We start from the raw sequence: 1153433 nt of genomic DNA on the forward strand, positions 1-1153433 counted from the left end.
GAGGGAGACACAGAATCCGAAGCAGGCTCTAGGCTCCAAGCCATCAGCACAGAGACCGACATGGGGCTCAAACTCATGAACCATGAGATCATGACCTGAGCTGAAGCACATGCTTACCCAACTGAGCCACAGGAGCCCCTCTCTTCCACTTTTAAAGAACCTTTGATTACATTAGACCCACTGGAATAATTGAAGATAATCATGTCAAAATCCTTAACATAATCATATCTGAAAAATATTTTGCCTATTAAGGCAACATATGCACAGGGTTCTGGCGATTAGTACATGGAACTACTACACACAAAGTACTCAAGTACTTTTTGCCACTGGACTCATAACTATGGTCATTTATTAGCATGCTTCAGAGTGGTAGGTACAAATCTGTTGAGGGAGGAAATAGCTTATTTACCAACAAACAAACAAACAAACAAGATTTTTCTAATATATATGGTAGGTACCTGGGGAGTAGAATTGGGAATGCATTTTAGTATTAGACCAAGGAGGATAAAAATGTAACACTAGATTGGACTGATAGGGAAAAATCTCTTATAAGATGGCTGACAGAACTGATGGGGAATTCAAGTTCCTGCTTGAAGACTCCCCTTCTGGATTTTTCTTCCCACACGCTTGCTGCACTTCAACTGACTATAAATTGTCCCTGCTGCTTATGCTCTGGACTCAGACCTCTGGAGAATGATCTCCTTTGAGCCCACCAGTGTAAAATAAACCTCCTGCCTTCCAAGATCTCCGAGTGCCACTTGGTTTTTCTGCCGGGTGATCCAGACCAGTTTCCATAACAGGACCAATTTTTTGAAATAGATTACCTACTAGATAGTCTAGGTTTTATATGTTAACTTGAGCAGTAGACAATAGCGTGAAGAATTTGTTTTGTTGGTGATGAAAACTTTGATTGAAAGAAGCTGATGTCCAGAACTTCCCTTGCATAAAATAAAGGAAGGAATCCATACAGCTAAGCAAATAGGAGTATTGCAATACTTACCATTCATGACAAAGCATTCCCTATCTATTGTACATTCTAAAGAGCTGGAAGGATTCTCCCTTAACTAAGGCATTCAGCACCAGTGTCCTTGAAAGTCTCTGTGGTGACTGTTCTGTAGGCTAGTGATGACCATAGGAGATGCTGCCAGTGAGTTAGGTCCCCAGATTTTGTTGGGGATGGTGGATCCGGAGTGACAGAAGCTACGTGTCAGAGCTTTGATAGGATCAGAGACAAGGTATGTACCTTTACAGAAATGGACAGTAGGAAAGAGGTGGTAATCTGAGTATTTTGACACACAGGAATTTTTGGAGAAAGCTATTTTGAAAAAATTATATGTATCAAAGATGTATTTAACTCATTATTGATGCAACCAACAGTATGCTAAAGCTGATTTAAAAAATCATAGGGTAGATAGAATTATTTATAGCTATGGAAAGTAAAAAATGTTAGATTAAGATTTCCAAATTACATACAAAAAATTGTAATGCCCTACACGGTATGTAAAGTTTTCTATGGCATAAAAATCATTTGCATCTCTATAGGACAAAATTAATCTGCATTGCTATAGAAACAGAATCATCTGCAACACTATGAGTTTTCTTCTCACCAACTGGTACCCTTACAGAGTTGCAAAATACTATAATCAAATGTACATGCCCCTAGGGATTAGATAATCCTACTTAGATAAACCTGCTACATAAGGCTTTAGTGTGACATTGAAAGGACATGCAGTCACCCAATTGCTTATTTCCAAGTTTTGGACTTTTGTTTTTACTAACAGTTATTTCTTTTTGTCCACAAACCCCTGGCCACAGTCAACCACTGATGCTTTCTGTCACTATAACTATAAATAAGATTTATCCTACGTGGAATCATACACAGTGTACTGTTTGTGTCTGGATCTTGTGCTTAGTATAAAATTGTTGGGTTACATACTTTTTACTATCTATCGGAAGCTTATTATTTTTGTTGTTGTTGAGTTGTATTCCATTATGTGGATAACCAAAATTTGTTTTTCCATTTATCTACTGATAGACTTTGTGTACTTCCAGTTTATAGTTATTTTGTGTGAAGCTGCTAATACTCTTTATATGCAGTTCTTTTTGTTTTGTTTTGTTTTATGAATTAAAAAATTTTTTTTCATTTATTTATTTTTGAGAGACAGAAACAGAGCACAAATGGGGGAGGGTCAAAGAGAGAAGGAGACACAGAATCAGAAGCAGGTTCCAGGCTCTGAGCTGTCGCACAGAGCCCAACGTGGGGCTCAAACTCACAAGCCGTGAGATCATGACCTGAGCTGGAGTCGGACGCTTAACCAACTGAGCCACCCAGGTGCCCCGTATATGTAATTCTTTATGTGAATATATGTTTGATGAAATTTGAAGTAATGGAGGGCTCATGGGGTCTGGAGCTGATGGCCAAGAAAGAGTTCTTGAAGATGTCTTTAGTGCAAAAAAGGCGATTTTATTAAAGCATGGGGACATGACCGGTGGGCAGGAAGAGCTGCACTGGGGTTGTAGGTGGTGATGCTTTTATGGAGTCAAGGAGATAAAGTCAAGAGGGAGTTTCCAAAGAGACTTTCACATGCTAAAGCCTTACTGGAGGCCTAGCAATTGTCAAGCTCAGGTTGTTTTTCCCTCTAGCAAAGCATTAACATTAAGACGGTAGGGAGTTCCTGGACTTTAGACTATGATACGATTGCCTTTACTGGTAAACTCGTGGAAATTCAGTGTAACCATTTGTTTTTTGTCCTTTCCTGTTTTGGGGTAGCCGGGAGTGTCTAAGGAATAGCATACATATTCCACCTGGGGTGAGGGGTGCTGTTGGCCTGCACTTTGCCCTCAGTTTGCCCCACAGTCTCTCATCATATTTTCATTTTAACTGGGTAAATAACTATGAATGGAATCAATAAGTTGTATGGTATGTGCACAACTTTATAAAAAACTTCAAAAGAAATTCTCAAAGTGGTGAAATCATTTTACAATCTCACCAGTGGTGTATCAGTGCTTCAGGGGTTCCCCATCCTTACAACACTTAGTATTGCTAATCTCATGGTAGCCATAATAACGGGTACATAGTATGTCTTAATTCAGGCTGCTAGAAGAAAAATACCATAGGCTATTTGAGTTAAACAACAAACATGTATTTCTTATAATTCTAGAGGTTATCAAGTCCAAGATCAAAGTGCTACTAGATTTAGCATCTGGTTAGGACCTCCTTCCTAGTTTATAGATGGCTGTGTTCTTATTGTACCCTCATGTGACAGAATGAGAGTAAGAGAAGAGGAGGAGTTAAGATGGCAGAGGAGTAGGGGGACCCTAAACTTGCCTTGCCCCTTGAACACAGCTGGATAAATATCAAATCATTCTGAACACCCAAGAAATTGATCTGAGGAATGAAGGAACAAATTGCATATCTACAGGTGGAAAAATGGCCACCTCATGAAAGGTGGGAGGTTTGGAGAGTTGATTTGGGTGGGGGAAGAAGGGCAGGTGCTGTGGAGGAGAGGGATCACAGAGAGAGGAGCAAGAAGGAGAGTGAAAGCACATGCAGGGGATTGCACAAGAAAAACTCTTCCCTTCCTGGGAAAAGGAGAGGGGCTGATTACCGCAAGTTTTTATAAGTAGTGGAGTGCAAAGTCTGAAGTTTTAGAAGTCCACATCATCACTAGAATCATGCCTAGCAGGCTTAGAGGTGCTCCAGTGGGAAAGTAGGGCAGAGACTTAGGAACATACAGCGTGGCCAGAGGATCTCCTGGGTCACAAGGGGAGAAACAGTTCCCTTTCTTGGAGTGCATTTCAGAGAGCTGGCATGGCCTCTCCAGGGACAAAAAACCTGGTGGGAGATATTGAGTTACCCAGTTCACTAACATAAGAACAGACACCAGCTGAGGGCAGCAAACCTAGGTGCTGACATTTTGCTAGGCTGTACTGTAAACTGGAACTGCTGCATGGTCATGTGACCACTTTCTTGGACAAGGCCATAGTGCAGCGAGACCCTCCCCCACACTGGTCCCTAAAATTTGGAGTTTTGAAAACCAGCTGGTGTGCCTGAGATAAAACACAGGAGTGCAGTGTCGCCAGGCAGGCACATAGCTCAGACAAAGACAAGGTGAAGGCAGGGATCTGACGGAAGTTAGGGACACAAGAGGGGTGATTGCTCTTTTGTAGGGCTTCCTGAAGAGTGGTGGGCATGAACTCCCCACCCTGGGACCAAAAGAGCAGGTTTGAAGCCATCTCCCCATCAGCACTGACCAACTTCAGTGAGCAACACAGTGCCACCTAGTGGAGGCCAGAGTCACTTACACCAAACCCCACACCCCTGTACCCTGCAGGTACATTTTCACTAGGGCAAGTCCTCCTGAGAATCAGTGCAGCAGGTGACTCCCCCAGAAGACCAGCACAAAACCCTCACACACACCAAGTCTACTGATCATAGAGTGCTGCAAAACTTCAACTCTAAGGGAAATAGGATCTAGCTTCTTATTTTTATTTATTTTTTTGATGTAGCTTCTTTTAACAAGCAGACCAAAACACACCTAGTTAAAACTTGACACTGAGTGAACAAGGTCCAAACACCCCCCACTGTAGGCAAGAAGAAACTATGTAGAGGACTAACCTGAGGGGTAAGCAGCAAAAGCACAACAGGAGAGTGCACATTCTGAAACATCAACTGAAGCACCAGGCCCAAGACAGTATAGGACCTCTTCTTAATATAGCCATTATTCTCAGGAGCAGGAATATAACAGACTTCCCTAACAATAACACTAAAAACAGTGATGTAGAAAAATTTACAAGACAGAGAATTCACCCCAAAGGAAGAACAGGAAGGAATGATGGCCAGGGGTTTAATCGACACAGATATAAGGTAAGATGCCTGAACCAGAATTTAAAGCAATTATAAGGATACTAGCTGAGCTTGAGAAAAGCATAGAAGACACTAGAGAATCTCCTACTGCCAAGATAAAACAATTAAAAACTTGTCAGACCAAAATAAAAAATGCTATAACTGAGATGCAAAACTGGATGCAATGACAAACACATGGACGAAGTAGAGGAACAAATCAGTGATATAGTCGACAAAATTATGGGAAATAATGAAGTTGAATAGAAGAGGCAAAGAAAGGTATTGGATCATGATAGTAGACTTAGGGAACTCAGTGACTCCTTAAAGCATAACACTTGCTTTACAGGAGTTGCAGCAGAAGCAAGAGCAAACAATCCTAAAATTTGTATGGAACCATAAAAGACCCCCAAATAGCCAAAGCAATCTTGAAAAAGCAAAGCAAAGCTGGAGGTATCATGATTACAGAGTTCAAGCTATATTACAAGACTGTAGTCATCGAGACAGTATGGTATTGGCACAAAGATAGACACGTAGATCAATGGAACAGAACAGAAAACCCGGATATGGACCCATAAATATTTGGTCATCTAATCTTCAACAAACCAGGAAAGAGTATGCAATGGAAAAAAGACAGTCTCTTCAACAAATGGTTTTGTGAAAACTGGAGAGCCCTGTGCAGAAAAATGAAAACTGGACCATTGTCTCACATATACACAAAAATAAATTCAAAATGGATGAAAGATCTAAATGTGAGACAGGAAACCATCACAATCTTGGAGAACACAGGCAGAAACTTCTTTGACCTTGGTTGTAGCAAATTCTTACTAGACATGTTGCTGAAGGCAAGGGAAACTAAGGCAAAAATGAACTATTGGGACTTCATCAAGGTAAAAAACTTCTGCACAATGAAGGAAACAACCAACAAAAAACTAAAATGTGATCTGTGGAATGGGAGAAGATATTTGCAAATGATATATCTGATAAAAGACTAGTATCTAAAATCTATAAAGAACTTATCAAACTCAACACTCCAAAACCAAGCAATCCAGTTAAGAAATGAGCAGAACACGTGAATAGACATTTTCCCAAAGACATCCAGATGGCTGACAGGTACATGAAAAATGCCCAACATCACTCCTCATCAGGGAAAAACAAGTCAAAACCATGATGAGATAACACCTAATACATGTCAAAATGGATTAAAGTACCAACACAGGAAACACAGATGTTGGCAAGGGTGTGGAGCAAGGGGAGCACTGTTGGTGGCAAAACAAACTGGGGCAGCCACTGTGGAAAACAGTATGGAGCCTCCTGAGAAAGTTAAAAATAGAAATATCCTAGGGCCTAGCAATTACACTACTAGGTATTTACCCAGAGGATACAAAAATACAGATTCAGAGGGACACATGCACTCCTATGTATACAGCAGCATTATCAAAAATAGCCAAAGTATGGAAAGAGCCCATATGTCCACTGACTGATGAATGGATAAAGATGTGGTGCACACGCGCACACACACACACACACACGCACACACACACTCACACAATGGAATGTTACTCAGAAGAATGAAATCTTGCCGTTTGCAATGACACGAATGGAGCTAGAATGTATTATGCTAAGCAAAATTAGTCAGAGAAAGAAAATACCGTGATTTCACTCATATGTGGAATTTAAGAAACAAAACAGATGGACATATGGGAAGGAAAAAAAAAAGAGTGAAGCAAACTATATGAGACTCTTAAGTATAGAAAACAAGCTGAGGGGTGATGGACGGCAGTAGGTGGGGTGGATGGGCTAAATGAGTGGTGGGTATTAAGGAGGGCACTTGTTATGGTGAGCACTAGGTATTGCATGTAAGTGATGAATTACTAAATTCTACTCCTGAAACCAGTATTACACTATATGTTAACTAACTAGAATTTAACTAAAAATTGGAAAAAGAGAAAAAATACATGATAAACTCTAAAAAAAGAGAGAGTAAGAGAGTTCTCTGGGTCTTCTATAATGACACTAATCCTATTCATGAGGGCTTCATCATTACGACCCAGTCATCTCTCAAAGTCCCCACTTCCAAATACCATCTCATTAGAGATTAAGTGTCAGCATACAGATTTTGAGAGATACAAACATCCAGACTATGGTATAGTTGCAACTTATTATGGTTTTATTTTTCATTTAACTGAGTATTAATCACATTGTGCTTTTCCCCATGTAGTTATGGGTTATTCATATGCATTATTTTGTGGGGCACTTGATTAGGGTTTTTTGCTTGTTTTGGTGAAGAGGTTTTTTGTCTTCTAAATGTTGTAAAAGTTCTTTATATGTTGAATACATAAGTTAGTTTCCAAATATATATATTGAGAACATTTTCTCTCAGCCTGTGGATTCCATTTCCATTTTCTTAACAGTACCTTTTGAAGAGCAGAAGTTTTGAATTTTAATGAAGTGCAGTTCACCAATATATTTATTTAAATGGATGATGTTTTTTTCCCCAACCTATCTTTGCCTACTTCAGAGTCACAAAAATTTTATCCTGTTTTTTTTAAGTGTTATTTTTTTAGGTTTATGGTTATGCCTATAATCCACACTGAACTAATTTTTTGTATGCTACAGTGTAAGAATCGTTTATGTTTTTCCATATTTATATCCAGTTCGTCTAGCACTGCTTATTGAAAAGACTGAATTATCTCCCATTACATCATCTTGGCAATGCTGTCAAAAACCAATGACTTACACATGTGTAGGTCAAGTCAGCATTCTGTTTGTTCCTTTGCTCCATAGCTTGATCCTTACAATAATGACAAATTCTCTCTCTCTTTTTTAAAATTTTTATTTATTTTTGAGAACACACAAGTAGGGGAGGGTCAGAGAGAGGGAGACAGGGAATCTGAAGTAGGCTTTGTGCTGATAGCAGTGAGCCTGATGTGAGGCTCAAGCTCAAACCACGAGGTCATGACCTGAGTCAAAGTGAGACTCTCAACCAACTGAGCCACTCAGGTGCCCAACAAATTCTCTTAATTTCTGTAGCTTTATAATAAGCCTTGAAATCAAGCAATGCATGTTCCTCAGCTTTGCCCTTTTTAAAATCTATTTTGGCTATTCTTGGTCTTTTGCAATTTCATATAATTTTAGAATTAACTTAGTAATTATCACAAAAAGCCTGCTTGTTTTATTGGAATGTACTTATGCTATAGATCATTTTCGGACCATTATCCTAACAGTTTTGAGTCTATGGATTCATGAACATGGTATATCTTTCCTTTTTTTTGATATTTAAAAATTTTGCCTACCCATGTTTTCAAGTTTTTAATATACAAATTTCCCACATATTTAGTCAAAGAATAAAGAGTATCATTGTGCATATTTCTGAAGCTTTTTTTTGTGTGGATCCCTCATCTGTAGAATACTGACCTGCAATTTCCAGTCATATAAACCTCCCTGAATCCAATGTTTTACTCTTTCATTCAATAAAATCATTGTGTTCCCTTTGAGATTTTCTCCATGAACTGAGGTTTGGACTGTCTCCCAGACAGAAATCCAGAGCAAAATAAGGCTCACTTGTTTGTTTGCTTGCAGTTGTTTCATATGTTTTTGTCCAGTTTTCTAATTGTTAATGATGAAAGAGCTAGTTGAGTATTTGTTGCTTCACCTTGATCAGAAGCAGAATTCCTAAAAATTATATTAGATTATAATACAAAACAATAATTTAATTTCTTTAATTTCTAAGTTGTAAATGAATTCTCAAGGTATTGTTTATAATCTCTATTCATTGATTTGAAATAAAAACTTTGTCATATATTTAATTCTTAATTTTTTAATGTTTATTTATTTTTGAGAGAGAGAGAGAGAGTATGAATGGGGAAGGGACAGAGAGAGAGGAGGGAGACACAGAGGCTGAAACAGATGCCAGGATCTGAGCTGTCAGCACAGAGACAGATGTGGGGCTCAAACTCACAAACCACAAGATCATGACCTGAGTCAAGGTTGGAAGCTTAACTGACTGAGCCACCCAGGCGCCCCACATAAAGTTAATTGTTTTTTTTTAATTTTTTAAATGTTTTTATTTATTTTTGAGAGAGAGAGAGAGAGAGAGAAAGAGAGAGAGAGAACAAGCAGGGGAGGGGCAGTGAGAGAGGGAAACAAAGAATCCGAAGGAGGCTCCAGGCTCTGAGCTGTCAGCACAGAGCTCCATGTGGGGCTTGAGCTCACAAATAGTGAGACCATGACCTGAACCGAAGTTAGATGCTGAACTGACTGAACCACCCAGGCGCCCCACATAAAGTTAATTTTAAGCATGCTTATATCTCTTTCTTGACTTGCTATTCTCTTTCATTCATATGTTTGCTTATACTGAAAAAAGTATCTAATAGTTTAAAAATAGCAAGTTGATAATATGTTTAAGAAATTGTGGTGTAGAGGTGCCTGGGTGGCCTCTGTCTTCAGCTCATGTCATAATTTCCTGGTTCATGAGTTTGAGCCCCGCATCAGGCTCTCTGCTGTCAGCACAGAGCCTGCTTCAGATCCTCTGTCCCTCTCTTTCTCTGCCCCTCCCTTGCTCATTCTCTCTCTCTCAAAATAAATTAAAAAAAACCTTGAAAACAATAAAAAAAGAACCTTAGAGTGTAATAGCCTCTAATTATCTTTCTTTTCTTGTAATTGATTATGTATGTTATGATGAAAATATAGGAATATGAGAATGTATATATTTTTAATGTGTATTAATACACAAAGGTTTTTCTTCTTTCATTTAAAACATAATTTAACTCTACTTGGTAAATTATATATTATTATGCATTTAGTTGTTTAGTAGTATTTAATTTGATGTAGAACAAAAAAAGATTAGTCTGAATAAATCATTCTTTATTAAAACATTTCTATTTCTCTATGCTATGTTGTAGATGAATGGATGAACTGTATATTTCAGCTATTAGTAAGAAAAATTGTACAGACTCAAGTAATATTAATAACGTTAAACTTATAAATTTTAGATATAATCTAAGGGTTTAAGATAATTTATACAAAGAATTGAGAACATGATTTGATTTACTCTTACAGCAATAAAAGTATATTTTTGGAGATTGAGTAACTTATGCATAATATTGAACTGAAGTTTCAAAAGTATAAACTTCTGAATTTTTTTAATGTTTATTCATTTTTGAGAGAGAGAGAAACAGAGTGTGAGTGGGGAGGGGCAGAGAGAGAGAGAGAGAGAGGGAAACACAGAATCTGAAGCAGGCTCCAGGCTCTGAGCTGTCAGCATAGAGCTTGATGTGGGGCTAGAACCCACAAACTACAAGATCATGACCTGAGCCAAAGTCGGATGCTTAACCGACTGATCCACCCAGGGTCTTCTAAAATTATAAACTTTTGAATCTGAATGTAATATTATATAGAGATATAAAAAATTCATATATGAAAGCTATAGCTTGTAGAAAGAAATATAAATATTAAAAATCTCATATAAATTTAAGAGACATATTTGGAAAAAAGAGAAATTGTTCATTTGACTAGAAGGATTTCACTTTGATCATGCATTAATTTATTCAATATACATTTACTGAGCTTAGCAACTATAGTATAACACACTGTATGTGTTGAGGATATAAAGTTATATAAGACCTCTAATTTTAATGAAGTCACATGTTTATTAAAATCATATTAATTTTGATACAATGTTAAAAGTGATAATATACATATATAACAGATATGCTCTTAATAATGGGACTCAGGAATTCCATACCAGAACATTTGAGAACACAGTAACCCTATGACCCTTAGTTCTCCAGTACACATTTTAAAGGTAGCTGCATAAAAGTCTGACAAATTCTATATGAAAAATTATAATGAGGATTACATGCACCAAAGATCAAATTTAAAGATTCATGTATCTATTCAAAATCAACATCATCAGTAGGTTTGTACTGTTTTCGTGAACTCATAAGCACTGACAGAAAAAAAAAAAGTAAGTATCCTACTGTTTTAGATTAGGGTCACTGCTGGTCTGCGACTTGGCTTATTTATTTCTTGAGAATGTTTAACTTACCATCATATTTAATTAATTGAATAAGTAATTATATTTTTGAGGGAGAGAGAGTTAGAGCATGAGTGGGAGAGGGGCAGACAGAGGGAGAGAGGGAGCGTCTTACGCAGGCTTCATGCCCAGTACAGAGCCTGATCTCACAACCGTGAGATTATGCCTCAGCTGAAATCAAGAGTTAGATGCTTAACCAACTGAACGAAACAGGTGCCCCAACTTACTCTGATATTTAAATGTGTCACTCTCAAGGAACTTTACTCTCTCCTTCTCACTCCCAAACCCCAGCATTATCATCCTGCTTTGTGGGACGTGCTATCATGACCGTTCCCATTGTTCTTTTTGATGATATTAGAACTCATTCCAGTTCCAGTGGTATTGGATACTCTCTTCATATCAAACCACAGAATCTTTTCTGATGCCTCTGAAACAAATGTGTGAACAAACAAACAAGCTTCTAATCCTTAGAATTTTTCCTTTTACTGGTTTCTCTGTCAACTCTCACATATATTCTTCATGTGAAAGACATTGTAAAGGCACAGTGCTTGTCCATGTTCAAAATTTTCCCACCTTCAAACTTTAGAGATTTAATAAATGGGAACTGACTATAATGGAACAATGAAACTCATTTTTATGGAATAAATTTTCATAGTTTGAGCAACATTTTCCAAAGCAGGTCCCTAGAATAACCTGTGGGACGATTCACAAAAACATAAGGGGTTTTGTGGCCTGAGAAATGCGTTATAATAAATATAAACTATATCTTATGTTGTAGACTTAATGCACTTAAACATTCGTCTCTCTCATATCTCCTATTGAAGAAATATGTTTGAAATAATTATTCCAAAGTTTATTTGAAAGGTGGTTTAGTGCATTGGTTAGGAACTCAAGGCCTGCAGTTGGGTAAATCAAGATCATATCCTGACTGCATTTGCCAGCTTGAGACCTTGGACCAGTTATTTAATCTTTCTGTTTCTCAGTTCCATTATCTACAAAGTGGGGATAATAATAACTGCCTAATCGATTTCTTGTGAGGGTTGAATAAACTAATACATGTCAAGGGCTTGGAGTAATACTTGATGCAACTGCTCTGAAAAGATCTGTGTTTATGATTTGACTTTGGTATCCTTTCTGTGGCTGTTCACATTTCCCTTTTTTCCCTTGTATCCTTCTGGAAGAGGAAAATGTTGACTAGCCAAGAAGGTGTAAAACATGCTGCTAGCACTTTCTCACTTCTACCTATCACAAATATCAGTATTTACATGTGCCAAGTACCGTTGTTTCCTAACTAGAGAAGGAGGGGAGAATTTTAGATATGGGTAGGAACTTTCTGAGAGAAAGGGGATAGAGAAAAATGACTTTGTTAGTTTTTGAGCCCATTACCCTTTAACAGGGAATTAAACTCAGCAAAAGGGGTTGTAAAGACATGATGGCCTCCATCCTGATAAAAGAAGCGTGTGGTATTCCGGGCAAGAGATTATGACCAAATATGATTGCACGGTTTGTGTAGATGCCACGAGTCCACACACCCTGCAGAGCAGGGTCTGCGTCCTCAGACATGGTATAGCCCAGAGTCAGGGAAGTGGCGATTCTTCCCACGTTTGTGTGGAACACAGGATCCTTCTTGTCCTTTCGAGGCCTACAGTTTGGGGCATTGGAGTTTTCATGACTAGAAGCAGGGATATTTTTTCCAAGGACTTCGGCAGTCAGGGAAGAAGAACTTTTGTGAGCCTGAAGGAGAACTGAAGAGGAGTATAAATGTGACATGATGACTGCAGCTGACAGACTGGTTTCTAAGTATAATCGAAACATCCTTTGAGCACTTGCAGAAAAAAAAAAATTAAAACTTGGAGAACAAGTTGAGGGGAGCTTATTTCATGCTTAGGCAGAGAGGAGAGAGGATGATGACTCATAATTAAATATCTCTCCATTTTTAAAAATCGCAGTCTGTTAAGGCTTGGGAATACTGGTTATAATTAAAATAAATCCCTATCAACTGAGATAATATGGGCCTATCCTACAAGATCTCTTCCAATCTGAGAGAGCTTAACACACACAATTATATCGTATACTACCTACAAGAAGTGAGTCAGATAGCATAGTGAGGATTATTTTCTATTTAATTAATTTGAGGATGGAAAAGACAGAGTTATTTTGATATTTTTATTTTTTTGCCATTTCAAACCAGAAAGGGTCGAAATCAAAGAAGTGAACCACAAACTCAAAATCATGACGTGGAAATTCTCTCCTAAAAACAGTTGAATTAATTTGTACAATTTAACAAATTATTAACAGTTTCTATTTAAAATGTATGTATTTCTTTTTTTTTAATTTTTAAAAATATTTATTTATTTTTGGGAGACAGAGTGCAAGCAGGGGAGGGACAAGAGAGAGAGAGAGACACAGAATCTGAAGCAGGCTTCAAGCTGTCAGCACATAGCCTGACGCAGGGTTCGAACCCACGAAGTGTGGGATCATGACCTGGGCTGAAGTCGTGCGCTTAACTGACTGAGCCACCCAGGCACCCCAACAAATGCATGTATTTCTTTTTATTCAACCTTTTATTTTGAATAAAATTATAGACATGGATGAAGTTGTAAAAATAGTACAGAGAAGGTCCATGTATCTATCATCCAGTTTATGCCAATGGTGGCATCTTACACAGTATATTATCCAAACCAGGATATTGATATTGGCAAATTATAATTAACTAGGCCAATTCCTTCAACTACCACAAACCATAAAAACTTACCCAAGATGAAACAGATAATCTGAACACTCCTTTAAATATTTGAGAAATTGATCTGCATTTTGAAATATTCTGTAAAATAAATTTCCAGGTGGTTTCACTGGGGAATTCTACCATATACTTAAAGAAATTCTACAGGGACGCCTGGGTGGCTCAGTCGGTTGAGCGTCTGACTTCAGCTCGGGTCATGATCTCACAGTCTGTGAGTTCGAGCCCCGCGTCGGGCCCTGTGCTGACAGCTCAGAGCCCGGAGCCTGTTTCAGATTCTGTGTCTCCCTCTCTCTCTGACCCTCCCCCGTTCATGCTCTGTCCCTCTCTGTCTCAAAAATAAATAAACTTTAAAAAAAAAAGAAATTCTACAGTTCTACACAATCTCTTCTAGAAAATAGAAAAGGAAGGAGCACTTTCTAACACTTTTTTGGGGGCTAACATTACCCTAGTACTAAACCAGATGAAGATTTTACAAAAAAGCAAACTAATTCCTCATGAAAATAGACACAAAAATCCTCAACAAAATATTCCTGAATTGAATCCAGAAGCATATTGAAAAAAAGTATTCACAGTGATCAAGTAGATTTTATTCCAAATGCAAGGTTACTTCAACTTTTCAAAATTCATTAATGTATCTATATGCTAAGAATCATAAAACCATTATGAAAGACATAAAGAAGATCTAAATAAATGGAGAGGGTAACTACGTTCATGGATTGGAAAGCTCAACGTAATCAAGATGTCAATTCTGCACAAAATGTGTTTATAGTTTAAACACAATTCCTGTCAAATTTTAAGCAGTTTTTTTTTCTTGTAAATACAGACAAATGCATCTTAAAATAAGTATGAAAAGACAAAGGAACTGGAATAGCCCAAGCAGTTTGAAAAAGAAGACTAAACATAGAGGAATCATACTACCCAATTTTAATTTAATGTGTTATATATATATATATATATATATACACACACACACACACACACACATATACATATATATATTTAATATGCTCAATCTTTCTATCTTTTGAAAATATAAAAAACAATTATAATGATGAGTGTGTTTTCATGTTCTGTCTGCTAATTCTAACATATGTTTCAGTTCTGGGTCAGTTGCAATTGATTGCTTTTTCTCCAAACATAATTTCCTGCTTCTTTGGATACTTGTTGATTTTTTAAAAAATTGAATGACAAGAAATATAAATCTCACTTGGTTGGGTGCTATATACTTCTGCATTTCTAGAAATATTCTTGGCCTTTATTCTCAGTGCAGTTACTTGAAAAGAGTTTGATTCATTCTGGTCTCATTTTTACAATTTGTTTTCCAGGACAAGAGCAGCATTTAATCTAGGACTAACTTTACTCCATTACAGTTCTGAGTACTCTATACAATGTGCCTTGAGCTATGAGGTTTCCCTCTCTGGCTAGTGGGAACAGTCAGTATTTCTGGTCCTGGGTGAGCACCAGGGACTACTGTCTCTAACTATTTCAAGTGTTTTTTCCTCAGCGATGGTGGTCTCCTCTCATTCATGTACCAATGAGTGCTTGTCTGCATCCTGGAGGCAAACCCTTGGACAGTTCTAAGGGGCTCAATCTCTGAAAGGCTATCTTCTCACTGGTGCTCTTTCCTTTGACTCTTGTCACCTTGGTCTTTCTGGATTTTCACTGCTGTTTTCTGTACCCAGTGAATCTGCCAGTCTCTTCCTGTGCAAACCCTCCTTGCAGAGAAGCCTGGGCATCCTTTCCAGGCAGTAAGCTGGGGCAGTAGCTTAACCTCATTTGTGTCCTATCTCTCGGAGATGACTATCCTTCATCTGATGTATTTAAAATATTGTTTTGTATATTTTATTTGCTTTTTTTAGTTGTTTCAAGTAGGAGGGTAAATTCAGTGCTGTCGCTCCTTCTTGGCCAGATGTGAGAATCCTCCCATTCAAATTTAGTTCTCTTTAATTTTCTGGACATTTTAAATTTCCTGACTTCTCTCCCTTCTTCCATTCTTTAAAATTTTTAAAAATGTTTATTTAGTTTTGAGAAGGAGAAAGAGAGCATGAGCTGGGGGAGGAGCAGAGTGAGAGGGAGACACAGAAGCAGGCTCCAGGCTCTGAGCTGTCAGCACAAAGCCCGATGAGGGGCTCAAACTCATGAACCATGAGATCATGACCCGAGCTGAAGTGGATGCTTAACTGACTGATCTACCCAGGTGCCACTCCCTTCTTCCATTCTAGTAACTTCCTTTTGCTACAACCAGAGTAATTCTTTTAAAATGCATAGTTGGGGGTGCCTGGGTGGTGCAGGTTAAGTCGGTTAAGCATCTGTCAGCTCAGGTCATGATCTCACGCTCCTGAGTTCAAGCCCTGCATCAGGCTCTGCACTGACAGCTCAGAGCTTGGAGCCTGATTCAGATTCTGTACCTCCCTCTCTTTCTGCCACCACCCCCCCCCCCGCCCCCACTCACACTCTGTCTCTCTCTCTCTCTCTCTCTCTCTCTCAAAAATAAACATTAAAAAATTTTTTTTTAAATAAAATACATAGTTGATCAAATGTTGAAAAACTTCATGGCTTCTCAAAGCATTTAACATGAAGAATAAAATCTAATAAAAACTTAATAAAGTAGAGGCCTTCGGCCCAAATCTGGCCTTAAGCCCTTCAGTCTAACATCTTTCAGTTCTTCCTTTCAGACCCTATATTCCATGCTCAATTTGGAGTTCTTCAAAAGTGTGGAGAGTCTTGTATCTTTACATAGTCACACATCCTTGCACTTTTCTCTTAGCTGTTCTGTATTCATCCTTCACTTTTTCATTTATAGATTTAGCTCAGTGCCTAGCATATAACAAGCACATAATAAATACTTCCTTTAGTATATTGTGATCTGGGGTTGGTGTGGGGAAGATGGAGTTCAAAACAGAAACAGATCTAGGATATTTGTGACTTTTACAAAATTAAATGGATTCTAATGAAATTAAGTTACTAATGCTTGTATCTCAACATCTTTCTGTTTGTACTGAATAGTTGCAAGTATGGCTGTTTTCAACAGCTCAAGTTTTGCAATGGACTTTATCCACCTGCTCCCTTTCCTCATCACTCCTACTGAGTCCTTTGGCCTTTCTCCAGGTCTCTCTTTAGTGCCAGATTTTACCCAATTCAAGGTTGGCATAATCATTCTATTTTATTCCAGGAAAGGCCCTTTTACTCCTTCCCCAGGCCAGCTGGCATCTTCTTAAAATCCTTTCCAATATTCGTGGCCTATCTCATGTTCCAGGTTCCTCTTGCCTTGGCTTTTTCTCATAACACACCAGATTCTCTAACGAGGCAAAGGCTATTTGTCTTGACTGGTGGTGGGCAGAGTTCCTAGTCTTATTACAAGTCACCAAGCAGAAATTATTTAACTAGAAAGAAAAGATGGCATTTAAAATTTTTAAAAAATGATCAAAGGATAAAAATAAAGAACAAAATTTTTTTCTATTCTTTAAGATACAGATCCTCAAAAGAATATTCTCACAAAAAACTACAATTTTAATTATTGATATCTAAAACTGTTCTTTGGAATGTATTTCAAAGGTATTTTTTAATTTGAATTACTTTAAAGTATATGTACAATGACAGTTTTGGAAAAATAATTATTTTTCTCTGCTTTTAATTTTTGAGAACTTCTTGAATATAGACTAGGTTAATATTTGAGTTATATATTCACTGTTCATAAAATACTAAGTACAGGTAGTACAAAGCACAATGCTTGATTTGGGAACACATATGGATCAACAATGCACATGTGGTTTCTCCCTTCAAGTACCTATGTGTGAATAAATCACTAGATGGCAAGTTATTTGTTCATAGCTGAACAAAAGTTTTAGAACATGTATAACATGTACATGTAGAACATGTATAACACCTAGTAATATTATATAACTATTATATATTTTTGTACTTTGCAGAATGGATATATAAATTAGAATGTGGCTTTCTTTTTATCCTGTTTGCATCCTGTTTTATCCTGTTTCCTTGTTTGCATCCCAGGGGCACAGAATTGGGCTAATATTTATCTTTATCACATACTCTCATTAGTGACTCTTGCATACCTTATTTACTAGTTTGTTTTTGTTTGCAAGCAATAATATGACAGATACCAGTTATCCTAATACCCTAGCAAAAAGCCTAATGGTCTGATCCTTGCCATGTCTGCGCCCTACCTGTCACCACCTTCTAGTTACTATTATCTTGGATTATATGTGGATATTATCTTACTTTTAAAAATACATGTTAGTCATAGCTAAGTATCTTTACCAAGCAGATTGTTTTGTTTTACATTTTCAGCTTTATAAAAATGTATGATTTTAACTTTTTGGAATTACTTCTCCCACTTAAATTTAGATTGCCTACCTTCATTAGTATTAGTGTCTGTAATGTTTATTCATTATTTGACATTATTATATTTTTATAATTTAGTCATCCATTTGCCTGTCAATATATTTTGACTATAAATTTTTGCCCTTCCAAACATTACTGATGTAAACATTCTGCATATAAATCTGGTTTACCTTTGCAAGAGGGTCTCTTTGATATAAAATTATCTGAGTTAACTGTAAATTTCCTAAAAGTTATGAGAAAAAATTCGACATTTTTATTTATTTATTTATTTAATTTTTTTTCAATATATGAGATTTATTGAAAATACGACATTTTTAGACTGAATTTTGTTATTATGTGAACTTATGTATCCCAGACAAATTATATTTATTGTGATGCACATGTGCATAGAAATGTAATAAAAGTAATATATATATTTAAAGTATTAACTTTTTTGAAAGTTAATTTTGTTAGAAATTTCAAATTTGCTGACTAAGGATTAAATTCAATCCGCAAATGTTTTTCTTTGTTGTATTATTTAAAAGACACATATACTCTTTTTCCTAATTAATAAAAAAAAGCTAAATAATATGTTGTGTCTCACTTGTATATCAGTTAATGTGAACACAGCATCCATTTCTGCATGGGGTAATGATTTCTTGTGTTCAGCTAAAAAAAAGTAGGGTAAAAGTTTGGGCTACATTCGAAAAATTGAGAAAAATTAGGAAGCATTGTCCAAATATCATTTTCTCATATGCTAGAACACAGAAGTTTAAACAAGCGATTTGGAATAAATGCATCCACTATATCTGTTCAGTGTTGATATCATTCAACATCACTTTGAATGGCCCGAAAAATGAGATTATCTTTCTGTCCTAAACATTCTTATTTCAATCATTTCTCTTGTATCTCCTTTTTACAAAACAAAATTTCACCAAACTTTTTTCCATGACTACGTTAGACAATGGCTGATGCTTCCTGGAAGTACCAGGTGACTCAGTCGTTTCCTTTAGGGGTGGCTTTATGTTCTGAATGTTTTAAGGTTGCATTTGTAACTTATTACTTTGCCACAAGGGTGCACTAAGAAGCCCTCATAAACACAAGAAGCAGCTATTTAATTTGCTATAATGCATTTATCCAGGAAAGTAAAATGTTTCTACGGTGGATTCACATGAAGCTGTTCATACTCAGAGACTGTCCTACGTTGTTAGAGATACTGTGCAGAGGAACAAAAATGAATTCTCTTCACAAATAAAATACCAATAGATAAGAATTTCTTTATAATAATTTATTATCAGATCTTTAAAACTGTTTCATAAATTGTTTCAGGCATGAAAATGAATTTAGTTAGGGATTTTTTTTTATTTCTTTGACACTTAAAAATAGATTTATTTAAAAGTTCTAATTAGTAGAAATAGTGATAGGATTTTAGCATATATTCTAATTAACTGTTTTATATATTATATTAGAATTATACCAATTTTTCTTCATTACTTATATTAAATCAAATTGTTTATTATGTTTTTATGAGCCTTACATAAACCAAGAAACACTTTATATACTGCATATACGAACCTGGACTGCCAGAAGTTTTGTTTCATAAAACAAAACAATAAACAAAGAAAAAAAACAATAATAATGCTCCAAACCTAATTATGTCTATGTATTAAAAATGCATCCTATCACCTCTGTCATCTCATTGACAAAAAGTGGCAATCATTTCGCTTTTAGACACAGCTTTGCAACTGTTGACATATAGATCTACCCCACCCTTTACTCTCCAGTGACATTATTAACTGTCTATTGTTTCTCAGGCACTGAGATAGATCTTGGAGAATTGAGGTTAATAATGATAGCAGATACAAAGGCGTCTTTAAGTCATGCTCTGTTTATCAGGATAGTGGTGGAAATGGAGTTATTAGAAAGGAATGTGAAGGGTCAAATCTTTCTTCATATTCATTGGAGAGTTGGTATTAGCAGTAATCATAATGAATTTATTTGAAAAGGACACTATCTTATATCATATTGTTAGGTTGGGTAGGAGAACAAGCACTAAGCTGGGAGGCAATTCTGGGTTTTAGCCTCAGCTCCCTCAGTAGTACTTAGAGAACTTCAAAAGATCTTGTTTCCTCATTTGTAAAATACAAGAGTTAGAGTAAATGATCTTTCAGTTTTCTTTGAGCTTTAACATATTGTGATTCTACTTATGTGACTGCATAATTAAGAGATTTGTTCTACTAAAATGCAAAAGAAACTAGATTGCAAACTGAACATTTTATAGTAACAGGACAATAAATATATTGTGAACTTTTGATTTTGAACATAAAGACATTATTCATTTTTTATTGTTTAGTTCAGCAGTAGGCATCTTGCCAATGTAATAGGCTCAAACGGCCCCTACATACAAAATAATCCTTTGAATACAACATTCCAGTTCACTGCTTTTCATCACTGTAAATTTCTTAGTAGACTAATTGGCTGGATAATTGAAAATATGGAATATCATTCCAAGAAATTATATTTTATAATGAAGATTTAATACATGGGATTTTACTGAAGAATTCCTTATTTTCTGTCATATATATCATCACCTTTAATTTATATTAGAAGTGTTTGTTTCTTGTGGAAAATATCAAAGACATAAAAAATGAGAGAATGATACAGTAATTCCCATGTATTCATCATATAGGGTTTTCTTTTTTTTGAGTATAGTTGACATACAATGTTACTTTAGTTTCACGTCTACAACATAGTGTTTCAAGAACTCTATACCTTACGCTATGCTTATCACAAGTTTAGCTACCATCTATTACCATAAGAATGCTATTAAAATATCATTGATTATATTCCCTATGCTGTACATTTTTTAAAATTTTTTTTAACGTTTATTTATTTTTGAGACAGAGAGAGACAGAGCATGAACAGGGGAGGGGCAGAGAGAGAGGGAGACACAGAATCGGAAGCAGGCTCCAGGCTCTGAGCCATCAGCCTAGAGCCCCACGCGGGGCTCGAACTCACGAACCGCGAGATCGTGACCTGAGCTGAAGTCCAACGCTTAACCGACTGAGCCACCCAAGCGCCCCTATGCTGTACATTTTTCACATGACTTATTCATTCTATAATTGGAATCCTGTATCTCCCACTCTAACTCATAGGTCTGATTCTTTTTGTTTGTTTATTCATTTGTTTTGCTTTTCAGATTTCACATATAAGTGAAATCATACGGTATTTTTCTGACTTAATTACACTTAGCATAATATACTCTGGATCCATCCATGTTGTTGCAAATGGCAAGACCTGATCCTTTTTGTGGCTGAGTAATATTCTATTATGTGTGTGCGTGTGTGTGTGTGTGTGTGTGTGTGTGCATGTGTGTGTCACATCTTTTTTAAAAAGTTTTTATTTAAATTCTAGTTAATGTATAGTATAATATTGGTTTTAGGAGTAAAATTTAGTGCACATATATACAGCACCCAATGCTCATCACAACAAGTGCCCTCCTTAATACTCATCATCCATTTAGCCCATCCTCCTTGCACCTCCCCTCTAGCAATCCTCAGTTCTTTGTAGTTAGGAGTATCTTATGGTTTGCCTTACTCTCTTTTTTCCCCCTTCCCCTATGTTCATCTGTATTGTTTCTTAAACACCACATGTGAGTGAAACCATATGGTATCTGCCTTTTTCTAACTTGTTTCACTTAGCATAATACACTATAGCTCCATCCATGTCATTGAAAATGGCAAGATTTCATTCTTTTTCATGGCCAAGTAGTATTCCATTGTATAAATACACCACAATCTCTTTATCAATTCATCAGTCATTGGACATTTGGACTTTTCCCATAATTTGGCTATTGTTGATCATGCTGCTGTACACATCAGGGTGCATGTGTCCCATTGAATTGTGTTTTTGTATCCTTTGGGTAAATACCTCATAGTGAAATTGTTAGGTCACAGTTCTATTAGTTAGGTAGTTCTATTTCTAACTTTTCAAGAAATCTCCTCCATACTGTCCTTCAGAGTGGTAGTAACCAGTTTGCATTCCCAAAACAATGTAAGAGAGTTCCCCTTTCTCCACAGCCTTGCCAACATCCGTTTCCTGTGTTGTTACTTTTAGCCATTCTGATAGGTGTGAGGTGGTATCTCATTGTGGTTTTGACTTGTATTTCCCTGATGATGAGTGATGTTGAACATCTTTTCATGTGTCTGTTAGCCATCTGTAAGTCTTCTTTGGAAAAAATGTCTATTCATGTGTTCTGCCCATTTCTCACTGGATTATTTGTGTTTTTGGTGTTGAGTTTGATAAGTTCTTTATAGATTTTAGATACTAATCATTTATCAGGCATGTCATTTGCAAATATCTTCTCCCATTCCATTGGTTGCCTTTTAGTTTTGTAGATGGTTTTCTTCGCTCTGCAGATTTTTTTTTTCAACGTTTATTTATTTTTGGGACAGAGAGAGACAGAGCATGAACGGGGGAGGGGCAGAGAGGGAGGGAGACACAGAATCGGAAACAGGCTCCAGGCTCTGAGCCATCAGCCCAGAGCCCGACACGGGGCTCGAACCCACGGACCACGAGATCGTGACCTGGCTGAAGTCGGACGCTTAACCGACTGTGCCACCCAGGCGCCCCTTCGCTCTGCAGATTTTTATCTTGATGAAGTCCTAATAGTTCATTTTTGCTTTTGTTTCCCTTGCATCCAGTGACGTGTCTAATAAGCAGTTGCTATGGCTGAGGTCAAAGATATTGATGCCTGTGTTTTCCTCTAGAATTTTGATGGTTTACTGTCTCACATTTAGGTCTTTTATCCATTTTGGATATATTTTTGTGTATGGTGTAAGAAGCAGTCCAGTTTCATTCCTGTGAATGCTGCTATCTAGTGTTCACAACACCATTTGCTGAAGAGACTGCATATTCTTCCCTGTTTTGTCGAAGATTAGATGACCATATAGTTGTGGGTCCCTATCTGGCTTTTCTATTCTGTCCCATTGATCTGTGTGTCTATCTTGGTTCCAGCACCATACTGTCTTGATGACTACAGCTTTGTAATGTAGCTTGAAGGAATTGTGATACCTCCAGCTTTGCTTTTCTCTTTCAAGATTGCTATGGCTATTCGGGGCCTTTTGTGGTTCTATACAAATTTTAGGATTGTTTGTTTTAGCTCTGTGAAAAATGCTGTTGGTATTTTCATAGAGATTGCATTAAATATGTAGATTGTTTTGGGTAGTATAGACATTTTAACAATATTTGCTCTTCTAATCCATGAGCATGAAATGTTTTTTTATTTCTTGTCATACTCTTCTATTTCTTTCTTAAGTATCCTATAGTTTTAGACTACAGATCTTTTACCTCTTTGGTTAGGTTTATTCCTAGGTAATTTATGGATTTTGGTGCAATTGTAAATGATTGATTCCTTGATTTCTCTTTATGCCTTTTCATTATTGGCGTATAGAAATGTAACAGATTTGTGTACATTGGTTTTATATCCTGTGACTGCTGAATTCATGCATCAGTTCCAGCAATCTTTTGGTGGAGTTTTTTGGGTATTCTGCATAGAGTATCATGTTGCCTATGAATAGTGGAAGTTTCACTTCTTCCTTGATGATTTGGATGCCTTTTATTTCTTATTGTCTGATTGATGACACTAGGACTTCCAGTACTATCTTAAGTAGTAATGGTGAGAGTGGATATCCCTGTCTTCTTCCAGACTTTAGAGGAAAAGTTCTGTTTTTCCCCATTGAGGTTGATATTAGCAGTGTGTCTTTCATATATGGCTTTTATAATGTTGAGGTATGTTCTCTTTGTCCCTACTTTGTTGAAGGTTTTTATCAAGAATGGATGCTGTTCTATCAAATACTTTTTCTGCATCTTTTGAGAGGATCATATGGCTTTTATCCTTTCTTTTATTAATGTGGAGTATCATGTTGAATGATTTGCAAATATTGAACCACTATTGCACTCTAGTAATAAATCCCACTTGATCATGGGGAATAATTCTTTTAATGTACTGTTGGATTTGATTTGCTATTATCTTGTTGAGACGTTTATATCTGTGTTTATCAGGGGTATTGGCTGGTAATTTTCCTTTTTAGTGGGGTATTTGTCTGGTTTTGGAATCAAAGTAATGCTGGCCTTGTAGAATGAGTTTGGAAGTTTCCCTTCCATTTCTGTTTTTTTGGAACAGTTTGAGAAGACTAGGTATTAACTTTTCTTTAAATGTGGTAGAATTCCCTTGGGAAAACATCTAGCCTTGGACTTTTAGTTTTTGGGAGATTTTTGTTTACTAATTCAATTTCTTTGCTGGTTATGGGTCTATTCAAATTTTTTATTTCTTCTCATTTGAATTTTGGTAGTGTGTGAGTTTCTAGGAATTATCCATTTTCTCTAGATTGTCCAGTTTGTTGTCATATAATTTTTCATAATATTCTTTTAAGATATTTGTATTTCTGTAGGGTTGATTGTGATCTCTCCCCTTTCATTAGTGATTTTATTTATTTGGTTCCTTTCTCTTTTCTTTTTGCCATGTATGGCTTGGGTTTATCAGTTGTATTAATTCTTTTAGGGAACCAGCTCCTAGTTTTACTTATATGTTCTACTGATCTTTATTTGTTTGTTTCTTTATCATTTATTTCTGTTCTAATCTTTTTTTATTTCCCTTCTTTGCTTGCTTTTGGCTTTATTTGCTGTTGCTTGTCTAGCTCCTTTAGGTGTAAGGTTAGCTTGTGTATTTGAGACTTTTTTTGCTTATTTTGATCTGTATTGCTATGTACTTCCCTCCTGTGACCACTTTTCCTGCATCCCAAAGGTTTGGGACTGTCATCTTTTCATTTTCATTTGCTTCCATTTGCTTTTTTTATTTCTTCTTTAATTTTCTAGTTACCTTATTCACTCTTTAGTAGGCTGATGTTCTTTTACCTCCATGTATTTGTAGTCTTTCCATATTTTTCTTTTGGTTGACTTGAAGTTTCATGGCATTGTTGTCTGAAATTATGCACGGCATGATCTTGATCTTTTTGTACTTGTTGAGGGCTGATTTGTGACCAGCTATGTGATCTATTCTGAAGAATTTGCCATGTGTACTTGAAAAGAATGTGTATTCTGCTTTAGGATGGAATGTTATGAATATATCTGATAAGTCCATCTGGTCTAGTGTGTCATTCAAAGCCATTGTTTCCTTGTTGATTTTCTGCTTAGATGATATGTCCATTGTTGTAGGTGGGGTGCTAAAGTCCCCTACTATGATTGTATTGTCAATGAGTTTCTTTATTTTTGTTATTAATTGACATATTTGGGTGCTCTAAACTTTGGTGGCATAAATATTTACAAATGTTATATCTTCTTGTTGGATAGTCCCCCTTTATTATGATATAGTGTCCTTCTTCATCTCTTCTTTCAGTCTTTGGTTTAATAATCGAGTTAGTCTGATATAAGTATGGCTACTCCAGCTTTCTTTTGCTGTCCATTAGCATGATAGATGTTTCTCCATCCCCTCACTTTCAATCTGAAGATGTCTATAGGTCTAAAATGAGTCTCTTGTAGGCAGCATATAGATGGGTCTTGTTTTTGTTTTGTTTTTAAATCTATCTGATACCCTATGTCTTTTGATTGGAGCATTTAGTCCATTTAATCCATTTACATCCAGAGTGATTATTGATAGATATTAAATAGATAATGCTATTATTTTACCTGTTAATTCAGTGTTTCTGGAGATTTTCTCTGTTCCTTTCTAGACTTTGTTGCTTTTACTCTTTCTTTTCCACACAAAGGGTCTTCTTTAATATTTCTTGCAGGGCTGGTTTACTGGCAATGAACTTTAGTTTTTGTTTGTCTGGAAAACTATTTATCTGTCCTTCCATACTGAATGACAGCCTTGCTGGAACAACTATTCTTGAATGCATATTTTCCCCATTTAGCATGTTGAACGCCAAATTTCTGTGGAGAGATCTGCTGCTAACCTTATTTGTCTTCCCTTGTGGGTTAGAGATTTCTTTTCCTTTGCTGCTTTCAAGATTTTTTTTTTTACTTATCTCTGTATTTTGGAAATTTTAGTATGACATGTCTTAGTGTTGGACTGCTTTTGTTGATTTTGATGGGAGTTCTATGTGCTTCCTGGATTTGGATGTCTACTTCCTTCCCCAAATTAGGGAGGTTTTTGGCTATAATTTGCTCAAATAAACCTTTGCCTCCTTTTCCTCCCTTCTTCTCCTGGGACTCCTATGATACAAGTGTTATTACACTTTATGGAGTTGCTGATTTCCTTATGTATACAATAGTGATCTCATATTTTTCTTTCCTTCTTTTTTTCAGCTTCATTATTTTCCATACTTTTATCTTCTGTGTCACTTATTCATTCCTCTGCTTCTTCCATCCTTTGATCATTACAACTTGTTGGTTTTGCATCTTGATTATAGAATTTTTTTTTTGGCCTGATTAGCTTTTAGATCTTTTATCTCTATGGTAGGGGGCTCCCTGATGTCTTCTCTGGCTTTTCTGAAGCCCTGCTAATATCCTTATGATTGCTGTTTTAAATTCTGGTTCAGGCATATTCCTTATATCTGTTTTGATTAGATCCCTGGCTGTGACCTCTTCTTGTTCTTTCTTTCAGGATGAACTCCTCTATCTTGGCATTTTCTTTAGGTCTCTGTCTTCTCTGTATTAAGAAAGTCTGTTACATTTCCTGCTTCTGAGAGTAATGGCTTAATTAAGAACAGGTCATATACTGTCCAGGGCTGGAGCTTCAGGAAATGTGTCTCATGCATGCTGTGTGAATTCTGCTCTTGTATTTTGGCTGCTCTTTCCCTCAGGTCAGTCCTCTGCAGAGTTTCTCCTTGTCTGCAGTGGGGAGTGTTTGGATCTTGTGTGGCAAGGTTTAACTAGGTGTGTCTTAGTCTGGTTGTTAAAGGAGGCTAGATCCTGGGTTGCCTGGGTGGCTCAGTCACTTGAGCATCTGACTTTGGCTCAGGTTATGATCTTGTGGTTCACGGGTTCAAGCCCAGCATTAGGCTCTGTGCTGACAGCTCAGAGCCTGGAGCCTGCCTCAGATTGTGCTTTCTTTCCCTCTTTCTCTGCTCCTCCCTAGCTTACACTGTCTCTCTCTCAAAAATAAACATTAAAAAATGTTTTTAAGAGACTAGATCCTATTTTCTGTAGAACGAAGCTTACAGCACTCTATGATCAGTATACTCTGTGTGTGTTGTGGGGGTTGGGGGAGATTTGTGTTGGTCTTCTGGTTTCTGCTGCTGCTCTGACTCTTAGGCACCCTTGCTTTAGTTCACAGCACCTGCAGAGTGAAGGGGATGGGGCTTGGTGTAAACAACTTAAGTCTCCATGGCGGGCACTGTGCTGCTCACTGATATCTGTCTGTGCTGATGGGTGGGAGTAAAAATGGCATCAGCCAGCTCTCTCATCCTTGGAGAGGGGAGTTCATGCCTGCTGCTGTTCAGGAAGCCCTCACAGAAGAGCAAAAATCTCCATTTGTCCCAGGCATCTCTCAGATCCCTGCATTTACCTGTCTTTGTCTCAGCTGTCTTCCAGCATCATAGTGTTCCTGTGTTTTATCTCAGGTGTGCCAGCTGAGTTTCAAAATTTCAAACTTTTGGAGCACTGGACCAGGTGCTGCATGGACCCGCACTGATCATCTGGGGGAGGGTCTCACCACACTGTGGCTGGTGCCAGTTTGTCTCAGAATGGCAGTTGCATGAACACGTAGGGCCTGGAGTTTATGGTAAAGTGCAGCAAAAAGCTGTTGGTAGGTAGGTTAGCTGCCTTTTGCAGCTGCTTTTCCTATGCTAATGACGGGCAGTGGTGCCTGCTGGCTCTTTTGTCCCTGGAGAGATAGTGCCACCTCTCCCATATGTATTCCAAGAAGAACTGTCTCTCCCAGGGTAACCCAGAGAATCCTCAGACCACATTGCCTGCTCCCAGGCCCCTGCCTGCTTTCTCCAGAGGAGCACCACTATGCTCACCAGGCTCTGTCTGGCCATGGCATGGAATTTTAAAACTTCAGGCTTCACCTCTGCTGCTTGGAAAAACTTGTGATAATCAGCCCTTCTCATCGTCTTCATCAGTCATTTTGGGGAAAGTGTTTTTCTTGTGCAATGCCCTGCACTCTGTTCTTTTTCTCTTTCTTTCTTTCTTTCCTCTCTCCCTGATCAGGATTCCCTCTCCTCTGTAGCACCATTGATTCTTTTCTCCCCTAAATTACACCTCTGCACCCCCTAAGTTCCTCACTGTGGCCTTTTTTCTTCCTCTAGTTGTGCAGTTTGTTCTCTTAGTTCACCATTTTCTACTCCACCCCACACCCAGGATGCAATATTTTCTCTAACTTTCTATTTTATCTGGGAGGTGAGAAGGATGGGGAATGGAGTTTCTAAGTCTTCCTCTTGGTATTCTCTGTTATAATAGCTCTTATCCCAAAGACCAAGGAACCAATGCAAGGGTTACTCCATCTGCTAAAAATACCTATCCTAATTATATATTCAAGGATCATATGGGTCTGTGTGTCTAGTGAACCCATATAAACTAGATTTTAGCCAGAATGCCATTTATTACCTACTGTTTCCCCACCTCATTTGCCCCCACCTCTAAACGAGGCCATAACGATTCTTTGTGTCTCTAGAGATCAATGTCAACTTAGATTCTGTATCTCATAGTCCTCACAATGTCTGGTTATTCTTAGTGTACAGAGGGTTTAGACTTGAGAAAATAGTCATAAATCCCTCTAAAGAATGACTGAGGAAGTCATTACCATATATATTTCCCATGGTATTACAGGGTCCTAACTCCTGGTGAATTCACTTGTGTCTTTTCATATATATTTGGTATTGCTTCCTAGCAACCAAATTGGTGGGTCAAATGGTAAGTATATACTATTTGCTAGATTGTTTTAAATTTCCTTCCATAAGAGTTGTATTATTTTCCTTTCCCACAGCAATATTTGAAAGCACCTATTTGCCTATAGCTTTCCCAGAAGTGTGTGCTATATTTGGAATTTTTGCTAATATGATAGGTGAAAAATACCTCAGTATGATTTTAATTTGCATTTTCTTATCATCAGTGAGATTGAGTATTTTTTCATATGGTTAAATGTTATTTGCAGTTCTTTTACTCTGTTAGTGATTCTAGGAAATTATTATCGAGTTATGGATTTTTCCTTCATAATTTTAGAAACACTTTATATATTTGTGATATTAACTGTTTCTGTGATAAATGTTTGAGATATTTTCCCCACTTTGTCATTTGATTTTTTCTTGTGGCATTTTTGGTCATGCATGTTTGATGTAATAAATATATCATTTTTTTTTGTCCTTTAGGCTTTCAGTAGGTTACATTGCAATTTACCCATATTTTATTTACTTGTTTAATATTAATTAATTAATTACTATCTTTGATCTTTTTTCAATTTGCCATGGTATATGGTATGAAGAAATGGGCATAATGTTATTTTCCATTATCCAGTTCTCCCAATACCAATTATTAAGAAGTCTTAATTTTTTCTTAATTATTTCAGATACTATTGCCTTTGTTGTGCAATAGTTTTCCATATGTAATTAAGCATACACTCAGACAAATGTGTATGTATGTATGTTAAAATTCTGTGCCAGTGTTCTAGCTGCTTAATTTGCACATTGACACCTTAATTATAGAGACTATATATTAATATATGGGAGGGCTAATCTGCTTTTCTAGATATTAATCTTTTTTCAGGGTTTCATGACTATTCTTATATATTTATTCTTCTAAATCAACTTTATAATAATGTTATCTAGCTCAAGAAAAAACCCTTGATGATAGAGTTTACATTAAATGTATAAATTAACTTAAAGAGTACTGATGTCTTTATGGCACTTAAGTCTTTTTGTCTACATATACTTTTGTGTCTTTGGTGATTTCAGTGTGTAGCTTTGTTATATTTCTTGGTAAGTTTACCTCATGATATCTATATGTATATGCATGTGCACATATAAATTAATACATGTATGAATATAATTTGTCAATCTAAATATGCACATTTACTATTATAGATGGGGTTTTAACCAGGTTTTTGTATGTATGAAAGCTGTTGCTTTTATATTGATTCCATAACCTATGTTATCAAATTGTCTAAACATTTATAGTAGCTTCTCCATTATTTTTTTGTAATATTCAGAGATATAATTATTTGATTTGCAAATAAAAGAATTTACCTCCTCCAGTCTGAGTATTATGCCTTTAATTGCTTCCTTGTGTTTATTTGGCTACAATCTCCAACAAAAATGTTAAATAGTAATGGATATAATGGGTATTTTTGTCCCACTTTTAAATTTACAGGAACAGTTCTAATATTTTCCTATTAGATAAGATACTAGCTTTTGGACTGAGGTGGACATATTTTTTTTGAGTTAAAGAAGTATCATTTCTGTTTATTTTTTTAACAAGAGAATGTGTCAAATTTGTAATATATTATTTCTTTATATATGAAAATGACCTTTGTTTTTCTCCTGAGTTCAGAAAATATGGGGGTTATATAAAATGAAATAAACCTAATTTGCTTATGCTATATTATTTTTTAATGTGTTACATATTTAAAAATTTTTTTACTAATATTTGGATGGTTTTGCTTCAGTATTTGTGGGTAAGTTTGAATCATAGTGTGTGTTGTTTGTAATCATTGCCAGGTTTGGGAATCAAAGTTATACTTATCTCATAATATAATTTAGAAGTTTTCTTTCTTTTTGTATCCTCTGGAGTAGCTGTATTGGAATAATCTGATTTTAAAGGGTTAGTAAATTCCTTGGACTTTTTTTTTTTGGTTGTTGTTTGTTTTTTAATGGTCCCAGGTGAACTCTAACAATTTTCTCTTTTTTTTTTTGATGAATGGTATGTTTAATCTTTCTATTTCCACTGGAGTCAACTTTGTTAAGTTGCACTTTTTGGAGAAAATTATTCCTTTCATCTATATCAAATAACCTTTGCATAGAATTGTACAAAGTACTCTTCTTTTTAACATTCCTAGTTTTCATGGTATTTCTCATCTTATGTATCCATCATTTCTTCCACTTTTTTCCTTTGACTATTTCAGCTCATGTATCTACCTTGTTAACAATTTCAAAGGTCTGGGCTTCTATTTTTGTGATTTCTCATTTATTTTTTCTTTATTAATTTATTTTTATTATTTCATTTCTTCTGCTAACTTTTGGTTTATTTTGTGGTTCTTTCTCTAACTTTTTAAGTTGGAAGTTGAAAATTCAGTTATTTTTATTGATTTAGGTACATAATACTATTAATTGTCCTATGATCAGTTTTAATTGTATTTCATATACTTTTATTCTGATTTATCCCAGGTTTGCTATTATTATTTTCAAAAAAAAATTGTTTTATATTTCTTTTTGCTCAATGGAGTGTAGTTTTTTTTTGAATTATGACAAAGTAATGATGATTGTATTTCTACATTTTGGAATTCATCGAGGTTTTTTGTGGCTTATATCATTCCATATTCTTTCTTATTTTTTCCACTTTGTCTTGAATTGATAGAGGCACATTAAAATTTCTTCTTGGTAGTTTATTTCTATTTCTCCTTAAATCTGTGGTTGCTACTTCATGAAAGTTTTTGTTGTGCTATTGGTTTCATAAATATTAATAATTTGTACTTCTTTATTGTGAATGACAAACATCATAAACTACTTTGTCTCCTTTAGTGGTTTCTTGGTTTTTTTTGTTTGTTTTTGGTTTGAATTCTAACTTGTTAAAAATAAAGATTGAGATCCCATGAGTTCTTATTTTCATTTTCCCAATGTAACTTTGTCTTACTCCCCTCCCCTTTTTTTAAACCTCTCTGAATCTCTTTGTTTTAGATATGACTCCAGACTGTAGCATAATGTTGGATTTTGTTTTGTTAGCAAATTTGAATACTATTCTTTAAATAGGGAAAGTATTTAAGCCCACTTACTTTTATCACTGCAATTAATATGACTGTCCTCAATTCTATAACGTGGGTTTTTGTTATTTTATTTATTTATGTTTTAGTCATTGTCTGTTGGTGTCTTATTATGAGTATTAATAAATTTAGTGTATTTGTTTCCTAGGGCTACTGTTACAAGTTATCATAAACATGGTAGCTTAAAACAACAGAAATTTATTCTCTCACATTTTTGAGACCTGAAGTCCAGATTTAGCAGGGTTATCCTCCCTCCTGGGGCTCCAAAAAAGATCTCTCTTTTTGCTTTTTCTAGATTTTGGTTGCAGTTTTCATTCCTTGGCATTCCTTTGCTGCATAACACTAATCTTGGCCTCCATGACTAATTACCTACAGATATTCTGTCTGTTCTCCTTTGTATGTCTCTTATAAAGTTCTTGTCATTGGATTTAGGGCATTTCAGATAATCCAAGGCTATCTCATCTCAAGGTCCATAACTTAATTACATCTGCAGAAAACTTTATTCTAAGTAAGATACAACATTTACAGATTCCAGGCATGTGATGTGGATATATGTTGAGTGCCGTTTTTTTTCTTTTACAATTTTTATACGAAAAACTGTCTAATCACCAAACCTGAACAACCATCAACTTTTTGACTTACTTGACTACTGATTATTTTTACTAAAGCATTTCAAAGTGAATCCCAAAGGCATGTCATTTCAACTCCTATATGTCAATATGCATCTCACAAAACGGGGAGACATTTTCTTAAATAACTGTAGTCCCATTATCACATCTTGTGTAATTATAAATAATTTTTATTATGACCTAATATCTATTTCATATTCAAATTTCATCAATTATCTAAAAGTATATTTTTTTGTAGTTAGCTTTAATTAGAATCCAAAGAAAGGTACTTTCCCTGTACTTGGTCATTATGTTTTTTAGATTATTTGTGATGTCGAGGGGTTTTCTACTTTACTTTTTTTTGTCATTGACTTCCTGAAGATACCAGTTCAGGTGTCCTGAGGAATTCTAGAATTCACACACTTCTTTTTTCTTTTTTAAAAAATGTTCATCTACTTATTTTTAACAGAGAGAGAGAGAGAGAGAGAGAGAGAGAGAGAGAGAGAGAGAATCCCAAGCAGAATCCATGCTGTCAGCACAGAGCCTGACGAGGGGCTCAAACCCATGAACCATGAGATCCTGACTTGAGCAGAAATCAACAGTCGGATACCAAACCAACTGAATCACCCAGGTATCCTAGAATTTGCACATTTCTTTCTGTGGTATCATTTAACTTGTTTCTCTATCTGCAGTATTTCCTACGGACTGGAATTTAAATGTAGAAGTTTGTAATTAGTTTCAAATTGCTTTGGGGTGCAATTTTTGGACCACCTAATTGGGTATCTCTTCTTCCTTTCCACATCCACTATAAAATAACTGTAGTGTATCTATCCTTTTATAGATTGTGACTTTACTCTTTTATTAATAACCATCATTTGGTTTTAGTTCTACAGGTAAATGTATAGTTAAGGGATCTTGCAGACATTATGCTGATGGCTTCCAATTTTTTTAGGTTGCCTGAAATTTGTTCTCTAATAGATACTTTCAGAAGTGCTTCTGTAAGCAATATTCTCTGGGTTCTTGATGTCTCTAATAGTTGGATGCTTTTTTGCTTATATATGCAGTATGTTTGTATGTATGAATGGTAGTTTGCCTGAATATAAAACTCTTTGGCTTTCATTTTCTTTTATGGTGTTTCTCAGATGTTTCTTCATTGTCTTCTGGCATAGAGTGCTGGCTGTCAATAAGTCTAACAGTAATCTGATTTCCTTTCCCTTTAGGTGTTTTGATGTTTTTGTCTAAATGCTTAACTCATCTCTCCCTCACTACTTCCCCCCCCCATCCCTTTTTCTTAAAATTTAATAGTTTGCCTATATGTATCTGGGTGTTTCCTGTTCTGGATCATTTAGCCATATATACAGTGTACCTTACAGTATACACTTTCAACTTTTATCTCTTTTTTTTTTTTTTCAGGAAAATGTTTTGAATTGTGTTTTTAGTATTTGTTCTGTTTCAAGGTCTTGGTTTTCAAATGTTGGATCTTGCCTATCTGCCAGTGACACCTACCATTGCATTTTGAATCCCCATTTTTCTCCTTTATTTTAAGCATCAGTCCCTCTCCATCACATCTTTCAGATTATTATTCATGGTATGTGTGTACCTTCTAGTTTAGTCCTTATTTCCAAAGTGATTTACTTTCTTTTATTTATAATTCTTTCTGAGTTTTGTCAGCAAGCTTTCAAATAATATTTTTGCCCAGTAATCGCAGTTATAACTTTGTATAATTATTATTTAAGCTGTTAATTCATGACTTGTAACAACTTCTTAATTTCTTTGGACTAATTTTTAGTGATTAGGTAAGTGTTTGTGGAAATATATTTCTCATGCAACTTCATTGTCCTCAGGGGCATAAACTTTCCCTTTTATCTCAGTTTCATTACAATATTTTTACCTGTTATTTGACTGCAGTCATTTTCATTGTTCACGATTGAGATTACTTTTCTTATATTATTAGGAAAGAAGAGTGGATAATATTATATTTCCTAGCTTTATGGTTCTAGACCTCCCTCTTCTGTTAGTTTAGTGAAGTGTTGAAAAATATGTCTTGATACTTTTTGAGATATTATGTCCTTTCCCCCTCTCCAACATTAGATGGACACTTCTTTTCCTTGCCTCTCCTTCTTCTTTCCCATGTCCTGCTCAATTTGGATTCTACTTCCCAGCAGGGTTTGGAGGCAGTTGTGATTGTTTTATTTGTTTCTTTTTTAAATAGAGTTCAAAGGACTCAGGCTACACCAACACCATATGACCTTACCATATTTTCTTACATGGTACCCACAAACTGGACTCTGTCAAATCTTTTGCTAAATCAGCTTCTGCTCCCACATTTGTTTTACAAGCCTTCCAGAGCTTGGTGATTTGGGGGTTATCTAGCTCTCAAAAGTCCCTCCAGTTTTCCCCTGCTTCCTCCTGCACAGTCATGCAGCAAGACTATTTGGGTTTTGTTCTTGAGGTATGCATTTTCACCTGTTAACATTTTTAGGTCTGAGGGGATAACTTTTCACCCAGTACTGATGTAGAGGTTTTCCATAGTTATTGGTTTTGCTGCTCAGAGTGCCCATCTACTTTAATGAGAACATGAGCAAAAATTCAAAACCTACATGTATTAGTTTCCTAAGCTGGCATAAGAAAGTGTCACAGACTGTGTGGTAGAGTTCTGCAGGCAGGAAGTTCTGAAAGTAAAATCAAAGGGTTAGAAGTGAGAGAATGTGCATGCCTGTCCAAATTGCCCAGATAAGACTGAGAGATTGTAGTAGATCTTGGGAAGTAACTGGGAAATGACTGAAAACTGAGGGTAAACAACGTTTTATAACCTTGAAAGTCAGGCAGAAGAGCTAGACCACCTGAAAAAAGGAATTGAAAGCCGATCAATGCTTTTAAGACATATTTTGTGTTTCAGGAATTTAAGGAGATTAGTCTATCTGCAATATGCTTGATGGATTCAAAATGAAGTTAAAATTGTGGACTAATTTACAGTTTGTAAAATATGTTTACATACATGTTCTTAATGCTGGTGGAAGATAAGAGATGATGATTATTTAGCTTGGATGAGGTTTGCAAAGCTCGAAGGAGGTTTGCAAAAACATTACCTCATCTAATCCCTGCAAAAAACAGTTTGATGTATTTGCTGATGCTCATATTTTACAGATAAAGAAATTAAGCCCAGAGAGTTGAAGTGACTTCCTCAAGAACATATATTTCATAAATGTTATAGTTAAGATTTGACTTGTGGTCTCCTTGATTTTGAAGTTCATGTCTCACAAGAGGTCACTATATTTTAGAATGTATAAGATATATATTAGAGACTTGGCAATGAGACTGCAGAGGAAGGGACAGGCATGAGAAATCTGGGGAAGGAGGATGAATTAGTGAATAATCATATATTTTTTTGAGGTGGGGGATTACATCTAGTCATTTTCCATCTCCTGTATTCAGCCCAATGTGGCAACATATTGGCCTGTTTTAAAATTTTTATCAGAATGCAGTGCTGAAGCTTAGTATTATATAAGTGAAAATAGCATTCTGTAATTTTGTGTTTCCTTCACTAGAGTAAAAGTACAAGGTGAAAAAAATGTAATAGTATGTAATTAATTGTCTATAGATTTGATTGTCTTATATTCTAAAGCGAAACTTATCTCTTTGTCATTTTTCTTTAGCGGTCAGGTATCTTTCACTTTGAGTCTGAGAGAAGTTTAATTAATAGATGAAAGAAAGAAAATTAAAACAAGAAAAAGAGGCGGATTAGTTGCAAACTAAATCTTTCTTTTGAGGGAGATGGAATTTAGCTCCACAGACGTTCAACAATGTCATTTTACCTCCACCTTCTCCCAGGTCTGATTTTGGTCTTTTATGTTTAGAGTGATTTTGAGACCTCTTTTAGTTAATCAAGTTATGGATAATGTAAGGGTATTCCTATATTATCTGCACAAAATAGCGAAGATAAATAAGGGATGCTAATGGCAATGAAAACATGGGCAGGGTAAGGAGTTTCTTGTGTATAATATTCCTAATTATGGTTTAAATGATGTTAACAATTAAGGATTTGTGTTAAAGAATTATGTTAAAGTTTGTTAAATTATGTTATGTTAAAATTATGGGATCATGTTAAAAAATAAGACATATGTGTTTTAGCCTCATTAATAGTATTGAATGTTAATTTAAAATGCTTTTGATTTATTGTATTATAAAATTAAAAAATTCATAAAGCAAGCTTTAAAATTAGACACTAAATAATAAATGCATTACATTTATAATAATAAATAATAAATTCATAGGAATTATGGGGGGCTGCATTATAAAACTTTTTTTTTTTTACTGAAATAACACTGATTAGAGTTCTCATTCCAGTAATAGTAAGTTTTATCAAACTGACCCTGCTATTGATAACAATTCTAACTCTGGATTTTAAAAAAAATTAAAGATATTAAAAGCAACTAAAAGCATCATAAACTGCATGAGACACAGTTTTTAAAAGAAAAGAAGCCCACAAGATGATACTCTTACTTATTGGCTTCCCGCCCCCACCCCCTAAATATGCTTCCCAGTTCCTGAGATATGATATGCAGAGCAATAGAATTCAAATACAAATGTACAGTCTTATGAATTGAAAAGACAGAGGTTGAAAAAGACAGGAATAGATAGATATTCAAGGGAAAAATCATTAAAAAGGAAGAAGCCTCAGAGAAGGGATGTCCACTCCCAAATTCTGCATGTATAGTTGTGCATGCATATTACCTTCAACTCTTCAGATGCTTCCTTAAATATGCATATGATAAGCAAGCTCCTAAGAACCAAGAGGAAAGCAGAAACTGAGAGGTCTAAGAAATGAGAAGAGATTTCAACAGCTGTCTGGTCAGGAATATGAATTTGCCATTTAAATGTTGCTAAATTCTAGCTTCCAGAACTCTGAGACAATAAATTTCTTTCTTTCTTTAAAATTTTTTTTAAAGTTTTATTTATTTATTTATTTATTTATTTATTTATTTATAGAACACAAGCACAAGCAGGGGAGGGGCAGAGAGAAAGGGAGAGAGAGGATCCCAAGCAGACTCCACGCTGCCAGTGCAGTGCTCTATGTGGGGCTCAGACTCACGAACCATGAGGTCATGACCTGAGCTGAAATCAAGAGTCAGATGCTTAACCAGTTGAGCCACCCAGGCGCCCCATAAATTTTTATCTTTTAAACTACTCGGTTTGTGTATTTTGTTATGGCAGTCCAGCAGTGAGGAAATCATATATAGCAATATAACAAAGACAATAAATCTTGACCAGGTGCATTTTATTCCATAATGTAAGGGTTTAAAGGTTGTAAAGCAAACTTTGAAGTCACTCAATGTAATTTCAACACATTAACAGAAAAAAAAAGTAGAAAAAAAATAAAATCACCAAAATTAAACACTGATTCATGATTTAAACAAACAAACAAACAAAAACTCCCAGAAAATGAGGATTATAGAAAGACATCCCCAACCTGATTGAGGACATCTATGGAAACCCTACAATTAACATCATATTTAATGATGAAAGACTGAAGAACTGTCTAAAATGGAGAAGGAGAGACTCTTATCACTTTTTTTTTCAGCTTTGAAATTTAAATCCTAAGTAGGAAAATAAAGTCAGAAGAAAAAAAACCTGTACGATTAGAAAGAAGGAAAGAAAACTTACATTTGAGGACGACATGTTTTATACTTCACAAAAATTGTATGCATTTTACAAAGGAAAACAAAAACAAAGAACAAAACCTAGTAAAACCAGTAAGTAAATTTAGCATGGTTACACAAACTCTTCCAGAATATCGAAGAGCAAGGAATAGTTTCCAATGTACTTTTTGAGGCCAGCATTTTGTCTGATACCAAAACCAGAAAAATGCATTACAAGGAGAGGACATTGTATACTAATACCCTTTCTGAGCACAGATAAAATATTATTGACAAAATTTTAGTCAATCAAATATAATACAAATGATAAATATTATGCCCAACTGGAGTTTGTTCTAGTAATATAAATTTGATTTAACATTTGAAAATCAAAAAATATGATTCAGAGTTGCGGCAAGATGGCGGCTTAGGAGGACGCTGGGCTCACCGCACGTCCTGCTGATCACTTAGATTCCATCTACACCTGCCTAAATAACCCAGAAAACCGCCAGAGGATTAGCAGAACGGAGTCGCCGGAGCCAAACGCAGACGAGAGGCCCACGGAAGAGGGTAGGAAGGGCGGCGAGGCGGTGCGCGCTCCACGGACTGGCGGGAGGGAGCCGGGGCGGAGGGGCGGCTCGCCGGCCAAGCAGAGCCCCCGAGTCGGGCTTGCAAAAGCGGAGGGGCCTGATGGACTGTGTTCCCACAACAAGCGCGACTTAGCGTCTGGGAGGTCATAAGTTAACAGCTCTGCTCGGAAAGCGGGAAGGCTGGAGGACAAAGGGAGGGAGAGCTGCTGAGCCCCCTGACAACAGAGCTCAGTTTGGTGGGGAACAAAGGTGCTCGCCAACGCCATCTCCCCCGCCCATCCCCCAGCCGAAATCCCAAAAGGAACCGGTTCCTGCCAGGGAACTTGCTCGCTCCGCGCAAACACCCAACTCTGCGCTTCGGCGGAGCCAAACCTCCGGCAGCGGATCTGACTCCCTCCCGCTGCCACAGGGCCCCTCCTGAAGTGGATCACCTAAGGAGAAGCGATCTAAGCCTGCCCCTCCTGCCCCCGAGCACCTTGCCTACCCACCCCAGCTAATACGCCAGATCCCCAGCATCACAAGCCTGGCAGGGTGCAAGTAGCCCAGACGGGCCACGCCACCCCACAGTGAATCCCGCCCCTAGGAGAGGGGAAGAGAAGGCACACACCAGTCTGACTGTGGCCCCAGCGGTGGGCTGGGGGCAGACATCAGGTCTGACTGCGGCCCCGCCCACCAACTCCAGCTATACACCACAGCACAGGGGAAGTGCCCTGCAGGTCCTCACCACGCCAGGGACTATCCAAAATGACCAAGCGGAAGAACTCCCCTCAGAAGAATCTCCAGGAAATAACAACAGCTAATGAGCTGATCAAAAAGGATTTAAATAATATAACAGAAAGTGAATTTAGGATAATAGTCATAAAATTAATCGCTGGGCTTGAAAACAGTATACAGGACAGCAGAGAATCTCTTGCTACAGAGATCAAGGGACTAAGGAACAGTCACGAGGAGCTGAAAAACGCTTTAAACGAAATGCATAACAAAATGGAAACCACCACAGCTCGGCTTGAAGAGGCAGAAGAGAGAATAGGTGAACTAGAAGATAAAGTTATGGAAAAAGAGGAAGCTGAGAAAAAGAGAGATAAAAAAATCCAGGAGTATGAGGGGAAAATTAGAGAATTAAGTGATACACTAAAAAGAAATAATCTACGCATAATTGGTATCCCAGAGGAGGAAGAGAGAGGGAAAGGTGCTGAAGGTGTACTTGAAGAAATAATAGCTGAGAACTTCCCTGAACTGGGGAAGGAAAAAGGCATTGAAATCCAAGAGGCACAGAGAACTCCCTTCAGACGTAACTTGAATCGATTTTCTGCACGACATATCATAGTGAAACTGGCAAAATACAAGGATAAAGAGAAAATTCTGAAAGCAGCAAGGGGTAAACGTGCCCTCACATATAAAGGGAGACCTATAAGACTCGTGACTGATCTCTCTTTTGAAACTTGGCAGGCCAGAAAGAATTGGCACGAGATTTTCAGGGTGCTAGACAGAAAAAATATGCAGCCAAGAATCCTTTATCCAGCAAGTCTGTCATTTAGAATAGAAGGAGAGATAAAGGTCTTCCCAACCAAACAAAAACTGAAGGAATTTGTCACCACTAAACCAGCCCTACAAGAGATCCTAAGGGGGACCCTGTGAGACAAAGTCCCAGAGACATCACTACAAGCATAAAACATACAGACATCACAATGACTCTAAACCCGTATCTTTCTATAATAACACTGAATGTAAATGGATTAAACGCGCCAACCAAAAGACATAGGGTATCAGAATGGATAAAAAAACAAGACCCATCTATTTGCTGTCTACAAGAGACTCATTTTAGACCTGAGGACACCTTTAGATTGAGAGTGAGGGGATGGAGAACTATTTATCATGCGACTGGAAGCCAAAAGAAAGCTGGAGTAGCCATACTTATATCAGACAAACTAGACTTTAAATTAAAGGCTGTAACAAGAGATGAAGAACGACATTATATAATAGTTACAGGGTCTATCCATCAGGAAGAGCTAACAATTATAAATGTCTATGCACCGAATACCGGAGCCCCCAAATATATAAAACAATTACTCATAAACATAAGCAACCTTATTGATAAGAATGTGGTAATTGCAGGGGACTTTAATACACCACTTACAGAAATGGATAGATCATCTAGACACCGGTCAATAAAGAAACAAGGGCCCTGAATGAGACATTGGATCAGATGGACTTGACAGATATATTTAGGACTCTGCATCCCAAAGCAACAGAATATACTTTCTTCTCGAGTGCACATGGAACATTCTCCAAGATAGATCATATACTGGGTCACAAAACAGCCCTTCATAAGTTTACAAGAATTGAAATTATACCATGCTTACTTTCAGACCACAATGCTATGAAGCTTGAAATCAACCACAGAAAAAAGTCTGGAAAACCTCCAAAAGCATGGAGGTTAAAGAACACCCTACTAACGAATGAGTGGGTCAACCAGGCAATTAGAGAAGAAATTAAAAAATATATGGAAACAAACGAAAATGAAAATACAACAATCCAAACGCTTTGGGACGCAGCAAAGGCAGTCCTGAGAGGAAAATACATTGCAATCCAGGCCTATCTCAAGAAACAAGAAAAATCCCAAATACAAAATCTAACAGCACACCTAAAGGAACTAGAAGCAGAACAGCAAAGGCAGCCTAAGCCCAGCAGAAGAAGAGAAATAATAAAGATCAGAGCAGAAATAAACAATATAGAAACTAAAAAAAACTGTAGAGCAGATCAACGAAACCAAGAGTTGGTTTTTTGAAAAAATAAACAAAATTGACAAACCTCTAGCCAGGCTTCTCAAAAAGAAAAGGGAGATGACCCAAACAGATAAAATCATAAATGAAAATGGAATTATTACAACCAATCCCTCAGAGATACAAACAATTATCAGGGAATACTATGAAAACTTATATGCCAACAAATTGGACAACCTGGAAGAAATGGACAAATTCCTGAACACCCACACGCTTCCAAAACTCAATCAGGAGGAAATAGAAAGCTTGAACAGACCCATAACCAGCGAAGAAATTGAATCGGTTATCAAAAATCTCCCAACAAATAAGAGTCCAGGACCAGATGGCTTCCCAGGGGAGTTCTACCAGACGTTTAAAGCAGAGATAATACCTATCCTTCTCAAGCTATTCCAAGAAATAGAAAGGGAAGGAAAACTTCCAGACTCATTCTATGAAGCCAGTATTACTTTGATTCCTAAACCAGACAGAGACCCAGTAAAAAAAGAGAACTACAGGCCAATATCCCTGATGAATATGGATGCAAAAATTCTCAATAAGATACTAGCAAATCGAATTCAACGGCATATAAAAAGAATTATTCACCATGATCAAGTGGGATTCATTCCTGGGATGCAGGGCTGGTTCAACATTCGCAAATCAATCAACGTGATACATCACATTAACAAAAAAAGAGAGAAGAACCATATGATCCTGTCAATCGATGCAGAAAAGGCCTTCGACAAAATCCAGCACCCTTTCTTAATAAAAACCCTTGAGAAAGTCGGGATAGAAGGAACATATTTAAAGATCATAAAAGCCATTTATGAAAAGCCCACAGCTAACATCATCCTCAACGGGGAAAAACTGAAAGCTTTTTCCCTGAGATCAGGAACACGACAGGGATGCCCACTCTCACCGCTGCTGTTTAACATAGTGCTGGAAGTTCTAGCATCAGCAATCAGACAATAAAAGGAAATCAAAGGCATCAAAATTGGCAAAGATGAAGTCAAGCTTTCGCTTTTTGCAGATGACATGATATTATACATGGAAAATCCGATAGACTCCACCAAAAGTCTGCTAGAACTGATACAGGAATTCAGCAAAGTTGCAGGATATAAAATCAATGTACAGAAATCAGTTGCATTCTTATACACTAACAATGAAGCAACAGAAAGACAAATAAAGAAACTGATCCCATTCACAATTGCACCAAGAAGCATAAAATACCTAGGAATAAATCTAACCAAAGATGTAAAGGATCTGTATGCTGAAAACTATAGAAAGCTTATGAAGGAAATTGAAGAAGATTTAAAGAAATGGAAACACATTCCCTGCTCATGGATTGGAAAAATAAATATTGTCAAAATGTCAATACTACCCAAAGCTATCTACACATTCAATGCAATCCCAATCAAAATTGCACCAGCATTCTTCTCGAAACTAGAACAAGCAATCCTAAAATTCATATGGAACCACAAAAGGCCCTGAATAGCCAAAGGAATTTTGAAGAAGAAGACCAAAGCAGGAGGCATCACAATCCCAGACTTTAGCCTCTACTACAAAGCTGTCATCATCAAGACAGCATGGTATTGGCACCAAAACAGACACATAGACCAATGGAATAGAATAGAAACCTCAGAACTAGACCCACAAACGTATGGCCAACTCATCTTTGACAAAGCAGGAAAGAACATCCAATGGAAAAAAGACAGCCTCTTTAACAAATGGTGCTGGGAGAACTGGACAGCAACATGCAGAAGGTTGAAACTAGACCACTTTCTCACACCATTCACAAAAATAAACTCAAAATGGATAAAGGACCTAAATGTGAGACAGGAAACCATCAAAACCTTAGAGGAGAAAGCAGGAAAAGACCTCTCTGACCTCAGCCGTAGCAATCTCTTACTCGACACATCCCCAAAGGCAAGGGAATTAAAAGCAAAAGTGAATTACTGGGACCTTATGAAGATAAAAAGCTTCTGCACAGCAAAGGAAACAACCAACAAAACTAAAAGGCAACCAACGGAATGGGAAAAGATATTCGCAAATGACATATTGGACACAGGGCTAGTATCCAAAATCTATAAAGAGCTCACCAAACTCCACACCCGAAAAACAAATAACCCAGTGAAGAAATGGGCAGAAAACATGAATAGACACTTCTCTAAAGAAGACATCCGGATGGCCAACAGGCACATGAAAAGATGTTCAGCGTCGCTCCTTATCAGGGAAATACAAATCAAAACCACACTCAGGTATCACCTCACGCCAGTCAGAGTGGCCAAAATGAACAAATCAGGAGACTATAGATGCTGGAGAGGATGTGGAGAAACGGGAACCCTCTTGCACTGTTGGTGGGAATGCAAATTGGTGCAGCCGCTCTGGAAAGCAGTGTGGAGGTTCCTCAGAAAATTAAAAATAGACCTACCCTATGACCCAGCAATAGCACTGCTAGGAATTTATCCAAGGGATACAGGAGTACTGATGCATAGGGCCACTTGTACCCCAATGTTCATAGCAGCACTCTCAACAATAGCCAAATTATGGAAAGAGCCTAAATGTCCATCAACTGATGAATGGATAAAGAAATTGTGGTTTATATACACAATGGAATATTACGTGGCAATGAGAAAAAATGAAATATGGCCTTTTGTAGCAACGTGGATGGAACTGGAGAGTGTGATGCTAAGTGAAATAAGCCATACAGAGAAAGACAGATACCATATGGTTTCACTCTTATGTGGATCCTGAGAAACTTAACAGAAACCCATGGGGGAGGGGAAGGAAAAAAAAAAAAGAGGTTAGAATGGGAGAGAGCCAAAGCATAAGAGACTGTTAAAAACTGAGAACAAACTGAGGGTTGATGGGGGGTGGGAGGGAGTAGAGGGTGGGTGATGGGTATTGAGGAGGGCACCTTTTGGGATGAGCACTGGGTGTTGTATGGAAACCAATTTGTCAATAAATTTCAGAAAAAAAAAAATAAATAAAAAATAAAAAAAAAATTAAAAAAAATATGATTCACTACATGAACAAACTAAAGTAGAAAAACTGTGTAGTCATCTTAATACATGCAGAAAAAATATTTGATAAAATCCAAATTTCTGTTAGAAACACTCAGCCAATTAGGAATGGAATTGTATTAGTTTTCTCTAGAAAAGCAGAACCAATAAGGTATCTAACATCTATCTATCTATCTATCTATCTATCTATCATCTATCTATTATCCCTATTTGAGTATGGGGAGGAAAATGAAAATGAGGGGAAGAGGGAGGGGGAAGGGAGGAAAAAGACATTTGTTTTAAAATTGGCTCATGTGATTGTAAGGACTGGCAAGTCTGAAATCTGCAGGGCAGTCGGCAGGCTGCAAACCTAAGGAAGAATTGATATTGCAGTCCTGAGTCTGAAGGCAGTTGGGAGGCAGAATTCCTTCTCTGAAGGACTTGTGTCTTTTCTCTTAAGGCCTTCAACTGATTAGATGAGACCCACCCATATTAAAGAAGGCAAAGTCTCTACTCCGATAGCTACTGATGTCTACTGATTTAAATATGAGTCACACCTAAAAAACGTCTTCATAATAACTTCTAGGCTGGTGTTTGACCAAAAAATTGGCACCATAGCCACACATCAAATTAACGCATAGAAGGGAATATCCTCAACTTGATAAAAGTTTTCTACAAAAACCTTACAGTGAGCCTCATACTTGATGGTGAAAGACTACATGCTATCCTCAACAGTGAAAAAAAAGGTAAGGATATTCTATTTAATCAGCATTGTATTTCAGGTTTTAGCCAGGACAATAAGGCAAGCAGAAGAAATAAATTCTGACCAAAAAGAAAGTATTTTAGAATCACTAAATTCCACTCCTGAAACAAATACTACACTATATGTTAACTAGCTAGAATTTAAATAAAATATTGGAAAGAAAGAAAATGGAAGTAATTTTATTTGCATAAAATATAATCATCTTGGTAGAATATTGCATAGAACCCATAATAAAGCTATTATAACTAATAAGTGAGTATAGCAATGTTGCAGAATACAAGACCCATATCTAAAAACTGATTATGTTTCTACATACAAGCAACACAAAAATATTAAATAAAATAATACTATCTATAATGGCATTTAAAATATGAACTAGGGATAAATCTGACAAAAAAGGACAAGATCAAAAAAGAGAAAAAACTAGAAAAAATTGCTGATTGAAATGAGAGAACTCAATGCATGAAGAGAAACACTTGTGTTCATGGGTCAGGAGATTAAATATATTTAAGATGTCCATTTACTACAAATTAATCTGTATATCCAATGAATCACATTGTCTCAGGTTGCTTTAGCTCTGCAATAGGTGAGATAAGAGACTGCATGCCCCCAAAGCCTAGAATATTTATTACCTGGCTCTTTACAGAAAGTTTGTTGACCTCTGTTCTATTCTGTTTTCACACTGGCCCTGGATATTGTTTTGGCCCCATTTCTGTCACTTTCCATTCTGGTACTCCACCCATGATGAACTTCTTACAGATCATGTAGTATACCATGCCATCTTTCATCTGTGGCTCTGTATATGTCATACTTGAAATATTTTTTAACCACCATACCTCCTATTTGACTGGGTTACCTTTTTTTTTTTAACCCTCCAAGCCCACATTTAAGACATTGCTTGCTTTAGGAAATACTCACTGAGTTCTGAAATCTTATGGAATTTCCCTCACCAAATCTTCCTATTGAGCTCTGTACATTTTCTAACGTAAGAGTTAACATGCTGTAAGTAATTTCTTCTGTCCTCTTTAAAATGTTGTAAGCTGTGCAAAAGGAATTATGTCTAAATTTTTTATTGGGGATGAGTACATAATATCTGCTGAGTAAATAATTATTGAATGAACTAATAAATAAATGACAACTTATGACCAAGATAGCTTTGGACCTGGATAGCATAATCAAAGAACGCTTTTATGAATATCACGACACTGATTATTGTTCTCTACCAGAAGAACTCCATGCCATTTTTACTGGCTAGTCTAAAATCTAATTTGAGACACAGGGTTATAGTTTGCTGACTCTAACATTTCAAAAAAAAAAAAAAGAGCACGGAATCATATTACAAAGAGTTCTATAAACATTTGTGAAATTAACTTTAACTTTGGCATAGTGTTGACAGAATTCTGTCTGGGACATAACTGAAACTAGGCTCTTCCAGTATTATGATTTTATCTTAAGTGAAAATAAAAATTAGTCTATTGACTGATATGCTAACATAGAAGGCAAATTTCCTGGGCTCCTTTCTCAGACCAACCACTAGCTTATTTGTATAAAAAGTGAATACTTTTATTTGTAACCCAGCTCTTTCCTACTTCAAGTATGACAATTGTTTTCCCGTAATTCCTTAATATGGTTGTTGAAGATTGCCTCCCTTTAACACTTTAAAATAAAATGTTAAGACAGTTTCTGAGAGTTGTTACATGGGGGAAGTAGCACAGCTGTACTTAGCCAGTGGAAATGGTAGGTCACAGCTACGTGAAGGAGAAGACCGAAAATTATATTTCTATCATGTAGAAAAATACCATATTAATACTCAAGGTAAATAAATGAAGTGAAGTTGCTTGTAAGTAGAAATGAACTTTGAAACTAGTATGTGATGGAGACAACCACATGGCATTGACAAACGAGATTCACTGGCCAATGTTTTACCAGTGAAAGTTACAAATGGAATCTCAAATGTAAATTAATAGCTTAAATAGCCAGTTACCAGTCTTAACAATTAGAGAATTTGATCCAGGACAGCTGCATTTTGACTGCATTTTCACTGGGACAAGATGGCCCGAAGAGTAAATGTTTGGTAGTAAATACAGCGGGAACAATTCCAGGAAGCTAGAGGGTATAGAAAAATGTCTAAACAAGGAAGCGGTGATATTTGATATTTGAGAAGGAGATACAGGCTCTCGATTGAGATTTTAAAAAGTTAAAAAGGAGTGGTAGGCAGAAGTGCTTATTTTTAGTTAAGGATTTATGTCATACCCATATATAGAATATAAAGAAATAGTAAACATATATGACAATATAGAGATTGTAAGTTGACTACAAAGAATACAAAGTGACATCAGTTATGTTGTCCCAGAAAAGTAATGTCTTCAAATCTTTCTCTATGTTTTGCACAGTGCTTTTGGCCTCACCTGTGTGAGAGAAAATGGGATGAGCAGAAGAAGCTGCCATCATCCCCACAGAACATTTTTAGCTCAGTAGCTGAAAGTGACAGCTTATAGAGAATTGGTGGAGATACAACTGGATAAATAAAAGTCGTTTTTTTCTTTCAGAAGCTAGGGTATGTAAACTAAGAAATAGAAGTTTGCAAAGCCTACAGATCCAAACCTTGGAGGAGAGGTGGGCATCAACTGTTGACTTAGAGTGAAAAATTAAAAAAAAAAAAGAAAGAAACAAGATAAAGAATGAACACATCATAGGATTACTGATGTTCTTTCTTCTCTTTGGGTCATTACCCAGTTTTCAGAGATGAACAGCGGTTGTATTAGAAAGTAAGCAAAACAGCAACCACGAGTGAAAAACCACCACTAACACCCTCCTTCCAAATCTCCATATGAATATTTACGAAGAAAAACACTTGAGAGGGCGGGCAGAATTGAAGCTATAAAATATAAATTGACAACTCATTTAGCAAAAGGTTTATGATATTTACATAGTTTATACAATATTTTTAGAGGGAATGTCCTTAGAAGAAAAACAATAAGCTCTTTAGTGTTGGGTTTAGGGATTCAATTGTTTATCAATCAGACTTGTTTATCAGTTAAGTTTATACAATATCAAGAGCTGCTTTTCTAAAAAATGCTATCATAAATAGCAACAACAATAATGTTAAAAAGCCTTTTGATATGTGAAAAGGTCAATTTGTTAGGCATGCTTTCACCATCATTGACTGTTGGTAGCACTGCCCTTGGGTGTTGAATAGCAGAACTGTGTTCCAGCACTTGGGTAGGCACTAGAGATTCTCAGGTGACAGTCACTGTTTTTAAGTTGCTTATAATGTAGTGAGAAAGAGATATAGAAACAAAAAATAAGCCACCATGTACTTTTGGAGATGTGTGCATGGTACATACATGAAATATTGATGAAAGAGCTCTTATGTCTCAAATTCTCAGAATGGATACCCAATTTGGAGGATAGAGAGAGACCTTATGTTTTGTTCAACACTATATTTCCAGTTCCTAAAATAGCGATTGGCAGAGAATAATACTAAAACTTTTTTTAAAGAATGAAAAAAAGTGCTTTGCAGTGTTCAGCTAAATTTCACAGTGGAGGTAACGCGTAAACTGATTCTTTAGAAAAGACAGGGAAACAGCATACCAATGTGCCCAACGGCACAGAAGGATAAAGCAGCTTGATTGTTTGGTCAGTAGCCAGTAGTGGCTGCCAGCCTTGTTGGAAGAGATGAATTCTCTGAAGGCTGAAGAGCCTGGAGAGATGGGCAGGAGTCATCGCTTTAGATGGATCAGAAATGAGAAGATTTGATATGGAAGTTTGCTGAGATAATAGAAGAGATTCACTTGCCTGAAATTTGCTTCCTGAAGGAAATGAGTTTCAACCCTTTTTAAAATCTGGCTTAGACAGGGTTTGAATGGGTGCCTCAATCAGGGCAGAGAAATATCTGAGCCTTGGAGATGCCAAGAGAGTTTCTAAGGGTGGGATCTAGGTTGCCTCTGGACATGGGGACGCAGGCCAGGGCAAATAGCTCCTCGGGTTTGGGCTACTTGATATCATAGTATAAGTCACTTACTGTTCAAGAATTCTGTCCCATTATCACTCAGTCTTTAGTGAGAATCATGTCCAAAGTTATAGCCTGGTCTTGACTGACTGGAATATTAAGATAATGCTTTGGGATACTGTCATGGATATCTGGAGGACACTACAATAAAGCCATTGATGCCCAATGCAGTTGTATTTTGAATAAAGACATTTAGCACATTGCTCAGGCACACAAGTCATGCATAAAATTAGTTGCTTTATTCTTCTCTGCCCTTTATTACTGAGTATTCATTTTTCTCTCACTGCTTTGTATCAGTGAGCCTTTCATTTCATGTTTAGATTTTTCTCTTCCTCTGTAGAAAACATTTATTCCTCTCTTTCCTGTATCCTAAAATGTTTATCCCCATTCTCTCCAATAAGCCATATTTATCAATTCTATTAAAAATCGGAGGATTATCTTTAGCAAGATACCTAATGTCATCCTAACCCTATGTACTTATTTCTTATGCTTGAAGTTGTTTTTGCTTTTGTCTCACAAAATCAAGGCCAACCCTTATGGCCCACCACAGACTCTACTTACTCCATAAGGATAACATCAGCCTAGTGAGTTTGTTTGAATTATAACTTCTATTATTACCATTAGATTAGTGCCATTCACTAGGTCTTAATGTGTGGTACCAGCATGTTAGCTATGGTGTCATGGGTAGATTGTAAACTCCTTGATCCTCAGGCTTTTGTGTGTATTTGTATCTGATACAGTGCTAAACTCAAAGCCAAGCATATGATAGATATTTATTAAGACCTTGTGTTTGTTGACTTAAAGGCCACGTGTGTGTGGAGGATTCTTCAATATCTGGACAGTACTAATACTTGGGCCTTTCTGAACAGTGAGTGGTGAGCTGATTATTGAGTGTGCCCCTTCTACTTCCCTTTCATCAGATATCTTTATGACCTTCCATTTGTCATTCTATTTTTCTTCTGCCATCAAAGGTTTGTTGGCTCTGCATCTATGGGGTCTTTATGATTAGAAAATGACATGAGGTAAGCATGGAAACAATTTGTTGCTTATCACTGAATAAGAGATGTTGCTCACCACTAGGTAATGTGATATGGCAAGCTCTTAATCACTGGAATGTTCTGGGTATATTACCGAACACAACAAAAATGGAACAGTTACACCATGCACATATGACTTTACAAATTTATTCTCAGAATCGGTGAAGCAGTAACCATAAATAGCTGCTTATATTTTGCTCTGTTATATATAAATGTAATAACTAAGTATAGACTTATCTCCAGTGTCTTGGTTAGTCAACTGGTTATCGGATATCTAAGGATTTTTGCTGTTACATAAATACAGAATGGAATAGTACTTGGTTGAACTTTCCCTTTTATGCTCCAAAAAGGTAGAAAAATAAGCAAAAACACTGGAACATTTATTAGTTCTATCAATATTGCACAAAAAGTCTGTATAATTAATTGGACTGTTATACAATTGTTATCCCTCTCAACATCCATTTTACACAGCTTTCTGAATATGTAATTTTTCTAAGTTATTCTAAGCAGCAAAGGCGATTCATGTACACAACTGACTGTAATGAACTGAAGTATGGTAGTATTTTTCCATTGAGTAACTTAGAATATTAGAAAGGCAAGATGATGTATTTTCTGTATTCGTTTTTCAGCTAGAACTCTGTTTTTGCTTCTAATAACTGTAACAAAAGTTTTCTTTCTGGGTTGTGACAGGGAAGGGGAGACACTCATTTTTCTTTAAGAATATCTGTGATTGTTACCTCCCAGAGAAATTGCCTAAAGGCCCTCTTCTCTATTAAATGCTTTCTCAAAGGCAAAACAAAACAAAACAAAAAACAACAGCGGCAACAACAAGACAATCTCTCAAAAACCACAGAGAGCTGTGAGCAAACAATGCCTTTCCCTTGGGCTCTGCCCAGTGCTTCAGGTCTACTGCTTCTGCTTGGGCTATACCCCCTCAATACCTTGCAACTGATTCTTACCTTGAAATTGAATAGAGTTAGAAATTGAAAATACTAGAAAGACTTTGGAACTACTTAGATCAATTTAAGAGTGACCAGTATGCATTCATATGCTTTCCAAATGCTGTTTAAGTTGCTTAAATCTGATAAAGGCAGGCAGAACTCTAAAAGGAAAAAGATTCCACATGACATATTCAGACATATATGCTACTGGTTTTGACTGTTGGTTTTTTTACAACAGCACATGTGATGAAGTGAAACTTACGTGGATGCTTTTTGTATGATGCACTTATACATGCTTTGTAACTGTTAATGGTTAATTCTTTAATTAGCTATGGACTGATCCTCTTTTGGAAGAATTACAATCACATCATCTTTCACGGATGAATTCCCATTTGTGGATGTATTAAAAAAAACAGAAAAGTTCTTTTTGAAATGATGACACAGTCTGTGAGAAATATGTTGGTGCTAATAATTTATTATTGCTTCCTCTGCTTTAGTCTGTCCTCAGGAATTGTGTACTACACCAACCTTGAGGACAAGCCAAGTCTCCAGCAAGAGTAACAGAGGCATCAGAGTATCTAAGCCCCGATGCAGCATTATTTCAGGAGGTCATTCAGCTGACTTATGTACTTACCTTTTGATTTACCCATTCTCTGAGAGTCCATGTAATCTTCTGCTGGGTGACTGTTTTTGCTACCACTGAGAAGTTCCCATAGGACTGTGAGTACATGTCCCCCATATTTGCCTTTAGGATATTAATTGAAACTTGTTTTTATCGACAGTGTTCACTTTTTTCCATGTCTCCAAATACTACCACAGACAGCTGTAAGAGTTCACAGAGTTGGCAGAGATTTTCTTTTTTGATTTCAGCATGAGTAACCAACAATGTGTTATTTTATTTATCAGTAATTATTGCATTTAATTTTCATCTTTATAGACCTTTCACTGAGGTTACAAAGAAGAGGGGTAATCAAATCTATGAATTAAAAAAAAACCTTCTTTTCCAAAATGTACCTTTGGAGGTCGTGGAGGTGGGCTGTTTGAATCTCTCTCTCTCTCTCTCTCTCTCTCTCTCTCTCTCTCTCTCTCTCTCATGTTTATTTATTTTTGAGAGAGAGAGAGCAGGGGAGGGACAGAGAGGGGCGGGGAGAAGCACAGAATCTGAAGCAGGCTCCAGGCTCTGAACTGTCAGCACAGAGCCTGATGCAGGGGTTAAACTCACAAACCATGAGATCATGACCTAAGCCAAAGTCAGACGCTTAACCAACTGAGCCACCCTAGTGCCCCTGTCTGAATCTTTCTTTAAGAGGAATTTATTCAACAGCAGTTAGCACAGTTAGCTGATAATCTATAGCTGGGAGGACCTTCAGTCTCTTTCAGCCTTTGAGCCAACTTCCTGATATTCTCAGCCAGCTGAGAGTCAGAGCTGAGCACAATATTGGTACTGGTCCTGGCATATCTGCCCAATATTCCACTAAGGGACATCTTTGCACCAGAGCTCCCTATTGACTAGCTGATATTTTGTCAAATTTGTATGACTGCTAGAAGATCTCCCTGTCTGATACTTCTTATAGTTCCCTTTTCCTTCCATTGTGATCTCCAGTTTTTCTCTGTGACATTCTGCTTCCTTCAGCTTTTATCTTTTATAGGCATTGTTCCATAGAACTTTTCATCTCAGAGTCTGCTTGCCATGGCACCCAACTGACATAGTATTTTAAGTGGTTTGTTTAATGCTGAAAAAGAATATGCCATATTTTATAGTCTTATTTTCCTTTTACTCTGTTGATTTATTCCCAAAGAAGCATAGCTTGAGACAAGCTTATTTTGTTAAGTCATCCCAAGAAACAACAGTAGAAGAGCAGACAGAGTGAAACAGATGATCCAAGGATAGCTGCTATGATCACTATGAGTACCCCTGGGGCTAAGTTCCATTAAAGGCCTGTTGAGGAGTCTGTTCAAACCCTGAAGAATTGTCTCTTGGAGAAGGGAAGAAAAGGAGTAATTTTCATCAGCTCTCTCCCTTGGGTTGGTTGGCCTTGGGTGTTAACTCCTTTGCATTGCTAGGTTCCCTTGTGTCACAGACTTGCTGAATGTGTTCCCGCAGGCAACCCTGCAGTGGGATAGCAGAGAACCATCCCCTAGATGGGAAGTAAGAGAGATGAGAAGCAGCTGGGTCAGGATGTTGCCACCTACACCTGTGCACAGCTGGTAGCTGCAATAATGGCCACGATAAAAAGGTCAGTTAAATGGATGTGAGGTGTGGCAAAGAGGAGCCAAACACAACCCCTCCAGGAGTTCATTAAAAAGTAAGGTAGGTTAAATTTCTCCCATCTTAAAGGCCTCTGGCAGTTTTTCAACCTTGAGCATCTATTTATTAGGGGAAATTCTGAAATTAATAGAGTTATAAGGATGGCATAATGGAACCCCATGTACCCAGCTTTGGCAACGGCCAATATTCTGCTGCTCTTCTTTTATCAATCCCTTTCCTCACTTTTTATCCTGGTGTATTTTAAAGTAAATCCAAGGTAACATGTTAATTTCCATACACAACAACTTCAGTATACATCTCTGCTAGATAAGAATTTGTAAACCTAATCATTATATCATTATTATATTTAGAAAATTAATACCCACTGTCCACTTTTACCTGACAGTTTCCAAATGTGTTCTACATTTGGCTTATTTGAATTGGAATCTTACCATTGCATTTGGTTGAATGACTCCTAAGTTTATCAAAATTTTTTTATGGATTGGGATTTTTTGAAGTAACTAGATCATCTGGCCTGTGGAATTCTCCAAACTCTGCCTTTGACTGATAATATTTTCATGGTATTGTATCATATTCTTCCACACCAGAGTTCTGAACCTGTGTGTCCCAGATCCATAGAATTCAGGATGTCTATGAACATGGGCTAAAAAAAAAGGTTGTCTTTATATTCCTAATGAGTATAACAGAAACTTAGCTTTTCCTTCATGTTGAATATAAGAAACATACCACAGATGTATTAGCACTAGTATATAGATATTTATTGCTATTTACCCTAAATAGAAATTTTTACGTCCGTTTAATATGTTTGTTACAGAGACCTTGAAATATTATTTTCCTTCATCATAACTTTTTTTTTTCACTGTGTCAGAGCTCCTGGGTGGTTGAGTTGGTTGAGTGTTGGACTCTTGATTTTGGCTCAGGTTGTGATCCCAGGGTTATGGGATTGAGCCCTACATTGGGCTGGGCACTGAGCATGGAGCCTGCTTAAGATTCTCTCTCTCCCTCTGCACTTCTCCCCTACCTGGACTCTCTCTCTCTTTCCAAAGTAAAAATAATGACAGAAGGGAAGAGGGAGGGAAGGAGAGGGGGAGGAAGGGAGGAAAGAAGGGAGGAAGAAAAGGAAATTATACTGTGGCTATGAGATATTCCTTTAGATTTCAAGTAATCACCGTCTTCTTGTCCACAAATCAGGCTGAACTACTAAGGGGCAAACCTGGGCCTAATAATTATTCAATGTCCACACAGTGACTTCATGTTGCCTGGACAGGCTATATGAACATTCCAAATGCTCAGTTTGTGTTCTAAGAAATGGGTAGCCTTTTTATAACACAAATGGAAGCATAGGCTATGATTATAAACCAAGCAAGTTGAAAACATCTTACCTTTGAGGAAAATACAGTATTTGCTATTTAATATAGTTTATTATGAGCACAAGCAGACTGTGTAGCAGATTGTTCATTGGTTCTAAGTTCTGTGAGTAACAAGATTCTTTTTTTCTTTTTTCTACTACCTTTTGAACACTGCCTATATTATGAAATACAATCACATACTGAAAAATTGTAGTAAAACTTGATTTCAGGGAAGCTGTTTACATATGTGAAAGAATTCTTACAAGTGTTTGTGTTGAAGTGAATACTGATGTATTTCTTTTGACAAATCTAAATCAGTTAAATATCGTTGCTCTCAGTCTCTGCCACTTGGAGATGAAGAAAATAAAGAACAATGAAAAAGTATTGCCTGTTAGAGATAATTCCTTTTTACTACTTTATTTGAAGTTTAGGGAGGTTCTTAAATCTTTAAGAATGATTCATCAAATTATAGGTGACAAGTAAACATTAGAGGTTCACATAGAGTTTCTTTCTTTCCATGTAATTATTAGGTGAATAATATTGGATGAAGTAGGGCTGGAGCTAATTTTTGACGAATGCAACTAATGGTACACTGTATAAATGCATTGCTACCTTATATATTTCTTGAAAAGTCACCCTAAATATTTTTAATGTTACCTAAAAAGTAGGTTTTTGAAAAGTTATAATATATTAGTATATTATCAGTATTTAAATACTATAATGTTAATGAATTCCTGTTTACAAGATTGCAAGATTTAGAATCCAAGTAATTAATGAAGCACTTTCCATTTTAACAAATATAGATTGTTATTACAATAGTATTTGGAGGAAATAATTCAATTTTTTCTGAATGAGTAACTCTCCCTACGCACTTTTTCAAGTCATTCATTTCATGTTGAGACACTAGGATTTGTAGTCATGTAAACTAGTGTTTCTTGAACTTTACCCTATATCACAATCACCTGAAGACCTTTAAAGTTCAGACTGCCAGGGCCCCAGGGTTCCTTATTCAATAAGTCTGGAGTTGGATTCAGAAATGTGCCTTTCTCAGAAATTCTTAGTTGATGTTGATGCTGATGGCCTAAGAACCAGACTTTAAGAACCATTACTATAAGACCTATGAATTTACTTAATCATCATTTCAACCATTCAATACAAATCTGAATACCAATGCCAAAATCTGGAGATGAAAAAGTAGAGAAGCTACATTTTCTTTTGTTTTACATTTTTAATTAATGTATTGTTGGCATTCAGTATTATAGTAGTTTCAAGTGTGCAACATAATGATTTGACAATCACATTATGAAATGTTCACTGTGATCAATGAAGTTACCATCTGTCACTATACAAAGTAATTATGGTATTATTGACTATATTCTTAATACTATACTTTCTATCCTCTGACTTATTTTATAACTGGAAGTTTGTATTTCTTAATCCCCTTTGCCCATTTTGTCTATGTCCCCCACCCCCACCCCTCTGGCAACCACCAGTTTGTTCTCTGTATTTATGAGACTTTTTCTTTGTTATTATTTGCTGTTCATTTGTTTTGTTTTCTAGATTCCACATATAAGTGAAATCATGTGGTATTTGTCTTTCTCTGTCTGGTTTATTTATTTTTTTTAGCATAATATCGCCTAGATATTCTCTTTTAGCAGCTGAGTAAGTTTCTGTTGTGTGTATATACCACATCTTCTTTATCCATTCATCTATTGAAGTACACTTAGATTGCTTCCATATTTGGGCTGCTGTAAGCAAAGCTGTTTTAAATACATGGCTGCATATATATATATTTGAATTAGTGCTTTCATTTTGTTCAAGTAATTATCCAGAAGTGGAATTACTGGATTGTATGCTACTTCTATTTTTAGTTTTTTGAGGAACCTCATTTTCGAAGGTTTTGAGGAAATCCTTTATTTTCCAGAATAGCTGCACTAATTTACATTTCCACCAACAATTCGTGAGGGTTCCCTTTTTTCCACATCCTTGCCAACACTTGTTATTTCTTGTCTTTTTGATATTAGCCATTCTGACTGGTGTAAGGTGGTATCTCATTGTGGTTTTGATTTGCATTTTCCTGATGATTAGTGACGTAGAGCACCTTTTCATGTGTCTCTTGGTCAGCTGTATATCTCTTTGGTAAGAAGTCTATTCATGTCCTTTGCCCATTTTTTTTAATCAGATAATTTTTTTTTTCTGGTGTTGAGTTGTATGGGTTCTTAATATACTTTGGATATCATGATATTCATGATATCCATGACTGATAAGATACATCATTTGCAAATATCTTCCCATTCATCCGGTTGCCTTTTTATTTTGTTAATGGTTTCTTTTGCTGTGCGAAAACTTTTCAGTTTGGTGTAGTCTCAATTGTTTATTTTTGTTTTGTTTCCCTTTCTTGGGAGACATATCAAGAAAAATATTGACAAGTTTGATGTTCAAGAGATTATTGCCTATGTTCTCTTTTAGGAATTTCATGGTTTCAGGTTTTATACATTTAGGTCTTTAATCCATTTTGAATTTATTTTTGTGTATACTGTAAGAAAGTGGGCTAGTCTCATTCTTTTGCATGTAGCTGTCCAGTTTCCCAGAACAATTACTGAAGAAATTGTCTTTTCCCCATTGTATATTCTTGCCTCCTTTGTCATAGATTAATTGACCATATGAACATGGTTTATTTCTCGGCTTAGAGAAGCTACATTTTCTTCACTGGAGAGAATTATTCTAAGTCAGTGTCTAAGTTAATTTTACATCACAAAGTAATTGACAGTTTTAGCTTCTACTTGCAATTTCACGTTTCTACCTCAATTTTACATCACACATCCCCCCCCCGCCCCCACAGGAAATGAATCAGTATTTTGTTTATCAAATTAAGATGATTAGACTTAAAATACAATGTAGTGGATTCAATACAAAGCTACTTCACTAAGTCTGCAAAAGTGTAGGTCTGAAGACCCTATATTTATAAAGAGATTGAAATATTATATTCATTTTCTCAGGCTGTCATAATAAAATACTACAGATTGGACAGCTTCAACGAAAACATTTGTCACAGTTTTGGAGGTTGGACATCCAAGGCCAAGGTGCTGGCAGGGTTGTTTGTGGTAAGACCATTCTTTTTGGCTTACAGATGGCTGTCTTCTCACTGTGTCCTGACATGGCCTTTTCTCAGTGCTTGTGCATTCCTGGTGTCTTTCTCTTCTTATAAGGATGCCAGTCATATTGGATTAAAGTCTCACCCTATCAGCCTTATTTTAACTAAATCACCTCTGTGAAGGCCTTATTTCCAAATACACTCATGTGAATTAGGGTCCATCCATCTGACCACATTTAACTTTAATTATCTTTTTAAAGGCTCTATCTTCAAATATGGTTACTTTCTGGGGTACTTGGATTTGGGATTTCAACATAGGAATTTTGGGTGAGCGCATTTCATCCCACAACAGATATTCACAGATATGAGAAAACATGCCTTTAAGGATCAACTTTAAAATTATCCCCTGACTTGTACTTGAAACAGAATCTTTTCTTTTTCCTATAATCAGTCCTTCTATAACCATATATTAAGAGACTACAACATTTTCAAGACTACTATAGGAACAGAGGGAGGAAGTTTATTATGCCTTCAATTTTGAACATTGTTTCCAAATGTTTATGAGTAAATATATCTATTTGGAAATTGTGATGTGTCCTTTGGAAAAAAGTATTTGGTTGAGAGTCAGTTTCCTAGAAGAACTAAAAAAGTCCATTTAATTTATAATGAGGTTAAACTACTATATAACTCAAACACAAACGAATCCAGTTCTAACTGGACTAAGTATAATTCAGATTTTCTTGATGCAAGTGGTAAAATGGGGACAATATTAATCACAGCAGTGAACATTTATTGGACACTTGCTTTGTGTTCAGGATACTGTCTGAGAGCTTAAAATACAGTATTGAGTAAGAAGGAAAAATCTTTGCTAGAATGGAGCTGATGGTCTAGGAGGTGATTGGGAAGTGAAGGTCTAACAACAGAAGGAAATCAAGGTGCCCACAGCAATAATGTGGAGAACAGTTTTGGTGACTAAATGATCCTGTCAGGAAACAGTTCACCCCAGATTACTCAAAGGAAGGTTCTTCCTTTGATGACTCATGGAAGATTCTTCTATGAAAGAACTAGTTAGGATGGTGTGGGGGCAATGTTGAGGAAATAAACAAGGTTATCTTGATTTCTCAGAGCCTAGCCATTATCTATGCATAGATCTGAAGGGCCAAAAGGAAGAATTCCTGGCAAGGGAGCCATTGAGAAATAGAATCATGGATGAAAAGACACACAATGTGAACTATGGGTGGTGGGTGGGTTGGCGGTGGGGGATACTACTTACAGAAACATAACCCAAAGTAAGGAAGCAGTGAAAATAAAACATCTCAATTTCTCTTTCCTTCTCACTATTCTCTTGATGGTGTCTTCCTTTGTCCAAATCCTAAAGCAAGCCAGAAGAAGAAGGAATTTGCAAAGGGTAATACACTGGGATTAGGAGAGAAGAAGAGATGATGGGGGATGTCAAAGGGATAACAGCAAATCACTTGCACAGAGGCTGCTGTAGAACTGAGATTATTGTTAGAACAGTCATTCAAATGTGTTATTTACATATAAGAACACTTGTATGTTAAGCACTGTTGATGTGAAATGAAGTTTATATTTTTCTGATATCAAATCACAGAGAAGACTAAGTAACATATGCAAAAAAGTACAGAACCATAAAGAATAGTAAACAGTCATGAGCTAAGTACTTTACCAAAAGTGGAGACTCAGGCAGAGAGAGAGAGATTAAGACATGTGGGCTGTCACAAATATGTATTATAAAAAAACAACTTTGATCAACTGACCAATTTATTTAATGGTGGCCTTTTTAAATTTTAATACTGTGCTCAGCCTCATGGTAATTCCATGGCTGATGTGAGATATTTTTTTCCAATCTGTAAAATGGATATGCCCTACTGGAATCTGTTTCTTTGAGAAAGCTTTGTCAGTAAGGTCTTGGCAGTATGGCCAGGGTGACAAAGTCTTTCTATCTTTGGAAAGAGTTGTACAGTTTCTGAAACTGTTAAGGTAGCTGGGTGGTACTTGAATTCAATATAATTGGATAGTATTTTTAGGACATTGTGTGAGCATAAGTATATGAAGTGATAAGGTAAATAAATCCTGTAAGAATTGTAGAAAATCACTATGTATCTATATGCATAAAACAGCAAAACTACAACGTTTTATAAAATCTTTTTATGTCACTTATCAAGATCATTGGAATAATTACAAATAAAAAGATCTACCATCTGATCAATTTGTTCCCATCTCTGCTTAGGTTTTTGGCTTTCTAAAATGTAACATTATGATTGACAAGAAAATTCATCTTTTAGTTTCTAAAACTTTATCTTTTCAAATATTTCTAAATTCAATCTATCTGAACATATAAACTCTGTAACTCATTATTTCCTATTATCAGTGGCACAGAATACACATCACTACTGAAAATAATTAGCTTGCTTAATTGCTGGATTTAATTCTATTCATTAATTGATTGTTTATCATCTGTCTCATACATTTGTAGTGATGAAAACATTTTTATTTTGGTAAATTTTAAATTGGAAAAGGTCTGATACTCTGGGAAAAATCATGCAATGATTAATCCCAAAGGCTTGAAGTTAGATTTCATAGATTTTAGCATTGGTTCTCTGCTAGCTGTTTCCTTGAGTAAGTTATTGAATGTCAATAAACCTGAGGTTCTTTATCTGGAAAATGAGGAATAATAGTGGTATCTACTTCCAAGAATTATTATGAAGAATATATTAAAAAGGGACTCCTGATTGGTCAATAATTTCAAAATTTCAATTATTACTGTTATTAATATATATATATATATATATAGCTCATATTGTAATTATTTAAAATATCTAAATAATGCTAATATTTAGTTTATAAGTATCTAACTTCTTTTTTTTTAATTTAAAGCTTTTTAAAAAAGGTTTATTTGGGGCGCCTGGGTGGCGCAGTCGGTTAAGCGTCCCACTTCAGCCAGGTCACGATCTCGCGGTCCGTGAGTTCGAGCCCCGCGTCAGGCTCTGGGCTGATGGCTCAGAGCCTGGAGCCTGTTTCCGATTCTGTGTCTCCCTCTCTCTCTGCCCCTCCCCCGTTCATGCTCTGTCTCTCTCTGTCCCAAAAATAAATAAACGTTAAAAAAGGTTTATTTATTTATTTGGGGGGGCGGGCAGAGAGAGAGAGGGAGAGAGAGAATCCTTAGCAGGCTCCACACCGTCAGAGCATAGCCAGATGTGGGGCTCAAACTTACAAACCAGGAGATCATGGCCTGAGCCGAAATCAACAGTTGGACACTTAACTGACTGAGTTGCTCAGGTGCCCCTATAACACTTCTTGATGTTTATAGAACTTAATATTATCATCACAATACAATATACAACATTCTCATACTTTAGAATATGGCATGGTTACACAATTAAGTACATAATATCCCTAAGAATAATAGTAAATTAAATACTAAAATTTTTTCAATGTTTGTTTATTTTTGAGAGAGACAAAGCATGAGCTGGGAAGGGGCAGGGAGAGAGGGAGACACAGAATCCAAAGCAGGCTGCAGACTCTGAACTGTCAGCACAGAACCCGATACAGGGCTTGAACTCGTGAACTCCAAGATCATGACCTGAGCTGAAGTCAGACACTTCTTCAACTGTGCCATCCAGGCACCCCAATAAATTAAATATTTTAAAGACTTATAATTTCTTTTTTTTAAAGAGAGAGACAGAGTGAGCAGGGGTAGTGGCACAGGGGGAGAGAGAGAGAACCCCAAACAAGCTCCACGTTCAGCACGGAACCTGATAAGGGGCTTGATCTCACAACCTGATCATGACTTGAGGCAAATCAAGAGTTGGACACTTCACCAACTGAGCCACCCAGCACCCCACAATTATTGATCTTCTAAAGTAATTTATTATTGATGACTCTGGATAAATAAGGTTTTTATATAAGTAGTCCATCTCTGTATCAAAACATATGATAATTTAATAATTTGAGTGAATTTTTTGAGAAAAAAATCCCTAAGTGTGGAAGGAGTTGCTTCTAATAAAAAATTCTACTATAATTTAACATATTAACATCTCCATTTGTGCTTTCCATCATTCATGAAGCAGGTGGTATATGTCATCTCCAAGATAAAGCAAAAATCATGTGGCCTTTCAATAACTCTAATATGAATTGAAAAGAAACTATTACTATTTTTATTTATGGAACTATTTCAAAAATGGAAGATAAATTATTACAGTAATTGATATTTTATTTTTTATCACATAAAATTTCAGAGAAGTAATACATTTGTACTTAATGTTATATTTTTAAAGTAGAACCTCCAGAACAAGAAATTTCTAGAGATCAGAAATCCATATTTGTAGTTAATGTGCCTTGGCTTATGTGCCACATTATACTGCATTTTTTATTCTTTATGTTATGTGTAAGAAAATTTTTTTTTGGTGTAAGTTGCTTAAGGGCCCAGTTTATTTTTGTTCTCCCTTCCATTGTCAAGTTTATTTTAGAGCTTTCCTCATAGTCACAAAATAGCTGCAGCAGTCCCAGTCTTTGAAACCACACATCATCCAGAAATAGTAGTATTTTTTTTCCTGAGGGTTTTAAGCAAAAGTCCTAAAATTTATTTTTTAAAATTTAACTTATGGCTGGATTGGCTAAGGTCACACCTTTTGAACCAGTCACTGTGCAAGAGAATGGAAATATACTCACTGGCTTAGGTCAATTGAATGGTACTTCCTCAAATTTAACTTTCTCCAGAACACATGCACTACATGGTGGAATGATAGATACCCAAATTGAAAGTAATGTCTTTATGGGGTGCCTGGGTGGCTCAGTCAGTTAAGCATCTGACATTGGCTCATGTCATGATCTCACGGTCTGTGGGTTCAAGCCCTACGTCAGGCTCTGTGCTGACAGCTCAGAGCCTGGAGCCTGCTTCGGAGTTTGTGTCTCTTTCTCTCTCTGCCCCTCCTCCACTTTCACTCTATCTCTCTCTCCCTCAAAAGTAAATAAACATAAAAAAAATTTTAAAAGAAAGAAAGAAAGTAATGTCTTTAGGAAAGATAAAGGAACAATGGACACTGACCAGATGACTAACAAATCCACAACAGTCACTTTTATCAAAATCAGCAAAAAGAATCACAAACATCATAGAAACTAATCTTGGGGATTTTGTAAATATAATTGTACATCTTAAATTATGTTTAAAAATAAATAAAAACACATCCAAGGAACAAACCTACAGATACTATAGTAATTGCTTGACTTCTTTTCCTCCATGGAACCTCTAATCCCCAAAGGTTTTATCTACTCTTCTATGTAGATTTTCTTGAAGTTTATGGATCTGGAGATCTAAGAGTCTTTTTTTTTTAAGCTTATTTATTTTGAGAGACAGAGGGAGAGAGTACATGAGTAGGGGAAGGGCAGAGAGAGAGGAGAAAGAGAATCCCAAGCAGGCTCCATCCTACCAGAGTAGAGCCCCACATGGGGCTCAAACCCCACAAACCATGAGATCGTGACCTGAGCCGAAATCAAGAGTCAGACGCTTAACTGACTGAGCCACCCAGGTGCCCCAGGAGATCTAAGGTCTTAAATGACTCTGGTTGTGTGTATTGGGTAATGTGTCCCAAAGGAGAGCATAATCAGTTATAAGAATTAAACACTGGTTTCAAAAATATACCTCCTGATAACTTAGCTCTTAATGACATCTGGAAGACACTTGTCATGTGGTTCCACTATGCTCAGTTCAGACAAGTTTTCATCTGGAAGCACTAATTGCATTTCTAGATCTGACTGAATACTGAATAATTTAAGTATGCCAGAGTATATAGTACATATCAAAGTTGTAGATGGTTTTTATCTCTCCCATTTGTCTGATGCCAGCAAATAACCACTCTTTCTTTCTTTCTTTCTTTCTTTCCTTTTTCTTTCTTTCTTTCTTTCTTTCTTTCTTTCTTTCTTTCTTCTTTCTTTTAATGTTTATTTATTTTTGAGAAAGAGAGAGCACAAGTGGGGGACAGACAGGGAGAAAGGAAGACACAGAAGCCAAAGTAGGCTCCAGGCTCTGAGCTGTCAGCCCAGAGCCTAATGAGGGGCTCACCAGACAGTGAGATCATGACCTGAGCTGAAGTCAGATGCTTAACTGACTGAGCCGCCCAGGCTCAGGCACTATCACACCTCCTTCTTTCAAATTGACTTCTAGAACTGACAACTGTGTCTAAAGAGACAAAGAAGAGTTAACAATCCTCTTCTGTCTTTTGGTTTTAGCAAATCACCCTGGATGAGCTGAGGCAAAACTCCAGTTAGCATGAGCTTACGTGGCACCTGGGTGGCTCAGTCAGTTGAGCATCTAGCTTTTGATTTTGGTTCAGGTCACTATCTCAGGTCATGGGATTGAGCCCCGTGTCAGACTCCATGCTAAGTGTGGATTCTCTCTCTCTCTCTCTCTCTCTCTCTCTCTCTCTCTTCCTCTGCCCTTCTCCCCGGCTTGCACTCGCTCTCTCTCTCAAATTAAAAAAAAAAAATAAATTAAAAAAGAATAAATTTGAGAATAGTAAGCCAGTATTACAATACAAGTTCAGGATGGTTTGTGGTAAAATTCAACGGTTACTTTAAATCCTTCTTTAGGGACAGAAAAACAGCAATTCTGTTTATTGTTCAAATAAATGAAATATAAGAGCTTTCTCCAAAACTTTTAAGGTTTTAGAGCCAAAAGTCTTCGTTTTTTTTAATACACTTTTATCCACATGTAACAACTACACGGAGCAAATAAACATGGGTTTGTATATGAGTATCTTGGAGGAATAAGAAGAATTAGGAATGAGGAAACACTGTTTAGGTTAGAAAAGATTTCCAGGAAGGACACATCGATAGTGTGCATATATCTTCAGGCCAAACCATGCTTAAATTCTCCAGAAACATTATAGTTCTAATATTTCTTAAAATCCTCCAGAAGAGCAGGCTAAACCAACAATTTGATGGGTGAGATAGTGTATTTGTGTTAAAGGAGTTACTGCTTAGCCAGGCCATTCATGAATTTATTTGTACAAAGGAGAAGAGACTTAGGTGTGGTTTGTACTTGGTTGGAGTGGGAACTTGAAAAGGTGCAGAGACAGACCCATGGACTCTCTGTAAAGTACTCCATGATCCAAAGGAGACTCCAGCAATGTTGATTCAATACTCTGGTTTAAAATGTGACAGAGAGAGAGAGAGAGAGAGAGAGAGAGAGAGAGAGAGAGAGACATTCCACCTGGTTATTTTATCTGAGTAACACAGCATGACCCAGAAACAGTGAAAACTGAAGGATATTCAGTGTCATTTTGTTCTCTAATGGGTTGGTAGCTTTGTAAGCAACAAGAGAAGCTATCCTCATCCTGCAATAGCATTTTCATGGAGGGCACAGACAGCAGTGGCAGTGTGAGGGGCCATTTACAAAGTGCTTTGGTAGATAGCAAACTTCAGGGAAATGTTGAACTAAGGCCAGAAAATTATTTGTGAGCATATATGAAACAACAGGAGTAGGGTATTGGGTGGGGGTGGTGACTATTTTTCATAATGAGAGGGAATTATAATCTAGTAATATTTGAATAATTGCTGTTATTAATAAGATTATTACATATTGGTAAGAGATGCAGACAATAGCCCAGTTCTGAGCTCTATGATACTAAAAACTAAGCAAACAAAAAATGAAGAAAACAAAGATGGTTAATGAATCTCAGGGCAAAGAATGGTATATTCTAGTTATGCTCAGTATTTCAAGAGCTAATTCCCTACATGGTTTTCATGTTAGTTTCTTCTAACTTCACTTGTGTAAATGATAGTAGGTTTCTTACTTTAAATTTAGAGATTAGTTTGATCACCTGGGATATGGAGACTTAAATGAGTAAAGAAAGACTCAGAGGTCTTTTTTCTATTGTGGGAGTCTAGCACTACATCTGGAAATCTTTAGAGAGTGATTTCTCAGATTGTTTAAAGTCAATAGATTTCAGAAATGTGTAGTTATGAGGAAAAAATGGGATGTCTTTGATGGCTGGCATGAGTGACTTCTCTGCCATTGCCCGAACTCTGATATTTTTTGATGATTTTAAGTAGCAAAATTTTTGTAAAGTAAATTCGAAGTGTGTAAGCTATACTAGAGCTTTTCACATGTTTCTTGTTCTGTTTATAATAAAAATGTTCGTTTCAGGTATTCAACCAAGAACTTCATATGGAACAACAGATATAGAAGTAAAATAGATAATATTTTCTATGAAATTGGTAAAAAAAAAACACATGCAGCTTTACCAGTATCATTTTAGGACTGAACTAGGTGTCAGGGTCGGGCTGATTCATCAGGCTCCGCAATTTTTTTTTCCTCTCACAATCATTGCCTCCATCAACTCTGTTCTAGAACTGCTTTAAACACAAGGGAAGGAAGAGTAAGGATCACTTAGGCAGTACATTGAAGCTCAGAATCATCACCATGAGCACTAATCCAGCTCCCACTTATTTTTTATTTCTAAAAACTGGGATTCTGGCTTGCTCCTGTTGGTAGGATGCATGGATTAATTAAATGAATTCATTATTTTTATGGATACTAACATGTTCTTTTAAATTCCCTATTTTAATAATAGTACTCATATGGATTCAGAAAGTTTGTTATTGCCCTTAACTCTATCCTCTACTTTATGTTCTACATGTAGTTGTTTATCAAATTCTGTCCTTTCACTTCAAAAGCTGGTGTCATCTGTTTATCCCAACTCTTATTTTCCTACTTTGGGAATTCCATTGTCTTTTGTCTGCTCATTTGGTATCGTCTCTTATGGGTTTCCGTTGCTTTTGGGTTTCCAATTATAATGTGTCTTTCAAAACACTCTAGACGTGTTGAAGTTAATATGTGCAATGGCAGTCATGACCCAGCTGTCAGCCTACCTGCATTAAAATTCTCTACCTTGTCAGACTAACCTTGGGTGAGTTGCTTAGCTACTCTGTGCTTCAGTTTTCTATTCTATAAAATGGGGACAGCAGTATCTAGTTGTGGGTAATAGGGACAGCACTATCTAGTTGTGAGTAATAGGAGAGAAAATATATGTGAGGCATTTAGAAAATAGCATTCTATAGTGCTGATGAACATAAAACATGATTCTGATCCGCACCCTGTGATGACTCTTCCTTAACCTGCTGAGTATATCTACACCATGACATACAGGAATTTTCACAATGATTCCAGGCTACCTTTCCAGGCTTGTTTCTATGGCCAATAAACATACTCTATCTGCTCTGAAATATATGCTACGTTATAGATGCACACTGTATGTTCCAACTACATATTTTCTCATTTTCTCTTGCTAGAATGATCTTGCATTACTTATTGCCCCCAAAACTTCCATTTGTATTTCAAGACCATAGTCAAATTTGCCTCTGTTTGTAGCTTTTTCTGGCCCTTGCTTTTTTGTAGTGAACATCATTTATGTTTTGTATATATTCCCTTGGTTTGGGCATTTCCTTCCATGAACAATGACCTGATTTCCAATGATCATTTTTGTCTACTAGCAGCCTTTGGGCTATTGAACTCATTTGTCATCGTGTTAGTGAATCTGCTTCACAAAATAAGAATTGGGAAAAAGAAATGAGGTATAGAGATGCCTGGGAATTAACATTCATTGGGAGCAGTGCCTAATTACTAAGTATCATACAATGCTATGTAGAGTGGGGATGTGTTTTGCTGGAATAATCTTGAGGTAGGTTTTAATGTTTTTCCTGGAGTTTCTTTCACAGTGATTGCTTAATAATGTACCCTTTGATGTGTTTCCTTCCTGCGAAAAACTGTTTGCATTCTATTTCTTGGCTCAGGGTCTATTCTTAGAGGAGCTCACAATAATATACTCCTTCATATATTTTCCATTGCACTCTATACATATTCTGTTTCTTAGAGGATTTTATTATAAAACATTTATTAGTTTTTATCTGTTCTGCCACTTCCTCTGGATCATGGGATATTCTAGTAGAGGGTCACATCACATTTATCTTTGTATTTCTACGATCTTAGGCTGGACTTGGCCCCTGATGGATCGTCAATAAATTATTCACTCTCAACATGAATTGGAATTATCCTTTGCGTTGTCAAAGTATTTTAATCACTCTTTTTATTCTCTGCCTGCTTTAGGCTTGTGGAGTGTTCGACCCTGCCTTGACCTTATGTGTCTCCTTCAGGGACTGAAATTTTGTCCCCAAAACCCAGACTAAGGGCTTTGCCTTCTAATCAATCACTGTTTTTTGTTTGTTTGCTTGTTTGTTTGTTTGTTTGTTTTCTGATTCTGCTTTCCTGGCTTGTCTTTCCTGAAGAAAAATAAAGGGAGAAAGAAATTAAGAAGGAAGAGGGAGGGAAGTGAGGGAGAGAAAGTAAAAAAAAAAGGGGGGGGGAAGCACAGAGCAAAAGTGAGAAGTGGGACAGGAGAGAGAGAGAGAGAGAGAGAAAAGAAAGAGGAGGGGAGGAAGAAGTAAAGAGAAGGGAAAAATTAAAATGGAGAGGAGTGTTTAAAGTTCGTGTTAGGTCCTCTTTCTGTTTTCAGTAAAGTAGAAGAGGAAATCAACAGCTGATATCAAGAGACATGAAAACGTAGGTTTGAGTAGAATGGGAAGGGCTTCCTAGCCTGATGAGAAGCATCATGTAGATGGATAAACAGTGATGAGCCAAAGCACTGGATTTCTTCACTCAACAGACAATTACAGAGCACCGATCATGTACCATATCCCACACTAAGAGGATTGAGACCATTGTAACTGACGAATAGGGCAACTCTATTACCTTCTGTTGGTCCTTTTGTTCTGAATTCTTGGCCAAGCTACCTCAAAATGCATATAAATAATACCATTGACCTAAAATACGAAAATACTCCTAAAAATTCTATTAAATAAATTATTTAAGCCTTGAGAATAGCATTGCTTTATAAAATGTAGTTGTTATCAATGTCAGAATCTATCATTTTACTATTTTATGTCCAGTTAAGAGAAAAGTACCTCTGGCAATATCACTTTCTTTATTATCTTTGCTATCCAGAAAGTGGGATATTGAGTCATTGTCCCAAAGCAGAAACAAAAAATGTCTGCTTATTTCTACTCTGAGGTTTACGATATATTCTAAAGTAAAGTGTAATTTTATAACTATAGTCTTCTGACCCAATTTCACAATCCTAAGAAATTTTAGGCCTATGGCAAAAGTCTTAATCTAATGAGTCTGGTTTAAAATTCAATCATGATGTTACATTCTTCTTTCATTTGACATTTCCTCAGCACTTTATCAGTTTTCTCAAAAAGATAAGCAATATTCAATGTCAAAATTACTATACACTCTGGACTTGTGAGAAGTTAATTATGCAACTATAAACAATGCCCATAATAGTAAGAGGATGGATTTGGTATCTGACAGACCTGAAATGTAATTTTTTCTGCCACTTATTATCTGTGACCTCAGAGAATCTATTTAACCTCATTGTGTTTTAGTTACTTCTCCAAAAATGGGGAAAACATAATATAAGAATTTAATGAATTAAAAGATAGAAAGCTCATAAAACAATGCCTGGCATTGACAGGAATTTGACGTTTATATTGAATTTATATTGAGTATTTGCCTTTCTGTTTGTTTGTTTAAGCTATCCATTATACAGACCATTGTCCTCTAAACAGGAAATTCCCTACCTAAAAGCCCTTGGGGGAACAGAGTTGACTTTCCTCTAAAGAAGTTTAAATGGCAGGTATCTGCGATGCCTGCATGTCTCGCCTCTTTTCCGTGCACTTAGGCTTGGAAACCAAATGCATGTAGCCTATACTTTGAGTTTTGGGATAATGATGCAAAGAAATATACAGAGAAGTCAATCTGTTTGGTGGAAGGCAGAGACAACTACGGGAGCAATAACCAGGAGAGGCAGCAGTAGCAGGAGCTTTGACAGTGACCTCCAGAATTGTTAGTGGTGCTTTCTGTGGCTTTGAACATCCAGCAGTGGCAATAGCAGTACAAGTGGCTAACTCGTAGGGTATGATTTGGCTGCTGTTCTGGTTTGTGTGGCCTCTGTCTGGTTCTCCAACCCCCACTGAAATACCTTTTGAAACATTCTTTTATCTTCAGTGTCATTTTGTTCCTTTCAGTGAAGATCCTTGACTAATATAAAATTAGGACCAGAAACTTTTGCAGTCAACAAGCCTAAAGGAAAATGGTCAGGGAGGGGAGGAGCACCTGAGCACAGGCATGTTACAAAGTCTGGGATTTGTTAACTGGCCTAAAGGCAGAAAAAAATCGAGCAAATATTAAAGGATAGAACCTTGGTAGCCAATGGCATGTGGTACTGAACCACTAATTAAATTATCCCCTGGAGTCATCTACCATAAAGTAACAATTCAAAGCAAGGCTGTGAGAGACCAATGGCTGTTCCAGTAGAGTATGAAGGGAATTTCAAGGAGTGTGAGAATTTTTTGTTTTCTAAATGCATGAATCTTAAATCTTAAAAATGGATGGTTTGCTCAAGTTTCAAAATTCTTGGCTTAAGCCTGTAAATAAGAGATTTTCTATGTCCATGTTAAAATGAGAAAAAAGTTATCTTTTGTTTCACAGAGCTTTGGGAGAGTGACAGGGTGTAATAAATACATAATATAAATTAGTCATTATTATTATTATTGCTTATATTGAAATCATCCAGTCTACATGACTTGTTTTACTTGTTTGTCCACGGAAGATTTGGGTAACTAATTTATGAAACCACACACACACAAAAAAAAAAAGAAAGAAGGAAAAATGACTATGTCTAGAATAGTTTGAAGTAGAAATGCAAAAAGGAAAACAGATGGGCAATATCCAGAAAGAAAATTTTTCTCAGTATTGCCCATCTGCTACTCTTTGCTCGCATGCTTTGCAGTAATATAAATTTTCAAACAGCCAAGCAATATAATCCTCAATCTAGTTTAATTTATGTTTACAGCTCATTGGCTGCTGGCAAGGGGATGGTTAGATTCAGATTTGATGATAAAGCCATATAGTCCTCATGTTTATCCCATGAGAGGCAAAGCTGTACAAAAGATTAAAATTAGTAGGAGGCAATTATTCTCCTTATTAATCAATTCTAGACACACTTGGCAGCTTGTCTCCAGCAACAGAAGTGCAATTCAAATAAAGGTGGTAGAGACTCTTTCAACAACGTTAGTTTAATTGAAAGCATCAAGTTCTTTTTAGTAGGCTGTAACCTTCTTTGCCTAAGAAAATGTTAAGGTTAGTATTTTTTGTATGAAAATGACATAGTTTTCTAAAAGCACCATCAGTATTCATTCTCTTATTAATTTAAAGTATGCTTATCCACACTAAAAGTAAACTGAAGATTATATGATTCAGGAATGAAAAAATAATGTGTTTTTCTCCTAGTGGGGGAAAAGTTGGTACAATTTGGTTTTCTTTTAACAAATGGCCAGTCACCTAAATCCAGATCAGATATCAGATGATAGCTTTTGAAGACTAAAGGCAGGACTAAAATAAAATTGTCATAGTTAGTGAATAGTTACCAGTTTTTACAGAAATAAAGATGGTAAGGGATAAAGTCTACGTATTACTAGAGCAGTGGATCATTTTTCTGTTTTAATCAGTCAATTCACACACTTAGGGATGCATTTTTAGAACGAGTGACTTTTACTTTTAATACAGAAGAGGAAAGTAGACCAAAGGCATTTCCTTTCCTCTCTTTTGATGATTCTTGGTATTTGTAGGGATGGGCATGTTCTAACAGAGTCGGTAACAACTTTAAACTCCCGAGGTCTTATAACAGCAAATGTTTATATCTCACTTCTACTACACGTCACTCTGAGCCCTAGGTCTATGAGTACTGGCTTATCTGGAACATTGCTGCTAGTCCTCATGACAGAGTGGGGGGGGGAGCATGGTGAAGCAAGCAGGGTGACAGATACCCTCTTTCTTATCTCACTGACCAAAGCAAGTCACACAGCAAGCCTGAGCTTAACATAGCGAGGAGGTGCAACCCCCCCACCGGCAGGGCCAGCGAATATCCTTTGCAGTGCTTATCACAAATATAACCAAAAGAAGCCTTGTGAAATCCCTGCAGGACCACACTGGAAATGTGCAAGGGGAAAAGAATTTTAGTTGTGTTAAGTTGGTAGTCTCTCTAGTGTGGGAAGCGGGAAAAATGATCAAATAAGAAATAAAAAAGTTAAAATTGATTTTTTAGACCAAGTATCATCTCTAGCTCTTCCCAAACTACGCTGGTTAAGATATTTTGAGGGTGTGTGTCCTGAAAAGAACAGAGGTGCTCGAATTTGGTAAGGGCATTTGTGTACTAACTTAAAATTACAAAAGTCCATCACATCATTTTGTTTCACGTTATCTTTTTTGATATAAGTGTTCTTTCAGTTGAAAATCTCTATAGTACTACACTAGTTATAATGAATCTATAAGTACTCCGTCATTCTTTATGTATCCCTTTGTATAATTTTTGCCTGCATGTAGGTCATGGAAACATTTTGATCTCAAATTATGATAGGATATAAGGTAAAATAGGTTGGTGGGAAGTTTGGATTACAAAGGATATTATTTGACACTTAAGATATAAATTTCAACCCTATTTTTCTTCTTCAGAGGAGTACTGACTCAGGGAACATTCTATATTCTTAAAATGGAAGTCAAGGTTAATGGTGCATTTTACGTTTCATATAAGGGTGTTAAGTTTATCTGCTGTAGCAGTTATATTTTAAAAAAAGAAAAACAAAAAACAAAAAGTGAAAAGAACACATTTTCTCCAACATGGTAGAAATGGGGGGCACCTGGGTGGCTCAGTCAGTTAAGCATCTGACTTCGGCTCAGGTCATGATCCTGTGGTTCATGGGTTCAAGGCCTGCGTCAGGCTCTGTGCTGACAGTACAGAGCCTGGAGCCTGCTTCAGATTCTGTGTCTCCCTCTTTCTCTGCCCCGTCCCCACTCATACTCTGTCTTTCTCAAAAATAAACATTAAAAAATTTTTTTAATGGTAGAAATGGTTTTACAGTATACTTTATAATTTATGTTATGTATAAATTGTGTGTATATGTACATATATATAAATGTGAATTGATTAGTCTTTGAAAATTTTTCATCTCTTCTGTGGTAGATTTCCCTTAATTATACATTTAAATATCCACTTTCTCTTGGACTCTCTGCAAGAGGGGTAGACCCCCCTTCCACTTGCCCGTTTTTAAAAATTTATTTATGTTGAGGGAGACAGAGCACATGCAAGGGAGGGACAAAGAGAGAGAGAAGGAGAGAGAGAGTCTCAAGAAGGCTCCAGGCCATCAGTGCAGAGCCCGATACGGGGCTTGAACCCAAAACTGTAAGATCATGACCTGAGCCTAAATCAAGAGTTGGACACTTAGCTGATTGAGCCACCCAGGTGCCCCTCACTTGCCATCTTGTTCCCAATGAGGGACATGGATTACTAACACTCCTGCCACTTCCAGTCCTCACTCCTGCTCCTCCATGGAAGGAGGAGTGAATTATCTGATCAATGAAATGGGGAGAGGAAATCGGGCAACTGAAGCTAAGGCTTTTCTATTCTTGGTACTTGCCTGTCTGTTCAGGTTGTTCACCTCATAAATAAATTTGACTTGGGTGGGCTCTGTAGGGGTGGGGGGGTGCTTGTAGTTCCCAAGAGTTGACTGTAAGTGGGATAAGTGTCTAGCTCAGGGGTTGGTATTAAGAAGTTCTCACAGTTACATGATTAAGCAATGTTCTCAGCAATGGTGCTGTCATGTATACTGATTGTCCATTTCTCCTCTGACTTCTTCATCTTTTAATTGATTCGGAACTCAGGCAAGAAAAGCATTGCTCTTCTTCACACCCTGACTGTCTACCCCCCCTTCTCACCACCCCCACACTTTGCTCACTGCTGCAGACTAACTGCTCTTCAACACCTTGTTATTCTATCCAGTCTTCATATTCCTCCTCTCCCTGTTGAAGTGGGGTTTCTGGGGGTGGGACTGTCATCTATATTTTCAGAAAACTACATGGAGTTTTTGGTGTGCTCCCAGGTTAATGAAGATACTGACTTATATCAGTTATATTTATTGCATATATCCTTCAAGTTTGCATTTATAGTTTTATTTTATTTATGATTTTTGCAATTTACTAATAAAGGCTATTCATCTTTTTAATCTTTTCCCGTTTTACCCTCGTCTATCCTAAGAGCTGAAAACTATCTTGTTGATTTTAGTGTTTGAATTTTAAAGTATGTCATTTAAAAACCACTACAAAAATGATTGATGAATATTTGCATACTGTTGAAAAAAGTCTTCATTTGTGCAGAAACATACATAGTAAAACACGAACATTCTCCATTGTTAACTTTGCATCCTTTTATGTAATGATTGGGTTCAATATGGTACAGGTAGATATAAATTTATATTTCTCATTTGAATTTAAAAATACATGTTACATAGTAACTCTTTAAACTTAATACATCTTGGTGAAATTTTCATGTCCAAAGATCTCTTTTTGATAATGGCATAGGATTGTACAGAAAGGACTGATGACATTTTTTCTAACCATTTTCTGATGGATAGACTTGAGGTTTCTGATTATGTATCACTGTGTATTAGTCGTGCAATGATCATCCTTGTATCCGTGTCTTGTTGCTAACTCGTGCAAGTATAGGCTTTCTTCTCTAAGACGATCTATGAGCTCCTAAAAAACCAAACGTTCTTTAAGATAGTGCAGTTAAGATACCAGGACATAAAATAGGGTTCTGGCAGGCCACTCAATAGTTATGCACCTTTGAAACCAGGTTGCCAACAAAAACAAATTGCTACCTGGGGAGATTGTGTGGACTTCCCAGCAGAGAGATCTGTGTGCCTGGAGGCTGGTACCATGGATGTGAACATTTAAAAAAAAAAATTTTTTTTTTACATTCCTTTATTTTTGAGAGACAGAGCACAAGCTGGGGATGGGCAGAGGGAGAAGGAGACACAGAATCCGAAGCAGGCTCCAGGCTCTGAGCTGTCAGCACTACGCCCTACAGGGCTCGAACTCACAAACGGGAGATCATGACCTGAGCCGAAGTTGGACGCTCAACTGACTGAGCCACCCCGGTGCCCCATGGATGCGAACATTTTTAAATATCATTAAATGGACACTCTGCAGGAACGAGAAGTGTGCGGATGAGGTGGCGCTGTGAGCTGGGTGAGTGGCACAAGGGTGGGCTTGGGTTTCAGAACAGCCTGCCATAGGGTGAGTGACAGAGGACTGAGGGCGAACCATCAGGGGAGAGATAAACCTGGGTGTAGGCTGGTTTTTAATTTTCTAGAAATAGCGCTGAATGGAGTCCTGATACTACTGCATCTGTGCAGCTTTGGACTGTTTCTTTTTCTTCTTCAAGTTGTATTTCTACTCATGCTTTCCCTGGAAAAAATAATGTATAAACCTGCACAACTTCTGTGCGCTATTTGCATCTATTCCCTTATTTATGAATCGAGTATGAGTAATTCACATTCAAGAAACATGGGCTGAGGTAAAACAGACTGTGTTTATGAAACACATGTTTCTGCAAGTGGAATAATTGGGTCAAAGGCGATGCATGCTTTGTGCAGATTCTGTCAAATCGTTCCCCTAAAGGATGATAATAATTTACTACCACAGAGTATGTCAGTTTTTCTTGTATTATTTTGTATTTTCACAAGCACTAGGGATGGTTGACTTTAAAATGTAATTTCTTATTTTCTTCTTTTTTTTATTAAAAATTTATTTTTATTTTTTTTATTTTTGACAGAGAGAGAGAGAGAGAGAGAGAGAGAGAGAGAGACAGAGCATGAGTGGGGGAGGGGCAGAAAGAGAGGGAGACACAGAATCCGAAGCAAGTTCCAGGCTCCGAGCTGTCAGCACAGAGCCTGATGCCGGGCTCCAATTCACGTTAATGAGATCATGACCTGCTCTGAAGTCAGGCGCTCAACCGACTGAGCCACCCAGGCGCCCCTACTTTAAAATTTTTTGATCACCTTTTTTACCCATCAGAATTGAAGCAGATTTCATTACTGCTTTCATTTAGATTGCTGAGATAACTAGTTGAACAATTTTTACATCATTTTTAAAGTTTCAATTTTTATTTTTGTGAATTATTTGTGCATCTTCTTCGCCTAGTTTTATACGGGGTTGTTTGCTTTCTTGTTAGTGGTTCACAGAAACTTTTTGAAAACAATATATATAAACCATGTACCCATTAAACATTTTGAAAAAAAAATTCTCACAGTCTTTTGCAGATAATTCAACTTTACAAGTGGTTTCTTTCATACGAAAGTCTAACAATTTTCCGTGATCAAGTTTGCTAATTTTTCTCTTGTGGTTCTAAGCCTTCTGACTTGTTCAGGAAGAACTTTCAAACCTCTGTACTCTTAACATATTCTCTCATATTTTTTATTTATACTTTTCAAGTGCTTTCGTTCAAGTGCTTTTTTCAAGTGCTTTACTAAAATTTGAATCCATATGGTACTTATTTTTATGTAAGGTATGCAGTACTTACCTAATTTCATTTTTTTTCTTAATTGATAGTCAATGGTCACGGTACCATTCTTTCTTCACTAATTCATGAATATTTATAAATCTATATATACACTATTCAATTGATTTATTTCCCCATTGCTGAAGTGTTAATATCTTTCCTGCTTGTGGTGGTGGTTGTGGTTGTTCTTCTTTATCTTCTTTTCCTCTCCCTTCACCTTCCCCTTCTCTTTCTTCTTCTTTTCTCCAGTTTCCAAAAGTTTTTTTATTAAGATTTTATTATTTTTTATAAATTTTTTAAAACATTTATTGATTTATTTTTGAGAGAGAGAGACAGAGTGTGAGTGAGGGAGGGGCCGAGACAGTGGGAGACACAGACTCTGAAGCTGGTTCCAGGCTCTGAGCTGTCGACATGGGGCTTGAACCCATGAAACGTGAGATCGTGACCTGAGCCAAAGTCGTACACTTAACTGAGCCACCCAGGCGCCCCTAATATTTCATTTTCTTAAGTAATCTCTATACCCAACATGTGACTTGAACTCACAACCCTGATATCGAGACTTGCATGCCCCACCAACTGAGCCAGCTAGGAGCCCCCAGCTTCTAAAAGTTTTTAAAGTAAATATGGTTCAGAAAAGGATCATCGATCCTGTTGCCTTCAAGTTAGTGTAATGAAGAGCTGTATCCAGTGGCACATCATATTGTGCCCAAGGAGACAGCTGCTTTGTCTACCTCTTATTTATGGATCCTGTCATAAGAATAAGACATGTAGTTGATCAATTGTTAAGGCTTAAACCATAGGCTGATTTCTTCTTCAGGACTTTTTACTGAGTCACTGCCATGAATGATGTCCCTGACAACTTAAATACAGAAGTTCCCTGACTGACAATCTACTACATTAGTCACCCAACTTCATACCCAGGCCCACCACCACCATGGCCACAACCAGGCTTTAGTTCATGTACTTCACCAGCTCCAGGAAGAATGGGATCAATATAGTACTGCTTCAGGTGTTCCTCAGAGACCCAAAGGAACATTATGTTCATGATATGGAATCTCTTTTGCATGAAGACCTTAATGATCTCTCTTATCAGGCCTTAGTGCATCCCGTCTGGCTTGCTTGTGATGAAGGTACGTTGGGTGTTAGCTAGGATATGAGAAGCTGGTGGAGGCTGGCTGAGAGGTGTGCTGCTGTGCCCGAGCGCAGTCCTGGATCTTCTTTTTTTGTTTCAAATCAAATTTTGTTTTGGCTTCTCATAAGCCATTTTTTTTTCTTCCTTCTGGAAGAATGTTAGAGTGTCAAACACACTTTCCTTGACCAAGATTTGGTCAGGCTCTTCTGAGCCCCCTTTTGGACTAGGCCTTGACCTTGGGCATCTTTCACCATCTCTGCAGAGTTGGGTTTTAGCAAGAATCCTGCTAAGTCAGTGTAGAGAGACCTCATATACTTAGTATCTGATCGCCTGGGATATCTGATCAAATTCTCCACTGCCACCCTTGTCTAACCTCAATATCTAATCACCCTGGCCTTCAGAAAGAATCCTGTTAAGTCTTTTTAGCCAGAATCTGCCTTCTGGATAAATGATACCTCCTCTTAGTAATTTTCCATCCATTGACTACCTTGTCCCTATAAATTCACTTGTTCTTATGGTATTCAGAGTTGAGACTGAGCTCTCTTAGCTGCTGCAAACCCACCATTGCAGTAATCTCCCCTTTTAAAGATTTTTTTTTAAATTAACTTATTCTTGAGAGAGAGAATGAGAGAGCGTGTGAGCAGGGGATGGGCAGAAAGAATCCCAAGCAGGTTCTGCACTGTCAGCATGGAGCCCAATGTAGGGCTTGAACTCACGAACTGTGAGATCATGATCTGAGCTGAAATCAAGAGTTGAACGCTTAATCGACTGAGCCACCTAGGTAATTACCTGCAGTAATTACCTGCAGTAATTCATCTTGAATAAAGTCTTAATTTACATCCTTAACATGTGTCAGAATAAATTTTTTCTTTAATAAGACTCAGCTTTTAAGATTTCATAAATAATTATAGGATTGAGGCACCTGGGTGGCTCAGTTGGTGAAACCACTGACTCTTGGTTTCAGCTCAGGTCATGATCTCACTGTTCGTGAGTTCAAGCTCTGTATCAGGACCTATGCTGACAGCATAGAGGCTGCTTACAATTCTCTCTGACCCCCTTTCTTTCTGCCCCTCCCCTGCTTGCTCTCTCTGTCTCTCTTTCTCAAAATAAATAAATAAACTATAAACAAATAAATAATTCTAGGATTTTAACTGGCATTGATTAATTTTGAGAAGAATTGGTATATTTACTATTTGATTCTTTCTTCAAGAAACATGGTCTGTATGTCTATTTCAGTAGGTTCTGAGGACTTGCTTTTTCTTTTTTTAAACACCTGTTAGAAGTCTTATTTTCAGGGTCCTGGCTGACTCAGTTAGTAGAGCATGAGACTCTTGATCTAGGGGTGGTGAATTTGAGCCCCACATTGGGTATAGACATTACTTAAAAAATAAAATCTTTAAAAAAGTCTTTTATTTTATCTACTATAGGTCTAGGATATATGCCTATGCACACATACACAGGTAAGTAGTTTTGTTTTGTTTTGTTTTTTAGTATAATTTATTGTCAAGTTGGCCAACATACAGTGTATACAGTGTGCTCTTGGTTTTGGGGGAATATTCCCATGATTCATCACTTACATACAACACCCAGTGCTCATCCCAAAAGTGCCCTCCTCAATGCCCATTACCCATTTCCACCCATCCCCCATCAACCCTCAGTTTGTTCTCTGTATTTAAGAGTCTCTTGTGGTTTGCCTCCCTCTCTGTTTGAAACTATTTTTGCCTCTTCCCTTCCCCCATGGTTTTCTGTTAAGTTTCTCAAGTTCTACATATGAGTGAAAATAAATGATATCTGTCTTTCTCCAACTGACTTATTTCACTTACCATAATACCCTCCAGTTCCATCCATGTTGTTGCAAATGGCAGGATTTCATTCTTTCTCATTGCCACGTAGTATTACATTGTATATATAAACTACATCCTCTTTATCCATTCATCAGTTGACATTTAGGCTCTTTCCATGCATTTAGGCTCTTTCCATGATTTGGGTATTGTAAGTGCTGCTATAAACATTGGGGTACATGTACCCTTATGAATCAGCACTCTTGTATCCTTTGGATAAATTCCCAGTAGTGCTATTGCTGGGTCATAGGGTAGTTTTCTTTTTAATTTTTTTAAGGAACCTCTACACTGTTTTCCAGAGCAACTGCACCAGTTTGCAGTCCCACCAACCGTGCAAGAAAGTTCCCGTTTCTCCACATCCTCACCAGCATGTGTTGTTTCCTGAGTTGTTAATTTTAGCCACTCTGACTGGTATGAGGTGGTATCTAAATGTGGTTTTGATTTGTATTTCCCTGATGATAAGTGATGTTGAGCATCTTTTCATGTGTCTGTTGGCCATCTGGATGTCTTCTTTGGAAATGTGTCTATTCATGTCTTCTACCCATTTCTTTAGTGGATTATTTGTTTTTCTGATGTTGAGTTTGGTAAGTTCTTTATGGATTTTGGATACTAACCCTTTATCCAATATGTCATTTGCAAATATCTTCTCCCATTCCATCGGTTGCCTTTTAGTTTTGTTGACTGTTTCCTTTGCAGTGCAGAAGCTTTTTATCTTGATGAGGTCTCAATAGTTCATTTTTGCTTTTATTTCCCTTGCCTTTGGAGACATGTCGAGCAAGAAATTGCTGCAGCTGAGGTCAAAGAGGTTGTTGCCTGTTTTCTTCTCTAGGGTTTGATGGTTTCCTGTCTCACATTTAGGTCCTTCGTCCATTGTGAATTTATTTTTGTGTATTGTGTAAGAAAGTGGCCCAGTTTCATTCTTCTTCATGCTGCTGTCTGGTTCTCCCAGAACAATTTGCTAAAGAGACTGTCTTGTTTCCATTGGATACTCTTTCCTGTTTTGTCAAAGATTAGTTGGCCATACATTTGTGGGTCTAATTCTGGGTTCTCTTTTCTATTCCACTGGTCTATATGTCTGTTTTTGTGCCAATACCATACTGTCTTGATGATTACAACTTTGTGGAAGAGGCTAAAGTCTGTGATACTTCCCGCTTTGGTATTCTTTTTCAACATTACTTTGGCTATTTGGGGTCCTTTGTGTTCCCATACAAATATTAGGATTGTTTGTTCTAGCTTTGAGAAGAATGCCGGTGCAATTTTGATTGGGATTGCATTGAATGTGTAGATTGCTTTGGGTAGTATTGACATTTTAACAATATTTGTTCTTCCAATCCATGAGCATGGGATGTTTTTCCATTTCTTTGTGACTTCTTCAATTTCTTTCATAAGTTTTCTATAGTTTCAGCATACAGATCTTTTACATCTTGGGTTAGATTCATTTCTAGGTATTTTATGGGTCTTGGTGCAGCTGTAAATGGGATTAATTTCTTGATTTCTCTTTCTGCTGCTACATTATTGGTGTATAGAAATGCAACTGATTTCTGTACATTGATTTTGTATATAGGAAAGCAGTGTTAAGCTTTAGTAACATCAGAAGTATTACAAGTTTATAAAACACATCATTTAAAAGTTTAATTATTTGAATTTCTTTACATTTATTTTGTTTGAGAATTTTAATAATAAGTATTAAATTCTTTTTTGTCATTGTTTCCCATCTTTAATGAGAAAGACTAGAATAAAATTAAAAACTTATGATTCACAAAATTACATGCATATACTGTAAATGTAAGTAAATAAACTTTCAAATGTTTTTGGGGGGTAGATTTGTAGAATCTATACATCTGAAGTTATCAAATCTTAAAACTGCACCAAGACATTTGAACACTTTGTCTATGGATTTAGAATAATTTTTACTAAATGTCACATCATATAAATTCTTTACAAAACAGACAAGTGTCATTTAGATAGAAGGGAAAGGCATTTCTTGTCATTTTATCTTGAAAATAAGACTAAAATTTAAAAAATGGAAATTTCTCTGATTTTTATCCAAAAAAGAAGTATCAGTTTACCTGCTATTATTTTGGATCTACTAAAGAATGAATTGAGAGTGTTTTCCTGTAAGTTTTTACTGACAAAATTATATAAAAACATGATATGAAATCAGTTATTTCACATTTGATTTTTGTAGCAGAGTCTGAAAGCAGAACACTTTTGCTCATGTATGCAATCTCTGTTTGCTAAACATTTCGATCTTAAAAGCATTTTGTTTAAAGCCTTCATTTTGTTACTATGGTTCTTCATCTTCTCTTATTAAAAATTGCTAATTTTGAAAAGTCTGGTCTGTGACTTGTACAGTTCCCCAGATCACTTTAATGGACTTCATACAGTGTTACAAATTTTGCATGATTTTCATTTATATATTGCAATTGATTTATATTGCATTTTTATTCTCTTATTTGAAGTAGTAGCTAATAATCAGTAAGACACTGACTGACAAATAATTTTGTTTGATATGCAAGGATAGATATTTCACTTAAGTCCAGGAACTAATTTTATTTTATTTGTTTAAATTTTAAATTAAACTAAATTATTAAGTTAAATTAAATAATTTTTAAAAACATAATTTATTGTCAAATTGGCTTACATACAGCACCCAGTGCTCATCCCAACAGGTGCCCTCCTCAATGCCCATCATCCATTTTGCCTCTCCCCCAAACCCCCGTCCACCCTCAGTTTGTATTTAAGAGTCTCTTGTGGTTTGCCTCCTTTCCTCTCTGTTTGTAACTATTTTTTCCCCTTGCCTTCCCCCATGGTCTTCATTAAGTTTCTCAAGATCCACATATGAGTGAAAACATATTATATCTGTCCTTCTCTGACTGATTTATTTCACTCAGAATAATACCTTTCAGTTCCATCCACATTGCTGCGAATGGCATGATTTCATTCTTTCTCATTGCCAAGTAGTATTCCATTGTATATATAAACCACATTTTATCCTTTCATCAGTTGATGGACATTTAGGGCTCTTTCCATAATTTCGCTATTGTTGAAAGTGTTGCTATAAACATTGGGGTACATGTGCTCCTATGCATTAGCACTTCTGTATCCCTTGGGTAAATTCCTAGTAGTGCTATTGCTTGGTCATAGGGTAGTTCTATCTTTAATTTTTTGAGGAACCTCCACACTTTTCCAGAGTGGCTGTACCAGTTTGCATTCCCACCAACAGTGCAAGAGGGTCTGGAACTTATTTTAAAATTGAGCTATTAAAATAGACTATTTTAGGGCACCTGGCTGGCTCAGTCAGTGGCAACTCTTCGTTTGGTTCCGGTCATGATCTCACAGTGTGTGTATTAAAGCCCTGTATCTGGTTCCATGCTGACAGTACAGAGACTGCTTGGGATTCTCTGTCTCCCTCTTTTCTCTCTCTCCCTCCTCCACTCATGCTGTCTCTGTCTCTCTCAAAATAAATAAATCAAATTAATTTAAAAAATAAAATAAAATAGACTATTTTAATGTCAGAGTTATCTAATAATGACTATATTAGGTAACGAGACCCTCATAGCTGTGGGGACATAGAAAACTTCTACTTAGATTATCATCACACCCTTTTATCATACAAATGTCATCTTTTATATTTCTCAGTCAACTTCCTTTTTTGTTAAGTTATATATTAGATATATTTCTGTCAGGACATGTGGATATATTTTATCCTTTTACTGGTATATATACTACATGGGTTTATCTAGTCTTTTGTTGGTCACTTTTGTTAGTGAAATGAGAATATTTCCCTAAAATAAGTATCAAGTGGATTTTCTGGGGTGAGATGATAGCTATTTTATACTTTAATATATATTATCAATTTATGCTTCTCAACATATTGGTCAATGACATGCTTTCACGGACAGTGTATGAGCTCCCTATATCATGCTTTGTTCAATTCTTGAATGTTTCAACTTCTTTTTTGCCAATCTGATGGAGGAAAACTGGCATGTAATTGTTGCTTCCATACAAGCCGACAAAGTTATATCCCTTTTTATAAGTGTATCCTTATTTGCATTTCCTGTTTTGCCAATATTCTCTACATATCCTTTGCCCTTTTTTTCTGTTGCATTGTTCACCTTTCTCTTCTTGAATTCTAAATATTTTATAGATTTTAGGTACTAAACTTTTTTCTCATATACGTGAACATGTGTTTTCTACTTTTCTGTTGCTTATCTGATCATTTTATTTATTTAATGTTGACATTGCTTATGGCTTTTGAATTTGGGGATGTTAAGAATACTTCCCTACCTCTAACTATGGTTCCTTCTAATGTGTTTGTAACTTTATTTTGAAGAGTTTTAACAGCTTCTTAATCCACTGGAAATTTAATTTTGTTAAAGTGTAAAGTGAGGAAACCCTGTGGGCTCCATCTTTTAAAATTTTTTTTTTAATCTTTATTTATTTTTGAGAGAGAGAGAGAGAGAAAGCAGGGGAGCAACAGAGAGAGAAAGAGACACAGGATCCAAAGCAGGCTCCAGGCTCTGAGCTGTCAGCACAGAGCCTGACGTGGGGCTCGAACTCACAATCCCTGAGTTCATGATCTGAGTTGAAGTCGGACGCTCAACCAACTGAGCCACCCAGGCTCCCCCCTGTAGGCTCCATCTTTAAAATATGTACAGAATCTTTTATTTCTTTTCTCCTCTGCTACTCCTCTGGTTCAAGCCACCACCACAAATTCTGGATTTCTGCAGTGGCCTGCTAAGTGATCACCTTGTACCTACATGTTCTCTTGACCATTTGTTTTCTTTCTTTTAAGTCTGTTTATGTATTTTTGAGAGAGAGAGAGAGAAAGAGAGCATGAGCCTGGGAGGGGCAGAGAGAAAGGGAGAGAGAGAATCCCAAGCAGGCTCCATGCCATCAGTGCCGAGCCCAGATCATGGCCTGAGCTGCAATCAAGTCAGCGCTTAACCAGCTGAGCCACCAGGGTGCCCCTTGACAGTCTGTTTTCAGCACAGCAACCAGAGTCATCTTTTAAAAATGTAATATAGCAATAGCTGCCCCTTTAACTCAAAGTAAAACCAATGTCTTTAAAATGATCTGGCCCTATCATTACCAACCTGTCTCCTACCACTTTGCCCATCTCTTCTTCAGTCCCTTACCATCTTCAAGAGTTGGCATTGGCTTCTGTTTATCCACCATGTTCAGATCACACACACGACCTGCTTTCTACCTATAGTAGTGGCTTGCTCTGCCTGTAGGCACGGAGCCAGTTGTTGCTGTGGCAGCTGCTTTGCTTTAGATTGATGTTCCCACTGTGCCTGCTACTTCTCATCCCTCTTTTTTTTTTTAATGTTTATTTATTTTTGAGAGAAAGAGAGAGAGAGAGAGAGAGACAGAGCATGAGTGGGGAGGTGCAGAGAGGGAGACACAGAATCCAAAGCAGGCTCCAGGCTCTGAACTGTCAGCACAGAGCCTGACCTGGTTCGAACTCACGAATGATGAGATCGTGAGCAGAGCTGAAGTTGGACGCTCAATGGACTGAGCCACCCAAACACCCCTCCTCATCTCTCTTTAATGTACAGGTCTAACCTTCCTCTTGCCTCCTGTTTTGAGATTCCCTATTGTAGTTGACCTTCAAGACATTGGCAGTAGTTCTCCATTTTACTCGGCATTCACACATGTGCAACAAAGAAGTGTGAGGGGCTGCTTCCTAAATGATGAAGTTTGACATGACGGGGATGGGAGAGAGTGGACAAATTCTTCTCCCTTCTCCCTCATATTGATGCAGGGTAGTTTCAGGTGATGTCTCTGAACATGCCTCATATAACTGAGCACTCAGTGTGCCATAAAGCTGTGTCCAGCTCAATAATGCTCTGTCTTAGTTTGTCCTATCTCATCTTCTGTTTTACTCCATTTTTCCAGTGTTCCTTCTTCCCTGGGATTGTATTTCCCAATAAAATGCCAGCAAAAACATGTTTCCTTTACAGTCTGTTTTCTAGAGACATAAGACTAAGACAAATATCTCTTCACATGTCACATTTTCACTGAGGCCCACCCCAGGTGCTCATTCACAGCCCTAGCCCATCTCCCTGCTTTGCTGTATTTATTACTACTTAATCGGTGATATACATAATCATCATGGTTAATATTTTTATCTGTTCTCCTTCCCCAGAATAACAGTCTTAATGCTATAGAAAAACAAACACCTTAGTCTGTTTTGTTGACAACAGTATCTCCAGCACTCGATCAGTATCAGTTGAGTGAACTGAAAGAGTGAGTGCTGGCATCAATGCTATTGACCAAATGTGATGCCCCTATTGCCACCACAATGCATTTGAACTTGTCTTAGCTTCTATCATTACCTGCAGGTTGGAAGGCCTGATATGGTGGGAGCACCTGGGTGGCAATGCTTAACAGTCTTGCCCACATCAGTTTTCAGAAAGTTTTTTGTCTTCTGTATTGGGCAACAAGGCTCCTCCTACCAAGCATAAAATAATGGCTGGCATCCCCAAACACAAGTTAAAAAAGAGAGAGGGGAAAAAAGATAAACATTCCTTACAGAATGCCATTACATTTATAAATTAATTTGGAATGATTCTTTATAATGTTGAATATTCTTCTCCAAGGGCATGCTATGTGCCTGGGTGGTTCACTGGTGGAATTCTCATCTGCCAAGAGACCAAGCTAAAACCCTTTTGTCTCCTTTTTAGGTTATTCTGAGTTTTGGAAATATTGTTTCACATATGAGTTGTATGCATTTCTTCTTACATTGATTTCTAGATAGAATTTTTCACAATGAGTTTGAATAGATTCTCATTTTCTGGCTGATTGTTTTTGGTATATAACCCAACCATGTTTATTTCCACAGTACATTCATATATATCTTCCTTACTGTATCATTTGCCACTTTTTAAAATTGTCAATTTTTTTTACATTTAATCCTTAAATTCATTTGGGATTTTATGTATGGCGTTTAGTGAAGATCTAACTAAATGTTATTTTTTTTCCAAATGCTCAGCCCACTGTCTAGGCCTTATAGCTGAATACTCCTTTTGTCTTCTCATTAATTTATGGTGCAAACGAGCATGTAGTACATTATTTTGTATGCTTACATTTGCTTCTAGGCTATTTATGTCTTATTATTCCCTCCATACCCATTCCTCAACTGCATGGAGAAATCTATTCCCTTGACCGTGTGGTCTCTACATGAGATAGCTGACGTGCCTTCAGAAGAACTAAAAATAACCAACTGGATATTTCCAAGGGCAATTACCTCAGCATATCTAACTCACACCTGGCGGTCTTCCTGTATCTCTTTTCTCAGTTATGAATACTGCCAGACAGCCAGTTGCTCCAACCTGAAACTCTAGAATAATCCTTAAATCCCCATATCCGGTTGGTTAGCAAGTTTTGCTAATTCACTCTCTCAAACATCTCCAAAACATTTTCTCTCCTCCCTACTGACACTGCATTCATTGGAGTCCTGTGTTCTGTCACATCTCAGCTTAAGTGTCACCTTCTCAGAGAGGGTTTGCTGACATCTATTTAAAGAAAACCTCACCTTGTAGTTACTGTTCTATCACCTTGTTTATTTTCTTCATAAGTGCTATAACAATTTGTAATGGCTCACTTCAAATTTGTTACTAATTTATTATTTGTTTCCCCACTGGAATGTAAGTGCTATGAGAGCAGGACCTTATCTTCGTGTTTTCTGTAGTAGCCAGAGTGTCTAGTTTCCAGCTTACAGCATACTATCATGATTTATTGTAAGAATGAATAAATGAATGAATGCATGCATGAATGACACTGGTTATAAGGTTCGTTTGCTTCTACTTTCCATATTCATCATACTTACAGCAATCAACCATCCATGCTGATAGAACTGTTTATTAAAAACAGAGATCTGATCATGTTACTTCCCAGCTTAAGAACTTTCAGTGTCGGGGTGCCTGTGGGTGGCTCAGTCTGTTTAGAGACCTACTTCAGCTCAGGTCATGATCTTGAGGTCCCTGAGTTAAAGCCCTACTTTGAGCCCTGTGCTGACAGCTCAGGGCCTGGAGCCTGTTTCAGATTCTGTGCCTCCCTCTCTCTCTGCCCCTCCCCTGCTTGTGCTCTGTCTCTCTCCAAAATAAATATTAAAAAAAATAATAAAAAAAATACCTTTCAGTGTCTTTTTTTTTTTAACATCTCTTCAGGAACTCTTTATTGTCTTTTTTTAAAAACTTTTTTTTAATGTTTATTTTTGAGAGACAGAGAGACAAAGTACAAATGGGGGCAGGGCAGAGAGAGAGGGGAGACACAGAATCTGAAGCAGGCTCCAGGGTCTGAGCTGTCAGCACAGAGCACAATGCGGGGCTCGAACTCACGGACCACGAGATCATGACCTGAGCTGAACTCAGACCCTTAACTGACTGAGCCACCCAGGCGCCCCTCAGTATCTTCTTAAGTACAGATAGATATCAATGTTCTCAGCCTCTAAAGAGTGGTTGAACTACTTTTAATCTATTTTAAATGAGGTTTTGAGTAGAATTGAATGTCTAATATTAGGTCAAAATTTTAAAATTCGTATTTGGTCTAAAATTCTGCATTTGAAAAATCTGATTCCCTGTAGAGTTTTAATTAAAAAAACATAAATTTATATGGATTATAGGAATCCTTTCTTCATAGATGTTTTTGACTTAATTTGTTCCTATATGTTAAAATTTTTTTTTCCATTTCAGTGTTTTTCTATTTTTAAAATTTCAATTGTTATAATTTTTCTACATTTTAAAATCTTAACAACTAAACAATATCCTTTCCTAGGTAGAGCTATAGACATTCCACATAATAGAGTTGTATTTTTTGAGTAACCCATGGGGTTGGTTTCTCTTATTCCATTCTCTTTTCCACAGATCACATGTTTGTGTGTGGCAATTATCCAGGAATTTACATTTTCATATCTTGTCCTTTTTAAATAGAAATCACTTAAAAATCATACATAATTCTTATTAAAATTATGTATTCGCCATGTAATTCTTTTTTAATAGCTTATCTATATTATTTTGCTCCTATAATAGATTGAGAGTTTTTCAAAACTCTGAGGTTTACTTCCATATACTTTAGTGATCTGAATTAATTTTTTCTAAGATGAACTGTAAAGCAGTATTTCTAAGTTTCTTTCTCTTTTTAGAATAAGTATTAATAATGTTATCATGAATTATACTTTGTTCTTAACAGATCTATGCTGTTGTCACTAACACATTTCTTTTTAAGTTAGTTTTTTAAATTGTATACACAAGATATCCTTTCTTTGGTGGGGTAGGAAATTTTCTGCCTTGCTAATCAACTCTTTAATTTTCTGACCTTTAATACTACTTTCTAGTATAAAATGCTCCCACATTTATTGCCAATCCAGTATTTTGTGCTTACTTAGATAATGCATTTTGGTAAATTTGTCCCTAGTTTGTTCATAAATAGTGCTAGACTTACCCATTATTTATAATGTCAATAATAAATAATTCAACATAATCTATAGTTTAATAAAAAGATTAATTGAATTAGCCACAATATGTTTTTTTTTTCTGGTTTTGATTTTGTCATATTTTCTAGAGTACAGCTTGTGAGGAGATTTTAAAGTATAATTTGAAAAAAAAATTAAACACTGCGATGTATTTTAGTATATGTACTGCTGAAGTGAGTACACCGTGAGGTATTTTAAAGGCCATATGATTAATACGAAAAGTAATAGAGTAGTCTCAGGCTATAATTCTCAAAATTGTTCCAGTTCATTACATTTCTTAAGTCACTATGATGAATTATCATTATATATGTGTCTAGTTTTTTTTTATTATTATTTGAAATTACAACTTTGAGACTTGTACTGATAGCCACGATGGACTAATCCATACTAAACTTACTACATATAAACAACTAGAATGCTGGGGAAATACAAAAATGTTGTTTTAAGATATTAGATGATAGGTAGTATAAATCTATATGCTCTGAGAAAAGAGAACACTATAGATGGTTCTAGTGGTTGACCCAGCTTTCTCTCTGGAGACTGTCTCTCAGACTATAGTACAGGGAGAGAAAAACCTAAACAAAGCACAGAAGTTTTATTGAACTGTTGAGATAGAGATCAGAGTTTAGGGAGGCAACTTAAATTTGTGAATCAGAGTGCTGGAGGATGGTAATTTTGAGAGATAAACCTCCAGGAATCTGTGTGGAGGTCCTACATAGACTAAAATGTTGAAGTCCCACATTTTTTACTAAATAGCAAACTTCTTATGCAAAGTTGAAAATCATAGAATTATGAAGGAGTTGAAGTTGAAAAAATATGATTTAATAGTTTTATAATTCAGACTCCTAGAGGAGTCATATTTTACTTGGAGAGCTAAAATAAACCTACAGTGAAGGCTACATTAGTGATTCCCTAACAAAGCTTTAAAAGTAGCACTTAAAAGATCATGCTAATCCAAAAAACACTTGATCTTAGCCACAAGGTTAAGAAGCAATTAATCCATAAAACAAAAATCATTATTCAAAGAAAGATAACAAAGTCCAGATACTCGACAGCATAAAATGCATACTTTATAATTTTAACAATTGGCCAAGACTTAGTGGACACACAAAGAAACAGAAAAATATGATCCATAATCAGAAAAAAATATGATAACAGAAATAGAAGTGACAGTGATGTATGAATAAGCAGGTAAGAACTTCAAAACTCCCATTGTAAATATTTTCAAAGGGTTAAAATTGGACACATGAAGAAAAGGAAACCATAAAAATTTAAACTAATAGAATTTCTATATTGAAAAAATATATAAAACATATACTAAATAGGTTTGAAAACAGATACTGCAAAAGAAAAGATAAATACACCTAGTGTTATGGACTGAATGTTTATGTCCCCCCCCCCCCCAAATTTGTATGGTGAAACCTAATCCCTAACGTGGTAATATTTGGAAGCGGTGCCTTTGGGAGGTGATTAGGTCATAAGGGTAGAGTCCTCATCAATGAGATTAGTGTCCTTGTAAAAGAGAGTCCAAAGAGCTTTCTTGCTGTTATGTAGTCTGTTATGTAGTCTATGAACCAGGAATTAGATTCTTACCAGACACTGAGGCTGCCAGAATTTTGTTCTTAGACTTCTCAGACCCCAGAACTGTGAGAAATAATATGTTGTTTATAAGTCACCCCATCTACAGTAATTTGTTAAATATAAAATAAATGGAAGTAAAGAGAGAAAAAATAATTTTTAAAAAATAAATAGAATGAGAACTGATATGAAAAATAGAGGAGGGGAGACAAAAGATTATTGAAGAAATTAAACTTTCCCCAATTTTAAGAAAACTCTAAGTTGACATGTCCAAGAAACTCAATGATCCTTAAAGCAAGATAAATATCAAAGAAATCTACACAAAAACACATAATAAAATTTATGCAAATGAGGGGTTACACAATAATTTGGGGGGATTTTAAAACATTTGATAAGAAGTCATGATCAAACAGAAATGATTTTATTTAAAAAATAATAAATTTACCTACCACACACAAGCAAGACAGCTGAAACCTTCAAAAATAAAATATGGCCTTGAAACTCCACATGCTTTCATTGCATTTGGGAATCATGAGTCACCTATCTGGGTGTGAGCATCTCATGTTACAGTGGACCATCAGGTATGTTGTGGAGTGATTTAAGCTACCACCACTTAATGATTTTTAGGTCAGTGTCCCTTTTGCATATTCTGTTATGAAAAGCATTACACAATAATCTTAAATCAGCCAGAATAGAACTGGAGAAAGATAAGAAAAACTGCGGACTTCTTGTCAGAAATTATGCAATCCAGAAGACAATGAAATGTCTTTAAAATGCTACAGAACAAAACAACCTGGCAAGCTAGATTTCCATATTAAGAATAAAGGCTAAGTAAAAACTTTTAATCAAATAAAAGCTAGGATAATTTCTCACCAAAAGACAATTTATTATTATAGAAAATAAGAACTATTGTGGGGATTATAACATAAAGAAAAATAATATATAAACAATAACAGTAAGAGGGCAGAAGAAGAAAAATAAAACATATTTTAACATTCTTATGTAATATACGAAGTAATACAATGTGAAAGTATGATAATAAGTTAGTCTCATATTCGTATAAGTACAATACATGTATGTGTATATCATTTATAATGATGTATACTGTGATTTGTTTTAATGTTTATTTTATTTTTGAGGGGGGGGGGAGAGAGAGAGAGACAAAGTGAATGGGAGAGGAGCAGAGAGAGAGAGGGAGACACAGAATCCAAAGCAGGCTCCAGACTCTGAGCTGTCAGCACAGAGCCTAATGCAGGGCTTGAACCCAAAGAATGTGAGATCCTGACCTGAGCTGAAGTCAGACATTTAACTGACTGAGTCACCCAGGCGCCCCTGTATGTTCTGATTATAATATGTTATTTATAACAATGTATATGTATACAATATATATATGTATACGTATTATATATAATGTATGTGTACAATAGTGCAGATAAAAATAGAATACTAAACAGTAATTATTCAAAAATAAAGAAGAAAAAGAAAAAGAATAAAGAACAAATGGAACAAATAGAAAATATGTAAAAGAAGTAGACTTGACCCATTTATATCAATAATTATATTAAATGTAAAGTGGCTAAACCAGAATTGTATGATAGATTTTTTAGTTACAAGAGAAATGTCCCTCTATGTCTACATAGAGTCTATATTGTCCACAAGTGGCTTTTGAACACTTGAACTGTGGCTATCATGACTGAAGACCTGAATTTTTTATTTTATTTTAATTTATTTAAATTTAAAACGCTATATGTGGCTAGTAATTACTGCACTGGACAATGTATTTCTAAACACTCCAAAAAGAAGACAAAAATTATCAGTCTAGATGAAAAAGCAAGATTCAGTTACATGTTGGCTATAAGTGATATCCTGTATACATAACCACTCAGATTGAAAAGTAAAGAGTGGAAAATATGTCAAACAAATCTTAATTATCAGACATATGGAATGGACATATGAACAATAGGAAACTGATTTTAGCAGAAAAAAACTTTAATAGAGATAAATAAACATTTAGTAGTGATAAAATATAAGATTTTGAAGAAGACGTAACAATACTAATGCGTATATACTAATAGCAGAATTTTATATTACATGAAAAAAAATCTTAAAGAATTATGGTATTGTATGTGACTTATTAGAAATATATTTTGTCATCTCAATGACCAAATATATATTTCTTATATATATAGTTGGTCTTGTCCATGGTTCCTTGCTCACACCTCCTAAAACCCTTTGCATTTCTATGATAAGGCCAATAAAGGTGTCTTGTTATTCATGAAGGTGACCTTTGGAGCCCACCTAAAGGTGGGGGCTGTTTGCCAGGAGGACCAACCATGTAATTAAATGGGTTGGAAATTTCAGTCCCATTCTCCCTACCTGCAACCTCTGGCTGGAGGTTGAATTAGTCAATAACCAATGACTTAGCCAATCATGACTATGTAATGAAGCCTCTATAAAAAGCCAAAAGGACTGCTTTTGGGTCCTTTTTCAAAGAACTTCCATGCTTGGGGAACCAGAACACCCACGCACGTCACATGTCACATGCTAGCCTGCCACCAAGCCATGCTCCAAGTTCCATGAGGATAGAAGATCTTTTGTTTGGGAACTTGCCCTATCTCTTTATCTGGCTGTGGATTCATATCCTTTATCATATCCTTTAATGAACTGATAAATGTGCATGTTTCCCTGAGTTCTGTGAGCTGCGTTAGCAAGTTAATTTGAAGAGTAGGTCCTTGGAAATTCATTTGTAGCTAGTCATTTAGAAGCACAAGTAACAGCTTGAGGTTTGCACCTGGAATCTGAAGGGTGGTGGGGATTTGAGAGGAAGTCTTGTAGGACTGAACCCTTAACCTCTGGATTCTCATGCTATCTTCATGTAGACAGTGTCAGAATTGAGTTGAATTTTTGCTTGGTGTTGTGTGTGAGAGATCCCCTGCTCACATTGGAATTGGGTCTATGAACTCTAAAAGAGATGGTTTTTAAAATATACCCCCACATTTTTGATATCTCATTTTCAAAAGGTGGATACTAATTGTCCATCCTGTGAGTAAGATCTGTACTTATTAACCTGCTTCTAATGAACAAAATTTGTCAGAAGAGATGGTGTGTGACTTCTGCAACTAGGTCATAAATGGTAACGTACGTACCTCCTTATCTCTCTCTCTCTCTCTCCCTCAGACAACATACTTTAGGGTAAGCCAACTGCCAAATTATAAACAGCCCTATGGTGAAACACATATGGCAAAGATTTGAAGGCTGTTGGTAACCATTTTGGAAGTGGATCTTCCAGCCTATTACAGCCTGCAGTTAACGATAGCCTTGACTAATGTCCTGCTGGAAACCTCACAAGAGACCCACCCAAATGAAGAGAACCATCCAAATAAATGGTTCTGAATTCCTGATTCAAAGTAATAAAAGGATAATAAATGTTTAGTATTTTAAACTTCTAAATGTGGGGGTAATTTGTTATGAAGCAATAGAAAACTCATGCAAGATCTGAAACGTGAAACAAATATAAAAAACTATAGTTGAAGATTTCAACATTTATCTCTTAGTAATTGATAGAACAAATAAACAGCTAATGAATAAGTATAAAGAACAATGCTGCTGTCAACCAATTCCATTTAATTTTTATAAAGTATTCTATCTAAGAAGAGCAGAATATCATTATTTCAATTGAATATGGAACCTTCACTAAGATAGATCATGTGATAGAATAAAAAGCAAGTCTCAGTACATTTAATAATATTGAAATAATACATTCTCTGACCCTAAGATAATTAAATTAGAAATTAATAACAATAAGAAACCTATTAAGATATAAAAAAATGGATATTAAAAACTATCTTAATCCATTTGGGCTGCGATAACAAAATACCATAGAATGGGTGACTTATAGAAAACATAAATTTATATCTTACAGTTTTAGAGACTGACAAATGCAAGATCAAGGCCCTGGCACATTTAGCAGCTGATGAGAACCCACTTCCTGGTTCACAGGGGTCCTACTTTTGCTGTGTCCTTACATAAAAGAACAGAGACTCTCTGGAGAGTCTCTCTGGAAGTCTCTCTGGAGACTCTTTTTTTTTTTTTTAATTTTTTTTAATCTTTATTTATTTTTGAGAGAGAGAGAGAGAGAGAGAGAGAGAGAGAGAGTGCATAAGCAGGAGAGGAACAGAGAGAGAAGCAGACACAGAATCCAAAGCAGGCTCCAGGCTCCAAGCTGTCAGTACAGAGCCCGACACGGAGCTTGAGCCCACGAACTGTGAGATCATGACCTGAGCCGAAGTCAGACACTCAACCTACTGAGCCACCCAGGTGCCCCACTAGAGTCTCTTTTATAAAAGCACTAATTCCATTCATAAGACCCCATCCTCATAACCTAATCTCCTAAAGGCCCCACCTTCTAATATCATCACTTTGGGCATTAGGATTTCATTCAACAAAGAATCTTGGGGAGACACAACCATTGAGACCATAGCAACAAAACACTTCAAAATAACACATAGGTCAAATAAGAAGTCATGCACAAAAGATTTGAATTAAGTTAATATTTTTAAATTCCAAATTTGTGGGATGCTATAATAGTTACATAAATTATATAAGAAGAGATGTCTACAATCAATGATTTAAGCTTCCACAATTAGAAGCTAAAACAAAGAGTGAAGTAAACCTAAAATGAGTAGAAGGAAGGAAAACTTAAAGATATAAGGATAAATCAATAAAAACAGAAAACAGACAAACAATAGAATAAAATCAATGAAACCGAAAGCTGATTCTTTGAAAGAATGAATATAATTAAAAAGCCTCTGTAAAAAATCCTGATATAAAAAATGGAGGAGACACAAAAACCTAATATTAGGGAAAAGTTGTCATCAGTGTCAATCCTACAGGCATTAAATGGAGAATAAAGAAATATTATGAATAACTATGCCAACAAATCTGACAACTTAGATAAATTCCTTAAAAGTTAAAAATTACCAAATAAAATTTATAACACTGATAAGATACTTATATAATACTGATAAAGGATAGAAAATCTGAATCATTCTATTTTATTCTTAAAAAAAAAAAACTCTCCCAAAAAGAAAACTATAGGCCCAGATGGTTTCACCAGTCTGTCAAATATTTAGGGAAGAAATTATGCAAATTCTACACAAATTCTTTCAGAAGAACTATATTCCAACTGATTATATAAGACTAGCTCTATGAAACCAGATTTAAATATTATTAAAAAAATGACTATAGACTAATATCCCTCATGAGCAGACATAAAAATACTTAACTAAATATTAATAAGCATAAACCAGAAATGTATAAAGGGATACATCGTGACAAATTGGGGTTTATGCCAGGACTGTGAATTTGCTTAACATTTGAATATCAGTCACTATAATTCACCATATTAGCCAAATAAAGAAATAAATTATGTTTATCTAAATAGATACACAAAAAGCATTGCCCAAATTTAATATGCTTTTGTTACAAAAACTCTTAACAAAAGAAGGGAGCTTCCTGAAACTTCATAATAAGCACGTTTGAAACCTGTAGGCATCATGTTAATGGTCAATGAATGACTGCTTTTCCCTCTGATTGGAAACTAGGCCAAAATGTCTACTCTTACCACTGCTATTCAATTTTATATTGAAGTCATAGCCAGTGCAATATGGCAAGAAAAAATGTAAAAGGCACATAGACTAAAAAGGAAGAAGTAACACTGTATTTGAGGATAACATGATCCTATACGTAGAATATACTAAGGAACCTACCTATGGGCTACTTGAAGTGATTTTAACAACTTTGCAGAATCCAGTGTATACAACCAAAATCAATAGTATTACTATTAGCATGAAAAATTAAATTTAAAGATACTGTTTATAGTAGCAAAACACAAAACAATGAGAGAGATATTTTAGGAAGTATGTTGAAGACATATATATAAATCTACAGAGCACTGCTTAGAATATCAAAGATGTAAGTAAGTGAAGACATGCTATATTAATGGATTGGAAGGCTCAATATTGCTAAAATATCAGTTCCTCCAAACTTCATATATTTCAACCAAACCTCCCTATGACATTATTTTTTAGGGGGTAGAAATTCATGAGCTACTTACAAAGTATATGGAAATGCAAAGGACCTAGAATAGTCAAGAGTTTCATTTTGCACAACAAAATTGTCAGATTTACACTACCTAATTTTACCTACCTAACTACCTAACTTTAAGGCTCCTATAAAGCTACAGTAATAAAACTGTGATATTGGCATATATATATATATATATATATACACACACACATACATATATATATACATATATATATATATATATTTAGAGAATCTAAAAATAGACCTACATATGATCAACTTCTGAAAAAAGTGACAAGGTAATCAGATGCAAAAATTATTTCTTTCTGAACAAATGGTGCTAAAATGAATGGATATCTGCTCAGAAAAAAAATGTTCTTACCTTAAGTGTATTACTTCATAGCAAACAACAAAATTTATTGAAATAAATCATATATCCAAATGTAGTAGCTAAGATTACAAAATCTCGAGGAAAAAATAGAGAAGGTCATGTTCACAATTTTGAAGTAAGCTAAGATTTCTGAAAAGGGGCCCAAAAAGTATTAAGCATAAATGGAAAATCTTAATCAATTTGACTTAATCACAATTAAACAATTCTGTTCTTTGAAAGCAGTTGTTGGTTTGCAAACTGGCACCCATACAAAGAGGGCAAGGAGTGACAGAAGAAAGGCAGAGTAATCCACGATCAGAAGGCAGTCAGTTTAATGAGCAAGGGAACTCACATATGAAGCTTGTCTTGGGCAGCCTTAAGTAGATCTCCACATCCACCTGTCAGAATCTTAAATTTGTATAGAGGCTTCACTAGACTCAGGCATGTATACTGTCCAGATGTTCTCAACAACACATTACTCTCTCTAGGCTGTGTCCTTGAGGCAGCTTTAGTGCTGGGAAGGCAGGCAGAATGCACATTGCAAGGACAGGGGAGGAGGTGAGGAGCCTCTGGTTGCGTGGGTCCAGCTCACAGGTCAACTAGCAGTCATGTCCTCTTGATGACCTCCTCCAACATTAGTCAAGAAATTGAAAAGTCAAGCTATGGACTGAGAATAGTAGGCACTGTATTAAGTGTATTAGACAAAGGACTTTTCTCCAGAATATATATTTAAATCTTACAACTTAACAATAATGTGAAAAATAAAATAATTAGGATAAATGAACAAAAGATCTGATCAGACATTTCACAAAAAAGTAATATAAATGCCAAATAAGCCCATCAAAACATTTTCAGCATCATCAGAGAAATGCAAATGATGATGTCATTAAGATACCACTATGCAACCTCTAGAGAAGGTAAAATTAAATGCCATTAGGTGTTGGTACCCATGCAGAGCATCTGGAACTCTCATACATAATTGGGGGAGTTTAAAATGATATAACCGTATTGTAAACCATTTCATACCCACAAGGAAGCCCAATAATATCTCTCTTTGGAATTAAGAAATATAAATATATCCTTCTAAATGTATTTAAATATTCATAGCAGCTTTATTTTTAATAGCTAAAAACTGGAACAATCCAAATGTACTTCCGGTGAATGTATAAACAAATTGTGATATATCCATGTAATAGTATTCAGCAATGAAAAGGAATGTATTACTGACATAAATAACAACATCGCTATATCTCCAAAATATTGTGCTAAGTGAAGAAAAGAATTATTTATGATTCCATTTCTATGAAATTTGTGATTAGCTAAAATAATCTATAGTGGCAGAAATCAGATCAGACTGATCTGATTTCACTGCCACTGATTTCAGTGGCAGAAATCAGACTATCTGTTCTAGGGGTGGAGGTTAGGGAAATTACTGTGAGAGGAAGGAAACTTTGGGGGAGTGATGAACTATATGTTAATTGGGGTAATTGTCAAATGAGAGTTTAAATTTTTTAAACATATAGCACGGGTGCATTTATTTTGTGTAAACTGTACTCAATTAGGTTTTTTTAAATTTTTTTTAATGTTTATTTATTTCTGAAACAGACAGAGCATGAGTGGGGAGGGGCAGAGAGAGAGGGAGACACAGAATCAGAAGCAGACTCCAGGCTCTGAGCTGTCAGCACAGAGCCCAACTTGGGGCTCGAACTCACGTTAGTGAGATCACGACCTGAGTCAAAGTCGGTCACTCAACCGACTGAGCCACCCAGGCGCCCTTCAATTAGGTTTATTTCTAAAAAATTGCTCTGATAACCCTGTTCTCTATCTTAATTTTGATTAAATAATTTTGTATTTTTCCCCTGTGTTGAATCACACAAGTAGTTGACAGCAGAGATCATAGTCTTATTCTCAAGGCTTGGGCCAGACTCTATTTTGCAATTCCACAATAAAGAAAAAAAAAAAAAAACAACTGTAGAGTTTTTTAGTACTAATATTAGCAGAAAGAAGATGGAAAATATTGAGAGTTATTTATTTACTTGGGCACCATTTGGCCAGATGTTCTCAATCAATCCTGGTAGGAACAATACCTCCTTTATTTGATTGAAAGGAAATCCATAAATAATATCACTTAACTTCAACATAGTATTTAAAAAATCAATATAATGGCTTAAGTATAAAATAAAAAAGGAAAAAAGTAATCTATGTAAAAAAATGTACATTTCATTATGTAAATGCTTGGGTAAAACTACATTTAGTAGTTTGCCTAGATTTAGTAGGCAAAATGAAGGCAAAATAGAAGCCTGAACCTATTCCCAGAGTCACCATCAATGTGACAGATACGTATTGGTATTGTCCTGGGGACACTACCATATCAGTGATGGGATTTTCTGAGATGGTAAACACATCTTGGTGGCATTCAGAAACACAAAGTACATGAGTTCCTCACTTCGCGTAGTAGATGCATCCTGGAAGACAAAAACTGTGCAAAACATTTTATGTGCAGCATACTCTTAAATTAGGCATCAAACATAAACCAAGGGTTTTCACCTGCATGAATGCCCAGTGGCCCTTACAGAAGTCCCTGGTTAGCAGGACTGTCCCACCTGGGATGGGACAAGTGGCACTGTGACCTCAGAACACACTGTCAGCAGTACTCCCAGGCACTGAGTAAGCGGGAAGACATCGTGTGAGTCCCATAAAGACCCAATGAGGAGCTCTGAAACACTGTGAGAACCTCAGACCATAAAACACAGACAGACAGGAGACCAGGAAGGAGCTGTCATTTGAATCTGGGGGTGGCAGAAAAACTTGCAGAAATTCTGGGTTAAAGAAAAGCAATAGGGACTGGAAGAGATGAAATTTGGAGCCTGAAAGGAAATGGTTCCTAAGGCCTTTATTCAATTTAAATAAATGTCCAGTGACTGAACTGAAAACCTTACTTTTAGCCTTTATATTGGTCATAAGCGTTGCAGTGGAGCAAGGGAGTTTCTTTTTGTCCCACCCCTGTTGCCCTGACAGTTGTCTATTAACCAATAAGTAAGTCCTCTGGCCTGACCTGCTGAGGCCCAGGACCAACTTCACCCCATGGTAACTTCGCAGCCACCCGGGCCATCGGGAGGGTCCTGTGTCCATCGAGCGTTGGGTCACCTGGATACACGGCGCCCACACACCGCTTTGCCAGGCCTTTCTCTGGAGGTACATTGACTCAGCTTCGGCCAAGTTCCCAGCTGTGCAGATTTCCTCCCAATAATGCCTCCCATGTGTAGAGATTTTACAGATCACAAAGCGCTTTCATATCAATTACCTCCTCTAATTTAAAAGAAGTTCAGCGAACAGCTCAAGCTAAGGAACGGTCCCTCTCCGAGGCAAGGGCGGCTCTGGAAAGGTCTGTTTCACGGAGGACCCTTTAAGGGCCTGTGCCTGGACGGCTGTGGGACGAGGGCCCGGGAAAAGGGGAGGGAGGGGGAGTGTCCTCTTTCTCCCCCCACCCTCTGGCGGCGGCAGAGCCAAAGCCAGGAGGGGGGCTGTCTCCTCCTCTTCCCCAGCAGCTGCTGCTCCTTCAGCTCACAAGCCGGACCCGGGGACTGGGCGGCCGCGACTCCTCGGGCTCCTGAGAAGCGGATCCGCTCCCGGCCACCGCAATGCCCGGAGCCGCCGGGGTCCTCCTGGTCCTGCTGCTCAGCGGGGGCCTCGGGGGCGGCCAGGCCCAGAGGCCACAGCTGCAACAGCGGCCGCGACAGCCACAGGCACATCAGCAAAGAGGTACAGTCGAGGAACGGGCTCTAGATTCCATCCTTTGCCGGGGCCGCGGCCCCTCACCGGTCCCTTCTTCCGACGACAGTCCGGGGCAGGGACCGTTTTCTGGCTTGGCCCCTGGGGAGTGCGCTTTGGGGCGAGAGGGGCTAAGCTTGATGCAAACTCACTTTCAGCGTCCTGAGTACCCTGTCCGGGGGTTGGGGGGATTGCCTACCTCCCCCCAAAGAACGTGAAGCGTTTCTCATTGTTCATTCGTTCTGAGAGAACTTGCTGTCGCTTATACATAACTCCCAGCTGGGTTCCGAAGTCTTCAAAGAGGCAAACTTTTAACCAATTGAACAATAAGTTTTTCCAAATCAGAGTCCATCCCTGCAGAGAAATGTTTCCCAAGCTGAGGTTCATTTTGGAACTTTATGGAGGGCAGCTGATACATCAGCTTTCTTTTTTCTTTTTTCTTTTTCTTTTTCTTTTCTTTTCCTTCTTTTTTTTTCTTTCTTTGTTTCTTTGTTTCTTTTCTTTCTTTCTTTTTTTTAAGGACTTTGTTTCTAACTGTTTGAACAGAGTTTGTAAAGTAGTTAAAAAGTCAAGTGGTTTTTTTCTTTCGTGGCAATGGGACTTCCAGCCTCAAATTTTTTCTGACCCACGTTCTGATCTCAGGTATCCTTTTTATTATAGTGAAATTTCTCCTCTGGCTTAAATACAGATAGGACTTCTATGTCATGTGTATGTGATTTAAGGACCATAGTGACCACATATACACTTCAGGGGGCTTTGGAAAACAGTGGTATTTGATGTAATCCAAATGATTCTCCTCAGAGCGCTGTGATGTTTACATGCATATAATTTCTGATACTCTTGGGAGTCTTTGAAGAGTTATTTTAATGTCATGAATTTTAAAGAAGCACATGTACCGCGTTTTAAAACAGAATTTATAATGAATACATCATTTCAGCAACATTTTTGTGAGTTGGAAAACTTGTATTAAAGTAAAGACTATTTAAGATTTGATTTCAAATATCAAAATATTTACCGCAAGAGTACAAAATCTGGAGGTTAGCAACTTTGGAAAGTTTTGATGAGACGGAATCTGTCAAAGTTTTGAAATATACTTATTCCCTCTTTTAGTTAACTGGAAAAAAGCTACATCTAACCATTCTGATAGTTTTTCTTCTTATAATCTAACATTTCTAGCAGTACTATTTTATCTTAAAAGGAGTAAGAAAATAATCTGCTTGCTACAATAATAGCTCCCCGATTAAAATTCCTAGAATAAAAATGACCTTAAGTTCACTATATAACCTTTTTTCTTCTATTTTTGCTTTTCCTTCTCTGCGAGGTAAAATGGGGTCAACATGGCTTAATTAATAGAATTTATGAGAGTGATTTTGAGAGTATATCTCTGGCAGCTGATTTTTAAAAATGCTACTTTAAAATATTAGCCTTGCTTAGTTATATGATATGTTTTAACAATACATAGTACTTTAATAATGTCAAGCAGCTGGGAGTACAGAGAGACCAGAAACACCAGTGCTGTTCATTTGGAGTGGGGCAGAAGCTCAAAACATGCAAAGTAGTCTCAAAGAAATTTCCTAGTGTGCTGCCCACCCTCCTCATTCTTTCTCCTCCCACCCCTCCCCTCCTTCACCCTCTCCTCCCCTTTTCCTCCTCCTCCTTCTCCTCTTCCTCCTCCTCCCTCCTCCTCCTCCTCTTCTTCTTCTCCTCCTTTCTCCTTTCCTTCCTCTTTCCCTCCTCTCCTTTTCTCTTTCTGTCTGTCTCTGTTTTATCTGAGATAAAACTAACTCCAATTTCTATGGTCCAGGCATAAAGTAAGGTCAATGCAAAAGGGAAAGTTTATACTGCCATTCTGTTGAATGCTACACACAATAAGGAATTCTGTGCAAAATAGCTATAAGATGGTGTCTACCTATAGACCACTATTTTCCTTTTTTTATTTTAATTTTTTTACTGTTTATTTCTTTTTGGGAGAGGGAGAGAGAGACCCAGAGTGTGAGCAGGAAGGTGCAGAGAGAGAGGGAGACACAGAATCCAAAGCAGGCTCCAAGCTCTGAGCTGTCAGCACAGAGCCCGAGGCAGGGCTCAAACTCACAGACCACTAGATCAAGACCCGAGTGGAAGTCAGCAGCCCAACCAACTGAGCCACCCAGGCACCCCTAGGCTACTATTTTCTGCATTCTAGAATATATTGTGTATTATAGATCATTTGCAATACATTGAAAGATTGGCTCAGGGATAAATTGTTGGAACTTATTAATATTAAAAGTATATATAAAATCTGTTTTATAATACCTTAAATTCATATAGCATTTCATAATTAAACATGCCGTGTATATATTAACTTATTTCACCTTCAATTATTCTTATGGACAAATTTAAAACTGAAGGCTTGGAGTAGTCGTGACTTAAATTCATGCAACTGATAGTAACTTAATTTTTAACAACTAAAAACATTTCTAGTATTGTTTATGCTGGAGTTTCCTTTTTGTGATACTAAGATGTCTTTCCATTTATTCTGGGGCCATGTTTTCTTTTTAATGTTCTGTTAAAACATACTCTCAGTGAAGATCATTGGATATGAGTGCGACTGAAGAAGTTTTAGGCTATCATCAACTTCTCCTTTTTGATTATATTAGCATTGACCTTCTTAGCCGAACACTGACTAGAATGAATTCTGTGGTGCCTGGTTGGCTCAGTCAGTTAAGCATCTGACTTTGGCTCAGGTCATGATCTTGCAATTTGTGGGTTCAAACCCCAAGTCATGCTCTATACTGACAACTCAGAACCTGGAGCCTGCTTCAGATTCTGTTTCCCTCTTTCTCTCCCCTACCCCGCTCATGCATACGCGCATGCGCGCTCTTTCTCTCCCTCTCTCAAAAATAAAAAGCAATAAAAAAAATTTAGGAATCGTGTTTAATGGAAGAGAGAATAAAATGTCCTTTCTAAATCCTGAACTCAGATCCATAGAACAATATGGACAAAGGGAAAGGTTTGAATTAAATAAGAAGAAACTTCCTCCTTTTCTCTGCTCCTCCTTGTTTAAGCTGTTCAGAAATTACTGGGTTGTGTTGGAGCAACTAGTTTCTGGAAATGTCCATTCATGATCAGATGTGCCACCTGTCAGGGATGATTTAGGATGAAATGCCTTTACAGAGGCACAGTGAGGATTCATCAAGTCTCCAGTTCTTTTCAAAGTCCAAGATTCTAGTATTATGTTCTATCGTTTTTGGAGTGCATATTTGTATTTGAACTTTTTAATTCTTAAAAATGTCAAGACTATACTAAAGGTATATAAATGTGTTTTTAGATGTCTTCTGGGATTTAAGATAAAAACATGTTTGAGATGATCCTCACTCATTTTTGGCATGAATACTTAGAAATTTCATATGGAATATTCACATCACCATCAATTACACACTTCTAAAACATTCTGTGCTATAAAATATGAGAATTTTTCATAAATTACCTGAGATTTACTGTAGTCATAAAATTGGAATTAATTTTTTTGTGTCACTTTTGCTACATATGTAACTTATGTACATATGTTGGCTTGATCACTACATACTGGCCTCACAGTTCAGTAAAAATGATTCATATCAGATAAAATGTAGGGCTGAGAACATGAATAGACACTTCTCTAAAGAAGACATCCGGATGGCCAACAGGCACATGAAAAGATGCTCAACGTCGCTCCTCATCAGGGAAATACAAATCAAAACCACACTCAGATATCACCTCATGCCAGTCAGAGTGGCCAAAATGAACAAATCAGGAGACTATAGATGCTGGAGAGGATGTGGAGAAACGGGAACCCTCTTGCACTGCTGGTGGGAATGCAAACTGGTGCAGCCACTCTGGAAAACAGTGTGGAGGTTCCTCAGAAAATTAAAAATAGACCTACCCTATGACCCAGCAATAGCACTGCTAGGAATTTACCCAAGGGATACAAGAGTACTGATGCATAGGGGCACTTGTACCCCAATGTTTATAGCAGCACTCTCAACAATAGCCAAGTTATGGAAAGAGCCTAATTGTCCATCAACTGATGAATGGATAAAGAAATTGTGGTTTATATACACAATGGAGTACTACGTGGCAATGAGAAAGAATGAAATATGGCCCTTTGTAGCAACATAGATGGAACTGGAGAGTGTGATGCTAAGTGAAATAAGCCATACAGAGAAAGACAGATACCATATGTTTTCACTCTTATGTGGATCCTGAGAAACTTAACAGAAACCCATGGGGGAGGGGAAGGAAAAAAAAAGAGGTTAGAGTGGGAGAGAGGCAAAGCATAAGAGACTGTTAAAAACTGAGAACAAACTGAGAGTTGATGAGGGGGTGGGAGGGTGGGTGATGGGTATTAAGGAGGGCACCTTTTGGGATGAGCACTGGGTGTTGTATGGAAACCAATTTGATAATAAATTTCATATATTGAAAAAGAAAAAGAAAAAAAATGTAGGCCTGAGAATAAGAACATATTCAACATTGACTATTATATATGTGGTAGGTTTTTCTAAAAAAACCATAAAATTTATAATTTTTATCTTACATGTCAATGTATACAAATTGCTGATCATTCTTGTTCCCAAGAGTTTTCTCTCCTAGGCTATCATGCAGAATAATGATCAGTATCTCCTTCAAGAGTTGCCAGGGATGATGAAAAAAACCTCACGTGCTGTCAGTTCATACTTAATTCACTCTGAAATATGGGGCACCTGTTCCCTCCACTGAAAAAATCATAGTTTTCACCTTCTTCAGGTATAATTATAAAGTCCAGTAGGTATCTTGAGAGTTAAACCAACTATGCTGTAAGAAAAACATGAGTGTATATTTTTTTGGGAGAGGTTTAGTTAAATTAGAAGATTTTCTGAAATAGTAGGACTTAGAATTTTTACACCATTGAATTGTATTGCAGTAGCGATGACTGAAAAAAGTTGACTTTTAGTAGATTTCACATGTCAATATTTTATCAGTCCTCATTTATTTAAAGCAGATAATTGTCACAATTTCTTCTGTTCATACATTTAATAAATACAATGACAAAGACGTTTGTGCTTGACTTTTCAAATTGGACCTCTGAGATGGGATTATTTTTCCTTCTTTTAATCCAAACAGATTTAGCATTAAATGATAAAAAAAATTCCCTGAAACTTTTTGTGATGTTTCACATCTTTCATAATCTGCTTTAGCATTATGGGGCTGCAGTTCTGCACCATGAGAAGAAGAAGAAGAAATAGTAGAATAGGGACCGATAACCTCAACCCAGCCTATGCATAGCAAGATTAGTGGGGTGGCTAGTTGTTTAAATTAAAAGTCCAAAGAATGTGTCAAACACATGCTTGATTCCAGTCAGTATAACTATTCACTAGGATTCTACTGCATGGCAGGAGCATAGCTGGAAGTTTCCAAGCAGGGTGATAATAAATAATAACAATAACAACAACAACAACAATCGATAATAGCTGGAAGTTTTCAAGCAGGGGAAGAAGAAGGAGGAGGAGGAGGAGGAGAAGGAGGAGGAGGAGGAGGAGGAGGAGGAGGAGGAGGAGGAAAGAGAGAAAGAGAGAAAGAAAGAAAGAAAGAACGAACGAACGAAAGAAAGAAAGAAAGAAAAGAAAGGTCGGAGCACCTGACCATTGGGGTTCAGTCCATTGAACCTCCGATTTTGACTTTAGCTCAGTTCATGATCTCATGGTTCATGAGATTGAGCCCCACACTGGGCTCCACACTGACAGTGCAGAGCCTGCTCGGGATTCTCTCCCTTTCTCTCTGCCCCTCTCCCACTCACATGCATGTACATGCATGTGTCTTCTCTCTCTCTCCTCTCTAAAAGTAAGTAAACACTTAAAAAAATAATAAAGAATGGTGATCCCAGGTCATCTCTCCAGTTTGCCATACGTTCTTATTTAGCAAATGGAGACTGTGAAAAAGATCAGGAAGAAAGTATTGTTAGTGGTCAGACAAACTGTTTATGCTTCTAATATAGAAGATTGGGGTTTATAAGATTTTTCATAGCTTTGAACTGAGCTGATAGGCCGGAATTTAGGAAGAAGCCTAGTTGCAGTAACTGAGAAAACTAAGTAGAGGTTAGAGGAAGACAAAACTAGATTGGCACATGGTTTTCAAGACTCATGCCAGGCTCCGTGTATACCAGTCAGGTAAAAAGAAGACGAATTCTGGACTGTATGGATTGCTAAGACTGCATTCAAAGGCCAGAATTTGTGCAGGAAATTGGTGGTCATCGGACTATGTGTATTGGAATGTGGTTAATGAATGAATGTGTTCAGTAGGTAAAGACAGAAAAAAAATCCTGCCTTTATGGAGTTTGTATTCTACTTAGGGTGGAGAAGGCAGACAGGAATATGATGAATATATAGTGAATAAGTAACATACGAATACCTATATTTTATAGGTATTCATAAATTCATCAATGAGATTCGTGGACAAACAAATTGATGACATTCCTGGACAAACAGATATACCAGGGTAAGAGAAGTCATGAGTTCTAGGAGTGGAGAGAGTTTGGTTGCTATTTTAAATAGAGTGATAAAGGTTGGCCTCATTGAGAAGGTCACATCTGAGAAAATCCTTGAAGGTGTTGGGGGAATGATTCACACAGATATCAGGTGAAAGAGTTAATATTCTTAGCACAGGGAAAGGCTTGTGAAGGTCTACAGTTAGATCACAGTGAGAAGGGTCAGGGAAGTAATGGGGAACTAGGATCATTGTAAAGAATTCTTCCTTATAGTCTGAATGAGATGGGTGGTATTGGAGAGTTTTGAGCAGGGTTAAATGGATGAAAGAATAGGTAATATTTCTTTTCCCAGATAGGCTTTAATCCACTGGACTAGACCAATTTGGTACTAATTGAGATCTGTTTCCTTCCCCATACTTCCCATTTTTAGAGCATATATAAGTGACTCCATTCCAGAGTATTCCACTTCAGCAGACTTATCATTGTGAAACTCAAGTGCATTTTTGTAAAATTTCTTTTTTTTTCCTTTTGTCATCTCAATCTATTACACGATTAAAAGAATTGCAATACCTTAACACAACTGAAGTGCAGGGAACTTCTTCATATCCTTTTAATTTGCCCAGTGTCTTAGAAACATGCCATAGATTTCTTAGAGTAATTTTAATGAATGTTCATGTTAAAAATAAGTTGTTCACAATCCCACATAAATATATGTATACCTTGGAGTTCTCTCTCTCTCTTTCTCTTTAACATTCCTTTCAGTACCAGAGCTAAAGTTTAGCTACTGTTGCTAAAAATGACACAATGATGTATTGATCTGATGCCTTCTTTTATAAAATGAACTTTGAAATGTTACCTATTTTTACAATCAGAAGCTTATTCTATGTTCTGTTTCGATTTTTATAACTTCTTTAAGGATCACTGTAAGTCTTGCAGTAACCTTTGGAGTAAAGTAATGCAATTTCAGCCTGACTAAATTATATCATTTAGAAGAAGATTTAGGTGAAGAAAATTACATAACTTTTCTCTTTCCTGCCCTCCCTCCCTCCCTTCTGTCCTCTCTTCTTTCCTCTCCTCTCCTGCTTGTGAATAAAGTGTGGTTTTCAAGGAGATAATTCTAACAAATGTAATTTTTAAGAAAATACGTATGGCAGAACTTCACTTAAATCTTCCTGCTAAAAGCCACTGATAATTATGATCTAAATATAGTTTTGAGGCATAATCTAAGTTTACATGATAAGTTAAAGCGAGACATTTGCTTGTCAAAGATGTAGGGTATGGGTAATAAAGCTGTTTTTTTCCAGTCATCTTGAATGTGGATTTTAAAGTGGAAGCCTTGTGCTATTTTGTTTTTATTTGGACATGTGACATTTAGAAAAAGATCGTAGAGGTAGTCTGTTAGGGGTTATTGTTCATAACACTGGCTTTCTGTTCATGCCTAATCTAGTTCCAATGGAAAGTTAATCTATGCAAATAACGAATGATGAAGGCCTGAGGAACTATTTAGTGCCTGGCACTTAGGAAAGTCACTTTGTGCAAGGTTAACAGAGCTTCTCCACGTAAGGTCCTCTTAGTTGACCACCAAGCTGTGCTCCCCTGAAAGGCTCTTTGTAGAACTGCATCCTGAGTGCCAGATGCTTTAGATTGGTTTAAAAGTATCTAGCATATTGTGAGCATTAATACATGCATATTCACAGCATCACTGTTTAGTAGGTTAATACAATCCTCCTCATTTTATAGAAGGAAGAGTCGATGCCTTGCAGCTTGTCAAGGATAAACAAATTCCAGTGCGAGTTTTAGGATTAGAAATTAGGATATGTTCCTGCTTCTGATTTTATAGATCCTACATTGCTGTCTCTTTTGGACTTCGAGATCCTTAAACAAACAAACAAACCTTGAAAAAATCCCATATCCATTTCTGAGTTATGTTAGTAGAGTAATTTAAAACAGAGAGTTCCTAGGTATTATGAAGGAACAAGAAAATGTGTCATCTTTAAGGATCTTTTTCATTTAAACATGCACAAAACTATGCATAAATACATACACATTACTTAAAACTGTGCATAAAAGTAAAAATACTCATCAAATTTTAACCTTTAAATTCTTAGAATTTGGATTACTGGACACTGGACTATAAGCTTGATTATTGGTTTTTCTTAAGTCACCTTACATAAATTACTTCAGTAGGCTAGAAACATACTGGTATTTATTATGTAATGAATTCTTTAAAAAAATGGTCTATATATATATATATATATATATATATATATATATATATATATGAATGAAAAGAGCTAGAACCAAACAGACATACCTGATTCAGAGAAGAGTTAATCTCAAAATTCCTTTTGAAAAAATGTAGAACACTGGCATTTCTATAAAAAGATTTAAAGAGTTCAGTTTGAAATTGAACTTCTCTGTTAGAACAGGAAATTTTGCAAACCTCCTACATTTTGAGAGGGTGTGTATGTAGGACACCAATCAGTGTGCTTCAGGTAACATTTATAGTTTAGAACTCAGTACCCAATTAGTGTATTTAGTGTATTTATATTAGTGTATTTAATATACTAAGATATTGAGCTTTTGATTTGTTTTCTTATCGGAGTTTCAGTTTTATCAAAAAATCTAGAATAAGGGAGTCTAAGCATTGAATTTGCAGAAAAGCCTAGTTGCCTTGACAAATGATTACAAGCCACAGAATAAATTGCAAGTGAGATCATTATATTTTTTAGTCCAGTAGCTGTACCATTAAAACTCTAAGGTGTAATAACTTTTAAGTTGCTTGCAACATACAAGGTCTATTCTAAAGGGGAAATGAGGTTAGTAGAGTTTGCCATATCAAATATATTTTTTTCTAAAGCCTGTATAGTCACCATAATTTTCTGGCTTATTGCCTGCTATGCCGTTTTCAATTACTGAATAAGGCTGAAAGTATGAAACAGAACAAGAAGTAGAACAATAGTCATTTCAGGGAGCTACTTTATCTCATTGGTTTGTTGTGAGGAGTATATAAAACAATGAATATAAAACATGGAACATCTATTAGGACCTCAAAAAGTGTCAGTTTTCAAAATGCTTCAAGAAAACTGAATTAAGTTTAAAAACTGTCTTGGTGTCAGGAAATTCTGGCTTAAAACAGCACTTTTTCTCTAACACTGTGGTATACCAAACTCAGCTGAGGCCGTTTATGAAGGAATTTGCTTATATACTTGAAAACACGAATGTATGGATTCAGCTTTAATTGGAATTTATTTTATAGTGTTTTGCTATTCTGAACTTTATAGCTTAGCCTGCAAAAAATACCCATTAACATATACCTTTGAACCTTCAATTTCCGCATACATTCCCCTGCTTTGGAGAGAACTTTGACTAGTAGAAAAAGTGTCTTTGGGAGATGGCAAGAATGGAATTCATAGACATGTTACCACTCTTTTATTGGGATCAAAAACCCAAGTCAACGGAATTTAAACTTCCTATTAGTAAAGTAAAATTAAATTAGATAGTACATGTGAAAATACTTGGCAGCTAATTAGTAAATATTTGCTCCTCTTTTTCTTTATTACTCGATCATAGAGTTCAAAAAGGATATTTGCAGTACATATGACATAACTTTTACTTAAGAAGAGCAAAACATTCTAAAAGTTTCTTTGAGTAGACCCTAAGAGATTATAGATGTCAAGCTACGTCATTGAAGAAAGATGGAAGAATTCTACCAAGGTCACACAACAACAAGCCAGTAACAGAGATAGGAAGAAACCCAAGGTCCTATAATTAGCTAATAGTTATGTTGGTAGCTCAACGTGAGAAGTGATTGAGATACGTAACAGGATGGAAATTTTAGCAATACTTTGTGGCTATTTATATTTCAAAGATGATATAATAAACTTTTTTTCCTACAAATTTCTCATTTTTGGACATGTTTTTATTAGGGATTAATAAACTATTTTTTAGAGAAGTCTTAATATATGTATCAGGTTATAAAAATGCATGGAACATAATGAGTGCTCTATAAAGATTAGTTATCATTTTAGCCTATGAAGCACATGTTTTCACTGACATTTGAGTATAGATGACAATTCAGTATATTTGACACACAGTAGAAGTTAATGTCAGGATGGTTGTCAGTGGAAAAGCTCTCAGCATAGACCCTCTTTTAGATTCTTTCTATACACTAAGGTTTAAAAAAATGGTGTAATAATATATTCCAAGATACATTATTTAATACTATATATTATATATATCTATATATTATTTAATATATATGATTGGAATATATCATTTAATACTAACCTAGATTGGGAAAATTTTTAGTGTGTCTTCCTGTATATTAAAGCTAATGGTAGATTTCTACAAAACCAAAACCAAAACCAAAATGTCCCTCAGGAAATCCTATAACCTCAACAGGTCTCTAGGGAGACCTGCTTTTTCTAATCTTGGGAATATCACATTTTGAAATAGTTTCAGACAAAAAACTTTCCATAGGCTCTTTTGCTCTTCAGAAAGTTTCAGTCACGTTTCACAGGTAGTGCAACCATTCAGTTTTTCTTTTTTTTTTTTTTTATAATTTTTTTTTCAACGTTTATTTATTTTTGGGACAGAGAGAGACAGAGCATGAACGGGGGAGGGGCAGAGAGAGAGGGAGACACAGAATCGGAAACAGGCTCCAGGCTCTGAGCCATCAGCCCAGAGACCAACGCGGGGCTCGAACTCACGGACCGTGAGATGGTGACCTGGCTGAAGTCGGACGCTAACCGACTGCGCCACCCAGGCGCCCCAACCATTCAGTTTTTCACTCTGGAACATTAGAAAAATCACTGGATTTGAAGTCAGAACTCCAGGATACAAGTTTTGCCTCCAGCTCTTCCTAAGATGTCACCTTAAACAATACATAAGTCATTTACCTATTCTGAAATTAAATTTCCATTAAAAAAAGAATATAATGTTCAAATTTGTCTTACTGAGGTGTTATAAAGGATTAACAAAATGTGTGATACAAATAATATTATTAATAATAATACTATTCGTTATTGTAATAAATGACAGGTTTGGCCAAAGGCACTGATGGTTCATGAAGTTCTGCTTCATCCCTTTTCTTTGATTTTTTCTCCCAATGGCTCTTAATGTACTTAGTTTGAGTTCTTCTGGATTGAGAATCATGACACATCTTCCTCCTTCCTTCCTCTTTTTTTTTTTTTTTTTTTTTTGCTGTATACCTCCCAGTAACATAGAAAAAGTTAATTCATATGGAAGGGAAGTATTTTAACATGCATATCCTATCTTTACTTATTTTGCACATAGCCATAGGTAAATTTATATGTAGACAATGATACATTTAGAAATTCTTCAAAATATTTTTTAATTCTTTGTAATTATCTTCCTTAAGTTTGTACAAAATATTTTTTGTCAGTTTTTAAAAACTGATTTTATCCATAGGGTTTCTGGCATTGTGCTACCTAAGATGTGCTGAGAAAACAATGCTATCCTACAGTTCATTATTCATCTATGGTCTGACCTCTTTATATATATATATATATATATATATATGTGTGTGTATATGTGTATGTATGTATATATATGTTACATATGTACATATGTTACATATGTATACATGTGTGTTTATATATATGTATACATACATATACATATATACATATGTGTGTGTGTGTATATATATATATATATACGTGTGTGTGTGTGTGTGTGTATATATATATATATATATGTTTTTCTTTTTTTGGACAAAACATTGCCCTCTGAAGCTATTTCCAGGTCTATTAAAAAAATTAACCCCTACTGTGTTTGGGCTACTTTGGATTAAGTAAAATGTGTTTCACATATGTAATGAATCTATCCTCTTTATGATTTTCAATTATGTAATAAGTTGAAAGACCAATCATATTCAGACAAACTTCAAGAGCTATTGCTATTGCACAAACCTAGAAGGGCATTTCACCAGTTATTCTCTTTTAAGATTTTAAGCCATTTAACAGTTAGAAATTAATAACATAAGTTACACACCAATAGGACTATTTGTCTTTTATTTTTACCTACTTCCTCTATAGTCTCTGCTTTGGCATATGGTAGGCATTTAATTAAAAAAATTGTAAAATGAATGAAGAAGCCACTCTTTGGACAGACCCAAAGGGTGCTTTTAAAAAATATTACATGTATTATTTTTCTTAATGCCTTTATAGTCTGAATCAATATTTTTATAAGAGATAAATTTCCACAAATACTGAAACACAGTGGCACAGATACAGCATATTGTTATCAATACCACTTAAGAGATAAATATAATATTTTAGAATACTGTATCTTTTGAGGTATATTTTTTTTCCTAAAGATATTCCAATAAGAGCTGAGCAATTTTTAACGCTTTGGATGAGGAATGAATATTTCTTGGCTTAGAACTTTTCTGTATAAGAGGACTTTTTAGACAAGTATTGTAATGCATAAGGTTAAAATGCCTATTAAGATGAAAGTTCTACTTACTGGTCAGCTATGTGCAAAAGAATGAAACTGGAGTTAGTATACATTGAAATAAACTCATAGTGGATTAATGGCCTAAATGTGAGACCTTCTTAAACCTTAAAAATCCTAGAAGAGATTACAGGCGGTAACTTATTAGACATTGGCTGTAGAGGCCTTTTTCTAGATGTGACTCCTGAGGCAGGGAAAATAAAAGCAAAAGTAAACTATTGGGACTACATCAAAATAACAATCTTCAGCACAGCAAAGAAAACATAAAAGGAAACCTACTGAATGGGAGAAGATATTTGCAAATGACTTGTCCAATAAAGAGTTAGTATCCAAAATATAACAAGAACTGATACAATTCAATGCCCAAAAAATACATGATTAATTTAAAAATGGGCAGAAGACTTGAACTGATATTTCTTCAAAGAAGACATGCAGATGGTCAGCAGACACATGAAAAGATGCTCATTATCACTTAAATCAGGGAAATGCAAATCAAAACTACAATGAGATGTCACCTCACACTTGTCAGAATGGCTAACATCAAAAACACAAGAAACAAAAAGTGTGAAGAGAATGTGGAGAAAATGGAACCCTTTTGTACAGTTGGGGGCAGGGAATGCAAACTGGTACAGCCACTGTGAAAACCAGTATGGAATTTCCTGAGAAAGTTAAAAATAGAACTACACTATGATTCAATAATTGCACTACTGAATATTTACTCAGAAAATACAAAAAAAACCCTACACTAATTCAAAGGGATACACATACCCCTATGTTTATAGCAGCATTATTTATAATAGCCAAGTTATGGAAGCAACCCAATTGTCCATCAATAGATGAATGTGTAAAGAAAGTGTGATGTGTGTGTGTGTACATATACACACACATATGTACACATATACACATACAATGGAATATTATTCAGACATAAAGAATGAAATTTTGCCATTTGCAATGGCATTGACCTAATGAGACACTAAGGCACCCCTTTTATTTTTATTTATTTTTATTCTTATTTTTCTTATTCTTATTTTCCTTGCTTGATTTATGTGTTTATGTCCTGAGAGTATGGGAGGAATGGAATTTGTGTTGAAATTATGTTTTCTTCTTTTTAATAACAATTGAATCACCTAGGGATTGAATTCTATGTGAATTTACTAGGTCACAGGAACATTTTCAATTGGGAATTTACTTAAAGAGCATAGGATTTTGGCATGCCCTTTAATTTTTATTCTCTTGGTATGTATTCTTCATGGATAAAGAGACAGTAGGGACACCTGGGTGGTTCAGTTGGTTGAGTGTCCCAACTCTTGATTTCAACTCAGGTCATGATCCTAAGGTCGTAGGATTGAGCCCTGTGTCAGGCTCCATATATGGAACTGGCTTAGGTTCCCGCCCCCCCCCTCCGACCCCCCCGCCGCCACCGCCGCCCTTTCCTACAGCCTCTCTCCCCAACTCTCACACACACACACACACACACACACACACACACACACACTCTAAAATAAAAAATAAAGAGGCCGTAAGTGATTGAAAAGATAATATGAATCAAATAATGAAGAAATTTTGCACTCAACTATAGAATTATTAGCATACTAGCAAATTTCGTTCAAGTTAAATATTCTGCCTAAACTGGGAATTAATATTAAACACATTTTGTGTTCGGTGATTAGCTGATATAACTTTCAGATAGAAGAGATCCTATAAAGTAAATGTCTAAATGTAAGTAACTGCATAACATAGTTATGGTTTCCACGGGGAGACAAAATCAAATTCTCTCTGATGGTCTTAATTAACAGTCTCCATTTCCACCATGCCACTATCATATGCTTTACATTTGTGTAGTATCTGATATCTAGAGTGTTTTCCTGTCTTACCATCATTTCTATGCCTCTTCTACACAAAGCTTTTGAGTATTGCACTGTATAAATGAGTATACCCCGCAGTTAGAGGAAAGGAGAATCAATACTTGAAATGGATGCTTTAGCCTGAAAATATAAGAAAGGAGAAAAACAGAATCCCAGATTTTCTAAATCCCAAATATGAATATCATGTCTCTAATATGAACATAGTAATTTTTTTATTTTATTTTTTTTTAATTTTTTTTTCAACGTTTATTTATTTTTGGGACAGAGAGAGACAGAGCATGAACGGGGGAGGGGCAGAGAGAGAGGGAGACACAGAATCGGAAACTGGCTCCAGGCTCTGAGCCATCAGCCCAGAGCCTGACGTGGGGCTCGAACTCCCGGACCGCGAGATCGTGACCTGGCTGAAGTCGGACGCTTAACCGACTGCGCCACCCAGGCGCCCCAGTAATTTTTTTAAAAAAGGGATAAAGCTAATATGAAAATTGAAGCATTATAATAATATTTATGGATGGTAAGGATGTGATTTTTAAAAATTGAATATGCTATGACATGTTTTTTTTTCACTTAGCCCAGAAATGATGTTTTCTCATGTTCTCCAGAGGGAAATATGCATTTATTTTATCTACGTATGTAAGATAATACTCCTTCCTCCAGTTAATTGAAGTGTTTAATTCATTTTTGCATTTTATTCATAAATATAACCAGACACAAATTAAAATATGTATATTATATTGTTTTCTTTTAACACACATGTGTTTTCTGTCTTCCGTGGTAGCTTTGTGTATTGTTTCATATATTAGGGAATTATAAATTGAATTTGTTATAATTTGCTTAGTAAAATATTGATGTTAAAATCTAATGTTATTTTGAATATCGCATTGAGGGATATGGGAGACTTACAGTGAAATCATCATTTCACCAAGATTTCTTTCTAATAAGACGTCCACTATTACTGGAATTGTATTTTGTGCATTATATTCCATTGACGTAATTTTAGACTTCCATTCTACTTTGCTATAAATGGAATTTCATTATATCTGACTCCACAGTAAGTGGGTTACAGTATCGTTGACATTTAGTAGAATTACAGATCTAGTGTCTTTTTATATTCTGCATTAAAATGCATTGTGTGTGCTTTCAATTCTGTTTCAAAGAGACTACTATTGATTTACATAGTTGTTGTGTAGAAAAGTTCTGTGAAACTCCATTGCTCGATTTCACGGTAGCTTTTTTTTTTCCCTTGTGAAATCATTTGCAAATATTTTTTAATGTGTTTGCGACTATTGGATAAAAATGAGATAAAACTTAGGGATTATACATGTTTGAGTTTTCTGTATTTGCTCACTTCATGAAGACTTTTTGGATCTTAACCTGTAGCTTTCTCTTGCAACTTTCTTTTATTTCATACTTAATTATGGAAGCTCTTGTAGAAAATTAAGTGTTTTACATAGTGCTTTTAAAGAGTGAAATGAAAATACTTATTTGGTCTCAAACTCAGGGGAAAAAGCATAGTGGGAATAAGCTGTTTTATCTGAAAACTTGTTCGGGGGATTTGATTGGCAGAGCTTGGTGCTGTGGATGTGGGGAAAGGGTTGATGGAAGGGGGCCTGGGTTGAAGAAAGTGACCAAGACAGTGGACTTCCAGTTCTGAGAGGGCACTTGCTGGGATCTCCTCCTCTTTCCCTGGATCTCAGATATAGGCATCAGCTACAGGTAATCTCTTTTTTGGCTCAGAGGGGCCCCTTTGGTTCAGAAGGGCATTTCAAGGGTCTGAGATCCAGGAATGAGCAATGCTTAGGCCACATCAACTCAGTCCACTATGGTAGTAAGAACATTTTAAATTCATCCAGGTCAAGATCACCCCCTAGGTCTGTCCTTGAACCTTACCACTGCTTTCCTTCTTTCCCTTTTCTTTCCTGTTCGGGGAGAAAAGGGTTGCAGAGTTAGTAACTACCTCAAGATACAGCTTTGTATTTCATCATTATGCCACCCACAGTTTTAGTTTTTCAGCTTGGTTTGGAGACATCCTGTTTGTAACATACAGTAACGGATTTGGAATAGAAATGCCCTTGACAACAGTCCTAATGAACATTTTTAATTCCACAATAAAGTAATTCAGAGAATTGTTTTCCTTTGTATCTATCCCCCAAGATAAGAGTATCTGGAGGCCAAATTTCCTGCTGAGTCCTTCAGTGTTATTGCCAGGTCAGAAACTAGGCATATTAACATGAAACATGTTGTTCTGCATCTGGAAGCCAGAATATAATAAGCATTGTTAATTTAGTTAAAGAAAAAGACAGCTGTTTAAGATTACCCTTCTTGTATATGTGTGGGAGTTAACAGAATAATGTCTCTTTCTCAAGATGGGTATGTTTTTCTTTTGCTTATATGCAAATTTTAATGGATGAAGGAATTAAGGAACTTAATGAATAATAAACCATTTTATAGTTTCAGTTGGAAATTGGTTGACCAATACTCATCTGAACGGCGATACAAAGTTCCAGTAACCAGATAACTTTGAAAGTCTTCTACACTACGCCTTATATTCTGGGTGATAGTTTCTTATAGTATAAACTACTAAACCAGATATAACAACTCTATTTCTAAAATATACCTTCATGGTAACTATTATTTAAACCCCTGGCCTACCTGATGCCTTGCAGTTAAACCACTGTTGTGTTCTGAAATATGGATTTTGATAATTAGCTAGGTTATGTACATTTATGTAGGTGTGTGTAATAAGAATTTGGGGGGAAATATAGTCTGTATTTGAGTTTAAACCTCTTATTTCCATATAGCTTTCATAAGCTTTAACCATTTTTCTGTTCTATCAAAGTAGTACTAATTTTATGTCAGGCATTTTATTTACTTTATTTCAACAATTCCTGAGATCCCTGAAGACTGGTATTATGCAGGTATCATTATAATAGCTGAGGAAATCAGACCTGTCTGGATTGTAAGATATTTACATTATGATATAATGTCACCTTTTTCTTTAAAAAAAAAAAAGACCAACTTTTTTGAGGTACAATTTACATACAATAAAATTCACACATAAGTATACAGATTAATAACTTTGACAAATGTATATGCCCATGTAACTACCCCTTTGATCAAGAAATAGAACATTTCCACTTTCTCAGAAATGCTTGCTCTTTGCAATCTCCTTCTATCCCCACAACCTCTTATCTGATTAGTTTCATCTGTTCTAGAAATTCCGTTACGTGAATCATCAACTATGTACTTTTTTGTGTTTGCTTCTTTCAGCCTAAAATCTGCAAAACATCATATAATTTTTTGTTCATATATTTTGTTCTTTTAAATTGCCAAGAGTTTCTAATGTATGAATGTATCTCAAGTTTTAATTTAATACCTACTGATGACATTCAGCTTCCAGTTTTTATTTTTTAAATTTTATTTTATTTAAAAAAAATTTTGTTTAATGTTTATTCACGTTTGAGAGACAGAGAGAGGCAGACCATGAGTGGGGAAGGGGCAGAGAGAGAGGGAGACACAGAATCCAAAGCAGGCTCCAGGCTCTGAGCTGTCAGCACAGAACCTGACACGGGGCTTGTACTCAACAAACTGTGAGATCATGACCTGAGCCGAAGTCAGATGCTCAACTGACTGAGCCACCCAGGTGCCCCTTAGCTTCCAGTTTTTAGATATTCTGAATGAGTCTGCTATATGCAAGTTGTGTACATGTCTTTCTATGAATATGTTTTCATTTCTTATATTTATCTAGGAGTGGAATTCCTGAGTTGCATGGTATATATACATTTAATTAAAATTTTTTCTAATGTTTATTTATTTTTGAGACAGAGAGAGACAGAGCATGAGCAGGGGAGGGGCAGAGAGAGAGGGAGACACAGAATCCAAAGCTGGCTGCAGGCTCTGAGCTGTCAGCACAAAGCCAGACATACGGCCTGAACTCATGAACCACGAGGTCATGACCTGAGCCAAAGTTGGACACTTAACTGACTGAGCCACTCAGGCGCCCTACATTTAATTTTATAAGTAACAGGAAAGTTGTTCTCCAAAGTAGTTATATTATCTTACTGTCTGAAAACAATGTCATGATCTTGATATAGTGATAACAAACCAAGCATAAATGTTGGGCAAGCTAACTTTGGGATGAGGGATGATACTATAATTGATCATTTTTCTTTCTACTCCTTTATTTCTCTTGTAGAGACCTATAAAAAAAAAACAAGGATTAAAAAGCTTGGTCTATATAGGAAAATTTTATTCTTTAAGAGACTTTCTGGCAGATTTAAGATTTCCAAAAAATTTTACATAGATATATGAGACAACAAATGTGCTTTGTTCAACTTTTAAAGCAGGATATTAGTTACTTGTTAGCTAATTGTTATGCAGTATTATGATCATGGGTAAAGCAATAATAATAATTATGTGAAAAGAAAAATCCCAATTTATTCATTAGACAAGAATGTGTTGAACATGTACTATGAATAAGAAAAGGTTTTCTATACTGTACATATAGAGGTGAGCAAAACATAATTTTTTCTTATAAGAATTGTGTAAGTAGAGAAGAAAATAAATGTATATGTACAGGGAGATTAATAAAGGCACTTTGTAGGTGGAAAAGGCTTTAATAAAGTTATTAAAATGTTTTTTAGAGCCTCAGGGAATTAGAAAGATTGCCATTTTATAGGAGTAGAGACAATTTCACAGAAGTGGTGAATTTGGCTGAGCCTAACAGAAGGGAAGAATGTTTTCTAATTATGTTGTGTTATTTAATTTTATTTTTTATTGAAGTATAATTGACAAACAATATGTTACTTTCAGGTGTACAAAATAGTGATTTAACAATTCCATAAATTACAGTGCTCGCCATGGTAAGTGTAGTTACCATCTGTCATCATGCATAGTTATTACAATATTACTGACTATATTCTCTATCCTGTACTTTTTACTCTCCATTACCTATTTATTTTATGCCTGTAAGTTTGTGCTTCTTAACCCCCTTCACCTATGTTGCCTTTCCTGTCATAACCTCCCTCTGGCAACCACCAATGTGTTCTTTGTTTATAGTCTGTTTCTGTGGATTTTTGTTTATTTGTTCATTTATTTGTTTTTTAGATTCCACAAATAGATGAAATGTTATGGTATTTGTCTGGCTTATTTCACTTATTAGAATACCCTCTAGGTCCATCTATGTTGTTGAGAATGGCAAGATTTTGTTCTATTTTATGGCTGGCTGGTATTTCGTTGCATGTGTATTCATTATATATATGCTACATTTTGTTTATCTATTTACCTATTGATAGACATTTAGGTTGCTTTCTCTGGGCAAATGCCTATCAGTGGAATTAGTGGATTATATTTTTTAAATTTTTTTGAGAACTACAATACTGTTAGCCGTAGTTGGTGCACCAGTTTACATTCCCACCAATAGTGTACCAGGGTTCCCATATCCACACCAACACTTGTTATTTCTTACCTTTTTGATATTATACATATTGATAAGCATGAGGTAATATCTCATTGAGGTTTTCATTTGCATCACCCTGGTGATTCAGTGATATTGAGCATCTTTTCACATGTCGGTGGGCCTTGGTATATCTTCTTTGGAAAAATATCTTCAGATTCTTCTCCCACTTTTTAATGGATTTATTGTGTTTTTTGGTGTTGAGTCATGTAAGTTCATTATTTATTTTGGATTTTAATGCCTTATGGGATATATATTTGCACATATCTTTTTACATTTAGTAGGTTGGTTTTTGTATTGATGATTTCATTCACTGTGGCAAAGCTTTTTATGTTGATGTAGTCCTACTAGTTTATTTTTGCTTCTGTTTCCCTTGCCTAAAGAGACATAGCCAAAAAAAAAAAAATGTTGCTAAGGCTAATGTCCAAGAGATTACTTTCCTTTTGGGATTTTTATGGCTTCAAGTCTTACATTCAATTTTTAATCCACTTGAGTTTATTTTTGTGTATGGTGAGAAAGCAGGCCAGTTCCATACTATTGAATATACATGTCCAGTTTTCCCAACACCATTTATTGAAGAGACTGCCTTTTACCCATTGTATATCCTTGCCTCCTTTGTCATAGATTAATTGACCATATAGGCATGAGTTTATTTCTGGGCTCTAGCTTGTATTCTATTGATCTGTGTGTCTCTTTTGAGCCACTACCATACTATTTTGATAACTTAGTTTTGTAGTATACCTTAAAATCTGGGATTGTATTACCTCTAGTTTTGTTCTTCTTTCTCAAGATTGCCTTGACTATATGGGGTCATTTGTGGTTTATATAAATTTTTGGATTTTTTTTTCTATATCTGTGAAAAGAGCTGTTGTTATTTTAATAGGGATTGCATTGAATCTGTAGATTGCTTTGGGTATTACAGAAATTCTAACAATATTAAATCTTCTAATCCTCTAGTATGTTTCCATTTGTTTGTATCATCTTCAGTTTCTTTCATCAATGTCTTGCAGTTTTCAGTGCACAGGTCTTTCATGTTAGTTAAATTTATCCTTGGGTATTTTGTTCTTTTTGATGAAATTGTAAATGGGATTTAAAAAAATTTGTTTTTCTGTTACTTCATTTTTAATGCACAGATATGCAACAGATTTATTAGTATTAATTTTGTATCCTGCTGCTTTACTGAATTGATTTATTGATTAGTTCTAACAATTTTTTGGCAGAGTTTTTAGGGTTTTCTATATATAGTATTATGTCATCTTCAGACAGTGATAATTTTACTTTTTTTTAAAATCAATTTGGATGCATTCTATTTCTTTTTCTTGTCTGATTGCTATGGCTGGGACTTCCAGTACTATGTTGAATAAGAGTGGCAAGAATGGACACTGTTATCTTGTTTCTGATCATAGAGGAAAACATTTCAGTTTTTCACCATTGAGTGACATGTTAGCTGTGGGTTTGTTATATGTGGCCTTTATTATGTTGTGGTGAGTTTCCTTAAACCCTCTTTTTTGAGTGGAGAAACAAATTTTGATGGGCAGACCTGGAAAAGAGCAGTCAGGAGAACATAGCATGGGCTGTAGGTATGACTGATCAGAGAGGCAGGTAAGTTAAAACAGAGTTGATGAACTGGGAAAAGAAAGAATTACATTTACACTTAACTATTAGTAAGGAAAGAGGTTATTTTATGAGGAGAGAAGGGAAGCTCAAAATTAAATTTTGGAAATGTGTCCTCCTGGGGCACCAGAGTGGCTCAGTCTGTTAAGTGTCCAACTTCAGTACAGGTCATGATCCCATGGTTCGTGAGTTCGATCCCCGCACTGGGCTCTGTGCTGACAGCTCAGAGGCTAGAGCCTGCTTTGGATTGTGTGTCTCCCCTCTCTCTGCCCCTCTCCCACTCATGCTCTGTCTTTCTCTCTCTCTCTCAAAAATAAATAAACATTAAAAATTTAAAAAAAATAAAAGGAAATGTGTCCTCCTGAGAGATTATGAAAACTGAAGCGGGGATGCCGCAAGGAAAGTTCTTGGCTCTGATGAACTTTGGAAGTTGTGAGAAAGGTCATCGCTGGGTTAGCATTTCTCAGTAGCTGGAAATTTCTTAACTTTCAAATTTCATATTTTCAGTAACTTTTCTAATTTGATTACTTCAGCCAAAGAATAAGACACTCTGTCATTGATTTAACCAATTATTATAATGATTTATTTCACTCGTATATTTTTACCCCAAATAAGAAAAATTTCTGTGAAAAAAAAGCATTAGCTTTCCTCCCCAGAATTCTTATGACTTTTCATATTGGATAAACACCCATATAAACTTAAGCTATCTCTTTACTTGTTTATTTAGATGACACTGACACTTTGGGTTCACTTATTATTAACTAAAGGTATTCTAATATAAAATCCCTGTTTTAAAAATTGATTACTTGTAGCTTACAGCAATATAGTGACTAAAACTACTACTCCCTTTGGAATCTGATTTGTGAGCATTGTCTACACTATATTTTATAACTGCAGTATTAAAGCAATCAGAGCCAACCCCTCAGAGCAGATTAGAGGTGCTTATTAGCAATAAAATATACTCAAAATATACCAGGCATAACATTTTTGTATGTAATGGAATTACCTCAGCACATTGTCAATCTAAATTAAATGAGTTTATAACTGAGGTTTGTGTTCAAGAAAAGGGAAATTTTATCTGCTATGTAGACTATCTGTTTTTAATATCGCAGACAATGAGACGCCTGGGTGGCTCAGTCAGTTAAGCCTCTGACTTTGGCTCAGGTCATGATCTCCTGGTTCAGGAGTTTGAGTCCCATGTCGGGGTCTATGCTGACAGCTCAGAGCCTGGAGCCTGCTTCAGATTCTGTGTATCCCTCTCTCTCTGCCCCTTCCCAGCTTGTACTCTGTTTCTCTCTCTCTATCAAAAATAAATAAATACTAAAAAAAGTTTTTAATATCACAGGCAAAGTTTTGTATACCTTCTGAGAGTAAGTGTGAATGTCATTAAAGGCAACTGTCCTCCTTCTGTTGTAGGTATGAATATGGCAAACCTAGTCCAAAATTTAGAGAAATAAAAAAAGGGATTGTGGGGAAATGGAAGATAAAAAAATTAGAAGAGAAGAGGAAAACTAACTTTCTCAAGGCTGTTTTTTTCCCAAGGCTGTTAACCAGAATAATTTCCAACTTTAATAAGTTACAGAAAAATAGGAAATGATTTTATTTTATTTTTTTAATTTTTTAATGTTTATTTTTGAGAGAAAGAGAGAGATAGAGACAGAATGGGAACAGGGGAGGGGCAGAGAAAGAGGGAGACACAGAATCTGAAGCAGGCTCCAGGCTCTGTCATCACAGTGCCCGATGCGGGGCTTGAACCCATGGACTGTGAGATCATGACCTGAGCCGAAGTCGGACGCTCAACCAACTGAGCCACCCAGGTGCCCCAAGAAAGGATTTTATTTGTATTAAAAAAAAAAAAGTTCTATATGTGTCAAGGTTTGCATCAGTTGTTTAACTATCATGACTCTTAAAAGCCACATGGTTTGGGGATATTGTACCACACTGACATTTCAAGTCAATGGTTTGTGCTCATTGGCTTCCTGGCATAAAAAGGGAGCTAAATACTGTGTGAATAGTTATTAGGCACATTTGATTTTGTACCTTAGAAAATATATACGTGTTTGTTAGAAAAGTGAAAGTTGAAATTAGCAAAAAACAAACAAACAAACAAACATGAAGGGGACAACAAAGAAATACAACTTAGGATAGGAGATGACCTCTATAATTTAACTGTGCAATACTCCATAAAAATGCACATAATAGCTGCTTCAGTTCAGTACAGCTCCTGGCCCCAGTGCATCCCAACCCAGTCTCCAGGATAGTTTTGAGATAGTTGTGCTCACCTCAGAAGAAGAATTTGCTTTATTTCTAATTTACTTCTTTGTTTTAATTTAATTTGATTTAATTTTTTTAATTAGCAATAATCACGCCTCGGATAAACCTCATTGGCTACGATACTACCACTGCGCAAAGCTTGATTTAATTTTTTTTAAATGTTTAGTTTTGAGAGAGAGAGAGAGACAGACAGAACACGAGTGAGGAAGGAACAGAGAAAGGGGGAGACAAAGAATCCAAAGCAGGCTCCAAGCTGTCCCAACATGGGTCTCAAACTCACAAACTATGAGATCATTACCTGAGTCAAAGTTGGACACTTAACTGATTGAGGCACCCAGGAGTCCCATATTTGTTTTAATTTGAAAGATTTACTACCTAGGTAGACAACAAAGTCAGAATTCCTGGACACCTCCATTTAGATGACTCTTTAAAAAATGTTTTTTTCAATGTTTGTTTATTTTTGAGAGAGAGACAGAGTGTGAGTGGGCGAGGGACAGAGAGAGAAGTTGACAGAATCAGAAGCAGGCTGCAGGCTCTCCACTGTCAGCACAGAGCCCAATGCATGGCTCAAACCCAATAATTGCGAGATCATGACCTGAGCCGAATTGGGCCCTTAACCGACTGGGTCACCCAGGAACCTCAATTTAGATGACCCTTAAGATAATTCATTTACTTAAGTGTTAAGGCAAAGACAGAAAATTCTCTAAAACAAACAGAATTGAACATGGGCTAGTCATTTCTGAGTTCATTACTACTGAATCTAAATATGTTTTCATTTATAGTGTCTAAAATGTGTTCTTAAGTTTGGCAGGATATTCATATTGTATAGTATTTTATAAATTCCTAAATTCAATACAGTATTTGTAATATGTGGTAATTTTCAAATTAATTTTTTTTTTTACAAACAAAAACATTTTCCCCAAATGTTCCTATACCCTGTGTAAATTACTGATTTTGAGTAAGGGAACACTTGAAACAATTAGACCCATTTATGAATAGCTCTACTTGTAGCAGTTTGTTGCAAGGCCCTATTCTGTGATAAAGGTAAGGCTGAGATGGGAGAAGGTTGGTCTCATTTGAAACGTTTCGCTTCACATGGAACTTTGCCTGAATGCCATTGCGATACATTCAATATTTGGCCAAGTGCTGAAAATCAACATCTACTTGCCTTTGTCAAAACATTCTGTAACCATTCCACTCAGGCTCACATGAACAAGACAGAAAGAATAATGGAAAAAAAACCACATTGCTTTTCTTAAAAAAATACATACAAAAACACATACTGTACATATGTATTTCCCTTTTTTAACTGCTCATCTGTTTTTTTAGATCAGTCTGTGGTTGACTTTGAAGAATCTATGGGAGTACAGCGTAAGAGCTAAGGAAGAAATTCTACCCAGAGAATTTCTGATTCTGTTAGTATTTTGTGGAACAGCATGAGTGATCTTTTCCAATTGTGTGGGATGAATATAGCCCACCAAACACTGCTTAACAGCAGTTTACCACAAGCCAGTTATAATGTCAGAAACATCGGAACCTTTTCTTTTCTTCTGCATTTGAATAATGATAAATGCCTTCATGCTGTGTGAGAACTATTGAAGTGTGTTTGTCTATAGGCAAAATTGGCAGTGTCTCATATAACTCCACTCAATGGGAGTATTACTTCAACAGTGGGAAATACATCGTCTGACAAGAATCGTATCACCATTTGGAATGATGTTTATGCAAGTGGATAGTCTTCTAGTTATTTGTAGTTTCAAAAATGGACCTCGGAGGCCACGACAATAAAACCCAAGTCTTTATTTGGATATTTGTAGTGAAAACTATAATTGTTCCTTGTGGGACAATAATGTAAGCTCAGTGGTTGGGCCATAGTCCGTCAAGTATGTGTGATGAGAGATAACTTCCTTGCTCTTTATTTCTAAAATAAAAGGTATTAAGTAATTGGTAAGTCATTGTTGTTTTCAGGTATCTAAATGCAATTTTCATCAACATTGAAATATTTAATTGCATACGTACCTAATGCCTGATTATCTGCCTTTGGCTGCTGTTATATATTACCTAGTTGCTGTGTCGTTCTTTGCTGCCAGTTTCTCACCATCACCATCTCTTTTGGTGATGATCGTCCTGCTTCTCATGGAAAAATCTCTGTAATGGTTTTTTGGTCCTAGCTGGGCAGCATGGTAGCCAGGTAACCAAAAAGCTTGTTTGGCTAGTGGGAATATGGGAATGGAGGCCAAATGTTTCAAAGTCCTGGGTAAAATTGCAGAAGAACTTAATTCTATTGATTCATATTCTCATTCATTCAGTTTCTAGGCACTTGAGAATAAATGTAATAATCAGAGAGAACACTAAATGGAGATACCAATTTTAGCAACTGAAAAAATTTGTGTTTGAATCACTGGGTTTCTGATATGTGTGTACTTCATTAGTTATGCGACTGCTTGTAAAATGGATTATGGAATGCTCTTATAACTGGGCATGGCAATTGAGTAAAATCTGAAAAATCTCACCACTCTGATCATGCTTCAGTAAAATAACTGATATTTCAAGTTTTTCTCACTTTGTGATTTCTTTTTTATCCAAAGTTTCCCTTTAAGTTAGAATCTGGTTGCATACAACCCTAAAATCTTTTCTTTATGGGGTGGAGTGTCTCCAGTTGTTTGGACATTGAGTCTAGGAGGTATCCCACTACTTTTCAAGCTGCTGTGTCCTGTCTGCAGTGGCTATGGGGTCAGACCATGACTAAGGGACAGGGGTAATTCATAGCTTTCCTACCCAATGTTTTTTCCATCTAAACAGTCAGGTAAAAATGGAAACCCATTTGTCCTCAAGCTGAATCTTTTCTCTGTTTTAATAAGAATGATTTCAGTAAGTCACAGTGAAGATGGTAAGATTGGATCTTATGGGGTGGAGTTTTGGAAAGTAGACATTTTTAAGCATTAGGTTTAAGATAGGTGAGGAGTGTTCACCACTCTTCTGCCCTAATTGTCTTTATGTTTGTGTTTACTATTGCCCCTTCTCTGCCTCCCCCCATCTGATTCTTGTTCTTTTTATTTCTTCCTCTTTCTTTCTTTCTTTCTTTCTTTCTTTCTTTCTTTCTTTCTTTCTTTCTTTCTTTCTCTTTCCTTTGGAGTTGATTTCCTCTATTCCATGATGTCTCATTCTTTCTCCTTGCTGTTTTCCTTCCAAAAATAGAACATTAAATAAAGTCTTTTCTTTAAAAATAAGCACTGCTAATAGGATAATATATATTTATAACTTATGCAATTAAAACTATAAATAGAGAGAGAGAGACAGAGAGAGAGAGAGAGAGAGAGAGAGAGAGAGAGAGAGAGAGAGAGATTTCCATCATTCCACCCCAGAAATTTGATCAAGTGATTTGAAGAATTGTAATTATATGGAGAGAAATATATTTTACCTTATATTTCTTAGATAAGAATTTGTTCTATGTTCTCAATTTAAAAAGTCATTTTTGGGGACACCTGGGTGGCTCATCAGTTAAGCGTCCAATTTCAGCTCAGGTCATGATGTTGCAGTTTGTGAGTTCGAGCCCCGCATCAGACTCTGTGCTGACAGCTCAGAGCCTGGAACCTGCTTGGGATTCTGTGTCTCCCTCTCTCTTTGCCCCTCCCCACTCATGCTCTGTCTCTGTCTCTCAAAAATAAATAAACATTAAAAATTTTTTTTCATGAAAGTCATTTTTTTTAATTTTGCCTTCTTCTGTACTCCTTTTCCATGCTGCAAAAGCTAAATTATATTTTATTGCTTTATATATGGCCTACTAGCTTCTGCAGAGAAACTCCCCTTGCTAGCTTCAGGATTTATATATATTTATATTTGTTTCTGGAGGTAAGGAAAATGAGAGGAGCTTGACATCAACCCTGGTTCTTCCCCATGGAATTTTTATTCCACCACAACCCTTTTGCTGAATGTATACCATTTGGAGTATTATTTACATCTACATTTTTCTTTAGTTTACTCTGTATCTCTGTATCTGTCTCCCCCATTTCTTTTTTAATTTCAATATCCCTCCTCTGTCCTTCTTAGTCCCTTTCCTTTAATGTCATTGTCACACGCAGTGTGACAGAAAGATTAGTTTTATTATTTTCCTGAGTGAAAGCTTTGAAAATAAGCAAAAGTAATTTTTTTCCTCCAACTTGGTGATGTTTCCAAAACAAACTGGTATCATCGCTGTTAATTTTCTAAGCTTATAATTCAATTTGGTGAAGTAGGAATTTTCTACTTGATTCTAGAAATATTGGAAACCTATGCTTTAGGATCTAAGTAAAGTTGCTAGAATGAATGTGTATAAATACACACACACACACACGCATTCCTGTAATAGTTCTGTTTGTCTGAAAATTTAATATATTTGTATAATAAAATACACATTGGAGTTAATGAAAGACAGAATGTTGGAAGTCAGAATTTGCATGTTTACCATCTGTTCCTTTTCTAGCTCTCCTCTAATAAGCACAATCTAGAAAAGTACTGTTACCCAACCCTTGTTCAGCCAGAAACCTAGTATTCATCCTAATCTTCATTTCCTTCATACTCTCCATCCCACCCAACATTCTCTTGTAACAGGTGTAATATTCACAGTGTCGTGCAGAAATAGGCAAATTTTGTATTTCTAGTATAGAATTCTACTAGCGACTCTGAGCCTCCAGTTTGCTTATGGTAAACAAATTAATTAAGAGTTTTCAGGTCATTTCAGTTCAAACTAGTAATTTGGGGGTCATTTTTCCATTGAAAGCTGAGAGTCATTTCAAGGTTCAGCCTCCTGATCTTTCAACTGATAGGGAGTCTAAATGCGGTGAGGAACATGATGTGTAACATTGTGAGGTCAGGACAAGGAGGTGTGCATTTTGGATCTTGATTAAATTGGATCTGCATAGACAGTATATTGTGATTGCTTCAACTAGAGGAGATTAGGAATCCCTCCTGCTAGGACAGATTCAGTTCCTCAGTGTTCCTCCAGTGTGTCAACCATATATGCCATCTGGCCCGTGTTTTTCTCCTATGCTGCTCACTTTGCATTGCCTTCTGGGGATCTTTAGCAAATGGGCAGATTTGTACTCTTTTTCCTCATTAATGGGCCCATAAGTATGTTGGGAGTCTTCTTCTGCCTCCCCTTTTGAGAAGCATAGAGCACCCATGGGGGTTATTATTCGTGTTGTTTCCCTGCTTTTGCCTACCTGTACATGAGCCATCTACAATAAACTGTTCCCTTGTCATGTGCAGGTAGCAACTGTGAGTATTCTAGGTTTTAAACTTCAATGTAAAACGATGTCAGTCAATCCTGATAATACTTGTGTTACTACTGTAATCAATTATATAGTGGTTGGTATTTGCCATGTACCAGTAAAAGTACTGGAAATATATTAACTTATTGAATTCTCAGAACAGTACAATGATGTGGATAATATTGTTCCTATTTTATAGACGAGGAACTGGGGCATAACGTTAACTGATTCACCCAAGGTTGTACTTATAAACTGTCAGAACTAGGTGATCTGGCATTAGAGTAGGCCAATCTAATCTCTGAGCTCTGCAGGGGACTCCCATATGCTTGACTTTCCTCTTCTCACCTCTGCTAATTCTTTTGTCCTTTATGGTCCGGGAGCTGGTCTAGGGGAAGGTGCTGGTGGATTGTGGAGGGACTTGGTTCAGTGGAGAACATGTTCCTTCTGCTCTCAAATACCCCAGTGACTGTTACCCGAGTTCTGACCTCGAGTTCAGAAACCATAGATTTGGGATCTATAGTTGTTGTTCTCTTTCCTCCCTTACCCCAGCCTCAGGCTTCCACAATAAAAGGACATCTTCATAGTCTATGATTCAGCCAGTATTAGTCACATGGGAAAAAAATAGGACACATTAATGTTTCAAATTGTTCATTGTCTACCACACACTTGCCAAATAAATCCGATCAATCCCATTTCCTACAAATCTCTTAGTTGAGCCTTATGAAACTGCTATTTGTGTGGGTTAAAAAATGGCAAGTAGCAGCAATTCCATATGGTTCAACCCAGTGTTACTTCATCATTTCCTTACAGGCTCACCGTCATTACAACAGTCCAGGCCACCATCATCTCACAACTAGAAATGATCACAGAGTCTTTTAATGGATCTTCCTGCTACCCGTTTCACCCTGTCCCATTTGTTTATTAGACTTCAGCGAGAGTGAGCTTTATAAAATACAATAGCTTTGAGCCACTCCTCTATATAAAATGTTATAATAGCATCTGATTGACCTGAGAATAAAATCCAAGCTCCATTAATGTGGCTTATAAGTCTTGTAGCCATCCGTCCCAGTTAGTCTCTGACAACCCTGGTTTATGCCTGCTGCCCCAGCCTAATTGGTGCCCCTTTTTATTCTCAGAAGTGGTCTGCCTGGGGTGATGAATTATACGATCACCTTATTTATAAGGTACCTCGTGATCTGGCCTCTGCTTTTGTGTCCAGCCTCATCTCTCACCACTTTTTAAAATCAGAATCTAAGCTGTAGCCATTCTGAACTCCTTTGATTTATGGAGCATGTCACGCTGTCTGTCTCAGTCTGAACATGGGCCCGTGATGATGTTGCTGTCTACAACGCTCTTCTATTAACCCCGCTAATTCATGCCAATTTATTACAATTGCATTTATAGACTTCATACAAGAAGCACTTCCTGATCTCTAGACCAGCTTGCATTTTCCTCTATATTTGGTGCTTTTATTTGCTCTGTACATCCCCAATCAAATCCTCCTTCCACTTAACCATGTTTGTATATAAATTCTGTGCTCCCTTTCAGAGTGTAAATGCGGGCAAGATAGGACTCTCAGTTTATTCACAACTGTACTCCCAGGGCTTGCTAAGTGCTTATTGTTACATAAAATTACTAGGGGCACTGGGTGGCTCAGTCGGTTGAGTGTCAGACTTCGCTCCGGTCATGATCTCATGGTTTGTGAGTTCGAGTCCCGCATCTGGCTGACAGCTCAGAACGTGGAGCCTGCTTCAGGTTCTGTGTCTCCCTCTCTTTCTCTCTGTCCCCCCAGCCTTCCCCGCTTGCTCTGTTTCTCTCTGTCTCTCAAAAATAAATAAAAACATTAAAAAATTAAAGAATTACTAAAAATATATATACATGCATTGAATGAGTTTATGAGAGAAAGATAATTTTAGGGCGACCTTGCACTTTGAAATCTGCTCTTGACTTTCTGTGTTAGGAAACAGATGTTGAGAGAGTGTGAAGCATTCTAATGAGGGAGGAGAGAAAGGGAGACCAAAAAATGACCAAGTCTTGAGTATCAAGAAAAGAACAAATGGAAAAACAACCTGAGAGGCTTTCAACTGACAATTTGGATGGACACCTACATTCCATTTCTAATCATGTGATCCTCTTTGCCGTACTTTCCTCACTTATCTTAGCAGGGGCACTTAAAAAGCCCGAAACCCAGGATCTTTTGCCTGTAGTGTGAAAACTTCTTAGAATATCTTATATAGTAAGATAATTTTCAGTAAGTGCAAAAAGTAATTATGTTTGAACTTGAGGAAGTATTAGACCAAGAAAATTTCTTCTTTTAAAAGCTGGCAATAGTAATGTTAAACAAAAACCAAACAATTTATGAAATGGTGGCTAAAGTAAAGTTATTTAAATCCAGTTTATAACATTCACTTGCAGAAAAAGAATGTGGGAAGCTGTTACAAGCTACTATTTGCAAGCTATTGTTGTGGATGCCTTGTGTCCTCCAGAAAGATGTGAAGTCCTAACCTCTAGAACTTATGAATGTGACCTTATTTGGAAGTAGGGTCTCTGCAGATGTAATTAAGTTAAGAGGAGATCATGCTGGGTTAGGGTCGGCCCTAATCTAATATGACAGATATCTTTGTAAGCACAGGAGAAACAGATGGGTACAGGGAGAAAGCCATGTGAAGTTGGAAGTAGAGATAGGAGTGATGCATCTATAAGCCAAGCAATGCCAAGGATTACTGGCTGCCACCAGTAGCTAGGAGAGAGGTATGGAATAGATTCTCCCTCATAGCCTCTAGAAGAAACCAACTTTTCTGAGACCTTGACTTTGACCTCTAAGCCTCCAGAACTGTAAGAGAATAAATTTCTGTTGTTTTAAAAAAATGTTTATTTATTTTTTGAGGAGGAAAAGGGCAGAGAGAGAGAGAGAGGGAGACAGAGGATGACAGAGGATCTAAGCAGGTTCTGTGCCCACAACAGAGAGCCTGATGGCAGGGCTCAAACTCACATATGAGGAGATCATGACCTGAGCTGAAGTTGGACGCTAAACCGACTGAGCCACCCAGGTGCCCATAAATTTCTGTTATTCTAAGCCACGTGGTTTGTGGTAATTTATAGTACTAGGAAACGAAATAACTCTAGTTATTTTAGAAATATGGAATTATTACAGAAACTGCATAACTCTAGTTCTTTTAAAAGGAAAATGAAAGAATATCTAAAAATAAATGTATCCAATATATTTGCTATGGAAAGAATGGAGACAGAAATGGTAAAATGATTACAGGAATAATTATTTAGAATTTAAATTATGTTCCCTGCTTTCTTACTGCTCTCAATCTCACTGCTGATTCTTTTAATAACACAATTACTGATCTGCTGTAGTAGTCTGATCAATGCCTGGCTATGCTGTAGAAGCACATAACTCCCCAAATCTCTTAATAGAGAGTTAAGTTACGGGAGTTAGTTCTCCATCATGCCGTGTCCAATACGGGTCCATCTGGTGACTTAGGGTCCCCATTCTCTTCTAGTGATGTCTCCAATTCAGCAAAAGGCTTTTCGCAGCAGAGAATGAGGGCTGGTGGAACTGTTCCTCTAGTGCTTTGGTGCTCCAGCGAGGAAGTCAGACACATCCCTCTCATTCACATTTCATTGTCATGAGATAGACATAGGCCCCTCCTAACTACAAGGGGGCTGAGTAGTGTAGAGGACACAAGGAATATTTGGTGAGGACCATCTCTGCTTAATTGTAATGGCAAAAGAAAATTTTCTTCACAATCCACTAAAATCACATGATCTTCTCAATTCTGCCCATTCCTTTACATCAGTTTCTTTTTATCCTAGTAATAGTCTTTTGAAAGCTTTTTTCCCCCACATATATACGGCTATTACACAAGTCCTGTGTCCACAGTGTTGTTTGTCTACACCAGAACTATTGACATTAATAAAATTGATCTCCATCCAAAACCACCCCTTTTTTAAAGTTTATTTTTATTTATTTTGAGAAAGAGAGAGGGAGAGAGCGAGCAAGCAGGGGAGGGGCAGAGAGAGAGACTCCCAAGCAGAGGTCGAACCCATGAACTGTGAGATCATGATCTGAGGTGAAATCAAGAGTCGGACACTCACCTGAATGAGCCATCCAGGTGCCCCCCAAACAATTTCTTATTTAAATATTCATTAATGTTCAATTCTAACATGTGTGAACTACCTAGGGAGAAGGAAGAGGTAGAGGAGGAGATGAGAAGATGAGGAGAAAATGTGAAGGAAAAGTAGAAAAGGAGGAGAATGGAAAGTGGGAGGGGGAGGCATCCATTGAAGTTTTTAGAGTAAAAAGAAACAGCCTGTCATTTTATCTATCAACTGAATTACCAGTTATCAGAAGTCAGGAAAATATACCCCAGGAAAACAATTCCCCTTATATAACAGCCTAAAGGTTTACCCAACATTCTTCTTAGTCTCTTATATTAAAGTGTATACTCCTCTGTTAGGTATTTGTATGAGCTTAATGACAGGTGGGTTATTTTCCTGCATAGCGATGTTTATCTGGCTCCACTACAGGCCAAGCACCCTTTCACATCAATCTGTTTACAATTGCTCTTTACAGGATTACACCTTTTATTAGAGAAGAAAATCATTTAACCACAGATAGCATCAAAAAGTATTCTTACAGAATACACATGCTTAAGTCCCCCACATATTCTTAAGATATTTCTATGTGTTTGTGAAAGCAATATATGAATATATTTTGGTTTTAAAAAGGTCAAATGCAACTTAACATGTATTAGGGTGACTACCTTAAAAAAATAAAGAAAATAAGGGTTGGTGAGGATGTGGAAAAATCAGAACCCTGTACACCGTTGATGGGAATATAAGACAGTGCAGCCGCTATGGCAAACAGTATGGCAGTTTCTCAGAAAATTAAAAAATAGAATTATTATATGATTCAGCAATTCCACTTGTGATATATACCCCAAAGAACTAAAAGCAGGATCTCAAAGAGATGTTTGTGCACTCATATTTATAGCAACATTATTCATAATAAATAAAAGGCAGAAGTAATCCATGTGTCTAAGGACAGATGAGAAGATAAACAAAATGTGGCATATATATAATGGAATATTATTTAATTTTAAAAAGGAAGGACATTCTGGAACATGCTATAACATGCATGGACCTTGAAATTATGCTGAATAAAATAAGCTAATTACAAAAACCAAATACTGCATAATTACACTTACATGAGGTACTTAAAGTAATCAAATATACCGAGCTAGAAAATAGAATGGGTTGCCAGGGGAGGAGAAAGGGAGGAATAGGCAATTATTGTTTAATGGGTATAGAATTTCAGTTTTTGAAGATACAAAGAGTTCTGGAGGCGGATAGTGGGGATAGTTGCACAACAATATGAATGTACTTAGTGCTCCTGAACTGTGCATTTCAAAATGGTTAGGATGGTAAATTTTATATTATGTGTGTTAATTTTACAATGAAAAAAAATTCAAACATAGCATCCTTACTCCTAGTGTTCCACTTAAAGAAAACCATTGTCTTTATTCTTCAGTTATAACGTCTTTTTAAAATGTTTTTACAGGGGTATCTGGGGGGGGGCTCAGTTCATTGAGCTTCTGACTCTTGATTTGGCTCCCGTCATGATGCCAGGGTCATGGGATTGAGCCCCCCGTTCAGCTCCATGCTGAGCTTGGAGCCTGCTTGGGATTCTCCCCCACCCATCTCTCTCTCTCTCCCCCCCTGCCCCTCCCCTCTCCCTTGTTTGTGTGTGCACTATTTCTCTAAAGTAAAAAAATAAATAAATGAAGTGTATTTACAAAAACACATATTGTCATATGGCAGTAAGTGGTTTGTTTCTTGATTACTTTTGTTTTTCACACAGCCCTGTCTTGCTCTGCATCTTGCTCTGGATGTCCAACAGTGTTTAAGTCCTATTATGAGAGCTGGGACAGGGGAACTTGCTTAGGTGCAAACTGAAGAGACATCTTGTTCCCTTCTCTACTCTCTTTGTGGTCTTAATTCCTTTGGACTGAGACTCTGCATCAGTCCTTCATTACAGAGCCATTCTGGTGGACTTTTTCATGGTCCTACAGATCTAGAATTTCTACCTACTATTTCAACTATTTCCATATTGCTTATCCTACAATTCTCTTTTATACTGAAGACTGATTATCTATCTATCTATGTACTGATATGATTGAGTGTTGGACTTCAAAGATAAAATTAGATCTTTTCACAGCTGTTCAGTTGCTTTAGCTTTGAGTCTGTTCTGAGTTTCTTTAAAAAACCTTTTTGGGGGGAATAGGATTGGAGTACAAATATTAGCTCTCTTTTAGGCGTCTAATCTGCAGATGTGAGCAGTTTATGGTTTCAAGGATCAGAACATTTCATACCCAAAATTGATAATCCCCAGAGGTTACTCAAATTATTTTTTTGTTTATTTATTTATTTTGAGAGAGAAAGCGAGAGGGAGAGACAGAGGGAGAGGGAGAGAGAGAGAAGGGGGAGATGGGGAGGGGCAGAGAAAGAGAGGGAGAGAGAGAATCCCAAGCAGGTTCTGTGCTATAAGCACAGGGCGTGATCTCATGAAGCATAGGATTGTGATATGAGCCAAAATCAAAAGCTCTTAATCAAGAGTTAAGCTGAAATCAATGCTTAACTGAATGTGCTGCCCAGGTCCCCCTCAAATATTTCTGTTATACTTTAATAATAATATGATTTGTTCTCAGTATTTAGAGTGAACCCAAGATGGCTTTAATAGGCCCCCAAATTCAATTTGACAAGATTCGACAACTCAAATCTTGTGTCTTTGTTCAAGATAAGGAAACCCAGAATAACATGAAGATGCTCCATATCTAACCATTAATTAATACTAATATTGTGTCTTGATTAATAAAAGATATTATAGGCCACATTTTGAATACGTATACTCCTTTTAAAAATCAGTAATCCTTTTCTGAGATAAATTCAGGAAGTCTGAACTTTCTTCTGAGTCCCTCCCCTTTTTAAAAAAAAAATGTTTGTTTATTTATTTTGAAAGAGAGAGAGTAGGGGAAGGGTAGAGATAGGGAGAGAGGGTCCCAAACAGGCTCCACAAACTGTGAGATCATGACCTGAGTCGAAATCAAGAGTCAGACACTCAACTTACTGAGCCACCCAGGCACCCCCGAGTCCCTCCTTTATTTTTTTTTCAAGTCATTTAAGACCACTTTGCCAATGAGAAATATTTAGTATAGTAGTAAAGTTCAGAGTTGATAAAGTGTTTTAGTATTCAACAGATATAATGTCATAGTCTTAATGGTAAGACTGTGAAACAAATCCCAGTACACTTTAGCTCTGCTAACAAAGATGAAATGGAGAATTAAATATGTATATGCTGAATCTGATTAAGGTTGACATCTAGTTTTAATACATTCATTCTCTGCGGTATAGTTTTGGGTATAAATCATGAACCAAGCCTAATATTGGTGAAGTTGAATGCAGCGGACACAAAGACCTGGTGGATTATTAGGGATTGGAAACGTTCTATGGGTACTGGAAATGTTTATACCTTGGTCAACACACCAATGTCCCCCCTCTCTACTTGACTCTTCGTGAGAAGTTAGGCCTTTAAACTTTTTTTTTTTTTTTTGGTAAGAAATGCAATTAAATTGTGACTAGTTCTTTTTCTATAATGCATGCACACACACACACTGATGAAAATGTTATAAAATGTCTTCAAACCATATTTATTATGTTCAATGCACACCAATGTTTCTACTCCGTATTCTTTAATTTTTAATTCCAGTTTTAAACTGCTAAGTTGATTTCAGTATCCACTCACAGATGATAATAACAATTTGAAATATCCTCCCCAGTGCGTTTCATTTCACATATTTGACTTGGTTATAAGAATAATTGAATGTGTGTTGACTGAGTAATGGATCAGTTCATATTTACCTGCATAGACAAGTAAAATGTTTCTGTGAGCTGGAATCTTTGTTCAGGTTATGTGCCTGAAATCCCACCTAATAGATTCACCTCATAACTTCTTTACTAAAAGTTCATGTCTGTACATGTTAAGGCAAAGGGAAAGAGAGGCTCTCCTTTTAAAAATCACAGGACTGATACAATGTCATACAGAGGATCATTTTTAAGTGTATGCTTATTAATTATCCTAGTGGAGATTCATAGTCCTCACTTTTATTTACATGGTGACCTTCTATGAATAAGATACAAAAGCTATAAGATTGTACTAAGTAAAGGCTCCCGAAGGATTCAAAGTCATAGCTATCACCAATTTAACAATTAAAATAGTATTATTCCTTCCTGAACAACTTTGCAAATTTTTGTCTGTATTATTTTTATCATCAGTAGTTTAGTTTCTTCCAAGAATAGGAAGCCAGTAAAATAAGGTCAACATTCTCTCTGATTCAAGAAGGTGGTAAAGTCAACCTAATGATGCAAAATTTGTAGTCTTATCTAAGCCTGTAGATTTAGACATTACTTCCATATCAGTGACTCTAAAATCCTTATTCCTATGTCTGAACTCTTCTGTGAACTTCAGCTCCTAATTTTCTACTGTCCTTTGGATATCCTTAATCATATATCCCTGCCAGGATTTTTATAACTTAAGGTAGTCATCACTGAACAATTAAGCATTCTCTCTTTGAAGTTCCTCATTGTGAGTAAATTTCCAGTTCTTTTCAGGAAGAAAATGGTCTTCTTTTACTTCCATATTATTGCAAATTCGATTGTGCAAGCCCTCACAAATATATTAAAGTTGGATACATGAATGAAATTAAAATTACATTTGGTTTTAAAACTGCCACTTTGCGCTTTAGAAACCATGTGGGTATTGGCAACAACAATGAGACAAATAACACCAATTAATATTTCTTATGTTAAACATGTAAACCTCATAGTACTCATTTTCTTTTAAATGATCTTCTTAAAATTTTTTTTTTCTAAAATACACTTTGACTTTGACTCTTTTATCTGACTTATTTGACTTTAAAGCATTTTTCTGTGACTCCAGTTTATAAGCAATTTAAACAAATAAAAATTAGAGAACTGTATTTTCAAACTGTTACTGTCCAAGTTGTGCACTTGGACTGTTATCCTTACTCTTTTCATTTTAGATATATTACTGTGTTTAAAAAATAGCAATTGTTTATTATATTTTTTTTCAAACTGCTTTAAATGCACCAGTAATTCTTTTTGATTGTAATAGAAGAACTTGAGTTAATGAATAATCTTCTAAATTGTCCTAACTCTTATTATTAAGAGGAAAAAAAAACCCCTAAGCATTATTTTTAGAAAATTATACTTAAATATGCCTCTATCTTTTACTGTAAAAGTAACCTTCACAGAAGTAGCCAAAAGAACACGATTAGGTCATTCTTCATCACGTATTGTAGGAGTTTTGCCTCTTCTGAATGGGTCCTTGAGCAATATTCTCACAAGGGGAGCTCTGTGTCATTGACTGCATTATTGCTAATGTGAAATATTCAGTGGGAGTGGCCAGCCCTTATGCAAATTTCTCTAGTTGTTGTTTCTTCCAGTAGTGATGCCTTGGAGCCCGAGAATCAATCACTCAAGTATTTACTGAGAGCTTACTGAGACTCAGGACTTGAGCTATTTATTACTGAAGAGAAACCAAGTATGGTATATAATCTTTGCCTCAAGAGCTTGCACTCAAGACTTACACCCATTACAGAAAAATGTAAGAATAAATGATTAAATTCTAAATTTCCCTGTACAACCAATGAGTAGAAACAATCGAGAAAAAGGAGAAAGCAGTATGGGACACGATGGTGGAGGAGAGTGGCCCTTAGGCAGGGTTGGAACCTGAGTACCTGGCAACAGCTTGTGGCATCAGGCAAGGATCTCCCGCATCCTCGTGGGAACATCAGAATCTCCTGGAATTAAGGTTTCTGTCTTCACAACCAGGTTGCCTATGTTCTAATTATGGCTTCAGCATTTGCAAGCTACCTGACTCTAGGCAAGCCACTAAAACTATGCCTCCATTTCCTGACCTATAAATATAGGGATGATGGTCATAATGATAATCATATGAGTACCTGTCCCGTTGAGTTGTTATGAAGATCAAATGAAATTGTAGGAAGAAAGTAGTTAGAACAAGGTATAGTATATGGTGTTTGTTATTATTATTTTTAAAGTTTATTTATTTATTTTGAGAGAGAGAGAGAGAGAAAGAGAGAGAGCGAGCCTGATCAGGGAGGGGCAGAGACAGAGGGAGAGAGAGAGAGAATCCCAAGCAGGCTCCAGGCTGTCAGTGCAGAGCCAGTTGTGGGGCTCAATCTCATGAAATGTGAGATCATGACCTGAGCCGAGATCAAGAGTTGGACACTTAACCGACTGAGTCACCCAGGCGCCCCTGTTATGATTATTTTTAACTGATGTTTTATGAGGTCCTTATAGTGCTAGGAACTGTTTACATGGCATACTTTATTTAATCATCACCCTAATCTTACTAAGAGAGTTTTATTGTCCCATGGTTTAAATAAAGAAACACTTAGGTCGTAGAAGTTATCACCAGTTAGTACATGGAGGAGCTGGCATGCAGACGTAAGTCTTTTCTGTCCAGCAAAGAAAACTGAGCACTTCACCACCACATCTGCCTTCCCAGGTGTGTATGAATTCAGTGCTTGGATTCACTGGAAATAAGAAAAGATCAAGGTGTTAGACATTAAAGTTTACAACTCAGCTTGTCAGAGTATGTCCTTCTTGGTATTCTTCATCCTACCTATTTGTGTTTTGTTTTCATTTTTTGTTTGTGAAAATTACTTTTGGATTTTGTATGTGTCACAGAGAAAGCAAGGGAGGTGCTGAGAGTCTCAACGTTTAAGTGTGAGCAAAAAATAGGAGCCAGAAGCAAAAAGAATAGAATTCCATGCTCTCGACTCTCAAACACATTCCACATCTGGCCATCTTATTCTCGGTTAATGGCCCCTGGTACCTGATCCAGAAACCTCAGAATGATCCCACTCTTCTCTCTCCATCTGTACCGTTTGTTACCTCATCAGGGTCTAGACGTCAGTATTTTCCACATGTACTTTCACTACAGACTCTTAACTTATCTTCTCGCTGCTTAGCCTCTTTTTATTTTGAGGAATCCTCCACTCTATACCATGTCTGGAGTTATTTTTCAAAAAAACTAAAGGTTCTTCGACTTTTCATTTCTCTATCTGCATCAGATTCTTCACATGCTCAATTACACCGTCTAAAAAGGCTTTCTTCCACAATTTTGCTTAGTAAACTTTCTTTTGTCTGTTAAGTCTCCATAAAAATGCTGCTTTTCATGAAAATAGGCACTCTTCTATCCTCCTGTTATTAACAGTTTTCTTTTCTGTTCCTGTCTCTGTAATAGCCCTTATCATAATGGGTTACATTTTATCTTCCTCACTAGAGAAAAGTATCAGAAGATCAACCATTTTCTTTGTTTCGCAGCTATACCCCTATGCTTAGTACATGAGAGCTATTTAATAAATATGCCTTGAGTGAAAGCATGCATTTAGGTATAACATCCTCTTCTTCATAAGACTTTGAGTTCTATGAGGATTGCAACTGTTCCTAATTCATCCACTTTTTTGGTAATTAACAGAATATTTTATACCCAGGATAAAACTTAAACATATGAATAAACAAAAGGTGAAATACGTACATATTTTAAAGGGAGGCAGAAAAAAAAGATTTCAGTTTCCAGGAAGTCCACCCATCGATAAGAAAGCAAATGGATATCAGGGTTACAGGTAAACCAGCAGAGTCCAAAGTGTGGGGATATCATCAAAAGCGGAGAGGAACAGGAAGATCAGTGAAAAAGGGATGACCAAGCAGGTTGAGTAGAGACTGAAATACCCATCTCTCCATGATCTTATTGACCAAATCCTACTTCTGTTAAGATAATTACCTCAAGCATCACCTCCTCTGAGAAGCAAGTGTTTCTCCTACACAGATTGAGTAACCCTTCCTGTTTCTTCCTGTGTGCTCTGAGCAGGCCCCATCATTGCCTTCTAAGACTTCTCTTTCCATTCTTGCCCACCTTAATCTCTTCTTTTCATAGCAGCCAGACATGTTTGTCACTCCCTTATTTTAAAGTTTTTAGTGGTCTCCTATTCTCATAATAAACCCCCAAAGCCTCCACCATTCTGGCCCATGATGTGTTTGGCCACTATTTTTCAAGTGATGTTTTGTCTATACTGGGTTCCTTTGATTTCTTGAATATGTCCCATTCACTCTCTTGCTTTAAAAAGCCCTTAAAAGTGAGGCTTCCTACTGCTTTAGAAGATCACCCCCACCTAGCCTACTCATTTTCAAACTTTAGTTTAAATATCACTTTGAGAATCTTCATTAGACTAACACCTTTCCCCTAACTAGATCACATTATATCCCTTGTTTAGGGTGCTATTGTTTTGTATGCTTTTCCTTTTGAGCATTCATCATGGATTATAACTGTTGACTTTTTGAATGAGTTGATTAGTGTTCCCTTTTTCTCTACTGTAAGCTTCAGAGGGCAAGCATATCTCTGTTTTCCTTTCCATTTCTTTCTCTAATCCTTAGCACATTATTTGGCACTGGTAGACACCCAAGAAGTATTTGTTGGAACGAATGGATATTGAGCAAGGGAATAAATGGATAATGCATTCATAAATGAATAAAACATGTATCACAGTTTTGTGGTAAATGTTGTTTACCTCCATTGCTACAATTAAGAGTGTCCTATCCTGAAATATGACCTTGTAGCCATAGAATGAGAGTATATTAGATATGCGGAATATTATCATATCTACAATATGTAAGTTTAAATATATAAATTATATATAAATATATCTGTACATACTTAAATTTTATACTATTATAAATATTCATGAGATATGTGTAACATTTACAGCAGCACAGAACCTCATATTCTATAAAGGAAGAAGTCAAGAGCAATGGCATGGAATTAGCATGGGGCTTTTAAGATAAGTTGCCTGACCAGAAGGTTTTCTTTGGATGATGCTGGAAAATAAGGCTCGCTGGAGTAGAGACAGGGAATGAAATGACTTTGGAGTCAGAAGGGACGATTTAGATGAAATGAATCTATCTTAAACTTTCAACAAACACTGACTTAATGTCTCCTAGTTACCAATCATATAATATTAGGTGCTAGGGAAATTGAGGTAATAAGGTGGAAGAGATTTATTGTGAGCTCTTGAAAAGGAAAGTACATAATCAAAGTTTATGTTAGGAGGATTAATCTGAAAGCTTTTGAAAGTTGGGTCTAAGGAGGTTTGTTGAATGAGTGAATGAATGAATGAATGAAATGAAATGAAAAAGTAACCATGCTTTTTATGAATATTCTGTGCATTCTTATTTAGTTTGGTTCTCTTGACTGTGAAACTTGACTTTATTTTTCACTAATTCTTTGGTTCTCTTAAATAATTTTTTAAAGTTTATTTATTTATTTTGAGAGGGAGGGGCAGAGAGAGAGAGAGAGGGAGAGAGAGAATCCCAGGCAGGGTTCACACTGGCAGCTCAGGACCAGACGTGGGACTCGAACTCACAACTGTGAGATCATCACCTGAGCTGAAGTCAAGAGTTTGACACTTAACTGACTGAGCCATCCAGGCGCCTCTCGTGTGTCTTTTTAAACAGAATTTTCAAATACAGTTTTCAAGATTCAGAAAGAAACAAAAAATAAATGACATGCTGAACAAATAGATGAGTTTAGAAAAACAAAGAAGGAGATGGTAAATATAAAAGTGAGAAACATAATGAGTTTCATTAACAAGATACACCATTAAATGCAAAGGTATCCTTATGTGGCAGATGGTAGTTTTATTCTGTATGCCTGACATGCTATCATCTCCTAATGGTAATTTTCACATACACTATGCAGCTAGGGGCCAACACTTCATCCACATCTACCTCTGTCACTGAGAAGTGAGTTAGAAGATGAAGGGGGGGCAATGTTGGTCTCTGTTAATCTTAGTTTGGAAAGAGCATCTCTAGAGAAAACTCCAAATGTAGCTATGTTTAAAGTGTTCCGCCACACAAGAGGAGCAAAACACAATCTCATTAAAACAAACCCAGAAAACAATTCTAAGGTATATGATTAAAAGCAAACCAAATAATTGAAGCACAAATGGTGTGACCTTCTCTTGACTCCTGCTTGGCTTTTCCAGCTCTATTTACTCAAGATCTGTTTTGGACATTAAGCTTTGCTCATAGCTATAACTTTTGTGGTTATTCACCCATCCCATCTATTATTTTTCTCTTCTATTTTTATTGAATTATCTTAGGAAAAACTTGAAAAAATCTTTATTAACAAAGGTTTTCACTCAGGTGCTTTTAAAACAATAGTATGTCTACAATAGCATTTAAAAGTATCTATACTGTTTTCAGTTACCGCTTATTGAAACTTCATTGAATTGAAGAAATCTTTTTCTTCAGTTCAGTTTAAAAGGAAAAGTAAAAAAAAATATGGACAGCAGTTAAAAACATTGAATAAATTATTTGCCTTTTAACTTAGTTTTTAAAATTATGAATTGACTTATTTAAGTTGATTCTAAAGTTTTGTGTGTGTGTCTGAACACTGTTGGTATGGAGACTGACATTTTCTTTTTTAGTTGTGTATATTGGGAACGGCAGACTTCTTTAGTTGATGCTTTTGCAGAAGAAAAAAATTAGTTTCTGTACAATTCTGTAGAATAAGTCCTTTAGATGATGCTTTTAAAGAATTAAAAAAAAACTTTAAAGAAGATGTGTCTTAATGGGGTTGTTAAAATTTAGTCCTTTTTTTGGATGACGTTTAAAAAATCACTTATATTTTTTACCTGCATACTACAGAGCATATTGGGCAATTATATTTCACTAATTCTTTAGTTCTCTTATAGTTTTTTAAGATTCCATTATAACTGCCGTCAGTGTAGTTAAGCCCAGGTACTTACCAAAGGGAACTCATTTGGGTGGCAGGGCATTGGGCTGAGGAAATGTCCTGGACACCTGTGGACAGCTGCTGGCTAGACTATACTTGATGAGGAAGAATGACATTTGTAGAAGCTTTCCTCAGATATACTGTATGGGGCTCTCATTGTCATGCATTTCTATGTACTCTAATGCATATTTTCTTTTTTAAAAACATAAACAGTTCATTTTTTAAGGCATCTACGTTTTATTACTGTGTGATCAGAGAATGTGTCTTGGGAAACTTCTGCTTTTTAGAAATAACTATGATTTTCTTTGAGGGCTTTCATATAATTCATTTTTCCAAAAGACCAGGAGACAGTGGAATTTCAAAAGTTTTTCCTGTCACTAGCTGACCAGAAAAAAACTGGGAGAAATAATATTAAAAAAGAATCACCAAATATGACGTACGAATGATGTAGAAGAAAACAGAGTGCTGTTTTATGGCATAGATGAAGACAAGAACGAGAAACATGTCTACCTTGTGAGAGCACCTACCATGCAGATGAGAAGCAGAGCTACTCAGCTAGGAGGCATCTTGGGAAGAAAGAGCCAGTGATATTAACAAGGCTTCAGGGAGACCACTTATAAATATATTTATGGTGGCAAACTCATTAGATACACATATGATTGACGAAATCAAGATCTCAAAAGGTCTTCAAAGGTTAGAGTGGTACATCTATTATGACGTAGTTTAGTAGTGATATGTCAAAGTTCTTGTAATTTGTTCCTCAGTACCTGATCACTTCATACTGCATAGAAACTGGCATATATATAATCTTGGGGGGTTCGGTGCACAGGATGTTCATTAGGTGTCAGTCTTGTGGTAGAATTACAAAAGAGCTAATGGAATCTTAGATGATTTTAATAGACATGGTTTCTCAAATAGTGGTCTCAAATAGTGGTCTATGGTTCATCCAGACCATCAAGTGTGTTCAATGTGCACATTCAAGAGACTCTACCTAGATTAAACGAAGTAATCACAATCCTGGATTTGAGTATAGCAGTTTGAATTTATACCAAAGTCCTTAATGCACCCCAAAATTTGCAAGCCATTGATCTAAAATAAGAAAGATGATAGCCCTGATTTATCTTCGGTTTGCTGAGTTAAATCTGGTAAACATAAACTTCAAGTGCAATACTTCCGAGGGATATGGGAAATCAGGTTACCTTTTAAGGAAAGAGTCGATGTGGTGATAGAGGTGCCTAACATCATGTCATTTGAGGGATGGCTTGGGGGATGGCAAATATTTATTATGTATCAGAGCAGGCTCAAAAAAGAAGTATAAGTGATCTTCAGATATCTGAGAGAATATCAGTATCAGAATACCAGATATCAGAATATCAGTTACATATATTCATAAATGTGTCTCAGTTGCCTAAAAGATTTGATTAAAAATGCATTTTAGTAGATTCAATTGTGCCTTTTCCTCTCATGACCATCTGTTAGAATTCTGAATACCCAGACCGATGAAAAGTTTATGTCAGTAAGGTCCATGTGTTATAGCAAGCCTCTCACTTCTGGACTTTGTAATCAGCATCACTGCTATTAGCCTGACCAACTAGCTTGCCTGCTAATCCATCTGATCCATGTCAAACAAATGCAGCTGCAAGTGGGGGACAGCTGCTGTTCTTACTCCATTCTCTTTCTATCCATCATAACATCCAGGTACCAATAACTGAGGATAGGCATTTAACCAAAAGCAGTTGTTATAAGAGTTTGAGCTTAAATCGCGACTCATTTTCCTCAAAACAAAGTTAAAATTGAGTGTCAATTTCAATGGCGGCACATAGATTAAATGTTTAGGGTTGGTAATTTTTAACTGTGGTTGTTTTTTAAGTGACTCATCCGGATTCCTGAGGGCTTTTTGTATATACGATCATATTTGTGGGACAAGCTGGTGATTTAGCATGGTACGCAGGTTCTGAGATGGCCCCCAAGGATCCCAACCCCATGGGCACATGTCCTGTATGCAGTTAACAGAGCACCAAGGTTAGAGATGCCTCTCCCAACCACAGTCTGAAATCCACATAAAACTTTTGATTCCTCAAAAATGTGACTACTAATATCCTACTGTTGACCAACAGTCTTACCGATAACATAACCAGTCGATTAATATATATTTTGTATGTTACATGTATTATATACTATATAATAATATAGTAAGCTAGAGCAAACAAACTGTTATTAAGAAAATCATAAGGAAGAGAAAATACATTAACAGTACTGTATATGTATTTATTGAAAAAAATAGCATATAAGCCAGCTGGCCAGGGCAGAGGCTGCTTTAGCAGCAGTATTGGTGGTGGGGGCCTGGCCCTGGGATAGCTGTGTTCTGCAACCTGGTGGCCTTCACTCGGTAGTGGTAGCTTCTGTGCAGCCCATGAGTGGGGACAGCCTGCTGGAGGTGCAGTATAGCTTCCCCATCTACCTGGAGGTGAACAACTGGTCTGTGCCATCAGTAGCTTTGGTTACCTGTGAGTACATTGACCTTCAGGAAGCCATGGGGGCAGGATGCCACCACAGAGAGGGGTCCCAACCTGGTCTGGGAGGAGCAGGCTGTGGCTATCCTTCTGCACAGGAGCCCAGTGCACAGAGGAATGGTGGGGGTGGGGTGGGGCAGGGGTAAATACGGGCACCTGGGGGCTCCCTGTACAATGCTATTTTATTGGGCACCTTCTTGCACTTCAGCCTAGCTTGCTGCCCCCACTCCGAGCTTTGACCTGACCACCCTGTTGTCACATGGGGTGACCTGAAGCCCTGTCTCCTTGAAGGGCCTCCAGGGGCTGCTGACCGCCTCGGTGGGCCTTCCTAGTACTTAGAGGGAATCAGGCATGACCTCTGAACTAGTAGCCTTGGATTTGGTCCATGGAGATTGCCGTGGGCAGTTGTAAGTAAATGCATTATGGCCTTTGCTGTCAACTCTTAAAACGGAAAGCTTGTAAATGGACTCGCGCAGTTCAAATCTGTGTTGTTCAAGGGTCAACTGTAATCACTTCGCCTTGAGTATGTGTGGGACCTTTGAATATGATGGGATATCAATCCTTGGATTAGGTTACACGTTATGAGAAAGTAGAAGGGAAATTTCAGATGTAATTCAGATCCCTAATTAGATTACTTTGAATTCAAAGGGAGATTATCCTGAGTGGGCCTGACCTAATCAAGTGATCTCTAAAAAGAGCATCTAGAGGTCAGAGGGATTCTCATGCTAGCTGCGAAGAAGCAAATAGCCATGTTGTGAGAGTGTCACATGCTAAGGCACTTTGGGGGCCTCCAGGAGCTGAGAGCAGCCAGCCCCTGGCTGATAACCAGTGAGAAAGCATGGCTCGGCCAATGCCTGGATTGCAATCTGAGAGACCCTAAGCAGAGGACTGATCTAAACTATGCCAACGCCTGGCCCACAGAAACTGTGTAATAATAAATGTGTTTTGTTTTAAGTCACTGAGTCTGTGGTAGTTTGTTATGCAGTAAAAGAAACCAAATATATCAAGATTAAAAAGTAATATCACCACCAATAGCATGTTATTTAACACTGGATTTTTCCTCTCTAAATATATTCAACTTCTATTTATAAAGTATGTAATTATGCATTAAAAGAGGATTGGATGATAACAGCTGAAAAATTGGCATGATTATAGTTCTTTTCTTTTTTATTCTTTTTTTTTTTTAACTTTCCCTCCAAAACAGCATACAGCATCTAGTTTGGACATTTGCCCACTTTATGTTTATTTATTTATTGTTTTTAATGTTTATTTTTGAGAGAGAGAGCGAGAGAGACAGAGTGCAAGTGGGGGAGGGGCAGAGAGACAGGTAGGGACACACAATCTGAAGCAGGCTCTAGGCACTGAGTTGTCAGCACAGAGCCCTACGTGGATCTTGAACCCACAAACCGCGAGGTCATGACCCAAGCCAAAATCAAACACTTAACTGACTGAACCACCCAGGTGCCCCTGGACATTGCCCACTTTTGAGTCTCACATTGTAACTTGCTGAAAATTGAGACCCTTTTGTTGATAATTCTGCCAGCACTTAATATGTATGTCTCTTTGGGTACCAAAAGTAAACTATTTAGAGGATTGAGAGACATACTTTTTAACAAAGGATAAAAAAGGAAAATAGAATGATACTTATATTTTCTCCCTAATTTGTGGACATTAAATATTAATTTAATGGCCTGCACCTTCTGTGGCTTATTTAATTATTTGTTCTCTAGCTGGAAAAGTAAACTGTTCTATCATAAATAGCTTTTCTAATTGCAAGACCATCAGTTTGGTTTATTAATTCATTTACCAACTTTTATTAGGTATCCTGTGCCAAACAGAATGCTAGATATGGGAATACAAGATGTACAAGATTCCCGACCTATAGAACTTTTTAGTATAGTGTGGGGAAGAGAAACATTAAGCAATAATTTGACAAAGTATTTTAGCCACAGGGTTTGCATATTTTTTTTCCTTAGGCTTCATTTGGATTTTCTGGGCTTTCAGTGGTTCCCATTTTTAAAACTTAGCTTGAATTAACTCTTTCTTAATGAAAGAGTTTTATTTTAATAATAAATTTCTTCTCCTTTATGTCTCCATCTTCAAGAAAAGCATTAAGTAAACTAGAATCTAATGAGATAGTGATTTCAATATAACATTGAGTGAAAAAAAAACTTGTATATTCACTGTGATCCCAATTCTGTACTTCCATATTCCATAGATGTGAAGACGACATATAAAAAAAAGAAAAGTTCAAGGTAAATAAATTAATCCTGAAGTTAATGAGTTTTATCCCTAATTGTGGGTAATTAAAAAAATATATTTTTTCCTATACAATAAGCAGGTATTACCTTTATAATAAGAAGAGTAAAAAAAATTTTCAAAAAAGGCGAGTGAAATTAAAGTGCGAAAATGAGACCACGTTTCTTATGTATTTTTCCGTGTAACTTGATTGTGAAGGAAATAAGAGCGAAATTGTGGGAGGTGGAAGATGATGAAGACCCGACGAGCACCGTTGTGTTATGAAAGGGGAACCTTTAAATATCATTATAATTTGGGCAGAAAGAAGAAATTACAGACAGTGAGAGGCTAAAGTGCAAGGGAGAAAATAAATAGCACAGAAAGATTTTGGGGGAAGCAGGAATGACTCAGATTTGAAGAACAAGTGACAGGATTAGCCTTGAGAAGGAGAGAGAAAACCTTTGAGACTGTAGGAGAGGACGTGAGAGTTGATGCAGTTATAAAAACAGAGATGAGAGGGTAGGAAGTTAAGGGGTCCATGTGTGGAGCCTAAATTCTTGCTTTGGATTAGGAAGCCAGGTCATTAGCTAAAATAGAGAACAGGATGGGAGTGGTCTTGGAGAAATGAAGGCTGGGAAAATCTAGACAAAGTACATAACAGGAAAGGGGGTTGATGACAGCCTGGTGACCAGATTTGTGGGAGGATCAGATAGTCACCATTTGGGCTACCATGAACTCATCTTGGGAACTCTATAGGAGTACCAATTTCTCTTTCCAAAGGTAGAGATCATATTGGTCCTGTAAAGCTCCTTCGTCATTTTTATACCCTTCTGGGTTATCTTTCTAAAATCCAGATTTATTCAGTTTATTCCTTCACCTGACCCACTCTGCCTGTTTTCATTCCAAGACATGCCACAGCCACTTCTAAACCTTTTTTGTACCCACAGTGTGTACGTACTATGCTTCAGTCATTCCAAATTGCATGCCTTTCTCTGAACATTAGTGTGAAATTATGAAATTAGGGAAATTAGATATTTGCTATTTCCTGGGACATTATACCCCAGATCATCCTCCAAATCTGGGATAAATGTAATAGGAATATCTTCATGTTTTTAAGAAGTAATCATTAATTTCATTCAGTATTCACAACAAACCCAGTGAGGTCTGTCTTATTTTAATATCATTAAAAAATGAAGACAGAGCCAAGAGGGGGTTACTTAATTTCTCAAGGTCACATAGTTCCTAGTGTTTTAGCTGGAACTTAAAACTTGGCTTAGGCCAAAGGGTCTTTTTTTTTTTTTTCTTTTTCTTCTCTCACTTGTCCCATGGCCAACCTGTTGCTTTGTCAATTACAGTAAAGTGGAGGGAAGAGTGTTTCAAATTGCCTGATGAATTAACCCTGTGGGAGGTCAGAAAAATGCTAGATAACTCACAGGGGCAAAAAGCCACAAGTATCGAAATCAGAAAACATTTTTTGAAGAAGGGTGGAAGGGGAGGGAGGAATGAAGAGGCAGGGAAGAGGAGAAGGAAGGAAGAGAAATTTTTGATGAGCTTGTGAAGGATTTTTTTTTTTGCCACTGAATGTGTATATATTTAGATTCATTTACATAAAAAAAAATCAACCAGAGGGGTGCCTGGGTGGCTCAGTCGGTTGGGCGGCCGACTTCGGCTCAGGTCATGATCTCGCGGTTCGGGAGTTCGAGCCCTGCGTAGGGCTCTGTGCTGACAGCTCAGAGCCTGGAGCCTGTTTAAAATTCTGTGTCTCCCTCTCTCTGACCCTCCCCCATTCATGCTCTGTCTCTGTCTCAAAAATAAATGTTAAAAAAAAAATTTAAAAAAATCAACCAGATACATTCAATAGCTGGTATAATTTATAATAGGGTAATTATTTTTGCTTTCATTTTAAATGGCTCTTATCACTTAGAGTTTAAAAATTTTTGTAGATATAGGTAAAATGCTCAGTTTTCACTAAAACAATTACATATTTAAATTTGGGGGCATCAATTTTATGTGACAACCTAACATTTACCCTTTAGTGTTAAAGATGAACCAATTTGGAGAAAATTAAAAAAATTCTTTTGATGGATTTAAGGGTTTTTAGGCTGCCAAAAAATGTGAGTCTTTTTTATTTTTTTCTGTAATATTTTGATCCTAACAAATATATGTGAATGCTACATGGGGAATTTAGGGAATTAAAACTTGAACACAAATATTTCTTAAGTACTTACAATATATCAGGTACTGTGTAGGATGCTAAGAGTACCAAGACATAATGATTGCTGGCCTCACAGAACATATTTTTAGACAGATGGAAAAGTGAATAAACAACGTATAACATGCTATGAGCTTACTCCTCCAGTGAATGTAGGGTGCACAGAGAAAGGGGTAGGTTGGACTGCAGGAGGAGGGAAGCTCTGGGATTGGCACTCAGGAAGCAGACAGGCAAGGCAGAAGGGGCAAAGGGCAGTGATGGGTCAACAGAAGTTAATGCTTTGGAAGAGGGACATCAGTTTCAAAGCAACTCATCACAAAGGAACCAGGAAAGGAGAACATGTAATAGCAAGATGGAAGACAGGTGAGGAGTGGGGCAGAGCAGTGCCTCAGTGGAGGCCCTAGGCTCACCTGATCATAATGTTTCTCCATCTATACTGGTACTAGAAATACCATAAGTCTTATGGACATTTTGTTTAACTTTTACTGGAAGGTTCTTAGTTTTCCAATCAGTGACATGTGAAGAACCATTGTTAAAAAAGGATTTAGGTGTGTTCCTGGAGCCATATTACCTGGGGTTGAATCCCCATCTCTCACTTATTGGCTGTGTGACCTCAGGCAAGTGATGTAATCTCTCTGAGCCTTCTCTGTAATTTGGGGATCATAACGGAATGTTCCTCGTAGGAGTATTGTGAGGATTACATGTGCATATACACAAAAATACATATATATTACTGTATTATATATAAATGTATATTATTTGTATATGTGTACTATATATACACTTACAAACACATGTAGATATGTAGATATATGCATGTGAAGTACTGAGCAGAGTCCCTTACACCAAATAAGCACTGAATAAATATCAGATATTATGATTTAATTTACCTGAACACTCAAGTGATATAGCATTAAGCACTAAGTGAAAATAACATAAACCTCATCTATTGACATTTTGTCAGACTTTCGGGTATCTATGATAAAGAAGGAAAAGAGGGATCTAGTAGGATATCATTTGAGACCCAGCAAACTGTCTCCACCATAATGTGACTCTACCTGTATTTTTTTGCCTGTGTGAAGTTGCACTGATGGCCGTTTTCATAGAGCCAGTAAAAAGCATCAACTGTGGAATCAGACAGGTATGAATTTGAATGGTACTTTTCTCCCATCTACTAGCTGTTTGACCTTGTGCAAATGCCTTCAACTCTCTCTATTTTTTAAATCTATAAAATAGGGATTCTTGGGGCGCCTGGGTGGCGCAGTCGGTTAGGCGTCCGACTTCAGCCAGGTCACGATCTCGCGGTCTGTGAGTTCGAGCCCCGCGTCGGGCTCTGGGCTGATGGCTCAGAGCCTGGAGCCTGTTTCCGATGCTGTGTCTCCCTCTCTCTCTGCCCCTCCCCCGTTCATGCTCTGTCTCTCTCTGTCCCAAAAATAAATAAACATTGAAAAAAAAAAAAAAAAAAAAATTTTATAAAAAAAAAAAAATAGGGATTCTTGCCTTGCAAGATTGTCAAGGGGATTCTATGTGATACCAGATACAAGTGGCCTAGTAGAGCGCCTGGCCCAGGGAAGTCTTCAATGAATGGTAGCTTTTATTAAAAGGAAGATATTACAGGAGTTATGGCACAGTTTCCAAATAAAAACCCTCGCTCAGTGTTAAGGGGAAAATCCTTGAAAAGGAATATCCTTCCAGCATGATGTCTAAAATTAAAAGTATTCATTTATAATGCATAATAAAGGAGTCATGAAGTTACCAACGTATCAAGCACATCCACTGAAGCGTAGCGTGAGTCTGAGTCACAAAATGATCTACTGTGCTTTGAGGGAGAGGTGCAAGCATCCAGGCAATGATTGTAGGATGAATTCTGCTTGCATTTTCAGTCTAAGGTCATCAAAGTTAGTTCTCCTTTGCAGACAGAAAAGTTTCATATTGTTCCCAAAGCTGAATTTACCATAGCATGCTACAGAAATGCTGTGTATCCATTTTGACTTCCCTGTTTTAAAAAATCCTTTATCCTTTTATTTTATAAACAATAACCAATCCTCAAACCTATTTTAAAAAACACTTCAATTTCTAACAACTATTATTTTCTGAATTGGAATATATAAGACTCTCTTTAAATATACAGAAAAGTAAATCCCTTTCTTGTAGTGCATCATATTTTAATATCTCTTGAAAATTCACCTAAGCGATCTAGTGTTTGGAATAGAATAGCATAGGAATAAAAGATTAATTCCATACATTATCAACAACAAATAATTTTTGAGCATCTGCCTTAAATAAGGCACTGTATTAGATGCTCGAGATCTACATATGGGAAGGGATAATTTCAGCCCTTGAGGACCTCAGTTTACAGAGATGAAAGGGCATCATTGCAAATAACTGTTGTTGAATTCAACACAATTAAATGCAGAGTATTCAGAGGTCAGTTTATATCTCTTATAAAACCAAGAGGATCACCACTTTGTATTAATAATGATTATTAAGATTGTTGAATACCTTCCATGTACTGTCCTAGATACTTTATTTATGCCTAGAATTAAAACAAAGGTAGTTTTGCTTATGTTAGTCTTCAGTTGCAGGTGATAGAAATCCAAATGTAGCCTCTATTCACCCCACTGTTGATTTGCCCACAGAGTATAGAGAAGGCCAGACTTAGTTGGTGTTGACTAGGGGTTACAATCCCTTCTTCAGGACTCTGTGCTCTCTCTTCTCTTCTCTCCTTTTGTTGTCTTTATGTATTTATTTTTTATTGAAGTACAGTTAACATGTAATGTTATATTAGTTTCAGGTATACAACATAGTGATTTAGAAATTCTACACGTTATGCTGCACTCACCACTGTAAGTGTGGTTACCATCTGTCACTGTACAATGTTATTACAATATTATTGATTATATTCTCTGTGTTATACTCTTAATCCCCATGTCTCGTTTATTTTATAATGAGAAGTTTGTACCTCTTAATTGCCTTCATCTATTTCACTCACCTCAACCCCCGACTCCTCTGGCAACCACCATTTTGTTCTGTATAGTTATGATCCCATTTCTGTTTTTATTCATTTGTTTGTTTTGTTTTTTAGATGCCACATATAAGTGAGATCATATGGCATATGTCTTTCTCTGACTTATTTCACTTAGCATAATACCCTCTGGGTTGATCCATGTTGTCACAAATGGCAAGCTCTCATTCTTTTTCTTTTTGAAGACTGAGTAATATTCCATTGTAGGTGTGTGTGTGTGTGTATACATATATATGTATATGTATATATATACATATATATATACATATATGTATATATATACATATATATACATATACATATATATACATATATATATACACATATATATGTATACATATATATTCCATTGTAGGGGTGTGTGTGTGTGTATACATATATATGTGTATATATATATACATATATAGACATATGTATATATACACATATATATACACATATATACATATACATATACATATATATACATATATATACACATATATATGTATACATATATATACATATATATACATATATACACATATATATATACACATATATGTGTATACATATACACATATATGTGTATATATATGTGTATATATATGTATATATATGTATACACACACACATCCACATACATACCCCATCTTCTTTATCCATCTATCAACGGACACTTGGGTTGCTTCCATATCTTAGCTATTTTAAATATTGCTGCTGCGATAAACATAGGGGTGCCTATGTTTTTTGAATTAGTATTTTTGTTTTCTTTGGGTAAATACCCAGTAGTGGAATTACTGGATCATATAGTATTTCTGCTTTTAATTTTTTGAGGAACCTCCATGCTGTTTTCCACAATGGCTGCACACCTTTGCCTTCCCACCGTGTATGAGGGTTCCTTTTTCTCCACATCCTCCCTAACACTTGTTATTTCTTATCTTTTTGATTCTAGCCATTCTGACAGATGCAAAGTGACACCTCATTGTGGTTTTGACTTGCGTTTCCCTGACGATTAGTGATTTTGAGCACCTTTTCTTGTATCTGTTTGCCGTCTATATGTTTTGTGTGGAAAAAGGTTGATTCAGGTGCTCTGACCATTTTTAATGGAGTTATTTTGTTGTTGTTGAGTTACTGGGTTTTTTGTTGTTGTTTGTTTGTTTGTTTTGGTGTTGAGTTGTGTATTCTTTATATATTTTAGATTTTAACCCCTTATCAGATATGTCATTTGCAAATATCTTCTCACATTCAGTAGATTGCCTTTTTGTTTTGTTGATGGTTTTCTTCCTGTATAAAGTTGAGGTTTTGTTTGTTTGTTTGTTTGTTTTTATTTTGTTTTGTTGGTGTAGGCCCAGTAGTTTGTTTTGCTTTTGTTTCCCTTGCCTTAGGAGACATATTCCAAAAAATGTTGCTAAGGCAGATGTCCAAGAGATTGCTGCCTATGTTTTCTTTAAGCAGTTTTATGATTTCAGGTCTTTAATCCATTTGAATTTATTTTTGTTTGTAATGTAAGAAAGCTGCATTCTTTTGCATTTAGCTGTCCAGTTTTACCAGCACTATTTATTGAAGAGACTGCCTTTATCCCCTTGTATATTCTTACCTCCTTTATCATAAATTGTTGTTTATTTTTGTTAAGGATCTCTCCACAATGTACCTAAGTGGGCCATTAATAGTTACAGGGTTACATGGTCCTCTTTAAATTTCAGGAGAAAGACCCGGTACTTCTAAAAGGTCACCCTTAATCACTGAAGGCCTTGCACGTGTCATGTGTCCAACCATGTCCAACAGGGGCCAACGTACCTTGAACAGCTTAGGCCACGTTTCCCTATCAGATAGATTAAAATTGCCTGATAGGTGTTCCATAGCTAGTAAGTGACAATCGAGATTGGAATCTGCGCTCCTTCCAAATGATCATCCTTCTCCTTGAAGTGCTTTTCAACTGAAACTGCTTCCTGGTTTGTTTCTTAAGTTTTCTGTGAAAACCCATTACCGTTTGTAAGTAAAAGCAATTAAAAAAAAAAAAGGTCCTATAACATTTTCTTCTCACAAAGAAAGTTTGCGTAGAGTGGATTTCATTAGTGGATTTAATCTTTAGGGAGGAAAAACGTACTTTGTATAAAATGCTAGGATGTCCTTTATTATTTCATGTCACCTGGATTCTAACCTGTATGACAGCACTTCCAGCCTCCAGATAGGCCCCTTGTAAAAAACCACAACAAACCCGCGGCTATTGTGCATATGTTGCCACATATGAGTGTGTGTGCACACAGGTGTGTGTGTTTATGTGTGCCATCTGTATGTAAGTGTGGTGTGTGTGTGTGTGTGAAAGGCAAGGAGAAGAAAGAGAGGATATGATGTGAGCATATCGACATAGTATGATATCTTGTTGAATGTTTCTTTTTCCCTCTTCCCAAATGACACGTGCTTTTTTAAAGGAGATGAACTTTTTCTCTTTTCCGAGGGCAATTTTAAAAGGAGCTCCTCTCTTAGCTGTTTTTAGTCAAAATGACGATTCTGTGAAATACATTTGCACTATTCTAGGTATATTTTATTGGCAGTGTCCTTTAAATGTTTTTAATGTGTTATTTTTGAGAGCAAGAGGGACAGATTGAAAGCGGTAGAGGGGCAGGGAGAGAGAGACACACAGAATCTGAAGCAGGCTCCAGGCTCCGAGCTGTCAGCACAGAGCCCGATGCGGGCTCGAATTCACCAACTGCGAGATCATGACCTGAGCTGAAGTCGGATGCTTAACTGACTGAGCCACCCGGGCACCCCTGACAGTATCCTTTAAATGCTGAATGTCAGCTGATTTTTCTTGACCTTCAGAAAGTTCAAGGACCAAATTAAATCCTGCAGATTTTGGTGTTATTGTTGTGATAAATTTCATGTTTCATCTCTTCGGCTTCACTTCTACAGGGATGTTAGAAATTGTTTGAAGGTAGAGTTGAATCTTGATGTTTATCTCCTTGACCAGTGCGTGATTTCTTAATTTAAAGCAATGTGGCATGTGCATTGGAGAAGATGCTTATTTTGAGTGTCAGTGTGTTGTCATTATTAGTAGGGGAACACGTCTTTCAAAGAGAGAAAATATGAGCCTCATAACAATGCCTTATAATATTACTCTCAAAGGTGGTTCTTATTTTAGCTGTTATAAAACAGGAAGGAACATCATGGGGCATTAAAATATAATATCTACAGTCACAGTAGCATACTGTTAAATAAAATGAATACATGAATATTTAAATTAGGATTTGTTTTTATACTATATTATTTCAGGAAGAAATTGCAAGCTCTGGAAATTCTTTGTGTCTTAGTGAAAGAAGATTCTGGTTTTTATAGCTCTTTTAAAGGAATATCCACATCAGCAGAAGATTGCCAACAGTCATCATATTTGGTTTTATTTAATATTTCTTAAGCACATAGCAGTTGTTTTTATGAAGGAGGAGTCTTTTGGCATTTACATTACCAATTCCTTGGTTTTATTTTTACTCCCAGTGCTGACCTGTCATATGGGATAAATCTGTACTACAGCAAAGCTCTGTTGTGAACAAATACACAGTCAGATATAACACATTTGAATGAAAAAGTTAACAAAATCATAGAAGGGGATCTATTTAAGAGCTTTTAACACAATCCTTTAGTTTAAGGAGGAGAAATATTCTACCACCAAATATAGATTGCATGAGATAAGTCTGTGAGCATTCCAACTTCATTTTCTTTATCATTCTAAGAACTCTCCACCTGAATTTAAATTTCAGCCGTATTAACGTGCATTCTTCAGTGTGTCAGAAGAGGAAGATTATGATTTATGAGCTAGATAAACCTATAAGACACAGGTGGGAGCAAGGAAATTACTAAGAGTAAGAATCACTTCACAAGGAAATACTAAAAAATAAAATTATTATTGAAGAGCTCCACACACATTTCTTTCCCCACAGTAATAAGAACTACTGTCTTGAAAAATAAAAAGTTCAATGCAATAATTATTGGAATTGTTCTATTTAGTGTAGTGATAAATCGTGTGTGTATTGTTCTATTTAAGAGCTGAGGGCTAGTAAAAGCAGAGGCTTACATAGTATATATTCTATACCAGGAAATATTCTGAACTCTGTATGTATAATTAATTAATGTTCTCACCGACTACTAGGAGATAGGAACTGTTGTTATCCCCAGTTTACACACAAAAAAACCAGAGACAGAGGTTAAGTAACACACTGAGCCCACACAGCTAGTAAGGGCAGAACCAGGACTTGGGGCATAATAAAGCCTTAGAATATGGGTCCTTAACCACTAGCCTATATGGCTGCAGAAAGTGAGTTATAGTAAATGATACAGAGATGACAAATTCTGGTTTCATTAAAACCCCAAAACATGGGGCGCCGGGGTGGCTCAGTCGGTTAAGCATCCGACTTGGGTTCAGGTCATGATCTCACAGTTCGTAGGTTCGAGCCCCGTGTCAGGCTCTGTTCTGACAGCTCAGAGCCTGGAGCCTGCTTTGGATTCTGTGTCTCCCTCTCTCTCTCCGCCCCTCCCCTGCTGGCACTCTGTCTCTTGCTCTCTTTCAAAATAAATAAATATTTGTAAAAATTAAAAAAAAAAACTTCAAAAACAAAAGGTAAAACATATGGAAGTATTCAAAATTAGGAATACTTTTTTCAATAGAATAAAATTAATATAAAAAACCACATTTAATAGTTTCATCCTTATGCTACTTTTACCACTCCAGTTCTGGGCATTTGGGTTCAGTTTGGGTTTCCAGATATGGTTTTTATTAAAATAAATAAATTTATCATCTATTATATTTCTCTTTGGTAATTTTGTCAAATTTGAGGAACAAAAATAGAGCTGCCGATCAAAGACTAAAGAATTTAAAAGTTTTAGCACTGGGGCCCCTGGGTGGCTCAGTCGGTTGAGTGCCCAACTTCGGCACTCATGATCTCAACATGTGCATGGTCAACAGGTCATGATCTCACTGTGCGTGAGTTTGAACCCCGTGTTGGGCTTGCTGCTGTCAGCATGGAGCCTGCTTTGGATTTTCTGCCCCCCTCTCTCCCTGCCCCTCCCTCTCCCTGCCCCGCCCTTGCTTGTGCTTTCTCTCTCAACAGTAAAAGTAAAACATTTAAAAATAAAAAATAAAAGTTTTAACATTAAAACGAGCCATTAATTAATTGTCACAGAAACATTTAAAAGGCCTCTGTTTCTTGGAGGAGAGCTGCATAATGAGGATGGGATGGAGGTAGGATGCTTGACCACCATATCTAAATATGTCCTAGTGTGTAAGGTTTCAGTAAAAATTTTAGGCAAAAAGTACAAGTAACAGCTGATCAAAACACATGCATTCATATGATTTGATATATTATAAATTTCACTATCACTTTTATAGAAAAAAAGTTCACACAATTTGGAATGCGGGGAGCAACCGCTGTAAAAATACACAGTGATATACCCTGGTGGACAAAAAGCCACAACAGGAACATGGCACGTCAGTTGTACTCAAGGGCAATTCTAAACACTGTATTTCTATTAAATACACATATTATGCAGTAGAGTAAAGCTCGTTTGAATTTTTAAAAGATCCAGGCTGCTTCTTCAAAGAAATTTCAGAGTTGTGGCTGTTAAATTGGGGCTATGCCACTAGACCCCAGGGTATATTCAATTTATTCTTTTTGACCTTTAGGGAAGTTTTGAAAAAAAAAAAGTTTGAGAAGCACTGAGATAATGCAGCCCTCTGTAGTTGTTCTATTTGCAGACTGGTGGTAAGTTTTTGATACTTATTATGAGCCCAAGAGTGATGATGCTGGTTATTTTTATATACCTTATATGTACTAGTCTGTGTTAATCAAATAGGATAGATTGATTAATAATCTGGTTAGTGAAAGAAAATAGAGTAATTAGTATTAATAAAATTAAAGGGACATGATATTTTACACAGCATAAGATTGAAAAAAATGAATGTCTAGTAAATTTTTTGATCTTGGCACTTACTACTTACCTTATAGATTTTTGTTCTCTGTCTAAAGGTAACACATGTTCTAATATTATCATTTGCTTCCATTTTTTTTTGTCATGTTATCCAAATTCATGTTCAGTTCCCAAGTAATGTTTCAGAAGGCCACAAAGACTTTTTTTTTAAGGGAACACTGAAATTGAATGATGACATGAATGGATTTTATGTGTGGCTGAGTGTGGCCTAAATCCTCTGTAAGATACACTGTATAGAAATATTTTAGCAATGCAACTCTTCTACAAGTTAAAAGTTACTCTTTCATTCTGTTTGTGGCCCCAGTATAATATTTTGGTGTAGACACAATTACTTAGGCTGCTCTTCTGTTTTGATTATGGCACCAAAAGACCAACCAGTTAGAGAAATGATTTGCCTTCACGGTGTCAGTCTTATTAAATTTGGAATGTTTTTCCAAACATTCATTCAAATTATTGAGTGTTTATATTATGAATATTTATTATATGCGAGGCCAAGGCTAATTACTGGATGAATGTAAAGGTATTTAGCCCTAGTACAGTTCTTGAACAAAATTCTTTGTATTTACTCTGTGTCAATTGATAAACCATTAAATCCTATAGGTTTATTATACTTGGGATTCCTTTTTGTCTTAAATTTACTACACCAGGCTTTAAGGAGTTATTTCAAGTACTTAGCTGGGATTTGATACATTGTATCTGTTGTATTCATGTCGTTCTATATATTTCAAATATATATTTCCATTGCCTTTTTTCCCCAGGTTGAAATTTTTATCTTTTCAAATCTGTTCTATGGTAGCTTCTCCACTGTAATCATTGCCTTTTTCTGGACCTCCAATTAAAGTCAGTATCTTCTCAAAGATATGGTTATTATAGATGTGTGAGGGGCACTTTTTTTTTCTCAACAAGCATAGAATAATACTTTTTCTCTTGTTTTTAATACTTTCCTCAATGATGCCCAATGTTTTATTGTTCATACTGACTGTCTCAGGTGGCTTAGATCTGTTGTCTTGAAAGAGTTGTTTACACAGTGTCCATAAGGTTCCTGAGAGCTCCTAGCTTAGTTTCCATTAAGTTCTTCATGCCAATTTTCTATGTTATTGAGTTTTTCCTGAAATGTATTTCTCTCTGTGTATTTGACTATTGAGGAGAGCTATGCCGTCTGCAAATTTGAGGTTTCACTTATAATTTCTCTTAGCTCATGCAGGGGATAATTCATTTTATCTTGAGTTTTTCTTGTTTTGTTTTGTTTCGTTTTTATCCCTTCCCTGTTTCCTATTTCCAGTCCATTTATTGCTGTTTTCAAAGTTATCATCCATTCCTTTTTCTGATTGCAAAATGTTAAATACCCACATTATTATTTGGAAAATTCATAAGGGCAGAGATAAGGAATGTCACTAGTCAAGAACAATGTCCGCTAGTATTTAGCATATGCTATCTTTGTATTTGCATATATATATATATATGTTTACCTACTTGTGATTGCCCTTTACCTACCATTTTAACTATGTATTTCTTTCTTTATAGCTTTCAGTCTCCCATCTATATTATTTTATTATCTGAATGTGATATTTATTCCAAGATTATCAAGTGATCTTAAAATTACCAGGTAAATTAAAAAAAAAATCTTTGCAATACTTTATTTATGAACAGATCCCCTTCCAAAACTTCCGGTTTTTCTGATTGTGAAACAGCTGTCAGTAAGTTTCAAAGAGATCATGCTTTTGGATACTTTTGGCTTGGTTAGGTTATTTAATTATATTTGTAAGGAATTCAATTTATTCCAAACTTTAAAAATGCTTACTTGTTAAAAATATCAATGCTTATTGACAAGGCAGTGTTACCTAATAATTACAGATATTCATGTATTTTGGTTTTAGTTTTTCAGCATCTGGTCTTCTTGATCTGTATGTAGCACATATTTTTCTATGCCTTCCAAATGATACTGTCAAACTCTTTAGGCTTCTTAAGGCAAAATTCCTAAAACTATCATTTTTATGTTTAATATATTTTTATACATTTATTTTATAAACAGAAAAAGAATAGATTCCTGGGTACCCATGGTTTTTATTATATTATTGACAAGTAAAATATTATGTGTACAGTTGAAGCCCATTGTGTACCCCCACAATCATATCCCTCCTCCTTCCTGCAGAGGAAACCAGTTTTAATTTATAATTTGTGGTCATGAGTTATTTCAAATAACTTTCATGGTATTTATATTTATTCTGTGTCTCCCCCCCCCCCCCCCCCCCCCCGCCATCATCATCCTTGCAATAGATTTTACTACCTGGAAATATTGATGTGCTTTGAGTTTTATCATTACCTGCCTCTTACCCCAGCAAGTTCTAGGATGTATTTTATTCATTCATTCATTCATTTGAATATTCATCTTTGTTAATTTTTTTCACATCATTATTTTTTTAATTTGAGCATAGCATGGTTGACATATGATGTTGCATTGATTTCAGGTGGACTGGACAACATGGTGATTCAACAACTCGATATGTTTTACTATGATCACTATAAGTGTAAAAGGTTATATGTATTTTCATTCAGTTTAATTGTATCTAAGTATTACCAGTTAGAACACTAAATAATACTAAAAAGCTCATGAGAAAAAGTTGTAATCCTTTATCCCTTCCTTCACTCCAAGAGGCATGTCTTATCTATCTTGGCTGGTTTTTCTACCATTTATCTCCAGATTTTTAAATAATATAACAGCTATATCTCGATGTTTAAATTTTAGATATTATATTTCTTTTCCTATTATGGAATAAAAAGATAGAGCTCTCTCATGTAGCCCACGTACACACTCCTTCCTTTATCTGCCAACATATATTTACATTTCAAAGTGTTTAATGTTAATGTCATTAAAGTTATATGAATATTACTCACAGCTGAGCTCTGTGGTGCACTACGCCTATGTTTTCTTTCTTGTACATTTTCCTCCCTAGCATGAAAAATTGCCGTGTGTTTTTTTATACTCTTAGTTTGCTATATACATATCTCTAATTCTAAACCATGATCTTTGACAGAATTGTAAAACTCCCATAAATATACTGAATCACATTTGGAAGTGTATTAGTTGATTTTTTTCTTTTTTTAAAAAATAACTATCCTGGAACTCTTTACTCCCACATTTTTGTAGATCACACCTCCCAGTAGCTTCCCTGGAAAAAAATGAATGAAAAGTAAATTTATAACTCACGTGTCTGAAGATGTCTTAATTCTCCCCTCTTTTATTTTTTTCATTTTTATTTTTTAAGTTTATTTGAGAGACACAGAGATAGGGCAAGTAGGGGAGGGGCAGAGAGGGGGAGAGAGAGAGGATCCCAAGCAGGCTCCCTGCTGCTAGTGCAGAGCCCGATGTAGGGCTTGAACTCACAAACTACAAGATCATGACCTGAGCCGAAACCAAGAGTCAGACGCTTAACCGACTGAGCTACCCAGGTGCCCCACTTCCCTCCTTTCTGAAATAACATCCAGCTCTGGAATTCTAGATTGAAGAGCATTTCTCCTCAAAATTTTGAAGGTATTGCTTCTAGGCTCCCACGTCACTTCAGCCACCCTAGCATTTTTACTATACTTGAACATACAAATTTCAACTTAATTTTCTTTTCACTGACTGGTTTTCTGCCTGGTGTTCTCCTCAATATATCTGCCCTAATAACATCCTTCCCCTCTTTAAAAACTGTAAAAATGTACCATTTTCAATGAGCTTCTCTTTATCCCTTTAATTAAATTTGCTGCTTCTCCTACTTTCTGGTGTTCTTGATTTCCTAAATAAGCTCTGATATTTCTTCTCCTTTTCTTATGATCTCCCAACACAATATTTGCCTAACTAACGTACTGTGTAAGCTTTTTTGTTGCTGGTCTCTGTATCCCCCTCACCCTCTGACAAAACGTAGACTCTATGAGGGTATAGATTTTTATCCTACATTTAAAAAAAAGAGACATATGTAAGGCAACCAGATATGTCCCTAAACACATGGAAAACATCTGACACATGGTAGGAATGAAAAAAAAAATTTGTTGAATGTTTTTCTGACTTCTTTAAAAAACATTTTTTTTTACATTTATTTATTTCTGAGAGACAGAGAGACAGAGCACGAGCAGGGGAGGGGCAGAGAGAGAGGGAGACACAGAATCTGAAGCAGGCTCCAGGCTCTGATCTGTCAGCACAGAGCACGATGTGGGGCTTGAACCCATGAGAACCATGAGGTTATGACCTGAGCCAAAGTCAGACACTTAACCGACTGAGCCACCCAGGTGCCCCAGTTTTCTGATTTCTTATGTTGAAGCTGAGAAGTCTTGCCAATTTTTTGTATCCTATATTTGTGATTATAGTTTTGCCTCTATAAACTCATATAATCTTCTAATGATCCATAGTTTTCTGCAATTTCATGATGATGTGCCTTGTGCAATGACTTTTTTGACTGGATACTCATACCTTTACCCATGGGTTTTAATTTTTTATTACTAATTATTTAACAATGTATTATCTATCCATGGGTCTCTTCTTATTTGGATATGGGAGTGATCCTCTAAATTTTTATCTTTCCTCCAATATTTTGATTTCTCTTTTCTTTTTATTATATTTTTTCTACCTAGGAGACTTACTCACCTTACTCTTACAACAATATTTTTGTTACTATAATTTTATTTCTAGTACCTTGGCTGTGCTTGGAATACCCTTTTACATTGATATATTGTCCTTCTCTTGTTACATGTACACCCCATATTTTCTTAGTTTTCTCATGGTGTAGAAGAGTTATTAAAGTTTTTATCTTATCTTTGTCTTTGTTCTCTCTGAGTTCCTTTCCACTTTCCTGATTTGTTTTCTGTCTTTCATGATAGATGTAAAATGTCTGGGGAAACTTGGCTGTCCAATTAGATTTACCTGAGACACTAAAATTGTTAGATCTGTGGGTGTCAGAAAATCTTGTTAGCCCACTCAAGTATGATCAAGTTGTCATTAAAATGAGAGACTTCCAAATAGCTTATGTATAAACTGGTTTTATGGATGTGAATTTTCTAATCTCTTGTCTACTAGGATTCCTATTTGGAATAGAGTAAGGGTTAAGAGTTAGAATGACCAGAATCACACTATTCAGTGCGTAGATGTTTGCTTTTCCGTTTTCAATATGGAACCCTACTTTCACCCCTATCTTTCACTGCCTGGAGAATAGAGACTTTCTGGTTCCGTTTCACTGAAGAATAAATATTCTGTCTCCTGCCAGGTCAACAATGGGGTAGCAGCTAAATTTTGGGGGGTTGGTGAGGGCATCCAGTGACCTATTTCATCCTTAAAGACAGATTTTGCAGCTTCAGTTCTTTCTCTTGCCTTATAAATTATTTGATGCCTCAAATTTCAGAGACTTTCTGGGGCTCGGCAGCTCAAACTATCTTTTTTGCTATGGTCTCCTCTTCCCCCTTACAAATATATCCTTGCCTCGGCTTTCTCTACTCTGGGCCAGTACCACCCACTCCATCCACTGTCTTTCCATCCTCTGTGAATTAACATTTCTCTTCTGCTGTCATTCTCTGTCCACTTATCTAGTGGCTACATATTTTTTTTTATCACTTTACTCTTTAAAGGTTTGTTAATAAGTAGGATTTCAGTGTGTGGGTCTGTGGCCATCTCTAACCCAAGTTGCAGGAATTCACACTTTAATGGGAAGCACAAACTAGAATATATTACTTTTATCTCATTATTTTTGAGGGCCTATGAATCTGAGCCTTATGTTTTCAGGCAACTCACATACAAATAGTGTTAAACTGCTTAATTCTGTGTGTATTACGTTAATACAGAGAAGTATATATGGTGACTTAACAGATTTTTCAATCGCATGGCTATTGTGAGGAAGATTCTTACGAGTTATTCTTTATAGAGATAAAGACAACGAAAAGTGGTCTAAGTACATTAGGAGTTTTGTTGGAAGTTGAGTCATATTTTTAAAAATTATTTAACGATCAGGTAAAATTTCTCCTTAGCTTCTATGTATAAAGGCAAAGAGTCTTGAGTGATTTAGTCCAGGCCTTCAGATTTATGTGATGTGGACCTCTGGGTCCTGTAGAGGTCTATAAATCCGAATCATACCCAGAATAACTTATAAAATATGTTGCATTTATTTAACTGATGATAGAGGTAGAATCAATTAAAGATTATTTCAATGTCAGTGGCTCTGTTTCCCTTTAGTTGAAAATGGAATATTCTGAAATGACAAAGAAAAAGCTTGTCCTCTACCTCTCTTATTATTGAAAGGGCAATGAACAAATACCTATATTTCTCCTGCCTCCAATAAAATAAACAAATCATGAGAGATTACATTGATCACTTGTGTATCTTTGTGGTCATTAAATTATTATTACTTTTCTTGAAAAAAAAATGCATGGTTGTGTTGGGGGAAGATTATTGACCTGAGAAATAGATGGTCTTGTTCTGGTACAGTCCTTCCGCTAACTGGTGTTTTTAGTCTCTGAATTATGATCACAAATAAGTGATCATAAGTGACTAGATAGCTTTTAAAGCCCCCTTCTTCCTATTCTCCCTCTTTCTGTGTTTTTGCCTTTCTTCCCTTCTTGATACTAAGATGCAATTGTTACTTTTAACTGGTTCACATTCTAGGAGTGGAAATGTGGGTGCACGTTGTTGACAAATATAAATAATATTGTTTGATCCTATTGCCACTGCTCTAAAAAGGTGTCTAGAAAACACTGAGGTCATGTGGGCTTTTTAATTTTTTATTTATTAAAAAAATTTTTTTAATGTTTATTTTAGAGAGAGAAAGTGTGAGAGAGGGAAGGGCAGAGAGAGAGAAGAGAACAGAAGATCTGAAACAGGCTCTGTGCTGACAGCAGTGAGTCTGATGTGGGGCTCAAACTCATAAACTGTGAGATCTTGACCTGAGCTGAATCAGAAGCTTAACTGACTAAGCTGCTCATGTGCCCCATGTGGGCCATTTTTAAAACAATTTTATTTCTTTTTTTTAAGTTTATTCATTTATTTTGAGAGAGAGAGGGAGAGGGGGAGAGAGAGAGGGACACAGAATCCCAAGCAGGCCCTGTACTGTCAGCACAGAGCCTAACATGGGACTCAAAATCACAAACCATGAGATCGTGACCTGAGCTGAAGTCAGATGCTCAACCGACAGAACCACCCAGATGCCCCGAAAACAATTTTATTTCTTACCTAGTAGACATTTCAAATCACGGAAATGTTCATTGTAATCGTGTCTCATGTGACTGAGATCCTTCACATCTGGTTATCTTTAGACCCTGTGTTGTGTAAAATTCACTGAGTATTTTCCACTGAGTGCTTTGTTTACTGTTATAAAATCTTAAAATGTTACATCAAAGGAAAACTTTCATCAAAAGAACCTCAGCAAAACCTCAAAACAACCAAATCTTTTCCTCATCTGTTTAATTCATTAGCAAAGGCAGCACTGTTATCCCAGCTTATAAACTAACTAGACTCATCATTGTGGCCCTTTTACATATGCTTTTCCCATGGCCAAAATTCTGAAAATTACTGATAAACACTGGCAAAGAGAGGTTAAAAACAGGCAAGCCATTGCATATTAGCTGACAGAACATTTACAGAAATGCTATCTGTGTGAAGCACTGGGAAATTTATCATCTGAACAGTCTGAATTACAATCCATGAAGAACATAACCCATTTGGGGGGCAATACCTTCACCATTCCTCTAGGTTAATTTAAACCAACATGCAGATGTTTTATATGCTCCTTGAATGGTACTCCACAAAGTTGTGTTTTTCCATTTGAGTTTTGAATATGCTGATCACCTTTCATAAGCAGTGCCATTCAATTCACTTGAAGAAAATAAACTTTTTCTTTTGAGTAAGTAGTGGGAAAGAGAAGGTAGTAACTGTTTTCCAACTGACCTGCTTTTCTTAGGAAGGCAGCATTTTTGTGAAATTGTGTTTGTTTGGTTTTTTTTTCCTGATAGGTTCTAATTGAAGTTTGAAGGTTCATTACACAATTTCTGGGAATATGTTGTCAAATATAATTCACGTCTCCCCTAGTGGATGTTGGCATCATTTTATAAGACAGGGGACTCCGGACTGCTCAGCTGTCATCAATATTTGCTTCCAATTTCATTCATCATGGACAGAATTTCTACCATGTTTTGAATCTACTTTCAAATGTCAGTCCAAGCAAATATGAAAGAATAGGTTTGAATCTAAGTGGATGAATGCTGGCATTCAAACAACACATTTAGGCTAAATCTTAGTCTGTTTCAATTATGCAGTCATAAGTGTTTCATAGATGTATCACCTAAAACCCCAAAAACATGTTACTTCGTCAAAGTCATCCTTATTTAAGTTTAATCCAAAAAATTCACATCAGAAATGTTTGCTCTTATTACACACACACTTCTCATGGAGCAAGACGTTTCTGATTTTATTTGGGAAATTGAATATATGTCGGGTAGGTTTGGATTGCTCAGTAAATGACTCTGCTTCAGCATGAGTACTGTTTTTATTAACAGATTTTATAAACTGGCTTGGTAGTCTCTAGTTCTGTAGAAAGAACAATCTATCATAATAAACCTGTAACATAAATGTACAGGATACATTCTTGTTTCAAGAGTCTATAAGAGGAGTCCCCTCATGAACAATTTATATCAGAGGGTCATAAAATGAGCAATTGCAGTAGCACAGGCAGCTGGAGTGAATGGTGTGTTGTTAAGTTCCTTTAAATCATGAAAAAATATACTTTCAAAGATTTATTAATCTTACTCCAAATATATATATATTTTGTAAATAACAATTGGAAGGCAGAGGTTATAGTTTTTAGAAGTACTGAGCTGACCGTATATTAGAAAACCAGATAAAGGAGGGCAGTGATCTCCATTCCAAGTAAAGTATTTTGCTGTTAGACACTTGAGAGCAATGATGGCTGTGCGGGTATCATTTTATTTTTCTCTTGTGCAAGTTTGAGAAAAGTCTTTAAATATTAATTTGCATTTTGGAAAACACAAACTCTTATATTGTATTGTATTTAGAAGAAAATTGCCCTGAAGATATGAATCAGATTTGGTAACATGGTCATCACCCGAACTATGCCTTTATTTAATTATTCAAAAGAAGTAACACTGTGAAAGAAAATTGAGATTTGTCAATTTTTATTATACTCTCATCTTATTTCTTGTTTATTTGAATCCATTCACTTTATTCTTTCAGCTCATCAGGGCTAAGATCTGAAAAGGAAATGAGAGGTAATCTACAGGGTATGGGTTTCAGAGTGTGAGTGTCTGTAAACAAACAAGCATTTATCAATGGCATTAAATCAATTATAGCATTTAGAAATATATGTAAGCAGTTTAAAAATAATTCCTGGCGGGTTCCATTTATTTTAAAATGTTTGAAATGAGTCATTGAAATGTCTCCCACTATTATTCTACCTTTACATAGTAATATTTGAATCCATATAAAGTCATTCTTCATTTTACAGGCGCCTGGTTGGTTCACTGGGTTAAGCGATCGACTTCGCCTCAGGTCATGATCTCACCGCTTGTGGGTTCAAACCCCACATCAGGCTCTGTGGTGACAGCTCAGAGCCTGGAGACTGCTTCAGATTGTGTGTCTTCCTCTCTCTCTGCCTCTCCCCCACTCATTCTCTCTCTCTCTTTGTCAACAACAAACGTTAAAAATATTTTTAAAAATGTCATTCTTTATTCCAGTTTTTCCTTCAAGTGTAGGTAACAAATTAAAATTATGTAAAAATTCTTATACTTCTAGACTCATAGTTCCTCTTTTCTGTTGAAATACAGCTAGCTGTTTTGAAGTTTAGGTACACAAACTCATCTTTTTTTTTTTAAATGTGTAGAACAACCTGACTATTCTAAAACACTTCTTAGTAGTATTAATCATCATTAAAGAACATTGAGATCCACAGCTAAATTTATAATGAATAGAAAGTTCATTTCAATAAATTTTTGATGTTAAATGGTAGAGATCAGATCTAGATTTAAAAAAAAAGGCTTTTCAATTAGTCGACTTCACATCGGGTTCCACCTTGTATCTGAAATTCAACTGTTTTGATTTACTTTTAGGCTAAGCAATGAATGGTCTAAGCAATTGACCACAGATTTAAAAATGTGACTGTCTTTATGTTCTGTGTTAGTAGAAGCTTCAAGGTTATACCCTTGTTTAAGAGCAATTGAATATCTGACTTAATTTTTTTTTAGAAAATGCAAGTTTTGTGTGGACAATTTTTTGAGGTCTCCACTGTTGTCCTTGGTTAACACAGAGACCCTTCAACTTAAAAAAAAAATAAGCTAAAACAATCCATAAGGACAAAGGCTGGAAACAAAAGAAAAATAATTTGAACTCAAGGGGTTTTCCTGAGCAAGGTCTTAAGAGTGAGCCAGCTCTTTTTAAGAAAAGAATTATATATAAAGGCCACATTTGTCTGAATAGATTGAAAATCCTTATTATTTTGATTGATGATTCGATGGTTATATCAATGCTAAATATTCATTAAAAAGGATCTATTCATTCACATTTTAAGATGAGGTAAATTGAGGGAAAAAGTAGGCCAATATGCTGAGAAATGAGCTTTTCTTTAACAAATGGTTAATTCTGTATTCTTTAAAAAGACCAAAGATCAGCTTAGCAAATAAGGTCCTTGGGATAATGAAAGTACCAGACATAGGAAAACTGCCCTTTTGTTTTGAATCTAGAATTGATTAATTAAATTTCCTTGTGGATGTATTGCATACAACACATTTCAAGGGGAAAATTCCTCCTCATTACATACCTAAGTGAAGGTCCAAATTTCAATGACTAACTCAAATAAGCGTAGGCGGGGAAACGTGTTCACGGACTTTACACACGTCATTAGAGAAGCGTAGGTAACAAGATGGTTGTGAGAACAGACTAAAGATGTATCCAGGATATTCATTTCAATCCAGTTTTGCTGCAACAAGCTTTCAGGCCTGGGCTCTGCACCAAGACACAAAGCAGCCTCAGGGAAGCTTGGTTACCATCTCTGCCCAGGGGGGTTTGTCTGACTGATTGCTCATTAACACATAGGTTCAAGCTCTTTACCATTCCCAAAGACATACAAAATCAAACACTGATAAAACGAGAATATTAATGAAATCAATTTTAAAAGCAAAAGAAAACAAAGAAATGTTGTTGTTTTTTTTTTCAGGTACAAAAGACAAGCACAAAGAACAGTCAGTATCAAGTGTTCCATTAAATATTCATTGAGTAAAATATCTGTGTGCACTGTTAGATTGACCTCATGTGCTTTCGCCTTGAGCGCCCGCTTGCTACATGTCAGGCTTAGAGGCACACTCCTGACCACTTTTCATGCTACTTATTCCTGTGTGATACTGTGCTGATGACACCACTGGAATCTGCACTGACCAAGACTTGATGAGTATATTTGCCTGACATTTTTGAACTCTTCCCGCGCAAGAGTGTAGGGGAATCCCTGCCAATCCAGAGCACAAGGTTTGCATGGGCTCCCAGGAGGATGCACGTTTGAGTCTGAACTTTGCATCTCAGGTTATTTCTAAGTTAATCTCTAAAGACATTATATTCCCAGCCCCAAGTTCATCACTGCTCAAGGACAAGATCCCATCCCTTGTGCCTGCACCTTTTTTTTTTTCTGAAACTGTGAGGACCAATTTTGCTACTTAAGGATTTGCATTGACGATATCATTCAGTCTAGTTTCATTCTAAATTTGATATGGGCTTATTGAATCAAACAAAAAGAACTCAGTATAAGACGACTATTTTTTTTAAAGTTTTAGTTTTGACAACAGAGGGAGAGAGAGAGTGTGTGCATGAGTAGGGGAGGGGCAGAGAGAGAATCGGAAGCAGGCTCCAGGCTCTGAGCTGTCAGCACAGAGCCTGACGCGGGGCTCCAACTCACAAACCGCAAAATCGTGACCTGAGCCAAAGTCACGAGCTCAACCGACTGAGCCACCCAGGAGCCCCAATATGGGGCAACTATTAAGGAAAGGCTTTTCCTCCAGTGTGGTAACAAGTGCTGTGTGGCTGATCTGGAAGGTCTTTACAATGACTGAAATAAAGCTGTGGCAGCATTGATGTCTTGGATGTAATTGTCTGCCCTGGGCAAGTATACCTTAGTAGAAATAATAGGGCTTAAAACATATTCACATCGTTCATTCATTCTCTCATTCCTTCAACAAGTATTTCTGAGCTTCTTTTATGTGCCAGTCACTGTTCTAAGCAGTAGAAAAGAGTGGACAAATCTCTCTGTTCTTGTGATGTTTTCATTTTAGAAGGGATGGGGATAGGGGGATAGGAAACCATGAACAGGAAACAAATCAATTTCATATAGTGAAAGGAGTGGGAAGAAAATGAAACAAGTGTTTTTTTAAATTTTTTAAAAATATTTTTATTTTATTATTTGAGAGACAGAGACAGAGCACTACTTGGGGATGGGCAGAGAGAGAGGGAAACACAGTATCTGAAGCAGGGTCCAGGCTCTGAGCTGTCATCACAGAGCCTGACGTGGGGCTTGAACCCATGAATGGTGAGATCATGACCTGAGCCGAAGTCGGATGCTTAACTGACTGAGCCACCCAAGCACCCCCGAAACAGGTGTTTCGATCGTTCACAAGGTGGGAGTTACTTGGGGTGGTGAGGGAAGGCCTTGCTGAAAGGGGGAATGTATTACCTAAAGCCCAGTTGGAGGACTTTCCAACTATAAGAGATCTGAGATGCTGGGGCTTCCAAATGGACAGAGAAATTCAGAAGTCCGAAGATGTGAATGAATGTCTCATGTGGGGTTAATCTTCTGGTTGAGGAAGAGAAACAAAGTCATGAAGGCTAATACTGTGAGCTAGGGTAAGGGTAGTCTGAGGTAAAATCAGAAAACATGCAAGGGCCATACTGTGTAGGATCTTGTACATTGTGGGGCTATGTTAGAACTTTATTCTAAGTGCAGGGAAAACCAACAGATGATTTTGAATCTAATGCTTTTCTTAATACTTTGTTATTCTGCCATTTGGAAAAGAACAGATTGTAGGAAGAGTTGGAAGCAGGCAATAATTCTAGTGAGACTCCACAAGAGGCTTTTCCCAATTTGTTTCTATAATTCCCAAACTCTGAAGGAGGCTACCAAGGCTTCTTCCTCAGTTGTTTCTTCTCTGTTATGGGCCAAGACTCCTGATAAAATTTGGGACCAATTACTATCAATTCTGGCTGACACCTTGGCCAATTTAATAGGATTACTATCACTATAGGACCAGATGACAGAGAGGAAACTATTTTTCTAACTACTTCTTTAGTCTCCACAGGATGACAATACCACTTGGTAATAATCCCATGTATGCAATTTAGCAGACATTTTGAAATCTTACATTACCACTGACATTCCAGTCTCTGAAGGCAATTCACATGAATTCTCAGTTCTTTGAGACTATATTTCAAGTGTTACATTACAGCTTCCTGTGTAGTTTTAGACGTGGGTTAATATTTTCTTTATTTTAAAGCAAATTAATATTCTGTATACAGAAACCATAACAATGTTACTATTTATATAGAACAAGGAAAATTAAGAGTGCTCTATACATGGAAGACATCATATACTTTTGGAATGACTTTGGTGTTCTCATGGAGATGGGTTCCATGGTGGAATGATGATCAACACCAAATACAATGGTAGCTGATAGTTATTTTGAGTACTAGAAAGAGATAAGTATCTATACTAGAAAATGGAATATGGGTAGATATCAGTGAATAATTTTTATTTCAGTAGTAACTAAATTGAGTGAAATAAAGAATATTGCTATTAGTGAGGGAAATACGATGTTTTCTTCTTTACAATGTATAAATTACAAACTACAAATCACTAGCATTATTGTGATTGCAAATTATCAAGTTTCTTATGAAAATTAAAATAACCTTCTGAACCCCATATCATATTTAGCCACAAGACGTTTTGTTTCAAAACCAATTCTTGAAAGAAAATAAACTTATGATGACTTTTAATTATGCTGCAATTAATTTTTAGAATTTCTGCCGGGATAAAATGTCACAGAGTCTGAGTTCAAGACATAAAGGCAGAAATTGAAGTGTGTGAAGATCCTTCAGATACACTGTCACTTCTATTAATTCTCATCTATGTCACTTGACCTACCAATGTTAAGAGTTTTTTCAGCTGCCTTTGAGTTTACCAACCCCTTGTGGGTACAGTTAAAAAGATGACTTATTTGGGGTTTTATAACTGAAATTGGGTAAGGTTCAACGTTTCAACAGATATAAAAACAGTTTAAATATATTTTAAAAATATTTTTAAAAAATTGCTCAATTTTGCTCTAAAACTTATTCCCGAATGTCAGCATATAAACTTGTATTACAGCATAGAAAATTCAGTTGTTGGGAAGTATATTCTATCTAATTCTATTAGTCTTGTTAATCTTGTCAGGATGCTTTTGCTTAAAACATGTTTTAGGATTAATGATAGAATTATTGTCACTAAGTTGATCCTTCCTCCGTTGGTTTGTCTACATGAGCTGTCTTTGGGGAAATGGATTAAGTTCTCATTTGGAATGACTGTAGCCTACAGCATGAACGTTGGTAGCTAAGTGTCTCTAGTGAGAGGTGCTAGGCTTCTTTGGCGTGTCTTTTGAAGCAAGATGCATGTGCACTAGGGCTGGTTTTATTGGTAGCTGTATGGGAAGATAAGAGTAGGAGCCCAAGCCTCTCCTTTCTCCGGATATGTGGTGTCCTCTTTTCCTTTCCTTTCAGAGGATTTGTGTGGCTGCGGCTTTGACAGTCAGGAAGAACTCATCTCTTTTGCCTTCCGATGCCTGGCACCAAAAAGGCACAGTGAAGACTGAAGGCAAAATGTTTATTTTCTTACATAGAGGAAACATTTCAAGCGTTTTGTTACCAATGTTTATAATTTAACACGATAGTTATATACATAACAAAAGTTAACATATTATTTTGCGGGTGTAATGTGCTTCGTGTTGTCATAGGTATAAATGCAGTAGGGTGTTTGCCCTCAGGAAAGTATGTAGTCTTATTATGGATAGTATGGTTTCACAGAAAATAAAATTTAGTACTGATAGAGAGAACTTAGGTAAGTAGGAGATATGACAATATAGAAGAGAATGAAAATCATTGCCGGGTGAGTTAACACAGAGAGCATTCTAGGAGGAGTGGCATTTAGAGGACGTGTTGTGATTAGAGAGAAGGCAGCCAGGTCTTCCAGGTGGAGTGCCTAGAAGTAGAGCCTGTAGCAGAGGTTTTAGTGCCTGTGATTTCCTGAGGGGGGTGCGCTCAGGAGACACCTGTGACAGTGAGGAAGCGGTAAAGGGTAGAGGAAAAAAACCGATAAAGATGTCATATCTTTGACACATGGTGTGGTCTAGAGAGAACAGGGGGGGTTTCCTCCTTAAGGATCTGGGTGCCAGGATCCGTCAGTCACTGGCTGTGGCCAGAGGTGTGGGGGTAGAATAAGAAATATAACTTGCTCGGTGTCCCAGGGCAATGTGGCTCTCACCCACAGAGGCGATTCTCAAGAGGGGATGGTGTGGCAGGAAGCCTGCTACAGCTGAGCGATGGGTGCTCAGACCTGGTAAAGGGGGGCAGGAATGGCACTAGCAGAATTTCCTCCACTGGGCAAATAAACATTAGGTGTGAGAGATGAAACCATCTTGCTGGGAAGTATCCATTAATGCAGAGTTGTCAAGACTTCTAGTTGGTTGTACCTTATTAACCATTAGACATTGCTCCTTTGTGTTTTATCAAGCAATGACATGGCTTTAAAAAAAACCCTCACTTTATAAAATACCCTATCATTCCTTTGCTTACAGAAAGGACAGTTTATTGATTAAGAACACTAGGTTTTGAATCAGACAGATATGGTCTTAGACCCTAGCTCTACCTTGGCTGTGTAATGGTTTTTTGTGAGTTACTGAATGTGCCTGAGTCTCAGATTGCATCTGTAGTCTATGAATAATCACGTATGCCTTATGATTGTTGTATTTTATGTAGTAATCCATGTGAGGCATTCATCATAGTGCCTGGCATATAGTAAATGTTCCATGAATGACATTTACTACTTCACTCCAAATAAGTAAAACTTTTAGTCTCTCAATACAGAGTATTTGGGACCATTGTTGATTCTTTTCTGGGAGTATTGACAAGGATGGGATTGGTGTAAGGCAAGTGATATACACTGAGCACACTTGTGTTTGTATCTGAGAGTAAGTGAGTTCTTAAATTTTGTGTCCCAGCACACCTGCCCCTCAACATCACTGCAAAGTAAATCTTCATGCTGAATTAGGAAAAAAAATGATATTGGAAATGATGGCTTATAGATATATTAGAGCATCCATAAAATCCATTACAAAGGAAAATATATTCATAAGGAAATGGTTTTGGTAATACCTAGAGAATAGCTCTAATCCCCAGTGGTGTCCGTGTCTATGCCTCTTGTAACATATATTCAATATTCTCTGAAAAGTATTGGTGTTTTAGTTATGCTATTGGTTTAGCATAGTTATGCTATGAAAAAAAATAGTTTCTGACACTAGTAATTCAACAATTACTTCCCTAATAGCTGAAGTTATTTTTATGTGGGGCAATCCTAAATCAAAGTCATCATAAGATGCCTCAGACCTCTTCTTGGTTTGGCTCACATGCTAATAAGCTCAGGACATTAGAGCTCATTTGAGAGCAGGATTCACGGTCCCTTTACTGTGAAGACTCCTACCTCTGGCTTTGGCTCAAAGACATGGGCACACAAAAAGGACACTGGTCACAGAGTTTGACATTCTTTATAATTTTTCCTCTGCCAGTATCACTTTGTAGTCCTCAAATCAAAAAGAACAAGGAAGGTATTTTAAAATTAGAAGCTTGATTAGAAATATACTATTTTCTGCCTTTTTCTTTACATTATTTTCTTCAAAATACCTTTGAAAACTCCACTGATAATTAAAATATTGAAAGTATAACAGTATTTATGGTATGATTTGTAAATACTTCTTGTAACTATATACTTCTCTACCTACATGACTTAATATTTGGGTTAATTGCCCTTAGACAATGTTCTTTTTTAAGAGTTTGCAGGACTTCTTCATGGGAATTCAAGTTTGAAGGAAGGAGAAAAGACAGATGGGTAGATAACAAAGAGAAACTGATTTTTTTACTGAAGGAGCTTCACAGAGCCCCTTCTCCATAAATAAGATTACTCACTGCAGATGGTCAGCAGCCATGGGAATGGATGGAGTCCCTGCTTTGTGGTAATTCTGTGGGACCTTATGCTTGATGGTCCCTTCCAGAAGCAGTCCTAGGAACTGCCTTCCAGCACAAGTGCTGGCTCACATTTCAAGTGAATGCATTTTCCTCCTCAATTGCTTTTAAAGCTTTGCACATTAACACTGATCTCATGCACCATTTAAAAGGCCTAAATATATCCCATGGTAGCTAGTCCAGTCAAGGTAAGTGGTCAGACACCAGCATGCTGTGCACAGTATGTCAGCTGGCCTGTCCTGTAATTCAGGGTATTCTATTTATTCCCAGTCAACGAGGTGGCCTTCTAGTTGCTCTATCAAACATAGACTTGACGGTCAAAGAGGTCACAATGGAACAAAAACTATTCCTGCATCCTACTAAAATTGTTGCTTGAAGTCATAGAATATTTGCTGTTAGTTACTAACATCCAATTTCTACCAAAAGACATGTCTCATAACTTGTGAAAAAGTCAATTCTGTATGTACATAGAATCTTAAACTCCAGTATCCATACCTATTGAGGTATATACCAGCATGCCAGGAGATAGCCACAGTTGCAGGATAAACATGGTACCATCTTGTGGAATATAAATTCTACTTAAAGTTTTTGATGGGGCATGTAGTAAGAAAAATGCTGATTTGTATTAAAACATATTAAAAAAATTAATGAGATAGAATTGAAAGTTCACATGCACTTTTAAGATAAATCCACAAAACTTAAAATATTTTCTGGGGGTACTAATTCATATTCTTTTGCCAGTAGTATTAATGCCTATGAAAAGTTTAAGGAGTACTGCTCTAGATGTCATTGATTTTCAGAGAAATATTTATGGAATAAATCTATTAGAGAAGTAAGTAGAAATGAGCCTGTAGATTCACTGATCCATCCATCCATCCATCCATCCATCCATCCATCCATCCGTCCATCTGTCTGTCCATACAGTGTTTATCAAGTCATTCCTGTGAATGAAATATTTTATTATTATTAACTTTGAATATCAAATAAGAATTGTATCTACCTTGTGATGCCTATAATCTACTGCAAACAATTTTAAAAGTAAATAACATATGGTGAACCAAATACAACAATAAATTAAATAGGATATAGGAGCATATGACAGAAAAACAACAGATTCTTAGAAGAATTGGGGAAGACTTTCCAGAGAAAGTCACAACTAATATGAGATTTTTAAGGATGAGCAGAGTAATTAGAATTTGCAGTAGGGCTAGGAATGGGTGGATGGGGTAGAATATTTCAGGCAAGTAATTTATTGCTTTAGCTTGTAGGGTAGTACTAGGTGAGAAAGTGTATAAACTATTCTAGGAACTAAAAGAAATTTGGAATGTTTGGGATTTAAATATAAAGACAATGATGGAGGAGAAGGAGAAAGCAGGGATCAGGACTAAAGAGTGGAGAGGGAGAAGGTTGAGTGATAGGCTAGAATCTGATCATGAGCCACTTTGTAAGCCTTGTTAAAGAATTTCAGAAAATCCCTCTGAAGACAAGGAAAATGAATCAGGGTGGGGGGGGGCACGGTCAGGACAAGAAAATTCACTGAGACGCTGTTGGGGTAATTGAAGGGATTGATGATAATGACCTGAACTAGGATGGTGGGAGTGGAGATGGATGGGCATGAATGGACTAATTGACTTTTTTAGTAGTCCCACTCAAAAGGACTTGAAAATGGATTAGATGCAGAATGTAAGGAAGAAGGGGTGAGGCATGAAACTCCAATTTTTAAGTTGGTTAAAAGAAACACAGAAAGACCGATTTTGAGAACAAACAAGAATTTCCACTTGGGTGTTTTATTTTTTGTTTTTTGTTTTTTGTTTTTTTTTTCATTTCCATTGCCTGATAGAAACCCACTTTCAGGTGTCTAAGCAGCAGTTGAATCTTTAGAGTCAAAGCTTAGGGGAGAACTCTAGCTGGTGATAATGATTTGGGAATTTTTAGCATAGAAGTAGTCATTGAATCCAAGGGAATGAGTGATACTGCCCAGAACAAGTTTGTAAGAGGAAAAAAAAAAAAAAGGTAGTAGGAACACTGTGAAAGCCATCAATAGAAGAGGAAGAGGGTGTACCTGGCATTTTTATTTTTCTCTTTGAGAGGTAAATTTTCCACATGTTTCAGGCTATTTTACAGAGGTATCTTACTAATGAAGAGTACACAGTGTGAATACTGTTAACATGCATGAGGAATGTATATTGAGATCTTCAACCTATAAATACCATTTTAATACATATGAATCCCAAGAAATTCTGATACGTTTAGGTTCATGGTTTTGTGTTGCAAGATATTCTTCAAATGCAGGACTTCTTAAACTGATCCATACAGCACTCTTATGACCCAATGGCAATATATGGACATAAATTATTATTCTTATTCTCCAAACTGGGGTTCCCATATAATAGAGCTACAAAATCAAAGACATAATCCATAACTGACTATTTTCTGCTCTTTGTATATACTCACATATGCATTTATTTTGATGATATCTGTCATGAATATCCTTCTGGCTTATAACCTTTTTCTTTATGATAACCTTTGGTTAGAAAGAACGTCACATGGTCAACTTTTAGCCTCTCAAAAAATTTTTAAAGACAGATATTTAAACTAGGTGAGCTAAATTTTATATACGATAAATGCTGGTTCATTTGCTTCAATACTGTTCTCAGCCTCTGTTGCTTCAGAGGAATGATTATAAATACTTTACCTTTCATTTGAATTAGGTTTCTGTTGAGACAAGTATTTTCTGAATATGTCCTCACTTCACAAAATTAATGTATTTTCAACCTTCTCTAATTTTACCACTGTTTTGATAGTTTTATAGCAGAGGAAAATGTATTGAAACAATTTCAAGACTTTTTAAAATTTTTCTTATTTGTAAGATATATGGTTGATTCATTCCCTCCCTAGATTGGAACTACTGCAAAATCAACATTTTACTTTTAAATGAATCCAAATGTATATATTCTGGTTAAATACCCTCAGCAGTATCAGTTGACTTTTCTTTAAATGGAACTTCTATTTCAAAAATAAACCATCAAAAATATTATATCCTGAGTTACTCTGTAAGAGGGGATAAGTATGAAGTAGCAAGCCAGCAATAAAATAAGTATCCTGGATGCCCACCAGATTCACTGACTAGCTAGCTGACTCACACATTAACCAAACAATTTTGAGATTCAGAGCAGGGCCTGAGGAAAATTACCAATGGATATTTGTAATGAATTATTGGGGTTGCTTGTAAGTATTAGAAACTTCAATTATTACAGCTGTGTATGCCAAGAATCCAATTATTCTTTCAGCCAATTTTTCCTGACCACCTACTCTGTGCCTTAGTCACAGACACTGAACAAAAAATACACTTGTCCTTTCTTTATAGGCACTTTTGGTCTATGGGGGAAACCAATCAAGCAATCAAATGAACATAAGTATAATTTAACATGAGGTAAGGTAAGAAATAAGATTCTCTATAGTGTGTCACCAAAGTACATGGTCTTCAGGACAGACAACAGTCAGGAGTCACTTCTCTGAGAAAGTGACTCTTGGAAGGGTGAGTAGGAAGTAGGCAGGCAAAGTGGGTTGGGCAGAGGGCTGGGGAAGGTATTTATAGAGAGAGATCCACATAAACCATAGTCTTCTCCTCATGTACTCAGAGAAGGTATGGAGCCCTCAGAGATATAAAAATGTCATTGTGACCGTGGCATAAAGGTGAAGAAAAGAGAGTTTAAATTGAGGAAGGTGTCACATCATACAAGGCATTAAAGGTTATGCTGAGAATTTGCCACATTATGCAAATTAAGTAGTATTGATTATTTAGGTCAGGGTTTTACCAGCTTATTTTGTAAAGGGCCAGATAATAAACATATTTGTTGCAGCTATTCAACTCAACTGTTGTACAGAAGAAGCAACCATAGACAACATGCGTGTGAGTGGGTATGGCTGTGTTTCAATAAAGCTTTATTAAAAAAAACAGCATGGGCAGTACCTTGCATACTCCCTGTAGATAAATCCTAATTTCCAAGTTTCTCCATTTGAACTGGTGCAAGGATATTTTGGGACTTGAACAGTGCCTAGTCAGCAAGCATCAGTGTACTTTATACATTGAAAACTGGGTTAAGAAAAAAAAATTGGACTCCTTTGATTTCCCTTTGAAGTCATGTCATAAGAAGAAAGCAGCAGGCTGGTTCATCTGCCAAGAGAAAGAGCATAAAAGACAAAATGAAATGCCAGAAACTGGATTACTAGAGGGAATGAGTGCTAAGAAAATGTTAAAAAGCTTTCTTGAAAAGCAAGGATCACTTGAGAGGTGAACTTGTTCAAAGCATGCATTAACTCACCTCTTGCAAGAACAAACTGTATTACAACACTCTGCTCCAGCTTGTCTGATATACAGCAGCACCTGCGGTCTCTGTAGACAACAGACTCTGTACTTGAAAAGGATTGAGTTTAGTGCTCATGCTGTAGAGAATGATGTACTGTCATAAAAGTGTTCAGATGCAATCTGGAAAGCTAAAAGGACTTTTACAAAGTGGATTTGGTTCCATCTTATAATCGTACTAATTTATTTGAGTAATTTCATAAAACTTTTTATGCTGAAGTGACCAGTTGATAAAATTCTTGCCAAAGTCAAATAAGTATATTTAAAAACCTTGGAGTTAAAATGCTGGACACAATTTGAAGAAGATAGTTATCACTCAGGATGGGCTAGGTTATGCTGCATTAACAAGCAACTCCCAAATCTCAGTGTCTGTAAACAACCAATATCTTTTTCCATTCATAATACATGTTCATTGTTGTCAGCAGGGGCCCTACTAATTTTATTCACTGATGGAGCAGTCATCAGTTCAGTGTTGCGGGGGGCCAATGATAGAAGGAAAGAGAGCAATTAAATGCTTGGTCTAAAGTGACATATATTAGTTTTTCTCACAATGCATTGGTCAGAACTAGTCAAATAGCCTCCACTTACCTATAGTGGCCCAGGATGTTCAACCTTATCATCCACATGCCAGAAAGAAAAAGTTGGGACTATTTGGCAAACAGCGTTAAAGATTATTACAGACACTTTTATTTTGTGTGTGTATTTATTTCATTGATGATTATCTTGTCAACTTGATGGAGGACCACATGAGAGCGGGAACTATGATGGTTCTTGTTAATTTTCCTCTACCCAGTGCCTGAAATAGTGCCTGACAGAATGAGGGGCTCAAAAAATATTCAAGTGGATAAAGTGGTCTATCCAATCCAGTTCTTTGAGGATATACTATACAGGGCAGTGTGTTCCTTGTGATCAAACTTGTCAAGAGAAATTATATCCCCCAAATCTCTTGTTAAAATAGACACAGTTTAAAAGGAGCTAGGGCTAATTTTTAAATGGTCACATAGTTCCTTTTATAACAGAAGACACTCTTCACATGCTGCATACTTGACCTTGGGGGTTTATTCTATTGGTTGATGCTAATCCAGATTGTCCTGTTGTAATAAACAACTACCCACATCTTGGTGGCTAAATACAACAGGGGTTTGTTTCTCACTCCTCTTGTCCGATTGGATTATTAGGGAGGTAGAAAAAAGGGCTCTGTTCCTTCTAGCCACATAAGGACTGAAATTAATGACTGCTCCACTGTATGGAAAGCTCTTGATCACCTTGACTGAGGTAGGGACACCTGGAAGGTCCCATGAATTTCTTCTATGCTTTGGCCAATATGGCCTATGCCCCTTCTACCTAATGTGTGAAGGTCACTGGCCAGAACTTATCACTTGGCCTCACCTAATGCAAGGTATCTAAGTGATGTTGGAGAGTAGATGGATGTTTGAGGGCTCCACTTTTTCTACCACGGAGACAATATGGACAGAGGTAGTTAAAGGTCTAAATATTTATATGTAGATATGTAGAAGAGCAACTTTGCAACTTTGCAACTGTGGGGGTCTTATCCTGAATATGAAACTCACTAGAAAGCAAAAGGGTCAATCGGGCATGGAGTAGCTCATTCATAATATAAGTGATTTGATGATGAAATGATAGGAAGAATATATAGAAAACAGAAACTGATTGGATTTTTAGAGTCTTGTCGGAGCCCAGTAAATGTAGGTTGTCACTGCTGTTATGGTACAGAACAGTGAAGGGACTATCTGCTATTAGGAGAAATATTTAATGAATTGATATCAACAATGACTTCTGATATCAAGTATTAGGACAATGCAGAAGAAAAATGTTTATTTTACTTTTCTGGATTGATACTCAGATACACTAACATTTGGTGTATATTTAAAAATATTTTGCTGGTTGTCCTGTAAACACCTTGACTTTGTGTATTAATGCCACTTGAAATAACAATACTCCATACATATGCATAGGTTGCTGATACTAACTTACCAGGTTCTAGACTTTCATACTAATGGGAAGAGGGTCTCTTCAGGATTTATTTTTCTTTGTGGAAACAAAGCTCTTTTTTTTTATTTGGAGGGACATTTCTCATGGAATAATGGGTCATATTAGGTTACACTGAGGAAACTTTTGTTTATTGAGTTGTCCACATATCTGTTAAAGGAATTTCACATCTATAAATAAATAAGCTTATTTTTCCATGGTGCCAGAAAGATAATGAGAATTTTATATAAAAATATTTCTACCAGCTGAAATATCATGATTGTTATTCTAATATTCCACAAATACTTAGTGAACTATGTATCTGTTTTTGAATATTGGGGTAGGTGTTTTTAATTTTTTCATCTTGAGAACTACTTACAGCAACAATGATAGACTTGATTTTAATATGTGTATTTTCAGATGTCTTTTACCAATACTAACACTTAGCCTAATACTAATAAAATGATCACAAATATGGAAAGCCAATCATTGGACAAATGTAGGGTTTTAACTTAATTTAAACTTAAATCCGTGCAAGATAATATTCAAAAAGTCTCAGTACTTCTCTTTCCTACAGTCACGAATGCCGCTTGCCCCGAACCAATCTACATACTACCCTTCTCCATATTTCCTGATGAGGTAAAGGGTGTCCTCATCATCCAGATGGCTAAATCAGAAGCCTGGAGCCATCGTCTCATTCTTTCTGTCCCTCATAGTCTCATGTAATTAGTCCTACAATTTTCAGTCCATAAAGACTTCCCGATTCCCTTCCCCCAGCTCTGTTGTTTGTTCATTATTTCAGGCTAACATTTTCAACCAGCCTATTGCAAGATCAAACTGTTCCATCTCCCTGCGGTGATCTTTCTATAATCTACAGCTGGTAGTATTCCCCTAATTAGAAGTCTGAAGTAGCCACCCCACCCCTCATCAGTCAGGATACAGTTCAGACTCCTAAGAGTTGGATCTCATTCCTCTCAGGATCTCACCCTTGCCTGCCTTTCTTATATACCATCTGAACCTGAGATGTTAAAAACAACTTCCGGTTCCTCTAAAATACCAAGTTCTGTCTCGCTGGCTTTCCTTTGTAAATACTATTTTACTGCCTTCAACACAGAAATATAACCCCCAGCTCCCAGTTCATCAGCTTCTACTCATCTCTTAATTGCTAGTGACTCTTTTCAGAAGCCATTCGGCAATTCCTGGTCAATGAAGCTGCTGACCTCTGCTCTCAGCACAGTGTAGTCGTCTAACATGGCATTAGTCACATATTACCAAAATTGTTGCTTTACTTGTGTTCTTCACTGCACTGCTCCATGAGGATACCAACTGTGTCTTCTTTGTTTATTCATTTTGTTACACTGAGAAAAATTTTAAATGCAGAAAAAAAATAAACGATAAAATAAATACCCACATTCCTATCTCCTAGAAATAACAACTTTTGGCATGTCATTTTTTTTCTTACTAATAAATCATAAAGAGCTAACCTCTCTCTCTCTGTCCTAAATCCTAATCCTCTTCTGCCCCTCTTACAGGCAAACAGCATCATGGGTTTCTTGTCATTTTCCTTTCTGTTAAAAATACTTGTATATACATATTATCTATCTATAGCCAATATTGTGTCCATTGAATATTTTTCCAAATAAAATTTTGTTTTATACCTTTTTAAGCTACTGCTTGCAATTTTATCTTATTATTTTATTTTATTTTTTAATGTTTTTTTTAATTTATTTTTGAGAGAGAGAGAGAGCTCAAAAGAGTGTGAATATGCTAGGAGAGAGAGGGAGACAGAATCTGAAGCAGGCTTCAGGCTCTGAGCTATCAGCACAGACCCTGATGTAGGGCTTGAACTTGGGAACAGTGAGATCATGACCTGAGCTGAAGTCAGACAGTTAACTGATTGAGCCACCCAGGTGTCCCCTTACAATTTTACTTTAATATTTTCTTGGCATGGATAGATCTCACAAACATAATATTGAGTGAAAATTGTGTGAATATGCCAGGATGTTCTATAAAGTTTATCTCTGTCAATTTTGAGTGAAATTGATATATCATTATTGCCTTCATTTGTCTTTGGATTAATAATGTGATCAAACTTTTTCCCATTGGCCAGTCAGATGTTCCTGACTGAATTTTCTTCAAACTCATCTTTTTCTCCAGAGAATGAAAGGGTGAATCTCCATGGGCAAATTTCCACAGGTGGTGGGAATATTTTAGGATGTGTAGGCGGGAAGCATGGTCAGTGTCCACTTTACTGTGAAAGAGTGGCAGAAGGAAAGGGTAAGGAAGGAAGATGATGCTAAGAAGCTTGGAGTTTTTTCTCCAAGGATAGAGATTTATTGATGGGCTTTACTTAGGGGAACAACCGCTTCAGAGCTGTGTTTGAAACAATGAGCTTGTGAAGGATGCTTTGGAGGTCAGGGCCATAGGGATGAGAAGATCTGCAGCAGGAAAACAACTGTGAAAAATATTACAGTTGACCAGACAAGAAATGGAGATGGTCTGAAATGAGCAGAGGGAGTGGAGAGAAGTGGCTGCACTTGCCATTTATTTGGGAAATTGAATGTCAAGGATTTGGGTTGGATCAAGTATAAAGGTCAGTATTTCATACACATAGTGTAAATATGAATTATGATATGTATTTAAGATGTACTGCTGATATTATTTTTCCTTCATTAAACTGAAAAATAAGGCAATCAGATCCTATTAGACATTGTCCCGTGCTCACCATTGTATACCCAGTGCTAGCACATAAAAAGCAAACTATGCATAATAAATACAATGGCCACCTATACACGGCTGCCTGCATTATGTGGAGTGTGGTTATTCTTGCAAACTCTACCCTTTCCATTTTTATCTGTCAGTCATCCTCATTTCCCCATATCCAGGTGTGATTCAGCCACCATATCTTTTTGTTTTGTTTCCTGCTGTGATGCTGGGGCAATTCAGAGCTACTAACAAATTCTCATGTTTAGTTTGAGGTGATCTCTTCCTATTCATCAGGCACTCATGTTCTTATTTTGGTGTCATCACTAGGTATAACTATTTGATTAATGCCTCCTCTTTCATAGCAGATGTTTGAAAACTTACCTCTCCCCTTAAGGACCTATTCATATGTATTTAAACATGAAGATCATTAAAGGTAAGCATCCAGATGTGAACTCCCTCTGCTACTCTCCCTTTCCCTAAATTTCTCATTTTTTCTGTTCAAAAGATTGTCATCTTTTAACTTTTTGGACACTTCTAAAGAAAAAAAAACTGAGCCTTACAAATTCTGCAGGATCAAATTGTAAGTTTCTCACAGTAAAAGGCAATTTTTCTAAGGAAGATATGAAGTATCTTTGTAGAGATGAGAATTTAAATGGATTTTTTGCAATGGGAAAGGGAGAGGTTTTTCACCAGTCTTATGGGTTTCCATCTGAATTTTTCTGTAATTTAATCTTGATAGTCACTTTTGATGGCGACAGATATAGTTTAGCTAAATTTTATTCCATTTCCTCAGTTTTCCTGGGAGAGTACCTATGGCTGAGTTTGTATTAGAAAATAACATACGTGGCCTGTATACACCTTGGGAATCACTTGACTGCATTGGATTAGGATAGAACATAAAATAAAGATTCATGAATATTTCAAAGTTTACTGGTAACTATCAGTTTCTTACTCATCTTTGTAGATCTACAAATTAATTAGTTGGTAGGTCTGAAATACATAGTTTTTATTATGCGTCCAAAGACTGCATTACTTTTTAGTCTCCTTTGATATAAATCATAATATAGTGTCTTATAAGTACAGCTTTTAAAAAACCCTTGTTCATAGCCTGCCTCATTCTTTTTAGATTTATGTCCATGATGTGCATGGTCCTGAATGTGGAATGGGTCTCTGTGAAGAAAAGTGGGTCAGATGGTTGCTTGTGCAGATTGGGGAGAAACTGATAGCTTCCTAGGCTCTTTTGAAGGGCAAGGTTTTAAAATACGGATTAGTCAAGGTTTACAGTGCTGCGACCAGCCTGCACACTTCAAACCACTATGCAATTTTAAAGTAGTCACTGCTTATGGCAAAATTCTGGTCTTTTGATGTCAGCACAGGAATAGACATTTTGTTGCAAAGTGAGGCAAAAGTAGAGAAAAAGAGGAACATTGGATTTTTTTTTTTGGAGAGGATTGACTTTCCTTTAATAAGATTTTTTTTCTCTGTTAAGATCTAGAAACATCAACAAAATGGCAAACAAAAACAACAGAACTTCAGGTGAGAGCCCGCTTAAGGATCTGATATTAACCCTGTAATGTTTAAAACAAAATTTTGTTTGGAAAATTTTCAAATAGAGAATATAGTATGAGGAACCCTCAAGTACACATTACTTACTTCAATAATTACCACTCATCACCTAGTTTGTTTTCATCTGTAACTTTACCAACTCCTTTTTTTCCACACTGGGTTCTTGGAAACAAATCTCAGATATTATATCACATAATCTGTAATCTGCTCATATGTAAGTATGCATCGCTAAAAGACCAGGATTTTTTATAAAAACATGATTCCAATACCACTGTATTCCAATACACTAAAAAATGAACAGTAACTATTTCATATCATCACATAGTGAAGATATAACATTCCTTTTAATGTATTAACTGAAATACTTTCATGAAGAAGAGCTTTCCGTCATTAACCATTTTTTAGCCTCATGTAGAGTTCATGTAAGTAATTAGATCAATTACTTGATACTTGCTCTTCATTTTACAGGTCTTAGAAACAATGAATTAGTTCCTAGTATTCTTTAGTTGGTGATCAGTTTGCTTTTTGTATCTTTGTAAACTCTTGGATTTTTAGCATACGTGTTTTGATGTATTGCAGTTACTTTTCTTTTCAGTGTTCAAATTGCCCCATCTTTTTTGGTGGGAGAGTCTTCAGTTTGGTTTCTTAGTCTTTTCAAATCAATATTCCTTGATATTCACTGTACTTTCTGGTATATTAAGATATTGCAGGAATGTCTTCCCTATTTCCTGCCCTACTCTTAGAAATGGTCATTTCATTGAGGAACTCTGTTTTTTTTATAGTGGGAAATGATAGAGACTACATTTAGGACTGTAGGGCTGTTTGCTTTTAATGTATCAGTAGTTTCTATGTATTTCAGGGGACCATATGAGAAATATATATTTTTAATAGAGAAAACCCATAATGAGCTCATGCTGATATAATAAGCCTTGTATTTAACTTCTTTAAATTTTATATTTTTATCTCTTATCCACTGAAAGTTTTTATTCCTAATAACTATTTTCTCTGTCATGCTCTGTGTATATATAGTTTCAGAATAATACCAATATTATCCTATATAACATAGTTACTGAAATGATTTTAAAATATTTTTAGTTATTGTGTTTCTGAAACATCCCACTGGGCACGTACAAATTACCTTTTAAAAAAAAACTTACCTTTAAAATTTTTAATTAATTAATTAATTAATTATTTTTAAGTAGGCTCCATGCCCAACATAGGGCTTGAACTCATGACGCTGAGATCAAGAATCTCATGCTTTTCCAACTGAGCCAGCCAGATGCCTCTATTACCTTTAAAAAATTACCTTTAAAAAATTCACTTCACTTCACTTCACTTCACCTTTCTAAAATTTACTTTGACTTTAGTCAAATTACCTTTAAAACATTCACTTGAAAAAATCATTCTGTGGTTAGATCACAAACTTGAATTACAACTTCATTTCCTGTGATTTTTGCTTTTATATTTTTTTTAATGTTTATTTATTTATTTAGAGAGAGTGAGAGGGTGTGAGTAGGGGAGAAGGGCTGTGAGAGAGGAGAAAGAGAATCCCAAACAGGCTCTGTGCTGTCAATGGAGAGCCTAACACGGGGGCTCTGTCTGACCAACCATGAGATCATGACCTGAGCCAAAATCAAGAGTTGGATGTGTAACCAACTGAGCCAGCCAGGCACCCCTTTAAGATATTTTTAGATGTTCTGTTTTGTTATATAATAATATAAAACTTTTATATAGTTCCAAAGTCAAATCTGCAGAATAGGGTATATTCAGAGAAAACTAGATTCCATTTCTGTCTATCCATTCTGTTTTTTCTCCCTGATGTTTAGCCATTTAAAAAAATATTTGGATTATCTTTTCATTTTTTAGGAATATATAAAAATAGTTTATTCAAACAATCCATTTAAAGATTTATTCCCCAAGTCTTCTACTGCTATAAGTATTCTTACAATCAATTGTTTTATGCATGTGTCTTTTATATATTTGTCAGTGTATCTTTAGGATAGATTCCTAAAAGTGTGATTCATCAGAGAAGGGTACACATGGATGTAAATTGGTTAAATATTGTCAAATTCCCTTTGATGCGAAGAGCTATTTTCTAGTTCTAAGATCAGTGTATGAGAGTGTATTTTTCCCCATAAATTCTCCAACAAATCATGTGTCTAAACTTTATATTCTAAAGCTTCTTTGAGGGCATGTCTGGTAGTTATTGGGGAAGAGGAAAAGGGAAACAGTATGATGGGAAGAGTTCTGGATTGAAATGAAAGGCCCAGGTTCAATTCCTGGACTGTAATTAATACCTAGACAAGTTAGCTAACTTTCTTCATTTGCCCCTATAGATCTGTGATGAGGACTGAATGGAGATGACATTTATGAAATTTGTGATAGAAGACCTTACCATACTAGTTACTCAGCATGTAGTGTCAAAAGCATAAACCGATAAAGATTTTAAAGTATTTGGAAATTTCTTTTTCTTTTTTTTAATATAGTCATCTCTCTCTCTCTCTTTTTCTTTTAAGTTTATTTTTTCCAAGTGAGAGAGAGAGAGAGACAGAGAGAAGGAGAGGGAAAATCCTAGGCAGGCTCTGTGCTAACAGCAGGGAGCCTGACGTGAGGCTCCATCTAATGAACCACGAGATCATGACCTGAGCTGAAATCAAGAGTCAGACGCTTAACCGACTGAGCCACGCAGGCACCCCTCTTTTTCTTTTTTTTAAAGTCAAAGGCAATTAGTTTTATTTTTAACTTAAAAAAAATCATAGAATTATTGTAGCAGGTTTCTCAGACAGAGAGTTGTAACACCCAGGCTTTTCTTTCCAGGAAGCAACTTTATTCGTGCTGACACCATTCAGTTGGGTTCGTACTCACATGGCATAGTTTTTATACATTTTCTGTTTATTTGTTTACCATATATGGTTACACACAAACATGCAGTCTGATTAAGTGGTCTCATGTTACATGGTCATAAGGGATGTTGTCACATATGCATATAGCCAGGTTGCCTTGAGGTCTTTTGTTTTTGTTTTGTTTTTTTTCTCTCCTTAGGGAGGGGATCCTACCACATTATCAGTATTATTGATTGAATATTTTTGGAAATTTCTAAAAGTCGTTTGGTGAGAACAGATAAGGGGATATTTCTTACTGGCCAATGATGTTAGGATCGCCACCACCTAGATATCATGATGACCTCTGGTGCCACCTCCAAAGGCCAAAAATCCATGTATGAACATGGTTTATAAAAATGCAATTATAAAAATACTAAGTATGTGTCCAAAATTGCATGCCAAGTGCTTTACCTGCATTAATAATTATATAATTATAATTATCACATTATAATATAGGGGTTATTATCCTCATTTTATTAGATAAGTAAACTGGGGTGCGAAAGACTCAGGAGCATAGTTACTATGGTTGAGTCAGTATTTGAAATTGGCAGTCTGCAAGTGTGTGCACGCGTGTGTGTGTGTGCGTGTGTGTGGGTATTTTGGACGTTAGGGTTTAAGGGAAGAAAATGTTCGGTCCAATAAATGAAGACCAGTTCAGTGCCATATAGGTAATGTGGCTATATGTCCTCATATGCCTGGGACTGTGCTAGTTGACACTTGATACCTTGATATAATCGCTGGTAGCACCAACTTTCGTTCTCAGATGTCATTCTCCTTGTGGGTAAAAGGAAGTTGTAATCCTGTTTTTTAGAGGCACGTAATAAAGAGGTTTAATGTTATAGTAGTGCAAAATGTTTAGTGGGAGAATCTCCTCTCCTAAATCAAAGAAAGACCATTGAAAACGCCACATTCCTGGGGTGTGGTCTGCTAGGAATTGATCCAGCCTGCAACTGTAGTAAACATTCCCCCTTAGAGCTTCAGTCCCTAGTAGAGCTCATTGTGGGCTTGTAAAGAGAAGAAAAAGAAGAGGCTGCTCTCAACGCTGGCTCCAGTTCCCTACATTTTAAACAATCCACATGTTCCCAGGCTTAGATTAGTGCCTGGCACAAGCTGATCACTGATCACTTAATGTTTTTTTTGAAAGAGTGAATGACCTTTAATTGCTCTATTGCCACTGGGAAAGAAGAAAGGAAGTGTAACCAGAGTACTCACCGCAAATGAGTACTCACTTATCATTTACTTGTATATTACTTTACCCTCTTGTTTCAAAGAAAAATGGAACTGGCCAGAACCGGAAACTACCTTTTCAAATAATATAACTACATTTGTTTGTTAAAAGAAAAATCAAGGACCTGGGGCAAATGGTCTATCCACCTAAGTCCTGGGGTAAAGGATCCAGCCACCAAAGTCATTGCTTGGTTTTGTTTTGTTTATTTATATTATTATTATTATTTTTGATTTGTGCAAGTACTATTGAGCATTTGATCTGCTAATCAGCCCACGAGATTTTAGTCTATTTAGAGTGTACCTTGGAAGCACAATTGAAGGGCTTTTAAGAGTGGGCATAACCAGTGAAAATTTAATGGAGAAAATAAAAATGTCTGCTTGGTGTTAATAAAATAGTCTTATGAATGCCAAATAAGCACATAGCCTATGGATATGTGATCTTGGGTAAAACATATTTAATTTCCTCTATAAAATATATTTTCAGTAAAAAATAAAACAAATTAAGTGAAAATATTTGTATGGGTAAATGTTTTATTAAGAGAATTTTACTTTTTAAGCAAACCCTGCTAGGTCAGTATAAGACAAAGGCATCAGAATAACGTGTGGCCCAAATGCTACATGCACATGAGAAGGGCTCAAGAGGTAGTGAACTTAACCCTATGTAAGCATAACCTGGACAATTAAATAGTCAGTTGTTGGGGTTCTTGTGAGTTCTTAGGATTTAGACTGAATCAAGAACTTTTTTCCTTTTAGAAATCATAGGATAGGGAAATTTCATCCTTTACATTTATTTTCTGTATTTTTGGAGATTAAACTTCATCTGAGATGAGCCAAATAAATTAAAACTGAAACATTTCATGTAGAAAACTCAGAAATTTCTTCAGGTTAAAATTGTTCATTTCAACAAGTATATTAGATTCAATTTAAATTAATAGGTTACTGAATAAAAATGAAATTGTCATTTCCTAGGCAATTAAATGAAAAAGGGAACAAAATTATTTTATGAAGTAATATACATTGAGTTTCTAGAACAGTGAAGGATTATTTGTCCTCATGAAAACATTCTATAGAGTATGGTGCTGGTGGTGGTATCTGGATACAGGTTGCTAAGAAATCATGATTATCTAGAAGATGTTTTGATTGTGTCTGAATGTGGCTTCTCTAATTCTGTAATATGTAGTTTAACAGGTTTACAGATATTTCAATTTTAAACATTTAAAAAATGACTGAAAATAGGGCTCCATCCTCCAAAGTTCTAACGAATGAAAGTGAAAAACATATATGCGAAACACTGTTAAATTTTAAAAATTATCAATATAAAGTATGAAGATGTCGTAATACCTGAAAGAATCGTATGAGCTTTAGTTTTTTTTGTTTTTATTTTTGTTTTTTTTTTTGAGTAAGTGAAATCAGGCATGATGCTCATTTATGCTTAGTTTATGAAACATCAATTTACAAAATAACATTCAAATAGCCTGCATGAACTATGTAAGCATAAGCCTTTGGATTTGCACTGAAATTCTTGAAGTACGTTTCCTAGCTGGGCTACTGGAAGGAAAGACATTTTCTTCTCATGCCTCAGGGGCTCTATCTATTTTTTAAAAATTTTTAATGAATGATTATTTATTTTTGAGAGAGAAAAAGACAGAGGGAGCACGAGTGGAGGAGGGGCAGAGAGATGGGGAGACGCAGAATCTGAAGCAGGCTCCAGGCTCTGAGCTGTCAGCACAGAGCCTGTCACGGGGCTCGAACCCATGACCTAACTGTGAGATCATGACCTGAGCCAAAGTCTGACGCTTTACCGACAGAGCCACCCAGGTGCCCCTCAGATGCTCTATCTATTAAATCTGCCTTGAAGAGTTGTCCTAAGGGTTAGAAATAATTTATACTAAGGACATACACATAGTAAGTAGTGCTTATAAACTGTAGCTATTTTTTACTTCACATCAGGCTTTGTTGATATTTATAAAAACCAGTTTTCTAGATAATTTGATGAATGGAACTAAGACTAGTTATAAATATATGTTATTTCAAAATGTTTTCTATTTATTATGGCGACTGTTAAAACCAAATACAGAGTTCTAGCACCAGCCAGGATATCGTATCTAACTTTGTTTCAGAGTTGTATTTATTAAGTTTCTGCAGCACATGATACGCACTTAGCTTTTTCTGTTTTTCAGATCCTTGGCCTGTGCTATTTTAGAAAAAAAATATTATTCTCTTCTGTATTTCATATTGGTTCCCTGAAGGGCGCAATTATTTTAATTATTGATCATTTATGGTTTAATAGGGGACCGTTTTATTCTAACTCCTAGGAATAAAACAACAACAAATGAGATGCATGTGAAATATCTCATAAATGTGTCTAACAAAGAAAACATATATCTTCAAATATGAATATGCATACAGAGCCTGGCTGGCTGCCAGAGCTTCTAACAAGTTGTTCTGTGCTTCAACTTCCTGTTGTAGTGGTTCCTGCAAATGGCAGCCCTTGGTCCATAGCTAGAGGTAATAGCACCCTGTAGAGTTTTGTGTCTAGGAAGAAGTGGACTTTGTGCTACAGTGATTAAATATTTATCAGTTTGCCTTAAGCCTGGCACAAAGTAAGAGACTAGTTTGTATTTTTGTTTTGTTTTCAAGTAGGCCATTTCTACTCTTATTTATCTTGCCTTAATCAGAGAGTTCATTGTTTGTTGAAAAGCTTTAAATGGAAATATACCCATTGTGTGTATGCTTATGACCTAAAACAAATGAGGTAAAAATGTTTCTGAGCTGCAAGTGATAACTCGTCAGTATATTCATAAATCACACAATACAGTTTTGTATATATGAAGAGGATATTTCAATCCACATGCACCCGTACATTTAAAAGTTGAAGAAACTACACAGAGCTAAGAATGTAGGTATTAATGTCTTTAGCATTATAAAGGGGACCATTCCATTGCCTTTTCTTTAGTGTTGGGCATAAGATTGTGATCCAATCAGTTTAAACAAGTATAAACATAGAGGTGATCTTGTAGGTTGGATTTTGATTCAAAGAGTAAATTCTTGGGTTTTGGGATATTGCACAATCTGTCCCATAAAAGAGAAAAAAAATCCCCTTCTTGTGATTTTTATTATTTTTTTCCCTGAGAACAGCACCCTGCTGGGAAGCTTATTTTATTCTCTTAGTTTTCCTTCCTTCTATTTTTTTCTTCCTGACAGTGATGACTGGTTTACAAATAGAAATTTCCATCAACGAACACAGTCCCTTTTCCTTCTACTATTGATCTCAAGATTGTTCTGTGGTTCTGAAATATGAAACACCATTTTTTTTTGTGGTAAAACTTGTGCTCCCCCAAATGTAAATGGATGAAACTCCTACCATTTATTATGGAAGCAAAAACATTTTCTTATTTGCTTTACAGATTTTTCAAAGTAAAATACAGTCCTGTTTGTAGCATCACATAAAAACTCATTTTTAGAATTCCTCACAATAAATTGAAGAAGATAAAACAATCTGCTTCTTATATTAAACAGTGAAGTAAAAAGCATGATTAAAAAAAAACCTCTTCCACTTTTGTTAGGATATAAAAGTCTGTGATTGTTGCTAGCTTCTTTAAAAAATTCTTTAAGTGAAATTTATGGTTGGCTATGAAATTTATTACAGAATAAAATGAAATGATATTGGAATTACATATCTAAATTAAATGAAGAGCTATGTGGGCAAACTGACCAAGTTTTAATTTTTTAAGGATTTCCTATGGGCTCTTGATGTCCATACATGTGTTTAATTTCCAGTGAACTCAAAATCCTGGAATTAGGCTCATTTGAGTATTACCTTGGGAAATACATTCATAGTCTGTCTAGTAATTTCTTTTATGTCCACATTATTTTAAATCGGGGAATAGATTTGCCACTGTGTATTATGGCCAGAGTACATTTATTCAGGCATTTCCTATTCCTAGCTTTTTTTTGTATATCAGAGCATATAGCATCAGATAACTGATAGGGTCAACTATTAAAAAATTCCAATTCAGTGATAGAGCCTTGGCATTAATAGATTTAGCATTTATAGTTATATGTCTCTCAGTTTCAGACATTTGTGAGAAATCTCAAAGGTGTGTAATACAGTTTGAAATTTGTAAGGATGTAAATTTGTGCTCTGATTTCAGTCATTGGCAACCAGTAAGTGAGCCCAGCTGACTACCCATTACCAACATCTCAATGTTGCAAATTAGAAATAGTTTGCAATTGGAAAGGCATTCAAATAATTATCATTTTTTATAAATTTTTTTTTATGTTTTACAATTCTGGATATGTGAGTATGGGGCTCAGGAATTGGCATTTAGAGAGAACTACACACCCATACACAGACACACGTATCATGCTTTCATATTTAAATTTTGATAAAATGTGTTCTGTAGTATCTAATTACCTTACTGTGTAGGGGAGAAAATGAAGAGTTGAATTACTGATTAGCTAGGTCAGAGTAGGAAGACACCAACTATGTGTTTATTTTGTGTGATGACATTTCAGTTTTCCCATATGGCTTTGTCCTTTCTGTTTTCACTTCTTATTGATAGTTTTATTGTAGATACTTCACATATGTCATCTCGTTGAATATGCTATTACGAAGAAAAAAAAAAACTATAACTGAAGTTGTGTCCAATTCTCAGTTATGTACAGGGCTATCCAAAAGAAGAATGGAAATTTCATTTAAGATTGCTGAATTTTTTAAGGAAAAATATTTTGTGTATCATCTGCCGGATATATCACAGGTCCTGTTTAATTTCTCTACTTGTCAATGAGAACCATCCCTGAGATACATCATGAAATCTTTCTGTGGAAGAAATCACTTAACCCCAGCAGTGAGTGCCATGGATTATTTATTTTAAAATCACAACAACCACATTTCTATGCACACATATTGATCATGCTATAAACATTCTGACCAGAAAGCTGTAAAGAAAATTAAAAAAAAAAGCACTTTCTTTTCCATATGGAAACATGACTGACCAATGGAAACTAGAAACCTATCCACTAAGAATTTAGATGTAATGTAGATAGGTTTGGACTTAACAATGAGTGAACAGTTATTTCTCACAAATTTCAGTAACATTGTCTTGACAGTGGTTCCTGGTGCCTCTGTGTTGCTAGGCAACTCAAAAGGGGATGGGGAATTCATACTCAAATTTACTTGTACATGTTAGGTTTTATACATATTATATTGAGAACATATTACACACATCATTACAGGCTGGTTGTACATTTGTATTCTGTCTTTTTTGTGGGCTTCTCAATAAATGCATGAAAGACACTCTACCTGCATCTTTTTTCACCCTTTTTTTTTTGAAAATTAATGTAACCCTAATATATGTATTGGGTTTTTTAAAATTTTTTTAATGTGTATTTATTTCTGAGACAGAGAGAGACAGAATATGAATGGAGGAGGGTCAGAGAGAGAGGGAGACACAGAATCTGAAACAGGCTCCATGCTCTGAGCTGTTAGCACAGAGCCCGATGCAGGGCTCAAACTCACAAACTGTGAGATCATGACCTGAGCCAAAGTTGGTCACTCAACCAACTGAGCCACCGAGGCACCCCCCCCTAATATATGTATTGTTATGCTTAACTGTTGTTGCTATGTGAAAGAAAATTTGTAGTCTTAAAAAAACTTTTTAAACATTTATTCATTTTGGAGAGACAGAGACAGATCATGAGCGGAGAAGGGCAGAGAGAAAGTGAGATACAGAATCTGAAGCAGGCTCCAGTCTCTGAGCTGTCAGCAGAGAACCCGATATGGGGCTCGAACCCATGAACCATGAAATCATGACTTGAGCCAAAGTTGGGTGTTTGACAGACTGAGTCACCCAGGCACCCCCAAAATTTGTGACCTTTTTTGATGGAGGAGGGATAGTTTTTCTTTAATATAAGCTTTACTGTGGGTGTGTATGCAAGAAAGAATGAGAGAGAGAGAGAGAGAGAGAGAGAGAGAGAGAGAGAAGCAGCGTTTCTAAAACAAGAAATCTATGAAAGAAAGGAATAGTCTCTTAGTTCCACCTGATTCTTCTCCTTTAATTACAGTAATTAACAGATGCAGAAGAAAACTTCATAAACCCAGCGAATTAAAGGTCCAAACTGGGGATATTTGAACTAAAGACCAATCAACTTGGACTTTTTGAAAAATATGATGTCTAAGAAAATGGTGACATAATTTCAAGTGGGTCGGGATATTATATTTGAAAAGGGGAGTGGTTTTGTGAAGCACATTTTAAGAGTTAATGTTATACCAATGCCACAATCCACAGAATGACATATCTACAACAAAAGAACTTTAACGAATGATGCATAATGAATTGTGGTGGCTGAAACTGCTGAAAATTGATGGTCTATATCAAAAGGATGGATTAGGGATCTTTGTGTGATTACACATCTGTAATATTGTGGGAAGGACCAGTAAGTAGAGCAAGGAATACCAGGGACTTTTATTTCAAGGCAGACTCTGAGGATTTGGGGTATATATCATTTTATTAGCTTAGTCCATTTCCAACTAGACAAATGGTTCAAATTTTTGAATGAAGATAGTTTCAGTGTATCACACCAAGATTATGGAACCACTCCTGGACAGTAGGCCAGAGTTTATATTCTCCATGTTAAAGGAATGCTAGATAGAATTTGATACATTCAGAGTCCAATATACTTTGATTTCCTTACAGTAATTTGGATCAGTATTTAATTGAGTGCTTTTTGTTTATTTGTTTGTATTATTCCCATTTGATTGAACCTATGTAGTTCATTGTTGAAACTGAAGATTAAACTAAATATGAGTTCTGTATACTTTATGAAGATTATTTGTTTAAATTGCATTTATAATAGGAATCTAATACAGTATCTCATACAATCTTCTCTGTAGAAATTTAGAAATAATTAAAAAGCATCTTCATGGGTATAGTTTTTTGAGCAGAGAGAATGAAGCGCATATAAAAGTTTTTCACACTGAATTGTATATAGTCAAAAGAAATTATTTAGTGGGTAGGAATTTTCACTGATATCATATGTCATATTACATATTGTTTAACGTAATTCTATTATACTTAGCATAATATTATATGTACTTGGGTACTTAAGATTTCTGTAGGAAGAAGTTGAGAGATATTGATATTAAGTATATATATTAAGTATAGATATTAAGTATAGAAATTAAGTATAGAAGTCCCATGATTCCTCAGATTTGTCAATCTTCAGTGACACATTCAATTACTTAATGATCTGTGAAACTTAGAATTCATTATAATTGTATGGTTTTGCATATTTTTGTTATTTAATAATTTAAATTTGATTCTCTTTTAGATGAGGTTCTGGGCTTTATATTTTTCATGCTACTTTGAAGTTTTAAGTATTGAATGCAAATACCATTTTCCTTATTATATGCTTTTATCCTATTTTATTGTTTTTTTCTTTTAATTACTCAATTTCTATGTCAATTATGACCAGTTTTCACATAAAAAAACATTTATATGGTTTAATTTCTCTATATCAAACAAAATAAGAGCACAGTTAGTAGACTTGGTATATGGTAATTTTTTTTGTATGTATGGCTAAATATGAGCTTTTTCTTTACTGGTTTTAGATTTTTGACAGGTATATAGTCAAATCTTGCTTTTCTCTTTTCATTTATTCATTCTATTAATTTGTATATGAATTCACACTTTGCTAATAATATAAAAGTGAACAAAGTAGATAAGGCATTTGTCTTTATGTAGCTTGTAACTCTAACAAAGTAGAGAGCCAGCAAATAATTAATAATTAATTATATATATGGTTAAGTTCTCTGAAGGAAATAAACAGGGCAGTGCAATAGAAGGTGTTGTGTCAGGTCGTTTTAGATGAAATGGACAGAAAAGGCTGTTTGTGGAACTGACCATGCTGCTGAGACAAGAAGGATGAGGAAGAGACTGGCATGTCAAGAGTTGGGGAAATAAACTCATTGGGAAGAATAATAAACAAGTGGATAGGCACAATGGTAAGAAAGGGTTTGATGAATTCGAGAAATGCCCAGTGCAGCTTGAGTGAAGTAAGGGAGAGGAAAAATAGTACGAGTCAAGGTTGAAACTTTAGACATGAGCTGACTCTCCAAGAGTTCATACCTGTGATAGAAAGTTCAGATTTTTCAATGTGTTTTAAGTAAATGAGCGAAGCAACTTTCTTAGAGAAAGAGCTTAAAGGGGTTAGTAAGGCAGTGACTTCAGTAATGGCTGATGGAATCATTAAGCCAGGGAGGATGGAATGACAGCAGGGTGGAGGTGATGGAGGAGACCAAAAACCCTGATGTGTCATGGGGCGCAAGAGTGATTTAGCTGAAAAGATGGGTGATGCAGATTCCAGGTCTAGGAAGGAGCTGTGATAGTTGGTGCCTGAGATAGACAGGCATAGAAGAGTTGATGAAGAAGTCAACGACCTGAATGCTGGTTATGTCATAGGTATAGATTTTGCAGTTACGCAAGGAGAGGCAGGAAAGAAGCTGGTGAACCAGAAACCACGACTTTAATACATGACTGGAAGTGGTTTTATGAAAGTGTTGGGGGATATAGTAGGTGATATAGCCTGATGATAGAAGCTTCAAATTATCTGAGTTTTAGGAGGGGTGGGAACTTATTTGGTAGTAGCAGAAAAAAGAACAAGGTCAACATGTAACCTGTTGCACATTCTTGAAGGATTTTAGAAAATTAAGCTTCCAATTCACACTTATGATGATAGTGGCCATTTTTTTTGCAAATAAAAACATGTCTCAGCACTCAGCTGACTCACACGCATGTGTATTTCTGGGCCATTTAGCAAGAACATATTTCTGTGAGAGCAGGGATCATGTTTGTTTTATGGACTGTGGATTTAGCAGGGACTAACATTGTCTGCTCAGTAAGTATAGGTTTACTTAAGTAAATTGACTAAATTGTAAACTCAGTTTCTTATTTCTTGCTTTGATTTTAATTTGCAAATTAGGACCAACGTAATTTTCCTGTTTTCTGGCCTTATTTCTAATTCTTTTTCTTATATGCCATTATAGTATATGCTCATATTTTGAACACTTTCTAATTATTGCCAAGTTATAAATACTATTAATTAATATCCTGCTGATACTTCATAATATTTTATTAATTGGCATTTAACACATTTCTCACTAAACATATTTCAGGACCTATTTATAGTTAGTGTTTTGTTGACACTATTTCATCCTGGTTTCAATTTGTATGATCTAAATTATCAAGAAAAAATTCATAGAATTATCAGATTTCTCACAAACATTCAAAATCTTTATAAAACATCTGAGTTTTCAGACATTTTTGTTTTGAAAAAAAATATACTGGAAAGAAAATTTTACTTTAATTGTTTTAATAAAAACTTCTATAGGTTATGATTTTACTGTTCTTTTTATGTAAAAACTGCTAAGGTTTCTTTTCTAGAATTTATTCTCAGTTTTTATGTTGGACCCTGAGGTTAGATTTGTGTAAATTCTTTTTCTCTCCATCCCTTCTTCTGTTTTCCATACGTCCCTCGCTCCCTTCCTCATTCCTCCCTCTTTCCCTCCTTCCTTCCTTCCTTTTTCTTTTCTTTTCTATCTTTTCTTCTCTTTTCTTCCTTCCTTCCTTCCTTCCTTCCTTCCTTTCTTAATATATACATCTCACACATTTCATAAGAGAAAAGGTGGGTAATTATTATTACACTATTCTATCTAATCCTTAAAATTAAAAAAATGATTTATTAACATTATCTCTTGTGCTTGGTGTACTAAGATGATATAAATAAAACTCGCTTATTTTGTGGAATTTTAATACTAATATTTTACCAAACTCATGAGTATTGGTGATTTTTTGACCTCTAATTAACTTTCAAATATTTTTAGTAATTTAATAGTAATTATACAATTTTAATCAAATTCCAGCTCCTATGCTAACTATATGGAGACTAACAAATTGTTGTTGAAGGAATAAATTACAATATTTTTTTTTGGAAAAGGTTTTCATTTACACTAAAGGTCTATAGATTGAGCCAAAGATGTCTCAATTCAGGGCAAGAATATATATATATATATATATATATATATATATATATATGTACATATATATGTATATATATATACACACACACACATATATATATACATATATATATTTTTTTTGTATCTCTGCCTTTTTATATATTTACTTATCTACCTATTAACTCTAGTATTATTTTTTGTTTGGGAAGATATTTTCAGATGTTCCCTCTTTTTATACTTCTTGTTCAGAACTCACTGACATTTATTGTATTTTTAAAGAAAATGTGTGTAAGTATGATACAATTATCCTAGTTCTTGGCAATAAAAAACTTAGAACTCTAAGACTAGAAAGTTCCATCAGTGTCTCTGATGGCAAAGCCTACTGTTAGGCATTCATTGTAAGGGTTAGATCAGTATTAAATAAAACTACAATCAAATAAATAACATTGGCAGCAAATATCCCAGGCTAGATAAGAACCAACTTGTAAAATCTTTGAAATGGGATTTCAATTACTGAGAACTAGAAACATGTCATTTGTAGTTATTACCACATACAGGAAATGGTGTTGTTCTCTGCATTACATTCAAGTAGAATTTTAATGTGATATTTTAAACTGCTTTCCAATAGAGTTTGGTATCTTTTTACCACTTATGTCAATAAATATTTTAAGGAAGAAATGAGTGATAATCTTAACTTTATTGACTTAGACATACTTGTCTGGATCTTAGAGGTCAAGCATTAGGCAGTGAGATCTCTCATGTCTCCTCTGTATTCCTGACCTCGGTGACTAGTTTCTTTCACCCAGCTACCCACATCACAAGCCACTCCATGCTGTCCCCTTTCAGTTACCATCCAGATCAGCCACCATGTCCTGTAGGTATTGCCTCTGACATCTTTATTTTTTTTTAATATTTTTATTTATTTTTGAGAGACAGAGAGAGACAGAGCACGAGCAGCAGAGGTGAGGAGAGAGAGGGCAACACAAGGTCCGAAGCAGGCTCCAGGCTCTGAGCTGTCAGCACAGAGCCTGATGCGGGGCTTGAACTCAGGAACCTCGAGATCATGACTTGAGCCGAAGTCAGATGCCCAACCAGCTGAGCCTCCCAGGCGCCCCTCTGAACTCTTTTTTAAATCCATCTGCTTCTTTGTAGTCCTGCAGCCAGTACCTTCCTTCAGAATGCGTGGCTTCTTCTGTTAGTCACCTGCCACCCTCTCCTTGCTCCTCCCTTTTTCCTATCACTCTTGCTTCATACCCGCCTAGGGATTGCAAGAACTCCAATGTAAAGTTTCTATGGAAACTTCTGATAAGGCATCCCTTTATAATCTGGTGCTTGCTCATCAGGTCAATCTAAGCCTTGACACATCTCCTGCTGACACCCTGTCCTGGCATGCTGAACTCTTTGCACTTATTGGGCGGTGAACTGGCCATGTGCTTTCTTTGCTGCCTCTCTTCTCCTAAACTTTCTGGTATTTGCTTGCAGAATGTGTCCTCACCTTTTATGAATTTCCTAAAAATCTTATTGAAATTTGAATCCCTCAGCAGTCACTACTTTGGACTATAGAGGTCTTTGTATTTCTATCATTTACCACATGATATTGCCACTGAAGGCTTTATGTGTGTGTTTCCCATCATGGGCCTGAGTAGCTGTGCAGAGGGGCTTAGGGGAACCAATATGGTGAAAAGGGGCCAAGGAGACTTGTCTATAAGAGCAGACCAATAATTTATTTATTTTATTTATTTATTTCTATTGGCAGACCAATATTTTACTTAGATTATATTTATTTCTTAGGGTTTTTAGGGAGGCTCAGAGAGATTACTGGGGAAAGGTGGAGTATGAGGGATTCTAGGCCCCTCTTTGTACCACTGTTTCTGTTTCTTACACTGTGGAGTGAGCTCCTGGAAATAGGGACATTGTCTATCATCTGTGTCCCCTGTGTACCTCGTTGTTTGGCAAATAGATTGTATGCTGGGTACATAGTAGGCTCTTAATAAATATTAACTGAATTGGGATTCTGGATGATATTCATGTACCCATGTTAAACGGCTTCCAAAAAGTGATTCTTCTGTGGCATTGAAATCTATTTAAAATGCAAAGGAAACATTTTCTTTTCCCAAAGGAAGCTTCTGATCCATGGGGTTTGATCGAGACGTGTGGGCTCAGATGGGATTAAACCAAACCAATGCCACGTGCACGTAAATATCACAATGCTAGCTCGTCTAGGATTCTATTCACTAATGGAGATTTAGTGAAAGGAACCTCTTTGGCCAGCGCTATTCTGATGAAAGAATAAGTTAGAAATATTAAAAACATGCTTTCTCCATCTTAGGCTGCCATTTTTCCCTCGGAGCTGCTACACATCAAGCATACCTCAACTGCCTTTTTGAAATACGAGAATACAAACGTATTGTCAGTAAAATGGTCTGTGTTGATTAGTTTCTCTTTGGGGTGCAGTTGATTCATTAGCTGATGGAGATGCTGCTGGTGTTTCATGCAACCTGCTATGGTATGCAGGCTTTATTGGCTTTCTGGCAGCGACTCTGACACGAACTGTCAGATTTTATGGGCGGTTTTAAACCTACTGAAATACCTCCTCGAGAAACTTCCTTCACCATTTTAGTATCAGTACGGTGTGAATGAAGAGAACAAACATTCACAACACAGGATAGCTCAGGACTGAAATTTGGGAGATGATGACAATATGCTTATTTTGCTCTTGCACATAGTGTCATTAACTGCACCATGGGACACTGATGTTGCCTCAGAGGCTGGTATTAATCTTTGTGCCAAAGCTTGCAGAAACCCTGCATGCATTCACTGATGTAAGTGTTGCTGTCCATCTTTTTGATCTTAAGATTACTCCTTTGGGATATAAGGTAATGTAAGGCTGCTGAACTTAAAAAAACAAAACAAAACAAAACAAAACAAAAACAAAACACTAAGGTTAGTAAAAGTAAGAGATGTTCATTTTCTTCCAGTACTGAAAAGGAAGAGTACAAAGCCACACAGGAGACAAGAGTTCTATCACTGTCGGGTAATTTACATACATTATCCAATTTAATCATAACCCTGGGAGAGTTGAAATATTGTCAGTCCTATTATACCAATGAAAGACTGAAAGGTTTGCTGGTATTTGATCCCACGTCTACAAGAATCCAAAGATACATCCTTAATTAGTACTTTAAAGACTCGGCTGTCAAAGCTCTTGTTTTACTAAATTTTAATTCTTTGTTAAACCTAGATGCAAAGAAAACATTCAACAGAACAAAAAAATAACTAGACCCTATTTCCATAAGGAAAGAAATGTTGGCAAAAATGTATGTTGAAGAGTATAATCCTTTCATTTTTTTTTCTACCTCTTTAAATATTCCTGAAATGGTGATATAGTCAGCATCTGTGTATTGGCCAGGAACTTTGGCAGGATGGGAGATTACTTTTTGGATAGAATCACTTGTAGGAATTTTCCAAATGATTCACACAGAATCAACTTAATCTTCTGGAAAACATTTTAGGGACCACAAACACATATTGTACCCAGGATGTAGTGTGTTTATCATAGTGTGGTCTGTGATTTCTCTTTTAGCATGCAAAATCCAAAGACCTAGACAGAAAAGGCTGATTTTAGCACTTTCACTATAAAACAAATACTTTGCTACAAGAGAGTATCTTCATTCATATTAAACATACTAGTATCTGTACCAACTACAGTGAGAAAAACATCAAGCCATTGGGGTCTCACTTGGTGGTGATGGAACTAATCCTCTACCTTCAGGGTTTGGAGAGGATAGATGGTAACCGTTTAGTCCAATAGAGACTCGCTAAGTATAAAAAAATATTTATAAAATGCTTCAGCCACCTAGAAATGTTAACTATCTTCCCACCCAGACCACAGTCTCTTAAATATTCAGGAATTCTCTCTCTTTTTGTTCTTCCAAACGTTTTGGAATTAGGGCTCAGATTCTTTAAAATCTGACTATTGTGATTATTTTTTTAAAAACCTCAACATTTTGACAAATATTTCACATTTTCTTCTAATTAAACTAGTTATTTTAAAAAAGTAAAAATGTGCTTAAACTAAAAATCTGGGCTGAAAATAGACATTAGAATGAGTCTTCAGAAAAAGGAAGAAATAATTTTTTTGAAGAAGTGTGAAGTCATTAATTAAATATTTGACCTCTTGTGGCTTCTCAAATGTCCGTTTTCAAAAAGATAGAAGCAGTTAGAAGGAAAAGATATGAAAGTAGATTCAGGGCAAGAGGAGAAAAGTAATTTAAGTTGCCTTGATAGATGTTCATAGATTGCAAATGAGCACTTCTTATAATTTAAACCCTTGAATATGATATCTAGGCACAGAGTGACTCCTTATATATACAACACAATTCTTACTGGCTACCAGCTGTGTTCTTATTTCAGAAGATGACCTTCCCTATAAGTTTTATATGGAACTCATAAAATGCACGGCTCTGGAGAACGATTATCATGACAGGGAGTGTGCTTTCTTGATTATACGGTGGGGTACTGTTTCCTACCTCTGTTTTTGAAGGATATTAAAGGTAAGATTAAAAAATGTTCCAGTTGTTCTGGTTGCCTGATTGTAACAGTGGAGGAGACAAAATTGATTCCAGCTTATGGCTCAGTGTTTCAGTCATTCAGCAGCACCTGTTGGCCGGCAGCTGTTGGAGATTATTGCAGGTTGCTTTTGTCAGAAACAGTGTGGCAACAATAATAAATCAGATTTAAACTGGTTACTGAAGGGGTTTGTTTAAAAGATTTAAAAGATTTTTTTTAATAGCCAAAGACGTTAATTCTGAGTGGTGAGCCAGAATGAACCTGCATGTATCTTGGTACCAATTCATATTTTCTAAATCCGGGTACTGATCACATAGGCACTGAAGCCAGGACAGTTTTCTTCCAGAAATACAGCAACACTGAGAGCCTCCCTTACCAAACAGGCTTGAAAAGATGGGAAGGGTACAATATTTCTTTAGTTTTTTTTTTCTTCCCTCTCTCTCTTGTTCAGGTAAAATGGAGGCTATAATTCTGATAATTAGAATTTCATTTGGCAAATGTTCACATACACAGTGGATTTGAGGAAATCAATTTTCACTAATCTAGAAAATTCTCTTCTCCAGAGAGAAGAGATTTAAAAACTTTCGCGATCTATTTAAATTCAACGTGTCTTTCTCTTTTTTTGAATAGGGAAAAGTGACTCTAAGGTCATAATGTGGAATTGATTTCTTTCTGCCTAGTATATTATGATATTTCACATTAAAGCACACTAGATAGAAATTCACGGGTGAGTAGGGAGGAGGGAAATGCAGTTTTTTACTTTATTATTTTTCATGGTAATACATACTTTATACAGTCCATCCTTCCTGATTGTCTAAATATGTGTTTTCCCTGAGGTAAAATCTCAAAAAAATTCAGATGTTTTGGGGTTCTGTTGAGGAGGTGAATGATCTGGAATCAGAGCATTATGTGACTTTTATTTAATATATTTCTTTCCTGTACCTTTTACCTATACATACATATATATCCGTATCCCTATATATTCAAGTATCCATTTTTCATATTCATATTTTACTTCTGAGAAAAGCAGATTTATTCTTAATCTGATTTATCTATGTGGAGAATGGCCCACCTTGCTCATGGTACTTTGTAAACCTCTTTGCTCTTCTTTTTAACTCCCTCTTATTCTTTCTTTTTATCCTTCACTTAATAGAGCCTTCAGCTATTAAGGCATATAGGTCTGTTTTCTGAAGAGTAACTGAAATTAGCCACATACATAATTTTGGTGGCATCTTGGTAGGCACAGGTTATTTACAACATCAAGTTCCTGCTCTTACGGTGATGGGAGTAGGAAATGCTACACAAGCTTCTCACGAGAAGTCTTTCTATTTGGTAGCCTTGAACCAACCTCTATCCCCTTTACACATTTATGAAATTACTGTGACTTGTCTTTTATGTCTTCTCAAGTATTCAAACAATTAGATTAGATTCACCTAATGGAGAAGAGTTGCATTCTGTGCACAGGTGGCTTGTCCATCACTGAGTCTTTCCAAGCATCAAGGGTGTCACTAGTGTGGCTGACATCAAGACTGAGTAAAGAAAAGCCGTTCACAGAGATTATTACTAAAATTTTCTATTCTAAGAGCACCTGTGTCTCCTCGAGCTGCTTACTCTAGGACTTTCAGGGTCAGTAGAAATGCTTTTCAACAAATTCAGTTCCTTTTTAAAATAGGTTTTGGGGAGGCACCTAGGTGGCTCAGTCAGTTGAGTGTCTGACTTAGGCTCAAGTCATGATCTTATGGATCATGAGTTTGAGCCCCGCATCGGGCTCTGTGCTGACAGCTCAGAGCCTGGAGCCTGCTTCGGATTCTGCGTCTCCCTCTCTCTCTGCTCCTCCCCTGCTCGTGCTCTCCTCTCTCTCTCTCTTTCTCTCTTTCTCTCTTTCTCTCTCTCAAAATAAATAAACATTAAATACAATTTTAAATATTTTTTGGTATTTTTGTTACATGTGCCTGGTAATTTATTTTAAGTGGTAAAGAGAGAAAGATGATGAGTAGATGGAATTCTAAGTGTGCTAAGACTCTTTTACCATTCCACTTTTTTTTTCCCATAAATTTTATCTGGTAATCTACAACAATTATAAAAACAATAGGTTTAACATTGTTGAATTCACACAATTTATTAAAAGGGGACAAATGAGACACTAGATTCCTCTACCAATGCTTATATTCTTCACCCTTTGGCCTCTCCTGCCCAGAATCCACTTGTTAACTCTCAAGATTAATTTTAGTCATTTCATGTAATTCCATGCTGTACCTTGTCTTTCTGCAAAGCAAAGATAATGTTGTAGTTCAAAACCAAGCCTTCCACAGCCCTGAGGGAATATGTTTTTATTATTTTTCAGCAAGAACACTTAAAATTTGTTTAGCTATATTTTGCACTTCCTTGCATTCTTAAACACAGAATATAGATAATAATTTTACCATTTTTGTGACTCATTCACTATTATAGCTTTGATTTGAATACAATGATAACATTACACACCGTTAGTTTATTCAGAATGGTGTGCCTCTATCTACAAATAATCCCAACTCCTTTAGTGTCATCATCTTTGTTTCTTCAAAACTGCTTTAATTTGGAATTAAAACAATTAAAATTGCTGTAATTATGAAGGGAAAAAAAAGGATCCTCCTGTGGATAGATTACACATTTATTTTGGACATTAAGAAGACCCTTTGTTCGTTTGTTTTTGGAATACTTCCTGTTTCTTGACTATTTACTGGAAATAACCAGTTATCATTTGTACATGTCTCTGAGTTACTACAGTTTCATTAGAGATAATGGGTTTTTGTCCTAGTAGAAAGATACAATGCAAATAATGTTTGCTGACGGAAGGACAAGAATATATTGTATTGGTTTTGTTGTTATTGGTCATCAAGGTGATAGTTTGCAAAGAATAAGTAAATATTCCATTGACAAAGTTACATATTTTACATATTAAATGAATTAAATGACAATGAAAGAAAATCATTTTCAAGCCTGTTGTCCTTGGGCCTCACTATTTTTTTTTTTTTTTGCCTATGGAATATAGATTTGGAGAATTTATTTAGAATCAGTGCTACCTACACTATTTATATATGATAAATTATAAAATGTTTCCCTTAAATAGGAAAGTGTTGTAATGTTCCTTTCCCCTTCAATGTAAGCATAGCACACTCATTCTTTAAAGACTGGCTGGGTGGCTGAGTGGCTTGGTCGGTTAAGCGTCCAACTTCAGCTCAGGTCATGATCTCAGGATCTGTGAGTTTGAGCCCCGCGTCGGGCTCTGTGCTGTCAGTTCAGAGCCTGGAGCCTTCTTCGGATTCTCTGTCTCCCTCTCTCTCTCTCTCTCTGCCCCTCCCCCACTTACGCTCTCTCAAAATATGAATAAACATTAAAAAAATTTTTTTTGAAAAGACTGGCAAATTCCCATTTCTTCTTGAAGTATTATCTATGGCCATCAAGCTATGGGATGAAATTCACTTTTAAAGATTAAAGCTAATATGGCCAAATGTTACTGGTCTCTCAACTTTTCTCTATGACTGACATTTAATTAAAAAAAACTTTTAATAAATAGAAAAATATGATAGCAAATGACTAGGTAGCTATTAAGGTAGTCAGGAAGGATTCAGTAAAAGAGCCCAAAATTTCATGTTGTAAAAGCCAAAAGAATGCTGGTATGACGGGAGCATAGAAGGTATGGGTTAGAGAAATAGAATGTCCCTATTCTAGAAAACAAATTGTAAGAAATGTGGACAGGTGCTAGAGCATGTAGGGCTTTGTAAACCAGGAGAGACATTTGGATTTTATTCTAGATAAGAGTTTTAAGTAGTGATGTGGCATGCTTCTCACTTATATTTTAGAAAAATTTCTTTGACTGCCACATGGATAAGTTATTATTGGGGTACAAGATCGGAGTTAGGAAGAATAAGCTGTAGGAACCCAGGTGTGATGGTGGCTCACACAGAGTAGAATTCAGGGAAATGAGAAAAAGCAGACATGTATTGAATATTTTAGCAGGTGAAATCATAGCACTTACTGGTGAATTGAAGGGAAGTGATAAGGGAAAGAGGAGAAAGTTAAGGTAGTTAGGGAAAGAGAATTAAGGATAGTTCCTAGATTTTGGTCTTGAGCAGTATGTGGATGGTGATGTCATTGAATATGCTAGAATAGATTGGGAGAAGAATAAGATTTTTAGGGAGAAAAGGCCAGGAAATGAAGAATTCTGCTTTAGCTGTATTGAATTTGAGACAGCTTTTAGGCATCTAAATTAAGCAGAGTCCTTGAGAAGTTGGGAGAAATTGTGATATAGATTTTATAGACCACAAGTGTAGAACTTGGCCTTTGATAAGAAGTACACGGTTTCACCCCTGGAAACCGGAGGGAAAGTAGTGTCTGGGACAGATGCTTATAGGCTGGTCTATTGGTGTTGTGAACATGAGAGAATTTCTGTCTCATTGCTTCTAATTTCCTGAAAGAGTATGCGGCAAGGCCAATGGAAGGAAGGTAGAGGAGAGGTATATCTTGTACATCTGAAGAAGAAGAAAATGTAGATACCTCCTTTACGCGTTGTCCAGTTATCTTACATTTGGATACTGTGTACTTTGTACACTGGCCTGGACAACCCAGCAAAACCTGGGCTGTATTTATCCCCTGCACTTTACCATTTCGGTGGGCAGGCCCAGTTCTAGGTTCGACCTTTTATGGTTCATTATTCGTTAATGCACAAATATTTGTTGAGTGTCAACTTACTGAGTATCAGAAACTCCACTTAATCATTCTGACTTTGAGTTTTTCATCACTCCATCATCCAGATCTCAGCTGCATCAGAAAATCCATATATAATTGCTACCTGCAGATAGCCCATTAGTAATACTGAGATTCTCTAAAGTTATGTTTTCTGAGTGTAAAGCAGAAGAAAAGTGCCCTTAGTCCTGGGCACACTTACTAGGTATTTGGTCACGGAGGAATTATTTAACCTCCCATCTTTAGAAAACAAAGAGCACAGGGGTGCCTGGGTGGCTCGGTTGGTTAAGTGTCTGACTTCAGCTCAGGTCATGATCTCACGGTTTGTAAGTTTGAGCCCCGCATAGGGCTCTGTGCTGACAGCTCAGAGCCTGGACTCTGCTTTGAATTTTGTGTCTCCCTCTCTCTCTGCCCCATCCTTGCTCACAGTCTGTCTCTGTTTCTCTCAAAACTAAATAAACATTAAAAAAAATTTTTTTTAATTAAAATAAAAAAAACAAGGAACACAAAACTCTAGCTAATAATGTAGGTCACAGAATTATGACAAAGTAAGGATGTAAGGCTTATGAAATAATAAGCATTCAATATTGTCATTAGACTCTAACCAACCATGAGTTATTTATTATCAGTATTATATTCTGTTGGGGAGAATAATCAAGCCACAGTTGTTTGAAATATAACTCAGGAATCCATTCAAATAAGAAATTAAATAGAATTTACTCCAAAGTAACCAATTAACACTTTTTACAATAACTGAGATCATTAATACTGAACTCCATATATATCATTTGTAAACATGTAAATATGTAAACATATTAACTAAAGGATACATTCATACATCCCAATTTAGAGTTTAAAAAATGTGTGGGTGATTACAAATCAAAAACACAGATGTTAAGGAGAAGTTACCTTGATCTTATCAAATCTTCAGGGATCCCACTCCCCCCAGCCCCAGCCCCCCACTTGCTTAAAAACACATAGATAAGTTTAGGCTGATTAGAATTATCAGTGTCTTTGCTCTGATATCATCAAAGTCATGTGTCCAATCTACTAAGAATAACTAGTGATAAATGGGAGCATCATAGGAGAGCCAGAAAAGGGACCTTATTTATGTATCCCCAAAAAAGGAAATAAACAGCACCTAAATTGATATTTGCTTCTTCCCACAGTTTATTTGCGTTGTAGATTGTTAATGTATTTTTAAAAATATATTGCTTAATGTAATAGTATCCAGAAGTATTTTACCATGAAAAGCATTAAACATTTTAAATATGTGGAGCACCTGGGTGGTTCATTTGGTAAGTGTCTGACTTCGACTCAGGTCATGATCTCACAGTTTGTGAGTTTGATGGCCGCGTCAGGCTCTGTGCTGACAGCTCAGAGCTTGGATCCTGCTTTGGATTCTAGGTCTCCCTCTCTCTTTGCCCCTCCCCCTGCTCATGCTCTGTCTTTCTCAAAAATAAATATTTATTTGAAAAAATAGATACATAATGTTAAAAAACATTTTAAATATATAATATGAAACACATCGTCTTTGATAATTATTTTTATTCGTCATATTCTAGTCAACTCTAATTTTATTAAGAAATTTAATACTATAACATTCTGGAAGTTGAAACTTGTTCTTTATTTTTACATTTTTGGTATAGTTGTCAAAGGAAAGTATTACTTTTAATAAATCCAGTATTCCTTATTGTTTTTAACCAAAGCATTTCTTTTAATGTAGTCTGCACAAAGAAATGGAAATAATGCCTAACAATACAGCTTTTTAACATGCAGGGTTGTTTATGCATCTTGGGTTTGCTTAGTTTTGCAATTGTGTGCTTTTAAAAATTGTCATCTGTGTTTCGGATTCTAGCTTTTGACTGTAGTGGAAATTTGCATTGGAGACAATAGGAACTGTGATGTGCAATATATTATAACCTTGCATCCAATGGAGCTGAGAAAACCCACCACTCTTGTCTGCTGCAGTCAGCAGGACATCTTCTTTTAGTTTGTTTAGAAGAACCAGGTCCTATCATCTGCATGGCATATAGTATCGGACAGAAAAATTTTCTTTTGCTCATGGTAGCTTAAATGCTGAATGCCATGAAACTTTTGTCTAGCTGAAGAACAGTATAAAGTATCATCTATGACAATGGTAACAGCAAAACCAAATAAAATTTAAAATTATTATGCATAATAGGCAAAGAACCATTTTCTGAATACTAAATAGAGCCAAAAATGTCTCTATGATTAGATTACACATAAAAACACTTAAATAACACGTATATAGTATGAACCACTTTGGAAAACACTTTGGCATTGTCTACTGAAGTTAATATATGCATACTCTTTGATGCTGTAATTCAACTTGTAGGCATATACCCAAGACAGATGTATGCACCTGTGCGCCAAATACACATCCAAGAATACTCCTAGCAGCACAATTGAATCTAAAGCATGGAACTAACCAATGGCATCAATATTAGCATGATAAAATATTTTGAGATATAGGCAGAAAAGGAATACCATAAAGCAGTAAAAATGAAAAACAGCTAGTACACCTGACACCATGAATAAATCCTCAAACATATTGAGCAAAAGAAATTTGACGAAAAAGAGTACATACTGCATTATTCTATTTGTAGAACATTAAAAAATAGATACAAGTTAACTATCATGTTAGAAGTCAGGATAATAGTTATCTTTGGGGAAGGTGGAAATAGGAATTGAGAGAGTGGATTCTTGAGTACGGGAAATATTTTCTCTTGACCTGGATAATGGTAATACACGTTTTTATTTATGATAATACATTAATAACATAATATATTAATATTTTATTTGTGATAATTGAAATTATACAAAGATAAATGTGTTTTTCTCTGTATATTATACACACAAAATACATGGCATGTTTAACATATGTAACATACCTATTATATACATAATACATATAATATGTTAGTATTTAACATATACCAATTTTTAAATATTTTAAAAAGAAAAAAAATTTCTCAGGAAATAAAAAATACTCTATTTCTTCTTCACTAGAGGTAAGTAAATCAATTATGTATGAGTCATGTAGGGAGTATTTATGTATATGTTAAAATAAGCTATGTTCCATTTAGACTTTCTTATGGATTACAAAACAGAACTTAATTACGTTTTATTTAGTCACTTTAGGAATTAAAATGGAAACTTCTCTTCCTGAAATGTCTTCAAGTGTATTAACTGTAGGCAATTTTAACATAATTTAACATTTATTTTAAGGATTCTATTACTCAGGTCTGTTGCATTTTCCATTTTTTTCATTGAGTTCAACAATTCATTTCAATTTTAAGTTAAATCATTTTATTTTGCTCTTTCTCTGTGTGAGGCACTGTGGTTTTTATATAATAAATGATTCTAATATGGCCTCCCAGGTAGAAAATTTTGTACATAAGAGTACGATTGATTGTAGTGAGTGAATACATAGGTAAATCTATAGATTACGTACCTAGCACTCAAAAAGTACATTATGGAAGGTAGAAGACTGGCACCTGGCAACTGAACTTGGTAATATAAAGTCTAGCAAAATTTTAATATTCAAATATGTAATGCATTACTTTTTTTTTTTAATTTTTTTTTTCAATGTTTATTTATTTTTGGGACAGAGAGAGACAGAGCATGAATGGGGGAGGGGCAGAGAGAGAGGGAGACACAGAATCGGAAACAGGCTCCAGGCTCTGAGCCATCAGCCCAGAGCCTGACGCGGGGCTCGAACTCGCAGACCGCGAGATCGTGACCTGGCTGAAGTCGGATGCTTAACCGACTGCGCCACCCAGGCGCCCCAAAAACCAGCCATTTTAGAAGAACACTATCCTTTGATGGCTATTACGTGACATATTTAAAGATGCTCTTAAAAAGTTCACATCAAGGGGAGATGAAAGCAAATAAATACCTTAGATGTTGGAGATCTAAATATATACATGGAAATACCTAATATTCTGAAACTGTAAGTTTTGTTTCTCATGGAATCTCTTTCCATTATGTGATTTGAAAAATTTTAGGGGATTTTCCTGTCCACTTTGTATGGAGAAAAAATAGATTGGGAATATCTATTTGTCAAATCTAGTTGCCTTAGAACACAAATGAAAAGGAGGAGATGTGTTGCACATTGTAAAATCTTGTTGCTACTTCAAGTTAGAATTGGTTGTGTAACAATAGTGTCTGAACAAGAGATTTTCTTTTAGGAAACAAAAATGAAGTATCTCAGAAAAGGAATTATTGAAAGAAAGCACATGATGATCTTTTATATTGCTTTAAGAAGCATAGGTAGTAACTCTAAGGGAGTTGAAACATGTCAGGAAATTAATCTTAAAATTAAATTAAACAAAAGAGTTAAACAGTATTAAAAAGCTTGAAATGAAATGAAATACATTTGTCTACCTATCCTAATTCCCACCCAGTCATGTTCCTTTTAGGTGTGTAATGTTAATATGTTTTACTATTTCTTCTGATATTTTACTGATAGGCTTTTATTCACATTTCTCAATTTGTCAGTTTTAGATACCATCAAATGACACTCTGTTTTTATAAATTACAGTTTAGTTTTCTTACACCTGATCTTCCTTGACTACCCTCCTAATGTAGGTACATCACAATTGTATTTAAAATTGGTATTTACATCTTATGATATAAATATTGTTCAGTGTTAAAATATCTATTCTTGCTGTCTTGAGAGCTATCCATGTCCTATCTTGAGAGATTATTTTTTATTTATATTTCTTGAGTTTCCAATTCTTCTTGTACTTGTTGTACTATTCATCATTGTCATATTGTTCCCCCCCAAACATATTTCAGTATATTGGTTGTTCTAAATAGCCCTAGTTTTTTTAGATCTCTCTGCCCAAAGTCCTTTGTGTTTTGCCTGAACTTGGAGTATTGTTGCCTAGGCTTACTGTACTGTTTACTTACATTTAAATCACACCTTCCTCTTTTTTGGCTTATTTTTTCATTTTGTTGGAGCACATCCTCAAGTATTTTCTTAAGAAGTGTTGCATGGGCAATAAGCTTTCTGAATTTTGTTTTTTTTTTTTAAGTTGAAATAATTATATAAAATGGTACTCACTTTTGGTCTATCTACTTATTCAAGTTTGGGTAATTTTTCTATGTGTGTGTAGTTTTTAATATACATTCTTCTGTCTCCATTCTGTCTTTTTGAAGGTCCTCTTCATACAATTTGGCCTTCATGTATTGATGATCTATGTCTTCTTTCCCCTTCTAATTTTAATCTGTTTTTCTTTTGTTTCTCTTTTATAGGCAATGTCTTCAACTCTGTCTTCCAAAAGTTGTATTAAAACTTTATTTCAGAAATATTTGTAATATTAATTTTTTATGTTACTCGAGTCTTTTTCTCTTTTTGAATTTCCCCAAAAATAGTAATGAGAGGCTTCTTTCTTTTTTAAAAAAATGTTATTATCAGTCCTTTGTATAATCTTTTGTCTTCCAGATTTTTTTCTCGTTTAATCTTGATTCATACTCTTCGCTAAAAAAAAAACAAAACTGCATTCTTTATTCTCTATTAATATTTCACTGTGGGCCTCAAATAACTTGATTAAGGAGCTGGCTGAGATGATTGATGGCCCTGAGTGTGAGGCAGAGAAATAGGTTGACTGAGTAGACAGGCACTTGTTTTGCTAGGGAAGTGTCAAATACAAGAATTGTGGATTTTCCCCCTCTGGGATCGTGTAGTTTCTCTAGAGAGGTAACTTCTATACTTTTCCCTCAGGGAGAGATGGTCACAAGTATTTGGGCCACAGCTGTTATGGGCCACAAATAGAAGAAATATTCACCTATGTAGAATTTTTTTAATTCTTTTTGTCAAATTATGTCTCTGAATAGAATCACATCTTATGAATAACTTAAAATTTGTTTTAATATTTATTTTTGAGAGAGACCAACAGAGTGCGAGCAGGGAAGGGACACAGAGAGAGGGAGACACAGAATGTGAAGCAGGCTCCAGGCTCCGAGCTGTCAGCACAGAGCCCAATGTGGGGCTTGAACCCACAAGCCATGAGATCATGACCTGAGCTGAAGCCAGATGCTTAACTGACTGAGCCACCCTGGGGCCTCACATTTTATGAATAACTTTGATTTCACACAAGTGATCCATTGAAGAAAACTTCACAATTTTAATTTCCCAGTAACTCTCTGAGGTTTTGCCATTTTGGATTTGCATTTCAATGGATAGTAGGCTTAAATCTCAGAGTTTGAGAAAAATCCCAGTTTTTGAATTTTAGACCATGTGATTATGTGGAGTCCTGGTTGCTAAACGGCACTATCTCATAAATCGAACAAAATGTTGAATTGTTGAACTTAGCATGTTATATGATTTATAATTTCATCTATGAATCGACTACTCTTCTATGTTGACTTGCCTTTGTACAAAAGTCAAAACAGTTTTGGAAAGGCAAATTATTCAGATGCTGAAATCACGTTGTCATTGGTTTCAAGTAGATTATAGACTGGTAGAATTAGATATCAGCTTTACTTAACATAGCTTATTTCTTGAACTTATACAGAAAGCACACATAATTCTGGAAATAAATATGTTTGAGTGCTGAGAAACTCTCTTCTGTTATTTTTTTCTCCATTTGGTACAAACACACATACATGTGTATATATATAGTGTAGTTAGTTCTGTACCCACAAGAATTAGCAGCAGCTTTGGAAAGAAAAGGTAAGAGAGAGAATGCCCTGAGCATCCCTTTGAATAGCTCAGGCAAGAACAGGTGTTATTATCTCAGGAGGAAACTGTAGGTGACTTTTGTGTAATTGGAAGTGTGTCCTGTCCCGATAAGAACTTGTGGATAAGGAAACAAGAGACTAGTAAATAGCCAAAGGGAAGAAAGAAAAGCTTCCTGTGTTCCTCCACTTAAATAAATGTCTTTTCTCTAGGGACTGTAGGTTTTACAAAGAGATGAGGACTAATTTGGGATGCTACTTACCTCTGTTTCCAAAAGAAAAAGTTTCCTCTAGACTGTGGCTTTAAGTAGGCCATGGACCGAAAATAGGCCATAAGGCATGCCAGACAGCGTTATGAACTTCAAGGTTCTAGGAAATTTCATCCATTGGAGAGTTCCTTAGTGCTTTAAACAGTATTAGAAAGGAAACAGCAGTAAAAATTAAACATGCTAGTAAAAATCTCTCCTGCAAGTAATTACGGGGGGTTGAGCCTAAGTAGTTCTGCTATTGTTGTTTTGTTGGGTGGATGGTTTGCTCTGGCTATTTTCTTCTCGATGTTTAGGATATAAATAAAATTTTGTAACGCTGGCAAAGGAAAATAAAGTAAGCTTTCAGGAGGCTGTTAGATAACATCACACATTTTTGAGGTTTTTAAGGCTGAGATTCTATTTTGTTTTACTTAAAAGGAATGTTATAATGTTGCACATTTTTTTTGCTTATTCTACATTTTGCTTATTCATGAAACTCAGAAGAAATTCTGTCCATTGACAAACTCTCATTGTGTATTCATCACCACACTAAACCCTCATTTACTCAAAAATTAAGTGTTCAATGATATGCATGTTATAAATTCATTCTCAGTTGCAAAATTTTCTGGGTGCCTAAGAAATTGTACTTTAATCACTTAGCCAGAGTTGAGCAAAAATAGTACTCTGACATACATTGTCAGCATGTTCTTAGATTTTGATAAATGTGGGCAAAATCAATAGCTAGATACATGAGGAGTGCCCAAATAAAATCATCATACTTCAGAAGCTTTTATTAACATAACTCACAGCTGTAGACTTCTCTGTTGAATAATAAGAGGAAATGGCTTTGATAACTGGAAAGCATCAACCCCACTTTCTATGCAACAAAGACTTCTTCGCAGGAGGCAAAATAAGAACTCAACAAAATAAATAGAATCACTAACTTTAAAATGCTATTGTGCCTAAAGGTAATGTGAGTACTAAAATTATTTAGTGTTTCTAGGTTAGACATTTGGGAACAAATGTTTGCATCTACATGCCAATATAGATTGACACTTTGAATTTGAATATTCCCCATAATTGGATCCCTCTCCACCTACTTTCTCCTTCTCTCTTAGTTATGCTTTTAACACAGCACCCTATCAGCTCTTTCCTTTCAAAATTTTTCTTTAATTCTTTCCCTTTTTGAAGATAAAACAAAAAAAATGTATACACTACCCTCCTTTGCATCCATGTCCATACTTGCTGCCTCATATCCATTTAGTCCTCAACTAGTGACATTCTGCCTTCAGTTTCCATCTTTATAAAGCTATTCTTATTAAGTTCACCAGTAGACCCTTAATTTCTGAATCCAGTGAGGATTTTTCTCTATCTTCATTGAATTATTTGTGGCCTTTAACATGTCTGAGCACTCCCTCTTTTTTTGAGGACTCTTTCCCATTGCCTTCTGAGAGGACATTTACTTTGAATTCTCTTCTGCCCTCTTAGGTTGATCACTTCTGGGTTACCTTTGTAGGTCCCCCTGTGTAATTCATACATGCCTAGAGGTTCTTCTGAATTCCATACTTCTCGTTTTCAGTTCCCTGGACTTCCTCTGTGCATCTGCAAACACTTCCTTGGCATCCGTTCTAAGTATACATTGGAGATTCCCAGGTCTAGACCTTCAGCCTGATCTGTGGCTCTTTCTGTATTCCGAACCTGAGTGCTAGCAAAGAAACCTGGGGATCATCCCTGAGTCTTCCTCATGTTTAGTGAATTACAAATCTCATTGATTTTACCCTCTCATATTTCTTAAATTGTTCCTGTTCTCTCTGTACCTATTGTCAGTACTCTCTACCCATGGTTATATCTTGCTTGTATTGCTAGACTAGCACTCTGGTTTTATTCTCTTATCTCCAGATTTGCCAACCTCATTAAGTCACTTCTTTAATCTCCCTCCCTTTTAACATTTATCGTATTGTTGTATTTGTATCAATTTGTATTAAATGTTTGATTATACTTACTTATAAGTCATGTACTTTGCTAGCTCATTGGGTACTAATTCTACATCAGTATTATTTTTGTCCTGTCATTCACTCCATATCATAGTGCTTGATATAAATTCTTAGTAGATATTTATTTTTTTTTTTGGTGAACAGGTACATGAACAAATACAGTCTGACTGTTCCACAGCCAGATGATCATGACCAAATGAATAGTGGGGCATAGATGAGACCTACTTATTGAGATTGGAAGGGTCTATTAGCAGCTAATTTAGCAACAATCTGTGAGAAGTTCTTTATCTCTTCCTTGCATTTGCAAAGCTGATCTGTATTAAAAGCAGGGTAATTCAGAAATTTACTCTAGAACTAAATACAATCTCAGTGTTGGATCTACTCAAGTACTCTGTTATATAACAAGTACATCATATAAATAAGTTAAATGATGTGTGAAAAATATTTAAGAAGCATGGTAAAATTATTTCTGAATTTCTGGAGGAAATATAGTGTGCCTCAGGAATAGATTCAACTAAATTATAGTATAGCTATAGATTTGTCTAACAATTCATACTGTCTTGATCGAAATAATATATCCAAATATCTTTTCATATTTTAATTAGGCAGAAATGTGCTTAAAGTCTGTGAAAATAGTCAAGTGCCATGAGAAATATTTTCTTTTGACTTCTGAACATTTAAAAATTAATTTAGTGCTAAATGGTGTTGGTATTCACGATGTATAGAAATAAATATTGCAATAATGACCACTTCCCATTATACATAGTAAATGTCCATATCTGAGTGAACCTGTTGAGGAGTCTAGTTTGAATCATTCAGAAAAGAGAGAATTGACATATGATAAAATGTGAAAAAATAAATGAAATGTGCAACTCTATAAAATAGACCTTTCCCTTCCACTTTTAAAAGTCATTTTTCCCCCTCACTCCTGGATTGCTTGTTTATCTGTATTAAGTAAATTTCTGAGAAAAGTGTGAATATTCATACACATTGTCTTTACATTTGAAATGATATGTAATAGAAGCTTAAAGCATGAATTTTGTTTTTAAGGATTCCTTTTAAAAAACAGAGATCTGAAAACATTATTGTTCTTTCCTAAAGGTAGAGATACCACATTTTGCTATAATATACCTACAATTATTCCTTTTTATTAATAGCTTTGTTAGTAGGTCAAGGAGAATTCATATCTAACAAGAAGGGTCTGTGGAGAAAAGAGTCTAACCGTATCAGAATTACAATTAAATTGAAAAAATTTAAATCTAGGAAACCGGTTTGCTTCTTTTTGGTATGATGTGCAAATTCATGCATTTTAAATGGGAAATGGGAGATTTCATAGCCACTGAGCAGCAGTGATGTGAGCTCTGTGGTCAGGGTGGGTGCAGGGTACATATGATATACCTGTGGCAGTTTTTGCTCATTTAAGGAAATTACATTTGAAGCATTCTGACTACATTATAGAGCCACAAGAAAATTTACAGTGATTTCTTTCTAGTGGAACAAAGTACTTGCTCTTTTTCAGCTCCGAATCATTTTCCAATCTTGCTACGCTTCACAGGCAGTGCAGATTCAGTCATAGAAATGTATTTGCTGTGCACATGCCTGCACACACACTCACACGTGCAAACTTTCACGAACCACCTATGTATTTCTTTGTGTCAAACTTACCCATCAACTAGAATTGGTGCTTTAATTTGAATATTAATTTACCTTATTAAGACAAGGCCCTGCACTTACTCTGTCTGTATATGTAGTCGGGATTTCATATTTAATGTGATACGGAATCGGAATAGAATGATGGGTTATGTGAGATTGAAATCATGGTATCAATTATCTTTCTATGATGCAGAATGAAATAGGGGCTTTGAACAGGTATAAAAAGTATCCACGGTGATTAAATACATTCGCACCGTATCAACTAAATTTGTTGAATATCTATTTCCCTTTTAAATTATATGTAACATTTTAATTAACACAAATACATTATCAAGTTGCAAATAGTACAATGGTAAAATATTTTGCATTAAGACAGTTGCATAAATGTGCACTGAAATTGAGTCTAACAGCAAGGATGAAAGTAGCAGCTACACATTTAGAAACAAACTCCAAGAATAGAGCTGTTTACAAGCAATTAGTATATGTGGCTTTGTTAGAGAAAGGAGAATTTATTGTGAGTGGGGATGCATTAACTCTTTCAGGCATAAGGATTCTATTTCCCAAAAAACTCCATTCATATAGACAACACTTTAAGTCAGTTTTCAGCTTCCAGCTGTTTTCTGATATTGGAAAGTGAAACACTAGGGTTTGAAATCGTTCTGGGGACATGGCCTTTCCTGTCAGGGATTCTAGCAGATGCTGATATAATTTAATATTCGTGGAAGACAGAGCAAATATAGAATAGCATCAAATTGATTTTTCAGAGTTTTCAAGCCAGATGTCCCTTGGCATTTACATGGAAGAAGTCTACTCTGTACCACATTGCATATTTTTGTGTTCAAGTTCTCAGCCCATAGTATGTAGTCATTGGTGTTTTGACAGCCATCTGCTTAGGCCTTACTTTCTCTATTCAGCCATAGCTAAAATTGAACATTTTTCAAAGTGGAAAATTCCAGGTAATTTTGATTATAAAAGAAGAGAAAACTAGTACTCAGTATTAAAAATAAAAGTATTTATTTATAAATAAAATACGTATCTCTTGCTTAGTAATAATTCCTTTATTGAAAGAGAATGTCTCTGTAAATAGTTGTACAAAATAAATAAACACTTTAAAAACAGATACCCTAATTCTTTTTTAATGTTTATTTATTTATTTTTGAGAGAGATATAAAGAGAGAGAGATGAGGAGGGGGAGAAGGCAGAGAGAGAGAGAATCACAAGCAGGCTCCATGCTGTCAGCACAGTGGGGCTTGAACCCACAAATTGTGAGATCATGACCTGAGCTGAAACCAAGAGTCAGGTGTTTAACCAACTGAGCTACCCAGACACTCCCAGATACGCTAATCCTTATCAATTGAGTTTATTTTAATTTTGTGGAGGGCTTGAGCTAGACACTGACAGAGGAGTTACAGAAATGAGTAACTCCAGAGTGACCAGCTCAAGTCTGGTCTTATGTTGTACATAACAAGAACTCTATAAATATTTGCTGAATGAATGATAAATTAATATGTTAGAATCCATATGTAATAGTTTGTGAAAATTTTTACCCAACAGCTGATTGGCTTTAATATGTGGAGGTGTGTGTGTGTGTGTGTGTGTGTGTGTGTGTGTGTGTGTGTGTGTGTGTTTATACCGTGCAAGTGAAATGAAAGAGTTTGATGAGATGAAAACTTTTGAGTACTCACTATGCACTTCTGAATACCACATGATAGGCATTCTGGGTGTTCAAAACTAGCATGTAATATTTTGTTCTAATGTCAGGAGTATATCTATGTAAGACAAAGACTAGTTTTTGAAATGATAAATTATATGATATAGAAAAATTGATGAGTAAAGCAGGATGGGACATTTTTCTAATCAAGAGGATGGATTTTTAACTGATTTTGAAGGAAATATTAAATGAAGAACTATGGATAATAATTCAGATAGGGATATTAACATAAGCTAGGTGTAGTGGGTGATGAGATGGTTTTCTCCCCCAGTTTTATTGAGATATAATTGACATACGGTACTGTATAAGTTTCTGATGTATGGCATAATGATTTGACTTACGTATATTGTAAAATGATTACCACAAGAGGTTTAGCAGATTTTTCAAAAAAAAAAAAAAGTAAAATATAGTCTTTTGCTCATGATGAGATGGTTAGGATTTACCCTCTTGGATTTACTCTCTTAACAGCTTTTATATACACCATACAACAGTGTTAACTATACTCATCATCCTCAGTACTAATTTGATCTTATAGAGGTAGTGTTTTCTGATTAAAATAATGAAATCATTTGGCTATAGCATGGGATTTTAACTCATAATAATAAGAGATAAATTTAGAATAAAGTTAGGGAAGGGGATTAGAGTGAAATTATGGAATACTTGGAATACCTAGGTGAAGCATTTATATTTAATCTAAGAGTCAAATTAGAGTTATCAGAGGATCTGGAGTGGGGCACAAACATAAAGAAAGTGGACTTATGTAGATCTGAATCTGACTATAATGCACAAGAATCTGACAAATAATAATTTCTGCTTTGAATAAAAATGGGGCTTGAAGCTACATAAGTACTGATTGAAGATAATGTGAAATTAGAATATAGTTTTGAAACACAAAGCTTAGACCTGATAATTAGAAGTTAAAAGAGAAGCGTTTATGTATGATAGCTCTAAAACAATATGTATACACACACACATACAAAATACCATATTTTACTCATATTTTAAATGATAAACTATTCCTATTGCTCTTTGCAGTGTAATTTTTTTCTGATTCATATTGAAAACCAGACTTTTATGTTGTATGCATACATTAGTTGATCTATTTATCTAATATTTCTTGAACACATTCTTGAGGTTAGCATTACATTAAGCCAGTATATTAATTAAATAAGCTTTCAATTTAGAGAAAGACAATTAACAAATCTTATTATAATGTGTCTAGAAATCCTAAGGCCCTAAATCCATCTATTATTTTCATAAGTGTGATTTACAAGTCTGCTTCATTACTGACAGGGTAGACAAAATATATATCTGTAAAGAATAACACTTTACTTGGCATTCTTGTAGTAGCCAAGAAAATACATAGTATTCTGAAAATGTTCAAATTTCTTGTTTCAACATGCTTGGGACCAGTTAATATTTATAGTTTTGTGAGTGAATAAATCCATATACTGAAAACATTTCATTCAGTAAGTTGACCTTCTTGAATAAATTTTGGAGTCTGAGGGAAAGCAATATGGTCCTTAAATTTAATCTATGTGTGTCTAAACTTAAGCTTCTAATGTGATCAACTCTTTATTATTATTGTCATATTTTGAATAAAAGAATTGCTTTTGGAATATTTTACTCTGACCTGTAACTTCTATAAACCAATCTGGCAGTTATTACGAGATTCAATATTAATAACAAAAAATGACCAACCTTTGGCTGTTTTGACATAACTGAATCCACCAAATATATATTTCACTTCTGAAATAATGCAGGATATATTATCTAGATATGATTTTAGATGATATAGTTTATTGTTAAATTTACCAGTAGTAAAAAAAATAGATAAAATATTAGATACAAGGAGAGAACAGTAAGAGAAATGAGCAGACACAAATCAGAAGTTTCATCAGTACAATTGAAGAGCAATTTACTTTGAAAGCAAAAATCTCATGACACTAAAACAAGATGACGAAAAAATTACACTGTGTGCAAGTGTGTAGAAAAAATAGCTTGCGATACTGTAGTGATCTGAGAGCTCATTACACATCAGCAATGAAGAGTTCTAACTACTATGCAATTAACATACTAGAGAGTATAAATAAGAGTGTATCATGTGTGGTGGCATATAAAAACTCATAAGTGGATGGAATTTTAGTAGAGTGATACTCTTGAAAAAGGAAACTGATTAGGCATATTTAATTAGAGAACAGTTACACAGCCACCTTCCATAACATCTTTTTAAGCAAGACTGTCTCATTTTGGATATCATACTTACAGTAAGACTGATACTCCAAAGACTAGTCAACCCCGGATGCTTACAGAGATGTTTTCCTTCATCCCTAATAATATATCCCGGAGCCTATCAACTTCCTTCTGTCAATTTTGACTGCCAATCAGGATTGGGAACTGAATTAGGTTTTAATGTAAACAACCAGTAACCAACTGCAAATTATAGAGTTATATTGATACCTCTCTTCTCTATTTGTGCCCCAAGCTCATGGATTCCAGTGAGGATAAAACACTTTTTAAAGATCTGGAAATACTTGCAATGGTATTTATTCTAGGGGAATGCTAATGAAAATTAGAAAATTTAAAGATGACTGAAGTTATTAAAGAACATAAACTTGATGATGATGAGTTCTTTCCTTACTGCCTATTAATAATTGGGGAAAAGAAACATGCTTCCAAATACACAAGTTGTGAGAAAAACTGGGGCAAAAGACCCCATAAAATCAAGAAAAATTTTTGGAAATCATTTTAGTGACCAGTAGTAAGTGATCTTTGGTCACATGTTGAAAGCAGTTTTTCAGAAATTTTTGAATTTTGAAAACCTAAGTTGATTTTTAGGAATGGCATGGTCACTTTATCCTCAGATGTCTAGGACAACCAACTGTACATATTTCTTGTCAATACCTATTTTTTTTAATGTTTGCTTTATTTTTTTGAGCAGAAGAGAGACAGAGAGCATGAGCAGGGGAGGGGCAGAGAGAGAGACACAGAATCTGAAGCAGGCTACAGGCTCTGAGCTGTCAGCATAGAGCCTGACAGAAGGCTCGAACTCATGAACCACAAGATCGTGACCTGAGCTAAAGTCAGATGCCTAACCCACTGAGCCACCCAGGTGCCCCTTGTCTCTACCTGTTGATGCAGAGCTGCTTGCCCGCTAAAGTCTACCTCTGACTCTTGACTAGAATACAGAGTTTTTCTTTCTGCAGACAGTTGAGAATCACATCATTTCTCCAGACCCTTATCTTTAATTTCTTCATCTCCATATCTAGGTTCCAGGTCTTTGCCTAGGAATGCAAAGTGAAGATTAGTTTAATCTGGTGTCTCTGGACTTCTATCCACCATTATCTTAGCTTACTGTCTGGACTTGATGGCTGGCCACACTTAGTTTGAATATCTTTGAAATTTTCTCATTGCTACCTGCTGTCACCCCTACTTCTGGTCTTGTATTTACTGTATCCAATATGGAAATGTTTCTAATAAAATCCGTGCAGAAATTCTATTATACAGTTCTCTTGCACTGGTTTTAAGCTCTGTGAAGAAAGGGGTCATGCCCGTGTTGTTTATTCTTATATAATGACTGCCTAGCTGAGTGCCTGGGCAGTTGGAGGAAAGGAATTCAATGAATATGTGTTACATATAGTTAACGAAGAGCTGGAATTGAGTTTGAAAAACGCAAGTTCCTTATTTAGCGAATTATCTCTCATTACTGATCTCCCATTGTTTTATCTATGAAATTCAGCTAATAATGCCTATCCTTTATCTTTTTTTTGAGAATGAATTGATACATGAAAATATTTTGAAATGGTCAGTGCTACACATTTATTATGATCAATGAGTTGCATTGCTTCAACAAACATTAACAGTACATGCCCTGTGAGAAAGGCTTGTGGTTTTTGTTTTTGTTTGTGTTTGTTGTGTTAGATTAGAGGAACTAGAACAAATGTACTTACTCCATGCAGAGTTTTTAAAAAGAAGTTAGAATTGGTATGACTAAATCAATTCATTAATGAGATTCCTTAATTTTATGAAAAATGCGTGAGCACCCATTTGATGTCAGTGATTCTAGTTGTCTCAGAATAAAAAGATTAATAAATTACACTCTTTGCCTTCAAGGAACTTAGAGTTTGGTGGTCATAGAATGTTGGTAAAATAGCCAAAAAAAAAAATGGCAAAAACCTCATTATATCTGAGAGTTTATATGTGCTCGGTAAATGAAAAGTATTATTAGCAACACTATGCTAAATGACTGTAAAATGCTGATTTTTCACTTCAAGTATTTACAAGAGCAAACAGAATATTTGTGAGTTTTCCTGCATATTTATGTGTGTGTTCAAACAGCTGCTAGAGAACAAAGTGTTTTGCTATAAACACTGTCAAATCTCACTTCAAAAAAAATTTGTCTATAAAACAAGTATTTCCGTAGATATACTGAAGCTGCATAGAATTTGCTTTTAAAGCATAAAACAGAATTAGATGCTTGAGTCAGCTGTGAAGTATTTTTTCATGCGACTCTTATTCTAATTCTTCACCCTATGGATCAGACTGAGACCTGGTGCAATTTGAAAGTGATAATGCAGTATAAAAGTTCCAGAAGCAAGCCATCGGTGGGCATAACTTTACATTACATTTATTAGAATCGTACCTTTATCTCTTCCAAAATTGTGTGTGTGTGTGTGTGTGTGTGTGTGTGTGTGTGTGTGTGTGTTTGGTTTTGGTTTTGTTTTTCTGTGTGAGGAGGGTGTTGGTGGGGGCGGGGGGGGGGGCAGATAGCCTGGGGCTTTGGGAAATACATCAATCAATCAATCAATATAACTCCTAACCCCAAAATCTTATCAATTGAGCTAACCTAATCCCAGAGAGAATTCAAAGTGACTTACAACAGAACACAAAAGACAGTTTTTTGTTTATTTTCTAAGACAGAAGCTGAGAAACTACTGAGAGATAGGGATTTCAGTTTAGGAAGACAATTAACAAAATAAACTTTAAAGGAATATTCGTTTTAGCCCTTGATGCTAACATTACTTCTGTGTTGTCAAGTCACTAAAACAGTAAAACAACTGTATCTGTGTGGTTTTGTTTTGTTTTGTTGTACGTTGTTTGTTCTGTTTTGCTTTTTTCATGATTTGTTCTTTTTATATTTTGATAAAAGGAAGTTATCCATTTCATCAGAAGAGGCCCTAAATTCTAAGCTACATTTTTCCTTAGAGAGTATTTTTGAGCACCTTATGTGTCCATACCCGTAGAGGCTCTGAGGACGATGGTGAACAAAGTAAAAACAAAACAAAACAAGCAAACAAACAAAAAAAAAACATAGCTTCTTCTATTGGGGAGCTGCTGTTCGGGCAAGATAGATAGACTTTGGATAAATAATCGTTTTATAAAATTACACATTGTAATCAGTGCGACAGAGGAAAAGTAAGGCATAATTAGGGATTGTAAAGGGGCACTGTTTGGGAAGGGTTAGGAAATATCTCAGAAGAAGAAGAAGGATATCAGGAAGGAAGACTCGTGAAAGGTAGGAGGTATGAAGAGTAGAGGAAAATTAAGGAGCAGGGATTTCTAGACACGGTCCTGAGGAAGGAAAAAGCAGAGCCTTGTTCTGGAAATTGATTAAAGGCAGTCGGTTGAATGTAACGAGAGGGTATTGTAAGCAGGGTAATAATTTTTAAACTTAACCTAAGTTATAATCCATTAAAAGATTTGAAGAGGAGTGACTTCATCAGATTTGCACCATAAGAAAATCCAGTTTATTAAAAGTGGATTGATAAAAAGGCAGAAGGTAAACAGGAGTCTATTTAAGAGGCTTTTGCAAAAGCCCAGATGTTAAAAATGCCATAATTTGGCTCCAAGTGTTGGTAGTGGCACTAGAGAAAAGCAAACGGATGTGAAATTAATTTTGGACTTAGAATAGTATTTAGTGGTGGAGTGGGAGCAAAATGACTCCTAGCTTTCTGTAGGATACACTGGGTAGGAAAAGCAGAATGTGTTGAGCTAGAGAGAATTTAGGAGTAGCTAATTCAGGGTGTGGGGCGGGGGGGATGGTGGTAGTGCTGGAGCATAGGAAGTCGTGAGCTCTGCTTCGGGTAAACTTTGAGATGCTAGCGAGACATCTGAGTGGAGGTGTTACCCAGCATTTGGACCAGGAGGCCTGCGCTTCAAAGAGATCTTTGGCCTGGAGATATAACTTGGGAGTTGTACTATGCAGATGGTATGTGAATGGCTTTGAAGTGGATGAGATTATTTGGGGAGGAGAATAAAACAGGAAAAGGAGGGGCGCCTGGGTGGCTCAGTCAGTTGAGCATCCAACTTCGGCTCAGGTCATGATGTCAGGGTTCATGAGTTTGATCCCCATATCGGGCTCTGTGCTGACAGCTCAGAGCCTGGAGCCTGCTTCGGATTCTGTGTCTTCCTCTCTCTGCCCCTTCCCAGCTCATGCTCTGTCTCTCAGAGATTAATAAAGGTTAAAAAAAAATTAAAAAAAAAACAGGAAGAGGATATAGGATCAAGACCCGAGAAACTTGTATATTTATTAATACAAACAAATGAAAAAGAAAAAGCAAATGAATGTAACTTTTCATTGTTTTCTTCTCCTCCTTTCGCTGCTGCTGCTTCTTCCTCTTCTTCTGTCTTTTAAACCAGAGGAAACATAGTGTAGAACAATGTTTTTTAATATATGTTTCATCATTAGAGATAAATTGTCTAGCAGTTCTTAAAGAGCAGAGCCCATGGGGAACAGCATCTTTCCAGCTGCCATTGTGTGACTCAAAGCTTACATGAGCCCCTTCTGATATTTTTGTGTGAGGGATGTAAATGCAAGCTTATGCTCCTCACATAGCAATCAGCTTAGGGATTTATCATATTTTTATTTTTACATTTTGGATTGTTAACAGCAGATAGACACAAAGTTTTCAATTTGTGTTCTATATTACAAACACCTCTGGTGACGGGGTCATTGCCAATTTACGGCTCTCCATTTCATTTTCAGGGACTTAAAAATGTTTTGCCTTTCCTTTCCTTGCCTTTTTTGCTTCCCGTTTTGAGTTTGCGGGCAGACCTGCCAAAGAGACATCTAGTTTCTAGGTTTGGTTTTGTAAGCCAGGCAGAAGAGAGCAGATACCGAACATATGTTCTGCTGATATTGATGAAGTGAGGTTGGAAGAAGTTGGAAGCAGTCTATTTTCCCCCAACTGCCACCCCCTCAAGGAATATTTTGGGTACCCTTATGCTAGAACATTCTAAATAAGTACCCCAGCTATAATAATTACTTTTATCATATGATTTTGAAAACCTTTAGGATGAATCAGAACTGTTCTACAAGTAGAACATTAAAAAAAACAAAACAAAACAAAGTGGTTTGTAGATTCTAATTTTAAACGGATAGAGGATACGATTTCCATGGAAAGTGGAAGGACCAGAAATTTTGTGATCAGAGCAGTCCACTGAATAGTCAACAAGTGGCAGAAGGGAGAGTAGCAGGGACCTGTATTTGGGGGAAGTAAATTTGAAGTTAGATAAAGAATCTATTCAATCTAGCCCTCCTGATGATAGTTTGCTAAATTGGGGGGTTTTGTTCTGCATTTCAAGGAATTTTTATTGATCAGAGGTAGTGTGTTCAACTTCAATTTACCAGGCATAGGATAGTTAGAGTTGGTTTCAAACATACTATTTGGAGGAGTTTGAAGAACTCTGCATACAAATGCCTTGCTTGAAGTCATTGTCATGGAGATGAATTGCCCTGCCCTTCCTGGTATATATCTGTCAGTGAGTATTCTTGCCAGATATCTGGGCTACAATGGCAGTTATTATCTTATGTATGTGTAAGTTTTAGGTCACTGTAAATTCATGATATAATCTTGTTTGAATAAGATAAATGATACCCTTTGTGAGGAATTTAATAAAATTCTATAGTGCTTGTCTGGGCCAAGTGGCTAGATGTCATTTCAGTTCATAATGGCTCTCTTAGTCCTCATTTTAGTAAGAATATCTGCTACATAGAATAGTATTGATATGCCACAAGCACAGCTTGCTTAGGCGCCATTGGAATACAAATGGTTGCATTTGGTTTATTTTGTCTCTGGTGAAAACGAAAATACTTAAATTTTCTTCTTAATCTGTTTGGAAGGAACAGAGTAAAGAATTAAAAAAAATTTTGTTACGTTTATTTGTTTTTGAGAGACCGAGAGACTGCTAGCGGGAGAGGGGCAGAGAGAGAGGGAGACACAGAATCTGAAGCAGGCTCCAGGCTCCGAGCTGTCAGCACAGAACCCGATGTGGGGCTCGAACTCACCAACCGTGAGATCATGCCCCTAGCTGAAGTCTGACATTTAACCGACTGAGCCACCCAGGCGCCCCAAGAATTTTTAAGATTAATTCCACGGGGAGACATGTACTATGTTTCCTTATGTAAAAAGAAGAAAGGAGACCAGACCAACTCAGAAGTCTCCAAAAATAGCCTTTATTTTGGAAGCTGGAAAGGGCAGAACTTAGCAGCAGTACAAGACAAATTTGAAAGGCCTATAAATGCGAGTTTGGACTAGAATACATGCTCTCCTTGTTTCTTTTTTTTTCTCCCTGAACAACTAGATTCAGCATTATTATTTTTTTTTCCAGTTTACAAGCATTGTTGTGTCTGGATGGCTATTAGTTCAAATTGGACTGATTTTCTAGTTCTATAAAACTCTTCATCTGCATCATGTATCAAGAGCATTGAGTTACTTCCTGCAGTGCACAGCTGGAAATCATTCTCTTCGGCAACATTTTGTTTCATCCCATTTTTGTTTTATACCAATGTGTTCCCCCACACCCACATAGCTCAGAATTTCAGCAGACAAGTATCTCCTTTTCTTCCTTGATGCATTTTAGAACATTTTAAGTTGGCAGGTTTTCTTTTGTCTTTCAAATACTGAAGCACTTGCAAACAGCTCTGTTTGCCTGCCTGAATATTTTTTAAAATGCTCCACAGACCTGAAAGACTTAAATGGAAAGTTAGAGACGTTCAAACAGTTTCCTCTTACTCTTTGAGAAGTGATAGGTGCTTGGCATAAACAAGCAGGAGAAATATTAGGTACCAAGAGTAAGAGGAATAATTGGAGGTGGGGAGAGGGGAAAGAGACATCTGTGATATATTGTAAACAATATGGGATGATTTTTTTTAATTATTAAGAAATTGACTATATTGAAGAGAAGTCACTGACTGGGTGACTTTTCCATAGCAAATATCTATGTGCCATCTGTTATTATATTAGTGATGGTCTTTGGTAGGTTGACTGTAGATGTTAACAAGAACCATGATTTGAGAAATTAAAATATATGTATTGTGTGTACTGATATATGAACATATATATCAATATCTAAGTAGTAATAAAAATTGTATATGTTAGGCACAGGCAATGAAAAACAACTACTCCCACGATATTTACTTAGTTTAAACTGATGAAAACAAGAAATATATACTTAGAAATTATTTTTGCCAGATTACATTAGAAAGATTTTCTTTAAAGACATGAGTTAGGTTATCATCATTTTAAAGTGATGGTTTACCAAACTTCACACATTTCAAGGTAATCAAAAAAGAACACAGTGAAGGGGAAAACAACCAAAAAACCTTGAAGGAAATTTTCACTGTGAAACAATTTTTGAAGTGGCCACTTCTTGGGGCATCTGGAGGGCTCAGTCGGCTAAGTGACTCTTGATTTTGGCTCAGGTCATGATCTCACGGTTCTCATGAGTTCAGCCCCATGATCGACTCTGCTGACAGTGCAGAGCCTGCTTGGGATTCTTTCTCTCCCTCTCTCTGCCCCTTCCCTGCTTGCTCTCTCTCTCTCTCTCTTTCTCTCTCTCAAAATGAATAAATAAACGTTAAAAGAAAGTGGCCACTTCTGATTGTGATCATTGTATAAGTATTGGGTCTTTGCAAAAGTAATTGTGATTGTTGTCACTACTACTGTTCCTTCACATTTTATCTTAAAGATGCTTAAATGAAGCAACTACATGTCTATTTATTTATTTTGTTATAATAAAATTACTCTCTTGATCGTGGTGTGTGTGTGTGTGTGTGTGTGTGTGCGCGCGTGCATGTGTGTGTGGGTGGGGAATGTATAAACATAATGTAGGGTCTTTATATCCATCTGGCTTCTTGATCAGAAGAAACAGAAGTCACCAATACTGTTTAACTTAAGCAGAAATGTACTTAAAGTGTATCACATAACTTGTGGAATTGTTAGAAAGTTTTGAGCACAAGGCATGGCACATGGTGCTCATCAAGGCCATTCGCAGGTCTCACTGCTTGAATAGTCTAGTTAGAGTCTTTCTACAGACATTGCCCTTTACCTCTTCTTTTCCCACCACCAGTGATACTTTTATCTTTTTCGCGGTCATCTTTTTTTTCATTATTCCCTAGCCCTGTTCTTTAAGTGCTCAAGATTCACACCCCTAGGCTAAAGTCATGGGCACATGCCCAAACTGTTAAAGGAAGGGGAGAGGAAAGATCTTTCCTACTTCTACTTTCCTAGCAGGGGATGAGGAACTATGTACCCTTTGTACTAAATACAGTACCAATTACCTAAGAGTAGAAATGGAGGCTGGAGCCAAGAAATGATAAAGGTCCGGCATAGTTTCACATAGCTTGGATTCTTTGAATTATTTCACTGAGCTAGAGTGCCCAAACAGGGTTCTACATTTCTACTAAATCAAGGGTCTGATCAGTTTACTGGCTTTGGTTTGCCGGATTTCTCTCTAGAAAGAATACACAAGTGCATCTATTTCTTCTCATTCAATAAATTTAAATTTGAGTGTTATAACAGGCTAGCTAGTGTTAACTCTATATTCAATGATGTTATAGAGTAGAAATCCACTGTAAAGGGTATTGAAGTTTCATTGTGATGAGGATTATAACAAAACATCAACAAGTATTGTGTGGACACCAAGAAGGAAACAACAGGGACATCCGGGTAGATCAGTTGGTTAAGCATCTGGCTCTTGGTCTTGGCTCAGGTCATGATCTCGCCATTCATGGGCTTGAGCCACTCATCAGGCTCTGCACTGACAGTGTAGACAGGGATTCTCTCTCTCTGCCCCTCCCCCACTTGTGTGTGTGCTCTCTCTCTCTCTCTCTCTCAAAAATAAATAAATAAACTTTAAAAAATAAAAACCAAGGAAACAGCATTTTATGTGGCAAAGTCAGAAAATACTTTCACAGAGCTGGGGATATGGGAGCTGGGTCAGGTCATGAAAGGTGAGTAGATGACTACGCACAGAAAAAGAAAAATATTATAGAATGGATAAGATAATTGGCGAGGCAATGCCTGATGTAGAATTTTCAAAACACCTGGTATAGTTTTAAACAGTAAGATGTCAGTACATTTGATGTGTACAGATAAGTTTAGAGAGGTAGATAAGGGCCTGATTATAAATGTCCAGGGGACCAAGGAGTGACTATTCTCCTATAGGCAACAGATAAGTCACAGAGGTTGTTAAAAAGAAGTGAAAAAAAATGATGTGATCAGACTTAATTTTTAGGAAGATCATTTTCATGACACAGTGGCAGATGAACAGAAGTGGAGCCATGCAGAAAGACAAGTTACAGTGCGATTGCAGTAGAGGTAAGACAGGACAGGTTATCCTTATATAAAAGTATAGACAGACAGATAGATGAGGAGAGAGAGAAAGAGAAAGAAGATGTTAAGGTGGAGACAAAAAAAATCGGAAGCAGAAATCTTAGAATGGTGAGAAGTCAGATGTATTTTTTCTCAAAGAACCATTTAACATTTTCTAGTTTCTGTGGAATAACAGGAAGGCTGGTTGATGTTCACCTATTAGGTGCGAATGGCAGAGATCTGGGGGATAAAGATGACTGACTCAGTAATGTTTTTGTGGATGGTCTTCATGAGGTCAGTCAGTAATGGAGATGAGCATGTGTAAAGGGCGGATGATTTCAACTTTTAAAGAAGAATTTATGAGCCAAGAGAGGAACTGTTTTGTAAGTAGCAATTAAAAGCCAGTTAAAAGAAGCTACTTTTCCTTTCCCAGTGGTTCTAGGGATCCACTGGGGAGATCTACAGAGTGTCACTGTCAGAGGAAAGAAAGGATTCAGTTACAATAAGAAGGCTGAAGAAGTGCTCTCTTAAAATGGAGAAATTTGGAAACAGATTTCAAGACTTACAAAATTATGGGGCGCCTGGGTGGCGCAGTCGGTTAAGCGTCCGACTTCAGCCAGGTCACGATCTCCCGGTCCGTGAGTTCGAGCCCCGTGTGGGGCTCTGGGCTGATGGCTCAGAGCCTGGAGCCTGTTTCGGATTCTGTGTCTCCCTCTCTCTCTGCCCCTCCCCCGTTCATGCTCTGTCTCTCTCTGTCCCAAAAATAAATAAACATTGAAGACTTACAAAATTATGACGGAAATTGGCCTGTGAGTGTGTGTATGGAAGGGAAAAGGAGAACTGGATGGTGGAAAACTGAGGAATAGTGCAGCAGGTGGAAAGAATTTTCATTTAGAGCTGGGAGGGGAGTAAGGCCAGTGAGTCTTCAATAATAAAATTAATTCTAACCCATTTGGGATCACAGTAACTGGGTTTGAAAACTAACAGTGCCACTTAGGTTTGGGGAATTATGTTCTTCATTCTTAAATTTCAGATTCTTACTAGGCTTCTTTGAACTGAATTCTTTTTGCTACGAGAAAACAACCGTCTAGTTCGCCACCTAGAGAAACATCACCTAAAGCCTAAGAAACCAGTCTGAACCGTGCCACACAGCAGATCACTTACGAGGACATTGAATGCATTTCTCGATGACTCACTTGTACTTCTTCAAAAGACAGCACTTATGTATTAAATATGATTCTAAGTCAAAGTTCTTTATTTTTATGAAATCAAAGCTGGAAGGATTGGAAAGCTGTGCGAGGAAAATAGAGTTACCTGCTGATTACTGGCCTGCTGGGGTCTTGGGGAGACTTTCATCTGTTTTGCTGATCTAGCACCTGCTTTTGCTTGTTTCCACTGATTCTGACAGAGATTGAAAAGACAGTTTTCCTCTGTAGTATCTAACAAACTGTTCCCCATTTGATTTAAGAAATGTCAATTTAAAGTTCTATTGTTACTTGCATCGACAATTTATAAAAACCAAGAAATTCAAGAAATAATATATATACATATGTATATGCATGTATGCACATGTACATCTACATATATGTGTATGTGGTTATATACACAGACATATACTTACACATATATCGATTCTTTGCCAAATTTTATTAAAATTTCCCCACATACAGAAAAATTGAAAGAATCATCCAGTAAACACTCATATACTCAGCATCTCTTGGAAACTTCATGCTTAAACTCTTCAATATGAATATTACTAACTAGAGTTCAATATTGGTTTACTTTCTTTTTTAAGGTAAAATTGACCTACAGTGAAATGCACACGTCTTCCCTGGGTGTAGCATGTGCTCATTGAGTGTGACAGTTAATAAGTTTTAAGAGATGTGCACACTTGTATAATATAAACTCCCATCAGGAATATTATCATTACCCCAGAAATTGTCTTATGCCTCTTTCCGGTCAGTCTACCCCTCAAAGCAATCTTTTTTCTCTTTCTATTTTCCCAATAGATTAGATTTGTCTGTTCTAAAAAGTCAAATAATAGAACATGCACTCTTTTTTGTAAAGCTTCTTTAATTTGACATATTGCTTTTGGGAGTCATCTTGTTCCATACTGAATACATTTCCATTGTGTGAATAAACCACCGTTTCTGTATCAGTTCTCCCACTGATTAAAAACTTGAGCTATTTCCAGGTTCGGTTATTATAATAAGAGCTTCCACGTGCATTTTTGTATAGGTCTTTTCATAGACACATACTGTCATTTCTCTTGGGATTTTACCTATGGGTGGAATGTAGGGTCATGAAGTAGATCTAGGTTTAAATTTATTTAAAAAAAAATGCTTGACTTTTTTCTAATGTCGTTGTACTAATTTATACTCCCAACAGCAGTGGAGTAGAATTCCAGTCCAGTTGCTCCACAAACCTTCAAACATTTGGTGCTGTCAATATTTTTAATAATCTACCACTTACTGTAAAGCATAAGAACCTTGGAGATATGTAGGTCTATTTACCATGATCTCTCCAGCCACCATTTCTTTGTTATAATTGTCATATGTGTTACATTAACATACACTGTAACCCTCCCTGCCCAACCCCCCCCCCGAAATATTATATTTTTTTTCTTTAAACATTAAAATGTATTTAAAGAACTTAGGAGGGGCACCTGTGTGGCTCAGTTGGTTAAGAATCTGACTGTTGATTTTGGCTCAGATCATGATCTCACTGTTTATGGGTTCAAGCCCCACGTTGGGCTCTGCACTGAGTTCGGAACTTGCTTGGGATTCTCTGGCTCTCCCCTGCTCACTCCCTATCTCTCTTTCAAAATAAATGAATAAATGTGAAAAAGAAAGAACTTAGGAAAAAGTCTATCGTTTTTTTTTTCAAGTTTACTTACACTTTTTTCTCTCATCTCCAATTTTATATTAATCCCATGCTGTTATTTTTTTATATTCTAGATACTGCATTTTTCAGTTCTATAATTTATATTTGATATTTTTTGTAGTTTCTATTCATCTACTGAAACTTCTTATTTGTCTTTTCATTGTAAGCATTTTTTGTGTGTCCTTGATCATGGGTATAAAAGCTGCTTAAAAATATTTGTACACTAACTTCAGTGTCTGGGTGATACCAGTGTTGATCTATGCACTGCTGTAAGCATGGGTAGCATTTTATTGTTTCTTCGTATGTTTAATAATTTTTTTAAAAAAAGTGCATCCTGGATATTGTGAATGATACATGTATAGAAACTCAGGATTCTGTTATGTTTTCCTGAAGAATAGTCCTCCATTTTTTTTTATTTCTGTGTTATATCAGTTGGTTAATATATATGGATTCAAACAGCAAACTGTAGTCTTTCCTGTGAAATGCAGCTACTGTAGATTTCTGTGTTGTTCTTTTAGCCCCAGTTTGTATACTTGGCATCTGCCTTGGTCATATTCAGGTCTGGCATCAGTGAGAGATTTGGGAAGAGTTTATACACATACTTTGAGGCTCCTTTTACAGGTTTTTCCCAATATTTTTCCTTCACTTCGTAGCAGCTGTGGCTGTTCATAATTTCGGCCTCTGTTTTTTCAAGATAGTTTAGAAAAAGACAAACAGACAAGAGACACTGTGGAATTCTACTTGACTTTTAGCCACTGTGCCCTGTGCACTCTGAAACGCATCCCGTATCTTCCCCTTTCCAAGCATACACATCCCTCCCAGCTTACTTGTTTGGGGTTGTTCTCCATTGCTTTTAGGTATTTGGGATTTTTTAAAAATATATTTTGTTTAGAATTCATACCTGTTATCTGTGAGAAGGTTGGTTCACTGGGAGCTACCCCACAATTATTAAGAGTAGAACTTGTATATGCAGGTTTTAAAAATGCTTCTGCTCTTTGAAACCAGAATGTGGAATTTTGAGGTTGCAAATCATCATAATAATGCAAACATCTACAAACATACCATAGTATTTGGATGAGCAAAGATAGTATAAAAACATCCAAATGAAAATTTGGTGAATTTTGTAAATATTAGTCATATTTTGAAAAATTGCTGTTTTTCAATTATAGACTATCCTTTTCTAGACTATTTATTAAATGTATAAATTATGTTATACCATACACAAAAATAAACTCAAAAATGGATGAAAGACCTAAATGTAAGACAGGAAGCCATCAAAATCCTCGAGGAGAAAGCAGGCAATAACCTCTTTGAAATTGGCCACAGAAACTTCTTACTCAACATGTCTCTGGAGGCAAGGGAAACAAAAGCAAAATGAAATATTGGAACGTCTTCAAAATAAAAAGCTCTGCATGGCAAAGGAAACAATCAGCAAAACTAAAAGGCAACCAACGGAATGGGAGAAGATCTTTGCAAATGACATATCAGATAAATAGTTAATTTCCAAAATCTATAAAGAACTTATCAAAGTCAACACCCAAAAAACAAATAATCCAGTGAAGAAATGTGCAAAAGACATGAGTAGATACTTCTCCAAAGAAGACATCCAGATGGCCAACCGACACATGAAAAAGTGCTTAACATCTCTCATCATCAGGGAAATACAAATCAAAACTATAATGAGATACCATCTCATGCCTGTCAGAATGGCTCACATGAACAACTCAGGCAACAAAAAATGTTGGTGAGGATGCGGAGAAAGAGGATCTCTTTTGCATTGCTGGTGGGAATGCAAACTGGTGCAGCCACTCTGGAAAACAGTATGGAGGTTCCTCAAAAAACTAAAAATAGAACTACCCTATGACCCAGCAATTGCACCACTAGGTATTTATCCAAGGGATATATGCTGTTTTGAAGGGTCACATGCACCCCCATGTTTATAGCAGCACAATCAACAATAGCCAAAGTATGGAAAGAGCCCAAATGTCCATTGATGGATGAATGGATAAAGAAGATGTGGTATGTATATACAACGGAATATTACTCGGCAGTCAAAAAGAATGAAATCTTGCCATTGGCAACTACGTGGATGGAACTAGAGGGTGTTATGCTAAGCAAAATTAGTCAGTCAGAGAAAGAAAAAAATCATATGACTTCACTCCTATGAGGACTTTAAGAGACAAAACAGATGAGCATAAGGGAAGGGAAACAAAAATAATATAAAAACAGGGAGTAGGACAAAACAGAAGAGACTCATAAATATGGAGAACAAACTGAGAGTTACTGGAGGGGTTGTGGGGGGGGGATGGGCTAAATGGGTAAGGGGCACTAAGGAATCTATTTCTGAAATCATTGTTGTACTGTATGCTAACTTGGATGTAAATTAAAAAATAAATTTTAAAAAATGTATACATTATGTAACAGAATATATTGTTGTTTTCTTTATAGTAATCATATTCTAATCTCCAAAGAAAATATATAGGTAGAAAAAATTTTATCTGTTTTTTTGTTCAGATTTTGTTATCCCACAAATCCAGCTAAATTTATTTAGTCTGCATACTATTCAGGAAAAAAAAAGTCAATCATAATTGTATGGGTAATGATGACTGGCTTTTATGTCATTAACATTACATGACCTCAAATTGAATTAAAAGGCTGTAAGTCAATACTCTATAAGGGTTCACCAGCTATTTGTAGTTTATTTATTCACAATGTTTACATAATCTTAACCAAGCAACCCGTATTGAAAGTGGAAATAAATATTACCCTGCTGCTTTTGAATGGGAATAAATAGGTACAGTTTAATAGATTTAACATATAATGGAAGTGGGCTGCAATCTCTAATACAACCTGCTGAAGATTCAATAAAAGCTCAGATATTGACTGACTCTTCAAACTGGTTGTTAGCAACTAATTGGAGACCTTCCCTGACCAATATAGTTTACTGATTTTTGTAAAAAATAAACAGTAAAATAGCTGATAAAATTTTAAAAGGCAACTGTTTCCTAACCACAAAGCAAGGCAATTAAATTGAAAAGGTTAATTTTGAGCACCTGATCAGTAAGTGTGACAGAAACAAATCAATGGAAAGAACTGAAAGATAATAAATGTAAATTTTATTAATTTCTTTGTTTATGGGTAGAAAACTCTATGAAACAACAAAAGACTGGAAACTGGATAAGTCATATCCATTACAGTGGATGTAAATGGATAAGCATTGCTGAGGACCAAATTTTGGTTCTTTTTTATGCCCTGATAGGCATCCAGCTTCGGCTCAGTTTATGATCTCATGGTTTGTGAGTTCAAGCCCCACATAGGGCTCTGTGCTGACAGCTCAGAGCCTGGAGCCTGCTTCAGATTCTGTGTCTACCCTCTCTCTCTCTGCCCCTCCCCCCCTCACACTCTGTCTCTCTCTCTCAAAAAATAAATAAACATTAAAAAAATTAGAATACGTTTTCTTGGTTAAAGAGCTGAGTTCAAATCATAGTTATCAATCTTACTAATTCATAATTTTGTACATATTGCTTTTCTTCTCTGAGCTGCACTTTCTTCATTTGTAAAATGAGACTGATAAATTCTATACAATGGGGTGATGGGGGGATTAAGTCTTATTACTTAATGAATATGAAATAGCTTCTGAATCACTGTTACTTTTCTACCTATAATTCTTTTATAGCCATGTCATGTCGTTCACATTTTATCCACTTAATTCTGTAGGGAAATTGGGGTGTAATTCAATTCTATGTTTTGGACCACACAATATATAGTAAAGTAGTTTTTGCCAGCTGTCTTTCTTTTATGGACCCCTCCCATGATTACTCAGGGCTTTGGAGCAGCCCTGTGTGGAACCTGATTTGAGTAGGCTCAACCTCCACTTTCTCAGGTTCCACACAGGGCTGCTCCAAAGCCGGGCATAGGGAGTCTTACCCATACCTACAAAACAGACTCAAGGCCAGGGTCGAAATCAGAACTAGTCAGAGTTGAAGGAGGAGACAAAGATCACAGAGAAAAACCGACAGTGTCCTGGGGCAGTTTTAGACATGTTGGCCACTGCCTCAGATGCCTTTTGTGTAAGTGATCTGGCTTTGTTTGAAAGGATAAGAACAGGCTTAACTACCTAAACTCCTACTACAGGCCAGCAAGATAAGAAGTAGAGTTTTGCCCTCCTGAAAACAGCGTATCTCTTCCTTCTAATTACCAACTTTGTTCTATGCTACACACTAAAATTATAAAGACCTGGGGGAAAAAATCCCACTAAAACAAATCACAGTGACAAGTAAGCAGCAGTTTGTGTTGATGTCTATGTGAACCATTAAGTATCCTCTGTGTGTAATCTATGTATCTAGATCTGTATCCATATCTATATCTATATATCTGTATCTGTATCCACGTCTGTATAATCACAAAATCTAATGGGTTAGAATAATTCTAAAGTCAACTACTCGGTTAGTCACTCAACATTCGCTTAAGTTTTCCAGAAAAAGTCCATACTCATATGCTATTCCCTCTGCCTGGTGAGTTTGTTTTTTCCTTTTCTCTATCAGATAAACTTCTATTTCTCCTTTGAGATTTAGCTCAAGATCACTTCCACAATAAGCCTATCTCAATAGTATTTTATTCTCAAATCTTTTATGGTACCTGGCATAGTATGTGCTCAATGCATTACAATTAAATGCAAAATGGGGATGAATGGCAGAAGAGAAAGATGGGCAGACATATCATATTTATTTAATCATATATCATTTACAAATATAGAGAATAAAGTGTCTAAGGTGGTGAGATAATGTTTGGGGGTGATCAAATTATTTTAAAATTTATAATGTGGTTAACTTCACAAAACTGAGGTAGTTTCCAATAAGCCTGTATAAAAGGAAGACTAAAAAAAAAGTTAATAACCGTTGTACTTACAGTAATTTACCATTTAGAAAACACTCTATATTTCCTCATGAAATAAGTAACAATAGCTTTATGAGTGGCTAATACTTTTCTGATCAACGATCATCTGTGCACGTCTTAACGATAGAATGTCTCATTGAGTGAGGGTCAGAGCAAATAGATGAGGAAAATGAGGGGTTTGAGGAAATAAACTTATCAGGAAGAATGAATGAGATAGTGGCTGCAATTGAGTAAAAAAGTAAGTTTTGACCTTCTGGCAAACAAGGAAAAATTGGAAACCTCAAGTAACTATTCGCTGGAGAAAAGCACAAGGCAGGAGGGCCAGCAGGCTCGGGCCTGGCTAGATTAGAGCATCAGAACTGAGGGATTTTAGAGGCTGGTGAATTATGGAGAGAGGGAAGAGAGAGAGAGAAATAGTCTGAAGGCAACTTTTTGGGAGACCCTGAGAGTGACTGAGATGATAATTGTGGTGCTGGTCTTAGGAATTCGCTTACCTCTTCAAAATTGTTGAGAATGATTACAAAAGAGATTAAAATCATTTAAAAATCTTTCTCATTCACTGTACTGTTACTTCCTTCAGTGCAATTCTAAGGTCAACCAGGACCACAAATTAGCACTAGATTTAGGTAGGGTATCATTTGACATTGTAGAGAACAAGCACTAGAGTGATTAAAAGGATAGATTCTGGAGCCAGATTCCGTGGTCTCAAATCATGGCTCTGCTATTTGCTATCTGTAATCCTAGACAAGTTACTGAACGTCGTAATAAAATAAGGGCAATAGTAGCATGCTGCTCATGTGGGTGCCATTTGAAGCAACTTAGCCCATGAAGCCAGAACAATGCCTGGAACATTATAAACATTCAGTAAGGCTGGTGATGAGGATGAGGGTGAAGATGAAGATGATGCAAAGAACATTTATGAGGCCAATCTTTGGAGTTCCTTCATTTTATAAATATATTGAGTGCTTACTCTGTACCTAGCACGTGCTAAGTTTGCAAGATATGAACTCAAAACTGTGGGGATCTCAGTAAAACGTTGGGACATAAGATTTAGTTAATAAAGGTCTTTCTAGCAGAGGTCGAATTAATGTAGACCTACTTGGCGTGTGTATAGAGCAGAGACCACCTAGATGGTTAGCACGTTCCGTATATAAATCGAGTCAAATCGTCCGGAATCGCAGATGTATTTTCTCCAAGACAAGTTTTTCAGTTAAAGAGTGGCTTCTGACAAATGGCTTTACCATATTGTCAGGAAATGAGGTCCATAAAATGCAAATACTAGACATGTATGAGGCAAAATTGACATGAAGTTTTAGAAAGAAAAACCTGAGTTCATATGGAATGAAAGGCCTTCCCAACTATACACTGTCATGGGTCTCTGTGATTTTACCTGAGTGAGCTTAAACTTCTATTGTATCTAAGAAATAATTGCTGGTATATGATCGTGGACCACTATAACTACTTGTTTCTGATAACTCATTGCTGTATAATATGGCTTTGTAGCACAGAAGGCAGCAAAGAATGGTTTTCCAAAATCTTTCATCATTTGCTATTTTCTCCAGTCTGAATAAAAGGAATTATAACAACCACTTAATGCTACATAATAATTGGAGAATAAAAATGGCCACAGAAATCATAAACGCTTAGGTACACAAAATCTTTATATACGATTATAGTTTACTACTAAATACCAACTAGCTGAAGTGGAAGATGGAAGATTCAATAAGATCTTTTGCCAATGACATGAAGAGAAGATATTTTATAAGTTTATTTTTATTACTTTTGGGGGGGGCGGTGGGAGAGGGGCAGAGAAAGGGAGACAAAATCCCAAGCAAGTTTTGTGCTGTCAGCACAGAGCCAGATGTGGGGCTCGAACCCATGCACTGTGAGTTCACGACCTGAGCCTAAATGAAGAGTTGGTCACTTAAGTGATTGAACCACCCAGGCACCCTTGAAGGTCTTTGTTTTTTAAGTGTGTTAGAGACAGGGCTTTCTTCCTAATTAAATGTTACAGGTTAAACATTAAGAAGATAGCTTTAGATTTTATATTTAAGACTGAAGAAGAAATGTTCATTTGAGAACACATGCTATTTATGTAGAGTAGTTAATTAAACCAGATATTCAATTATCACTGATTATTTAATTTTCAATTAATTTAATGCTCTGAAAAATATCCTATCTTAATTTCATCTTAAAATGCAGCGAAATCATACCATGTTGCTTCTGGCCCACACATCTTCATTTGTCCTTCTTTTTCAGGTTTATTCCCTGCTGTCCTGAATCTTGCTTCCAATGCTCTCATCACCACAAATGCAACATGTGGAGAAAAAGGACCTGAAATGTATTGCAAATTGGTAGAGCATGTCCCTGGACAGCCTGTGAGGAACCCCCAATGTCGAATCTGCAATCAAAACAGCAGCAATCCAAATCGTATGTATTTTATTTTTTTTTAATATTTTTTAGCGTTTATTTTTGAGACAGAGAGAGACAGAGCATGAACAGGGGAGGATCAGAGAGAGAGGGAGACACAGAATCTGAAACAGGCTCCAGGCTCTGAGCGGTCAGCACAGAGCCCGACGCGGGGCTCGAACTCACGGACCGTGAGATCATGACCTGAGCCGAAGTCGGACACTTAACTGACTGAGCCACCCAGGCACCCCCATATCGTATGTATTTTAATACATGTTTGCATGGCACTGGCTAAGATCTGTAGTTGAGAGACTTTTTTTTTAATTTTTAACATTTATTCATTTTTGAGAGAGAGAGAGAGAGAGAGAGAGAGAGAGAGAGAGAGAGAGAGAAACAGAGCGTGAGTAGGAGAGGGGGAGAGAGAGAGGGAGACATAGAATCTGAAGCAGGCTCCGGGCTCTGAGCTGTCAGCACAGAGCCCGACATGCGGCTCGAACTCACAAACTGTGAAATCATGACCTGAGCCGAAGTCGTTCGCTAAACTGACTGAGCCATCCAGGCACCCCATGTAGTTGAGAGACTTTGAGGTGAAGTTGCATTCAAGTCAAAGGGTTTGTGGTCCCCAAATTCCTAGACCTTTTCTTCCATTGGGAGCTTCTTTATACCTCTTCTGTACCATCTGACAAACATTACTGGAGTTCTCTATGTGTACCAGGTATAGTGCTTGAGAAGAGTTTTCTAGCTGAACACCTACGGCAGTCATTAGGTTCACTACCTCCAGAATCACATCTGAGGATGTGGTTATAGTGCAGGCTTTAGTCATTTGTTGGTCACTTACGTGCCAGGTACTCTGGTGAAAATCAACAGGAATAAGGTATGGTCCCTCACTGCAACCAGTGAAGAAATAGGCAAAAGGTACAAAGTAAAGAATGAGCATAGGGGTCTGAGGGAGAGAGAGGAGGGTTACAAATTAGTCTTGGTGCAAGTGAAGGCTTGCCAGAAGTGCCATCTAAGCTGAGATTCCAGGACAAGTATTAAATACGCACGTAAAGAAGAGAGAGTGAGAAGAGACGAAGAAATGCCGGAAAGATCAGAATGAGATAGAAAACCTTACTTGCTCAGGGAACTACAAGTAGTTGGAATGGCTAGAACTAAAAGCATCAAAAAGCAGAATGTAGAGATGGGTCTTGTGCAGAGGCTGGAAGTGGATTATGAAGGTTCTTAAACACCACAAGAGGGGAGTTTTAAGGAGAGGTGTCATACAAAGCCCTCTTGCTGGCTTCTATGAACCACACTGACGTCTCAGATTCATTTATGTGTTTATTCGGCAAGCATATGAACCCCTGCTGCTAGCAATGCATTGTACTGAAGTCTAATGGTAACTCATACATAGTTCCTGACTTAAGCGACTTAGGGGGGGAATAGGGGAAGCAGAAAAGTAAATTGAGTGTTAAGGGAACATGAGAGAGGCTATTTAACTATTTCTGGGAGAAAGTGACTCATGTACTGCAGAAAGAAGAGTAAGATGAAAAGTATTATAAAAGAAAAAGCATACACAAGTCTTGGAGTTATGGAACAGCGTGATACATTCAGATAATGATAAGTAATTTGGTTTAATGGGTAAAGAATTTATATGGAGAAGGGGAGAATGGTGCGAGAGGATTCTAGAGATGGAGGTTGATTTAGAGATACGCGTTGGGAAATTATCAAATCTGTTGGGGAGGTTAATAATGTGAATACTTAATGTCAAAGAGGTGAGTTCTAATGGGGATAAAACTTCACAATTATAGCATTTTAAAATTTGCTTAGTTTCCTTCTCTTTTTAAGCTAAAAACCTATAAAATGAAAGAAGTTTTCTCTCACAATTTGCATTTTTTTTTACCTCAAAATAAAGTTGGAAGGCCTTGTGTGTTCTTTATTGGAACTAGTTAAAGGGTAGAATGCATGGTCCCCTCTCTATTATATAATTTAGAGATGCTGAAAACATTATGTTTGGAGAATTGGAACTTTTGTGATTAAAACCGGTGGGTCTTGTGTATCACAGAATGTTTAAAAAATCTTAAGATGGCAACTACCAGAATCTTCCATGTCTTTAATGATTCTGATTATTTCTGTGATTCAGATTATTATGATATAGGTATGAGTGAGGAGTAATGGAACACATCTCACCTGTTGGCTTATTTTTTAGAACAATAAGGGCAGAGGACCTGGGTCAAAGCCCCGGGGAAGCATCAGAAGCTAAGGGAGGTAGATTTAGTGGAATCCAGGAAGGCAATAAAGAGAAACAGAATCCAAGGAAGGAAGGCAGAAGATTCAGGTACCATGCTTGTGAGGAAGGAAAGAATTTTCAGGAAGAATGAAAAATCAACAATGTTAGCTACTTCAAGATATTGAGTAAGAAAGTATAAAATAGATTTTCCTTGATTTTGACAATATGGACATCCATTGGTAAACTTGTCAAAGCAGTCAGTGGATGGATGAGGCAAAAGCCACATTCAAGAGTTAGCGAGTGGTAAAAAGGAAAGAAAGAAGTATAGGGATATTCTCTCAAATATCCTTGGTGTGAAAGAGAATGGATGTGGTGTTTTGAAGGTTTTCAGAGATGGGGCATTTGAGCAAGTTTCAGTTGAAAGGAGAGGCCAGGAAACTTGAGGATAAAGTGACAATGGGGGTGGTAGTTCTCTAGAGGTAAAAACAGATGAGTCACTGAGCACAGGTAAGAAGGCATCCTTTTAACTCATCAAATCAGAAAGAGGGAAGATGAGTAGAGGTAGATAGAAGGGAGTATTTGGGAGGAAATTCTTATTTAATGCCTTAATTTTCTTATTAATATGTGTGTCTGGGTTTTCTGTTAAGGAAAGAAGTAAAATTTTGATTAGCCCATTTGGGTAATAGGAGGAGAATTGCTGAGCCATAGTGAGAATAAAGTGATAATTCTATATGGGGTGGAATGGAAGAATCAAATGTTTGTGCTGATCCTCATGGAGTTTTACAGAGAAAGTAGAATGGAAGAATAAGGTGGCAAGAAAATTGAAGTCAAGTCTGAAGATGAATGAATTGATGGACTATGAGCTTTAGGTTCGTTAGGGAAGAAAATGAAGCCTGATGGGGAGAAACTGCCATTGGTTTAGACTGGTAGCCTTAATGATTTGATAAAGAATGTGAGAAAGGCTAGAGGCATGGAAATGTTGGGGAGGGGGTGGAGAGGATGCACTGGGCAGAAAGGGGGAGTTAGGTAAAGTATATAAAGTTGTGTGTGTGTGTGTGTGTGTGTGTGTGTGTATACATGCATATATGTGTTTACATATGTATGTATATAAATATAAATACATATATGTGTAGTTCCTGACTACAAGTACAAGGTTAGGATAAATAAGGCTTGAACATAGAAAGCAATTAAGCAAATATTCCAAACAGTAAACTCAGGGCTTATTATCTGGTACATATTATAAATGATGTAGAGTGGCGCCTGGGTGGCTCAGTCCATTAAGCATCTGACTCTTGATTTCAGCTCAGGTCATGATCTCACAGTTGGTGAGACTGAACCCTGCATCCAGCTCTGAGCTGACAGTGCAGAGCCTGCTTGGGATTCTCTCTCTCTCTCTCTCTCTCTCTCTCTCTCTCTCTCTCTCTCTCCCTTTCTCGCTCCCCCCACCCTATGCTCTCTTTTTCTCCCTCAAAAAATAAATAAACTTAAAAAATAAAAAGTGATGCAGGAGTACCTGGGTGGCTCAGTCAGTTGAATGTCCGGCTTCGGCTCAGGTCATGATCTCACAGTGCATGGGTTTGAGCCCCACGTCGGGGTCTGTGCTGACAGCTCAGAGCCTGGGGCCTGCGTCAGATTCTGTGTCTTCCTTCTCTCTGCTCCTCCCCTGCTCATGCTCTGTCTGTCTCTGTCTCTGTCTCTGTCTCTGTCTCTCTCTCTCTCTCAGAAATAAATGAACATTAAAAAAATTTTTTTTTAAATAAAAAATAAATAAATAAAAAGTGACGTAGAATTTCTGAGAAGGAAAACATTAGTGGGAACTGAAGTATCGAGAGGAAGTTCCAAGAGGCGGTCAGATTCAGCTGAGAATTAAAAAGCTGAATTGCCTGAGATGAGAAGGAAAGGTATTCCAGGAAAGGAGAAAAACAAAGAAATGTGTACAGTCACAGAGGAAGGAAGGAAGGAAGATGGAAAGCTTGGGGTGGAAAATAATTGAGGGGAGACTCTTTTTTAAAATTAAATATATGGGGTGCCTGGGTGGCGCAGTCAGTTGAGCATCTGACTTCAGCCAGGTCACGATCTCCCGGTCCGTGAGTTCGAGCCCCGCGTCAGGCTCTGGGCTGATGGCTCGGAGCCTGGAGCCTGTTTCCGATTCTGTGTCTCCCTCTCTCTCTGCCCCTCCCCCGTTCATGCTCTGTCTCTCTCTGTCCCAAAAATAAATAAACGTTGAAAAAAAATTTTTTTAATTAAATATATATATAATTTTATTATGTAAAATAGTATAAATATTTATGTATTATAAATAATAAACTTATTATTAAATAATTTATTATAAATACTAAATACATAATCATATAATTATTATCAATTATATATATGAATATTTAATTCTTGAGCGAGAAAGAGAGTCCATAAGTGGGGAGAAGCAGAGGGAGAGAATCCCAAGCAGCCTCTGCACTGTCAGCATGGAGCCCAATGCAGGACTTGAACCCACGAGCTCACAAGATCATGACCTGAGCTGAAATCAAGAGTGGAACACGTAACTGACTAAGCGACCCAGGTGCTCCAAGTGGAGACTCTTGGTTGGAAAAATGAATGAGGTGCATTTGCTAAACTGAGTCCAGGAGCGATCCTGTCATTTCCCCCTTCAGAGTTATATAGTCAGAGTCTCTTATGTCTCCATGGAAGACGTCCATATTTAAGCAAGCCTGTCCCATAGGTTTATATTGGGACAGAAGTGACAGATTGTTTTAGTAAAGCAAGATACACAGGAAGTATGTCTTATATTTCCTCATTTTTATTTACCTGAAGTGTTTTTTTTAAAAACTTTTTTTAATATTTATTTTTGAGAGAGAGAGAGAGAGAGAGAGAGAGAGACAGACAGACAGAGAGACAGAGTGTGAGCAGGGGAGGGCAGAGAGAGAGGGGGAGACCCAGAATGTGAAGCAGGTTCCAGGCTCTGAGCTGTCAGCACAGAGCCTGATGCGGGGCTCAAACTCACCATGACTTGAGATCATGACCTGAGCTAAAGTTGGTTCAGAAGCTCAACCAACTGGGCCACCCAGCTGCCCCTGCCTGAAGTGTTTTTTAACCTATCATAATCTGGATTTACTTTGTGTGATTAATTTTAAGCTACCACCTTCATTACATTTCAAAGTCTTGTTTTGGAACTAGAGATAGGGAAAGAACATACCCCATAAGAATAAAAATCTAGCAATAAACTACATGAATACATTTTAGGAAGAGTTGGAGCAGCAGATGATAAAATTTTACAAATGCATTGAACTGCTAGAACACATCAGGCAGGTCTGTGCGTAATCACCATACAAAGAAAAGGAAGCTTGAACTTCCGGTTACTAGATTGTGCTTTCCAATTATAAATTAGCAGTTTGAAAGATTTACTTCATCAGCGATTCCCTGGCCAGTATTCTGATGCAGTTAGCCCTTGGATTTACTTGTGTAGCTATCCCTGTTGAGGATGTTATAAGTTTCTATCTCATTCTAAATAAGGGAAGTATGCCAACAATTAATCAGTATTTGCAAATTAATTATGATTAAACTTTCATAATGGGGATTATGGTTAATTGTTGATTCATCTCCCAGTCCTCATTTTCGTGACTAATTCTCATATCAATTTGACCTGAGGTGGCAGATATAAAAATTTCCAATTAGACAGCTTCTCCCAGAATTACCTGAGCCACAAATTTGATTTGGAAATATGGTTGTGGGTGTGTTTTTCTATCACATATTAAACCCACAATCTGTAAAGAAGATTCCAGAGGATGTTTGGGGAATGTTTGTTGTGATATTTATTTTCCTTCTGAAGCAATGCCAGTAATATTTCATTTATGGCTGATTCCTGACGTGTCAATTTCAGCACGCATTGACACCACAAGGGCATTTGTTTGATATTTAGTTATGCTTATGGTATTTGCTGTCATTATAAAGACCTGACACCTTTGCTATAGCTTCAACAGAACAAGTTCACTAGTGCTAATTATTAAATACGTTCAGCAGTTTTACTTTTCATTAATGAGGTAGGATGCCTCATCTCAGTGGACTGCTAATGTGATAAGACTTGAGACAAAACAAAGTCCATCCAGTTGTTTAGTTGAATTAAATCATTTATCAGTAAAAATAGAACATTTTTGTTCTGTCCTATGCTCTCATGTTCCCATAAGTAAGTCAAGGACATAAACCTTTATGTTTTTAATTAAACAAGTTATGGCAGGCTACTTTAACAAAATTAATCTAAAAATATTCACAATCTAAAGATGGCAAACTTAATGAATATTCAGTTTTGAATAAAATTTTTCTTTTGAAGATGACTTGACGTTATTATCAAATTCCTATTGCATCGAGGACTTCATTTTGCTTTGTTTTGTGACTTTCACATTTTTTACGAAATGCAATCTGCCTGTAATTAAGATTCAGAACAGTATACATTTTGAACAGATGTATAATTTATTTTATATATATGCATAATAATGGTTAGACTATTAATAGCTGTAATGTTCCTCTGGTAACCCTGTAAGATTAGAGTTCTCATCCAAGATATGTTTACTGGCCCAAAAAAGAGAAACTGAGAAATTCCTAATTTTTTGTGAAAACAAAATGAGTGCATTTTATTTTTTTTTATTAATTTTTTTTTAACGTTTATTTTTGAGACAGAGAGAGACAGAGCATGAACGGGGGAGGGGCAGAGAAAGAGGGAGACACAGAATCGGAAGCAGGCTCCAGGCTCTGAGCCATCAGCCCAGAGCCTGACGCGGGCTCGAACTCACGGACCGCGAGATTGTGACCTGGCTGAAGTCGGACGCTTAACCGACTGAGCCACCCAGGTGCCCCCCAAATGAGTGCATTTTAAAGAACGGTTCTTCATTTTGAAATTATGGTTCTTTAAAACTTTGCCTGGTTCAAATGTTCATTAGTTTATGAAATAACAGTGATGGTACATTAAATGACAGTAAAAGTTTACTGGAGGTTCCTATGTTTTACATAAATAAAGAGCTAGAACTCCTATATCAGTTCCACAAACCTCTCATACACATTTTTTTTTTACTTTACTTTTTTCTGAAACTTAATCTGGGAACCACTGCTGTGAGTGGAGTTTTGTTAACCCTAGTTCAAGAATTGCGCACACGGTTTAAGTGAGTTGCCATTGTTGAATACCAAATGGTGGAGCCAGGTGGCATACAGGTGGACTATTTATCCCTCATACTCCCCCCTTCATATTCCAGATCTCATCACCATTATCATTAGAGTACATGGCTACATGCTACACCTTGTAGGCAAACGGAGGTCCATGATTGCTCCTTGTAGTGATGAGGTCTGTTCATTATTTGAAGTATTCCTTCTATTTACCAAAAAAGATTGTGTTCTAATCTAAAAGGTTACTCTTAGGCTATTTATTTGAAACATCTCCCCGGAGAAGTAGTGTTCAGAAGTTCTCAAGACTGACGCTCCAAAGCATATGTTATCTGTGATGTATAGAAGAGTAGCAGGGAATCTAGCCTCCAGTTTATTTACATGGGCAAATAGGCTGACTTTCAAGTGAGAATTTAGGAAGTTAAATACCCTTAGTGCAGCCCTTGGAATAGAAATAGGAACCTCTTGGGGCACCTGGGTGGGTTAATTGGTTAAGCGTCCAACTTCGGCTCAAGTCATGATCTCGAGGTTTGTGAGTTCGAGCCCCGCATCGGGCTCTGTGCTGACAGCTCAGAGCCTGGAGCCTGCTTCGGATTCTGTGTCTCCCTCTCTCTCTGCCCCTCCCCCATTTGTGCTCTGTCTCTCTCTCTCAAAAATAAACATTAAAAAAAAAGAAAAGAAGAAATAGGAACCTCTCCATCCACCTCCACTCCTGCCATTCTCACCTGTGAATGAGCTGGGCCTGCTGAGAACAGAACAGAACTTGTGTTACTTGGAAATGAGAACAGATTTCCAATGGCTAAGAACCAAAACAGAATGTGGGCTTTGGCACCTCAGGGGTAATGGCTGCTGTTGTGAGATGCATGGAGCTAAATTGGAGAAGAAATGTGAGGTTTGAGGGGTGTAAGGAGAAAAGGAATGGTAAGAAAGAACAGTAGGTGTGGGGAGGGCTGGAGTGAATGTCCACCCCTCCCATCGTCTATCTCCAGTCTTCCTTTTATTTATTTTTAAATTATTTTAAAATTTTATTTATTCATTTTGATAAAGAGAAAGAGCAGGAGTGGGGGAAGGGCAGAGAGAGAGGGAGAGAAGGAGAGAGAGAGAGAGAAAGAGAGAGAGAGAGAGAGAGAGAGAGAGAGAGAATCCCACACAAGATCTGAGCAGTCAGCACAGAACCCGATGCAGGGCTTGAACTCACCCACTGAGAGATCATGGTCTGAACTGAAATCAAGGGTCGGATGCTTAACCAGCTGAGCTACCCAGGAGCCCCTCCAGTACAGAACAGTAGGTTCTGTTCTCACCTATAGGTAGTAAAGGAGAGGGAAGATCCATGTTTTGTTGGTAGGAGAGAGTTTTGTGTGCTGTTGTCTCCCTGCTTGCCATTATTGTGCAGACTCCTCCACTCAGTTAGTGATGATGGGATGGACAATGCTAAATGAGAGGTTTGGAGTATCTTTAATTATATTTTTATTTTTTATTTTTATTTTTTAACTTTATTTATTTTTGAGAGAGAGCACGAGCAGGGGAGGGGCAGAGAGAAAGGCAGACAGAGGATCCAAAGCAGGCTCTGCACTGACAGCAGCAAGTGCTCAAACTCCACAAACCAAACCATGAGATCAAGACCTGATCCAAAGTCTGACACTCAACTGACTGAGCCACCCAGGCACCCTGCCCCTCATTATATTTGTAAATACTGGTTGAAAGTTGGCAAGTTAAGGACTGACCATGAAAAGCCTCATAGGATGGATCTGACAGCATTTTGTATTAAGCCCAGGTAACTGGCACCAGGGTGGTGCAGTCAATTAAGCATCTGACTCTCAGTTTCAGCTCAGGTGATGATCTCCTGGTTCATGGGTTTAAGCACTGCATTGGGCTCTGTGTTGATGGTGCAAAGCCTACTTGGGATTCTCTCTCTCCCTCTCTTTGCTCCTCCCTCACTCACACTGTCTCTGTCTCTCTCAAAAATAAACTTAAAAAAAAAATCCCAGGTAACATATTGGGCTGCCCAAATCTTGGTAATAATGAACATGTCAAAAGGGCAAATCTTCAAGTACCCTTCAACCACAATTCAGAATTTTATGGGTTTTTTCCCGCAGTGTGGATGGCATACAAGAGCTGCCTCAAACATTAATTTTTGCATCTTGGAAGGACTGACGTGTTCATCAGATTTCAATATTATTTCTTCACACTTAATTTCTGTGGTAATCTTCAAAGTTGCCTATTTTAATTGATGGCCAGAGTGTTGAACAGCTTCTCCTATAGCCTAAGTATTTAAGCATTTCATATGCCGTATAGAGTGGTCTGGAAAAGCTGGCATAAAATAAATTCTCTTGAAGATATGAATTGCTCTCTTTGTATTATTTTGCTGTTTGATATTCACATGATGATGGCTTCAACTTAGTTTTACTTTTTTTCTTTAAAGAAACAGCGATCAATTCATTATATGTTCTTTTTTTGTCCTTTCACCTGCTGCTGATTCAATAGAGAGACACCCGATTACAAATGCTATTGATGGAAAGAACACTTGGTGGCAGAGTCCCAGTATTAAGAATGGAATTGAATACCATTATGTGACGATTACACTGGATTTACAGCAGGTATAGTCCCTCTTTTTTTTTATTTACCAATTTCTACTTTTAAAATTGTATTTTTGATTTACTATTTGTTTAGTTAGTAGTTCTTGGGTGAATTTTGCATTTATTTCTAAAGCACAATGAAAATGAATTCACATGAAGAGTTTAGAACTGAATTAGCAGCTGACTGTTTTGACTAATGAGAGTTAATGATGAAAATATAGATCAAGCACGTTTTACATAAAGAAAATATAATAGTGCCATTTTTTAACTTTTAAAATACTACAGCTCTCCCGTTCTGATCATGGTGTGTTCACTGAAAGGTTCTTGGATAACAGGGCTCTTGAGTAAATTGCCTCTCATTACTGAGAGTTGAACAAGCTGTGACAGTTGATTCTTAAATTAAACTTGGGCCACTAAATGAGGTAACAAGCCTTGTAGTTGTACAAAATTGACGTTCAAGTTGTTGAAGTTTGTGTGGCAGAGGCCTGGGTGCCTTCTACACTTAATTTCTTTCTTCTTTTCATTCACAATATTCAGGTCAGGCTGAAGTTATTACTCAAGGACCACCATCACCCCAAATTATTTAGGCTTGCAGATAGGATGGGATCTGGTAAAGTGTTTCCATATTTTGCTGTTATTCCAAATATAAAAACTAATTTAATTGACTGAAGCCTGAGACTGGGGGCATTTTACATAGGTTGCTTCTGTAACTCAACCTCTTTCTGATTCCCTGTAATCTGTGAGGGAAAGGCTCTCAGCCATTCCTCCTGGGCCCAGTAGGGACAGAGAAGCAAAGCATTTTGGGGTTATTGAAGGCAGAATGACCAAGATAGTTAGTGACAGATACTATATATACACTGTAGAGGTCATATTAACACAGGTAGTCATGGTGGAGGGAAGCACCAGCCAATGGGGATTGGTCACATTCTCAGAGGACCAGATAGATACCAGCCATTTCACATATGGATGCTGTGTATCATCAACAGGAGTACAACCTCCTCTATTCAGAGCTTGGGCCCATTTTTGGCCAGGGTATACACATTGGGGAACTCCAAATTGCTGACTGGTGGGTCTCACAGGAGATCTTCTTTTTACCCATCTGGGACAATTCAGGACCTAAGCACCTGGGTGACAGCAAGGGCTCAGGGCTGCAACTAAATCACCAGGTGGCATGGATTTATATCCACCCATACTAACAGCTGAATGTCAGCCTTGAGTTAATGGTATTTCCCAGTAAGTCTCCAAGCACTATCAAGGAATGGCAGGGCAAACTATCGCACTGATCAATCATGCTTTAGGTCAATGATCTCTGGTGCGTGAATCCCCTGAGGATCCCACCTTCAAAGTGGACTTCATCCCTCTTCTGATAAAGACAGCTTAGTTCTTTATCAGCCACCGTGGTTCTCTCTCTTTATGTGGTGTTTGAAAGTTGGCCTTCCCAGTCAGAAGTGATTTTGCTGTTACCTCGAGTCATTGTCGGGGATAGGGAGTTAATAAATAGTGAAGGCTAATTTCTCTAGTTTACTCTCTGCTTATTCTTCAATTTGCACATGGGGGAACTTCAGAGTCAACTCTTTTTTTTTTTTAATGTTATTTATTTTTGAGAGGCAAAGGGACAGAATGCGAGCAGGAGAGGGGCAGGGAGAGAGGGAGACACACAATTCAAAGCAGGCTCCAGGCTCTAAGCTTTCAGCACAGAGCCTCATTCAGGGCTCAAACTCATGGACCATGAGATCATGACCTGAGCTGAAGTGGGACGCTTAACCATCTGAGCCACCCAGGCAGTCTACTCTTAATATAATTTACATAAATCATTATATTACTCTTTGCTCTCAACCATAATAGTATATATTTAATAAGCATAACAGCATTTTTCCCTTCCAGTTTAAAACTGGATGGTACCATTACAAGTTTTTATTAAATCATTTCTATCCAACATTCCTATCATTATTAATTCAACAGGTCAGAGTCCACCTGAAAGCCCATTTCTCAATGAAGACATTTCTTTTTTCTTAGGTTTGCTTTGTATCGCCACTCATCTATTCCTGCATGATATCTTAAGACTTATGTGGAATTGTTTTCCTGTTTAGTTTAATAGCCTTAAAATTGAGTGAATACTCCAAGACACCTTTTATAATTGAGTCTTCATAACAAGTTATAAAATTCTATTTATAAGACAGGTCTACCTAACTCCAAAGTCTGGAGTACGCCTAGTGGAAGCCGTACATGGGCCCCTATATTACAGGATGGCACCCACCCATGTCCTTACTTATTTTAACCCCCTCCTACTTCCTGCAAATCAACCTACTGTATGTTCAAGAGAAGGGCAGTGCAATTTGTAAAATGAAATAAATCTTTATTTCTATTTGACTCAAGGTTTTAACTTAGCTAGTGTTTTAGTGACATAAAAAGTTAAGTAGGTTTTGTAATCTGTTTTTATGATGGAATTCCTCAGGCAAGAAGGGGCTTTAGCCCTCTCCTTTGGTCTTAACCTTGGAGTAACAAATTCCTGTAACTTGTAACACATTCCTGGAACTTGTTTAGCTAAGGAACAGAGCTGCAGGCAGGCATGTTTCAATGCATTGGCAACAGAGACAATGTGGACATCCTTAGTATTTATTTACTTCTCACAAAAATCTTAAAAGGGCAGCTGGAATTATTATCCTTATGTAAAAAAAAAAAACACTGAGACTTCGAAAAGTCAAGTGACTTGGCCTTCTTTACAAAGCTAATTATGGACAGGGTTAGGATTTCAAGCTAGGTAGTCTGAATCCAGACCAGTATTTCCTAAACTGGGATCTGAAGGCTAGCTTAGGTTGCTCATGAGAAATTTTGGTATTTAATTTTAAGAGCTTCGTTTATTGCTTGGATTCTAGAAGTACCACACTATGATCTCCTGGCTTCTATGGGAGAATACAACCATCTGTCTTATTGTAAAACAAGAGACTAGATCTCTCATTTTCTAGTACATTTTAGTATGCCTCTAACATAGCATAACTTCTGTCTTTTAAAAAATTTTTTTTCAACGTTTTTTATTTATTTTTGGGACAGAGAGAGACAGAACATGAACGGGGGAGGGGCAGAGAGAGAGGGAGACACAGAATCGGAAACAGGCTCCGGGCTCCGAGCCATCAGCCCAGAGCCTGACGCGGGGCTCGAACTCACGGACTGCGAGATCATGACCAGGCTGAAGTCGGACGCTTAACTGACTGCGCCACCCAGGCGCCCTGACTTCTGTCTTTTTTTAAACCTACATCATGAAGGATTAATAGGTTATTCAGCATAATATGAGCTATTATCCTACTGGGAACCAAGGACAGCAGTTTTATAATGAATAGGTAAATATCACTAAGTGTTTGTTTGTCATTGATTCAGCAAGAGCTTTGACCATTCCTTAGCTCTCCTTTTCATTTTGAGATGTATGAATTTCAGCCAGTGCCAGTTTTACTTGCTGTCGTTGATATATACTTGGCTCCTCCGTGAAATACTTTTAATAAAATTACTATTTTAAATATAAACAGCCACCATTGAATTTCCTTGATTAAATCTTTATAGATTACACCAGAAAATTCCTTTTTACACTTTAACATTCTAGGTAAGTATGAAAAACAAACCAATTTACTGAGAAGAGAGTGGCTCCTTATTTTATTAATAGATTGTTTTCAGATTTTTATTACTGAGGAATTATTAACTTTTCCCAATTCTGTTATTTACTCACAGCATATCTTGAGCAAATTACTTCATCATGCTGTGCCCCAATTTCTAGATTAGCATAATAAATATTACAATATCATGGTAAGAAATTTGAAGTGATGATAATAGCAAAATAGCAATTTTGGGTATTATAAGGTCCTGGTATCAGCATAAACTTGAAGAGAAACTTAACTGCACAATGTGTATATAAAAATCCAGTATGATGGCAAAGAAAAATATACAGCAATTTAAAAGACAATAATGGGGACTTAAAAGTTAATAGGATATCCAAAATAGTCCCTTTTAACTCCTTTCCAACCAGATTTTTACTATAATATGGGTTATATCTGATCTCATTTTTTGACTTAAAAAAAAAATCTGGCCATTTTCTCTCTCTTTGATTTATTTAGGAAGAAAGCCAACTGGAGGCAAGTGAGATAAAACATAGGCGGGCAGGCAGCTTTTTGATAGACTTTGTTAATATAAAGTGAGGTCATTTTCATTCCTGCATAATCCAGGTATGCCATGAAATTAGTTATACGCATGTGAAGGAATCTCCTTCATCTTGATAAACAATTCAGTTCTCTTCCTGGTCTATCCCCCAAAACTAAAAATGCATTTGTAAAGAAAGATAGTCTTGAAGCTACCGAGATCTTGACCTAAATATTTTATTCATTGACCTTACAGAGACATATTTAGTGAGTTAGGTTAACAGTGTTAAATGAGGTTTGGAAGGAGGTTGAATTAGCATTACTGTGCAAATACTATGGTTTTAAAATCTATGTGAGTAGCATGGAAACATTTTTCCTATATCCTTAAACTGTTAGTGAAATGGTTGAACATTTTTGTAATAATAAAGTGTGAAATACATTAAAATATTTCAGTATGTTCAATTTTTCCTATATTCAATATTTTCTTGTTTAAACATAATAAGGATGGTCAAATTTTCAATCTCAAAGGACGATTTTTATCCTTTCATTGCATATTCTTTTCTCACACTCCTCTTACTCATTCCTGTTAAACAAATCCATTGCCCTATAGCTTAGAGAACATTAGCTCCACCTATTAAAGAATGAAAGAGAGAGAGAGAGAGAGAGAGAGAGAGAGAGAATTTATAAGCATTCAAGAGGTTGGATGGAGTATAAATGATATACATTTAATTAATATCTCATTATCTAAGCAAAAGAGACATACACATGTAATATATTAAAAAGCCATACAAGATTTATTTATTTATTTATTTATTTATTTATTTATTTATTTTTTAAACGTTTATTTATTTTTGAGACAGAGAGAGACAGAACATGAACGGGGGAGGGGCAGAGTGAGAGGGAGACACAGAATCGGAAGCAGGCTCCAGGCTCTGAGCCATCAGCCCAGAGCCCGACACGGGGCTTGATCTCACGGACCATGAGATCGTGACCTGAGCTGAAGTGGATGCTTAACCGACTGAGCCACCCAGGCGCCCCATGCCATACAAGATTTAAATAGTGTTGCTGAATATGCTTCTGTTCAATACAGTCTATTCGATGTAAGGGTTTTCTCCTGGAGACACATCTCTACAAAGGCATTATTAGCCCATGGTGTGGTGATCAGATGTTTATTTCCCAATAGTCCCACTCTATTTTGAGTCCTTGAAGACAGAGGTTTCCATTTATTCCATTGTGGAGCTCGGCATTTAGCAAGAACTCAGGAGATTTGATGAAAGAATAGCCCATGGCTGCTCTTCAAATCATTGAATTTTTTTCCTGGTAGTATTTGGGCCACTACTAAATTGATGAATACAAAATCATCAATAGAGGAAATTATGATCTACACATTCAAGATGTCCTACATGGATACATCTTGTTTAGTATAGCAGAATATGATTACAATCACTGTTCTTGCATTAGTTTTTGTTGTTGTTGTTATTGTTGTTCTTTTAAGATCATTGATTGAATGTCATAAGTCGAATCTCTGGTTAATTAGAAAATATATTCTTCCTCTAAGTGAATTTATGCTGACCTCTTAATCATTAATGAAGGTGACAACCAGCTTTAGTGTCTACATTGTGTGGAACATTAGTTCTAATTGTCTCCCCTCAGGTCTACATTCAACATTGCAGTCACATGGATCCTATTAATACAAAATCAGATTATATCACTCCTTCCACTAAAGTTCCCTAATGGCCTTCCATCTCACCCAGTGGGAAAAGCACAATGACCCAGGAGGATTTACAGGATCTTTTTTCCACCCCACCCCATTTCATTTCTGGACTCATCTCCCTGTTCATTTGCCCTTCTGGTGTCCTCTTCCGGTCTTAAAAGTCCTGCCTCAGGTCCTTTGCACTTACTCTTCTCTGTCTGGAATCATTTCCCCCAATTTACATTTAAGCTGTTTCCTCACTTCCTCTGGGTTTTTATTCATTTATTTTTTTTTCCAACATTTATTTATTTTTGGGACAGAGAGAGACAGAGCATGAACGGGGGAGGGGCAGAGAGAGAGGGAGACACAGAATCGGAAACAGGCTCCAGGCTCTGAGCCATCAGCCCAGAGCCCGACGCGGGGCTCGAACTCACGGACCGCGAGATCATGACCTGGCTGAAGTCGGACGCTTAACCGACTGTGCCACCCAGGCGTCCCTGTCTGGGTTTTTATTCAAATGCCACTTTCTTAGAGAGAACATCTCTGATAATCCTATTTAAAATTACAAACTCCTCTCCACTTCCTAACCCACTTCCCAATATATTTTCTCCATAAAATATATTGCAACCTCACTTACTATGCATATTTTACTATTTATGTTGTATGTCGCTTCTACCTCATTGTTCGAAATGCAATTTTCATGGGAGTTGAGATATTTTTCTTTTTTTTTAATGTTTATTTTATTTGTGTGTGTGAGAGAGTGAGAGTGAGAGTGAGAGTGAGAGTGAGAGAGAGAGAGAGAGAGAGAGAGAGGAAGTAGGGGAGGGGAAGGGAGACACAGAGAATCCAAAGCAGGCTCCAGGCTCCGAACTATCAGCACAAAGCCCGACACAGGGCTTAAATTCACAGACTGCAAGATCATGACCCAAGTCAAAATCAGATACTTAACATAGTGAGCCACGCAGGTGACTCTGTGTGTGTGTGTTTTTTTTTAATCACCACATTCTAAGCACTTAGACTAGTGACCAGCATATGAAGCACTCAATAAATTTATGCTGAATGAATAAATGATTAAATGAATGAACAGTGCAAAACATTAATCGTAGAGGTAAGCATCTTACTAAAGTTGAGAATTAAACAAAAGATGAAGTAATCTCATTGTGATGTTATAATAAAATATGCTGTATGTTTTAAAATTTGTGACTTTTTCTTTAAGTCTCAGGCTGAATAACACAAAGTAAATTTATTCACTAATCCTCTTTCCAAACATATTCTAAACCTCAGTCATATTTGTCACCCTATATGACTTTACCATGTTTGTAGCTTTTAGGAAAAGCAGGTGTTAATTCATTTAACTCTTCTTTTGTCACAGAGAAGTAAGTAAGACTGTAATTTTTCAAATATATACATATATATTTTTTTAAATGTTTATTTTTAAGAGACAGAGAGAGCGTGAGCAGGGGAGGGGCAGAGAGAGGGAGAGGATCAGAAGCGGGCTCCACACTGACAGCAGAGAGCCCAACGCGGGGCTCAAACTCACGACTGTGAGACCACGACCCAAGCCTAAGTTGGTCACTTAACTGACTGAGCCACCCAGGCACCCCAAGGCTGTAATTTTTTGAGTTTATATTTTATTATTTCTTAGTGAAAAAGGAAAAGGAGATGTAAAAGGGGAGGAAAGCCTACCATGATGCTACGTAAATGAGAGTATAGACACAGGATGTATGTATTTTGATATAAAATGCTGATAAATTATTGCAGCATCATGATAATGGGAGTGTTTGGAGATACAGATCGTATTTCAGGTGGTCTCAAGATGACTGTCCTGGAAAATGATTCTTGAAACCAGAGAATAAATTAGAGAATTGTTTATTTAAAAACAGAATAATACATAAGGAAGAGATCTGTTAAAAATCTGTGGGAAAGGATCTGTTAAAATTTTAAAATCGTACTAATTCTGTTATGGAAAGTCTGAACAGAACTGCCTAAAATAGACCGAACGTGGGCAGTTTTCACAGCTGTCTGACGACTTCCACACATAAAACACAACTGCATTTCATCATGCTGGTGTATATTGTGTCTTCTCCCATTTTATTCTTGGAGTCTAAGTTTTATAACATATCCTATATGTTACATATATTATGTCTATGATTATATCTATAGATTACATGCACATCTATTTCTTTAGAGGCTGACTACGTATTTAAGTTATACGATAACGTGTGTTTTAGTTCGTAGATAATACATGTTCTCATTATGACCCCGAGTCTCTAAAATAATGGCAAAAAGGATGAGAATGAGGCTAAAAAGAAAGGAGTAAATAACCTTGTGCCCGAGCTCCAGTTCCTGACCTGTCACTTATCAGTTCATTTGTCTTTGGTAAATTGTCCCATTTTTACACCCCTCGATTTGGTCACATAGAGAATGGAGATAATAGTACCACTTCTTTCTGAAGACGATCGTTATAAGGATAAAGTGATGTAGGCAAATAGCCTTGCACACTACTGCACATTACTTGATACTCAGTAAAAATTAGTTCTTGGCCTTCTACTGAAAGTAATGCTGAACAGAGAACAATGGCAATGCTGTAAAAAAGCAAAGCCAAAGCTAGGTTAAGTTCAAAAACAGGTTAATTACTGAGATATTTAAGTAATATTTACAAGTTTCACTTGGCATATAACTTAAGAAAACTGTTGTACTTAATAGACGGTAACTTATGAAAATTAATATTTATATAGAGAAAGTCTAAAAAGCGTCACTTTTACATTGAAACTCTTTTATAACACCATCTCTACTATTTTGCTGTGATTATATCCTCTCGGCTACTTAAATTTTTTTTTTTTTTGAAAAAATTTTTTTCAACGTTTATTTATTTTTGGGACAGAGAGAGACAGAGCATGAACGGGGAAGGGGCAGAGAGAGAGGGAGACACAGAATCGGAAACAGGCTCCAGGCTCTGAGCCATCAGCCCAGAGCCCGACGCGGGGCTCGAACTCACAGACCGCGAGATCGTGACCTGGCTGAAGTCGGACGCTTAACCGACTGCACCACCCAGGCGCCCCTAGGCTACTTAAATTTTTAATCATTAGGAAGTAATCCTATTCATTACTAGTATGCTCTTCAAAACTTTTCTTGCCTGGTATCATTTTACTTATATCAGCTTCATTTTGTTATCATTTATGAGATTTTCAAAAATCTTTTCATTAATTTCCATCTAGCTGCCACCTTCCATTTTATACATGGTTTCTTATAAACGGCATAGAGATGAGTTTTGACATTTTATCTAGTCTGACAATGTCTTTTATTTATTTTTTTAATTTTCTTTTTTTTTAATGTTTATTTATTTTTGAGAGAGAGAGAGAGAGAGAGAGAGCGAGCAGGGGAGGGGCAGAGAGAGAGGGAGACACAGAATCCGAAGCAGGCGCCAGGCTCCCATCTGTCAACGCGGGGCTTGAACTCACAAACTGTGAGATCATGACCTGAGCCGAAGTCAGACGCCCAACCGACTGAGCCACTCAAGAGCCCAACAATGTCTTTTAAAAATATTTATTTTCCATGTATCTTTACCTAAGGGGTTTATCAAAGTGAAGCATGTATACAAAAAAAAAAAAGATAAATCATAAGTGAAAAGCTTGGTGAATTTTCACAAAGTGAACCTACCTAAGTACCGCCTAGATCAAGATGACCAGCATCTTAGAAACTACCCTCGTGCTTTCTCTAAATCTTTCTCTCCTCTCTTCCCCTAAAGATAACCAGTGTTCTAATTTCTACTCAGCAGTGAAGCCATTTAACCCTAGAAGTTTTCTCTGTGGATAGGATTTTAGGTACAGATCAATAGCTATAAGAAATGTAAGCCTCTTCAGAGTTTTTCTTATTTTCTCTGTTGAGTTGAGCTTTTTAGTGAATTCATCCATTTTCCCTGTATTTTCAAATGTATTGGCACAAAGTTGTGAATGATATGCTGTTATTACCTTTTCAATGTATAAATGATTTGTAGTGATGCTCTTTTTTTTCATTCCAACATTGTTTTGCAAACTTTTTTGTCCTCAACAGCTTTAATAGGTTTTTATAATTTTGTTAGTCTTTTCAAATAGTTGATTTTTGACTTGGCTGATTTTCTCTATTAGATTAAATATTGCATTGAATATTGCATTGAATTCCACTTTTATGTGTCTTTTTTTTAACTTTTAATCATTTTAGATTTTAGATGACTTTTTTTATCTTCTTGAATAGGTTCCTAAATTATCAATATTTTAGTCTTTCTTTTTTTCACACATATTTTTTAAGGGTACATATTTGCCCCCATACATGATTTTAGTTATATAAGATTGATTATGTTGCATTTTTCATTATTATTTATTGAAAAATATCTCTGGAGCACCTGAGTGGCTCAGGTGGGTAAGCATCTGACTCTTGATTTTGGCTCAGGTCATGATCTCATGGTTCGTGAGTACGAGCCCCACGTTGGGCTCTGCGCTGACAGTGTGGAGCCTGCTTGGGATTCTCTCTCTCCCTGTCTCCTGCTCCCCCTCGCCCCCTACTTGCACTCTCTCTCTCAAAATAAATAAACCAAAAAAAAAAAAACTTAAAAATATTTTCAACGTCCCTTGTAATTTCTTTTGTGACTTATGAGTTACCTAGAAGTTAAGTGCTTCATTTCCCAACTATTGAATGTTTTTCTCATCTTTTTGTTTCTGTTTTTTTCTCACTTAATTTTACCATGGTCATTCATGTTTTCAATTCTTTGAGACTCAGGTTTTTGAGCCTTGTTTTCATTTAGCATATGGTCAGTAGCATTTGCACACTCCGGAAGAATGTGGATTCTGTACTTGTTGGCTGCAGTGTTTTAAATACATCAGTGAGTATGTATGTCTTTGTGAATATATATTGAGACTATTTTGTTAGGGGCATACAAACTTAAGATTGGAGCTGTATTAATCTTCTTTCCATACTTTTGCTAGCAATAATTCCATCCTTAAGGTTTACTTTTGTAGCTTCACTAGCTTCCGTTTTGTTAGTGTTGCATGATACAGTATTTTCCATTCCTCTTGGTGTCCTTATATATAAGGAGTACCTTTTGTGAGCAGTATGTAGTTGAATTGAATTTAACCAGTTAAACAATCTTTGTCTTTAAATTGGATGTTTAATTTATATTTAATATTACAACTGATATTTGAGTTCAAAGTGCCACATTCCCTTTGTTTTCTATTTGTCTTTTGTAATTTTTTTCTGCCTTCTTTTTTTTTTGATATTAAATATTTTCCCCATTTAATCATTTGATTTATCCTTTCATTAACTTGTGTTCTGTGCAGTCTTTATTACTAATTACCATAAATATTATAGGACTCATCTTTGATTTCTCAGAACTTGCTATAAATTTGTATGTTTATCACTTCCAAGCCAGGCAAGACCTTAAAACACTTCACCACCATATTGTCCACTCACCCCATCTCTTACCCAGTCAGATTTTGTCTTGATGTGTTAATTCCATGTATATATTAAGCTCCATAAGAAGTAAATATTACTGTCATAAACAGACAGTATTTAATTTTGAACATGTTTAAGTTTTTCTGTTTCTCTGTTTATTCTTTGTGTACTTCCCTCTGAGGTCATTTCTCTCTTGCTTTTTTTGTAAATTTTTTTAACGTTTATTTATATTTGAGAGAGACAAAGAGAGAGGATGAGAGACAGGGAGAAAAGGAGACACAGAATCTGAAGTAGACTCCAGGTTCCAAGCTGTCAACACAGAGCCTGACATGGGGCTCAAACTCATGAGCAGTGAGATCATGACCTAAAATGAAGTTGGATGCTTAACTGACTGAGCCACCCAGCCACCCCTATTTTTTGTTTAATGGAAGAGTTTCTTGGTGACAAATTCTCTCAATTTTTTTTTTCCTGAAAGCCTCTATTTTTCCTTTATTTTTGATTCATATTCTTCATTAGGAATAACATTTTGTTTAAGTTATTTTCTTCTAGCACTTTAAAGATTTCATTCCATTATTGCCTGGCTTTCATAATTTTTGCTGAGAAGTCAGTTAATTTTTTTTTTTTTTGCTTCTCCTTTGAAGGAAAGGTGACTTTTTCCTTTGTCTCCTTTGAAGATTTTATTTCTTTGACTCTGATGTTCAGGAATTTACCACAGTGTCTAGGAATATGAATACTAGTTGGGATTCAAAACCTTTTGAACTCTGTGGATTGAAGTCTTTCACTCATTTGGAAAAATTCCCAGCCAATATTTCCTCAAATGTTGTTACTGTCCACTTTCCCTCTTCTATTTCTGGGACTCCAATTACAAATATGCCAGGCTTTTTGTCAAGTCCATGATGTATTCTATGCTTTACTTTTTTTTTTTCCTTTTCTTCTGCCCTTCTTTTAACATTTTCTGGTGACCTTTTTTAGTATGCCCATCCTTTCTTCTGTTGGGTCTAATCTATTAAACACTAAACACTAAATTTACTAAATTCTTACTTTCAGCAATTCTGTTTTTCAGTTCTTAAATTTCCATTTGATAGGTTTTAAAAATGGATTTCAAACTCCTTCACTTATTCATCGCAAGACATTAATCACAGTTGTTTTTAATTACATGTCTGATAACTACATGTAAACCATCTGTGAGTTTGTTTTCATTGTCTTTTTCTTCTTGGTTTATTCATGGAAAACTTGCTAGTTTTATTATTATTAAATAATGTGCATTGTGTCTGAAAATCTGTAACAGTTCTCTTCAATGGATTTATTTTTATTCTGGCAAGAGTTAGAATAGGGCCAGCTTGCCCTGATTCAATCAGCTATTAAGACGTTTTGTGCCTTTATCAGGGATTCTGAGAGCTGTTTCTGATTAGACCTTATTTCTAGAGGTAGCCATTCAGGGATCCCAGCAGACAGCATTTTATTCCCTTCTTGGCTGACTCTGTACTCCAAATTTTGTCTTCTCAGATCTATGAGATTTCCAAAGATCTGCTTAACATTTCACTACTTATGAGTTCATTTTTGCATGCTGTTTATCTTCTGGCTCCTTCACCACTTAATTGGTAGATCTGTTGAAGGAAAAAGCTGAACAGAAAGTAGGAATCACTTTCTACAGCTCATGACCCTTCACATGCTAGCTTCACATTTTTTTCAATGGCTTGTGACTTCATAGCTGTGAACTTCAGTGTTCATCTTCTCATCCTTTGGGACTGATGAAAGCCCTAGAATGTAGCTTTGTCTCTGAGCTTCAATTCAGTTCACCTTTTAGTACACCAGTGAATACTCTTAGAGGAAAATGGCCAGCTCATCCTGATCTATATCCTTTTAATCACATCTGACTGCCTTCATTGCTCTCTGATGCCTTCAAACAACTGTTTTTGGTGTTTTATTCAGCATTTATAGTACGTCTTTTTGAGATAAAGTAGAAAATATGTCTGTGCTATTTGTGGCTTTAAAAACAAAAATCCGAGTGTATTCTTCTTTTTAAAAAAATGTTTATTTATTTTGAGAGAGGGAGAGAGAGAGAGAGAGAGAGATCACAACGAGGGGAGGGGCAGAGATAGAAGGAGAGGGAGAGAATCCCAAGCAGACTGTGCTGACAGCACAGATGTGAGGGCTTGAACTTACTCTGTGATCATGACCTGAGCCAAAATCAAGCTTCGGTCACTTACCTGATTGAGCTATCCAGGCACCCCCAGAGTGTATTATCTAATGAGAATTCTTTTTGTGTGTGAATTTAAGGAGAAGTCTCAATTATTGCTTCAGTATTAAAATATACTAATTATTGGGAATTTTTGATGGATTATAAAGAAATAAGAAAGAATATTTAAGATTGGGATCATCCTGGAAAATCTGGGATGCATGAGTTTACCAAATAAAGTAGTCCTGAACAAAGTCGGTACAATCCTAAGTAAGAAGCCCTATGCCCTTCATGGTATCTGTCCTGAATAACATATAAATAAAATAACAAGGCTGCATTTGAAAGATATTAATTGTACAACTGCTACTTGACACTAACTGTTCTTAGCCTGAGCATCTGGCCATGAAGGAGACAGAAGTTCTGTTTTTTCAGGATTTTACATTCTAATTGTGGGGGGCTATGGTGGTTTTCTGGGGGTGAGAGAAGAGACATAGAAAATTAGGTAAATAATTACAGTAGTGAAAGTGTCATAGAAAAAAAAAACAGAATAGGATGATACAATAGAAAGTGATAAAAGTGGCTACTTTATTTATGTACTCTGTCTATGCATTTTTCAGAAAGTGATATTTGAACTAAGAATTGAATAACAGAAAGTACCAGTCATGGAAAAAGCTGAGTAAAGTATGTATCAGGCAGGAATACACTTGGTGTGGTGAGGAATGGAAAGAAGTCCCTTGTGGCTGGAACATAGTGATCAAGAGCGAAAGTCATGAGATGATGTCCCCATGGAATCCAGATCTAGTTAGTTCCTGTAGGAAGTAGTCAGCCCTGATGAGGAGTTAGATTTAATTCTGAGTATAATAGGAAACATACATTGGGATTTAAGTCAGGAGTAATATGATTTCATTTATTTTAATAAAAATATTAGTCTGCCAGCTAAATGGAGAATGATAGCAGTGAAGTAAGCAGGAAACTAAGTAACAATTGCAAAAGCAATGAGGGACTCTAATCAAGAGATGTGGGTGACTTGGACAATGGTAATGGTAGCAGAGATGGACAGAAGTAATAGGTTAAGATTAACTGTAGAGGTTGGTGTGACCAGAGTTGATAGTGGAATGGGGGTAGAGAGTGTGGCAGAGATGTTGACTCCTAGGATTTTGGCCGGAAGGAATATATTTTGTGGAGATTGTATGGGCTGAAGGAGGAGCAGGTTGGGGATGCTAAATAGTAGATAAGGACTCTGTTTAACATTCATTGTTTGAAATGTGCACTATCCCTCCAAGTGGAAACATTAAAGAGACAATTCAATTTACAAGTCTGGAGTTTAGTGGAGAAACCAGAGGTAGTGATGTGAATTTGGATATCACTGGCACAGCAATTGCATTTAACACAAAGGCCTCATTGAACATCACCTAGAAAGAAAGTGTAGAGTTAAAAGGATGTCCTAAAATTGAACTGTAGTCATTTCAGATTTAGAGGTGACTGCAGTAGGGAGGAGAGGAAGGTGAAATCAAAGAAGCCAAGATAAAATCTATCAAAAAAGGAGTGATCAACCATGGTGGTGTAGCTGCTGAGAGGGAGGAATGAAACCACTCAGATGTTGGAAATATCAGAATGTGGGGGAAAAACATTAAAGTTCAATTAATAACAATGTTTTAGGAGATCCTTAATAAAAGGTGATGGCTCCAAGCACTGAGACTTGATATGGAAACTCCCACCACAGCAATGCCTACTAGTGTTCAGTTTATTTGCTTAAATGTACATATGTTCATATAGCCAAATTATGGAATGAGCCTAAATGTCCATCAACTGATGAATGGATAAAGATGTGGTTTATATATACAATGGAATACTACTTGGCAATGAGAAAGAATGAAATCTGACCATTTGTAGCAATGTGGATGGAACTGGAGGGTATTATGCTAAGTGAAATAAGTCAGTCAGAGATAGACAGATACCATAAGTTTTCACTCCAATGTGGATCTGGAGAAACTTAACAGAAGACCATGGAGGAAGGGAAGGGGAAAAAATGCTGCAAACAGGGAGGGATGGAGGCAAACCATAAGCGACTCTTAAATACATAGAACAAACTGAGGGTTGTTGGGGGTGGGGGAGAGGGGAAAGTGGGTGATGGGCATTGAGGAGGGCATTTGTTGGGATGAACACTGGGTGTTGTATGGAAACCAATTTGACAGAAATTATATTAAAAAATAAATGCACATATGTTGATAATTTTTTAACTAAGGTGCCAGCTAATAAAACTGTACAGAAAAAAAATTGTAGCATCCTTTACTTATTAGCTAGGTTGTGTCTAAATATTAAAAGTAATCTATTTCCTGTCAAAATACCTCAGTTTTGTTTGCTTTTACAAATATTTTAATGTGGCTTTTCAGCCAAGTGTGCTGTCAGAAGGTTATGGTAGATTAATCTCAAATTAGCTGAAACAATAAACTCAACTAAAAGAAAAATCAGTCTCATAAAGTACTACAACCAAGGAAATCAGCCCAAAACACTAATGAGCAGTTGCCTCTCTGCATTGGGTCATTATGATTATATTAATTTAATAAGTCAGTTTGGGAAGCAGAGATGAATCATCTCCAAAATATAAAGACTTAATTTAGCTGTCTGCCTTCATAGATTTCACTTTCTCTGTCCTAAAATCTTATAGGAGTGGTATGCAATATGTGATTTTCTCTGTAATATGACTTAAATACAATTTTCAGTTTTGCTTCTTCATCAGCCTTGCTGCCACCTAACCTCAATTATTTCATTTCAAATGATAAGCTTTTCCATCCATCAATGTTGAGAATAATGTATTTAATCAATGATTCAGACATTATGGCACTATTTATAAGATGAGGTAAAAAAATCAAGAAGTAGAGTAAGAAAGTAAAAAGATATTGTCCACTGATTTTAGAAGATATTCAAGATCATTAAATCAGCCACAAAATAGGTTCTAATATAAGGCTACCATTTATTTTAATGTAGTATGAGTGACTGAGGCTTCACAGAAATTTTTTTCATGAAGAGCATAACGTGCTGATGTCATGATTAGCATGACTCCACCTGCCATTTGGGGATTTCAAGTGACCCTGCCACCATTTTATACACGTAACCAGATAAAAATGGGTATATACCAGGAAACAGAGGAGAAGGTATTGAGTAGGTGTGCGTCTTAGTCCATTTGGACTGTGATAACAAAATATCACAGGTTGGGTTGCTTATGAACAACAGAACTTTATTTCTCACAGTGTTGGTGGCTGGAGGTTTGAGATTCTCATTGTAGCCTCACATGGCAGAAGGACTAGGGAGCTCTGGGAAGCCTCTTTTAAATAGGGACACATCCCAGTCATGTGAGCTCGGACTTCATGACCTAAACACATCCAAAAGCTCCACTTCATAAAGCCGTCACCTTGGGAATTAGGATTTCAGTGTATGAATTTGGTGGAGGGATACGGACACAGACTACAGCAGTGCTACTCTATGTGATGATGTGTTATAGAATACCGGATATAATATATAGCACCCTATATACCTTTCTTCTAAGAGAACCTCCTAGGACTTCCTAATTCATCCCTGAAAAAGTCCCGCCCCCTTTTTTTACATTACTTTTTGATATGTCAGAAAGATTCTCTTTCTGAAAACTGTTTTTTTTTTATTTGCATCATTGTTCTCTCTAACAATCAACATAATATTTTTCACTTTCATTGAGAAGAGAGTCAATGCTCCTTAGTTATATTTCATTAAAGATCATCTTTAAAAAAAACTTAAGCAATATTTAACACTTTGGACCATATTTTCACTTATGATAAACCACTCAGAGTATGCTATGATTCATTCTTTAAAAATTATAGTAAAATCCACATAACATAAAATTTACCATCTTGACCATTTTTAAGTTTATAGTTCAGTGGCATTAAGCTCCTTTATTCTGTTGTGCTAGCATCACCATGATTCACCACTTTTTTCGTCTTACATAACTGAAATTATGACCCAGTAAATGACTTCCCATTTGCCCTTCCTCCCAGCCCCTGGCATCCACTATCCTACTTTTCATCTCTATGCATTTAACTACATATGTCACATAAGTGGAATCATACAATATTGGGCTTTTTGTGACTGGCTTATTTCACAGAGCGTAACATTCTCAAATCCATTCATGTTGTAGCAGGTGTCAGAATTTCCTTCCTTTGGGGCTGAATAATATTTCCTTGTTGTATACACCATATATATTTTTTTACCCATTCATCAATCCATGGACACTTTACTTGGGTTGCTTCCACATTTTGACTATTGCAAATGACATTGCTCTGAACATAGGTGTACGAAATTCTATTTGAGCCTCTGATTTTATTTCTTTAGGGGTATGTACCCAGAATTGGAATTGCTAGATCGTACACTAATTAATCTGTAATTTTTGGAGGAACTGCTATAGTTTTCCACAGCAGTTGCTCCGTTTTACGTGCCTGCCACTAGGGCATAAAGATTCTAATTTTTGTGCACCTTTACCAACACTTGTTATTTTCTGCCTTTTTTTCTTTGACAGATGACTTCCTAATGGATATGGAGTAGTCATGGTTCAGATTTTATTTTACAGTAACTTTTAGACCATATGCTGTTGGAAAGAATAGCAGTAATGAGTGTCCACGTAAAGTCTGAGAATCTAGAAACATGAAAGTTACAGAAAGTACGTTAAAGGAAGTTAAATCCTGAGTAATTTTGCTCAGCTTGCTGAAATGTCTCATCAACAAAAGGACAGTGATAATTCCAAGAGTCTGGAAGTGAACTATTTTATTATTGTTTCATAAATTATGGCTTTTATGATATAAATAATATTATAAATAAAATATGTAGAACACTTGGGTCTAGAAGTACAACACAAGGGGTGCCTGGGTGGCTCAGTTGTTTAAGCGTCTGACTTTGGCTCAGGTCATGATCTAATGGTTCATGAGTTCAAGCTCTCTGTTGGCCTCTGTGCTGACAGCTCAGAGCCTGGAGCCTGCTTCAGATTCTGTGTCTCAGTCTCTCTGCCCCTCCCCGCTCACCTCTGTCTCTCTCTCACTCTTTCAAAAGTAAATAAACACTAAAAATTTTTTTAGAAATACAAAACAGGTACTCTTGTCTCTAGGGAGTTAACTACCAGTGCTTTGAGAAAATCTATTTTGTCCTGGGCACTGGGCAAAATGTTGTACAAGAATCATCTTAAAGAGTTTTTTTCAACTCTGTGAGAACGATACTATTACAGATGAGAGGGTTTTACATCAAGGAGATTTAGCAACTTGATCTGGCAAGTAATAGAACCAGAGTCCAAATTCAGTTCTTCCTAATTTCAGAGCCTGCTGTCTATACTCCAAATAGACATTCATGCAACTTAACTCCTTACCCAAACCCTGGAGTAATTCAGAGCATCAGGGCTTCTCTGTATGCAATATATATATTTTCATGTATCATGGCATGTGTACATGCCAATAATTGTGATAATCTTACTAAAAACAGGAATATATTAATATAAAAGAGGGTTAATTTTTAAAATTCTACCTTTAAATTAAATTTAGGATTTACCAAAAATACTACTATCCTCTGATATATATGCATAGATATAACTTGAAATATTTAGTTGACTATTTAAATGTCTGTATTTTTTTTATATTTTCAAAATGTTTTGTACAGAGTTACTGCATTATTAAATGTGATTTTTTGGTCAATAAGTACTTTTAATGATCATGCAGAATTTGTGGGTCTTTGACAAGAAAATTCTTTGGGTTAATTGCAATTGCAATAGACTAAACATTCCTCTAGAAGGTTTGAGAAAGGTCATCATTGATCCAATTTGATCAAAGTGATTTCCAGAAGTTTAAACTCTTATTTCTTGTTTTTAGTATGATTCATAGATTTTCCTAAGAAAGGGCTTTAAAATTTTTCTCTAGTAATCACAATAAAAGCCTGCCTAAATGGTCCCATATCAACATAGCTTTTGAAGTCTTTATTACTTATGGACATTAAATAGAATTCTATAACCTAACTTTTACAAAACAAACATTTCTGAAGACATAAATAATAAATAAAATATTTTAAATACAAGAAATTACAAATTTTTTATATTGTTCTCAAATGTAGAAAATGAAGATTAAGGTTCTAAAACAACTAGCTGGAAAAAATGATTTATTATAAACTTGTTTACTCTATACATCAAATACCTGGGGTTTTAACAAGTCTTATATTTCAATCCAAATATTCCTAATAACATAGAGCTTTGAAAAAATAATACCTTATAATTGAAATGAAATTTGTACTGGATGATTGGATTGAAAGCCATAATTCCATATTATACTATTTAAGTGTATAAGTATGTAAGAGTTCTTGGTAATTCCTTTCTAAATTTTCATTACTTTTTGAGCACCTATGTGGTGACTGGGATACAATAGGTGCCCAATAAATATCTGTTGAATAGATGGACAGCTTTGCTGAATCTTTCTGTTTCTGAGCTTTCTTCTTTATGTTATTAAAACATTACTTTCTTGGGGCGCTTGGGTGGCTCAGTCGGTTGAGCGGCCGAATTCGGCTCAGGTCGTGATCTCGCGGTCTGTGAGTTCGAGCCCTGCGTTGGGCTCTGTGCTGACAGCTCAGAGCCTGGAGCCTGTTTCAGAATCTGTGTCTCCCTCTCTCTGACCCTCCCCCGTTCATGCTCTGTCTCTCTCTGTCTCAAAAATAAATAAACGTTAAAAAAAATTTTTAAAAACATTACTTTCTTAATTATATCATTCCTTCCTCTTTAATAGGATTGTGTAAATTATTCCTGTCTCAGGAATAGCATAAATTGCTAAGCCAACCTCCTAGACTTAACTTTTCAGTAATCTAAATCTTATAAACATCCAAAAAACTTTGGATGTAATGCTTTACTTTTCCAGTAGGAGCCTATTTTTAAGTTTCTGAACAGGTTTAGTTTCAACAAAAAAACACTTGTATCTATTGATTACAAAATGTGGGGATTCTTTTTGAAGAATGCAGTTCCAGCAGATGCTATTGTAAATCATAAAAATAAGACTCTTATGTAAAGTCCTAAATTTGGCTATATTCTCAGTTCCCTGAGAATAGTCTTTATACCTGTTGGAATACTGCCTATATTTTTTTTTTAATTTTTTTTTTCAACGTTTATTTATTTTTGGGACAGAGAGAGACAGAGCATGAACGGGGGAGGGGCAGAGAGAGAGGGAGACACAGAATCGGAAACAGGCTCCAGGCTCTGAGCCATCAGCCCAGAGCCCGACACGGGGCTCGAACTCACGAACCGCGAGATCGTGACCTGGCTGAAGTCGGACGCTTAACCGACTGCGCCACCCAGGCGCCCCTGGAATACTGCCTATATTGACTATCTTTAATTCCTTTAAAATGTTTAGTTCCAAAACAATTTGTGAACAACTTGCTGCTATAAAGTACAATTCATCGAACATCTTTATATCTTTTTCTTTATCTCCTTAAATCATTACATTTTACTCCTTCCAGTATGGTTTAAAATGACTACTTTTTAATTTAATTCTTGAAACATTTGATTTTTCCATTGGTACTTTGTTTTGTTTCCATACACATCATGGGATTTTTACCTAGGTATCATAGCAAGTATAGCTATATTTATCAATTCTTTTCTCATGAACTAACTTTTAGGTAGAGACTTTGCTTTATTGTCTTACAAAAGTTTGCTAACAGCATTAACATTTGGGTTTATTTCTTTCATTTCTCTTCTGTACATACACATGCCAACACCTAAGCACACCTACAAATATACATGCATTTTTAAAAAGTTTTTATTTAAATTCCAGTTAGTTAACATACAGTCTAATATTAGTTTCAGGTGTGCAATACACAGATTCAGCACTTCCATACAACACCTGGTGCTCATCACAAGTTCACTACTTAATCCCCATCACCGATTTCACCCATCCCCCTACCCATCTCCATTCTGAGAACAATCAGTTTGTTCTGTATTGTTGAGTCTGGTTTTTTTGGTTTGCCTCTCTCTGTCTCTGTCTCTGTCTCTCTCTCTGTCTCTTTCTCTCTCTCTGTCTCTCTCTCTCTCTGCTCATTTGTCTTATTAAATTTCACATATGAGTGAAAACATACGGTATTTGTCTTTCTCTTACTGACATATTTCACTTAGCAGAATCCTCTCTAGCTCCATCCATGTCATTCCAAATGGCAAGATTTCATTGTGCGCGCGCGCACACACACACACCTACACATACACATTCCACATCTTCTTTACCCATTCATTGGTTGATGGACACTTGGGTTGTTCCCATAATTTGTCTACTGTAGATAAAGCTGCTATAAACATCAGGGTGCATGTGTCCCTTCGAATTAGTATTTTTGTATTCTTTGGGTAAATATTTAGTAGTGTAATTGCTGCTTTGTAGCACAGTTCTATTTTTAACTTTTTGTGGAACCTCCATACTCTTTCCACAGTGACTGCACCACCTTGCATTCACACCAACAGTGCAGGAGGGCTCCCCTTTCTCCACATCCTCACCAACACTGTTGTTTCTTGTGTTATTGATTTTAGCCATTTTACGGATGTGAGGTGATATCTCATTGTAGTTTTTATTTGTATTTCCTTGATGCTGAGTGATGTTGACTATCTTTTCATATGTCTGTTGGCCATCTATATGACTTCTTTGGAAAAGTGTCTATTCATATACTCTGCTTCTTTTTAAATTGGATTATTCAGGTTTTGGGTGTTGAGTTTTTTTTTTTTTAATCTTTATTTTTGAGAGAGAGACCAAGTGTGAGTGGGGGAGGAACAGAGAGAGGGAGACACAGAATCAAAACAGGCTCTAGGCTCTGAGCTGTCAGCACAGAGTCTGATGAGGGGCTCAAACCCATGGACCATGAGATCCTGACCTGAGCTGAAGTCAGACACCCACTGACTGAGCCACCCAGGTACCCCTGGGTGTTGAATTTTATAAATTCTTTATATATTTTGGATACTACACATGCATTTTAAATTGGTAGCATACTGTAGATAAAGTTGTATGTCCTTTTCAACTGTGTTTTGTTAACTGGATATTATGAACATCTTCATGTAAGTATATAGTCTTTGAAATTTAGTTATTTAAAAATTAAATCTCAAACATCTGGTCTCACAGATCATGTTCCTGCTTCCAGACCTCCTTGAAGTTGTGGACTCTCTGAAATGCAAGGGTAATAAGTGAGACAGAACACCTAGCAGGATCTCAGGAAATACCATTGACTATATGGTACCTGCCAATATCATGGGAGCAAGCAATGTGATCTTTCAAAACGAGGAACAAATCAATAATTAAATAAATTTAAATATGCATTCTACTATTGCATTATTTGCGCTCCCTTTTCTTCATTATCTTTTCATTACAATAATCCAAACCAAACCAAAGAATCCAAAATCAAATAAGCTGTTGGCTGGTGAATTATAATGATAGATGGGAGTTCAGACTCAAGTAGCCTTTACTCTCAATGAGAAGATATTTATCGTCTAATCTAATTGTTTTTGTCTGTCTCTCTCTTTCAGTCAAAACTTTCAAAATAGATTCTCTTGCCAACTTGGTAAGCAATATTCTTTCCCTTGAAAAGTAGCAACTTAGATTTTGTGTATCAGCTGGGAAATGGAGGAAAGTGTTGCTACTGATTATAATAACAAATATTTAATGAGTGCTTAACATGGGCTGGACATTTCTCTAGTTCTTCACAGATACTATGTTTTATATTCCTCACAACTTTGTGATGGAAGTGTATTGTTATTTCCATTGTCCAGATGGGGAAAACATGAGGCATAGAAAGGTTATGAAACTTTCCCAAATGGCAAGAGCCTGTTTATCCATATACTGAATCTCTCAATCAGCAACTCCACTTGAACATCTAATGAAGCATCACATATTTTATAGCTCAAAACAGCAGTCTTAATGATTTCCTACATGCACCTTCTTGGTAAAGCACCACTCTGAATCCAGTTATTGAAGTAAACAAATAAAAATAAACAAAAGCTGTGGGAGTTATCTTTGATTATTCTTTTCCCTTCATATCCCTTATTCAGGTTCCCTAAACTTGACCTACAAAATATATCTTGAACCTGACCACTTATTATCTGCACTTTTCCCACAACATTTATTCTTACCGGGACTGCTAGAATAGTCCCCTGAATACTCTCTTTGCTTCCATATTCCCTCTTCGTAGCCTACTTACTAAACAGAAGCCACAATAATCTTTTCATTAAAATTTTTTTTTTAATATTTATTATTTTTGAGAGACAGAGACAGAGACAGAGCATGGGCGGGGGAGGCGAAGAGAAAGAGGGAGACACAGAATCCAAACAGGCTCCAGGCTCTAAGCTGTCAGCACAGAGCCTGATGTGGGGCGCGAACCCATGAACCATGAGATCATGACCTGAACCGAAGTCGGATGTTTAACCAACTGAGCCACTCAGGCACCCTACACAATAATCTTTTTAAAATATGCATTGGGGGGCGCCTGGGTGGCGCAGTCGGTTAAGCGTCCGACTTCAGCCAGGTCACGATCTCGCGGTCTGTGAGTTCGAGCCCCGCATCGGGCTCTGGGCTGATGGCTCAGAGCCTGGAGCCTGTTTCCGATTCTGTGTCTCCCTCTCACTCTGCCCCTCCCCCATTCATGCTCTGTCTCTCTCTGTCCCAAAAATAAATAAACGTTGAAAAAAAAATTAAAAAAAAATATGCATTGGATCTCTAAGCCTCTTTGCTCAAAATCCTTCAATGGCTTCCTGACATACATAGACTAACATCCATGCTCCTGGCCACTCCTGGCCCTTGTGTGCTTCTCCAACATCCTAGCTCACCACGGTCTCTTGCTCCTATTTTATTCTAGTCACATTGTCCTTCTTGAGATGAATCATGCTTATCCTTGCACCAGGCTCTTTATACTTGCTATTTCCTCTGCCTTAAATGCCCTTTCCCAAGATCTTAACATAGCTTCATCCCTCATGTCATTGAGATCTCGATGCAAATTTCATCTTCTCAGAACACCCTTCCCTGATCACCATCTATTGTAGAAACCGCTACCTAAAATTGTAATATTTATTCACTCACCTTGTTGTTACAATGGGGGACCTGGCAAATATTTAACAACTGCCTCTCGAGAAGATAAAAATAAAAAGCTATGATTTGTAGTCTCAGCCAATTTCCATGCTATAAAAACGTCCATCAGCACTGATTTAAAGCTACCAACATGATGTCATATTGAATCAGGAATTGGGAAGAAATCCATACAATTGGATTTTTTAAATTGAAATGTATTTGAAATGTAACATTGTGAAAATGTAAGGTATACAGCATGTTAATTTGACACATTTATATTTTGTAATATAATTGCCACTGTGGTGACAGTTAATGCCTCTATCACATTGCATAATTATTTCTTTTTAGTGGCTAGAATAATTAAATTCTAGTCTCTTAGCAAGTTTGATAATTATATTATTGTCTGAATTTACTGAACTATTCATTAGATATCTAGGGTTTATTTACTACTCAGTTCAGGTTTGTACCTCAACACATTTGGCCCACCATCATCCTCTGGTAACCATCATTTTACTCTCTGTTTTTAGGAGTTTGGCTTTTTTAGATTTTACATATAAGTGATATCATCACTTGTCTTATCTTTGTCTGTATGACTTATTTCACTTAACATAATTGGTCAAGGTTCATCTGTGTTGTTGCAAATGACTGTATATCCTTATTTCTCATGGCTGAATAATATACAATTGTGTGTGTGTGTGTGTATACACATTCATACATTTATGGGCACTTAGGTTGTTTCCATGTTGGCTGTTGTGAATAATCCTATACTGGTAATCCACTTATTTCCTTGATATCTTGTTTTCAATTCCTTTGGGTATATTCCCAGAAGTGGAGTTGCTGGGTCATATGGTAGATCTATTTTAATTTTCTGAGGAACCTCCATACTATTTTTCACTGTCGCTGAACAAATTTACATTCCCACCACTAGTGTCTAAGTGTTCCCTTTTCTCTATATCTTCACCAACAGTTGGCTTTTGAAAGCTAATGCAAGCTGGATTCAGCACATCACTGGTGTACTGCCTGTTTTTCAGAATATAATCTCCGTGAAAGAGCAATGTTGTTATCTTCACATCTGTATTTGAACACTTAGTTTAAAGGTTGGCCCAATAAATAATGTGTTACTCAATAAGATATGAAGAATATATGAGTCAACAAACTAATTAGTATAACACTTTGTGGGCCTTTAAAATATGTACATAAGCGCAGAATTGTAGAATCTATAATAGGAAACTTGGGGGGAAAGGTGAGAGTGTTGCTAGTCAAAGCAAATTTGACTGTGGGTACAGCTGTCTTTCCCATCCTTCTTAATCAAGAAACCACCCCAATCCCTGTTTGGATATTCTCTTTCAAACCTTTATAAAGAGATTACTGAGAATGTAGACATAAATGTATTCTGTTCATATTTAAATAACTTCATTTATGTTTAGTCTGCAAAAATTGATTTGAAGTTATTCCAGTATGTTGTGTACCTTAAGCATTTGATGCATGTCTAAAGTGTTCTTCATGTCAAGAATATCTACGATTCAAATTATGACCTTCTTTTGGTTTCTTTTATCATTTTAAAGTGACCTAGACACACAAAAAATCAGATTCAAGAATTTTCACTTCTCTGATGACACTTGATAGTATATTGTGCCGAGGAGAGCAAGCAACGGAAGAAGGGTCTCCTTCACACAAAACGTGTGTAAAGTTGTTTCCAAAAAGCATCTGTATTTACTACCTGCTGTTTATGGCTACTAATCGCACTACTGTTCTTATATTCAATGCAGTAAGGAAGAAGCCTCCATTCTTCATACCTCTTGTAATGCTTTCCTAATAGCTGCCGCTACTTGGCAACAATCCACAGCATGTTTAGGTTTAACAGAATCTTGGCTTCATAATGAAGCACATCATTAAACTGTTGTTTATAGTGTCTCTTTTTACAGTCATTCATCCATATATATTTATGGTGTAATTGTATGGATGCTCTGCTGTCATCATTCCCTGCTGTGTAGATCGATTAAACTTATACTGTCAGATTGTACTACTGATGACCTTGCAGCTTTACCAATTAATGTTGAGTAATGATAGTCAATCAAACTGCTCAAGAAGCCCTATGGGTTATGATGTATGTCTCGAGTGTCACACATGAGATAGAGCTTGATTCCATATTGGTGAAATACCATGTCTGTTTCCCACAGATGTCTTGCTCTTTACGATTCATTTCTAGACATTGTGATTAAATGTTCTATTGGATAGCGACTTTAAAATCAGAATACAATGACAACATTTTGTTATACTTTAAATGGAAGTGTGTGTGGGTTTTTTCTAGTGGAGGATTTTTATAAATTAATCATGTTAAGAGCTAGTAAACTGTTCCCAGGAGGACATTGGTTCTATACAGTGTCCAAAATTATTATTTTTCTGGGCAACTATAACCATGACTTTTTGTGATATCCATAACCTGTTTAATTGGAAGTATTTCAGTGTTAAAAATTATCCTATGTCACTTCTTAAGTTTTTTGGTGGTGTTGTTTTTTTCCCTCCTATACTATGGGTCCTAATTTGACTAGCCTTGATTTTCTCTGGTGGTAAGGGCTTTTTTATTTTGTTTTGTTTTTCTAAAGAGATTTTTATTTTGATGCAGCCAATTAACTTGTCCTACATGGAGAGCTTTGGAAAGTCCATAAGCAGTCAAACTTGACTACAGAGCAAAACACTTACTTGTGAAGGCAGCATAAGAGAAGACAGTAAAATTCTCCATGTGTCGTCTGTGTATGCTGTGGATCCTTTTGGAGCTTTAGAAATCCAGCTGTCAGCACTTCTTAAATCATTTTTGACTTGACATCATGAAAGTTATATTATGATTTGGTGTATTTCTAACTCAAAAAGAATCGGGAGAAATCTAGACAGAATAGAAAAAGTGAAGAATTTGCAGGATGGCTCTTGTAAGAACTTTATCATATGTCCTCTTAAAATGGTAGCCTTTCAGACATATTTATCATAACTTTTTGGCACTCAGTCTTTAGAAAATGTCTGTATAGTTATATGAGTGTCATCTCCTACCCTTAGTTTTAAATCTCAGCCAGAATGACATCAGGCTCTGCAGCTTTCTCATTTTTCATTTCTTTAAACTTCTTCACACTTCACTAGCGAGTGAGGTAACCTCTTTACAATTTGAGGTAAAGGCCAGCTTGACAAACTTTGGCAGAATCCTCTCTTTTCCAGATTCTCATTTCAGAGGGAGAATATGTGATTCAGACATATTTAAGATAGTTTTCTTGTCAATATCATCTTGTGACACATCTCTGTAAATGAGGCGGGATGTGTCATCTTCACATACTAACGGCGCATGACAGTTGGGTAGGTTCACCATGTAGAAATCACCTCCAGGTCTCTTGAATCATTTCAGAGGTACAATTCTATTTTTGATCACCTATTCAATTGAATTAAAGGAAATTATTAAGAATCTACATGTAAGGCATTAAGAGACATTTATAAACTATTCTGTAGTTATTACTGTTAGCAACTTGTAACTCAGTTTTAAAATATGGGCAAGGCTTCTTTACAAAGCAAAATTAAATTGTCATAAGAAATATCGAGTTATTTTGAAATATAAAATGGGACTTGAGAGTGTGGGTAGATTAGAAATTGAGATGTGGTAAATATCTTTATAAATGAGTTAGTTGAAATATTCTTAGACTAGAAAGTATTATTTTGCAAAAAGCGAAATCAGGCAACCTGGATTTATAAACTTTATAATTTACTACTCATGTAAAGTGGAACAAGTTACTTAGTGTATTGGTTTTCCATTACTGCCATAACACAAAGTTAGTGTCTTAAAAAAACACAAATTTATTATCTTACAGTTTAATGGGTTAGAAGTCTGAGATGATCCTTACTGAATTAAAATCTAGATGTTGGCAAGGTTGCATTAATTTCTGGAGACTCCAGAGGAGAATCCATTTCCTTGATTTTTTCTAGCTTCCACAGGTCATCTGTATTCCTTAGCTCATGGCCCCTTCCTCCATCTTCAGAGCCAGAATTGGGTTGAGTCCTTCTCATATCCCATCACTCTGCCTTTCTCTTTTGCTTTCCTTTTCTATTTTTAAGGATCCTTGTGATTACATTGGGCCCACATTGCCATCTCAAGGTCTTTAATTACATTCTATCTGCCATATTTTTTTTCCATGTTAAGGATTAAAATGTGGACATCTTTGAGGGGCCATTATTCTTTCTACCACATCTGCCACATCTCTCATTTTAATTTTTAAAATTTTTATTTATTTAGGGAGACAGAGAGAGTGAGTGGGAGAGGGGCAAAGAGAGAGGGAGAGACAGAGAATCCCAGGCAGGCTTTGTGCTCTCAGCACAGTGCCCGATGCAGGGCTCAAACTCATGAACCATGAGATCATGACCTGAGCCAAAATCAAGAAATGAAGGATCGAATGCTTAACCAACTGAGCCACCCAGGCACCCCTCTCATTTTAATTTTCTAATTGGTTCCTACCTAGCTCACAGGGTTCTTGTTTGTGGAAACCAGCTTCTGCATGCCGAAGTGCCTGGCAAATGCTGTGCTTTAAATAAAATGTAACTTTCCCCAAGAAAACGATTTTTCAGAAGTAGAACATTGGAACACCCTTTTGTTAAGGAAACTTGAATTAAAAAGAACCACAGCAGGTGTACCAATACAGGGTTTGGAGAGAAATTCAGGGCATGCTGTCTTCAGAACACACTTTCTGTCTTCATTTCCTCCTGTCCTATTGTTTACTTTCCATTTTAGGTGAAAAGCTGTTTCAGGAAAACATGGTTTTTTATACTTCCTAAATTATAAATAGTGTAAATACCTTTTCTTACCCCAAAGATAAAGAGAGTTTCCAAAAGGGGGGAGAACAGCATAGTCAAAAGCTGTAGAGACTGCAAAGAAGATGAGGATGAGGAAAAAAATATGAATTTTTCATCCAGGTTTCTGGTAACTCCTCTGAAAGTGATAAAAGTAGGTGGGCTGTAAAGGGTTAAACAGAGAATGGGTGGTAAGGTTATAAACAACAGAGGGTACAGATTGCTCTTGAGAAAGTCCTTAGAGAAAAACAAGAAAGTGGGGCAGTATATAAACATGAAAACAGTTCTTTCTATTTTCATTTGTAATAGCTAAAATTGAATAAGTGTTAAGTGACTCTGATCTGTTGAAAGAATTCATGAACCAAGATCAGAAAGTTTTATTCTGTCTTTGATTTGTTATTCTACACTGTTAACGTTGTATTTCTGACTTTTCTCATCACTACAAATCTTTGCTATTATTCCCCAAATGCTTTGAACTAGTGTGATTCATTCATGTCTGCAATGTCATAAATTGGAGAATGCGTAGGTTCTTCTTACCCTGATAGCGATAGAAGCACAAAAACAAAGACAATGCTGGGTATTTCTCAAGGGTGAATAATTTTTAGAAGGCAAGCTTTAAACTGTCACATTTCTGATTGTGTGTGATTCACACCAATATTGTGCTCTGTGATGGCTTCATTGAAAGGACTGTCGTGTTCTATGGGGGACTCAGCCTACCTGCTCTTTTACCAGTAGCTGGTGTGAAAGCCTTGCTGTGCCAATGGCTTGTTCACAGGAGGCAGGTCAATCTTTTGAAACCATAGATTGTTTCAGATAAGAGAATAATATGTGAGGAGAGAAGCGATGTCAAGGGCAGTGCTGAAGAGCAAGAAAATGCTTGTCTGAGTTTTACCTGCAGCTAACATTGTTAACAATGATAGCAACTTAATGAAGCATGAAGTACTAACAGCATTAATAAGCTTGGGGAGGACCTTATTCATTCCAATTTGCATTCCGTTCACTTGTGTTGCTAGTTTTCTTAAGACTGAAGTAAAATTTTGATACCTTCTGGGCCACCAATGCCTTTTAGAATTGATAATTAAGCTGAAAGAATTATTAAGGTCTACTTATTGAGCTCAGGATGCAGTGTATTCACAGGATGAAGCAGAGTTAACCATTTATCATGATAATAAAGTACATTAAACATTTGATCAGTAAGAGCAAGCACTACATTACCAGTAGTGGTAAGATCATTGTGTATAAGAGAATCATTTATTAAAATAAGATGTGTTAGTAACACTTTAAATTGCGATTATAAAAATTTCCCAACAATTGTATAAGGAAGAATATCACAGACCTAGATGTACCCGACACTCACCTGGAAGAATGAACTCATGGCCTTTCTTCTGTCACTTCTATACTTATCCATATCCTATCCTGCCCTCCAGATCAATTAGAAGCAAATTCTAATCATATCATTTTCTCTGTATAAATATTTTAATATGTATCTCTGAAGGACACAATTCTTTTTTAATTTTTTTTTTTTTTTGCATTTGTATTTATTTTTGAGAGACAGAGCACAAGCGGGGGAGGGGCAGGGAGAGAATGAGACAAAGAATCCAAAGCAGGCTCCAGGCTCTGAGCTGTCAGCACAGAGTCTGATGCGGGGCTTGAACTCACAAACTGTGAGATCGTGACCTGGCCAAAGTCGGATGCTTAACCAACTGAGCCACCCAGGCGCCCCTGGATGCAATTCTTTTGTAAATAAAATCATTGTCACAACTAAAAATTAATACTATTACTACTACTTTAATACTAACAAATATCCAGTCAGTTCAAATTTATCACATTTGCCTCCAAGTTTCTTTTATCAACTATTTGGTTGAATCAGGGTGCATCTGAAGTCGCATACTGCATTTGATACGTCTCTTAAGTCTCTGTTAATCTGTAACCTCATTATTTTTTATTTCCTTGCAATTTCTTTCTTCCTTTTAAAATTGAAGTGTAATTAACATACAGCGTTATGTTAGTTCCAGGTGTACAAAATAATGGATTCAGCAATTCTATACATTACTCAGTGCTCATCAAAATAAGTATACTCTTGATCACCGTTCTCTATTTCACTTCTACGCCACTCACCTCCCTTCTAGCAACTACCAGTTTGTTCTCTGTATTTAAGGGTCTGTTTCTTTTGTCTCATTTTCTTTGTTTGTCTATTTGTTTCTTAAATTCCACATGAGTGAAATCATATGGTATTTGTTTCTCTTTGACTTATTTCACTTAGCATTATACTTCTAATTCCATCCATGTTGTTGCAAATGGCAAGATCTCATTCTCTTTTGTAGCTGAATAACATTCCATTGTGTGTGTGTGTGTGGTGTGTGTGTGTGTGTGTGTGTGTGTGTAATCTTCTTTATCATCTTTCATCTATGGATGGATACTTCAGGTGCTTCTATATCTTGGTTATTATAAACAAAGATCTAATAAACATAATGTTTTCATTTTCAAATTATGTTTTTGAATTAGTGTTTTCATTTTTCTTTGGGTAAATACATAGTAATGGTATTCCTGGATCATATAGTAATTTTTTTTTAATTTTTGAGAAACTTCTATACTGTTTCCTACAGTGGCTGCACCAATTTGCGTTTTCACCAGAAATGCACAAGGATTCATTTTTCTCTACAGTCTTGTTGACATTTATGATTTCCTATGTTGTTGATTTTAGTCATTCTGACAGATGTGAGGGGATATTTCATTGTGTTTTTGAGTTGCATTTCTCTTATTATTAGTGATGTTGAGATCTTTTTCAGTGTCAGTCGGCCATCTGTATGTCTGTATTCTTTGGAAAAATGTCTACTCAGGTCTTCAGCCCATTTTAATTGTATTATTACTATTGTCATATTATTATTATTATTATTGGTGTTGAGTTATAGAAGTTCTTTATATTTTGGATATTAACTCCTTATCAGATATGTCATTTAAAAATATCTTCTCCTACTCAGTAGGTTACTTTTTGTTTTGTTCACAGTTTCTTTGCTGACCAAAAGCTTTTAATTTTGGTGAAATCACAACAGTTTAATTTTTCTTTTCCTTTCTTTTCTTTTTTCTTTTCTTTTCTTTTCCTTTTCTTCTCTTTTCTGTTTCCTTTCCTTTCCTTTCTTTTTCTTTTCTTGAGGAGATATATCTAGAAAAATGTTTCAACAGCTGAGGTCACAGAAATTACTACCTATGTTTTCTTCTAGGAGTTTTATCAGGTCTCAGATTTAGGTTTTTAATCCAAATGGAATTTATTTTTGTGTGTGGTATAAGGAGGTTGTCCAGTTTCCCTCTTTTGCATGTAGTTGTTCAGTTTTCTCAAGACCATTTATTAAAGAGACTGTCTTTTCCCCATTGTGTATTGTTACTTCCTTTGTCCTAGACTATTTGACCAAATAGGTGTGGGTATATTTTTACACTCTCTATGCTATTCTCTTGATCCATATGTCTATTTTTGTGCCATTACCCTACTATTTCAACTGCTACAGTTTTGTAGTATACCTTGAAATCTGGGATTATAATACCTTCAGTTTGGTTCTTTTTCAAGGTTGCTCTGCTTCTGGGTCTTTTGCGGTTCTGTGTAAATTTTAGGATTATTTATTCCAGTTCTGTGAAAAGTGCTGTTGATATTTTGATAGGGATTGCACTAAATATGTAGATTGCTTTGGGTCGTATGGGCATTTTAACAATATTTATTCTTCCATGGAATATCTTTGTTTTTGTTATCCCTTCATAGTAAATAGTAGTAAATAGCAGTATCCTGTATAACTGCAGTTTTCTCCATGTTGCTTTTTTTATTTAACAATATATCCCTCCATTTATTGCTTTTCCATGTCAGGTTTCCTTGGCTATTATTGCTTGTTAATTCTTCCAAATCAACTTTATAATCAACTTGTCCATTTCTAGGAGAAAAAAAAACCAAAAAAACAAAAACAAAACAAAAAAACAAAACAAACAAACAAAACAACAACAAAACCCACACACAAATCAAAAAAACCCCTAATTTTTTAATGGCAAAATGGAATTTCTTTACATATATATATTAACTTAGGAAGAGCTGAAAAGTAACTCTTGTTATTTTCCAGAACTAAAAGTTGAGATTTTTCTTTTTGCAGAAAGAGGTAGAGAAGTCCTTCAAATACTTTCCCGTGGACTGTTAAGCATTGATTAAAACCCCTTTAAAAAACAATTTCAGCATATAATTGAACATTTTATCTTCAAGGGATTACCATTAATCATTTGGCTAGATTATTATTTCTTAGAAATTTGGAGTGGTTGCATAATTCATTTTCAAATGTATAAATTTCTCATGAGTTTAAGGTTAGTATAAAAAAGACTGTTTTAGTTGAGGGTACAGTGTTTCTGTTTTTCTTACAACATATGAAGCACTTACCCTGAGTTGAAATCACACATTTTCTTACCTGTAACATATTACATTGATGCTCAGCTATTGTAGTATACACTTGGAGTGGGGCATGTCAAGTAGAATAAATGGGCTGCCTAGGACAACTAAGTGACAATTGCAAATCCTTTTAGAATGTAAATGATTGTAAATGAACTTGTCTGAATGGAAGTATAAGCAGACAAGGGGGCAATCCTTCTGGACTTCCTACCACGTTATTCTAGGTTTAGTGAAGTTTGTGCAAATTTATAGGAAACATAAAACCCAGAAAGTAAAAATTGGAGGTATTTCTACTAACCTGCAAATAATTGGAGGTTAATTTTTTTTTTAAGTTAGAGCATCATTTAAATGCTTTTACTGTTGGAATTTGATTTAAACAAGGTCTAGTAATAAATAGTATTATCAAAATCTGTAGAAAAATCTCTTCAGAGAATTTTCAAGATTATAATGAGCCACTTCTCTGTGATTGCCCAGAAATTTTTGCTGGAGAATAAGAACTTGGTTATATGTGGTTTGATGAGAGCTGGTCTTTGAGTGAATCTTATGTTGTACTCAGACTTTCGATGAATTTCCTGCATTTGGCCCCTCCTCTCACCCCTGCTTCTTATCTGAGCAGCCTCTGTGAGGTCCTCCTGAGCTTCTTCAGGGCTACAGGCACTCTGAGTACTTAAGACCATGACCCTTGCTCTCCCTCATCAGCCAAGTATCATGGACCTTCCAGATAAAAGATGAACTCTTCTTGGAGCACCTGGGTGGCTCAGTCGATTAAGCATCCAACTTCGGCTCAGGTCATGATCTGGTGGTTCATGGGTTCAAGCCCTGTGTCAGGCTCTGTGCTGACAGCTCAGAGCCTGAAGTCTGCTTCGGATTCTGTGTCTCCCTCTCTCTCTGCCCCACCCCTGCTCGTGCTCTATGTCACTCTCTGTCTCTCTCCCTCTCAGAAATAAGTAAACACTAAAAAAAAAAAAAAAAAAAAAAAAAAAAAAAAGGTGAACTCTTCTTATCCATGTATTTTGGCTCTTATTGGGTTCTATTTTATTTCTTTTTCTCTCTTTTGAGGTCTCAGGTGAAAGAGCAGATGATCATGTGAACTGTACCCATCAGCTCAAACATATATATTATGTGCATATCTATACAGTTTCCCAGATTATTCCAGTGGATACTGAGCCTGGAAACACCTGATTCCTAAAGCCCTTTCTGGTTCTCAAAATATGTAATCTCATTGTTTTCTGAATGCTAATATACCTGTATGGATAAGTGAGAGAATTTGACAAACTTACTAGTAGAACTAAGAATACAGATGAGTTTGCTTTTGGTGTTTTTTTTCAACGTTTATTTATTTTTGGGACAGAGAGAGACAGAGCATGAACGGGGGAGGGGCAGAGAGAGAGGGAGACACAGAATCGGAAACAGGCTCCAGGCTCTGAGCCATCAGCCCAGAGCCCGATGTGGGGCTCGAACTCCCGGACCGCGAGATCATGACCTGGCTGAAGTCAGACGCTTAACCAACTGCGCCACCCAGGTGCCCCAAGATGAGTTTTTAAAATGTATTAGAGTTGGCATCACACCATGTAGAAATTTTAACATCCATAACATTGGCAAGAGCGGGTGCTATAATAATGCAAAGCCTCCTCATAATTAAGCAGTTTTGCTATATGAACAACTGTTTGCTATAGGAAGTCCACAGACAGCAATGTTGGGAGGGAGGTAGAACCCAACAGTGAGAAGAATTTAGATGACCACATGTTGTTCTCTTGAGAGACTAGGAAAGAAAAAACAGAAGAGAGTAATTTAAGTCAAATCCTATGAGAAGGATGAAGTTTCATCTTCCATAGAGGGTAACCTTTGTTAATATTTTTATGGCTTTCATGTGGATCAGGTCTATCGGAAACTAAGGTTCTATGGCTTTGCTACATCATTAAGGAGCCATACTTTGACCTAGCTCTCTTAACTATGTGCCAGTGTCACTCAAAAGTCTCAGTGAAATCCACAAAATTCAGTACTCTTTGGTAGCATTTTCCTAGATCTGTGATTCTTCTGAACACAAAGAAACTGGAATACAGTGGATTCCTGAGAGTCATAGAAGAAAATGATTTTTAAAAATCCAGACCTAACAATTCATGTGTTAGAAATTGGTTGTAGATGTCAGACTTATCTACATAGGTTATAGGTGAGCTAAGATATTCAGCCCAGGGCACGAGCTAGAATAGCGAGGGTTACTAGGTTGCTCACTTTAGGCTGTGAGGTCTCCTCTTTTACCCCAGTACTGTTACAGTATTATCTTCTCTCAGCCATGATGGGCAAAACATCACTGCATATGTTCCTTGTTATTTTGGAACCGAAGGATTCTTCAGAAGATTCTGTTCACCAATTCCAATTCTCTAAATGAGATCAAGTTTTTAATACTATACACATTAAAGAAAGAACATCTAATTTAATGCTGCATCCTTATAGTAATTACATGATATTTTCCTAGGTGATATCTGAATGGAATATGAAATAGAAAGTTGTCTTTGTTCCAGTAAAATGTCCAACATTTGATGTTATTTCAAAAGTTATTTGGAGTTTTTGCAAGCCATGAAGTTTGTAAAAAAATGCCCGTGACAGAGGGAAAAAAATTGCGGTATTGTGTCTCACTAAGGTTCATCGAAGCCTGGCTGTCACAGAGTTTTTGTACTTCCTCTAATGAGGTGTTTGCTTTCCTTGTTGCACACCACAGATTAGGGTTTTGTTCATCTTTAAAAAAAATTTTATAATTACTGATTTTGACAAGTCTTTATACTGGAAAACAAGACATAGTTAATAAAAGTGGAATAGGTACATTAGAAAATTATTCTATTAGGGTCATTAAAATGTTGTACTTAGAACATCACTGTTAAAATTTCCACAGTCATTCTCTGATGCCTTCAAAGAATACTACTATTCATTGTGTTTTTCAATAATGCTGTCTACCACATTTTTAAAAGTTTATTCAAAATACTACATGCAAGCTAATTTAATTAATTTTGCATGAAATGTGAAAGAATCCATAGAAAGTAAATGAAAGAGGGATATTGTTTTGAAATGGGACTCCTCCAATGTTCTCTAAGGCAGTGGCTGCTTTTCCATGTCACTAAATGCTGGCTGTTATATTGAATTATAGAAAGAATCTGTGGGGTTTCTAGTATAACTTTGTTTCATGGATTTCATCTACTATTCCAGAACCAACGCAGAAGCTCCTAAGTCATAAATCCACATTGTTGTGCTAGGAGAATTTGGACTCTTTCCACATTTGCTTGATGATCTGCTTTCTAAACAAAATTCTTTATCTATAATTTCCGTGTATATTTTTCTTATCGGGCACCTATGATCTCTAATTATGCTTTGCTATTCCTCTTTTTGTTTTCCATTTAAAAAAATACATGTGTGCAATTTTTTTTCCTGAATACTAATTTAAAATATTTACATAGATTCTTTTTCCAAAGAACATGCTGTGTTTTGTTTTCATCATTTCATTATGTCTTCCATGGTTTTGACTTTGGAAAATAAACATTGGGGAACAGAGGGTAAAAGAGTTGAAGCAATTTCCTTAGTTCATAGAGGCATAACATAATGAATACCCAAGTAACGTATGTCTTAGTTCTTGCAAGTGAAAAAATACTCTAGTGTTGACTGGGAATCAAGATCTAACAGATAAAAAAAAGCGTTAAGCTAGTGGAAGTAACATGGTAGCATGTTACAGTGACTCTGGTTATGCAAATGAAAGTAATTAATATTGAATGCCCACTATTTCAAGAGTTATAAGGATTTTAGCATCTTTCAAGATATAAAAGCTATAGTCTCTGACCTTTCGGAGATCACAATTTAGTTATTTTAATTTTTTTTCATCATTTTACAGACCTTGCTGTGAATAATTTAGCGTTATGAGAAATTAAGATCAGTGCTTTATGCTTATAGTAGAAAGAACTATCTCTGTGTTATATCAGATTAATCAATTGGTATGTTCCTCAGTGAATTTATTTATAAAAAAATTCCATGTGCATGGATTGTTGAATACAGAATGTCTAAGAGAAATACTTCCTCATGAATAACACCAAAAACAATGCAGAAACCACAGATATCTTGGATAACAATTAATAGAATATGTTTCTTCTTACTCCTACTCTTATTTTTTTTGATACTTTTTGATTAATTGTTCTTTATTTTAAAAATATCTATTAAAGGGGTGCCTGGGTGGCTCAGTCGGTTGGGCGTCCAACTTCAGCTCAGGTCATGATTACACCGTCCATGGGCTCAAGCCCCACATCGGGCTCTGTGCTGACAGCTCAGAGCCTGGAGCCTGCTTCGGATTCTGTGTCTCCCTCTCTCTCTGACCCTCCCCCATTCATGCTTTCTCTCTGTCTCAAAAATAAATAAACATTAAAAAAATTGAAAATATCTATTAAAAACTAAGACATTTATGTTAATACAATTAATATAGCAAGATATTGGATGAATAGTAAAATTTCTTCTCCTTCTCGACTCCTTATCCTCAAATCCCAGAGGTGAATAGCTTTAACATGTATATGTATACCTTCCCCAAAATGTCAAAGCACATATGCACATACATGGATATGTGTCTATTTGCACTTATACTTACCTATATACCTTTGTAAATTTATATTTATAAGCTTATATTTATAAATTCATACTATTTATGAATTTATATTTACATATTCATAATATTTCCCACTTGGAGTGATAGTCAGTAAAGCAGAACTGCCAAAGCCCCAACCAATGACAGCAGATGTCTTGGCTGTTCCTTGCTACACTGAGGTTAACTAGATGGTCTCAGGGGAGAGGAGGCATTTGGGAGGCTTGGGCAGCAGCAATTTACCAACAAGTACAGAAGTATTTCAGAATTTTAATAACTAGTTTTTCCACAACTGTGCCTAAAAGGCCAATACCGGTCCTACTTTCAATCATTTGATGGCTTGTGTTTCCCCTCTGAGCACACCTGTGCCCATGTTCTCATAAACATCACAAAAGACCAGCATCAGCACTATTCGTGTTGTCCCCTTCTATTTTTAAAACTTTTCATATTTTTAAGTTCATCCCTTTAGAGTTGCCTATGGACACTGTACATGCATTCATGAAGGGCTCATGTCAAAACTATGAAGCAGACAAAGTTTATTTCTTTCAGAATTTCCTCTGAATTTCCAGAACATTTCTTTCAGAATTTCCTCTGTGTTCCCTCTGTAGTCCAGTGGGCCCTTTAGTCACATTTTTGTGGGCCTGTCGTCCCACTTGTACCATTCCAGTGATTCTAATTCCTCAGAGCTTAGAGTTTTCAGTCTCCCCATATACCATAGTATTTACTAAACAGAAACATATCATGTTGCTCTATTATTAGTATACTTTTTATGCGTCTCATTATTACAATATATTATCAACCCATGAACGGTAGGACTGTAATTTAAACTAGCTTATATCTATCTTTCTACCCAGGGCATTGCATATAAATGTCACTCAATAATGTTTGTGCATTATTCTTTTGGACTTCATTGGTTATGCACCTTCGCAAAACATCTAGAATGCTTACTTTTTATGCCTTCATACTTTATGTAGATTTCAAAATAAAGGTTTGCCACAATCCCCTCAATTGTCACCCTGTTGATATGTAGTAACTTCATGTCTTTCTTTATCTTCCTTTTTTAAAACACATGTTTACTTCTTGTTCAGAAAGTATAGTCACCCTTTATTTAATTTTATTTCAATCAGTTGTCTGCAGGTCCCAGAATTTCTTCTCCATTATTTTCTCTTTGGGTGTTGTAAAGTAATCGACATTTATTGAGTATTTACAAGTCCTTGTCCAGGAACTTTTTATACATTATCTCATTGAATCCACATTGTCTGTCACTACTGTGCTTATTATTAACCCTAATTTGTAGGAAAGGAAGCTAAAAGTTGGGAAAGTAAAATCATCTGCCCAAGGTCACATAAATACTGAGAATACAATTTGAACACGTCTATGCCTCTGAAGCTCTTTGTTATTTTTGCTCATCATACTAATTCCACCTACATGGTACTTTTCTGAGGATTAGGTGATATAAGTAAGTATATTTTCTAAACAATCCAACACTTATCCACACATGGAGTTTCGGACTCATACTTTATATCCTCTAATACGGTAGGGTGAGTAAATTGGTGTTTAATGAATGCTTTAGGTGATCATGATTATAATGGAATTTAAAAAATCAGATGAAATGATGTCAATTATTTGTTAGAGAACTAAAATCTAATCTTAACCCATTTCTTTTAAAGTCACGGCTGTCAAGATGAAACACGGTCTTTTAGAAAAAGGTATTAAACATGAGCATGTAACAGTAAAATCATTTCAGAGAACATAATAGGGTTATAGAATAAAATCTGAAATAAAACTTACTGTAGCATTAAGCTCTATATTTGCAAAACAAATGGTGAGAATACTTTGGAATTCAAAGTTACGTGTTTTTGTGGTCACTCTTCTCCAGGTGTTCCAGATTGCTTATGTGATTGTGAAAGCAGCTAATTCCCCGAGGCCTGGAAACTGGATTTTGGAACGCTCACTTGATGATGTTGAATACAAGCCTTGGCAGTATCATGCTGTGACAGACACGGAGTGTCTAACACTTTACAATATTTATCCCCGCACTGGACCGCCATCATATGCCAAAGACGATGAGGTCATCTGCACTTCATTTTATTCCAAGATACACCCCTTAGAAAATGGAGAGGTAAGATGAGAAAACTCACCATAAGTACATTTCAGAGGACAAAGTAGGCCTGTCAGAAAGATGTGAACATATCAGTAATTAATGTCAGGGAGATTTTAAAATAGGATTTAGCAGAAGTACATTTAAATGAGTTATTAAATAAAAAGAGAAAACCCAAGGTGATTAGAATTTTAACTACCTTCGTCCAGTGTGTGGTCCCAACCTCAATAAAGATCAGAGAAGAAGAAAGGGTTTAAGTTGGAAAGTCAGTGATTAATTTTACATATTAAGAGACTTTCTTTTGACAATGAGATTGCTCATAATTGGAGAAAGATTGAGACCCTCAGGGAAGCCTTAGATCTGTGTATATTATGGTCTCAAGAAGGGGACAAAAGAGGGGCGCCTGGGTGGCTCAGTGGGTTAAGCATCCAACTTCGGCTCAGGTCATGATCTTGCGGTTTGTGAGTTCAAGCCCCTCATCGGGCTCTGTGCTGACAGCTAGGAGCCTGGAGCCTGCTTCGGACTCTGTGTCTCCCTCTCTCCCTACCCCTCCCCCATTCATGCTCTGTCTCTCTCTGTCTCAAAAATAAATAAACATTAAAAAAAAAAGAAGGGGACAAAAGACCTGAAATTTAGGAAGAAATATAGTTGATATGAAGGACCTAAATCAAAGAGAATTGTGTTGGCTTTTGCATGTTTTTCTGCTCTTGCCACATAGGGAGGGGTACGGTTGGGTTATTTGTGTGTTTTTGGTCAGGATTTGCTTATTTCATGCTTAATTCAAAAGTGTTCAGCTTCTTGTAGCATCTTTTATCCTTGGTTAAGATTTTACATTTATTCAAATCATGGCTTCACCTGTTACTGTTACCATCTGTATCATCTTGAGTCAGTGACTTAAGTTCTCTGTGCTTCAGTTTCATCTTCCATGAATCGGTAAAAATACTAATAGCCCTTAATGTCATATAATCATTAAGCAGATTAAAAGAATCATCATATTTAAAGTGTTAGAACAGTGCTGACAGACCTGTATTAAGTGTTCTGTAAGCATAAACTATTTTTACTGTTGCTGCTGTAATAATAATAACTATTATTGTTAGTAGTCGTAGTATTGTAGTAGTTAATAGTAGCAGTCTCCTCTCAAATACCCAAACCTTAACTTAGTGATTCTCTTGCATTCTCTCATGGTATTTTCCTAATCTTTCTCTCTTCAGTATATGTGGCCGGGCTACTTTTGTCCTATCTGCTTACATGTATCTCAACTTATACTCATGTCTGATAGTCACTCCTCTCTAGTCCACACACCTGAAGGCAGTATCATTTTTTATAGTCACATTTTCACTGAACCCATATTCATATTCTATCAGGCCAATCTCAGCCAGTTGAGGGTTATCTTTTGAAACACTTTTGGAGGAAGTTGTATTTTTGATATATTGGTCACACTCCCTTTTGGCACTATTATTCTATGAATGTATACTAAAGCCTCACTATATTTCAAATTCCATGTATGGAAATACCAGTTTCGGGGAAGAAAAATTCCAAATGGTGCTCTCAGCAGAGATCTCAATCTGCCAAATGACAAGGAGTCAAATGCAGTGAGTCAAACAGCTGTTCAACCCGCTTTGTGCCCAGAGGCATCCAATTCCTGGCCAGATTGGCCTGAGGATATAGGAGTAGGGAATGTGTGCAGAGATAATGTATTTGAGTTGAATTTTTATTATTTTTCTCCTGGATCTAGTGCTTACCCAGAACTCATAATTATGTATTTATATTTATACTATTGTAGAGCTATTTTTGTACCTGGAAAAAATGGTCAAATTCAGAAATTGGTTGAACAATATAAAAAGTGTCTTGGTAGATACATAACCTATAAGTTTACATGCATATCTTCAAAGCATGCTGTCCCTGCATTCATGGTCGTTCTCCATTATTTCAACCATGTCAGCCTGCCAACAAGGAACAAACAGATATGTTGTTTCTTTGTTTGTTTAACTGGCTATATTGTTTTCACTCCTAGACACTAAAAACTAGTCTTTGCTGGTGACTATTAGAAACAACTTACTCAACTTTCTCTGTGACATTTAGGTCTATTTCTTTGTTATAAGAAAGTGGATGAGGCTAGGAAAAGAAAGTAATTCAAAATATTTGAAATACAATGGTACTATTTAAGAGGAAAAATTAAACTTGGACCTCTCCTAAGATATCTGCTTCATTTTAAATAGCTTACTCTGTGAAACATGTTACTTTTTGGAATAAACTGGTCCAGGGGTGGTAGGTGATATGTATTCTCCAAAACTTCCAAGTCAGTAGTAACAAAACTGAGTTGAGAATGAGGGTCCCCTGACCTCCCAGATTGATGGTTTTTTTTCCATCCTCTAGTAAAGAATGGAAGTTGATTTTTTCTTTTTTAAAGTTGGTAATTGATAAACTCAAGAGTTTAGAGGAGACAGAGATACTGGATCCCGTATAAGTAGAAAGAGTCCTAATTCTGGGGTATCACACTATAGAACAATATATAATATGAAGAATATAGAAGAATGTATTTCCCAGACCCATGACTGTGAAATAAATCTTAACTATCATTAACTTCTGGTTTTGAAATGATACTTTTTGTGTACCACCTGAAATATAATCAGTGCTTATGTTCAAAACTTCCCAGAGAATTGACATAATACTCAAATAAGAGAAACAAATATACAAACCAGCAAATGCAAAAAAAAAAAAGTATAAAGGCAACAATAGAAAGGTTTACAGAGACAAATTTCCCCAGCTGAGCCAAAGTAGCCATCTCAGAAGATGACTTCTCAGAATACAGGGAAATCAAAAACAACTCTTAGTATCTCAAAAGTTTTAAGGCCTATATGTAAATTCATCTCTAATATGGGCTATGGGTTAAGCTAGGCATATAACACAATTTACCTCCAATGCTGATGGATAATTTTATTAGGTATAGAATTATAGATTTGCACGTTTTTTCTTTTGGCATATTTTGTTGTCTTCTGGTTTACATTGTTTATGTAGAAAAGTTAGCTATTGAATAACTATCTATTGTCTATCTATTTTCTTTGATTTCCTTAAAGATGTTATCTTTGTTTTTGTTTTTCCATAGTTTTACTATGATTATCCAGATCTGTACTATGCAATATAATAATCACTAGTTATATGTGGTTATTTAATTTAGATTTCATTAATGCAAATAAAATTATAATTCAGGTCCTCAGTTGCACAACCACATATCAAGTAGTCAGTAGCCACATGTGACTAGTGGTTACCACTTTGAATTATGAAGAATAGAACATTTCAATCATTGTACAAAGTTCTGAGCAGTGCTGCTATAGATGATTCCTTTTTATTTTCTGTACTAAGATTTATTTGGTTTGTATATTTGCATAATTATGCCTTTGATCAGTTCAGGGAATAATTTAGCCTATTAACTCTCCAAATACTGCTCCTTCCCATTCTGTCTCCTCTATAAATAGAATTAAAAATAATTTGGAACTTCTCACTGTATACACCATGTATCTTACCCTCTTTTGTATATCATCATTTTGGCCTTGTAGTATTTATTTTAGATATTTTCTTCTGGGTTACTTCCAGTTCACTAATTCTTTAGCTATGTAAAATCTGCTATTGAAACTATTCATAGGATTTTTCATTTCATTAGTACATTTTTTAGTTCTAGAATTTATCTTTGGTTTATTTTCAAATAGTTTAGTATCTAGTTTTATCCTGAAATTTTATATATTTATTTACATATTTAACAAAATTATATTTAATTTTTTAACATTCTATCTTTATCTCCTTGAACATAAAGTAGCAATTATTTAAGAGTTTTTATTTGATAATTCAAATATCTGGCCTCTGTGGATACATGTTATCTGTTTCATCTGCTGATTCTTCTTTTTTTTATGATGTCTTATATCCTCAACAATTCTGATTATTTTTGCATAAAAAAAGTTATCTTTAAAAATGTATGTATAGGGGCGCCTGGGTGGCGCAGTCGGCTAAGCGTCCGACTTCAGCCAGGTCACGATCTCGCGGTCCGGGAGTTCGAGCCCCACGTCGGGCTCTGGGCTGATGGCTCGGAGCCTGGAGCCTGTTTCTGATTCTGTGTCTCCCTCTCTCTCTGCCCCTCCCCCGTTCATGCTCTGTCTCTCTCTGTCCCAAAAAATAAATAAACACGTTGAAGAAAAAAAAAAAAATTAAAAAAAAAAAAATGTATGTATAGAAACAGTTTGAGGCCTAAGATATTATCTTTACCTTGTGAGGATTTTCTGATGCTTCTGCCAGGCAATGGCAATATGGATCATCTTAATATAATTGTAGGAATTCAAATTTCTAGGTCTTAGATGACTTAAAGCTGTGTTGTAACACAGTCACAGTTGCATTAATTCTGGTTTACTTTAGGCTCCCTGTTTTTTTTTTTGTTTTTTTTTTTTAGTCTAAACCAAAGTATGCGGGATTTACCATAGTCCTGTCCATACAAGTTTTATGTCTTCCCAGAACATTAAGGCTATCAGAGCACTGCTCAGTCTCTCAACCGTGTCTTCCGGACAGGGAAATACGCATCAGACAAAAGCTGTCACAAAATACTAATTGCCTCTTTAGACATATTTCTTCTTCTTAATATTGAGAAGGTTATTTTTCACCTTCTTGATAACTCTCAGATGGCTTTAAGTAAATGTTTTTACATTTTTCTCCAGTTGCTGTAGTTATCATTGGTAGTATTGACACTAATTATATCAACTACCATAAAAAGAAGCATAGTCTCATACACATGTTTAAAAATTATTTTGGAATCATTTTAAATGCACATACATGTAAGAAGAGTACAGAGAATCCCCATTTCTTCTTTACCTGGCTCTTACTAATGTTAATATCTTACAAAGCCACCATGCATTTAGTAAAATGCAAGAAATTAACATTGTCAGAAACTAGTCAAAACTAAGAAATTAACATTGATACATTATTTTGATACATTGATACAAGATTTCATTCATATTATCATCAGTGTTTGTTTTGTTTTGTTTTCTGGGATCCAGTTTGGGATACTACATTGCATTTAGTCATTGTGTCTTCTTAGTGTCCTCTGATTTATGAAAATTTCCTAGTCTTCCCTTGTTTTTCATGACCCTGATCACTTTTAAGAGCACTAGTCAAGTGTTCTGTGTCATATTACTAATTTTGCCTTCTCTAATGTTTTCTCATTATTAGACTGGGCTTCTGGATTTTGGGGAAGAGTACTAGGAGGTGAAACTGTTTTCTTACATATCATTTATATTTCTTTTTATATGCACATCTCTCATATATTTCCTCTTTTATTGGTTTATAAATCTTATTGTGCTTCTAGATAGATTTTTATTTTGGACAACAGTGTGTAAATATTCACTATGATTTGAAATATATTTTTTTGACTGAGTATTATGATCATTTTCTTCCAGCACTTCACAACAACCTTTAAATATAAAGTCAAGTCAAAGAATAGAAGAAATAATAATAAAGTATTTTTTAGGCCCATCCATGAATTCAGGTATTATAAGATAAACATGTCTCAATTTTAACCCACTAATTAAGCAATAATGTTTGTATTATAGATATAGAATATTCATAGAAAATAGTCTTCTGTGATGAATATGAAATCAATTGAGTCTAAGGTTTATTACATTGTTACTTGTCTGGAGAATTTTGGGGACATGTGTCAAAATGTTTAGAACATTCTAGAATATTATACTTAAGGTGAAAAGTTCATCTGTTTAGACCTGAAAGATACCTTAGGTAAATTCCTCATTGATCTATTAAAATCCTTTAAAATATCCTTTAACATCATGGCCTCCAACTTCAGCTTCTTCTGTATCCAAATTTTAATACTGCCTTTGTCCATATCATTATTAGAAACCATTTGGCTTTTCCTTCTGTTCTTTTGAATTTTAGTAGCATCATCTCTGCTTATATACTTTACTTTGGTTTTTCAGCCACCCCAATCTTTTCCCTACATTCTCTGGCTTGGCCCCTTATCTGACCTCCACCTCACATTTCCTGGAAGAGATCCACAAATATTGATCATGTGGATTCACCAATAGGATACTTTAAGCAGCACATCCAGTCCCCTAGATATCTAGATTCAGCTACTTCCCAGGAAGAGATTAGTCCCATTGTCCAGCATCCTGGGCTTGTACCCAGAGGAAGAAGAGTTTGCTCTGAGCTATGAGATGATCAAGTCTCAGGGTCCAGCAAAAGAGAAATAATGGAGCATAATGGTGGTATAATAATATGACCCAGTATGTTGTTATCCAAGCTGTAAACAGAAGGAAGCTTTGAACAAAGGGCTTCAAGGATTTCCATTCTAGAAAAATTGTGTATCATCAATGCCATGAGAGGGCTTAGCAGGCAGCATGTCTTGCCTTGTTTTGAGAGAATGATACTGAGCTCTGTCCGTAATAGGAGTTGTAGAGTGTGAAGCAACAGACCACAGGAGTCCTCCCTTACTTTTGAGGCCAGTCAAAGAGAAAAGCTTTGATGGGAACAGCTACATAGGCATAAACCTTTCCAGCATTGCTTCAGGGAGCCAACTGTATCAGCTCAAGTACTGCCTCTGTTGGGAGCAGTTGCCCCCAGATGCTATTGAGAACTTCTAGTAAGAACAACCCCTTAGAGACCACTGAAAATCATGCTTGTATCACTGGTTCCTCTCAAACTTGGTTTTATTTGGATATCATTGAGGGCATTTGAAAGAGCTATTTGTGGGTTCAGGGCTTATACTTCAGTAGATTTGGGAAGGGTTTAGGAAGTTCTGTGTATATTTAATTTTTTTTAATGTTTATTATTTTTGAGAGAGAGAGAGAGACAGAGACAGCAAGCAGGGGAGGGGCAGAGAGAGAGGGAGACACAGAATCAGAAGCAGGCTCCAGGCTCTGAGCTGCCAGCACAGAGCCTGATGCAGGGCTCTAACTCACAGACTGTGAGATCATGACCTGAGCTGAATTCGGCTGCTTAACTGACTAAGCCACCCAGGCGCCCCATCTATGTATATTTTAAACAAGTACTCCTGGTAATTTTGATGTCCCTCTTCCTAACTTATAGTTTAGATATTTTCAGCCTTCCCAAACCCTGGAGAAGAACTGATCATCAGTTATTTAAGGAAAGGGGATCAGTCAGTCATTCTAGCCACAATACTTCTAACTAAAGAGACTAATGTTTTTCTGTCAGGAAACATGATTAGCTTTGGTGGACTGAATCTCTGGGTGGGTTGGAGATGAGTAAATAAAATTTGAGCTATAACTAGGTTATCATTGGCTGAAGAGATGGCTGAGAGAAAAGAATCACATTAATACTATTGACAAATATGGGGCTGTATAGATGGCACTATTTTAGGGGTCCTAGAATTAAAATCATCGTGAATGTTTTTCCCTTATATGAGATTCTCCCCTTTCTCTGGCTGGGATTATCCCTATTAATTTCTTTGGATTGTCACTAGACTGCTAACTAAATATGCACGGTTACCATAGCAATTTTTGCTTCAATTTCCTCATACAGAGGAAAAGATATTTACATATGATTTCCTTTCCTTACCACTCTCCTGGACCGCAACTCAAATGGAACTTAGATTCACTTTGATTCTGCTTTTGAAACATGGCAGGCTTGTATAAAAATCCCTGGAGAAACTACCATTAATTCTTGAAGACACTTTTTTTTTCCTGTAAACTGTAAGTAGAGCTTTGATATAATTTTGATTTCCTATGTGACAGAATTTTATATACACAGACAGAATATTTTTTTCTTCCTCTTTTCATCACCTGACATTATGGTGATTTTTAGAACTGCGAATACTGGAGAATGAAGAAACAAACCTAACACTTTATTTAAAAATGTTTCTGAAGTCTTTCTTTGATGTAATATTGTTGAGGGTACAGCATGACTGCACGTGTGAATTTGCGTAGAAATGAGGAACTAGCCTTTTACAATTACCTTGGAGTTGTTCCCTGATGGAAAAGAAGCCAGGTATCACTAATTTGTACCAAGTATGAATAGAGATTTAAGGAAATAATTAGTTAGGGTTTCAGATCCTAAAGGAGGGTTAGAGACCTCCTTTCTCTAAAAATAATTTTTGCAGGAGCGCCTGGGTGGCTCAGTTGGTTGAGTGTCCAACTTCGGCTCAGGTCACGATCTCACGGTCCTTGAGGTTGAGCCCCACGTCGGGCTGTGTGCTGTCAGCTCAGAGCCTGGAGCCTGCTTCTGATTCTCCCCCTCTCTCTCTGCCCCTCCCCCACTCATGCTCTGTCTCTCTCTGTCTCAAAAATAAATAAACATTAAAAAAATTTTTAAATAATTTTTGCATTGACAACATAGTGCCAGTTAATACCTTGAACAACAACACGAAAGTACCTCATCACGATAAGCATTACCTGGCATCCTCCAAAACAGCAAGTTTGAACTCAGTTGGAATACACAGAGCATTTGAACTATTTTGGAATTGCACACATAAAAAACATCCGTAAGTCATCTAAGAAGCAGAGCTTTGTAATAAAGATAACATTAAGAAGATTGTGTTCCTCCTCTCTTTTGATCAGTTTATAGATTCTTCCTAACAATATTGTCCTCAGAAAGTGTCACTAAATCCTTGTCAAATTAATACATTAGTATTGAAAAATCATGAAGATCACAGAAAGCAGATGAGAATGGCCTCTTGAGATGATAGCTTCCAAAGCTTAAGACCTGGTTATCTCAGTGTTGTGGACTAGGATCTATCAGGATCTACTAAAATCAGATAGAAACACAAGCTTCTGGTAAGCTAGGTAAGGAAATGCAGGGTTGTAGTAGAAGGCACAAAAGCACAACCTGCTTTCTTTTAGAATGTACCCTAGATTTGGCTTTTAGATGTAGCTTTGCCATTGATTGACCATGGGGCTTGGATGGACAAGTAAACTATCCAACTATGTCCTGGCCAGTTCACCCGACTATAATGAAGATCACAGTAGGTCATTTATGGTACTCCCTCCTTAACTATATGATATGATCACAAATTCTCTAGGCCAATAGCTATCATTGACTTAAACTCACCCCTAGTTGTGGTGTGACTGAACTGGCTTAGTCTGTGTTGAGACCGGGATGCATGAAAGTGCACCTGCTGTGTACATTCAATACTAGGGGAGGCAGGAGTGACTGAACAGGATTGAAAGAATAAGCAAAGCAAAACACCATGAACTTCCTAAAGTGTAAAGGAACAGAAGGAGTAGATGAAGGTCTCAAGTGCTGATATGGGTGAGTCCAGGGCCTGGAAGACTCTAATAATGATAGCTAACATTTATCACACACTTGTTTTATGGCAGGAATACAAGTAGGTTTTACAAGTAGAGACTCAGATGTACTAATACTTGTCTTTTTATAGTTGAGGGAAATGTGGTATAGAGAGGTCAAATAACTTACCCAGAGTTCCAAGCTAGTAACTTCCGAAGCTATGGTTTGAATCCAGTGTGTCCTCTGTGCACCAGAAAGGCACATGAACAAGTTTTCTTCTGTGTCTTGGGTTTTCTTGGAAAATGTGCTGGGCACTGAAGGTCCAAGAGGCCTCATCTCCTAGCAGACCCTGCTTCTCTCTGCATGAACTTGCATAGACCTGTGATCAGGCTGCTGCCTATTTTTTAGCTTACAGGGATTTTAATGTTCTATATTATGAAAATTTTCTTTACCCTCCTTTTTTAGTTTCTGATAGGTAACTAAACATATAGAGTGTCAAAAAATTATTTTAAAAAGGGGGTGCCTGGGTGTCTCAGTCAATTGAGCATCCATCCAACTCTCGGTTTCAGCTCAGGTCATGATCCCCCGGTCATGGGTTAGAGCCCTGCTTTGGGGTCCACACTGAACATGGAAACTGCTTAAAGATTCTCTCTCTTGGGGCGCCTGGGTGGCGCAGTCGGTTAAGCGTCCGACTTCAGCCAGGTCACGATCTCGCGGTCCGGGAGTTCGAGCCCCGCGTCGGGCTCTGGGCTGATGGCTCAGAGCCTGGAGCCTGTTTCTGATTCTGTGTCTCCCTCTCTCTCTGCCCCTCCCCCGTTCATGCTCTGTCTCTCTCTGTCCCAAAAATAAATAAAAAACGTTGGAAAAAAAAAAAAGATTCTCTCCTTCTGCCCCTCTCCCCCACTTGCACAGTCTCTCTCTTCAATGAAAAAAATAGAGAGTAGCATTTATAAAAGTTTTGCATTCTTATTTTCGTAAACTTTTTATTTATCTTGCTTATTTTTGTTTCCCTTTTTAATGATTTTCTTATTTGTAGTTTTAAGAGTTTTATCTTGGTATATTTACATTTATCATATATTGCTTTTCCTTTTTAAACTTTATTTCAGTAAATGATTTAAATTTCTTTTATATTGTCTCATACACACACACACACACACACACACACACACACACACCTGTAATTTTTGTTCTTAGAATTTGATGGTTTCCAATTGTATTATATACTTGTCAGAATTTTTTGTCTTAAAAAATATTTTTTTTAATCTGGCTTTTACATCTCAAAGAACTTTTTCTTATAATTTCATCAACTTGGTTATAGCCTATATTTTAAAGTATTTTACATTATCTTTGATCATTTTGTTTTAAGCTGATTTTGTACTTGTATTATTTAAATGCTATTCTGTATATCTTGTGTTTAGCTGTTTTGATTCATTATAATCATGGCCAACAGGAAATGCCAGTCATACAAACCACAGTAAGAGTAACCACACGAAGAGGGGTCTTGTATCTTTTATCCTCCAGTTTAGATCATCAATATCCCTTTTAGCTGTTCTGGAAAGAGTTCCTCTAGAACTCATAGTTTGCCTTCAAAGCTGAATCTCAAAAAACTAATAGTAACACAGAGGATCCATTGACCAACAGATCTTCTCAAGATGATAATATCAATTTATACACACAACTGTGAAAATAACTTTTTAAAGTTTTTTTTTTAACTCTCCAGACTCTCAAGACAAGTTACTCTAAAATTTCACTGTACAAAATGGTTAAATAGTGAATGAATATTTTAAACACATAAGGAAGATGGTACAGGTTTTAGTAAGAGAAGAATCCTCGGAATGCATACCTGGTTTGATTTTAAGAAGAATCACATTTCAGGAAATGCAATAGAAATTATATTAAGAGGATTTTAGAAACAATTAATTGTAATTTGCATCCATTATGGCATTAGCTCTTCCATGTATCTTGCATCCAGACATGGTTATAGAATGAGTGTTCTAGTCTGTGGGTGTCCCAGAGACTAAGCCATATTAAAAAGGTCAGTGACAAACAGGATAACATAAGGTTTCTCACTAGAGCCTCTTAGGGACATAATTCATTGATTCTATATGGGTGTCTTAGTCAGTTTGGGCTGCTATAACAAAAATATCATAGATCGGTTGGCTTAAACAGCAAATGTTTCTCGTAGGTCTGGGGATAAGAAGTTCAAGATCAAAGTGCCAGGATGGTTGGGTCTGGCTGAGGATTCATTTCTGATTTCCTCACATGGTAGAGAAGGCAGAGAAAGAAGCTTTTGTGTCTCTTCATATAAGGGCACTATTCCCATTATGAGAGCTACACCCCATGACCTAATTACCCTCCAAGGGCCCCATCTCCAAATGCCATCACACTAGGATTAAAGTTCTAACATCAAATATGGGTCGGACACAAATATAGAGTCCACAACAGTGGGTTACTCTCCTAAACAACAACAAAACTCCTATTGTATGAGTGTACTTAGAAATCCAGAAATTTTCAAGCAACATATAGATGTTTAAGTTTTTTATCACATGCTTTAATACCTCATCAAAAGTCCTCTGAATATAGGAAAATTTTACTTCTTTTTCCTTTTCCATGAGAAAGAACACAATGCTATGTTAGACAGGCTTGAGACCCATCATAAATAATAACATAATTACTTTTTAAAATAAAATTCTCAAATACCCTAATCACAGTAATCCTTTTCTGAAGCCTTTAAAATTGGCTCTTAATATCAATAATAAAATTATATTTTTTGAAAATAGTTACCCATCTCATCCACATTATAAAAGAGGTAATAGAAAACAGGGTTTTAAATGACTTCGAAGAGATTCATTTCTCCAAAGGATAATTACATCAAATATTACATTTGGCAGGGATACAGTAATTCCCCATCTTATAGTTTAATTGTATTAAAAATATTAAGTAAAGGACCAGGTAAATGATTTTTTTTGGCTTATCAAAACTTTTAAAATTTGTGTTTCTCCTTTATTTTGGTTCATGCTAATTCTTTAAAATTGTCACTTGTAGGGGCGCCTGGGTGGCGCAGTCGGTTAAGCGTCCGACTTCAGCCAGGTCACGATCTCGCGGTCCGTGAGTTCGAGCCCCGCGTCAGGCTCTGGGCTGATGGCTCAGAGCCTGGAGCCTGTTTCCGATTCTGTGTCTCCCTCTCTCTCTGCCCCTCCCCCGCTCATGCTCTGTCTCTCTCTGTCCCAAAAATAAATAAACGTTGAAAAAAAAAATTTAAAAAAAAAAAAATAAAAAAAAAAATAAAAAAAAAAAATAAAATTGTCACTTGTATTATCAATTAGGTAAAATCCTATCTGGGCTGAATTGACATTGTCTATCTCATTGTTAGAAAAGAGAGCCTCCTATACCCCTAAATTTACTAATCTCTTAGTCTTTTGGACATTTCTTTAAAACTTTGTCTGTTTTAATCTGAGTAAATTTCAGGCTTTATTTTTTAGACAAGTGTCTTTTTTTGTTTGAAGAACATTATTTTCACATATTCCACTTTTGGTCAGTGCTAAAATCACTATTATGTAAGGAAATTTGCAAAGGATGGAATAAGATTTAATATTACATAGAATTTTTAACTTATATATCCAATAATTCTTTTCTTCCACACAAATATTATAGAGACATAAGTGCATAAGTGTTTACTTATGCTAACACATTATAGAAGAATCTCAGAAAAGCTGGGTAAATGAAGTTCTACTTGTTGTATTAATTGCAACTTGTCATAGAAAATGCCCATGTTAAAGTTCTCTGAACTGAGAATTATAAATTGTCAGTTATTTGGGTCTCAATTCTAAAGCATATTGAGATTATAGAGTTATGAAGTAGGAATAATATTTTTTTGTGTGCAGAAAGAGGAAAAATAATTATAAGAAGCATTTGAGACCATTTAAGCTCATCTTGTGGCTTTTATTTTATATATTTTTCTTTTTTTAATGTTTATTGTTGAGAGAGAGAGAGAGAAAAAACATGAGTGGGGGAGAGGCAGAAAGAGAGGGGGAGACACAATCTGAAGTAGCCTCTAGGCTCTGAGCAGTCAGCACAGAGCCTGATGTGGGGCTCAAACCCACCAACTGGTGAGATCATGACCTGAGCCGAAGTCGGATGCTTTAACAGATTGAGCCACCTGGATGCCCCATTATCTTGTGGCTTTTAAAATCAAGAGTGAAGTCCTGAGCAAATATTCCATAATGGAATAGCAGGTCATTCTAGATTTGATGATGTCTTATTATTTTTTTCACATTACCAAAATGGGGACTAAGCCTTTCAGTTAAAATGTTAACTCCATGGACAGGAAGATGATTAGTGGGTTTACTATTGTTATCGTTATCCACAATGTTGGCAGTAATATTTTTTTAAGTTTATTTGAGAGACAGTGTACAAGTGGGGGAGGGAAGAGGGGGAGAGAGAGAGAGAGAGAGAGAGAGAGAGAGAGAGAGAGAGAAAGAATCCCAAGTAGGTTCCACACTGTCAGTGCAGAGCCTGATGCAGGGCTCAAACTCACAAACTGTGAGATCATGACCTGAGCCAAAGTTGGACACTTAACCAACTGAGCCACCCAGGTGCCCTGGCAGTAATAATTTTGCATATGGTACTTCATTGATTATAGAGCACTTGTCATGCATTGTGCCAAAGTCTTGAGGACACCTGAAACCAAAAGGTTTTTTTCTCCTTTTACAGATGGAAGTTAAATGTTTGTGGTAACATAGTGGTAAATGTTCAACACCAATCTCTAGTCTAGGTCCAGTTCAGATCTTCTGATGGTAAACCTCATAATTGTTTCACTTCATAAACTGAACACTTAGGTCCAATAAGCCATCTTCTAACTATGTATTTGCCATTGGTCACAAGGGCTGTGTGACACTGTGTGGATAATTAAGTGACACCTACCTTCTTTATTGGGAAGAACCTGAGGGTGTGTCAGAAAACCAGTCTCACGTGGGAAAGATAATGTATTATTATCTTTATTGCAGAAGTATACTTGAGAGCACAACAAAAGATCTTGAAGCTAATAGGATAAGCTTCTGATCCTTAGGGAAACTATTTCCACACTAGAGCCATCATCAAAAGTCCTTGAGACAAGTAACCTAGGAGTGGAATGGTTATGATTACACTTTACAAGCAAACTTAAAAAGATATCAGGAGCTGCTTTACCAGGCCCCCTGCTATGAAGTGAAAACTGGAGAAAAATCTACTACAAAGCGTGCTAGCCTGAGGATGTATACTATTTTGCACCGTGGCAGGCTGACTGTGCCCAAATATGTATTTTCATTGGAAATATGTAAATGAATAACTTTGCTGAATTCTGCTACCTGGCAATCACGTAAGACATACAATTTAAATTCTAATCGTGGGTAGCAAAAGTCCTATGATACTCATTTTGCAAAGGAGAATGGCAACCTTGGCAAGATTACACATTAGAAAATTATATTCCCCTTGTGTAAATTTGCTCTTCAGCTTCATTCAGTAAGAATTATTTATTTTCTTATTCAAAAGATAAGTGCCTTTTAAAACCAAGCCTACAATTAGGTTGAGCCATATGGAATTGCCAATATTTGACTATTTCTAGTCAATAAATATGCAGTTTCAGATGTTTAAACTAATATATGCCAAAGCATGCCTAGAAATATTTGCAGAAACTTAAATTGTCCTCCGCATACCCTCACCTGTACACATTATTGTAGCACAAGTATTAAAGGTAAATCAAGTCTTCTCACCAAAACTCTAGTTTATAAGTATAATAATTTATAGTAGTTATTTTGTGAAGGTTTTCCCTTACTTGGATAGTAATATGGAGAATATTAAGCTAAAAATGAGTCATACTGCATTTGTTTATTAATTTTTTTTTGTGGAGGGGAGGGTAACAAATAGCATTTTCATATGAATAATCAGGCATTACTTAGGAGCCATGGGTGTTGGTTGAGGGTATGTTGGTTACAAGTAATAAGTGGGGGAATGTGTTGTTTTGGCTCATAGAATATAAAGCATGTACGCATACAATTGTTTCTACACAAACACATTTCAGTACCTTTATTTGTGCAGCATAACCCCATGGGCAGATAGATCTTAGTTGTATCAGGAGTGGTGGCAGCCACCTTCTTATAGGCGTTTCAAATATGTTGAAACCCGGCCTCCAATTTATAGCAGTTATCCATTCTTTTCTTTAGGACGTACTACCTTATTGCAAGACCCTTGGTGAAAGTTTTTGAAAATTATGTTAAGGGGCAAAAACGTTTTATTATTTTTTGAAGAGAAAAGTCACAGTAATGATTTAATTTTGCTTTCTTTTCTTTGCATTTGTTCTTTTTCAGTGGATAAAAAACATCTATTCTTTCTTCTTATAATTTGTTATGTCGCATCCATTTATCTTATAGCCAGATAAACCTTGGTGTTGAATTAGGTGTGATACAGCAGCTCACACATTAATCACTGCTAAGCAGTTGCCTTACTGAAAAGATAGGACATCAAAACTATGGCTGGGATACAGTTTCAGTTCAACTACCAAATGATTTGCTATTACAAATACATTTTGTGACTTTACATAGCCAATAAGTAGTTCTCAGCTGTTTCTTTTGTTGTTGTTTTTTCCATTAACAAGTACTGAGCACTACCTATGTAGAAACTCTATCTTTGGTGCAGTGGACAACAGGCATTATATTTGGAGGGTTAAGATAGATTAAAGAAGTCAGGGAAACATCTGGAAGTCTTGTACAATGTTGTAAAGGTATGCCTAGTACAGAAAAGCCTTGGCTACTGGGGGTGGAATTGGGGAGGGGAGAGAGATAGGGACAGAGAGAGATAGAGAGAGACTGAGAGAGAGAGAGAGAGAAAGAAAATGGCAGGGACCTGGCTAAGGAACGGCACGGTTGCCACCCAGCAAATCTGGAAGGAAGTTATGGGAAATTCATTGTGTTCATAGCACTCGCTTGACTCACCATGATTATTTCAGCTACTGAATATCTGAATAAGTTAAGTAGAGAGGCTGTCTGTACTGAGCTATCGAACAGTTTCAGGATGAAAAAAAAATTGATTTTAAACTTACACTTAGGAAAAGACCCAAACACCTGCCTTGAAGAAACATGTCACAGCAACAGCTTTTAGGGGAGCAGAACTCCTTTCCTTTACAATAATTATGGCTAAGTGCTTGTTAAAATAAAATAATAACTAAATAAGGCTGTTTACCAGGATAAGGAGCAAAAGCAGTTGGGGTTTTGGGTTTTTGTTGTTGTTGTTGTTGTTGTTGTTGTTGTTGTTGTTTTGTTTTGTTTTGCTTTGCTTTTGTTTGTAAGATGTTTCCTGTTTGAAAATTCTTTTCCAGTAAGGTTCATGTAATGTGAGCTTCACTCTTGAGCATGAGGGACCACTTACTGGAGTTGAAAATGTTTAGTCACTCATTTTTCCCCAGTGTTTTCATCAGTCTTTCCATTGAGAGGTAGATTTGTGATAATTCCTCAAGACAGGCCTGGGGTGATGTTTGCCTCTATGCTGCTGGCCCAGATGGAGCAATCTAGCTGGTAGAATGTTCCATGCAAAAGAAAGCACACACATTTTCCTTGGCGATGGCTAGATGAAAGCGTCAGAGAATTGATAGAAGGGATAGATAGAAGGAAAGATAGAAAGGGTAGAGCTATAGAAAGAACAGCCCAAAGCAACGTAACCCATTTTGTCAGCATTTACATTGTGTTGTCTTGGTGCCATGACAGAGTCTCACCTAGTCAATTCTATTATGTATCTGATGCTTGCTAACAAGGCTAACCTACTGATATGGATGATGTTAAAAATAGTCAGGCAACAAAGAAAAGCACCTCTCAGTGACCACAGAGTGTCTAAACTTGGACAGTGGATGGCAAATGATGTTCTTAGGAACCCAAATCATTAGGACAGTAGCAAAATGAGGGCAAATGGTGTCCTGGGCAACATAATGTGTGTAAACTCATCTTCTCACCCACAGAGCCACTCTGCTGAAATTTGCCAAGGCTCACTAGTGTCTTCCAGGCACCCCGGGGAGGGGACCCCTGGATAGCAATCACCCTCAGCCCTGCCCTGGTTAAGGCCCTATATTAGCACTGAGAGGAGAGATGGTTCAGGGCATTTTATCCCCAACTCTGGGAAAAATAGCACAGTTGGTGCCTGACTTTCATTTCTCAAAATGGCACAGGTAATTTTTCAGCCCAATGAAATTTTTATTAAAAGAGGAAACAAAGGTAGAATGTGGAGAGGAGCTGATGCCAGTGCCTCTGATGATACTAACATTTCTTTTACAATAATAAAAGAAACAGTATCACCCGGCACTTAAGGCTCCAAAATTGGAAGCATATCAAATAATGACAAATAAGATATTCATATATATATATATATATATGTGTGTGTGTGTGTGTGTGTGTGTGTAAGGGGAGAGGCTATAAAGCATAAGGTAAATGCAAATCAAGGTTGAAAAAATATAAAATAATCAGGTCAAGAGCAATCAGCAAAATCTATGCCAAACTAAATAATACTTTGATATTCTGTTCTGGGACAAGGATTTGGGGTTATTTTGAAAAATAACGTCACTACAACTCTGTCCAGAACTCACAGCTGCAGCAACAGAAGTAAACAAGTCATTGCATTGGAAGACTGCAAGGTTCAAGAACAACCAAAGGCGCAAAACTCAATGGCATTCTTGTTGGTTCCCAGTGACATGATTACAGCTCATGCAATTCCCTAAAGGAAAACTACAAAGGGAAGTTTCTAGAGAGAGGAAGACAAATACCATTTGCTTGTTTGTTTTTAACTGGGATAACAAGAACAAAGATTAGGTAAAAGAGGTTTTCTGTATTTGCTTTTAAAAAAGTATTTCTATAGAAATATACAGTCATTTAACATAAAATCTTCCCCACTGCATTTTCATAGATCACTGTGTGGCTGAAAGATGCTACCGTTTACTAGGCATTGAAAAAAGGCTATTGGGTTCATTGAGGGAGGGGGCCATGACTTTCTTTTTATTGCAGTTCCCTACTCCTCAGCTTCCATCACATAAACATATGTGTAAGATCTTCCACACCAACGGTCAGAATGGATCATTCTTGCCTGCGAGTAGAAAGTGGGACTTACATTACCTAGTTTGATTATCCTGATGAATCAACCAGCTAGCTTTGTGACAGGTGTAGGTATTTTCATGTATCATTCGGTTATGCACTGAACCAAACTCCCAGGAAAAATCAAAGACAAAAAAGCAATCAATGACTTTGGATTCAAATTTAAATGTCCACATATTTGTCCATCAACAGACAAAAAACATGTGTACCACAGTAATTTTGATGTTGTCTGTCTCATCGTTTGTAGTACCTAAGAGGTCCATGCTTCTTCAGTTCAAAAATGACACATAAGTAAAATGCTACAGGGCCACAGAATATTATCTTGAAGACTGTGCGTTAATTGTTCACATCAGGAAACAATTTTGCAACCCTATTCCATCATTTAAGGGAGTGCATTCTTAAAATCAGAGAAATAACCAGTGTCCTGTAACAACGCACAAAACCAAATCGGCGTCTCCACTTTGATTTCTCTTTTGAAATTAATTTCCAGTTTGATTTTCTTTTGCCTCTGGTGTCCTAGATGATCATTTTGTAGCATCTGGATAATTTTATGTTAACATCTGGAATTGAGATTTTTTTTTTATTTGTCTGATGCACATAGAATACTTCTGTAAGAAATGTATTTTCCCCAGCTGCTGTTTATTCATTTCAAAGAGACATGGTTAAGTGAGTGTAACAGCCTCTAAAATTCCTGAGGAAACACAAAGCATGTTTAATACAAAGTCCTGCCAGTCTATTTTCTCTCCTACCAGCTTTTCCCATGGCAGAAGTGGTTGAGATCTGCACAGAAAGAAGAGTTTTAAATGGTAACAGGTGGTGTCGTTGAGCGCATGGGCCTTTGAAATCAGGCCTGGTTTGGAATCTCACTCAGTCAATCGCTGTGTAACCTTGGGCAAAATCTAGTTTCCTTTTCTCAAGATGGAGAAGTAAAATTACATGTCTTCCAACATAGGTCATATGTAATGAGACAATTTATATAAATATCTGGCTTAAGGTGGGGACTCAATAAATGGCGACTGTTGTTATCATTTATTTCTATGTGTTACAGAATGAAATGTAGAATTGCTTCTTTTCCTGACTTCCTAGGGCTTTTATTATGTGCGTAACTGGCAGTTTGGCGATTTGTACAAGGTTTTTCAGAGCCGCAACTGATTCCTGTCTTTTAAAAACTTGCTTTGTGAGTGGAAGGAGACGAAGGAGTCAAGCTGGCTAAAGACATTGTAGAGGAAGCCAGAGAATGCTTCCTTTCTGAGCTTCTGTAGCAAAGGTTATGAAGCGTGTGTGCAAAGTAACTTGATGGTGTAAGCAATCCTTCGGAATTCACAAACTAAAATAAAATCTAAGTTCTAGCTATTGTGGTGGCAGGTATAAAAGAGTTCATTACCATCAGTGAAGTGTCCTTCCAAATGTTTTGAAACTCTGCTTGGAGATTGCTATTGTTATCTTGATGACCTATTAACTAGTCTTGACTCTACATGACTTGTTTTTATCCCTTCTTCTCCCCAATTATTCACTTTCAAAGGTAAAATTTGTAATATTTAGTTAGTCAAAGCAATGTACTGAAGGTTCTGAGTACAGCTGTGAACAGTTTCAAAATCTCTTAGGTGTGGTTGGGATATGTTTAGAACCAGTGCAATTAATGTAAAGGATTTTTCATTTACTTAGTTGTACAACTTTTAATATCTTTGTTAAAAAATTAGGCTCATTTTACAGAGTAAAAGGCATTTTTCAAGGGAACGCGAGTTAACAGTTTCAGAGAAATGATCTTAATAACATAGATTTCACATATTGAATCTGAAAACTCAATAATTTTCTTTAAGTATATACTTTCTTAAGTACATACTTTCCTGTGTTCTTATGCTACCTTTAAGAAATTGAGGGTTTGCAGATTGTCTAATTTTTCATTCTTTCCCCAATACTTAGCAGGGTTTGTTCTCAATAGTTCTAGATAATGCTAGATGAGTGAATGAATGAAGAGATGATAAAACAAATGAATTTATTGCCATTATTTATTAAAGAGATGCCCCCTTTTATACCTCCACTTATTCCCAAGGTAAGTATCCAGGTCGCATACAGAACAAAACATTTTAAATTGACAAAAATGAAAATTTAACTGAACAGCAAAAAAAATTAAAGAGAAATGCATATTTACTGCTCATCTGGAAGGAGTTATTGCAGTTGAACTCAATTTGGAATTTTAAGATAATTAGGGCAAAAAAAGGAAAATGTCAAATTATGTAGTTTCCTTGTCTAACAAAAGAAGAGCATCCAAATTTGCAAGACAAACATTTCCTCGGCAATGCATTCTCAGAGAAAATTTTAACGTAGTCCTTATGTAAAGACTTCAGAGAGCAAAAAGTACAAGATTTTCAAGCATAACTAGTACCAAGGATAATATACTTATTTATTTCTACCACATAAGAAAGCTAAGTATATAAACTTAAAATTTTCACTCAATAATGATATATGAGTCTCTGAGGAAGTAAGATAATATGACTTAATTCCATAATTTTTTGATAATATATCTCAGCCCAGGAAGGAGCCTGGAGGATGAATGGGTAGTTTGTGCATCTGGATGTCCCCCTCAGATGCCAAATCTTCAGGGTTGAATTAGTGACAGGGACTTAACTATCAATATTCCTTGTTGCTAGGTAGTCTTCTGGATGATTAACATACAGAGTAAAGGTCTAACCAAATGAAGAGCTAGCTCACCGCCATGTAGAAGTGCATTGTAAGGTGTCCTGTGATTGGAACCAATATATTTCCCCCAACATACATTGTGAGTGATAATAGATAACATTTATTGATCACTTGACACCTGCCAGATACCATTCTAAGTGCTTTGATTCTCTTAACTCATGAAACTTTCATAATAAAAACATGTAGAGACATTATCAGTGTTCTTGTTTTATGAATGAGGAAACTGATGGAAAATATTACTTTGCCCAGGATTATATGGTAATAAATGGCAGAGCCAAAATTTTAACCCAGGCTGATGCTACAGTCTGAGTGCTTAGTCATAGTCAGGAACCTTCTTTCAACTTGCCTGTAAATGTGTATCAGCATGTGGGCTCTACAGAATGGATGCTTTAGACTGTTTGATGTAATACAGAAAGACATGAATATTGATAACAAGAAGAGTAAAATCTGCTTGCCTTAACCATGAAAGATCATCAGTGTGACTTCCGGCCAAGTATCTGATTATGAAGAGAATTGCATTGTGATCAGCAGGCTAAGGTGAAGACACTAATGCAAACTCCGAAGTAGCTGAATGAATGGATTAACCTTTGCATGTAGCACAAGATTAGAAAACAGGGCTCATTTATGGAAGTGATCTTCGGGAAATTGATTTGAAGTAAAATCAGGGTTTAATTCCAAATTCTACCTCTCATATTCTCTGTAACTTCCTCGCTTCTACTTTTCTGAGACCTTCGATGTGCCTTCTTGGAAGCTCAATTTTTTTAACCTGTAAATTGGTTTAAAATTCTTGCTCTCTCTATCCCCCACCCCCAGCTTTGTCATGATGCCAAACGAAATCCTGTAAGTGCATACCCTTGTGGATTCTAAAGCAATCTACAGATGCCCAGTATTCACACATACTTGCTGTGGGTTAAAGGCATGCATCCAATTAATGTACAAGCTGTACCATGTTATTTTAGTTCAATTAAAAAGACAAGTAGCTTATCTATAGGCCAATTTCATGGCATTTTAAGCTAGAATTTTATCTGTTATAAATCTGTTCCTAACTACCCTGATTCAGTCTTTGAGGAAACTTTAATAGACTGGAATATATTCAAGAGTATATAGGGTCAGAATCTCTCTAAGAATCAAAAGCTAATGAGAAACCTTTGAAAGCCATGAGAAGTGCCTTATGTTTTTAACCACTTACCTCAAGAACGGAAGTAAAGCCAAGACCAGTAGTAGTGCTGACGGGTCATTGCTCTTTATGGGTAAATGCATAAGAGTGAGTGACCCAGTCTGAAGTTTCTTAAGGGAACAAAAACTCCTATAGAATACTTGAAGTTTTGTTTTAATATTTTTTTAATTTTTTTTCAACGTTTATTTATTTTGGGGACAGAGAGAGACAGAGTATGAACACGGGAGGGGCAGAGAGAGAGGGAGACACAGAATCGGAAACAGGCTCCAGGCTCTGAGCCATCAGCCCGGAGCCTGACGCGGGGCTCAAACTCACGGACCGCGATATCGTGACCTGGCTGAAGTCGGACGCTTAACCGACTGCGCCACCCAGGCGCCCCTTGTTTTAATATTTTAAAATGCCAAATAAAAACAAATGGAATAAAATTATATAAAGTAGTTACATGAGGAGAACTGCACTGTGATCCATAGGCCAAGCCTCTTTCTCCTTCTGTTCTTTCCACTGCTGACAACCATTAATGGTTTAGTAGGTATCTTTTCTTCTAGATATCATTTTTTAATGCAGGTATGAAAATGTGTATAAAAGTATATTATGTATTCTTATTTTTTCACAAATAGAATTATTCTCTACATAGTGTTTATGATTTGCTTTTTCACTTATGGTGTTGTGGCTTCTTACCCATGTCAGTATTGGTAGACTTAGATTGTTTTTATTTTAATTGTGATGCGGTTCTTCATGAAAGTGTAGATTATCTTACAGTTTATTTCATCATATCTTCACTGATGATCCCTTAAGCTATTTCCAGCCTTTATGATTATAGGCAATGCTATAATGGACATCTTGTATAAATATATTTATGTTCTCGCATGAATGTTACTGTAAATAAGTCTGTTAAGATGAATCAGTAGGTCAAAGGACACACACGTTTAAATTATAACTTCTAGTATCTATATACTAATGTCATATAGAAGTTCTATTTATAACCAGAAACTGTCACATTCACAAGAGAAACAAATATGTTGAGAACATTTTTAAAGTCAGAGCAGATTTCAGGATGTTCCAGCCTCAGTCCCTCAGCTACAAATTTTGGTGCATTCAAGAAAAAAATCACAAGAATTTGTTAAATATCCAAAATTCCATTTGCTCCTCTGTATCCTCAAGAGTCTCTATGTAAGAGTCATGATTGACACAGTAAGGTTACATTGAAAATTGAGTTTTAGAATGTTTTGGGAGTCATGAACATAGTGAAGATCTATAATGCAATTATTTATAAAGTTTTAAAAGTTTACTATTCAAAAAAAGGAAAACAAGGGAAAGTCAAATTCAAATGAAAAAACAAATAAGCTTTGTTCCGTGGAACATTGCCATACATAAACATTGACATGATTGGACTAATGAATTTTTTAACCTGCCAGACTTTAGGAGAATCAAACTGAGTAAAAATGTGTAATTATTTTGTAAGTAAAAATGTATGGGGTTGTAGGTTTAAAAATCTAGAAAAGTGAAATAGCTTTACCGTGTTTCCTAGAAGATAATAATTAGCATATCAGAAAGCATCTGGACTTTGGTATGATTTAATGGGCTTAGAAATCACACCCTTCTTTACAGGTGACTTCACTTTTGTCTTCAGGGATATTTTGTTTAAAGGCTTATTTATCCTCCATCAAAGTGATCTTTCTAAAGCTTTTCAGCATGCCTCTTCCAATTGGGTTGGGAAATCTTCAAGGAAATTATTATCCTCCCAGGTCTACAAGGTCTTTTGCTATTGCATTTGCTATGACTTAGACAAAGGGAAAATATACAGGAAAATGTCGAAGTGAGCGCTTTAGAATACAAAGGTGCCTAATATCTTCTCACACTACTTCTTTATTGCCCTTAATAAAAAATAGCTTTTAAAGTGCAAGGATATTTTTAAGCCGTATGAATCAGTATGCTCCTTCAGCTGGACTTTTCAAGGAGACTCTTTGAATACCGAAATGATTAACAATATCTCAAGCAAAATTGCACCAAGTGTGTGGTGTGGCAACAGTGGCTGGGGAAATGTGTCAGCCTAGAGGTCCCTGCTGAGTGCAAGACAAAGACCCCCTGCCCCATGACGGTGGGCCTGGGCTGTATTTCCAGAAATAATTACTTACAGAGCCCCTATAAAAGCACATGAATCACCCTCTTCCCCATGTTTGTTTCCTTTGGGGGAAGTTTGTCTACTAGGCTATTAAATTGGGAGATTTACCCAGTAAGTAAGAAACATATTTACTACTTCTTTGAAGACCTTGGAATCGTTGGCAAATACACTTTCAGTTTTTATTACAAGTCCCCTTGACACTACTGTTTACCAGCATTTTTACTTAATTTGAAGTTTAATGTAACATAAGTCACTGCTGTGGGTTAACAACTTTCTAGTCTGGTTTGATGTTCCAGAGAGTTTCCCTGAACTTTACACCTGAGAACCAGCAGAGCCTCATGATTCCCAGAGTGAAAGCTGGAAGCTCTGGGAGGAGGCACTAAGCCATAACTTCAAATCTGGAAGCGGTTCCCTTTAGAGAAAGTAAAATCATCTTGTTAGTGAAGCCCCAGATTAGATTAGATTCTCTAATAAATACCATTATACGTGGGGTTTAAGAAAATTATATTGGAGCCTCTGCAAACTTTGGAAAAGGCGGCGGATCAAAGAAATTATAAGGCAGTAGCAAATTGTAAATAATATATTTTGAAATTATAATTAAAATTAACCAGAGTCAATTTTCTGAGGCATTGAGCTATTAAAGATTTATGAGTTGCCTGAAATCTCCAATCTTTCCTGAGGTAATCGCTTCAGTAGACATAAAGGAAAGGTATCTTATTTGCTGCCTCACTGCTTAAACCAGCATGAAAAAATCAAATTTGTGATTATTACTCATTATGAGGGTGTTTATTGCAACATACGTTTAGCCTTTAAAATTATGTGAGAAAAGATCACTAAACGTTCTTTTAGTCTTTCCTCAGAACTATAATCAGCAGAACTTACAAGTTCCCTAAACCAACTAATTTCTACCTGAACATGTAAGTCAATATCCTGCAGGAACTTTAGGCTTAACTCTATGTAAATCTTTCATTGTATCAACTGATAATTTATAAATGATTAGCAGAATATTGAAAGACATCAAAATTTTTAGTGCCATTTCTGCAATAAACATTCAAAATATAGTGTTATAAAAAAAATTCTTGTACCAGAATTTATTCCATTTGTCAAATGTTCTTGCCTGCAGGGGCACCAAGGTAGACGTCTTAAGTTTCCGGGTTTCATTCTGGGAAGCTTCAGTGTGTGAATGTGCTCATTATCACAAACACGGCTTTATTCATTCTTGTGGGCCAAAGTGAAAATTCAGGAAAAGAGAACCCAGAATCCTTCAGACTATTCTTTGCTTCACGCCTTTGGAAATCTGTGGGAGGCTCGATGGCACTAGACTGAATATTGGGAAACAGAATTTTATATAAAGTTTACCATCAGAGTTTTTCCAAATGGTACTTATGTGAACATTCGTAACTTGTATTTTTATCAGGATTGAATGATCTCTGGCTCTGCTGGGCAGGAGTTGTGCAGAGCAGTTGTCTGTGGCCGAGTACGTTCCCCTGGGTAGACATGTGCCAGCATCCACATAGCTCTATCACACGTATTTATTGGTGGATTCGGGCTCTCTCACTTTCTACTCATTTGGTCTTGGGCAAGTTCATTAACTCTCTGAGCCTATTTCCTCATCTGCAAATAAGAAGAATAGTAATAGGCTCCTAATAATTATAACTAAATGGCATAAACCTAAGGAGAAAATCAGCATGTCAGTGCCTATTGAAAAATCATTACAGCTTAAAGCCATCTCATCCATGTGGTGCTTCTTGAAATGGTCCTTATATTTTGGTTAATGGTAGAGACCGAAAAGCTTAGGCCTGAATTGTCAGGTGACAAATCTGACATTGTCAGATGATAAACCTTGGCAAATGGGTTTATAGATTGTGAACCCAGAGGCACCGATCACCTTTGTTCTAGATTATCTTTTCAAGGCTGCTTATAGAGTGAACAAACAGCCTTAGAAAGTAAAATTAGTGTCTCCCTGTGAATCAAAGGTCAGCTGTAAGCAAACAGCCTTAGAAGATATAGATAGTGTCCCCCTCTAGAAGGGGGGGGGGGGCAAGTATACTAACTGCCCAAAGTAAAAATTTGGTTTCTTTACACTGGGGGTTCCTCATCTGTAACACTACACACTGGAGTGTGCATATTAATGGGTCCTCATTTTAGCTCTCTGTGGGAAGTGAGGTTCAGAGGCCGGCACCAAATATGCCAATGCCTCTTGTACTGTGAGTAAGACAGTCATTTGACCCTGTTGTAAGAGTCTCGTATGTTTTGCCAGTATCCATGAAATTACGTCAGGCTAAATTTTTATCTTGCAAATAAGGTAAACTTTCAGACACTTCACAGTCTTGTTTTAAATAGTTTTATTAAAATATATTTCACATGGCACAAAAGTCAAAAATCTGACGTGTACAGTTCAATAGCATTTAATATATTCAGAGAGCTGTGCAGCCATCATTGCGATCTAATTTTAGAACCTTTTCAACACCCTCCAAAGAAACCCCATATGCATTAGCAGTCATTTCCCATTCCTGTCCTCCCCTCCGTCTCCCAGCTGCCTTGGGCTGATGTTACAGAGTAGGAGGGGTGGGTGGAAGCAGGAATGCAGTAAAGACGCCTTTGCAGCACTTAGGTGAGAGGTGTCTGAAGAGAAGATATATTTTAGAAGTAGAGCCAACAGGATTTCCTGACCAATGGGATCTGCCAGAAGGATTTGCTGATGGATTTTCCGTGAGGTGTGAGCGAATGAGTAAAGGATGAGTTGGCCTTTTTTGGCCTCAGCAACTGGAAGGATTAAGTTGCCATTAAGTGAATTTGGGGAAGACTGTGGGTGTAGCAAGTTTTGACAGGGAGGAACAAGAGTTATTGCTTAAATTATATTAAGCTGGAAATGTCTGTTAGACATTGTAGCGAGGGTAAATAGACAACATGTAGTATTCTAGAGTCCAGATGACAAATACTGCTTTAAGATATGAATTTGGGAATGTAGTGCCATGAGAATGCATGAGATCACCCAGGAAGTACATGAAGAACGAGAAGAGAAACAGCCCTAGAACTGAGCCCTGAGGCATTTCAACCTGTAGAGGTCAGAGAGATGAGGTAAAACTACTAACATCAAAGAGCAAACACACAGTTTTGGACAGAGATTTCTTGCACGAACATTGCAAGTGTTACATATTCTCTCTGTTGCCGGCTGTGAAAGCAATCTTTTGGGAAATGTGCACTCAGACCTCGGTGTGATTTATATAATAAGCAACTTAACTATTTGCTAATTCCGTTTCGCTTCCTAATGAAAAGAAAAAAGAAATGGTTTCAGGAGAAACCCATAGAGAAGACCCATAGAGAAGAACTTGACCAGGGTTTTCCAGGCAGGGTGTAGGAAAGCCCAAGCCTTGGTATACATTAAGCAAAAGCAAACAAATTAGTGTCTGCTCTTTTATGTCCTTCAAGATTCATATTCCAAATTGTCTTATCAGAATATATCACAATGGTATACTCTGGAAGTAAGATCTGAAGGATAAAGTCAGAACTTAGACACTCTCTCTGAAGACCATTTACAACATTGATTGTATAATTAGATGTTGATTCTGGCTTTTAGTTGTATTTATAAAACTTTGAAAGGCATTTATTTTTAAATAGTTTCATTTATGATATCCTAAAAGGCTTGCCAGTTGAATTTTACATAGTGAGAAGAAAATGAAGTACCCACCACTTCACTCATATTCACTCAAGAAATACTTTATTTTTATGTAAAACTAAGGTGGTGTCTTACGAGATGCCAAACATCTGGGTGAAACTGAAAAAAAAAATAGTCATCAATGTTTACTACTGTGTGGATATTTGATGTCACGGAAATGATAAATCATAATTAGCATTTCAATTTGTCGAACAGATGTTCATTGAAATACAAACCCAACCTATTCCACAAAACTGGAAGGACATTTTAGATGACCCGTAATTGTTCTTCTGCTTCTCAAAGTTAAAGAGAAACACCATTTATTAGCATAATCCATTCAATGATGTGTAAGGATAGGGTATGCTACTTTATAAATTTGAGTTTTTACACTGAAATGGTAATGTGTTGAAATTGATTTCACCCGTTGCATTTTAATGCTATTAATGGCTAAAAACAGCAGCAGGCAGAATTATAAATTAGACTTAAGTTTCAAGCATATTGAATATTTTCAGCAGGGTTTTTGTGTGTGTATGTGCGTGTGTGTTCCAACTCTAAGTCTTTTTGTATGTGACTGACCTAGTAAAATCCTTTCCATGGTGAATGATTATTTGTCTTCAGTGGGCTGCAAGGATTTGATTTTAAAATGAAGGAAAAGATTTCTCAGGTAAACTATCTCTGGTTACCAGTTCCTTTTTCAAATCGTTAATATTTCCCAGTACTTCCCTGTGGTTGATTCCTAAGATATGCTGCAGCGGACAAGAGCTCTGGAATTATGGGTAGTGGAGAAAACATGCAGGCAGGCTCTGTGATCTGTGTCCTATTCTATCTCCAGCTTGCCTTTCTATTTCTATTCTGGCTTTTAATATTTGTGACCTGTTTTCTTTTTCCTCATTAATCTCTGTTTTTGAAATAGACTTCCTCCTGCCACTTACAGGAAATTATCAGGACTAATGAAAAGCACAAGAAGTATTACAATGATTAGGGAAAAGGCAATATTGTTATAAGTAGTACACTTCAAAATAATTATTTGGAAAGGACAGCACTCATTTAGAGGTATAAATTCTGGGTTGCTTATTTTTGAGTTGCTCACTAGTTTGTTGACCTACGTATGTTTTACTTGAAGAAGAAACAAGATCGTTGGTGGTGGATGTGTGCTTCTCTACTGATTGTATAATTTGATATGAGGTTTAGGTCTTAAAAGAATGTTTTCCTTTCTCTTTATCAGTACCGTCATGTTGTTTGTTAAATATACCACGGGAAGCAAATAGGAATATATAAATGTCACAGAAGAGATCCAACTATATACAATGTGTTGAATTGGAATTGAGAATAAGTTAAATATTTAATTTTTTTAAATAACATACTTTAGAGGCTCAGTAAAGGAATTTTAAAGAAACAGTGGTATAGATATAGCAGTTAAGAGGACGGATTAATGCTAAAACACATTACCAGAGGATAGGAAGGTCAGGAGATGTATCTGTGAAAGAGCTTAATAATGATAGGGAAGAAAGGGTGAGAAACAGAAAAGAAGGTGAATTATCAGAAATGAAGTTAAAGAGGTAGATGGATATTAATCAGATTTTCAGAAAAAAAACCACAAATACTGGCGTCCATACTGACACCAGTCATGGGCCCAAGATTTTTCAAAACCAGGTTTTTAGGGATGTACTCTGGTACACTGTGAATAAAAGGGCTTTGCAGCATGGCCCTTGTGGTCTCTGACCCTACCCTGTGGAGTGAGATGATTAGAATTAGAAAAGTCTGTACATCGTCTTCCCGGGAGGTAATCAGCCCCTTGCAGATGCAAATAAATAGGAATTCAGAGAATCTTACTTGTATTTCCCAGAAGACCGTCATACCTAGACCTCATATAAGGAATGGCATCTCCTATTAATGAGTCTAAGACTTTCGTTCATAGCTTATCGGACTTAGAGATGCTGAAGATGGTGATAGTGGTGGGATATGGGAGGACTAGGGAAAAGATACAGGTCAGGGAAGGCTGACATGAACGAGAGAAGGTCGTTCTAGAAGTGGAGAGGTTGGAAGCATTGCATTCTGGCCCACGAATACTCACTGGTCTTACACTGTACCTTTTTTTCAGGGAACCACTTTCACAGCTATAACCACCACAAAGGCCACACGGATAGGCATGACCTACACTCATCTTTAAGTGTATGTGCATTTTACAGGTGTAATTAGTATAAACTATCTCCAAAAGAGACTGTTAGCTTCTTATTTTGGAAATAAACACAGTGAGAGGGAAGAAGAAATGCAACCATCTTGTTACCATTTTTCATTGGAGCCAGTTTAGAATGAAAACAAACCCAAAACTCTTAAGCCCGGCAGCACTATTTATAACAATTTTGCTAATTTAACTCCTTTTCTTTTTGCTAAGGAGGAACAGTTGTATTTTTGTCATTAATAGAAAAGGGAACAGTGCCTAAACAGCCTATTATAAATTCTTCTGGGAAAGCATATTACAAATAATTGAAAACAAACCTGATTCTGCGAACTTGGCAGCCAATGTATAACAGAAAGCAATTCAGCCCTGGCCCCTGGATGATTGATTAAATGTTTTATTCCCTTTACCTTTCATTCACACTGTGTTTGTCAAGAGGAAAGAGAAAAGGGAATGTTGTGAAGCAAAATCCACTTTAGATAAATAACTTACAGTAATGATCAGTGACCTTGTACCAGCGGTTTCTTCATTTTTCTCGAGTTTTAATGTGTCTAATAGTCACAAGTCTGCATGAATTCCTGCAGAAAATGAGGCCCCGAATTTCAGCATGTCCCCACCCCCTGCCAGCTAACCAACATCACGAGCTGTATCAGAGCTTCTTTGAGGGCATGGCCCCGCGGCTTCCTGTGGTCAGTTATTAGTGTGAATCCAGCAAAGGAACAAGAACACTGTGTACTCAGTCAATCTACAGAAAACTTCATCCTCTGGTTGTGTGGGAGGAGAGGTCCCTTGGTGCACTCTGTGTCTTTGAAGGGACTAGAGATCTGTTGGTGCTGTGCAGATGTCAGGGGTATGCAGAGCCAGCAGCCTACAAACCTAGTAAATAAATGATTATGATCCACCTCTGTTACAGAACAATGGGAGGAACCTGAATGTAGGATACTGTTGACATGGTTCGTGTTTGTTATTGCTCTTGTTCCGTAAAGCAGGCAAAGTTCACACTAAACCTTCTCAATGAAGCCCTTTTTAAAAACTTTGATATTGCTGAATGCTCGGTGCACATCACAGTGCGTGCTGCAAACCTGGTGACGCCAATGAAATTTTCAGCCTGAGGTCAGATGTGTAGAGTCCCTTCTCACATCACATCCGTTTCTTCATCATCTTTGTCTTCTCACCATCTCCTGCCCAGATGTCAGTCGTTGTACAGCCTCCTCTTCCTGCAACCCTAGTGTTGGCACTTGCTCACCTGCTGTGTCGTCAGCCCCGAAGGCCGGCATGTCGGCAGATGGAAATATAGGCCATCCCCAGAGCGACAGCCCAGCACAGAGCTGGAGGAGATTTGAGCCAGGAAGTCCCTCTGATCTTTCTTTGTCTTCGTTACTTGTGCAAAATTGGATATGAATAAGAAGGTAAAATGCAGGCACATGGCCTGCTCTTGATGCGTCGTCTCCCATGGATGTCCAACATTCTTGGCATTTCCAGAATCACCTTTCCATCATGGGAGGGAACTTTGCCACTGCTATTTATGTTGTCTGATGCCGTCCAGGTTGGTAGTAGGTAACTTCTGTAAAGGGTGCAGCATATCCTGCTTAGCAGAGAGACACAAAACCATTTGTATTATTTTTCTGACTTTCTCAAGAGTAACGACAACCACCACCTAATAGTTTTTTGTATGTGCTAGGCATTTTTCTGTTTTCTGTTTGGGTATGAATTACCTCTTTTGATTCAGCAAACAGCACGATATGAGGGTATTTTACCTTTTTTTTTCAATATATGAAATTTATTGTCAAATTGGTTTCCATACAAAGGTATTTTACCTTTTACATGGGAAATTGAGACACGGAGATTAAGGCGCCTAAATTCATGCCAGTAGTCAGTGGCCGAGCCAGAATCTGAACTCAAGCAGTCTGTCTCCAACACACATGGTCTTAAACTGTGATTAACTCTCTGAAAATACACACAAACGCACATGCACACAATGACACAAAGCATCTGGCACAAGCTTAGCCTAGCCAAAATTAGAAAAGCATATATGTACAGGCATCCTTACCATCATACACACAGACTCATTGGTACTCAGGTTTATAAATCCACTGGAATAAAACTCCATCAGTTATGGAATGAAAAAGTTTTGTTCTGTATAAAAAAAACACCTTATTTTTTTCTTGTTTATTATTTTACTCTTTGTGCAGTAAAAAATCTTAAGATTGGAAAGGGGAAACCTATAGTTTCAAAAAACTGGGCTAGAGGCCATAATTAGATAATAGAACACGTGATTTCACTTGAAAGCCTAGAAATTTGACCAACCATGTACGATTTCACTCTACAGATGACATGAAGCAAGATAAGAGTTTTAGAGAGAGAGAGAAAGAGAAGGATAGAAGAGAGAGAGGGAGAAGTAAAGATATGGATATGGAGACAACAATAAATTAATAACACAAGCAAAAATAAGAGAGGAGAGGAAGGTGGCAAAGAAAGGAATGTTCAGAGAGTGAGCCTGCCTGTCCCTACTTTGGTGAGAGCAGGGAGTGAACAGGCAAGGATTTAAGGATGAAGGCACGTGGGCAGTCACCATTTAGGGACACCAGTTAGCATGCAGATATGTTACAGATGTTAGAAATACAGAGGCAGCCTAGGGGGACATGCTCAATCTCGAGAAACGTATGTCTGTGTACAAACTCTTCCCTAACCAGAAGTATCACTTCATAATTTAAAGTCTCTCATACCTTGTTTGAGGTAGAACCTTTCTGAACATGAACCTACGTGAGAGCATCAACAGCCCCCTCCCAATGCTGCTTTTATATAAATGGGATAAAAATCAAATTAATGTATTTTTACAGTGTTTCATTTATATATTTACAACACACACACACACACAAACACACACACGCACACAATTGCTCTCTGGAGCTCTTGAGTCAGAGAATAAGAATGGAAGAGATACTGAATTCTGAATTTCTTTTTCAAGCACTCATCTAGGTTTTGTTCCAATCTAATGACACAGGATCTGGCGCAGTATTTAGACTTCCTGCTCCAAGATTTTATTTTAATTTTAAACAAGTGTTCCCACACGAGGACGGAGAACAAAACAGGAAAATGTTGCTTAAGTTTTCCTTTGTGCTCTTATTATATCTTTCAAGTGTACTGATTGTTCTGTCCTACCAATGTGGGTCACTTGTACTCTTGGTGGCTTTTTTTCTGTCTGGGACTTTGTTCTAACAGCTCTCCACGGTAAGGAAAAGCATGTTAGTTTCACAGATATTTATGTTTGGTATTAGCATATTCTTTTCCCCTCCTTTCTATAATTTAAGATTTTAGTACTTCCTACTTAGATTTTTCTGTAAGCTGTAAATTAATTCTTTTGCACACCAGTGAATGCTTAATCCTTAAGTACTAAATGTGTCATAACCCATTTCATTACTGTGATGTTAGTAAGACCTTGGAGGTTGTTAGTTCTTTTCTGGATAACTGATGCTTTAGACTTCAACTCTTAGACATGTTCTGGTTCTGAGCTATGCATCTGTTTACCAGGAGGACCACTACTGATGAGGATCAATGCCAGGAAGTGTGAATCAGGTCTGAGATTGTTCTTGGCTTAGTGATCCTTTCTCCTTTACTCAACTTCACCCCTGCCCCTTCTGGGGAGGCCGGCCTCCATCTGTTCTAGTGGTGGGTCCTGAGTGGTACCCTGGAGCATAGTAAGCAATCTCCCTCACAAAGTTTAAAGTGGATAAAACCAGTAGGATAAATCTGACTCAAATTAATGAAGAAAAGCCAAGAGCTGGGGACATCAAACAATATAGATAATTCCAGAGGAGCAAGAGCAGGGTAATAAAGAGAAAGTGGAATTAAAATACTAGGGTCAGTCATGGATAGGATTGAAATGCAAGGAGGGCAAATGAAAGAATGGAGGGAAGGTGCATGGGAAAGGTTCTCCTCCCAGAGGCGAGCTTCTTGTTGCTAGAAGTCTGCAAATAGTGCCTTGATGACTGACTTTTATTTGTTCAACAAGCACTTGTACAACTTCTAGCCTGTGAGGTAGTGTGGTGTCGGGCTGAGGAGCTCAACCAACGAAGTCAGAACTGGAACAAATCTTACCTATATGAACCTAGCCATATCGTTAAAATGCCAATATATGTTTTCTCTTGTTAAAAAAGGACATAACAGGGGTGCCTGGGTGGCTCAGTCAGTTAAGTGACCAGCGCTTGATTTTGGCTCAGGTCATGATCTCATAGTTTGTGGGATTGAGACCTACTTCAGGCTCTAGGCTGATAGCCCGGAGCCTGCTTGAGATTTTCTCTCTCCCTCCCTGCCCCTCCCCCACTGTGTTCTATCTCTCTCTCTCTCTCTCTCTCTCTCTCAATCTCAAATTAAATAAACTTAAAAAAGGACATAATAACAACACCAACCTCAAAGGATTGTCGAAAGCTTTAAATAAGTTAATACTCTATGAATTAGTATACACACATCACATGCACGAAGGTCTGGTATCCAGTAAGTACACAATAGTAACTATTGTTTTTATGTTGCAAAGAAATTTCTGAACTAGCTGTGAAGTTGGAATAGATGACTAACAAAACTATTCTCTCAGTCTGTCTCTGGTGGAGGCACACCCAAAACAAAATTTGGCACAAAGCAAATGTTAGAGGAGAGTGAGAGAACTTTCCTTCTGGTGACTTTCCTTCATGGCCTGTGCTGAAGCAACTCCTCTCAGATTCTTTCCTGGCTATGAATTTCAGAAGATGTCTGGATCCCTATATAGTCTTAGCTTGACAGCACAAAGATTTAGTAATGGCATGTGCATTTGATAAAATTTAAATGAGAAGCTCCCAAAAGAGATCAAGAAAACCTATTTTGACAACTCTTCTTTTTTCCATGCAAATATTATGTACTTTAGCTGGAAAAGGAAAAACACAAGTAATAAGGAATTTTTAACTTGGAGTACTCTTTCAAAATCCTTATTTGAGGGGTTTCTGGGTGACTCAATCGGTTAAGTGACCAACTTCGGCTCAGGTCATAATCTTGCTTTCATGGGTTCGAGTCCCACATCAGGCTCTGTGCTAACAGCTCAGAACCTGGAGCCTGCTTCGGATTCTGCTCCTCTCTCTCTGACCCTTCCCTGCTCACTCTCTGTCTCTCTCTCAAAAATAAATAAAAACATTAAAAAAATTAAAAATCATTATTTGAAAATAATCATAAATTTTAAAATAGAGGTACAATGAGCATCCGCCTGTCAAGATTCTTTTAGAGCACACATAAAAGGGTAGGGGGAATTATATTTGCACTTGGTAATAGTTTTCTCTTTTTGAAAATTTGAGGGATTTAGTTGTCATTGTTCCTTGTATACATCATGACCAGTGGGAATGATACTGAGATCTTCCATTCAGTTATGATGGATTATGGTTAACCCATCTGGGCATATTTCAGATGGAACTAACTTAAGCTTCTCTTGAACAAGTGGATTAGAAGTAAATGTTTTGCTGGTTTGGTTTGAGTTGTAGAAAGCAAGAAGACCACCAGAAGCTTTTGGAAAAAAGGACCATACCAGTTTTGAAATTTTGAGAAAATTGAAACTCCTAAACCATCTGAGATTTTGCTTCTATTTTTGATTTTTCTAAAAAATGTTGTCCTTTTGTGTATTGAGTAGTTCCACATGAGAGTGCTACCACACAAAATGTGCTGTTGGTAGAAAAAAGAAGTAACTGATATAAAATGAGAGAGAGATAGACAAGACAGGTGTTCTTTGACCAGTAGAGAAGCTATGCCAACCTTTGGAGTGCAATATTTTAACTAATTTAACTAGGAGAGAAGAAAAGTAAAAACATGACAAATACTCTTTGAAGAGAACTGGTTTTAGTATTATGCTACAATTTATTAATGACTACTATTTTAACAGTGAAGAATCTGTTTAAATAGTTCATGGAAGGTAAAGGTTTCATCCAGAAATGACAAATGCAAGAATTATAATTATGAAAAAAAAGAAAAAAGGAAGAAGGAGAAAGAGAAGGAGAAAAACAAGAGAAAAGCAATTTAAATTTCAGGGGCAGTTGGAACCAAGTAAGTGTCAAAAGCAAAATATTGTCTTACAGGATAATGGAAGATCCATTAAGACTAGGCTTAAGGATAGAATAGTCAATGATACAGTCATATTTAAATGGTTCATTAAGACAATGTTTCCCGGTATTGAAATGTGTTAGTTAAGGAAGTTAAAGTCACACACAGCCCTTGACATTTTATATATTAAAATATTACTTTTCATGTAGCTCAGTAGTCACGAACCATGGAAGAGTAGTTTTGGTTAGGCTTGTAAACTTCTAATGATGGTGGGATATTTATTAAGGACCTTCCAAACTAAGTCAGTGCATTGTACTATGTATGAAAAAAATCTTTCTAGTTCTGTTAAGTAAGAATGTTGAGGCATCTGAAGGGAAGTACACCTTTCTACACATATACTCCATTATTTTTCTCTTCAGCAGTGTCTCAGCTTAAGTATTTTTTATTGTTGTTGATTTATCTAAATATTAGGGCTACAGAGATACTCCTATGTCTTTTTAGGAACTTGTTGCAGTTCTAGTGAGATTTATTCAATTATGGTAAGCGAAATTCATGCTAAAATTCTTGATGTACATCCAATAATTGGATTTAAAAATACAGGTAAAATATGTACAAAATCAATTTAATTTTAATTTAATTTAATATAATTTATTGTCAAAGTGGTTTCTATACAACACCCAGTACTCATCCCAACAAGTGCCCTCCTCAATGCCCATCACCCACTTTCCCCTCTCCTCTAGCCCCATCAACCCTCAGTTTGTTCTCAGTATCTAAGCATCTCTTATGGTTTGCCTCCCTTCCTCTCTGTAACTTTTTTTTTCCCCTTCACCTTCCCCATGGTCTTCTGTTAAGTTTCTCCAGATGCACTTATGAGTGAAAACATATGGTATCTGTCTTTCTCTGACTGATTTATTTCACTTAGCATAATACCCTCCAGTTCCATCCGTGTTGCTGCAAATGGCCACATTTCATTCTCTCTCATTGCCAAGTAGTATTCCATTGTATATATAAACCACATCTTCTTTATCCATTTGTCAGTTGATGGACATTTAGGCTCTTTCCATCATTTGGCTATTGTTGAAAGTGCTGCTATAAACATTGGAGTGCATATGCCCTTACGCATCACCACTGCTATATCCCTTGGGTAAATTCCTACCAGTGCTATTGCTGGGTCATAGGGTGATTCTATTTTTAATTTTACAAAATCAATTTTAAAATGACATACATAATACATGATTTGTAAATGAGGAAAGGGTTAGCTGGTTGGAGGTTCTATCATAGTCTCTAATATTTGAGCACAGATATTGATTTATTCTTTCAGTAAATAATTATTGAGAATCTACTATGTACTACTCACTATGTTAAGCCCTGGGACTATATTGGAAATAAGACAAAGTTCCCATTCTCATTGAACTTATAGTCTATTAACAGAGACAACACAAGCAAGTAAACAGGCTGTGATAATAGGGGAGAGTCACGGGAGCTCAGAGAATTCACAAGAGGAGCTCCTAGACAGGACACAGAGGTGTTCATGGTAGAAAGAATTGGCATCAACGCTGAGAGATGAATGATACATAAAGTATATCTGTACAAACGGGGAGCAGTGGGGAGACAGACAAAGTGTTTGGAAAAGGAGCCCAGAGATGAGATAGACCACAGCACAAAATAAGAAGTGAAAAATGACTCAGTGATTTGGAATATAGTAAGTAGCCAATAAATATTTTTGAGTGAATGATTGGCTAAATGAATGAATGAGAAATATTGAAGTGTGAAGAGGTGGACCAGAGATAAAGCTTTGTAAGCATGTGTTTTAAGCCTTCATAGTACTTCATTTCCTGGATGCACAAATGAGCAATGATTGATTTAACAAAAATAATCATTAAAATGCCAGCTATTAGTTGGAACAAATAACAAAATATGGGGAAAAGGAAACTGGAATGAGGACTTCAATAAACTGTGTTTGATATAACTAGAAAAAATGGAGTGAAAAAAGGTTAAATTCATAGTATCGCATTTCCTCATTAAGGCCCTAAAGATTCTTGATAGGAAAATCTCCAGTATGAAATGTTTAGATATTTTATTAACTGGTGTTATAAATGATATATTATGTCACATTATTCTTTGTTTGGTGTATTTTTATTACCCAGGCCTTAATTTTCATATATTCATAAATGTTCACATTTTTAAGTCTTTAAAAATAATGCATTGATTTGAAAGGGTTTAACAAATTGCAATAAAAATTTTGATAAAAGTTTTGATAAGGTAAGGAAGGTTATTTCTTAATAACTATTCAGTTACATCTAACAAAACTAAACAATCCATAAAGATGATTATATATTTTAGCAAAAAAAACACTTCTTCTAGAAATAAGGCACTATGTCACTGTCAATTAACCTTATTGATCTTGCAAGTCCATAGAGTTTAAGGAATCTGTTCTATAATTTTAATATAATTTATTGTTTTTTATGAACTGTTTTGTAAATAATAGTACTTCAAATTTATGGGTTGGACACTGAGATAGCCAGAATACAATTTGCATAAAAAACTAACCAGGGACGTCTGGATGGTTCAGTTGGTTAAGCGTCCGACTTCAGCTCAGGCCATGTTCTCATGGCGTGTCAGTTCAAGCCCCATGTTGGGCTCTGTGCTGACAGCTCAGAGCCTGGAGCCTGCTTCGGATTTTGTGTCACCCTCTCGCTCTGCCCCTCCCCCTCTTGTGCTCTACCTCTCTCTCTCTCAAGAATAAATACACATTTTTAAAAAAATTAAAAAAGAAAAGAAAAGAAAAATCTAAACAATGGCAAAGGTCCACTTTGCTCTGCTGACAACATACAGTTGAGTAGATCTTAAGTTCACATACATGTCTCATGACTCAGAAAACATATTTATTAGTTCTTCCCAGCTGAGAATAGCCTGTTAAGTGAAACCTTGGTATAAAAGAGAATAAAGTTAACTAATGTTTAACCAATAAAAATAAATGCAGTAGACTTTGATTTAAGAAAATCATGAATCAAAGCTGTAATTTCCTAATTTTCTCAAAATCAACTTAACTCAAAATGCTTGGGTAGACCATGATACAGGGGATTACTGACTTTAATTTCATTTTGTGGAAATATTTGCACACTCAAAGATTTACTCATCTAATATTAAGAAAATTTCATTAATTTATTAAATTGCTTTTGAGGTAGAAAGCTAGTTGAATTTGTTAAATACTTAGGATTTACTTAAGTAGCATTTATTCAGAAATTAATATTTAACACTTAAGTTTTGCTAGATGCTGTCCTACATGCTGGGGATTATTTCAGTTAAGTAAACAGATAAAAATTCCTGAACTCTTGGGATTTATGATCCAGAGAGGGGAGAGAAATAATCATTATGGTAAATAAGCAAATCATATTCATGTTATGGTAGAAGAAAACTACTATGGACAACATTGAAGCAGGTAGCAAGAAGAATAAATGCCAGGATGAAATTTGCACTGTAATTAGAGAGTCACCGAGAAGACCTCATCTAAGCAAGGTTGGAAAGAGATGAGAAAGTGAGCATTGCAGTATCTGGGAAGAGAACGTTCCAGGCAAGGGAACCCCAAGTACGGAGTTCCAAAGGCCAAATCCTATCTGGCATGTTCTAGCAAAGATGGCAGTCTAGCTGGAGTATTGTGAGTAGAGAAAGAGCAGGAAAGGAGTTCTTGAAGTTACTGTTTTCTTTGTCAGTGTTTTGAGGTGCAAATGGCATTGGGATCATTTGAGTTCATTGTAAAGATTTTGGCTTTTATTGATGGTGAAATAGAAAGGCATTGGAAGGTTTTAAGGAAAATAATGACAGGAGTGGAGCTATGTTTTCAAAGGAATTTTTAGAGAGCTCCCTGAAACAGATGCAGAGCTCAAGAGAATATGCAAGATAGTTGTTGAAGCGCCAAGCGTAGAGGAGAGACTAAGAACTTTTGCTCCCATTCAGGAAATGACAACTTGGGTGCAGCCTGCTCACGATGAATATGATTATGGCACGGCGCTTGTGCTGGGAATGGGCCTCTTTTGCTGTGGCTCACCCTCTTTTGGATAGTTGCTGGCCACTTTTCACTTCTTGCATATAATCTGTTGAAGAGGACTCTGCAGAAATTCCTGAAGATCATCTGGCCAACAGAAGTAAAGAAATCATGGACTAACATGCAGCATAGTGAGAGTAGGCTTTGGTGTACAGTATTTAAATTTTTTTAAACGTTTATTTACTTTTGAGAGAGAGAGAGAGAGAGAGAGAGAGAGAGAGAGAGAGAGAGAGCGCATGAGCAGGGAAGGGGCAGAGAGAGAGGGAGACACAGAATCCGAAGCAGGCTCCAGGCTCCTATCTGTCAGCACAGAGCCCAACGGGAGTCGGACGCTCAACCGACCAAGCCACCCAGGCACCCCTGGTGTACAGTATTTTAAATCATTAATATTAAACTTGCGATTTTTGTTTTCAGAAGATACAAAGAATAAGTTAATGGACACATTTACTAAAAACTTGAAACAACCATAACAAACAAATAAACAAATAGCTGCTATGGTTGCAAATACATTCTAGAGTGGTGAGAGTGGTAGGAGCGAGCACTGCTGGGAAGTTCCTGTGGTGCCTGAGGGGGAGTCTACACCAAGAGGGCTTTAGGGGAGGTGGTGAGAAGTGCTTGGGTGCTGGATAGATTTTGAGGGTAAAGCTAAGAAGATTGTAGACAAATTGGATGCCGGAACACAGAAAACAACAGCAGTCAAGCGGGACTCCCAAGTTGTTGGTCCTGGGTAGCTGAAAAGCTGAAATTATTTAGTGAAGTTGGGAAGATTGAGGAATGAAGAGCAGGAGCTCAGTGTGAGATATAAGGTTGAGATACCTATTTGGGAGCCACATCAGTATATCCAGAAGGCAGTTGGATTCTGCATCCTGACCTTCAGAGGAGAGGTTAGGCCTGAAGATACAGGTGTGGGAGACATCAGTATAGATGGTATGTATGTACATATGCACGTATGCATTTTTTGCCACGGGATGTGTTTTACTTTCATTAATCATACATATAATTATACATATATTATATAGAATTATTATATAATCCTATAATTAGAGATGGCATTTAAATTGGTGAACTTTGATGGGATCATCACATGAATAAGTGTGGATAGAAGAGCGGTGGCCAAAGACTGGGCACTGTACTACTCCAATATTAGAAAGTCGGGGAGAAGAGAAGGTAGGAAATGGTGAGGGAGATTGAGAAAGGTAGTGGGAGAAGTAGGAAGAAGACCAGGACAGTGTGGTGTCCAAAACATGGGAATCATCAGTTGTTTTAAAAGTTGCAAATGGATCAAGTATGGTGAGGACTGACGAGTGATCATTTGGGGGTTTCTATTGACCACCTGGAGCCAGAACCAGAGCCTTTGCTCTGTGCCAGAAACACAGTGACAAATTATTGCTATATCCCCTTTTCCTAAGCTTCCCACAGCTTACCCCCTTCCTCCAAATATATGCCTTTTTTTTTTCCTCACAGGACAAAATAAAAGTGATTAGGCTCATTTTTCAAAGTTATTGAAATCTTATTCTCCCTCTCTAAATTATTATATTAAGCATGATTGGATTTAAGAGGTTCCCCTGAGTCTCAGCCACCCATTTATATACAGATTCTTTGACCACAGCTATAGATAGCTAATCTCATCCAGCACCTATGGATTTTATTGTTCTATCTCCTGGGATCACCTCACTCTCAAGTTGTTGTACTTATTTCATTGGCACACTTAAAGACTAGTAATAAAAATGGGATTTTAAGGGCACCTGGGTGGCACAGTTGGTCGAGTTTCCAACTCTTGATTTTGGCTCAGGTCATGATCCCAAGGTCATAGGATCAAGCCCTACATTGGGCTGTGTGTTGAGTGTGGAGCTTGCTTAAGATTCTCTCTCTCACCATTTGCCCCCTCTCTCCTGCTTGCCCTCTCTCTCTCTCTCTCTCTCTCTCTCAAATAAAAAATATGAAATAAAATGGGATTTTAAAATATATGAAGAGATTGCTACTCATTTCAAAGTTTCTGATAATTATTAATCATCTTTAATGATAATTCTCCCACCTATCCATTCAGTCAATAAACTTGTATCATTGGGTAACACATTAGGATTGTAGTTCTTCCAGAAATCTAAAACAACTGTAGTAATATAAATAGAAAAACATAATAATAAGGGACAAGTATCCATACTAGAATTGATTAATTTCTGCAAAAAACTATTTTTAAGTTATATTCTAATCATAAAGGCAAAAACAGTATCAAAGCACAGAGGTCTTATCCATCTGCAAAGGAGATGTGATTTAAAGAGTATGCTTACACTAATAAGAACAGAATTAATTTAGATGGGTAGAGTATAATATTGATTTAGACATTTGGTCATAAACAAAGATATTTCCCATGGTTTTTTAAAAATTTTTATTTATCTGTGCAAACTAATTTCAAAGAAGAGTATAATTTTAAAATCTAGAAAGCCGGCTGTTAATCAGGCTGATATTTTCAGTTGGAATGAATTCCTCTGACAGCATGAACATACACTCTCCAACATGTCTGTAATGGAAATCATTTCAGAAGATACCAGACTGCCACAGGCTTCCCACGGCCTCGCAGCAAGACAGCGGTGGTCTTAAGGACTGACACTTTTCATCTTTTTGAAGATAGACACCCTCCAGTTGTCGCCCCACAGGAGATCAGGAAGTATGCTAAGCTTTCCAGTGGACTTGGAATTACACAGCAAAGTGCCAGTGGAAATATCCTATCTAATATTATGATTTATTTTGAAGGAGAGTGGGAAAAAAATGATAGAAAGAAGCTGCACACAACATGGCCAAACAGCTGGCTGGTTTTATGTCCCAGAAACAGCTTGGGACTAACTATACTCACAAGATCTCTTGGCAGAGTGGCTTGATGAAAATACCGAAGCTGTGAGGAGAAATGTTCTTTTGCCGAATCCTTTATGTTGCTATCATATGGTTTATTAACCTAAATGAGAGCATGTGCACCATTTTTTAAAGTTCCTGTATGTTTAAATGAGGAACTGACTGATTCCATATACAGTACAAATATGGTTCCCATAGCATTAACACCAAATAAAATTTAATAATTTTAATCCTGGACATGTGGTGATTTTCTCTTTTATTTCAAGGAGCACTTTTAGAAGCAATAAAAAGAGTTTGATAAGATACAAATTTAAGCATGAATTCAAGGGCACTGGTGATTTTTTGGATGCCAAAATCTCTAAGGGTAACTAATTTTCATTGCTTCATGTGTCTATTCATTCTTTACACTCAATTGATAACATTCATAAGTCACACAGACAACTTAATTTTAAACGTATTGCTGGCTCACCTGCTAGGTGCCAGAACTGTGGAATATACAAGACCTACTTAAATCTTTTAGAACTTCATACATTAGAAGGAGAGTATTCAGTATTTTGAGATTCAGTGTTTTGGAAGATTTTGCATTCTATCAGCCTCAAATGTGTTGATTAAGTGAATTTATTCTCTACTAAGTATCGAAGGTAGACTCAAATAGCTAGGACATTTCATATTTTTCTCATGAGCCATTTTGAATTTATTCTTTGTGGCATCAGAATTAGTTTCTCATCCAGAGTTTGCTATATTTATTTTTCTAGTGATTCGGTAGTTTATTGGCAGTCAGTTTGTAAAAGCTCTCGGGGATTATCTAAATGCAGGATGTTAGAAATGGAAACATATCATTGCCTCCCCTGTCAAAAAACATAATTAACGCACATGATTTATCATCTTGCAAAAGTGGATGAAAATTCCTGTGGGTGACCCCAAGTCACAGTTTCCCAGTGTATGTACAGACTGTTGTGTTCTGGGACAACCCTCAGACCAGCACAGACTCTTCTCACATCCCAGTCTTCTTAGCCTCCTGTGTGTGTGTGTATGTGTGCGTGCATGTGTGTGTGTGTGTGTGTGTGTGTGTGTATGTTTTCTGTCCAAAACCTATGAGTCAATTTCAAGTTTCTTGAATAATTTCTATTTGATTTATTGTATAGGGAATAATGATGCATTTACAAAGTACAGAAAACGTGAAGTACTGTACTTGAGTATATTGAGAGTTTCTTCATTTCTTTGTATGGTGCACATAATTCATTATATAGATGTAGAACTTATTTAACCAGTCGTACATTATTGATGGTAATTAGATTGTTTGCAGTGTTTTGCTATTACAATAAAATGCCATATACATATATATAATATATGTAGGATATTTTCCCATAAGTGGAATTTCTAGGTCAAAACTCTAGGCTATTGTAGTGTTGATAGTTATTCCTGAATTCACCTTCATAGTGGTTTGTGCCATTTACACTCACACCTGTAAGTGTTTGAGAATGCCTGTATCTCTTTAGTCTTGCCATCAGAGAGTATTAAACGTATTTTTAGGTTTCAACAACATGAAAAAATGGGAAAAGTTTTTGTTGTGTTTTAAATTAGCTGCTGTTATGAGTGAAGTTCATTGACTTATCGAAAGCTTAACAGTCAGTAATATTTCCTTTTCTTGGAATAGTCCCTTACATCTTTTGGGTTTTTGTGTTAGTTGTTGATCTTTCTTTCTTGCTGATTTACAGAAGCTCTTCAGATATTAGGGAAATCATTTTTTTTTATCTGTAATAGGAGTACTTTTGGTTTTGTTAGTTTTCCCTCATTACAATTCTCTATCCCGAGATCCCTGTGAGAGAATGTGGGCTTTGTGCACCTTTAGAAGGTATTCTTTGCTAATTTCTCCAATTTTTATATTATTAGATTTTGTTTTTTCTGGTGTCAATTGTGCTAATTGTTTTCCTAAAAAATTTACTGTTCCATCCAGGTTTTAATGTATTTTCATAGAGTGTATTTTTCATAGACTATGTTAAATCTTTGGTAATTTTTTCTCTGTCTGATCTATCAGTTTCTAAAAAAAATTAAAAAACAATCTATTGAAATCTCTCACTGTGACTGTAGATTTGTCTAGTTTCCTTGTAATGTGTCGATTTTCACTGTATATATTTTAAGGCTGTATAATTAGATAGTTTCAATTTTAGAATTACTTTAAGTTCCTGATGGGTTCCTGTTTTATCCGATATTTTGTAACTTTTTTTTAAATCAAGTTTTCTGGTTTCCTACTATATACCAGATTCTGAAATAATTTTAGCACATAATAAGTTTCAGAAAAAAATGATCGACTTAAGATTTTATGGAAATCCTAGGAAAATCAAGTAGATGCCATGCCTTGGAACAAAAGAAAATGGGGAATCACAGTATATAGAGAACACTTAAAATATAAACAAATGAATTGCTTATACAAGTATTAAAAGGTCCGTAAACTTCCTCAATTACTTTACTAGATTCCAGGGAGTAAATATGAACCTGTGTCTGCCTAATTGAGAGAAGTGAAGCTTAATTTTATTCTTCCGAGAAAAATCAGAAAAATCCAGATATTTTTTTTTTGGTAACTTTCCTTGTTAAATCATTTCCTATATTGTGTAGATACACATCTCTTTGATCAATGGGAGACCAAGTGCCGATGACCCTTCTCCTGAACTGCTGGAATTCACCTCCGCTCGCTATATTCGCCTGAGATTTCAGAGAATCCGCACCCTGAATGCCGACTTGATGATGTTTGCTCACAAAGACCCAAGAGAAATTGACCCGATTGTCACACGAAGAGTAAGTTATGAGGAATCATATTGCAGCCTGTAAATGATATTTTTTTACTTTTAATCAATTAATTTTTAAATAATTTAACAAGATATCTTTAATATTGATTTGTAGGAGTGGTTTGTTGCTAGACTAAAATTCAGCATAACCATCCTTGGTTCAAATCCAAACTCTGTCACTTATTAGATATGTAACATTTATCAAACTCTTAACATTTTTAACCTTTCATTTCCTCATTTGTAAAATGGAGATTATAATACCTAGTTCGTAATCTTATTTTCGAAGACTAAATTAGTTTTGTCACTTTAGGTATCTGATCTACTATTATAATTGGCCCTGGGGAACTATTGTAGGAAGTGCAGTGGCTTTGAAACATTTTTGGCCACAACCCACACTAAGAATTAAGTTTTATATCACAACTCAGTCCATACACATGCACATGCACATACACATTACAATATATCTGACACTTTAATGTGAATAGAATTAGCTGGTGGTATTATGGAAATGCAGATTCTGATTCAGTAGGTCTAGGGCAGAGTTGAGAAAGAATAATTCTAGCAAGTTCTTAGGTGATGTGAGTGTTGCTGTTCTGTGGACCATTTTGCCCATTCAAATAATTTAACTTTATGTTTCATTGAGTCACAAGCTATAGTTTAAAAAAAACACTACTGTAGGGGAAAACAGATTGTTTACACTGTTTTATTTTCTTTTATAAATAGAACATCAGAAAAAAAACAACAACAACAGAAATGACGGCATCCCTTTTAATAGCTCTTTGAAAACAGGAACTCACAGAAAGGCTGTTTTCCAGTGTTAAGCTGGAATGTGTGGATTATGACATACATGATCAGTCCAGATCCTATGAGTAATAATTGTGTTTCCTCCTACCTACTTCTCACCACATTCACTGGTTTATGTCGCACTCCTTATAGGCGGCTACACAACTAGGACATTATTACCAATTCAGCTCTAAGTCCATAAAGAAAATCCATGCTAACAGAATATCTACTATATGACTGGAGGTGAAGGTGGAAATAGGATTGTAGAGGGAAAGTAAGATGGTAAGACACAGCACTTAGTTCTAGAATGATGCACTTAGTTCTAAAAGGCCTGACTATTGCCACAAGTTACAAATTGCTGAACCAGCACACTAAATATTGAACGGCAGCACTTTTCACAGTTCATGAATACCCCTCATATATATTTTCTTCTCATTACTTAACTTACACCTCACCACTCCATCATCACAGAAATAACTTTTAAAGTTTGATTATCCCCATACAACACATGTTGGATGTTTTAGTGCCCTGTACTTTCCAAACCTGAAACAATTTTCCCGTGCATAATATTGCAGCATATTGTAAATTATCTTATGCAGAAGTAATCATTATTTTTCTGCAACGTGTAGATTCTTTGCTTGTTTAAAAAATCATGTTTAATTATAATTTTGGCACGACTTGAAAATATACCGTGAGGAAGACTGAGTAATTCTGAAGTGAAATTTAATCTTTTCCGACAGTATATCTAACAGATAAAAAAAATCAATGTAAATAAATATGTTCCTTTTATCATCTTTTGCAGAAGGCAGAGTGGGGGTTGGGAGGCACATCTATTATTTATAACTTCATTGTGCAAGAGCCTTTAAAATAGTGCAGTAAAATGCAACATATAAATAAGTCCTTTGAAAGTACTCAAGTTCAGTAAACACTACGTATAAATTTAAATATATAAAAATAGGATATTGAATTTCAGCTCCTCTTCATGACTCAAAAGTGAAGCTCTATGCGTTTATATTTAAAAACAGATTTCTTAGTTTTAAAAGCATCTACAAAAGTACTGTATCAGCTTTCTGAGCATATATCCCTGTTCATATCTGTATTATTAAGTGATGAAGTTAGTGAGAAGCAGACTTTTACATTACCTAAACTTCTAACAAGTTTTATTTCAAGGTCAAGGTCTAGGTATATGAAGTAATAGAAGTAACAAAAATATTATAAAGGATACTCTATGTAAACAACAAAAACAAAGAGAAAAAGAAAAAAAAGAAGTAAATGGAAAAATGGAATTTGTAGTTAGGGAACTCAGATTTTTGTTTACCTACTTATTCTTGCTGGGTTCTTTTAATGTGAATGATTGGAATAGTAGGACTATCTACCACTGAGATAGTTACCTAGATTCTATAAGATAATGTGAAATACTCTCACAATTATGAAATGTTATATGCATATTAATTAAAAATTTTAAATAGTCTAGTAGTATAGTTATAAATTATCTTTAAAAACATAGACCTATATTAATTTCAGATAAGAAAGTGATCACATGGACGTTTTAACATAATAATGAAAAAAGCAAATGTTGCACTCATAGAAATTACTCCTTAAAGTTTGTTAAATCAATCCTGTACTTCATTACCTTCTATTTCATCTTAATGTGGTTAAGACATATTTTGTTCTGAGCATGATTTCCTCTAAGTATGTTGAGTTTCTTCAAATCGGTCAAGTAAAACAGTCCACATGTGACTAATGATCACCGAGTTTCCTATTATGGCAATAAAGGAGATTTTCTTTCACAAAACTACATAAACCCATTTTTATGAGGAATTATTGCGCTTACCACCTCCCCCCCCAACCCTGGCATAACAACTTGCTGTCAAATAATAAATACTCCAGCATAGACTTTGTACGTCTGTGGGAAAGAAATTTTAAAAATGGCCGCCAAACATACATGAGAGGCATTCTTTCTCTGGGCTATGATAACAGTTACTTGATACCTTTTGTGAGCCCTCTGTCCTTCTCTCTTGCTTCCAATGAAAGATAAAAGCAGAAAGTCAAGTTTTTAAGTGAATGTTCCCTTTTGTTACTTACACCTTGCAGTCAGCTTAACAGGATTTCTCCCTGGATTGCTTTTTGCAGTATTACTACTCGGTCAAGGATATTTCGGTCGGAGGGATGTGCATCTGCTACGGTCATGCCAGGGCTTGTCCACTTGATCCAGTGACAAATGTATGTATATTTATAGGATGCTTAGCAAAATGAAACTCTCAACTGTAAAATGCTTCATGAGACACTTTGCTGATAGGGATGCTGTGAATGGGAGTCAGGTCCCCACTTAGGCGGTGTAACAGAGAGTCATGCCAGAGTGAAATAGAGCTGGCAGTTAGGATGATAGACTTTGAAGTCAGCCATCACAGTATCAAAAAACAGATTAGTTTTTTTTTCCAAAAAGTCTCCAAAACTGGTCTATTTTGAAACCTCTCTAGCTATGACAGCCTGCTGTATGATTTAGGTTTAAAGAACGCCTGCCATCAATCAACCAGACCATTTCTTTTAAAGGTTTTCATCAAAAAAATTAATGCAAACATGAAAACTGTGCATGGAAGTAAATATGAATGGCCGTGGAACAGGGGGCTAAGGTGGGGCAGGAGCAATACAGAGAGGGATTGAAGAACGTATTCAAGAGTGTGATGGAACTGCCAGGTCAGAAAATGCTAGAATGCTCTTGGCTTGGATTTTTCATTAATGCCAATGTATTAAGTAAGTACAACCTCAAAAGATGAATGAACATCTATTTTTCTCAGTCATAAGCTGGCGAAATGCAAAATCATCTATTATATATTATATGGAAGAAACATATAGAGTAGTAAGATCAGTGAACATAGTTACCTATGTATAGTTTTTTTTTTCCTTCTAAAACTGTAATGCAAATTGTATTTCTCTCAAAGCTGGTTTTCTACTGCATCATAGTGTTACTTGCTAGGGAAGGTTCAAATGCCCTGGCATATTTTTCTGGCAAGGTTGTGGTACGGCTTTTCTGCAGGTGTGGGTGTTGTTGATCATGTGAACTGATGGGCAGTGTTTCCCAAGCTGTGTGAGCCCACAAGGCAGCCTTACAGGACCAGTTCCAATGATGAATTGAGACTGTACTCAGAACACACACAGGAAGGAGATTCAGTCCTGGGACATTAGATTTCTATGATGCCCTTTGATGCCTATGAACCTATTCTCCTCTTCCCACACCCCCCAAATGTTAACAGTACTTTGCATCCCAAACCAGAAAACCTGTAGATCTCAGGAACCATAGAAGGGGTTTTAGTCTTCAAGACCATTCTCAATTGGGCCTCTCTGCTCTCTTCTAAACCTGAGCCCAGTGATTCCAGTACTGGCCTGAACCTCCTTAGGCTGGTGTTGATCAAATACATCCACTCCGAAGTCTGGCACCTCTTTCCAGACTGACAGGAGTTTCACATTTTGGTACATGGTCTCAAAGTTTTCTTTTCTCTTCTTTCTATCTTTTGGGAAAAACCCTTCATTTATGGCTCTCAAAATTATTAAAATTATGCTTTGCCCCCAATTTCTGACCAGAAATCCCGCTGTGAATGTGAGCATAATACATGTGGGGATAGCTGTGATCAGTGCTGTCCAGGATTCCATCAGAAACCTTGGAGAGCTGGCACTTTTCTGACTAAAACTGAATGCGAAGGTATGTTCCTGAGAATTCAGCAATTTATGTGGTTCTTCCTTTTCTGGTATGCAGGTAATATAAACATGTGGTGATTTTAGGTAAGTGCCTGTTTCCAGTTTAGATATTTTATCTAGGGCAATAGCTGGTAGGCTCCTCTACCCTGCTGTTTTAGTTCCTCAGTTTTTGTTTGTTTGTTTGTTTGTTTTAATTTGACGAAACTTACCAAATGCCTATGACTTCACCACTGTGTGGACATAATGAGAAATAGATAAAAGCATAGTAAAAGCATAGTGTACACTTACCATCATCAGGATAGATCTCTAGCTTATCCACACACATATACACACCCCTCCATGATTGACCTTGAACAATGTGGAGGTTAGGAAGGTGACACCCCACACAACCAAAAATTTTTGTATAACTGAATCTCCAGAAACTTAATCATGAATAGCCTACTTGATCAGAAACCTTACCAATAACACAATTAACACATATTTGGTATGGTATATGTATTATATACTCCATTCTTACAATATTATCTAACCTGTTCTTAATTTTTTTTTTTGTATTTCTAGGCTATATGGCTCATTTGTGAATATTTTCAAATTGTCACAAATTTCCAAAAAAAAAAATTCCAATATATTTAACTGAAAAAAATACACATATAAGTAGACCCGTGCAGTTCAAATCCATATTGTTCAAGGGTCAACTATGTACACACACACACACATACATACACACACGCAAACACACACACACACACACACACACACACACACACTCCTCAAAATGCAAATAAGCAGTCAGCAAAACCTACAGTCTATGGGGACTAGTTTTCTAAATGTGTTTATATGTTTACAAAATGATTCTGGAACCAGTATAGCTCCAGCTTTTTCTGCCTTCTTCCTTTGTAGCTCCCCACCCTAGTAAATAGCTTTTGAATACCAATCATCTAGTAAATGGAGAAAAACCAAAGGGGAGAGATTATACCTTACTGGTTAGACCTATATTATTACCTAAAAAACAAAACAAAACAAAACAAAACCACTCTGGTTCATTAGTTACACCTCTTAAAGGGTGATGTTTGGGTGCAGTAGCTGGGAAGAATATGAGAATAAAAGGTAACAGAGAAGACAAGGAAACAAATTCATAGAAATAGAATATTTATTTTAATAGTAATAATAAATATTTTAAATGTATGGTTTCTCATTAGTAACAGTATAAAATACTAGAATTAGAAATGGCACCGGTGATAATCATTAGCATAAACTATGCTGTAGCAATTATGGGACAGTCACAACCAAGAAAAAAGCCAGTAATGAAAAATAGTAAAACTGGCTGTGCAAACATGTGTCAACAAATATTCATTAATACTTTAATATTATCACTTTTGAAGGTAACCCATATGTCTAGGTTTTATTCAGAAGGGAAATACCCAAGAACTGTAACACATGACTTTTAGCCTAATACTGCCAACTGGCCCTTGACAGGGATGCTAGAGAAACCTGTGTTTCTGGAAATCTGCCCAGGCCAAGATGGGACCTAAAAACAAAGACTTGTGCTGAGCTATAAATCTAAACCATCCATGAAGCCCAATTCAATTGAATTCAAATATTAATATCTTAGTGAGCCCTAACCACATGTTTTCAGTTCCATAGGTATACAATGCCCCCCAAACAGGCTTGGTAGACCTTTAAGCTAATACCAACTTTGTATTTTTATAGAAAAAAAAAAAATTTACCATAATGTATCACATATCAGACATAGTAGGTCCTTAAAACTATTGAATCATAGTAAACTTTAATCATAAAATCCCCTAACCATAAAATTTTAAGATTCTGCATATACTATCCATGTCTTGAGTCCCTCCATTTTCTGTACTCGCCTTTTTTTGCATTTTGATTTGTGTCACCCTGCTTGTGAAGATATTTTGGTTTAGAAATCACCCATCTTTACTGAATTATAGCTGCAGAAATGTGCCACCACCACCCACTGTGGTAAAAGGGGCATCCTGTGGCCCAGCCATTGTTTACTTCATGTATCCCCTCCCCCATTCCTTGACAGTCCCTCGGATTCTCCACATCTTCTCCCAATGAGAGCAGACATTCATCCCTAAGAGTGAATTTAAGTGAAATACCACTCATAGTCTCAAACTTCTTTAAATTTAATCATGTTCCTCTTCTGTTGGTGGAATAAAAGCAATCACAAGAAGGGGTAGCACGGGGGAGGGATTCTTCCTGTTGCCCCTGACATTCTCTTGCACAGTTATAACTACATAATGTTAGATGGTTCTGTAAAATCCTTTACCCCTCCCCACTTGTGTATATATGTTTAAACAAGAAAACAAAAAGTGTAGCTGAAATTTGGTAGCAGCAGGGATGGACAAAGCAACACAAAAGCAGATTGCCGCTTGTTACATTTTTTAAATAGTGGCTGTCTGAAACAATAACCTTTTTGTTGTGGGACAGATGGGAGGTGGTATTTCCAAGCTTAAAAAAATGTTTCTCTTTTTTCCCCACAAATTAACAATAGGAGTCCAAATCATAAAACCTCGCATAGATACTGTGTTTTTGGTAATGTGTGCGTTCCTAAAAGCTGATATGAAAAATTTTCTTTTCCAAGTTGAACCATGCTCCAATCACCTTAATATGCAGAAAAATCCTTCGGTAACGTGACAAATCCTTCTAAAAGATGAATAATTACCTACTAATTCATTTGAGTTTGATTTGGATTTTCATCAATCTGGCTCATTTGAAGCAGGATATATCTTTAGAGAGCAAAGAATATTTCTTCCATTGCTAAGCCTGAACTAAAGACTGTTTCCATCACGTGTCTTTGACGTTCTGTGAAATAGCAAACTGCTGATGGCAGAGTGAAAAATTGCTCTTTGTGAGTAGGTACTATCCGCATTCTCTGAGGCTATAAATGGGGAGCTGCACCGGTGGGGGGCCGTTTAAACAGCAACCAGGGCTGTAGGCAGAGGGCCCTTGCTGCATGGCATGTGAAAAGCAGGACTCCCAAACATCAGTGTTTTACCTACACTGGCTCATGTTTATAAATGCTAAATCTAAATGACGTGAGAATGGATTTACATTCCTCCATATTTCCCTCTACTTACACTGGAAGCAGAATCTTGACCGTTTCTTCCAATATATTGTTACAACTGGATTTGTAAGAATTCTTGTGTATTGTCTGAAAGATATAAAACTGCTTATAATGCCTAGTGATTTATATTTATGACTATAGGTTCCCTATAATAAAGTTTGAAAACTTTCCACCAGTATGACAAGAAAACTCTGTTCTAAATCAAGAGTCAACAGACTGGGGAAGGTATTTGCTACAAATATGACAAGGATATAATATTCTTACCATATTAAGACAGCTTCTATAGAATAAGAAAGAAGAAAATTCAATACAGCGGTTAAAAATGGGCAAAGATTAGAACAGGGATTCCTCAGGAAAAGAAAAGACTTATAACCCTACAGAGGTTATCCCACTTACTCATAATTAAAGAAGTACCAATTAAAACAATGAAAATACTCTTTTTAACTCATCAAAGTGTTCATTTATTCGCTCAGCAAATACTCAAATGTTTGCTATGTCCAGGAACTGACCTAAGAGGGTTGATTGTACGTAGTGTTGGTAAGGCTATGGTTAAACAGTTTATCATGTATGTTGAACAGACAGTAATTTGGCAGCATTTTTGGAGGGACATTTTTCAAGTTAATTGAAGTTAAAATTGGCCTAGAAATGATACTTGTAGGCACTTAGTCTATAGATGTAGCCACTTGGCCGTACAGAGAACATCATGATTCTGTCATTAGTACACAATTGCTACTGCTACTAACATTTATTCAGCTGAGTATTTCCTATGGCTCAGGCATTCCAACAGGTGTTTTGCTTTATCACAACAACCCTAAGAGGGAAGCACTAAAATAACACCAAGATTTCAATTTTCTCTTCACAATCACTCAACTGGCAAATGGGAAGCAGTCTGACACGAGAACCCCCCACTTCTCCCTGACTTCTTTGTTCTCCCAGGATGTACTCAGTGTTACTTATCACAGAGAAATCTGGAAACAGTGTAACTGCCCATTAATAGGGATCTGATAAGCATCCCATTCAAGAAGTATCCTGTGCAGCCTTGGGGAAAACATGCTAATAGAGAAAGAGCTATGGTATTTAGTGTTAGTAAAATTTGGAAATAGTTCAGAACAGTATATAAATGTTTCCCGTGTGGAAAAAAAAATAAAGGATTGAGTTATGTGCCCCACACATGAGCCTGCATACACACATATACTGCCCCCCCCATCCCACCAAACACACATATATGTGGAAATCCATGCAGGAACACCAAAGAAATTCAGGATCTGAGGAAGGAGATTCTGCATAAGATATCTTTTTCCCTAGTTCACATCCTAAAATAAATTTTACCCATCTTATAAAGCCTTACCCAGTCTTTCTGAGGGAGCGATTTTTTCACGTTTCTGAACTCCTATGCTGAAGATGAGGAGGATCAAAGGAAGGGGGGGTGGGCAGGAAAATCAATTAAGAACTTATTTACAAGGCATTATGCTAATGATTCGACAGGCATTTTCTCACTTAATGCTTTTAAATATCCCTGTCTGGTATTTACTATTGACCTCTCTGTGTTTATGGAAACTGAGCCACTGTGAAATTAAGAAGTTCCCTACATTACATGAGTACTAAGTACTAGAGATCCAAGACTGGTGCAAGACCGTGTGATCTCAGCCACTAAGCAAACCAGCTCACATTTAGTCCTGATTACTTGGCACTTATCATATATTTTATATCTCTTATCAGATATAAGAAAAGGATTTGTGCCAGTGGTTAGCCCTGTGAACTTGGAGCCTGACTTCAGAGTGGGGTTAACAGGACTTATTGGGTTACCTTTTTTTTTTTTTTAAGATTTTGTTTTTAAGTAATCTCCACACCCAATGCAGGGCTCAAACTCACAACCTCCAGATCAAGAGTCACGTGGTCTACCAACTGAACCAGCCAGGCACCCCTGATTTGGCTACCTTTTATAATTATTTCACTTCTCTTTGTCTCAGTTCCTAATAAATGGAAAGTGGTTAATATAAGTCCCTAACTCATAAAGCTATTTTGAGAATTAAAATCAGTGGTAATAAATATAAGACACTTAGAACAGAACATAGCATATAAAACCCCCAAGTTTTAGTTATTATTAGAAGTACAAAAAAGGAATGATAGGAGTCCTAAGTGCCCTTTTTTACCCATAGGATCTAGCACCTGGAGATTCACATATAATAATTAACCAGTACAGATTACCTGGATATTAACAATTCACTACCACAGTTCAATAATTCATTGTTTAACATAATAGGAAATTATGGGTTTAACCATATGAAATTTCAGTTTTGTAAGATAGTCAGTCAAATATTGGCAGTTTCATATGATTCAGCTTAATTTATATGTTTTAGTTATTTCATGTTCCATTAAAATGTGAATTAATTAATATATTCAGTAAATCCAAAAACTTTCTACATACTTTTGTACTGATTATACATATATATACATACATATATATATACATACATATATACACACGATATAATTTCTCATTGAGAATAAAAATCTATTATGTAACGGCAAATGATTTTTGAATACATCTAAAACCTGAAATTAATGTTTATAAATTTATTTTTCTCTAATGCAGCATGCAATTGTCATGGGAAAGCTGAAGAATGCTATTATGATGAAAATGTTGCCAGAAGAAATCTGAGTTTAAATATACATGGAAAGTACATTGGAGGGGGTGTGTGCATGAATTGTACCCAAAATACTGCTGGTATAAACTGTGAGACATGCATTGATGGCTTCTTCAGACCCAAAGGGGTAAAGCATACTTTTTCTTTCATGAAGTGTTATTTCTGGCTTTTTCATACAGAGGTGTATCATACAGAAAAATAATTTTGAAAACTTCTTTGAACAGTTGGACTGCAAGTTCTAAGAGGTGACTAGGAATGTGTCAAAAGGGAAACCATGATATAAAACATTTCCATCCTTCTGGAAAGTTCCATTGTACCCCATTCCAGTCAATCCTCACTCCTTGGCAAACTCTGTTTTGATTTTTAAAACATAACTGAGTTTTGCCTCGTAGTGAATTTCATAATTTGAAATAAACTACATACTGTTTTGTGTTCCTTCTTTCCCTCAGTATAACATTTAAAGACTTATCTGTAGTGTGTGTGCATCGATAGTTCTTTTTTAGAAAAAAATCACTGACTCTGATGAGTATTTTTTTGCATGAATGTACTGCAATTTTTAATCTATTCCGGTTGTGGCTGTTAGTGTCATTTTCAGTTTTTGGCTAGCCCCTACAAAACACTGCTTAAAGGAAATAAAACCTATTCACAGAAAGACATATTTTATGTAAGTCTTTTTGGGTCCTGTTTGATTTACCTTGCTTGCATAAACATTTAGGACTAGAATACTTGCTTTAGAGGATATTTTTATGTTTGATTTTGTAAGAAACTGCTAACATTTTACCAAATTAGTAACAGTATTTTACATGGTCACCAAAAATGTCTGTGAGCTCTAGTTATTCTATATCATCTCTAATATTTGGTGTTGACTATCTTTATGAAGTAGCTATTCTAGTGGACACAGTGAGTGTGGCAAGTAGGTATTTGGCAATCACTAAATCATTCCCATTGATGCTTTGTGCTACCACAGATCTTCTCTTATGAATTTACAGCAGATCCTATTTTGTATTTAATTTTCAGATTAAGTGCTTATTGGCTATTCCTAGATTTTCTGTTACGAAGTATTCCTTCAAGCCAAGATATGTTTGTTTTTGTTTTTGTTTTGTAATTCTAGAAACTTTACAATTTTAGCTTTTAGATCTATGGCCCATCTCAATTTTGAGTGTGACATAAAATAATGATTGGGATATACATGGTTAAACTGTTGTTTAAGAACCTTTATTTTTTAAAAAAAGATTTTTTTAACGTTTTTTTAATTTTTGAGACAGAGAGGGACAGAGCATGAACGGGGGAGGGGCAGAGAGAGAGAGGGAGACACAGAATCTGAAACAGGCTCCAGACTCTGAGCTGTCAGCCCAGAGCCCGACGCGGGGCTCGAACTCACGGACCGTGAGATCGTGACCTGAGCTGAAGTCAGATGCTTAACCAACTGCGCCACCCAGGCGCCCCTCAGAACCTTTATTTTTAAACTTCTTTTTCTCCTTTAAATTGCTTTGAGACATTTGTTGCAAATCATGTGGTTTGATCATGTGAATAAATTACTGTGGGTCAATTTCTAGAGCTCTAGTTCTGTCTCATGGATTTATATGTCCATCCTGGTGTTAATAGCACACTATCTCAATTACTTTAGCTTTAATGAATCTAGAAATCAGAAATGTACATACACCAACTTTATTCTTCCTTTTGAGGATTGTTTTGGACATAATAGTTTCTATATATTCCCGTAAAATTTTTTCCCCATACAATTTTAGAATGAACCTGTCAATACGGAAATGTTAGCTGGGATTGTTGTATAGAATGTAAATACAAATATGGAAGAACTAACAGTAACAATATTGAGTCTTGTAATCAATGAATATAGTATATCTTTTGACTTGTTAAAATGTTTTAAAATTATTCACAGCGGTGTTTACAGTATAGAGAACTTGGATGTATTTTGTTAAATCTCAGTATATTTATGTATTATTATAAAAATAATTATAAAATTATTGAATGTTATTAGCAAGATTTTCAAATATTGGCTTATATCCTATATCTAAGTTTCCTTTATTAGTCTGGTAGTTTAAACCAGATTATTTAAAAGTATACACATAAACAATCATGTTTATGTATATAAATCTCTTCCTTCTTTTGCAATCTTTATGTCAGTGTGTATATTGTGTCTTTAATTCTCTGAATTCAAGGCATTTTCTTTATATTCGCATTTTAGTAGTTAGTTCATGTATTGGAAAACTGTGGACCCTAGATTAAATTTGGCCCATGGCCAATTTTTCCATGTCCTACAAGCAAAGAATGTTTTTTACATTTAAAATGTTTGTTAGGGAGTGACTGGGTGGCTCAGTAGGTTAAGGATCTGGCTCTTAATTTCAGCTCAGGTCAGGATCTCAAGGAGCGTGAGTTTGAGCCCCATGTTAGTCTCTACACTGACAGTAGAGAACCTGCTTAGGGTTCTCTCTTTCCCTCTCTGTCTGCCCCTCCCCTGTTCGCACACACTCACTCTCTCAAATAAATAAACATTTTTATAAAATAAATGTTTGTTAAAAGAAGGGGAAGGTGGGGTGAAAAAAGGAAGAGAAGGAGAAGGAAAGAAGGGTTTTTGAAAAAGGAGAAGATGAAAAAGAACAAGATTAAGAAAAAGAATAACAAGAATAAGATGTGTAAGAACTAGAAGGAAGAAGGGAGAAGGAGGAGGCAGAGAAGGAGAATGAAAAGAAACAGAGACCTCCTATTTGAGCTCTAGTATCTCTTTTCCTTTTGAAACTCCAACTATAATACACATCAGATTCCCTGACTGTGTCCCATATGTTACTGAGGCTGTGCTAATGAAACAAACAAACAATTCCTTTCTTCATCCTTCAGATTGAATAATTTCTATTTATTTGTACTACTTTACCCCCTGACATCATTAATCTATTGTTAAGTAAACCTGGTTAATTTTTCATTGAGATATTTTACTTCTCTGCTTTCTATCTTATTTTTTTATAGTTTCCATTTCTCTGCTGAAATATTCCATGCTTCACTTATTTATAAACATTATTTCCTTTATGTTCTTGGCCATATATACAGTACCTATATAAGTCCTTCCAAACTAATTTCAATACCTCACAGTCTGCTTTTATTGACTGCTTTTTTTCTTGAAAAAACTTTCTTCTTTCTTCTCTTTCTTATTATGTCTAGGGATTTATGATTTGTACAAGACATTTTGGATGATACAATGTAGAGACATGATTCTATTATCTTCCTCTGAAGATTTCTGAATTTGGTTCTAATTGGTAGTAAACACACTGACTGATTGCTAAGAAATTGTAGAGACTTACTTTTACACCGTGATATGGCAGATGAACCAAAAGCTCAAGGTGGTTATCTAATCTTCCTAACCTGGTTGACAACTCCAATGTCTGTTTCCTTTATGGTATGCAGACCTAAAAACTCATGCACATCATTGAGCTTTCCAGCAGTTACTGTCCACTGGACTTGTTGGAGTCTCTTGAATGGATGTATGATTAAGGGATCACTTAAGCCTTTGAGGAGTGTTGTTGGAGTCTCCTGAATGGATGTATGAGTAAGGGATCACTTAAGCCTTTGAGGAATGTTGGTATGCAGATTTTGCTCCCCATCTCTGAGCATAGATCTCAGCTAATATGTTTTTTTTTCTTTCAAACCTCAAATTCTTCCAAGTTCTGCCTGCTTTTGATTAATTTCCCGGGACCTCAAATATTTTACTTTTACATTTTGTCTGGAATTAATATTTGTTATCTGAGAATACATTGGACCACACAAGACAGTCTGCCGTTATCCACTGTGGAAACTTCAAGGTTTTTGTTTTTGTTTTTTTAATATGAAATATAATTTACTGTCAAATTGGTTTCCATACAACACCCAGTGCTCATCCCAGCAGGTGTCCTCCTTGATGCCCATCACCCATTTTCCCCTCTCCCCCAGCTTCAAGTTTTTATTACAAGTCAGTTAAGTGAATCTGAGCCTAGATTATGGTATTTTAATACTTATAAAAATACTTATGCTACTGCATATGTTAAAAAATTCCATTCTCTAAAAAGCCTAATATTTGGGTAGAAGTCTATTTGTCTTTTATAAAGATATAGGACACAGGTTTTTTTTTTTTTTTGCATGGGTTTTACAGCTAAATAACATCTCTACAATTTTTTAAAAATGATTGTCCTAAAATCTCATTTAAGGTTTATTTACTAAATACACATATTTAATAGTTAAATATAATGTAATGTTTACTTTGATAACTAATTAGTAATCTGAATTATTACTTTAATTAAATTAAAAATCACGTGTAAAGTAGATATATTTGCAGAATCTCATATGTTGGTAGGATTCCTTGTCAGCAATCTGATTCAGGCAGATTTCTCCAATTACCACAAAGAGGGATAATAAATTAGGAGTCTTTTATTTACTCAAGTTCATCATTAAAATCATAAACCACATTTATAACAGCCAAGATCTTATTCAAAAGAAATTTTTTGTCCACAGAGGGTTTTTGTTTTTGTTTTATATTTTGTTTTCATGTCTTAGTGTTTTGTTTTGTTTTGTTTTGTTTTCCTTGGGAAAAAGCCCTTCTCCCAAGTCTACTCTAGAATTTCTACTCATACTTCAAGCTTCAGTCTAAATGTCACTTCTGTGAAACGTTGTTGACTTCTTTGTGTTATCGCTCCCTCCTCTTTTGTGCCACAATGCTCTGTATGTCTATTTTATCACTTGGCACCTTGTATTTAATCAGTGTCTTCCAAGCCTGTTATTCTTGTAAGCTTGTTTAAGACAAAGACCTGGCCTTACCTATCTGTGCTTTGCATAGTGCTTACTTCATAATGGGGAATAAATAAATGTGTCCTAAATGATTGATATTTTATCCGGCATGTAAATAACTCTCTAGTTATGACACTTTGATTTATATTAGTAAACAAGTTTACATTTATAAATGAAGCATAGATATATACATATGTAAATGCTATATTTTATGGGTGAAATATATACACCTATATGAATAGACCTATAATATATATAGTGAGACACATATACACAGAGCGCATGTGCACAGTATTTCAGTATACATACCATAGGCAAATAATTGTTATTTTATTCTTTATCCTATTGCATCTGGAGAATAAATGCTGTAATTAGAGCATATTATCACAGTCTAGGTTTGTTTAATTAAAATATTTTAGCATTAAAACTAGTTGTATTGAATATTTAACATATCTGAGGAATCTTATGAGATCCTTTATATGTTACTCTTTTTAATTTTAGTTTAATAACATCACTATAGTTGCTATTGTTATCCTCCCATCACAAGAAGCAAATAAGTTGCAAGAGGCCACATAGCCGGTAGAGCCACACTGAGATATGAACTCACATTTCTCAGTTGTGGAGGAAAAGAAATTGTTTCCCTTGTGGCTATGCTGCCTCTCCGGGAAACCAAATGTTTAATTTGAGTACTTAATATTGTCCTTTTTGTCAGCACCAAATATACATTTCTATTTAACCATATCATGATCAACATGATAAAAGTTCCTAAAAAATAAATTTGGGATGAAATTACTAATTATGAAGTATGTTGTAAGAAAAAAACCCACAAGAAAAAACCCAGAACAAACAAACAAAAAAAATCTATCAGAAGGATTTTATTGCAGAATGTATATTAGAGACCATCAGGCAAATACTGTTATTTTTGTTTGTTATAATAATGATACTGGGATTGCGACAGAGATGCAGACTGAAATCTATGGGAATTAAAAGACTATCTGCAATTTTCTTTAAAAACTTCAGCAAAGAATGAAAACGAACTCCTATGGCAAAATCTTGATAATTGCTGAATTTAGGATATGGATGTTTATTGTACTTCTTTTTACTTTCGTGTATCCATTTAGAAAAAAGGGATTTTAAAAATTGCAAACATATATTAAAGATAATTTCTTATGTTATTTTCTCAATATAATTTATTATTATGTATTATTACATTTATTTTGTCCTTAAAATTTGCTGAATTGAAAATTATTGGTATTTTTATTACACATGATTAAGAGGCTTTTAATATTCTTCTTAGGTGTCTCCTAATTATCCACGACCATGCCAGCCATGCCATTGTGATCCAATTGGTTCCTTAAATGATGTCTGTGTGAAGGATGAAAAACATGCTCGGCGAGGTGAGATAGATCTCAGGGCCATTTTGATAAAAGGGCAACCATAAGCCAGATATGATAATTTTTAGGGTAACATTTTGCAATAAATTTTATGTGCTTAATAATTTTGTTCTTGGGGCACTTAGGTGGTTCAGTTGGTTAAGTGTCTGACTGTTGATTTCATTTCAGCTCAGGTCATGATCTCATTGTTTGTGAGTTCAAGCCTGTGTTGGGCTCTGTGCTGATAGCATGGAGCCTTCTTGGGATTCTCTGTTTCCCTCTTTCTCTGACGCACCCCCACTCCCAATCTCTCTTTCTCTCTCTCTTTCTCAAAAATAAATAAACATTTAAAAAGTAATAATAATAATTTTATTCTCGTATCTATCAGTGTTCTCTCCAGGAAACATTTTTTTTAATTTATCTCAATCATTCTTTTCCTGTAAACTAATTATAATTAATTATAATGCTTTAAAAGAAAAAAGTTGAGGGGCGCCTGGGTGGCGCAGTCGGTTAAGCGTCTGACTTCAGCCAGGTCACGATCTCGTGGTCTGTGAGTTCGAGCCCCGCGTCGGGCTCTGCGCTGATGGCTCGGAGCCTGGAGCCTGTTTCCGATTCTGTGTCTCCCTCTCTCTCTCTGCCCCTCGCCTGTTCATGCTCTGTCTCTCTCTGTCCCAAAAATAAATAAACGTTGAAAAAAAAAATTAAAAAATAAAAAATAAATAAATAAATAAAAGAAAAAAGTTGAATAATTTATTTTGCATTATATACATATATATGCATTCATATATACATATTTACATGTCTAGGCATATATATCTTCTGGTCAATCAGAAATCTGTGATGTATGTAATTTTTAAATGTTGTTTATTGAATTGGTCTGTAGTTTCCATGGTTTTTAGCGTGAAATGACAGCATTTGCTGAGGGATGTGTGTGCTGCAATGGGAGGAGAGAACAGACAGCACATCCTGAGATGTAGTCAATAGTATAGAAAGCAAAGCTAAAAATAGGCAGTAGTCATGAGTTAAAGAAGGGAAAGAGGCTGACCCGAATTTAAGCCAAATGCTTTCGTTGAGGATTGAAATTCATGATGAACTCCAAACACTGAAGAATCAAATGTCAAAATAAGTCCTTAATGTGAAATGTTTAGGAGCTATTTCCAAGAGAGTTGTTTGCCAAAGTTTAGTAGAACATTAGGAAATATCTGAAACACTTTCTTTATATTCTTAAGAATGGATTCTTCTCTTCTTAGGAAAGACTAAAATAAATTATGGCTACAATATAGGTCCCCCCCACCCTGCCGACATTGGGTTTCAAGTTCAAAGATTGGCAATGTTTCTTTGGCACAGTTTAGATTACCTGCTCTCTTTATAAAACTGTAGGATTATCAGTGTAAGCCCTACAGTCTTAAAAGATTAAAATACTGATTATTTAAAATCTCAAATGGTGAGCTATTGAGGTCATTTTTCATTTTATGGCCCCTTATCTTTTTGTAGTAACAACTAAATTATGTTATTTTCAGTAATATCATTTAGCTTTTTTCTATACTTTTTAAAGAAGTATATTATTTGTGGAGAAGTGATAAAAATAGAAAAGTAGAAAAATAAGCGTATAATGCGGTGGTAATTCATCATAAATACTCTTATGAAAATGTTTGTGTTAACTTCACATAATGAGTTTTTCCCCAAACCACTGAGGATTTCTCTGAAATCTGGGTTAAGCACTCGAATAGTACATCATTATCTTGATAACCATAATTTATTTACCCACTCAACTTTACATAGATATTAAGATTGTTTCTAATTTTGTTTATTGTAACCAATGCTTCAGTGAAGATTTTTGTGTATAAATATTTTTCAGTTAGGGGTGCCTGGGTGGCTTAGTCAGTTAAGTGTCTGACTCTTGATTTCCACTCACGTCATGATTTCACAGTTTGTGAGTTTGAGCCCTTCATCAGGCTCTGTGCTGATGGCTCAGAGCCTGTTTGGGATTCTCTCTTTCCTCCTTTCTCTCTGTCCCTCCCCTACTTGCACTTTCTCCCTGTCTCTCTCGCAAAAATAAACAAACATTAAACAAAATTTTTTTTCAATTATTATGAAAACAATACATAGTAAAAATGATATTTTGATGATAGGGAAGAGAATAAAATAAATAGCAATAGCATCCTCTTCAATTTATTCATCCCCCATCTCGTTTACAAATTTAATCACACTGAGACATTTCTTCTACTAAGTTCTTCTGGAAGAACTTATCTTACAAACAATATCTAAATAATATTCTTAGCATTTTCATCACCATTAAATACTGCCTATTGACTGTCCATCTTAAAAGACAAATGTTTTGGGGCACCTGGTTGACTCAGTTAGTTAAGCGTCCGACTTCAGCTCAGGTCATGATCTCATGGTTTGTGAAATTGAGCCCCTCATCGGGCTCTGTGCTGACAGCTCAGAGACTGGAGCCTGCTTCACATTCTGTGTCTCCCTCTCTCTCAGTCCCTTCCCCACTCTCACTCTGTCTTTCTTCCTCTCAAAAATAAATAAACATTAAAATTTTTTTTATTAAAAGAAAAGACAAATATTTCATTTATGCCACCTCCTTCCTTCTCTCCAGTATTCAGACATTTTTTATTATGTATTTCATCTTTGGTATCTTTATCATATTACATAAAAGCTTAAATCACTATTTCATGATCCATTAAATTTAAACTAATCTATTTGTTAGCTGTTATTATGTTTTTTTATGGTTATCTTTGCTAGATTTTGATACCAAGTTTTTACTAGCTTCATAGACTAAATTACATAGCTTTCCACATTTTTAAACTTTGAAAACACTCTGTAAAAACTAACTGGTACCATAACTTTTTGTGGTAATTCTTTGATCATTTGTCCTCTTTTGATATATTTAATTATCTTTAAGGTTCTCTTTTTGCCTTATTTTCTTTTTCTTTATTTTTCAAATCTTCCTTCTTTCCTATAGTGGTCATATTGTTTTTTTCTTTTTTTATTATTACATGAATTAAAATTTTAATTTGTGTACATTATTTTTCTAAGAATGTAAGTATGTAAGCTTAAAAGTTTACTTTAAGCAACTGTTTTTTCTATATCCCATAAACATTGTTAAATTTCTTTCTCACAGCTGTTATATTCTATTTAGAAAATTATTTAATCTGCAATTGAAGTCTTGATTTTCTCTTTTACCCAAGAGTTATAAGGAGAAATATTTATTTATTAACTTTTAGAGTGATTGAATTTTGATTAAGATTCTATTAACATGTTGATGTTTAGAATTAATGTAATACTAATTTATTATGACATATGTTATGAATGTAGAAGTATTAATTTATGTTAAGAAAACAAGACTGATAATTTCTGCTTTGGGAAATTGAAACTTTCTTTTTTTTTTTTTTAATTTTTTTTTTAACGTTTTATTTATTTTTGAGACAGAGAGAGACAGAGCATGAACGGGGGAGGGGCAGAGAGAGAGGGAGACACAGAATCGGAAGCAGGCTCCAGGCTCCAAGCCATCAGCCCGGAGCCTGAGGCGGGGCTGGAACTCACGGAACGCGAGATCGTGACCTGAGCTGAAGTTGGCCGCTCAACTGACTGCGCCACCCAGGCGCCCCGGGAAATTGAAACTTTCTATAGATTAGTTAATGATAAGCTACCATAGGTATTTATAACCATATAATGTGTAATTCAACAATAGATTATTCACATTTTTCTATGTCTTTTTTTTTTCTAATCCATCTGCAAATATTTGAAGTGGGTAGGTTAATATTCTTAGCCACTGATTTTTGGCCAGTTTCTTTTTGAGCCCCCACATCTTCCATTGTCTATATATTTTTGTACTTAAAATCAGTGCTTCTATGGTGTATACATATAACTTAATGTGTTTTTTATTGCATCTTCATCAGTGTAAAATGAGAGCTTGTCCTAATGAATATTTTAATTGGATTCTACTTTGGCCATTACTAATACTACAACTGTTTTTACATTTCTGTATGCTTTCCTAATGTAGATTAACATTCTTTCACTTCTAATATTTCTTATCATTTTATGTATCTCTTCTGAACATTACACACACATAGTTTTTATTTTAATTTTTTAACGTTTTTATTTTATTATTTTTGGGAGACACAGAGAGACAGAGCATGAGCAGGGGAGGGGCTGAGAGAGAAGGAGATACAGAATGTAAAGCAGGTTCCAGGTTCTGAGACATGAGCACAGAGCCCAATGAGGGATTTAAACTCACAAACCATGAGATCGTGACCTGAGCCGACATCGGCCACTTAACCAACAGAGCCATACAGGCGCCCCTACACACATAGTTTTAATAGCAGCAGTAAGACCGTGAAATTTACACATGGTTGGCGTGTGGGTCTGACAGTCTTTCTGTCCTTCTGTGTGCTTTCACATTGTGACATTTCTTTGCTTGTTTTTCCCTTCCTTTCCTTTTTTGAGTGGGCTATATTTTACTGATTTGCTCTTATATTTTTCCAGATTCTGAAAGTCAGAAACTTGTATTTACTCATCTGTATTTTTCTATTTTCTAATCAAAGACAAGAATAAAAATTGTCTTCTGCATTTCTCTATTTAAAAAGAAAAAGTAAATTTAAACTGCTTTCATGTCCCTCCTTCCTTACCCTCAAAATGTCTATTCACATGAACCCTCAGTCTTTTTGTTGTTGTTATACTCAGTGATGTCATACTTAGATTATTGTTTTTTTTTTAATTTTTGGTTTAAGTATATTTTTGCTCCCCAGGCAGTTTCCATCTCATGGTAGTCTGAGTTATGAACCAACAGGTATCACAAGTCACTGCTTATTCTTCATCGAGTGTCCTCAGTCAGTTATGGAAATTAGTCCTTGATCATTGTGACAGTTTTTCTGTGACATTAGTTTTGGTAGATGCTTTGAGATTTTATCTTTTTTTATCATTATTCTTAACATCTTCAATGATACCCCAAAATGCTGTGTTAGCGAATTGTAGCCAGCTTCTTTTTTTTTTTAATTTTTTTTTTCAACGTTTATGGGACAGAAAGAGACAGAACATGAACGGGGGAAGGGCAGAGAGAGAGGGAGACACAGAATCGGAAACAGGCTCCAGGCTCCGAGCCATAAGCCCAGAGCCCGACGCGGGGCTCGAACTCACGGACCGCAAGATCGTGACCTGGCTGAAGTCGGACGCTTAACCGACTGCGCCACCCAGGCGCCCCATTTGTAGCCAGCTTCTAAGTGAGCCTTATGCCTGGTGATTTTCTCTTTTCTTTACTGATATACATCAGTTTTCTAACGTTTGTGTCAAAATAGAATCTAAACGTTACTATAATTAAAACCTCAGGAACAAGATTATGTATTTGTTTTTGAAGTGTTCATATGTGCCTTATCTTCCCTTAGGTCTGGCACCTGGGTCTTGTCCTTGCAAACCTGGCTTCAGAGGCGTGAGTTGTGATCGATGTGCCAGGGGCTACACTGGCTACCCAGACTGCAAACCCTGTAACTGCAGTGGCGCAGGGAGCGCAAATGAGGACCCTTGTTTTGGACCCTGTAACTGCAAGGTGCGTTATACATTCTGGTAATGTCCACTGTCAAGACAGAAGGTCACTTTCCTTTGTTTCTCTGTTCTTCTGTGTCTGTTGGCATTAAGCAAATTGTAACAACTTCTCCCGTAAACCTCCACTACTTTATATTTGGCACTCGTGTGTCTTTACAACCAGGTTCACTGCTGCAAGGCACCTCCCATTTGTCTAAAAACCTACAAACGCATGAAGGCCAGGTCACCTTAAGAATAGGTGACATTTTATAGCAAAACCACTTTTCTCTCATTACCCATCTAGTCTGTTGACTTAAAAATAGACAGCACAACAAATAGCAAGCCTGAGAAACTACTGTACATTCAAATATACCATAGCTTTGTATTTAATTTTGAAAATAATTCGTCCAAGGTTGTATTCCAGACTTTTGAGTAATCTTCTGAAGTTTAAACCCAGATTGTCAGCAAATACCATATTCAAATTCTTCTGTTTTATTAGCAAAAATGTAAGAAGCCATAGTGGAATTGATTAAAGCCTCAGTATTTCCTCCCAAGAGTACTTTCAGAAATATGACTTTATTTGTTGTACATACCCCCAGCCTAATAGCTCATCATGTTAATGCCAAGGGATACATTACAGCTACAGCTTATACACATAGAGGAAATGGAGACATGCACAAGTCTAAAATGATAGAATTGATTTCCTTTAGCTATAGCAATCAGTTCCAAAACACTGGAATTAAACAATGTTATCTACATTAGTTTAGAGAATGAAAAATCCATTGAAAACATTAGAATGTCATACTGATATAAAAATGAATGTTACTCATTTTTTGTTGTTGTTCTCAATCATGGTTGGAACCTTATGAAGAATTTTTATTCATTCGTTAGTCTTACCTAGGAAGCTATAAATTATATGCTTACGTTTGTTGTACGTGTGCATGTGCATGCAAACATTAAAGTATAACACAAGGGGTGCCTGGTTGGCTCAGCTGGTTAAGCATGTAACTTTGATTCAGGTGATGATCTCACAGTTCATGGGTTCGAGCTCCACATTGGGCTCTGTGCTGACAGCTCGGAGCCTGGAGCCTGCTTCTGATTCTGTGCCTGCCTCTCTCTGTCCCTCTCCCGCTCGCACTCTGTCTCCTTCTCTCTCTCTCTTAAAAATAAAAACATTAAAAAAAATGTAAAGCATAACACAAGAAGTAAATATTAGTATTAATGTGACATGCATATTTATTGGGACAATCATGTTTGAAATAACAAGCTAAATATTATAATAGTTGCATAATTTGTATACATCATCGGTAATTTAGGTGCCTTTCTTGACTACTTAGCCAGTAAAACTCCTGTCTGTGTAAATTGGTAGGAAGTCCATAATCTATGGTAAAAGTTGTCTTTTACTGGAACTAGTAAATTTTCTAGATATAGTACATTTTATTCCAGTATTATTTGAAATGACAAATTAGTATAGACCAATACCATGTAGCAGTCTGTCAGCGATCCCTTGTTTAAGGATACCTCCCTTTTCATCCTGTGTGTCTTTATGGGCAAACCTAAAGGCTTGGTTCATTTTCTCTAACATTTACCAAAATGAAGCATGTGTGAATTTTATTTCTTTCACAAAACTCCACAAAGATCTCTAATTTTTATCACTTGTTCAAATGCAGGACAGGCAAAGCTGAGTTTAAAATGGGAGTGAAACCTCCTGAGTCTCTAGGATATAGGAAATCAAACTGGAAAAAGAGAAAGGGAATGCTTTCATACACCCACCCTGCATACACACACCATAGATGCCTGGTGTTTGCAAGGAGAGAGTAACGAGTGAGTGAGGGATGCAGAACTCCAGAGAGCCCCCGGAGCTGCTGCGGGCCCTCTGCCTGCCCTCTGCCTGCCTGTCTTGTGGAGCAATTACAATCCTGGTTAAGAAAAATGCCTCCTACAGAGACACTGGAAGCTTTACACAGACATTAAAATATAACAATAGGAGCACCTGGGTGGCTCAGTCTGTTAAATGTCCTGACTTTGACTCAAGTCACGAATTCACAGTTTTTGAGTTCAAGCTCCTCATTGGGCTCTCTGCTGTCAGCTCAGAGCCCGCTGCAGATCCTGTCTCCCTAACTCTCTCTCTCCACCCCTCTCTACCCTCCCCTGTCCTATCTCTCTCTCTCAAAAAAAAAAACATTAAAAAAAAACAACTACTGGGGCGCCTGGGTGGCTCAGTCGGTTAAGCGGCTGACTTCGGCTCAGGTCATGATCTTGCGGTATGGGAGTTCGAGCCCCACGTCGGGCTCTGTGCTGACAGCTCAGAGCCTGGAGCCTGTTTCAGATTCTGTGGCTTCCTCTCTCTGACCCTGTTCATGCTCTGTCTCTCCCTGTCTCAAAAATAAATAAAACGTGGGGCGCCTGGGTGGCGCAGTCGGTTAAGCGTCCGACTTCAGCCAGGTCACGATCTCGCGGTCCGGGAGTTCGAGCCCCGCGTCGGGCTCTGGGCTGATGGCTCAGAGCCTGGAGCCTGTTTCCGATTCTGTGTCTCCCTCTCTCTCTGCCCCTCCCCCGTTCATGCTCTGTCTCTCTCTGTCCCAAAAATAAATAAACGTTGAAAAAAAAATTTAAAAAAAAAAAAAAATAAATAAATAAAACGTTAAAAAAGAAATTAAAAAAAAAACCAACCACTATATATAGCAATTACGAAAACATAAGCGAATGAACAATTAAGTGAATAGCATCATTACACGAGTTGCCTTTCAACTGTGTGGTACTTCAAATGGATGATTATAAGCTCTTATAAACTAATTTTTTTAGGGTAAAAACTTGCAAAAAACAGGTTTTAATAGATATCTACATAATTTAAAAAATCACTAATTATATGCATATAGAAAATGAATCATATCATAATATGTATGCATGTAGTGTGCTATAATTAATTACCTATAGCCCCTTGTTTATAAAAATAATAAATACCCAATGTTCCAATAAGATATACATATAATTTAAATAGTGAACAGATATTTATTAATGTAGAAGGAAATGTGGTAGCTCGTTCTGTTTTACATAAAAATGATTTGATATAGGTGTGTCAGTTGATTAAAACAACATGGATTGATCAAAGTGGCATTTAATAAATAGTACTTTATTGAGCAGCTAAGATACTGGAGACTTAAATTCAAATAGAATTAGAATGAGATCTATGCAAGGGCTCATTTCCAAAATGCATATTAACCAGTAAACATATGCACATTTATTCCATTACACTATTACATGTAATAGTTTTTCATAATTTTTATTAGGAAAAAGTATCATACTTAATGAAGTACGTAGATCTTTTAAGAAAGCACTTTGTTATAAGGTCTTAAGTCTAAATGTATTTCTATTATAACTTTTAAAACTTCTATTTTTTAAGTTTATTTATTTATTTTTGAGAGAGACAGAGAGTGAGTGGGGGAGGGGCAGAGAGAAAGGGACAGAGAGAATCCCAAGCAGGCTCTGCACTGTCAGCACAGAGTCAGACACGGGGCTTGATCTCACAACTGTGAGATCATGACCTGAATCTTAATAGAGAGTCAGATGCTTAACTGACTAAGCCACCCAGGCTCCCCTATTTCTAGTATAACTTTGAAATAGTTAGCACTCTGGTAAAATATACTGAGAAAAATGGGCACCACTTCTGGCACTTTAAATATAAGTATGCTGGATGAAACAAAGAAAATAAATTTGTAATCAAGTTGATTCAGGAAAGAGAGGGAAAGCCCTCGATGTTAGGAATTCTAAGTTAAAGGGAGGGAAAGCTCCCCTTTTAAAGGGAAATCTAAGTTAAGCATAAACCCAAGCAAAGCTGAGCAAGGAAGGTCTTAATCCAAAAATGCGGGTTAAAGTTTGGAGTTTGAATGGCCTCTCTGGGAATTGACATTAGGATTTGGAATCACAGAGAGAACTTAAAACAGAATTCACTTAAGCTTGGACTCTGGAATTGTCCCCTGACAGTGAAATAGGTGCTAGAAAATTCCACCTGCAAGCTGGAAGTGGCAATAGTCACTTTCTTTTTCCTTTGGGGCTCTAGGTAAAGAAAAATTAGTGTGCGGTGAGGAATCAAACACCCAAACCTGTGTCTTTCATGGGAACAGGGTCAGTTTTATTCCCCCTTTATTCTAAAAATTTTCAACAAGTCAGGTGAGTGGTATCCCCATAGGAAAGAGAGTATAGCCTCACCTGATATTGAGCTCACCATAAAAACATGTACTGCACGAAAGGAAAATAACTACAAAATGAAATCAGAAGCCACAAAAGTCGGAATGTTTGTACACTAAGAACTAGAAAGAATCAGATAATCTGAAAGAATGTATAAACATAAGAATATATGAGCATATTTTTATGATTTTTATCATGATTTTTATCTGATAAAAATCATAAAAACATGTGGAAAATACATAATCATAAAAATATGGTTCAAACATAAAACAATAAAAAAGAATAGGAAAAAAACAATACAAAATAGGCCACTATATTAACATAAAAGAATAAGCAGCTTTGGAAAAGAAGTCAATATTTACTTCTAGAAATAAAAAAGTTGCATATAGTTGAAATTTAAAATTCAGTGAATGGGCTGAGCAAAAGTTTAGAAACTGCTTAATAAAGAATTAGAAATCCAGACCTGAGGAAATTACCTATAAATTGACATAGAGAGGTAAAGAAATAAAAATATGAGATCCTAAGTGGCATGGCTAATGGAAGGATAAAATTCAACCTAAGTTTAGCAGCAATCACCACAGAAGAGATTATTAGATGAAATAGGGGAGAAAGAATATCCAAGACATTATGGAGAGAAGAATTGTCAAGAGTTAAAGAAAATTATACATTTTCTGTTTGAAGAATATAAAAAAGAAATTCACCACCAAAGCTCCTAATAGAAAGCCTGCCCACTAGTCAGGATTGAGCGAAAAAGTGTTAAATATATTAGATATCCTATATTTTTATCATACATATCATATGTACCAGAGACAAATATGTATCTATCCTATGTGCTAGAGACAAATATCAGATTATTGCTTGTGTTTACCATTCACAGTCCAACTTCATTGAAAAAAACTGCTCAATGATGCATATACTTTAGAAAGAAGAATATTCAACCCAGAAGAGAGTTCTACTGGCTTGCAGAATGCAAGAATCAACCTATAAAACACAATAGCATTTCTATATATCAGTGATAACTAAATATAAAATGTAATGAAAATATTTAGAAAAGCAGCAAAACCTATATGATACCTAGAAATACATATTTAAAATGGAAATACTTTTTAAGGAGATTATCAAAGAACATAAGATTAAATCTTTATTTGATTTTTTTAAGATAAAATTTTAAATGGGGAGGTAGCTAATACTATCCAATCCTGGTGAAAATCTGTATAAATGGAAATGTTTACTACTGCTCTCATTTGGGGAAATTAGTACTACAACCTTAGGAAGGCAATAGGACATCTAGTACTGTTAAGATAATGAAGTCCTGTCAGTCACCAACTCCACTGTAGACATTCATGCTAAAGAAACGTGTACAATTTGTAGAAAGAAGCAAATGAAAGATGTTCAACATATACCTCCTTGTTATAATAAAAATTATGGGGTGCCTGGGTGACTCAGTCAGTTAAGCATCCAACTTTGGCTCAGGTCATGATCTCACAGTTCGTGAGTTCAAGCCCTGCGTTGGGCTCTGTACTGACAGCTCAGAGCCTGGAGCCTGCTTCGGATTCTGTGTCTCCCTCTCTTTCTGCCCCTCCCCTGCTCACACTCTGTCTCACTCTCTCTCAAAAATAAATAAACATTTGATTTTTAAAAAAATTTTAAATCAGTAAAAAATGAATTTAATAAATAATAAATTTAATAAATACAAATAAAATTAGAAAAAATCTAAATATCCACAAATTAGTAAGAAAAATGAAGTGTAATATATTCATAAAATCTGACACAAGAAACAGTTCAAGTGAGTGAAATAGGTTCACATGTCTAAACATTGATTAATTTCGGAAACTTCGGGTAAAGTGAAGAAAACTAATATCATGTTATCATTTGTGTAAAGTTGTAAGACATAAAACAATTGTATGTTGAGTGAAAACACACAAATATAAATTTCAGAAGAGTAGTTAACTCTAGAGAAAATGGAAAGGGAACAGGACAGAAATGAAGTGAGATTCAAATGTGCCTAAGTATTTCTTTAAAAATATATCTGAAGCATACATGAAAAAATGTTAATATTTTTAACCTCTAGTTGTCATAGATACTTTTCTGGTGCTTTAAAATAATTCCTAATTTAAATTTCTTTAAGCAAAAGAAAATAAAATCTAATTAGAAAAGAGGTAAATGAAAATTTTAATATATATCAACTACTATCAATTTTACACATAGATTTTCTGTTATATTCTTGCTTAGGGAATGATATTAATGAATAACATCCTCACTATATTTCAAAATATGAAAACAATGCTAGCTCAAGACATGAAAATAGTTACTAATTTTTATGCATTATTAAAATTTTTGAAATTTCTCTATCTTCTTGTGCATTAAAAGAGGCAAGCATTCTCAGATATATAAGTCACTTGAATGTAAATGCTCTTCGACTTTTGTATTTATTTTAAGTACCACAGGCTAGAAATTGGCTCTTTTGAAGTTTGGTGTCATGTTATCAAAGTCAGTTGGATTTCAGACTCTGATACATAATATAAACTGACCTTGATCTAGGTTGGAACATGTCCTTTTATTTTTATCAAAGTCTTATAATAGAAAGATAAGTAGTGAAGTAAAAGATTAGATATCAAAGTGTATATTTCATTGTGCTTTGCTTTGGGTTTTTATTGCATTTTCAGTTAAGTCCTTACTGGCCCAAAAGCTTTTGTGATCTGACCTTGGGCTCTCTTCCCAGAATTTTCTTGAGCTTCAGTCACTGTCTCCCAGCCTTGCTTACATTCTTTGAGGCACCAAGCTCTTCCTAACTCTGGAATTTCAGAGTCTATTTAGATGGGTGGGAAAACCTCACACCTGTCCCATCCCTTGGCTTAACTAGGCAATTTTCAAGGCTCGCTTCCCTTTCTTAGCAAAGCTGGGACCCTAGATCTCCCATAGATATCATGCTTCTGCCGTAATCACTTCTAACATCTTTGTCTTTCCTTTATGATATCTTCACAACTTGCAATCTATTTAATATCTCACATCTGTTATATATTTTCTTCATCAATCAATAAGAAGCTGACAGTGACTCATACATAAAAAAGAAGGCAGAAAGGAAACTAAACAATTTTGAAGATTTGAAAATCACTTAAATTGGCTGATTCATATTTCTTAATCTAGAAAATGATATTAAATCCTTCTTACCTAGCTCTCAGTCGGTGAAATTATAGCAGTGAAGCCTTGTGCAAGTATAAGGGATCATCATAAATACCTACTCATTACTTTTTCTGTTTATTTGTATTTCTTTTTACAAGTAGAGGTAAGTTTTCATTCTTTTCCTCTAATTGGATTTTCGTGGTGTGTGCTAAGATTTTTAATGGTTTTGTATATTGCTTTTTTCCATTCCGATACAGAAATGATCACCTCATTAGCTTGTTAGGCTCGAACCCTGGGCATTTCTACAAAAAGCTTTCAATTTATATATTTGATCCTGAATCTAAACTACAGATGTAAATTTTTTAGCATAAAAAGTTCATACAGGAATTTGTCTCTTACAACAGCCACAGTTAAAGAAATTATGTTAATCAATTTTGTAATATTAAAAGCTGAACTTGTGAAAAGTGAGAATGATTTTTTCTTTTTTCTGTCTCCCTAACCTACCCACTATTTATTATTATTTAGCCACAGAACAATGTACTTAAAGAGTAAGCACTCAACAAATAGTGCTGATTAGCTAATTATCCTTCTTTTGTTAACTTCTTTAAATACTAGGATGCATTAGAATGAAGGGCAAAACAGAGGAAAATCTGTAATTGACTACAAACACCCCCCAAAACAAGCATGACTGCAACATTCCTGAAGCAATTATCACAAAACATAACTTAAATAGTCACTGGAGATCCTCTTGGTAACTTTGTCAATAGAATTCCCAGTTGACTAACAATCACAGTTAAACATGTACTGCTGAAGTTGTACCTAATTTATAAGAAGGCGGCTTCATGAGAATGGAGGCAGGGAAGCGATTGTGACTCCATTTCTCTAGAGAGAGGCTGTGTTGAGGAAACTCTAGCAAAAAGAAAATTGGTGTCAACCCAACAGTATCTGACTTTAAGAAAAAAGAACCTTATAAGGTTTTACTAATTCAACTATGTTTTCAGAGGAAAAGAGTACCAAAGGAAAAAGGGCAGTTATTATGAATATTTTGTAGGATGGCCACAACATATCTAATTATATACTCGGCTAAATATATTCTGTAGAAATATGTGTCTAAAGCACACTTTTCTCCCTAAAGCGATGAAAATTGGCTCTAAGAGGGGTTGAAGTACCGTTTTCATTTTATGTATACGGCAAACATATTCATACAGTGTATTTGTACATAGAGTATATCTGTGGACTTAAGATTTCATGGTAGGGATGATTATGAAAAAAAAAAATAATGAAAGATGCTCCTTAGGGGCTTGATAATAAAATCTAGGTTGAGAACCACTGGTCTAAGTGAAATTGCGCTTTTTTTTTTATTATCACCATATAAGGAGGATAAAACTATTATATGGATTAATTATTTATCATAGAAAAATAATTGACTATTATTAGTTGTTATTTAGTTATTTTAATATAACCAATTAGAATAATGGTTTAGAAACCAAGAAAGTAGAATATTTGGTTTTAAGACAATATGGTGATATAAGGGAACATTAATCTCTAGGATGGAAGTCTGGAGCATTCTGGAAATTACCTGTGTCATAGGTTTAGATGTAAAAATGATCAATAAATTTGACTCTAAATAAATAATATATTATACATTTACTGGATTGACAAGAGCTGTCTGTTTGAATGAATGCTGAGAAAGGATAGATTAGACTCCCTTTTGTTTGAACAGAACAACCTTTAAAAATTTTATGAAATTATATGTTAACTCTTTTCGAAGTTGATTAGTACAAAGGAGTCATAGAATAATAGCTAAAGGGGAGAGAAATCTCATAATGACTAAAAGAGCATTTAGGCTGGAAGTTGCAAACTCACCATCATTAGATATTGAAGATCAATTTCTTTCACACCTGTCTTATTGTTACTTCAGAGGCATAGAGGACTGTAGTGATGAATCTAGTGTCTGACTCAGGGCAAATACTCAGTAACCCTTTTAGGGAAGGGACTTCCTTCTACCTTGTAGTCAACGTGTTTCCCCTTACTCGTACTTCCACTGCTATAATTCTCCTGAAGGCATTTTTCTTTTCTTTTTTTTTTTCAACGTTTATTTATTTTTGGGACAGAGAGAGACAGAGCATGAACGGGGGAGGGGCAGAGAGAGAGGGAGACACAGAATCGGAAACAGGCTCCAGGCTCCTAGCCATCAGCCCAGAGCCTGACGCCGGGCTCGAACTCACGGACCACGAGATCGTGACCTGGCTGAAGTCGGATGCTTAACCGACTGCGCCACCCAGGCGCCCCATGAAGGCATTTTTCTATTTCCTCTGGCTTCTCATATAATGCTTTATATGTAGTAGCTCACCTATGATTTGATAATGAGTGAGTAATAATAGCAAATAAAGGAATAGTGAGAAATAATGGATAGAGGTTTTAATAATGTAACATTGACACCATAGTGAATTAAATTGCTCAAGGAATTTACCCATAAAGCAAATGACTCACTCTCAATCTGAGAATCAAAAATTTAAGTCCTGGACCATTCATATCAAAAGAATCTTCCAAAAATGAATCAAGACTACAATCAGGGCTGCTTCATGGATGGCATTGTTGATGAATAACAAAGAAGTTTTGAAAAAGCAATTATGTACCTGGGAACCCATAAAAAGAATTGAGACCCAAGCGGTCAAGACTGTATATGTTAGCACGCTACCAGAAGGTGGGGAACTTGTCTCTATGAAGGTTCAATATAAGTCCTGTAACACTATACCTTTGTGTTGGAATTGTGTCCCTTTAACATATATTAAATATCAAATTGTGATTTCTTCTAGTATTCACTGTTTTGAAGCTTATGTTGTTTTAAAGAAAACTTTGGAAACACAATCCTTAAATAAGACATTACTTAGATATACTCTCTCAAGGGAGATTGGAAAAGGAAAAAGGAAGTAGAACCTAATATAACTAATTAATTCTATACAAGTTGAGACATGACCTGAAAGCAGAGTTCTTATGATCTAAAAATATTTTGTCACCAATACTTCGTCTTCCTGCCAGCCTCAAAACACCCTTTTAATTAGACCATGAGGATATATATATAAGTAGGTACTATATTCACCATATTTACTATTTACTTTTGGCTTAATATTTATCTGTTGAAGAACCTGAGAACAATCAGAACCAACCACTTTTCAATCGAATGAATCAAGCTCCATCTGAATAGGACCTATCACTCACTAAAGAAAAAAATATGGTGTAGACTCAAGACTAAACAAGTAGGAGTCTAGAAACTTAAAGTTGTGGCAATAAACTGACATGCTGTGCAATCGTAAATAAGGTCTATTCAAATCTTATAGAAATGGATCATTACTTGTGAAGAGGGTTGAAGTGAACATGAGGGTATAGAATAGGATTAGCTTGAGGACCTGTAAAAAGGTCTAAAATATTTTGGCTTGAAGATTTGTCACAATAAACAAAAGAAACTATTACTTTGGGTAACGTGTTTTTACAGGTATAATCACCCTATTATTTTTACCACAGTGTGTTGGGGCTTCCCAAGACCACACTCATTTTCAATGATTCACTAGAAGGACTCACAGGATTCTGAAAAGTTGTTACACTCATGGTAATGGTTTTTTACAATAAAAGAATATTGATTAAAATCAGCAAGGACAAAGGAGCATAGGGAAGATTCTAGAAGTCACCAAGTGCAAATTTCCAGTTATCCTTCCCAGGTGCATCATACAGAGAGTATTTCTCCCAGCAACAATGTACGACAACACTTAGGAAGTATTCCCAACCAAGGAAACTCACCCAAGTCTTCCTGTTCAGGGTTTTTATTGGGAGGTCAATTACACAGATAATGGAGCACTCATATGACTGACCAGTCTCCAGTACTCCTAGAGATACAGTGTAGCTCATGGCGTCTGGTGGACAAAACTAGGCATTCACCATAAATTGCATTGTGAGCTAATAAATGTGGCGCAGGGTTCCAGGCAAACAACAGAAGACATTCACCATGAATCAATTGTTAGCATAAATTATCTGGTGTGACCCCTGGTCCTGGGTATACAAAACTATTTTTATCACACAGAATATTCCAAGGGCTTATAGGTTATCTTCCAGGAGCTGGTCAAGGGACAGTCTTTTCAGTTCAGTATCTTCAGGGTTTGAGCACTCCAAACATATTGAATTAACCCTTTACTGCACCATGAGAGAGTTCTTTGTACCAGTGTTTCCCATTTCATAGCCATTTTGCCGGTTCTTGCCAACTTAAGTGCCTCAGGTATAGTTCTGGTAATTTACCTCCTGCTGAATAACTTAATTCCTAAGGGAAAAGATCCCTATCTCTTCAGGAGTAGCCTTAAAAGTTCATTATATGCAGACAGGGACACTGGAAGCCAAGTCCCCAACCAGTGCTTTGCATCCAGAAGTATTCAGTATTTTTTTTTTATGTTTATTTTTGAGAGAGAGAGAGACAGAGTGTGAGTGGGGTAGGGGTAGAGAGACAGAGAGACACAGAATCTGAAGTAGTCTCTAGGCTCTGAGCTGTGAGCACAAACAGAACCTGATGTGGGGCTTGATCTCAAGAATTGTGAAATCATGACCTGAGCCACAGTCAGAGGCTTAACCGACTGAACCACCCAGGCACCCCCAGTGTGTTTGTTTTGAAAGCATAAATGATGAATGAACCTTCTACTCTTTGAATTATTTATTGTTTCCAATATCATTGCTAACATGGGTCTCTCATTTTATCTCCTCCAGTAGGTTGAATTTTTAAACCATGCTTCAAAATTCAGGTCAAATTTCACTCCTGCCACAAAGCGTCCTCAAGCCTTCATAGCACAATTAATCCCTCCTTCTGTGTTCCCATAATTTAATTGATTAATGAGTTGCATGATCCTATTCTGCCTTGCTTTCTGGTGGATTGTAAATGTATCATTTTACTCAGCTCTAGATGTTGGCCTTTAAAGACACATACATTGGGGAAAAAAAAAAAAAGAGAAAGAGGGCAGGAGCCAAACCATAAGAGACTCTTAAAAACTGAGAATAAACTGAGGGTCGATGGGGGGTGGGAGGGAGGGGAGGGTGGGTGATGGGCATTGAGGAGGACACCTGTTGGAAGGGACACTGGGTGTTATATGGAAACCAATTTGGCAATAAATTGCATATTAAAATAAATAAAGACAGATACCTTGACCTATCCATCTTTACAGTCTCTAGAATCCCTACTCTAATGTGTTGCTTCTGGTTATTCAAAAATTAATATTGAAACTATTTAATCATATTTTTCAAGGTTATTTTACCAGGTTAAATAGAAATCAGGAATATGTAACTAATGTCTGAAAATTTCAAATTGTTGAACTCAGTCTGAATCTCAGAGAAGTAGTTGTACAAGCTTTCAAATTAGAGTAAATGAAAAGTAGATTAGACCAAGTGCACGAGAACACAGTGCACAGAACAGCTGCACTGTGTCCTCAGTGGGATAAACTAAATTATAATTATAGTGATATTTCATCTTTCCTGCCTGTGTACTCTTCTGAAGAGTCTCCCAGCTTCAGGGCTTTGGGGACTTATTTGTCACTACAGGTCTGAAATTAGTTTGATTAGTTTTGCTGACATTTATTATCTCAAAATATCTGAAATCTACCTTAGTAGTAAAAACTGGAAAGAATGTCAGTAGCAATGATTTCCATTTGTGTATGTATCAAGACGTTGAAATTTGACATGTGAACACAGGCCATGAGACACCCCTTTGTTTAGGTTCCCAGGAATATAGAAGTGATTGTGGTCCCAAGTGAGTCATAAAAATTAACAGTCAAAAAGTGACTTTCAAATGCATTGTTCTCTTGGATACAAGGAGAACTACTTTATTTGTTTATTCTTACAAAGTTCACTTTTTTCACACTCTTTCTTGTCCTCTCTTCTATTTTTTCTCCTATGTTTTTAGATTTTATCAACCCTATCTTCTGCCAAATTTGGGTTTATTCAAAAATAATTTTATTAAACATCTACTATATGTATAGCACCTTGTGTGAATGAAAAACACAACCACCAAGAGATTCATTTAAGTTTAATAAAATTTTATTTAGTTAGTGCTGCGTGTTGTACCATTTTCTGATACTATAAAAATTAGTAGGATAAGGTTTCTACCTCTGAATAGATTATGGTATACAACTGAAGTGAACAATCCTGGAAGATATAGCTATGCTTTTTTGGTGGTTATCATAGAGCAATGTGTAAAGGGCTATGGGAACACAGTTGAGAGAGAAGACCTCTAAGGAGAAGAAGCTTCAGAATTAAGGTAATGAGGGAATTCAAGAAGAGGAAAGATACGGAGCCAATGCAGGTGTAAAGGATACTGAGAATATGTTTCTTAGAAAGCAAGGAGCCTTTATTTAGAAGTTGTTAGTCAAGATTAACTGTTCTTTTCATTGAGAAATTACAGCTTTCCCCATTTTTCATCAGATAATCAGCTTTCTCTGACCCGAGTCCACAGTAGAGAGGCCCATCTATACACAAAAAATTTTTCAGGATATTGGGACTAGAATTAATGATACCAATCTGAGCAGTCACTGAATGAGATTCATTTTTTCTCACAATATTACTATATGATTAACTGGCTACTCCAATGCATTAAGGGAAACACTGTGAATATTAACCAAGCAAAACTTTCCTCTTTTTCTGCTTAGTCCCATCAAGGGAATCTATGGCCATTCACCCCAGTTTCTCTTCTTGCCAGGTTCTTATGCTTGCCTCAAATATATGAATTTTTACTATGTAATGTAGAAAGGGTTTTGCCATCTGTATAATATCAACAGTCTGTCATACATCCATTAGTTTAATTCTCTAATTTTATCCTATATCATGTGTTCTAAGCAGAAGTAGTTCAACAACAGAGAATGGTGAACCAGACTGACTCCATTTTAGTCAGTATGGCTTGCTGTTTGTATTTATCGTGGTATTTACTCCACACTCTTGACATACGTGAAGAACAAAATTGGAGCTTTTACTACAACAGATTAGTATCCAGTATCCCTTCCATCAGTGTGGTTCGAAAAGATATAGCTTAATAAGGAGCTTTTGAGTAGATTTTTTAAAATATCATTATACTTTAAATTCGGTTGAGAGGTAAAATGAAAAATACACAGTGTATCTTCCCTAAACAGAACTAAATAAAGACAGTCCTTAATCTTGAAGGGCACCTGTGTTTCTATTTATAGGAGAATGTTGAAGGTGGGGACTGCAGTCGCTGTAAATCCGGCTTCTTCAACTTGCAAGAGGATAATCATAAAGGTTGTGAAGAGTGTTTCTGTTCAGGGGTTTCAAACAGATGTCAGAGCTCCTACTGGACCTATGGCCATGTAAGCAATAGCCTTTTCATTCTGTACACAGTTCCACAGCCCTCCTTGCTATTGTTCTTTTTGTAAGAAATTAAACAATTTTTTCTGGTAGTAAGTTCCTCTTACAGTTATCACGAAACAGTGATGGAATATTCTTTCAAATGCTATTTGCGTACCTTTGATCAAAGACTTTAAGGTTTTATTTGTAGCAGTGTGTGGCCTGGAATCTCTTAGAAATAACAAACATTAGCCTTTGCAGTGTCCATGATTACTGTGTGAGGCAGTAATGGAATTAACGTTGTTATATAGCCCCAGGGGCAGATGATTCAATAAAGAGAAAGAATCAGATTGTGATATGAAGAATTATGTATTCCATTCACCAATATTTTTGATATACAAATTAAGAAAAATTGTTCCCCATTGCTTTTGCAACTCTTCACAGTGGTTTGTGTCTCTATAGAGGAGGTATGAGAGGAAAATGGGACCCTCAGGGAATTTCGAATAGCCTGTGTGGCAGCTCTTAAGACTGCAGAGTGACAGGAAACAAGCTACAGAGAGAGAAGCCTAGAGGAGATTGAGAAAGTCTACCACCTGGGGTTGAGAATGCAAAGTTGGATTCTTATACTTGGAGAGCCACCGGAGGATTTTTATCAGGGGAGTGATTTGACCAGAGTTGTGTTCTACAAAGATCGTTATTTCAAGGAACTACCTTTCAACCACTCCTTCCGCTGTAATATTTTGAATACTTTCTGAGTGTACTCTCATTTCTGAATTTGAATCCATACACCGTCAAATATATTGCCTCCAGAGCAGATTGCACAGAACCAACAGCAAATAGACATCTCTAGCCCACTTCCTCCTCTGTTTGTAGAGTTTCACTCCACCCTCTAAACTGCTCTGTTAACGTACCAAAGTTTTGTGATTAGCGGAAGAGCAGAAGTAGCACTCAGCCTTGGTGTTCAGCATCTAGGTCCACTGACATTTCCATTTCAGTCAGCTTTCTGGTAAGAACTTCCTCTGAATCTCACTGGTCTGTCCTAGAATGCCTGAAGGATGCTGTTGGAAAGGGGGAGAGAAGGAAGTAAGTAGCTTCTATCTGAAGATCTAACTAGCCAGTACGTTTTTATTTGGTCTTTCTCTTTGGACCATGGCAGTTCCAGCAACTGCATGGCTTTGGGAGAATCAAATGACCTCTACATGAAAAAAAAATTAAAAATACTTCATGCACATATTATCATCATCACTATTCTGCTCCCCATCACCCACAACACCAAGCCACTCATACACATCTAAGTAGGCCCCTGGTAGCCACAAAGCTCAGTATCTTGTGTTTTGTCCCAGCTAGGTAGGACAGTCTAAATTAGAATTGTAGCTGTATACCCACTCCTGGCCAGAGTCTAAAGATGGAAAAGCAAATCACCACGTGTGTTTCCGATTTTTCCTTTAAGGCTCCTTCCTTTTCTGGGACAAGGATCTAGGCTATGAGTTTCTGTAGTACTCTGACCCCATGGGAAGGACTAGGTATAGTATTTTGAGCTGTGGCCATAGCAACAGGCTGGTGGATTCAAATGTTCTCAAGCCTCAAAATCGAAATTTAATTAAGGGGAAGGTTGGAAATACTAAATGAAAAGCTACCTTTCATGCACTTGCATGTTGTATTTCTTTTCTTCCTCTGCTTTACAAATATATGTAATACCTTTTGAAATATTATTTTCCATAAGCAACAGGAAATTATTAGTGAAATGGAAAATATGAAATTGAGAATCCAATTGTCTGATAATTTGTATAACATTATAATCATTGTGTAACTTTGAATGAATTTCTATTTTTTAAGAAAGAAGTATTTGGAATCATAACTTCTTTTTTTAAATTTTTTTTTTTCAATGTTTATTTATTTTTGGGACAGAGAGAGACAGAGCATGAACGGGGGAGGGGCAGAGAGAGAGGGAGACACAGAATCGGAAACAGGCTCCAGGCTCTGAGCCATCAGCCCAGAGCCCGACGCGGGGCTCGAACTCACGGACCGCGAGATCGTGACCTGGCTGAAGTCGGACGCTTAACCGACTGCGCCACCCAGGCGCCCCTGGAATCATAACTTCTTAAAAGCATTGGATCGGGGCACCTTAGTGGCTCAGTTGGTTGAGCATCTGACCTCAAATCAGGTCATGATCTCACTGCTTGTGGGTTTAAGCCCCGCATCAGGCTCTGTGCTGACAGCTCAGACCCTGGAGCCTGCTTCAGATTCTGTCTTTGCCTCTCTGCCCCTCCCCTGCTCGTGCTCTCTCTCTCTCAAATGTCAAGTAAAACATTTAAAAAAATGTTTTAAAGCATTGGATCAATAAAACTAGATTATTCCGTATTACTATTCAAACTCCTAGAACCATCAAGAAAATAATGAGAATCTATAATGAGTACATATGATAAATTTTGTATTTTCCACAACTCTTCTATTTTTCTAAACTTTTATAGTTTTAGGGGTTTTTTTATTTCCAAAAAAATGACACTATACGGAATATGGAAGAGAAAGAAAAGGATATGACTTTTACTTTTGTTTTTCCTAAATAACGATGATTGTGTGTTTTCTTGAAGATACAAGACATGAGCGGCTGGTACCTAACTGACCTCTCTGGCCACATTCGAGTGGCTCCCCGGCAGGATGACTCAGAGCCAGCTCAGCAGATCAGCATCAGCAATGTGGAAGCCCAGCGTTCCCTGCCACAGAGGTACTACTGGAGTGCACCAGCTCTGTATCTGGGAAACAAAGTAAGTCCAGACAGTGCTGGCTTCCCGCCACTTTGCTTTAGCTGATCAATAACGAGTTTCATTAAGTATTTTTTTTTAAGAAAAGTCAAAACAAATTGATGGTGTGTTGTGTTGCCAGAAGCAACTAGATCAGTTTTAGTTGGGTATTTCTCCCAGGATCCATGGGAGAAGAATGTATACCAAGAGTTAACGGGCTATGGCATCTGTAGGTCACAACTTTACATAGTTGGTGTTCTGTACTCACTTGGTTTTTTGGCAGTTTCCAACTCATTTTTATGCGAACTTTTTGAATGAATGACTAAACTAATGAAGACTCTAGGATATTTTTGCAAAGCCTCTCAGATGATTTTGCAAAACCAATTATAAATATTGAAATAAACTGTGTTGCATTTACTTGAAATAGCTGTTTTTCTAGAGTTGCCTATGGTGGGATGCTTACTGGAGTTTTCGTCATCTGTGTCTATTTTATTTCAAAACTGATATTCAAGAGAGCTAATTCTTCTATCTTGCATGAATGTTAATTGGAAATGAAATGTATTACATAACTAACTTAATGCTTGCCATGAAGTCTATGTAAACAACATATTTCCTGGAGCTCAGAGAGAAAACTACCCTAAAAGAAGTGCCAGGTTGAAAGCCCGTTTGTTTTAAAGCCCGCCACAGGTATATAAAAACATACACAGATAAACAAATGTAGCAGTCTTGGAAATGCAGGTGTTTTTTTTGTTGTTGTTGTTGTTGTTGTTCTGTTGTAGATTAACTCTATCTAGATAGGTGCCTTGGTTTTTACCATTTTATTTTATTTTGCCTAATAATTTGTTGGAAACCAATTTGGTACAGTAATTCTGTGAAAGTTAATACCTTATGGGCTGATGGTTACATCACTAATCATATCAGAAACTGCAGCAGTCACAGAAAAATCCCTTAGCAAATCGATGCTGTGTAAGCCTGTATGTTTTCACCTATAGGATTATCGTGTTACTTTGGAAGAAATTTTCTTTGATTAAACAAACAAGATATATTTACTGTTAGTGGTTCTCTTGCATGGCATATGACTTATTGAGGAAGAAAAACTTAGTAGTTCACATGTTAGTGAACGCAAACTGGTTGGTGGTTTTAGCTAATTAAAAAAAAATTAACTAGTGGCCAATTTCTTTCTTTTTTTTTTTTTTAAGGTTTTTAATGTTTATTTTTGAGAGAGGGAGACAGAGACAGAGACAGTGTGAGCGGGGAAGGGGCAAAGGGAGAGGGAGACACAGAATCCAAAGCAGGCTCCAGGCTCTGAGCTGTCAACACAGAGCCCAATGCGGGGCTTGAACTCAATGCCAGATCATGACCTGAGCCAAAGTCAGACACTTAACCGACTAAGCCACCCAGGTGCCACTCTTTTTTTTTTTAAGTGCTTATTTATTTTTGAGAGAGAAAGTCAGAGTGCAAGCAGGGGAGGGGCAGAGAGAGAGGGAGATACAGAATCTGAAGCAGGCTCCAGGCTCTGAGCTGTCAGCACAGAGCCTGATGTAGAGCTGGAACATAAACTGCGAGGTGATGACCTGCGCCGAAGTCAGATGCTTAACCCACTAAGGCATCCAGATGCCCCAACTAGTGGCCAGTTTCTTATTTTGAGCAGACTTCTAAATGCTATTATGAAAAATGTGTTAATGAATAAAACCCATTTTTCAATGAATATGTACTTTAAAATAGTGTATATTGCATAAAATTCTACAGCTATATTAAAAAATCCAGTTAAACTTTTATTTGCAAGGTCTTTTACAACAAAAAGTCATTCCATCTTGTTCTATTTTGAAACCTCCTGTATGCCCAACAATAAAATAGCACATACGTCTTGAATATCCACAGCTTAAAATTGCCAATAAATAAATAAATAAATAAATAAATAAATAAATAAAACATAGATAAACGTCCAAATTTTTTCTGCTCTGAGGAGTTCAGAGAAGAGCCTTGGGTCAAAATTGGATGAGTTTCAAAGGTCTTATTTTTCTTACAATAGTGAAACTTATTTAAGAATAGCTTATCATAGAATATTCTTAACCACATTTTCCATATTTTTTCTTGGGTCATATGCGTTTTCTTTCTGTTGGCTGAAAATCAAACTGACATAAGCATGGAAGCTAATGGGATATTAAATAACATCAGAGCAAAGAATTTGGACATCCTGTTCCTAGATGTTGGTGCCCAAAGATAACTTCCTTTATCCTGGCTGAACTGATCCTTATAACCACCCACAACGAAGTCCTTCATATTCCTCCACAGATCATTTTCACTTCAAAACACTGTGCTTCCCTCCCTCTCTAACTTTTTCCCCCCTTCCCCTCCCCCATGGTCTTCTGTCAAGTTTCTCAGGATCCACATAAGAGTGAAAACATATGGTATCTGTCTTTCTCTGTATGACTTATTTCACTAACCATAAGAGACTCTTAAAGACAGAATAAACTGAGGGTTGATGGGGGGTGGGAGGGAGGGGAAAGTGGGTGATGGGAATGGAGGAGGGCACCTGTTGGGATGAGCACTGGGTGTTGTATGGAAACCAATTTGACAATAAATCTCATATTAAAAAAAATAAAATAAACACTCAGCCGGGGGGGGGGGGGGAACCACTGTGCTTGCCTCTGCTTCAATTTCCACTCAGTGAACAAAATAATGGTAACAGGGTGTGCAAATTGTTTGAATACGGAAGACATTTTTTAATGTAATGTGGAAGCCCTTGGTGGTTTACTGTCAGATATCTCCGTATGAATGAAACAATTTGCCTTAATAACTGAACCATATAAATCTTTGATACTACAATAATACTGCAAGCTGTCACAAATTACCACTGTACATCTTAACTGCCACGTCACGTCACGTAAATTATAGTCATGGTGACATGCTTAGCTTGGTTGATTTAATATCTTGCTAAGGAAATGGAAAATTGTAGGGCCTTGTTTATAAATTCAATAAAGCCACTTCTCTAAATAGTTGAGGCTAAATTCTTTACCAGTAATTGCTGTTCAGATCAGAGCCATTGCCAGAATCTGACAGAAATAGTCTATCAGGAAACCAGTGCATCTGCTTAGATACTGAATTTCATTTACACCCATGACCAGGAGGCTGTGGGTATATCATCCCACCTCCGCTTTTTTAGTGTTAATTCCAAAGTCAAAAAAAATATTTATGAGATGCTATTAGCTTTGCTAAATATTTGTGTAATCAATTTTCAAACATATTCCAAAGCGCTTGGTTAGAGGGCTACTTCTAACAGAAGGGAGATGTGCTATGCTTATTCTGTCATAACGAAGATGCCACATGCCATTCTTCCTTTTTTTTTCTTCAGGAACCTGACTCCAAATAATAAAACTGCTCTCACATGGGATACACTTTGCTGACTGAGAGGCCCACCTGATTGTGATAAAACTCAAGAACGCTAGCCAGTCTAGCAAAGGAGTATTTTTTATCCTAAGACACATTTTTATTGACTGCAGACCCTCTTTGGAGTCATGAGGCACACATAACCGAATACGTGTGTGTGTATGTGTGTGTGTGGGGGGGGGGTAGTCATGAGGCCTGGAAAATCTTAGCACATTCTTATACTGCCCGTTCCATTTAAATATTTTCACCATCTCCCTTATGAGTTAATTCTTCAATAGCAATCTTGAAAATGTTTTTTCTCACATGTGAGTGAATATCTAGCACAATTGGCACAATCAAGCGTCGGTTCCCCCTCACTCCTCATTTTAGAGAGTCAAGGAGGATTAAGTCAGCCACCCAGAGGGTTGTATGAGGCAGCATTTCATTTTCAAAATGCTTGGCAAATGTTAATGCTTGGTTGTAGGGCACTGGTTGACACATGGGACTAGGCAGGAATGGAAAGATCTAGAGGGCAGAATCCTGCTGGTTTGCTACAGGCTACAGCTATTCAGAAACAGTTTGGGTATTTCAGAGTTGGAATAATTTACTGCTTTAGCAAACTAAGTGCTATTGGAACACTGAAATAGTCATTTACTTAAGGTTCCCCTAGTGGTCTGAAATAGTGCGACTTCCAAAAGCAATCCTCTCTGCATCTGTAAAGTTCCCTGAGAATCTGGCTTGGCCTGTCTACTCTTCCTGCATTACCATTCAGGTTTACAATTCTGTCTCTGAGCATTATTAAATTAATCTTATGTGATTTGTTCTTCACAGAACAATGCTTGTTTTCTACAACATGACGTTGTCGTTTTCTGTCTCCAGCTCAGAGAAAGAAGCTTTTAAATTGTTTCCTCTAGTTGCCAACAGTACCTATAGGCAAGCTTAAGATGCACATTATAAGTCTGATGACAAAATAGCATCTGGCTTCTAAAAGAAATCTCTGGTACTTCCTTGTTGTGCTTGCTTGACTTTCAGTTCTATCTCTCAGATCTCAAATTGAACCTCTGGATTTGAAGGAGACTGATGTTTGAGATTTACAGGGTAGGGTCCTTCTTGTCACATAAAAGGAGCTCAACTAATACTTGGTGATTAATGCTACATACTTAATAACAACAACAGCAGGCTGTTGTTGTTTTTTTTTTTCCCAAATAAAAGGATGGAGCTATTATTTATTTGTTTACTTATTTGGGTTTTTTAAAGTATTTAAATTCCAATTAGTTAACATACAGTGTAATATTAGTTTCAGGTGTACAATATAGTGATTCAATAGTTCTATACCACACCCAGGGCTCATCACAAGTGCACTCCTTAATCCCCATCACCTATTTAACCCATCCCCCCATCCACCTCCCCTCTGGGACCCATCAGTTTGTTCTCTATAGTTGACAGTCTGTTTCTTAGTTTGCCTGGCTTTTTTTTCCCCGATGATCATTTGTTTTGTTTCTTAAATTCCACATATGAGTGAAATCATGACTCTTGACTTAGGATTTATGTCAGGGTTGAAAAATGATTTCAAACATGGTTAAAAAAATTAAAAACTAATAAACATGATCCAATCTCCTCTCAATTAAGGTATTGTGGGGCGCCTGGGTGGCTCAGTCGGTTAGGCGTCCGACTTCGGCTCAGGTCATAATCTCACAGCTTGTGAGTTCGAGCCCCGCGTTGGACTCTGTGCTGACAGCTCAGAGCCTGGAGCCTGCTTCTCATTCTGTGTCTCCCTCTCTCTCTGCCCCTCCCCTGCTTGTGCTCTGTCTCTCTCTGTCTCTCAAAAATGAATAAATGTAAAAAACAAATTAAAAAAAAAAAGAAGGTATTGTGTATGTGGGAGAATGGCATGACCATAAAAATAAATAGGACAAATCAACGGTGATTGAATTTTTATTCCATGAATCAGATCTCATTAAGAATGATTTGATGGGGCGCCTGGGTCACTCAGTCGATTAAGCGTCCAACTTCAGCTCAGGTCGTGATCTCACTGTTTGCGAGTTCCAGCCCCACATCAGGCTCTGTGCTGACAGCTCAGAGCCTGGAGCCTGCTTCAGATTCTGTGTCTCCCTCTCTCTCTCTCTCTCTCTCCCTCCCGTGCTCATGCTCTGTCTCTCTCTCTCAATAATAAATAAATGTTAAAAAAAATTACAAAAAAAAAGAGAATGATTTGGTAATAGACTAGTACCAGGAAGATTTACTGCCTAGAACTAATCAAATGAATTGTTAAGGGTACATGAAGAAATATATTTATTAAAAACAAACAAAAAAGCCAAGCACTCACTTGTTGCCCATAGCTATAGTAAAGTCTACTATGCAAAATTATCCAACCTACAAGGTCAAACATGCATATCTCCCAATCTTCCCTAACCTTATCATAAGAGTATCTTGATATTTTTTAAATTAAATGTATAAAGCACTAATTTTAGCATTGCAAATTATTACATAGAGGAGCATTTTAATATTCATATGCATCATTCTGTTTGTAGCACAGAGAACAAAGATCACTGTTTCCAATTGAGCAACTAAACATGCACTAAATAGGAGAGCATTTAGTTTAACAGCAATTTGATGACAAAAATTAAGGAGTTTACTTAGCAGTAATATCAATCTCAGTTAACTTTAGGATAGTTACCAAAAAGTAGCTAGTGAAACAATTCCTGGAACCAACACAGAGCTGGTAATAGTTCATTTTCCCACCACCTAAAATGAAACATCTTTATAAAGGAGAGGACATCAGGTAAAGTACTCACAGAGTATTATTATCTTAGTAGAGGGGTTAAATTAGTCCTACACTACAGGCTACTCTAAATTCACCCTAACAAATATTAAAAGCAAACCTTAAAAGAAACCAACTTGCTCCAACTAAATTAGCTGCATGCCGGAACAAAGTCCAATACTACTTAATTACAACAAAATCCAACACCCAACACTATAAAATCAGCATGCCTGGCATCAAATCAAAAATGACCAGGCATGTAAACAAGCAGGGGCATATGAACCATAACCAGGAAGAAAATCAGTCAATGAAAACAGTCGCAAAAAACGACAAGAAGATCATTCCAAGGCATATCTGAATTGAATTATTTAAAAAAAGAAAATGAGAGAGACAAAGAGAAAATCATAAAAGCAGCCAGAGGGGAAAAAAGGCACATCATGTACAGAAGAACAGAGATAAGAAAGATAGAAGATTCTTGTCAGATATGCAAACCAGAATACAATACACGAATATTTTAAAGTATTGGGGAGGAAAGAAACAACAACATACAAAAAAGCAGTCCAGCATTCTTTAGCAGGCCAAAATATCCGTGAAAAAGGAAAGCAACCAAGAGTTTTTCAGAGAAATAAAGGCTGAGCTACTTTTTCACCAACAAATTACACTAGGAAAAATGTAGAAAGTTTTTCTGGTGAAACGATTATGATGCCGGACGTTTGTCCCTACAAAAAGAAATTAAGAGTATCCAAAACAGTATAAAATAATGTTTTCTCCACGGATTGCACCTAACACAGGACCTCCGGCTAGTCATCTCTTTAGCCCTGGGGCTTACCACAGTGGTTACTGAATGAATAACAAAACACACAGACTTAAAATAGAATTTCAAGTATTCTTTGTACACAATTTTTTTGAAACGATGCAAAGGAAGACTATGCCATACGAAGAACGTAAAAGTTTTTCCTTCTTCAACCCCCATCCCTCATCCCAAAATCAAAGAAAGGCAAAATCATCAATTAGAGAATTTCAATCAAATCTTAATGTAAAGCTACATTTTTTTCTATATCTTCTTAAATAAAACTTTATATCATGTTTTATGTGCAGCTCAGTGGAGAACCATAGGGAAGTGATGGATTGTTGCTTCTGGTACACTAGCCCTAGCTCTTGTGGGACAGACTCTCAGGATTCTTTAGTAGGTCAGTGTTATACCATTTTGGAACCTATCATAGCTAGAGTGTTCTTTATATACTGGGTTTTTTTCATCTATTTTTTTTTTGTTAATAGTGGAAAGGGAAAGTGTGCAGGGAAGGATGGGAGACGGATATGTGTAAGGGGAAGGTGGCCTAAAGACAAAGAGAGAAGGTGGCCATCTATAAGCCAAGAGAGAAGTCTGGAACAGATTCTTCCTTCACAGCCCTTAGAAGAGACCAGTCCTGCTGACATCTTGATTGTGGACTAACAAGCTCACACGTTATTTTCTTTCTTTCTTCGTTTTCGTGAGAATCGATTGAAAGGGATTAATTAAGTAAGGAGAAGTCATGTCAGTTATTCTTAGCATTTTCATCCCTATGCCTTTCACAGATCTGATTAAAATTCTGGATATCTACCTTAGTAGTTTTATGATCTTGGACATATCCCATAATTTAGTTGAGTCTTCCATTATCTGCAAAATGAGAGTTCCAGCCTTAGAATTGTGCAAAGCCCTCTAAAACACCCTTAGCACACAGAAGCTGTTCAATAAATGTCAGTTTCTTCATGAATTTCTATAGTTGTACACTGTAGGAATTTATATGTATCAGAGATAGTCTTTATATCAATTAAAGATGTTTGTTGCAGAACACTTTGACCCCTATTTATTGCCATCTGACAGAGCATCTGGTGGTGGTAAGGGACAAGATAACATTAAAGATAAAAATGGACAATCAGAGAGAGTTCATTTTAGCAAGCAAGTAGATTACATGACTTAAGCAGCAGCTTTGCAGATGTGAAAAAAAGATCAGTTAGCTAGCTTTTTGAGAAACCTGCCGAGCATTTGCACTTTATCTTGATAGTACCAAAATAAAGCCAACAATCAACAATCATCGCTTCGTGTCTTTCCAGGAAAATAACTTGATAAGTGTCTTACCACTCCTGTTTCACTGAAGGCCTAGTATATAAAGGAATTTGTAATTTCTACCCATCAGTAACTAATTAGACAAGTAAATTTTTTAAGCATAATAAACACAGTCAACACCCTGCAGCTATAATGTCATTAAGGTGGTCATGTAGATAGATCCCAATTCAATACAACTGGTGTCCTTATAAAAAAGGAAAATGTAGAGACAGGGAGAATGTCAGTGGGACAATGAGGACAGCCAGCTACAAACCAGAGAAGGAGGACTGCAACACATCCTTCTCCCACAGCCTCAGAAGAAACCAGTCTTGCCAACACCTTTATTTAGGACTAGTAATCTCCAGAACTCTGAATAATGAATTTCTGTTGTTGAAGACACTCAGTTTGTCTTACTTTCTTATGGCAGCCCTAGCAAATAATACAAATAATACAAATAATAAAATATCAAATAATACAAATAGTAAAATATCAATTCTTTTTAAAATCCCACACTTCTTATTGTTTTAATTTGTAGCAAACGGAAGGCTAATCTAATATCTAAAGAGGTTGTAGAAATTGATGAGAAAGGCCAATGGTCCAACAAAAAAATGGGCAATAGATATGAACAGTTTATAGAAAAGGAAATACTTGCTGTATGCCTTAAACTTATACAGTGACGTATGCCAATTATTTCTCAATGAAGGTGGAAAAATATAAAACAATGTTCAACCTGAATCGATATGATAACTACATTGAGAAATCATTTGTCATCTATCTTAGGAAAGAGAACAAAATGGACAGTACCAATTACTGAGACTTTAAAAAGACAAAGATCCTTATATATTAGTAGTGGGAATATACATTTATGCAATCCAAGAAAACCAATTTAGAAATCTTGACCAAAGTTACAAATGCACATTTGTTTCTATATTTATCTTCTGAAAATTTACCCTACTGGCATGTATAAACATGAGAAATGCAAAGTCATTCATTCATAAATGTTTGTGATGACCACAAAAATGTGTATCACTGAGAGCTAATTAAATGAGTTTGGGTACATACATGGACTGAAACACTATCAAACCTTAAATAAAGAAAGAAGTTCCTTGTATGCTACTATGGAATGATCCAAAGTACACGTTTCAGTAACTAAACCTGGAAGCAGAATAGTATGTATGTATGTATGTGTGTGTGTGTATATATGTATATACCACCATTTGTTCAAAAAATAGTGGAGAACAAGAATATATATTTATAACTATAAGGTTACTTATCTATTTAGAGTCGGAACTAGCATTTGAATTGAGGTGAGCTTGCCTCCAGAGACTGTCCATACCCTCTGTGAACAGAGTATTGTCAAAGATGTAAAATGTGATATTTTAACTACAACAGCCTTTCTTTTAATCTATTCTATTACAAACTATTGCTTCAGATTCTAGACTTTATTGTAAAATTTACTGCTTTAATGTGATCACTTAAATAAGTATTAAGTGCCCCAATCCTATAAGTTAAAAATTGGTTGGCATGCTTAATTAACCACGAGGATTTGAATAGCACTCTTCTCTTTCCAGATAGTTTCGGGGAATCCTATTGTTGTCAGCAGTGCCAACTGGAGAAGCATAAAGTTCACACATTTATTCCTGAGGTTTTCTTGTCACTTCCTGCAGTAGTAGTTGAGTTGAAGCAAGTGCTATCTTGCCTAACTTTTCCGGAAGTTCTTCTTCCATTCCCTGGGTCTGAGATTCCAAGTAGTTGAAATCTAGCATTTGTCACATGGAAAAAGGGGCTATGTGATAAGACCCCAATCTGAAATGTGATGAATTATTAAACAAGTAGTTTGTTGGGTGATTGAAAATTACCTGCAAAAGAGTGCTTATCTCCTTGAGGCACGTCAAAAGCTAACGGAATCGAGCCAATTAGACTGACTGTCTCTTCAATGAGTTGTGACCTCTCGATGGTAATAGCTTATTATGATGATAAATGAACCCATCTCTCCAACTGAAGCCTGAGTACACACTTCAGCAGTTTCCTTGAATCATGAGGCCATTACCTTTCAACTTCAGATCGACAGCAGTGACAGCCACGGGAGCAGAGAGCATGCATGACTAGACACAGATGATTGTTTTACGCAGATGAATATATTTACAGCTATTTCCAAAGAAATGGGACCTCCTGTATGTTGTGTGTTCACACCTGAAATATTTACCATATGACGTTTCCTTTATTAGGAAGAAGAACTACTTTCTGGCTATATCATCATTCTGAGATAACCAGGTTTTGCTCCCCCCGCCCCGCCCCAGTTTTTATTTGCTGTTTTCAGTGTTTGAATTCCTTATTCTTGTTGGTCTCCTGTTGGAGTAAAAATTTCAGAATAAAAAGAATATTTTCTTATATGAAAGATACTTGTAATATACACATAAGCATATGTGTTTTTTAACTTATGAGCATGTATCTTTAATTAATTAAATTCTGTTAAATTCCACAGCTTATATTTCATGTGGGCTGGGGGAATTACTCGGACTTTTATTTGTGGAGAACTTTTGCCAAGATTGCTGGTTTAAGAATCATGCAAGTGTAGGGGCGCCTGGGTGGCGCAGTCGGTTAAGTGTCCAACTTCAGCCAGGTCGCGATCTCGCGGTCCGTGAGTTCGAGCCCCGCGTCGGGCTCTGGGCTAATGGCTCGGAGCCTGGAGCCTGTTTCCAATTCTGGGTCTCCCTCTCTCTCTGCCCCTCCCCCGTTCATGCTCTGTCTCTCTCTGTCCCAAAAATAAATAAACGTTGAAAAAAAAAATTTAAAAAAAATAAAAAAATAAAAAAAAAAGAATCATGCAAGTGTAAATACTTTAATTCTTGTGTTTTTTTTTTTTATTTTAAAGAGATATCAAAAATTCTTTAAGTACTTGCTGAAGCTTGATATCAGTGTTCTTATTCTGCTGTAGTGATATTTTGGTTTGAAGAGAATTAAAGGAGAAAGTGTTTTTATTGTATATATAACAAAATACAATCTTCTAATTCCTCATAAATATTAGACAGATGTCAGCTGTCTTAGAAATATAGTCTTAGAAAACCTGTTGACGAAGCAAAATAAGCTTATGAAGTTACTGCAGTAAGAGGAACACCAAACATCTTGACTGTGTTAGTAGTGTCGCAGAAGGTAAAGATCTGGGGAGGATATTCACTGGTTTCAGGGAAAAGGTTGGGTGACTTCAAGGTGGTTTTTACCCTGAAGGCATTTGGGCAGAGTTTATGATGCCATCGCCTTGGTTTTGTCAAAAGTGAGTGAGAGCGAGACCAGAATCTTGAATCAAGTGTTAAAGAGCATGTAATTAGTCTATAAGGAAGCCAGCTTAGATGGATCACAGTCCATGATCCAGGTTTTCTTGGAGCTTGTTTGGAAAAATGGTTTAAAAATAGTGCTTGGAGGGGCACCTGGGTGGCTCAGTTGGCTGAGTGCCCCACTCTTAATTTCAGCTCAGGTCATGATCTCAGGTTGTGGGATTGAACCCCACGTTGAGCCCTATGCTGAGTGTGAAGCCTGATTAATATTCTCTCTTTCCCTCTGCCACTCCCCGCTGCTCACACATACTATCTCTCTGAAATAAAAAAAAAAATGTGGCACAAAGAAGATAGATTATATGTTGTTTAAACTAAACATGTGAAACCCATTATCACGTGAAGCTCAATCATCATCATGTGATTCTTTTTTGGAGTGAAGACAGAGTGCTGTTGACCAATGTAGTCTCATGCTCTCTCTCTCCTCCTAAAACAAAAAAGAAAAGAAAGGAGAATAGAACAGAATTAAATTAAATTAAATTATTAAATTGCATTAAATTAGGTTGGAAATAATGCTTGTTCCCAGCACTAACACAAGAAAGAGAACTGTGTTGAGTTTAGTTCTCACAGAGTAGCTGTGTGATCATAGCATAGTTTTTCTGTGCCATTGTTTCCTCATGTATAAAGTGGAGATAGTAATACCCTCATCACAGAGTTATTCAAGACAATGCCTTACAACAAATAATAAGCACTCAGTATTAGCTATTATTATTAACTCCAGCTGGGCCTAATTTGAGGTCAGACATTATTCCACTGAAAATTTAATTTTTTTTTTCAACGTTTATTTATTTTTGGGACAGAGAGAGACAGAGCATGAACGGGGGAGGGGCAGAGAGAGAGGGAGACACAGAATCGGAAACAGGCTCCAGGCTCTGAGCCATCAGCCCAGAGCCTGATGCGGGGCTCGAACTCACGGACCGCGAGATCGTGACCTGGCTGAAGTCGGATGCTTAACCGGCTGCGCCACCCAGGCGCCCCTCCACTGAAAATTTAGAAGAGCTGTACACACATAGGAAGGAAGAGAAGGAAGGAAGAATGTAAAGAAGAAAGGAAGAAAGGAGAGATGGAAAAAAATAAGGAAAGAAAGAAAGAGAGCAGGAAAGGGAAAAGGGTAGAAAGAATCCGCTCCCATTAATTTTTAGTGTATTTTGATTTAGATAGTCACTATTAGGACCTTTCTCTTTTAGTCCAAATTTGTCAAGAGATGGTCTGGTCATCAAGTAAATGCCTTTTCTCCAGTGTCATCTGGGGCTGGATATGAAGTGATCATCAGCTTTGGTGTTCTAGAAATAAGTCTTTATGATGAAATAGCACTGGAAATAGCCCACAAGCTAAAAGCTTTGTAGGCCATGGAAGGTCCCTGAGGCCATTTACTGCTTTAAGCTTATTTTTACTCATCATCACAGGAAACGAAATAAGTAGGGCATTGTTCTTCTTATATGAAATAGTTTTAAATTAAGATGTGATGGTTTTGTATAAAAGTCAAAATGCTTTCCTTGGCTTTTATTTTCAAAACAAATATAGAGATAAAATTTGATTATGTTAATATCCAGCCATGATTGTGCTCGTGATCAGAAATTCCTTTGAAACTTTACACAGGAAGCAATAGAGGGATTTCACGATCTAGCAGATATTTGGAGGATGCTGGGTAGAATAAGTGTTTGAAACAAGAAACAATTTTCTGTCATGCCAAATCCATGAACTTTGTGCTTGGTGAACGATGTCTAGGCCAAGGAAAGTACAAACAGTTCTGTGAAAGAACCCTGTGCCAGGCTGATCCCATAAGACTTGGGAGGGACTGGGTTTGATTCCGTGTGCCCGATTCACATAATACAGTCTTTTGACTTAACGGAGGTATGTCAGGTTAATAGGTTCAGAAAAAACATTAGGTGAACCTCTTCTTCTAAAATCTAGTTATGGCTACAACAGTATCTCAAGTAAGGTATTCAGGCCCCTGTGCATCAGAGTCACCTGGGGTCTTTATTGAAAGTGGATTACTGACCCCGTTCTGTTTTCACTCAGTCAGAAGATCCGGGGGAAATGTGTGGAACTCTGCACTTCTAATAACTTCCTCAAGTGATTCTTTACCCATAAAATTTTGAACACCACTCTTTATGATTCCTTTGAAAAATTAGTGATGCTCAGTTAAGCATTTGTAGGTGATTCCAGAGACTTAAAACTCCCAACACTTAAAAACAAAAGAATTGTGTAGCATGCCTTAGTCTGAATTCAGAGGTTGACTTTCTTACTCAATAGTTTAGCCTGTGTAAAGAAACCCTAAAATAACCCTATCTTAGCCACCACAAAATACATAAATCCAAATCTATTTATCAATCTCTTTACAAACAGAAACACACACTATACACACAAATATACATATTCACATAGGAAAAGGTGAATCTTAGAAGCTGTTTTCTTCTGTAATAGGACATCTAAGATGTACTGCCATTAATATTTGGAATAAGGACACTTGGCAGGACCAGGATACAACATGAGGGTTAGGGACACTTTCAGATTCTAGAAGAGGTTCCAGCTCTCCCTGAATATGTGTTAACAGCTTTGCCATTTGAACTCCGCTAAGCCATTAGGTAAGTACAAACACAGGCAAGACCCTCATTGGGCCTCAATTCCTCATTGAAGTTGAGGGAGGGAGGGTTATAATATCTTAACAGCATAACTTGTTTTTCAAACGAAATCTATATTAGAACATGCAGAAATAAGAAAAATGGTTCAGGTGGGTGACAGGCCAGTGCTGATTGCAGTGGGATATAAGGATCATGCCAATTTCAAAGGTTTTACTGGGAGGACTGGTTCTGGTTGTAGTGAACGAGAGGGTGAGGAACTCTGTCTCCATTAACTACATCCCTATGACCTCAACTGTGGTTTCCCCTAAAGAAACCTAGAATTTGGAGAAACGTGGTGTGAAAGCAGGCCAGATGAATTAGAAAGTCTCCTGCAGATTTAAAAGTTTATGATTCGAACACCAAATAGAATCATGCAATCAGCCGACTACTAACAATGAAATAGTAACTCTACAAAGTATAATAAAGTGACTGCATGACATTAATTGAAAAGAAACAAATGTTTCTCAGCTGAGCTATCGTCCATATCCAGATGCATTGATGATACATAAGCCCAGCCATAGAAAATGTGAGATGTGTCAGAGCAAAGCAACTAAAATGATTCAAGACAGTGAACAGTCGGTGTTCAGCCTACATCATTTCTTACCTAGATTATAGAAAAAGCCATCGAACTTTCTTTCCACCTCCAGCTTCCCCAATCTAATACTTTACTCACATTCCTGATAGAGAAAGATCTTTATATAACTCAGATTTGATTGCCTCAGCCCCCTGTTTAAAATCCTGCTCTCTTAAGGATACAGTGAAAACTCTGAGGCCATTCTGGACTTGTAGCTCAGGAAGAAACCTGTGGTACAGCTAATAAAATGTCCATATGTATCCCAGACTCTGTCATTCTTTCCTATTATAAAGTTTTTCATTTTTGTCTGAAATTCCCTTCTTCCATTTTTCTGAGTGACTAACTTCTGTCATCCTTCAAAATGCAGTCCAAACATTGACTTCTGTAAGAAACTTCTCTAACTACTGTTTCCCCCAGCATTGGCTGAATTAGGCCTCTCCTGTGCTCTTCCCCTGAGATCTCCTGCCACCCAGCATGAGACATACTCCTCCCTAAACCGTGAGTTCCTAGGTGCAACTAGATTCTGTTCACTTTTGTACCTGTAACACCCACCAGGTTTCTCTGGACAGTGTAGGAGCTTAAAACTTTTCTGTTGGGTGAATGAGTGAATGCTCTGTATGAATGGTAATTATTTCCGTATCTATAGAAGATGAACAAGAGGAAATGTAGGTAGAAATTGCCTAAATAAAAAAGAAATGAAACCTCAGGGAAAGTACTTGGTTGGATTTTTTTTTCAAAATTGCCTGTCTGGATTTTCTAACTATTTAACAAAATAATTCTGGGATCATGTAAGGCCACGTCCATTCAGAACCAGGCGGAGGGCCCAAATAGTCTGCCAAATTCTTTTCCAGCCCTCAAATTTTATGAGCCTGAGCAGCATTGTTTGGGTAAAAGTCTTGTTCTTTGTGGATTAGGAGGAAGATAAGATGTTTGGGATATTTACATAGAAACAAAGAATTTCAGAACTGGAAAGAACTTGAACGATATTCTATTAAGTGATTTTCACACTGTGTTCTGTGTGGTCCTTCTGTGCTAGGGCAGGAGGTATAAAAGAACAGATAAGGAGACCCTTTTCCTCTTGAACCAGACTGCCTTTATCTGTTTTGCATGTTGAAAGTACATGGAATGGAATGTGGAAACTGAGACCTTGAGAGATTAAGTCGCTTAGACAAAGACATATAGCTTCTCCAGAGACGAGGCTGACTGAGTTTATGAACCCCTGACTTCTGTAGATTTTTTTCTTTCTTTTTTTTTTTTTTGTGCAAGGCATACAAAGAGTAGGCTATTTAATTTGTGGTCAAGGTGAGTGGAAATCATGACACTTGATTTCAAATATCAATTTAGAGTTCATGCCATCAAACTAAAGAAGTTTGTTAACTAAGTTTAATTGGCTTTCACTAGGGAAGCAGCTGCCTTTTAAGATAATAAAATAAACACATATGATAATATTTGGTCAGCTGTGGCTTTTAATTTAAATGTTTGACTTAGTGCAGTTTAGTATGCTGGATTCCAAAATATTCTCTGCAAGAGAAGTGTACACATGTTAAAGCTTTTCAAATGTTTATTGTGATGTTGTAGGTCTGGCTGTCTTTCTATTGCTCTGTATCCCCTGAGAAGACATGACTCTGCTTTGGCAGCATGTATTTTCCAGTAGACTTGTTCCTTTCATAATCTAAAAACTTTTTAAAGAAATGAAAAACATGGGGTAGGCCACTTTCTTCTTCACTGTCTCCATAGTTTTGCCTTTACCAGAATGTCATGTAATTGGAAGCACATAGTATGTAGCCTTTTCAGATTGGTTTCTTTCACTTAGTAATATACAATCAGGATTCCTTCATGTCTTTTTCATGGCTCGATAGCTCATTTCTTCGCAGAGCTGAATAACATTCTGTTTTCTGAATGTACTGTGATGTATTCATCTATTTACCTACTGAAGAGCCTCTTGGTTGCTTCCAAGGTTGGGCGATGATACATATTTGTGTGCAGGTTTTCATGTGAACGTATATTTTAGTGGGGACCTGAGTTTTCAATTGCTTCGAGTCATTTGGAAAGAGAATGTTTAATTATGTAAGAAACTGCCAAAGTGTCCTTCCAATATGGCAGTACCATTTTGCATTCTCACCAACGATGAAGAGAGTTCCTAATGCTCCATATCTTGACTGGTATTGGGTGTCAGTGTTTTGGACTTTGGCCATTCTAAGAGGGGTGTAGTAGTATCTCCTTGTTTTAAGTTGTGATTCCCTAATGATGTATGATGTTGAACATATTCTTATATGCTTATTTGCTATCTGCATACAATCTTGGGGGAAGTGTCTATTCATATTTGACCCATTTTAAAAACTAGATTATTATTGTAGGGATTTAAGAGCTCTTTGTATATTTCAATTACAAGTTCTCTGTAAGATACTTTTTTTTGCAAATATCGTCTCCCAAACTGTGGCACATTTTGTCATTCTCTTAACAGTTTCTTTTGCAGAGAAAATTATTGTTAATTTTAACAAGGTATAACTCATCAAATTTACTTTCATGGATCATACCTTTGGTATTATATCTAAAAATCATCACCAAATCTAATGTCATCTCAATTTTCTCCTATGCTATGTTCCAGTATTTTCATAATTTTGAATTTTACATGATCCATTTTGGGGTCTATCATGTATTTTTAGTTAGGGTTTCTGAAGGGTGTAAGGTCTACATCTGGATTCTTTTATTTATTTATTTTTACATGTGAATGTCCAATTGGTCCAACTCCATTTGTTGAAAAGACTTTCCTTTATCCATTGAACTTTCTTTGCTTCTTCACTAAAAATCAAATGGCTTTATTTGTGCAGGTCTATTTCTGAGCTTTCTGTTTTCTTCTATTGATCTATTTGTCTCCTCTTTGGTTGGGACTACACTGCCTGCATTAATGTAGCTTTATAAAAAGTCTTGAAGATGGGTGATGTCAGCCCTTCATCTCTGTTGTCCTTCAATATTATATTGGCCTATTCTGGGTCTTTGACTCTCTATATGAGAGAGTCAAAAGATTCTCCATTTAGTTAATATGTTGATATGCACAATCTCACTTGCTGGGATTCTGATTTGGGGTTACATTGAAAATATAGATCAAATTAAGAACAGCTGTTATCTTGATGATATTAAATATTTCTATGCATGAACATGGAATATCTTTTTTACTTAATTCTTTGATTTCTTTCATCAGAGTTGCATAGCATTTCTTGTAAATCTTGTACATATTTTGTTACCTTTGTCCCTAAGCAGTTTGAATTTTTGTGTGTGTATTGATGTAAATGATAATGTGTTTTAAACTTCAAATTCAAATTTTCATTGCTAGTGCAGAAGAAAACAATTGACTTTTGTAACATTTTCTTCTTTAGACAGATGGGATCAAATGACTTAGAAATTAAATATGTTGCTTGAGATGTGATGAGTATCTTGAAAATTCTCTACATCCTACTGAGAAACATAACCTGCATATCTCAAGGTTATGAGTAAAATGCTGCCTATGAAATCCTTACAAGGGTTGCCATCTAAAAGACTGAATAGGGCCCCAAGAGATTATTCAAGTTAGTTTTTAACTCCCTGTGAATTCATAAAGGGTTATGGACAATGTGTTAGCTATATATCTATTCTACTATCAAAACTTCAGACTTAGACAACTTCTCTACATCTAGAAGTTTTGTTTTCAAACCCAGTAAGAAGAAATTAGAAATAATGTTTATACACTCCACGACACATGAATTTCGATGCTGAAGGATATATCTTCAGCCGAGCCCAAATATATTTCTGAGGGCTGTGTGGTGTAATAGCAAAAATGATGGAGTCATTGTAGATAATGCTGCTATAAAATTAGGGTGCATGTATCCCTTTGAATTAGTGTTTTTGTATTACTTGGGTAAATACCTAGTAGTGCAATTGCTGCATCAAGAGTGATTCTATTTTTAACTTTTTGAGGACCCTCCATACTGTTTTCCACAGTGGCTCCCACTGTGGCTGCACATCCTCACCAACACCTGTTATTTCTTGTGTTGTTGCTTTGAGCCAACCTGACAGTATGAATATGGTAATATCTCACTGTAGTTTTGCCTTATATTTCCCTGATGATCAGTGATGTTGAGCATATTTTCATGTGTCTGTTAGCCATCTGCATGTCTCCTTTGAAAAAATATCTCTTTATGTCTTCTGCCCATTTTATTTGGATTATTCAGTCTTTGAGTGTTGAGTTTGATCAGTTCTTTATATATTTTGAGTACTAATCCTTTCCTGAGTGTGTCATTTGCAAGTAGCTTCTCCCATTCTGAAAGTTGTCTTAGTTTCATTGATTGTTTCCTTTGCTGTCTAAAAGCTTATATTTTGATGAAGTCCCAATAGCCAAATATGGAAACAGCACAAGTGTCCATTAACTGATGAATGGATAAAGAAGATATGCAATGTAGGGGCACCTGGGTGGCTCAGTCAGTTAAGCATCTGACTTCGGCTTAGGTCATGATCTCGTGGTTTGTGAGTTCAAGCCCCGCGTCAGGCTCTGTACTGACATCTTGGAGCCTGGAGCCTGCTTCGGATTCTGTGTCTCCTTCTCTCTCTGCCCTTCCCCCACTTGTGCTCTGTCTATGTCTGATTTATATTTATCAAAAATTAATAAATGTATAAAAAAATTAAAAAGAACAAAGAAGATATGCAATGGAATATTACTCAGCCCTAAAAAAGAGTGGAATCCTGTCATTTGCTGTGCCATGGATGGAGCTAGAGAGTATTATGTTAAGTGAAATTTTTAGAATCTAACATTTTAGAACCTACCATTTGCTAGCTGTAAGATCTTAGAGAAATTCTTTCACCTTATATCCTTTGTCACTTTAACAGTAAAACAGAGATTGTAAATGCTACTTCATAGAATTATCATGATGACTTCATTTGATAATACGTAAAATGTCTGGTATATAATAGGAGCTGGATAACTATTTACCTTTTTGTCTTCCCCTGATATTTCCAGAAAAAACAAATCATTTGATTCAGTACCCAAAATTATATAATAGATTTCAGTTGACTAAATCTAGAAGAAGTTTTGTCACTTTCCACTCTCCCCTTTTGGATTTTAAAAAGTACCCGTAGAAGAAATGGAACCAGCAACTATAAGCAAATTGCTGCCTACTGATTTAGTATGAACAAGGACAATGATAGTTGACTATGCACTGTGCATGGCAAAAATGAACTCAGTGTATAACAGAAGTCATGAATCAGAAAGCAAATTCTATTTTACAAGTAATGAATAATCACAAAATAACTAGGAAACAGAGTTTCTGGTTAGACAACTAGTGTAATCTTCAGCTGCATTCTGTGGAATAAGCACTACTGATTGTAGAGATGGCAACTTTATTGTTTATATTTCATGAAATCTATTCTCCTTTGTTGTCATGTCAGTTTGAGGATAGAAGAATATCCTTGAGGGCAAAAACATGCCTTTCATATATTAGGGTTGCCTAGAGCATATTCTGGCACATTATATAAATATTAAGTAATCCCCACAATTAAAGTGATGTTCCTTGGAAGGAGGATGGAGACACATGGTTATCTGAATAGCCTTAAGCTACTTTTGCAATAAGTACATTTTTACTTTTCTAGAATATGTAATGAAGAATGCTATGTTACAAGTAAGTATTAATTAATGGTTGAAATACAAAAGACATTTTGTGGGGATTATGTGATAATCTACATTACAACTAGAGGTATTTATCATGATAAATGTTTCCTGGGGTTGAATCATGGAGGGATATGTGAGACTCGTTTATATTCTTAATGCATATTATTATGTTATTAATATAGTGAATATTAATTTAACAAAGAGAACACTAATATAAAGTGTAATTCTTAATATTTGATTTATGATGCCTGATTTTTGTTGAACAATTAGAAAATACTTTAAAGTTATTGAAAACTTGGAGGAGGTCATAATTATCAGAAACACATAATACACCTAAACATAAATTAAGGCCTTTGTTTTAAAATTAGATTTTGGAGCAAGAAAATAAGCTAAATAATTATGTTCTTGAAATATAGGTAAGTACAAAAAGTGTGCTCTGAATACAAAATATATATTTTTAGAATCTTAAATCCATGAGTTACTTCTTTTCACATACAAATCCCAACATCTTGTTTCTGTAATCAGTTCATGTCTATTAGGTTTGTAGTTATGTCAATTGTGTGAATGCTCATGAACACCAAATCATTTGGCCAATTTTAGGAGTTTTTTGGCACTTGTATGCTCTCTTTGGGGTTAAACACAGCCTCCTTTAAGTTAGAGAAGTAACTGCCAATTAACTACCTTTGGTAAGACTATCATAGTAATACAGGGAGCTGTACGTTACATTAACCAAGAATCTTTCTCCTGTAAAATGTGCCTACAGTGTTTTCCATGGAGATCACCTGTTACCAAGTTGTGAGTAAATTCAAACCTGTCCTCATTTAAAATACTCCATTCATATTAAAACATGAGATGTTTCCTCCTTTGAAGCCAGACTGTGAAAAGATCTGATTGAGACTCTTTCAAATGTTTTTCATAGAGAAAATTAAGACAAATTTAAACAAATGTCAGTTTCTGAGAAATTGCAGGGTGTAATCTGTTCTAGAGTATCATTCACGAACAAGACAGTTTCCTACTTACGAGTTTGGGCAGTTCAGCCTGTATAACTTACAGAGGTAAGTTCTGAAGTTCAGGCATAAATGGATCCTGTGAATTTTCACAAAATATTTCTGAAAGTCCCTTGAGAAAAATAAACTCCAGCTAGTAGCCAGCAGTTTGTGCTCCAGAAGACTCCATATAAACCTGGTATAGTCAAGAAGTGTCTTTCTTACTTTTCATCTGAGAAGTATAAAAAAGGAGGAGGTAATTGTCCCTCATAGGCCAACCAACACCATCCCAAAGCCAAATGTTCTTGGTTCATATCACCAGAATTCTAGTTTTTTTTTTCAAAAATTAGAAATACCAAAATTTTATTCCAAAGGGTCATGATATTTTTTTTATCAGTTATTTATTTTTGAGAGAAAGAGACAGAGCATGAGTGGGAGAGGGACAGAGAGAGAGGGAGACACAGAATTGGAAGCAAGCTCTGGGCTCTGAGCTGCAGCACAGAGCCTGATGCGGGGCTTGAAGTCACAAGCAATGAGATCATGACCTGAGCTAAAGTCAGACGCTTAACTGACTGAGCCACCCAGGCACCCCTGGGTCATGATATATTTTCATGTAAGCGCAGAAACTATGAGTAATGAATCAAGGCTTAAACCACGGAAACATAACGTGTAAACTAGATTAAGACAGATAATATTCCTAAATTCATTATTGCAGATGACATTAAGAACAGCCTTGCTGTTACCACAGATGGCATAGCAATTAACTCAGTGTATCAAAACACAGCTATACTCTTATAAGTAATGTAATAATGACATTTGAAATGTTTTCTTTTTCTTGAAAAAGATTCATTTGGGCAGTGTTTTCCTCCTCTCAACTTTAAACTTCTTGATGAGAAGAACAGTATTTCATTCATCTTGTGGTAAACCTCCCTTACCATGCTGCCTTAGACATAATAGCTATTCACCCATATTTACTATATTCAGTTGAATTGTATAAATCTGAGTTTAAAATGTTTGATATATATTCAAACATTTCTATATTCAGCATACTAGTACAAATTATAAAGGCTTTCTTGAAAACTGGCTAAAGCATATTTAGCTGTTAAGATTCTAGGGGAAAATGTGATTAGATGTGAGCCTCCTCCACAATATAGAATAGCTATAGGCTCCAAGATAAAATAATGATTTTCTCATTTTACAGTATGTTTATGAAATGCCTATTACAATTATGTACTTTCTGAAAATTGGTTATAATAAAGAGATCCTGGCCATTATAAAATTTTCACCTAGTCATAGGCAAAATAAATGAGAGAATTACAGTGATTCAAATATAGAAAGCATTTAAAAAAGGGGAATTTGTACTTTTAAAACATCATAGTGTTCATTCCTCATATTCTGTGTGGAATAATATGGAAAGATAATATTTTCATTTGCAGATGCTTAAGTTTAGATACATGTTTAGGATTGTAATCATCTTTGTTAAGTACCAGTTAACATTTATTGTTGAATATTTATAGGTAACGCCACTAATTTATATATGCCTTAAGAGTAGTGATAAACTGTGTAGAGTAGTGATTTACCAATTACCCCTTCAAGAATTTCTGGTAATTTGCTAGTTTTCACAAGTTTGGGTTAAGATACTCTAATGATGCCTTAAAATCTGTATGTCAAAATATATGGGTTAAAAATAAAAAAGCACCGTTAAGTCAGCAGTGTTCAGGAATCCAAGAAGTGTGTAATCATGGAAGTGTTTGTAGTAAGAACATTAGGATTGCTATATACGTATTTTATTTAATGTAAAAAAAAAGAAAGAATAAAAGCATTTTAAATATTCAAGTGTAGGGGCGCCTGGGTTGCTCAGTCGCTTGGGCGTCCGACTTCGGCTCAGGTCATGATCTTGCAGTTTGTGAGTTAGAGCCCCGCGTCAGGCCCTGTGTTGACAGCTCGGAGCCTGGCGCCTGCTTCAGACTCTGTGTCTCTGTCTCTCTCTGCCCCTCCCCCACTTGTGCTCTGTGTCTCTCTATCAAAAATAAATAAAATGTAAAAAAGAAAAAAAATTTAAATATTCAAGCATAGATTGTCACTAACCCCTTCACTTGGTGGGGTACCATTCTCCAGCTGCCCTGAGAGAATAAATTAGCATTTACAAGGTGAGAGGATTTATAGTAATAACCTCACTTGTTCATTAACTAACATATTATGAAATATTTTACTATAATTTTGCTCAGCTAAGCTGGTTTATGAGTTATATTTCCTATTTTTTTAACTAATGAAGACTCACCAAATTTAACTAATGAAAACTCACGTGTTTAATATGCATCCCTCCAAGAAAACAACTATAGTGAAGATAGTGTTGACAATGAATGTATAAGCAAAAAACAAGAAAAAACCCAATGCTTACCATAACTGTATGTAAGAGCTGTTTCCACATTCACAGAATGAAGTGCACGTAGTGACAACATCAAACCTGACATAAAGTTGGTCAATGAGTGGGAAATCATCTTGCAAAATCAGCTTTTATTATACAGAAACAATTTTGAAATCAATTGTTCCAAAAGCATCTATCATTTTGTGGCTCAAATTAATGTTAATTTATCAACCACAAATATACTTTTCTGCACTTTTGATCTAGAGAACAGAATTATCTAACCTATTTTTAAAGTCAACGCAAAGTGTCAGTAAGTTTTGAACCTTTTTGTTAAACATATTAAAATGCCACATTATTTCAAATAATTTTCAAGTACAACACAAGAACAATCATAAGAAATGTTATTATTCATATTCCAACCAGAACCTAAGATAATTGGTGGAGAGGATTGAAAATGAGTATCATTATCTAGCTTACTCCACGAATGATGTAAATCTTCCAATGGGAACCGTGTATTTTGTGTATGTGTTACATCTTTTTAAAAAAATTTTTTTATGTTTATTCATTTTTGAAGCACAGAGAGAGACAGAGAACAAGCAGGGGTGGGGCAGAGAGAGAGGGGGACACAGAATCCAAAGCAGGCTCCAGGCTCTGAGCTGTCAGCACAGAGCCTAACGCAGGGCTTGAACTCATGAACCGCGAGATCATGACCTGAGCCGAAGTCGGATGCTCAACAGACTGAGCCACCCAGGTGCCCCATGTTGTATCTTTTTTAAGCTGTGAAAACCATTAATACTAAGTATTAAAATAAATGGGACCTAGAAATAGACCTTAATATTTCAATACTCAGTAATATCTCTAACTAGTAAGCCAACATTTTTGAAAATATAAAGGCATATTAATTATGTTGCTCTTTCTAAAAAAGAGTATTACATTGTTGAGTAAAGAACAGTTTTATATAAATAATTAAATTTAAGTATCTAAAATAGTGTTTCATTTATTTCTCATACTTTTAACTATCTTTGTTTTTAACAAATATCTATTAATGTAATAGCACATTATGTAATATATAAATATATAGATATAAGTATAGATATGAGCATTTACTGTATATATGCACTCTCATATATAAAAATTGACTGATAAAATTATAAAATCGGAAGTCTGGCAACCCCTGCTCCCGGTAACTGAGTGGTGCAGTAAAGCCAGCCCTAAGAAAAATCTATGAAATAGATGACGTTTCTCTTTCATGCATAATTAACATCATTCCAGCTGTGGCTCCTATTCTCCTGGTGGTTATCTAGGATTCTTCTAATTGCTCTTAATTATACCATTATATAGTCTTAAGTGCTCAAAATAGACACTTAAGGGAATTATCATTGTAAATTACCATTTCATGACTGATTTATGTATTCATTGACATCTACTATTTGTCAGGAACATTCTAGTCTGTGAGCAGTGAATACAACAGACAAAAACTCTGCCCTCCTAGAGCTTATATTCAAGTTAGGAAAGAGAAAAATTTATTAGGAAAGTACATGAAATGTAGTATGTTAGATGGTTATAAATGCTAAGGAGAAAAATAGAGCTTGGAGGGGAAAAGAAAGAGTGATGGCAAGTGGATGGTACTATAACTTTAGATAAAATATTCTGAGAACTGAACATAATATAGGAGCAAAGCATATGGGTATCTTGGGCAAAAGGGTTAGGGCAAGAAAAAGCAGCTACAAATGTCCTAAAACATGAGGATGCCTAGTATGTCAAAGAAACATTCAGGATGGGATGTGTGAGGGGGAGAGTAGAAGGAGATGGGGAGGTCAAAGATACTGTAGAACTTTAGGCCACTGTAATTTCTTTGCATTTTTCCACAGTGAAATGGGAGGCCATTGGGGTGTTTTGAGCACAAAAGTATAATTATCTGATTTGTATTTTAGGAAGATGCATGTGATCATTACATTGATCCCAGATTAGAAGGGGACAAGGGCAGAAATAAGGAGACCAAAGGCTTTGCGATCATTGGGTCAGCAGATAGATGGCTTAGACTAGAGTGGCAGAAGTGGAGGTAATGACAGGTGATTTGGTTCTGGATATATGTATACAAAAAGCCAAAAAATATGTGTTAGTAGGGGCGCCTGGGTGGCTCAGTCGGTAAGCGTTTGACTTCAGCTCAGTTCATGATCTCACGGTTTGTGAGGTCAAGCCCCACGTCAGGCTCTGTGCTGACAGCTCAGAGCCTGGAGCCTGCTTCGGATTCTGTGTCTCCCTCTCTCTGTGCCCTTTGCCCACTCACACTCTGTCTCTGTCTCTCAAAAATAGATAAGCATTAATAAATAAATAAAATAAGTAAATAAAAGATAAATATGTGTTGGTAGTTTGGCTGTGGAATATTTAAAAAAAAAAAAAAGGAGACCAAGGATAGCTTCCAAGTTATGGGCCTAAACAACTGAAAGAACCATGTTGCCATTTCCTTAGATGGAGAAGACTGAGAAGAGAAAATTTTGGATGAAGACCAAGAGTTCAGCCTTGCTGATTTATTAAGTTAAAAATGCCTTTTAGACATCCAAGGGATATTAAAATGATAATGCCACATGAGTCTGAGGTTCAGAAACTGGTGGGAGAGCGGCATCTGAACTGAAGTTTAAAAAAAAAATGTTGGGGCGCCTGGGTGGCTCAGTCAGTTGAGCGTCTGACTTCGGCTCAGGTCATGATCTTGCGGTCTGTGAGTTTGAGCCCCACATTGGGCTCTGTGCTGACAGCTCAGAACCTGGAGCCTGCTTCGGATTCTGTGTCTCCCTCTCTCTCTGCTCCTCCCCTGCTCACCTCTGTCTCTGTCTCAAAAATAAATAAAACATTAAAAAAATAAAAAAAAATTTAATTATGAATATAGATGTCATTTAAGCCAAAAGAGTAGATATGATAATGAAGAAAATGCATAAAGAGAGAGAAGATAGAGGTCTGGGAATTAAGTCCTGTGGCCCTCCAACACTTACAGGTTAGGGTAGTGAGGAGGAATCAGAAAGCAGACTAAGAGGAACTATCCAGAAAGATAGAAGGAAAACCAAGAGAGTGGTGTATTGAAAACCAATTAATTAAGAGGGCTCAAGTTTGTCAAATACTGTAGATGGGTCAAATAAGGTAAGGAATGAGAACTGACCATTGCATCTAGCAATGAATGCAGTTGGTGAATTTTAAAAGTGTATTTTCAGTAGAGGAGGGGGACAAAAAGTTGATTGGCGTGCTTTTATGAGAGAACAAGGAGAAAGATTTGGAGACAGCAAGCCCAGAACCCTGTTTCTAGAGAGAAAATAAGGACAAATATGCTTGTAAATGAATTCAAGTGGTGCTAGAAAGCACTAAAGTTTTCTGTTGGCCTTTATATTCTTAAAAAAATATAGAAGAGAGTTGAACTTGAAGCTGTCAGAGGAGTTTTAGAGTTTAGAGAAGAAAAAAGAAAGTATGAAATAGCATCCAGGAACATAGGAGAGAAAATGGACCAGGAGCATTTTTTTCCAATATGTCCAGCTCAGCAGATGCAGGTACAAAGAAGGTGGAGAAATGGATTTAACAGGGGTGTGGATTCGCCAAGAGAGTACAATAAAACCGGAGAGGGGCAAGGGGGTTCAGACTGTACACAAAAGGGAGATTAAAATTATTGACCATGGACTTCAATATGGTGATGGAAAAGCCTAGGAGCATAACAATTTCCCATTTTTCCCTTCTTCCAAAATGCTGTTAACATTTTAGGTATTTGTTTCATGACACTGTACAAGGTATTAGAAAATATTTGGTATCCTTCAGCTCCAGATCCTAAATATCAGTAGCACTTCACCAAAATTAAAGGAACTGGGTGTAACCTTTGACTGTTTTTTTAACTGCATCATGTTTCCTTCTTCTTTGAAAGAGACTTTATTCTATATGCAACCCAAAGAAAAGCTAGCTTATATAATTTTAAAATACTTATGCAAACACAAAAAACAGACCAATAGTATAATTATTTGCTATCTCCAGTACAAAATATGTGAACAAGGGAAATATAGATTAATGTTTTGAAATTATACTTTATTGGACACAGAAGAATTCTTACCAGTCACTTAAATAGTTATCTTGTTTCTTAGGTGTATTAATAATAGTAATAACTGACCAGCAATGAAATTGATTCAATATTCAAAAAACTCCCAATGAACAAAAGTCCAAGACCAGGTGGCTTTACAGGTGATTTCTACCAAATATGTGTTTAATTAAAAAAAATTAATGTTTATTTATATGAGAGAGAGAGAGAGAGAGAGAGAGAGAGCACGCAGGGGAAGGGCAGAGAGACAGAGACAGAATCTGAAGCAGGCTCCAGACTCTGAGCTGCAAGCTGTCAGCACAGAGCCTGACAGGGGCTTGAACTCATGAGCAGTGAGACCATGACCTGAGTTGATGTTGGACACTCAACCGACTGAGCTACCTAGGCACCCCCACGTTTTTTCTTTTAAACTTATTTATTAAAATTCAAGTTAGCATACAGTGTAGTTTTGGCATCAGGAGTAGAACCCAGTGATTCATCACTTAACTTATAACACACAATGCTTATCCCAAAAAGTAGTACCTTCCTTAATGCCCATCACCCATTTAGCCCATCTCCCCACCCACCTACCCTCTAGCAATCCCCAGCATAATCTCTGTATTTAAGAGTCTCTTATGGTTTGCTTCCCTCTCTGTTTTTATCTAATTTCCCTTCCCTTCCCATGTTCATCTGTTGTGTTTCTTAAATTCCACATACGAGTGAAATCATATATTTGACTTTCTCTCCGTGACTTACTTCGCTTAGCATGATACAGTCCAGTTCCATCCACATTATTGCAAATGACAAGATTTCATTATTTTTGATCGCTGAGTAGTAGTCCATTGTATAGATATTTCCTCTTCTTCTTTATCCATTCATCAGTCAATGGACATTTGGGCTTTTTCCATAATTTGGCTATTGTTGATAGAGCTACTATAAACATTGGGGTGCACGTGTGTGCCCCGTCAAATCAGCATTTTTGTATTCTTTAGATAAATACCTAGTAGTTCAATTGCTGGGTTGTTGGGTAGTTCTATTTTTAATTTTTTGAGGAACCTCCATATTATTTTCCAGAGTGGCTATACCAGTTTGCATTCCCACCAACAGTGCAAAGGGTTCCCCTTTCTCTGCATCCTTGCCAACATCTGTTGTTTCCTAAGTTATTAATTTTAGCCATTCTAACAAGTGTGAGGTGGTATCTCATTGTGGTTTTGATTTGTATTTCCGTGATGATGAGTGGATGTTGAGCATCTTTTCATGTGTCTGTTAGTCATGCGGATGTCTTCTTTGGAAAACTCTTTTCATGTCTTCTGTGCATTTATTCACTGGATTATTTGTTTTTTGGTTGTTGAGCTTGATAAGTTCTTTATATATTTTGGATACTAACCTTTCACCCAATATGTCATTTATAAATACCTTCTCCCACTATGTCAGTTGCCTTTTAGTTTTATTGATTGTTTCCTTTGCTGGGAAGAAGTTGTTTTTTTGTTTGTTTTTTTGTTTTTGTTTTGTTTTGTTTTGTTTATCTTGATGAGGTCCCAATAGTTCACTTTTGCTTTTGTTTCGCTTGCCTCCAGAGACATGTCTAATAAGAAGTTGCTGTGGCTGAGGTCAAAGAGGTTGTTGCCTGTTTCTCCTGTAGGATTTTGATTGTTTTCTGTCTCTCACACTTAGGTCTTTCATCCATTTTGAATTTATTTTTGTGTATGGTGTAAGAAAGTGGTTCAGTTTCATTCTTCTGTTCTGCATGTCACTGTCCAGTTTTCCCAGCACCATTTGCTAAAGAGACTGTCTTTTTTCCATTGGATACTCTTTCTTGCTTTGTCTACCAAACATTTAAAGAAGAGTTAATACCTATTCTACTCAAACTATTCCAAAGAATAGAAGAGGAAAAAAAAACCTTCCAATTTCACTCTAGGAGGTCAGCATTACCCTAATACCAAAAGCAGATCAAGACACACACACACACACACACACACACACACACACACACGAAGAAATGCAGGCCAATATCTCTGATAAACATAGACATAAAAATCCTCAACAAAACATTAGCAAACTTAATCCAACAACACATTAAAAAATACATTCACCATGATCAAGTGGGATTTATTCCTGGGACGCAAAGGTGGTTGGATATTTGTAAATTAACCAATATATATCAATCAAAAAGGGAAAGGATAAAAACCATATGGCCATTTGAATAAACTCAAAAAAAGCATTTGACAAAGTACAACATACATTCATAATAAAAATTCTCAACAAAGTAGGTTTCTAGGGAACATACCTCAACCTAATAAGGTCATATATGAAAAACCCACCACTAACATCATAGTCAATGGTAAAAAACGGAGAACATTTCCCCTAAGGTCAGGAACAAGACAAGGGTGTCTACTCTCACCACTTATATTCAACCTACTACTGGAAGTCCTAGCCACCACAGAGAAGAAAAAGAAATAAAAGGCATCCAAATTGGTAAGGAAGAAGCAAAATGTTTACTATTTGCCAATGATATGATACCATATATAGAAAACCCTAAAGACTCCACAAAGAAACTACTAGAACTGATAAATGAATTCAGGAAGGTAACAAGATGTAAAATCAGTAAACAGAAATCCATTGCATTCCTATACACTTATAATAAAATAGCAGAAAGAGAAATTAATAACCCCATTTACAATTGTACTAAAAATAATAAAGTACCTAGGAATATACCTAACCAAGGAGGTGAAAGACCTGTGCTGTGAAAACTGTAAAATGTTAATGAAAGAAATTGAAGATGACATGATCAAATGGAAAGCTATTCATGCCCATGGATTGGAAGAAGTATTTTGTTAACATGTGCATACTATCCAAAGCAATCTACAGATTTAATGCAATTCCTATAAAAATAGCATTTTTCACAGAAATAGAACAAATAATCCTAAAATTTTATGGAACCACAAATCTGAATAGCCAAAGCAATGTTGGAGGTATCCCAATCCCAGATTTCAAGATATACTACCAAACTGTAGTAATCCAAACAGTATGGTACTGGAACAAAAATAGACACATAGATCAATGGAACAGAATAGAAAGCCCAGAAATAAACCCATGCTTATATGGTAAACTGATCTTTGACAAAAGAGGCAAGAATATCCAATGGGAAAAAGTCTCTTTGACAAATATGCTGGGAAAACTGAACAGCTACGCTCAAAAGAATAAAACTGGACCACTTGCTTAAACCACACACAAAAGTAAACTAAAAGTGAATTAAAGACATAAATGTGAGAACTGGAGCAATAAAAATTCTACAAGAGAACACAAGTAGTAATTTCTCTAAATTGGCTAAGCATCATTTTCCTGAGGCAAAGGAAACAAAAGCCAAAACAAAAACAAAAACAAAAACAAAAACAAAAAAAACCTTGAGACTCCATCAAAATAATAATCCGTGCGACAAAGGAAACAATCAACAAAACTTAAAGTCAACCTACTGAATGCAGCAGATACTTGCAAATGACACACCCAATAAAGGGTTAGAATCCAAAATATATAAAGAGCTCATACAACTCAACACCAAAAAATTCCCAAATAATCCAATTGAAAAATGGGCAGAAGACATGAACAAACATTTCTCCAATGAAGATTTACAGACAGACAGCAGGCACATGAAAAGATGTTCAACATCACTAATCATCAGGGAAATGCAAGTGAAAACCACAATGAGATATCACCACATATCTGCCAGATGGCTAAAATTAAAAACACAAGAACCAACAAGTATTGGCAAGAATGTGGAGAAAAAGGAACCCTTGTGCATGGTTGGTGGGAATGCAGACTGGTGCAGCCACTGTGGAAAACAGTATGGAGGTTCCTCAAAATATTAAAAATAGAATTATCATGTGCTCCACTAATTCCACTACTGAGCCTTTATTTACCCAAATAACATAAAATACTAATTTGAAATAATATATGGATCCTTATGTTTATTGCAGCATTCTCTACAATAGCCAAGATATGGCAGCAACTCAGATATCCATTGATAGATGAATGGATAAAGAAGATATGGTGTGTGTACAATGGAATATTACTCAGCCCCAAAAAAGGATGGAATCTCGCCATTTGCAGTGACATAGATAGAACTAGAGAGTATAATGCTAAATGAAATATGTCAGTCAGAGAAAAAAATACTACATGATTTCACTCATATGTGGAATTTAAGAAACAGAAGAAAAAAAGAGACAAACCAAGAAACAGACTTTAACTATGAAGAACAAACTGTCGTCAGAGGGGACGTCAGTAGGAGGATGGGTGAGACGGGGGAAGGGGGTTAAGAGTACGTTTATCACAATGAGCAGAGAATAACGTATAGAATTTTTGAATGACAGTATTGTATACCCAAAACTAACATAACAGTATTAACTCTACTGGAATTAAAATAAAATTTAAAGTAAATAAAATGGTAAAATATTAATAATAGTAATAACTGAAGTGTATTGAGCATTGATATGTACATCTGGAATATATTAAGTATTCACATATATACCTGGAGCAGTGGTAATTGTTTTACTTGAACTATCTGATTTGATCTTCACACAGTGCTCTGAAGTATGTATTATAATTATTCCTATTATATAGCAAAGTGCAAAAATGTGCTTAGTAGTGGGAGAATGAAGGGATATTTTGCAGTATTGTAGTATGGCTGTACATTTTTTATCTGTGTATGTTGACATTGAATACTTTCACGCTGCTAAGGCAACACTGTAGAACGCACCTTTTATTTCCAGGCATAAACACACTTTATTCCTTTGTCCCATAGTTCTTGAAACCGCTCATGCACTTCCTTCCTCTTTCCTTTTACACTGATGATTTAAAATGAGAACTTAGACTTTTCCTTTTTGTTTTTTTAACAAAAAGCAAGCCAATGGAAGATATGCCCTCTAAAATATTGTTTAGTGCATCTTACACATAAAATGATTCAGTTGGTTAAGGAATATTTTCAGATTCTGAAGTGCCACGTTATTAGATATTAGCAACATTTACTTATATATGAATAGATACCATCTGCCTCTATTATAGTTACCATCGCTATATCAATACAATATATGTGGAATTCCAAATACATTGTACAAAAATGATATAGAAGGAACAGTGGTCATCAAGATCCCCTTGATTGAAACTGCATCATACAACGTTATTTCCTTTCAGCTCAATAACCTGAGAAATATAGCTGTCTATTTAAAGAAGACATTTTCTTGTTTGGCAGAATATTATGATCTCAGAGCATATGTACAATATGGTCTTAATTTGTGTCTATCTGTGCTAGGCTTAGAAAAGTCACTCTAAGTTTTACTTAATTTATTTTGGAGTTTAACTCTTACTTTTGACATGATTTATATTCTAAGGAGAGCTCAGCTTCTTCCTGCTTGAAATTCAGCAAAATGACACTGGATACGTAGACCAAGTATATGCTCCTATTATAGCTGTGTCTGCTATAGGGCCACAGTTCTTTTGTTTGAACTGCCAAAGTTTTCAGTGTAAGCCTTCCTTTTCTGGCTGTTATGATTTAATCCGCTAACTTCTATCACTCCATTAAAAACTGTGCAGTCATCCTGTATCTTAGAACAAAATCTGCAAGTTTCTTTTTCTTTTCCCCTATTTCCCCTAGCTGAAATATTTTGCTTTTATTATTTCAAAATTATTATCACAGCAACTGATTACAAATTGCAAATCTGGGTCTGTTTGCAGAGTGGGTAGGTAGTGACCCCTTAGGAATTCCTTTACATTGATATATGTGGGAGGCTTAATACTGATACCTCTAAGTATGTCCACATCCTAATCTCCAGAACCTGTAAATAGTTGCTTTACATAGCAAAAAAGGACTTTGCAAATATGATTAGTTTTAAGGACATGGAGATGGGGAGAGTATCTTGGACTGTCCAGGTGGGCCCAATTAAATCACATAAGGCCTTAAAAGAAGAAGAGGAAGGCAGAAAAGGGGATCAGAGTGATGTGACAGTGGAGGAAGAAGAAACTTGAAGCATGAGAGGGACTCTCTCCATCATCATTGTCTTTGAAGATGGAGAGGCCCATGAGCCAAGAAATGATGAGCTCTAGAATCTAGGAATGGGAATTGGCCAATAGCCAGCAAAGAAATGGGACCATCCGTTCTACAGCTGTTAAGAACTGAATCTGCCCACAATCTGAGAGAGCCAGGAAATGGATTCTCCCCTAGAGCCTCCAGAAACAAGTGTAGCCCTGCTGATACCAGGAATTTAGACATTGTACCCCAGTGAGGCCCATGTTGGAGTCTTACCCACAGAACTGTGAGATAATAATTTTGTGTTGCTTCCAGCTGCTAAGGATGTTATGAAAGCAACAAGAAACTAATACAGTATAGATGGATACTCGTATCTATGGACAGAAGGAAGTGGGAGTTATGTTTGACAAGAACAGGAGGAAATAATGGAATGAAAAAGATCAATAGAGAAGATGTCATGGGGTTTGTCCCCTTTCTCCTATCGCTTTCTTGTAGGACCTTGAGAAACTTGTTTGAAGCCTTACTTCAATAGAGAAAAAGGTGGAGGGCTAGAAGTGAGGGAGATATTTTTATGAAAGACGTTATGAGACAGATTGTGGCACAGAGTGGAGGAAAGCCCACTCTCTCTCATCTGACTGAGGGCCAAAGGCAGCTTTGCATGAAGCTGGGTTCTCACTCTGAGTACTGGCAGTCAAGTAATGAAAAGATCAATAGTGATATCGATATATATGTATATTTTTTTAAAGAGAGAGAGAAAGTAGGGGAGGGGTGCAGGGAGAGGGAAAGAGAGACTCTTAAGCAGGCTCCATGCTCAGTGCAGAGCCAACATGGGGCTCAACTTCATGATTGTGAGAACATGACCTGAGTCGAAATCAAGAGTCAGACACTTAACTGACTGAGCCACCCAGGCACCCCTGAAGAGATGTATTAATGAAGGACTAAAATAGAATTGCTTTGGAGATGTAAAGGGGCCTAAGAACTATCCTTGTTGGACATCGGTGTCAGGGAGATTTCATTTCTGTCCACAGACTTGTGAGGCCTGGGAGTATGTGCATAATGTTAAAAAGACTATCATTAGAATAGCCTCAAGATATTAATGTCCAAATATTCAGCCATTTTGAATGATGTATACATAAGGCTACAAATAAAAACCCAAAAAGTGAATCATTCATCATAATAATTCTACCAGTCCAGCTATTTGTTATATAGAAGGCCCTTAGCAGACTCCTGGTCTTGCTGACTTTTATGAGTTTTTCATTTATATCACAGAGTCAGTATGTTCAAAGTATAACAAAAAGTAAGTTGAAAGAAGAATGTATAGTGGTATTTCTTCTTCATGCACACGTTATACAGATCTTCCTCGACTTAGGATGGGCATATATCCCGGAAACCCATTGTGAATTGAATGTATCTTAGGTCAAATATGCACTGAATACTCCTAACCTATGGAAAGTGGTAGCTTAGCCTAGCCTCCCTAAAACATGTTTACAACACTTCCATTCACCTACCGTTAGGCAAAATAATCTAACACAAAGCCTACTTTATACTGAAGTGTTGAATATGTTATGAAATTTACTGAATAAAAATGAAAGTGAAAACCAGAATGGCTGCATGAATACAACATGGTTGTAAGTGTCTTGGTCGTTCACCCCTGTGATCATGTGGCTTACTGGTGGCTTACTGGGATCTGTGACTCACTGTTGTTGCCCAGCATCATGAGACGGCATCGTACCACATATCACTAGCCCAGAAAAAGATCGAAATTCGAACAGTGAAGTGCAGTTTCTACTGAATGCATAGCCCTTTTGCATCATCATAAAGTCAAAAAACTGTTATGTCGAACCATCACAAATTGGAGAACATCTGTGTTGGAGCTATTTTTTGTAGTAGGCACTCCGTTGACATGGATATAGTTTAAATTGGATAAGAAGACTTTAGTAAGGCAGCAAACTGTTTATTTAAGAGGGTAAATTTAGAAAAGAATTAGGAAATCAAAACTGCATATTTAAAATTAAGCCATATCGGGGCACCTAGGTGGCTCAGTCAGTTAAGTGTCCAACTTCAGCTCAGGTCATGATCTCAATAGTTCATGGGTTCAAGTCCCGAGTCGGGCTCTGTGCTGGCAGCTCAGAACCTGGAGCCTGCTTCAGATTCTGTGCCTCCCTCTTTCTCTGCCCCTCCCCTGCTTGTGCTCTGTCTCTGTCTGTCAAAAATAGACATTAAAAATAAAAATAAAAATAAAATTAACCCATATTGATGTGAATAAGTCAAAATTCTTATGCTTATTGTTAATTGTATGTACTTTCATGGTATTTAAGAAACTCAATTGCATGGAATATATTTTAAACATTCAATCATTAAACCATCTAGGTCGTATACTAGGAAGCATAAAACTAATCAGTAACTCTGAGTCTTTATGAAACTGTACGCACATAGGAAAAAACTTGTCAATGGACTCAACTGAATTAATCTCAGTAGCATACTACAAATTGTGACCTATGTATTTGAGTTAATTAAATGAAGTAAATTGAGTCTTACCTTACTCTAGTTTATTTTAGGTATAAATGTATAATATGAAAGAACTGGAACGTAAAATCTTAAACGTATCTCTGAAATGTTAAAATGATAATTTCCTGATTTTAACCTTTACAAACCTTATTAATGCACCTCAGAATGTTTTATAGTCACTATGGAATGCTCACATTGACATGAATGACAAGCAAGAAAATTCCAGGGACTGGGAAGTTTAGAACCAACTGAACTAGAATAAAACAATAGACGTTTCGGTGTATTGAGTTTGTCGACAAAAAGAATGGGTTCTTCCCAATTATTATGGTAGTAGTGCATCCATAGTTTTGGGCTGTTTCACTTTGCTTTTATCAAGCTCCAATGAGGTAGGGGCCAATGAGCTTTAACCAGATGACTCGAAGATCCTTTGTGTTCTTGCTTTCTCCCCTGACTTGCTGTGTATGTGAGCGCCTCTCCAAAAGAGCAAGCTTTGCTTCTTCTTCTTCTTTTTCATCTATTGACAAAGCTACCAGGCTTTACTATCTTCATCTTCAAAAAAAAAAAAAAAAGGATTTATATTTTTGTAATAGAAATACATGATTTTCTTTGCTATATCCTTAGCTTTGTACCTGCTTTTAACAGGGCCAACCTTGACACCAGGCCATATGTAAAAATATACTTATTAAATTACCTAATAATAATAAAATCATAACAGAATTTTATTTGGTCAAGAAAAATGATCACATTTTCTTGAATGTCAGATGTATAACAGTAAGATATTAGAAAAAGTTAATAAATGATGAATGTGTTTGCCTGATGATTATGATACACATTAACATTTCTTCAATTCTCATTAGCTAAATATAATGTAATTCCAAAAATGTCTATTGTGGCATTAATTTGTTAAAAATTTATTAGGCAAGTTACCTTGCAGAAAGAATGCTTTTCTTGGATATTCTTCCTCATTTTAAACCTTTAATATATTTAAAATATATTGCCAGATTTGATCACTTTTTAGAAAAATAGTGAAACTCCTTGATTGTTTGGGTTAAGTATTTGATTCTTTTGAAAACTTACTTGATTCTTAATTTATTATTTTAAATAAGTACATCACATGATTAAACAGGGAGGGATCTTTTCTGATTAGTGTATTTTCTTAGAATTAGTTGCTAATTAGAAATTCTCCTAAATTTGTCTTATAGCTACAAAACTATTCATATCATTAGTTTTCCCCAGTGCTTCTTTGTTATAATTGAAAATTATGATAGTATATCATGAATTTCCTCTGGCATTTGAATATTTATATTACTTGTTACTTCTTTACTGATATGCAAGCAAGCAACTGTAGTAGTAATAGACTTTAATACATTACTCAATCTCTGAAATGTTAAGGAAAGAGCAGGTAAACATTTAACAAAGAAATTGTACTAAAGATTAAAAAATAAATAATAGTACTCTCTTGATTTTATATTTATAAACAGGACCTATGCCAATGGAATACTTTAAAAATTAGTGTCATGAGAGGCCAGGTATACACATTCAGGCACATACACACTTTTCAAAAATTCTAAAACCAGAAAATATTCAGTTTTCATTACGTGACCATGGTGTGCTCAGTTATAAATTAAAAATAATAAATTAAAAGAGCACTTAAAACCTTAAGAACATGCTATAAAATAACTATTCTGGCCCCAAGAAATTAAAGTCACAATTTTAATTCTGAAAACAAAGTATCATAAAATAAACCTGATGTAAAGCAAAAGCAGTATTCAAGAGTAAATCTAAAGTCCTAAATGCTTTCATTATAAAGTGAAAAGAGGAGAAAAAGGAAAAATAAATTAAGTAGAAATATTCTGTCTCCCCCTACACCCTGCCTGAGGAAAATTATTTTATTCTATTCATCTCTAGATCTTTGAAATTTAACCATTTTTAGAATATGGATTATATATTCAATAAAGGTTTAGTGAATGAATGAATGAATGAATGAATGAAACCAAAAAAAGAAATTTGACTCAGGAAAGCATAATGCAGATCGTTTGAGAAAAGCAAAGCTATAGAACAGCATAGCCTTTGACTGGAAGTGGCTGAACTTATTAAACTAACCAAGGTATTTAAACCAATTGGAGAAAATTAAGATCTAAGACAGTTATTTATTGCTGAGTGACAGACCACCTCAAACTAAATAGTGTGTGTCAACTATTTTAATGCCTACCAATGTTGTCATAAGGAATCGGGACAGGGCACTGCAGGATAGGTACTCTTTACTCCATGATATCTTGGGGCCTAGCAGAGCACACTTGAGTAGTTGTGGGGAGTTGAATGACTAGAGGCTTCTTCATGTATGTGTTCAGTACCTGGAATATAATAACCCAAAGGTTGGACTTCCCTGAGACAGACAACCAGTTTTCCCATGCATGAACAATACATGTAGTTTGGGCTTCCTCTAAGCATGGTGGCCTCTGGGTATTTTGACTTCCATCAAGGCTGTATGGGACCCCACTAGAAAATGTACCTGGAAAACAAGGCAAAAGCTCAATGTTTTTTTATGACCTCACCTCAGAAGTTGCAGGTTAAAGCAGTCACAAACCTACCCAGATTTAAGAGAGGGGACAAAGACCCCAAATAATGTGTCACCTTGTTTTAAAACCATTATAACAAAATAAAATAGAACAGAAAACATGTTGTTCCAAGCAATAGTATCTACAAACCTATGAAGAGACATGGGAGTGAAAGCCAACACTCAGAATCTCTGCCATTATTTGCAATTTGGGCTTGGGCAGATTGTAGGTATTCTCTGGCCCTATGTTTTCTTAATGATAAAATAAGTGCTTTGGGTCTAAAGGAAAGTTTAAGTCTTTTGACAAGTGAGGAAATAAATGAAGTTAGTAAGATTTTCTGTCCATTTCTTTATACATGACTGCTTTCAGAAATACTGCTGTAGATTCTAAAGTGATGGAAGGTTGTTTATATTATCGAACTACTGCTTATTTATTGAATAAATGACTACTCAACATCAGATGGTGATGCATGTAGGTTTTTTATTACACACTTTTAGTGAATTTCTAAGAAATAGCTAATATTTGAAAACGTATCATTTCTAAGCATTACATGAGTAGCCTAAATGATTTGATTAAGGAGATAAAGGTCAATATTTTTATGTCTCAGCAGTTTGAGCATGGATTAACTCACAGAAATGGTTTTCTTCTGCCTCAGTGGAAGGAAAAGTTGCTGGTGTATGGACCCAAAAGCTTTTGAAGTTTTGCTATTGTCATTACAAAGTACACAAGCTACTACCCACTTAATTGGAAATATTTTACATTAGTTTAATAGCCAGAGATAGCCTTCTGTTTTAACTGATAACACAAGTTTTATGCTTTTCCACATACCAAGACATAAATGGCAGCTCAATGAGAAAAATTGATGAAGAGCTTGAAAACTAATGAGACATAAAGCTTTTGACTCTGACCTTGAGATGCAGTTTGGTATTTATGATGTTAAATTACTTGCCTTCTTTTTAAATAGAGAAACAGCTGGTCTGTGTGGGAGGGATGTTCAGTTACGACTGAGAAGAAAAAGAAACAGAAATCTAAAAAACTTCAGAAATAGTATATAAATTATATACGTACTACAAAATTCAATGCAATATGTTAAAATTCACAGAATGCATAGATGTTGCCCCTCCCCTATCCCACCAAGAAGTATGCAATTGTGTTGATGTAAAGTCCATGAAGAAAATAAGTGGCCAAAGCTGCATAAGTATTTCACCCCCATGAGAGTGTGAGAAAGTGTGCGTTTCATGTTGTGATTGATAGGATTGCTTTTATGCCCCTTTTTGAACTCTTAGCAGGAACTTTGGAGTGTCCTGAGGGTCTGTCTGCCTTTATATGGCAGGAACTCTGTTTTCTTAGAAAATAGTAAAGAATACTGTTTGTACTCCCTTTTTTAAATAAAAGGGTACCTACAGTTTATGGGAATAGAGGAACTTAGTAGAAAAATTGCCAACTTTCTTATATAGATTATAAGAAATTCTCAGGTTTATTTTGAAATTTTCACAATTGGTTTTCTTTGACCTATAGTTTTATTTTCATTCTGTCTTTTTTTTTTTTTTTGCTTTTTAGTTTTATTGCTTTTAGTTAGGGAAACCATAATCTGACCTGCTTTTCATAACTGTCTGATGAAAGTTGTAGATGTTGGTGAGGATATTTTATTCTAATGATATATCTACTGAAAACATAAAGGAGAAAAGGGAAGGCAAATCTAAAATACCATGTAATATAATTACTTCAGCCTAATAATTTCTACATATTAGAGAGTTTCCCAACTGAAGCAGGAAGTCTGGAACTTTTAGTTGAAATTGTATGATCTGACAGGCACCAGATTTCTATTGTCATTAAAGTTAAAGAATTTTAGAACTAAAGGTATCAGATAATAAAAGTGTGAGTATATGTAGTCTCCAAAATGTGTTAATAAATGTTACATTGTATAAATCTCAGAATAACACAGTAAAATAAGGAGGAAATTTTCCACAGTAGAGATGATGATTTTTAAAACTTAGATAAATATTTGCTCAAAGTCAGACTTCCATGAGATTTGCATGAACTGAGACATCATGTCAGCTCTCTTTACTTCCACATTCTATACTCTGGTTTTGGCTTCACTCTTAAGAAACAAATACTTTTAGGGGCGCCTGGGTGGCGCAGTCGGTTAAGCGTCCGACTTCAGCCAGGTCACGATCTTGCGGTCTGTGAGTTCGAGCCCCGCGTCAGGCTCTGGGCTGATGGCTCAGAGCCTGGAGCCTGTTTCCGATTCTGTGTCTCCCTCTCTCTCTGCCCCTCCCCCGTTCATGCTCTGTCTCTCTCTGTCCCAAAAAATAAATAAACGTTGAAAAAAAAAATTTAAAAAAAACAAAAAAAAACAAAAAGAAACAAATACTTTTAAAATTACACATGTGGTTTGTGCAAGGCGGGCTAGCACTCAGGTCTGACTCCCTTTTTCACTGTATTTTCCCAATATCACTCATCCAGAGACCCCTAATAAATATATTTTAAAGCATTCTTCATAAAACACACTTTCTAATTGGTTACCAGAAACATTTTGCAGGTGCTTAAATCACAAATATTTTACTTCACTTGTATATTCCAGATAACAATGCAGATGCTATTAGTCATTCCATCTGATAAAATTGATTTAAGAATAAATACTATCAGGGCATCTGGACTGCTCAGTTGATTAAGCTTCTGAGTCTTGATTTCAGCTCAGGTCATGATCCCAGAGTGATGAAATCAACACCTGTATGGGTGGAGCCTGGTTAGAATCCTCTCTCTCTCCCTCTCCCTCTCCCTCTCCCTCTCCCTCCCCCCTTCATGTGCTCATATGCACTATCTCAAATAAAAAAATAATAATAAATAATATCAAAATCATAGCTATCATGTATTTTGGGGCTCGTATTTTCTCTATTTCTACATTTCTGGCTTAGTAGAATATATACACACACATATGTATCTGACTCATTTTACACAAATGGCAGATACACAAATGGTAATGGATAAAGATTTTATTTCAGTGGGTGGGTGGGTGGGTATGGTGTAGGTTTGCTTTGTTTGATTGGTTGGTTAATTGTTTTGTGTTGAATGGATGCACCCAAGTTTGTTCAGCTGTCATAGAAGAGATTAAACATTGACTTTGGTGCTAGACTTTGAGTTTCAAATTCTGGTTTCACTACTTAACAGCTTTACAACCCCACAAAAGTAATGAAATCACTCAATGCTTCAGTTTTTTCAGCTTTAAAATTAATGTCATGATCATAATAATGTGTTACCCTTATTAATATGTCTATTAGTAATCACTATTGATGAACATTAGTCTATTTTTAATATTTCTCTACAACCACTGTTGCAGTGAATAATCATTTACCTACTATATCATATATGAGCAAGTATAGCTGTTAGATAAATTTCCAGAGGTAAAATTGTTATATTGAAATGGATATGCATTTGTAATTTAAATACATATTGCCAGACTGACGCCACAGATTTTGTACATACTACCATAAAGACATGAAAGTTCTTGTTTCCCTAATTCCCTCACTCATAGAGTATGTTATCAAACTTTTAGATATTTATAACTCTGATGAGGGAAAATAGTACTTTAGAAAAGTTTACTTTGTTTTATTATTATTAGTGAATAGAGTATGTTTTCATCTTTCAGGAACGATAGTATTCTCTTTTCTACACAAGTACTTAGACTCAAATTAGCAAACCTATTTTGAACTTGCTTCCAGAATAATTAGGAGGGAATATGAAATAATGTTTCAAGAAATTCTGAATGCCTGGTATAGAACATGGAGAATAGGTTTTACATAGTTCCTCCCCTGAATTTTTTTATAAAAACTCTTCAAGGTAGGTATTTTCATTCTCTTTTGACATAATACAATGTAAACTTCAGAATTAAATTAATTTGTCCAAAGTCACACAGTAAATATATGGACTAAGATTAGAGAATAGGTCAGTCTTATTCTGAAGCACATGATCTTTGCATTCTATAGAATGCACAATGAGAATGTGTGTGTGTGTGTGTGTGTGTGTGTGTGCATGCGTGCATGTGTACATGTTTGAGAAACAAAGAGTCTTGAGGGGGAATATTTTAAAAATTAAACATAAATCAAGAATGAATCTTAATATCACTAAAGTGACAATGTGGTTGTGGGCAACTTAACCTCTTAGAGCCTCAGCTTCTTCATGTCTACAATATAATAACAGTAATCATAAATCTACATGCTGAGATTTTTTGAGATTAAATAAAATGATGCAAGAAGTGCTATTTAAATTCTAAAGTTCCAGATAAATAGTAACTCAATTATGTATGGCTCAGTAACTGGATCCCCTTAATTTTTGAGATGTACCATATTTATATGTTATCTATATCTTGTTAAAAAAAAGTGCAAATGTTTTTATTTTCAAATGTAAAAAATCCAGATCATACTGATGTGTCACCATAGTATGGTGGTAGTGGGAAAATCTTGCTCCGAATAGTTACAAAATTTTGGAGATTGTTTTCCATAATCACGACAATAACAAAACAATGATAGCAGCTAACCTTTATTAAACATTTATAAAGTGTCGAGCACTATTCTAGATTATTCACTTGAGCTCTCACAATGACCCTATGAGGCATTTATTGCTTCATCCTTTACATTTTCCAGATGCAGACTTGATAAAAAGAGAGATTAAGTAATCTGCTCTAGTTCACACAGCTAATAAGTAATAATATTCCCTGCTACCTCAAGAAGTCTAGTTCTAGAACCCATATACTCTTTTCCACTATGCCATTGCAAATCTCTAATGATGTCTATACAAGTAGTTTTCTCTTAATGAAATGTGTTGTTTGTCCTCTAAATGTATTATTTCTAAAATCACACAGCAAGGAGCTGGTGTATATAAAAGTAATTACTATTCTGATATTCTACAATACAAATTGAAAAGGGTTACCGTGATATTTAATTAACCAACTGTTAGTAAATTAGCTGTAAAATTTCGCATGGTGGAATTGCAAATTGCCCATTGATATCAGATCTAGTCCAACCTCTTGGCAGATGTGTCCATTCCTTCTTTATCATCCCAGGCAGATGGACCTCTATTCATATGTCTTTAAGGATACGGACACTCTACAAAACTCATTCCATTTTCAACAGTTCTAGATATCAGAAGTTAATTTTTATGCTGGATCAAGAAATACTCCCTACTTCCTTTAGGTAGACTCCATTTTTATGCAACAAAGAGAGCAAAGTTTCTTTTTATTATACATGATAGACCTTTAGATATTTGAATAAAATAATCATGTTTTTCCTATGGCTTTTATTCTTTAAGGTTAAATATCCCCATTACCTTTCTGAACCTTTTGTTGTGCTTTTAGAGCCGTCAGCATCCTGGTCACACCTCCCCGCTGACCTCTAATTTGTTAACTCTTCTCTTAAATAGTGGTGTCAAGGATGTGCTCTGACTAGCGATGATTGCGGTGGGATCATTGCTCCCTTTAATCTGTATGCTACGTGTCTTTTTAACACAGAGAGTACATTGTTTGCCAATATATCAGAACATATTGAAAATGTATTTGTAACTTATAAAATATGTATTAGTGGCTGCTGGAATTTACACTATTATCTTAGCATATAGAATCTGGTGAAAAGCGATGACATATAGTTGCTTTATGTGTGTAAATGTCTAAATGACTTAAATATTGATTTTTCCTTTCAGCTGCAGATCAAACTTCCCACATGCTAAAGGGCCTTATTTTAAAATAAATGCACTTATAGTTTGCCAGTCAGCAGTACAGTAAGTTGTTGCAGTAAGCTCAAATCACCAAAAAACTCAAATAGACATATTTCCCTTGGTCTGTTTTTAGTACTGACAAAGATAAGAATAGAGAAACCAATAAAGGCCTATTCTAATAACAACTACAAGCTATCTCATGGGGGTAGTACAAATTTTTTTGTACCAGTTTTTTATATCTTCTCCAACTATAATACATTGAAATGATATATGGTGTTGAATTTGATGAAAGTTCAGCACATATTTACACAATATCTACTATCTGTAAGATACTTATGCAAAGTACCATAGGGAAACATTAAAACATGGACAAGATCTGCCAACACTGTGGTCTCTTCCAGAAATGCTATGATTTTAAAGTGCATTTAGGGGCGCCTGGGTGGCGCAGTCGGTTAAGCGTCCGACTTCAGCCAGGTCACGATCTCGTGGTCCGTGAGTTCGAGCCCCGCGTCAGGCTCTGGGCTGATGGCTCGGAGCCTGGAGCCTGTTTCCCATTCTGTGTCTCCCTCTCTCTCTGCCCCTCCCCCGTTCATGCTCTGTCTCTCTCTGTCCCAAAAATAAATAAAAAACGTTGAAAAAAAATTAAAAACAATAAAGTGCATTTAGAATCATGAAATAAATATCATTATGGTTAAGTTTTTAGAGTGAAGTGTGTATGTATTAATTTTGAAAGTTATTTTTATTAAAATAGTACAATTTACAACATTCATTGAATATATACTATGTGCTAGGTATCAACTGAAGACTTTTATAAATATTTGCTCATTTCACCTTCATAACAAACTGCTGAAGTAGGTGTAATTCAGTGCATTTTAGTGAAAATTAATTGAGATTCTGCAAGCATAGATAACTTTCCCAAAGGCCGTGCAACATTTAAAGGCAGAACCAGAATCCAAAACCAGGTCTGGAAAATCTCTGGGAATGAGCTTAATCTTTTGTGTGAATTATATATGGTTCCCATGTTAACAGACATGTCAGAAACTCATGCAAATCTTTATCTGTTCATTCTGGAAGGAGGCACTAGAATGTATTGTATTAGCCTGTTGGTCCTCCTCTGGGGTGTGACTTAGTTCCCACTGCATCTTTGGGAATCTTTTCTTCTAAAATTCATAACCAGCTTCTACTGCTATAATAAAGAATCACCTGCAGAGTTCATGAATAAGGGAAAAGAGAAAAAGGAAGGGAGGTAGATCAATTTTGAATCAAATCAAGATAGTATCCCAAGACTGGTGTTCTGGCATCTACCTTTGTGAGAAATAAGTTGTCTGATAGTTCAAGATAACCTCTATTTAAATAATGTAGCGTGGAATTGATTGAGCTCATTTAAGCATACAGCCCTTCCAGCCATAGTTAGTGTTGAGGCAAGAACATTGAAAATTACCTATAGGAAAGATGAGAATTCTGTTTATTATACTTTTATTCCTGCTTTTGTAATAAGAGGGGAAAGCTATAAAATAGCTATATACGATCCAGAGTAAAGAATATCCTTATAAGGCAAAACACTTAAGCAGTAAAAGATTAGCTAAAATTCTTATTCAGATAGAAAAGAGCATTATTGATATCTCCTTTTTACAATGTTCTCCTAACTTTTTTTCAAGGATTTATGTATGCATAAATATATAAAAAATATATATTCATTTGTCAATTATATAAAAATAGTAAGCCTATTTCTCTTTAACTTGACGGAACTTGGATTAAATTGTATGTTGTTATTTTAATCAACATCCATGTTGTATATCATGAGAATGCAGTTTTCTGTTTTCTTGGCAGAGAACTTGAAAAACATTTAAGCCCTGGTCAATAAGAAAGTTATATATACATAAAACCATAATTTACAGTTCATTTGATGAGATCAGTGTTTAATTCTGTATTGCATGTACTTTTTTGTACTGAATATTTACACATAAATTAATCCAAACTACAACAAGAGTACCAATGGAGCATTCCATCCAAACCTAAGTAAGTAAACAGAAGACAAACAGCTGTTGCAAAGATCCTGTTTTTGAGTCAGGGCTTGATAACAAAAGGCAGTTTGGAGAATTTGGCTGCTACCATTTACTCACATCTGTGGAGACTGCATTATTTCAACCCAATACTTGATCCGTGCAAGTCACAAAGTGATAAGTGGTTCTCTCAGTCACAACACTTAGAGGAAACACTAAATCTTAATTTATGTATGGGATATTGTACTTGTAAACACTTCATCATCTTATTATGATGTTTAGCAAATCTGTTTATGGGGTGTTTATATTTTTAAGTGTCCCCAAATGGATCTAAGTAAGTGTTTGTAGAAAATACATGAAATGGGGGGGGGGGGGGTAAGTGGGAAATAACCTGTTGGTTGTATTTTAAAATTTGATGTGTGGCACAAAAACAGACACACAGACCAATGAAATAGAATAGAAACCCCAGAACTAGACCCACAAACGTATGGCCAACTCATCTTTGACAAAGCAGGAAAGAACATCCAATGGAAAAAAGACAGCCTCTTTAACAAATGGTGCTGGGAGAACTGGACAGCAACATGCAGAAGGTTGAAACTAGACCACTTTCTCACACCATTCACAAAAATAAACTCAAAATGGATAAAGGACCTGAATGTGAGACAGGAAACCATCAAAACCTTAGAGGAGAAAGCAGGAAAAGACCTCTCTGACCTCAGCCGTAGCAATCTCTTACTCGACACATCCCCAAAGGCAAGGGAATTAAAAGCAAAAGTGAATTACTGGGACCTTATGAAGATAAAAAGCTTCTGCACAGCAAAGGAAACAACCAACAAAACTAAAAGGCAACCAACGGAATGGGAAAAGATATTCGCAAATGACATATCGGACAAAGGGCTAGTATCCAAAATCTATAAAGAGCTCACCAAACTCCACACCCGAAAAACAAATAACCCAGTGAAGAAATGGGCAGAAAACATGAATAGACACTTCTCTAAAGAAGACATCCGGATGGCCAACAGGCACATGAAAAGATGCTCAACGTCGCTCCTTATCAGGGAAATACAAATCAAAACCACACTCAGGTATCACCTCACGCCAGTCAGAGTGGCCAAAATGAACAAATCAGGAGACTATAGATGCTGGAGAGGATGTGGAGAAACGGGAACCCTCTTGCACTGTTGGTGGGAATGCAAATTGGTGCAGCCGCTCTGGAAAGCAGTATGGAGGTTCCTCAGAAAATTAAAAATAGACCTACCCTATGACCCAGCAATAGCACTGCTAGGAATTTATCCAAGGGATACAGGAGTACTGATGCATAGGGCCACTTGTACCCCAATGTTCATAGCAGCACTCTCAACAAAAGCCAAATTATGGAAAGAGCCTAAATGTCCATCAACTGATGAATGGATAAAGAAATTGTGGTTTATATACACAATGGAATATTACGTGGCAATGAGAAAAAAATGAAATATGGCCTTTTGTAGCAACGTGGATGGAACTGGAGAGTGTGATGCTAAGTGAAATAAGCCATACAGAGAAAGACAGATACCATATGGTTTCACTCTTATGTGGATCCTGAGAAACTTAACAGGAACCCATGGGGGAGGGGAAGGAAAAAAAAAAAAAGAGGTTAGAATGGGAGAGAGCCAAAGCATAAGAGACTGTTAAAAGCTGAGAACAAACTGAGGGTTGATGGGGGGTGGGAGGGAGGGGAGGGTGGGTGATGGGTATTGAGGAGGGCACCTTTTGGGATGAGCACTGGGTGTTGTATGGAAACCAATTTGTCAATAAATTTCATAAAAAAAAAGTTGAAAAAAAAATTAAAAAAAAATTTGATGTGTTTTCTTCTGCACCTCTTGTTATATAAGAATCATTAATTGTCTGGTTTTCAGTTACAGCCAAAAACATTCTTACCTGATCGAACCTGCATAATTCCATTTGCTTTGAATCATAAGAGAGTATAGAGAAAGTACAATTGGGCTTACTTTGTTACACAAGAGACCTCATGCTGAAATAGGTTGGTGTTATTCAAGTGATTAAACCACTAATTTTATAGAAACTCATATAAGTTCATACTTAATTTCTCAAGCAGTTGGGTGACTGGACTCCAAGGACACTGATTGGTCAGTTGTTGTTTCACTGAGAGAGTATCTCTGAGGGGGCGGCCAGAAGATTCTGTCCTTGGTTCGGTCGCTTTGTAGTTTTCACCCCTACTTTGGATACTTATGAAATTCTGATGATACAAAATACAAAGGAGTGCAACATTATCAGGTTGGAAGTGGCCATGTCTAAAGGATAACAAATCAGAAGGAGAAGATGAAACTAGTGGGGGCAGGGAAGAGGAGAAGAGGTGGGGGAAGAGGGGAGAAGGAAGAAAAAAGGAGGAGATGGATAAAAGGAAGGAAAGAGGCAGAGCAGGTGGAGAGGAAGAAAAGAAGGGAAGAATGGAAGCAGGCATGCAAGAAAATCCTGAAGATTTTCCTCTTTGTATCTCCTGGACTACATAATGTAGCCTCTTGCCTTCCAGCCCAGTGTTTCCAGAATGTATTGTTTCTGTTTGATGCTCACAACTCCTACTTCTTTTTCTCTGTGTTAAGGTGATGTAACTTTAAGACCTCCTCTGTAAATTCTGCCTGTTCTCTAATTCAGCATCCCCTTAGACCTGTTCTATTCTATCAAACTTGGAAGGAAGAGAAACATGTTCTTATCTCAATGTTATAAATGTACCAAAAAGCATGACAAAACATGAAGTTCTGTTTCTATGTTAATATAGAGCTCCATGAATAGATACATCAGTAAACACTTCTGTGAGAGGGATACTTTTTCACAGTTTAAGGCATTGGAGCTTCAAAATCTAGAAAGATGAACCAATCGCCATGTTTGTGATGCTAAACTGAAATTAACATATATGTTTCATTTATCCTGCTCCATATTACACTTTTCTTCATTTGATTTTAGTACATCCCTCCTGAAATATTTGCTCTGGTAAGCAAAAGTCAATATTAGATTTTACACCCATTTAGTGGAAGAAGAGAGACGATGTTCTGACATCAGACAACCAAATATTCCAGGCTTGTTTTATGAAAGAACTTCCCCCCGAGTGTATTGTCCCCCATAGATCATCCACCCTTCACCTTTCAATTCATTTTTCTTGAGATTGGGAGAGGGGGAGGCTAGAACACAGGTAGCCTAATACTAAATACTGTTGTAAAGCTTGGTTTTATGAATTACCTTTAGCCTTTTCCACTCATGAGGGAGAACTTTCCTGCCTCATTAAATCTTTAATGCAATGTGCTGCATGCACAGTACATTATTATGTGTGACATTAGGTTATATATTGCATAGTAACTGTAATGTTACTTGCAAACAAGCTGTTTCTTTCCCCTGAAGGTAGAATTAAAACAGGAACTCATGGGAAACAGCTACTTGTGTTGCTCTTTTCTTAATGGGGTGAATTTGAAGATCAGGAAGGGCTTAGACCTGAACCAGGAATGAATGGGCCCTGTTTCTTTTCCTTGCTTCTCGATTTGATATCTGAATCTTTCCGAAGAGAATTTTGCTTAATAGATATGAAGAAAGGTAAAAAAACAAACAAACAAACAACAATAACAAAAAAAACTAGGTCTTTGGGGACCCTGATGAAATGAACTGTTCCCATTAAATTCGCTTTCTCTTTGTATTGAAAAGGAATACAACTTTCATCTCTGCTAAATATAGTCTAATCTACCCAGCAAATGTAAGAATTGCCTCAATGTGAACTGGAATTGAACTTAATTCTTCCTGTGGAAAACCATACTTCTCTGGCCAATAGAATAGTGACAGTTTTGTTTGTCAATAGCCAGAGAAAGTGAAATGTGCTGGAAGTACTTTTAGTGCCCTGCAAAATTACAGTAACCAGTGTTGTCCCCAAAATGGATGAGTTTGAAAGTCTCAAAGATAAAATTAATAAATTGAGTCTACATAGCCCCAAATTGTGGAAAATTAAAGCTATGCACAGTACGTGTAACTTACCAATGTCATGGGAGGTATTGTTAGAATGCATTCTTCAGTGTTAATGGATGAGATGGTCTATGCAGAGCTCTACCTGTTCTAAAGTCCGTTAGCTCTCTTCTCTGTTGTGGTTGCCACTGAGTCTTCGGGAATATCACTAAAAAAAAAACCCTTTTCCCTCTTCAGTCTTCTGACCAGTGGGACACTAGCCAAGCAAAGAAAGAAAAGCAGATTTGAATAGTCAGAGAGCTGTAGGAGTGAGAATTTCAGCAGCAAAATGAGTTGAAGCAAATCTAAGTAGCAGAATGGGTAGATATAAACAGAGGCTAAATCTGAAATTCCCAAACTTCTTCAATTTGTGGTATTCTGAATGTCTTTGTATTTTTTTTTCACAGTGTCTCCTAGACCAACTGAAACATGCCACAGTAGTTACGGCCCAACAGCTTCATAAATATTTACATTTTAACAATTTAGCAACCATTGAAAAAGATAAGGCACGTAAGTTCAGGCCATATAATAATCTCTTTTTTTTTTTTCATAACCACAATGACTTACTAGAGGAGATTTGTGTGCCTGTAATGACACAACTGTTCAAACCTAGAAACAGAGTGCACACGGCTACCTTTAATTCCTGTTTCACATTGATTTTTGTGCAATAAGTGGTTATCATAGCACACACTGAAAACTTTGCTTACCAAAGACATGACATTGCTGAAAGTGCAAGGACCCAAAAAACACAGTTCAACATTTTGAGAACATCTCTGAAAGGAATATGACATTAATGTTAAAACTGTGGAGTACCTCAAGCTAGTTGTTTGCCTGGCGTCTAACAAATACACAGTGTTGCTTGTGTTTCCTTTAAATGTTTACAGTATCCTACGGTGCCTTTGTGAGTTTACTGCAGGGCCCTGGAGCGCCTGTGCAGAGTTTGTGAAAAGGGCGCTAAATAGATCCTAGACTTATTGAAACTGCGTAGAAACTCAAATGATATTATAGATCCCAGGGCCACTGTAGGCTCTTCATGACAGAGGCAACAACAGAAGTAACAGTTGATAAAATCCGCCCCCCCCCCCCTCCCCGCCAAAAAAATGACTGAAGTCAGGGAATTGAATTCAAATGCTTGGTGAGGACCTAGTAAGGGTGATGCAGCAATGAAAATGGAAAGCTAGGAAAAGCATTTCAAGAGAATAAGATTGAGACTAATTTGATATAAATAATACAGTGAAAACAATATGTGCGACACCTACAGTTTCTCATTTGAAACAGAGAAATAAAGCAACTGACCTGACCCAATCATGGGAGTGGGGAAAACAATCAAGTGTGTTTCCTGGGAAGATCCAGATAATGAGATTAACTGGGAATGTTGAGTGTTTGAGACATTATTAAACAATCAGTACAGGGGTGCCTGGGTGGCTCAGTCAGTTGAGTGCCCTACTTCGGCTCAGGTCATGATCTCGCAGTCCGTGGGTTCAAGCCCCACGTCGGACTCTGTGCTGACAGCTCAGAGCCTGGAGCCTGTTTCAGATTCTGTGTCTCCCTCTCTCTGACCCTCCCCCGTTCATGCTCTGTCTCTCTCTGTCTCAAAAATAAATAAACGTTAAAAAAAAGTTAAAAAAAAAAAAAAAGAACAATCAGTACAGGACTCCGATAGGCAGAATTGTATCCCTCCCCCCAAATTCTAATGATGAAGTCCTAATCCCCAGAATCTTAGGATGTGACACTATTTGGAGAAAGGATTTTTAAAGCAATAATTAAGTTAAAGTGAGGGAATTAGGGTGGGCCCAATCCAGTATGACCGGAGTCCTTATAAGAAGAATAGTGTGTTCTGACAAACACAGAAGGAAGGACCAGGTGAGGACACAGGGTGAGGGTGGCCATCTACAAGCCAAGATGAGAGGCTGCAGAGGAAACCAGTTCTTCCTACACCTTGATCTGATTTCTGTTGTTTAAGCACCAGTCTTTGGTATTTTGTTATGGCATCCTGAGCTAACTAATACATGGCTACAGCACACGGTGGAAGATACAGATGAGGAACCAGGCACAAACATAATTAAATCCATGAGAGAGGAATGGGGAGACAATAAGAAAGGGTAACCAAAGGGAATAAAAATTTTGCAGACATCCATACACACAGTATAGAATAAGAAAGAAAAATGTTTCTACAAATGAGATAGTGGTATGACCAAGGCAGAGGAAGGAGTGTTATGAAAGTTTGGTACAACAGGAGACAAAGGAGTCGAGAATTTTAAGAACTATTACATGCTACATACAGATTTAACAATAAAACTGAACAGAAGCAGAAGGTCCATTGCCAGGTAGAGTTCATAAATGAACTTTCGAGAACACTTTTTTTTTAATGTTTATTCATTTATGAGAGACAGAGACACAGAGCATGAGCAGGGGAAGGGCAGAGAGAAGGGGAGATATGGAATCTGAAGCAGCTCCAGGCTCTGAGCTGTCGGCATAGAACCCGACACAGGGCTCAAATCCACAAACCCTGAGACCATGACCTGAGCCGAAGTCGGCGGCTTAACCAACTGGGCTACCCAGGTGCCCCTCAAGAAACATTTTTTTAAAATTTTTTTTCTTTAATGATTATTTATTTTTGAGGCAGAGAGGGACAGAGCATGAATGAGGGAGGGTCAGAGAGAGAGGGAGACACAGAATCTGAAGCAGGCTCCAGGCTCTGAGATGTCAGCGCACAGCCCAACGCGGGGGTCGAACTCACAAACGGCGAGATCATGACCTGAACCGAAGTCGGTCACTCAACCGACTGAGTCACCCAGGTACCCCTCAAGAAACATTTTTAGTGGAGTACCAAGGGTTAAGACAGGATGCAATAGATAAAATAAGAAAGGCTGGATGGGTAAGAATAAAGAAAATGCATGTAATGTCCTGTATCTGAGAGTTCGGCAGTGAAAGTAATAACCATACATAATGGCTAGAGGAGACAGTAAAGTCAGCTGATGATTGGCAGTCCAGTGCACATTGGATTTGACGGAGAGCGTGGAGACTGGGATACTTAAGGGAATATAGGACAGTGGGGATGCAAGGACTTGAAAGAGACACATAAAAGCCATTTGGGATATGGAGCGACAGGTAGAAGAAGAGGCAGAGACTTCTTCATCCAAAGCTATAGGAAAGGACAGTTTGTACTCTGAATATTGCTACAGGTTTTTCCCAAAAAATGAGATCCCTCAGAAAAGAAGATGCTGTCTTATAATTGACTCATCACAGAGACTTTCATATGCTGGTATGTACTTGTCAGGAAAGACACATTAGCTGGCAACATCAGGAAATGCTTGGGTTTATTGCTTATGAAGAGATAATGGAGGTCAAGGAAAAATAGAGGGAAAGGAATTTAACAGAGATTAAGTGATTATTCCTAAGAATATGACCTCTAAACTGTGGGATGGTACCTTAAATAATCCTTTTTCAAAATTACTCAAAGTACTTGACTAAGTACCAACACAGAAATGGCCATAAATATACACCTTTACAGTGAGTGAAAAAGATAGTGATTCTAATATTCTAGAAATGGGTACTTGATTTGGAGGAAAAAAACAAATCTGGTAACTCAACATACACCTTTTTAAAATGGTCTGTTTTTCACATAACTTAGGTAGAAGTAAAATGGATTCACTCATGAAAATTGTTAGTGGATTCAAAAATTAGTTCTAATAATACTGACGTATAGGTATTGAAGATCCATGAAAAGAGTTGGGGACAGTTGCTTTATGAAATGTGAGTGAAGGGCAAATTTTCATTTTTATTACTATAATAGTAATGATAAGCCCTCAGAAGAATATGTTGAATTAATTTCACTCCTTCATTCATGTTTTATATATGATCACTGACCTGCAGAAGAGCCCTTTCTTTTTCTATATTTGTTTCTTGTTTGTTTTCTCCATTTCCACCCTCATTTGTCTCTCAAAGTGTTTTACATGCTAGATGATTTCATAATTATTATGAGTAGGTGTGGAAATGGCATAAACAAATGAAATATTATAACAAATCAAACATTTTTCTATTTTATCTCAAGTCTGAAAAGCTTCGATATTCAAATTGCACTCACTTGACTCTTTTTATTAGCAAAATAGGCATTAGCTTTATCTCTGAGGTCCACACATTTGTATAATTTTTAAATTAAGAAACTATGAATTAAAATGGAGTGTTTTTCTTTTTTTTTTTAGAGAAACATATTCCAAAGAAAATAAAAACACATAGTCCAAATTTTACATGATCAAAATATAACTGGAAGCTCAAAAGTTTTGCAACATTATAGATCTATATCCTTGTGTTTTCCCCAAACTCCATCCCTGCGTCCTGCTAAATATTTTTATTAATGTAGAAAATTAGTTCACTCTTCTTGGAAATATATAAAGCCTTCTTTCCTGCTGCCTTTCTGGACTCTTCTATTGCAAGGTGATATTTTGGATGCTTATCTTAATAGAACCAAAAACCTTTTACATTGATCTACCCTTTGTTACTCACAATGATGCCAAGCGCTATAGTCCAGGCAGATATTTATTATTTTATATATCAGAAGACATTAGAGTAGGGCTATTTCTCAGGGGAACAGGGGAATAAAAGTTTTCTGAATTCTAGTTCCTTGTAGAGCTCCATGTAATGAGCTCTTAGAAGACATTGCGGAGCTGCAAGTTGAAAACCCTATTTCATCAGCCATGGAGAGCTATGTGCCATTCCCCATGGAACGACTCTGCAAGGAATCCGGGCTCCTCCTCCTCCATCCAGTGCATCGCCCAGAATTGCTTTGTGGTCAGGGTCTGCAGTAAGAGGCCACGGAGAGCTGATGGCTGTGAAGCTGGGTCTCTGTTTGTCAGCACGGAGGAAACAGCAGAATACAAATCATCAGCTTTGTTTTATGAATGTCTTTATTTACAATGCCGGAGTGGAATTTTTAAAAAGGGACTGCCGTATTTGCATTGAATCTGTCACTCAAACCCCAATGTTGATTCCTGTCCTATAAATGATCTTGCTTTCCTATTTTTTTTTTCCTTTCTACAAGGTTACTGTCAATGTCAGAAGATGTAAACCTCAAACATCCATTAACACAGGGCTTGACGTGCATATTGGAAGGAAGGAGGTTTATTTAATGAAAAGGAATAATAGCATTCATCCCAACTAAGCATATTTGATTGCACAGGGAAAAGTGTATCTTCTTTGGGAGTTTTGGTTGAATTGTATCATAATATAAAATTTGCCACTATTCCTTTATTTTTCTTTGACCGACATTTCCCAGCTTAGCTTATAGTTTATGTAACGTCGCTGTCAAATGGAGTGATGTCTTTGTTCAAAGCGTTCAGACCAACAGAAAGTGAGTGACCCTCAGGGATGGGTAGAAATCTCCCAATTTTGACAAAGATCCTTTTCTGCTTGGGAATTGTAAAGCTCAAGCTATAGACGAGGAAAATGACAGGAGGGGCTGTGTTTGGTTTCACAGAACTTAACCTATTTCAGCAAGCCTGCAATCCTGGGGAAAATAATACATGAATTTATATTTATGTCAGGCTTGCTGTTGATGGGTAAGGTTCGTATAAAGGTTACTGCTAAAGAAATGTCTATCATTCTCACCCTGCACTCTTGTGATTTCTGTTTCTTCCAAATCCTACCCTCTAGAACAATAAAATGATTTTAAAATAATAAGTAAAATATGATTTAACAGCCCATCTCCTGTCTTGTAATGATTACACATCTCTTCTCTTATAGCTTACAGCAGTTGGAGGACAGTTGACATTTACCATCTCATATGACTTTGAGGAAGAGGAAGAAGATACAGAACACGTTCTCCAGATTATGGTTATCTTAGAGGTAAAGTACGGAGTGGATCACTTATGTTCAACTGTTTTACATTCTTAGATTATTCCTTACCTGATTGGCTTGAGATTAATTTAATATACAACTATAGAAAATACCATATCTTGGGAAACGTTCTTATGCCAGCCTTATGTTTCACACTAAGATATATCTAAAAGACTGAACATATTCGTTAGGTTGCAATGATAAAGAAGACCTTTAGACCAGACCTGGAATTTAAATTAAAAGTATAACGACCATGTACCCAAGAATATAAGAGTGATCAAGTGTTTATGCAAATGATGATTTACACTGTTTAATTTTTTCCATCTCCCCTTTCTTCCAAGTAGATTTTATTGTCTACTTCTTTGTTGATATTAGGCCGACACAAATGAAAAGGGAAGCTTGTTTATTTAGTGTAGTTAAATCTTGACTTCCAAACTCCTCATTTAAGTAGGAAAGATATAGGAGAAATTACTTTCAGGATTTGGAGGGCCATAGGCAATTCTACAATGTGGGAAGCCTAAAGATATCTTAGAGGCCCTCCCCCACCCTTTCTCATACTGTTCCTTTCACATAATGCATACCCTTCCTCCAACTCTCACATAGCCTCAGAGCACACACTTGCATGTACATTTGTGGTTCCAGTGGGTTGATGTTGATTTAGCACCAGGCTTTGTTGTTCTTCTTCTTGAACCTTTCATGCATCTGAATCAATGACAAAATTCTTCCCCTAAAATAAGTATTTCCAGTATTAGAGGAAGTGATCTGGATGATATATATTATTAAATATATATGCATGTGTGTGTATCTATAAAACTAGAAGTATGTCTTGGAATTCCTTTGAGATAAAAGGGGTTCTTTAAACGTAAAATGTGAAGTTCTGTATTATTAATATAAATGAACTCAGTAAAGAAGGATAACCTTAAGGTCAGTCAATACATTCCCTATTATGATGCCATTATCTTACTGTGAATGCTAGACTGCAGGACTTTTCTTGTTTGTTTCTGTTTGTTTTCCCATATAGAAAAGTCCTTTAAAACCATAGCTTAATACAAAACACTGTTGTAACTTTTCTTCCCTATTTTTCTATACAACCTACATTCACCATAAACTAATATATTTGAATTATGCCAATTATTATGCACTTGCATTAAATAGGTATTTGTAATCACATGGCATGCATGAGTTGCCAAGTATCTATTATTTAGTTAATAGTGGAAACGAGGTTATGTATAACAAAGCTTATGCTTAGCAATGCATCTGGTTAAGGCTAATATTTAAATTGCCTTCTCTTCCTCTCGTATATACCAGAAATATACTAAACGGCAAGGAAAGCCAACCTGGAATTAAAAATCTGAGGATAATTCACAAAGTGGCAAATCCAAATATGGATACTTTTTACCCTTTTATACCTTCTTTTCACACTTTCATCCTTTTTCCCCCCCTTTAGGGAAGTGACTTGAGGATCAGCACAGTCCAAGACGAGGTGTATCTGCAACCATATGAAGAACATATCCATTCATTGTCACTTAAAGAAGAATTGTTTACCATACATGGCACAAATTTCCCTGTCAGTAGAAGAGAGTTTATGACAGTGCTCGCGAATGTAAAGAGAGTCCTCATACAAATCACCTACAGCCTTGGGATGGATGCCACCTTCAGGTAAACTCAAGAACTGCATCTCCCAGTGTTCACACACTTCTTTGGAGCAAGCACGCGTTAGGTAGAACAGTGACTTTAAAGATATGCAGGTTTTCTGCAAATAGTAGTTAAGAATCAAGCGCTAGTTTTCTGAAAAGCGTTTCTATTAAAACTTTAAAATTTAAACACCCAAAAAAATGTGTCTTAGCCCTTTTCTAGTATCGATGATTCCTTCACAATTCAGCTAGAACATGTGATAAAAAAGGATCCATATTCTGAAAAACTCTATACTGGAGAATAAAGTCTCATTTATGACGACTCAGACACTGGGAAACTAAAGAGGTATAATTCCAGGGTATCCATATTCAGAAAGTGGTTTGTAAACTGTTTTCTTCCATTAATTAATTAACCAGTTTCTAACTTAATAGCATGTGGTTTGTAATAAGAAACCTAAGCACCTTCATTGAAATAATCACAAGTCTCTTCATAGAAGACTATAAGGTTGTGTGTTGTAGAGGAAAGAGCATAAGCTTGGAGCCAAACTAACTAGGAATTCAGTGAGTTCAACTGCTTATTTTATGTGTGACTTTGGCAAGTGATTGGTCCTTGTGGAAACTTGCTTTCTTCAAGTGTGAAGTGGAGATTATAGTGTCTACTTTTCAGGGGTCATTGTGAAAATTATATGTGGCAATTATGCAAAGTGCCTGTTACATAGAATTAGTTGTTTTCCTTTCTTTTTCTTTAAAGAGGGAATTTTTCTTTTTAGTGTTTTATTTATTTTTGAGAGGGAGGAGGGGCAGAGAGAGAGGGAGACACAGAAACCCAAGTAGGCTCCATGCTCTGAGCTGTCAGCACAGAGCCTGACAAGGGGCTCGAACTCACGAGCCATGAGATCATGACCTGAGCTGAAGTTGGACGCTTAGCTGACTGAGCCACCCAGGTGCCCCTAAAGACAGAACTTGTGACTGGAATCAAACCTGCTCATATCTGACTGATTATAAGCTTTCCATTTTAAAAACAGTGATGTGTTTGTCCAAGAAAATTCAAACTTCAGCTATGTCTGAATGAGCTTTCTCCCCACCCCCCCTTTCCCTTTTATGCCCTAATAATAAGCACAAGGTAGCATGGTAACTTTCCCCTAATTGAGATTAAGTTAGATGAAGAAATATGACCCAAAACTTGACTATGTGACATACTCAGAATCAAAGCATTGTCTCCAGTACTGGTTTATCTACAAGAGGTGGGGTTTTTTTTGTTTGTTTGTTGTTGTTGTTGTTGCTGTCTTGTTTTTAATGCTGATGCTCCTCCACCCCCATCATTTGCTTGTGCAGCCTAGTTTGTCTTTCACTTGTACCATTTCAACTAAGTGTAATCATCATTACCGTCTCCCAAAGGGGGACGCTACAGATTCATAAACAGAACCATTGTCAAACAGCGTACCTCTTTTGCATAGGCAATTCTGTTAGGAGCTGGGTTAAAATGCCATGAAGATGTGAAGCAGCACTTAGGAATTAATTATCTTTTCTCCCGTTTAGTAAATAGAGATTGTCATGATGTTTAAACAGTACAGAGAGATGAGTCCTCTGGCTTTCGATATGAATGACAACCAAATTGACAAAAAGTGGCTAGGGGGTTTATTTATTTTTGTCAGCATTGCTTCTCAGACTAGTTAATCCAAAGGCATTTCCCCCTGATTTATGTCAGATAAGTTCAGTGTCTATCCGTCAAAATCATCAGTTTCGTTTGAAGCCTTCTGAACTTTTCCCGTGTACGAGTGACGTGTTCACAGAGCAAGGTTATGTGAACCGACACAGGAGCTAATCCAAGTAGGTGGCTGCCTTCTGCAGCCTACATTCCCTAAAGCACTATGGTTCAAGAAGGAAAAGGCAATGGCAGATCTGAAACTCCTACCCCCTTCAGGTAAGCAGAAAGTCAGCCTAAATCCTGACTCACTGAACTTGTTTTATCGTATTTATTTCTGATCTACCAGTGGATTGAGTCACATTTGTAAAACATCACTTGAATCGATTTCAGCTTGTCTTACACAGTACGCTTCTGACTTGGTATCCGGTTTGTGTGTAAGCACAAGTAAACGGAGGCTGTCTCAACAAAAATTCGTGTTTAGGTGTATTTAAGTAAGATTTACTTACGTGGTGGTTCTCAGCATGTGCACTTCATGGACTTGGCTTCCTCCAGCTCTGTGGTGAGATGGAGAGGAATAGTTGAAGGAGAACTAGCCTGCGGGTCAGGATTTTGACTTCTGTTTTCAATTCAGCTATTTAATAGTTGTAAACATAAGTGTAGCTTTGACCTCTCTGAATTTCAATCACCCTGTCTGTGAAATACAGAGAAGGACAATTGCCTTGCCAGCTTCAAAAGGTCACCGTGAGAATAGAATTAGAGGGCTGCAAAAGCATTTTGCTAATGGCAAATAGGCAGAGAAATCGGAAGCATTTCTATCCAACCTCGGTCACTGCAAGCAATAACATTTTCTACCAAGTACTATTAAGACTTTGGAGACCATCTAGGATAAAGCACATAGTGATAATTCCAAAATTGTGACAGTGTTTGCTGTCATTCTTTTCCAGAATGATGAGATGTTAATGCAATAAAATTCATTGATTTCTTTCTCATTTGCCCACATTGGTAAGATGAATATAAAAATAGAAAAATTTCAGCCTTCTTTTAGAAATGTAAGAGAAATCAACTTAACCAAATCATACATCTTTCTCCTTTAAATTCCCCAAACCCTAGTTTTAGTAGCACTCTTGATATTTAATTCAAGCAAGGAGTCTATTCAGCTCTTCTTAAACGTTTATTCAGCATAAAACTCTGCAAAAAATTGTTTTATTTTACCTTGTAGCAGACGTTAGTATCTTTCATCAATCTCTGATCTCATCCTTTTTTATTTTATTTTATTTATTTTATTTTATTTTATTTATTTTATTTTAAATTATTTTTAAAATCCTTATTGAAGTTAGTTGACATATATTATTATTAGTTTCACTGTAAAACATAGTAATTTGACAATTATATACATAACAAAATGCTGACCTCAATATGTGTATCATCTCTCATCATACAGCTGTCACAATATTAATGAGCATATTTCTGATGCTGTACTTTCATCCCCATGACTAATTTATTTTGTAACTGGAAGTTTGTACCTCTTAATTCCCTTCACTTGTTTTGCCTATCCCCTGGTCACCTCCACTCTGGGAATCACCTATTTGTCCTCTATATTTATGAGCCAGTTTCTATCTTTGCTGTTGTTTATTTGTTTGTCCATTTGCTTTGTGTTACAGATTCCACGTATAAGTGAAGTTATTTGGTATTTATCGTTCTCTGTCTGACTTATTTCACTTAGCATAATACCCTCTAGGTTCTTCCATGTTATCACAAATGGCAAGATCTCATTCTTTTTTATGGCTGAGTAGTATTCCATTGTCTATATATACCATATCTTTTTTATTCATTCATCTATTGTTAGACACTAGGCTGTTTGCCTGTGTTGGCTGTTGTAAATAATGCTGCAATAAACATAGGGGTGCGTATATCTTTTTGAATTAGTGTTTTTATTTTCTTTGGGAAAATACCTAGATCCAAACTTCCCCTTTTGTAATATTACATTTCCCTAACCTTTGACAATAGATGTGGTCATATGACTTGGTTTAGCCAGTAAAATGTGAATAGAAGTGATTATAATTCCCCTACATGCATGCACATGCTCTCTCACACACACACACACACACACACACACACACACACACACACACACACAAAGCACCGAAATGCCAGCATGAGACTTTCTGGAGCTTATTCACCTACAAGAAGATACAAATAGCCTGAAACATTGCCCTGAACAGTCACCCAGACCTGTGAAGGATTTTTACATGAGTAAACATTTTGTTGTCTGTTAAGCCACTAAGAATTTGAGCCCTCATCATGACTTTATCCTGATACACCCCATGTGTCTTTATTGCTTAAAAAGGAACACAGAATCATTTCAAGGCAAGACATGTTCATATGACTTTTTTGAGTAAATGTGTGTTGGGGGGGATGTATCAAAAATATTACATAGAATTTATGTAATAATCTAGTAAAACCCTTATAAATAAAGGAGTATATTGATGATTATAGTAACATTGTTGATAGATGCATACCATGCATCTATCTTTGGAAATTAATGGTACAGATAACCATATTTTGAAGAAATTATACTGAAAAGGCCTGTAAAACTTAAAAGACTTATGCAACTCACTAGGCATTGGGCTCTTCATAAGAGGTTTAAACCCACATATGTTTCCTCCACATTATCTTTGACTACCTGCCAAATAAATTCTGTAAATATTGGATTCATTCAGTCTGCCAGCATTTATTGCCTTTCATGTATACCTTTCTAAGTCTCAGTTTCCTCTTCTGCGAAATGGCAGAAACACTATCTAAATTTTAAGATTGAATGCTATGTGAGAAAATGATGTACCAAAAACATTAGCCATGCTATCTAGCAATATGTTGGGGGGCAGTGTAGGGTAACAAGATGATCGTTGATTTGGGAGTCATGCTTGGGTTTGAATCTGTGCTGCACTGTTTGCGAACTGTATTATATTGGACACAGCACTTCTCTGAGTCATAGGTTCTTCATTTGTAAATGTAGACAATAACATGATTACCCATTGTGTTCACTCAGAGTTAAATGAGATGTCTGTCAAGCCCCCATTACAGTACACAGAAGATAGCAGACACTTAGTAAGTAGTAATTATTATGATGTGGTAGTTCTAGGCTAAGCAAAAAGAATGCGATAATGGATAAATGATCATTGAATTAAAAAAGACATAGTCGAGGATGGAAGGCAGACACAAACATTTACGGTAGTGTAATAAATAATGCATTAGAAATGTGCACAGTACATACTGGTAGGTCTAAGAAGGAAGAGATAAATGATCCTATTAGCATTTAATATAATGTTTATGAATGGCTGAAATAGTATCCGATTCTTTCAGTTATTTCCCTTACTTGATGGGGGATTAAAAAGCGATTGATGAAAACATCTACTTCTTTTTCAGATGAACCACTCAGACATTGCCTGGGCCACTAAATGATTCTTTGCCTTTTTAGGAGTGGAATAAAAGGTATCTCAGTCCCCCCTAACATGGTGGGACTTCCACAAGGTAGAGACTGCAGGAAGTTCTGAGTTTTGACAGAACGAAATAGAACAAAGCAACTGAATAGCAATAAACTCTTCATCTATGGTGGCTGATCCAAAGTAACATTGGTTTAAGTAGAATTAAGTGGATGCTTTCAATAGAAAAAAAAAGATGTATAGAAAAAATAATTATATAAAAGTTTTATGATCAAAGTTCTTATTGTTTCTAAGGATAATTTATGCGTTATTGTTATTATTTTAGTAAAGCTTAACCTATCTAACTCTGGTAGAAATATAATGAAACAAAGTATTGAGGACAATCTTTAAGTCCGTACCAGGACAATGTTTCTCATATGATTCTAATATTTTCAATACTACCTTACACAATTATGTCTTTTCTCTTCATCATCTTATCTGTATTTCCAACTCACAAAAATAAGAGGAAATAGCCAGCTAAAACATGTGATTTAGTTGACAAATCTTTGATAGTTCATGCACTTCTAAAATTTAGTACTTTATTACCACTACCTTTACATATTTAAAAGAATGCAGCCTCGTATCAAGAAAAGAAAATGTCCATATTGAAGGGAAAAAAAAAACTGCAGCCTTCTTTATGAGTAATACTTAAAACCGTTAAACACATTAAAATCCCATTTACCAACAGCAGAACCTGATGAACATTGGGTCTGCTCAGTGAATGCTAATGGGGAATATTGCTGGGAAAGATTTTTGAATGTTGAAATTTCTTACAGCTCAAAATGGTTACACAGATTAAGGAAAGGAACATCTGTTGTTGTAAAGACAAATGAAATTTGGCAATTCATAGAAAATATTTTTGTTTTTGTTTTGTTATATTTTAAATTGTTCCTTAAGGTAGTCAATTACTCATTTTTCTATTTTGAAACATTCCAATACTCAATTTTATATTAAAAATCCGGGGACTGTCTACACAATTGACCAGTCTACTGTTTAGTAAATTGTGACAGTCTTTTATAAGATAACCAACTAGTATAGCAATCATGAAATCATCTAATTCTGAAAGCAAAGTGATCAGAAAGATAAGTTAATCTTGGGACAGTTCATTAAGTGCAGACAGTAAGATGTCACAATTAATTCAGATGAGTTCTGACCTCAAGTTCTAACTCTAATAGCTTTCTATTTATTTATTTATTTATTTATTTATTTATTTATTAGTCTGATCAAACAAGTAATTTGTCTCCTGCTTATCTGACTTTATTCATCTGAATGTGGATACTAGGCTTTATTTTAGCATTTATCTGGGAGTATGTTAGTCATTGTCTAAAATATAACTATGTTCCATTCACCTGTTCATTTACCTATCCACTCATCTATTAATACATGTATGTTTGTTTATATGTAGTTTTGTATCCATTCATTCATCTATCCATCTATCCATATACCTACTATCCATCTATCCATCCATTCATCCATCCAACGAAAGTGTATTGAGCTTGTATTGAGATGCTCTGGTTAGGTATATAGATGACACAACAAAGTCTTTGTGAGAAGTTGCTCATAAGCTCATGTTGACACAAGCAAGTACTGTCTTTCAAACTCTATGTTGTGATATATTCATACAATAGAATATTAGTCATAACAAGGATATACTGATACATGCTACAACATGGATGAACTTTGAAAACATTATACTAACAGAAGCCAGACACAAAAGGTCTGATTATATGATTCCATTTATGTGAAATACCCAGAATTATCCATGATAAATCCATAGAGACGGAAAGCAGATTCATGATTTACCAGAGGCTAAATAAGGCCAGAATAGGCAGTGACTGCTTAATAGGTACAGAGTTTTCACATGGGCTGACGATAATGCTTGGAGCCAAATAAAGGTTGTAGTTGCACAACCTTGTTAATGTACTAAATGAACACGTTAAAATGGTTACTTTTATGTTATGTGAATTTCACCCCAATTTAAAAAATGAAAAAATCTCCACTTATACATCTTGTACAGATTGATTTGGTGGGGAAAAAATGACAACTTAGAGATTTCTCTGAAAATCCCTATGTAACCTAAACACTATGAAAGAGTGATTTTTAACACTTACCAGTTTAGGACCTTTTACTAGGTTGTCCAGACTGTTCTCCCAGAGAAGAAATCATTCAAGAAATGGTTGTGGATGAACTACTCTGTAGCTAAAGATAAATGGCTTGTCTTTAGAAGATGCCGGTTAGCACACAGCCCCTAAGATGATCCCACCCAATTGCTTTGGTTTCTCTTTTCAACTTTTTGGTTATGTATGAGGTCATACACATGCAAGGTACTATCAAGTGTCTAGGATTAGTAAAGTGGGAGTGAAAAAGGTTTTAAAGCTTTTAAAATTTCCTTTTTAAAAAAAAATGAAAAATCCAATAAGACACCAATGTTTAAATTGTTAATTCATATTAAGTTTGCATATTTTGGAAGGAAATATATATATAGGAAATATGGAAATATATAGGAAATACACACACACACATAATATACACATATACCACTTATATTAACAGTGATTTCAGTTTAGACAAACCAGCTTTTCCCCAAAATAATGAGTGACACCAAATCACTCTGCTAAAATCACCAGATTGTACAGAAGTACTAATAAAATGAAACCCATGGATACATAGAACAATGCATTTAATTCAGGTCAAAACAAATTAAGAAAATAGTTCTAATTCAACTGAGTATTTGAAAAAGTCTCGCTTTTACCTCCCAATGTGCAGATTTGTTTCTGATGAAAAGAAATGAAAATCACTTTTTTCTTTCTTTCTCTCTTTTTCTGTTTCTCTCTTTCCTTCCTTCTTTGCTTCCTTCCTTCCTTCCTTCTTCTCTCTTTCTTTTTGCTTTCATCTTTCCTTTCAATTTAAAAGCTTGAGCTGGATATTAATATTGTCTTCTTTGATTTTCTAGTTGAACGTTAAAATGAGTCCGTCATGTGATGTTTTCTGTTTTAAAAATACCTTCAACTACATTATTTTAAACTATCTCCAAAAATTAATAATAATAATAATAATAATAATAATAATAATAATGAAATCGAAACAAATAGCCAAAACCCAAGAACTGGGCAAGAATATTCTCATATCTTTTCAACATTTGATGTGGTCATGGTTGTGAGCACCTGGACATATTTTACCTAATAGAAGGAATGAGCAGGGCTTCAAGTTGTAGATATTCGTTGGCCTTCCCTCTCACCACAAAGAGTTTACCTATATTACCAACCTGATTACTATTCCTCAAACTCTATAGTACCTAAGAGTTGGTTTACCTAGTCACCATCTCTTTTTCTTTCCACTGCAGGCTGGGCTCTGTTGGCCTTGAATCCGCAGTCCCCTATCCTACTGATGGAACCATTGCAACCGCCGTGGAGATTTGCCAGTGTCCACGTGGGTATTCTGGCTCCTCTTGTGAGGCAAGTTTGCAAGAATAAATCCTTGGCGCCTCCCAAGTTCCTTCAACATTGCTTTCAGCAAACCTTCCTCCATCAATGATGGCGCAAATAAATGATAGTGTTTTACTTAAAGAAGACTCTTGAGTGCCCCAAATCATGGCTTTCTAATAGAGCACCGCTCATATTACGTCATCTTGAAGTTATGTTTCTCTTTTGGATATTTTACCTTGCTACAGATGAAAATCTGAGGTTTCCCTAAGTGTTTATTTCCTATTTCATTGGTTGATAAGATAAGATGAATGATAGCAGAGTAATATTTAATATTTCAAAATAATTTCCTTTCATTTCTACCTCAGCGCTTACCAGGAATTAGCACTGTTTTCCCCTTTCCCTCTAGTTTCTAATCTTATGTACCATACTCTTGCTCTGCTTTATTTCTAAGAATGCCAAACCGCAAGCCTCTGAAGGATAGAATCTTTAAAACATCAAGATATAATACATGGAAGAAATACCGTGATCTGGAAATTCCCTACATGCCTTTGATTCATTTATTTGAGATATTCCTTGTTACCCCAGTATTCTAGATTTCTAATAAGATTAACATTTCTTACTTAATACCACAGTGTGTCGTTTTAAGGTAATAACTTTTATTTACTTCTACTTACTTTTTCTTAGGTGGTTTGAAATTGGTTTCACTTGAAACCCAGTCATATAACGTAAACACAATTTTCCTGATAGAGGACATGGCTTGCAGATAAATAGGAGCTTAAATTCTTTAAAAATGGTGCCTTTAAGGAATCGTTTGAGTGTACCAAGATGTTCTACTTCAGCACACTATCCCATTATGCCATTTATAGAAATACTCTGGGCATTGCTTCGTCAGCTCTGTTGTACTCTGAAATAATGCATGCTTTTAGAAGATACATAGGATTCAGAGTCATCTTCATGACAAATGTGTTTTCTTTAGCCAGGCTCAGATTCACCTATCTAGAAATAAAATGAAATGAAATTCATTGATGTCCTTGCTTTTCCAAAATTCATCTCAAGAAGAGAAAAATAATTGTGGCAATAAATTAGCTCTGTCAACATTAATTTGATTTTTACATATAAAATACATGCTGTATTTGATGAAGCACATACTTTATGAAGAGCCCAGCAGTTTTTATTTCAAACCAGAAAGCTGTCTTTGAACCTTTAAGTTCCTATTTCAATTGGAAGAATGAACACCTTGATTCTATGCTTGTTTTACCACTTACCCCCACATTTGTTTTCCCTAGTACTCTTCATCGTCTTTATGGAAGTTCCAAATACCCGTCGATACAAAATTAAATATCAGAATTGCTCAGTTGGCTAGGTTTTTTGTTTCTTCTTTCCTTTCTTCAAAAATATTTATTGTGAATCTTTGGTAAATTCTGCACTAGGTGCTGAAGGGATTATCAAGAAGATTACATCAAAATCCCCATCCTTAAAGAGCTCACAATCTGTTTAGGGAGACAGAACAAATACCTATGAAAAATTGGATCACAGCACTATATAATTAAGGGACGGGTGAGTGGTACAGAACATAAGTGCAATAATCATTCAAAGAGGTGAGCAGAGACAGGTGTCACTGAAAGTATCCTGCAGTGGAAAAACCTCAAATTGGAGGCTAAACAATGGTAACAATTAGGTGGGAAGAGAGAAGCACACGAGTATGAAAGAATCCAAACAAAACATCAGATGTTTAGACTTGCTCGCATTCGTTCCTGTCCTTTCCTGATTTCATCTGCTTTTTACTGAGTTCATAAGGCCAGTCACATCAGCTTTACTAACCCTAATATGCACAGACCTCTGCAATGCTGAGTAACTTACAAAGACCAGAATGTCTTCATGCTAGGTTGCCAAAAACCAGGTCAAACCACTCACTATAATATCATTCTCTTTTACTCTATTTGGGGCCACAGTGTTGATTCAAACCTTTTTTTTTTCTTCATTTCTACCTGACTTCTTATAAATCCCTCTGCAGTTTATCTTTCCAATTTTTCTTGTACTCTTAATACCATCATAATTCATTTCACTTCACAAGTGGGACAGGTGAAGAAGTATAAGCAACATCTGGTACTGAAAAAATGTGTTTTAATTCAAATCTCAGTTTTTGCTTCTTTCTATATGATCAAAATAAAATTAACCACCTCATAGGAGTGTTCATACTTTTGTTTAGCTAATAGATGTTGATAATCATGCATTTTGACACAGTCAAGACCCTTGGCATGGCTGATTAGGTGATCAACAACACAGGTATAGTCCCTACCCTCAAGGACATTACATTTGGTTGTAGGCTAGACAGTATGCCGGAGAACATATTTAAATACATGTAATAAATGTCATGAAGAAAATGAACAAGGTGTCTCGATACAGCTACTAAGAATGGGCACAGGAAGAATAGATAAGAGGGACTACTTTGTAAAAGGTTTTGGGAAAGGCTGTCTGAAGTGGTAGCATCTAAACTGGGTGTTGAAGAGTGAGAAGGGTCAGCTATGCAGAGAAAGCTGGAAGTGGCTTAGGAGGAAGTGGAAAGGAGCTTGGAGTCTGCAAGGACCTGAAAGAGGGCAAGGCCGACTAGAACATAGTAAGCAAGGGAGAGAATAGTACATGATGTGACTGGAGGAGCCAAACCATCCAGAGCTTTGTATGTATTATAATAATTTGGGATTCTATCCTAAGCATAATAGAAAATCGTTAGAATACTTTAAGGAGGGTAGTGACTTGATCTTAGTTTTCTTATTCGAAAAACTCTTTATGGCTACAGAGTGAAGAACATAATATAGGAAGGCAAGAATAAGAGGAAGAGTGGCTCATAGACTACTGTGGTAGGAGACACTATTATGGTTTATGTTAGGATAATGGCAGGGGATGTAAAAAGATATGGGTTTACTCTCTATTTTGATAGTATAACCAATAGGATTTATTGTAGATTACATACCAGAGCAGAGTTTAAAGAAGTAAGGAATTTAAGAATGAGTCATAGAGGTGCCTGGGTGGCTCAGTCAGTTAAGCGTCTGACTCCTGATTTCAGCTCGGGTCATGATCTCATGGTTCGTGGGGTCGACCCCCACATTGGGCACTGCACTGACAGTGCAGAGCCTGCTTGGGATTCTCTCTCTCTCTCTGTCTCTCTCTCTCTCTCTCTCACTCTCTCTCTCCCTCCCTCCCCTCCCTCCCTCCCTCCCTCCCTCCCCTGATCATGCTCACTCTCTCTCTTCTTCTCAAAATAAATAAATAAAACTTAAAAAAAAAGAAAGAAATGAGTCATAGATTACCAGTTGGAGCAATTGTATGCAAAGCCATTTACTAAGCTGGGGAAGACTGGGGAGGATTAGCAGTGGGCAGAAGATGGAATCAACAATCCATTTTAGAAATATTAGGTGTGAAAAGTGTAAACTAGATGTCAACTTTACAGTTGAATATGCAGGTCCTGAACCTGGAATATCCGTCTGGTCTACAGGTCTGGAAGAGATCATCAACTATGGGGCTGAATAAAATTACCTAGGAGACAGTGTGAAGAGGAGGAAAGCGATCAAGCCCCTAGGAGTTCTTGCCAATGAGAAGTTGGGTCAAAGCAGAGGAGAAAGCAAAAAGCCAATGTGGAAACATGGAGTTGTGATGGCATGGAAATTGAGAGCAGAGGGCATTTGAGGGAGAGAGGAGTCAACTAAGCCACATGTTGATGAGAGGTCAGATAAAATGCAGTCACAGAATGGTCTACCAGCTTTGGTTACCTGGAATGTGGTGGCATAGCCAAGGTCAGTTGTAATTGAGTGGTGATGGCACAAGACAGAGTAGAATGGAATGAAGCATGAGAGGGAAGTGAAGAAGAGAAGACTTTTTAGAGTAGTTTTACTGAGAAAGAAAAACAGGTAGGTAACTGGAAAGCTCTGAGATATTAAGGAAGTAATTTTGTCACATCTGTTAACTTTTAATGGGGATAGAAAATCATATTTTTGAGCTGATAGTAATGATCCAGTGGAAAAGGAAGGTATTACTGGTAGAGCCCAGAGAAAGAGTATTGGAAAGATAACAGATAATGGAATGCAGATTATGAGTGTAGTGACTTATCTCAGGAGAGGAAGAATTCTGCATGCCCCGCTCCACTGTTCCAGAAAAGAATATGGCAAATGGAGATATCGCTGATACTTACAGATTTGATGAGGCTGTGGTATGAGTAGGACATTTGCAGAGTATTAAAAGAAAAAAAGCTCATTAATGACAATTCTATGAATATTTGTCCTGAAAACAGTAAGTCAGTTCTCTCTCTGTTATCAACACCCTTGGTTTCTACCCTCTTCTGGGTATATGACTTCACCAGTTTTTAAAAATACGTATTGGAGAAGGAAATCTCTTCTACACTGAATCTAAGGTGGCAAAAAATTTAATGAGGAGAAATTATTAGAAAGGGGCAAAAAAATCAACACCTTTCTTGTACTGCCCAAATTAAGAGGAAAGTCATTTTTGCTTTCCTTTCAGATGTGAAGTATCAGCAGACCCTTTTTTATGTGTTTGTTATTGATGTTCAAATTTAAGAACCTTCACACCCTGAGGCAGAATGAACATTTCTAGCAGTACACAACACAATTCTATAAACTTTATTACTTCCGTGGTTTCTCTCTTGTTTCCATTTTCAACTGGAAAAAAGGTCTTTTCATGATATATTACGTTGTAGTAAACCAGCCAGAAATATAATAAATCACCCACAAAATGAAATTAGAACTTGAGAGAGAACACAAGCTTCCAGAGGGCAGCAGTGTTTGCCCTCCCCCCCCCAGTTGTGCATCCCATACAGTTTGCAGTAACCCCCATGGAAAGGAAATTTAATTAATTAAGAGTGACAGTGAACCTAGAGCTGATGGTGACATAAAGTTATTCTAAGGCCTGAATGTTTTTAATCAGAATTCCATTTTTGTATAATAAAGTGTTCCACACTTTTAAAAGGAATGATGAATGTAAGTAGACTTCTAGTAGAATAATGCAATGAAAATAAAATATCAAGGGAATATATGGTAAATGAATCATGTGCAAGTTTGAGAAAACATAATAGGATGAGAATGAAAGATATGGACTCTTTGTGTGTAGACATCAGCTGTGTATGTGGGTCAAATGTAAGAGTGGGACACTACCTTTCTTCCCAATGATTGTAAAGTGACAGAATTAAGGGCAGTTCTGTGTGGGTGAGGGAATGTATTCCAGAAAATCGACATTCCTTTGGATGATATTAGGTGCTCTCTTAGGCTAAGGTTCTCTGAAAGTCTTTTTATGTCTGCTGCTTTTTTTTCAGTACTTTTCCTTCTATTTTCCTGTCTGTGCTTTTTACTTTGAGACTGTCACATTTCAATTCTTTTTATCTCTTCTTTATTTTACCATTTCAGAAGAGACACCAAGCTAATGCTTCCTCTAATCTCATACCTGCCAATAATGCTAAGGTCAGTACAAAAGTCCCAAATGTCAGGAGGAATAGCTCTGTAGCAATGTTTCAATAGTAGCAACACTTTGATGAGCATGTTTGCTGAATTTGCTACCTAAATATTTCCCTTTAACAAACAAAAAACAAACAAAAAAACAAAACAAAACAAAAAAAACCTTAAGAAAAAAATCCCTGAGACTTGAAACCTTATCTTTCTTTCAGTCTTGTTGGCCTCGGCACAGACGAGTCAATGGCACTATTTTGGGTGGCATCTGTGAACCATGTCAATGCTTTGGCCATGCAGAATCTTGTGATGACATCACTGGAGAATGCCTGGTAAGTGCTTTCTCCTTTGGGGATGCTGATTGACAAGGCTGAAATCAGCTCAATAGGTCTGCAGGTCAATTACCACCTCTGGGACAAACACTTGAGTCAAGACGTGATTTGACAGGGATCTTTATATTGAATGGAGTTGGAAGCTGAGAATGCTCTTTCGTATGTGGTTTTCCTGACTAACAAGTATTAGGAGATGTTTATCCATATTAGTGTAAGACCTCAATTAGAATTAGATACATCATCATAAAATATAACTAATGACTGAGATACGTATCTACCCTGAATGTATGTGGTTTCAATCCCTTCCATAAATCTACCAAAAATAGGCTGTATTTCCATAACAGAAAATGGTTTGTATCCCCATGATATGAAAAGTATAAAATATAACTTTTATAATACACATAATTCAGTTTCTTCCACATTGAAACAATGAGGGCATACTACACGATTTTTATTTTAAAATTTCAACATGTAAGTAAAAAAAAAGGGTCATATGTAGGGATACCTGGGTGCCTCAGTTGGTTAAATGTCCAACTCTGGATTTTGGTTCATGTCGTGATCTCACAGTTTGTGAGTTTGAGCCCCGTATTGGACTCCATGCTGACAGTGTGGAGCCTGCTTGGGATTCTCTCTCTCTCCCTCTTTTTACCCCTCCCCAGCTCTCTCTTTATCCCTTTCAAAGTAAATAAACTTTTTAAAAATAAATGTCATATGTAGATTAAAAAATAATAAATATATGCACCACATATTCATCAAAGCTGCTTCTTCCAGCTACAAGGAAAGCCAAACTTTGAAGGAGAAGGAAAGCTCTCTGCAAAGGCCAGCACTTTCTACCTGCTAAGAAGCCTCTAGATTGGAGAATATACACCACATAGACCATCCTGATGAACTCAAGGGCATGTTAGTTTGATATTCTCTGACATGGCATGAAGCTTGAAACAACACTTCTCATTTCATTAGTCCTGCAGAAACACAATTTGAAACAGTGCCAATTTAGGAGGATATCATATTCTCATTTCCCTGTAGAATTTAAGGCAGACTCTGCTATCTTTATTTCTTAATGTTCTTTCTTCCTCTTGCTCAATGTTTCCCCCCTTTTCTTCCACTTAAAAGCTTCTGGGACAAACCCAAAATGAAAATTCAGGGCTTTGTCTCAATGTAATTTGGCATTTAGGTTTATTGATGCTCTTTCTGTTTTCTCTGTATAAGATTTGTTTAATTGCATTGCAGTGTAAAGCACGATAGCCTTAATTTGTGGATCCGTAGATTTTTCCAATGGCATTTTTATGAATAGAAAGACTAAGCGATTTTCATTTTAATTATACCATGAGTCATTTAAAATGTACCCTGGGAAAAATATTGAGTTACCTTTAAACACTTTGCTAACATGCTCTAGGAACTATTCAGCGCAAAGCTGATATGGAGTTGCTTTCTTTAAACCTGAAAAGACAAAATAAATATATCACAATACCAGACTTATAATGTTTCTAATAGTAATATTTCATGTTAAATTCATTATGATTAAATCAGATAATGCTGTTGGTCCATTTGGTTGTGTGACATAAGAATGAGAGCCCTATTTTTAGAATAAAATGTTTTCAGCATAATTTGGGGAGGAAGAAGGGAGGAAACAGTGATTATCTGAGAACTTCTACAGATGAAACCTAGTTTATTGGCTCTGTTTTATGGACAGAAAAACAGGAATCCACCTTTAAATAACAGAAGGAGTCTTAGGGAAACAATAGAGATCGTGTCAATAGAAACAGAATCTGGTGTTTTCTGCATTTTCCATTATAGCTGGTTAATACTGGATCATGTAAGATATTTTCTGGAGACATTCAGATGCCTTTTATCTGAAATGATATTGATAACTAAGTGCTAATATCCCATTTTGAGCATATTGGTTCTGATTTGATCCATGAAGAGAAAAATATTTAAATGTTACACATTAAGGACATTTTTAAGGTTTACTTAACCCACATTTTATCTTCTTTATCAATTATGTATGCTTTTTCCACTAGCATTACACAGAGAATTTATGAAATTTACAGATAAACTGCTTTTCAGTTAGCTTGGTTTGAAATATGATTAGAAATTAACTGAAATGGGGCGCCTGGGTGGCTCAGTTGGTTAAGCGTCCAACTTCGGCTCAGGTCGTGATCTCACGGTTTGCGACTTCCAGCCCCACATCAGGCTCTGTGCTGACAGCTCAGAGCCTGGAGCCTGCTTCAGATTCTGTCTCTCTCTGTCTCCCTCTCTCTCTGCCCTCCCCCCACTCTCACTGTCTCTCTCTCTCTCTCTCTCTCTCTCTCTCTCTGTCTCTCTCAAAAGTAAATAAACATTTAAATTTTTTTTAAAAAGAAAGAAATTACTTGAAATATATTTTTGATAGCAGATCAAAATCCAGACCTCTTTTATAGTGTGGATCTATATAAAAAGGTCATTTTAACTCAAAGTACATTTGAAGTAACCCAGGAAACATTTAAAGCCACATGGAAAGATTGTACCCTTGACCTTCCTCACTGTTATTGTCCAATGTGCTATGAATGGACATTCGGAAATCACTTTATAGCAGGACACCTGTAAAAATAACCAGCCTGTCAGAGTGCACCTCTCATGTTTTCAGTTCTGATTTCCACTGTGTTGTTGCTTCATGCTGTTTTATAGTTTCAGTTGCAAAAACACTTGAGTGTTAGATTAATGTGATTTCCACAAAATGAAATACGACATTAGTAAAAGTAAGCAACTTCTATATGTTCTTTTTCTTTTAGATCAGGAGTCAAGGAAAAACAGCATGTCTAGGTTATGCAAGATTCCCAGTGGAGTTTTAGAAATACCATTTTAAACGTGGTTAAGAGGATCAATTTTCTGATCTTATTTTTAAAACCCCTAAGTCTTTGAAAGATATGATTTGATCATGTCAATATGACAATATGCAAAGAATATTGAAAAAACAATGTAAGTTTTTAGTAACAGCCAACCTTAGTTAAATTTGAGGACTTGAAAGGAATTAGTATGAAGACGAAATCAAAGAGGGAAGCCTTCCTTCATGATCCATGCTTTATACATTCCATCTTAATATGCTGTTGTTTGCACAACTGTTAATAGTAAAGGTAGTCTCTGTGCTCTCTTTGGAAAGGCTTGCTAAATGCATTTGAGAGACAATTTAAAGTACCTTGGAGAAAAACCTATTTTCAAGTATCGCGAGATTAACTGAAGAATGATCTATTCGCTTGTAGTTGATGAGACTGCCATGGGATTTCAGAGCTTGAAAACTTCATAATTCATAGGCTTGAACTTTCTCATTTTATAGAATGTGAGAAATGCAGAGTGTTAAATGATTGGCTTTAATTTCATATCTTCTATTCAATAAAGAATCTATTCCTCTCTCCAAGGTATTTAACAGGTTTTGTTTAAAACCATGTATTTATGGGGCCCCTGGGTGGCTCAGTCGGTTCAGCATCCGACTTTGGCTCAGGTCATGATCTCGCGGTTTGTGAGTTCGAGCCTGCGTGGGGCTCTGTGATGACAGCTCAGAGCCTGGAGCCTGCTTCGGATTCTATGTCTCCCTCTCTCTCTGCCCCTCCCCCACTCGCAATCTGTATCTCTTTCTCTCTCTCTCTCAAAAATAAAGATTAAAATTGTTTAATTAAATAAATAAGCATTTAAAATTTTAAAAGAAATAAAATAAAACCATATATTTATTTGCGTTTCTATTAAATCAATTTACTACATGTAACTAAAATGAGCTTCTTTAAAAATATACTGATATAGGGGCGCCTGGGTGGATCAGTTGGTTAAGAGGCTGAATTCGGCTCAGGTCATGATCTCGCAGTCCGTGAGTTTGAGCCCTGCATCGGGCTCTGTGCTGACAGCTCAGAGCCTGGAGCATGTTTCAGCTTCTGTGTCTCCCTCTCTCTCTCTTTGTCTCAAAAATAAATAAACGTTAAAAAAAAAATATATATATATACATATATATGTATATATATATATATATATATATATATATATTTATACTGATATAATATTTCAGACCTTTCATTAAATTAGGCTGGCCATTCCAAAAGTCAACCAGATTTGATAAATATTTACTTTATCTTTAAAATGAGTGTATATTTTAGCGATTTCTTATACATATTTAATTACTGATCATAAAAATAAGGATTTTGCACCCCTAAGCTCTGAGGAACTCTTTTCAACATGAGAAAAATAGAATTTCATATAGTTGTAAAAATAAAAATGTATTTCAGTCATAATGAATCCATACTGGATGGTTTTTTAAAAGGAATTAGGTATATTTTATTGAAGAAGTTAGGTTTACATGATGCCAAAGCATTAAAATTTATCAAATTGTGCTATTGAAAGATTTATAGACAATCCCAGTGTTTGGTTCACTGAATTGTTCATCTTTTGTGAACCAGTCTGAGTTGATAAGTGTACTTTAATATGAAGAAATCAAGATACAAATTATTTTATTTTGTTTTTTTTATCTTTGAAGAGGACAAAAACAAAGATTACTACTTTGAGGAAGAATGTAGTTTCATTAAAAATAAAAAATGTTGGAGACATTGTTAGGCACCTTGTGGTTTCATTATATATCAGAATACATTTAAACATGTTTTAATATTCTCATTGTTTAAATATGAGCCAGGCAGGCCCCTCACAGATGTAATACATTAGAGCATTGTCCCAATCATCAGAGCCCACTGGGGTCCAAATTAATCTCTGAGGTAAGAGGATCATTGTTCCAGAGCATTCGTATGAGTAGCCACTATCCTCATTAAATCACCAATTTTAAGCTGAGCAATGGACTTTTACCTAGAAGCAGCTACGATTTCCATGAGACATATACTATTAGGACTCTGTGACTATGCACATGTACACATGCATGCATGATCACATGTATTTCCTTATGAAAAACATCGAAAAGTAAAGAAAAAGGAAATAAGATTTATATAATGAAAAAAAGGTATAATGAATTTCAGTTGTTTTTTGTTAAGCATGCATATGCTGAGACTGGCGTGTAGTTCATAAGCTACATATTAATTATCAATGCTATTTCCCAGCTGTAAAATTGACCATTTAATGTGGAAAATTATTCTTCCTGGCAGGGAATAGACTAATAGCTCTGTAGAACAATTTTGGGTAATATATTGATGCTTGAGACCAACATAATAAACTCTGATGTGTGTTTCTTCCTCAGAACTGTAAGGATCACACAGGTGGCCCATACTGCAATAAATGTCTTCCTGGTTTCTATGGTGATCCTACTAAAGGAACCTCTGAAGACTGTCAGCCCTGCGCCTGTCCACTCAATATCCCATCCAATAAGTGAGTCACAAACTTACCTCTAATGATTTGGGCATCCAGTTCTGCAAGTGCATTTATGATATAAAATGTTTCTTTCTCTTACCACACGTAAATAAGTAACGAATAAATGCAGTGATTTTCTCTGGAAGGTAATACCAGTTTTTCTAGATATAAAATATTTAAAGTTGTGGCTATTTATTCTACAGAATTTTTAATATCTGAGTTCTAGTCCTGTGATTTAATGAGATAGAACTAAAATATAATGTCTAAAGCAACTATAAAGGACAGACATATTTTATACAAATATATATACGTGCCCGCATGTACACACACATACATGCACGCATGTCTTCATGCTGTAATAAAAAAAAGCCAATAACACTGGGGTGCCTGGCTGGCTCAGTGGGAGAGCAGGTGACTCTTGATCTTGGGTTTGTGAGTTCAAGCCCCACATTGGGTATAGAGTTTACTTTAAATAAATAAATAATGTATACATATATTTTTAAAGGATCACTAACACAAATATTGCTCATTTGGATCCCAGTCTCACACTATTTATTTATGAATCTTGGGCAAGTCACAAACTCCTAGAAAAGGTAAAGTAAGAGATCAGTCTAGCTGATCTTTAAGCACCCGTCCTATCTTTTGGTCATCACACAGTTTATCATATTATCATATGATATATGATATATATCAGTTTATCTTTCTTTTTTAATATATTTTTTAATGTTTTATTTTATTTTGGCGAGACAGAGAGACATAGTGCAAGCAGGGGAGGGGCAGAGAGAGAGGGAGACACAGAATCTGAAGCAGGCTCCAGGCTCTGAGCTGTCAGCACAGAGCCCGACGTGGGGCTTGACCCACAAAGTGCAGGATCATGACCTGGGCTGAAGTCAGCGCTTAACCGACTGAGCCACCCAGGTGCCCCTATCAGTTTATCTTTCTAAAATAGTTACAGCAGTAAGAACTATATTTAAACTATATGAATATTGAAATACGGGTGATAATAAGCACTTTATTTTATATAAACTAAATATTTTAAAAGTTTAATGAAAACTTGGTTCAGTTTTTCCAGTCATCTAGTTTTTATTCTTTATGTTTAAATTTTTTTCTAATGGGGCACCTGAGTGGCTCAGTCGGTTAAGTGCCTGACTCTTGATTTCAGCTCAGGTCATGATCTCACAGTTCATGAGATTGAGGCCCGTGTCAGACTCCATGCTGAGGGTGCAGAGCCTGCTTGGGATTCTCTCCCTCTTTCTCTGACCCTCCTCAATTTGCTTACACATGTGTTTTCTCTGTCTCTCAAAAATAAATAAATAAACTTTAAAAAATAATAAATAAAAATTAAAAAATAAAAATGTTCTAATTTCATCTAGAAAAATAACCTTGCAATCTTGGAGAATTTTTATTTTTTACATTTTTTCCGTGTTTATTTATTTTGAGAGAGACAGAGAGAGAGAGAGAGAGACAGAGAGAAAGAGAGAGAGACAGAATGAGCTGGGGAGGGGCAGAGAGGAAGGAAGAGAGAGAATCCTAAGCAGGCTCCAGGCCCAGAGTAGAGGCTGAGGTAGGTCTCCATCCCATGAACCCTGAGATCATGACCTGAGCTGAAATCAAGAGTCGGACACTTCACCAACTGAGCACCCCGATGCCCCAGGAAAAGACTTTGAAAAATATATATTTTGTCTGCCTCTTCCCCTTCCCTTTTGGGGGAATACTCTACTCCAGCTGTTCTAATGCTCATTCTGTCCAAGTGGCCCTCCTTAAGCAAATACCTAAGCAAAACCTTGAGTCATAAATTTTTTTTTTATTTTAATGGGGGCATACTACATTGAGCCAAAACCAATGTTTTTGTACTAGTAAAAATTGTAAATAATGAGTTTACAAGTTTACAAGTTTAAATGAGTTTAAACTCATTGTAAATAATGAGTTTACAAGTTTAAGTGAAAGGGATTTTTTTTAGAGACTTCTTAAAGGTAAGTTTAGTGCTTAATAATGTTCATATTATATTAGGCACTTCCCAGCTATTTCTAAATGTTGTGATAATGCCTGAAGAGCTTAAATTTTTAGTGATTTTTTAAAAATTCTGTCAGCTGTAGTCTTTTAATCTAAAGGTGTTATCAAGTTGGTCATATTTTGAGTGAGGTCTTATCCAACACACTGCTAATGAAAATCGTCTTTTGTTAGAGTCAATGAATACTATGAGCTAAAGACATTGAGAATAATTCTGTCATTAAGTTTAAAATCCTCATTGGAATTGCGATTTCTACTTTTCAGCCCACATGAAATCCTCTTCCTTCTCTCCAACAGTCCACCTCCTTCAGAATTGTACACCTTAGTCATTGGAATAAAAAAAAGAGAGAAAGCATTAATATTTAATAAAAGCAGACTAATGAGGTATAGCACTACACATTCCAATAAAGTAAATATTAGTCCCATTTTAGAGATTAAGAAAAAATGCTCCAAGTGGGAAAATAGCATTATGGAACCAATTCTGGAACTACATTTCCTTGATTTAAATGCTAAGTTCTAAACTTTCTAGGTGTGTGACTCAGACATTACTTAAACTCTCTGTGTCTCAGTTATTTCATCATTAGTTGTGATAATAGGACTTTCTTATAGGATTGTGAGAATTTTGTAAATTTAAAATACACTAAGCATTTAAAATAATGATTTGACATGCTATGTCCAAGACAAGTACTGGTTATTATTAAATAACTTGCTTAGAGTCATATATTAAAGAAAGTATCAGGGATTCCTGGGTGGCTCAGTTGGTTAAGCATCTGACTCTTGATTTTGGCTCAGGTCATGATCCCAGGGTCCTGGGATCAAGCCCTGTGTCATGCTCTGTGCTGACAATGCAGAGCGCCTGCTTAAGATTCTCTCTTTCTCCCTCTGTGCTGCTCGTGTGCACATTCCCAATCAATCTCTCTCTCTCTCTCTCTCTCTCTCTCTCTCTCTCTCTCTCTCTCAAAAATATAATAAAACAAAGTATCAGAGTTGGAATTTTAAGTTTAAAGTCAGTGTACTTTCCAATTCTCTGCAATCTACATTGAGGATTTCTTTAAAAATCACACTGCATTCAGTTTTAGTGATAACATTAAAAACAATTAAATGAGCAGTTGGGTTAATGTATATTAGTGCTAAAAACCTTTCCAGAGTTTAGGGTGCAAGCTTGGGTGGACACAAAACTAAAGATCCTTTGGCATCCAAAGAGTGTCAGTGAAGCAGAAAAAGGCAAAAGGGAAATCTACCGGAAAATAATAAATATAGGAGAACAAATTAAATTTCTTCGTAATCAATGGTGAGTCCTCCCTATGCTGGCTGTAATATAACATGATCCTTGCTCGCTGGTGTACTTGTGAAGGGTTAGAGGACCTGCTCATTCACTGTGGCTGAATGAAATTCTCCTGGACTATCCAATATACTAGAAACTCACTGCTCATTACTCACTTTCACTGAGGAAAATGGAGGGATTATATTTGGTCACTCATTTATGTGCACTCCTTCTCAGGCAAAATGTCATAGGTGTTAGCCAACCTATCAATCTAGCAGTCCTGCCACTGATTGTACAGTGTGAATCTTAGTCTAATACATTTTGAGAATTATGTCATTGATTGGACATGGGTTTATCCTCCAGTCTGACCAACATTACTATAAATGCAGAGGAGACATTCATGGCTCATCCTTCTCTGTTTACTGTACTTCTACTTTAATTTTAATAATAGGTTCTAATTGTGTTATTGGAAGAAAAAAGAAAGTCAGTGTCACCATCCATCAGTGACAAAAGGATTGGGTCCCCGTTACAAGGATGGTACTTCCTCAAGTATGTGTATTCCAATTTGGTATAATTATGCAGATCTTGACTTAAAAAAATAATAAAGAGGGGCGCCTGGGTGGCGCAGTTGGTTAAGCGTCCGACTTCAGCCAGGTCACGATCTCGCGGTCCGTGAGTTCGAGCCCCGCGTCAGGCTCTGGGCTGATGGCTCGGAGCCTGTTTCCAATTCTGTGTCTCCCTCTCTCTCTGCCCCTCCCCCGTTCATGCTCTGTCTCTCTCTGTCCCAAAAATAAATAAACGTTGAAAAAAAATTTAAAAAAAATAAAATAATAAAGACAACTCAGTAACATCAGCGACACCAAGTATTTAAAGATCCTTCAATTTTTGAGATACCTTTACTTACATTAAATAATTATTAAATTATTAAATAATAATTTTATCATTAGAAGTAGAACTGAGAATAGACCTGTCGTAAATTTTAGCTTTAAATACAGAATTTTTATAAATAGAAAGAGGAGAGAGTGATAGTCCACTTACTTTAGAAATACTAGTTCTGTGTTTAGAGTTATAAAGACTTAAATTTAGGGGTGCTTGGGTGGCTCAGTTGGTTAAGTGTCCAACTTCAGCTCAGGTCATGATCTTGCAGTCCATGGGTTCGAGCCCCGCACTGACAGCACTGGAGATTCCGTGTCTCCTACTCTCTCTGCCCCTCTCCTGCTCACACTCTGCCATTCTCTCCCTCAAAAATAAACATTAAAAAAAAAAATTAAAGACTTTTAAATTTAAAACAGCTTGGAAAATTAACATAGTTTAGCTGTGCAATTGTGAATAGAAAAATCCATTGTAATCTAATAACCTGAAATGTTTTATTTTTAAATCACTAAACAATGGGACAGTTAGGGAAACTCTTCATTTAAAAAAATTTTTCAAACGTCATTACTATTACAATCTGACTTGAAAACTCTGATGAATAAATTCAATATTCACAAATAAGCCAGAAGATGGGATTGAAATTCTCACAGGTTATTCAGAAAAAAAAAAATCAGCTAAAGGTTGCTGCAACCTTCATCTAGAAGTATAAAGCTTGGTGATAGTTTTGCTTTGGTGATTTATCTATTTAATCCTTGATCATAAATCTTATAGATCACAAGCATTTTGGCTCCAAATTTCTTAGATAATATTGCTAAATAAATCAAATATGTAGGGAGATAGAGATCGATTGGTATAATTATTATGATATATGAATACAGACAAGCATATAATATTTAAATTATACATATATATCAACTTCATCAACTACTTAGTGTCCACTTTTGCTCAGGCTTCTCATCTTGGTGATGTATATATTTTAGCTATAGATCGTAACTAGGTAGTAAAATTTATCTCTAGAGAAGCAAATAAAAGTGTAAATATTTCAAATGTTTTATATTCATTAATTTCTGGCATCATGTAGCTTATGAATTAAATATAATATGAAAGAGACACATGAATGCCTACCTTTGAACACTTAGAATATGTTTGAATAGATAATATTATTGAAACCATTTATATCATAAAATTCATATCATTTTGAACGCTACTTCTTTGTATGCATCAGGAATGCTAAAATTCAAAGTTTTAAAAGAATGGAACACTTCTAGAACTGACTTTGGGGCTCACTGAAAAGACTATATTGAATTATGGCTGTTAAAATTAATAGTTAATAGAGAATTATAAATATTCCAAGACAAGAGGTAAATTTAAGGGAATATTTAGCAACATTATGTAGAAATTTTATAGTGTGCTAAATGTTCTAGAGCACTTTTGTACACATTGTTTTATGTCTACATGAGCAGTTATGATGTATTTTACTCGTCCCTTATACCAGAAGGAAGAACTGAACTCTAGAGAAATTAAAAGGCCTCGATCGTGATCATTACAGCTTGCTTGTGGCAGAACCAGTGTTAGAATCCATATATTCCGATTCACCTCTCTGTGCTTCTTCCGATGGGACTATAGAAATCAACACAATTACTGGGGCACCTGGGTGGCTCAGTTGGTTAAGCATCTGACTTCAGCTCAGGTCACGATCTCACAGTTCGTGAGTTCGAGCCCCACATCAGGTTCTGTGCTAACAGCTTGGAACCTGGAGCCTGCCTCAGGTTCTGGGTCTCACTCTCTGTCTCTACAACCATCCCCCAGCTTGCTCTCTGTCTCTCTCTCAAACAATTCATTCATTTTTTCATTAAAAAAAAAGAAATCAAAACAATTACAAAGACATTGAAGAGAAGCAAGAAAAAAAAAAGAAAGAGAAGAAAATTAATAAACCTTCATGTCAAACAAACTGCAAATGTTCATCATAAATGATTCTAGGGTTTGGCGACAGTTATGCTAATGCAAATGTTCAGGATTAGAACGTGTTGAGAAAGTGCAGGTTTAATGAACAAGTAATTAAATACCTTAAAATTGAAACGAATCAACATTTTGGCAGAAACTTCTAAGGTGTTATTAAATTGCAGCTACAACTTAATATGACACTTTACAGAGAACTTGCTCTCATACTTTATCAGTACGAAAGGCTTTACTAGGTAGAACGTAGTCTCTCATTTGGCTGCATGAGAAACTCAAGTTAAAGAAAAAAATTGCATCCAAAGACACAGAGAATAACTCAGAATCTAATTACAAAATCCAGTTGTAGACATTAAATAAGATTTCATACTATTTGAAGGTTATTAAAGAAAAATGTGTTTGCTTAATGGTTCTCCTAAGAATAAAAACAGAGATCATTGACCTGAAAGGAGGAAACCTTACCAGGACACTTCAGAATTTCATGTAGCCCAAACCACACCCATGAAGTAAATGAGTTTTCCCTTTGTTTTTCTCCCTTCCTCTCAAAGCTCTGCTCCATGGCCCGTGGTGACGGGGTCTTCTCATGGCCCTTTCCGCAGTAGCTTCCTCACTGACACACACATCTTGTCTTCTGGTTTCTCTTTCCTGACCTGAATGTTCCAGGTTACGGTTCATTAGCGGGAGTCCTGCTCCCCTATTGTGTATGCAAACATAGAGCATGCCCTGATTTTGTGGCCCTGATTTTATAATGATGGAGATTTCATGCCAGTGGCAAAAGGAGTGGTTATTTCATATCACATCACAGACCGGAGAGACAATGCAGTTCCCTCTTGCGTCAGCTGTAAGAAAGCTCAAAGCCATATGCCGACTGCCACTTTCAAATAAACATACCTTACGATTCAAATTTTGTGTTCTAAATACACCCTTCATTTTATCTTATGTTTAAGTGGCTTTTTTCTCTTTAACCTTTATTGCATCATTTTATCTTAATGTATATATTTTGATAGGTAGAATTAAATTCTTCTTGGAACAAGGCCAATTGTATCTTTCTGTTCATATGCACGTATGCTAGCACAAACACATCTATTCACATACATATTCATACATATACACATATACATACACATATTACATACTTATAAATGGATCCTTACAAATATAAGAATCTATTCAACCAACCATTAAGAAAGACTATTTCAGGGCACCGGGCTGGCTCAGTGGTTAAGCATCTGACTTCAGCTCAGATCATGGACTCATGGCTCACATGTTTGAGCTCTGCGTCGGGCTCTGTGCTGACAGCTCAGAGCCTGGAGCCTGCTTCGGATTCTGTGTCTCCCTCTCTCTCTCTCTCCCTCCCCCCTCTCATGCTCGCTCTCTCTCTCTCTCTCTCTCTCTCTCAAAAATAAATAAACATTATGGGGCACCTGGGTGGCGCAGTCGGTTAAGCGTCCAACTTCAGCCAGGTCACGATCTCGCGGTCCGTGAATTCGAGCCCCGCGTCAGGCTCTGGGCTGATGGCTCGGAGCCTGGAGCCTGTTTCCGATTCTGTGTCTCCCTCTCTCTCTGCCCCTCCCCCGTTCATGCTCTGTCTCTCTCTGTCCCAAAAATAAATAAAAATGTTGAAAAAAAATTTAAAAATAAATAAACATTAATATATATATATACATATATATATGTATGTATGTATATGTATATATATATATATAAGAAAGACTATTTCCAGGGGCACCTGGGCGGCTCAGTCAGTTGAGCAGCAACGTGGTTTCTGCTCAGGTCATGATCTCATGGTTCGTGGGTTCGAGCCCTGCGTGGAACTTCATGCTCACAGCATGGAGCCTGCTTGGAATTCTCTCTCTCTGCAACTCCTGTGCCTGCTTGCTGTCTCTCTCAAAATAAAGAAAGAAACATTAAAAAGAAAAGAAAAAAGAAAAGAAAGACTATTTCCATGTGCAGACCCTTACTATCTAGTCCACTGGTAGCTTCTCATCTTCCTCCTATTTGTGGAAAATGCCCGCTGTTCTTGGATTGCCTGTGTTTTCCGCGGCATGAAGTGGATAATTCAGGAAGCAGAACACTCTCTCTGCTGGTGTAGAGCCAGCCAACTAGTGCTAAATGACATAATCTTGGAATCACTTAAAGGCAACAATGATCTCACAGTTCCCTCTTTCTGTCACAGAAGAGTTAGCTTCATTTTTTGGCCAAAATCAGTGTCAAGTTGCTTGCTGCCGTTGCCAAAACAAATTTCGTATGCGTTTTTGTTGTACGCATTCCTTTCTCCTTCTCATTTTAGTTTTGTTGTCGAAAGTCCTCTTCTCCATAGCTGTAACTGTAATAACAGCAGTAAGGGATTGAGCCCTCATTTTAGACTGTTTAAAGAATATTGAGTTCTGTTTCATTTAAAATTGTTTAATGTTTATTTATTTTTGGGAGACAAGAGAGACAGAGTGCAAGCAGAGGAGGGGCAGAGAGAGGGGGAGACACAGAATCTGAAGCAGGCTCCAGGCTGAGCTGTCAGCATCTAGAGCCTGGTGCGGATCTTGAACCCATGAAACGTGGGATCATGACCTGGGCTGAACTCGGACCCTTAACTGACTGAGCCACCAGGCGCCCCTGAAATCCGTTTTATTTAGATGCATCATGTCAAGTACATATATTACCAAAAGTTTCAACGTATTTAATTCTTACCAGTAGAATGATGCTGTCTGGTTAGAGGGAGAAGAGAATGTCAGATTAGGAATGAGAAGTCCTGGGTCCGATGCTCAAGTCTCCTGGATACCAGCAATGACCTTGGGCAAGACAAATGATGCCTGCTGCAACCCATTTATAAGATTTTGTGAAAATGTGATAAAATTGTTTGTAAAAGCACTCTGAAAATGCAAAGAGCTAGTCAAATCTAATATATCGTTATTCCTTAAGATTTTTCCTGAAGAGGTGTTGATTTTTGTCAGTGGGTACATTTTACTTTACTTCTGTTGGTTTTAACTGACACATGAATATATTTAAGAATTTGAAATCTATTTTATGGTTTTACAGTGTCAGAAACCCTGTCAAGCACCTTTGACATGACTTATGGTAAACTAATTTAGGATTTTAAAAAATAGTTGGCATGATTTTCTTTCAATCACCGTAGTCCCACATGAGTGGGAAACCTAGGGCTTCTCGTTAGAGTCACTTTGTCCCTAGATGATGAGACAGTTATGGAATGCCAATTTTAAAATAAGACATACATGTGTTCTAGAGATTTGTCAAAATCCAGTCCTCCCTTTTCTGTCTGAAAACAATAGCAAATCACGAGGTGAGGAAAGAAAAAAAAATCTGTTTCTTTCCATTTTTACATGTGCCTGTTTTCTTTAATGCAGTCACTCGCCTGCCAAGAAAATCACTCATGGTGAGGTCCTTTTAGGTCACGGGTGACAAGTGCCAGGCTGCTCTCTAAAAGATGGCCCTCCTCTTACAGAACACAGGCTGGCTATGACTTGGTTCCACTCTTTTTGGCAGTCACCACAACTCCCTCATGTGGAGTCTTTTATCTGGGTAATATTTATAAACTCAAGATACCCCAAACCAGGCATTGCCCGCCCCCCTTGCCTCAACACATTCATTTTGACTCTCCACTGAGTTGAAATATTTTAAATGGTAGAGCTACTCGGTTCTAATAGCTTCCTACTATAAAAAAAAATTAAATCTTTGCAGGACTGCTATGAGTTCAGCCAGAAGAATATTATTCAGAAGTAGTACCTGTGATCTGACCTGCACAAAAGTTAAGAAAGTATTCCAAAGTTACTCAAGTGTCAGGAACAGAACAAGATCGAGGCTTGCACTGTTTAATTTGTTGTTCACTCCTTAATTCATTTAGCCATCAAGCAAGCCTCTACTGAATCGTCCTGTCATATATAATAGAAAAATAAATCTATTTAGGGAAAACATAATGGGAGAAAGATTAATTGGGGGCATTTTGTTTTAAAATGGCAGAGCAGCAGAAATCACAGAATTCAGAATGCTTCATGGGTCTTCAGAGAGTGATTGTGTCAATCTTGGGGTAAGGGTTCCTGCCTGAGAAATGTCTCTCACAAGGCAGAGAAGTATGCCGTAGTTGTACCTGCTGTTGAAGGCTAAAGCTGGCATGTAACTCTGTAATTACTGTGCTGGTTCCTAATTTGGTGCTCCATTCTGTTACTTCAGATCCAAACTGGAAATATGTACAAAAAGAGAGATAAACCTTGGAACATGCCAGAAGATGTAGAATGGCAAGGCTTTTTTGTTTTTGTTTTTGTTTTTGTTTTTTTTGATTGCTTGGTTTTATTGTAAATTTCAGCAGAATATGCATGCTTTATCTCTCCTGAAAACTTTTTGGAGGATTTCATCTGTGTAAACAGCAGACCTATGGGTCCACATGGGCAGCAGCTCGCACACATGCATGCCCTCATGCACACACACACACACACACACACACACACACACACACACACCCATGGAACCAATGCTGAAAGTAGAAAACCACCATTATTTCCAAGATCCCATACTGAGTTTTCCAAAATCTCTAACAGATTTTTCTGGGCTGCTTCAAATTCAGAAGGATTTGGCTAGAAAGCATACGATGCCGTGTCTTGCCGGGCCTGGGGTAACCCTAAAAGGCAACTGTGTGGTGTCACTTGTTACTGATGATCACAGACCCACAACAGTCAAAAGTCAGTTAATAACATGCCACAAGGCTACTGCTCTCCACTGGGCTACATCCACGTCTGCAGAAATAGTAATGTCATTTCATCCTCGACTGGCCAGACCCTCATCTCCATCTGTGAGACGAGAATGACCAGCTTATACCCTTTTGTCACAGCAGTTCTGGAGAAAGAGAAATGAAAATATGCTGCTAATGACATTGTGTATGTGCTTCTTCCTTGTCTCTTATTTCCCAACAACATCCACATAGCTTTAGCCCGACGTGCCATTTAGACCGAAGTCTCGGATTGATCTGTGACGCATGCCCTGTCGGGTACACAGGACCACGCTGTGAGAGGTAAGCCTGTACCACACTGTCTTTCAACATGATTTCTACCTTGGGAGCTATAAAACCAGAGGCATTATCATCCTTTGTACTAGTTCAGAAAAGCCGCCACACTTGGTGAGGTGAAATCAAGTTTCTCCCTGCATGTGTCAAACCAATGCATTTTGTTTTTATAGTTTATTTATTCTCTAGAAATTGCTCTATAAATCTCCATTCACTCAGAGAATGTTTGATTAATGTTTTAATCTTAAAGGGTAAGCATTAACCTACAGTCTTCCTAGAAAGTATTGCTCAAGTGGAAAGTCATGCACTTTAAGATTTATCTTACTGTCTATGGTGGCACCATTTATTTTTCATAATTAGATTTTTGTTCTTAAAATGTGGCTTAAATGTGTGGTTCATAGTTCAGCAAGTGGCCTATAATTTACCTTAAATATATTTGAAAATAGAAATAAAATGTGATTTATTATTGTGATTTATATCCTCCTCTAAGTACTTCTAAGCCAGTATTTTAATTCCTGGTGATTTTATCAGGTTGCTTTGCAGTGGAACCTATAGATAGCATTTTATGTAATTTGTGTGATTATTTTTCTCCCGAAACACTTGTGAAGGAAAGATTCTTCTGTATTTCAGTCTCATTATAAAAATGGTAGAAAATTCTCCCTTGACATCATTGACAAGTACTCCAACATCTCTCTGGTTTTAGCACTGAAAATAGTCCCCTTTGCTGCCATCACTGGGGTGTGGGGACAGCAGAGGAAGTGACCTGCTTTCACCAAGGCGAACACCACAGAGGGCTATTTCCGCCTATCCTTTTCTGTCCTTTCGTCCCCCTATTTCAACCAGGCTGCATAAAGTTAATGAAGCAGGAGCCAATCACCCAGAGAGGATTTAGTCAACAGCTAGCAGTCTGAGGACAAAGTGCCCGTGACAGTTCCCAGCAGCAACAAGTACTATTTGTGAGCATGGCAACATCTGTAAATTAGTAATGGAAGAATAGAACTGAAATAAGGATGATTTATTTGCAACTGAGAAACTGGAGACCTTTGTGTTAAGAAAAAAAAAAAAAGAGGGCGCATGTATATTACTTACTATGGTAGCAGAACGTATCATGGCCAAGACAGATTTACATCAAATGCCTAACCCCCCCTTGGGTCACTAGAGGCAACCTTTTTTTTTTTTTAGCAACTAGAAAATGACAGCTACTCTTTCATAAAATGCCATTAAATCCCACTTATCTAGGTGACCATAGTCTCTGATGTATTTGTATTACTTCGCTTCATGCTCTGTGTTTTCCATACATAGCAGACGATAATTTTTGAATCACCTACAATTTGAAATTCTACATTTTATTTAACAAACGTCAGTTCAGCAACTCCATGTGCCAGACACGGGACTAGACATAGGATCTAAACACATGCATTATACCACCCTCACCTTCAAGCAGCTCACATATTTCATGTGGATAAGAATGGTTGTATTCTGGAGACAGTTCTAATCTGAATCATAAAAACTACCAAGGAAGGAAATACCTCACAGTAAGCATGATTTTCTGGTTAAAAAGAAAATGGAAATGGGCATACATAGCTTATCAAATGGCATATCTTATCTCCAAGTTTTTCAGCCAAAATAATGTTAAATTGTTATTATACGGAAGATGGAATATTATATTTTTCTAGCCAGAATTTGGGTTAGGGTTTTTCAGGAATATTTAGGGTTTCTCATTTCTCTGTATTTATATGAGCTTAAAAGTCCATTATTAGATGGATCCAAAATATTAGGAGAAACATTTTTGGGGATGTTCAGGCTGAAGTAGAAGGAGGGGAGAATAAGGGTCAGAGTAAAAAGGAGATACTGGTTGCATTGAAAATCTTGTAATCAAACCCATTCTGTAACTGATTGGTGTAATCAGTTTGTGCACATCATCTACATAAAATCAGCATTGGAGAACTGGAGCAGTGTTTCCCAAACCGTAGATGTTTTTGGAATAGAGTTCTGTGATCACACAAGTAAAAGTGCCTATTAGCATGTTGAAAGTTCTGACATGTCCTGGATGGAAGAAATCTGTTTAATGTGTTTAAACCTTTTCTTTTCCTTTCTTGAAGTGTATCTGATGAACATCTTTACATTAGTTTCACGTATACAACATAGTGATTCAACAAGTCTATATATTATGCTCTAACTCAGCATTTTCTAATGTTGTGTGCCCCTAAATTCCTGATTTTTTAAATCTATAGTAAGAATGTATCTCAGGTGGACAGGAATTATAATTTTATATTCTTTATCTCAATTTAATTTCTATTTTGAGACCAAATCTCCATATGTGGGAGCTGTGAGAGCTTGGAAACATAATCTCAGTCACATAAACTTTAAATGTTCTCACTGTTATATACCAATTATTTCTCAATTGTAAAAATTTGTGTTTTTTCTCTTCTCCCCGTCTCCCAGGCTTGAACCAAAGTTCTAACAAGTTTACTTAGTACCAAGAAGCTTGAATGCTTGAGTGAATGAGTGTGGGTGTGGCTTGTGTGTGGGTGTCACTGTTTGGCTATGAGTTTGTGTGTGTGTGTGTGTATGTCTGTGTGTGTGCATGTGTTTGGTTATGAGTTATGTGTGTCTCTGTGTGTGTATCTGTGTGTGTGTTGGCTATGAGTGTGTGTGTGTGTGTGTTTGGGGCAAAGGACAGATGGTGAGCCAATCAGTCCTGAGTAGTTCACCAAAGCATATTTCTTCTGACTTCTTCCTTTTTCCTGTCCTCCTGACCACCTTTCCCTTCAGACCTAATCACTGGGCACCACTGTACCACTTGTGGGGGTACAGGACTCACTCTGCTGCTTTCACTCCACCCTAGGACCCACCAACTCTATTCTCATCCTTTCTCCTCCATCTGCCTTTCCCACTTCATGCCATTTTCTGTTGGGGGATGAACTACAGCAGGAAGGGCCACATTCATAGAAATGGTGATTTTTAGAGCCCAAAGTCCAGAAGATTCCTGTGTTTCTGCTTTGGTCCTTGTCAGACCCCTTCACTCAGTCATGTAGCACAATGGTCTTGCTGCTAGAATTGAGGGAATGAAAACAATCATGAACAAGAGGACGGCAAAACAAGATGTGACAAAATATTGACTAGTCTCTTTTTTTGAGTTGACACACAATGTTACATTAGTTTCAGGTGTACAACACAGTGATTCAACAACTCTATACATTATGCTATGCTCACGCCAGTGTGCCTACCATCTGTCACCATACAACACTATGGCGGTACCATTGGCTATATTCCCTACGCTGTACATTTCGTCCTCATGACTTATTCCGTAACCGCAAGTCTGTATCTCTCACTCCCCTTCACTATTTTATCTGTCTCCCCACCCACCTCCCCGGTGGAAACCATCAGTGTGTCCTCCGTATTTATAGGTCTGATTCTGCCTTTGCAAGTTTTTATTCACTTAAAATATCGACTGATATTCTATAACATGTAGAACACTGGTTACACTTTTCAGAAACTTGCTTGGAGTCACAGCACCTGTACTTTCAAGTATTAGTTCTTTCCTCTAAAGAATGTTTTAAACAAAAGAAAAACAAAAGTGAGGTTAAGGGAATGAGGTATTCACCATGGCACCTTGCTAAGATTCTGGATATTTATCGTCTGGTCATGGGGAGGAAAAAAATAGAAAAAATAAGAGAAAGTATCTATAAGGGCAAAAAGGGATGAATGTTGGAGCATCAAGAGGAATTTAAAAGAACATGGAGAAAAAGTGAGCTAAATGCTGATGACACCTTCTCTCCTAGGCACCAAGCTACTTTCAGAATAAGTTTGTAGCCTCAGCAACATATTCTACTTAATGGAAAGACACTTAAAAAGACTGTGGCAAGTTGGCCCAGTGGGATACATAGAACCACATGAAAGTTAATGAGCTATGTGGACCCTTTTAACCCTGTCCCCTCCCTAGCTGCCCAGATTTTAACAACTCCTTCGCAAGTGAGGGGAGAGAGGTCAATGTCAAGACTAATTTCACAATGGCCACTGAGAATACAAAGGATATTACAACCTAATATCTTAAAATTTGGAAAATACACCTACAGTTTTATCCACATGATTCATATTCTAGGTCAGAAAAGTTTATTTTTGCTTTTAAAATTTCAATTCCCAAATCTTATTTAGATATTCTCTGCTTCATAAATTCCTCTGAATTGAGTCTAACTGCCCTATTACCACTATGCTGATGAGAATTTCTACTCATGCCTGAATCACCTTGAACCCTTGAGGTTCAGATGGAGCGTGTGGAGGTACAGAAATTTAAAAAAGCAAGACAGTCATAGTTAACATGGTAACACCATTAGGAAAATTATGACTCCAAGGAAGGTTCCAAAGTCTGCTCCTATGTGGTTGGGCAATTTGTATACTGCACAAAAGTCCTCAGCGAAGGGGGAGATAGGGAGCTAGAGTCCAGGGTGCTCAGTACGTCTACTCTCTCTTCACTTTTCTGCACATGACAGAAAGAACCCTTTTTTTCTAATTTTCAGTAAGGAGCCATGTATGTTGGCAAACTCATTCAGTCCTTAGCTGATTCAATCACCTGGGAGGTATTAAGAATCCAGTGTTACTACACAAGCCCTGCCGTTTATACCCCAGCCACTCTCCCTCTGTGCCTTTGCCAACACTGTTCCCTCTGACCACAGGACTGCAGAGTACTTCCACTCCTCCACCTGAGACTAACCCTGCTCAACTTTTAAAATTCAACTCTAGGGGCACCTGGGTGGCTCAGTCGATTAAGCGGCTCTTTTTTTCTTTTTTTCTTTTTTCCTGAAAGAGAAAGAGTATGAGTAGGGGAGGGGCAGAGAGAGGGAGAGACAGAATCTGAAGCAGGTTCCAGGCTCTGAGCTGTCAGCACAGAGTCTGACGTGGGGCTCAAACTCACGAACCATGAGATTGTGACCCAAGCCGAAGTCTGATGCTTAACTGACTGAGCCACCCAGGTGCCCCTTAAGCGACTGACTCTTGATTTCAGGTCAGGTTCCTGAGAATGAGCCCTGTATTGTGCAGAGCCTGCTTGGGATTGTCTGTCTGTCTGTCTGTCTGTCTGTCTCTCTCTCTCTCTCTCTCCCCCCTTTCCTTGCTCTCTCTCTCTCTCTCTCTTAAAATAAATAAACATTAAAAAAATAATTCAACTCTATCACCCCAAAAGTGTCCTTGATGAATCCTAATCTGAGTTGGTTGCCCTTTTCTGTGTTTTCACAAGAACATTGGCTTCTCTCTAGTAGCTCTCTGCCACATTTTTAAGCTCATCTTTCTTCTCTACAGACTGCAGTGTAAAGGCTGTGCCGTGTTTATGTTCATGATGAAGTGCTCAGTAGGTGTTTGGGGGGGGGCAGGAGGGGAAAAGAGCAAGAGCCTTTCTATTTTGCTCAGAGAAATTGAAGCACTGTTTTCAGTATATAGATAATGGGAACAGAGGCAGCATATTTTAGGGAAAAGTTACTGTAAAAATGATGGAGCAGAGCAAGAGAACTCTTGCCAGTGTTGCTCTGGCTTCTCATTGTCATTTCACTCTTGCTGTCCTCTCTCTCCCTCTCCCATCTTGCTCTAATACTGTTCCTAAGTCATCAGTGGAGAGAACCATTTTACATAATTGCCTGTGGTATCTAGAATCTCATTACGTTAGAGAGTCTTTTTGTAAAATATTGCGATTGGATATGAAAAAAGTTAGCAGATGTGGAAAGAACAGTGACTTTGTATTGTCAGGATATCTAACTGTAGCAAGGAATCCAATAAACTGTGCTAAAAAAATATCCTCATTTTGCCTTGCGTATGAAAATGAGACAATCTGAGATTTCAAATTACAGTTCGTTTGTGTAGAGTGAAAATCCGAGAGACTGGCAAGGTCTAAAGGGCTGTCATTCACACTAATTTTAATTAAGTGAATCCAACTTGATCGGACTATAAAACATTATTATTATTAACAAAAGTTATATAATTAGCAGTATAATATTCGCTGACCCTAGAATTACTTTTTAATCCCTATTGAAACATTTTTATGTCTCTAGAGCTACTACTATTCTACGTACGGAAACACACACATACATACACTGGTAATAGAACCTGGCATATGAATTATGTGTCATGTATATTCAATAAGCTTTCTTTAATGTCCTACAACAAAAAATAAAGGCTGCTTCTTCAGTTATTCTACTTAATTGCAATTATTTTCTCATGAACTAAAGGTTCTCTTCATTGTGGGAAAATTTTGGACTTATTAATTGGTATCTATGTTAAGAAAAATTCCTAGATCTTGTTATATAATGCCATCTCTCCTGAGGGCAGTAAGTCATTTTGAGGAAAGTGAGCTGAAAATAATGGGTTTTCGTTGGCTGTGATAATGATCATTGTATATTGTTATTCTAGTGGAGCAAAGCCACTCTTTTAATGGTAAACAAAATGAGATGTGAGTATATGTGGATGTGATCATAAACTCTGAATATCAAGTAAGGCAAGGAGAATTGGGTTAAAATTCAAAAGTACCTTCTTATTAGCCCTATGGAAAACCGCTTCTGAAGGGATTGTGGGGAAATTTTATGTACTAAAACGTAGTTCAGATTTTACAATAGATAATTAATAAGCAATTACATTTGTGGGTGACAGAATTCTTCCAAGCAATATTAACACCATGACTTTCACAATTTATACCATATTTTGTGGATATAATTAAACCTAGCAATTTCATTTTAAAAAATTATGATAAGAGGTTAATTCTCTATAAAGCAAGATTATTATGGCACCTACACATGTTCTAGAAAATGTAAAGTGATTAATGACTTTGCCCCATAATTGCGATGTTATTAAAATATCCTCATATGATGTAATGGATTTAAATCATTTCTATTTTGAATGGTAGAGAGCATTTCTCTACACAGTGACTTCTATGTCCGTGAGTAGATGAGCATAAAAGTAGTGGACTATTGAAATTATATTCCCCCACATTGTTTTTGTTCCCCTTCAATTTTGATCCTTGCTGTACAAGACAGATGACAGAGCTAGCCTGACTGTAAGCCTATAGATGCACTGTTTTGTTTCTCCTTTCACAAGTGTGGCTTAATATGAAGCATGAGCAAATGTAACTGAAAGAGAAGGCAGAGCAGAATAGAAATCGATGCCTCCTAAAAGCGTGTATCTGTGCATCTGTGACATTGAGTAGCATTTTGAAACAACATATGGATGAAGGGAATTTTGATAATATAATTTAAAAAATCTCCTCTGCTATGCCTCATAAATAAACAAACTTGTTTTTCCAATATATTGTAGAGTAGCATCTAGTCCTTAAGACAAGAGACCTACCGGTTGCTAATATGAGTTGTGGGCACAATTAAGCATCACCTTACGGCACGTACATAGGATGCCCGCATACCTGCTTCTCGCTAAAGGTTCTTCCGTGAAAATCTGCCTCTGTATGCATATGCAAATATATACAAACCCATTAGTAATGCAGTGATACCCACAGCCCCCACCTGAATAATAATGAGAATCTTTTGAGTCACAATTTTCTATTTAATAAATTCTGAATTCTCACTGCTGAATTTCCTTGTAAGCCTGTTTCCTCATAACAAGCTTTTGCTACAACAACAAAAAGTGTGAACCTTACATATTTGTACAGAAAACAACCAATTGGAGTAGATACATATGATGTGTTGCACTACAAAGGCTTTCCAACACGGACCTGGATTCCTCTAGAGTGCCAGCAGCAGATTTCTTATTATGCTTTGGTCTCGTCTTCAGTGCCAGTGACAAGATTTTTTTTTTCCTGGCTGAAATCTAATTACTAGTGGGGCTGGCAGGATTTCATCTTGTATCTACACTGCAGTTATAGAAAAACATTTTTTAATCACCTTGCATTTGAGAAAAGGAACACTTAAAAGGAAAACATATCATCCTGGGAGAGGGTAGTATGAAAAGTATATAAACATTGCTTCCGATGGGCTTTATGAGTTCCTCCCAAATACTCACTGATGAAATTTTACCCCTTAGGTGTGCAGAAGGCTATTTTGGACAACCTTCTGTACCTGGAGGATCATGTCAGCCATGCCAATGCAATGACAACCTTGACTTCTCCATCCCTGGCAGCTGTGACAGCTTGTCTGGCTCCTGTCTGATATGTAAGCCAGGTACAACAGGCCGGTACTGTGAGCTCTGTGCTGATGGATATTTTGGAGACGCAGTTGATGCAAAGAACTGTCAGCGTAAGTCCTGAACTATTGACGCCTCTGACAGAATTGATGCATTGCACCTCAAAGCAGCTGATGAGTTCTTGAGTGGGGATTGGAGGGTAGGAAATTATGTGCAATACATGTGTGATAGATGCACAGCCTATACACAGAGTCTGCATATTCTAAAATATTTCTTTGTACTAATAGAGTAAATCCTTTGAAAATAGCTGCATTGTCAGAGTGTTGTTTTTCAAAGGATGCACATATCTTTATTTACATGTGGAAGGAAGATTTTAAAATCAACTTGTGTCCATGGTAGGAGAGAAGAATTTAGAAAAACTAGGTAAGTCCCACTTATCCTTATTATTTGTTTCAATTGTAGTCATTTTCTTCAAATGAATTTTTGTCCATATTATTTCTTTAGTACCTGTCTGGAGGTGTTAATCTGTTATGCTTTCATATGTGAACTCTACATTCTTGTATTTCATAATAGGTGCCCATATTTCCACACACTGGCATTTATAATTCTTGAATGATTGACCTTCACCGTGGGACTATTCACAGAATGATATTTCTGTGTTTCCTTTCACAAAATTAGCTCTTGTAGGGCTTCGTCTGTGTTCATTAGTGCACATCTCCTGTTTCTTCCACTTCCCTGGCCTCATTATTCAGTATTGCATAAAATCAAATAATGCTTTGTATTCGCAGTAGTGCAATATGCAAGGGAAACCTTGTGGTGCAGAGTCCAGTGGAATGTGAATCCGTGTCAGCACCCAAGTATTTTATGTGCCATCCTTGACTTCACCTGCCGCCATCATCTTTAGGTAGAGCCAGTTATGATGCCAACACTTCCCTCTGTCAAGTTCATTACGTAAGAAGGGGCCCTTCCAGTCACTCAGTTGGGACCTACGACCTGCAAAATTATAGAGACCGCTAGAAATGTAGTCTTTTCACTGTCTCTGCTGTAAACACCAAAGACCTGGTGGGACACCCCACTTCAATAACCAACCTCATAGGGCTGGAAGATGCGTGCCAGATTTTTGTCATTTGCAAATCACAGTTGGTTAAACAAAAAAGAAATCACTCTCTAGGACGATAAGCATCTGTTGATATCGCCTGTAAATTGGTATTTTTAAAAGTTTTTTTTTAAGTTTATTTATTTGTTTTAGAGAGAAAACACAAGCAGGGGAGGGGCAGAGAGAGAGGGAGACACAGAATCCGAAGCAGGCTCCAGGCTCTAGGCTCTGAGCTGTCAGCACAGAGCCCAACACGGGGCTCGAACTCACGAACCATGATATCAAGGCCTGAGGTAAAGTCAGACGCTCAACTGACTGAGCCATCCAGGTGCCCCAGTATTTTTTTTAAAGGCAAGATTTCCAACAGGCACAGAAGCACACTTTACCTGTATAAAATCATAAGGGACTTAAGCAGTTCTCTCATTCAAAGACATCATCTAAGATCAACACTTTCTGGCCATGTGACCCTGGACGAGACAGTTGACCTCACTGGGATTCAGTTTCCTCATTTACATAAAGGGTCATGATTTTCTGTGAGGTTTCAAGGATCCAGCCCAGAGAGAGTGTCCAGTGCGCCGCTTGGGCCTGGGATGCTCACAGAGAGGAGTGCCTTTGGTAGCAGGGTTCATAGTAGTTGTATCTGTGGATCACTCATTTTAGAGCTGTGTTCATTGTTTAGTGACCTCCTTTTCCGTCTTCCATTAAGCCCCTCCATCAAGTTGAGGAGACATTGTTCCACTCATTTTATTGTGATAAATTGGGGATCTGTGGCATAAGAACACATAGGAGAATATGGTATAGAAACATTTTGAACCATTACGTTTTTATACCACTTGCTATGAAGGACATATAGAAAAGATTAGAGTTTTTAATGATCTTTAACATATAAAAATATAAGAAATATACTTATTTTGATAATTTTCTTACGTATATTAGTTTATCTGTGCATAGGTAGTAAACCTCAAGAAAAGAAAATTCATGGTAAACCATTATTTTAGTTGCCTCTAGATTTGCTCATGAAAAGTACACCACTACAAAGAAATGTATTTTGCTTTTGAAATTTATGTTATTGTTTGTGTCCTACATTTCATTTTAAAATGCCACTTAAAACTTTATATTGCCTTTGTGGGTTCTTTTTCAAGTTTTTATTTTAATTCCAGTTAGTGAATATATAGTGTAATACTAGTTTTGGGAGTAGAATTCATTACCTACATAAAACGCCCGGTGCTCATCACGAGTGTCCTCCTTGACACCCGTCTCCCATTTAACCCATCCCTCTGTTCACCTCCCTCCATCAACCCTCAGTTTGATCGCTATAGTTAAGAGTCTATTTTTATGGTTTTCCCCTCTCCTTTCCCTGCTACGTTCATCTGTTTTGTTTCTTAACTTCCACTTATGAGTGAAATCATGTATGTGTCTTCCTCTTACTGACTTGCTTTGCTTAGCATAATACATGTCATTGCAAACAACAAGATTTCGTTATTTTTATGTCTGAGTAATATTCCACTGTATATACATACCACATCTTCTTTATCCATTCATCAGTTGATAGACATTTTGTCTCTTTCCATACTTTGGCTATTGTTGATGATGCCGCTATGGACATTGGGGTGCATGTGTCCCTTTGAATCATTATTTTTGTATATTCTGGATAAATACCTAGTAGTGCAATTTCTAGATAATAGGGAAGTTCTATTTTTAACTTTTTTTTGAGAGAGAGAGAGGTGAAGGGGAGGGGCAGAGGAAGAGGGGGAGAGAGAATCCTAAGCAGACCCCGCGCTCAGCACAGAGCCCAATATGGGGCTCCATCTCACCACCATAATACCATGACCTGAGCCAAAATCAAGAGTTGGATACTCAACTGACTGAACCACCAGGCACCCCTATTTTTAACTTTTTGAGAAACCTTCATACCGTTTTCCAAAGTGGCTACATCAGTTTGCATTCCCACCAACATTGGTTTAAGAGAGTTCCTTCTTCACACCTTCACCAACTTTTTTCCTATGTTGTTAATTTTAGCCATTCAGATAGGTGTGAGGTGGTATCTTATCGTGGCTTTGGCTTGTATTTCCCTGAGGATGAGTGATGTTGAACATCTTTTCATGTGTCTGTTACCCATCTTTATGTCTTCTTTGGAAAACTGTCTATTCATTCTCCCCATCTCTTCACTGGCTTATTTGTTTTTTGGGTGTTGAGTTTGTAAGTTCTTTATAGATTTTAGATAGTAACCTTTTCTCAGATATGTCATTTGCAAATATCTTCTCCGATTTCAAATATTTCCTTTTAGTTTTGTTGAATGTTTCCTTCACGCTGCAGAAGGTTTTTTTTTTCTTAATGAAATCCTAACAGTTTGAGTTTTCTTTAGTTTCCCTTGCTTCTAGAGATGTGTCTAAGAAGGAGTTGCTATGGCTGATGCCAAAGAGGTTGCTACCTATATTCTTCTCTAGGATTTGATGGTTTTAGGTCTCACATTTATTTCTTTCATCCATTTTAAATTTATTTCTGTGTGTGGTGTAAGAAAATGGTCCAATTCCATTCTTCTGCATGTTGCTGTCCAGTTTTCCCAACACCCTTTGTTGAAGAGATTTTGTTCCTTGGATATTCTTTTCTGCTTTGTCAAAGATTAGTTAACCATATAGTTGTGGGTCCATTTGTGAATTTTCTATTCTGTTCCATTGACCTATGTGTCTGTTTTGTGCCCGTTCCATACTGTCTTGATGACTACAACTTTGTAATATAGCTTGAAGTCTGGAATCATGATGCCTCCAGATTTGCTCTTCTTTTTCAAGATTGCTTTGGTTATTCATAGTCTTTTGTGGTTCCATACAAATTTTAGAATTGTTTGCTCTAGCTCTCTGCAAAATGCTGTTGGTATTTTGATAGGGATTGCATTAAATGTGTAGATTGCTTTGGGTAGTAGAGATATCTTAACAATATTTGCTCTTCCATCTATGAGCATGGAACATTTTTCCATTTCTTTGTGTCTTCTTCAATTTCTTTCATAAGTGTCCTGTAGTTTTCTGAATACAGATCTTTTGCCTCTTTGGTTAGGTTTATTCCTAGGTATCCTATGGTTTTTGGTGCAATTGTAAATAGGATCGATTACTTGATTTCTCTTCCTGAGGCTTCATTATTGGTGTACAGAAGATTTTTGTATGTTGATTTTGTATCCTGTCACTGCTTTCGTTATTTTTAAGATTACGTTAAGTTATGGTAAATTTAATCCTATATTTCTCATCCTGAGAAAAAAGGACTTATAAATTCTAAATTATTTGGGATTTAAAAAATTGAAGTATAATATAAATGAGACTCACATAAGGAAAGTGAAAGTATATTGTAATAGGGATGTGAGGACAGATGGTAGCTGCACTTGTGATGAACATAATATAATGTATAATTGAATCACTACATTGTTCACCTGAAACTAATGTAACATTATATGTCAACTATACTCAATTAAAAAAACATTAATAAAAATTAATTAATTTTAAAAAGAAATTGAAAGCATATACAACAATTCTAGTGGCAAGTGAAGTAGACATTTACAAAAAGTATTTCTCTTAGTCTTTTCTCACACCCCTGCTATGGAGTATGCTTAGGCTATTGTCTGAGGAATTGGAGACTGCAGCTAAGGTCAATTCTTCAATGGCCACCAAACATGTATCCACTTAGCAGACACAAAAGGTCAAATCCCTGGGAGAAAAATCATCCAGTTTTTGGGAAAGCAGTAGAACTAAGTAGAACCTTGAGCCAGGGGAACAGGAAAATAGCATAGGCTGACGGAGGAGCTATTTACAATGTAGTTATAAGTTGTGCTCAAACAAAGTATCCAAAGACATGAGGTATTGGATAAAATTTACCAAAACCATCTATGAATGTTCTAAATTTTTCTGTCATCTCCTACTCACATATTTATTCTGGTGTCAATGCAATTATATGTACCATTAAAGTACACCTGTAGGGTGCGTCATTAATTACGTTCTATTTGTGAAAAGTCCCTTTAATTGTTAGACTGATTTATTATGTTTCAGGATAGCATCAAACAGCTTCATCACGTAGAAATGATAAAAGATTACTTAAACCAAATATATTGGAAACAGTATACAAATTGTAAAACAAAGTGATTTTTAAAAATTATAATGCTATATTCCTAATACGCTTGAAACAGCATCTTCATTTTATATACTTTTTAATTGAAAATATTTGACATATGACATTGTGTAAATATAAGGTGCACAGCATCTTACTTTGATATACTTATATATTGCAATACGATGATCATTGTAGAGATATTTATTCCCTTGCACAATATAGTACAATATTGTCTACATTTTTATACTGTAATAGAGCACTGTAGCTCATTTACCATTCACTATTTACTACTTGCAAGTGTGTACCCTAAACAAAAACAATTTTACCCCCCAATCCTCCATCCCCTAGTAACTACCATTTTACTGTCTGTTTTATTATGAGTTTAATTTTTTTAGATTCTGCATCTAGATGATATCATGCAGTAGTTAGCTTTCTTTATATGACATCTTCCATTTAGCGTAATGTGGACAAGGTCCATCCATATTGTTGCAAATGGTAGGATATTCTCCTTTCTCATGGCTGAATAATATTCCATTGTGTATATATACCATATCTTTTTTATCCATTCATCTTTGACAGACATTGAGATTTTTCCCTATCTTGGCTACTGAGAAAAATGCTGCAGTGAACATAAGAGTGTACATATCTCTTCAAAATACTGTTTTCATTTCCTTTAAGTATATACTCAGTAGTAGAATTGCTGGGTTATATGCTAGTTCTATTTTCAAATTGTTTGAGGGACCTCCACCTTGTTTTCCAAAGTGGTTGGATCAATTTACATTCCCACTAACAGTGTATAAGAGTCAGTCTTCAAGACATTCTTCAGCATATGTTGTTTCTTGTCTTCTTGATAATAGCCATTTTAACAGGTATAAGGTAATATCTCATTGTGGTTTTGATTTGCATTTCTTTGAGGATTAGTGATGTTTAACATCTTTTCACATGCCTGTTGGCCGTTTTGATATCCTTGTTGGAAAAAATGTCTATTTAACTCTTCTGTCTTACATACTTTTCTAATCTTAAAGGTGTGTGTCTAGGTACAATATATAATATTCACTCTCAAAATCAAAATAACAATGACTACATTAATGTTTTAATATCATCTGATGTGCCAGGCACTGTGATATAGCTTTACGTGAATCATCTCCACAGCTTGTAAAGTTGTAAGGATCAAAGGATATAATGCCTAATGGAACACCTAGCAAATCAGAAAACATTCTTTTTTTTTTAAGTTTACTTATTTATTTTGAGAGAGACTGAGACAGCATGAATTGGGGAAGGACGGAGAGAGAGATGGATACAGAGAAACCCAAGCAGGATCTGTATCAGTGGTGCAGACCCTGACGTGGAGCTTGAACTCATGAAACCACAAGATCATGACCTGAGCCAAAACCAAGAGTCGGACACTTAACCAACTGAGCCACCCAGTCACCATGAAAACATTGTGTTCTAAAACTCAGTTGCCAATGTTACCATCTGGGAGATATTATTATTTAACAAGCCTATTAAGACTGTTAGAAATGTTTTCCCAACCAAAGATGTCTTTTCTCTTTGCAGCTTGTCGCTGTAATGTCAACAGCTCCTTGTCCGAGAGTTGCCATGCTAGGACAGGACAGTGTGAATGCAAACCTAATGTGCAAGGACTGCGGTGTGATGAGTGTAAGGTAAGGAGTAGGAGCTGGCCATGAGTTACTTCCTCCTTGAAAATGTTCATTAGCTTTCAACGACATACATATGAGTATATTGAAAGAGGAGTTCAGGATTATACAATCCTACATGTACAATCACTGTGATCATTGGAGAGTTTTTCCAAGATAGAACAAAATTTGCTGTGCACTAGCATTTGGCCTTCAACCTATATTTCCTTGGCAGCAAATTTGTGTAATATTTACTGTAATTCAGATGTTTCTGAAACAAAGAAGCTATAAATTTAATCTCAATCTGCAGTGAGTAAAATACTCTTTGCTTTTATATTGTTGGCAGAATGAAATGTGTCACACCCTTTGTTTTTAGCAAACACTTTGTTCTAGTTCTATCGTTGACAAGTTAGTTACAGGGAGCATTCTACTTCAGAAAAGTTTTCAGTAGAGAAGCTAATCAACATAGTTTTATATACACCGTTTTTGTAAAATGAAACAAAATTCACAACATGTTGCTCTCCGTTCCTGAACATTTTGCCCTGCCTTCAGTATGGCAAACCCCTTGAGATTCCTCCACGAGAGTGATGGATTTGCACTACCTACTTCTTATAAAAATGTATTTTGGATTATAAAGACTTAAACCGAACGAGCATTTCTCAGATGGCAAACTGGCCTTTCTGTACTAAGTTTGGAAATACCTTCTGCCTCTATCTCTTGAATAATACCAAATGCTCTTTTGTTTCTTTGTTTTCTTTGTTTTCTTTTTCTGTTGGCTTTTAAAGCCCGATATGTGGTGGGATCCAGAGAAGCACTTCTGTGTGTTATGTGACTGCAGTCTCGTTGGTTCTGTGACACCACAGTGTGATATTACAGGAAGATGTGCATGTAAATCTGGCTTCGTAGGGAGACACTGCAACCTCAGCAGGCAGGTGCACCGACAGGAGGAGCAGTCACAGAGAGCGCACCGGGTGCTGGGGCCTCCTCAGAGGTGGGGTTTCAGCAGCTCCAGCGGGTGCCCTCGGGGAGCCTATCGGCCCCCAGCTCCGGTAATCCCAGAGGCGCTGCATGGCTCATGCCTCCGCATGCTGTGTTCCGTGTGCTGCCGCTGACCTTTCCCGATGGCATTTTTACCAAATAACGGTTGCTCGGTGTGCACAATTGCAAATGTAAACACTAGACCATTCCTGCTTAAAGCTTTGCCTTTTGAAAGTAGCTGTCCATGTATTTTTTTAAATTTTTTAAAAATATTTTTTTAACGTTTATTCACTTTCTGAGAGCCAGAGACAGAGTACAAGCAGGGGAGGGGCAGAGAGAGAGGGAGACACAGAATCCGAGATGTGCTCCAGGTTCTGAGCTGTCAGCATGGAACCCGACACAGGGTTCGAACTCACAAACCCCTGAGATCATGACCTGAGCTGAAGTTGGGCGCTTAACCAACTGAGCCCCCCAGGTGTCCCCTGTCTATGTATTTTTAAAAGTATGTTCAAGTTCATAGGTTCATAAAAGTTTCAGTTTCCCATGGATATGTAGAAGTTTATTTGTAGAAAGCTGTGATCTTACAGGTGGAAGGAATTTCAGACCTCCGAACAGACTCACTTCTGTGAATGAACAAATCTAGCAAAGAAAGTGGCTTTCCCAAGAAAATCCAGCCCATTGATCTGATGGGTTGTTCACATTTCATCATAATGGATGGCTTTGTTACTTTGCCACATCATAAGCTTGCCCGTATATACCACAAGTCACACACACACTGCATGTATACCACATACACTAAGTAAGGAAGCATGTTTTCTACTACAGAAGTTTAGTCCCCCATCTTAGTAGACAAAAGAAAAATACTGGCAGTAAGAGCAAAAGGGAGGAAGGAAGAGAGAGGAGGAGGAAAGAGAGAAGATTAGGTCCAGGGCCATGTTGCAGAGTGACAGGAAATAAGACTTACCAGTGTGGAATCACAGCTTGGTGGGGGGGAGCAGGGAAGGGATAGAAGAAAGTGAGAGTAAAGTAAAAAGTAACAGAGTAGAAAAGAAAAAAAAGAGAAAGAATGCATTATTCTAGGCTCTTTATTGGCATTTTTTAAAAAAAATTAATGTTTATTTTATTTTTGAGACAGAGAGAGACAGAGCATGGTTGGCGGAAGGGCAGAGAGAGGGAGTCACAGAATCTGAGGCAGGCTCCAGGCTCTGAGCTGTCAGCACAGAGCCCGACGTGGGGCTCGAGCCCATCAACCACGAGATCATGACCTGAGCCGAAGTTGGACGCTCAACCAACTGAGCCACTCAGGCGTCCCTCTTTATTGGCATTTTAAGAAAATTAGTTCTGGGGTGCCTGGGTGGCTCAGTGGATTAAGCATCCAGCTGGCTCAAGTCATAATCATCTTGTGGTTCATGAGTTTGAGCCCCGCATCGGGCTCTATGCTGATGGGCTCAGAGGCTGGAGCCTGCTTCAGATTCTGTGTCTCCCTCTCTCTCTGCACCTTCCCCACTTGCAGTCTGTCTCTCTCTCTTTCTCAAAAATAAATAAACATTAAAAAAATTTATAGTGAAAAAAAAAAAGAAAATTAGTTCTGGTATTGGTCTGCCTCGGGTCAAATCCCAGCCTCACCACTTCCTAGCTATGACAGTTCCTTAAGTCTTTCTGTAATGTACCTTCTTCATCTGTCAGAGGACCCGCTTCATAGGGTATCTAACAGCCTGGATCCTCCAAGAAGCAAATATGAAGAGATTGACTGGGGGAAATGCCTATGAAAGTTGAAGGAGAAGAGAGCATAGTATACAGGGAGCCTCCTGCCGTAGTGCAGGCCTGACTGATGTGAAAGGGGAAAGGGAAGGAAAGATCGAGCAGAAAAGCCTCATTCTGTGCATTTTGCCAAAATGCCAAATGCTTGTCAGGCCAAACGGAAGTGCCCGAGCACCAGTTTTCCGTTTGAGGAATCCTGGATTGGGCAGAAAGACTGTTGGACTTTATTGTAATCAGTCTTTGACCTGGAGAAGCATGACCTGGTGTGGGTTCCTCCGGTGGATCCACAAGAGTGGAAACCAGAGGGTGTCAATCAGCCAACTCGCTGCAGGTTCTCTCGCAGGGAGACCTGCCCGGGCACCTCCGTGGCGGGCTCTGGATTGTCATGGGAACAGTACATAAGGCACGCATCTGGAGAGTTCTTAGTGAATGCTAGGTATCATTACTGTTGTTGCCATTGTTGTTATTAGATGAAGAAATCTTTAAAAATTGTTTTTCAAAAACAGATACATATATTTAAAGTAAAAGAAAGGGATAGAGACTGATCAAAATGTCTCCAAAATATAAATTTAGCAGAAATTCTGCTCTCATTCATGGCCTTTTCCTACATACCCTACAGCCCTGTTGTACAAGGTGGTGTTTTGTCCTGAGACCATTTTTCCCCTGAGACAGTATGTGTGAGAGGAGAGAGCTCAGACTCTGGAGCCAGGCTGCCTGACTTGAAACCCTGACTCTACAGTTGGGTAGCTGGTGACCTTAGGCAAATTCCTTGACCTTTCTGTTCTTTGGTTTCCCACTCAGTATAAAGGTGATGGTAATAGCTATTTCCCAGGATTGTCTTGAAGATTCAATGAATTCTTATTTGTAAAGAGCTTTAAAACAGTGCTTAGCACACAGCAAGCACAATACGTTAAGTGCTGTTGTTATTATCAGCCCAAGTGAAAATAATTTACAGATTATCAAGCTTTCCAGCGACACTGGATAAGGACTGTCTCCCATGTTTGTTTTACCTCATTAATCTTGATTACAGACTGGGAACATCTCCTTCTTGAATTTGCTTACCACAGAGATTTTCCCTAGCCTCTGAAATAAAATTTTGTACATCAAATTTAGTAAAATTTTGTTAGTGAAGTTTGTTACTATTTGTTTTGGTATTACTCAATTCTTTAAAACTACATTATTTAAATATTTGAAATGTATGACAGAGAGATTTTTTTTGTACATATTTTTTTACATAATGAACTTTGGAATTTTCTTACTAACTATGACTTGGAAGTTCATGTAATACTATATCAATATATCCATTAAAGATATACACATGCCAAGTGAAGAAAAATTTAGGAAATAACGATGAATTTGAAGTACTGTCTCTGATTCATATTTCTAAGTCAAGAAAATTTAGGAAATAAATGCAAAATACTTTGCATAAGAAATTCAAATACATCTATGATTCAGACTTTTAAAAACTAATATAGTTGTTCTAGTCTTTTTTCTATGTATACATGTTTATATTTGTGTCTGAGGGGCAGTATGTGTGTCATTATAGGTATATAATTGGGATCATAGTGTATATATGATTTTGTATTCTGCTTTTTGAAATTTTGCATAATGCTATATCTTAAGTATATTCCTATCATTAAAACTGCTTCAAAACAGGATTTTAATGATTGCATATTATTTCATAGCATGAATGTATCCTAATTTGATTTATTCAACTTTTTTTTTCTAACATTAAACATTTAAGTGCCTCTGCAGTTACTCTCATAAATAATACTGTAATGGGCATGCTCATACTTTAACCGTTTTCCGAATTTCTGTTTATTTCTCTAGGTCAGGTATCTAGAATTTTATAGCTAATTTTTTATGAATAAAAATATCATATGTTTTAATCTTCCCTTCCTCCTTTTTTGTTTTATTTATTGTATTTTTTATTTTATATTGATTGCAGTGTTGTTAACATACAGTGTTATATTAGTTTCAGGTGTACAATACACAACACACTTTCTTCTTTAATAATATGGTCAAATCTGAATTTGAACCGGAAATAAAAATAAAGTCAGCAGTAAATACAAAGATTAAATGATTATCGAACTCAATCGACCCCTTTTATATTTAAAAACCAACACTGTTCTTAGCTATAGTCATATTAAGAGACTAATTTTCAGTGTGATTTTGTTTTCTAGAACTATTTTTCATACTGTTAACAATGGTGAAAATATGTAACAAGCCTTATTCATTTCTCTTTGTGTGGCTTGTATTAAATAGCAAGATTTATTCCTACCAGAAAGTAATGGTTAAGTCTAATATTCTAAAATAGGAATTATTTTTACAAAGAAGTAATTACTGAGACTAATTTTTCAGATTAATATATCATAATAATGTGACATACTTCATATTTTAAAATACAATCTTGATGTGCTTTAAGTAGGATATGCGCTTTTCATTTTTCTAGTAGAGGTAATTTTTAATTTATCCACACTTTCTAAAATAGGCCCTCTAGGTCATATAACGTGTATTTCAAACCAAAGATAGTAATGAAAACCGATCATAGAAAGTTATTTGTCGTAAACAGATAAAAGATATGCCTAGGAATAACTCATCAGAGAATGAAAGTTTCCTTTCATCTATCTAATCTGGTGCTTTGATGTGTGTTCTCGCAAATCAATTTCAGTTGTTAAAATGAAACCCAAGAAACTATATGTTTGTAAACCAATTATTTTGTCAGCATAGGCATAAACCTGTAAGTTAAATTTATAATGTGAGCCCTAGAATAATGATCAGAAGTATTTATGGAGAGAGGACAAAAATTAGATCAAATATTAAAGGAAAAACATCTATTTTAACTGTAGGCATCTGGTCAATAACATTGAAAACATGTTTAACAAGTAGAAGGAGTTCATAAGATTTCAAAGTAATCAATTCAGATTATTAGGAAGGAAGCAAGTAAATTTTTAAATTAAAATATTAGTAACACCCATAGCTTAGTTCTACATCACTGTTAAAATCTTGGGAGGCATAGGAAGAGGCTGGTGAATATAAAACAGACAAAAGGATCATGCCCTAGTTCTACCATTAATTCTGATAAAATTTTAAAGTAATTGAACTCTTCTTTTTGGATATCGTAGAAAAGGTCCATTAGATGAAGTTACAACCTCATTGTCATAACATCAGTGATGAACCTTGATAACCCATTGGTTTCTCTTTCCTGCCTCCTCTTTTGGCATTGTGCATCTTGTTTCATAATGAATTAGTTGATTTAAATTTAATTTTTCTCTTTCCTTTTCTATGCCAGCCTGAAACCTTCGGCCTACAATCCGGAAGGGGGTGTGTTCCCTGCAATTGCAATTCCTTTGGGTCTAAGTCATTTGACTGTGAAGAGAGTGGTCAATGTTGGTGCCAACCTGGAGTAGCAGGAAAGAAATGTGACCGCTGTGCTCACGGCTATTTCAACTTCCAAGAAGGAGGCTGCACAGGTCTGTAAATAAGACTAAGCCCTACACATTCATTCTCTGGTTTTAGCATTTTTGCAGCGGTAGGAGTTCATTCTTGCAGGTTCCCAGAGATTTAAAGGAAGGGCACCTTGACAACAAATATATGATCCAAAATATTTAACTGAGTAAGTAAAGTATGCTTATTTTAAATAAACTAACAAATGGAATACATTGCAGGGTGAAACACTGCACTGTAAATAACTGCTTGCAAATACTCCATAAAAAATCCATCAGCAGATCTCAATTCTGCTGTGTCCCTTCCTGTCTGTGACCGCCAGTCAGCCCGTCAGTCACTCAAGGGCTCCTGTAGCTTGAAAGTCAAATGTTCAATTTTTCTTTTGCCAGTGTTCTCGAAGCTTAAACTTCATTCCCAAGTTAATACAGTTCAACTTTCTCTTTTCCTAGTGCAAAATTGGTACAAGGATCAGAGAAGTTAATATCTTTTTCTAGTACAAAAAATATCTTTTCATCTACTTTCATGTGCCTTGAAAACTATGATGTTCCTAGAAAGAAACAGATTAGCACTAGGTATTTGCTAGTTCTTGGGGAAATACATGAAGGTTTCTAGCCATGATTTCTCTCAAGCAATATTCTCATATTCTTCCCACAAATCATGAAGTAAGAAAATAGGAATTAGCATACTACAAATGAAAATGAAGATTGAACATTACCTTGATTTATATGCTACTAATTTGGAATTGACCCTTATCCCAACATTCACTAGGTTGAGTATCACCTTTGCTTATTAAATTCACTCATTTAACACTGATGATACTCCTTTACTCTCGGTACCATGATAAATATGTGATAAGGTTTTAAGACATTATTATTGACTATTGTTGCAAATGTATGTAAGTAGTGGCAGGAGTAATATTTCCAATTATTTTAAAAATGAGTATCTTATAGATATTCTCAATCAATTTCAATATATACTTTTTATTGCAAAGATAAGCCATTCTGTTATTCTGAATGTTATCATTGTACATCTTCTAAGAATTTGTATGTGATCCCTGAGTCATCATCTATATACACTAAAACATATAAAGCTGGATTTTAAAATATTCTGTTCTTTAAATCCAATTCTTACTAACAGTTCACTTAATGTGAATTAATAAAATGGTGCTATACACTCAAGTATATTCACTACCAGAAATTATAAATAAGACAAACAACATTATTTAAAATTATGCAATGATGATAACATTAGAAATGCAGACTTAGTAGCATTCAAATCCAGAGAAACAGACAAAAATCAGTCCCAAACAGGCAGGATAGCATTATGGTTGAGGGTATAACTTCACCAAATAGCTTGGATCAGTTTAGTGGCTCCACGGACAACTAGTTATATGACCTGGTCTTGCTGTCTCTCTGCAAAATTTGTCTATTAACTTAAGAATGGTATCTATCTCACTGGGTTTTTGTAAGAATTAGTTGAGTTAATGGCTCTAAAATATTTAGAATACTGCCTGGCACATAGACACCAGGTAAGTGTTTATCATTGTTATTATCATTAGCAATGTTTATTAGTATTCTGAATTGTGGTAAACATTCCATTTGGGTAGGGGAAAACTAGCTAATTATTCAGGTCTTCTCCCTACTCAGTTTTATGATCCCATGGAAGAACTGCGTAGAGAATTTCTGTCTGCAAGTAACAATTTGAACTGTCCCAAGACATTTTTTAGCACATAAATTTGAACATAATATGAACTGTTTCTCTTCTTAATGAAGGTATGTATAAAACAAATCCTTTGACTTCAAATTATCAATGGCAATAATAACAAAAACAACAGGTAAAATTTATTTGGCATTGATGTCAAATATTATGCTAAACATTCTTCACAGCTGGTATGCTGTAGGCAATGATAATTGCGATCCCTTAAAAACTGAACTTAATCAAATATTCTAAATATATTTCATTTAAAGATTTCATCATCATATTACCAACTGAAAAATTTCTTGTAACATTGGTCTTCTGTTTGAATCTGAATACTTGGTGGTGTTTCTTCCTTGCTTACACTTCAGCTGGAAACACTGTACTGAAATATACTCAGTGCTGAGTCAGTAGCTGAGTCAACTATAGCTAATCAGTAGTGGACATTCCTCATCTTAGATGACTTTGAAGCTCTTCTGAAGTCTCTTTTTTTTTCTTTTTCAAATCTTATTTTTGTATTCTTTGAGAAAGTGCAGTAGATAGAGATATTTTCATTCTTCATATATCATATCATAGCTAAGAAAATGAAAAATCTATTGAAAAGAACAAAGCAGGTGGTAAATAAACCTCAAAAATACCTTCATACACACACGTATGTGCACACACACACAGGGTCACATAAGTCAGTTATTTTTAATTTTTGCAAAACAGAAATGTCCTGATGTGTGACTATTAAACTACATACATGATATACTGAATTTAAGAAGCCTGTTAATTACTGGTTTTTATTATAAATCATAGTCATAAACAGGAAGGAAATACTAATCTATACAGGATAGAAAATTTAGTTATGCACTTGAAATAACTATAGAAACAAAATTTTAAACTTTATAGTATCTAGATATGGTTAGCATAGAATCTGATATACCACTTGTTTCTTTAAACTTAGTTGAAAACTAAAAATATTTTACCTTTTGAAATCATTAAATGAAATACAACATAAATTTATTGATCATCTCTGTGAAAAACACTTTTCTGTGATATAAAAGATGAATGAGGTCAGTTTTCACTTTCAAGGATCTTTAACCATAATATGGAAAATAAACCAAGAGAAATAAACTCAGCACTTCCTATTAAATTTTTACTGTTTTACTATTTTTTTCCCTTTTACTTGTGAAGCTTGTGATTGTTCCCATCTGGGTAATAATTGTGACCCAAAGACTGGTCAGTGCATTTGCCCTCCCAATACCATTGGAGAAAAATGTTCTAAATGTGCACCTAACACCTGGGGCCACAGCATCACCACTGGTTGTAAGGTGAGTTAATTGCTTAATTTTCTCTGGTAATGAATGTTTCAAAACTTTTTTTTATTTTGTGAAAGCTTTATAGTTGGGAATTTCAAAAGTCAATATTACCTTATAAAACAATATAGAACTAACAGTATAGAGTGATTGCAGATACTGATCAGTGTCTTACATTTCATTTTACTTCTGGGAAATATGAAGTAAGTACACATTTATGTATCTTTATTCATTATACCTACAAAAAAAAAGGAAAACATAAAACCAGAAACAGCCAATAACTTCATACCTAGACACAATGAAATATTATCTGCAAAATACAAAAAAATAGGAACTAATTAAAGGAATTTGCCAAAAATCTATAGGAATTGCCCCTAAATTAGGACTAGGTTTCAGTTTTCAAGAAGAATTTGAAAGGATTCTGGGGAGTCATACTGACAACCTTTAGCTTGAAAAAAATCCTCATTTTTCCCACGAGTGTACCTTAAAACATGGCATGACTAGATTTACATTTCAAGAAATCTATCCAGCATCAGAATTAAAGGTAACAGATACAGCTGTTGCAGAAATATTGATGAGAGAGAACAGAAGCTTGGACCCAGCCAATGAGCCTCCACGAAGATGCAGGGAGTAGGCTATGTTACAGAATTCTCACTGCTGTATGGCTTGGTGCACTCATAGTTTTGGAGGATAAGAGAGAAGTCTTAAGGATGAGTCCTGGGTTTTGCTTTGTAGGAAATTAAATGAGAGTATTTACTGCTAGAGGGATTATAGGTGACTCAAATTCAAGTAGGAAAGGTGATAAGTCCACAGGGGTTTTTGCGGGGTTTTTTTTCAGCTTTTTGTGAGGTATTAACTAAATAAAATGCAATTACTCATTTAAAGTGTTGAGTTTTGGGTGCCTGAAAGGCTCAGTCGGTTAAGTGTCTGACTTCAGCTGGTAATGTTCTCATGGCTCATGGGTTCAAACCCCGAGTTGGGCTCTGTGCTGACAGTTCAGAGCCTGGAGCCTGACTCAGATTCTGGGTCTCCCTCTCTCTCTCCCCCACCTCTGCTGGTGTTCTCTCTCTCTCTCTCTCTCTCTCTCTCTCTCTCTCTCTCAAAAATAAACATTAAACAAATTTAAACAAAATAAAATAAAGTGTTGAGTTTTGACCAATGATTACAGTTGTATAACCACCCTGATGCCTTCTTGTAGTTGGCTTCCCTTCCCCCCCTTAGTCGCACCAGGAAACTATTGTTTCTCCTTCTATCACTATAGTAATGTCAGTTCCACAAATTCATAGAAATCAAGTCATACTACATGTTATTGTTTGGGTTTTGTTTGTTTATTTGTTTGGGGGAATTATTCTTGGCCCAGCTTCCTTTATGCAGTATAATGCTTTTGTGATTCAACTACACTGTTGTATATGAGTAGTTTGTTATTTTTAATTGTTTAATAATTTTACATTGGATGATGCACAATGACTTTTTTATTTATTTACTATTTAATGGGCATTGGGGTTACTTCTAGTGTGGTGCTATTATGAATAATTTTGCTATGAACATTAGTCTATAAGTCAAAAGCATGGGTGTAAACCTATGTTTTCATTTTTCATCACAAGAATACTCCACATCCTAACCAACATTTGGGATTTTGACTCTTTAATTTTAAGCATTCAGTTGGATGTTTATTTATATCCTTGCCTTTCTTTAATGTCCAATGATATTGGGAATAATCTTATTTATTTATTTCCCATTTATATATCTTCTTGCAAAGTGTCTGTACGAATCTTTTCTATTTGGGGTTGTTAATTTTCTCAGTAATATGTTGTAAGAGTTCTTTATGTATTCTGGATACCAGTCCTTTAATATATCTATGTTCTGTAACCATTTTCTCCCAGTATACAGCTTGTGTTTTACTTCTGCTGTGGTATCTTCACCTAATTTTTATAAAGACTAGTTTATTATCCTTTTGTTTCATGGGTCATGCTTTTTATTTCCTAAGAAATGCACATTGGCTTAAATCAAGATCTAGAGACACCTCTCCTATGTTTTCCTCAAGAAGTTTTATAGTTTTGAATTTTATATTTAGGTCCACGTTGCATTTTCAATATTAATTTTTTTATATGGTTTGAGGTAAGGGTCAAAGTTCACCTTTTAATGGATATCCAATTTTTCCAACATCTTTCCTGAAAAGATTATTCTTCTTCCTCATTGAATTACTTTAGTTCCTTTGTCAAAATAACCTGGCACTATATGTGCACATACATTTCTGAACTCTATTCTGTTTCATTGGTCTATCTGTCCTTGTACTGACACTGTACTGTCTTGATCACTGTAGCTTTCTAGCAGAGCATGAAATTGGGTGGTATAAACTCTCCAACTGTCGTTCATTTCTAATACCTTTTGCACACGTTAGATCCTTTGCATTTTCATATAAATTTTTAAATCAGCTTCTCAATTTCTTTACCAATAGCCTTCTAGACTTTGCTTGGGATTATATTGAATCTACAGGTCAATTTGGGGAAAATTGACATTTTAAGAATATTAGATCTTCCAGTGTATCAATATGACATAAGTTTTCATTTACTTTTCTTTGTAATTTTTTTTCTCGGCAGCATTTTATAGTTTTTGGTGGACAAGTCTTGTACATTTTATTACATTTATCATTGTGTTTTATATTTTTTACACAAATGTTATTATTTATTTCACTTCAGTTTCCAACTGTTTCCAGAACAGAAAATGCAATTATTTTTATACAATAACTTTTATTTTTTTAATAGACTATATTTCTATATATTTTTAGTAGCCTCTATGCCCAACTTGGAGCTTGAACTCACAACCCCACAATCAAGTGTTGCATGCTCTACCGACTAAGCCAGCCACGCACCCCATTTGTTAACTTTCTATATTGACACCCTGCTAGAAGTTTATTCTAGCTATTTTTTGGTAACTTCACTAGGATTTTCTATGTAGACAATAATACCATCTGCAAATTGAGTTTTACTTCTTCTCTTCCAACCCATGTAACTTTTATTTCATTTTGTTTGCCTATCGCAGTAAAATGTTGATTTGTAGTGGTGGGAGCAAATATCCCTGCCTTATTCCTTATGTTAAGTAGAAAGGATTCAGTCTTTTACAATTAAGAATAATGTTTACAAATGTTCTTCATCAAACGCTCTTTATCAGTTTAAAGATGTCCCTCATATTCCTAGTTTATTAAGAACTTTTATCAAGAATATATGTCCAATTTTATCAAAAGCATTTTCTGCATCTATGGAGATGATCATATAATTTTTCATTTTCAGCTGCTAATGTGGTGAATCATATTAATTGATTTTCAAATGTTGGTCCAACTTCACAATCTTCAGATAAATCCTGCTTGATCATGAGCGATTATCTACTTTAAATTATTTTAGATTATGTTTGTTAGCATTTTGTTAATGATCTCTGGGTCTGTTCATAAGGACTGTTAGTTCATAGTTTGTCTTTTCTTAGAGTGTTATTGTCTGATTTTGTTATTGGGATACTGCTACCCTCATGAAATAGATTGGGAAGTATTCCTTTCTCATAGTTTCTGAGGAGTTTGCATAATCAATGAAATAGAAAATAAAAATAGAGAAAGGCCAATGATGCCAGAAACTGGTTTTTTGCAATTATTAATAAAGTTGATGATACTCTAAGAAGACTGATCAAGAAAAAAAAAAAGACGAAAAATAATCAAAGTCAAGAATAAAGGAAGGGACATCATGAAGATCCTGCATACACTAAAATAATAATATGAAATAATATGAGCAACTTTAACCAATACATTTGATAACTGTACAAAATAAACATTCCTTTCTTTTGTTTACTTTGAGTTTAGTTTTCTCTTGTTTTCCAAGTTTCTTAAACTGAAAGCTTAGGTCATTGACTTGAGATCTCTCTTCTTTACTAATATAAGCATTTTATTTTAAATTAAAATTTATTCCAGTTACTTTTTGGTAGCTTCAATATATATTCAACAAATATATTAAGTTTCCTTCCAGGCACTAATTTAGTTGCATACCTCACATTTTGATATATTGTTTAAATTTTCACCCTTAAAATATTCTTATTTATTTTACTACTTATTTTTATTCACTGTTTAGAAATATGTTGTATAATCATCATATATTTGGGGGTTTTAAAGATATCTTTCTGCTATTGACATCTAATTTAGTTCTGTATTGGTCTCAGAACATAATGTGTTTTATTTCAGTCCTTTTGAATTTATAGAGATTGGTATTACGTCTCATAACAGTGTGCATTTTGATTAATGTACATGAAAATATCTTGTATTCTATTATTATTGGGTGAAATCTATACAAGCCAGTTATTCTTAGTGATTTTTATGTGTGCATATTCTATCAATAACTGAGGGTGTTTAACTATAATTATGATTTGTATATTTGTCTTTCAGTTCTCTCAGGTTTTGATTCATGTATTTTGAAGTGATAATATTAGGTATATACTCATTTAGGATGATTATGTCTTTTTGAAAAGTTGATGCCCTTATCAATATGAAGCGTCCCTTTTGTCCTGGGTAATATTTCTTGTGAAAAAAGAATACTTTTTCTGATAATCATATAGCCAGAGTTCCATCCTTCTTTTGATTGGTATTTGTGTGGTATACATTTTTCCACACTGTCATTTATTCCATCTCTTTTTAAATATTTTAGTGTGTCTCTTTTAGATAGCATATATTTAAATCTTTGTTATTGATATAATCTTAATTGGAACATTTCCATTTAATGTAATTATCCATATGATGGAGTTAAGTCTACATTTTCCTGTTTGCTTTGCCCCACCTGTTCTTGCTTTCTTTTTTCTTCTTGTCTTATTTTGGATTGAGTAATTTTTATAATTACATTTTATCTTCACTTTTGACTTATTAACTATATTTTATGTTTTTTGTCATTGCCTAGAGATAGATATTAACTTAATATTTTAATAGCTCAACATCTTAACTTTTCATAATGTATCTTAAAATAATATTATATACTTTAAATTTAGTGTAGAAACCTTACAAGAGTAAACCTCTAATTCCTGCTTACCCTTTTTGTTACTTCTTTTCTTGTCCTTTATGTTATTGTTGTCATACACCTTACTTCTATGTATTATATATCCTACAATATAATCTTATGATTCTGATTTAAATTTTTTTAATGTTTATTTTTTTTTTTGAGAGAGGGGGGGTGGGAATAAGGGAGGGACAACAGAGGGGGAGACACAGAATCTGAAGCAGCCTCCAGGCTCTGAGATGTCAGCATAGAGCCTAACACGGAGCTCATTACCTGAGCCTAAGTCGGATGCTCAACCTACTGAGGCACCCAGGCGCCCTATGGTGATTTTGATTTAAATAGTTAATGGGGGCACCTGGGCGGCTCAGTAGGTTGCGTGTTCAACTTTGGCTCAAGCCACAATCTCTCAGTTCATGAGTTCGAGCTTCACATCAGGCTGGCTGCTGTCAGCCTATAGCACAGAGCCCACTTCATAATCTCTGTCCCTCTCTGTCAGCCCCTTCCCCGCTTGTATTCTCTCAAAAACAGACATAAAAAAAACCCTCAAAAATACATACATACATACATAGTCAATTTTCTTTTTAAAAGGCAAAAATGCTGCTTTTCTGTTTTCTATACATGTGTCAATTCCTGTGCTCTCTGTTACTTTGTGTACAGCCAAATTCTGTTTCATATCATGTTAGTTCTTCCATTAACTACATCCCTAATTATGACTATTATTATTTCTGGTAAGGTCTGCTCTCAATGATTCTTTCAATTTTATATGTTCGAAAACTGCATTTTTCCTTCATTTTTCAAAGACATTTTTTCTAGATATAAAAGTCCTGGTTTTCAGGGGCGCCTGGGTGGCTCAGGCGGTTGAGTGACCAACTTCAGCTCAGGTCATGATCTCACGGTCTGTGAGTTCGAGTCCCACATCGGGCTCTGTGCTAACAGCTCAGAGCCTGGAGCCTGCTTCTGATTCTGTGTCTCCCTTTCTCTCTGCCCCTCCCCTACTCATGCTCTGTCTCTCTCTGTCTCAGAAATAAATAAACATTAAACAATTTTTTTTAAGTCCTGGTTTTCAGCAATTTGATTATGCTGTCTTTTTGTGGTTTTCTTGTTTACTTCTCATATGGTAAGTTGGACCTGTTAGATCTGTGGGACCAGAGTTTTTATTAAATTTGGAAATCTTCCAACCAGTATATCTTCAAATATTTTTCTCTTCTTTATCCTCATTGTCTCCTCATGGAACTCATGTATATGTTGGTCTACTTGATATTTTTCCACAGTTGACTGAGATTCTGTTTGTTCTTTCATTCTTATTTTTTCTCTATTCTTTATTTTTGATAGTTTCTATTATTAAGTGTCTAAATTTACTGATTTTTTTCTACAGTGTCTAATCTATTCTTAATCCAGTTGGTTACATAATAATTTTTCATTTCAAATTTTTCATCTTTTCATCTTTAAAATTTCTGGTTGAATTTTTTTATAGCTGTCATTTCTCTCCTCATTATATTCACATTTCCATTTATTCTTGAGAATATTTATAATATAAATATTAGCTTTTGCAGTGTGATTGTCTGCTAATTCCACCATTTCTTTTATTTCAATACTATTCTTAATGGTTGACTTTTCTCCTGGTTATGTTTCTCTCCATGCCTGATCATTTTGATGTGCATGCCAGATCATTGTACATTTTTCATTTTTTCACATTGGTTTTGTTGTATTCTTTTAAAGAGTATTAATCTTTATCTTGGCAAACAGGTTAATTACTCACTAATCACTTGGATCTGTTTGATCCTTGTTTTTAAGTGTTTGGGGTTTCTGTTGTTTTGTTGTTTCCTTTTGTTTTTAGGGAGGGTCTAGAGCACCCTTTAATCCAGGGATCATTTAGCATCACTACTAAAGGGCTAAATGCATTGAGAACGCTACCTGGTGCATTACTGTGTATTTCCACTCTGGCTGTTGGGGATATGAATTATTTCAAGGGAATTTTTAAGCTCATGCCTTTTCAGTGTTTTTTTTTTCTTTTTTTTTCCTCAGCCACACAGAATTTTATCCCATGCATACACAGATCAGTACTCAGCCAAAGACTCAAGGGGACACTTGTGCAGATTTCTAGAATTCTCTCTGTATATAACTTTCTCATTTTTAAATTTTAAAAATTTTTTTTATATTTGTTTTTGAGCGAGAGAGACAGAGCACGTGCAGGGAAGGGCAGGGGCAGAGAGAGAGAGACACTCACAGAATCTGAAGCAGGCTCCAAGCTCTGAGATAGCAGCACAGAGTCCCACGCGGGGTGTGAACTTGTGAACCATGAGATTGTGACTTGAGCCAAAGTCGGATGCTTAACCTACTGAGCCACCCAGGTGCCCATAAATTTATTTTTTTTAAGTTTTTTTTTTTTTGAGAGAGGCAGAGAGAGTGTGTGCATGGGGAAGAGGAAGAGAGAGAGGGAGAGAGAATCCCAAGCAGGATCTGTGTTGTTAGTGCAGAGCCCCATGTGGGGGCCTCAATTTTGTGAACCATGAGATCATGACCTGAGCTGAAATCAAGAATCAGATTCTTAAACAACTGAGCCACCCAGGCACCCCAACTTTCTATTTTTTAAACACATATTCTATTGGCCCAATAAATTCTGTCTCAGCATCTCTATACTCTATGTTTCTCAACCCAGTTATAGTGCAGGGCTTCATTTGGGTTCTTCTTTTATGGGTTGCAGCCTAGAAACTTCCTTTATATACTGCTTTGCTTTTCTTCTCTCAGAAATCACAGTAATGTGCTTCCTGGCATTCAGTCTAAGAATAGTTGTTTCTTATTTTTCATTTTGTAGTTTTTGGTTTTGTCGGTTAGCAGCTTAAAAGAAGAAGATAAACCAAGTGAGTGCTTTAAAAACTAAGAGACTGGGGTCTCCTGGGTATCTCAGTCGGTTGGGCGTCCAACTTTGGCTCAGGTCATGATCTCGTGATTCGTGGGTTAGAGCCCCGCATTGGGCTCTGTGCTGACAGCTCGGAGCCTGGAGCCTGCTTTGGATTCTGTGTCTCCCTCTCTCTCTGACCCTCCCCTGCTCATGTTCTGTCTCTATCTTTCAATAATGAATAAATGTCAAAAAAATTTTTAAAAAAACAACTAAGAGACTGTTTAAAGAGAAGAAATATTTTTTGTGTGTCAAATGTAACACAGGTCAAATAGGATTAGGGCTGGCCTGTGTCCATTAAGAGCGGCAAATAAGGGCATTTTTTATGTTAATGAGAGGTGTTCTAATTGGTCACATTGGGCTGGAGATTATTGGAACATCATGACCAAGTGTGACCTGTTTGACTCCATGGTAGTATACTATAGTGATGTAAACTGTTTTTTTTTTTTTTCCACTGATTTAGCACACATGCAAGGTCTAATCATCTTTACATATATGATAAAACATTTGAATACACTGGTCCAGAATACATAATCTAGAGGAAAACAGGAGTATTGGTGATTGTTCAAGGAAATATAGATACATGACTTCAATTACCTATATGATTAGATTAAATTAAATTTTAATTTAAATTAAATTAAATTTTAAATTAAATTAAAAACTAGACAGGACACTCATTTTTCTATTGCCAATGGCACTATTAAGTTTGAACTACATTTTTAGAAACAAAACAAAATTTCTCAAAAGTTCCAAAGTTTTTTGTAAGTATGAACAGTGTTATAAGTTTTGGTGACTGACTTCTTGCATTTTCACCTCTAATCCAAGCATCTGCCCCATCCCTTGGACTCATGAATAAGCCATAAGTAAACTTAAGAGGCTTCTATTCTATTCACAAAATCCTGCAATGTGGCCAAACTCTAATAATCTTCCAAAATTAAAGCTGATGCCTAATGTGGATACAAATCAGGATGGAATATAAACCAAGTTTCCTTAGAAAAAAAAATTGTAGTTCTATGTTTGAGACTGTTATTTTTACTGGTTGTTGGATAAACATTATGTTTATTGGAGTTGGTTGAAAATGTTTTATTACTTTGAACCACTGTTAAAAATCTAAATTTCTGAATAGCTACACACTTCATCATTATGAACAATCACAAAAAAATACATAGAATCCTCACAAATATTTATGAGCATGTATTCTACCACCAAAAAACTTTGGATGATTATAATCTAAATGAACAGTGATTTGAGATTTACGGCTTCCCTTTCTTTGTGTCATGCATAATTTCTCTGTGTTGAGGTGTGAGGACACACATCATTTGAGCTTTCAGTGGAGTAGAATACAAAGCCAGCCATCTTTCACTAGCAGGGGAATAGTGCATAAATCCTCTATTGCTAAATAAACATTACATCTAATTATGATTTAAGTTTGATGTTGGCTATAGTACTATCCAAACATATGGTTAATGGTCCCTTTTAGTCTCCACTATAACTTCCGGAATAAACTTCCTGATTTGGAAAGGCCCCGTGTCTGCTTGTATAGTCATCTAATCTTTAAGAATTAGTGCTTTGGTATTATATAACAAATGGGGTAGCAGACACTTCATGTTTTAAAGGATAAGAATGTCTCCTAAGACCTTTTAAAATTTATTACATGACTGCAGTTTCCATAACATATCATAATTTTCTGTTTCTAATTATGGCCCATTTTATTAAGTGAGCCAAAAAAAATCATTGAAGTCAAAGTTAATTATCCTTGTTTTGAAATCACATTCTAAATCTGATGTTCTATAAAGATGACTTCGGTGGAGTGACAGCAGTGGGTTTATTCTATTCTTAGGAAACTATGTCTACATTTATTATATAATAAATAATCGCATTTTGGATCTTTAGGCTTCAAATAACTTTTAGTAGGATTTTTTTTTTTCTGGATAACAAAGAAGTCAGAAAAAAACTTAATCACAGAGATTAACCCCAAAGGAGGCCTGGTGATTATTTCAATGTCAGAATCTGCAAAGATACTTCACCAAACATTTGGACAGGAAAGATGATTGAAGAAGCTGGTGATTATATATCACATCCTAGAAAGAGTCGTCTCCTAAGTAAACTGCTACGGGCAGGAGCAGGGGCAGGAGTGTCCCCAGTAGTGGTGGACATAAGAATTAAGCTGAGCAATGAAAGTGTAGGAAACGCAAAGGAATATCCACCTAGACTTGGATCTGGGAATTCGGCAAGTTGCAATGCATATAAGTCTGCATAGAGCTACAGATCTAAGAAGGATAATAAAACAGCACCAAAAAGAATCGGGTCATCGATGACATACAAACACTGTGTGAGGGAAGACTCAGACACAACGAGAGGTGGCACCCACATGGGTACCAAGTCAGGACCCGCTTATAAGACAGAAACCACAAGTTATTTCAACAGGGAAAATAGAATATAAAGAATTGTTAGCTGGTAATAGGTCGTTAGTTCCTAAAAAGGATAAGAGATATATGGGGTCCTGAAGTAGCAGGTACAAAAGTGAAGCTACTATTTCTAGGAGGAGTGAGGGTGAACAGAGTTTGCAGGTAAGTACTGGTCTATAGAAGCTGTCCACCGCTGTTGCAGGTAGTGAGCAGGCCGGAGCTATTGGTCACATTCAGAGCATATGTGCAGACTAAAGCTACTCAGAAAGTTGCCTATGGGGAGAAAGTCCCTTTTGGGCCTGAAGGCCCAAATGAAGTTCTTTCTGGGCTACTGGGCTCCGATGCCAAATAGTAAAATAGTAATAATGACAATAGTGATGAAGAACCAGAACCCAGGACAGAAGTGTCTTCCCTCCACTGGGGCCTTATTAGGTCTCTCTCGGGCCCACTGTTGACTAGGCCTAAACTTCTGCTACCTAACCACGGAGAAATGTCTACAGGGTCTAACTACAGTATCATAAAGCAGGGTAAGGAAGAGGGAACTGAGAGCTCAGAGACAGTACTTTGGTCATTGGCACTGCTGATCTCTGAAAATGACTTATTCCAAGCTCCTAATGGCATTTTAGAAGGCTGCTTGGCTTTTTCATTAAATTGCAATGAGATATGAGCTCTGTAAATCAAGAGCAGAAAGCCTGAAAAGAATGTAAGATGAAAAGACACATGGATGAGTAGAAATTGAAGGTGAGTGAGATGAAATAAATTATGGAAACTCAGCTAAAAAAGCAATAGTGTAATTAAAAATGCATTGGTGGCATATACATAGGAGAGAATTTTCACTATGTAAAATGGGCACTATAAAGTGGTCAACAAATTTGAGAGGCAAATAGAAAACTACAGAAAATATTAGGTCCTAATATTACAGATTTTGCAAACAGACACAAGTGGTATACTTTAAGAATTGCAGGTGATTCTGAAGAAGAAAATTGGTAAATTAGAACAGAACTAGGGGCACCTGGATGGCTCGGTCGGTTTAGCTTCCGACTTCAGCTCAGGTCATGACCTCACTGCTCATGAGTTTGAGCCCCATGTCAGGCTCTGTGCTGACAGCTTGGAGCCTGAAACCTGCTTCGGATTCTAATCTCTCTCTCTCTCTCTCTCTCTCTCTCTCTCTCAAAAATAAATAAACTTAAAAAAAATAGAACAGAACTAAAAATTTCAATCAAAAGTAATTTTGTTCTCAAACTGAAAGAACTTTAACAGATTCCAGGAAATTAATAAAAAAGACTCAAACTTTTAAAAATTCTAGCAAAACTTTGAATTGCCTAAATAAAGAGAACAAGCTTATGCATGCCTAGGAAGAAGAAAATAGGTTAGCAGCAAAGCCCCTCAAATCAGGCTCATTTGCAAAACTAAATGTCAGAAAAGTGCATTCTAGATGTCACTTGCCTGAGTCCTCTCAGCTTCCCCAAATCTGGTTTGGGAGTCTGTATGTTCTCAGAGACTTCTGCACTTCTATTATGTAATTCTTATTTCATGCTGTTATATATATACTCACTTGTCTCCTTCTGTTAGACTGTGAGATAAGTCTCTTTACAACTTTAATTCTGTAAAAATGAGATGGTAAGGTAGAATGACTTTGTCTAAACTTCACTCTTTGAAACAGAAAGCGGTTGAAGAAAACCCATACCTAACTCCTCTTCCTTGCCACAAAAAAAGACAGAAACAAACACATTTTATTTCTTATTCAATAGGATTATGTTTTCTGAACAGTCATCTGTTTTAGTAAATGCAGGAAACGATTTTAATGTTATGTTCGCTGATGTTTCCCAAGTGACTAAACTAGAACAGTACAAAGCATATAACAGACACATGATTAATATGTATTTAATGGAAGCAGAGAAACATTCGAATTAAAATTTTAAGATATTTCCCATGAAATGGTGTTAATCATTGCTGTTTTTATCTCCTCCATAGGCTTGCAACTGCAGCACAGTAGGATCCTTGGATTTCCAATGCAATACAAACACAGGCCAATGCAACTGTCATCCCAAATTCTCTGGTGCAAAATGTACAGAGTGCAATCGAGGTCACTGGAACTACCCTCACTGCAGCCCCTGCGAGTGCTTCCTGCCGGGTACTGATGAAAGGACCTGCGATTCAGAGACTAAAAAGTGCTCCTGTATGGATCAGACGGGGCAATGCACCTGTAAGGTATGTGCTGCTGACATACAGTAAGGAAAGATTTCCCTGGATTCTATTTCCATCGCTTAATTTTAACTTCAGTCTCCGTTATTCATGGACTTCACGGCATTAAACAAATAAAAATTCATTACTAGGCACAGTTTTTATTCATATATGTTCATTGGCATACACATACACATATTGGCATAATAAGTTCTCTTTAAGAACTTTTCAACCAAAACCCAACTTCTATTCTAGTTGATAGAGACGATATATTTTTAATGGTAAAGTTCAATTTTTCTTTACATATTTGCTTTGCTTAAAAAGGAGTAATTTGGGAAGGAAAAAAATGACAGTTCTCTTAAGCATCATCAGAGAAAAATCACAGCTAGATAATAGGGCTTATAAAAAAACATTTCTCTTCAAATTAACCCACAATCACTGTACACTGAAAAGATATATTTACTGCTATGGAAGTTCGGTAAAATTTCATCACATAAAAACACTGACATAACAAACAGCGACTGCGTGCAAGATTCAGCTCTCATTAATATTGTTAAATGATGTAGAAAAACAGCCAATTAAAAAGGATAAGAGGGATTTTTTCCCCCTTAGACAGATCTGAAAAATCAATCCCAGGATAAATACAGTTAAGACTGTGTCAGAGGTATCTTTTCAAGAAAAAGTCTATGCAAAGAGGAACAGAGGAAATAGGAAAATAAAATCCAGGGCATGATTATTAAAATAGTCTCCAGAATTTCAGAAAGTGGCAGCCCATTTTGCCCCAGACAAAACACAAAGTCCAATGCTACATTATTACATGTTATGATTACACACTATATTTAATATGCATTGTATGTGTGTATATACATCATATCATGAGAATTATATGAACCTATATTGTAACACCCTGACTCTGTTTTACAACTTTGTGTCACACCCCTGTCTAGGAATCAGAGTTTCTATTTTGCTTTTGAAATTTTCATGACTCTTTTGTATTTTCACAGTGGATATTAGGAAATGTGCTACTTAGGTTTTAAAAACCATATAAGGTATCCTTTGCAATGCATTTATGTATAAATAGAGCCTGTTTTAGACTTAGGAAATCCTAACAATGAAATTAACCACAACTGCCATTTGCGATGTGAGTCTAACACTCAGCGTTCCTTTTTGCTCAATTAAAAAGAAGCATTATTCATTCTCAAGTGCATTTCTCTCACAACTTCATTATGGACCCTGAGGAACTCTCCTCCTCTTCAGGTGCATGTAGAAGGTGTGCGCTGTGACAGGTGCCGGCCAGGCAAGTTTGGACTAGATGCCAAGAACCCACTTGGCTGCAGCAGCTGCTATTGCTTCGGCGCCACTACCCAGTGCTCTGAAGCCAAAGGACTGATCCGTACGCAGGTGAGTAAGAAACCGCTGAGCCACGTAATGGTTTACTGTTAGTTCTTGCTGGTGTCTTTCAGCCAGGCAGAGGGATAGGAGGCAATGGTAAGGCATTTAAGTAACATTTTCCCCTGCGCACATTTAGAACTGGGGCCGTGTGGCCTTCGACGATTGGAGTAAATGCTTTTTTATCTTCCAAAAAAATAGTTCATTTATTGTTGATAAGGAAATAGATGCCAAGTAAGAAAGGGAAACGTTGTAAAAGAAGCATTATGTTTTGGGATGGAAGGAAGCCACATTCCGAGTGAGGGCACCCATGAATGTGGGTATGCGCTAAGGCAGTGATGGAAACCGGAACTTGCTGCACATTCACGCTACCTGGCCTTAGAGGATCATTGACTTTTAGGGTGGCAGCATTTTCATTTTTACCCTAATTTTTCCTTAATGCCTCCCACTTTTAAGTTCTACTTCTTATTAGTGTAAATGACCAATTCTCACAGATGTTGTAGTTTTCCCTATGCAAACAAGGCTGAAAGATTCACCCCCGTCCTGCTGGCTCACTCTGCACGAGTTTAGTTTCGGGTCAGAACACCTCCTCGGAAGCAGAAAGGGGCTGCAGGTAGACAAGCAAGTCCATCACCTAGTCTTACAGGAGTGCCCACGAGATGTGAACTCAGCTGTGTTTCGATTCCCATGCAGGTGACTCTGAAGCCTGAGCAGACCATCCTGCCCCTGGTGGACGAGGCCCTGCAGCATACTACCACCAAAGGCATCGTTTTTCAACATCCGGAGACTGTTGCACATATGGATCTGGTGAGACAGGAGCTCCACCTGGAACCCTTTTACTGGAAACTTCCAGAACAATTTGAAGGCAAGAAGGTAAACGACAAGAACCTCAAAGGCATATGAGAACAAAGGAAAATATACTTTTGGAATCATGCCATGGGGAGCATCATCCAACTCATCATTCCTTATTTTATTCCATCAGTTGACGGCCTATGGAGGCAAACTCAAGTATGCGATCTATTTTGAGGCTCGGGAAGAGACAGGTTTCTCCACCTATAATCCTCAAGTTATAATTCGAGGTGGGACACCCACTCATGCTAGAATTATCATCAGGCATATGGCTGCTCCTCTAATTGGCCAATTGACAAGGCACGAGATTGAAATGACAGAGGTAAGGTTATTAGTTTGGTGCAAGGATGCCAGTGGTTTCGCATTTAGTTTCATCAAAGTGGTTTCTCTTCTTATTAACAGAAAGAATGGAAATATTATGGTGATGACCCTCGAATCAGTAGAACCGTGACCCGTGAAGACTTCTTGGATATTCTATACGATATTCATTATATTCTTATCAAAGCAACTTATGGAAATATCATGAGACAAAGCAGGTAAACCCTAATGGAATAAAAGCTAAATTCTTATTTTAGAGTCTATAGGTAAGATCAGTAGGACACAGACAAGAAAGATTTCAAAGTGTTTGGGAGTGTGATGATAGAAGACAAAAGTCAAGGACGGTATCCAGGTCATATGGTGGAGGATATTACCATTCCCCCCAAAAGAATAATAGGATGAGAAGCAAGTTTAAGGGGAAAAAATATATATCAAGTTGACCTTTGACCTGGTGAGTTTTAGATGTCAGAAATTCAAGAGTAGCCACATAGGGTAGAGATAGATAACTGTTATGTTGCAAATAGACTACAGGATTGCTGAAAAAGTGACCTTTGACCTTCAGGGGAGCCAGAGAGGGCCTAGTTATTCCCATCTTTTCCAACCATGGGCATTCTCACATGTTCATCCCAGTGTGCCCTACAGCATCGTCCCTTTCCCTGTGCATCATGATGTGAAAGATTAGGAATCACACTGAAGGGAAAAGAACAGAAGAACAGTAAGAGTAAATGTGGTGTCCTGAAAGCCGAAGGGTGAGAATCCTATAAGGGAGTATAGCCTTTTCATGTCACCCAAAGAAGCCAATTAAAATGAGGCTTTTGAGACTGACACTTAGGATCACACTGTGCCATTCATAACACCAGCTTTAGTAGAATCCTGGGGCAGATATCAAAGTTTTAAGCAATGACAGGGATACAGTGGGTGTAGACTAATAATATGGGTGTATGGGTATGGGTGTAGACTCCTGTTTTTCATGAACATAAATGTGAAAGGGAGGAATGGGACAGTGTCAAAGGCCAAGGGGTGACGGTTTAATCTGAAAGAGAAGTAAACTTGTTTAGAAACCATGAAGGAAAGGAGTTTGTAGCAAGTTAGACATTTAAAATGACAGGATAAAGAAAAAATAATGGAGAAGCCAGATTTCAAAATGACAACATGTGGTCATGTTCCTAGAGTGGAAGGGACAACTTATCCAGGGAGATAAACTGAGGAATTGCACGGATGTAGCTAAGGTTCCTACCATGGAGGCTGAAAGTTGCATGGAGTTCATACACATAGTCTCAATTTCTGTGGCATGTCAGTTTCCCTGTTATTTCCTGTAAAAATATGGACTCAGTAGATGTTTGAAATAGTCTTGTATAATAAATTAGTAGTAGATCAGTTTAGGAAAACAAAACAAAACAGTTATGAAGCCTTTTATTGGCAAAGCAATGAATATATAAATAGCAACTTTCAGATGTTTAAACTATACTAAACATGGAAGAACATCTTTTTTCTTTGTTGGAGAAGATCCGTATTGCTTTTCTGAAGGTACCATAAGTAGGGCCTTTGGGTTAGAGAATAAATCAAGGACCAAAATTAATTTTCATATCTGTATCCCTATGGTGTTCTCTTTACATTTCTCATGTCTAAGATTATTTTCTGTGAAATGATAAAAAAAAAGCATGTACTAAAAATATACTGTCAGTGATATCATTAATTATTTTAGAATACCAAGTGTAAATCAGATGGCAGAAGCCAGGCCACATTTCCGTCTCATGGAAGACAGCGGGTAACTTTGTGAGTGTGGAAATTAATCGTTACTTTGCAAATGGCTCCATGCTGCAGTGAGAACATAGCAGTGCACAGAACGTTTTGTCAGTGGAACTGACAGAAGCAGCGTTTTCATGCATCTTTCATTATTACTTTCTTTGCTTCCCTCACACCATTTCCACCTTTTATGGTGGAAAAGACCACTTTGTTGTTGTTGTTGTTGTTTGGTCTTTTCCCCTCACAAGTCTCTTTCTCTTGTCATGTTATTCACAGATCTCCCTAAATAAAATGCTTTGGTTTAAGAGATGATTTTCTGAAACTTAAGGATAAATAAATACACCACTTTTTCTAGGCTCAATAAAAACTAAAGCCATTGTGTATCAACAATAAGAACAAATAAAGCAAAGGACCTGCCCTTACGTTTCTAATACAGTGGAGTTGTGACAAAGGTGAAAAATACATTTGAACCTTCCCGCCCCCAAAGCCCCCGCTAAAATAGTTAGGACATAACCCTGCGTCTTTATTCAGTTACAAATTTAAAGTAGTCTCAGAAGCAGAGAGTTTAAGAGTTTTACATGTAGCTTGAGACTTTGTACATAATGTCAGTGCTGACGTTGTTGTTTTCATTTCTTTGCTTTTGTCTTCTACATTTATATGAAGGATATAACAACTTTGCATTTCGGTATTCACTTAAATAGAAGCTTGAGTTTGGCCAAATCCCTGATTCAAGCAAAACAGTTCCTCTCTCATCTCCTGAGAAAAACCAGGTGTATTGCACAAATATCTGTTGTTGACATGCAATTCAAGTTTTACTTGGTTTTTAAATTTTTTTAATGTTTATTTATTTTTGAGAGAGAGAGAGCGAGAGAGAGAGCGCACAGGTGCAAGAGCAAGAGGGGGAGGGGCAGAGAGAGAAGGAGACACAGAATCGGAAGCAGGCTCCAGGCTCCAAACTGTCAGCACAGAGCCCGATGTGTGGCTCGAATCCATACACTGCAAGATCATGACCTGAGCTGAAGTCAAGACACTTAACCGACTGAGCCACTCAGACACCCCAAGTTTTTCTTGGTTTTTAAATACTCACTAGCCTGTTATGTGCATGCATAGATAAGAGAAGGGAAGAGGATGCTAGGAACTCATGTTATAAAATATCATAAAATGCCAAAGTAACTGACTTGTGAACAAACACCATGCTACCTTCTTACTCCCACAGAGAATCCAGGGAGACATAAAGGTAGACTCTTTCTTACAGGAGGAGAGTGGTTTGTTTACAGATCTAAAGGCTCTGTCTACTAAAAGGAGGGGAGAGGAAAATCTGAATTTTAATTGAACATGTGCCTCGTAAAGGCTGGCTGATCTTCAGGGTGCAGATTACAATCTAGCAAAGTCAGAGTGTACATTCCTAATTCAGTGTCAATAAAACCTACCTATGCTTGTTACAAAGTTTATGATTCAAGCTCCTTAAGCTATTGGAGGTGACTTTTAGTGAAGCAAAACTATTCGTTTTCTCATTTAAAAGTTTATTTGCAGAACATTTCATGTTACCAGTTAGTCAGTCATGAAATAGTCTGAGTTTATGGACTGCATATATTTTTAATGCATAATTTCAAATTAATGTAAAGGGTATCGACATTTTCACTAGGAATACTGTTTTCAATTATAAGGACCTTTCTACCAATAGGAAAGGTGAGTTAAGATACTTGAAGGATTTATTTAATAAAATTAACAAAATAATTTGAAAGGTACTCTATCTCAGAAAGAGATCAGCGTTTAATTAGAGTATGCTCAATCGTTGTTTTCTAGATGGTTTTCTAAAGTTCTTGAAAGGACATTCAGAGACTCAAGAGGAAGAAATCGGGCTGGTTGTAAATTAAAAGCAATTTCACTAGTGACTACGGGAGATATTCTAATGGGGAATGACCTTGGTTTGTCTGTTTGAAGGAATATAAATGTCTAATTAATTGGCCATGTCTACCTGAAGCCACTCACATTTTAAAATGTGGAGAAAAAATCTTCATAATAACTTCTCAACAGGACATCAGACATCTAATTTACTAAACTCCTTATGATTTATGTGAATATTTTACTAATGTGTAATCTCAGCCTTTGAGGAAGCAAAGATACAGGAATAAGTCAAATTTAGGCAGCTTTCAAACAACAGGACAGGGGCGCCTGCATGGCTCAGCTGATTAAGTGCCCTACTCTTGATTTCAGCTGAGGTCATGATCTCACAGTTCAAGGGTTCAAGCCCCGCATCGGGCTCCGTGCTGACAGTGTGGAGCCTGCTTGGGATTCTGTGTCCATCTCTCTCTTCTCCTCTCCTGCTCACTCTCTATTCCTCTCTCTCAAAAAAAAATAAATAAGCATTTAAATTTTTTTTAAAAAATAAAACAATAGGACAAGCTCAAGGTTATTGACAAAAACCTGAGAAGACTGTAGGATTGGGTGTTTGCTAGGTGAGTTTAATGTACTGCTGTGGTGATCCAAGCACACACTCGATGTTTCTAGGATTTCTGAAATCTCGATGGAGGTAGCTGAACAAGGACGCGTAACAGCGGTGACTCCTCCAGCTCGTTTGATAGAAAGATGTGATTGTCCCCCAGGCTATTCCGGTTTGTCCTGTGAGGTAAGCTGGCTCCCACTAACCTGCATTAGCTCAACTCACTTAACCAACCAAATGGAAATACTTCCAGAACTGTCTTTGCTGCAGTCAGGTTTACTTCTTCATGCATACCCGTAAACTATTCTTTTTTTTTTTTTTTTTTTTTTTTTTTACTTTCCACTCACAGCGTGAGACACGGTAAGATCAGGGTGGTGTTATTGTTACGTAGAAACAGGAACGACATGTGGAGGGAAATATTTGATGAAAATTAAGATTTGTAAAACTACGGAATAGTCAGGAAACAAGAATGTTTTCATAAGGCACATTTAGTATTTCTGATCTATTTTCTTGGCATCTCTTCTACATGGCTAAAGACATTTTTTAAGCTGCAGTGATTATGAGACAGGATTATGTTGGGCTTGGAAAAACTGTTTTTATGTAGAACGTGACAAAACTTAGGCACTGAATAGCAGACTGTTCCCTTTCACATAGGCTTCTCAGTAGGACATATACTGTTCCAATAGTGACACTATCATTCAGTCATTATATTTCTAAAATTGCCTATTTTACTCTCTGGGATTTTCCTTTGATTACCTTTAGAGTTGGCCTATTTTCTAGATCTTTATCCTCTGGAAGTCTATTTCATTTTTGTGAATATTAAATATTAATAGGAAGAGTATAATGTGGGAAGAGGTGGAATGGATGAGAAACTGGCCTGGGTTTGAATCTCGACGTCACCATATACTTGGACTGAGACCTTGCACCATTTACTAGTCCCCTTTAATCTTCGCCTGGTAAATCCCTAAGCCCCTCACTAACTGCCTCCACACTCACCCTCTCCTGCCTCCCCACAGTGCAACCAGCGAAAGCTGGCATGAGAGGGCTGTTCCAGACCTGCTCCGGCCCTACAGCCCACATTCCCTCCTGGGGAGGGAGGCAGATTGGTTGGTCCCCACAGCGTACCTCGTTGGATATTTTTAATAGCTGAGCCTCCTATGAAGGTGAAATGAGCTAAGAACCTAAAGTATTACTTATACTACCTGGCAGTAGTCAACGTGGGTTGATGCTAATAGTATTATTATGGAATAATTCATTGTATGTCCACATACTGGTTTCTTTGAAAAAACTTCATGCATCTTTTGTAAATAGGATTTGAGAAATCCTAAAGCAGGTGATGGCACCAGGTCAAAACTAAAGTAACTTAAAAATAACGAATATAAATATCTTGAGATGTAGCCTATTATAATGAAAAGGGGTTTGGTCTCAGTGAAGCCTCCCTAGTTTCACCACTTGGACAGGGCATTTGCTTGCCTGTTGCTGGACCTGAGGATTTTTACCTATAGAATTATCATGAGGATTGATTTAAATGAAAATATGCGTGTGAAAGCCCTATTGTAAACTGCAGTGTCATTCAACTTAATTACCATTATATAAATTCCACATTGTTCAGAGAAGAATTTCATAAGAATAACTGCAAATATCTGTGAAACATCCTTAGAATAATAGCTTTGTGATCGTTTTGAAAGACAATAGTCATATGAATGTGTCTATTTTGATCATAAATAATCAAATAATCCACCTCATTATTAAATCATAACTCCTACATAGACATATATGCACTTGTACGCATACCAGTAAGTATATGTATTGTACTTATATGCACAACCAACCAAAATACACATATGCACACACAGTGTAGTTGTGAACAATGAGACAGTGAATGTGGCACATATAAAACATGCTACCTTTCCAATGAGCATAAAAGATTCAAAGGTACAAGACAGAAAGAACTTGAGACTTTTCTAGAATTTTGTCCCAAGAAATGTTTGATTATAACATTACTGTGTGACTTTGGTCAATTCTTTAATTGCTATAGGAGTTGTTACATAGTTATCCAATCTATAAAAGAACACATTGGGCTTTGAAGTTGTAGAATTCTCTGATTCTGCAATATGATTTTGCTATAAAAAGTATGGAGCAAGTAGGCAAGATTGACCTTTACTTGTCCTGAAGAGAAAGCTACTACAGCTTTATTTTTTCTGCATTTATTTAAAATAATGCTGTTCACTTACAAATAAAAATGCTAGTAGAGTAGCAAATTATTTTAATTCATTCTACCTTCCACTCCAGATTTTAAATGTTAAAAATTCTTCTCCTTGGGGCGCCTGGGTGGCTCAGTCAGTTAAGCGTCCGACTTCGGCTCAGGTCATGATCTCACAGTTTGTGAGTTCAAGCCCCACATTGGGCTCTGTGCTGACAGCTCAGAGCCTGGAGCCTGTTTCGGATTCTGTGTCTCCCTCTCTCTCTGACCCTCCCCCGTTCATGCTCTGTCTCTCCCTGTCTCAAAAATAAATAATCATTACAAAAAAATAAAAAAAAATTCTTCTTGTTATTGGTAGGCTTTTTAAATAGCATATTCTAAAACTTACTTTCCCATTAATCTAAGCAATTTTCCATCATTATATGAAAATATTTATTAGCACAAATAAGGAAAATGATAAATGAAAAAGATTAAGAAAACTAGGAGCACATGCAAACTAGCATCTTCGTTGGGCTTCACCTATGTCCTGTGAATTTCACTTAAGCTCCTATTTACAGACAATAATTACAGTAATACCTTAGTATTGAGATTATGGGGATAAAGGCCTATCTCTCATAATAAGGTGCCCGAGGTGTTCTCCACATCCCATTGCCTCTAATCCATTATACATCTTATTTATAATTCATCTTGATTCTAAAGTGTAATTACCCAAGCATAAAATCTAATCATCAAAGCAAGAGCTAAGGACAGTTTTGAAATAATACTTCCCATTCCAGTAACATATGCTTTGGGTCATGAATACACAAAGCAATTCCTTTACAATATTTTTGCCAAATGTATGGTATTCTAGAGACATTTGCATTTACAAGCTATTCATTTCATGTTTTTACCCAAAATGTGGTTGCAAATAAATAAAATTAAGTGTTAGTTACTGCTGAAAATATAGCCAATTACGAAGACACTTCGCCTTTTATCTGTTACTTGTAGTCTTAGGATGCTACAGCCCTGTTCATTGAAAATGTTAGTTCTAGACATACCTACTTATTATAATTTATGATTTGAAGTAAAAGACCAGATTACCTTTAGAAGTGAAGACCCAATTTCCTTACCACATTTGTCGATGTGACAGCTATTGGCCTTCCTACCTTTATTGAAGCTATTTCTCACCATTGTCTCAGTTAATATTATTGCCCAACTGACCAAAACAGACCTAAACTCAGGTTAGGTTATATGCAGAAATGGAAAATAGTCAGCATTGAGTCTGTGGTTCTCTGCAAGAAGACCATGGTAATCAAATATTTGCAGATGATCTCTGGATCATATGTTGTTCATTTCAGCATCTATCTCCTCACTCTCATGGTAAAATAAGGCTTCTGGCTCACAGTTGAATGGCTGGTGTCCACTGAGTCACCGTTCAGAAGTTGTTACTTTGGCTACTAAAAATAATTTTTTAAATCCCCCCAAAATATATACCTATTATCAACTCACAAAAATCAAGACAAAATAGTAAAAATAGCCTTTTCTTCTTCCATACGCACATCTCTGGGGATGCCCTGCACCACTTTTGTTGTATGTGGAAGATCCAAAGACTGTTTTCATGTGCATACAATTATTGAGGAATATGGTATGGGTAAGTGGTATACACTGATATTCTGTGATCCGATGCGGTGTAGAACAATTACTGTTGTTTTTATTTTTAGTCTGTCTTCAATGACTATGTTTAACAAATTATCTGGAATAGAGGCATCTATGTTGATATAGTATATGTCAAGCACTAAACATACATCATCTGATTTAATCCTCCCGACAACCTTATAAAAGAAAAAAAAAAAAACTTACCATTTACTGGATGGATCCTGTAAATACCAAGCACATTTCCTGGTATACTTACATCAACATTGAGTATGTATTGTGATCCCCATTTTGTGGATGGGAAAATGGAAGCCCAGCCCAGAATCACACAGCTAGAAAGCAGCAAAACTGTGATTTGAGCCTGGATAAGTCTGTTTCAAAAAACCTAGATGCACTTGCATACTCAACTAGGATGTTATCCAGATCCTTATGTTTAAGGTGAGGAAACTGCAACCACAGTGTTCAAAACCTGCGTGAAATTATATGTAGTAAGCGGTGAACAACAATTAAACTAAGGACTGCCTGGTTGCAAAACCCATCAAGACAGAAGATAGTGTTTCCACTGGCAACAGCACAAGTGTCTGTTTTTCTTGTTAAAGTCTGAGGAGAGAGATGGGGATGTTGTGTAACCCTGCACCTGGAGATTCTCTGTTCTCTTTGTCTTCATTTCCTTGTTTCCTTCCTCCCACGTTTTTGTGCAAATGTGATTCATACATTTTGATGAGATGCCATATTATAAAAATAAAAATGGAAGGACAGCAGAAGATGATTGAGCTATGAATAATTTTTGCACATGGAAAGAAGGCTTTGGAAAAGTTTGAGTTAGAAAGAAGGAGATACTATTAGGACAGTGTTTACTTATTTGCTTTTTTTAAATTCTCCATTTTGTTTCAGAAAGGATTTTAGACAGGACTTGAAAAAGTAGCTATTATCTTTCCTCTTTTGTTCCAACTCAAGCATAATCATTCTCATGAATTTTACCCCCATTCACTGAGAAGAGAAAATATCTGATATGGAAAAACTCCCTCAAAAATATCAAAAAGTGGAAAGAATAAATACAAAAAAATATCCAAGAAAGGAGGGGACTATGATGGAATAAATAACATCCAGTTCCTTGAAAAAGTGTTCTAACTCTTGCATAGTCTCTTTTGCCTTGCTATCTCTTAGAAATTCAATCTGTCAGGACATAAAATTTGTCTCAAGTGTTAGCACTGAAAGAAAAATCAGAAATCATCTGAGTCAATACACCTGCTCATTTGTGGGAGGGGGAAAGCATGTCTCAGTGACACCAGGCGACTTGCCTGTATTCCTCAGACAAAACTATCGTGTAAAATTAAGGCTTTCATAGTCATCTGTGCCACAGTGCCAGAGTCTGAACGCCTTTAAAAGGCAAACATTAGCAGCAGAGAATGACGATCACATCAATGATTCTCAATTCTGGCTGCTTATTAGACCCAGTTCGGAGTTTTAAACCCTGGCCCTACTCTCCACCAATTAAATTAAATAAGAATTTCTGGAGGTGGAGCCAGGTGTCAGTATATAAAACTCCTCAGATGATTCTATGTGCAGCCAGGATTGGAAACCACAAAGATCGGCCTAGAAGGTTCAACACAGAGCTCCACTTGGAGCTCAGGCTCAAACTCCTACTATGGGTGGTTTTCCTTTTTGTCCTGCTATGTTTCCTGGGAAGAGCCATAGTAACAGGAGAAACTGGGTGTGTGTTATGGTAAACTTCACCTGTGGTGCTCACCTTCAGCTTTCAGTTTATACCACTGAATTTCATATAATTCCTCAATGAAAACTCCTGTTTCTGAATTTTATTCTTCCTCTGAGATTTCTTTTAAACTTTTCTTTGAGGGCTAAAGTGGAGCAAGGAGATCTCAATTTGTGTGATTTTCACACTGACACACACACCACTTACACCCTAAGCAAATATACCAGTAAAATAACAATAATTATATAGGTGTCCAAGGGTGAAATTCATGTAAAGAAAATCCAGTTTTATTCTACAGTCCACATGTGAAAGAATTGGAACAACTCATGCTGTGAAATATTTTTCAATACACCTTGACTTGTTTCTTCAGTTTCTTAAATGAATTAGCCATAATTCCTAGACTTTATTTGGTAACAATGGCAATATGAACCTTGATTTTAAATAATATGAATAAAGACAATGCATTATATTTAAATTTTAAAATGTAATATGTATTAAAATATTAAGTCCACCACAAGACAAACGAGACTCAAAATATTTTGAATACTGTTCCCGATTTTCTTTACTTGATTGCTCGAAGCTGGGACATTATTTAATCTTCTTGGAATTTCTTATAGGCTGGGATAAAAGCAAAGAGACTCTTAATTAACTGCTTAATGGAGGTACTTTTGCTATATCCAAATCAAAATAAGCAAGGAGAGTGCTGACTATTGATCTTTTTCTTTTTCCAAGGAAGCTTTTTGTATATTCCACTCTGGATGACCTAGTCCAGAACCAAAAGAATGCAGAGGCATTAGAGAGTCCTTCATGCATATTTTTTCCTGCTTATTCAGCAATCACTTTCTTTCATCAATGGGAACAAGATATCCTGTGACGAAAAAAATCATACATAGCCAAGGTGGTAAAACAGTCCCTTTATAACCTTCACTGTGATCTGAAACCAACTCTTACCTTTTACTCCTAAATCAAACAACATCTGATAAATGCAGTAGCTTTGCATACCAAGAAGACTGAGTCTGGAACACAAGACTATTCTCATTACCTCTTCAGAGCTGTGGGCTTCCTTCCAGAAAGCCAGAGATGTTTTTGAGACATTTGCATAATAAACCCGAATGAAGATAGAAGTCTTGATTTTGCATATGTCAGCTTTGCAAGCAGTTTTCTGTTTGCTCTCAGATTTTTATTGCAAAATGAAAAAAAAATGCATCAGGGAAAGATAAATTTTATTGGTGGCCTAATATTCCCAAGACAGGAGAATTTTGAATTTCTTGCTTTTATCGTCTTTAAATTATATCAATATAAATAATGCAACCATGACACTTTTCTATTTAATATTTCCCTGAGTCTCATTGGACATTTGCTAGTTATCCATCAGGCACAGCAGAAGCAGATTTTAGGTTGTCAAAGACATTGGAATTCTCTCTTTAGTCCAAATGACAATTTTATTTAAAAATAAACCTATTTTTCAAAAAAAATAAAAAACAAAAAACGACTACTTGAAGTTGTTTCAGACTGAGTGGTATATGCAAATGCCAGCTTTCCTTTCCAAGGTCTGATGTCTCGGATGCTCCCGGTACACTTGAAGGATCACACAAAAGTACACATTAGGAATCAAAACTGGCACTTGTGTTTATAAGTGATGTTGCCTTTAATGCAGGGAGGGGAAAAGTAGTCCTTTTTAACCACTGAAGAACCCAAGTATTGCTAAACGAAGATTTATAACTTGGCTGCCCTAATTGGTTTCCTTTTCTTTCAGACATGCATGCCAGGATTTTATCGACTACGGTCTGAGCCAGGCAGCCACACTCCTAGACCAACCCTGGGTACCTGCGTTCCATGTCAGTGTAATGGACACAGCAGCCTATGTGACCCTGAAACTTCTATATGCCAGGTATTTACCTGAGCCTTCCGTGAAGAAGGCCCATGTGCTCATTTATCTTTACACATGCTCAGATACCATGTGCAGAGGCGAGAGAAATTGCAGGGAACTTAATTGTGTATGTGTGTGAAATAAAACATGCAGGAAAAAAAAACATTTACCCATATTATGCATTTTTTAAAGTGATTAAAAATTGATAATTGGAAAAGCCACTGCTCTTGTCGAGAAATAAAATATCAACAGCATTTTAGAAGAACACCTGGGAGCACTAATATTTATTTAAAAATACACGAGGACTTTTTTTCTGATTACACCCGCAAATAAACTTATTAAAATTTGGAAATGATAAAAAATATTTTAAAAAGGTAAAAATCATCTAAGATTTAACATAAACATTTAAATTTTTAGGTATTTTCTACCATTTTTATGCATGCATTTATAAATAAGATTTATATAATACCATGTGTGCCATTTTATGTTCTGCTTTTTAAATGTAGCTATTTTGAGCATGTTGTGTTGCTGGATGTTCCTTGAAATCTTTAGTCTCGATTGGATATCCCATAATTTAACCATTTTCCTTAGAATTCCAGCTGCTCGTTGTTGTTGTTGTTATTGCCGTTGTTGTTGCTGTTGTCCTGTTCATGCTAACACCCTGCTCTCTACCATTGCCATCTACCTTGGAACAATCAGGACTCAAGAAATTCAAGTTTGCCATGTCACCACTTAGAGTTCCCCAGACTCTAATCCTCACACAGCTCTGGACATCAGATTTGCTAAACCCATTTCCCACTTCTCATCTTTGGAAACCCCTTCAGTGAGCCTTCTGGAACTCAAGATCGGAACTCAGCAAAATCCCCCACATATTCTCCCCGTTCACTTAGTATTCTCTTCATTTAGCTCTCCCTGACATACTCCTCCTCCCTGACATACGCCCCCAAGGAGTAACTATCATTTTCTCTCACGCTTTTCATTTGCCTGAGCATGAAGGTAGGCAGGCGTCTCATGGCCACTTTCATATCATCCTCCTTTCTCCCTCATAACAACACCCAGCTATGAATCTCACTCCCCCATCTATTTGCCCACTACACCTGCTCGTTGATGTTCTCTATTAATCCTCAGGTCACCCACCTCCTTCCCTGAAGATTTTTCCTCTGTATCATTGTTCTACCATTATTCCTAATAATTCTTGGTGATTTTAATGTCCATGAAATTAACTTTTCCATTCCCTTAACTACGTTTCTTGTTCTTACTCCATGGTGCTTTCTAGAACTTGTCATTAGGAGTAACTGCAGTGACTCCACAGTCTCAAGGTCAACTATACTCTTTTTGACTACCATCTCTTTACTCTCCAGTTCACTTTTTAATACATCATCTTCAACCTTTTTAGTTTCACCATTGATGCTCACACCTATTCATTGTTCCTTACCTCTTTCATGCCCTCACTTTCTCAACCAGCTTAATATTCAACATTCCATTGGTATCACTGCTTTGTAATGTTCATTTCTCGTGCTGCTCCTTTACTTATTTTCACTCCATGAATTCTAACACTGGGTAAATTCTACTCCTTCTCAGCTGAATGTGGCTGATGAAAAACAGACAAGTATGCTGTCTAATCTCACCATAAATTCATTATCACTCACTTCAAATGGACCCTTCGTGTTGCTCTGCGGTCATGCCATTTTTCTTTAGTCCATTTCCTTTCCCACATTTCTGGATGCTTATCGCACACCTTCCCCTTCTCTTCAAGCCCTCAGCCCCCTCCCCCAACCCTTTTCCAGCCTCACTCTTAGTTGATAGTCATGCTCCTTATTATTTCATTGAGAGATTAGAAGCAGTCAGAAGAGAACTAACATGATCTTCCACTAGAATTTGCACCCACTTTTTCTGCATCTGTGTGCAATTATCTGAGTCTTCCATCATTTTGGATGAACTTTTCTTATTTCTAGAAAAGACCAAGTCTGCACTTATGCTTTAAATCCCAGCCTTTTTTTTTTAAAGCTTATTTATTTATTCTGAGAGAGAGAGAGTATGAGTGGAGGAGGGGGAGAGAGAGAGAGGGAGAAAGAGAATCCCAAGCAGACTCCACACTATCAGCCCAGAGCCTGATGTGGGCATTGAACTCACAAACCGTGAGATCATGACCTGAGCCGAAATCAAGAGTTGGCTGCGTAACAGGCTGAGCCACCAAGGTTCCCCTGACCCCAGCCCTTTCTCCTGCTCGAGGGCATTACTCCGCCCATCCCTGTTTCGCCCTCCTTCTTGTATCCTCACTTTTTGGTTCTTCTTCTCTCTTCCAAATAATAATAATAACAAAAATAAAAACAAATTCTCTTGCCTTCACTTTCCCTCTTGACTTCTACCACTTCATTCCTCTCCTATACACTGAAGAGCTATTTATACTCTCTCCACAATTTCTCTCCCACCATTCCCTCTTGAATTACTAAAATCAGGCTTTTACCTCTACCAGCATGCTGAACCCTGCGACTAGTGTTCATCTATCAGTCTTCATCTTTCTTGATTGCTCAGCAGCATTTGCTGCTCTGAGTTATCCATTCATCTTAAAAGTTTTTGTTCAGTTTGCTTCCTTGGACATGCTGTTCCAGGGATTTCCAACCTGGGTGACCACACCTTCTGTCTTCTTGGCTATGTTTAGCTCCTTACCTGAGATCTACACACTGGGGTTCCCATAGTCCTTGGAACAGTTTGCTTCTCTAACTACACTCATTCTCCTGGTGATCTTACGCAGACACATGTCTTTCAGTACCTACCCTGAGACACTATGATATTTACCATTGTTTCTATGATTCAATTTGAGATCCAACTCTAATATTTCTAGAACTTATTGTGGTATGAGGAGGTATCTTTCTCCAAATATATATTACTTTAAAGAAACATTTATTTATTAACATTTCCTTTTCTCTTTGATAAATTATGGTGTCCAAATACATATAAATTTGTTTTATCCATATTAAGATATGTTTGAAGGATCATCTATTCTGTTCTCTTTATCTTCTAGTTCTTATTACAGTATTCTGACTACCTTTATTTTATATTAAGTTATGGTACCTGGCAAAGCAAGGCCCTTTTTTTCTTCTTTTCTAATTTCTTGACTGGATGTAATTATATATTCTTCCAAAGGACAGAATTTGATTCACAATTTCAATCTCTTCACCAAAAAACATTATTGGAATTTTTATTGGAATGGTATTAAATCTATGTGTAAAGAATTGCTGTCTTTACACTATTTAATTAGCTTCCCTCAACCCAGGAAAATAATACTCTTCTCTATTCAAAACATTTTGTGTCTCACAGTAAACTGTTTTTGTTATTATCTGTATAGGTTGTGCATTTCTCATACTAAACTTATTTCTATGTATCCTACACTTTTACTTCAATGGTGAACATTCCATTTTTTTCTGTTTCAGTGTATTTCCTAATTTCTTGTTACTGATAAACATTAACAGAATAGAGTTTTTACGTGTGTTTGATATCCAACCACTATTTTTTAGTTCTAGAAGTTTCTCAGTTGCTTCTTTCAATTATTTTTTTTTAATTTTTTTTTCAACGTTTATTTATTTTGGGGACAGAGAGAGACAGAGCATGAACAGGCGAGGGGCAGAGAGAGAGGGAGACACAGAATCGGAAACAGGCTCCAGGCTCTGAGCCATCAGCCCAGAGCCTGATGCGGGGCTCGAACTCACGGACCGCGAGATCGTGACCTGGCTGAAGTCGGACGCTCAACCGACTGCGCCACCCAGGCGCCCCTCTTTCAATTATTTTTATATTTATAATATTATTTGCAAATAATTATAATTGTGATTATTCTTGCCAGAAGCTGTATCTAGTATAATAATTTTATGTTTTTGCATTAAGTCTTCTAAAAATGTTAAATACAAGGATAGTCAGCTTCCTATCTTACTCCTAATTTTAATGTTAGTGTCTCAAGTCTTTGACCCCAAAGTATGACGCTGGTGGTTAGCTTAGGATAAATATTCTTTACCATGTTGAGAAAACTTCTTTTCATTCCTGGCCTCTTAAATATATCTTCTTTTAGTCAAGACAGGATATTAAAATTGGTCATATGCTTATTTGTGAGGAGTGAAGTAAAGGTAGAGATACAATTAAGATATGAGAATATATTTCTTTTTACCTTGAACTGAATGATGAACACTTTTATTGACTAGATGAATAACTGAATAATATTAACCATCCTTGAATTCCTGATATAATTACTATTTGTTCAGTCTGGTACTCTTTCACCAATCTGCTGGCCTGTAAAATTCAATAAATAATTTCAGGAGAGGGGATTAATTTATACATTCTTCAGTGAGAATTAAATGCATTTTTCTTTCTTATGCAATCTTCACTGGTATTTTTTAGCAAGGCTTTGTTTAATTCATGTGATTAATTTAAAAACATTCATAAAGGATACAGTTTAATTTCATTGTTTTAGGATAAAAATTATCATCTTTGAATTGTCCTCTTTTGAGTAATTGGCTATTATAGCTTTTTTGTGCCACAAGTCTATTTTTTGAGATATCCCCAGATGAAGTGAAAAATAAATACATGTGCACATCAAATATGCACAGCTAGTATTAGTTACTATACTCTAAATTTTTATATTTTCCTCAGGGAACATACAACTTTTGAATTTAGGCAATTGTTCATTTTTGAAATAGCCCCAGGAGGCAAATAGGAAATACCTATTATTACCCTGATGGTGTGACTGAGGAAACTTGAAGCATACTGATTTCTTTTCTGTGTGGATCTCAATTTAATATCAGCTCCATTACACAGAGCAATGCCCTCTACTTGGGTAGAGTGGTCATAAGCATGACTCTGGGGTCCGACTGCTTTGATTCCAATCCTGGCTTCATCGCTTGTTAGGCTGTGGAAGCCCAGTCATTTTATCTCATGCTAACAGGGTCTTAGTCTCCTCAATTACAAAATGAGGATAATAGTAGTACCTACTCATAGCGCTTTTGTAAGGGTTCGATGAAATACATTATAAAGGGTTTAGAACACTACTTACTTAGTACATGATAAGCTCCATAGAAGTGATAGCAATGATGATGTTGATAAAGGTAATAATGACCATACATGTTATCCACTGTTTAGAGTCTAAGAATCAATGACATGATAATTAATCAAAACATGTAAACATCATTATCTCTAGCACTATGCTAGATTTCCTCACTTTTATTTTCTTTATATCTTTCTTTAAAAAAGAACAAAAAACACTATAGAAAGCTTTACAGTCTAAGCATTTCAACTTTTAATAAAACCCACATCACTTTGCAACTATTCTCTTCATAATTCCTAATGATACTTACCAGAAAGCTGTTGCTTTACTTTAGACATTAATATATCCTACACAGAGACATGTTGCTACCAATAGCTCAGTGACTATTGTCCCTTAACAAAAATTTTCTTCAAAATGGTAGGAAAAAACCTATATGATATTGAACCCCAAGCCCAGGGGGAAGAGGAGGTGAGTGAACAGACACTAATCAGTACACGCACCTACACCCACAGACACTCTTAAGTAGGTAAGTAGATAGGTAGGTAGGTTGATAGATAGAGTTGGAGGATGGATGGATAGATAGATAGATAGATAGATAGATGATAGAAAGATAAATGACAGAGTTTTCAACTTTATATAACACACACATCACTATCTATATCTTTACCTGTATCTATATCTATATCTATCTATACATTTTTATATCATCACTACACCCCACCCCCAGTCAGTATTACTTTTCCATTTTTTTAAAGGGAATAGTGAATTCTCAGCTAGCTCAAATAACTTTTTCAACACCAAATAATTTGTGGAAATATTATTTTCACTCTATCACTATTCTTATTTTAAAATGAAAAGAAAAAACAGAAATCTCCGTTATTGATCTGCTCCGTTGTCTGAAACTACCAGAATCTGTGATTAGCCAATTAACCTTATATTTTGTAAACAGACTCATAACACAAATCTACTGCATTTAAGGTGTTTTGTAAACCTTATTTTATTGAATTTATCTAACAATATTACCAAAGTAGAATTGTTAGCATTTTTTTTACAACTCTAAATTAACACTTAGAAAATTTAAGTAACCTACAGAGCATTGGATAAAATGTATTAGAATCAGTTTCCAAATATACTACAAAATGCTACCTACAGACTGTGAGAGAGAGTAAACACACTGTTATCTGATTAAATGAGTTTCATTTTGAAGGCCCAGGTGAATTATATCCTAGAATACTGATAGAATCTGCGGATATGATTAAAAGCCATGTATGAAAAATAATTGCAAAATCATGAAAATATGAAATTTGCCATAGTATGGAAAGCAGTGAATTGTCACTCCTGGTTTGTAAAGGAAAGTAAAATGTATCAAACATTGATTTTGATCTCCAGTAAAACTTAAGGATTTCTTACTTAACTGTCAAGTATAGAAAAAACAAACAGTGCTCATTAGAAATCAGTATAATTTCACTCAAAATAAAACATATCAGAATAACTTCTATGGTTACTATATGTATAATATCTGAGACCTTTCCTGAATACCATTACAATATCAAATTTATCAGAAAGTGTGATACATCATATCTGAAAATCAGCAAAAATAATGACAGTACCATATATCCAACCTTAAAGACTGGTCTCTGTAGATAGATTTTTTTCACATTTATTCTTACAGTAAGCTTATGAGGTAGATAGAATTGTTTCTCCTTTTAAAGTTGATGAACTAATGCTGACAGAAATTAAATACTTTGATTAAATCATAAGCCAGTAAAGGCTAGCTCTATGATCCCAACTGTAGTTTGTTTAAATAGGCATTTGACAGAATGTTTCATGATGTTTTTACAAACAAACTTGAAAATATAGGCTCGATGGTAATCAGTTAACAAGTTTTATGGGTGTGGTTGCTGAACTGTGTGCTATAGGTTCTTGGTTCATGCGTCCAATGATGAGATCTAGGCTTTCACCCCGTCCTGTTTGAAATCGTTATCAGTGATCCAGATGAGATCTATCAAATAGAGGACATAAAGCTGGAAGTGTTATGTAATGTATCAGATGGTGGTCAAGAAGCTAAAAGAGCTTGACATGTGGAAGTATGAGTGACAATTAACAAGATGAAATTAATATAAAAGATTTTGAACTTAGACTCATTTCTTTTTTCATTCTTGTGGCATTTGATACACATTCCGATGTGAAGGTATTGTGGTAGGTGATGAAAAGATATCAAGGTGGGGAGTGCATGGATGGGCCTTGCCCTCTAGGAGCTTATATTCTAGTGTTTAAGAGCAGAGGAAAAGACACAGCACAGAAATGCCTATGAAATAGGGCAACACATAATATCACTCCTGAGAATATAATTAACCTCTTATTAACCATCTAAAATATAGAAAATTTTCCTAAAGGTTAATTTCTATACAAGAGAAAAATTATGTCCACTGTTTCAAAGCAGACGGAAGAGTCATATGAAATGTCTATGTCGAAAAGTTTCAAAAACAGCATCATGATTTATGTGTTGTTTTTGTGGACCTAACCAGAACATTTGATTTTGTTAACCAAGTTTAGTATGTCAGCAACCCTGTGAAGGATTGACTGTCCAGAGAGGGTAAAGATATTTTCTTGATCTGTATATAGAGTTGTAGGTATAATAGCAGCAACTATATTTTTGAATCTCTGTATTTCTAACAATGATCAACATTATCTGTGTTTTGAGCCAATTATTAATGTTATATTAGGTTACATAAAATAATTCAGTATGTAGTCAGTTTATTTTTACAAAAGCAAAGTGTGGATAATTGTTCAAGATCCTATGTATTTTGTGGCACATGTTTATTTCAACAACTGTAAATATGTTCTTAAAACATTCCCCCAGTTAATTCTTATTTACCATTTGACACCTTGCTGAATGATTTAGACTGTAATTCATAGATAATTATTTTATCTTCAAACCATTTTCTCTTTCCGTGCTGCTCTTAAAAATGGAATGGATATTTTATTGTTAAATTACTGGTTTCTTTGAATGGCTGAATAGAAGACAATCATGGTAGTTTTACAACAAATCCTAATACAAAATATGCAACAAAGCATCTAGCTCTGCTAACCACATTTCTATGAAGTCATTAGGCTTGAAACTTGGCCTTTTTCATCAAGGAGACTGGCCAATTTCATCTATACTTCCTATAATGTGCATTCATTCATGCAGTCATTCAAAATAGTCCTCAAATGTCTACCATGTTTTAATCATTGTGTTGAACTAGAAGGAGCAGTCAGCCCTGACTTCAGACATAAGGGAATGTTTATCAGAGAAAGCAACATTTAAAATGAGAGCTGAAATGAATGGTTGCTAGCCAGGTGAGAAGATGGAAAAGCATTCCCTAACAAGGGATTTGCATATAAGAAGTCCCAAAAGAAAGAGCATGGCATTATTTGAGAATTTCAGATGGTCCTAAATGATTTTTGCATAGCATACAAAGGTTGCAGTGGCTGGAGGTAGGGCTGAAGGTAAACAGATGATAAAGGTCTTTCTTGCCATGATAGAGAGTTTTAAATTCATCCCGAGGATAATGGAGAACTAACGCAGGCTTTCCAGCAAGAGAATGGCATGGATTGATAAATTCTGTAGGATGACCACTCTGATTGCAGTGTGGGGAAATCACTGGGTAAACAAATTTAGAAGCAGTATCTTTAGCTAAATTCTGTCCTAGTAAACCAGGTAAAAGATGAGAGCAGCCAAATAAAAATAGTAGCAACAAGGAAGTAAAGAAGCAGAGAGTAATAGAATCATGGAACATGATGATCAAACAGGCTCTCTGGAATGAGAGAGGCCTCTAGATTCCTGGCCTGGGTAATTAAGCAGATGATAGTGACTCCAGATGAAATGGGCAATTAGCCCGTTTACAGAGAGATGAGCTTAACTTTTGACATTCAAATTGAGAGTGCTTTTGTGTTATGTAATAAGATCTATCCAGGGAACATTTGGAAATGTAAACCCAAAATTCATTAGAGATATCTTTCTAGGCTGAATATATACGATTTAAAGGTTTTGGCAAAGAGATGATAACTAAAGTCATAGTAATGGATGAAATAACCAAGGTAGAATGTGTAGGGAAAAGAAGACAAAAGAGAGATGAGAATCTTTAGAATCAAGGACCAATCTTATTAAACAGAAAGGGAAAAAAAAGTCCATGAAACAGTAGCCGTACAGTTAGGAGAAAAACCAGCAGACTAGACCATTAAAGAAACCATAGAAAGAGAATAGTTCAAAGAGTGGCCAGAAATATTAGCTGCTGCAGAAAATTCATGTATCATGAAGACCTATTATTGTCAGTAAATTTTGATTTATCAAAAAAAAAATCTTATGAGTGAGCCTGGAGTTACAATAATCAAAATTTTTTTTTTAATCAGGGAGAGTTAAAGAGGATAAGGAAATAGAAATCAGGAATGGAAACAATGCTTTTAAAATGTATAGGGGTGCCTGGGTGGCTCAGTTGGTCAAGCCTCTGACTCTTGGTTTCAGCTCAGGTCACAGTCTCACAATTCATGGGTTTGAGCCCCGCATCAGGCTCTGTGCTGGACAGTATGGAGACTGCTTGGGATTCTCTCTCTCTCCCTCTCTGTCTGTCTCTGTCTCTCTGCCCCTCCCCCACTTGCACTTGCACTCTCTCTCTCTCACTCTCAAAATACATAAATAAACTTTAAATAAATACAATAAAATGCTTATCAGAGATAGTCTCTAGCCTCCAAAGACTAGAGGCCCCAGAGATATTTTTGAGCTAGGAAAGTCTTGGAACAACATCAAATGCTAATGAGAAAAATGAGCAAAAAAAAAAAAAAAAAGAAAAAAGAAAAAAATGCAGAGGCTGGAAAAAACAGAAGGCAGGAAAGTAAGAAATCCAGTTTAGGATGAGAGTAGTTTTAGACAAAGGACAAACCACTACTTCCCATGGACAGCAATAAATTTTAAAGGGATGGAAAATAGTACAGGACTGATGCCAAGTCTTTCACAGGAAGCTGAGAGAACACTCAAGTGAGTTCTTCCTTTTCTCTGAAAATCTGGAGTTATCATCTTCTGAGAGGTGGAGAATTAGAGTATTTGAGATTCGTATCCTATGATATAAGAAACTGGATCCATTTTACATTGTTATTAAATGCATCTATAAGTGGCATAATGTGTTTTCAAATGTAACCCCCAGCTGTAACAACCAAAACAAACAATGGCCTAAAATTCATCATGGTGACATTGTGATTTCACCCTAGGGAATAGCAGAAACTCTGAAAAAAAGAGTCTATAGAAGTTCTAAAAAAGTTTTCCATGGCAATGTCTATAGAGGAAGTGACTTCAATTACTGTTTGCTGTAAGTGACCACACATACCATACCAAATATTTTCTGGCCATTAGAAGACACATGAAAAATAAATATGTGCTTCTTGATTGACTGAATAGAGCCAAGAGCCAAGCATATGAGATCTCGGCCAAGTTCAATATGGAGCCCACAGGTGTCTCTGTGACTCCAGCTAAGTTGGTCAGATCAGTTCACTAACATATACAGCTATTACTGACCATTTTTGCTTCTCAACTTTTCTTTTGATATTGTTTGTAAGACATGATTCTTCTGGTCAAGCTAAAATGCAGCTCCTTATTCCTCCTATTTCCTCCTTTTTCTCAACTCCCAAAGTCAAATATCACGTTTCCACTAAACAGCATTCAATATTGCGTTCCTGCTGCCATGTTTCTTATTTGCCACTTTTAAATTATCTTCCCAAAGTAGAAATAAATTAGTATAGGTTTGGATTTTATTTTACCTTTTTCCCTCACTTGATTTCTCTCAGTGCCTGGGATGTAGCTCTTTCTAAGTCCTTATTGCATGAATGATTGCAGTGCGTTGAATAATTCTACTTTATGAGAATTTTAATTACAAAGCTGCATACTATTCTGAAACTATTCTCATTTCCTTATGGAAATGTCTTAAAGCATATTACTTGAATGCCTCTTATTATGCAAACATGAAAAAGAAAATATTGACCTGAGATTCCTGGTTTCAGATTGGGTCCTCCAATTTATAAAGAATTATTAACATTTGGCAAGAATTAGATGAATAACATCCTTAGGAGAGTAACTAGGCTGACCTTTTTTCTTTAATTTTTTTCTATTGTTGCATCTTAAGGCATTTATGCTTTCTACCTTGATTTAGTTTTGGAAAGTCCACTGACAGGCATGCACCGAGTTCCCAGGATTTTTAGTACTTTTCTAGCACCTTGTAGAGAAGACACATAAATGGCAAGATGATACAATAAATTTGAGAAATTTGTGAGGTATGTTCCCCAGATTATAATAAGAGAAATTTTTTTTCCAGAGATTGATATAGGAAAAAGAGAGAAGAAATTCTTATCGTCAGTATAGCTACAACAGCCTGATACTAGTTTCTCTTATGAAAGAACATCTTTAAAAATATATATATTAAGGAGGCACCTGGGTGGCTCAGTCGGTTAAGCGTCCAGCTTCAGCTCTGGTCATGATCTTGAGGTCCGTGAGTTTGAGCCCTGTGTCAGGCTCTGTGCTAACAGCTCAGAGCCTGGAGCCTGCTTTAGATTCTATGTCTCCTTCTCTGTCTTCCCCTCCCCTGTTCATGCTCTGTCTCTCTCTGTCTCTCAAAAATGAATAAATGTTAAAAAAAATTAAATATATATATATATATACACACACCCACCCACACATATATCAAGAACTCTTTCAATGGTGTGTGTGTGTGTGTGTGTGTGTGTGTGTGTGTGTGTGTGTTTTCACAAGAGCATATGTATTCATAGGTGGGGAGCTGTATGGTAAATTACATTCTACTCTCATTAAATGAAAAACAAACTTTCCCCTTTCCTTTGCAGAATTGTCAACATCACACTGCTGGTGACTTCTGTGAACGATGTACTCTTGGATATTATGGAATTGTCAGGGGATTGCCAAATGACTGTCAGCAATGTGCTTGCCCTCTGATTTCTTCCAGCAACAAGTAAGATTGAGAAACATTACCAGATTTCCCAATCAGTAGCGCCATCTGTGTGGCAAACGGGCTTTCTATGATTTCAATTTTTTTCCATGTAGACAAAATCTCAGTTTAAGATGGAGAATATTTGGGGGGTACCTGGGTGGTTCAGTCAGTTGAGTGTCTAACTTCAGCTCAGGTCATGACCTTATGGTTCGTGAGTTTGAGCCCTGCATCAGGCTCTGTGCTGACAGTTCAGAGCCTGGAGCCTGCTTCAGAATCTGGGTCTCTCTGTCTCTACTCCTCCCCTGCTCATGTGTGTGTTCTCTCTCTCCCTCCCTCTCTCTCTCTCTCTTTCTCTCTCTCTCTCTCTCTCTCTCTCTTTCTCAAAAAACTGAATATAACATTAAAAAAATTTTAAAGAAAGAGAATTTTTGCAAACAGTATAAAAACATGACAAAAGTGAGCACATAGTATTCCATGGTTTATTTTTCCATTAAAACCCCATCCCAAGTAAATATTACTTATTAATTAAAATATAAATACTAATACTGACATAAGTTATGTTAATGACATAAATGATATATGTAGACACATGCATAATTTTATACACTTTTATAAGGGTCTTGTATTTGCATGTAGTTCTGCCATAAACTCAGCTATGACGAAGTGTTTCACTGCAGATCATATCCCTTTTGTGACCCCTTCCACTCATTTTATGTGTTTAATTTGCAATTTTCAGAGAAGTATTAAGAAAATAATTGAAAAAAGTAGTTAAAGGAGGGTGACTTATTTTTATACTCCCAGAATCACAGCCCCTTTCTCTTAAGATGGTCTGAGCTTGGTACCATGGAAACATAGCCATAAGGGGAAACAAAAGCTAGAATATTTTATTTCAGTGCTGTCTGCACATTCTGCATTGGTTTATATATTGATGAAAAATCCTTTTTGCAAAGGCTGTCTATATTTTCTGCTAAGTGATTTATAGATTTCAATCTCTACATGGTAGAGCAATGTTTTCTCTAAGAACTTGCTTTTGAAAAGAATGTATGGCGGTTTGTTTAGAATTAGAATCCTGGGCTCCTTATCTTGACTATAGAAGAACCACAAAGCAACTTAGATAAAGAGAGGATTGCCCCTGTGCTGACTCAGTTTTTTCTTCATTGTTGGCTTTATATACATTCTGAAACATTTTCAGGTAAATTGTCTCTCTTCTGCAAGCTCCTCTTTTTTTGTTTAAAAGAATTACAGGTCTTTAGTCAAATGTAAATTTTTAGGTGAGTAGGATATGGATAAGGATAAAACACATTCTTTTTGTTCACCCGAGCACCAATTGGTAGGTGTGTGAAAAATAATATTATTTCTATTTCCCTTTCCCTAATCTCCCTCTGACGACCAGATTTAAACAAAGAGAATGTTATTTATTTTATCGTTCATTAAAATGTGAGCCATTGGATTAGAAAAATTCAGTAATTAATTGATAACTTCTTTGATAACAATCAAGCATAACATGTATTGAAAAGTGTCACAATAAAATGTGTGCCTTAAGAGAAGTCAAGTTAAATGTAAAGAGAATTCAAAGGCACAAGATACCACACTTGGTTTTGGAAGCTTCAAGAACATATTGGAAGAAGTAGTAGTATTTATAATAGGTCACAAACGGCGGATTGAGAGGTTTTTACTGGTGGAATTAGCAGGAGATTATATTAACAAAAACTTAGAAAACAAAACAAAGACATGTTTAAGAACTAATAAGTAAGAGTTTGGAGCATGGGGTTCAAATAGAATTCATAACTGCAGATGAAAACGAGTGGGAGAATGGAGGCTATATTATAGAAATCCTTGAACACCAGGCTAAGAAATTACTATTCAATTTTCTATATAATGAGGAAACATTGCAGACTTTTAGTTAAAACAAACAAAAAAACATTAATGCCATCAGCACTACCCTTTAGAAAGCCTGTTATGAGAGAGCTAAGTAAAATGAATTGAAACAGGAGAAGAAAAAAAGTGAAGAGACCGATTAATAAGCTAATGCACTAACTTAGCAAAAGATAATTAGAACCTGAAGGTAGGTAATCGTAACAAGAAGGGAAATGAGGGAATGGATGGGATCTTTGTTGAATGCAGTTCTACAGAACTGATAACTAATTAGATATGAGGGGTTCAGGCCAGGCAAGAGTTGAAGCCAAAGGTTTTGAGCCAGGTTGACCTCAAAAATGGTAGTGCAATTAACTGAAATAGGGAAACCAGGAGAGAGCTACTGCAGAGGAAAGACAATTTATGTTCCAAATAGGTTAACATTGATGTGAAAGATCTGTCCGAATGGAAATATGCAAATAGCTGCAGGAAATAGAAATACGAGAATTGGAAGGGCAGAGGGAAGAGATATGTTAATAAATGAATTAAAATTGGATAAGATTTCCCGGGGTTATGTGACCCAAGGGGGAGCATGTGGAATGAAGGAAAGACAGAATTACGTACATTAGAGAAACCAGAAGGGAAAGCAGAACCAAGACAGGGGGTGCCAGGGAGGCAAGAGAAGTAAGAGCACACTGCAGGGGGCGCCATGAGAGAGAAGAGAAGCAGCTGTCCATGGAGACTGAGTACGTATGGTAGCCATGAACTGTGAGGATCACCGAGGAGTTTTGACAATCCATGGTGGAAAAAGATATTATGCTCCAAGGAGATCAGTTCATCTTTAGAAAATGTCAAGAAGGAAAAGAAAGAGTCCTACCTTGATGGGTTCACGGGATCAATAAAAAGTGTGTTTTCATTGCTGTTTTCTATGATTTATGTAATTCAAGGATATTTTTATGGGAAGGATCTTACGAGAATCAGAAAGCTGAAGCAAAGTGGCTAGTTCAGTGACTGTCAAACTTTATTAATTGCAGCCACTGTAAGAAATCATTTTTTTTTTACATCAGACCTTGGGACACAAAAAACTTGTGTGTATATAATATATATTTATAAACATATATATCCTATAACTTTTCTCAGTTTTATTCTGCATTTTTAGAAGAAATTTTAGTCAAAACCCACTAACGTGATTTCGTGACCCACTAATATCACTACCTAAATCTTGGAACATTAATTAACAAAGCAAAGATCTGTGTATGGTAAGAAGGGAAGTGTTAAAATGCAAAGCAAAGAAACCAGCCAGGGCAAAGAAGAAAGGCACTTCTTCCTGAGATATAAAAGTAGATTCTGAAATATAGATGGAGGACGCTGAGACACCTCTCTTTAATGACCTCCAACTGTGCCCCAAAGAAAAGTAAAGGGCGTGGCGTGGTGAGTGGTTACTAACTCACTTCCATGCATTAGTTTTTCAATATTTCTTACCAAAACACATATGACAAACTGTCAACCATTGTGACAGTGCAGCGTTGCTGAGGGGTTTTTCACTGCCTGCTTAAGGAAAGGTCAGGTATTTTTTCAACAGAGTAGAAGGAACCCTCTACCCTCTGCAATCTGACCACCTTTCCAGGTCAATGCCCTCTCCTCCCTTCTACAGTGATGCTACATTTGAGTCCCTTGCTCTTTGCCAAACACACCAACAATTTTTGCCAGAGAGAGAAAGAAAAAAGTGGTATTGTTTCATGTATACTATGTGGGATTTAAAAAAAGAAAATAACTCCTAGAGTGTGGAACAGTGGTTTCCAGGGGTTGGGAATGTGGGAGAGCTGGTAAAAGTATACGAACTTTCAGTTACAAGATAAATGAGGTCTAAGGATCTAACATATAACATGGTAGTGATAGTTGGTAATACTTTATTGTATAATTGAAACTTGCCAAGTAAATAGAACCTGTGTTCTCACTGACAAAAAAAAGTAGATATGTGAGGTGATAGATGTATTAATTAATTTGTACATATATGTATATCAAATCATCACATGCACACTTTAATTACATTATAATTTTTTTTATTTGCCAGTTATACTACAATAAAGCTGAACAAAACACAAGTAGATGTATAATGCAATATCAGACAGTGGAAGTGCTACCAGGGAAAATAAAGCAGCCTCATTGAATTGAGATACTTGCATGGTATTGAGACAGAAAAGGCTGGGGTCCCCTTTCGATAGGGTGCTCAGTGAAGATCTTCATGAACAAATGAGGCTTGTGCAGAGACTTGAATGAAGTAATGGGGGGAAGCCACATGACTCCCTGGAGGAAGAGAACTCCAGCCAGAAGAAAAAGCGGATACACTGGCCTGGAGACTGGCCCATGCTTGTCAGACAGCAAGGATCCAGGGCAGCTGGAGCAGACTGACTGGTGTTAGGGGAAGGGTGACAAAGGATGAGTCAGGGAAGCTCCGGTAGCTAATGAAATGTCCTAATGGCTAAAAGTCTTCCAACGGCAAGAGGCAGCTTGGAACAGGGTAATGCAGTTATGTTAGCGACGGTAGCAGCAGTTTCAGGTAGAACGTGTGTGGAATGTGAGAGAAAGGAGGTAATATTGACTCCGTGGTTTCTGGCAGGACAAATGGAAGCACAGAGTGACCATGGATGAGATGGGGGAGAATTACAGAAAGACCAGTGGTATTTTTTGGAGGGGGAAACTCAGTTTTAGATCTGTTAGTGTAGATGCAAAGGTTTTAAGATGGAATGAGATCATTCAGGGGAGAGAGGACAGGACAGGATAGAAGAAATCTGAAGACTGAACTGGGAGACCCATGAAGAGGTCAAGGACATGATGTATAGGAACCTGCAGCAGAGGAGACTGTTAAAGAACCAATGATGAACATAGAAAAAAGGAGAAGGGGGTGGTACCCGGGAAGCCAATTCATCTCTGTAGTATCCACAAGAACAACATAGACTGGCAAACTCTACATCTTAAAAACCCTAATGAGGCAAATTTGGAATTAGCAAACATAAGGAAATATAAAAGGTAGCCCCCAAGAAAAAAGCACAAGGATTTCAGAGTGACCCCGCAGACAGCGTGAGGATTGAGTGTAGATGAGGGAGTTGGGAGCAGAAAGAATAACTCTAACTTCCAGTAAGTTATGATTCCTACACCCTCCTTCATTAAGTCTTTACACATGATATAGGACTTCATTCAATCCACCATAGTATCAAACTCAAAAAAGTTTATATCAACTATTCAAGGAGAATTATAACATCCTTGCATAGTAATTGAGATAGATATATTACTGTAAGTGAATATAATTTAATTATGTTGGCTCTCTAGAGTTTCACTTGAAATGTCTAAAAATTTGTTTCCAAGTATCTATCTATTGGTAGATAGATAGATGATAGATAGATATATAGATATATAGATAGATAAGCAGTTTGAAATGTGACATAGGAGTTTGTGTGTGTGTGTGTGTGTGTGTGTGTGTGTGTGTACAGATGCACTCAGCATCAAGCTTTAGCTTGAAGAGCTAAAAGCTTGCCAGAATGTGTCAATTACGTGTTTGTGGATCTATTTTGTGAAGGATAGAGTTTGTGAGTAGTAGATCAATTTGCTCACCTCTTTCGCAAAGGTTAGAGTTTATTACTCATTCATGTACTATTGATTCAGTGTGCTAGAAGATAGTCAAAATAGGGTCCAAATGGCACCTGACCAAAAGGAGTTGTGGCCCTGTTGTATACACCATATTATCTTTTTCAGCATAAACTTCTTTAGCGGACCAAGAAAAAGAATGGAGTTTGCAGCATTACCATTTTGTAACAAATACATATATATTTTTCCTTCTACGTTTCCAGTGCACCATGCAGTGTTACCTAGTGGGAATCCTCGACTTATATTTGAAAGAAGTTTGTAACAACTTAAAATTACATGTTAGTGCAGGTTAGTTTTCAAGTCTTGTTAAGTATTTCTTTTGTAGGGTAAGATGATCAGAAACCCTGGCAAAGCCTGATAGGCTGTGGTCTACCAGTCAGTAGTGAGAACAGGGCAAATTATATAAGACCTACTTAATAGAAAAGATCATAAAATTATCAGAAATTCTTACTCATTTTCATGGAGAGCACCTTCCCTTCTTACGTTAACTCACATTACTTTGTGTTTAAAATAAACTTAGTTTGAAATCCGTTTGTAAATTAGAAAAGGCACTCTTATTTTAAGTGAAATATTTATTCACACTTTATGTGTTCAAAGGCTAGTGGCAATTTAGGTTGAGCTTTCAGAAAAAAAATTATATGGTTTTAGGACCATTTTTTTTACTTGGAAAATATTCAGTAATATTCTATCAGACAAATGTGCACTAATTCTAGGCATACTTTTCTTTCAATTCATGAGAAATAGGACACTTTTGCTGGATGTTTAATATTTTTATGCTTGTCATAGAATTATTAAAATTTCAAAATGTTTACACAGTGCGAGGCACTGCAAATTCATTGAAAGCCAACCATACTTACTTGTTGACTATTATTGGCATTATTTAGTTGTGACATCCTACCTTTGAATAAAAATTTATATTATAAAATACAGCACTTATAACCACCCCAAGTTAAGTTTCACTTGTCTATATAATGGATAGAATTACTTAAATCTATAAAATAAATAGGTTAAAAGATTTTTTATAATCTTTTTTTTCCCCTTTCTGGTTCAGTTTCAGCCCTTCTTGTGTCATGGAAGGCCTCGATGATTACCGCTGCACAGCTTGCCCACGAGGATACGAAGGCCAGTATTGTGAACGGTACGAACAGTCATGAAACATAGAGATCATACAGTAACAGATCACAATAGGAAAAGTATTCATTATTTTCATAACTTGTTTTCATTTTCCTTAGTAGTTCATACGCCTTCAAAACTATCTTTACTTTTATATCTATACGCTATCTCCAAAGAAAGTTGTTTATTTCCATCTTCGACTTTCTCAAAGTTTCCAAATTATTTCACAATTACATAGTTTAGGTTTTAGTGTATACATATCTACATAGCTATATTTAATGTACATGTATATGTTGAGTGTGCACATATCTGTATATGTGAATATTATCAGTAGTTAATAAAAAGCTAGTTACACATAATTCTCATCTTAATGCACTGGAAAATATTGGCTGAATCTATCTGTGTGCATGTCGCTGTTCTGAGCACTATGGTACTATACCACCAAGTATATACATAACTCAGAATGTAAATGTGTCAAGCATTCTTAATTTGAACACAAACAATAAAGTGTTTGTTATTTGGTGCTCCTTTCCAATGAGCAAACAATATTATTTAAATGCTTCCTCTCACCATATTTTTTTTCCAGGTAATTAACCTACAGTGTAATACTAGTTTTAGGTATACAAATTAGTGATCCAGTACCTACATAACAATACCCGTTGCTCATCACAAGTGGCCTCCTTAATCCCCATCACCTATTTAACCCATCCCCTCACCCACCTCCCCTCTGGTTCACCATATTTTTTGTCTACAGAATCTGATAATGTATTTATGTATCTATTAAATTGAATACTGACTGTAATACAAATGGTAAATTAAGAAGCACAATTTCAGACTGTCTAGTTAGGCTGTAATTAGTATCTTCTGGGTCCATATTTTCCATAAGATCAGTATCCTGGATATTGAAGCTTATCACTACCACTTTTAGTATGTTTTAGGTATTATCTCTAAAGTAACTAATATTAACTATATTATACACACATGATAGCTTTAGCATTAATTGATAACAATATAAAGTTTTTATCCATGGACATAGTCTAGCTTTACCAACTTAGCTAGGACCCGTTTTTCTCACCTGTAGTATCAGAATAGCTTATGGTCTACTTACTTTACACTAAAATTGTGAAGATCAAATGTGTAGAGGATACTGTTGGTGCCCTGCCTACATGCCTACGTGGAAACCTCATCTCCCATAAGAGGGGCAAAAATGATTGAGAATTTACCCCACGTTCCTCCAATGTGGGAGTACAAAAGTCCACATGCTTATGCTTATGCTTATAATTACTCCAGGCTTTCCATGGAATTAGGCTAAGACTGGGACATCACCTGAAATCATACATCGTTTCCTTTCTTTTCCATGTCCTGCTTTACCCACTCCTTTGCAGGGTTCTTCTAGGAGCACTTCCTTAAATTATCGATCTCTTTGCAAACATAAACCAATATTAATTAATTGAATCATCACCCATTTCAAAGTCTTCTTTTGGAGGTGTCTGGTTGGCTCAGTGGGTTGAGCATCCGACTCTTGATTTTGGCTTGGGTCACGATCCCAGGGTTGTGGGATTGAGCCCCGCATTGGCCTCTGTGCTGAGCGTAGAGTCTGCTTAAGATTCTCTCTCCCTCCCTCTGCTCCTCTCCCCTGCTCATGCTCTCTATTACTATATATATATATATACATATATATATGTGTGTGTGTGTATATATATATATACGTATATATACATATATATGTGTGTGTGTGTGTGTATATATATATATACATATGTGTGTATATGTATATATACATACATATATGTGTGTGTGTATATATATACATATATATACATATATATGTGTGTGTGTATATATGTGTGTATATATATATGTGTGTATATATATATGTGTGTGTGTGTATATATATATATATATATATATATATATGGCACCTATGTGGCTATATGAGCCACATGAGCATCACTGAGCACCTATGTGGCTCAGTTGGTTAAGCGTCTGATTCATGGTTTTGGCTCAGGTCATGATCTCATAGTTCATGAGCTTGAGCCCCATGTAGGCCTCTGGGCTGACAGTGGAGCCTGAATTGTCTCTCTCCTTCTCTCTCTCTGCCCCTCCCCTGCTCATGCTCACTCTCTCTCTCTCAAAAATAAATAAACTTAAAATTTTTTCAAATTAAAAAATAATAACAATTAAAAAATAAAAGTTTTCTTTTATATAACCAGGAATGGTTGTGTTAATAATGGAAATAAGCAGATAACTAAATAATTAAATTTTATAAATTCCGATGAAGTTTCTACAAGGTTGCAAAATATATTTCCCAATAATTCTATATATGGAAAATCTAAACAGAGTATCCACTACTTTATATATGTATATATACATATATATATATATATATATATATATATATATATATGACAATGCATTCACAATTTCTGTGCCAATAGAAATTGATAATTAAAGAATTCAAAGCAATACAAAATCCAAAAATATTTCTATTTGTTTTAGAGATGTGTACAACTTTTGACTATATATATTTGTAATGTCCAAATATGAATATTTGGTATTCATGGTTAGGGTAATATTCATTTCATGCCCTTGTAAATATGAGTAGGATGACGACTGGAAGCATCCATGGACACAAAGGGTATTATCTGCAGTAATTTATGAAAAAAAAATGTTCCGTAGTATACTACATTTATAAATTGAAGTTACCACTATCTATGAAAGAAAGCATGTATATAGAAAAGACAGGAAGGGTGCCCTGAAATGACAATTACTGTCTTAAGGCAAAGTGATTATAGAAAATTTACTTTTTTAATATCCATTAATGTTTAATCAATAGGAGTTGACAGTTCATATAGTATATAGACGAACAGGTCGTACACTATCAAAAGCGAATGGCTTGAATTGTTTTTGCAGTCTCAAATGTTGTTACAGCTTTTCATTCATCATCTCTAACATAAATGATAAAGTTATATTTCCCTGAAAAATTGCTTTTATTCAGCTAAATTAAACCAAAGGTCTTGGTTAAATTTTTATTGTAACTTTCCAAATAAATTTGTTCCACTTCTGAGAGCTTCTTAAATCATCTGAATCACCTTACGACCTGCCTAAGTTCATCAGCTCGGGTCTAAAATTGCTTACATGTCTTGAATGCTCCTGTAATGTAGAAACCCCTCCCCATGTTTTATCTTTGGTACTTTTGTAATAAACTCTTTGAGCATTTAATCAATCTCAACCTGGTTAGAGTAGAATTCTTACACCTGCAAATGTTAAGAAATCATTTAAGTGGACGCACTTAAATGGTACTTTTATGGAGTGTTTATAATCTTACATTGGAAATAAAATAGCAATTAAAACTACAAATGTATAAAAGCCTACTTATAGATAACTTTTGTTTGTTTGTTTTGCCTTTTCTAACCAGCAGAAGATAAATTAACACTCACAATCAACTGTGCAAATTTCCACACTCCCAAGCTACTGAAGATAGTTCTGGATTATCTGCCTAATGTTCATAACGTTTGGCTTCAACCTCCTCCTGTCTCCCAACTTCCTCCCATGCTTGTCTCTGGAACAAAAACTCTGGGTGTTGATTATATTTAGCTGATGAGATACACACACACACACACACACACACACACACACACACACACAGTCCAAACCGGGAGACTTTTAGGAAAGATAGGAAGTGCTTTAATAATTAAATCAGGACCAACAGTTATGTGTTACCCTTACTGGGTAACCCAGAGCATATGATCTTACTAGCATCTTAATTGAATGGATGTATGAATGGGTGGACTAGTCAATGAAGTGATTTCATTTGGTTTCATCCAGTTGGATTTTCTTTCTAATTTCTGAAATTAATGTTATATATTTTGTCTGCATAACATTAACATGCTTCCTTGGGTATATAATGAAAATTCCATCTTGAGGAAGATGTGATAAAAAGACCAGTAAAATTAAATACAAAATCCAGTTTATTGTCACTTAACTTACTTCTTTTTGCTCATAAATAAAATGAGTTGAATTATTTGGTCATTTTGATTTTAAATACATGAGTCTAGGAAAGTTCAGGTGTCAATATTTCTAATTTAAAAAAAAGACTTCAAAACAATATTTATAATCTACATTAATGGTTGGCAAACTCACCCACAAAATTTGGCCCATCGCCTAATTCTGTTTGGCACTATAAGCTAAGAATGTTGTTATAGGCAAACATTTACAATTAATATGAAGATAGGAAGTACTAAATTTGAGCCCTAGTCAGGTAAATTTGATACCTTAACAAGAGCTTCCTTTTTCTCATTGGTAGATTGATTTTACATTAATATATTATTATTACAAAATAATTTATACTCTATTATTATGATGATTTTGTTTTGAATTCCATCAACCCCCCCCCCAAAAAAAAAAGTTTGCAAATGTATTTCTCTCACTGAATGATTTTGATTTTCTATTTTGATTTGTAAAAGCCTAAACTATGTACTATCTGGTTATTTACAGGAAAAGTTTGCTGGCTCCTCATCTATTGACTTGTGGTATCAGTTTTGTTCAACCAGAGACAGGACTTACTATTAATCTCTTCTGCTTTCTCACTATTTAAATCCAGGTGTGCCCCTGGCTATACTGGCAGCCCCAGCAGCCCTGGAGGTTCCTGCCAAGAATGTGAGTGTGACCCCTATGGCTCGCTGCCTGTCCCCTGTGACCCTATCACGGGGCTCTGCACGTGCCGACCTGGAGCCACAGGGCGGAAGTGTGACGGCTGCAAGCACTGGCATGCACGCGAGAGCACGGAGTGCGTGTGTACGTATACTAACTCCGCCGTTAGTTCTGGGGGCCTTGGTTCCATTTCTGTCTCCTTTCCAATGAGAAAGACTGACCCTTTTTTCTTTCTTTCTCTGCAGTACCTAATGCTATTCTTCATTCTTTCTGACGCTATCTGCCTTATGCTGTTTGCCTGCTGTTTTTGTCTGTATCCCACTGAGCCAAGAGAGGTGAGAAAATCCTCAGCAGGCTCTAGTCAGTTACCGGAAGACGTACAACAAAGCTGTTGGAGGCGTAATTTATTTTATTTTGTCCATCCCAGAGTTTGCAGTTTTACATAGGGTTGGCTTAGCCTTTGTGACAGATATGGGTTCATTCCATTTTTCAGAATCCTCCTGGATTTGTAATAGGCTGGACAGACACATTAGGCCTTGAATTACTACTGACTTTTCTTTCCTAGCTTGCAGAGAAATCCATGGGCATACTGCTTCAAAACTTTCTCTTGAACTGCAGATCCTGGAAGCAATGACAGTGAATGTTCACTCATAGGTATAATAAATGGAGAGCAGTTTGCTCTTTTTTTTTTTTATAACTGCTACTGGATTCAGCAATGCCATACAGAAAGTACACTGAATATCAGTGTTAAATATAATAGGTGATACAAGTTATAATCTAAAATTAGGTTATTTATAAATTTAGGGAGGGGCTATTATACAATTCTTTGCCTTGAGGGCATTTACATTAGTGGTCTCAATTATTTTTTAAAAAATAGAAATGTGTGGGGCGCCTGGGTGGCTCAGTCGGTTGGGTGTCCGACTTCGGCTCAGGTCATGATTCATGAGTTCAAGCCCCGCGTCAGGCTCTGTGCTGCCAGCTCAGAGCCTGGAGCCTGCTTCAGATTCTGTGTCTCCCTCTCTCTGCTCCTCCCCTGCTCACATGCTGTCTCTCTCTCTCAAAAATAAAGATTTAAAAAAATTAAAAAAAAATAGAAATGTAAAATTTTGGAGTAGCTTTTGTTTCAATACTTACCTATTTTAGTGTATTTATGCATGCCAGTATTTCTGGTTTTAACATCTTATGTGTGTCTAAATCTTAATAGCGTTTTAATTAGAATTTGTGTTCATGCTCCAGTTTTATGAGAGTTATCTTAAAAGCTAAGGCTGGCTAGCATGTATGTATGAATGTATGTTTTTGAAGTATAATTAACATACAATGTTATATTGGTTTCAAGTGAACAACATATTGATTCAACAATTCTGTACATTTCTCAATGGTTACCATAAGTGTAGTCACCATCTGTCACCAAATGACGTTGTTACAATATTATTAACTATATTCCCTATGCTATACTTTTCATCCCCATGACTTATTTATTTTATAACTAGAAATGTGTACCTCTTAATCCCCTTAATCTATTTCATACATCCTCCTATGACCTTTCTTCCAATTATCAGTTTATTCTCTGTATTTAAGAGTCTGGTTTTTTGCTACATTTTTTTAGATTACACTTATAAGTGAAATCTTACAATATTTGTCTTTCTCTATCTGACATATTTCATTTAGTCCAGTACCCTCTAGTTCCATGCATAATGTCACAAATGGCAAGATTTCATTCTTCTTTATGGCTGAGTAGTGTTCCTCTGTGTATATATACCACACCTTCTTTACACATTTATCTATCGATGGATACGGAGGTGCATATATCTTTTTGAATCATTTTCTTTGGCCAAAACCCAGTAGTAGAATTACTAGATCATATGGTATCTCTATTTTTAACTTTTTGAGGAACCTCCATACTGTTTTCCACAGTGACTACGATTTACATTCCCACCAACAGTGAACAATGATTCCTCTGCATCCTCCCCAACGCTTGTTATTTTTGTCTTTTTGATTCTAGCCATTCTGACAGGTGTAAGGTGATAGATATCTCATCATGGTTTTGATTTGAATTTCCCTGGTGATTAGTATGTTGAGCATCCTTTCATGTGTCTGTTCGCCATCTGTAGGTTTTCTTTGGGAAAATGTCTGCTCAGGTCCTCTGTCGATTTTTAATTGGATTATTTGGTTTTTTACTGTTGAGTTGTAGAAGTTTTTTGTATATTTTGGATATTAGATCCTTAACAGATATATCAATTGCAAATATATTCTTCTATTCAGCAGGTTGTCTTTTAGTTTGGTTAGTTGGTTCCTTTGATGTGCAAAAGCTTTTATTTTGGTGTAATCCCAACAGTTTATTTTTGCTTTTGTTTCCCTTGCCTGAAAAAACATATCTAGAAAAATGTTGCTAAGGCCAATGTCAAAGAAGTAATGCCTATGTCTTCCCCAAGAATTTTTACGGTTTCAGATCTCACATATAGGTCTTTAATCCATTTTGAGTTCATTTTTCTGTATGATACAAGAAAGTGGTTCAGTTTTATTATTTTGCTTGCAGCTGTCCAGTTTTACCAACACCATTTGTTGAATATACTATCTTCTCCCCATCGTGTAGCTTTGCCTCCTTTGTTGTTGATTAATTCACTATATAAGCCTGGCATTTTCTTTGGATACTTTATTCTGTTCCATTGATCTATGTGTCTGTTGTATCAGACAATACTGTTTTGATTACTACAGCTTTGTGGTATATTCTGAAATCTAAAATTGTGATTCTTCTAGTTTTGTTCTTCCTTCTAAAGATTGCTTGGTATATTTGAAGTCTTTTATGGTTTCATGAAGATTTTAGTATAATTTGTTCTATTTCTATGAAAAATGCTATTGGTATTTTGATATGGATTTTATCAAATCTGATTGTTTTGGGTAGTACAGACATTTTAACAATATTAATTTTTCCAATCCATGAGCATGCGGTGTCTTTCAATTTGTTTGTGTCCTCTTAAATTTCTTTCATCAATGTTTTACAGTTTTTAGAGTACAGGTCTTTCACCTCCTCAAGTTTATTCCCATATATTTTATTATTTTTGCTGAAATTGTAAATGAGATTGATTTCTTTCTTACTTTCTCTTTGTATTACTTCATTATTAGTGCATAGAAACCTAACAGATTTCTATATGTTAATTTTGTACCCTGCAACTTTACTGAGTTCATTTGTCAGTACTAACAGTTTTTTGGTGGAGCCTTTAGAGTTTTCTATGCATAGTATCATGTCATCTGCAAATAGTGACATTTTTACTTCCTTCTTACCAATGGCTGCCTTTTGTCTTTTTCTTGTCTGATTGCTATAGCTAGGACTTCCAACACTATGTTGAATGAAAGTGGTGTGTGTGGACATCCTTGTTTATTCCTGATATTAAGGGAAAGCTCTCAGTTTTCACCACTGAGTATGAATAACTGTTGGTTTTTCATATATAGCTTTTATTATGTTGAGGAATATTCTCACTAAATGTACTTTGTTGAGAGTTTTCATTATGAATGGATATTGTATTTTGTCAAATGGTTTTTCTGCATATATTGGAATGATCATGTTTTTTCCCTTTATTTTGTAGTGTGATGTATTATACTGATTTTTAAATAATTTTTAATGTTTGTTTATTTATTTATTTGTGGGGGAGGAGGGACAGAGGGAGAGGGAGAGTATCCCAAGCAGGCTCCCTGATGTCAGCACCCAGCCCAACATGGGGCTTGATCTCGCAAACCATGATATCAGGACCTGAGCCAAAATCAAGAGTTAAATGCTTAACCAACTGAGCCACCCAGGTGCCCCTATACTGATTGATTTTTGAATATTGCATCCCTGGAATAAATCCCACTTGATTCTGGTGAATTACTTTTTTTATTAAAAATTTTTTTAATGTTTATTTATTTTTGAGAGAGACAGAGACAATGTGACCAGGGGAGGGGCAGAGAGAAAGGGAGACAGAATCCAGAACAGGCTCCAGGCTCTGAGCTGTCAGCACAGAGCCCGACATGGGGCTGGAACCCACAAACTGTGAGATCATGACCTGAGCCTTAGTCAGATGCTCAACCTACTGAGCCACCCAGGCGCCCCATCTGGTGAATTATTTTTTAATGTGTTGTTGATTTCAGTTTGCTAATATTTTGTTGAGAATTTTTGCATCTGTTATCATCAGAGATATTGACCTGTTTTTCTCTTTTCCTTGTAGTACCTTTGTCTGGTTTTGATATCAAGTTAATTTAAAACTGACCTCATAGAATAAATATGGAAGTTTTTCTTTCTCTTCTATTTTTTGGAATAGTGTGAGGAGAATAGGTATTAATTCTTCTCTAAATGTTTGGTAGAATTCATCTGTGAAGCCATCTGGTCTTGGATTTTTGTTTTGGGGGGAGTTTTTTATTACCGATTCAATTTCATTACTTGGAATTGGTCTGTTCAAATTTCCTATATCTTCCTGATTTAGTTTTGGAAGATTATAGGTTCCTAGGAATGTATCCATTTATTCTACATTGTCTCAATTTGTTGACATATACTTTTTCATAATATTCTCCTATAATTTCTCTGGAGTCAGTTGTTATTTATCCTCCTTCATTTCTGATTTTATTTATTTGAATCCTTTTTCTTTTCTTGATGAATCTGGCTAAAGATTTATCAGTTTTGTTTATCTTTTCAAAGAACAAGCTCCTAATTGGTTTGGTCATTTCTATTGTTGTTTTTAGTCTCTACTTCGTTTATTTCTGTTTTAATCTTTATTATTTCCTTTCTTCTACTAGCTCTGGGTTTTGTTTTTTTCTTCTTTTTCTAGCTCTTTTCAGTATAAGGTTATGTTGTTAATTTAAGATTTTTCTTGTTTCCTGAGGTAGGCCTGTATTGCTATAAACTTCCTTCTTAGAACTTTTTTTTGCTGCATTCCAAGGATTTTTTACCATGTGTTTTGTTTTTATGTGTTTTCATCTATTTTTTTATTTCTTCTTTGATTTCCTGGTTAACCAATTCATCATTTAGTCTCCATGTATTAATGCTGGCTTTTAAAATATGCCAAAAAAAGGTAAAGACTGGGTATGTTTGGGGACATAGGTTCTTAAATTGTTTCTTCAATGCATTTCAATCATGAAATTGTATTAAATTTAAAATAAAAATAAATTTCAAGGTTGAAGGGAGGGAAAGATAAAGTGTAACATATAATATACATACACATTATCATATTCAGTTATTGATCATATATGTATATACTCTTTTCAAGTATAATAACATATTTTAATGATAATTGGAGTGGACCTCTAATGTAATTGCATTACTTTCAATATTGTTTTCAAATTAGATTATTAACATTGATATATTTAACTAGATACTATATAGATGTTCCAAATATAAACTCTAATGTAAACAGTCCTTGAATTTTAAATTATGAATTTTCTTTTATTTCAGAAAAATTTTTAACTTATTTATGTTGAGAGAGAGGGAAAGTGTGCATGCACACACAAGCAAGTGGGGGAGGGGCAAAGAGAAAGAAAGAATCCCAAGCGGTCTCTGTGCTGTCAGTGTGGAACCCAACATGAGGCTCCAACCCACAAGCCGTGAGATCATGACCTGAGCTGAAATCAAGAGTCAGACACTTAACTGACTAAGTCACCCACTTATCCCTAAATCGTCTATTTTCTTAATTATCCAGAAGTAAACTTGAAGTATAAAGATCACATTTGATGTTAAGCACAAAAATTGCAATAATACATTAAAGTCTGTAAGAGATAAAATAATGGGATTATTTTCTGAACATTTGTCATTCTGCCCATCAACAACAGTGGCTCTATGTTCTTATTCTGTCGGTGATTAATACTTTATATGCATTTACATAAATTTATAAGAAAATTCAACTCATTTTTTTTCTCTTTCACATTGGTACATTTTAAATCTCCCAGGGTCCCATGTGGTAACAAAAGTGCCAATATGTCAGTTAGAGTTACATTAGCCTTATAATGTTCATTTGCATTATTCTTGTCCCCCAGAGAAATGTATTTCGCATTGCTCTACATGGTATTCAGTTCAATTGCTATGTCCAGGGAATTTTAATATTTTTCTGGAGGATTAATTAATAGTGATGTTTTTCTTGTACCAAAGAAGTGTTAAGTTATGGAGGTTTTTTTTTATGGGTAGACACCTTTTCTTATGTGTTTATAATTATTTTATAAATAAATATTTCTTTTACATTTTTTAAGATATTTATAAGACATATTCTTATTTTATAAATGCTGTGTAGATTTTCCTTATGTTGCTGTTAAATATTAGTGATTTTGATTTCTAGAAATGTTATTCCTTACCCTTTATTAGGTTAACTGTAAGAATTGTTGCATAAAATATATTTAGACTTTTCTTCTTTTCTCATATTTAAAAATTTTTTCCTGTTGTGAAAAAATATATCATGCTTCTATTATGTTGGCCTTTTCCAGGACTCAGTTTCTACTACTAGTTTTGAAATGAGATAATTAATCAAGACACAAATAAGGACATAACTGACTTACCTTCAAATCTCTTTTTAATATCTTTCTATATCCTTAAGCTAAATCAGAACAAGAAACCAAAGAATGATTCACCTGGCATGTTTGATCCGCAGAGCTGTTTATCACATGTGATTACAGTGGAATTTTATAAGGCCTGTGAGTGGGAGTGGATGAAGGTAGCCTGGTTTGGGTAAGAGAATATGGATGTAGTAAGAGAAATGTCTTCTGAGAAAAACCTCTTCTGAGCTTAGAGCCCATTCTGTCTTGATTAAGAAAGGAGATAAAGTGGTGCTTGTTGTTAAGATGGTACTGATTATAAAAAATAACTTGTTTTTCCTATTAGATAATATGCACTCAGGTGAGTCGTGTGCATTAGATAGTTAATTTTTCTCTCTTTGGTTAATTTTCTAGAAAACATAATTTAATTTGGCCCTATTGTGGACTTGTATATTTAAAAAAAAAAATAGACAAAAGCACAATAAATGACCTGGGCATGATTATTGCATTATCTCAAGAGAGCTGCATATTGGTGGAAAGAGTCTATATACTCACTCTAAGGTTAGTTACACAATTAATTTATTTAACAAAGGATATAAAATTGTGCTGTAGAGATTGTGTAACACAGCACATTCAGAAATCATGGACGAGCTTCTCTGGAGCACCTAAATCCCTAAAATAGACTTGTAGCTGCCACAGACAATTGCCAGTGAGCAAGCTAGAATCTTATGGGATCCAAATGGTGAATTTCTTGTAGGACGTAAGCCTTTTATACATGGAATTTCCATTACTGTCATGCGGAATTTAAACAAGTAATCTATGTCCTTAATAGTAAATATTTAGACAGCAGAGTCTCTCATTGTGAGCCAAATTCAACCCACCAACGTAGTCAACCTCACCAATCAGAGTCAGTGCCTGGTCATAGTTAACCAATATATATGCCTTCGGATTCTAGGTGTCCTCCAAAGCCCCCTTCACCACACATGGTTCATCATAATAGTAATTCCTTAAAGGTTCACCTGTATTGGGAGTCTACCATCTGCCAGACGCTATATTAAGCACTATTTGCTTTTATTTTAATTATTGCAGCATCCCTGTATTATGATAACAAAACTGAATTTAGGTGATTTAAGTGATTTTTCCAAGTTTCACAGTGACTTTTCAACAGAGCAATGATTTGAAACTAGGTCTGTCTTGGAAATCTTACTTTCCTCTATGCTGACTACCAATGCAAAACACTGAAAGCAAACATGGGTTTCCCAGTATATTAAACATTAATTAACTCAGTTCTTTATTCATTTACTTCTTGAGCCTAGAGCCGGTGTTACTGCAACAAAGAATAAAGATAAAATGTGCTAACAATGAAAAATTTTAAATATATAGGTACATATATAAATATACATATATGTCAATGTGTACATAGATTTTTTTTCCTGCTAACTGTTGAGACCCTCTTCTCTAAGATTTAAAACATTATGATAGTTATGTGGCAGTTATAATGGATTTTTATTTATCAGAGATTGTCATGTGGAGTCCTATCGTCTATGCAAGTGAAAAACACACTAGCTGCATGCTCAGATAACTTTCAGAACCTTTTTATTTTTTTCTAATAGGAATAATATGGGATGACACTATAGTATGTTCTTCCCTTACCCATGTAGGTGAGTTCTGAATACACATTTTGTTGGACTTTCCAAATCAGGATGGACTTCTTAGTACGTTGGGTTACTACAAATCCAACCTCCTCTTCCATCCCTCACTTACAATTTACATATCATTTTATAAAATGAGAACAACTGCCTGCCTTTCTGAAATTTGAGAATGAGCAAGAAAGATTTAATAGTAAAGTTTTGTACTGTGAATCACAAGACTTGGATTTGTTCACTTCCTATCTTCTACAGAAAATAGTTGTTAGTTCTAGTTGTAGTTAACACAGAACAACTCATGTGATGTTTAAAATAGATTATGAGTCGCATAGTAAAATATATTACTCTTATAGAGAACAGAAATTAAAAAGGAGCTGTTGGCAAGATGTTATTCCATCAAAAATGCCTGAAATAGGATTTTACAAATATGAAATTGATGCTTCCTATGTTTATTCATTACATATGAGATATTAGGAATATAATACCTTTATTATTTGAAATAAATTAAAATGTATTTAAACTATAACATTTAAGATGAGGTTATGCTTGCCGGTTTTGCAAAAGCAATCATAAAGTGTGTTTTTTATCCGCAACCTAAGGTGTAAACCTAGCTAAATGTGATAAGCACACCTTAATTCTGTAAAATATACATCTTTCAGCCACTTGGTGAAAGCTGAGGTCTGAGTTTTCATCCTACATTGACACTGATCTGCAGAGATGATCAAGATTATTTTTTTTTAATATCCAGTTGTCAGTAAGGATCTTATCACAATAATGCAGAGGCCCGTATATTGTCACTACAACACGGCTGCACTCCTGTAATCAGAGATGATTGCTAATGGCAATTATTGCTCCCTGTAAATGAGAGTAGGAAGAAGATAGTGAAATGGGGTGGATCACTGTAAAGAAAATGAGACATTCCCTAATAAAAGATGTTGAGAAAACATCCGTTGACCTCCTGGTGCTGTTTAATGAGTTATGGCTTTGCTTGTGGGACATGTGATCACCCTCCATCCTAGCCCTTTAAATGCCATCCTCTTTCTGCTCCCACTTAATCCCTAGTGGGACTCAAAAGCCAGTATGTATACTGTAGTTTTCTACATCTCTAAGCTGTCGTAGGTTGTTCAAATCAAGAAATCATGGAATCTATAAAAGCAACTTCTGTTCATCCTGTTTGTACTTTATCAGCACCTGTTTTGTTAGTAAAAGATGCTTTGAGACTTTTGTCAACCTTCTTAGCATAGGTCTGGGATTATGAGATTGTAGAACAGCAACTATCACTCTGATTCTAGGTAGTTTTCCCAGTTACTGGTGCTCAGTCTCAGTGGTTTGCAGATCACATTGAGAAAGCTGTGCTATTAATGGGAGGAGTTTTGCTGTTGAACTTTCATATCCAGGATCAGTCTTAATTTTCTGTCAGGCTTTATTTTAAGAATAAACTCCATTTGGTTACAGTTTTCACTGTCCTAGATCCAAGCAGTTCAATGACCTCGAAGAACAATAGAATCATATGATCTTCAAGTTAGAGGAAGTCTTATAAGTAAGATAGTCAGATTGTCTTTTCTGTGGTGTCCCTGTAACAGACCATCTCCTGATGCCAGGAAGTATATGCTGTCATGGTATGGCTCTAGAACGTTTGAATCCTGGCTGGCCACGTACAAGTTGTGTGACATCATTTCTAGATCTTTTCTAAACCTCATTTCATCATCTGTAAAATGGAAACAAAATACTACATGCATATATGTGAAGAACCTACTCACAAGAGGTGCTCAATAAATTCTAAGCATATTGTCATCCTGGTTATTATTTGACCATTTTTTTTCAAAAACATGATGTTTTGTGCAGTTTATCAGTTTCTGATGAAATATTTGGGTTGGCTGATTTCCGGTTGTCTATAATTATCTCTAATTCTAGGCTCTCAAGTCACTGAAAATGCCCTTTATGACCACCTTATACTTTCTCCTTTAAGTTTTCAAATGGCAATATTTATAGACTCATATATGTGATGATTATGACTACTTTTCTCATCTTTTAAATGAGAATATTAATAGTATTTATTTCACAGAATTGCTGTGAACATTAAATAACGGTGGCAAGAAAGAACATATTGCCTGCTATGTAGTGAATATTATATAAATAAAAGTTACTATCCCATATTATTATAGAGCTTGCAAAAAAGTTTCCTCTTTTTTTGGAAAATATACACCATTCTTGAGCCATTTTGAACTTGTGTTCTATATATATATATATATATATATATATATACATATATATATACATGTATATATATATACACACACATATATGTATATATATACGTATATATACATGTATATATACGTATATATATACATATGTATATATATACACACATATACATGTGTATATATATATACATACACATACACATACATATACATATAAATATATATAAATACATATACACACATTTACATATGTACACACATATATATGCACTTCTGTACAGACTTTTTTGAACATATATATAAGTATTAAAAATTAAGTTAAAATTAATATGTAAAAATTTATATATCAAATATATAAATTATATACAATATATAAAATAACTTGGTACATGAACAAATTCATCAGCCTCATCTAAAGCCTACAGAACCTTTTCCTTTATTCAAAGAAATAACAGGCAAAACAACCCCTTCTCAATCAGTTTAAAACCAAATTTTAGAAGATATTATTTCCACATAATAATAAGTTCTAGGTATATGCCATTCTAAAAGTTTCCTCTTGAAGGGGAAAGGGAAAAGAGAGAAATATAAAACCCATATCCTAGGAACTATCAAGGGCCTTGATGTAAAAGAGTTAAATTAAACCATGAGTATAAGTACTCAAATTGTATCTTTTGTTAGCAATGTATATTTATTTATGCATTTATCCCTATTTTATCAGAGCAGGCAATTTATGTCTCTTTACCTAAAATTGGTTAATGGGTTTGGCCTTTTCAAAAATACTCCATGCACTCATTTCAGCTTTAGCTTCTTTGGTGTGGATGTAGTGTGTGAATTTTTTGTGACAGTAAGCCAGTAGTTATTATGCATGGGGGACTCTGGTAGAAATGCAGTATTTTGTACTAATTGCTAGCAGAACGATCTGTAATATCAGCTGTATGATTTGTCCCTTACATGTGCCCAGCTATAACGATCTGAATTTAGTACCGCATTTGTTAATATTAGACACAAATTTATCCTGACACTTTTATAGGCAAAGCCTCAGAAACATTTAGTCATGCAAAATATAATCATAGTCTTGAAATATTTGCTTTTGCTTCCATGCAGTTTAGGCAGGATCTCACATTACAACCTTATCTCTTACTGAATAGAATGGTTTGAAGAGGTTCTTTTGGGGTCCTGATTATAAGATAGGTGTTTAATTTACACTGAGTTGTTACTGCACCCTTATCAAAGAACAATTGTTTACATAACGTGAGTATTCCATGTCTCTATACACTCTTCAAAGCTTCGCTCTCATAGTGAATTAAATGTGGTTTTAATTTGCATCCCACTTTTAGTGTTTGTTGCCAGACATTTCAGACTTTTTGAGGGCAAATAAAAGTAACTTGTGGTATAAGTAAAATATTTTGTGTCAAAATAAAATAGCCAACCATTATGTAAAAGGCACATTTCCGTATGTGTTTATCTTATAACTGCATGAACTAGACATATATAGAAGCTTTGAAAAAATCCCCATGGCTGTCATATCCATAAGTATTTCTGACCCATTTGGACAGATGTTACTATATTACTTGGAGCATACTATAAAACTTCCCTCTCACTTATGGAAATGTGCTCATACTTTGTTCCCCAAAAAGCAAATGCAGAGACCATAATACATGAGATAATAATAGACCTTTGGACACAGAGACATAAAATGGAATGTATGAATCCTTGGAAGAGCAATTAAATACATTTTCATTTCAACAACTGAAGATGAGGAACCAAAACAGATGGGCAGGGGGTAGAATAAATGAGAGAAAAATCAGTATTTATCATGCCTCTTGGCATTCTAGCTCACCAATTTACTCCATAGTGTATTACAGTAAATCAGATCTAGTTCTGCATTCCAGTGCTTGATTTATTCTTGTATGAAGTAAACACTGAGAAAACTCTTCCCTGGAAATTTCTGGAGCCATCAGTGAGGAGCCTCTAGCCACACTATTATCAGTGAATTGACTCAATTTCTTCCTGGAAATAGGTAGGCTATCAATTATAAATACATTAGAGAAAGGGTTAGCAAAGGATTCCTGAAGAACACACTGCCCTAAAAAGCATGGCGAGACATCCTATTGTGAAGTATCTTTCAAGATCATGAAAGTGAAAAAGAGCATATTGCTTGCTTACATCCTGGGAACATCTGCCCAAAATCCATCTTCACTAGAAGTTGCATGGAACTTTCTTACAATGAAGAACTTGGCCTCAATGGGAAAGGAACCTCTGTTACCTTCCTAACTTTTAATGAAATTAATCATCTTTACTAGTATTTGTTTTTAGCCTGTGAATTTCAACTCGTAAGTCCCTGATCTGAATTTGAACTCTAAATCACACTTGACAAAACTTGGGGCAGAGTGCCAGTTGTGTATCGCCGCCACTCCAAAATCCAATAGCTTAAAACAACAACTGTATATATCCTCGGGTTTCTGTAGATTGGCAATTTGGGCTGAGCTCCAGTGGACAGTTCTTTTGTTGTCATGCCAGGGGGGCCTTATTCACACAATGGGGCCACAGTGGAATGGTGGGGCCTGCCTTTCTCTTGCTCACAGCTGCCTCTCTTCCTCAAGAAGGCTCATCTGGGATTATTCATAAGGCTGCGGGGTTCCAAGAATGTGAAAGCAGAAAATGCTGAACCCCTTGAAGCTGTGGCTCAAGAGTCCCACGGTATTCCTCTGACACCCTCTGTGGGTCAGAGTGTGTCATAAATTCAACCCAGATTCAAGGGGAGAGAAATAGACCCTACCTCATACTGGGAGAACAGGAAAGAAGTGGTGACCATTTTTAATCCACTCCAGAATCGAGCATTGCCTTTATCTGGTCTGTAACCCATCTGTGTTGTTCCTTTCTTGATAAGATTTTGTATCTTTTTTTCTTGCCCTTCCCCCAGCCGAATAACTCTTTCCTGGGTCAAAATTGAATTACCTCAAAAGAAAAAGAACCTGAATTATTTTATGCGGGCATAGTAACAACCATCTCCCGACATTCGTGGTCTCTGCCTCTCTAATCACAAGACAGTTTTCTTTTACCATTGTTTTTATTGTGTTCTCCTGTTCCTCACCTGTGTGGCTCTCTCATTCCCATCTCATTATCATTTTCTTCCATTTAGACAATTCCTGTTTGACCACTCTGTTTCTTCCTCTCTCCCTCCTTCCCTCCATTTCCCTCTCTTCTTCTAACACTTTGATCTTCTCTAAAATACTTTTTGCTCTTCTTTACAAAGATAGTAGTAAGCAAATATATTTCACTATGTCTGCTATGTGCAAGGCACCATTCCTAAACACTGTGACCAAAGGTGATTGAGGTCCCTTCTCTGGTGTGGAAGAAGCCATAAAGTAATAAGATAGTCATACACGAAATTAGTAAGATACCAAGACAAAGGGAATGCCAGGGTGATTGGGGGAGACAGTAATTTCAGAGTCATCATGGCCTTCCCGTCTGAGGAAGTAACCCTTGAGCACTTGACCTGAACATCCAGGAGCCACATAGGGGAAGATGGAGGGAGAAGTGTCCTAGGCAGAGGAGACAACACGCAAAATGATATCTTGCTTCTTTAGACTAAGCATCCCTGAAGCTTATCATCTCAAACAGTGGTTCTAACCCTGGCTGCATGATAGGATCATCTGTAATCTCTTAAAAATCCTGATTCCTAGGCCTTACCCCAGACCTAAGAAATCAGATGCTCTGACGTTGGAGGTGAGAAGAACGTGGATATCTGCATTTTATAAATCCCCACATGGCTCTAATGTGCAGCCAAAATGGAGACCAACCAGCCAGCAGCACTGTTTTTCAAACACTAACATGTATAGATCACATGGGAATCCTTTCTAAAATGCAGATTCTGATCCACTGGATCTAGAGTGGCCCAAGATTGTGCATGTCCAATAAACTCCCAGGTGACATCACTGCTGCCAGTCTGGTTACCACTAGACCAGAAGTATCAGTATTTACCTGAGAGCTTGTTAGGAAAGCACATTCTTGGTCAGAGAATCAGAAGCCAGAACATTCTTCAGATGATTTTGAGACCCACTAACATTTGAGAATCAGACTGTGTCTTGATGTTTAGGCATAGCCAGTTCGGCACCTAATTATGTTGCAGGTTGTGTTTTCTGTGAGTGTTTCACGTAGACAAGCATGTTAAAGCTTCTCCAGGACTTGCATTGAACTGGGAGCGGGAAGGTGCGATGCTGTGTTCTTTACACTGAGTTTCCATGCAGAGCAAGTTCCCTTTCATTCTGGTTAGCAGAAGAGGAAGAGAACACAGCTCTAGTCCCACACTTCGGCTCCTGCGTCCAAAGCCTCTTTGTTCACTCCGCTGGAGAAGCTCCTGCAGGTGCAGCTGTACAGTTGCAGGTATCACCTGTAAGGAGCTGATTTATTAAAAGCCCTGCTGGGGCAGTTTAATCCCTGTGAGGGGATATTGTAACTCACCTCTAACTGCTGTCCTATCAAAAAATCACCCTCTGTACTAGTTCTCTTTAGTTACAAGCTTCAGTTAATAGTTTTCTCTCCATTAGGCAGCTCAGGGGAGTGCTGTGAAGAGACCTAATTGAATTCTTGCCAATTTGGGGCATGATCCAAACCTGCTCCAGGCTCCATGTTATGTATTTACCTCTCTTCTAATATGCATAGTTTTGATACCTCCTTCTGTTTTATATATGCTGGATATTATAACCATATCCATAAATGCATATCATCAACACGGTAGGACATGCTCCTTGGCATGGAGAAGCTGCATCTCACTGCTCTGATGCAAAGGGTAGAGAAAAAAAAATTGAACTGAGAAGTTCGAACTGACTACAGATATATTTAAAATCCTACAAAAGAATTCATGTCTTTTCATTGTAGAAATCCTACTGCTTATGAAACAAATCTAATAATGAAAAGGCAATCCTTTTTTTTCCTCTCTAATGACTCTACCACCAGCCCCCCATCTACTACACCAAATTTGAATAGTCCTCTTTCTAACTGTTGGAAATATTATACATAGAACATTAACACTTTGGGCTGCTTAAGGAATAACATTTTCCTGGCCCTTCTCAATAATTTAGCCACAAGACTGGATGGGGTTAATTAGCAAAGCAGGAATTTGTGAGAGCGCGTGGAATGACGGGTGCTCATGGGCTGAAAGCCTAGAGAGGAGAAGTTGGCAAGTACGTAGGTAAGTAAATAAATCAATACATTATCACGAGCAAAAGACCACAAATTATAAAAAGCAAAGTTCTTTCCCTTTTCTTTTTTCTTTAAAATAATTCTTTTCAGTAGCTGTCAAGCTGAAACGTTGTACAGTTTGGGGATATGCAGTGTACCCGGTACTCAAAGTGTGTAGAGACCCAGTTGCTACAGATACTCCACATGCATTTTTAGACACTGGAGCATGTTTTATTCCCTAGTTCCAGATGTCCTCTAGATTGCTTATGCGGAAATTCTGGAACATTTATAATGTTGTGTTGCACGCCTTACCTCTCGTACTTCTGCAATATGCTTGTTTCCCTCAAAATCCGTTTGCTCCTCCTCTTTGGTTCCTCAGCTTATGTCGCTGTCCATATTTCAGCTTTCTGGGCAACAGGCATGTCTGCTCTTCTGTTGTTCTTTTCGTTTTTTTTTTTTTTTTCAACTGTCATCCATCTGAAAGCGTTAATTATCTAAGATGAGCAGCAGCATCTCTAGCAGAATTATACTTGGGCCATAAAATATTTCATAGCTGAAATCTCTGAACATCTGCCTGGGATACTTAACAGAAGTAAATATTCTGTGTTGTTTCCCTCTCACAGTTTGTGGAGATGAATGCACGGGCCTTCTTCTCGGTGACTTGGCTCGCCTGGAGCAGATGGCCATGAGCGTCAACCTCACTGGCCCGCTGCCTGCCCCATATATGATGCTGTATGGCCTTGAAAATAGGACTCAAGAACTAAAGGTAGGTTGGAGCAGTGACAGCAAGAGCCAGGCAAAATATGACAGAAGCTTCCCAAGGGGCCATCACTGAGAAATTTTTCTTCCCATCGCCACAAATCAAGGAAAGCAGCCAGTGAGGAAATTCAGAGACTTTCTAAAGCAGTACTTTTCAAATTTGAGCACTATAATATACAGATTGCTATAAAGGGAAAGAGGCTTATGTACCCCCAGTGCTTGGCCTAAATCAGCTTTATTATGTTATTTAAATATGTACAAACATAAAATCAGGTATGAATTCCCTATACTCAGAGCTCTATAAAATCAAAACACATTAATCCTTACAAAAGCCTAAAAAAAACAGTAAAATTAAAATTAAAAACATTAATATAAAATAACAGATGATTTTTGCTGAAAGCAAATTGCAACAAGAATCCTGACTACTTCCACACGGGTTCTTTGATCAGTATGTTGCATGTAACTTGTACTATTCCACAATATGAACTACAGAGCCCCTTGCAAGGGGCCCTAAAATGACATTTGGCATCACTTGACAAGTTCAATGATTTATGCGCTCGATCTGCCATATGATCAAACATGCATGCAAAGATAGGTTTTGAGTTCATGTGGTCCTATCCGTCTCTCAGGTGCCCAGCCTGAGTTCCAGAAATGCTTACATTAACATTTAAGTTTCCTGTCAAAGTGAAAGCACAAGATTAAAATTTGGAACTGGAGAGCTAGCAGACCTTTGAAAATACTTCAACAAGAACTAATTTGAGTAACACTAAGCTAAAACCTTGTGGAACCTTGTGGTAGTTGGTGGGATAGGAGGAAACGTTAAGGAAATTAGGGTTTCATCTAATGACAAAATGAAAAGTAACTACTTTATATACTATCAGTCAATGGTCAGGTGTTTTTTGTTTTGTTTTGTTTTGTTTTGTTTTGTTTTGTTTTTGAGAAATTCTGGATGATTTCAGTATTGTTCTTGGTCCCCTGGGGGTTTCATGACTCCTATCCTGTGGTCACTACCCTCAGGAAGCTTACAGTCTATGTACTTAAAACAATAATTAAACAATCAGCACAATCACCATGTGCTTTATAAAAATTTGATTTACAATAGATTACAAAGATTGGAGAAATGGGTAATATTCAGAATAACCAGGGAATGCATTATTAATGAGAGCATCATTTGTGTTGGAACTTGAAGGATAGACACAGTTTTAATAGGCAGAGAAATATTGGCAAGGACTGGAGGAAAAACCTAAGATTTATTCACTAGGCACTGGCAGATATTCTTCTAGGGGAATATATTCTGTAATCTGGATCATGGCCTTTAAGGTAAGCATTATTATTCCTCTTTTCCAGAAGAAGAAACCAATAGTGATGACAGTGAGACTAACTAACACGTACTGATGATTATCTCTGTGCTAAGCAATTAAGTGACTAAAGTCTTACATGAATTATCACACATAAATCTTACAGAAACTCCAAGAAGTAGGAAAGAAATACTGTATCTTTTAGGTTTTTGTTTTGGTTTTGGTTTGTTTGTTTGTTTGTTTTCAGGTAGGGAAACTAAAGCACAGAAAAGTTAGAGACACAAGATCACATAGCTACTAAATGCAGAGCCAGGATTTGAATAGAGGCCACTGTAATTTTAGGGCTGATGAGGATGAAACCACCTTTGTAAAGCTCAGAGAGAGAAAACGACTTGGCTGGAAGGGCCCAGCCTGCCAGTGATGTGGCCCTCCTGGCCCTGGGCTCATACATGCTCTTGTCATGGAGGCTAAGAGAGCAGGTGAGCAGAGGCGGAGCTGGGAATTCACAAGGCCTGTCTGTTCGATATCAGAAGGCAGCATGCTAGTAAAACATAAAGCTAGAAACTGGAGTGGAGCAGGGTGATATGAAGGACAACCTTGAAAGCTAGTCAGCGGAATCTGAGTTTACCTTGTAGGCCTGGCATTCAGGAATGTAAAGAGTTTTATAAGGAAGATGCTGGTCATTTATTTTCCTTATTCCCCCTTATCCATGGTTTCAGTTACCCACAGTCAACCATGGTTCACAAGCAGATGAGACTCCTTCTGACTTCTCACCAGGTCAGTAAGTAGCCTAATGCTCCATGACAGTGCCTGTGTCATTCACCTCACTTCATCTCATTATGTAGGCATTTTATCATCTCACATCATCACAAGAAGGGTGAGTACAGTCCAGCAAGATATTTTGAGAAAGAGAGAGAGAGAGACTACATTCACATATCTTTAATTACATTATGTCTTTATAACTGTTCTATTTTATTATTGTTGTAAATTTCTTACTATGCCTAATTTATAAATTAAACTTTATCGTAGGTACATAGACATAAGGAAAAAATGGCATATATAGAGTTCCTTATTATCAGCAGTTTCAGGCATCCACTGAGAATCTTTGGATGTGTCCCCTGTGGATGAGGGGGACCTGCTGTACACGGAAGGAATACAAAGAAAGGAAACTAAACTAGGAAAGCCAATACTTCAGTAGGACATAAGCAATTTTTAAAATAATACATAAGCACCAGATAAAGGAGTAAAGGCCCTATGGGAAGAGGTTCCAATCTGTGGCTGTCACCTAAGCCAGGCGACACAGTACTTCCCGAGGGCTGACTGAGTGCTGGTCAACACAACCTTGATTTTCCTTAAAGCCCAGCCTTTCTTGATTCTGTGTTTTTGTTCTTCTTCTACAATTTATTTAATACCCAGATGCTTGGTATCCTATTTCGATATTTTTAGATGGTAATATTTTACCTCTTTGTTCAGTCCCTTTCCTGTGTCACTGCTCTGGTTGCAGCCAGAGACCACAGAGAACAGAGCCTTTATTGACTCATTGCAACTAGGGACACGGAACACCTTGGGGAATTGGGGCATGTCTCAATAAGAGGGTAGTAGAAATGACAGAGTATTTGGGTTTTTGCTCGGTGTTCGGGGGCAGGTTTCAGGAAGCAGGGATTTGGGCTGGGTTAGGAATTGGGGGTAATTGATTCTTCTAATGAATCTTATCTAGAAGGAGGGAAGAACAAAGGAGGCTAATGCTATGTTTTCTTAAGAGGCAGTGGTCACTCAGATTTGACAGCAAATGAATTTTTGGTATTTTTGTGGTCTGCACAAAGACCATGGATTTGTCTGTGTGTAGACATGATTATGGAATGGTCTCGTGTTTTCTTTCATTCATCACTGTCAGAGAGTGACCCTGTCTAACGTTAGTGTTCTGTGAGATTGATTATGTTCAACAGGAGAAGAAAACAGCATTGCTATGAGTGGCAGACCAGGTCTTCCAACATTGAGGCCAGACCAGTTAGTTAGTGCCCGGCCAGGTCCCTCTGTCAAAGGCTCCCGTTCTCTTTCTTTCTTGTAAACAGTGTCTCTGTTTGGTTGAAGTGGGAGCCTGAAACAATCATGCATGGTTCATCTTGACTGTCCCCCTTACTGGCCATGTGGTCTTGTGTAAGTTTTAACTTTCTTGGAGCCATGGTTTGCTCAGACACAAGACAAAATAACATTTACCTCATACAACTGTTGTAGGAATTACGTGAAAAAAAACAAAAACAAAAACAAAAAAGCCTAGCACAGAGTAATATCTCAATACATGACTGCAATTTGTATTACTTGCCAGGATATTCTTCTGTGTAGCACTTTGTAGATATGTGCCCAATTGAAATGGTTTCTTTATCTTTTCTTTGAAGGTGAGAAGGCTAAATACCTCGGATATAAAGGGAAACTGTTCTGTTAAATGTTCAACCCCATGATCACTGCAAAACCATTTACTAAAATGTTTATGGAAATGTTTTTCAGCATTTGCTCTCACCTCAGCGAGCCCCAGAGAGGCTCATTCAATTGGCAGAGGGCAATCTGAACACACTCGTGATGGAAATGAATGAGCTTCTGACCAGGGTAAGTTGGGAAGACCACGAATCTTCTTAAAGCAGATAGACCCTATATGTTAATGAAAATTACATCACATTTCTGAAATGCAAATCTTGTCTCTAATTCCCAATTTGGTGCACGAAGTAAATGTATTTTGATCTGCCACTGCTTCCTCAAAGAAAAACTTAGCGTCAAAGAAGTTTGTGAAACTTGGACAGTGTCAAGGACAAAGGCTAAAAATACCAGAGTGACAGCGTATTTTGAAAACTCAACCCAGTCGCATGTAAAGTCTTTATCAATTCTGAATTCTAACAGCACTGTCTTTGACTATGTAAGGGAAAAGAAAAACAAATGAAAATACTTACAGACGCTTTGATCTCATCACGGGATATTTGCATTTGTATAGAAATAGTCTAAATCAGTATTCCTACACAAAAGAGGAAATCTTTATTGTGAAAATCCAAAGCATTTAAGACCCTTTTAAAAGTTAGAATGTAAAGTCCGTGTTACATTTATCAGACTTTTTAAGGAATTGGGTGTTTTCAACTTTCAAAACCGCAAAAGGGTAAAATTTCTTTTTTGCTGTTAGAGAATAAAGAAAACAACAAAATTTCGCCATCTTGTGGCCAGAAAACTGCATGAACAGAAAACTGACCTGTAATTTAGGCATCCAGTCAGATTATCTAAGCTTTAAATGGCAAAGAATATTGGAGCTAGAAGCTCTTACATATTATCTAGTTCATTTCTTCTTTATTTGTTTAAGAACAGATACCTCACATTGTGACAGTGAAATGAATTACTGATGGCTACATAATTCACTAGACTCAGGAACCTAAGTGGAACCCAGGCTCCAGATTCCCATGGGCCTAGTATGGTGTCCACCACACAAGCATGCTGCAGGGTTTAGGAAAATTTCTGTAGGGAAATCAAATCAGCTTCTGAGCACAGAATGCTAAACAATGGCCTTGATATCACAAATAGCATATTAAACACTTTTTCAGAATCTTGTACCAGCAAGATACAGAATAGGGTTTCTTGCCAGATGTAGTTAGTATTAATTAGATTAATGTACACTTATCTCCTATTAATTTAATAGTTAATACTTTTGTATTTGTTATGTAAATACAAATAAATAAGAAATTTTAAACCAATCACAGCAAAGTAAACTCAATTCAACAAGCACTTCTGAATGTTCGCCCAAGCTGGGTGTTTACAGACGAAAGACACAAATGAAGCTGTCTTTGTCTTCAATGAACTTGAATCTAGTTTGTGTGTGTGTGCATGTGTGTATATGTGTGTGTATACATATGTATTTAAATGTATGGAGAGTAATATGGGACAACTGCATGCAAATATATAATAAAACATTAAATAAAAAGAGGAACAAGAAATGCACCTGAGAAACACATGCAAATGAAATAAGTTAATCTTGTTATGTTAATTAGGGAATATTCCATGGAACAGGGGACACTTCATTTATTCATTCATTTTATCAATACTTATTGGGCATCTACCATGTTCTAGGTACTCTGTCAGAATGACAGACACCGGGGATAGAGGTATCAACAAGCCTGACACAATTATTATCTCAATGATCTGATTACAGCCTAATGATCTAAGCCTGGAAACATAAATATTTTACTAGGAAAGTCATACCTTTATTATGTGTTAGCCTACATCATTTCATCTCTTCAGCAGACTCTCCAATAGTGAATAAAATTTTAAAAATAGACTTTATATGTTAGAAAAGTTTAAGGTTAAAAGCAAAGCTGAGGGGCACCTGGGTGGCTCAGTCACTTAAGCCTCTGACTTCGAGTCAGGTCATGATCTTACCATTTGTGAGTTCGAGCCCCACATCAGGCTCTCTGCTGAGCCCGTTCCAGATCCTGTGTCCTCTTCTCTCTCTCTGCCCCTCCCCTAATCATGCTCTTTTTCTCTCTCTCTCAAAATAAATAAACGTAAAATAAAATCAAAGTTGATTGAAAGTACAGAGTATTACCATATACCCCCAATCCTACACATACATATCCTCCCCCATTATTAACACCCCCCACTCCCAGAGGGGTACATTTGTTACAATAAATGAAGCTACACTGACACATCATTATCACTAAAAGTTCATAGTTGACTTTTGGGTTCCCTCATGGTGTACATTCTATGGGTTTTGACAAATGTTTAATGACCTGTCTCCACCATTATAGGATCATACAGAATAGTTTCACTGCCCTAAAAACACTCTGTGCTCCAACTACTCATGACCCCTCCTCTCAAACCACTGCAAAACTGATCTTTTTACTGTCTCTATAGTTTCGTCTTTTGCAGAGTATCGTATAGTTGGAATCATACAGTATGTAGCCTTTTCACACTGGCTTCTTGCAGTTAGTAGGATCCATTTAAGTTTCCTCCGTCTCTTTTCATGGCTTGATTGCTCATTTCTTTTTTAGTGCTGAATAATATTTTCTATTGTCTGATTGTACCACAGTTTATTTAGCCATTCAACTACTAAAGGACATCTGGGTCGCTTCCAAGTTTTGGCAATACGAATAAAGCTACTATATACATTTGCATACATAAGTTTTCAATACATTTTTGTAAATACCAAGGAGCTGAATTGGTGGATCATATAGTAAAGAGTGTTTCATTTTGTAAGAAATCACCAAACTATCCTCCAAATTGGCGGCACCATTTTGCATCTCACCGGCAATGAAGAAGATTTCCAATTGTTCCACATCCTCCCCAGAATTTGGTGGTGTCAGTGTTTTGAATTTTGGCCATTCTAATAGATATAGAGCTGTATCTCCTTGTTTTAATTTATAGTTCCCTAATGATATATGATGCCAAGCATTTTTTTCATATGTTTATTTGCTATCTGTATGGTCATCATCTTTGGTGAGATGTCTGTTCAGATCTTCACTATGGTCTGAGTGTTTTGTCACTTCCAAAATTGCTATGTTGACATTCTAACTGCCAGGATGATAATAGGAGGTGAAGCCTTTGAGAAGTGATTAGTTCATGAATGTGGAGCCCTCATGAATGGAATCAGTGCTGTTACTAAAGGAACTCCTGTAAAAGAGAGATCCTTTTCCCCCTCCTTGCCATATGAAGACACAGTGAAAAATGACACGAGGAAGTGAGTCCTCACCAGACACCGAATCTGCTGGGGACTTGATCTTGTACTTCCCAATCTCTAGAACAATGAAAAATAAACTTTGGTTGGTTATAAGCCACCTAGTGCATCGTATTTTGTTATGACAACCCAGATGGACTAAGTCTTTTCTCATTTTTTTTTTAGTTGTGTTGTTTTCTTATTATTGAGCTTTAAGAGGTCTTTGTATATTCTGGATCATAGCCCTTTTTCAGATATGTCTTTTGCAAATATTTCCCCCCAGTCTGTGGTTTGCTTTCTCATTCTCTTGACAGCATCTTTCACAGTACAGAACTTTTTAATTTTAATGAAGTCTAACTTATCAATTATTTCTTTCATGGATTAAAGCTTTGGTGTTGTATCTAAAATGTTGTCACCATATTCAAGGTCATCTGTATTTTCTCCTGTGGTATTGTCTAGGTGCTTTATAGTTTTGTATTTTACAATTAGGTCTATGATCCAACTTCAGTTACTTCCAATACCATTCTTAAATAAACTTGTTATTTTAGAATAGCTTTAGATTTATAGAAAAGTTACAAAGATAAGACAGAGATTTCCTCCAGGACCCATACCTGGTTTCCCCTACTGTTACTTTCTTCATATGGTATGTCTATCACAACTAATGAACTAGTATTGAGCCATTATTATTAACCAAAAACTGTACTTTACTCAGATTTCTTCAGTTTTCACTTAATGTCTTTATATTATTCCAGAATCCCATCCAAGATACTGCATTACATTTAGTCATGTCTTCTTAGACTATACACTGAGATTTAGACTTTCCTTGTTTTTGATGATTTTGATAGTTTTGACAAGTACATATAATTTGTGGGGTGTCCCTCAGTTGGATTTTGCCTCATGTTTTTGTGATCAAAATATGGAGTTATGGGTTTTTGTGGGATAGACCAAAGAGGTAAAGTAGCATCCGTATCACATCAAATTAAGAACACATGCAATCAATATGTCTTATTATACTGATGGTGATCTTGATCACATGGATGAGGTAATGTTTGCTAGATTCGTCTACTGTAAAGTTATTCCTTTTCCTCTTACCACACTGCAAGACCATTTTTATCTGTGAATTCTTTAGATTTTATAACACAAAAAGCCTAGAAATAAGACTGCTGAAAGCAAAGATCTCCTTGATAATGTGAGGATGAGGAGAAAAATGGAAATCCTCATTTATGAATTAATCTTATCTCTATCACATTTATAATTAGAAACATAACTCTCATGGAGACCTTAGATACTCAAGTCTTCATGATCAGTTCGTTCCCCATGGTCAAGCTGCTTAATAATCCGAAGGTGAATTGATACACATGGCATCATTTCTATAAGATACGATACTGGATATTGGAAATATCCAATAGTATCAGCCTAAGACCACCAGTACCTTCATCTTACAGCCTTATCACCCAGCCAGCGTTTGGGACCAGAATCTGAGAAGTGCAGTAGCCATGATTTCCATTGCCTACATTAAAGGAGACAGTGCCTTATACCAGGGGCCCACACTGGAGTTACCTGGGGCCGAGTCTCACCCCCAAAGGGGCTGTGATATAATTGGCCTGAGGTGCAGTTAAGTGCACTGGGATTTTCAAGAACTCTTTGGATGATTCTGATGTCAGCCAAGATTGAAAACTACTGTGGGCTTATAATCACCTGATAGTTCCAGTTCCCTTTCCTCTGGAAAGTTCTTTCACTTGTATAGCCGATGTTTTTGATGCTTCTTTTCTTCTGCTTTGGTGGCCAACCAGGCACTTTAGGACTAACATATTCTTTAGATTTCTTAAAGCATTTGGTGAGTCTCATCCTACATAGCTGGTGTGTGTGTTGCCCTCTCTCCTTCAAGTGCTTATATGTGTTGTGCTCATTTTTTCATGGAGCAATCTAGTTTTATAATGACCTTGGTAAAGAGAATCATATTCTTCCCCAAACTAACACTTATCATGTATTTTATATAATTTTGTGAGTGTGCAAATACTACATAGGCAAAATATTACATAATCCTCTATCTCTTGCAGTGTATTTTGACTTATTGCCATGTGATTTCCCTCTTGGAATATAAGTTCCTTGAGCACAGGAATCATATTTGAACTGCCCTACAAGATGTGTGGAATACTGAGATGTTTTTTGATAACAACTCCAAATACCTCTATAGCAGCTGCTCTTAGCTCCCTCTTCTGTTTCACAGCCAAATTTTTTTGAAAACTTGGGAACAAGTCTTCACTAACTTCTCACTCCACTGAAAATTAGATTTCCTCTCTCTGCCTGCTACTGAACTATTTCTACAAGATAACCAATGACAAATTGGTCACTGAATTCAATGAAAACTTTAATTTACTTGAACCTCCTGTAGCAGTTGCCACTCTTGACCTTTCCTTCCTTCTTGACATATCCTCCTCTATTTTTCTTTTAATTCTCTGTTCTTTTATTCTGTCTCTTACTCTGTCCATCCCTTAAAAGTTGGTTTCCTTGGGGTCCAGTCATCAATCTACATCTCTTCTCATGTGTAAATTCTTTCTTTGGCCTTTAATTGCCATGCGTATGCTGATGATTCAAAAATCGATATTTTGGGGCACCTGGGTAGCTCAGTCAGTTGTGCATCCAACTGTTGATTTTGGCTCAGGTCATGATTCCAGGGCCATGGAATCAGGCCCCACGTCAGACTCTGCATTCTGTGTGGATTCTCTCTCTCCCTCCTTCTCCTCTTTCCCACTCCCCCGCACTCATGGGTGTTTTTTCTCTCAAAAAAAAAATATATATATATTTTCAAGACAGACTTTATTTTCCTGCTTCAGTCCTAGAAACCTAACTGCCAACAGGACATTTCAACTTAAACTTACCATCTTCCTCTTAAAACACATACTTCCTCCTGTTTAGAGCATCTCAGTGATTTATCCTCCAATATTAGGCAGTCCCCCACAAAATGAATGAGTTACCTTTTACTCTGTCTTCATTTTCTTTTTTTAATATGAAATTTATTGTCAAGTTGGTTTCCATACAACACCCAGTGCTCATCCCACCAGGTGCCCTCCTCAATCCCCATCACCCACCCTCCCCTCCCACCCCCCATCAACCCTCAGTTTGTTCTCAGTTTTTAAGAGTCTCTTATGTTTTGGCTGCCTCCCTCTCTAGCCTTTTTTTTTTCCCCTTCCTCTCCCCCATGGTCTTCTGTTAAGTTTCTCAGGATCCACATAAGAGTGAAAACATATGGTATCTGTCTTTCTCTGTATGACTTATTTCACTTAGCATAACACTTTCCAGTTCCATCCACATTGCTACAAAAGGCCATATTTCATTCTTTCTCATTGCCACGTAGTATTCCATTGTGTATATAAACCATTTTCAACCCAATCCAATTCAGTTTCCTTGTATGACCTCTCTCTCTCTAAGCCATATTTGACTACAATTATTATTCATATGACAGAGCAAACTCTCTGAATCACGGATCTGATCATGTCACTTTCCTTCAAATTCTACAACAGCTCTCCATTTTGTTCAATATGACATATAATGCTCTCCCATTGTGATGTGATGTGATTCTTGCTTAACTCCCCAGCCTCATCTCTCCCCCAGCTCACAGTCTGGTTATCTGATGCACTGAACATATAAGCCAGAAAGCTAGGAATTTTTCTTGGTCCTTTTTCTTCCTCACTGTACCCCCACTTATTCAACTCATTACCAAATGCAGGAGGTTCCCCTTCTTGTACAGATTTCATCTCCGCTAACCAGCTCTCATTCGATCTCTAACCTTTAGTTTGGAATTAACATATTGGCTTTCTACCTATTCCTTTTGCTTTTACTCCTGTTTTCTTTCCACTGTATTCTCTACAGTGTAGCCAGAATGCACTTTTGCTATTCCAAATTTGACTATGTCACCCTAGTGCTTAAACTCATCCTCCCAACTTCTCATTGCTCTTCGGTTAAAGCCCCAAATCCTATCTTTGGCTGCATCTCCCACTACTTGTGCTTCTGGACGTCTGCACTCCAGCCATACTGCCCTTCAGTTACCTCATCCCACCACCATAGAGCCTTTCCATATATGTTTTCTTTAGCCTTTGAAGTAAGTCACCTTCTCCTATATGTTGTTAACTTCTGTTAATTCCAATGAACCCTTCAAACCTCAGCTCATGGAACCCTGCCTTATGAGTTACATTTAAGGTGTGGTGAGACTCTTCCTATAACGGGCTTATACTACTGTGTTTTTTCTTCAGTTTGTAATTATATAAATTTATTTTCATGATCACTCAGCAAATACTTTTCTACTCCTCCAGACTATGAGTTCCAAAAAGGTAGGAAGTATGTCTTCTAAATATTTTTTCTCACCATGCTATCACCAATATCATGCACATAGTTCAGTAATATTTAGTTAATTGTGAATAATTTAAATAATGGCACTTGAACAACTGGCTGGCAGGTATAAAAACTCAAAATAAGCATTGATTTTTAATATGTGTAAAACACACTAAAATCAGGCATATATGTATATTTATATTGAGTTGGATATTTTACTTCCTTTGAAAAACATCTCCTAAATGTTTATCTACAAGGGGAGAATGCTATCTAATAGACTGAATTATATAAAATATCAAAACTTAGCTTTATTTGCATTGTCTTTTACTGCCTATTTTTAAATCAAATTTAAAGAAAAATTGTGTCTAAAATAATGAAGCTAGTTTTTAAATTTTTTAAGTGCCAACAATTTTGTATGTTTACCTTGTTTATATTTTTAAAAGGTTTAAGTTGACAACAGTGTTTTTTTAATTTCTGCTATTATATTTTAAAAGAGAGAGAAAGTGTATAACACATGATACTTGTTTGGTTTGGAACTTTCAAAATTGACACCTGAAATATTTAGGGAGAAATTACATAGAACTCACTTATTACCATTCCACAGGGTCACTTGGCTTTTCCCTGTTTCCTCTTGTGTTGTGTAATAACTTGCCTGAGGAGTACTTCACCAACACTTAGACATACAAAACCGGTAGTTTTTGAAAATGACCCTTGAGAATAGCATATAAATGATTAGATCTGAAATTTAATTTTAGCAGGAAGCCATATAAGTCTGCAAATGCAAAAGTGGATGGCATCTAAGCAATGTTGTCTTTTCGCTAGTCAGATTTGCCCCATTAGATTCTAGCTTTAACATAAAGAAGGCAGAAAATGAAAGACACTAGTAATATCCAACCAAGAAAATTATGTGCAGATTTCAAGAGGCACAGTGAAAACTGCTTGAGCTAAGGCGAGAAAGTAACAGGTACGTTGTTCAGAAGTAAATTAATGCGTGCCTAATGGTAATGCATGCTGCTTAATATAAATACTCTTTAAAAAAAAAGAAAAAGGAAAAAAAGAAGAAGAAAAATAGAAGGGAAAAAAATACCCAGTTTAGTGAACTTGAATGTAAAAAAGGTAATCAAAAGTAAGAGAGAAACACAAGGTATTTCTTAAGGCATCATTTAGAAAAGAACACTGGAAAGATTGTAGAACTGAGGTAAGAGGATGTAAAAATGAGAAAATCACAGACAGAGAATGAAAGGAAGATTGTACAACATAGTAGGATAAATGAGAAGACATTTGTCAAATATTCAAAGGACAAGATAACAGTGCATATCAGGGAAGATGATGAGGGAATGGAATGGTAATTTAATAAAATACAAGAAGAACCAAACTGAATCATATAGATAGCTCCTATCATGTAGTATTTAGCATTCATCTGTAACATTATCAATAGCCTGTCCTGGATGAAACTTTTGTGAATTTAGCTTTTACAATGATACCGCCATCTATCACCACTCCCCATAGCTGATAGTGCATTTGTCATAAGCTTCCTTTATGGAGTCTCTCATGGGTGGTTTTGACAAGGGTGACTCTTCAGCCTAATTACTGTGTAATAAGACATGACTTTTAAAAATATGTCTCTATGATGTTCTGATATGGATTCTTAAATATGTTAATCTACTAAACCCTAGAGATTATACATTTAAAGTACTACCTAAACTTAAGGAGTGCCCCTCCTCCAACCCAGAATACTCAACTTTTTTCATATATTTTCCTAACCTTCCTGGATGTTAGCCAAATATAAGTTAGGGTTTGATACAGACAAAATATAAAGCTGTGAGATGGAAAATTTGTGTTTTACCCCCAATTCCCTGTATGTACAAGTTCAGATATGCCACTTAACCTTTCCATACCTTCATTTTCACCAGTATAAAAAGAGGGATCATGTCCTCTGTGTATCTTTAGAGGCAGGAAGAGTAAATGAGACACAAGAGAGTATTATAAGCCCTTCTGAACACACATATCAATCCAAGATACAGTTGAGCCTGAGTAATTCCTCTTTTAGAGTGCTAATACTGTAAGTCAATGCCTTTTTTTTTTTTTTTGGCCAAGAACCTCACATTTCCTCCTCTCCTGGAGCACAGCCAAGAGAGGCAGCTCTTCTAGACTCTGCAGGAGAAGGCCATCTTCTTCCTCAGTAAGCACTGTGCTGGCCCTAAAGAGTTCTCCCTGCTCCCAACCCCAACACTGCCCTCACCAGTGTAGTACTTGGTGTGTGATTGCAGGCCACTGTTTAATGATCGTGGGCCCAGTACAAGGATGTAGTGTGGTTGGGACTGGAGGCTCTCCTGCCTGGCTCTCCTCCTCAGCACTCAGCTGCAGCTCTTGAGCACAAGCTTCCTATTAGACTCTGAAAAATGCCCAGAAACTGGCCAGCCATTCACATTCGCTGGCAAGCATAGCACCTGGCATATGGCCAGTTTGAGTGGTAATGGGAAGGCATAGAGAGAGAGATTCTTTCCCCTCCAACAGGCTTTAGAACGTCCAAGGAATTTGTAGTTGGTTTGATTATTATTATATCAGCTAATCACCCAATATCTACTCTGCCTGAAACTCTGAGAAATAAAAAGAGGTAAGACATAGCCTTAGCCCCAAAGAGCTTAGATAGATAAGGCAAAACACCTAGCAAAATAATTACCCTATGGGGCACCTGGGTGGCTCAGTCGGTTGAGCGTCCAACCTTGGCTCAGGTCATGATCTCGCGGTTCGTGAGTTCGAGCCCCACATGGGGCTCTGTGCTGACAGCTCAGAGCCTGGAGCCTGCTTCGGATTCTGCGTCTCCCTCTCTCTCTGCCCCACCCCTGCTTGCGCTCTGTCTCTGTCTTTCAAAAAATGAATAAACATTAAAAAAAAATCAAAATTTTTACGCTAAATAGTCATGAATGGTGATCATGATAGTTGTGTTTGAAAATCAGAAAGAGGGTTCCGCCAAGTAGCCAGCACCCAGAGCAGGCTGGGCGCAGAGCTGCCCGGCGTCACCATGTGGGTCACCCGGAAGACCCTCCGGCAGCAGGATTGATGTCAATGCAGGGGAGACTGTGGAAGCACTGGAGGAGGAGATTGAGTCAGAAAAGGGGAACGAAGTCTTTCCCATAGGAATAATTATTCAGGCAAGGTCCTTCCTGATGATACTGCTGTAAAAGAAAATGAAGTTGATGGAAAAACCTTGTGGTAGTTATGGTGGCAAAACCCAAAGCAGTGACGGCACCAGCACCAGCCACAGCCCAGCAGTCACATCCTGCCACCTCGCCACAATTAGCTCCTCCACAGCACTGGCTGGGGCTCAGGTCCCCACCCCCACCCTACTTTGGCTCCCACTCCCACACCTGAACTCCTCATGCCAGCATTAACAAGCATCTTCTGAGCCCGAAACCTTCTAGCAATGAAACAAGAAACACCTGCAGAAAAGCCGGCAGAAACACCAGTGGCTACTAGCCCAACATCGACTGGATGGTACATCAGGAGATTCTTCTTGGCCAAACATTCTGTTAAGTTTATTTTATTTTGAGAGAGAGAGAGAGAGAGAGAGAGAGAGAGAGAGAGCGCGCACTAGAGTGGGGAAGGGGCAGAGAGAGAATTTCAAGCAGGCTCCATGCTGTCAGCGCAGAGCCCCACTTGGGGCTCAAACTCGCCAATCATGAGATCATGACCTGAGCCGGAATAGAATTGGGCACTTAACTGACTGAGCCACCCAGGCGCCCCTTGGTCAAACCTCTGTGAAAATGCAACCAGTGCACGTGTGAGGGTCAGTCTTGTGAGACCGTGATAACTGAGGTCATGTCTATGGGCTGTGGTAACTGAGGTCATGTTCATAGGCTGCGGAGGCCAGCAAATAATTGCGGCCCTGAGAGCCAGTCTCCACCACCCTGACAGAGCAGTGGAACACCTTTTTATGGGAATCCCGGAGGTAGAGGAAGTCAGGATGTGGTTGCTCCCCCTCTGGTGGCTAGTCCTGGGGCTTCTCAGTGTTCAATGGCTGCACCTGCAGCAATGCCTACACATTCTGGAGGACATCCCCTTGAAGTTTTGCAGATAAGCCTTAGTTTCAACAGCTGAGGCAAATTATTCAACAAACTTCTTCCCTGTTTCTAGCACGGCTACAATAGGTCAAGAAAATTCTCAACTACCGCAGCAAATTAGCCAACACCAGGAGCATTTTATTCAGGTGGTCGGTGAACCAGTTCAAGTAGCGGGTAGTTGAGGAGGAGGGAGTGGAGGTATCGGGGAGGAATTGCAGAAGGTGGAAGTGGTCCTGTGAACTACATTCAGGTAATACCTCAGGAATGAGAAGGTATAGAAAGATTACAGGTACTAGGATCTCCCAAAGGACTTGTGATGTGAGCATATTTTGCTTGGGAGAAGAATAAGAACTTGGAGGTCAGTTTCCTTCTACAGAAAAACTTTGATGAAGATTGAAAGGGACTTGGGCTGATCGCCACAATACTTGGTGTAAGGTATGAGATTGTTGGGGGTGGGGATATAGGGTATATATATATACAGTACATGTCTGCTTTAATTAGCAGATGCCACAAATCCGTATAGTGTGTAAACTATTACACAACCAGAAATCAGATTTTTTACAGGTCATTATTTCTTCTATAAAAAAACTAGGTAACTTTTTCTGGGTGTCACCTTTTTTAGTGTATTGGATCCAAAAATTTAGTGTAATGCCCTGCTTTATATTTCTTCAACTTAACATTGATTTCTGAAAGAATCTTTGCTACCTAGAACCTACGGTCTCTATTTTGTGGGAGCCCTTGATAATGGCTTTGTGAAATTGAAAGAAATTGGATCAGCTGTAAACAGAAATGTCAAGTTATTGATAGTTATCGTTGCTTCTTCAAATATGTATAAAGTTAATGTGTAAGAAAGCCCATTCTTTCAAGTTAAATAGTTGGTGGAGTTGGGGGGAAAGGAGAGAAGAGGAACTTCTTAAAATGTAAATAATTACTGACATATAAATTTTTTTGATCATTGAATGTGAGGATCTGTACAAGAATAGGCAGAATTATCTCTCTGTTTACGTGTTTTTTTGGTTTGTTTTAGGAAACAAAATGGGAGGTGTCTACTGTTTACTTCATTGTTGTGTTGCAATAAAAGTTTTAAAAATCACCATTGCATATTTGCTTTGGATGTATCCCTTTGTAAAATTTAGCACTTTGAGGCCAACGGAGAAATGCCACATTCACTCCCCTTCCCTTTCCCTCGCCAGAAATGTGTTCATCAGCAATTCACAAGCTTAAAACTGCTGCCTTTCTTTAAAGCCAGGAAATGCCAATTCAGTTCAGAAGTAATACAGATGTTTCAGAACTGTGTTTCTGATGTTTGTAAATATTTTTCATAATTAGATAAGAATGTATGACCATTGATGTCATTAGGATTGTATTGCTTTCAAAAAGAGGAGGACAGAAGTATAATGCAGCATCTTGTATTACACTGGATAGACTGGTAAAATCTTTTGGAAGAATTGAAAGATGCAGCTGGAAAAGTATCTTGGAAAATATATAATCAAGATATCTCATGGCATATTAAAAGAAAACTTTTAAGAGCAAAAAAAGAAAGAAAGAAAAGGAAATGTAAGAAAGGAAAGCATGAGCCAAAACAGTTAGGGATGGCTTCATAAAGAAGGTTAGGTAGGAACTGACTCTTAGAGGCTGGATTTATTTTAGATAATCGAGAGAGGTTAAGGAACAATAAAACAAAAGCTCTTTCTGGAAGTGTTTATAGAAAAATAGGCAATAAGAATGGTAACAAGGTTGGCAAGACATGTTGGGTAATTGTTTAATCATTTATTGAACATTCATTCAATATTTGGTAGTAGTTAGGCATCGTTCTAAGAGCTGGATATAAAGTGAAGAGCAAAACAGACCAAGTTCCTGCTCTCTTACAGCTTGACTTTTAGTCAAGGAGGTAACCCATAAATAGGGAAGCCTTAAAGTAATTCTAAAATGTTTGGTACTACGAAGAAAATGTTCTGCAAAAATTTGAAAACCTGGCTAGGTGCCCTGGGAATGGCCACACCAGGAAGAGCCACTGAAGCTGAAAAATGACACAAGACAAGGATCCAGTCTCTGAAAAGATAAGAGAGAAGTTCATTCCAGGCAGAGACAGCAGGATCCCAGAAGGCCCTAAGAAGGAAAGAATTTGGCATATTTCACATGCTAAATAGAAGCTGGGGAGTTAAATTTCATAGGGTCTTTTTTTTTAAATTTTTTTAACGTTTATTTATTTTTGAGACAGAGACAGAGCATGAACGGGGGAGGGTCAGAGAGAGAGGGAGACACAGAATCTGAAACAGGCTGTAGGCTCTGAGCGGTCAGCACAGAGCCTGACGCTGGGCTCGAACTCACGGACTGTGAGATCGTGACCTGAGCCGAAGTCGGCCACTTAACCGACTGAGCCACCCAGGCGCCCCTAAATTTCATAGGGTCTTAATGCCAATTTTTTTCACTTCTTTCTTACCATAGGTCATGTCGAATTCATGACATCTTACTTTTGGAATGCTCATATAATCAATCAGTACCACGTGTGTAAATGATGACTCTTACACATTATTGTATAAATTAATTAGGAAAGTAGAAATCAAGGCAGGGGATGCTATCTTGATCATCCAGAATTTAAAAGAGACAGTGTATCAATATACATTTCTTTTTAAAAAATTAGATACTCTCAGCTATTAACCAGAATTGGTAGCCTTCATGGTGTCATATGTAAGTTATGATCTTTTAGTAATATAGATAAGATATTGATAATAAATTTTAAGTTTATTTTTTTTAATGTTTATTTATTTTGAGGGGGAGAGAGGGAGAGAGAGAGCACACGCGCGCGCATGAACTGGGGAGGGGCAGAGGGGGAGAGAGAGAATCCCAAGCAGGCTCCATGTTGTCAGCACAGAGCCCAATGTGGGCTCAATCCCACAAACTGTGAGATCATGACCTGATCTAAAATCAAGAGTCAGACACTTAACCAACTGAGCCACCCACGTGCCCCAGATTTTAAGTTTAAATTATAATGTACATTTTCTGTGTGGTAACAGATACTAGTGCTGGTGATACATTAATTCTTAAGATACTTAAACATTACCAAAATGTAGATCAAGTCCCTTATTATATTCTGTGCAATCTGAAAATAGGAGTGATATTATAGAGTACAGTCAAGTCCAGCCTAGACAAACATCTACAACAGTTTAGAAGGCCAAGATCTTAAGCAGTTGACATTAGTAATTCAAAAGTAACGTTTAAAAAATTACATGTATGAGTTTATGCATGTGGTGTGTATATGTACAAAGTAACGACCTATTGATGAGAACCCTCCAAATAATTTTGTATATTTACTGAAAACTGTAAAGAGAAACTTTTAAAACTTCCAATGCATCTTTTCATCCTTCTGCTTGTGATGGTAACATAGGTTGAGGAATTAGATGATAACTAGACTTTATATTCTTTTATGCAAAACCTTGAAGACTGGTCATGAATTAAAACTCTCACTGCCCCTGGGAAATCACAAAATGCAATATAATTTCTATAACATCTCTTACCATGTTCTGTATTGGCCAAGCATTTGGTTTTATTTTAATTTATATTTAAAATCCACTTATGTATAAAAAAATGTAGAATCTCTGGGCATGTCTAGAATGCAAGTACTATGGTACAGGATTATAGACTATTAATACTCTGCCAATTTGGACCTTAGTCAAGTTATTTTAAGACAGTTTGTGATTCGTTAATTCATTATCTGTAGTTAGATTATCCCTATCTTTTTAGTAAAAAAAAAAGGCATATTAGCATATGCATATGCATATGCATAGAATTATGAAATGTAACCTATTTCAAGGTGCTCTGAAGACTATAGTATCTTTTAAGAAACGTTGAATATTACACATGCCATTTTTATTTGACTAAATATAGTGTATCTCAACTATGAACACATTAAATGGATTCCTTTGTGTCAAGTGGCATCTTCATTGTGAATGAAGGTGAAAATGTACCAGGATAACCTTTGGGAAGTGAGGCTGTTTGTGAAGTTGTTTTACTTTGTTGATGATGATGTATGGTTTTGCGATTAACAGTCATCTTTTCTGGGGATGACATGGGTGAAGTTAATATTTATTCTTCTTTAACGTTTTACTGGCATCTTTAGAGTGTTACAAAACATGCATTTACTACTTGGTAGCTAAGCATTTCTCCCTCTTTGTTTCTTTAATTAACGTATTGATCTAAACTGCATCTATAGGATCAAGCTTATTGAGACAGACTGCCTGTGTCTCCACAAGAGATCATTGCTGGACTCCACGCTTTTTCAGTAAATAAAATATGGACAAAACTGCAACATGTGGAGGTTGAAGAATCCATTAAAGACTTTTGGCAACTGTACCTTAAAGATACTTCAAAAATAATTGTGTTTTATCACTTCCTTTATGTCATTGCATACAGCAAGGGTTTTAAAAAGACCAAATACGGCTCTCTGATTTCCATTTAATGGAAGAAGTAATAAAGTTTAATTGTGTACTTGAGCACAGGGTGTCATTTCCAGTATATCTGATCAATAATTTATCGATTGCCTTTGGCTCGGAGTAATATTTGAAAGAAAATGTAGCCAGTGGGCGCTTATCTAGCTGGAGCTTCATCATCTCAATTAATTATGCTTTTCCTGAATTTGGATCATTAGGCGACCAAAGTGACAGCAGATGGCGAGCAAACTGGACAGGATGCTGAGAGGACCAACAGGAGAGCAGACTCCTTAGGAGAATTCATTAAGGAGCTTGCCCAGGATGCAGAAGGTATTAGAATCATTTAATTTAATCATTATGTCTCCCAACAGAAAAATAGAAAAAGGGATTACACAGGACTAGAATTTCTCCAGTAACAGATAACATTTATCAGTCTGAGGGTCAGGTTTAAAAAGTGTTTTGGTTGATATATTCAAGGGCGTTGTCTGCCGAGAGTCTGCAATCTACAGTGTTAAATTAGGGACAACAGCGAATTAGTAATCATGAGTGCAGTCATGGAAAATTAAATGTGGTCCCTTAGGAATGCTTTAATTTTTGAGGAATGGCTATTCTGATTAAAGAACGAATAGATAACTTATGCCTTGCTATTGTTTGTATTCAAAACCAAGAGATTGTTAACTTTTTTAAAAAGCTAATTTTAACATTCTACTCAGTACATTAAAGCAGCACTTTAATTTCTCAAAATGGCTTTTAAACTACTTGGTGCTGTTTTTAATGAACATCTGGTGCTTGGTGTTTGGATTTGCTACCTTACCAGAAGCTACACTGCATTTAGTCCATAATTCTCTAGGAGCTGGTTCTTGGCATCTACCAATCTGACTGAAGATCAAAGTGGAAGCCATTTGGGGGCTAAAGCCCAGATGAGAAAAAGAGATTTAACAAAAAAACTAGATCTTCAGTATATATTAATATAAAATAAACATGCATGCATATTTAGAAAGGAGGAAACATGGTTTTTTTTCTTTAAAAAAAACATTTTTATTGCTCTACAGTGTATTTTAGATATTTTGCTTTGTAATATAGCCAAATAAATCAGGACACGGGATAAACTTTAAGGCAGATGCTGACAGGTAGTTCTTAGGAATCACTGGCTAAGAAGAGACTGAAACTCCCAAAGATTTCCCACTGCAGGAAGCAACAGAGTTTTAGTCTGAGGCAAATAATCTGAGGCAAAACATGTCAGGATCTGGAACATTCTACTGGAAAATTCTTAATTAACTCATTATGGTTTATCCTCTGCTAGATGGAGTTATTGTGCTTTCCCTGATTTTATTTACCATTAATGCTACTTAAAGTGTTCTCCAGCCAGCACTCCCTACCCCCTCCCCCAACACACACACACACACAAAATTCCTTCTGCTTGGATCCATGAAGGCAATGGTCAATACCCCAGTAACTTTCCTTTTCCTTATACCTCAATCTCAACCACTCAATACTTAGCAGCCTGTCTTGGAAACTTACTTTGAAATCATTTCAATCAAATATTCATACCTAAGAGTAAATGCTAGTACATGTTTTCAATAGACTCCAACCAACGTTAGCACTGCTAATTCATTTTCCCTGCGTTGCACCCACCAGCCAGTTAGTGCACGGGACAAAGGCACCAACAGGGGGCAGAGTAGAGACGATATTTATTCCAGGTTTTGCTCATCACCCACAATCTATCCGTTAAAGAAAAGGGTTATGTATCCCCATAGGTGTCTCCCATTCTCTCCAGTGTGCGTCAGTCAGACACTCAGGTCGTGTCTGTCCAGACAGGACACATTTTTTTCTAATTCATGTGAAGTGCCAGGTGGGATAGCTGTGTTCTGTACCTGAGAGAAGTGTGGACATTGCTCCCTTCTTCCAGTGGGTGCTAATGTAAATGATAACAAAAATAATAACCACAGCCCCTCATAAAAGAACTTTGGCAAAATTAATCCAACTGTTAAAATTTTATGAAAATTAAAATTGAATATGCCAGAGGTAAACTAAATCCTGAGATGTTTATATGTGCTGTTAAGTCTTAGCAGTTCAGGAATTTTTTTAAAAAAAGGAAACTCATCAAAAGCCTTAAGTAAGTTATATAATATATCCACACTCATTTTTCCTCTTAGAATTACACTAATTGTGGATAATAACAGTACTTTTAGGCTTTATTAGTGACGATAAATTGCTGTGGGAAAAGCAAATGTTTTAGCCTGGCATTTGTCTACTTCAGTTTTATTTTTAGATAGATAGAATACCTTACTCACCCTATCTTCCATTATAAGTCCTGGCCTCTTCATAGATAATCAGGGTCCATTCATCTAAGGCATTCTTATCTCACCATAGTTTAAAATCTACTTTGCTAGGACTCCTGATTATATCACAAATATACTATATGTTATTCCATATTATTCCATTATTAGAAAAATGAGTGATATATATATGTACATATACACATGTTATATATATGCTCTGACATATTAGGACTTAAGAAATGCTAGACACCTTCTTTCCTATTTCACAGGTCACAATTGTATTTGTCATTCATGATAAATTTACCCATCAGAAGATTTTTTTTTTTTTAGGCTCAGTGTGAAAAACAACTTTGTTTCTCCTGAAGAATTAATCTATATGTATGTTGCAGATCCTGTTTACTTCTTAAGTTATCCTTTAAAATCCCTTGCCACTTTGGCTACTAAGATACTGTTAATATGTCTTCTGATTTACATTATTTTTTATCTTTACCCCATTTCCTTTTGTGAGAATTTTGTCTTGTTTTAAAGATACTTGAAAACTACTTAAAATTCCCTTTGAAATAAAGTAGAAATAAGTAAATAAATTTAAGAGATATATTAATGTTACAGTTATTTTCAATTCTGTTGAAAATGTACTAAACTGAGAGTGCATACCTTTGAAAAAGAGACTGAATAACATCTTCATCTTTAGCTTAAAAATATTCAGAGAATTTCCAAATTCCACATGTAAAAGCAGTGAAGCAATCATATCTCTTCTATTAGAATGATGCTTCCTTTCTTAATACAGTATCATTTTGCTAAAGCAGCTGCTGTGCCTTAATAATTTCTTCTAGTTGCTTACATATTACTTTCACTTAAAAGAAATGATTCATGGTTCCAAAAGGTACAGCAATCTTTGTCTTTTCCTTTTCTCTCTCATTTTTCCAGCAAGTTCTTCCCTGGAGAAGTTTAACTTTGAGAATAGACCACAAGTGAGGCGTATCTCATATTTAATCCTTTACAGCCACCTAAGTCCAGAAGCTAAATTCAATCAAATTCCAAAAATATCTTGAATCAAAGCTCACTTATATATTCACTTAATAAAAGAAAAACAAAAACCTTTGTCCAGTTGAAAAGTGGAATTTATCTCTTTCATTAAAATAAAAAAAAATTGAATGCAAATGAGTCAGTGTTTAGTTACATAATGTAATTAGTTAAAATCAACATACAGACAGACATGCACTCAGACCAAAGGAGGAGATGCACCGTAGGGAAAGCTCAATCTCCTGTCTTCCTTGAAATGTAAGAAGTATAAACCTTACATTTAATCATTGGCATTCTGGCATATTTCTCACAAAGCCTGCTGGATGATGGAACTTTCCAATTAATCAGTCCATGGTCACTGTGGTTCCTTCACAAACACAATAAAGCCTAGGTGATAACTTAGCAACAGTAGTGGTGGAATCTTGAGAAGTTTCCTTGGTGTATTTCAAAGTATGACTGTTAAGTAGTTGACCAAGAAAGAGCCACCCTCACTAACTTCTAGGAAAACAGCACATGTGCAATAATTTCTATCACAAGGCTAGGAATGACCATATTTGTTCTTTAAAACACCTGACTTAAATTGTTCTACAGATTAAATCATGGCTATCAGAATAAGGAGTTGACTGCAGCAACTTTCTAACCAAATCCATTTATCATGAAAAGAGAATTTGGGGTGCCTGGGTGCCTCAATCAGTTAAGTGTCTGACTCTTAGTTTCAGCTCAGGTCATGATCTCACAGTTTGGTTCATGAGATCCAGCCTAGCGTCAGGCTCCACACTAATAGCACAGAGCTTGCTTGGGATTTTCTCTCTCACTACCTTTCTCTCTGCCCCTCCCCATCTCACATGCACACACACTCTCTCTTTCTCTCTCTCAAAATAAATAAAAAAAGAGAATTCAAAAGATGCATTTTGGAAGGATAAATAAAAGGTTAAAACTCAATTCCTTCTGCTAAACCATGATTTTCAAACTCTAGCATACATCTGAAGCCCCTAGAGGGCTTGTTAGAACATGGATTGCTGGTCCCTACCCTCAGAATTTTTAACTCTGTAGATCTGGAACAGGGCCTGAGAATCTCTATTTCTAATAAGTTCCCGGGTGAGGCTGATGATGCTTGTTTGGGGACCACATTTCAGAACCACTGTCACACCCTTCATGGCTAATGTCACACCCTTCACGGCTGCTCTATTTGGCCTATGTGTACCTGTTTCAGGAACTCTGAATACTATCGTCAGAACTCTGAATACAGCTCCAACCAGTTTCAATAAGAAAACAATAAATGAATTTTCAGAATTCTTTATGTCCTAAATGCATCTTAAGATAGAGCATTGAATAGTAGAAAATGTCTCTTAGCCAATCCAGAACCTCATTCTAGGGATGTTCACAGGTAATATTATAGAAATAAGGTTTGGCACACAAGAGTTTGAGAAAACCTCTCCTTTCAACTTGTTAAGTTAATGTGCCATAAAACACACTTCAAGAGAAGTTGGCCTAAAACTAACGGGTAGAACTGCATAAATGTTTCAACGCACCGGTTTTTCAAACTTTTATTCAACATAGAATTCTTTTTTTCAAATGAAATCTTGCCCAGAACACTAACCTATAAAATAGACACTTGACAGAATAGACATCATGTGTAGAATACCTGGAGCACCTAGGGAATCCTAAGATTCTGAACAGCACGGTTTGAACTTTATTTAAAGCTTAATAAACACAGACGCTTACAGTGGATGTTATTGCTAGAAGGTAGCTTTGAGCCCTAATCTGTAGCCCTTGTCCCAAGACCAGTGCTTCCTCCCTCATTCCTTCCACCAAATGAGCACAGAACTGTGCAGAAGTACAAAGGCAGGTTTGTTTTCAGAGATCTCCTCACTGATAGCTTTTCCCTACTCAGGATTTAAAAATGGACTGAATGTGATTGTGTCTTATCGGCCGTGCAGATTCTGTGCTTTCCTCTTCCAAAGGGAATGCTACATGTATCATTGCTTACCTCTTCCCTGGAAAGGGTTGGAACCATTTTCTTGTTTGCATTTTCTTCCTTGGGAACTAGAGACACCCTCCTTTAAGGACTGTGCCTCCCAAAAGAAATATAAAATGGAGAAATATGTCACCTTTCCCTTATTGGTATGGATTGTTATTAACTACCTCCCTGTTAACCAGCAGGAACACTCATGGCAAACTACATTTCATTTGGAGATCGTGGGGAAGAGCAGACTCTTGGTGCCATTTTTGCATGTGGCATTTTTGTTTACTAATTTACAAAATTTGTTTTACCCCCTGCAGCTGTAAATGAAAAAGCTGTGAGACTAAATGAAACTCTAGGAATTCAAGACCAGGACTTTGAGAGAAATTTGCAAGGGCTTCAGAAAGAGATTGATCAGATGATGACTGAACTGAGGAGGAAAAATCTTGATAAACAAAAGGAAGTTGCCGAAGATGAGTTAGTGTGAGTAGATACTCTGTTATTTTTTTACTTGATAAACTGAATTTTTCAAATGGTTGTTTACAATTTTCTAAAATTTTCATCACACTTATAAGTAGAAGAAGATGCTATTTTATTTTCCACTTAGTAATAATTTGTCTTGCTCTAAAATTGATTAAAAGTATGTTTTTGCCTATGTTTAAATAATCAAATAAATGATCTTTTTTGGGTTTGCTGTCCCTTCCACAATTAGGCTAATGGACTTGGTTTATTAATTGCCTGTATTAGGGATTTCTAAACCATCAAAGGGGTTTTTTTTTGCGTGTGTTAATAAAAATATCTTTGGATAATTATGAATTTAGCAGCCCATTCTATACATTTTATCATTTTAGGAAATGCTGAATAGAAGGGTCGTCAAATAATAAATGCCTAATACCTTGAAATAAGGGCTGAAAATTTGAGGTTGGAAATAGCAATAGTGATTTTACTAATGTAAATGAACTCTGTGACCACACACTCAGGAAAAAAAAATCATTGTTACATTTATAGTCGGCTAACTTCAAAGTGATGGTGTTATTAATATTTAAGTAATATATACTAAGCCAACAATATCAGCAACACCTGAGAACTTGTTAGACATACAAAGTATTAAACCCCACTGCAGACCTACTGAATCCAGAGATCTGGGGATGGGGGCCAGCAATCAGTTTTGACAGGCACTCCAGGAGATTATAATGGCTGTTAGTTTGAGAACTACTGTTTTCCAAGTAGTTTGCCTTTCATAAGGGCAATATTATCACTTTAGGAAAACCATTAAGTTAAATTCAGGAAACTCCCAGATCACTCAGTTGAAAGAAAAAGAAACGTAGGTCAACATCATGATGCCATATTAGCATGTCAATAAAACAGTTCTGCTAACAGTTTTTAACCAAACATATCAATGTTCATACCTTATATCCAAAGTAACAGAGAAAATGTACCACTATGGTGAATCAGGAGACTTTTTTTTTGTATGTGAAGCAAACCATAAAACTTACTTCATCAGTCAGATTATGAAAATAACATGAGACTCTTTCCAGTTGAAAATGCTATATTACTAACACATTTTAAATGCGTGTATGTTGTGTGCTTTCATATTAATTACAAATGGCCTTGCCACTTTTCAGGTACCCATTTTCATCTTGATTTAGCACACAGTCAGTCTGCTTTAAATATCGTCTTATTTTCCATTGATTTAATACTAGCATTGCTATTTAATACCAATAAACCACGAGGCAGTGACAAGGGCTTATTGTCTGTTACTGGGCGGGGGTGACTGCAGGGCTGCAGAAGGCCTTCTGAAGAAGGTGAAGAAGTTCTTTGGAGAGTCCCGAGAGAAGACGGAAAAAGCAGAGAAGGATATCCGGGCGATACTGGCAGACAACAAAGATAAAGTGGATGCTGCTTGGGACCTGTTGAGAGAAGCCACCGATAAAATCAGAGAGGCTAATCGCTTATCTGCAGCAAATCAGAAAAACATGACTGCTTTGGAGGTGAGTCTTAGGGATTCTCATTTGAATCTATAGGTTGGATGGGGCAGGGATTGAACATAGCTGGAAAAGTCAAGTTGATGCACATTTACAGAAATCAAGAACAACTCTGAAAGGAGACTTCTAAGAAGCAGATCAGGAAATAATCCTTTTAAAAAAAATTAATGACTATATTTTTGAGAGAGAGAGAGAGAGAGCGTGCACACACACAAGAGCAAAGGTGAGCAGGGGAGGGACAGAGAGGGAAACAGAATCTGAAGCAGACTCCAGGCTCTGAGCTGTCAGCACAGACCCCAACATGGGACTCGAACTCAGGAACCATGAGATGATGACCTGAGCCAAAGTCAGACACTTAACTGACTGAGCCACCCAGGCACACCAGAAATGATCCTATATATAAAAAAAAAAAATCAAGGACCATTGCCATAGACTCAAATAAAATTAGATAACAAAGTATTGAAGATTTTAAGGACAGTGTGATACAGTGGAAGGAACTCTTTCCTGGGAGTCAGAGGACCTTGATCTTAATGATGACTGTGTCACTAACTAGAAATATGCCTTGGACAAGTCAGTTAAAGTCTCTAAGCCTCAGTCTTCAAACTACACAGTAAGTGCATTTTATGTGATTGCATCCAAGGTATCTTCGAGTACCAATCTCATATGGTTTTGTAACCCATGCAATCTAATCCACAAACCATTGTTTAGACATATAACTACCGAGGGTCACAAAAGTGCCAACTTACTTTCTAATGGAATCTGGGCACACTGAGAGTCCAGTGCTTGGGAAAGATTTTGGTTCCCTTTTCCTTTGCAATGTGTTCCATGCAAATGATATTTTAACAGGGACTAACATGAACATATCACGTCTGAGTTATATTTTTCCCTCTTTTCCCTCACCGACAAGAGATAATTCTCTCCTCAAGAAATGATGGGCACCTTCTGCCTTTTTTAGAGAGGTTATGAGGCTAGAACCAAAATAGATTTTTCCTTTTCTTCCTCCCTCCATCGCTCAATGCCTTCCTTTTTCTTCCTTCCTTCCTCCTTTCTGTTCCTTCTTTCTCTTTCTTAATACTTACCATGACAACTTGATCACTTTTCCCAGCAGTAAATTCAGCACGTATGATGGTGCAAACTGTATTAGGTATTTAAACAACAACTTCTCCCCAGAAACAAAACTTCCTTTGCTGTTTTCAAAGTATTTGACCCCAACAGATCTGAAAACAGCGGCAGATCTCTTTCTCTTCTAGTGTATAATCTCACCTTCATTATAACTGAACACTCTCTGGCATATATGATGCTTTCAAAAATGTTTGTGGGATGGCAGTTGAATAAAACAAATCTGGATTTTTTTTCCCATCTCATTTCTTTCCATTTTCCTTTAGAGTAAGAAGTAAGAGGATGAATTAATTTTTTGAAGGTTTTTTTTTTTTCTGGGATTCACCCTTGTCATGTTGATGGAAGATGGAGAAGGCTCACTTTTTTCCTAACTGAGGTATCTAATCTTAACCAATTTGGAGTCTACTGACATGCTGGAAATATTAAAGAAAAAGTGCCATCTTGTGAAGCAGGATGTCAGGCTATCGTCCTATCCCCAGTGCTGACATGATTCATCCTGCTCAGGGACACACCAGTGGTGTAACTTACCCGGAGGTGCACCTCTCCATTTTATGGCAACAGTTTAAGAAATTAAAATTACCTGTGTGGAAAGCATAATAAGCATTTGGGAAGTATTTCAAGAAGAGTTATAGTGGTGCAGTAAATGGTCCTTTCAGCTACTCCTTCCTTTTAGTGATGTTTAAAACCAGGAGCCATCATTCTTGGGCACCCCTAGAGATGCCTGGAGCTTATGTAGTCAGTATTGCGATTCTAAGTGGTCCTTTTTGTATTTTCATTTTATGTGTCATGCTTAACTAAAGGCTTGTTAAAAACTTACTGGAGTAAATAGATAAACTGATGAAATTAACATGAGTAAGGCACAGCTTACTTAAGATTGCCAGGGCTCATTAGGTTAATTACCAAGCTTCCTGCTATACCAACTGACTGAGAAATCAACTGAACAGTTTGTTAAAAGACGGGGTCCCTGAGCTCCTACCCAGAGTCTGAGTTGGTTAGTCTGGACTTGGCTTAGGGTTCATATTTTAAAACTCTCCCCAGATTATTCTGATGTGTATACTGGTTTGAGAACAACTGACACATTGTATCCGTTCAATTGAATAACGAGCTGTGTTTTATTTTATTTTTTTTAAATGCTTATTTATTTTTGAGAGAGAGAGACAGAGTGTGAGCAGGGGAGGAGCAGAGAGAGAAAGGGAGACACAGAATCTGAAGCAGGCTCCAGACTCCGAGCTGTCAACACAGAGCCTTGATGTGGGGCTCAAACTCACGAACCGTGAGATCATGACCTGAGCCAAGTCGGAGGCTTAACCGACTGAGCCACCCAGGTGCCCCATGAGCTGTGTTTTAGACAAATTGTGCCTGTGCTCACAAAGAAGGTGCTATAATTAAAACACAACTCAATGTTATTTGTTTGCTTTAAGGAGATAAGCATGTATTATTTGTTAAAAACACTTACTAAGCCCCTACTAATTTCAAGAAATGTGCCAAACAAATGTTGATTAGATCAAACACTGGTCCTTATGGTGTGATCCTTGGAACAGCAACATCAGTATCAACTAGAAACTTGTTAAAAATACAAATTCTTGAGGTCTGCCCCAAATCTGTCAACTCAGAAACTGGGAGTGGCACCCAGCCACCTGTGTTTTAAAAATGCCTCCAGTGATTCAGATGTAGCCTTAGGTTTGAGAACCATTGAAGTAAAGAATAAAACACCATCTCTGATGATTTCAGGTGACTTGTGTTTAGTGGGAAGTACACACAAGTAAGTCACTTCATGCACTGCAGTAACATCATGAAACTAAACAAAGAGAGGGCATCTAAATCACCCCCTGGGTTAAGGAGGACTTCATAGAGGACATGATATGTGTGCTGAGTCCTGCATGATAAGCACAAGTGAGTCGAAGCAGAAAAGGAAGAATATTCCAGAAATAGGGAAAACCACAAACAAAGACATGGAGAGGAAAAAGAAAATATAAAACATTTGGGAGAAAATTCAGCTCTTTGATAGGATTAGAACGACGACTTCACGGGGACAAACAGGGGATGGAAAGCCAGAGAAGACAGACGAGGTCCAGAACTTGAGTAATAAAAGACCAAGTACATTATGATCAAGTTAAGGAATTTGGGGGTTATCCTGGAAACTATCAGAAGCCACTGTAACATTGGAGTCATGGATTAAAGTTACATTTGGGGAAAGTTGTGAGTGGTTCATATAAACTGGAGAGTTCATTTGGTATTAGGAAATCATGTAGTATAAGGCTTGGAAAATAGGCAGTGGTGATCTACAATGCCTGTCAGGCACCTACCTCAGCAAGGTGCTGTTGGTAACAGAGGTGTTCGAGACTGAATAGGAATGATTCCTGGCCTCGTAGAACTTAACATTCAGGCAGCTTCACAGTATATAATTCTGAGATTAATATAGGCTAGGAATATCAGCAAAAGACTCACACGCACAAAAAATGATGGCATCCTAGCTGAGACTGAGAGAAATGATGGGGTCACATGAGCCCCAACACAGAGCTCTGGAAGTGCACGGTGGTGTTAGGAAATGTCAGAACAGTGAAGCTCACTGCCGAGCTACAGAAGTGTGTAGTAGAAGATAGCTCTGGAAACGGCATTTGGAGCTAGATCAGAGGGGCTCTGAATGCAAATTTCTGGAGCACGGGATCAGAGGGCACTTGCAGCGATGGAGAGAAGGCGGAGAGGACCGTGTGCCTGGGTCACATCAAGAATGTGAGCAATTCAGTTACGCGAGGGAACATGTATTGAACAGTCTGTCCCTAAATCGACCATTAGGAAACTGCAAAAGGAAGGATTGCAAAGAAAGTAGTTAGTTGCTAGACAGAGAGGACGGTAGCTTTTGCAGGCTCTTAAGCCTTCCACCTCACCCAAAAAGGTTTTAAATTTACAGAGCTCTGGAATGAATTAAGATCTAATTAGAAGTTAAAAGTAGAGATGCAATCAACTTTGATACATATAGACTGTTTTTATGGAATTTATATTATAGCAAGGGAGATAATCCCTAAGCCAATAAACAAGTATGTAATATAGACACAAAGTCTGGAGCATGGACTAGTATACATAATAAGTGATATGTTCAGCGATATCGCACCTGTAGTCAATATGTTGTGCTTCCTCAGTTGTACGTAGTTCAACAGGCTGTTCATTTCTACTACTCTGTCACCGATTTGCACTAAGTAACAGTGCTTTTCGCAACTCTCAGGAGGGGCAATCAAGATGGTTCAATCTATACAAAAAATACCATTATCTATGATTCTATGGTTTGTGGCCACCCTGTAGAATATAATTCAGACAAATGAGTGCTAAGAGGAGGACCAAAATGAAGTAATTATAATAGTTAACGATTACATTGTGTCTGCTGTGTGCCAGGCAGTGTTGTAAGTCAGTTCCTCTCAAATTTTACTATGTAGATCACCTGGAGTTCTTGTTAAAGTACAGTTTCTGAGTTGGTAGTTCTTGAAAAGGCGATGAGATCATCTATTTCTAATACCTTTCCAGGTGATGCTGATGCTGCTGGTTAATGGCCCACATTTTGAGAAGCAAGGGACTAAACCTTTTATCTGGGGCTACATAAATCACTCGCCCCTGTTTTTCATAGCTTGTGAGTGGGCAGAGCTAGGATCCCGACCCAGGCAGGCTATTCCCTGAATCTGGTTTGTAATTGCTGTGGTATATAGATAATAATTGGGATGAAGATGGCGGCTGTTTTAGATAGGTGATCAGAGAAGTGACCAGAAACAGCGTGGGGGAGGAAACAAGGCAAAGAACTGAGCGAGAGCACATCACGGAGGGAACTACAGCAGCAGAGAATTGGAACAAGACATAGGGACTGGCAGTGGACTTACGTGGTTGGTGAAGAGAAGGGGGGAGAAAGGTATGAAATCAGTGCTATCCCAGTGCAAATAAGGCAAATGATTTCTATAATAGGAGTGACAGTCCTTTCATAGCTCAAGACCTAGGCTTCTTCATCAGGTAGACCAGGTTCAAACCTTAACTGCACAGGTAGTGTGACCTTGAGTAAATCACTTGTTCAAGTTCCTATTCTTTTAAAAGGTGATACACACAGGACCTGTAGAGTTAGTGTAGAATTTACTGAGAAAATCCTATAAACTACCTGGCACATATTGAGACATAAATGAATATAAAACTAGCATTATTATCTATATAACAACATAAATGGCAGAGGTTTAAAATTGATGCAGTTAAATGCACAAGTGTTTGGGAGAATGAGTGAGATGTATAAAGAAAAACATATACACAAATGTTTGCTCCAAATAGAAAAATAACAATAGGTCTCTGTCATCAATTTTATCCTTCTAGGCTAGGAATCAGTTTCATGTAGTTTTAAGACAAGCTATCAGTATCAAGGAAAAATGAGAGCTTGTTCTCTTTTCATGGAACAGCCCATTAAGTTTATTCTTCCATGTGTTCATTTCTCTTTTTTTGAAAAGCACTTTCCTTAAGTCCCCTTAAAAATCTCACTTCTTCCAATTTTTACAGAACTCCCATAGAATAAATCTGCTTATGTCTATGCTCACAGAATACTCCTTTGGCCCTGCATTCTGGAATGTAACGTCTAGTTCCAATGTAATTCAGGGTACTACCACATGTTCAGTAATACATATTCAGCACTTGCACTTACACAAGTTTAAAATGGGTATTGATCTTGCTTTAAAAATAGTTTCTAGGGACGACACCTGGGTGGCTCAGTCGGTTAAGCCCCTGACTTTGGCTCAGGTCATGATCTCACGGTTCTGAGCTCGAGCCCCACATGGGGCTCTGTGCTGACAGCTCAGAGCATGGAGCCTGCTTCAGATTCTGTGTGTGTGTCTCTCTCTGACCCTCCCCCACTCATACTCTGTCTCTGTCTCTCTGTCTCTCTCTTAAAAATAAACATTGAGGTGCCTGGGTGGCTCAGTCAATTAAGTGTCTGACTTCGGCTTGGGTCATGATCTCACAGCTTGTGAGTTTGAGCCCCACATCAGGCTCTGTGCTGACAGCTTGGAGCCTGGAGCCTGCTTCAGATTCTGTGTCTCCCTCTTTCTCTCTGCCCCTCCCCTGCTCACATTCTGTCTCTCTCTCAAAAAATAAATAAACATTGAAAAAAATTTTTTAAATAAATATTAAAAACAAGTTAATAGTTTTTAGGGGCACCTGAGTAACTCAGTTGGTTGACTGTCCAACTCTTGGTTTTGGCACAGGTCAGGATCCGAGGGTTGTGGGGTAGGATCCATGCTCAGCATGAAGTCTGCTTAAGATTCTCTCTCTCTTTCTCTCTCTCTGCCCCCTCCCCCACTCATGCTCTCTCTCTCTCTCTCTTTCTCTCCCTCTAAAATAAAAAATAATCAAAAATTTTAAAATGTAGTCTTTAATTCCTCAGCTAACATCACATAACTTTTCTTCTCTTGGGTGACTTTGTCACACTGAGAGGAAGAAAGTACTTATATAGGGATTTAAATAAAATAACTCTCAAAGGACTGGCCAGGTAGTTTGTAGCATTCCCATCTGTTCTCATTGTCAACACGACGTGCCTTGTTCACAAAGCCTACGTTCAGGCAGCTCGAGGAAGTCAAGAAAGAATACAGGGTCGGATAGGGTTTCCTCCGAAGGGCATTTTGATGTTTTGTTCCTACTGTGCTACAGAAAAAGAAGGAAGCTATCGAAAATGGCAAACAACAAACTGAGAACACTTTAAAAGACGGCAATGACATACTCAGTGAAGCCAACCGTCTTGCAGATGAAATCAACTCCGTCATAGATGTGAGTACTTGATAAAACCCAAAGGGAAAAGAAAATAATAATGATACAGGCTTTCATAAATAGGACACAATCAAAAAATCTCAGTAACATAAGCAAATCCTAATTTTTTTTCTTGTGGGTATCAAATTGTTTTTGGACTATTCCATTATGCTTGTGCCTAGCTCTTGGCAACAGTTAAAACTTCACACTGTTCTCCCAACAGACATGAGAGGGTACTCATAAACACTCACGCAAACCTGTATTTTTTTCCACAGTGATGAAGGATATTTCTTATTCCTAGGATAGCCCTTCAGATCTGCTTCAATATTTATATAATGTTAGTTGAAAGAGAAATGTAAACTATTAGCAGACTTTTAATATCCTAATGCAGTAGACACTGTGGTATATGGGAATAGAAACACAGATGATCTAAAAGATCCTAATGACGACCACTTATGCATTTATACCTACAAAGTAGCATTTTCTTAGAAAAATATAGTTAGGTTCTTCTTGGTGTAAATTGGCTTCATATATTTCCTAATCCCTCTCATTAAATAACAGCTTTTATTCTGTCCTCTCTTTTGGCTGTGTTAGTAAAATTGAAATTTCTTTTTAAAAAGTAAGTGTGTGGAATTGTATCTCCTAGAGAAATTAGTAACCGATTGGAGGCTTGTAGTCACATACTTAAAATGCCCTCTTTTCTCTACACATCAGTATGTTGAAGATATTCAAACTAAGTTGCCACCCATGTCTGAGGAGCTGAAAGATAAAATAGATGACCTCTCCCAGGAAATACAGGACAGAAACCTTGCTGAGAAGGTGTCCCAGGCTGAGAGCCATGCAGCTCAGTTGAATGACTCATCTGCTGTCCTTGATGGGTATGTCATTTGTTGTCGCAAATGCCTTTGTATCTTGACGCTTGTCCAAAAGTTGTGACTCGCAGAAATGGTAGAGAATCTCTTTGAAATCTTGATTTCTCTAATTATGAGCATACGAGCTACTCGGTCTTTCTGTGGAAAAGCCTAATTAGGAGGGTCTGGGCAAAGTTCCACTGAAGCAGCTTCAAAAGTCTGAGTTAAAAGTGGATTCAAATATGGCTTGGTAGGGAGTGAACATAGCCCTAGGCTATGCTAAGAAAAAATATTTTTTATTCTTTATTAGAGAGCACAGTGGTTGCCTTATTAGCATTTTAAATAATAATATGTAAACACACATTCCATTTCAAATTCTAGTTTTATATTTTTAATTAAATCAAAACTATTGTTAAAAGACTGGCTTTTGAAAATGTGGCCCCATACATAGTCTTTAAATCTTTTTTTTTTTTTTTCTGTTTCAAACTCCAGGGAGACACTACATAGTTCCCTTGTGTAATAGGCTAGGACTCTTATTTGGGTCAGAGGAGGGAGAGGCAAGTGACAAGGTGTGTTTGACCTATAAATAGCCTTCTACGTGTAAGTGGTATGTTCCCCTACAATTTTGGAGTCATCATAATATAAATATAGGTCCTATAACCCCCAAGAAGAATTTTCTCAAATAAATCTGTTATTTAATATATAACATGTGTAAGATTCTATTCCAATACTTAATATGCATGACACAAAGGAAAATATCCATGTTTGAAGACCCTGGACACAATTCACACTCAATTCATTTTACAATAAACTATTACCAATTTTGCATGGAGGGTAGTGAATGGAGCAGTAAGTTAGAGGTCCACAGATGCAAGCTCCAAGTTTTTAATTAGTGGTGTGTCGGTCATGTAACCTGACACAAGCTATCTAACCTTCATTTATATCCATCTGGGAAGTACACCTATCCTAAAGAGATTTTGTGAAATTCATTCCAGTAATATGGTACAAGCGCTCTGAAACGTATAGCGTGCCTTACAAATGATGTTAAGGATCATCTCACTGCTCACAGTTTGCAAGGTGCATGAGGTTGCAGAAATGTTTGAGTGGGTATTAAAAAATATGTTGGTAGTATTTCATAGCTGAATTATTTAGGAATATGAATTTAAATTGACAACTACAATATAATGCAATAAGCAGATATTTCATGATGACTTGGAAATATAATTGTCCTGGCTGGGATCATTTAAGCCATATTTGTTATAAGTAGAATGGTCTTCATTTGGGTACCAACTGCTCTGACGTTCTTTTCTGGGGGTAATCCTAACAGAATCCTTGACGAAGCTAAAAACATCTCCTTCAATGCCACTGCAGCCTTCAATGCTTACAGCAATATTAAGGACTCTATTGATGAAGCTGAGAAAATTGCCCAAGAAGCCAAAGATCTTGCACATGAAGCTACAAAACTGGTAAGAACCAAATAGTGCTTCGTACTAAGAATGTGGGTCAATCTGTTTGAGTAAGTACCTAGACTAAATTTCTCAAATTGAAATGAGCTCTGGAAAATCCTAGTAAGTTAGAATATTTATTTTGAATTATTTTCAAAGGCTCCTTTTAAATCATATCCAAAATAAACATCCAGTGTGCTGTAATCATAACAGAATTCTTTTCTCAGTCTCTCACTACTTCCCACTACTGATAAGGGCCTCGAAATTATTGCAGATGCCAAGCGGCTTTGTGCCACCAACTCACAGAAGAAAAGCAGTCAAACATAAGACTCTGGACAGGGAAATGTGTCACTATTATTCCAAATATCATCAGTAAGAAAGTGCCCAGAAAATTAACACCACTGCTTATGGCTACCCACAAATTTGGTATATGTGAAGTTTGACTATAAAGTGTCCATTTTGCAAAACACATGAGATCATATGCTTCTAAATTCCTTATACTGTTTTTAGCACAATGGAAACCTTTGCTTTCAAAGCAACCTTTGACTGCTGTCATTGTTCAAAATAAATTTGGAATTAATATTTCAGAATTTGGGGGTTCCAATTATAGCACGTTATCTTGTGTATTTTCAATACTGACAAATCTTCATTCTTTATACATCAACATTTTTTAAATAAGTTATGTGATACACCTTCATAATATTATTGTAGGTTATTGAAGGTTAGAAAACACTTCATAGGAAGCACATGGTGAGTTAAAATGTTCTGAATTGAATGTTCTGAATCCCTTTGGTCTTCACATCAAAATTTTGAGGAAAAAAAAAGCTTGATTGGACATTTGACTGTGAATGAAATACACATAAATATTTAGTGTTAGAGAAACAGATCAATATTTGTTGTGATTTAATATTGGGCACAAAGGTATCTAGGATCTCAGGGATATTAAATGCATTTACTACACTCTTAGAATGTTTATTTAGTGATGGTAGTGAAAACATCATATTCCATCAACAATTGCTACTGTTTCTGTTCCTCTGGAATAAGCTCTAATACCATATGTTCTGAGTATTTCTTTTTCAACGTTTTTTTATTTTTTTATTTTTTTGGGGACAGAGAGAGACAGAGCATGAATGGGGGAGGGGCAGAGAGAGAGGGAGACACAGAATCCGAAACAGGCTCCAGGCTCTGAGCCATCAGCCCAGAGCCCGACGCGGGGCTCGAACTCACGGACCGCGAGATCGTGACCTGGCTGAAGTCGGACGCTTAACCGACTGCGCCACCCAGGCGCCCCTGTTCTGAGTATTTCTTATTCAAAATTGTGATATGACTATTGCAGAAACTTCCCTATGGCTAGTTATCCTTTCAAAATGAATCTGTTTTTTTTTAATCTAAACTATTTATCCATCTTCTCATAATCTTCTATTTTAAAGACCCAAATTTCCAAGGTCACCATTTTCATTTGGCCTATGCTTTATCGCAAGACCATTTTAAGCGTCTAACACAGTACCTGGCAAATAGTAGGCACTCAGGAATGAATGAATGAATGTCATTCTAACTAATATCTTTCAAGTCTATTTACATTCATTTGTACCAATAAAAATCTCACTATTGTCATGACTTCATCTTTATAAACTTCTAACTATTATTTTATTAAAGAGCTGTTTTATTTCACCCAATTTTAATACTATCACCTTATGTCTAGAAGACTGACATTTTTATGCAGACACAAAATATTCACTTTCCTCAATACTGATGCTTATACGTGATAATCTAGCCAGCCTCAAACACAGAGCTGGGATGAGTTGTAATGCTTTACAACATGTCTTCTTGTTATCATCATTCTTTCTCTCCTTCCACATCCCACATAAAAATAATTAAATGTCTAAAAAAGTACAAAATAAATGCTAGGGGCACCTGGGTGGCTAAGTTGGTTAAGCGTCCAACCTCAGCTCAGATCATGATCTCACAGTTCATGGGTTCAAAAAGCACATTGGGCTTTGTGCTGACAGCCCGGAGCCTGCAGCCTGCTTTGGATTCTGTGTCTCCCTCTCTCTCTGCCCCTTCCCCACTTGTGCTCTGTCTGTCTCTCTCTCTCTCTCTCTCTCTCTCTCTGTCTCAAAAATAAATAAACATTAAAACATTTTTAAATAAACAAATTCTAAAGAGAATAATTTATTAAATGGTTCTTAGCAAACTCAAAGAAGACAGATTTGTCCCAGAAAGTTTATTGGACTAAACAGAAAGTTTGATTCATGAACAGAATAAATGAAGCTTTCATTTTAATGTCATGATAACATAGTTGTATTTTACTAGAAATTAAACATATTTGCCAATCATTACATTGCACAATTACGTAGATAGGACTAGAATGACAGAAATGTAAGAGTCGGTATTATTGCTGGATTATAGATACATACAGAAGAGTGTGATTGTTTGTTATTTATGTATGAAAGAATTCAAGAGTAACAAATCAGAAGAGTCCTTTACACATTTGAGTCTAAAAAGAAGGAAAAATGTTCTCAATGAATCAGAAAGGAAGGACAAAGAAACAAAGCAGGAATTTATATGAGGAGAAAAATGGCCTGTTAGACAAGCAATAAAACAACCAATTACGACTGTGAAGAGATGGACGTGAGATAATATGAGAAGAAAAAAGCCATAAGAACAGAAACAAATGAATGGTAGAAAAAACGACAAAGCATAACTGACAGCATTTTTAAAGTAACTTCGCTTTTTTAAAAACTACTTAAAGCTACCTATTTATAAATACACACATTGTCATTGGAAGGAAAATATGAATGTTGATCACTTAACTAAATAATAAGCAGGTGGAGTTTGTATACATTTAAAGATGATAGTGGAATATCCCTAAGCAATGATTACCAGCTACTTGTCTTGTATATATCATTTATTTAAATATTGAAATGAAGTATTTGGGGAAAGTAGACATTATGAAAAAATAGGTATGGTTTTTCTGCTAGTGTTGGGTGGGAAAAATACTGTAAAGCATTTGTTTTCCTACACATAATCTCCAAGATAAAATTTCATGTAGTACCTCTCATTGGTGGGTGCAAGGAAAGAAGGGAAATATGTCATAGGTCAGAAAAGAGAATATGATGATCCAATTATTTTGTTTTAATCTTAATTGCTTTGGTGCTATAAAAAGTCCTCAGATGCTAAAAGAACAGAGAATCAAACTTGTTTAAAAAACTTTCCAGATGATAGATGAACTTAAAACCTATGTTATAAACCAAATCAGGTTTTAGAAGTAGGTGAACAAATAGATTTCACAGAATGCCGGATCCTTGGAATGACCACCAGAGAGGCAACAGGCATGGTTTCAGGGGCCCTGAAATAGGAGGCCCTCTGCCCTTTCCACTGGAAAGGTCGTAGATGCTATGCATTTGAATCTGGTGCATTCCAATAACAACAAAAACAATTGAAAAGAAGGGTAATGTAGAATAAATTCCATAGTTCTGGTTCTTACACATCATGAGGAATCATCACACAGCAATAATCGTACAGTCTCACCTATTCTGAAATGTCATCTTCCTTCCTTTCCTGTCTCACTCCCTTGGTCTAAGTCAGTGCAGTGTGCTGTGTCATATATACTCCCATGTAGGCAGTCATCACCTTCCATTGGTATCTTGCATTTAAAAAAATGAATCACTCTTTCATTTCCTCTGGCAACAGAAAGCTTCCTCTCTTCAGTCCCCTCTTGTCCACCCTGCAGTCATTGTCTGAAGCTTCCTCTTTCTCTCTGCCTGTGTCTGTCTCTCTCATACCCACATACCAACAATATTCATTAATACCCTCTAGCCCAGGATCCCCTTTCTCAATTAGTCTCAGCATTCAGTCTGAGCTTCACTAGAATGAACATTAGGAATAGAAGAATTTATACTGGGCTTCAACCCCAGTATACTGTGTGTTTTTTTATTCTCCAAGTTCAAGTTCTGTTTCTTGCTAAAAGTATACATCATTCAAGGGAGTCATAATTCTAAAAATATTTAGCATGGTCTTTTCCAGGCATTTCTGGAAAAAAAATAGTATAAAATACAGAAGAAAATAAAAGCAGTTTGTAAGTAATGAATTTTTCCCCCACAGAGACAAAGATAGTGAAATAGTAAAGAACAGTGCTGTATAATCAAGATGTAGGCTTTAGATAAACTACAGAGATGAGGGGAATGTCTAATATATATTTTAGGAGTGCCTGGGTGGCTCAGTCGGTTCAGCATCGACTCCTGAGCTCAGCTCAGGTCATGATCCCACTATTTGTGAGACTGAGCTCAGTGTCAGGCTCTGCACTGATAGTGGGGAGTATTTTTGGATTTCTCTCTCTCCCTTTGCCTCTCCCTCACTCTTGCATGTGTGAGCTCTCTTTCTCTGTCTCTGTCGCTCTCTCAAAAATAAATAAATAAATTAAATTAAATGCATCTATTTTATAGCAAGAAATATACCTAAAAATTAATTAAGTTTAAAGTTTTAACCTTGATTCTAATAAATACATAAACTGATAAACTGCTGTTGCAAGTGACTTTCCAGTGTTTGTTCCTTAACATGGAAAATAGATACCCATAGAAACCTCAAAAGGAGCTTTCTCTTGCTTTAGGGTCAAGAGTCTAAGGAATAAATGAAATTTTTGTAAATTTTCTCTTATGTGGCAGATCAGTAGGGAGAAAAACGCTGATAGAAATTAAGGACACTAGAAAGGAAAGCCAAAGATTTCTGACAACATGCAGCCTGAGTTAATTCAGATCCATCCTGACGTTAGAAATTCATAGAAATGCTAAATAAATTATAACTCCCCAAATTTAATACATACTTCACTTTAGAAAGAAGCAACAAAAGGAAATCTAGGGGTGGGTGGCTCAGTCAGTTAAGCATCTGACTTTGGCTCAGGTTATGATCTCATGGTTCGTGAGTTCGAGCCCCACGTTGGGCCCTGTGCTGACAGTTCGAAGACTGGAGTCTGTTTCAGATTCTGTCTCTGTCTCTCTACCCCTCCCCTACTCTCTCTCTGTCTCTCTCTCAAATATAAAAAATACAACATAAAAAAAATTTTTTAATCTAAAAATATAGAGAGGTTAAAAAAGAATGGCACACTCTAGAGCTGGCACCTTGGTAGCTCAATGGATTTGGAACATAAATATAGTTCCTAATGTCTAGGGGCTGGGATTTTAAAGACCAGGCAGGGAGAGATGACATCCCAGCCGTCACCTTGAACCTACAAGAGAAGTCTCTGACTGAAAGTACGTAAAAACATGAGACTCTGGAACAATTGTCTTCATCAGTGAACACTCATGCCTTCCAGTTCAGGAACATTCCGAGAAGCCTTGTTTCTTTTCATGCCCTCATTGTGAAAAATGTCTCTCATAAGATGCTAAAATCACAAGCCTATGGATTGAAGTCCAAATTTATACCATTCATATGGTACAAGACTTTCCAAGCTGAGACATTAATGGAGGGGGTACTAGTCCTGGCTGTTGAAACCTCTACAGCATCTAGGAAGATGCAGAAAACTAGTCTTTAGATACAATATAAATAATCAAGTAGGAGTGAGGATAGGTAGGTAAAGTCCTTAACACGACCCTGAGATTATCAAAAAATCTAAAAGTGAATATAAAATGAAAGCGTTTAAATTATTAAAATTTTAGGAGAATGAATTGAAAAGATTGATGGAAGAGGAACTAAAGACTATAGAAATTTGTAAAAGAGACAGATAAAATTTCTAAAACTGAAAAATATAGTAATTAAAATTAAAAATTGAATGGGAGGACCAAACAACATATTAGTAGCAGATGAAAAGAGAATTAATTGAAAGAGTTGAAAACATTTCCCAGAATGCGACCAACATGGTAAAATATAAAAGGCACTTAAGAAATAGAGAATGCAGATTGTGAAAATGTAAGTCTGTGAGGAGTTCCAGAAGTTGAAAAGAGTGAGAATGAGGAGGAGTAATGGTCAAGAGATACTGAAAATTCTCCAGTATTGGTGAAAGATAGGAGTTCACAAATTAAGGAAAATAATCATGATAAAATAAGTCCACACATGGAAAGATCCGTGTTAAACTTATAGAGACCAAATAGAAAAAGAAAACAAAATCTTAAAATAATCTAGAGAGCAAATGCAGATTATCTCCAAAGGAATAAGATTTGTCAGTTAGCATATATCCCATTGAAGTCACGATAGCAATCAAAAAAGAAAGGACTAGTATCCTCATGGTGCTGATATAATATGCTGATCAACTCAAATTCCTATACCCTGCTAAACCTCATTTAGAGGGGAGGACAACATAATGGCATCTTCAGAGAAAAACTGAGGGTTTACCAATCATAGACTTTCATCAAGCTGCTATAAAACACACTTCAAAAGGAATGCTAATAAAATCAAGGAAATTGGCGATTAAAGAGAAAAGTGAACAGAAAAAGTAAATGTACACAATCTAAGCATTATGAAAATCATAATGATGATAATTACTAAATGTATGGAATTGTTTTAAAAAGCATAACGAAAACATGAGAATAATAACATGATAATGGGGCAGATGGTCAGGGTTAGAAGTTTTTTAAAGTCTTTAAAATTTGGGGAGGACAGTAAAAAATTGGTTAGATTTAATCTTTTTTAAGTATATGTATTAAACATTGAGGATAATTATAGAAGAATAAAAATAGTAGTAGTAATCAGAGTTCTCCAGAGAAACAGAAGCAGTAGAATGTAGATAGCTGGATGGATGGATGGATGGATGGATGGATGGACAGATGGATGGATGGATAGAAAGAAAGAAAGAAAGAAAGAAAGAAAGAAAGAAAGAAAGAAAGAAAGATTTGAAATTTGCCTTAAGGGGAGGGACTGTCAAGTCTGAATTCTTCAAGACAAACCAGTAGGATGGGGACTCAGAGAAGAGTTGATGTAGTCTCAAATCCAGAGATAGTCTGGAGGCAGAATTCTTTATTTTTGAGGGATGCCAGTCTTTTCTTTTAAGACAATTAACTGATTAGATGAGATTTACCTACCTTTTATAGAGAGTATTCTGCCTTACTCAAAGTCTAGTGATTTAAATGTTAATTACATCTAAGAGAGACTTTCGCAGCAAGGTGTAGACTGACCAAAAACTGGATACCATAGCCTAGCCAAATTGACAAATAAATTTAACCATAACAAACAGCTATACTTTCCAAATAAATGAAGAGGAAAAAAAATGTGGAGAGCGAAATTTTCAATCAATTCTATAAAAGGCAAAAAAAAAAAGAAAGAAAGAAAGAAAGAAAACAAGCAAAAATAAATGGTAAATATAAAGCATAAAATGTGATAGAATTAAATCAAGATACATATAGGCCAGGGTAATTATTACTAACTACCTCAAGAAATAACCCCTGAAAATTCAGTTGCTTACATCACAATCTAAATTGATTTCTCATATCATACTCAATGTGTTTCAGAACACCCTACTCCATCTTGTAGCTACACCATACTACATAACCTCCAAGGTTGTCCTGGCAGGGAAAGAGAGAGACAAAAGAGACATGCCTACTCTTCCCTCCCTTGGCCTGGACGATATCTGCTCTATTGATCAGGAATAGTCACATGCCTCAATCGAACTATAAGAGAGGCTAGGAAAAATGGGCACATAGAATTTTTGATGAGCATTAAATGTCTCAGTTTCAAGTTATCTTCATAATAAATATAGGTTAAAATTACTAGTTTTATGACAATATTATATTGGATTCAAAGTGTTTAACAAACACAGCCATCTGTATATGACATACACAAAATAACATTAACTCTTAGGGTACAGAAGACTGAAAAAGAAGGGGTGCAAAAAATATACACCAGGGTAACTCTAATCATAAGAAAGCTGGTGTACTAATATTAATAAACAATCAAAATAGGCTTTACATTTTAAAAAAGTTATGAGAGATAAAGAAAAACCTCTCAATATAATGAAAGAATCAAGTTAGCAGGAAGAATAAAAATTTTTGAACCCAAAGAGTAAGAATGAATAAAGGCAAAAGTCAGAATGAGGAAATCAACATATCCACAATAATAGTGGGAAGTTTTACCATTTCTCTCTTAAAACTTCATAGGTCAAGCAAGGAGATGTAAGGATGAAGGAGATTTGAAAAGTACAATAAACAAGCTTGATTTAATGGTCTTATAGAACTCTACATCAATTAGATAATTAATTCTATATGCCCCGTTATATAAAGCATACATGAACCTTAAAAAAAAAAAAAAGACCATGAACTAGATCACAAAACAAGTATAAGCAAATCCTTTTTTTTTAATTTTTTAATGTTTATTTATTTTTGAAGGAGAGAGACAGAGGGTGAGTGGGGGAGGGGCAGAGAGAGACGGAGACACAGAATCTGAAACAGGCTCCAGGCTCCGAGCTGTCCGCACAGAGCTCTAACTCACAAACCGCAAGATCATGACCTGAGCCGAAGTCGGATGCTTAACCAACTGAGCCACCCAGGCACCCCAAGCAAATCCTACTGAGCCAGCAGCACCTAGATTGTATTCTGTGATCATGGTGCAATAAAATTAAGAAATTATGCAGAAAGATTGCTCCCCAAAAATGTTTTAAAGAAAAAAAATCACACTTCAAAGTAATTCATGGGTCAAAGAAAAATGGAGTTTGAAATTACAACTATGAAATATTTAATAGCTAAATGGAAATAAAACTTCTACACATCAAAATTTGTGAAGTACAAATAAAGTGTCACTAAAGTGGCAAGTGAAGTTTGAAATGCAGATATTAGGAAAAAACAAGAACTGAAACGAATTATCTAAAGTTTCTGTTCAAGAAATTAAAAATAATATATAAAGGAAAAAAAAGAAAAGCAGAAATTAATTACCTAGAAAAAATATTAGGATTGACAAAATGGAAAGCTGATTCTTGCAGTAAACAGGCAAAACAAGAATAATTAAGCAGAGCTGACACCTATAGACAGGATTAGGAATGAAGATGGGGAAATGACTCTAGAGATAGTATAGATTTAATAAATATGGATGTACTTGAGTACATGAGCAACATTATTCAAATAAATTTGAGTGTTTGATGAAGTGGACAATAAATCTAAATTTACTAAAAAGAAATAGTAAACCTGAGTAGAAATCTAGTCATTAAATGAGTTGAGTCAGTAATTAATAGTCTACCTGTAACAAAATGATAATGTCTACCAAAATTTCAAGGACTCAATATCCAAAACATTTTAAAGACTAGAAAAACAATGACAGAGTCCCTGGCTTATTTTATGAGGCTGGTATGGTCTTGATGGCAGAACATTGTACAAGACAGTATTAAAAGAAAAACCAGGGGCACCTGGATGGCTCAGTCAGTTAAGCATCTGACTTTTGCTCAGGTCATGATCTAGTGGTTCATGATTTGGGGCCCAGTATCGAGATCTGTGCTGACAGCTCAGAGCCTGGAGCCTGCTTTGGATTCTGTGTCTCCCTTTATCTCTGCCCCTCATCTGCTCATTCATTCTTTCTTTCTCTCTCTCTCTCTCTCTCTCTCTCTCTCTCTCTCTCTCTCTCTCTCAAAATAAAAAAATATTTTAAAAGTTTTTATAAGGAAAGAAAAACTATAGGTCAATCATAAATAGAGATGTAAAACTTAAAATATTATCAAACCAAATCCAAATATATATATATATATTTAGAGATCTAGACAAATACAATAAAAAGTTAATAGTAGTCAAATATGGTTGATGAGAGTACAGGTATCTATATTAATTTCTGTTCTTATCAATATACTTAAATTATAAGTGTTTTAACTGAAATGAAAGTAAGAGGAAATTGAAAATCAGTTCTGAGGAATATCTGCCCTGAAAAATATAAGGAAAGTGGTTCTTAAGCCTCCTGGAAATGAAGCAGCCGTCCCCATCCTTCACACCAATAAGAGGCCCTAAATTTCTTTCTTTTAAAATTCATGATGCATGCATATTTTATTTGCTTTTAAATTGAAAAGAGAAGCAGGTAATTTCAAGCAACAGTCCCCTGACCTAACTTTTCTCACCTTTAAACTCACACCCCCAGGTACAATCATTGCTAAGTCTTCCAACAATTTCTTCTCCTTAAATATCTCTTGATAATATTAGGATCATGCTATCAGGTGACTTATCACTTTAGGTTATGATCTGTTTACTTACTGCCGTGATAAATGGCCTGAAGTTCACTTAGATTGTATCACATCACAACTCCTTCCCACATATCTCCCAATGTGCGTACCTTACTGTTTCTAGATCCTTTAGTGTTTTCTTTTTAAACTTAAACTTTTTAAACTTAGAGCTTTATTTCTTGTTCCATCAATGATGGACCCCCCACTCTGTAAAATACAGATCTTTGTGCCCTCATCCTTTCTCTAGTTCTGTTTCTCCCTGTCCTCCTTCTAACTTCTACCGTTTTGACTTCCATATCGTCCTGCTAATAACATTTATATTTTGTCTATAACCATAACTTTGATTAATTAGAAGCATTTCCTTAAAAGACCCCCTCAGATTGGCGGGCGCCTGGCTAGCTCAGTCAGTTAAGCATCTGACTCTTGATTTCGGCTCCGGTAATCTCATGTTTCCTGGATCGAACCCTGCTGTCAGTGCAGAGCCTGCTTGGGATCCTCTCCCACTCTCTCTCTCTCCCTCCCTTGCTCAAGCTCCCTATCTCTCAAAATAAACAAACAAACAACCTTTTAAAAAAACAAAGGGGCGCCTAGGTGGCTCAGTCAGTAAAGTGTCTGACTTTGGCTCAGATCATAATCTCACAGTTGTGGTTTCGAGCCCCGCTTTGGGCTCTGTGCTGACAACTTGGAGCCTGGAGCCTGCTTCAGATTCGGTATCTTCCTCTCTCTCTGCCCCTCCCTTGTTTGCACTCTGTCTCTCTCCCTCTAAAAACTACATAAACATTAAAAAAGACCTCTTGGATTGTTTTCAGTGGGGGAACCCTGGGGGCACTTGATGTCTGGTTGCTGTTTGCTCTGCGCAACCGTGAAGGGGTGAGGGGCACTCCACTCTGCAAAAGGACTTGCAGGGAATTATCTATTCCTATTCTCATGACTGATTCTCCTCCTTTACCCTCACCTGTTGTTTCTGAGGCCTGGCCTTCTTCAGATTCTGTGGGCCCCCAACCTGGCTTATACCCTCCTGAGCAAGGTGAGGGTGCAGTAACTGCAGTGGATTGAGGGGGAGGAAGTATCTGAAGACCCCTGCTGATGTGGTTAGGGAAGCACATTGGCCCTGCTAAAGTGAAGATTCCTCTGCTGAAGTAACACACTTTCTCTTACCTCCTTTTCTTCATATCATCTTAATTCCTACCATCTTCCCTGCACAGTTACTCCATTTTATTTAGTCTCTTGGTACTGTTTCCTGAAAACAGTGGTTTTTTTGCTCAAGATTCAGATTTTAAATTAGGTAATCCAGAGGAATCTTTTGCTTTCTTCCTGTATTTTACTTCCTCGTGGGAAAGGTATGTTCAAGGGTCCCCACTAATCCACGGAGTGGTTGGATGAGTCAGGAAAAGGCGTATCACTGGGTGAGATGCACCGGGCACACGGTGTGGTGAGCAGTAAGGTGGCCAGTTTCAGTGCCCCTTTGAGCAAACCTTTGGGTCAGATACAGACTGCACAGCCCCAAGATCCCTGGGCTTTAGAAAATGCTGAGTCTCTCTGCTTGCTCCCTGCTGTGCACAGTGAGGGGGGTGGGGGGCATGCCCTTTCACTGTTTGGTGACTGTGGTGTTTTGTTTTCTTCCTACTTTTTCCAGAAAACGATATCCCCAGAATTAAAATGTAAGCTGATAATAGACCCCTAGTGGACAGAAACATGGATCACCACGATGGACCCGCTGAATATTTCACTCTTTCTCACACAGTGTGCCATGATTTTCATATAGACAATGCCTGATGTACAAGAGCTGATCGCTAAATGTAGATAGCCCCCTCCCATCTCCAAACACTAATGCCAGAAATCTAGAATGGCCAGGGTGCTTCAGATTTTCACAGTTGACAAGATAGTTATATTGCTACAAGACATAGGAAAGTTGAAGAGGAAGGCAATTTGAAAGGAAAAATAAAATTACTTTCTTTCCCTATTTAGTTTGAGATAGTTTCTGAATATCTGTTTCAATGTAGATGTCATGTGGGATTTTCTTTTTAATGTGTCAGAATTAGGTTCTAGTGGTATACTGGAATTTCTAAATTTCGTTGGAGAAAGTAGATAGCAAGACAGAATTTGGGGATTAGAAGATCTGCTTTCAAATTAAGTGCGTTGTGTAGTCTATTCTGATTCATCCCTTGACTTGACTCATATGGTAAATATAGTCCCTAGAGCCCAAATCTTTTTAACTGATTTCATATTTGATCTCCAACTGCGTGAGATCATTTCTTACTCTTCATTGGCCTAGTTATAATACTTACAAGAGGTGCTCATGAATTATTTATTAAGTGTGTGGTATTAAGCATGTCCACATTTAAATTTTTCACTTCAAATTTTTAAAAACTGTAACTATATATTTAATGTACTTAATGTGTAAATAGCATTATGAAAAACATCACAAAGGGTAATCAGACATAATCAGAATTCTAACCAGTCCTCAAACCAGCAATAATTATATGTTTTCATTTGTCCTGCTAATAAAAATAATACTTTTCAACTTTTTCCTAGTTTATTCTTTTCCTCTATTATGTTTTCTTTTCTTTCCTATTATTATTCTTTCCTTTAATATTAATATTCCTAATAATTTCTTCTTATTTATTAGTTTTTGAGTCCTTATAATAGCAAGATTCTTTTGACATCATTGCTATTGGTCTATGAACCATAAAGTTAAACACTGTGAATCTTGCAATAGTATGATTAAACATTAAGGCATTTCTAATGAGTGTTTGTTTAGAAGTATGGTCATATCTTCTCTTCAGTCTGTCCTATTTAGTATTTGCTTTGTATAATTGGATGAACCAAAATACATAAAGAATACTTGCAAGGTCATTTTTGAGTTTTTATTTCCTACATAAAGGACCATGCAAATATTAGCAGAGTACACATTGCATTCAAAAGGCTCAATAAAATATGGTGTTAGTCAAGTTGTACATTTTAACTCACATAAAACTTGTATTTTATTCTGTCAACCACTGCTTTAGAAGTCAAACAGTAGTTTTGACTTCTTATTAATATCTATAATCATTGGAATTTAAATTTTATAGCAGTGTAATATTAATGAGAACATGGTATAAATCCATAATTGATATGACAATTAAATCTGCCAATAAAACTGGTGAGCATCTTTTTCCTCCATCAGCAGTTTAGCAACTTATCTAAGAACTAAGTGATTCACACAATAGCAAACATGAAAAAGTCAGTGAGTGACTAAGCCACCTGGAAAAATTTGAATCTGTATGTAAAAATAGTGTTCATTAAGCCACCCTGATTGTAGTGATTTTCTCTGTATGCGATATGTTCATTTGAGTCAATAATGTGAAAAAACTCGAGTGGAAACAAAGAAGCAAAGTGTGATTTTATGATCTAGCATTAAACATGTTTAAAAATTCAGGGTATGAATGCTAAAAACCAAAGGGTTTATGTCATCAGTCCGAAACATAGCAACTCTTTGGGGTGATGGTAAAATGCAACATAGGTGAGAACTAATTTCGTTCAACGCAGCTGTACTCTCAGAACTATTTAGGATTTCAAAATATAAGTGTAATAGTCAAGAGGTGAAATTACCATGCTGGGTTTGACTTTACATTAATTGGAAAAAAAATCTTATGCCCTCTGAGAATGTTCTCCAACCCCATAGACACTGCTCCATTGCCTTGACTCAAAATCAAGATTCCCTGTAGTTTGTGCTGACCCTGCCTTCAACAGCTTGTGCAGTTCCTGCCTAACTGCAGCAAGCTAGTGCCACCCATAGGTGCTGGAGCAGTGGCCGTCATGCTGTAATTGGTGAAAACCTATTCTCACTTAGCTATGTGCTTTAAATCCTCTCTTGATTGTCCTTCTTGGTGTTCTCATCAAGCTGAAAGTTGACGGTCACAAATTCTAAATGTGCACTGTGGAGGATTCCTGTTTCATCCAGGTCTCCTGTGTATGCTCACTTGCTTTCGGTCTTCCACAGAGATTCGTCTAATCCCTCATCCCATTTCAGGGCAGTGTGCAAGGCCAGGATCTACAGCCTTTCAACAGATTTCTGATTGAGGCCATCTCTCTGGGTTTTCATGCTCACTTTTTATTTACTATTTTGTTTTAATATCCTGTAGTATTTTTTAGAATATAGGTTATATTAAAACACTTTTAAAATCAGCACATAGTGATTTCCTTATTTTAAAATTGTCTATGATATTTTTAATTATTACAAAAGCAGTTCATATCTGTTATAGAAAAGTAGAAAATACAGACAAGCAAGGGGGAGAAAATATAAAACTTTTATAATGTTGTTTATCTGTCTATACCTTTTCCTATGCAAGTAGCTTTTCTGGGAATGGGTGATTTTACATAACTGTTTTGTAGCTTAATGGATAATTATATTTATCTTTTTTTTTCAATATATGAAATTTATTGTCACATTGGTTTCCATACAACACCCAGTGCTCATTCCAAAAGGTGCACTCCTCAATACCCATCACCCACCCTCCCCTACCTCCCACCCCCCATCAACCCTCAGTTTGTTCTCAGTTTTTAAGAGTCTCTTATGCTTTGGCTCTCTCCCACTCTAACCTCTTTTTTTTTCTTCCCCTCCCCACCATGGGTTTCTATTAAGTTTCTCAGGATCCACATAAGAGTGAAACCATATGGTATCTGTCTTTCTCTGTATGGCTTATTTCACTTAGCATCACCCTCTCCAGTTCCATCCACATTGCTACAAAGGGCCATATTTCGTTCTTTCTCATTGCCATGTAGTACTCCATTGTGTATATAAACCACAATTTCTTTATCCATTCATCAGTTGATGGACTTTTAGGCTCTTTCCATAATTTGGCTATTGTTGAGAGTGCTGCTATAAACATTGGGGTACAAGTGGCCCTATGCATCAGTACTCCTGTATCCCTTGGATAAATTCCTAGCAGTGCTATTGCTGGGTCATAGGGTAGGTCTATTTTTAATTTTCTGAGGAACCTCCACACTGCTTTCCAGAGCGGCTGCACCAATTTGCATTCCCACCAACAGTGCAAGAGGGTTCCCGTTTCTCCACATCCTCTCCAGCATCTATAGTCTCCTGATTTGTTCATTTTGGCCACTCTGACTGGCGTGAGGTGATATCTAAGTGTGGTTTTGATTTGTATTTCCCTGATAAGGAGCGACGTTGAACATCTTTTCATGTGCCTGTTGGCCATCCGGATGTCTTCTTTAGAGAAGTGTCTATTCATGTTTTCTGCCCATTTCTTCACTGGGTTATTTGTTTTTTGGGCGTGGAGTTTGGTGAGCTCTTTATAGATTTTGGATACTAGCCCTTTGTCCAATATGTCATTTGCAAATATCTTTTCCCATTCCGTTGGTTGCCTTTTAGTTTTGTTGGTTGTTTCCTTTGCTGTGCAGAAGCTTTTTATCTTCAAAAGGTCCCAGTAATTCACTTTTGCTTTTAATTCCCTTGCCTTTGGGGATGTGTCGAGTAAGAGATTGCTACGGCTGAGGTCAGAGAGGTCTTTTCCTGCTTTCTCCTCTAAGGTTTTGATGGTTTCCTGTCTCACATTTAGGTCCTTTATCCATTTTGAGTTTATTTTTGTGAATGGTGTGAGAAAGTGGTCTAGTTTCAACCTTCTGCATGTTGCTGTCCAGTTCTCCCAGCACCATTTGTTAAAGAGGCTGTCTTTTTTCCATTGGATGTTCTTTCCTGCTTTGTCAAAGATGAGTTGGCCATACGTTTGTGGGTCTAGTTCTGGGGTTTCTATTCTATTCCATTGGTCTATGTGTCTGTTTTTGTGCCAATACCATGCTGTCTTGATGATTACAGCTTTGTAGTAGAGGCTAAAGTCTGGGATTGTGATGCCTCTTGCTTTGGTCTTCTTCTTCAAAATTACTTTGGCTATTCGGGGCCTTTTGTGGTTCCATATGAATTTTAGAATTGCTTGTTCTAGTTTCGAGAAGAATGCTGGTGCAATTTTGTTTGGGATTGCATTGAATGTGTAGATAGCTTTGGGTAGTATTGACATTTTGACAATATTTATTTTTCCAATCCATGAGCAGGGAATGTCTTTCCATTTCTTTATATCTTCTTCAATTACCTTCATAAGCTTTCTATAGTTTTCAGCATACAGATCTTTTACATCTTTGGTTAGATTTATTCCTAGGTATTTTATGCTTCTTGGTGCAATTGTGAATGGGATCAGTTTCTTTATTTGTCTTTCTGTTGCTTCATTGTTAGTGTATAAGAATGCAACTGATTTCTGTACATTGATTTTGTATCCTGCAACTTTGCTGAATTCCTGTATCAGTTCTAGCAGACTTTTGGTGGAGTCTATCGGATTTTCCATGTATAGTATCATGTCATCTTCAAAAAGCAAAAGCTTGACTTCATCTTTGCCAATTTTGATGCCTTTGACTTCCTTTTGTTGTCTGATTGCTGAGGCTAGAACTTCCAACACTATGTTAAACAACAGCGGTGAGAGTGGACATCCCTGTCGTGTTCCTGATCTCAGGGAAAAAGCTCTCAGTTTTTCCCCATTGAGGATGATGTTAGCTGTGGGCTTTTCATAAATGGCTTTTATGATGTTTAAGTATGTTCCTTCTATCCCGACTTTCTCAAGCGTTTTTATTAAGAAATGGTGCTGGATTTTGTCAAAGGCCTTTTCTGCATCTATTGACAGGATCATATGGTTCTTATCTTTTCTTTTATTAATGTGATGTATCACGTTGATTGATTTGTGAATGTTGAACCAGCCCTGCATCCCAGGAATGAATCCCACTTGATCATGGAGGATAATTATTTTTATATGCTGTTGAATTCAATTTGCTAATATCTTATTGAGAATTTTTGCAATGGATAATTATATTTAATTAACATCACATGCACATTTTTTTGAATATTCTCAAAAATTGTGTCTTTCACAATGTATATAGGTTTAGATTCCACCATTCCTTCTGAGAATGATTTTACCATAGTAAAAAATTTCTCCCCAATTTTTAACAACAGTCTAAGATACCTTAATATAAGTTTCTCCTGATATGTACTTCGTATAAATATATTACAGCTAATCATCAGCATTTACATGTATCCCTGCACATTCCGAACAGTTTTCTTTATTAAAAAGATTTTAAACTTAAAATCATCTAGGTTATGTAATATCTTTGCCCATTATCCCCTTTGGAAATATGCAAGATTAGCTTCTAAAATAAATTATTGTGTACAAAGCAATGGAATAATTCACAAACCAGGCTGATGCATTTTAAATTACTACTTTCTCTAACAAATAAAAACAAAAAGAAATATCCTACATCTGTCTTTAGAGCCAACTCTTTCAATGAATTCAGAGAGAGAGAGAGAGAGAGAGAGAGAAATAAAATTATTTGAGAACCATTTAGAAAAATAATAAAAGTATAACATAGAAGGTAATATAAACAATAACTTTCAAATTTGCCTTTGAAATAATACATCACTGGGATGCAGTATACCATCCTGATAAGCTTAACTTCAGGTCCCATACTCACATCTTCTTCTCCTAATAGAGCCTCTTCTGACAACAAAACATTGTGATATTTCCATGCTCCATTATGGTAAGAATCACTTTCTTTATAAGGGATTTTTTGATTGTTCTCCACTACAGTTCCAGTAAGCAAGGCAGTCTCTCCATATTTGAATAAACAGAGCTTATTCAGGTGTTTGAGACAGCTAAAAACTTTCTTTTGGTAAATCAGTTCCTTCATCTATTAATCAGTGACATGATACTTCATCAAGAGTCACTATGAATATTTAACAGATAATAGGAAGAAGAAAACTAACATGTATCAAAAGCCAATTAAGTGCAAAATCCTTTGTAAAATCTTTATAGACATTATTGTTTCTTTTTTCCCTGTATCTTTCCTTCTCTAATAATCTCTTAAATTAGCTCATGTTTTCTATAAATACTTATTAATAAAAACACGCAGCAACCTACACATATTTTATTGTGTATATTATAATAAACATTTTATATAATATATATATGCACACACAGAGAAAGAACTTATTTATAAAAATACAGTTTCTAAAAAGCAAGAAACACATATCGTGCAACTCTAAGAACCTCATTTATACTTCACATATGCCGTAGACACAGCTCAGAAACTCAGATGCAATGCTTATGAATATGTATGAAGTATAATTAGCTTGGAAAATGCTGCTTCATCACCTGTCCTGATATTGTCGATGTGCTTCGGTGACTTACTAAGCAATGTTGGAAAAGGAACTCTTCAAATTCCAATGAGTTGAAACAATTCCGTTCATCCATAACATGTTAGTATTTTTCATTCTGTTATCATATGGAAGGCTTGTCTCTTAAACCTGGGTGGTTGATATACTGTTTATAACTGACAGTTGTATGCCATCAGTCCTCTACTTTAATATTTTGGAGTGCTTCTTGAAACACTGAAACCTATCTTATTCCTCCACATCCCTTGAACCCAAACTCTCATTTCCACTGCCCTTGCCTAAGGTTACAATTCCCTTTTCTCTAGCCTATACTATCATAATAGCCAACCGGTGTCTCTTTTTTCTCCCAAAAACCCTCCCAGTTCACCTTCTGGGGCTAAGGCTCTGACCATACACTCTACTCAGAAACTTTCAATGACTCCACGTTGCTTATTGCTCAGTGTTTTTAGCCTGATATTCAAGCTTTCCAGAAATGGACCCTAACCTAACAGCTTTACTTCTTCATACTGCCCTTCATAAACTCTCCAGGCCTTTGCAAATGAAATACTTTTCCAGCTCTCCACACATCAAAATGTCCTGCCTCCTTGCCTTTCTTTTCCTTACCTGAGCAAGGAGTGGTTGACAGAAAACCCAGGAAGAAATCATTGGCTTCCTGAAAAGCAGGAAAGACAAGATGCTTTGGAGCAAAAGGGAGGTCATATTCATTAATGCAAGAAGATAAGAAATTAGTAGCAGGGAAGTCTATCAACAGATGGACTTCAGTCAGGTTGTAGTCATGTTGCTGGCTAAAGGTACCAGGGTTCAGTGGAAGATAAATATGTTGATAATCAGACTGATCAGAAAAAAAAATCAGTATCTGATATCAGGAATAAAGAGGTAAAGTCATTAAAACTTCTTCAGACAGTAATACACAACTTTATGCCAGAAATCCAACAGTTTGAATGAAATGGACAGATTCCATGAAAATTACAAACAACCAAAATTCATTTACAAATAAATAACTTGAAAGTCCATTAAAGAGGGGCGCCTGGGTGGCGCAGTCGGTTAAGCGTCCGACTTCAGCCAGGTCACGATCTCGCGCTCCGTGAGTTCGAGCCCCGCGTCAGGCTCTGGGCTGATGGCTCAGAACCTGGAGCCTGTTTCCGATTCTGTGTCTCCCTCTCTCTCTGCCCCTCCCCCGTTCATGCTCTGTCTCTCTCTATCCCAAAAATAAATAAATGTTGAAAAAGAAAAAAAAGAAAGTCCATTAAAGAATTGAATTTGTACTTAAAAACCTTACACACACACATACACACACACACACACACACACACACACGCACACACACACACACAATTCAGCTCCAAATGACTTCACTAGTGAATTCCATGAAGCATTTAAGGAAGAAGTAATAAATTCTTCAGAGAACTGAAGAGAATAAACCATGTCCCACCTCATTCCATGAGGCCAGTATCACTCTAGTACAAATGAGACAAAGACATTACCAAATATATATATATCAATATCCCTTATAAATATAGATGTAAAAATTCTTGACGAAATTATTACAATTCAAATCTAAGCATGTGTTAAGATACAAACTAAGGGAATATATATTTGCAAAGTATATTATCTGATAAAGGATTTGTATTCAAAGTATGCATTGATATCTTTCAAAACTCAGTAACAACAAATAACCCAATAAAAAAATGCGCAAAAGATTTAAACAGATGGAATAAGTATATTAAAAGGTGTTCAACATTATTAGTCACAAAGAAAATGCAAATTAAAACCAAAATGATATACACATCCATAGCATGTCTAAAACTTAAAATGACTGACTACATCAAGTATTATTAGCAAGGATGTAGATAAATTTAACTCTGCTGGTGGGAATTTAAAGTAGCACGAATAATTTGGAAAACAGGGTAGTAGTTTCTCAAAAACTGAAACATACTGCCATATCATCTAACTACTCCACTTCTAGGTATTCATCCCAGGAGAAATGAAGGCATATGTTCATGTAAAGACTTGTACACAAATGCTCCTAGAAACTCAATTTAGAATGGTCAATGTTGGAGATAGCCCAAATGTCCAACAAGAGGTGAATGAATAGATTAGGGCATATCCATTTAATTTTTAAAGGATCACATATTGATACACAGCATGGACAAATGTTGAAATAATTATGCTGAGTGAAAGAAGCCAAACAAAAAAGAACAAGCTAGATGAGTCCACTTATGTAATATTTTATTAAATGCAAACGAACAGTGATGGAAAGGAGAAGCAGTGTTTGTGTAGAGTTGAGAGGAAGTCAAGGAGGGGTGCAAGGGAGAAGTCAAGAGGAAATGGATGGTTTCTCTACCTTGATTGTCCTGATGGTTTCATGGGTGTATATATGTCAAAACTTATCAAACTGTAAATTTTAAATATGTGAAGTTTATCCCTTAATAAAACTGTTGAAATCTGTAAAAGGGTAGAAAAAAATGAAGACTGGTCACCACTATCCATAGTCCCTCACAGCTCAAACTTTAGCCTCTTTCCATGTTGTCTGATTCTTCCCCTCTTTTCTCTTACCTCATTTCATTAATTTTCTTATGTGCAGCAAATCAACTTTCTCTCCTTCCTTTACCCCCATGCCTCACTTTGCATATCCAAGATTAGCTTTAAAATTTTGGTTGTTAAATGCTTGCCAGATTATATTCTTGTAGAAAGACATTCACATCTCAAGGCTGCAGGGAAAGCTGTTTCCTTCTTTCCTTCCTTCCTTTCTATCTTGGTCTATTTTTGTCTAGTGCTATGAGTGACCCATATGATCTGGATGACTCAGGATCATCATTATCAACATTGGTTATTTTACTACAATTACACGGGCAGCTACTGAAACCTACTTTATCCCTATCCAAATTGATTTGGACTTCGGAGCCTTTCATTTTTTTCTCTACTTGATAACTTCTTCTTCCTATTGTCAGACAGATTGTCAGCTGTCACTTCTGCTGTTTTCATGTGCCTATTTAGAGAATCTTCATCCTTCTTTTTTTGTAATTTCCTTTCTCTGATCTGTTTTGATCCAGAAAACCTGTAACCAAGGGAGTAAGAATGGAATGTAAGTTTGGAACAAATATAGGACCTTAGTAAAGAACTAAGACTTATTTTTTTTTGAGTAAAGTATACTGGATTTGTGCCACTTATGTTGATGCACTTACCTTTTTTATTTTTTTTTTAATAAATGAAACTATATGATGTTACTGTATCTAATTCCCAAGGGAAATTATAGGCCTAAGAATTTCTGTGTTCTCAGTTGAAGAGACTGTCCATTTTCCATAGAATAATTTTCTGGTGTTATCAGAAATCTCTTTATGCAAGTGCTAGATATATATGCACCATTTCCCTTTTTATTTACATAGATGTATCCAATATGTCCTTTTGTAGATACCTGTTCTGTGAACAGATTATTTTTTTTTATTTTTATCAATGTTTCAAGTTTGGGTTTTTAAATTTTATATATATATATTTTTTATTTTAGAGAGAGAGAGAGTGCTAGCAGGGGAGAAGGGCAGAGGGAGAGAAAGAGAGAATCTTAAGCAAGCTCCACACTGAGCCCCGATACCGAGCTTGATCCCAGAACCCTGAAATCATGACCTGAGACAAAATTAAGAGTCAAATACTCAACCAACTGAGCTACCCAGGTGCCCCTCAAGTTTTTATTTAAATTTGAGTTAACATAATAGTGTAATATTATTTTCAGGAGTAGAACTTAGTGATTCATCACAATGAAGTGCTCTCCTTAATACCCATTGTCCATTTAGCCCATCCCCTGCTAACCTCCCTCCATCAACCCTCAATTTGTTCTCCGTAATTAAGAGTTTCTTATGGTTTGCCGCCCTCTCTTCTTTTTTCCTTTCCCTATGTTCATCTGTTCTGTTTCTTAAATTCCACATATGAATGAAGTCATAATGGCATTTCTCTTTCTCTGACTGATTCATTTAGATTAAATTAAAGTTTGTTAGGAGAATACCTGAAAGTAAATTTTACCACAACAGTATCAAGTTCTGTGATCTTTCCTAGTTTAATGCTCAAATAATGTGACTGATTTAAAAACAAACAAACAAAAACACGTTACTGAGGCACTTGCAGGTATCTTTTAAGAGTGTTAGGTCTAGGATAACCTGAATTAGCTTTATAACTTCAACAGTAAGTATATTTAGCATTCTCTAGCTCTTCTGCTTCCTGAAATACTTTTCCAATTTAAACTTTACACATAAGATCCTATTTGATTTATCTCTTGGTATAAATGTATTATGTGATGATATATGTGTATTATGTGATGATTGCTAAGGAACAAACACTATTAAGACAGATAACTAGACATTAGGTTAAACGATCCTTTTCCCATATCATGCTGCTATCTTTTTGTCATCTCTTTTAAGTCAAGCCTCAACAAATACATCTTTGCTAGGAGATGATTTTAGCTCAGAGATTGTTATTTAGAAGACTTTGTTTTGCTGTAGAACTTGGAGATGTGTTTTTAAAGGGAGTGGTCTTCTTCCTCATTTGAAGGAGATAAGAACTGCCCCCCCCCCTTACCACACAACTCAAGTAAAATGTGATTAGGGATTAAGTCAGTAGATGTGTCCAGTTATTCATCTGCTCAACTATTGTATAGCATTTAATTCGGACCAATTATATCCTTGCAACACTGCCAACCATCATGCTTTGAGCCACCTCTGCATCTCCTGACTTCCATAGTATCATGCTCTCCTGGTTTCTCTTTCACTCTGGTATCCCAGGTACCTTGCCAGCTCCACTTTCTGAACCTGCCCCTCACATGTTAGGATTCCTGAGGGTTCTGTTCTAGCTCTTCTTCTCTCTCCCAATAGCCTCCTGACTTTAATCACCAATATGTGCTAATTTATAATTCTGTAGCCCAGAAGGCCTCCCTGGAAGTAAATCTGTATACTGCTGCCGGCCAGATATGTCTACTCCATAATTCTGTGGTTGTTGATATGTGACATTCTTTCTCTGTCCACAGGCAACAGGTCCTCAGGGTTCATTAAAGGAAGGTGCCAAAGGTTCTCTTCAGAAAAGCTTTGGGGTTCTTAATGAAGCCAAGAAGTTAGCAAACGATGTCAAAGGTTAGTATGACCTCTCTTTATTATTATTTTCAGATTAATTGTAGTTTGTTTTTTTAATGTTTATTTTGAGAGAGAGAGAGAGCGCACGCACACACATGTGAGTGGGGGGAGGGGACACAAAGAGAGAGAGGGAGAGAGAATCCCAAACAGGCTCTATGCTGTCAGCACAGAGCACAATGCCAGGTTCTACCTCAAAAACCATGAGATCATGACCTGAACCAAAATCAAGAGTCAGCCGCTTAACCCACTGAGCCAACCCAAGAGCCAACCCAAGAAATAATTATATTTCTAATTGGTAGGATATTTTGTCACACTATTGGAAAAGTGAAATTATTTCACATGATTTTTATGATTATTTTTATTATCTGGATTTAATTCAGCTTTTCAGTATTTTGACATCATATCTCATTTTGCACTGGGCAATATTTCATAATTTTTAACCTAATTTACATAACATCATATTGCCTATATCTAAAGTATAGTAACTTTTTAAAAATTAATTTATCATTTTTTAGAGAGAGAGAAAGGAAGGAAAGAGTGTGTGAGCAAGAGAGGGGCAGAGGGAGAGGGAGGGAAGGAGAGAGAAAGAGAGAGAAAATTCCAAGCAGGCTCCACACTCAGCACAGAGCCCCACATGGGACTCGATCTCATGACTATGAGATCATGACCTGAGCTGAGATAACTGACTGAGCTTAACTGACTGAGCTACCCAGACGCCCCAGAGTAGTGACTTTTAAATTAAAGCATAACAAGTGTTTAAGAGTACTAAATCCCACTTGTTTTGGCTTCAGAAATAATAGTCACAAAGGAATGAATTAGACATCATATGAATGTCCTTACGAAACTCAATTTGATAGTGGTCACATTTCCCGAAAAGTTTTCATGCTTTTTAAGTACATTTTTCTTGTGTTTTATTCTTAATTCAGTCATCAAAGTACATAAAATATCTACTTCAGTACATTATGGGCTTTGCATTAAAAATGTATTACTCAATATAGCTGCTCTCTAGGTAAGCTATTATATTTATTATTTCATTCAAATATCTCCTGTTTTTTTTTCAGTTGCCTCCCGTTTCTCTCTGCCATCTCATTCCTTACCATTTTCTGGCTTGCATGCATGTCCCCAACCTTACTGAAATACTCACAGTCCTTCCAAAATATACTACCATTCCAAGCCTCCACATTTCAGAGTATCGATCCTTCTCTTTGGAATGCTTCACCACCTTTCGTTCTTTTTCATTTAATTACCTTCCACCAGAGCTTCAAAATTAAGCTCAAATGTCATCATTTCCAGGCAACTAGACACTCCATCTGAACTACATGCCCCTTCTCACTGCCTACTTTATTATAGACTTGTCAGCCCACAGCAACCTTGTACTTATATCCCATCTTCTTGAGGACAGACACGGTCTCTTCTTCTTAACTTTGCATTTCTGGTGTATAATATCACCGTGACTAGCTCAAATCAGGAAATAAACATATATTCGAAAAAAAATATTTAAGAAGAATGGTACTCGTCTTTACTAACCTTCGAAACAAAAGAGGTTTTATAAGCATTTACATTTGTCATGCTTTAAACTAATTGTCCATTGTCTCTAATAGAGGCCAGTAGGAAATTACAACTCCTGCCTGCATTATACATGGTACTGTATAATTTGGACTGTGTATCACAGGTGAAAGAAACCTCTATAAACATAGTTCTGTGTAGTTCTATGTAGGACTTGCTCTTATCCTAACCTGAAGAGTAACAATAGAATCCAAACCTATTTTCCTTTTGGACAAGTTGAATTGACCTCATTACTTTGTGGCCACTCTTTCCCATCCAATACCTTTGCTCAGAGCTAGGATTAAGGTGAAGTGAGTGAGGTTAGGTCATGCAAGTGGGGGGTCAGATCCTTTGTGATTTCAAAGTTTAATATTTTGTGTATCATAGATCTTCTTTGAATTAGTTTTAATTTTTAAAATATTACATCAAAATATTTTTCATTTGATTAAAGTGCCCTTTTGAATTTTACTCCTGAGATGAATGCCTGAGTCACCGCACCTCACTCCCAACCCTGCCCTTCCCTCTGTTTTCCTAAAAATACTGGTGTTATAAAAATGAAGAAATAATTCAATCTTTAGAGTATTTTTTTTTCCTAAAAACAAAAAAGAAGTCTAAAGACAGGCATAGTAGAAAGGGCTAGGAGACAGAAATGTTCATTAGTTTAAATGTCTTTTTTTGTACTTCAGGTAGTACATTATTTAAAGTAATGAAAACCCACAAACTACTCCTGTAATAATTTCTCCAAAAATCCAAGCCAAGGCTCTGACGGAGATGGGAATGTTTTCTTGCTACATTATGACATTCCCCTGATTTGTGGCCAATTACACAAGTTATAAAATGGCTGTTAATCAGAGAAATGCCATATATTACCACCAGGAACTGCTGAAATAGGCCCTACAGAGCAAAACTCTTGACAGCAGCTATTAAAATCGAGATTTAGTCATTTCCCTTTCTCTGGTGCCTGGAGTGAGAAGGAATAAAAATGGGGAGGCCAGTATACCCTCTGTATTTCTAATTTGTTACTTGGTTCAATTTGGTACAATCCGGTTAGTCCGTGCTTTAGTCACAAATGACTTAGTGCTTCTCCCTGCCATTTTCATGCTGCCCTTGCCTGGAGGGAGTCTGAACTTGCCAGGAGCAATTTGTTTTGCTTTTAAATTTTTGAATATACATTTGTTATAAGTAAATTTGCCCTTGTACACAGTTGAAATTGGAAACCAGTCTACACTGATTGAATGTCTATGGAGGTAAAAATCATTTCCTTGATGGATATGGAACTTGGGACATATTGATGATCGAGAAGAGTTAGAAGATGAATTAATAACAGCAGGTGAATTAACACTACTTTGCAGATTGACAAGAGATTTTGTCAATAAAATAGCCAGTTAAGTTCTCATGGAATGTGTATAAGGCAAGGAATGAAGTCAAGGATGGTATATTACAAGGTTGAGAATACTAATATTTTACAATTATATACTTATATACCTTATCTTACATAGAGTAAGTTTTCAATATTATTTACTTCTTAATTTATCCTTAATTTTTGTATTCATACAAATAAGTGACATCAACCACTTATGAGTGAATAGATAACATTTCTATAAACTGGATGACACTCATATGAAATAAAAAGATCTATTCCCAAACGCAGACATATTGATTCGGTGAACTGCATGACGCATAGTACTGTCCAGCACAAAGAACAGTAACAAAATTATCCCAAACGTGAACTTTTATCAAATTAATCAATATTTTTCTTCTATGCTCTGATCCTCCTAACACTTGGGCTTTCAGTCCAGACAAGTATATCAGAAAAGTTCTCCCTTCATGAATGTAATACAGTTGTAATTACTAACCTGGTAAGATTCTACAATGTTATTTTAGATTAGAAAAAAAAAAGAATAAACAGAAATGCTGTAGTGCTGTAAAACCAAAGTATGATGCAGGAGTTAAATTTTGTCCAAAGCATTCTTTCATTACTAAACATGTACCGCCTTTGAATTCACATACTACCATTTGCCAAAATCAGCCTTTCTAAAGATAGGCATATGAAAGACAAAATCTGTTCCATTGACAAAAAAAAACAATTCTTGGATTAAATCGATGAAATTGAGCCTGGATCCCCTAGTCTCCCATAGTCTGAAGAACAAAACAACCTTTTCCCATAGAAATTGCTGAGTTTTCATACAGAGCTGTAGTTCCTCCTTGGGAGTGTGAATAGAGAAAATCAAGATAATGAAATCAGGTTGGACTTGGTGTAGAAGTTCAAATGTAAAGTGACAAAGTAGTGGCAGATATGGACAAGTAGGAATTGTTGGACCAGACAGTACTTGCCTTACTTGAAGGTATTCTAATTCAATTTCTTCTAGAATACCTTGCTGGCCAAAACAAAATGAGCAGGCTCACAGTCGGGCTTCAGAGCTTGTCCTAGAGGTACCATAAGTGTGTTTTAATGTCTGGTCATTTTGGTTTCTTGTTACACTGGCTGAAGAGAGGATTTGCCTCTATTTTGGTATCTTAAGTCTTTGGATATCCTGCCACCACACAAGGACCCCTTCCCTCCTCTCCTCAGATTTCCTATTATGGCCCTTTCTTTAGTGGGGGGAAGGGCATATTCAGTTGCACCTGAAATTTACTGAGGGCCTTTCAAGCATTGTGCCCATGATGAACAAGACCTCATTTGGCCCTTTCAGTTAAGGGAAAGGTTTCTCAGTAATATGCTTCCCTGTAGACCCACCCATTAAGTGACCTCAGAGGTTCCCATGAACGGGAACTCTAATATACATGTCTGGGCAAAATAGGCAATCAGAGATCGGACATATCTCAAAGTTGTGACAGCATCTGGGGAAAAGGAAACATAGGAATAACATCATGAAGGAGGGATAGAAGTACAAAATGTGGGAAGACTGGCATAGCAACCTCATCAAGTCAGTGACAGGAGGCCAGGGACAGGAAGCAGGGTCTCACTTTTGCCCAGCTTTCTTCCTTATGCAGCTGCCCGTCCTTCTGCAAGGCCTCAGCTTCCTGCCCTGGGTTGTGAGGTTGACCTAGAGGGCAGACTTTTTGGAAATCTCAGTATTAAGAAGACAAAGGACTGTATAGGTGGGTGAAAAACTAAGAGTGAAGTGATTTGAGGAAAACTGTACCTCCAATGTTCTTAAAATGTTCATAGAAGAAAATATATCATGTAATATAATAAAATTTAAAAATTGTGTAACACAATCATATATTATGTAATTTAGTAAGGCTGGCCACCTCTCATATATAAAACAAAATCATTTGATTTGAATAAACACCAGCAATTTGAATTATACCACATTTGTACAGTGGGACCAACACTTTAGCCCACAATTAGTCTGGCTCCAAAGCCTATGCTTTTACGCATAGCTGGATAAAAACACTGAGCTTCTTCCATAGTTAAGAAGGTGACACAGTGACACTTAATGATTCTAACAAATGCTTGATAAATGAATAAGTGGATGAATACCCAAGGTAGCAGAAATCTCTCATTACCAGGAAGGTCAAAATCAAGATATTTTACATGACCCCATGCTGATCCCTTTCTGCTTCAGAACCACACATAAAAATGCTGCAAACATTATTAATCTGCTCTCTAGCTTAGAAGGTGCCTTCACAAGAAAACATAAAGCACATTTGTGACAAATGAAAGTGACATGGATTTTTTTTTTACAAGGAAATCCTAAAGAGAGGATATTCCTTCATTTTTGTTTAAAGAAGCAAATCAAAAGTGATAAGGATCCATCAAAGTAGTAGTTCATAATAAGACAAATATCATGGTAATCAGGTTCATTGCAAAATGTTATCTGGATGGTAGCTTGGCAGGAGAGATTCCATTTAACCAGACCCCTTGAAAATTAATAGTCATTCTGTGAATTTCATCCTTATGAATGAGAGATTCTCTCAAGGTATTTGCTTGTGCATAAATAAAAACTAAAAATTGCATTTGAAGAACATAATGAGTTTGGATAGTCAAATAGAATATTTCATTAAAATCTGTTTAAAAGCAGTCTTATATTTAGCTGAAACCTATTTCAACATTATTGAAAACTGGCAAATACATCAAAGCCATTATCAAGCCAATGTGAATTATTTTGTTACCATTTACTGCCTGTCATAAAGCCAATACTTTCTCATATATCCTCAGATTTATTTCTCATATCAGTCATACAAAGAAATGTGCTGTCCTCATTTATACATGTAAAAAGGGATAGAATTGGCATTTGAACCCAAAACTTCCATCTCTAAGTCTTATAAGGATTTCACTGCACCACATGACATTTTTAATGACTAGAATTTTGTAAATGATCATTATTGATGATGAAAGAAATCACATTTACAGCTTTAAGATATGGCATAGCATTGTTCAAAGTCACCAGTTCTAATCTAAACTCTAAACCCTATTCAGCACAGCTTCAGAGACACGAGTAAATGTGTACTCTTAGTGGAACTGACTTACAACTCTGTCTTGTGATTTTCGTTTTGAATATGTCTGCCTCACAATGTCAGCTGACAGGCAACAAAGGGAAATGACATTGTCCGGAATGTTTGCAGTCTACCCTTACTGCTCTGCTTCTTCCCCTCACTTTATGACCTCTGCCTCTGCCAAACCCATTTCTGGACATTTGTCTTCTCATGTGTGAGGACAGGATGAGAAAGGGGGAACCAGAGCTGAAAGCATGTGTGTATGGCCTTTGAGGTTTGGTGAGTGTGGTGTCTAGAGAGAAAATAGAAGGAATGACTTGATTACAGCTACTGGGTTCAAGAGCCGAGGAAATGAGAGGAAATCCTCTAAATGTCGCTAGGAATCACAAATCTGACCCTTTCTTGTTCTTCAGAAATGACAGCTAAAGAATTGCGTTAGGTGTTCTTTTAACTATTAATAATTCCATTTCTGCTGTCGTGTTACAGTACAAACTGGGCCAAATGTAATCTTCCTTGCATGTCACCTATGGAGCCACTCTGCCTCATATGTGTTTTCATTTAAAGCCAACCTTGGAGTGCCTATTTTTTGAGCTTTTCATTGGTATAATTTCTCAAGTTTTCCATTTTGAAATCTGCACTACTTTTCTGTACACAGCTTCTATTCACCTAATTCTATTGACGAAGCTATAAAGTATTTAGATTGGGTTTGAGAAATTCCAGAAACTACTTCAGGAAAAAAAAAATGATCAGAATGTAAGAAAGGATACATCAAGAAGGAATCCGAATCAAGTAGGTGAAACATAGAATTCAGAGTGGGGTCAGAATATTCACATTTTTATTTTCTAGTGCAGAAAGCAGAGGAGCAAAATCACTGCTTTGGACTTGAGGGACAGCAGCAACAATGTACTTCGGATCGGTCTTTCTTTGGAATAATTAGCCTGCTTGTTCAGCCAGCATTTGCTCTCCGAATGCACAAAATAGTATAAACCAAGTGATGCCCTTTAAACTAATGTGTTTTTTTGTCACTGTACATGAAGATCTTGCTTTCCAGAACATTTTGAATGCTTCATTATTTAAAAAATCAAATCCAATCAAGAAGCTAAGAAATAAAATTTGTACTGTTCCATTTCCTTAATTGATGAAGACTTACAAGTTAATATCAAAAGAGCAGCCCTTTATTTGTAAGGGGTTCATATAGCTATCACAGTCACAATCAGACTGGCTTTCTTTCTGAAAGTAGACTTTCAATGACCTATCCAAAGATTTTATTTTAGTACAAACAGTGAAAATAACCGAAGTATTAAAAAGAAAGATGAATCATGATTGACAGAGGAGAAAATCTAATTACTTGGAAAGTATACTTTGAGGCACTGGAATTGAAAATAATAACATCTTAGTGACTGAGATGGACACATTGATGTTTTAGAACCATGCTTTGCTGGGATATTTTATGCTTTGTTTTTCAGTGACGTCAGGTCTTTGGCTTGGAGCTTGAAAGCAGATGCATTAAACTGTAGCCTGTGCTTCCTTACTATTGTATAACAGTGGTTTAATCTATCTGCCTATAAAGCCCTTACATGAAATGAAGTGGGTCATTAATTAATATGTTCAGTCCTCTTTTTCACATTCAGAGCACTGATCGTTAAGAATCCTTGATTCATCTTCCTTTCCCTTTGCTATTCTTCCCAGATGAAGGCCAGTAAAGGCCAGGGTTGTTCTCCAGCTGACAGGGGCCTGCTCAGTTCCTCGGAGAAGTCAGGTGCACTGCCTCTACGAGGGGTATGCATACAACCAAATCAAGGCCATTACGGCACAGTTGTGTGAGACTTAGTCTGGCCTGACCTGGCCTGCCCACGCTAGGTACCAGGAAAACGATGAAAACAACAGTTTTGTGTGTTGGCAATAGCGGTCTGCCATAGTGCAGGTTGCTGTAGTCATTTTTTATTGTGTTTTTTTTTAATTCTTTTAAATAAAAGAATAGAAATATCTGCACCAAGAAAGCAATATGATCAGCATGACCAGGTACAAAATGAAAGGTTTTAGTATACCACTTCTCACACCACCCTCAACTCCCTTGCTGCTGTAAGTATTGTCAGGGTTCTCTGGTATGTTCTATGCCACCTACCCACCGCCAGACCCCACCCTGACAAGTTTTTATATCCATGTGTTGGTATGTTTATGGTATGTCTTGCTCATTTTCATGAGAAAGATCTTAAGGATCTTTTTTTTTCTTTCATATCTGCACCCACTCACCTAATTCTTTTTAAAGACTACGTATGTACCATTGCCATAGTGATAGAAACGTTCCTTAATACAGAGCATTTTTGCTATTTCTCCTGTTTTGCTATTACAAATAAAGATCTAACAAACATTCTGGAAGATACACATTAATATGGTTTCATAAGTATATCTGCAGGCTAAATTTCTGGCAGTGCAATTGCTGGGACAAATACAGGTCTATTTAAAATCCTAAGAAATGTATTAAATTGTTCTTCAGAAAATAACATCGATTTGAATTTCCACCAACACTCTTGCAACCACTTGGTATTATCAGACATTTAACTTTTCCCAACCTGATTAATGAGAAATGATATCTTACTCTTCCTTTGTATGCGCTAATCTTAGGTGCTTTACTTTAATTTGGTAATTATTTCTATTTGTAAAAATGTGGAACACTTTGTACATCTGCCTGTCATTTCACACATAGGCGTGGCTAATCTTCTCTAATATTCCAACTTGATTCTGTACATAGTGTTTGTGTGAGGCTCATGAGATTTCTTTAACTGGGGCCAATTTTTTAAGGCAACAAAGGAGAAAATGAGAAGAGAGCTGAGGTGAAAGGAAAGGAGGCCAGTGTGGGTGGGGAAGAACGCCACCACCTAGCATGCCCTGCGGATCCCGGCTTTGATTACCAATCCCTAGCACACTGTGGCCATGAAGAGCACAATTTCTGGAATAAGACCACGTGGATTTGAATTCCCTGCCATTTACTAATCATGCAAATTTAGGAAATTTACATAAATTCTCTAAGCCTCCATTTCCTCATTTGTAAGTCGGAGATGGTAATAGCACATATATCTTGAAGTTGCTGTATCATATACACATACACACAGACTGCCGGTCATTACTGTCACTGAATATCTCTGCCAGTCCAGGCCAGGAGGGGACTCCCTCTTCCCTGGTCCTTTCTCAGTGTTCCTCTTTAATTGAGGACTCTGCCTTTTATTTACATTTTGCATTTCTGTAGAGCTATTTGAAACGATTAGCATGCATCTGGCCAGGGAAAAAAATTGTGGCATAAAAAACTATTTAAAAAAAAAATTTTAAGAAATGATCTGCTTTATCCATTCAGAGAGGTAAAAAGTATTAGAGGAAGCCCAGAATTTCATATCATTCATTATTCAATTACACTGTTCACTAATAAATGATGCTTAGAGAAAAAACAAGACAGGTTCAGTCTTTTTTTTTCCATTTTTTAAATTTTTTTTTAGATTCAGTCTTAAGATATATTTGCAAATTGATGTGTATTTAAGCAAAGCTTCGAAACTTATGTTGTTCTATCAGCAAATTGGATCTTTATTTTCTTTTTCCTAAAAGATTCCATAACTTTATCCTTTATATTGTTACACTCAAACTCTGAACCTCTTAGTTGCTATTATAATACAAACTAAGTCAAAGTTTGGACAATGTTAAAAACTAGTGGAAAGAAGCTGAAAAATGTACATTTGTAATATTAAATTATCTCCAATAAGTGGGTTTTTTTTTGTTTAATGTTAAAGCAATCATGCTAAGGTAGCAAGAAAAAAACCTATAGAAAGCCTATTTGAGAGCAGTTTATAAAATATTATTTTCTCTGTTAGAAATGCCAATTTATCAGAAATGTACTAGAAGTTTTTTCATTCCTATGATTTGTATTTCTCTTTCAAATAAATATTAATGTGATATTTACTGAAGTTGGGAGATTCTACTTAACAATCATAACTATTTGAGATTTTTAAAAGCCAATCCAAATGATCCATTTTGGTAATGAAATTTTGAAAATAATTATATTCATGGGAATGATGTCAAGAGAGCATCATTATGAATGCAATAAAAGATTGATTCTTTTGAAGTTTTTTCTCCATAGAAAATCATCAAATTAAGTCAGAGAAAGATCAGATACCAAGAAAAAAACATGGTTGTAAAACATGTTGGAGAGTGAAATGGTTATTTCATAAACACATTCTTTTATATTATGATCTGAAATATATGTATTGATAGATGCCAATTAATTAAAAGAATTAAGTTAATTCTCCTGCCTTTCATAAGCTTTATATTAAAATAATTTGAAATGCTATATCCAGATCAGAGATGTATAAACTCAAAGATGATTAAAATTATTTCATGTTTTTTATTGTTTTCTACCCACAGAAAATGATGATTATCTGAATGGCTTAATAACCCGATTAGAAAATGCAGATGTTAAAAATGGAGATCTCCTGAGAGCTTTGAATGACACTTTGGCAAAGTCGTCAGCCATTCCTGACGGTAAGCATTCCATACACCTCACTCAGTGTCAGTTGACCTGAACTTCTTTTTTAATTTTTTTTAAGTTTATTTGTTTATGAGAGATAGAGACAGCATGAGCAAGGGAAGGGCAGAGAGAGAGAGGGAGACACAGAATCCGAAGCGGGCTCCAGGCTCTGAGCTGTCAGCACAGAGCCCAACACGAGGCTGGAACTCACAAACCGTGAGATCATGGCCTGAGCCGAAGTCAGACGCTCAACCGACTGAGCCACCCAGGCGCCCTTCAGTTGACCTGAACTTTTAAAGAATGTTCTAACGTTTACCATTTTTTCTGACACTGCACTTAGACTGTTGTCAGGAACTTAGATATTGGTTTTCTTACTTATGAATTCTTCTTTGCGAGAATGAGAGATTAAAGTATACTTCACACTGTGGTATGTCTTATGCTCTATTACCCTGGCTGACAGCCATAGGTATATGCTGCAAAAAAAGAAAATAGAGCCATGTTGTGATTATACTCTTCTTCCATGTGTCAGCCCGGGAAATCTTATTCCTAATAAGACTATTGTTATTAGAAATAATATTATTTGTAATCTTATATTAATGAGAAAAAATAAAACCACACGAGTACTGTTCTTGAAAAGCTGCAGCAGATAATTATAGTACCTACAGTAGATAATTATAGTACCTACAGTAACAGGTGAGAGCCTTTCTGCACATCATTTTTTTTTGAGTATAGTTGATGCATATCATTACATTATTTTCAAGTGTACAACATACTGATTCAACTCCTCTATAGGTTATGCTATAGGTTATGCTACCACAAGTGTAGCTATGGTCTTTTCTGATACAATGGTGTTACAGTAGCATTGACTATATCCCTTATACTGTGTATTTATTTCTATGACTTATTCATGACATAAGGGGAGACCTCCCACTACCCTTCACCCATTTTGCTCATCCTCCCCACCAACTTCCCCTCTGGCAACCATCAGCACGTCTGTCTTCGCAAAGTTCAGTCCTTAAATGTTTCAGCTTTCAAACACTAATGATGGAACCTTGTCTGTAATATCTTCCTACCTATTGTAAGTACTTGAAGTTGCTGTTTGGTATTAGTTCCTAAAAGCACTCTCCTTTATATTTTTCATATCATGAAAGAACAATAACAAAGTGTGCTAAGATTTCTTGGGTGCTTATCCAATATGCTTGTTAAGTGTATGCGATCCTCATACTAATCCTATAAAGTGAACAGATTTATCCACATTTTTTAGGTGACAAACTGACACACGGTATTATGCTAAGCAGATAAGTCAGAGAAAGACAAATATCATATGATTTCACTCATATGTGGAACTTAAGAAACAAATAAGCTACTGAAGGCCCTTGTTAAAAGTGGTATATATGAGATTTGAACCCCACAGCTTAACTTCAGAGCCTGTAGTCTTTTTTTTCTTTTTCCTTTAAAGTTTATTTATTTATTTTGAGAGAGAGAGAGAGAGAGTACACACAAGTGGGGGAGGGGTAGAGAGAGGGAGAGAGAGAGAATCCCAAGCAGGCTCTGCACTGCCAGTACAGAGCCTGACGTGGGGCTTGAACTCACGAACCATGAGATTATGACCTGAGCTGAGATCAAGAGCTGGATGCTTAACCAACTTAGTCACCCAGGGGCTCTTGGAGCCTGTGGTCTTAACCACTAATCTACACATACTAGTTGTCATCTATTTCTTCAGTGTATGTTTTTTACACAAATTATGATCAAGGAAACTAATGCATACATTTATATAATACAGGAGATATTCATTGTTTTTACTTTTTTAACATTAAAAAAACCTAACTTTCCAGGATTGCATGTCGTGTCCTTCAGTAGCAAGGACATTTATAGAAAATTTCCGATGCTAAAAATAAATGTAAATACATAAACACATGGTCTAAAAGGACTGAGAAGGTCTCTCTACCTTTAAGTTGAAGTACATTCACCATTCCCCTTCTGAATGTGCAGATGAAACTGACTCTTGGATAAATTTCTCTGTCTAATAAGTTCAGCAGCAAATCACAATGTACCCTTAGACGATGAACATTTAGAATAATAACTCTGCTATCGGAAGAGCTAATCAAATATGCGTAGCAAAGGTCCCTGAGAAAATTCAATTTAGCTAAAAATTTATTTCATTTGCTATAACCTAATGAGACAAAGTTCAGCCTTTCCCTTTGTGTGTGTGTCCCTGAGGTCGGCAAGCCACCTTCTCCCTTTGACAAGCATGGAGTAAGCCACCAACCCCACACCCTTTGTTTTGCTCCTTACACCTTCTTCTGCTGGCAGACACAGCCGCTAAACTGCAAGGTGTTAAGGACAAAGCGAGACAAGCCAATGACACAGCAAAACATGTGCTGGCACGGATTAAAGATCTCCACCAGGACCTTGACGGCCTGAAGAAAAATTACGATCAACTGGCAGACAGCATAGCCAAAACAAATGCTGTGGTAAAAGATCCTTCGAAGAACAGTAAGATCTCCTTTTTCACTTTGATCATGTCATTCATTTCTTCACGCTATAAAAGTACCCTAGCCTCATAACTCTTAGAGCTGGAGGAGACCCCACGGTGATGTTGTCTGCTCTCCTCATAGACTGGGCTCCAGAATAGAGCATCTGTGGCTCCAGAACTAGAACCCAAGTCCCCAGGCTCTGCATAGTGCTTTCTTCATCCACATTTTGCCCAGTCCAGAGAAGATTAAACTTCTCAAAGTCTGCATGATTTTTGGTAGAGGGATGCCAAATACTTTTTTGTTCTTTTTTTGGCCAAATACATGTTTAATCCTTCAGTGTAACTGAAAACACAGTTGTGCTTGGGAAATTGTATCCCCCAAGTTGGTGAAGTTCCTTGGAACATAGAGGCCAAGGACTACACTTACTAGCAGACCTGTCTAACAGGATATTAAAATGATATCGGCCTGAAATGCATTAAAATTACAAAATATTAATATTTCATTATTTAAATTCTAGTTAACATTTTCAGGAAATTTAAGTATTTGTGTACTTTATCAAGAATATTTCTTCACATCTTTTGTGTATTGCATTAAATAATGTCAAGTTCATAAGGATTTTGCTGAGAAAATGTGGTAGAACTTAATATAATGATAATTTAAATTATTAAACTGTAGTCAGTAAACATTAGGATATTTTTATATTCTTTTTTTTCCATTCTGTGAAGTGATAGAACATTATCTCACTCTGTGATTTCACCAAAAGAGACGCCTGGTTTTTGGTACTTGATACTCTCAAGAGACAAGCCCTCTATTTATACACCAACATTTTCACTGGGTGTCAAAATGTTTAATCCGTGCAATAACGAAAACACTGTTACTGATGTTACATGTTCTCTAATTTGGGTGCTGTTTTTTAACATCATTGCCAGCTGAATAAATGGTTCTAATGCATACCAAATCACAATATCCCCGCACACACACACTCAAAAAAGAATAAAATTAGTTTTAAAGTAAATATCATTCTCTTTTACTTATTTTAAAATTTAAGAGATCATTTCATTCCACTTCAGATTGATTCTCATCTGATATGGCCTTTTCATAATATTTATCTCTAACTCTTTGATCCTACCCTCTATCTAGAGATAGTTATCTGTGATATTAATTAAACTGGGTCTGTCTTCTATCTTTCAGAACAATAGCCTGCTAACTGACACGTATCTGTGGATTTTTATTTGATAACACTTGTTTGACTTAAAATAGGGTGCATTTGTTATTAGGACAACTTGTGACAAGTACCATTTTTTGATCATCACTGCTTTGTAATATCTCTAAAAATATTTCCTCATGAATTTTCTAATTTCTTTTTGTTTTGCTTCCATATGAAATTACCTGCAGAAATCAGTATGTATATGTTTACTTGCGTGCTTTTAACAACTTCATGCTTGATTGCCTATTGCAAAAGCTTCAGCTTTGCATGTTAGTGTGTTTGGGTATTGCTTTAACATGACATGGCTATGCTTTCCAGTGTCACAGCATTGACGCTAGATACATTAAAAAAAGCACATATTCCTTTACAAAAAGTTAGCATGTGGATGTATTTGATATTAAGTATTTTCAATTGTGTTATAGAAATTAGTGAAATATCTGTATGATACCAACAGAAAGGTGGAAAACAGAATTCTTCCACAAATTGAGCTAAATTGTGATGCCTCTCATGACACAGATTCCACCACTGAAGTTCAAATGACTTCCTTGCAGCAGGATTAAAATAGATCAGATATATGTTGTTGTCATTGCTTTTCTCCCCTGGAGCTCACATTCCCCCCTCCTAATGAATAATTAGTCTCAACTTCTAGAGAATTATCCTTGGAAAAGCCCCTAATAAAAGTAATAGAATTAGATCTTATTAAATGAGAAATTATTGGGATATAATAATATTCTCTCTTAAACATCTCATAGCTTAAACTCAAAGTCAGAAATAAAACCTCAGAATAGGAAATAACGTACAGTCCAACATATCAAAACCTGGGAAATATGACCAAGGCTGTCCTCAGTGGAAAATGAGTGTGATCAACTCAGTAAACAAGCAGTGAAATGAACATTTTAGGTAATCAACCCTATAAATTAGACAAAATAAAATTAAAAGAAAGAAGATGAAAAAAATGGTGAATTAAAAGAGAAAAATAATATACTTGATAAATACAAGAGGTAGATCTTTAGGAATGTAAAGATAAAACATTTTAAATCGTTGGCAGGCTTAATCAAGAATGATAAAGCACAGATAGGCAAAGTTCTAAAGGAACTATAACAAAGTACGGGGGGGGGGAATTTAACACATAAGAGAATACTTGTCAAAACTCTATGCTGATGAATTTTAGAGCCTAATAGAGATAGATAATTTTCTAGAAAAACATAATCATAATCTATCTTCAAAGGTGATTTTAAAATCTATATGCTGAAATAATTATGGAAGAAAGTCAGAAGTTTTTAAAAACTACTATACAAGAAAGTATCAGACTCACTATTACAGATTATTTATTTTTAAAACCATCAAGAAGATAATTTCCAAAAGACTTAATCTGCTTCAGAAGATGGGGTGAGGGGAATGAGAGAGGTGGGGAAATTCAAATTTCATTTAGAAACATTTGATTAGAATCTGGAAGCTTCAAAGAAAAGAATCATTTCTTGGACGAACCTTAAGTGTCCTTTGCTTTACCCTTTTCCTTTTTCCCATGAATCCAAATCTAAGCCATTTTTCTCAATTCTAGAATAATTTGTAGAAAATCAGAGTAATATTGGAGAATTAAAGGAAAGAAAACATGGGCAAGTGGCTTATTAAAAGTATACAATACAAAGTAGTTACTGTGCCTCTGTTGAATATGCAATTATATAACAAGGGCTTTGATGCCAGTAACCTGCATTTCAGGCTTTGATGTAGCAACTCTATTAAAATTAATAACAGGCCTATGTCCTTTTTAAACATCAGTCACAATATTGTTCATATTTATGAATGAGTTCAAAATACTTAATTCAAAACCTAGTTTAGAAAATAATAATTTCCTTCCTTTTGAGCACGTTTGATTCATTCCTGAGGATTAGCTCTCAGTGGTCCGTTGGCCACTAGAGAGTACATCGTTCATAGCCGAGCAGGGTGCACAGCCTTGGTCCTTAAGTAGTTTCACTTTTTCATCATGGTCACAATGACAGAAAGAAGAACAATACGTGCTCAATCAGATAATAAGTGACATGGTTTGGGTAAGACTGCCAGCATCCTAGAAATTGACTAATTGGTTTCCATGGGTCATTTACCCTCCTACAAAAAGCACATGCAGAAAGTCTCTGGATCAGTGATAAACTTCAATTATTTGAGGGTTAAAACCCCTTTTCAAATTGTCGATATTCAACCTTTTTTAACCTATCAAAATGACAGTTTAATATGGTTCAACCTAATACAGAGATTAGGATAATCAATTATTCTTCAAAATGAAAATGAACTGCAGCATGAAAGATTTAATTAAAGTTTAACATAGACCTTCAGTCTGAGGGTTGTTGAACATTGCAATGTTTTCAGAAGAATTTTGATAGCTTCTCTCTTTAAGATGTACAAAGAACTACAGAGAGAAAAAGAAAGAAAACCAATTTTGTGTGAGAACTCTGATTTAAATACAGTTCTGGCTTGGACAGATGAGATGACATTTTAAAACACTTTCATTTCCTTGATTCCATAACTGAAATTCTATTCCATAAAGGTTAGATTTTTGGCTGACGCTAGAAATTAATCATCGAATTGAGTTCCTCGTATTCTCTACCTTCAATGCTAACTTTCACCTTGATCACAAAGCCAAAGCATTGGTCCTCTATCTCTAACATTTCTGCTTTGAAGCTCCAACTGGAATATTCCCATTTGCCATCACAAACTGTGCTTCAACAGTCATGGCCCTGCTTTGTCATGTGGATAAGATGAAATCCTTTCAATTATTTAATTGAGCATACTACTATTTTCATTTGTGTGTGTGTGTGTGTGTGTGTGTGTGTGTGTGGTGTGCACGAATCTTGGTTTATGCAGTTGCAGATGCAGACGCCACTGTGAAAAATCTAGAACAAGAAGCTGATCGTCTAATAGATAAACTCAAACCCATCAAGGAACTTGAGGATAACCTAAAGAAAAACATCTCTGAGATAAAGGAACTGATAAACCAAGCCCGGAAACAAGCCAATTCTGTAAGCTTTTTACTTTCAATATCAGTAATTGATTGTAATTTTTTGTATTATTCCCAGAGTGAATAACTTCTCCCAGTGTATCCTGTTGAATAATCTGTTTGTTTTCCTTTAACTTGACGCTGTTTTAAGGGTAGGGGAGGAGGATAAAAGGTTAGATTTTTTTTCCATAGATTTCAAAATACATCTCATAGGATGAATAATCGCTACTTACTGTTTTAGAAATGGGAATTTTGTGGGGCACCTGAGTTGCTCAGTGGGTTAAGTGTTTGACTTTGGCTCAGGTCATGATCTCGCAGTTTGTGAGTTTGAGCCCCACATCAGTCTTGTACTAATGATGCAGAGCCTGCGTGGGATTCTCTCTCTCTCTTCTCTCTCTGCCCCTCCCCCACTTGTGCTTGCACTGTCTCTCTCTCCCTCTCAGATAGATAAACTTAAATTTTTTTAAAAGAAATGGGAATTTTGTTATATTTTATCAGTATTTGAATAGAGTAGCACAAATAGCAAGATTGTATGTTAAAAAGACATGAATGGGGGCGCCTGGGTGGCGCAGTCAGTTAAGCGTCCGACTTCAGCCAGGTCACGATCTCGCGGTCCGTGAGTTTGAGCCCGGCGTCGGGCTCTGGGCTGATGGCTCAGAGTCTGGAGCCTGTTTCCGATTGTGTGTCTCCCTCTCTCTTTGCCCCTCCCCCGTTCATGCTCTGTCTCTCTCTGTCCCAAAAATAAAAATAAAAAAATTAAAAAAAAAAAAAAAAAGACATGAATGAGGGGCGCCTGGGTGGCGCAGTCGGTTAAGCGTCCGACTTCAGCCAGGTCACGATCTCGCGGTCCGTGAGTTCAAGCCCGGCGTCGGGCTCTGGGCTGATGGCTCAGAGCCTGGAGCTTGTTTCCGATTCTGTGTCTCCCTCTCTCTCTGCCCCTCCCCCGTTCATGCTCTGTCTCTCTCTGTCCCAAAAATAAATAAACGTTGAAAAAAAAAATTAAAAAAAAAGACATGAATGAGAGTTCCTTGCTTTTGATGAAAGCAAAAAAGGCCAATCAGTGGGGCTGTATCAGGAAGGAATGAACAAGAGTACATAGAATAATAGCAATGAAGAACCACTATTTTCTATATTTTTTGTCTGAGTACAAGTGACAACAAAAATTATTTTGGTTATAATTTCTGCAGGTTTTTTTGAATTAAGAATGGAGAATACCTCAGTTGTATAAAAATTTTGCTCTTTATTAATCTAATTAGAAAACTATTAGGAAAAAAACAGAACTTTCTAGAAGATAGTAATCTGTTGAACCAGGGTAGAATTGTTAAGTGCCAATGTGAAACTTTATCTAGACTAGTAAATTCATCCCATGACAACTCTAGAAATGCAAGCAAAAAATAACAGTTTTTGTGTTGTCATGTTTATACTCAAATCTTTTTAGATACCTAAGTCTTCCATCTTGAAAGTTCCATTTTTCTGAACAACTTTGAAGCTAGAAGGACCAGAAAACGCCTTTTCTTAACTCATCAATTTATATATTTTTTAGTAGTGGACCAATAATATGATGCCCAAGTAACAGTATATCATTTTACATTGCTGATACCTCTAAACAAGGCTAAGATAATAAGTTCAAGGTGCACTTTAAAAAGGAATTCATGCTGACTAAAGAGAAATTTAGGGGTGCCTGGGGGACTCAGTCAGTTAAGTGACCAACTTCGGCTCAGGTCATGATCTCACAGTTTGTGGGTTCGAGCACCACGCCGGGCTCTTTGCTAACAGCTCAGAGCCTGGAACCTGCTTCAGATTCTGTGTTTCCCTCTCTCTCTGCCCCTCCCACACGCATGGGCTCTTTCTCAAAAATAAATAAACGTTAAAAAATTTAAAGAGAAATTTAGAAAATGACAAAAAATTAGTCAAGATGATGCACATAAGCTCAAAGTGAAAGCAGCAGCCAGGGTTGAGAAGATACATATTGAGCTACAATATGAAAACCGTGTAGGCAGTATGATGACACATGAGTATGATATATATGAAGCACAAAGTGAAAAGAAGTCAGATGATAGTCTGAAGTTTGTGGTTTTAACTAAGATTAAGCCAAGGTAGAAAAAGCATCTCCTCTGCTCAAGGCTACTTTTATGTACAAAGTTTATAACACCATAGAAAAAATAAGATATATACGTAAATAACTCTAAGATAATGCCAAACAGTGTGCTACTGTACGTGAGCAATGGGAAGGGAGATAAAGTTCTGGAAAGGAAGATCCCCTCTGGTAGGGACCAGATTTTCCAAAGAAAAGAACTTGAGTTCTTTGAGTGGGGTAGTGCTGGATGAGGGAGGGGAGGGTAAGGAAGCAGAGCATTCTGAGAATGAGCAAGGCAGAGAGAGAAGGAAGTTTCAGGGTCATTTCATGAGAGAGTGGTCTCGTTTGCCAGGATTATTAGTAGAGTGAACATTAAACAGGAAAGGTCAGTGGAGACCAGCTCTTGTTGGCCTTGGCTGGTAAGGAGAGAAGTTTTGTTTAGACACAGTTATACCTGAGATAAACCTCATTGGTGAGGAAAAGCTGAAAGTTCTCGAACATGAAACGTAATATTATCAGAGCTGTGCTTTTTTGAATATGAATCTGGAAGTGGCTTGGGGTGTAAATGAGAGAATACTAGAAAGAAGCTCACTTTAATAAGAGTCTCAACTGTAGCAGGTGGTAGTAACAAGGGAAACAGAGAGATTGAGATATCACTCCTGTATTTTGCAATGTTAATTTAAAGAAACAAAAATAGCAAATATTCTCTTGTGAATCACACACTTAGCCACATTTTTTAAGTCATCATGTGGACAAATCCAGACATTTTTATTATTTCTTCTTATAAAGAAATCTAAAAATATGCCATATAGTCATCAGTTGTGTTTTCTCCTACCCTCCCCACCCACCCCCCCCCCCCCCCCGCCAGGGGAAAAAGATTAAATTGTGGCATGTTAAGTATATAAAACCTGTCTCAAGATACAAATTGAAAGTTAAAAATAAATGCTACAAGAATTAACCATTGTCCATGCCTTTCAAGGAAATTTTCAGTCACGTTTGGAAATGGAAGTTATAGCAAAGTGTCTTATTTTTTTAATAAGATGTTAGAAATACAGAAGCAAGCCAAATTTTTTTCAAGTGAGTTTTGTGCCTATTGAAGATGACATCTGCCTGATTTGTAAATATATTTGTAACCTGGCACAAGTGTCTGAATGTGGCCCTGATACGTACTCAACATGACCAAGAAATTAAAGACATGTATTTTAAAGTAGGTTTCTTGGGGCACCTGGGTGGCTCAGTCAGTTAAGTGTTCGATTTCAGCTCAGGTTAGGATCTCACAGTTTGTGAGTTCCAGCCCTGCGTAGGGCTCTGTGCTGACACCTCAGAGCTTAGAGCCCCCTTCAGATTCTGTGTCTTCCTCTCTCTATCCCTCCCCCGCTTGTGCTCTCTCACTCTCAAAAGTAAATAAATAAACATTTTTAACATTTTTAAATAAAAATAGAGTATCTTTCTTTAGTTTGTTGGCTCTGAAATTGAGTAGCTGATACTCTTTTTAAATGAATGACCTAGTTACTGGATGAACATAATGCAGTGAAAATCCAATAGATATAATAATGGGATCCTCAATAATGTTTAATTGAGTTCATAATGATTCATTAGTAATGTTGTATGAGAAATGCCTTGGAGGTACCTAATGTTTAGTGGTTTTTGTTTAGAAGTCTTAGGAAGGATTCATATTAGAAAGAAGAATAATTGATAGACCCGAACATTCTAAGAAATGTTTGTGTTTCAGAAACTTCTCCCTTCTTATGAAAGGCATATGTCCTAGCAACTTCTAGAGAAATTTATAAATACTGTATTTTGATTTACTTTGTTTAGATTTGTTAAAGAGGTCTCTATTACTGGAAATCAAAACACAACGAAGTTAAAAGGAGAGATTAGTAGCTATGGACTGGTTACCAACTGTTTGAGCTGCCTGAATTTTTCAGATACTGAGGATATATTCAAAACCATAAGGCAGAAAACAGAAAATCCAGAGGGATTTTTATATAAATGTGCAAGAGTTGAGCAATAGATTACTTTATGAGATCAATTGCTGGCATCTGGGGCATAACACCATCATTTTGTTCGGAGGACCATATTTTTAGATATGTATACTATGGCATAAAGGAGATTAACTGTAACTCCTAGCAACAGTAAATACCCTGAGTTTTAAAATGGCTACTCCCTTAGACTCTCCGTTCTCAGAATTTCCACAGTTCACTTAGGCTTCAGCACTGGTGCTCTATAGTCTACACTTTGATAATCCCCTTTTCAACACACCAGTCATGCAATCCCCTATCATTTCCCCCAGGTATACCTAACCAAGCACAGAAGCCAATCCTGTGACCAAACTGTCGTGTATTCCACCCACATTCAGGCATTTCTTCTCTAAACAGCAACCAAGTAGTATGATTACATTGGATTCTGTGAACAAAAATAAGTTACTTGTGATTAAACTAGCCATAATGTGGCTCAGTGGCCCAAACTAGAAAGCATTTGAGAAATAAAGGTAAGACAGACCACACACCCAGTTACTTTTGATTACTAATCCAGCCCCACTAGGAATTTGGTTATGATTTCCTGCCGAAGATCATTCAATCTGCTGTTCAGCTCCACTCACGAATTCCCGGTAGACCTTGATTTCTTCTCTTTGACTTATTATGTCAGTGATGCGTATACCCTGCTTTAGATATTGGATTTGCTTGGTGCCAGGGTCTTCTCTGATGATGATCTTTGTTCACTTGCTGCAAATTCCTAAATACTCATGATATCCTGCACCTTTTCCTAAGCATTGAAAACATCTGAAGGCTGTATTTCTCCTGCCTGCCCTCTACCGTATTAGCCTTCTCATGCTTTACTTTACACTTTTTCTCTCTAAGCCCTTGAATAACCCTTGGTATAGCTGCTACTCCATCAGATAACACCCTCTGCCAACCTTCACGGCATGTCTGCTCCATAGTATTAACATCCAGAGTAAAAGTTGCATGTTTCCTAGTTCTGTTTTTCTCAAGTCATTTTCATTTACCTACTCTTCGCACGTTATGTAGAAGGAAAATCCCATCATTTGTGGAGCAAAGAACAAACTTCCTGATAGGAAACTACACTTAGCAGGAAGACTATATCTCCCCCCAGAACACAAAGCAAACATTCTGGGTACCAGTGTTGCAGACTACCCCCCCCCCCTTAGGAGGAAGGCAAGGACAAGGAAAACCATCTAAGCAACAGGCTTCGAGGTTATTCAAGCCCCGGGTCACCACGCAGAGCTCCATTAGGCTGAGCCCTGTACCTTTCCAGCACTTGATTTCTCTGCAGATGTGCAGATGATGCAATTTGGTTATCAGATTAGGCGAGGAAACAATAATATACAAATACATGACTTACACGGAGTCTATAGGAAATGCAACCGATCTGCTATGTCCCCAGAAGTTCTCAAACACATATGAATTTACATATTCATCAGAACCAAAAAATCTCTCCTTGGCTTTCTTTTGAAAACGTACCCAATTTTTCATCCAGCACCTCTTCAGTGTTGTCTATACCACACTTGGGGAGGGGTCCTGGTGCTGCCTATGCCCATTCTCTAGACTTTTGGAGCTGCTTCCTTGTCGCCATAACATGGAGACTGGCATTTGTGAGGGGAACAATAAAGCTAGCTGGTTTTCTCCCAAGTGCAAAAACTGTTTGAGTAGCACCAAGTGCTAGAAAGAATGAGAAAACTCACTGCTAGTGAGAACCAAGAGGCTTCTGGAAGCTGAGCATTTAAATCAGTGGCAAGGAAAGGTCTGCACCCTTCCTTGTCTCCGCTTCCTACTTGGAGCACTGCCATGGAGCAAAGTTGCAGTTTCTTCCCGAGTTCCTACAACTCCATTGCCATCCTGAAAATGCCATTTGAGGGTACACCCGAACCGAAGGAAATTAAGTCACATAATCAACTAGTGTTATCTGTGACTGAAGAAAGGCTCCCTAAATGTAAGAACCGGCCTGAGCAGTTTCAGTTCCGTTCATGTAGGAATTCCTTTCTTAGCAATTTATAGTAATTTTTAAAGTACTCGTCAAAAGAAAAAGGAGCTGTTAAATACATTAGTAGGAATAGCCATTGAAAATTATTTCCGTTTCATTTCCTGGCAAATTATTCATTTCCTGGAAAATTATTTCCGTTTCATTTACTTAATAAAAAGGTATAATTTATTCTCAAATGTATGTTCTGAGTGGCATGATTAATATTCTTCGTATTGTTAGAACATCTAGAACAAAATCGAGTTGGCCTCTTCCAACTGTAAGAACAGGAGAGGGTAGGTAATTTCCTCTCGAAAACTAAAAGAAAAATCATGTCCTACTAAAGTGATATGAAAATCACTGAAATTTGAACTGTAGAATTTCACTCAACAACCCTAATGAAAATCATTATCATTAGCTTCATATAAAATCACCTCTGGAAAATGTCCCCACATTCATAAAGGAGAAAGGTATGAAGGTAAGAATTTGTTACTTGGATGCTTCAAAAAACAGTAGCACACTAACATGATATGGGCTGTGAACAGCTCATTGTCCAAATCTCCCCGGGAAGCTGGCTTCTGCGCCCTCATTAATGAGTATAATGGTGTCCGCATATGGGCATTTAACGATTCTATTTGATGGTAGAAAAATAACTTCAAAGAAGGGATGATGATGGTTTTGTAGTTGTTTGGGAGGTACTTCACACTTTCTGAGAGATTTAGTCTTGGTTCTTTGTGCCTGTTTTTCTTGAAGATCAAAGTATCTGTGTCTTCCGGGGGTGACTGCATTCGAACATACAAGCCTGAAATCAAGAAGGGAAGCTACAACAATATCGTTGTCAACGTAAAGACAGATGTGGCCGACAACCTCCTTTTTTATCTTGGAAGTGCCAAATTTGTAAGTTCAATATCCAGCTTCTTCAGTCTCCTGTATGTGTGAATAGGCAGAGGTTAATCCCGGTAGTAAGGAAAATGTATAGAATCTAATAATATGCTCCCAAAATTGTGTTAGGTTTTCAGATTTGAAAACCTCAGAATCTTATGTCATGAAAGTTCTGAAGTATCAAATTAAGTTAGAAGGAAAATGAAATGAAGAAAACTTTTTACAGGGTTTATGTTCATCTGCTTTCATTTGTGAGTATGCCACCATTTATTTAGAATGATATTTTCAGATCTGCCTATTTAAGAAGAAGGACTAATAGGAACAAAGCTTTAAAAACAAGTCTCTAATGGGGGCGCCTGGGTGGCTCAGCCTGTTGAGTGTCTGACTTCAGCTCAGGTCATGATCTGGTGGTTTGTGGGTTTGAGACCCACATCGGGCTCTGTGCTGACAATTTGGATTCTGCTTCAGAATTCTGTGTCTCCCTCTTTCTCTCTGCCCCTCCCTGCTCATGCTCTGTCTCTCTCTCCTTCAAAAATAAACAAACATTAAAAAAATTTAAAAACAAGTCTCTAAGAAATTACAATGAGCTTTCATGTTAAATGAAAATGACAAATTGTGGGGGCGCCTGGGTGGCTCAGTCGGTTGAGCGTCCGACTTCGGCTCAGGTCATGATCTTGCAGTTCGTGAGTTCAAGTTCCGCGTCGGGCTCTGTGCTGACAGCTCAGAGCCTGGAGCCTGTTTCAGATTCTTTGTCTCCCTCTCTCTCTCTGACCCTCCCCCGTTCATGTTCTTCTCTCTCTGTCTCAAAAATAAATAAACGTTAAAAAGAAAAAATTAAAAAAAAAAAGAAAATGACAAATTGTGTATGCATTTCCTACCAATGAAAACTCTTTTGATTCATGTTGAATTTATAACTGAACCTGAATAAACAGAAGTCATATCTACAAATCTCACCCGAAAAGTTTTCATTCCTTTTATTTGGACATTTAACTTTGTATGCACGGGGATCTTCCAAAATGAATAAAATTTTCAAAAAGTCAGTCATTGCATAAGTCAATACTTGTCATTTAGGTGAGAACTTTTACGTCACCTTAGGTGAAAAATCATAGTTAGCTCCTTAAAAATGTCAGTGTCTGGGGCACCAGGGTGGCTCAGTCAGTTAAGTGTCTGGCTCTTGATTTCAGCTCATGTCATGATCTCATGGTTTCTGAGTTCAAGCCCCACACTGGGCTCCATGCTGGCAGCACAGAGCCTGATTGGGATTCTCTCTCTCCCTCTCTCTGCCACTCCCTCTCTCCTAAAATAAATAAATAAACTTAGAAAAATATATATGTCAGTATCCTTGGTGAAAACAATGAATTATGCATCCAAACATTTTCTTTTGTCTCTACCAGAAGAATCAGAAGGAGAAAAGACTTGTTTGAAAAGTAGAATTAGTTAAATTAACACATATGCCTCAGCAGTAAGGACACACGTGTTGCCTTAAAGATACAATAAAAAATATTACTTAATCATGCATAATAAGAGATCATATCATTTGAGAATTTTTATTGTGAGACTTATAATTATTTCACATATCTGTAAATACCACCTGTTGAAAAGAACGCTGTTGACCTTCTCAGATGTCTGATATGTATCGTTTTTGTGTTTCTCTGGACTAGATTGACTTTCTGGCTATAGAAATGCGTAAAGGCAAAGTCAGCTTTCTCTGGGATGTTGGATCCGGAGTTGGACGCGTAGAGTATCCAGATTTGACCATTGATGACTCATACTGGTACCGTATTGAGGCATCAAGGTAACTACCTCAATAAAGATTAAGACAATTAAATGACAGAATTTTGAAGTAGGTTCCCAGTTTAAAAGAAAACTCCTTTTTTCCATTTCAAGGAGGTAGCTATGTATGCATGTATACAAATTTTATGTAGTAAATGTATATGTCTATATGTGTGTGAACGGGTCTCTCGTAGTCCCTGTTAGCAACTGACAAACCTTCAAGGTACTGACCAGAGTGACCAGTCCATTCTGGACCATGCATCTGGTTGTCTCATGGCCATACCATCATGCTATCAGTCATACTCTCTCCCCCGAAGAAGAAGTCCCCTGGGACTTGCCCTCGTTCAGCACAAAACAGAGCATGAAAGCTGCCAGTGGCGCCTGTCTTCGAGTGCTCAGCTCCTCTACTCTACACAGCAGTGTTGCCTACAGGCAGGTGCAGTTTCTAAATGCTGGCACAAATAGATAGTATGTCAGGCCCGTACTACTTAAAATGGAAAGTAACAAGATATTGATTCATTCTGTATTTGAAGCTTTAATTCAGTTAACTTCTAGCAGTGTATAGATAACATAGAGAACCCATTGTTGTCCTCAATCCTTTTCCCTCATGTCCTCATCTTTTCCTTATTCCCAACACCTGCTGAACCCAGAGCAGCTAGTAGTTGAGAGGTAGAGTGAAGGGCCTGGGGCTAGAGTTGGGTAAAGCAACCCTGGAATGTGGATGATGAGTACAAAGAGTTTTACTCTGGGTTTGCATATGCTTAAATGTTTCCATATTAAAGCTTAAAACCTAATGAGAAGAAATATTTTTAGTTCCTTTTTAGATCTTTGGTAAAAGAATGTGTTGTGTTGTGTGTGTGTGTGAGAGAGAGAGAGACAGACAGTATGTTGTGTGTGTGTGTGTGTGTGTGTGTGTGTGAGAGAGAGAGAGAGACAGACAGACAGACAGACAGTATGTTGTGTGTGTGTGTGTGAGAGAGAGAGACAGACAGACAGACAGACAGTATGTTGTGTGTGTGTGTGTGTGCGTGTGTGCATGCGTGTGTGTAGAGAGAGAGAGACAGCAGATAGTACGCTTGCATGTGTGATGGTTGGGGAGAGATAAAGTACTATGAGTTTAAGAATACTTATATTCACAGAGGTCAATTTCTCAATCAGAAGGGATACTGGTAAGATCTGGCAAGATGAAGAAGAACCTTATTTGATAAATTCATTCTGTTGTTTCCAGGTACTTCGGTTAACACTGCACCCTCAGAGAGAAAAAGATTTCCTAAATGAGGCAGCAGGGAGAGACAGAGACACTCAAGTTCTGTTGTGGCCGCTTATCTCAGAAGAGAGAGCGGTGTTTCATATTTAACAAGTCATAGACATCAATCACTTGAGAAAATGAAATAAAATAATAATAGGTTTCAGAATTCTATTAATGGAACTTAAAAGCACAGTTCTTCTATGCAATTTGTATACACAACTCTGAAGAGCAGACATTATGCTGTATGCGTTAAGATGGTATATGCCAAACAATAAAAGATGCACAATTCCAGGAAGACTCTACTTCAGCAAGTTTGGATCCAAGATATAATAAGGGATTTTAGGAGAAACGATGGAGCTTATAATGCAGAAGGGTGGCTCATTTGGGGTTCACTTGCTGAATTAAATTAGACAAAATGCTAAATAAAGTAGTATGAACTTGTTGAAATAGCATGTGTTGGTAGATAGTGAAGTGTTTTGGAAAGCAACAGGAAAAAGGTTTTCCATTTAACCACTGGCAGTTCCATCAGCTAATTGCTACTGCGTCGATTCATATCAACTACCAGGTGCAGAGTCAGGGTATGTTGCTTACTCATCCCTGGATGAATCTGACAGTCAGCATCCAGCAAAGATCAGACTCTTGGTTTTGACTTGCAGTGTAATGAATCCGGATCTTTTGAAGCTCAGCACCCAGTTATCTCTTGAAAATTCCAAAACAAGTCCTATGTTTCATACCTTTTAAAACTGAAGTTCCTGTAAATGTGATGCATATTCCATTTTCTGTATTTTCTTTCACTTCCTTTCAACGCGGACCCCTCAAGAACTGGGAGGAACGGGACCATTTCTGTGAGAGCCCTGGATGGACCCAAAGCCAGCATTGTGCCCAGTACATACCACGCGGTGTCTCCTCCAGGGTATACTATTCTTGATGTGGATGCAAACGCGATGCTGTTCGTTGGTGGCTTGACTGGGAAACTGAAGGTGGCGTTCTCTTTCCCATTCTGTTGATCTCATCTCTGTACATAAGACCTGACGTGATGACTCTAGGGGAAGGCATGATGAAGTTTTGCAAAAACTTGACTATTTTTTCCTTCATGTGTGTATGAAAACATAAATATATTTTGAGTAGGAATTTCTTCTTCTCTGACTATTCAGTCTGGAAACACAATGTTTTTAAGCCTATGCGTATTTACTTAAACGGTTTTTTTGCCCTTATCAGTGGCACCTGTTTTCTTTACAGTCTTGTTTCAGTTGCCTCAAGAGCAAAGTGTGTTTTCAATATACCCCTTTTTCTGAATCAGCTTATGATTTATTGATACGAAGTGCTATAAAGTTCAAACTTCCATCTAATTAAAAGATTTATGAATACCTTGGGAAATATCACAGGAGTCATAAGCTTCCAAATCATGGTCGGATTTTTAAAGTTTTCAAGTTGCTCTTCCCCTCATTCTTACAGAGCACTGCACTTAATATTCATAATTGCTTCATGACAGGTCCTTGTGCATTTGAAATTGCAAAGTGCCTGCATTTTAAAAGAAGCTCATGTTGATTAAATGGAAAAACGACCTGTCGGTGACATGCAAGAACACAACCAAATACAATGGATAACCCTGGGCTTGTCAGAATAGCCCCGGGATGGGATTAGTCAGAAAATGTGAAAAGCCAGGGTGACCCCAAATTTATGAGACTCAACCTTCATAGAGAGCGAGGTTGTTTTATTTGCTTCGTGGATGAGATGTGACTCGAAAGTATTGGAATGGATTCCAGAGCTACACACTAAAACCATCCTCATTTCTTAGAACAGCATATAAATATATATGGCACATAGTAATATACAGTCATGTTGCCAACTTTCTCTCCTCCCCAGAAAGATAAATATAGGGGGAGCACAGAGTAGTATAAAAACCATGCATTTTGAAATCAAATCCAAGTTGGATTCTCCGCCTCTAACAGGCAAGTCACTTAGCCCCTTGGCCTTCAGTTTTCTCAACTAGAAAAAGGGAGCTAAAATATCTACCTTGCTTGCATATTGAAAGGTATGACAATAAATTTTTATAACATTTTAAAGCCCTGTTGTGCTAAGTAAAATTATAAGGAATTTACGTGAATTAACTTATTTAATTGTCACAGCAACCCCAGAAGGTAGATAATATCCTCCTCATTTTATATTTAAGGAATCGGAGTCAGAGAGGAGTTCAATGACTCGACCAAGGTCACACAGCAGTTAGAGGCAGAGCTGGGATTGGAACACAGGTTAGCAGCCACAGAAGCCTCCATCCTTAGGCACCACGTTTCACTGCCACAGTGAATAGTGAGAGATTATGTGCATGAAATTTACAACAAATGCCTAAGGTGTGGTAGTCACACATTAAATTGCATCCTAAATAATTCTTATTGTTATTCAGATGTCACTAGGCATAAATAAACTTTCTTATGCCAGTTTCAGGGAAAAAGAAAACAGACAAATGAAATCTGCAGAAAATCTTAATCATTTTGGCCAAGAGTTTCAAGGCTCCTAACACATCAGAATATGAACCAAAAGCTGGAAACAAGTAACTAAATCAACATGCTAATGAAAATTCAAAGGAGCAGGAAAATATCCCAAGTCTAGTTTTTAGGATGCAAGAAGGGAAAGCAAAAAGCAAATAGAATCCACAAGTAGGATAATCAACCTCCGGAAAATTAAAAGAGACTCCAACTGATAACAGAGAATTCCAAGGGCCGCTCTGACTTGTAAATGTCAGTGGCTGTGATAAACATTCTTTCTACATGGCAGTGCACCACTGAGTCACAGCAAGAGAAAGATGTACATGTTGAGTTTCACCCAAAATTGTAACTACAAACGTTATCTATTCAGGGATCATCTTCCTACATGTGTTCTAAAACCCAAACACGTCCATTCACTTTTTAACCCTAGACTACTCAGATAATTGTGGGTCAGCTTTGGCAAAGCATTTCTAAAGTTATAGGTACCAGAATGTAGAACTTATTTGTAATGTGTCCGTGCCAAAAGAAATCGTTGTTTAAATTACAGCCAAGTTTCATTAGAGTAGACCAGGTCATTCCCCTCCTTTGTGATTGTGTTATACATCAAGCTTAAGGCCTTTCCCTGTAAAAATGACACCAGGGTTGTCATTTAACAAATATTTACTGAGCCCTAATAGGCTTTATGCTGTGTATACGAGCAGAGAATCACAATATGGTCCCTTCTCTTACAAATTCACTCTTTCCCTTCATTCTCCGGAGTTGGAAACCTGCTTGGGTATAGGAGGAAATGAAAAATTGGGGGCAGCACTATCACTAAGTGATCTCTATGTGAGTTGTTTCTTCCCCTTCCATGTAGTCAGTGAGTGCCCCTTCTCAAGATCTTTAGAGAGATGTCTCCTTAGTGGTGTACGAATGCTCTCATTAATTAAATACCTCCTCTGTGTCAGGCACTGAATGTGGTACCATGAATAAATTACCCAATTGAATTCTAAGAATCCCATCTTAGAGACAAAAAATGGAATCTCAAAGCAGAGAAGTAGCTCACCTGAAGCCGGAAGCTAGGAAGTGTTTATTTACTAATGGTGATAAAATGGCTTCGCACAAAATAACCAGGATCTGTGAGGATATAATAGGGTTAAAGATGAATATGTACAAGCCAAGACTATCACAAAGAGCGGATAATAAGTACTCCAGATTTTGCTGCCAATGCCTCTCGTGGGTACTCTAAGACTTCTTGTGAAATTCTAACTCTAACAGATATAATGCTTCTCTCTGCAGAAGGCCGATGCTGTACGCGTGGTTACATTCACTGGCTGTATGGGAGAAACATACTTTGACAGCAAACCTATAGGGTTATGGAATTTCCGAGAAAAAGAAGGTGACTGCAAAGGATGTACTGTCAGGTTAGTTGAGATGAGGACTCCCCTAAGGTCTGGTCTGTGCTTGACAAAAACTTAATTTTATTGTACGATATTCTGTTATCACATGGATGATATGGAGCGGGTTGGAAGGGATCGTGACCAGAGGTGACTTACCATGAAGCTGATAAAAGGTCAAATCCTTTCACCCATTTGGGCGAATGGGAGGTGCCTTGGCGGTACTTTAACTGGTCATGTGTGTTTGTAAAATCTACAGGGCAAGGTATTTTAACCTCAGTCAGTTAAGACCACTGTCTCTTTCCACTCCAACCACCCTTCATGTCTGGCACCAGGAGGTTTTGCATATCTGTAGCTATGCTGTCATCATAATTTCTTTTTTCTTAAAGAGAGCTTTCCCTGAACTTGTTAAGCTTCAGGCTTCACAGAGCTTTGACACACTCCACTTATGTTTACAACAAAATGGAGAACCCTGGTACAAATTGATCTCCGACAGGATTTTCCAAATGACACATAGTGTCCTATAAGCATTTCGAGTGGAAACCCATTGGACTTGAAGATTCTGCTTAAGTGGAGAAGGATTAGAAGGGGCCAAGACAAGATAGGAGAAAGTGCCATAATACACATCACCAATTACAACATAGAGGTTAGGGTGTAGGAATTTATTTATTTATTTACTTATTTACTTACTTATTTATTTTAATGCCTATTTATTTATTTTAATGTTTATTTATTATTTTTGAGAGACAGAGAGGAAAATAGAGAGAGAAAGAGACAAGGAGGGAGAAAGAATCCCAAGCAGGCTCCATGCTGTCAGCACAGAGCCTGATGTAGGTCTCGATCCCACAAACCCATGAGATCATGACCTGAGCCGAAATCAAGAGTAGGACCTCAACTGACTGAGCCACCCAAGTGCCCCAGAGTGTAGGAATTTTAAATTTTTAACAAGCATACAAAAGCATGTATAGAGAATAGATATTCTTATATATACCTGAATAGAGGATATACAACAATGAGCTAAAAGTGGAGGATTTCTCAGCATAAATGACTTAGAGCCCAACAATCAAGTGAGCCTATTAAAACTATAAAATTTAAGTTAAATACCTAGAAGCTTAATATACACACATAGCAGCTCAACATCACTAGGTGCTAAGTGGCTCATACTTTTAATTTCCAATTGGAAGGGAACATGCACATTGCCAGGACCCAGATTCCCCATCAGAATAGCAGACTACCATTTTCGTCTTAACATCATGGACTTGTCAATGCAGAACTGAGGGTAGTTTAAAAGCCTAACCCATTCATAGTTTAAAGTGTCTGGGTGAATAATCTTCAACAAAATCTAACATGGAATGTTTTCTGTAAAATGTTTTTAATACAACAAAGACAATGAGGCTCACATTAACATTCCTCTACTCACAAATTAACACCAACTTTTCCCTAAACATTTTTTTGGTAAATTTGTAAAAAGGATTCTCAAAAGCCTATCATCAACAATTGTCCATTTAATGCAGTACATATAATGTGTTAAGATTATAACATGCAAATTATAAATTCTGCAAAGATCTTGTACCTTTAGTATATAAAATATTATATGAATTTATATAATTATAATAGTGTGTTAGACTTCTTCATGGAGGAGGTAACATTTGAGGTGGGCCTTGCCCTGGAGTAAGAGTCTGAAGGAGGAGCTGGAAGATAGTAGGTAAAGAGCATTCTAGTTCCAGGGACCAGGGACAGCAAAGGCTGGAAAGCCAGAGTGTTCTTAGGAAGGGACAAGTTGGGGCGCCTGGGTGGCTCAGTCAGTTGAGTGTCCGACTTCGGCTCAGGTCATGATCTCACAATCTGTGAGTTCGAGCCCCGCGTCGGGCTCTGTGCTGACAGCTCAGAGCCCGGAGCCTGCTTCGGATTCTGTGTCTCCCTCTCTCTCTGACCCTCCCCCATTCACACTGTCTCTCCCTGTCTCAAAAATAAAATAAACGTTAAAAATTTTTTTTAAATAAAAATAAAAAAAAGTAAACTCTGTTCTGCTTTACAAGTGTGAATTTACTCAGGCAAGCTTGGCAAATGGGAGAATGATATCAGTAAGGTGTGGAAGTCATATAAGTTTTGGACAGAGTTCTTTCCAGGGCCACCTGGGTGGGTCAGAGTCCGACTCTTGGTTTTGGCTCAGGTCATGATCTCACAGTGTGTGATTTCAACCCCTGCGTCAGGCTTCATGCTGACAGTGCAGAGCCTGCGTGGCATTCTCTCTCTTTTCCTCTCTCTCTGCCCTCCTCCCCTGCTTATTCTCTCTCTCTCTCAAAAGAATAAATAAACTTTAAAACAAAAAGTTCTTCCCAGCATGTAAAAGTTTTGCACGACCGAGTAAAGGCAGCTGAATGTTAAGTCTACCCATGAACTTGCCCTTGGTTTGGCCAAGCACTCTGTCTTGCAAGTTCTCCCCCTCCAGCATTGTGCCTTTTTGCCCCGTCTGTCACTCAGCACCGTCCACCCTTCCTTAGGTTCCTCCTTGCCATCAAATGACTTTCACCTATTCCTTTTAAGGTATAGTTTTATATTTACTGAAATAATTATTCATTTTAAATATTATAACATAGCTTTTTGAACTCGGCTAATATTTTGATCAATATTGTTATTTTTGTGAGCACTCTGATTATAAAGTTGCATAAGTTTTGAGTGACCCTGCACCAACCCTATTTTTCTGTAAGTCTTGGTATTTGTAGGAATAATTTTTATAGAACTCCCAGTGCCTGGTAGTGTTTTATTTTCAAGAGAACACATATATTTTAACATAAATACCAATCATTCCAGATTTAGACCAGAAACGATTATATGTGGGAAATGTAAAAGCTGAGGCTGTGAGACGTAGACTGAGAACATTTTATAGATCTTAGAATGTCCATTTTAGGAATGTTCGTTTATTCAGTAGTCAGTAAAAGGATACAATTGTTATGCTTTAGAAAGAATTATCAAAAAGAAAAGAAAAGAGAAAAGAAAAGAAAGAGTCTGCCAGGACTATTAAAAAAAAGTATCTTATTTTTCTTAAACTTCTAAAAATCACATTAAAATTAAAATAGAAAAAAAACTGTTACAAATATAATATATTAACTGAATATTGAAACAATGATGAAATGTTAATGTCCTAAACCCCAATATGCTTGTAGTTTTATAGTTAACAAGTTACATGTGGAAGAGTGTGTCTGTTCCAAATAGAATAAATAATTAGTCCTTAACAAATTGACCAGACATCAAAGTTCAAAAGAGAAACAAAAGGCAAGTTAAGAAGCTTAACCTATGTTAATTATAAGAAAAAAAATAGTTACTTTTCCTGGTAAATATTCAAAATGAGTAAGAACACTCCAGTATAATGTTAGTTGTTGAAGTATTATAGACTACACCTGGAAGGATTCGTTTTTCCCCCATCTCAAAGTCACCAATCTAAAGCCAGGCTTACCTGGGTTTGGCCAATAAGTTCAGGGCTGATCTACATCTGTAGGTTTAGAGGTTCTCAGCACAAAACCCTCCCCTGCAGAGTTGCCTTTTTCTTGAATAGGGAAACTTCTAAAGGAATGGAGTAGTAATAGGCCTTAGAAATCATTCACTGATCTAACCCTTTTATCTCAAGGTGACACCTGAAGGGTTAGGGGACTTATAGCAGGTCCTCACATCAAATTCAAAGGTACCTGCCATTTACTTTGCTATTTTTTTTAATTAATATTGAATGAATTAATAGATTAAGGACATAAGGGTATGAGAGTATAAATATCCCAGAGTTCTTAAACAGCAACAAAAAAAATGTGATATATTTTTTATTCTAATACTTGTTCTGTGTAGTGAGGCTTTATGTTTTTGTTTATTTGTTTAAATTATAAGTGCCAGGGCATTGGCTCAAAGCATCCAGAAAACTGTCAACAGTGACCACCACCGCCCCCCCCCCCCCCCCCCCCCCGCCGCCAACACTTTTCAGGACTGTCAATGGTATAGCATGGCAGCTTTAATGCAAAACCCTAGGCTTCAAGAACTCAAGGAACTTCTCCTTACTAGATTCTACACAACAGTCTCTTATCTCTAATGCAGTGCTCCAGAAATTAGCAGGCTTGTTGTAATGATGAAGAAAGGCCCAATCATAGCCAATTTATTCACTACCAATTATACTGTTTATTAATAGACTAATTTAGCTCCTCATACTTTTAGGTAACACTTTGCTGGAGTATTGAAAAGCATCTTTTAAGTTTACATTAGGAAAAAAATGTATGACATCATCTGATCTTATTCTAAATTAGATATAACTTAAAATTACAAAGGCCTGACCATGCAAGACACAGTAAAGACTCTTCCCTTCTTTTTTGTCTTCATTTTTATTTCTCTCTGGTCCAGGAACAGAGAGAAAGCCAACTCAACTAAAATATGTAACAGTTCTTCTTTCACAAGCCAATTAATGTTTGTACACTGCTGGTTTTATCATTAGCCAAGATTTTGTGCAAATAATATCCTAGACTCCGGTTATTTTACAATGACATTGCTATAATATTTCTCAATATCTCCCCTCTATCCCCAAGTTAATACAGCACTCCAATTTCAGAGATTCAAGCAGATGCTAATATGCCAATATTTAAAGTTTTAAAAAATCTCCACAATTTGAGACTTAATCTGTAACAACACCATTAGGTTGATTGATAGATGATAAATAACTTTGCATTTGAAAAAGAAATGATTCTAAGTGTCATTTTTACAAGGATTATCTTAGATATTTCTTAATGATTCAACCAATATTGATAGAATATATATTCTCTGTGAGGCAATTTGCTATACTAAAATCTCTTTCATTGCACATATGAGATTCTACTTTGAGCTGTGTCATACTAGGTGCCGAGTTTGTGACTGACATAAAGCCTGGCCCATAATCTCTAGCTGGTCTCATATAGCTTGCATTCTAGTGAAGAACACAGAAAAACACACACTGAAATAGATAGAGGCATCCCTTATTGTCTGAATCTAATTTGTCCCAGAAAAACCTATTGGATAGCAATAATTTAGAGAGTAGAGACATTTACTCCATTATGTTTTGTTTTTCTTATAACTGTAAGTTTGTATTTCTGACCACCTTCACCCATTGCGCCCAACCCCTCCATTATGTTATGTATATGAGATATGTAATAACACATTCTCAGTCTATCCAAAACCCCACCTGCTCACACCACTAAGATACACTTAAATGCCACCATAACTTTCCACCAAGTATTTCAGTAAAACATAAAGCATTTAAAACATCAATAACTTAGTTATTGAACACCAGATAAAGTCCAGGTAAGAGGTGATTGCTACTTGGTCTAGAATGGTGACAGTAGAGGTGGAGAGAAATAGAAGGATTGAAGACTTATTTGGGATGGTTTCTGTCCTAGAACAGCTTACAATTGAGTCTCAGAAGACAATTTGATGTACTGAATACTGATGGATGAAACAGATATTGATTCATGTGAAATGTCTCTCTTCAGTCCTCAGGTAGAAGACAGTGAGGGGACTATTCAGTTTGATGGAGAAGGGTACGCATTGGTCAGCCGCCCCATTCGTTGGTACCCCAACATCTCAACTGTCATGTTCAAGTTCAGGACATTTTCTTCAAGTGCTCTCCTGATGTACCTTGCCACACGAGACCTGGTAAAGACATGCACAGCTGATTTTCCATGATTGATCATTTGTTTGCCTCTTTCCATAGGATTCCAATACAATTATCAGTTATTGTTAAATTATCAATTATTATTCAAAGAATTCAGGGATGGCTGTGTGACAGCCAAGAGTGGGTGATGCAAATAGAACTTATATATTTTCATTGATAAATTCAATTACAGATGCAATATAATTATTACTTATTTTCAATATAGTCCCCTATATAATCCTTTAAGAGAAGCACCCAGTAAAGATTCCTGCAGTATGGAATCATGCAGCAGCAAAACTACTGCTTTAGTCTTCTGAACACCTAAGCTGAAAGGTGGTACTAAATGTCCTCCTTGTTTTTCTAAGTTAATATCTCTTAGTAAATTCTTCCAGGGAACATATCTTTTAGTTGGCTTAATATGTTTTCATAGGAACCTCCTTTATTCTTCTGTCATAAAAGGATATGCCCTAGTAATTGGTTGTGACCATTGACACCATGATATCACACCCACCAACATTCACAAAATGCTAGTACCAATTCTGTTTCTAAAATGGATGTCACTTACCGATCAACACATTTAGTGACTTAGCCATAAGGCCCTATTATAAACCCCACAAAGAAAGTGAATACTCATGTTTCGCTGTGTATCTAATCACTGGTGTATTTTTACTTCATCACAGAAAGATTTCATGAGTGTAGAACTCACTGATGGGCATGTAAAAGTCAGCTATGATCTGGGTTCAGGAATGGCTTCCGTTGTCAGCAATCAAAACCATAATGATGGGAAATGGAAATCCTTCACCCTGTCAAGAATTCAGAAACAAGGTGAGTTTCTATGGTAATAATGCACTGTGAGCCTTAATCATGCTATCCAACGTTCCCATGTATCTAATCATGAGGAAGACCCTGTCTGTAATTTTAGGTACTCACAAATTCTGTGAAAATCGGATACACTCATCTCTTTGGCTTAGATGATAGGTGACTTGGGTTACACATGACTGATTGAAGAGGCAAATGGTTCTCTGTCATTTTCTTTGAACACTGAAAGCTTAATTTGAAAACATCAAACTATCTTACGACTTGTAAAATTATATCCTGTAGTAGGTTTGAAAAGGTTGTGTGCTTGTCTTTCCTTCTTATTTTACCAAGATGTTTCCTTTAGAGCGACTCACATGTGCAATTTGTAGGGGTGGTCGCACAGTTACCAGTTCTTTGCTTTTTAAAAAGGCCAAATATTTGTATGTGTGCAAGTAAATAATCAAATAAGGATAATGTAACCTCTTTATAGTTCAGGAACTCTTTCAACATTTTTTTTTTCATTTGCTGATTTGAGCAGGTATTTTGTTCTGGTGTTAGAGAAAGGGAAACATAGGCTCAAACTCACATGTGGTCAGAGACGTATATATGTAAGATCTCATAAGCAAGATAGAAATCCAAGTCTCTTAGGTCTTAGTGTGCTGCTACTGTGATTTAAGTATAATTCCCCTCACTCTGTGTACTATAGTATTACCAATATCTGCAAATGGAACTTTGATACTTCTGTTTATAAAATTAAACCTAATTAGTTTTCATTGTGCCAATGTGATATGTCATGAGAATTTCGGTTTAACTTTGCACCATTCTTCATTCCTGTGTTTAACAAATATCTGGCAAGCACGAACTGCATAAGTATTGCATAAGAACTGAGTGAGGTCTGTCACAAGTCCTTGCCTTCAAGGAACTTGCACTCTAATGGGGGAGATAGGCAAGTAAATCAATAGTGAGAAAAGCTAATTGCTGTGTCAAAACAGGTATAGTAGTGGAGGCGCCTGGGTGGCTCAGTCGGCTAAGTGTCCAGCTCTTGATTTTGGCCGAGGTCATGATCTCAAGGTTCATGATTTCAACCTGGGAGTCAGGCTCCGCGCTGACAGTGAGGAGCCTGCTTGTATTCTTTCTCTTTCTCTGCGTCTCCCCCGCTTGCATGTTCTCTCTCACTCTCTCAAAAATAAATAAATGAACTTAAAAAAAAAAGTATAGTAGGCTAGGAATCTCAGGAGAGAGATGTTTAAGTCACACAGAGAAGTTGGCGAATGCCCTGAGGCACAAGCAGGAGTTGAGAATTTCACTGGATGGACAGCACCTTTGGACACTTCAGAGAGGTGAATGTTGTGTGAGAGCCTAGAGGCCTCAGAGAGCATCATACATCATCAGACATCAGTTTCCAGTTGCTCTTCCTTGTAATATGGAGGTCTGGAGAAACTCCTCAGTCGGAACAAAACCTGGTTTGTGCTTATATAAGTTGGAGTACTGCTGTATACATTGTTCCAGCATAAAAGAGGCACAGTGCACATTTGCATGGGGGAGGCTCTGCATAATACTTAAGAAGAGTGTTTTACTCTGTTTGACCCAACATTTCCCAAACTTCTACGATCACTAAAATCTTTCCATTCATGCAAGACTAGCATTCTGCTGAACACACTTTGGGAAAGGCTTTGGTTAATGTTGAGGAGCAAGAATTTCCCATCCCTTTCTGGGTCCTTCTAGCTGGACCTAAGAATCAAATTGACATGAGACAGATTAACAGGACAAAATCCGATTTGATCGTGTACATGCAGGGAATCCACACACACATGGAAATTCCAAAGACAGGCAAAATGAGGTATATGTGTCATTGTGAACTGAGAAGAAGGTAGGGGTCTGGGACTTCAAAAGGAAGAATGCAATTTACAGGAAGATAAAAAGAAAGGGCGGGGGAGGGGGTAAATGTTTCCTGAATAAATGTTTGTTGAGCCACTCAGAAACAATGCCACACAGAGGACTTTGATCAGACAGGCCTTGCTAGGTTCCTCTCTCTGTCAACTACACCTAGTTCACAGTGCAATGTCATTATCTGTGGTGATAGTGCTCTTCCGGGAGCAGGTCCTCTATCTAAATTCTTCTAGGCAGTTGTGGGGGAGGGAAAGGGCTTTTCCTGAATCAACCGGGTTTTGGTTGCTTTTTTCCTACAAGTATTGATTTAAATTCCAGCTAGATAACATACAGTACAATATTCGTTTCAGGTAGAGAACTTATTCATCACTTACATCCAATACCTGGATGTGAGTACTTGTGCTTATCACAAGTACCTTCCTTAATACCCATCATATATTTAACCCATTCCCCAACCTACCTCCCTTCCAGTAACCCTCAGTTCTCTACAGTTAAGAGTCTGTTTTATGGTTTATCTTTTTTCCCCTTTGTTCCTTTGTTTCTTAAATTCCACATATGAATGAAATCATATGGTATTTGTCTCTCTCATATGGTATTTGACTGACTTATTTCACTTCGCATAATACACTCTAGCTCCATCCACATCACTGTGAATGGTTTTGATTGTTTAAAAAAATTAAATGTGTTTATTTTTGAGAGAGAGAGACAGAGAGAGGTAGAGAGTGTGTGCACCAGTGTAGGAGGGGCAGAGAGAAAGAGGCAAAGAGAGAAACCCAAGCAGGCTCTGTGCTGACAGCACAAAGCCTGACATGAGGCTTACTCCCACGAACTATGAGATCATTCCCTGAGTCAAACTCAAGATTCAGACATTTAACCAACTGAGACACCCAGGAGCCCTGGTTTTGATTGCTTTTTAGCTCACACTAGTCTTCGTATATAAGTGGCTCATCTTGGAGTAGCCTGCTATAGTTACTATAGCTACTACAGTTATAGTATACAGTTGGCCACTATAGTTACTACAAGTAAATCCATAGCCTAACAGGATGTATGTTGCCAAAAAATTCATGAAATGAGGCTAGAGAGATAACAGATCCAGTTCATAAAAGGCCTTATGAATTTCAACTTTATCCTAAAAGCTATAGGGAACTACTAAGAGTTTTAATCTAAAATGTGACACCATCAGATGTGTGCTTTAGTAAAGTTCCCACAGAAAACTTTAAAGGGTAGATATCTGACAGTTTCAGGGGCTGCTGCAGTCTGCAGTAAACCAGGTGAACAGTGAGGAGAATGAAAGCATAAGAATGGAGAGGAAAGAGTAGAAATGAAAGATGTCAAGCATTTTAAAATCAAGGAGCTTTATTTATGATATACTCAACATGGAGGCTAAATATTTTTAAAAGGGACATCAAGAATAATTCCTTTCTTTTTCTTAAACAACAAAACATATTTTAGTGCCATGTACCAAGCTATTGGATACAAAAAAAAAAAAAAGAATAGGTTTTCTAGAAAAGATGCTGGGTTCTATTTTGGACATATTGTATGAAAGGTACTCTTAATATCTTGAGCAGACTAGGGAAGCTGTGTAATTGGCAGGCAATCAGTTATGTGTACCTGAGGTTTCGCAGAGCTCTAGGAGAGAGGGCCAGCTTGGAGTCATTATCATGTCATTAATAGTTGTAGCTGAATAGAGATGAGAAAAACCACGCAGTCATTTCTAGAGTGAGAGGATCCAAAGCCCTGAAGCAAACAGCAGTGTCGAAGGGATATAATAAAGGCAGACTCCACAAAGGAGGCTGTAAAGAAATAATCCGAGAAAGGAGAAATAAGGAAGAGAAATTTTCAGAAGATCAAACTGAAGGCAGAGTGACCAATTAGGTTCAATAATAGTCCAGGCAGGAGATGTATGATGGCTTGAAATAAGAGCTACAGTGGAATTTGACACTAGAGAAATGCAAAATAAATCCACAGTGTGATACCATCGTATAGTTATTAGAATGCCTACAGTTACAAAAACTGAATATACCCAGGGCTGGCAAGAATGGAGAGTAACTGGAGCTCCTATACCCTGCAGAAGAGGATGGAAAATGGGCAGCCGCACTGGTAACTGGGTTGGCAGTTTCTTAATAGGTTAAATATACACCTACTATATGAACCAGCCATTCCACTCCTAAGTATCCACGCAAAACGCATGAAGCATATTTCCATACAAAGACCTTTACCAGAATGTCCATAGCGTCTTTCTTTGTGGGCCTCAAAAAACAGAACACTAAATCAGCTGTTAACAGGTTAATAGATATACAAGTTGTTATATAGCCCACACAATGGAATACTATTTAGCAATAAAAATAGTGAGCGAGTAATCTGCACACAAAATGGATGGATATCAAAATATTCCTAGTGAAAGAAGGCATACATAAAAAAAGTTATGTCAAATATATAGAAAACACAAATGAACCTACAGTCTCAGAAAACAGATAGAGGCTACATGAGAATTAGGTTGGGTAGGGAGGCACAGGAAGGAAGGATAACAAAGAGGCATAAGGAAACTTTTGGGGTGATGGATATGTTCACTTTTTTTTGTTTTTAGTGTGATGATGGTTTCCCAGATGTATACATGTCTAAAAACCTGTTAAAATGTACACTTCAAACATAAGCAACTTCTATTGTGTCAATTATAGTTTGGGTATATATTTTTTAAAAAATAGGGTAGATATTAGAGTTATTTAGGAGATGAAATTAGCAGGGCTCTTGGTTGATTAGATGTGGAATAGCAAGGAGACAGTCAGGATGAGTCTCTAATTTAGGAGATTGGGTGGGGGTCATAGTGCCATCAAATAAATAATAAGGATTTTTGGGTAAAAAGATAATCATTTTGATTTGGAATGTGTTTAGTTTGAAGTACTGATAAGATATACAGATGATTATGTCTCATCTGTTGAATGTGGATTTCTAGGCAAAATCAGGTCCAGACATATATATTTTTGACTTGTCAACATAAAGTAAGTAGATATAAACTGGAGGTTACCTGGATAACTAAAACCCAAGAAGCGGCCAGATGGAGATGCATTAGGGAACATAACACTTCAGAAATATTCAAAGAAATAAGTCCCAAAGAAGGAAATCATGAATGAGGTTGGAAAGGTACAAGAACCTGGAGAAAGGTTGTCTGTCACTAGGAAAGCCAAAAGAGGCAATTTCCTAGAAGGAAGGAAATGTTAACATCAAAAACTGCATAGACGTGGATTAAGATAAGGACCAAAAGACCCTACTGAGTTTGGATGTAGGGAGGTCCCTGCAGATCTGAGAACAACTGAAATCCAAGGAGTAGTGGGATCAGAATTGAAATAAGCCTTCAGCAACGTGGGTCATCCCTCCTTTTCAGTGACCAGATCAGTTGTTTATGTGAATTATTCTCAACTAGTTTGTAAATGCACCCTCCCTTGAAATTGAGACACACTCTTTCAGGTGGCATTCCCCACCTTGCCTTGAGAGTCACTTAGTAGAACCACAGTCACCACTAGAAGTGTGTCATATCCCTGAAGTACACTGATATAAACACAAGATTGAGAACAATCATTTCGATTTCAACCTAAGAGAGAGAAGAAAGGGATTGCCAAAGTAACAATTCATTTGCCACAACTCAGCATTGATTATAAAATACTTGCTAAGCCCCTACTCTTTGTCTCGTATTTAATAAAACCCTTATTTCCCTGCTTACCCATAAATGATGTCTGGACTCATCAACTCTGAAATTTTATGTTAATAGCTATTCTGTAAGGGAAAGAAATAGGGCAGGACATGAAAGCAAGTGTTAGCATTTCATAGCAGAACCCACTTCATTGCTATCACTCATGAAGGAGAGAATAAAGTTCTTCCTTTAACTCAGTAAAAATGTGCCGCCCTATGCCTCTCTGCTGGAGTTAACACTTGGGCCAGTGAGTTTCAATTCAATGTCTTTCTGCTCTTTAATCAGTTTTTCTTAGAATGGTTTCTAAAAATGCATATATTCATTCAGGGATACGGAGGAAAACTACCTCCAGTCAGTGGCTTGCCTGTGATAGAGAGGGAGAATTTCATTTTCACAGACACCATTAAAATATGCACCCGATCTGTGGAAAGAGGCTATTTTCATGTTCCAGTCAACAGCTCCATATGAAAACTTCTTTGCTGATCTGGATAAAAAGGAATGTGCATGGAAAAGTCTTGAAAATGGTTTTATAATTTTTTTTTTATTTTAGCCACCAGTCTGGTCAAAAAGTTATATGTGTATAAAATTAATATGGTATATGAAAGTAATTCAGTTTTTATATTTTGACTTGCTGAATATTTTTAATAGGACAGTTACTCAGTCGGTATTTTTTATTGTCTGTTTATTTTGAAAAAACTGTGCTTTAAGGATTTGAGGTATTAATAGGTTTGGTATTTCTTTTGATCATGTTTTAAATTTTATTTATTTATTTTGAGAGAGAGAGAGAGAGAGAGAGAGAGGGAGGGAGAGAGAGAATCCCAAGTAGGCTCTGTACAGGGCTCGAACTCTCAAACCCTGAAACCATGACCTGAGCCAAAGCCAAGAGTCGGAGACCCAACTGACTGAGCCACCTAGGTATCCCTGTCATTATTTAATAGGGCAATTATGTTTGTTTTTATTGAAGATACTTCCTTTTGGAATGGAAGGACTACAGATTACAATGGAATTTTAGAGTTTGATATTTTTCTTTGTTTTTCAAAAAAGTACTCTTCTAAAAGTTATGAGTTAAGGGAAAATAATAATGTTCCATGGTCAAATAAATTTGAGAAATGCTTCTTTCTCTATGTCCCCCAATTGGAGTATTACATTGAACATTAATATGTCAGAAAATCTGGGCAGTCATAAAATTAAAATATATGTTTAATTTGCTTAACCCAATGTTTGTCATATTTATTTGAGCCAGGAACATCCAGGAAACTAGCGTTCCAAAGAATAAACATTTAGAAATGCCCTTATAATCCACTGGTTTAAATAGCCATTTTCAGACCCTTGCTAATTCAGATCCAATATCAGGCGAAGATTTAGAGGCTGAATCTTTCATGTTAATGAACTGATGCCTCAGTATGCAACAAGGGTCCAAAATATATGAAGCAGTTAAAGGCTAGGCCTAAGCAAATATTATGGTGAGAAAGCACATAATTCAGAAAGAGCCTAGCCTCCTCGTCAGAATGAAGGGGAGAAAATCAATGAGATAAGGGGTTCCCATCTGCTTTCTGAACAAAACAGACTAAACAGAGAAGTCCCTCTCTTCTTTCCTTTGTCAGGCTATTATTTTTAAGCCCTCTTTGTGGATAGTTTAATACTTTATTTTATTGATGTCATTGCTTCCGCAATTATTCAATAGATACACGTGGTCCAAATGCTTGGGAAAGTCGATGTTAATTTGAGAATTAAAGTAAATTTATCTTGAAGTAACAGTGATAATACAGACATGGTTCGTCTCGCTCAAGTAAGACTTTCTCTCTCCTTTACAGCCAACATATCAATTGTAGATATAGATACTAACCAGGAGGAGAACCTAGCAACTTTATCTTCTGGAAACAACTTTGGTCTTGACTTGAAAGCAGATGACAAAATATATTTTGGTGGTCTGCCAACACTGAGAAACTTGAGGTAATGTAGTGTATATTTAGAGCTAAGGATTAAGTTTTAATTAAATGGCCACCCTGCTCACTGGAGTTCTGCAGTTTAATTACAACAGGAATGTCGCATAACCTTTAGTTGCAGAAAGGCTTAATTAAAAAAAAAAAAATCATGTTACATGTTAGAACAACACCAGGATTTAGACGCCCAAGGATTAATTGGATATCTTTGTTGAAGAGATGGATGGAAATCACTATTTCCCTCATATTCACCTGATGAAAAGAATTGTAAAAGTAATTAAAGGTGGAAACTAGAGTTGAATGTGCGTCTTGTAATTGCTCTGCTCCTCGCACATTCACTGCAGATCATGGGACACTGAGATTGCTTAGTGTTCTAAAAATCAGTCAGTGTTCCAGAATACTGTGAGTATAACCTATTTTGTTGCTAAGCATTAGCATACTAATGCTATGTTGGAGCTTTCCCATATGTCTAATGCTAAAGCTGTATTAGTTATTCTTGTGTCCCTGCCAACATTTTTTTTAATTTCACACATGTTTTTTAGATAGCAGGATGGAGAGATATAATTAACTCATAGTTTAGTTCAAAAAATAAACTCCAGAAACTAAAAAAATCTCAGGAAATATTTCATGTGTATTTAATTAATTTACTGCTTGTTATAAAACATCTCATAAGAAAAAAGAGTTATAAAGCACTTGGTGCTCAATAAATGTTAATTGAGTTTAATTAGAACGGAATGAATTGACTTGGTTAAACCATAAGAACTTACTATAAATACAGACTACCTCGTTTTTAATTTTTGTTTTGTTTAGTTGGCTTGTTAGTTCTTAATGGTTATAAAAGTCCTATCGCGGTGTTTCTTTTCTTATTTTTTTTAAGCTTATTTATTTTCGGGAGAGACAGAGACAGTGTGAGTGAGGGAGAAGTGGAGAGAAAGGGAGAGAGAGAGAGAGAGAGAGAGAGAGAGAGAGAGAGAGAATCCCAAGCAGGCTCTGCACTGACAGTGTGGTGGCTTGAACTCGTGAACCATGAGATCATGACCTGAGCCAAAACCAGGAGTCAGACACTGAACCGACTGAGCCACCCAGGCACCCCTTGGTGTGTCTTCTCTTAAAAGACGCATTATGATTGGAGGGATTCTCAGAATAACTGAGAAATAAGGGAGTCAGTTGTTTTTGAATTTCCCAAACGAGCGGTGCAATTTCAATCTCGTTTTATGATAGCTAGCATACAGACTGAGTTTTACTCTTCTCCCTGTACCTAGATTCATGGACCAAGCAACTAAATACCAGCCTTTCAAGAGTATGAGTTGATAAGCTTCATGGGGCTTCATTCTGCATTCATCCACATTATGATATACTTGTGTTAAGCATGTACATTTACAGTGTCTGGTCAGAAAAACTCATTGCAGATCAAATGCGTTTGGACTGTGACATAGTCATTACTCAAATATCTATTGTTGTCAAGTGTTCGCTGAGAACTACTATGTGCCAGGCACTGTATAAATACAGATCTGACAGTTGCTTCAGTCTAAGATTTATTTTGCAAGATCATTAACTAAATTCCCTATGAGTGAATTAAATGTAGCCAAAATAAGGCTATCAAGATGTAGCTTTATGTATTCTAGGGATGACTTGGTTTTAATTACCATAAAGTAATTTTAGGAATTATCTATAAAGGTATATTTGTTAGCTATATTGAGATAGGTTTATACATTCATTTTCAGACTGCATATTTAATAAATCTGTGTCACTAAAATGTTTTTACTTGCTCAGTACAGCATTTTATAATTATGGTATTTCTATGGTAAGGTACATTATCCCCATACAATCTTTAGACATATATCTGTGAGTAAGCAAGGAGTTTTGCATTCTTAGTTTGCTGTTACTTTGCCCACAGACAGGATCTTAATATGGTAAAGTTCAAAAGATGAGGTAAACATAAATTATTTTTACATATATTAAGTTCAAGCTCATCGAGAGGCAATATTTATCAACAACTCATGAATACTACAGCATAGCAATGTTTGTGCATTTTCTCATTCATCAGATAGATTAAAATTAGTATTTTAAGTTTGTATTTCAAAATAAACGTTAAAAAAATTGAAAAAGAAAAAAGAAAAAGGGGTGCCTGGGTGGCTCAGTTGGTTAAGCATCTGACTTCGGTCCAGGTCATGATCTCACAGTTTGTGAGTTCGAGCCCCACATCAGGCTCTGTGCTGATGGCTCAGAGTGTGGAGCCTGCTTCAGATTCTGTCTGCCTCTCTCTCTTCCCCTCCCCCACTCATGCTCTGTCTCTCTCCCTCAAAAATAAACGTTAAAAATTTTTTTTTGAAAAAACATTTGTACTTCAAAATAAACATTTCCCATAGAATAGTGTGGAAAGAACATGGTCATCTTTGGATTCGAATTTCACAGGGGTCAAGGGCATATGTCTGTTTTCTGTTCTGTTGGTTTTTCACATTCCCTTCTTTTTAAGATTGCCATGTGATACTTTTTAAAAAGACTTATGATTAAAGTATATTGTTTTACTAAATGAAAATGCAATTGCAAGTAAATTGTGTTTGTTTGTTTGTTTGTTTGTTTGTTTTTTTCTCTTCCCTTTGACCTAGTATGAAAGCAAGGTAAAACTTAAATTATGCATGCCTTCTTCAAGTGCATGGGTTGGGTAAATGTGGCTTCTTAGACACAGCAGTGGTGCAGAAGCAGAGCAATACCTATGCAGCTTAATTCGTAGTACATTTCATGAGCAAGTAATACATTCTGAGAGTTCTCATGCTGCCCTTTACTTACTGAGATGCTGCTGCTCACCCACCGTGAATCGGGCTGCAATTTCACTTATTTCACCAGCTATGAGGACAGATTTGCTCTGCTTCCTTTCTGAACTGCCCACGCACAGTGCCCCTGGTGCACATACGCAGGAGCACACAGGCAAAGGTCAGCTGGTCAGGTTGATGGGCACGATGTAGCTCTGGGGACAGAGCAGAGCGGTCTGTTGGGTTGAACCCTGGACTCCCATCTGTCAAGTACCATGCTGTCTGCTGAACAATCAGCCTGTGCTCCCAAATGCTCACCACTGCCTCGCTGCTTTTTGCAAGCCTGCAAATATGCAAATGTTTACAGGGCCCTTGCACCTCTTTGCAAAGCTGTTTATTTATTGTCATGTTTATTTAGAATTAGCCATGAAGCCAGATAAAAGGAATCTCTGGAAATAATATATTTTAAACCAGTATTTGCCTTAATGGTGACGAAGTTTGTGGACGGTCCCCATAGTTTCCCAGGAGCATTTTAATTCCTGTTTGCAGAAAGACATTAGCGTGAAAGCTTTGAGCAGCAGGCCTCCGTAAGTGGCTGATCAAACCCAGCAATGTGCAGGGCTGGCACACTCTGGCTAGTGCCTGGTGTTTTGATATTTCAAAGCCTAGCTATGCCACATTTCTGGAAAGGAGATAATATGGCCTAACTTAGCCAAGACGTTTTTAAAACAAAATGTAGACTTCTAACACCAGAAACTAGAATGTATAGAAATGAAAGTATATACAAAAAAATTATCCAAGTTGTTTTATCACAATATAGTTATGAGCCTAGTCATGCTTTTTGCTGGGATGGCTAAAAGGCAAAGGCTGGCTTTCAATGGAAATATATAAAACTCTGGAGTGACACTGTGTAGCTTTGTAATGCTGCCTTTGAGGCAAACAGAGGAAAAGAGGCCTGTGGTTACCATTAGGAATCTGATCACATGTGATTGCTTATCCCCCGTGCTTTTCATAGCATTGAGCCTACTAAATCATCGTGTTTTGAAATAGTTCATTGTGTGTCCATGAAACAGTGAACTATATAACTTGTAGAAGAGACTTACTTTATTGATAGGACCTCTGAAAAATTTGTGATAGAGCAGTCATCCTTTAAAAGAAAATATGGAAGCAAATGAACACTGGGAATAAAATTCACCCATTCCCTATGCTTTATAAATAAGAATATAAGCAAGATCCTTACCCTCCAGTTGGGCATGTTCTTCATAATAACAAATTGACTGAGCAGAAGGAGGAGACCTTGGGAATAATGGGAAATGACCAAAGAAAATGAAGCAGTTCCAGAGGGAGAAAAGACAGAACAAATACGTGGCATGACATAAATCACCTGATACACATGCCAGGGTCTGATTTTCTTTCCCACCTGTTTTTCCACATGCCCTATGTTTTTTTATTGAGGCAAAAAAGGGAAACCTGGCATCATGAGACGATGAGAGAATTAATCATTATCCTAATAATATTTTGGTGTTGATTGGGCAGGTTTTACAGATGCTTATTAACACCAAAAAAAAGTATTATTATTTTTTATCCCGACAGACCTGTATTATTCAATATGGTAGCCATCAGCCACAGTGACTACTTAACTTTAAATTAAATAGAATTAAATAACAACGTCCAGTTTCTCATTGGCATAAGCTTCATTTCAAGTGCCAATAGCTACATGTGACCAGAAACTACTGATTTGGACAATGCAGAACAAAATATTTCCATCATCACAGAAAGTTCTATTGGACAGTGTTGCTATCGACTAAATAAAGAAGGATCATCACTGACATCCTACTAGCTGCTATCCATTGAGCACTTCACATGTGCTAGCATGTTGGGTTTTTTCTAAGCAATAATGAATAAAAAGTAAACACGCAAGTGTTATTTGGGTATAGAAGACATTTTCAACCTTAAGGAAGATGGGTTTTGTGCCTTTGGTTGCTTGATTTTGTTATTGCCCCATTATAAAATAAGGACTTTGGAGTCAATCTATAAATCCAATGTTTAAGTATGTTTTTTAGACTATGTAATCCAAAAGAATGTCTCTTAGGCTTTGTTTTTGTTAAAACTTTAAAGAGAAATATAATATTATCTTAATCTTCAGCTGCCCCTTCTCTCCCCCGAAAAATCTCAATGACAAAAAAAATTTTTTTTTCAAAATAAATGTTTCCCATGTTTTCCCTAAATTTTTCCCCTAAATTTTAACTTTTTTGGTTCATAGTTTTATTACTCTGCCTACTCAATTATCTACTCTTTGGTACAAAAAAGAAAACCATTTTTTACACATATGAAGCACTTAAGAAATCAGTAATTCCTGTAATTTAAGTGCTGTGGGTAAGATTATTTTTAAAAGAGAGGAAGAACTACATAAAGATTCTTTCTGCAGGATGGGGTAACATCCATTTCATCCAACCAGTGGATAATGGAAGTGTGGTTTGCTGGGTACACGTGTGCACATATGCACAATTTGAGAAACACGTGCCTGCCCGTGTGTCAGTTCGCGCCATATGCTCGTGTCTGGTAGTCGCAAACACCATACTGCCATGTCCCTAACGACGTTGCTTTTGTTTTCCGTGTAACTTTTCAACAGACCAGAAGTAAATTTGAAGAAATATTCGGGCTGCCTCAAAGATATTGAAATTTCAAGAACTCCATATAATATACTCAGTAGCCCTGACTACGTTGGCGTTACCAAAGGATGTTCACTGGAGGTTGGTTTGTTTTTAATGGCTTCCTAAATGCTTTCATATGTGACTAAATTGACTTAGTTTGGGTGCTCTTACGGGGAGCAATCCCTTGTTAATATATTTTAAATTCTTAGCTATACGTAAATAACAAAGCAAGATTGCAGCACTTCTACAAATTACCATAATCACATAAATGCAGGAAATGGTGTGATGAAGACCCCAGATTGTGAACCAATTTCCCACATGGATAATACTTCATAACATCTATTTTTAATGTTAACCTCTTTTCTGATTCTCTCTCCTTTCCAAATACTACTTTTCCCTTTCCTCATTTTTGTTAATCTATTTCAGATTTATTTTATCTCCCTGTGTCATATGTAGCTTTATTAGCAGCCTTAAATTTTTTTCTGGAATGTACTAGGAATTTACACAAATAACAAGTAATCGTTTATACCATAATCATTAGTGCATAGCATCGTGTCTACAGCCTGAGAGTCAAACCTGCTTTTCTTTGGAAATGGCACAGACAAGGAACTGTCTACAAAGACCATCTTTGACAGGACTGCAAAGCCCTTTGCTGTTAGGTATCTTCAGTACCTTTTCTTTGTACCCAAAGCTACCCCTAGTTCCATTTACCTAGTCTGCTCTGACTCTTCGATAGGGGCCGACTCATAGGAGAGAGAAATAATAGACCCAGCTCTGCTCTCTTAAAATATCTCTGACCAAGAGTCAACAGTCATTAGGAAATATTAGTAAGAAGTTTATGGGAATCCTGAAAGCAATGAGTTTGTTTCTTAAAAAATGTTAAAAATATCATACTTAAAAAATTTTGATTGCCTTGATATGACACAACTATTCATTTCACTGCTTTCTCCAACTGAAATTATGTTAAAGCATGGCTATAGAGTTCAGGGAAATCACGGAAGAATAGGAGAAAGGAGAAGTGAATCCATCTGTGAGACCAGAACTTTTGGGGTCTTCATGGTTCATAGTTGGAGGCTCAAGTTTGGAATTGGCCATAGATATCCATTATGAGAAGCTCAGGAATAAGGACTAGGGAAATACAGAATTGAACTCTAAGGATCCATGCTGGCTTCTTTAAGGAAGTTTTACTAAGAGCTTTAATGTTGCAAAGGCTACTCTCATCCACATCCCAAAGATATATACATGAGGATGGCAAACTGTCCAGAAAATTAATAGCCTGTATGTGTGAAAATGATAATTCTATAAAGGCAATTTTCCGTCACCAGGAATTATTTTACAACTGAAATATGAGGCAGAAATGATGTGGATAAATATTGAAAAGTCTGCACAGTAGTTTTATCAGAACTATCCAAAAGTCTATCATTTGAAAATTGTAAACAAAAATAGAGGATATATTTTACAATACTTCTGTCACTTACCTGGGCCTGAAACCCTGCGGGGGAAAATATTCTATGCTAGAGGATGCCATGATTTTACTCCAGCAAAATCCAGAACTTTGAAAATGACCATTTTAAGCACTCAAAATGCCCAACTACCTGGGCTTGCTTAAATAAATCCTAGCACATTTATACAATGGAACGTCCTTCTGCCATTAAAAGTGATGATGAAATTTATGTTTCCTGAGAGAGGTATCTCCCACATACATAAATTTAAAAAGGAATTTACAAAGGAATGTGCCTATCAAGATTCAGTGTAAATATAAAAAGGAGGAGAGAGCAAGGTTGTGAAAGATGAATGAATGAATGAATGAATGCATGCATGATGAACACACGAATGAATGAATAAACGCGATATGCTTCTGAACAGCTTTGAGATGGAGTGAGTTTTGCTTTCTCTCTTTTACACTTTGCTACTATCTGAAATGTTACTGCTTTAATTTTATCATTAAGGACAATTACTATTTTCATTTTGAGAAGTAAAGTGGACTACGAAATGTTTGGTGTGCTTATTTTTAAGATTCAGGTTTTACTTGATTTTTTAAATTTTTCTAGAATATATGTATATATTTGATAGCAATGGACATCTTACCTTGGGCTTATCACTGAGGAAAATGCAGACATAAACCATGGTCGTACTCATCATCTATAAAATATAAACAATTAGTTGACAGAGGGTATTTAAGGGATTCTGAGACTGTTTTCAAGAGAGATTTAGCAAGATAGAATTAAACCAAAAGAAAATGTTATTGATCAGTGATAATCATCTGTATTTTACATCAAAAGTGCTCAAATAAAAGCAGATGCCAGAATTTTTATTTTAACCCAAACTGCTTAGAAAGTTCGGTCATGCCTGGAGATAGTATTTCTTCAGTTGCTCCTAAGTTTTCCATGTAACTCTTGAGCTTCATGCTTTCTGAACAATGTATTTTATGGTGCCACTGAGCGCTTGAAGGAGAGTGAGATGGAGAAATTAATTTAAATTTTTATTTCTGATGTTTTCTTCTCTTTTTCCCTTTTACCCACAGAACGTTTACACAGTCAGCTTCCCAAAGCCTGGTTTCGTAGAGCTGTCCCCTGTACCGATTGATGTAGGCACAGAAATCAACCTGTCCTTCAGCACCAAGAATGAGTCTGGGATCATTCTCTTGGGAAGTGGAGGGACGCCAGTACCACCTCGTAGGAAACGAAGGCAAACTGGACAGGTACTCTCAGACCTAGTTAACAATGCATTTTCCCTAGTTCTTATATAAAACAGTTATTTTATAAGGAGATGGGTGAGACATTTAGGTTTTAGAATGGTCTTTATTTAATTTTTAATTATTAAAAAAAAAACCTTTAACATTTATTTTTGAGAGACAGAGAGACAGATCATGAGCATGAGAGGGGCAGAAAGAAAGGAAGACACAGAATCTGAAGCAGGCTTCAGGCTCTGAGCTGTCAGCACAGAGCCTGACACAGGGCTCAAACTCACAAACCATGAGATCGTGACCCGGGCCGAAGTCCGACGCTTAACCAACTGAGCCACCCAGGTGCCCCTATAAATTGCCTTTATACATTTAGATTTGCACTGTTTATTTCTCCTATCATCTTTCTTAGGACAGTTATCTCCATTATGATTTTCCTTGTGGGTCAGTCCTAGGTGCAGTCACGCTTGTATTTGCACCTATATTCTGTATGGGTTTAGCATATGAGTATTTAAAGAGAGAAAGCTTAAAATATATTCTAATTACAATCATATTCTCTTGTCTCAAAATCTAGTTCTTTATCTGGATATCTGTAGATATCCAGCTAGGATACCTTAAATTAAAATTTAAATTGCTTCTAGGATCAATTTCCCAGTTTGACTAGCCAACATGATGCAGTCTGTTGAAGCCTAACCCACTCCACCCTCTCTGGACACAGAGAAGGCAGGGAATGGACCTGGGATAGAGAATGTTAATAGAGCACAACCAACACAAGCATGGACAGTAGTCTATGCTCAATTTCACTCATGACATGAACTTAAAGCCTACATAGTGTCTGCATTATAAGGTGTGAACTTCAATTTTCATAGCCCATAGCCATTTGATTGTTAAAAGCTGTCTCTTAGGCACCATAACTCTTTACTGCCTTGGTATTTCTCCAGTACTTTCAATCTAATGTTTTTAGATATATATTTTTTTTCCACATGATCTTGTTTTTCTCAGTGAAAGAGTTCATAGGAATTACCTGGTCTGCCATCACCAAAGAATGGAATGCTTTACAAATATGTCCTTGGGGCGCCTGGGTGGCGCAGTCGGTTAAGCGTCCGACTTCAGCCAGGTCACGATCTCGCGGTCCGGGAGTTCGAGCCCCGCGTCAGGCTCTGGGCTGATGGCTCAGAGCCTGGAGCCTGTTTCCGATTCTGTGTCTCCCTCTCTCTCTGCCCCTCCCTCGTTCATGCTCTGTCTCTCTCTGTCCCAAAAATAAATAAACGTTGAAAAAAAATTTAATATTAAAAAAATATATATTTTTTAAAGAATATAGAGGGGAAAGAGTGTTATTTTCTCTCATTTCTTACTGCACATAAGCACTTACATAAATTTCCTCTTAAATTCCTTATCTTTTAATCTTGAAAAATAAAATTATTTTCTTACTATTATGAACGATAAGCTAGTTATAATAAGAGGACCAGATGAAACACTGTGAAGTAGGTTTTTACTAAAAGATATATCTTTCCCAGGTCATTGTCAGATAATTAAGCACCACCTACTGGCTCCAAATTTCTCCCCTTCAAGACTAAATAAATGGACTTAAATCACCAGCTTTCAGGATAGTTCCTAAAATAGAACATGTGCCCATTAGAACAATTAAAATGAGAACATATTAAGTCCTATACTACAAAGTAAAGTGGAAATAATATGTTAACATTTCAACATTTTAATGATAACGAATATTCATTTTTTTAATCTCATCGAAGTGCTATTTGAAAGAGGAGACAATGTTAAATGGTTCACGTCTGTTGTAGAACCAGTGCTGATTACACTGACATATTTTATTTTCCAAAGCTAACGTTTTGATGCTATAGGGTTATTTGTGATTCTGTTTTGCTAGAGTTTGAGACATCGAACCGTCATTCACCTGAGAAAATTTTAATTGAGCGAGTGGTTTGCAGTTGCCTCTTTGATGGATGGTGAGCACGAGTCCAAGCCCTCTGGACATTGTGCTTTGGACATACAGCTGCCTAGACCATTTAGTAAATCATCAAAAGCATTATGATAGGTGATTGAAACCCTCTCCACCACCGCAGGTGACTCACAGCAGACCGAGTGATCATGGTGCCCTCATGCTCTACAAGAAAGGGAGCACATGTGGCATCAGCTTTGGGGACAAGGAATGCATTCAAGCTCCCTGGGGTTCATAATCTGATCTCAAAACCACACTGGTTGCTATAGTAACAGTAGCAAGAAGAAAGCAGTCATGTTTGTGGATGAAAAATTGTCTTCCTTCTTTCTAAGTGTGGGAGACAAGTTACATGTTGGTGATAGCAATCTATTCCAGCAGCTCAGAGAACAAATTGCAGTCTAAACACTCAAAATGCCGTGAGATTGGAAGTCGGATCTGATTTCCAGAAGCTAGCTGTCCACTTGTGAAGAGGAGGGAGAGGGATTGACACCCTTTGTTTCCTGACGTGTTTTGTGAGTTAGAGACCTGGTGCAAACACAGCTGTTACCTTCAGCATGGCAAATTTGGTTTGCGGAGGGTCCTGTATTCCTACATCTGCTTTCCACATCATCTAACGAGCAAAAGTGGCCAATGATTAAAAAGCTTTTGTCAGCCACTTTAAATACTCTGAGAAAATATTGAGCCTTAAATTCTCAGGTAAGATCTCAGAGCCAATGAATCTGCAGATCTGTCAGGGAACCTTTAACGCTGTTGTAGTGGAGACCCCTCTTTAATCTTCAACCACCCCTTGATATTGCAGGCCTATTATGCGATATTCCTGAACAAGGGCCGTCTGGAAGTGCATCTCTCCATGGGGACAAGAACAATGAGGAAAATTGTCGTCAAACCAGAGCCGAGTCTGTTTCACGATGGGAGAGAACATTCCGTTCATGTCGAGAGGACTAAAGGGTAACAATAGCCCTAGAGAACTTGTAACTAACATAAACTCTTTGGCTCACATTAGTCTCTGACTGGACCTTCGTATGTGTGGTCATACAAAGCATTGTGAAACTATCAAGTCGCTTAATTTCATCTTCTTTACGTTTCATACTTCAGGAACCTCATTTACCTTGGCCCCTAGGAATTCTCGTAGCATTTTTTATTCTGTGCAGTTCTCCGCTCCAGCTTTGGAAAAACCAAATACATCTTCTGAAGCTATAGATAAGAAAAATCCCTCCCTCCGCACCTCTCAAATATTCTCTTCTCAAATAAGGTATGCGCATAGCGAAACACACAGAACAGCTCAGCCGGAACCAGCAGCCTTTGGCAGCTGCTATTTCATTCAGGTTCCAAAGCAGTTATGGCAGCTGCTTAGAAACCTGTCACAGATCCGGACTGTGCAGCAGCTGCAGGACCTACTGAGAGCTGCTAAGTGCACGCCTCATCCCTGTCCCCCGCTAAGGTGCCCGGGGTCCCTGCAGAGTGGCTTCATGAGGGAACAGAGCTGAGGGAGAGAAGGGAGAAGGCTGCTGTCCAGCCATCAGTGCGTGGAGGCTGCCTCTCTAAGGATCCATGAGAGCACTGCTTCCCAGCCCTGAATCACAAAATTGGCAGTAATAGTGTTGTAAACTCATCTTTCATTTCTCCACAACACTGCGGCACTTGATATTTCCTTTATTGGGAAAGTCGTCTGTAGTTTTCATCAAAATGTTGTATGACAACTCCGGTAATCAGTTTAGAAGGACAATTAGAGAAAAAGAAAACAGAAGCCCGGAGATTTCAGACCTCCAAACCAGCAAGCCATTTAATTAGACTGAAAACACAGAAAAGAACTGGAAATCAAATGTGAGAAAACCTCAAGACACAGGGAATATTTGTAAATACGACAACAGTATGAAGGTCTAACAAGAGTTCAAGTGAACAGATGCTGTTCTATACAGACCCATATTTTCTAATTATCCTCTTGTGTGGATAACAGTTTAGATACGTAATAAAAATGTCATATCTTCTAAGTAAATGATAAAGCTTTCCTTGGCTTTTTTTTTTATTATATAGAGCATTGGTTTGTGGCTATGTTGATACTAAGCATTCTTGCAGAATATCTACTAACTGAGATGTTTAGAAACCATGATTAAGACAAATGAGGGATCAATATTCAGACAAACTAAGAACTTTTACTAGCCTAATAGCCAGATATGTTGGTCATGGTCTCTGAGGAGGAATGCAAACTGAATTTTCTCATTTGAATCTCAGCAACCACTCTGAAATACTATTTTACATGTCTTCTAGATCAGATTTCAGGTTCTTTGCCAAATGCTAGTCCTTCTCATTGTGAGAAGGACTTTGTAACGTCTTTAAACTTTAAGAATTTTCAGCAAAACAAGTGCAGACTTGAGAAATACAGCTGACAAAAAATAATCACCCAGAATATGTTATTCTGTACAGAAAGGATTCTCACGTTCCCAAGTGCATTACAATCTTGCGCTAAGGTGTCCTTTTAACAGGTGTCTCTTCAAGAAGGGCATTTTATGATGCCAACCTCACAGCTGTTGGCCATTAATCCAACCTTTATTTGATTAAGTTCGGTGTATAGTACATCTCTGAAAACTGGTCATTCGGTTAATTGGCCATATAAACAAACAGTTTTGCCATTCGCTGGTAATTAAAGGATAATGTATTAGACATATTAGTGGGTAGTCACTGAACTCTGTGGCAAAGCAAGAACACATCTGCTACCATAATGTCTCATTCAGCACTCTAAGGTCAAAACATAAGCATCGCCTATCCTTTAAGTAAGTGCCCCAATTAACTGATTAACCAGAGATCACTAATGACCCTAACAACTTCACCCAGAAACATTCTTTAATGCTTCATACTCATTCTGTGACACGCTCCGTGTCAAATACGAGACACAGATTATTTCCTTTGATTGTGCTAAGCGTATGTGAAATCTGCATTAATATCCTTCCATCACAGATGAAGATATATTAACTAACTTGCCCCAAATCACGTAACTAGTAAATAACAGAGCCAGGATTTAAACCCAGGTGTATATGATTTTCACACCTCTACCTGTGCTTGCCAATTATTTATTCTTACCCTTTTTTGTGACCTCAAAGATTGTATTACTTCATGTTGATTATGATACTCTCATTAATTTGGAAATGCTTGCTTTCTCCTAACACCATCCAGATCATAAATGTCAATTATGACATTTCCTTTCTTAAATGAAAAGCCCAGGATAAAATGTTAATTTTCATACGACCTCACAAAATCATTGGATTTTTACCAAACTGAGAGGCAATCTTTTCAAGATTGTCCTGGCCCTCTTCTCTCTCCCCTGTTATCTCTCTTTATCCTTCCTCTTTCACTCTCTCTCTCCTTTTCTACCTCTTCCTCTGCAAAAATCTCATTTGAGTTACTTTGGTGTCTAATTCCATGGTACTCCAGAGATCTCTGCCTCCTGTAAGGGTTTTGCCCTCTTAACCTTCTCTTAGACTCCACTTACATGGCCAGTAGTTCTTCCTAAAGCCCTAAGAGCCTGGAGTAGATGCATAAGCAAGTGGTTTTCTCCTTTGTGAGAGCATTCTTCAATACAGGTATAGAATTGGGCTAAAGGCCACAAAAGTTAGACCAGATACTTCAGGAATAATCTGGATTTCCAGAATGGGCTCATGATTTGGACACTGCAACCCAAATATTTCTTACCATCCAAAATACGTTCAATCAAAATAGAATTGCAGGTTTTGTTTTTCATGTAGATTACAAATGTCAGGGTACTTCCCTTAATATCTTCTATAACCCATTTGGCAGATTGAAAATTGGTATAAGATTGAAAACAAAATCTTATACCAATACTCCAAACAAACAAGAAACAGAATGTAAGTAATAAAATATTCAATTATGAAACTCCAAGAATCAACTGTTGAACTTGTAAGAAAATACAGCTAACTTATCATGATACTAATAGTAATGTTTATTGTAGTGCTTTTTGCACATTGTAGGTCCTCGGTAAAGAATTATTGAATAAATACTTAAACAACAGGAAAGACACCAGAATCCTAATGGACATATTGGTGATGTTCCCCTTTAAAAAAGAGCTAGATAAATAATCTAGATTCGATGCTCCTAGAATGTAAAATACAAGCAGGATTTAGCTCTAGTCTTCTAGCAATGCCCTTATTAAGTAATACAGCTTCAGTGCAATCCCTTAATTAATGTTTCCCATGGTTTAAAGCAGGTATTTTTATCCTCATTTTATAAATGAATGAAATGAGATTGAGCAAGATTAAATAACTGGCCCAGGTCACACAGTAAGCTTCTGCACTAATACTTAATTCCAGTCTGTTCCTCCCGAAAGCTCGTGTTCATTCCGTATCTCTACCCTGCGATCTACTAAGAAAGGACCACTATAATGGTCGTGGGGACAGAACCAGATTAGACAGTCTACATCAGAAACATGAGGGCCTCTGGCTTTTTAAAAATTCTAATCAAGAACAGAGATTTGCTCTCTTAGACAATCTTGAATAGTGGCTTAAACCCCTCATTAAAATTCTTAGGAGCATTGCTATGTCATGTTAGTAAGAGGTTGCTTTTAGCAAAAGGGAAAAAAAAAGGTGTGTGTGGAAGGGGACTTCTCGGTGAGTCACACATGCCCAGAAGTGAGTGCTTTTCTAAGTCTCATAAAACACCAGCATTCTTAGCAATAATGTTGAACCTCCTGATTTTTGCCAACACACTCTTCCAGAGTCTGGTAAAAAACCAATATGTCATTTCCCCCCATGTTTCCTTTGAAAATAAATCCAACCTGCTCCCTCTACACCCCCTGAACAATGACATTTTGAGCACCAATGAAATCAATTTTTTTTTCATTCTCTTACATCTGAACTGTCTCAAAGTGGACCAATAGCTCAGGGCTATTTCAGAGTGTCTTTGCCCTGGTTTATTATTTCTAGCTCCACATGTGGTTTTTATCCTTTATAAAATCAAGCAAGATGGCCTTTTAGGACTGAGTTTTCCAACTAAGTACTTTGGTTTTCTCCCCAGATATGTAGTAAGTTTTCAGTAATCCATTCATGATCCTCGGGCTAGTGACTAATACTTATGACTAATAGCTCATGCCAACTGTTTGGGACTGAAATTCAAAACCTGCATCTAGAACAAAAGAAAAAAATGCCTTTGGTCTTTGTCATCATCAGAATTTTTTGTCTCCTTTGATTCTTTGCCCCAGGATCCAAGGATGGTGAATAAGTAACATGAGGTTCTCAATTAGTAATGTGTGAGTTATCTCTCATAAGCAAATTAGGGAAATTAATGAAACAGTCACTAAGGAAAATTATGGCAAGGAACAATTAGCATGATGTTCTTGCCTGCCTCTTCTATTCAAAAGCCAGCAGCTATGTTCTTTATGAAATGCCCTGTAAGTGTTTGCTGTTGAGTCCTGCAATCCAAACTCTCATGAGCACAGTTTGTCCCCCAGCAAGAAGATAATAGCTAGCACGAACCAAGAAATAAAGAACCAAACAAAATGTGACCCCACGCTGTGCTAAACCCACTGAGCCTTATACGATTAGCTATAACGGCACTGTACAGAAGCCTCAGTTCTATGGGTTTGTGTGTTTGGGGCCAGTGTTGCCAAAGCCAAGGCTAACGTTACAGCTCCACTATTACCTTCTTTCAATCAACTCTCCGAGAGAGCTAATGGAGCAGGGGGAGGCAGAGGGACAGAGCCTGAGAAAAAATATTGTTAGCTTAGTGTAGAATTCCTAATTATCGAATTTTGGCTCACTTAAAAGCTACTGGAGGAAGGGGTGAGAGGTAGCAGGAAAGAGTTTGATTTCCAATTATACTGGATGTTTTGTGTTTTATACTGTGTATTTTCAATGTTTTATCAGCATGTTTACTGTTCAAGTCGATGAAGACAGAAGGCATATGCAAAATCTGACAGTAGAACAGGCAATTGAAGTTAAGAAGCTTTTCGTTGGGGGTGCTCCACCTGAATTTCAACCTCCCCCGCTCAGAAATATTCCTCCTTTTGAAGGCTGTGTATGGAACCTTGTTATAAACTCTGTGTAAGTACTTCTTCTGTTTGTTTGTTTTTTTTTAATATGAGGATCCCTGTTGCATCTACACTACACAAAACCATGGCGTGGTGGGGGGAGGGGTGTCCAGAGAAGACCTTCTCATTAGATTTTAAAAATTGCACTGCTGGCCCTTAAAAGGGGGAGGAAAAATTCAATGGTAAGGAAGCAAGACGATAAAAACTAATAGAAAGTATTTAATTGTAATCCTATTCCATTAGCCCCATGGACTTTGCACAGCCTGTCTCCTTCAAAAATGCAGACATCGGTCGTTGTGCCCATCAGAAACCCCGTGAGGATGAAGGTAGAGAAATTCCAGCTGAAATAGTTACCCAGCCAGAGCCAGTGCCCACCCCAGCCTTCCCTACACCCACCCCAGTTGTGGCACAGGTGAGTGTTTTTATGCTATTGCTTTCTAATTTTAACCTGTATTCTAGTAGTTTTCAGAGAGAAGATAATTCAGGATATCTCATATGCTTTACTTCTAGAATTAGAGGAAGGGAAACTGGTCTATGAAAACCCGTTCTCCTTACATCTTTCTTGGATTACTTTGATTTATATATCGTTCTCCTTTAATTTTCCTCCTTGTAAAATGGCATGTGTTTTCAGTTGAAAAGTTAGCGTAGTGCAGAAATGTCTGCAGAATCAAAATAAGATCCACCTATAATACCACCACACAGAGACAACCGTAACAATTTCCAGCCCTTTTTATTTGCATTTTAAGTAGTAAATCTTATATCATACGTACAATTTGGTATTGGTTTTTTTTGAAACAGGTAATAATAATTAAATGTCATACAAGTGTATAGGTCTGATTATGACGCTGACAGGCTAGCTCTGGGGACCCAGAAAGGGACCCAAAGGACCAGCCAAGAGGGCCTGTGGCTTCTCGAAGGATGGAAATCAAACGTGAGCCAGTAGGAAGTCAAAGCAGAGTTTCTTGAAGATATGGACAGAGCAGACACATTCAGGGCATCTGGGAGACTCGGAAAGGAGAGGAATATGAGCCTCATCTTTGTTTGGAGTCTGGGGGTTTTCATTGAGAATTGTGGTCCAGTGTACATGCCTCTCAGACATCCAGGAACAAGTTAGAACAGAAGCCAGGGCCCAGGTATTATTCCTTGGAGCTAGGGAACGTTGGCTTCCATATGTCCAGGTGGGGATCTGGAATGCACATATAATACCTTCCTCTGGTCATTCTCACCGGGTCCTTCCTTAAATGTTATCTATTCTAAAGAAATCTTGAACTCCTTGTCCCTTACAAATAGGACATACACTCTTTGCATTCTGAACCATGTGTAAAGTGGGGTGGGAGTGCAGGTCCTAGCAAGAATAGAAGCAGGAAAGGGAACAGAAAGATGTTTATGGGGTCCTTCAGTTTCCCTGTTTCAGTTACATACATGTGTGTGGGTGCGACATGCAAAGAGACACAAAAAATATTTCATTTTATGGAGCTGATCATTTCATTGATTACAGTGTGGGTTTCGATCCTGTATTCCAGTCTACCATGTGTATGAATTTGAGAAAGCTGCTCAGCCATTCTATTCCTCAGTCTTCTCATCTGTACAATGAGTATATTAAGGGCACATACGTCTCAAAGTGACTAGGAGGATTTAAAAAATGATAATGTTTGTTAAATGTCTCGTATATATGAAACGTTTGATAAATGGCATAATTACTAGACAGTAATGATCGTAATGACTGTTCCTCAGTGCTTACTATGCACCAGCCACTGCCTAAACAATTTCCATCCAACATTATACGTGGTTTTCATCATGGCTCTGTAAACGATATATCATCCCATTTGTAGCTGAGTTGGCAAGAATGACCTAGCCTCAGTAACCCACCCGCTGACACAGCCAGTAAATGGCAGGATAGGAATTTTAATCCAGTAGGTCTGACGATACAGTCTGGCTCTTCATCACTGCAACACTCTGTCTTTCTAATACTACTTTGTACTCATTGTGGGCCATTTAGAGTGCTTCCAGTTTTTCGCTATTGGAAACTATATTCTGATGAGTGCCACTGTATGCCAAACTTTCTCATTTATTTTTCTTAAAATAGATTCTTAGATGAATAATTATAAAGTCGAGTGATGAATGTATCTAAGGTTCTCAACACATATCTGAGTTGCTTTTTACAAAGGTTCCACCAATTTACATTCGCATCACCAACATATCCAAGAGGGTGGATCTCACTATGCTCTTGACAGCGTGTGCATCGTATTTATAGCACTTGCCAGTTGATGGGTGGAACATGCTGTGTTGAGCACAGATTTTGAAAACTCTTGAACATTTTCTTTTCTTCCTTAGTTTCCATGATGGAACTGGTTGTTTTGGAAACCAGTCTGCTCCTTCTCACTAGAAATATTTTGAGCTTATATCTTCTCTAACATCCCTTCCAGGATTTGAAAACAGTGAAGTCATTTCCTCGCGGTGAGCATAGCATAAGGTGTTGACTTGGCAAATCACTACCCTGTACACCTGAAACTAATGTAACGTTGTGTGTCAATGATACTTCAGTTAAAAAAGAAAAAGAAAAAACTAGCGAAGTCTTTTTCCCCTAGGGTAAATATTCCATAATCTCAAGCATTCTTCATATGACCTAATTTCTGATTCCCATATTTCCGCCGATCAATTTCTTGACTTTGAAATATCCCTTTCAAAATATGTCACTTAGAATGGACCATATTACTCAAAATGGAATGCCCAGTTGAGGAGACAGCAGTACCTTTCTTTCCTGTGGCCTGTTAACAGTTTTTATTAAGGATGCGCCTGAGAATACTTCAATGTTTTAAACCAATGGATCATGCTATTCATTCATCATCAGGTACCATATTCAGTCAACCACAGTCTTGAGGGTCTTTGTACCACTCATTCTGTTGTGTCAGGTCTCTCAGCCAGCCCATCTTGACTTGGTATGGTTTATTGGTGTAGAAGCTTGCTGGTCCCCAATGATCAACTTCCTTTTCCTTTCCTTTCCTTTCTTTTCTTTTCTTTTTTTAAAGTTTATTTATTTATTTTGAGAGAGGTGGTGAGCATGAGCAGGAGAGAGGGAGAGAGAGAGGATCCCAAGCAGCCTCCACACTGCAAGCACAGAGCCCGACATGGGGCTTGAACCCATGATCGTGAGACCATAAACTGAGCCTAAATCAAGAGTTGGATGCTCAACCAACTGAGCCATTCAGGCTCCCCTCACCTTTCTTTTCTAAATGCCCATGCAGACTTTATTTTTTAGGGAGTCTGAAACATTTCCCTCTGTAGTTTCCAGAGATCATGTTTTTTCCCTTTTTCTGAAAATAAAGATACTTTCCCATCTGGGACTAGAGATTTTAACTCATTTAAGTTTTCTTATAACCTTCTGTTCTAGTTCCAATTTCCATTTTCTCTCAGCAGTGTATGTTTTAACTTTTCCAAAACAGAACATTCCACTTAGACAAGACAAAAGCAAAAGAGAAGTTGAATGGCAGTCCTGTGGGCTGGCATACAAAGGCTCACGGAATATCAGAGTTGGAAGGGACCTTAAAGATTCTGACTCTTAATTTCCATATGGGGAAACAAAGCCCTAGACCTTACAGGATGGCCTGTGATCACACGTGTTATAGACAGTTGCCACTAAAACCCAGATATCTAAATTCTAACAGCTATTGTCCCTTCTCTTGCACGTTAGAATTATTTATACTGTGTGGTGGTAATTGCATTTTTTAGAATTTCTATCCCTATTGAGTTGTATTTTTATAGTTTCAGATTATGGAACCATGTATATCTTCTAATTTGATTTCTTTCTCTCTTTCTCATTCTTTGTGTGTGTGTGTGGAGAAGAAGGTCTGCTTTCTAAAGGCTACTAAAAGTTTGACATTTATAACAAATTTATAACAAATATTTGTTAAGAGCCTACTAATGCAAAAAATGAATAAGATATCATCATTGATGGCCAGGGAGAGGGAGAAGGGGAGGGAGAAATACAGAGACAGAGAGGCAGATTTGAGAAATTGGACATTAATATAAATGACAAAGTGAGCAAGTATGTGTGGAGATCAGTCTGGATAAGTGCGGAATGTGGGCTACAAGCACAACCCACTAGCTCTCAAGATTGAAAATTGGAAGCATGGCAGGGGACACCATTAAACTCCATCCAAACAAAATGACTAGTGGTACCCAGAAGTGTAAAAACAGGTCTATAAAATGCAAATGTTAATATGTCATCACAGTCTTAGTACATAAAATCTTTCAATTGAAACAACATAAAATGATGATGACATACTTATGACATTGTGTTAAGTGGGGAAAACAGGATATAAAGCCATATATACTGCATAATCACATCTATATCGAAAGATAGAAAAACTCATTAAAAAAAACCCTTGCAAGAAATATATCAGATGCTAACAGCAGATGTATTATGGACTAGAGATGATTTTCATCATTTAAACAAACTATTCTTACCTGTGTTTTGTTTTCATAACTCTTTTTAAAAGATAAATTGAAAGCATTGGTTTTCAACGTTGATTCCTGTTCAGTATCCCGTTAGATAGCTGATTTCTCGTCTGGGAAAGAGGGATGTGGTGAGTGGGTCTCCCTAAACCCTCCACTTTGGGGGTCACTGAAGAAGCAAACTGGCCCTTACTCCAGTGATCGGGAACTGGCCACGTCTCCCTTCCCCGCCATAGCCCACCCACTTTTACGCAGTGGACTCTGGTGGGTTACTTGTCCTTTCTGAATGTAAGCTGACCCATTGAAAAATAAGAAGGATAATATCTACCTGCATGGATCCCGAGACAATAAATTATACAATGTATGCAAAGCACCTAGCACAATGCCTGGCTCATAGTAACACTCCATTGTTCTTCTCTGGGAAGAGTTATCCTTTCACACTTTTAGGCAGAGAGCAAGTGCCAGGAAACAAAGTGGGGCGAGTGTTCCATGTTTCAACAATTATAGACTCCAGTAGAAGTTCTCTTATATCTCAAGTCTCACCTCATTTTCCACTTTCACCATCTTCTTTCCTTTTTTTAATCAGGATTTAGATTGTAAGAACGTGTTTAACAATTATGGCTTGAAACTTAAATCCTGACGTAGGAACTGTCCCCTATTTGTTCTAGCAGAGCCAACGGGAACCATCCCCTATCTTCAGTCCCCTTTTCTTTTTCTTCTTTACACTATCTCACCCCTCCCCACCAACACCTCACATCATGAGGATGACGTTCACTATACTCCAGGGAAGTTTCAGAGTATCCTAAGAAAGCCCTACCCTGTGAAATGGATTATGTCATTCCCATCAGTAACACATGCTAGAACATCATACATAGATCAGGGAGCATTACATGTGTATTATCCCATTTGATAGTGTGGGAACCCATCTTCCCTTTGTGCTTCTCTCTCATTCTTTGGCTCATTTAGAGCTGGATAAAACATTTCTACATATTATATTTGTGGAGATTTCTCATGGAAGATGGTGGAGGGTGGGGTTAGATAAGACAGTAGACTTCTATTACCACCTACAGATATATATGGTATTTATACCAAGTCTTTATACCAAACCTGTGTGGATTTGTATACAATGACTGGCTGTATTTTTTCCTTGAAGCTTATTGGAATGTGGAACTTGAAGTTTGAAATGTGAACACTGAGAAGAGTGGTATAAATAGCCGTGAAGAGTCCTGTGTTGTTAAGGGCTCTTGGGGTGTTGGGGGAAAGAAGCAGGCAGAGAAGGAAAGAATAGACCAAAAGAAAACTATTTATCAAGCAGCTTTAATACTACAACTTTAAAAGCTAAGTACAGTCTATGCCAAATGATGAATCAGTTGGATACTGGTATGTCTTTAAAGGGAAAACACACATTATCCGTACTACAAGAAATCTCTATTCGGATGTTAGTGTATAAATATTACTGCAAATGCCCAATACTTTACCAAAATATTTCATGTGCTGGGTAGTAACATAATTCACTTTCTCAAACAGCTTGAGTAAGGATTTTATATTTCAGAACATTAAAGTCAGTGCCGTTAAAAAGTATCTTCCACTTAGTATTCATCCATAAAAAAAAGCATCACAAAGAAACATCCAACTTCTCAGATGTGATTCTAGCCCACATTTGTTAGAGGGATTACTGACTCATGAAGGGAGAAAATGATGTAGTTTTTATGATCATTCATCATTTGATGCTTTCAAGAACAAAGATGCCAGTTTTGATAAATGCAATTTAAATCTCTGCTCTGCACCAATCTAAAGTCGAGGAATCCTTGCCTACCAATCACATGCTACCCTGAATGCAATAACTCATTTCCAAATGTCAGCCAACAAACAGCAGTTGGAAATGACCACTGATTTATTCTGACCTGAAATGGAGTAACTGTGAGGTGAAAAAGTTTTCGCTGTTACTAATCTGCTGCATTGTCCATTGGCCGATGCCCGGCTTTAAGAAACATGGCTTCCTTCAGAATCCTCTCCAACTATGCCACTGCCCTAATCAGCAGGTATGCCACATTTAGACTCCTCACTTAAGTCTTGTCTGCCCACAACTTGTCACCTGCCAAGCAGACACCAGCAAGCAGGCTGCATCCTCCAGATCACATTTTTTCCCCATATGCACATGCAGTACTTTAAAGAGTTCCCACAAGGTGGCAGGATTGTAACATGTTAAGATTGATGAGCCTGTGATTTTTTTTTATTATTATTATTGTTGCTTTAATAGATTTCAAAGATAAGTGTTTCCAAAATAATACAGGTAAAGTATCACATCCATAAAGATGATGCCCTCCCTGAAACTCACATTAGCTTGGAGAAGGAAGATTTATCTTGCAACCATCATTCTTTAAATTTCCTTAGAATTGCCTCCATAGAGGACCCTTTCTCTTACCTGTTCTCCTTAGCTTAGATTGCTGTGGGAAGCAGGTTGAAAAATAGGAGCATCTTACTCTTGTGCAAACCACGGGGCACTCTTTGTTCCATCTCACATATTGCCTTTAAGATGTTAGAATTAGGGGTGCCTGGGTGGCTCAGTCGGTTAAGCCTCTCCCTTAGGCTCAGGTTATGATCTCACAGTTCATAAATTCAAGTCCCGCATGGGAGTCTCTGCTGTCAGCTCAGAGCCTGGTTCAGATCCTCTGCCCCTCCCCTCTCTGCTCTTCCCCTGCTTACGCGCATGCTCATTCTTTCTTTCTCTCTCTCTCTCTCTCTCAAAAATAAATAAAACGTTTAAAAATAATAATAATGTTATAAAGGAACAAAAAGACGTTTGAGCAGCCAGAGGAACTGCTCAACCCTCCGAGGGGCATCAGGGAGTAGGGGAGGGAGAGTAGCCACAGGCAAACCACTAGGGTCTGCCCCCTCCTGTACGTGCACGTCCCACGTTGGGCCTGGTTTCAGACTCACCCTGGGGAAAGTGAAGCACAGCAGACAAGACCCAGTCCTATTTGTCTTTAACCAAGTGAGATTATAGAGGTCTACACTTGCACCAAAAACATTCCCAGAGTACAGGCTGGAAAATTGTCTTCCAAATGTACATACGTGTAAAAACTTTCCTATACTACATTTCTCAGTCCTCTCCTAACTGCCATTTTATAAAGGAACGTGACACAAGTTTTAGTAAAGAAGTATTCATAGTGTCCATCCTATTGCAAACTGATGATAGAAAACATCGATTTGAGTGTCCCCAACATACAGTGAACTTAGCATATGGTTTTCTACTTGGAGATTATGTAGTAGAGTGACCCGTTATCACTGTCTTCTAGAACATTGGCCAGTCTGAGGAATCTGCCTGTTGCAAAAGTCAAGCCAGAGCCCCTCTGGCTTCACTCTTCCTAAATGTCCAGCGGATGTAACATGTAATGCTTCTTAAAAGAACTCTTACAAAGTCCCTATCCTTTTTGAGTCAAAGGTTTTCCTAAAATAATGTAAGCATGGTCGTTTGCACCTAGAAAATCTGATAGCATGTGAGAGAAAACTGGTCAGCTTAGGACCAGTGTTGGAAAGATCTGTCCAGTTTACCAGCAAGCACACTTATTGTGGTGTTTGGGCCTCAATGCCCAAAATATATAAAGACAAAAGCTCTCTGTGACCTGTAGCTGCTACCAATGAACACCTAACCTTTAGAATTGCCACTTTGGTCATTTAAAAAATTATATTATTAAAGTTATGTTATGTTGACATTTATATGTATAGCAACTAGACGAGTGACCACAATGATTAAGAATAACATAGAAATAACCTGCTGGTGATTTTCTTTACAGCCACACTCATTGTTCCCTATTTCCTCAGCATCCATTAACCTTTTCAGCTTCTCAGTTTTCAGAGCTGAGGAGTTAGAGATGTTTTAGCCAGATTTTGCCCCTAATGGACTCACAGCAGGTAGGATTCGCTTAAGAGATTTCAGGGGAGGACTGCAGACTACTAACGTTTGTGGCATGGGGCCTCTGTGTAGGAAATCTCGCGAGAGGTTAATAAATGATCCCAATTCTATTAATAGCATCATTGCAGGCAGGGACATTAAGCTACCAGAGCCTTTCCATTTGGGCTCTTTTTACAGGCAGTGTAACCAGAAAGGGGCCACATGTTGATTCCAAGAGAGGCCATTCAGCTGTGTGAATAAATAGCATTTTCCTGTTCTACCCACTGGGTTTTTGCATATCTGTGTGAATTTCTGCCACAGTCTGCTCTTTGTAACTGACCATCTCCTGGGAAGCAAGAAGGGAAATACTTCTATGAAGACCAATTTTATAGCATTTCAAACACTTAAAGCCTTTTACCTGCTGCGGCGGAGTGCTCCGTTTGAGGAAGCTCAAGAGAAAAGAGAGCAAGGCTTTTCCTCATCAAGTAAAAATGTCCTGTGCGCTGATGAGTCATCTCATCTTCTATTTGAGAAGAACATTCTGCATCAAAAGCCTGCCTTGGGCTGTTTGAGAACCTCTGCTGAGTCAGCATTCACTGGGGCAGTGGCCCATCCAGAGCTATTAAGTGCAGATCTTAAAAACAGATGTGTTGTTTGAGAGCATGCAGGCTATTTTCCCATGTACTGTGTGTTCTAAAGGACCTCTTAAGCAGCCTGTACTTCAAGCTATTTTGTGCAAATAGAGAACAGAGAAAGGAATTATGACTCAAGTAATTTGAGGAGCCTTGATTATCTATTGAGCTACGGGTTACACTGGCCAAATACGGTCCACTCAGCCAGGACTGGCTGTATAGTTTCCAGCGCCCAGAGCAAAATGAGAATGCAGGGCCCCTTTTTCAAAAAGTATTAAGAATTTCAAGATGGTGACAGCAGAGCATTAAACCGAGTAAGCCCGCCCTGCACGGAGCTCTCCCTCGTAAGAACTGTAAGAAGTGGGTCTTTGCACAGTGACAGTTGAAATGGTATATGGTGGGATACATTAAAAAATGTACTGGGTTGCCTAGCAACTGGCTCAGGGCCTGAATGGCCTGACTTGCAAGTTTAGATACACCATCTTGAAAGTCCAAATTCATGGAAACCTTCCAGTAGACTGATAATTTTCAAGAAAAAGTAATACAGTGGGAGATAGAAAATGGGGAGGGCAAGAAGGAACACATTTTTCTCCTCTTATAACTTGGTGGCTAGCTTGTCATTTTCCCTGTCCAATCTTCAAAGAATATAACTCTTCATAAGTGAGGTAAAAGTGAAAAGGAAATTCCAGTTTTCTCAGAAACATAAACAATTTTTTTTCCTTGGAGGGTAATGAAAACATGAATTGATCAATAAATATTTTTGAGCACATTGATTTGGTGATTCAAGGGTGCGGGACAAGAAAACAGATTCCCATTCACTGAACATTTCATAGTAACTGCCTACCATGTAGTAGAAAACAGACATTAGTAAATTTTCTTCTTAAGGAACCTCAGTAAGATTACACAGGAATATTAAGCTAAAATAGAAGAAACAAGTAGGTAGTAGGATCAAATTTTGCAAAAACAGAGTCCATAATCTCTTCTTTCTCTCCTGGGTATTTTACAGGGTCCTTGTGCTGCAGAAGCAGAACCAGCTCTTTTGATAGGGAGCAAGCAGTTTGGGCTTTCGAAAAACAGTCACATTGCGATTGCCTTCGATGACACCAAAGTTAAAAACCGGTATGTATTATTCTGAGATACTGAGAAAGAGCTGACAAATGGAAATACTGAGTATCTGCCCTGATTCAAGTGTAATCAACTACATTTATTCATTAATGAGGTGAGTGTTTTAAATTCACTGAGTACGATAGAGAATAGAATGATACTTGCCTGCGCCTGAGGAGCTCAGTTTAGGAAATCAGCAGACCTGGAAAGTCCTCATTTCAGAGGACTTGGTTTTACTGTCCTGTGTGAAAATCACCACCCCCCCCCCGCCCCCCCGCCGTGAGCAGAGGCAACTTTAGCTTAGAATAAGAACGCTTTTACTTTTGTTTTATTTTGCGTGCTTTCACAGCCTCACAATCGAGTTTGAAGTGCGAACGGAAGCTGAATCAGGCCTGCTTTTTTACATGGCTCGGATCAATCATGCTGATTTTGCTACCGTTCAGTTGAGAAATGGATTGCCCTACTTCAGTTATGACTTGGGAAGTGGTGACACCAACACCATGATCCCCACCAAGATCAACGATGGTCAGTGGCACAAGGTAATAGTCCATGAGATGTTGGCAGTGGCCTACGAGGGGAATACTAAGTGGCAGCCGTTGGCATTCCCCTGGTGCAGGTGCTGTTTTGCCAGGGCATATGCCGACTCTGGTGCTACTGGAATGTGGCTGAGGCTAAAAATAAAGCACGTGCCACATACAACTGGGAAATGTCATCAGACCTGGGTAGGTGTGTATTTGATCACTTACATGCTTCATCATGGTAGCACAGGACTCCATTATTGCTATACAGCTGTGGTTCCCAAACATCTGTCTGAACACCAGGGCCAATAGTTGAAGACAGTTTCACTACTGTAAGTGAGAAATGTAGGACAATGGAGTATGTTTACCTCCAAGCTCTATGTATTCAATTTAGAGGAATAATAAATATTCTGAGATTATATTTTCATGTTTTAAGGTGCTAACATGGCCTCTCTTTTATGAGATAATATTTGACAAACTTAAAAGGTGGTAAACTAAAATGAGCCCTAATACCACCCCTCCTCATCACACCCCATACTGTGAAAACCAAGAGTTTGGGAATCTGCTGTATCATGTTTAAAGGGCCTGAGGGCCACATTTCCACCGACAGTCATTTGGAACAACTTTTAAAACATTGGCCTTACACCCAGAAACTGGCACTATTATGGGCACAGAAGGCTCATTTGCCAGCTTACTGTCCTCTTTGGCAAGACTACAAATAGATAATATACTGCCTTATTAAAATGAAAACTCAGAATTTGTTTCTGCACCTGTGATCGCCTATTCAGTAAAGCTTCCCTAGGTAGACCAATAAAATGCTTAATTTTTAGAGTTTGATATTATTAGGTGTTGGATTTTATATATTAACACACTTTGGCTTGTCATAAACATATATATATATATAGAGAGAGAGAGAGAGAGATGACAAGCCAAAGAACCTGAGACAAATATAATAAAAATGCAAGGTCTGTCAATTCGTTATCTTGGAAATAAGAAATGGAATTTTCATATTTGCTTGGGAGCTTATGACTAGCAAATACTGAGCTTCATGAAGGAACTCTCATTAAGGTTAATTCTCCTCTCTGGCTAATAGAATAAACATTACACTTAAAAAACTGGCATATTGTTGGTCCACAGTGCATCTGGGATTAAGAAAGTTTCAATACTATAAGCAGCCAAATTAAGGAGGGATTTTATTTTTGAAGATTTTTTTAAATTGTTTCCCAAACCAAGATAAGTGTAAAAGTGAGGTTTTGATTATTCTAATCCTAACATAGATTCATTTTAAACCATCATTGTGCTCCAGCATTCGACAGGGTCACCCACTCCGTTTCCTGAACTCAGACTCAAATTTTTTTGTGTCCAAGCCAATCTTGACACTCCTTATTTCCCTCTGTCCCCAACAGATAATTCACCCCCCTGCTGTAATTTCAGCATCAGGTAGCTTTCCATCTTCCTCCTGCCTTTGAACTAATCAGCTGCTGTGGAAACTGCCTTGCAGCCTTGATGTGCTGCCCTTCCTTCAATTCTGCACAAAAAGTGCCTATTAGGCAGAGGGATGTAGCATATCTGAAATTGTGTTGGGGAGACCAGGCTCAGCTCAAACTAATGCATGTTTAAAACTGGACATGAATTTTGCAGCCCACTTAATTCATGATGGGGCTCTTAATCTGCAAGGTTCCTGACAACATGCGTACCTCTTGATACATGTGCTCACTTGGCAATCTATAGAAAAGTCTTTAATCTAAAACTCATCTAGGAAGATTTTGGAGTCTTGGAGACGGTAGTAATGGAAAAGAGGGAGTTTGAGATATTGTGTAAAATGAGTTCAGTTTCACTCATGGGCTTAGCACATATTAGGCACTCAGTAAGTTATTTTGCTTTTTCCTAAGGAATAGCCAGAAAGTTCTTACATCTTACACTCTGCACATTTGAAATGTATCCTTGATTGGCTTTAATGACTCCTCTTCTTTTTGTAGATTAGGATTATGCGAATTAAGCAAGAAGGAATTATTTATGTAGATGATGCTTCCAACAGAACCATCAGTCCCAAGAAAGCTGATATCCTAGATGTTGTGGGGATGCTGTATGTTGGCGGACTGCCCATCAACTATACCACCCGAAGAATTGGTCCAGTAAGGGTTTAATTATTTTTTTGTGTCTTAAATAACTGCCTGGGTCATGTACATATGTTGAATTATTAGGTCATATTGACCTATGACCACTTGTAAGTGAACAGGAAATCATCTTTTCTGAGAAGTGACAGAAGACTTTCTAGACTGATTTGACTATGAGGGATAATGCCACAAAACAGCACATGGACCCTAGAGCCAGACTCTCCCCGTTTGGGTACCTACTTAACTAGTGTGGTCTGGAGCACATTACTTAATGTTTCTTTGACAAAGTTCCCTCTTTTGTAAACAGGATAATAATACCAAAGAAACAAGGTTATTGAAAAAATTAAATGAGGTAATATATTTAAAGTCCTTGGAAGAGTACTAAGCATATAGAAAGCACTGGAAAACAAGGAAGATAATATTGACGACATTGTTTCAGGACTAGAGATTTTGCAAATATGGAGAGATTGCAATATTTACAGTATAGTTGTCCAGTACTGAACTACAGTATATAGAGTACAGTATAGGATTCCAAATTTAAAGTCCTCACAATTTTATAAGTCAGTAATCACAAAATAATTTTTTGCCAGACCATGTGTCCTCGTTTCCTTCGGAAAGCACTATTATAAGAACTATAGGGGATCCATGTTTTTAGAGAATGTATCACAAAGAAATGTGTTACATTTCTATACTCAAATTAGAACACATGACAACGCAGAGCTATTCTTCATCAAACACAACTGTTCATCATCATTGTTTAATTCTCAGCCTTTGGTTCCTCTTGTGGGTGATCAGTATTACGTTCCTTTCATAGCTATCAGATATGATACCTAAACCTATCACAATGAGAGTCTCTGGAAAATGACAAGAGTGATTAACTTGTGTCCCTAAAACCAGATGAAATATAAGGGAGCAGAGTATGATTGAATTATGTGTACAGTCCCTAAATTCTAAACACATCATGCAAACTTTCAAGTGTATGTACATTTTCTTGGGAACGAGTCCAAAGCTTCCATTAGATTTTCATAAGGAAGAAACGCTAAGCCAAACTTAATTATCTTTTCAAATAGAACTTAAAATTAGATTATGATGGAATGTATATAGAGATAGTAAGGTTAATAAACTATTAAACTAATAAACTATTAATAGAAACATGAAATAAAAACATAAGGGACTAATTAAGTTATTTTTTTAATTATACAGTTGACACAATGTCACATTAGTTTCAAGTATACATAGTAATTCGTCAGGTTTATACATTATGTTGTGCTCACTGCAAGTGTAGCTACACCCGTCACTATACAATGCTATTACAATACTACGGACTGTATTCCCTATGCTATAGCTTTTATTCGCATGACTTACTCATTCCATACCTGGATGTCTATACCTTCCACTCCCCTTCACCCATTTTGCCCATCCCCCCACCTCTACCCCTCTGGTAACCATCAACTTGTTCTCTGTAATTATGAGTCTGTTTCTGGTTTTTGTTTGTTCATTCATTTATTTTTGGTTTTGTTGTGTTGTGTGTGTGTGTGTGTGTGTGTGTGCGTGCGTGTGTGTGCGTGTGTGTGTTTTAGATTCTACATATAAGTGAAATCATATAGTATTTGTCTTCTCTACCTTACTTCATTTGGCATAACACCCTCTATGTCCATCCATGTTGTTACAAATGGCAAGATCTCACTATTTTATGGCTCAGTAATATTCCATTGCATATAAATACCGTGTTCTTTACCCATTTGTCCATTTGGATACTTACTTTGCTTCCTTATCTTGGCAGTTGTAAATCATTCTGCATTAAACATAGAGAAACATGTATCTCTTCAAATTAGTGTTTTCATTTTCTTTGGGTAAATACCCAGTAGTGGAATTATTGAATCATATGGTAGTTCTATTTTTAATTTTTTTGAGGAACCTCCATACTGTTTTCCACAGTGGCTGTATCAGTTTTCATTCCCCTTGCTCACAGTAGTGTATAAAGTTTCCTTTTTCTTCATATTCTCACAGAAACTTGTTATTTCTTGTCTTTTTGATTCTAGCCTTTCTGAGAATGTAAGAAGATATCTCATTGTGGTTTTGATTTATATTGCCCTAATGATTAATGATGTTCAGCGTCGTTTCATGTGTCTGTTAGCCATCTGTATGTCTTCTTTGGAAGATGTCTATTCATATACTCTGCCCATTTTTTAGTTGGGTTATTTTTGGTGTTGAGTTGTATAAGTTCTTTATACATTTTGGATGTAAACCCTTCATTGGATATGTCATTTGCAAATATCTTCTCCCATTCAGTAGGTTGCCTTGTTTTCTTGATAGTTTCCTTTGCTGTGCAGAAACTTTTTATGTTGTCCCAATAGTTTATTTTTGCTTTTGTTTCCCTGCTTGAGGAGACATGTCTAGAACAATGTTAAGGCCAGGGTCAAAGGAATTACTGCTGATGCTTTCTTCTAGGAGTTTTATGGTTTCACGTATCACAATTAGGTCTTTTATATATATATATATATAGATATAGATATATATATATATATATATATATATATATTTATTTGAGAGAAAGAGGCAGAGAGAGGGGGCAGAAAGAATCCAAGGCAGGCTCCACACTGTCAGCGCAGAGCTGGATGTGGTGCTCGAACTCATGACCTGAACCAAAATCAAGAGTCGGACACAACCAACTGAGCCATGCAGGCGCCCCCCACATTTAGGTCTTTAATCCATTTTGAGTTTATTTTCATGTATGGTGGTAAGAAAGTGGTCCAGTGTCATTCTTTTACATGTAGTTGTCCAGCTTTCCCAGCACCACATGTTAAAAAAACAGTCTTTTCCGCATTGTATATTCTTACCTTGTTTGTTGTAGATTAAATGACCATATAAGTGTGGGTTTATTTCTGGGATCTCTATTTTTTCCATTGATCTGTGTGTCTGTGTTTGAGCTAGTGTCATAATTTTGATTATTAAGGCTTTATAGTATCCTTGAAATTTAGAATTGTGTTACCTCCAGCTTCTTCCTTCTTAAGAACGCTTTGGCTATTTCAGTAAATTTTAGTATTATTTGTCCTAGTTTTGTGAAAAATGCTTTTGGTATTTTGACAGGGATTGCATTGAATCTGTAGATTGCTTTAATGATATTTATGTAACAATATTAATTGTTCAAATACATGAACATGGAATATCTTTCCATTTATGTCATCTTCAATGTCTTTCATCGGATTATTACAGTTTTCTGAGTATAGGTCTTTCACCTCCTTGGTTAAGTTTATTTCTAGGGATTTTATTCTTTTCAGTACAATTGTAAATGGAATTGTTTTCTAAATTTCCCTTTCTGCTACTTTGTTATTAGTATATAGAAATTCTATCAAGTACTGGGTATTAATTTTGTATCCTGCAATTTTACTGAATTCATTCTTTCTTCTAATAGTTTGTTGGTGGAGTCTTTAAGGTTTTTCTATGTATTATCATGTTATTTGCAAATAGTGACCGTTTAACTTCTTCCTTACCAATTTGGACACCTTTTATTTCTTGCTCGATTGCTGCAGCTAGGATTTTCAGTACTATGTTGAATAAAAGTATCAAGAATAGACTTCCTCATCTTGTTCTGGATCTTAGAGGAAAGCTCTCAGTTTTTCACCTTCTGTATAATGTTAGCTCTGGCTTTTTCACATATTGCCTTTACTATGTTGAGGTATGTTCCCTCTAAACCCACCTTGTTGAATGGTTTTATCAACAGATGTTGAGCTTTGTCGAATGTTTTTTCTGCATCTATTGAGATGATTTTTGTATTTTTGCTCTCCATTGTGTTCAATGCGATGTATCTTGTTGATTTTTGAATATTGAACTATTTTGCATCCCCAGAATAAGTCCTACTTGATCACATTTTTAATATATTGTGGAATGTGGTTTGTTAATATTTTGTTAAGGATTTTTGCATTTATATTCATCAGACATATTGGCCTATAGTTTTCTTATTTTGTGGCATCTCTGTCCAGTTTAGGTATCATAGTAATGCTGGCCTCATAGAATGTATTTGAAAGCTTTCCTTCCTCTTCTACTTTTTAGACTAGTTTAAAGGAAATAAGTATTAACTCTTCTTTAAATGTTTGGTAGAATTTGACTATGAAGCTACCTGGTTTAAGACTTTAGTTTGTTGGTGGTTTTTTGATTGCCCATTCAATTTTGTTACTAGCAATTTATGTGTCCAGACTTTCTATTTCTTCTTGATTCAGTTTTGGAAGATTGTAGGTTTCTAGGAATGAATCATTTCTCTAGATTGTGCAATTTGTTGGCATATAATTTTTCATAGTAGTCTCTCATAATCCTTTGTATTTCTGTGGTGGTGGTGATTATCTTCCATCTTTGATTTTATTTATTTGGGTCTTTTTTTCCCCTGATGAATCCGGCTAAAGGTTTATCAATTTTGTTTATCTTTCAAGAAACCAGTTCTTGGTTTCATTGATCTTTTCTATTGTTTTGTCTTTCATTTATTTCTGCTCTGATCTTTATTATTTCCTTCTTTCTACTCACATTTGGTTTTGTCTGTTCTTTTCTAGTTCCTTTATGTGTAAAGTTATTGAGATTGTTCTTGTTTCTTGAGGTAGGCCTGTAAGTTAATATAAATTTCCCTTTTAGAACTGATTTCACCTTGTCTGTTTTCATTTTCATTTGTTCCCATGTATTTTTTTTTATTTCTTCAATGACTTATTGGTTGTTTACTATCATTGCTTAGCATCCACATGTTTGTGTTTTTCCAGTTTTTTGTTGTTGTTATGACTGATTTTTAGTTTCATACCATGTGACTAGAAAAGATAACATGATATGATGTCAGTCTTCTTCAATTTATTGAGTCGTATTTTGTGGCCTAACCTGTGATCTACCCTGGAGAATATTCTATGTGTGCTTAAAAAGAATGTGTATTCTGTTAACTTGAGATTGAATGTTCTGTATATATCTGTTATGTCCATCTCTCTAGTGTGTCATTCAAAGACGCTATTTCCTTATTGATTTTCATCCCGGATGATGCATTTATTGATGGAACCAGAGTGTTAAAGTCTCCTACTATTATTGTGTGGCTGTCAATTTCTCCTTTTATGTCTGTTAATATCTTCTTTATGTACTTTATGTGCGTATTTATAATTGTTATATCCTTTTGTTGGGTTCATCCCTTATTGTTTAATGCCTTTGTCTCTGTTACACTCCTTGTTTTAAAGTCTTTTTTTCTGATATAGGTACTGCTACACTGGCTTTTTTTTCTCGCTGCCATTTGCATGGAATATCTCTTACTATACCTTTACTTTCAGCCTGTGTCTTTAGGTCTGAGGTGAGTCACTTTTATATAACAGATAGATGGATCTTGCTTTTTTTAATCCATTCTACCATTTTGTCTTTTGATTGGAGCATTTAGATCATTTATGTTTAATGTAATTATTGGTAAGTTTGTACCTACTACTCTTTTGTTAATTGCTTTCTGGTTGTTTTTGTAGTTCTTCTCTGAACCTTTATTCTTTTGCTCCCTTGTGATTGATGATTCTGTAGTGTTATGTATAGCTTTCTTTCTCTTTATTGTTTTGTATCTATTAAATGTTTGGAGTTGTGGTTACCATGAGGCTCACATATAACATCCTAAGGATATAGCAGTCTACACTGATGGTCGTTTAAATTCAAACACATACTGAAAAACATTTTCACTCCCTCTCCACATTTTATGTATGTGTTGTCATATTTTACATCTTTTTATTTTCTGACATCTAATCATGGCCTTACCTATTTAAAGAAATCCTTTTAACATTTCTTGTAAGGCCACTTCAGTGGTGATGATCTCCTTCAACTTTTTTTGGTCTGAGAAACTATCTCTCCTTCATTTCTGAATGATAATCTCGCTGGGTACAGTATTATTGGTTGTGAGTTTTATTTTTCTTTCAATACTTTGAATATGTGAGGCTACTCTCTTCTAACCTGTAAAGTTTTCACTAAAAAATCAATGGCTAGCCTGATGGGATTTCCCTCTTACATAACTGTTTGTTTGTCTCTTGCTGCTTTTAAAATTCTCTATATTTAATCTTTGACATTTTAATTATTATATGTCAGTGTGTAGACTTCCGTGGGCTCATTTTGTTTGAAACTATCTGTGCTTCTAGAATCTGGAAGTCTATTTCCTTTTCTAGGTTATGGAAGTTTTTTGCCACCCCCATAATGTAAATGTTTGTTTCTTAATGTTGTTGAAAAGACCCTTTAACCTATCCTCATTTTTTTTTTAATTCTTTTTTTCTTAAGGTGCCTAGGTGTCTCACTTGGTTAAAAGTCCAACTCTTGATTTCAGCTCAGGTCATGATCTCACAGTTTATGAGATCAAGCCCTATATCAGGCTCTGTGCTCACAACCTGTAGCTATTTGGGATTCTCTCCCTCCTCTCCCTCTGCCCCTCCCCTTCTCACATGCTCACTCTCTTTCTCACTTTTTAAAAAAATTATTTTTTTCTTTTTGCTGTTCAGCTTGGGTGCTTTACATTGTTATCTTCCAGATTACTGATCTGTTTTTCCATATCTGGTAATCTGTTCCCTCTCATGCATTTTTCATTTCAGTTATATTCTTCAAATTTGATTAGTTCCTTTTTATATTTTCTATCTCTCTGTTGAAGTTTTCACTGAGTTCTTCCACTCTTCTCTCTAGTCCAGTGAATATCTTTACAATCATTTATTTTAAACTCCTTATTAGGCATATTGCTTATCTCTGTTTCATTTAGTTCTTTTTCTGAAGTTTTGCCTTTTGTTTGGGATATATTTCTCTGTCTCTCCATTTTGCTTGATTTTGTGTTTGTTTCTATGAATTAAGTGGAAAAGCTACTTCTCCTAAACTTTAAGGAACAGTCTTGTGGTATGGTCATCCCCTGTGCAGGCTATGTGTGCCTGGTGACTTCCTGGCTGGGGTCACAGGGCACTCTGTGCTGGAGCTTACCTGGTAGATTGGCTGGAACTGAACTGGGCATGTGCTGGGGTAGTCCTGGGGCTCTCTGCATAGAGGGTGCCTTGTCAGGACAGCTAAAACTGAAGTGTGTGCAAGTCAGGGGTTCCTAATGCCATCCATGCAGAGGGCACCCTGGCAGGACAGCAGAAGTGGGTATAAGCTGGGGTATTTGGGGACTCTTCTGCAGAGGATGCCCTTCTGGGGTGGCTAGAGCTGAAGTGGGATGTGGGCTCGGGCGTCCTGGGGTGCTCCCTGCAAGGGGTACTCTGGTAGTAGCTGAAACTGAGGCATGTATGGCCTGGAGGTTTATGGGGCACTCAGTGCAGGGAACCCCCTGCTGGGGCTGCTGGAGCCAAAACAGGCATCAGTCAGGAGGTCCTGGAGTGGTCTGTGCCAGGGTTGCCACAGAATGCCATCTGGAGCTGAGGTAGTATGGGTCTGGAGTGTTCCAGCATTCATTGTTCCTGTGTCACCTTGGTGTCATGGCTGGAGTTGTAGGGAGAACTGAACAGGAGTGTCCCAGTGTGCACCATTCTGGGGTTGCCTTGCTGGGACAGCTGGCGCTGGTATAAGCTACAGGGCTGGGGCTCACAGGCAATAGGCCAGCTGGGGTGCCTGGACCCTGGTGTGGTCCATGCTATCAAGGTGGAGGAAGTACATAAACCATTGCTCTCACTAGCCTGTCTGACCCAGAGAGTTCCAGCAGCTCCCTCACCATTTGGCAGGGTTCTGGGGCTGAGCCTTTTATATACTAGTTGCTCTTTTTCTGTGCCCCAGGTCAGATGAATCTCCTCTCAGTCCCTCAGTACTATCCCTTCCTATTGCAGTTCATTGGGTCAGGGGTTGCCATTTTGCTGTGCAGAAGCTATTCAGTCGGCCCTCAATTCTTCTAAAGGAGGAATTGCTTTATCAATAGGTACAGATTTGGTGTGTCCATGGTAGTAAGTTCAGGTTCTTTCTACATCACCATCCTGGACCAGAACCAGCATAAGGAACTAATGAAAAGTTATGATATTCATACGGGGCACATAGGTCTGCCAAACCAGTGGTCCCATGAGAGTCACAATGTACACTATTTAGAATATCAGAACAATCTAGATATAGGCTAGATATATCCTAGTTGAGGAGCCCAACAGAGGATTCTGTGGGCCCATTTTGTGAAGCCTGGGATGATGGTACAGATTTAGGTAGTTTGGGGCTGTCTTAAGGAAACTGGGTGATGATTACAAGCACAGAGCATCCCCACAAATTACTGAATTCCATATAAAGGCAAAGTTTCTGCTAAAACCTGCTATTTGTTTTTGTCTGACCTAAATATTTAGGTGACCTACAGCATTGATGGCTGCATCAGGAATTTTCAGATGGCTGAGGCCCCTGTAGATCTTGAACAACCAACCTCCAGTTTCCACGTTGGAACGTGTTTTACTAATGCTCAGAAAGGAACATATTTTGATGGAACAGGTTTTGCCAAAGCAGGTGAGGCACTTCCATTTTCTTCCTGTTGAATATTAAATAGGTCCAAATATTAACTTCTGGTTTGTATGGAAAAATAAAAGTCCTGGATTTCCTAAATTAGTACACTTAAACCAGAAATAAAAACGGATAGTAGTAATAACAAAAAGTCTCTTAAAGATTAATGTGTCTTATTGTGAGAAGATTTAATAGAAAAAATAAGTGTAATTCTACAAGAAGGGCCATATGTTTATACATGTAATTTATCTACTTTTCAGTTTTCCCTGTCTACCTTTCTGAAGACGAGGTAGCATTTTTCTTTCTTCCTCTCTTCAACTTCTTTTAATACTCCATGTCATGAGCTCCCACTCATGCCCATGACAGACACATACTGGTACCCATTTCTCATCGATGGTGATGACGATTGGCACTTTTCCCTGACTTTAGGCATCTGTCCCTTACTAATGAGCACTTCTAGAGCAGGTCTGGATCACTGATAGTAAATGTACAATTTGGAAAGAAAAATATAAAATATATAACAACAAAAAAGACCTTAACATACTTTAAGATGGACTGTTCAGTCCTAGAGTTAGAAAAAAATTAATGAGCACATAATGTATAGAAGTTATCATGGGGAACAGAAGTAAATGTTTCTTTTTTCAAAAAATATACTATTAATAGGTAAGATTCAGTGCACTCAGAAATCACAAGTACATATGATTTAAAACTACAGAAGATATATAAGCAAGGTTCTGTGGATATTTAGAAGAAACATTAATTTTGGTTGGGGAAATCAGGAAAGGCTTTATGGGAAAATTGACATTTGAGCTAGGATTTAAAAGGTGAGATAAATGCTCACATACAAAGGTTTTCAGAGATGGAAGGCCAGAGCCCTCAGACAAAGCGTAATTTGGAAACTTCACCTATAGCTGAGGCAGAAAACAGATAAACACAGGTTTTGTTAAACATTAAAATATTGGTGGTTATGATGAGCCCTACATTCCATGTGCAGAGAAAACCCAAAGCCTTCCCCAAGATTTCTTCAAATTCACAGATGGCTAGCATTCTCTTGGTCAAATTTGATGGCAAGCTTCAGCGTCTGCAGTTAATTTATTGACTTGCTATTCTGCCTGAGCTCTTTTTTTTCATTCTGGATCAAACTGGACCAGAAAATTAGCCACTTTCCCAATTTCCAACAACTCCTCCCATCCCCTCAACAGACAGTGTAATGCAATCTTTATAAGACTTGGATGATTAGAGAAGGTTTCATCATTGTAAAACATACAGCTTCAATTAAACCTTTGACATCTTTGTCCTTAAAACCTTTTCAGCCACCTGATCACTGTGGTTTTTACTGGCCAATTCACTCTGTCTTCCGCTGAACTGTTTCATGTTGTGCCTTTCTTCTCCTCACTTCTCCCTTTCAGGGACAAAAACAAGCACTTTGTTTTATTTTGCAGGACAATTCAGCTTCTTTTTCTCTTAAAATCTGCTCTAAACCCACCTTTGCACATCCCAACCCATCAAGGTTCTCAGTAGAACAATAAGTTTTTCACATAATAGACACTACCCTTCATTGGAGGCAACTGTGATTACAAATAGCATTTATTTCTTAATAAATAGAAGACATGCATAAAATTTCTGTAGTTCTTCTCTAATACTCCATGCAGTTGATATTTTCTAGGTCTGTTCATATTGAATGGCTTTGTTTCTAAGAGGCATGTCTTAAATACTTCCTAAAAGATAAAATAAATCAATGAATCAAATATAGGAAATTATAGAAAAAACTTACTTGGATAAACTGGAAAAACCTAGTTATGTCCCAGAATCTTCTCTTTCAAAATCATGCTTACAGTTCCTTTATTTATTTAAAAAAAAAAAAATGGAAACAGTAATCTTAGAGCAGCCTAGTAAAATCTTACTGAGTAATCATTGAAATGCTTGACCTAATCCAACAGTAAGACTTCCAAAAGAACCATGCATTGCTATGGGATTCTTTGAGCCAATCTCCGTGTGTGTTCATCCATTTAATTATTCAACAACTATGTATTAAACTTCCCTGCGTGCCAGATACCTTGGTAGGCACAGCAATAAAATTGCCCTCATAGAATTTACACGCTAGGAGGGAAGACAACCAAGAAAATAAGCAATAACTTTGAAGTGTTACATGATACGATGGTGGAAATATAGGCCATAGGAGAGTCTGGAACTTATTATAATTGACGAATATCTGAATTGAGATCTAAACCATTGCATTGTACAAACTTGAATCAACAATCCCTAAACTCTAATCCACATTTTTTTTTTTAATCTTCATTTTACAGTTGATGGGTTCAAAGTGGGATTGGACCTTCTTGTAGAATTTGAATTCCGCACAACTAGAACCACTGGAGTTCTTCTAGGAATCAGCAGCCAGAAAATGGATGGAATGGGTGTCGAAATGATTGATGAAAAGGTGAGTGTCAGCTGTCTACATATTTCTGATTTCCTCATGATATTGTTCATATGTAGAACATCTACATTGTGAAGCCTTGCTGTATTCTTTGTTGGGACAAAGCTAGATTGTATCTTTCCATCTATCTAGATTATCTCTAATGTGTGTTTTCAACACACTTATTCTGTAGACCAGTGTAAGCTTTAAGTGTGCTAATTCTACAGTAAGCCAATTGTGTTGACACATAATGGGCCAAATAGTTTTAGATCTCAAGCTCTTACTTGTTGCTAAAAGTACACTGATATCCTCTTTGTGAATACACTGTATGTAACACTGTAGATTCCAATGGGAAAAAGAGGAGGGGGCCTGGATTGTCTAAAATCAGTGTTTGCCTCTTATACCACAGTAGGCGCATCTCAGAAGTCAAGATGGCCAACTGACACATCAGTTTCTCAATTTCTATTTAAAAATCATCTAGATACCATTTCAAAAAAGTACTGATTTATACTGAATTTATATCAACATAATCTATTTTGCCATTTTGCTTACAATGGATAAGCTAATTCCAAATACCTCTCCCGTCCCTCCCTATGAACAGCAACCTGCCGCAAGATGACCTGTGTATATACTTTGTACTGCAGGCAGTAGGTAAAGAGAGGCAGGCAAAGCAAGGAGTCGCCCAAGTTTTCTATCTGGCTCTTAAACAGGACTCATGCTTCACCCCTGTTCATATGTCCACTTGTATACTGCTGCCGCCTCCCAAGAAGAAAGACCACAGAGTGACCTCAAGACTCTCCCTCCTACCTTCAAACCATCCTCAAAGGCAATAAAGCAAAAAGATCCAGGAGTACAGAGGCAGGAAAGGGGGGACAGACAAGCAACAACTCATGGCTTTGCCAGATTTTCAAGCCCGTTCACTACATCTTGTCGGAGTTCGATTCATTTCATCGCCTGCTTTTAACCAGTTACTATCAATTTGTCAGAGTATCAAGTTCCATTACAATGTATGTGTATTTCTCACCAAGTCCTGCTCTTACAAACTCCACCCAATAGAGTAAAACCTTAAGGTTTTGTTTTGTTTTTACATCCCTGTTCAGTTTACAAACTTTTCACCTATTGCAGTTTTTCATCTTTTTAAAAACCCCGGGTCTTTTCTTTTACCTTGTCAAACGTGTTGCAAGACTGACTGTTTTCAATGTTTCAATATGTTTCTTTTCTTCGTCAGCTTCAAAAGAATTCTGTCATCTCAAATTTCAGGGACTGTTCCATGTTACTGAAAACAGGTTTTTCTCATTTAGACATGAACTTCCAATCTAAGTTCTACATTGTTAAGAATTTAACTGGCCTTCTGGCTGAAAGTCTCTGGCACCTGTGACATGAAGCTTGCCCAAAAAAGTAATTTATGTTATTCGCAATCCTGCATATAAAATGGAATCCATGAAGGAAAAAAAAGAATACATACAATTAAAACCTCAAAAGCTTACATTTTGCAAAACCAATAATCCTCTAAAATGAATTTGTAAATCAAATTAATGAATTACTCTAAACATCTTTTAAGAAATTTTATAAAGGTTCACTAAGAACTCTCATACTCTATAAAGATCTATGGTAGAATTTGTCCCTGTGTATATGAGGTTTTTTTTTTTAATCACTTAGACTCATATATCACATTTTCTGAAAGCAGAATTATTACTAGTCTCACACATCTTGCTCCAAACAAAGAACATATTTTGTGATTCCTGGTCATTAAATCTGTGTTTTAATTTCTGTCAAGATTTTTTTTAATTTTTAAAATGTCTCAGATATGTTCATTTCTAACTATTCCAACCGATGCCTTTTTCCTAGAGACATAACAATTTTTGCCATGCAAACCATCATGAAACCTTTCTAATGAAACCATCTGTGACTGTTCAATTTCCTATTTTCTAGCTTATGTTTCATGTGGACAATGGTGCCGGCCGATTCACTGCTGTCTATGATGCTGGGATCCCTGGGCATTTGTGTGATGGACAATGGCATAAAGTCACAGCCAACAAGATCAAACACCGCATTGAGCTGACGGTAGATGGGAACCAGGTGGTAGCCCAGAGCCCCAACCAGGCATCCACATCAGCTGATACAAATGACCCCGTGTTTGTTGGAGGATTCCCAGGTGAGCCTTATCGACCCCAGCAAGAATTTGTTAGTGGATTTAAAATATTTATATATTTCTATAAATATGTCCAAGAACGTGTGCTTAAGTATACTTCCTAGCTTTAGAATCTACTCCCCTAAATAACACCTGAAATTTCCAGTATATAAAATGAGCATATTACTTATATAAACCACATGGGGCTGAACTTTACATGATAGCCCCCAAAGTTTCATTCATGAGGAGATGGGGGCTAGAGGAAATGAATTTGCTTATAAAAGATATGAGGCATTTAACAGTCAGAGTTGGTGTTCTTTCTGATTTTTTGAAAATCAATATACCAGCGGAATCATAAATTGTTATGGAACTTATTTCCTCAAGTTCTGGAAATCATTGGGTTAAACACAGCTAATTTCCCCCTTAGGTTATTATAGCATTTATATTTATATTACAAAGAAACCTAAGCAATAAATCTGCATTCAAAACCCCTGTCCAGCACATTAAGTAGAGCACATAAACCACAGAGTTACCTAAAGTGCCCATAAACAAGAGTGCCCAACTTGATGAGAAATAACCCAACCACCTCTTTTTAAATACTATAATAACACAGACTCTTGGAATGGTCTTTCAGCATGTTGGCAAGAGAAACTGCCATTCCCATGTAAAGTTCCTCTGCTTAATAAAACAAGCAAAATATATATTCAGCAGTGGTTAATGGAGGGAAAGATTTAGGAGAAATGGGGACCAATTCAGAGCTCCTTTTTCCAAAGTTGCTTCTGGGTTTGAAAAGGGCCTACCTCTGCTTCAATCGGGATACCCTCCAAGATACTTTGAAGGAGATAATGTATTTCTCCACTTAGAGTCTATGAAATGGGATCCTAGTTAGCACTTACTAGGCCTACTGAAAGAATGGAGTGTCTCCTCAGCAAAGAAAATATTTTGTGTGAGTTTTCAACCTACTTAACCTTTTGGGATGTATTTTTACAATGAAGAAAGTAATAAAGTCCCCATTGAAAGCCCATATCCTAATTCAGTAAAATATTTGATCAATTGATTTGTTTCACTAAATAAAATTCCATAATATATCAGAGTTGTAAACTCATTCATTCCAAATCAAACTCTTTGCTATCTTAAAATGTACAATTCTACATGTCTCCAAATTTCAGCGTACATAACCATAGAAACTTTACAAGTTTAGCTGTTAGCTAAGCTAAGCACAAAATCACTAACTTTACTTAAAGCAGGCTTCCAATTTAATCTCAAGCTAACAGCTGACTAAAACAGGCCCTTAAAAAACTTTCAGCAAAGATGGCAGAGAGGACTCTAAGCTCACCTCATCCAACAGATAACAACTAGATAACACATGTTATCATTATAAATAATCCAGAAATGAACTGAAAAGACTGGAAGAAAAAATTCCACAACAAAATGTAGAGAAGAGGCCACAGGGAAGAAGGTAGGAAGGGCAGAGACTCAGTGAGAAGTTAAAGGACCACAGGCCCTTGGTGGAAGCGAGGGAGCCACGGGTATGCAGAGGGGAGAGAAACAGAGTCACACTGGGGAGTCTACATGGGGAAGGCAACTCCGGGAACGTCTGGCTTTGGAAACAGGAGGGGCCAAATTTTGTGAGCTTTTACAACCAGCAAGACTTAAAGCCTGGAACCTTAAAAATCAACAGACTTCTCTCTGGGAGAGCCAGAAGGGTGGTAAGAGACTGAGTACCCACCCTTCAAGAGACAGCACAAAGAACAGCCCACAGAGATAACAGCAGAGCAGCAGCAGTTTGCAAAACACCTGGGGCATAAGGGAGGGGAGTTATTTACTGTCCCAGAGGGACAGAGATTGCTGGGAGGCTCCCCCAGGAATAAAGAAGGCAGAAAGCACCATTTCCCTCCCCTGCCCCCCAGCACAACACACAGCCACCTGCAGGAAGTAGTGCAGACAGACGGAACTGTTCCCTACTTAACTTGTTTACACCAAGCCCCACCCCCTCCAGCCCAGCCTGTTTGGGTGTTGGCACTGTGGATCCCCTCCCTCAGAAAACAGGCTCAAACCTTGCTAATACTGCATCTCCCTACCTCATGTTTTACAGGGCCTCTGTCCCATCTCCCAGAGAGGGCATGCACACCTTGCTAAAACTACGCACCTTGCTCATGTGTGTTTTGTGGATTGGCCTGGTCCCAGCAGCAGAGACATGTTCTCTCAGGGCAGATGACCAGCTCGACCTTGTTAAAAGTGCGTGCCCACCCACCACTTTCAAGGGCATTAGACTTAGCTGACTTTCCTAACACACAGAAACAGAGAGACAAAATGAGGAGACAGGAAAATGTCCTAAATGAAAGAACAAGACAAAATTACAGCAAGAGACCTAAGTGAAATGTAAATAAGCCATATCCATAAAAGGGAATTTGAAATAATTATCATAAAGATACAGCACTTGAAAAAAAGAGTGGAGAAGATGTTGAGACCCTTAACAAAGAGAGAAAAAAAATCAGAGATGAAGAATACAATAATTGAAATTAAGAATACACTAGATAGAATAACAAATTAGAGGAAGAACAAATCAGCAACCTGGAGAACAGAGTAATGGCAAGTAATCAACCTGAGCAGGTGACAGGAAAAAATATGCAAAATGACAATAGACGTAGAGAACTCAGTGACTCCGTCAAAAGTAATGACATTCACATTACAGGGATCCCAGAAGAAGAAGAGAGAGAAAAGGGGGCAGAGCATTTACTTGAAGACTTAATAACTGAAAACTTCTCAAACCTGGGAAAGGAAACAGAAATTCAGATCCAGGAGGCACAAAAATCCCCCAACAAAATGAACACAAGGAGGTCCACACCAAAACACATAGTAATTAAAATGACAAAAAGTACAAAAGCAGCAAAAATCAGTGTATCTATAAAAAATACCAGTCAATGGACTCATAAAATAAAAGGATGTAAAGTATGACACCATATACCTAAAATGTAGTTTTTTGGGGGGTGTGGGGCGGGGAGAGGTAAAAAATTGGTTTAAACTTAAGCGACCATCAACTTAATACAAACTGCCATATGCAGATGATGTTATACACAAACCTACTGGTAACCCCAAATCAAAAACCAGTAACAGATATGCAAAATATTAAGAGAAAGGAATCCAGTGTATCACTAAGGAAAGCCAACTTATGGTGAGAGAACTTATGGTGGCAAGAGAAGAAAGGAACAGAGAAGCTCTACAAAAGCAACCACAAAAAAAAATAACAAAATGGCAATAAATTCATGCCTATCAATACATACTTTGAATGTAAATGGACTACATGCTCCATTCAAAAGACATAGGATATCTGAATGGTTAAAAAAGCAAAACCCATCTATATTCTGCCTACAAGAGACTCTTTTGAGACCAACAGACATCTGCAGATTGAAAGTGGGGGATGGAGAAATATTTATCATGCAAATAGACATGAAAAGTATTGCCAGGGTGGCAATACTTAGGGAAAATAGACTTTGAAACAAAGACTTTAACAAGAGGCAAAAAAGGACACTACATAATAATAAAGGGAAAAATTCAACAAAATGATGTAACAGTGGTGAATATCTATGCACCCAATATGGAAGCACCCAAATAACAAAAATTTTAAAAGCTAATAACAAGTATAAAGAAACTAATAGTACAGTAGCACCCCTTTTTAACACCCCATTTTCATCAATAGACAGATTATCTAAACAGAAAATCAATAAGGAAAGGGTGGCTTTGAATGACATACTGGACCAGAGGCATTTAACAGATAGATCCAGAACATTCCATCTTAAAACAGCAGAATATCATTTTTTTAAGTGCACATGGAACATTCTCCACAGTATGTCACATATTAGGCCACAAAACAAGTCTCAACAAATTTAAAAAGGTCACAGACATACTTTTCTGACCCAAATACAATGGCACTAGGAATCAACCACAAGAAAAAATTTGGAAAAAACACAAATACATGGAGGTTAAATAATACGCTACTAAACAATAAATTTGTCAACCAAGAAATCAAATAAAAATTTAAAAAATACATGGTAACAAATGAAAACTCAATGGTCCAAAATCTTTGGGATGCAGCAAGTTGGTTGTGAGAGGGAAGTTTACAGCAATACAGGCCTACATCAAAAAGCAAAAAAACAAAACAAAACAAAAAACTCAAATAAACAATGTAACCTTACACCTAAAGGAACTAGAAAAAGAACAAAGCTAAAAACAGCAGAAGAAATAATAAAAATTAACACAGAAATAAATGAAATAGAAACAACCAAAAAAAAAAAAAAAAAAAGATCAATGAAAGCAGGAGCTAGTTCTTTGAAAAGATCAATGAAATTGATAAACATCTAGCTAGACTCAAAGAAAAAAGAGGGAGAGAGAACTCAAAGCCAGAAATGAAAGAGGAGAAATAACAACCCACACCACACAAATACCAAGGATTATAAAATAATACTAAGATTATATGAAAACACATTGGATAACCTAGAGGAAATGGATAAATTCCTAGAAACATATAACCTCCCAAAAGTGAGTCAGGAAGAAAGAAAATTTGAACAGACCAATTACTAGAAATGAAATTGAATCAATAATCAAAAAACTCCCAACAAACACAAGTCCAGGACCAGATAGCTTCACAAGTGAAGTCTACCAAATATTTAAAGAAGAATCAATACATGGTCTTCTCAAACTTAAAAAATAGAAGAGGAAGGAAAGCTTCCAATTTAATTCTATGAGGCCAGCATTACCAAAACCAGAATAAGATTCTACAAAAGAGAGAAAAAACTACAGGCCAGTATATCTGATGAAATTAGATGCAAAAATTCTCAACAAAATACTAGCAAACTGAATCCAAGAATGCATTTTTTAAAATCATTCACCATGATCAAGTAGGAAAGGGTAAAAACTATATGATCATTTCAACAGATGCAGAAAAAGCATTTGACAAAGTACAATATTCATTCATGATAAAAAGCCTCAACAAAGTAGGTTTAGAGGAACATACCACAAAAGTAGGTTCCTAGAGACCATGTATGAAAACCCCACAGTTAACATCGTACTCAATGGTGAAAAACTGAGAGATTTTCCACTAAGGTCAAAAACAAGACTAAATTGTCCACTCTCACTACTTTTCTTCAATATAGTACTGGAAGTCCTAGCCATTGCAATTAGATTTGAAAAAAAAAAAAAAAGAATAAAATTCATCCAAATTGGTAAGGAAGAAGTAAAATTTTCACTATTTGATGACATGATACCTATATATAGAAAACCCTAAATTCCACCAAAAAAAAAAAAAGAAAAAGAAATCCTACTATAACTGATAAAGGAATTCAGTAAGGTTGCAATACAAAATCAATGTACAGATATCTGTTGCATTTCGATACACAATTAATGAGCAGCAGAAAAAGAAATTAAGAAAACAACCCCATGTACAAGCACCAAGAAAATATATACCTAGGAATAAACATAACCAGGGAGGAGAAAGACCTATACTCTGAAAACTATAAAACACTGATGAAAGAAATTGAAGATGACACAAACAAATGGACATTCCATGCTCATGGATTGGAAGGTCAAGTAGTGTTAAAATGTCCATACTACCCAAAGCAATCATCAGATTGAAACAATCCCTATCAAAATGCTAACTGCATTTTCCACAGAACTGCCATCCTAATTTTTTTAAAAAAAAGATTTTATTTGTCAGTAATCTCCACACCCAGTGTGGGGCTCAAACTCACAACCCTGAGATCAAGAGTCACATGCCCCACCAGCCACTGCAACAATCCTAAAATTTGTGTGAAAGCATAAAAGACTCCAAATAGCCAAAGCAATCTTAAAAAAGAAACACGAAACTGGAGGTATCACAATTTCAGATTTCAAGTAATATTACAAAACTGTAATAATCAAACCAGTATGCTACTGGCACAGAAACATGTAGATCAATAAGAACAGAATAGAAAGCCTAGAAATAAACCCACAATTAATATTTGACAAAAGAGGCAAGAATATACAGTAGGAAAAAGTCTCTTCAACAAATAGTATTAAGAAAACTGGGCAGCTACATGCAAAAGAGTCAAACTGGACCACTTTCTTACACCATGCACACACGCAAAAAAAAAAAAAAAAAAAAAAAAAAAAAAAAAAAATGGACTAAGGACTTAAATATAAGATCTGAAACCATAAAATCCTAGAAGAGAGCACAGACAGTAATTTCTCTGACATGGGCCATAACAACATCTTTCTAGATGTGTCTCCTGAGGCAAGGGAAACAACAGCAAAAATAAACTATTAGGATTACATCAAAATAAAAAGCTTCTGCACAGCAAAGGAAACAACCAACAGAACTAAAAGACAGCCTACTGAATGGGAGAACCAACAGAACTAAAAGACAGCCTACTGAATGCAAATGATATATCTGATACAAAGTTAGTATTTAAAATATGTAAAGAACCAATATAACTCAACACCCAAAAATCAAATAATCCAATAAAAAATGGGCAGAAGACATGAACAGACATTTCTCTAAACAAGACATACAGATGGCCAACAGACACATGAAAAGATGCTTAATATCACTCATCACCAGGGTAATGCAAATCAAAACCACAATGAGATATCACCTCACACTGTCAGAATGGCTAAAATTAAAAAACAAGAAACAACAAGAGTTGGAGAAGATGTGAAATAAAAGGAACCTTCGTGTACTGCTGGTGGGAATGCAAACTGGTGTGGCCACTGAAAAATATGAAGGTTCTTCAAAAAATTAAAAATGGAATTACCTTATCCAATAATCACACTACTGGGTATATACTCAAATACAAAAAATAATAATTTGAAGGGATATATGCACCCCTATGTTTATTGCAGCATTATTTACAATAGCCAAACTATGGAAGCAGGTAAATGGCTATCAATAGATGAATAGATAAAGAAGATGTGGTATGTATGTGTGTATATGTGTATATGTGTGTATACACACACATATATACATACACACATACAATGGAATATTATTCAGTCATAAAAAGAAAAAAATCCTGTCATTTGCAACATAGATCAGACGGTATAATGCTAAGTGAAATGAGCCAGTCAGAGAAAGACAAATAGCATATGATTTCACTTATATGTGGAATTTAAGAAATAAAACAAATGAACAAAGGGAGGAAAAGAAAGAAAGACAAACCAAAAAACAAAAGCCAAAAACCAGAAATACCGATTCTTAACTATAGAGAGCAGATGGTTCCCAGAGAGGAGGTGGGTGGGAGGATGGATGAAGCAGGTAAACGGGACTGAGAGCACACCTGTCTTGATGAGCGCTGAGTTGTAGATAGAATTCTTGTATCACTGTATTTTACACCTGAAAATAATGTAATACAGTGTGTTAATTACACTGGAATTAAACTTTAAAAATACCGTTAACATGGAAGCCACATTTCAAAACTGAGTCTTTTTTGCTTTCTTTTTCAGATGGCCTCAATCAGTTTGGCCTGACAACCAACATTAGGTTCCGAGGTTGCATCCGATCTCTGAGGCTCACGAAAGGCACAGGCAAGCCGCTGGAGGTCAATTTTGCCAAGGCCCTGGAACTATGGGGCGTTCAACCTGTATCATGCCCAGCCAACTAATAGGTTTAACTCCAAGAAAGGCCCTTCAAAATAAGTATATCAAGTAAAAGAAATATATCTTACCTATATGTTATTAAAACTAATTTGTGCATGTATATTGAATTATTTCTGTACTCAGATGGCGCTGATTTAGAGCCCAGACCGACTTTAAATTCAACTTAAGTCCATGAATATTAAACCAGTTATTTCATTCTAAATAATTGCTTGTTTTGTGTGATTTTAAAGATGAAAGGCAACTGACCATAAATTATTGAATTTGCAACATGCCTTGAAGTCATCTCAAGAAAAGCTGAGATGTAATTTGTGAATGCAACTTTTTGATTGTTTTTATTAACTCCTATTAAAACTTTTTTCATCCTTTTCCATGTACATCATCTTTGGCTTTCTGTTCAGGCCACTGAAAACAACAATGGATTTGGCATGTTTGGGAGGAAATCAGTTCCTAACTCCCTATGTTTGAGAAAGCATTAGCAAATCATTTCCCTGATGTAGGTTTATTATTAGAGAGTTTAACTAGCCATATGAATGAATACTTTTTTTGTGCTGAGCATGTATTTAGAGAGTATAGATCAGATTCTGGCAAGAGAGCTTAATTACTTGATTTTCTTGTTTGATGATGATTTATAGGCTTTGGGGAGACACCAGAACCAAGCTCCAGAATGACAATTAAGCACACATTTGATACTCTATTACTGAGACTATGGGCTCCTTAAATTTTCAGTGAATATCACAGTATACACAATCACAGAGGAATAATGCTGAAATGCATTTTTACTTACCAGGAAACAATAAACCAGAAACTTAATAGAAGTACATTGCTGAGTCTTTTTGAGTGATAATTTGACTTAACAAATTAATTTCCTTAAAAAAAGTCTGTGTTTAGTTCTTCTTTTATCCACTCTTTCAATCATCTTCAAAGGGGTCTTTGAGAAGACTGACCTAGATTTTATTCATCAATTTAAGAAGGAAGTGTTTCATTTGCCATCTTCGGTAGAAATAGTTGTAGTCTAATAACGCCGAACATATAAAAGAACAGACTTCCTTCACATGGTAATTTTAACAAAAGAAAAATAATCCTTTTTGACAGTGCTATCCACAAGGGGAAAGAAGGTGCTGTTTCTAATCAAGGAGATGGCTAATACACTCAGCATTTCACCATTAGCCAGTTGCTTGATATCATTTGCCTATACAACCTCATTCTAGATCAAGCAATTCTCAATCATGGCTCCATTTTGGAATTTCTGGGGAAGCTTGATTTAGTCTAGGATGTAGTCTGGGCATGAGTATTTTTAAAAAGCTTCCCAGGCAACTCTAAAGTTCCATCAGGAATGAGAACCACTGTTCTAAAGAGAGAAAGTATCCACTATGTCATAGAGTTGTAGAGTCCTCTAACAATCTATTGTTGTTGACTTTGTCTTGGCCATTTCCTCACACATAAAAAATATATATATTAAATCAAGTTAATGCCTTTTGAGGCATCTTTAAGTCATAAAACTCTCTGAGAACCAATGTGTTTTGAAAATGAGGATGTTCCTTCTCCACTGAATACTGACAAGATTTGTGCTTACCTGGAAAATAAGTGAATAAACAGAAATAAAGATGCTAAGTTCCTAAATTAAAAGTTAATGCCTTTCTTTCCTGAAGCCTCAACAGAAAGAAATATAACAAATTTGAAAGCAAAGTTACTCAATTAATAATCCTATCAGAGTCAAGTCCTGTTGAGGTCGATTTGTAGGTGAATGCCTTAGAATGGTAGAATTGGAAGGGCCCTTTGAAATCAATAAGTACAGTGATTCTCATCTCTTGCTAGACATTAAAATTGCCTTGGGTACGTATAAAAAGAAAAGATTCTTATATCTGTATATCACCCCAGACCTTAAATAGTCTCTGAGTAAGGCCCTGGCATTGGCATTTTCTAAACATCTCCAGTTTATTCTAATGTGTGACTAAGGCTAAGAACTTGGGTTTCTACTGCCTCCCTATTTTATGGGGGAGGAACTGGAACAAACCCAGAGAGAGCTGATGTGCTTCAAGCCCCACATTAGTTAAGTTTTCCAAAATATTCCCAAGAAAGCTGATCTGGACCCAAGCAGAATTCACTGAATGAGGTATTGGCTAAATTTGTCCCAGACAAAATCCATATTCAAAAGTGGATCATGCATTTGTATGGACAAAACTTGTCCAAATTCTAAGATGAGAAATAAGGAAATTTTATGAACAGGAAAAGTTTCTCTGGCATATTTTAATTTTCTACCTCAATAATCAGATTTTTATCCCAAAGCAAAACATTTCCTTCACCCAACCTTAATCCCCTCAATAATTTCCTCACCTCCTTCCACCCACAGCAATCACGAAGAAGACAGAATACTTTTCATTTATTTTTCAAACACCCACTCCTACCAGGTTGTCAACCTTCTTTAAGAAGGTGCTTTGCACTTCAGAAGAAAAACATTTATGAAGGGAGTTTTATTGAAGTTACCATGGTGAGCACAGCTGACAATGGAATATAAGAAACTGAGCAGATTTCAGACCCAAAGCACTAGAACACTGGCAAAGTTTCAATTAGTGGTTTTAAAAATCATAACTATTTTCTCCTTCTTTGATTTAGCCTATTGTCTCCAACTACAGAATTCTTCTAGATTTTCTGCTTAACAACAGAGGAAAAGACTACTTTGACAAATTAAAAATCTCAATTTTATGTGAAATATTTACTGAATTATTAGGGAATATAATTGGTATCTACAATTATTATGGAAACAAAATACAGTAGTTTTCCCAAGTACAGACCATAGTCTTTCACTACCACTTGCAAAAGATATGACTTCCTGCTAATGCAGGATTGCAAAAGCATTTTTCAATGTCTTTTAATCTCTGTTGAATCAAGAGAGAAATACAAACCTGTTGTACTGTACTCATCTGCTTGACTGAAATTAGTACATACTTCAGACCCAAGGGGCACTTGAAGGGAAAGGATCTCCCAGGCTGTGCCTGAAATTCTCTTATTTGGAATCTTGATATGCAGGTTAGTGACTCAGGCTCACTCTTGGGCATTTGTGCCAGAAACCTAAGTGACATGAAATGTGTGCCTATTGTCAAAATAAGAGTGTTATCACATGAACTGTGCTCCCCCCCTCCAAATTCATGTGTTGAAGTTTTAGCCCCCAATACCTTAAAATGTGACTGTACTTGCAGAAGGGGATCTAAAAGAGGTAATTAAGGAAAAATGAAGTCATGTGGGTGAGCCCTAATCCAACATGACAGATGTCCTTATAAGGAAGGAGTAAGACACAGACAGAGAAAAGACCTTGTGAAGACACAGAGAGAAGATGGCCATCTACCAGCCCAGGAGAGAGGCCTCTAGAAGAAACGAACCCTGCCAACATCTTGAAATCTAGTCTCCAGCATTGTGAGAAAATAAATCTCCACTGTGTAAGCCACCTAGTCTGTGGTACGTTGCCATGGAAGTCCCAGCAAAATAACGCAGAGCCTTTCTGCATAAATACACAAATACATACATAGAACATCAACATATTTCAGATTCCTTTAGAGTGACATGTACTTCAGAGAAATCCATTATTTTGAACAGTGACCATTATCACTTACATAAATGAACACAAAAAATTGAGACTAAAAAAATGAAAGAATATTCACAACATACTTAAAGAGAGGAAGTTGTTTTTATATGTGCTTGGGGATATTAGGAATAGCCACATAGTAATTATAAATCAAAGAAATAGTGTTCTTCTTAATACCACCACTTACTGAACTTTTCAGCAGAATGGACTCTCTGGAGAGCTTTCCTGGTTTGTATTTTCATGTTTGGAGAACTACTAATTTATCGTTGGACAAATCAAAGTCCTGCTTTATTTGGGAAGGTTGTCTCTCTGGAGCTCAGCCCTCTTCAGGGACATACCTAATAATATAAAATGTGATAGCATGGGAGGTGGTGAAAAGTAATTAGAATCTGATATATTTTGAAGATAGATTAGTGTTTCTATCAAAGTGAGAGTGTTATGACATAAACCGTGCTCCCCCTCTCCGAATTCATGTGTTGATTTTTAGCCCTCAACCTTAAAATGTGACTGAAGGGGATCAAAAGAGGTAATTAAGGCAAAATGAAGATGGCCTATGGAGTATGAGAAAATAAAGTACTGATAACTTCTAAGCATCTGAAAGAATAGAGTAGGCATTATTTGGAGATGGGGGGTTGTAGTCAAAGTGGGCCTTTTACAGATAGGAAAACCAGGTCATGGGTTTTCGATATTAATTTTAAACTTATCCGTTAGATACTTAAGACCACTGTACCATAGGCAATTGGATAATGAGTCTGGAGTTATAAATATGGGAATCATCAGAACATTGATGTTATTTGTAGCCACAAGACTGATGAGATCACCAAGGGAGTGAGTGTAGATAGAGGACTATGGACACACCAAAATTAAGAGTATTAGGGTATGGATATCAAAAAAAAAATTCAGAATTTAGACAAAAGAAATCCCTGGGTGTTCTTTCAGTGCAGTACTGGGTTTGAGTTTCTGTTGACTGGCCTATTTTATAACTCTATAATGTCAAAGGTATCTTGTAGATTTTTGTCACATAGAAATAGAAGTAAATTTTGTCTGGTTGAAGGTAACAATTTTTTATCGAACTGAGAAATCTTATCTTAATATTCCTTTCTGTATATGTCTGTGTGTGTATAGATTCTCAAATGCTCTTTAGACCAGTTCATCATCTTATTTCTTCCCTCATTGAGTTAAATAAAATCTTTGACATGTATTCACAACATATTTGCCTGCGAGTCATAAATATTTAACCTTTTGACAACTATACTTTAGCAGGGCAGAAGGCAATGAACGAGGAGGAATGAATCTGACCAGCTTAAATCAAAACCAAAAGCCAAGTCACACAATGAGTTCATTTATGAATGAATTTTCTCAATTCCCTAAGCGTATGTTTTCATTGCCACATTTCTTGTGAAGTAAATATTATTTTAGAAATTTAAAATAATGTTAAGATGAAAAAAAGCTTAAGAATTACAGTTTTTTATTTCACTTTTTCTTGGTAATTTCTCTCCCCGGCTACTCCAGCCTCCACTTTTACACACAACACACACACACACACACACACACACACACACACACAGTCTTAGGGATGTGGTAATGTTGGAACTGGGAGATTGTGGCCAAATAAACTATTGACTTTTAAATTCCTTTACAGAAATGTGGTCTAAACTTTTGACACTCAAACTCTTGTGTATAACATCTAATCATAAAGACATGCATACACTTTTAATCATTTTGTTACTTTTGAATTACATAAGTCAAAGACTTAAAAACAATTAGATCCACATATTAAGATTTTGTATAATTATGTAATATTTCCTAATAAAGCCATTATCTTACATATAACAGAAATCAAATTGATTGCTAAAACACACAAAAGACATATCTGAATAGATTGACCAAATTTGGAGAGTATATTTTGGATTGGCTTACTTGAAATGCATAGAAGCTATGCAGCATACACAGAATTCATCAGAAGTACCCTAATGGGCACTTCAGAGAAATGGGCAATCATCCCTAAAACTGAAATATCAACATTAGAGACTGCTGACTGCAGATGGAGAAAGACATGCCATACATACTAAGACAGGATGACCAGGAAAAACACACAAGATCAAGTATGAGCCCCAAAACAAAATTCACTGAAAAGATACTACAAATTTTACGTGACAATGTTTCATTGAGATGTATTTTGCATTCAAAACTCTATAGAGTATGTTCCAGGGTTAAAACTGTCAGAATTTATTTAATTAAGTAAGTGACAGTTCATGAGTCTTCTCAGAGGTGTAGAATAAGCCAGCCAAACTTTTTCTATATTAACAGTTAGAGATGGAAGAGAGAGAGAGAGAGAGAGAGAGAGAAATAGATTGTTACTTTTCTAATTTTAAAGGCAATGCTTACTTTTAAAAAATAAAAAATAAAAGCAATGCCCACTTTAAATATATAGTAAAAGCAAATTTATTGATAAATTCTTTTTGTTTGATCCTAATATATAGAATTTATATTAATATTTTGATTAAAATTTTAGCAATGTGTTGTAGCATCAAAAATGAATCAAAACTATATAATATGATGTTAGCAATTTTTATACAACAAATCAAAGTGGTTCATTTTAATATTTTTCATTTTTTTTTTCTCAATGACAATTAAAAGGGGAATTTTCCACTACTATATGCAGGCACTTCTCAAAACTAACGTATTGTTACTGTGAATAATTTAGTGTATTAAATACTTAACTGGATATAATTTAACAATTTATTTCATCTTATAAATTGGTTTCTAGGGGCACCTGGGTGGCTCAGTAGGTTAAGTGTCTGACTCTTGATTTTGGCTCAGGTCATGATCCCTAGGTTGTGGGACCGAGCCCCGTGTTGAGATCTGTGCTGAGCATGGAGCCTGCTTAAGATTCATTCATTCATTCATTCATTCTCTCTCTCTCTCCCCACACCCCTCTCCCCTGCTCACTGTCTCTAAATTTTTTTTTTTCAACGTTTATCTATTTTTGGGACAGAGAGAGACCGAGCATGAACGGGGGAGGGGCAGAGAGAGAGGGAGACACAGAATCCGAAACAGGCTCCAGGCTCTGAGCCATCAGCCCAGAGCCTGATGCGGGGCTCGAACTCACGGACCGCGAGATCGTGACCTGGCTGAAGTCAGACGCTTAACCGACTGCGCCACCCAGGCGCCCCAGTCTCTAAAATAAAAAAATTGGGGTGCCTGGGTGGCTCAGTCGGTTGAGCGTCTGACTTCAGCTCAGGTCATGATCTCACGATTCGTAAGTTCGAGCCCCGTGTCGGGCTCTGGGCTGATGGCTCAGAGCCTGGAGCCTGCTTCTGATCCTGTGTCTCCCTCTCTCTCTGCTCCTCCCCTGCTCATACTCTGTCTCCCTCTCAAAAGTAAGTAAAGATTTTTTAAAAATTAAAAAAATAATAATTGATTTCTAATGTATTAGAGGTAATTATGATGCATCATATACAATTTTTTATTATCATATGCAATTTCTTAAATTAAGGATCTCATGAGGAAAATTTGCAGAAATTAACTTTAAAACAGTCACAATGTCAAGGTGCCCAGCATCCCTCTGTTGGGTAGTAAACCTACTGAATAACTGAAAACTTGATGTAGGGATTATCAGAAACAATAATATGAGGGAGAGGGGGAAGAAAGGGGATTAATAAGGATTTTTTTTCAGGGAGACTGGAATAACAAAGTTATTTAAAAATTACATAATAATCCAAATAATATTGGTTTAAACCAATGTAATGCATATAATTCAACTGAATTCCTAAACTATGCTAGAATATTATATTTAAAAGTATAGATTAATAAATAGGTTTCCAAATGTGATTGTTCTGACTCTACCAAGTACCAGTGGGTTCAAGTGTGTCCAGAAGCTCATCTCTGAAAAAGTGCAGTAATTATAAAGCAGAGTAATGGGAGAACAAAGTTCTTGAATGAATAATTGAACAGAAATACAACAGGAACTTGAGAACACAAGATCCAGACATTGAAATCAAAAGAGTCCTCTTTGAATTAAAGCATTGCCAAAATCCCTCTTCCTTAAAAGACTATAAAGAGTAGAACTGCTATCAAAAGAAAAAGAAAGAGAAAGAGAAAGAACTATTTATTTAAATCAACCTTTCAATTAAGAATAAATTATTTCCATGCTCATGGATTGGGAGAAATAATATTGTTAAAATGTCTATACTAAACAAAGCAACCTACAGATTTAATGCAATCCCTATGAAATTACCAACATCATTTTTCATAGAACTAGAATAAACAACTCTAAAATTTACTGTATGGAACCACAAAAGGCCTTGAATAGCCGAGGCAATCTTGACAAAGAAGAATAAAGCTGAAGGTATCACAAACCCAGATTTCAAGATATACCTACAAAGCTGTAGTAATCAAAACAATGTGGTAGCAGCACAAAAATAGACATAGATCAATAGAGAATAGAAAACCCAGAAATAAATTCACCCTTTTATGGTCAATTAATCTATGACAAAGGAGGCAAGAACATACATGGGGAAAAGATAATCTCTTATTAATGGTGCTGGGAAAACTGGACAGCTACATGCAAAAGAATCAAACATGACCATTTTTTTTACACCATACATAAAAATAAAACTCAAAATTTATTAAAGATCTAAAGATAGGACCTGAAACCATAAAACCCCTAGAAGAAAACATAAGCAGTAATTTCTTTGCCATCGGCAACATTTTTCTAGATATGTTTCCCCAGGTAAGGGAAACAAAAGCCAAAAACTACTGGGACTACACCAAAATAAAAAGCTTTTGTACACTGGAGGAAACCATCAAGAAAACAAAAAGTCAACCTACTGAATGGGAGAAGATATTTGCAGATGATATGTCCAATAAGGGGTTACTATCCAAAATATATAAAGAACTTCTACAACTCAACCCCCAAATACAAACACAAATAACCCAATTTAAAAATGGGCAAGGAACCCAAATAGACACTCTTCCAAAAAAGACATACAGATGGCAAACAGACACTCGAGAAGATGCTCAACATTACTAATTGTCAGGGAAATCAAAATCAAAATCACAATATTACTTTACATTTATCAGAATGGCTATAATCAAAAAGGCAGAAATAACAAGTGTTGGCAAGGATGTGGAGAAAAAGGAATTCTTGTGCACTGTTGTTGGCGAGAATGTAAATTGGTGCAGCCACTGTGGAAAATAGTATGGAGGTTCCTCGAAAAATTAAAATAGAACTACCATCCAGTAATTCCACTAGTGAGTACTTACCCAAAGTTATTTTTTTTTCGGCAAACACTAATTAGAAAAGATATACGCACTTCTATATTTACTGCAGTATTTACAATAGCCAAGATATTGAAGCAGCCTGAGTGTCCATCGATAGAGGGAGGAATGGATAAAGAAGATGTGCGATAGATGGATGGATGGATGGATGGATGGATGGATAGATAGATAGATAGATATGGCAGAATATTAACTCAGCCATAAAATAGAATGAGATCTTCCCATAGGCGACATCATGGATGGACCTAGAGGGTATTATGTTAAGTGAAATAAGTCAGAGAAAGACAAATACTATGTGATTTCATTGTGTGTAGAATCTAAAAAACAAATGAATAAACAAACAAAAAGCAGAAACAGATCCATAAATACAGAGAACTGATGGTTTTCAGAGAGGAGGAGGGTGGTGGGATGGGCAAAATAGGTGAAGGGGAGTGGGAGATACAAGCTTCTACTTATGGAATGACTAAGTCATGGGGATAAAAGGCACAGAATAGAGAATGTAGCCAATGGTATTATAATAGCATTGTATGGTGACAGACGGTAGCTACAGCTGCGGAGAACACAGAGAGTTGTCGAATCGTGTTGTATACCTGACACTAATGTAACATGTATCAGCTCTACTTTTCTAAAAAAGAAAAGTTAAAGGATAAGTTATTTCTTCGCATCCATTTCTAAAAACCACATTGAGACAAACTAATGAAAGTTTATGCAACAATTTTAAGAGCTCATACATAATAAAATAGTAGGAAAAATCATATACACTATTTTGCGTAGGTTTTTAAAATCCTTTTGAGCATAAAAGAAAAGTACACTTAATGAATTTATTGAGCTGTAAAAGACATTTATTGAGCTGTAAAGGCTGCATTTCCTTTGGGGACCTATCCCTTCCACTATTCTTACATCAGAAATGGGTGCTGACAATTCAATCAGTAAACCCCATCCCATCCTCTGACCTACAGTGACTGGCATAATAAGGGATCCAATTAGAACCAATGAGTTTTCTGTGAGGCCTGTTCAAAAAGATACACCCCTCTTCTAAGCTAATGCATAGTGTGCATAAAGATATGACAGCTGGGATGGTTGAGTTCAGTTTGCTTCTAAGTGGGCAGAGCCCAGGTCTGCCAAGAGACCTCAGGATGGGACCCAAGGATAAAGCTGATATTGCAAAAGGCAGGGTGGAGAAGTCGTATCTTCAGTGAGTTAACTGCAGCTGAATGCTGTCATAATTCTGGACTATTCAGTTACGTGCACGAGGAAAATTTTTTTCTTTTTTTTTTTATCATTAAAGCCAATATTAGAGTTTTCTCTTGCTTGGAACATTCAATTCTTACTGACAAACATGCTAAATACATGTCATCCTATATACACTCTCCAAGTTAATCCTCTCAACAGCCCTCCTGGGAGCACTGTTATCATTCCCGTTTTAGATATGAAAAAACAAAGGCTTTAAACAATTAAGTGAGTTCCCCAAAGTCACCCAGCCAGGAAGTCCTGGGACCATGAATTTAAAATTGAAAACATTTACATTAGGGTCAATACCTTCTGCAAGAAAAGTCCTGTATTATTATTTTTCTTACACTTATATTATTTTTTTAATATAATTTATTGTCAAGTTAGCTAACATACAGTGGATGCAGTGTGCTCTTGGCTTTGGGAGTAGATTCCCATGACTCATCACTTATGTACAACACCCAGTGCTCATCCCAACAAGTGCCTGCCTCAATGCCCATCACCCACTTTCCCCTCTCCCCACCCTCACCCCCCCCCATCAATCCTCAGTTTGTTCTCTGTATTTAAGAGTCTCTTGTGGCTTGCCTCACTTTCTGTTTGAAACTATTTTTTCACCCTTCCCTTCCCCCATGGTCTTCTGTTAAGTTTTTCAAATTCCACATATGAGTGAAAACATATGTTACCTTTCTCTGCCTGATTTATTTTACTTAGCATAATACCCTCCAGTTCCATCCACATTGCTGCAAAGATTTCATTCTTTCTCATTGCCAAGTAGTATTCCATTGTATATATAAACCACATCTTCTTTATCCATTCATCAGTTGATGGACATTTGGGCTCTTTCCATAATTTGGCTATTGTTGATAGTGCTGCTATAAACATTGGGGTACATGTGCCCCTATGAATCAGCGCTCCTCTATCCTTTGGATAAATTCATAGTAGTGCTATTTCTGAGTCATAGGGCAGTTCTATTATTTTGAGGAACCTCCACACTGTTTTCCAAACAGCTGCACCAGTTTGCATTCCCACCAACAGTGCAAGAGGGTTCCCGTTAATCCACATCCTCACCAACATCTGTTGTTTCATGAGATGTTAATTTGAGCCACTCTGACCGGTGTGAGGTGATATCTCAATGTGGTTTTGATTTGTATGTCCCTGATAATGAGTGACATTGAGCATCATTTCACGTGTCTGTTGACCATCTGGATGTCTTCTTTGGACTAGTGTCTATCCATGTCTTCTTCCCATTTCTTCACTGGATCGTTTTTTGGATGTTGAGTTTGCTAAGTTACACTTATATTATTTTTAATAAATGGAATTTGCAGATTAAGTTTAAGAAGTAGTTCTTGTGAACCCAGTGCCATTCTCATGGAGTGAAAGGTAAAGCTACCATTCTTGACCTTTCTTTCCACAACTATTCTTAAGTCCTAGAATATACAGTCACTGTTGAGATGAGAAACATGTATCTTATCCAGCTTTCTTTAGTGTATTAAGACCATCAAAGCAACGTAAAAGTATTTATTATCATATCAGGGTTTTTCATGGAACCCAAGGGAAGAACAGAAGACTGGCCTCATAAGGACATGTGGTCAAGAACTGACAACCATCAGGTTCTCCCACAGCTATTCCACAGTCACCTCTGTTTTCTACCATGTTGCTTCTCCAGTATTCTCTCTCCAGACGGGATCCCCTGCTATGACTGTATGTAAATTACATAGTTATTTTCAAGGAACCCACAGAGAAGGACTAGCTGTTCTCTATCCAAATTTAAAATGCCTAAAAAGAAAGAATGATTGGCTGGGCATGAATTGAATGTGGACCTCTTGTGATAAAATCAATATGGTCATGGGAAGAATCAGGTAGTACAAACATACCTGAATAGTAACACTCCCTAGTGGCCCAGAGGTGGGAGCAGTCCTGAAGAGTAGGATTACACAGAAACCAAAAAAGTCTGCCCTACTATAACACAGAAGTAAGATGAAATGAGAAAAAGTACTAAATTTGGGGGGCATAAAAGTTCAGGAGAGAATAGGCTCCGTGGGGCCATCCGAAGAGGCTTTGAGTCTTTGGTGGGACTTTAAGATACTGACTCTCATCCCATTTCTGGTCACCAACTACTATTTTGCATCCTATCTGTGTGGGATTTTTCCCCCCAACACCAGCAAGCAATTCTCAGCACAAGGGGGCTGTACTACAATTTAGTGCAATTTTGTCATTGTCAACCTGGAGATGGCATCAGATCCCACAGGTTAAGAGCTCAGTCCTTAAATAGCTACCTGTTCCTCCAACTTCAGATGCCAATCACAAGTCCACAGTGTCACCTGTGCTTCCAACCAACTGGCTATAGATCAAAGATTCCAACGACCCTCTCCTTGGGTTTGGTTAATTTACTAGAGTTACTCAGAGAATTCAGAGAGACATTTTTGCTTACTAGATTATTGGTTTATTATAAAAAGATGTAACTCAGGAATATCTAGATGGAAGAGATGCCTAAGGCAAAGTACGGTGAAAGGTTGTGGAGCTTCTATGTGTGTTCTAAGCAGGCCACTCTCCCTCAATCTTCAAGTCATCACCAACCTGGAAGTTCTCTGAACATGTCATTATATACACATGATTGATTGAAACATCAGTCTTTGGTTGAGTGATCCAACCTCCAGCCCCTTACTCCTTCCAGGAAGTCCAGGGATGACGACGGTGGGGGACTGAAAATTCTAATCTTCTAATCACATGGTTGGGTCTCCTGGCAAACAACCCTCATCCTCAGGTTACCTAGAAGTTTTCCAAAACTCACCTCATTAACATAATAAAAGACACGTTTACTGTTCTTATCACTTAGGAAACTCCAGTGGTTTTAGTTCTGTGCCAGAAATTGGAGAAGACCAAATATATATATATATTTTTATTACAAATCACAATATTACAGATTTGAACTTGGATATAGGGATTTGGGAAGGAGGAGGAAAGATAACACTAATAGGAAAACCTGAAGTCTGTATCATATTTTAATAAAATATTTATCAACAGAAACATACATTGAAAACAAATGAACTGACATGTTGAAACTAGAGCTTTTTTGATACTCCCAAAGAGATTTTGAGAATTATGTGGTGTCTTAGAACACTTCCAAAAAGACAGCCGATAAATGAATTTCTAAAGTAGGGACTGGGTTTGAAATGAAAGTTTTATCACCGCAACTTAAAAATATTTTGTCATTGATTAAATGATAATAAGTTTTTTAAATCCTTCTCCTTTCTGTTCCTGCCACTAAACAACCTCATCTGCCTGATAAATCAATCTAAATTGCTCCCTAATTTAAAGGTCTAGTGTCTACTCAAAATGTTTGGTTTGTGTGTTTATTGCAGTCCACATAGTGCAAATATGAAAAGAAATCTAATTTTCTTAATGAAAGGACTATAATTGACTCAATCTAATATATTTCTGAAAGATTAATAAAGCTACCTTTCTTCATGGCAATAAGACAGACATTAAATAAAAATGTCTCTCAAGAGTGAATGGTAATCCCAGTGACCTCTTATTATCTGCAAACCCTTTATAAACTCCCACAAGTGGAATATGGTCACTGGATTCATAGTAATCTCTACTGAACTAGACTGTTTTCCCACTGAAATGGAATAAAAATTGTAAAACTTACATAATGACCTTTATTTATGCTCTCTAAATCAAACATCTCAGAAGAATTTTCAAATGATAAAATTAGATACTAATATTCATAGCATGATAAATTATAAAATGCTTCTACTTTTTTTTTTTTAACTCTGTCTTCTCCCCTTTCTTTTGCCTTTCCACTATGTCACTTTTTTTTTTTTTTTAGTTTTTTTAATGTTTATTTATTTTTGAGAGAGAGACAGTGTGAGCAGGGGAGGGGCAGAGAGGGAGGGAGACACAGAATCCAAAGCAGGCTCCCGGCTCTGTACTGACAGCTCAAAGCCAGATGTGGGGCTCGAATCCACAAACTGTGAGATCATGACCTGAAGTGATCATGAGCTGAAGTCAGAGGATTAACCTACTGAGCCACCCAGGAGCCCTGTGTCACTTTCTTGTTTAAAAAAATAAATCTTGGAGTGCCTGGGTGACTCAGTTGGTTAAGCATCCAATTCTTATTCAAAATCAAGATCAGGTCATGATCTTGTGGTTCGTGGGTTCAAGCCCTGTGTTGGGCTCTGCGCTGACAGTGCAGAGCCTGCTTGGGATTCTGTCTCCCTCTCTCTTTGCCCCTTCCACACGCGCACTCTTTCTCTCAAAATAAACGTTAAAAAAATAATATCTTGATGAATGCCAGATTAAGATCAATAAATATGGCTATTAAAAATAAGGAAAACAAATGAACAACAAAAGAGACAAAAAAAACAGACTCATAAAGGACAAACTGATGGTTACCAGATGGGAAGTAGGGGAAATGGGTAAAACAGATGAAGGGTATTACAAATATAGTGATGAGCACTGAGTAATGTATAGAATTGTTGAATCACTATGTTGTACTCTTGCAACTAATATGACATTGTATGTTAATTATTCTGTAATTAAATAAAAGTTTGTTACTCCTCTTTAATCCAGCACCTAATACTGAATGCCTCTTATATGTAATGCATTGGCTAGGTGCTGGAGACACTATGTTGAAAAAGACAAGGGGAATCCTTTGTCTTTTCCATTCTTGGGGGAGAGACAGAGGAGTAGAGCAGTAAAATAAACAAATAGACCTCGCAATAAGTGCTTAAAAGGAATCAAAGGAACAAAACCAGAGAGAAACAATGGAAACCAACTTTAGAATAGGTATTCAGGGAAGGTTTTTTTGAGCAGGTGATCCTTATAATGACACCTAAAAATGAGAAGAGATGGTTCTGTGAAGCATATGTGCATGTGTGTAAAAGAGGTAAGGCATCATGTTGGAAGACAGTCCAAGCAGGAACAGAAAGTACAAAGACCCTGAGTCAGGTTAGATGGGATGGGAAACATATCAGTGTAGCCAGAGGATAGCAAGTCAGTAGAAGGGTAGTATGAACTAAGTTTGGACAGAGTGACAGAGCCACATCACATGGGGTGTTACAGGCCATGGGGGTGAATTTGGATATTGCCTTAGGAACAATGAGAAACCACTGAAGGACTTTAGGGTGTGATACTATTTCTGTTGCTGCTCTCTGGAGACAGGATTGGAGGAACACTAGAGTGGAAGAGAGACGATCCTGCAGTAATTCTGGCGCGCGCGCACACACACACACACACACACACACACACACACACACACACAAAAAGACAATGGTGGCTTGGAATAAGATGTGTTTGTAGAAAAAGAGAAAAGAGGATAAATTACAGAAAATTTTGAAGAAGCAGTTGGACTTAACAGATGGGTTGGGTCCATGGGAGGTGCCTGAGGGAATAGAAAGGGAGGGAGAATCTAAAGGCAGCTTTTAGATTTCTGATTTGAATGACCATGTAGATGATAATGATGTCATTTACGGGAATAAAGAAGACTAGGCAGGTGAGTGGAGGGTAATAATTGGATTGCTGTTGGCTAACAGAAAAGCCAGTTTATTTGCTTTAAATCTTATGGAAATGTGTTGTCTGGCATAACCAGGAAGTAAGCAGGACAGGATCTAGGTTTTGTCCTTTAGGGCTCTGTTTACTTCTCTTGTCATCCTCTTAGCTCTGGCCTGTTCCTTACAGAGGGTCTAGCCTCAGACAGAATAGCAGCAGCAGTTTCAGGCATCAGCACTTCTAGAGAAGGGAGTGGTCATCCCAACCACTGTGTCCTTCCTTGGAGCCAAGAAAGATTTTCTAGAAGTCTTTCAGAAGCCCTACTCAGGTCTTATCAGCAGAATATGACCACCCTAAATCAGATGCGTGTAAGGAGCAAGTGACCTCCATATTGTTCTGTATCAATCAGGATATCTTCTTGAGACTGAACACAGAATCCTGTCTCCAAATTAGGTGAGGAAACTGCAAATGAGAAAATGAGAAACCTAGTAATTTACCCAAGTGTGTTGAAAATGTATGTTCACCCAGAAATCTACATAAGAATGTTTATAGCAGCTTTCTTCATAAGTGACAAAAATCAGAAAGCACTCGAGATATCTTCTGATAGATACATGGATCAATAAACTGTGGCATGGCCATAATGAAATATTATTCATCAATAAAAGAAATGAGCTCTCAAGCTATGAAAATACATGAAGGAACATTAAATGCTTAATATTTCTTAGTGAAAGAAGCCAATCTGAAAAGATTACAAAGTATATGATTCTAACTATGTGACATTCTGGGAAAGGTAAAATTGTATAGACATTAAAAAGATTAGTGGTTCTATTTTTAAATTTTTAAGAAACCCTCATACTGTCTTCCACGGTGGCTGCACCAGTTTGCATTCCCACCAACAGTGTCAAATGCTTACCAACAACTGTTGTTTCTTGTATTGTTGATTTTAGCCATTCTGACAGGTGGGAGGTGATGTTTCACTGTAGTTATGATTTATATTTCCCTGATGATCAGTGATGTTGACCATCTTTTCCTGCGTCTATTGGCCATCTGTATGTCTTCTTTGGCAAAATGTCTATTTATGTCTCCTGCCCTTTAGTAGGATTATTCGTTGTTTGAGTGTTGAGTTTTATAAGTTCTTTGTATACTTTGGATACTAACCCTTTATCAGACATGTCATTTGCAAATGTCTTCTCCAGCTCCATACGCTGCCTTTTAGTTGTGTTGGTTGTCTCCTTTACTGTGCAGAAGATTTTTATTTTGAAGTCCCAAGAGTGAGTTTGTTTTAATTTATTTATTCAAATTCAAGTTAGTTAACATAACGTGTAGTATTGGTTTCAGGAGTAGAACCCAGTGATTCATCGCTTACATACGACACCCAGTGCTCATCCCAACAAGTGCGCTCCTCAATGCCCATCACCCATTTAGCCCATCCTCCCACCCACCTCCTCTCCAGCAATCCTCAGTTTGCTCTCTGTATTTGTCTCTTATGATGTGCCTCCATTATCCTATTTTTTATCTTATTTTTTCCTTCCCTTCCCCTATGTTCATCTCTTTTGTCTCTTAAATTCCACATGAGTGAGACCATATGAATGGATAAAGAAGATGTGGTATATATATATACAATGGAATATCCTTCAGCAATCAAAAAGAATGAAATCTTTCCATTTGCAACAGCATGAATGGTACTAGAGTGTATTATGCTGAGTGAAATAAGTCAGTCAGAGAAAGACCAATAGTTTATTTTTACTTTTGTTTCCCTTGCCGCAGGAGATACATCCAGAAAGAAATTGCTATGTTTGATGTCCAAAAAGTTACTGCCTTTGTTCTTTTCTAGGTTTTTTTTATGGTTTCAGGTTTCACATTTAGGTCTTTAATCTATTTTGAACTTATTTTTGTGTATGATGTAAGAAAGTGGGCCAGTTTCATTCTTTTACATGTTGCTGTCCAGTTTTCCAAGCATCATTGGTGGAAGAGATGGTCTTTTTCCCATTGGATATTCTGTCTTGCTTTGTCAAAGATTAGTTGGCCATATAGTTGTAGATTCATTTCTGGGTTTCCTATTCTGTTCCAATGATCTATGCATCTGTTTTTGTGTCAGTACCATATTGCTTTGATCACTAAAGCTTTGTAATATAACTTGAAATCTGGAATTATATCGCCTCCAGATTTTTTTCTTTTTCAAGTCTGTTTTGGCTATTTGGAGTCTTCTCTGGTTCCATACAAATTTCAGGTTCCAGCAATTACACTTCTAGGTATTCACCCAATGAATACAAAAATATTAATTCAAAGGCATACATACACCCTGATGTTTATAGCAGCATTATCTATAATAGCCAAATTATGGTAATAGCCCAAATGTCCATTGACTGATGAATGTGACATGTGAGATATATATAAACAATTGAATACTACTCAGCCATAAAAAAGAATGAAATCTTGCCATTTGCAAACACATGGATGAAGCTAGAAAGTATTATGCTAATTGAAATAAGTCAGTCAGAGACAAATACCATATGATTTCACTCATATGTAAAATTTAAGAAACAAATTAACAAAGGGGGAAAAAAAGAGAGAGGCAAACCAAGAAATAGACTCCTAACTACAGAGAACAAACTGATGGTAACCAGAGGGGAGGTAGGTGTGGGGGAGGGAAGTTAAATAGGTGATGGAGATTAAGGAGTACACTTGTGATGAGCATTGAGTGTCATATTGAAGTGTTGAATCACTATATAATTCACCTGAAACTAATATTACACTGTTTGTTAACTCACTGGAATTTAAATAAAAACTAAAAAAAATCAGTGGCTTCCAGAGTGTCAGGAAGGGAAAGATGAATAGGTAGAATGCCAGGGATTTTTAGGGCAGTAAAACTGTTTTGTCTGATACTATAATGGTGGATACATGACATTATCCATTGGTCAAAGCCAATACTGTACAAATGTAAACATTAATGCAAACTATAGACTTTAGTTAATAACTTATCAATGTTGGTCCAATTATAAATGTTATAAATGTACCACACTAAAGATATTAATACTAGGGAAAACGGTGTGTAAGTTGGGGGCTAGAGAGGGACTATATGGGAACTCCCTGTACTTTCCACCTAATCTTTCTGTAAACCTAAAATTACTTGAAAAATTATCTATTAAACTAAAGTCAGGGTTTTGCCAGCAACAAATGTAAGATAGGCAGAGTTGCACAGGTGGCTAATAGTGTCTACAATGGATGAGGGAAAGAATTCATGTTCCTTTTCAAGTATATGTAATTTGCTATGTGAAGCATCATGTGGATATGTTAAGTAGACAGTTGAATGTGTGAATCTGACAAAGGAGAGATCTGGGAGAGATCTATGAACCTGGGAGGCAAGGACTCAAGAATCCATGGAGATTAGTAAGATCTAGGAAGAGAGAGTAGTGACAGAGAGAGAGAAGGGGATCCCAGGACCAGGTTTGAAGAACCACCACATTTAGAGGTTGGATGTAAAGGAGCTGATGTCAACAAAGGAGAATGAGAAGAAGCAGAAAATGCGACTTCAGGAAATTGTGATGTTACAAAAGACAAGAGTGGAGAGTGTTTCAAGATACAGGTATCATTGATGTGTTTTTCAAAAGATAAACTGAGTAGATGACATGGTGACCTTGACAAGAGGTGTTTCTGTAGATTGGTGAAGAAAGAATAAGTTTGAACAGTGAATGGAAAACAAGAAATTAAAGACAGAATTATAGAATTAAATTTTTCCTATTTTTCTGTCAAGGGATTATTTTGTGGCAGCCCAGTGTCTTTCATATAAATTTGCCCCACTCACCAAAGGAGCAAAGTGAAATAAGAACATTAAATAATGTGAATATATGTATGTCAACCCAGTTCTTATGAAAGATTCTGATGCACTGAATAAATTTATCCTCTCCATAAAAGGTATTGGTTCTTAGAGAGGTACAGCCCCAGTAACTGAGGTCACTAACAAATCAGATCACTAAGCCTTCTTACCCAGGTACTCTTAGCCAGATTCCTACTTAGGATTTTAAGGAAGGAAGAATGCTTCCAGATTTCTAGAACTTAAATAATTCAGTTAAAATAAATCACTCTCTGCCCATCAATAAACAATAGAACCTTATACACTTAATAAAGGAAACAAGCAAGATAAAACATCACAATAAGACATAAAAATAGTGAGAATCTTATAGAATATAGCAGACAAAAAGAAGTTGAATGGTTAGCATTCAACTGGTGCACACACCAGCACTGCTAACCACAGCAACCCCTGTCTTCCCTCTCCCCCCTCCCTACCACACACACCGTGAGCAAAGCCCTTTAAGGCAAGGTGGTTGCACAAAATGAGCAACTACTTACTGTTTTGCAAGCTGAGCTTCTACTGGAAAAATCATCTGATGGTTAAGGTTTGGGAGGGGCTCTGTTCTTAGGAAACTCCAATGTGACCACAAAATCTAACAAAAATCTTTTTGGTGAACTTCAAAAAGCATAAATAAAATAGATGCTATAAGCAGGGGCATTTCTTGACATCATTTCAATTCCTTCTTGTTTTACATCAATGGCAAGGTGTCGTACCAAGGTCAGGCTAGGAGAGTGGATGTATGTATTTGGGTGGTTAGGATACAAAGAAATTGACAAAGTTCCTGCTTCATGGGCAGCACCGAAGTTTGCATCAACTAGAACCAAGGAGTCTGGGATTAGATGACTGGGTAGAAATAAAATATTTGGACGCAAATATTGCAAATATTTACATCCAAATATTGCAAATATTTGCATCCAAATATTGCAAAAATTGCTATGTGGGATCTTTTGGAAGTATTCAAATATAACCAGGTGTCAGAGAGATTTCAAAGTGTTCCTTTTAGAAGTGAATAGAAAGACCAGAGTTTGCTTTCCACCACTTAGATGCCTGATTTTAAGTAAATCATTTAAACTCTTCGAACCTCATTTGCTTCATTTGTAAATAATAATGATACCCCTCTGCTGTTCCTGACACAAAGGCTTTTTTTTGTTTCCCTCTTTTTTTCTCTCCTATATAATATTGAACAAATAATTCTCCCTTTTTTTCCTACTAGTTCTGCAGCTATATTTCCTATTTTTATTCTCTTATTTTTTAATGTAAGATTAATTCTTTAACCTTAAATATTTTCAGCTTAAAGTCTAAATTTGATTTGATTAAAAAAAACTCTAAATGAAATTAGAATGCCATATTTTTACCCTTTCCACCTTATATGTTATTGTTATATAGTGTTTTAGTTCTACTTTGCTTCCAGACTCACCAAAATTGTTTTCTTGTTGTTGTTGTTGTTGTTGTTGTTGTTTGTGGTTGTTTTGGGTTTGTTTTTTTCAAAAATAGTTTCTTTTGGTTAAAAACTTTTCTTTGCTTGCCATTTCTTCATGCATTCTACCTCTTCCTTTTGAATTCTTTTGTTTTTCTTGCTGAAGAATATTATTTTAGTAGCTCATTTAGTGAGAGTCATCCTTTTTTTTAAGTTTACTTATTGTGAAAGAGAGAGTGCACACGTGTGTGAGCAGGAGAGGGACAGAGACAGGGGAGGAGAGGGGGGTAAGAAGGGGGAGAAGAAGGGGGAGAGAAAGGGGTAAGAGGGGTAAGAGAGAGGGGTGAGGGGGGGAGAGAGGGGGGAAAGAGGGGGAGGGAGGGAGGGAGAGGGAGAGAGGGAGAAGGAGAGGGAGAGAGAGGGAGAGAGAGGGAGAGAGAGGGAGAGAGAGGGAGAGAGAGAGAGAGAGAGAGAGAGAGAGAATCCCAAGCAGGCTCCACATCAGCGGCACAGAGCCTGACATGGGGCTCAAACTCATGAATCGTGAATTGTGAGATCATGACCTGAGCTACAACCAAGAGTCAAATGTGTAACCAATTGAGCTACTCAGACGCCTGTCAACCTTCTTGTTTTTAAACATCTGGGAATGTGTTTGTTTTCCTCTTAATACTGAATGCTAGAAGTCTAGGTTAACATTTTTCCTCAACACTTTGGAGATACAATTTCACTACTCCTGTATCAACTGTCACAGTCTCCAAGTCCACTTTTATTCTGATTGACATCTTTGTAAGTTTTCTTTCTTTTTTCTTTGGTAGGTTTTAAGATTGTTTCTTTGTCTCTGATAATCTGTAGTTTCACTACTATGTGTTTCGTGAAGGTTTGGTTTGTTTTGTGCTGTTCAGAACTCAAAGTACTTTTAAAATATGGGACAAGTTTTCTTGCAGGTGGGGAAAATTCTCTAACATATATCTTTAAATACTGCCTCTTCCAAATTCTACTCTTTCCATTTTAATTTTACTTGTTAAACTGGAATTTCTCATTTTATTTTCCATAGCTCAACCTGTCTTTCATACTTCTATGGACATATCCAGGCTTTTGAGAACCTACAACTTACACAATTTGGGAGGTTTTCTTAAATGAAGGATAAAAAATATGAATAGAAAACTAGACATGAAGTGAATATTTATTTAAGATGAGAGAGATAAGTCACAAATTATAAATTGAAACAAATTTGTTGCAACAAATGCTATATACGTAATAAACTCTAAAAAGAATATAATTTGTAACTTAACTGCTGGAGTACTTCCAGAATATCTTTCTTCTCCTTAATTTTTGGGTGCATATTCTTCTATGACAACAAGTATCTTTTTCAGTTGAGAAAACAGATATTTTTGTCTTGAAGGAGAACCATGGATGTCGCCCCAAAATATGCCACTTTGGCATATCCATTATTTTGAATTAAAGTCATTTAAGAAACAGCCAGTGTAAAGACATCCTGACTCGCCTTTATCTCCCTGAAAGGAGAAAATAAAGCCCCCTATACCAGAAGGGTAGAAGGCATTCTTATCACCAGAGATGGGGAATCCAGGCTGAGAAAGCTGTATAAAACAAACCTGTTACTGCTTCACTAATTTGCTACACTAAACTCAAACACCATTTTTTAAAGCAATTTTGCACAAATGTATTGTTTCCTTGTCTAAAACGTATAAAGGCTACCTGCTTTGGTCATTTTGGGGAGTCTCCTATTTTTAGGGGCTCCCATATGTATGAAATTAAATGTTGTTTTCCTCCTGTTGACTCTGTCTTTATGTCAATTTAATTATTAGACCAGCCAAAGAACCTAGAAGAAAAGAAGGGAAGATTTTGTTTCTACAGTTTGTTCTCTAGTTTGGTTCTTTTTTTAAAATTTTTTTTCAACGTTTATTTATTTTTGGGACAGAGAGAGACAGAGCATGAACAGGGGAGGGGCAGAGAGAGAGGGAGACACAGAATTGGAAACAGGCTCCAGGCTGTGAGCCATCAGCCCAGAGCCCGACGTGGGGCTCGAACTCCCGGACCGCGAGATCGTGACCTGGCTGAAGTCGGACGCTTAACCAACTGCGCCACCCAGGCGCCCCTAGTTTGGTTCTTATTACTGATAACTTGTCTTTAAAATGGTGTCTTTTAGTTTCACAACTCATCATTAGTAATATCTGTGTTTAAGATTATGTAAAATATGGGAAAAACCTTTAGGAAGTTGCTTTCATATATAAGACCACCTTCTGATTCCAGCTGTATAAAAACCTTGTTTCTTAGCTTGGGGCCTGGGAAGATGCTGGAATAGGAGGATCCTAAGTGCAACTCATCTCATGGATACACCTTAATAACAGCCACAGCAGTGCAACTGACCCAGAAAACCACCAAAAACTGGCAGAAGAGACTCTCTGCAGTTAACCCTAGAGAGGAGGCCACACGGAAAATGGTAGGAGAGGCAGAGACTCAATCAGGTACCAACCTCCCTGTAAGACTAGGTGGCTTAGTGAGTTAAGCATCTCACTTCGGCTTAGGTTGTGATCTTGTAGTTCATGGGTTCGAGCCCCACGTGGGGCTCTGTATTGACAGCTCGGAGCCTGAAGCCTGGAACTTGGTTTGGATTCTGTGTCTTCCTCTCTCTCTTTCCCCCTCCCCTGCTCACGCTCTGTCTCACTCTCCTCAAAAATAGATAAACATAGGGGCGCCTGGGTGGCGCAGTCGGTTAAGCGTCCGACTTCAGCCAGGTCACGATCTCGCGGTCCAGGAGTTCGAGCCCTGCGTCAAGCTCTGGGCTGATGGCTCAGAGCCTGGAGCCTGTTTCCAATTCTGTGTCTCCCTCTCTCTCTGCCCCTCCCCCGCTCATGCTCTGTCTCTCTCTGTCCCAAAAATAAATAAACGTTGAAAAAAAAAAACAGATAAACATTAAAAAAAAATGAGAAAAGACTAATGGGAGGAACACCACAACATGAAGAAGGAAGAGGAGCAGACCCCATCCCAGACCCCTAGACACCGGAAACCTGCACTGAGAAGACAAGTACCCATAACGTTGGCTTTGAAAACCAATGGGGTTTGACTTCATCTGTGTTTACAGTCAGTGGGACTTAATTCTGGGTACTTTAAAAATCATCAGGATGGGCTCTAGGAGAGCCAGAGGGCAATAGAAAACTGAGTCCTTGCTATTAAAGGGATAGCATAACAAACAACCTCACTGAGATACAACATAGAAGCAGCAGTTTGAAAAGTGCCTGGTGTATGCTGGATGGAGATTTATTTACTCATCTCATCATGTAAACTGAAGGAAAGATTTTTAGCAGACTTCTCCAAGAACAACAGAGCTGATAAACACCATCCCCCCACTCCCACCCCCACCCTAGATACCACCTGCAGAAACTAGCACAAACACTAGCCACCTAGCTTACTACATCCCTGTTCAAACATTCTCCTGTGGACTCACTCCATCCTACCCACCTCACCCCACAGGAGTACCTCCAAAGCGGTACCTGATGTACCTCATTCTGTAAGCAGCCCCAACATGGCCAGCACCACTCCAAAGTGACTTCTTCCTTGGGGAGAGGGGAAGACAACCACACACTGGCCCAACTACAGCCCTAGTAATGGGCTGGAGGCAGACATCTGACTTGATTGCCAGCTCCACCCCTCAACAAAAACCTCACGGGGGGGCAGAATAAAGAGCCCTATAGTTTGGAGTCACTGCAACTCCAACAGACTGGGGATAGACATCTGGACTAACTACAGGCCTGGCCCACAAATGAAAGCTTCTCAGGGGACAACACAGGAAGAGTGTCCTGCAGTTCAGTGCAACTGCATTTCCAGCAAGTGGACTGAGGGCAGGCATCTGGTCTGACCCAACTACAAGCCCAATGTGGCCCCAGACTGGCCCTTTAACAGCACAGAGACAAACCCTGCCCACAAGAGGCAAAGAGAACCATTGCAGCTGACTGGACTAAAGGCAAATTGCAGCTCAATAGGGCACGTGTAACACACATAGGAGACACCCTGAAAGCTCCAGGTCCTGGATCAGGACACAGAGCTGAAAGCTGAATTTCCTAATACATGGAAACAAACAGTGAATTAGACAAAATAAGAAAACAGAGAAATTAGTCCTGATGGAAAACACAAGACAAAGTCCCAACAATAGAGCTAAATGAAGTGGAGATAAGCAATATGCCTGATAGAGAATTCGAAGTCATGGTCATAAAGACACTAACTGGACTTGAGGAAAGACTGGGGGATCTCCAGTGTAACCTTCAATAAAGAGAAAATATTTTTTTAAAAAAACGAGAGATGAAGAATTCAATAAATGAAATTAAAAATATACCAGAGAACATAAATAGACTAGAGGAAGCAGAAGAGTAGATGAATGACCTGGAAGACAGAGAATGGAAGGCAACCAAAATGAACAGCAAAAAGAAAAAAAGAATAATAAAAAATAAGAATAGGTTAAGGGAACTCAGAGACATCATCAAACATAATAACATTTGCATTACAGGGATCACAGAAGAAGAGAGAGAAACACGGACAAAAAAAAAAATATTTGAAGAAGTAATAGCTGAAAACATTCTTAACTTGGGAGAAGGAAGCAAACACTCAAGTCCAGGAATGACAGAAAGCCCCCAAACAAAATAAACCCAAGGAGATCCACACCAAGACACATAGTAATTTAAATGACAAAATGTAGTGACAAAGAGAGAATCTTAAAAGTAGTAGGAGAAAACAGTTACGTACAACAGAAACCCCATAGGCTATCAGCTGACTTTCAGCAGAAACTTTGCAGGCCAGAAGAGACCAGCATGGTATATTCAAAGTGCTGAAAGGAGAAAACCTGCAACCAAAAATGCTCTATCCAGCAAGGTTCTCATTCAGAATAGAAGAAATAGTTTTCCAGACAAACAAAAGTTAAAGGAATTTATCCTACTAAGGCAGCCTTACAAGAAACATTAAAGGAAATTCTTTGAGTGGAAATAAAAGGCCATAATCCAAAGTTAAAAAAAAAAAAAAAGGAAAGCAGGGGCACCTTGGTGGCTCAGTTGATTAAGTGTCCAAACTCTTGATTTCAGCTCGGGTGGTGATCTCATGGTTGGTTAGCTTGAGCCCCTTGTCAGGCTCTGCACTGACAGCCAGGAGCCTGCTTGGGATTCTCAATCTCCCTCTCTCACACACACACTCTCTCTCTCACACACTCTCTCTTTCTATCTCTCAAAAGTAAATATAAAAACATTGAAAAATATTTTAAAAAGGGGCGCCCAGGTGGCTCAGTTGGTTAAGCATCCAACTTCAGCTCAGGTCATGATCTCATGGTTCGTGGGTTCAGGCCCTGTGTTGGGCTCTGTGCTGACAGCTCAGAGCCCGGAGCCTGCTTCAGATTCTGTGTCTCCCTCTCTCTCTTCTCCTCACCTGCTCACACTCTCTCAGTGTCTCTCAAAAATAAATGTTAAAAAAATTTTTAATAAAAAAATATTTTAAAAAATTAGGAAAGGAAAAAATTTCACAAGTACATACAAACATAATAAAGTGGTAGATTAATCACTTATGAAACCATTATGGAGGTTAAAGTACAAAAGCAGTAAAATCAATTACATCCATAAAAGTCATTCAAGGCATTCACAAAATAAATGAATATAAAGTATGACACTATATACATACAGTATGGTGGGGGGAGTAAATATTTACTGCTTTTGGAATGGGTTCAAATTGAAGAGCCACCATCCCTAATATAGACTGCTATATGCATAGGGTGTTACATATAAACCTAATGTTAACTACAAATCAAAAACCTGTAATAGATATGCAAACAATAAAGAGAAAGGAATCCAAGCACGTAGCTAAAGAAAGACATCAAACCACAAAAGAAGAGAGCAAGAGAAGAAATTAAGAGAAAAGAACTATCCAAAAAAACCCACAAAAAATAAAACAATAAGTAAGCAACAAAATGGTCACAACTACATACCTTTGAATGTAAGTGGACTAAATCCTCCAATCAAAAGACACAGGGTGACTGAATGGCTAAAAAGCAAGACCCACTTATATGCTGCCTACAAGAGATTCATTTCAGACCCAAAGACAATGGCAGATTGAAAGTAAAGGGTTGGAGAAACATTTACCATGCAGATGGAAATGAAAAGAAAGCTGGGATAGCAATACTTACATTGGAAAAAATAGGTTCTAAAACAAAGATTATTAACGAGAGACAAAGAAGTAAACTACACTATCAAAAGGGAACAACCCAACAAGAAAATATAATAATTATAAATATTTATGCACCCAGCATATAAACACCCAGATACATAAAGCAACTATTAACAGACACAAAGGAAGAAATCAGTACTGACACAAAAATACTAGGGGACTTTAACAACCCACTTACATCAATGGATAGGTCATCTACATAGAAAATCAACAAGGAAACAGTGACTTTGAATGACACATTGGACCAGATGGATCTAACAAATATATTCAGATCATTCCATCCCCAAACAGAAGAATACACATTCTTTTCAAGTGCACATGGAACATTCTCCAAAACAGATTCCGTTAGGCCACAAAACAAGTCTCAACAAATTCAAACAGATTGAAATTATGGCATGCACCTTTTCCATCCACAATGGTATAAAACTAGAGATCAATCACAAGAAAAAATCTGGAAAGAGCACAAATATATGCAGGTTAAATGCCATGCTACTAAACCATGAATAGGTCAAACAAGATATCAAAGAAGAAATAAAAAATTACATGGAAAGAAAAAAAATTACATGGAGAGAAATGAAAATTAGCACACAACAGTTCAAAATCTTTAGATGCAACAAAGAAGTTCTAAAAGAAATGTTTATAGCAATACAGGCCTACTTCAAGAAATGAGAAAAATCTCAAAGAAACAACCTAAACTTACACCTAAAGGGGCTAGAAAAAGAATAACCAAAACCCCAAAACAGTAGAAGAAAGGAAATAATAAAGATTAGAGCAGAAATAAATGATATGGAAACTAACAAAAACAACAATATAACAGATCAATGAAATGAGAAACTGATTCTTTGAAATCAACAAAATTGATCAACTTATAGTCATACTCATAAAAAAGAGAGAGAGATGACTCGAATGAAATCTAAATGAAAGAAGATAAATAACAACAAACACCAAAGAAATAAACAGGATTGTAAGAGGATATTATGAAAAATTATATGCCAATAAATTAGACAACCTAAAAGAAATGGATACATTCCTAGAAACATATAGTCTACCAAAACTGAAGCAGGAAGAAACAGAAAATTTAAACAGACTGATTACCAGCAACGAAATTGAATCAGTAATCAAAAACCTCCCAACAAAACAAAAGTCCAGGACTAGATGGCTTCACATGTGAATTCTACCAAACATTTAAAAAAGAGTTAATACCTATATTTCCCAAATTATTCCAAAAATAGAAGAGGAAGGAAAACTTCCAATTTCATTCTATGAGTTCAGCTTTAGCCTGATCCCAAAACTGGATAAAAACACCACAAAAAAAGGGAAACTACAGGCCAATATCTCTGATGAATGTAGATACAAAAATCCTCAACAAAATATTAACAAACAAAAGCCAACAATACATTAAAAAAGTAATTCACCACAATCAAGAGGGATTTTATTCCTGGGATGTAGGGTTGTTCAATATTCACAAATCAATCAATGTGATACAAAACATCAAAGCAAAAGAATAAAAGCCACAGATGCAGAAAAACCACTTTACAAAGTACAACATCCATTCATGATAAAAAGCCTTAACAAAATAGGTTTAGAGGGAATATATCTCAACATAATAAAGGCAATATATGAAAACCCACACCTAACATCATACTCAATGGGGAAAAACTAAGAGCTTTTCCACTAAATTCAGGAAGAAGATAAGGGTGTCCATTCTCACCGCTTTTATTCAGCATACTACTGGAAGTCCTAGCCACAGCAATAAGTCAAGAAAAATGAATAAAATACATCCAAATTGATAAAGAAGAAGTAAAACTTACACTGTATGTAGATGACATGATACTTTACAGAGAAAGTCCTGGGGCACCTGGATGGCTTAGTCAGTTAAGCAGCTAACTTTGACTTAGGTCATGATCTCACAGTTCATGAGTTCAAGCCCTGCATCAGGCTCTCTGCTGTCAGTGCAGAGCCCACTTTGGATCCTCTCTCTCTGCTCATCCCCTATGTGCACACCTGCACATTTGTTCTTTCTCTCTCTAATATAAATAAACATTAAAAAAAAAGACAATCCTAAAGACAACCAAAAGACTGCTAGAACTGACAAGGAATCCAGTAATATCACAGGATACAAAATCAATGTACAGAAATCCATTGTATTTCTATACACTAATAATTAAGCAGCCAAAAGAGAAATAAAGAAAATAATGTATTTACAATTGCACCAAAAATAATCAAATACCTAGGAATAAATTTAACCCATGGAGATGAAAGACCTGTGCTTCAAAAACTATAAACACTGATGAAAGAAATTAAAGATGACACAAAGAAATGGAAAGATATTCCTTGCTCATGGATTGGGAAATCATAAGCAGTAATCTCTTTGACATCAGCCACATTTTTCTAGATGTGTCTCCTTTGGCCAGGGAAAGAGCAAAAATAAACTACTGGGATCACATCAAAATGAGAAGTTTTTGCATAGAGGTGCCTAGGTGGCTCAGTCAGTCGAATATCTGACTCTTGGTTTCGGCTCAGGTCATGATCTCATGGTTCCTGAGATCTCGCCCATGTTGGGTTCTGCCCTGAGTGTGGAGCCTGCTGAAGATTCTTTCCCTCTCCTTCTGCCCCTCCCCGACTTGCTCTGTCACACAAGCTCTCTCTCTCAAAATAAATAAGCTTTTTTTAAAAAAAGCTTTTGCATAGCAAATGAAACCATCAAGAAAACAAAAAGACAACTTACTGAATGGGAGAAAATATTTTGTAAATGACATATCTAATAATGGGTTTATATTCAAAATATATGAATAACTTATACAATTGAACACCAAAAAAACCATATAATCCAATTAAAACGTGGGCAGAGGATATGAATAGACAGTCTTCTAAAGAAGACATACAGATGACCAACACGTGGAAAGTTTCTTTACATACTAATCATCAGGGAAATGCAAATCAATACCACAATGCCTGACAGAATGGCAATGATGTGGAGAAAAAGGAACCCTGTGTACCGTTGGTAGAAATGTAAATTGGAGGAGCCACTGTAGAAAATAGTATGGAGGTTCTTCAAAAAGTTAAAAATTACCATATGATCCAATTCTACTACTGGGTATTCATGCAAAGAAAACAAAAACACTAATTCAGAAAGGTATATGAACCCCCATATTTTTTGTAGCATTATTTACAATAGTTAAGATATGGAAGCAACCCAAGTGTGCATCCACATATATATATATGCAGAATACACACATACACACACATATACAATTGAATATTACTCAGAAATAAAAGAATGAAATTTTGCCATTTGCAACAGCATGGATAGATCTAGAGGATCTAATACTAAGTAAAATAAGTCAGAGAAAGACGAATATCATATGATTTTACTCATGTGTGGAATTTAAAAAACTATCAAAGAAAAGAGAGAACCCCCCCAAAAAAACCCCAGACTCTCAAATACAGAGAAATGGTTGTCAGAGGGGAGGTGGGTGGGGGGATGATGAAGTAGGTGAAGGGAGTTAAGAGTACACTTATCACAATGAGCACTAGGTAATGTATAGAATCATTGAATCATACTGTACACTTGAAAGTAATAAAACACTGTAATTATGCTTGAATAAGAATATACAAACAAACAAACAAACAAACAAAACCCTGTCTTACTGCCTCAGTGGCAGGAGCTATAGGACATTTTCCTTTCATGAAACAGTCTCTGGCCTTGCCTTTCTGGGACATGGTGCCAGCTATTTCGTCACAGTGGTGGGAAAGTATTCCTGGAAGCTATTCCTACACTGGATCTCTACAGTAACTTAGCTACACAGAGAAGTTATTGCAAACTACACAAATATACCCCAGCAAACGTAAACCAAAATATCTGCAAGCCAACTTTCCCAAGGATATACGTAGCCATTCCAGTGCTATCCAATGTGAGGAATATACGATGAGGCCAAGTAGAATGGAAAAATTGAGTAGTCTGAACCAACTGTGGTTTAAAATCCCATTTTTTGCAAATTCTATAGAAATATATAACAATAAAAATACATTCCTAAGGAGAGACATATTGCTCCCGTACGAGGAAAGGACCTAGAGCATCACTATTTCATTATAAACCTGAATAAACCTGGTAAATTTGAGTCTACATATTTCCTGTTTCTTTATCTCCTCCCCACTGTATTCTGATTTCTTCTCTTCTATTTTGCATTTCATCAGTTTTCTTTTCATTCAAGTTAGGATATCATTTATCCTCTCTCTTCACTTTTTTGTTTCAATATTTTTTTTTCATTTCTAAAATGTCCATTTTGTTCTTACACCTTCACCTAATTTTTAAAAATATCTTCCTCTTGTCTTATCCGTTCTGTATCTCTAGGCATTTAAAGATATTTTTATTTTAATCTATTTTACGTTGTTCTCTTATCTATAATTCCTCGGCTGGGAATGCTCCCAATTTTTATGCCACCTAACAATCTCAGGATGGTAGAGGGCCTTGTGTGTTTTGTAGAGTTTGACTGTGTGCCTATCACAAGAGTCTTCTGTGCTCTGGCTTATGGAGGTATTACCATGAGGCAGTTGTGTTTCCCTTTGTGAATAGAACCCAGGACTAGCACTCAATCACATATGGGGCCTGAAACCTCAACACCATCTGTGTGCTGGTATTAAAACCCCATCCCCTTGTTGCAAATGGATGTGGCACAATTTGATCATTTCAGCAAATAGCAGATTTGGGGGATAAATGTTATCTTCCTCTGGATTGAGGTGGGTAGCAGCTGATACCCCACATAAACACAAATACACATAGACCACATGTATATAACCTCAATAACGATGGTATAGCACAAAGAAAGCAATTCTTGAACCAAAGTCTGCTCATGAGCCCCCCTCCCCACCCCACACACACAAAAAGAAGGCAAACATTTATTAGCAAGCAAGTACAAAAATAGTTCCATGGTTGTGGTCTTTACCTTACAGCACCTTGCATGAAAAGCTTACTTCAATACAGAAACAATACTTTCATGGGAGAACTACCTAGACTTATAGTCAGGTGAGATGACTGAATCCCCATGAACTGGAAGCACTTAGGACTGATGGGCTGCAGACCTTAAGCATTATAATTGTAGAAATCTAAGCTTTCTGGATTTTTATACTTCATACCTGCACGATGTTCCTAACCAAACACGTCTGTCTTGAACATGACTCATTTTGCCAATTAAAAAAATTGTTTCTAGGGGCACCTGGGCATCTCAGTCAGTTGAGTGTCTGACTTTTGACCTTGGCTCAGGTCACGATCTCGAGGTTCATGGGTTCGGACCCCATGGTGGGCTCAGTGCTAACGGTCTGGAGCCTGCTTGGATCCTCTTTCTTCCTCTCTCTGCCCCTCCCCTCTTCTTGCTTTCTCTTAAAATAAATAAACTTAAAAAGAAAGAAAGAAATTGTTTCTAACATCTGTTAAACTAATAACCCTTCTGGTGAAGACTTTGATAATATTTGAAATGTGAAGCACCCACCTATAACAGTGTGGATTCTTGGTGAAGTTACTTCATATACTGACGAACCATATCTGTCTGTTTGTTGGGTTTAGTCTTCATATTGCAGAAAATTACCTGGAAAGATGGCCATTAGTAGTTCCCAGTATCACATTCCAGCAGCATTCTGACTAATTTCGGCCTGAGAATTCCAAAGTACAATGCTCCTCTTACGTGTGGTGTGTAGAACCAAATGGCCTGATGCAGGGCAAACATAATCAAGGAAAACACAACTCTTAAACCACTGAGATAGACATTCTAATTCTGTTTACATGACTGCAAATATTTTAAGCAGCTATTTGGCTGGGTGGTGTTGACGTTTTAATCACCTATTGTGTTTCTACACATGCACATGTGTTCAAGGTAGGCTTCCTCCATGCTGTGCTTGTATGATTAATTTTTTATAACTAAATTTCAGGTTTATATGTATTCTTTTTACATTTAATCTTACAACTTTCCCTACATAATATCCAAGGGTTTTTTGGTTTTTTTTAGAATATTCATTCTGCCATCTGGGTGAACAGATGGATGGATGGATAAAACATCTAACATTACTCCACTCAGTAGACCATATTTTACAGTCAGCAATGCTGTCCTAAAATTATTTCAAGCTCTGGATCCCGCTTCTATTATTTCCCTATCATTGCCCCACTTTCTCTCTTTTTTGGATATTAAAAGTAGTCACTACTAGTAGCCAAGGAAATTGCAACTGAAGAGAAAAGCTTAGCAGGAAGAAATAGCAATTTATGAAGTGGTACCCTGGTGGCCTGGATTATTACAGGCTCCCAGTGAGCCTACCTCCCTTTGGGGGAGCAGCTTATATGCAGTAGGAGAAGCTGATTCAATGCATTTCTGATTCTGCATCCTCCTCTGGTACTGGGTGTGCTATAACCAACTCTGCTAAGGGATCAAGTTTCATGGAACATGTAATGATATCACAGCAGGACTTCAGCAAACAACAAAAATTAGAGGTAGCTAGGGAAAGCAAACAATTACGGAAAAGTTAAGGATCAGAGAGAGGCAGCTCCTAAGGCAGAAAATTCTTCCTGTTTCAGGCTTGAGTCCAGGGAAACATAAATACAATGGTCTATTGTACAACTGTCCAATAGTAATGGACTTTGGTCACTACCAGCCTGGGAATATGTGTACCAGGCAATCTTAAAAGCAATTCAGCTGATTATTAGTCCCTAGAGCCATCCTGTCATTCTATGCTAAATAATAATAGTAGTAATAATAATAATTTCAAGTCTTGCATACAGTGAGCTTTTAAAAAACCAGCACACTCTAATTCCTAGCCAAATAAAATGTGATAAGGAATACAGTATCAGATTACTGATCATTCAAAAGCTCTTGAGGGATTAGTGTTATCCCGTTGGATATCTGAGACTAGAGTTTCTGTTAAATGAATGATCTCCCTAGAGATGAGTTTAACAGGTGCTAAAGACTTCATTTTTTTTATTCAATGACTTTTTCTCTAAACTTTAAGGACTCCTGTGTATTTAAACTCTAGAATTAGTTGTATTTATCTTTATATAATTGCCCTACATTAAAAACATAGCTATAAAACCTACTAGAGTTGTTTCTCTTTTGTTGTCTTCACTTCTATGGATGTTCCTTCCAAGTGTACAAAACCTCCCCCATTCCTTTCTTTTTTATTTCCATTTCATATTCATTTATTCATATAAGGAAAATCTGTTTGTTGGTTTTCTCGTGATGTTTATTCCATACTTTCTCTTAATAAAGTGAGCATTCAGAATGAGAAATCATTACAGGTTTTAAAAAGGCTCATAAAACCACAAACCTCAGAAAATAACATTATTATTAACTGGCAACAAGGTCACTTTTTTTTTTTTTTAGTTTTCTTCATTTTATTGCCTTTTTTCCATCAAATCTATATATACCAAAAGTTGCCACGCTTTTAGATGCTAAAGACCACCACCACTTGTCCATTGTTGTGTGTTGATTATTTTGAACAACTCCTTTACGGGTCCTAGTTCATGCTTGAAAGATACTAGTCAAATTATCTTCTAAGGAAAAAAGAAATTACTTCTTCTGCCTTCATTCTGGATTATCTTCTTCATCCTGTTCAGGAGCAGTGAAAGCAAAGAGGCTGAACAAGTCCATCATTTGGTGCAGACCAGAGGATCCCAATTCATAAGGAACTAGCAGCTCCATTTCTGACAGTGTCCTTGTTATCCTTCTGGGGTACTGCATTACCTAATGCCTTGGCGATGGGGCCTCCTTCTATAGCAAACATCTGCACGTAGAGGTTTCTCATCAGAGTAGTAACTAGTACAGCTGCACAGTTTCGTGGGCATGCGAATATGTTGGAGCAGGGTGCAGAGAGGAGGGGGCCAGAAAATGACAAATCAGCAAATCTATCACATCTGTCAAAGAGCTGCCCTCTCCCCAAGTCGATGAAGAAGGTCTGGGTTTGATTTCAATCAACTAGAGTGCTATGAAAAATACTGTATTTCAGGGGTTTTGTGTGTGTGTTAAGAGTAAGTACCTTTTTCTTTTGGGTTGTTTGTTAAGAAATATACAGAGAAAACAAATAAATACAAAAACTGTGCTGACCTAAATAACTACTTGCCTCGTCTTCTACAGATGTAATTTGAAGGAGCTGATAAAGAAACTCGGATGCCTTAGAGGCCTCTGTGTAATTACAAAGGAAACACTCCAGAAAGCTAAAATGGCAAATATATTTAAGGTAATTCCCTGTGAATAGACTTTGGCCGCCACCATCCATTTTATTATTGCTTTTCTAAATTGCTTTCTTGCTGTTCTCCAGCAGAGCCTCAGATCAATCTCTAGGTATTGTTGTGAGGGCTTGTCCAAAGTAATGACACCTGGCACCAAGCTGTAATTGTTTTATGTGCAGGGCATGTTATGCTGTGCACAAAGTCTTTTTCTTCATTAAGAGACTTTGAATCTCATAGTAGGCTCTAAGCACAAAAGAGGGCACCTTGAAGCAAATGTCTTAGTTTAAATAGAATTTTCTCCAGAAAGCAAGGAGCACAGGGTCACCCTCATTCGGAGAGTGAGAGGTGATGGAGAGACATCTAGAGCACGTTGTGAGTTATCCATTTATTACCTCTCAGCTCCAAATCCACCTTTCCTTCAATGCTCCGCAATCACGGAGCTGAATTCTGTAAATCTCTCTCCATTGTCAGCTGGCCCAGCGTTTGACTGTCAGGGGATGGATGCTGGACAAGGGGGAGGTTTCTCTGCCTGATCTGCAGTACTCAGCTTGTTGGGTTCTTGCTGTAACCTTCTCAGTAATGCCTGTTGGCCAGCAGCCAGTGACCTCTTCTGGGCACACTCCCTTCAGGAGATATCACAGTGGAGTGTCCATGATAGTGGTCTTACTGGGGCTGGATTCTCAGCAACTGCCTCCCTCGGGGCAATTTCCTCAAGGAGAGCCACTGTTCAGCACCTCTCCATGAACAGTTTCCTTCCACAGCCCCCAGTTGACTTCACAGCAGGGTGCTGGTAGATAATGCTTTTCCCCTTAAACAGCTTCCCCAGACCACTGCAACATGCAGAGTTCTGAGGCACTGCACCTCTGAGGCAGTCCTCCATGAGGACTGTTTCTCCCAGCACTCCAGAGGGAATATTGCCAGTGAACTTGACATTCCCAGGGATCCACAACTGTGCCCTCTCCAAGGAAGTTATGTGTCTCCATCCTGGGAAAGATGGCAGCCTCCTGGGGTGCTCCACATCAATGCCAGGGCTGATGGCTACTCCTATATCTGCTATTCTCATATTTGCTAGCATTCTCTTGGCTCAGATTTGTCAATCCCCCAATTACTGAAATCCCCTGTTAATTTTTTATGTTGAACTTTCTCTGTTCTATTTTTTGTGTTTTCTGTTTCCTGTTGGACACTGATTAATACAATCCCTGAGTAGGAGGAAAGAAAGGGGTTCTCAGTGCTTCACAGAAGGAAGAGCTGCTTCACCTCTGACATTTCTGCCTCATGTCTCCCTTTTTCCTAACAACACCCTTGCCCCCATTTGGCTACTCTCAGCAAATCGTGTTAACTGGCTTAACCCCTAAAGGTGCCTAGCTCCCTCACTCCCAAATTTCCCCACATCTCTGTCCATCTTAGACACGTCTAAAGCTGGTGAGTAAGAAGAATCACTTTAATTTCGATATGAAATGTACTAAAGTAAAACCTGTACATTGACCTTTAAAAAAATTCACAACTTGGTATTTTGTAGCAGATTTTTGAACAGAACTCTGACTTGATCAATATTGCAAATTGCCAAGTTAGTGAAAGTCCTGGCAAATCATGCTGAGAAACAGCAGAAATTTGTTCATAATGTGAAGGTCAGTCAGGAATTTCTGAATTGCATTGGACAGTATCACAACCACAGTAGCCTGACTTTGACACTATAAACCATCTCCACCCTTGCACACAGAAAGTCTGTGCTCATTATGTAATTTTCCACTGCATGACCAGAGTAGTGACAAATTGACTTGCCGTGATATCTATAAATAAAAGCAATGCACTCTAAGACTCTAGTCTAATAGACTACAGATAAGTAAGACATTAAAGTTAGAGGTTGGGAAATTAATACTACAATTAGATCTTTGATCTGATTTCCCTAGTGGCCTTTATCTTCTTGGCCCAAATAAAAATATGCTCTAATTATTCCCCTAGTTGTAGGTAACTTTTTATTTATTTATTTTTTGTTCAGCTTCAGGCGTACATCACAGTGATTTGATATTTTTATACATTACAAAGTGATTCCCACAATAAGTCTTGTTACCATCTGTCACCATACAAAGTTACTACAATATTACTGACTAGATCCCCAATGCTATATACTACATTCTCATGACTTATTTTATAACTGGAAGTTTGTACCTTTTAATCTCCTTCATCTATTTTGCCTGCCTTCCAACCCCCCCCCTCTACTTGGGCAACCAACAGTTGATCTATATCTATGAGTCTGTTTCTGTTTTATCTTTTTACTTTTTGAGATTTCATATTTAAGTCAAATAATACAGTATTTGCCTTTCTCTGTCTCAGTTACTTCACTTAGTATAATACCCTCTAGGCCCATTTATGTTGTCACAAATGGCAAGATTTCACTCTTTTTTTGTGGCCAAGTAGTATTCCATTGTATATAATATACCACATCTTTCTCCATTCATCCTCTGATGTATACTTAGGTTACTCCCATATCTTGGCCACTGTAAATAATGCTGCAATAAACATGGGGGTGCATATATCTCTTTTTATTTGTGTCGGGTAACTTTGATCTTGGCTAAAAAAGAGTGATTCATCTGAAAAATTAAAATCTAAGCATTAAACATGAAGTAAACAATGGACTGCTGTCCAATACTAGAAAGGCACTACTGGATTCTGTTTCACAAGCATGCCACAAAAAGTACAGAGCAGAGTTGTGTTTTTAAATTTGAAATTCATTCAAGAGGATGGCACAAAATCTGGTTCCTGAATGCAACACAAATATTGTACTGAGGCTTGGCCTTAACAGTGCTTAGAAATCAAATTTTATTTTTTGTCCACTATATTCTTGTTGACCTCCAGTTAAATTCACCTCAGGCACATCAGGCTCTTTATGTTTCTCTGTCTGTCCATGAACCCACAGGGAAGCATCTCACCTGATCCAATGCCAAAGGCACCACTTATATAAGACACACGTGAGTGCCCCTGGAACAGAAGAGGGACTAAAATAGTCTCACAGAGGGGATGATGGTAACTGAAAGCGAAGAATAACAATATGGAAATTACTCCAATTTTAGACTAGGGACCTGGGAGAGAAGAGCTGCTGTTGCCTGCTATGGGGGAAATAATAAGAAAAACCTGCTCTTTCTGAAAAAGGACAACAGGAGATGAGGTTCTGCCCTGGTTCCTCATGTGACTTCACTTCATCAACTTCAGACGGGTTATTCCCCCATTTGGGGCCCTCTGAATAATCCCATTCAGACTCATTATTTCCATGGATGGGGATAGGTTCCTCCTTCTATTAACCGTCCAGTTCCCTATACCCAAGATTTCATTTCTACAAGTCCCTTTGAACAGGGTTGTTCAGTTAGCTAATCTAATCCTCTCACCCCACCAGGGAGAGATAGAGAAAGCAGCCATTCTGTTGTCCTCCCAGCAGAAACCATTTCCACCAGAATGGAGAAGAGAAAGCTGTGTGAACAGGTGCAGAAGCTCACAAAGATTCCAGCCCCTCATCAAAGGGGCACTTCTTCCTGTGGTAGTTTCTTCTCCCTGCTTTCTCAAAAGTCCCCTGTTCTTCATAGCACAGCTTGCCAGTTCTCTGTTCCAACTGACCTAGTATTGGTACCTCTTAAATAATAACTTGTCATTTCCTTCTCTCCCCAGCCCCTGACAACTACCATTCTACTTTGTCTCTATACATGTGACTATTCTAGGGCTCTTTATTTTAGAGCCACCTCATACAGGTGGAATCAGTTAGTGCTATATTCTTGTGGCTCAGTGTCTTCAGGCTCATCCAGGTTGTAGTATGCGTCAGAGTCCCCATTTTTAAGGCTGCATAATATTCCATTTCATGTATGTACCACATTTGGTTCATCCATTCATCTATCCATGGACACTTGGGTTGCTTCCACCTTTCGACTCTTGTGAATAATGCCACTGTGAACATGGGTGTACAAATATCTCTTCAAGACTCTGTTTTGATTCTTTGGGGTATATACATAGAAGTGGAATTGGGGGTTTATAGGGTTTGTCGTATTCTTTGGCAAAACTATGATTATAATGAAATCTCAGTCTTCCTTCACTTCCTAATTTAACCGTGTACTCATGCAGCTATTCATGGCTGCAGAAAAATAATAACCCTACCAACTTCTCTCAGTTCATGACAAAGAACTACCACCACCACCTACCTACTTGCCAGCATCTGCACTCACATCCATTGAATTCCCTCCTACTACTACCAAGGAACACTTGCTTCTCTATTCATGTACATATATCCATGGACCTCTCCAAAGCCACTCCCTCATTTTGTGAACTACATCCCATTCCTTCCCATCTAGCCATTTTGTGAACTACAATCCATTCTTTCTGTTAGAAGATAAGCTGAGGCATATTAAAATTTTTAGGAGTTTATTTGAACAAACATCAACTCCACTTGAACAGTGGCACACTGGAAATGGACGAGCACTCCCAAGCAGAGCCACAGGCAAGGATTTTATTATAGAGAACACAGGCGAAGCAAGGAAATTATTTGGCTGACTATAGCACAAGTGTCTGCATTATTTGGGAAAGCGAAGTTAGCTGTTTGTGAGTGGTTGTTCTTAACCCTGAGGCATTTACAGGAACTGGCTCCGGCTTAGGTTTTGGCTTGCTTACATAGTAGAGTTGTCTGGGTCTTAGGCCCTCCTCATTTGATGACTGTAACACTTTTCAATTCATTGCTAGAGAATATGTCTCCAATAATCCCCCCACACACACCTGCAACATCAACTTCCCCTTTACTTGGCCATTTCTTTTCTGTTACTTCTCCCATTTAAGAGAGAAAGAGAGAGAGAGAGAGAGAGAGAGAGAGAGAGAGAGAGACTTTCCCTTGGCCCCACTTCTCTTGTCAGCTATCACCCATATCTCTTACCTTCTTTATAAGCAAAGCTCCCTGAAAGTGTTTTCACATATCTCCTCTAATTCTCCTCCTCCTTATCTTTCTTAAATCCTCTTCAATCCAGCTTTTCCTCCCTGCCATTCTATGGAATCCCCTGTTGTCAAGATCATCAATGATCTTCATGTTGCTAAATTCAGAGTCAATTGTCAGTCCTCCCCTTGTTAACAACATTTGATAGGTTACATCTGATAGGGTAACACAGTTGTTACACTTTTCCATATGGTTTTAGGGTGTCATTCTCTGGATTTCCTTCCTATCTTTTGGTTTCATTTCCCTTGACTTCTTAAAAGCTGGAATGCTCTGGGTCTATTTCTGGCTGGAATCGCTTTTCAATCCATACTCATATGGCTATAAAGATGCTGATGACTCAAATTTACACCTTCAATCCAGACCTCTCCCCTGAATTTCAGATTCACGTGTCTTAACGGCCTCACTAATCTCCACTTGGAAGATAACAGACATCTCAAATATAGCTTATTCCAAACTGAAACATATGATCTCTACCACTCTATTCCCCATCTTCTCTCCTTGAAGGCTTCCCTGTGTTAAATGATGGCAAACATATCCTCCTAGATTCCCAAGCCAAAATCTTTGGAACCATTCTTAAATCTTTTATTTCTCTCACACTTGGTATTGAACCCACCAGAAAAATCCTATTTGTTCTACCTTCAAAATATACCCACAGTTGCGTTTTGCTTGTGAATTTCTGCCATTCTGTGTGTGGCAGCTGTAACACTTGCCTGGCACTTCCTTCTGGCAGAGTCTCTCCTTGCGCTTCAGTATTTTCAAAACAATAGAAAAAGAAAGAAAGCTAATAAATAAAAGGGCATGTTGTGGGTGTGAAATTCTAATTGCTTCTTAGAATGTCTTTGTTTTCAAGGAAGTTAGGCTTAGAATCGCAAACATTTAACAGAAAGAAAAACTAGAAGCAAAGTAAGACTACAGCTCTCATACAATGGTTTAATACTATGTTCTGTACAAGGCCTATCACGTTCAGTGCTTAATGAATGTTCACTGACACAAATAATACTATCTTACATTTATATAGTGCCTTACCACGTGCATACAGTTGTTATATGCATCTCATAATCCTAGTTACTCCTTACAACAATCCTATCATTCAGTCAACCCTGAAGTCCTTGTGGGCAGAGACTACTCTGTACCCTCAAAGGCTAGCACAGGGCCTGGGTATACAGTGTGGTTGCCCAGGAAATGTCTATTGAATGGGTGGACTCATTGATACAGTGTTATTAGCCCCATCTTACAGATGAACAAAATAAGATCCAATGACTTGCTCAATATCATCAAACTAATGAGCAGGAATAAGCTGTCTTCTAATTCCTAAATTAGTGTTCTCCCAAAATATTAGATTTCAAGCTTCTTAAAATGTTGGTTTCCTGTTCCTTACAAGAGAATAAACTTTTAATACAAATGTGAATTGCCTACTATTATCTTCTTCCACTACCTTCCAACTTAAGCTAAGTAAATATCAGTTTTCTATCATTTTCAGTCATAGATAAACCTAGGAAAAACAATAAAACCAGTGTGGGCTCCTTGGTGACTGTAAATGGGCTCCATAAAGTGCCCATTTAATGCTTTCAGGAATATCCTACTTTATTTAGATTTGGCATATTTATTATGCTAAACCAATGGTATTCTCTGAAAACATATAGACATTGTGTGTGGGTGGGGGAGGAGTAGGAGTTGGAACAGGTTATCAGGTAACACTCAATCTTAACTCTCTCTGAGCTCCTCCCTCCTCCACCTCACTTCTACCAAATTGTTCTCTTTAATGGTCATTCCTGAGTCACATTGTCACCAAACTCTGACATCTTATTTCTTTCATATGGAAGCATTTAACTAAATATATCTAGATGCTGTCATTTGGGGTGTGTATTTCATCTCCACTGACATGTGTACCTTATTAGTAAGCATCATTTTCATATTCCCACCTCCTTCTGGAGTTATTCTTTGATGCTTTCCACATATTGGATTCCCAGTCACCAGGCCTCTCTGTATCTGTCCTGTCCTTTTGTTCCCCAAAGCCTCCCCTTTCTTTCAGTACTCTAAGGCAGTCCCTCTCTTTGTTCTCATCAAGCCAAACTTTCATCAGTGCAGCAAATAATCAGGTTAGAAGCCTACCTCCAGGCCAACTTGTTTATAACAATAAAGGTATCACCCACTTCTAGTTCTATCACCTCTCCTTCTCACAGTACTCATACAATCTATCTAAGAATTCCTAAGATACTGCTTTTGAATCCATAGTTACATAGTACAAACTTTGGAAAACATAGGAGAGAAGAGTGATAGGAACTTTGAGCCAAAATGGAATAATGGAGATGATTTGCAAGCCCCATTTTAGTGAGGCAGGGCACACAGCTAGTCTTCAATAGCCATTACATGATGCTTCCCGATTATGACCAATCTCAGGGAAGCTTTGGAACAATCAAGCAACGTTTATGTCCTATAGGTCGAGTAATCTTTGCAAAGAGAGAAGCACGCAAGAATTAACAAGAGTAATTTCTTATAAGAAACTTATAATACGCTAATCTTCTTTAGACTTTATACAACCTTGCACAGCTTTTTAATAGCTAGTAGACCATTTCTAACAAACCCAAACGATGCCTTTACCTTCCTTCTTACCCTCAGCTGACATTCCAAAACAAAACAAAAAAACACCTTACAAAATAAAGATTCTCCTGCATCTTAGTGAAGTAGGAAAAGAACTAGTGGTTCTAAGTTTGAGTCAAGTCCAAAATTTGCTAGTGACCTTGGATAAATCGTTTTGCCTCTTTGGGCCTAAGGTTCTTTATCTATAAATGAGAACAACATTATCTGCTTCCTAAGATTATTGTGAGGAATAAATGAGATCATATATGAAAGGATTTCAAGAAATATAAAGTAGCAAACACCTGATAAGTGCTAACATCCAACTCCAGCAAAAGACCAGAGTAGACCAACCCGTCAGATGAGGGGGGAGACTACACCACATGCATTTGGGAATCCCATTTCCCAAACCACAAAGTGATTCCTGTTTCTAGACATCATACTGATTTTTCACTTTTTTTTTTTAAACTACGTTCTACAACTGACATGGGGCTTGAACTCAATACCTCGAGATCAAGAGTCCCATCCTCTATTGACTGAGCCAGCCAGGCGTCCCTGATTTTTCATTTCTTAAGGAAGAGATATCTTTCATGATAATGTATGGAGATTTATGGGGCTCTGGAAAATGATATTACTGTTGTAAGCATAAGAAAAATAAATGCAAGTATTGATACTTAAGTGGACTCGCTGCATTTGGTTAGACTTAACTAGAAAAAGAACCAGAAGATTTGATGTAAAAATATGCGTTTTTTATAGAAAATTAATACCTCCCTGTATGTAAAAATAGACAGCTAGTTTTCTAAGGTCACCTATATTATTTTTTCTTACACAAGTTGCAATCATTTCTAATTTAGACTCCCCAATCACCTCTCATTTCTTATTTATTTTTTTCGAGAGAGAAGAGAGCACGAACAAGGGAGAGGGGCTGAGGAGGAGAGAGAGAATCTTAAGCAGGCTCCACACTCAATGCAGAGCCCAATGTGGGGCTCGATCCCATGGCTCTGGGATCACGACCTGAGCGAAAATCAGGAGTCGGACGCTCAACTGACTGAGCCGCCAAGGTGCCCCAGCCCTCATTTCTTGTACTCTAATCTGCATGGGCTAGCCTCTGCACATCCCCTAGCCTGCCTCCATCACCTTTGCCTCTCATTCGCTTCATCGTTGAAATGCCATCTACATGCTGTCAATTCCCAAATAAATATCCCCTGTCCACACCTCTCTTGAAGGACAGAATTTAACATCCAAGTGCCACTCCTGACCTCCACTTGGATGTCTAACTGGACTCAAACTTAGCCTGCCTCAAACTGAACTCCTGATCTCTGCCTTCAGGCCCACCCATTCAGTTTCCCCATTCTTGCTAATGGGGAAGGGATATGCCTGGCATGTTTGTGGAATAATAAAAAGCCAGTGTGGCTGAGGCAAAGTGAGCCAGAGTGGAGTAGTATTCCATTCCCCCTTTGATTAGACAAGAAATATTGGAATTGCATTTCCATATCCATTCTGCCAGGAAATCTTATTGGCCCCACCTTTGAAAGTACATCTAGAACCTTACCATTTCTCGGTGATCCCACAGGTAACACAGCCAACAGTATCTCTTGCCCAGGTTATTACCATAGCCCTCCCCTTCGTGTCTCTGCTTTCATCCTTGTTGTCTCCATCCCCCACCCCCAACTCTGATTTACTTTTAAAACAGCCACAGAGTGTTTCTTTCAAAAACCTGTCTTAGTGCATCTTATGGCTCCGTCCAAAATGCTTCAGTACTAACCCACTTTATCCAAAGAAATACCTTCTATGAACCGGCTGCACTATTATTATCTCTCTGACCTCATTCACCTACTACTCCACTCTGGCTCACTTTGCCTCAGCCACGCTGGCTTTTTATCATTCCACAAGCATGCCAGGCATATCCCTTTTCCTGGTGTTTGTCCTGGCCTTTGTCTATCTGCCTGGAGAATGCCCTTCCATATGTCCCTATATCTAACTTCTTCACATAACTCATTTCTTTAATGAGTCCCACACTGACCACCTCATTTACAATTACAAGTCTCCTGTTCCTTTTTCTTTCTCTAAATACATAGCACTTATGATTCCAACATGGTATGGATTGTTTATTTTCTGTCTCCCTCAATTATTATATAAAGACCACGAGGGCAATATCCAAAGCAGAGTCTCTGGTACTTAGTAGATATTTGTTGGATGAATGCCTTCAGTTTCTCAGTTAGGAAGACCCTGGAAAGTTGTGTGTGTGTGGTGTGTTAGTTTCCTACTGCTACTCCAACAAATTACCATAAATTTAGTACCACAAGACAACGCGAATTTATTCTCTTACTGCACTGGAGATCAAATGTCTAAGACCAAGGTGCCAGCACTGCTGTGTTCCTTCTGGAGGGCTCAGGGAGAAGCAGTTTCCTTGCCTTTTCTGGCTTCTAGAGGTTGCCTGTATTCTTTGGCTCTTAGCCCCTTCGTCCTCGCTCCAACCTCTTGCTTCTGTTGTCACATCTACCACTTGCTTCCATTTCCTGCCTCTTACAAAAGACCCTGTGATACATCAGGCCAATCCAGATAATCCAGGATAATCTCCCCATCTCAATTTAAGCACATCTGCAAAGGCTTTTTTGCTGTATGAAGTGGCATTCACAAGTCCTGAGGATTACAATGTGGACATCTTTGGGAGGCCACACCTCAGCCTACCACACGTGGAAAATGGTTTTCTGGGTTCGTTTGTGAAGCACAGCATAACTGGGCAAAAGCTGAAGAGCTGTGATAAAACTAGTATATTTGCCAGTGCATCAGCGTATCGGGCACAATAAGGGATAGGCAGGCGCACGCTCTCTCTTTCTTTTTTTCCAGATAACTTGAAAGAGAAACAATACAATTTCTACTTGAATAGGCACATAGTGGAGTTCGGAAAGAAACCCAACAGAAGTGGGTTAGAGAAGTTTTGAGTAAAGACGTAAGATAGGAGGCTGAGAATTTGATCAGAGGTGAGAGAAGACAACTCTCCTAAGCCACGTTAAGGATTCCGGGACCTGGTTCCAAGGGAAATTGGAAACCACTGAGGGGACTTACACAGGGCAGTGGCCTGATGAGATTTACATTTTAAAGCCTATCACTCTTGCAATAACGTGGAAAAAGAAAGCGAGAGCAGGAGGACATGTGAAAAGACCACTTGGGAGAACGTGCAGTCATCTAGGGGCCAGTGGCTGGCTGTTACACTGATCTGAGATTCCTTCTCTGAAAACAAAGATCATATTCTGATCAACCTCATGTGCCTGTTGCGATGATCCAACGAAAACACATCCAAAGCAGTAAGTTGGGCGTATAGGCTGTGCTGGCTACCAGCGCTGCGACACTGAATCCGACTCTAGCTATCCATTCCTACCACAAAATTACAGACACTGCTTGAAAGGAAATAAGGTATCAATTACACGTGACACAAGCTATTTAAAAACCCTTGTGACATAAGCACAGTGGGACAGTAGCTAGCCTCTGCACAATCTTATTAGGTCCAGAAGACATGTCTGTACATACCTCTTGCTAAAGGAGATAGGAGATGATTCCCAGTTCAGAGAGAATGTTGGGTCCCGGACTTCAGTAACAGCGAAACAAGGGGAAACAAAATCGCCCCTGGGACTTCCGGCTGCCAAAGACCAAATATTATGAAAATGAACAACGTGGAGGTTCTCAGAAGTGTTTTTCTTAGTGTCATCAAGCAATGAGTCCTTCCAGCATTGTGTGCAGAAGCATCGAGTGGGCATGACATGTAGGCTTAGGTCATATCTCTGTCACTTCAGAGGTTTACCAATGGGAAAGTCATGCGAACTCTGAGCCTCAGCTACCCTTTCTGAAAACTGAGATAATTACAGAAGTACCTCACCACGGTTCTTTGTCAGAATTTAAGGAGAAAATGCTTACAAAGTGCTACCACAGTGGATGATACAGAGTAAGTACCCACATGGTTACTGTTATTATTAAGGTTCTTAATTATTGTCGCTTTTCCTTTCTTATATGTTTATCAATTCAATAGCTTTAGAGGAATTGCAAAGAGCATCCTGAAAGGTTAGGGAGGCAGCAAAGAGGCCAGCAAGGAAGCAGCACAGGGAATGTTAGGGTCAATACCAAGTTGTCTTTACCAGAGACCGAACATAGTTGCCTGTGACTTAAGCAAGAATGGAGGCATTGTGTTCCAGTCAAAGTGCGTCGGCAAAGAACAGACAAAGAGCAAGCAAGGGAAGAAGGAAGCAGGAGCCAAGGGGAGAATGACAGTATGGAAGGGCCCAGAGAAACTCATCTCCTAGAGCGTGTAGCTCACTGTCCCCAGGAATCTGACAGCACACGAGGAGAAGGATAAATGGGAACACTGGCAGTACTCTCACGGCTGCAGCTGCCCTCTCTGTGAAAACACAGGCACAGGAACCCTCCGTAAAGGAAACATGGTAAGAAGCTGTTTGCAGCCTTCTCTGGAGGGCATTGTTGCAGTATGAAAAAGAACCACTTAAAAATAACAAGACTGCTATTGTCAATAAATGAAATTCTGAACACAATCTCATTAGATACTATTAAGACTAAGAGAGCTCATGTTTCTGAGTTTCCCAACAGATTGGGACTGCCACAGCTTATAAACTGCATGGGATTAGAACAAAAAATAAAAGATTCTAATTCACCAAAAGCCAAGGGGTAAATGTAAGTCAAGGATAAGAAAAAGAAAGATGTCTACGTGGCCAAGCCTCCTCAGAAAGGAAAATTGAAGAGTCACTTAGCTGACACTTTTCCCTTTTGATGCCCCATAAACTCAGGCTGACTCAAGTGCATTTAATACTATGGAAAAGAAGTACTTTGGTTTCATCTCAGCAAAGCACATTACGGCAGGCACTTGGAATGGCTGTCGTAAGCTGAATTTAACAATTTTCAGAACTAAGAATGATTGGATGTCTTTGGTAGACTAGATATGATTGATTACGTGTCACCCTCATATGAAAAAGATTTGGGCTCCTCATTGCCTACCCGGATTTTGAAAAGCCTTCCCTTTCTCTGCTCAGTCCCCATGAAGGGATAAGGAAACCCTAAGTGTCCCAAATTCAATCCCAACTAGGTACAGAGACTAACCAGAGGATGCTTGGTCGAAATTCTAAATTCCCAGGAATAACTGTCCTGGTCCAATGACACATGGCAAGTCTTACACCACAAACATGCCTCAGGGAAGGGAAAGTGCAGATTCAGTAGGGGTCCTAAAGTGTGCCCCACTTACCTTTCCCCTCTCTTTCTCTCCTCTTCCCTGCACACAACCGCATCACGTTTTGCCATTCCTTCCACCTCCTTTCTCTGGGGTTTCTCGTGATTTCCTCAGGGTGGAATGCCCTGTTTCTAAGATCTACCTGTTGGGAAACAAATCAGACACAGCCTTCAAGACCGCACTTGGGGAACTGGTCAGGATACATGCTCAGATTCATAGATTTTAAGTGATATTGTGCTATGGTAAGCTTAAAAGACACGGATCTTAGTAAACGCGATAAGATGAACCTAGCTGGAGATGTTCAGAGCGGGGCTTCCCTGGTATGTGCTGATTCCTTACCAGGAAACATATGAGGATATTGGCATATTTGTCACGGCACCGTGGTGTGAGGTATTTTGAGTCTCTTTAAATCCCCGCCAGGCCTTTTGAAATCATAGCATTATTACCTTAAAAAAGGTCAGCAGTGCTCTATGCTCGAATCAGTCCCAGTTGACATATCAACTCATAAATACAGAATGACAGCTAGCCACGAGCAATCACTCATCTGCAGAGCTCCAGGCCCTTGGAGGTACTGAGCGTGACACTCTTGGCCTCCCATACACCAACTCAAGAGGATGCCTCTTCTTTATCCTCTCAAGTCACCCACTACTTGAGCACTTTGGTTTTACTTCCTGGATTACGTTGTTGACATTATGGCCCATTGTGAATGGTATGTGCTTTGCCGTCAGTTGAATCCTGATGCGGCCACTTAGCTTTGTTGGAGAAGGTTCCTCACTGGCAAAACAGGAGATAAAAATATCATCTTCTTAGATGTAGTGTGAAAATTAAACGGCAATGTATACAAAACACATGACACATTGCCTGGTACAAAGTAAGTACCCAATAAATGCTAATAACAGCATTATTATTTGTTGCGGGAACAGTCTGTATCTTATTGATATTTGAGTACGTTGCCTATACCTAAGGGCAAAAACAATAAATGAATTTAATAGCAAAATGGCCACTTGAGGACAATGCCTCCCATCACCTGACCCAGAGTCCTGCCAAATGCCTAATAGGGTGACAGGGACATCTTCCCTGATGACAGCTTTAAATAAGACAAAGACACCAGCTTCCTTAGGCTAATTAAGCCTCTGTTGTGACTAAACCTGCCAGTCTTCTTTGAATTCTTTTCAGAATCCTACCTATATTACACATGCATAAGCTCTAGGTGCTTATGAGACACAAACATTCACTGAGCACCTACCATTTGCCAATTAATGCATTAAACACTGCAGACACCAGACGAGAGAAAAACGCCTCTGCTCTAATGTGCTGACAATCTCATTCCGGGATGCCTTATCTACTTTAACACTTAGCTTAATGCTCACTTCCCGTTCACCAATCCACAGTTCACACAACTTAACGATTTGTAATGCTTTCACCCCTTGGTCTTCACACCCTGGAGCTGGAGAATCATGATCTTTTCCATGGAGGATGCTGTCACTACAAGCCCTAGTGTGGGCCTGCTCTGGTTACATCAAAATGACATCATCACCACTGCCATCATCATAGCTAATATTCACTACACAATGTGTACAATTTACAAAGCACATTCAAATAATGGTACTGCTGTACCCAGACTTCACATAGCAGTTCGTTTACCATAGTTCCGTGGAATATGGTCTCTGCTGGGTTTTTTTGTGTTTTGCATTGATGTTTATTCAATTTAGAGAAGGAGAGATTGACAGAGCATGAGTGGGGGAGGGACAGAGAGAAAGAGAGGGAGACACAGAATCTGAAGCAGACTCCAGGCTCTGAGCTATCAGCACAGAGTCCGATGTGGAGCTCGAACCCATGAACCATGAGATCATGACCAGAGCTAAAGTCAGAAGCTTAACCAACTGAGCCACCCAGGTACCCCATGTTTTTTGTTTTTGTTTTTTTGTTTTGTTTTGTTTTGTTTTGTTTTGTTTTGATAAGCCTAGCTCCTCAGTGTTTTTTGGCCACAACAGGTCACTGGGTCTTTGTCTCCATGGAACAATCTACACAGTGTCTGCCAAGTTTCTACTTTAGGTGCAGACCCAGAATAATACACTTTACATTTTAAATTTGAATTAACGTTTCTTCCAAATCTTCGTTTTTGTACTTACCATCCTTGGAGGTCATCTGCTACCTTTGCATCCACCGGGAGATTTGCAAGTTCTTCTTACAGTGTGAGATCAGATGCCAAAGTATCCTCATTCCTAAACAATCATCTGTGTCCTGGGACTGAAAGTTCATTTGGTGTTTATTTGTTTTGTTATATTTTTATTCACTAACCACGTACCTCTGGAATCTTAGTCATTGTACTTCTCTACCTAGAAAAGCTCATTTTCCTTATTCTTTATTATTGCCTCCATATGTTCCCTAACCCAATGACAATTCATTAAAAATTGCACTTAGATATACCTTGTACTTAAACACAAGTGGTATAAAAGTTTGAGAAACCACTTTTACATCTCAAATATATATGCCAGTTTCCCAATACTCAAATGCCTCTTAACCCTTATTTACCATAATTTCCATTTGCTATAAACTGGACCAGTGCAAACCAGGTCCACAGGGAAATACCACGTCCATTCCGATGGGTCAGTCCGCGCCACACCAGTGATTAAACTTTGAGTTTCACTCCTATGAATGAGCTTACTTATATATATTTTGATATAGGTTGCCCCCGTTTTAAATACTAACTTTGTACAAAACAACCGAGAGTCAGGAGAACTCAAATTGAATGAAAAATGACTGAAGTCCCTTTTCTCTAGCAACTCCTACACTTAAGTCAACTAATTAAAGGAGATGATGAGAATCAGTATTATTCTAAACACAAGCCTTCTTTATTAAATAATGGTCTCCCAGTCCAAAAGAACTCTGGAATACCTAAATAAAAAATATGGAAAAAATCAAGTTTCATATTTAAAAAAATCAAATTATTTAAAAACTAAGAAAAACATTTTCCACTGATGATAATGATGATGCCATTGCTGAATGACATTTGTGTGACTAACTATGGGCCAGGTGCTCTTTTATAACATTTATATTAAATATTTGCTATACATTTATACTCATTCAATACACAAATATGATAAAGCTAAGTATGTTAAATATCAAATATATACATAACTATTTCTGTAATAGAGAAACAAAGACTATACAGATTCCTTTTCTGGTTTTATGAATTCACTAATAAACATATGAAATATAATTAGGGGCATAATTACCCACAAAATGCAAATTAAAGCAGTGAAATGTAATTTCTTCACCCATCAAATTAATGAATGTTAAAAGAAAATGGTGATAGTGAGAAGACATTATCACTTGACTGCCATTGATAGAAGTATTTCCTAAGAAGCTATTTGACAATATACACAATAAGAACTTTAGATATTGTCATACTCTTTGAGTAAGTAATCATTTTCTGGCATACTTCTCAGAAACTGACAAAATGAGTTACTGTAACAGCTGAGTAACAAGTTTGTATATGAGTCAAATTGTTTCAAATTGTTTTCAACAATTATGAAGAAGGACCTATTAGCTGATAGATCACAAATAATTTTGACAATAGATTACAGTGATTTGGGGCATGTAATGAACTTTGAAAGTTTCTAAAAATTGAATAACTGCTATAACTAAGCTTTAAAATTCTGATTTACATTTGTATGCTAAGTTTCTCAATGACTATATATTTATATATGTCATATATATATATATATATACATAAGTAACATTGGAAAATAGAAGAAGAATTGAGGCTAAATTTATTAGGAATAAGTAATTCTACCCATTGATAATTGAGAAAGAATGAAAAACCCCATTTCATTAAGGACCCCACTTTTAATAAAGTTGAAATTTTAGATTTATTAACTTTATCAAAATTTATATTTTTGTGGTTTGATCAACTATGACTTCAATATATACCTATTGTGCTGCAGAGAAATGTAGTTTATCTATGCCATTGACTTTATTAGGATAAATTTCTAAAGAGGAAGTACAATGGAAATAGGAAAAAAGGACCAATGTACAATTTCTTATTACTAATGAAGAGCTTTTATGCATTAAAATAAATAACAGTATCAAATCACTATGGTGTTAAATTTCACTTGAAACATCTGAAAGTATTAGAATTCCTTTGCAGTTAAACTTATAAAAATTTTAGATTTCTACTTAAAATATGCAATAGTTACGAAAATTTTTTAGAGGGTGAGTAAAAAACTTGAACAGAGTCATATAGTGCTTCAACACATTACTTACCTCTGGAAAATTAAGATTTGGAAATGAAGCTACTAGCTAAATGAAGCTTTCTAAATGAAGCTATCCTAATCTTGTTCTATATAGCATTATATTTTCCGATTTATCTAATACATGTTGCTCAGGTTTTGCTGTATAGATTATAGTGGGCAGAGCAATGGCTCTTATTACATGTGGCAATGCAGACAAGCAGTGAGAGACAGAACGATATCTCCCAACCAAGGATATTTTCAAAGAGGTGCCAGTATGGGACAAACTTCAATGTATGAAATTATCAGCCTCTTCAACACCAGCTTCCAAACAAGCTTGTTTTAAAATAATTTGCTTTACAGAATCAGACTTATAAATGCAGAGAACAAACTGATGGCTGTCAGAGGGGAGGTGGATGATGGACAAAAAGGATAAAGGGTAGTGGGAGGTAACAGGCTTCTGGTTTGGAAATAACTCTTGGGAATAAAAGGTCCAGCATATGGAATATAGCCAATGATATTATAACAGCATTCTATGCTGACAGATGTTAGCTACAGGTGCGGTGAGTATAGCACAAGGTATAGAGATGTTGAATCACTATGTTGTATACCTGAAACTAATGTAACGCTGTGTATCAACTATACTGAAAAAAAATGAAATAAACAAAAACATTTCCTTCAGTTAGGAGTCTTAAATTTAAAAATCACACAAAAAATTTAATGATACCTCTGAAGCACAAACAACATTCTTAGGAATGTTTTTCAAATTTATGATGGTCAGTTTTCTTCAAAAGCTACTCAATTATTGGGGTGCCTCAGTCAGTTGAGTTTCTGACTTTGGCTCAGGTCATGATCTCAGGATTTATGAGTTTTAGCCCCATGTGGGGCTCTGTGCTGACAACTTAGAGCCTGGACCCTGCTTGGATTCTGTCTCCCTCTTTCTTTGCATACCCCACACCCCCACCATTCATGCTCTGTCTCAAAAACAAACATTTAAAAAAACTGTTTACTCAATTATTTTGAGTACTATTTTAGATAACAGGAGCCAAGATGCTCTTGAATTAACCAATTAAAGAAATACAGATAATATCAGGTATTAGGAATTATGTGTGAAAACTATCTTATGATCAAGTTCCCCCCCACACCCCTTGTAAGATATCAAAGAGAAAAAAAAAAAAAAAAAAAGGAAAACCGCGATAAACCTCATTCCTTCTGCCTCTCCCCAACACTCCCAACTAAATTCATAGCTTCTAGTTCCTATGTACATCTTGGCCTGCCACACTAGGCCTCGGTTCCCATCACTCCAAAACAACTTGCTCTCTAGAAGGTCAGCCCTGAACGTGTAAACTTCAGCTTTAATGGTTACTACTCAGCCTTCGTCTGGTTCACTTCTCTCAATTATTTGACAGAGGTGACCATTTTTTACTTGCCAACTCTGTGGTCTTCCCAGACACATATGACTTTTACTCTTCTGGTCTGAACTGCTCCTTCCAAAGCATCTCTTCTTTTATGCATCCCTTAAGTAGCAGGCTACCACAAAGTTGTTCTGAGCCTTCTCTTGCCTGCACATGCTCGGGGATGATTCTTTCTGTTCCAGTGGCTTTAACCATCACCTCCAAGCAAATATTGTCTAAATATCCACCTTTCAAAGAAATCTTTCTTAAAGGAGATCTCATTTCTTTAAAAAATTTTTTTTTTTTTTGCCATTTATTCATTTTTTGAGAGACAGAGACAGAGCGTGAATAGCAGAGGGGCATAGAGAGAGGGAGACACAGAATCCGAAGCAGGCTCCAGGCTCTGAACTGATAGCACAGAGCCTGACGTGGGGCTCGAACCCACGGAATGTGGGATCATGACCTGAGCTGAAGTCGGACGCTTAACCGACTGAGCCACCCAGGTGCCCCAAAAGAAATCTCATTTCTAACTGTTCAGGCTTTTCATACATCTCAAGTTCAACAAATCCTCATTGTCTCTCCCTACCAGACTCATAACACTCCCTTCTCACTTCCCCCAATCGCTTCATCCTAAACCAGTACTTCCCATTCTGGGGTGCAATGGAAAACATCATGATCTTCTCCCAGGAGTCTTTAACACCTCCCTCAGTCCTCTCCATCCAATAGAATCAAGTCCTCTGGACCCCAATGCTGGAATGGCAATATAACTCATGGTCACTTATTTTCATTCTGAGTCTCATCTTTTCTGGCCTGGTCTAGTCTGTGGTATTCCTAACTGGGCTTCCAGCTTAAATACCACAGCCTCCTTTAACAATTACCCTATCAACAGCCTCTTCCTCTAGACTCCCACTAAATTCTAATCTATCATTAGCTGCACCCATTTCTGTCTCCCTCCAATCACAGTCCATTTGCTGAGAATACATTCCCCATCACCAGCCCATATTAATGGTATTCGCAAATCTAAATCCAGTGTTCTGTGGAAATGTATCGGATGATTGATTTTTACATCACCAAAATATAAACCATAGTTTGTGGTTTGCAGCACTCAGCAAGCACTAAAATGTTTGGAAAGGAGGAAACAAGGAACAAACAGCCATGTTTTTTTCCTGAACCTTTAAAAAAATTTTTTTTAATGTTTATTTTTAAAAAACAGGGCACAAGTGGGGGAAGGGCAAAAAGAGAGGGAGAGAGGGAGGCAGGGAGAGGGGGAGAGAGAGAGGAGAGGAGAGGAGAGGAGAGAGAGAGAGAGAGAGAGAGAGAGGAGACACAGAATCTGAAACAGGCTTCAGGTTCTGAGCTGTCAGCACAGAGCCCAACACGGGCCTTGAACTCAGGAACAGCGAGATCATGACCTAGGCCAAAGTCAGACACTTAACCGACTGAGCCACCCAGGTGCCCCATTTTGTGAACCTTCAAAGTATTCCTTATAACAACATTTTCTAAGGAACTCACAGTATGTTGTAAGGCATTATTTAATAATGCCTCAATAATTTCTTAATAAAGAATTATCCCTTCCCCATTTTTAACACGAAGACAAGCTTAAGGATGAACAAGTCATGTCCTAGAATGTGTTTCCAGATTCTTGGACAAAAGGTGATACATAATCTCTCAACAGTTAATTCTTCTTGTCCTCAGAATTTTCTCTTGCCTAATACAACTGGGTGATATAAACAACCAAAGCTAAGTTGCCTCAGGAGTTCTCACATTGAAATGAAGAGTTTTAAAGGCACACACACACAATGATCAAATCACTTCCTTTTTGTAACAAGTCAGGTGAAAGAAAGAAAAATTTAACTGATCTACTATTCAGAACCGGGCCACTCTCTTTGACTTCCTGTCCAAGGTAACTACCTTCTTCACTTTGGCCCTGGCTGGAGGGGAATGTGACTTCAGGCAGAGAGCACACGAAGGCCACCATTTTGTAAAGATCATAGGAGATACAACAAGAGAAGAAGTGAGCTGCTCAGGTGCAAGGAAGGGTGAACATCAAAAAAGGAGCAAAGACAGTGAAGAGTGGACTGCTTTCTCTGAAGCTTACCTGAGTTCCTTTGGTTGAGAAATCAAGGCTTGAAATCTCAAGATCAAAAGCTTACTTTTGACAAAATCAGTGCATATTGGTTTTAGTTGGAAATACCATAGAAGCAGCTTTTCTGGCAACCAATCTGTTTCCCTTATACAGTATGCAACTATGTGTGAAAATAGCTCATGAAACCCTTCAAAGAAATCTTCAGGAGTTTAAGAAATAACTATATGGAGTGAGGGGGATTCTAATGTTTCATATGAAATCCTTTCTACCAGAGTCAAGTTACCCCAGGTAGTACTTAGGTTAGAAGTGAAAAAGAAGCTGGAGGCCAAGTCCAAGTTCTAAGATGTGAGGCCAACTGAAACGGAAGGAAAATTACTATTGCTGTACTTGTTAAATGTAAGATTTGAGAAATCAAAAAACTCGGAAAAAACAAGACAATGGAGGGGGACCTTCATCAGCCGGAGCAGCTAACACCAACTGAAGAGGCTTAGGATTATCCTTCGAGCAAACAATGCATCAGGCAGGATAAGGAACTGGGTCGGAGTTTGTTTTCTCCCTGGACCTCCTGGTCTGAGTTGCAGAAGAGAATTCCATCACTTACTATAAATGAAACAAATCATATTTAAAATGGAGTTGACTTTGAAGTAGAGAAAACTTGGAATGGAAGGAGTTCTGTGCCCTTTACAGTGCCACAGATCCCCTAAGGAAGAGTTACAGTCAGTGATTTCCAGGTAGAAAAGTAATAGGGCATTGAAACCAACAACCCTGAATGAGATAGAGAGAAAACTGTGTCTGATAATACTGCTCAGAATACTCCTAATAACAGTCAAGTTTATTGAATATTATCAGGCAGATACACTGCTGAGTCCTTTTATAAATTGATTCTAGTAGGCTGCCAAGAAGCATCCCGGATATTCTCGTTATACAAAGTAGAAAATGAGGCCTAAGTGGTTTGTCTTAGGTCACATTAGGTAAGCCGGGTAGTTGGGCTCCAGCACCCATCTCACCTCTTAATATATTACATAATTGCATAAATTCCAAAAACTACTTAGCCCAGTATTCAAGGCTAAGGCTCTCTGTACTCCTCCTCCTTCTGCTAGCTGAAACCTCATTTATTTGTTCCCTTGCATAGCAGAATTTCTAGGCGTCACCGAATACTCACACTTGGATTTTTCTCTCACTCTCTCTTAACCTGGCAATAATCTGTCTTCCATCCCTGTCACTTTACCTAAACGGCTCACTTTACCTATAAGTCAGCAATGACCTCCACATAGTAAACCCAGGGGTCAATTCCTGGCCTTGAGCTCATGTGAGCTGTAGGTAGGATCGGACATGACAGTTACTCTCTTCTCTTTGATTGCCTGTCTTCACTTGACTTCTGGCACCTCACAATGTCATTATCCCAAAAGTCACTTCTCTTCAATCTCTTTTGCGGGTTCTTTCTCTTCATCCTAACCTCTAACATCAGGCATCTCCAAAGCTCATCTCTTGGTGATTTTCTGTACCAGATCCACATTTACTCCTTTGGTGATCTCATGCAAGCTCATGGTTAAAGTTAAAAGTCACGTATGTGCCACTGATCACAGCCCAGACCGCTCTCCCGAACATCTGCACAGATAGCTGCCTATTTGACATTGTCACACGGATGTCCAATAGGCACTTGAAATCAACACACTCACAATGGAGCTCCTGAATTCCTAACTACTCAGAATACCTGATTTACCTTCACCTTTCCAATTTCTGGTGTTGGAAGATTCATACTTCCAATTAGTCAAGTCAAAAGTCAAGTCTTCTTATTTTTTTAATGTTTATTTTTTGAGAGAGAGAGAGAGAGAGATTGAGATTAAGCATGAGAGGCGGAGGGACAGAGACAGAGGGAGACACAGAACTTGAAGCAGGCTCCAGGCTCTGAGCTGTCAGCACAGAGCCTGACGCGGGGCTCAAACTCCCAGACTGCGAGGTCATGATCTGAGCCAAAGTCAGACACTTACCTGACTGAGCCACCCAGGCGCCCTGTGATTAGTCTTAACAAAAAAATGCATTCTCCTTCTCTCATACCAGAAACGCTATAGGCTCGAACTTGAAAACTATATCCAGAATCTGACCACGTCTTATCACTGCACAGTTACCGCTCACACCAACAGTGCCCTGTTTCTCTCTCAAAGATGTCTTAAACAATGAATTATAGTTGTCCTAGTACAAGGCCATGATCTCATTCCCCATCCCTGTCCCAGTGTTGGATTCCATCTATTAGTTTTACCTGTTTCACTCCACTCCAGCCCTGCTGGTACCCTTGCTAACCTTTGGTAAACCAGGTGCACCACTGCTTTGGGGACTTTGTTCTAATCATTCCCTCTGTCCAGAATGCTCTTCTCCCAGATACATACATGGCATGTTTCTGACTTCCTTCAAGCTTTTGTTCAGTTATTAGATGTTCAATGAAAGCCTATTTACTACTACAGTGAACCTATCACTTCACCCTTCATCCCACTTACCCTGTTCATCTCTTTTCTGGATCCATTGCACTTAAATCCTTTCAAAATATTAGAAAATTATACTTATTTTTATTTAATTTATTATTTTGTCCACTGATGTATCTCAAGGGTAGAACATGCCAGGCACATATGCAGATGCCCAGTACATATTTATTGAATGAAAAAACAAACCACATATATGCTAAAGACAGAAATCATTAGGCCTCCTTAGACTTCCTTTTTATTTTCCTGGTTCACGGTCTTTCCTCTTGTCCTGATCCTTCTGCTTGAAACAGACATTGTCAAAAGGTCTCACCTTGGTTCAGAAAACCCCCCTCCCCCTCACCTCTCTCCCTCCCTACTCAACAGGTTAAGAATAAAACAGACTAATAAGTGGAACACAGAAACTCTGAAATTATTATTTATAATTTTCCAAAATCAGTGGTTAAAGTGAAAGATCCATGGTGTTCTCACCCAATTGCCTTGTAAATGCCTGGCACTGAGTCTTAACCACTTAACCTATAACTCAGGTTCACTTTTAAAACTGCCCATTGTTTAGATGCAAAGGAATCCCTGACCAATACTGCCACCTACTGATCAAGAAGGAGAGAAATCAGTACAAGGAGGCAGAAAATGAAATCCAGTTTAACAAAAATTAGGAAAAGACAATGAAAACTTTCATGAAGTCAGTAAAATAGACTGGTTTTCCCAAAGAGCGATAGCTAGGAGTTTACATTGAATTCTATAGAGCAATAATCAAAGACTGTGTACTTGTAAAAAAAAAAATGACAATGATCCACTTCAGAAAACAGGAAACCTCTTTGAAATATTAACAGGGCAACAAGTCTATAAACACCAGATCTTCAACTTTTCAACCGCAACTAAGAATTAAGATGTTTGAGATTCATAAAAAATATATTTGCTGTTTTTATTGTCCCTCACATACAAACAAAAACTAATGTACCACAAGACTTAAAGTTCACTAGGGGGAAAAAAAACACTATAGAAAAAATATCTGGGTTAATTCCAGGGCATTTATATTTGAGGCTCTATACTAAGTTTCTCCTCTTTAGAAGTATAGACAGACATCTTTCTTGGTCAATATCTTAAAGGATGTTGTTCAATATCAATGAACACATACCATGAGTTCCAAGGACTCGAAATGAAATGGCATCTTCATATATACTTACCAAGATCTGGTATTCTTTTCCTTACCAAAAGCCTCTTGTGTTTCCCTCCCCGCCCCCACATATACCAGGGGAATAGTAAATGTGGTAAAAAGTTAGCTGACATAGGCTTTAAGCAGCCATTTACCTAATCACTATATTCACTTTTTTTTTTTTGAAGTTGTGTACTCCCTAAAATGTCTTAAACACTTATTTGAGTTTATATCATCAATTTCTTTCAATAACTTAAACTCTATTAATAATACATTTTGAGAAATTAATATATACTGTCAAAATCAGAAACAGAATATAACATGGTTTTAAAAAAATCCCAAAGAACTCAAGTTTGCTCAAGGAAAAAAGGCAGGAAACCATTTTAGATCTTCCGCATGTCTTCCCACTTAAAAAATGACGCAGGAGAAAGAGGAGCATAAAAGAAGTGGCTTTTAGCAAAAATAAAAATATAAACAACAATTCAGCACATTCATAAACATACAGGATTAAAATAATGCCAAGAGAAGATAATTTAGAAAAATGCATTTAATTATAAAAATCTTTTAAATAAAAAAGCAATGGCACAAATCACCACAGTGTTATTGAAGTGATCAGATCCACAGGCTTATGTTCTTATAACAACGTGCTAAAAATTTATGACTGTTCTCATTAACAGCATTTTCCCTCCTAATTGGAGTGACATCAAGAGCTTCTGAGAATGTGTAATTGTCCCTAAAATACTACTAAAAGTATCATAAACACAGTCTGTGCAACACTCATTTACATCACCTTTTATTTACTACACTCTAAACTCATAAAATATTGAACATCTCTCACTTCGTTCCTCTTATTTACAGTTCAGGGGCTCATCTATTGTCACAATATGGTTTGTGCACTAAAATCCCTGGGAATAGTACTTTCCACAGCATTTTTAATAAATTTACTCTGATTATCTAAAGTGAGTACACAAACAAAAGCTTGTTCTTATGACTGTGTCATACTCAGAAAAAATAATTCTTCCTGCAGCCTTATTTATGAGTTAGAAAAATCCCTCTTTCAGTAGAATATATTCTCAACCATTACTGGATTATACTATCATGCATATGTATACTAATATGACAATAGGTAAAGCCAGCTAGAACTTCATAAATTTCAGTTAGAAGAATACAGCATACATGAGGTGATCTGGCTTTCACTGTTATCCATAATCCAGTTATTCGACATGGATATATTTTAATCATTCTTAGTATATAAACATTGAATAGTTCAGTAATAATTGGCAGTTTCTGACAGGCTTATTTTCTTGATAGTGGATACGGTTCTGTGCACATACGTCAGATGAACTGAAAACCACGCAAATCACTTCATGTGATACAGCAGGAAGAAGTGGGATGTTATTGTTTGAACAAATGATTCAGAGAGCAGAATATTAACATGGGATAGTGACAGGAATCCTGTTGAAGTCCGTCTCTTTTAAGATGTATTGTCTTCACGACTTGCCAGATATCTGGTATTTGTGATCTTTTTGGTTAAAAAGCAAACCGGAGTTGAGGGAAGGCAGACAAGAGGAGGAGAAAAAGGAGAAAGATCACAGATTACTAGGCGTATGATTTTAGGAGAAAACAAGTGAGAGGGAGGACAGGACGGTTTCACATAAAACAAGTGGTCACAGCTGGGCACCTTTCACACAGCAGAATGGTCTCCAAGCTAATTAACTCCCCTTCCTCTCACTCCAGAGATACTTGGGTGCCCATCATATTATTAATAATGAACATAATTCCGGCGGCAGCACAAATCTCTAACTTTTTAAGGCTTCAGAGTGTCATTATTCAGTAGTCGGGTACATTTGAACAAAGAGTCCTGCCATTTCTTTTATTTCCACTCTTGACCCAGCAAGTATACCAAGGAAGTCCTCGTGGGTATTTGCAGCTTCAGTCTCCTATGATGGCTTTGACTTTATAACCCACTCTGCGTTGGGGTTGAGCTGATACAGGTCCTTCATGTAAGTGTCCTCATCGAGGCAGCGTTCTCCTAGCAAAGAGACTTTATTGTATCAGTTGAATACGGTACAGAAGCTGGGGTGCGATTTTAAACTTCTTCCTCGTGGTTTAACTCTAAAATCTTAGACTTCAAAATTATCACTCATCCTTTCCCATCTCCCATAATATTGTAAGACTTGGCCAAAATGTTGAAAAAGTCAACATAGTAGTCTTTCTCTAAAGGAAAGTTTTTCAAATTAATTTAGGAAGTTGAAAATACTTTGTGTGAGGGGCTTTGGTTCACCAAAAGCTTATTCACCGTTATTAAGAGTGGCAATAGTTTGCGATCTACCGAAGAAACAACACTTCATTCTCAATATCGAATAGTAAAAAGCAAGATTAAGTATGTAAATATTTAAATAATCCTTGCTAATAGAGTTAACAGTTCCAGGCTTCTGACAGAGTTGCTGTTTATTTAAATTTTAAGAGTGAGTCTCCATACTCCCACATTAAATTTTCAATATTGGCCAACATTTTTACGTCCCAGAAAAAAATTCCACAAAACTTATCTTAAAATTTTCAATTATTATTTTGAATTAAACACCATTTCATTTAGTATTTAACAGTTTCACCTGTATCATTTTCAAGGGCTAAAAGAAAGAGAAAAAAAAGGATATTTTACATTTTCATAGAGAGGAGTACAACCCACTGATAACTGAAAAGGAGCATATAAAATATAAAGCACAGTCAAAATTAATCCACTTATTCTATTTTGATTTCCTAAATTACCAGCCTGTCTGTATTCGTATGTGTATATATCTGCGTATGTGCGTTTGTGCGTGTATTATTTAGTAGGCAATCAACAATGGCAAAAATAACTTATGCTTTCACTAAAAATACCCAGGACTGAGCCATAACAAAAATGTAATCCTGGCTTTAAACAAGCACAGCTACTTCCTTTATTAAGATGTGATGTAAGCATATAAAAAGGAAAGAAGTTCTGAAAAACTTCATTATCATTCTAGAAGTTGCTACTATTTTAAGGGAATTTGTCCTTGCTGAGGTTCAACATTAGATGGGCATTTGCACAGAGAAGCTCAAATAGAGCCTGTAGAGAAGAGTCAGACCACTGAAAAAATCCACACTATTCATCAGCTATCTACGGTGCACTATATGTAACTTCTAATTTCTTTTTTTCCCCCCAAAGATATAAATAAGAAGCATGGGCAATGTCGAATCCGCATATGCGATACAAAGAGAAACAAAATGTGCTTACCAATATTTCCTCCGATTTCATACAAAAAAACTTCCCCTTTCTTAAGAGTCTGGGCAATCCCACTATTAGGGACAAAACAAACTGATTAGTTGTATCATCAAACAGCTTGCAAGTAAATCACTTTAATGTGCTTGGGGAATTCTAGCTTGTGTGGAAAATTCATAACTTAGACACACTGTAATTATCTAACATTTGTATTTTCCCATCTGTTAAGTGTGCCAAGTAGGTAATAAAAATGTCACACCTGTAAATTAAAATAAACAAATGGACTCATACATCTGAAGACAAAATAATAAATCAGCATCTAAATTTGTAAAATTAAAAAGAAAGGGAACATAACACTTTAGCTACCAATACAATTATTAACATGATCAACTACTTTGCATGGGGGCCCAAAAAGTCCTCATCAAACCATAAAAAGAAATGTTTCCATCTTAGTTTTCACACTGCACTTATTCAACCAGTATTTGTCATGTGTTTGCTTTGCTTTGCTGACAACTCCAACACTATGCAAGATGAATGTAAAGAATAGGGCAGGGTTCATAGCCCTCCCTGTGCTGGCCATCCGAGTACAGGACTCACATATACTCCAAGTAGAAGCAAATATTCATTATGAAGGCTTCACAAGTAAGAGATGCATTTACAGACTCATGCTCTTCAAAGAATAAACTCTTCCAGAACATCAGGTTCAAATAATAAAAGTTGGTAAGATTCAGTGGTTTTCAAAACTCTATGAATTACCGAAGAAGCCTGCTAAAAATTCAGACCTGGAGTTCTAGAAACTCTGGTGTTTGTACGTCTACAAGTCCAAGAATCTGCTTTCCAAATGCTCTCTAGCGGGCTGTGGTGCCCAGAAAGGTTTGTGAACCGCTCTTGCAAGGCCCCAAACACACACTCCCTGGAATTGCAGGGAAAAGCAGATCTGACTTTTACTGAAACCATTATGAAAACTATGGTACAGCAGAAGCTGTCCTAACCAACCATCCGATGACTCACCTTGGTTATCCAACTCCAACCACTCTGTTGTCTGTGACATGCTAGACACTTAGGGCTTCATACGCGCTCACATTTAAGACCCTAACCGAGAGACAACTCACTTTTTTTCGAAACTGGTATATGCTTGTTTTCAAAATTAAATAATTACTTACAATATGGTATGTAACCCAATACACTAGGAGTCTACTGAAAGAGTCATTATTTCTATGAAGACCAAGCTGAATGTTTTGGGAGACTTGATAAGAAAACGAAAAAACCAAAAACGAAAAACCAAAAACCAAAAACCACCTAGTCAGGCATTGTTCCACTTTAAAGAAACCTCAACTGGATTTCCTGGTAAATCTAAGGTATTGCATAATGCTAACCAACAAATCCATAATTAAAGAAAAGGCAACAGTCTTTATCAAGACTGGCGAGTAAATGTGAAATTTACTGTATATTTACTTCATGTCATTCATGTGTTGTTGTCTTTGGCGGAGAAAGTAGGGGTGGAAAAAGAGGAGGAAGGTAAGGTTCCCAACTGCCCCTACACTGGTGGAATCCAGGTGGCAGAAGAGGGGAATGTGGTGCAAGAGAAAATACATATAAACCCCTACTGAGAATTTCACTTGTATGACCCAAACAGACCGTGCTGTGTGCTTCATGGCCATTCTCCTAGTTCGTTATCACAGGACTGTAATCCGGGTCCTATTACGGTCTACTTTTACACATGAAAAACTTGAGACTTAAAACAGATTACAAAACTAGCTTAAAATGAAACAGAAAACTTGGCACTCGGATCCAGATTATCTCCCTCCAGTATCCCCAAGCATAAAGAAAGGAGCTGAGGAATGATTGGGGGTTTGAGGGTGGGCAATGGATAGAGAAGTTTACCAGACTTTCCTCTGAGTGCAGCAGGATGGCGAGAAGGGAGGAGGTAGAAAAATGGACCCCACTTGAGGGGGCCAACAAATTATTATTTAATAAAAGCATCCCAACCGGAAACTCCAAATAGGCAGAGGACAACTGCCACAAATCCAGTGCCTTCTATAACAGTATGCCTACCACTACCATGCTATCCTTTAAATATTAAAGTCACGGTTCAATATATTGTGCAACTTCATAGTCATGTATTGCATCATCTGCAAGCACAGCAACAAAAGTACAGACTAAATTGAACACTTGGATCCTAAAAGTAATTGCTGTATAAATTAACTCTATCTAGCCTGAAAGAGCGGCTTCTGTCTGCAGTGTGGCCGGATCTCCAGGTACCCACTCCAGGAGAGGACGGGCAGAGGAAGGGGATTGATTTCATGAAGCAGATGCCCCCTTTAGGGAGCAAAGACATCTGAAAAATTCCAACTGCTCCATGCCTTCATCCCCTAAAACTCCATCTACTCCCAGACTCTGCACCAATGGCCCCAGATCCGTGATGGTTTCTAGATCCTGGTGAGTATGGAGAGTGTCTCAAGGGAAACCTTTGGAGACGAAAACACACCTTCAGAATTCAGCACCATCACCTACGAAATGCGTGACCTCACAAAGTCTCGGTTTTCTTATCAGTGAAACAGAAGTAACATTCGTGCTTACTTCACAGTACTGTTGAGAGGGGAGTTTGTGCTGGCTTACCAAAAGCCCAGATATTACCAATAAGCCTCTCTTCTAGTTCATCACCATCTGTTACTGCACAGGCTCATCTCTTCTCCCAATTTATAAGCCCTGAGGGAAGATACTTTAAAGTATATCTTTATACCTCTTCCAACATCTAGCAGAGGGCCCTAAACAGAGCCCAGACATATTGAATACTTGTGGTATTGCATTAACATTGGAGAGGTTTTGGCAGAAGACTTCACTGATGCCCTTGAACACTAGAATGCAGAGATGAAATTCTATGGAAGGCTAAAACAGAAAATTCATAAGCTGAGATGCCAGTATCCCGGATTTCCCTGAATTGTAAAAAAAAAAAAAAAAAATTAATTTTCAGTGAGTGGAGATGAGGGGGACACGGAAAGCCCAATACACTTGTTAAACCTCCAAAAACATAAAAAAGGGTATTGTAAAATATTTCAGAGAGTGTATGCTCTAAAATCAGCAGAGGGGGACAATAGCTTTCAAAGGACTCCTCCTACCCCATCAGCCCCAGAACAAAGGAGGCTGGGTCGTCCCTAAAGGGAAGGCGTGCTCTATGTCCTGGAGACTCCAGAGCTCAAGGAACTGGTTATCCTCTCTCAATTCGTTATACCTTGGTTTTTTTGTTTTGTTTTGTTTTCTGTTTTTGAATTTAAGCATTTCTTTTTGTTACAGTTCATAGAAAAAGTTGTATTTTTTTTATTTGTTTGTTTTAAACCCACTGTATCCTACTTAGTGATTTTCCTAATGGCCCACACACAGTAATTAACCTCCAGTCAACATATTCTGGAAAGAATATTGAGGGGTCTCACGTGCCAAGGCCACGGCAGGCACAGGCGCGCTCAGATATCCTGCCTGAGACGGCTCCCCTTGCGCATAAACTACCTCAAATGAACTCAAGTCATTCCAACGGTCTCGTTATCAAGTCTGTTCTTTTCTGCTGGGAAGATGAAATTTTGAAGCACTTCACATCACCCATAGTTTTTTTTTTTCTTCTTTTTTTAACAGGAGGGAGAGAAAGAGCGCGCGCGTGCGAGTTATATCGTGGAATGATTAAAACAAAACAGGCCTCTACCTTTCTTGGCTGAGAAACCTGGCAAGGACATCACTGGCTTTTAGTTCTTCAGTTAGCTGTATTGCCATGGAAACTTTCGAAAGATGGGGAGCTTGCACTCGAATCACTCCCTGAGGAATGTCAGCCTGCAAAGCAATAATGACACTGGAACAAAGCTGGCGGCAGCTGGAACATGTAACTCTGTACAATGCATTATATGGGAAGTGTGCTTAACTACTACGCATTTTACTTCACTACATAAAAACCTTAACTACTGTATAATGTAATTTGCTAAATTACATCAAACCTCAAATATCCTCTTAATGGTGATAGGGGAACTTTATAATGCCTATGCAGTAATGCTTAATTATTTTTAAAGATGTAAAGAATGACAGCAATAACCATTACTGCCATATTAAGTGCTGATTTCTGAGTATTATCTACTAGAGAGTGCTTCTTCATGCAGCAATTTATGAAATTGAATCAGAAAGAAGTTACTTTGTGTGCTATTGCAATGCATGCGTTTAAAAAAAAATCTTCCTGTGCATTGACAAAATTTCACAGAAATGTTTGTTCCTGGGAGTATTTTTTAAAAATGGCACACACGTTCCTATACATTTGGTTTGTGTCTGCCCCTCTCTTGGCTAGTAAGCTTCCACTGTGACCACACACTCTGAACTGATGATGACCAATTCTAATTCCTTTGCCTATAGATGTTAAGAACTGTATGTTTAGTGAGATAATGAAAGATTGTGAGGACTGTCATATCAAAGTATCAGCTATGACACCTGACATATTAGGCTTAATTAATTTCTAATGGTTCCACTACAATAAACAATTTATTATTTATAACTATATGCCATGAACAGGCCTGAGAACAAACAGCATGCATAAATTATGTTTAAAGATAACGCTTTAAATGTTACAAAACCTTGTTTCATTAAACTAAAATTTACTGGGGCACCTGAGGGGCTTGGTCAATTGAGCACCCCATTTCAGCTTAGGTCATGATCTTGCGGTTCATGAGTTCAAACGCCACATTGGGCTCTCTGCTGTCAGCACAGAGCCTGCTTTGGATCCCCTGTCTCCCTCTCTGTGCCCCTCCCTTGCTTGTGCTCTTTCAAAAATAAACAAACATTTAAAACAAAACACTAAGATTTCCTAAGTATTGATTGAGTACCAGGCACTGTGCTAGGTCTACTTACTTAGTAGATAAATAAGACACAAATCTTGTAGCAGACAGTATTTTCTGTGCTCACAAAATGATTTTGTTAAGGTACATGGTCTTGAATTGCTTCCCCCCAACCCCCCCCAACATAAAGCATGGAAATACCACACATGGAACCAATGTGACTTCTTTTAAAGTTCAACAAAAATAACACGGCTTTAGAATCAGGCTACAACAAAATGTAGGCATCCCCCCAAAAGATTTACACTTGCTTCGCGGTAACGAGTGAAATGTAGCACCAGAATAACAAAGAAAAGAAGCAATACTCCTAAAACCGAAAAAGGAGTGTGGGATTATGTAAGACCATAGCTTTGCTCCCCAAAGGGCTGCAAACACCTGTTACATCTGCGGAGACACCACAGGGGGCCTCATGCCAACCTGCGAAACCCTGCTGCCCTCACCTGACCACTCAGTGAGGGGCCACGGGAGCACTCCCTCCCACGGAAGACAGTGCGTTCCAGGGCTGCCCACTTGCCAATCTGCTAGGAGAGGGACTGTGTTCCTAGTGTCCTTTAACTGGTCTTGCTGAGGAAATGTGCTCAGCCCCATCCTTGAAGGATGTCCCAATCCCAACCCACGCCCAGACCTCTCAACGCCTGCTTCTCTCCCATCCAGCCTCGCCCCTTGGCTTGGTCTGTTGACTTCCAATTTCTGGGGCACATTTTTGGCCTGATAACTTTGTCTAGTTTCTGACCTCCACCTCACCCGTAGGGCGCAAATCTAAGTTACCTTTTTCCTTGATTCTGTGACAATTTACTTTCACTTGTAACATGTGGAAAATGAGCTGCTCCTTGCAATGGATGGGGCATTTAATGGGCTAATGTGCCTTTTTTTTTTTTTTCCAAGGCAGATATTAAATCAGTGGTGTATCTTCTAACTCAGGGATTATGCTACATGAACTTTTGCCTTGGGTTTCATCTCTAGGCTGTATCCTGCTCTGGTCATTCTACCTGCTGGCCTGGCCTTCCCTATTACCTCACAGGAGGCAGAAAACAAGAAGCCGACAGACAACATGAATGTTGGAGTGAAATTGTAATAGCAACAGTTGAAGCACAGAGTCTGTGTCCATAAAACCCTAATCCACCTTGTCCACTCAAGTGAGAAACAAATACTGGCATTTTGGTTGGATTGCATTATTATTACGACGACGACGATGACGATGATGATGATGATGATGATGGGCCTTGAGTGGCAGGCTAGGGTTTGCAGATACCCAGATACTTTATGCTGATTTAGCAAAGTTAGGAAATCTGCTTGACTCATAATGTCAGATATCCTTACATACAGGTTTTCTTTGGCAAAAATAATAGTGACAAAAACTTCCCAGAATTACATCTTATCCAACCCTAAAATATCAAAAAGGCAGGCAAATCTGTGCCGATATTTAAAGTGAAGATGATAATAATTTTTTATATAGAGAGGGTCTACAATGAATGAGTTATGAAAGCAAAAGGATCCAGAAAAATACATTGTCATTGAGAGTTCAGAGATAGGACAAGCTCCCTCCGTTGTCTGCCTTTCCCCCCACTATGGTCCCACTATGGGACCCACAATGGTCCTGTGGCACCATTCTATTGTTTGGATTAAAAAGGCCAATCAAATTTGCTACAAACACCCAGGCTTTCCTGTGTTCATGCACGTTTTACTCCTCTTCTGCAATATCTTCTGCTACCAATTTCTTAAGGCCCAACTCACATATATCAAACTCCATAGAACCTTCCATGATCTACAGGGTCAAAAAGAATCTCCTCTTTCCACTGAAATTGTTTTGTAATGGAATTCTAATATATGACACCTGTGTTCTAGTTACACGCCACATATCTGAGTCACATCTGTATATCTGTAGCCAACTATCAAGTGTTTATTGATTAAATGAATCACTCAAAAACAGTTCTGAGAATGCTATGCTAACATTATAGCATTTCTCTAGAATAAAATAACATATACCAATGTGTATTGCCTTGATAGCAAAAAAAAAAAAAAAAAAAAGGGTTTAGGAACATTTTCTTTAAAAAAAAAAAAAAAGTTGCCTCCATGTACCACATGGTATTTCCTCTACAGAGAAGAGACAGGAAGGGAAAGAGAGGAAGGAAGGAATTAAGTGTCATAAGGAATACTTCAGCCAGTTACTCCTGCAGGGAGTCACCAACATTTGCATGCATTTGCCTGAGGATTCCACCACTTTTCCCATAAGGCACCTCATGAAAAACTGAAGGCCTCGAATACTGTGGTTGTGGCCTACGCTTTCTACTTGAGTTCAGAGACCGTGCTTTAGAGAGTCCAGCCAGGCTTCCTTATAACTCACAGCACTGGGGTCAGTGTGGTATTGGGGGGTCACACCCCAGAGCAGCACATCTGACACAGGAATCCAGCGTCTCTCCCATAGTTAGGAAGGAAGAGGACCACGGACTAGCTTCTCAGGCACTTGAGAAGTCTCATGTGTAGGTGAAATGTTAGGTAATCTCCGTATTATGGCTTTGCCAGCAGATGGGGAGTGGCATGCATACAGACTCCTTATCACTGTGAAACTACACTTTCTCCCACCTTTCCCTGAGTGAGCAGGGGATGAAGCTAGGCCAGTTTTGGATCAGCTTGAATGCTGCCGGAACTACCAACTCATTTCACATAGAAGTCGAGTATCAGTGCCTGGGAAAACCTTTCCATTGGGCCAATGATGGCACATAGCACCTTCCTAGGTTGACTGGCCACACTCCCTGACGACTATGGAAACTTCTAGCAGGGAAGGCGTGTGTGTGTGTCTATGTGTATTTATGTGTGCTTGCATGAGTGTGTAGGACAGAAACACTTCAGTGTTTGTTTCTATAGTAAGACATCCCATCCAAATTCTCACAACGATATACAGATGCAGAGTCTGACTCACTTTGAATCTGCCATGCCCTTCACCCTTGGAGAAAAAAAAAGTGTTTAACCGGTAGATATAATGGTTAAACATGAAGAGTTTAGAAGTTGTTTCTGGAAACTTTTTCTTTTTTTCCAGATATCTTGACAAGTGCGGTCAAATGATACTTACTAAAGATGGTAAACAATAAATGATGCCAAAGCTCTAGTGTATGACAATTACTATTAAGCTCCAGAATCATGCTGTATCAAATACTCAAGCCATTAGTATACTAATTACATTGAGCTGCCAAGCTTTGAATAGACACAACATGCCTGATCATTAGAGCAAACAGTCTGTTCTTAAACTTGAGCCATAATAACTGAATCTGTGAATAGTATAATCTTTGTAATTTTCCTGTTTCACATTTTTTGGTCTTAACAGCTGTGACTCTTATTTTTTTTTAAATGTATTTATTTTTGGTGTTCTGGTGAGCTGAAGTTATGTGATGTAGAGCAAGACCGAGGAAGAGCAGTATTTCACTAACACACCATTAAAATTTTGTCACAAAGGATTTTACAACTTACAAAATAATAATTTCTTATGCATGCAAAAGCTGTTATAATGGAAAAAATTATCTCATATATGGTCCTCACATGTTTTATATATGGAACTGAAGTATATTTTTAAAAAACATGATTTTATTATTTGGTGAAATAAAAAATGATTTCAATATTTCTTCATAACATGTTGATAAACACTGCATTGCTCTTAGTTTTCTACCCTAGATTAGAAATTCAACGTCAAATCTTTAAAATGGATATATTTTTTTTTTGCGTTAAAAACTAAGTGACATGTAAAGCTGACATTTTAATGCTACAGAAAACCTTTTTATCTTCAAAGGGGCAAACTGGAAATATAGCTTTCTTAAGAAAAAGGCCAGATATAACACATATTTTAGAAAATTAAAGACATTTTAGCAAGGTGTCTTAAACTAAAATGGCATATTCATCACCTTACTCTAACTGGAGGTAGAAATATGGAAGCCATCCTCTGCTATCTTGAACTGCCTCAGTCCTGATTATAATTGGGCCTTTATCATCCAAATGCTTAAACTTTTATCCAACTCACAGATTCAGAGAACTGTAAAGAAGGATCTGAAATAACTTCTGAAATAATAAGCATTTAATTTACAACAAAATTAAGTTCTGATATTTTTCTCTTCTAATATAGTATTTTTTATGCACTATAAAATCAAAAAAACATCTTAAAAAAACAAGATTTTGTGCTTCATATTGTAATTTGATTTTTCACATGGGTCCCCAAGTAGATCCAGACACTGTTTCCAGACCTGAAGCAAAGGCTTAAAACAATACCTGCAATGATGCTCTGGGTCAGAGCCGTTAAACGAAACCAGAAATGGAATTATAAACAGACTTGTGACCAAAGACGGGCGGCCCATGATACAAACAGCCCAGAATCTACATCACACTGCTGCCAACTCCAAGATTCTTCTGAAAAGAATGGCAGAAAGTGCAGCAACAGATTTCTTTTCCATGTCCGAAATCCTAAACATTAAAAGGTTACCAGATCATCTTGGACTTTTAGCAAGTCACGTAAGCTCTCTAAAACTTGAGTCCCTCAACTGTAACTTACGGGTGTGACACAAGATCATCCAGAGTTAACACTGAAGTTAAACCACAGAAGGAACATTCGCTCTACCAATGGAGACGTGAGCAAGCTCAGCTTATTTCATGGAATCTCTTTCTCATAAACATGCAGCTTCTGTTTACTTTGAAAGGTGAGCTTGAATGACAGTAGAAAAAAATCATACAAATCTAAGTCCACAATGAACTTGAAACCTACACAATTCAGCAGTTCATAACAAGATGCTCATCAAAGCAAGCTGTCCTAGACCCTTATCAGGCAGAGATGCAATCTGAGATAATTATGAGTGAAATGATGGAATGCCTATGATTTCCTTAAAAAAACAAAAAGGAGAAGTGTGAGAGACAGGATGGAATGAGATTAGAAAAATAGGTTTGATCACTGGAGATGGGTTTATGGCTGTTTTCATGAACAGGTAAGAAAAATTCCATAACAAACAATTAAATATACGTTTACACACATATAAATACCAAATGGGGGGGGGGGGATCACACTTATAGTTTTTGTACAATACATATGCCAAGGTCCTGCTCTGGGAGATTCTGATTCAGTGCGTCCAGGGAGTGACCCAGTCAGGTTTTGTAAAAAATGATACTACAAATGCTCTTATTACATACTTTGGATGAGATACTATTAACCTGGTCTTACCCTTCATTTTATGGAAGAAATTAAGACCCAGAGAGAGAAAATGATTTGTCATTAATGTCTCACTGCTGGCAGAACTAGAGCTATATCCTCAAGACACGAGTTCGAGAATGAGATGTGGTTGGTGCCTGTGTGCATGCATTTGTGTGAGACATCAGTTGCAACTGCAAGTTGAAGGCTATCAGAAAGTGATGATTTTTAACGGCCTACAAAGTGAGAACTGACTTTTCAAATGCAAAACGCTCTGGACCTCCATCCAATGTTAACCTTACTCGGCCTCTATCGCACTACTAACCACGCCCTTTCACCCACTTGACTCTTCCTCGTGGGGCTTCTAAGATGCTATAATCTTAACTTTCTCTGGCTTCCTATCATTTCTTGGTCTCTTTTACCAGCTCCTCTTCCATGGCCCACCGCTAAAATACTGGATCCTTTGGCTTTAACGGCAATCTCTCTGCTAATCCCAAAAGCACACCTCCAGCTCTGGCCGCCCTCTGAGCTTCCAGCCCATGTAGCCAAAGTACTGTCACACCGGCAAGTCAACTGCAAACGTCAAAAACTGACTACCTCATCAAAAGTGTGCTCCTTTTGCTTAATGCTTTAACTCAGTGATATAATTACCCAAAGTAAAATCAGTTGAGTCTTTCTAGATTCCTCCTCATTCTACACTCCTCATATCCAATTAGTTTCTACATCTTGTGGGTCATTCTGGCTCACATGTAATACTTCCTTCCAATCCTTCTGCTGGGTGTTGGCATTGGCCAGGAGGACTATGATAAAAGCTATATATTAAACATATGTTAATAGTGGCTGTATAGGGGTGGCTGGGTGGCTTCATTGGTTAAGCCTCTGACTTTTGATCTCAGTTCAGGTCGTGGTTTCACAGTTCATGAGATTGAGGCCCACACTGGGTTCTGCCCTGACAGCACAGAGCCTGCTTGGGATTCTCTTTCTCCTTCTCTCTCTCTCTGCTCCTCCCCCACATGTGCTCCCTCTCTCTCAAAATAAATAAACTTAAAAAAATAAATAATGGCACTATTGCATTTTCATTGTATTACTTTAGCCCTAGACTAGGATATATATCCTTCTCAGAATTTTTCTGTGATATTAAAGAAATAGAGAATAAGAGTAAAGACACCCAGATTTAAGGATATATAGATTTGGATTCAAATTCCAGCCCTACCATTTCCTTTTTAGATAAGCTTAAGTTATTTAAGATCCCTGATCCTCACTTTGTCTGTAAAAAATGAGACAACTGCACCTCATACTTCAATGAAACTGCACCATGCCTGATCTCTGGCAAGCATTCAAAATTATGATACTACCCCTTAAAAATATGGCAATATTCATGAATTTGTAACTTTTCTTCAACATATTATGAGTATCTTCTGATGTCATATATATACACTTGTATTTCCATGGTATTTCATTACACAGATATGCCGTAACTCGTGTAACCAATCATCTCCACCCTTTTGGATTACTTCTAATTCTCGTCAGTATACGGAATATGGCAATGAACTTAAGCATAACTATTTACATGGCTATGTTATTATTCCCTTTAAAGGAATTTCTGAATACAATGAAGAGCATGGTTTTCAGGCCTCTGCCACATGCTAACTGCTCTCCAGAGGAATTCTACCAATTTATGTACTCCTATCATCAATGAAATTAGCTGGCATCTCCTGCCTAACGTCCCATTTTTCACTGCTCCAATCTTTCCTTCACCTGACATCGCAGCAACTATTTATTTTTACCTTAGAGAGAGAAAGTGCACATGAGTGGGGGGAGAGGGGCAGAAGGAGAGGGAGAGAGGGAGACAGGGAGACAGGGAGAGAGGGAGACAGGGAGACAGGGAGAGAGGGAGACAGGGAGAGAGGGAGGGGAGGGGAGGGGAGGGGAGGGAATCCTAAGGAGGCTCCATGCTCAGCACACAGCCTGACACAGGTCTCAATCCCATGACTCTGGGATCATGACCTGAGCTGAAATCAAGAGTCGGACGCTCAACCAACTGAGCCACCCAGGCACCCTTACAGCAACTATTTTAAAATTTACACATAATCATGTAACTCCTGTGGTCACAGCTTTCCTCAGAATAGAAGCAGGCTCCCCCTAGTGACGGATCCTGGCCTTCCTTCTGCCCCTGCTCTCCATGCACCTCACTGGCCAGTATGCCCTAACCTTCCCACTAAACACATTCAAACACTCCTCCTTATTTATCTAATACACACCTTACACTCAACACACCCAGACTGAAAACTGTGATCACCCCATCAAGAGGACAATTCCAGCCTTCTAATTTCTCAAGCCAAAACCTTGAAGTCATCTTTTACTTCCTTTTCCTACAACTCTTATCATTTCAACTTGAAGAAATTCCAATGGATCTAACTTCAAAAAACACAGAATCTGACCACTTCCTCTCCAGGACTAACATCCTGGTCTCTCACTTGGATTAAGATGTGATCCTCTCCCCATCTCTGTTGACTCTCCTATAGTCTATTCTCAACACAATCATCCAAGGGAACATTTATTTTTTAGTTATTATTTTTAAAATAGATTTTTTAATTTGAAAAAGAGAGAGAGGGAAAGTGCACAAGCAGGTGTGGGACAGAGGGAGGCAGAGGGAGACAGAGACAGAGACATACAGAGAGAGAGAGAGAGAGAGAGAGAGAGAGAGAGAGAGAGAGAGAGAATGAATATGAATCTCAAGGAGGCTCCACACTCAAAACATAGCCCAACCCGGGGCTCAATCCTAGGACGCCAGGATCATGACCTGAGCCAAAATCAAGGGTTGGATGCTCAACTGACTGAGCCACCCATGCACCACCCCCCACCAAGGGAACATTTTAAAACACAGATTTTCAAGCCTTTGCTCAAACCCTGCAATGACCCCATTTCACTCAGGATAAATTCAAATTCCTAAAGATGTAAACCACTTCCTTGGTACTAAGGAGGCATTTTATTAGAAGAACCACTGAATTTCTCAGAAAACAAAAACAGCTAATACATGATAAAACGAAGATTTAAATCCTAAGTCTTAAAATGACAATATGGCTTCTAACAAGTACAGAGATAATTCTCAGACCAACTCTCAACTAATGAACTCAACGTACAAACTAAAGAAATCCAAGTTAACACAAATCCTTTGTAAATAACAAAATCATGTAAACGTTTCATCTCCAAAACACAACTTTTAAATTTTTATCTAAAGATTTAGTTTTTTTTTTTAAATGTTTATGTTTGGGAAAGCGCAAGCTTTAGAAGGGGCAGAGAGAAGGGGACAGAGGATCTGAGGCGGGCTCTGCACTGACAGCCTGACAGCAGTGAGTCCAGTGTGGGGCTCAAATTCACAAACTGCAAGATCATGACCTGAGCTGAAGTCGGATGCTCAACTGACTGAGCCACATAGGTGCCCCTAAAGATTATTTAAAAGGTACAGCATAAATGCTTTCTTGGATATATAACATACCTCAGAGAATCACGTTATAACCACCTTACAAAAAAGACAGGGCTATGAAGTCACCTGAGTTAATATGAATAAGCAGAGCTACAAAGCAAAATGATATTCACATATTTGTAATAGTGTTAGAGTAAATGTTCTCAATTAAACAAAAATGAAATGTCAAAAACCCTTTCTAATCTATAAGATCAAGCCTCCCCCCCACAAAAAAAATTGAACACTGTTTACAATTCCCCTTAATTAAATTTTATGTTCTTAAAGATATTTTAAAATTTGACCAAAAATACTTAATGCCAAAAATTGTTATTTCATAGTGGTGAGAGCTATAAATATAGAATATATATATACACATACATACGTACATATATTTTTTCACAATTACTAGATCCCTAAGTAGGCCAAAGCCAAAAAAAAATCAAAGGCTGATAATTGCATTTCCACATTATTCCACAAGATGTCAGCATGTAACTGAGTAACCTCAGTGGTGGTGCTGGTTGTGCAGGGTGTCTCCACCTTAAACAGAACAATAGAAACCCTTTCACATCATGATCTTAAGTTAGAGCTTTGATAACTCACTTCTCCAATGTGTTTTCATGTAGTATATTTTCTTATCTTAAACCCAATTCTTCATATATTCTTACAGCGGTTTATAAATGCTCGTATTTAGAAATTTCTTTTGTGAACATTTTAATTTTCTTCATTCCAACATAAATCTCACCAAATTCTTCCAGAGATCCAATTAAGAGCCTTTAAGTACTTACTGAAGTCCAGGAAGGATCCTGGTCATAACCAACCATTGGTCTGTTTGTCTGGGTTATTTTCCCCCATTTTACAGATGAGGAAATTGAAGACAAAAGATCAGTGATTCATAACAGGGACTCTTCCCTCAGTAGAGATTACACATTCAGTGGGCAACTGGAGTCTGCAGAGTCCTTTGTGTGGGTGGGTGGGTGTTGAGACATTCTCGTCTTGCTCTTTTCCTTTGTTTCCCATTAACAGCTCATATGCTGAGTCACCAACACCTGAGCAACTGTTAATACTGATTAATAGAAACACAGTTGCCATTATTGAGGCCTTTACCTTCTAAGTAGTACCAATGCCCCGGAAGAGGTAGAAAGTCATACTACAGAAACATATGAAACACTTTTCTTGTATGATAAGTAAAAACAATACTGAAATCTGCATAAATACACATCTTCAAGTTTTTCTTACATCGTTTGTACTCTTATCTTGCTTTTCATATTTTTCTCGGTCATAAGCCATTTTCTTCAGCAGTTTCTTCATGGCTTTTTTATCTTTTTTATGATTTTCAGTATTTTGCTTTCTCACTTGGTTGACAATAAACTTGGGAATCTATGGAGAAATAAAATCAAGTTTGGGAAGGAAAAAGAAATGGCACAATTTTGAACTATGGAAATAATTATTTTTTAAATTTAGAGAGAAGTAAAGGTTTTGTCTATTTAATAAGACTATGCCATTTTACACTTACTCTTCATGAAATTTGCAAAAACGCATCTCTTTCTCATTCACTATGAGAACACAGCATCCACATGAAATAATTTACCTCCCATTGTGTAAGTAAGGTTCAGAAAGAGGCTTGGTAAAGTTCAAGGTCATAGTGGCTATCTTCTATGCCTCATATGCCAAAATTAGAGACTGCCTGACATGAGGTGACTGGCATTAAGGGCCACCACCTTGATGGTTGGTCCCTTTAGCGGCCACCTGTCAACAATCTAGCCCTTAGCTAACCTGCAGTCCCTTCTAATAACTAGCCAGCCTCACTTGTTAAAAGGGAAAGAAAAACTCACCAATAAATGCTGAGAGTTATCTAGCAACAATCTAGGAACAAATGATTCTCAGAAATTACAATAGCAAAAAGAAAATATTTTAGAAGTTACCAAATTGAAATAACGAACCAATCCTGGCATTTTAAAAACGGAGATTCGGTAAGTGGACATTTTTTTTTTTAATTTCAGTGTAGTTAACTTACAGTGTTCTATCAATTTCAGGCGTATAGACATTTTTTTAATTGCACTTGAAATCACCTCTGTTGGTTAGCTTAAGGAAAATACAACCATAAAAAGTCTTTAGAATCTAGGTATCACTCATTATCAGAACTTAAAGAGATATACTTACTGTCCATAGAAGTTTTTGATACTTAATCAATAAGTGCATGATATTAGCTGTCCCAGCTGCCATTACAAATTCTCGCTGTTCGCTGCACTTCAAACCCAGTGCGTGACACATGAAAAGATTTGGGGCCATGACCATTGCTACATTCATAGTTGTCATCTTATTTTTGTCTCTATTGTCTATAACTCTTTGGAGAAATTCAAGCAGGGCCTAAAACAGAAATAGCTCTTTTGAGATTTGTGTTCTCATGAAGATAAGAGATTAAAGCACTGTAGCATATGGGATTTTTACTTAGTTAAAAAATAACAAGTTGTGCATAACCACAGTCAACTAGCTACATCCAATGGGCCTTGTCATCAACAGTTCCCCATTTGGGTAACGAACTCCAGGATGGTCCGAGGTGGTGCTTTGTTTCTACCAAGGGCTATGGCCCTGGGGAATGAGGCGGGCAGGACACACATCTGAACTAGGCAGCTAGCTGGGAGAGGAATGGAGGCAGATGTATCAGACCTAGAACCTACCAGAGCCACGGAGCACTGAAAAACAATTTAAAATATCATAGTAAGATGCACTTGCTTCAGGAAGAGCTTCGCTTTTATCTTTAGGAATTCAATATATATATGTATATATTCAATATATTCAATATAATATATATTCAATATATTCAATATATATTCAATATAATATATATTGAATATATTCTATATATATATTGAACTATGGAAATAATTATATATAAATATATACAAATAAATATAAATAATACATATATAAATAATATATATAAATAATATATATATAATATATATAAATAGATATATATTTATATATAAATATATAAATTATATATATATATTATATATATATATATATATTCCCTTAGAATGGCTTTAAGGTACTCAATAGCTAGCTGACATGAAATCTAAAAAGAATGGAGACTGTCACATGGAAGAAGGGGGAATGGAGAGACAAAAAGAGAAGAGAGTTTTGAAAAACTGAATGTGTAAATAAAAAGGAACTTCTCACCCCAACGGGTTGGTGATGCCACCCACTTCCCACCTCTGTTGGCAACACTCCTGTGTCCTCTGAGCCTACCCTCCATAAAGGCCACAGGAGCTTACTTCACCCTCCTCCTTTCAGTTCTTCTTTTCCCTTTATCCTTGATTTTGGTCTCAAACAATCACCATAATAACTACACAAGTATTCAAAGTTTTCTGAGTGAGGGAGAGGTTGCTTTAAGCACATCGCCGATGTCACCTCACTTACTCCTTACTGGAGACAGAGGCTGTAATTATCCCCATTTTACAGATGAGCAAACAAAGTGTAAGAGAATGTAAGTAATGTGCTAGAGGTCATAGAGCTGGCCAATGCTGGAGAAGGTCCATTTGGCTTTCCTTTCGGAACTCTTAAGTACTAAAAGACTCATGTTTTCATATTTAGCTTAAAGTCCCTATCTGTAAAGGGTCAAATAAACTGTACCAAAGTGGAAAAAGAATAACAATAAAACTGTGTTCATCTCTCACAGGATTTGGGCGGGGGTAGGGGGGAAAGCCTGTGTTAACAGATGGATCTTAAATCAAGTAAAGCTGCTACATAGACCTCAAAATTTTGAAACAAACTAAAGGCACAGCCTCAATACCTAGCAATAAGATTTATGTATCTAATTTCTGGTATAGTGCTCAGAAAGTTAAATTGTAATATAAGCATAAGGCTATATAGAAACAATACCTTCTCAAATGAGAACAAAAGATTAATTGGTGAGGTTTGGGGGAAAAAAATTTAATTTTGTTCCAGAGACCAGAATAATTATTCAGGTACCAGTGTATCTCTTTCTTTACAGAGCATAAATTATAGAGATTAGGTAATAAACCACTTTAATTGTAGTGCACATATGCAATAAGATTATTCAAACTATTACTATTAGAATACTAGAATGTTGTGTTTCTGGGTATGTAGATATGAAATTAATAAAATGTTAGCCTCGCCTTTGTTGAAAGCACTTCATCTTCAGATATATTTTCTCTTTACCTGAAAGAGAACTGTCCTTTGTATTTTTTTATTATTATTTTTTAAAGTTTATTTATTTTGAGAGAGAGAGAGGGATAAAGGGAGACAGCACTCAGCCACAGAAGAGAAGGAACACAAGCAGGGGAGGGACAGAGAGAGAGGAAGAGGGAATCGCAAGTAGGCTCCGTGCTGAAACTCACCAATCGTGAGATCATGAGCTGAGCCAGTCACTTAACTGACTGAGCCACTCAGGCACCCCAAGAACCGCCCTTTTTAAAAAAGTCTCTGTCACCAGTCTGGTATTACACAAGTATCACTGGACCTACTCCTTGAAAACCCAGCTTGAGTCCCAGCACAGTTAGCTATTAGCCATATGTGATTTTGGGGTAAACTTTTGCTCTCTCTGCCCTTTAAAGTCTTATTTGTAAAACTGGAATACGAATTCCCCAGCCTACCAGGAGTGGGCAAGACGATGTGTATAGTTAACTTCTTCAAACTAACTAAATGACTAAATAACTAAATAAACGCCAATGATTATATTAACATGGATGCCCTGTTGATAACATCAGTTTTCATTATTCCTCCAAAAGTAGTTATGATCAATGATTCAAATGAACAATAATTCAAGGCAAAAAAAAGCAGTTTGCCCAAAGACACCTCTTTAGGCTTAAAGTAGGACGTGGTGTTGGGGCACAGTAATGCCTCCAAACCACTCCATGTGCTATAGTAACAGTCTACAAAGGTCATACACAGGATCCCATCTCTCTGAATGGCAACAGAAGGAGCAGCCCGAGGCTCATGGAAATTGGGGAAGTTTGCATTAAGCTTCTGGAAATTACCTTGTTATAGAGCTTTCCTTCACTTAGAACTAAATGTAAGTGGTTTATTTTCTTGTACATATAGCATATTTGTTTCACTGTTTCTATTATTTGAATCTGTGTTTTAAACACTCATCAAGGCTAATTAAGCTCTTAAATAAAGCTTAATTACTAAATTTACTGGGTTTGTTTTCATTTTCCAATTTTTTTTTAACATTTATTCATTTTTGAGAGACAGAACAGAGTGTGAGCTGGGGAGGGGAAGAGAGAGAGAGAGAGAGAGAGAGAGAGAGAGAGAGAGAGAGAGAGAATCTGAAGCAAGCTCCAGGCTATGAGCTGTCAGCACAGAGCCCGACACGGGGCTCGAACTCACGGACCGCGAGATCATGACCTGAGCCGAAGCTGGATTCTTAACTGACTGAGCCACCCAGGTGCCCCTTCGTTGTCCAACATTTTATTCCCCAAAAAGTATTTCCCACCTTATTTACAAAACTGTACTCCCATAACCTTATATGCAAAAATTAAACATATTCTAAAATTTTAAAAAGAAACATTTTTTTTCAAACAATTTTCAAGAGTGTGCCTGGGAGTCTGAAGGCGAATTCCAAACTTGAGTTGAAGACCAGCCTTGCCCGATAGCAACCATACCGGAATAAGTGTTTGCTCTCACAATGATTTGAACTCATTTGAATGCAGACATATTTTAAGTAAATGTCTTTTTTTTTTAATTTTCCTGTTTATTTATTTTTGAAAGAGAGAGAGAGAGAGAGAAAGAGAGCAGCGGAGGGGCAGAGAGATGGAGGCACAGAATCCAAAGCAGGCTCCAGGCTCTGAGCACAGGGCTTGACACAGGGCTCAAACCCACAAACCATGAGATCATAACCTGAGCTGAAGTCGGATGCTTAACTGACTGAGCCACCCAGGTGCCCTAAATCACGTCTTTTCAATTCCCGCCTTATACTGGCCATTCACAGAGCCATCACAGACAGGTACCTCTATGTGAATAAGAAAAATGATGGGTTCAGTTTCTCTTCCTGGGCGGTTGAAGCCCTGTGTCAGGCCAAGGCCTACAAGCAGACTGGAACTCAGTCCCTGCTCTGTCCTGAGCCAGATGTCCCCATCTCAGCAACAGTCTACCTGTACACGGCAAGCCTGGTCACACAATGTTTAAATGTAACCCTTACTGGAGTCGGCCCCTGTCTCCAAAACCCCACCCATTGCCGCCTTCTCAGTTATGCATGTAACAGTCAGTGAAGAAGAATTTTTTTCCCCGACTTAGTAAAGGGAGTAACTCTTTGGAAGCTCTCCTGTAGAAGAGGCAGGGTTTTTATCCCAGTAATCCTCATAAACTCTTCCATCCAGAAAAGTTGAGTATTAACATCCATGCCATGGGCACGAAAGAACTATCATTCACCTAGTTTCTGTTCAAGGAGTCTCAATGAGGTCCAGGAAAACTTCCAACATTTACTTACTGGTTTTGTTTTCTTGACATGAAATTTCTTGGCACGATTTTGTAACTTTAAGTAGAAAGAAATGTAGGAGGTAAAAGGGCATGGGTTCTACCCTCATCTACATAAGTTTCTTTTTTTTAATAGATCTTATCCCCATTCTACTTTATTTTTTTTAAGTTTATTTATTCTTGAGAGAGACAGAAAGAGAGAGAGGGAGAGTGAGTGAGCAGGGGAGGGGCAGGGAGAAGGAGACAGAGAATCCCAAGCAGGCTCTGTACTGTGAGTTCAGAACCTAACGCGGGGCTCCAACCCATGAACCGCGAGATAAGACCCGAGCTGAAACCAAGAGTCAGACACTCAACCAACTAAGCCACCCAGGTGCCCCTCCCCCAAAATTTTAAGACAATGGCAAAACTTGGGGTACATACTCTTTCTAAAATATTTTAAAATTTTTCTTTCTTCTGTAAGTTTATAATTAAACCTTTACAAATGCTCTACAAAATTTTGCTGTTACAAAAATAAATCAATGTGGAACAATCCACTGATTATAAAAGCCCCTGATAATGTTTATAATAAATGGTATTAAATCATATAGACCAAATCAATTTGAAATGATGATGTAAATCAGAAACTCAGGGTAAGTCCTTAGAGGAATAACTAGAATTGGTTTGAGTTGGTCTATCTTTTGGCTAAGCAAACATTTCAAAATCATTATGACTTATTTCAAACTCTATTGCTTAGAACCACAAACAATATAACATCTTTAGGCAACAGGTTATGCTTGATGAGTCTTACTTTCTTTTTAAACATTCATTTTTCAAATTACTGTACACTCGTTAAATAAAATTTGGAAAATGTAGAAAAATAAAAAGGAAAAACCCCAAGGCACCCATGTTTCCATTTAAAAAAATGAAACCTCACTCATTGGTTTTGTAGAAGGGTTAGAGCAAAAATTAAACACCTGATAATACTGTTAATATGACTAACTTACTAAATACATTAATAAAGAGTTAAAAACTTCCACCATCTATCCTTAAAAAACCGGTCTTTTCTTCATAGACTACTAGGAATGTTTCCATGAAAACATCACATTGTTTTGCCATAAATAATGAGAAATTACTTTGCTTAGTTCTGAGGGATATTAATTTTAATATTTGAGGTGGGGAGAGAGGGGGAGGAAGAGGGGAGAGAGAGGGAGGAAGAGGGGAGAGAGACAGAGAATGTGCCAGTGGGGCAGGGGCAGGGGCAGAGGGAGGGAAACACAGAATCTGAAGCAGGCTCCAGGCTCCAAACTGTCAGCACAGAGCCCAAAGCGGGACTCGAACTCACGAATGGAATCGTGAGATCATGACCTGAGCTGAAGTCGGACGCTTAGCCACTGAGCCATCCAGGCGCCCAGTTCTGAGGGGTATTTAATGTAAACGAATCTGCTGACCTTCAGGGTGTCTCTGTTTGCATCGGGCAGGAGGATGACAAGAAGGTTCAAAGCCTGTAGTTGTTGCCTCTTGGTTGGAAGATCTGCAAACAGATTAAATAAATCTAAACTCTTTTCTTTACCCAACATTTTTTTTTACTTCCTTTTTTGCATTTTGTAAGAAAAAAGTTATTTGGCATAAACATCACTGTGAAATGTACGACACAACAACTGAGCAGCGAGCATTCTTGAGAGTGTGTTTGAGAGAGATCAGGAGAAACAGCTGCTGCTTTAGAGTTTCCCTCTCCCTTGGAATGCTCACTTCCAACTGTGATCATATGATGAGCGGCCTTATGTTTGCAGACATACAACAGCGCTTTGGAAATCATCTTAACTTCTGCGTGATAATCACTCCCCACAAAGAGACACAGAAAGTGGGACCTTCCGTGGTAAGGTGTCAAGATGCATCTGTAACACTGAAGTTTGTTTCTTTACTGGTGAGTGAACACATTACATGGGAAGAGTCCATCAATTCCAAAAGGAATATGAAAAACTGAGCCCGAAACACAGTAAGTGGTCACCATACATCCATGGAACGAATGAGAAAACCAATCAGCAATGACCGAGTTGAAGCGGTACCTTATTAGCATTGATATTTATCACTTTTTATTAGCCCTTAACCCATATAAGTAATACTCAGGGATATTTGGAGTCATTTTGGTATTTTGTTCCTCAGGAATAAATTTGTGCTTGAATCCATTTCCAAAGAATATATGCAAAATAGTATAACTTAACCATTACAAATATTTTAAACAGATGAGGATTTTAGTCATGTCTCCCCCTAGAAATTCTGAAGAAATGTTATGAAATGACACATGAGAATCATCTCAATATTATACACTTGAGGAATAGCCTGGAAAATAACAGAATTATTCAGCCATAAAATAAAAAGAACAATATCTTGCCACCTGTGACAACATGAGCAGACCTTTAGGACATTATATGACGTAAAATACGACAAAGATAGATACCATATGATTTCACTTATAGGTGGAATCTTAGAAGAACAAACAAAACAAAAACAAAAAAATAAGCTCATAGATACCAAGAACAATTGGTGCAAGCCAGAGGCGGGGGTGGTAAGGGGGCAAAACAGGTGAAGGGTGTCAGTAGGCACAAACTTGCGATGTAATGTACAATATGGCGACTACAGTTAATAACAATGTATTGCATATTTGAAAGTTGCTAAGAGAGTAGGTCTTAAAAGTTCTCCTGACAAGAAAAAAAAATACTGTGACTATGCGTGGTGATGAATGTTAATCAGACTTACGGTAATGACCATTTTACGATATATACAAATACCAAACCATTATGTTGTATCTAATGTTATAGGTCAATTATATCTCCATTAAAAAAAAAAAAAGTTGGAATCCTCCCCCGAACAGGTCTGGTGGAGCTCACCATAGTCATCAACAGTGGCCCCCGTTCACTCCCGAAAGTGTCCCAATTTGGAAGTTAAAGATATGGCCATTAGAACGTAGTGGTGGCTTCTTTCCTTTACAGATGGCCTCTAGGACTAAATGGAATAATTATGCCAGTACATAAACCTTAAAAGATCCCTGTATTCACTGGAAAAGAATCAACAACTATTTGAGACGTTAATTTGGAGCTTGCCCAAGACCACGAAACAGCAAGATAGGAGGTGTTTGCAGCCCTCCATCAGGGAGGCAGCCAAATAATTTGTTCCATGTTTCTGCGTGACAATTTCAGAACTTAATTTTTCAGGAAATAATCACAGACTCTGCCGCATCTCCCTGTGCTTTTATGATAACTGGTAATCCACAGCTTCTCCAGTAAGTGTTGCTTTTAACACTTGGCAAGAAAAAAAAAATGTATCAGATTTTACGTGACTCGTTCTATTATAAAAGAAATGTGAAGTTCCAGGTTTTTTTTTTTAATTTTTTTTTCAACGTTTATTTATTTTTGGGACAGAGAGAGACAGAGCATGAACGGGGGAGGGGCAGAGAGAGAGGGAGACACAGAATCGGAAACAGGCTCCAGGCTCTGAGCCATCAGCCCAGAGCCTGACGTGGGGCTCGAACTCACGGACCACGAGATCGTGACCTGGCTGAGGTCGGACGCTTAACCGACTGCGCCACCCAGGCGCCCCTGTGAAGTTCCAGGTTTTAACGAGAAAATATGTTGTATTGCTTGATGGGCATGCAATTAATCTGTACCTGAAGAGAACATTCTGTTAACCGTTTACTCAGAGACGCGTATTTCTAAAGGAAAAGGAAAACAATGTGTGGCATTCAAGCATCCGTTGACAGTGAGTCAATTTGTCTACCCAAATATATCTGGTTACATCCTTTGGGATGCAAAGTGTCATTAAAACAATTAATATGGATGGCAGCAGGACAAGGACCGCTCCAGAGAGAGATGGCACTTACTCTGGACAGCTTGAAAGGCTTTCAGATACTCTACACTCAGCAGCGGCTGGGGCAGCTCCCGGATGAACAGCTTCAGCAGGCTGGCCGCGTCATGCTGCTTGACACTTTCCCAATTAAACGTCCCTTCATAAAACTTTGCTTCTAGTTCTTGGCAAAGATTCTGAAAGGCAGAAGAAGAAGAAGAAAAAAAAAGCTACAGTAAGTGTATTTTTTTTTCCTGCTGAAAATGTGATCCACTTCCCACTTTACAAGAGATTGTACTCTCTCGAAAGAATCTGAAAGTACTTCTCTGTCACTCAGAAAAATACTACTCCGCCAAGCATACTTTTCCAATGAAAAATTATACCCATGGCCCCCGAAATGCAAAAATGGTATACATTCTCCTGGATATGCAACAGACCCTAAGCAGTAAAGGTTTAATTAAAAGATTAGTTAAGGGGTGCCTGGGTGGCTCAGGTCATGATCGCAAGTTCGGGAGTTCGAGCCCCCCCAATGGGCTCTCTGCTGTCAGCGTGGAGCTCACTTCGGATCCTCTGTTATCTCTGCCGCTCCCATTCATATGAACTCTCTTTTTCCCAAAAATAAACATTAAAAATTTTTTTTATTAAAAAAAAAGATTAGTGGAAATAGTCTTTCCATCTGGGGGGCTTTATGTTAATTTTTCACTCAATTTTTAAAAACTCATTTTTATCAAGTCTGTTTTAAATTATTTAGAAGTACATTGCATAACAAAATACATAATCAATCTTGGGGCTGTAAGCAGAAGGCTACCTCTGATTAGTCACCTCTGGGAAATGGAAAACCAAATTCTACAGCAAATGAGGCCTGAAAATACATCAATATACCTGTCTTGGTATATTGGCTTACTTATGGTAAGCCATAAGTGACACAGCCATCCTGCTGTTAGCTGTGGAAAACAGTCGGAGTCCATGCAAAATTAGAAATACCAAGTTCATTTACCTCAAGGACTCCATAAGATTTGCCAAATTATTAGTAATCAATTTAGTTTCATAATCACTATTTTTTACATGCATTTCACTGTGGCATAAATCTTATTATGTTGGAAATCCTTCCAAGTTTCTGTCACGTCCTTGATTATTTTAAACTGTTCTCCCAAAGAATATTCTTCATTTTTCTTGCGAGGTGAATTTAGTCCGCTTTCTCTTCCCAACACAACTCTGCCCTCTACTTATTTTTGTAATCGGTGAAATACATAAAGGTGAGCCTAGAAATGGGGAGGAGGGGAAAGAGAGGCAAAGGGAGAGAGGAAGGGAAGGAGGGAAGGAGGGAAGGAGAGAAGAAGTAAGGAAGAGGGAGAGGGAAGTAGGAGGGGGGAGGGGGAAGGGAGAGGAAAAAGGAGAGGGGGAGGATTGAGAGGGAGGGGGAAGGGCTGGGGGGAGTAGGCAGAAGAGTATAAAGAATTTGGTGGGGCTGGGGAGAAAGACAACCAAAAACTTTGCATATTATCTTTAAATTATTTATAATGGACCAGCTGCTGCATAATTTGGGATGTGACAATAGGCTGGGTTGAAGAGTTGAGCCAAATGAATCCACTTAATTGACCTTCTTAGAAATTACATTTCTAAGAGCTGGTCTGCCAGCCCTCCAGTCAAAAATGTAAAACATGCATTCTGTTCACTACCCTATACTCAAGGAAATGTGTTTACAACTCTTAGGAGTTGGCCATCACATTGTGCTAATTAGTGAACTGAGAAGCGGTATTCTTGCCGATGTGGGTAATCTGAAGTCACGCTACCTGTTTCTGAGGGATTCTTTCTCTGTAAGAGGACGTGCTTCTCAACAGAACTTATCTCAGAATCACACACACTATCCATGTTTGACGGTTGGTAACAAAAAAACAAAAAAATCAAAAAAAAACAAAAAAAAAACCAATGGCACCAAAGCAGTTTCAGGGACCTCTGTGAACCAGACACCAAACCCACGGGACACAAGCTGAATGAAATTTGTGAGCAGGGTATATGTATCAGGTTACTCGAATCTGATTAAACCGAGATCACCCTATGCAGTAAGAGCCAAGTAGGCCGAAACTAGCATCCTACATTGAGGAAGCTTATCAAAATAAGCAGATGATGTGAACCGTGCAAGGTATGAATACTAATTCCAGTCCTGGCAGTCCCACAGCCTCAGTCACAGGCAAAGAGCACGTGCGCCCACCAAGAGTCGTTTCTCCCTGATTCATTTCTAAAAATGTCCGATAGAATAGGTCTTGAGGAAACGAAGAGAAAATCTCTCTTCTCCCTATCCTGTTTTCTCTTGGATTTGCAAATTCTGGAAGACTTGTGCTCTTCTCAGGTGAGAGCCAAAGCTGACTTCGGAGGCGAGGGAGAGGAGACTGTTAGTGGCTGCTAACCAAAACCTCTTCCTAGACACGTTTCCCAGATACAGCCACAATTTCAAGCATGAGGCCCCTGTAAAATGCAATTCCCCTGGGACGCTGATGTACTATGCCTCATCTGCAGGGTGAGTCCATCTTTACATGCATTTACTGGATGCTTTATCCCCAGAGCAGGAGCTGGGGGACAGGGAGAAAGGCGGAAGATACACAGCATCCCAAGAGAGTGGGAACAAAATGCCATCTTGCCAGAAAAGGTGACAGGGGGAGGGAGGAAGGGCAAGTCTGGGAATCACCTCATCTCTTTCACAAGCCAGGCTTGGGCTACCTGGCATCCAGTGAGACAGGAAGTATGAAAGTCAGGATAGCAGTGGGGCAGAGTCTCATTCTGTCAGCTCCCAAAGACTCCTGTATGGGGACTATTGTCATGTCTCCTACTCTGCTCCCCTGCTGGAGTTCATCATCCTGACTTTTTAATCTTTTTTTTACGTTTATTTTATTTTTGAGAGAGAGAGAGAGAGAGAGAGAGAGAGAGAGAGCGTGCACAAGTCGGGGAGGAGGACAGAGACAGAGAGCACAAGGAGGAAAGGAGAGAGAGAGGGGGAGACACAGAACCTGAGCTGTTAGCAAGGAGCCTGACGCGGGGCTCAAACCCACGAACTATGAGATCATGACCTGAGCCGAAGTGGGACGCTTAACCGACTGGGCCACTCAGGTGCCCATCCTGACTTTTTTCAATTGCTATTACTCATGCTGACTAAATCCACCACCAGTCCCCCTATTGATACTTTGACTCATCATGTTCTCTTTTCCTGAGAAGGATGAAACTACTCATGTCTTTTTGCTTGTTATGCTTTTGTGCCTATTCTAGGCTTGCACAGCAAAGACATTAAAATTATTTGCTTCTTTATTTATCATGGTATTATTACAGCTAATGTGATTCTGAAGAGAAATCAAAACCTATAAAAATCAGCAGAGACTACATAAAACCAAATATAAACTGAATGTTAAGAAAACAGAAAACTAAATACAAACTGAATGTGAAGGGTCACCTGGGTGGCTCAGTCAGTTAAGCATCCTACCCCTGGTTTCAGCTTAGGTCCCGATCTTACGGTTTGTGGGATCGAGTCCCAAGTCAGGCTCTGCGCTGACAGCGTGGAGCCTGCTTGGGATTCTCTGTCTCCCTTCCTTTTTGTCCCTCCGCTGCTCAAGCTCTCTCTCTCTCTCAATATGAATAAATAAACTTAAAAAAAAATTAAGCGGTTTTATCATTATACATGGGAAAAAGGGGTGGGGAAGACAAGTTACCTTTTCAAAGGCCAAAGCCATCTGTGCTGACAGCTTAGAGCCCGGAGCCTGCTTTGGATTCTGGGTCTCCCTCTTTCTCTGCTCCTCCCCGCCCCCCTCAAAAATAAACATACATTTAAAGCATTTAAAAATAAAATGGCAAAGCAGAATTAAACAACATTGGTGGAACTCAGAGATCACCTTGATCCTAATGGCAGCTCCGGGTATTCTTAAGAGACCTTCAGTTTCCAAGCCTCCCTCTTCAATCCGAGAAATCAGCTGCGTAGAAACAGAAGAACATTCTGACTTGGGTATTCTTGAGAGGTACAATTACAAATTTAAGATCTGCTTCACATATAAATACATGCAAGCTGACGTGTAAACTGGGTTTCACCAAGTTTTGAATGCTATGGCGCTAGCCCTACCCTGCAAACCAGTGAAGCCCCGAAACTTTACTCACAAATTAGAAAAAGTTGGGTTTTATTCTCCTTTATTACAGAAGTGTATAATTTCACACAACAGCTGTCATACTCTAAACAAATGGAGACTGAAGATGTTCATTGTTTAAAAGCCACTGAGACCATCCATTTCTTCCGCTTTTCCAGCAATGTATGTTCTGCAATCAAATCTAGGAAATTCCAGTACTTGCACATTTACATCTCATTTTTGGTTTGTTTGAAATAATTATTTATGGTATGAAGGGAAAAAAACGGTTTGTGAATATTCATTTTTAAGCTTTTAAGCTTTTGGTGGTAAACCTAAGTAAAAAACAGTTCTTGTATAGGGTTTTTAAATCGTACCTGATACCCAGTGAATACATACAGGTCTGTCTCCAGAAACTCATTAAAGTAACAAAATTTTTTTTTTAAATAAGGCCAAAACCTACAAGATTAAGGCAAATGGAGAAATTACAATGGCATACTGTTGGAAGCTTAGGAAGATGATTAAAAAAAAAAGTGCTTAGTTTCTTGGCAGAGTGATCTTCCAATTGAAATATGTATTCCCTGGGCAGTGCCCAAAGGCTTTATAGGGGGTACTCTGCTATTTTAAGGAAATCCATTTCCTAGTCCTCAGGTTAAATATAAGGCAATTACTAGTATCAGATAGGTTTTCCTTCCTACCACCCACCCCTTTTCACAAGTCTTATAACTTCACAAAAGACAGACCTACTCTTCACTCATCCCCAAACTTACTAAAATCTCTCTGCACACCCTAAGACATAAATAAAATCTTCCAGAGTGCCAAAGCATGTAAATTTTTATCTTTTTTTTCCCCCAGAGAAATCTCCTTTAATGATTTACCAAGGCTCTATAAACTGCACGAAACTTACTGCTTCTCCCTTGCTTATACAAACGTCTACTAGGAGCAAAGCATGGTATCATAAAATGAGGTCTCCTGACCTTTGTCTAGATGTCCTGAAATCAGATATATTGTACTGTGTAGACACTGGAAGAAGGGTAATTTTTCTTTAATGACCTCACTTCTTCTATCCCTGGATTATGGCCAAAGAATGCACTGATCTTGGGGGAGTCAGGTAAGAATAGAGCAAAGAGTAGTCTCGAAATTCTCCTAAGGATTTATTATCAGCTGAAGAAAGAACCATCCTTGACCAGTCAAAGCAGTACACGATTTTTAAAAATTCAACTGGAATGTTTTCCAAGATCACATTTTTCAATTACGTTAGATAGTAAACCCACAGCAAACCTTTACATGAATTATCTCAGATGAGAAGGGCATTATTCAATAAAGGATTTAAAACCAAATTTATCAAATAAGACCATGCAAAATTTATTCACTGTTCAAGCAATTTTCATTTTTATTTCATCTTCTAAAATGTTTAAAATGTTCTAGTGGCAAAAAATAAAATTCTGTGCTAGCTGCTACAGCAAATTAGTTCCTAGCAGTAATATATGCCTTCCGTTTTCATTAAATACACAGGAAAAAGGGATAATTTCTAAATAATTGACAGTAAGTCTTAAATTTTTATATTTAAGTTCTTTTCATTATTCTCTAATGTGAAAGAGCAGCATTCAATAGAGATATGCATATATATTGCCTCAGAGAATGCCATGTGTTTTTTTCATATTTCTCTCCTTAAAAGTAACATTTTTATGGGGCACCTGGGTGCTCAGTCAGTTAAGCATCCGACTTCAGCTCAGGTCATGATCTCACACTTTGTGAGCTCGAGCCCCGCGTCGGGCTCCGTGCTGACAGCTCAGAGCTTGCAGCCTGCTTAGAATTCTGTGTCTTCTTCTCTCTCTGCCCCTTTCCTGCTCACACTCTCTCTCTCAAAAATAAACATTAAACGTTTTTTTAAAAATAACTTTTTAGCTACCACATTATATAGCATTATCAAAATATAAATAATATTCTATAGCACTTTTACTTTCAAGACTTAAAAATGAAAAATAACTATATTGATCTATATTTTAATTAGGCTGCTTTTTAGTAATTTATCCTACAAGAGACATTACATAATTTATCAATAATGTTCATACTATTTCCCAAGAGAGATTACATACTTACACAAATTTATGAATTGAGACACAAAGTATCTTTGAATTGGCAGATTCCTGTGACAGTGAGAATTTGGCAGTTTGTCAGAATTTTTCTATAGATAAAAATTAAGAATATTTCTATTTCCTTAACTCTTTCCAAGACTACAGTTTAAACAATGTGTCTCTGAGCAAAAACAAAACAAAACTAACAAGAAAACAACAGATATGATTCACAGATATTAGCTAAGCTTTGTTAAAGCCCTTTTTGGGGTATAATTCTTAATAAATAAAAAAGTATAATCCTCTAAAAATTGATAAATCTTTTTTTGCAAATCAGTGACTTCCAATTTGGAGGAAATACCAAATTGGGGTGAGAGTTGATCACTCAAAAAATATTTTTCAGTGACAGATGACTGTATTTTTTGTGCTTATAATTCAGAGGGGACGCAAGTAGAGGAGTTTTATCTAAGAGTAAACTCTTTATACCCTTATTTTTTATGTGAACAAAGAGACTTTAAGGCTATTATCTAACAACTTCAAACTGGTTGGAAGCCTGAGTCTTCAGAATGTTGAAATGAGTGACAGAAATGTAAAATAATAAATGAGAAAACAATTCCAAGAGAAAATCACAGGGGACTGCATTCAATCCTCAGCCTGATCAGGAGACAATTTCTGAATTTCTGTGGGGACCAAAGCTTACTCTTCACTAGTATGATGGTGAATTTGATAAAAGTCCAGCGTGACTCATCATTGGTTATTTGGTCAAACACCAGCCTAGATGTTACTGCGAAGGTATTTTTTTACGATGTAATTAACACTTAAATCAGTACATTCTGAGTAAAGCAAATGACTCTACATAGCGTGGGTGGGCTTCATCCAGTCAGTTGGCAGCCTCAGCAGTAAAGACTGAGGTTTCCCAAAGAAGAGGCAATCCTGCCTCAAGACTACAACATGGAAAGCCTACAGGAGTTTCCAACCTGCAGGTTTTGGGCTCAACGCTGCCATTATCACCTCTGGCCAAGTTTCCAGACTCTGGACTGCTCTATTTCAGATGTGCCGTTCCCACAATGGCATAAGCCAATTCTTTAAAAGAAATCTCTCTGTACAAACATGCATACACACACAACACCTTATCGGTTCTGTTTCTCTGGAGAACCCATATCCACTTGGAAAGGATGCTGCTGAGATCCTTGCTCCATACAGTCATCTGTGGTGGTAACGTGCACCTTTTACTTAAACTGATGTGAATACATGGCCCACATTTGTTAGCATCTCCAGCTAATCACAGGCACGGTTGACAACTATCCACACAGATACAAGGTCTACAGGCAGGGACTCGCAGAGGCTGATGAGTAGAACACACGGCGTGGAGCAAAGATCATTAGGAGAAACAATGAGATACAGGTTTGGGTGTAATGGTGAACATGAGGAATAATGCAATTAGAGGTTACTAGCTAAGACGGCTAATGACTGGTTTGGAAGAGCAGAAGAATCCATGCCAAGGAGACTAAGCTTTACTACTGAATGAGTTTGTTGAGCCAGCCAATTGTGAAAGTTCCCATTGCCACTCTTGCTCTCCCCAGAGCTTTCATAAATTGTGATGTGCTGGAAAAAATCTACAGCTTGGGTAGTCCCAACTGATCTGACCTACCTTCCTCACTGTAGCATTCCTGACTTTTATCACCTAGAATCTAGGTTTCTGAACAATGATGGCTCAGAGATTAGACTGAAATTTTTATATTGCCATAGATCCTCCCCTTATGAATAATTGAGCGTGGATCACACCAGTGACTTGATAGTTTAGCAATCACTTTCTAATTCTACTTTATGGTTTCTTTGCCTACTTTGGAAGTAGGCACTAGTAAATTAAATTGGACATCCTCACTGTAAATAGGAAAGCTTGGGAAATACATACAGGCATGAAATATTCATGAGGATACAATTCCCTAGAAACTTATAAGCAGTTCCCACTCCTGTGTATTATAGAATTGAAATCTCAATTATACCAAGCTAGCTAATATAAGACAGGAAAATGATGCCAGGTAATCACAGTTATAGTAATAACACAGAAAACATCACCATGAAATAAAAATTATGAGCCCTTGAAATAAATTTGTGTCCTGAATAGAAAAATCAAAGTACAAAATAAAAGAGCACATCAATTGGAAAATGAGATTATAATATTATGAATGCCAAGGAAAAAAACTTCTATTAGTTCAAGTATGTTCTCTCTATGCTGACCCATCTAGGCTTACTTACTTTTTGAAATATCAAGGGTATTCGAGTTCCTGGTACTTTCCTCTGATCTTGTTCTAACAATACTGTCAATGGAACACAAAAAAGACCAGAATCTGCAACAAAAAATAAAATTTCTTAATTTCCGTCAATCTACAAAATATTAATGCAAAAATATTACGTCAACAGACTTCTGATGTAGTCATTCAAACACACAACTATTTATTGAGGACTTCTAAGTGAATGACATTACCTAGCCATTATGTATACACATCTCAATAAGAAAATCTTGACCCTGTCTTATACAGGAATTCTAACAAGGAAAGACAACTAAGCAAATGATTGCAAATAATCATCAAAATAATTAGAAAGCTATAGGGATGCCTGGGTGGGTCAGTCCGTTAAGCATCCGACTCTTGATTTCGGCTCAGGTTATGATCTCGCGGTTCAGGAGATTGAGCCCTGTGACAGCCTCACGCTGACAGCACGCAGCCTGCTTGGGACTCTCTCCCTCTCTCTCCACCCCTCCCCTACTCAGGCACGCATGTGCGCACGTGTTCTCTTTCTCTCTCAAAATAGATAAACATTAAAAAAATAATAATTAGAAAAGTGTAAACTGCCAGATAAGAGAAATAGTGCTATAGGAGTATGTAAAATATGCAAATAATTTACTAAAGGTAATCAAAAGTTCTGGTTAAAGCAAACGTTACTCATCTCTTTCATACTTAATTGACATCTAACATCCTACAATACAGAAAAATATAAATTCTTGCTTTTTGAGAAATCAGCCAACATTATGATCTTGTTCTACAAATGTTTTTCTTTGGAAAATATAGATATTTGGTAGTCTTAAATTGAAATTCATAGTTTTATATATTTGGGAATAACTCCCCACGAAATGAAAGGCAACAATTTATAATTTTTCTAAATTAAAATCATATGCATTCAGTCTGGTGTGAGCATAACTTCTGCCTAGCACCTCCTACCCCACCCCCATCAATGAATGTACAGTTAGCACAGAAGTGTGACACACATCATCAGGGAGATATAAATCATTTGTGAACAAGGAAAGGGGGGGGTTGTATTGTGGAATGAGGACACTGAAAACTGACTCTCTATAGAGATGCCACTCAAAAGAATACCAGTAACCCAAAAAATAATTTCTTGTTTAGGAATTAAGAAAAAATGTAATATTCAAAAATGTCAGGAGTCCAGTTTGGGAGATAAATCTATTAGATAAGATACAAAAATATTTGAAAATCTATTCTGTTAATAGTTAACGCTCTTTTTTTTTTTTTTTTTTTTTTTTTTTTTTTTTTAAATTTTTTTCAATGTTTATTTACCTTTGGGACAGAGAGAGACAGAGCATGAACGGGGGAGGGGCAGAGAGAGAGGGAGACACAGAATCGGAAACAGGCTCCAGGCTCTGAGCCATCAGCCCAGAGCCTGACGCGGGGCTCGAACTCACGGACCGCGAGATCGTGACCTGGCTGAAGTCGGACGCTTAACCGACTGCGCCACCCAGGCGCCCCAATAGTTAACGCTCTTAATGAGAATGGCTTATTATTTCTCTCTCTGTTAGAAAGCAATTCTCAAACATAAAAAAGCCTCTCTAAGCCATTTTAAAAGTCCTGAGTACTGAGTCACAGCTATTTAAATTATATTTCTATTTTATAGTTGGAAAAGGCTTTGTGACAAGTTTCTGAAAAAATATCTAAAGTCTTTCATTATCTATAATGGACTTGTGGAAAATCAGAAGCACCATTTAACTCAGAAATTCACCATCTCAAGCCTTAAGCTAAAACACTCAGAGGAACTGAGCACAGAATGAGGTCTTCTGGGGCCCAGCATGGGAGAAAGGACCTTGAGGGTAGATATACTTCATTCCTACAGAGAAACTGCCTCTAAAACTTAAATCAGGGAAATACGTGTCTTTATTAATGTTACCATAGTAACTCAATAATCCTAATTCTTGGTATCTCTTTAAGGGAGCACTTAAAGAAGAGGTCAGAGATTCCTAAACAGTTAAACTTTGTCAATAGAGAATTATCTGGATTTCCAGACCAAGAATTGAGAAGATGTCTGTTCTCTATCATATCATAAAAAATAAAGTCTGTTTATATAATGGGTAAAGCAAGTTGCTTACAAAAGAAAAACACATATCCACGATGAGTACAGTTTGGCGGTGTTATGGCCACAATGGCATTATTTTCTTAATATTAAGCAAAGAATGTTTTTTTGCAAAATAGTTAAAAGTAGAATGTAAATGAGCAAAGAGACGGGCTACTAACCACCCTATGTATTTCCCATCAAATAAATAAGCAAAAGCAATCGATCAACTACCTTCAAGTTATTTTTCAAGATCTGATTTTGGAAATAAAGTAGTTTATGTACCCAATGTACTTTTTAAACATACTATTTTCAAAAGAAAGAACATTTGCGGAAAGATTCCTTAACTTAGGATTTCCTTCAAAGGTAATTAAGTATTTTATTACCTCTTTATTTTCTATAGTCCGGGAGAACGGTGTATGTTTATCAAGTTTCAAGATTTTTGAAAACAACGTTTTAGAATCTGAACTTCAGATGTATTCAAATGTCAGTTTACTTTGTAGGTGTTTCCCCCTCTAAGAATACCACTCAAAAGCTCATCTTTGCTACTTCTGAAGTAAATCTAACTGTTCTTTATTTCAAAATTACCTTTTGTTTTGACTTTCACAGCTTTTTGTTGCTTCAGTTCAACACCCAATACATCGTAGAGGGCAGTCAGCTCAATTAGGGCTAAATGGCAAACCTTCTTCATGTCCTGGGGTGCCAGGTCACCAATCTTGGTGGTACCCGTTTTGTCTTTTGGCAGTCTGAAATTCTAAAATAAGTACCATTAATAAAGGTTTATAATATCTAACCCTTTTAGTCAAAGACGACTAAACTGTAACTATACAAAGAAGCTATACTCAAAGTAGTGACAATGAAAGCTATGGCAGAATTTCTATAGTCAGGATGAAGAGCCATCTTGTCATGAGGATGGTCCTCAAACCTATAGCAAGTCAGTATGTGAGGTACAACAGACGATGCGACCAGACTATGTACTAGGAGTACTAATCCTCGTGGCAAAGAGGACAAAAGAGATGGTAAAACTGAAAAAGAACTCTAGTTATTGACTTTTAAGAACCAAGGAAGATTAGAAGACCAACCATGAGTAGGAGGAGGAGGAAGAAAAAGACGATAGAGCCATGAGTGAGTGCTTACAATGTACGAGGTACCCTTTACCTACATTCTGTCATGTGTATTATAGGTATAATGATGTGAAATAAATAATATTTATAATACATATTAAAATATTGTCATAAAAACCCAGATAAGGTAGGTACAGAAGGGCTGTAGAGCACTGGGGTGACAGGGAGAGCAGAAGGGATACTAACAGCATGGACGTTAAAGCCAGAATGACTACCACTCATTTAGCTACTGACTAGCCACTAACAATCTGGCAACTGCTTAACCACGGTTTCTGAAAACGGCAGAAGGGGAGGACAGTGGGGAGGAGGAGGAGGACATAGGTAGAGGGGAGAGGAAGAAAAAGAGAACAGGTAGAGGGGAAAAGGAGAGAAGGAGGGGAAGAAGGCCACCTAGTTCAGTGGGCTGTGGTGGTGTTTAAATGCCTGGCACTTCCCAAGCACCTTTATATTGTCCCTATCATTATTACCTTCACCACTGAATAAATCAACTGAGACTTAGAGATACTACTATCACAGGCAAGTGGTGTTTTGTTATTTCTTGCCTTTCCCAAATATTATCTACGACCTATTCAGCCACTTTTAATATTAAATGCATTAAATATAAGAAAGCACAAAGTAAAAACATGAATTTCGCTAACATATTTAAGACAAATTTTATTCCTACTGTATTTACGGATTACTAAAAACTATGATCATTCTTTGATGGTTTGATAAAAAAAAATGTTATAAAGGTTATATCTTTAGGGTTTATTCTTCACTTCCTCATTTAACGGACAAGGATGTTCAACTGTTCCCTTTTATTCCCTTTACTTTGCTCATTTTTGTACCATGTTATTAACACTTCATGGTCTAAAAACTAGTGCAAAAGACAGGTCTTAAAGCAGCAGTTCTCAAAGTAAGGTCCAGGGAACCAGGAAGTTACCGAATACTCTTTCAAGGCACCTATGAGGTCAAAACTATTTAATGAGTAATACTAAGGCATTACTTTCCTTTTTCACTCCCATTCCCTTATGATTATGTTTGCCAAAGGTGTAAGACAGGTGTTGGTGCAACAGACTGAACACAGATATAGAGGTGAGGACCCAACTGACTTCTACTACAGTGAAGCACTGGAGTGGATAAAATGTAAAACCATGGCACACTTCTTAATAATTTGTTTCAGGGGGTGACTGGGTGGCTCAGTAGAGTAAGCATCCCACTTCAGCTCAGGCCATGATCTTGTGGTTTGTGAGTTCGAGCCCCACATCAAGCTCTGCACTAACAGTGCAGAACCTGCTTGGGATATTCTCTCTCTCTCTCTCTCTCTCTCTCTCTCTCTCTCCCCCCCCCTTCTCTCTGCCCCTCCCACACTTGCACACGTGTGCTCTCTCTCAAAATAAACTTTAAATAAAATCTTTTAAAAAATAATTTTAGAAAATATGACGATTTTTCATAAAAATGTTATTTATGGTAACTGTAATACTGTAAAGTGGATTAATAATTTCCAAATGTCTCAATTTTAATTTCTAATTTGGTAAATATCCATAGGTATAATAACTGATATAGACAAAATCACTACTCTCATAGTATTTGTTGTTTACTTATCAAGAAAAATGATTCCTTAGTCTATGTATTCATGTTTCATAGGCCAAGAACAGAGGTTAGCGACAAACTTCCATGGAACTCAATCCAAAGAAATTCTTCACATTCCAAAATCACTTACGGCCATCCTCATCTCCTCAAAATCTTTCATGAAACCATAATTTCTGTAGAACTATGTGTATGCCTTCTGTCTTGGTTCAGCCACAGCATACTTCTAAGTAGCTGCAAAGTTCAGGGAGCCAACAAATGCTCCAACAATAGGAAATCACAGATTCTTAGCCAGAAGGCCACGTATCTGAGGTTTTGTCAAAGCGCTGGAAGCCATGGTAGTTATTGTCCTCAATACCAACATCCTTCCTGAATAGTGAAACAAAAGCTTTTTGAAGTCCCTCAGTACTTTTTAAGAGGCTAAAAAGGTTATAAGACCAAAATGTTGAAGTTTCACTGTCTTAAAGCATTTCCTCAAACCTACAACTTTTGGAATTGAGCAGCTAATTCCTTTCAAGCAAACTCAACTCCAAGAGAGAACTTTCTATAGTTCTTTATGAGAATATGAAATAAAACAGCAGTAGACATCATTAAATATATAGTCTAAGTGAATTTCCAGCATAAGTGTTAACAGTGCAGTGCATGGGGGCTGAGAACGTGGGGCCAAACCACAGGTGTACAATCTTGTCTCCATCACTTACTAGCTATGTGACCTCTGGCAAATTACATCACCTCTGTGTCACCTCAGCCACTTCATCTGTAAGATGGGAACAACAGAACCTACCTTACAAGGCTGTGGTGAGGATCAAATGGCCCAAGTAAAGACTCAAAAAGTGTTGCGTTATCACTACATTTCTTTCCTACAGCTTTTTCAATAAATTCAAGATTTTGTGCCTTTCCTTTTTGCCTAACTATTACTGTAAGGTAAGAGAAAACATGATAAGGCTAATACTCTTATTTGATAAATGGTTTTTTGATCCTATTCTGCAAAAAGTCCCAATAGGTAGGAATTATTACAGCATATTCTAGGTGGGGACTTGAGACTAAATATGGCCACAAAGCCCGTGCAAAAGAAGGATGCAAATTCAGATCTTCTAGATTCTAAATGCAGTAATAACCATTCTGTTCTGCTCCATTTTCTCTGTCCACCAGAGCATGTGGGGAGGAATCTAGGTGGATCGGTACTGGTATAGGACTGTGAGCCCCTCAAGGGCTCATAGAGACTCATTTCCGTATCCCTACTCTACCATAGGCCTGGCACACTGCAGGGGTCCTGTCCCAGTCTGTTCAATGAATTAAGACACACACCCTACAGGGAGAAAAGCACAGAATCGAGGTCAGTGAGGTACAGGGCCACTGGCTGGATGCTCCCTCGCTGTCCTGTGATTTGTACTGAGCTTCACAAAATCACACAAAACTTGTCACATTTTCTTCAGGCCTGGCCCCAGAGTTCTGCTAATTGCATTGTTTTCTGAAGGGCTGAAACAATCTGATCTACCAATCATTTATTCTTTTTATTCAGTTCTAAACATTTCCTTTAAATCAGTAGCTATTGATCTAATAAGCCAAACACATGTAATTTAATTATTTAAAGAACTAGCCAAGGTAAATGTTTAGAGAAACCTGAAATATTATTAGTTCAAACATTTGATTTACCTAGCAATATATGTCATGAACTTGCTTTTATTTATTTATTTATGTATTTATTTATTTATTTATCATTGTGCTTTAATGAAAGGAGTTAGTTCTTCATCCCAATGTTTAATTCATAGCAGCAGCTTTAAATATTTATGAAGTCCCCTGTCATTTTTGTTTAGTTAATAGACTGGATGGTTCAGTTCGCTGGCTAAGAGAAGGCAACGCAATTTCAGCAAAAGAAAAGCTCTTTGCCTTTTGAAAAATGTGCTTCAAGAATGAAGTGAAATAAAATTTCTCAAAAATTATAAGGTCACTGGTTCTCATGTGTTACTATAAATTAATCAGGTAGCTCTCCCCGACCGCACCCCTCTTTTGCAGACCTCACAATACAAAGGGCTCCTTAGGCACTCCATCAGTAAAGATGGATTTTGATGGACTTGACTTTAATACATCAAGTCACTTCTACCTTCAACTTGGAAAGCAAGAGAATCTATTCTTACCTGGTCAATTTCCACAGATGACTTTTTTTTTTCCTGGTCTGCTAGGAAATACATTTCTTAACGAAGATTTTTCCATGTATAAAATGTGATTTTATTACAGCATTTCATTGTCATTTTCAGAGGATGAATATTTTTCTAGACAAATGAACTTTCAAATTTAGTTTTTTATATTTCAATTTTTCAATTTTTTTAATGTTTGTTTTTGCAAAAGAGAGAGAGAGAGAGAGAGAGAGAGAGAGAGAGAGAGAGAGAGAGAGGCAGGCAGAGTGTGAGCAGGGAAGGGCAGAGAGAGACGGGGACACAGAATTCAAAGCAGGCTCCAGGCTCCGCACAGTCAGCACAGAGCCCAACACAGAGTTTTAACTCACAAACTGTGAGACCATGATCCAAGCCAAAATCAGACTGAGCCACCCAGGCATTCCAATATTTCTTCAATTTTTTTAAATGGAGACCAAATAGCTGTAATTTAACCTTTTCTTGACAATTCAGGACTATAACCCTAAACACCTATTTTTGCATTGTGGACAAGTGTGTCTGCTTTGGCTTTCAGTGTCATTCAATCCTGAAACAACACCTCTTCAATGTCCTCCAGAGTTGTTCCATTCTCCAGCAAACTGCCAAGGTGGGCCTCCATGCCTAGTTTTTGGTATTTAGTATGCACGGAGCTGTGTTACCAGACAATCAAGGTCATAATTCAATAAGAATCCAAAGGACACTGAATAAAGACCTAAGAACTAAATATAGACATGCATTTAGAATAGAGGCTTTACCACAGTTACACTTTTAAAACTATGGATCTTCAAAATTTCAGAATCCTTAATGTTTAGTCTCCAAAGTACGCTGAAGGAGTATTATTAAATTTCTATTGTACATGATGGACCCCACAAGCCAGAATCTTATTGATAAAATATCCCAAGCTACCCTGAACAAGTTGTCACCAGCACCAATACAGAGCCACTTAAACTCACACCTAAATTAAATACACATAGACCTTCAGGGCACATAAAGTGGAATCGACATGGTCCTTCCAGGAAAAACTTGAGCTTCAAAAATTGAGTCCCTGAAGCCAAGCCTTTGCATGCCATATATAATTTACTGTTTCCTTGTATGAAAAACAGGAATTGTAACATCTACATCATGAGATCATTTGATAAATTACAGAGCATATTTTCTGAGATACAGTGGGTACACAAAACAAAGTAGTAGCTACATTTTCAAACTGAAGCCCATGAGAGGTTATAAAACCTGATCTACAAATTTAAGAGGAGAAATCTGAATCTGCTGTGAGAGATCATAAAGAATTAACAAAGACTATACCCAACGTTGTAAGAAAAAAGAAATGAATTAAAAAATGGAAGTCAACACAGAACAATGTATTACATAAAGCTTACTGCTTATTTACAGAAGCAGGGGAGCATGGAGTAGAAATGGTATTTAAGGTTTATCTTCTTAGACACCTGCCTCAGAGTGATGAATATAAATATTCATTCCATCAACCATGCTGAGGACTCGTCAAAGGCTTACATGCCCATGCCTTCTATAAGACATATGGATAAATGGGTATAGAGATGAACAGATGCATATATGCATAGATAAATACCAGATTACATTGACAATAATTATCAAAAGCATGGCATCTTAACAGCTTAAAGGATTATTTTATACATTGTATCTAATGTAAATTCACAACCAGGAAGGACTTAATAATAAAGTTAGAGACTGAACTAGACCCCCAAAGGATGAGTTAAGACTTTCTTGGTAAACAGGGAACAACAAGGAGTCCCAAATAGGAAGGTCATTTTAAGCTTGGGGCACAACATGAATAAAATCAAGAGGGTAGGTAAGCAGAAATGTTAAGCAGAGAATGAAACAAGAAAGGAAGTTTTGTTTTTAAGTCTCTAAAGTAGCTATTAATTTATATTCTATTCCACTTCTGAATGAACAACTTAGAAGTCAACAGTGTCTTCATTTTTTTTTTTAAATTAGACTCTACGGTGTTTCACTTAAAACCCCTTCCATCTGTTGAGATATGGACTGCCCACTACACTGACAGTCTGGGAGTATAGGTCATCTCTTTAAGCCAAAGGATACGTACTCCTTTACTTTTCCCATCAGGTATAAAAACAGATTCTTACAAATATATGATAAAGCCTGGAAACAACTTAGATGTCCACCATTAGGGAAAAGGTTGAATAAATTTTGATGCATCTTCACAATGGAGTAGGATATAGCTATAAAAAAAGAATGAGAAACATTTCTCTATGTTACTATGGAGTGATTTCCAGAATATAATGCTAAGTCAAAAATAACAAAAATTCAGGGTTCAGAAAAGTGTGTATAGTGGGCTACCACTTATCTGAGAACAGAAGGTTAAACCATAAAGTTAAAATAAAAAAGAATTTGCTTAGAAGGTAAATTTACCTGTAAGGGGACAGAGAGAATAGAATGATGGCTCAGAGACAGAAGCCAGACTTTTAATACAACTTGTTTTTAAATTTGACTTCTGGAACATGTAAATACTTTACATGCTTACAAAACGAAATTACATTTCAAAAAAGCAATCCCTAAAAATTGAAAATAAAATGAAACCATTTACTCAACCAAGTGTGCAGTTGGTGGCTTAACCATATGGAGAATAACTATCCTTTGTAACCTAAAGCACAGTAATTTTATCATTACAGTCCTTTTGGGATATATCTCAAGGATACAAACAACTGAAGAGAAGAAAAACAAGTTTAAACTGTTTCCTAGTAATCATATTGTTAATAGCAGCGTTACCATTGTTATTCTGAGAACGCTGTACATTAACTGAGGATAAAACAAACAACTAATTACATGTGTTCTAATTATATCACCTGCTGTATCCTGAGAACGACTATTCTCGGCATGGAAGAAAGAAGATCCACATGCACTTCTGGCCTCTGAACAGGCTTGAAGCAATGACCAACCCACAGAAAGGAATGGTCCTGGTGTCCTGATCATACTTATAAAAGTGTACTTCTACTAAACAGACCCAGGGTTTCTTGCAGGTAACAGAAAATTCTAGGCCTAAAGCAGAAAATATATCACATACGCAGGGGAAATTTTGTCCAGGGTCATGTCATATAGGACTACATCTAGGAGTTAAATTCTATTTTTTAGAAGAAAATTAAAATACAACACATTAATTGGTCACTAGTGAAAGGTGCTAAGGAACCAAAAAAATGACAACTGGTCAATTAAAAGGAATAATTTTAGAAAGTTTTCTTAAAAAAGTATTCAAGTTAATAAATGAATAAAAGAAGAAATGAAAACATCATCCCGTAACCATTAATAAACTAATGGATCCAAGCACTGGTTAGCCGCAGCTGCTGATTTCACAAAAAGAGAAAGACTAGATATTTTGTCTCTTGATATATGATCACATATGAAGTAATCTTGATCAAAAAAAAAAAACCTGAATCTGTTAAATCTATCATCAAATAATTTACAAGAACAAGAAGAACATGAGAAATTGGAGGGGGAAAATTCTCTGTAACTTAATAACCAAGTTTCTTCAACAAATAAATTTTGAGGGAGAAAGGGAAGGAAGAAAGGATAGTGAGAAAGAAGGAGAATAATGAATGGAGAGAGAGGGAGGGATTAAAAATCTTAAAAGACATATCAACCAACTGCAATGCATAAACCTAACTGGATCCGGAATCAAATACATTTGAAAAAACAATCATGAAATGTCTGATATAATTTGAAATTTGAACACTTACTGGATATTTGAAATTAAGAACTGTTAGCATTTTTTAGGTACAGTAATGGTAATATGGACATGTTTATAAAAACCCCGTGATTTTTTAGAACTACATATTGAAATATTTATTGATGACAAAACATTAAGAGATGTGTTTCAAAATAACACACATGGAGCACTGGTTGGGGGTATGGATAGGTCAGGATTAGCCATGGGTTAATGAATGTTGGGGCTAGTAGGGAAGTAATGGGAAGTTCATCGTATTTTTTAACTTTTGCAGGTGTGAATTTCTACAAAATAAATAAATACATTTATTTTTAAAAATATAAGACATTCAGTAACAACAAGAACACTCAATACATGAAGCTTAATTTCTAAATACTATCTGCTACTAAAAGAAACCAGGGCTCCTTGAAGAAACGGAGTCTTTCAAGTCCAAGGGAAGGAAAGTACAAAGTAAGCCTGGAACATCTATCTCATCCTAGAAAGCAAAGAAGTAAAAGAAATGAGGGCATGTTAAAATGACATAGGAACCAGCCTGAAGGGCTCCCACTGGTCAAATTTAGGTATATTTGAACATTAAAGGAAAAAACACAATGATTATTTAACAATGAATTAAAAAAAAAAAGGAATCCATCAGTCCATAGTGATATTCAAAAACAAAGAGAGAAAAGGGAGAGAAAGTGTTACACAAGATTGCCAACCAATCAATATAGAAGGAATTAAAAAATTAGAAAATCACCATTTCTCAAATGCTAGTTTAATTATTGTTTCAGGCAAGGATTACAAATGCATGGGGAAACTGGTGGGCGATTGGTTGTTATTGACAAATGGGATACTCACCCAGTCCCAAGCATAACAAATTAGTACTAATTGCATACAGGAAAAGGTATCTTAATATGGAGATCTGGTGAACATCTTCTTAACTAGGTGATCAAACTTCCGTCACCAATAAAGGGGCCGTGTGACAGCATGCCCCTCTTTTGCTGATGCAATCAGAGACATAAACCTCATCTTTGCAGTAGTTTGGCCAAAAATGTTTAACTTGAATCCAGTCATGAGGAACAGACAAAGTCAGAAATTTGATTTGGACTCTTCAAAAACATTAAAGAAAAAGCAGGGGATGTGATCTACATTCAAGGAAACCAAATGATATGATATCAAATGCAATGTACAACTCTTACTCAAATTCCAGATGGGGGTAGGGAAGGAAGAAGCTATAAAGGACAATATTATGGCAACTGGAAACATTTTAATATGACTGTTATGAAATACAATTATTGCTTTAGTGTTCAACTTAAGTATTATAGCTGTGTTGTTTCGAAGGTCTTTGTTAAGCTAAAACAAAGTGGGGGGGGGTGGTGCCTAGCTGGGTCAGTGGGCCAAGCATGCAACTCTTGATCTCGGGGTCATGAGTTCAAGCCCCACGTTGGGCAAAGAGCTTACTTTAAAAAAAAAAAAAAGCAAGCACACAGCCGATAGCACAACATATAAATAGATAATGTAGAAAGAGGAAAAGCAAAGTTTGTAAAATGTTAACTGTCAAATGGATCTACATGAATCCTGTAGGGTTGTTTGCTGTACTATTCTTCCAACTTCTCTATGGGTCTGAAATTTCCAAAATAAAAAGCTGGTGAAAAATATACTCTCCTATTTAGTGAAATCTGAATAGTGCACTACGTACAAGTAATGGAGCGTCATCACCTCTGCTCTTCTGGGGCTTCTCCTTGGAACTCTCCTTCTGATTGACTGCTTGCTCTGCAAATGATACCTCCAGGTTGATGTCTGTTTCAGAGGCAGGTGCCTCCTCAGGCACCAGTGGGATCAGCTCTTTTTCACCAACAACTAGACTAGATGCCTGGTCTGGGAAAAGAATGACTCAATTAATATTTTTTTTTATTTCTTTTTTTACGTCTTTATATCAACTGTATACAAACCTCTGGAGGAAGTACTATTTATTATAGTCAGTAATTAATGGATATTTTAAAGGCAAAACGTATATGCAAAGAATCCTACCAATGGTGCATGGAGGGTATAGGGAAGGTGAAGACTAGAGTCCATAGTTCAATTGTGGAATCTTTGTTGGAGGTCACAATTCTTAGACCAGGTCAAATTCCAAAATTGATGGATGATCTCAAACTCTGAATGAAAAGCCTCACAAAAATTCAGTAGACTTGAATGGTTTTTTGTTGTTGTTTTTTACACTGGGAGATTAAAAGCAAAAACAAAAAGTGGGGAGGGGGTGGAAAGAGGTTACTTTTACTCTCTCTTAGAACTAGTGATACACCATTTCACTTTCTAACAGTGGAATAGATTCCTGGAAGAAATCTCTTCAACACCCCTCCTTTCCTTTCTGGAATGTTACCTACCTATCAGAGTAAGAATTCCAGAATAAGAGTTGGTACCAAAAACTTACCACAGTGGGAGTCAGCTCTAGAAGTACCTGGTACATGAACTAACAGATTTTGCACCCAATTATATCAAAGACTAGGAAGGTTCTCACAACTATAAACCCTGTCAAAAAAAATTCTGGATATTTGTATCAACATTTCAAGGGTGTATCATAGTTTAACAATTTTTTTGTCCGTTGTTAATCCTCTAGGAAAGAATTTACATTCGAAAACCTCTTTGCTGAAAACACCAGCTTCAAAGCTTTGGGGAAGATAGTTCTAAATTAGACTATTTGGTAAGTTTTTGGTTTAAACACAACTCACATTATAAAAACCTTGGAACCAATGACAGGATTACTGTTATTTTTTTCATTGCAGACTTTTAATTCATAGCAGACAGCTCTGAATTACAAAATAAACTTACACGCTGCATTTACATGCTTATATATTAACACCACAAGGCAACAGAAGGTAAAGTTGATTTAAAATTTTAACAAAGGCATGCCACTTACATATTATGCGTGTTATTAAAACTACTGCCTTCAGAAAACTCTATTTGTAGTCATTTAAATTTTAAAAAAAGTTTGCTTCACCCAGTGGAAAATTAGGAATAAACACGAATCTAGCCTCATTACTTCTGTTTGATAAGCAGGGGAGGCGTCTAGGAGTGTGATCCGCAGTCACAGGACTCTGTTCAGACGCGCCCCCTGCTGGGTTTAATGCTCGACTGTTACTGCCTTGGAATCTGAACAAGAAGTCACATCTTCAGTTTGCACTGGGCCTTGCAAACTACAGAGGTGAACGTGGTAGCATCTCCCAGTTAAAAAAAGGCAGTAAACACTGCCCTAGGCCAATTCCAAAACTAAGAATAAATTTGAAGCTCTTCGATGGTAATTATCTGCTGCTACCTATGGCACATTTACGTATTATTTGTGTTGTCGTTCCAACAGCTTGTGACAATTTTTTAATTAGAATAACTAGACCTTTTTACAATTAATTTTTAAAGTATTAACTGAAATGGCCAAAGCACAATTTTAGTTTTCTTCTCCCGCTGGTTTACACTGTTGTATGTTTTACTGTGAATATGTATATTGGTTTCCTAGGAAACCATTCGGAGAGGGGGGAAAAAAATGATTAGCCATTTTCTTAAATTAGAAGCTACCTTTCCAGAAGCAGAGTGTGTACAGACAAGAATTTTAAAGCTACCCCCTTTTTTTTCTCCTCACCACCCCCATGTAAGAGTTACAACAAACACCACTGCCTCATACACACACACACACACACACACACACACACACACACACACACACACACACAATGTTCTCTGATTTCAAAACTGAGGGGAGAAATTATAATTAAATTGCAATATATTTAAACTATATGAATTTGCTCCAAAATGTGGCAAAAATAAAAGAAATGAATATAAAAGCCTAAGAGATCAAACGGCAGATCAAGTTATGGTAGACAGTAGGAGAAACAGTTTCACGGGTGACAGAGAGACATCGCTACAAGAAATGGGTAGTTAACCAGCCAGTTAAAAGCATCTATGAATCAATGACTTACTCTTAGAAAAGTTAACAGAGAATTCAGAGATAAACCTTTTCACTCTTAAAGTCCTAAAGTGTAAATAGTATAATTTCCTTATTCTCGTTTGGTTGTTAAAGTGAACAATAGCACTGGCTTATAAATATTTGACAAAACTCCTTCAAGTTTTTCAATTGTTCAAAATATCCCAAAGTGCCTTTATTTTTAAAGAGACTTTTCCTTCCTGCATGGTCATCAAGAGAAAATAAGTAAATATGCATATTAACATGAAAGTTTTAAAGTTATTTGGATATTATTAAAATTTCTAAGTGTATGTATAAAAACAACGGGCCTTGTATAAGTTGATGAAAAGAGTAATAATTAGCAGATTAATTGGAAATGGGACAACTCTTGCAACATTAAGACTTCATGACTTTTTCATTTAGGATAAAAATCTTTCGTTGAACATCAAGAAAAGCCCAAGTATGGGAAAACATTTAAAATAGAAAATGTCACTCACACCTTCAGATTTCAAACAGAAAGAGGTCCACTTTCACACTCCAGACAATGTTTTCCATGCATTTCATTCTGAACCTTTCAAGGTTTACATAAAACTGGTTAATTTACTGTCTATCGAAAGAATGTGGCATTGCTCACAACAGGTGGAGTGGTACATACTCAGTGACACGGTGCTACACGTATGACATTACACATACAGTCTTATTATTCTGATCAGAGGCTCTATTCCAGCAAAAGTAGTTGTAATTCAGGCAAGTCGGTCACATTTTACTCAGCTGCTGCAAGCGAGGTGGGAAGTACTCATATAATGAACTTGCCCTCCAGAACTTCTGTTTATATAGCCTACATCACCACCTCTGGTGAGGGGGGGAACCCATCAAGAAAAGACAATGTTTTCCTCAGTGTTCATTGAGCAACGGCCAGTCCCCCTTCCCCAAAGCATCCTCAGCATTGGCCTAAAAGGTTCATCTGTCTCTCTCAATGACCTAGCGCCCTGACAGGCCAGCACCAGCTATTTCTAGCTTGCTTGCCCCTTCAGTGTTTACTGGTACACAGACTTGGGGAAACACTCAGTAATATCATACTGATATTTAAAAAAAATAGAACCAAAGAAATTTCCACGTAACAGCAAGTGCTTTTACAGATATAAATATATAGACGTGTATGTGGCCATCCACACTCACATGCACACACTTATTTACCTATTCATTTATTTTGAAAGGCAGGGGCACAGGACAGAAGTTCTGAGAAAAGTACGGAAAGAAAAATGGAGATACTGGCTGTTCCAAAACTCCAAAATATCCCTTATAATCTGGGACTGACCTGATTGTGATGAGGTCGGGAACACTTCCCAGTCCTCCACAGTCTACCTGATACTCCTCCCCTACTGCTTCCAGTCCAAATACAACACTATTAGTGGCATTAACACTCTTAAAAACATAAACAAAACAAAAGGATAAGTCCCTGGGCTGGAATCTGGCAGCCACAGACCACCTCTGTTAAAGTTTTTAAACAACCCGGTAAGGATTAAATTTTTAAGCTTAATTTAGAATATTTTTTTCTTTTTGCAAATAAGTGAAAAAAGCTATAAATTCTTCCCTGATTAAGCGCCAATGAAGCTTGCCATTTATTTTCATCCATGCCATGGAATTCTAATCCATTTCTGAAATAACAGGTATAGAAGAAAAAAGTAGGAATAGGAGAGGATTATAATGAATTGCCCCCCCAAAATCCTAACTTTTAAGTCTTTATAAACTTTCTGAAAAGGAATCCATTTATGAATTGAGAATTTATGATTTCAGAACAGGACCCCAAGTTCATTGGCTCCACTGACTAGCCGTATGGCCTTGGGAAAGTGACTTCACATTTGCAAACATCAGTTCTGTCATCTGTAAAATGGGTCAAGAACAGTACCCACTACACAAAGTTCTTGAGAATAATAAATTAGGTAAACATCTTCACAAGGTACCTGGCACATGGTAAGCATTCAGGAAAACGGATTATGCACAGAGATGTAGAACAGAGATACACTAACATTTAAAAAAAAAAAAATCAATGGGCGCTATATTCTCAGCCTTATGTAATTACGTACGTGGGCACTTTATACATTAGCATTTTAATAAAATTTGTTTACTAGAATTTGAAGGTGAATATTTTAAAAGGTTATATCTGTTTGTTATGCTAATCAATAGGAAAATACAAGAGAACAGGTCCAACATACCATCTTTTCCTTGATATTTGTTTTCATTTGTTCTGACTGACTGTGATTCAGTGCCATCTGGAGCCTAAAGATAGAAAGTGGGCCATTTAGTCATCTCCAACTCACAACCAGAGAAATGGTATTGTAAATAATTCCATTACTAACCTTTAGAGTATAGGAAACATTCTCAGAACTACAACAACCACAGAAAAAAAGTACTGCGGTTACAATCAACAAGCAATCATCCAACAAATATTTGATTACCCACTTACCAACTTGTAAGACACAATACTAAACCCCATAGGGAATATGAAAAACACGAAGAGTGTCCTTGTCATCAAGCACACCACTACTTAGTTGAAGGGAAAAGGCAAACTTATAACGGAAAAAAAAAAAAAAAGCTGATAATATCCAGTGACAGAGGAGTAGATAAACAATGTGTGATCCATCCACACAATGAAATATAATTCAGCAATAAAAAGAACTTGAGTACTGATACAGGCTACAACGTGAATGAACCCTGAAAAAGTAAAAGGAACCAGTTACAAGCTATGATTCCTTACCTAAGAAATGTCCAGAAAAGGCAAATCATAGAGACACAAGTAGATTAGTGGTTGCTTAGGGGTAAGGAGGGGAATATAGGAATGATTGTTAAATGGGCTTTCTTTGGGGGATAATGAAATGTGTTATAAATGACTGCGGTGATGGTTGTAAATCTGTAAATATCCCAAAATCACTGAATTGTAGACTTTAAAAGGATGAATTAGATGGTGTATGAATTATATTCTGATAACGCTGTTAGAAAACAAAATTACAAGTTGACATGTAGGTAACAATAGAAATTCTTCAAATTAAAAAAAAAAGCTAGTAATAAATGTGAGGTAAATTAAAACTAAATTACCGAAACTAAATATAATACGAGCTCAGATAGTCAAAGGAATGGTTTTTCGTAGGGATTAGGGCAGTGACGCCAGAAGGCTGTAGTCCTCCGAGGGTTTATAGACACCGTCGAACATGGCTGGCTCCCTTCACCAGGAAGTGTGGCCAGGGAGTACTACTTCTTCCTTCCAATTAAAGCTTCAGAAGGAATTCAGGAATCAGGAGGGGAGTCTAGATCAATCATACACAAAGGTGTATCTGAATGAATCATTTTTAAAATAACCATTCTGTTGGATTTGCATCTCTGTTCAGATAAGGTAGCCTTTGTAGTCCTTTCAAACACATTTCGCCTCAGGCTGATAGCCACGAAGATCTTCTCCCCTTCACCTGCTATCTAAGAAGAGTCTAGAAAAGCTCTAGGGCAGATACGTAGCAGCCACTGGTGCACCTCTTAGAGGTTAGAGGTACTCAGGACAGCGTATAGTGACTAGCGCACAAGGGCTAGAAGGGTCACGACGCTACTCCAGTCCCCCTCAGGATAGAGCAAATACCCTCCTCCTTTCTTCGCCGACAAGCCTACAGAAGGTTAGCCCTCCACAGCACAATGAACACAGCGAATAATTCTAATCTTACATATGAACACATATTTTGGAGCATGTGGTCAGAATTGTTTTCCTTAGCAAGTGAAGATAACAGTGCAGATGGTATTCATTTCTGTATTCTATTTCCTAGTGTCAGCAAGGGCTTCATGAGGAAGCATTTAAAATGGAAGGGCTGAATTTGTACTTCTATGAGAACAGAAGAATTGCAAGTGAAGATGGCGGGGCCATGTTTCCTTGAGGAAGGGGGGACATACTTCTAATGGGTGGCAGTGTTCCAATTAAAGGCATGCCGTGTAAGCAAGTTAACATTATTTTAATTTACGTGTGCTATTTCTCTCTTAATGATGCCATCAGATGATACAACCCACCAATTACTATGGACTCAAAAACCATGTGGCTTCGATATTACCAGGAATTTGCTGGGAAAATGCTGCTTCCAGCACCAAGTAGCAACATCCTCTTGGAGACTGGCAGGAATCCCACAGAACATATATTTTGCTTACAACCCATTCTTTCCCCCTCCCCCTTTTTATTTCCTCTTAACTCCCCTAGGGAGGGTTCTTTAATTGGGAAGGAAATATCATAATACCATATTTCCTTACCACTCATTTTCCTACAGCTGGAAACCTAGTCCAGTCCTTCAACTCCAGTGGCTGTCCCAAATAACCAGTGGGTGGTAAGCAAGTGTTTAACTGCCTCACAGCAGCAAGGGACCTGCCTGGAACAATCCAGTGCCCCCAAAACTCCTACCAAACAGACTGGATTTGATCCACAATTGTCCAGGCAAATCGAGTAACAATCTGAACTGTTAAGGATGTCTTGGGAGAATAAAATGTCTACAAAAAGCGAAACAAAAAACAAAACAAAACAAACAAAAAAACCTCTCTACGTGACAGAAAGATACCATAACTACAAGGTACCTGTTTTTGTTTAGAATCGTAGGATTTTTTTTTTTACCCTTTATTTGTAGTATAAATAGAATCTCATGTTCGGGTTACTTGATAACAGAATCATATACGGAAACCCAAATACAGCAGGATACGTAGCGGTTAAAAGCACATACTTCGAAGCCACACCAATTTGGGTTTACTATCTACGGGACATTGAGCAAGTTACTTAAAGCCTATGAGCCTCAGCCACGGAATGGAAATGGTAGTACCTCACTCACAGGACAGCTGTAAGGATAAAATGAAAGAAGGAAAGTAGTTAGCACAGTAAGTGTTCAGCAGTGGTGGCGGCAATTATTACTATTATCGTCAGTGTTCGAGATTCCTTTCGTGTGTCTTCATTCCGACAACCCCCCTGGGTCTTCTAAGACCAGGACTATTCGGCGACACCTAAAAATAATCCAGAGTGTAAATCAACTTTAACCCTAAGAACATCATTTAGCTCAGGTGACTTTTTTTCTTTTTTAAAGCAAGATTTTCTTGATTAAGGAATAGATGATATTAATTTGTCACTTGTGCAAGCTCCTTAGGTCCTCCTGGATGAGTGAAAAACAGCCCCCCAATGGGCTGCTGCTCGAGGCCACAGAGGTCTCTCATGGTCTCTCATGGTCCCCATGCCTCCCCTGATAGCTCTTCATTCATCAGTCCCACATTCTCACCCAGATTCCAACAGCTTCCCTAATAAATTCATCAGCTTGACAGACATTTACTCAAATCTTCTGTGTGCTGGGCGTTGTGTTAAGCACTAGATACAAAGAGGAAGTTATTTCATGTTTCAGGGGTCCTGCTCTCTAATCACACTGCAGTTAGCTCCCTCACCCTCCACTTCAATTCATCCCCAAATAAGGCTGGGAAAAGCACATATTCCTGCAAGAGTTAATAGATAAGGAAGAATCCCTTACCTCCTGCTTTTCTGTAAGTAACAACTGGCAGTCACATTGTCTGAGGGGTCAGGGCTATTCCTGATGCTGCAAGGACACCTAACACAAGGATTTTCGCACTGAATGTTAACTTGTTTACAATTTTTCTGCCCCAGCAGTATGACTCCTAGAAGGACAAGGACCAGGTCTCTCTTGATCACTGCCAGCACAGAGCCTTCATGCCTAGCATATACGCACTCCCTAAGTTTTTAATGATTTGAATGAAACTGGATTGGGTCAGTCAATTCAAAGCAATTATTCCTTTGTTTTAACATCAAAAAAGAAAACCTACTTTTTCTTTGGACTCTGTCTGTTGAGCAAATATGTCTCTGACGTCAGGAATCTGGTACTGTTTGTTTTTTTTCCTCAAGGTCTGGGAGACCGTCTCTACCCGTTTTTGAACAGCTGCTGCCTGGGTCCGGGTCAGTGTTGACAAAAACACCATGCTTTCTTGGGCATCTCCAGCCGACTCTCCAAAGAGATTGGATAAACCAGCCTCCTTAAGCCACTCTTCTTCCAGTTCTCCCTCTAAGACGGTAGAGAAAAATGGCATTTAAGGTCACAAAATATGATAACTTTTACATTTTTTAAGCTCCTCAAACACGCTTACTGACATTCTTCTACCGAAATCAAACCACAGCACTAAGAATCATTATCTGAAACTTGGACAACTGCCATCAACTTCAGCCACAAAGATATCAAATTTCAGATCCATTTCATATATACTCAATTAAAAATTTTAAATGACTTCACATGTGATTAACCTCTATCACTTCTCTGCAGATTAACCAGAGGAGGATAATACTGTTCTCTTTCCAGAGATGAGCAAGCAATGAAAAGATAACTTACTTCCATCAAGTTACAGAAGGAAGGCAATGCTGGGGATATCCATTAAAGCCCATTTCTTGGCTTAAATTCAGCACTGCCCCAGAGTCTAACACTAATTGATGGAAAGGCTGTTTTTTTTCTGTTCACTGTAGCTGACATGGAGTATAGCAAAGAAGGAGAGCATCCAGACACCAGGAACTAAGCAATTTTAAATTTAAGGTTTTAATCCCCCTAGTAAGCACATCAGATTTTTTTTTTCGCAAATTAAAAAAGAAACACTATTTTAAGGGGATAAAAAAGATGATAGGAAACTAATTACCTAATAATCAATTCAAAACGCTGAAAGCAGAAAGTAAACAGTATTAAGATATATAAAAATTACAAAAAAAACAAAAAAAACAAAAAAACAGAAAGAGAAGTAGAATAGATTCCCTCCCAGGGCTAAGTTTATAGAGGAAAATGAAAGACCAACGACTTGAGAGACGAAAGACCTTCATCTACACTCCATTTCTCCACCTTGGTAGCCACGTCCCTTTGGACAAGTCACATAGCTTCAAGTCAACTCTGTTTTCTCATCTGTCACCTAAAGCACAGCAGTCCTGGCTGCCTCATAACCAAATGAGAGAATGCCAGCTACATGGGAAGAGCTTTGCAAAGCTCTATGATAGCCCATCTACCCTTCTACATCCTATGAACTCCTTGAGGGCAGAAATCAAGTGTCAACATCCTTGGTTTCAAGAAATAGAATGTAGTGCCAGGTATACCGTATTGCCAGGCAATAAAAACTGTTCACTGACATAAAAAGCCAGCCATTATTATTAATGCCATTAATGCAGAACTCAGTATACATGTATAAAAACAATTTGGCAGGGGAAAAAAGCTGGTCTCGACATGATAAGTAAACAAGATTCAAATACAGTGTCACTTGGTCCATTAAAAGTTAGAGGTAAAAGTCAAAACAATTTAAAGTTAAAGAAAAGGCACGGGCATGTAGAAACATTCTCAATTCTTCTTCATGATCACCTTATGAACTACCTGCAAATTCATTTTCATCTTGGAAATTTACAAAATAGATAATGACACACAGCTACATATCAGGCTTGACTACTATTTTCTGTGGAATATTTTCTCCTTATTCAGCAGACCACTGGTATGCTGCCTCCATCTTGAAACATGGAGACAGAAAGGTTGGGGGATCCACTGATTATCACAAATACGCTCAACCTTACTGGTGAAGTGAGAAAGAATGAGAGTAAAATGAAAGAGAGCCCAAACAAAAACAAGAACACAAAAACAAAAATGAGTTGATTATCATTTTACAAATCTGAGAAATGTTAAATTAAGAAAAATCTCCAGGGGCGCCTGGGTGGCTCAGTCAGTTAAGCGTCCAACTTTAGCTCAGTTCATGGTCTCTCGGTCTGTGAGCTGTGAGTTTGAGCCCCGCCTTGGGCTCTGTTCTGACAGCTCAGAGCCTGGAGACTGCTTCAGATTCTGTGTCTCCCTCTCTCTCTACCCCTCCCCCGCTCATGCTCTGTGCCTCTTTCCTTCAAAAATAAACTAACATTAAAAAAACAAAAGAAAAATCTCCAATTTTTCTTTTTAAAGTATTATTGGTAGGTTTTCCAAGCAATGTTATAGCAAAGGGGAAAGAAAAACCTCTGTAGGTAGATTCAGCTGCTTAAACAACTCAGTGCTAAGTCACTGACTTAAGAAATCCTGTCGAAAAGGAGATCACTGTGAGTGGGTCAGAAGGCACTAACTGTCTCTTACTTTTTTGGCACCCGCATCAACTGACACCCCAAAAACAAACTTACAAACTTATGGATGGCACAAAGCATAGAAAGAGAGCTATTACAAAAGATGCCAGAACTGGTCATCAAAACCTTGGTGACTGCTTGATTCCATGAGATTGAAAGAAACAGCATGAATTTTAAGAGGAAAAAAAAGTGTATGTTTCTTCTAGAATATCAAATATAGGAGTGGAGATTATGGGAAACATGGCTGGAAAGAACGTGGAAATTACAAACCAACAAAAGAAAGAAGTCAATATGGAAGCTAAAAACACCAATGCCATCATACATTGTCCAAACCCATACCCTCAGGTTAGTTGGCTAAGCCTGCAGCATTATATCCAATCGGGTGTACTATACTTTGAAAGATAAGATGACCGACACGGAGAAAGGTCTGAAAATCACCTGAAGGACTGGTGTATGTAAATCTTTTTTTTTTTCCTTCTAGAAAAAGATTTAGACTTCCTTCTAGATTTGGTGAGGTACAAGATAATCATCCTCAATTATTTGAAAGGCTATCCTGTAAAAACAGAACAGGCTTGTTCTGCTCTTCCAAAAGGCAAAACTAGGTAGAATATGGAAAATTGTGAATCAATAAAATAAAGAACATCAAAATAACTCAAGCTGACTGACCAATGGAAAAACAGGATCACTGCAAATAGTGAGCTTTCCACAAGCATCTAATCTCACTAGAGAAAAACAGGACCGTGTAGCTAAAATATCAGAGAAAGGAAGTTTAGATCCTTTCAAAGATCAAGTCTAACCCCAGGAATGTCTGATGCCGTAAGCCTAGTCAACAAGATTCCAGCCGTATCTCAGACTAAGTGAATGTGTTCTTGCCATTTAAATTTGGCAGCTGCATCCATAAATCTGCTACAAACAAGTAATTTTTCAAGTTGAAAGGCCAACTGGCATTATCCTATTTTGGCTGTCCTAGCTTTAATTTTTGTTGCTGTTGTTATTCTCCTCTACATTCTCGTGTATCCATCTCTCATAAATACATACACAAACAAGAGTTTTATTCAGTTAGTCATTACCATCAGGCTCTTTGACGACCACCACCTCTTGATCTTGTCTGTTCTCACTAGATTTCTTGATATTTTCTAGTTCGGTCCAATAGTCCTCCATAGATAGTTCATCCAAAGAATCCTGAGAACTTGATCGGTCATATGGAGGTTTTTCCGAAACTTTGGTGACTTCCTGGTTCATAGTGTACTGGCCATATTTGCGACTATAAATTCAAAAGAAAACATGGTTCATTTTAACAGATGAGGAAGTAGTATAATTTCTAAAACATCAGAGCACTGACTGAAGAATTTTGAAACTCTTTAAGTTCCCCTTAGTAAAACCAAAGAGATATATATTTTGAAGCTATTTACCTTGAGATTCCAGTAATTTTAATATGCCTGTAGAGCGAACAAAGAGTTTCATTCTCTATGAAAAAGTATGCAAAGAACAAACAACGATAGAATAAACCATTTTTCCATTTCCATTTCATGTAAATTATTTTAAGACTCCTTTCTAACCTAAAACTTTTTTCTCAGAAAGCAACAGGTTGAATCTTGACTACAGGCTATTGAGATTCAATTCTATACAGTATTTCATATTTGTTATTTATATCTGCAAACAAAACTCAGCCATTATAGAGCAAGTATCTGCAATACATGACATACCATATGAATTTCCTTTTTTATTGTTGAAACCAAAGCCAACAGATGAATGACATATTAAGTTTGTTGTTACATTCTACTATAGAAAGCCACTTTCAAATTTCACTTATAGATGTACCTTTGGCCGAGCTGTGGTTTAAAATACACTGAAACTTTATTTGTTGGGGGAAAAAATCATTTATTGGCAATGCTGAATAGCTAGGAGTTATCTCTTCAACATTTATCTCAAATATTATCTACCAAGAAAAGGATAAATTGACTAAAGGTATTTTTATAACTTCCAAGTTAACTACATTTTTTTCATTATAAGTCACATCCCACCTGATACTAAAAGTGAATTAAAAGACCTGATAATAAGTAAGTATATATATCCCATATATAATAGAAATACTAACTTTTGTTTTATAATTTTTTATATTGAGCTACAGGGGGGAAAACCCTAATTACTTTAAAAAGGAAGTTTTTAAAGGTATGGTGCTTCCTCTTTATATTCAAAAATTTTTTGAAGATATAATTTACGTGGGAACAATAATTGGTGAACTAGCGTTTTGTTATTCTAATTTCAAATTGTTCCTTTAGCTCCCAAGAGAATGTTAGGAAGTAATACTTTGCTACATTGGTTTTCTTACTTCACATATGAAATTAAAAAGAACCATAAAACAAAATTATTTAATAGTAGGTGAATATTTTCACATTTAAAGTGGCCTTTCCCATAATTATTTACAACAGTAGGATTTAATAGTACATAAGGGAGACGGTCACTAAACTCTGATCAGTTCTACCTAGCAGTTTAATTCCAACTGGTTTCTTAGAAAGTCAAAACACTTAATTTCCTGTTGCTACAAACAAATACAATAGAACTGACTACTTAACTGTAATATGCTAACAGGCCAGTTTTATGCCTTTGAAGATGGTTCTGACTTGATTATGCATTTTAATAATGCCAGTAATGAATGAACAATCACTCGAATATCTCCCCAGTATCAAGTCTGGAGCGGTGATGGGTGGGCATTAGGACTAGGGCCAACAGGAGGAAGTCTGGACATAGTTGTGTGAACCTCTTTCCTCCAGTCTCCATTGTCCATTGTTTGCCTCCCCCACCCCTTAATTCAAGGGGCACTTCCTCCCTCCCTGCCCTAATCGTCCTGTTTACATCCCTGCATCCCATCCTGGTCCCCTTTCCTTGCCCCAGTGGCCATACCTTCAGTGTTCTCATTTTAGAGTCTCCACTCCTGATTCTTTAATTAAAATGTGAACGTGAAAGCTATCTCTCTCTTAAAAACAAAAAAAATATTTACTTCCGTGATCAGCAGCTCAACCTATCCCCAAGTCCTGTTCTATAATCCTGCTTTACCAGGATAGTTAAAAAATCATTTTCAGGATGTCTGCCAAATTCATGTTTGGTTTGTTTCATGTCAAATATGTAGATGCCCTATCCTTGTTTTTGTTTTCTCTCTCATTATAATATGAGATCCGCTACCTTATTCCTATCTCCTGCACCACTTAGTTCCACGGGAGACTACAATACATACTGTGGAATGTGTGACGTGTAATGACTAATGCCAAATAATTTGGTTTATCTGCTCACAGAAAAGAGGTGCAGTTGAACTAAAAGTACATTAAGCTTTTCACTTCTGAAAGAATGTATTTATTCTGGCAAGAATTTTCCAGTAAATTTCCATTAAGATAGCATGGGCAGAAAAATGCAAGGGCATTGAGCAACAGCATTGTTACGTAAATATACCTTCTATATCAAGCCCTGCTTTCAAAACATGCATAAGCAAAAATCTAATCACCTAGTGCTAATGAATAGACTCAGTATTTTTCCTTTAATAAGATTCAAAGCTGAATATGTTTTTTACCACAACTCGACAATGTGGAGTCCTATGAAATGGAGAGTTTTTTTGTTTTTTTTTTCCTTTTTCGAATCATTGGTAAATGTTAGAAGAAAACATTTTCTTTTTTAAACATTAAAGGATGGAGAGGAGAAGGAGGAAACCATTCAGTGGTAGACTACCCTTCTTAGCATGCCAGGTAGGTTACATTTTCTCTAAAAATGTAGGGGAACATTTTTTAAGTTACAGTTTATGTCAATAAATGCGTCATGGCACTTCTTTTCTTAGTACACTCTACATTTGAACTCCATACAGACAACGGCTGAAAGTGTGGCCCTTCTTAAAACTGTCCTGGTAAGAGGCCAGGTAACTAGTTTCCTCTCTTTGGTTATCAGGACTATGTTATCTGGTACCATGTTCATTGTGCAAACTGGGTTCAAGAACATAAAGTAACATCTGCTAGACATAATGAAGTGCAGAGCAGAGATATTTTATATTTCCAAAAGACCCAAGGTAACACATGGTGCTAAAATCAAAGGAACACACGGTTTGTACCACAGGCAACTACCCATCACTTCCACCTGACTTACTGGCAAACAATTGTTCTTCCTCACTTACCCTCCAGAATCCTATGTGTCAATCATCCCAGGGCCACTCTTCAAAAATGCTCACATTCCTCACTTTTTCCAGCTAAAGCCACCAACAGATCTAGACGGTGTCCTCTGATAGAAGTGGCTTCCAGCTGGTTGCAACCTCATGCTCTCGCACGTGTCACAGCATCGTCGCCATGTCTTTTTTTCATGGGCGCTAACATGATCAGCAAATAGTAACTTAAGAGACCCTTACGGGCCTTTATGGAATGTCCTTTCTTTCCCTCTTGCTAGCATGTTCTTATGCTGTGTTTCTAAGAAAAAAAAAAAGTGGGGCTTTGTTTCGTTCTATTTTTCCCAGGTATATTTTATCCTATGTTTCTGTGATGTTTTTTCCCCTGGTCAGTGAATTTCAAATGTAATTAGATCATTCAGGCCTCTTATTTACTTTGTCATAAAGAACGTTAAATTGGTCTGACACAACTTGTTCTTCACAGGGAGGTGGATGGTGCCACGCGTTTAGGCTGTGGTCTGCTAGATGAATGAAAGCAAGTTGACTGATGACTCATTCTAGTACCAATGCAGTCAGAGAAATGACATGCAAATATATGGAACTGGGGGTAATAACTACCTCTAGGATTCTGGAAAATCACATGACTTATCTAGCCCTAACATTTCCTACCTACAAAATGTAAGGAATACCAATAACCTTGAATGTTTTGTTGTGAGTTATCAAGGGAGAATTCTCCTCCTGAAATCCCTCCTGGGTAACCATGAAGAGGGTGTGGAACTTAGTATCACTGGTCACTGTAAAACTGCTGACTATAAATAACTGCACCTCCCATAGTTTAATAAGGTCACCTTTGCCCTCTTCTAATGTTTAGAAAAATTACTTTTCCTCTCGGAGGGCCATTCTTGAGCAGTCTGGTCTCAGTACTCCTTTATACACTTAAAAACTTTCAAGGACCCTCAAAGAGCTTTTGCCTATATAGGTTATATCTACTGATATACCTATTAGCTATTAAAATTGGGAAAAAATACGAATTCATTTAATGAGAATAATTGACATCTTAACATAAATAACTCTGGGGGAGGGGAAGCCCTATTGTCCATACCAAAAAAAAAAAAAAAAAAAAAAAAGTAGTGAGAACATTGTTTTACATTTTCTGAAAGTGTCTTTAATGTCTGGCTTAAAAGAAGACATCTGGATTTTCACATCTGCCTCTGCATTCAATCTTTTGTGATATTGCGCATCATGTAGTCTCTGGGAAACTTCACTGTGTTCTCATGAGAGAATGAGATTGAAAAAGGCCAATAGTATCTTTGTGTTATTACGAAAACAATTACGATCTCCGAGACCCCTAAAAGGGTCTTGGGACCCCACCCTGCCCCCACCGGGTGTTCCAGGACCACACTCTGAAAATCCCTGTTCCAGTATTTCTCAAAAACACCACCTAATGGGTCTCAAAATGCACTTTTCAATTCTGTGGGCAACACTCCAGAAAGCCTTACTGAAAGAAACAGCCATGCTTTCCTGGTGACTCTTGACCTACTTCTTTGTTTATTTTAGTTTAGTTTCACAGCCTTTCATCAAAACTGGGACTCATTCCAGTGATATACCCATATTTAATTTATATTTCAATGACAAAGAATAGAACGTCATTTAAAATCCTCTACCTTGCCAATGTCTTTCATCATTTGCTTTTATTTATCATGGACAAAGGGGCAGGAATTCTAAGCTTTCCTTTGGGCCAGTGTATTTGAAAATGTGTATTTTCCTTATCACTCCTTGGTCATCCTCACCTCTCCTCTCCCTCAACCATCTCAGGGCAAATTTATTTGCAACTAGGATGTTTCTTTGAACTCATATTTAACTACCTGGTCCGATCTCTACTTTCTGTCCACTCCCCCCCCCCAACCCACATCAATACTCCTGTTGTTGCACTCATCAGTCTGTTTGCTGTTCTGCCCCTTCCAAGAGGCACTTCTGTGGCCCAAAGTCTGCTTTCTTGAAGTCTTCTGATGCTAGGATTCGGATTTGTTTGTTTTCTTACAATATCCTCTCCAAAAGAGTTATACTTTCTTTCATGTTCCTTATCCCAACGTTCATTTCAATGCGCAGAAAGAAGTGACTAGGTTGGGGAGAGCCTGGGGAAGCTCAGTCGGTTAAGAGTCAGACTCCTGATTTCTGCTCAGGTCATGATCTCACGGTTCATGAGTTCAAGCCCCGCATTGGGCTCTGCTCTGGCAGTGTGGAGCCTGCTCAGGATTCTCTCTCTCCCCTCTTTCTCTCTCCCTGCCCCTCCCCCCCACTCTCTATCAAAATAAATAAATATTTTAAAAAGAAGTAACTAGTTTGGGAGATACAAAACGGAGGAATATGGTTTATTTTTGTTTCGCTTCTTGTTCTGTTTTTAATGCACCCCCCCAAGAAAAGGTTCTTACAGCATAACTTACCATCAAACATAATGACCAAGTATATTTTAGATAAAGCCATAGTTATTGAAGCATGAACTTTAGAACAGTATTGGATCCTAGGTATTTAAATCTATCCCATCATTTTCTAAATGAGGTAATGAGGCCCCAGGGTTAAATTCTCCCTCAAGTCACCCAGCAAAGTCATGGTAGAACCAAGATTAGTGCCCTCTTTTCTTCTGCAGTTGTCTTATTACACCAAATAGACTAGAAAGGTTAGAATTTCCTTTTTTTTCCTTTGCATCAGACACTCTTTCTCAGTTTGTACCACACATAGCAAAACCCAAAGTGATCATGTTGACACAGCCTATAATTAACGTTTTTAAATGACCAGTATACTTATCTAGAGAAAAATACCTTTTAACAATCAAACCATCTCTCTTTAAAATGCATGATACATCTTTTCCAAGGCATTTTCTAAAATATTCTTTGTGTCACTCTGAGACGTGACTTCACATGTACCTGTTTTTGAAACACCTTCTTTGAAGAACTTGGAAATTTTCAAAAATGGTTTTAACTCACTCTGCTTCTCCCCATGTATTATCTCTGTGTTAAAAAAAAAACCCAAAAACCAAAAACAGAAAACGTGTTTTCTGCTGTGTGGATTTTTCTTTCACTTGGGCAGTGACATTAAAGAAGTAATCACTGCCATCATGAGATGGTGCCACTATTAATGCTCTGTAATGGCCCCGTCCATCAGAATACACTGAATTTGAATGAGTATGAAGAGCACAGACTACGAATGACCCAAGTCATTTTTTTCCTCTCGGAAGCCTATTGTTTAGCTGAAAGCAGTAATTATTAGAAGCGGTGCTGACATCCAGGAAGAACGAACAGGGACAATGCCGAAGGCAGCAAGAAGTAGATGAGAAAGCAACACCACACCGGCCTCTCCCCACATCCAGGCAGCTTTGAGAACCCAGGAAAAGGGATCCCTTATCTCTTCTATTTGACCCAACTGCTACAGTTTTTGGTTGTTGTTTTTTTTTTTTTAACGTTTATTTATTTTTGAGAGACAGAGCATGAGTCGGGGAGGGGCAGAGAGAGAGGGAGACACAGAATCCAAAGCAGGCTCCAGGCCCTGAGCTGTCAGCACAGAGCCCGACACGGGGCTTGAGCCCACGAACCATGAGATCGTGACCTGAACCAAAGTCAGACGCTTATCCAACTGAGTCACCCGTGCGCCCCTAACTGCTACAGTTTTAAAAATATATGAAGTTATATTTCACATTTCAAGTAAATTTACTTTTCCTCTTCGTATACACTGTCCCTTTCATTGGGGGGGGGGGGGGGTGGCGGATAAAAATTAGGCATTATTTCTTTCAGCATTTTATCTCTTTAAAAATAAAAGTCAGTATTTGTACGGCACATTAGTCTTCACTGAACTTCTGTCCCATTTTGACATACAGCAAATCAATGAGCAACTGAATGGATGATCTTCCACTTACACAACACTGCCTAAGCGATACTGAGAGGAGCAGCCCCCTCAGTGACACTGTCAGGAGTTGGTTTTGAAAACCCGGCTTTATCACTTTTACAGAAAACTATGGCAAAGCAACTTACATGCGAATAACACTGAAAGAGCAGGGATAGAGGCAGCTAACACCAGCAGGTCTGACAGAGAGTAGGGAAGGCACAGGACAAAAACATGTGGGAAAGTCAGGAGGCAACCAAGGTATACCGGAAAAAACATCCTTTGTTTCTATCTACAGACACAGACAGGTACACACAGGGAAAATTATGGGCTAGGGTTACAGCCTTTCCACTTTTAGACCCTCCTTCTGAGTAGAAGTGAGATTCTCTTGGTTCCTGAGCTCCCCAAACTTCTCTCGGGAGGCCCTGCTTCCCCCTCACTTAGAGGCACAAGTAACCAAAAGGGAGCCACGGGGCCTCAAAGCCAAAATCGTCTTCCAAAGACAAGGGTAGAGGGATTTGCTGTGGGGCTTTGACATAAAATGTCAAGATCTCGGGGGCGCCTGGGTGGCGCAGTCGGTTAAGCGTCCGACTTCAGCCAGGTCACGATCTCACGGTCCGGGAGTTCGAGCCCCGCGTCAGGCTCTGGGCTGATGGCTCAGAGCCTGGAGCCTGTTTCCGATTCTGTGTCTCCCTCTCTCTCTGCCCCTCCCCTGTTCATGCTCTGTCTCTCTCTGTCCCAAAAATAAATAAACGTTGAAAAAAAAATTTAAAAAAAAAAATGTCAAGATCTCGGAACAATGGCCCAAAGCATATCAAACTGAGCTTTGCATATACATTTCATTCAATTATCCATCCCCATGGCTCACATCCACCTGATACGTGTTTCCATTGGACACATTTCTACTTAGGGACTCTTTCCTTTCCTTGCTCTGGTTAGCTGTAGAGCCACCTGGAGATTAGACACCAGCAGCCTCTTTGCACTCTGGCCATAGGCTCTCCAGTTGGATCTGTTTTCTAGTTGTTGTTACTCAATTTCATATCTTGATACCTCTCTCCGTGGGGGGTGGAATAAAAGCATTCCCCTGCTTCTTCAGGTTCCCCACAGCCCTTACCACATCCTGCACTGTGATGCTACCTTTTGTGTCCCTTAAGGCAATATCCTGTGTTTTGTTTTTTTCATCTGGGTATCCTTGAGTTCAGCAAACTGCTTGCCATAGCAGATGCTTGTAAATTCTTCAATTATTAATTTAAAATTGTTCAATTATTGTTGCCTCCACAACAACTTCCTTTTAATTCCTAAGGTGATTTTTATTTAACTGCACAAAACTTACAAAGGAGTAAGACAAGAACATGAAAAGTAGACAGTAAAGAAATTAGTCATCAGGAAACCTTAAAAAGGCAATTACTAAGTAATTATTGTATGCCTCTCACTCTTGAGTGTAGTCTGAAAGTAGGCTTCCTTGTGAGGAAATAGAGGTTACAAAACAAAGAGCTGATTTCATGTTAGATTACACCTAATATCAAGTCATAAACAAACACTGGCTTAGGTTTTGTTAAGCTCACATTCCCTGCTTCCGTCCTGTCAACTCAATCTCTCAAATGAATTTTAAAATATTTGTTCAGTGCCTACTATATGTTGGGCACCTTCTCAGAGATGTCTGTTCAACCAAGCTGCTCAAACATTCATCATGAGATAGATTATAAATGCCACCAACACCAGGTACAGGTGGAATTTTCCAGGTCCTCACTAAACTTGTGGCCCAGACAGCCCTGCAGCATAGGCCTCGGGCCTCTGCATTACCCCAAATGTGCTTCAGGCCATGTGGGGTTCACCAATGCTTTCTCACAAAGAACTCCACTTCCTCTCTGACTACCACTTGGATCTGCTCACCTCCGCTCATGTCCCCCCCTCCCCGCCCCCACCACTCCCTAAACATTTCTGTAGATGCAAACATAATTTGAGGTTACCTCCACAGCCCATCCTGGGATCCCTCCCTTTCATCTGCTCTGTCTCTCTCAGTCTTCGTGGGTTTGGCTGAAACCCATTCACCGGCCCATTAGTAAGGCTGCTCTTTCCAGAGATGGAGTCCAGTTTCCTCACCACTGCTAATACGTGGTTCTTACTTCACAGCAGTCACGTGGTTTCAACAGTAGTTATCAGCCTCCCAGGTGTTCACCAACCTTTTCTCCATTATGTTTTTATTGCTCTTAACAAATCAATGGTTTTGCCTGTTTCAAAGCTGTGCTCCTCTCAAGGTATCTACGCATTTCCAGAGGTGAAATGAAGAAGATTCACTAATGAAAACCAAAAGTCTTCCCATCTTCCCTGATGATCTTGGACTTGTCATGCAGAAGCTCCCTATCAAGCCTTCTATTAGACCAGAATTTCATCGTTACAGTTTACCAGAGTGCCTTAAACATACATTAATACAAACACATAAATTTACACCAATGTAACCTCCATATAAAATTTAACAATATACTTCAGAATCTGTGATCCAGGAGAGATTTCATTCTGACTATAAGGTAATAAATTACAACTTTTCCAAAATCCTCCTCCAGTTCACAGAGTATTGATTCATAATGCCTGCCATCATACAGCTACTAACAAAACATTTGTTGATATAATACCAAACTATGAACATTAATTTTTTTTGAGAGAGAGAGCGAGCATGAGCCAGGAGGGAAGAGGGAAGTGGGGGGTTGGGGTAGAGAGAGTCTTAAGCAGGCTCCACAGTGAGTGCAGAGCCTGACACAGGGCTCAAGCCCACAACCCTGGGATCATGACCTGAGCTGAAATCAAGAGTCAGTAGCTCAACTGAGTCATTCATGCGCCCCTGAATATTAATACTTTTTTGAAAAAATTTTTAATGTTTATTTTTATTTTTGAGAGACTGAGTGTGAGTGGGGGAGGGATGGAGACAGAGGAAGACACAGAATCCAAAGGAGGCTCCAGGCTCTGAGCTCTCAGCACAGAGCCCAACGCAGGGCTTGAACTCATGAACCATGAGATCATGACCCGAGCTGAACTCAGACGCTTAACCAACTCAGCCTCAGGTGCCTCAACATTAATATTTTTTAATTTAATGTTGGAATAGTACTGAATATAATACTGGTTTTACTTATTGCCTACGGGCAAACCTCTTGCCCTTCATAAAACTTTTATATACATATTAGCATCAACTTTCCTATGTTAATAAAAACATGGACACAAGGCATAGTTGGAAAAAAAAACCTTTTGATAATAACTAAAGACAAAGACATGGGCATATTCTGGAAGAGATGTGGGCATTATTATTAAACTCTTCTTTGGGACTATTTATTGAAATAAGATGGAGAAATCATCTCAGTGGGGCTGTAGAAGTATAAAACCAACCTTCACCAGCCAGCAAAAGAAAGCCGACAAACATTGGAAGAAAATATTAAAAGGGAAAAGATACCTGTGTTAATGCTACATAAATAGGCAGAGGATATTTACACATTATTTCAAAATAATACTGAAGAATAGTAATAAAACAACTGAAAACAGTAGCAACAAAATGACAACTACTTGGCTAAGAAAAAAGAAATCTGCTTCACTTAGGCTACAAAGTAGAATTTTATGGATAGCTCCAAATGACCCTCAAATACCATAATTTTCCACCTGTAATACTGAAGGCCAGGAAGTATTTTTATAAGCCAGGTGCTAAAAGTCAGCTCTGCTGAGTAGATTGGGGGGGTGGGGGGGGGGGATAATTTCCACCTAATCAAATAATTTAGCCGAGCTCAGAAACAATTCATCCATGTTTTCACCACATGTCTTCAGCAATCAGTTACAAAGCAGGATATGTGAATATTACAGGGCCATTTTTTCCTCTTTAAATGAGATTATCTAAGACCCCTCTTGTCTTAGTATGCTTTAAAATCTCAGCTGACCCAACCCAAGACACGGGAGTGCAGGTAGCCTGAAAGATACATGAGAAATAACATGGGCGACTAAACACCGTTTCTAATCGTTAAATAGTGCTTGGAGTGGGTACTTTAAGTCTAACATTGGAAGGAAAACAAAAGAAAACAAAAATCCCACTAAAATAAATGTTTTCAGTAAAAGCCACTGAGCTCTGTTTAGAATTCAGGAACAGGGTGCAGGGGGCAGTGAGACTTAATGTGACCATGAGGGATGATGCGTAAGGGTTTTATGGAACCTTCAGGGGCTGAGCAGAGGAAATGCAGGAGGTAAAGAAAAAACTAATTTAGTAAGAAAACATAACTAAAGCTATTCATTAGCATGACCACATCATCTAGCAGTATTGCGGGCACACTGAGCTCTGGTAAATGCCACCCACAGGCACATAAAATTCTGGGAAGATTAAATCTGCCAAACTGGAAGAATATGAACCTACCCTAGTTTAATTCCTGTCTTAAGAAGAATCCTGAGTCTCCCACTCATCACCAGGCTTATGCTAGCTTACTGTTCACTTGTTGCATACGCAGAGCAGCCAAATTCCCACTTAACCGAAAGCAATATGGCATCTGGGTCCCCAATGCTATTCCCTGTGGGAATCTGAAGCAGACCAAGAAGTTCACAAGTTAATGCCCTTGAGAGTTCCTTCCCTAGCCACGACCAAGGCTCTTGGCACTCTGTAGAAAGTTGATACTAAACCGATGTTCAGCTCAAGGACTGCCACCTCTACTCTTCCATTGCTGTCCCTCTCGCTCTCCTCTACTTCCCCATTGCTCTAGACTTGGGTTCTCCTTTCTGCACATTCCCTACAAAGAAACAGCCCAGACTGATTGATTTCTATTTTTTCCCAAAAGGTCACCTGCCTAGATCACCTCCATGAGCTCTGTGTTCTGCCCTGGCCAAGGCTCCCAGGACCTCACATCCCAGCCAGGTCTGGTGCCAGTGATACTCCCGCCAGAAAAGAGAGGTAGAAGAAAGAACTATGGTCTCACGAAGCTAACACTGTGGAAGAGATTAGCCAATGGGCTACTGAACAGAGCCTCCAGAGACCACGACAGAGTATGAGTAAGCTCTACGAGGAGGATATGAAAGGATTAAGAGGGTGTTGTGCCCACTAGGGCAGAAAGCAGTATTTGTTCGGTATACACCAAAACCATCAGGATGAATGATGGCATCAAAGATTAACTTCCCTTCCTATCTTGCCAGGGTAAGTCTTCGGAAAGACCTATGTGATCAGATACTTTACAGTAAAGATCCAAGACTGAGAACTGTTTTCTGTTCTTTGTTTCCTTTTCATTTTTTAAATTCAGATGTTGGAGGGCCAACTATTAAGGGTTCCCACCTCATAAAAGACTCCAGTTATTTGCTTAAGCAGGGTTTATAAAGTAACATACATAACTTTTATAAGAAATACTTGCAAAACTCTGAGCATATGCCAACCACTCTCATACAAGAATGTGAATTTCTTCATCCAATAACTTTATGAATAAAAAGTCTCACTGAACAACAATGCCTACATTTATTCATTGGTCTTCCTTCATTACAGATGTCAGTCAGAATCAGAGTTCTGTATTTTAAGTTTTATTTTTAAAAATAACTGTGATTGTGACTTAATAATGAAATTAATCCACATAATGAAGTCTATTTTCCATTTCAAGTAGTAGAGCAGATAACTTAAAAAAAAAAGTGGAAGTGGGGCGCCTGGGTGGCGCAGTCGGTTAAGCGTCCGACTTCAGCCAGGTCACGATCTCACGGTCCGTGAGTTCGAGCCCCGCATCGGGCTCTGGGCTGATGGCTCAGAGCCTGGAGCCTGTTTCCGATTCTGTGTCTCCCTCTCTCTCTGCCCCTCCCCCATTCATGCTGTCTCTCTCTGTCCCAAAAATAAATAAACGTTGGAAAAAAAAATTAAAAAAAAAAAGTGGAAGTGACATGAAGTCAATACTTCAATGTTTTGTTTTTAATATTTTTTAATGTTTATTTTGGAGAGAGAGAGAGGGAGAGAAAGAGGGAGGGAATGCGGGGGAAGGGTAGAGATGGCTGGAGACAACAGAATCCAAAGCAGGCTGCAGGCTCCGAGCTGTCGGCACAGAGCCCAACGCGGGGCTTGAACTCACAAACCATGATATCATGACCTGAGCCCAAGTCGGATGCTCGACGGACTGAGCCACCCGGGTGCACTATACTCCACTGTTTTGGTGGAACGATGCTCCAGAGCTTGGGCCTTGCTTAACAATAAACAGATCACAACGTTGTGATCTACACATCCATTCAACAAATACTCTTCATTAACTGCAAGGCACTATATATGTTGCTGTCTAAAGAAACATAGGACTTCACCTCTGATCCCTTCTAACAGCGGAGGTAAGGCCTATAGAAAATGAACCATACAAGGCAGCACTGGCCTCATGCTATGAGTGGTTCGGCAAGGAGGTGTCGCAGAGCTCACTTCCAGTTAAACAAAGGCCAACACAGATGCCAGAAACTGTAAGAAACATTTGCAGCACAGTAAGAGTAGGTAAGCAGGGAGATTCCAGTCTCTTGCTATACCTCATTCTAATTTTATAAAGTTCTCCCCAGAGCCAACCATGTCTTCCTGTTATTTGATTCAACTTTACTTCCCTCTAATGTAAGCCCATTTCCTCTGAGCAAATAAAGAATTAATCAGTGTCCTCTTTATATTAACCCCTTTGTTGGGAATGGTTTTCAGTCCTTTACTGTATACACCGAAGTGGCCAATGAGTATCATTCCTTTACTTTTTCCGCCTATAGTTTACAAAGCAATGGCTTAGAAATATACCATATAGCACACATGCTTAAGAGCACCTGAGTCATCATGAACTACCCACAGGTAACTGCATATCACCTTCTGAAATTTTCCCTTTGGGCCTTTTTCAGTTGGCTTTTGCCCTGCAGCTGACACCTCCGAGCTGATGTTGATTTTAGAAACAAGAACCTTTTTAGGCTCATGTGGGTGGTCCTTGGCATAGATACCAAAGTTAGAAACCTAATCATAAATGTTTTTTCTTTCCTCACTGAGGCAAGTGAGCACTGTTATTAATTGCTTTCCATGGTTCTGCTTTCTTTTTGAAAAAGCCTTTGCTGATCATTTGCATTAATATTATGCTAATAAAAGTAAGGGAATGCTAACTAATTCAGTCTCTTTAGTAGTAACTAAGGATCAGAGAGAGAGAGAGAGAGAGAGAGAGAGAGAGAGAGAGAAAGGTAATTTGCATATTTTCATGATTGGAGCGAATTGGCATTTAAATACTCGCAACCATTTTTGAAGAGAAATAATAATACATGTTGGGCCAGCCTGAGCAGAAGTAATTTCTCCAGTGGAACCATCTAAAACCCAAGTATTTCAGGACACATTCTGCTTCTAAGCATGAATATCAGATGACAAGGATGAGCATTCAAACACAGGGCAACCATCTGCATCATAAATACATTTCAGTTCCTCTCTGCAGAAGGAATTCATTTACTGTTGAAGGCCATTCACTTCCACTTCTGACTGCTTATTCCTCAAAAAGCTTCCAAGTATTGTGAGAACAATGATTAAAGGAAGATCTTCCATCTGTGCTGCATTAGGCTGCAAGACAGCCCCTCCTGCAGAAACAGCTTTTGCATAATTCATTGTGCCATTTTAAACCCTAATCAGTGAATTGCAATAAGCTATGAAGAGAGTAGAGAAGAGAAACACATTCATTGGCTACCTCCTAAGCATTCACCCAACCCTTGCTTTGGGCTACGGCTCCATGAATCGTAGTGTGCATGTGTGAGTGTGTGAAGAGAGATATACATATATATACATATCTCCCTCTCTACACACACACACACACACACACACACACACACACACACACACACCCCTTCGCCTTATGTCCATCCAACAGGTTCTTAACTCTCCCCTGAAGTGCTGTCATCACTCCTAGGCCATATTAATGTCCCAAGAAAGAGTATTTCTTAGGTTATTATCACAGGGTGGTTTAGTAAAGAAGATTCTACTGGAAGACAGAAGTTGGTATCTCCAGCTCTGTTGTTCTTTGTGTAAACATGACAGATAATTCACTCAATATGAATAAGAACACCTCAAGTCTCTTCCAATTTTAAAAATTATATAACCCTAATCTGTTCGCACTGATTTTTCACATATAACGCTTTAATGGAACCTGCCACTTTGACTTAGTGTTTCATTTTCCAAAGAAGGGGAAACTATGGTGGTGGGGGATTTCTTGGTGCCCCACTTACCCCTCAACCATAGCAGCTTCACTTGATTTAATTTGGGACCCACCTAAGGATGCACTGGAGGCAGGGGTGCCTGGGTGGCTCAGTTGGTTAAGTGTCCAACTTCGGCTTAGGTCACGATCTCACGGTTTGCGAATTCGAGCCCATGTCATTGGGCCCTGTGCTGACAGTTCAGAGCCTGGAGCCTGCTTCAGACTCTGTGTCTCTCTGCCTGCCCTTCTCTCCCTCCCACCTTCCCTCCCTCTCAAAAATAAAACATTTTTTAAAAATGCGCTAGGGCACCTGGGTGGCTCAGTCGGTTAAGCGTCCGACTTCAGCTCAGGTCACGATCTCATAGTTCGTGGTTTCAAGCGCCACGTCAAGCTCTGTGCTGAGAGCTCAGAGCCTGGAGCCTGCTTCGGATTCCCTGCTTCCCTCTCTCTCTGCCCCTCCCCTGCTCGTGCTCTCACTCTCTCTCCCTCTCAAAAATAAAACATTATTTTTTGTTTGTTTTTTAAAAGCACTGGAGGGGGGTGCCCAGGTGGCTCAGTTGGTTGAGCATCCAACTCTCGATTTCAGCGCAGGTCATGATTTCATGTTCATGGGATTAAGTCCTATGAAGGGCTCCATGCTTCAGCACAGAGCCTGCTTGAAATTCTTTCCCTCCTTCTCTCTCTCTTGAAATAAACTTAACGACTACAGAAAATTAGAAAAACAACTGCCTTAGGCATCTCAAGTTTAAAAAAAAACTTGTATAGAATCCTTAAGCTTTAAACACTGAAAAATTAATTAGGCAGAAGGGTTTAATGATGGTAGGCAATGTATATGATTTTGATCCAGCTGAGTAGTGAGAAACTATGCAGGCAGTAGAGTTGAAGACATGGATTGCAAATTGTATAATAGAATTTATCACTTTCCATTTCTCATCACTCCATGGACAATGGTTTTTTAAAAAAAAGTTAACATTTTGAGTTTTTATGGATAGGTGACATTAATATATAGATGAATTATAGTAAAGTCCCTAAGATTTAGTTTGGTGGTTCAGTAAAGAATCAAAAAAAAAAAAAAAAAAACACAAAAAAACAAAAAACAAAACACTCTTGAAAGACTACAACTTGAAAATGTGAATTTAGTGGTAGTATTTTCAAATAAATGATTTTATTTTTTTTAAAGTAAGTTCTATGCCCAATGTGGGGCTTGAACTCACGACGCCAAGATCAAGAGTCACATGCTCTACCAACTGAGCCAGCCAGGTGCCCCTAAGTGATTTTATTTTTAACTAAATAACTCATAGTGATTGAAAACCTGCCCCTAAACATTAAATACTTGTCTGAATCTTAGAAAGCACAATTGGAGGGTGGTGGGAAACCTTTCTGTATTATTTTGAATATGACAATAAATTATTTTACAACATTGCTATCCAACTGAAATAAAAGGCAAGCCACAAAAGTAATTTAAGATTTTCTAGAGGCCCCATTAGAAAAGTAAAAAGAACAAGGTAAGTGTAATAGTATACTTTATTTAACCTAATATACCCAAAATATTATCACTACAACAGGTAATCAATATTAAAATTATTCATGAGATCTTTTACTCTTTTTTTCATTCTAAGTCTTTAAAATCCCGTAACTTCCATTTTGCATTCATCCTTGGACTCGCCACATTTCAAGTGCTCAGTAGTCTCGGGTGGCTGGTGGCTACCTTACTGACAGGGCAGCTACCGAATGAATGAGGCAGTAGACAGGTCCTCTTTGTACAGCTCAATGTATACAAATCATGTCACTCCCTCCTACCTCCAACATGCTAGTGCCTGTTTGTCTACAGAATATTCACCTTGTCCTGGACTTGAAAAAATTTAGTGAAAAACTACTTTACTCCACGCTATGCAAACCTATAGAATTCAGACGTATTTCAGAAAGGCAGATCTCGAATTTAGCAGGCAACAAAGACTCGAGCAATGGGAACTGCAAAACGACTGAAAGTGCTATGGAAGCACAGATTGGGGAAGTCACAAGCTCCAGGTTGGTGACTTGGTAAAGGCTTCACAGGAAAGTGATGGGAGCTGGATCTTAAAGGCTACATGGTACTCCGCCAGCCAGATGATAAGAAAGGCATTCAAGGCAGTGGCAACCGTATGAACAAAGCAATAGAAGTGAGCTTGGGAAATGGAGTAGACGGATGTGGACAGACTGCACTGACTTCCAGGGAGGTGCAACCAGTTGGAGGTGGGGGTGGCATGTTAGGCATTGGGGGAGGGGAAGCAAAAAGGGCACAGCCAAATTGTGCTGGACCTTGCTTGCCATATTGAGACACGTGGGATGCAATAGTGGAAGGTGTCTAAATAAGCAAATGTCACTACCAAATCAGGAGGAAATGAAGTTTAAGAACTAAACTACAGAGAGGGGCACCTGGGTGGCTCAGTTGGTCGAGCATCCGACTTCGGCTCAGGTCATGATCTCGCGGTTCTTGAGTTCGAGCCCCGCATCGGGCTCTTTGTTGTCAGTGCAGAACCCACTTCGGATCCTTCCCTCCCCCCTCCGTCTCTGTCTCTCCCTCATGCTTTCTCTCTCTCAAAAATAAATTTAACAAATAAATAAATAAGTACACTACGGAGACAGCCGGGTGCCATGATGCTCTAGAGTCAGGGGATCCCTGAGAGACGGTAAGGATCTGAATCCAGAAGGCATGGGTAGAAACAGAAGTGAAAGGAAAAAGTTGGGAAACTCTCCCCCAAACAGACTCCAAGTTATATAAAGTGGATGACGGAAACAGAAGAAACCAAGATAACTGCATCGTCTGTTCTTCGATAGGCAGGTGGAAGGTTGCCACTCACCGGCAGAGGGATTACAGGGCAAAGGGCAGGCTTGACAGAGAATGTGAGCAGTTCCGTTTGGACATACTAAATCTGAAATATCTTAGAGACCCTTGGGCGACATCGAGATCCCTAAGGCCCACCCCCATCTTCTAGGAGATTCACCTGTCTTTGCCTCCATACGTTCATGCCCTTTGGGTACAAAGCATGTTCCCTGAGCCAGCAGCACCAGCATCAAGCTTCTCAGGAAGGTGGAATTTCAGACCCCGCTCCAGACTTGCTGAATCCCAACCTGCAGTTCAGCCAAATGCCCAGGTGATGTCTGTGCACAATCGAGTTAGACAAGAACTGCGGGAACATCTGAAAATGTAGATCAGGAGCTCACGAAAGAGGTGTTGACCACTGACGGAAAGGAGTTTGATTTTAGAAGTCAGCACCGTATACGCGACTTAAAACGACAGGGGTGAAAGAGAGCTTACAGAAGGCAGACCACTTTAAATAGGATAAAAGAAGCTGCGGGCTGAGGAGGTCACATGTTCGGAATTAAAATAATCATAAAGGCAAACATGGTTCTCTCTTCTTAAGGCCATTTAATAAAAACTGAACCTTCACAAAGAAGAAAAAGGAAACAAAACCTTTAAAAATAATGAAAGAACCACAATGGTGAATCCCCACTAAAGCTATGAAGAACTACTTATGATTAGGCAAAAGTCATATTAATGTCCCCTAGTATTCTAAAATGCTGAACAAATTTGTTCACAAATATATCTGATGTGAGTGGAGGCAGAATCAAATAGAAACTCTGGGGCCATGATTGCCTGCCGAGGCAGAGGCAACCAGAGCAAGTCAGATACTCAGGAGGCTGGGAAGCCAGGCCAGCCTCCCCAGGCCCCACCACACCAGGCCGGGCCTGTCCCCTCGGCTGGATAATGAGGGGGCTTGAGAACAAGACATTCTCCTCTCAGGAGATCTCCACCTGTGACCTGCCTATGGTTTAAATTGGTGGGAAGGTGAAACTCATTTGTTGCCTCCAAACACTCCCTGACACCAGAGCAAAGAATGTTCCGTTCCCCACCCTCAGCCCATCCCAGCTACCTCATCCCACCATCTTACCCAGAAAACAACTTTCCTGAAGTTTTGTGCAGATTCCAACAGCTGGGCAGAGCTGATTTCTAGTCCCCCAAGCTGTCTTCTGTGTCCTCTGTTGCCCAGGTGACACTGACGTTGCTGCCTGGTGTTGCCACACACACACCCAGAATGCCAAGGCCTTGCAACCAAGAGCTCCTCCCAAGACCCGTGCGAGCTGCTGCTCCCTGAGGCCTCGGCCCCCCTGAATGCTTCTTGTGAATGCCAAATGATTAAAAGCCACTGCATGCAATTACCATCCCATGTCAAAGCCTTAAAAAAATTTTTTTTTGTTTTTTTAATTTGGCTTTACTGCAGGTCACAGAAGCCAAGCCGGTAATAGCAAGCTGTGCCTTCACGTGGGTGACAGTGCCCATGGATACGAACGTGGCAGAAGATGAAAGTGTGGCAGACAAGGACAAGCTGCTCTTTCAAGTGGCAACAGCAGCCCAGCCTGAAGGGCCCAGGAGGGCACAACGCCCGCTTCTCGGATCCTCGGAACAAACACTCCGTGTGCACCAGACTCTTCCCTTTGAAGTGGGAGGAATTTATCTATTGTCATCCTCTTGCTTTAAATTATGTTCCAGTATGGATCTGAAGAGGTGTTGTGTTCTTCCAGGGCAAATGTCCTTCACGTTCGTGCAGGAAGGCCACCCGAGCATCTCCTCATGTAGTAAACTCTTCTCTCCACAGTCGAACTGCATCAGATGGTCTCCTTCAGGTAATACCAAATCCACATGTAGAGCCTTTTGTTTCACGGTGCAAGGGTTCACACAGGCACACCTACCCAGGCACATAGCCAAAAGGTAGCTCTTTAGTTGACATCAGGACACCTACAACGGACATCCATGTTTATAGAAGATCCACTGGTCTTGACCGCTGGCACCTTCATCAGTTGGGACCATTTAAGTACCAGTGGCACACTAACCCTGCCAACTTTCAATTCCAACACACTCACTTCCTAAAAAGAAACCGAAAAGGCCCAAATCTGCGAAGGAAAGGGAGAAAACTCTCACGCTGTATTTTAAAGGTAAATGTTAATTAAATTTTCACTATCTGCATTGCAGTCGCTCCATGAGAGGAAGAAAAGCAGTGTTGGATGATTTGCCGGGAACAGTGATCACAACGGTAAGACTATGAGGGGGTCACTATGATTGTTCCCATTTTATAGATGAGGAAACTGAAACTCCGGGAAATAAATCAACATGACCAAGAGAGCCAGGATGCACTCCAAGCCATGTGGTCCCAGGACCCATGTTCTTGGGCTCTTAGTCTCTATGTGATAAAAGCCTTTGAAATCTGTCCCCAAAAATGGTAATTCAAACTGAGTGGAATTTGGAGCTGGAATGACCCTAGAGATCACTAGGTCAAATAATTCTCAACTCTCTGAGTCTCACAGATGGCACATGAGAGGAACAGTAGCAAATCTACTGTAATTATCAATGTGCTTAAAGACACAGATGATACGTTCAAACAATCCAACCCCTAACACAGGTTTCTTGTTTCGTTTTGTTTTTAAAGAGACGGAGATAAAGAACCTAGTTGAACTTCTGCATGAAATCCTCTGCATCCTTTCTTTCCTAGGCCCTGCATGAAATCCAGCCCTTAAGTTTTCAAACATGAATATGGCAGAGCAGAGAAAAACTGGGTGATTTGCCCAATGACATACAGGTAGTTAAGAGCTGTGCCAAATCTCTAAGAAGGCTTCCTGATCCTCAGTCAGTAAATAGCATAACCAAGTACCTTCCATTAGGACAGATGGTATTATGACAGAGAAAACACATTACTCTTCAACTTTATCACCAGGGCAATAAAGACAGGCAATAAATACCCTTTTATTGATACTTATTTTCCCTCTGTGAACTTTGACAGCCCAACCCACTGATCCTTTGGCTGGTCTAAAGAACAACTAACCACTTCACATATTCTCCAACGTATTCCGGCTTATTGAAACTTACTCCTTTGGAAAGAAAAAAAGCTCTTAATGCTAAAACTTCAGCAATCACAAACTGGGAGGCTTCAGGCTCTAGCTAGCTGGCAGAAATATTCTGTTTGGTCAGCAGGGTGTTTCGAACATTTTTAGATTCGTTTACTACATCTCTCTCTCGTAACGTGTTTCTCTGGGCAGGGCATCGGGTGCTGTGGGGCTGGCCCCTTTGATCAGGGGATATCCTGCCCCTTTGCCGTAGTTCCCACCCATGCTCCCACCCTGAATGTTATGCTATCTGCTGGTCCCTGTGGGCATCTGATTTTCGGCCTCTGCTTTACTGCATTAAGGCACTGATATAACATGACCCCACTCTTTCAAAGCCATCACTGATGACTGATGTATGAATTCTGCATCAAAATAGGGTTCATTCACTCTATCAACAAGAAAGTGAATCCAACAGGGTCAGGTGGAGATGAACTGGGAGATTGGTTATCGTGATTCTGGTCCTTCCTCCATTAGTAAAGAGCAGTATTGCTTTGATCAAGTCACCTAACCTCAATGAATCGTGGTTATTTCCTCATTTGTAAAATAGGAAAGTTGGACTGACTACTTAAGACTCCCCTCCCCCCCAACTAAAAAAATCCTGGGAGAGATGTCTTTAATCGTGTACAAATGTATGAATTTTCCCAGACAGAGGGACATCAGTAAAGGGGAAGGGGGGGAGCGGGGAACATGAGAGATTTTAAGGGTCACCTACAGTTTAATACCTGATTCCATCATTTTCCATGATATCTCAGGCAAGTTATCTAAATTCTCAGAACCTCAATCTCCTCCCATTCGTTCATTCACTCAAAATGATTTATTGATCATCAACTATGTAGTAGGAGCCTTCTGAGAGCTGAAAATTCCACAGAGAAGAAAACAAAGTCCATGCTTCACAAAGCTTACATTCTAGTAGTAAGGAAACAGAAAAGAAACAATATTTATAACCTGTCAGGTGGTGGGAAATGCTATACAAATAAATTAAGCAGGTTAAGAGGGAAGGGGAGGAGAGGTCGAATCCAACGGGAAGAGACAGGAATAGAAGACCTCTCTGATGAGATGCCTGAGCAGAGACCTGAATGGAGTCAGGGGTAGGGGAGGTTTAGCTGTGATGGTATTTGGGGACAGGTTGTTCCAGACAAAATACCCAGGAGTTATTGAAATTTAACAAGGTGACAAGCAGAACTCCTGACAGAGCAGTGATAAGCTCCTTTCCTCCCCCATCTTTTCCCCCTCTAAAAAAGGCATAGTCTTCAGGATCTGCTGTCTGCCTTTGTATCAGCGCCAAACATATTAAAGCAAAGCAGGCCAAGGGTGAGAAAGTCTCACTTCTAATTCCATGTTTAACCAATGACAATCTATTAAATCCTACTTTATGATAGCCAAGTAAAAGAGCCAAATCGTTCCTCAACTGTGTTTTCAGAAAAATCCTTTCATAATAAAGTACATTACCAAATATGTACAGGTAGTGAATATTTATGATCTGCTCTCCTTGGAGGGTAGGTGGTGGAGTGTAGAGGTTAAGATCACAGTCTCCTTATCAGAAAAGCCTGGACCACATCCCAGCTGTTTGCTACCTGTATGACCTTGGGCACGTGACTTAGCCTCCCTGAATCCCAATTTTTTTTCCCCTGTGGATTGAGGCCCAATAGCAAACACTACCTCTTTACAGAGTCAGAGTGAGAGTCAAATGAGCTTATGTCCACAAAATGCACAAAACTTTCTTGGCTTCAAGAACAGGGCTCAATAACGTGTATTTATTTCTATCGGAGATTTTGATTGCAAGTTACAGACATCAACTCTACGTAGAAGAGAATTTTACGAAAACCCTACTGGAAAGGGCACTCAGATTGTCCAGCAGACACGAATAATGCCTCAGTGGCCACGGAGTGGCCAAGGGACAGTGTGGAACAGGAGGCGATGCAGCTCACACCAGCAGTGCCTGCTGCATGAGACCCTGTCCTGTTTTTTTAGTGAAAGGAGAGCCCAGCTTCCCAGCAAAGCTCAGAAAGGAATTCCCCAAATCAGAATGGATGCTCTAATGTTGAGCAGCCAAAAGAATGCCAGGTGTTCAAGTCACACCCCACTATTATATTCTCACTGAACCCCCTTTTGAGCATCCACTGGTTTGCTCATGCTTCTTCTCTCCCCAAGAAAGCCCCCTGCACTCCCCATGCGTTTCAATCCCATCCCGGAGGCTCACTGCTCTGGGAAGCCTTCCAACCTGATTTCAGTACCTGCTTCTTCCCTCCCCCAGCTAATTCTCTTACAAGGTACCTCATTATAAACTGATTTACACACTGGCTATAAATACTCATATATAAACAGACACAAATCCTTTCGGGAATACACAAGGTAGAGATTAGAAACAAATGTACATGTGGTTATAAATAACACTAGCTGGTTCACTAGTCATTTCGTGTGTGTATATCTCAACACACAAATGAGGTTATAACTCCTTGTTGACAGGGAACACCATCATTTTCTCCCATACCTGTTAGAAGTCTATTTCCTGTTCGTTGCCATGCTTAATACCTCCTCCCTTAAATCTGGGGTGAACGGGGCCCCTGGGTGTCTCAGCTGGTTAAGCATCTGCCTTCAGCTCAGGTCATGATCTCAAGGCTCATGAGTTCGAGCCCTACATTGGGCTCTGTGCTGACAGCGTGGAGCCTCCCTGGGATTCTCTCTCTTCTCTCCTCTCTCTGCCCCTACCCTGGCTTATGTGCATGCACTTGCTCTCTCTCTCCCTCTCTCTCTCTCTCAAAAGAAATAAACTTAAAACAAATTTTGAGATAAAGCATAGTTTTTATATTGAGGGTCAAATACCCAATTCATATACAAATATTCTTAAGAACAATAGATTCAAACTCCCATATAGAATGGAGAAAGTAATCAGTGTATATTAATTTCACAAAATATTGAAGCACTCACAAATTGTAATCATTTTATAAAATAATTTTTACTCATTTTCAGATTTTAAAAAACCACTATCTTCCCACTCTAAAAAAAAGTGGGGAATCCCACACTGCCCCAATTTTACCAAGAAAAAACAATTTTTTTTCTTTCCTTCCCATGGAATAACATCTCCATCTTGTGGGCACTATTGTTCAATGTTTGCAAAAATCATGGTGACATCTTCAGAACTGTGACATCTCTTAATACTTTACAGGGCTAAATAAAATTGAACTACAACCCCTATTTGGCCCTTAAGCCAGATGTACCCTATGTCTTTCATAAATGCCTTCTGCACAGAGCACTTACAAACTTAAAATAACCAAAACCTGCTACACTGAGTCAGGCATTAACCAGGAGCCTACAGAAAAAGAAAAAAATATATATATTTGGATCCACAGATACCTAAAGAGGAAGTCTTCCCATGAAAGGGTTCCCTTCTCCCAGTGAGTAATAAACTCATTCAGGAAACATTTATTGAGATCCAGAGTGGCTTGCACAGTATTGGCTATTATCCTCAGGTCAGGATCTGCCAAGCAGAAGGCAATATATACGTGAAGGGCAAAGAGAAACTGACAAGAACCTCAGTGGTTCCCAGCAGGCTCCTGGCCAAGGACTGGAGGCTGATAATGTCTGACTGGGCTCCCGGCCAAGAGGAGGAAGGTTACCAGGCATCCTGAAATATGTGTGCTCAAAAGAGTTGAAAAACAAGAAGCCAGAAGGGTGGGGAGACAATGGAACAATGAAAAAGCAAGAGAAGCATCGTTGGTATCCTTTTCATCAAGGGGAAAAAAGGACATGCACATCTATCAAAAAGAAGGACAAACAGAAAATGAGGAAAGAGGCTAAGAGCAGTTTCCATTTCTCTTCTCCCTCAGTCTTTCAAACCCCCCCCCCCCCCACGGGAATTCTAGCAAGGCTGCAACTTATAGATACCACAGACATTTAAAGGCCCCTAGTCACTACCTACTACCCTTTTGAAATTATACAACAAGTTTATTTGGTATTGCTTCATTTTTCTTCATTCAAATAGCCCCTTTCTAGAGGTAGGGGCTGGCTTTTTCCAGCCAGGACATTATAGCAACCCACTGCTTTGAGCCATCATTTATTTCAGAACAACCTTTTGTTACTGAACAAAGTCATCACTGCATCATAGATCATGTGTGCAGTATCAGTGTAGTATTCTCAACCATTCACCCTCAAAACATTGGTTTCTCCAAAGTCTCCAAAAAAATACGTAAAAACATTTTAGTTTCAACAAGTCTCAGCATCTCCAAATTCTCTTTGTAAACTCTGAGAACAAGTCAGTACAGGAGCCATCTGGCTCATTCAGTCTCCAGACCCTTTGGTCTGCTGTTCAAGACCCTGGGAGCCCTGCCCTGCTTTTTTCCCCATCTGGACTCCACCTACTTCTGCCTTCAAAGACCCTACTCTGTCCAAAAGTACTTGCCGAGCCCGTCTGACCCAGGCACATTCCCTTCCCCAAGCACCTCATCTGCACAGTCCCCATCCTGTTCCACACCCTCCTTGCTTTCCCTGACGTCCACCATGAGTGTATGATACAATCCCAGATTCTGATGGGATCCCTGTCCTGACAGTCTGGTCCTATAGGGACAGGTGCAGGCTTCAGTCCCAACAACACTGTCACTCACTGCATAGAGTGCCTTGGGCAAACTGTCTAACTTCTTGGAGCATCCCTTTCCTTATTTGTAAAATTAAATAAAAATACCCACTGGGGAGCCTGGGTGGCTCAGTGGGTTAAACCTCCAACTCTATTAGGCTCAGGTCAGGATCTCAGGGTTGTGGGATGGAGTGCAGAGCTTGCTTGGAATTCGCACTCCCTCTCTGCATCTCCCTCACTCGCGCGCACACTCTCTCTCAAAATAAACATTTTTTTTTAATTTTGAGAAAATAAAAAAGAAAAATATCTATTGTGCATGGCTTATGAGGACTGGAAATAAAATTTGCAAAGGACCAAATACCACAGAATAGATACCCAATAAACCAAGGTCATGATTCAAAAAGGAAACAATAGTGTGAGCACCTCAAGTCCAGAGAAATAAAGCCATCACGAGAGGGGCTATGGTTAAAGTCGTCTGCTCCTAGAGAGCAGGGTCAGTGCCTTACTCTCCTTTGTGAACTCAGTACGCCATCCACAGTGCTTTACATTTAACCAGCTCTTTTTGTAAAGAGAAACAGAAAAAAAAGTGATTAAATAATATGCACCAAAATGTTAATATAACTATCTTCAGTCACTGGCATTATAGGCAATTTACTGTTTTATTTTTTTTACTTTGTGTTTTCAATTTAACTCAATTTTCTAGAGTGAGCAATGTCATAAAAGCTATGCTCAGTGTATGCAATATCTCACCATAATTTTGGGGCCCCAGCCCCATTACACAATGCAAACAGAAGTTATATTAACAATTGCTTCCTTTTCATTTGATTTTAAATCTATCCATCCTTTCAAACTTTGTCCATTTTTTCTCAAGCACTTATGCTTACATAAAGCAACTTTTTCTGGACTGAAACGGTTTTTGTTAGAATCTCCTTAAATCCACTACAATCCAGCATTGGGTCACTGGGTATAGATCCAAAGAATAAGAGAACACTAACTCCAAAGGATATATGTACTCCTATGTTTATTGCAGCATTATTTATAATAGCCAAACTATGGAAGCAGCCCAAGTTTCCATTGGTAGATAAATGGATAAAGATGTGGTATGTGTACATGTATGTATATAAGTATATACATATATGTGCATATATATGTATATATGCATGTGCACACATTTAGGAATATGATTCAGCCATAAGAACAAAATCCTGCCATTTGCAACAACAAGGAGAATTGCAAGCAAAAAAAGTATAATACTAAGCAAAATACGCCATCAGAGAAAGATAAATTACTATATGATTTCACACATATGTGGAATTTAAGAAACAAAAGAAAGGGGGGAAAAAGACAAACCAAAAAAAACAAAACAAAACCCCAGACTCTTAACTACAGAGAACTAATGGTTACCAGAGAAGAGGTGGGGAGGGGTTTGGGGAGGTTGGAGTGTGGACGAAATATGTGAAGGGGGTTAAGAGCACACTTATCTTGATGAGCAACGAGTAATATAAAGCATTCCTGAATCACTATATTGCATACCTGAGAATAATATAACAACACAGGTTAATGATACTGGAATCAAACTTTATAAAATAAATTAAGGGGCACCTGGATGGCTCAGTCAGTTAAGGCATCTGACTTTGGCTTAGGTCATGATCTCACAGTTTTAGAGTTCGAGCCCTATGCTGGGCTCTTTGCTGATAGCTCAGGGCCTACAGCCTGCTTCAGATTCTGTGTCTCCCTCTCTCTCTCTGCCCCTCCCCTGCTCATGTTCATGTTCTCTCTCTCTCAAAAATAAATATTAAAAAATTTTTTTAATAGATAAAATAAAAATAAAATAAAAAGTAAATAAACCTAAGAAAATCCCACACTGTATTTTAAAGGATGTTTCATTATTTTGACATTTATACTTTTTCTTATGGCAGGTATCTATAGTCACTTGTAGTTTTAAAATTTAGGTTTTCTTTAATATATTATACCAACTTACAAGCAGAAGATAGAGAAATTCTCCAATTTAAAACTGAAGTGGCAATAGTGGGCTTATTGAAACAGAAAGGAAAATCACGTATCATGGGTAACTTTCTTCCTGCACTCTGGTAGAGGACCTTCACGCTAATGATGACTGATGGTACCCTGTCATAATGTATAAAAAATAAACTTCCAGAAGAAAGGGATACACATTGGCGGGTAGCTAAATTATTTGAAAAACTTCTTAAACTACCTACTTCATATCAAAAGGAGAATCATCCAGACGCAGCTGAAAAAAAAAATGAGTGTGAAGTCATAACTCCTAGTTTTTAATGCCTTCCCCACTCTGCTCTCCTCTTCCATGGGCTGCCAAACCCACACTCTTCTCCCTCTCACCCCATCTGCCTACATCAGCAGGAAACATGCTCTCCCCAAGGACCCATCATGTGTTTCCCCTCCAGATAGATCTCAGCCTCTTCAGGCCTTCCTGGATTCACAAGGAGTGGCTGCTTTCCACTCAATTCCCATCCTGATGCAGTCAGTTTTCAACATTTCCCAGTATAGAAAACTTACCTCTTCAAACAATAACATTCACAGAGCTGTAGTATTTTAAGAGATGTCAGAAGTTAGAAACCTTGAAGATTCTCTGGTTAAGTGGTTCTTGACCTTAACACACTTGCTATGAAGAGAACATATATTTTATCATCTCCACCTTTACCATACTGAAGTGAAATTCTGATCATTTATCTCTATATCATTTTAATAAGATATGTGTGTATAGGCATACACATATCATAATATTCAGGAAAATAATTCAAAATATTATGCATTTCAGTATGTGGATGTTTGCATACTAAAACTCATAAGGAAGTATCAACTGCTTATATCTACTTATAAAGAATGAGTTTAGATTTGGGGAAAAAACCAAGATCAGAAAACATTCCTCATAAGAAAATACAAAATAAGAGGTCGCAGGGATCGGTAGTGCATGGAATTAAAACCCTGAATTAAGATAAGCAGAAAGGAAACATTTTCACAGGACATTTTTCAGGAATGCCAAATGGGTCATTCTAAAGTCGTGAAGGACCCCAGACAATTCTTAGTTTGGCAGGACTGTCGTGGAACTGTAGGATGTCTCACACAAGTGCAGCCTGCCCTGCAAACAATGAATGAGATGCCATAAAACAGCCCCACAAATTTCCAAAATGCCCTTTAGAGGGCAATACCGCCCCCACTGAGAAGTACAGACACAGTTCAACTCTGTTCACCCTCATTTTGCCTTTTAGCACACAGAGGCCCTGCGAGGATAAGTGATTACACTCACAGCAGGTTACTGACAATGACACAGCTGGTTTCAGAAACAAGTCTCATAATCAACACACACACACACACACACACACACACACACACACACACACACACACACACACACACACACTTCTTCCCCTCCCCTCTTTCTTTCCCCTGCTCCTGGCTCGGATTTTTCACCCCTGCCCTCTGCAATCATCGCCCTTGGAATTTAAACATCTGTGTCATCCTGCCCCCACACCTCACGCATTCTCCCCTAATTGTGTATGCTGACTTGTCCCCATTGCACATCAAGTCTCATTAACATGGTCACAGCCTGAGCCTTATTAACTCAAATCACAAAGATTTCTAATTCAGTGTTCCCCATCTTGAAGCACAGCCAACCTTCTTACAGTCTCTGGGACCTTCCAGTTCTCAGCCAGCTCATTATGTCAGTTTCTGTCCGCCCTCCTCACCTCTCAGCACCCAGGAGAACTCATTCAACACAGCTCCCTCTGCACAGCCCATCAGATGTGCCCTGAGTCTTACTTCAATGCTCCACTGCCGGCTTCTTCCTTAGTCCTTACTTCACAAAAATGTAAAGCATGTTAAATTCCGTGCCTAAGCAGACCTGTGATACTTCACATTCATCAGCTTCAATACCACTCTATTCAAAGTAGTTCCTCCTGGCTGCCTGAAAATTTCTTTCAATGGCTGCCCCAAATCTACTGAAGTAATAATCCCTGACTTAATCCACGTACAGAGTCAACAACTTTGCTTTTACAATAATCAGGCAATAAGCTATGAGGATGCCCCTGCCAATAATGTCTCTCTGTTCAAGCTCTATGTCCAAGTGAAATGCCCCTTTCTGAAAAAGCAAGTTTCAGATTTCCTTCAAAATCTGGTTCCTGTTAATATCCTCGATGAAGCTTTCAAGCTCTTGACCCATACTGATCTCTGAATTCTCAAATTATTAATGACAGATTTACAGAGATGAAAGAAATCTTTAGATGACCTAGTCAAATCATTTTATTTTTCAGATGAAGGAACGAGGATCCAGGGAGGTGAAGAAACAAGTCTCTCGTGGTTTTCAAAAAGACTGTAACTCCATTCTCTCTGCCTTCCTGCCCAGTTTGTTTCAAATATACCAATGAGTAATTCCATAACATACACGGGCCTTCCAAAAAAAAATAAAAGAAAATAAATAAATCAGAAAAAACTTTTTGTTTAAAAACATGCCTTTGGATAAATTTTAGAAAGATAATTCTACTATGCTTCGTACTGTCATTCATTGGATACTTAAAATGGAAAGGTTTTTATTTGCTACATATTTTCATACTACATGGAAATTTAATGCAAATATCCAGTTCCTATCTTCCTTCATTTCAATGTTTTAAGTCGAAAACCACCCCCAGTTTGCTTTCAAAGATAATATAGCCATGCCAAAAAACCCTAAATGGAGTAACCAAATGAATATCCCAAGTGAAGCTTTTTTTTTTTTTTTTTTGGTTTTATAGCATTTTGTTTCAAACCAGGTTTATTTTACATTTGTTTCTCCTCTTTATTTTATAACTACATAGGAAGGATGAAGTAAAGAAAATCACAATATTTAATCCGAAATCGTTTCTTAAAGTTCTGAAGTGTGGTTTGCATGCCTCAACTACTGTCAATTAGTCAGCAATGATTCACAAGCTTTAAGCACATGGGTCCTGCCTCCTTGGAATTTCTCAGCCCGCAACCATTTAGGTTGATAAATGCCTCTAATGACTAGATTATTTCCATTTTTTTTCAAAAGCTTCTTACACTATTTATTTGCTTTTTTAAAACTGACGTACCATAAGTTCACTCTTTTTACTGGTATCTGAAGAAAAGCACAGCCAAACCCCAGAATACCAACTCATTTCAGACCTGCAGGCAAATATTACTATACTAGGTGCATTTCATCAGCCTTAAATATCTGATGTCTCTATCCTTTGAAGAACTTCTATCCTTTGAAGTTATTTTATGCTCTATTGTAAACACAATCAAAACGTGGAAAGGGAAAGTGATACTCTCCCAAAGCCACTCAACTGAATGACAAAACAGGGAAAGGTTTCAAAGACATTGGCTCACATTTCATTTTCTTAATCTCTAGACCCACAGAGTAATTCATACACACACACACACATCCACCCCTCTCTCTCAAAGAGGTTTTAGTCACTGATCTGATTTTAGCTTCTTCCCAACTCTGCTTCAAGCTTTTAATCTCTCCATCACTAAGGAAATACACCCTACTGAAGTATTTTATACACTCTCTAAAAATTTCAACTAACCATTTTTATCTGCATGAAAAGTGTTCACTGAGACTCTCATTATTACAACCATCCAATATTGAAGCAAACTAATGTCAGATGTTGGCCAGGTAGGTGATACTCGTGAAAATCTGTAACACAGGTCTGTGACACAAAGGAGTGAGGCCACAGGCTGCCTGCCTGGCTCTATAATTAACTAGGTAATCTTGAATACATCACTTACCTCTCTGGCCTACTTCTTTCCTTGTAAATCAAGGGAGTGGCAAATATGAAACATAGTATTTACTTAAGTTTCAAAACCCTATGGTTCTAGAAAATTACAAAATAGACATGTTTCTGTTTCATGCCTCAATGAAAAAAATATATTTTTCTTAAATCCATACATACAGAGTTGGCCTCTCATGAGAGCTGAACTCTGACTCTTATTTATAACATCATCTTATTTATAGCATCATCTCCTATTAAGTGTGGCCCAGTGAACCTATAAATAATGCCTAAGTTTTATTCTCATAAGGTGTCACTTCTACTTTTCATTTTTTAAATGTTGACAAAATTGCTGGTAAAAGAGCAAGAGAACCAGGAGGGAGTAACAATAATAGTGATACCAGTAGCTTGCCCTGACTGAGCTCTTATCATCCTCCAGGAACCCAGTTAAACATTTGCATGGGTGTCTTTGCATTTCCTCCTCACAGGGAGGAGAACCTGACTCTTCTGATGTGCCAGGTGAGAAACAGAAGGACAAGGTGGTTAAATAACTTGACAAGGTTGCACCCTAAGTAGGAGATCTGGATTTGGCCCAGCACCTTTGGCTCCTTCAGGTGGCTAACCCCTTCGCATCACAACCTCTAATTAAAAGGGCTGAGTGGCAATGTGAAGGTTAGTTCAGTCTAACACTAACTGGCTACATAACCCGAGAACTCATTTTCTACATCCACAATGACGGTGGATTTTGGAGCAGCTTCAGTGTTCCACTACCTGGTGCCATAATGTGGAAAATCCATGCACATATTTACCATAGACATCTAAGATGACTGGCCTTTCTCTCAGGGGCATCTCTGACATCACAGCCACCTGCTTTTTGCCTTGCTTTGTATAAATGGATCTATAAACCAAGGATGCAGTGTTGGTTCCTAGCCCTAAGAGACATGAGAAAGTATTTCAGGAATACTTATCCTGAGTATAAGAATAAGGAATTAGAGTATAAGAACAAGGAATAAGAAAGAGACTTGTATTTTCCTCACCCCTTGTTCCTTGCATGATACTGGTAATCAATCCCCCTCCCCATGTGCCTAGGACTCCCTGTGCTGCCAATCAGATAGCTCCCAAAGCCAGACCAACTCTCACTCCAAGTTCAACCAACAGCTGCCCACACCACCCTCCTCCACTCCACTCTGCTTGTGCTTGCCTACCACCGAAGGCCCAATTGTATTCCATCTAAAGACTGACCAATAAGTGGCCAGAGATCATGTTAAATGGCAGCTCTCATTTCTGCAAAGAGTATAAAGCAGATCCACGCAAAAAACAAACAAGCAAACAAAAAACCCTGGTTAGTATCACTGAGGTCCAGCACTTGATGCAGTACGGCAAGCGTCAGACTCCGATTCTTTCCTGGCTCCAGAAGAGGCTGTTGAATGGTAAGAAGAGTGGGAGAGAATGGGGAGAGCAGATGAGGCCAAGCTGCCTCACATCTGACACAGCCCGTCATCATTCCTGCGGTAGACGGGAAAGAAATAAAGCTGTGGCAAGTACAGTCAAGGTCTTCTTCCATATGAAGGTGGTAAGGACGGATGTTTTTGCTTCCTGACCACTTGTAAATGCTAAATGTTCCCCCCCCCCCCACCATGAGCTGCAGAGGGGCCAACAGGTCAAATACCACCACTAGAACCTTCATCATTGGGTAATCCATCAAATATGGCTTACGGTGGCCACTGAATCTTCCCAAGTATGTGAAACCACCAAACTATCCCAAATCAACCAGTGACTCTCTAGAAAGGGGTGTGCATGCCATAAACCTGCTCATCACACCCCATTGGTAGCTTATGAGCTCTCATACCCTTCACATCTCCAAAGCCAGAGTTCATGCTAAAAACATTCCTTTGCCACTTTTTATGAACATGGAACAAAAACACTCTACCCATCTATGGAGTTCAGCATAACGACTACACTTCGCAGGATCTCAGTATTAGAGTATTGCAGTAATACTTGTTAAAATGCCTGGAAAATAAGATGCATGCAGCAGACACTTCACTGAACAACATTCATCAGGGATTCCAGGTTCCGTTCTTTCCATCACCAGCTGTGTGTGAGCAACCTTGAACAGCCATAAAGTATTTATCAGCAAGTGTAGGTTCTGTTCCTGGTTCCATAACCAGCTGGCTGTGGGTGACCTTCAACAGCCATTTTACCTCTCCCGACCTGCCCCCTCATGTAGGAAAGAAAGAGTTAAGGGAAACGACAGTCGCCATGATTACAAGGTAAAAGTATTATCCTTGAAAACTATTTAAGAAACAGTGATTTACCCGAAAACAAATGAAGAACCACTTGTGCATTTAAAAAAAAAAGGAAAATCCCATATTCAGGGACAATACCGTTGAAATTTTATATCGCTGAACCTAGATAAGCAAATCACAAGGCCAGATCTGAAACTGTAAAGAGATTGTCAGGGTCCTAGGGCAAAGGTCCAGTTTCATTACTGGTACATTCTTCACCACCTATTTTTGTTGTTCATAAAAAAAAAAAAATCACACTCACTCAAGATTATGAGTAGCTAGTTTCGGCCAGTTTGGTGAACTCTTACTTTCATGAATCATAACCACTTAAAATTCTGGCTCTAAAAGGAATAAGACACTGTCTCAAAGTATATAGAGCCTGCTGCTTCATAAGATTAGACTTACCTATGCTATTCCTCAAACTCCTAAAGCTGTCCTAAAATTGAATGAATGTTTGGAGAACACTCAATGACAAACAAAAAATAACAATGGTTAAAATATTTTTCAGAATTTTGTCACTAATAAGAGTACCCTGAAAGGCTCACTGGCTCTTTCCCAGGACACACATTCCCAACCTTCTGTTGTCTTACCAAGGCCATTCACGAGTTGCTTCTTCTATGGCCGTGGTTTCCTTGTCCTTGTAAAAACCTTTGCTCCCAACCTCACCACCTCCACCATCAGCCAGGATTGAAGCTTCACACATAGAAATACTACCACCATCAAAGCTAGAAGTAATTTTAATGTGTGAAGGGAAAAGGGAATACAAGATAGCAGTAACTTAGGTGCCTGGGTGGCTCAGTTGGTTAGGCATCCAACTCTTGATTTCGGCTCAGGTCATGATCTCATGGTCCTGGGTTCCAGCCCCATGTCCGGCTCTTCACTGACAGTTGGGAGCCTGCTGGGGATTCTCTATCCCTCTCTGCACCTCCCCCCACTCATGCTCATTCTCTCTCTCTCTCTCTCAAAATAAATAATAAAATAAACTTTAAAAAGAAGATAGCAGTAACTTAAAATTTGTGTATGAGTAACATCCATATTTTGTTTACCCATTATGTTTCACAATTCCATAAAGTAGAATCAAGTCTGTGGTTGTAAGAAAATGATGAAAGGGCAATTATGTGCCTAGGAGAACACTAGGCTCACCGTGGGGGTGGGGTATCAAACTGGGCCCCACTGAACCCCAGGGACCCATATGGGTAGGCTCTTTTCAGTCTCCCAGCAACGTTTACACAAAACATGAAATAAAATTCCACCTTACTTCTCTGAACACATTTTTGAACCTAAAGGTGTCATTGCCTAGAAAGTTGCAGTTCTCCATTCAGTTTTTTCTAAATCCAGGATGACACATTTGTGCTCAAGAAAAATTGTATAGATAAAGACACTGCTCAGACATATCCAATGCACTCGGCAAAATGCAAGGGCCACTGATTAAGTTCATGCAATCTACAAATGTTTCTTGATTACCTCCTCTGCACTAGTCTCTCTTCCAGGCACTAGGGATACTGCAGCGAACAGAACAGACAAAAATCTGTCTTTGTGTATCAAATACACTGTAGTTTAGAAAACAAAACAGCTATAAAAGGCACCTAGGGAAACACTGGAAATTTCTTTAACCTGTATTGCATATTAGACCGTAATTATCTTTGGTGTGACAATGGTATGGTACAATGGTTTTCAAATTGGTCTGCACATTGGAATCACAGAGGGAGCTTTCAAAAAAAAAACAAACAAAAGCAAAAAAACAAAAACAAAACAAAACAAAACAACTTCTGATGCCACTGACCTATCCAGGAATTGAGATTTAATTAGTTTGGAGTATGGCTTGAGTTTTGGAATTTTAAACTTATTTACATTAAAACCTCGAATCCAGCTGTAAGATTCATGTGTATTCATTTCCCATTTTAAAACATTCCTAAGTGCTCAAGTTTTTCACAAGTTGGGGAAATGAAATCAATCATCATGTTCACTAGGGTTGTCTTAGGATATTGTCCTGAGTACAAAATTCAGCAACTCACAAGCAGAAAACTGCTTTTAGATGGAAGGAATTGTTTCCGATTCACCAATTCTTTTTTTGTTTGTTTGTTTGTTTGTTTTTTGGAGAGAGATGGTGTGCACATAAGCAGGGGAGGGGCAGCACAGGGTGGTGGGGGAGAGGGGGAGGGGAAAAGGGTGGAGGGAAAGAGGGAGGGAGGGAGAGGGAGAGAGAGAGAGAGAATATGAATGAATGAATGAATGAATGAATGAATGAATATCTTAAGCAGACTCCATGCCCAGCGTGGAGTCCAACTTGGGGCTCGATCTCACAACCATGAGATCCTGACCTGAGCTGAAATCAAGAGTGGGATGCTCAACTGACTGAGCCACCCCAGCATCCCACCAAGTGAATTCTTCATTTCAACCTACTACAATCATTTTAATATACACTCCTTTGGTTTCAGTGCTTATTTTTTAAAAGTTTTAAAAAGTTTTCATTCAAACCCATCCTATCTTTGAAAGAACAGTGCCTCACTGACATTATTCTGAGTATCAACTGCTTCTGTAGAATGCTGCAGGCATAGAATACATTTGGATTTTATCTATACTAATCCTAAAGACACACTTTAAAGTACATTTAAAAGTAAATCTTTAATACAGATTTGATTTGTCCTAATTTGCCTCTTTCTTCTAAAGATGTAACAAAATGTTCCAATTAATACTATACAATCAGTCTACTCCAGTGCCATCTGTCATCTGGACAGTTAATATTCATAGGGAAAACTCTAGTTATCATTCATTATTTATATTTCACCAACTTGATTCTTTTTTTCCCGGCAAGAACATAAAAAGGAATAGTGAGAAATATAGCTGGAAAAGCAGACTGGAGCCCTGATGAGGGAGATACTCATATGTAAGCATGTACTCATCTGGAATATATTTCCTAAGAACCTACTACGTGCCAAGCAATGTGGGTCCAATTAGGAACAAGCCCAGGAGGATCCCAAATTTATAGTCACGTTGGGAATACAGAAAAGCATGAGTGACACAGTCAGAGTGTTGCTTTTGAAAAGTTGATGTGATGATCAGAATTAAAAACTGAGACCAGGCTTGCATTATGAGTGTTGAGCACAAGTAAATAAAAGGAGATTCTTTCTGGAAACTAAATTGAATGGTATATAGTCCTCCTGAACGAGTTGCTTTCCATTTCATTTTTCTTTCTTTTCCCTGCGGTATTAGTTCCACGTGGCTGCACATTACTACAAACTTGGTGGCTTAAAATTTATTCTCTCATAATTCTAGAGAAGAGGCAAACTCAAAATCACTGGTATCCAGACCCTCTAGGGGGAGCCTCTGGATCTGTTGGTACCAGAATCCCCTAGCTCTAGACGCACGCGGCATGACTTCATTTTCTGCTTCCATTTTCACATGCCTTCTGCGTGGGTCTGCAAAGTCTCCCTCTGTCTTTCATAAGGATAATCGTGATTGCATCTGGGGCCCAACTGGATAATCCAGGGTAATCTTCCATCTCAAAATCCTTAAATTAATTGTATCTCCAAAGACCTTTTTTTTCCTAATAAGATAACATTCACAGATTCTGCGAATTAGGGCCTTAAATCTTCAGCAGCCATTATCAGACTGCCACACCCACACAGAAAGAAGAAGAGAGAAAATGGATAATGGGGGGAAAAAGCCAACTTGACTAAGCCAGAGCATTTACAGTGAGTGTTCTGCTCCAAACACATCTGAAGAGTTTACCTACTTCGACATAGGTCCCCAAAAGCAAGGCTGTCTGCTCCTCTGCTACATTCATGTGTTTATGGGAATTTAATTAAATGAGCCATACAAACTAAAAGTAATATTTACTATTTTTCTCTTTCCTCCCTCCTTAGTCATAACCTCAAGTATCTTTGCAAAACAGCTCTTATAACCCATTTCAGGACTCTGGCTGGTTTTTTCACTCTATTAATTTATGGGGAGAAAGAGCCCAAAAAAAGTTTAGCAACGCAGCCCAACACAGGCCTGGTTCTCCAGAATCTCTCGGACCATAGGGAAATCTGTTCCTGAGGAACTCTGCAGCTAGAACTTTTCCAGTCTCTGGAATTGGAAAACTGACATGACATTCACACTGGAGGCATTCCAGTTATAGTCACTTTTCTAGAATTACAAAAGTCTTGGGTACAGATCCTTAAGAGGTCTAAGACCAGGGGTGCCCGGCTCAGTGGGCAGAGCATGCAACTCTTCATCTCAGGGTCATGAGTTTGAGCCCCATGCTGGGGGTAGAGATTACTTTAAAAAGAAAAAGAAAAGTCAAAGGTCAAAATCATATGGACAAGAAGAGTGGTAGAGAGAAACCTCAAGATTTCCAGGAGAAAAAAAAAATTAAGATTTCCAGTCAAATCACTGAGGAGCCATTATGCCTTTGGTACTTCAGCAGTTACAATTCAGCTAGGTCACATCTTTGCTTTCCTGACCAAACCATTTGACCAGAACCATAACATAGACCATTTTATTCCCACTTTGCCTCATTATCTCATCACCCAGATGTGGAGAAATGCTGCTGTTCTAGAATCCACTAAGCCAGCGATCCTTGGCTAAAATTCTTGTTCAGAATTCCTTAATATTATTAAGTATTCCTTAATATTGTTAATACACAAGGTTGTCCCCTAAAAATGAGAACATTCCAGTATAAAATATTCAGCATGAATCAATGATTGCCTGTATACAAGCTCCATCTACTTTCTCCCTTCTCCAGACCTGTACCAGCATATAAATTCAATTCTTAGCCTCTCAAGCAAGAATAAAAATACCACCTCAGATGTTATGATGCCATTATAAATATATTTCCATCTTACTGAAACTATTAACATTTTTTGCTTTCATAAACAGAACATTTCATTGTTGCATTGGCTTAGAATACAGCAACAAGAAAGCAAATGCAAAATGAATAGTAAACTAAAATCCACACATTACTCAAAGGTTATCTGATGTAGGGCAAGCACTATGGGACAGTCCAAAGACAAAAAACATTAGATTTCACTTTCGTGGTTCCAAGAATATGGTGAACAGTCTCATGGGTTACATAATCTTCCCTTGTCCTCATGCATGGGCTTGCCCCAGGTAGCAGATGTTGCCGACAGCTACCTAACGTGTACTGTCTCCCCTCCGCTCTCCCACCACGTGATACCCTTCCGCTGCAGCGAACAAGCTGTATTCTCTCACAGAACTGTGACTTACTCAATTTAAGATGCAACAACTGTGCCAACAGTATACACTGTAATTACAGAATCATACAATTTTTAAGAGGAAGGATCACTGGAGTCCTTCTTTCCCTCCCCACTCCTCCCCAGTTTTGGTTGAGCCAAGGCAAGGACAATGCGGATGTAAATACAAAGGCACGCCAGGGCCACCCAAGAGATAACTCCAGCTTGGGAATATAAAACAACCTGTACAATTTCTCTTTACCAGGCCAGTATCCTGATGCCCACTGAAGGACCCTTGTCTCACTTCCACATGGCCTTGGGCTACTTCCCTTTCTGGCCCAGAGGGCAAGGCAAAAGATGAAGTCTTAGAGCCAAGCAGCAGCACAAGAGGAATCAACCATATCTGCACCAACACAGGGTGCAGGTGAAATCTCCTGGACAATCGGGTGCCATTATCCATGGATGGTTGTTGAAACACAGATTGCTGACATTAGTGTTAGAGAGTCAAATTCTTTCACATTTGGTAATACATTAAATGCTCTAGAGACACGAAGAAAGATGATTATGCCCCAAAACACTGTCATATAATCAGCAATCATTTATTGATTGTACAAAAGATGCCTCACATTAGGAGATTCAGGGATGAGTAAAGAAAACAACGTGTTCAATTCTTTCATGGTTAATACTCTAGATGGATACAAGAAATGTACACAGGTAGCTCAGAAGAAACAAGGGACTGCACAATAAAACACAAAAGAAAATGTAGCTTCTTGAAAAACTCACTCAAATAATGCATTTTTATCAAAGAAAAGCATACTCATTATATCCCATTTTTATCAAAGGACATAGCTTGATAGTATTATTATTTCCTATTGGCTGTTGTGTCTCTCTCTCCTGCCTCTGTCTCTCCTTTCCTTTTCTACTTCTATGGTTTAAAGTAGTTATTCCCAGACTTACATACTCCAGAAAAAAATTAATTTGAGGTGGAGGAAATTAATGAAGAGTTGCAAATTTTTTCTTTGCTAAATAGCAACATGTTTTAAAATAAAAAGCTATATATCTATTTGCACGAGCTTCGTTTCAGCAGACACTCGATCACATAAAAGAATGTGATTGCAATTCATTTAAGTATAAGCCACCAATATCAGAGCCTTTCAGATTTGATTAGAAGTATGAATTAGAGGGGCATCTGCAGGGTTCAGTCGGTTAAGTGCTGACACTTGGTTTCAGCTCAGGTCATGACTTCACAGTTCGTGAGATCGAGTACCAGGTCGGGCTCCGTGCTGACAGTGCAGAACCTGCTTGGGATTCTCTCTCCCTCACTCTATCTGCCCCTCCCCTGCTTGTTCTCTCTCTCTCTCTGCCCTTCCCCTTCTCGTTCTCTCTTTCTCTCTCAGAAAAAATAAACAAAAAAAAAGAAGAAGAAGAAGAAAAAAAAAAAGAAGTGTGAATCATAGAGCCAGAAAGGTACCAAATAGCAAACGGGAAGAGAGAAGAATCCTGAGGGCTCAAAAACGTAATGAAGAACAGAGTCCGTGGATGACAAAGACTTTCCCTACTTCACCATTTTCACTAGGGCCAGCCCAGTTCACCTTTGACAACTCACTAACATGGAACCAAGGTGTACCTCTGCCTGCAGCACATGAGGTAAAGGAGGACACCAGCAGGAATCTTAAACAGGATGCAGGGAGAACTGGAGAGTAATACCATGGAAGGGGTTTTGCTCAGAATGGGATGCCGAGGAAACACTTGCGAGAAAACGATTTTTTTTTTTTTTGAGAGAGAGTGCGCATGCACGCCCACGTGGGTGGGGTAGGGATAGGGGGGGTAGGTAGAGAGAGAATCCCAAGCAAGTTCTGTGCTGTCAGAGCAGAGCCTGATGCAGGGCTTGAACCCAATAACAGTGAGATCATGACCTGAGCGGAAGTCGGATGCTCAACCGACGGAGCCATCCAGGTGCCCCAAGAAAATGCCTCTTTAAAGTGTGGAATGAGAAGTGAAAAAGCTAGAGGCCAAGAAACAGACATTGACAGCATGAGACAGTTGAAGTACAGATTCGGGTTGGAGCAGCTGAAAAATAAAGTACAGATCTGAGAAATTTGAGGGTTTAAAAAAAAATAACAAAGCTCACTAGCGGGCTCCTTGAGCAGGCCTGGGGACAGAGATGTCAGTGATGACTCAGATGTCACGAGCAGAGAAAAGGCAGGCCACAGGACTGCCAGTGGCACAGAGGAAGTAAGAGAGGAAATGATGCATAAGATAGCTAAGAACCACTATAAATAGTTCACGTCTGTGGTTTCTCCAGCAAGAATGCATGTGTGAAATAGTCTGCATTCTACACCCTGGTTAAAATTTAACTGGGAGAACAATCATGTATTAATGATACAAACTGTTGCTTTGAGACAGATGTCTAGGAATGTGCCTATAAGAAAAAAAAAAAATTCAACAGTGCCTAGCTCAAGAGTACTGGTATAAGTGACCTTTATGCTGTTCGTTGCACTTTTATTTTTCCAAATTTTCTCTAAAGAAAATGCTATTTTGTCGGTAGAATTTTTGGAATTTCATAACTAAAAATGTTAGAAGGCTGGGCCGCCTGAATGGCTCAGTCGATTAAGCATCTGACTTCCTCAGGTCATGATCTCAGGGATCGTAAGTTCAAGCGTGGCCCACATCAGGCTCTCTGTCAGCACAGAGCCTGTTTCTGATCTTCTGTCTCCCTCTCTCTCCGCCTTTCCCCTGGCATGCTTGCTCGCAGTCTCTCTCAAAAATAAACATTTAAATAAATAAATAAGTAAATAAGTAAAATAAATAAATAAATAAATAAATAAATAAATTAAGTAAGTAAGTAAGTAAGTAAATAAAATAGGTTACAAGGTTTTGTGTTAGTTCGCAAGTTTCATGGGCCCACATACATACACACAATATGTCCACCTACTTTATGTTTAATTATAGGGCTCTTAGCACACTGGGAGCAATCCAAAACACCACTAACACATCCATAGACATTCATAGTGGATCACCACGGTCTGCCATCATATTTCACATAAATCAGAAGTATGTGGATTGACCATACTTCAGCCATCTTAATCAAAGTCCAAGAAATTTCAGCTCAATACATAAATTATTTAACCTAAAGCCTGACACTATCAAGGACCAATATCACAAAGAGTATTTCATGGAGATCTGTTGGAAAGGAAGGGGAAGGGGAAGGGGAGGAAAGGAAAACATGTTTTTTATAAGCACATGGTTTCACCACTTCAAGATGTCAACCGGCTGCAAGTGCTATGGAGGTATCATGCTCACTTTTAAAGACCAGCTTCTACATTCCATGCCTGCAGGACACTTGCAACTCTAGTGCATGGGGCTCAGCAAAATCGTCAACGACCACGGTTTCCCACCTTCCAAATCACTGCAAATGGTAGAAACTACAAATGTTAACCCTGGACATGGAAAGGTCTGAGGGTCTACTGACTGAGCTTGTGGCTGAAACCTCACTTCCATAGAGTCCAGAAAGTGTTGCCCTGCCACCCGGCACTAACAAGGCACAATCTCTTTCCTCTCCTCAGGTACTTAATAGTAGTCATCAAGACACCCCAAGGACAGGCTCAGAGCTCACCAGAGTAGGCCTGGCCTGAGGACCCTTCTTTCATTCTCTTTTCTAAGCATGGGAAGGCGGTAGACAAGTGTCTTTGTTCTAGGAAGGCAGTCTTCACTACAGGAAATGAACTTATAGGCACCTACTTACATTTCATACCAAAAAGAAAAAAAGAGAAAAAAAAAAGCCATCCTTTCTTCTAACCTGCATCTTTACCTGTGTTGACCATCTCTCTATCTCATCACATTTGGTGTAGATCTGATTCTTTCACAGATATACTGTGATCTATATTCATACTAGGACAGATGTGGGAGACGATCTCAGCATAAAAGTTCAGCAGGGACCAAGCATGTTTCTTCTCTCATTTGCAGGGAGCTCAATGTGCTTTACCTAATTTAATCTTCATACAACTGCTGAGGCAGAGAAGTCAGCAACTTGTCCAAAGTCACATTAGTAGTAAGTGATGGATTCCAGATGGGAAGCCAGGTTGTCTCACGATCCCGAGCTCCCACTTTTCACCACAATGCCATTACATTAACTCTGTCTTAGAGCAGTAGATCCAAGGATTCATGACGAGGCACTTGGGTATTCTGAAAAGTGGGAAGGCTACGAGCGAACCCTGAATGAAAGACAATCCAATTCTTCAGTCAAGGTTGAGCTTTAAGGCTTGCCACAGTTGGCCTCAACCTCCCCTTCCAGCTTTCCATTCTTCCTCTCTCCAGCATCCTGTTCTCTAAACAAATTAGAATCCTTATAGAATTAACCTCCATCTGAACGTCGCAGAGGAAGATGGACTTCCTCTGCCCTGTGAACTTCGAATCCAGCTGAACTTAGAATCAAACTGACATGAGACAGATTAACAGGAGAAAATCAAATTTAATAGGTGCATAGGGAATCCACACAGGCATGTAATTCTGAAGCCAATGAGGCAACTGAAAGCTTATAAGAGCTAGGGAGAGGAGTAGGAGGCTGAGGCTACAAAGGGAGAAAGCTCATTAGCAGGAAGGTAAAAGGAGATGTTTGGAAAAACAAGGTAGTCCTATTATGCAGATGGTTCCTGAGGTAAGGGGGAGCCTCTGTTAATAGCTCTCTTCCAGGTACAGACTCTCCTTTCCTATGTAAGTTTAGGCTGTTGAAGGGGAAGGCCAGAGAGCTGTTCTGGCATCTGCCAGGTTTGGATTATGCCAAAGTGGCCCATCTTGGGGTAGTCTGCCCTTGGCCTACATGAACCTCCCTCTCCTCAGAATGCATTTACCTTCTCTCCCCCGCCACCCCCCGAAACCAAATCCAACCTAAACCACTCTAACAAGATGAAACTTGAAACTTGCTCTGATCCTCTTAGATGAATGTAAGATGTCCTTCCTCTGAAAATACCCCTAACAGGGTTGGGCTGTTTTTTTGTTTGTTTGTTTGTTTTTTAACCTCTATAATAGCGATCGTAACTTGTCCTGTCACAGATATGTGATACAGCTCGATCATCCTTAGTAGAAACAGGGGTTTGCCTCTAAATATCACAGCATGTATGTAGCCTAAGACAGAACACAAAGCACCTGTTCAACAAACCAAGGAGTTACGATACCACCGTTTTTGTGTTTGCTTTTTAAAGATGCCCATCATTAACAACTGCTACACTGGGTAATGAAAACAAATGTAGCCACTGCCAGTGATGATGATTCCATCTTTTGGGGATTCAGTAGATAGATTCTAAGTGCATTGCTTCTAAATATTGTCTAGGGGTGCCTGGGTGGCTCAGTCAGTTAAGTGTCAAACTCTTGGTTTTAGCTCAGGTCATGACCTCACGGGTCATGAGTTCAAGCTCCACATTGAGCTCTGTGGTGATAGTGTGGAACCTGCTTGGGATTCTCTCTCACTGCCAGGCCTCTGAGGCCTCCTTAGCAGCATGGGAACAAAACTTCTCCATCTCTGGCCTGAAAGACAAGAAGGAGAAACCTGACAGGGGCCAGGGAAGGAGTCTCCTCTCAGATGAGGATGGGAGACACCCCCCGCCACCCTCCCCAAGGAAGGAGAAATGGGCAGATGATGTTTGTGCATTTGAAAACTTCACCAGAGGACTTCCGGGAAAGATGAGCAGGAAGGATACTCCATGTGCACATTATTTTGTGGTAGATATCCTTTTGGGATAGTTTCAGAAATCACTGCAAGGGTGAAGGCAAAACACAAACGTATAGATATCTTCCTAGTCCTCTCGCACAACACTTGGAAAAAATCACACATCTTTCTTTTGGCTTCTCATGGGGACTTGTGAAAACAGAATCACTGGAAAACCAATTCTTTCTATACATCCCTCACCCCCCACATCCAAGCCTTCAAATTTCCACTTTGAATTCTGAAACTACAAAGAGGTTTGGCCATTTAAGTCAACTTGTCATTTAATTTTCAAAGAAGTTTAGTTGGGGCGCCTGGGTGGCTCAGTCAGTTGAGTGTCCGAGGTTGGCTCAGGTCATGATCTCACAATTCGTGGGCTCGAGCCCCGCATCAGGCTCTGTGCTAACAGCTCGGAGCCTGGAGCCTGGAGCCTGCTTTGGGTTCTGTGTCTCCCTCTCTCACTTTGCCCCTCCCCCACTCGTGCACGTGCTCTCTCTCAAAAATAAACATTAAATAAAAGACAACTAGTTAATTTCTGTTTTTTAAATAATTACAGAAACTGATTGGCTTAGTCTGGTAAAGCATGTGACTCTTGATCTCAGGGTCATGAGTTCAAGCCCCACATTGGGTCTAGAGCTTACAACCAGTCAATCCATACAAAAATTTAAATTATGAAACTAATGCTCATAACCAGAAAACATGATTGCTCTGGCTCAACAGTTCACTTGTAACATTTTATTCATCAAGATATCAATACAAATCTCCTGTCCATGTAAATCCATATGTATGTGTATATATGAAATGATCTGCCTGGAAATTATAAGTGAAAATAAGCCCTATGACTTATTCATAGAGTGCGAATATTATCATCACATATGTGCAACGTCTAAAGTGGTACATGCCATTGAAATGAATAAAACACTCCTCATCTCAATTCAGGCTTATCACACATATTCCTACAAAGGCTGTACATACTTAAAATAGAAAAGTCTTAAAAATCTGATATGGCTTAAGCCAAAATGGTAAATTTTTATCTGAGTCTCAAGTCCTCTATCCCTATATACATCATAAAAATTCCCTAAATATGTAATGATTCATGTTCCAAATATAATAAAACACCATGACATTTCAGGTAGTGAAAAAACACTTGGTTATTTACATTACAAGTACAATTTTAGAATCTGTAGTTAAGGTTCATTGTCAAACAAATAATATTACTGTCCTTGGTTACTTTTTATCTGAGATATAATGCAAATAAAACATGAAATAGTGTAAATTCACTTTGAAAATATTGATTCACGGAAAAAAAAAGGATACACATCTATAGCTCAGCATTACCGTAGGTTTGTAGCATTTACTATTCCTCTCAAAAAGGAGGAAGACATTTCCTACTATGATTTCATGGACTTCACACATGTCACAGTTTAGAAGATTCATTAGGGATCGAATCAATCTTCTATGCTTTCACAACATTTGGAAGTTTCCTTAAAATCTCTGAAACTGTAATTCACTTCAGTGAATTACATTTGTTCAATATAAACTACTTTTGAGCTATTGAAGAAAGAGGCCAGTGGTATGCAAAACACAGTGTAACAATCGTTACTGCATTTTTATCCTCTGTGTGTTGGGCTCCGTTTAAGCTGTTCTTGGACAAATAATGTAAGGCATGTTATAGGACTGCACAAAATCTTCCCAATCTAAAGGCTATTCAATCATTACGTTAGTCCAGTAATGAAAAGTGGGATGGGGGGAGAAGCAGTGAGAGGGAGGGAAGGCAGCGAATGACCCAGAAACAGTCACCTGCAGCACAAATACGCTAACACTTTCCCTACCCCAGTTGATAAAGGGCTACACAGACTTTGGCCCCAGCTCTTATCAGCTTGAGGCCCTCAGAAGCCTGAGGACTTCACTTAAAGAGCCAGGCGATAGGGATGGGGGACAGGGAGACGTTGAATCAGGCAGCCCCTTTGCTTTAGCTACCTCCATGAGACCACCTCTCTCAGATCTACAATGAATTCTATGAACTTTAACATTTTGCTCAGTAAGCTAGTTGCTCCTAATGAAATTCACTCTTTCAATAATTCCTTCAAGGTGCTTAGATTATTGGGATTTCAGGTGGAAATCTGAAGACTGGCTTTCTCCAAGCTTTAAAACTCACTGGCCAAGGTCTCACAGAACAAAATCTTATAAGAGCCATTTTTCGTTTTAGTGCTATTAATTAAAAAGTAAAAGAATGTATATTCCCCAACAGGTGTTTCCCTGGCCACATATCCCGGAAGCCTAATTGAGGGGATGTGAACTACCCCACAATGGCAGCAAGCAAATGGTCTCTGGCAAATAGCTCATCCACATCATGTCCCACCCACACTCTGTTTTCAGGACCCCAAAGGGCTGCCTCCCTGTAGCCAAGAGCTCCAGTAACTACTATGCCCCCCAGCCTGATGCTTCCACTGCTGGGCAGCCCACAGTGGCCTTCCTGGGTTCTGGGTCCTTGGACGCTCCTACAGGCCACCTCCACTGCCAGAGGGGCCCCAGGCACAGCCTCCTCTCACAGCCACCTGGACTTGGCCACAGGCCGTCTCAGTGCAGACACTACCTGACACTCTGTGCTGACAGCAGCCACTGTCCCTCACTTGCACAACTGCTCTCCTCTTCCAGGCCTCTGCCTAGTTTTTTGTTTTCGGCCCTAAAGCCCAGGGCCCACCCCTCTTCCCTAGACTGAGACCACTGGACCCACTGGCCACACAGGGGGGCTGGGCCGCCAAGACTTTTTTTGTTGTTAATTCTGTACATCATGAAATGTTTTATTCTTTACAAAACGCATGCTTGCTTCTTCCTTCCTCATCCCCAGGGAGGCAAGTTAATCCAGGGAGCTAAGCTTGCCCCAGCAGGCCTCCTTCTCAAGGCTGCTCCACCGTGCAGACACAACTGACATCTTTCTCACCCCACCCTGTCCTTCCTGCACTGGGTCTGCACACTGGCAGTTATGGAAGACCATTTCATGCAACCCATTCGGCTGGGTACAGAGAAAGGATATGATGCCAAGGAGCTTAAAAAGGCACAGAGCATTAGGAGACAAATAGGAAAGCACGCAGACATCCCCCAAAGAACTCTCCGTGGTAAAGTGACACAGGGACGGCATCCTAGGACAGCAGGAGCATTCCGAGTGAACACAGAATTCTGTTTTTGCGAAGATTAGCAATTTGTGGCCGCGGGACATTTATGGGAACCTGTCATGCAGGGACACCTTGGCCTGGAAATCAGCTATTTATAAAACAGGTCTAGGTTTAGGACCAAGAATAAGGCAGTCCCCAACCTTCAGCTTTCTGACAAGTTTCAAATTACTCAGCCTACAAGTGAGAAGCTCCAGAAAGAGCTGCGGTGAGGTGATTGTTTGATTACTAGTTATAAACTAAGAAAATCTATTTGCTATGAAAAATGTCCACAGTTAAAAGAGACTTACAAGCATATACTCCCCAGACAACCAACCCTCACTCACCACCTTCTTAAATATCTTCAGTAATTGAATCAAAAGTGCTCTTGAAACACCAAATAGGACATTTTATTTTGAGACTTTTCAGTCTGTGGTAGGTCCAGGCTTTAATGTCCTTGCAGCCCCTTGAAGTATTTGAGTGATTTGGGTAAGTGAAAATGAGTCGTTTCTTAGCAACTGTGCAAATTCCACATTTTCACAGCTAAAGAGAATGCTCATTTGGATTTCAGTGGAAAGTTCTCATGCAACAGAAAGGGTACTAAGACGATCTAGATGGTTGGGGAAGGCCTACAGACTCACAGCTGTCTTACTGTCCTATCTGCAGGGCTAAGGAAAACTGATTATTCAGCTTCTGTAGAAAAATTCAACCACCTAATGGCAATGACAGTGGCGATGGTCGTGGTGGTGGTGGTGTTTTAAAGGCCTATCTTGTTACCGTGTCCTGCTGCTTCCGGGAGATTTTCAATGCATTTGAAGATAGTTTGAAGTTTATAAATGCCTACTGACGGAGAGAGAAAAGAAGCCCTACGTCGGGACTTTCTCCTCTACTCTATCTACAGGAACCTTCCCTTCCCCATCGGCTCCTATGCCCCCCACCGCGTCTCTGGCATGCCCAGACTGCTGCTTTGAAAGATCCAGATCAAGGTCTATCTCAGAACACATCCTTCCTGTGAATGGAGGTCTCACTGCCATTCAGACACACATGCCTTAAAGGAAGAAAAATGATAACTGCACTTACTCTATGCCTTTCAGTAGAAAGACAATGACAAAGCTTCACATCAGAATTGGTCTATATTATAAGCTGTGTGATCTGAGACTAGTTATTCCACATACATGAGCTTTTTCTTTTTTAAGGCAAGGATAATAATTCTCACCTTATGAGGATTAAGCCAATTCTGTTTTAAAGGGCTTTGCACGTAGAGAGTACTCAATAAATATTTGTTTTTCTTTTCCTCTGTGATTTAATTTGCCCCAGTTACATGAATAGCCGACCACAAAATGCCAGGAGACACCTCAAGGCCACACAAAATTATTTACTAAATGGAAGAATTTAGTGAAACTATTTACTTCTTCATTGCGGTAAAGGCTATCTTAGGGCCAGAAAGTATTTCAAATGATCTCCCAAAGTGCCTATTTTATTACCAGCGAATTGCTTAGAATCCAGGTTGGTATAACCTCATCTCGATACCAACAAGAGAAGAGTTTTTATTCTAAACATGCACAAAACTTCTAATCTAGTATTCTGTTGGAATGTATATACTTCTAGAAACCACATTCAGTTTGCAAAAGTTGGAAACAAATCATTTCTATGGATGGACTTGTGGTGAAGACCTGGACAGCAGACTGCCCAGGTCCAAATCCCAGCACCACCACTTACAAGCTATAGGACCTCAACTACATGACTTCATTACTCTGTGCCTTGATCTCCTCACGTATGAACTGGGGCTGATACCACGGACTGCTTGGTTGTCATGAGGATTAAATGAATTAAGACAGCTTCTCTAACTCAATGGTAGGAACCCTTACCCAAAAGCCAACGTTCCGCAAGAAAACACTGAGATTGTCCTCATATTTTGAATGGAAAGCAACATATGAGGGTCTATCCAGGACCCTCAATGGGTTTTCTAAAACGTAACACACAGCAAAACTCTAATACATAATTAACAAACTATCATGTTAAATGCAAAACGCTGTTCAACAAAGATCAAATGACCAGTAAGATGAAGTGTTGTTCCCAGGCAGTGACATCGCACATATCCTCTTAGCTGACACTGGGTGTGTGTTTCAAGATATCCACATCATACTAAAATTGTAACTAGAGGGAAGCCTGGGTGGCTCAGTAGGTTAAGCATCTGACTGCAGCTCAGATCATGATCTAAAGGTTCATGAGTTCAAGCCCCGCGTCGGGCTCTGTGCTGACAACTCAGAGCCTGGAACCTGCTTCAGATTCTGTGTCTCCCTCTCTCTGACCCTTCCCCGCTCATGCTCTGTCTCTCTCTGTCTCTCAAAGATGAATAAACGTTAAAAAAAAAAACTGTTTTTAATACTCTTAAAAAATATTTTTTAATGTAACTCGAAATATTTCCCTGACATTTGTGTTTAAAATGTCATAATGAGTTTGGAGGCATACATACAAATTGTCCCTATAAAAATATAAACTAGGGGTGCTTGGGTGGCTCAGCTGGTTGAGTGTCTGACTCTTGACTTTGGCTCAGGTCATGATTTCAATTTTTCTTGGGTTCAAGCCTCGAATCAGGCTCTGTGCTGACAGTGCTGAGCCTGTTTGGGATTCTCTGTCTCTCTGCCCTGCCCCTGGCTCACACTCTCTCTCCCTCTCTCTCTCTCAAAATAAATTAAAAAAATAAAAAATAAAAAATAAAAATGTAATATTGAAAGACTTGTATTCTGTGAAGCTCAGGTATTAAAAAACGAGAAACATTTTTACTGTGGAAACATGTTCACCAAGGGCAGATTCTCCAGGACAGGACTGTGGTAATAAAATAAACTGTGGCCAGCAGAAGAAGGGTGATTTAAAAAAAAAAAACAAAAAAACAAAAAAAACAACAAAAAAAAACCTCTCCTCCTACTACTACAGAAAAGCCCAAAATATGTCACTAATTCCAAAGTAGACAATTTTTAACATTTTCCATATATAATGAGTTAGCAATATTTTGAAATTTCACAAACTGTGTTCCCTGGATCACTGGCATTAAGTGTTGTGCAAAAGGGAGCTCCTAGGTCAAATAAATTTGGAATATACTTCTTGCTAAAAGTTTTTTAGGAAATCATACTACATGCTAAGACATTATATACTACAGAATATCCTATGGTAAACTTTGCTTACACCAAATATTATTACCACAAACCCTTTTTAATTGGAACATCTAAAGGTGCCTGTGTGGCTCAGTCAGTTGGGTGCTCTACTCTTGATTTTGTGCCCCTCACTCGTATGCTGGTGCTTGAAAGAAAGGGAAGGAAGGGAAGGAAGAAAAAGAAGAAAAAAATGGAACACCTAATGTCAGTATTCCATACACAATTTGGGAAACAGAGAGAGAGCTAACACTTTGGCTTTTTTTATTGAAGAAATTTTGCTTTAAGAAGATTAACAAAGTATTATTAGTCTCTACTGAAATGTGTAAAAAAAAAAAAAAAAAAACTATTAGAACAGGCTTTTCGTTTTAAAGACACCTAACATGGATTCTGTTTGCAAGTTCCAAGCTGCAAAATAAGCTGAAAAGGGATTAGTCTCTTTCTTTTGCCTGAAAAATGGAGATGATATAACTTTGATCTACACTATAGGGACAGAAAAATTGGTGAAAATGTATTTCTCCAAAGGATCCTAAAATCTTAGGAATTCGGTGATCTGAAAAATAAAACATTACCATCATTTCTATAGACAAATCATTTAAATTTATGCAATAAGTTCTCACAAAAACAATAGCAGCCCTGAGTTGTAAAAATACAAAGTATTTCACAAGGAACGTCTGGCTGGCTCAAGAGCATGTGACTCTTGATTTCAGGTTCATAAGTTCGAGCCCCATGTTGGGTGTAGAGATTACTTAAATAAATTAATGAACATATATGTATGTAACATAGTCTAGTCTTAAAGTATGTTTAAAAAAAAATTCCTTCTGTTAGAGAAAAAACACTCCCGCACCCTCCAGAGCTAAGAGGGTGCCCTAGCCACTTTATCTTCCTCCTTGCTTTGAAGAAAGTACGGCAAGAGCAAAGACTGTTTAGTAATACACAGAATAAAGCAAAAGTTTCTCAACAGGAAAGGGAATCCGACAGTGATGCTGCTTTGGTATGTTAAGGCTCAATGATAGGAGTTATTGGATGGCTAAATGTAACATACTGAGAGGAGAAAAAAACAAGTGTCTCGAACACTAGCAATTAATTTCTATATAGCCTCTGGGATGCTTTCCATATGTACTCTGTGGTCTCAAAAATATCATGTACTCCAAGATACTACACCTGTGCCCAACAGTCCCTCAGAGAACATACCACAGGATGTAACCAAACTGGCAACTTTGGTGCTATGAAAGGGAGAACATGTTCTTTACAAGGGGCTGCCCTTTTCTCAGCACTGTGTTCTTCTCAAGTTCAAATCCGCTTGTGCCTAAAATCCAGCTCGAATTTAGATCCTTTTTTGAAAATCATTTTTGAGAATCAAGAATTTTGTTTTGGTGGAAAGAAGAAAAGGCCCTATAATCAACTGTCCTGCACGCGATAAAATCTGACCCTTCCCAAGTACCAAAAATCAATCAGTTCACAAATATAGCTGAATTCCTACATATATGCTGCCGCATCCATCTAGTGTTTGGTAGAGTGGAAAATTAAGGCCCCGCTTAAAGGCCGTCGCAATCTGTACGAATAGAAAATATTCTCTAAAATAAACTTACCTAACAGAGCAAGGCACAGGGATAAGTGCACAGAGAATGTGTATATGCTAGTGTAGAATGTTAAAGTCAAGTTCCAGGGAACAGAGATTTCTGTAGAAGAGCAGCAGGCAAGAAGACCAGAAAGGCAGGTAGGGCCAGATAGAGACTGGAATGATAACAGTAGTTTAGTGCCAAAGATGGCCTCACTGTGTGCAAGCCATTCCCTCCACTGAGAATGGGGGGAATAAATCTGAGCTGGCCTAGGATTAGCTGGTCAGTATATGGTCATGTGGCACTAAGTAATTTCTGAGGTTAGGTCCTAAGAAGCTGGCAGGTTCCACTTGACTTCCTGGAAGGCTCACTCCGGGTAAACCAGCAAGAGCATAAGAAGTCTATCTTGCTACCGCCACGCCAGGAGGAAGCCCACGCTAGTCATGTAGGGAAGCTGCATGAAAAGAGATGACCCACCAGGCCAGGTGCCAAACCTGTTGGAGAAGCCTCTGGTGACCCCCACCCTCGGCCCATCTCACTGGATAGACCCCAAGAAAGAACTTGATTATGATGTTCCAGGATCATGAAAGAAAAGTATCATTTTAAGCCACTACAATTTGGAGTGGTACATTACAGAGCAAGCGATCATTGAAACGACCACCTTGACCTTCAGGATTGAGGTCACAAACCAGTGGTGCCTGAGTCAGATCCAACCTACAAGCAGGATTTTAGGGGGACTCACTGAGTATTTTTTAAATTCTCTACAGAAACCCACATTTTTCTGAGACCTGCACTTTCCAGTCATTCCCTTCATTTATTATATAACCTGCCATCTCTCTATTAAGTAGACAAACCTTTATCTAAAAACTGGGGAGCAAAGGATTAACACTTATATAATTACCTAAATACATCCAGTGTGATAATATCGTATGATTACTATAATAGAGAATGACTCAAAAGTGCTATAATTCAAAATAATTTTAGCAAATACTAAAACATACATATACTCATTTTCAATAAGAAATTTAAAAAATTAACAGGAATTTGCTTCAAAAAAATAAAACACTATATAAATTTACTTCTACCTCGACCTCAATAACTTCTATCAGCTGATGAGCTGCAACTTTTAGTGTATTATTTGGATCAGAGAGAAATAACAGACACACGCTTCGTAACTCTAGTAAAAACATTAATTATAGAATAAGTCGATCGAGTTACATGTTTCTAGACCACCTATAAATAGCCAAAGTTCCTTACGACTTTCAGTTGCCAACTTACCTTTTCTTACTCAAACCAAATCTCAATTATTCAACGATAAATTATTTTAAGTTTTATGCCTCAGGCCATGACTTCCTCCTAAACATGATACTGAAAGAAAATCGTTTTAGAACCCATTTGAAGAATACTGCAAGCTCTTTGAAAGCAGGAATTCTTATACTTATTCTAGGCTTATCATTTACATCCCCTCCCCACCAAAAAAAAAGACCTTCACAGTTTTAGTTAAAATACCTATTAAGATTTTTTAAATAATTTAAAATTTAAGATACATATTCCACATTAACATATCCTAATGCCTTTATAAGTCACCGAATTCTTCCTATGTAAACTTTCAATTTTATGCTGCTCATCAGTAACCTATAATTCCTATTATTTTCCTCAAAATATGGATGGTAACTGACAGATACTAGCATTCAGAGATAAACCAGATGTCTACAGCCAAACCACCCAAACCAAAACCACTTGCTAATGAGAGTTCAATAACCTTCCACGAAGTTCCAGTTGCTCCGCAGCGTGACGTGAAACCATTTCCCACTTAATTCATGACATTTTCTTCTCATCTGACTCAACGAGGATCACAAGAACATGTATCAATTTCCATCTTCCCAACTCTTCCAAAAGAAATGACAAATCTAAACAAGCGCATAATCCGTAATGGAAGGCAGGCACATGACTAGGGGATGTGGAAAGGGCACGGTTGCCGGGATGTGCACAGATCCTGTGTGCTTTGGGAGGCACAATGTACAGCAGGGTAAAACTACAGGCAGGAAACAAACAAACAAACAAAAAAACCCTAGCACCTCTGCTTATCAATGCACGAGGGGGTCCTGAGAGGCAACAAAGAAACACTGAACAATAACCTCCAAGTTACTTGAAGATTTTGAGCTTGAAAAATGTATTTGGGAACCTGTTGTTGGGAGTGCAGAACACGTTTACCCATAGCAACAGTACTGCAAATAAACAGTGCTTTGAGTTGTGTGGCTAGTGAAAAGACGCCTATTAAACCATAAAATGGCACAACTGGAAAATCTGTAGCCGTATGGAATGTAAACACCATTTATGCTATAGTTTTCCCAATGGAAAACAGCTTCTGCCTTTCTATATGGCATCTATTCGTCCCCCGCACCACCCCCCACCCACGCCAGTTCACCACCTCATCTTTTCCTCTAGGACTTCTTCCACCAAAAAGTCCAAGGTCCTTAGAGGTGGAAGTAAAACAGCCTGCTCTTGTGAGCTTTTTGCAAGCAGGAGCTGCAGAGTCTTTGGCAAATTGAAAGGCAGGTGCAGAGAGGGGTTTGAGAACTGCCTAAGAGGACAGACTCTCTAGCCTGGGGCCCACGACCCAGGAGGCATTTATAGGATACAGATTTAGAGAAAAATCAGCAGTACGGTTTTCAAACGTGTGCACTAAACGAGACAGGGCACAGAGCTCAGGGGGAATTGGGTGAGGGAACACAGCCCCCCAGATCTGTCCCTGGATATCCTACCCTCGAGAGAGCTCTGCTCCATGAAACATCACTTCTTGGTTATGAAATCAAAAGTTGTTCATAAAGTACATACGTATATTTTAAGGGGAAAGAAAAGGAAAAAGTATCCTTTCCTCAAATACGTTAGTTAATAGTCATATAGCAATCAAGCCGCTCTTCAAGCAACATGAGCAAGACTTCCTTGCCCTACATGAAATGGTTTCACATATTAAGAGTAACAAATGATTTAGAAATTTCCATCTCCCCAAACTATAAAAAAACTACTCAAAACAGGGGCGCCTGGGTGGTTCAGTCAGTTAAGCTTCTGACTTCAGCTAATGTCATGATCTTATGGTCTGTGAGTTCAAGCCCCATGGCGGGCTCTGTGCTGAAAGCTCAGAGCCTGAAGCCTGCTTCTGATTCTGTGTCTTCCTCTGTCTCTCTGCCATCCCCTACTCACTCTCTCTCTCTCTCTCTCTCAAAAATGAGGAAACACTAAAAAAAAAAGAAAAAAAGAAAAAAAAAAAACCTACTCAAAACAGTTACCAGAGACTAATAAGGGTTCATTACCTTTAAATCCTTTTTAAGCTTTTTTATTTTTATTTTTTGGTATTCTTAGTAGTTATTAAAATTAATATAATAAAATTAATATAATTGGAGACATTTTTATAATTTATTCCACAACTATTTTTAAAATCAAGAAGTTATACTGCCTGTGTATTAAAGCAAATATTCCTTTTTGCCAAGCCACTTACAAATCAATCTCAAAAATGCTTTCAGAGCGCCTGGGTGGCTCAGTCAGTTAAGCATCTGACTCTTGGTTTCGGCTGAGGTCATTATCTCAGGGTTCATGGGTTGGAGCCATGCATCAGGCTCTGCATTGGCAGTGCAGAGCCTGACAATGCAGAGCCTGCTTGGAATTCTCTCTCTCTCTCTCTCTCTCTCTGACCCTCTCCTGCTCACGTTCTCTCTTAAAATAAATAAAAAATAAACATTTTTTTAAAAAGTACTTCCAAATTAATTCACCAACAGGTGAAACTTCGACTGCCTACATCATCACAGAAAACTTGTGTTTTTAGTCAAACACTCTTCTAAATATGTCACATATATTAACTGAGTCAATACTCCTAACAACCCTTGAGTTAGGTATTTTTTCCCCATTTGCAGAAGGAAAAGAAAAAAACTGAGGCCCTTTGACCTTGGCCCTTGCTCAAGGTCACAGAGCTATTAAATGACAGAGCCAGGATTCTGACCCGGATAGTGTAGCTCCAAAGTCTGTGTGTGTAATCACTACACCCTATTCCCTCTCACACTCATTCATTCATTAAAACTTTCGTTACCTGCCTGAGGTACTTTAAGGCCTAGGTGTAAGAAACCAAAAAAAAAAAAAAAAAGGCAAGGTCTCAAAGTTCAAAAAACTTACATTTTAGTACACAGCAAAAAAAGGAAAATGCAAATTCAACCAAAAGCTCAAGCTGACAATTCTACCTAAGTGAAATGTCTGAGGAAAGTTTAAGATACTGTACTGAAAAGGCTTTATAATAATACTCATCTGTATATTTTTTTAAACTCTCAAAAGCCATATATTTCGTCTTTACAATTAACCTTGTGAAGCACACAGAGCATGATTACACCCATTTCATAGATGATGAAACAGATAAAGGTGGGATGCACTCAACAGCTTAAAAAGATGCCACATCCCTTGGGGGGGTCTGCCCTACCCACAGAATCTGCCTCACTAAAAATACCCCAAGAGGTCAAATCATAGGCTTCCTGGGGCAGCTCAAGATTAACTGGGTAAATCATATCCCCTTTCAAAACTTTGAAATTAGGAAACAGAGAGATGGGTCAGTTTCCTACAAGATACAAGGGGATAGAGGGCAACAAGGCTGGGGCATCCATTAAGAGCCAAGCTTGAGCTTACTTTTTATTGTGGAGTTTTTTTTTAATGTCTCTTATTTATTTCTGAGAGAGAGAGAGAGAGAGAGAGAGAGTGTGCACAAACACAGGCGCTCACGCACGAGCCAGGGAGGGGCAGAGGATCCGAAGCAGGCTCCACCCTGACAGCACAGAGCCCCATATGGGACTTGAACCCACCAACTGTGAGATCATGACCTGAGCCAAAGTCAAAGTCAGATACTCAACTGACTGAGCCACCCAGGTTCCCTGAGAGCCAAGCTCCAGCTTAAAATGATAAGATTATAAAGCCAGCCAACAGAAAAGAATAAAGAGTGTCAGTAGAGGGAGAGTAGATTGCTGTATGACCCATCACTGAGGGGAAAAAGACCAGCAATGCCTCCTCTCCCCAGGACCCAGCTGCCTGCAATAAACCTCATTTTCCCTAAGGACACTGCCTTCTCTGCCAAAACCACCCCCAAACAGCATGAGTAAAGGAGACGGCTTTTCACACACTTTCAGCAGAGAAATTCAGACACTTAGTGCACATGAGTTTGGAAGAGACTCCAGATGTGGTAATTGGCCACACCAGTCTCCATGGTTTCTGTTTACTTCTTGCAAAAAAAGGGATAAACTCGGCCTGCTCACACGACAAACACAGAAGTCAAAAGAATGTGTCTTCCAGATTATCCAGACAGGATCCCTTGTGCCCCATCTACCCTAATCCACTCCCAACACTTTTTTATCCATTCCTGCTCCCCTCAGGTGAAGAGTCTCATTCTTTCTCTCTTATCAAGAGCAAAGAAGTCATTAAATACCAACAGCAACTAAAACTTCACAGCAATTTCATCTCAGGGTATTTGAAATGAAAGATTTAGGTCAGGACAGAAATCATCCAGAGGAGAGAGTACAGGAGAGGAATGGCATCACACTAACCCTACACACCTTCTTCCCCAAACCAAGCATGGAGATCAAGCTGCTTCCCTCCCCCCTCCCCACCGCCAACACCACCAAGCAACAGTCTGAAGCCTCAAGCGACTGACAAGTAGACAAGTAGAAAGTCTTTTCAGGACCCTTGGACAGACCTGAATGAAGAGGCAGGGGAGAGAAGAGAGAGAAGGCAGACAAAGGAAGTGAGACCTCATAATTCCAGGACCATTCTGGACAAATTGTCCATTCCGGACAAATGCAGGCTCAGCCTCTAGGACGTGGGTGTTTTCTCTAATTTGTCAATGATATTAGGCGTGCAACTAACAAAGAATTTAAAAATAAGAGAAAAAAATAATTCAATTTGGAGGTCCAGTTATCAAAAACTACTAATGCCTAATTGGCATGCAATCTGGTAGCAATCAAGTGTATCCTCAAATGCATAAATTTTGTGAGTTCATTTCGGAGCAACGGTCTTAAATTTGCAACAAAAAGCAAGAACTTAAAACATAAAAAGAACATAAACCTTTAAACAAGCATACGCCCCACTTAGAAAAGAGACAAAAGTCAGCAGGCACAGGTGGATAGTATCATCGAAAACAAAAGGTTTTTTATAGCAGGCTTCAGAGGTTTGTTTGTTTTGTTTTGTGTTTTGCAAGTGGTGGAGGGAGCAGTTCCTGAGATTTTTAAATTCCCATATTTGAAAAGCATAAACCTAATATTAGTTCCATGAAGATAACTCGAAACAGGCCCACAGAAATCACCGACTTCTCAGCTGAGGGCAGTTAAAAGGCAAGTATCACACAACTCTAAATAAAGGCGAGACTTGCCCAGTTGGAGTACTGGGTGTGTCTTTTAACGACTCAAGAGAAAATTGTGGATAAGGCTTCTAAACTACACGGTAAAGAAGTTTTCAGAAAGGACTCATGTCCTGAAATGGAAGACTAGATTGATCTAGAAGAAGTTATCCATTTACATAGGTTAAAAATGCATTTGGTCCAGGGGCACCTGGGTGTCTCAGTTAGTTAAGCATCAGACTCGACTTTGGCTCAGGTCATGGTCTCATGGCTCATGGGACTGAGCCCTGCATCAGGCTCTGTGCTGACAGTGTGGGGCCTGCTTGGGATTCTCTCTCTCCTTCTCTCTGCTCCCCACCCCCCAAGCACACACTCCTTTTCTCCTTTTCTCCCTCTCTCTCTCTCTCTCAGAATAAACAAACATTTAAAAAGAATGCATTCATTTATCCCTAAATCCTGCAAATTTAGAATGTCTTTAAAGCAAAGGTTGGGAATAATAAGAAATGTTACTTCACTTATTACATAACTGCATTATTAAAAACTCTTTACTATCCTTTTCTTCACCAAAAAATACACATAATCTCAGCTAATACACAAATTCAGAGGGAAAAATTTCTATTCATGATAATAGTACATAATTTTTTTTTAATGTCATGGACTTACATAAAAATTCTGAACTCATCGAGAAAGCCACCATGTCCTTCCCTTAATGCTTCTTTGAAAAAGACACTTCCAAGTTCTACGTCCAAAACTGGGTATCGGATCTTGCCCGGCCGATCCTTCTTTCACTCTGGAAGCCTTCCCCAACTAAATAAATGGAGTTGCATAGGCCAAATCTTGCAACCATCTTTATTCCCACTGGCTCATACACCCAAACCCTCAGGAAATCCAAAAATTCCTACCTTCAAAATATTTCACCACTCTCCACCCCCACTACCCAAACAACTGAGACCTCGGCCAAAGCCACCATTACCTTACCCTCCTGCGTAGTGTGCTTATTTCCATAGTCCAACATGTATACAACAGCCAGAGAGGCTCTTTGAAACCAAAATATGCTCTGTTCCTCCAGCGTACAAAATCCTCCTTACTCGCTGGCTTCCCTCAAGTTAAGTTCCTCAGGTGGGCTACAAAACAATCCGATCTACCAGTCCTGTCTTGTTTTCTTCTCCTCATCTCTACTCATTCCCAAGCACTCCAGCCACACAGAGCTCACTCTTTGCCCCTCTGGTGCTTGCTCTAGGGCTTACTCTAGGTTTATGGCTCCCATACTCCCCACCCTGCTCTGCCTTGAAAGCTCTTCCTCTAATTCTTGTCCCCAGATATCAGCAAGGCTCCTGCTCAGGCCTTCACTTTCTACCCTGTGCACCCTCCCTGCCCCCCATCCCCTCAGGCAGGTGCTTATCTGTCTTCCTCTCCACTGTAGCCCGGCTCCTGAACACCTGCCTGACATACAGTGAGCTTAGTAATTACACACAGAATGACTGAGTGACCAAATGGTTATGCTTTTGACATAACTTTATAGAGCCAAGAGATGGGTAGGATTTGAAAATGTTTAGGATTAAACAAAGCATATAAAGATGGCCACCCCCTTCCATTTGGCACACTGGGCAGTTCTTAAAGGAGGAGGGGGGATGTTAAGGACTGCAAGGAGTCCAGCTGCCAAAAGACGACCCACCCACATTCCATCTTGCCACAAAGGTCCGTGTTTGCAGACCTCAGTGTGGCCCATAAATGCCCCAAAGCAGGTTCACTAAAAGCAGCTGTCACTAGCTCAAATCGTAAATGTTGCTCCAGATCAAAAGGACATTTCCAAGGTCTTTCAGACGTCAAAGGCCTAAACTTTTCACATTACGGTTCATTTTCAGTTATGCCAATTTTAGTTAATCACATAAATCACATCCAGGTTTCTTAACACATGACGAAATGTGAGCTTTACAGGCATCAGCCCACTTAATCCTCCCAATGAAGTGAGTACCATTAAATTTAATTTACAAGTAGAGAGTTAAACAACCCCTCCCAGGGCCACACTGCTAAGGAGTGGGAGAGTCGAGATGCAAACCCAGGCAAGTTGTTCCGAGAGCCCAGAGTTTCAGAGTCTCTGTCACCATGACATAGTGCCCCTTGGTTCCACTTGCCCAACACCAATGGCCTGCAAATCGTGTCAACAAAACAAGACCTTCCATGATGAGTGCCATACATCTGCTCAAGGAAGACATAAACATATCTCAAAAGTCAACTGGAATTAAAAGTTCCAATAAAGAAAATACCATTTGACACTAACATTTACCTAATATTGACAAAAACTGATATAAAACAAACAGAAGCTTTTCTTAAAAAGCCACTCCCTGGGTGGCCCAGTTGGTTGAACATCTGACTTCGGCTCAGGTCATGATATTCCAGCTGGCGAGTTGGAGCCCCACGTCAGGCTTGCTACTGTCAGCAGAGGGCCCACTTCAGATCCTCTGCACCCCCCGTCCCTGCCCCACTTGTCCTGTCTCAAAAATAAACATTAAAAAAAAAAAAGAAAAAAAGTCAAGGGAGAATAGTAAAAATAGACAAAATGCAGTATTCTTTGAAAAATTTGCTTTGCTAAAGCAAACATTATGAAACCTGCTTGAAAATTAACAAGTAAATACTCATAAATATAGCTAGTCCTAAAAAGCGGTTTCCTTTGGAAATATTTGTGTATAAGTCAGTCAGCACAACTAACGTTCGCATGTCTCTTCAAACCCCAATGTTTTAAGGAAGACATAGTTCAAAAAATTGAAATCAGGATTCTGTAAATATTTGAGAGACTCTAACCAGAAGGAGGAGGAACTCCTTAATGAGTCATCCAGTGAATGTGTTCTGATAAAGAAGGATAATGGAATGGAATGGAAGGAATTTTACACTAACAGATCACTTACAAAAATATTAATTCCCTACTACCCTAGCTTCTCCAAAGACCAAAATAAAAGTAAAAAAAAGGACTTAAGCAAAACTAAAAATCAAACATGTTCTATAAATATTCTAAATCATATACATTGCCCTTTATACTTTTCAAACAACATAGGAGTTCACCTTATTGGACATTTGATTAAACAGTTGAAAGTGCGTATTATTTGGAAAAGACATAACCTTGCAATAAGCCAAGTTAGACTTCAGTGCTCCCGCCACCAATTGTTAAATGGGTGGGAGAGAACAGAGCCTAATTTTTCCCCTTTTTAAGTTCTGTTTTGGTTTGGTTTGCATTTGAACAGCTTTTTTTTTTTCTTCAACGTTTTATTTATTTTTGGGACAGAGAGAGACAGAGCATGAACGGGGGAGGGGCAGAGAGAGAGGGAGACACAGAATCGGAAACAGGCTCCAGGCTCTGAGCCATCAGCCCAGAGCCTGACGCGGGGCTCGAACTCAAGGACCGTGAGATCGTGACCTGGCTGAAGTCGGACGCTTAACCGACTGCGCCACCCAGGTGCCCCTTGAACAGCTTTTTAAAATAAGCATCAACCATCAGCCTTACACTGAGAGCAGCTTCCCAGTGCTTAAAGCACCAGGTGACCAACCCAACCAAAGCAAACACCCTTTGTACCTCCTCCCCCACCACCATCTTTAGGGGGTCTCTCCTGACCCCATCACACCTCCCTCCATCCAACCCTCTGCCACCCCACCTGTAGTATCTCAACCCTTCTAGGCTAAAGAGGGTGGCTCCCAAAGTAACACTAAGTTAAATTATTCCATACTTAATGATAAAATCCATTAAGGACTGTCCTTTCTCCCTCCTTCCTGCCTTTCTTCCCAGCCCTCAAATCAGGGCTCCCATCTTCCCCAATCAATATAAAGAACCACCCGGCACAGTCAGTAAAGCATGAGACTCTTGATGTCAGGGTCATGAGTTCAAGCCCCACACTGGGCATGGAGCCTACTTAAAAAAAGAAAAAAAAAACTGTCTCTAGGACTCTAATTTAGTGGTGAGAAAGAATTTGGAACCAGTATGGGCAATATGGCAGCCAGCAGGGGAAGCACGTGGGAGAAAGACCTGGTCCCCTGGCAACCTACTGTCTTAGCACCTTTTGATCCTGCTTTAGCATAGATTGGGAGTGATCTGTCCTCTCTTTTATTCTCTCAACCCACTCAAGTACAGGCCACCAACAACAGGCTGCAAAACTGCAAATATAGAATAAAGTCTCCAAATCAGAATATGCCGCCCCCTGGCCAAGGTCTGGAACCACAGGCCTTGCAACACCCTAATAATTCCTGGGGTTTGAGTCCTCAACGTGAAAATGAGAGGTTTGGACTCAATGTCCCTAAGGTTCTTTCCACTCTCACGATCAAGATCCAAGATTCAGTTCAGATCTCCAGGTCACCCCAGAGTAGTCACTGGAGAACTTACCAGGTTTGCACAACCCTGATGTGTACTCCCAAGTTAAGGACAACAGGAGGCTAGTGTGTTACAGGCTGCTTACTGCTAAAAGGTTACCAATACATCAGTGAACTACAGACAAATCGAAAATGTTTAATGATAGGTCACAGAATATGCTTAAAATAATATAATAACACATCTAAAACACAAGTAGCAATTCCCTTTTATCTCTGGAAATGAATTTATTCAATAGAATACTACATAGTGCGGTTGCTATGTGAGGAAAAGTTCTGGTCAGCTTCAGAATTGAATAGAGTACTACAGCCATTCCTTTGATTTTTATTCCCCTCCTCCACATTTGAGGATTTTTAAAACAAATGAAAGAAGGCATTATTTCAGCTTAAGGCATAAGCATAAGTCATATAAGAACAAAGAAAGTTTTATTGTCACATTAAACATGAAGGAGGAAATATGCTTCCTGATAACTAATTTACATTATGCTACTAATTTAGGTTAAGCATTTGCTTTTTGCAAGCTTCTAAGCCAATATTTACAATTTATATCTATGACTAGAGGTAAAAATGTTTGGCTAGTAAGAAGGTCATTAAGGGAAAGAAGATTAAAAAAAAAAAAAGCCCTTGAAAAATCAGAACAAAGTACACAGAAAGGTACTCTGTGCCTCAGTGGTCTATAGAACATTTGCCCTTTCTGCCTATAAAGTGATTTAACATTAACCACATTTCACTCTGGCCCCAGAGTACTAACCTCCTGATAAGGACTCCTTTTTGAAAGCTCTACCCCATGCACACGCATACACAAAAGAATGGGAAACATACTGCCACAGGCCAGTGTCTTGGGCTTTTTGCCTAAGAAGTTTGCTTTCTGCGAGGAGCTGGGAAGGGGCGGGGAGGGGGGAGCTCTAACAACAACAGATTGTACAATTAACAGCCTCCCTGCTTCTTGGCACACTTTCCAACTAGCAGTTCCAGCGGCTGTGCCCTGCGCCCATTCAAGAATTTCATCTCATAGGAAGTGTTACAAATATAGTCATTTGATCTTTCCACATTTGCAAATGCACCTGCTAAGCAACAAGCCTGACAGCCATATCCCCATGTTCCTTCCCATCCATCTTTACCAGTAATGGTGGGGGCTATCTCAGACGCGGAATAGGTGAAATAAACGCAAAGTAACAAAACCCCTGCCAAACACTTTTGCGGGTGCAGGAGGTTAGGTTCGACGTGTGCGCGACGCCGTTCCTACCCGCCCCCCCCCCCCAACTTCCCTGTCACTTTTTTTTTTTCTTTTTTCCTGGAGCAGGTAAGGGGTTTTTGTTTTGCTCTCGGGCTTTCAAATGCCAGGGGCTTACCTTGGGGTGGCTTCCTCACCAACCTTGCCATGGTTCCCCCCCACGGCCTGGTCCTTGCCGCTGGGGTGGTAGGCAGTTAGGACAACTCCCTGGGAACTGGACAGCCAGCTCATGGTGACAGAAGGGGCATAATTTCTCGGATCCTGACACAGAGAAGGGGAATGAAGTTCCTCTGGGCAGCTCTGCTCATTAGCATTGGCCGGCTCCTCCTCTCGAGGCCCGGCCGGGGCTGGTGATTCACACGGGAGGGGCGGGGCCTCGCCAGTGAAGCGCTGACTGGCTCTCCAATGAGAAGAGCCGTGACTCAGAGTATTGTTTCAACCCCGGGCAATTCCAGTTCGAGTGGCTTTAGTTAAGGAAGGGCAGAGGGGCTACGCTTTAACTTTTACTGCTCCCTTCCCTGAATTATTCTGATCTGATTAAACTACCAGGTTGTGGACTTTTCTCATCCATGTAAGTACAAGCCGTCAGAAAATAATGTGTTACTACAGAGTTGTTTTTTTTTTTCCTTCCCAATTCCTGTTTCCATCTGATAATTTCTGCTGCTTCATGTAACATGAGTAAGGGCATTTCTTAACCCCTTCACGTTCAACGTTGAAATTAACCATAGCAAAACCCAATGCACCTGGAGCAAAAGTGTGCAATACCGGTAACAAGAAAACCTCTATCTCATGTGTCTGGCTTAAAAAGTCCTCATAAAATGTGTATCCCAGAAGGCCATCTTCTTTCAACGTAAAAGCCAATGCCAAATTTACCTCTTGATTTTGTCAAACCACCCTTCGGTACTAGAAAGAGATCTACCAATACTCAGTTACATGTTACTGCTGAGAATAAAAGAGGTACTTACCATTTGTTGAGCACCTACCATATGCCAGACCCTCTCTGTGACAACTGTTTCACATGTATTATCCCTTCAATTCATTTCAATTCTTACACACACACACACACACACACACACACACACACACACACACACACAAACCCTACAAGACAGGCATCATTATCACCTGCATTTTACAAAATTTAAGAGAAGTAAAGCTGAGGGGTTGGGGTAAGTAAGTTCTCTTGGCGCAGAGAACACATGTGTTCTGTGCCAGAAGCTGCATTTGAACAGAATTCTAGACTAAATTCTGTTCTTTTCAACCAGCATGCTGCTTTTTATCTTGTAGATTAGGAAACGAGCTCAAAAGTTCTGAAAATTACAAAGGATGTTTCTGTGTTCTTTCTCCCCCTCCAAAAAGGATTTCTACTCTCTTCTATATACTTAGTAGTCCAAATTGAAATGGTTTTTGTTGATTGTGATGATCTGTTTATGTATCTAAAATTCCTCATAAGTTGGTTTTTTGTTTTTTTTTTTTTTTACTTCATTGCTCTATAAATAGACTGCTTACACTTTTTCATTATTTAAAGTGATCATGAGGGGCACCTGGGTGGCTCAGATGGTTAAATGACTGACTTGATTTCCGATCGGGTCATGATCTCAGAGTTCATGAGTTCAAGACCCACATCAGGATCTGCGCTGACAACAGGAAGTCTGCTTGGGATGGTCTTTCTCCTCTCTCTGACCCTCCCCCACTCGTGTTTCTCTGCCTCTCTCTCAAAAAAAATCATTTAAAAATTTTATTTTAAAAATCGTATAAAAATCATATTAAAAATGTATAAAAATTTATTTAAAAAATAAAATGATCATGAAAAATAAGTACTTCATTCATGCTTACACACTCTTAAAGTGTTCTACATTTTTCAATCCTCTCTTCTGTGTCTACAGCGAACTCTCATTTACAGAAGTCTTCCCCAAAAAAGAGATAATAGGGGTACCTGGGTAGTTCAGTCTGTTAAGTGTCTGACTTTAGATTTCAGCTTAGGTCATGATCTCATGGTTTGTAGGTTCGAGCCCTGCACTGGGCTCCGGGCTGACAATTTGGAGCGTGTTTGGGATTCTCTCTCCCTCTCTCTGATCCTCCCCGCCTGTTTGTTCTCTAAGTAAATCAATAAACTTTAAAGAGAGAGAGAGATTATAGCTGCACCCCTCGCCCTCCACAAGTATTTGTTCAACCTCTGCATTTCTACCTCCATAGGCTCTACCTGCTGTCGTCCTTCTAGACGTTGCCAGAGTCCCTTTCAGACCCTATACTTAGGTCTTAGTTCCAATATTACAACAGCCCTTTCAGCTCCTTCTTTGCCTTCTCTTCTAAATCATTTTGCACATTACAGTTGACCCTTGAACAACACAGGTTTGAACTGCACGGGTCCACTTGCCAGGTTATTTTTTTTTTTTTTAATAAATACAGTACAGTAAATATTTTCTCTTCCTTATGGTGTTTTTAGTCTTTTTTATTGTAGTTGACTCTTCCTTATGATTTCCTTCATTTTATTTTCCCTAGCTTACTTTATTGTAAGAATAGAATAACATAATACATAGAACATATAAAATATATATTAACTATGTTATTGGTGAGGCTTCCAGTCAACAGTAGGCCGGCAGAAGTTTTAGAGGAGTCAAAGTTATGCATGGATTTCTAACTGCAAGAGTGGGGGTGGGGGCTCATTGCCCCTAAACACACACCCCTGCAGAGTTGTTCAAGGCTTAACTGCAAAATCACATCCAAGCACATGCCTGATAATGTCTCTCCTTGCTTTAAAACGTCCATTGGCTCTCCACGGCTAATAGAACCAGTTCCAAACTCCTGAATGGACCGCTAAACTGTCTCGCTACCTTACCCAAACAAGCCTTTCTCTCTCACCTCCCAGACCCCCCTTCCCTCTGGTCCCACCATCATTCCTTTCTCTTTCTTCCACATCTAACTGAATCCTTCCACATAGTGGGCCTTTAATTTCATGTGTCCTTAGAAAGATTAAAATTACCACGTTTGATTAAAGCTTTAGTAAACATTTGATTCCAATGCACATAGCAGTTGTGAACATCTGATGACCCATTCACCGTGTCAGGGAAAATGAAAAATACAGGAAAAGAGGCAAAAGGTAAGTCAACTGGAATATAGAAGTTTTGTCTTTGTAATGTCCTTATGTATATAAAATATAAGCTAAGAATATAGTACATAATCTAAAAATGATGAATGCTCCCCACAGTCACCCCCTTTTTTTAATGTGTCTGCTCCCAAATGCAAAAATATAGAAATCACTACCTTCTACAATTACTGGTGGTAAGGGCACCTGTGTGGCTCAGTGGGTTAAGCATCCTACTCTTGATTTCAGCTCAGGTCATGATCTCACAGTCCATGGGATCCAGCCCCATGTGGGGCTAGGCACTGACAGTGCAGAGCCTGCTTGGGATTCTCTCTCTCCCCTCCCCTACTCACACTTGCTCTCTTTCAAAATAAATAAATAAACTTCAAAAATATATATTGGTGGTAGAGCATCCACTCTATCTTTTAGAAATGCTCTTCTTCTGTTTTCCTTGCCATCCCACCCCTCCATTGCGCTTAATTTTTTGGACCTCCTTTTTATCTTCTTCGCTTTTCTATCTTTTCTTTCTTCCTTTGCTGTATCCTCAGCTGTGTCACACATACCCACTGATGGCCATGAACACTGCCAACCCTCGTGAGGTAATTCACGATAGAAATTTTGCCCGGTTTTAACCGAAATGATGATTAAGTTGTATCTTTGCCTAATTATACTCTCTTCCCTTGTTTAATTACAAATAAAATTACAGTATGCAGATTAAAATATAATTATTTTTTAAGTTCGGCATAATCTTTGGGTTCACAACAACTAGGCCTTCTGAAATTTTTGTGAGGCAGGAAATGTGGCACAAATTGATGTACACACAACTTGAATCCCATTAATTTCACGTCCAGGTACATGGAAATCCTCTCGGCTCCTCCTTTTCTGTCACTAAGCCCTGTTGTTACCAATGTGACGACGTTGCTTGCCACGGGCAGAGAGAGGTACAACTGTGCGTCGCCTCAAATAGAGGCTCACGTAGGTAAAAAATTATTTCCACAATTTTCTTATGACCATCACAGAAACAAATCTTACTCCTGATATGCTCCCTTGAAATGCTGTTCTTATTTCACACCCTAAATCTTACCAAGATTTAACTAGAGTCCTCCCTTATACCACATCACCCTTCCTGCTAGAGAGACAGTTTATGAAAAAAAAAAATACTGTTTTACTCCCTTCCGCCATGACTTTAAACAAACGCTGAGAACCTAATGTCCTTGAAGATGTTAATATTCCAGGCTATTGACTGCATGCCAAACAACTTCCTGTTATGAAACATCTTACCAAGTAATTAATAACATCAAGACAGTTTAGACACTCATTTGATTCACTCCCTTAAATGGGACACACTAGATGACAGAGGGAGAAAAAGGAAGCTATAATTTATGTACCCAAATAGGTTAAAAAGAGGGTGGAGACAGTACTGCAGCCTGTGGCAATTTGACAATCATGTTCAGAAATAATGAAAAAAAATTATATTCAGTGTTTGTAACATCAGAGGATTTATTGACTCGTTTTTATATTTGACTTAAGAGCCTATTTTGTAGTACGGAATTAAAACTGAAAGAGATTCCATACATTTACCGATTTTTTCTCAATCAGTTTCTATTGCTCTAAATGGACTTAACGAAGGAGAAATGTGTGTACTCAAATCCTGCAGGAGTGCAGAAAACCTGTATTCAGACACAAGGTCATGTGAAAACTGACCTTTCAATTGGCCAAGTAAAATGCAATTTACAATAATATAATAAGAACTTGAATAAATTAACCTCCTGTGAAGTTGAAGTTTCACAGAAGTGATAAAAACTAGATTTACATCGGTAGCATCAATGAGGAGAGTGTACCAATCTCCCCTAGCTGATATTTGACCAAAGTTGTGTATGAATCATTCTTGTGAGCTTGTAAGCAAGGGAGTTCTGTACGGGGGAATCGTTACAGAAAATTCCTGCCTGTGCAGAATCTAAATCTACTTCCTTAAAAATTGCATTTGTTTTTATTAATTCTGCCTCTGGGGCGAGGAGGGGTGGGGATGGGGGGCGCTGGCAAGCCTTGTGCCTCTCTCTGGACAGCTCTAAAACACTCTATATTCTCAAAGTTATTCTACACTCCTCTTCCAGGTAGAAAATATTAGCCATCCCTGGGATAATTTGTAACTGCTATTGCCAGAGGCTAATTTAGGCTTCTTGGTAAACATCTACAGAGAAAAGCTCTCAGAGTTAACGAGTTTATTACCAATAAGTAATAATAGCTAATGTTTGAGCGCTCACTCTTGGCAAGACACGATATACCCCGTCTCATTTAATGGTCTCAAAAACTATGAGAGATGGATATTATAATTATGCCCACTTTAGAGAAAAGGAACATGAGGTCACACAGCCAGGAGGCAGCAGAACAGAACATGTAAACCTGGCTTCATATAACCGCTGAGACTGAGCTCTTAAACACTGTAAAGGTCACACCTGTCCTAGAACCGACTCTCTCTTGTTTATGAAAACACCCCCGTGAATAATTAATGAGGTAAAAGAAGCTACGGCAAATCTCAACTGTTTAACCCAACGGAATATTGATGTAAATGCAATGCTACAGAAGTTCAGATAGGCACAAACTCAATAGTTTTCTTTTCTGGCATTCTGAAACTTTTCTGTGTCAAATTACCGGGGGAGCATGGCTTAGTATACATAAGACTATGAGGTCACGGGTATAATACCATCTTATCTAAAATTGTTTCTACTGATAGAAATCAAAGAAAAGTACTCTAGTCATTGTGATTACAAACATCTTTTTTTTTTTTCTTTTAATATTAGGCAAAGACAGATCTAAGTTTACAGACCTGGCACTCACAGAATTTGTTAGATGCAGGGCTTTGGAAGGGGCCTTGCAAGAACAAGACTCAGAAAGCTTAACTTCATTTGGCTGCACGATAAAGCCACTTCATTTCAAAACTAGCCAGAAGTGGAAATTAGCCAAGAAAGGGTAATGAACCTAACTTTTCTTTTGCTTTTCTCTTTGTGGCTGAATACAATGAGACCCATGTTGCAAATACCTCCAACTGAAAGTATGAAGTTGGGGAGACTGAAGTGCACTCTCTGGCGGGAGGAGGTATGTTCTAGAAAGGTAGTCTTTTGATTATGAATAAAGACTCCATTTGAAACATCTGGAACTGCATCAATACCCAGATTTGCTTTAACACAAAAGCCCTCCTGAAGTAAATTATGAAGAACACTTATTTCCTCGTAAAGTAAAAAACTGCGGAAGACTTGATGAAGCTGAAAATCTAAGGGAAGGGCTGACTTGATTTTGGCTTGGAGAAAAACAAGGAAATGGCAGCTGTAGTTGTACTGGGGGGGAAAAATGGTGGTTATCCACTCCAGAATGAAGGTGGTTCTTCTAATGTTTTAGAGTAGTTCCTGGAATAGTTACACTATTTTTCTTGACCAAAATACTTGATAAAACAGCACAAAGAAATGTCATCAAAGAAGAATTTCTGTTTTGTGAGTCCTTTGGGAAATTGCTATGCTAGAAATGACCTCAAGAATGACGAAGCATAATTTTACTGGAAAAACCAACCAACCGGCCCTGTACCCTACTTCCAGATGGAGCGCCTAGGATGTTCAAGCAACACCCCTGGGTTTTGCTTCTGTGGTGAAACAATTAGATTCACATGTCATGATAGAAATTAGATTTACATGGTCTCTGCAAATGCGCACACTGGTGGTAAAAACAACCACTCTAGAAGCATGCACGTTTCATCGTGATGCGAGTTTGGGCCTCAGTCACTAACTTTTCAGAAAGGGGTGCGAAGCAAGAATAGAAAAATATCAGTATGTTTTTGGTTACAGAGTTTGCCTAGTTTTCCAGAGAATGTCGATATATGTCTAATTCTATTTTCTGGAGAAGTTTTACTTTTTAAGAGGAAAAAAATAATCCTCAAAATAATTTCAAAGGGGCATTTAATCAGGGAGTTTGGCTCATTTAATAATAATTATACCTGGTCAGTTAAAGGAGTGGATCTTCTCATTTTTTTTAAAGTTTATTTATTTTGAGACACAGCACAAGCGGGGGGGGGGGGGGGTGCAGAGAGAGAATCCCAAGCAGGCTCCACACTGTCAGTGCAGAGCCTGATGTGGGGCTCGAACCCATGAAGCCCTAAGATCATGACCTGGGCTAAAACCAAGAGTCAAACACTTAACCGACTGAGCCACCCCAACACCCCTAAATTTTTTCATTTTTTTCAAATTTTTTTAAATGTTTATTTTTGAGAGACAGAGTACGAGTCAGGAGGGGCAGAGAGAGAGAGAGAGAGAGAGAGAGAGAGAGAGAGACACACACACACACACACACACACACACACACACACACACACACAGAATCCAAAGCAGGCTCCAGGCTCTGAGCTATCAGCACAGAGCCCGATGCGGGGCTCGAACTCATGGACTGTGAGATCATGACCTGAAGTTGGACACTTAATCAACTGAGCCACCCAGGCACCCCTAAATTCTTTTCACTTTTAAAGATGAATAAACAGAGTTGTTTTAGACAAGCAGCCATCATGCTAGAAGAGCTTGGAAAATTAAAAAACTAGACAGATTTCTGAATGCCGTAATTGAATGCTTGTGCAGAGAGGGTCTACAGCTTTTCACTTGCATGCAAAATCTCAGCAGAATCCTTTTTCAAGTCTGCTTCTACTCAGATAATGGGAAGGTGACAGTCCTTGACTTCCTAACATGACTTCAACTGAGGGTCTTAGAAGATTCCAGATAGGCCTGTGTCTAGAAGTTACATGAATTCTAAAATTCTCCACAGCTACCACTACATACCTCTGGGAATCAGCATTTTCAGGAATTTCAAAATGAAATAAAAATAATAATAACAAAAGAAAATATGAACATTGGTGTGTGGAAAAACAGCCTTTTATTAAATTTATCTTGGGAGGAATTTATTATGTTTCCTGTTTGACCATGTGGGGTTTCATTTTTGGATTCTTTTTGGGAAGTAATCATTAATATTTTTTTCAAATAAGTCACAGTTCCTGGTTTAAAAAAATGTGCACCATATTTCCTCAGTTTGAGACACGGATTTTTAACATTTTTGAAAATCAATCTGAGTATTTGACATGGTGGCAACACTTTTATTTCCCAAAATTCTATTAACTTCCCTTGTTCTACAATAAAGAATCATGAAAATAAAATGTTCAGTCTCTGCAAAATTTTAGTATAATATACTCACTCCATTGGGTATAATCTATTTGCTTCACTGGTTACAATTTACTGTTTTCATTAGAAATTTCTCTATGAAAGAATAAATTTCCAGTGAAATAAGTAAATTTTATTGAAAATTTTGAGTATAATTGTTTGTTTTTTTAACATTTGAGAGAGGGAGAGTGCATGCAAACAGGGTAGGGGCAGAAAGAGGTGGGAAGGGGCGGAAGAGAGAGAGAGAGCAAGAGAGAGCGAGAGAGAATCCCAAGCAGGTTCTGTGCTGATAGAGCAGAGCCCCACACGGGGCTCAAACTCAAGAACTGTGAGATCATGAACTGAGCTGAAATCAAAAGTCAGACGCTTAACCAACTGAGCCACCCCTGGTGCCCCGGGTATAATTGTTTATCCTGTTTATTCTGAACTAGAGTTAAGTTTCCACAGATTTTCAATATGTGTCCAGAAAAAAAAATGGAGAACCATTACTATAAAGGATTTTCACCCCAATGACCCATACCTCACTCTAATTGACAAAGATCTCCTTACATAATATCCTAGGCCCACACTGTGCTCCTGAAATATTTCCTTATTGCTTCCAGGAGTTCGTTTGTCTTCATTCTATTTAACAATTTGGCTAGCTGGCTTGTTACAAAAGCTCAAAGAACAGAACTATAGTCATGAGAACCGTGGTCTCCTGAAATTTTAAAACTCCAAATTATAAGGTTAATAGGGTCTAAAGGTTATCTGTATCTCATCCAAAGGACTTCTTTTACAGAAGCAGCTGTTCTAAGGAAAGAAAGGTTATGCAAAAGCTGGTCAGGCAGATGCCAGGACTCCAAGATTTGAGGAAATCACTGCATCCTGGCACCAGAATACTTCCTTGTGGTTCACATTGCTCAAGTTCAGAGGCTGCCTCAGCACACAGTCACTGGCTCAAAGTGTCTACTGTAAGAATGTCTTCAAAATGTCTTTCCTATACTCCACTCCACCCCACCTCCCAGAAAAAAAAAAAACCCATAAGATTCTCTACGATTCAAATAGTGAAAAAATTCGATTTTCACTACTTAGGGTAGAAAATATATTATTTTCCATCAACCAGTCTCCCCACTAACTATATTTTTGTATTTTTCTTTAAAAGTCTGGGAGACACATATTTTCCTTTCCCAATAATAAAATTGTATGTTTCATAGCAGATGTCACATTCCTGCAGGTAAGGATAAGCAACCATGGGCATAATACAAGTTCTTACAACCATCACCCCTCCACATCAAATACCCATAAACACTGTAGACTAGAAATCTCCGTAAAGAATGGCTTTTGTAATCACAAATTGGCACGAGAGAGAAGAGCAGGAAGAAAAGCACCTCAGAGTGACAAAGGTAGAGGACGCTTTCAGAATTTCCACATACACGTTCGATCACATTGCCTCTTCCTCTTAAACGAAATTAGGTTTTTAAAAATGTTGCCAGAAGGGGAATAGAACTTTCCGAGTCTTGGGTTTAAATCACACGCTGATGTTCTGGAAATGTATCTCACTAGAAATTAGCAAGGATTCAAATCCAGGCAGTAGAGCCACATTTTTTGGTCGTGAAAATGAGACCTACACCGGAATTTTCCTTACTGTGAGTCTGCCCCTGTGAAAAGTAGTACGTGTCTTACCTGCAAAGATCATCAAAATAAAGCTGTGTGAACACATGAATAAATCACTGGGAGAAAACAAAGAGAAATAGGCAGAGCCCTCTAGGAATGGATTTCTTTCAAGAGAGACGGCCTTTTCAGTACTGCATGCATTATGAGCATTCACATGGTAGAGGGATAGAGAGAGAAACTTGATAGAGTCGCCAAACATAACAAAAATACTTGCAAGGATTGTCATCCGGACCAAACATTCTACCACCTTGATGTGACCTACAGGCACAAAATGAGCCCTTTGGAGATTCCTCGAATGTCCAAAAGGCAGGTACAAAGCACCAGGAGAGGCCTGCTGGGTACTCTGAAGAACATGAGGAGGCCTGCCTCTAAACCAGCAATATTCTCTCCAACAGCCCGTGGTTTCACCGCTGAAGTCACACGCGGGGTTATATTGCATGGCCACTGGCTCACTTCAAACAGATAACCTGAGGGAGGTGCAGGTAGGTGAGTCAGATCCAACCCAACCCCAGGAGGTTATTTTTAGTTAGGATGAACAAATATATGTGTATTTATAATATGAAGCATTATATAATAAATGCAAAAGTAAACACACACACACACAAATGCTAAGGGAACAACCGGGACAATGAAAAGGAGGTAGAGAATTCCAAGATCTATTAAGATTTCAAGTAAGAGGGTGCAGCCAAAGTAAGGCGCATGTGTGATTTTCCCCCAAGCTTTCTGCATGAAACGTTTATTATTTCACAGTTAGAGAAGATGCTAGCAAATACACATCAAGTAGTAACAACCCACTAGGCCTTGAATTAGGGCAGGGAGAGCGGGACTTTCCACAAGCATGAAGACCAAAGCAGGTGAGACTCCAACTGCTTCCACCAAGTCAAAGCGCGTGCACAGCCAAAGCGCTATGCGGAATGCAAAATAGGGAGGGGGAGACAGGATAGGGAGAACCAACCTAAACACACGGAAATCCGTGCCAGGTGTTTAAGGACTCCTAGTGCCTTGTAAGTAGTCAGTCTATATTCCACAAACAGCAAGGAATAATCCGCCTACTGAGCAAGAGAGGAGCATAATCAGCTCTACTAGGAGAAAGAACACTGCGGTGGCTCCAAATGGCAGGGATGGCAGGGAAAAGATGGAGAAGGGAGATCTGTGTTTAGACCGTATCAACGAGGAGGTGCTGTAATATTCCTGTAAAATCACAGCGGCGGCAGCCCTGGGTGATCTTCATCTATGCTCGCAACCCGCGCAGCAGAGGCTGTGCGCACAGACACTGCACAATAGAATCTTTTTTTTTTTTTTTAACGTTTATTTATTTTTGAGACAGAGAGAGAGACAGAGCATGAACGGGGGAGGAGCAGAGAGAGAGGGAGACACAGAATCGGAAACAGGCTCCAGGCTCTGAGCCATCAGCCCAGAGCCCGACGCGGGGCTCGAACTCACGGACCTCGAGATCGCGAGATCGTGACCTGAGCTGAAGTCGGACGCTTAACCGCTTAACCGACTGAGCTACCCAGGCACCCCCACAATAGAATCTTTAAAGGCCTGGTAGACGCGTGGAGGCGGGAACAGAGGACGGAGGAGTCCGAAGTTACCCCGCCATCTCTAATCCGGATGAACGAAGAGGTCTACCACGTAGTTGAAAACAACCCAAGGACAGGCACTGATGTGTTCCCACGGTGGGAAGGGCTCAAGCGTTATTCAGTGGGTCGTGAAGCACCGGGAGAGGAGGGTAGGTTAAGAAAGAGTTTAGGATTCCTAGCCAGCCCTCCCGAAGAGAATTGGTAGTCCCAGGAGGCTCTTCCTGCGCCTGCCTCGCTGATGAGTGTGCCATTTACTCCTTTCTCCGGGATCCTGATCTCCCACCCCAGGAGTCCACTTAGATCCAGTAAGCTCAAAACTGTTTCAGACAATAAATATTTGTAACCAGGATAAAAGGGATGAAAAGGAAGGGAAGAAGGAAGATGAGAAAGGTGAATTTATGGAGCACCTATTAAGTTTAAACTCCATTTCTCTCAATCCACCCCCCCACCCCCACCCCCGTCTTCCATACAGGGACCCTAAGCTTTGAGATGCCTCAGAGCACTGCCTAATCGGCCAGCCAGCCCTGCTCGGGCTGGAGGCAGACCAGGCTCATTCAGAAACCTGACTGCAGTTTCAATCAACAGGCACCCAGTCATCCCCTCTACATTTGAGTTTGATGTTTTATTACTGAAATAAGCCTGTTTGCTTGTTATTTGATCCATTTGCAACCTAATTAAAAATGGGAACACCAAATAGGAAAAAGAAATGCCGAGGCAAAGGAAAAAAAAATCCCATAAATGAAAATTTTCAGGCAAAATCGAGAAAATACAAAAGCAATTTCCACAGCTCCTCTGTGACTCCACCCTGGATTAGGCCTGGAGGCCTAACATCCACTGGAGGTTGGTCTATCACAGGACAGAAATGATAGCTTGCTTTTTTGGTTCTGCACCTAGCCCTGAGGTTTTAGGATTGATCCTTAATTTCAATCCGTCTGCATCATTTTGTTCTACCCAAACAAAAGAATACTATGAATTGATTCATGAATCACAGTATTTTTGAACATTTGGTTTATGCCATCTTGAATTTTCTGTGAACAATGAGACAAGGAAAACATCTGCTCCCGAAAATGCTAGGCCAGGTGATATAATATCCTTTTCCCTCTTCCTTTTCCTCTTCCTTAAATAGAGACCCATCCTTGTTTACAGGATAAGGGCAAGAGGTAAATTCCTTTCCAAAAAGGATGTCGTGTGCGACATTGTTATTAAGGTGTTGTGTAAAATTGTTACACAGGCTGCCTACAGAAATTTATCAACAAAAGAGTAGCTAAGCTCTCACCTATGTCAGTCGCTACCTGTGAGAAGCCTTAATAGAGCGAGGGGAATAATGGAAAATCAAAAGCTCTGGGGAGGTCTTTCTCTTAACTCACTCATGCTGCTAAGCCTCTGTTTCTAAACCTGGAAAATGGAAATTACATATATCCCTACCTGATAAAACTGTTCTAAGGTACAAATAGGCTGATGGAAGAGGGAGAGGGGAAAAAAAAAAAGGAAAGGCATTCAATTAAATGTGTTCATTGAATATCTTTAGTGTAGAACCCTAATATGAAGGTTTTATTCCTGTCCTCCAAATGAGAACATTGCAACCCAAACATGAATGTTAGGACAAGCTCTTTGCTCAGATTAAGGAAAAAAAAAGGCAGAGCCAGGATGGACAATAAAATTCCTCTGATGTAAAAGCCATGCTTTCCCCATTATCCTATCCTTACATAAAGCAGCATATGCATTATGAAGGTGAGATACATATACATTATAGTTTACCATATATTATAGTTTACCAACCCCTTTTTACACTCACCATCCATTAGTTTGCAAACCACTGGTTAATAAAAATGCTGCTAATAATGTTATTTATAAGTTGCATCCCAGTTTCAGAGATGTTTGAATGTTAATGAAATAAATATACATCTCAGAATGAATGAAATATAGAAATATAATAATCAAGTAGAACCAATTTTTTTAATTTCACTAAAAGGTCACAAATTTGGTTCATTAAAGATTTGCCAGGTGGGGCGCCTGGGTGGCGCAGTCGGTTAAGCGTCCGACTTCAGCCAGGTCACGATCTCGCGGTCCGTGAGTTCAAGCCCCGCGTCAGGCTCTGGGCTGATGGCTCGGAGCCTGGAGCCTGTTTCCGACTCTGTGTCTCCCTCTCTCTCTGCCCCTCCCCCATTCATGCTCTGTCTCTCTCTGTCCCAAAAATAAATAAAAAAAAAAAAAAAAAAAAAAAAAAAAGATTTGCCAGGTATTTCAAATCTTTAATAAGTGATACAGGTATATTCATTTATTCAGTCATTAATTTATATATTTAACTATTATGTGCTAAGCACTCAGTAGGGATCAACCCTCAAAGACTTGTCACCAAAAAAATAACAAATTACCAAACATGTTACCAGAAAATAGTAATGTTATCAAAAAATAGCAATCAACTGGGGCGCCTGGGTGGCTCAGTCAGTTGAGCGTCAGACTTCAACTCAGGTCATGATCTCGTGGTTCGTGAGTTCCAGCCCCACACTGGGCTCACTGCTGTCAGCGCAGAGTCTGCTTCGGATCCTCTATACCCCTCTCCATGTCCCTACCCCACTGGCTCTCTCTCAAAATTAAATATTTATTTAAAAAAATTAGCAATCAAGCAAGTGCTCAGGGTATGGCGATAGAAGATTGTAAATGCAGGCCGGAACCCAAAACATGGGAAGTCTGCTCTTTCAGGGAGGAAAAAAAGTCCTCAGGTTCTTCATGGAGAACACAAAGGCTAAGTTACTTGCAAGTAGTTACCTTCTCACCTATCTGAAAATAGCCAATTTGAGATGCAAAGCTCCCAACTTTAATATGGAAACCCCTCTCTAGGTTTATGTGGTTATCTGTTTATCTTTAAAAAGGCTCATGGCCTTCTAGAGTGACAGAAAAGTCCTTACAATGGGGCGTCTTCCAGACTTCACACATCCACACCTATACCCATCACATTCCCTGGCTTGGCTTTGGGGGTCCCGGAAAGACTTTGGGACTGTCCTTCAGCTGACTACTATTTCTGCATTTCTGCTGAGTCAATCCTACTGGATGAGATTCTGGGTTCTCTAGGAGTGCACAGGAGCCCCACCCACCCACCCAAGGAAGTCCCAGAAAACATCTGGGGTCACTTGGTAAGGACATGGCTTACTTCCTTTCGTAGTTCTGTTTCACACCAGCCAGCGAACTTATTATAGTCTGATAGATTTCAGATACAAGCATGCATTGGTCAACACCAAAGCCACCTACCTGTCCCGTTAATTGATATGGTAAATTTTAAATGTATTAATAAAAGAGAAACTCCTAAATACCTTTTGATAGTTGTGAAATTCTCTCCTAATTCTTCATTTCCTGGATTAATGTGAGGGTCACGAGATTGGCTCTAGAAAACCACTCATGGCATAAATGTCAGTTCATTTGTTTATTGTTCTAGGAGGATGTATTCCTTGGCCACTCATCAGTTTATTCATTCAGCAAATACTTTTGACATGCACTTATTTGTCCCAGGCACTGTATTCCTTGGTAGTCATAAACTGAAGAATGAAATAATGAACTCACAAAAAGCTAATGGGCCCAAATTCTTAGATCCTCAATTGAAAAAAAAATGCATTTATTAAATGCCAATTATATGCTGCTCTGTGCTATTTCATTTGTATACTCTCAGATATCCTCAGTTCTTTGCTTCTATTTGACAAATGAGAAAACAGAAAGATTAGTCAGAAAGATTAAGCAATTTATGAGAGACAGAATCAATGGGGCTCACATTTGAACCCGGGTCTCCTGACTTGAGATCAATCATTACAGCCTTTTTACTAAGGCATGTTGCTCATGGCATCTGTCAAAAGGAATATTTGGGTGCAGTTAGAAGTTCTGATCTCAAGAAGATTTGTGTTTCGTTGGTTTGAGCATTGCTGCGTCATTAAGGGAAACTGGGAGCACAAGTTACTAGAAGCTGAACATAGTATTACAGGTATAATATTCCTAACAGGATTAAGTCTTCCAACCCTCGTACTTATTTTCATTTGACAAAAGAAATACCATGGTTCCATATTTTAATCACACAAGTGCTCTACACATTCTCTCTGCAGTGAGCTAGTCTTATCCTTTCAAGGGAAAGTTAAGCTATTAATATTTCTCAACTTCACATGTGTAACGTTATAACAGAGTCACTGTAACCTCATAATAATGAATCCTGGGTTCATAACAAAGGATTGCTCCCAAGGTGACTTACTCTTACAGAGGTAATAGTTGGTCCCAATAACTGAATGCCCTTGGATTAGGGTCAGCTATGCAGCAGAGCACTTGCTACTTGCTTGCCTTCTTTTTCTCTCTGCACCCTGTCCCCCTCGAACAGGGATTTGAGGCTGTTCTTGCAGACATTTTAGTTAAATGTATACTGCTAAGACATATATGTAGCCTAGCATTTTATATTACTTTTTAAAATATTTTATTATTTATTTTGAGAGAGAGAGAGACCACAGGTGCAAGCAGGGGAGGAGTAGAGAGAGGTGGGGGGAGAGAATCCCAAGCAGTCTCCACACTCAGCACGAAGCCTGACCTCACAATCCATCAGATCATGACCTGAGTGGAAATCAAAAGTCTCTCAACCGATTAAGCCACTCAGGTGCCCCTTACAGCCTAGTATTTTAAAAAGCAAAAGTCTTGGGGCTCCTGGGTGGCTCAGTCGGTTGAGCATCTGGCTTTGGCTCAGGTCATAATCTCATAGTTCATGAGTTCAAGCCCCACATCAGGCTCACTGCTGTCAGAGCAGAGCCTGCTTCAGATCCTCTGTCCACCACCCCCCCGCCCCACCCCCGTTTGCACAGTCTCAAAAATAAACATTTTTTTTTTAAAGCAAAAGCCTTTATTTCTGACAGGGAAGAACTAGTTATTAACTTAGATCTCAGTTGGACATTCTATAGAAAGGCTGAATTACCGAAGTTGGACCAGCACTGCAGTGTATGATCATTTCACCAGGCACATGCTCCCAAAAAGATGTCTGGCCCTCGAGTCTACTACTCACCCTGTTCCACCAAAGTTATTTATATTCCTGACAAGTCCCTGCCCTTCTCTCATTCATTCATACACACACACACACACACACACACATACACACCCTGTATGATTATATGGTTCTTGAGGTTCTCTCAATATTTGGACATAGTCACTCATTAGTATTTACTGACTGGATAAGCTGAAGTGCCCATCTTAAAGCCACTGATCTGGCCAAGTTCATGAGTAAAAGCCTCAAGAGTCTGGCTTCCCCACAGATGGGTGGATACATCAGTGTGAACCTTGAGAATAGCATAATAGAGAAATGCTGTAGATTTGGATCCCTGCTAGAAGTTTCTTGGCTGATAAGATAAATGCCAGAAGTTGGTGGTAAGAACAGGCTCTTCTACCGAACTGTGTTAACACAACCCTGTATCACCTGTGAAGCAACACCGACTATGCACTGTGACACAGGAGGGACAAACCCTCATTTTCACTCTGTCCTTCACCATCTTTTTACCTTCCCCAAGAAACCAGAATCACTATCACACTAGAATTGACTAATTTGTCAATAGTCTCAACTGGTCTTTATCTTCCTGGGCTTCAGGAAACATGATAAAAATGCATGGAGAGAACACAAAGTCTGTAATTCCCCACAGCACAGCGTTAAACTACTACCGGCATCACTAATCAACAACTATAATTAAACCTAATTATAAATTACAAGTATCTAATTTTAGAAGACCTTTGCTTTATAAATCCTAGACATTAGAGTTGTTATTAACTTAGCTACTTGAAATTATTCCAGGGCCAGAAACCCTTCATGCATCCTTGCCTCATGCGTCTGGCTGAGAAACAGTCCTGTAATCAGGATCCTTTCCTCGGGCTTACAGGGGTGAGAGGCAGCGACCGCTTGGTATGAGCAGAGCATCGCTGAGGAGGTTACTGTATGCTACGACCCAAATTTCTCTTCTACTTAGACTTGAAACATCCCTTTAGGTTTTAGATTTTCTTTTACTTGACCCTGATCCCCTGGTGGTCTTGGTGTGATTTTCAGTCCCAGGAAATGTGATAGATCCAAGCCCCATTAGTTTAACAGAGACCTGACTGCAGGAGAACCTTGAGATAGGAAAGGGATCAGAAAAGGAGGCAACAGGCCTGCTGCTGACTATACGCAAGTGCATGGCAGGGCGCAGCATACGTAAACCCCTTGCTTTCAGCTTTGAACCACTATCATTTATAGTTCGGTTGGGTTTGAACATTTCCAACTAGAATGGAGACAACTAACGTATTATTTTGCCACGTGTAAAGTGCTGGCATAAGAAAGGACGGAGGAACCATTGCAGGTATTTGGGGTGTGAAAGCCCCGTCATGTCTTGCTGAGTTTTCTGACTTGTGAAATGAAGGGTTCCGTGGCACATGGGGACCTCTGTTCTCCTTCCAGCCCCAACCTGACAGGTCTGTGGCCTATCACTGCATGATGGTATGATGGCTCACACTCCCACACTGGCAGGTTATGCAGATGTGATGGTGACTGTTCCCAACAGATTCAAGGCAGCGTCCAAACTCCCTGACCTCTCGGGGATCCTGGGTGGCTCCGTTGGTTAAGCGTCTGACTTCAGCTCAGGTCATGATCTCACGGCCCAGGAGTCAGAGCTCCGCGTCGGGCTCTGTGCTGACAGCTCAGAGCCTGGAGTCTGCTTGGGATTCTGTGTCTCCCTCTCTCTCTGCCCCTCCCCTGCTCATGCTCTGTCTGTCTCTGTCTCTCAAGGACGAAAACCTCCCTGACCTCTAGAGACACTGGATGGCCAAGACTGATGCAAGCAAAATGGGGGGGGGGGGGGGGGGGGAGTAGTTTGCTCCTCTAGCCTCCTGCTCCTTGAAAGGCCTTTGTAAGAAAATGCAGATCATTCAAGGGAGCCAGCTGTAGGGTAGCAGCTTTAGCAAAGTGAGTGCCGCTAACTCTTTTGTCTGAAACATGGGTGGGTGGTGGTGGTGGTGACTATTAGCCATTCCTGACAACAGGATGCTGAACACATACCAAATACAATGCCTAGATGGTCTTGCTGTTGAGAGAAAGGTAGCATAGCAGGGACCTGATTTGAAGGAAAAAAAAAGCGAGTATTAGGGTTCATCTTCCTACATAGAGTTAATTTTATCTCCGAGCACAGCAGCAGCACATATCAGGAGACCATGGTTTGATCCTGACCTCTCCTATAAATGCAACTATCACAGCATCCACCATTCCCACTACGCTGCCCACAGTCCCTAGAAAAGGGGCAGCCAATCCTCGACGGCCATGTTCTATACCAGCCAGAGCAAATGATTAATCCAAGGGGATCAGTGTTAAAAAGAACAGTGGCTTCAGGGGATCTAGTATAATGAAGGGGTTAGGGAACATAGGCCCTCAGGTCCCTCCCACCTTTAGAGATTCTGGGAGAATATAAATCCTCTAAATAGTACCATTTATTCTGTTTGCTTACTGTGTGCCACGACATACTAAGTGCTTTTCATACTCATCTACTTAATTTTTTTACAACAGTACATGAGATTATCCCCACTTTATGGATTAAAAAAAAAAAGAACCTTAAGACTCAAGGCGTTTACAAAGGATTCTGTCTTCCTTATACCTTTTAAAGTCTTTTTAGTTAAAAAGGGTACTTGTTTAAAAATCACAAATCCACAGAGGTCAAACCAAACAAAATCACATACAACCTGACTGAAGAGAAAATGAAATAGTATTTTTGTAACCACTCTATTTCATCAACCGATGACTTTTTTCACTCTGCTTTTTAAACTGCCAAATCAAGTGAATAGATTCATTATTTTAAACACAATGTTACATAAATCTCAATGATTCCTCTGACAAACGTCTAAAAAGATGTATGGCCATGATACGCTGGTACTGAAATGAAAGCAGCCTTAAAGAAACTAATCTGTATCTGGGTCTTAGTGTTAAAAATGCCTTCGCCAGGGGTGATTCCACTTCGGAGCTAAAGGTTTTTCATCCACCTGTCATTTCCATCAGGCATTAGCATGATAAGGCACTATTTTTACCAGTTACCATCATGAGGTGAACTGTTAGCTTTAATTTGGTTGCCACCTGCTGGCTAAAAGACAAAATCTTCCCTCTGCAGCAAAACCAGCTTGGTAACTCTGGACAAATGTAAACAAATTCTCCATCATCAACAAAGCAAGTTTGGATGACATCAGGTTATCTTCTACAGGGGAAGGGAACGAATATTTAGTGTGTCCACTTTGTGCAAGATGCTTTAGATATATTATTACATCTAATGAGCCCCCAACCATGTGGCTGATCTAAGTATCAACACCACGACTGTAAGACAAACAACTGACTTCAGATTCCACGGCTCAGTCTTCAGCTTTTCCTCCCACTATTCCATGTTTCTTCTCCGCGGTGGTACACATCCAAGTGATCTCCTACTATATAGAAAATTCGGAGGAGTTGAGGCTTAAGAAACAGTTACAACTCAATGCCTAGAGTCACAAAGCCTTCATGATACTTCACAAGTTGAGAAGAGACAAGCCAGATAAACACGCTATGAATTTGGGAGACCCACCAATGATTAGTCAAAGTAAGGCATTAGAATGACCATACTGTAAGAGTCATCAACAAAAGCAATTCCAGGAAATCGGGGGAAAAAATGAAATTTTACTTAGAATTTCACTTAGTCCTTTAGTAAGAAAATTGAAATACGGAGGGTTGGGTAAATTATCTGGTCCATTTAGGAAACACTCACCTGCGTATCCATCTACTCATGGCCACCTGCACTGTAGGGACACATGCAGCCTGGCTCCCAGCCTCGAGGAGCTCACTATCTAGTTGCCAAACGCCAATATAAAGTTTCTGTATGCAGAGCCCCTTTCTCATCTACCATGTCTGTCTCCGAGAGGGATTATCTTTGAAAATAACAATGCACAGAGTGTTTGAGTGCTGCATTCCAGGCAATGGTCTAACTTCACATATGTTAATCAACTTAATCTTCATATAATGGTCTGAGATAACTGGTATCTTTAATCTCTCTTCTGAGGCGGGGAACAATTTGCCTAAAATCACACAGATCTCTTAAGTAACAGAACAGCGCTCAAACCCAGGCACTTTGACCCATAGTAATATATTTAAAGACTAGGCTACGCAGCCTCTACAGTCATCCCGGGTTCAAGAACAGGAAAATAAAGTTCAGATGGCTTATCAGATGTTGCACAGTTAAGCCACCAGAAGTGGTACTTGCTCTCCAACCATCAGTCCAGAAGAATAATGATACAACAAAGCATGAAGAATATTCACCCACATCGCCTCAAGTAGTTCAAGGTCAGATTTGGGAAACAAAACCTATAAGCAGTGAGGACTATGGAGTGGGCCTATTCCAAATGAGGCTGTTTGGAGGCTATGAGTTACTTCCCATCAGGCTGTGAACTCCTCCTCTATCTTGGAAGCCCAGAAGGGCCCGGCCCAAAGTAACATCATAGGGAGAAATGATTAACTGGACATCTCAGAGAGACCCTATGCTCTGAGGAAGCATGTGAACTCCCATCTACATGGTTTATCATACTACAGTGATCACCATCTTTGGGGGACAAATTTAAGGGGCAGCTTTATGTTCTGGAGTCAAATGGAAAAATGAGAATTACAATCTCCAAACACCACTCTGAAAGTACACAAAATCATGCCTACATAAAATCGTTATCCTCAGATGAAATTTTGCTTAGAAGTTTTGGGAGGAATCACATTATTTAATAACCATTTCGCACATTCATTTAATACTGCTATAATTGGAAGATATAGTTATAACTAGTATTTACCACCAATCAAAATATTGACACTGAAAGCAGTGCATATAATGAGATATACAGACAAATCTGGAAAGTAACCTGTACAGAATTAGAAAGCAAATCATGACTAACGGTTTTACCAATGAGTACACCTAAAGGAATTTGACAAATGTTTCTTCCATGATTTTTTTAATGTTTTTTTTTTAAGTAGACTCCATACCCAACGTGGGGCTTGAACTCATGACCCTGAGATCAAGAGTCACATGCTCTACCAAATGAGCCAGCCAGACACCCCTCTTGATTCTTTTTATTCAATTTCTCAGGGCATTAATGCTTGCATGGCTGTATGTTTTCTTCTCTCCATCCCTGCCACCACCATAGAATGATGTGTTTGTTTTCCTTTATGAGGGCTCTGGGAAGAAGGCAAAGAGAAAGGCAAATAGGGGAATAACATACACTAGTAAATGTAGGTGATTCCATCGAGAATTTTACAAGTGAGCTACAATTTTCATTGTTCAAAAAATCTTTATGATCATTGCCAATAGCTTGAAGATAGATATATCATGCTATGTCCCCAAGCTAAATAAACTGTATTTTTTTAAGTCCTAAAACCACATTTCAAGAAAAATGTGTATCTAGAGATGATGATTGGGATAGTATAAAAATCCCAAAATGACATAAGAAAAAGGAAGTAGACATGTTTGTTCTCAAAAGGAAAAAATATTCAGAAATAATAATAGCAAACACTTATTGAATATATATTATAGACCAGGCATTGTGCTAAATAGTTTATATGCATTATCTCATTTAATCCTTACAGCTACCATATGAGGTACTCCATTTTACAAAGAAACAGATGATTAGAAATTCTCACCCGTGGGACGCCTGGGTGGCTCAGTCGGTTAAGTGTCCTACTTTGGCTCAGGTCAGGATCTCATGGTCGATGGGTTCGAGCCCTGTGTCGGGCTCTGTGCTGACGGCTCAGAACCTGGAGCCTGCTTCAGATTCTGTGTCTCCCTCTCTCTCTGCCCCTCCCCTGCTCATGCTCTGTCTCTCTCTCTCTCTCTCTCTCTCAAAAATAAACAAACTTTAAAAAAAATTAGAAATACCCAAGATCACAAACTGACAAATAGGGAAAGTAAAACCTCTCTGTAGATCTGTCCTACATGAAAGTCTAACACCTCTTGCAGGTTGCTATGGTGACTGTAGTGTAAGAGACAGGGACCCAATCACTCTGGTGGAGGATGTGGCTCTGGTGCCACTGCGGCCACCACCTGGGAATATGACTTTAGGTAAATATCACTTCACTACATGACTGTTCTGTCATCTACAAGAGTTGGGATGGTTGCTAAAGTTTCTTATACTCAAATTCTGTAACTCCAAATATTTGAAAGTATATTGAACAGAGAGTGAATTTTGTGTTGATCTACATGGCAGAACTAGAATAAATGGGATTACACAAAGACTGTCTAGAAAGTATGGACTTTTCTGGCATTGTTCCAGAATAAAACGGAATGGAGAATCTCAGAATTAGAGAATATGTAAATGGAAATACAGATCTCAAACTTATTCAATGTTGAATACATCTACATTTTAGCAATAATCTTTTATTTCCTAAAAATGGTAAAATAGAACCAAAAGTAGAGTCTGAATTCAGCTATTATAATATAAAACTCTAAAATTACCTTTTAACTGTGTATCTTTTAACTGTTATTTCCCCCCAAAATTCAAGGCAGTATCTTTTTTTAAATTTTATTTTTAAGTAATCTTTACACCTGAAGTGGGGCTTGAACTCACAACCCCAACATCAAGAGTCGCATGTGCCATGGACTGAGCCAGCCAGATGCCCCAACGCAGTGTCTTTCAAAAAAAAAAAAAAGAAAAGAAAAGAAAAAAAAGTTCAATGTCCAATTCCGAATCCCCTAAATGGTAAAATATTTCAGTAATTTGAATTAGTTTAGGTATAATTTGATAGTGCTAATGAAAAATGTTTTAAAACATTCATAATCAACAAAAAATCTTCATGTCGATAGAATTTATTGAAACAATTCATTCTCCAAAGTTTTAGATGACAAATTTATTTTCCTATCAAACTGAGGTTATGGCTCAAAAAAAATTAAGAGACTGATAGAAAATCCATGTTATATAGCCATTCTCTACTCTAAAAATTAAATTATCACTTCTATGGAAATGATTTGCAGTCTTGATTTCTATTCTCAGTCTCTCCATTTAAATATGCCAGTCTTGGGGCGCCTGGGTGGCGCAGTCGGTTAAGCGTCCGACTTCAGCCAGGTCACGATCTCGCGGTCCGGGAGTTCGAGCCCCGCGTCGGGCTCTGGGCTGATGGCTCAGAGCCTGGAGCCTGTTTCCGATTCTGTGTCTCCCTCTCTCTCTGCCCCTCCCCCGTTCATGCTCTGTCTCTCTCTGTCCCAAAAATAAATTAAAAATGTTGAAAAAAAAAAAATTAAATAAAAAAAAAAATAAATAAATATGCCAGTCTTGAATTCTGCTACTTGCTGGATGTCTCTCATTGGGCATCTCTTCAACATCTGAATTTTAAATATGCCCATGTTGTCAGTCTATGGAGAATACAGAGAAGTATCCCCAAAGAACTTTTTTTTTTCAGGTGGGTTCCATACCCAATGTGGGGCTTGAACTCAGGACCCTGAGATCAAGAGTCACATGTTCTATGGACTGAACCAGCCAGGTGTCCCTCCCAAAGAACTTTTAAAAATAAGTGCAATGAGCAGTCCTGGGTCTACTGAACCAAAGTAATCTGAAAGACTGATCGATTCTCAGGATGCTAGCATCATGCCAGTGAAATAAGTTTATAATCTTACTGAAAGAACATATGTAAAGAAAGATCAAAAGGGTGAGGGAGGAGAGGCTTGGGCAAGGCAGGGCAGACAGATGCATGAAAATGGCAGTAAACTGCACGAAAGGCACTCTCTCTCCAAAAGACATCCAGGAAGGCAAGAGGCTTACCAACTGGATGCGGAAGCTTGCTAGACCTCGTTGTTGAGAGAAACCTGTCAAGTCTAATGCATCTAGTACCTTTTGTTCTTATGCCATGACTTCTCACGTTGGTCTACTTAGGAGACTCTGTGCTAATCAAAACAAATTCTTAAGAATTTCTCATTTGTGCTAAATAGTGTATATCCCATATCTATGTCACTACTGGTCCCTAGTAACATGTCAGTAACATGGTTTCTAACTGACCTTGCTTTACAGGTATCGATTGGCCACATCTAAATACTCTATCCTTGTGACAAGGCAAATATAATACACATAAAAAATTCACAAACAGAAATAGAGGGATCCCTGGGGGGGCTCAGTCAGTTGAGCATCCCACCTCAGCTTAGGTCATGATCTTGAGGTTGGTGGGTTCGAGCCCACGTGTCAGTGTGGAGCCTGCTTGTGATTCCCTCTCTTTCCCTCTCTCTGTACCTCCCCTGCTCACACTTTCTCTCTCTCAAAAATAAATAAACTTTGAGAAAAAGAAATATATACCTCTGGGATTTGTCACAATACGAACACTCAAGTAACCATTACCCCAGTTAAGAAACCACTACCCCAGGGGTGCCTGGGTGGCTCAGTCAGTTAAGCGTCCAACTTCAGCTCATGTCATGATCTCAAGGCTCATGAGTTCAAGCCCCACATCGGGCTCTGTGCTGACAGTTCACAGCCTGAAGCCTACTTCAGATTCTGTGTCTCCCTCTCTCTCTCTGCCCCTCCCCTGCTCATGCTCTCTTTCTCTCTCAAAAATAAACATTTAAAAAAATTAAAAAAAATTGGGCACACCCAGCCGCTAGAAACCTTGTGCCCTTTCTAGGTCTCTTCTTTTCTTCACTACCCCCTGCTATGAATTTCTATGATAATTTTTTTCTTGAGAATTACCACCTAAGCATACATCCTAAAACCATGATTCAGTTTTACCTCTTTTTTGAACTTTTTAGGAGTATAAAGATACATTTATTCTTTACTGCCTGGCTTTGTTTATAATTTATGCTCATAAGATTCATTCACATTTTCCTTTTTTTTTAATGTTTATTTATTTTTGAGAGAGAGAGTCAGTCCCAAGCAAGCTCTGTGCTATCAGCACAGAGCCCAACTTGGGGTTCAAACTCACGAACTGTGACATCATGACCTGAGCTGAAATCAAGAGTCAGATGCTCAACTGACTAATTCACTCAGGTACCCTTCATTCACAGTTTTCAAGTAACTATAGCTTATTCGTTTTCACTGATGTATAGTATTCCATGGCATGGATAGAACAAACTTTATCCAGTCTACTGTGAATAGAAATTAAGGCTGTTTCCAGTTTTTACCCATACAAATAATGTGCTATGAAAATACTTGTATGTCTCTTGGTACACTTGTGAACACATTTCAGTTGAGGTATTTACCCAGGAGTAGAACTAAGTGATAGGTATGCATACCTTCAACATTAGCAGATCATGCCAAACAGTTCTCCAAAAGGGGCATACCCATACATTCTCTTGGCAGTCTAGCAGAGTTCCTACTGTTCACATCATTGCCAACACCTGGTGTTGCCTGTTGAATCTTAGTTTCTTAGGTGGAAAAGCTTTTATAATCATAAGAGTTGAATCAGAACAAATAATTTTCTCCTTTTATCTGTTAATGTAAATTATAATGATTGAATTTTTTAATGTTAAACCAATGTTACCATTCTAGAATAAGCCCAATTTTGTTTTTACAAATTATCCTCTTCATAGGTCGCCAAATTTGGTGTGCTAGCATTTCATTAAGGACTTTTGTATCTAGTATCACAAGTAATATAGCAATATATGATGTGATAGGCAGAATAACGCCCTCCCCTCAAAGATGTCCCAAGTCTAATCCTTGAAATCTATGAATACGCTACATTACATAGCCAAGAAAAATTAAGGCTACAAGTGGAATTAAACATTGCTAATCAGTTGACCTTAAAAATAGGGAGTGCTTCCTAAATTGTCTAGGTTGGCCCACTGTAATTAGAAAGGTCCATAGAAGTGGAAGGAGGAGACATAACAGGAGGTCAGAATGACACAATAGGATAAGAATTCAACTGCTATTGTTGGCTCTAAAGATGGGGGAAGGGGGCCAAGAGCCAAGAAGCGCAGGCAGACCTCTAGAAGCTATAAAAAGCAAAGATTCTCCCCAGAACTTCCAAAAAGAAATGCAGCCCTACTAACACAATGATTTTTAGCCCAGTGAGAACAGTATTGGCTTTTTTTTTTTTCCAATAAGTAGGCTCCACACCAAACTCGGGGCTTGAGCTCATGACCCTGAGATCAAGAGTCACATGCTCCATCGACTGAGCCAGGCACATGCTCCCAGTATTGGATTTCTAACCTTAAAACTATAACATAATTCATTTGTTTTAAGCTGCTAAGTTTACTGTAATGTGTTACAGCTGCAGAAAACTATTACATGAACTTAAGTGGAATTTCACAAAAACAGCAAATAACTGATTATCATATTAGTTTTTTTATAATAACCTTCTAAGCATTTATTATCAAAGTTCTTCTGATCCCATAAAAAAATGTTGAACATTCCTTTTCTTCTATCTCAAAGAGTTTGAAAACTATTCATCTTTCTTAAGTGTTTTTGTAAAATTCTCACTGAAGCTATCTGGGCCAAGGGTGTTCTTTGACTGAAGGTTTTTGTTTTGTTTATTTAAGTAAGCTTTATGCTCATCATGGGGCTCAGACTTGGAACCCCAAGATCAAGAGTCACCTGTTCTACCGACTCAGCCAGGCTGGCATCCCTTGTGTGAAGGTTTTAATCACAAATTCAACCTACCTAATAGTTATAGGGAGACTCTAGGGGTCTATTTCTTCTTAGGTTCCTTTTCTTACATTAAACTTACCAGAAATTTATTCCAACTACATTTTCAAGTATATTTATATAAAGTTGTTCAGATATCCCTTTATGGAATGTTGTTCACAATATCCCCTTACCTAATGTCTTCAAGATGTATCATTATATCATGTTTTTTCCTAGATATTGGTTTTTGTGCCATCTTTTTTCTTAATCTGAGTATCGCAAAGAAGTTATACATTTCATCTGTCCTTTCAAAAAATCGACTTTAGGATATAAGATTGCTCTTTATTTTACCTTATTTTTGTGTAGTTAATTTATATTATTTTTATTTTTTCTTCTATGTCTTTAGACTAAATTTGCTAGTCTTTTTCTAGTTTCTCACATTAGATACTTAGCTCACTGATTTTCAGAATTTCTTCTAACATAATGCATATCAAGCTATACATTTCCTTCTAAACAGGGCTTAGGTTTAACTGCAACTCACAAATAAACAATACATAGTATTTTCTATCATTCAGTGCAAAATATTATCTAATTTTAGATTAGATCTGAGAATTATTTAGTGTATTTATTTCCAATCATAAGGAGTTTTTCCAGTATTTTTGCTGTTGTTATTGTTGATTTCCAGCTTATTTATACCGTGATCAGAGAACATACAGTGCAGGATTTTAATCCTCTGAAATTTTACGGAATTGTGCTTGACCCAACATAGAGTCAATTTTAATGTTTTGCATATCCTGAAAGAGTCTATGCTGCTGTTGCTGGGATTTATATATTAAATCAGGTTTGCTAGTCATACTGTTCAAATTTTCTACATGTTTACTGTTTTTATGTGTTTCTTTTTTTTAAATCTCACTGCTTGTTCTATTAGTTACAGAGATATGTTAAAATCCCCACAATGGCTATAGACTTGTGCATTTCTCATTATAGTTCTGTAAATTTTATGTGGCAGTTATTTCTCATTGCAAATTAATGAGCTGGCATTCTGATCTTTACTTCAGCCTTCCATGAGTGTTACTAAGATAGAGTAAATCAGGCTCTTAAATAGCCTGATATATAATATAAATAATAATATAATATAATATATTTATATAATATAAATAGATAAATAAATAAATAAATAAATAAATAAATAAATAAGAAAGGCCAATGAAACCAAGAGCTGGTTCTATGAAAAGATAAAATCATAAACCTTTAGCCAGAAATCGGAAAAAAATAAAGGACTATAAGATACTACCACAAAAAATTATATGCCAACAAAATGGACAACAAAGGAAATAGATAAATTCCTAGACCCATATAACCTACCAAAACTAAAACAGGAAGAAATAGAAACTTGAACAGACTAATTACCAGCAATGAAACTGAATCAGTAATCCAAAAACTCCCAAAAAACAAAAGTCCAGGACCCGATGGTTTCACAGATCAATTATACCAAATTTTTAAAGAAGAGTTAGTACCTATTCTTTTCAAATCATTCCAAAACATAGAAAAGGAAGGAAAACTTCCAAATTCATTCTATGAGGCAAGCATTACTCTGATATCAAAATCTGATAAAGACACTACAAAAAAGAAAACTATGAGCCAATATCCCTGATGAAATAGATACAAAAAGTTTCAACACAATATTAGCAAATTGAATTCAACAATATATTAAAAGGATCATTCACCATGATCAAGTGGAATTTATTCCAAGGATGCAAGGATATACAAAATCAATGTGATTCATCACATTAACAAATTACAAGAACCAAAATATCATCTCAATAGATGCAGAAAAACACATAAAACAGAATTCTAAATCCATTCATGATTAAAAAAAAAAACCCTCAACACAGTACATTTAGAGGGAACATAGCTAAACATAATAAAGATCATATATGAAAAACCCAAACAAACATCACACTCAATGGTAAAAAACTGAGAGCTTTTCCTCTAAGATCAGGAACAAGACAAGGATGTCCACTCTCACCATTTATATTCAACACAGTACTGGAGTTCTTACCCACAGCAATCAGACAAGACATAAGAGGCATTCAAATTGGTAAGGAAGAAGTAAAGCTGTCACTATTTTCAGATGACATACTGAATAAATATGGAAAACCCTAAAAACTCTATAAAAAATTTTGAGTAAAGGAAACAGACATCTAGATCCAGGAGGCACAGAGAGCTCCCAGTACAATCAACCCAAGGAAGTCCACACCAAGATACACAGTAATTAAAATGGCAAAAAGACAGGGCACCTGGGTGGCTCAAGAAGTAAAGCGTCCAACTTCGGCTCAGGTCATAATCTCATGGTTCAGAAGTTTGAGGCTCGCACTCACTGCTGTTAGCACAGAGCCTGCTTTGGATCCTCTGTCTCCTCTCTCTCTCTCTCTGCCCTTCCCCCACTCTTTCTTTCTCAAAAATAAACATTTATTTTTTGTTTATATTCAAATAAAATTCAATTTTTATTCAAGATAAAAAAAACAAATAAAAATGGCAAAAAGTAGTGATAAAGACAGAATTTTAAAAGTAGCATGAGAAAACAGCTACATACAAGAGAAATCTCACAAGGCAATTGGCATATTTTTCATCAGAAACTTTGCAGGCCAGGGGAGAGTGGCAGGATCTACTCAAAGTGCTGAGAGGAAAAAAAAAAACTGCAATCAAAAATATTCTATCCAGAAAGAATATCATTCATAATAGAGAAATAAAGAGTTTCCCAAACAAATAAAAGTCATCACTACTAAATGAACCTTAAAGAAATGTTAAAAGGAACTTTTTGAGTGGGAAGACCATAAGCAAAAGTAAGAAAAGTAGGAAGCACAAAAGCAATAAAGCATATCTACAGAAATCAATCAAGGGACTCACAAACACACACACACACACACACACACACCACACACACACACACACACGTAAAGCATAATATCATATACCTAAAATACGGGGGAGGGAGGAGTAGAAATTAAATGCTTTTAAAATGGGTTCAAACTTAAGTGACCATCAACTTAATATAGACTGCTACCTGCATACGATGGTACATATAAACCTAACAGTAACCACAATTCAAAAACCAGTAATAAATATGCAAAAAATAAAGCGAAAGGAACCCATGTATATCATTCAAGAAAACCAGCAAACTGTGAGAGAGCAAGAGAAGAAAGTAACAATCATGAAAGTAGTCACAAAATGATATGAAGTACATACCTACCAATAATCACTTTGAATGTAAATGGCTAAACATTCCCATCAAAGACAGAGGGTGATGGAATAGATAAAAAAGCAAGACCCCACCTATGTGCTACCTATAAGAGACTCACTTCAGACCTAAAGACACGTGCAGACCTAACGACAGGGAAAAGCATTTATCATGCAAATGGCAGTGAAAAGAAAGCCTGGGTAGCAATACTTAATCAGGTAAAAGAGACTTTAAAATAACTGTAACAAGAGACAAAGAAGGACACACATATTGAAATAATCCAACAAGAAGATATAACAATTCTAAATATTCATGCACCAAACATGAAAACACCCAAATACATAAAGTAGCTAATAACCAACATAAAGGAAGTATTCAATAGTAATACAATAATGGTACGGGACCTTAACGCCCCACATGTACATCAATGGATAGATCATCCACACAGAAAATCAACAAGGAAACAATGGCTTTGAATAACACATTGGACCAGATGGATCTAACAGATATATTCAAAACATTCCATCATAAAACAGCAGAATATACGTTCTTTTCAAGTGCACATGGAACGTTCTCCAGAATAGATTACATATTAGGCCACAAAAATAAGTCTCAACAAATTCAAAGATTGAAGCCATGCATCTTTTCCAACCACAACACTCTGAACAAGAAAAAATCGAGAAAGAGCACAAATGCATGGAGGTTAATTAACATGCTACTAGACAACAAATGGGTCAACCAAGAAATCAACCAGGAAATCAAAAAATACATGAAGACAAATGAAACTAAAAACCCAATGGTCCAAAATATTTGTGATGCAGCAAAAGCAACTCTTAGAAGGAAGTTTATAGCAATATGGGGCTACTCAAGAAGCAAAAAAAAAAAAAAATTCCAACAACCTAACCTTACTCCTAAAGAAGGGAAAAACAAAAACAAAAACCCAGAGCCAGTAGAAGGAAAGAAATAATGAAGATTAGAGCAGAAATAATCAAAATAGAAACTAAAAAAAACAGATCAGTGAAACCAGGAGCTGGTTCTTTGAAAACATTAACAAAATGGATAAACCTTTAGCCAGCTCATTAAAAGAGAGACAGAGACAGAGACAGAGACAGAGACAGAGACAGGACTCAAAATCAGAAATGAAAGAGGAGGGGAGCCTGGGTAGCTCAGTTGGTTAAGCCTCCAACTCTTGGTTTCAGCTCAGGTCATGATCTCATGGTTCATGAGTTCAAGCCCTGCACTGGGCTCAGTACTGACAGTGCAGAGCCTGCTTGGGATATTCATTCATTCATTCATTCATTCTCTCTCTTTCTCTCTCTCTGAAAATAAATAAACTTAAAAAATAAATAGATTGGCAATTCTGACAGGTGTGAGGTGTTATCTCATCATGGTTTGGATTTGTGTTTCCCTGATGAGTGATGTTGAACAACAGAGGAAACAACAGATGTTAGCAATAATGTGTAGAAAGGGGACCCCTCTTATACTGCTGTTGGGAATGCAAACTGGTACAGCCACTCTGGAAAACAGTATGGAGAGGTTCCTCAAAAATAGAACTACCCTATGACCCAGCAACTGCACTACTAGGTATTTACCCAAAGGATACAAAACTACTGATTCGAAGAGGCACATGCACCCCAATATTTATAGCAGCATTATCAACAATAGCCAAATTATGGAAAAAGTCCAAATGTCCATCGACTGAAGAATGGATAAAGATGTGTGTGTGTGTGTGTGTGTGTGTGTGTGTGTGTGTGTGTGTACACAATGCAATATTACTCAACTATCAAAAAGAATGAAATCTTGCCATTTGCAACAACATGGATGGAGCTAGAGTGTATTATGCTAAGCAAAATAAGTCACTCAAGGACAAATACCATATGATTTCACTCATATGTGGAAATTAAGAAACAAAACAGATGAACATAGGGAAAGGGGGGAGAAAAAAGAGATAAACCATAAAAGACTCTTAAAATACAGAGAACAGGGGCGCCTGGGTGGCTCAGTTGGGTTAAGTGTCTGACTTCGGCTCAGGTCATGATCTCGCAGTTCGTGAGTTAGAGCCCCGTGTCAGTCTCTGTGCCGATGCCTCGGAGCCTGGAGCCTGGAGCCTGCTTTGGATTCTGTGTCTCCCTCTCTCTTTCTCTCTGCCCCTCCCCTGCTCATGCTCTGTCTCTGTCTCTAAAAAATATATAAATGTTAAAAAAAAATAAAAATAAAAAAAATATAGAGAACAAACTGAGGGCTGCTAGAAGAGAGTTGGGCAGGGGATGGGCTGCATGGGCAATGTGTATTAAGGAGGGGATATTGTGATGAGCACTGGATGTTTTATGTAAATGACGAATCATTAAATTCTACTCCTGAAACCAACATTATACATTTTAACTAGAACTTAAATAAAAACTTTTAAAAAATGCATTAACTCAATCATATTTTCTCTAATTGATTATGTTTCATAATCAAGGAAATATTTCATTACAATTTGCAATAAAGAAAGTAATTTAACATACACCAAAAAATTATGTGCCACAAATTTATCAAAGAATTAGAGTATTTGGGGTGCCCAGATAGCTCAGTTGGTTAAGCATCCAACCCTTGATTTCAGCTCAGGTCATGATGTCACAGTTGTGGGATTGAGCCTCACACTGGGCTCTGCACCAACAGCACAGGGCCTGCTTGGGATTCTCTTTCTTCCTCTCTCTCTGCCCCCACCCTGCTCACTCAGTCTCACTCTGTCTCTCTCTCTCTGAAAATAACTTAAAACAAAAGAAGAATTAGAGAATTTTCCACCAAAAAAAGGAGAGGGGGGAGTAACATCACAGAAATACAAAAGATTATGAGATTATGAAAAATTATATGCCAAAAAATTGAACAAACTAGAAAAGATGGATAAATCCCCAAAAACATAAAACCTCTGAAATGAACCAGGAAGAAACAGAAAATTTGAACAGACCGATTACCAAATTCAATCAGTAATCAAAAAACTCCCAAAAAACAAAAGTCCAAGACCAGATGGTAAAGTCCACCAAACATTTAAAACATTAATACCTATTCTTCTCTAACTATTCCAAGAAAAATAGAAGAGGAAAGAAAGCTTCCAAATTCATTCTGTGAGGCCAGCATTACCCTGATACCAAAATCAGATAAAGACACTACAAAAAAGATAGCTACAGGTCAGTATCTCTGATGAACCTATGCAAAAATCCTCAGCAAAATATTAGTAAACCAAAGCCAACAATATGTTGAAAAAAATCATTAACCACAACCAAGTGGGATTTATTCCTGGGGTACAAGGGTGGTTCAATATTTGCAAATCAATGTGATATATCACATCGAGAGAAAGGATACAAACTATATGATCATTTCAATAGATGCAGAAAAAGCATTTGACAAAGTACAACATCCATTCACGATAATAACCCTCAACCAATCGGATTTAGAAGAAACATGCCTCAACATAATAAAGGCCACATATGGATGGGTAGCCTGGGTGGCTCAGTTGGTTGAGTGCCAAACTCTTGGTTTTGGCTCAGGTCATGATCTCATGGTTCGTGAGCATGGTTCAAGCTGACAGCATGGAGCCTACCTGGGATTCTCTCTCCCCTTTTGCCCCTCATCTGCTCACTCATGCTCTCTCTCTGGCAAAATAAGTAAATAAACTTATATAGAAAAACTACCAGCTAACATCATACCCAATGGTGAAAAACTGAGAGCTTTTCCCCTAAGATCAGGAACAAGATGAGGGTGTCCACTCTCACTTTTATTCAACATAGTACTGGATGTCTTAGCTACAGCAATCAGACAAGAAAAAAAAAGGCATCCAAATTGGTAAGAAAAAAGTTAAACTTTTACTATTTGCAGATGACATGGTACTATATACAGAAAACAGTAAAGACTCCACCAAAAAACTACTAGAACTGATAAAGGAATTCAGTAAGGTTGGAGGATGTAAAATCAATATACAGAAATCTGCTGCATTCCTATACACTAATAATGAAGTAACAGAGAGGGATATTAAAAATAAAAAATAATCTTAAATGCACCAAAAATACCTAGGAATAAACTTAACCAAGGAGGTGAGAGACCTGTACTCTGAAAATTATAAAACACTGATGAAAGAAACTGAAGATGACATAAATGGAAAGATAATCCATGCTCATAGATTGGGAGAACAAATATTGTTAAAATGTTGACACTACCCAATGCATTCTACAGATTTAATGCAATCTATCAAAATAAATGCCAACGGCATTTTTAATTTTTCACATAAATCGAACATATTATCATAAATTCCATATGGAAACACAAAAGACCCTGATTAGCAAAAGCAATCTTAAAAAAAGAAGAGCAAAACTGGAGGTATCACAATCCCGGATTTCAAGATATAACACAAAGCTGTAGTAATCAAAACAGTATGCTACTGGAACAAAAATAGGCACATAGATCAATAGAACAGAATAGAGAGCCCAGAAACAAACCCATGCTTATATGGTCAGTTAATCTTTGACAATGGAAGAAAGAATATGCAATGGGAATGGGGCATCTGGGTAGCTCAGTCAGTTAAGCATCTGACTTCAGATCAGGTCAGAATCTTTCAGTTTGTGGGTTCAAGCCCTGTGTCAGGCTCTGTGTTGACAGCTCTCCCTTTCTCTCTGCCCCTCCCCCACTCACGCTCTCGTGTGCTCTCGCTCTCTCTCAAAAATAAGCATTAAAAATTTTTTTAATAAAAAAAGAATATGCAATGGGCAAGAGTCTCTTCAACAAATGGTGTTGGGAAAACTGGACAGCAAAAGAATGAAACTGGACCACTTTCTTACACACAAAAATAAATTCAAAATGGATTAGAGACCTAAATGTGACACCTGAAACCATAAAAATCCTAGAAGAGAGCAGAAGTAATTTCTCTGACATCGGCCATAGCAACTTTTTTCTAGAAATGACTCCTGAGGCAAGAGAAACAAAACCAAAAATAAACTATTGAGACTGCATCAAAATTAAAACCTTCTGCACAGCAAAGGAAATAATTAAAAAAAAAAAAGGCACAAGACAACCTACTGAATGGGAGAAGATATTTAAATGACCTATTTGAGAAAGGGTTAATATCCACAATTTATAAAGACCTTATGCAAGTCAACACCAAAACAAATAGCAAATAATCCAATTAAAAATGGGCAAAAGACATGAACAGACATTTCTCCAAAGACAGACACATGAAAAGATGTTCAACATCATTCATCATCAGGGAAATGCAAATCAAAACCACAATGAGATATCACCTCACACCTATCAGAATGGCTAAAATCAAAAACACAAGAAATAACTTTTGGCGAGGATGTGGAGAAAAGGTATCCTTCATGCTCTGTTGGTGGGAATGAAAAATGGTACAGCCACTGTGGAAGAGTATGGAGATACCTCAATAAATTAAAAATGGAGTTACTATATGATCCAGTAATTTCACTACTGGGTATTTACCTAAAGAATATGAAAGCACAGGGGCGCCTGGGTGGCGCAGTCGGTTAAGCGTCCGACTTCAGCCAGGTCACGATCTCGCGGTCCATGAGTTCGAGCCCCGCGTCGGGCTCTGGGCTGATGGCTCAGAGCCTGGAGCCTGCTTCCGATTCTGTGTCTCCCTCTCTCTCTGTGCCTCCTCCATTCATGCTCTGCCTCTCTCTGTCCCAGAAATAAACGTTGAAAAAAAAATTAAAAAAAAAAAAGAATATGAAAGCACCAATTCAAAAAGATATATGCACCACTATGTTTATTATAGCATTATTTACAATAGCCAAAATATGAAAACAACCCAAATATCCATTGATAGATGAATGGATAAAAAGATGTGTACACACGTACACACACACAGGAATATTATTTATCCATAAAAAAAGAATGAAACATTCTTTGCAACAACATGGATGGATCTAGAGAATATAAAGCTGAGTGAAACAAGTCAGAGAAAGACAAATACCATATGATTTCACTCACATGTCAAATTTAAGAAGCAAAACAAACGAAGAAAAAAGGAGATAAAAACGATCTTAAATATAGAAAACAAACTGGTGATTACCAGAGGGGAGGTGAGTGGTAGGATGGGTGAAATAGGTGAAGGGGATTAAAAGTACACTTACTGTAATGAGCACTGAGTAATGTATAGAATTGCTGAGTCACTATATTATGAACCTAAAATATAATACTGTATGTTAATTATACTGGAAATTGAAAAATAAATGAATACATAGCAAAAAAGAAATTTGTTGATTATATATACTAATAGCAAAGTACCAGAAAGAAAATTAAAAACAATCCCAGTTACAATTACACCCCAAAGAATAAAATGCCTAGAAATAAATTTAACCAAGGAGGTGAAAGATCTATACTCCGAAAACTATAAGACCCTGATGAAGACAACACAAACAAATGGAAAGATAGACAATGCTCGTTAATTGGAAGAATTAACACTGTTAAAATGTTCATACTACCCAAAACAATCTACAGATTCAATGCAATTCCTAAAAAAAAATACCATTAGTACTGGGGCATGGCTCAGTCAGTTAAGTGTCTGACTCTTGATTTCAACTCAAGTCACGATTTCATGGTATGTGAGTCCAGCCACCTGCTCCCACCGCCAGGTCAGGCTCCATACTGAGCTTGCAGCCTGCTTAAGATTCTCCTTCTCCCTGTGTCTCTCTGCCCCCCCCCCCCCCCCCCCGCTCATGCTTGCTCTCACACGCTCTCTCTCAAAATAAATATTTTGAAAAAGAAATACCACTAGTATTATTTACAGAACAAGAAGAAATAATCCTAAAATGTGTACAGAACCACAGGAGACCCCAAATAGTCAAAGCAATCTTGAGAAAAAAAGAACAAAACTGGACATACCACAATCCCAGATTTTAAGATTTACTACAAAGCTATAGTAATCAAAACACTGTGGTCCTAGCACAGAAATAGACTGATCAATGAAACAGGGTAGAGAGCCCAGATATAAACCCATGCTTATATGGTCACTTAAGCTATGACAAAGAAGGCAGAAGATGCAATGGAGAAAAGACAAACTAGTCAGCTACATGAAAAAAAAAAAGCTGGAACACTTACCCCACACACAAAAATTACCCCAAAATGGTTTAATGATCCAAATGTCACACCTGAAACCATAAAATTCCACTAAGAAAACATAAGCAGTAATCTCTTGGACATTGGTCTTAGCAACATTTTTTACAGACAGGTCTCTTCAGGCAAAGAAAATAAAAGCAAAAATAAAGTATTGGGACTATACCAGAATAAAAAGCTTTTGCACAGCAAAGTAAACAATAAACAAAATGAAAAGGCAACCTATTGAATGGAAGAAGATATTTGCAAATGACATATCCAATCAGGTGTTATTATAGAGAACTTCTGTAATTCAACAACAAAAACAATCTGGTTTAAAAATGAGGAGAGGACCTGAACAGACATTTGTCCAAAGAAGACATCCAGATGGCCAACAGACGCATGCAAAGATGCTCAACATAACTCATCATCAAGGAAATGCAAATCAAACCACAACATTACCTCATAGTAGTTAGAAAGGCTAGTGTCAAAAAGACAGGAAATAACAAGTGTTGATGAGAATGTAAACTGGTGCACCCACTGTGGAAAACAGTGTGGAGGTTCCTCAAAAACTTAAAAATTCCGGGGTACCTGGGTGGCTCAATCAGTTAAGTGTCTGACTCTTGGTTTTGGCTCAGGTCATGATTTCACAGTTCATGGGTTCGAGCCCTGAATCAGGCTCTGTGCTGACTGTGCTGACAGTGCAGAGCCTGCTTGGGATTTTCTGTCTCCCTCTTTCTCTGCTCTCCCCCCTACCCATTCATAAATAGATAAATACATACATACATACATACATACATACAAACTTCAAAATATTTTTAAGAATGTTTTAAATTCCACTACTGGATATTTACCACTCTCCTCAAAAACAAAAAAACCCACTAATTCCAAAAGACATATACACACTTATGCTTAACACAGCATTATTTAAAATTGCTGAAATATAGAAGCAACCTAAATGTCCACTGAGAGATGAAGGGATAAAGATATGGTGTGTATACACACACACACACACACACACACACACACACACACACACAGAGGAATATTACTCAGCCATAAAAAAAACAATGAGGTCTTGCCATTTGCAACAACATGGATGGACCTAACAGGTAATGTGCTAATAAGTGAAAGAAGTCAGAGGAATAAATATACCATACGATTTCACTTATATATGGAATCTAAAAAAAACAAAACAAAACGAACAAAATGGAAATTCATAAATACAGAGAACAAGTTGGTGGCTGCTGGGGGTTGGGGGTAGGAATGGGCCAAGGAGATTAAGAGGCACAACCTTTCAGTTATAAAATAAGCAAGTCAGAGGAATGAAAAGTACAGTATAGGGAATAAAGTCAATAACTGTAATGACGTATGGTAACTAAGCTTATCATGATGAACATCACATAATATATAAAACTGTCCAACTATTCTGTCATACACCTGAAACTAACATTGTATGTCAATACTTTAATGATAATTTTTCTAAGTTTATTTATTTTGAGAGAGAGAGAGAGAGAGAGAGAACGAGAACACACAAGCATGAGCAGGGAAGGGGCAGAGAGAGAGAATCCCAAGCAGGCTCCATGCTGCTTTAAATGAATTTAAAATTCATTCACTTTTAAATTACATAATTTAAAAATTTAACATTAATTTTCAATCTTAAAAAATACTTGTGATATTGTAACACAATTGTTTCGGTACTAGTGCCTTCAATAACAAGATGTCTTGGTGGTTTTTATAACCTCCATAATTTCCGACTAGTGACAAGCACAAATAACTCTTCAAGATCCTCTGCACCAACCGTTAGATGAGATGAAAATATCTGTGGTATCTATTAGTGACAAAGTAAAGTTCTGTTAATACTTGTGATTCATTGCCTACATTCTTATTTAAAGGCAATGCTCGGGGCGCCTGGGTGGCTCAGTACATTAAGCCTCCGACTTCCAATCAGGTCATAATCTCACGGTTCAGGAGTTCGAACTCTCCATCGGGTTCTGTGCTCAGAGCCTGGAGCCTGTTTCAGATTCTGTGTCTCCCTCCACTCCACCCTCCCCCACTTGCTCTCTTTCTCAAAAATAAACAAACATTTTAAAAATCACAAAAAAAAAATAAAAATAAAGGCAATGCTCAAGTTCAAAGAGACATTAGTAAAAAAGTAAACTTGTGATTTTTTTCTGTCCAAATTCACAGGCACCTTGAATTCTGTACATGAAGAGGTTCATGTTTCTGGACCATATTATGCTAAGAACCTCTGTTTCAAATGGTCGTATCTTCCAGAAGGTGCTACAATGGTGTTCTCATTCCTAGCTCATTAACTCCTGCTTATTCAATTCTCGTTTTCTCTTCCCCCCCCTCCTCACTTTTGCTGTTTCTCATTCTTCAGTTTATAATAAAAACAAATGCATAATCTTCCATCTCTCAAGCATCGTTTTTACCCTAACTTCACTATTTTAGTAAATGATATACTCATTTTTTAAGAAATAGGACTGTTTCCCTCCCTCAATCTTATACCAATATATATCTAGCACTGCATTTATCATATTATGTTTGGCATTATGAATATTGCTATACTACCCTTATCTATATTACTAGATAATAAATTTATATAAAGCTTTACTCATTTTTCTATTACCTGCAGTATGAATAAATGCTGCAATTATATAATTAGTGATGTATCCAAAAAGCCTTACCTTCTAAAAGTTTTTCATTTTTTTTCCAAAAAAAATTTGTTAATGTTTATTTATTTTTGAGAGAGAGAGAGAGACAGAGCATGAGTGGAAAAGGGGCAGAGAAAGAGGGAGACACAGAATCTGAAACAGACTCCAGGTTCTGAGCTGTCAGCACAGAGCCCGACGCAGGGCTCTAACTCAAGAACTGCGAGATCATGACCTGAGCTGAAGTCAGATGCTTAACCGACTGAGCCACTCAGGCGCCCCTAAAAGTTTTTCTTTCTTTAGAGATCAATTGAGTAAATGAAAAAAAAATTGCCTCTGATATTTCCTTTTTATTGTCCTATTGCTTTCATGAATTATCTAAATCTCAAGGAGTTCCTGATTTTATTTATATTATACAAAACCTAGAAACCATCCAAATGCCTACTTACAGGAAAATGGACAAACTGTGGTATTTTCATACAATCATTTTTTTTTAATTAGCTTTTGAAACATGAAACAATACAGGTGAATCTTAAAAGCCAGACCAAAAAAAAAAAAAAAGGACAAAAGGCATACATGTATTTCATTTTGTTTGTTTTTTTTATTTTTTTTTATTTTTTATTTATTTATTTTTTTTTTCTGAAATTTATTGACAAATTGGTTTCCATACAACACCCAGTGCTCATCCCAAAAGAAGTTCATAAAGAGACAAAAATAATCTGTGGTGATTGAAATCAGAATAGCGGGGGTGTGGGCAGGATTTGACTGAAAAGAGCACAGGGCACATTTTATGATGAAGCGTTTATCTTTTTTTTTTTTTTTTTAAACGTTTATTTATTTTTGGGACAGAGAGACAGAGCATGAACGGGGGAGGGGCAGAGAGAGAGGGAGACACAGAATCGGAAACAGGCTCCAGGCTCCGAGCCACCAGCCCAGAGCCCGACGCGGGGCTCGAACTCACGGACCGCGAGATCATGACCTGGCTGAAGTCGGACGCCCAACCGACTGTGCCACCCAGGCGCCCCGATGAAGCGTTTATCTTGATCTGGGTTGATGGTTACACAGGTGTATGTATTGGTATACGTTCATCAATATATGATGACTTAACATGCTTACATTTTGCCATTGGCAAATTATACTTCAAAAGTGAAAGGAAACAAATCTGCAGCATTTACAAGAAAATCTACCAGGCACTAGTCTATGCACTGAAGACAGAGCAGTAAACCAAACTATGTGATAAAGAAAAATGAATAATACATTATGATTTTAAATTTCTTGTGACCAGACTAAAATACACAGCTAGTCATGTAACTTGAATGGCAATCTTTCAGAAGCACTTCTTGTTGATTTCCTATTTTTATTACAGCTTAATGTCATTATTAGTACATTTCCTTAATACACAAGCAGTAAATGTTCATTGTAGAAAATATTAGAAATTCCAAATAAGCATAAAGAAAATTAATTATCCTTAATCCTACCACAGAGATTATTTTCTTTTTATGTTGGCTAAATAAATTATTTGTTCTGCCATGGGCTATGTGCAAGTTAACAAGGAATTTCTAACCATAAATTCTGGGATCCCTTTCACACTGAAAATATTCCATTCTAATCAATTCATCTCTCATTAAAAAACCAAACAAAACAAGAAATGCAATTGGAACAGGATTTATGCAGAGCTTTTCACAATAAATAAAGGGAATAAGGATCTTGGAGACACTTACAAAATAAATTTCAATCACATTTTTAAAAATACACTAAATTGGGGCACGTGGGTGCTCAGTCAGTTAAACGTCTGATTCTTGATTTCAGCTCAGGTCATGATCTCATGGTTCAGGAGTTCAAGCCCCGTGTCAGGCTCTTGGCTGACAATGTGGAGCCTGCTTCGGATTCTCTCTCTCCCTCTCCCTCTCCGGCCCTCCCCTCTCATAGTCTCTCTCTCTCTCTCTCTCTAAAGAAATAAAACTTAAAAAAAAGAAACATAAAAAATACACTAAGTGGGATGAGACTTTTTTGGTTTTGAGGATCCTTGATTTTAGTCACTGGTTTTGGAAATTTTCACTATGTAAAGAGTCCATAACCAACCTTACAGAGAAAGTGGGGTCAAAACAGACTCAGTCTTAAGAACAGAGTGTTTTCATGGGTCCCATTGGCCCCCAGCTGCAGCAGCAGCATTTCCCAGTCAGGGGTGGGAGAGAGTTCAGGCAATCTGTGGTCCGTGTATTTGGGAAACAGGCTACGCCATGTCTTACCCTACGAAAATCAGGAATCGCAGAATAGAGTGACACTCTCAGAACTCCTACAGTGGAAAACAAAAACCTTTTTTACTAAACATCTCCTAAACTCATTGGGCTACCTAAGACGCTCTCCTCCACTCTCAACTCAGGTAACATCTAAGAGCATCTCAAACTGAAGCCACACCTTGGAAACACCACCGTTATTGGCTCAATCACGACGATCCCCATCAGCCTTCTATACCATCACTTCCATGTTCTTCCAGACACCCCAGCCTGCACTACAGCAAGACCACTGCACTCCCTGCAGACACATTCCTTGGTACACACCATTTTCACAGAATGGACATACTACCCTCCTTCAACCCCGTTAGCTGGTGAACACCTATTCAGCTTTCACATTAAAGGAGAGTCTGAATTGCTCAGCAACCTGCCCCACCAGGAAGGCAAGGGCAAGGCTTCCTCTGGGCTTCCATCATACAGTGCAATTTGCATCATTGCAGACCCTTCCGCAATAGATTATAACTGCTTTTCTTCACAAGGCTAAGTGAGATCCCTCCGTAGCAGGACCTTTCCCTGTTTGTCTTTTACTAAGGGAGACTGGCAGATAAGAGGTCCTTAACAAATATTAGTTAAATGAATAGTAACTGAATAGTAAATGACGATACAATCTCTTTTCACAGACAGCAATCAGAATGAAACAGCTCTTAGATCGACGTACCCATATTCTTAGTTCATCAACTAATTGGTGGCAGAATTCCTACCAAAAGTATATTTCTGAATGGCTCTAGATCCCTCTGTTATCCACTTGGAATGCAAATGGTCTTAATGCCACTAAACTATATGCTTAAAAATGGTTTTAAAAAAGGCCATCAATTTTATATTCTATGTAATTTGTCAAAATTTTCAAAAAGCAAATGGAAACGAAGTATTGAAAAGTTTTTTTTTTTTTTCCTGATTGTTGGAAGGGGAGAGAAACACAGTAATACCATAGCTACATTTAAAAAAAAACAACAACAACAACAATTTTTTGGATAGACCAGCAATATTAAAATCTGCTGAACTGAAATTGAAAACAAAACTGAGAGTAACGACAACAAACAAAACCACAAGTGAAAAAGTTACACAAAGATACATGCTTCCATATGCAATTAAAACACAAAGAGCCCCTAAGTAGAGAAAATAAAGGAGCACCACTACGAATGACAACCCCATTAGTACCATGTAAATTGCAAGGGACAGCGTACAGCTCACATGTGATTATAAAGTTAACTAGTTTTACAATAAAACACATTCTAATACTGCATACGAACTGTCTATGCAAGAGATTTTTATGTGGCTCATAAGTCTATTCCAAAAGATCTTCCAGTAGAGGGGTTCCTAGACTACTTTGATCCATGACATGCTTGTAATAACAGGTCCCAAGGCATTTACTCATAAATTTTCTTCAAAGGAGACAACACTTCTGGTTTGTTTTAGAATAATCTGTAGTAACTTTATAGGCAAGCTGCCTCTTTATTTCAGAGCCTTAATCAAAAGCCCCAGTATTTATAAGATATGTGGAAAAATCAACTACATTGAAACTTTAAATCCATCATTCATAGGACTTGGAAATACACAGATCAGACCCATCTGGTACTTTTACTTTTGCCATCCTTAAAAATAAAGCAATTTTTAAACTGGCTTAACTAAGATTTTCCAGGCTTCCCTTATAAGTAAGGTAACATGTATATAATGAAAAGTGATCAATGAAGAAATACAATTAAGCTCATAAAATGTGCCAACACTAGACACTTTCCTCGAAACGGTTAAAGCATAGCAGGTAAACGGCATTAACAACTTTGTCTTCTTTTAAATTTTTTTTGATGTTTATTTTTGAGAGACAGACAGACAGAGCGTGAGCCAGGGAGGGACAGAAGGGGAGACACAGACTCCGAAGCAGACTCCAGGCTCTGAGCTGTCAGCACAGAGCCTGACACGGGGCTCGAACCCACCAACCGTGAGATGCGTGACATAGCTGAAGCCAGATGCCCAACCAACCGACTGAGCCACCCAGGCACCCCTGCAATGAACAACTTTGTAAAACACAAACAATTCTAACATTTTCTCTGTTCATACTTTGTTGCTATCATTTTCTTAATCAAATGTGAAAGGGCACAGAAAAAAAAAAAGTATTATCCATTTACTTTCATGATTTGGCAGGAGACAATAAGATTAGTATATTCTGTCACTTTATTTTTATTGAAACTAAGGTCAAGAATTACTGTACTTTGAGTCTTTATCCCCACAATCTGCTGCAGGCTACTCTGATTTCACGAATTGTTTTCCCCCTAACTTTTTGTCGATTGATAATCCAGAATCATAAATTGGAAGAAACCAGTTCATGTAGAAGGAGTATAGCCAAGTGGCCATCAGCTTCTTCCCCTTCATGCCACTGAGCAACTAACGTTAACGAACAGTTGAGTTCCACAGACACTAACCGAACATCATCATCACCTCTCATTTCCGCTTGTTGCTTCTGAGCACTTTTAAGGCTGGACCAAAAAGGTACTTAAGGAACCAATGAGAGGAACATTTGTTAATGCTGCACGGCCTTTCATGCCCTTTCACTCATTATGGGGACAAAGGTTTCCGCAAAGGACTCAAGTACCGAATGCCATTATATCCCTGCTACTTGATCTACGGCTAAGGCCTCGGGTTTAGATGCTGACCACAGGGACTCTCCTTAAACACATCTTCTATCCTTCTCCCTTTGCATTTCTTTGCCAGGTGCCATGACCCTCTCTCTCTCTATAGGATTCTAAACCTGAGTTGTTGACTCACCTGTTGATTTCTCGGAGCTGACAGTTTGTCGGCCTGGGCTATGGTCCTAGCCTGTCCCTCACAACTTGGTCAACTTCCCCCAAACATTGACTGCTGCCAGGGTCACGATAGTAAATCAGCCTACCTTCTGGATGACCCAATTCAAGACACTGGGACCCCTGGCCTACCAGTCTAACTGTAACTTCTAGACCAGATGACCGGTAAAATAACGAGAGCGAAGTTGTTTTGCAGCAACGCCCCACGCCACTTTGGCAGGTGGGAGAAGAGACATATTGGCACAACCAAAGACTCAGGCTTGTCTCTAAGGACTCCTATTCTGGAAGTGGCATATGCCAGGGGAAAGACTATACCGTCTTAGCAAAATGTGAAGCGTGTAGGAGATTCAATGGGACTATAATGTGTGACATACTGAATAAGGTTTATCATCAAAATATCAAGGAAGACAAACTGGGAACTGGTATCAGAACAGTGTGTATTAATTAAATACACTAATATATATATATAATTAATATATAATTATTATAACTAATATATAATTATTAATTATATATAGTTTATATATAATTGTTAATTATATAAAATTGTTAATTATATATAATTTATATGATTAATATATTTAATTAACAGTGTGTATTAATTAAAGTATACAAAATCAGTGAATAGAAGTTTGGTCATTCTCGGGGCGCCTGGGTGGCGCAGTCGGTTAAGCGTCCGACTTCAGCCAGGTCACGATCTCGCGGTCCGTGAGTTCAAGCCCCGCGTCGGGCTCTGGGCTGATGGCTCGGAGCCTGGAGCCTGTTTCCGATTCTGTGTCTCCCTCTCTCTCTGCCCCTCCCCCGTTCATGCTCTGTCTCTCTCTGTCCCCAAAAAAATAAATAAATGTTGAAAAAAAAAAAAAAAGAAGTTTGGTCATTCCCAACAAAGCTTTTAGCTTTCTTCATATAATCACAAACATGAAAGAGCCTCTGAATAATATCACAGGGGTGACAGCCGAGAGCTCACAGAACATGTATAATCTCTACCATCTTAACAGATGCCAAAAATGTATGCGATACTTCTTCCAACCCCACGTACAGCCTACTGGCAAAAGCAGAATGCTAGAAACCTGCAGGCTTCTGTCTGAGTTGGTGAAGCTCTCCGCTACTATTCGAGTTATATATGATTACCAAGAGTTAGTAAGCTATTCAGACTACTGTGACCTGTTATTTTAATTAAGGAATTTAATTATATATCATTCAAACTGATGAAGGGTAGGTTCAGAAAGAATTGTTTCTATGAAAGCCAAGTTGAATACCTTGGGAATCCTTTACAAAGGCAGGATGCCAAGAAAAATGCTATTGAAATAGGGGAGAGTGAAACAAGTATAGAAAATTAGAGGGAAGGGGTTACCTGGGTGGCGCAGTCGGTTGAGCGACCGACTTCAGCTCAGGTCATGATCTCGCAGTCCGTGAGTTCGAGCCCCACGTCGGGCTCTGTGCTGACAGCCTGGAGCCTGCTTCTGATTCTGTGTCTCCCTCTCTCTGCCCCTCCCCCACTCATTCTCTGTCTCTGTCTCAGAAATAAATACACATTAATTTTTTTTGATAAAATTAGAGGGAAATGTATAAAAAATCTAGAATTCTATACTCAGAAGAGCTTTTATTTTTTTTTTAAAGTTTATTTATTTTTGAGACAGTGCAAGAGACAGAGTGCAAGCAGCCCAAGGGGCAGACAGAAGGAGACACAGAATCTGAAACAGGCTCCAGGCTCCGAGCTGTCAGCCCAGAGCCTGACGCGGGGCTTGAACTCACAAACCATGAGATCATGACCTGAGCCGAAGTCGGACGCTTAACCGACTGAGCCACTCAGGCGCCCCTCAGAAGAGCTTTTAAGCTCTACTATTATAAGATCCTTATGCCTATAAAATATACCTCACAATACATCTTGCCCATTTGTTTCTATATGACCGCATACCAGGTTGTAAATATGGATTTCCTGTTTTTGCATTGTTTTGAAAGCAGTCATGGGAGAGAGATGGTGGGGAAAAAAGACTGAGCAAAACTTACACAATAAATAACAATCATATATAAAAAGAATCATGAAAGGACTGTCCTTAAACTACTAATGGTAGTTATCCTGAGGTAATGTTAGCTTTCAAACATTTCTTTATGTTTAAACATTTTTATAATGAGCATTTTACATAATCACAAGAAAATTTTTCATTTTTTTTTTTTACTATTACAAAAAGAGAGAAGAGATCGTAAGACTAATTTTAGGGAAGAAAATCAATAACTACACATTGAATGAAAATTGCCTTTGGTCCTTGCTAACCTACTCTTACACAAGAGGGGAAAAACTAAAGTGAACAACCTCTATCATCCTGTTCCCATAACCGAAAACTTAATTCTTCCAGGAACCAAGGGACCTGTGGTTTCAAATCTCTTACACTCTCAGCCAGCAACACTCAGTCTTATTAGCTCCACACTTTCTGACATTGACTATATATTATACATACATACATATATATATGTGTGTGTGTGTGTGTGTGTATACACACACACATATATATACACACACACACATACATACACACACACACATATCTGTGTTTGTGTGTCTATCTCTCATAGGCCTGCTTATACTTTCCATGCTGGCTTGCCTTTTGGTGGATTTTCAGTATTTAACTCTGAGCCATTTTGCTTCATTCAAGCAAAATATGTGTTACGCGTTACAGTTTATTTCTAAGAGTAATGCATTAGCCTCTGGCATCCCGACAGATAGGCAACAACAGAGAGGAATATGTTAATTGCAAGGGCTTTAAATTCCAATGGTACATTCCCAAGTACACAGGAGAAAAAAAAATTCTAGGCAAACCTTATTTTTTTTTCAAGTTCACTTAAAAGAAAAAAAATGAAATAAGGAATGAATTCTAAAAGAGACATTATAACTTTGTAGAGGAAGACAAACACTGTACGATTTCACTCATAGGTAGAAGAAGTAAATGAACAAAGAAAAAAAAAGAGACAAACCAAAAAAACAGGTTCTTTAAATATAGAGAACTGGTGATTGCCAGCAGGGAAGGGGGAGAGCCAAGGAGGAAATAGATAAAGGGAATGAAAAGTACACTTATCCTGATGAGCACTGAGAAATGTATAGAATTTTTAATCATGACATTGTATACCTGAAGCTAATAACACTATGGTAATTAACATGGATTAAAATAACTAATAGTTCAACAAGATCTGGGACGAGAGAGAAGAATCCAGCTCTTCTTACTCTGTCATATTCTAGCAATTCTTTGGAGTTCTTGGGAAGTGAACATTCATGTACTCTTGAATGCTCTTTTTCTAACATATTTTCCCTTTTCCAATAAATCTCGATCGTTAAATTCCAGTGCTGCTTAAAAAAAAAAAAGCCACCTTCCTCATAGTATTTTTTCTTTTCTATTTATTAGACCGGTTAAATAGTAATTACCATTTTACATGCATGCAGTGAATCGGGTACTTTACTTAAGGTTAACATATATAGGGGGAATTCAGGTTCGCAGGAAAGTATCACACTTGTGTGTCTACAGATATAAGTGGTAAAACTGGAACTTGGACAGATCTGGAACCCCCTGGATTCCAGATGAGAGCAGTACAGTGCGTCCAAGACAGGGAGATAAATCCCCCAATCCTCTATTGTTACTAATAGCTCAGTTAATCAAAATCTAACTTAGGAGTAGATTCCACATAAGGTTTAATTTGCATCACCTTGGCCCTGATCCAGAGCTGTTTGTCCCTAAATTTTCCCAAGAGAAGTAAAAATAGAATACGCTTGAGCTACTGCAGGCTGGCACGGGTTTTCAGGTCCACTGCAAAAACACATCTACCCACTCTGAGCTAAAAGGATCATGACCCAGAAGAAACCTTCCCAACATCGTTCTTTCGTTCATACCAGACTATAACGGAAGCTGTTTCATTAAGAGGCTCCTGGCGGTAGAAATCAGAGTGCCTCTCTGTGCAGCTATCTTTGGCTTATGCAAGAGTCTTGACAGACACTGATGAGGCATGTCTTGCTTCATGGCTGTCTTCATCCTGTCTTCATAATCCATTTAGTTTTACTTTCATTTACACCACACAAATGTATCATTAGAAGCTATTGCTACATTTAATATTGGTGTCAAAAGTATGTATCCTAAGCATGCCCGGCTGGCTCAGTCGGAAGGGTGCCGGAGTTCGAGCCGCATGTTGGGTGCAGAGATCAGTAAAAAATAAATAAATGAATAAATGAACTTTAAAAAAAACAAGTATGGGGGCGCCTGGGTGGCTCAGTCGGTTCAATGTCCGACTTTGGCTCAGGTCATGATCTCGTGGTCCATGAGTTCGAGCCCTGCCTCGGGCTCTGAGCAGGCTCTGTGCTGACAGCTCAGAACCTGGAGCCTGTTTCAGATTCTGTGTCTCCCTCTCTCTCTGACCCTCCCCCGTTCATGCTCTGTCTCTGTCTGTCTCAAAAATAAATAAACGTTAAAAAAAATATTAAAATAAAAACCAAGTATGTACTCTAAGCCCATCTAACAATACAATTATTTCTCACCGGGAAGAAAATATGGCTAATTCCACATACCTTTTCTCCTGAAATAGATTATTTAGATGCTATATACACTCTGTAATGCACAAAACCAGAACTTTGAGTGTCAGTGCCAAGTGAAGCCAAACACAAAAATCAACTCGTTCAGTAGGCTTAGTTTGCAAATTATCTGCTTTCCATTTTTCTTCTCTATATCAAATTACTGTAGGGGCACCTGGCTAGTTCAGTTGGTAGAGCATGCAACTCTTGACCTTGGGGTTTGAGTTCGAGCCCCATGTTGGGTATAGAGATTACTTAAAAATAAAATCTTTAAAAAAATTACTGCAAAAACAGGCAATGTGATGTGGAGGAGGAATTCTGAAGTTGGGGGCCATGAGTCCTAGATTCTAGTACCGGCTCTAATACTAACGTGTCATATGAGCATGGACCCATCCCTGAACTTCTCTCCTTAGTTCCCTTACATGTGGAAGGGAAGAAGGATGAACAAAGAACTTCTAAGATCTCTTCCAATCTAATAATCTCTTCCAATTCTACTTTCTACTTTGGAGCCCACTGACCCAACCTATAACAATGCTTCTTCTCTACTTTAAACTTTTTTTTTTCCTACTCTAAACTTCTATTGGAACTAATTATGAATTTTTGTTATCATTCTCCAGCATCCCCATTAGGAAAAAAAGACCACTCTGCTACAAGACTAACCAAACATCGGCTCTTTTTCCCCCATTTCACTGAGATGTATGTAATCGATATATTATGTTGCACTGGTTTAAGGTACACAATATGATTTGATATATGTATATATTGTGAAGTCGTTACCACAAATATAGTTAACATTCATCACCTTGCATAGTTATGATTTTTTTTTCTTGTGATAAGAACTTTAAAGATTGACTCTTAGCAACTTTCAACTGGCCATGCGGTATTATTAACTATAGTCACCATGCTGTAAACTACATCCCAAGATTTATTTATCTTATACCTGGATGTTTATACATTTTGTACCCATTTCCCCCACCCTCCAGGAACGCCCATCTGTTCTGTTTCTATGAATTCCATTTTTTTTTTTTAAGAATTCTCCTATGAGTGAGATCCTACAGGTACAGTAAAGAAATACAGAACTGAGGAAGGAGGAGATCTGAAGTACGACACCAACTTCTATGCAAAATGAAATTTGTGGCTTGTTGATTCTGTTGGCAAAGGATATTATTAGGCTACTCAGAATCACAAACAAGGTTAGAAGTACTCTTAGATATTAAGCAGATTCTATTTCACAATAATTAACAAGGAGAGAAAACGAAGCATGCTAAATCACATCAGAAATTTCCTTTGGCTCTTTCAGGCGTGCCAGGAAGAATCTAAGTCGCTTTTACTGCTTCTGCTATTCCTGTGTCGTGAAGCAGGGGGAAGAGCCTCAGTCATTTCCAATTAATTACTCATTGAATTTTCTAACCCATGATCATCTTTCCTTTTGAGCTTTCCTCTAAGTATCTCTAAGAACTTTTGAATATTAATTATAACAACACCATCCTGAAATAATTTGGGGCTGTGATTAAAATTCCATGCCCTACATTTGGTTACTCTCTTTATGTGTGAAACCTAAAAAAAATAATAATAATAAATCCTAGAAGGTTAGAGCTTGGACAGATGTCAGTGCTCATCAAGGTCCGCTTCACATCTTACAGACGGAGGTTCTGAGGCTACCAAGGTTAAGGGACAGAGTGGATTTCACCTGGCTAGCCGCAAACAGACTTAGCATACAATAACCACATCCTGTTCTCCGGGGCCTCACTTGAGCATGTGCCAAAATAACATATTTCATAATAATCTTTTACCCGTTTGCCTAAGTTACTAAAAAAAAAAAAAATTAGCTTATGAATAACTCTTAGAGACAAGGCCAACACGTAGGTGGGAACGCCTGCTGCCATTCACTGGATGGCCCGAGAGCCTAAACAAAACACCTTTTCCTTCCCGAAATTTTTGACATTTGTCACACCCTCTCAAAATGAGGGTAATTAAGATGAGCTAAATCATCTCTAGGTGATGAGTTGCATTCAACTTTGGAGTTGGATGAGGTAAAGTGTGCTCAAGTCCAAGAAAGCAGCCTCCAAACACCAAAAGTCTACTTTATCTGGCTAGTAACACTAGAACCTGGGTTCAAATACTAGGTTAGAGGTCACAATACGATGAAGTTGGTTTGGTTTGTTATAAAGTGACCTATACAGCCAAGGTTCTCTGAGAAAGAGTGGGCCACTAAGGTGGGAGGTAAGGACACTGGAGTATAACAGAGGAAGAAATAGGACAGCATTGAGAGAATGTCTAAAAAATATTCCAATTAATCCACAACACAGCCTAAGTCTGGCACTCAAATGATACAAATCTCCAAGATGACCATATCAACATGGTTTCAAGTTGGACATTAAGAATCAGATAGACCTGCTTCCTCCAATTCTGTAGCCATGTGACCCCGGGCTTGATACTTTACCCCCCTTAAGCCTCAGTTTTCTCATCTATAAAGTGGGTATAATAACCGAATCTCCCTCATGGAACTGTTGAGAAAATTAAAGGAGATAATACAAATAAACAGTAGCAAACATTAGGCACATAATAAGTACTCAATAAGTTAACTCTTTAAAAAAAATTTTTTTTAATGTTTATTTTTTTTTTAATTTTTTTTTTTAACGTTTTATTTATTTTTGAGACAGAGAGAGACAGAGCATGAACGGGGCAGGGGCAGGGGCAGAGAGAGAGGGAGACACAGAATCCGAAGCAGGCTCCAGGCTCTGAGCCATCAGCCCAGAGCCCGACGTGGGGCTTGAACTCACGGACCGCGAGATCGTGACCTGAGCTGAAGTCGGACGCTTAACCAACTGAGCCACCCCAGGTGCCCCTTTAATGTTTATTTTTGAGACAGAGAGAGACCGACCAAGTGAAAGTGGGGGAGGGGCAGAGAGAGAGAGAGAGAGAGAGAGAGAGAGAGGGACACAGAATCTGAAGCAGGATCCAGGCTCTGAGGTGACAGCACAGAGCCCAATGCAGGGCTCGAACCCATGAACTGTGAGATCATGACCTGAGCCAAAGTTTGACGCTTAACCGCCTGAGCCACCCAGGCGCCCCAGTAAATTAACTCTTAAACATGCTTCAGAATAACTGGACCAACCTTACTCCAAGTGCTTAGCCCTTAATGGTCCATGCAGTGTGAAAAGCAAAGACACTCTTGAAGCACTCCCTTGAGGCTATTTTTCTTCTTTCCAGGAAAGCTATTTTTAAAATTAACATAGGCTAGTGTATCCCTTCCATATGATTTTTGTTTTGTTTTATTTTAGAGAGAAAGAGAGCATGCAAGCAGGGAGTGGGGGGAGGAAGAGAGACAGAGAATCTTAAGCAGACTCTATGCTCAGCCTGAAGCCCAATGTGGGGCTCAATCCCACAACCCTGGGATCATGACCTGAACCGAAATTAAGAGCCAAACGCTCAACTGTCTGAGCCACTCGGGCACCCCCCAGATGTTTTATTTGAAGGTACAAGGCTTAAGCTAATTCTTCTGTCCACCATTATTTTTCATTTCTTCAGAGACATTCAGAAAATGTGGTGAAATCATATTGACCTGGGTTGCATTACAGCATCTAACCTGAATACTTCATTGTCCTTACCCTTGCAGTCTCTTTCCTGTTTTCTCCCTTTTGTTTTATTCTGCCTTATGAGGCTCTGTAACTCCTCAAAGAAAGCACGGATGATCGAAAGAGAAATGAAAAAACTCGGTAATAGTAGTTTAATATTCAGACTAATAATTTAGTAATAGTTGAAAATACAAATAAATTGAGTTAATAGGGCCCAAAGTCTAGAAGTTTCACGACCTAAAAAATATCTCTAGAAATAATTATGTACCCTTTTAATTTTCTTTGTGCCTTACATAATGTCACAAGCCTGTGTTTCTGATAACATACATTATAATTTCCAAAATAGCATAGAAATTCATTTTATAGAGCTCATAGGAGTGTTCCTTGACTATACCACCTTTTTCAGATATTCAGTTTAATTTTGCTACAGTAGGGGTAGAGTTACTTAATCAAAATTATGCCAGATGGGTTTGGTAACATTCTGCCAAAAATAAAGAATGGCTTTCTATTAGACTTACCAAAATTCTACTCCAAACTGGAGATAAGGCACAGTTTTATTCTGGCAAAATATCAGGCCAGGTGTTCCTGTTAGTTATCAGTAGCCTGAAATCCGCCACGATCCACTTCAGAAAGTAAATTCTACCGCAATTACAAATAAGGGTTGCATGTGTCCTATAAATGTCTTCTATCTCTTTTGTTCTCATGCGCCATCTAGTGTTACCTAAGGGAATATTCAGCTACATTCTCATCCTTGCGGAGATGAAAGCCTTAGTATGGATACAGACCACATGTCCAAAGCCTTTGCCCTCATTTTTTGTATGAAGCACTCACTGCTTTATGGAGGTGAAACACAGATAATTGCTTATACACATGGGATTCGATTCTATTCTAGACTAGTGACGGACATTCTCCATAATGCTCCGTTGACTTCCTTTATTTACTGTTCATCATCACATTTATTAACAGTTTCCGTGTCACAGAACTGAGATAGACACATTATTCAGTATAGAAACCTGAGTATCACAGTGGCTTTGGAGTGAGACAAGTAAGTCTGATTGGGGAAGGTTATACCCTTCACTCAGTTCCATCATCTGTAAAATGTACATCATCCTACCCATCACCGCCATCATCATCATATCTATCTCAGAGAGCTATTATGGAGAAAGAAAAACGGGTGAAGTCTCTAGGAGAGTCTATGATTCACGGGAGTAGTCCATTAGTGGCAGCCATTTTTAATATGGTAGGAGTATCCCTATAAAACGGGGTTCTCAGAAGCCAGTATTTGGTTGGCTCGGCACCCATCTGGGCAAATCAAACAAGGATCTGTACAGTAACTGGAGTATCCTTCCTCTCGACTAGCAATCCGCCTCCTGTGGCGTACTCAGTATGGTGTAACGAGTAAGAAGGGGACCTCGTGCTCAGGTAGATCTCACACTCCACCCTCGCCTATCAGCCACATGACCTCAGACTTTCCCCTTGACCTCTCTGCAGTGAGGTTTCAACACCTGTCAAATAGGGATGATGATCATACCTAGCACATTGGCTTTTTGTGAGGATTAATGTGTTGCCACATGTACCAAGCACACAGCAAACACTATAGAATTTCTGTTAAGAATTTCTGTTAAGTCTAAAGCGGCAATTTAAAGCGAAACAAAACAAGTCATTTACTTGGTACCAGTGCTAATAATTGTTGTAGAACTGATATTGAACTAAACCTAAATTCTCAAGAAAGAGATTCCTACAGTATAGAGGTTGATTTCCTTCATCTGAAATAAGTAGGAAAAGTTCTATATTTTAGGGGTTCCTAATTTATAATGTTTAAAAATGTCATCTTCTTAAATGTCTTCTCAAAAATGTCAAAACAAAGATCTGTTTGATAGAAGGATTTTAGTTTCATAATAATTTTCCCTGATTTCTTTCTCTCTGCTCAATACCACACTAAGTGCTCGTGGTTCTTTTCTCACGTAATCCCTGGGACCATGCTTTCAGGGGGAAGGGCATAACCATTTTCCAGACTGCACTGATGAGGAACTAAAGCCTTAGAGAAATTAAGTAATTTACACACGTTTACAGAGCTAGTATGTATGAAAAACAAGACAAAAAAAAAAAAAAAGACAACCAGAATCCCAATCCAGGAATGTTTAGTATGTAAAACAGCCTTTCCACTAAAATGGTTGAAACCACTCCCTGCAAGTACTTCAAAGTGAAATAATCTCCAGATCTTAAAGCAAATTGTTTAGTTTCTCTACAGAAGCTATTTTCCTTACATATAAAATGAGAGTGATTAGATCCAAGATCTTGAAAATACTAGAATTTAAAGCCAATATTTTTACTTTATAAATCTGGCTGGTAAATCTAGAAATTTATTCATTTAAAATTTAAAAATACATCCACTCATGATTTTTTCTTTTAAATTCATTTATTTGATGGGGGAGAGATAGAGAGCATGAGAGAGGCGGGGGGGGGGGGGGGGGGGGGCGGAATAAGAGAGAGAGACAAAGAGACAGAATATCCCAAACAGGCTCCATTCTGTCAGCATGGAGCCCAATGTGGGGCTCGATCTCAGGAACTCTGAGATCATGACCTGAGCTGAAATCAAGAATTCCACACTTAACCAACTGAGCCACCCTGGCGTCCCTACCCATATTTCTGTTGCATTCTCTAATTAATTGCTGCTCTAAAAGTTATAAATTATCTTTATCAGTAAAACAACAGTTTAAATTTGGTATTATCTCATTCAGAATTCAAAAGGTATAAGGATATCTGTTCTTATGCATATAGCATATTGACTCTGTACTTGGTCATTTTAATAATGCACAAATTTTCTACAAGCCTAGAATTAAAAAAACACCAATCATCCCACATGGTCTAACTTGTTAAAATCTACAATGTATTACATCTGTCAGGAAAATACAGGGGGCATCAGCGTGGCTCAGTCAATTAAGCGTCCGACTCTTGATTTTGGCTCAAGTCATGATCTCACAGTTCACTGGGATCAAGCCCCCAAATAGGGTTCTGCACTGACAGCACGGAGCCTGCTTGGAATTCTCTCTCTCTCCCTTTCTCTCTATGCCCCTCTCCCACTTGCTTCCCCCTTCAAAATAAATGAATAAAAAAAATTATATATATATATAAAATTTATATATATATAATATCCTAATACATAATATCCTAAAACTTGATGGTTGACTTACCCCACATATTCTTATTTTATAATATTTAAATATTTAATGTTAACAATGTCACCTCTTCAATTGTTTACTCATCAGCCAATCTCAATTTCTTTATTTAGGTAAACACAAAACAATGGGGAAATCTGCCACAAGTCAACCTGAACATTAGCAGAAGAAAACATTACCTGTGGCCATTTTGTTTTTACTTTTGTCAAGTCAGCCAAACATTTATAATAAAAAGAAAGCAATATTTATTAGTGAAACTTTACATTCTCTTTTTAAGGACGCTCTACACCCAACGTGAGGCTTGAACTCACAACCCCAAGATCAAGAGTCACATGCTCTACCTATTGAGTCAGCCAGGAGCCCTGAAACCATACGCTCTTTAACACTCAGTGAATACATATTCAATAACTGGAAAGGGGCTACTTGCTATGATAGTACTGATGTAACTATAGACAGTGCCAAACTCACTCTCATCCCCCAGAAATCAGCCTATACAGCAACCTCTGTTCAATGGCCTGGCCAAACATGTGAAATTGGTGGTGGTTTCCAAGAGAAGGGAACTGAGCCCATGACAAATTAACATGTTACTGTAGCAATCGTATTTATATAAAGGAAGAAGACTCCTCCCCATCCCTGAGCAACCGCTGTGAGCTCTATTATCTGTCATAGAAGGCTGTTTGCAACCTCTTCACAGCACTCATAACCCTGACATGTTCATTCATTGTGCCTCTTTCCCATCAAAATTCAGGTTCCCCACCCCCAATCAGGAATTATGCTGTCTTCTCACTCCTGTATCCTGGTGCCTACTAGTGCCTGACACATTAAAGATGATCAAAACATAGTTACTGAGTAATGAATGAAACCAAGCGAGTAGTTAAACAATGACCTTCTGCTTCTAAATATTTTTCTTATCCCTAACCCTTTGCTGTTAGGTGTGTTTTTAAAAATGTTTATTTAGAGAGAGCATGCTGCATGTGTGTGCATGAGTGGGGGAGGGAGAGAGAGGGAAGGAGGGAGGGGGAGAGGTGGAGGGGGAAGGGGGAGAGAGACAGAGACTGGGCATGGGGGGGGGGGCGGAGGGAAAGAGACAGGGAGTGAGGGAGAGGGAATCCCAAGCAGGCTCCATGCTCAGCACCGAGCCTGATGCAGGGTTCGATCCCACACATCATGAGATCATGACCTGAACTAAAATCAAGAGTCAGACGCTCAACTGACAGAGTCACCCAGGCGCCCCAGTTGTTGTCCTTTCTATAGCTCCACCCCCTAGAAGCAATCTCCTGCCTTGGTTAACAAGTATGTCTTAATCTGAAAACTCTTCCTAGCCAAGGACAGCCAGGAATGATTTAGTGGTGAGCTGTTAGCCGCCTGCTCCTGAGCTCTGAGGACACTTACACATGAGGGACAAAGCTTTCCTTCCGGTCAAAAGACACTTCCAGATGGTTCCACCTCTCCTCTGGAAACTTCTTTCTGAGGTGTTTCTTACAGACTAGATGCTCTCATTCAGCAACATGAACTTTGTTCATTTCCACCATGTTTAGAGTTACAAAGTTCTTTATGGGTTGACCGACTTGCATCTTAGAAGCACCATCTTTCATTAAGGGATACATATAATCTCCACCATTCTGACATATGACTTGGGTAAGATATACTCCCGCACTGAGTCACTGCTTTCTAAATGACAAGCCTATATCCAATAGACAGCCTACATCCAATCCACAGCTACCTTTAGACCTTCTCTGTTCCACCCCGAACCCCCTCAAATCTGTAGTAGAAGGCCACAACCAAATCGCACACAAAGGCACTAGGCTGACCATTGGGCCTCTCCATACTCCATTGCCCTCTAGTTACTTCCACTTGGAAGTAGATCTCATGTTGCTAAGCCCAAGGAGAGGGCAGTGACTACAGGCACTTTATGCTATGGTATGGTTTATAAGGCCAACCTTCACCTCTTGCTTTGGGAGTTGGTGAGCATAAGCTGCACAAAGTATCAGATCCCCTCCAATGAAGGCATAAACAATCAGACAAATGGTAGCCTTGTTGGTTATCCTTAAGTATCATTAGGGACCTGGGTGTGTGGTGCTAATTCTTAGCCTGGCTATGCCCTGTTGTCTCCTAAATTTCACTTGATGTCACTTGAATCAGGCCCTTTTTTATTTCGCCAACCTAGACAAACCAGAAACCCACATCCATGGCAGAACAGACCTACAGACTTTCCAGAGCTCGACGGAAGAAGACCATAGTCCGTGCACAGGCACAAGAGTACCTAAGGAGCTTTTTAAGTCAGATTCCTAATCTTTAGTCTCAGAAAATTTTGATTCAGGAAAATGGAGGTGAAGAGAGAGAAACTGTATTCTTTAAAACTTTGCTCACTACTGCTTTTACCCAACCACTCAAGCATCCACTTCACTGTATCTGAAGAATATTCATTTTGGGAACCCACTAACTGACCTAAACCACACTCCTACAAGCAATTCAAAAAGCAACAATAACTATGTCATTGTGCTCTCAGAACAACAGGAGCTCTCATTCATTCACTCATCTGTGAGTCAGGCACCATGCTACGAATCTGTAGAGAACTAAAAATGAGTAAGATTGTAGTTCCTGAGGGCAGGACTGATGACAGTCCTATGGGGTCTGGTACAAAATGAAAATGCAGGGCCCCTGGTTCAAAAAGTATTAAGCATTTCAAGACAGTGACAGAAGAGCATTAAACCCAGCATAGGTCCCATCTGAACATGGGCAAAACATATTCACTTTGGAAACCCACGGACCTAAAAAGAGCATTCATAAGAGCAATGCAAAAACCAACAGGAAGTACTTCGTTTTTGCTCTCAAAAGAAGGAGAGCCCGCAGCTATGTCTAGGACACTGGGCTTGCCCGTGTATAAGGGAGTAATTTAGAACATTCCCACCTGAGAAACGAAGTTCAAACAGGCAAAAACTGACAAGGTAACCAAAAGATACTGATCATTAAGAAAGTGTCTCCATTTCAATTGATTCTTCTAGTTGAATAACCAGTCCTAACACTGCCAACGAAGGAGCTTAAAATAATAGCAATCCCAGAATAATGAATTACTGTTCTCCATTACTTTGGGGGTTTCCTAGGTGCTACTGCTTTCTAGAAGGTGTAAAAATTAATCCTTAGGAATAAAAGCCCTTCTTTGTAGAGATGCCAGAGGCATAAGCAAGGTATATCCATGAGTTCATGAAAAGGAAAGGAGTCTTCATTTCTACTTAACTCACAATAGCTTGCTAATATCCTTTCTAATCTTCTAAGGAAATGCAATAAATAAATAAACAAATACATGTGAAAATTTTCACTCAAGACAGTCAGCTTGAAACTTGAATTAATCCAAATGCACTAAATAAATGACCTCTTCCATACTTTAGAACATTATTCTTCTTAAGCCATTTGTCAAACTCATGTTCTGACATTTTCATGTTAGCAATCCTCATGATTTCATAATATAGAATTATGTAGTTTAAGACATTGATGACTGTTTTGTTTATGGGTCTGAGGGTCTATAAACCCAAATGTTGGTATTTATTCCTATCTTTTGAAGGCCAAGGTTGGGGGTGGGGGGTGGGACGGGAAGTACAGACCAAAACATGACCAAAATGCTTGCCCTTCATAAACACAGAGCGTAAGAGTTCTTTGTGTAGCTAATGATGGTTGAGGTTACTACATTAGCTGCCAAAGTGCCAACGATTTGGTTCTTCTACATTTACTATTTCACGGTTGCTTTGCCTTATTTGCATTCTGACAGAATACTCAGCTTCAGAACATTACAAATAGCAATCAACAAAATTAAAATGAACAGCTTTATAGCCTGCTGAAATTATGGAAGAAAGGAGACAAGTTCTCCAAGCAAAAGCACATACAGAGCAACAGGGCCTTGTATAGCTTTAAAAACACCTACCCACGTTAAGGAATGTCTTCTCCCTGCACGCAGGGAGGAAGAACCAGGCAAGAAGACCTCTCTTGTGCCATTTCTGGCAGGCACTCGTACATTTAAACTTGCTATCGTGAAACCACGGAAGGGGGATGGAATAGGAGCTATTCATGCTGTTCAAAAGGAAACCTCACTTTCAAGAAAAGAAGAAAGGGAACTAATCAAGGACGGATTTCAAATTAATTTTACACAGTGGGGAAAAAAGTGTACAAACTAACATGTCAAGTTTGCTAAGGAAAAGAAAAAAATTTCCGCCGAATTGAACACAGTGTACACACTGGTTTTTTTGTTTTTTTGTTTCTTTCGAAGTCCGCCGAGAAATGTAACATACGTGCACTGAACAAGATTCCAGCTTAGAGTTTTCCTGAAAACCGAGAATGTAACGCAATCTGTATCTAATGATTATTTCAAACTTATTAGTCAAAACATCTTCTACATACCTCACTCAGCAAAGCCCATATGATAGTTTCAAAAGCATGACAACTAAGTGAGTTTTCTTCAGAATCATTCTTTTTAAGTTACACACCAATGCTGGGGATTCTGACTTGGCAAGTCTAGGGCAAGACCCAAGCATTTTTTTTTTTTAATAAATTGTTTTTAAACTTACGAGGTGATGCTGAGACACAGCCAAGTCTCAGAGCCATCGTTCTAAACTAATGGTTCTCAAAGTGTGGCCCCCAGACCAGCATCAGGAGCAAAATCTGGGAAGCAGTTTGGATTGCAGCTTCTGGATCACCCCGCAGACCCACCAAATTCGAACCTCAGTGGAGGAGGGGCAGCAGGCTGCACTTTAACGAGCCCTCCAGGTGATTCTGATTTGTGTTAAAGTTGGAGAATAGCTGTTTAATTCAAAAATGAGTTAGGTCAAATTCATTTGTCTTGTAATTACCAAAACAAAGCAACCAGACCTTTCACCAGATTTTCTTTTATAGTTTCTGTATTCAACACGCAAATCAAAATAAACCTTAGAAATTTATTTCTCCCTGAAAGGACCTAACAGCTGCTACTTTGGACATGTTTCTGTAAGCAATCACTTTGGCCACCTTGAGCTCAGTCTCTGGCTCCTTCCCTGGGTTAGGACAGAGGTCAGCAAACGGTTGCTATAAAGGCCCAGAGAGTAAATGTTTTCAGTCCAGCAGGCCATATGGTCTCTGTCATGGCCACCCAACTCTGCCATTTACAATGCATAAATGATGGGTGTGGCTGTGTTCCAATGAAACTTTATTTACAAAAACAGGTGTCAGGCCAAATTTGGCCCAAGGGCTATAGTTTGCTGACCTCGGAGTTTAAGAACCAATGGCAGACTAGTTGGGGAGGGTAGGGGAGAGGAATGAAACATGCCATCCCAACCCATGAATGTACATTCTCCCATGAGCACAAACTTATCCAGTCTGGAAGCTGCTTCCAGGTGAAGGACAGCAAACTATAAAGAAGAAAAAGCATTGTGTCTCATTTATTCCCTTAGGATTTATTCACAGAGTTAGTGCATTCCATGTGCCTGGAACCAAACATCAAAGCCCTACCCCCATAAACCCAAGTCCGACAGAAGAAAAAATGAAAATTAGAAACAATGCACTGTGATACAGCCAGACAATGAAATGTTATTCAGCATTCCAAAGAATGAGCTATTATGTCATGAAAAGGCAAAGGGAAAACAAATGCATGTTACTAAATGAATGAAGCCAATCTGAAAAGACTACACACTGTGGGATTCTAACTCTAAGACATTCTGGAAAAGGCAGCACAATGGAGACAGTAAAAAGATCAGTGTTGTCAGGGGTTGGGGAGAAGGTAGATAAATTAATAGAGCACACATAGAGGATTTTTAGGGAAGTAACACTACTCCGTATGATACTATAATGGGGGATAGATGCATTATGTATTTGTCCAAACCCACAGAACATACAAAACTAAGAGTGAACCCTAAAGTAAACTACGGACTCTGGGTGATGACGATGTGTCAGTGTTAGGTTCAACAACTGTAATAAATTTACTTCTCTGGTGAGGGATGCTGATAAAGGGGGAGGCTGTGCATGTGTGGGGGCAGGGAGTACAGGAGAAATGTCTATAACAACCTTCTCAGTGTTGTCTTGAATTTAAAAGTGATAAAAAGAGGGGCACCTGAGTGGCTCAGTCAGCTGATCGTCTGACTTTGGCTCACGATCTTGCAGTTCACGAGTTCAAACCCCGCATCGGGCTCTGTGCTGACAGCTCAGAGCCTGAAGCCTGCTTCAGATTCTATGTGTCTCTCTCTCTCCCCTGCTTGTACTCTGTCTCTGTCTCTCTCTAAAATAAAAATTTTAAAAAATGTTTTTAAATGATAAAAAGAAAAGCCCATTAAAAAAAATATTCCCAATGCATAGAGTGAAAAAAGATATCTGATAGGATTATCAGCAGAGGGATATTAGAATGTAAAAATAACATCAGTGAGACATCTGATACTATACTGTTGTTCCGATCATGATGGTTTTATTCCAATAAATTATACCAACTGACCCATTAATTCATGGACCTCAGCTCATGGTTTCAGGATTAAGCAAACTAATTGCTTAAGAGAGCCCATAGGGCTGAGGAAAGAAGCCTGGTCCAAAGACAGGCCAAACTCTGTAACAACAGTAACAATGACCCCAAACAGCCCATCATGGCTTCTCTCTTTGTAGGGTTCTTTCTGTTTAGGCTGTACATTCATAGAGGGCAAGTCTATATTTTATTCATCCTTGTATCTTCAGGAATTAATACAGTATGAGGCACATGGAAGGCACATAATAAATAGTGTACAATGCCCCATGAAAAGAATAAGTTGCCATTATTTGAGTGGTCACTAAAAAAATGCTTTCAAATGGATCAAACTGTTCTGGGAATATAGAAGGGATGACTGGCACTCCCTGAAGAAGCTAAGAAATAAATAACACTAGATCTGGATCTCCAGGAATGAATAAGACTATGCCACTTGGAGAACAAGGAGAAAGATATTCCAGGTAGAGAAAACAGTAGGTGTAGAGGCATAAAGTTCAAGATTAAAACTTTCAGGAAACAAAGATCAACAAAGCTGGACCATAGGGTGAAACAGTGAGAAAAAAAAAGGGGGGGGGGGGATAAAAAATGAAGGCAAAGGAGATGTACCTTACATCTGAGAAATTCAAAGATTATCCAAACATATGGCATTGTATCCTACAACCCGGAAACGGTCATGATCTAACACTTAAAAAGCCCCAATAGATCACTCTGGCTGTAGCCCAAATAGAGAAGTATTGCAGGAGGATGCTTAGCAGACCCGATGAAAGAAGTTGACTGAACCTAAACAGTGATCAGTAGAATAGATGGGAGAAAAAAAATTGAGAGGCTTTTCTGAACTTGCATGGATATTCTTTCCTAATTAGATAAGGAAGAAAAAGCTAAGGTAAGGTTCTCCCCTTTCTCATTTAGGAGACTTCAGAACAGGTAAGACTCTTGGGGCATCTGGATGGCTCAGTCTGTTAAGCTTTTTTGATTTAGGCTCAGGTCATGATCTCATGGTTCGTGGAGATCGAGCCCTACAATGGAGCTCTGTGTTGACAGTGTTGATAGCATGGAGCCTGCTTGGGATTCATTCTCTCTCTCTGTCTCAAAATAAACAAAAAAACCAACAACAGTTAAGACTCTTACCTGAGTCAGGGGATAAAGCAGGAGAAGCAAGCAAGTTTGGAATACAAAGACAGGCCCTATTCTGTTGTGAATAAGTTGAACTTCAGATAGTTGGGGAAAGATACAGTCTCAAATGTTTAATAGAGTAGCTTATATGAAGCCACTCTGAAAGCTTGAGAACACAGTGCAAACTGGTAATACATTTAATGTTTTATTTATTTCCAGAGAGAGACAGAGTGTGAACGGAGGAGGGACAGAGAGAGAGAGACACACAGAATCCAGGCTCTGAGTGACCAGTCAGCACAGAGCCTCATGCAGAGATCATGACCTGAGGTCAGAGATCATGACCTGAGCCGGTCATACACTCAACCAGCTGAGCCACCCAGCTGCCCCATAATGCTAAAATTTTTAACAGTAATCAAGAGAGGACACACCTGTAAAATGTAATGCATTTTGAACCCAGAGTAAGAGGTGAAATGGTCACATTTTTAGGAAGCGCCCGATTTCTCCCTTACCAATAAGTACCTCTGGAAGGTGAAGGCCTCGGAGCAAAAACCTAGAAAAAAAATAAATCTTTGGTCCTCTCCACTCCAAATAACCCTTGGTTCAGGCCAGGGCAGACCAGCCCTACAAGCTTAGTTTCTTCTGGGCTACCTCGAGTGAAAAGATTCCAGAAACAGCCAAAGAGTTCTAGTGCCCATGTTTTCTCAAAAGCGGGGACAGCGAATGGCACAATTTACATCTAAGGTCAAAAGGTCAAATTCGGCTTTCCTAACCCCAAGGAATGTCTGTGGTATTGATTTGGGATATGGGAAGGGATGGTTTATGAAGACAGCATTCACCACAGATCACTGAGTCCCAGTGTCTGGGGTACAGTAAAATATTTAATGAATAAAGAAGGGAGTGATTCTATGGCACATAAACTAATTTTGTCAACCAGACTTAGGGCAGACATTTTCTAGTTTATTTAAGGCAAAAGAGGTTTTATCAGAACATCCAGAATAAACTAGTTTCCTAAAAATAATATACTGGCTTCAAGAAGGATTCACACGATAGATAACAAAAACATTATACATAAAATTGAATGGTAAGATTGTGGCATATTTCATGTCTTTGGGGAAGAGGTCCCTGTATTTTCTAAGTTTTCTATAAGACAGATACCAAAAATATTACAGTGATTATGTCTAGGTGGTAGGATTAGGATTCAATATCTTTGGGGACTTATCAATGGTATAGGTTTTCTGTAACAGAAATATATTACTTCTGTAATAAGAAATGAAATATAATTTGAAGAAAGTCTATACATGCCAGCTTCCACAGCCTCCACACCTCCTTAGTTCAAATTAGAGACATCTTCTGTCTGCAACACGTCTCCCAGCTTTCTCTCTGGCCCTATGGTGCCTTCTCCATTGAGCAGCCATGATGCTCCTTAAACCGTAAAGTGCTCCAGTAGGTTCATTGCATTTAAAAAATTTAGTCTCAGAGCACCTGGGTGGCACAGTCAGTGGAGCTCAGGTCATGGGATCTGGCCTCCAAGCAGGCTCTAGGCAGAGTCTGAATGGAGAGCCTGCTTGAGATTCTTTCTCTCCCTCTGCCCTTCCCCGTGCTCTTGTGCTTGGGACTGTCCATACATTCTCTATCTAAATAAATAAATCAGTCTCTACAAGACCCAAAGAACAGGGCCCGGCCTGTCTCTCTGATCTTATCTCCTAATTTACCCCTCCCCCTACACTGGTCTCTAAATCCCTACCCAACCCCCCCCCCCCCCCCCCCCCCCCCGCAACCTTCTCAACCCAGCCACACTGCTTTATATCTGCCTCTAGAACAAACCAAGCAACCAGGAACAGGTCCCCAGACTTCAATCCCATACTGATCCCAGATCAAATGTTATCTCTTCAGAGAGAGGGCTTCCCTGAGTGCCCCACCAGAAGTCACACTCCATACAATTTCTTGGTCTGCTGTTCACAACATTAAAAGGACCTGCTGTTATTTCACTCATGGGCTCCTTCCCCATTTGAACCACCAATCTCTCCCATGCTATAAGCCCCTTGAGAGCAGGAACCTTATTTCCAAGGTCCATCCTGAGGATCACAACAGAGCTTGTCATACAGATGCACAATGGAACTTTTGGCAGGTGGTGGGGGTGATCAGCCGGCAAGATTTTACCTGAACGTTGCCTTCAAGTTTATTTTATGTTGTGTTTGAGGAAGTGATAAAGACGGTGCATGTTCTTTCGCAGCACACGAGGGCATCACCATTACCAGACTGTGTGATATACTGAAGTAGAAGCAGAAAATGAGAATTTAATGAGGGCTGTTCCTTTGTATGCTTTTACTGAAGGACTGCTTGGAACTGAAGGTCTCAGAGATTCACCAGGTTAATCCTACAACAGCTTACTTTTTTTTTTTTTTTACATGTCATATAACCAAGACATTCAAACACAAATAACATGAGAAAATTAAAGATGGAGGAGGGAGTGGAAAATACACACTGGTATGTTTCAAACCATGCAGAGATTCAGATTCAACCTTGATTTGTTCTCTTATCCTCCCATTGCTGAGGTATTCAGCAGAAAACAAGGTCACGGAAAAACAACACCGGGCTTATCCTCAAACCTGAGGATGGGTTTGTATTCCCAAGTTAAATTCCTAGCAGTGACAATCTGAAAGTTGCTGGTTGGAGTAAAAGCTGACTATGCCCTTGAAGAAGACCCAGAATCCCTGGAATTCTGGACATAAATATATCAACTCTGGAGCTAGTCTGATGTCTGGCTTCTTGCCTAGACTCCAGTTAATACTCGAGTATTTCTAGTTCTGTACGGTTACAGTTATCCTTTGCTTGAATTGCTACAACCAAGGCTAAGAGTTGTCCTAAATAATGAAAAACTCAATTATTAAATCAAAAGCAATCAGTGACTAAGACTAACACCTTTCATGCTATACAAAGAGAGTTGATTAGCTCTTTTTAGACTGCTACAAAAAAATCTGATGAGAAAGACAGCTGAGAAAGTTCTATACAATTATTAAAATGAAAACATCTCTGATTATGTGGCTCCTCTATTGAAAATATGTGGGATTTATCCTCGTCTAAACATACTGCAGCTGAACTGGGTTCAAATCTTAAACGCTACTTGAGCCTATCTCCAAAACAGTGGCAGAAACAAAGAAGCAGACATAAGTTCTTCTTTAATGAAGCAAAAGACAGGAAATACATACATATTAGGACTGAACTTCTAGTACTATTTGATTAAGAGGAAAAATGAAATGCGCTATATTTCAAGTGTTTGCTTCACAAACTATAAGGGAGTTTGTGACATCTCACCAACTTTGTCTGATACAGAAGAGACACTTAACAATAACAGCGGGTACAAGTTAGTGATGGACATGAAAGGATGAGATGGCCTCACCCCCGTTCTCACCTCCTCAAACGGGAAACATCATGACTTTCACTGGACTCATCATGTGTCATAAGTGGATATTGGGGGAGAGGAGAAGGAGAAGGAAACAGAAGGGCTACCTACTACCTAACATCCACATATGCGATAACTTTTTCTCCTGTTTTCTTCTTCCAACTGATAATTAAGACACCATTCTGGGCGATTGCTGACAGCAGCTCTTAGTATTAGAACAAATTCTATGTCCAACTAGAACAGAAATGATCACTACTAATTAGCTAAGAAAAAAAAAAAAAAGCACCTCTCAGAAACCATTCCAAGAGCCTCTGATGGGCTCAGTCGGTAGAGCGTGCGGACTCTTGATCTCGCGGCTGTGAGTTCGAGCTCCCGTTAGGTGAAGAGATTAAAAATAACATCTTAAAAAAAAAAAAAGAAAGAAAGAAACCATTCCACAGAAAGAGTTCAAGAACAAGAAGCAGAGGCAGGCCTCAGAAGACGGTTTTTCTCAGTAAAATTCTAGGTCTTTGGGAGCTTCTGAAAAGGGTGCTTCTTATGTTAATTCCACTGAGGGACACCTGGGTTGGTGTCAGCTAGGGTGAACAGGTAAAGGTCAGAGGCCAGACTATTAACCTCTGAGCCTGGGGGAGGGGGGGGGCGGGGGGGTTTGGAAAGGCAGCTTTTGTCGTGCCACAGATCAGCTGAGAGTTCAGAACTTGGGGTGCTCTGAATGTAAAGAGCCAGGATATTTACACCAGAAAAGGGAGGGAAGGAATGGATTTCTCCCAGTTCCCAGGCTAGTAATCCAACTTTAAAGAACTTTGTCCCTTCTGTAGAACAAAGCCTGCTGAACTCAAGACTGTTGGTTCTAGTCCCTGCAAAATACACTAGAAATAGGAATGTTTACCTTTGGGCAAACTTGATCCCTCACCCTTTCTTACTAGATGCTGTTCACTTGTTCATAGTTAATGGATCCCCAAGGGAATGCATCACAACACCTATTACATTAAAGAGAAGCCTTTGGGGGGCGGGGGCAGGGGGGATGGGTGAAATAGGTGAAGGGGATGAAGAGTTCACTTATTGTGATGACCAACCGATGTATAGAAGTGTTGAGTCATTATACTGTACACCTGAAACTAATATAACACTATGTTAATCATACTGGAATGTACAAATTAATGACTAAACATCAAACCCTCCCAAAATAAAGAAAGAAAATAAAAAGAAGGCCTTAGCAATGATCTGCCCTGGAATTTTAACTTTTTTTCAGTCAAGTATTCACATGAAGTATTTCCTTGTCTATTTTTTCCTCGATCGCTGCAAGATGTGTATTTTTGTTTGTTTGTTTCAGTTTTGATAAGAAAAAAGTCCTATGCTGTCTTAGAGAAATAATATGCTGGTTTAAATTGTTACTAATAAACTTATCTTTAAAGAGGAAATAAAGAAATCTAATGTCAGACAAGAAAACATTTTTCTGCCCCGTTTGATTACAATCGCTAAACGTTAGGGAATACTTATAGACCTACTATTGCTTATTAAGTTGGGGTTTACTTGGAAAAGTGATCCCTTCTCTCAAAACCTCCAGCAGAATTAATAGTAATTGAATCTGTTTATGTTCTGAAAGCCTCTTTTTTCTTTTACATGAAGATCCATCTGAAGATGGTGAGTCCAGTTTTCATCAAAAATAATTCATTTGCAGCCGCAAAGTTAATTTATGTTTCTTTACTTTATAACTGATGCTTCTGTGAAGAAGTTAGCCTGATCAATACCCACAGGATATGAAGGGTGTTAATTTTTTTTTTCTTTAAATTTGTGGACTCCTGTTTATTTCTCAGGAGTAAACCCTGAACATTTGTTTTTACAAATAACCAGATAACTATAGTATGAATGTTTCCTTTCTAGTCAGCTGAAGTTCAATGCTGAGCAAGGTTGTGGTGAATTTTAATATTATTCTCCCTTGGCCGTAAGTGAAATCATAATCATTTTGAAAAAGCTGCCAATTATATCCATTTGCCTATATGGCATAAAGTACTTTTCCCTAGAATATGCAAAGAATCTTTTTTTTTTTTTAACCTCATCTTGTAAATAGAGACCTAAATTTTACCAAGCAAGTCAGGGTCACGGTTAAGAATAACAGAGGTAATAAAGAACACCAATTCTTATTTCAACGTCCTCCTGAAAGGCTTTTTAAAATCACACAGAAAGTCCTGTTTCTCAGTCTTCGTTAAAAGCAAACTTGCAGTGTGAGAACAAGGCTAATAATTACAAGATCTTTCCTAGCTGTGGATTTCAGAGCTAGCAAAAGCACGGAAAAGAGAAAAGCATGCAAATGGGGTTTTCTTTACCTGAAGTGAAAGCGGTGCACCAGCTTCGTGACTACGGTAACCATCCTTCCCAGGTCAAGAGCCGGGAATGCCAGAGTGGCAAGAAGTGAAGAAGGAAGCGAAGGTTGGAGCCGCTGCAAGAATCTTCCCAGGGCCCTTTCTCCCGTGACACACCTCCTCTCTCTGGCTCCGAAGGAAAGTGGCTCCCGCTCGCCCTTCACGGTTACCCACAAGCTTGTCATTTCTGCTCCATCATCCGGCAGCTGCCAGAAGCACCCGGCAGAAGCGTGCACACCGGGCGGCTGAGCACGAGCCCGGCGCGGAGCAGGCGGAGTGCCTCCCGGGGAGCCCGGGGCTGCGCGGCCACAGCTGACGATCCTAAAGCCGCACGTTACAGGGCGGAGCGGAGCTTTCCAGGAACGAGGACCAGCTGCGGCACAGCCCGGCGCTTCCCGGAGCCTAGTGCAAGCCCAAGCTCGCGGGGAGCTCCGGAAGCGGCCCCAGCTACTGAGCATGCTCGGCTTCCCTCGGCTCCACGAGGGCCTTCCGACCGGGGACTTCTCTTGATTTGAGAAAAGGGGTAGAATGGAGAAGCGTGCGGAGGGTCAGATCCAGTGGAGGTGATTTTTTGAGCGTGGAGATGACCTTCTCCCGATACCCTCCCCCGCCCCCCAACCAAAAAAAGAAAAAGAAGAGAAGAAAGACGAGACGATGCATTGCATTGCAGTGAACAAATATTATTGATAGGTTGATAGAGATGTTTGGAAGCTATCGATTGTTGTTTAGTCTTTAACACTCCCTGAACAATTAAGTTGTCTGCGGGGTCAAGTATGTAGTGCAAGCTGCGAAAGGATGCTAATCCTAGAAAGTTACCAGCACTCAAGATTCGGTATGGAATTGCCTATATTTGAAAGTCTAAGCAATGTGTCATGAATCAATCAGTTGATATCCACATAAGTGAAATCTGCCTAAAGACAATGACTTTTAGTTAAACGTATTTTATAAAGTGAAATTTTTGAGATTTAAACATTAATTTATATTATAACTTACATTTTGATGTTTAAATCTTTCAGATGGCAAGACTCAGCAGGAAATGTTGTTTATTCATGACTGTAAACCCAAATCTTTTATCAGGGCTTGGTAAATGACAAGTGCTCCATAAATGCTTGCGTGAGAATGAATTGTGGGTTAGATAATCTGTAAAATCTGTAAATAACACGGGAAGGCTGAAGTTCTTGAACTTGATATGAACTCTTGACCTTATCAGCTTTGTGTTTTAGGCTAGCCAAGTATTTGAAAATAGGAGTACGCTAAATTTTTGTCATATAGGTGTCCAATGCATAAGCAAATTGTTTTTTAAATATGATTTTCATTTTCGTGTTGTTTTGTGTGTGTGTCCCTCTTTCTTCTCTTTCCAACCCTCTAAGATACTCTTTGGCAAGCTGAGCCAAACTCAGGGCATGTTCTCTCTGCTACTGTTGAAACCAGGGACACCTACTACATGGCTTGCAGATAAAATTGTTTTGAAAAACATCTAGCCAGTCATTTCTGCCAAGTCTGTGAAGGGTGAATCCAAGAGGCATTCATGGCTGAAAGCTGGCCTGTGAAAATCCATACAGAAAACAAGAGTGAGCTGGGAGTCCGGTGTTTCTTGAATCCTCAGCCAGGTGTTGCCCTGGCCCATTGATCCAATCACATAAGCAGGAAAATCCTCTCTCTCCTCCCCGGATTTTCCATCCCCTGACCTTCTATTCTCCAGTTAAGACTCTTGTGCCTATGAGTGCTTCTGGAGTCCAGAACCTTTCCTGGCTCCCCTCTGCTGGGCCTCACCAGTGCATACTCTTTTAACCATACTTTCTGAATTGCTAAATCGTGCCTCAACTATCACCAGCTGTGAATTCTTTAAGACCCGAGACAATGCTGGCTTTTGCATCTATACAACTGTATAGGTTTGCACAATCACTGGTTTTCATATGTTTTCATATTAATTGAGGCACCGTAGGGAGTCCTTCTAATTGAAGTGGTCAATCACAAAAGTGGTGGGGTTAATTTAGGGACATTTCCTAGCAGTGATTCCAGAAGGAAAAATAATTGTTTTCAATTAAATCAAAGATTTCATAGCTGGAAGGAAGAAGTAGGCCTGTTTGTGCAGACCTGATAAATACAGATAACTAGGGTCAAGCTGTCTGGACTGTTTCTCTACCCCAAATAGGAATAGAGGTAGGGGCACGTCTACCATTACCATGGGTTCTATGGACACACACATTTTATTTCATAGCAAAGATTCTTTATATCATCTCCCTCATTAACCTCCTACATTTTTTTTTCTTTTTGCTCTTCATCATAGTGCAGTGAATCTGGTTCTCAAAAGTTTTCCAACTGGCGCCTCTATTTTCATCTCTTTCTCTCTTTTTTTCTTTCTCTCTTCTTTTTTTCTTTCTCTCTTCTTTTTCCAAACTGCCCCTGGAGTTTGAAGTCTCTTCCTAAAATTTCTTTATCGTTAACAGTGAACTTTGTTGCTTGCCTTGGGAGAGTCCTCCCAACTTTCTCCTAGCAGATGCCCAATGATGATTATTCATTCATCGAATAGTCCATTTGCTCAATAATATGTTGACTGGTCCGATTGGTCTAATTTTCCACAGCTTGACCATTCTTTGGTTAAGGGATGGGTATGTGACTCAATTTTAACTCATGAAGAGCCTAGGCAAGTTTGCAACAGACATCAGGAAAGTTCTTCTTTTCTCATAAGTGAGAATTATGGAAATCCACTAATATCTCCTTTTTATTTATTATTATTATTTTTTTAATGTTTATTTATTTTTGAGAGAGAGAGTGAGACAGAGCGTGAGCGAGGGAGGGCCAGAGAGAGGGAGACACAGAATCCGAAGCGGGCTCCAGGCCCTGAGCTGTCAGCAGAGCCCGATGCAGGGCTCCAACCACGAACCTTGAGAACATGACCTGAGCTGAAGTCGGACATCCAACCGAATGAGTCACCCAGGCGCCCCTAATCTCTCCTTTTTAAACAGGTAAGCACCCAGCCCCTAATGCTATGAGGAACCATCTTTCTACCTTGAAAAGATCAGCCTTGTCAAGAAGCCAACATTGCACAAAGTGAAAAGCAGATGGAAAACCCAGGTCTTTGATGAATGTCATTAAATTAATCCACCTACCCAAATGCCTACCTTACCTCACCTCTTGGAATGGGAGCCAATAAAATCTGTTTAAAGGCGCTTTACACTGGGTTTTCCTGGCAGTCGAAAGCCTCCGGTCTGAGATAAGCTTTTATTTCAATTTCCTATTCAAAATGCTAAAGTGATTAAGAAATAGCTAAATTTCTTAGCATAGCATTTGAGAACTTTCTCCTGGCCCCTCTGTGTTTGTACATTTGTTTCCCATTATATTCTGCTATGCATTTTACATTTTGGCCATGCTGGGCTACTTGCTCTAATCATGTCATTTGCTCTCTCATAGCCCAGTCTGCTTTCATCCTGCATTTTCTGCTACTAAAATCCAACTCTTCCTTCCAGGTCCAGATTAAAAGATACTTTTCTCTGAAATGAATGTTCAGAATTAATATTTTCATACATGTTGTGTGTACCTCTGTGTGTAAGCTTGGATCCTCCCAGCAGCTGAGCCAAGGTGAGATTAAATGTGCAACAACTTTATTTAAAAAAATGTCTGGGAAAAAAAGGGGGAGGGAGCTGGGTAAGGCTGGGAGCCTTCAGATTACAATCAAGTCTGACCCAGAGTGAAGGAGAGTGAAATGAGGAAGGAAGCTGGATGGGTGCAGTTCTAAGGAAAGTTCAGTGAGGCCCGTTGATGAATCCAAAAGCCAAAGTCGTCCATTAGAGGAGTCCAGCTTCTCCCAGAAATGAGATGCTTTAGTATCAATGCCACCATCAGTTTTTGCCTAGGAGAAGCCTGTGGGATGTGTGGCTTCACCAAAAAATGCTGTACGACTATCAAGGGCTATGGTCTTCGTCATCTTTGCTTTGTGCAGCAGAGGGTAGGAGGCACTTTCCCATGGCTGCCATGCTTCTCATTGATCACTCATTCGGTCTTGTCCTGCATTCTATTTGTCATCTGTATGAGTCTCTACTAGATTATAAACTCCTTAAGGAGTTTATAACCCAGCAAATGGGTCCATCTTTGTCCCATTGTACATTTCACATAGTAGAGCCCCAGCTGAATGTTACTGTGTTACTCAAGCTGAATTCTAGAATATGTGGCCTCAAGCTTCTGTATTCATAACTCCCTACAAAACCATAGGGACAATGCCCCCCCCCCAAAAGTCCATGAGAACTTGCTTCCAGAAGCTATAAAATACTATTCCATGATTAATATTTTTTAAAAGGAATTAACGGTCTCACTCAACTGGCTACTAAACTCCTATTGGTTTCTGAGTCTCCCCACAGAAGTTCTGTTCAGAACCTTCAGTGTCCATGAGGCAGTGAAGTTGAGTATGGGCTGATTAATACCCCCATTTTTCACAAACTCAATCCTCAAGGCCAGTGGATTACTGAACTTTTGGGTTAAATTTATAATGCACTTCGCTTCTTGACTAGGAAAATAAATTTCTCTAGTATGCTACACTTTGTACTATTTCCTCAGCATTCATTTTTAGATGATATGAGAATGGATCTTTCAGGTAAACTTTTCAGATAAAAATAAGTTAGAAGTGATTCTCTAAGTGGGAAAAAGAGGTTAGAAAAATAGTGATTACTTAAGGTATACCTTATTACGCAAAGAGGGAAAACATGTAAATATGGGTATATTGGCATATCATTATACTCCATATAAATAGTGTTCTATGTATCATTGTTAATTTAGGGACAACCAATTTATGGTTAAGATGATGATGATGATAGTTAATAGTAGTGCTTATTAAGTCAGGTTCCAGTAAGGAGACAAAAACCTCACAGTAATTTGAAAAGAGACGGCTTAATATGAAAAATTATTTTGTAATTCCAAAGAAAACTATTAAAAGGGAATAAAGAGAACTATAAAGAATACCCTGCAGGGACCCAGGGCAGGCTACCCCAAGATGGGTCACTTTGACATAAAGATTATTTTGAGTTAAGCTGCACCTGAGTGGCTCAGTTGGTTAAGCATCTGACTCTTGAGTTCAGCTTAGTTCATGATCTCAGGGTCTGTGAGATTACTGATAGCACAGAGCCTGCTTAGAATTCTCTCTTTCCCTCTCTCTCTGCCCCTTCCTTGCTAGCATGCTTGCTTGCTCTCTCTCTTCTAAAATAAATAAATAAACTTAAAAAAAAATACGATTATTTTGAGTTAAAAGTAATCAAAACCCAGCAAATGCAAGAAAAGCCCTCTGCTTCCCCATCAATTGCCTACGTTTACTTAGGACCCGAGAGCCTGTACCCAGAAGAGAGCTATTAACAGAGGCTCCTCCTTACCTAAGGGACTTATCTGCATAATAGGACAACCTTGTTTTTCCAAACATCGCCTTTCACCTTCTTGCTGATGAGCTTTCTCCCCTTTGTATTCCCAGATCTCTACCCCTCTCCTTATCTCTTATAAGCTTCCTTTTGCCTCATTGTCTTTGGAATTTCATGTGTATGCGGATTCTACATATGTACGCCTATTAAATTTGATTTTCTCCCGTTTATCTGTCTCATGTCAATTTCATTCTGAGTCCAGCTGGAAGGGGGACGCCTGGGTGACTCTGTCGGTTGAGTGTCCGACTTCAGCTCAGGTCATGATCTCGAGGTTCATGAGTTCAAGTCCCTTATCGGGCTCTGTGCTGACAGCTCAGAGCCTAGAGCCTGCTTCAGATTCTGTGTCTTCTTCTCTCTCTGCCCCTCCCCTGCCCATGCTCAGTCTCTCACTCTCTCAAAAATAAAATAAACATTACTAAGTCCAGCCAGAAGGGTAAAGGAAGGTCTTCTTCCCTTCAACCCCAAGGCTGAGGGGGGTACTCAAGGAAGGAAGCCTTCCCCAGGCCTGGGATCCAGCCTTCTTTGGGATAGCTGCTGCCAACTGGATGCTGGAGAGGTTTGCTGGGTTTCCCAGGCCAGAGTCTGTCCACAATCCAAAAGCTGAGGCCGGTGGGAATGAACTGTAGGGGCTGGGACTCACAAACTGGAAGTTTCCTGCAGCAGTGCCAATGGGCTAAGGCTAGTTACCAGGACATTGCCCACTGTGCTACTGATGAGTTTTGCTGAAAGGCTGCCTCCAGAGGCTGCTGTTGAACTGGTTGCAAAGCCAAGCAGATACCAGCTGGACTTACCAGAAAGCCACCAGGAAGTCACCTTCAAGAAGTACTGTTGAAGTCTCTGAGCACCCACAGAGCCTGCCTGAATCCGCCGGTGAGGGTGTGCCATTGAACTTGCTGATGTGAGGCCAGCTGGAGAGACTGCAGAACTCATGCAGAAGCTGATACCTGGAGACGGGGAGATGCCACTGAACTGCCCTGCCCCCTGGAAAGCCTGCAGAACTACCTTCTTACTGATGGAAAGTCTATGGAAGTACTTTGGGAACTTACCACAAAGATATTTACGGCGATGCTGTTGAAACTCTCTAGAAGTGACCTCCACTGAGTGTCCTACGTGCCAGCCCAACACGGCAAGCACAAGAATGCTGGAATGCACACTTGAACCAGGAAGGGACCTCTCTCCCTCTTGCAGTGTCCCTCCAGCACCCTCTACTGACAAAGCATAACAGCTAGCAAGAGACCAATGTTTCCGTGTCACAAGCAGGCAATGAAGGTGGATTGGGAGCACAAAGGCAATAAATTAATAACTGACTGGTACTGTGCTTTTATCAAAATCACTGCTTTACATTGAAATTATCTCTTTATTCATTTATCTCTTCTACAAACAGCTGATAGGTAAGTGTCTCAAGGTAAGGATAATTTTTATAATTTATGTGTGGTATAGTACCTGGCTAATGCTATGTGTTTAACAAACATTTGTGAAAATGTGGTGCTGCATACAGAAATACTGCACCCTGAACTAAAAGACTCACTTGGTCTGACAAGCACTAGGCCTGCCCAAATTAGGTTGGCATGAAGGGAGACCATTACTTTCGTTGTTTGGAAACTGGAAATGGTGGTAATTGACACAATACACACCTGTAAAGTCACTATTTTCTAAAAATGGGATTTTTGTAGTCCCTAAGAATTTTGGTCAGAGTTGACTGTCTGGAAATCTTCCATGATTCACTAGAGGGAAAGAAACCTCTTTCTTCTTTTTACAGGCAAATTATTCTATGTGCAAATTTACTGAGAAAATGATAAAAGCAATTATACTAGTAAGCTAAATGATGTCCACCTTACATAGACTCTAGTAACATGGAAAAATATAATTAAAACTATTCGCATATATAACAAAAGTTCATTGTACAGAAGTATGCGTCAGCAAGATCCGTTTTTTGTGATGATCTAATTAAAAGACTGAATTTTGTCTTACATTGAAGATATCTGCACTCGATGAGTTTGGGAATTGAATAAAGAGATGAATTTATTTAGTCAATATCGAAGTATTAAATCAGTGACTCCTATAGAATAGGAACCGAAGTATAACTAAAGTATAGACTTAGCTACTACAATAATGGAAGCCCAAAATACAATGGCTCAAAAAAGATATTGATCAGTTTCTTTCTCATGGGGTAGACCCTGCTCCATAAAGTCTTCCAGGATTCAGATTCCTTCTTTCTTGTTGCTTGACCATTCCCTCGGGTACCGTCTTGTCCCATGTAGAAGGTGGCTCATTGGCAAAAGTCAGACCATGCTCTGCTGTCACACTAGCTTAGGGAAAATTGAGAGAAACAGCAACTGTTTTTCATCAGTCAATCCAAAAGGGCACCTTTTTATAAATCATCTTAGGAAGAGTGTTTTTAATCAATTCAATGGCAAAGCAAGGACATCTTTACTTTCCCAGAGCAGTCATTTTTTTAAAAAATCTGAACAAAGATGCATTGTGCTCATATTGTTTTGAGCAGCACCTCTTGGTTCTAGGACACATAAAGGAGGAAGGAAGGAAAGTAGAGGATAAATAATTCCCTTGGAGAGAGAGAATGTTGATGTTGCACTTCCACTGACTTCCATTGGCTAGAACATAGTTATGTGGTCACGACTCTCTACAAGGTAGGATGGGAAATGTAGCCTCTAACTGGAGGGAGGTTTGTTTTCCAAGGGAAGGTGAGAGAGAAAGAAAGTTAGCAGTCTCTACTACACAAAGATCTTTATTGTGATATCATTAAAACTGTTGCTTGGTTTTAAATACTTCTCAGTTTAGGGGCGCCTGGGTGGCTCGGTCGGTTAAGCGTCCGACTTCAGCTCAGGTCATGATCTCACGGTCCGTGAGTTCAAGCCCCGCGTCGGGCTCTGTGCTGACAGCTCAGAGCCTGGAGCCTGTTTCCGATTCTGTGTCTCCCTCTCTCTCTGCCCCTCCCCCGTTCATGCTCTGTCTCTCTCTGTCCCAAAAATAAATAAACGTTAAAAAAAATTTTTTTTAAATAATAAAATAAATAAATAAATACTTCTCAGTTTAGAAACATGTTGAATACTTAAATTCTATATTATTAGCTTATTAACTAAAAAATAATGTTAACTATTCTAAATATGTTTAATGGTTAGACAGAGAATTGAGTCCAGCCTTTACAGTTCCTGTTACCATGTTCCATTAAATTAATATATAGTCCACTAAAAAAATATAAACCGTTCACCTTTACAAAATAAATTGGTAGTAATGTGCCAAGAAATAGATAAGCACATTAAAAAAATAAATTTAAAAAATCAGAAATGTCTAAAGAAATAGACCAAGAGCAGAGGTACAAAATGTAAGTTGAAAGACAAAAGTTATTTAACAACAATGAAAAGTACACCAATATGGGGGAGGGGTGCTATAAGGTCATTCATTAATATTTGAAAAATGTTACCCAAGGGTACACCAAAGATATTAACTATTAGGGACAGAGATGCAATTTGAAATTGTTTTAAAGTCTCACTCTGATACATTCAGTTTGAAGGAAAAAGACAGAAATAACCACAATTGAAAAAAGAAGCATAAAATATTATATGGCAAATAGTTTACACTATGCAAACAAATGTGAAAACTTGAAGTAGATGATTTTTTAGAAATATTAAAAAATAATAATTGATCCCAGAAAGATAGAAAACCTAACAGATGAACAGCTACATAAGAAACTCAGCAATCAGATAACTTTCAGAGTACAAAGAATTTCAATGTTATTTAAATTGTCTCAGAGCATAGGGGAAGAAGGAAGTTTTCTGCATTTGTCAGGGTTCCCAGAGAAATACAATCAATAGGATGTATATTAATCAGCTCAGGCTACTATAACAAAGTACCATAGACTGGATGGTTTAACCAACTGGAGGCTGGAAGTCAGAGATCAGGGTACCAGCATGGTCAGGTTCTGGGGAGACCCCTCTTGCTGACTTGCAGATAGCCACCTTCTTGCTGTGTTTTCATACGGTGGAGACAGATGGTGGAGAGAGTAAGTTCTTTGGTGTCCCTTCTGGTAAGGCCACCAATCTCATTATGAGGGCCCCACCCTCATGACCTCATTTAAACCCACTTACTTCCCAAAAGCTCTATCTCCAAATACCATCATATTAGGGGTTAGAACTTCAACATATGAATGGGGGAGGCATACAATTCAGCCCACAGCAATGTGTGTGGAGGGGGGAGAGAGACAGAGAGAGAGAGAGAGAGAAAGAGAGAGAGAGAGAGAGAGAGAGAGAGAGAAAGAAAGAAAGTGCAAAAATCCTATAGAAAATATTAACATACAGAATTTAACAGAACATTAATGGTGTAACATAACCAAGTGGAATTCATTGAATGCATGCAAAAAGCGGTCAATAACAGAAAATATGTTTAATGCCATTAGTAGGTTAAAAGATAAAAAGAAAAACAAACAGGATTATCTTAGTAAAAGCTTAGACCATTTTTTTTTCTGGCCAGAAGAACTGAGAAAAGGGGGTCTTAGATGCTGAGAAGGCAGGGGAATCCCTGAAATGAGAGCACTGGGAAATGGGACTCCCTAATTATGTGTGTAATTTGCCACAAACCAAACTCACACCTGATCTGTCTATATACAAAACAGATAAAAAGAAGCACAGCAAAGTCTCAGAGAACTGAACTGTGATACAAAACAGTGCCCAATTTCCAGGCTGGACCATGAGTGCTTTGTGCATAGAGCAGACCCCATAGTATAGCATATGTCTGAAAATTGAACTAACAGCACAACCACAGCCCACAGATTGCAACAGAGCTTTCGATCTAATATTGACCAATTCCAGTCAACATTGCCCACAGGATTTTAAGAGAACCCAGACTCTCACAGCATAATATTCCAAATGCCCATAATCCAATACAAATTTTATAAAAGACACCAGGAAAAGATACATAAAGGGTAATACATAAAGGATACATAAAGGAAAAATACATAAGAGAGAATCGTTGGATGCCAACCCTGAGAGGATGAGATATTTGAATTGTTGGACAGACTACTACTCAGGAATAAAACAGATGAGAATTGTGAGGTATGCAACCCTGTGGATGAAGTTCAACTGCACATGTTAAGTGAAATAAGCCAGACCCAGCAGAGTGCATTCTGCATGATCCCATGTGTATGGTAGTCTGGAAAGGGCAAAACTACAGGGATGGCGAACAGATCAGTGGTTGTCAGCAGTTAGGAGTAGGGAGAGGGATTATCTACAAAGGAGGTGCTCAATGCAATTTTTTGAGACATGGAGCTGTTCTGTATCTTGATGGCGGTGTCACTAAATGACACTATGCATTTGTCAAAGCTCAGAACTGTACAGCAAATAGAGTGAATTTACATCTTGTAAATTAAAAAATAAAGCTTAAAAATATTTTTAAATATTACTCTGCTTTCTCTTCCTAAAGAATAATTTAACTTTAATGATCCACCACCTGTCTTACCTGCTAATATTGTCCAGGATGTTCATATCACCTTGTTTTTATAGCCACGAATAATTGGTCATCAAATTCCATTTTTGTTTCATATATTCAATCCCCTCTTTTTAAGATTTACCCATATGTAAAAAAGTTATTTTCTTCCTTCTTGCATCTCATTGCGTTCTGCAATTACCGTTCTTTCTGCAGTACTTTCCTTAATAATTCATTCAGCAACTTTTGTTAACAGTAAATTCTCTTGGGTTTTATTTACCTTAATAGTCCTTCATTTTGACCTCCATTTGAATAATAGATTAAATCTAGTGTCTCAGTTATTTTTCTCTGAACATTTTGAATATATTATTCCACTTTTTGCTTCTGTTGATGCTGTTTATATGTCTGGTTTTTGTGCTTCATTGACTGAAATCTTCTTTTTGTTTCTGACATGTAGGAGTTTGTGTTAAGTATGTAGTGATGTTATCTTACTGATTACTTGTTTGAGTTACAAACCATGGATTCCTATCTACATTAAATTTGGAAAACTTCTACACATATATTATTCAAAAATTTGCCTATCTTTTATTCTCTATACTGTCTTCTCATGGAATACCAGTTACACAAATGTTACATTTTCTCCTTCTATCTTTTGTCTGTTCACTGCTCTTTCACATTATCTCTTTAACTGTGTTGCTTTTGGGACAGTTCTCTCAGTAGAATCTACCAATTTGCTAAATCTCTTTCTGTATTCATAAATCTTATGTTTAATACGTTTAATAATTGTTCAATTCTAGTAACTATTTCTTTTCTACAACCCCCTTTTTTTCTATATAAAATTTGCCAGGCAATTTTCAGTGACTTCTAGTTTTCTCATGTTCTTATTTGTTTAGTTTATAATATCTTAATCATTTAAACATACTTATTAAAAAAATTTTTTTTAAACATTTATTTATTACTGAGAGCCAGAGAGAGACAGAGCATGAGCATGGGAGGGACAGAGAGAGGGGGAGACACAGAATCTGAAGCAGGCTCCAGGCTCTGAGCTGTCAGCACAGAGCCTGACGCAGGGCTCGAACTCACAAACCGCGAGATCACGATCTGAGCTGAAGTCGGATGCTTAATCAACTGAGCCACCCAGGTGCCCCTTTACTACCCTAATTTTCAGGAAATCTTTTTTTACATGATATTAAAATACATTGATTTGCTCACATCTTTCAAACTCTTCAAAATATCCTGATATTAATTTTGAAGATATTTTTAATAACTTCAGATCAGGACAAAATTATACAATATGGCTAATAAATGGTTCATGTTAAAAGACTAAAATGCTGATATTAGGTTAATAAACATAATAGTAATCTAGAATTTTGCTACTGATATCTTTGAAATAAAACTGTGAATACAGAAATGATTGACAAGGGATAATTGTGTAAATAACTTGAAAAACTCTTTTCAGGCAAAATTTTGTATTAAGAGATCCTAATTCTAGGAAGAAAATTGGCATAGACGTTTGAAGGTCTAGTGTGCAAATTAATGGTTCTGGATGTTTGCTGTTCATCAGTTCTTAGAAACATAAAAATGATTCAGCTACATGTTGGCAGACCTGCAAAAAAATGAGTAAATGCTTTTATGACTGATGGCAATATAAATGGCTGCCATTTTTTCAAAGAGCAAAAGAGCAATATGTAACAAGGTCTTTAAATGTATTTATATTATTTGAAAAAGAATCCTATCTCTGATTATATATTCTTCCATTTTCATCCATTCATTCCTTTCTTCCTTTGCTCATTGGCCAATAGTGTTGGGGAGCCAATTATTTGCAAAGTATTATTATTACTCTGTGAACAGAAAGATAATCCAGTAATGATTCTTTCCCTTGAGAAACGATAGGCGCAATTATATGGCAGAGTTCCCCTCCTACCTTCACACTCATATCCTGCCCCCAAGGAGATGCATTATATACAAAGATATTAAAAGCTTGATAATTTATAGCAGAAAATTTTTTTCTGCATCAGCTCCTCCAACATCAATACAAAAGAATACAATAATAATATGAATAATGAATATGTGGAATTCTGTTTCTTCCATGAGGGAGTAATATAGCCAAAAATAACTTCCAGCCATAAGTATCTAAATAGTCAAAAATTATAAGGAAAACTATTTGCAAACATTGGAAAACTGCCAACACAGGACTGTAAATTCTGAAGTGAAAAAATTGATGTTAAATCTACCATCATCTATACTTTCTGCCCAGAGGTAATTCTCTGCAGCATAGGTAGGGGAAACCTAATAAAGTCTGACAATTATTCTGTGTTGGGTAGACCAAGGTTGATGGTCTAAGAGGATGAATCAAATAGAATTCATGGGACAGATTACCCGAAGAAGGGAGGTACACAGAGAGAAATCTTCAGAAATCTGCAATAGGAAACCCTTGAATCTTTCTTTGAATACCAAAATGTTCATACATAGGGGGAATGCTCCATAAGGCCAGACAAAAATAGCTTTCAAGAAAAGAGTGATTACTGAGAATTTGAAAGACAGACAATTCTCAGAGCTCACATACAGTCTAAATCAGAGTGGAGAGAGTGCATTAAAAACATGAGACTAGAAGGGCCACGTCTTTGAAGTAGAGCAAAATTGTTCCTAATAGTAAAGACTACTCTAGACCCAACTTAAAAGAGCTTAAAAATAAATCCCACAAGGAATAAACTAATCTAAAGGAAACTTGACTGCTTTCCAGAAACTAATCAAATAGTATTTTAAAAATACAAGAAAATCCAGCAGCCAACAATATAAAATTCATAACATTCAGCATTCTCTCAAAAGTCAGTGAGGAAAGAAGGAAAAAGTGAAGACTGAGAAAAGTCAGTCACCAGAAATAGAAAATAAATGACAGAGATGACAGAATTTGCAGAAAATATTGAGGCATTGTTGCAAACATGATACAAATGCTCAAATATGTAAAAGAAAGTACGATCATGCTGAAAAGGGAAATTGGAAGTGTTAAAAGAATGATATTCCTAAAGATGAAAAACACAATCTCTGAATTAAAAATACAGTGGAGGGAATGAACAGCATACTTGACTTTGCAAAGATAAAAGATTAGTGAAGTAGAAGACCTAGTTACAGAATCTATCCAAAATGAAGTACTGGATGTCCATCAACTGATGAATGGGTAAAGAAATTGTGGTTTATATACACAATGGAGTACTACGTGGCAATGCAAAAGAATATGGCCCTTTGTAGCAACGTGGAAGGAACTGGAGAGTGTTATGCTAAGTGAAATAAGCCATACAGAGAAAGACAGATACCATATGTTTTCACTCTTATGTGGATCCTGAGAAACTTAACAGAAACCCATAGGGGAGGGGAAGGAAAAAAAAAAAAGAGGTTAGAGTGGGAGAGAGGCAAAGCATAAGAGACTCTTAAAAACTGAGAACAAACTGAGGGTTGATGGGGGGTGGGAGGGAGGGGAGGGTGGGTGATGGGTATTGAGGAGGGCACCTTTTGGGATGAGCACTGGGTGTTGTATGGAAACCAATTTGACAATAAATTTCATATATTGAAAAAAATAAAAATAAAAAAATAAAATGTTCTGTGCAAAAAAAATAAAAAAATAAAATAAAGACTCATCCTAAACCAGAAAAAAAAAATGAAGTACTGGGGAAGGGGGGAGGGTGAGTAGAATGAAGTACAGAGATAAAAAACAGAAAATAATAAACAGAGCACAGTGACATGAAGAAAATTATCAGTCTACCATATATGTAATTGGAGTCCCAGAAAGAGCAAGAGAAACAAACAAAAAAAGGCAACAAAAATTTCCAAATTTGATGAAAACTATAAATCTGCAAATCTAAGAAATCTAACAAACTCCAAGTAGAAAAACAAACAAAAATTACATGCCGTATTATAGTCAAATTGCTGAGAACCAGTGAGGAAATCTTAAAAGCAGCCAGAGGAAAAAAGTCATCTTCCATACAAAGGAATGACAGTTAGCAATTTTCCAGACTTCTTGTCTGAAAACAATGTAAACCAGAAGATGATGAAGGGACATCTTGAAGTGCAGAGGGAAAAAATTATACTGTCACCCTAGAATTCTTTATTCAAAGAATATAGCAGTCAGGGGCCCCTGGGTGGCTGTCGGGTAAGCATCTGATTCTTGATTTTGGCTCAGATCATAATCTCGTGGTCATGAGGTGGAGCCCCACATCAGACACTGTGCTGACAGTGAGGGGCCTACTTGGGATTCTCTCTTACCCTCTCTCTGCCCCTCCCCCACTCACTCTCTCTTTCCTTCTCTCTCGCAAAATAAGTAAATACATATTTTTAAAAAACCAAAACAATACCATTCAAAAATAAGGTAATGTCTATTTTAGACAAGCAAAAGCTAAGAGAAGTTGCCTGTAGAACTTCACTACAAAAAAGAAAAAAAATGTTAAAGGACGTTCTTCAGGTAGAAGGAGAATAAGACCAGATAGAAATTTGGATCTATACAAAGAAATGAAGAGCACCAGAAATTGTAAAAGTGTGGATAAACATAAAACATATTTCGCCATTAAAAATAAATCTGAAAGGTAATTAATGGTCTAAAGCAAAAGATAACATATTGTGGGATTAATAATATACGTAGAAGTAAAATGTATGCAACAACAGTTTCCAACAAAGGCTAATAAGGCAAGATGGAAGGATACTATAGTAAAGTGTTATTTGGAGGTATACTGGGACAAATTGAATCCTTATGTTGTAAACTCTAGAACAAAGACTTTAAAATATTTTAGTGCTAATAAATAGAAAAGATAAAATGAAATCTTGAAAATTATTAAATTAAACAATAAGGCAGGAAAAGAGGTAAAAAGAAACAAAGATCAGATAAGACAAATAGAAAATGAATGGCAATATGGTGGATTTAAACCAACGTATTGACAATTTCATTAAATGTAAATAGCCTAACACTCCGTTAAAAAGCAGAGATTATTTAAATAAAAAACAGGACAATTAGATGCTGAGTTCAAGAAAAACTTGCTTTAAAATAAAGACAAATGACACTTCTAACAGGTGAAAAGTTAATTGATGAAGAGGAATATATCAGACTAACATTATTCAGAAGAATGTTAGAATAGATATTTTTCTCCTAGATAGATTTCAGAACATGGAATATTACCAAGGATAAAGAAGGACATTTCTTATTGATAAAGATAAACATTTATATGCCCATTAAGAACATATAAAAAGTCTTGATACATTCATCTAAATACAGAACTTTAAATTAAATTACATAAAACAAAAATTGATAAACCTCAAAGAAAAAATAGACAAAACAAAGACTATACTTCTCTCTCCATAATTGATAGAGTACATAGATAGTCATAAGGATACAGAACACTCGAACAATGCTATCAGCCCACTACACCCAACAAATAGAATACACATTCTTTTCAAGGGCAAATGGGACAGTCACCAAAATAGACCACATTCTGGACCAAATAACAAATTTCAATACACTTTAAAAGATTGAAATTATACAAATTATGGTGTCAAAACTCAGAGGTGTTAAACTGGAAATCGATAACTAAAAAGACACTGGTAGAATTTAAAAACACACTTCTAAAATTCTAGTAATCCATGGCACAAAAAAGACATCACAAGAAAAATAATAAAATATTTTGAACAGAGTAAAAATTAAAATCAACATCAACATTTATACAATGTAGCAAAAGGAGTGCTTAGAAGAAACCTCAGAACATTACATGTTTATAGGAGAAGAAAAGAAAGATCTCAAACCAATTGCTTAAACTTCCACCTTAAGAAACTAGAAACAGAAAAACAAATTAAACCTAAAATAAAAAAAGTAAACAAGTAATATAGATAAAAGCAGAAACCAATATAATAAAAATGAAGATGATACAGGAAATCAATGAAACCATCATGTTTAAAAAGATCAGTAGAATTGATAAACTTGTAGATGCATTGTTTAGGAAAATAGAGATGACACAAATTACCATATTAAGAATGAGAGAGAAGACACCATTACACATGCTACAGATATTAAAAAGGCAATAAGTTCTCTCTCTCAAAAATAAACATTAAAAAAAATTTTTAAAGGAAAAAAAGGGGGTGCCTGGGTGGTTCAGTCAGTTGGGTATCCAACCTCAGCTCAGATCATGATCTCATGATTCATGGGTTCCCCTGAGTCCCTCACTGGGTTCAGAGCTGACAGTTCAGAGCCTGGAGCCTGCTTCGGATTCTGTGTCTTCCTCTCTCTCTGCCCCTTCCCAACTCAGGCTCTGTCTGTCTGTCTGTCTCTCTCTCTGTCAAAAATAAACATTAAAAATGTTTTTAAAAAAGGGGAGTAGGGAAATATTATGGAAAATAGACTGCCAATAAATTTGACAACCAAGATGAAGTTCTTTGTTCTTTGAAATGTGTTCTTTGAAAGACACAAGCTAACAAAACCTACTCAAGAAAACATGAATTAAATTACATGAAAAGCCTTAATAGGTGTTGAAGAAATAAAATTCAGAGTTGAAAATGTCCCCATAAAGAAAACTCCAAGCTCAGAGGTTTCTTTGATGAGTTTCATCAGGCATTTAAGATATAAATAATGTCAATTATACACAAACACTTCAAGAATTAAAAGAGGGGGGAATGCTTTCCAACTCATTTTATGGTACCATCATTATCCTCATAGTAAAATTAGACAAAGACACTACTAAAAAAGAAGACTACATTCTAATATCCCTTATGAATGTAGACTCAGGAACATTACCAGAATACTTGCTAAAAGAATCCAGCAATATTTAAAAAAGCCATCATGACCCAAGTTGAGTTCATCCCTGAAATGCAAATTTGGTTTATTATTCAAAACTCAATGTCACCACATTACCAAACTAAAAACAAACAAAACAGAATAAAAGTGTCAATTTCTTCCTCTGACATTTCTGGTATAAGTAATAAGTATTTTACTATCACTTACATTATCACATTCTATAAAGAATATCATTTATTTTTGTTTTTGTTTGTTTGTTGTCATTTATATACACCAAAAAATTCTTCATTTTAAGCCACTGCTGTTTCTTTTATTTTTTGATGAAATAGAATGTTCTGGGAAAATCTGGCAGACTTCAGCATGGTATTAAATGTCCACTGGTAGGGGAGCCTGGGTGGCTCAGTCGGTTGAGCATCCGACTTTGGCTCAGGTCAGGATCTCACAGTTTGTGAGTTCGAGCCCCACGTCGGGCTCTGTGCTGACAGTGCGGAGTCTGCTTCTGATCCCCTGTCCCTGCCCCTCCCTGACTTGCGTGCTCTCTCTCTCTCTCTCTCTCAAAAAATAAAAATAAAAAAACATTTAAAAAAAAGTCTACTGGTGTTTGTATAAAAATCAGAAATGTATAATAAATGCATTAAGTACTCATAAAATTCAGTAGAACACAATTATTTTCATCAATAAAATTGAATTAATTTTTAAATTAGTAGAACTTAAACATAGATGAATAGCTCAGTCAAGAAAGGATATAATATACTGGCCCTCAATGTCACCAGGGCCTGTTTTTATTTCTTTTTGTTTCATAAGTATGTAATCTGGTTTCTTTTCCATCATTTTTGTTTGGCTGAAATGAGAACATAAGTATTATAACTGATTTCTGAACACTTACAAAACTAGCAAATTTCTCTATTCATTAACAGATTTTTAAAAAAAACTTCTCCAAGTGAAGAGATAATTATTTCAATAAAGTGGTATGTACTAAAATATATAAGGCATTGGACTGTCATGATAGAGTTGTAAAAAAAATAACAACCTATGCTTTTATTACTATGATTCCAAAGACAAATTGCCCTCAAAACTGGAGTAGCCTGAGGTCCTCAGTCAAGAATTTCCCTGCACTGAGGCAGAGACTTCAGAGATGGGGGTTATGCATAGCTTACAAAACAATTTAGGGTGTCTTTATTCCATCTAACATCACTGTAATGTCAGAGGAGCCTGAATTTCACAAAGGCATTTGAGGCACGTTCATTTCAGTCCCTTGAGAACTATTACCTAGAATGCGACTTGTAAAGAAAGGCACTAAAACACTGACATGAGATGACTCAATTTCTAGTAATTAAAAGGATTACCATTTAAGAAAAAGCCCCACAGTTATAGCATTTTGGGGTACATTTTATTGATGTTACCTTTTTTAGGTGTGAATCTATGTATGGAACATTGAGTTGTACATTATTATCAATATTTTATTATTATCATGTAAGGAACTACCCTTTTAAGTTGGGTACCAAGAGCCAAGCTAACTAGACTTTCCCTAGCGGGTGTCTGAATCTGCAGTGGAGATACAGCAGGTAGGAAAGAAAGCACCAGGAGTCATTTCAGATACAGATGACCATGGGTTCCTGCTAAAATGTTTTACTGGTATCTATTTGCAGGAGCATATATCTCCCTTCCTAAATACTTTCCAGATGGTTCTTCTTGGTTGTAATCTAAAAATATACCTGTTTTTTTTTTTTAATGTGAATGGGGTAATATCTTAGCTAAAAATGATATAATACTACCATTTATTAAAAACCTAAAATGAAAAACAGGCTACATATACAATCTATAACTGTCACAACACCCCCTACAAAGGTGATATATGACCCTCCTTCAGCGGAATGCAAATACTTCATCCATTCTGCATCTTCGGTTTTATTACATTCTGTGCCTCCATAGTTACCATGCCATTCATTCTGTAACTTTGCCCCTCTGTTTCTCAGTCAGTTTCATCTCTCTCTACTCAGAATGTTGGCACCTTTACACGTCGGTGCCCCGATTTTGTCTTGACTCATTTGTAGGCTCTCCTCAGGGTTGCCTCTCCCAGTTGGGGCTAGCCCTTTGCGGATTTTTCCTAATCACAAGCAGCATTTGCTCATTAAGCACACTGGAGGACCCTTGTGTCCTCTGTTTACGAAGCAGTCAGACCACTCCTTGGGATCAAGGCTGGGCGCCTGTCTCTGATCACCACCCCCCATCACCCCCCTCCGGAGAAACAGTGGAAGCTTTTTCCCTGGAGAGGTTTCTGGACTGGAGACACCTAGGCACAGCTGAGGATAAGGGGTGACTGGCTACAAACCAGCCAATCGGAAAATGTCAGGGGGGGCGCCGGGGTGGCTCAGTCGGTTGAGCGTCCACTTCGGCTCAGGTCACGATATCGTGGTCAGTGAGTTCCAGCCCCGTGTCGTGCTCTGTGCTGACAGCTCAGAGCCTGGAGCCTGCTTCGGTTTCTGTGTCTCCCTCTCTCTCTACCCCTCCCCCACTCATGCCCTATCTCTCTGTCCTTCAAATATAAATAAACGTTAAAAAATTAAAAAAAAAAAAAGGAAGAAAGAAAGAATATGTTAAGGAGGCTGCATCCTGAGATCTGGTGACATTATTCTCCACTCCGAAGTGCTGAAATCGAGGCCGTTGTTCACAAGGCAGGAGGTGCAACGGTGTCTTTCAGGAAAGCTTCCTGGTCCCAGGATAAGTCCCCAAAATACCATCACCAGAGGCTCCACCACTAAATGGCTTGGTCAGACCACAGGCCAGTGAAGCTCTCCTTTCCCAAGCTCTGTGCATGGACGCAGAGGTTCTAATCATTCTTCTCTCACCAATACATACAGAACAGTAAGTGTTAGCATATCTGATATGAAAGATACAGACAACAGAAGAAAGAAAAGAAAGGGGCGCTTGGGTGGCTCAGTCAGTTAAGCCTGGGACTTCAGCTCAGGTCATGATTGCACAGTTCATGAATTCAAGCCCCACATTGGGCTCTGTGCTGACACCTTAGAGCCTGGAGTCTGCTTTGGATTCTGTGTCTCCCTCTCGCTCTGTCCCTCCCCTGCTCATGCTCTGTCTCTCTCAAAAATAAATAAACATTAAAACAAAATTTTTAAGAAAAAAACAGAAATTGAGGCAGGAAAATTACTGACAACAAATGATAAATGAGGACATGGACGTGTATTTTGTTTTCTTGACCAGCATCTCTTTCCCTTACTCAGAAGACCTGTGGGGACACTCAGGTGTCCTGGCTGGGATTCACTCTGCCCTACTCCTACCTCAGGGGTGGGACCCAGACTGACTCTCTAAGTACCCCATCACTCTGGCCACAGTGCTTGGTTCAGGGTGAGCATGTGAACCAAAGTGAGTTTATTAGACCTTCTTGGGAAGAGTGGGAACAAATACCAGAAGAATGTTGGTCTCTTACCTTCTAGAATCCTGGGCCATGCAAATCTGGAGCTGCCAGTGGCTCTCTTGGCTGTTAAGGGAGAAAGCCTGGCTAAGAATGAAGACAACATTGTGGAAACAGGGATAAAGGACAGAAAAAATAGGACAGTTTCTTGTGATCACTAGTCGCCGTCCTGAACAGAGCTAAGTTTCATCCTTTGAATTTCCCATGTTTGTGAGCTGATAATTTTTCTTCCTATGATGGTTTGGGTTGCCCCTGACAGTGTCTTGCCATGGGCCAATTGCTGTGTGAGAATAGGAGGAGTAGGTAGAAACAGTATCTAGAAGATCACTCTGCAAGCCTTGGAGCCAAGTAGAGGAGGAGCTCTCAGGAGCAACAGAGAAGACACTGCTGGGTAAATAGATAAAAAAAAAAAAAAAAAAAAAAAAAAAAAAAAAAGGAAAGGTCATTCCATGAGAGTCACAAGTAGACAGTGTTTTGAGAAGCAGAGAGGGATCGATAGTGTTAAATGCTGCCCAGGTCAATCAACATGTTGAAAAATTGGTTTTGGGCACCCGGGGCTGACATTGAAGGCAATATTGGTGAGAGCAGTTTTGGTAAAGTGGAACCTGCTGGAAATGGCTTGAGCAATGTGTCCAAGATGGAGACATTCAGACAATGAATAGGACAACTCATTCAAGTAGTAGATCTGTAAAAGAGAGTTAACATAGGTGCTAACGGTGACAGGTCTATGGAGTATTTCTTTTTGTTGTTGTTTTTGGTTTTAAGAAAAGAGAAGAATGAATATAATTATATACTGATGGGAAAGACCTAATGAAAAGAGAGAAATTGAAGTAAAGGAATCTAATAATTTAGGATGAGAGATCCATGAGCATCAGGAGAAGCACGGTCAGGAGCACAAGTAGAAAGGGGCACTGAGGTAAGAAGTGAGAAGGTGGAGACATGGATGGGTACAATGAAGTTGATTTTATAGGTTTGGTTGGGAGAGTTCCTATCTTATGGTTTATTTTCTCTGTTACATAAGGCAGGGTTAGCTGCTGAGAATAAAGAGGGGTGGAATATTAGACCCAGGTAGATAAGATCTAAAATAGTTACTGGGCTAACAAGACCAGTTGGCAGGATCATTGGGTGGGTTTGGGCCTAGATAGGTTGCATCCATGAATTTAAAGAAGTAGGCTCTGCAGGTTGAAGAAGTTGCTCCAGCAGTGGGCTGGGGGGGGGGGGGGGAATGAGGGGGAGAGGGGGGAGGGCAGCAAAGATGGGGGCAGGGAGAGGGGGAAAGCTGTTGTCCACTGTTGACCTAGAATGGCAGCCACTGTTTCCTATAGTTTGGGGGAAGCATACTGACTTTCTTGGGCATGCAATTTTTCTTTAGAAAACAACTTATCTATTTTTTCATCTGAGGGTATGTCAAAAGAACTGATGGAGCTTATTTGGTTAAACAGTGGGATAGAGAGTGGAGGGGTAAATTTTACACCAGGAACAATGAAAATAGCTATGTATTAGGCAATGAACAATTTATTTTATGATTCGTCAACTCATTTAATCTTTATAACAACTCTAGAAAGTAGTTTTCTTGAACCCATTTTGTGGCTGAAGAAATCAAGAGTCCGAGAATTACTAGCTTGCCCAAGGTCTCTCAGCAGAAAATGGCAGACAGCCTGTTGCATCATAATAGAAAAGCACGATGTCTGGGATCAGAGACATATGTAAATCCAGTTACTTCAGGCTCTTTTCATCATGGAAGAGCTACACTCGTCATTGCATTTCGTCCTAAAAACTGGGTGACTAATTAGTATACCTCTGGGGAAAGCAGTCCGACGAAGGCATTGGGGAAACACAGCCATGACTGGGTCACACCATGAGAACAGGATTCCCAACCAATCTCCCCTGGAACTTGAACTTCACACTTCAGAGGGCCCCTCATATCACGAACTTCTGTGAAAGAGGGCACGGTCACTTCTGGCACTTGGGATCGGAGCAGCACTCAGTGCTGACAATGGCAGAACGCAGAATCCTAAACATCTGCTCTGGGGACTAACACTTTCCATCCTCGGGTAAACACTTCGCATCTCTCTCTTTTTTTTTTATATCCTCTAGACAAATGTTGATGCCACTGAATGCCATCAAAGTTTGTGCGTTGTGTCGCTGGCATTGCTTCTGAGCACGAGGTTTGGGATGTGGAAGCGCTTAGGAAACAGAAAAGACAAATTAACCCGTTTGTTCAATCCTTCCTCTCAGATAAAAGAAGTGGTATGAAAACTCCATGTTCTTCCTTTCCTGGTCTTCCACGTTCATTACGTTTGTCTGCAATTCATTGTTGCACACGGCACCAAGGCAACATTTTGTGATGTTAAACAGTTTGTATCACTCTTATATTTGTTGAGTGTATACGTCTACATCTACTTACGAGTAAAATATAATCTAAACTTTTTTTAATTAAAAAAAATTTTTTAAAACATTTATTCATTTTTCTGAGACAGAGACAGACAGAGCATGAGTAGGGGAGGGGCAGAGAGAGAGGGAGACACAGAATCGGAAGCCGGCCCCAGGCTCTGAGCTGTCAGCACGGAGCCTGATGAGGGGCTCGAACTCACAGATGGCGAGATCATGACCTGAGCTGAAGTCAGACGCTTAACCGACTGAGCCACCCAGGTGTCCCTAAATTTTCTAAATGATGACTAGATGGATGTTAAATGCTGGAATTGCAAAAAAAAAAAAAAAAAAAAAAAAAAAAAAATGTTTTTGTGAAAGTGTTTAATGAGAGTTTACTAATTTTCCCAAATATAAATCACTTCAGATTCATTTAAATAATTTACACTAAAATGTGTATCAATGTTATAGTTTGTTCTGCATTTTAATTTTTATATAAATACATAAATAAATATTTCTAAATGTTCTAAATATTTTAGAACATAACATTTTTGAAAACAGATAAAATTTTATTTTACACTTTTAATGAAAATACATTGAAATTAAGTTCACTTTGAATATAATTGCATTTTATTTCTTAATCCTTTAGGTTAGTGAGAATGAGTTCATGCTGAGATCATAGTAGAAATATAAAATACAAAAGTAGAGCTCAGGGGGAAAAGCTGAAAAGCACGAAGAAACAAAAAATGTTCAAAGAGACAGCTTGCTTAAGTTTTTAAAAACTGGAAACAACAAAAATGAGCTTTATATTGAAGATGACCCACATAAAATTTGCAAACAGGACATTATAAATTCTTTATTAAAGACAGATTTAATTATTGAACAAAACAATGTAAATGAGCTAAAATTATTCTTATTAGCTAAACAACTTGAACAAATCAAATGACATGCCTGCAATTTTATGAGATAGTAAATATCACTACTTAATTGAGATACTTCTGTGATAAAAATAAAATACTTCATAAAAGTTTCTTTAATAATATTTAAATTTTGTAAAATTTGCATTTCATTCCCAAACATATAGATTGCACATTTCATTAATAATTTTATATGCTATTACTCAGCTGAGAAATTTGATTAAAAATGGTGTCAGAGTACAGTGACCTGATATGACATTGCTGTTAATAGAACACAAATTATGATAAAATCCTAATGTTAATAACCATAAGTATTTTTTCCTGAGATGAAAGCAACAAGTAAATTATATAGACTACTTATATAATAATTTATGAATAATCAAGTGTCTTCATTTTGTTACTCAAACATCACCAGCAGTCAACAAAGTATCGAAACTTGTACAATAATAAAATTACATTTTCTTGAAAGTTTTCTTTCCTTTATTATATAAAAGTCATGTTTTACATATTAAAAGTTTTTTAATGTTTATTTTTGAGAGAGAGAGAGAGAGAGAGAGAGAGAGAGACAGAGTGTGAGCGGGGGAGGAACAGAGAAAGAGGGAGACACATAATCAGACAGCCCAACGTGGGGCTGGAACTAAGGAGCCTTGAGATCATGACCTGAGCAGAAGTCAGACACTTAACCTACCCAGCCACCCAGGCACCCCCATGTTTTACGTATTTTAAAGAACTTCATTGTTAAGACATTTTTGTCAAGATAGGGAATAAACATATTGTGTTTAACAGTTTGATAGCTTGGTTTTAATGTTTAAATGTTTATGGGTCTCCATTTGCACTATTTCCACAGACAGTTTAGTAATTAGCCTTGGACTAGAGACTGGTCAACAGTTATTAAATCAGAATCCATTAACTTAACCACATTAATTTAACCAAGGGATTCAAGAGAACTACCTGATAACCACCCTTAAAACCACACTGGGAGCATTTTGAAAGCAACAATGCAAGCAAATTAACCTGAGAGATTCAGCTAGGGTAAAAGGAATCGGAAAGGAACGATGCGTGTAAGATGATCTCAGAATCACGGGCTCACATCAGAACCTTCACGAAACGCTGAATAAAGTTGACAAGGACTCATTACAGTTTTCACCTGGAAAAGGTTTGGGCAAATTAGTTTTAGATTATATACAAATTTGGAGTGGCAATGAGTTGCTTATTTATTTTTGTTATTATTTTCCCTAAAAAAGAAAAAGTATGTGGGAAGCAATTGCAACAGAGCATACTAGATGTGACTTAGTGGTATCATCCGCTCATTGAAAAATACCCCAACCTCAGCCTATCTGTAATGGAAATAGAGTATTTCTTTAGTGCCAATAATGGAAAAAAATTACAGCTGTCAGAAATGATAGCCTAGACTACTTTTGTAAAGCATTTTCTTAAAGCCGTAAATCACCAGAGTTAGCACAATCTCATAAATTTTCTTCTCATTCCTTCCCCTCTTCTCCCTGTTTACATTTCCCCTCCCCTTTATTTCTTTTTATTGTTCTCCTTATGAATGTTTATCTGTGCTGTCATTTTGAGTAATACTCCTCATTAAAAATTTAAAAATATTCTTCACATCTTGAACACATTAAGCCTCAAAAATTTGGGGTCTTTGTGATATAGTAATTTCTGTTTGGATTTACAACATGTTCAGGGAAAGGATGCTTTTGGTTTTGACAAGTGAGAACATTTTTACCAGTATTAAAACATGTGTGATAATATTTATTAGGATTTTTAGTTTAACATGAAAGAATAGAAGCAAGAAAAAAAAGAGCAGCAACAGTTGAGAGTACTGGTTGAAGGTCCAATAGACCTCAATTTGTGTGACATTGAACATTAGCTTAACCTTCATAGGCCTGAATTTGCTCATCTGCAAGTGGGTATAATAATGTTTCTCTCTCATACAGTCTTGAGAATTGAATAAAATGATCTGTGTAAAGTGCTTAGAACTCTGTGAACTGCGTCTGACCTTCTTTTATAAAATAAAGTAGTGTAGGGCGCTTGGGTGGCTCAGTCGATTAAGCATCTGACTCTCGGTTTCGGCTCCGGTCATGGGATCTCATGATTGGTGAGATGGAGTCTCATGTTGGGCTCTGTGCTGATAGTGGAGAGGCTGCTTGGGATTCTCTCTCTCCCTCTGTCTGTGCCCCTCTCCCACTTGCAACTGCTCGCACTAACATGCTCTCTCTCTAAAAATAAATATTTAAAAAGTAAATAAATAAAATAAAAGTCGTATCTACTCACAATAGAAAATGTACATGGTAGAGAAGCATAAAATAATCTTTCCTTGCCTCTGCCGCCCCCCACTCCATTAATAGTTTCTCATGTGTCCTGCCCCCAAATTGGTTTGGGAACCAGCCTATATACCGTCCTTTCTAAAACTGCACAGAGAGATCAGACTTTAAACCCTATCTTGTACTTTTATCACTTAATATTTTATCTTGAATGTCTTTCTCCTCACACACCTATACATCACCCTCATTCTCTATAATAACTGTGTCATGTTCCAGTCTATAAATGAACTCTTAAGTCGTATAACTGATCTTCTTTTGCAGTTTTTTTGTTTTTGCAATTATGTCTGTAAGGAAAAGTCCTAGCAGTAGAATTTCTGAATTAGTCTATGTGTGTTTTTTACTTGTCTTTTGCTGAACTACCTTCCCAAAAAGTTTGCACTAATTTACTTTGTTGGTATTTTATGCATTTGGATATGGTCCTGAAAACGTGTATGTAAAAAAGTTGTTAAAATAGACCCTTTAAAATTAAATATACTGGGGATATGGTTTATGTTTTAGCAGGGTTCGTGACCCTTTTTGGTCATTTTGGAAAAACGTGGACTTCTGTCTTTCTGATGTGCTTTCAAGAAAATGCAGATGTATGCACATATTAGGAGGAAGCCTATCTATGGTAAGCAGAACAGTAGTTCCCAACATGACAGCACCCTCATCATTGACTTTAGCCCAATGAGACTTGCCTCAGACTTTTGATATCCCCAATGAATTTGTGTTGTGTGAAACCACTGTTTATGGTAATTTGTTACAGTGACAATAGGAAACTAATACACCATTCATGTATCCCAGATGAAGATTCAGCTACGTGGGAACTTGCCGTGTTAGAATATATGAAAGCTTTAGAAAACCGAGCAAAATCCTTTAGTACACAAAGCAGTAGAAACTTGGGCTGGCCACTCCACTTTGCCTGTCCTCCCACTGGCATAACCCCTAAGCATCTCCATGATATCCCCAGTGTTCCAAGAAGCAGATTAAAAACTACTCCCTTAGAAAGTTAAACAAGCTGGGGTGTCTGGGTGGCTCAGTTGGTTAAGTGTCTGACTTCGGCTCAGGTCATGATCTCGTGCTTCGTGGGTTCAAGCCCCACGTCAGGCTCTGTGCTGACAGCTCAGAGCCTGGAGCCTGCTTCAGATTCTGTGTCTCCCTCTCTCTGACCCTCCTCCGTTCATGCTCTGTCTCTCTCTGTCCAAAAAATAAATAAACGTTGAAAAAAAAATTAAAAAAAAAAAAAGCAAGAGCCATAATGGTGGTGGACGTAGACCTACAAGAATGACCTGAGATATTTAGATCACATGCTTGACAGGGCCTGGTGATGAGTGGATATGTGGAGGATATGACAAGAAGAGAGAGAATTCCAAAAAGAAACCCAGATTCCTGGCTTGTGAAGGAACACAGGAGACTTCTATCCTACAAGTGCTGAATTTGAGGATCAGTAAGGTTTCCTCTTGGAGGGCTCTAGCAAACAGTTGCATAAATAGATCCGGAACCCCAGAAAGTAATTTGGGAGAGACAGAGAGATTTATGACTTACTAGCTTATTCTTGTTAAGTGTTAAACAAAGTGAAGGGAATGAATAAAATCTCAGAGTGAGAACGTATGGAATGGGAAGAAGGTTTAGGGCAGGACCCTGAGGAAAGCAAATCTTAAGCAAGGAATGGAGGAAGAGGAGCCCACCAAGAGGCTAAGAGGAGCTGCCAGGGAGGGGGAAGGAAAGTCAGCCAAGTGTGAGGAAGTGGTCAGCTGCGCCAGTGCAATGCCATGCAGGGCTTAAGCAAAATCGTTGCTAAAACTGTCTCTTGATTGTACTACTGGAGAAGGTCTTAGGCGTCATGAGAATAGTTCCAGTAGGATGATGATTGCAATAGGCTGAAAAGTGACTGGGAGCTCAGTGCTGGTGGGTAGAGATGAAATGCAGAACACAGATGGGAGGAGGAATCTCACGGTAAGAGAAAGACAGGAAGAAAAGATGGGTGCATTTATGTGTTCAGAAAGAGAAAATATAGGCATATCTTCAAATATTAGAGAATGATTTCCGCGTACCTAAATTATAAGAAAGAACAATTAGAACTCTTGAGTTGCCTCCTAGGACCGAACAGGACTAATGAAAATACTAAGGAGTGACTTGCCAATAATGATCAATACTCGAAATGGAATACTTGCATTAGACATTGTATTTTGAACAGCTAGACATGCTCTTGTGGCCAAAGTATGCTTCCCAGACTGCCTCTGGCACTGGCCACACTCCTGCCCCCTGTGCCAGATGCCTTAGAATCCCAGTATGACTCACAGGGTGTTCAAGCAAGTTCTCTACAAATTAATCCAGCTGCTAGCCCAGATCATTCCTTCTCCCAAACGTGACACTACAGTACAGAAATATCATCCCAGGGACACAGAGACAAGTATGGTGGAAAGTGCAAGAGTCTGAGCCCCAGACAACCTCTCTGCTGCTTTTGCGTGACCTTAGACAAGTCACTTAAATTCCGATTCTCCATCTCTCTTTCCTTTTTTTATTTTTCTCTATATTTTTTTTAAGATTTTATTTTTAAGTGATCTCTACACCCAACGTGGGGCTCGAATTCACAGCCTTGAGATCAAGAGTCACACGCTCCACTAACTGAGCCAGCCAGGTGCCCCATATTTTTCTCTATTTTAACATATCAGATTCACAGAAAAGCTGCAAAAATAGTACAAAGCATTTCCATATACCCTTCATCTAGATTCCCCAAACGTTAACAGTTTCTAGTTGCTTTATTTTTTTTCTCAATCTCTGTGCATACTTGAGTATGCACACACCATACATATCAATTTTTTTCCTGAAACATTTAAGAATAAGTGGCAGATACAATGTCCTCTTTCCCATAAATTATTCAGTGAATATTTTCTAGAAACAAGAAGTTCTTTTGTTTTATTTGTTTGTTTTCAAACAAGGACTTCTTTAATTATGGCACAATGATCAAAATCAGGAAATTAACATTGAAACAATAGTATTGTGTACTGTATAGAGTTTATTGAGATTTTGTTAATTGTCCCAATAATGTTCTTGATAGCAAAAGAAAATCCTATATCATGTCTTTTATTTATTTAAACAAAATATTTTTGAAATGTAACATGATAGTAGTTTTTCGTGTACAACATAGTGATTCAACATTTGTATATATTGTGAGATGTTCACCACATTAACTCTCTCATCTGTCACCACACACATTTACAACATTTTTACTTGTGATGAGATCTGTTAAGATTTATTTACTTAGAAACTTTCAATATTATTATTTTTAATGTGTATTATTTACAATATTATTATTATTATTATTTAGATGTTTATTATTTATGCTTGAGGGAGAGAAAGACAGGGACAAAGCGTGAGTGGGGGAGGGGCAGAGAGTGAGGGAGACACAGAATTCTAAACCGACTCCAGGCTCCAAGCTGTCAGCACAGAGCCAGACATGGGGCTCGAACTCACAAACTGTGAGATCATGGCGTGAGCTGAAGTCAGACGCTTAACCGACTGAGCCACTCAGGTGCCCCTGTGATACATTATTATTGACTATAGTTCCATGTTGTACATTACATCTCCATGACTTATTTTATAACTGGAAGTTTGTACCTCTTGATCTCCTTCACCCCTCAACTCTCCTCCCTTCTGGCAACAACCAATCTGTTCTCTGTATGTATAGGTTTTGTTTTGTTTGCTCATTTGTCTTGTTTTCTAGATTCTAGATATAAGTGAAGTCATACAGTATTTGTCTTTCTTTGACGTATTTAACTTAGCATAGTAACCTCAAGTCCATCCATACTGTCATACATGGAAAGATCTCATTCTTTTTTATAGTTGAGTAATATTTTATCGTATACGTCTACCATGTCTTTCCTCATTCATCTGCCAATGGACACTTGGATTGCTTGGCTATTGCAAATGATGCTGCAATAAACACAGAGTGCATAAATTTCTCAAATTAGTATTTTATTTTTTTTCAGATAAATACTCCAGAAGTAGATATTGCTGGACCATATGTTATTTCTATTTTTAATTTTTTGAGGAGCCTCCATACTGTTTTACATAGTGGACACATTAATTTACATTCGTATATTACACAATACGCAAAATTTCCCTTTTCTCCACAACCTTGCCAACACTTTTTTACTTCTTGACTTTTTGATAATAGTCATTCTAGGTGTGAGGTGATGTCTCACGGTGGTTTTGATTTGCATTTCCCTAACGATTCGTGATATTGAGCATTTTTTCATGTGTTTCTTGGCTGTCTCTATGTCTTCTTTGGAAAAATGTCTGTCCAAATCCTCTTCCCATTTTTTTTTTTAAACAGAGTGTTGTTGTTGTTGTTGTTGTTTTAATATTGAATTGTATGAGTTCTTCATATAGTTTGGTTATTAACCCTTTGTTGAATATGTGATTTACAGATCTCTTTTCCCATTCAGTAGGTTGCCTTTTTATTTTGTATATGGTTTCCTTTTCTGTGAAGAAGCTTTTTAGTTTGATGTAGTCCATTTGTTTATTCTCACTTTTGTTGCCATTGCTTCTGGAGTTAGATCCAACAAAATATCACTAAGACCAATGTCAATGAGATTACCACCTATGTTTTCTTCTAGGAGTTTTATGGTTTTAGGTCTTACATTCAAGTCTTTAACCCATTTTGAGTTCATTTTTGTGTATAGTGTAAGATAGTGGCCCAGTTTCATTCTTTTGCGTGTGGCTGTCCAGTTTTCCCAAAAGCATTTGTTAAAGAGACAGTCCCTTAAACTAACCTCCTTCAAGTGAGTTTCCTCTGAGCTTAGGTCTCCTCCTGCCAGTTAGATGAGACCACACCCAGCTCTTCTGCGACCACAAGGGTGGAGAAAGCAGCAGACATTTCTCCCTTTGTAGGATTGGATTTGAATTTCTTAAAGCAGGCAGCTTCATAAAAAAAAAAAATAATAAAAAAAAAAAATAAAGAGACAGTCCTTTTCCTGTTGTGTATTCTTGGCTCCTTTGTGGTACATTAACTGACCGTATATGCATGGGTTTATTTCTGGGCTCTCTATTCTGTTCCATGAATCTATGTGTCTATTTTTATGCCAATACAATACTGTTTAAATTACTACAGCTTTTTAGTATAGTTTTAAACTGGAGAGCATGATGCTTTGTTCTTTTTTCTCAGGATTGCTTTGGACATCTGAGAGCTGTGGTTCCATAAAAATTTACGTTGTTATATTTCTCTGAAAATACAATTGGAATTTTGATAGGAATTACATTGAATCTGTAGATTTCTTTGGGTAATACCGACATTTTAATAATATTAATTCTTTCAAATTATAAGAATGGTATGTCTTTCCATTTATGTATGTCTTCTTCAAATTCTTTCATCATTGTCTTGTAGTGTACTGGTCTTTCCATGTACAGGTCTTTCACCAACTTGGTTAAGTTTATTCCTAGGTATTTTTGCTTTTTTTTAAAGTTCATTTATTTATTTTGAGAGAGAAAAAGCATGAGCAGGGGAAAAGCAGACAAAGAAGGACAGAGAGGATCCCAAGCAGGCTCCGCACTGCCAGTGCAGCCTGACCCAGGACTCCATCTCATTAACCGTGAGATCATGACCTGAGCCAAAACCAAGAGTTGGATGCTTACCAGACTGAGCCACCCAAACACCCCAGGTATTTTATCCTTTTTGATACAATTATAAGGGAAATTGTTTTCTTAATTTTTCTTTCTGATGGTTTATTATTAGTGTCTAAAAATACAACAGGGTTTTGTACCTTGCAACTTTACTGAATTCACTAATTAGTTCTAACATTTTTTTGTGTGAAATCTTTAGGGTTTTCTAGATATACAATCATGTCTCCAGAAATAGTAACGATTTCACTCGTCCCTTTTCAATTTATATCCCTTTTGTTTCTTTTTCTGACAAATTGCCCACATCATGTCTTTTAAATCTCCTTTAACCTGGAAATTTTTTGAGTGTTTCTTTGAATGTTATGAAATTGGCATTTTTGAAAACTACACCCCCATTATTTTGTAGCGCGTACCTGAACTTTGGGGTTGTCTCTTGTACCCTTAAAATATAATCCTTAAGATTAGATCCAGATTATTCATTTGTGGCAGGAATGTCACAGAAATGATGCTGGGTTCTTCCTAGTGCATCGTAAAGAAGGTACATGCCGTTGATTAGTCCCATTACTAGCAGTGTTAGCAGCTAATATGGTATCTGCCAGTTTTCTCTACTGTGATATTTTACCCTTTGCAATTAAAGATCTTGTGGGAATATCTATTACTCCTTAAACTACATGAATCAATTATTATTATAATGGCTGGAAAATGACAATTAAAAATTCCATCAATCTTTCTAGATTTATGAGGTGGTTTTTTCCTGTAGGAAGAGTTTACCCTTTTCCCCAGTTTCTTGCTTGTTTGTTTGTTGATTTTACTCATGAAATATTATTTTGTTAATAGTGTATAATCCTTAAATTTACTATCTTTATTTTGATAGTCAAATTGTCCTGGATTTTGACAGTGGGAGCCCCTTCAGTTTGGCTCCTGTGTCCTTTTTATTTAAAAACAATTTTTTAAATGTTTATTTTTGAGAGACAGAGACAGCAGGGGCAGGGAGAGAAGAAGACATATATACATATGTATACATATGTATATATGTATACATATATACGTATATATATGTATATTCAAACAATAGAATATATAAAAAGTAATTTCAGAATTACTAACCTGTGTTTCTGGGGGAGTGGGAAAGCAAATCTGAAGCAATTCCGGTCACTAATTAGTTTAATATCTTGCAGGGTTCTGTTTTACATGAAGTTTACGGATGTATTTTATTGAGATTGAGTTCAATTTATAAATTTGCATAGGGGACTGACATTTCCATGATGGTTAGCTTTCCTATCCAAGAATAGGAATGTTTTCCACTTGTTTAAGTCTACATTTGTGTTTTTCAGGAGTGTTTAAAATTTTGCTCATGCAGGTTTTGAACATGTACTGTTATATCTATTCCAATGTGCTTTATCTTCTTGTTGTTAATGTGAATGAGATTTTCTCTAACAATGTGTTCTCTAGCTGATTATCATTTTTATAAATGTTATTGATTTCTATATGTTAATTTTGTAGCCTGCTACATTACTAAGTTCTTTGATTATCTGAGTTTATCATTAGGTGTTTAGGGTTTTCTGGTATAAGATCATAACATCTGCAAATAGAGATAATTTTATTTCTTCTCCAATTCTTTTGCTTCTGATTATTTTCATCTAATTGCTTGACTAACAATGCTGGCACAGTGTTGATGGAAGTGTTTATTTTGTTCCTCTTCTTTAGTGTTTCCCATTAAGTAAGATGCTGGCTTTGGGAGTAAGGAATGTATATTTTGTCATCTTAAGAAAGTATTTATGAATTCCTATACTTTGACTATTTTTCTCAGGAAAAGATGATGTTTTTCGAGAGCTCTTTTTTCTAATAACTTTGGAGATAATGATACAATTTTTTCTTCTTAAACATTTTTAAACGGCATATTCTACTAATAAATTCTCTAATTTGAAATAGCCTTATATTCTCGAGATAAGTTTTACTTGGTTGTGTTGGATTTTTTTAATGTGGCATTGAATTCTTTTTGCTAATATTTACAACTTTTGCATCAATATTCATAAGTCTTATTAGGTTACAATTTTCTCTTTCTGTACTGTCCCTCTCAGGGTTAATTCTTAATGTTATACTTGCTTCATAAAAAATTGGAATGTTTTCCTTCATTTTCAATGCTCAGTAACGTATAACAGTGGAGCACTGGGACTATGTGATCTCTGAAGGTTTGGTAGTGATTTTCAGCTCTCTAGCACAAAATGAGATCCATTATAATATTTCCTTCCAAGGAGTTATGAAATCAGTTCAGTTGATGAACTTGGATATGCTTTACAAATAGCACATCACTAGCCATATGATAATTATTACATGGGTAAGAATAAAGTGTAATGCAGAATGGGTAAATTGAATCTGCCTCCATTGGGAAAGAGATAGATACTTAAGAAGATCTCATAGAAAGTATCTCTTAGTTAGGTTTTGAATGAGAAATAGGATTTTGTTGAACTAAGTAGTAAATATTCCAGGTGAAAGAAAGAGCATAAGTAAAGGCATCGAAGCTTATGATTGTAAAATTTACTGATTTTATGATATATAGTAGAGATATAACAGTTGACACTTTTACCTATATTAGTTTCTTTGATTCTAAGTGGGAGGTGGTATGGATGTTATCTCAGTCTTAAGGTCAGAGAAGGCAATAACTTTATGAGTAAGTGACAGAGTCTAGCACAGGTCCTGGCACAGAGTGGGTGTTTGATAAATATTTGGGGCATTTTCTGATCAATCAAAACCAGAGTAGAACTTTGTGTGTTTTTTGGTACTTCCTTCTGTTACTCTATTATTGTGCATTTTGTAATTAAACAAGTATTACCAATGTGTAGTATTGTTTTATAGGATACCATATAGTCCATTCATTGTTTCATTTATGTTTTTCTTATATTTACAATGAAACTGTAGCTCCCTTTGATAGGTAGGCTACACATTTGATGTTTATACTTCTTATTTACAGAAACCAATCTTCATTCTTGTATTCAATTTCCATCAAGTAGCTCATGGGTTTCAAGAGAAGCTGACATCCCCTACTCTCCAGACAAAGGTGAGCTCAGATTTCTTATGCCAACAACACATCCCATTATTCTGGTCACAGTGATTGGCTCAGGACTCAATGTGAACCAAGAAGACCAGGATGGGAAAGAAACATCCTTGCTTTTTCCCCATTGTGTCTAACAAGGAAGAGAAGCAACCAAATAGGAAACATGAGGTGGCATGTGCCAAGAATGGAGCATCTACAAGGAAGCAGATTAGAAAACAGAGAACAATAAAGTAAATCTTGAGCTACAATTTTAAACCTTACCTAAAACCAGCATAGTTTTAGACTTTTCAAACATGTAAGTCAATAAAGGACAATTTCCTTTGTGACCAGGAGGACTCATTTGTAGGAAAAGTATCAGTTGATAACCATGAAAATGAATTCACATTCCAGTCCAAATGACAAAGCCAAAACTTTGTACCACTTATCCAACTTTTTCTTTATTTTTAAGTTTATTTATTTATTTTGAGAGAGAGAGAGAGAGAGAGAGAGAGAGAGAGAGAGAGCTGAGGAGGGGCAGAGAGAGGGAGAGACAGAATCCCAAGCAGGCTCTGCATTGTCAGCACAGAGCCTGATGCAGGGCTCAAACCCACAAACCATGAGATCATGACCTGAGCCAAGATCAAGAGTCGGCCACTTAATGAGCCATCCAGGCACCCCTAGCTCTTTTTACTGTATAAATAGGAGCAGAGAAAAGGAAAATGAACATTTTAATTTAAGCTTTCATGAAATTATCAAATCAGATTCAGTTTGGATTTTATAAATGATAAAAAAATACCCGTCTTTAAACATCATATTTCATTTATACAAATACATCCTGTAAAAATTGTAATATGTTAAGGCCTGACTTCATAACACCGAGTACATTGGTCAACAGCACATTTGTCCTCAAAGCAAAAAAAAAAAAAAAAAAATCACATAATGATGATAATGAATTTCACCTATGTTTATCTTAAACAATATGATATATAATCTATCTCTTTTGTGCCATAATATATTTTGAAGCTACACTTGGAATGGAAATTCCTAAGGATTAGAATCTTCAATGAGTTTATAACATCAGTAAGTTTTCAAATTTTGACAGACCTCTGCAAATTGTCTTTTTATTATAATAGTTTGATCAGTCATTATTAACTTTAGATTCACAGGCAACATTAGAAATGCTCTTTGAAATGGACTGCCTGAGACTTAGGTTCATATGTCCAGTCACCAAGTATTTCCATTTGAAAATCCTATTTTCATCAACCTTATAAATTTAGTCATTAAAGAACTTCAATTAAACATGTGTGATGTCTTGTGCAGGCCCTCAGCGTCATTCTCCATGGGGTACAATTAACAGGAAAATGGAGAGGAATAAGTGTTGGCCAGGATGTGGGGGCACAGTCACTCTTATGTATTGCTAATGGAAGTGCTAATTGACTTTGATGTTCCATTTGGCCACGTCGAGTAAAATTGCAAATATACCTTGATTGTGTCAACTTTTTATTTTAGGCACTTATTCATTTAGTAAAAAGTTATGTTTTGTAACTTTTAAATTAATTTTTCTTCATTTCTAATGTGGTTGGACATCTTCTCAAAGGTATATTGGCTTTCTTTTCTTTTTCTTGATTTCCAGCTTATATTCTCTGTTCATTTTTCTGTTGAGTTACTTGTATTTTCTTCCTCAAATGTACAAATGCTTTCTATATTCAGTGTAGTATTCCTTTGTATTTATATGCAAGTAACTTCACAATGTATTTTTTTATCTTTTAACTTTGGTTGTGATGCCTTTGTTCTTTTTGGTCTTGATTTTTCTTCTTTTTTTTTTTTTTTAATTTTTTTTTTCAACGTTTATTTATTTTTGGGACAGAGAGAGACAGAGCCTGAACGGGGGAGGGGCAGAGAGAGAGGGAGACACAGAATCGGAAACAGGCTCCAGGCTCTGAGCCATCAGCCCAGAGCCTGACGCGGGGCTCGAACTCCCGGACCGCGAGATCGTGACCTGGCTGAAGTCGGACACTTAACCGACTGCGCCACCCAGGCGCCCCTTGATTTTTCTTCTTATTATAAAGTATTATTTAATTTTTTGAAACTTTAGGTATCTAACTCACTTGGATTTTTTTTTATGATTTAAAGAAGAAGCCTAGTTTATGTATTTTTCTATATGGAAAATCAGGCATGGAATGGTATGTATTTCTTCCACTAATTTATCATTTATTTCTCTTTTACAGTAAGTCCAGAACTTGCTTGGGTTTATACATAATTTATTTTGTCTCATTGATCTATTTAAGTGTTCCAAACCCAAAATGACAGTTTTGATTACTATAGCCTAATAGCAAATTTTGGTATCAGGTGTAGCATTCCTTTTCTTTTTTTTTTCAAGCTCCTTTCAAATGTGTTTTATTTTCTAAGCCTCCAATTAAGTTTTTTTAATTTAATTATTTTTTTTTTAATTTACATCCAAATTAGTTAGAATATAGTGAAACTGATTTCAGGAGTAGATTCCTTAATGTCCTTTACCCATTTAGCCCATCCCCCCCCCCACAACCCCTCTAGTAACCCTCAGTTTGTTCTCCATATTTATGAGTCTCTTCTGTTTTGTCCCCCTCCCTGTTTTGATATTATTTTTGTTTCCCTTCCCTTATGTTCATCTGTTTTGTCTCTTAAAGTCTTCTTATGAGTGAAGTCATATGATTTTTGTCTTTCTCTGACTGACTAATTTCACTTAGCATAATACCCTCCAGTTCCATCCATGTAGTTGCAAATGGCAAGATTTCATTCTTTTTGATGGCTGAGGAACATTCCGTTGTGTGTGTGTGTGTGTGTGTGTGTGTGTGTGTGTGTGTGTGTGTGTATATATATATATATATATATATATATATATATATACACCACATTATCCATTATCCATTCATCCATCGATGGACGTTTGGGCTCTTTCCATACTTTGTTGATAGTGCTGCTATAAACATGGGGTTGCATGTGTCCCTTTGAAACAGCACACCTGTATCCCGTGGATAAATGCCTACTAGTTCAATTGCTGGGTCGTAGGGTAGTTCTATTTTTAATTTTTTGAGGAACCTCCATACTGTTTTCCAGAGTGGCTGCACCAGCTTGCATTGCCACCAACAATGCGAAAGAGATCCTCTTTCTCCGCATCCTCGCCAACATCTGTTGTTGCCTGAGTTGTTCATGTGAGCCATTCTGACAGGTGTAAGGTGGTATCTCATTGTGGTTTTGATTTGTATTTCCCTGATGATGAGTGATGTTGAGCGTTTTATCATGTGTCGGTTGGCCATCTGGATGTCTTCCTCAGAGAAGTGTCTATTCATGTCTTTTGCCCATTTCTTCACTGGATTATTTGTTTTTTGGGTGTTGAGTTTGATATATTCTTTATAGATTTTGGATACTAACCATTTATCTGATATGCATTTGCAAATATTTTCTCCCATTCTGTTGGTTGCCTTTTAGTTTTGCTGATTGTTTCCTTCACTGTGCAGAAGCTTTTTATTTTGATGAGGTCCCAGTAGTTCATTTTTGCTTTTGTTTCCCTTGCCTCCAGAGATGTGTTAAGAAGCTGCTGCGGCCAACATCAAAGAGGTTTTTGCCTGCTTTATCCTCGAGGATTTTGATGGCTTCCTGTCTTACATTGAGGTCTTTCATCCATTTTGAGTTTATTTTTGTGTATGGTGTAAAAAATTGGTCCGGGTTCATTCTTCTGCATGTTGCTGTCCAGTTTTCCCAGCACCATTTGCTGAAGAGACTGTCTTTATACCATTGGATATTCTTTCCTGCTTGGTCAAAGATTAGTTGGCCATACGTTTGTAGGTCCATTTCTGGGTTCTCTATTCTGTTCCATTGATCTGAGTGTCTGTTCTTGTACCAGTACCATACTGTCTTGATGATTACAGCTTTGTAGTATAGCTTAAAGTCTGGGATTGTGATGCCTCCTGCTTTGGTTTTCTTTTTCCAGATTGCTTTGGCTATTCAAGGTCTTTTCTGGTTCCACACAAATTTTAGGATTGTATGTTCTAGCTCTGTGAAGAATGCTGGTGTTATTTTGATACGGATTGCATTGAATATGTAGACTGCCTTGGGTAGTATTGACATTTTAACAATGTTTGTTCTTCGTATCCAGGAGCATGGAATATTTTTCCATTTTTGGGGGGTCTTCTTCAATTTCTTTCATAAGCTTTCTATGGTTTTCAGTGTATAGATTTTTCACCTTTTTGGTTAGATATATTCCTAGGTATTTTATGGTTTTTGGTGCAACTGTAAATGGGATCGATTCCTTAATTTCTCTTTCTGCTGCTTCATTATTGGTATATAGGAATGCAACCGATTTCTGTGCATTGATTTTATATCCTGCAACTTTGCTGAATTCATGGATCAGTTCTAGCAGTTTTTTGGTGGAATCTTCTGTATTTTCTCAAAAGTATCATGTCATCTGCAAAGAGTGAACGTTTGATCTCCTCCTGGCCAATTTGGACGCCTGTGTGTGTGTGTGTGTGTGTGTGTATATGTGTGTGTGTTGTCTGATTGCTGAGGCTAAGACTTCCAATACTATGTTGAATAACAGTAGCAAGAGTGGACATCCTTATCTTCTTCCTGACCTTAGGGGGAAAGCTCTCAGTGTTTCCCCATTGAGGATGATATTAGTGTTGGGTTGTTCATATATGGCTTTTATGATCTCGAGGTATATTCCTTCTACCCCTACTTTCTTGAGGGTTTTTATGAATAAAGGATGCTGTATTTTGTCAAATGCTTTCTCTGCATGTATTGAGAGGATCATATGGTTCTTGTCCTTTATTTTATTGATGTGATGAATCATGTTAATTGTTTTTTGGATATTGAACCAGCCCTGCAACCCAGGCATAAATCTCACTTGGTTGGAGATAGGTTGTTGGAGCCGGTTGGCTAATATCTTGTTGAGGATTTTTGCATCCATGTTCATCAGGGAAATCGGTCTATAGTTCTCATATTTTGTCGGGCCTCTGTCTGGTTTTGGAATCAAGGTAATGCTGGCTTCTTAGAAAGAGTTTGGAAGTTTTCCTTCCATTTCTATTTTTTGGAACACCTTCAAGAGAATAGGTGTTAACTCTTCCTTAAATGTTTGGTAGAATTCCCCTGGAAAGCCATCTGGCCCTGGACTCTTGTTTTTTGGCAGATTTTTGATTACTAATTAGATTTCCTTACTCGTTATGGGTCTGTTCAAATTTTCTATTTCTTCCTGTTTCAGTTTTGGTAGTGTATATGTTTCTAGGAATTTGTCCATTTCTTCCAGATTACCCATTTTATTGGCATATAATTGCTCATAATATTCTGTTATTATTGTTTTTATTTCTGTTGTGTTGGTTGTGATCTCTCCTCTTTCATTCTTGATTTTATTTATTTGGGTCCTTTCTTTTTTCTTTTTGATCAAACTGGCTAGTGGTTTATCAATTTTGTTAATTGTTTCAAAGAACCATCTTCTGGTTTCATTGATCTGTTCTACTGTTTTTTGGTTTCGATAGCACTAATTTCTGCTCTAATCTTTGTTATTTCCTGTCTTCTGCTGGTTTTGGGTCTTATTTGCTGTTCTTTTTCCAGCTCCTTAAGATGTAAGGTTAGGTTGTGTATCTGAGATCTTTCTTCCTTATTTAGGAAGGCCTGGATTGCTATATACTTTCCTCTTATGATCGCCTTTGCTGCGTCCCAGAGGTTTGGGGTGTGGTGTTATCATTTTCATTGACTTCCATATACTTTTTAATTTCCTCTTTAACTGCTTGGTTAGTCCATTCATTCTTTAGTAGGACGTTCTGTAGTCTCCAAGTATTTGTTACCTTTCCAAATTTTTTCTTGTGGTTGATTTCGAGTTTCATAGCATTGTGGTCTGAAAATATTCATGGTATGATCTCGATCTTTTTGTACTTACTTAGGGCTGATTTGTGTCCAAGTATATCTATTCTGGAGAATGTTCCATGTGCACTGGAGAAGAATGTATATTCTGCTGCTTTAGGATGAAATGTTCTGAATATATCTGTTAAGTTCATCTGGTTCAGTGTGTCATTCAAAGCCATTGTTTCCTTGTTGATTTTTTGATTAGATGATCTGTCCATTGTTGTGAGTGGCGTGTTGAAGTCTCTTACTATTATGGTATTTACTATTGATGAGTTTCTTTATGTTTGTGATTAATTGATTTATGTATTTGGGTTCTTCCACATTTGGCACATAAATGTTTACAATTGTTAGGTCTTCTTGGTCTATAGACCCCTTGATTATGATATAATGCCCTTCTGCATCTCTTGATACAGTCTTTATTTTAAAGTCTAGATTGTCTGATATAAGTATGGCTACGCTGGCTTTCTTTTGTTGACCATTAGCATGAGAGATGGTTCTCCATCCCCTTATTTTTGATCTGAAGGTGTCTTTTTTTTTAATTTTTAAAAAATGTTTATTTCTTTTTGAGAGACAGAGTGTGAGTGGGGGAGGGGCAGAGAGAGAGGGAGACACAGAATCTGAAGCAGACTCCAGGCTCTGAGCTGTTAGCACAGAGCCTGATGCAGGGCTCGAACTCATGAACCATGAGATCATGACCTGAGCTGAAGTTGGACGTTTACCGACTGAGCCACCCAGGCGCCCCTGAAGGTCTCTTTAGGTCTAAAGGGGGTCTCTTGTAAACAGCATATAGATGGATCTTGTTTTCTTATCCATTCTGTTACCCTATGTCTTTTGATTGGAGCACTGAATCCATTGACATTTAGAGTGAGTACTGAAAGATATGAATTTATTGCCATTATGATGCTTGTAGAGTTGGAGTTTCTGGTGGTGTTCTCTGGTCCTTTCTAATCTTTTGTTGTTTTGGTATTTATTTATTTATATATATATTTTTTCATCTTTTCTCCCCTCAGAGAGTCCCCCTTAAAATTTCTTGCAGGGCTGGTTTAGTGGTCACAAACCCCTTTAATTTTTGTTTGTCTGGGAAACTTTTTATCTCTCCTTCTATTTTGAAGGACAGCTTTTCTGGATAAAGAATTCTTGGCTGCATATTTTTCTGATTCAGCACACTGAATATATCCCGCCCCTCCTTTCTGGCCTGCCAAGTTTCTGTGGATAGGTCTGCTGCAAACCTGATCTGTGTTCCCTTGTCGGTTAAGGACTTTTATTCCCTTGCTGCTTTCATGATTCTCTCCTTGCCTGAGTATTTTGTGAATTTGACTATGGTATGCTTTGTTGATGGTCGGTTTTTGTTGAGTCTAATGGGGGTCCTCTGTGATTCCTGGATTTTGATGTCTGTGTCTTTCCCCAGGTTAGGAAAATTCTGCTATGATTTGCTCACATAACCCTTCTACTCCTATTTCTCTCTCTTCCTCCTCTGGGACCTCTGTGATTCTGATGTTGTTCCTTTTTAATGAGTCATTGATTTCTCTAATTCTTAAATCATGCTCTTTTGCCTTAATCTCCCTCTTTTTTTCTGCTTCGTTATTCTCTATAAGTTTGTCCTCTATATCACTGATTCTCTGTTCTGCCTCGTCCATCCTTGCCACTGCTGCATCCATCCATGATTGCAGCTCAGTTATAGCATTTTTAATTTCATTCTATTTTTTATTTCTTTTATCTCTGCAGAAAGGGATTCTGATCTATTTTTGACTCCAACTAGTATTCTTATTATCATGATTCTAAATTCTGGTTCAGACATCTTTCTTGTATCTGTGTTGGTTAAATCCCTGGCTGTCATTTCTTCATGCTCTTTCGTTTAGGGTGAATTCCTTTGTTTTGTCATTTTAAATGGAGAAAAGGAATTATTGAGGTAGAAAAATTGAAATTAAAAAAATTAAGGATAAAAAAATATTAAAATTAAATATTAAAAACACACCCCCCCAAAAATCGAATAGATGATGCTAGATCCTAGGTATATTTTGGTTTGGGTGTTGAAAGTGGTTTGACAGATTAGAGAAAAAAAAAGGGGGGGGGAGGAAGTCGTTTGAAAATTTGAAAGAATGAATACATTGATGTAGGCTAAAATGAAATGATGGGGGTAAAATAGAATTTGGAAAAATATTCAAAAAAGTAAATAATATAGTAGAAAAAATTAAAGAAAAATATTTTTAATAAAAATTAAAAATAATTGAGTTTTTTCATTTTCTGTATTTAAGAAAAAAGAAAAGAAACGAAAAAGATAAAAAGATTTAAAAAAGAAAGAAAAAAGAAAAAAGAAATCATTTGAAAATTTGAAAAAGTGAATATACTGTAATAGACTAAAATAAAATGATGGGAGTAAGATAGAATTTGAAACAAATTACATAAAAGTAAATAATATAGTAGAAAAAATTAAATAAAAATATTTTAAAAAGAGATTGAAAGTAAAAATGAAGTATTTCTCTTTCTGCATTCAAGAAAAAGAAATGAAAAAGAGACAAAAATAGAAAGAAAGAAAAAAAAGGAAATTGTTTGAAAAGGTGAGTACACTGAAGTAGGCTAAAATAAAATGATGGAAATAAAGTTGAATTTGAAAAAATTTACACAGAAGTAAAAAACTTAGTAATAAAAATTAAAGAGATATTTTTAATAAAAATTATAAACAAAATTTTTTTCTTTCTGTATTCAAGAAAAAGAATTGTAAAAGAGAAAAAGGAAAAAGAAAAAAAAAGCAAAAAAATTGAATAGATGAACCTGCTAATAGATTGAAGTAGGACTGAAATTATTTCGTTTTCCCCTAAAAGTCAGTCTATGTAGCTCTTTATAGTCCATAAATTAAGCCGGTGGTGAGGCTTGTGTTCTTGAAGAGCAAAGTTGGCCCAGTTGGGCGGGGCTCAGTGTAACAGCTCTGCTCTCCACTAGATGGCGCTGCTAGCCTATTGGGGTGTATTGTTGCAGCGCTCCTAGGTGCTTATGCGCATGTGTGGGACTGGTTAGAATGGCGCCACCCAGCTCTCCCAGTCTCTTCTCCTGGATCAGCAATCGCGCATCCGTCCTCTGTCTTCAGCTTTCGTCCACAACCTGCTCTTTCACTCTCCGTGGCCAGGCCCAGGCAGTACCTCTCTCTCGAGTTTTGTCTCAGATGCGGCTGCTTTCCCCGGCCCCTTACTTCTGACGGACTGCGGCTTTGACCCATTATGCCCCTCTGTGGGAGGGTCTCACCGAGCAATGGCCGAATGAGCAATGGCCGAATGTCGGCTACACCCAGGAACGCTTGCTGGACCCTATTGCTGCGGGTGCCCTGAGACTGCGGCCAGGTGCCAGCCTGTCCCAGAAAAAGTTCACTAGATAGTGTAGAAGCAGCGCTTCAGGGATTATGGAAAATCACAACACACATCTGGCACCAGGCCCCACCCTCAACGACCCTGTTCCAGCACCAGCGAGTGTGGCCGTCCCCTGGGGTCGGCTGAGACGAGGTGGCTTCAACAGTCTCTACCAAATTTCCTTCCCGCAGTGGAACCGCTTTCTCCATGTGGCCTGAGAACCTCCCGGACCCTACTCTGTTCCTGGGGATTCCCCCTTCCCACCAGAGCACCGCCAGGTATTGAGCTTCGGAGTTGCAGACTGCGCTCCCCTTGTTTACAGTCTTAATGGAATTTAAACTTTCTCCTTTCTCCTTTCTCCCTTTTTAGTTTAGTCCCTGCAGCTGTTTCCAATTTTCTACTTTCTCTCCAGCTGCTTTTGGGGAGGGGTGATTTTCCCGTATTCTCTCCCTACCCCATCTCCACCCTCTCTCCGCTCACAAAAGCACCTCCCTTCCTGCACCTTCTCGCTCCCTGAGTTCACTTCTCCGCGCTGCGTACCTGCTGAATTCTGTGATTCAGTTTGTGCAGATGATTGTGTTAATCCTCCAGTCAGTTTTCTAGGTGTGTAGGATGGTTTAGTGTTGGGCTGCCTGTATTTCATGGACGCGAGACACACAAAAAACTTCCATGCTGTTCTGCCATCTTGGCTCCTCCCCTGCCCAGCAATTGCTTTTCTTGAACTTCCTTTCAAAATTATCTAGGTGATTCTTGGACTTCTGCTCTTTTATGTGAATTTTAGAATCAGTTTGGTCAATTTCATTGAAAATCTCACTGGGAATATTATTTGAAAAAAAACCCTTGGTTTTAGAAATTAACTTGGAGAAAATTGACTTCTTTATATTACATCTCCCAGTTCATGGATACCTGTTCAACTATTCAGTGCCTTTTTAATGTGCTTCAACATAGTTTTACAAGTTTTCCACACATAATTCTTTAGTTTTATTCCTGATAACTTAAGATTTTATTGCTATTTTAAATAAGATCTTTATTTGAGGTATTTTCTACTTGGCTATTGGAGAGAGATACTGTAAATTTTTGTATGTTTATCTTGTTTCCCACAACCTTGCTATATTCTTTCAATGGTTCTAATGGAGCTTGTGGCTCCTAAAAATGAAAAGCTTTTCACTCAATTCTTGGGGTCATTACTTCACTTCAAATAATACCCAGGGCTAAGACCTAGGGTGATCTGAAGGGGGGAGTTAGATTATCTCTTTTATGGTACTGAGACAGACAGGCAAGCCAAGGCCTTCAGGAGGCCTTATACCTGCAGAAACACTTAGGATGACTGCCCGTTCTAGGTAAAGTGAAGGCATTGATCTGAAAGACAATTGGATTTGTGTCAAATCTTCCCACGATCTTTGTCAACCTGGACTGTCAAAGGCAGCTGGTTCGAAGCCCCGCTCTTGATGCTAATATCTTCCTTTATGACTGGAAGTTTTCCTGGTGGCTGAGATCTGCTGGCTTTGGCACAAAACTTCCTGGCATTTGCCAAGACCTGAAGCAGGCAATAATCTACTTGCAAAGGAACAATCTCGCCCAAAAACTTGGTACAGAAGGATGGGAAAAAGAAGAGGAGAGCAGTGGTCAACTCACTGGATCAAATAAATATAACAATTCCACAATGGAAGGATAACAGAAAGGTCAGAAACGCCACTTTGGTCTTTGTATCTGTCTATAAACAAGTACCTGTGTCAAGTGCACCAACAACAATGATATGTTGTTTGCAGTGCTTAACATATTGTACCAAACTTTGGTAATCAGAAAAAGCTCAGTGTTTTTGAGAAGTTTTTAAAGGCACCAAATACTAATTGTTCTGCCTAATGCCAGCCCTCATTCTATAGTTTCTTAGTCCTCTTATTATAGCAGTATCCAAGAAAGGGCTGCCTATAATTTACAACCAGGTACCGCTGGCACCCTCATTAGAAGACCTGCTGACTATTTTGAATTGCTAGAAAATAAATCGCAAATCCAACTTGATAGGTGGCATATAAGTCATAATTGGCTAAAATTATTTTCAGTGTCCAGCAAAAGACTGAAAATATCAACTCTAAAGAAAATGAAGAGCAGCAAATTAAGAAAATGTTATGAAACATTTTTGGAGAAAGCCAAGAGGGTAGTTATTACAATGAGATCAAATATATTTGACATTCTCTTTTGGAAACCACCAGTTAAAATCTGAATTGTTCTCAAAGCTAACTTAGGTTCTTAATCCATTCAAGATACAGAGTGATATACAGTGGTGAAAGCCAGAATAGGTACATACAGTTACATAATAGGATACTCGCCCCCTCATCTAATTCCTATGCAGCTTTTTCCTTGACTCCATTAATCCAATTGGAAGCTGATAGTTTGTAATACACTACCACTGAAGTGCTCCTCACAATCTGAAACATGGTATTAGTTATCCAGGGCAAGATCAAGAGGACTTTAAAATTTTATTTTTTTGTTTATTCTGAGATGGGGGGAGGGGCAGGGAGAGAGAGAGACAGAGGGAGAGAGAGAGAATTCCAAGCAGGCTCCACAAGGACGCTGCAGAGTCTGATGTGGGGCTCAAACTCACGGACCGTGAAACCATGACCTAAGCCAAAATCAAGAATCAGACGTTTACCTGAGCCACCCAGGTGCCCCTACATCAAGAGGACTTTAAAGGGAAGGGAAAGAAAAGCTAGGTTTCCAGATTATAAATTTCTGTGATTTTTTTTTTAATTTTTTTTTCAACGTTTTTATTTATTTTTGGGACAGAGAGAGAGCATGAACGGGGGAGGGGCAGAGAGAGAGGGAGACACAGAATCGGAAACAGGCTCCAGGCTCCGAGCCATCAGCCCAGAGCCTGACGCGGGGCTCGAACTCACGGACCGCGAGATCATGACCTGGCTGAAGTCGGACGCTTTAACCGACTGCGCCACCCAGGCGCCCCTCTGTGATTTTTTTTTAAAAAGCATGGCCAGCTGAGTTCCATATTTAAGAATTGTTGACACGAGACATATGAAAGAATAAAAAATAAATTTCATTCATAGCTCCAAGATAGAAGTTACATTTTTAATATGAAAGAAAATAAAGACACCAATACATTATACATTACTGAACAATGTACGCACGGTCTTTGTGCCTACTGGCCTGGATGACAATCTCTGGGTTTTCTATACACTTTTTCGTTTGGTTCATCCTGAGTTTCAGGAAACCGGACTGGGCTCCATTCCTATTCCTGCTTAAGCGTTGCTCCTTTGACAGTCCTCGAAGAATGTAGTATACGGTGGAAAATGACTGTTTCATAAGCCACTTCAAGATTGTTCAGGTGCTGGTGTGTTCATGCCAGGCCGTGGCAGAGAACAAAATCTCCCCCCACACCAAGACAGTGTCCAGTTTGTACATCTCCATCTGTTACTATGCAACTGATGGCCTTTTAAATCCTCTGGTTTCCCAGGGCAGTCAAGCAGCTGATTTTCAAAGAATCCAGGGTATCCCATCTAGTGATGACCATGGAGGGAAGTGTGTCTTTTATCCTTAATGTTCTTTTTGTGAATGGGTCTTTCTACCCTTCGTAGTAGCCTAAAACTCAACGTGACTGGGACATATAGTATCTGCAGATGGTACTATTTTTACTTTGTAAATGGGAAGGTGAGCCTCTATATCTACATTGCCCAGTAGAGCAACCACTAGTTTACTTTTAAAATAATTAAAATTAAATCAACAATTCAATTCTTAAATTGCTATAAATATAGCAATAGCCACATGTAGCTAGTGGCTACTGTGCAGGACAGCGCCGATCTAGAAATGTTCATAGAACATGGAAATGGAAATGTTTGCCATTGCAGAAATTTGTTAGGCAGAACAACTCTAAGACATACATGGAGCATTCCCTTTCCAGAGGCAAAATTTGGCCCTGAGAAGAGATTAGATGTCTTTTGATGAGGTGAATATTCTGCAAAGTCAGTTGGGATAGTTTAGGTAATAACTTGTAGGGACATGTCAGGAGAACAAAGAACAGTTGTTCTTTAAGTAACAATACGGAATTTATTGTGATATATATTAGCTGTGTTCAGAACCTGATCGGCTTGGAACATACAGAACATTTTTAGAGCCTTTGGGGAGACAAGGTGAGGAAGAAAATAGAGACCTGGTCATTGGCAGCAGGTAGGGAGGAGAGCCAGGATGTCTAACAAGGAGACGAGTTAAGTGTGCTGTGATGAGTGCAAAACAAGCCTCTTCTCCATCTTCCCCCAAAGTCTTGTGTAAAATAAACACTCACCAATTGGTACTCACCAATACCTTGGGAGTTGAAAATGTTTGTTCTGAGTCTGTTCTAACACTGGTGAAGGTGCAATGTGTCCAATTATGTTCAGCTTAAACACTTTATTTCCTTGCTACTGGATATTTTCTTTCTCCAAGGGCAATCTGTACATGTATTTTCCCTTTGACACTAAAGACTTTGGCTGGGTCAGTACAACAATCAATCCCTCCCCAGGTGTGCCAGTGTTTGACACGTTCCCAGAGTCTTCCAACATGCAACTAATTTGATGGGCTGTAGTCGACTGCTTCTAAGCAAGGAAATAGGAACTTGTTTTTTCTCCTCATTTAACAAATATTTATGTGCACATGATATGCCTGCCATGGTCCAAACACTGTTCTACGAGCTGGCTCTATGACATCGGACAAACCATATCCCTGCCATCAAATAGCTTAAATCTCTTCTCCTTTTATGTCCTATCATCTACCCAACAACAGTCAAAGATACAACAAGTGCAAAGTAGGTTGCTTTACCTGTGATGCATTTGAACATTTCTAGTGCCAAGCGTGATCGCTCCAGAACGTAGCAAAACATTTGTTGACTGGTTAAATGAAAGGATCGATGGCTGGGCAACTGGTGTCCTGTACGTGGTAGGCACTTGATCTATGTTTGTTGTTAAAGGGCTACTCCAGAGATAGGATGAAATTAAATTCTCTAAATTAGACAGTCTTAATTTAGGTCTCAATTATATAAATCATTTTGTTGTAATAACTGAGGAGTTATATGCATTGTAAATATATCATGCATATTAATAGTGTAAAAATGACAGTTTTTATGTTGGAGGAGTATAGTAAAATAGGGACTTTCAGACTTTTAGTGGAAGAATGAATAGGTTCAAGCTTTCTGAAAGGCAATTTGGAAATCTTTTTCAATAATTCAAAGACATTCATACCATATGACCAAATAATTTCACTGCTAGTGGTCCTTTTTTTTTTTTTAAATTTTAAATATTTATTGACTTTTTTGAGAGAGAGACAGAGAGACAGAGTATGAGTGTGGGGAGAGCAGAGAGAGAGACACACACACACACAGAGAATCCGAAGCAGGCTCCAGACTCCGAGTTGTCAGCACAGAGCCCTATGTGGGGCTTGAATGCATGAACTGTGAGATCATGACCTGAGCCGAAGTCAAACACTTAACTGACCCAGGCGCTCCATGTGGCACATTTTAAAGAAATATCTGTGAATGCAAGTGAAGTCTATCTACTTACATAATATGAGAAAGAATTACAAGGGACTTAAGCAACAATAATAAAGAAATGACTATATAAGTTTTTATTCACTTGTGTTTTCACACACATAACTCACATACAAACACACAAATACTGTATCGAGATTATGAATTATCTTTATTTTCTTCTTCAAACCTTTTATATTTTCCTATTTTGAATGATGAATAATATATTACTCTGATGATTTTTATGAGTGTTAATATATAAGAGATATACAGGAATAGTAAGCAATATGGGCTCAGTTTTAAATAACTATGATGCCAGCTTTGAAAATACTGGCTAAATTAACAAACTGATACTTTGTGCAGGGTTCATTTAATATAATTATTGGGGGAATATTTTTAATTTCTCCCTGTTTGAATTATTGGGCATGTGGGAGAGAGTGAATATTCTTCATCATGAAGAGAGTCAGTTGGTAATTAACTCTTTTTATTTTTTTTAATGTTTCTTTATTTATTTTGAAAGAGAGTGAGAAAGAGCATGAGCAGGGGAGGAGCAGGGAGAGTGGAAGAGAGAGAGAATCCCAAGCGGACTCTGCACTCTCAGTGCAGAGTCGGAAGCAGGGCTTGATCTCCTGAACCAGGAGATCATGACCTGAGCAGAAATTGAGTTTGACGCTTAACCAACTGAGCCACCCAGGCACCCCAATTATTAACTCTGTTTTTAAAGATGATTTGGTCCTCTTGTTACTGAACTACCAGCATCTAAATGGATCCTAAATGGATTTTCTAAAAGAAAATCTGAAAGAAACCGCTAAGGTAAGTAAGGCATAACACTTGGGAAAGTTTTAACTTTATTGTCCTCTATTAAAAATGTGAAACATTCTCTGGGGCACCTGGGTGGCGCTGTCGGTTAAGCGTCCGACTTCAGCCAGGTCACGATCTCGCGGTCCGTGAGTTCGAGCCCCGCGTCAGGCTCTGGGCTGATGGCTCGGAGCCTGGAGCCTGTTTCCGATTCTGTGTCTCCCTCTCTCTCTGCCCCTCCCCCGTTCATGCTCTGTCTCTCTGTCCCAAAAATAAATAAATGTTAAAAAAAATTTAAAAAAAAATGTGAAACATTCTCAAATTTTTACATCTTTTATGTGGCCATTTTCTGCAGTAGAAAATTTCTGTAGATGAATTACATTGTTTTCATTTGAACTAAATTTGTATTCCCTCCCTTTTCAGAGATTTTTACCACAACTATATCTACAGATGCTGTTGTTATAGATTTATTTACCTAGTATTCAGGTTTCTGAAGTTTATGGAACAACAGCTTTAGGAAATGCCTTTGTTTTTCCTCAGGATGTTTGCCATAAAATTCTCTATCTCATAGTGTATATGTTCACATTTCTTTCTTTTTTAAAAAAAAGTTCTTTTTTTTTTTAACATTTATTTATTTTTGAGACAGAAAGAGAGCATGAGTGGGGGAGGGGCAGAGAGAGAGAGAGGGAGCCACAGAATCCGAAGCAAGCTCCAGGCTCTGAGCTGTCAGCACAGAGCCCGATGTGGGGCTCGAACTCACGAACCGAGAGATCATGACCTGAGCTGAAGTCAGACACTTAACCAACTAAGCCACCCAGGCACTCCTATTTGTTCACATTTCTGTAGAATAATCCTTACAATGTTACAGTGATACCAAACAGCTTTTGAAATGATCAATTCAGCAACTGTGGTACATTGGCTTAATAAAGCCCATTAAATTTTATATAGGTGTCTAATCTTTATACTAGAGGTATGAAAGTAGTCTATATATATATATATATATATATATATATTTTTGAGATCATTGTCAGTAAAAGTAAAGATATTATTCATTCATTTGGGAAAAAATTATTTTAAGTAAAGCATTATTAAAGGAATATGCAAATTGATTTGCATTATGTCACAATGGTGTAATAACTTAAGAGGACATTTATGGAGGGCCTTCTGGGTGGCTCAGTTGGACACTTGATTTCGGCTCAGGGCATGATCTCAGTTTGTGAGATTGAGCCCCATGTAGGGCTCTATGCTGGGTGTGGAGACTGCTTAAGATTGTCTCTCTCCTTCTCCCTCTGCCCCACCCATGCTCTCGCTTTTGCTCTCAAAAAAAACAAAACCAAAACAAAACCTGAAAAAAATAAATAAAGGCCATTTATGGAAAGGTCATGATGTAAAAATATTAGTGTTTTTTTTTTTTAATGTGTACATAATTTCAGTCCTGAAAAATATGCATCCAAATACTGGATAGGGTTCCATCTTCTTATGATTCTGTAAGGGACACTGGAAAAGTACATTAAGTGGGCACAATTCTTGGTCTTTCAGTTTATATGCAATTCAAAGCAATAAAAGTTAAAGTAACTATTTAGTTGGTATATCTGATATATAATATTTTAAGCTAAAATATGTACTGTAATTGTATTTTTAATTTTTGTGTGTCAAGTGGTGTCATCAAATAGATAATGATAATCATTTTAATGAGTAAGAGAAGAAAATCACAGATTATTCTTGTGATCAGGAGAAAAAAATAAAGAGGATTCACACAATAGTAATTACCTGAGCAGATGGATTCCTAATCCTAGAAATAAACATGCTAATTAAGCTACACTACAGAATGATAAGATATTAGGGTCTTCTGAGTCTGGGGAGATTGTTATTCTAATTTACTAGTGTAACTTAATTCTCAATATATTAAAAAGCACTTAATCAACCAAATCTTTTTTTTAATTATCAAATTTATTTAGGCAGCTTTAATGTTTCTGGAAATTTCTTCCATGTGTGAGTTTCTATAGGGGCAGACTTTTTCATTAGTAATTCACGGTTTGTTTGATATTTGTATTTTTCGTAGAGCAGGATTGAATTTTGTTATATATTTAACTATACACTCTTTTCTGGGTGCTTCAGTAGGGTTTTATTTGGAGAATCAAAGATCATAATGCTGACCTGTTCATAGCTACCTTATGCTGCCTTCCTTTAAAGATGAAAGAAAAATCTTTATTAAGAATTGGAATTCACAATCCTTTGACTGATTTAGATGAATTACATATTTTGCTAATTCCATAACTAAATATTTTGGAGGAAATTAATGGAAAGATTGAGAATAATGGATGGAAGGCAAAAGTTCGTGGAAATAAGTAAATGTAAGAAAGAAGCAAGGAAGAAAGTAGGAATACTTTTGTGCTTGTATGTGCATGAGAAGCTTGAATTATCTAACCAGTAACTGATCAACACAGTGTAGTTTTTGTGTAAGTATGAATACATATAATTAGCATGACATTTCTTAGTGGTTAAATGCAAACCTTTATGGAAGAATTAGATTTTTAGAGTAAAAAAGAGTCATCTAGGAAACAATTCTAGAGCTGGTTTAACTTAGTTTCTAATTGTTGCCCAAAATGTTTGTGTGTGGGAATATGTGGATAGAGGGGAAGTGGTATATGTTACTTTCCTATCCTTTTCCTTATATTTATATTTTAGCTGTAACCATGGTATGCACTTAAATTTTATATCAAAAGAGACTTTAATCTACATTTACAAGTGGTAAATATTTAAGACAATTATATAAATTTAACTAGTCTCAGTATTAATCCAATTCAACAAACATTGCATAACAATGATATAAAAAACAACAACAACATAGGACTGGCAGTGCAGAGCTATATAACCTCTAAAAATATCTGCTCCCAACCACTTGTACCTTGCTACTCAAACTGTGGCCCGTGAACCAACAGCACAGTCATTTTCTCAGAATTGTTAGAAATACAGAATTTTAGGCTCCATCGCAGCCCTTCCAAACCCAAATCTGCATTGTGATAAGATTTCCAGGTGATTCAAATGCATACAAAATTTTGAGGAGCACTATATTAAAAGAACATAGTCTAAGGAAAGAAATAGACACTGATATTTTTTAAAAGGCAACAATTTTACAAGAAATGCTCTATTGCAAAAACAAATACTGTGGGACAGTAATAGAATTTAATTCAGCTTATAGGGATTTGTAGTAGTTTTAACTCCACTCTCTTCTATATTATAATTTCCACACCCACACAATACATCAGCGTTTTCTAGTGTGTCCCCAGGGTGCCTGGGTGACTCAGTCAGTTAAGCCTCCGACTTTGGCTCAGGTCATGATCTCACGGTTCATGGGTTCAAGCCCCCCATCGGGCTCTGTGCGGACAGCTCAGAGCCTGGAGCCTGCTTCGGATTCTGTGTCTCCCTCTTTCTCTCCCCCTCCCCAACTTGTGCTCTGTCTCTCTCTCTCTGTGTCTCAGAAATAAAGTGTGTCCCTACTCAAATATGTCTGAGAAACAGTGCATAATGCATACTACTACTTAGATACGTCTTGTTCTCAATAGTATGTTAAAGATTCTGAGAAGTCCTAAAATAAACATATTTTACATAAACCCAAGATTCTACAAATATACTTAAACATGCAACTTTTTTTTCCTTGCATGGCACTATTAACATATTTTGAAACTAGTGTCCAATGGAACACTCTTTGGTAAATACTGCATTTTATGAATTTGCAACATTCTGCTCATGAATATCTTACTAGGATTCTTCTGCTCTCCATTAACTTCTCCTTTTCTTTTCATAGTTATGAAGTATCTAGAATACATTCAACCTTGAATATAAGGTGTGAACCAAAAAACTACAATTTAGCTCTGACACAATGTATGTAATAATACAGAAAGTCTGAGGCGAATTAATTCAGCTGTTTTGTTAAAACTCATCCAGATCTGGATAGATAAAGTTGTCTTTGAACAAACAGTATGCGAAAGCCTGGCCTCCACATATCATTGAAATTAAGCCGGATCCTGCAAGTAATGAAAGGGAAGTTTTGGTTAACTACCAATAATGAATAATTCATTGGTGAGATTATGAATAAGAACAATTGTCATGACTAAAATAATGTTCCTGAAACTGACATAGCATTTGAAATAGGGTAGTTTATAGATTCAGCTAAGAGACAGTAGGTATATATTCTGTGCTGATAAATTGTTGAAATTCAAAACTTCCTTCAGGGAATAGATGCGTGGTTGTGTCAAATTAATAGTAAGGAGCTCTTAAAACTCAGAAATTCAAAGACAATGAAGTCAAAGCACATGCCAGGGATTTCACGATTCTCAATTCTTGTAGCTCTTCAGACCTGCCATTTGTTTGTGTTGTTGTTACTTAAAAATATTTTATAAGGTATTTCCTCTCTAATTATAAATGGAAGATATGCTCTTTTCTAACTTGGAAAATATTTCTTAGCATAGAAGAGATTTTGAAAACAGAAGTCTACCTACCTGCGCTATTCGGTTATACGAAAATGCCTTTAGCTCTGATTTCATTGGCCCAGCAATTCTTGTGTTTTGTTTTGTTTTGTTTTGTTTTAATATTAATCCAGCCTAACAGGGCTTCCATAAATCTGTGATTCCTTGGATGCCGGTAACAGTGTAACTCCCATGAAAGGTAAAGTTCCCAGAGGTGAGAGCCCTTAGGGGATCAGAGGCTCAGCAGGACTGGACAACTTCCTCACTCAGACACACATCTAGTGCGGCACCATGAGATAGAATTTCCAAGCTGTGTAGCCACATTTCATTTATATCTAAATTTTTTAACTCAACGCAAACAGAAGAAGGTTACCTCAAACGTCATTTGGCCACCATTCTCTGAGTAAACCAACCCTAGTTCTTAAAACTGAAATAGTGACCCAACTATTTTAGCAATTCTATTGGCCATTCCAGTTCACCAACAGACTTCCTCTGTCATCAGGTGGCATTTGCTATGTGACTGAAATGCCTAGGGCTTTAAATAAAGTAAATTTTGTGGTATTGCAAATAAAATCCAAGAGATAAGTTCTTGTTTTTCATGGAGAGATAAGAGCATTTCTAATTATAGCATGTCTTTCAGGATTTTCTTTCTGATTTATTAAAAATGTGCATTTTTTGAAAGCCTCATGCAAAATAAAATTTCAGTACTTTCTCATGTGTGTTCTGTATGTACTGAACAATATTAGAGAAGAATACACACTAAGGCTTATGGAGATGTAAGGGAAGTGGAAAATTAAATTCTAGTGAAGGGAGCTAATGAGTAATATAAATAATACTGATACTATAAACAGATAACTTGGCTTTGGGGAAAACAATGTAGTAAAATGCTGCATTTCTATTTTCCACTATTAAGCATGACAATATTTAGATAAAACTATTGCCAAACTTACTGAAAAGAGGAAAGGTAAAAATTTTTGTGGTCCATACATGGCTTAAGCTAAAGGAAAAGCTTTAGAGAAGTCCACTGTAAATTGGCTAATTTTCTTACTCGATACACAATTGATTAATTCAGTTGTTCGATTTGTGGGAAGAAAAAAAATAGATGAAATAATGCTACTATGAAAACAGCAATGTCATTCATATTGAAAGAGAACCAAAAGAATATGTCATATCTATATCCAGTGTTTTACTCTATGTAATTTTAGAAAGATGGAGACTCTGAGCAGTCTTCTGGTCCAATTACCTGACCCACACAAAAAATATTTTGATGCCCCCACTGTATATATAAATATTTATGTTGTACCTAATACATACATGTGTATAACATATGGTATCATATGTATATACCTAAAGCAGCCCACCAATGTGATGTCAAGGGGAATTCCAACATAACTGCAAAAGAAAGAAAAAAAAGGATGTTGTTCATTTTTAAAATATATGTTATTTTTCTTTTTAGTCAACGAAGAAATACTTGTTTGGTCAGATCATATCCACATAACAAAGAGAAGTTTTATCCACATTCATAAAATTGGGTATCCCCAAAGCTGTATTTAATTCTAGTAAGAATTGTAGTCTAGAAAGTCATTTGTGAAATCAGATACCTGAAACTCCTCTTCTAGGAATGATGTTTTGAATTGATTGAGTGTTGATTTGATTATGAGTTGATTCGAGTGTTATGTAACAGAGATGATCCTAAGACCATCCTTAAAACCTGACTTACCCTGGAGTTCTGAGCCACTTCGCTCTGAGCTCAATTCTACTCAGCAATATTTGTTAAGCACTTTCTTTGTACCATGTGTCAGACAATTAACTTGTAACTTTTCTGGGTCTAGAACCTGTTGCCTATCTCGGCCTTGAAGATTGAGCCACCCTATGCTCCAGAGCCCGTTTGCAAATATCCTATGACTGTCTTCCATTTGAACTTAGTCCCCAAAGTAAGACAGAGAATTTGAGTTATGGGGTTCAGGGGTTCCAAAAGTTACTAAGGGAGGGTGTGTGCCAGGGGGCTAGGATATTGATATACCAGCATTCTCTAATAATAGTGATGCTGGGATGTAGCAATTCATTTGGAAATTGTTTAAGATGGAGACTGATTAAACCATTAATAGACCACAGCACTGAAAATATAAGAGTGATTTAAGTTGCTAATAAATAATAACTTTGAATTATAACTTGTGGTTGATTACCACGCATACCTTGACTAGTATTTTTTTTTTCCAATGGAAGACAGGAAGGGAGAAAAGTTACAATAGAAGAGTACATTTTGAATGGCTAGAGGAAAGAATGTTTGAACTGTCATTTACTGAATAAATATATGCTTAGACACTAGTCAGAAAATTTCTCATTCTCATTGACATGTCACTGGGTCTCCCCCATCTACACAGGAGACAACTAATGTGAATGATGTTGTGACTGTCCTTAAGACCATACACTTCTTAAAAAGGTAGGATTGGAATTTAATCCATTTTCTTTTGACTCCAAAGATCACAGGTAGAAATAAAACCCTTTAGTTTAAGAACCTAGTATTCTTGGTAAATTAACTACTGTTGGGAAGTTTGCCAGCCTACCAGTATGAATTTCCTCAGGTCCCAGGTCCCAGGATTTGGTCAATTTCTGCCTCAAGGGAGGGTTTTGGAGCAAAAGTATTCCAAACAGAGGCAAAGCCTGTACAAGCTGTTGGCAAGTTGAATATGAGAGGAGAATAGGACACATCTATCTACATTTCAGTACCATTTTGAATTAGAAGGTGTAGCCAATCAAAATCTTCCCCGGGAAGTGGTAAGAGAACTTGGTGGGGAGGAGTAGTGTGGGAAGGAATAAAGAACTCTAACCAGTTTTATTAGTTAGCCATCAGAGGGCAATATGCATATAACAAAGTTCTACTCTTATGAATCAATTTAGGTACAACATCAGATTTAACATACTTTGTTTCCTTTGTTTTATCTTGCTTACCAGTTGAAGTGATGGCAACATGAAGAATGGTTACTGAAATAGCATAATCCCAGACCCATTCTTCTACAACCAGAACGAAAAGCAATCCACACACCAAGTAGGTAACCTGTGTTGAGATTAAAAGGACTGCAAATGGAATGGAGAATGTAATTATTTAGAACTAGAGAAACTAACAACTCTGAAACACAATTAGTAATAGGACCATTACAACAATGTCTGTGAAGACATTTTGGCACGAATTTTTAAAATATCCCATCTTTTAACAATCCTCAACTTTGGATAAGAACTTGTTAACATATTCTATTCCTTAATAATCCTCAGACTTAATAGAAAAATAACAGTATCTCTTTTGTACTTCTTTGTACTTACCATTTTAAAAGGTAAAATACAATAAAGGAAGGTTACAATGGAATCAATACCTGCTGATCTACAGTTGGATTGCAAATCTCCATTTAGGATGTATTAGAAACTAATGAGAAATTCAGTTCTCAGTTTTAGGAAATGAAAAAAAGAAACATAAGAGTTCATTGATTTATAACATTTCTTTGGTACCAATCATTGCCTAACTTGGAAATGAATTCCTTTGTGTCTTTATAATAAAATGGCATGCCCAGATAGTCATTTGGGACACATAACTGATAACCATGGATGAAAGGAAGCCTCATAAATGGCTCATGTGGATGGAGGCACTCTTCTAAATCCACCCAATTGTCTTGGAGTGCTTTCCCTGAACATGTATAAAGAGCTCATTATTTATAGGTCAGGACCACAAATCTCTAAGAGCCTTGAATGTGTGAAGGGTCAACCTTTGCCTTTTGTCTTTGGTATGGATCTTTAAAGTGGTTTCAAAGGAGAGATCCATCAAATGCATGTGACAAATATACGTGACACACATCAAGGTCCCTTTGCAATGGTATCACTTTCCATAAAAATTACCTTTCTATTTCTGAAAACAAAACAAGACAAAACAAAACACAGCAATTGATTATACGTTCTTATAATTCAGGAATCAATGAATCCAGATAGGCAAACTCTCTATTTTTCAAAACAAAGGGTTAAATAATCACATGATATGCTATTGTGCAGAAGTCATTTATTAACCAACGAGCCAGTGATTGTTTCATGGGCAAGCAAAACACCAACCAAGTAAGCAGGTCCCAATTGCCATCCTTTTTAAAGGCCTTCCACTTATTCCTCTTCGATTTTATTTAATTTAACTTAAGAGGTTTCAGAAGTTGAATGGAGAATTCACACCAGCTCCTTTTTATCATAAGGGAATGAGGTTCAGTTCAGTATGTCCTATTCCCTACAATCAAGGTTGTGGAAGGAAGTGCATTGCTGTGTCATAGTGACTCCACGTCTTTCTACCACATTTCCACACCTGCCTCTGTCAGTGGCTCACAGAGCCCCCAGATTATTATAGGGAAATAGAGATGCCTCCGTTATCAGCATTTACAGATTTTATAGGTTAACTTGCAGCTGCTTGGAGACATTGATTTTTGTCTTGAACAAGCTATATTTGCATATGTTGATAAAAAAGGCTTATGCTTTGTTTATGAAATGAAAGAAAGCATGATGTAAAAGAAGCAGTACACAATTTAAAATCAGGATACCAATGTTACAGTCTTGCCTCATAGCTTAGTTATAAAACCTTGAGCACAATTTTAACCTCTGGGTCAGTCTTTCTCTATAATTGGGAAATGGAGTGCTATCTTATCTACCTCAAAAAAAAAATGTTGGGAGGATGTTAACTTAAAATGAAAGCAATTTGCAACCTATTCTCTGCTATGTAAAGGAAAGCTATTAGTAATCAAAATGTTTTAACTAGACTTAAACTTTCCAGTGTCCTTGCTAAACCGACTCTCCTGGGTGACAAAATCATTGAAACAGACAAGAAACTTGACCCTAGATACATGCCCAAGGCTCTGAGATTACTCTTACACTTTATCTCTGAGATTAGTCTAAATTCTCAAAGTAACAACTTTGAAGAGTTATGGCAGTTATCTCCCCAAGCCCAAAATTAAAGATCTAATAGGCTAAGGTTTTATTGATATCTTTGTACAAATGTTAGTGTTTTGTGAGGGGAAAGAGCGATATAAACTGTGCCAGGCATCCTGGGGATTTTCACTAATCTCTGCTATGTAAAAACACAGCCTTTCCAATAAGCTGTGTCATTCCTATCTTTCATTGACTGACCCAAAGGCAAGAATTAAATAGTAACAGTTGAGTTTTAAATCCCCTCCCCAAAACACATACACAGCCCCTACTTAACTCTTTACTGTGACGATATCAACTGTGGACAGTTTTGATAGAAAACAAATGAATTCTGTGTTCAATAGGGAAGTGCATAAAGAGAAGGTTAAAATAGAATGTTAGACCTCTTGTGTCTCATTAGAATGAAAGCCTTTTTCCTAACTTATTCTTTGTCTATCCAAACTTGAATCCATAATAGCACCAAACAAGGTTACCCATTTGAGGAAGTTGTTCTAAAGCTTTTCTTCTTGAATGCAGTAATTTTAACTGACCAAGTTTCCTGTACAAGTCATATTCAAAACCGGGTTTCTTTGGCTTCAGGCAATTTTTGTATATTTGCATATTTGTTCCAAACAAACCACGTCCAGTGGTTTTCTAAAGAATTGTAATGTTTAAAGAATCCACAATTCACTTAAAAAAAAAAAAGTCGGAAGAAATTTAACAGAATGTTAAGAATGATTATATTTTGAATGTAAGTTTATGATTGAATTTCTGTTTTTCTCCTTGCTACTTGTAGGTATTTTATAAGCTTTCATTAATTTATGTGTATTATTTTATAATGGAAATAACATTAAAATCTTCTTTTTCTAAAGATGAGACAAACTTACCTCGAATACCCACCAAATAAGTATGTTTGACATAGATTCAATATAAATAGCTGTTATTATTAACATATATATGGGTGATGAGTATAGCAGGTATTAATTAATAATTACTTTTTCAACAAAAATGATTAATTTAAAAAGATAAATTTTTCTTTAGTATACTCTTTCATAACATTCCCCCCCCCCCTTTTTTCCTATCTTGGGAAGAAAAATCAAACTAAGCAGAAATGTACAAAGCAGAAAATGAAAGTCCTCTGTCATCCCAGCTGGGAGATAACAGTTTGTTGCATAATTCTCCAGATTTCTTACCACTGACACCATGTATTTTACTCTGTTCTACAAAAATGAATAATTACACTACACAAACACTATTGTCTTCATTTTCCATGCCACATCTCATGAGCATTTTTACATCAACATATTAAATCATTCTTCCTTTCCTTTGAAAAATATTTAATGCACAAAAAATTTACCTATAAAATTACCAAATAGAAATTCATATAGTAATTCTTTTCAATTATTCCACCATTCCATCCTATCCCATCTTTAAGGAATAGCCACTTTAAAATTTGTGATGGCATTTTTTCTACATTAATTTCTTAAGTCAGATATAAGATACAGATGGCTGGGAGGAAAGCCTGATATTTTATAAATTTTTATGAAACAACAACTATTTTTGATTTTTGGAGGCATTTGATTCACTAATTGACAAAGATTGGAAATTAAAACCAATTACCTTTATAATTTGTGTTGAGCCATGAGGGGTTCGTTTTGAAATCAAATGGTGCCAGGACATCCAACTCATACACCCTGAAGATGTTACAAATGAAAATAGTTTACACTGGAGGAGGCAGTTCACAGCTTCGTACATCAAGGCCTTGAATATCGCTCTTCACATACAACATAATGCATTAGCTTTACCGTGTGTGGGACATTTAGAAGCTGGCTGACCTGCATGGCAACCAAATAATCTTTTTATCCATATTGTCTTATTTGTCCAATTAAGTCCACTTTGTCCACCAAGTGGACTTCATTGTATTTTGGGTCTTCGCTGTAATCTTGGCAGTCTTTGACATCAAATATGGGAGGAGAATCTAATTCTGTGTCAAAAGCATAGGCATGGAAACACACAAGACCCGGGTTCTAATCCTGATGGTGCTGTGAAACTGTGAATGTGGGCAAGTCAGTTCCATTTGGAGCCAAACGTCAGTGTCTCATCTGTAAACTGAAAAGGTTAATCTCTGAGACCTCTTCCTGTTGTAAAATTGGAGTCTATAAATATACCCCCTCTACTGTGCCTGTTTGTAGTTGTGTGCAGCTGGTCAATCAGTTAGCTGCCTCCTGGAGCTTTAAGGCCCAAGAACTTAAAATTCCTGTCCTCTGACTCACATTAACTACAAATCCTTGAAATGAGGCTCAGAGAGCCCTAAAGATTCTCAGCTCCTGCCTGCTCCAGGCATGGCCTCACCATCTCCAGTCCCAGCAACAGCTGAGACCCTGTTAGAGCAGCAGATGCTTCCTCGGTGGGTTTGCCTGCAAGCGTGCTGAATAGCATTATTCCCATTGCAGAAGTTGGTATAATTATTTTGGGGTACTCATTTGCATATTGAAATCAAAGGGTCCTAACTCCTTGCTTGCACAATAAAATTAAATTGTATAAGCACTCAGCTTCTTAGAAATTATTTGTAAATCTACGTAATGTATTTCAAGGCAGTCAATGTATTGGCAACCTAAATCTGTAGAGACAAAATTAAATCACAGCGAGACTAAAAAAATTACCTGAAAAAATTGCCTCCCACTTACATAGAAATAGCATTAAAAATACACGTTTTACTTTGTCCTCATAATAACCTTCTTTTGATCAATTACTTCCACTTGACAAATGAAGACAATTAAAATAAGAGAAGTTCTATGGCTTAGTTAAGATGTTTCAGAAACTTAGTAAGAACCTGGGCCAGAATTTAGGTCTCCTGACTTGAGTCCAAGAGATATTTCAGTATATATCAGAATATTTAAATTTGATGTAGATTATCTCTAAATTCCCTTCTCATTCAAACTGCTCTGATTCAATACCAGCCCAGGGAGTAATAGCTTCATTTTCTTTCCACGACCATCTTCCAAAGAAGTAAGGGGGACAGTCCTGTCTGGCCCTATCTATCCACATCATTTCAAGATTGTGCTTTGATCATTTTGGAAGATGGCACATTTGCTTATTTTTGCTTAAGAATGGCATGAAAATACACCATATTTAAGTTGTATCCTCTCTTCCATAAAGACATGTCAAGAATTAAATATAAACTCCTTTCATATTCAATCTCAGCTTTTTCATTCTGTTTGAAGGAAACGCACTACTTACTTGAGCATCATGCAGCACATGCCCAGAACCGCGTAGTACACAGTGTAGAAGAGAATGACACATATAAGGAGATTCTGCAAAACAACCTGCAGAGAACAGAGGCGTGAGGTCCAAGAGCCTGGGCTTTTTCACACGGTTGTCGGTAACGAGTCTGACAAACAAAAGACGATGAATGGCCACTAGATAGTGTTGGCTACCTTTGTTTTGCTTGGAGACCCACGGGTGGGAAGGACTTCAAAGTCCACAATGAAAGTTTTTCGGACTGGAAAGGCTGACATGGTCCACATTTGTCCCAAGGATTAATGCAGTACAAAAAAATCCATAGCACTTACCTTCCATCTACCATAACATACTTCCTTCATGCCAACATTCATAGTTTCATTTGACAAAATGATTTTATTTTTTTAATTTTTTAATGTTTATTTTTGAGAGAGAGAGAGAGAGAGAGAGAGGAGGAGGGGCAGAGATTGAGGGAGACACAGAATCCGAAGCAGGCTCCAGGCTCTGAGCTGTCAGCACAGAGCCCCATGCGGGGCTTAAAGTTATAAGCCGTGAGATCATGACCTGAGCTGAAGTCGGAGGCTTAACCGATTGAGCCACCCAGAAGGCCCTGACAAAATGATTTTAAATCTCAGCTATCATAATAGTCACAATATGAGAACAGCTAAGAAAATTTGAAAAGTGTGAACAAAAAAGTACATAATCTCACAATAATAATTAAGCCTGTGTGCAAGAATTTACAAAGCAATTGACTAAACACCAGAGAGGGGCCTGAAATGGCCTCTACCACATATGAGACTTACCAAGGAAGCATTGCAGATTAATGGGGACCAGATGGATTATTCAACAGTGTTGTGAAAATTGTCTAACTTCTAGACAGAAAAATCCCATTAGATCCCAGTCTCGTACCAGACACCAAAATAAACTGGAAATGGACTAAAGGCTTAAATGCCAAGAAATAAAATGGAAGAAAATATCTGCAATATATATTAAGAGCAAAAAAATGATACCCATAATACATAAGCACACACAAATTAAAAAAAAAGACAAACAAACCAAGAGAAAAATGGACAATGAATATAAATAGGCAGTTCACATGAATAAACATTTAAAAAGCCAATAAACAATTGAAAATGTCTGAACCTCCCTATTAATCTTTTGAAATATATTCTTGTGAATATAATAAAAATGTCAGCATTTCACATGGAAATTTTCTAGTTTGTCTTTTTCCCTTTTGAATCTTTTTAAAAGTCTTCTTGTTTGGTCAACTCTTATAACACTTGAGCATTATTCATCTTCTCTGAATCACCAATTTACCAAATCTACCAAATCTTTTAATTGGCCTGGGCACAGAGGAGTCCTCTGCTAGAGACAAGAAGAGAAGAGAGTTAGCGCCCAGCACACCACAACCAATTTGCTAACTGGACCATCTTTATGGGCTTACCAAGAACTTCCTTTTTTCAACTACCTAAAAATGGATGGATTGTCTGGCCTAAGAGAACCACAAGAAATCAGTACTCAAGGGTTCTAGCACCTTCAGGGTCCCATGCCCTCCGCCCGCCCACACTCATACCATGCCTAGCATTTCCCCCCTACTCTTTCCCTGTCGACTTCCCCTAGCCCAAGTTTCTTCTCCCTCTGCCCATCATTCTCCTTTTTTGCTCTTCAGTATCTCCCACTCCTTGTTGCCTAATCTCCCCTCCCTCATGATCCTTAATCTCCTCCTATCCCCATTCTTTTATTTATTCATTTATTTTTGGATTTTATTATTTTTAACTGAAATATATTTGGTACATTTGTAAATTTAAGTTGTACAACATGTTGATTTGATACATTTGTATATTGTACTATAAGTGGCATTCCAGCTATAGTTAGCATTTCATCATGTCACATAATTATCATTTCTTTTTTGTGGTTGGAACATTTAAGATCTAGTCTGTCAGCAAGTTGGTGATTGTAATACAATATTGTTGTCTATACTCTCTATTCTGTGCATTAGAGTTCTAGGACTCATGAGTAGCTGCAAGTTTGTACCCTTAGCACCTCAATTTTCTTTAAGACTTGCATGGCTTTGTGGTTTCATGTAAGCTGACACAATCCTTTATAAGGGAATAATGAAAAGGATGAGACCTTCTTCTCATAGCTCTCTTTATTCTTTATTTTATTAGGGAATAAAAATATTTTCTAGAAACCCCCATCAGATGTCCCATTATGTCTCTCTCATTAACCACCACTTGGGGTCATGTGGTCACTTCCTGAACGAGCACAGGCAAAGAGTAAAGGGGTTTACCATGGTAGGTTTAGAACACTGAGACTTTGCCTCTGGGGATTGGCACCTACTGCTGTAATAAAATAAAAATTATTAGCAATTATTAACAAAGAAGGAAAAAAGGGGAGTGGGGTCTGCTACAATGTAGGCAGCTAGTAGTGTCTTCCAAGTGGTAGAATCAATATGGAAGTAGTAAAAAGCCCTCATTTGTAGAGATTATTTAGCGGTTATGAGAACATGTGAAAACTTTGCCTGAGTCAAAGGTCCAAATAATGTGTCCACATTTAAGTTGGTTGGATTCTTTCCCAAATGTTGAGGTAAGAATCTGCTGATGTGGTAGGCAAAAACATTGATGTGTCTGCAGCCTTGTAATTTTCTTAAGGGTCATGTGTCTTTGGGTTTGCTTTACTCTTTATTCTATATATTAATATCAATTTGTCTTTTAATTTGAGCATTAATAGCCTCTAGTTGAAATATTTCTAGATGATCGCTTTGTTTCAATTCAATCCAAAATAAAATAAATAACATATGGTCCCTGGGGCACCTGGGTGCCTCGGTCAGTTGAGCATCCGACTTTGGCTCAGGTCATGATCTCGCGGTTTGTGAGCTCGAGCTCCGTGTTGGGCTCTGTGCTGACAGCTCAGAGCCTGGAGGCTGCTTTGGATTCTGTGTCTCCCTCTCTCTCTGCCCCTCCCCTGCTCATGTTCTGTCTCTATCTGTCTCAAAAATAAATAAAACATGTAAAAAAATTAAATAAAATAATATATGGTCCCTATACTAATATATAAACACAAAACTATTATTTCTATGTTAATATTAAAATTTAAATAATTTTTATTTAGTTAGTTTATTTTTTTAATGTTTATTTATTTTTGGGAGAGAGAGAGAGGCAGAGCACGAGTGGAGAAGGGGAAGAAGGAGAGAGGGAGACACAGAAGCTGAAGCAGGTTCCAGACTCTGAGCTGTCAGCACAGAGCCTGAGGAGGGGCTCGAACTCATGAATTACGAGATCATGACCTGAGCAGAAGTCGGACACTTAACCAACTTAGCCCCCAGGCGCCCCTTTACTACTCTTTAAAAAAACATTTTTGGATCCTGAACCAAATAGAGTGTGAAAAAAATATGACATTTATGACATTTAGCTATTTGAACTTGACTGGATATTTGATGATGTTAAAGCATTATTGTTAATAATTCACAGTGTTATAATGATTAGAGGTTTATCATATGCAAATACAAGATCATTATAAATGCAATTTCTTTATTAAAAAGCTCCCATGTTGTTTTATTTGTGCATAATTGCAGGACTATTTTGAGAGTAGAATCTATCTGCACAAGTCTGGAACATGTGCAAATTTAGGATATGGCAAATACTTTATAAGTTGCTTTCAAAAAAACCGTCTGCTAAACGTGACCTTCACAATCATCTTTTTTGATGAAAAGCATTGTGATGCCAGTTTTCCTTCTACTGCCCTAAACAACAAAGCCTTTCTTAATGCGTTGAATTTAAGGAACAACTATACCTTCTAGAAAGGAATAAAATTGTTTTAGTTTGAGATTTCAGAATCCCCCAGACCAGAACTACTATATGCAGGTGTGTCTCTGAGATCTCAGAGCTTTAGTGCAGACTGAGTGCTCCAGCTACATAACTCATTCAACCTTCTTTCCAGTTTCCAAACTGGTTTGACTGGGTCCAGGAGTGTTAACAATACTGACTCCATCTTTGGTCCTGCATCTTGTTCGTGCCCTCCCCTGGGGCTATGTGTTCCAGGCGCCTTGGAGGTTAATGTATGCTCTGACCAGAATGCGGGAAGGCTTGTTGGATCTGCCCACTTTAGATAACTATACCCTTTCCTCCACAAAATCTGTGGGTTAAGGTCTGGACTTGGCTGCATAGCATGTGGATCATTACCCACCTGATCCCCACGGTCAGTAAGTTACCCTGAGTAAAACTCTGTGAAAATGGTATGGAGTGGCTTGCTTCATTTGGCAGTCTCAAAGTGCCTTCTCAGTCTGGAGGATACTTTTACCGTCCTTCCTCCACCTTCTAACTCTGGGCATAATTAAAAAAGGAGAAGTTCATATTCATTCCATCCTTCTGGAGTCGTAGCTACCTTTCATCCTAGTCTTCATTCGTCTTTTGAATTTTCTTGTACCATTTCATAACACCCCCAGAAGGATAACTTCCACATATTTTGTGGTATTTCTTCAAGCAATTGGCTAAAAGATATGGGGTCTAACTGTTCTATGACACCCCATTTTATCTAGAGGAGGACTGGGACACGTCCTTTATGCTCACTAAGGTATTCACAGTGGCTGGCCTGGTTCCTGCCACAGGTGGGCTCTCAGTGAATATGAGTTGACTCACTCATTACAGTTTTAGGAGTGAGAGAATCATGGCTGATTTTCAACCTGCACATGTGTTAAGGAGTAACCATTATGACAGATCAGAGCCTAGGCCACATGGAACACCACCTCATATAAAAGTAATCTTCGCTGAACGGTAAGATAATAATCAATCACCAGATAGTTATTGAGTGTTGACACTGTGCCCAAAGCTATTTCAGACTTCCTGGGATGACAAAGGAAGTGAGACAAACAAAAGTATCACACAGTAAACAATTAGAACAAGTAAATATATCTAATATTTACATGACCATTTAAAGTATACCTGTAAAGATTATCTCATACTTCAAAATAAGCACTATAATTGAGCTAAGATTGTAATCACCTCTTTTCAAATGAAGAAACAGAGGTTGGGAGAAATGAAGTGATATTCACAAAGCTGATCAATGGAAAAGTTGCAATTTTATATCAATTTTATTAACTCCAAGTCAAAACATAAACTTTGCAGTTCTGATTATGAGGGCAAGACTACCTCAGAAGGGAGATAACCCAGGATTCACAATGATAGAGGGCTGTTGTTAATGAGAATCATAATGGTCCACACTCTTCATATTCAGTGTCAGCCCACGTGCCCTTTAAATGCTATTCAAATTTTATTATTCTTAAGAAATACCAAGTGTTTGCATGTGAAGAGTGCAAAATCCTCATACTCCATATCTAGATATTAAGATTCTCTAGATATTGGGTAGAGCCTGGGTATCTGCATTTTAACAAACCTCTCAGATGATTGCAATGCAAAGATCTGAGGACACAGGAACAAGTCCATGTGATAAACAGAAGGTAGGTTTCTCCTATCGTTTCCTCCTCAGGTAGAATGTCTAAATGGGAATTGGATGGACAGCTGGGAAAACTGGATTCCTGAGCAAAATGGACAAGATGGATGAGAGACAGATTTCCAACTAGAACGAACAAATATAATCTTGTACTTCACTCATAATAAAGAAATGCACACTGAAACAACAGTATGATACCATTGTTCTCCTATAGGCAAGATATATATATATACATATATATGTGTATATATGTGTGTATATATATACGTATATATGTGTACATATATACGTATATATGTACACACACACACACACACATATATATATATATATATATATATATATATATATATATTTAGAAGATTTACTTGTTCTGGTGAACATAAAAGACATTGTTCTAGACTGCTGGTGTGAGTAGAATTTAATACAAGTGTAATAGGAAGGAATAAATCAATATGTAGTTTTCAAAAGTGTGATCTGAACCTAAATTCTGGTAGGAAATAGAAAAGTCTTAAAGGTGTCTACCTTTACATGGTGCAATCATTGGTGATTTCTCCCCCTTTTTTTCTGTATTTTATAAATTTGTAATGAAAGAGAGAGACCTAGTTTCTAGCTATCACATCTTGTATGATTGTAGGCAAGTTACTCTGAGTAATGTTTTTATGTGTAAAATAAAACAATGGTGTTTTTAACCCTTAGGGGCTCATTATTTTGTTGAATGTCTAATGCAAAGTATGGACTATGCAGAAAAATAGATATGCTCACAAATACACAAGGCATTGTGTGCAATTTCAGGGTTTTCACAGGACTGCTAAAATCCATGCATGGATCCCTGGCTAAGAATCTCTGATCTTGAAGGATATCTCCAAGTCTAACTATGAGCACATAGAATCCTATGGGGGAGATAGTGTCCCCATCCCCTTTATAAGAACTAAAGAAACCATCAACCTAGTCATCATATCTACAGCAATGGCAGATGCTACAAGTGATAAAAAAATATTATTTGTAGAATTAGTACTCTAAATTATATCTCAAACTTCAATATGTCCATTAGGCTCTTTCTCTAGTTGAAGGGAATAGAAAAGCTTCATAATGATGATTATTGGAATAATGTCTGAATCAATTAGAAAATGGACTCAGCAACTATTTAGCTGTTTAGCCACCATTCAGGAGCCACAACTCAGTAGTTAAGTACACGGTGGCACTGGAGACCCAACAACACTGCGACAATCTTCCACGTGATGACTAACCTCTTCTGGTCTCTGTTTCTCTCTTTGTTTCTTCTTTCAAGTCTTCTCCCAATTAATGAACTCTCTCACACACAAAAAGAGAACTTGGTTCGATAAACCAGTCACTACCTGGTATATGGCCTCCAGGGTGGATACAGTGCTATTAACAGGGGCTAGTAGACAGCTGAGTGGACCATAGGTGGCTGTCTTTCAGTCAAATGAACTTTTCTAAAGCGCCAGGGATGTCTAATGATAGAATTTGCCTCACACAAAGCATGGTGACCTATGTAAAAGGCACCCCACAAATAGGGTTGAGGTAAGGGTCAGTACCCAGAATACTTCTCAGAAAGAGAAGGCTTCTGGCTTATTTGCTGCTGTTAAACTAAGACTGTTTGTAAGACAAACATGTAGAAAACAAGTTCAGAGACTTGTCTCTATTAAAACTAATATGATAGCGTAGGTTATGAGGATGAGGGTGGTTCCGGGAGGTGGGAGAAGATGAGACAGATTCTCTTGTTTTCAGGTAGTGGTTAACAGTTTTTGGTCAGTTCAGGTCTCCACTCTTTCTTCTCCAATCTCTAAAGTTCAAAAGGGTCTTAAATACTCTAGGACCCCAGTTACCTCTTTGATTTTCTAAATTCCAGCTTTTACTAAAATAATGGACAGTCATTAATTCAGTCCCCAAAGTATTCAGTACAAAAGATAAAAGTATACACAAATCTGTGAACTGAATCGTCATTGAGGAAATTTTGGAAAACGTAAAAACATGAAGCACAAAAAAAGTGAAATCACCCACAATCCGTTATTCTCACAAATGTAAGTTAAACTGCTATCCAGAGATGTAGGTTCTTTTGGTCAACCCCTGTAGTTTCCAGAGACGAGAAGTAAGTGGGGGCTTTCCATCTCTCTCCTATACCCTTAATGCAGTATCTAAAAACTATAAATCTGAAAGGAAACATAAATGTCTTAAGAGTGTTTGTCTTTAGATGCTAAAATCATGGCATTTCCTTCTACTTTTTCTTTATTTTATAAATTTTTAATGAAAGAGAAAAGACCAGGTTTCTATGTCATATGCTAGAATCATAGTAAGTCATTCTTAACCCCACGCCAAATATACAAAAATGTATTAGCAGACAAACACCAAAACACTTATACAACCTGTTTTTGCAAACATAGGGAGTTTGCACTCTCTGTCTCCCAGCACTTTGACAAATACTTTGTGTTTGCCAGGTTTACTCTGAGGATGTCACAATGATATCCTCAAGGCAGGGTCAGCCATCTTGGCCAGATCAGTTGACAGATTTCTTCATGAAGTGTGTATGTGTTGGGGGTGTGGTGGGGTGCGGGTAGAGTTGTGAGATGGGGGGCAACACAAGAATATGGGCTCTAGATCTTGGGTGCTCCTGTGATGGTATTTAGGTGGTTGACCTTCCCAGATTCTGATGTCTCATTCATGTAAGGATAGTGAGGCCTGTTCAATTTTGACTATTTTGAACAATACTCATTTCGTCAGTAAAAACTATAATTTCTTTCTTATGCTCATTGACAAAGTCTCTGGCATAGGTTTCACTAATAGCTTTTCAACTGCCTGAGAATCTTTTCAACTGCAGTCTCCTGACAAGGACTCCAGATGCTAACCAGCAGCTACTGGAGTGTAGATTAAGCTTAATCTATGCACACGTATCTCACACTACATTATACCAGAGTATTTTGTATTTTACATAAAATATATACTTTCAAAAGAGATCTTTTTATGTTAGGTTTTGCCCCATTTAAATGACTTAAAATTTAACTACAGCCTTTGCAAGAAAAAGTCAAGCAGGTAAACTGTAAAAAGGCAATGTGAAAATTATAACATATTTCTCAAGCACAGAAAGTGGAAACAAAATTGTCAGTGAATTTAGGTATTTTTTTTCCCTGAACTCTCAAAACAGGACATTTCCTATATAATTACACAATTATTATCATACACGAGAAAGTTTAATGGATACATAATATTATTTATACAGAATTCATATTCAAATTTCTCCAGTTGTCCCCAAAACTTAGAATCAATTAAATTTTCACATTCTAGGGGCACCTGGGTGGCTTGGTTGGTTAAGTGTCCAATTCTTGATTTCAGCTCAGGGTATGATCTCATGATCATAAGATCAAGTCTCGTGTCCGGCTCCATGCTGAGTATGGAGTCTACTTGGGATTTTCTCTCTCTCTCTCTCTCTCTCTCTCTCTCTCTCTCTCTCTGCACTCCCCTGCTTGCATATCCATGCACACTTGCTCTCTCTCCCTCTCAAAATAAATAAATGAACAATTAAAAACAAACAAATACATTTTCACATTACATTTGGTTGTAATACTTCTTCCGTGCCATACCCTAGATTGGTCTGATGGGTTCCTTCTGATTAGAATCTTTGGGGAAGAATTCTACATATGTAATATTGTATATTTCCATTGTACCTCATGAGGAGACACATTATACTATTTTGTCTCATCAGTTTGATCACTTGGTAAAGATGATGCCTTCTGATGTCTCTGTTTTAATTGTAGTCTTTATCCTTTATAACTAATAAGTAATCTGTGGAGTGATGCTTGAGATTATGTGAATGTTCTGTTCCCCTAAAACTTTGTATTTATTGGCTTTAGCATCCAGCAATATACCTTGTCTGAATCAATTACTTACATTGGTGTTGTAAAATAGTAATTTTCTCATTTTATTTTTTCTTCTACATATTAGTGCACATTCTTTCATAGAGCTCTCCCTTCTTTTTAAACATTTTTTTAAATGTTTATTTATATTTGAGAGAGAGAGAGACAGAGCACAAACAGGGGGGAGAGAGAGGGAGACACAGAATTGGAAGCAGGCTCTAGTCTCTGAGCTGTCAGCACAGAACCCCACATGGGGCTTGAACTCACAAACCCTGGGATCATGACCTGAGCCGAAGTCAGATGCCTAACCAACTGAGCCATCCAGGCGCCCCTAGAGATCTCCCTTCTTACCTTGAACTTATGTATATATCATTTATTCATCTATTTTTGGTAACTTGTAGTGTTTTTTATTTTCCATATGTTACAACACATTAATAATCATGATTCTTGTTGATGCTAAAATTGTCCCAAATTTGACCGATTTGAGCACCTGCACTATACCTCCCGTGTTCTTTTTACGTATCGTCATCATTTTCTTCGTACATCCTTGCTTTCTGTCACAGCCTGACATGCCAGTGAGACACTCGCTTATTTTATACTATATTTCTATATGCATTTTTGTCTATTTGTGAGCTTTCTATTCACTTCCATTGATTTCCCTGACTTTCTGTCTATTCATAGATAAATGTAACACTGTTTTATTTATTTTTTAAAAAAAATTTTTTTTTCAACGTTTATTTATTTTTGGGACAGAGAGAGACAGAGCATGAATGGGGGAGGGGCAGAGAGAGAGGGAGACACAGAATCGGAAACAGCCTCCAGGCTCTGAGCCATCAGCCCAGAGCCTGACGCGGGGCTCGAACTCACGGACCGCGAGATCGTGACCTGGCTGAAGTCGGACGCTTAACCGACTGCGCCACCCAGGCGCCCCAACACTGTTTTAATTATAGAAGCTTTATAGTATGTTTTAATATAGGCACCCCTCATTGTTCTTTGTTAGAGGTCTCATAACTATGTTTTATGTTTGTTTCTAAATAAACTTCAAAATCTACTTAAATAGCTCTATAAAACAACTTTATGTTATTTTTATTGGGATAATATTAAATTTATTATTAAGATGGGAATAAATGATGGCTTTATAATGTTTACTCCTGCTATCCAAAAACCAAAACAAAAAAGTTTCCAAATTCATTCAAATTTGCTTTTGTATCTTTCAAAAGTATTTTAATTTTTCCTCATAACACATTTTACACACTTCCTGTTGCAATGTCTATTTTATTTTTGAGAGAGAGAAAGAGACAGAGCATGAACGGGGAAGAAGCAGAGAGAGAGGAAGACACAGAATCTGAAGTGGGCTCCAGGCTCCAAGCTGTCAGCACAGAGCCTGACAAGGGGCTCAAACTCACCAGCCGTGAGATTGTGACCTGAGCCAACATCAGATGCTTAACCGACTGAGCCACCCAAGTGCCCCTTTTAAATTTATTTAGTTTTTTAATGTTTATTTATTTTTGACAGACAGGAGAGACAGAGCATGAGCAGGGGAGGGGCAGAGAGAGAGAGACAGAGACATAGAATCTGAAGCAGGCTCCAGACTCTGAGCGGTCAGCATAGAGCCCGACGCGGGACTCGAACTCACGAGCCACAAGATCATGACCTGAGCCCAAGTCAGACGCCTAAGCGACTGAGCCACCTGGGCACCCCGAAATTTATTCTTAAAATAATCCTGCTTTTGCCACTAATGTTACCAAAGATTTATCTTATGGTACCATCTAACTGGTATTGTTTATGTACATAAAGGTTTCTGGGTTTTGTTTTTAATTTAACATTCTATCACTTTACAGAATCTTTTTTTTTTAAACACTTATTTATTCTTGAGAGACAGAGAGACACAGAGCGTGAGCAGGGTAGGAGCAGAGAGAGGGGGAGACATAGAATCCGAAGTAGGCTCCAGGCTCCGAGCTGTCAGCACAGAGCGCGATGCGGGGCTCAAACTCACAAACTGCAAGATCATGACCTGAGCCAAAGTCATTGGCCCAACCAACTGAGCCACCCAGGGGCCCCCAGAATCGTTTTTAAAAATTATGTTAGTGTTTTTATTGATTCTCTTGGATTGCCCAAATACACAATAATATCACCTGTAAATATAGTTTCACTTCTTCTACTCCAATTCTTTTTTTTTTTAATTTTTTTTAACCTTTATTTATTTTTGAGACAGAGAGAGACAGAGCATAAACAGGGGAGGGTCAGAGAGAGGGAGACACAGAATCTGAAACAGGCTCCAGGCTCTGAGCTGTCAGCACAGAGCTCGACGCGGGGCTCGAACTCATGGACCGTGAGAACATGACCTGAGCTGAAGTCGTACGCTTAACTGACTGAGCCACCCAGGCTCCCCTCTTCTACTCCAATTCTTATGTCTTCATTGTTTATTGTAGTCTGATTGCATTGGCTAGTACCTCTAATTTATTTTCAAATAATGGTGGAGTTGGTGAGTATACTTGCCTTGTTCTTGGCCTTATTGTGAATGCTTCTAACATTCTCTATCAAGAAATATACGGGCTTGAGGGTGCCTGGGTGGCTCATTCTGTTAAGCATCTGACTTCAGCTCAGGTCATGATCTCGCAGTCCATGAGTTTGGGCTTGCTTCACATTCTGTGTCTCCCTCTCTCTCTCTGCCCCTCCCCTACTCATGCTCTGTCTCTCAAAAATGAATAAATGTTTAAAAAAAATTTTAAAAGAAAGAAATATACTGGATTTAGGATTGCAATGTTTGTGTGTATGTTGTTATAGATATATATTATCACTAAAGAAATAATCACTTCCTATTTTATTCAATGTTTTAATCAGGAATCATTGTTAACTTTTGTCAAAGGCCATTTCAGCATCTATGAAGATGATTCTACAATTTCCTACTTAGTTTTATAAACAAGATAAATTATGTTAGTAGATTACCCAATATTGAACCACCCTCACATTTTTAGAATAAATATTATTTGGTTTTAATGTATGTTATTTTGCTTTTCACTTTTATTTCCATAAGTAAGATTGAGCTGTAGTTTATTTCTTTTGCTATCTTTATAAGGTTTAGATGACAATGTAATTATTATTTCATAAAAATATCTGTGGCTTTTCTTTTTTTTCTCTACTCAGAAATATCTTAAGTAGCATTAGGAATGTATGATCTTTGGAGTATAGAAGTCCCCTGTGGGAATTCTGGGTCTAGTCCATTTATAATAACTTGCTCTATTTATTCTATGAAAACTGGGAGCCCTTATGTGATTTTGCAAAGCAGAATGCTCCCATTAACTAGAAGAGCTTTACTCTTGACTACAGAGAAAATATATGTGTATTCTTCAAGGTGTAGCTCAAGTATCATTATTACCACTCCATCTCCTACTGTAGGACAGAATCAATCCTTTCTTATTTCTTCTGCATCCATAGCCTTGTGTATATGTCTTACAGATCCGATCACATTGTTTGTAGCATACTTATTTATAGAGGTTCCCTTTTCTCCAGACTTTCCAGGAGAGAGACACAGATTTAATCATGTTTAATTCTCCAGCCACAAAGCTATTGCTTAGTTTGTGGTAAGTATGCAATAAATATGTTTTCAATAATGATGAGTGAAGAGCAGTAAAAATAATAACAAAATTTCACTTCAGTATGAACCATAGTCTATTCGTAAAACATGTAGGCTCCAGGGTGAGAGACACTAGGGTTTCTTTTCCAGTTTCTCACTGGCAAGGCTATGACATTGGCCAATTACTCTGTGTTTGGTTTTACTCATCTATAAAATATAGGTAAAATCTCATAGGGGTTTTGTATTCAGAACACGTGTAAAACTCCTAGCATTAAGTACTATATGTGCTCCACAGATAATACCTTGCCTTATTACTCCCCACATGAAAGCTTACTTCTTAGTTCTTTGGGCAATTCCAGAGCAATCATGAAATACATCTCTCTAGCCTGTAGTACCACGGAGCACAGTCCAGCCTTCAGATAGTGGTTCCCTCTGAAAGTGTCTGCATGGATGAAATTCTCTAGGTCATGTCAATAACCACACACAGGAATGTGGTGTGTCCCTGAGATTTTTAAATTCAGTGTTTGTTTTACAATTGTAACTTTACATTAGTTCAGTGTAGTTATGTTATGAAATGTGTATCCTACTAGAGTTCTGAATAACAATACATTGTATTCTGAACAACAATTTAGCAGTCCTCATACCTGGGCTTTCTTCCCAGTTCCTGTGCTAGTTCCCCAGACAGCAAATTAATTAAATGGCCTTTGGCCATGGCTCTTTCCCTTGAGTCAGCTTTTCTCTCATTTAAAGTATAGAGACAGGGGGGATTTAATTAGCCCAATGGCTGGCACATTGCATACACTCAATAAATGTTTGTTAAGTCTTGAAATTCTCTTCGGATAAAGGTCACTTTTGCCATTAGTATTAATTTATGAGCATTTGAATAGTTCCTGTGATGATGATATTGACAATGAACAAGGACTTAAGGAAAGTTAACTCATAACTTACAGGTATGTATCAGATTTTCAACAACTCACCTATTTTGAATGTATTCACTGTTGGCCTAATGTTCTATAGCTGGGATTCTAACACCTAAAGCTCTGGGATTATAAAAAAGGAAGACCTGTAGCAATTACCTGAATATTTACCCTGGAAAGAGTGTGTGTGTGTGTGTGTGTGTGTGTGTGTGTGTGTGTGTGTAAGCCCAGACTAAATATAGAGTCCCCATTCTTTATGTAAGCTACTTAAGGAAAAGGATATTACCTTTTAATTTTTTTCTCTCCAGTAAAAGTTATTATTGCTTGTTCAATCCCCAAACTATATATAAATTATGAATAGTTTGAAATGCTCTTAAAAATAAGTTTTAAAAAAATATTTTCCCTGAGATAATATTTTCACTGACCTAGAAAATTTTTCTTAGCTGTTGCCATACTTAACATTTCTAACTGATGATGTACGTTGTGATGATGGCAGTGAGCAGAAAAAGCTTGAGGAAATACACACAGTGCTGATATTTTACTAAAACGAATGTAGCACTAATTCATAAAACATAATTTAATTTTTAAGTAAAAATCTGACTTTCCAGAGTGTCATTCCCTTAAGGCTGGATCTTTATAGGCCCAAAGCCTGTGTGAATTTACACAGCTGCTTTGAGGCTTTGCATATTTCCTTGTTTTAGGTGCTTTGATTTTTTTTAAAGGGGTATTTTTATACTGAAATAAAACACAACTATTAACACTAGCCTCAAGGGAAAAAGAAACTAACAAACCTACAGCTTAAAATGTTTCCATACTTTTCCTTTAAAATCTTGCACATCTTTTAGAAGTGGGAGAAATGAAAGCCATCCCCTGCCAAAAACAGAGTAAGGCCAAACTGTCATGATTTCAGAAACCGATAGCAGAGGTGCAGGTGTTAATACTAGCAGGTGAAACGGTCTCTCCTAAACAACCATTCTCTGAATGTTTTAGAATCTTCTCTTGGGCATGGGTGTCTCTAGATTGCCGCCATTACCACAGGACGCAAGCATGGCCGCAGAATGTTTTCTGCATAGTTCCCAGCCAAAAGTGAAACAAGTTGCCTGCTGACAGAGAGGCCATTTATAGAACATATTTGCTTACACCCGTGCTAGGCAGTAACTGAAAGCCAATGCGAAGAAGTCATTCCTCTTTACCTTGCTTGCAGCAACTCTGGTCTGGAGAGCCATGGACACATCCTAGTCAGAGCGGTGGTGACAGACACTCTCTTTCTATTGACAACATCTGGAAGGAGAGACAATTGTCGCTGCGAGCTTCCCAATTACTCCTGAAGACTAAGTGTGAGACACAGTAGTGCAGGATGATTGGATTACACAGAATGAGACAGAAGCCATCTGTGAGCCACACGTAAGCTGCTGAGCGCCGGGATGAACAACCTTATTAGACGACCGAGTTCTCATTCCATTTGTAGTTTGGTCAAGTTTGAAAGATGAGTTGATTGTTTTTAGACAGCACGGCAAATGGGCAGGGATTTGAAACTCTCCCTGGCTGTATGAGTAATTATGGGCTCATACTTAAATTAGAAACATGGATTTTCAGTTAGGAGGTCCTGAGACTGTCTCCAAAGGATGCTACTGGCATTCATGTTGAAGCATGGCCTGTTCTTTCTTCCCCCTGCAGGAGCTTCCGCCTGCCGAGGAAAGAAATCATTAGACCCTTCACATCACGGCAAAGCAATATAAAAATTCTGATTTGGGGTTGGGAAGGAGAGTGATCCTCATGCTCTAAAATAAAGGCCTTTACACAGAGAGTGAAATGTTTCCACGAATTGCCAGGATGCATTCAGTACCAGAACTCTGTATCTCTCTGTGCCCCAGGGCTCCAGAACCAGTCCTTCACTTACCACACTTCATCACATCTTTTGATTGGCACCAACTTCCAACGTGTAGATGGCAATTCACTTGTTTCTGTAGTCCTTTTGCTAGTACAGCACCTTCATAACCTCTTATTGATCACATTCTGTAATGCATACCCCCATACATCAGAGCACAGCTCTGGGAAAGGGGGAAAAGATCGTCTTTAGCAAACCCAGGGTTCGGGGGTTTTCTTATGGAAATGTTTTAAAATTTGACTCTCATGATGGTTATTGATAATATTATCAATGCTCTTGTATTAATAGGACTTTGATAATCCTTTTACTAGGCAGCTGCCCTGCATCTCTGTTTCCATTGTGAGTTCTTGTAGAGGACAGATCCTCCTGCCTGCTAGTAACTTTGTAACAGCCCGCCCCTCCGCTACCCACGGGGAACCCTCAGTAAATGTTGGACTATTTGAATCCTGAGCCTTGCCCTGTCTGTGACAGCAGTAAGCCAGCCTTTCTCCCCCACTCCCCCTACCCTGCAAAAAAAAAAAAAAAAAAAAAAAAATCCCCGGAGAGCTCTCTGGGAGTCACAGCCCAGTGCAGAGCAAAGGACCTGTGCTTTCCAACACGTTTCCCAACACGTACCCAAAAGACAAGTTTTGTGTGCAATACATACTCTGTCATAATTATTCAGCTCTGTAGTCACAACAAACCGATCCTCTCAGGAAGCTGGCATCACACCTGGGGAGCCAACACGAATTTCATGATAACCACTCCACTGGATAAAATATCGAAAAGCACTAGTTTTCTATACTTACACTGGAAAACTTAGGGGGCCAGTGAAGTATATTGTGTGGAGACTGTGTGTATGTGTGGGTAGCTGCTTCTACAACAATAAATATCTTTTATTTTAGCTACAACTATAATCTCTTGTGAGAGTAGAGTATGACAGACACACACCCAGGCGATAGCCAAGTTCACCATTAGATTGATACAATACATGCACATGTACCTATTGTAGGTGTACGTGTGTATACCTTTCATTCAGCACATCCATATGGAAGTTAAGGAATGAAATGTGGAAATCTCTTCACATTCCTGCATTCTGACTTGTGCCCCTTGGCGTTTTATCATGTTTTAAAGTATTTTCAGTCCCTTCGTGTAACTTGTACTCAGAGTTCTTTCTTGAAACCCAGCTTAGCTATTTGTTTCATGGTAGAGACATTCAGAAACTTCAGGGTATTAAATAGATATTTTCAAGACAGTAGTACATAATTTAGAACTGCTTCCTGATAAAGTCAGAGGAGAAAATGAGTTCAGGTCCACGATCCTAAATCTTCCAGGCCAGATATGTTTCCAAATTCAGAAATTTTTAAATTTTAAACAGATAATAGGATCCATATAATATGTTGCATCATACGTCCGAGGGGTCTGGGACTTCACTCTGTATTCACACATTTTGTTTGAACAGCTAAAGGTATGAAAATTCACCCCAAGTGGGATAAACAAAAACCGTAAATAATTTTATGTTGGTTTATGTAAGGTTTTGACACCAAATTGATTCAGGGCAGGTAATATTCTACCACCTTAAGAGTTTTAAAAATAGTTTTCAGAGCTTTTAGATTTAGGGTTCATAGATAAATTCTGGACGTGTACCAATTTAATAATAAGAAGCTGAAGATTGAGGGGCGCCTGGCTGGCTCATTCAGTATGAAATGTGACTCTTGATTCACGTTTGTGAGTTCCAGCCCCACATTTGGTGTAGAGACGACTTAAAAATAAAATATTAAAAAAAAATCTGAAGATTGCTATCGATGATAGAACTCCACATATAATGTTAAATGAAATTATAAAGATGAATATGCTGTGTTAACGTAGTCTGATTATCCATAAGAAGTAAAAAAATAAAATTCCTTTGCTCTCAGTGCCCGAATGAAATGAAACTGGTTCCCATTAATGCTTTCTGTGCCTTCCATTATAGCCGGCTTTGCTCTGGAAGCCTGGTGCTGTGTATTTTTAGTTCGACTGATTTTCTCTAACCCATTTCTCCCTTTCATGGCCTTCTACAACATCTGTTGTTCAGTGCCTTTTTGAAATTAAAATACTCTATAGGATATCACTAAATCAGAAAAAAAAAATATTAGGAACAAAAAGACTCTATTTCAGGGAGCCGAAATACCAATCAGAGTTGAGGTAAATTTTTTTTCTGTTTATAGCCTTAATGGAGTTTCCTTTAGGTTTGGGTCTATGTTAAAGAGAAGATATATGTATGTACGTATAAGTACACACTGATTTCATTGTTTCAGATTTACTGGGTAATAAACTATGTCTTGAAAGGTAAAGTCACAATAAGGGACAGCACCTCTAAACGGTTACAGCACAGAATAAAAAAATAGTTGGCATGGGCGAGTAGTTATGTATATCCAAACCCCAATCAGACAGTAATTTTCATACTCTCTCACATAAACCTAAGCCAGGGCTACTAGTAACTGTAAACGTGGACACTAGAGTCTCAGTATGTCACTTGACCTACTTTTAAGTCAGTTGACCACAGATGTGGCCTGAAATGGCATTACAGATTGGAAGGACATTAGGAAGATACAGGTGGGAAAAAAAAAAAAAATCTATAGAGTCGATACATTGTATCAACTTGAAATAAAGCCTGGGAAAGAAACCTAGGACTTAAAGCAAACTCAGTACAGTGATCACAGAGTTAATATAAATACTGAAGGATAAAGTTAGAGTGCTGAGTCGGAGAATGTGAATTGGGTTTTCAATCGGAAGAGGCTATAGAAGGAGAGGGAGGGCATTCCAACCAAGAGAAACAGAAAATATGGAGGTAATGAAAGTGAGCCAATGAGAACTGCTTTGTTAGAGAAGGAGAAATGAGCCCGAGGCAGCAGAGAAATGCTGATCCCTGGAGGCTACAAAGGACAAGGCAGAGAACTGGATTTGGGTTCAAAATAAAATAGTGCTGTTTTTGAGCAGCAGCAAGACAGGTAAAAACTAGCATCGAAGGAAAATTATTCTAATGGTAGTATGGCATGAAGCACTACGGAGAGTATGGCTTATTGGAAAAGGCTTGGGACTTGAGTTTCTGTGGACCTAGAGTGAATGAGGAGGATTTGATGTTTAAAAACACCTCGGTGACAAAATGGGCCAGTCTTCTTGCGAGGCGCTGAGGAAGAAGGCAAAATGATGAAGAGGAAAAATGGCCTCCAGATTTTGACAACAAACTAAGGTGTTTGCCAAGCTGTTGATAAGAATAGTGAGGTTAGAGGCGCCTGGGTGGCTCAGCTGGTTGAGTGCCAGACTCTTGATTTCTGCTCAGGTCATGATCTCATGGTTTGTGAGTTTGAGCTGCATTGGGCTCTGAGCTAACAGAGCAGAGCCTATTTGGGAGGTTCTGTCCGCCCCTCTCTCTGCCCCTCTCCCACTTGGGCTGTTTCTGTCTTTCTCAAAATAAATAAATTGATTTAAAAAAAATTAAAAGAAGGGTAAGGTTAAGGAAAATTGGAAATAAGAAGCAAACTGGCAGAGTGAACACGTTACGTTTGGGGCCAGGGCAAATTTCAGGGAGCGTGGGAATCCCCTGAAGGCTCTGTTGCAGTACAGATTGAAGGAGTTTCTGATTCAGTAGGTCTGGGACAGACTCAGCCCTTGCATTTCTGGTAACCACGTTTGGAGAACCATGGCTTTAAATCATGTACTCAAAGACAGTGACGATGAAGGTGAGGATGGGGGGTCTGGGGCCAGTGGCGTAAATATGGGAATTATCCACACCCAGGCCATTGGTGAAACTATGTTGGGGGAATTTCTGATTTACAGCCCCTTCCATCATTTTTATGCTCTCTATCATCTGTTTCCTTAATTATATCGCTAGCATTAAAGTGAAATAAGTGTTCAGTCTCTGGCAGCTGGAATAAAAGGGACCGGAAGTTTAAGAAATAAAAACACTCATTCTGAAAATAGACAATGAATGTAGAAGGGAAGAGCCACCCATAACTTTTGAAGGATGCAACGGAAAGAGATTCAGCGGCAAAGTGCAGTCAGGCATTTTGTGGAGGTAGGAAAAAGGACCTCTACGTACTTGACAATCTACCTTAGAAATGTCCTCTCCCTCCCGGTGAAGAAGCCAAAGGGTAGAAAGTTTGAAAGGAAAGTTAATAAGTCTACTTTGTATTTTAATTATTGTCAAGTACCCAGGTGCTCCAGTGAAGAGTTTCATGTACATATAAATTACTTCTGTGCCCTAGCATATTTGCAGAAATCTAAATGAGATGTTGTTCCATTTAAAATTTAGATAACTCCCTTGAGAAAATGCCAACCAGATTGCTTCAACTAGAAGCCAATGCATAAACATGTATTTGTTATTTACTTGTTAATGTGTTCAGCATCTTTACGTATTTTTGTCTTTTTGCAAGAAATTTGAAATCCTCTGTAATGTGATTTGATGACCCTAAAATGATGTATAAAAGAGTAGACAAACAATATTATGGTAGATGCAGGGAACTATAGATAGGCTCCCCACCTCCTTTCAAAGCTAATGGTTACGAAGTGTGATACTCCATTGTTCCAAAACAGTTCAGAAGTGCATCAGCCTGTACTTTTTGCAAAATGGCAGATTCAGATCCACAAGTGCAACTTTTTTTTAACGGTGACTCAGCGGAGGGAAGTTTGCCTGAGACCTGAGAGCGCTGAGGGCGATTAAGGGGCGCACTTGGCTTTGTTCAGCAGGCTCGGGCTGAGTCAGCCTCGGTCCTGGCAAGGCAGCTGCTGGCAGAAATGTGCAGGCATTTCACATTCTCCATATTCTGACTGGAACTTACCTCTTACGTGAATAATTTGAAGTTAAAATGGGGGTGGGAGGAAGTTAAAGTTCAATGCTTAATACTTGAAAATGCACAACTTCCATCTTCCAACTGGGGAAAAATTTGACTAAGAACAGATTATATTAAAAACTGCCCCTAGGGTTTCTTGGATATAAAATTGTTTTTTGAAAACAACAATATGATGAGTTAAGAGTGAATGAATCAGAAACATACGGATTAAATTTTCCCTGAATTTGCATGGATTTGGAAGTCATGGAGAAAAGGGCACTTGGCAAGATGCGTTTGAGATTTTACCCAACCAAAAACACTTGAGAAATAATCTGAGGTGCTTTGGTGTATGCAAAACTGTTCCAAATTCTTTCATTTTTATAAACTGCACTCCAAAAAAAAAGGAATAAAAATGACCTAATTGTAATTTAATGAAGATACGGAATACTGTCCGTAAAGCAGCTAGCAAGTTCTACATAGAAGCGCCAGCTTTCCAAGGGATCAGGGAAGGGTGTTCAAGAGCAAGTCTAAATCAAATGGGGACAGTAGTTCTGAGACTACAAATGCTCCGTGCCATGGGTACGAGGTGGGTACACACCTGATGCTGAGAGGGTGTTTTATTTGCTGGCCATTTTTCTCTCCCACCTAAACGAAATTAAAATCAGTGGGGACGATAACTAAAGCATGATTTTAAGAAAAACACATGGTAGTGCTTATCTGTATGCCTTACTAACTTTGTCATTTTTTTAGTACACAGCATGTCAGTAAGCTGACACTCGGGCTGAGATTGCTGTAAAGGCCGTCTGGTGCATCTAATATCAGGTGAGACAGAGCCAGATTTATACAAAACTTTGGCACTTTAGCAAGTCACAATAAGCTTCAAGTTGCTTTAGAAGCATTTACACAGTCATTTACAAATGATTTATGAGAAAAATATGTTTTCTAAAAAAAACTCAGTTCTATTGTCTTCATTGTGCTAAACATTTTTCAGCCTTACAAGAGTTGTCAGTGTAAGATTTTTTTCCCCAATGCCTTTTTCTGGTGGATCTAATACTAATAGGAGAGTCTTATAAGATCCTATTCTATGACTTTTCATGTAATACCTTAGAAAGTGGCTATCCAGAGAAAGACATTTTCCAAATATTCACTGTTTGGTTGAAAAAAGAGGTAAAGAGGAATGGAATGCATAGTGAGAGCTTTCACAGAGATGGAGACAAGAAAGTATGACGATCTTTGTAGTATTTAATCCACTGACCTAAAATTTAGACTTCTACTATGGACACAAGCGAGGATATCAGAAACATGGACTTGCCCCAGTTTCACGCTTGAACCCAGTGAGTGGATTCACTATTTCCTTACTTTGCAGATGGGCTCTAGCTCCCTAGAAGGAAGTTTCCCATGATCATCAGATCTGTCAAAAGCACTTCACCTTTTGACTAATAAGCTAGTAATAAGGGCAATTTTTAAGTGAAACCCAAGATGAACTGGGAGCTATTTATAGAGCAGATCCCACTGGGTGTATACATTATTACTTGAATAAACTGAATTGGTTATATAAATAATATTTGAAATAGGTGAGAGTCAATCCTTCTGGCTTCTTAACTCGGGCAGTATCATATGCAGGGAAGGGGAACTTTGAGAAGGGCCAGCAGCAATGCAGAAATAGGTGGATTTATTCAGAAGATGTTAAGAAAGACCCAAAGTGCAAGTGTTGGGTTTGTATTAGTCTCTTTTAGAGAAAAACTCATACCCATCCAAAGGGGATAGAGACCTCTATGTTTCCAGAGAGGGGTCCTGAACCCTTTGTGTGTGTCCAAATTTGTGAATTCCACCATAATATATGCTTTTCCCACAAAACAAAATAAAAACACAAGTGAACATCTATGTACTTCTTCAGACACATAATGATTTATCTTTCTCAGTGAGCATACTTTTACTATTTCTGGTACTTTCTGAATTACTTTTACAATTTGCTTTGACTTGTTTCCACATAGAACCCACAGGGAAACTTCCATTGCCTCACAGAGCAAAGCCATTGTGAACCCCAGTATACCGCCTCTCCATATATCAGAGATGTCTGTTTTTCTGGCTAAAAGTCATTAATTTCTTTTATCAGCTAACTTCATCTTCACTTCCATCACTGGCCTTTAACAATTAACTTTTTTCTTCCAGGTCCTTTTTTTTAAAGAAGCAGACACAATTTAAAAAAAAAAAATTTTTTTAATGTTTATTTATTTTTGAGAGAGAGAGAGAGAGAGAGAGCACACAGCGGGGAAGGGGCAGAGAACAAGGGAGACAAAGAATCCAAAGCAGGCTCCAGGCTCTGAGCTGTCAGCACAGAGCCCGACACAGAGCTCGAGCTCACAAACTGCGAGATCATGACCTGAGCCAAAGTCAGACGCTTAACCACCTGAGCCACCCAGGTGCCCCAAAACAGACATGATTTTTTATCTTTTTACCAAACTTCCCGCGTATACCATGTTAGAGAAAGAAAAGATGCTACACTGAGGTGTGGCTGTGGAATGAATGGCTGGCTGACACCTTAGCAAGGTGGCCAGTGCTTACAACTGAGCCCCGGAGTGCTGCCACTTAAATTGGGGCCTCCGCCTGGAGGTCACCTCTTCCAGGGGGCCTGCAGTACTATCTCCTACCCTAAGTGACCCACCTTCTTAGTTAGTACTTCTACCTGTGTGTTTCTGTGGTACCCTGACCATTGCCCATGATAGCTCTTGTCTTTCCATTGTGATTAGTTGTGTACTTATTTTTATACCCATTAGATTGTAATCCCTACAAAGGCAAGTGCTGTATCTGACCTCGTTCGTTCATGTCTGTAACCAAGGCACGTAGAAAAGTGCCCAGGACATAACAGTCCATAATACATACTGATTTACATTCAAACATATATAGTCTTTCAATAAAATGTGATATTTGCTAAAGGACTATATACATTGGAAAGCATGAAACCTTGAAGAATATCAAGACCGTGCAAAAGTTGAACAATAGACCTGAACATGATGCAAAGGTTTCCAGACTAAAGACATTAAAAAACGTTTTTTCAGTGTATCTTTTCCTTTAGAAACAGTTCTCAACAATACAGTAATCTATTCCACACAGTCTTTTTTTTTTTTAAATATTTATTTATTTTTGAGACAGGGAGAGACAGAGCATGAATGGGGGAGGGTCAGAGAGAGAGGGAGACACAGAATCCGAAACAGGGTCCAGGCTCTGAGCTGTCAGCACAGAGCCTGATGCGGGGCTCGAACTCACGGACCACGAGATCATGACCTGAGCCGAAGTCGGATGCTTAATGGACTGAGCCACCCAGGTGCCCCTATTCCACACAGTCTTTAATGTTCTTCCCTTCCCCCTGTTGACCGCTTTAGATTTCATTGACAAAACAGCGGACTCTAAAACTTGTGGCTTTCACGTTGCCATCTTGGTCTTCAGATATCACCATTGAGAGACCCATGCTTTTTATCATTGATGCTGACATTTTCACTTTTCCATTTTTATTGTTTTCTAAAGTAATAAGGGATAGGCAGGTGAAGATGAAAATGACTGTTGAAACAGTGCTGTAGGAGCCAGAAGAGTGACAGACCCCTGCCTGCCATCCATCAGCCAAAGCACGCCTTGCCTAAACCAGCTTCCCTCGCTCTGCGTTACCACCTCCGCAGCCAGGCCTCCCTCACCCCTCCCACTCCCACTCCCACGGTACCCATCTCCTAACAACTGCCTGCTCTTACTTTTGCCCCTGAGGGTACCCCATTTTTCACAGAGCAGCAGGAAAGATCCTTTAGAAATAGAAGTCAAATAACTGGTTTAAAATCCTCATTGGCTTCTCCGTTGCTTTTAGAAGAAGATTCTGATTTCTTATGCTGTTGCACAAAGGCCTCCCCGACTGGGCTGGTCTCTCTCTCTTGACCTCATCTTGTATCACCCTGTGTACTCTCTTCCTGCCCACTGGCCTTCATCTCCTCTTAAATACACCAAGCTCTGTCCCACCTCGTGGCCTCTATGCTCTGCTCCTTCTGCCCAGGTTGCCTTTCATCTTGGCCCTTTTTTCAGATCTCTGGCTACCTGTCCTTTAAAGCAGCCATCTGACGACTCTCATGTATGATCTTATTTTGCATCTCTCTGTAGAAGCCACTGCTCTGTAGTAATTTTCTTTCTTGTTTTCTTCTCTTTTCTTTTTTTTTTTTTTTTCCTTTTTTGGTGATGATCAGTTTCCTCTCAAGAATGAAGATCTTTGAGAGCAAGAGGCCTCTGTCTTCTGGGGAAGTTGAAGCTATGGGTTAATGGATAGTTCTCAGATTTTCTTTCCACAAACCAAAAGCTGATTATCACTTTAAAAAGAAAATCATGCCAGGAAGATTCTCGATACTAACGAACTCCCTTTGTCCATGAGATTCCTTTCTTCCTGAGTACAATGGATTCTTGGGAAGATTAAATGCATGTGAATGAAGTGCTACCAAACGCACCACACACATACAAGCTAATGGAAGTGGAAGCACGGGACGTAATCCGAAAACATTTCACACGGTACCTGTCACATATTAGGCACCAAAAGTTGTTCGTTGGTTCATATATTTTCCAACCACTATTCACTAATCCCTTTATTGATTCACTCACCGGATCTGGTTCACCACCCCCAGAGGGCACCAGCAGATGTTGATTGCAAAGGGGGCATGTTTTTCAAGAGGGAGAACAAATAAATTCACCAAAGCAGTTAAAACGTAGAAAAACTGCAAGGCACCTGCGTGGCTCGGTTGAGTGTCTGACTTCAGCTCAGGTCATGACCTCACGGTTTGTGAGTTTGAGCCCCACATTGGACTCTGTGCTGACAGCTCAGACCTTGGGGCCTGCTTCAGGTTCTGTGTCTCCCTCTCTTTCTGCTCCTCCCCCACTCATGCTCTGTCTCTCTCTCTCTCTAAAAAAAATGAACAAACATTAAAAAAAATTTTTTAAAGGTAGAATAATTGGGCTTGGAACTGGCTGCTTTGCAGCTTTCAGTATTACATAATATCAAAGGCATCAGGGAACTTAATGGCCCAGAATTGAATACATTCAACAGAGAAACTTTCCTAGGAAGATAAATTTGATAGAAGATTGTTGGAGGATCTAAGTGTCTACTTGATCCTAGAATCACTATGGATTTTCATATCCTTCAAAGTGAGAGTTGAATCTATAAATTTGCTGAATACATATACAGTTGGATATCACTTTATTTACTATGTGTAATGAATAACTCCAAAAATGAATACCATAAAATAACAAGTTATGCTTACAAATTCTGAGTAATTCCGGAAGAGAACTGTTTGTTAGCTCTCGCTTAGGACTTTCATGTAGTTACAGTCAGATTTTGGTTGGAGTGACAGTCATTGAAGGCTTGGCTGGGGATTGAGAATCCACTTCCAAGGGGGTTCCCTCACTTGTGTGGCAAACCGGTGCCCCAGTTCCTCTCCATTTGGGCCTCTCCCAAGGTATGCTTTAGTGTCCCTACAGTATGGTGGCCAGCTTCCTCTAGCATGAGCAATCCAAGAGATCAGGGTGGAAGGTATAATGGCTTTCACAACCTTGACTATCACACTTCTGTACTCCATTGGTCACACAGGGTCAGCCTGGATTCACTATGGGAGGGGACAACACAAGGGTGTAGATACCAGGGGTGTGGATGATATAGGGCCACTTTGGAAGCTAGCCAATGCACACATCATGAAATATTAACATTTGGGGTAAATAATATGATTACAGAATGCCCAAGGACCAAAAAAGGATTTTTCCATGACAAAAGTTAAGAAAAATCAATTAATTGTAGCATTTAGAAATATAATTTTTCAAATATTTTGCATATTTTTAATTTTAACATAAAAAAATTTAAATAGAATTTTATTTTTAGGGGTACCTGGGTGGCTGTCAGTTAAGCGTCTGACTTTGGCTCAGGTCATGCCCTCATGGTTCGTGGATTCAAGCCCTGAGTCGGGATGGTCTTTCCCTCTCTCTCTGCTCCTCACCAACTCATGCTTTCTCTCTTTCAAAATAAACTAAAAAAAAAAAAAAATTATTTTTAAAATAAAACCACATAGTTGTATATGAGAATATAAAATTGTACTAATTGTGGAAAATTTCAAACATCTTTGTAGACAAAATCATCAGTTACTCATTTATCCAAATATTCATTTTGCTAAAATTTATTGAATAACTGCTATATATATATATATATATATATACACACACACATAGTCCCGTGAAAGCAGTGATGAAAGAATGATTTTTTTAAAGCAACTTAGGCCAACAAAGGTATTGGTGTTTTGACCAAGAAATTACAGAAAGGAATGATTCTCTGCATAGATTGCTGCCTTAAAAAAATAATTCCAAAAAAAGTTTTGGAACATTTAGATCCATTTCCTAATAGTTTTCCACTATTCCTTCCAGTGCAAACCCACAGTCAGTGTTGGGAGGTGAGGTGGGAGCCTTAAAACTTGATTGGAATAATCCCTAGGTTTAACGTATAGTTTGTTTTTTATTTAAAGACACATACTCACATGTACATACCTAGAAGTGCACACACACAGGTACCCCACATGCACATCCCCACGAAGTATTGGGCTGACATTAAATTGTACAGCTGAATTTCAACCTTCAGGTTCTCCCTTCTGAAAATCAAGTCCAGATGACTCTAAAAAAGAGCTGACCGTAAGAGTGAGAGAACAGGTTTTACCAAACTTAGAACCACTCAGCTCCTCATGGAATCCACGTTTAAATAAACCAAGTTGTCCAAATCTCTTCAGGTTTTGCTTTGCCTCTCACTGAGGAGTGTGTCTGTCCAGCAACTTACAAGAAGGAGAGGAGGAGAAACGGCAGTGGTGGTTCATAAAGTCAGTTCTGCAATTTCTTGAGAAATTAAACAGTGAAAATAAAACAACACCCCGACAACTTGATTGCTAATTTGGCATGCATATGCGGAAGGATTCATTTGCTCTTTAAAGTGTGAATAGTTCCAAACAGGTGCGGGGAGGTAGAGGAGGTTTTGTTTGAGTTTTACCAAACCCAAAGCATTTGAAAACGACCTAGAAATAAATGAGCCCAAACCACCATTGGATTTATGATAGATGCTATATTACAGAGTTGAGCATATTCAAAATTCATGAAAAGAACCATTCAAAAACACCATCTGAGACTGTCATGTTGCAGACAGGTGTTCCATAAATAAGTCCATAAGCTCTGTATTTACATTTCTTGCCTGGTGTTCTTGTGAAATTCGACCATAATGGCTCTTGAGTCCAGCAACTCAGCGGAGCATAGTTGAATATATACAAATTTACGTAGAAAGTTTTGTGCCAACATGGGATATTTATGTTTGTAGGTATTGATGGCATTCCTGGAAAATACGAAGTTTTGCATAAAAACCTCAGGTGAGATAACACTTGATAAACTAATTACATTAAGCTAGCTCGAACGAACTGCTATGTTATAAACTCACATAGCTACTTCATCATGGGGTAAAAAAAAATAATGATCGATTCCAGGAAGTGAAACCTGATTGCATGAAACTGAACCCACACAAAACCGAAGCTATTCAGATAAACAAAATTTCCTCCAAGAAAACTCTACCATGCCCTTCTCTAAGACATTAAATGCTTAGTACTACATATGAGATTTCAGCTTACCAAACAGAAAACTTAAAAATAAATGCTTAGCCCCTTAAGAGGCTTTTTGTTCCTTCTTTCAATTGCAAGGTCATATTTTGTTCTTTATGCCTGCTCATTTGGGAGAACATGTTTATCATGTAAGAAAGAGAGAGTCTTATTATTATACACACCAGTCTCTTTGTCATTGTTTATGTTCATTCACGGGACTGGTCATCCCCCTGCCATAATGTTCCCTGACATACATAGCATTAGTAAAAATGATTTGATATGTGCTCTTTTCAGTTACTCCAAAGTTTTGGTTTGAATAAATTATTAATTACTCCCCACACAGAGAGGAGTAAGATGCTCCAGGATTACTGGAAAGGAAAATGACTTTTGTCAGGACTTCCCCTTGACTTTACCAACAGAAAATTGATGAAACAACATAAAACAAAACCAAACCCAAACAAAACAGGTCAAACCGAGAGCAGGAAAGAGAGGGATGGGTCACCATTGCCTACGACAGATGTGATGGCAGCAGCAGCTGGCTGGGACGGGAATCCAGATGAGATAGAAACCAAATTTAATAGTAACTCAGAGTGAGTACTTAGAAAGAGGTAAGACTAGGAAATGTGTCCCATTCATTTAGAAAATTAGGGGAATGTGGAATATGGAAGTTCACAAAGAAGAATGTAAAATCTACACAAAAGTTTCATGCCTCAGATATGCTCTTGGTTAAATTTCAGGATGTTAATATAATGGTTTTTGTTGTTGTCTTAAAAATAGATATCATATTTTGTAACCTTTATTTTATTAAGGTATAAGTGACATATAACAGTAGTTTCAGGTGTACAACATGAGTTAATATTTGTATATATTGTGAAATGATCACGACAATACAGTAAGTCTATTAACGTCCATCACGCACATAGTTACAAAAAATATTTTTGTGTGAGATGAAGACTTTTAAGATCTACCCTCTTAGAAATTTTCCAATTTGCAATACAGTGCTATTAACATATAGTTATCATGAATGTACATTACACCCCCATGAGACATTTATTTTATAAGAAGATATACCTGAACCCACATTCCGTAAACTTCTTATTGACATTTCCATGAGCCAAGAACTAATGGCTAGATGGCTATGAAATACACATGGTCTGGAAGTCTCCTTGTCCTTAACAAATCCCTTACTGCTGGATTTACCATGTACAGATGTGGTTGGAATTTTTGCTCTTAGACTATTTTAAATGATGCCGTGATGTGGATTCTGATTATGAGTAAATTGTTGTATGTGGTAGATAACTAAAAGTGGAATTTCTGGGCCTATGGGTTTGCATATTTTCCAGGCCTCTGTGGAGTATTGAGTGTTTCTCTAGAAAGATTATATAACTGATACCCAGCAGTATAGGCAAGATGGGACTCTTTTTAAGCCTTCAGACCCAGTTTTTTCAAGTGTGCCTTAGTAGGTCTTGGAGGGACAGTACCTGGGCCTAGGTTTCGAGAAGAGGAGAAAGCCCAGTTAAACCTGGGCTCAACCAAGTTTTGTCAGCTTTCTCTGCTTATTTCATATCATCTTCTGAGGAGAAAACATTACACATAGGAGCACTGTTGGGCAGTGCTAAGTGGCAGAAAGCAGGATAAAATTAAGCTTCATAATTTTTATCTTAAGACTGGGGGAGATTTATGGACTTTCTGAAGGTTATACAAGCAACTCAAGACGTGACCTAAGAATAAAGCACAGACTAGTGACTATTCAGATAATTATCAAACCAATTTTTTTCCTAATAAAAGTGACTCGGTTTAATTTCTAGGTTAATTTAAAATTAATAAAAGATGTCAGATGAATAGCTCAGAAGGTTCCTACCTTCTTAATCTATGATCCAAACAATAGCATGCTTCTAATAACATCATTCACAAGTGAGTTAAAACTGTGTCCTCTCCTTGGCCATAACTCAGAATGAAGGCAGAATTATGTGTCTAAGAAATTTAGTAAAGTCAATATCCTGAGACTTTTTTAAAAGCCCTGATGAATAGAAAGCCAGAGGGGGAGGAGGGAGCGGCACGGAAGCACTCACACCGGCAATGTAAATTGAATGATTAAATCAATTTGGTCATGTTTAATTATTCTGTGGTCATTTTGCCACAGATTATCTTCTCAATTTACTTTCTGGCTTTCTTCATTTATCATAGAACTGGGAGGCAGCACAGTTTTGAGAGGCACACTGGACAGAAAACCTGGAGTCTCGGCTTTGCTACTAACTAACCAAAGACTTGGGATAATTCCCTTAACCTTTCTGGTCCGCAGTTCCTTATTTGTCATGCAGTAACATTTATAATCAGCAAAGACCACTAATGAATGTAGATATGAGCCAGTTTAGCCTATATGGTGATTAAGGTATTTGACTATGATGCCTAATCACAGGTTCAAACCCTGGCTGTATACCACTTAATAGCCTCATGACTTTGGGAGATTTGCTTGACCTCTCTGTGCGTCTGTGCCTTCATCTGTAAAACGTGAATAATAATAACACCTACCTCTGACAGTTCCTGTAAGAACTCAATAATATGGTTCTTGCCTGTCTATGGTTAAGCACCCACTAACTGTTCGCAGTCAATAATACATACTTCTCATAATGTGGCAGACATTTATTACATAAGACCCTTCCACTCACTTAGTTTAGGAATCCTTGGATTAATATTTTTATTGCATCTATTTGAGCACTTTTTAGTCTAGCTCAGTATCTTTCCAGCAGCGATGGTTTGTTTTCATCATGACTCAATCTCCCTCATTTTCGAAATAAGTTTTTTTTCTACTTATAGAGGCCTTCATTTCCTCTTCATCTTCCTGTGTTGGACCTGCTTTTAGAAAAAAACACTGAAAGAGTTGCTTATATTGACGATTTAATGGTATTCAGTTGGCTTTTAAAATACGCTTCAAATGTCATGAAAGCTTAAAACCTCGGTTTTTAGAAGTTATTTTGAGTCACATCAGTTATTCTGTTGAATAAAAATGTAGTAGACTAGGCAACCGACTACAGTCGATTGTGTGTCTTCATTTGGGTCTTCCTCCTCTAAGGTAGGTTAGTTATTAGAGAGGCAGAAAAACCTCATTGCAACACAATTTACCCTGAAGCGGACTTTCAGCTGTTCCCGGAGGGCAATTAGACTAACCGGCAAGGCTTTAGGTAAAAAGAATTGTTATTACTGTAGAAAGAATTTTTCTTAGTATTCAGAATTTAATACCACATATTAGATTAGTTTTGTTCTCATGTGATAAAAGCAAAATTAAATAAACTATCAGCATAAGGTCATATATGACCTTGCACAGGCTAGAGTATTTGGACGGTAGATTCCATGTCAAAAGCAAATATGTTAAAACATGCAAGATGTTAAAAGGCTCCATTACTTGAGGTCATGAAAGGGGGGCAAGTAATAAAATAGATGCAAAAGCAATCTATGTTCTCTATCTGTCTGTCTGTCTATCTATCTATCATCTGTATCTATCGTCTATCTATCTTACCAGAGATAAAAAGATAAATCTGTGTCTACCTCAAATATGTGACATTTCAAAAAGTTGTAGTTTTTCCTAGATTTATATCAACAAGATAAAGAAACAAAAGCACTCTCAAAAAAAAATCAACCCTGCTTGCTCCCACTTTTTAGAGAAGATTAGATTTTTCTTCGAAGTATTGTAATGCTCGTTTTTAAGATGAATTATTGAAGCGGTTGTAATTTATGATTATTTGGTTCTATCCAAATGTAAAAAGAGGTGACTTTGTGTTAGCTCCCTTTTTAACATATCTAAGTAAACGTGGGGATTATTTTAAATTTCAGATTGAAAACACACAATGTAGGGAAATCAGAGAAATAACTAAATTTTAACATCAAACATTCTGATGAGGATAGCACCTCATCAATTTGAAGTGTTTTCTAAATATGCAAAGTAATTGGAAGCCATAAATTAAACCAACATTCAATCCCAATTTTTGAGAGTAAAGTGTTTCTGAATTTCCTGCAATAAATGGGATCCTTTGAAGAACGAGCAATGTCTCCATTTCACTATATATTCTAATTCTAATCATGTCTGATCATCCTAAAGCCATGTGCTTGGGCCGTGTTATTTTCCTGACCCACAATTTGTCTTACCTGGGTTTTATTATTACCTTGCTTTTCACTGATAGACATTTCCAGAACTACTGGTAGGAAACACCATTGCTGAAAGTGCTGCTGGCTTTATCTCCTACTGCCTGCTCGGATAGGGAAAGCTCTTCTCCCTGGGGCGCCTTTTCTTGTTCCTTGCTCTTGTTGAAAATGAGATCTTCATTTCTTTTTTTCTTTTGTCTTCTTGGAAGCTCAGAGCCAAAGTTGTTCTCAAAATGTAACAGCTCTGTTGGATCTTAGGACATGCTTACATGTGTTTTCACATGGTGTTCTCTCTTTTCATCCCCTGGACCTGTTTTCACTTTAGTATTTGTAATTCCTAATTTTCTCTAAATATTTTCTGTATGCTGTTTTAAACTCTTTGAGGAAAAAGGTCATGGCTGGATAGCTAGCTAGCTAGCTAGCTAGCTATGATTGATCGATCTGAGGAGCACGAGAGGAATCCTAGTTGGCTGAGATTTATAAACAAGGTCTACTGGGAGGGAATGGGTTATTAAAAGTAATATTTTATGCAGATGGTAAAAGTATACAGTCATTAAAGAAAATGTAGACAAATTTAAAAAAAAGAAAAGAGAATTCCCACAGCGTCACCTGCTCGAGACATCTGCTGTTCATGTTTTGGGGTAGTTCTCCTCGGTATTCGGTGTCCACACTGGCTATGCATCAGATGGACCCTCACTATGTGCAAGCTCTTGACCTAGGCAGTTCACGTACAATATCACATCACCCTCACACCTAGGAGTAGGTACTACCCTTCTCCCACCAACCATGAGTGAAAAAACTGAGACACAGAGAGACCATATCATTGGCTGAGAGCTAATTATATTAACATTCTTGTTTGGGTCCAGGCAGACTAACTTGAAAGTGTGTGCCTTACCACTGCTCGGTGCTACATTGAGAACAAGCGTCACATTTATGAGAAATCCTTCTAGATTCAGTGTACCGAGCCTCCTTCAATGCACTTGATTAGTTGGAAGTTCAGTTTCTCCCTGAGGTGCATCTCATGACATCGTCCCTCTGGGAAGATTTGGTATGATACATTTTTTGCACATATTCAGAGCCTCTGTCTTCAGCTCTGTTCTATCCTCTAAGGCTACCATGACTTACTTCCTCATTATGTATTACTGCTCATATTGATGCCCAGTTGCTAAAAGTTTCTAGACTACTGATTCTACAATGCTCACTTAGCTGACACTGACTTCTTCCAGTGTGGGGAAATACATATTTGCTACATATGACAGACAAGGACTAATAGCCTTAAAAAACAAAAAGCACTCAGTAATCAACAAGAAAAATCACTAGACAAATTGGCAAAGGATAAAGGCATAAAGGCCAGTTCTTAGAAAATGTTACTATTTGATAAACATGCAAAAATATGCTCAATCTTGCTTTTAGTTTTTAAGATGTAAGTTCAAATAGCAAGAAACCAATCTCAGCTTCCTCCCTCCCCTGTTGATAAATTGGCAAGCAAAAGCATTTGGGTGTAAGGGAATTAAACATTCTCATAAACTGATTTTTTTTCTTTTAGAGAGAAAGAGAGAGAGCATGCGCACACATGCATGAGCTAGGGAGAGGGGCAGAAGGGTTGATGGGGGGGAGAGAGAGAGAGAGAGAGTAAGAGAGAGAATCCTAAGCAGATGCAGAGCCCAACATGGGGCTCGATCACACAATCCTGGGATCATGACCTGAGCCGAAATCAAGAGTTAGATTCTCAGCTGAGTCATCCAGGCGCTCCTGTCATAAACCGCTAACAAGAGAAACATTGGTGCAAATATTTTGTGAAATAATTTGGCATTATTGATCAAATATTTAAAGGATTTGCCTTTTGATCTTGCAACGTCACTGCTAAGCAGTTATCCTGAGGCTATGTTGCACATTTACAAAGAGATAGATGATAAATGATTTTTGTAACAATTTTTATAATAATGAAAATCTGCAAACAGCCTACCAACTTATAAACAGGAGGTTAGATTTATAGAGTGTGGTCATTCATACAATGAAATATCGCTCAATTGTTAAGAAGGATGACATCTGTATATATACCAAGATTCATATACACTATGCATGCCAAGCAGCAGCTTGGTGATTAGGAATAGCTTTCAGAGCCTTAGTGCAGACTTGGGAACCACCCCTGAGTTTGAGTTCTGGCCCCACCACTTACAGCTGGGGTTTTCTATAGCAAGATATCGTAATCTCCATATGACTCACTTTGCTTATCTGCAAGGTGAACGCAAGAACAATAGCCATCTCATAGGTTGTGAGGATTAAACGCAGTGTTTGCAAAGTGCTTGGAGGTGGGCTTGGCCCCAAGAGAGTATTGCATACTTTTTTAAAAATAAAATAAATACTGATATGGAAAGTTGATTATAATACCTGAGGTAGAAGATGAACTGATGCAGAACAGTATAATTCCATATATCTACAAAAATGGTGGGGGTGGGTTACAGGTTGGCATGAGAATACAGCATTTCTGGAACCACCACAAGAAATGTTGAGTTTACTTCTGTGATATGGACAGGAAGTAGATGATCTCAGGGCCCTTGCATTTTCACCCTTCTGCACACTTTGAAGTGCTTCTGTTTCTATTTCACGAGGAAATAAAAGGAGACTGTGGCAACAGCTCCTGGAAGATTTTATGACAGGCAGAATCCTGGTTTGCCCTGAGCTCACGAAGGACCTCTGCAGGGCGTAGGTTGAACGCCACAAACCACACTCACACATCATCTTGCCTCTGACACAGCCAACTACTGTCTCTGTCTCTCTATCTCCGTCTCTGTCTCTGTCTCTGTCTCTGTCTCTGTCTCTGTCTCTCTCACACACACACCAAACACACATACACACGTGTGTGCGTGCACACACACACACACACACACACACACACACAGCCTTGACCAAAATGCTGTCTCTTTCTCTCTCGCACATACATTCACACGCACTCACGTGCATAAACTCACACATATGCACGCATGTGCCCATGTGTTACAAAATCAGGGTCATGAAATAAATACAATTTTTGTTCCTATTTTTAAGTAATGATGTTAAATTTTCTTGAAAAACATGACTTTAACAACTGCCCAGTGTTCTACCATGTACATGTACCACATCTTTTCCTGAATGGTTTTAAGGGACTAAATGAGCCTCGTTGAGCAGAGAATCAAGTCAGGGTATCCTGTGACCTGTACGATGTATCCACATAACCTTCTTTTTTATTTTTTTACTGTCCTGTGACATTCCTTCCAAGTCATTATAAACATGCAGCAAGGATCTGTCAAAACTACTTCACTTTAAGGCAAATTACTAGTTGTTGGAAAAAAACCTGATAGTGATAGGAAAAAAAAAACAACCCTGCATTTTAACAAGGAACAAACAATTAATCCAAAGATTTCATTTCAGTGGTAGATTTTCAGTCATCAGCAAGAAGAGTAAGGGAAGGATTGAGTGGAGTGGAGGAAACATTTAGAATTGCCGTTTGCAGTTTGGACTCAGTAAATGTTGGTTGGATTGAAATATTCGGAGCCTGGCACGATTAGGCCTTCAATATGTCTTCCCTTTATTGTTGCAAATCACTATAGCATACAAACCATAGGAAGTCAAACAAGGCACAACAGTAAGAGGAAACAAGAGACTTCTGGGATATAAAATACCTCTTTTCCAATTTTGTCCACTCACGTTTTTTAGCTTTGCTATAACCCAGGACGGGTTTATTCAACTTCTCTGTGCCTCCCTTTTATCATCTGCACAAAACGTTCGACCCTATGGAGATGTCGCCAGAACTCATTTCCCACAATATGCAATTCGGTGCTTCTAGCTTTCATCCTTTCCTCCCCTCGACTCACAGGGAAGGTTGGATGTCCAAGTAGACAGCACTTCAAACCCTTGACGATGAACGTGAATTCAAGTCTTGTCTTGAACGCATAAAACCTAGGTGGGCAACTTAACTTCACTCTGCTAATCAATAGATATAGGCTAAAATATATAAATCTATGGTTTAAGTTGAATGTTAATCCCTCTTGTGCCTATTGTCTGACACTTTCACCATCACTGGGAAGAGAGACAGAAAGATAAAAACATATCAAGCATTTCTGAGAACATGATGAGTTAGTTTCTTTGGTTGGTTACCTCCTTTAATCCTCCAAATAGCTATTTAAGTTAGATACTTTATACAGAAAGATTAAAGTTTAGAGCTTGCCCAAGGCACAAACCTCAAGAGGAGCACAGCTGGAATTAAAATTCTAAGGCTCCTATCTGCTGCTCCAGACTTCAGAGGTCTGAAGAGGCACATGCAGATTAAGCATTACTATTATCATATTACTAAAAAGGTTATAAAACCAAACTAGCATGAGTCACCAAAACGGGGTGACTCACCAACATCTCTATTGTGAGAACTTTTTGTTCTGGAAATCTTCCCTCAATATGGAAAGGACTAATTTATGATGAAGTGTTTCATAAAATAAAACCATGATATGTCAATGACTATAACTGTATATGCCAGCAATAGCTGGATTTTTGACATAGATAATTAAGCTTCTTAGAGGCATACAAAGTACATTTCATGTAGATATTTATATCTGGATATTACATATACAGGATGATATGTATACATATATACATATACATATTTGTAAATACATGTATGCATATGCATATATATAAAGGGTATACTGTTGGACTCTTACTCTGATCTATACCTGATATAATGATAACTAAGATTTTTGTAAAGTGAGCTCTCCATCTTCCAGCTCCTTTCCTGGAGAATCATGTTAGCATTATAACCATTCACATGATTGTGCCTTCCCAATCCTGTTATCCCCGTGGAAACCAAGGAAGTACATCCGACACACTTGTCTCCTCTTTCCTCTTGAATGTGGTCAGATGTCTTACCGTCCACCCAACAAACATCTCTGAGCTCCATCGTCATGCCAGTCACTCTGCCAGTGGAGCAAGGTGAAGCAGTGCACGTGCAGGCATGAAGTCACTGTCTGCTTCAGGCACTCACAGTTTAATGAGATGAGACATGTTTGGGGTGGGGTGTTGGTACAGCAGAAAGAACGGCAATGGTGGGGAAGTGAAGAAAAGAAAGCCCTTTCTTTATATATATATCTCTCTTTTTAAAATTTTGTTTATTTACTTATTTTGAAAGAGAGAGCGAGAGAGAGAACAGGGGAGGGACAGAGAGAGAAAGGGAGAGAGAATCCCCAGCAGGCTCCACACTGTCAGCACAGAGCCCAGTGTGGGGCTTGAGCTCACAAACCGTGAGATTATGATCTGAGCTAAAACCAAGAGTTGGAGGCTTAGCCGACTGAGCCCCCAGGCACCCCCAGAAAGTCCTTTCTGAAGACAGTGTCAGCGGGGAGGGTCAGTGATTATTTTTTGAGAAAGTATGAGAAAGCTATTCAGGAAGTGTTGAGAAGATACCAGAAGAAATGTAAGGGTCTCAGGCCACGTGGCTTTGTGACTTTCCTCGGTGGGCTTTAGCAGGACAGAGATTAGAAAACAACCCTCACCTTCAGGTAGAGAAGCCAAAGGGCTTGGAGGCATCTTTCCAAACTTGACAGTGACGTCCCCCCGTTGCCATGCTGCCACAAAAATCTGTCAACATGCATAAATGGCTTGTCCCCAGCCATATAGTTAGGTGTCTCAGGTAAGAATCATCACAAAGCCTTTTTATTTGCCTCACGTGTGCACTGGGCCCTTAGCTGTGTGGTGATAAGGGGGTGGGAGGGCTGTTGTTCAAGCCAGGTGGATGGGGAAGTCAACTCTGTCTGCCATGTGTTAGCGGTGGTGATCTCTGCCAGTTTGCTCGCATTGTCTAGTCTTTGCTTTCTGCACAAGTATACTGAAGATACTAATATCAATTTCACAGGCCTTTTGTGCATGTGCAGTGAAAATTAAAGAAAAAATACACGTAAAGCGTTTAGCCTTGTGTCCGGTGCATGGCAAACGTTCAAAAACGTATTTAATGTTGTTGTGCTTCTACACACGTCATCATTTTCCTCCCTGATATTTTCCTGATATCCATGGCTTATTCTGTTTCCTTTTCTAGAGCCTTACCATCACCCTACCTGTGTTTAAAACTGCCTCTTGATTCCCTCACACAGGCCAGGTACCTACACCCCTTAGCATGCTTCTTACCGTAATGGGCTATCTGTGAGGGCTGAGTGTGCCCTGTTCCCCCGACCTAGTACTAAAGCCTGCCCTCAGGCCCCATGTATATCCCTCCTCTGGAATACTCGGTGGATTTTTGAAAAAACACAACATATGTAATGCAAATATACTGAGGAGGGTGCGGTGTCTGAGATCTATTACTGAATGGAAAAAGTGAGGTACAGTGCCGGATGCATGGTGGGATCTCAGCTTTGAAACAAAACCTGCTTGTCTATCATTCGAAACGTTTTCGTAAGCATGTACTACTTTGGCCATTGTGTATGTGTATTTTGAAAGAAATTGGTGTGTTACCGGCATGACAGAGACTGCTGAAATGAAGAATACAGGTTAAAATAGAGTGATGATGGTAGGGAGTCAGCTGAACTACTATTTTCCCAACTGGCTGTGGAAGGCATACTTGGCGGATGTTGATGGCTTTCTTTTATAGACACAAAAACGTCCCTAGTCAAGGGAGCCTGAGAAATACTGAGGTGGGGGAAGTCAACAGATTTATTTGTTTGGCGTAGGAAACCTCTGAGGCTGTAACGCGCTCATGTTCCCGATGAGTCTGCGCAGTGACGAGGAGGTGATGTCCTGACAGCAACATCTTTTTCTAGGGAGTGAGCCCAGCATGGGTTTTCTAGGGGAGAGGGAACTCACCAAATTTGACAAATGCTGACCTCAACGATTTCTCTCCTTAAATATCTCTATTTTTATCTTTGTTCTCTTTTACTCTCTTCCCACTAACACCCTGCCAAGGATTTGTATCACACTGTTGCACTGAAGCTCAAAACTTTGTCCATTTCACAACTATAGTCAAAATCTGAAAGCCCAGTGAGTCTGAAACATAAATAACTTCAGGGTGTTTACAGTGAGCACCACACAAAAGTCATCCAGCTAAAGTATGTATCTCCTTTCTCTGGGAGAAATATCTCCTTTGCTTAGGAAAAAAGTTTTTGTGTTAAAAAAATACTGTTATATTTGATTCTTAAATTTGGCACAGTTGTCATTGTTATTTAGGCCTCGTGTTCAGAGACTGAGCTGATCTTTGTCAGCAGTGAGCCCTCCGTTTAAAGTACATTATCTTCATTGAACCCCACAAGGTCCTTTCTCCTTAGGTTGGTTATCAATTCCTTCTTTCACTTGTTCTCTTCTATATCCATTTCCCAATTTCATTTCCCGTGTCCAACCATTCTGAAGTATTCAAATACACTAAACAAATTTGGGGAATTTTACATTTGTCTAAGTTGTGGATTGGATTGTTTTATATCGACTATTTTAATTTACAAAACAGTTTCTGTTGCATAATTTCTTTCTGTCTTAACTTGTCCCCTCCACACTGTTAAGATTCATTATGTTGCTGAATACACTTAGCTGTTACTTTTAACTGCTGTGTAGCAGTTCATGGTGAAAATTCATTCATTTTTTGCCTATTCACTCGCCCGGTGAGAGACATCTAGAAATCATTCAGGTTCCTATCTGTACAAACAGCACTGTGATGATCGTCTTCTTGTACGTCCCTATGGATCTGTGTGATAGATTTGTTGTCAGATAGCTGGTCTCAATGACTACCCACTACTCTACATTTCCACAACTGATTCGTGAGACTTTATATGATACCACACTCTCTCTTTTTTAAGTTTCTATTAATTTATTTAGTTTTAGTAATCTCTACACCCAACATGGGACTTGAACTCACAACCCAGAAATCAAGAGTCACATGTTCTTCTGACTGAGCCAGACAGGCATCCCTGATACCACATTCTGGCCCAAATTTTTTTTTCATTATTCATATTTTTAATATTTCTTTTTTTTTTAGTTTACATCAAAATTAGCATATAATGCAACAGTGATTTCAGGAGTAGATTCTTTAATGCCCCTTACCCATTTAGCTCATCCCCCCTCCTACAACCCCTCCAGTAACAATCTGTTTGTTCTCTATATTTAAGAGTCTCTTATGTTTTGTCCCCCTTCCTATTTTGATATTATTTTTTCTTCCCTTCCCTTGTGTTCATCTGTTCTGTGTCTTAAAGTCCTCATATGAGTGAAGTCATATGATATTTGTCTTTTCTGACTAATTTCGCTTAGCATAATACCCTCTAGTTCCATCCACATAGTTGCAAATGGCAAGATTTCATTCTTTTTGACTGCCGAGTAATACTCCAGTGTGTGTGTGTGTGTGTGTGTGTGTGTGTGTGTGTGTGTACTATATCTTCTTTATCCATTCATCCATTGATGGTCATTTGGGCTCTTTCCATTCTTTGGCTATTATTGATTGTGCTGCTATAAACATTGGGGTGCATGTGCCCCTTCGAAACAACATACCTGTATTCCTTGGATAAACACCTAGTAGTGTAATTGTTGGGTCGTAGGGTAGTTCTATTTTTAATTTTTTGAGGAAACTCCATACTGTTTTCCAGAGTGGCTGCACCAGCTTGCATTCCCACCAGCAGTGCAAAAGAGGTCCTCTTTCTCCACATCCTCGCCAACAACTGTTGTTGCCTGAGTTGTTAATGTTAGCCATTCTGACAGGTATGAGGTGGTATTGTGGTTTTGAGTTGTATTTCCCTGATGATGAGTGATGTTGAGCATTTTTTCATGTGTCTGTTGGCCATCTGGATGTCTTCTTTGGAAGAATGTATATTCATGTCTTTTGCCCATTTCTTCACTGGATTATTTATTTTTTGGATGTTGAGTTGGATAAGTTCTTTATAGATTTTGGATACTAACCATTTATCTGATATGTCATTTGCAAATATCTTCTCCCATTCTGTCAGTTGCCTTTTGGTTCTGCTGATTGTTTCCTTCGCTGTGCAGAAGATTTTATTTTGATGAGGTCCTAGTAGTTCATTTTTCCTTTTGTTTCTGTTGCCTCTGGAGACATGTTGAGTAAGAAGTTCCTGAGGCCAAGGTCAAAGGGGTTATTGCCTGCTTTCTTCTCGAGGATTTTGATAGCTTCCTGTCTTACATTTAGGTCTTTCAGCCATTTTGAGTTTGTTTATGTGTATGGTCCAGGTTCATTTTTCTGCATGTTGCTGTCCTGTTTTCTCAGGACTACTTGCTGAAAAGACTGTCTTTATTCCATTGGATATTCTTTCCTGCTTGGTCAAAGATTAGTTGGCCATACATTTGTGAGTCCATTTCTGGATTCTCTATTCTGTTCCATTGATCTGAGTGTCTGTTTATGTGCCAGTACCATACTGTCTTGATGATTATAGCTTTGCAATACATCTTGAAGTCCAGGATTATGATGCCTCCAGCTTTGGTTTTCTGTTTCAGGATTACTCTGGCTATTTGGGGTCTTTTTTGGTTCCATACAAAAATTTTAGGATTGTTTGTCCTAGCTCTGTGAAGAATGCTGGTGATATTTTGATAGGGATTGCACTAAACATGTAGATTGCTTTGGGTAGTATCGACATTTTAATAATATTTGTTCTTCCAATCCATGAGCGTGGAATATTTTTCCATTTTTTGTGTCTTCTTATGTTTCTTTCATAAGCTTTCTATACTTTTCAGTGTATAGATTTTTCACCTCTTTGGTTAGATTTATTCCTAGGTATTTTATAGGTTTTGGTGCAATTGTAAATAGGATCGATTCCTTGATTTCTTCCTGTTGTTTCATTGTTGGTGTATAGGAATGTAATTGATTTCTGTGCATTGATTTTATATCCTGCAACTTTGCTGAATTCATGGATCAGTTCTAGCAGGTTTTTGGTAGAATCTTTTGGGTTTTCCATATAGAGTATCATGGCATATGCGAAGAGTGAAAATTTGACCTCCTCCTGGCTGAATTGGATGCCTTTTGTTTCTTTGTGTTGTCTGATTGCTGAGGATAAGACTTCCAATACTATGTTGAATAGCAGTGGTGAGAGTGGACACACCTATCATGTCCCTGACCTTAGGGGGAAATCTCAGTTTTTCCCCATTGAGGATGATATTAGCATTGGGTCTTTCATATATGGCTCTTATGATCTCGAGGTATGTTCCTTCTATCCCTACTTTCTTGAGGGTTTTTATCAAGAAAGGATGCTGTATTTTGTCAAATTCTTTCTCTGCATCTATTGAGAAGATCATGTGGTTCTTGTTCTTTCTTTTATTGATGTGATGAATCACATTGATTGTTTTGCAGATATCGAATCAACCCTGCATCCCAGGCATAAATCCCACTTGGTCGTGGTGAATAATTTTTTTAATGTATTGTTACATCCAGTTGGCTAATATCTTGTTGAGGATTTTTGCATCCATATTCATCAGGGAAATTGGTCTATAGTTCTCATATTTAGTGGGGCCTCTGTCTGGTTTTGGAATCAAGGTAATGCTGGCTTCCTAGAAAGAGTTTGGAAGTTTTCCTTCCATTTGTATTTTTCTGGAACAGCTTCAAGAGAATAGGTGTTAACTCTTCCTTAAATGTTTGGTAGAATTCCCCTGGAAAGCCATGTGGCCCTGGACTGTTGTTTTTTGGGAGGTTTTTTTTTTTTTTTTTATTACTAATTCGATTTCCTTACTGGTTACGGGTCTATTCAAACTTTCTATTTCTTCCTATTTCAGTTTTGGTAGTGTATATGTTTCTAGGAATTTGTCCATTTCTTCCAGATTGCCCATTTTATTGGCATATAATTGCTCATAATATTCTGTTATTATTGTTTTTATTTCTGTTGTGTTGGTTGTGATCTCTCCTCTTTCATTCTTGATTTTATGTATTTGGGTCCTTTCTTTTTTCTTTTTGATCAAACTGGCTAGTGGTTTATCAATTTTGTTAATTGTTTCAAAGAACCATCTTCTGGTTTCATTGATCTGTTCTACTGTTTTGTTTTGTTTTGTTTTCGGTTTTAATAGCATTGATTTCTGCCCTAATCTTTATTATCCTGTCTTCTGCTGGTTTTGGGTTTTATTTGCTGTTCTTTTTCCAGCTCCTTAAGATGTAAGGTTAGGTTGTGTATCTGAGACCTTTCTTCCTTCTTTAGGAAAGCCTGGATTGCTATATACTTCCCTCTTATGACTGCCTTTGCTGTGTCCCAGAGGTTTTGGGCTGTGGTGTTATCATTTTCATTGGCTTCCATGTACTTTTTAATTTCCTCTTTAACTTCTTGGTTAGCCCATTCATTCTTTAGTAGGATGTTCTTTAGTCTCCAAGTATTTGTTATCTTTCCACATTTTTTCTTGTAGTTGATTTCGAGTTTCATAGTGTTATGGTCTGAAAGTATGCACAATATGATCTTGCTCTTTTTGGACTTGTTGAGGGCTGATTTGTGTCCCAGTATGTGATCTATTCTGGAGAATGTTCCATGTGCACTGGAGAAGAATGTATAGTCTGCTGCTTTGGGATGAAATGTCCTGAATATATCTGTGAAGTCCATCTGGTCCAGTGTGTCATTCAAAGTCATTGTTTCCTTGTTGATTTTATGATTAAATGATCTGTCCATTGTTGTAAGTGGGGTGTTGAAGTCCCCTGCTATTATGGTATTGTTATCAATGAGTTTCTTTATGTTTGCAATTAATTGATTTAAATATTTGGATGTTTCACATTTGGAGCATAAATGTTTACAATTGTTAGGTCCTCTTGGTGGATAGATATAATGATATATGATTATATATAATTATATATTTTATATATATGATATATATGCCCTTAATTATGATATACTGGCCTTCTTCATCTCTTGTTAGAGTCTTTATTTTAAAGTCGAGGTTGTCTGATATAAGTATGGCTACTCCAGCTTTCTTTTGTTGACCATTAGCATGATACACAGTTCTCCATCTCTTTACTTTCAATCTGAAGGTGTCTTTAGGTCTAAAGTGGGTCTCTTGTAAACAGCATATAGATGGATCTTGTTTTCTTATCTATTCTGTTACCCTGGGTCTTTTGATTGGAGCATTTAGTCCATTGACGTTAGAGTGAGTACTGAAACATATGAATTTATTGCCATTATGTTTCTTGTAAAGTTGGAGTGTCTGTTGGTTTTCTCTGGGCCTTTCTAGTCTTTGTTGCTTTGGGTCTTTATTTATTTACTTGCTTACTTATTTTCATCTTTTCTCCCCTCAGAATCCCTCTTAAAATTTCTTGCATGGCTGGTTTAGTGGTTACAAACTCCTTTAATTTTTGTTTGTCTGGGAAACTTTTAATCTCCCCTTCTATTTTGAATGACAGCCTTGCTGGATAAAGAATTCTTGGCAGCATATTTTTCTGATTCAGCGCATTGAATATATCCTGCCACTCCTTTCTGGGCTGCCAAGTTTCTGTGGATAGGTCTGCTGCAAACCTGATCTGTGTTCCCTTGTAGGTTAAGGACTTTTTTTCCCTTGCTGCTTTCATGATTCTTTCCTTGCTTGAGTATTTTGTGGATTTGACTATGATATGCCTTGTTGATGGTCGGTTTTTGTTGAATCTGTTGGCAGTCCTCTGTGCTTCCTGGATTTTGATGTCTGTGTCTTTCTCCAGGTTAGGCAACTTTTCTGCTGTGATTTGCCTATATATAAGCACATATAACCCTCCTACCCCTTTTTCTCTCTCTTCATCTTCTGGGACCTCTATGATTCTGATGTTGTTCCTTTTTAATGAGTCACTGATTTCTCTGATTCTCAAATCGTGCTCTTTTGCCTTAGTCTCCCTCTTTTTTTCTGCTTCATTATTCTCCATAAGTTTGTCATCTATAATGCTGATTCTCTGCTCTGTCTCATCCATCCTTGCCACCGTGCATCCATTCGAAATTGCAGGTCAGTTGTAGCATTTTTTATTTCATCCTAACTAGCTTTTACTTCTTTTATCTCCACAGAAACGGATTCTAATCTATTTTTGACCCCAGCTAGTATTCTTATTTTCGTGATTCTAAATTCTTGTTCAGACATCTTGCTTGTATCGGTGTTGGTTAAGTACCTGGCTCTCATTACTTCCTGCTCTTTCCTTTGGGGTGAATACCTTTGTTTCATCATTTTGAAGGAAAAAAAGGAATTAATGTGGTAAAAGCAATTAAAATTAAAAAAAAGAAGAAACTAAAAACAGCACACACACACACACACTCACACACACACACACACAAATCAAATAAATGATGCTAGATCCTAGGTGTGTTTTGGTCTGGGTGTTGAAAGGGGCTTGAGAGATTAGAGGAAAAAGGGGGAAAAAAAGGAAAACATTTGAAAATTTGAAATAATGAATACAATGAAATAGAATAAAATGCTATGATGGAAGTGAAATAGAATTTAAAAATTTACAAAAAAGTAAAAAATATAGTAGATACAAAATTAAAGAAAAATCTTTTTAATAAAAATGGAAAATAAAAATATTTTTTTCTCTTTCTGTATTCAAGAAAAAGAAAAGAAACAAAAAAGAAAAAAAGGAAAATGGAATAGATGGACCAGTGAACATACTGAAATATGATTGAATTTACATTATTTTCCCCTAGAAGTCAACCTATTAAGCACTTTGTAGTCTGTAAACTAAGCAGGCAGAGAAACTTGTGGTGTTCCTGAAGAGCAAGGTTTGCCCATTTGAGCAGGGCTTAGTGTAACAGCTCCGTTCTCCACTAGATGGCACAGCTTAGCTTACTGGGGTGGATTGTTGTGGTGCTTGTAGGTATGTGTGTGCATGTGTGGGAGGGATGAAAATGCCGTTACCCACCTACCCAGTCTCTAGTGTCGGAGCTCTGTTCTCCCCGATCAGCAATCGCCCACCTGTCCTTTGTCTCCAGCATCCATCCACCTCCCACTTTTATACTGTCCATGACCAAGCCGTCAGGTTGCCAGCACCTCGCTCCTGAGTTTTATCTTATATGTGGCTGTTTTTCCTGACCCCTTACTTCTGAGTGATCGTGGCTTTGACCCATTCTGACCCTCTGTGGGAGGGTCTCACCAAGCAATGTCCAGGTGCCAGCCGCACCCAGCAACGTTTGCAGGACCATGCTGCTGCCAATGCCCAGAGACTGTGGCTGGGTGCCAGTCCATCCCAGAAAAAGTTCACACAATCGTGTAGCAGCAGCGTTTCAGGGATTATGGAAAATCTCAACACACATCTGGCACCAGGCTTCACCCTTAACCTTGTTCCAGCACCAGCGAATGTGGCTGTTCTCCCAGGTCCACTGATGCCTTTGCCTGTGGGGAGTCCTCCCAGCAGGAGAACCGCCTCTTCCCGTGTGGCCTGAAGACCCTGGACTTCACTCTGCTCCTGGGGATTCACCCTTCACACCAGAGCACCGCCAGGTATCAAGCTGCAGATTCTCAGACTCTGTGCTCCCCTTTTTATAGTCTTAATGGAATTTAAACCCTCCCCTTTCCCCTTTCTCCTTTCTCCCTTTTTAGTTCAGTCCCTGCGGCTATTTCCACTTTTCCACTTTCTCTACAGCAGCTTTTGGGGGCTCTACACTTTCTCTACAGCAGCTTTTCTCATACTCCCCTTTCCACTCCCCCACCCCCCGTCTCTGTCTTCTCTCCACACACAAAAACAGTTCCCTGCCCTCCACAGATTCTCTCTCCCCCCATTCACCTCTCCACACTGCGTACCTGCTGAGTTCTGTGGTTCAGGTTGTGCAGATTATGTCTTAATCCTCAAATCAGTTTTCTAGGTGTGCAGGATGGTTTAGTGTTGATCTGGCTGTATTTCACGGGCGCGAGACACACAAAAAAACCTCCATGCTGTTCCACCATCTTGGCTCCTCCCCTTTGCCAAATATTCATCAGCCAGATTCTAATTTTTGCATCTAATTGATATGAATTAATACTTCACTTTTATTTGCAATTTTGTGAGAATTTTTCCAACTCTGCTGCCCAGAGTTTTATGAGATTTTGACTGCATTACACAGTCAAATAGGAACAACCATGAAATTTGAGTCACACAGGGCAAAATGTGCATATGATAAATCAATGAGTATTGCAACTGAGTGTGTACATTTTGCTAAGTAATATTGAGTGAAAAACAGAACATCCAAGGAATATCATAGCATTATTTGCTAAAAATTTAAATGTCCATTTTATCATTCTCTACATTCTTCTTGTAACAGGAAATGGCTTCTGAATACATGGCCTCATCTGTCATTGTCAAGGATTAAATATGAACCAAATTTGCAAGGTATTTTTTTAATGTTTGCTAGAGCAGAATAGTGTCATTGTCAACAGTTTTAAACATTTTATGACTTTAGAATATTTCCTTAAAAAAAAACAACACACTGTCAAACTAATTAAAATTGGTCATGAATATTAATGTTTGAGTTGAAAACATCTGCCACTAGGTGGCAAACAACCTACACATAGAATTATACAAAAGAGAAAATTATAAATACACTATCATATATGCATATTATACTAGACAGTGAAAAAATATACAGTTAATACAGTATCCTCTATGCATTGTTAATAACATCTTCCTGGAAACATAAGCATAATGGTGCAAAGAGTAACAAATGTACTTTGTGAAAAATTGAGTGAAAAACATTTTTTAGGAGAATGAGGATAACATATACTTCACCTTGCATCTAACGTTTGTCCTTACTGTGGAACTAGCACATGGGCATTTACTATTTATCTCATCTGTGCTCTCTAGGTAAGGCATCTCCCTGTGGTTGAAGACACATTGATGATGGAACACTATAGCCCTGAATGACCTTGAGGTGTCCTAGGGCTTCTTGTCTGACTTCATGGATTCTACGTAGTTCTCAGTTTTTATACCATGTTGGATATAGGAGAGGAGTCCTGTTGGGATTTTTCTTCCACCATTTGATTCAACCCTCTTGGAAATAGGAAAAATAGGATGTTATGTTGAATAATGTAGACATTGGTACTAGACTGCCATGTTTGAATATTAGCACAACTACTAACAAGTTGTATAATTGTGGTAGATTATATAATTGCTCCCAAATATTTTTCCTTTCTTATAAGACAGTGATTTGTTTCCATCTTACTGATCTTAAGCTTGACCATGTGTGTGCTCTGGCCACTGGTATGAGATGAGAACTTCTGAGATCTACTCTGTTAGCAGCTTTCAAATATACAATGTAGCATTATTAACTATAATCATCATACTGTACATTATCCTTTCAAATGTTTTAAAATTCTTTTTATTCTATTGGATATTGTACGTTTTTTAAAGTGCAGAGAATAGGGGTGCCTGGGTGACTGAGTCAGTTGGGCGTCTGACTTCAGCTCAGATCATGATCTTGTGGTTCATGAATTTGAGCCCCACATCGGACTCTGTGCTGACAGCTTGGAGCCTGGAGTCTGCTTCTGATTCTGTGTCTCCCTCTCTCTCTCTTCCTTTCCCACTCGCACTCTGCCTCTCTCTTTCTCTCAAAAATAAATAAAGATCAAGAAAAAATTTAAAGGGCAGACAATATAATACCTGTAGGTTGAGAACATTCGCATTTTAAAATAAGTTACTTTGCTCTTTTAATTGTATTCAATATAATTTTTTTCATCAAAGCAATTTCATCTACCCATATAAATGTAAAGAAATATAAACAAGGTCTCCCTTCAAATATAAGGCATTGTATTTTAATTTTTTAAAGAAATGATTTTATTTTTATTATTTTTTAGTAGGCTCCACACCCAATATGGGTCTTGAACTCAAGACCCTGCTACCAAGAGTCACATGCCTGCCACTCTGGAAAACAGTATGGAGGTTCCTCAAAAGTTAAAATAGAACACCCTACATCCAGTAATTGTACCACTAGATATTTACTCAAAGGATACAAAAATACTGTTTCAAAGGTACACATTCACCCTGATGTTTATAGCAGCATTATCTACAGTAGCCAAATTATAGAAGGAGCCCAAATGTCCACCAAGTGATGAATGGATAAAGAAGATGTGGTATATACAGTAAAACCTTGGATTGTGAATAATTTGTTCTGTGAGTGTTCCACAAGATGAGGAAACCTTTCTAATAAAGTTTAACTTGTTAAATTAGTGATGTCTTGAATATGAGTAGTGTCATGTGACATGACGCCGAATGTCACATGATCACAACTGAGTCAATGGTTCTTCTCTTTCTTTCTCTCTGCAGGATTGTGGGTGACCATCTCCCACACTCAGATGCTCTGTCTCGGGCCACAGTGTTTGGCAGAAATCAATGATTTTTCAGAATGTTGGAAGGTGCCCACAGCTGGCACGAATGTATTTTTGTCACTTCAAAGCACCTATGGACAGTCTCTTGCTTTTCCATATATGAATAAGCTTAGGAATGCTTTGTGTCATTCTAGGTCAGGCTAGACCCTTTCCTCTGCTGCCTTATTGCTGGTTACATTAAATATGGTATATGACAAGAGTTTATTAATAATATACTATAGTTAACATTCGTGCAGCATATGCAATGGCCCCCATGCAGAAAAAAGGTTGAAAAGAAAGGCAGTAAGAAGGAGATGATTATGGTGGAAGTTAAGTAGGAAATCATTGAGAAGTACAAACTGATAGATCTACATCACGAGCAACAGCAAGAGGCTATGGAGGAGATCTCATCTGCAGAAGAGGAGGAGAAAAGGGCAGAAGAATCCCTCACTTCAAATGAGATTAGGGAGATGTGTAAAATGTGGGAAACAATGCAAAATTTTGCAGCACCCAAATAAGGCCGTAGCAGTGCAAGTGATGAATCTGTTTAATGACAATCCAACATCACATTTCCATGAAATCTTCAAAAGGAGGCAAAGCAACTGGCACTGGGTAAGTTACTTGTTGAAGTTTCACAAAAAGAAAGATTCCATTGAGCCAGTAGATAGCAGTGATTCATTAGTGATAGTAAAAGTCATCTTACACAATTACCCTCTTCTCTCTCGTCTCCCTCACATCAGCCACGAAGGTTTTCAAAGGTGAGTGCAGGTTAATTGCTTATTTTCCTTTATATTTTGTATTTTATTATTTTGTATTTTACAGTATTGTAATAATTTTTATATGAATATTTTGGGGTTGTGAAACGAGTCATCTGAGTTTCCACTATTTCTTATGGGGAAATTCAATTTGATAAACAAGTGCTTTGGATTATAAGCATGTTTTCGGAATGAATTATACTTGCAAACCAAGGTTTTACTATATACAATGCAATATTACTCAGCGACCAAAAATAATGAAATCTTGCCATTGGCAACAATGTGGGTGGAACTAGAATGTATTATGCTAAGCGAAGTAAGTCAGTCAGAGAAAGACAAATATCATATGATTTTACTCATATGTGGAACTTAAGAAACAAAACAGATGAACATAGGGGAAGGGAAGGAAAAATAATATAAAAACAGAGAGGGAGGCAAATTATAAGAGACTCTTAAATATAGAGAATAACCTGAGGGTTGCTGGAGGGGAGGTGGGCAGGGGGATGGGCTAAATTGTGATGGGTATTAAGGAGGGCACTTGTTGGGATGAGCACTGGGTGCTGTATGAAAGTGATGAATCACTGGGTTCTACTCCTGAAACCAATATCACACTAGATGTTAACTAACTTGAATTGAAATGAAAACTTGAAACTAACTAAAATCATTCAGTTCTTAAAAAAAAAAAGTCACATGCTCTACCAACTAAGCTAGCCAGGCATCCCTCAAATGTAAGACATTTTAAATCTTTCTTTTCTTTTTCAAAACATATTTCTAATTCTTTCATGAGAATTTTAACATATATATTTATGATGCATATTTATGCTTGAAAGTCTTGTATTATTCTCTAACACTTTATGTACATAATTTGAATTTTAAAATTCTGTGAACAGAGACTCTGTTAAAAATTTCACGTGGATTGAGTTAGCATTATGATTTTTAGCGTACAATTGACCCACACAGCATTTATTATAAACCTTGATAAATATGCATTAAGCGTAAAAAAAAATTTGGAAATACATCTTTTAATGAGATTAGTGAGGCTATATCTATGTATGACTATTACTTATTATTAAAATAAAAAATTATATTTCCAAGTTTCATTATTACAGATGTAAGCACTGAGAAACACAGCTCATCTAAATAAGTTGATGGAACTGGAAGGAATTTGTTATGGCCCTGTTATTCAATTCTTTGAACTCCTTTTGAGTTACATAACAAAAATCTATAGCGATCTATCATCAAAAATTAATTTTTAATCATCTATTGGTTAAGAACTCAGACTCTCATTGAATTTTAATTTAAAAAATTTAAAAGAGAACTTCTCATTTAGAACCAATCATTTGAATTACTCACTCTCTCAACACCATCACCAATATTTGGAATTGTTCTCGTTCTTTTTTGTCAGTGAAGTTTGTTCAACCAAGGCAAATACAATACAGTACAATTCAGCTCAGGAAAGTGGTTCATGGGGGATTATAAAAGGAGACGTAGAAAATGGAAAAACACAGAGGACAATGTTAGCAGTTTTAAGGGAGCATACATATGGAAGTTGAAGATCAGGAAATTGATTTCCTTAGAATCACAGGATTTTATATAGGCCTTGGGAAGTTTCCAGGTGCTCCCAGGTGTACACAAACCTCAATTTGAAGGTTACTGCTCTATTGTCAGGAGAGTGTTCTTTCCTGAGATAGATGAAGGGGGCTTTGCTTTACAAGTTTATCAAAGTCCACTTCCCAGTCAATAGACTTAATATCATTATTTTACAAGTTGCCCTTTTGAGACAGAATGGACAACTCATTAGTTATTGTGTGTAAAAAGAAAGCTCTTGGCTAAATTAAGTTATAAATGATCATGGGCTCTCCAAAGGACAAAGTCATCCTTAGTTCTAAAAGTACCTTTCAACACGCTAGATTCTAGGGACCCTAAACTTCACAGAGCCAGGTGGAAAGGTTTTGAGAAAGCCTTCCCTGAAATCTCAGGCTTGACTGGGTTCCCCTCTTCTGGGCATCCATAAATCTCTCTGCAGACCTTTATGTAGTAAAAAGATATTAAAATCATTTTCTTATCATCGGTATTCCCCACCTAATTGTGAAGTCCTTGAGATGAAAGGATTGTGTCATATTCATTTTTGAACCTCCAGTTTCTGCCAGTACTTGTTGTATAGAGGTCTCAATAAATATGCATTGAAAAGAACTGCACCAAACGAAGTAGAAATAATCATATTTGCATGGTGTGATGTGAGAAATACAGAAAAAAAAAATTTCTGCCCTGAAATATTAACTCTACCAGTTATTCTTAATTCCTTTGATAAAGCATTTCATGTCCCCTGGAATCCTAATATTAAAAAATGAAATATTATGACAAAGATTTAGCTGGGGGAATCACAACAGAGAGGACAGAAATAATTCCCTACAGTGGGAACAATCCCTGCAATAACATCACAGGGAGAGAATGTTCCAGGAGAACAAAGAGCTAGACACACGCATGATCACCAGGGTCGGCTGTGAGATTTGAGATTTGATCCTAAGGATAATAAATGGCCATTAGAGAATATTAAGCAGGATATTGACATGATCAGATTTGGTTATTAGAAGATTACTCTGGCAGATATCTTTTCCTGGTACAAAGCCAAGCTGGGTGAATTATACAACTCTCCTACTAAAAACCATCGAAACTTCTGGAAAAACTATTTTTAAAACATTTCTTTAAAACACTGAAAAGACAATAAATGAATAAGGAACGTCCAGGAAAAAAAAAAAAACAAACAAAAAAGGGGAACCCTGGATGTTCAAAGAACCCAGTGAATTCCAAGCAGGATAAGTCAAAAGAAGCCCATAGTTAGATATATCACAGTGAAGCTATAGAACAGCAAAGACAAGGAAAAACAATTGTTAAAGCAATCAGAAGGCTGAAATCAAAGTGTTGGTAGGGTTGATTCTTTCCAGAAGCACCAAGGGAGAATCTGTTTCATGCCTCTCTCCTAGCTTCAGGTGCTTGTTGGCAACCTTTGGCATTCCTTGGCTTGCAGTGGCATCACTCCAATCTTTGCCTTCTGCTTCACATGACGTCTTCCTGTCTGTGTCTCTGTGTGTCCTCTCCTCTTCTTTTAACGACAAACCTCAGTAGATGTAGGGCCTACCCTAAATCCTGGATGATTCTGTTTTGAGATTCTGAATGTATTACATCTGCAAAGACCATGTTCCCAAATGAGGTCACATTCTGAGGTTCTGGGTAGACATGATCTTTTGAGGGCCATTAGGTTACCTCCAAAGAAAAATAGTAGACTATTTTCTAACAGTAATAGTAGAAGCTAAAAACTAAGAAATTATATTTTCAATATGCTGAAAGAAAGTAATTTTTAGCCTAAGCCCAGTGAAAATATATTTTAAGAACAAAGGCAAAATAGAGTCATTTTCATACAAATGCTGGGTCAGTTTGCTACCAGTAGACATTTGCTAAAAAAAAAAAATTCTTCAGGCAGCGGGAAAATAGACCCAGATACTAAAAAGAATAAAGAAGGGCACCTGGATGGCTCAGTTGGTTAAGCATCTGGCTTCCACTCAGGTCATGATCTCACGGTTCGTGAATTCAAGGCCTGCATTGGGCTCTGTGCTGACAGCTCACAGCTCAGAGCCTGGAGCCTGCTTCAGATTCTGGGTCTCCTCTCTCTCTCACCCTCCCCCACTTGCACTCTGTCTCTCTCTCTCTCTCTCTCTCTCTCTCTCTCTCTCAAAAATAAGTAAACATTAAAATGTTTTTTCAAAGAGTAAAGAATGTAGATAAAGGTAAATATGTAAGTCCATGTAAACATTGACAGTATAAAATAATAATGATAATAGTAACAGTGGAATTTTTAAAAGGTAAAAGTAAAAAACAATGATAACTAAAATGCATGGATCAGGATGGCATGAACTGAGTTAGCATGTTCTAAAGATTGTGGATTGTCTGAAAGGAAGGTAAAAGCAGTGATCACCTTTTTTGTCAATTTTAACCACACAGTTTAAAATTTCTGGGCAGCCATTAAAGAAAGAGGAAAATAGGGAATAAATTTCAAACACGTAATTTAAAAGTGAGTGGTTTAGACACACACACTTTCGTACAACCAGTCCCAATGCAAACAGGGAAAGAGAAAAAGTAAATGGAATAGGGGGGACAGGCACATCTGGAGGGCTCAGTCAGTTAAGTGTGGGGCTCTTGATTTTGGCTCAGGTCCAGATCTCACGGTTTGTGGTTTTGAACCCGGTGTGGGGCTCTGTGCTGACAATGCCAAGCCTGCTTGGGATACTCCCTCTCTCTCTGTCCCTCCCCTATTTGCTCATGCTCTCTCTGTCTCTCTCAAAATAAATAAATAAACTGAAAAAAAAAAATAGGTGAGGCAAATAGGAAGTACAAAATAAGATGCTAGGTTTACACCAGGTATATCAGCAGTAACTATATTAAACATAACTGGACTAAATGGGCCAAAGGACAAAGATTGTCAGAAAAACAAAAAATACAACCGCATGATGTTTGTAATGAACGTAACTCAAATATATATACACAAAATATTGAAAAAGAAGAGATACAAAAAAGAAATCATGGAAGTACTTATACTATAAATCTTAAGGCAAAATGCATTACTGGAGAAAAGATGATTACTTCATATTTATTATGAAGTTTCACTTGCCAGGATGGTATAACAATTTTGTATTGGCCTTCAACTTATAATAGAACTTCAGACTCCATTATTCTAAACAAAAATTAAATGAAATACAAAGAGAAATCAATAATTATAGTGCATGATTTTAATTCACTTCTTAGCAACTGATAAAAGAAACAAGTAAGATTATATAAGATTTGAAAAATAAGATTAGTAAAATTGACCTAAGGAACAAATTCAACCACTTAAATACGCAGTCTTTTTAAGCACAAATGAATCATTTTCAAAAATTGATCATATATGAAGCCATAAACAAATTTCATCACATTTTAAAGGGCTGAAATAATAGCATATTTTCTGATCACACACAATTGAACTAAACATCATTTTTTTAAAAAGTATATGTAGGGGCGCCTGGGTGGCTCAGTTGGTTAAGTGGCCGACTTTGGCTCAGGTCATGATCTCGCGGTCCGTGGGTTCGAGCCCCGTGTCGGGCTCTGTGCTGACAGCTCAGAGCCTGGAGCCTGTTTCAGATTCTGTGTCTCCCTCTCTCTGACCCTCCCCTGTTTATGCTCTGTCTCTCCCTGTCTCAAAAATAAATAAAATGTTAAAAAAAAATTAAAAAAAAATAAAAAGTATATGTAAAATATTCCCATGATTATAAATTAAGAAATATACTTCAAATTAACCCATGGATCACTTGTAACTAACTCTTGTAAAATGTAATTAAAGTTGTTCTTGGGGCATCTGGGTGGTTCAGTCCATTAAGCATCTTACTTCTGCTCAGGTCATAATCTCATGGTTTGTGAGTTTGAGCCCTGTGTCGGGCTCTGTGCAGACAGCTCAGAGGCTGGAGCCTGCTTTGGATTCTGTGTCTCCTTCTATCTCAGCCTCTCCCCAGCTCACACTCTGTCTGTCTGTCTCTCTGTCTCAAAAATAAATATTAAAAAAATTTTTTTAAGTTGTTCTTAGAAGAAAATTTATAACCTTAAGTGTGAATATTAGAAAAAAAGGGGGGCTGAAGTTTAACACCTTACAAGATGTTAGACATAATCCAGCAAAATAAATTCAAAAAATGGAGGACAAAGATAATAAAGATAAGAACAGAAATTAATTAAATATAAAACATAAAGAGGGCCAATTTAACCAAAAATTGGTTCTTTTTTTTTTTTTAATTTTTTTTTTTCAACGTTTATTTATTTTTGGGACAGAGAGAGACAGAGCATGAACGGGGGAGGGGCAGAGAGAGAGGGAGACATAGAATCGGAAACAGGCTCCAGGCTCTGAGCCATCAGCCCAGAGCCCGACGCGGGGCTCGAACTCACGGACCGCAAGATCATGACCTGGCTGAAGTCGGACGCTTAACCGACTGCGCCACCCAGGCGCCCCAAAAATTGGTTCTTCAAAAAGTTTAAACAGTCAAAACTCTGATACCACTGAATGTGAATGTGAATGTGTGTGTGTGAAAGAGAGAGAGAGAGAGAGAGAATTAAGAAATTATTACTATCAGGAATGAAGAGGGAAACATTACTAGATACATCAAAAAGTTAATGAGAAAATATTATAAACAAATTATGCCAATGCACTTAACATGTTAGACAAATGCATCTTATTAAAATTGACTAGAGAAGAAATTGAAAACTTAAATAGTTCTCATATACAGTTCGTCTAACAAATGTGAAGCAATAAAGACCTTTCCACATACACACACAAAAAATCCCCCAGATACATATGACTTTTATTATGAGTTCTATCAAATGTTCAAAGAAGAAATCATTTTCATCTTCACACATTTTTGTATATGAAAGAGATTCCCCAAAGCAGTTTAGTAGGCTTACATAAACTTCATATAAAAACCTGACCAGCACACTACCAGAAAGGAAAATTAAAGGTCAATTCAACTCACGAACATAGTTAGAAAAATCTTTAAAAAGATAATAGATCATAAATAAGTGAAGTTTAACCTATAAAAGTTATATTTCTTTAGCACTAGGAAGTAAATACAATTTATCAGAAATAACAGATTGAAGACTAATCATGAGTATTTTAATAGATTTAAAAATATTTAATTATATCCAGCATTCATTTATATTTATATATGTATATATACATATATATACACATATATATACATATATATGTATATACGTATATTAATGCCACTTGACAAACTATTAATAAAAGTGAAATTCATTAATACAGTAGAAGGCATCAACCAAAGCCTACAGCAGAAATTTCTAATGATGAAATATTAATATCTTTCTCTTTGAAACTGGGGATAAGATGAAAATTCCTGCTGGCACTACCTCTATTTAACATCTTATTGGATGTTTTAACCAGTACAAGTAGACAAAAATGAAGATAATATAGAAGTATTAGAAAGAACTAACACCAGTGTCATTATTTTCATACAATATAGTTGAGTAAACAGAAAGCCCAAAATAATCTAGATATAATTTATTAAAATTAATGAGAATGTAACAAGATTAATGAATACAAACTAAATATACAAAACTTATGCTATATGACTACATATCTGCAATAATCATATTAAAGTGAATTTTAAAGATATAATTTAAATAATAAAAAACATAAGAATTTAGAATTAAATATGTTAAAAGATGCATACACTCTCTTCAAGAAATTTGTAGAATATTAGTGAACACAATGACTCATTTAAAGGATCACCTTCTGGTTACAGTTTCAACAATTTTGAACACAAGATGAAAAAATGACAGATAATAATGGAGGGCATTAAAAAAAATCTTTAACTCCAGGCTGATAGCAAAAATATTTAAAAAATAAGGGTAAGAATGGAAAGCTCTTCTTTACAAAAGAATGCCAAATTAGAATTCTAATTTTTTTAAATGATAGAATTTGAAGTCACTCTTTTGTAACCTCCACAGTAGTAAGTGATCACCAATGGATACCAACATCATTAGGTGAAAGATTACCAGAGAACAGGATGTGCATACAATTTTATAATGTTATCCAGTAGGTTATTTATTAATTTCAAAGGGAAAAGTTACCTTTTCAAAGGTGAAATCTGGCAGACATCACCTTAATGAAGAGATCAAACCTGACATCTACAATAATGAGACACTGAATCAAGTGTGTTCTGAGGTGAACACTGAGGAGAAAACATCACCTCTCCTACAGTATTCCTGCCAAAAACCTTAACCTAATTACGAGGAAACAATAACCTATCCACACTGAGGATTTATAAAACAGTTGGCCCAGGTTCTTCAAAAGGTCAAGTTCAAAAATGTCAATGTCATGAAAGAGGAGAAGGAGGACAACGGGGATGAGGATTGAAGAACTACTTTAAATTTATGAGACTAAAGATACATGACAACCAAACGTGTTGCATGAACCTAGATTGTTTCTGGGTTTTTCAAAAAAATGCCCAGACATACAGGATTTACAGTTCTGGGCTTGACCAGAGAAGCAGAGCCATTATGAGTGATTTATTATGGAGATTAGATCCTATGCAATATGGAAGCTGATGGAGTGGTCTAAGCAGGCCAGTGTCTCTGGGTTTAGCGTTAAGCCAAAAAATTGTTTTGGGTTGGCCAGCCTAGCTGTCAGGAAGGAAAGATGGATGCGGACGACAGCAAAGACAAACCAGAATCTGAGTCTGTTCCTCACCACGCGTGACCTCTGTGTAGTGGAAGACCTGCAAGAGAAGCTAGCCCCTTCACCATAGAGATACACATGCACTTGGAAAAACTGAAGGAGGCGATCTGGCAGGGGCTGGAGGGTCAACGGGTTTAGGTGTTGCCCCACACAAAGTGAGCTAGCGGAGCAGTGACGATGTGTGTGAATTGCCACAGTGCCTGGTGCTCAACACTGACCTTCAGAGAGATACAAAATGGCCGCAGCTCCACGTCTATCTTCCAAATCTCCCGCAAGTTTCTCTTCTGAACAATGCTAAATAAGAACCACACAGAAAAGGGAATTCTGAGAAATTCTAGTTCCATCTTAACTAAGTTAAAGTATACAAAGCTACCACGATCTACTTTTTACCAAGGTGGCATCCATATGTCCCTTGTTTGGTCATGGTCATCTTACAAATAAAACCATGCTTCTACCTAACCTAATGCAAATATTCCCTATGCAACAAAAAGACACGTGGATTCTTTTCCCAAAAGGTAATGCAAAGCCCTTTTTCTACCTTTGGGTAATACTTCTTCCAGCTAAGCCCCACTCTTCCTTTGATATCTTATCATTTAATACTGGGATGCAAGGTTAATTACTATCAATACATTTTATTTTAGGTGGTAGAGGAATGGTAAAGGGGAAAAAATTAAAACAAGGAAGAAGTACTTAAAACTATTATAGTCCTTGTTTCTGCAACTGAGCACATGGTCATAGCAGGTATGTATAACTACCTTCTTCCAGTCCCCATTCTCTCTTCTTTCTGCCCTCATCAAGCACTTCATGGTTCCTTGCCTGTTGGGTGACTCAAACCTTCATTTCTAAAGGGTCTGGCCCATCAGAAATCTTGCCTGTATTGGGTTGATTTAATTTTCCATTGACTTGATCACAGGATATGGGAGTACTCAGAGGTACCCTTAGAGGATCGCCTACATCCCAGACGTACTTGTTCCACCCCTTGTGGTGTAGTAGCAATCCTTGATAGTTAAGATCAGTCACCACAGCCATCCAATAATCCAAAACCCTAAAATTAATCTGTGTCCTCTGCATTAGTGGCACAAAGATATTAGCAAAGAGAATGTTGATCAATCATCATGCGTGCAAGCATTAAGAGGAGACAAAGGGAATGGAACCAGTGGATATAGAAAACATGTTTTAAGAAGTTGAATGGGAAGGAGCAAAAGGAGACAGCCATAACTATAGAGATGTGAGCCGAGGGATATTGGAATGTGTGTTTATGTCTGTGTAGACGTTTCTAAGTGGGGACTCTTGATACCTCTCCCAGCTCAGTAAGTGCAGAGTCCTGCACTTATTTATTCAAACCAAAAGCTTAGGACTAATTCAAGTGTACTTCCATTCTTTTGCCCCTTATATCCAATCTATAATCCAATCCAATCTATAATTCTGATGTCTTTCCCTCCAAAATAAACCCAAATACAATCACAGTTTATTACTTCCACTTACCATTCTCCACGAGGACTCCTGTAATAGCTTCCTAACTTGTTCCCTTGCTTCCAGTCTTGCTGCTCTTCTCCCCACCTTCTTGTCCTCCCCCCCAGTCCATTCTCCACAGAGCAGATGGAGACATCTCTTAGGATCTAAATCAGAACATGCCCCTATGATACAATATGCCTCCTAGTAGCTTTGCTTTGCGTTTACCTACCATGGCCTACAAAGCATTCCTTGATTTGGCCCCTGCCTCCCTCATAACGGTAAATTCTACTTTTGTGCTCCAGCTAGTGTCTTCTTCTCTGATCCTTGAACATATCAAACTTATCCCACCTTCCTCAGTCTTTGCACTTGCTCTTCACTCTGCCTGGAATGTTTTTCCCTCTGTGGCTCCTTACGTGGCTCTTTTTTATCATCTAGTCTCAGCTCAAATGACCCCTTCTCTGAGACATGCCCTCCCCCACATCTAAAGCATCATTTCACTCCCAGTGCATCATGTTGCCTTCCTAGCACCTATCACCATCTAAAATTATTTTATATATATTGTTTTATTATTTGTTCATTTTCTTTGTCTCTTCCACTGTATAATAAACTCTCATAACTCTAAGACCCTGCTTGTCTTTTTCATATTCTATCTCTAAGAGCTAAGAAGAGTGGCTGGCACATAATAGGTACTCAGCGAATATTTTTTCAGTACAAGTGAATGAATAATTTCCAAAGAAAAGAAGAGATAGATGATACAATAGAGGGAATAATTTATATTATCGGGGTGTTGTGTTAATTGTTCTTCCTCAGTTGCATTTCCCAACCTTCCTGGCATTGCTCGGTGTCTTGGGAAGCTGACCCCTGTGGGACTTTTTTTTACATGCTGGTCTCTTCCTGGTTGGTTTCTGGTTGGGCTGGGTCAGTGGGGGGCACTGGCAAGAGACTCAAGAATAGGAGAGACCAGAGTATTCCTTCTCTACTTCCTGGTTGCTTCAGGGCCACATCCTTGACAAGGACTGAATTTTCCTAAAATGATGGTTCACCTCTTCCCTAAATACAATGACTACAATACTCACTGAGCTCCAATAACACTATTTCCACTTCATGTTCCACATTCTACCATCTCTTCTGTCTCTTAACCTCACTAAAATTTCTCTAAGTGGTTTCATTAAAAATCTCTTCATTAGAACCATTTGGGATATGCTGGATATCTTCTGCCTGACCTTGAAGACCCACTCTCCACCTTTCCCCACCATGTTTTGTGCCGCAGAAAGTTGAATCATATAGACTTTACAAATGGAGTCCCTTTGGAGTCCTTTGGAGTCTTTGACCAAAGGCTTCCAGCTAAGTTCAGCTAAAGGGAGATATCAGCAGGAAATCAAGTGTGGGAGAGAAAGGAAGTCAGGGTATTTATACCCCCTCTCTAGCTGCCAGGTTGTGTCAAAATAAAGGCCTTCCCTCCACCTGCCTCCACCAAAAGGACTTAGCTCCTGTCAGAAGGTTCATTCTTACACCCAGAATGTACGTTCTCCCTTGTCCCTTGAGACTTAGACGTGTGGAAGGCTCCGTGCTGCTACAAGTTGCAGGGTGTTGTTCTATCCCTCCTTGTTTTTCCTAAACCTTGCCCACATCTTTGCATATAGTCCCTTTATTAAACTCTCTTCAAATTACTCAATTATAGTGCCATATGTTACCTGCCAGGACCCTGACTGGTAAATGATGAGAGGCTCCCCCATGACCACATCAGATGATGCCTCTTCCGTTGAGTTGTCTCCATATATTAACTTATTCAGTAGAAAGGATTGTGCTTGTTATTCTCATTCTTTTCTCTCTTGCTAAGCAATAGTGACTCAAAGAACACATACCTGTGGGAAGAAGGGAGAGATGGGGTAGCTCTGACTTGCATGAGATTTCTCCTTATGTAGGTTCTGGTCTTTCAATAGCCACTGGTCTCTGGAATCCTGTTGGGACATCTTAGTGCTCTACTTGCTGTGCTGTGCTGAAGGCAGGGTCATTGTAGCCTACGTGTCTGTGTTGGATGGCCATTTCCTGTTGGAATGAGGAATTCTCCTTATGCTGAGAATCCTCCATTCTTATCTATAACTGCTTAGGGTTTATGCTGAATATAGTCATCAGTTAAAGAAGAATGAGACCATTCGGTGTAGTGGTGGGACCATGGGAGTCAGATACACCTGGGTGTAAGCCCTGACTCTCTCACCACAATATGCTAACAACAGCCTCCCACCAGGTCTAATGCTAACTCTTCTGAAACAAAAGGACATCCACTCTGTGACAGGCAGATCACAGTACCTTATATTCAGGAATATCTTCTCTCTTTTGGGATTTTCTTTGTGCTATAGCTGTTCTGCTGTAATGATAGGAGGGGTTTTATAGGGCAGTCTGAGTTTGGAGCTGGGGGGCAGGGGGAGAAAACAGCTTCCAGGTAGGATATTCTTCGAAAGTGTATCCTCCCAATCACTGACTGCTATTTCTTGTGTGTAACCCTGTGGAACAACATCTTCTGCCTGAAGCAACCCAAGTCATAGCCAATTAACATTCATACACACGATCCAAGGGCTATATTTAGGCAAAGACTCAGGGTGTTATAGAATGTATGTCACATATGGGCCTTTTTAATGTATACTTTTCCACATTAAAAAAGATGTCACAAGTGCAGTGGGTCGTGGGTAACATTCCAGAACAGACCCCACAGAGCTAAACACAGCTAGCAGCTAAAAGGCGGCATAGGGAATAAGTGGAGTCAGTGTGACCTGTTTCAGTTCTCTTCTGAACTCTGACTCTGCCTGTTGTATGCCAAGGTTCAAAAGAGGAAGTCTTTCCCTCTGATCAGCTTTCGGCACTATGGGAACTTCTTGTGTATCAGTATTTGTTTGCATGTCCCCTAACAAAAGGACTGGTCCAGGAAGATGCAGCTACTTGACGAACCTGGCAGGGACCCAGACTCATACATTTCTGTCGTGCCATGCTTAGCTTTTAACTTCAATAAACCAACTGCAAAATGACTGCTATGACCAGGCAACATACCTGTATTCCCGGCAGGAAGGAGGAAGGGGCAGAAAGCCAAAAGAGCAGACAACCTGCGTTTCCCCAAGTGGCTTCTGACTATGCTTCATCGGCTAGAACTGTGCCATGTGGCCAGCCCTAGCTGCAAAGGAATCTAGGCAGGTATTTGGAACAGAGCACAGGGCTATCATGACATAACTGGGGTTCATAATTAAGCTACTAAAGAACAGAAAACTGGGAAAGCAACAACAGTATCTGACACATAGTAGCAATTTTCATCTTTCTCCCTATTGTGCATCTTCTCCCTTCTCCTCATGTAGTCACTTTCTTCCCCTAGAAGCACATCTTATGTCCCCAAAGCGGGAGCATTTACTCTTGGTTGCAGTGGTACAATGCAGGGTATTTTTGTGTTGGGAATGGGGTGGGGCTAGACTCTCAATTATAGTCTGAATCAAGGTAGTTTATTATTTCTGGCCATTTATTTTATTTATTTCTGCCCCCAGCCTAATGTGTTCTATTATCTTTACTGTCATAAAATTACGAAGTCTAAACAAAAAACATTTAGGAAAAGAAAAGGATGATCACTAATAGTTCTGCCACTCGAATACCTCCACTGTGAATATGCTTGTATATTTCTCGCTGTTATTTTACCAGAGATTTTTTTTTTATCAGAGTATCCATTGAATTTTATGTCACGGTTTTACAATTAACAAATCATAGGCATTCTTCTATGTTGTTACAACAAGAATGCCATGTCATAAATTACATATGCAGTCATATGCATATGACTAAATATTAATCACCAATACATTCAATCTTATAAGATTGTTGATATTCAAGTAAGATTGAAATAATAGCCAGGGGCACCTGGGTGGCCTCGGTTGAGCTTCTGACTCGGCTCAAATCATGATCTCACAGTTCATGAGTTTAAGCCCTGCATCGGCCTTGCTGCTGTCAGCACAGAGCCCCCTTTGGATCCTCTGTCTCCCTCTGTCTCTGCCCCTCCCCTGCTCTGGCTCTCTCAAAAATAAACCTGAAAGAAAGAGAAAGGAAGAAAGAAAGAAAGAAAGAAAGAAAGAAAGAAAGAAAGAAAAAGGAAGGAAGGAAGGAAGGAAGGAAGGAAGGGAAAGAAAGAGAAAGAAAGCAATGAAAGGAAAAGAAAAGAAAAAAGAAAAGAAATAATAGCCACTACTTAGTGAACACTGTGCTCACTGAGGCATGATTTGAGCACACTTTCAAATACATTCTCTCATTTATTCCTTACAACAATCCTATGTACAAGGTATTATTATCACTCCCATGAAAAAGGAAACTGAGGCACAGATATGGTTAAGTAAGGGGGCTTATAAAACCCCACAGCTGGTGTTCATTTCATTTTTAAAAATAATAATGTATAATTCTGAAAATACAACATTAATGCAAAGTTTATCTCCAAATCTAACATCTTTGTGTTTCTCTGCCTCACCTTTTTTATAGCAATCCTATTTTGAAGTAGGACTCATAATTCTACTGGAGACGTATTTTTGTGAGAGGCAAAACGTGTCCATGTGGTCACATTTAAAATGATGATTTGAAAATTATCCTATAAAGTTACTGAATTGTGTCTGTTTCACCCAATTGGACCATCTATTATAATCAAATTGCTACATTACTCTGATGCATAAAATGTTTTTAAAAATTCCTACTTATTTGATAATTCTTTGTATCTCAGCTTAATCATGTCATTTTCCTGTTCTACTTTGTAGTATTTATTAAAATAATGATAACTTATATCAAGGTTCAGATAGAGATGTATTGAATCACCAATACATTCAATCTTATAAGATTGTTGATATTCAAGTAAGATTGAAATATCTTCTCATATTTATCAAGAGATTTCTCAATATCAGGGGATTGCCATCTCTTTTTAAGACGTAACATAAATGTATTTGGAGTATGGAGGGTTTGATGATTACCACTCTTTTCAAAAAATGCAGAGTCAAAAAAGTGAGAAAGTCAGCAAATTCAGTGTTGCTTGGGACAGTCTAGGATCCATAAAGTGGCAAATTACTAAATGATCATCATGGGAATTTATCAGTACATTACTTTAATATTTTTTTCATATTTTTCTTATAACAAGAAAGCTCATCTAGAAGATACCTCAATGTTCTTATTCAAAGTTATTAAACCAGAAAGGATTAGGGCACTGTTCCCGATCTTTCACTGAACTAAAACAATGAAACTAAAATGTGGTTCTTCTAAAAATTTATTTAGTTTGTATTTTTAATAGGTAATACATTCAAATGATTTTTTTACAACTACAAAAACAAGGCTTAAAGAAGTATACATTGAGAGGATTTATTACCACCTTGCCATTATCTACCTCACTCTCAACTCCCCCTATGGTTAGCCACTTGTATGCATTGCTGATTTCATTTCCTCTGTTTCTTATATAAAATGTGACATATCAATTGTCCTTCTTTGCACCTTGGGTTTCACACTTAACAATTTAGCCCAGAGATCTTTCCTTACCAGTGGATCTCATGCTTCCTCATTGTTTTTTTTTTTTTTTACAGCTACCTAATATTCCGTCGTGTGCATGTACCATAGTTGAATTAGCCACACCCCTGCTGATAGGTACTTGGGTTGTTTCCTGTCTTTTGCTTTGACAAGCAAAGCAATAGTGAATAACCTTGGACATAAATCATTTTGATGTGTGCGGATGTGTCAGTTAGATATATTTCCAGAAGTTAGATTGCCGGGTCAAAGAGTAAATACACTTGTAACTCTTACAAATATTGCCAAAATGTCCTTCATGGAGGTCATATCATTGTGTCCTCCAGCTAGCAGTGTATGAGAGTACCTACTACCCATTAGCCTCGGAAGCAGAATGTTGTTCAGCTTTGTGATTGTTGCCAAGATGATGATTGAAAAAGTAATGTTGGTTAGTTTAGTCTGGTTTTATCGAATTCACAGAGAACACGTGCTATTTTGAGTCATGCGAAAGAGGTTTATTGTTGGGCTGTTTTCTAAGTGCAATCTGTGTCTTTGCCACAGAGTCCTCGGTGCTACACATGGGGCTGTGTTAATGAGGGGTTCCAGGATTTATATTGTTAGCCCTTTGGTATAAGATAATCTGTATGGTGGAAAGAGCCCTTGAACTTAGGCCAGGGGAAAATATAGGAGCAAAAAGTCAAGCCCCGGATCTGCCAATAACTGATGATGTGTTTTGAGCCAGTCATTGAATCACTAGGACTTTAATAGGCACATATGGTAGGAGTATCAGTAAGAAGCATAACAGAAAAGTAGAGAAACAAAGATTTGGGGTTTTAAAAGAGCTTTTATTTAAATTCCAGTCAGTTAACTTAGTGTAATATTAGTTTCAGATGTATAATATATAGTGATTCGACACTTCCATATGACCCCTGGTGCTCATCACCAGTGCACTCCTTAATCCCCATCCTGCCACCCGCTCCCCCCCGGGGTCACCATCAGTGTCTTCTCTATAGTTAAAAGTCTCTAGGGGCCCTGGCCAGCTCACTCAGTATAGCATGTGACTCTTGATCTCAGGGTTGTGAGTTCAAGACCCACATTGAAGGAGTCTATTTCTTGGTTTGCCCCCCTCTCTCTTTCTTTTCACCTTTGCTGGTATGTTTTAAAATAAAAACAGTATTTTAAAAAAAAATTTTTTTAATATTTATTTATTTTTGAGACAGAGGGAGACAGAGGGAGACAGAGCATGAACGGGGGAGGGTCAGAGAGAGAGGGAGACACAGAATCTGAAGCAGGCTCCAGGCTCTGAGCTGTCAGCACAGAGCCCGACGCAGGGCTGGAACTCACAGACCGTGAGATCATGACCTGAGCCGAAGTCGGACGCTCAAGGGACTGAGCCACCCAGGCGCCCCTAAAAGAAAAACAGTCTTAATGACTGTTGCTAAGGACGGAGCAGTATGGGAAAAGACATCAATTTGAGACAGCGGAAATATCCTGTGTGACGGCAACTGGAAAACCTCGACTAGTGATGACCTGTTGGAAGGAAATAGACATATTCTGAAGTCCATTTGGGTTCCAATGTGGTGAGATGCTCAGATGAACTCATGTGATACCAAATTCTGCCTATAATGAGGCCAAGGGAGTTTTGAAGTTAAAAAGGGGCTGGTGTTTGTAAACACTGAACTTCAAAACCTATGATCACATACAAATGAAATGTATTTAGTTTACAGATCATGCACATTTTACGACTATAATTTCAGTTAAATTTAAGTTCCAAGATAGTTGACTTAAAATTACATGTTAGATTTCTGGCTATTGATAGTTTTTAAATAATGACTCCCTGATTGTCAAATATTTAACTAATAATCTACAAGGGACTCATTTCTGAAACATTTAGCTGAATGTAGAGAATAATTCTATTTTATTTGAACCTTTATTTGTTTATTGGTATATATTTGTATGGAATAACATTGGAGAGACTATACTCTAAAAAGTATAGCCTTCCAGACCTGCCCTATCTAAGTTGTAGAATTACAAGTTATTCTATTTTTGCTTATATGCATTTCTCTAATATTTCTACAATGAATATTTATTATCTTTGACAATAATTTTCTACAATCAAGAAAAAAAATGCTTTTGAGGTTAAAAATGGAGCCAGGGGAGACTTTTATTGTTAAAACTTGAGTCAAAGAAGCTTTCATAGCTAGTCAATGCTCTTAAACCAATCAAAGGCATTTTAGATGAAGTAGGGTAACAATTGCTAAGTGCCTTTTTCCTTTATTAGGGAGCTAGCTGAACGCTTTCTGCAGTATCATTCTGTCCTTGTTTTACATTTTTTATTTGAACACAAAATAGAAGAAATCATAGAGCTTGAAGGTGAAAAAGCCTCTCTGTATGCCTATTTGGTATGTAAACATAATTTTTCAACCACTTTGTTTTATGCCTCTCATGATTTCCGACAGATATAATAGGTCTTAGTTCCATTTTCTATTCTATTATAATGGTTATTTTCACAGGACACTGTTCTCAGGATCTTTTTAACTGGTCTCTGGGCAATCCATACGACATACAGCCAGATTAATATATTCCTGAAACACCACTTACATTATGTAACTTTCCTGCTCAAAAATCTTCAATATTTTCTGTTATTTATAGTCACGATTTTCAAGCTTTGAAACAGGAGACCTTTTCCCCAAAGGAAACTTTATGTGGAATCCCCATGTAAAAAAAAACCAGTGAAACTAGTATTTTACGAGAACTTATGATAAAGTCAATCAATAAAAACCATGAGGCTATTTTGATGCACACAAAAGGAAAGGGAATCGAGTATCACGGCTGACACTGGACATCTTCAGTTTTCAAAATATTCCTGTATCTTATTTTGGTTTCATAGATCTGAGAAAAATCCCAATTTATAAAAGTCTTTTTTACGGGCACCTGGGTGGCTCAGTCAGTTAAGCCTCCGACTTCGACTCAGGTCATCGATGATCTTGCGGTCTGTGAGTTCGAGCCTGTATTGGGCTCTGGGCTCTCAGAGCCTGGAGCCTACTCTGGATTCTGTGTGTGTGTTTCTGTCTCTGCCCCTCCCCCTCTCATGCTCTCTCTCTGTCTCTCTCTCTCTCAAAAATAAATAAACATCAAAATTTTTTTTAAAAAGTGTTTTTAATGGTCGAGTTTACAATCACAATGAATCACAAATTGCATCGAAAGTTTACTCCATGCTTTGCAATGAAAGTTAATGTGTTGGTGGGAGTCACTGGGTTGAAAGTGATATATCACACATTTGAGAGTGGGGGTTGTTTTGCTTGTCTCTTTCCTTATTTCTTTCAACTACAGGACTCAAAATTCAGAAAATAGATTTAATTTTTTTTTTATTTTAATATTTATTTAGTTTTGAGAGAGAGAGAGAGAGCAGTGGAGGGGCAGAGAGAGAGGGAGACACAGAGTCTGAGGCAGATGCCAGGCTCTGAGCTGTCAGCACAGACAGGGCTCAAGCTCATGAACTGTGCTGAACCTGAGCCAAAGTTGGATGCTTAACTGACTGAGCCACCCAGGCACCCAAGAAAATATAATTTTAAAATATTGGAGATCAGATTTGTTTTGAAAACCTTCTTAGTTCATGAAAGGACTTACACCAAATGAGAGTCGATTGATTCTTTGCAGCTTGGAAGTAGGCATTTTTTTTCCCCTCCTTGGTCCCACGTATCCTGTCGCACATCATTTTCCACCCCCCAAAAAAGACCAGTTTTGTCTACTCTGAAAGTCTGCTGAGGTGGGAAACTTTCTTCCTTGTTGATATCTGCAAATGTAGGGAATTATTTTTGTGGTATTCACACTCTGCTCACTTCAATACTGTGAAGATTTCAGTGGGGTCTTGCACCTCTGGGAGTATATCTTTCTTCTATCACAAGTTGTTAAGACCATCCTTTTCACTCTGCTTACTTGGCCTTCGGATTTGCAAACTCTGGTAATTGTCTCCTGGTCAGATGTTAGAACAACAGATAGAAGGCGCTGAGATTGCTCCTTTAGCTTCACATATGTTTTGTCAATGTTGCATTTTTACACTTTGCCTGCTAATTATTGTCAGTCACAGAAGCAAAGCACTTTTCCTATGTTGCATGATTCACTTATACTTCCTCAGAATTGACCCCCCTTTTTAATGTTTATTATATTTCTGAGAGAGAAAGAGCACGCGCGCCAGTTGGGGAGGGACAGAGAGTGGGGAGGGGACAGAAGATTCTCGAAGCAGGCTCCAAATTGATAGCAGTGAGCCGGATGCAGGGCTCAAACCTCTGAACCGTGAGATCATGACTTGAGCTGAAATCAGTTGCTTAACCTACTGAGCAACCCAGGAGCCCCCAGAATTGACCCTTCTTATGACTTATCCTATATACACAAATAGCAAGTATATTTTCACATCACTTTCACTTTTTAAAATTATTTTTACTTTTTGTCATAAAACATGCCACCTTTTGTAACTGACACTTCTAACACATTAATTGCTTTTTTGTACTTCTTGGTCACGATAGGGTAACTACTAATTGAAAACACTTTAAAACTAAACATGCATTCAGCAAACACACAGTAAACACACAAGGACAGTAGTTAAGGCTAAAGTGAACAGCACAACTATTGACATCATCTGTTGGTGACAGGCATAACTGACTTACTACTGCTCCAGAGAGTAGTAAGCTCTGGATATAGGTGCTCTGTGTGCACCTATAGCAAGGTGGAAATGGCAGGTTTGTAAGTTAAACTTTCCTAAGGAGTTTCAGAAGTTAACAAGTATACTTTTAAAAAGCAATTCAAATCAAGTATTAGCAGAACATAATTACATATTAAAGCAAGAATTAGCAAATTTATCCTATAAAGGACCGGATAATAAATACTTTAGACTGTTCAAGTATCAGGTTGCAGTACAAAAACTGCCACAGGCAATATGTAAGTAAATGGCTATAGCTGTGTTTCAATAAAGCTTTATTTACCAAAACAAGCAGTGGGCCAGATTTGGCCCTCAGACTGTAGTTTGCCAAGTCCTGTGTAGAAGTATAAGCAATTCTAGTTTGTATTACTCAGTGTATATTGAAAAATTTAAAATTCACTGTGATAGATTAAAGATGGCAGTAAATTCTTTGCTACTTCTTCCTTTGAAAGGTAGAGTCTAATTCCCCTCCCTTTGGCTTGGAATTGTTTTTAGTGATTTCTTTGACCAACAGAATGTATTTGAGGGTCATTCTGGGAATTCTGAGGCTAGTTCATAAGAAGCCTCCTGGGCCTCTTGGAATGCTCGTTTTAGGGAGGCCAGTCACCATGTAATAAGACTGACAACTCTGAGATTGCCAACTGACAACCCTGAGAAGTCCAAGCCATGGGGCAAGGCCCTGAACGACGAGACACCATGTGGAGAGAGAGGGAAGTGCAAGAGCATGGGAATTGAGAAGCCATCTTGGAAGGGGATCTCTGGTTGAGTGTCTTTACCTGGTGCCACGTAGATCAGAGACAAGCTTCCCCAAACTGCAAATTGCAAATTGACACAAATAAATGCTCTTATTTCTTTTAAGCCATTATGTTTGGGGTGGTGTAGTGAGTTTGAAAATTTCAGGACTCGTCAAGGAAAAAAACCAAGATCATGTGAGGGCAATAGCACACCACGAGCTTTATTTGGATGGAGCTTTGACAAGTTGAGGGGCAAGTGCCTTATGGTAGGAGACCTTTCAAGAAACAGCTGGTGTGGGGCCACCGCCCAGAAGCGGAAGAGAACACAGGAGTTTTCAGGAGACAGGGGATTGGAGAGCATTTAGGTGATATTTATAACTGGTACAAAGGGCAATAATTGCTTGAGGTGTTTTAAAACCCCAGGATTTGTCTTATATATGGCAAGAAGATATTTGGTATACTTTATGGGTTATGCAAAACAAGCAGGCTCTAAATGACTAAAAATATGTTCATTTGGGCTATATTTTAAAAAATTTTATGTGTAAAATTTGAGTTTAGTGCCAGTGGGCTTTGAGCTAACATACTGTAAAGAAGCAAACAGAAGGGCCAATATTCAGGGGCCATCTTTGGCTTATTTATACAACAGGTGGTTTATTATGTCATAATAGATAAGTAAAACAATCATACAGCTATGCTATATTACATTCTTTTCAGGTATCTATATTTTGTTTGTATAATTAGATTCCACATTTCTTCAGCACACAGCAGATACCTCGAATGTTTTGTATTCTACGCAGGATCTAACTCAATGCTTTGTAAACAGTTGCTAGGTAATAAATATTTCTTAAAGAATGCAAGTTTACAGATATTTCTATTGCAAAGTATCACCATCCTGATTGGTAAGCACAAAAGAAAGGAGTCTATTGGCATGCAAAATGCAAATATTCTGGAGTCAGTGAAAGAGACCATGTAAAGCAAAGGTTTGAGAGGAAATGTGGAATTTATCTTTAGCTCTGTTGATCAGATCATATTCTTTGGAATCTACTTTTATTTTCTGACAGTTACACACACTTTGAAGGATACAATTAAAATGCACTGATAAGCCAAATAATTTTTCTCATTACCATTTCAAGTCTTAGTCATATTGGCTGCCTCCTTGGTGGAGCATGTGACTCTTGATCTCTGGGTTGTGGGTTTGGGTCTCATGTTGGGTGTAGAGATTACTTACAAAAAAAATCTGTAAAAATAAAAAAGAAAGCTCTGTGCTATAACTGACCTTAGACCTGCTATTAAGATTTAATTTTTTTAATGTTTATTTATTTTTGAGAGAGAGAGAGACCGAGTGTGAGTAAGGAAAGGACAGAGAGAGAGGGACACACAGAACTGGAAGCAGACTGCAGGCTCTGAGCTGTCAGCACAGAGCCTGACGCGGGGCTGGAACCCATGAACCGTGAGATCATGACCCGAGCCGAAGTGAAATGCTTAACTGATTCCCCCAGGAGCTCCATTAAGTAAGATTTTAATTCCCAGAGATATAGATGCATCAGTTTTGTTAACTAGCAATATACCACTCAATCTCATATCAATTTGATCAATTTGAGTCTTAAAAATTAAGTGAAGGGATGCCTGGGTGGCTCAGTCGCTTGAGCGTCAGGCTTCAGCTCAGGTGATGATCTCACGGTTCATGAGTTCGAGCGCCGTGTTGGGCTCTGTGCTGACAGCTCAGAGCCTGGAGCCTGCTTCTGATTCTGTGTCTCCCTCTCCCTCTGCTCCTCCCCCACTCGTGCTCTGTCTCTGTCTCTCTCTCAAAAATAAATAACTTAAAAAAATGTTTTTAATTAAGTGTAAAACATTTATTGAGCTACTTTTATGGACAGAGAATTATGTTAGGTACTTCAGGGGCCATCAGTGGGAATAAAACGAAAAACTTTCCTTCAAAGGGGTTACAATCTATGAGGAGAGCTAGGATACCTGTGAAAATGTGCATGTGGTAAGGAAGAATAAAATAACTGTTGTAGGAGAAAAAGAAACAGGGGGATTTAGCAGATAGAGAAATCAGAGCTGAATTCATGAATCGGGAAAGTCTCAAGGAAAAGGCAAATTTTAGGATGGATTTTACAGGTAGATAACTTTCAAATAGCTAATTTGAATTAGGCTTTATTGTTTTCTAACCAAGTATTACTTAAAGATTTGGGGCACTTCTCTCTAAGGGTAATGACTGAGAGAAAAGATCTATAAATATTTTTATGCCATTTGAAATAATGGAGTATGTCACCATACTCACAGAAAATGAAGTATAATGTGAGAGGCTTCTGTAAGCAGTGGAGCATATGTATATCCTACAAAGTGGAACAGACCCACAATAATGTACTTTGACAATTATCCACATAGCAAAAATATAACAATATATATATACATATATACATATACATATACATATACATATACATATATATGTGTGTGTGTGTGTGTGTGTGTGTGTGTGTGTGTGTGTGTATACAGAGAGAGAGAGTATTTACAAGTAGTGGAAGACAAAACTGCAGATATGACAATGAATGACAGTATTTTGTGCTTTATTTGCTAGACAATAGGGAAGAAGTTTCTGACCAAGGGAATGATGTGATTTTAGTTGAGTTTTCTGAAGATCTGTTTGGAGGTGGCAAGGAGGGAAATGGTTACATGGATGTTTATAGTCTTCGGGAGAATCCTGTTGACATTATTGTAATACTTTCAGTGAGGTGAAAGTTCATGATGGCTTAAACTAGGGTGCTGGCCACCAACAGGGAATGTTGGGGATAGCTGTGAAAGATACTGTTTTAGTGAGGACTTAGTGTTGTAAGGAGGGACGAGCCATTCAAGCTAGCTAAAGCAAAAGTGGGTGGGAGTGTTTTAAGGCATAAAAACCTTTGGTGAGATTTCAAGGGAGCTGTAATTCAGGTGGGCCTTCTAGAAACTGGAGTTAGAAACCCCAATTCTGTCCCACAGCTGCTCACATGAGTCTGAGGAGATGCCCCATTGCTTGCGTCTCTGTGTCTGTCTGCAGGCCTGCTCCCTTTTCCAGCTTTTTTGATCATCTTCCTGTAGGTGCCCAGAAGTTTCCAGTCCATAACTTTACTTGCGTGTTTGCCCCGGAGTCCTTTGGGCCTGACACAGCCATATGAGCCCTCAGCTGCAACTTCCTGACTAATTGTCAATAGTGTCTCAGCTTTCCAGTTCTAACATTCCTGACAGTGACAGCTGATTGGTCTTTCCTCCCCCAGATCACTGGCCAATCTCTGGATGGGCTGTGCTTGATGACGGTGGGCCACATGTCTCTGAACAGCTGAGGTCAGTGTCAGGGTAGTTTCCGGGATGAGTAACAGGTACGTGATATGGAGCATGGATAGCATAGGCCTGCCCCTTTCTTCAGAGATTGTGATAGATTGCGGGGGGAAAGGGTCAGATACCTCCAAATATATCTTATCCTTTAGGGTTTATTGTCAACTTGACAGCTGACTATATGGAAGTTCAGAATTAAAGCCTAGCTATCTGGAAGAAAAGTGGTATCATTAGCCCAAATAAGGAAAGTACAGGGGGAGTCAGTTTTGTAAGATGTGGGGAATTCATTTATTGATCGTTAGAGAATAATGTGAAGATATTCTATGCATGTATTTTCTTGTAAATAAATAGAATTCCTGAGGCAAGACTAAATTATAAATGTGGATCTTTGGGACATTCTTCCTTTTTGAATTAAACAGTAGATTAAAAAGTTACTTATTAAATAAATTTCAACTGTGAATAAATAAAATCCCTTTCAGTGCTAAATAACTTTTGATAAATGATGTCCTGTCTTCTAAGCCCATTAACCTCAGAATGTTTGGTCATAGCACAAAAATGACAAATAGCATCGGCCATATCTCTGAACTTCTGGTGTGTCAATAATAACATTATCCAGGCATCTTTTAGGTCAAAGGAGTAAATTCAATTTACAAGAGAGAAACATTTGCTTCATTGCTGAGCTGTCATAATTCTGGATACCTTGACCTGGAAGATGAGATAATAGAATAAGAAACTTTGGGCAGGAGTGGACTTTATTTTTAAAGATTTGCCAAAGGCGCACTCGTATTGTGGACTGATGATTCTTTTAATAGTGCATGACTATTTCTTGCTATAATGTGGTTTGATTGAGCATTTCTAGGAGGGAACACTCAAATAATAAAAGAGCACAGTAAGTTTTCAAGTTGTTATCATCACTGGAAGTGTCTCTCTTACAGTAAGTCTTTCTGCTTCCTATAATGAGATTCACCGATCTTTGTTCTCTAAAGCTACACAGAATAAAAGTAAGTTTTTCAATCATTTCTCATCTGACATGATGTTTAGAGGCCCCACCATCTTCTTGCCCTTCTGAATATATGGGGTACTGGTTTTGCTGATTTCTTAGTGTGATCTGAAGAAGATTCAAACAGCATTTACAAAACACGATGGCCTAGAATTAGACAACTCAAGAGTTAAGAAAACTTAGAAACAGGTCTTCTTTTTAAAAGTTATATAATAAAAACCATAAGATATTTTATCAAAGAATTATAATGGTGATAATGACAATTAACATATGTGTTGTAGGTCTCCAGAATTTCCAAAGCTCTGTCTTGTTTGATATTTCTTTCCAATCCCTATTTGTATTAGCAATACTAGTTTTACTCCAGATATGAACTCAGGATCCAAAGAAAAGTAGACAGTAACCGTGTGTGCTTTGATATAAGGAGAACAGAAAATAACCTTCTATGTAACACTACTAATCTGATGTGCTCTTGAATATTAAAAAAATCTACTGTTAGTTAAGTTTTGAATATGTAATCCATACACATAGTGCAAAATTCAGAAGATACCAAATAATATATAATAGACAGTAATTCTCCCTCTGGCCTCAACCCCCAACCTCCCAGGATCCCCTGAAAGGCTTTGACTGATACCAGTTTCTTTTGTAGACTTCCAGAGATATTCTATGAATATGCGATTGCATATTCAAGTTTATTTGCATATGTGAAACTTTTTTCGGTACACAAATTTTAACAATATATTTTGGAGACCATTTGTGACAGAACATAGAATTGCCTGGTTCTGTTAAAATATCCATTGCACTCTGACACCACAATTCATTTAACAGTTCACTCTTAGACATATTGGATGTTTCCAGCCTTTTGCTAATAAAAACAATGCTGCAATAAACATCTTCATACATATATTTTTGTCCACCGGTGCAAGTATACCTGCAAAATTAATTACTAGAAATGAAAATTATGTGCCAGAGTTTGCACATGTTTTATTTTACTGGATTCCAGAAACTCCAGAGGATCCGTACTCCACACCCTTGCCAAAACCCATATACCAAATCTGTTGATCTTAGACGGAATAAGGGTGAGATATGGTGAGAGGCACTTTAACTGGCAATTTTCTTAGAGTAATGTTGAACATATTTTCAAATGTTTGATAGTTGTGTTTTCCTTTTCATTACTGGACTATTTGTGTCTGTTTCCTTTTGTGCTTTATGGTCTTACTTTTTACTTTTCTTTTTTTGAAGTTTGTCCATTTATTTGGAGACAGAGAGAGCACATGAGCAGGGGAGGGGCAGAGAGAGAAGGACAGAGAGAATCCCAAGCAGGCTCCACACTGTCAGTGCAGAGTCCGATGTGGGACTCCATCTCACAGGAGATCAGGACCTAAGCTGAAATCAAGAGCCTTCGCTTAACCAACTGAGCCACTTAGGCACCCCTGGTCTTAATTTTTAAAGACTCTTTTGTAGCAACTTTAACATTCAGTTTGTAACATGACACAGATTTTTTTCTCTCAGTTTGGATATACCCTTGAATTTTGGCTAAAAATTTTTTGACATGCATATTTTAAAAATATATTTAAAGTTAAAAAAGTTTTCTCCTCCTTGAGTTTACATAAAAGGCCTCACATTTTCTTATAATAATGTTACAGTTTTATTTTAATTTATGAATATTTGATCCATCTGGAAATTATGTTGATGTAAGGGTTGGGTGAAAATTCAATTTTATTTTTTCAAATATTCAATTATCCCAGAATTATTGAACATTCTATTTTCCTCCAATGATGTGAAATTCCAACTTCAGCATTGCTAAATTTTATTTGGGGATTCTATTTATAAACCCAATCTGGGGGCACCTGGGTGGCTCAGTTGGTTAAACATCCAACTTGAACTCAGGTCATGATCTGCTGGTTTGTGAGTTTGAGCCCCCTAAGGGCTCACTGCTGTCAGCACTGAGCCCACTTTGGATCCTCTGTCCTTTTCTCTCTGTTCTCTTTCTCTAAAATAAAAGAATTTTTTTTTAAATAAATAACTAGGGGCGCCTGGGTGGCTCAGTCGGTTGGGCGTTCGACTTCAGCTCAGGTCATGATCTCGCAGTCCGTGAGTTCGAGCCCTGTGTCAGGCTCTGTGCTGACAGCTCAGAGCCTGGAGCCTGTTTCAGATTCTGTGTCTCCCTCTCTCTCTGATCTTCCCCCATTCATGCTCTGTGTCTCTCTGTCTCAAAAATGAATAAATGTTAAAAAAAAAATTTTTAAATAAATAACTAAACCCATTATGCTATTTCATTGGTCTGTTTGTATGTACATGTGCTAGTACAACGCTATTTCAATTACCTTAATTAAACCATTTAAAAGAAAAAGATAAGTGATTCAGCCAGCAAATTCGAGTTTATTCCAGAATAGTAGAACCATATGATGAACCACAGGCAAGTCCAGAGAACAAAGGAGGAGACTATCCTTTTATACAGGAAAGAAGGTGTTGGGAGGGGTTGTTTTGAACAAAAGTTCACTGGACAAAAATGAGAATTCAAAATGGCGGTACTGTCTCACTGGCAGCAGGCAGGGGCAGCTTGTCCTGGTCAGGTGCCTAGGGCTGGTTGTTGCTGTATGAAGAAGAAATCTTCCTTCTTCTTGCTGGAAGAAGCTGCAATGAGTGGTACATTTGTGAGACCTCTCCCTTCATGGCTTTCTGACTCCAATTTTGAGTTAAGTTTCCTTATTTCACAATAAGGCTAATCTTTCCCCATGGCTGAATTTTTTCCCACAAAATTTTCCTAATTATTTTTTTTTAATGATTACTTATTTATATTGAGAGAGAGAGAGCATGTGCCTGTGAGCTGGGGAGAAACAGAGAGAGGAGAGAGAGAATCCCAAGCAGGCTCCATGCTGTCATCATAGAGCCTCATGGGGGACTTGATATCATGAACTGTGGGATCAAGAACTGAGATGAGATCAAGAGTCGGAGACTTAATCCACTTAATGACCTAAGTGCCCTCTAACTATTCTTATATGCTTGTCTTCACATATGAAATTTACAATCTTATTTAGTGAAAAAGATCTATTCGTATATTATTTGGACCATAAAAAAATGATAGATTACTTTAGGCACAATAGAGATATTTAAACTGTACATTACCCTAAGACTAGGGTATACCTTGTGCATATTTATGTCTCTTTTGTCCTTTTGTAGGAATTTAAAGTTGGCCTCCTAGAGTTTTGCACATTTTTTACTAGGTTTGTTCTCAGATATTCTTTTTGTTGCTATTACCTTTTTCTTTTTCATTTAAAATTTTACATCTGGTTACTCTTTGTTAATACAAAGGATATATCCTAATGACTACTGAGTTATCTTATTACTAAGTAAAAATTTTTTAATGGTCCTAGTCTTATTTTATTAAGAACTTTTATCACAAGTAAATGTTAGTATTTTATCAAATATTTTTTCAGCATTTGTGAAGATGATTATATTACTTTCTTATCTGATTTATTAATATAGTGAACTATATTATTAGGTTTGCTAATACAGAAACACTCTTGAATTTCTGATATGATCCTTATGTAGTCAAGATCTATCATTATTTTAAAATATGATCAATTTTACTTACTATTTTTTTTAATTAAAAAAATCAATTCTTATAAGTGAAATAAATCTGTTTTCTGCTTTTATAATATCTCTGTCAGGGGGTGCCTGGGTGGCTCAGTCGGTTAGGCAACCAACTTTGGCTCAGGTCATGATCTCATGGTTTGTGAGTTTGAGCCCCTCACTGGGCTCTATGTTGATACCTCAGAGCCTGGAGCCTGGAGCCTGGAGCCTGGAGCCTGCTTTGGATCCTCTCTCTCTCTCTCTTTCTCTGCCTGTCCGCTGCTTACTCTCTGTCTCTCAGAAATGAATAAACATTTTAAAGAAAATTTTTAAAATAATATCTCTGGGGGCACCTGGGTGGCGCAGTCGGTTAAGCGTCCGACTTCAGCCAGGTCACGATCTCGCGGTCCGGGAGTTCGAGCCCCGCGTCAGGCTCTGGGCTGATGGCTCAGATCCTGGAGCCTGTTTCCGATTCTGTGTCTCCCTCTCTCTCTGCCCCTCCCCCGTTCATGCTCTGTCTCTCTCTGTCCCCAAAATAAATAAACGTTGAAAAAAAAATTAAAATAATATCTCTGTCAGATTTGGTCATGATATTTATTCTAGCTCCTTAAAAAGAATTTTGAAATTTTATTTACTTCTCTATGTTCTGGAACAGTTTAATTACATTGGACTTCTCTGCTCTTTAACGTTTCAGAAAATACCCTGGTGAAATTCCTGGGCCTTGGACAGGAGAAAGAACAAGATGGCTTTTTGTACATTTCCCTGTTTTTATTTGTATTTTCTACCTCATTGGTGGTTGGTTTTGACAATTTATATTTTCCTATAATTTGTTCTATCTCAAAGAGGTTTTCAAATTATTTTTTATACGGTTGAGCAAAATAACCCCTTACAACTACTTAAATCACTCTGTATTGAGTTACATTCCCATTTTCTTTCCTAATTGGAATATTTCTCTCCTCTTACCTTGGTTGTTTCAGCTAATTTCTTCTCTATTTTATTGTTTTCAAATAATCAACTTTTAGGTTTGCTTAGTGTATCTATTATTTCTTACCATTTCCTAATGCACTTATTTCTAAATCTTTATCCTTTTTATCTTAAAACTATAATTCTCACTAATGTGAATAATAGTTGGGGGGGGGGGTACCTGGCTGTCTCAGTCAGTAAAACATAAGACTCCTGATCTTGGGGTTATGAGTTCAAGCCCTATGTTGGGCAGAGAGCTTACTTTAAAAAATATTTTTGGAGTCCTATTTAAACTGTAAATAATTATTTCCTAGAATAAGTGAGTTTCACACTTTTTTTTTTTTTCTGAAGCTAGGAAAAGGGAAGGGAGAGTTTCAATCAAGCAGTTACTTGAGTCCTAAAGAAGGAGTGTGACAACAAGTATGCATAGTTTCAGGGAATATGGGAAGATATATACCTTCCATGTCACAAAGTGTGTCCCATACACATACATCAGAATATGTCCTTCTAACATCATCGCATAATGGCTTGATGTCCCAGGGGGAAAAATAAATTAGTACTTACTTATTAGGAAAGTGCTTACATAAACAACATAGAATCAAATTTAGTTACATAAATTATGAAACGTAAGTCATGATACTTTTTGCTCCTTAATAGTATAAAGAAAGCAAAACCAAGCAAATCGCTTCATGGAGAGGCCCATACCTAGCTGCTGAAACTCTCAGGCCATTTTATTCACCCAGAGGTGACCACCCATGACAGCCCAAGGCTGCCTAAGGTAACAGTCGAGTCCTGCTTATCACTGCACTGCATTACATCCTCCCGATGTGTGACCACCATCTTGCATTAAAAACTTTGTTATGTACTTTTCTTTATTTGATCCTTATAACAATTCTATATTAGACTTCTCCTACATCCAACTAGACACAAGCCTGCTCATTCTGAATTCAAAATGCTTCTCACATCTTTCTCATCTTGTTATTTCCCAGGGCCTCCTTCTGAGTTAGGACTTCACCATCTCATGTCCAGATTCCTGTAGTAGTCTCCTATCACCCATCCTGCCTTCAGCAGGATAACTTGTTGTAAAGCAACTTCCAAATCTCAGAAGTGTAACACAATAAAGGTTTATTTCTTCATATCACAGTTTAATGCACGGTATGGGTTGAAGGAGGAGCAGGGTAGAAAATGTTCCATGTAGCCTTTTAGAGACCCAGGTTCCGTATAGCTATGGCTCCACCATCACTTTAAGCATAAAGATATAGGTACATTTAAAATTTAAAAATGGTACAGTGAACCTTAAGTAAATAGTGCAAGGAAATAACAACAAGCCCAAATCAACAAAACCGAAAACAAACAGAGAAAATCAAGAAAGGTAAAATTTAGTGCTTTAAAAAGACAAGTAAAATTGAGAAAGCTGTAGCCATAGTACTAAAAGAATAAAGAAAGAGAGGGGCACCTGGGTGACTCAGTCGGTTGGACATCTGACTTCAGCTCAAGGCATGATCTCACAGTTCATGAGTTCTTCTAGCCTTGCATCTGGATAGCTGCTCTTAGCTCAGAGCTCACTTAGGATCCTCTGTCTCCCTCTCTCTTTGCCCCTCCCTGCTCACGCTCTCTCTCAAAACTAAATAAAACATTAAAAAAAAAAAAAAGAAAGAGAGAAGAGATATCACCAGTATTGGTAATTAAAGAAGTGATATTTTAGTTCCACAAATGTCAAGGATGATAAAGTAATGGTATGAACAACCTTATGCCAATAAGTTCAACAATTTAGATGGAATGGATAAATACCTTAAAGAAAATAAAAAGCTTACCCAAACTGCCACAAGATGAAATAGAATCTTTACAAAACACTACAAACTAACATTAATAAACAACATATATATAATGATAAATATGAATGTTACAATAATTGTAAACACAAAATCTGAATAGTCCTGTGTCTGTTAAAATTTCTAATATCAGAAACAAATTTGATATGTCTACACCTCTAGGGATTAAAATCTGTAATTTAATATGATGAACATACCAATTAAAGCACAGAGCTTTATCAATATGGCTAAGACTTCAAATAGTACAAAGAAAAATTATTTGATTATCAGTGCATCTAATCACAAAGCCTGGAAAATTTTATTGGTGAATTATATCAAACATTTCAGGAAGAAATAACAACACTTACACAAACTATTTAAGAAAATAAAGGAAGAGGGAATACTTTCCAACTTGTTTTATGAGGCTACCAAAATATTTTTTAATATTTTAAAAGTTTATTTATTTATTTATTTTTAAGTAATCTTGATGCCTAATGTGGGGCTTGAACTCATGACACCAAGGTCAAGAGTCACATGCTCTTCCGAATGAGCCAGCCAGAGGTACTGAGGCTACCAAAATCTTGATATTAAAATCTGACAGAGTTTGAAAGAAAATGAAATAAGGAAAGATGGAACGAAGGGAGGGAGGGAGAACTATAAAGAAAAAGAAAGAGATTACAGATGAATATTCCTCATGTACATAGACACAACATTCTTAAACAAAATATCGGTAAACCAAATACAAGTGATCACCAAATACAGTGATCACCAAGTACAGATCACTTGCTGGGCCAAATGTGATTACCAGATAAGTGTCCTTTCCTCACTTTTCCCCCCTCCTTACTATCCTAAGCACGATTCCATATCAGTTTATACAGTGGTAGCTCATTCTTTTTCATCTCGTGCATAATATCCATTGTATAGAAGAATCATTTCTTTCTAACCAGCCCCTTCTGAAGGTGGTGCTGGGTTGTTCCTCATCATTTGCTATCACAGATAATGTGACAATGAATAACTGTGTATATGTGTCCTTGTGTACTTGCTGGAGAATATCTAAAGACTACATCCCTAAAACTGATATGTATATGCATTAAATGTAAGTTAATGTGTATGTATAAGTGTATACATGCATTGAATTTTGCTAACCCTTGCAAATGTTTCCACAGACTTCTACAAATGTACTCTCCCAGCAATTCCTGAAAGTACATTTGCCCCTACATCCAGAACATATACTATCAAAATGTTTATCTTTACTGTTGTGATGGGCGAGAAATAGTTTCTCACTGTCATCTCAATTAAGTACTCTTTTTTTAAAAAGTTTATTTATTATTTATTTTGAGAGAGGGAGAGAGCATGAGCAGGGGAGGGGCAGAGAAAGAAGGAGAGAGAGAATCCCAAGCAGGTTCTACACGACAGGCACAGAGCCCGAGGCGGGGCTTAATCTCATGAACTCCGAGATCCTGACCTGATCTGAAATCAAGAGTTGGAGGCTTAACCGACTGAGCCACCCAGGTGCCCCTTAATAAGTACTCCTCTTATGAGGGAGTTGAGTTTCTTTGTAGAGAATACTATAAAGTAATATTAGTAAATAAAGTGAATGTATAATAAGTATAGTATTATAATAATTATAAACAAAAATACATTTTAAAATGTAATGATAATAAAAAAATAACATAAGCACACACCCCTTGGCTTACAAAGCACATAATCAATCAGATGAAGACCACTGCATACTGATTTCTGGTTGAATTTTCCCATTTCTTCTTTCAGAAGTATTTGCTCCCTTAAATTTAATATTTATCACTCCCAGGCATCTTTGTTTTCGTTTTAAAATGTAGTATAGTTGACGTATAATATTATACTGGTTTCAGGCGTACAACATAGTGATTTGACAATTATATATATTATGAAATGCTCACCCACAGTACTGTAGTTATCATTAGACACCCTACAAAGTCATTACGATATTATTGACTATATAATGTCATATGTTTTTTGCTGTACTTTTCATCCTTGTGACTTATTCATAACTGGAAATTTGTACCTATTAATGCCCTTCACATATTTTGCCTGTTTTCCCATCCCCTTGTCCTCCAGCAACTCTGTATTTAGGAGTTTGTTTCTATTTTCTTGTTAGTGTTGTTTGTTCATTTTCTTTGTTTTTCAGATGCCAAATACAAGTGAAATCGTATGGTGTTGCCCTTTCTCTGTCTGACTTATTTCACTCAGCATAATACCCTCTAGGTGCATCCATGTTGTTGTGAATGGTAAGATTTCATTCTTTTTTAAGGTTAAGCAATGTTCCATCGTATATGAAACACTTCTTCTTTATCCAGTCATTTGTGGATGGACACTTGGACTGCTTCCATATCTTGGCTGTTGTAAATAATTCTGCAATAAACATGGGGGTGCGTGAATCTTTTAGAGCCAGTATTTTCATTTTATTCAGGTAAATACCCAGAAGTAGAATTACCAGATCACATGGTACTTCTATCGTTCATTTTTTGAAGAGCCTCCCCATTGTTTTCCATAGGGGCTGCACCAATTTATAAGAGACATATGTATTCCCAAGTGATATGTATGTGCGTATAATTAATTTGTATGTTTTAAAACTTCATGTAAATAGTGTCATTTGCCTGTATTCCCCTGCAGTGTGCTCTTTATTCTCAACATCATTTTGTGAAAATTTATTCATGATCTATATTAGTTCAAATATATATGATACATATATATGTATATATTTACCTTACTGTTTATACCCCACTGAATAAATATATCACAGTTTATACTATTTTTGTCCATTTAGTTTTTTTCCAATTGTTGCTCTTTTAGACAATGCTGTTGTGATCATTCTTGTAAATGTCTCTTCATCAATATACAGGTGGGCATAAACCTTAGAGGAGATCTACCATAGGGATTGGACATCTTCAACTTTACTTCATATTGCTAAGTTGCTTTTGAAAGTAATTGTGCCAAAACTTGGTTTTAGGATATATTAATTTTTTGCCAATATTATGAATTTTAAATAGAATTTTATTGTGATTTTAATTTGCATTTTCCTGATTACAAATGGGAACAAGTGTCTTTATGTAGAAGTATTTATATTTTTCTTTTATGTAAATGGCCCATTGGTGGTCTTAGCTTTTAGGCTGTTACCTTTTCTATTAGGCTATTATTCATGTTTCATTTTTAATTTCTTTGTAGGAGGATTATTTTGGTTTTTTTAAAGTTTTTTTTAATGTTTATTTATTTTTGAGAAAGATAGACAGAGAGCAGGCAGGGGAGGGGCAGAGAGAGAAGGAGACACAGAATCTAAAGCAGGCTCCAGGCTCTGAGCTGTCAGCACAGAGCCCGACTCTAGACTTGAACTCACAAACCATGAGATCATGACCTGAGCCGAAGTTGGACACTTAACCAAATGAGCCACCCAGGCGCCCCTTTCCTTATTTTTTTAAGGAAATTCGCTATCTCTACTGTCATTTTTATCACAAACAATTTTTGTAGATTTTTATTTTCCTTTTCTCTTGATTTGTGGTAAATTTTATTTGTCCTTATAGTAAATTTTATTTTGTAAAACAAAGTATTTAAATGTATCTATACATATATTCATATAAATAAAATTTTACATAAATGCCTAAATGTGACCATAGATAGGAATTTTGTGTGTGTGCAATTCTTTTCCTGTTTTGTTTGGCTTTCTCCTCATTCTCTTCTACTTTTCTTCTTATGTGAATCTCTTTCCTTTCCCTGCAAAAGTAACATATATTAAACAATTTATATATCATCCATATTTCTTACTGTATTTAAATAATTCTAGAGGCACCTGGGTGGCTCAGTTGGTTAAGCATCTGGCTTTGGCTCAGGTCATGATCTCATAGTCTGTGCGTTCGAGCCTTGCGTTGGGCTCTGTGCTGACAGCTCAGAGCCTGGAGCCTGCTTTGGATTCTGTGTCTCCATCTCTCTCCCGGCCCTTTCCGCGCTCATGCTCTGTCTCTCTCAAAAATAAACATTAAAAATTTTTTTTAAATTATTCTCTATAGATACAGATATATAGACATTTACATTTGTATGCATACTATCCAGAGTGTTGTAATTTTTATTATTATTCGGTTTATAAACATGGGATAAAGATAATATAATCCTTTTTCACTTATTATATTTTCATTTAACAATACTTTGTGGGGGCGCCTGGGTGGCGCGGTCGGTTAAGCGTCCGACTTCAGCCAGGTCACGATCTCCCGGTCCGTGAGTTCGAGCCCCGCGTCAGGCTCTGGGCTGATGATGGCTCAGAGCCTGGAGCCTGTTTCTGATACTGTGTCTCCCTCTCTCTCTGCCCCTCCCCCGCTCATGCTCTGTCTCTCTCTGTCCCAAAAATAAATAAACGTTGGAAAAAAACAAAAACAAAAACAAAAAAAAAAAACAATACTTTGTGAAAAATTTAAGTCATTTTATATGGTTCTAATTCAATGGTTCCCAAATTGTCTTGCCTCAGGAAAAATTTTGCAAAGCAAAAACCAAAGTATTGAAACTTTCAGGGACCTAAGGAAAGAAAATAGACTTAATTGATATTTTAATATATGTTGGACATTTACTTATGTGCATGAATTTTTAAATGACAGTAAGAAGTCTATTCCCCACCCCCCCCCCATAAAATGATGTTGTTGTAGAAATGTATACGTATTATGGCACAGAACCAAGTAAAAGGAAGCATATTCTATTCTATTCCTGGCTCAGTAGTAGACCCTTGTGTAGACTTGGGAGAATCATTTAGCTCTCTGGACTCCAGTTATTCCATTTGTAAAATGAAGGATAGAATTCGAACATAGGCGGAGCTCCGGATAAAGTCACGTAATCCACAAGTCAGTCAATTCAAGACTCATCCAAGGTTTGCCAAGGCTTGACATTCACCAGCTGATGTGCTGCCACCATGTGGTAGTAAACAGTTTTAAAATGCATTGTACCGTCAGCTTTCAGATTATGATTCTTCATCAGTTTTTAATTTGAAGAATTAACAATATTTCAAATTTTATGCTAAACTTGGACTTTGCTAACATACTTATTTTGCACTATTCCAGGTTTGCATAAAATATGACCACATTCTACAATCAATGATTTTGACCTCTCACATTGTTTCTATACCATATGGTAGTCAATCACATGAGAAAATGGGAAAACAGACAATAATCAGAGAAAATTACTCAAACTTTGAAAGTGTATTTTCAATAAAAACATACAGCAGTTTTATCAGTCAAATGGCTAGAAAATTTTTCAAAATGTCTACAGTGCCTAGAATCATGAGATGAGGGGAACTAAAGAAACTGGGAGCAGAGTTAGGTACAACTCTGGGAGCAGAGTTAGGTACAAAGGTTCAAGGCAGTGTATTAGAATTCTGTATTACTTTTTAGTCTTCAAAATTTTGGACATACACTAAACTGAAGCACACTACACAATCCCATAATGAGATGGCAGATAGCATTAAAGTATAATCTCAATTTTTATTATTTATTCTAGCATTTGTAAATCTATTATTTATGAAAATAATTGTGTCAGGTCTTTATTGGTTTTAGGTATTTTATTTCTGCTTTTTTTTTATTTTAACCATGTTTATTTTTTTAAAAATTTACATCCAAGTTAGTTAGCATATAGTGTAACAATGATTTCAGGGGTAGATTCTTTAATGCCCCTTACCCATTTAGTCCATCCCCCCTCCCACAACCCCTCCAGTAACCCTCTGTTTGTTCTCTGTATTTAAGAGTCTCTTATGTTTTGTCCCCCTCCCTGTTTTTATATTATTCTTGCTTCCCTTCACTTATGTTCATCTTTTTTGTATCTTAAAGTCCTCATATGAATGAAGTCATATGATATTTGTCTTTCTCTGACTGGCTAATTTCACTTAGCATAATACCCTCCAGTTCCATCCACGTAGTTGCATATGGCAAGATTTTATTCTCTTTGATTGCCATATTTCTGCTTATTTTTAAGTAGTTTTAAATTTTATAAAAGTTTTAGATTCGCAGAAAAATTGCAAAGATTGAAGACACGAGATTTCCCATGCACTCTGTACTCAGTTTCCTCCATTAGTATCTCACATTGCTATGGGACATTTGTCAGAACTGAAAAACAAATATTGGTGCATTATTATTAACTTAAGTCCATATTTTGCTCAAATTGCCTTAGTTATCACCTGATATCCTTTTGTTGTTGTTGTTCCAGGATCCCATTCAGGATACCATATTGCATTTAGTCATTATGTCTCCTTATGACCCTCTTGGCTGTGACAGTTTCTCTGATCTCCCTTGTTTTTGAAGACTTTGACAATTTTGAGGAGTAGTGGCCAGGTAGGTATTCTGTAAACTGTTTTCTCAATTTGTGTTTGTCCGATGTTTTTCTCATGATTAGACTGAGGTTATAGTTTTTTGTTTGTTTGTTTGTTCATTTGTTTTTGAGAAGGAGACCACAAGTGGTAGTGCCATTCTTCTCACTTATCAGTATTATCAAGGGTACTTATCAGTATTATCAAGGGTAATACTATCTATGTGATTTATCACTGTTGATGTTAACCTTGATCATCTGGCCAAGGTAGCGTTTGCCAGGTTTCTCCAGTTTTTCTTTTCTGTCTACATTGTACTCTTCGGAAGGAAGAGACTATGCAAAGTCCACACTTAAGGGGTCAGGAGTTATACTTACCTCCTCAAGTGGGAATTATTCACATAAATTATTTGGAATTCTTCTGTATGAGAAATTTGTCTCTTCTCCCTCATTTGTTTATTTATAAGTCATTTATTTATATCATATGGACTCATGGATATTTATTTTATACTTTTGCTCATAATCACATACTGTTATTTATTCTGATGTTCAAATTCTCCTAGTTTGGGCCCTTAGGATCTCCTTCATGTTGGCTTCTGCATCCCTTTGACGCGCTCCGCCATTTTGTTTTGGGAACACTCTTACTTTCTGAAGCTACTATGTGCTCCAAGCTCATCTTGTATATTTCATGCCGAAGCCTTAGATTCCACCATTTCTGCAAGGAGCTCTGGTTCCTTTCATTGGAGAATGGTGTTAGAAACCAAGATTTGGGCACTAGGTGTGATTTTTGGTTACTTTGAATCTTTCCTCTGTAGGTTTTTGAAAAATGTTTTCCTCTCCATGTTTTCATCATCTCAAAGCTGAGATGGTTTTTAAATAGCTTTGAAAATTTAAGGAATGGTTTGGTTAGCAAGATTTGATTCACTCTTATTAACTATTGTTTTTTATTATTGCTACTGTTAACACTACTCCATCACTATTTGTAAAGTTTGTCACTCTCATGTATGGATTCAGGATAAAAGCTTTTTGGAGGGAAATCATAAATTATGTATGCACTTTTTTTCACTACCTTACTTTTCACTAAATCAGCAGCCAACAAATACGTTTCCGTAGTGAATAAACAGAGCTACGTGTATATATGCATACAGGTGTTTCCCTTTAGGCTTCTTATTGGATCACATTTCTAGAAGAAATGTGCCAAAATTACTAGACTGTGATTCACTTGAAAGCACCACCTGTGTGTTCTCTCCATCATCTTTACATTTTCAGGGCTTAGCCTTGCTTGACACAATCCAGGGTTTTCCTAAACATTTGCTGAATAAATTGCAGAGACTCCTAGAACATGGTGAAGCTTACCATCAATAATTTAAATGTGTTTACTTTTTTTTTTTTTTTTACTTTTTATTTGCTTTTGTTGTTCTTTATGTGCTTGCTTTTGTTTGTTTGTTTGTTTGTGAGGGCTTCGGTGCCACGAATTAAAAGAATAGTGGTCACTCTTACAGTTATTTGGTGGAAACAATTTTATCCCCACTTTTAATGTTTCATCGTGAGCCATGGTAAATTAATCAGGTTTAGGCTTCTTTTCCACTTACGACATAAAGCCCAAACTGTTCAGTTAAGAGAAAATGCTTGCCCATAGAAAGCCTATAAAACCAGAGTGTGTTTTTCCTTGATTCACAGTAAAACATGAACTCTTTATTTGAGCTCTCTATTACATGGCAAAGCATTGCTATGCATCGTGTTGAATAAGCTATTCTTCCACTGGATGGTATTGAATTTAATTAGAAGAAAATATCTTCATGAAAATAAGGCTTTAATGGTATACAGTTTCATGTTCAGACCATAAGTCATCATATCCTCTAAATGGTGGGATAACGATGCCAAAACAAAAACCTATAGAAGAAAAAGCATTCATTTGGTGTTCAGCCTTTCTGTGGAAAACATGTGCATTTTTATTCTTTATCTTTCCTACATTCTTACTTCCAATTTCCTATTTAAAAGATGGTTCTCTTGTATGTTTTATTTTAATTCTACTCTAGACTCAGTACAATTTTTGTGAAGTGAAATTCATTCAAATATAATTCAGGAACCAAGCAGTCTTGAATGGAAGTATTTGAGATAAATAGCACTACGTCCATCCATTCATTCATTCATCCACTTATCAAAACTGCTATGTGTTCACTGCCATCACAGTGCTGGCAACACATGGAAAGGAAAGACGAATTCATGCTTTCAGGGAATAGCAGGGGAGGAATAAAAAGAAACTGAATAATGTAGCAGGATGGTCCTGACTGAGCAACGGAGAGCGTAAGACCTGGATTTGGCTCGATGTCTGGTTATGTAAGCGTTTATATAAGGGAACCTGTCAGGACAACGTGTTGTGCGCAGGTTCACAACGAATGGGGTAAGTGAGAGCTGGGACAACCTGGTGTCTTGTCCCCGGCCACAAGCCTTTTTTCTCTTTTTCTTTTTAAACAATAATTAACGTTGATCAAGTGTTGGCCTGAGTCCGGACACTGTTCTAGGGACTTTGTCTTTCATTCACTTTTCATAAGAGCCCATCCCAACAAGGAGCACCGGAGTGGGCACTGTAACTCCCATTCCATTTTGCAGATGAGGAAACAGAAGCACAGTTTAATGAATTTAACGAAGATCACACAGCCCTAAGTGTCATAGCCAGGATGTAGGTCCAGGCGGTATGCTCCAGAGACCCCTTCCACTGTGATGATTTCCTGCACTAATTGTGAGTCTTACAGAGAAAGGAGCCTCAGACAGAAGCTGAAGAAACTGTTTTTCTAAAGGGCTCTATGAGACAAGTAGAAACAGTGAAGAGGGAAGGAGTAGGGGAGCAAACAGAGCTACCTAGGCACTTCTAAAGGCAAAAGTTGACCTAGACTCTGGGAGGGGGAACACAGCACTGCTCCTTGAGACTAATGGAGTCAAGAGCCGTGAAAGGTGGTCATCCCAACATGCACACCATTGTTCTCAGGTAGGACACCAGCTGCCCTGAGACATCCTCAGAAGCTGAGGATGAAGGGGAAAGGTGTCGGGGGAGGAGAGGGATGGGTGGAGTGGAGCAAGAGGAAAAGTGGAACCTCTGTGCCTGATGGGGACTGTTCATGAAGCTGAACAGGATACGGCTGAAATGTTGTTTCAATGCAGGGGACACTTTGTGGCCCCGTGAAAACCGTCAAATCTGTTTTGTTTCTTGTAGTTTGTTTTCCCCAGCAGTGCATAGAACATCCCTGGACCTTACTCTGCTTGCCAGGCACACCAAGATTATAAGAGATTTATGTTTCCTACCTCATCAAGTGTGGTTTGAATGTTTTGGGGTTTGTATTACTTTTTGAAATGGGAAAAAAAGATTTCTTCCTCTAATTTGATAGAATTGGGTGAACTTCTAAGAAATAATCATGCTGTCCCCCAATGCATTACTAATAATGAAGTTCTGCAATGGTAATCATGCTTTCTTAATTTTACTGAGAGAAATGTCAGAAATTGAATTGATCATTATTGTGTAGTCTGGTCCTAAGAACAAGAGATCATATATGTGGACCAAACATTCTGCTCCCCGGTGTCTTTAACTTTAGGGGAGAGATGAGGAAATCATATGCAGCTCATTCAAAATGCAAGTGAATTCTCAGAGATGAGCAAATGCATTGCCTAGAACGAATGATTGATGGCCTTTCCTGAGATGGGCAAGGACGGAAACAGAAGGTTTTGTGATCATGTTTCTGCCAGAATGTCTGCATCTTAGAGTGCCCCTGTTCGTAGAGGGGAAAAAAATGGGATGAGTTTTCCCACGGATGGGGTAAAATGGTTTGCTTTTACCACTACCTGGTAACATAAGTTGCTGAAAAGAAAAAACTGAGTGAAAACTTGGTCCAAATACCTCATCAAAATGCCCCTGCCTTGGGAAATGTTGTGCCAAAGTGACTGTTTCAAAGACTCTGAAATCACAACCGCTGCATCATTGTGCTGTGGCTGCCTCAAAAATGGCTGCATCAGAATGACTGTGGGAACTGCCCCGTCAAAATGTCATGAGAGATGTTCTCTATCCTCCCAGGCATGATGGGACCAAGACCTCATGGTATGTTCCCCTGCGTGCCCACAGTCCCCTGAGGCTTTGAAATGTCTGTATTAAAAGTCTCATACAATCTAGTTGTCAGGGGGGAAAGTAAGCATAGGGTTTTAAAGAGAGAATCTCCAGAAGGAGAAGGCTTCCTGAAGGGGAAAGAAATGGTCTAGGGGACTGGAGAGAAGGGAGTGAGGGAGTGCCCTGGAGGAGGGGCAAGAAGGAGGGAGAAGATATTCCAGGTAGAAGGGACAGCTTGAACATAGATACAGGGACAAGAAACTGCACGGATGATGGCCCCAACCTACAGGAATTGTAGGGTGCTCTCCATCCAGCCTTTATTGAGCACCTACTGTGTGCTTCACCATGTTGCCCTCGTCATTTTGAAGAGGACGTACTTGATCTAGTACATGATTCAATTTTTTTTTCCTTTTTCTCAACAACAAAATACATATGCTTCCTAAACCAATTTCAAAAATCTAGTTTGATTTTTGTGCTTCATGGTTTCCCTCAAATTTGTTCTGCTTAGTTTTTTAAAAATATTTTTAATGTTGGGGCGCCTGGGTGGCGCAGTCGGTTAAGCGTCCGACTTCAGCCAGGTCCCGATCTCGCGGTCCGTGAGTTCCAGCCCCGCGTCAGGCTCTGGGCTGATGGCTTGGAGCCTGGAGCCTGTTTCCGATTCTGTGTCTCCCTCTCTCTCTGCCCCTCCCCCGTTCATGCTCTGTCTCTCTCTGTCCCAAAAATAAATAAAAACGTGGAAAAAAAAAATTTTTTTTAAATTTTTAATGTTTATTTATTTTGGAGAGAGAGACAGAGCACAAGCAAGGGAGGAGCAGAGAGAGGGAGCAGGGGAGGGGCAGACACAGAATCCGAAGCAAACCCCAGCTCCCAGCACAGAACCCGATGCGGGGCTCGAACTTGCGAACCATAAGATCATGACCTGAGCCAAAGTCAGGCGAACCATAAGATCATGACCTGAGCCAAAGTCAGATGCTTAACCAACTGAGCCACCCAGGCACCCCATGTTCTGCTTAATTTTTAAACTACCATTATCTGAATTGAATAATCCAGAAAAAAATTAATTTGTTCTGTTCATTTCTTAAATCGCCTTAATATGAATTAAATATAATAAAGTACCTGTTTTATTTTGAAAAACACATTTGCATTAAAAATACAAATACCAAAAATTGCTGACCAATTAAGTTGTTAAGCATTCATTTGGTATGCCATAACTTCTGAAAGTACCAGCTAATTACTCAATTTTAATAATAATAGTTTGTGCTCTATAGAATAGAAAAGTATGCTGAAACATTTTAAACACTGTATGTTAATCATCTTAAAAAATGAATCTTACATGTGGATTAAGTACAGATTATTTTTCTGTAACATTACTATTAACCTGAATGTTCCCATGGCAACAAGAGACATCTAACAAAATATAAAAAGATAATGTTCAATATTTAATTCACAATTCATAAATAAAAACGTATTTGTAGTTCTGTGAAAGTTAAACATTAATGCCACCTATCAGGGATTCATAAATTGCCCTTGGACTCATATTTTCAAAATTTTTATATTAACATTTTGGAATTAATTTCTGATTACAATATTAATACATGTTTTCTTTAAAAAATTGAAAAATAGATCAAAGGAAGAATTAAGTAAACTCCAAGAAGAGAAACATTAATATTTGTTTACCAAATTTTATGTTGTTTTATTTGTAAGTTTTAAAAATTTAGTTCAGATTATAAATTTAGTTTTGTGCCCTTTATTTTTTACTTCTTCCCATGTCATTAAGTGCTTTTTAAAATCTCGTTTGTATGCAGTAAATCTGTGATGGTCTCCACAATGTAACTACCCACTTCCTGTGTAAGTGATTTTAGTCTTGCCACACTAATTTAACACTTGCAGTTGTGAAGTCCTACTCCACCCCATCAAAAAATAATGACTAAAATGGTGTTAAATTTCTTTATGTCGTTTTTTACTGATTTTACCAGGTGCTTTCTAAAAGCACTCAAAATTGATTGAGGATGTTTCAGACTAATTAGCCCTCACCAAACACATTTGTGTGTGTGTGTGTGTGTGTGTGTGTGTGTGTGTCTAAAATAGAGTAATTGAGTTCTTGTAGGAACTCAATTATAAAACAACTAACTTCTAAAAGAGAATTGGTCGGGTGGGGGGGGCGGCAGTGGTGGCTTATACTTTGGGAAGTGGGGAATTATAGTGTGACATTTTAAATATTGTTTACTACTTTGGCACATGAGGGAAAACTGATAGCCAGAAAGTGCCTGAACATAGACATTATTCATTTTAAATACATCCATAATTCCATTATTTTAACTTTGAAATAGTATCAAGTAGCAGATGCTATCTACATAGGATAGATATAGTACAGGGACCATAAAATCTGACAAACCCAATTTACAGGAATATATCTTCATGGTCACACAGGGAAATGCTGACATCGCCTTTGGTTGCAAGAAGCAGCAAGGAAGAGAAATTTACAATAGGTTAGAGAAGGTCCCAGCCCAAGAGGAGAATGCAGTTAATACCAGGAACCTTGGAAACCAAGGTTACCAAAGATTTGGGAAAATCTAGAAAGTTTATTTCTCTCTCAGAAGTCTCATTTCAGCGTGTCTCTGCCACCTAATTCGTGCTTCCTTCTCCGTGGAGTTACCTTCTTTGCTCCTCAGCCCCCAGGGTGAGGAAAGATGGATGATGTCCGCAGCACCAAGACTTACAGAAGGTATATTCACGTCCAACCACACACAGAAATGGATTCTCTCTCCCTCCCATTCATAAGGTACTATGGACACAGTACTAAGGTACCATGGAATATTTGTGTTCCCTTGAAATTCAAATGTTGATACCCCAATTCCTAATGTGATAGAACTTGGAGGTGGGAACTTCAGGAGGTGATTAGATCAAGAGAGTGAAGCTCACCTGTGGAGATTAGTGCCCTTCTAAGAAGAGATGCTGGAGGGCTAGCCTCCTCTCTGCTTTTCACCTCATAAGAATACAGGCAGAAGACAACCATCTACAAACCAGGAAGTGGGCTCATCAGCACTATCTATCAACAATGGCTGAATTATGAAAAAAGCCCAAATGTCCAACTGATGAATGGCTAAAAAATACGTGGTGTATACATTTATATATATGTGTGTGTGTGTGTGTGTGTGTGTGTATGTATATAATGGAATATTACTTGGTGATCAAAAAGAATAAAGTCTTGCAATTTGTAACAACATGGATGGAGCTAGAATGTATTATGCTAAGCAAAATAAGTCAGTCAGAGAAAGACAGATATTATATGATTTCACCATATGTGGAATTTCAGAGGCAAAACAGATGAACATAGGGGAAGGGAAGGAAAGATAAGGTAAAAACAGAGAGGGAGGCAAACCCTATGAGACTCTCAAATACAAAGAACAAACTGAGGGTTGCTGGAGGGGTGTTAGGTTGGGGGGATGGGAGAAATGGGTGATGGGTACTAAGGAGGGCACATCTTGGGATGAACACTGGGTGTTATATGTAAGTGATGAATTCCTAAATTCTATTCCTGAAACCATTATTACACTATAGGTTAACTAATTTGGATTTAAATAAATTTATTTTAAAAATAATAAAGAAATAAAATCACAATAACAAACCCTCTACACATGAATATAGATTAAACATAAAGAATGTGTGGTTTTTTGAGACATAACTCTATTTCCAAAGGAATTAGTGGGTGCAGTGGCACTGTTTTGCATTCTGTAGATCTCTTTGCTATGCATCTTAGTAGAAGACAACTGGATTCTCACAAACAAATAAAAAAAAAAAAAAAAAAGGAAGTGGGCTCTTACCAGGCATTGAATCTTCTGCACCTTGATCTTGGACTTCCTGGGCTCCACAACTGAGAGAAATAAATTATTTGTTGTTTAAGCCACCTAGCCTACGATATTTTATTATAGCAGGCCAAACTAAGACACCAGAGAACTATCTCACCTTGGCCCGGGCACCCAACTCTGTGCCCTTCAGCTGTGACCAGGGTGCAGTCACCTTGGAAATATCTGGGCACTCTTAATACCCCTGATTACTAGGGCAGGGATCAGTCGATGCTTATAATTTTGCCCACTGCAACCAGGTAGCTGAATGGTAGGCTCGGAATTCATACAAAATATGATTTTCTTTTTGCTCATTTTTTTTTCTGTGAATTATATTAAAAGTACATGAATACATTTTCCTTGTATCAGGTGTGTAAAACTTCCCCACCTTATTCTTTAGGAGATCTTACTATAAGTATTGTTCTACAACTGGTTTTTGTTTTGTCACTTAACAATGTCTTGTATGTTAAAGCTATACACTTTCAATGAATTAATTTTTAAGTTATATAAGTAATACATTACTGCATTTTTATTGTAAAAAATCTAGTGATACTGTTCATATGGATGAAAAACTTAGTTCCGTTTCCACACAAATGAATTTTTTTACTTACTAGGATCATGGTTTATATATATCACTCTACAACTTTATTTAATGTGTAATTGTATATTAATTATTTTTTAAACTTTATTTAAAAATACATATGCACAGGGGCACCTAGGTGGATCAGTTGGTTGAATGTCCAACTCTTGGTTTTGGCTCTGGTCATGATCTCATGGTTCGTGGGTTCAAGCCCCACATGGAGCTCTGCAGATAGAGTGGAGCCTGCCTGGGATTCTCTCTCTCTCTCTCTCTCTCCCTCTCTCTCTCTCTCTCTCTCTCTCTCTCTCTCTGTCCCTACCCCACTCATGCGTGCACCTGTCTTTCCCTCAAAAACAAATAAATAAACTTAAAAAAATACATATGCACCATTAAAAAAAAAAAAAGAATCCCTTTTTAACAGCCTCCTCCTACAACAATCCAACCTGCTTTCTCAAAATTACCATCAACAATGTGTTACATATACTTCTGGATACTTTTCTATGTATTTACACATACACATTTATATAAAAATATATAATTTGGTTTTATTTATTTTAACATAATTCTGATCAAAGCATAATGATTAAAGAAAACTTTGCTATTTTAAATTTACTGATATGTATTGTACATGGTTCTACATCACTACATAGAGATGTCTTATTAAGTTCTACATAGCATTTCATATTACAGACGTATCATAATTAAAATATTCCTCTGTTAGTGGATATTTATTGTTTCAATTTTTCCCTATGAAAATATTGGGACGAATATATTTGTACATATTTCTTCATGCTTATATGAGGATATTTCTTCTGTATCAAAAAAGAAAACATAAATATTACAAAAGGGTCCTCAAGAAAAAGCTGTAATAACTTCATTCCCACCAATAGTGTATGAGAATGTCCATTTCCATACAACCTTGCCAACCCTGGATATCAACAATCCATTTTAATTTTTGCCAATTTGAAGAATAATAAAAAATAACCTTTTTCTTGTTATATGTAATTGTTGTTTCCTGCATCATTGATGAGAAGGGGCATCTCTTTAGATTTCATTGGTCATTTATATTTCTTCTTTAAATTTTCTATTCATATATGTTCTTTTTTTTTCTCTTGGAATTTTTGCCCAATTTTTAAAAATCCTTTGCAGGAACAATTTATTCATTTGTCCTTATATATTTTGCAAATATTCCCCAGATTTAACTTTGTTCATGGTGTTTAGTCATATGAAATTTTAATTTTTTTAAGCAATCAACCCTATTAATTTTTCCTTTATGGTTTCTAGACATTGTATGTTGCTTAGGAAGTCTTTACCACAAGACCATAAAAGTTCTCTAATTTATAAATATATATTGATATATTTTTAAAGATTTAACTTTTAAAACAATCTAGAATTATTTGTGTATGTCTATGCTGTAAGTTGAGAGCAATATTTATTTTTTTCTAAGTTCATAACCAGTTGCTTTATCAATTATGGAACTGATTAAGAATTACCCACTGATTTGAAAACCTACCCTTCCTATAAATTAAATTCTCCTATGTAATTGGTCTGTTTCCAAATCTTATTTCCTACTTATTCTTTTATATTCTGTTCACAATGTTACACTATTTCAGTTATATAACTTTATGTTGTGATATTCACTTGTTCTTCTTTTTTCAACTTTTCCTGATGTTTTTATACATCTCCTTTTTTAGATGAACTTAAGTATTTTCCCATCAATTTCCTTCCAGGCATCTTTTTGGATGCCTTTCCAATTTTCTTACAACGTTCTGTAGAAATTTTTAATGGGATTATATTGAATATAGAGACAAATATGGAAAAATTTCTATAGAAGGGTTGGAAAAACTCACCTGTAAAACCATCTAGGACTGGTGCCTTTTTAAAGTTGATCTTTGACTCCTTCCAGTCTCTTCTAAGGTTATTGGTCTATCCAGGTTTTTTATTTCCTCTTCAGTCAAACACAACAAATTGTATTTTCTAGAAATCCTTCCCTTTCATTCTAGATTTTCCATTTTTTAAAATATAAAACAGTAAACTTATTTTTAATATTGGTAATTTTGTCTTTTCACTTTTTTTCTTAATCATAGGTGACAAACATTAGTTGACCAGTATCTAGGCAGCTGGCTAAGGTGTCCTCTGAATTGTGTTGTTTTGCTTCCCCAACTAGCTCCTTCTCAAAAGGGAGACTTATTTGTGTTCTATGTGAAATTGGCAGGGTATTCTGACTGCCACATTTCATTCTAGACAGGAAGAAATCAGGAAGGCTGGCAACCTCTCCCAAGTTGTTGCCAACATTTGGAGTGGATCCCATTAGTGTCTTTAGATACATGTTCTTTTTTCTTCTTTCTGTATCTGCAGTGGAGTTCCAGAGGAGTCCCCCCAGCTCTGCCCAGCTTCTCTAAGGCAGAGTAATTCTCAGAGAAGCCTTCATCTTCCTATAACAGGTCTTTCACCCTTCAGAGAGGGTTTTTCTGACTTTATCCAGGGCCAAACACTGCTAATCCCCGACACTCAGAATAAGTGGGAAGAGAGAGAGAGGAAGAAGGTGCCCAACTGGCCTAGCTATTTCAAGAATGCGTTGACTGTGAGCTTGGAAAAAAATCACTGAAATTCTTTCAACACTGTAAAATTTTCTCTTCCCCGTGTTTTAGCCTGAGGTTTTCTCTAACCTTGTTTCTTCATCAACCTGATTCCATTTTGTTTCTATTTATCTTCCTTGAAACTTTAATTTTCTGGGCATCTTTTCTCATTTTCCAGCACTGATATACTTTTATTCTAGAGAAGCAAACAAATAAAATCTTCCTGTCTTTTCCCTTAAGAGATTGGAAGTGAGAAAGAATGCATCCATGTGCACTCTTCCACCATTTTTAGCCCGTCTCTCTTTTAAATCTGTTTACACTGAACTAAGGAAGATAGTGCAAAGAAGTAAATAAATTGATGAACAAAATAGAGACTGAACTAGTCACCTTCGTTATGCTCTCACACCACTCTGTATTTTCTATATTGTTTCAGTAGTTAAATCTGCATTACATTCATTTGAGTCACTATTTGTAAAAGCAAGCGTGGTGTCCCTCTTATGTGCTATTTGTATTCTTAGCGCACACGCATTGCCTGAATCACATAAACATTCCATAAATATTGGTTAAATGGGTACAGAAATACATTATTTTGCATACAAACTAAAAATGTGGAAATTCAGTAACAGGATCTCTGGAGGATTTGGTGCAGATTTACATAGGCAAGACTAACACTAGGACCGGATTGATTTCTCCTGGACTGCTCTTTCCACTGACTTTCTCAGGCTGTTTGCTTTCTTAACACCTTTCTTCCATCATCATTTAGACAAAGACAAGTGAAAAGCAGTCTGACTTCAGTTGGCAATGGCAGAAGTTGTCATCCTGCGTAACAAGTGACATAAACAACACTTCTTACATTAACACTTCAGGACATCAGCCTGAATAGCTTCACCCCTTCTTCCTTTACTGTTGTGTCCTTTATTAGAGTAATACACCAAACTCACATCACCTCTCTGATTATGTTGCAAGCTTTATTAGCATTTCTGGCCTTTAGTGCCTTTGCAAAGGAAGCAGTGTTGGGCAGACTCTGTGTGTGGGTGTGTGGATTGGTTGAGTAGGTTGTGTGTATAGGGCTTATTTATTTGTTTCATAATTTAGCATCAGAGTTAGGGGGAACTATGAATTAGCAAGCCATTGGTTTCTGAGAATAAGATTGTTTCTTTCCAGAGAAGGGTAAAATGGTCCTTTTCTATTTTGTTCCAGATACATAATAACCATGGGTCTTTGAACCTAATAACTAAATTGTGGTGATCACAGAAGACCTTTCTAAAATACACTTTGATATTAATCCATTTGCTCACCAACATCTCACCATAGGTAAATACATGTTATTTTTCTTGCCAGTGGTTATGCTGCTTATATGCCTAATGTGGATAGTAGGCTAGACTTAACAAAAATATTTCTGTTTGCTTTTGTTGTAATTTATGTCTTCTTACTTTCTTATAATGTAAACCATAGACTTAAATTTGTGAGTTAGAAGTTCAAGCTTACATGTTTTCTACAGATTAATATGAAGGTGATTATTATCACAGAATGATAATTAATGGATTCTTACCATATCACATGATATAGATAAGGCCCTCCTGAGAGTTTCATGAAAAGGCATATTATCTTATGAATAAAATTTTAACTGAGATATACAGTAATTTCCTCTTACTGTTCTAAGAAATCTGCAATGTTTTTAGGTTGCAGGTTCTGATCAAGTTGAATGTATCTACCTCATCTTAAGTAAATAGATGCCAATAAAATTTTTAAATTATTTTAAGAATTGGCTTTCACCAGTCTCTATTTAGAGAGTTGTATGTAAAGAATCAAACTTTTTTTTTTAAATAGGGTATGTAATTCTAGTTTAACCAGGAAATACTTCTGCAGAAAACAGGATAACCTACTGCAATACCTCAGGACAGGCTCATCAGAGCCTTAGAATATTATGAAATCATAGGATGTCTACAATTGGAAATAACCTTAAAGTCTTTTAGTCCCATTTTATATCTATGTCTGTTGTGGATTTACCCTATGACCCTTGGACATAAGAAAAAATGGTACTTCTTAATTTTTCCAAGTCAAATCTTGCTAGGCCCTCAACCCGTAGGGTTGCTGAAAATCTATTCTTTATTGTTTTGGAGTATGGCCCCTTCCTTGATTCAGGGTCACACACAAACTGGAGACCATTGGGAGAGGTCTTCTGGACTTCTATCTGGTCTTCCATCAAGGTTTCTGTGATGGTTAGTATGTCAGCCTTGCTAAGCTGTGGTTCCCAGTTGTTTGGTCAAGCACCAGATAGATGTTGCTGTGAAAGTAATTTTTAGATGTGATTAATACATAAACTAATAGATTTGATTAAGCAGATTACTGTCCACAATGTGAGTGGGCCTCATCAAATTAGTTGAAGGCCATAAAAGCGAAAAAAAAAAGGTTTCCCACAGAAGCAGCAATCTGCCTGAAGACTGCAGCATAGAAATCCTACCTGAGTTTCCAATTTGACAATTTCTGACTCAAGACTAGAGTATCAACTCTTCCCTGAAATCCTAGGCTGCTAGTCTGCTCTACAAATTTCAAACTTACCAGCCTCTATAATATGAGCACATATGCACATATATGTATTCTGTTTCTCTGGAGGCCCTGATTAATACTGATTAATAAATCCTTGAAATGTAGCTACCCATGTGTTGCATTTGAAGTTATACCATTCTGCTTCTCTTGGCATCCTCTCCCTCTGCACTGTTCTCAACCACTGTCATGCTTGCTTTGGTCCTCAAAGCACAGCCCTTAGTGTTCAGTCCCAGGAAGCCACACGCTGACAAGTTAGAGGTTGTGCTACAACCTGGGCCATATGGTGGTAGAATACTGGTCTGTGCCCCATTGGGGTCTCACTACACTCCTCTACTTTCTAAGAATCTGGGAATCCAGCTCTGCCCCAGAGTTAAGTCATCCTCCAAACTACTGCCTTCACGTCCAAGTATTAGAACCTGTCCTTTGCCACCCACCCCAGTTCTCACATGTTTGGCAAATCCAACTACTTCCCACCTGAGATCTGAATGGCGATATATTTGAGAAGGCTTCTAAAACCCAGAAAAGCTATTTATTTGTCCTTGGACAAGAAACTCAGAACACAAAAGTTTGGTATTAAGTACTAGGAGACTACCTTTTAATTCCTTTGATGATTCTACATCAGTGAGAATAGACATGAACTAATGTCTCATTAAACTATCTTGCTTTGTGTGTTAGAAGCCAAGACCCAGAGGAGTTAAGTGGCTTCCTCAAATTTCCCAGAACACTCATAAAAAGAATAAGATGCTATCTGATGCCATATTTCTCCCCCTCTCACTGTCACCTTGTATCTGGCTGTAAGCTGCTGCATATTTTTGCACAAATTCATGAAGGTACCTGTACTGAAATAGCTTTGTTCCTTTCAGTATGAAATGGCAGGTTGGAATCTGATGCTTAAATGGATCGTGGTCTCTGTGGCTACTGGTGGCCACAGCTTCCTGCAGATAACTCAGCCACAGGCTTTGGAGAGAAGAGGGTTCCTTCTGAAATGTGTAACATAGTCCAAGCTTGAAATCCAGTGGGCATAATCTGGCATTAGTGGTTAGAAAGTCCTACAAAGTGTAACTCCTTTTTTCTCCCCTCTTGATGAGTAATCTTTCTGTAATTTCTTTTTTAGGCTTATCAGCTCAGTGGAGGGGCAAGGCAAAATGGGACTTCAGGCTGCAGCATTGTAACTTGGAGTCTTCCCTATCGATCTCATGGGCTCATTATGTAAGCTTATTTCTTCTGCTGATATAGGAGCAAAAAAGGCTGACTTGTGACTTTTTTCTATTGCACTCAGTTGTCCAAACATACTCAGACATTCAACAGTACAGAAGTAGCCAGCCATTTGGTCTTTCAGCCAAGAAGGCTGTGGCCGGGGATTGTTTGAGAAAATATCTGCTTTTGATCAAAATAAAATTTGAACTGTAAACCAATATAGTTCATTGCCTATAATAAGCCTTGTCCCTTAGGGTCATAATAAAACTGTCAGCTTCATGTGTCACTAGCTCTCCATCCTCTCTCTCTTTCTCTCTTGCTCTCATTATTTACCTACTTTTATAGATAATGGTTTCTATATTCTAATTGTTTTCTTTAGAGATCTGCTTTCTATGAAGGTTATTATACTGTGTCATTGAAATAAATAAATATGTATGTATATATGTATATATATAATTTTAAGAGAGAACCATGTGTGTGTAGGCAGGCAGCTGGAGGACCTAGAATTGTTTAAAATCAGAATATCTCCCCCTGGCCTGTTACCATAAAATACATCTGACAGATGTGGAGAACTCAAGATTGCTCCAAAACCTATTTCTGCCAGATTAGCACCTGTGACCACTGCCTTGGAGCCACATATTACAATTACTATAAGAAGCAGCTTGTGCAGACTCTATAATCAGGATGCCAAAGTTCAAATCCCAGCCCTACTGCTTGCAACGTGTAACAAAACTTGTGTAAATTACTTATTTTCTCTCTGCCTCAGTTTCCTCACCTGCAACTTAGAGATTTAAAAGAAAGAACCTGTATCACAGTGCTATTGCAAGCCTTTGGTGAATTAGTGCCTGCAAAGCCCTCAGAATAGTACTTGGCACATTGTAAGCGCTGAATTAGAATCCGATTTGTTGACCAGGTTTTAGAGAGACTTTTGTTGTGTTTCACAGAAGACTAGAACAGAGTTTATAAGAAAACAAGTTATGTGTTTTATATTTGGCTCTATTGTAGCCACTGGTCTACAACACAGTGATATTTGATCTGTTTTCTGGATAAAAACTCTATACCTATTCTGGAAAATAGTCTTTTATTCTAGGCTGGTGTACTTGGGCAAATGATGTTTGAGATCACAGCTAGGAAATTATTCAGATCATTGAGACCCTCACCCATTTGTTTATGGTTTGGAAAGAAAAATGAGAGGAGGTAAGAGCAATGAACTTGGGCTAATAAGGATGATGTTTAAATTCTAGACTTTATTTGAGCAAAAAAAACAAAAAACAAAAAACCCTCTGAGATTTGTTTCCTCATCTGAAAATTGAAGGTGTCCCTGCAAAGAAGCTATTTTGGGATTAATTCTGTTGGAACATTAATTCATAACATACATAATTTTGAGTTCTAGACATAGGAAGAATTAAGTATAAAAACAACTATTAGAATATCGGCACAAAGCATAGATGGATATCTGATATTAGGGTGAAAAGGAGCTTCCTAAAATATCTCAAGAAAGGAGAAGTTGAGTTGACTTTTAAAGTTTTGAAAATAACTTCTGTAAATCAAAAACTTAAGAAAATGTAAAGACAAATAGCACAATAGTATCTTAACAGTATAATAGGAACATAGATGCAAAAGTCCTTAACAAAATATTAGCAAAGTACATACAACAATACATCAAAAAGAACATCTACCATGATCAGGTGGGATTTGTTCTAGGGATGCAAGGATCGTTCAATACTTGCATATCAATCAACATCATACACCACGTCAATAAAATGAAGGATAGGGGCACCTGAGTGGCTTGGTTGGTTGAGCATCTGACTTCGGCTCAGGTCATGATCTCATGGTCTGAGTTCGAGCCCCACGTCGGGCTTTGTGCTGACAACCCAAAGCCTGGAGCCTGTTTCAGATTCTGTGTCTCCCTCTCTCTCTGCCCCTCCCCGACTCGTGGTCTGTCTCTTTCTGTCTCAAAAATAAATAAATGCTAAAAAAATAAAATAAAAAAATAAAATGAAGGATAAAAATTATATGGTTATTTCAATAGAGGCAGAAAAAGCATTATGACAAGATTCTTTTTTTTTCAATATATGAAGTTTATTGTCAAATTGGTTTCCATACAACACCCAGTGCTCATCCCAAAAGGTGCCCTCCTCAATACCCATCACCCACCCCCCATCAACCCTCAGTTTGTTCTCAGTTTTTAAGAGTCTCTTATGCTTTGGCTCTCTCCCACTCTAACCTCTTTTTTTTTTTCCTTCCCCTGCCCCATGGGTTTCTGTTAAGTTTCTCAGGATCCACATAAGAGTGAAAACATATGGTATCTGTCTTTCTCTGCCTGACTTATTTCACTTAGCATAACACTCTCCAGTTCCATCCACATTGCTACAAATGTCCAGATTTCATTCTTTCTCATTGCCACGTAGTACTCCATTGTGTATATAAACCACATTTTTTTTTATCCATTCATCAGTTGATGGACATCCAGGCTCTTTCCATAATTTGGCTATTGTTGAGAGTGCTGCTATAAACATTGGGGTGCAAGTGCCCCTAGGCATCAGTACTCCTGTATCCCTTGGGTAAATTCCTAGCAGTGCTATTGCTGGGTCATAGGGTAGGTCTATTTTTGATTTTTTGAGGAACCTCCACACTGTTTTCCAGAGCGGCTGCACCAGTTTGCATTCCCACCAACAGTGCAAGAGGGTTCCCGTTTCTCCACATCCTCGCCAGCATCTATAGTCTCCTGATTTGTTCATTTTGGCCACTCTGACTGGCGTGAGGTGATATCTGAGTGTGGTTTTGATTTGTATTTCCCTGATGAGGAGCGACATTGAGCATCTTTTCATGTGCCTGTTGGCCATCTGGATGTCTTCTTTAGAGAAGTGGCATTATGACAAGATTCAACATGCATTTATAATAAAAACTCTACAAAGTGGGGTTTAGGAGAACATACTTCAACATAACAAAGGCCATATATGAAAAACCCACAGCTAACATCATACTCAATGGTGAAATGCAATGTGCCATTTGAGACAAAATAGATACACCTAGAGGGTACCAGGCTAAGTGAAATAGGTCAGACCGAGACAAATATTCTGTGGTTCTATGCATAAGTGGAATAAAAAAACATACAAAACATAAGTTTTATTCATAAGTGGATTAAAAAAAATGAATAAGCAAACAAAAAGCAGAACCAGACCTATAAATACAGAGAACAAACTGCTGGTAACTAGATGATGGGGGGTTGGGAAAAATGGGCGAAGGGGAGAGTGAGATACAGATTTTCCATTATGGAATGAATAAACCATGGGAATAAAAGGCACGGCATCAAGTATAGAGTCAGTGATATTATATTACTGATATAATGGAACAGATGTAGCTGTATTATGGTGATATAATAGCTATATTATGGTGAACATAATATAAGGTATAAACTTTTCAAGTCACTAAGTTGTATGGCTGAAACTAATGTAACATTGTGTGTCAAATATACTCAAATAAAAAACTAATAAAGATGATAAGTATTTAAACATATTCACATGGATATATGAATGTATTAACTTTGTGGATGTGTGCACGTGTGTGTGTGCGCTCATGGGCATGTGCAAATAAAGCTTCTCTCTGGAGAAGAGAGAAGGAGAAGAGTGGGAAAGAATTCATGGGGACATCAACTCTACTGCTAATTTTTATTTCTTAGACTGTATACAGCGTAAAGTGGTGATTGAGACATTGTTGATTTAATTTTCTACATCTTTGTTTTCCCTTATATGTGTTAAAATTTTTTAAAGTTTATTTATTTATTTTGAGAGCAAGAGAGAGAGAGAGAGGGCACAAGCAGGGGAGGGGCAGAGAGAGAGGATCCCAAGCAGGCTCTGCACTGTCAGCACAGAGCCTGCTGTGGGGCTCGATCCCACAAATTGTGAGATCATGACTTGAGCTGAAATTGAGTCAGAGGCTTAACAGACTGAGCCACCCAGGTACCCCTTAATTTTCTTAAGAAAATTTAAGAAAATTAAGAAATTTTCTTAAGAAAATTTAAGAAAATTAAGAAATTTTCTTAATTTAATAAAATTAAGAAATTTTCTTAAGAAAATTAAGAAATTTTCTTAAGAAAATTAAGAAATTTTCTTAAGAAAATTAAGAAATTTTCTTAAGAAAATTAAGAAATTTTCTTAAGAAAATTAAGAAATTTTCTTAAGAAAATTAAGAAATTTTCTTAAGAAAATTAAGAAATTTTCTTAAATTTCTTAAGAAAATTAAGCACTTTTCTTAACAAAATTAAGAAATTTTCTTAAACTGTTCTGTCTCCAATGTTTTTTTAAACATGCAAGCACGTGTTTTTTAACAAAAGAAAAAATAAAGCTGACCAATATTTATAGGGAAAAATATTAAAATTTGTTTTTGTTAAAAGAAATATACATTTAGATAACATAATTTTTATAGCAAATTGGAAAACATTAAAACATTACAGTAATCCCTGGCTAAAGTAGAAAAATTAGACATTCGTACAGTGCTAGAAATAAAAATTATTTGACTTTCTGGAGAGCAACTCGATGCACAGACCAAGGCAAAGTAATTCAATTTCCAGCTATTTATTCTGTAGAAATAACCACAGAGAAACCCAAAGTTGTGGTTTTTTTTTTTTTTTAATTAAAGGATGTTCATTGCAATTATGTTTTACAGGAAAATTGGAAATTTCCGTGCCTAACAATAGGAATCTAGTTAAATACATGATGACTTCTTCGTAAGACAGAATTTTTTTGTAGGAAGGAAAAAATCATGTTTTAAGCGGTAAGGAAAGCACGTGTGACAAGGCATTAAACGTAAGGAAGCAGGATGAAGACTGCGGACAGCACCACCCCTCTTCCATGAATAGCAAAGCGATCTGTGTAGGAGGGCTTCTCAGTTTGCCTTGCGTGTCACCTTCCTTCTGAGAGGTAAGCAAGTCTGAGCAGGCCTAAGGAACTGGCGGCTGGCCTTCTGGGCTGCTTTCAATTCGCTTGTGGGAACGAAGGAACCTCCTAGAAAATAACTCATTCTAGGTGTAAAGGGAAAACAAAGTTGGCTAAGCGAAGACGCCCAGGATGAGTGTGTGCCCCCCCACCCGCCCTGGTTCGGTCTCCAGGGACTTGGAGCTGGTGGGGGAAAGCAGAGGACTTTATGCAAAAAGGGAAGAGCTGCTTAAAGGAAAGCCTTGCAAAATGCTCTTGCCTATATCAGCCAGCAGCCCTGTTTTAGCATGTACATGGCAGGATGTAAGACACGATGTGAAGGAAAAAAAAAAAAAAGGGTTAGAGTGGGAGAGAACCCAAGCATAAGAGACTCTTAAAAACTGAGAACAAACTGAGGGTTGACTGGGGTGGGAGGGAGGGGAGGGGAGGGGAAGGGAGGTGATGGGCATTGAAGAGGGCATCTTTTGGGATGAGCACTGGGTGTTGTATGGAAACCAATTTGACAATAAATTTCATATATTAAAAAAAAAAAAAAAAAGACACGATGTGAAGGGAGGCTTTCTTTCCTGCTTGTCTGGGGTCCTGCCCCTGGCTTGGAGCTTTGAAGGCTTCAGCACATGAGGGCAGTTCTCAGCAGTAAAAAGCAATGGACCCTGCAGAAACAGCCATGGGGTCTGGGGGCAACCACCTGGGCTGGCATCTGGGCACCTGTAGGGACACCCTCTGGAAACCATACCAACACATTGGGAGCAGGGCAAGATTTTCCAGGGGTTTTGTGGTCTGGTGCTTTCCCAAGGCAGCAAAACAGAGGTGACTTTGTTGAAGCAGTCCTATGTTTAACTTCACACTGGGGTGGCTTGAGGAATCATACATACACAGAAAAAATGACCAAAGAAAATAAAATGTCCGTTATGAGAAGTGCTTTCAATTTTCCTTTTTTGTGTTTGGGTTGTGGTAGTGTTGGTATAAGGTTAAATATTTCTGTCACTAAGATTTAGATAAGGTTCTAGCTCAGTGAAAGCATCAGAATTCCTCTAAGAAACTTTACTTCAGAGAGATAGCATATTTCATTTTTTTTCCTAAAGTTATGAGGAAAATATTGAATATGATATGCCCATTCCCTTTTAGGTCAAATACTCTATACGATTTTATTATGTGGTGAAAAGACTTGTAGATGCATGTGGGATGCCTGGGTGGCTCAGTCAGCTAAGCATCTGACTTGGGCTCAGGTCATGATCTCATGGTTCATGGGTTCAAGTCCCCTGTCGGGCTCTGTGGTGACAGCTCAGAGCCCGGAGCCTGCTTCGGATTCTGTGTCTCCCTCTCTCTCTGCCCCTCCCTGGCTTATACTCTGTCTCTCTCTCTCTGTCTCAAAAATAAATAAAAAACATTAAAAATAGAAAAAAAAAAGACTTGTAGGTGCATGATTAAATATCTGACTCATCTAGGAGTATGAATGTATCATATGAACTATTTTACTTCTATTGTAATGTTGTACTTTGCTCACAAAATTTCATTTATGTCCTGGTGGAATTCACAAAAACAGTCGTAGAGACCATTGGCTTAAATTCAGCAAGAGATCCAGCAGCTACAAATGTCTATACTAAAAGAATTCACTTAAATTGTGTTTTTGTTTGTGCTGGTCTTTTCGATCCTTTGTATATATGATAGAGGTTCTGTCTTTAGCTGTTAACGCATTAAACTGTTTTCTATTTGTCAATTAAGCTATAATATGAAACTAACGCTTTTGCATAGATCAGTAACCAAGTCTGACTCAACGAGCAGCTTCATGTGACGACATCTAATAAATGTATAAAGTCCCACGGGAAGGAGAAGATTGACCTTATCATAAGTTAGGAAATTTAAAAAAGGCAATTTGAAAGGGATACTAATACCATATATTTGAAAGCCGTCAAAGGAATACATTCAGGCTATATAAAGTACTCACAGTCTTGGTCCAGAGGAGTACCACATGAAGAATCTTCACGAAGTGAGGTTTTTAAGTTTTAGAATAGCTATTGATTACAGAGGGACTTGGCCTTTTCATTTCATTAAGCTTATTCTGGCAGTATTCTTAATATTGATTAATACGATAATTGTGCTTGTTTTGGTAAATAGCCTGTATCATATTTCAGTAATATTTTAAATTCCTATTTTACATTTAGCATTAGGAGGCTCTTTGTCAAAATATTTTTAGCATCTATGATACATTCATGGCTTTCCCCCTTAATTTATTGATGTAGTGATTATATTGAAAGATTCCCTGGATTTGAATCATTCACACATTCCTAGAACAAACTACTTGGTTATGTAGCATTCTTCTGACACACCGCTATTCCATTTATTAATAATTTATTTAGAAAATCTGCATCTGTAGATATTCCTCAACTTATGATGGAGTTACATTCCAATAAACCCATCGCAAGTTGAAAACGTACTTAGTCGAAATGCGTTTAATGCCCTTGACCTACTGAACATCATGGCTTAGCCTAGCCCACCTGAAACGTGCTCAGAGCGCTTCCAGGAGCCCCCAGTTGGGCAAGATCATCTAACACAAAGCCTACTTTATAAAAAAGTGTTGAGTATCTTATGTAATTTATTGAGTTCAGTACTAAAAGTGAAAAAAAGAATGGTTCTAATCATATCGGTTGTTTATCTCATGAGTGCACGGCTGAATGGCAGCGTTAGCTCCTTGCCAAGGCCAAGAGAGCATGGTCCTTCACATCACTAGCCTGGGAAAAGATTAGAATTCAAACCCCCAGGTATGGTTTCTGCTGAATGCATATTGCTTTGGCACCATCCTAAAGTAAAAAAATTGTAAGTCCAACCATACTAAGTCAAGGACCACTGATATATCTGTTAGTAAATTCGGCATATACGATTTTCGTTCTAGCTGCTTTATGCTCTGTAATGGGTGCTGGTTTAAGTTCAAATCAGTTTCATAAAGAAACGGAGGAGCTTGGTTTTTTTCCCTATGAGTTGGCATAGTTAAAATTAGTATTTATGAATACTAATACTAGAATAAGTACTAAGTGTGTGAAATAATATTAATATTAAGATAAGTATTAGCATAAAATAAGATTCATCTTATCTATTTTTTAAATGTTACAATCAGTTGAAAATCACTATGGACTCGGTGCATTCTCAAATGGTTAAGTTTGATCATCTTTCCAAATGCTTGTAAAGGTTTTCATTTATTTACTTATTTGTGTGCTTTTTTGTTTGTTTTTATTTTAGAGAGAGAGAGAGAGCACATGCGAGCGAGCAGGGGGCGGGAGAAAAGGGCAGAGGGAGAGAAAGAGATTCTTAAGCAGGCTCCACACCCAGCACATGTGTTCATGTGTTTACACAGGTTTTGATATTATGAGTCCTCAGTTTTGTTTCTTTTTAGATCGTTTTTTTCCTTTGATTTTGATTTCCTCTTTGATTTAGGATTTAAAAAAAATAGCATATTTTCATTTCCAAGGAGGTAATTTTTTCAAGGATTATTTATTTTTTTATCTCTAACTTTGTTGAATTATTATCAGAAAATGAAGTCTGTAAAATCTCTACTTTTTAAAATTTATGGTTTTCTTTGTAGCCAAGAACATGATTAATTTTTATTCATGGAGCTAAGCAGAAAATATATGTTCTCTGATGTAAGACATAGTTTTTTATAGCTTGTTGATTGTATTATTAAAATAATCTATGTCCTTACTTATTATTTGTCTACTTGAGCTATCAAGTTCTGGAAAAGGTATATTAAATTCTTCCACTATATTTCTTTTAAGATCTAGCTGTACTTATAGAGCCTTTTTATGTATTTGATGGCTCTGTTGTTCTGTGCATAAAATGTAGTGCATAAATTATGGGAGCACACTTTCCTAAGTCTAGGTGAATGGTATGTGTCACCATTAAATAATGTCTCAGTTCTGTTTAATATTCTTGACCAAGTTTCTTATTGGTATTTTCACACCTGCATTCTGTTTGTATTTTCCTGGCATGTATTTGTCAATATCTCATTTTTGACATATCTTTGCAAACTTTGTGCAAGTGAGTTTCATTTTAAAATTGTTTTTTAGGGGCGCCTGGGTGGCTCAGTCGGCTAAGCGTCTGACTTCAGCTCAGGTCATGATCTCGCGGTTCATGAGTTCGAGCCCCGTGTCAGGCTCTGTGCTGACAGCTCAGAGCCTGGAGCCTGTTTCAGATTCTGTGTCTCCCTCTCTCTCTCTGACCTTCCCCCGTTCATGCTCTGTCTCTCTCTGTCTCAAAAGTAAATAAATGTTAAACAAAAAATTTAAAAATAAATAAATAAAATTGTTTTTTAATATGGCCATGATAAGAAATTTAGTGACAATTGATATTCTTCATTTTATTCCACCATCATGTTATATGCTTTCTTTATATTTTACTATCTTATTACTATTTTCTCTTTATTACCTATTCTGCCTATGCAGAATTTTTCTTCATTGCTTTTTCAAACTTGGGAATTTAGAATTTTGTCTCTCTTTTAAATTATGCTGGTAATTAAAGCTATAGTTAAGTCCATACTTATCTATTATAATATCAGAATATATGAACAACTGTATCAAATCCTACCTACTTTCTGTGTTCATTTCTCTCCTCCCCACATCTGAGAACAAGAATGTTTTTACTTCCTCGATCTCCCACATGCCCTGTCCTGTTTTGTAATTTTTTTATTCTTAAATTTTAGGAATTTCAATATGATATTCAAACTCTTCTAGGCAGTAAGTGGGGACATTCACAGAGCTCACCTCATTTATTTCCTTTTTCTCAGTGATTCCTATTATGATGTATATGTCGTCAGGTGTTGTAGTTACTCAATGTGGGAGGGTAAATCCAATTCCTCTAATTCCAGCATGGCTAGAAGTGAAAGTTGTGTCTTTTTTTGTTTTTTAAAGTAATCTTCCCTAAAGTTTGGTAAACCCTGTTCATTCATACACTCATGTTTCTTGCTACTCAGGGAAATTTCATCTTATTATTTAAATTGTTATTCTCAATTTGCCTTCTTCTGAGTTCCAGGAGGAGTCCCACATGTTGAACTCATCCCTTTTTGGGTTTCCTGGATCTGTCTCCTCTTTTCTTTTCCCTCATTAATTCCTCCTCTTTGTATTTTGCTCTGTGTTCTGACACATTTTCCCAGTAGATTTTCCGCACTACTAATTTGCTTCTCAACAGTAAACGTATCCTACGGTGAGTTGTTTGCCTGATTGCAGTGTTGGGTTTCCTCAGCACCTATGCAGGTCAGGCTGTAGGATCTAAGGAGCAGTGAAAAACCATCAAATGGTGTGAGGCAGAACAGAATCTTTCTGTTATAGGAAAGTAGCAAACAACTCCTTTCCAGACAAGGAAGAATAAAGAGAAACTTTGGATGGCTGTCATTTTAGAGGCACTAACTTCCTTCTGAAATCCCATGGTGTACAGTCTTGTGGGAAAAGAAAGACTTTCGATTTTGTACTCTGGATGAGGACAGAAAACATTATAAGATTCTGAGTTAAGAACAAGTAAGTGTGGTGTGGTGACTCCATATTCCGTAGTGAGCCCACAGCCAGCCCAGTAATAAGGACAGCAAGGGATGAGAGGGTTAGGGAAGGTTTTATTTCAGAGAAAGTCATCAGGGGAAGACTCCCAATTTGAGTGACAGTGTTTATTCACAATAGCCAAATGGTGGAAACAACCCAAATGTCCATCATTAGATGAATAGATACACAAAATGTGGTATATACGCCAATGGAATGTTATTCAGCCTTTAAAACAAAGGAACTCTTGACGCATGCGACAACCAACAACCTTGAAAACATTATGCTAAGTGAAAAGGCCAGATCCAAAGGACAAGTATTGTCTGATTCCACTTACCTGAGGTACCTCGAGTAGTCAACTTAATCGAGACAAAAAGTAGAATGGTGGTTGCCAGGGCTAGGGGGAGGAAGAATGGAGAATTATTGTTTCATGGGTACAATTGCAGTTTAAGGATGATGAAAAATTTTGGAGATTGATGATGGGGATAGTTGCACCATGGTATGAATGCACTTAAAACCCCTGACTGCACACCTAAAAATGTTAAAATGATAAATTTTATTGTGTATATTTTACCACCATGCATACATATGTATGTGTATATTATATATGTATACACAATACATACATACTTATATATTATATATTATATACTTTCCAGGGAGTATATGGGAAGTCTCTGTATCTTCTGCTCAATTTTGCTTGGAACGTAAAACTGCTCTAAAAAATAAAGTCCATTTTTTTAAAAAACAAAATTTATCTACATTTTAGGTTGCAGCAGCAAACAGTATGCAGATGAGGACCACAAAGACAGAACTATGTGTAGAAAAGAACCTGGACATTCTAAAACAATTAACTGGAGAAAAGAGCAAAGAGAAGTAATTAGACACTTATATAGTCATTCAAGGCTATTTGACATTGTTTCAAGGAGCTCGTGTCCTATCCCTGGTATGAATGGGAATTAGAGTAGGATTAGAACATGTTTTCCTATTCATCTGCAGAGTTCACTCTAAGTATGTCTCATTCTTCAAAATTAGCTTTATTGAGGCAATTGACATCCAAAACAACTGCACGTATTTAAGGTATTCAACTTGATACGTTTAGACGTCCACGTACACCACAAGTAGGGTCAATAAACATATCCATCACCTGCAAAATTCCCTCCACCTCTCCACCCTCATGTGTGGGTGTGTTAAGAATACTTAGCAAATGTTTAAGTGCACAATACAGTATTGTTAACTAAAGACATTATGTTGCACTGCAGATCTCTAGAACCTATTCATCTTGCATATCTGAAACTTTAGAACCATTGAACACCAGATTACTCTGCTTCTGTAAGTTTGACTGTTTTAGATTCCTCACATAAGTGGAATCATGCAATATTTATCCTTCTATCCTTGGCTTATTTTACTTAGCATGATGTTAGGATGGCTGTTATTAAAAACAAAACAAACAAACAAAAAAAAACCAGACAACAAGTATCGGCGAGGATGTGGAGAAATTGCGACCCTCTTACACTGTTGGGAATGTAAAATAGTGCAGCAGCTATAGGACGCCTGGGCAGCTCAGTTGGTTAAGCATCCGACTCTAGATTTCGGCTCTGGTCATGATCTCACAGTTCATGAGTTTGAGCCCCACATAGGGGCTTAGAATTCTCTTTCTCCTCCCGCCCCCGCCCCAGATCTTTCTCTCTCTTTCTCAAAGTAAATAAAATAAAAATTTAAGAAAAAATAGTGCAGTAGCTGTGGAAACAGTAGGGAGATTCCTCAAAAATAACTTCAATAAGTTTATGCCCTCAGGTGGGTAATGGCATAAGGGTTTAAATAATTGGGTTTTATAGGGGTGGTCTAGCACCTCCCCTCAGAACACAGGGATTTTGGAAATCACTGTTTTATTGTTGGTCTTTGTTACTTCAGCCAACACTAAGACTGTTAAAAATAAAGCTGTTAACACCAATTCTCTCCATATGAAGTAGAATATTTTAGTTTATATTGTTTTAAAAATGTTTGGCCAGGTAATGTATTTGAAATCATGCTATTGACATTTCCTGCCTCCCTTCTCTCCCCGTCGTTTTTATGGCTAGTAAATGTCTGAAACTTTAGAAAAGTAACAGGAGAATGCCAATTATCTCATTGCAAAAGAACAAAAACAAAAACAAAACCTCTTTCTGTCCAGCTTGACAAATCATTCAAGAGCTCTCTCTACTATATAAGTAAGAACAAATGCTGCATTAGTAAATACAAACATAAAGCATAATTAAATCTCACTTAACTGGAACATTCTGAATGAACCACTCTGCTAAATTGAATTTTCAGGTTAGGCAGCAAGCCCTTTCCCTTTCAGTGTTTGTCATTAAATATCTTCCTTACATTCCTTAGCTGCTTCACATTCCTTTTGGAATCAGTGTATGAATGAAATCAAATTAAACTATATGTCATTCTTCCACCTTAACGTGGGTTATAGGAAACATGATATTAGATAACTATACAAAATATCAGATAATCTTTAGACCTCCGACCTTCCTCCTCTGACTTTATTACATACCTTTGGGCCTGGGGATACCTATACTGCATAGAAGCATAAAGCAGCAGGACAAGGGAGGCATCTTACTTGAGCAGCTAGGAATAAAGTCAAACACGTAGTCTCAAACCAGGTGCTGCTTCGTATGTGAAAATGTGGAAAACCCAATTTGGAACAGAGACTTCCACTCTTTTGGGGGACACCTGGATGAAGAAACTATGAGAAGAATGATAATTTCTGGTTCCCCTATAGTCTTCTTTTTACCCTACTTCATGTAAGTAGCCAGGCGTTTTATCCCTCAATCAGAGGTTTCGGCAGAAGATGGCTGAAGTCAACCATATTTTGGTAATACTCACTGAAGAGATTTGGCAGTGTGACTGCAGGGGAGAAGGAGAGGGATTTTGAGGGACTGACAAGAAGGGCAGCAAATTCTACAGACTGTGAAGGAGAAAGGGGCCCGTGAGTTTGTGGCAGTTTCTCAGGAGAGGTGAAAGTCTGAAGAAGGTGTGGCTACATGACGTGTCTAGGGAAGAAGGATACCAGTCATGGGTTTGCAGCTTAGGCAAGATGCTACTACTTCCCTCGTGATAAAAGTAGAACTTTCTGACAGAATGGAACTATATGTACAAAGGTAATGAATATCTTGAACAAAAACCAATATAATCTGAGGACTGGAAGGGCTTCCAAATGCTTTGATGTCACCTTAGACTCTAACACCTGTGGCCAGCTTAGGGTCTGAATGTGTGTAGTCAGGAAGAGAGACACTGAAGTGACTAAGCCTCATAAGATAAATGCTTACAGTCAGAAGTAAGTATATTTAGAGAACCATATTTGGATGCATGTTGAGTATGTGGACTAAGATTCCTTTGATCACTGTCTCAAAATTCAGTGAGCTCAGGATTAATGGTTGCTTTTGTTCACCACTGAATCACCTAGTCCTGTGCTTGGCACCTGGAAAATGCATAGTAAAGTAGAAATACACAAATCTCCATTAAAATCTGCCATTATGTGGCGTTGACTAAGAGATGTATTAATTTTCTTGATTTAATTTTCTTATCTCTAAAGTATTGAAAAGAATTTCTACCTCAAAAGGTTGTCATGGGGATTAAATAAAAACAAAACCAAAAACAAATGGCTATTAGGCTGACCAGGGGAGTTCCTTCCAGTTTCTCTATACTTTTTTTTTTTTTTTTGAGGCTTTGAAGTGCTTGCCTTGTCCATGGCCTTCTTTGAGGGTTTCACAGGTAATTGTAATAAAAATCTCACAAATTTCTGAGAGCTGTGTTTGCCTGTCTTTCTCTAGGTTTTCCCCGGAAGTCATGATTACTGCAGGCAAAGCTGTGAGGTGGGTGCTGATGTCAAAGGTGGTCGTCTACAGGTGTGAATGACTAGATGGCTAATTAGGAGTCTATCAGGTGCCTGGAAATAGATCTTCCCCCCAGAGCAGGGGTGCCTTTTACTGGATGGTGACTAAACCAATTGAATTCTCTGTCTTAGGGTTTAATTATGAAGTATTGGAGTCCACTGTTAGTAACGGAGGCAGAAATTTATACATTCATTTATTCAACAAACACTTCTTGAGCTTCTATTATTTTCCAAATATTTTTCTAGATGATGAGAATATAGCCAGTGAACAAAACGATCCAATTCCCTGCTAACATTCACATTCTGGTGGGAGGGACAAATACATTATTGTATTTAATTGATTTGAAGATATGCATTTTTCCCCACAGTTTTAGATTTCTGAAAACGGAATACATCTTACAGTCACTGACACCTTATACATACAGTTAGATAGACTGCCATCACAGAGTTGTTTCCCTCCATGATCTTAGTTATATCTGTTTATTACTATAAGCATGATTGAATTGTGTGCACTGATGAAACTGTCTAAGAGGAGTTTAGACACTGCTTAAAATGTCTTCAAAAGATGGTATTCTTATATGGCTGAAAAAGAAGTTATTGTGTAGACAGCCAGGCTCAGAAATAGAGAAATGAGATGTAAATTTGATATTGGGGGAGCAAGTAAGATCGTTTAAAGAATGACCACAATTCCATATTTCTTGCTCTACGGGTTTGAAAAAAGGAAGGCACCCACAAGTAGATGAAGCTATGTTACATTTTATTAGTGAGATACTGTGTGGAAAGTCACTGACATTGAGTATGAGTTGAAGACTATATCAGAATATTAAATTCTGAATATAAAGATGTCTTAGATATAATTTAACTGATTTATTTTGCTTATAGTTTTCTTTTTGTGTGTGAAGGATATATGATTTTAAAAAAAAAATAAGCCTAAATAAGTCTAAAAGGGTTTTTTCAATGAGTCTAAAATAAAAATTCTAAGTGATAAGAAAGATGATGTGAATTTTATTTGTCAGAGTTTCTCTTTCTTGATGGGCGTATAAAATAATGGCCCATCTTTCAACGGATAAAATCTCAGAGTTGCTGAAACTCAGTAGCTATATAATGTCAGTGCTAAGTGCCATAAAGAAAAATAAAGCAGATAAGGGGATAGAGAGTAATGGCCAGATTATGCTATTTTTGGATGTGGTGTTCAAGGAAGGCCTTTCTACTGAAGAGACATTTGAGCAGAAATCTGAAAGAAGTGAGAAAGTGAGCTGTGCAGTTATCTAGGGAAGGGCTTTTCCACATGAAACTGCAAAAGCAAAGGTTCTGTGGAGAGAGCAGGTGCAAAGTGTTTGAGGCCTCAAAGAAAGTTTCCTGTGGCTGGAGCATAGTGAGGAAAGGGGAGAGCGAAGTCAGAGAGGTAGTGGGAGGTACACATTATGGAAGACCTTGTAGAACGTGGCAAGGACCTTGGATTTTTATTTTAAGTGTGACAAAAGTCATTGAGGATTTTTAACACTCTGAATACTGCATGGAGAATAGAGGGCAAGTTAGGAGACTATTACAATAATCCAAGGAAAACATGATGGCAGCTTGTGATAGAATATTTGTGGTGGAGGTAGTGATTGGAGTTTGAGTACATTTAGGAAGTGAAATTCATTGGATTTGCTGTTGGTTAAATATGGGGATGTGAGAGAAAGAAGGAATCAGAGATGGCTCCAAGGTTTTTGTCTTGAACACCTTGTTAATGGTGGTGACCTTATTGAACTAGGCAAGACTGTAGGAGAAACAAAATCTTTGGAGTGTGTTGGAGAGGGAATTAGTAGATTGAGACTTTGATTTTGGACTTATTACATTTAAACATCTGAGAGGAGAAGGTAAGTACACAATCATATATAGGAATCCTTGGTTGGGGAGAAGCTGATACATTTAGGAATCATCAGAATATGGATAGTATTTAAAGCCATTAGATAGAATGAGGTCACCATGGGAGTGAGTAAAGGAGACTGCAGAAAGGCAGGCAGCCAGTGACTCGGGGGGGAAATAAGGAAGATCTGGAAGCCAAATGAAGACAGTGTTTTGAGGAGACTAATTAACTGTGTCAAATTTGCTGAAAGGTCAGTCAAGACGAGGACTTGAGAATTGACTGTTGAATTCACCAATGTGAAGGTCATCAATGGCATTGATGAGAACAGTTGCAGTGGAGAGGTGAGAGTACAATCTGACCAGAGTAGATTCTTTTTTTTTTATTATATGAAATTTATTGTCAAATTAGTTTCCATACAACACCCAGTGCTCATCCCAAAAGATGCCCTCTTCAATGCCCATCACCTACCTTCCCCCCCTCCCACCCCCCCATCAATCCTCAGTTTGTTCTCAGTTTTTAAGAGTTTCTTATGCTTTGGCTTTCTCTCCCACTCTAACCTCTTTTTTTCTTTGTTTTCCTTCCCCCCCCCCATGGGTTTCTGTTAAGTTTCTCAGGATCCACATAAGAGTGAAAACATATGGTATCTGTCTTTCTCTGTATGGCTTATTTCACTTAGCATAACACTCTCCAGTTCCATCCACGTTGCTACAAAGGGCCATATTTCATTCTTTCTCATTGCCACGTAGTACTCCATTGTGTATATAAACCACAATTTCTTTATCCATTCATCAATTGATGGACATTTAGGCTTTTTCCACAATTTAGCTATTGTTGAGAGTGCTGCTATAAACATTGGGGTACAAGTGCCCCTATGCATCAGTACTCCTGTATCCCCTGGGTAAATTTGTAGCAGTGCTATTGCTGGGTCATAGGGTAGGTCTATTTTTGATTTTTTGAGGAACCTCCACACTGTTTTCCAGAGTGGCTGCACCAGTTTGCATTCCCACCAGCAGTGCAAGAGGGTTCCCGTTTCTCCACATCCTCACCAGCATCTATAGTCTCCTGAGTTGTTCATTTTGGCCACTCTGACTGGTGTGAGGTGATATCTGAGTGTGGTTTTGATTTGTATTTCCCTGATGAGGAGCGACGTTGAGCATCTTTTCATGTGCCTGTTGGCCATCTGGATGTCTTCTTTAGAGAAGTGTCTATTCAAGTTTTCTACCCATTTCTTCACTGGATTATTTATTTTTCGGGTGTGGAGTTTGGTGAGCTCTTTATAGATTTTGGATACTAGCCCTTTGTCTGATATGTCATTTACAAATATCTTTTCCCATTCCGTTGGTTGCCTTTTAGTTTTGTTGATGGTTTCCTTTGCTGTGCAGAAGCTTTTTATCTTCATGAGGTCCCAATAGTTCATTTTTGCTTTTAATTCCCTTGCCTTTGGGGATGTGTCAAGTAAGAAATTGCTGCGGCTGAGGTCAGAGAGGTCTTTTCCTGCTTTCTCCTCCAGTGTTTTTATGGTTTCCTGTCTCACATTCAAGTCCTTTATCCATTTTGAGTTTATTTTTGTGAATGGTGTAAGAAAGTGGTCTAGTTTCATTCTTCTGCATGTTGCTGTCCAGTTCTCCCAGCACCATTTGTTAAAGACACTGTCTTTTTACCATTGGATATTCTTTCCTGCTTTGTCAAAGATGAGTTGGCCATACGTTTGTGGGTCTAGTTCTGGGGTTTCTATTCTATTCCATTGGTCTATGTGTCTGTTTTTGTGCCAATACCATGCTGTCTTGATGATTACAGCTTTGTAGTAGAGGCTAAAGTCTGGGATTGTGATGCCTCCTGCTTTGGTCTTCTTCTTCAAAATTACTTTGGCTATACGGGGCCTTTTGTGGTTCCATATGAATTTTAGGATTGCTTGTTCTAACTTCGAGAAGAGTGCTGGTTCAATTTTGATTGGGATTGCATTGAATGTGTAGATAGCTTTGGGTAGTATTGACATTTTAACAATATTTATTCTTCCAACCCATGAGCACGGAATGTCTTTCCATTTCTTTATATCTTCTTCAATTTCCGTCATAAGCTATAGTTTTCAGCATACAGATCTTGTACATCTTTGGTTAGATTTAGTCCTAGGTATTTTATGCTTCTTGGTGCAATTATGAATGGGATCAGTTTCTTTATTTGTCTTTCTGTTGCTTCATTATTAGTGTATAAGAATGCAACTGATTTCTGTACATTGATTTTGTATCCTGCAACTTTGCTGAATTCATGTATCAGTTCTAGCAGACTTTTGGTGGAGTCTATCGGATTTTCCATGTATAATATCATGTCATCTGCAAAAAGTGAAAGCTTGACTTCATCTTTGCCAATTTTGATGCCTTTGATTTCCTTTTGTTGTCTCATTACTGACGCTAGCACTTCCAACACTATATTAAACAACAGCGGTGAGAGTGGACATCCCTGTCATGTTCCTGATCTCAGGGACAAAGCTCTCAGTTTTTCCCCATTGAGGATGATATTAGCTGTGGGCTTTTCATAAATGGCTTTTATGATGTTTAAGTATGTTCCTTCTACCCTGACTTTCTCGAGGGTTTTTATTACGAAAGGATGCTGAATTTTGTCAAATGCTTTTTCTGCATCGATTGACAGGATCATATGGTTCTTATCTTTTCTTTTATTAATGTGATGTATAACATTGATTGATTTGCGAATGTTGAACCAGCCCTGCATCCAGGAATGAATCCCACTTGATCATGGTGAATAATTCTTCCTATATGCTGTTGAATTTGATTCGCTAGTATCTTATTGAGAATTTTTGCATCCATATTCATCAGGGATATTGGCCTGTTGTTCTCTTTTTTTACTGGGTCTCTATCTGGTTTAGGAATCAAAGTAATACTGGCTTCATAGAATGAGTCTGGAAGTTTTCCTTCCCTTTCTATTTTTTGGAATAGCTTGAGAAGGATAGGTATTATCTCTGCTTTAAATGTCTTGACCAGAGTAGATTCAAGAGAAAATGAGAGGTGGGAGGTGAAGAAAATTTTCTCTATTCCTCTGCTTACCTTATTCTTTCTATATATAATGCATGCTGGTCTTTGCTATCCAATTCTATTCTGGTACTGAAAATACCTGCACTCCTCGGGGACCCCTAAAGATGGTCAGGAGTTGAGAAAGTAGGAATTCTGAGCAAGCAGAAACCAAAGGGTGGAGTAGGAGAGGGAGTAGCGGAGGCTTAAACATCACATCCATCTACAACAG

At 37.4% G+C, this 1153433-nt stretch overlaps 4 protein-coding genes and 3 pseudogenes across 7 annotated transcripts; 2 read left to right on the forward strand and 5 right to left on the reverse strand.

Annotated features, from left to right (window-relative positions):
• Window positions 1–77146: 77146 nt before the first annotated feature.
• On the reverse strand, window positions 77147–84566 carry LOC125166501 (nucleoside diphosphate kinase B-like; annotated as a pseudogene).
• Window positions 84567–100454: 15888 nt separating this feature from the next.
• Window positions 100455–715322, forward strand: LAMA2 (laminin subunit alpha 2). Of its 3 annotated transcripts, XM_047859508.1 has the most exons (65): window positions 100455–100663; window positions 246214–246384; window positions 256202–256314; window positions 296521–296763; window positions 342479–342658; window positions 345565–345654; window positions 347014–347131; window positions 352815–352993; window positions 358934–359033; window positions 364403–364563; window positions 379058–379198; window positions 381767–381940; window positions 438223–438324; window positions 439763–439974; window positions 448420–448531; window positions 454170–454283; window positions 459487–459614; window positions 470630–470716; window positions 478724–478935; window positions 485568–485674; window positions 491679–491859; window positions 494708–494844; window positions 507135–507371; window positions 508602–508745; window positions 509427–509606; window positions 509716–509904; window positions 509985–510118; window positions 514158–514275; window positions 521395–521529; window positions 533408–533532; window positions 540062–540148; window positions 544727–544920; window positions 560926–561068; window positions 564865–564963; window positions 581087–581198; window positions 586457–586619; window positions 587917–588127; window positions 594905–595021; window positions 595715–595878; window positions 597179–597317; window positions 620637–620739; window positions 631138–631254; window positions 633554–633736; window positions 635113–635118; window positions 637784–637938; window positions 644725–644868; window positions 646515–646648; window positions 648696–648855; window positions 651640–651764; window positions 657236–657398; window positions 658077–658221; window positions 665587–665725; window positions 668325–668336; window positions 671101–671221; window positions 673647–673823; window positions 676565–676713; window positions 681639–681815; window positions 682046–682214; window positions 691791–691903; window positions 692238–692427; window positions 694386–694541; window positions 702800–702953; window positions 705254–705384; window positions 707293–707515; window positions 714968–715322. In XM_047859508.1, exons 1-65 carry the CDS (start codon window positions 100543–100545, stop codon window positions 715123–715125), a joined length of 9378 nt encoding a protein of 3125 aa, XP_047715464.1. In that variant the 5' UTR covers window positions 100455–100542; the 3' UTR covers window positions 715126–715322. The 3 variants fall into 3 exon arrangements, with proteins under 3 accessions (XP_047715464.1, XP_047715466.1, XP_047715465.1); XM_047859510.1 differs by lacking the exon at window positions 668325–668336; XM_047859509.1 differs by lacking the exon at window positions 635113–635118.
• LOC125166964 (uncharacterized) lies at window positions 124846–124978 on the reverse strand (annotated as a pseudogene).
• On the forward strand, window positions 575400–576835 carry LOC125165567 (UV excision repair protein RAD23 homolog B-like; annotated as a pseudogene).
• Window positions 715323–775054: 59732 nt separating the features above from the next.
• On the reverse strand, window positions 775055–898377 carry ARHGAP18 (Rho GTPase activating protein 18). Of its 2 annotated transcripts, XM_047859627.1 has the most exons (15): window positions 898165–898377; window positions 833725–833918; window positions 830362–830597; window positions 826743–826806; window positions 822274–822452; window positions 812623–812788; window positions 809950–810041; window positions 805394–805471; window positions 801553–801712; window positions 799124–799206; window positions 793416–793622; window positions 792492–792632; window positions 781461–781585; window positions 777782–777843; window positions 775055–776557 (listed from the first exon to the last, which is right to left on the reverse strand). In XM_047859627.1, exons 1-15 carry the CDS (start codon window positions 898275–898277, stop codon window positions 776466–776468), a joined length of 1992 nt encoding a protein of 663 aa, XP_047715583.1. In that variant the 5' UTR covers window positions 898278–898377; the 3' UTR covers window positions 775055–776465. The 2 variants fall into 2 exon arrangements, with proteins under 2 accessions (XP_047715583.1, XP_047715582.1); XM_047859626.1 differs by lacking the exon at window positions 775055–776557 and having other exon boundaries at window positions 777162–777843.
• Window positions 898378–956212: 57835 nt separating this feature from the next.
• LOC125166502 (uncharacterized) lies at window positions 956213–968293 on the reverse strand. The gene is made up of 4 exons (XM_047860378.1): window positions 967800–968293; window positions 964230–964340; window positions 963934–964144; window positions 956213–956362 (listed from the first exon to the last, which is right to left on the reverse strand). Exons 1-4 carry the CDS (start codon window positions 968291–968293, stop codon window positions 956213–956215), a joined length of 966 nt encoding a protein of 321 aa, XP_047716334.1.
• Window positions 968294–1022585: 54292 nt separating this feature from the next.
• Window positions 1022586–1031633, reverse strand: TMEM244 (transmembrane protein 244). Its single transcript, XM_047860379.1, has 6 exons — window positions 1031620–1031633; window positions 1031288–1031410; window positions 1029668–1029741; window positions 1026074–1026199; window positions 1024469–1024513; window positions 1022586–1022680 (listed from the first exon to the last, which is right to left on the reverse strand). The coding sequence occupies exons 1-6, from the start codon at window positions 1031631–1031633 to the stop codon at window positions 1022586–1022588; spliced, it is 477 nt and encodes a 158-aa protein (XP_047716335.1).
• Window positions 1031634–1153433: the final 121800 nt, after the last annotated feature.

Source organism: Prionailurus viverrinus, chromosome B2 (assembly GCF_022837055.1).
Source record: "Prionailurus viverrinus isolate Anna chromosome B2, UM_Priviv_1.0, whole genome shotgun sequence".
NCBI classification, from domain to species: domain Eukaryota; kingdom Metazoa; phylum Chordata; class Mammalia; order Carnivora; family Felidae; genus Prionailurus; species Prionailurus viverrinus.

Excerpts from the sequence above, each read along its gene's own strand:
- LAMA2 (XM_047859508.1), top strand. The coding sequence starts at position 100,543 with ATGCCCGGAGCCGCCGGGGTCCTCCTGGTCCTGCTGCTCAGCGGGGGC. Across the intron at positions 246,385-256,201 it reads AAACAGCAGCAATCCAAATC|AGAGACACCCGATTACAAAT; the intron begins GTATGTATTTTA and ends CTGATTCAATAG. Across the intron at positions 561,069-564,864 it reads ATAGGACTCAAGAACTAAAG|CATTTGCTCTCACCTCAGCG; the intron begins GTAGGTTGGAGC and ends AATGTTTTTCAG.
- ARHGAP18 (XM_047859626.1), bottom strand. The coding sequence starts at position 898,277 with ATGAGCTGGCTGTCCAGTTCCCAGGGAGTTGTCCTAACTGCCTACCAC. Across the intron at positions 792,633-793,415 it reads ATCAAAAACTTCTATGGACA|ATTCCCAAGTTTATTGTCAA; the intron begins GTAAGTATATCT and ends ATTTCTCCATAG. Across the intron at positions 777,844-781,460 it reads AGGTTTCTCAGCCAAGAAAG|TGGGATTGCCCAGACTCTTA; the intron begins GTAGAGGCCTGT and ends TGTCCCTAATAG.
- LOC125166502 (XM_047860378.1), bottom strand. The coding sequence starts at position 968,293 with ATGCTCAGTAGCTGGGGCCGCTTCCGGAGCTCCCCGCGAGCTTGGGCT. Across the intron at positions 964,341-967,799 it reads GTGCACCGCTTTCACTTCAG|TATATCACACAGTCTGGTAA; the intron begins GTAAAGAAAACC and ends CTTCTACTTCAG. Across the intron at positions 964,145-964,229 it reads AACTTGAAGGCAACGTTCAG|GATGGACCTTGGAAATAAGG; the intron begins GTAAAATCTTGC and ends TGTGATCCTCAG.
- TMEM244 (XM_047860379.1), bottom strand. Across the intron at positions 1,029,742-1,031,287 it reads ATGTGCTGCATGATGCTCAA|GGTGTATGAGTTGGATGTCC; the intron begins GTAAGTAGTGCG and ends TAACATCTTCAG. Across the intron at positions 1,026,200-1,029,667 it reads GCTCAACACAAATTATAAAG|TCCTTTTAATCTCAACACAG; the intron begins GTAATTGGTTTT and ends TTCCATTTGCAG.